This window comes from Pan troglodytes, chromosome 9 (genome assembly GCF_028858775.2).
Source record: "Pan troglodytes isolate AG18354 chromosome 9, NHGRI_mPanTro3-v2.0_pri, whole genome shotgun sequence".
NCBI lineage: Eukaryota > Metazoa > Chordata > Mammalia > Primates > Hominidae > Pan > Pan troglodytes.
Window position 1 is genome coordinate 40696374 of NC_072407.2, and position 1153433 is coordinate 41849806.

Genomic DNA, 1153433 nt, shown 5'->3' on the forward strand with positions numbered 1-1153433 from the left:
TCTCTTTTCTTTTTTTCTTCATTCCTTCTTTCCTTTCTCCCTTTCTGTCTCCTAGAACACTCTTAAGATTTTGCTAGCTTTGAATAAGGAACACTAAGGCCTACTTTGAATGTCTGAATAATCCATCCCCAAGTCTCAGCTAATGAAATCCCCACAGTTCTCCAACATAAGTAAAAAGTATTGCCTGGAGAATATTCAGTCTTATTCTTTGTCAATACTTCTGAAAAACAGCTTTCTGTTCTGTGGGTTAGCTCGAAGCTGATTGGATTTTCTAGAATAACACTTCTCAAATCTTAATGTGCATGTAAGTCCTCTAGGGAACTTGTTAAAATACAGATTCTGGTCCTGCAGGTCTAGGGTGGGGCCTGAGATATTCTAACAAGCTCCCTGGTGATGTTTGTTAGAGAAGCAGACTCTCAGGTCTTACCCTGGATCTACTGAGTCAAAATATGCACCTTAACGCGACCCCCCCTGGTGATTTTTATGCACATAAAAGCTTGAGAAGCACTGGTCAGATCAGGGTTCCTCAGTCTCAGCTCTATTGACACTTTGGGCCTGATAATTCTTTGTAGTGGGAGCCATCCTCTGGCTTTTGCTCCACATGTCAGCAGCAACATTCTTCCAATTGTGGCAACCAAAAATTTCTCCAGGAATTGACAAGTGTGTCTCGGGGAGCAAAACTGCCCCAGTTGAGAACCACCAGTCTAGAGCCATCGAACTGTCTCCTCTTTCTGTTCCTGAGCCATTCAGAGAGATTTTAAATGAGATAATCAAGTGACTATTGCCTATCCATGGTTCTCAGAGCTGCTGCGTATCACAGTCATCCGGGGAGATTTGCAGATTCTGGCTCACTAGATTTGAGGAAAATCTTAGAAACTTGTATTAAAAAAAAAGAGTAACATTTAATTTGTATCAGGTACTGTTCTAGAACCTTTACACACATTAACTCATTTAATTATCATAAAACTCCCTAAGTAGGTATCAGTATTATTTCCATTTTGCAGGTTAGGAAATTGAGCCACAGAGTAACTTCTTAAGCTTGCAGAGCCAGTACTAGAACCTGGCTTGGGAGGGGAGGTGTCTGTCTTTTTTTTTTTTTGGCTGCAATTAGCTTTCTCAAAAGATGATTGTAGCAGTAAAAAAGGTTGAAGGTTGTCTGTCTGGAGTCAGTCAGCACTTGGGAACAGTGTCACAGTTCTGGTGGCCCTGATGGTGGCTGGTATGAGGACTATACAGCCTGACTCTCTCACCCTCTTGATAGTTATCTATTTCAGCACTTGGAAAGACTGGGCTACTGCCATTTTCAGAGTAGTGTCCTTATGCCAAGATTATTGCATTGTTTATTTCATATGGACATAGTAATATAGTTCACCATTCAGGGCATTTTGACCCATTTCCCCCAGAAATTTGACAGAATTAATGGACTTTTCTTGATCCATTATTATCCCCCACTCCCCGAAATGTTTGGCTTACATCAGATAAAAGCTTATATCTTGAGTTTCCAAATTAAATCAGGGAAATGGAAATGATATACACTTCCTAGTGACACTTTATGAATGAAGAAATAGTCACTTTAAAAAATCTAGGGTTTATGTAATCAACACTAGTGTTACTGACATCTTTAGTCTATTATGAATGATTATCATTTATTTTCACCTCACTTGATACAGAATGATGGTGTTAAAGCTATAATTAATTACACTGGTGAGAGCTGAATTGTGAGCCACATGAGAACAAGATAAAACTTTTAAAAGGCCTTAATGCAAGGTTCTTCACTTAGGTCCAAACATCCAGGCACACAAGTTACTAGGAATATTTCCTGGAATTACTTCTAGGATTAAAGCTGTTAAAAAATAATAAGAGCTAGAATGAGTAAATATTTACTCTATTTCAGACATTGTTATAAGTTCTTTAAGTATATATTAACTCATTTAGTCTCTTTAACAGTGCTTTAGGGTAGGTGTTATTATTACTGGCATCTTATAAATGAGAACATTAAGGAACAGAAAGGTTGTCTACCTTGCTCAAAGTCACACAGCTGGCAAATGGCTGAGCTGGTATTCCAACCCAGGTGCTCTGCTTCTAGAAACTTGGCTCTGCATCACTCTTACTGGCTTTTGATTGGGATTATATCAATTCTCTGTGGTGATGCTGGTGGCCCTGTGCTGAATTGGACACTTCCTATGTCCTACATTAATTTTTAAAATGAGGATCAAAGGAGTGTTTGTTATAATTTCATTTGTTTTACTGGCAAAATCTTTCAAAACATAGATTCCATGGAAGTGTGGGGAAGCATATGATAAAAGGGACCCTTAACCGTTGAAGATAGTGGGCCAACATGGGTGATGACTATTCATGGTACCGTAATGTTACTCCCCTGCAATATTTCCATGTCAGAGAAGAATTCCCTGGAGTTACTCAGGAGGAAGTTTAAGGGGTCACAGAAATGCTGGAGTAGAGATCTGGGACCAGGGAAACCTATTAAGGGTTCCCATTTGTCATGGAGGCTGCCATGTCTATTGTCTAAATAAGGCACTTCTTTGGCTTTCAGCAGAGGTTACCAGTCCTCTTTATGATGAATATTGCAAGCGAACACTTTTTTCAAGAGAACGGAGATGAACAAACAAGACTAGAAGTTCTTTCTCTCCACTGCTCTCCCATTCTAAGAACTACTAATGATCTTGTCCCTATCTGGACTATTAAAATACGTAGCTCTGAGCTTTTACTGAAAGAAAGAACATGTTTCCATCATTCTTTTTGCCCTCTTCTGAGTATTCTGAAGGAGCTCTGGTCAAGGGTTCCAGGAGCTCTGAATGTAGCTACTGGCAGCCCCATAATAAATTTACTATCTGAGTGTCCCATAGTTCCCCATAGCCTGGGAGCTATTTCAGTGGAAATTGTGATTTTCACTGAAGAAGTATTGCAGAACTCTGCTGAGTTGAGATATTTTGGAAAATCCTTTCTTTTAGAATTCTCATTTAAAACCTAAAAAAAAAAAGATATGAAAATCAATTAACTTCACACATGAAAAAATTCCTCATATGTTTAATCTTCCTTTATATAATTTCTTGATTATGTTTGGAAGTAAATTGCCTTGATTATACCTTGGATGGAAAGGAATGTCTTTTAATTAATTCGAAACATGCTGTAGAGATGCTGATTTGTAACATAGAATGATAAATTGGGTTGAAAGCAATAAGTCTCTCTGATAGGAATGAGCTAGAGTTGGAGTTTTATGTTATTTTTGGCTGACTGGTGGACTCAGAGCTCTGCTTTCTTAAAGGGACAAACCAAAGAATTTGTGCCTTATGTGAAGGTCAGGCTGGATTTTATTGGCTTTTGGTTGCCTGATAATTTGTGAAATTATTTTGCCAACCTCACCTGTTTTTTTGTTGTTGTTGTTTTGTTTTTTGTTTTTAATAGACATAGTTTGACTAGGCTGGAGTGTAGTGATGTGATCATAGCTCAGTGCAGCCTCAAACTCCTGGGTTCAAGTGATCCTCTCACATCAGTGTTTTGAGTAACTGGGGCTAAAAACGCACATCACCATGCCTGGCTAAATTTTGTTTACTTTTTGTAGAGATGGGGTATCACTATGTTGCCCGGCAGGCTGGGCTCAAACTCCTGACCTCAAGAGATCCTTCCACAGTCCTGTGGTTACAGGCATGAGCCACCACTCCTAGCCCTCTTCTTCCTTTTTTTTTTTAAAGACAAATTACCAAAGTCATAAACTGAGACACTGGCATATACAAAGCTAAGAACTCTAATATATATTTGAATGACAGAGCTGGATAAAACAATTCTAGAACAATATCTAGTGGCTGTGAGGATATTATCTCATCTAATTTTTTAACTCACTTTTCAGCTGAGGAAACTTTGCAGCGAGATTAAAGAACCTGAACAAAGTCACAAGGTTAGTTAGTGGTTTTGCCTGGTTTCAAAGTCAGATCTATTTGATTCCAAACCTATGCTCTTAACTGTTCAGCTATGCTGCCTCTTCTGTGGCTCTTAGGAATTTGGGGACTTCTTGTGTGATTAGTGGCAAAATCCAAGTTAGTAAAGATGCTTAGTCTAACATTTTTGGTGCAAAAGTAATTGTAGTTTTTGCTATTAAAAGTAACGCCAAAACCCACAATAACTTTTGCACCAACCTAATAGGTGGCTCGTGAGTTTTAATGTAGGGATTTAGGTACCAGAGAGCCTACTGTGTCTTTTATTCTTTAGTTATCTTACATGACCCTATTTAAATTTAGGGTTGATAAAAGATTTAATGCAATAAAAAGCATTATTAGTCTTTGTTATGAGGCCATTGTTTATTTCCAAGTGTAGGGTAAATGCATCTGATAGCAATAATGTAAGCATACCCTTAAAATGACCTGGTATGGCAGACACACCTGAGTGTGTGTTCTGAGACAGGGAATCTGGGAGCGGCTGACCTGAAGTTTTCATTCCTTGTCTATGAGGAACATCTGAGCCCCTGGCCCATCCCATGGAACATGGGCCATACAGGGGATGGGGCCCTGGGTTTTGGGTTAAATGAACCCACCCAGTTAGAGGCCATTAAGGGGAGGGTGTTAAGTGAAAATGCTATATAAACTGCATGCTGTTTGTAAGTCGTTGCAGTGTTCCTGCCCAGCTTGCCGCCACTGGGCTGTATGCAGGGTGGTTCTTTGGGCCAGCCGGTGCCACTGGCCCATGCAGTTATCCTGTCCAGTCCAGCCACCACCAGACTCTCTCCCTTGTATGTAAGACCCTGATAAAACCCTATGTCTCTTGGGCTGGGCGCGGTGGCTCACGCCTATAATCCCAGCACTTTGGGAGGCCGAGGCGGGCGGATCACGAGGTCAGGAGATCGAGACCATCCTGGCTAACACGGAGAAACCCCATCTCTACTAAAAATACAAAAAATTAGCCGGGCATGGTGGCACGCGCCTGTAGTCCCAGCTACTCAGGAGGCTGCGGCAGGAGAATGGTGTGAACCCGGGAGGTGAAGCTTGCAGTGAGCCGAGATCGCGCCACTGCACTCCAGCCTGGGGCCTGGGTGACAGAGAGAGACTCCGTTTCAAAAAAAAAAACAAACAAACAAACAAACAAACAAAAAACAAACCCTACGTCTCATTTGCTGGCTCCAGGTCACTTCTTTGGCCTCTTGAAACTAGTACCATCCCCATTGGAGTTGATAGGGGTTTGCCATGACACCAAGAAATTCTTCAAGTGTAAGTAAATGTATGGAAACTGTTTATTTCTAGGGTTTAAAGTATGTTGTGCCATTAAAACAATGAAAAACACTTTCAATGAGGAAGTCTCTGAATATTTTGCGACAGAATTTTTTAAAATAGATCATCAGGGTGAGGTAGGGTGGTAGATTTATACTAATGTCAAAGAGACCCCTTTCTTTACTATTTGTATCCTGACTTCTTGAAAATCACTGAACTTGTTGGTTTCTCCCTTTCTTAACAGAAGGGTCATGGTTTCAAAAGAAGTCTCTCTTCATCAGAGAAAGCTTTATGAAAGTCAGGAGGGCCTGGAGAACTGTGCTTAAGCCAGATGTTTACTGCACTTTGAGATACATTGAGAAGATGTTAAACAGCTTCCAAAAGCCTGTAATTGATTAATATGAGTTATGTAATCCTCATTTCTCAGATGGAGAAATCAGGCCTATAATAGTTAATGTTAGAGGTTATCCAGGATATTGTAGAATTATTCTATTCTTCCTGATATTTAATTTCTATTTGGTTTTATTTTAACCTAAGGCAACTAAACATTCAGATACATTTAATTATTTTAATTCTATGGCATAATGTAAAATATCTTAAAATCACATATGTAATAAGCAGGCAATATGTAAAATCTGGAACACACTTGCAAAGCACAAAGGAAGAAAAACCTCTTGCCAATCGAGTAAACTTCTCTAACAAACATAGGAGAAAAAAGTGTTATTATTGAATAAGCATTGAACCAGAATGGGATACAGATCCCAGGCAATCCATTAAGTGATTTTGGCAAAGACAGAAAGAAGTCTCATGCTTTTACAAAGCCAGGCAGATGCAACCCATTACACACATGTTTTCAAGATAAACAAAACTGATCCTCAAGAGGACTTGCCGGCACCATTTGTTATAGGCAGTTCGTTCTAAAATCACCTGGAATTTGGGGGTGACCATCCACATTTGATAATAGCCTTTATCCAAGGGAAAAATGAAATTCCCACCTCTTTATGATAGGAGGGAGACTTGCAATTTGGATCCAGGCATCAATTGAAGTTAGGTTCCTACCCTGCCCAGGAAACTGAGAGATAGGAGCCTTAACTTCCTTAATGATTATATTTCAAAGAGATGGTTCCCAGGTTCTTGTGGAAACATTCCTGGGTTGTAAAATTCGTAAGAGCCTTCTTTAGCTTTTAAAAATATTTATATACATTTCAAAGTAGCAGAGAAAGAGCTTACACTTACTAGTTTTCTAAGGTAAATGCCCAAAGAAGAGGGCAAGGGGGAAGGTCTCTTTCCTTTTTCTTTGCAACGAAAAGAATTGGCTTTTTTTTTTTTTTTTTTTTTTTTTGTCTGATTTGTATTTGCCCTTCCATGCATAGTGTCAGCATCTCCGTGATCCCAGCAGGGCCCAGAGCCTGCCACGGGCCTCAAAGAGGAGAGCTGCAGAGATGGAGCAGATATTCTAGGCACAGGGAATGAGGTAAATTATTTGTAGTAGTTTGTAACTTTTCTGTTGAAGAAGTCTGTCCTGAGAAAAGAGTTTTTCTCCCTTAAATTTGACCCTTGCTTAGAAGACAGCCCTAAGAAACTGAGTCCTATAGCTAATGAGACTAACAGCATTTGTGATGCACACAGCCTTGCTCTGGAAGTCTGTCTAAAGCAAAGCCAGTGGAATTTGATGTCTTAGCCGTAATTGTTCCTGTGGGGGACCATTCCTGACCTGTTGAGGGCCATGAGCTCATCTCTGCTCATTGTGATGCCCCGACAAGGACAAGTCTGCAGGACACCCAGGAGGACCCGATGCTGTGGTTAAAGCCTCGTAAAGGGAGAGCCTGGAATAGAAAAGCAAGTAGGAGGGGCTCCCAGTGAAAAGTCTGGAGATGGGGAAAATCATGGTTGGGTTTGAAGGGATCATAATCCAGATGACTGGGGAGGCTCAGGAACAGAAGGAGCTTGATAGAGCTGAGGCCGGCAATACCTGGAGGGCCTTTTGAAAGAAAAATATCAACTTGGTACAGACTTGCACTCCATGGACAAATCCGTCTCTGATCTTTTCAAGAAATTTGAGAAACAGAAGGTGACTAAAGGCCGTGGAGAGCTTGAAGAATCACTGAGGCTGTGTGTTGAGGATTACAGAGCGAGAATCAGAAAGGCAGGCTGGAGATGCTGTTGGAAACCAGACTATGCCGCCCCCAGATACACTTCTTTGGCATATTTTGAGCCGGTTATTCAGAAAAACTGCAGACACAGAAATAGCACTGAAAAGCTATCATCTTATAGAGGAAATTTGCATCTATCCACATTGGTAAAGCAAACAGGGGATGCTGGCAGAGGTTTTCTCTGAGGTCCCCTATTCTAGGTCTAGGAAAGATGATCTCACAGGCAAAGGAGACTGAAGGTCAGTCACTTTTGAAGGTCTGGCAGAGGAACTTAATCACAAGCTCCCATCTCTTCTTTCTGAGGGCTGCTCCCTGAGATAATTCAGCATAATAAGACAGGTTGTGCTTATCCATGGCTTCCTCCCCTTATCCCCCCAGAATCTGTCACCACCTTCCCCCAGGAGCCCTAGCCTCTAGTTTTTTGTACAGTTATAAAAATTTCAGTCGTCAGTCCTTCTTCGGGTCTTCTATTTCATGTGGCTTCCATGTGCATGCACACATAATAAATTTGCATACCTTTTCTCCTGTTAATCTACTATCATTTTGTTTTATAGCCTTGAATGATCCAACCTTCAAGGAGAAAGAGAATTATCTTTGTCTCTATGCTATTAAGTACTGAAGGTTTGTACAAGAGAGAAATACGATTTAGCATGTGAGTTAATCGTGCAGGTCTAGAGGGAAGGCCCACATGGAGGCCATGGCTTTTCAGGCCAGTCTGATGGAGCAGATGTAGATCCATTCACTGAGGAAGGCTGTGGAGCAGGAGACTAAAGAAAACAATGAGAATCTGTGATCTGATTTCAGAGGCGGAAAAACGTGTCAGTGACAGGTGACTTTCTCTCTTTCCTCCTGTCTGTCCATCTGTCTGCCTGACCCTGTCCACAAGCAGTTCTCCTGGACTCTCTTCTTGTGTTTTCCTTTTGGCAGAAATCTAAGTGATTCTCAAATGAGATACCTACAGAAAACTAAGTATAAGAAATTTTGACTTCTGGATGTTACACTTCGTGCTCTATTTGGCTTATTAAATGTTGATGCTAATCTTTTTTTAAAAGCAAAGAAAAACACACAATCCAGAATAACATTGGAAACATTTAGTTCTACATCCTCTAAGTCTCTATGTAAATTGACTCTTTCTTTTTTAAAATTATTTTTTAATTTTTTTATTTTACTTTAAGTTCTGGGATACATGTGTAGAACATGCAGGTTTGTTACATGGGTATACATGTGCCATGGTGGTTTGCTGCACCCATCAACCCACCTAGGTTTTAAGCAATGCATGCATTAGGTATTTGTCCTAATGCTCTCCCTCCCCTTGCCCCCCACCCCTCGACAGGCCCTGGTGTGTGATGTTCCCCTCCCTGTGTCCATGTGTTCTCATTGTTCAACTCCCACTTATGAGTGAGAACATGCGGTGTTTGGTTTTCTGCTCCTGTTTTAGTTTGCTGAGAATGATGGCTTCCAGCTTCATCCATGCCCCTGCAAAGGACATGAACTCATTCTTTTTTATGGCTACAAAGACTTGGAACCAACCCAATGCCCATCAGTGATAGACTGGATAAAGAAAATGTGGCACACATACAAAATGGACTTTCTTTTTTTTTTTTTTTTTTTTTTTTGAGATGGAGTCTCACTCTTTCACCCAGGCCGGACTGCAGTGGTGCTATCTCGGTTCACTGCAAGCTGCACCTCCTGGGTTCACGCCATTCTCCTGCCTCAGCCTCCCGAGTAGCTGGGACTACAGGCGCCCACCACCTTGCCCGGCTAATTTTTTTGTATTTTTAGTAGAGACGGGGTTTCACCGTGTTAGCCAGGATGGTCTCGATCTCCTGACCTCGTGATCCACCCACTTCGGCCTCAAAATAGTCTTTCTTAAATTACATCTACCACTCTCTTAAAGGGTCTTAATGAAACCAGTACAGACATGTTTGATTTGATATAAGATTTTTTGGTAGCATATACTTCACATATAGAAGCCTGCACAGAACAAGACATTTTGCATAATAATATTTAATTAGTGGATGTTTGCTTCGAAAAGCCTTATGTGACCCGTGAAGCAATCAAAATAATTATGGGCACAAATTGCATATGCAAAATTGAGACCCTGTAGGTGTCCTCATTCACTCTGCTTATACCTCAGGGAATTGTTGGATCCTGGCAAAAGGGCTGTCTGCAGCCATGGGCGTGCAGTGGTGGCTTGCTTTCTCTTTGCTTCAGTGCTTTCCCTTTAAGCAGCAGGGAGATTAAAAAAATAATAATAAAGAACTTCACAATAGCAGAGGAAGAAGAGGAATGAGAACTCTGCAGAGTGCCTTTTGAACTACCAGCTCTAGCATTTATTGCCTTCGCCGCTCATTTGTGCAAGTCTGATCTTGCCCTTTATTATCCAAGAGTGGAGTCCTTCTTCCTGTTAGATTGAGGTTCCTCGAAGCCACAAACCATGTCGTATCCTCTGTGCTGCCTGTAGTACTCTAATGGTGAAGATGTAGTGGATACTCAGTAAGGATCTGGAGAATTGAACTGACGAGCCATGATAGAGTACAATAGGATGGTATTTTTGAGATTTCTTTTTCTTTTGCACTTCCCTACACATAATCTCTGTAGTTTACTGGAGCGTCCTGCTACCTCTTAGAATGGTTACAAGAGGGATACAAAAAGTTAGTATTCCAATTTTGATATTTAAAGTAGTATTTTTTGGTTCTGCAGTAAAACAAAATTTTAGATGTTTTAAACTCCTTTTACTCCTTCCCCTGGCTTTTTGTTTGTTTGTTTTTACCAGAGCAAGAAGTAGGCCGCAGGTGATTAAAGCGTTAAGATTTTCCAAGTGTAGAGGCTACTGCCCTTGCCTGACAGCAGGCAGGGCACAGGATTTAATGCCCCAAAGGAGAACAATTGTCAGAAGAAGCAGAAACTCAAGTCTACCTATTCTTACATGGCATTGTGAAAAGAGGGGGCGCAGGGAATGAGGAAGGGGTGAACACACAGGTTTTGATTTTTTTTTTCCTGGGCCCGAACCCAGAAGATGGGAAGTGCATGCATGTGTGTGTGTGTGTGTGTACCAGCAGCGTGCTTGTTATTCTAGGAGTGGATTTGTTTCACAGGTTGCCCCTGTAGCATTCTGTGGGCAGCTTCATTAAAGGACGCTTGTCAGCATAGCCTGGTTAGGCTGAGGAGAACCTGGGTTTGGCTTTCCTGAATCTCTCTTAACTTTCAAATGACTGAATGTTCCTCATGCCCTAGGGCTAGCTGCTGAATTCTGTAGACCCTGACTGGGGAATATGGCAGGAAGGGGTTGCTTTCATGGACAAAGGAGCCACATTGCTGGGGACAGCAGGGCAGGGCTTCCTGGCCAGGCCTTGGGTGTGTCCACCCTGCAAGCAAGAGCTGAGTCTGGCATCCTGAGGTATAACAGCCATAGACTTTACAGAGAGGCCCCAGCAGAATGCCCAGGGCACAAGGTCATGCCTCAGTAGTCTCCAGGGGCCAGCCCAGCCTAGGCCCTCTGCAGCAGATACCAACCTACCTCTCTAGGACTCCAGCCGGCTCCCTCCCTTCTGCCTCCTCAAGGTTCCATGAGCCACATCCTTTCTTCCATATCCAAGATGCATCGTAGAAGGAGCAAGGGAAGGGAGCTCAGTCTCTAAAACCCTGAGCATTTACCCAGGTCATTCAAGCAGAGATGTGATGATGCCCAGGAAGTCTAGATTACTAGGTCAGACAAATATCTATTTCTGTTGCCATCAACTGGGTGAAAGCCTGTGAAGAAGACCAGATCAATTACAGAAGAATAAAAAGGCTATTTATTTTTGCACTTCAGAGTGCAGTGTAGGTGAATATTGATCCTGCTACAGTGTGTGGGTTTTTTCATGTTTCTTAAAATTCTTTTAGAAATGAACATTTCCTAGCCTTCTCTGTAAACTCCAAAGTTAGACTCCAGTTTATAAAGGCATCAGCAGGAAGCAGTGCCTCCCAAGGTGGAGGAAATATGGAAAAAAAGATCTTTCCTGGCCGATTCAGAAGAGCTGAGAGTGAGCATGAGAGAATTAGCATGAGTTTGACCAGAGCTGCTAGCAAGCAGATTCGAGCAAACAGATATACATATTCTTTTAAATCTCCTACTGTGCCTTCAAATGGTCATCCCAAATGTTTCATTTTACATTAAGTGCCAGCTTGCCTCTAGGGATGAGGATAAAAGACATTTTGAATTTAACTTCTTAATTAGGAAACACCAAAGCTGTCATTCATACTAGGAGAAAGAAGGAGACTTCATCTCCCACTGCAGATAATGAGACTTTCCAGATATTAATTGTATGTGTGTTTAGCTTTGAAATGTAGTATTTAAAGTTTTGAGAATTAGAAATAGCATAGATATAGAGGACCTGGCCAGGCCCTGTCATGCAGTAGGGTCATTAATAAATGGGGATAACCCTTAAAAAATAGAGTAACCAGATTTTTTTTGGGGGGGGGGGGTGGATAATAAATTCACTCTTCAGTCTTTAAGTACCGCACACCAGCTCTAAGGTGAAGTTGTGAAGAAGTTACTAAGTGACTTATCAGAAGCATCCTGGTTGAAATGAGAGGGAAAGTTGCTACCATTTATTCTGTGCCAGGAACTTGAACATCTTTTCATGCAATACCACATTTAATCCTCTTGCTAGTCTCATGAAGTAGAGAAATATGTATTGATTCTGGTTATAAGAAAACTGAGGCTCCAAGAGTTAAACTGACCTGTCCACATTACCAGCTGATGAGTGTGAGGGTTGGAATACAAACCTAGATCTGAGACCCATGCTCTTTGTGTAATACCACCCCGCTGCCTCATGGGAAAGGTGAGAAAATCTCACAAAGGGATTCCACATTGTACTTTGTACTTCTCCTCCTTGGTAAAACTGATATCCATGATAGATTTTTAAAAATGAAATATGTCCTCCCTCTCAGATGGCCAGCAACATGTTTGCTGGGGCCAGGTCTGTTTTATTACTTATCCAAAACACATGGCCCAATGCTTGGTACATTGTACGTGGTCAAGTTTTTCACTGACTGATTATAAGTGAGCATATGCTATTGGAATCTAGAAAGTAAACTAATGCAAATTTGGGGGAGATTGTTTTTTGCAGATACATAAGTTTACTGATATGTCTTTGATTCATTTTGAAAATTCTTTCCCTAAAGGTATCGATGGATTGTCAGACTCCTTGATATTTACACTAATCATAACTCCTACATGATTAATAAACAAGTAAAAAATGTTGAAGATCAGGCAGGTGAACTGCTGGAGTGATCACTGTTAGAGTTTCTGAGTTTCTGTTCTTTTCCAGGATAAGATTTGGTTCCTAATGGTTGGGCGTGGGCTCTGAAACCTGGAGAATCAGAAAGGGAATAGAACCTGTGATTTAGATTGCTGAGCCACACTTAAATGGCTGTCAGCTGAGATTCAGGAATGGCAGAGGCTGATTCAGCTGGAGTCATACAGCAGCTACTATTAATAACAAGACGAGCAGAGTAGGGAGAGAACTCAATGAATCGAACAAGAGGGGACAATGGGAGCTCAGGAGGGTAAACCCGATTACCCAGTTACTACTGTGTCTTGTGTCCATCTGGAAATAGGCCTTGTCTCTTCCCTACCAGCTGAATTCTCAGCTGAAAATGCAAAGGTCAAACACTTAGAGAAGCCTGTTTTAATGGGGGTGGATATTATTTCTGCCTCAGCCATTTTCAGCTGGAAACCACAAGATGGCAATGTTGCATCATTCCTTGCAAGACCTTTGCCCATGGCTGTCCTGACTCCAGGTGAATTCAATCGCTAAGCAATAAATTGGGAGATGCAGGATCTTGTTGGTTTAACCAGCTAACATTATACTTGTATTTGGTACTACTGATTGTGTTTTCCTTGATAAAATGTAGCATACTCCAGGAAAAGTAATACATTTTCACCCCTTGTTAGAACACTCATGTAATTCAAGCAAATAACACAAACATAGTCTGAATTTCAGTCTTCTAGACCCGGTTTTCCCCAACATCAGACTAATTAGTTTTATTCCATCTAGCCAACACCTGCTTGAGAAGAACATTTAGTGTCATAAAACAAACCACCCACCAAGAAATAAGGAAACTGAGAAAAGCCCACACACCAATGTCATGTTGCCAAGCTCAGCTCTAAAACAAAGCCTTACAACACACCCTGGTGGATTCTCTTGGAGGAAACTCCATTTTCTAATGTAAGTTTCTGCATGAAAAAACTCTGTTCAGAGTCGTGAAATGCTCTTATGCAAATGATATTGTTGGAATCTTTTTCGTTTCTTTAGAAGTCAATTTCTGAGGACATGTTCAGGTTTAATTCTTTCAGAAGACCCTTGAGTCCTCTGTTTTTTAATTGTGTTTGAGAAAGAGACTAAAATGAAATTTTGGTGGTGTGATCAAACACCAAGGGATTTGGTGCCTTCCCGAGTATTACGGGCATAGATCAAATACTGAGTACCTTTCGATGGTTATTAAGGTGAGGTTACAAGTGTTATAATTGTTTGCCCTAGAAAAGGTTCAGGTGTGAATGAGTTGCTTTCATGGAGGAGATTAAGGGAAAGGATGCTGCTAGATCAGTGGTTCTCAAATTTTAGCAGGCATCAGGATCACTTGGATGACATATCAAACTACAGATTACTGGACTTCACCTCTAGAGTTTCTGATTCTATAGGTCTAGGGTAGGGCCCGGGGATTTGTGTTTCTGACAAGTTCAGAGGTAATGGGGATGCAGCTGGTCTAGAAGTCATGCTTTTAGAACCCTGATGCTGGACCTGTTTTCTCTAAAGGACAGGTAACTGGGTGATTTTCATTTAGGTGCTTTGCAGAGAATGTTGAGAAATACTGACTCAATAGAATGAATGCTTGCTTTAGGATCTAGAGATGTGAATTCAAATATAGGCCCTATAACTTAGTTGCTAGATATGTGAGGCCAATGACTTAACTTCCCATAATCTCCATCTGTCGTCTAGAAAATAGGATTGTACTCAGATATCAGGATTTGAGTCCTGGCTTTGCTAATTACTATGTGACTTTGTTCAAATTACTTAGCCACTCTGAGTCTGATTCCTTATGGGTAAGAATAGTACTTCTGAGTTGTTTTAGAAGTGAAATATTTGATATAAGGGCACCACACATAGGATTTGTGGCTTCTTTCCTTTTCTTTGCTAGATTGATATATGCATGCATCTGAAATCACTTCATAAAATACAGAACACCATAGAAATGTTGGTTAATGTTTCACAGAGAAATTGCTTTACGAAAAAACCTTCCTAGATCCTTTAGATTGTCTGTTTTCCTTAACCAGCTTAGTCTGTTTGCATAAACTGGCTATTTTTAGCCAATTGTGAGTTTCTTCTTATAATTGTTTGAAATCACTGGACAAAACTGAAGTTTGCCTAATATATTCCAGGCTGCAGGAGGAAGCACTGATAACGCCTGGAATTTTTTCCAGATCGGGTTGGTCAATTTTGCTTTCCCACTTTTAAAGACAAAAATAAAGAGCCAAGAGTTGAATGGCAAAATGCAGTTTGGCTTAGAGAATGGGGGTCAGCTGTGTGATGAGATCCTTCTGGATCTCTTTTTTCATGTCCCAGGGGAAGCTGGTACCCAAGCAGAATTGACCAGCTGGCTTTCACATTATGGGAAGTGTCTACTTGATGTCAGTATGATTTGTTATATAGTGAAAAAGTGATTGGTCATATAACTTGGTTTGGAGATGTTAAATGCCTAATTCTCTTTCTGCCATTGAAAGGTATTTGATATTTCACCTAAACCCATTGTTCTTGGGAAGGCATCAAACCCGAGTTGTGCAACCTTGGGTTAGTCATTTCGCTTCACTGAGCCTCAGTTTCCCTATTACAACATGAGGGATTTGCATAAGATCAGACTTCTTATATAGCAGTCTGTAGATGGGATCCATGGACCATTCAAAATGCCAAATCTTTTGATTGTGCAATTTTATGTCGAGTGGATCTATAGCTTTCATCAGATTCTGAAAGGGGTCTGTTGCACTAAAAATATTTAACCTCAGGTGTTATTAAAGATCGTAGTCAAGTCTAAGCTTGCATCTCTGCCAGTGATGCTAAATAATTTCAACTGAGTTTTCACTGACCAGGTAAAATAGATCCTGTAGCTCATTTGGTATCATATAGATACTGCTTTTTAAGTAATGCCATTAAAGGAAATCAAATTTTAAACAGTGGTGAAAAGTTTGGGGAAAGATCAATGTCCAAGGAAAGGATAAAGCCATAGAACAGCTTACTGGTATCACACAGCAGCAGTTTTGTGAATGTACCACTGTTCATGTGGTACAGATAGTTGGGCCTTATCAGCATACTCACAATTGATCAGGTTTAAGGTGATGGATACTCACTAAAGCAGTCCACATGAGACTGATGAATAAACTGGAATGCCAATGTGATTATTTACAGTGAGGGATGACTTCTCTCTGTGCCTGGATGGCTCCTTTTGCAGGACTTGAGCTACATTATTAATCAGTAGATTGTTAAGGATTTAGAGCAAAAGGATGCAAATAGTTTTGAAAAATGTTCCTTTTGGGTCAGGGTGAGGTCCCCAAATCACTGATTATGTTTCAGTAAAGAATCCAGTAGGCTTTCTGTTTCCTCCTGTTCAGTGTTGACTTATCTGTCAGTGGGGCTCCTTGTTTCCAAGTTCTTTGGGGATATGATTCACTTGGTCCCCAGACACCACCTAAAAAAGCCATGTTTTTTTTTTTTTCAGAGAAAATATTCTTAACCATTATTTTGTGCAAGCCAAGTTAAGTTGATGAGATACAAGACATAGTTTTCTAGTCACAACACCCATTAGATTGTTAATCCATGTTGAAAGCAACTTGAGTGGCTAACTTCATATAACACAATGATCATACTGTCATTATTCTTAACTTTCTTTTAACAATATTGGTGAAACTGAGGCTTTTGTTCAAATATATTTTTATCAGTTGTTCTCACTCTAAAAGCCAAGTCTCTTTTCTAGTTCCTGGGGTCTCTTCTATTTTCCATGAAAGGAGATTGATTTCTTGTTCCTCTACTAACTTATCAGACAAACAAATCTCTTACCAGTTTGGGGATGATAATGTTTACCCTGTGTATCTCATGTAGGCTTAATGATATCATCAGGATGTTCCTGCAGAATCTTGCTCACCTGAGCAGGCATTTTCTAAATTAAATCAGTAGTGTTATAGAGTTCTAAACGTTCAGAGAAAGAGAGAGAGAGAGAGAAAGAAACAGAGAACATACAATGTAGGTGTGCCTCTTGGCAAGCAAGCCTGATTTATAATTGCATGCATTTATACAAAAGAGTCAAGACATTTTTACTATTCAAGAGGATCTCCTCACCAATTCTCACTTGGCAAACCTGTATTATGATTTGATTTATACAAATTATTTACCCCTAACTTGTCAGAAATATGCACACTGTATAAAGTGAAACGCTGAGTTGGAATTCATGCTGCTTCATTCTTGGGATGCTAGTGATGCAGAGGAAGAAAATTTCAGTAACTCAATCCTGCAAAATAGGATGCTAGATAAAGACTCCTCGACCTCTTAGTTCCATGCAATTGTCCGCAATTTTATCAAAGTCAAGCAGGAAGTACAGACATAAAACAGGTGAGGTTTCCTTTCTCAGACCCTCATTCCTCTTTTGCTCCTTTTATTTCTACCCTTGACAGTGCACTTGCCTCAACCACTCGGGTTATTGCCTCCAGTACAGGGAATTGCTTTCAATTCCCTGTAAACATCAGGGCCCTGGAAAAATGGCCGAATTTGCCAAATGTAAGGCATACGCATTGACCATGGTTTAATATATGATCCATCCTATATGTTATTTGCATTTTAACAGAAAAAAAGATCAAAGGAGTACATTTCTGCTTCTAGAATTTCAGACCATGGTAAAATGGTAGGTCAAATTTTGAGGGAGAGGTATTGGGGTGGATGGAAGGATATGCTGTTTCTGTCCTATTAAATCAGATGTTATCTCACATTAAGAGGCCTGAAATCTCTGCATTTGATTCTAACTATGCAATTGATATAAATAACAAAATGGTTACTGCCACTACTTTGAGATTAAAGCATGCATTAACCTGTGGGGTTATTTCATAGTAATTAAGTGACAAAATCTCTCTGACTTTGGTGTGTATATTGAAGGCTTTTGTAGTTGATTAGCAGAGGAGTGTGCTGAGGAGCTTAATCAACCACTCAAGTTGTTAGTTTCAACTTTATTCCATCACCATGTTTGCTTTGCTGTATTAGAGGAAGGCAGGAAGGAAAACTTCATCCATTGACATGTTGCACATGTGCTCTCAGTCTCACTGAATGTTGAAGAAGATTGCTCTTACATTTCTCAGTCCCAAGCTATGCCAAGCTATGCTGCACGCTGACCTTATGGTAAGGCCAAGGATCAGCTGGGGAGTGAGTGATACTGATGAGGAGGTCAAGGTCAGGATTTCCATTTGGGTACAGCCAGTTGGTTTTGTCCCTGCACAGAGTCTGTTTAATGCCTTCAGCCATGCTGGAATCATTGATCCAGGGTAAAAAGGATGATGGAGTGGCAATGTATCCATGTAAACCCTCCCAATGTTGGAAAACATATCCAAAGGTATAATCTATTGATGGGATAGTAGTGGTATCACCTTTGTATATAAAGAATAGCACCTTCTCCCTCCCTCCCTCCCTCACTCACTCATCAGTTATTTATTATAGCTCATACGGTATTCTGGATACCGGGTTTCATGCTGAAGAAATGCTAAGATTCATAAGAAATGTTCCCTGACCTCAAGGATATTACAGTAAAGTGAGAAATAGACTGGCAAATATTTAGAGTACTTTGTCATGTATATTGTGTTAAGTGAATAGAGAAGGTGTAATTGATCATTTCAGAAGGGAATCATAGAAGGTTTCTGAAGGAATTGTCTTTTGAGTTGGGTCTTGAAAAATGGGTAGAAGTTAACCAGGTTAACTGGTTAAGGGGTGGATGATGGAGATGTTTCACTTACAAGAAACGACTCACTGCACAGAAACCCTGGACCAGTATACCAATGGCCTGTGGTTTTCTGTGGCTAGAGTGCAGGCTGATGGGTAAGTGGAGTGGTAGGAGATGAGACTGTAAAGGAGGTAGAGGCCAAAGGGGGCTCCTGGGACATGTGAGAATTTAAAAAATATACCTGTTGGGTGATAGGGATCCTTCGAATATTTTATCTGGAAGAGAGTGTGGTTTGTGATCTAATTAAATTTTTAGAGCCGGCCGTGGTGGCTCATGCCTGTAATACCAGCACTTTGAGAGGCTGAGGCAGGTAGATCACAGGGTCAGGAATTCGAGACCAGCCTGGCCAACACGGTGAAACCCCGTCTCTACTAAAAATACAAAAATTAGCTGGGCGTGGTAGCGGGCGCCTGTAATCCCAGCTACTCCGGAGGCTAAGGCAAGATAATCACTTAAGCCTGGGAGGTGGAGGTTGCAGTGAGCCAACATCACGCCACTGTGCTCCAGCCTGGGTGACAGAGCAAGACTCTGTCTTGGAAAAAAAAAATTTTTTTTTAGAAAGAGTTGGGTTAGTGGATTGGAGAAAGAATTTGTCATGTGACCAAAAAGGGAGGCTGATGTCAATGTCCAGGTGAGAGTAAGGGGACCCAAACTGAGATAATTGTAGTGAGTCTAGAAGGTAAAGGACAGCTTTAGGAGATACTTAGTATAATTGGCATGACCAATTGTATAGATGGCTGTAGACAGGGATGGGTGGGAGTTATGGCACAAAAAGTAGAAAAAACTTGTAAGACAGTGAACAGAAGATATTGAGGGTATTTTTCTCAGAGAGAAATTCATGTAAATAAAGGACTTGTATTAAGTGTTCTAGATTGTTTTCTCACCTCTGAACTCCTATGATATTTTGATAATTTGATTTGGAACCATGCCACTTACCATTGAACTATAATTTCTATTCTCCTGGATAGTGGGAATACAAAGATGAATAGACAGAATCCTTCATCTCCAGAAGCTCATAATCTATTGGGGGGGGGATGGCAATGATAAGTAAATAAATAAGTGCAAATGAGTATGGTGTGTTTTCACCCAGGTATGTGTGAAGGACAGCGATGGCAGTATGCATTTAGGACATTGCATTAAGGGTCTGGTGTAGAAGAGTGACATGATTAGATTTTGAGTTTTAGAAAGATTATGGAAGTGTCAAAGGTGGATTAAAGTGAGGCCAATCAAGAGCTGGAAGACCAATGAGGAGGCAGATGCTCAGTTGAAAAAGCAGCTACAAGCAACTTTGAGCTACAAGGCTGGCCCTATGGCACTGTGGAAAGGAACTGTGCCTTCTGAGTTCTGGAGCTCTCGATAAGTTCTAGCATTGCCTCAGGGATCAATCTCATTATTTAACCTTGGTTTTGCCTTTGGTCATTTAGGGATCCTGAGGAGTTCTGTCTTCTTTTTTACTCCTACTGGTGATGACAGTGTGCATTGATGATAAGGACTGGACATTGACCTTGTGATGAGAAAACAGAATGGGGAATGAGGGTAAGGGAAGGGTAAAAGACAAGATCTAGAGAGTGCTGTTACCATAGGAGTGAGATCTGGGTGTGTGCTGCTGGTAGGGGAAATTTGCATGAGGCTCCCAAATGCTTGAATGGTAGGAGAATGCAATAAAAGGAGGCAGGATGGCCCTGAATAGTAAGAGGAGAGGAACTTCCCTACATTTTGCCATAGTCCAACCCTTAGTGGTTCTTCAGGTAAGATTTTATATTATAGCTGTAGCAATAAAAATAACAATAAATTGGGCGCAGTGGCTCAATGCCTGTAATCCCAGCACTTTGGGAGGCTGAGGCGGGCAGATCACTTGAGGTCAGGGGTTTGAGATTGGCCTGGCCAACATGGTGAAACCCTGTCTCTACTAAAAATACCAAAATTGGCCGAGGGTAGTGGTGCACACCTGTAATGCCAGTTACTCAGGAGGCTGAGACATGAGAATTGCTTGAACCTGGGAGGCAGAGGTTGCAGTGAGCTGGGATCATGCTGCTGCACTCCAGCTTGGGCAACAGGGTGAGACTCTGTCTCAAAAATAAAATGAAGTTAAAAAAATACCCAAATAACAATAAATTACATAGTTCTAAGCATTTTACGTATATTATCTCATTTAATCATTTTAGCCACTCTGAGAAAACTGAAGAAGCACAGAGAGGTTAATCACATGCTGAAGGTAGAGCTAGAAAGTGACAGAGCTGGACTTTCAGCCTAGGTAGCCTCGCTCCTGGATCCATGTGCTTAATCACTGAGCTGTCTCCCAAACTCTTTTGTCAAGGGAAGACATGAGCCCATAAGTCCCTTGATGATGTCTGTTTCTTTATCTTAGCCATTCTAAAGTAAGTCACTCCAATGCTATGTTTGGTTTAAAATAGGGGATGAGAGGAAAGGATATTTTCCTTGTGTCTGTGAATTCCAGGTGACAGTGAATAGACAAGGAGGAAATCAACAGGAACTGAAGGGTTCCAGGATGACTATGATGCTGGCTGGACCTTTGAGGATGAGCTAACTGCATTTGAGAGAATACTGTCTTATTAGATCTAAAGATGATGTTACTGACCTGTGTCTTTCCTCATTAGCCTGCCCCTGGAAATGCTGGACAGCTGAAGCCACGATGACAAAGGAGAAGATTAGAGGCAACTGAGACCTAACCAAGTCACGGACCTGGAAGATGAAAAGGTGAGTCTTGTTTGAAATTGCACCTCCTGGGCCCACTTCAATGCCCGAGCTTTCAGGCAGAATTGTGGTGCACACACTTTTCTTTATTTTTAAAGGTAAAACATTGATTGTTCTGGAGACAAGAAACTCACCTTAGCTGTGAACTAATGCCTCAGTCGAATGTAGGGATCAGTGTCTCCATGGCTTTCTAACCCCTGGGCAATGTTTTATAGCAATTACCTGTACAACCAGTTGCTATAGTTACCTATTGTCTATGCTTCAAGAAGAGAAATATCTAGCTAAGCTAGTTAGCAGAAGAAATAGGTGCTGAAGTCTAACAAGAAAGAATGGGACATGCAGAAAAAAAATATTTTTACCCACATAGTGACAAGTTTAGAGCATCTAGCCTACTTACAGGCCAGTGATCATGGATCTGTATCTCCTTTTCCAAGTGAATCATCCCAATTCACAAAGATGAGCCCAAAGCAGCCATGTTTAAAATAGGTGGCCACAGTGCCACCTAGTTGTAACTGATTGGATCAGGGTGAACACCTAACCCAGGCTGGGGCAATCCGATTCTGTTGCCTGGAAATCAGGACTGAAGTCTTTCCAGTCTGTCTGGATAAATGGCAGGGCCTGTTCTATGTAAGCTTGAAAGAGTGGGGACCATTTTCTATCTTATGGAATGAGGAAAAAAAGAAAGCATACTTGTGGAGGGAGAATAAGCCTATTTGCAGAGGAAGCAGTGAGAGGAAATATAGCTTAGGAGTTTTTTTTTAGTTCCTGTCCCTTTCTGAAGCAGGATTGCATTTCTGCCTTAGAGCATTTTCTTTCTTTCTTGTATTCATTATTATTATTACCCATTTTTTGTTCTTACTGGCATGAATTAGTTTCCATCACTTCTCACTAAAACTTACATGGTGCTCCAGTGTAAGTTATGCTCAAGGCACCTGTGATGGGTTGAATTGTGTCCTCTTATAATTATATGTTGAAGTCCTAACTCCCAGTGCCCCAGAATGTTACTGTATCTAAGGCCAGGGTCTTTAAAGGGGTAACTAAAGTGAGGTTATTAGGGTGGGCCTTAATCTACAATGACTGTTGAATTTATAAGAAGAGGTTAGGACACAGGCATGCATGGAGGAAGACCTTGTGAACATACGCATCTACAAGCCAAGGACAGAGGCCTCAGAAGAAATCAACCTAGCCCACACCTTAATCTCAGACTTCTAGCCTCCAGCATTGTGAGAAAATAAGCTTCTGTTATTCAAGCTATCCAGTCTGTGGGACTTTGTTAGGTCAGCCCAAGCAAACGAATGCAACTGCTATGTACGACATGAGACTATAATTCCTCCTCCCTCTGCCCGCACCAAAGGAAACTTGATAATCAACTAACTGCTATTCTTTTCTTAATAGTGATCCATAAAAACAATAGCAGAAAGATTTTTTACTTTGGCTAAAAAGCCAATAACTGGCATTCAAGGCCCCTGATGGAGTATAGCTCTAAAGGAATACATCTTCTTAATGCTCTTGTTTGGCTTAAATTAAAAGTGTTCAGCTTCATGCCTTCGCAAGGAAAGGTGCCTGCTAAAGCTTTAATTTTACATGGGAAAATGATTGCTTTTTCACTAATTGGAATGAATGGGAACCCTTTCTTCAATTCATTTAAACTCAGGTGAAAACAAAGTGAGTCACTTTGCAGAAAGAAGTACAGGAACTTGCAGATTCCTCCCTACTGCCCTTGAGTTCTGAGATCAGTGCACAAAAAGTCACTTTCATCAGTTATCCTCACATTAGAGAATTAGGCAGAGAAAAGCATCCAGGTTTCTCTCACTTTTAATCAGGACAAGGTATAGGAAAATGCTGTTGACATTTCAAAAAAAGTTGAGAGAAGTGAAGGCCAAGAGTGAATAGAAAAAGATGTTGATTTAACTGAACTACAGTGGCACTTAAGAGGTCGCTGAGCAGAGACAAGGTGCAAAGGAAATAGGAATAGCTTACAGACTGGTAACACAATATGTGCCAATAGAAGCAGCCACCGAAAGGATTCTGTCATTTGTGTGTGTGCCCCAAGGCAGTTTTGGTTTTTTTGAAAGGAGGAAAGGAGGATTTTATTTGGAACATGTGGTGTTCACATGTTCCTGCAAAGGAGAATAGACATGGCAAATAAGTTTCAACTCATGTGCAGCTCTGAATATGTGGATTATTATCTCCCTGGAGAATTGTATTGGGATGAATTCTGAGGAAGGAGCATCAGTTAAGGAGAATTAATGAATGAATATGAATGTGAATGTTGTGCACGTGCATTGATGGGACCAAAAGTCAATCACTGATGGCCCTGGGTCCAAGCGGGCTCTGTGAGAGATTTTTTAAAATTTTTGGCCGGGCGCGGTGGCTCACGCCTGTAATCCCCAGTGCTTTGGGAGGCTGAGGCAGGCGGATCACAAGGCCAGGAGATTGAGACCATCCTGACTAACATGGTGAAACCCCGTCTCTACTAAAAATACAAAAAATTAGCTGGGCATGGTGGCAGGCACCTGTAGTCCCAGCTACTTGGGAGGCTGAGGCAGGAGAATGGCGTGAACCCGGGAGGTGGAGCTTGCAGTGAGCCGAGATCATGCCGCTGCACTTCAGCCTGGGAGACAGCGAGACTCCGTCTAAAAAAAAAAAAAAAAAAAAAAAATTATTTCAATAGTTTTTGGGGAACAGGCAGTTTTTGGTTACATGGATCAGTTATTTAGTGATGATTTGAAATTTTGGTGCATCTGTCACCTGAGCAGTGTACATTGTACCCAATATATAGTTTTGTTTGGCCCAGCTGGTCTTTTAAAAAGATTTGAACTAAACATTTAAGAGTAGAGAGATTTCATTTTTTTTTTTTTTTTTGCCCCCTACCCCTACCCTTCCACATTTTCAGTTTCTTTTATAAACTCCAGCAATACTGGGTATTTCTGCATGACAACGGCAGGATGGAGCTAGGTAGTAGCTCAGTTTAAGCATGGCCCCTGTGGACACTGGGCTGTGTGATCCCAGGCCCTAGGCTAATTATACCTTCTGGGCTCAGGGTTCATGTGGCTGTGGATTGGGGATGTGGCTAGCAGATGGCCTCAAAAGTCAGGAAGTGCTGAAATTTTAAGACTATTCCAGCCTAAAAAGCAGAATAAAGGGTTGGCAAGTATGGCCAAAGCAGATGTCTTTTAGTAGTGTGAACAAGACCAAGACCACAGACCGTAGTGTTCCCAAAATACATGCTGACTGCAGTCTTTTCTGGAGGGGATGCGCAGTCCAAAGTTCTGTGAGGAGAAAGCTGTGACCTATACAGTCTAGATTCTGGAGAAGTCCTCTTTGCTCTATTTATGTTACTTCTGGGCATCATCTTTAATGGGTGCAAAAGTGACACATCCCATCAATCTACCATTTTTATGCTTCCATAAAAAAATGGCATTAGTAGTATAGACTAAGCCACTTCTTCGAACTCTAGATCCACATGTCCAACTGTCTATTTCCTATCCTTGCTGTTTTTGTCATATAATTCAAGCATTAAGTGTCCAAAATGAAACTCATTCTTCCCTTCCTTCCCCACGAGATCCGGTTCTTCCTGGTGTTTTTATCTCAACGAATAGGACTTCCTCCATTCAGCTATAAAAACCAGGAAGCTCTTGCTCTTTATCTGCTATCCCCTCACCCTTTATCCAAACATGAATCCCAGTCAATTTTGCCCTAAATATCTGTCGAATCTTCCCACTCCTCTCTGGCTTCCCTGCTATCAGTCCTCTGGCCTCCCTCCAAAAGTTTTTTCACAGGCACCTTTATGAAACCCCAAACTGGTCATGTCTTTTTCCTGCCTCAACACGGTTCAATAGCTTTCTATTGCTCTCAAGATCCAAGCCCCACATTCTTTGCCCACACTTACATCCTCACCAAGGCTTGGCATTTGCCCTTTACACACCTTGCAAAGCTTGCCACCTTCCCTCGTATCTTAATAAATCCATTTTTATAGGAAAGCAAATCACTCCAGTTCCCAGCCCAAAGCATGATTAAATGAGATGTTTCTGTAAGAGAAAAAAAGAGACAAATTATTTTGCTTTTCTTTGGGTGATACTTGATTTTTAATTTATTCTTTCAGTACTTGCTGTGATTGCAGCAGTTAATTCCAATTTTTTTTTTCCTGCTGCTTAAATGTCAGCAGCCCATCTTTACTTAGAACTGATAGAAGTAATTGTTTCAGGTACTTGAACTGAATAGTGATTAAGTGGCCTAGGACCAATTTGAGGGTTAGCCTTCCAGTCCTTTCAGAAGCAAATTTTAGAAACATCTGGTTTGGGACTATAGTTCTATAGATCATCTTGCCTTCAGAGGGCCAGCATCCTTTGAGTTTACTTTCTTTTTTTTTTTTTTTTTGAGACTGCGTCTCGCTGTGTCACCAGGCTGGAGTGCAGTGGCATGATCCCAGCTCACTGCAACCTCCGCCTCCCGGGTTCAAGCGGTTCTCCTGCCAGCCTTCTGAGTAGCTGGGACTACAAGTGCGCACCACCACACCTGGCTAATTTTTTGTATTTTTAGTAGAGACGGGGTTTCACCATATTGGCCAGGCTGGTCTTGGACTCCTGACCTCGTGATCCACCCGCCTCGGGCTCCCAAAGTCCTGGGATTACAGGCATGAGCCACCATGCCCGGCCGAGTTTACTTTCTTGGTTGTTTTGGGAGGTCAAGTCTTAAACTCTGAGTGACGATTTTGTGCCAATTATTAATAAAAGAAGGAGATGATAGTCTATAGAGTTGTGCTGTCCAATAAGGTAGTCAGTAGCTATATATGGCTATTTAAATTTGTTAAAGTTAAATAAAATTAAAAACGTAGTTTCTCAGTTTGAGTAAGTATATTTCAAAAGCTCAATATGCACATGGCTAGTGGCTACCATATTGGACAGTAAAGATGTAGAATACCATCACAGAAAGTTCTGTTGGATGGCTTCCCTCAGCAGAGATCTTTGCTTGACATATAATATATCTATAGTAACACATATTCATTAAGTTAGTAATCAATCTCTTATTTTCCATAATAGTTGCTGTTATTTGTTTTTAGTAAAATCATAAGAAAGGTAAATCCATGTGGTTTGGAGGGAAGGAAATAGGCCAAATGATAAAACATGGAAGGTAGTGGAATCTGAAGAGGGAGTCCCTTCTAAGGGTCCTTGGGGTATAGAGTGGAGTAGGCTGGGTTTGGGTGGTTTTGTCCTGTACCATGCTGGCTCCCATGTGGACACAGACAGTGTTATCATGTGATTTATGTCTATAGAAAATCCCAATCTAGGGCCCTTTTCACTTTTCCATAGGATTGGGTCAATTATTAATGTGAAAAATGAGCCACCCTCACATGGGGAGTTGGACAACTACATGCAAGTGATGTGCACCTTCCAAAAAATTCCTGCCTTCTGCCACAACACGGCTGCCCGTTATCTGAAGCATCTGCTACTTGTAAAGTGCCTGCATAGCTACACTCTCAGTTTGATGCCACTTGATTTCCTCTTTGTTTGCTTTCTGAGGCTGTAGAAAAGTGGACAATTCTATTTTGGTACCTGGTGTAGGTAGGTGATTTGATTTTATTATAGTTCAGCTGAGTGATTGCCATTGTTCTCCTATATAATAATAATGAGAATAATAACAACCAGTGTTTATTAAAGACTGACTCTGTTTCAGCCTTTGTGCTGAAGACTGCATGTTCTTGATCTCATTTAATACTTATAAAAATCTCTGAGGTGGTTTATATAGTGGTTAGGAGTACAGGTCCCCATCCTGGCACTACCATTTGCTAGTTGTGCCTCTGTCTCCTCGTTAAAGGCAGTTCATGGTACTTTCTTTACTTTTTGTTAGGATTAAATGAATTACATGGAAACTACTTAGAATAGTATTCGCATGTAAGAAACTTTCAATAATTATTCTTACTATTGTTATTCCTTTTTTTTTTTTTTTTTTTTTTTTTTCGAGACTGAGTTTCGCTCTTGTTGCACAGGCTGGAGTGCAATGGCATGATCTCGGCTCACCGCAACCTCTGCCTCCTAGGTTCAAGCGATTCTCCTGCCTCAGCCTCCCAAGTAGCTGGGATTACAGGCATGCACTACCACGCCCGGGTAATTTTTGTATTTGTTTAATAGAGACGGGGTTTCTCCATGTTTGTCAGGCTGGTCTCAAACTCCCAACCTCAGGTGATCCTCCTGCCTTGGCCTCCCAAAGTGCTGGGATTACAGGTGTGAGCCACTGCACCCGGCCTGTTATTCCTATTTTTACTAGTGTGAAAACGTGGGTTTAAGGAGGCTTAAGGAGGTTGAGTAATGTTTCTGAGGCCATATTTTCGTATATGGAGGAACTAGGGCAGGAACCCTCACCATTCTGATGCCAGTCAGATCCTTAACTCCAACCGACTCCTTCTAAGACATGACTATATCCAGCTATGTCGATGTGTTAACAAGTAAGATAATGTATATGGGAGTGGTTTAGAAATTATGTCAAGGTAGGATTATCATTGTCGTCAACAAGAAGGACTATGTTAATTGAATTTTTCTCCGATTTATAACACCAGCAGTTTTTTTTCCCCCCAAAGAAGTAAATTTGCTTTCTCTAGTTCCTTAAAAAGGGAGGTTTTCATGCCTATGACTTTGATCAGAGCTGCTGGAGAGTTTCCAAATTAGACTAAAATAACATATGCAGGGATTAGTCCTGAGGAACAGAAACCTAACCTTCATGGAAGTGAAGGTGCCAATTAGCATTTCAGAATACTAAACATCCTAGGTACTGGTTGGCAATTATTCTCAACAAAGATTTATGGATGTTGATATGTCAGAAACTGAATTGGGTAACAGGTATGTAAAAATAATTTAGACATGGTTCCTACCTTAAGGGGCACAGAATTTGGTGGAGGAGGAGAATATAAAAGCAATGTTTTCTAAGTTGTCTGGGGAATTTGTGTTCATAGAAGCAATGACATTTAATCTAGATCTTGATGGATGGTCTGAGAAAAGTAGAAAATTTCGAAATGGAAAGAGAAAGAACAAATCACAGGGACCTACTGAGTTAAGTTATTTCTTGATTAAATAAAGTTGTTTGAGAGGGTTAGAGCTTAGAACACACAGGGACAGGTTTAAAGATAAACTTGGGCAGTTGGAGATAAACTTGGGCAGTTAGGCTGTGCTGAGAATCATACTAAGAAATTTGGACCCTATTCCAGACATTAGGGAGCTATGGAAGGTTTTAGACGAAAGGGTAACTGTTTAGAAAGATAACTTGGCACCTTTATGGAGGATTAATATGCAGGAGGGTTGAGTCTGGAGGCAGAACAGTTGATTGAATATTCCAGATAGTCCAAGTGAGGTCGGAATGTTGAGGGAGAGGATGGGTTCAAGAGACATTTTAGATAAAACATTGGCAGTGCTTGGTGACTCAAAATAAAGAGGTAGGATAAACGAAGAAGTTCAAATCCTGTTATTTAGTGCTTACAATGTGCCCGTGCTGTGCTAAGCACTAGAAATACAAAAATAATTAAGGAATGGCTCCTGTGTTTAAGTAGCTGGAAAGAAATAAAAGTATAATAAATACGTACAATATAATATTATGCTTGCAAAGATAGATAATGTGTAAAGAATCAACACACAGGAGGCTGCCAAGAATGATTCTACATTTTCTAGCTCCAGGGACTGGTTGGTTGTTGGTGGCTTTGAATAAGATAGAGAGAGACAGAGAAAAAAAAAAAAGGAATAGGAGTAGGTTTCTGGAGGTTTCTAAAGCATTGGTTTTGGTGTACACAAGGCAGTTGGAACTTAAGATATTCTTGCCGTAGCCAGACACAATCCAGCTCATTCTGGATTTGCAAGAGTTACAGACAAAGGAAAACAGTAATTGTCTTTTTAAAAAAACCCTGCTGGCATAATGTTTTTCCTTTTAAATGGCTTTGTTATGAATATAAAGAGAGAGAAAGACTATTAAATGCCTCTTTACCTCCCACAGTCCTGGTTTGGGTTCTAAAAATTCTTCCTACACTAATTATGAGGGTTCTGCCTATTCACCCTGAAAACTTCTGGTTCAGTTATTATTATTATTTTTGTAGAATTAGCACTGAATGCTAAGCTTGTTTTTATTTTGCAGGCAAGAGATATCCTAAGATATTTAGAGGGTCTCATAATCGGCATTGCTTTCTAAAGTTCAGGTGACCTGTACCTTTTCAGCGACCTGTACTTTATATGGATTAGACAGTAATTTACGGGTAAGTGAAGATTTTTGCAAACGATTTCATAGTCTGCAAAGATTAATAAAAGAGCCATGTACAAATATGTGAACTTAAACAACTATCTGGAAAGCAAGTTTAACAAAAGCCAAAAATGAGTACAGTATCAAAATCAGCTAAGAAATTATTCTAAACTCTGTAAAATTTTTCTTTTGTAAATAGAAAATTTCTTCTAGGGAGGTCAAGGAACTTGGATAATACTGCCCCACTTTCAGCGCTCATTTGGAGCCTCAAATATGTGAGTTCACTAGAGAATAATTATAACCCTGATGTTAGGAATCATGGATGACATATGATTATAGGTTTTCCATATAATAATGGGAGGGAAGCTTTATGCCTCACTGTGTTCAGAAGAAAAGAGATTATAACTTGGAAATGAGCATAAACAGATCTGAGCCATCACTTATGTGAGCACAAAGAAGGCATCTGAGGCCAGCTGTATTAGGATGGAATGTTCTCAGCCTTTTGGTTTTCATGGACCCACTGAGAGGTGAGGTTTCGGTGGGGGAAAGTAACCTTTTATTTTGCCAACACAAAACCTCACCATCTACTATCACTGTGCTTTAGGAATGGACAGTTTACCACCCAAGTACAGGAAGGACATTGTGTGGCAGTGATTGCTGCACGTTCAACAGAAGCCACAGCCAGACTACAGTTCCCAGCCTCCCTCGTAGTGAGATGAGCCATCGGGATGTGGCACAAACGAGGTTCATCACTTGCTGTCCCAGCCTATAAAAACCTCCCACACAATTCTCCTCTCTTTAGCTTCCCATCTATAGGACAGACACTAAGCATCCTGCATAGGACCCAAGGGCCTAGTGGTGACCGAATCACAGGGAGCCCAAGTACCCAAACGACCCTTCCACCAAATGGGTGGAAGGCCACCTGTTGACCCAGAACATTCTTACTGGATTACAAGTGAGTAATGCAGAGTTGACTCACACCTCTGAGGAGGTGACATTGAACAGCAGTGCTGATATCTCTGGGAGCTCCATGACGCTTATTCTGGGATTAGGGAAAAAACTGGAAACTGGAACCAACTGCTTTTAGAACCAGTGACTGTCACCAGGTAAAGAAGTAGTGCCCAAGTGACATTTACAGGTATAGCAAAACAAAACAACCTCCCCCGGAACCATTAACAAGCAACAAACCAAAACTAAAAACCAGCCCAGGAAGCAGCATGTCCCTTATCTCTCCTCCATTCTTGCAGTCTCCTTCCAGAACCTGCTACTGGCAGAACCTTCAGGAAGAAGTTGGCAAAGCCAAATATGCTTTGCAGAATTCCAGGCCCACTGTTACAAAACAATATAGAAAAATGGCTTTCCAGTAAAGAGGCAATAACTTAATTACCAGCATAAGAAGACATATACTTTCATTGTGTTAAACCACTAAGATACTTGGTATTCGTTACAGCAGCTAACAAAAACCGATATTTAAATGGGATACATTTAGTTTTATGAAAACTCACTATAGTTTCCTTGTTCTTTTTTCTTATTTCATTAAGGAATTGGTGAAAATTCACCTCCTGGCACTGTTCATGGGGAGGGGTGTGGAAACTATTGGTGTAGATAGCTCCACTCTCTTTTCCAAGTGTGTGTGTGTATTCTCAGATGTTCATAGAATCCTGTGTGTGGGTGAGTGTATAAAAGGAAGAAAAAAATGTGTTTGGGGGCAGGAGCCAGGGGAGATTGGAAGATGAAGCAGATGAGGGAAACTTTGGATTCAAGAGCTGCTTTGGGGCCCAGGTGACAAGATGTGGCATATAGATGGGAAAGAGTTTATATTCTCTATACATTTTTTTCCCTGTTTTTTAGAAATAGGGTCTTGCCATGTTTCCCAGGCTAGAGTGCAGTGGTTCAGTCACAGCTCACTGCAACCTCTAACTCCTGGGCTCAAACAATCCTGCCTCAGCCTCCTGAGTAGCTGGGACTACGGGAGTGCCCCACCACACCTGGCTAATTTTGTATTTGTCTCACTATGTTTCCCAGGCTAGTCTCAAACTCCTGGGCTTAAGTGATCCTCTCACCTCAGTCTCCCAAAGTGTTGGGATTACAGGCATGAGCCACCATGCCCAGCCTCTATACTTCTTTTTCTTCTTTTTAAAAATTAATTTTGTTGCTCAAGGTATTCCAGTAACAGCCATTGTCGTTGGCTCCATGCCCCTTTGACACAATGCCTCCATCATTGTGGGTCTTCTTCTTCTTCTTTTTTTTTTTTTTTTAGTACTTTTTAAATTTCTGACATTCTAACATGTTCCAGGCTCACTTGTGTATTTTCTGCCCTGTTCCTAGCATTTCTACATTTCTTTATGGGCCTTGATAATTCTGGCCACCCAAGAACTGAGGGCTTTGAATGCATTCCAAGAAGACACCTGAGCTGGCTTTCCTGGCCTCAGCTCTTCCCCTTATCCCCTTTCTCTCACTGCTCTCACTGTACTGGTATCCTAGCTATTCCTGGACAGGCTTACTCCTACCCCAGGACCTTTGCACTTGCTACTCCCTCAGCCTAGGATGCTGTGTTCTCAGATTCCACTAGCTCATTGCTCACTTCCTTTGGGTCTCTGTTCAAATGTCACTTTATTAGCAAGGCCTTCTTTTGTCACTCTGCATCATCCCCCATCCCCTGTCCACCCACGCTCATTCTGGACTCGAATTGCCATCTGAACACATTATATACAATATTTTTTTCTTGATTATGATCTGTATCCCAATGATAGAAGATAGGTTTTATGAGAATAGGTTTTTTTTTGTCTGTTTTGTTTACTTCTATATTCCTGGTACCTAGGAGATCTCCTGGTCCATAATAGACACTTATTACATATTTGTTGAATTATTATAATATTGTTTTTGCTGATTCCTGACATGGACATGCCACTCATATCCTATGACCTTTCTTTATAAAGTACCTCCTATTTTGTCAGTCCCGTATTTAAAACTCTTCAGATGTTTTCTCTTTGCTGTCAAAATAAATTCCAGACTCCTTCATATGGCCTGCAAGGCCTTCTCAATCTGTCCCTGTCAAGACTCCAGCCACACCTCTTGTCACTCATCTCTTTCCACTCTACTCTCCTGCCACATTGAAATACTTGCAGTATCCAGTGGATCCATGGTCCCTTTTACTCTCTGGGTTTTGTGCATGGCCTCTCCTCCTTTGAAGATACTTTCCACCCCTTTTATCCTTTATGGTTCAACTTTAGACATCATCTCTTCTGGGAAGACATTTCGCCCTCAAGACAGGGTTAGTCCAATAGTACTAGATGTTTACCTCCATCATAGCACCTATCATGGTATATTTTGATGGCCTAGATTATTGTAATTTAGAACAAGTCTGCCTTAGTCTGCTCAGGCTGTCATAATAAAATACCCTAGACTGAGTGGCTTAAACAACAGAAATTTATTTTCTCACAGTTCTGGAGGCTGGAAGTCTGAAATAAGGGGCCAGCATGGTCAGGTTCTGGTGAGGGCTCTCTTCCTGGCTTGTGTCCTCATATGATCATTCCTCAGTATATATGTGTGGAGAAAGAAAGACTGCAAGCTCTTCTTCTTCTTACAAGGCCACCGATCCTATCAGATAAGGACCCTATCCTTATGACCCCACCCTTATGACCTTAACCTTATTTCCTTCCTAAAAGCCCTATTTCTCAACGCAGTCACATTGCAGTTTACGGCTTCAATATATGACATTCAGGGACAGAATTCAGTCCATAGCAGAAATCCTACTGTGAATTTTATTAGTGAAAACATTAAACACCCATCAAACTAAGACTCACATAACTATTTCCAACAGAAGACGTATAAGAATGAAATGGGAAAGAAAGAAGGACGAAGCTGAGCTATGAGAAACCCAGCAGGGAATGAGGATGTTGTGGCTGGCGTATCTGCTACTGAAATGCTGGAATCTTACAGGAACTTTCTACCAAGGTCACACTGAGTGAGGATAATGCTCCGTGTGTGAAGACTGTGTCCCACTTTGGCATGTTTCAGACATTGTCTGATGTTGGAAAGATGAATCTAGGAAAATGGTGTTGTAGGATGCCTTCAATTAAAAAACAAATGAAGAAGACCAGGGTCAATCAGCACTGGAGATCTGTAAGGAGGGGCAAGCTCCCACTTGCAGAAACTGGAGCCAGGTGGGGTTCAGGACTGTGTAACAAACCTTGTACTAAGGATGTTTGGCAGAGTAACGGAATAATTTGGGGTTCTCATACTAAGTCCTTTGTTTCAGGGGTACTGGAATGGTAATGGGAAATCTGAGGAGCAGCTCAGTCAGGAAGGGCCCAGGGAATACTGCATGTCTGGGTGATGGGCACACCCCGAGAATTCAGCAGTGCAGAGCCTCCCATGGCTTCATAGGAGCCTTGCTAGGAGTGGATCACTGGATCCCAGGATTGGAAACTTTCTTAACCCCTGTGATTATTCCTCTAGTCCCACGAGCCTTTTTCCTCACAGTTATGCCCTCCTGGAGTTTCCAGAGTAACCTACAAAATACAAAGAAAAAGCCATTTCATTGTAACTGGTAACTTTATGTTATTATCAGGATGTCAAGGGCCTCCAGGGGAGAGAGGAGTATAAAGTTTTAAGCTTTGGACCCAGTTTTATAGAGATCACAGAAGTCTCTTCTCCCCAGGAGGAACCCTCTCCTCTATTAGGAGGGGAGACTTCTGATGTTAAAACTTATGACAGCCAAGGCAAGTAGTGCCTCCAGACTCCTACTGCCCCAGGCTTTTTACAGTCAAGACCTTCATCAGGCTTCTGAATATCCAAATTGCCTACCTTTTACATACCAGAGGGGAACAGGGAGGATTATCAGGATGTCTTAACAGAGTTATCTGTATGAACAGAAAGAATAGAGCACTTATTTGCAGATTTATAGAGCAATGAAATAATTCTGCTTCATAACTACCAAATCCCAGGCCATGGGAAGGATGTGGATAAGATTTCAGAATGGTTTCAAAATCACTTTATGATTTAAATGGTTCCTACTCTGTGGTTTCTACTTCTCTGATGTACTTTTCGGCCCTCACATCCAAGGTGCCGATACACCATGAACAACTTGCACTATTTTGCAGACAGTGGGATGACAGAGAGAGGAGTCCAAGGTGACATTTGGGCTCATATTCTTTAAGCTCAATTTTTTACCTGGAAAATGAGTATGATAAGATGCTGCTTTCTGTAGGGTTGTTAGTGAAACAATGCATGTAAACTGCTATGTAGTAAGCATCTAATAAACAGGAGCTGTTATTATCACATTCACATCTCCCATACTAGAGTATCGACGCCACAGGAGGACAAGAGATGAGCTTATTCACCTCCAGATGATCACATAGTCTGTAGCACATAACAATTGGTCGATGATTGCTGAATGAATAAGGAAAGGGACTGAACTACTCTTTTCAATGCTATCAAAAGTTTTTAAATCTTAGTAATAATATAATTGTTTTAACTTGTATGTGCACCAGTCACCTGACATGCCAGTTAAAATGCAGAATCCTGGGTCCCATCGCTAGAGATTTTGATTCAGTAGGTCTGAAGTAGAGCTCAGCAATATGAATGCAAGAGAAGTTCCTCAGATATTTCTGATAGAGGAGGGTCTTGGTCTAAACTTTGAGAAATACTTTTAGGTTCACTGGTTTACAAGTTGAATTGTGCATGGGAAAAGTGATTTCTGTATATCAGTTGGGGTTCAGGGAGGACAAAAGAGCCACTATAAGTATTGTGGGAATAAGGGATTGATCATAGAAATTTGAACTTACGCAACATGGTTGGGAGGAACTGGGGAAGGGAAAGTCTGGAAAGGACAGTAGGAGAGCCAAACAGTCACTAAACATGATTAATAGGAGACCTGGTACAGGTGGGTAGGTCACAGTGTGCAGGAAACCCCCATATCCTGTGTGTGTGTCTGACTGCTGCTGTGGAACTGCAAAGAAGGTTGACAGAGAAGTCTGGAGAGCCTGTGCCCCTGAAGTTTGCCTTGGGGCTGCTTTTGTTTAGTGGGGCCACTTTTGTTTGGTGGGGCCAGCGTTAGAAAGAAGAGATGGAAACTGGACCCCAGTAGCTGCATTCGTATCTGTCTGTCACCACGTCTGCCCACTGTGACTTTCTGAGAATAATGACTTCTTCATTTCTTCTGCAAGTTCCTCTTTTGGGTAACTCCAACTCAGATCCACATAGGACAGAAGCTTCTGGACCATGTAATTTCCAGCTTTCATCAAGTGGACATAGCACACTCTGACACATCTTAATGCACTAAAAATTACACGTTTGACACCCTCTCCATCCTGCTGCTTTTGGTCTCTGAGTGCTGGGTGTTCACTCTTCTTGAGTTTTTGTGTATTTCAAGAGCACTTTTGAGAGAATTCCAATGTTTTTATGAGTAAGAAGTTTGTAACTTTTTGCAAACCCAAGTTTATTTGGCATGTTGGGAAAACACGCACAGTGAGCTGCATCCTTGAGCCAGCCTGTCATCAGTAAATAAAAGACAATAGATATATATGTGACATGAGTGGAATAAGTTTAGAGTCATATTATTAGGGAAATTGGCATTTTAGTATTCAGCCAATTACAAGCAGAGAGATACAGGTATATCCTTAAGATGGGCATCCCTGAGCAGCTTCAAAGATGATCTTTGTGAATGAACAGCTCTGGAGATGGTGGGATCCTGTCTGCCAAGCAAAAGTGGAAGATGACTGTAGTAGGTTGAATAATGGCCTGTGTATTAATTCATTTTCATACTGTTAGGAAGAAATACCAGAGACTGTATTTTTTAAGTAAAAAGAGGTTTAATGGACTCACAGTTCCACATGTCTGGGGAGGCCTCACAATCATGGTGGAAGGCAAAGTAGGAGCAAAGGCGCGTCTTACATGGTGGCAGACAAGAGAGCATGTGCAGGGGAACTGCCCTTTATAAAACCATCAGATCTTATGAGTCTTATTCACTATCATGAGACTTATTCACTACTATGAGAATTATTGTCTATGGTGAGAACAGCATGGGAGAGACCCACCGGGTCCCTCCCATGACACATGGGAATTGTGGGAACTACAGTTCAAGGTGAGATTTGAGTGGGGACATAGCCAAACCATATCAGCCCCCTAAGTATCAGGTCCTAATCCTTGGAACCTATAAATGTTGCAAATGAAATGTGTTATAAAATTTTATAATTTTTAATAATTGTAAAATATGTTACAAATGGTAAAAGAGTCTTTGCAGATAGGATAAAGTTAAGGAGGCTGATATGGGGATATTATTGTGGATTACTGGGTGGGCTAAATGCCAACATAAGTGTCATTATAAAAGAGACAGAAGATTAGGCACAGAGACAGAGGGAGGGAGGAGGTGACCACAGAGGCAGAGGTTGGAATGATTTAGTGGGGCCAGCCTCTAGAAGGGGCATTGCCTTGCTGACACCCTGATTTCAGCCCAGTGGTACTGATTTTGGACTTCCAGCCTCCAGAACTGTGTGAGAGTAAATTTCTGTTGTTTTAAGCCACGAAGTATTTGGTAATTTGTTACAGCAGCCACCGAAAACTAATGTAATATACTATTTATTTATTTATTTATTTATTTATTTGGTCATCTGCTTCCCCACCTCCCCTTTGGAGTAGAACTCTCTGCTTGCTGCAACAGAAGGGCTGGTAGTGGTTGGGGGAGAGAGAGACTCCCTGAGCTGTATGTAGCAGGGGGCAGCTGGCTTTCTGGCACTTTCCAGTCCTGGGGGAACTTTGAACGTCTTTCCTTTGTAGAAGCAAGTGTTACTGGCAGAGCTCCACCTATATTGAAAATACCTTTTTTGTTCCAAATTGAGCCCAGTGTCTTCAAGCCCTCCGATCCTGGGATCATTGTTTCTTTTGCAGATGTATAAAATAATTTGAGTCCTAGTCATCCGTAATTATGGGACTTGGTGCCCTCTGACATTCTGAGGAGTGGTTCCTTATCTTGGTTGTTTCTTATCTACTCTAGAAGTTAGTCTAGGTGTCTCTGTTAGTCTCCTTTGGCATCTAGTATCAGGTTCTGTGGTTGCTGTCTTCTCCTGTGCTTCTAGGTAAGAACCATAACCCTCTCTTCATCCCCAAGGCATGTGATGGAGAATTAGGCGGGGTTCTGTGCTGCTTGAGGATTTACTCTCTGTCTCCTGGGACGTTGTGTTAGTTAGCTAGGGCTGCCATCACGAAGTCCCACAAACTGGGTGGCTTAAACAATAGATATTTATTTTCTCACAACTCCTGAGGCTAGCAGTTTGAGATCGAGTTGTCTGCAGGGTTGGTTTCTTCTTGAGGCCTCTTTCTTTGGCTTGTAGGTGGCTGTCTTCTCCTTGTGTCTTAACATGGGCTTCCCTCTGTGTCTGTCTGTGTCCTAACTTTCTCTTATAAGGACACTAGTCATATTGGATTAGGGCCTGTGCTAACGGCTTCACTTTAACTTAATACTCTATCTCCAAATACAATCACATTCTGATCTGCTGGAGCTTAGGACTACAACATATGAATTTTTTTTGAGGGGTTGAGGAGCACAATTCATCCCATAAGAGATCTGAATTTCTTGTACTGAGGCAATTCTCATGATGGGCTTACATGGTAAGCACTACGTAAGTAATGAGTTATTCAATTGTAGCATTATTATTTCTGTTCTCTCATACAGCTATAAAACTACCACATTTGTGTATATATAATGTATCTATTATAAATGTATACATATATACACATTTCTATGGCACCTCTCTTAGTAAATCATTTTAGCGATTTAATTTAGGTAATATATCTGGGTGACTTGTTTCTGTTTCCCAGAAACCTTGGGGGTTTATAAAATATAAGGCAAACCTTCTTAATTTTCATTCATTTACCCATTGAACAAATACTCATCAATTGTGCTGTGCTGGCTCTGGAGGTCACAATGTTGACTAAGACTGCGCAGTTTACAATTCAGTTTAAATGTCACGAGGAGGCAAGTACAGTGTGCCAGTGGAGGCTTTTGGAAGGGCCCTGTGATGGAATAAGCTTGTCCACAATTTCTTTGACATTCCTCTCCAGTGAGAGGAGGTATATGTATTCCCTTTCTTTGAAACTGGGCTGACTGTGACTGTGTTGACCAGTAGAATATGGCAGAATTGGTGCTTTTCTGAGGCTTTAAAGAAGCAGCAGCATCCTCACGTAGAATGATTGTTTTAGGGGAAGCCAGTGCCGTGTCACACGTCTGACTATCCTGAGAGCCATCTCTAAGCATTCAAGCCATCTCATAACCATCTCAGCTGTGGTGTGATGTCCTAACGTGCCAAATTATGAGCTCCATAAAATGGTAGTTTTTTTAATACTACTAAGTTTTGGAGTTATTTGTTACCTAGCAATAGGTAAATGAAGCAAGACCCTAATGCAGACATGGAAGATAATTAAGAAATCCTATATATCACGTATCCAACATTAAAGCACTGAGTGCATGTAGACACAGAATTCTTGGACAATGCCTGTCTGCAAAATCCACTCCCTGCTTTCACGTGTGAAGGCAAAAGGCAAGTGCCTCTTCAGACATTAGTTCTTACGGTTCTTGCTCTGTTGATGAACTCCATGGAAAGTGCTGATTTTGAACATTATATAAACTACTATCTGTGGAGCCCATCGGTCTCCTGGGGGCTGGTGCTGCAATTTGCTACAGTGGCCCCTCTCCAATGGCTCTACGGGTCATTACTACAGGCTGCTTATTCAGCCTTTCCTCTACCCATGGTTGCATGCCACAGAATCTACCTAATTCTGCTACTTAATGTGCTTTGCCAAGGGTCCCGCCCTTTCTCTTCTTGCTAATTATTTTTCTCTGTCCAAAGTGGCTTTTTTCATATCACTGGGTCCAAACATCCCTGGAAACATTATCCCTGCAGCTTTCATGATACATTGCAGAAAAGCAGCATCAGACAGAGTTTCAGGGTGTGGACCCTAGAGGTAGACTGCCTGAGTTTGAAGCCTGATTCTGCCCCTTACACCCAGCATGACTTTGGGGCCTCTGGACTTCAGTTTCCACAATGACAAAGTGAGAAAAATGGTAGGGCCTGCAGTGTAGGGTCTATGTGTTGATAAAAAAGTGATCATTCATGTAAAATGCGCAGAATAATTCAAGTATCCAATAAATATCAATTTTTATAATTCATAACATGCATCTTGTAGTATTATTTGTAGGAATTATCTGCTTATTTATGTGTCTAAATTCCTTGAGTATAGTGTCTTGAGCATTATCACCTCCCTAACGCTCTGCACAATGTGCAACATACATGAGGCACTCAATAACTACTTTCGGAATGAGTGAAGGCTACAAAAACCACTTAAAAACTGTGTCTGTCAGTGGAAGGTCAATAATATCTTCATAAAAGAAAGGTAGCAAAATTGTATAGAAGCTTGATTTTGTAGAATACGCTCTATATCATTCCAAGAATCAAAAACAAATTTAATTAAGGGGTTAAGTAAAACAACTGCCTTCATAAATATGGTTCTTACACATGATTTTTTGTTATTAATGTGTGCTTAAGGTGTTCGATAATGTAAAACTGTAATGATCAGGTTCCTAAAGAAGTTGGGGTGTAGGAATCCAGAACCTGAAACCCCTTGATTATTCATGGAGGGGCTGCATAAATAAAGAACTATTTATTTATACATAGGATCCACCTGTTTAAGAAAGAATTTAAAGTGGCATACAGCTACTCATATAATAATTTATTATGAGAAGATACATTAAAATGAAGTAATGTAGTTGAGTCCTAAGAAAAAGATAAGTTAAAAAGTTAGATGAAGCTGGAAATGAAATTTGTTCCCAAAATGCTTGCTATGCAATCCTATACATTTTCCAGAGGCAGGTCACAAATTTGAACTTTCTACTAGTTTTTATGTGAAAATCATAAAAAAACCAATTACATGAGTCACGCTTCGGAATAATAACGCTAACAGCTAGCATTTATCACATGTTTATCCAGTGCCAGCTGAGGCTCTTAGTGCTTTGCTTGCATTAACTCTTAATCCTTATAGTGATCGTAGGAGAAAGGTACTTGGCCCAGGCCTTGCAGCTGATACACAGTTTTTAAACCAGGCAGACCAACATTTGAAACGAGGCACCTTGGCTCCATGCCTACCACTGTTTAAAACAAGAACAGCTAGATTTCATGTTAAGAACTTGGAAGAAATTTTCTTTTGTTGGTTCTTGAATTTTTCTGGGAACCTTTTTGTAAAATATAGGAGACCCTCCAGTCAGAAACAGAAATTGGCTGCATGCTCATCTAAGGCAGTTCTCAAAGTGGACCCCAGACCAGCAGCATCAGCCTTACCTGGGCATTTGTTAGAAATGCAAATTCTTGACCTTATTCCCAGGTCTACTGCATCAGAAGCTTTGGGGCTGTGGTCCAACAGTAAGCACTTTAACAAGTCCTCCAGGTGATTCTAATGTGGGCTCAGGTTTGAGAACTGTTCTAAAGGGAAAGGAGCTTCTGGGGCAGAAGATGTCTGGCTTCTCATGACTTTGGTAGGAACTTCAGATGGTAGAACAACTCATGAAATTATGGTGCCAGTATCAGAGACCAGAGGGACGGGGCTCATATACTTAATACCCTAGAAAACCAGGAGATGCTATAAAAAACAGTGACTATGTTCCTGACCAATTTGTCAAGTAACAGGTGAATGCAATAATAGAACTTGCAGCTCCCACTTGGATGGACAGAGCAGCATGTGGAGACCCACATCATGAATTTTGCTCCAAGAACTACCACAGGAACATACCAGGAAAGCTGAGAAAATCCATCTGAAGGAGGTGGACTGCCACCGCAGGCTCCCTAGGACAGCTGAGGAATTGTGAGTCTGCTTGCTTTCTCAGGTGGGAGGCTTGTAGCCTGGGGCAAGTTCTCAGCCCTGCTCACTGGCTTCCTGGAAATAAACTTGGTGCTGTTGTGGGGCCATGGTGGGAGTGAGACCCGGCTGCAGGCTGCTTGGGAGCTGGGTGAGGCCTGTGACTGCCAGCTTCCCACCACTTCCCTGGTGACTTGTGTGATGCAGCAGAAACAGCCATAATCCACCTGAGAACATAACATTTTTGGCCTGGGAACCACCCCGCCAGCCACCACAGATCTGCTGCAAAGCCCGCCCAAGGAGAGACTGAGCTCAGACATGCCTAACCCTGCCTCCACCTGATGGTCTTTCTCTACCCACCCTGGTAGCCAAAGACAAATGACGTAATCTCTTGGGAGCTCTATGGCCCTGTCCACCACCTGATCCTCCCAATACAACCACAGCTGATGGGCTCTTGAAAGTGCCATCTCCTGGCTGGAGGCCATCCAACATAAAACCAGTGCATTTAACAAAAATGCAACCAAGGACCCTCACGGAGTCCACTTCACTCCCTACTACCTCCACTGGACTAGGTGCTGGTATCCATGACTGAAAGACCCGAAGACAGATCACATCATAGTACTCTTTGCAGACACTCCCCGCTACCAGCCTGGAGCCTGGCAGCTCCACTGGGTGGCTAGATCCAGAAGAGAAGTAACAATCACTGCAGTTTGGCTCCAGGAAGCCCCATCCCTAGGGGTAAGGGGAGAGCACCACATCAAGGGATCACCCTGTGGGACAAAAGAATCTGAACAACATCCCTTGGGTCCCAGATCTTCCCTCTGACATAGTCTACTCAAATGAGAAGAAACCAGCAAAACAACTCTGTTAATATGATGAAACAATCTCCTTTATCACCTGCAAAAGATCACACTAGCTTGCCAGCAATGGATCCAACCAAGACAAAAATCTCTGAATTGCCAGAAAAAGGATTCAGAAGGTTGATTATTAATCCAATTAAGGAGACACCAGAAACGGTGGACTCCAACTGAAAGAAATTTTAAAAAATTGATATAGGATATAAATGGAAAAATCTTCAGTGAAATAGATAGCATAAATAAAAAAACCATCACAACTTCTGGAAATCAAGGGCACACTTAAATAAATGCAAATTGCACTGGAGAGTCTCAGGAATAGAATCGAACAAGTAGAAGAAAGAACTTCAGAGTTCTAAGATAAGACTTTCAAATTAACCCAAATCTGACAAAGATGAAGAAAAAAGAATTTAAAAAATGAACAAAGCCTCAATAAGTTTGGGATTATGTTAAATGACCAAACCTAAGAATAATGGTTTTCCCCAGGAAGAAGATAAATCTAAAAGTTTGGAAAACATATTTGAGGGAATAATCAAGGAAAACCTCCCCAGCCTTGTTAGAGATCTAGACATTCAGATACAAGAAGCTCAGAGAACACCTGGGAAATTCATCATTGCCCAGGCACATAGTTATCAGGTTATCGAAAGTCAAGATGAAGGAAAAAATCTGAAGAGATGTGAGGCAAAAGCATCAGATAACCTATAAAGGAAAACCTATCAGATTAACAGAGCATATTTCTCAGCAGAAACTCTACAAGCTAGAAAGGATTGGGGTCCTATCTTTAGCCTCCTTAAACAACACAATTATCAGCCAAGAATCTTGTATCCAGTGAAACTAAGCTTCATAAATGAAGGAAAGATAAAGTCTTTTTCAGACAAATGCCAAGAGAATATGCCACTACGAAGCCAGCACTATAAGAACTGCTAAAAGGAGCTTTAAATCTTGAAACAAATCCTGGAAATACACCAAAATAGAATCTCCTTAAAGCATAACTCTCTCAAGTCCTATAAAACAATAACAGTAAAAAGCCACAAGGTATTCAGGCAACAAACAGCATGATATATAGGATAGTACCTTACATCTCAATACTAACGTTGAATGTAAATGGCATAAGTGTTCCACTTAAAAGATACAGAATGGCAGAATGGATAGGAATGCACCAACCAAGTATCTGCTCTCTTTGAGGGACTCACCTGACACAGAAGGACTCATATAAACTTAAAGGGGTGGAAAAAGATATTCCATGCAAATGGACACCAAAAGCGAGCAGGAGTAGCTATTCTTATATCAGACAAAACAAACTTTAAAGCAATGGCAGTTAAAACAGACAAAGACGGACACTATATAATGATTGAAGGACTGGTCCTCCAGGAAAATATCACAATCCTAAATATATATGCACCTAACACTGGAGTTCCCAAATTTACAAAAGAATTACTACTTGACCTAAGAAATGAGATAGCTAGCGACACAATCATAGTGGGGGACTATACTCCACTGACAGCACTAGACAGGTCATCAAGACAGGAAGTCAATAAAGAAACAGTGGACTTAGGCCAGGTGTGGTGGCTCACACCTGTAATCCCAGCACTTTGGGAGGCCGAGGCAGGTGGATCACTTGAGGTCAGGAGTTTGAGACCAGCCTGGTCAACATGGTGAAACCCCATCTCTACTAAAAATACCAAAAATTAGCTGGGAGTGGTGGTGGGTGCCTGTAATCCCAGGTACTTGGGAGGCTGAGGTAGGAGAATCTCTTGACTCTGGGAGGCAGATGTTGCAGTGAGCCAAGATCGTACTCCAGCCTGGGTAACAGAGTGAGGCTCCAACTAAAAAAAAAAAAAAAGAGAGAGAGAAAAAAAAGAAACAATGAGCTTAAACTATACCCTAGAATAGATGGAATTAACGGATATTTACAGAACATTCTACCCAGCAACTGCAGAATATACATTCTGTTCATCAGCACATGGAACATTCTCCAAGATAGACCATGCGATAGGGCACAAAACAAGTCTCGGTAAATTTAAGAAAATTGAAATTATATCAAGTACTCCCTCAGACCGCAGTGGAATAAAATTGGAAATCAAAAGGAACCCTCAAGACCAGGTGCAGTGGCTCATGCCTATAATCCCAGCACTTTGGGAGGCTGAGGCAGGTGGATCACCTGAGGTCGGGAGTTCAAGACCAACCTGGCCGGCTGGGTGTGGTGGCTCACGCCTGTAACCCCAGCACTTTGGTAGGCCAAGGCAGGCGGATCGCCTGAGCTCAGGAGTTTGATACCAGCCTGGGCAACATGGCGAAACCCCATTTCTAAAAAAATTAGCCTGGCATGATGGCGGGTGCCTATAATCCCAGTTACTCGGGAGGCTGAGGTGGGAGAATCCCTTGAATCCAGAAGGCAGAGGTTGCAGTGAGCTGAGATCATGCCATTGCACTCCAGCATGGGTGACAGAGTGAGACTCCGTCTAAGAAAAAAAAAAAAGGAACCCTCAAAACCAGCAAATACAGGGAAATTAATTAACCTGCTCCTGAATTATCGTTGGGTCAACAATGAAATCAAGATGGAAATTAAAAAATTCTTTGTACTAAACGGTAACAGTGACACAACCTATCCAAACCTCTGGGATACAGCAAAGGCAGTGCTAAGAAGAAAGTTCATAGCATTAAATGCCTACATCAAAAAGCCTGAAAGAGTACAAATAGACAATTTAAGGTCATACCTCATGGAACTGGAGGAACAAGAACAATGCAAACCCAAACCCAGTGGAAGAAAATAAATAACAAAGATCAGAACAGAAATATTAATAAATGAAATTGAAGTAAACAAAAATACAAAAGATAAATGAACCCAAACCTGGTTCTTTAAAAAGATAAATAAAATTGATAGACCATTAACAAGATTAACCAAGAAAAGAGAGATGATCCAAAGAAACTCAATTAGAAATGAAACAGAAGATATTACAACCAATGCCACAGAAATACAAAAGCTCATTCAAGGCTATTATGAACACCTTTATGCATACAAACTAGAAAACCTAGAGGAGACGGATACATTTCTGGAAATAAACAACCCTCCTAAATTAAGCCAGGACAGACCAATAAAAAGCAGTGAGATTGAAATAGTAATTAAAAAGTTACCAACCAAAAAATGTCCAGGACCAGATGGATTCACAAATGAATTCTATCAGACATTCAAAGAAGAATTGGTGGAAATCATATTGACACTATTCTTAAAGATAAAGAGGGAATCCTCCCTAAATCATTCTATGAAGCCAGTGTAACCCTAATACCAAAACCAGGAAGGGACATAACAAAAAAAGAAAACTACAGATCAATATCCCTGATGAACATAGAAGCAAAAATCCTCAACAAAATGCTAGCTAACAGAATCCAACAGTATATTAAAAAGATAATCCACCATGTTCAAGTGGGTTTCATACTAGGGATACAGGGATGGTTTAACATCCACAAGTCAACAAATGTGATACGCTACATAAACAGAATTTTTAAAAACCCACATGATTATCTCAATAGATGAAGATAAAGCATTTGACAAAATCCAGCATTCCTTTATGATTAAAACCCTCAGCAAAATCGACATAGAAGGGACATGCCTTAAGGTAATAAGAGCCATCTATGACAAACCAACAGACAACATTACAGTGAATGCAGAAAAGTTGAAAGCATTCCCCCTGTGAACGGGAACAAGAAAGACAAGGATGCCCACTTTCACCACTTCTATTCAACATAGTGCTGGAAGTCATAGCCAGAGCAATCAGACAAGAGAAAGAAATAAAGGGCATCCGAACCAGTAAGGAGGAAATCAAACTGTTGCTGTTTGCTGATAACATGATTGTTTACCTAGAAAACTCTAAAGACTCCTCCAAAAAGCTCCTAGAACTAGTAAATGAATTCAACAAAGTTTCGGGATACAAAATTAATGTACACAAATCAGTAGCTCTGCTATACACCAACAGCGACCAAGCTGAGAATCAAATCAAGAACTCAACCCCTTTTATAATAGCTGCCAAAAAATAGAGTATTTAACAAAGCTACAGAGCTGGCATCACAAAACTGGCATAGCTGCAACAGGGATCCTCTTATGATTTTAATATAGATCATACTGCTTTTATATTCAAAATTGTTAAGAGCTTTCCATTGTAATTAGGACACAATTTACATGCCTTAGCATGGCTGACAAGGCCTTGCCTGATCTGGTCCCTGTTTTTCTCACCAACCTAATTTTTGCCTCTCCCCCTTACTCTACATGCTCCAGCCATATTAGTTGACTCTCACCTCCTCGATAGTGGTGAATTCTCTCAGCTTTTGTTTGTTTGGGAACGACTTTCTTTCTCCTTCTTATTGAAGGATAATTTTTCTGGGTACAGTATTCTCATATGGCAGTTTTTTTTTCTTTGAGCGCTTTGAAAATGTTGTTCTACTCTCTCCTAGCCTGCGTGGTTTCTGTTGAGCAACCTGCTGCCAGATGAATTAGAGCTCCATTATATGCCAATTTACTTCCTTTCTTTTGCTGCTTTTAGGATCCTTTCTTTGTCTGTAACCATTGAGAGTCTGATTCTTATATGCCTTGGGAAAGTCTTATTTGGGTTCAATCTGTTTCATGTTTTCCGACCTTCTTATACTCGGATATTTATATCTTTTTCAAGTTTTGGAAACTTTTCTATTATTCTTTGAATAAGCTTTCTACCCATTGCTCTTGCTCAGCTTTCTTTTGAACACCAATAATTCTTAGATTTGGTCTTTTCAGGTAATTTTCTATTTTTTGTGGGAGGCCTTCATCCCTTTTCATTATTTCTTCTTTTGTCTCCTCTGTGTATTTTCAAATAGCCGGTCTTCAAGCTCACTGATTTTTTTTCCCTCTGCTTTGTCCATTCTGCTGTTAGGAGCTTCTAATGAGTTTTTCAGTTCAGAAAACGTATTTCTCAGTTCCAAGATTTCCATTTGATTTTTTAAAAATTTCAATTTCTTTGTTAAAATTTCCTGATACATTTCTGAATTGCTTTTCTGTGTTATCTTGGAGATCACCAAGTTTCCTCAAGACTGCTATTACGAATTCTTGGTCAGAGAGCTCACGAATCACTGTCTTGTTAGGGTCAGTGACTGAATTTTTGTTTTGTCCTTTTAGGGGAGGTCATAGTTCCCAGTTTGCTTTGTTTCTTGTGGATGTATGACAATGTCTTTGCAATAAAGGATTAATTATTTATTCTAGTTTTCTCTGGTTTGTTTTGTTTCTTTGGATATATTTGCTCAGCAAATACTGTTAGATCACTCCTTCCTTTTTGGTTCTAAGCCTTGTGCCTTAAGCCCAGGTTTGCTTTGACTCTAGTTAATGAGTGGAGCACTGCCTGTCCTGGATGGGGTTAAATTTCAAAGGAATTATCCCAGCAGTGTGGGAAGGCTGGCTAGGGGTTCATGCCCAATGGACCTATGAAATGTACCTCCTACAGGGTACTGCTGCTTAACAGCTACCTGATTTGGCATCTCCTTTGGCCAAGTTACAGAGCAGACTTTCCAGGGCTCAGGATGTTAGTCCCTCCTCCTCCCTTTGTCTCTGCCTGTCCTTAGGGATATTTCTTCCTTCAGGCAATCACTTCTCATGGGTTAAGGCAAGGAGTGAGGCAATATCTTGCCCTGCTTTGGCTCATGCATGGTGCACTGCATCCACTCTCCTGCACCCACTATCCAGCACTCCTCAGTGAGACGAACCTGGTACCTCAGTTGGAAATGCAGAAATCAGCCATCTTCTGCACAAAATCAATGTGCAAAAATCACAAGCATTCTCCTGCCAGGCAACCTAAGATAGTGGGAAAGCTGGATGATCACCTCAATCTCACTTTTTCCAGTGTAGGAACTGTGAATTGGGTAAAATTACCTGCACACTTGTTGCCGGGAAGAATGTGGGTTGTGGGGAAGGGCATCCTCATAGCCTAGATGGTAGGTAAATTCTCCCATCCTTTGCTCAGAGGTTTTTCACTTCTCCATAACCTCAAGATCTATCTCATCTTCACATTTGAGTCCTGGGTTGTTGCTGGCAAAAACTTTGGTACTGTATATATTTTTTTGGTTTTCTGTGGGGGATGATGATAATGAAGCCAGCTCACCTCTATACCACCATTTTAAAACCTACTCTCAGCTCCTTGAACACTCCAGGAGCTTCGCCAACTCTGGATCTTTGTATAATCCCACTCCGCTGCCTGGAATAATCCTCCACTTGGTCCTTGTATATCAAAATCACTCTCATCCTTTGGGTCTCAGACTAAATGCTATCCATGGAGGCCTTTCAATCCAACATAAAATATCCAAGATAGCTGTTTTACTCAGATGTTGGCACCTGGCTGGAATGACTGGAATAGCTAAAGCTTGCTTGGCCTCTCTTTCCCCATATCCTTTTCTAAGCTAGCTTGAGGTTCCTCACAACATGGTACTCTCAGGATGTATCTATTCACATGGGAGCTATCTTCCCCTAGAGCAAGTATTCTAAGAAAGAATATTGCTACTTCTTTACAGTCTGGGTGAAGCATCACTTCCGTCATATTTTACTGGTAAGCACAGTGTCAGAACCAGCCTAGATTCAAGGGGAGGGGACATAGACATTTCCCCTCAATGGAGAGGAGTATCAGATAATTTGTGGACAAGTTATGCTATCACAGGGCCCTTCCTACAGCCTCCACTGGCACACAGTACTTGCCTTCCCATGACATTTAAACTGAATTGTAACTGCCTTGTCTTAGTGAACATTGTGACCTCCAGAGGCCAGCACAGCACCATTGATAAATATGTGTTCAATGAGTAAATGAATGAATGAAAATTAAGAAGGTTTGCTTTACGTTTTAGATATCCTTAAAGGTTCTGACAAACAGGAAACCCTTGAAGCCACGAAGCTTCATGAGGAATCAAATCTTTCTTGTTGACTGTTACTTCCTCTGTATTGGCACAGTACCTGGAAGGTATATTACATCCTCAATAGCTGTTTGTTGAATGAATAAGTGAAAGAATGCATGTCTATCAAAGCTAGTTCCACTGCCCTTTCAAAGGCACCAATGTCGATTGTTTGTACGTAAACCTCAAGCCATTTTTGCTGTACTAGCTGCAGAGCCAGCTCCATTTCTGTACTTCCTATTCTTCTTATATCTCTAGCCCCAGATAACTCTGGGGAGCCACATCCCCAAGGACTTGACATTATACTTCACACATGTATTCTCAGACACTTGAAGCAGGGGTAGAAGTGGAACACTGTTTTGAAATTCATTGAGCTCAGAAAAAAATGCCTTCAGAGCTGAGAGGTCTGTCAGTTGTAATGTACAGACTTCTGGAGCTTATTTAGCCTTTTCTTTTAGGGGAACATTGGAAAATAGGAAATTGGAGGACTTGTAGAAGGATGTGGTAAATGTGATAAGCATATGAAGCTCTTTTCTGTGTGCTCAAAGAGGATGCAAACAAGGACTATATGAACATTGCTAGGGGTCCTGAGGGGCTCAGAATTATAGTCAATTCTTGCAATGGTATTTTCAGCTCTATATGATGGTTTCTTCTTGGGGCTTTTTACTCTAATGAGTTTACTTTTGAGTACTTTGGATTCAGAGTTTGCTCACAAGGGACCAGGACAATTGCTTGTAAAGGAAGGGATTCCTCTGAATCTTGAGCTTTGGTTTAAACTTCCCTTTTGAGCTTTAGACCCTTATATCAGACAGCATACCACAGATCTCACCTGGATATCCCACAGCTATTTCAAACTGCACTTGCCCAAAATAGAATTCATTCTGTGTTCCCACAATTGAGTTCTTATTTCTGTAGTTTATATTGAGATCAAAGGCAGCAGCACCTTCCACACAGTCATCTGAGCAGAAGCACAGATATCATCCTTCAAGCTTCCCTAAATGTTGGTGGTAATAGATAATATTTATTGATAGAATCCTATGTGCCAGGTCCTGTGCTACGTACTTTATGTACATCAACCCCCTTAGTCATCACTGCAGCCTGTGACTAAGATTGTGTTATTATCTGCATTTTAAAGCTGAAGAAACAGGTGACTGCGAAAGTATCCCAACAGGCCTTTTTGCCTGAAGCTCTTCTCAGATTTATCCACTGCATGGCAAGCTGATTTCTCTTTTAAATAAGCAGACCTGCATGTACCATGCCCTTCCTTACAAGCTTCACTGGCTCCCCGTTGTCCTCAGAGTGTAGCCCAAACTCTTAGCCAGGAGTACAGCACCCTTTATGACTTGGTCACTGAGCACCCATCCAACCTCATTTCCAGTGGCTCTTACCTTGGCCCCCTATCCCCTCACTCCCATGTTGTAGCCATGTTGGATACTTGCCAGCACTTGAAATATGCATATTTTCCAGCCTCATTTAATTCTTCATCCTAAAAATACTTTGGGGGAGCCCACCATATGCTAGGTACTGTCTTAGGCACTAGTGCTATAGCTGTGAACAAAACAGATCAAGGCCTGCCCTCATGGCACTTGCATTCTAGTGGGGAAGTGAGACAATGCACAGGCAAATAGCTACATAGACCATGTACTGTCAGAGTCCTGAGTGTTGTGCAGGGAGATAAAGCAGAGAAAGGGGGCAGAAAGTGACAGCAGAGTTCTATTTTATTTGAGATGGCCGGAGAAGGCACTTTGCAATGGCCCTGAGATGAGAACTTGCCTGGAATGTTTGAAGAACATCAAGGAGGCCAGTGTGGCTGGGAGGACGTGGAACCAAGGGAGGTCTCTAATATACCAAGGAGCCCATCACGTAAGGCCTTGAAGCCATGGCCAAGACTTTGGATTTTATTGCAGGTGGGAGAGGAAATTATTGCAAGTTTGAGATGAGGGAGTGATGGAATCTGATTGGTATTTCACAAGGATCATGCTGATAGCTGTGTGACTGTTGAACAGACTGTAGTGGGGTCAGAGTGGAAGGAGGGAGACCAGGTAGGAGGCACCTGTGCAGCTCTTGTTCCCATTTCAGGAATATTCATTCCCCACGCCCCTCCTCACCTTTGCCTGGTGACTGCTACCCAGCTTTCTACACCCATCTCAGGAGTATCTCCATTCAAAAATCTTCCTCAGTTCTCTTCCTCTCTATCCTCCTGATGCAGAATTTTATGTATTTTTAATAGTATGTAATCTCACTATTTTGTGGTTATGTATATATCTGACTTTCATAATTAACAATGAGATCAATGAATCCTAAAGGGTGGGATCTATTTCTGTTTCTTGCTTTTCTTTGTGTTTCTAGCTCCCTGGCATGGCACCTGATAGTGTTGATAGGACTCAATGAGGATTTGAGAAATACATGAGTGAATGAACAAAGGAACAGCTCATCTGGCTGATACTAAACATTCAAATGCTTATTTGATTGAACAAATGAGGGTTCAAATAATTCCATTCAGTCAAAATTGTCTATGTATTTATAGGCCAACTTTAAAATGTAACTTGCATATATAAAGGCATCAAATTTCAGAAATTGTTGTGGAAACTAGATTTGTGGAGTCATGGAGAAGTCCTTTTGAATACAGTGCTATCTGTTGAAAAGAGCTCCAGGCTGTCAGCTTATTGACTAACCTGTTTTGTTGTTGTCATTTTTTTTGTTGATACATAAGGATTGTACATATTTCTGGAGTACATGTGATATTTTGATATGTGCATACCATGTGTAGTGGTCAATAGAATATTATTGAGCCATAAAAAGAAAGAAATCCTGTCATTTGCAGCAATGTGAATGGAACCAGAAGATACTATGTTAAGTGAAATAAGCCAAACTTTGGTCATGATTTCCGTCACTCACAGCAGCCCTGGAGTACCAGCACACTTAAACAGTGCAACCAGGATCAGTCAAACAGAACCAGAACCATTTTGTTTTATGTTGTTAAGGATTTTTGCAAAACTCCCTTTAGATTCCCATGGGTGGAGTGTGACTTATGGCTTCTCAGATTATTCATTTGTTGAATGGACTTCAGTGGGTTTTCTGTAAGCCCCTGCCTTGCTTAAAATAAATCTGATATAAGCAAATCTTTTTTTCTTTTTGAAATAACAAAACAAAACAAATGACTGAAAGGTGATTTATTTGATGAATGAGTTAAGAGATTATAGGACTCCTTTAACAAGCCTCTGGAATGCATTTAAAATGATGTAATTTGTTAAAGAAAAACATTTACATGGAACTTCTAAGGGCCCAGAAGTTAGCAATTAGATTTGAGCAATTCTAACTTGGACAGTTTCCATCAGCTATACTCTGTGGGTGTCTGTACTAGACAGTGCTCTGCTGGTATTGAGGGGAGTCTCAAAGGAGTAGAAGAGGCCAGATTCTGGGTCTCCATCTAGACCTGCTGTGTCCAAAATGTAGCCCCTAGTCGTATGTGGCTATTGTGCCCCTGAAATGTGGCTAAGGCTACCAAGGAACTAAATTTTTAACTTAATTATAATTCATTTTAATTTAAAACTGATATTTGATTCCATTATTAGAAAACTTTTAAGTATGTTTAGAACAACTTTGGGTGTGTGGGTCTTTTTTGTTATAAATTTTGTATACTTTAAATATAGATCAACTATTTCTGATTTTTCTGATGAACATTTAGTGTACTAATTAAGATGTACTGTAAGTATAAAATGCACACTGATTTTGAAGACTTTAGCACAAAAGGTTGTAAAATATCTCACCAATGCTTTTTATACTGATTACACGTTGAATTAACATTTTGGATATGTTGGGTTAAAACATTTTAACAGAATTAATTTCATTTGTTTATTTTTACATTTTAAATGTGATTATTAAAATTTTAAAATTACATACATGCTTATTACATTTCTACTAAAAAGTGCTGGGAGTCTGTGCTAGGTGTGCCTATTACCTCTGCACTATCTATATCCTGTTCTAGGTGAAACCACACAGCACAGTGCACTGAGAACCCTGGCTTGGTGATCCCATCTAATTAGACCAGCATTGGGCAACCAGGATTGAGAACCAGTGTTATGATATTTGCTTACTCACTTGGTCCCTGATGCAGGCTTTTTCTCTATGGGTATAAATAAGACATCAGAAGAGCTCTACCATCCCTCCCAAGAACTTCTTAAGTAGAGCCAACCAAATTTTCTCACCTAAGGTTTTGGAATCAAGACACAAGTCTTGCTGGTAAGAAGCTGTTGGACATGGGACCCCAAGGCGACGAATTAGAGATAGCTTCCCGGGAACCCAAAGCCTTGCCTGGGGAGTAAGAGCCTTAGAGGATGCCAGTATGCAGTGTGGACAGGGGGCCCACATGCAGAGTCCTGAAGCTTAGGGAGAAACACAGTGGAGACTTGGCTACACCTCCCACTTGGGGTTTTGTGAGATTCTCTTGTCTCTTTCCCATAAATCCCCCTTTGTTTAACCTAGCTTCAGTGGATTTCTGTTTCTTAATGCTAATGATTTTCACACAGACAAACATGATTAGGGAAACAAGTCAACTATCAGGAACAATAAAAAAGCATCAAAATTTATAAACACTGAAGTTAGAGGAATGAGTATGTAAGTGCTGGCAAAGATAATGTGGTATGAGGAATAGTCTGGAACAGTGGTCCTCCAAGTGTGGTCTGGAGGACCCTGAAACCCTTTCAATGGGATCTCCATAAAGTCAAAATTGTTTTCTAATTATACCAAGCCTTTATTTGCATGTCTTGCTCTCATTCTCTCATGAATGAATAGGGGAATTCTCCAGAAACAACATGATGAGTGATATAGCGAAAGCTTAGATGCAAAAGTATCTACGAGAACCCAGCTGTCTTCTATTAAACCATACATTAGGGAGATTTATAAAAATCAAATACAATGCCATTCTTCTATTTTTTTGATTCTTGAAAATAGTTAATTTTATAAAACTATGTTAACATGTAAATGGTTTATTAAATATGTTAAAGTTTCTCCATTTTAATCACTAATGTTGTAATCATTGATGGATAGAACCCACATATACAACAGCTCTTTGGGGTTCTCTATAATTTTTAAGAATGTAAATGGTCCTGAGTAGAGAACAGTAAGATAAATCAGTGAAGAGTTAATGGAGGGAGAACTGGTTTAGAGTTGCCCTGAGGTCTTATTTTCTGTTTATAATGCCTGTGTCTAAATAGGGGCCAAGCAAGGGTATGATTACAGTGGTTCTCAACCCTGACATCAAAATCACCATGGAGGACTAGAAAAATACAGATCTTCAGGCTTCTGTCCCCAGATATTCATATCATAAGGTCTGAGAGGAGATCTAGGAATCTGTATTCTTAAAAAGTGCCTCAGCAGTTTCTTTGCACAACACGCAAAAAGGAACAAAGAAAAGACATCATTTAATTTCAGAGAGATGGGCTGTGGATGATGAAAAGCAAATGAGGGTGACTGCTCCCACCTGGCTGCTGGCCTTTTTCTGGCAGCTCTGTGGGTGAACTGGGAGGCATGAGGCTGGCTGTTGAGGTCAGAGGGGACTGCATGCACCAGGTGGCCCAGCCTCACCTAGCTGCCTCTCTGATGGCCTCCCTGAACTGATGCTGTGGATTCATTCGCAGGTGCTCAAGGGCACACCCTGAAATCCATGAACCCACCAGAGTTGAGAATGGGAAAAGATGAGATACTGCAAACACAAGGTAGTCCCTGTGCCTTGTTTCTAAGCTTTAGCTCTTTAAAAAATGTTCTTGAGACTGGAAGTGGATTCTGAAGCAGAGGCTAGCTATAGTTCAGGAGGCAGGCTGGAATTTGTCATTTGTACAGTAAGGTAGCAGAAAGTTTTCTTGCGAGAGATTGAGAGAGAGAGAGAGAAGTTCTTGCTTCCTTAAAAGAAAGGAGACCCCCCCACCCCTTCCCTACCTCAATATCTTGCAGACACGTACTGATTTCTTCTGAGGGCTTAAAAGGTGCTGCGTTTACCTCCCCTCTGCTCTTACGTCCATTCACAGGAAGTCAACGGGAGGGTTGGTGTGGAATTTTCTTCTCACTGTGCAGTGATACATTGAGATGGATTATGGGCTTATTTTTGGCTCCCTGGAATGTTTTCCTTTCATTTTGTTTCTTCTGGAAGCAAATCCTGCTTTCCTGTGCACAGGGATACTTATATGATTCAGGACTGTCCATTCATAACATCCTATCCTTGGGAACAGGGGCACCACGTGGCACAACTCTAGTAACTCCAAATGATTTCACTGACATGCACGTCAATGTGAATGGCGCCCCCTGGTGTGGCATGATAGGACAGCCCTGCTTTGGAAATGGAGCGGTGGGAGTACGTCGCAGGAAAAGAAGCAGAACAACCAGACTCTATTTCTAGAATTAACTTAGGAAGGTTGGGAGACAAAAATCTCTTTCCACTAGGGTTGCTAAACAGGGATGCAGAGAAATGAGTTTGGTTGTCACCTTCCTATCCCACAAGATTGTCGTGGGAGAGAATTATGCCATCATACCCAGCAGGAAACAGACACTGAAGACCGTGAGAGAAAAAGCTCTGATGACATAGGTTGAGCCCCTGGATCCACTGAGCCTGAAGTGAGAGCCATTTTTGGATTTTTAAATTCTATGAGTCTATTAAGCTTACGATTTTCCTTAAGCAAGTTCAAGTTAAAGTACTGACTAATGTCTTTTGTTTTTGTTTTTATTTTTTTGAGACGGAGTCTTGTTCTTGTCGCCCAGGCTGGAGTGCAGTGGCGCGATCTCAACTCACTGCAGCCTCCGCCTCCCGGGTTCCAGCGAGTCTCCTGCCTCAGCCTAGCTGGGATTACAGGCGTGCGCAACCACGCCTGGCTAATTTTTTGTATTTTTTTAGTAGAGACGGGGTTTCACCATGTTGGCCAGGCTGGTCTCAAACTCCTGACCTCAGGTGATCCACCCGCCTCGGCCTCCCAAAGTGCTGGGATTACAGGCGTGAGCCACCGCGCCCGCCCAGCCTAATAGACAAGTGGATATTTGTATGCAACTTGGTGGGATGCAGACATTCAGGGAATTTAAAAAACCTCAACAATTCAACAGCACATCCATACATGCCAACTATCCCACAGATAAGACACTTCTCATTTTATCATTTTGAGCAGACTGTTCATTTAGATTTTGTTGGCTGCAGAGAAGAGGTTTAATATAGGCATGATATTCATCATAAACAGAGTAAAGTGAAATGTTAGCACTATTTGAAAGTATGATGTCAATTAATAATAACAACATAAGAAAATCTGTATAATGTTTTACGTCTTTGTTTTCAGAAAAAGATTTCCATTTCTAAATTTATCTCACATTTTACATGCATGATCATGTATAAATATGTATTATTTGGTGAAAATGTCATTACCTGATTAAACGGGTTCTGTAATTTTCTGGCTCCATTTAATTTATCTCATGGCTTTTATTTTCTTTTTTTAAATGATTGATGTGTTGAGAATCACTTCAAGCATTTTGTTGTCATTTTAATTTCTTTTCCTTGAATTATCTGTCATGCTTTGTCCACCACTCTTAGATTAACTTATAAAGCATATTAACAATTTTCCCCTAATCTATTTTGTAAATATTTTCTTCTAAAATTTCACTTACCTTCATGTAAACTTCTTTGTTTTGCCATCAAGAATGCCATTCTTATTTTCCACTGATTCTTCTAATTGCAACATGGTATAGCTCATTATAAAGCAATCGAATGATGTAGTGGCACATTCTCCATTTCCGATGGTCTAGACCAGTGCTACAATAGAACACGGAAGTGTCCCATATCTGTGCTGTTCTTTTGTTTTGTTTTGTTTTGTTTTGAGATGGAGTCTTGCTCTGTCGCCCAGGCTGGAGTGCAGTGGTGCGATCTCGGCTCACCGCTACCTCTGCCTCCCTGGTTCAAGCGATTCTCCTGCCTCAGCCTCCTGAGTAGCTGGGATTACAGGTGCATGCAACCATGCCTGGCTAATATTTTGTATTTTTATAGAGACAGGGTTTCACCATGTTGGTCAGGCTGGTCTTGAACTCCTGACCTCGTGATCTGCCTGCCTCGGCCTCTCAAAGTGCTGGGATTACAGGTGTGAGCCACCATGCCCGGCCTCTGTTCTGTTCAATAATTAACTACAGGTCACTATTGAGCTAGTGTAACTGAGAAAGTAAATGTTTAATTTTATTTGATTTAAATTAGATTTGAGTAGCTTCTTGGGGTTAGTGGCCACTGCATTTTTCTGTTACTCTATTTTGCCCTCAGCTTAACGCTGGAAAACAGTTTCATATTAAGCTTGAGAGAGAGAGGAGATAAGACAGAGGAAAAAAGTCGAATGGCTGATCTGCTTGTCTGGACGTGGAATGAGAGTCAGGAAACTCTGATCTCAGGACCAGACTCCTTACTGACTATGGGATTTGGTAAATCATCATACACTTCATCCTGGAAACAGAACTGACATCCTAACGCAGAGGCTGGGGTATGCATTTGGTGTTAGAAGGGCTGAACTTGAGATATGGTTTCACTGCCAAGTGACACCATGAGGTCACAAATTTCCCTTCTATGGCTCCACTGTCCAGTGACTTTTACTTGTTGCTCTTTTACTTTTCTGCGGTTTAATATTCTACTTCCCAATTCAGATATTGAGAGAAAGTGTTAAATGGCTTTTGCTTGGTCTAGTCCTTTCCCTTTGATGCTATAATGCAAACAGCTTTATGGGCTCTCTGCTGGGTGCTGGGGAATGCTCTGGGCTGCCATCTGGAGGGCAACTGTTGAGGTGCACCTGGTCCCTCTGACTTGGGTGAAGAGGTGGAAGGTGACATACTGCCACCTAGTGTCCAAGTGTCCATAATGCCTAGGGACATTACAAGTCTTGATTAGTAACATACTATCCTGTAGTCTCCGAATAACTATGTGAGCTAGGCAGTGGTTACTGTGATATGAATTTTGTGATTCTTATTTTACAGATGAGCGAATGGGTCCTAAAAGCCACATAGTCAGTGGAAGAGCTGATCCTGGAAACTGGCCCCACTGACTTCATCGTATCATGGTTTAGGTCCTGCCGTATGTGGCTGCCTGCTGTGCAAATGCATCAGATGCATACCCAGCTACGTATCTAATTGTTGAGGTGCCTCAAGTTGTGTGTGTGTGTGGAGGAGGGGGATAATGGGAAACAGTGGATGACTGAAGGCTGAATCTGCAGTTATAAAATGAAAGAAAATAATGAATATAATAAACGAAATTGGGATTATGCTATTTAAACATCTCATCAATCGATCATCAAATGATCAGCCTAGATCAGTAGAATTCCTGGATGCTTCAGTGAGATAGGTATTCAAGACCACTTCAGTGTGAATAGTCTAAACAATAATGCCAATGGCTTCCAAACGTCTACAGTGGTAGTTGCTGCTTTTGGGGTCTCATTTCCCCATTAGCACTGGACTGTGAAACAATGGCTTACATCTGTAAAGGGATCAATGCCTCTATTCAGAAATCACAGGAGCTCAACGCAGGAATAAAAAGTGATCTTTATTCCCAAGTGTCAACTCTAATTGATTGGCAGTGGCTTTTTGGAGAACTGGACTGCACTGAAAAGGACTTGAAGGGGTTTGGAGTAGGGAAATATGCCATTAACTGGTTAGTGATGTTTGCCAGAAGGACTAGATTATGGAGTTTATTAGGGCAGGGACTGGCTTATGCCTGTTGTATTTCCTGGTCTGTTCCAGTACCTAGAATGGTGCCCAGCACATGGCACATAAATATTTGTGAAAGGAATGAGCATTGGAGGAGAGGAAATGATGCTATGAAAGCTAAGCCTTTGCCATCCCTGGTAGAGATCAGGGAAGAATGAGAAATCCTAGGAAGCCCTGCAGAATAGTCTTTTTAGGTGTTGGGTCTACTTCTTATCTCCAGCAAGTTGCTCCTAGATCCCTACCTTGTCCTTCCAAGCCAAGGGAGGAGAAGCAGCTGGAGGTGATATTACAAAGTGCCTTAATGTACTCCTCACGTAAATCTGGTGCTTTGAATATTGATGCTGCAATTGTTTTGCTACTCCTTGCTTGCAAGCTCCCTGGTTCCTTGTTCTCTCTTTGCATTTTGGATTCCTCCAATCTCTCTGGCTCTTTAATATGACACTCCCTTTACTCTTACCTGATTACCCTGTTCCAGCCCACAGTGAGGCCTGACCACACTACTAGAAATAATAACAGCCATTTATTTAACAAATGTTTACTATGATCCAGGCGTTATACTTTATATATCATATGTCATTTAATCCTCACAAGTGCCTAACGGGATAATGACTTATTATTTGCGGATGAAGAAGCTGAAGCACTCAGACACCAACTTGCTTAAGGCCACACAGTGAGTAAACGGCAAAATTCAGGGCTTTCTGACTTCAGAGCCCATATGCTTGACCATTATATGATACTGTTTATGAGCTCACACTGAGCTGTTTGGTCTTGATCCATGGCTAGACTCCGATCTCTGAGAAAGTTATGAATGACCCTCCAAACCATGATACAGTCCCCCTTGTGCTGGTAAGTAATGCATCTACTCAGAGCTGACACATCTCCTTTTGTCTGCATGCGGAAGCCACTCTGGACAGCTCACAAACTGTAACCCCCTAGACTCTGTGCCTGTGCTAGAAATGCATCTGCTCAAACAACAGGCATCCCTGGCTTCCCAGCCCTCTTAAGCAGAAATTCAGTACTTACAGCCTCTTCTAATCATACAGTGTGTCCAAGGACATCCTAAGTCATTATTATTGTGCTTTCCAGCAAATCTAATTAAATTCTTGTCTAATTGTTGCCTGTCAGTGTTTCAGTGTTCTCCTTCAGGAAGCCAATCAAGGGACTTTTGCACAATCACCTTTGGAAGTGAATTTCAGTTCTTACCAACTTTGGTAGCAAATTCCTCCTTATATCTAGTTCAGATTACTCTGGACTTTTAGGCCCAATTTTTCCTCATGTTACTTTGCTACAAAAAGGAATGCTACTGATCTTCACCTCCTTTTCATCCTTTATGGAGATAAAGATCTCAGCTTGCTTTCCTTTGCCAAATTTGTAAAATAAGAAATCTTTTTTTTTTTTTTGCTTAATCTTTTATTTTAGAGTTGTGTATTGATTTTCTATGACTGCCATAACAAATTATTACAAACTCAGTGGCTCAAAATTTAGGTCAGGCATGGTTTCTTATGCCTGTAATACTAGTACTTTGGGAGGCTAAGGTGGGAGGATGGCTTGAGCCCAGGAGTTCGAGGCCAGTTTGGGTATTAAAGTGAGACCCTATCTCTTAAAAAAAAAAAGATAGCCAGGCACAGGGGTATAGTTTCAGCTACTTGGTAGGCTGAGGTGGGAGGATCGCTTGAGCCCAAGAGTTTGAGGTTGCAGAGAGCTATGATCGCATCACTGCACTCCAGCCTAGGTGACAAAGCGAGACCATTTCAATTGGGGTTTGTGGTGATGATTCGAAATCTACTCCTGAAATAATAAAAGGTTGCATTTTATAAAATGTTCTCATTTTCAAGGTATTTCCAGTTTTCCCTACCTATGGTAGCAAAATATAGTGCTTAAGAAGCTTGGGTTTTTAACCCAGTTGGACCTGGTTTCAAATGGTGTTTCCACTACAAACTTACTGTGTAACTTAGGGCAAGTGGATTAGCTCCACTGAGTCTCAGTTTCCTAATCTATAAAACAGTATTGATAATAACACTTGCCTACATTGATAAGGCATGTTTTGGTTTTGCACAAAACCAAAAAATTGAAATCAAATTATTTGAGCAATAAAGTCCAGGAGCCATGGTAGCTTAAGGCAGTGCTTGGTCTGGGATCTTGAGCCTGTTTTCTCATTCTTTACTTCTGTGCTCTGTGTCCTCATTAATGGCTCTCAACTTGGAAGGATATCTTCTGATGTGCCCAAAGTGTCTGCTGGCACATAATGGGGCCATGTGCTCCATGTTCAAGCTCTGCAGGAATGAAAGAGATGATCTCAACATTCATGATGAATTACTGAGGTTTCTTCTGACTGTACTGCTGAGGTCTTGTCGGCCCAATCAGAGAACCAGCCAATCACTGTGGTGAGGAACAGAGGGTGTGTAAATTGATTAAGCCAATCAAGATCCACCCCTGGAACTGGGGTTGAGGTCATTGCCACAAAACCACATGAGGGCAAATGGCAATGAGGGGTTGCTTTTCATAGGGAAATTTAGAGCATTATCAGGAGAGAGGGGGAATGGATGCTGGGTAGCAAATAGCAGCAGGTGTGTCCAATTGGCTCCTTCTCATGAGATAATGAATATAAAGTATTTATCACAGTCCTTGGCATGTAAGAAATGCCCAGTAAATATTAGCTTATTTACTTACTATTTTTCTACCTCTTAAGTTCGTGTGTACTCTTAGAGTTGTGTTTTGGTTTTCTATGACTTCCATAACAAATGACTACAAACACACACTATATATATATGTGTGTGTGTGTGTGTGTGTGTGTGTGTATACACATACACTTAAGAGGTAGAAAAATAATAAGTAAATAAGCTAATTTTCTTCTACCTAAGTGTGTGTAGAAATAAATACAATAAATAAATTATTAAATAAAATAAGCTAATATTAGTGTTTTACCTCTTAAGTGTGTGTGCACACACACACACATATATACATATACACACACTTAAGAGGTAGAAAATACACATTCCCACAAATGATATGTGTATATGTAGAAAAAGTAGAAAGTACAGATAAATAGAGCAAGCACCTTTTATTGCTTTTATTGACAGCATTCCTCTTGTGGGAAGAAGGGCTCAGGACAGCATTTTTGCTGATAGGAAACTGAGACCCTTAGTGGAAGGAAGACTTGTCAAAGTTCACTTAGTGGAAGGATGGGAGCCAGACCCTAGGCCCCTTGGCCCCCAGCCCAGCTGTCTTTTTCTCTTGATTGCCTTGCTTTCATTAGCTGTGCTGCCTTTTCCAGGTGCCTCTCTGGAGCTGGACTTGGCAGCTAAACTGACAATGATATATGTCCCTAGGAGTCCCCAGGAAGGGGACTTTGGAGCCACTATAAACACGCGGGGTAAGGACAGCAGCTACATCTGGAAGCCTGCAGAAGCTTCCATTCCAGGAAGTGCTGTCTGCTACGCTGTCCCTGTGTGTACCCCTTTTGCTGTCATAGTCTGCTTCAAACCTGTCATAACATGAAAAACTGCCTATTAGGAGGCCACTTCCAGCTGTTCTGTTCTATGCTCACTTTATAGCAATTTCCTCCCACTTTCTCCAAATGTTTCCATTAGGAAGGGAAGGGTCCCCAATGTAACATTGCTCCCTGATGTTAGCAGGACAGAAAATAGCCAAATGTATGTCAGAAAGCTGAAATCAGTTATTGCAGACAACAGTAATAGTCGTGTCTGGAATATGACCTAGTTTATTGCTCAGCACCTGGTCTTAGTTGATAAATTTTTTTTGAGAGACCGACTGGTCATGTAGGCATCCAAAGCAAAAAACAGCAGTGTGGTTATGGTAGGTACAAGTTGAGAGAGAGAGATAGAGAGAGAGAGAGGGAGAAGGTGACAGGAGAGAGCACAGATATGCTGATTTATTACCAGTAACAATTGCTACCATTCACTTAAGTGTCAGGCACTGGGATATGTGTTTTAAACACATGTTCTCGAACCTTTACAACAACCATACAAAATAAATATCTTTATCCCCGTTCCAGTGATTAGAAAACTAGGGCCCAGAGAGGCTAAGCAGCTCACCCAAGGTCACACAGCTACTAAATGAAGAAGCCCAATTCGGACCCAATTCTGTCTGATTCTAGAGCTCTTTATACATTATGCTACTTCTTGTTTATCATATTCAGCTGGTGTCTTCTGGGTCACTTTCCCGTGAAAGTACTACTAAAATGATTTCACACACACACTAACCAGTCATAGGCCTTGCTTCTCATTTGGATTAGTTTTGAGTAATGGAGGGTTCCTGTAATGGGAGTCTGGAGATGCTGAGGGGAAGGGCACGCATGCATGCTTGTGTGTGAATATTAATTGTGTCTTTCGTAGTTGCAGCCTAGATCTGTAAAAATGTTTTATTAACTGTGGTCCTATGTCTCTGCTGGCAAACCACTGTAATCCCGAGGCAACAGGCTAGAAAGTGACTAATGAGAATAATTTCTTGATTGATGGGGCTGTTCTTTCTGGATTTAAAAGGACCTTGTTAAAATGACAGAGGCTCATTTTCACACTGTATCTTCAATGTCTAGAAGAAAAACCCTAAAAAAATGAAACGTTCAAGATCCTTGGAGGATGGCCTCTAGAGCCAGTTTCTTTTCTGCCCCAGCACTCTAAGCCAGGCTGAGCCAGCAAAGCTCAAATCCTCAGCTGCTCACAAAATCCACTGGTGCCCGATGTAGTTCTGGGCAGTTGTTCTGAAATGCCTCACCTGCCCTTTCCTTTTGCTGTCACGCATTGCTTGCAAATGTCTCCATCTCTGCTAAATAACCATTTAGTGTTTAAACTCCTGGCATGTGCCTAGCATTGTCTCTCTCTCCTTTTGCTAATAGCTGCACTCAGCGTTGGGCCCTCTACGGAAGTGGACAATGTAGCAATGTGCATGGAAGTGAGGACCCATCTTTGAAATTAATTTGAGGCACTGATCAAGACTTTATGCCTTAACATTTGGTTTTCTTTTCATCAGGCATCATGCCCAAATTTTTATTCTTAGCCATTTATTTATTTTAACTTTGAACAGCTTTAATATTTGGAGAACGTTACAATATTTACATAATCCTGAGAAGGCTGACACCTAAAAGACTCAGCCATGATGCTTTTGAGAACTCCCTAAGCGCACAGCTTCTTGGGAATTGGATTTATTTTATCTTATTTATTTTATTTTATTATTATTATACTTTAAGTTTTAGGGTACATGGGCACAATGTGCAGGTTAGTTACATATGTATACATGTGCCATGCTGGTGTGCTGCACCCCTTAACTCATCATTTACATTAGGTATATCTCCTAATGCTATCCCTCCCCCCTCCCCCCACCCCACAACAGTCCCCAGAGTGTGATGTTCCCCTTCCTGTGTCCATGTGTTCTCATTGTTCAATTCCCACCTATGAGTGAGAACATGTGGTGTTTGGTTTTTTGTCCTTGCGATAGTTTACTGAGAATGATGATCAGGTGTCTGGGACTGGGAAAAGGCACAAACAGGCATCAGGAGAGGAAGTAGAGGAAAAAGACAACAAAAGAGACAAATACCCATTTCTCAATTTTCCAGCGAGGTAACCCTTTCCCCAGCCAACAGTTAGAGGAAAGTTCCTGAAAGGGCTAAGGATCCTGTGACACAGACCCTGAGCGACTATATGGCAAATGCTGCTTTTGACAGGCAAGACCAATGCTTCTTCACAAAGAGGTTGCACAGTTCCATCCCTGTCAGAGTAGCATCTGGAAAATGCCAACGACAGCATCCTATACATCCCCTTCGTTCTAGCTGGATGGATCCCAGAGCTAGGTGCTCACACAGGCTGGACTAGCAACTTGGTGCAACAGGAAGGAAACAATCTTTTTGACGGAGTATGAGAGGATCAAATGAAGTGAAGGATGAGACACGTTGCTGAGTCCAGGTAGAGTGGGCTCCTTTGTGAGTAACTAAGGCTCCTTGCTGCCGCAAGAAGTCAGACTCTGGGCGGCCCTCCAAACCCTGGTAAGGACTTTGATCTTTATCCTAAGGAAAACAGGAAGCCATGTAAGTGTTTGGATTAGAAGATTTTGGGGAGAGTGACATACATTCAAATCCACTCAGAATGTCTTACAGGAATGGTGAGGCCTCAGGGCTGCCCGCGTTTTCTATACCCCATTGGTTAGTTTTGGTTGATGCTGGTATTTGTTATGATAGAAAAGAAGAACAGATGCAGTTTTTAGGAGGCAGGAATCAGAGACAGAGAAGTAATGCTTTATATCAGTGCTTCCCAACACTTTTAACATCATTTAACATAGCACACATAATGATGATTACATTCCTATAGCATATTGGGGAAATGAAGAAGCTTGCTCAGAGCCTGAGTAAGGGGCTCAACATCTGGGACACCTGGAAGCCCTTTGTAGCACAAAAGGTGCCCTGATACTCTGGTTTAGAGGGCAGCAGGTAGATTTTAACCCTTTCACTGCTGCTCCCTTCTTTGGACTGCACCTCTCTTACCTGCCTTCATGGTCTCAATCCATCTCTCCACAGTCTCCTTGCTGCCTCCCCAAGTGTGTCGATTCTAAACACAACGTGCTGCTTTTGATTTGCCAAGTGTCTGATGGGCTGTTGATGGAAGAGACAGGCTGAAGCCAGCCTTTCATCAATGTTAGTTGTAGAAGCTGAATTATGTCTCTGCCACATCTTTGACACCTCTCTGTTCTGCAACTCCTATTGGTGGGGAATTCCCTGTTTATGAGAGACCCATGGTTCAGCCATCTTTCAATTAAACTTATTAAGAAAACAGGCCTTTGCATTCCACTTGAGGGAAAGGGCATCTGAATCTGGAGAGGCATTCGAGGCACGAGGAAACAGTTGGTTTGAATAAGGTCACAGATTAATTAGAATTGGGCTTAATTAAAGCTGCATGAGCATCTGGACAACTTTGCCAACACAGGGGATCATCTGGGTATCTTTGAACAGTCCCTTTCTCTTCTGGGCACTTGTTCTCTGGTTTGGGCCTTGATTCCAGCTGCTGTGAGAGACTCCTGTGCCTGAACGTGTTTCCAAGTCAATTATGCAGGTTTCTGTGAGGCTGCTTAGTTTGGTTAGAGCGCTATTCTAATGAAGTCAAGGTCTGAAGTTTGCTCTCTGCATGGGCCTTAGTTTCAGTCTGCTCTGCAGCCCTGATTATGTGTTTCCTAATATGAGGAGAGAACACACTGCTTGGGGATGGAGTGGGTATAGGAATTGGGAGCATCTTGTTCCAGCCTTCTCACATTTCTTCCTGTTGAGGCAGGCATGGCTCCAGGTACCACTTAAATTACAGAGGTGTTCAGCTAGTGCATCCCTGCAGGGTCCTGGGGGCTAGAACCTTGTGAATGAATTTGACTCTGATGAGAGCGCCAACAGGGCATGCCATGAAGTGGCCAAGCTCTTCTTTCTCTTCATCAAATCCCCTTTTCCACCTGCCTCCACTTGGAAAGTTAGTTGATAAACTAATTTATACTAATCTGCAATAACCAATAGTAACTAAACATGTGCCCTGTATTGATGAGGCAATGCATTGTTTCTAAATCAGTGATTTTCAAGCCATTATGGAAGTGTGTTTAGGGTTGTGTGGGAGACTGACCATCCCAGTGTACGTGGAACTGGGGTTTTCCAGAGTATAGAACACACAGTGCTAAATCCTGGAAAGCTCTGGGTAAACCAGCATGAGGTGGTTAATCTAGGGATTTTAGGAGGGATGACTCTGCGTGTGTGTGTGTGTGTGTGTGTGTGTGTGTGTGTGTGTGTCTGTGTGTGGCAGGGTGAATAAGGTGAGGATGGCAGTACCCAGTGGTGGCTGAGAATGGGGTGCCTGCCTCTACTTCAGCCACAGAGGCAACATGTTTTATATATTTTATATTTTAAAGTTGGATGAGATTTTCATTGAAAAGCATTGGCAAAGCTGTTCTCTCAAATAATTAAAGTCAAAAGGAATCTATCAGGAACCAGAGCAAGGGAGATGTCCAGGTGTAGAGAATTCCTGAAGTCCGCTTTTCACCAAGAAGACACCTGCTACTCTGCCAACATGAAAAGCAGGGTTTAGCTGTTGTCACAGCAGAGAAAGGAGGGATTATCCTTGTATGGAGACTAAGAGGGAAGGGACTGTTTTGAGAGCACAATAATATTTGACATTATAATTTGTGCTTTTCCCTGTATTTTCTTCTTTCATTTCCCCATTGAAGCAAGAGTCCAGGCACTAAGTTTTCTTCCCTCAGGAGAGTTTGCATCAAGGTGGGAGCAGAGGTTGCCTACAAAACACTTTTCTTCCCGGCTTAGGGAAGTGTCATCTAATCAGAGCTCAATGGTAGGAAGTAGAGAGAAGGTTTTTGTTAATTTTAGGGGATGAAAGACTGAAGTTGTTATAACAGCAAGAGCCTAAAGAGATGGCAGGACCTCAGAAGACAATAGTATTTGTGCACATGGGAATTTGTCCAAATCACATTTCTATTATCTATCTATCTGTCTGTCTGTCTATCTATCTATCTATCATCTGTCAGTCTGTCTGTCTTCTATCTATCTAATCATATATCTAATCTATTGCTATCTCAAATGTAGTATGAAAGAATGAACTTGCCTTCCTCTGGAGGCTACTGGGACATCTGGCTGTTTTACTCATTCACTACAAAAGCCCAGTCTCCCAGGTCACCCATTGTTTTCATGGCCCTTAATGACTATGTAGTTCTGAGCTAGCCTGCATACTTCCATGCCTTTTCAAACCTTTCCTTCTATTATGCTTTTGAAACTCTCAGGTTACCATGAGCTAATGCTCCTATAATCCTCAACATTTTTGAGTGTTGTATTTTTACTCTAAAGGAAACAAGCTGTCCCCTGATGATATCACTGGCTCTGCAGACTTCTTATGTGATGCTTACATCTCCCATAAATCAGAGCCTGGAAGTAGAGAAAGAATGTGTCTTTCATATTTCCATTTGCAGTTTCCAAACTATTTCTTCTCTATTCTTAAAAAAACCCAAACCCTCCTTCCAGTCTTAAAATAGTAGAATAAGGAAGTGTTTCTGCTATTTACTTTAAGATTTAAGTAAAAAAGAAGAAAAAAATAGAAAATGCAAGTTCCATCTTAAAAGAACATTAGGAGACATATGTAACTTGGAACCATAATATTTGAGGAAGGGATGTCAAAAACAATAAAAGTCAAATCATGGTTCTGCTATCAAGAGAATGTGTCAATGGCTGCTGATCTCAGACAAGACTTACAGAACACTTCTTCAAAGTTCGGAACATACCCTTAGGGGTGAAGCTTTGTTGTTTTAGCTGGAATTAAGTTCAAATGCATCTAACAGAACATCTAAAATAACAGAAGTTTGTCAGAAGACTAGAGGTCTGTAGTCCATAGCTGGTTAGTGGCTCCACTGTTATCAAGAGATCAAGTTTTTTGCTTTTTGGCCTCATTGTTTCTGCTCTTTGGCTCCACCAAGAGATCAGATTTTCTGCTTTTTGGCCTCACCATTGTGGTGTGTGGCTTCCATCTTTAGAGCAACCTCCTCATCTAAGGGTTTGCTGGAGCATCAACCATCAAATCCATATTCTAGGCAGTAGAATGGGAAACAAGATCTTTCTCTGGCTTTCTGTCCTCTTTTAATAGAGATGTTCCAGAATTCCCCCACAATGTTATCCACTAAGAACCTTACTACATGGTCACATAGAGCTGCAAAATAGTACAAGAAAAGCAATTTTTAAAGCTATTTGTATTGCTACATCCAATAATATAACAGTTCTGATAGAAGAAGAAAAGATAATGAATGTTAGTGGCAATTAGTGATCTTGGTCTTATTCTTGTTTGGAACAGGGGGAATATGTGAGGACTAGTTACAGAAACTTTGTTAGGCCTCACTGGTAAAGAGGATGGCAGGCAGGCTTGAATGAGAAATTACACATATTGTCAGGAAGCAAACTGCGGATGAGGCAGGGTGGAAGAGAGAATCTATATTGTGAAAAGACCAGATGGCTACTGGTTACTGTTGACTGTCAGGAAGAAAAGTATAAAAAATTTAATTCGACTTACAGTTTTATGCAAAAAAGAGAACTCTTTCTAGTTTGACACGTGGTTCTTGATGCACACCCTAGGTATTTCCTACAAATATTTAGTTTAAAGACTCACCTCACTCAAGAATAACAGTGAAAATGGAATGACCACAGGATTTGTACAAAGATGCTAGAAGAAAAAATGGAAAAAAGGGAATTAAAAAAAATCCAGTGGCAGCTAAAGAATACTCATCAGAAAAATGTTGCCATGGAGAAATAAAAATTATGATTAAACATATTACCTGTAGTGAAAAATAACATAATAAAGTAATTGCCACTGGAAAACAAAAATCAAAAGGTGAAATATCAGAAGGAGGAGCTGCAGGAGCAGTCAGAGCTCAGAGCACACTTGGGGAAGAAAAATTAGTTCAACAAAGGAATGAACGCAAAACTGAAAATGATAGACACGGTTGAAAATAAGATAAGGGCAAGCAAAATGTAAATTCACTTGAGCATTTTTAAAAAGACCAGAACAAAAATAACATACCAAAGACAGACACAGGAAGTCCAAAATACCCATAATTGGTGTTAATGACGAAGGTAACCTAAATAAGAAAACGGAATCAATATATAAAGATATGATTTAAGAAAGTTTTCAGAAATAAAATTGCATCTATAGATAGAAAGGTCATATTATATCCCAGGAAAAATTGCCTTGTTAAGTAAAAAGAAAGCAAGGCATGGATTAGTATGAATGATAGATAGGCTATAATAAATACAAAATATTTATTTTTGCGTGTATTAAATATCTCTGAAATAATCTCCAAAAACTGGCTACAGTGCTTGCCTCTAGGGAGGAGTATTTTTTTTCTTAATTGAGACTGCTACTTGCTTACCAAATATCCATTCTCTTGTACATCAAAATACAGAATTCTCACTGTGCTGTGTGATATCACCATCCTGATATTTACCACGTCTCTTCTAGCTTAAGTCAGTGGTTCCCAACTAGCAGATATCCCTCCCTTACCCTTTGGCACATCTGGCAATGTCTGGACATAGTTTAAGGTGTCACAACTAGTGGTGGGGTGTTTTGTTCTACTGGCGTTGGAAGGGATGCTAGCAGGGATTATGCTAAACATCCTATGGTTCAAAGGCCAGCTCATCACAGCATAGAATTATCCCATCTAAAATGTCCATAATGCTAACATTGAGAAACCCTGGCTTATGTTTGGATGTAAACAGATATAATGTGTGGAACTTTTGGGAATCTCTTTAGAAAAAAGAGGGCATGCCTTCTTCCTACTTCTTCAATCCTGCTGCTTAGGAAGTGGGTGTAATGTCTAGGTTTGAGCAGCCATTTTGGACCCTGAGGACAAGGGTCTTACCTGAAGGATGGTGCAGTAGGGAGCTGGAAGAGCCTAGGTCTTTGATGTATTACTTTCTTCTTTGCTTTATTCACTAATTTACCAAATATTTATTGCATATGACAAATGGCATAGGCCTTTGCAGGCAATTGTAGGACTTTGGCTTTTACTCTTTGTGAGATGGGAAACCAGTGGACAATTTTAAGCAGAAGAGAGACACAATCTGACTTAGCATTTTATAGGATCTCTCTGGCTGCTGGGAGGAACTAAATTGGGGGCTGAGGAAAAAAGGAAAAAGGAAGCACATGGACAGAATTACTGCAAAAAGTCTTACAATCAATGATGGTGGCTTAGACTGAGGTAATAACATGAAGGTGGTGAGAAGTTGTCTTATTCTGGATATATTTAGCAGGTTGGCCAGACAGGATTGATTTGTTAATGGATTAGATGTATAATCTAAAAGAGAAAGGAGTCAATGATTACTCTAAGGTTTTTTGTCTAGAGTGAAGGAAGGATGGGATTGCCAGGTATTGAGATGGGAAGACACAATAGAACCAATTTGGTTTTGGATAAGTTATATTAGAGATGCTCATTAGAAATATCAACTAGGCAATTGACTTATGAGTTGAACTATATGAAGTCACTCACTTTTGACCTATGAAAATGGCAATTTTGGATAGTTCAACCTATATAAGTCTGAAGTGTAGGAGAGAGTTCTGAGCTGGGTTTATAAATTTTGGAGTCATTGGCATTTAGATGTCCCTTGAAACCAGGACACTGGATGATGTCATCAAGGGCAGGCATGTAGATAGGCCTTGCTAAACCAAAGCCAGCACGTTAGTAGAATTGGCATCTCTACCAGACTGGGAAAACATTTTCCTGTGTTTCCTCAAACCCTGAGAGAGAATGATGAAACAACCCTGAGAGAATGAAACCCTGAGAGAGAATGATGACCAACATTGAACTTGTTTCAATTCATTTGTTTTCTGAGCATTTGCAAACATTTCTCTCTTTTTGTTTGATATGGTTTGGACTTGTGTCCCCACCCAAATCTCATGTTCAATAGTAATCCCCAATGTTGGAGGTGGGGCATCATGGGAGATGTTTGGATCATGGGAGCACATTTCTCATGAATGGTTTAGCACCATCCTCATTTGTACTGTCCTCACAATAGTGAGTGAGTTCTCCTGAGATCTGGTCGTTTAAAAGTGTGTAGCTCCTCCTCTCTCTCTCTCTCTCTCTCTCTCGATCCTGCTCTGGCCATGTGACATGCCTGTTCGCCCTTCACCTTCCACTGTGATTGTAGGACTCCTCGGAAGCTGAGTGGTTGCCAGCATCATGCTTCCTGTACAGCCTGAAGAACCATGATCCAATTAAACCAGTCTCAGGTATTTATTTACAGCAGTGTGAGAATGGACTAATACAGGGATCCCCACCTCAGGGCCGTGGACAGGTACTGGCCTGTGGCATGTTAGGAACCAGGTCACACAGCACGAGGTGAGTGGCAGGTGAGTGAGTAAAACTGAGCTCCACCTCCATCAGATTAGCAGTGGCATTAGCTTCTCATAGGAGACTGAATGCTCTTGTGAACTGTGCATGCAAAGGATCTAAGTCGCATGCTTTTTTTGAGAATCTAATAATAAATGTAATGAGCTTGAATAATCCGGAAACCCGTCCTTTAACCTGTCCATGGAAAAATTGTCTTCCATGAAACCAGTCTCTGGTGCCAAAAAGGTTGGGGATCACTGGACTAATACAGTGTTCCTTCCCTCTTTTATCTACAGCATCACAACCTCTTTAAGGTTTTGATATCTTTCCATGTATATGTATAAGCATAACATATACATGGAAAAGTGTAAAGATCTTAAATGAATTTATGGTGAATTTTCACCAAAGTGAACATATGTGTCCGTAGCATTCATATCAAAAGCACATTTTTTCACTAGCATTTCAAAAACTTCCGTTATGCACCCCCTCATTCATCACTGTCCCTGCAAACATAATTGCCATCCTAACAATTAACACCATAATAGTTTTCCTTTGTATAAATGCTGCTATTTATGGATATTTCAGGGCATTTCTAGTTTTGGCAGTTATGAATAATGCTTTTATAATTATTCTTGTCAATGTCTTTGGATGAATATATTCATTTTTGTTGGCTATCTACCTAGGGGTGGAATTTCTACATCAGAGGATATGCGTGTGTTCAGATTTGGTAGACAAAGTCAGTTTTCTCAAGGTGGTTGTATCAACGTATCTTTTAGCTAGCCGTGTGTGAGAGTTCTGAATACTCAACAACCTCACCAACACTTGGCATATTCTGTGTTTTCCATTTTGGTTTTGGTATGCTTTTTTAATGACTTATAAAATTGAGCATTCCTTCATATGTATATTGGCCATTTTGATATCCTCTTTTGGGAAGTGCCTGTTCAATTATTTTGCCCATTTTTCTATCGGACTGTCTCTTTCCTTATAAATTCTGGATATGAGTCTTTGTAAGATATATACATCTCGATTTTTTTCCCTACTCTGTCTTTTTATGAGAATACTTCTTAATAGCATCCAGTTTATTAATTGATTTTTATATTTAGTGTGTTTTTGTCCTATTTAAGACACATTTTCTTACCTCAAGTTTGTGAGATATTGTCTTTTGTTTTATTTTGAAAAACATATAATTTTACCTTTCATATCATCACCTGCAACCTATCTGCAATTAACTTTTATGCAAGGTGTGAGCTATAATTCAAGCTTCATGATTTTTTCTTTATGGATACTCGATTGATCCAGCATCATTTATTGAAAATACCACTCTTTCCCTATGGCACTGTGATGTCATCTTTGCCAAAAATTGTGTGAGTGTAGATATGGAATCTATTTCTATATTGTTTCATTGTTCTATTTTTTCTATCCTTGCACATGTATTACACTGTTAATGATTATAGTCTTAGAATGTCTTGGTATGATGTCTCAATGTCTTGTAGTATAAAGTCTTCCAGTTTTGTTCTTCTTTTTCATCATTCTAATGGCAATTCTTGGCCCTTTTTCAAGTAAATTTAAAAAATTAGATTGTACTTAAAAAAAGCTTCTGGGATTCAGATTTTGATATACATTGTATTGAATCTACAGATTGATTTGTGGATAAATTGCCATATTTACATTTTTGAGTCATGCAATTCATGAGACTGGTATATTCTTCAGTTTATTTAGGTTTTATTAATTTTTTTCAATATTTGGTAGTTTGTAAAAGTCTTACATATATTTTGTTACATATTGTTTTTGGCATTTGATTCCTTTTATACTATTATAAAGTGTCTATTTGAGAATTTTAAACTCCTTGGCTTAATCTCTAGTAGAGATTCTAAAATCTCAGATGGTAGGGATCTATTCATTCTTCTTTTTTTTTTTGATAGTGGCAGGAAGAAAAGGTGAGGGAGGGGGGAGAGAGAGAGAGAGAGGAGAGACAGAAAGCAATTTACCCAGCAGGATAAAATCTAGAGTCATTTGGAAAATGGACTGAAATAATGCAGGCTCATGTAAAGGCACTTGAAACATCTCCATGGTGACCAGGCTGCAAAGTTCCACTCAATGGGTGTCTGTGATATTGCCATTGTGTCATTTAATATGGAGCTAGTTAGTTCTGCTAAGAGGGACAATGCAACTTCTCAGAACAACCTTCTAAGTGATAACCAGCTTTGAATGGTTTTTTTGGTTGTTGTTTGAGTTTTACTGCTTTTGGTTTCCCTTTCTTTTTGAGTTTTCCCACAAAACTCCCCATGATCAGGCTTTCTCCCTGTTGGTAAAATCATTCCAGCTTCAGAGGCAAATGCTTTTAACCCTCAGCAGAAGCCAGGGCCCTTCTCTGCTTCACACTGAAAACCTTTAAGAAGCAGGAAGGTTTCATAGTTTCTTCTCATTGTCTTCTTCACCCAGTTAATTATTCTTAATCTGTCAGGTAAAAATGGCAATATATATACTAGTCTGATTCTTTGAATACAAACATAACCTCAAACTTTAGAATTTGTGCCTCATTGTTCCTTGGCCAGATTCCCTGTGCAATGTTGCACAACAGGGAAAAATCAAGATGGATAATACAGTTTCCTAAAGGACCTGAGAAAAGAAGATGCTATTAATATTTAGGTGGTGATACAATAGATAGTTTCTCATGATGCTGAATAAGTTCTTGCTTTTGCTCATGAGTGTGGTAGATATATTAATTTTTGACTCCCAGCGTCTAATCACCCTTTTCCTTAAACATCTTTCTCTGTTTCTCTTCTAGGAAACCACTTGCCCCTCACTCTTAATCTATTTGCTTTGAATGCAGTTCACTGCAACCCTGGCTCCATAGGTAGGCATTTAACTGGCTTGGCTGACCAGAGATCTATATTCTCTTCATAGTGATTCCTTGAGGGATGGGTGTCAGTCCATTTTTCGCTGCTATAACAAAATACCTGAGACTAAGTAATTTACAGTGAACAGAAATTTATTTGGCGCATAGTTCTGGAGGCTGGAAAGTCCAATATCAAGGTGCTGACATCTTTCGAGGGCCGTCTTACTGCATCATCCCATGGAGGAAGGTGAGAAAGTGAGAGAAGGTGGGAGAATGCAGGAGAGACTGAACTCATCCTTTCATAAGGAATCCATTTCTTCAATAAAAATCTCACTTCTGTAATAACAAACCCACTCCTGCAATAATGACATTAATTCATCGATGAGGACAAAGCCCTCATGGCCCAACCACCTCTAACTAGGTCCCACTTCCTAACACTGTTGCCCCAGGGATTCAGTTTCCAACACATAACTTTTTGGAGGGCCCATTCAAACTGTAGTATTGGGTATGTTGCCCTGTCAGAGACTGTGGGACACAGTGAGGCATTTCTGGGAGTATTGGTAGAGAAGCACATTCTCCTTTGTGTTAAACTTAAGACTCAGAAGTTTTATTCTGGAAATGAAGGCAGCTGCCCTGTCACCAAGTAGAACCTTAGAATGAAGCCCATGTATAGGAGGGCAGATGAAGAAATACCAGTAACTGATGTCCTTCTTTGAGCCCTTGAAGTTGAGATACCTCTAGACTTTTACACTTTGTGAACAAATGCATTTTTTTAGCTTAAATCAGTTCAGGGTTTATTTTGTGTCTGTTTATGTATGTTTATGTGTGACTATACTTACAATAAAAATGATTCTAACCTGTATAGTGGCAGTGGATGAAAAGAGACTTAGTTGTACAACAACTTTGTGTAGGATTCCTTTGCATGAGAAAAGGAACTAAATTAATTATTGACCATATCATTTGGGGATGTTAAGGTTGCTAAAAATGTAACACAATGATTTTTAATTCAAATGTAGCTGCAGTTTTAAAAAACAATGCCCAACCCCATTGCCCATTGCCATGTTAAGGCCCGAAGTTACATATAGGCCAGAAGTTACATATAGGCCCTTGTGCTGGTAGAAAAATATGCATAAAAATTTTCCACTCCATGCAGCAAGAAGGTGTGACAAAAGGAAATAGATTCTTGTTCTATTTTCCAATGTAATTGAATGTGATCTTGGACAGTTCTCTTTATCAAGGTGGGTCTCAACTTCCTTGTCAGAAAAATGAGGCTAATAATACCTGCCCTTTCTTTAGGTTATTGTGAAACACAAATGAGATTAATATAAAAATGTTTTAAGTAAGAATGTATTCAAATTTAATGTGTCATCATCATTATTATTTTTCATAAAAGAAAGATTCAAGAATGACTTTAAACATGTTGATGTTTCAAAGTCTCAGAAAAAAAAAGTAAAACCCGTGTATATAAAACTATTGAAGTGTTTACCTATATTTCTAATCCAGGTGTATGTTACCAAAGGAGATGTAAGTCATCAGGTTATACAAACAAAATACAGTGGTTTTACAATCTTTTAGACACATTAAGGGCAGATTTCTCATCAAATTAATGGCCCACTTGAATAAGAAATTAAGTAACCAATAATATATTTTAGTAGGTCTTGTTGCCTACCTAAAATTCATCAACTCTTTTTAAATCTCATTTTTGTTTAGATTTCCATCCCATCCTTAGCTCCAGGAGGAACCCTGATTTCTAAACTGATAAGCACATGTCATTCTCATGACGAGAGTTACTAGTCCAGGGGTGCAGTCACGCTTTGAGCTGGCTCAATCAGACTGGAGGGAGAAGCTTCTGTTCTCTCCTACTGAATGTGGTCAGGGAAGTGTGCAGCTCTGGTTGTCACTTGGAGCCATGCTTGCTGCGACAAAGGGAAGCAGCTCTCAGAGGAAGCTGCCACTGAGGAGTGCAGAAGGGAGTAGTAGAGACAACCTAGGATTTCATGGCATCATTATCTTTCTGGGCTTCCAGTTACAGGTGTTCCTGCATTTCCTTATTATTTAAGCCAGTTTGAATCTACATTTTCTGTTACTTGCAGCCAAAGTTATTCTCAATGACCCTATATATTTTTGGAGGCTTTCTAGAAATCCCTGAGATGAAATTACTGTAAAAACTATGTATTGCAGTACTGTTTTCTCATCTTCGTTAATCTGGTTTCCATCCTCCTTTTCTTTCTTAGGAAGACTAGAAAGAAGATGTTATTGATTATTTGAACTCAATTGAGCAGAGGTCAATCATCAGCATATTACTATGCAAATCTATTATTGCCATTTAAAAACATAATGCATGGCCGGGTGTGGTGGCTCACGCCTGTAATCCCAGCACTTTGGGAGGCTGAGGTGGGTGGATTGCCTGAGGTCAGGAGTTCAAGACCAGCCTGGCCAACATGGTGAAACCCCTCTCTACTAAAAATACAAAAATTAGCCAGGCAAGGTGGCAGGCGCCTGTAATCCCAGCTACTCAGGAGACTGAGGCAGGAGAATCCCTTGAATCTGGGAGCCGGAGGTTGCAGTGAGCCGAGATCGCGCCATTGCACTCCAGCCTGGGGGACAAGAGCGAGACTTCGTCTCAAAAACAAAACAAAACAAAACCATAATGCATTTTAGAAGATGTTCATTTTATCTGAGAGCTGCTTATGGGTAGTCAGGCTGGAAGCTCCAGCAAGTAAAGTTGCCAGATCAAGCAATCAAGATATAGAATGCCCAGCTAAATTTGAATTTTAGATTAACAATATATATTTTAGTGTAAGTGTGTCCCATGCAATATTTGAGACATACTTAAACTAAAAGTTATTTATTGTTTATCTAAAATTCAGAATTCTGCAGCTAAATCAATAACTGAAGTACTTTCAAATTTATGTATGCCAATTGTGAAAACAAAATTGTAGATTAAAAGTGGTACAACTTGTTCTTCTCGACCTTGCACTTGAATGTTTTTCTGGCTGAATACACATCATGATTACCCATTTTAAAAGAAGGTGATGCTTCAGGTCAGGAGTTCAAGACCAACCTGGCCAACACGGTGAAACCCTGTCTCTACTAAAAATACAAAAATTAACTGGGCGTGGTGGTGTGTGCCTGTAATCTCAGCTACTAGGGAGGCTGAGGCAGGAGATTCACTTGAGCCCAGGAGGTGGAGGTTGCCGTGAGCCAAGATCACATCACTGCGCTCCAGCCTGGGTGACAGAGTGAGACTCCGTCTCAAAAAAAAAGAAAAAAAAAGGTGATGCTTAAGACAAATTTATACAACAATTTTTTCATATAAGCCTTTTAGCTACTGGGTGAAAGTAATATTTTCACAGGGTCTCAGAAATCACATTACATAAACAACCTCTTACTGTTTCTTTGGGTAAAGTTGGCCCAGAACTGGGAGCAATTATTCTATTATTTCTAGACAAATGTGAGTCTGAACTAAATTGCTTGTTGCATACTGAAAGGATAACTCAGGGAATTCAAGATCGGTCAACAAGTGCAAAGGAGTGACAGAATCAAGAGTCAGGACATAGAAAGTTGGACAAAAATATTTAGGGGGTTAAGAAGGAAGGTCCTGGGTCATTGCTGAAAATCTGGCCATGCATCCAGGTATCTGAATCACCCTTTGGGTTATTCACGTAGAATGTGGATTATTCAGGTTGCCACTCAGGGTGTGGTATCAGAAAGAAGAGAGTTATACTCAGAATTCCCAATACTTGGCCCTAGTCTTTCTTAAAATAAGAGATCTTTATGTGCATCTCTTCCTGTTGTCTCAGAGTTTTGGCAGAGGCCCTAAAAGGTGAAAAAGACACACTTAGATTCCAAGTGAAATGCCATCCTAAAATGAAGTGTAAGGCCATTGATGCAGGGCATGCCAGTAAGACTGTGAATGGGTTTTGCAGCCATCTGCCTCTAGTTCACATAAGAGGCTGAGAGAGAATTATCAATAACTGTGCATTTTTCTTCCCCTCAGTTGGTGTATTAATCTGTTTTCATACTGCTGTGAAGAAGTATGTGAGAGTGGGTAATTTATAAAGAAAATGAGGTTTAATGGACTCACAGTTCCACATGGCTGTGGAGGCCTCACCATCATGACAGAAGGTGAAGAAGGAGCAGAGGCACATCTTTCATGGTGGCCAGCAAGAGAGTGTGTGCAGGGGAACTGCCGTTTATAAAACCATCAGATTTTGTGAGACTTTTTCACTATCACAAGAACAGCATGGGAAAAACTGCCCCCGTGATTCAATTACCTCCCACTGAGTCCCTTCCACAACACATGGGGATTATGGGGACTACAATTCAAGATGAGATATGGGTGGGGACACAGCCAAACCATATCACTTGCAGAGGCCAGTAGTGTTGCTTCCCATCACCTTACTCCCAATGAGAGGGGCATCAGGGGAACGTTCAGAAAGTTTGACATGTGGTTCTTGAAATGTAGGAAATGTGAGACTCCTGTTGGATACTCCCCTGGATGAAGATCAGAGGAAAAATTCTCTGGCTACAGCTGCTGGCTTGGCTGTGTTGGGGGTGATCTGCATGGGGCAAAAGTGCCTGTCTTCTGGGGGTCAGCCCGTATCTCTGTATCTCTTTGTTTTTTTTAAATCTCTCTTTCTCTCTCTCTGTCTGTATTAGGCTATTCTTGCATTGCTATAAAGAAATACCTGAGACTGGGTAATTTATGAAGACAAAAGGTTTAATTGGCTCAAAGTTCTGCAGGCTTTATAGGAAGCATGGTGCTGGCATCTGCTCTGCTTATAGGGAGGCCTCAGGCAGCTTAAAATCATGCCAGAAGGTGAAGAGGTAGAAAGGATGTCACCTGGCAAAAGCAGGGGCAAGAGGAGAGAGTGTGGGGGGGGTGCCACATGCCTTTAAATCACCAGATGTCACGAGAACTTACTGTCATGAAGACAGCACCAAGCCATGATCCAAACACCAGGACCTACCTCCAGCACTGATGATTATAATTCAGCATGAGGGTTTTTGGGGAACAAATATCCAAACTCTCTCTCTCTCTCTCTCTCTCTCTCTCTCTCTCTCTCTCTCTGTGTGTGTGTGTGTGTGTGTGTGTGTGTGTGATGAAGGCTTCCTTTCAAAAGGACTGCTTGGACAGGCAGAAAGACTGTATTGGTAGAAGTCTATGTAGAGAAGAGGCATCCTCCTCCTCAAAGCAGTGCAGAGGTTTCCAGCAGAGGGATTTCTGAAGAACCTGTCAAACTGCCCCCATGAAAGAACCAGCTCCACACCCTGAAGGAACCAACACCAAATTACAATGGTCACTGCCACAGAGACTGTGCCAACTCTACCTTTTTACCCTTATCCTTTATTCCTCTGAGCCCAAGAATGAAGAGCTTTGAGGCCATTTCTAGAATCATGCTGTGTGGGGAGGAGCAGATGGTGTGGGACACAGCTGATGGACACATCCCTGTCCCTACTGCAGGCTCCAAGACTGAGGAATGCCTCGGGAGCAGGGGAGGGAGAAATCTTACATTGCATGAGGTTTTGAGTTTTGATTATTACATTGGATGAGGTATTTTGATTACTGAAGTGAGACTATTCTTGACCTGAAGGGACCAGGAAGTCATGGGCCTGCCTGACAGTCATCTGGGCTGAGGATAAAGGGATTCACAGAGTGGGCTTAACTGGGGATATGAGAAAGACTAAAGATGCATTATAATTGCACCCTATCCCATACAGCCCATTCTGCACCGTGAGTTCGTTAGTAAATGAACTAATATCCCTCTTTATAGCAATGCTCCGGGGGCTAAACATTTGCTGGAATTCCTAAGAAAAGATTTCGGTCAATCTCATCACAGTGTGTGGGTCTCTATGGGACCTTGTAATTCTTCCTATTCACTCTCTATTAATGACAAAATGTGCAATATTTATAGCCCTGACTACTAGAGCTCTGAAAAGACAGAATGCTTTTTGTTTCTGAACTTGACTGTTGTAAAAAAAGCAACAATTTATGATATTCCTTATAATGGTTTGATCAACCAGGGCATATAAAGAGTGTGATCTGGGTTCAATACAGATACAATCCAATAACCCAAAATTTCTAGATTGCATTATAAATAGTAAGAATTGATGTTTACAGTAACATCCATAGGGTACGCAGGATCCTGAATCTTAGACATGAATATTTTTCAAATGTCTTTCATCTCTACCAGTATTACTCTAGTCTAGTCTAAACCACCATGAGTTTGTACTTTGATTCTAGTGTAGCCTCCTGATTGGTTTTCCTTCTAATTTTGTCTTCCTCTAAACCATTCTTGACATGGCAGCAGAGTGGTTCTACACTTATTCATGTTAGATTGTGAGTGTTAACTAAGAAATTGCTTATCATAGAGTCTGGCTTATTATAGATGCTCAATAGTAAATACTCATATTACTGCAGTCTCCTCTACCACTAGCTCTTTTCCCCATAATAACAAATGGCTACCCCACAGCCTATTATTTTTTCATCATTATCTTCATCATTTCCTTCTACATCATCCAAGTCTTTTTAGGACCAAATCTAAATGTGCTAATGGCTTCATGATCTTCCTCTGCTTACCTTTCAGGACTCATCTCTTGCCATTTATCTCCTTGTATCTAACACTCCAAACAAATTGAATATTTTAGTTCTTCAGAAATTCCTTGTTCTCTTTCAATTCCATGTCTCTGCACATGCTATTTCTTCTGCATTGAGCACTCTTGGTCCATGTTTGGCTATCACTTCTCAGAAACTTTCCCTGCTCCCTAAACCCTGGGTTGAGTGACATTCCTGTGTGTTCCCATGAACCCTCTACTTCTCTTGTCATAATGTATGTCCTGCTATACTGTGATTGCTCCTTTACTTGTCCATATTCCCTTTATACCATAAACTTTGTGAATGCAAGGACTGTAAAAAAAATCTGTGTAGGTCAGTTTCACAGCTCCACAGTGGCTTATAGTGGATCCTCAATGAATGAATGAGTAAATGAATGCAAGAATGAATTTACAATATAACAAAGTAAGAGTTATTCTTTATTGTGATTCAATATAGAGAAAAATCTTAACTATATTTCTGCTAGTTGAAAAAGAAAAAAAACATTGGAGAGAAAAAAACATTGAAATAAAAAGTAATTCTCTTTGGCAATCAGTTGACCAGAAGGTTCAAATATATTGAACTCCCCATGCCATCCTTGAGCATGTCTGCTAATCAGCGTTTGTTGTTTTTTTTCTCTACATGGATATGATTGAACCTCTGTGGTTACCCATCAATCCTGAGAGATTTTACCACTGAATTTGAATCTTTGCATGCCTTTTCTCCTGCCTGTCTAATACAGCTTTCTCAGTTTTCACAAGATGGATGGCATGGTAGAAGCCCTTGATATAGAATCAGGGGATTTCAGATTGCATGAGACTTTCAAAAATACTTGGAAAAGTCGTTCTGCACCACAGATTCAGAGCTTGAAGGGAAATCTCTGAGCTGAGCACTTTATGTGCATTTTCACATTTCATCATAACCAATGGCTGCCTTCGGTGAAAGTCTGATATCACACTGATAAACACCTGCTGGTGTCTTGTTATGTGTCTGTAGCCTCTGCTAAAATCATCAGCTAGTTGGAGACAGCACTAGGTCTTACTCATTTTTGTATCTCCAGACTTCAGTGCGATTTTTATTTCCTGGAGCTAAATTCTCCCATAATCAAAATAAACCAGCAGGACTGGAGAACCTCTAAGAAAAACATCTAGCTTCAGACATTTTATCTCATTTTTAGGTCAGGCATGTGATAACTGCCATATTATCTTTTAGGTAATATTGGGAATTTATACTAATGGCAATCACTATTGTGGATATTACAAAACAATAACATCAGTGAGCCTTTCTCTTTTTTTTTTTATTGCTGTTTCAGCAACCCCTAGAATATTGTCTAGAATATAGTAGGCACCTGACCAGTATGTATTGATTGCAATAATGAACTATTCATTTCTGAGCATCTTTGGTGTCATCCTGTGTAACGGTTTTACATAAGTTATTTCATTTTATGCTCAAAAAAAATTCTAAAAGACAGACATTATTCTAACCACTTTAGAGATCACGAAACTGAGACTAGGCGGGGTTTAGAAAACTGGCCATGTTTTCCCAGCTAATAACTAACAGAACCAGGACCAGGGTTTGGATTCAATTTGGACTAACTCTGAAGCTTGTGCTTTTTCCAGAGTGTCATACCACTTATTTGTAGCATTCTAACTCCCTGATAATCTTAGCAGGCTTCCTCCTGAGAGTTCAAATCTGGTGCATTTTTGTACAGGAAATGATAATGGGGAGAAGCCTTGGGAGAAGAAACTAGGAAAGAATAATAATCCTCATTGTAAAGATCGCCATCACAATGTAAAAAGATCTGCTTCTTCAAAAAAAAAGGTGGACCCTAAAAAAGATAATAAAGATTTAATCCAGCTATGCAACTATAAAACCTCCCCAAGTTTATTAACTTGCAAGGAATAACTCAGATTCTTCCTGAAAAAACAATGAATCCCATATTTCTTCTTCATAGAAGAGGCCAAGCAGGCAGTTGTTGATGTTCTTTATTAGCAAGCTTACAGCATTGATAGCCTTCCTTTCCCCTTTTTATCTTCTCTCCTCTTATCGGCTAGTCTGATCAGAACCAGAGCACTGGGGATATTCTTTTATTTCTTTTCATTTTATGATACTCTTGTTATCACATAGTTTATGGTTCCCCTTGTCTGTGTCATGCAAGCTGCCATAATTCAGCCGCTATATCACGTTCATTAATCTAAAGAATTTTGAATTTTGCTGTGAGTTCTCTAATGATTTGTCCACAGTGGAATGTTTTTGAAAGAAAAGAAATTAATTTAAAAAGTTTTATTTTTTTAATGTGGCAACTGGAAAATTTAAAATTGTACATGTTGGCTGGCTCGGTGGCTCATATCTGTAATCCCAGCACTTTGGGAGGCTGAGGTGGGTGGATTGCTTGAGCCTAGGAGTTCAAGACCAGTCTGAAGTACATGGCAAAACCCTGTCTCTACAAAAAATACTGAGGTGGGAGGATCACTTGAGCCTGGGAGGCAGAGGTTGTAGTGAGCAGAGATTGTGCCACCACACTCCAGCCTGGGTGACAAAGCAAGACACTGTCTCAAAATAATAAAAAAAATTATTCATGTGGATCACATTGTATTTCTACTGGACATCATTGGACTGGACCCTGGGTCACCATCATCTCTTGAACCCACCACCCACAATAGCCCATGATTTATTTCTTAAAGTTGCAAAAGCCCCAATTTCTCTGCCTCTGTGCTTTTATTTATGCTATTCAATTTCAGCTGTCAGGTTGCCCCTCTAATCCACACACTGAAATTTTGTCCCTCTTTCAGGCCTAGCTAAAATACAGTTACCTTTGAAAATATTTTTTAATGCCCCTCCTCAGGTTTTCCATGCTACTTTATTGATATTTCCAGTTTGGAACGTGTATTTTAGGGCTAACAAACCCCTGGCATCCATGCGGATACTGTCCTCTACTTTGTCCATAGCAGACATTGCTAATCTATCACAGCGCTGTCATAGTGAACCTGATCTTTTTATGAGAATCCCCAGTACAGCACTCCAGGCAGCTACTTTCAAAGGATCAGAGGAGAGGCATGGTTTGAAACGTTGAAGTGCATGAATAGACTGGATGCCCTAGAGGTCTAATATTAACTGAGTGAAAATTTCCTGTTCAAGTAGAACTCTCAGGGAGGGATCCAACATCATTGCTTTCAAGAGAGAATGGATGTTAGGGGCCATATTTTTTGCATAGTATCTTTCTTTTCTTTTCTTCTGATATACCAATTAATTGTTTTACAATCGCTTTGCCATTTTCTGCATCTTTCTTTCTCTCTCTATATGTATATATATATAGAATCTATATATATCTATATCTGTATCTATCTATCTATATATAACTTAGGCAATGTGACTCTTTCAAAGCAGATTGGTTGCTGAGGATTCTAGCTAAGGACTATTTTGGGATGTTGTAAGCAATGGAATACCTCCATGCTGAGACAAAGCTCTTCAGTGGTACAAACATAGGAAGCCTCTCTTTTTTATCCCTTTTGTTATAAAGGTTGTCTTGGTGATGGGAAAGGTTAGAGTTAGAAGAAAACTGGAGATGAGAAAACAGTTTTATAAAAGTTTCTTTTTCTCAACCAGGAAGGAAGAAGTATTACTTCTTTCTTCCTGTGGAGTGGGTATTATGTGATTAACATAATTCCCTAACTTTCTTGAGCTAATCATTCATTGCTGATCTTGAACTCCTGGCTTTAAGCAGTCCTCCTGCCTTGGTCTCCCAAAGCACTGAGATTACAGGCATGAGCCACCACACCTGGCCTTGTTTTATTTTTCTTTTGTATTTGTGTGACTGATACAGGAGAGGAAGAAATGCCAGGTGCTCTGGCTAAACATCACCACCAAAACCTTTAATACAGATAAAAAGACAACAGCATTACATGATTTGCTTTCAAGGAATCTGAAATCTAGTTGACGAAGTGAGATAAGCAGAAGACAAATTACAGAAGAGTGAAATAACAGGGTGACAGAGCAATAGAATGGATGGATTAGGAAATAATGTTGCCCAACACGTGATGCAGGAACTAAGTGCTATGGCTCATCAGAGAGGAATATCCCTGTTGGGAGGAGTACAGATTTTAACATGAGTGTGTCCTTCTTCAGGAACTCATGCCAAAAGACACATCATAGGTGACACAGTATTGTGGTAATAAAGCCCAGCTCTTGGCCAGTATTAAAGTCAGACCCACTGGATTCCCAGTGTATTGATGCCTTAAAATCCAGTGAGAGGATGCTGGCTCTGGACTTACAGGGCTGTTGGAGAATAATAGGAAGAGAGAATGTTTCTTCTGTTCAGTGAAGAAAAGTGTTTTTTGGCAGATGGAGAAGAGAGGGAAAACCATGTTGGCTACAGGAATCAGATACAGGATTTTTTCTCCTTCAGCTTTCTGGCTTAGCTCTGGCCTCATCAGAACACAGGCCCTTTTCCCTGCTTACTTCCCAAACAATTCTGGCCAAAGGGAAGAGTCTCTGTTAGATTATATCTGGGATGAAGGAGAGCAGAGACACTTATTCCTGAGTGGAATAAGATTCATGATGCCAGGGGTGGGAAGGAACCTGATGTCTTTGGAGATATGACATAGCCTCATAGGAATGTTTCTGTAACCACTGTAGCTGAACTGACAGGGACAATGCCAAGACACGCATAAGAAAACCCAGTAATTAATCTATGGAGACACCTTTGCAACAGATCAAATTCAAGATAAGGTATCTCATGGCATTTCAATTCTGTTTAAAACTGGTATAAAATTGGCATCAGAAAATGCCCTCTTTGATGCCAGGGAAGGTCCATAATGCTACTGTGAGCTGCCCCCCTCTCATCAATCTGCCTTAGTCTGTTTTTTCTTTTTAAAAATTTTACTGAATTTTAATTTTTTTCAGCACTGGACTTGAACTGGGGCACAGGAGAAGTTATGAACACTCCCAATGATAGGTGAGGATATCCAGAAACCCAGCCAATGTTATTCTTCTATGTTTTCTAAATCATATGGAAAACATGAAATTCTACATGGACTCCTAAAGAAAGAATTAGATCTGAGTTCAGGTTTTTTTTTTTTTTTTTTTGTATAAACCACTTCTTTTCTCTGCACGTCGTAAAACAATTAGCCCCATAAAACAATGATATCTATCATTTATTGAGCATTTTAACAGCACTAACGGCAGCATTTAAGTACTTTATACTCATTACCTTGGTCCATCTCCAAAATAACCCCATGAGGTATGTGCAATCATCATTGCAATTTTAAAGGCAAAGAGTGGAGATTTAAGTAAGATTAGGTAATTTGCTCAAGGTAGTTAGTAGCAGAGCCAGATTCAAACCCACGTAGTCTTACTACAAAATCCACACTCTCCACATCTATGTTATACTGTTTCAACTAAAGACTTCCCCAGCTCCCTTTCAACAATAAATGTCAACGATCCTGTGAGTATTTATTTCATTGGGTATTGATAGCAACTACTTTCAGAGCCATGAGGTCTGGGGGATGGTTTTTTCTGACTTGGTTCTCACATTTTATATTTTTTTGAGTTATTCTAATTTGGTGTAGCATAACAAGACATGCAGTCTACTAATATTCACTAATATTTACTTTGTGTTTCAAAGTTAAGAAAAAAGAAAAACCTCTTGTCCATGGAATTTGTCCATAGAATTTTTCATTTCATCTTTACAGCAGGCTGTTGGATTAGGAAGTAGGCAAGGTAAATGTTACTATCCTTATTTTGTAAGGGCTTAGAGAGTTAAAACATTTAGCTAAGGTTGCTCAGCTAGTCAATATTGGAGCCAGGAGTGGAATCCTGGTTTTCCTAGCATATTGTGTTACGTTGTTTTGGGATTCTAGGAAAATCCATCTTGTCCTCCTAGATGATGTCCTGGAACACAAGGTAAGAACTTGGAGAAAACCCCTGCCATTATTTCTTCTGAATACTGCGAAAATTCCTTTTTCTGCAGTGTCTCAAATGTATTTGAGAGCTTCTGTGTACTCTTGTAGGACAGAATTCCATGAAGCTTAACTGGTATTTGCCAGGTGGCTGAGCCCTGGATGAGAAGCATACAGCACTGGGAAAATGAACTAGAGTAAAACAGCTACGTCACAAAGGAGTCCTGATGCAGATTTTTCCTAGGCAGACGCTCCATTGTTCTGTAATGTCCCTTGTTTGTGGGGTGGGCATTGGCCACTTAGCCAGACAGCTTAAGCATGGCAGTGGGGGTGGGGGGGTGGGGCGCGGGCATCTAAACACAGCCTAGTTACCTTTCTTTGATCACAAGGAGAAACAAGGGTATCAAATACCAGAATACCTGATCGCTGGACAGCATCTCACTGATGGGTTTGCTGACCCAGGCAGCCTCATTGTCATTTTTGAGACACGCTTTGTGCTTTCCTCCCACAGAGGTGGCTGGAGGCTAAGCATGCATTTCCACCAGACCCTCACTCTGTGGTTTTGGAGATGGGCACTTATTCCTCCTGGATCACCTGCAAACACTCCAGGGCAGCTGGTGTTCATCCCAGATGTCTCATTCCCTGGAAAGTGGTCATTTTATCCATCAAAAATAGCAGAGACAGCAGTGCAACCTGAGGATTTGCCCCAACGATGTCTGTGCTAAGGATTTGCCAGGACTCACACTGCAGTTTGACTGAGCAGATTAGTGAGGATGATTCAAACCCAAATCTGATAGTACCCAAGAGGATAGTGATGGATCTTTCCTAAATCATGAGGTCATTCCTACCACTGGCCCCACCCTGCAAGTCCTGGAAGCCTCGGAGTCAGAGTGTCTGATTTATTCTTGGCAGCAACCAGGTGGGTCCTTGTGTAGATGCAGCTGGTGAATATAATTTGGCCTTGAGCTCTGACAGCTCTGGTCTCTATCATTATTCTTCTCTACTCTGGACCCAGGAGGCAACTTCTCATAGACTAAATTCAGGCCAGAGGCAGGGACCAGGTGACATTTCCCTTTCAGGGTGGAAAAACCTTGTCTTATCTTTGACAAAGTACTTGTGTTGGCCAAAGCCTTAGACATTAAAATTAGCGCTAATTTACTCTCACAGGCCTCAAAGTGAAGGACAGCCTCTCTTATCCAGGAAGGTGCCATGACGCTGGCATTTCCACCCACATTTTTCCTTAAATACAATCATTAGTGGCATCTTATAGAATGATGATGACTACTAATGAGTCCCTCATTTATACATAATACTTTATACTTTCCAAAGCATTGTCACATATATCATCGCACTTGATTCTCAAATGTTTTTAAAAATATAGAGTTGTTAAATATTCTATTCTCACCCCCAAAGCCAAAACACTTTCACATGCATAGCATATCAATGTCTCAAAATTTTAAAGTTTTCATCACTTGCTTTTCACGTTTTCCATTTTCCTCTCATCTACAATGTACTCGACCTTTTTGCTGGCTGTTTCCTTATGAATTATACATTACCTAGTACCCCAAGTGATTTAAGTATCCTAACATTTTAATGCATGTAAAACAAGGCAAAAATAAACGCCAAAAAGTCCCCTGCCTCAGCCAGCTGGAAAGAACTAGGTAGGGCTATAGTACCTTGGGTGAGTGATTGTCCCACACTCAATAGAGAAGGAAAGGGAGCCACCTGAGAGACAAGATAAGCTGTTAAAAATGCAGCTGCATCGTCTTAAAGCAATAGGGAAATAAAAGAGGCAAGTAGAACACCAGAGGCATATCTCATGGCTGCAAGAAAAGAAAAGATGTCTGTGCTAAGGATTTGCCAGGGCTCACGCTATAGTTTGAGCAGATCAGTGAGGATGATTCAAACCCAAATCTGATAGTACCCAGAGGACGTGATGGATCTGAATATATGAAAATATTGATGGATCTGAAAATATAGAAATATTTCTGTGGCCACTGAAAATATTTCTCTTGCCGCTGAAGTGGTCATTAAGGTATTTTCATTCAGAAAATGCAAAGCAAAGACAAGGAGTTTGAAAGGTGTGATGGCAGAGATTTGGTTCTCACTGGGCACTTAGGGGCACAGGCTTCTAGAACTATCTATAGCAGCTTTAGTTCAGGAGTCTGTTGAATGTAATTCACCAGCAGAAAAATAAAGTGGGTATGAGGAGGCAAGTTTCACAGGTGTAAACAAATCCATAGCCTTTGTCACAGGACTAAAAGCCTTTGCTCTTTAGGTCAACTCAGGTGATTGTACTCACTACCATTTCAGCACTGAGGTGCCAGGAGACAGGGCCCCAATAGGACATAGAAACCGAGAGGATGTAAATCAATTGAATAGAATCAAAAAGCACCTCTAATAAAATAACCTAGTGATTGGGGCTGACATAGTTGCAAATTCTTAAACTTTTCAAGAAGACATGAGCATCTCTGAAATGCTATTTTGTGAGAACCCCATCCCTCATGTGTCAGGACCATAGGATTATGATCTACATTTTATGATTAACATCTTAATGAGAAGTTTCTCACACTTGAGTGTAGGATCAAATGTAATGAAATCTAAACAACTGGGATAGATGATCTGGCATCCTGATGAGGTTGAATCCAGGAGAATCCTTTCTGTTTTCCCTCTCTCCTTAGATTCCTCTGAAGACTCTATTCTGGTCTTTGTCAACAGTTAATATGAGGCTAGATTTCTCCAAGTACTGGCTTTGGGAATATTATTTTGCAACCTCACAAGGAGTTGGGATTGACTTGTTTTCTATATAATGTGGGAGTGTAATTTGGATTTATGAGAATTTGAGATTGAATGAATCCAACTTCAGAACTTCTTATAGAGGTGTATATTTCAGTGGAAGATGGCTTAGGCTGCATTTGATGAAGGAGTTTCAAATATATTGACATACTTCATGATGACATTAAGCAGATTACTTGGAGAGCAAGGATTTTGGACTGTAAAGCATGTGGACTTTGGAGTTGCTATGGGCTTTAATTTATAGCCCACATTTGAATTTCAATTTCTTTCTGCATATTGGATAATGAGCAGAGGTCATATTTGACCTTGTGTGTTTGACATTGGAAGGTCTTTATGTTGCTTTTTTATTTCTATGAGATATTTGGGGAGCTGTATTGACTAAAGTAGGTATGCATAATTTGGGATGGGAATTAGAGTCACGGAAAAATTTAGCTTAGGATACAAGGTGGCCTTCGATTTAATTATTAATCAGCTATTGCTACAATAATGCTGTCTAACAGATGACTTCAAAACTTAGTGAACTATGACAGCAAGCATTTATTTTCCTCATTTATTTAGCCTGCAGGTCAGCTAGAGAATTTCTACTTCAGTCTGGTTGGCTAGGCTTGGCTGCAGGTTGGGTTTAGGTGTGCTTCATATGTCTCTGTATTCTTCCTGAATGAACCAGCTGCCATATTCTTTTCATGATCAACAGCAGGTGCTCAAGAAGGCAAAAACACATGACCTCTTATGAAATTGGCTCAGAACTGGACACTGTCATTTCATTCACATTCTATTGGCCAAACCCAACATCACTTGACCAGGAAAATACACTGTGCCCACTCTTGTGCACTGCAAAATCTTACAATAGGACATGAATGATTGAAAACAATGTCTAATCAATGACAAGTAATATGCTTCTTGTCTTGTTGTATCTGTTATTTCACCTTTTATTCATTTAGAAGTGTGGTCAAATATCATCCTTTAAGTCTTCTATAGTTCCTACAAATTTAGGCTCATTGACTGCTTTCTTTAGGGGCTTACCCCAAAATTATAGAATTAGAATCTTCCTGGATGGGCTTCAGGAATTTACATGTTTAACAATCTTGGTAGATGATTTCAATGAACTGTTAGATTTCAGTAGTGGTCTGTTTAGCTCAGGAACTCAGCTTCTATTCAACAGTGAGTTAATTTATCACCTAGTTGTTAATTGGTTGAAAAATTATGTATGTGTCTAACTAGTTCAAGCTACATTAGACTTTTCACAATCTTTTGGACCCATCTTGCAATTTTCAGCCTTGTCCATATTACCCTTTATATCCAGAATGCCTTTGACTCAAGTGTTCCTATGTAAATTCTACTGTACCCCAAATAAGTGATATTTTAAGGTCCACTTCAAGGGCTATTTTTAGCTATTATTATTAATTCAGCTAATATTTTTTCAATTTATCTTTTCTTATTTTGTGTTTCTGTATTACTTATCAGGTCCTGCATTTTATTAAAGGTAATTGAATATATACCTCCATCCCTCAATTAAAAGTATCTTGATGTCAACAACACGCCCAATTCATCTTTGTGTCCTCCTCAGCTCCTTGTAACTGTAACTTTTCTCATTTTCAAAACTTAACTATGGTTCCCCTTGGATGCAGTTTCCACCTGTGTCTTTGTTCCAGGTCCCCATCTACCTTTTCTCCCTTCAATCTTGCTGATTTTAAGACACCATAGGCAGTGTCTTTAGGTTTTTGAGCCTTCCTTCTTCTGATATCACCGTATCTATACAAACCTCTCACTTTGTCTTTGATTTTCCCTATTCCAGCTTCAATTTTGCCATTTTTGTCTCTTCTAGTTCTTCACTTCAGTAAGTATATTGCAGCAGGGGATATAGATTTTTTCTTTTAAGCCTCTGGCTTTACTCTTCCCTTGAGAGCTTTCTCTATATTATTTTGAAAAATATCCCACTGATGCCTACCCCTTGAAAGAGGAGGAGGCTTTCTTGTTCCAGTTTTGATCATAGATTTTAATCATGTTTCAAAATTTTTTCCTAATCAAACTGGAGCATTTTCTCATTGTACATATATTTTATGCCAAATCCTCCAGCTCTTCAACAATTAATTCTTGCTATTTCCTTAGTGTGACTGGACAGGGGATTCTTTTTTACTTTACTACTACTTTCTTGTGCATAAATCTTAATGATTCTAAAGGGCCACATTCTTCTTTTGGTAAGTACACTCAGGACTTTTAGGAATGTGTCACTGACTCTATGGTGCTATCAATGCATTCTACATATTTGGCTTTCCAAGGTTACTTTAATATCCTCCTTGCCTTGTCATTTTGTGTGGTTAAAATCTCTTCCTACCACCACAATTCTTGCTGTCAAAGGGGAAAGTACTATTTCCTTAAATATATTTCTTTTACTTTCCCGTTTTGCAGAAAAAAGTTATGAAGGAGGGTATAGGCTTTCCCAATTTTTATGTAACTGCTGTTTTGAACTATACAAATGACAATGCAACATAATTACAGTTTTCTTTTTCTTTTTTTTTTTTGCATCCCATAGTCCTTTTAAAATTCATTCAGGGCTAGGCATGGTGGCTCACACCTGTAATCCTAGCACTTTGGGAGGCTCAAGTGGGAGGATCACTTGAGGCCAGGAGTCCAAGACCAGCCTGGACAACATAGCAAGCCCCGTATCTAAAAAAATACAAAAATTAGCTGGGTGTGGTGCTGTGTTCCTGTATTCCCAGCTATTCAGGAGGCTGAGATGGGAGGATTGCTTCAGCCCAGGAGTTTTAGGCTGCAGTGAGCTGTGATCACACCATTGTACTCCAGCCTGGGTGACAATGGGGTCCTGTCTCTTAAAAAAAATAAATAAAATTTATTCAGTGGCGGAAATCTCCTGTCCCCACTTCCTTAGGCTTATGGTTTTTCTGACTCCTCTTAGATAATATAATAGAAAGTTCTCAGATGGCTTAAGTTGCAAACAAGACTTGAACACAGAAATTAGAATGTCAAGGCCAAGATATTGAACAATGAAGATTTAACATCAAATTCTCTGTTTCCTTTTTAGTTGGGGCTTGCAGCTGAAGGCTGGCAGCTGGCAGGAGGGCCGGCTGCTTTCTGTGTTGACTGCTTTCTGTGTTTCTGTCTTCCACCTTCCTTCCCTTCTTCCCAGCTTGCTAGCTAATTGCTGACTCTTCCAAGTTCAGAGAGGTGAGACAGAAGAGGGGGAAGATGATAGGAAAAGTCTACCTTGAACTAGCACTAGATGAAACTGGTTTCTAACTCTTTGGCACAACAGCTATTTACAGGTGATTCTTTCTCTCCAGGGCAATATTGAAGTTTATTTTAGAGATTCTCATTCTGGAGACCTTGCTCCATAGTTCTTTTGAGTGAGGAAAATGCATTTCCTACCCCCAATTGTGGGTCCTTCTACAGTCTCTAGACATCTAACATTTACTTCCAACTGTCTTGTGGGTATCTCTGCCCTGTTAGACAGCCCCAGGGAACAAGACCTGTGCACCCTGTAAGCTGGTACCCTTTCATATATGGCCCCCATCTGCTAATGTCAGCCAGTCCTGTCAGCTACCCCTATCACTGCAGGCTGATTAGCTTTGTCAGGCCTGTCTCAGGAACCAGTCCTCTGCTCCCAGCTACAGTGAGTACATTTCAAGCCACTGGCTTTTTATTCATTGGTCAATTTAAGTAGGTGATAAAATTGCTCTTCCTTCGAGGGTTATCTTGGACAAAAGACCAATACAGGGTTCTGTTAAAAAGGAGGGATAGGCAAACAAACAAAATCAAGGCTCAGGAAATCCAAGCTTCTATGACTCTGCTTTTGTTGTTGCTGTTGTTTTTACTCACTGAAGGTTTTCTTGCTCTCCCAGGTTGGGGTGAGGCTGGTCACCTCCTTACTTACCATTGGTGCAGAAGCACCTGGAGCAGTATCTCCCAAAGCTTCCTGCTTCTCTTTGCCTTCCCTAGTGGCCAAGCCAGGTTAATCCTAGTAGGCATCTCATTTCTAAGTGAGATTCATTTGACTTCCCGCAACTGCCCTGTGAAATCGTAGACATGGGAAAAGTGACTCAAAAATGTTCACTGACATGTTTTCTATCTGAGAACATGTCTCACTTTCTCTTTGATTTTCCCTATTCCAAACCTTAACACATGGTTCTAAGCTCTTTATATCAAGCTGCCATCTGATACAGAGCAGGTTCCCACAGACACTGGCCTGCATCTCTGGCTCTCAGAATCTCTGTGTCTCCTGTGAACAGATTTATGGAGAACCTCGGAATTATCAAAGCCATACATACAGTATTTGGCATTTTCTTCCCGGCATGGGAAGGAACAGGAGCCACTTCCTTTCTGGCTAGGAGATGACTTAGTTTTAAATTTCATATCTTCTATTCAAAGGACATCCTTGTTACTTCTGGGCAGTCTCCTTCTGGACCTTTAAAATCTTACCATTATAAACCAAACTTCTCTGGCTGCATGGACACATTTTCTCTTTACATGAGTTATGCTGCAGATATACCCAGTGCACACCTACAGGCAGCCTTATGCATCTTGGGTGTGTGCTTGTCTGGCTTTGCTTACAACATGCATATGTAATCCTAAGTTTTCATCTTTCTGGAACTGCCTTCTCCTCTGCTATCTAGGTAAAAACACCCTCTTCCATGTCACTGCAGAAAGTCTAGGCCCTTTCACAGCTGTTTCTGAGGATACTTGGGAGGTACTTACCTCTCCTTGCTATTTACAGTCTCCATTTCTGGACCCTTTCCTTGAGCTGTTCTCTAATCACCCTGTTTATTTCCCAATACTTTGGGGTCTCTCTCTTCTTCCCAGGCTGCTGGTATGGCCATGCAGTTTGTATACTGCACAGCTCCAAGGCATGCTTTTCATTCCAACACAAATGTGAAGGACCTCCTCCAGAGTTGACAAACATGGCACACCCTCTGATCCCTGTCTTATCACAAGGGTAATGGATCAGTCTCTTTGGTACCCAAACAGTCCTAACACAAAGCTGGTTTGTGCAAAAACAGAACAAGAAAACTTAAAGTTAGTTGTCAGATGTCATTTCACAGGCTGGTTCCTAGTTTCTGTCATTTGGTGGTATGTCTCCAACCAGTCACGTTTCTCCTCAAGCCACCTGTATACTCCTATATTGCTAAAGACAATTTCTTTATTAGGTCAGAATCCCCTTTTCCTCCAACATCCAGAAGAAGCAATAAATCAATTAACAATGTAATATCTTCCCAAGGATGCTAGCTATACAAAATGAAGACAGCCTGTTCTTCCCTCCCTTCCTTCCCCATTTCCTTCATTCCTCCTCCTTTACTCCCTTCTTTCTATCTCTTTTCCTTTTCCTTCCCTCCCTCTGTCTCTTTCTCCCTTCCACCCTTCCTTGCTCCCTCCCTCCATTATTTTCTCCCTCTCTTCCTCCCTTCTTTCCTCCTCTATTCCCCCATCCCTCTCCCCTCCTTCCCTGCCTTCCTTCCCCTCTTTTTCTCTTACTTCTTCTCTCCCTCCTTTTCTTCCTCCTTCCCTTCTTCCCCCACCTTTCTTCCTTCCTTCTCTCTTCTTCCTTCCTTCTCTCCCCTTCCTCCCTCTGTTCCTTTCTTCCTCAAATACTTATATATTTGCTCCTATGTGTAAGGCATGATTCTAGGTTCATGGAATTCAGTGTTGAACTATCAGACAATGCCCCTGTCCCCATGCAACCTACATTCTACTAGTAAGAGAGTAATACCTAAATATATCATTTCAGATAGTGGTGCTTATTAGGAAGACAGAACAAGCTGGGGAAGGGGATAGAACGGGGACTCTCAATCTTGGCTTCATGTTAGAATCACCTAAGGGCTTTAAACATCCCCATATCTACTACCACCCACAGAGCTTCTGATACGATTGCCCTAGAGTGAGGCATTGCTAGACTTTAAAGCTCCCCAGGTGATTTTAATGTGCACTAGGCCATTAGAAACCACTGGGATGAGAAGAACGGCATATATACCACTTTAGATAGGGTAACAAAGGAAGGTTTCCTGAGATGACACCTGGATAAAGCAGGGATGCGGCCAAAGGAAGATTTCTGGCATAACAAAGGTGTTTTGGCTAATGTTTGAGCACTGATTTGTAGGGGTTACAGATTTCCATGCCATAAATAGTCTCATCAGAACTGATTTCAAACCACCAGTGTGATAGCTCTGAACGTGGAGCTGGGAATAGATGGTAGCAGTTGGCTCCCGTGAGCCTCTATGAGCTGGCTTCAGCATACCACTAGCTAAGCAGTCTAGGCAAAAAGAACAGGCTTTGCAAAGGCCCTGCCACTTCCATTGTTTTGCAGGGTAGTTCAGCACCTACTAGGCTCAACCTTTCCTTTTGGGACCAGGCTTTGAACATTTCCTTTATATAATCAAAGCATCCATGGAAATATTTCTCCTTCCCCTACAAAGCCCCACAAACAGAGAATAAACTAGTCCTTTTGTACAAATGGTTTCTGTGTCCCCTCCAGAGTTTTAGCAATGGCTTTATATTTCAAAGTGGCACTCTTTTGTTTCTCCTTTCCCTTTTTGATTCTGTCACACAGCATTCTGCATATTGTATCTTCCACTTAACGAGACCAGGCTTGCTTTTCATCTCTGCTTCTCCAGTTCCTACAAATTCCTTACACTTTGAATAATGACTTTGCGTTAGTTCTCCCTGAGTCTACTTTGTGATGCTAACAAACAAATAAACAAACAACAGAACAATCACAAAGTCCAAAAGAGATGAGAGACTTGAAGCCCTCCTTAAAAAATATCTTCAGGAAGGAAGTAAATGAAAACCCTTTATTTCCTGCACTAAACAAAATTTCTCTTCTTTTTGGACATCTTATTGAAATAATATTAAATCAAACAAGCAGGCTGAACAATAAATGGAGAGTCATGAACACTATGAGACCTAATCAGAAGCAAAGGGAATTATGGTGAGTGGTTCTTCAATTGCATAATAATGACAATTTTTACCTCAGCAAAGTATGCTTTTTTCCCTAAAAGCAGACAGAATGTCAAACAGAAGTTGTAATTGGATGATGTGATTTACATACAAATTAATCCATTATTAGTCTAAGTGAGAATCTTGATTCAGCAAGATACTTATCATCCAATTGCTTTGCTCACATAAATCCAAATGACTCTGTAACTTTAATTGTATTGCATGTTCCAGAAATATTGTCCATGATTACACCCTGTTTGCAATAATTAGGTGGTAATTAGCATTACAAGTGTCTTTTAAAAAAATACTATCATTAGAGAGATTGCTAAATGAATTACCTGGCGCAGGGGACTTGATTTTCTTGGCATAGGTACTTTTCTCCACAGAAGGGGCAGTGATGTTCAAAGGCATTCTCAGAGAAAGCCTGTATTAGTCTGAAATCATTGCTGTAACAAATCACTGCAAACTTCGTGGCTTAAAACAACACAAATTTATTATCTTGCAGTTTCTGTAGGACAGAAGTCTGGTACACTTTGGTCTGTTTGGACACCCAAAAGGCCAAAAGCAAGGTGTCAGCAGGCTGTATTCCTTTCTGGAGGCTCTAGGAGAGAATCTGTTTTCTTGCTCATTCAAGTTGTTGGCAGAATTCAGTTCCTTCCTGCTATAGGACTGAGCTCCCTGTCTCCTTGCTGGCTGTTGGCTGAGGTCCATTCCCAGCTTTTCATGGCTGTCTGCATGTCTTGGCTTATGGCCCCCTCCATCTCCAAAGTCAGCACTGGCAGGCTGAGTCGCATGCTTTGAATTGCTCCTGCTTTTTCTTCATAGCATCTCTCTGACTTCAGCTGACATTAACTCTGTTTAAAGGGCTCATGTCGTTATATTGGACTCTGCTGGATAATCCAGGCTACTCTCCCCATTTAAAGTTTCTTAACCATAATGACATCTTCAAAGTCCCTTTTGCCATGTGAGGAGACATATGCGTGGGTTCCAGGGTTTAGGGCCTGGACATCTAAGGGAATGGGGAGGGGTGCATTATCAGCCTATTACAGAGCCTGAGCCACATATGTGTTTCATTAGTCATGCTGTGTCTTCTCACAAATAGCAGGATATACTAGTAATTTCTGTCCTTCTTGGAGTAGTGACTGACTCAATTCGAGAAAGACAAAAGGACAAGAGAATGCTTTGATGCTTAGACTACATCGAGATGCAACAATAGGCAGAGAAAAGAGAATTTCTGTTAAGTAACTGGTTGATATTTTTGAGAGTGTCTCATAAAGAGCTATTGATTTTGAAAATATTGGCTTGTAAGATGCTAAACATTTATTTATTTATTTATTTGAGACAGTCTTGCTCTTTTCACCTAGGCTGGAGTGCAATGGTGCGATCTCGGCTCACTGCAACCTCCGCTTCCCAGGTTCAAGCAACTCTCCTGCCTCAGCCTCCCCAGTAGCTGGGATTACAGGCGCCTGCCACCATGCCTGGCTAATTTTTTTGTATTTTTGGTAGAGATGGGGTTTCACCAGGTTGGCCAGGCTGGTCTCGAACTCCTTACCTTAGGCGATGCGCCCACCTCGGCCTCCCAAATTGCTGGGATTACAGGCGTGAGCCACCGTGCCCAGCCTAAACATTTATTTATTAAAGAAGGGTTTATTTAGTTGTGTATTTTTTATTTTTTGTCCATCACGTATGAGTCCATGAAGACAGAAGTAATGTCTGTCTTTTTCACTACTGTGTCCATAGAGCCAGGAAGAGGACCTGGCATGGAGTTGCTCAATAACTATTTTCAATAATACACATTTATTGAATGGATTATTTAGCAACAACTATGACAGCAGTTCCAGGAAATCTAGCAGTGAAAAAGGCAGACATGGTCCCTGCCCACCTGCTCTTAAACAGACATTAAACACATGATGACATGACTAATTATAATGAGGATTGATATGGTTTAGATCTGGGTCCCTGCCTAAATCTCATGTCAAACTGTAATCCCTGATATTGGAGGTGGGGCCTGGTAGGAGGTGATTGGATCATGGAGGTGGTTTCTGATGGTTTAGCACCATCTATCTAGTGCTATCTTGTCATAGAGCTCTTAGGAAATCTGGATGTTTAAATGTCTGTAGCACCTCCCCCACCTCTCTCTTCCTCCTGCTTCAGCCACGTAAGATGTGCCTGCTTCCCCTTTGCCTTCTGCCATGATTGAAAGTTTCCTGAGGCCTCCCCAGAAGTTGTCATGCTTCCTGCATGGCCTGCAGAACCGTGAGCCAATTAAACCTCTTTTCTTTACAAATTACCCAGTCTCCGATATTTCTTTATAGCAGTGTGAAAACGAACTAGTAAAAAGATAAAACTGAAAATCTTAAAAGTGGTAGAAATGTACTTTACTATTTGAACTTAAAATGTACAATTGTCCACCAATATTTTGATGTAGCATCAAGATATTCTGTTTGAATAGGTTTTGGTTGCACAAAGTTCTACATTTTCCTACTTACATAAATCATACCCCAGATTCGTATCTATGATTGTCAGTTTCTGCTTCTCTTCAGTGGTGTGAGGACTCAAGATCAGGGTTTGGCAAACTATGGCTCACCATCTGTTTCTGTATGGCCCAGAGCTAAGAATGGGTGGTTTTACATTTTTAAATGGTTGAAAAAAATTAAAAGAAGAATAATATTTTGTGACATGTAAAAATCATATGAAATTCAAATTTCAGTGTTCGTAAATAGAATTCATTGGATCATAGTCATACCCAATCATTTACATATGATCTATGGCTGCTTTTATGTTACAGCAGTAGAGTTTAGTTGCCACTATACAGCCCACAAGACTCATTATGGCCCCGCAAATCCTAAAATATTTACTATGTGACCCTTTAGAGTAACTGTTTGCTGACCACTGTTCAAGATACTTGAATAGTAAATTGAGGGCATAAACTTTGTAGATTCCTACCCCAATAATTTTGTTGGTAGTATGTGTGTATTGAAAAGGGGCTTCAAGGCAAGGCCAGTAGGCTACTTTCTAAGGCATTACATCTTATATCACTAATTGTTGGTGACCCCACTCTATTCAATATTTCCAAAACATTGAAATGTTAATCAACTAAGAAGGGAAACAGCTCTCCTTCTCAGTTGATTCACATTTTATCAATTTACACTATCCTCAATTAAATTATACAATGATGCCAACAGGTATGTATTACCATAAATTAGTTTCGAGATGAACACAGCTGACTCCTGGTAAGCAGACATCTCCAAGAGTGAGGCAGAAGTATATACTGTTCCAGAGAGGAGCCCACTAGCTGTAGACATAGTGAGGTCATCTGTCCCTGTATTTTATGGAGGAATGGAAAGGTCTGGTTAATGCTGCAAGTTGGTCAAGTGAGAATTTCTGCAGCAGATAAGAAAATTTAGTACAAATTAAACATAAATTTGTATAGAATAATTAGAACCATGCTTTTCTAGATGTCATTTATCCATCATGCAAGGAAACTTGCATCTAGAATTTTGAATTTTTAGTGTTATTAATGTGGGGAACTATTTTATGTTACAGAACTTTAAACCTCTAATGTAGGAGACTTTCTTGCCAGGGCTCTCAAAACTCTGATTTTACTTTTATAGAAACCTTATCTTCCATCCAAATATCAAAGTGAAATCCCTTATCCCACTCTGTTTAGAATTCAGTCAATAATTGCAGTCATTTTCCATGCTTTCCTCCAAGATCATTTTCTCCTGCAATCTCTTAATTCAGGAGAGAGTTATCCATAAAGTCTGCTTTAAATTTTTTTTAAAAAAATGCCCAGTCATATGATTCTGTGCCTCATTAAATGAATATTTTATCTTCTGAATAGTAATTTCAATTTATTCAAATGAGGGTAATCATTGCAAAGTATAACATATAATTAAAAAGTAACCTCTTAGCCAGATGCAGGTGTTAAAAATAGAGTTGATGCAGATTTGGTATCATTTTCAGTTTAGAAACTTTGTCTTTTCCTATTTCAGTGGTTCCTTTAGCCCTGGAACGTCACCTCCTCAATGAGCAACTGGCTTGTTTTTATGTTATAAGGATTTGGGATTGAAAAGTCAAAAGGAACCTCTATCTGTCTTTCCTAATTTGCCTCAGTAGATGCAATATGAAAACAGCATAGCATTAAGGAAGAATCTTTTCTTTCTTTTTAGTTTCTCTCTCTGGAGCTGAGTTAAAATGGAATACAGTAATTAAAAGGTTATCTAGAGTAACAAGCTCTCTGCCAAAAGCAGAGCAGAAGGCTCTATTCCTCTGTGAGTTGTTTTATGAAGTAACTCACGGCTGACAATCAGTGAACTAAATCCTCTGACAAGGAGAGATTTACAAGGACTTGTCTATAGAGACAAAGTGTTTCTACAGACTTGAGAAGAGCTGGGACCAGGGATTAGCAGCCCTGCACATAAATACAACTTGTGGCTTCAGGATTCCACAGCTGGGAGCTTTCAATAGCCACTCTGTGTAAATATGCCTATGGAATTGAATTCTAAATATCGATCGTCCTGCATACAGGATTCATATGGCTTCCAGGGTTTATAGATGGGCTAACCAGGTGTTCTCCAGACACATATCTCAACCATGGAGCTCTTTTTCCTGATTTCTTGGGAAGCTATAGTGCTTAAACTCTCTCCTCTTGCTCCGCATCCCAGCACTAAAGAAAGGGCTAACCAAGTTAAGTTTTCACCCCAATCACCTTTCTTCTGGCTCACAACTGTGTATTGTCCATTGTTATTGGTATTTCCTGGCAAGTATGTTAGGTATTGGGAGTGGTGAGGTTATTGCAGTATGAATTAATTGGACATTTAATTCATGACTTTGGATGTGGCTCCTAATATTCAAGGGTTAATTTTGTTAGGCCCAGATGAAAGAATTAATCATCAGAGATAAATTGCATAGGGACTTACATGCATAGAATAACACAGCTGGAAGATACATTAAAGATTATCCAGGACGTCTCTATCATTTTTTTTAATATGAGAAAATTAAGGCCTACAGAGGTAAGAGACTTATATATGATGGCCATCTTTGAACAAAGATGGCCTAGTTCAAAATGATGATTACACCCTGCAGGATTATAATAAGCTACATTGCTTGTGCACTATCAAGATATCGTAATTACAAGTATCTGCTGTGAAGCCAGATTTCCCAGGTTTGAATCCTATCTCTGTAATTTACTAGCTATACAACCATGGAAAATGTGTTTTACTTTCTGTGTCTCAGAGTATTCATTGACAAATGGAGATAATAAGGGCACTACCTCATGGGGTTGTTTGTTTATCAAATTAGTAAATACACATGAACCACTCAGAACAATACCTATGAAGAGTAAATGCTCATGTCGGCACTGGTGCTATCACTACTATCCTATTACTGCTACTCCCTACTACTACTACTAGTTCTTGACTGATTTCTCCCAACTCAATGTGATCTGTGAACCAATAAAAAACATTAAAAAGAAGAAATATACCATGTTTTGCATTTTCATTGGAACAATACATATGAACGTGTTTGTGTATGTATGTGTACTATGTAGGTGTTTAAATCTATTGTATGTGTGTATTCTTTGTGTAAAACTATTAAATAAGATCAGCCAATTTTCCCCTGAACTAAATAGGAACTGACTCAACATTTCATCACTCTCAAGTTGCTGATTTGTAAGTATTAACACTCCATTTTGAATTTACATGTGTCCTTGTGGGACGTATATCATGATATATATTACTGGGGTGTGCCTGGGGTTGGTACTTCCTCATTTTTTTCAATAAGTTGAGTCATAAAGCAACTTTGTGCTCAAAATGTAGCCCATGTGTAGGAGGTAGGAAACATGAATTTACATATTCTAGTTACTCTTGGAATGCTTTTTCTTGGGAGGAGTATAAAATTGGTGGAGTAAATCCTCTACCAAAATAAAGAGAAGGCCTGATGGCTTATACTATTCTCACTTTGTTCTGAAGAGCCTTCACTCATGGTCTTGCAGAAGGTACTTATTTGAAGACTGTTTATAGTAGCTCTGTAATTACAAAAAAGTGGAAGCAACTTAATGACCATTGAGAAGAAAATGGAAAACCAAATTGCAATTTATTTATATAAGATATTACATAGCAGTAAAAATGAATAATCTATGGCAATATAAAATAACTTAAATGAGTGTTGATAACATAATGATGAATAAAATCACAAATTCCAGAAGATAGTCTATAACGTGGCATGGTTCTTATAATATCTAAAAACAAACTACAAAATAATATGTTATTTAAGAATACATATGTATGTGGCAAAACTCTCACATATTAATTTCTAAGTAATAAATAAGTGAATCAATAAAAATGCATGCATTGCCCAATGACAACATTGTATTATGAATAATCCAAGTCTATGCACCCGAGGTCCATAGGAAGAAAAAATAATTTCAAAAAGAATAATCTCATAAGCCATTGTTTTGCAAGAAATAAAACTTCAGCATGTAGTGTGTACAGAATAAAAACCACAGAGTGTGACTTGGGAATAAGAAAGTGTTATTTAAAAGTCCTAAAATTTTTTAAAAATCTTATGTGATAACATCTGTCCTCTGTAGGCTTTTCACTCTGTGATTGCTGGCCAAGACATTGCTATTTGTATTTGAGTCCATGGGGTAAGGTTATGAGATAGCCTTTATAGGACTTTGTTTAAAAGAAATAAAATCTGGGCACATTTCCATTCCCTCCAGTCCTGCTGAAGCCCAGAGTAGAAAAAAGGCAACAGATTCCGAGGACTCATCGTTCAAATACATGGAAAAAAGCCAGACGAATCCTTTTTTCTACTACTGGCTTCGCTTTCATCTCTGCTGTTTGTTTCCTTACTCTGGTGTGTAAAGAGGGGGTGAGTCCCAAAGCAAGAACAGGCCAAGAGAAGATGCATGGCTCAGCTGCTGAGCCAGTGAGCCACCTGAGAGCAGCACGACATGTTTGAAACATGTGTCTGGGTTTCTCTTCTCCCTAAACGCCCGACCTTTGTTGACTTTCAAGTAGCACGGCTGCTGCTGAATAATAACAAAGAACAAACTTGCAAATCATAAAGTGCAAGGATGGGCTTACAGGAGAGGGCTGGGATTCACAGGCTGTTTTCCTGATTTTCTCTTTATCTCTTGTGATGCCAATAAAGAGGTACTTGTGAGAACAGCTTAGAGTTTTGAGCCTTTTCTGACAATACTTTGACTTGTAACTTTCCAACTTGGAAAACTTTCTTCCTCAGGTTGCATGTGGAGAAAATCGGGATGAATTTCCCCTATTTCACTGCAATGCTAGGAGAAAACTACCGCCCTCCGATGGGCACAGAGAAAATTAAACCAGTGCAACCCCTTAGAAGTAAAGGACAGTGAACAGACCAAAGTGGGCTGCTGCTAGTCCCATAGTTTTTGGAAGCATTATGTTTTATATTAACTAATGCAAAGTCTGCTTTCCATTTAGCAATATGCCTGAGCTTGTTTTAATAGAAAAGATATATATATATATATATATATATATTTTTTTTTTTTGCTTGCCAAATTGTCTAAGCAAAACAATGTTTCTGGAATACGTTTATGCTATGACTTCTGGTATCCCAGGGGTACATCTGTATTCATTTATTTGGAGACTACAATTTAAGCTTTGTTGTTCATTATTGTATTAATATCTCTAGCACTTGGCTCAGTGAATATCAAGCATTTCCGAATGCCTGGACAACCTTTCCTTAACCTCATTTGAGTCTCATAACAACCCTCTGGGTGGGCACTGTTATCACCTCTTCTAGTGGCTGGCATCTTAATTTTTGGTGTTTTGGGGTTTTTTTGGTAAGTCCATAATGCATATTTCTAGAAGAAATGCATAGTTCTCATTTCACAGGTGAAGAAATCTCTGGGTTCAGAGAAGCCAAGTTACTTTCCCCAATGTTATACATTATGTAAATGACACAGTTGCATCTAAAATATATGTCTTAAAAATTAATTTATTAATTAACTTTCCCCAGTTTATTGAGGTATAAATGGCAAATATAAATTATATGTATTCAAGTTGTACAACATGATGTTGTGATATATGTCATTGTGAAGTGATTTAATCCTGGCTCCTAGCTATTTACTCTTTCCCTGCTAACTTGTTACTTTCCTAATGGCAATTTCCCTAGTAAGAAACTCTGGAAGAAAAATATTGGATGGTAAAGAGTACATTTAGTTAGGTGCTCAGGAATTGAATCAATTTTTTTTTAACATGTAATCAGTGTATTCTTCAATGAATTTCTTTACTTTCTTGTTGTTCAGACAATTCTAGTATGGGCTCTGTTCATGTCCTAGTGGAAAATGTTGGCATAATAAGGTTGGAAATGTCACTTTGAAACCCTTACTATTGTTTTTTCCTGCTATTCTCTTCCTTGGTTCTCTCTACCTAGCCAAATCCTGCTTATCCTGCACTCAGTAAGTAGCAAGCTTTTTGAGTGCAAGACCTTGTCTTGGAGGTGATATTGAAGAGTGTTATAAAGTTAGTCTTTGGCTTAATATTTTTCAAGCTCAAATGTAGGCTGTTGCTTGCTAATTTTCTGACCCTGGAAAAGTCTGTTTTCTCATCTGCTAAAGGTACATAATAATAATATATACTTCCTAGGATTATTAGAAGAATTAAACAATAATAACTTGTTAATCCATTATTATACTCAGTGTTGAGTATATACTGAGTATTCAAAAATAGTTAACTATTATTTTCCATCTTTGTACTTCTAATACCTAAGCACAGAAGCTAGCATATGGTAAACATTTAACAATGTTAATTAAATGAATCCAGGGGCCATGTTATCATCTGGATCTTTGACAAACTTTAGTAGGCTTATCCCTCTCATCAATTTCCTTAAAGTTAAACAGGAATTGAGAATTGTACCTATTGTTTCCCTCTAACATTTGTTATACCTTACCTAACCAAACCCACTTCCTACCCTAGAGTTATTTGACAGATTTTTCAAATATGTAGGTTCTTTCAGCATAAATTATTGTTAATAAGAAAATGTGTTTTGTTGAGACAGCCTCTGCTTTCTTCTTAGATTTTAAATTGCCAAATTCTAATTTATAGAATTTGATGACATTCCTCCTAAAAGCTGGTCTTTTGTCCTCAGGCCAAATTATCCACCATTAGTCTCTCTCCAGAGCACCTATCTCTTAATTCTGGCATGCTCTGTTATCTTGTTTCCCTTGTTGATGGAAACATCGTTTTTCAATATTGCCTTTAAGCTGAGAAATTCAAAGGTACACATGGGTTTTAGGAACCAGGAGAATACGTGCCACGTGCTGCCTCCTTCTGAGTTTGTTGCTACTGAAGGTGAAGCCCAGCATGTTTCCTGTTTGCTGATTATGTATACCCAGTCACCAAAACTTCAAACCAGATATTGTTTGGGAACAAGGGAAGTGACTGGGGAGCCTTTCACAAGGAATGAACTTACCATTTCACAGACCTATGCTGTTCACCCAGATAGAGACACTGCATTTTTCAAGTTATCAGTTTTAGTGTTGTGCTTGAGTAAAACGGAGATACTGATATGTACCTAATCGTGTGACAGTAAAGTTTGACTTTGCTATCTAAGATGTTCATCTAAAAAAAGACAAAAAGAACAGGAAACTTAAATGAATCAGCAGGGAATACTTTGTAATACAAATCCCATTTTTTAAAAAACTCCTTCTGTTCTGTTTATCAGTCAATGTTGGGTCAATATTATGTGTAGATTTATTTTTCTTATATTCATAGACCAGGTAGAAAGATAGCTTCTCTTTTCAGTTGAATGATACAAAGAGAGTTGCATCAAACATCAGAATAATTATATTGGATAATCAAGTTTTTAAGATGTGAACAGTGACATCAGGTAAACAAGAAAACACCCACCCCGATCTTTCCAGAATCACAACTCAGAATAATGAACGCATCTATCAAAATAAATTCATCAGAAGCTCTCTTAACTGATCTATGCTTATCCTACTTAGCACATCAACTCAATCCTTTCTCTCTAAAACATAGATGACCATGTGCTGCTCACTACTAGGTTCTGGGCCATTACCTGGTCCTCTCTCACACCTCTCCTCTCAGAAATTGAGTAATGTGCTTACCAAGACACAGTTGTGCTTAATTCCAAACCTTTCTATGTCATTGTATTCATTATACTATATTATGTAATTTAAGATAATGATTTTTTTGGAAAGGGAATATCATTTCTTTAAAAAATAAGTTGAATGATTTAAAATCATTGATAAAGATGAGATAGAAAAATAAAATTGCTTTTGAATTAGAGGTAAGACCACTTTAGAGGATTAGAAAAAAAAATTGGAAGGATGCTTGCTTTACTTCCTTTGCAAGTATCTTCAAAGTATCTTCAACTTCTTGCCTTACTTTAAATAGGCCAAAATTGTAAATATTACATGATGTGTTATAGTTATGTTTTGTTGTAGAAAGAAGACAGAGTACTCTACCTGTGTGTCTACTGTTTATCTATCTATTCAAAGAAACACCTTGAATCTGCATAGAAAGATTAGAGAGCGAATGTACCCCTATACATTTTAAGTTAAAATATCAAGGTGTATATATACATTTTGGAGGGTCTACTTTATCATTTTCAAATAATTGACTGTCTGAAGGTATCAACTAAGCCAGACAAGAGGGCTTTTACTCTGATCACAAACCTCATGAAACTGATGGTTGAACATGATGAAAAGAGAGATAAGTTGTTCAGGACCAAGTGACTTCTCTTCCCAAGGTCTCAGTTTCCTTTTCTCTGAAATGAAAGGGTTGGACCTAATCAACCAGAAAGTTCTAATTCTAATATTTTGTATTTCTTGATACCAATTTGGCCAAAGTAAAGACCTTTCCTATTATGTTACCTGTTAGATGGCTTTTCAGTCCCCTGTACTTCTCTCAGGTATACTTTTTTGAACATTGTATTGGCCCTGGAATATTTATTTGAGTTCATCCCAGTCTGTTGTTAATCATTCAAGAGACACTTGTCTGGAAGAGAGATCCAGGTTGAGTTGCATTTGGTTTAGATCCATATTAGAGCATGTTACTCCCTTGCTTAAGGTCTTTCAAGAGCTCACCCTTCGGTACAGGGCATCATGCACCTTCCTTAGTATGCATCTAAGTTTTTGAATAATCCAGCCTCTACAGAGTATTTTAGCCTTACTCTATAAATTTGTATTACTGAACTGACTTGATTTTCCTTATTCCAAGGTGCTGTTTATACTTCTGAGACTTCATGCATGCTGCGTCCTCTGTCTAGAATGTTATTCTTCATTTGTTTTTTGCTGGTTAACACACACACACACATATATATATATATATTTTTATTTTATTTTATTATTATTATTATTTTTTTTGAGACGGAGTCTCGCTCTGTCACTCAGGCTGGAGTTCAGTGGCATGATCTCGGCTCACCACAAGCTCCGCCTCCCAGGTTCACGCCATTCTCTTGCCTCAGCCTCCTGAGTAGCTGGGACTATAGGCGCCCACAACCACGCCTGGCTAATTTTTTCTATTTTTAGTAGAGACGGGGTTTCACTGTGTTAGCCAGGATGGTCTCGATCTCCTGACCTCGTGATCCGTCTGCCTCAGCCTCCCAAAGTGCTAGGATTACAGGCGTGAGCCACCATTCCTGGCCAACTTCTATATGTTTTTAAATACTTAGTTTTGTTGCTCCTTTCTTTAGGGAGCTTTACCTGATTACCCCAGGCCAACCCAGTTACTTCTTCTATGTCTTTCTTAGAAATCTAAGTTTACTACCAACATTTTAATATTCCACAACATATCTCTTCCACTAACCTGTAACCTCCTAGAAGAAAAAGACTGAATCTATGTTTGTTCCAGAACCTGTACATTTTGCAGCATGGGGAAGCAGTTCAAAAATGTTTGGTCAAATGCACTGTTGTAAACATGGGAGTTTGCAACCGGATGTGAAAAAAATATCTAGACTGCCTGGCTAAAACCTTCATTTTATTCATGAAGAAACTGAGTCCTAGATGATTTTATGACTTTGCCCAATGTTTTTACTAACCCTGGAAGCTACAATTCACCCCACTGTGTCTTGTCCTTAGCTTCCCTCCCTGGGATACCCAAATTCAAGAGCATCTGACTCACAAGTTCATAGGACAATATAGCTATTGAACAAGAGATAAAAATTAACATAATGAAAATGGGTACTGGAATATTTCCACCCCAGCTCATATTCCAAAAATGAACATAGGCTAAGGCCTAGTGAATAAGCCTTCTCGTAACTTATCAAGTAAGCCTCCTTCTATCTATACCCCACAATAGCCATCACAGGTCTTAACTGAGGCTATGTCTTGATGTTTTTCTTTAAAGTCTCATCCATTGTTCATCTTCTTTTGTTATGGGGGCCTGAATCCTTGTGATATATAGCCAATTAGCACTAAATGTTTTGATCTGGATAAAAATTCTGCTGATATTAACTACTAGGTAACCTTGAGGTTACTTCAAGTTCAAATATTCTAACTCTGACTATCCAACCACACCCCAATCCTAAATGGAAAGTTGTAAAATGTTTTAGTAGAAAAGAATGAAAGATGTTATTGAGTATAGAATTAATCATTAAAAAGGGACCACTCAAAAGGAAATTAAAGGGCAAAAGTGATGAGCCAGGCAAGTTTAAAAAAACCCAATCCTTAAAGGTGTATGTTGCTTAAGCTTGTTATTCAGAAAAGTTAGAGATAATTTATTTTTCCAAACTGAGACATTTTTGAGAATGGAAAAGAGGACTACTAATAAAAGCACAAGGACAAACCAGGACTGCCTTCGCAAAATCAGAACAAACGGTTACCCAAAAAAGCTCACCTCTGATCAGTTGTAGTTTCATTGCTTCAAGAATGTTCTCCTAGATAAGCCATGTGCCCAACAGTTGGGCTGAGAGTGTCAGATGTGCTTCTGATCTGGTTTTCTATCTCTTCCCATCCATTCTGATCCTGATGCTTCATTTCACCAAACTCCACTCTCGCAGCTTCCCATTTGCCTTGCCTTTCCCATTGGAAAGACATATTTGACTTTCTTAGATCTCTCTTCTTGGCTGCATGTGACTTAACTCTTCCATTTGTTATATGATTTCTGACTCCAGTGATTTTCACACTATTTTTGGTGGCATTCTAGGTTTCAGGGGTTCAATAAATGTGTGATTTTCCTTTAAGTTTTTAAAGATATATTGCCTACCCGTAATTATTTTGGCTGACACAGGGGATGAGAAAGGCTGTGTGGGAAGATAGCTTGCTCCCATCTTCCATTAGAGCAGCTCTCCCTTCTTCCTCTGGCTGTGATTCATATCAGGCCATTGTGGGCACCCATTTCCAATGCTTCCAGCCTGTGCCCAAGCTCCTGGGTGTCAGGAGGCAAGGAACCCAGGCTTGGGCCTATGTTGCAACTGCATTATGATGAGTATCCATCATGCCCTGAGCCTTACTCAATGCTTTAGGGAGGATAACCCTGCTTTTACCTGTTTTAAATATTTTGCTTGAAAAGACTTTAACCATTAAATTTGCTTAAAAACCATGACTCTAGCTGACACAACAGTAACTGACTTTCCTTTGTTTTAGCTCCCAGGTTGCTGTGTCTATGCCTGTGGTGGGCAGCTTCTGAAATAGCTTCCAATGATCCCTGCTTCTGGTATTTACAATCTTGTGTATTCCCTCTCTGTTAGTGTGGGATGGACCTAGTTGTTCACTTTTAACAGACAGAATACTATAGCAAAGGTAATACGGTGTTACTTCCAAGATTAAGGTGCAAAAGCTTGAGTTACTTGAGTCTTGCTAGCACTCTCTTTTCCTCTCCCTTGCTCTGATGAAGCCAATTCCTATATTGTGAGCTTTCCTACAAAGGAAACCTCATGGAAAGGAACAAAGAGAAGCCTCAGACCAACAACTCATGAGGAATTGAGACCCTTAGTCCAACAGCCTATGAAGAACTGAATCCTGCCAACAAGATGAGTGAGCTTAGAAGTGACCCTGTCCCCAGGTAAGCCTTGAGATGACTTCAGCCTTGTAAGAAGCCTAGAACCAGAGGATCCCCCTATGCTGTTCCCACAGTCTTGATCCAAAGAGACTATGAGATAATAAATGTTTGAAGCCACTAAGTTTTGGAGAAATTTGTTATACAGCAACAGATAACTAATACAGTGTCTCGTCCGAAAGGTCAATTTCAGCCTCAGCCTTGCCCCATTTTCCTTTGGCCTCAGGGGAATGAACAAGTCACAAACATCACACAGACTTCAGAGAACGAAGACTATAACTTGTTCTTTTAAATCCTAGATCCAGGCCTGGTTCTCTATCCTGCTATTTACATGCAGAACTCCAGTAGTTCCATCAAACCCTTGCTCAAGTATTCAAATGAATTCAAAACTACTGCTTGGGAAGACAACAACAACAACAACACTCTCTCCTTTTGCAGTGTACTGCCTGTATACAAGTCAGACAACAACTTACAATTTTTAATTTCCTTAGTAAAATAATAGTGATGTTGTCTTCATTTAAGACCTTAAGCTTCTCCTTGCAATCAGCAGCACAGGGCACTTGCATGGAAGGACTTCAGTCTGAATTTGACTGTTATACATTGTTCATTAAAAGTCCTGCTGAGAAAATTGGTGTGTCAGTATTAGAGAAGTTGAACCGTATTTTTATCAGATTTTTAAGGCTTTATCATGATATCGAAGCACACCATGAGCTAGCCACCTACTGGAATGTATTACTCTGATTCTCTATATAAGTGCCTTGACAAAATTGCAATTTAAATTTACTCCTTAAACTTTGAAATAAAGAATGGCCATAAATAGAGCTATAGTGATAAGCTTTTGTAAAATCATTTTCAAAGACACCATCAGTTTGTTGTTCACTGTACGTACATCATGATAAATTTTTTTCAGTTCAAAACTATGAAATAGATATATTTCCCCGGTAAACTGGTATATGTGCTTTTTACTAAACAATAAGAATGATGTAATATACTAACTTTCTCATTTTGCTTTGGCTGCTGCGAAATATGGTTATTTTCTGAGAAGTTATAGTAGCTACCCTTAGCCTAAGTTTGTTACTGTATCTCTTTTCGGCTCCACATTTTAGTATTTGTTTAATTAATTTTCTTTTTATTTGTTTGGGTTTTATATTGTTTTGGTGCCTTTATATTTCAAACTATCACATTTTAGGAAGTTAGGTGGTGAAATGCTGCCCCTTTAACATTTGAAAAAAGGTCTTACCAAGTTAAACAATAAATCTTTCTTTTTTTTTACTTTAATAGTAAAAACCTTTTCACAGAGGATTGAAAACTTTTTTAGAATTTTGTAACTTAATAGGTAGATATATCTTATTTTTTATGTATGTATGTATGTATGTATTTATTTTTTTTGAGGCGGACTCTCTCTCTATTGCCCAGGCTGGAGTGCAGTGGCGCGATCTCGGCTCACTGCAAGCTCCGCCTCCCGGGTTCACGCCATTCTCCTGCCTCAGCCTCCTGAGCAGCTGGGATTACAGGCGACCGCCATGACGCCCGGCTAAATTTTTGTATTTTTAGTAGAGACGGGGTTTCACCGTGTTAGCCACGATGGTCTTGATTTCCTGACCTCGGGATCCACCCGCCTCGGCCTCCCAAAGTGCTGGGATTACAGGCGTGAGCCACCGCGCCCGGCCGATATATCTTATTTTTAAAACCCCCATTATTGAGTAAAATCTCACGGTGGAAGGCATGAGATCCTGGCTTTGCCAGGCAAAATTGGACCTGGAAGTAAGCCAAGTGAGGCTGCAGCAGCGGGGGGTCAACCTTCTGCACAGAGCAGCGGTGGGAGTGGTCATCTTTGGAGGAAAACATGGAGGCTGCTGTGTCCAGTTCTGAATCTGTGGTGAGTATTGTTCTTGTTTGGTTAACTCCTTAGTTTGTACCTCTGGCCCTCTCAGCGTTTCTGTGAGCCACCTAGTATCCTGTAACAAAAGCTTTTTATCTGCTTATTGTGTGCAACTAAGAAACCTGAGAAACACAGGCTTACAAACACACCTTCAGGGGCTAGTCAAATAACAAAAAAGACTGATGGGGTCAGTATAAGAGCCAGGGAACAATGAGTCAGAGGGGAGAAGGGATGTATATGCCCCTCCTAATTGGATTCAAATTCAACTTTTCTAAAACATTCTTTTCATCAAAACTAACTTGGTAACATCTGCGCTCTAAATTTAGCTTATGGGGCTCCCAGTTTGTGACCTTTGACACTGAAATTTATTTAATGGAGTTTTTTTTTTTTAAATATGAATTTAGGGAATTTCTTGCTTGCCTTTTTTAAAAAAATGAAGTTTACATTTTCCACCTAAATATTTTGCCATCTTAGCAACATGGTTGTGACTCTGTGGATGCCCTGGGGTTCCTAAGAAATTCTCTTATACTGATTTACCTTATGGTGAGGACAATCATGATCCAAAGTAAAGAGAAAGGAATAATCCTGGATTATGGATGCTGGATGCTGCTGGCCGATAGCAGCAACACTCTTTTTCAGCAAGTCCTCATTCCTTTATCACAGAGAATAGACTTCCAGGAAAACCCTGTGTTCTGTGTCTTTTAATGGCCCAAACAGTTCCTGACTTGTAACAGCTTTTAAAGCAGCCACAAAACTGGAAGCCTAGCTAACATTTTCAATCCTGGGATATAGCAGAAACGAAAGTTCTGTGGCAAGTGACGTGTCTGAAAATTGCACTGGAAAGAGTGATCATTAGGAGGATTGTTGGCCCGTTTCCAGAGTGGCAGGTGTCTGGGATAATGTTCAGGGGAAACTCATCTATTTCATCCTTCCCCTCAAGAGCTGGTTAGCTTTAGTCCTTGAAGCAGTGAGATTCAGCACCTAATTCTCGGTGTTTCATGCAGAGAGATGCAGTGCTTTAAGCCAACATTTCATTTGTGGTTTGAAAACTGTATTTGGATTGCATTCTGTTTTGTGATTCATGTATACGTTGCCTCATTCCTTTTCATTGGAACGTCACATCTACGGGCCTCATTATCTCTAATAGACCTTTTAGCTCTCTCAGGGTTATGTGGTTTCAAAGTACTACAAACTCATTCATGTCATTCTAATTTAAACACGATGTTGTTATTCCTGCATCTATTTTATGAACTACCCTTCTGCTTCCTTTTCTACTTACTGGGTGTTATGGGAAGTGGAAGATAGCATTCCAATCAACTGTGGAGCTAAAAAGTCTGGGTAATCGCATTTGACAAATGTTGAAACCCTATCCTCCAAATACTTGCAACACTTTCCTTCCTGACACCAGCAATAATGAAAATGTCATGGTGCTAATGAAGGATTTCTACTGCAGTCCCTTGAACATGGTCCAAATAATCATCATCAGGCATACACCATTCAGATTTCTTGGTATAGTCTTATGCATCAACTGAAGTTAGGCCTCCATTTATTTCAGGATGACAAAGATCTATTTTCTTCTAGACACTTATCCTGGAAGCTTTGAGAAAAGGCAAAAAAGAGGTTGACTGTGAAAATAAAATGATAATGGTTGTGTGTATAAGAAAGTCATCTTAATCTTATGTGTTTGCTTCTTAAAGCTCCCACAGACACAAGAAGAGAATGACCATTTGGGTTATTGTTTTTCAACAGAGAAAGTGTCACAGCAGAATTGTAGATTAGCAGAGTTGGGAGAAAGGTTTAGAAATGATCTTGTCCCATGCCCTTTATTTGCAGGCAAGGCAATGTGGTTTAGAAAGTGGTAGTGAGTTACCTCAGTAGGATATGAGGGTGAGGAAGGAGGAAGTTGATGGACAAGCAGATTCTCCGTTAGAACATAGCTTCCACCTTCCTGGAAGGGAGTGACAAACAGGTGAGATTAAGTGACCTTAGTGGAAAATATGAATCACCAGTGGCAGAATATTTTTTGAAATACATCTTGATTTATTTTCCTTCTTCATTTCTCCTCTCTACCTCTCTTCCTTCTTTCCTTACTTTCTTTTCTTATTCTTGTATTTACCCCTTGAACTTTTCTTCTATTAATTCTACCTTGTAATTTTAAACCAGAAGTAATTTTTGTCCTCTAGGGCACATTTAGAAATATCTGGAGACATTTTCAGTTGTTACAACTGGAAAGTTTGCAACTGGCATCTAGTGAATAGAGACTAGTGATGCTGCCAAATATACCACATGCATAAGATACCCCTGCCTGTGCCCTGTGCCCACAACAAAGAATTTTCTGGTCCAGAATGTCAATAGTGCTAAGTGTGAAAATCCTGTCTGGGCTGATTCTTTTCAGCAAAGAGAAGAGACCAGAGAATACTTGGAAGGGAAAAGGAGATATGATAAGGTACTTCTCAATTATAGAGAAGGACAATGGGAAACTGCTTTAGTACTGAGAAGAGAAATCTGGGGAAAGAGTCTGAGAAAGGTGAGAGGTGAGAGTTGACGTTACCCTGTGAGCCTTCCACCTCCACTTGGCCATACCTTGGAAGGAACAGAAATGCAACAGATAGCGAACTACCTACATCAGTTTGGCGTGTGATAAAATCTTAGAGCAGGATTCACATTTTTTGACCTCTTGGCCTTTGGCCTAGTTTAGAAGACTTCATACTCCTCAGAGAGAATCCAAATTCAGCTGGTGTCTTAGCTACTATGGACCTAAACCCAAGTTGTTAGTAGAAGTGGCGGAGGAAGATGCTCAGGCCAGGAAGACTGAGATAGTGCCCTTAGCTCTCCAGAGTCCACACTAGCATGGAGGAGGTCAGGAGATTACTGTGTGCCGCAGAGGGCTGCTATAGGTACTGGTTGAAGAGTTCCTCAGGGGTGTCTCTGAGTCAAGGAGTTAGAAGACTCTGAAGTGGAGAGCTGCAGGGCAGACCACCATTGCTGAGCATTCAGATCCAGACACAAGCCATCCCCGCAGGCAGACCAATGGACCTTGACCACATAGAAGTGACACCAGCCCACACATTCTGCGCAGCTGTGATGAGCCCTGAAGCCCATTGCAAGAAGTAGAGCACCACAACCCCCTGTTCCATCTCACCCCACCCCATGATATAACATGAGCATCACCTTCTATCTAATGTCTGGAGAAGAGAATGAGAACTGAAGGAGAAAGGAACCCAGAAAGGCCAATTACCTGAAAGAGATTATGTGTTAAACTAGAAGAGACCAGAAGCTTATAATTAGCAAGTACTTTTTACTGTCAGCAGTAATGAATGCTTAAGGGAAAATGAGAAATATAAAGTTAACTTCCCCCCATTTACATTCAACCTCACTACATTCTTATTCTGTGGCCATATGACCCCAGTATCTAGTACTAGTTTCTTTTTCAACACTCTTATCCACATCCATCATTTCCTCAGCTACATTCTGTCTATGATGGAGCATCTCACCTTTGAACAAACACCAGTTGCTAGGTTGGCTGCTCACCTGCCTTTGGTCTGTTTTTTCTTCTCCCATCTCTGTGGATATCCTCAGTGACAAAGGAGCTGTCTGTGTATTAAGATCACCTTATCTTAGTGGAGAAATTTATCAGTGTCTTTTATGTCCATGAGACCCGTGTCCTCTCTAAACACTGTATAGGAGATCCAGCTACATTCCTCAATACACCAGGGCCCCAGAAGGAAACATATGACACTCTTAAATGGGGAAATTGAGGCATGCTTAATAAAGGGTCTATTTGAAAAACTGTGGACAGGGTTAAGGGACATGAACAATAGGTGAAGACGTGTCTCAAAACCAGTAATGGTAGTCTGAAGGGGAAAGAGGAGGTGGTGTTATTGGAACCCAGAGACATATCTAGCTATAGAAATAACCTCTGGTAGAGGAAAAGAGTCACGGCCAATCTGTGGCCCAGCAGGGAAAAAAAAAATCAGTCAGGAAATACCTCGATCTCAGTCTCTTTATACGCTTTGATCTCTTGCTGGTAACTCTTTTTGGTCAACTGAACTGGAAACTAGGAGACAAGGGAGCTCCGTGGATGGAATTCATAGAAATCAGTGTCTGGGATGCAGGAGAAGGCTGCAGAGGGTGTCTTTAGGGACGAAATGAGAATATCCAAAACAACAATGTTTTTAGATGTTCTTTGGGTCTAACTTAGAGTTTGGGCTCTGCTGTGCATTAGAGCTTGAACAGTTTTTAATTTTTCTGTAAATTAGTTTCCTCTTCTGAATTATGGCAATATAAAAAACAGTACCTACCTCATTTAGTTGCTTTGGGGATTATGGGTAATCATACATGTAGCACACTCATAGCAGTACCAGGTGCACAGTAAGTGTTCAGAAAATGTTAGTGGCTTTTATTTTCCTGGTTCTTTGGTCTTTAGCAGGACAGGTAGCAGGGGTTCTGATTTCAGGATGCTGTACAGTCATTTGCTCCTCATGCGCAGGATGATGCCCTGCCAGGGAAATCCTGAATTTGAAGCAGAGAATTAGGTAGACTGTACCTTATAGTACTGCTGATTTCACACTTAGTTTATTTTGCTTAGATTATTAGTCTGCTTCTTCTTTCTTTAGAGGATGATTTTGAGAAACTGTTCTCCAGGAAATAAAAAATTGGTCACAATTACAGCAAAACTTTTATTGTTCTGTCGTAAATTAGGCGGCTTATTTTAGGTTCTCATAGCTCCTGTAGTGTTAGATTGGGTGACAGAATAATCACTAGACCCTTCACTTAATTCGGAAACAAAAGCTGGCCTGCACTCTCATTTGATGTAGTTCATGCTGTGGTGGGGCACCCAGATCATCCTGCCTGCTTCCAAGATGGACATGTCTATTTCCCAGTTATTGGAAATATTGGTAATTGACAGATTCCAATGACTTTCAGATTTTCCCCTGGCTGAAGAGAGTCACCTTGTCCATACCCAGTGGCTGGTCAATATGATTTATAAAGACCTGGCTGCCTTGCCTCAATTTGAGAAACTTTAAGGGGGTCAAACCTTCTCCTTTGCCCTCTGTGGGATCATCTGAAGCCTTTGTTGTGACTACATTGCAGTTTAACTTACCCCCCTGTACTGTCTTGCTTTCCTCACTCCCTCATGTGTATCAATCCCAGTTTTTATACTTTGACAAACTTCCTGCATGCAAATCTCCGTCTTGTAGTCTGTTTCCAGAGAAATCTCACCTGCAACATTTGGGGTTAAGAGTTATTTTTTATAAACTTTTCTACAGACTGTTGTATTATCTGGAATGCTCCATAAGTGTTTATTGAGATGAACAATTGCACTTGAAAAGCTGACTCAATGGGACCCTAGATTTAGGGTGATGTGATTCTCACAAAGGTCACTATTTTAATCTTTAGGATTGATTTGGATAACTAGATTGGTTACGGATAGTCTTCTTTCCTCCCTCACTGTTCCATGTGTGTTCTACAAATGCCACATTTTCCACCAGAGAGGACCCCTTCTTCAGAGAGAGGAGAGCTGTACTTTAGTTTCATAACAGTTGGGTTTCCATAAAAGAATTGCCATTCCAAAGACCAATTTGACTTGGCATTTTTATTATGGAATTATATATTCCAATTAATCAGCCCATAGACAGTAAAGCTCCATTTTGTACCCTTCACAGTGAATCTTTGAGTCTGTGCCAGATTTTATAGTTTTAATGTATGCTCAGAGCTCCTTAGGCAGAAATGTCCACCAGAATGATACCCAAGACAGTAGTGCTGTTGCCTCATGGCCTGATGTGACTCGTTAAGACTCTTATTCTAGCACTGCTATGGGAGAGTCGTGTTTGAAATATGCTATTATGATTATGAGAAAATGTAGATCCATTAGCAAAATCTTCCTTCACAAATATCAATGTTTTGGTAGCTTTCAGCTGTCTGGGGGCATTGGGTTGACTTTGCCGAGTCAAAAGACACACTTCAGTTTTGCCAGCTGGTTGGAGCAGGTGTACCAGTAATGGCATTGCCCACAGTGCATGCTTTGGAGTGCAAGCCATGGGCTCTGCTTTTAATGCTGCTAACTTGATTGCACTCCTGGCTTTTATGAAGATTTGCCAGGCTTTCAGGGCAGATTCTGTCCATGCATAAGTAGCTCAATAATGTTTTCTCATATTGCTAAAAGTTAGTTGCACTCTGATATTTCCATCATGGCCCCTGTGCCTGAATTCAAGTTCCTGCATCATAATCAAATTATATCATCCAGACTTTTAATTTAAGATCCACAGCTGTAACTAAGGTAGGAAGCAGTGTAGGGTTTACTGTGACAAAGTTTTATTTACAGTGGGATTTGCTTGGAAGTCCAGACCTCAAAAGAGAATTATTCTATGGACCCCTACCAGAATGAAATTAATGAAGGTATTGAAAGCACTGATTAATCTGTAAAACATCAAGAATAGTGTTAAAAGCCAGATGGAAATAGCTTCATCTGGTGAATGATGAGCTCCTGTGTGGTAGGCTGAAGTATGCGATGGAGGAAGCAAATGTATAACTACAATTCTAGATTAAGTCATCCTTAACAAAAAGGAGGGATTGGTGTAATATCTCAAAAACACTTAAGGCTTTCTTTCCTTTCCAATTTTGCTTTAAATTGAATTGTTGCCTACTTTAAGTTTTTGGTGAAACAGATGCACAGAGACACACAAATGGTTACATTTTAGAGAGGATATAGAAAATGGTTATTTTGAAATAGTTAACTTTGGACCTAATTGGGATCAGGTTTGAGAGGAATATTTACAAGAGAGGTTTGTGAAGAGAAAAAAATACAGTCAACTTCTAAGTGTTGAAGACCTGAGCAAACTTGAATTGTCCCCACATCTCTCAAAGGGAGAAATGCTTGATATCCATGGAGAGTTTGAGAAGTCCATTCAAATCTATACACTGTGACTAATATGGCCTATTAGGCAGGAGCACAGATAGATATTTCAGTTGTAGGAAAGACACATTCTCATGTAGAGTGAAAAGACTCACAGGAGAACTGTATATTATTTAAAAAGTTAAATGTTCATCTAGAAACTGAACATGATACAATTTGCAAAAAAAGATGAAGAAATACATCATAGGCATACCTAAAATGAAATGCAAATATTCAGTTGTAAAACCCCTAAGAGTCATATTTAAGGAATCTGTGGTCATGGTTGACCAAAGGAGACAGGGAAGGGTGTGGACTGTCACTGGAACTGAGTCTCAGGCAGAATCAGGACTTGAGGACCTGGCCTGGTTGCAGCTGCTAACTGCAGAGGTTCCAGCTGGGGACAAAGTGACATGTCCAAAGGGAGCACAATAACTAAAGTTTACAGTCTAGGCAACTAGTAAACACTGGCATGAAGAGATTACAGGGAGTCTAAGGAAAATTAATGAGGCATTAAATTGAGGGTGGGCCTCAGAGATGGTCAATTTAAGGTTAGGTGTTACTAGAAAGGCAGTTGTATCATAGAAAGCTATTCAGGGCCCCTGTCACAAGACTAGGCCTCATAGACAGACTCTAGTATGTCAGAGAGGACAAGCAAGAGCAACACAGAGCTCCAATTTTAGTACATATCTGGGAGAACCATGCAAGATTTAAATATAAGGACACTACTCTAGAATACAAGGCTGAATTCAGTTAGGAAGCTGTGGTTGAATGGTGGAGATATAATCACTTCCAAGATCAATGGGAGTCCACTTCTTCCATACTCAGGCACTCTTTGAACTAAATTTCTGTAGGTATGCTTGCTATTAATGGATGATTGCAGGAAGTCCTAACAATCAGCTAGTTCCAGTGGAATGGTTCATCTAATGGTTATCAAGTCACCAACTCAGTAATATAAGCAGATATAATCTGATTCTCACTATACCACTCACTCTTTCATCTTTTCCGTTGGTCCTTGGAATGTCTGGAGACTAATTTAGTTTGCTTCTGTTTTCATTATTCTTGCCAGTAGTGAATCACTTTGCTCCATCAGCAGCAGATTCTCTTTTAAAAGCAAATCAATGTATCTAATGGGTTTTCAGAATGGGTACTTATGATCAATGTGCATTATTTATCACAGAATTGCCTGTGTGCATATTTTTTTTCTTTAAACACTTTTAAGAAGGCAACACTCTAGGTATGCATATGGATAATATGCATAATAATCAGAAAATTAATAATTTATAAATAAAATACTAAATTAGCCTTGAAATTAAAAGAAACTCTCATCTTTCTCATCACTTGGGATGCTCTCTTATTGTTCTGGATGATTTCTAATAGATCAGTGATAAGATAAATGAAGACATCTATATATGCATCTATAGTATTATTTAATGATAGCTAATAATTGCAGCACAAATATAAACACACACACAGAAAAGATTATAGAAATAAAAAATAAGTTAGAAACCATGTCAAAACCAGCCAGAGTTAATGACACCATGCAATAAATTTGTGCATGAGCTTCCTGGCTGTCAAGTCAAAAAAGGAGGTTATCTTTCTCTGATAAAAGCATGCAGGCAAACTTTTCCTGGCACTGAAATCAAGGTTGTATAGTGTGGTAGTTACAACTGTGAGCTTAGAACTCAGTAGAAGTGGCTTTGAGTTCTAGCTCCCCCACTTATAAGTGTGGATCCTTGGGTTAATGATTTCAACTCTTTGAGTCTCAGTGTGTACATCAGAAAAATGCAAACAGCAATACCTCAGCCTAAAGGTAGCTGAGAAGTTTAAATTAGAAAACACATTTAAAGTACCTAAGGCAGTGCGTGCTACATAGTACCTGCTCAATAACTACTAGTCAAAACCCCACAACACACAGGGGCCATCCAAACCAGAAAATTCCCCTGCAGGTGAGACACAATTTAGGGGAACATAGGAAAAGCCAAAGTATTTATTTAAAACAATAGTGAAAAGTTTATACACACAAAAAGTTTAATTCTTTTCCTCTTTGAATTTTTATAAAGGTAAGATGAATCCAAAGTGAGTATTCAAGGCTCATAATAATTAATATCTGTTGCTAGCTTTGCTTTGTACTCATTTCAGCACTGTACAGGAATGAAAATATTTGCTTGATCCGAACTACTGCTGAAGTGTCATAGTCTGAGAATAACACTTGGGCTTATTCATTACTTAAGAGGGTTAACTGAGAGATGTTTATAGTTAAGTGGCTTAAGTATTTTTAAATGTGTATCAGCTCCAAGTTAGAAGTTAGAAGCATGCTTAATGTTTGAGAAGCTATAAGACATCTTTTGTCTACTCTGCATAGACTGGAGCCTTGAATGGTGTGCTCGTTGTACATGTGGATATAAATACTGTGCTGGGTTGCTTGATGCCAACTCAGCATCTCTGCTACCTCCCTCCTTCTACAATCTGCTGCATTTTGGAGAATCCAAGAGTGACATTTCCAGGCACCTTTTCCCATATGGCTCTGCCAATAGAACCAGTGTACTAGCTAGTGAGTGGCACACCATGTCAGATCTGGAAGGCACAACAAAGAAGGCTAGTATTCTCCTGGGGCAGTTGCAGCCACGACAGATGGTCACATGTGAGGTTTGAAGCAGCTTTCACCACACTGGTGCCCAAGCTGAGCGCATCAGTGGTACTGCTTGACCCTCACACTCCAAGCTCTTTCAGCAACTGGCTAAGCCTCTAAATCCCATATGTAAAACCTCTCATTGAATAAGAGCTTCAGTTTTCCTGACATGATCTTGATTATTTACACATACTCACACTCATTTATTGAGCACCTACTATATAACTTATTGTAATCATTTTACAACAATTATTTCATTTAAGCCTTCAACAGCCCTACTAATTTTTCCATTTTACAAATGAGGAAACAGAAACTCAGATAATTACAACCTCATTTAACCCCAGCAGCATTTTCCCATATATTCTGCCTTCATACTATTACTATTGATTATCTATGTTTCTTTCTAGAACAAATTATTTTATGTGTATAATAATGTCCTATTCTCTTTAGCCCACTCAAGGACACCACTATAGCAATTCCCGTTTCTCTCATACATTATTTAATATCTCTTCTTTACTGGGTTATTCCTATGGGTACAAAAACATACTTTATTTCTTCCATCTTAATCCCACTGTTCTTTCCAGCTGTTACCCAGTTTCTCAGTTTCCTTGAATGTCAAATCAAAATTTTTCTTTGTCTCCAATACCTCTTCTCTAATTCTCTCTTAAACTCAATTTAACTTCTTGTCAAAGTTATCAATGACTTCCATTTTAAACCCAAAGATCAATTTGCAGCCCTCATCTCACTGACCTATCAGCAGCATTAGATTCAGTTGATTTCCCCCTCCTTGGCACACTTTTCTTCACCTGTCTCCCAGAGGCTGGCTAGATTATCTCCTGCTTCACAGATTGCTCCAACTCAGTCTCCTTTGCTGGTCTTGCCTCTTCTCTCAGGCCTATAAAGATTGGAATGTCTTAAGGAAATTGGTCCTCTTTTGTTTTCTTTCTTTCTGTACTCTCACTCCATTGGTAGCCTTATCCAGCCTCATCATCCATAATACGAGGTATATGTCAGTGTCTAATAAATGTTTATCTCCAGTGCAGACTTCTCTCTTGAGCTTCAGCTACTGGCATCTAGTAGACGTACCAAGCTCAGTCTGTGCAAAATTACACTGCTATCTTCCCTTTCAAGCTTGCTTTTCTCAGCCTTCCTCATCTCAGTGGAAGGCAACTTTGTTTTTCCTGCTGTTCCATCAAAAGACATTGGAGTGATCTTGAACTCCACTCTTTTTCTCTCACCCATTATTTAATCTGTCAGAAAATCTAGTTATAATACCCTCAAAGTATACTAAGGATCGGGTTGTTTTTCAACATGCCTTCTACTACCTTCACTATGATCTTAGCCACCATCTTGTGTCACTTACTGATACAATGGAGTTTAACTGGTTTCCCTGTTTCCATTTTTTTTCCTGTGGTTGATTCTCATAGTCAGATTAACCTGTTTGACATAAGTCATATCATGCCATTTCTCCACACAAGACCTTAGAAGTGTTCTTTATTGTCCTCACAATGGCCTACAAGGCCCTGCACGATATGGCCTCTTTTCCTTATTTAACTTATTTTCATCTTTTTCCTTTCACTCCACTTTAGCTACGTCAGCCTCCTTGCTGCTAGAAATGCACCTTAGGGTTTTGCACTGGCTGTTCCTTCTGCATATAATGCCATCTCTGGATAACTGCATGGCTCACTTCTTTATCTCCTTCAGGTCTTAGCTTAAATGTCACCTCCTCAATAAGGCCCACTCTGACTACTATATTTTTATTTCCGTGTTGTTATTTTTTTCTATTTTTTATTTCAATAGTTTTTGGGGGAACAGGTGGTTTTTGGTTAAAGCGGTAAGTTCTTTAGTGGTGATTTCTGAGATTTTGGTGCACCCATCACCCGAGTAGTGTACACTGTTCCCAATGTGTAGTCTTTTATCCCTCACGCTCCTCCCGCCCTCCCCAAGTCCCCAAAGTCCACTATATTATTCTTTTGCCTTTGCATCCTCATAGCTTCGCTCCCACTTATAAGTGAGAATATACGATATTTGGTTTCCATTCCTGAATTACTTCATTTAGAATAATGGTCTCCAACTCCATCCAGGTTGTTGTAAATGAAATTATTTTATTCCTTTTTATGGCTGAGTAGTTTCTCATAGTATGTATATACCACATTTTCTTTATCCACTTGTTGGTTGATGGGCATTTAGGCTGTTCCATATTTTTGCAATTGCAAATTGCACTGCAAATGTCTTTTTTCATATAAAGGCTTCTTTTCCTTTGGGTAGATACTTAGGAGTGGGATTGCTGTATCAAATAGTAGTTCTACTTTTAGTTCTGTAAGGAATCTCCATACTTTTTTTCATAGTGGTTGTACTAGTTTACATTCCCACTAGCAGTGTAAAAGTGTTCCCTTTTCACTACATCCATGCCAACATCTATTATTATTATTATTTAATTATGGCCATTCTTGCAGGAGTAAGGTGGTATCTCATTGTGGTTTTAATTTTAACATAAAATGATATATAATTTATTATTTATTCCTTCATTCTCCTTCCCTCCTTCCAAATGTAGGCTACATGAGAGTAGGAATTTTTTTTTCCTTGCCGGTTTCATTCACAAGTATCCCAAGCTCTCCTAAAAGAGTACCTCGTGTATAGTGAACCATTAATAATTTTTTGTTGGATGAGTGATGGAAATGAAGTTATTTGCCTAAGGTCAAAGGATGCAACCTCCCATAGAGCTGACTTCAAAGACTGGGCTCTTTTCTGTATGTCAAATTACCTCTCGATGATCTATGTCTTTATAGTGTGTTTCATCATCTCCTCACTCAATCTTTAAAAGTGATTTTGCTGTTAGGGAGTTTCACATCTGGTCCATATGGAACTCTTGGTTGCCTCTTCCCAAAGTTACTTAGAATTTTGGATGTCAGAAAGGAACTGACTAATTTTTTTTTCTCTTGTTGGAGTATCTACCCTGTGTAAGTAAACCAATAACACTCTAATCATGGCCCAAGGAGGCAGAACTGGAGAAGATGACCCCACTCTCATGAAGGTAGACCTGGACAAGACAATCCCAATCACTAGCTAAAGGAGAGGTCACTTCTATTTTAATTATTCTCAATTACGTTTTTATCCATGTTGACAAAGTTATTAGGTATAATTTGAGAAAATATCAAAATGGATGTGTGTTTCTGGGCACAGATGATATCTTCTGTGAGGACTCTCCCATGTTAAGTGTGTCTGAGCTTTGTAGTATGATGACATTACGTGGGGTATATTCATTTACAGTTTGTTTCCCCCACTAGACCAAAGCAAGTACCTTGAAGGCCAGGACTACTTCTCATCTGCCGTTTAATTTAATTCTCACTTTATAACTCTGCAAGGTGTTTGCAAAATAACAGTCAATCCATGATATGTATGAGTGTTATGGAGATGGAAGAGGCAGCTCCCTTATGGGCTAGATAACAGGGAGAATTCAGACAGAAGTGGCATAGAGCTGATGGTCCAGAGTGTGAACTTTGGACTCAGGAGGGCCTAGTCCCAACACTGCCTCAGATATTTACCAGCCTGATCTTCAGCCTCAGTTTATGCATCTGAATGCTGACTATATATATATATATATATATTTAAAGTGAGGACTAAATACAAAGTTTTACTATAAACCCTGAGTTATGTGCCTTATAAAATTAATTCATTATTCTTATATTTCTACAAGACAAATCTGATTGCCTCTCTCCCTTGCTAATAGCCCTCCTGTGGTGGGTTGGATTGTCCCCATCACCAAAAAAAGTTATCCAACTTCAAATGCCTGATATCTGTGAATGTGACATTATTTGAAAATAGGGTCCTTGCAGAGTAATTAAGGATCTTGAGATTAAATCATCCTGGATTTAGGGTGGTCTCTAAATCCAATGTCCAGTGTCCTTATAAGAAGACAGAGAAGGGAGATAAGGCTCAGAGACACAGATCACATGAAGGTGAACAGCAATTGGAATGATGCTGCCAGAAGTCAAGGAACACTGGGAGCCACCAGAAGCTGGAAAAAGCAAGGAAGGAATCTCCCCTGGAGACTTCAGAGGGAACATGGCCTTGCCAACTATGGGATTTTCGACTTCTGGCCTCCAGAACTGTGAGAGAATAAATTTCTGTTGTTTTAAGCCATCAAGTTTGTGGTGATTTGTTATGGCAGACCTAGAAAACTAATACATCTCCCCATAACCACCGCAGAATCAATTCTAACTCCTTAACTCAGCATACAAAGCACTGTTTAGCTCATCTTATCCTTGTCTGTATCTCCAGCCTCTTCTTTTGCCGCATTCATTTTTCTATTAACTCTTAATCTTTGTCTCCCCCTACACTGATCCTTCTGCTTGGAATGCCATTCCCACCCTTCATTGCATTGATAACTCTTGGTCCTTCTCAGAAACCCAACTCAAGTGTCATTTCCTCTAGATCCACCCTGTCTATATGGTAGCCACTAGTCACATGTGACTGTTGAGTACTTGAAATGTGGCTTGTACATGAAGGAGCTGATTTTAAAATTGCATTCACTTTTAGTTTAAATTTAAAAGCTGAAGCACTATTAATTTTTAAAAATCTTTTCATGTAGAAATGATACTATGTTAGATATTAATTTAAAAAATAATATTGAAATTAATTTCGTTTGTTTCTTTTTCTCTTTCTTAACAAGGCTAGTAGAATATTTATAATTCCATATGTGGCTGATACCTATAGGTTTGCATTGAGCTTATTGAGCCTGTTCTCTGTTACTAAGCACCAGCACACATATACCTCATTATATGGAAATAGTACTTTATGTATCAGCCTCCTCCATTAGGAAAGTGTTTTTTTTTTTTTTTTTTTTTTGAGATGGAGTCTCACTCTATTGCCCAGGCTAGAGTGCAATGGTGCAATTTTGGCTCACGCTCACTGCACCCTCTGCCTCCCGGGTTCAAGCAATTCTCTGTGCCTCAGCCTTCCGAGTAGCTGGGATTACAGGCACCCACCACCACGTCTCGCTAATTTTGTATTTTTAGTAGAGACGGAGTTTCTCCATGTTGGCCAGGCTGGTCTCGAACTCCTGACCTCAGGTGATCTGCCGACCTTGGCCTCCCAAAGTGCTGGGATTACAGGAGTGAGCCACCTCACCCGGCCAGGAAGTTTTAGATGGTGGGAATGTAACTCATTTTCTTTTTGTACCCCTGTGCCTAGCTCAGTACTTGGTATAGAGGAAGTGCTCAGTAAAGCTTGGCAGAAAATAGCTTTAGATGAGCTGCCCATTCTTGGAACCCCTGTAGCATGCCTTTAGTAAATCAGCCATCCCCTGAATCATAGTTGTTCGTTTGGTGGTCTGCCTGATGAGACTGGGCCACAGGAGTACAGAGGGCATGTCTTCTCTGCCTTTGCATCCTTGTTGTCTGGTACGTAGAACTGCTGAATACCAATCTGGATGGTATGAGTTTCCGTTGGGTGAGTATTGTGACAAAAATATCTTTCCTCTGACTTCAACCCACTCGCTACAGTTTAAGCAGTCTGTCTTTGAGGCTGGCCTCTGGCGATGAAGAGCAGCTCTTCAATCATGACCATCTCCCCACTGATTCCCTTGAGTTCCCTCTTTCCCTTCTCATCTTCTTGGGTGCTCCCTTGTGGATTCAGCAGCGGCACACAGTGCTCTGGGATGAGTCCTGCTAGTGCTGATGCACCCTATTGTCTGCCACTTGTGTAAAATCCCTGTTTCCTGACTCATTTCCAGTCTTGGATTGATGAGGTGGCAAGAGTAGAGTCTGTGTGGTGATAAAGAAGCTTTTGTGGGTGAGTTGGTCCAAACCAGCCATCCAGCCTTTAGTTTCACATGCCTCCTGCTTGGATGTTATGACTTAAACATAAAGATTCTCTTGATCTATCAGCTCAACCAACACTTGAGAGTAAAGACTTTCATTCATTCAGTAAACATTTATGAATGAGGCAATGGGTTGTGAAAGCTGCTAGGCACTAGGGTTGAGATGGGAGGCACAGGGTGAATGAGTCATATTTGCTGACCTCAGTTCGTCTGAATTCTAGGGGAGGTGATAGGTCTGCAGTCAGTGCAATGGGTGCTGTGATAGAGGGAAACACAGAGGTTCAGATAGGCCCACAGGCAGGGCAGCTCGTCCATTCTCCACTAAGCATCAGAATCAGAGAGACCTGAGTTTGAAATCTGATTCTGTCCCTTATTAATGGTGTGATCTTTTAAAAAAATTTTTTGAACTTTAGTTTTCTTATCCACAGTAACAGGAGATGTAATCTTTATCTGTAAGATTGTATTGAGGATTATGTGGAATGATTTGCACAGTATGTTTATAATCATGACCACTTCCAGTATTCAACAAATGGCTATTATTATTATTTCCTTAGATTTGTCATGCCTGTGATGTCTGGCTTCTGAGACAATGGCCCTCTCTTTCCTTCTTGGCATATATTAACCACTATGGGTTTTGCAATCAAAAGAACAGTGTCCAAGACCCAATGATACCCAGGACACCAAACCCTTTTTGCAGCCACATTGGTTGACTTGCTTTTCCCAGTATGTTCGATAAAATCATACCAAGAACCGTATCTCACACATTCCTTTGCTTGGAATTCCCGTCCCTGTCTTCTCCATCTACTGTATTAAAATCTTATGTGGCCATGAGGCTGTCTCAGGAAGCCTGTCCCTCCCACCACTGTCCACAGCAGCTTGTCCCTTCCGGGAGTTTCTGCAGCAGCCCTGGTGCTTCAGGGGGTGCCCCCTTGTAGCAGCCTCCTTATCACAACTTCTCATTTTCCTCCAATCCTGTGAAGGAATTTTGCTTTATACATGTTCTGTATTCTTACCACCGTTTTCAATGAATAGATCATTAATAAACAGTTGTTCTTTAAGGGAGAATCTAACACACATTCTGTAATGTTTTCCCCTGTGTCTGTTGGGAATAATTTTGGCTGCAAGTAAAAGAAAATGTGACTTAACCCAAATGGTTAAAAAACTAAACCCCCCCCCAAAAATGGTTAAAAAACCAAAGGGTTCTTGTTTAAACAAGAAGCCTGGAGGGAGGCAGTGTTAGTGTTCATTTCTTAGCTCTGTGATGTTAAGGTGTTTCGTTGGGTTGGCATCTCTATAATTCTCCTGGCTTGTCATATTTCTCATGCTTACCAGACTTCTTCTGCAGCCCCAAAACCCTCTTCTTTATGCAATTATGTCCAGAGGATAAGGTAGGAAAATATAGAAAAAAGAGAGAGAGAAAGAGAAAGAGACAGAGGTCTTACTGAGGGTCATTTTCCTCTCTTTATCAGGGAGGGAAAAGCTATCTCAGAAATCTCCTTATGTCTTTTGGCAGGCACTGAGCTCCATGGAACCCTTAACTGTAAGGAAGGTTGAAAATGCAAGTAAGTGCCTGCCTTTTAAAATTTCTACAGTAAGAGTAGGTCCAGGGTCAAGGGTGCTGGCAATGGGTGTTAGGGGCTAAGCGAGAGTTCTTCCATGTGTCCTCAGTGTAGAGTTGACATAAATTAGTATCATAGACATCATTACACATTGAGGGAGAGCTTATAGAAAGAAACACCAGGCAGTGGAAACTAGCGAGCTTCTGGGAGTAGAATATGGAGGCCAACTGCATCCCTTCAGAGGAAGGCTTAGACTTTTTTTTTTTTTTTTTTTGAGACGGAGTCTCACTCTGTCGCCCAGGCTGGAGTGCAGTGGTGCGATCTCGGCTCACTGCAACCTCTGCCCCCCAGGTTCAAGCAATTCTCCTGCCTCAGCCTCCTGAGTAGCTGGGATTACAGGCGCCTGCCACCATGCCTGGCTAATTTTTGTAGTTTTAGTAGAGTCGCGGTTTCACCATCTTGGCCAGGCTGGTCTTGAACTCCTGACCTCGTGATCCACCTGTCTTGGCCTCCCAAAGTGCTGAGATTACAGGCATGAGCCACCGCATTCGGCCGACTTCGACATTTTAAGACTACGTGAGAATGGATGCCACTCGGATAACCCAGGTTAGGGAATGCACGGTTTGGGGAGAGGGAATGGTTCTGGGAGAATGATGAAGAGATAGGTTTGGTATGAGTTTTGGAGCTTGGATCAAAGCAAGATGTAGGAGCAAGAGTAGTTACTGCTGGAGTACAGGTGGGTTGGTGAAGCAGATTGGGGGATATTGGATGAAATGTTCCCTTGAGTATTACCTTTGGTTTGTTTTCATGAAAGCTAACCCAGAGACAAGGATTTGGGTGTAAATAGTTTCTTTGGGAGATGTTTGGGAGCCTGTGGCAGAAGTGAGAAAAGGCAATAAGGAAGGGAAAAAGCTAATAAAGGATGAATTAATGAGCATATCACCACCATGGGCAATTGAAACTTTATCCCACTGTGGATCCCTGAAAAATTATTGTAAAATATACTCCAGAATTGTCCTTCCAATGAGATGAAGAAATTGAAATATCTATGTACCATTTTCCATCTCTCATTGGTGGGGTCAATTCTGTCAGCATTACCTCCGTGAAACTTTTGACCTATATTACCATGTGGGGTTGAGCATGGCTCCACAACCAGAAGATGATATAGGGTGCCATTGGAAAGTATGCGAATTGTGTGCAATTGAAAGGGGCTGAGATGCCATGGGGAGGGCACCCACCATTTCTGATACTGGTAGCATCTCTTGGTGATCTAAAAGGGAATAAGAAAGGAGGTACAACAGCTCATCTACTGCAGGCACAGAGAAAATAGTTCAGCACCCACCATGAGGATGGAAGGCAGTATAACCAGCTACTATCTTTTCAGTGACACTCTGAATAAATGGTTCTCTATGCAGACACCTATAGGCACATCTTGAATAGCTATGTGTACTTGGAATGAAACAAGAGCTGCAAAATTCTCCTTGAAGTTTAAGTATCTATAAGTTTCCCTTAGGAGCAATGCTGGATACTTTTACAGTCCCCTCTTAGTAAAATCAGTCAGCCTAGAGTCCTGCTTAAGACATGATTTCCAAGACCAGGGGTGGGTGAGAACACATAGTTGGGCCAGCCACCTGTGGTATGAGCTGGTGTGAAAAAACAAGAGGGGAGATCAGATAACTCTCCTGAGAATTTAAGTTTGAAACTTGGAAAATCTGTTAGTTTAAGTCAGTTTCTGCCATCATTGAAGCTGAAGTGGAAAAAGAGTCCTAATAATCCATATATATTTATCTTCCAATAAATAAACACCCTCCATTTTTAAGTTAACTTGAGAGGGTCTCTGATGCTTGTTAACTAAAAGAACCTAAAAGGAAACATGAATGTGGATTCATTTCCATTTAGATAGTTGATCATGGGAATATATTGATTTCTTTACCTTGAGATATTCCTTTTCTCTCTCTCTCCCTCTCTCTCTCACACACACAGACACAGACACACACACAGACACACACACACACAGACACACAGACACACAGACACCCCCCCAGCCGGAGAGATAAAATGAATCAATTGAGTTGGGTTAAGAGTATTATAAAGAAATTCTTTTTTTTCTGTCTTTCATTTTGTACTTAAAGACATTCAAGATTCAAATATTTATTGGCTCTCTCCTTGAACATTTTGAACCTGCTCTATCTACCCACCTGCCCTCTGTTTTTAGCCTTCACAGCTCTTAAGGCTTTGTCTTTTGTGCAAGTTCTTCTGGATTGATATTTCTTGGTTTTCTAGGGCAGTCTTGATTTCAACTATTCTGTCCCGTTGTCTCCATATACCATCAGTGTCCCAGAACTGCCAATATTTTGGCATTTAAACTATATCTCTCAGACAGCCTAATTTCCAGAAGTGGAAAAAAGTTCTTTGTTAGATTTTGTGTCCTGATATTTGGTCTGGAAGATAAGGTCATCATAGCCTTATTCTACTATTCTTTCAGGTCTTAAAATTTGTGAGTTGTCACTTGCTTCTCCTTGAGCAGGTATAACTTATGCAGCCTTCGTCATTGAAGCCCTGCATTATATGAAATGAGACGTGTATCAGACTTTATTATTTTCATGCTTCCTTGGAAAACCTATTACTGGGGATCAGCACATCCTATGGAATATTCAGTGGAGGAGAAGATAAAATGTGGACATCAGTCCTCTGGAGCTGAGTGAGCTCCCTGCCCCACACCAGTGAGGATTGGATGGGAGGATGAAGCTGAGTTAAGAGTGCTATGCCATTCTAAAGACATGCAAATCTAATTCTTCTTCTCTCAAAAACATTTTGTATTTGCTTTCTATGGCCCTTAGAGATAGAGCAATTATTCTTACTAACTGAATGGTCAGAAAAAAGATGTATTTCAGTATGACTGCTATGCCCCTATGGTACTCATTGCCCTTGTTGAGCTATCTTGTCCTAATTGACTTTATCCATGACTAGACTCTGAGGTTCATGAGGGTGACGGAGTGTGGTCCTCCTGCATGCTTAGCTTGGTCCTGGTTTGTAGTGGGTGATAAATATAAATGGAAAATACATGCAGGAGTGTGTTCTCAGAGGCAGCACTCTCAGGAGTGCGCTGGATTAGTGTAATTGTTATTGAATTTTATGTAGTAGATTCTTAAATTTTTTTCATCTCTGCTATTTCTGAAGAGTTGCAGACATATGATGCTTGATTAATTTAAGCAAAATTTATGATCAGGACCATCTTGTTGTCATAATTATTCTGTTTTTAAATGTTTACGCTGATAATGAGGATGAAAGTTTATTTACTTATGGGTTGAAGTTGGCAGTTGAAAAAAACAAGAAGTAAATTAGTTTATTAATTTATTAATTAGACTTCTGTAGTCATTTTAAACAATTGCTCATTTGGCTCTTTTCTTATTAATTAGTTTAATGATTGTTTGTTAAATAATAATGTATATGTAAGTTCAACATTTCTTTCATTTTACCCTTGTTTCTAAAATCCAGTCTTAAAAATGGGAATGGTAATAACTTTTGCTTAGATAGCTAATAGAATATTGAAATAATAAATGAGAAACTAATCATCCAAGGAGATTCAGCATAGTGAAGATGATGATAATAACTGCAAAAATGATAGCTATTTTATTGAGAGATAAATATGTCAAATATCATAAACTGTTTGCACGTAAAACTAATATAGCTCTTGCACAACTGATGTTACAGATGAGGAGAAGGCACAGAGTGATTAACTTGCCCAAGGTCCTACACAGAGCTAGTAGACTGAGGAGTAGAGATTGAGATGCTACAATTGTGAATCATAAGGAGAATCACTTGGGTTTCAGTTTTAAGAAAGGGAACCAGTGGTTTGGAGATGGATAAATTTTATTTAAAAAGTTTCACTTCTTATAAGATGCAAGATCCTATAAGTTGTCTGAACTTCAAGATGGCAATCTACTTGGATATGGATTTTTCAAGACTTGTCTTTGAAATTAGATTGATAGTGAGAGGCTTAGTGCCTAAAAGGGACAGGTACATTTGTTCACGAGGTTGAAACTCCTGATTAGTGCAACCTTAGTATTTATGTGAGTCACACCTCCACCAGTGAGTCCACATTGTTATCTGTCTTAGCTTTTCCAAATTATGCTTGTGAACATTACTTACAAGGTATACGAATGGGTGTTAGGTTCAAAATAAGGTTCCTTTGATCAAATAAATTTGGAAGATTGTATCTAACAAAATGAAATTAGTTTCATGACACAGTATTCAGGGTTCTAAACTACATTGTGAGTGTCCAACAGGGACATAAAGTAGGTAGCATTTCTCAAACTTATTGATGGCCTTTCTCAATTTTTTTTTTTTTCTAGAGAAGCTTATGAGACTCAATGGCTCACAGAACAAACATGTTTTTGGAAATGCTCTTATTTCTACATTGTGGAAATGAACATTTGTACCTATTTATATAAAGAAATACCATCTAGACACGTGTTATGTATAAGGAGGAAGAGAACTCAAAGAGTGTGTAAGGTAGTGTGCTCCAGTGGAAAGAGATAGAAGCTTATAAATTTTACCGTTTTCTTCTAGTTCTCCTTAATTTGCTGTGCAATACTGGATAGAAACATGACCATTGTGTATCTTTGTTTCCCTATTTAAAAATTAATGATGAAACAGGTTGATAATGGTGGGGAGAATGGGGAACAGGGGCGGGAAGAAAAGAAGAAAAGGTACTTGATGATTAGAAAAGGAAACATAGTATCAAGTAGTTAGGCAAAAGCAATACATTCAGATCTGTTGCACAGCATGGTAACTATAGTTAATGACAATGTATTGTATGTATGCTAAGAGTAGATTTTAAAGGTTTTTACAACAAAATAACGATGAGAAGTAATGGACATTTTAATTAGCTTGATTTTGCCATTCCACAGTGTATGCATATATCAAAACATCATGTTGTGCATTGTAAATTTATACAATTTTTGTCAATAAAGATTAAAAGAAATTGACAGAACAAAAGTAGCTAATTGTCATCATATGTCCAGTATGTTCATTCACTTGTCATTCATTCATTCCTTCAACAGCTATTTTTTTTCTGTTTACTGTGTGCTAAGAATAGGAGGATGAATAAAACACATTTTCTGCCCTTTTCGACCTCTTAATCTGAAGATGAGGGGAAATAAACAATAAAGAAGGCAACAAATAAACAAAAATGACACAACTAGCTGTGAAATTGAAAAGAAATAAACTTGAGTGAAGTGATGGGGCATAATAGAATTAATTTCAGCTTCATAAGATATAAGGACATGTTCTCTAAAGACCCAGAGGGGAGCAGGCCTCCCATTGGCCTCTTTGATAGGGGAGGAGGATTGATTTCTCCCACCCCCACATAAACCTTCATGGGGCTTCCCTTGATAGCTTTAAAATAATCTATCATTTCATTGGTGAGTCATAAATGTAAGTGAAAAACTATGTTTATATTTGTGATAACTTCCTGCCCAGATGTGCCTTGAAATGTTTCCAATTCTAGCAAATGTCCTGATGTTCCATTATGATTTTCATGTAGGTGGAGCAGAGGAGAGACCCAGTGCTGGATGCCAAAAAATTTGTGTCTCAGCTCTGCCACAAGTGGACTGAGCCATCTGGGCAATTCACTTGAACTTTCTCAGCTTTATTATTTTCCCTTTTGAAAAACGAGGGCATAGGATGCATTGTCCCCAGTGTTTTCTAGCTCTTAAATATCCATTCCAGGTTCCTTAGGCCCTTGGTCTTGTTCCACTCTTGTCTTCATCATTTCAGTTCTGATGTTGATGCTGCATCCTACTCTCTTCAGCTGTCACTTGTGATTTAGCTCATTCTAGCAAGTTTATGAGCTTAAAGGAACCAGCAGGTCTCAGACTTCTATATCACACAAATAGAAATGTTAAGAAGTCATCCCCCATGCTAGCCATTTTACGATTGTGGAAGGCTAATTTAATACAGGAAAGTTTAGGTAACTTCAGATGGAGGTGCCCATTTACTCACTGCCATGGGTCAGGCAGCTCAAGTTAATATCTCTACACTAATTGAATACATGAATCAGAGAAAATGATAATTTGTCACGAGTATGTGTGTGCTTAAAAAATGGGAATAATGAAAAACTAACAGAAGACAAATTGAGCTGTAAGAATTTTGTAAATGGAAATTTCTGCCCGAAAAAAAAAAGAGTACAAAATATATCGAGGAGCCTTGGAGACTCCTAGCCGAGCTTCTCATTTTTTCCTGGCTGGGCCGTTTTTCTTTTTAGGTATCGTTCGGTATCATAAATAAAATTGTCTCTGCTGGAAAGGCTCTGAAGACCTAGGGAGAAAGGGGAAACTGCTGGCTATGCCTAATCAGAGTAAACGGATGGGGCTTACTCCTAGGAATTCTTCATTTTTAGACACTGGCGTGTGTGTGTGTGTGTGTGTGTGCGTGCGTGCACGTGTGCATGTGTGTGTGTTTGTGTGTGGTGTATGCACTCAAGTGCATGTTGCATTACCTGGCTGTACACTCCTGGCATGGCACCTGAAGACTCCAGCTCAGTTTTCTGGCAGGTTATTGTCATTCTTTGTCATTAATAGGAAAAATGTAGTGGACCTGGAGATGTTCTGCCAAGATTCCTCCTTTGATGAAGGACTTATTGTCCCAGCTGTTGGGACTGCCTCAGCTACAGAGGACCACCTCCCTCAGTGTCAATCCCTTTACTCAGGGTGGCCCACATCCGATGAATGATTGATGAAGGGGACAGTGTTCTGGCCTTCTTACCCCAGCTTAAGATAATGCTGAAGGGCTCCTGATGACTCCTCAGTTGGCAATACATTGTAGGGATGGCATTGCCGCCAACTTCTCCCTCTGCCCAATTCTGCTTCTTTCCTCCCTCTCTCCCAGAGGTTGGTCCCACGGGCACTCCTTAATAAACATCCTGCAAAGCCAGTCTCCAACTTAGAGTTGCTTCTGGGAAACCTGTGACAGAAGACAATAATATGTTTGTGAAATGCAGATCGGATCCTGTTATTTTGTTGCTTAAAGTGTCTCTAGGTGGAAGTCCAAACTCCTTAGCAGGGTTTAAAGGTCCTTCAGGAACTGAGCCTTCCTCATCTTTTCACCTCCATCTCTCATTGCTGACAACTTGCACCCTGAGCTCCAGTTTGGCATCCTTCAAATGTCTCAAGCATTCCTATACTCCAAGACTTTATATATAAATAATATCTTTTTTGTTTTTTTTTGCCTTGCTCTTGCCTTCCTTGTTTTCTTGACAAACTTCTATCATTCCGTCAAGACACATCTTACATCACAATGACAGTTCACATTTATTGGGCCCTTCTGATGTGCTAGGGACTATGACTGTGCAATGTGCATTTTTAATCCCTAGGCATTTATGAGGTAGATATTATCATCATTTCCATTTTGCTCATGAGAAAATAGGGTACAGAGAGTTTAAAAAACTTGCTTAAAGTCACAAAATTGGTACACAGTGGAGCCCAGACTCATGGAGGTAAATTTACCCTTATTCATTATACGAAACCACCCTCTATGTTTCTTGAGAGAAAGCACATTTTACATTTCTTTTTAAAAGGTCTTTTAAAAAGACTTTTTAATATTTAATTTCAACCATTTATAGAGACCTTACTTTCTTTTCAGCTTTATTGAAGTATAATTGATAAATAAAAATTATATATATTTAAGGTATACTACTTGGTGTTTTGGTATATGTATACCTGTGAAAGAATCACCACAATCAAGCTAATTTATATCCAGCACCTCACTTAGTTACCATTTTATTTTTCTGTTTTTCTTTTTACTGGCGAGAGCACTTAAGGTTTACCTGCTTAGCAAATTTCTAGTTTACAATGTAGTATTGTTAACTATAGTTACATTGGTGTACATGAAATCATCAGAACATATTCGTCTTGTAAAACGGAAAGTTTATACCCTTTACCAACATCTCCCCATTTTCCCTCCCTTCAGTCTCTGATAGCCACTGTTCTACTCCAGCTTCTGTGAGTTTGACTATTTTAGATTCCATATGGAAGTGAGATCATGCGGTATTTGTCTTTCTGTGTCTAGCTTATTTCAATTAGCATCATGTCCTCCAGGTTAATAATGTTTTTGCAAATGGCAAAAATTTTTTCCTTTTTTGAGTCTGAATAATATCTCATTTTACATATATATACATGTATATCAATCTATATACCTATGTATGTCTGTACCGATCTATATATCACTATATAGAATATATCAGTACGTCACTATGTAGAATATATCAATATATTTATATATTAGTATATATATCAGTATATTTATATAGATATATAAATATGGTATATATAATATATAATATGGATCTAGAGCTATATTAAATATGGTTATATCTATATATTGAATATATCATAAATATATACATATGTATAATATGTATATTGATATACAAATATACATGTATATCGATATACATGTGGATACGGATATAGATATAGACATATATGTAGAAATAGGTATATCTGTATATTGATATATAAATATATAGATATATTAATGTATGTAGACATAAATATATCTATATGTAGTATTGATATTATATAATGTAAATATATAGATGTACCTCTATGGATGTACCTATGCCTACATATACATGTATCAATCTACATATATTTATCAATTTGTATATCGATATAATAATATATCTATATATCATATATTGATCTATATATGTTTATATATCAATATCTGTGTCTCATATATTGATATATATCTACATATAAATATCTAATATATCTATATATCTCTCTATATAGGTATATCAAAGTATAGATATACCTATGTCTATATATATATATGTCTGTATCAGTATCTGTATGTGTATCACATTTTCTTTTTTTTTGTGATACTTTAAGTTCTGGGATCCATGTGCAGAACGTGTAGGTTTGTTACATAGGTATACATGTGCCATGGTGGTTTGCTGCACCCATCAACCCGTTATCTACATTAGGTATTTCTCCTAATGCTATCCCTTCTCTTGCCCCCCACCCGCCAACAAGCCCCAGTGTGTGATATTCCCCTCCCTGTGTCCAAGTGTTCTCATTGTTCAACTCCCACTTATGAGTGAGAACATGCAGTGTTTGGTTTTCGGTTCCTGTGTTAGTTTGCTGAGAATGATGGTTTCCAGCTTCATCCATGTCCCTGCAAAGGACACGAACTCATTCTTTTTTATGGCTGTATAGTATTCCAGGGTGCATATGTGCCACATTTTCTTTATCCAGTCTAACACTGATGGGCATTTGGGTTTTTCCAAGTCTTTGCTGTTGTGAATAGTGCTGCAATAAACATACATGTGCAAGTGTCTTTATAGTGGAATGAGTTATAATCCTATGGATATATGCCCAGTAGTGGGATTGCTGGGTCAAATGGCATTTCTTGTTCTAGATCCTTGAGGAATCACCACACTGTCTTCCACAATAGTTGAACTAATTTACACTCTTACCAACACTGTAAAAGCGTTCCTATTTCTCCACATCCTCTCCAGCATCTGTTGTTTCCTGACCTTTTAATGATCAACATTCTAACGGGTGTGAGATGGTATCTCATTGTTGTTTTGATTTGCATTTCTCTTATGACCAGTGATGATAAGCTTTTTTTTTTTTTCCATTCATCCATTGACAGACATTTAGGTTGTTTCCATATCTCGGCCATTGTGAATAATGCTGCAATGAACATGGAAGTAGAGATATCTTTTTTAGGTACTGATATCATATTCTTTATATATATATCCAGAAATGGTATCAATGAATTTTTATTTTTTTGAGGAACCTCCATACTGTTTTCCATATGGCTATACCAATTTTCATTCCCAGCGGCAGTGTACAAGTGTTCCCTTTTCTTTAATCATAGGCTAGGGCTGGAACATAGTAGAATTTTGAGGAACGTTTGCTGAATAAGTGAACAAACGCAATAATGGCTTCCCTCAGTCCCAGCCCCATCATGCTGAGTGAAGGAGGATGGACCCTTCTTGTCTTAAAAGGATGTCTCTTGCTGAGTAGGCAGTGGTCTTCTCTGAAGTTTCTACTCCTGTCCATAGCTCCCAGCTGCCCATAGTTGGAGCTTTCTGTTAGTCTGTTTTGGTTAAGGATTCAGCAGTGACTTTTTCCTTCTCTGATGGTAGTTTCCCTGCACTGCATCTGGGATCAGAATCAGAACCTTCCAGAGCCATCTCTATACAGCAGCTTATGAGCATCTTCTTTGCTGAGTTTCCTAGTGGGATTCTAGAGCTGGGAGCATGAGTTTACATTCTGCTTTGCCATATTCTGATTTGATGCTTTCAAACTCAGTTTTTTTAATTGCAAGACAGGTGCAATCATAATTCACAGACTTTTGGTGAGGATTAAATTAGATAGTGTAGGTATCAAAGTTCTAAATACCAACAAATATTATTTATTGTTAAAATGGTTTGTTCTAGTTGTCTTTCAATTCAAAAGTTGTCACAGTCAAAACCCTCAGTCCCATCCCATGCCCCACTCCTCCTCCCTACTCCCAAGTCCCTCCTCATATTGTTCCAGTTTTCTTCTCTCATCAACTACCAAAGTAATTCATCCTCAACACATATGTTTCCTATGGTAAGAATCAATCCTCTCATCTAATTTGTATTCTGGACTTTGACTAACTGGATTCTTATGTCTTCCAGAAATGATAAAATATCAGCATCTGAAATCACAAACAAGATAAAGAAATTGAAACTCTGAGAAGCAGAGTGACTTGCCTAGAGGTCACAGAGTAAGCTGAGGGTCCAAAATCCACTTCCAGGACTAGGACCCTGTTCCTTTGGGGTCTTACCTTCAGACTTACTTTTGCATTTTATGCATTGAAAGGGTTACAGAAGAGCTTCAGCGCTTTTTTGGGTGGCTTTCTTTGATTCTATAGGAAGGTTAGGTGGTCTTTTGACATGCCCCTAGGGCACTCTACACATGCGTGTAATGGCACTTCCACAATTGCAGGGAACTTCTGGATGGCTGTTTTCCCTGATAGACTTTAAGCTCCAAGAGTGCAGGGTCTGGGTCTGTCCCATTTACTATCCTATGTGCTTGATAGGGTGCTTGTCATATAGAAACTGGTCACTAATGTCTATGGGAATATGGTAAGTGGCCAATAAATACCTGAGACTGACGATCAACTGCAGAGTACATACTGCATTGTGAATCCTCCTCATTCTTCTCTAGTTGGACCCATCAGGAAAACAAAGACACGAGGCTGAGTGTTTACATTCTCAGGCCCCATCTGTTGCCCTCTCCCCTTCCTCCTGGGCATGAAGATCCAAATTTTCTCAGGTAATTTCCCAGTTAGATTCCTGAATTATTTCCTCTGTCACCCACCTTGTCTATTACCATTATCAGAGCCAGTAAGTGAAAGAAAAGAGATTGTGTCATCGGGTGACTTGGTAGTTTCCTTTCAGTCTTGAGATTTTATTATTCTCATCATTCATTCACTCTCATCATTCACACATGCAACAAATGTTTATTGAGCACCTACCATGTTCCAGTATGTTCCAGGCACTTAGGCACTAGGAGTACATTGGTGAACAAAACAAATACAAACCCCTGCCCCATTGAGCTTACATTCTAGTGGAGGGACATGGACACTACATATTCACATAAATTAAATAATAGTATTGCTGTGGAAGTAAATAAAGTGTAGTAGCGAATAGGAATTCTGGGAGAATTGGGTGTTTTAATTTAAATATAATTATTTGTAATTTCAACTTTTACTATAGTTTAAGGGATACACGTGCAGGTTTGTTACATGTTACATATTGCATGATGTTGAGGCTTATGGTACAACTGGTCTCATTACACAGGTGGTGAGCATAGTACCCAATATATGGTTTTTTAGCCCATGCCTGCCTCCCTCCTTCCCTCTCCTGTCTAGTAGTCGCCAGTGTTCCCCATCTTTATGTCTATGTGTATTCAATGTTTAGCTCCCACTTATATGTGAGAATATGTGGCATTTGTTTTTCTGTTTTTGCATTAATTCGCTTAGGATAATGGCCTCCAGCTCCATCCACGTTGCTGCAAAGTATATAATTTTATTCTTTTTGATTATTGCACAGTATTCCATGGTATATGTGTAACACATTTTCTTTATCCAAGCCACTGTTGAAGGGTACCTACCTATGTTGATTGCATGTCTTTGCTATTATAACTAGCACTTCAATGAACACACAGGTGCATGTTTCCTTTTGATATAATAAATTATTTTCCTTTGGGTATATACCCAGTAGTGGGATTGCTAGGTTGAATGGTAGTTCTGTTTTCTGTTCTTTGAGAAATCTCCAAACTGCTTTCCACAGTGGCTGACCTAGTTTGCATTCCTACCAGCAATGTGTAAGTACTCCCTTTTCTCTGCAACCTCGCCAGCAGCATCTGTTATTTTTTGACTTTTTAATAATCACCACTCTGACTAGTGTGAGATGGTATCTCATTGCTGTTTGGTTTTCATTTCTCTGATGATTAATGATGTCAATCATTTTTTCATGTTTGTTGGCCACTTGTACGTCTTCTTTTGAGAAGTGTCTGTTCATTTCCTTTGCCTACTTTTTCATTAGTTAGTTTGTTTTTTGCTTGTTGATTTAAATTCCTTGTAGATTCTGGATATTAGACTTGTCAGATGTATAATTTGTGAATATTTTCTCCCATTCTGTAGGCTGTTTACTTTGTTGGTAATTTGTTTTGCTGTGCAGAAGCTCTTTAGTTTAATTAGGTCCTTTTTGTTTTTGTTGTAATTGCTTTTAGAGACATAGCCTTAAATTATTTGCCAAAGCCCATGTCGAGAAGGGAAATTCCTAGGTTATCTTCTGGATTTTTATAGTTTAAGGTTTTACATTTAAGTCTTTAATCTATCTTGAGTTAATTTTTGTACATGTTGAGAGGTAGGAGTTCCAGTTTCATTCTTCTGCATATGGCTAGCTAGTCATCCCAGTATCATTTATTGAATAGGTAGTCCTTTCCCATTGCTTATTTTGGTCAGTTTTGTCAAAGATCGAATGGTTACAGGTATGTGACTTTATTTCTGTGCTCCTTATTCTGTTCCATTTTTCTATGTGTCTGTTTTTGTACCAGTACCATGCTGGCTTGGCTTCTTAGCCTTATAGTATAGTTTAATATCTGGCCATATGATGCTCGTGGCTTGTTCTTTTTGTTTAGGATTGCTTTGACTATTTGGGTGCTTTTTTGATTCCATATTAATTTCAGAGTAGATTTTTCTAATTCTGTGAAAAATGACATTGGTATTTTGATAGGGATAGCATTGAATCTGTAAGTTGCTTTGGGCAGTATGACCATTTTAACAATATTGATTTTTCAAATCAGTGAGCATAGGATATTTTTCCATATATTTGTGTCATCTCTGATTTCTTTCAGCAGTGTTTTGTCATTCTCCTTGTAGAGATCTTTCACATCCTTGGTTACATAAATTCCTAGATACTTCATTTTTTCTGGCTATTGTAAATGGGATTGTGTTCTTGAGTTGGTTCTCAGCTAGAATGTCACTGATGTATAGAAATCCTACTAATTTTTGTACATTAATTTTATATCCTGAAACTTTACTGAATGTTTATCAGTTCCAGGAGCCTTTTGGGAGAATCTTTAAGGTTTTCTATATATAGAATTATATCATCAGCAAAGAGAGATAGTTTGACTTTTTATTTTCCTATTTGGATGGCTCTTATTTCTTTCTCTGCCTGATTGCTCTGGCTAGGACTTCCTCTACTATGTTGAACAGGAGTGGTGAGAGTAGGCATCCTTGTCTTGTTCCAGTTCTCCAGGGAAATGGTACCAGCTTTTGCCTGTTCAGTATAATGTTGGTTGTGGATTTGTCATAGATGGCTCTTCGTGTTTTGAAGTATGTTCCTTTGCTGCCTAGTCTGTTGAGGATTTTTATCATGATGGAATGTTGGATTTTATTGAAATATTTTTCTGCCTCTATGAGGTAATCATATGATTTTTGTTTTTGATTCTGCTTGTGTGGTGAATCACATTTATTGATTTGTGTGTGTTGAATTAACCTTGCATCCTTGGAATAAAGCCTACTTGATCATGGTGAATTAACTTTTTGATGTGCTACTGGATTTTGTATGCTAGTATTTTGTTGAGGATTTTTTTGTTTATCTTCATCGTGGATATAGGCCTAAAGGTTTCTTTTTTTGTTGTGTCTCTGACAGATTTTGATATCAAGATGATGCTGGCTTCATACAATGAGTTAGGGAGAAGCCTCCTTTCCTAAATATTTTGAGATAGTTTCAGTAGGATTTGTATCAATTATTTGCATGACTGGTAGAATTTGGCTGTGAATCTGTATTAGTCTGTTCTCATGCTGCTATAAATAAATTCCTGAGATTGGCTAATTAATATAGAAAAAGGGTTTAATTGCAGTTCCATGTGGCTGGGGAGGCCTCAGAAATGTTACAATCATGGCAGAAGGGGAAGCAACAGATCTTCACATGGCGACAGGAGAGAGAAGAATGGGTGAAGGGGGAAAGCCGCTTATAAAATCTTCAGATCTCGTAAGAACTCACTCTCTATCATGAGAACAGCATAGGGGGACCATCACAATAATCTAATCACCTCCCACGAGGTCCGTCCCCCAACACGTGGGGATTACAATTCAGATTACAATTCAAGATGAGATTTGGGTGGGCACACAGAGCCAGACCATGTCAGAATCCATCTATTCCTGGGCTCTTTTAGGTTGGTAGGTTTTTAAAATTACTGATTCAATTTTGGAATATATTATTTGTCTGTTCAGGTTTTCACTTTCTTCCTGGTTAAATCTTGGGAGGTTGTGTGTTTCCAGAAATTTATTCATTTCTTCTAGATTTTCTAATTTGTGTGTATAGAGGTGTTCATGGTAGTCTCTGAGGATGTCTTGTTTTTCTGTGGGATCATTTGTAATGTCATCTTTGTTCTTTCTGATTGAGCTTATTTGGATCCTTTTTCTTTTCTTTATTAATCTAGCTAGTGATCTATCAATCTTGTTTATTCCTTTGAAGAAACAATTCTTGGTTTCATTAATCTTTTGTGTGGACTTTTTGGTCTCCATTTCATTCAGTTCTTCTCCGATTTTATTTCTTTTCTTCTACTATCTTTGGGGTTGGATCATTCTTGTTTTCCTAGATCTTCTCGGTGCAATGTTATGTCATTAATTTGAGATCTTTCTAACCTCTTCATGAAGGCATTTAGCACTGTAAAGTTTCCTCTTAACACTGTTTTAGCTGCGTTCCAAAGATTTTGGTAAGTTGTCTCTCTATTTTCATTAATTTCAAGGAACTTTTTAATTTCTGCCCTAATTGTATTGTTCACCCAATAGTTATTTATTACTATTTAATAAATAGTTATTTAGAAGCTAATTGTTTGTTTTCCATGTTCTTATACAGTTTTGAGAGATATTCTTGTTTTTTTTTTTTTGTTTTTTTTTTTTGTTTTTTTGTTTTTTCACTGTGGTCCAAGAGTGTGCTTAGTATGATTTAAATTTTTTTTTGAATTTATTGAGACTTGCCTTATGACCAAGCATATGGTCGATTTTAGACTATGTTCCATGTGTAGATGAAAAGAATGTATATTCTGTGGTTGTTGGATGGAATATTCTGTAGATGTCTATTAGGCCCAATTGGGCAAGTGTCAAGTTTAAGTTCAGAATATCTTTGTTAGTTTTCTTCCTCAATGATCTATTTGGCACTGTCAATTGGGTGCTGAAGTTCCCTATGTTATTGTGTGGCTGTCTGAATCTTTTTGCAGGTCAAAAACTTGTTATATACGTCTGGGTGCTCCAGTGTCAGGTGCATATATATTAGGATAGTAAACTCTTTTTGTCAAAATAAACCCTTTATCATTATGTAATGCCCTTCTTTGTTTTTCCTGATTGTTGTTGGTTTAAAGTCTGTTTTATCTGATATTAGAATCGTGACTCTTGCTTTTTTTTTGTTTTTTTGTTTGCATGCTAGATCTTTCTCCATTCCCTTACTTCTAGCCCGTGGGTGTCATTACATGTGAGATGTGTCTCTTGAAGACAGCAGACAGTTGGGTCTTGTCTTTTTATACAGCTTGCCACTCTATGTCTTTTAAGATGGGTGTTTAGATCATTTACATTCAGGGTTAGCATTAATATACAAGATTTTGATTCTGTTGTCATATTGCTGGTTGGTTGTTTTATAGACTTGCTTGTAAAATTGCTTCATATTGCCTGTGAGTGATGTGTATGAGTGTTTTTTTTTTAGTGTGTGTGGTAGCAGGTTTCAATGTTTTGTGTCCATGTTTACCTTCCTTTTAGGGCCTTTTGTATGGCTTGTTTGATGGTAACAAATTCCCTTAGTGCTTGCTTGTTTGAGAAGGATTTTATGTCTCCTTTGCTCAAGAAAGTTAGTTTAGTGGGATATGAGATTCTTGGGTGGAATTTCTTTTCTCTAAGAATGCTTAAACATGCCCCCAATCTCTCCTAGTTTGTAAGGTTTCTGTTGAGAGGTCTGCTGCTTGCCTGATGAGGTTCCCTTTATAGGTGACCTGACCTTTTCCTCTGGCTGCCTTCAATATTTTTTCTTTTGAATTCACCGTGGTGAATTTGATAACTATATTCTTTGGGAGTGGTTGGCTTGTATAATATTTTGCAGTGGTTCTCTGTATTTCATGATATGCCCTTCTCTCTAGCTAGATTAGGGAAATTTTCATGGACTATATTCTCAATTATGTTTTCCAAGTTACTCTCTCTCTTTTTATTTCAGAAATATTCATGAGTCATAGATTTGGTCTCTTTACATAATCTCATATTTCTCAGATGTTTTGTTCATTTTTTAAAATTATTTTTTCTTGGTTTTTGTCTGACTGAGTTGCTTCAAAGAACTAGTCTTCAAGCTCTGAGATTCTTTCCTCAGCTTGGTCGATTCTGCTGTTTATGCTTCTGATTATATTATAAAAGTTTTGAAGTAAATTCTTCAGTTCTAGAAGTTTATTCTGTTTTTTTTTTCTTAAAATGATTATTTCATCTTTCAGCTTCCAGGTTGTTTAACTGTATTCCTTTTATTCCTTGGATTGGGTTTCAACTTTCTCCTTGATCTTGATGAACTTCCTTGCCATACATATTCTGAATTCTGTGGCTGTCATTTCAGTTATCTCAATCTGGTTAAGAACCATTTCTGGGGAACTAGTGTGTTCATTTGTAGGTAAGGGCACACAGTGGCGTTTTGAGTTGCCAGAGCTCTTGCACTGATTCTTTCTCATGTGCAAGGGCTAGTGTTTCTTTAACTGTGACGTAAGTTGAGTATAGTCAGTTGGCTTTGTTTCTGGATGCTTTCAGAGGGCCAAGACTCTGTGCAGATCTTTTTATTTTTTGTGGCTGATTTTTTTCCTTTAGTTTTCACAGGTGCTGTATATTGGCAAAATATTTTAGTGTTGTGGTTTGGGCTGTTATTCAGTAGGTGGAAGTTAAGAGTTGTGGCCAGGAGATAGACTCTTAGCCCATGGATCTTTTACATTTTGGTGCATTTTGGCTGTAGTGCTCTATGGGTATGAAGGAGAGAGATGACTCCCTCACCTGTTCTGCTCCTGGGTCTTGGAGGAGCCCCCTCCAATAACTGTTTTCATGCCAGCATTTTCTTTGTTAGGTGTTCTGGGCCACAAGGCTCCCTCAGGAAGGGGATATGGTTGGCAGACAGGCCATACCCTTCCCAGGCCTACCTGGTGCAGGGAGGCCTGTCCTACTCCCCTGCTGGCCTGTGAGAACTCAGGCATCTCAGCCCTCACAGTATTCTAAGAGTGAAGGCTCCCCACCTGCTTGGGCACCAACCAAGCTAGCAAGTCCCACTCAGCTAGGAGTAGCAGGAGTGGGTGGTGTCATCTGATCCACCGTTTGAGTGCTTCCTAGGGGAACATGGGGCTGTGCCCACCCACAGAATTTTGCTAGAGGCAAGACTGTGTGCCGGAAACCCCAGCTGGTGTGTCCCACCAAGCAAGAAGCAACGAGGGTGGGTGAGGTCTCCTGTTCCACCATTCAGGTGCTTCCTGGGGGAACATGGAGCTGTGTCCCCTGGCAGAGTTCAGCCAGAAGCTGAGCTGCTATGCTGCAAGCTAGCACCGAGCCTTGTCTGTCAGGGGGAATGGTCCAAACTTACTGCTTCCAGACACCATGACTATGGCCTCTATCATGGCTATGGCAGCTAGCACTGGGCTGGTCCAGGGTCCAAGGCCTGTGGGAAGTCCCCATGGACTTGAGTGTCACCTTTATAAAAACTCTAGATGGCTCTTTGTATCAATCTAGAGGCCCAGGGGGCCAAGGTGATTCTCTCATTTCCAGGACTGTACAGTTCCCTGTGGGAAGTGTGAATCCCCCAGGGGCTCTCACTCATTCACCTTTTCTCCATGTTGGGGAGCTCCTTTTGGCTTCTTGTTGATCCCAGATGTGCTGCTGCCAAGCTTCACTGTTCTCTGTTCTCAGTGTCCCCTCACTTCCTTGATGGATCCCTAGGAGGTTTTTCAGACAATTGGCTTGTGGTGTCTGTGTTTACTCACCACTCTCTCTGTGAGAGCGGCACATACCAGTTACTTCTAGTCTGCCATCTTGACCCTCTCTTGCTTTAATTTTATATTATTAGGTATCTGCAAGTATTAGATAGGAAATCTCAAGGGGGTGACCCAGATTCTGCCTTGGGCACATCCAAGACAAGGAAAGGAAGAAAATCCTGCTATGACACATTCCTCCCATCCCCATGTGACCTTTGCTGCTCCCTTGAAAGGTGTTCAGTTCCACTTAGGCTGATCTAGCCTTGCTGGGGCTGAGGCTCCGCAGCTAAAGATAACTGAGGATGAGGTATTAGTTTCTAAGGAAAAAATCCCCATAGGCTAATCTGGCATCAAGATGATTAATGCTTTTTACTAACAAATAAAAGTTCAGGAGTCCCAGGGAATTCAGTCACCTTAATGCCATTAAAGCTATAAATACTCTTTGAAGACATAGACTGTGGTATTGAAATAGCCAAATGATCTGTAGTGGCTGTGGAAATTTACTACTTCCCTTGAGAAGTGACTATGCTCATAGCCTGTAGAGCCTTCTGAGTCTGCTTATCCTATTCAAATTGTACATTATCTTTCAGGGTTCTTAGCAGTACCATTGGTCATCTTTGAGGGGAGGCTAGACCCTACTAAAACCATCATTTAGGAGGAGGTGGAGGGCTTTGCCTAGGGTGCCTTCATTAACTTCTATTTTTTACTCCTGAATTCATTTTCTTCTACAAAAAAGCTATTAATGTGGTGTCCAGATCAATTTGTTTCAGCCATTTTCCTTATTGTATTCATTCTGCATGCTATTAGGATCAATTTCTTTCTATGGGATCCCTGGATCTTATGACAGGACATGAACTCTTGTTCCGGGGAAAACTTACAAAAGCACCCACGTTGATCAGGGTAGCACAACATCCCAGATCCTGGGCTTATTGTACTTTCATAGGACCCATACAGCACTTTGGAGACACAAATCTCAGATGATGAAAAATTCAATCCAAGGAAATGCAGTAATGTCACATGTCTTTTATTTTTGAATCCTCAGAGTCTAGAACTGTGTTCCAGCTTTGAAATGAATCACTTAAAAATAATATGTAAGTATGAAAATGCAGTGGAACTTATGCTCTGCACATTATTGGATTTGGGTATGCCTGGAGATCTGGGATCTTGGGTGGGTGAGGTAGGGGTGAGTGAGTGGAACATGAAGGCAGTTTGTAGAGGTCTATTTGTGTGGGGAGCCACTTTGGGTAGGAAAGTATCTTAAAGGGAGAAATATATGTGCATGAAGGGCTTGGACTATTTACATGGTTTTGGTGATGGAGGTGGGGCAAGAGTAGGTATGATTCTGCATGTAATGTGGTACCAGTCCCTCTGGTCTATGCCCAGCTCAATTCCATGGAATTGTAGCTGAGCTGCGGGGGAAGAGAGGACATCCTGCAATGTATTTCATTACTACTCTCTCCACTTTATATTACACTCAATTGGAGGGGTCTGGCAGTGCTGTGCTGGTTATCCCACCCCTTGGTGCCACAGACCACTTTCCAGTTTTGGCTGTTCCAGAGAGCGGGTAATGGCATCAGGTAGGAAACTATAGTAACCTGAGAGAAGACAGCAGAGGCAGTGTGGTAGTAGTGTGCCCAGAAAAGACTCATAGTTCCTGACTAGATTTGCCTGTGTACATATAAATAAACTCCCATAAATGCTTGTGGGGGTTGGGGGTCTTTGTCAGAGGCTGAAGTTTTACATGATCAGATGGTGTCAAGGATACAGATATTTTTATGGTTGTTGTTAATATCACCTGGACCTTTAGGCTGTGGAAGTGTGTGTGTATGTGCATGTGAATGTGGATGTGTGTGTGTGTTCCTCAAATTCAGGGATACTCAATTGAATCTCTAGGGATCCTTAGAGATTGGAGGCTCTTTCACAGCTTCTCTGGCGCTAATTTGAAATATGGCTGGGTCAGCATGTCTGGATGACTTTCCGGTTGGTTTCCCAGGAGAAAGAAAACAGCTCAGAGCACTTGTTAGTCCAAAGGTTTAAATGCACTAGAGTCAAGATAATTAAGGATCTCCAGGAGAGCACAGAGAATAGTAATTGAGAGAAGCCAAGTGAAAGATAATATGGAGAGAAAGGGAGATGAAGGGCATTAATACACAAGAAGTTGGCAGGTCCTTGTTTAGATGATAGAAGGGCTGAGATGATAACAAGAAAGGTTGGGACAAGTTGTAGCCAAAGGAAATTTCATTTGAACATTTGTCAGGATGTCTAAAATTAGGGATCTATTGAACGAAGGGCACAGAAAGGGAATTATCTGACTCGTTAAGAATGAGCATTCCCCTAGCTGAACAAAGATCAGCAGGCTGAGGGGGTGGCTAAGAAAATACCTTTACAACCTCTGCTGCTTCTAACCCTGACAGAGTTGGAACAAAGCTGAGTTTTGAAGGCAGAATTGACACCATGATGATGGAACTTGTGTCTTGCTGTGCCAATGCCATCCAGAGACGTGAGCAGTTAAAGGACTAAAATGAAATGGAGCCAAAAGATCAATATTATTTGGCTGGGCAAGCAGTTGGGAGCCTGCAGTTCACAGGGGGCTCCGTGCTAAGCGCTTGATTTCTTTTCTGCTTTTCAAGAGAGACTAGTAGTTCAGCGAGTCCAATGCTCTCGCTCCTTCCTTCAACTTGGAGACATTGGTAGGCAGAACTGAAGTGCAGTTTTCTAGAAACGCAGCACTGTTCTGGATGAATGATGGTTTTATACAAGATAATGCCTTTCTGAGGCTGGAGCACTGGCTTTGAGACTTCCCCATTCAGTGCAAGCTGGACCAAGCAGGCCTGTGTCAGACAAGGACAATGAATCCAAGGCAAGTCATACGATGACTCCTTGTTGTTAAAAGAGCATTCATATACTACCCAGCACTGTCTATGCTCCAGTGAACATGATACTTCACTGTTATCCTTCCTGTGGGGTTATGCCCACCATCCCAGTTTCCCAGGATGTAGGACTCTGACTACTAAAACCAAGACAGCCCCTGGCAAACTGGGATGGTAGTCACACTAGCATAGGAGAGCCTTATTAGGTATGCCCTATGCTTAGTGCTTTACCTGATTTATCTCATGCATTTCCTCTATCACTTCTGAGGAAGACTGTTATTTGTTCCCATTTTTGGATGAAGATAGCCAGGCAAAAACACGTTAGTTAACTTGCCTAACAAAATGTTAATGTCCGTTCTCTTTGAGTTGTGAGAGTCCAAGTGAACTTTACTGTTTTTCCATGTTCTATATATTTTTTAAATTTATTAAATGAACATGTATTATGCCATAATATAAAAAAACCCAATTAACCTGTTTTCCTTGTGGGAAAGTAAGTAATTTACCAACATCATGTATTTAATGAGTTGAGTCTGGAACCCTGCATTGATGAATTCCCAACCACCATAGCAGCAGGACTGGCTTAAAGAAGAAATTCCCTCATTTTAAGGTCTTTCTGGTTCTTTAGGCAGTTTCCATCCTCACCTCTGACTGCCTTAGAACCAACCTATGCTGAATTCTCTAAAATAAGAATGTTAGAATGAGTTTTCTTTGTGTAAAAGCTTCTCAACTAGGCAGAGTACTCTCTTTGGCGGTGAGAAAATTTCTTTTTAGCTACAAGATGCCAGATACGAGAATCTTACTCTTAGCATATTTAATTAGCACCCTGGGGCAAATGCTGATAAAGTCATATTTCTCATTATTATGGGAGAGTATGTGGAAACCCAGTGGAGGGCTCCAAAATTTCTCTATTTTATCACTAGGGCTGTTCATCCCCTGCTGTCTTGCACATCTGTGCAGTTCCAGTTGCTGCCTCAGAAAGGGCAGCAAGGAAGGTCGCCCAAGTGACCCTACCAATGGAGGAGGGGCAGAGGAAGCTTTGAGCTTAGCTGGGCTGAAGTCCTCAAACTTACTTGGGAAACAACTCTTTTCTATACCTTCCAGGTTTGCCTTGAATGTTCCAAATTTATGGGACTCATGCTCATCCTAAAGCAAATTCCTCTGTTTGTGTTTCCCCTTAATAAGCCTGAAACATTTAAGTGGATTGGAAGTCTCCTTGCAATGATTCTCCCACTCTGACTTGTACACACTTATGGCACTAGTTTGTTGGGAAGCACTTTGGTATAGTGATTGAGGCTCTGGAATCAGACTGCCTGAGTTTGAATGCCAACACTGACCTCTTTTAGCTATGTGACTTTGTGTAATTAAGTTCATCCCTCTAAGTGTAAATGTTCTTATATATAAAATGGGATAATAATCATACCTAACTCATAAGACTGATGTCAGGATTAAACAATGTAATGTACATATATTACCTGCTTCAGAGTAAATGCTCAATATCTGTGTTTTCACCTGGATTTAACAGGGGCAGGCAGGGATCATGAGGAAGCTTGAACTCACAGGCATGAGCTGAAGCTATTGTCCATGGGTTTTCTGGATGGGAAGGTCACAAGCAGGCTGGAACTACATGGTTATGTTCATGATGTTTGGGAAAGCCTCATTCCTGCTTTTAAAGTCTTCCAATTGATAAAGTTAGAATCACCCAGGATCATCTCTCTTACTTAAAGTCAACTGATTAGGGACTTTAATTACATCTACCAAATCCCTTTACCCCACTACCTAGATTAGTGTGTTTTGCTGAATAACCAGACCCTGTAACTAGCCAAGGTGATGCCCCCAAAAGCCATCCCCAACTTTTAGCTGTGATCATTTATTTTAGTTTCCTGTGTCTGCTGTGACAAATTACCACAACCTTAGTAGCTTAACAGAAATATATTCTTTCACAGTTCTGGATGCCAGAAGTCTGAAACTAGAATCACTGGGCTGAAATCAGTGTGTCAGGAGAGTGTCATCCCCTCTGGAAGCTCTAGGGGAGAATCAGTTTCTTGCCTCTTCCAGATTTTGGTGACAGCCAGCATTCCTTGGCTTGTGGCTACATTGTTCCAATGTCTGCCTCTCTGGTCACATTGCTTTCTCCTTCTCTATGTATGTCAAATCTCCCTCTGCCTCTTTCTTATAAGGATACTTGTGATTACATTTAGGACCTATCCAAATAATCATGCATCTCAAGACTTTTAATGTAATCATGTTGGAAAAGACATTTTCCATATAAAGTAACATTTACAATTTCCAAGGATGAAAACCTAATATCTTTGGGGACCATTATTCAGACTGCTACATCACCTCCTCATGTATTTTTGGAAGCTTGCTTTGTGCCAGGGACTTTGCCAAGCTGTTGGGAATACTAAGATGGAATAGTCACAGTCTCTTTCTTCAAGGAGCTGACTGGTAACAAACAGAGAGTCTTCAGGTACATGAGGAGCCTAGCAGTAATACCAAGAGGTGAGCCAAAGTGCCTCTGGATGGTTATTTGTGATATGGTGCAGGATTTTAGAGAAGAAAAGAGATCACTTTCAACTATGAAGATCTGAGAAGGTTTCACGGAGAAGAGAGGATATGATTGTCCAGAGCAATCCATTTCAAATTTGAGCATGTATAACATCACCTATGAAACTTCTAAAAACACAGATTGCTGGGCCTTACCCCCAGAGTTTCAGATTTAACAGGTCTAAAGTAGGGCCTAAGAATGTGCATTTTAAGCAAATTCAGGGGTGGTGAGGATGCTGCCGGTCTGGAGACCACACTTTGAGAAACACTGTTCTATACACATAAAGATGATGGTGAGAGGGGAGGTAGCTCTTTCCTTTCTTGAATTAATTTAGGTCACAATTTAGAGGTCACTTTCTCAGAGAGCACTCCTCTTTCCTCCTGTAAGACAGAAAAAAACCTGTCACATTAATTTACCCTGCTACATTTCTTCATATTATTTATCATCACTATTGAGGGGGTGGTGTCTCTCTCTCCTGCCAGGAGGTAAGCTTCATGAGGATGCAAACTCTGGCTCTTTTTTTCACAGCACTTAGAAAAGTGGTTAGCACATGGTAGGTGCTCCATAAATATTTGTTAAGTGAAAGAGTGAATGATCTTAGGTCTCATGTAGCTTAAAGTTTGTTAACTCCTCTGACCTTGTTCCTTCAACACTAAACCAGTCACTTCATCCTGAGAACAATTATTTAAATAGAATTAAATCAGTCAAGTTGGCTGTTTAAGAGGACTTTTTCATTTTTTTCAATATGTTCTAGTTGACACAGTCTATGCAGAGCTGAAGATAATTTGGAATTTCCTTAAGCAGTGAAGAAATGCCCATAAAGTAATTAGGTTGGTTTAAACTCATTTAATTCTTAATATTTCCATTTTTGAATAAATATTTCATGCATTGCTCTTCTGGGAGGCAAAGACCCAGGAAATTTCAGCAATAATGTGTGTATAGAATTTCTTTTTTCCCCACAGTAGCACATTTTGAAAGATATCTCAACAGGTTATGACAAGTAGAACAGGAAAATATTATTTTAATTTCCCTGGGTCAATTATTAGAATTACTGAAAAATATACTTAAATCACACTTTATCAGTGTGATCCACTCTGAGGAGGAGGGTAAGTAAAAAAGAACTGGACTGGTTTATCATAATTAAGTTTGTGCCCAAAATGCCAAAACAAATCAAACCCATTGGACGCATCTGTCTTCCAGCTATTGGATATAACTGTGAAAAGGGGGATTGAGCCTGTCTAAATGCGGCATGCTGCTATAAAGCAGGTGGTAAAATCTAAATAAAATTTAAAACAAAGTACATCTTATGAGTTATGTTCCTAAATTTTCCCTTCAGAAACAGATGTCACATAATAAACCATAATAAAAACTTTGAACATGTAGAAGGACATTTTGAATAATTAGAAATTTATTTTAGTCATCGAGTGTGATGATAACTACAGGGCTCTTCTCTAATTCATCTCCTTGAAGCAGAACAAGAGAGGTAGAAATGAGGTCAGGTTAGGGGCAACATGCTCTATGTGGAAAGGTGGGGTGATCAACTCATCCCAGTTTGTCTGGGACTTTCCCAGTTTTAGCACTTACTATCTGGTATCCCAGAAAACCTCTATGTTCTGGGAAAACTTGGATAACTGGTCGCCCTAGGCACAAGCTGGCTCTCTTATTAGGTAATGACTTCCTACTACTAAGGATAGTACCTAGAGGTTGAATGGCCATTTCCCTGCATGAGGTGGTTCAATCTCTAATGAATTTTAGAGGCTGGCTGGCTGCAGTTCTCTCATTCTCCAAACAAGTGAATCCTCATCTCAAGAAGCTAAATACCTAATTATACTCATATAAAACAGCATGTACTTGTGCAGATTCCTATTTTGTCTTAACTTTAAAACAAAGGTGGATGAATTTATGAATCCTTAACAGTTGATCTTTGCTTTTAAAGGTCTGTTTGACAAGTAATTCACTCCCCTTCCAATGATATACAGTTATATGATGTTTAAATGCCCTAATCTTGTACCAATACTTTTTTTTGCTTTTGTTGGTAAAAGGACTATTTTAAATGTGTGTGTGTGTGTGTGTGTGTGTGAGAGAGAGAGAGAGAGAGAGAGACAGAGAGAGAGAAAGAGAAAGAAAGAAAGAAAAGGGGGCAAGGAGAACAAATACTGTGTGGTAGGATTTTCTTTTCTTTCAAATTTTATCATTTACTAGCTCTTGTAGTGATACTTTTCACTTGAAACAAAAGCTACACACCATTTGTTTTGGAGGACATCTTCTTAAACTGTCATTCCCTTGTGTATTCTCCCTTTGGGATATGGGTGATGTGTGGGCATCAAGGAATCTCAGACTGAAACCTTAAACCCATAGCCTCAGAGTGATAGGAATGGGTGGGTTTGAGTGGGTAAGTGGGAGGCAGCACAGCCTAACTAGAAGAGTGAGGTTTACTTCCTCATTTCCCTGCCATCGCAGGTCATCACAAATAAACAACTGGCTTTTTAGATTAAATTGTGTGTCTGCTCTAGAAAGGATGAAACAGTTCCTTGGAAAATCAGTATGCGTGAAAGATTGTAAAATGGCCACCCAGTATTAATTCTCTTCTTTCTTGCTGACAGATTCATTATTTTGTTTGAGGCAGCAATGTGAGCCATTTAAAACACTCAATTTCCCAGCTTCATTTGCAGGTTGGGTGGCCATGTAGTATAGTTCTGACTAATGAAGTACAGGCATAAATGCCCTTTGCTTTTCCTTTACTGGAGAAGCAGTGACCATATTGTGACCACAAGGCAACAATCATGAAGAAAAGGGCAAGGAAATCTCAAAACATCAGTTATGACATTTTTGAGTCGGTGAATGAACACCTACTTCTAGAATTTTTGTTAAATGAGATAACTTGGTTAAACTTCTGTTAATAGCTACAGTTGTAGGATTTTCTGTTTCCTGCAAGTAATTGCTTTCTAACTGATCCAGGATAGTATGATAAGTGGAGAGTGTGCCACAGGACGAAGCCAGAAAACTGTTCTTGGCTTCCTTTTTTCTGCTTTTATAGATGATCTTTTGAGGTCCATTTTAGGTCTGAGAGGTAGAATTCCAATTCCAAGTCATTTTTGAAATAGAATTTGTTATGTCTTCTAGTGTGTGTGTGTGTGTGTGTGTAGGAGTATCTATGATAGTTAATAGTAATAATGAAGATTATTTAGTCTAAACCAGAGCCTATTTTCTTGCTGCTCCCTACTAAGTTTCTCTGGCAAAGATGTTTGTCTTCTCTGGGTTACGTTTGGTTCAGCTACGGCAATTCTGTTATGTATCCTGACCTTCTACCCAAAGCTTGTGTTGAAATTGATTAATGTTGATGAATTGCCTTGAGCTTCATGAAGATCTGAAATTATTACAACCTGAGGAAGGAAGGGCCATGCTTACATGACTAAGACAGACAAATCTATAACAGAATCTGCGCAATTTCTGTTTTTCTTAAGCTGCACTTGTGAATGGACCCCTGTTCCTCCTTCTTCACTCTTTGTAGCACCATGGAGTTAAAATGTAGTAAGTTGAAATGGCTGTGCTCTGAGTCTATCTGATGTCACTGTTGTTAACTCGACACAGAGGCAGGCAAGGTTTCATGACTTGTTGGAGGTCATGAAATCCACCCACTTCAGGGATGACCTTGATGTCTTCCAAGAATTCAGGCTCTGATAAGTATAATTAACACTAACCAGTGGGAAATCTCAAAAGGAACAGCTTCTTCCTCAATATTGAACTAACGAAGAAAGCGAGCTGCCATTTAAGATAAATATTAACATGCTGCCAATAACTGAGTGAAGGTTTGGAGATATTTTTCAGTGTAGTTTTTTCACAGAAGAAGGAAAACAAAATGTTGATTGCCATGGTTCCTCAAACTGAGAAACAAAATGACAGGGATTATTTCAATCTTGTACTCCTACTAAGCTTCCTTTTTTACCAGTGCCTACCCTTCCAACTCTCTCATGCCCATTTAATGTTAATAATTTTCTGGGGCAGCTGACTACTTTCCTCCTGTGCTCCCCTTCATGAGCTGGCTACAAAGCTTCTTCCTTAGTTACCTCTGATACCTTCTTTAGAGGTCCATGTGAATTTTTTCTCTTGCAGCCTGTATCTGAAGGTAAGGTAATGGGAACAGTTACGACAGTTACTTGAGTAGCAATTTTGCCCTTTTGGTGAGATGAGAGGGAAGAAAATATGAGCAAAGACGAATCTGCAAAATATTTCCTTATATTATTGTACTTCTATTTGGGGACTTAGAAGGGAACCTACAATTCAAGTCATTGTGCCCGTGTCGTTAGTGACATGTGGCTATTGACTATTCGAAATGTGATTAGAGTGACTGAGGAACTGGATTTTTAATCTTTTAAAACTTAACATCATTTAGATTTAAATTTGAATAAGCATATCAGCGTATTCTTGCCATATTGGACAGTGAAGGTATATAGTACATAGGAAAGTTCTCAGAGTTCATATGTGGGTTCAAGTGTTATTTTAAGGAATCCTAGATTCAGGAAGTAAATTGATCTCATTATCCCAAACCACTATTGAGAAATGATGGGTGTATAAGAACGCAAGCTTTATCAAACTTTTTCTTTATTTTTAATTTTTTAAAATATTTTATGTAATTCTACTAAGCATATTTGAAGAATGCCGGGCCTGGGCCTTTGTGAATCAAATATGTTATATTAGACAGGAAGGGGATATTGGCTACAAGATAAAAGCATAGGCTTAAAAATGTGGCACATATATACCATGAAATACTGTGTAGCTATAAAAAGGATGAGTTCGTGTCCTTTGCAGGGACATGGATGAAGCTGGAAACTAACACAGGAACAGATAACCAAACACCACATATTCTCACTCATAAGTGGGAGTTTAACAATGAGAACATATGGACACAGGGAGGAGAACGTCACACACCAGGGCCTGTTGGGGGGTGAGGGGCTAGGGGAGGGATAGTATTAGGAGAAATACCTAATGTAGATGACGGGTTGATGGGTGGAGCAAACCACCATGGCACATATATACCTATGTAGCAAACCTGCACGTTCTGCAAATGGATCCCAGAACTTGAAGTATAATAAAAAAATCATAAATGTGTGACTTCCATGTCTGATTCTACCTTTTCCTGGTTGTCTGTTTTTGGGTAAGATAAACAACCTATGTGGGCCATAATTTTCTAATTTTAGAATGAGAAAAGTAGCTCCTATACTCTGAGGTACTTGCTAAGTGTTAAAATGAGATAAAATAGCAATAGTAACACAGGCCTTGACATAGAGAAAGTGCTTAATCAGTTTGTCTGTGTATGTGTGTGTGTTTGTATGTATGTTCATGTGTGTGTGGAAGTCTGGGTTACATACCCATGCACCCATATAGCTTCACTAGCATTTTATAGTTATATTTATTTTTTGATAATCTATACATATGTTTATATGTGTATTTATAGAAGTGTGAATATGTGTATAGGAACATTACTTCTATTTGGCATCTGGTAGTAAGTTGCCATGTGGTATAAATGTCCAACATTAAAAAAAATTGTCCTATGTGTATTTGATCATTTTTATTTTGTCAACAAACACTTCCTTTTTTTCAAAGCATAAGTGTGCAATATGACAAAACCTTCATCAATTCCCTAGCCCCTGCAGAGTAAGCCCTACCCCCATAGGATGGCATGCTTTCAGTTTGGCTCCCACTCATGATTCTAATTTCAGCTCCTTCCGTCTATCCTTCCCCCAGTAATTTCATGCCATGATTTAGTTTCGTTTAGTCCCCAGACACATCTTACTCTTTAATATCTCTATACATTCACACGAACTGTCTTTTTCATCTAGAACACCCTCCATTCTGTCCTTTCTGGTTTTGGGAAGCACTAATTCTGCTTGAGACCTAGTTATAATGTCACTCCTTCTCATGAACTCCCATGCCCTAGGGGTTCTTATTTCTGTACCTATTTCATTGGATTATAATTATTTGTTCCTGGACTTTCCCCTCCACTAGTTCCTTAGTTACCTCTGATGTCGTCTTTAGAGGTCTATGTGAATTTTTTCTCTTGCATCCTGTATCTGAAGGTAAGGTAATGAGAACAGTTATGACAGTTGCTTGAGGAGCAGTTTTGCCCTTTTGATAAGATGAGAGCGAAGGAAATATGAGCAAAGATGAATCTGCAAAATATTTTCTTGTATTATTGTATTTCTAGTTAGGGCCTTAGAAGGTTACTTACAATTCAGGTCGTTATGCCCACGTCATTAGTCATATGTGGCTATTGACTATTTGAAATGTGACTAGAGTAACTGAGGAACTGGATTTGTAATCTTTTAAAATTTTACTTCATTTAGATTTAAATTTGAATAAGCATATTGGCTTATTCTTGCCATATTGGACAGTGAAGGTATTTTGTACTTAGGAAAGTTTTCAGAGTTCATGCGTGGGTTCAAGGGTTATTTTAAGGAATCCTAGATTCAGGAAGTAAGTTGATCTCATTATCCTAAGGCACCTGAAACACAAAAACAAAATCCATTTGAGTTTACCAGTTAATATTTTAATTTACATGAAATGTTAACTCACTTTTAGAAAATAATCTATTATGCTTGGTTTCACTAAATATTATACAGTAAGGACAAAACTAGGGAAGAAATATATGTTCATTCTAATAGAATTAATGTCTCTTTCTTTTCTCCTTCAGGATTGGTTAAAAATTGTTTGTTTTCTAAGCTCATGCTAATAGATAATTACTTTAGCTCCACGGAGAGTAACAACAAACAGGTAAATTCCAGTACCTGAAGGGTACTACCCAATAGTATAGGACTCCTATACTACAGGACTCCAAGGTGCAATTTAATAAAGCATAGACTTAGTGGTAATCTTTAATTCCATTGGGATGCTACTGTATTTGAGCCTATGAAGCAATAATTTTCTAAATTGCACCCTAGTGGCCTAAATGTTAATTCAGCTTCCTGAGATTTCTAGTTTAAAGTCAAGGAGTTTGTTCTACACTGTTAAATCTTGGTCTACAAATTTTATTTCCTTTAAACCTCTAGATTAAGAAATCACAGCTTTGAAAATGAAACTACAAATTAATAGATGGAGGAGGAATCATCCATGAATTGACTGACTTAACTGCATACTTTTTTTTCAGATGCTAAGAATTCATTTTGATTCAGTTTCTAGCAAGCTCGAAGCAAAGTTTTGTGATCAGTTTTGGTAATTAACTATCTCAGGAGTCTAGTTATATGTACTTTTTATTCATTTTAATTTCATTGGTCTATTTTAACTTTTATTGCCCTGTTTTATAATGTGTTTGGTTTTGTAAGCTATATCTGGTAGTTGCAAATTTCCTCTCTCCACACTCAGATATACCGAGAAAATGTATTTCTTTTCTGTCTTTATTGACAAATAATATCCCATAGGAGTCCTACATTTTGGGTGGGCTAAAGCACATTTATTTAGCTCAATCCAGAAAATAGAATACTTCCTGGTAAAAGTAGATTCTGAGGTTCTCCTATTTCTAATTTTCATATCTCCCCCATTTTCATCTTTTCCCAGAGGCTACTGGGTATATAGTGAGTGTGGTTTATATGGCCCCAAGGGGAGGTGATAGTTGTGAAGTCATGGGATCCAGCTATATCTGCCCCTTTCGTAGGATAATAGCTGTGGAGGGACTAATAGAGTTGCTCTCTGGGTTGCAAATGTGCTGAGGTGTGAGAGGTCGCATCTGGTAAAGGAGGATGCCCTTCTCTTGATTTTTATGAAGAGTAATTTTTCCCAAATCATACTCCCGTGGCCTCTTGCCTTACTCCTCAGTCTCCTCCTGACAGAGAGGGAGTGTGTACCTGGTTAGAAGGCAACAGGTTTCTTGATTGTTTGTGGAAAATCTATCCAAGGTCCTGAGTGTGGTTCCTATTCTTCTCAGTGAGACGCAATGGCTGGTCAGCCTTAAGGACTGACACTCCTTTTGGGTGTGCCGTCTCAAGTGTGGCCATGGGTTTGGATAGGGAATGACCTGGCACATTTGTCTCTCACACAAGCTGCCTCCTTTGATCCATATACACCACTAATGAATGAAATTTTGACCTTCATCTTTACTCTTGTATTGTATTTCTAAAATTCTAGGTCCTTGGGTGGTGAAGGGTTTATGTCTTCCTAACGTATCTAGGTGCCCCTCAGATACTCGTAACATACCAGTGTCTTTAAGAACATAACAAAATAAAAAACTGGAATTTTACATTCTTGGAAAGACTTTTGGGGAGTCAGAAAGATTATTCTTTCATTTTAATACTTTCTTCCCTTCTTTTTTCCATTTTTCAGTTTTGGTTAAGACCCAGTTTAGATTATTTGCCCAAACTTTGGCCAATTAAAAGATGGCATCACCTCTGTTGCATTTCTTCACGGTAACTTTCAGTAATTGGACAAAGTTACTGAAGTTACTTTACTGAAGCTAAAGTAAGTAGGGGATGAAAAGCATCAATCTTTGTCAGGGGCCCGATCTGGAACTGTGGGACTTGTTCCCTTGGCATTCTTCCATATACCTCTCTGCCACTCTCTTGCCACCACCACAGGCCACTTTTGTTTGTGAATCTTAGAGAATCAGATGGCAGCTTTATAGAAATAGAGTGAATTTTGTTAATGAGCAAAATAAAATGAAGCCCCACCGTGATGCAATCAATCTCAGTGTGGGTAGAGGAGAAAAAAGCCTGATAAATTATTACAGATCCAAAGGCCAACAAAAGACAATATTATTAAACAAAACTTGTGTCTGAGATGCTTTACTCTAGGGAATTAGACTGGCACTGAAACAGAGCAGGGAGCCTTAGGAATGCTCAAATTTATGAAGGCCAATAAAGCATAAACTTTGCATGTTTTCCTTGAAAGTCTGTAAATGGGGATGGTATAATACCTACCTGACAGAGTTGTTTCTGACATTGAATGAAATCAGGTGGTAAATAAGAATCACTTCAGCATGTATGACTCAGATGTGTATCTCAACAACATGACAAATTACTGAACATTATTTGTGTTTGATTGTTAATGCAGTGATTGAAACAATGATTATTATATCCAAAATGCCAAGAATTTGATGTATTTATAAAATCCTGCAGCACATTCTTTTGTAAAGCAAGTGATCCTTCCATAATTTTAATAGACAATCCCCAACTTTTAATTTTTTTGTGGTTTAAGTAGTTTACTGCATTTCAGTTTTCTTTAAAAAATGGCATCTATTTTCTTTTTTCTCTTTCCTGGGTGCAATGAATGTGGATGTGATACATTCTTCAGGGTGTGAAGAGGCATAGGTGTTTTTAGAGAAATTTTACTATTACCAGGCTTTTTTCACTGAGAAGCAAACTCAGCTTAGCAAATCCTTGTTTGTTTTGCAATAGATGAAGAGAATGGTAGTGAAAAATGGACTGTCAGATTTGTACTGATTTGATGTGTCTTCCCAGCTAGCTGTGCTGAGCATTAATGAGCAGGGTGCAAAAATAGTTACTTTGAGGTGCGATGTATGGTTACTTTAGAATAATATAGTCATTTACATTCAGTCTCAGGCAAACTAAATCCTTGAGCTAAAACCGCATCCTGATTTTCTGAATAACCGTATGTAATACCAAGAGTCACTATAATTAGAATTCTGCAATGTAACACAGTGGAAGAAATGATGAATTACCCATTTCAAATCTGCTATCCCATTGCCATTTCATCAAATACATAGATGAATAATTAGTCATCATAAATTCACTTCAGAGTATTTATTGAGCATCTATTTGGTGCTTGGGTCTGTGAAGGATATGAAAGCTTTCAACAAGGATTTGCCAGATGCAGTGTAATTGATAGGAAAGGATACTCGCAAGAAGAGTTAAGGAATTATATGAAAGTTTAAAGTGCCTAAGAAATTGGTAGACACAATAATTTCATTAGGAGTTTAAAGGAAGTGGAGATTCCTGTGGGCCTGGGCAGTTAAAGAACACTGATTGCTAAGGATGGGTAAGGGAGCAGGGGTCAGGAGATGAGGCTTAACTTCAGAGCAGGGCCACATCACAAAAGATAGGCAGCAGCCATGGGGGGCTACTGCTCCATGAACTAATTAGCTTGGCTGGTGAAGACAGTCTATGAGGCAGAGTTCTGATTGTGAGTTAATACTGAGCTGGAGAGTGGGTGACAACTTCACCAAGGTCTTGAAAGCCATATGGAGGGATTTGGCTTCCTTCTGTAGGCAAGTGTGAACCACTGGAGAAAGCCAATAGCTATCCAGATAGTGACTGTGGTTTTGGAACACATCTGATTATGGGTGTTTGTGGGCAGTGCTGTTCCAGGTCTTCACTAGGGACAAGGGGTGGAATGCTTCATTGTAGAGAACAGTTCTGGAAAAAATTCCTAGGAAATGCTCCTTCAGACCTGGGAGTGAGGATGCTAGTGTGTGACAAAAGAGAGCCAGTAAAGTGGTTACCCACTATGGAGGGACTGCCTAAGGTAAAAGGATTCCTCCCTAGATGACATTGTTTCTTTGCCAAGGAACAGGATATGCAGGCTTAGTGGTGTGAGGAGTATTTTTGTCGTTGAAACCTAACTTCTGTGGCCAGTTTCTCCACTGGCTCTTTCCCCTGAATTGCAATCATTTTGAGATTGCCTATCCTTAGCCCAAGTGAGAAAAAAGACACAGGATAAAAAGGGAGCCCTTCTTGGAAATTCATCTTGCAAATGGTTGCCAAGCCAATATGTTTTTAAAATACTCCTTTTATTATGTCACTTTTTGTTTATAAACTAAAAATAGCTCATTGATTCCAACTTATGCTTTGTAAGTCTCTTTTAAGGTCAGAACCCACTTTGTCTGTCTGTGTATCTATGGATCTATGTATCTATTTGTCTATCTATCTATCTATCTATCTATCATCTATCTACCTACATACCTATCTATCTATCATCATCTGTCTTCCTCCACCTCATCATCTCCTTGGTTCCCATCATTATAGATTTCTAGTCTTCATTTTAGTTAGGCTAGTTCCACACTAACCATAACTATGTCCATTCCCATAGACTTAATTATTTCCCTAGCTTGGAAAGTGCCAAATCTATGGCCTTGATCCAAATCCTACCCATTCTTTAAAATCTATCTTAAACCCTTCCTGTTTCATAGATTTTCCTATCTCAGCTTGAACCCTGAATGATCTCTGTATTCCCTGGACCATTAAAAGACTTGAAAAACATAGAGCATAGAGTTTTAGAGGAGCAACATATTATAGTATTGAAGACTCTAGAACAAATTGAGTTATAGTCTTTATAATTGTATGTCTACTTCAATTTTTAAAAGATCAAGAACATTAACCTGCAGAGGTTCAGCCTCCTTTCGATGTATTTCTGGTGGCAGGAAGATGCCAGCCCATTTCCTTTTGTTTCAGCAAGGATTTTCTTGTCTTCCTGTTTGACTGTAGAGGTGGGGCAGAGAACAGGCTAGGTGCCTTTATATTTAGTGATACATCACAAATTTATTGAGCAGCAATTATTTTTCAGGTATGGTACTGAACACTAGAAATGCTAAGATTTAGAAAATGTCTTTTATTTCAAGGTGCTTATAATGTATTGTGAATGTGAGCTTGATCAAGAATAGTTGATCAATAGATGTTTGTGGATGAAAGACACAGAGGCAAGAAAACCAACTATTACACGGATTTTTAAGAATATCATCTCTTAGATTACATTGCCTGACTTTGAATCTTGGTTCTGATACTAGGTATTTACTGAACATTACAACATAGGTTATTAGATTTGAATGAGAAAATGCATATAAAATGCTTAGCATAGTGTTTGACACGTAGGTTCTCCATACATGTGATGATAATGACAAAAATAAGTCTGTTTCATTGGACAGAGGCATGGGCAGAATGCTATGGGAACACGGAAGAAGGTCATTCTACTCAGACCTATGTGCAGGGAGGATGGGAGGGACTGGCCAGTGAAGTAGCATGTGAGGGACGGCTCAGAGCAGCTGGAGCTGTGTGCTCTTATAGGAAAATGTGAATAGTGATTGAGCAAAACCAGAGTTGACCTTTAAAAAACTAGAAGATGGCACAAGTGTTCTTAAGCTTCGTTAGACATGTCATCAGGAAAGTGGCATTATTCTATGAATACCAAGGCAAGTACTACCTTCCGAGACAATAATTGATTGAAATAGTTACCATGTACTAGCTCTGTGTTCAGTGTTTTTTGTGAAGAATGTCTGAAAATATCTATAAATAAGAAGGATACAGAACCAAAGAAAACACCGGGCAACATATCAATTGCTCACCAGCACCTGTATTTCTAAGAGAGCATTAGATGCAGAGTCTGGTGGCTTTTGTCTATAGTGGGATCCTAAGCTTATTGGTAAAAAATATACTCACAAGACTAATGATAGAGGGCCAGATGGACAGTGTTCTGTTTTTTTATAATCACATGTAGAGTTTTGCTGTTGCTTTTCCTTTCAGTCACTGGGATAGAAGTTGTTATTTCTACATATTTCTGGGTAGTGTTTAATACTTTTTTTTCTGTATATCTCATTTGCCAAGTTTCAAGCAAGGTGCTTTTTTAAAAAGACTGAAGAGCTTTATAGGTTTATTGCATGGCTTTTGTTAGCCCCAAACATATAATTATTATTTAGTCAAGGCATAGAGTGCTAGCTAGTCACATTAACGTATATCATATAAAATTGATACTCGAACTCTTTAAAAGTATCTCAGAATAATGTCTATAATGTGATCTCAATTTTGTAATTATGTATGTATTCATACAAATGCAGAAAAACTTAGAGGAGTACACAATGGTGTTAGAAGTCAATCACTCCAAGGACTATAATTAGGTAAAGACATGGGCTTTCATTTTCATTATTTATATGCATTTGAATTATATTAGTAGGGTAACAAGTATACCCAAATAGAGCTGATGGCTGTAACAAGTATACCCAAATAGAGCTGATGGCTCAAAGAACATAGAGGTTTAGTTTTTCTTTGTGTAACAAACCCAGAGCAGTTCCTAGACACTGAGGAAGGGTACAAAAAAGCTCTACCTCACACACAGTCATTCAGAGATCAGTCTTCAACACGCAGCTTACAAGGTTGCCCTGGGTACTGATGTCACATTCAGTCCCTGGGCATTGACACCAAGGTGGCAGAAGAAAAATGAGCATAGAAGATTATTCATTGGGGGTATGTTGTATGGTGTATGTGGTACATGGTGTGGGTGTGTGTGTCCATATGTGTGTGTCTACAGGGCAGGCTTGAAAATGGCACTTCTGCTCATATTCAATTTGCTAGAACTCAGTTATGTGACCACATCTAATTGCAAGAGAGGCTGGGAAATGGAATCTAGCTGTATTTCCAGGAAGAAGGGAGAACAAAGGTTTTGGTGAACAGCTAGAAGTTTCTACCAGAGTCAGGTTTTGTGGTTACCAAATATCCAGTGCTCCCTTCTATCTACATAGAGAGCACACTTGCCTTCCTTCTTGAGGAAGATAACACAAAGTTTCATCTAAACTCCATAGAAAATTCAAAGGCAAGGGTCCCTGGGTGATGCACAGTGTTCTCAATCATATCCAGATGTGATTCCTAGTGGTTTGTTGACCTGCATATTAAAAAGATGCATTCTCTCCCCCCTTTCCACCATCCACTGGCAACACACCCACCCACCCACACACAAACACACACACACACACACACACCCCCACACACACACTATGATGGTGGACCTGCAACAAGATAACTGCAGTAAAAACTCCCATTCAGGAATGAGAAGAGTCATTGGTTCATGGCAATGATGGAACCCTGCTGGGCAAACTTTGTGACGTCCCCCTATCCTGGCAGTAGGGAAAGTTCCTGAAATAAATCCTGATTCTGCCATCTTGGAGGAACTCCCTCATCTACTGAATGACCCTGGTTCCCTGCTCTAGGTGCATCTTCCTTGTCCATTATCCTCCATGACCCTGCATGAATTGAGAACCAGGAATGTACCCTCCTCAGGGGTTGCACAGTACTCTCATCTTGCTTTCTGCTGTACCAATAACAGGGCCTGCCTAAGAATTCTTTAAAGGCTTGAATAGTTAAAGCTTTTTTAGTTTAGGCACAGGATTCTTTGGCGATATCAGTTCCTCAAATATTTAGTTGCCTTTAATGTGTTTGCTTTCAGTGAGTTCCATGTGAGTGTAACCATACCTAAATTCTTTCCTAAGACAAAACACTTAAACCTTGTCTCTTTCCTCATTTCCCAACCCAGTGCCTCTCTCCCTCAACTTACTGGTGGCTCTTTGGCAGCCATTTGAAACTACAGCCTTAGGTGGAAAGGAGACATATTTAATATGATACTTGCCATACTGTTAAATACCTCTGTTTAACTAACAGCAATTGATGGAGGCTTCAAGGCATATTTTCAGTCTCACTTCATATGATTGTTGTTCAGTAGTGGTTAAATTCTTCAGTTCTGCAAAGCCTGATTTTCTGGACATTCTCTGTTATCTTTCATTTCTGCTTGCAAATCAACCAATTCTTTCTTGAACTCATTTATTTCTTGTAAATCTTTCCTAGATGCAACAAGTGATAGTCAACACACTCTCCTAATACCTCTTTTCTGATCACTTACCCCATAGCTACAAGCAAGGGAGGAACCTGGCCTGCCTTTCAAGACAGGTTTTACCAAATTCTTTGTCACCATGTATCATGGGTCTCCAACTGTTGAGCCTCTGTTAAGAGTTTCCCTACCCCATGCTACTTGGCCACCCAGCCATTGCCCCATATGTTAGAATTTTGTTATGGAAGTATGCCACTTGAAGGCATATATTTCTGTATAATTAAAGAGGGTGAATTTCTATGACAAAAATACCCTAAGTCCATCAACAAATATTGGATAAAGAAAATGGGGGTACATATATACACAATGGAATATTATTCAGCCATAAAAAGGAATTGTTACAGGAGTTATTAAGAAATTATTTTAGGCAGAGAGCAAAAGGGGTCCTTGGGAAGTTTTTGTTTCTTTTAAAGCAGCTCCAGAAACGTTTCTTGTCTAGCAGGAAAGCCCCAGCTCTTAGAGCTGGGCAGGCAAGCTTTGATATGCAAATGCTGGCCCTTAGAAACTGGGTCCACCCAAATGTGGCAATTCCCATTGTCTTCTTGCCCTTGCCCCTACTTGTGCCTGGCAACATGGCTGTCCCCCACATATCCCCACGTGCGTAGAACATCATGGCACCCTGTATTTGCATATAAAAAGGTCACAATGGGAGGGCCCATTTTCTCGTGGGCTACGTGAATGACACACCTGGTCAAACCAATCCTCTGGGCCCTATGGAAACCAGACACCACCTCCTCCAGCATCCCAATATAAGCAGCCACTTTTCCACCACACATGGGGTTTTCTCTTTGTTCAAATCCCCCCTCCCTCTGTCTCTGTACAGGGGACCTGTTTTCTTCTTCCTTCCTTCTTTCTTGCCTATTAAACTTTTCGCTCCTTAAAACCACTCCACGTGTGTCCGTGTCATTAATCCTATGGGCAAGACCCTGGTGTTCCTCCAGTCATCGGAGCCATATCAGAATGAAGTCGTGTCTTTTGAAGCAACATGCATGGAACCGAAGGTCGTTATCTTAAGCGAAGCAAGCCATACAGAGCCAAATACTGCATGTTCTCATAAGTGGGTACTAAAAAATGTGTACACATGGATGTAGAGAGTGGAGCTATAGACAATGGAGACTCAGAAGGGTGAGATGGGAATGGATGATGAGAAATTACCTAATGGGTACAATGTAATTATTTGGGTGATAAATACCCTAAAATCCCTGACCTGAACGCTATCCAATCTATGCATGTAACAAAATTGCATTTGCACTCCATAAATATTTATAAATAAAAAACTCTTAAGTTATCTACTGTGTTATATTCAAACACAATAGAATCTTCTTTCTTGCTTAGGTAAATAATCTAGGCTTGCTCCAGTTTAGCATGGGATGGGCTATGCTTGTCATGGTCATTCAGGAATCCAGGCTGATGGAGTCTCTGCCGTCTTCAACATATAGCTTTCAAAATGATCCTTGGCATTGTCATCCAACAACCAAGGAGGTCAGTGAGATAAAAAAGAATTGCCTGAGAGGTGGAACAGGCTGACACATGGCTTCCATCACTTTTGCTGACATCCCATTGGCTAAAACTTAGTCCCATGGCCTCAACCAACCTCAAGAGAGGATGGAGAATTTGTTTAGTCCCTATGCCCAGGTAGAGGAGAACATATATTTTTTATATATATATATATATATATATATAATATTCATATTTTTATATAAAAAGTTTAAAATTTTTAAATTTTTTAAGTATAAATTTTTTTTAAAAATTTAATTTTTAAATTTAAATTTTTTAATTTTTAAAATTTATTTAAAAATCTTATATTTTTATATATAAATATATATATATTTTCAAGACAGAGTCTTGCTTTGTTGCTGAGGCTGGAGTGCATTGGCATGATCTTGGCTCACTGCAACCTCTGCATCCTAGCTTCAAGTGATTCTCATGCCTCAGCCTCCAGAGCAGCTGGAAATACAAGTGTGCACCACCACACCTGGCTAATTTTTTGTATTTTTACTAGAGATGGGGTTTTGCCATTTTGCTCAGGCTGGTCTTGAACTCTTGGGTTCAAGTGATCCACCCAGCTCGGCCTCGCAAAGTGCTGGGATTATAGGCGTGAGCCACTGCACCCAGCCATGAGAATGTAGATTTTAATCAGTAGGTGGCAGATATTGTTTGAATTTTTAAAAACCCTGTATTTCTGTAATAAAACCAAATAATTGTATTTGTTTTTCTCATCTTCTGTTTGAGCAACTTTGCTACTTGGAATTTATTCTAGAAAAACAGTTGGACAAGTGAACATTGATACGTGTGCAAGGATGTACTGCAGAATTGTTTGTAAGAGAGGGAAAATTGGAAATAGCCTAAGTGGTAAATCCTCAGGAATTGGCTACTAATGTACCCATTAGGACAATGATGTGAAGAACTGTATTCATTGATATTCAAATATGTTTATATTATATCAAGTGAGCAAAGGAGATCATAGAACAATATGTCTAGTGTGACTTTTGTCTTACATATTTGTATTGTGCATTAAAGTTTTGGAAAATATCAATAATGGTGATTCATAGATGGTTATATTATGAGTAATTTTAATTTCTTTTCTATTTTTCTTTACAGTGTTATTTATGTTTTGTATAGTAAATGTAGATAGTTTGGTAATTAAAAAGTAGATATTGTTGATACCACAAGTATTGACAACTTATTTGCACGGTTCTGCATCCTATGTCCCGGTGTGGAGACTCTTTCCCTGTGTAGTCATAGCTGTTAGTTAGGAAAATAGCTATTTAATTGGAATTTCCTGGGTTGCTCTATGTTTTGTTTATTCAAGCGTTCTCCAGAATTTTCCTCTGCAACCAGTAGTAATATAGCTCTTTATAAAACACTTTCACATAACTTCATTTAATTCCTATAATAACTGAAATAAATAAGCAGTTATTCCTATTCAGAAAAATGAAGTGACTTTGCTATTGGCATATCTAGCGAGAGCTGGGGCCCGGCCTTGGTTGAGCCAGTTTTTCTCTGTGTGGACTTGGCTTACTCTACCCTGGTTGTTCTCAACCCTGGCAACATCTTCATATCACTTGGGAAATTTACCAATTCTTTGGTCTCTCCCCTGAATAAGTAAAGAAAAAATTTCTGTCTCTCTCTCACTCACTCACTCTATCTATCTATCTATCTATCTATCTATCTATCTATCTATCATCTATCTATAGTTTATATATTGTCATTGTAGTTACTATTTTATTACTAGTTGTCTTTTTGATAGTTTTAAATGGTTTTCATATATTATCTCATTTGATCCTTATTAGAAACACATAAGGTAGATATTACTTTTCTTATCACAAATGAGGAAACTAAGGCACAGAGAGGAAAAATCATTTGCCCAAGAAGATCCAGTTAGGAAGTGGATCAAGGAATATTTGAGCCTACATCTATTCGCCCCCCAAGACTGGGCAGTTAATCATTTTTATAAATGGTAAAATTTGGTCTTGTGTGCAGGTCAAGACATCAGAAGATTAGAGTTGTAGTTCATATAAATAGCCAAACTAGGAACTCAATGAGTTTAAGCTCAATATAATCCTGTGAACAAAGCAACAGGATAATTTGAAATGTCAATGTGACATTCTGTTCCACAGTAAATTAATAAGATGTGACTGGAGGCCTTTCTTGTCAAGGCTGTAACAATCGCAAGCCATACTTTCTCTCCCCTTTAATCTCATGCTACGATAATAGGCAATCAGTAGAAACATCCTTCAAATATCAGCTGAGTCCTTTTCATACACAAAGGTGACATATTGGCAGCATCCACTTTTGTTCATTTCTGTTGGAAGAGATGTAGCTTCAAACACTGTGATGTGATAAAATGAGCAATGTAAAAACAGCGGCAGTTTTCTATAATTAATTTGGTATTGATAGAAAACACTTTGATCCTCTTCTCATTCTTTTTGTTGCTGAAGTGATGGTCATTTGGATGATCTGAGTGACTTTGAGGCATGGGCAAAAAGCTGGGAGGTCCCAGCAAGTATTACTCCTCATGTTTCAGAATCCTTTAATTTTGGACATGTCTTTAGCTACGTATTCTTGGTTTCCAGTCTTGAACGTGGCTTTGGGCACTCCTCCACTTGATCGCGTGCTACCTCCTGGATCCCATCTAGACCAGCCCAGCATCCCTGTTCTGCAGATTATGTTCAGAACCATCTCCATACTAGCAACTTTCTGGTACCCATCTAGCAACTGGCACTTTAAAAAATCAAAATTCTATTTCCCTGAGGTGGCTAAGGAGGAGAACATCCCCAGGGGTGAGATTTGTTGCAACTTGTTGCCATAATTCTTCTATTAAGAGAGATGAGAGGCCTCTCAGCTAAAACTACAAGGAAACCGAAACTGCCATTTCCACCTGCAAGTGTCTTTATGATTTTGACAGTATGGACCTTTCTACACTCAGGGTGAAGTTTCCGCCTTTTCTTTTCCTGAATGGTGGGGTTGAGAGGGGCACCTTTAGCCCAGGCATGTGTGTAGACAAGTCCTCAGAGCACATGAACACATGAAAGACCAGAACTCATTGAAATGTGGCATGGAAAATACTCACTGTTCAAACTGGAAACCTGGATCCATCTATCTGTAATTCTCTATTTGCCTTATTATTCACATCCAAATCATTGGTGGCTATCACCACCTCTAACTCTAAAAATATGTCTATTATCTCCCCACTTTTCTCCATCTCTTCTGCCTGCTACCCTAGTCTATGTCTCCATTATCTCTTAACTGCTGTCCTGTGATAACCTCCTAGGTGGAGTTTCTACTTCCACTTGTGTGTTCACACGGATTATTTTCCTCAGGGCAGTTAAAGTAAACTTGCAAATCATAGACCAGATCGTCTGACTCCCCTGCTTTAAAACCACTGGCTTCCCAAAAGATCCTATATGATCTGGTGCCAGCCTATTCCACTGACATCACCTAGTCCCACTCTCCCCTCAGTCACCAGGCTGAACACAGGACTTTGTTCATGGAATAGGACAAGCTTGTTTTAACCTCAAGGTGTTCGTATCTCCTATTTTTTTCTGCCAAAAAGTTCTTTGCTGGGGTCTTCCTAGCTTGGAAGAACCTTCTTAGTTGAAACATTTCTTAGTTGGACGTTACTGCCTATTTATTCTATCTAAAGTAGTCCTTTTCTGCTCCTCCATCATGTCTGTTTATAGGACAAGTATTTATTGGATGCCTGCTATGTTTCAGATACTGGGAATAACTCAGCAAACAAGACCAACAGAAATTCCTGCCTTCGTGTGCTTTACGTTCTAGTGTCCCATCAGGATGTTTAAATTTCTTTGTAGCACTGATTTCTATTTGAGTTATTTATTGGTTTGATTGTTTTAATCTTTCTCTCTATAGCCCACCCTTGGACAGACTGGGAAGAATAAATCAGTTTTGGTTTTGCAGCATGCCCATGGTAATCTGTCTCAGGAGGCAGACATTAGAAGAATCTGTAGACACAAAGAATCAGAGTGGGAAGAGTTTGTTGTCCTTTTTTGTTACTCCCTCCTTTGCTTAGAAGAACATTTTGAGCATGAGCACGCTTACACATAGTCTAAGAATACTTGTCAAAGACAGTTCATAGATGGCATCATTAATACAATTTAGAAACAATAGTGCCCCTACCCCAGTATCTATAGACTGTTGAGTTTTGCTTCACAGGATAGAATTTTCAGATACTGTCTTTCTCTGTATTGTGGTTTGTGTATAACAATTACCTGGTAATTCAGATTTTGAAGCCTGGCCTCTAAAGAGTCTGATTATTAGGTCTAAGGTAGAACCCAGGAGCCTGCATTTTTAAGAAGTACCCCAGGTGACTCCGTGGTAGGTTTGTGGACTGCAATCTGTAAAATACTTTGTAGAGCATAGCCTGATATTGTAAACAAGGACTTTCTATGGTCCTGTGTGCCAGAGAATGTGCACTTGTAGGATCTCCTAAATTTAGGTGACTGTGTGTCGAGGTTTGCCTGGGATGGTCCTGGTGTATGTCTGCTTTCCCAGCATAATTATTAATAATGACCATTCTAACTATCAAAAGTGTCACATATTGAATGGTACATTTGATAGTAACTCTGTATGTATGGAACTCTTACCCAAGAGGCTATTGTAAGAAGCTTCCTTTTTGGGGATAAAAAGGTAGACTTATCTGAAAGAGATAAAGTGGACATCTGTCCACCTGGTCTGGTCTTCTATCCTGGAATTTTTGAACTATATCCACACTATGAAAGAGGAATTCCTTACATTCTAGGGATTCCAGTTCCTGCTTCCTCCTTATCTGATATTCCTCCTTATATGATATTCCTCTGACAGACTTACCATGGAAAGTCACATTTTTGCCTATGCCTGTGCTGTCCAATACCATAGCCAACAGGAGTATATGTCTATTTAAATGAAAATTTACACTAATTAACATAAAATGAAATTTAAAATTCAGTTGTTTAGTTTTGCCACATTTCAAATGCTCACTAATCACAGGTGGCTAATGGCCACTGTCTTGGACAGTGAATTATAGAAAATCTCATCATCACAGGAAGTTTCTGTTGGACAGCACTAGCCTAATTTGTGTTTCTGTGGTTTTTACCCGCTCAGATTTGTATCTAGTATTTTTTGTAGTTATGACTTGGGAGAAATCAGAAAAATAATGCTTTTAGAAGTTACATTACAGATTATCTAATACAATCTCTTAATGTAATTTATACTTAAATGTATTAAGTTATCCTAGCTAATTGCTTGCTATCAAATTATCCACCTGCAAAATGGGATCACAACAGCTCTTCCTCAGAGTGACATTGAGGCAGTCTTCCAGCACATGCAGATGCCAGCTACTGAGTAAATAGCATCTCATGTCATTAAATGGTACACTGACTTTGATATGTTGCTATAAACTCCTTATCATAATTCATTATGAATGTGTTAGGGAAATTGACTTAAAGCAGCTGTATCAAAATAGCCATGAGACTGATTGAGTTCAAAGATGAATTACACATTCTATTTCGTCATCTCATTAACAGTAGGTTCCCTTAATGAGATACTTTCTATTTCAGATGGTGGTGTAACATGGCTAGTACTTTGAAAACTTTGAAGAGCCCTTAGTGATGCTGTTTGCAGCCCTTCAGTCCTACTCGACACCTCCAAAGGAAATGGTAAACCCTGTTTCTGTCTGTCCATTTGGTTTGATATGACTGATGCTCTGGCCTTCTTCCAAAGAAATATTTTTTAGTTCAATACCTCTTCCCTCCATGGAGCACACTCTCTGTAGGATGGTGGGTCCATTGCTCTGGAAGAATGCTTTGAGATATGTATGTTGTGCTTGAAAGACAATGCATGAAATACTTGTTTGATCACTGGTTTGGACTTCACGTTCATTTTGGTGGATGTGTGAAGAGAAGGGCTAGGGCAAATGCCTATAGGCAGGAGAAGAATCCTAAATGTGTTCTGATTATGAACTCATGTATTATGTACCTACTATACCACAGAGGCACATTTGCTTTCAAGAATCCTCTGGGAAAATTATAATTTTCCCCTTGTATGAGTGAAGAAACAGGCTCAGAGAGAGAGAGAAAGTAAATATCTCTGGTTGTACAAGAGGGATTCAGGATTCTTACCTGATTTGTTTGGCTTCAGAGCCCCCATTCTATCTACTATATTATTCTGCTTTACTTGTACAGTAAAATGCATTTAGATCTATTTTCTCATTTGATACTACATTCTATTAGGTGGAATGGCAGGTATCACTATTCCTGGATTGGGATATCTATCTATCTATTGCTTAGATAGATCCTCCACCCAAGTGGAGCAGTGAATTGCCTGAGGTCAAAAGGCAAGTATAAATGTCTGAGGCTCATATATACACTTAGCCGGATAGATAGGGAAACTGTCAAAACACCAAAATAAATAGGAAATATTGCTGGAAGCTGGTAGCATTCTGTCCCTAAAGCATGATTTGGAATGCAGCAGAAACTCTTGTCAAGCCAGCGCACTTTGTGTAATGAAACATTTGTCCTGTATGTTTCAATGGGATCTCAGGAGCTCTTCTGCTGTGTCACAGAATGGCATTTCATAGGACTTTCTGGAAAAATAGAAGAGTGTTTAAACACCAAATAGCATCTGAGAGGGATCCAGAGACCAGTGATTAAAGGCACATGCTGAGGGCCCTGGGAATGCTGATTTCAGGAATTCTGGGATGCAAAATGAGTGTCAAAATTGAGGCACAAATCTTTGCTGGCTTGCCGAGAGGAAGTTACTTCTACTCAGCTGTGTAAACAACAACCATATTGGAAATGTCAGAAGAAATGAAATCCTTTTTTGGAGAGGGGCTATTACAAAGACAGCACTAATAGTAAAATTAGAAACGCATTAGCTTTGTTGTACGAGGTCTGTGACAGCATCAATTTTTGGCACCAGAGCAGTCTCTTATGCACATAGGGATAGAACAGATGACAGGTTTATGATCTTCCCCCATAAAATGGTTATTGCCTCTTGATTCCTCTACCTATATGTCACACAGTTCATAAATTGATTTACAAATCTCATAATATCAAATGCCTATTCTGATCAGCCTGTCAGCCTTTTTAATATTTATATAATTTTCTTTGAAAGAGCTTAGTGAAGTTATTTCCTGGTGTTGGAGGCTGGGGCAGTGATGGTGTAGGGTAACTCAGAGAAGCCTGTGGAGACTGACGGACAGATTTAGTGGCCACTGAGAAAAACAATTGGGTTATACTTGAGAGATGCACTGTGATGAAATGTAACACTGTCACTTCTTTGATCTTGACAGTTTTTGGGAAAGCTATTGAATGCTATGCCAAAAGTATGACCGTGGTGATATTTGGATTGCAGGGGCCTATGGAGTAGGAACTTGTACTCATCAAGGGCAAAACAATTTAAAAAGGGTATTAGCCATGTCAAGTCTCATGTAACCAGCTTGCTGTGTATTTCACATCACGGTGCAAAAAATTATACAAGGCATATGTAGGAAGGCAGGCCAGAGGAAGTACTCAGGGATGTTTAATTTAGAACATTTTGAAGCCAAAGATTTGGAATTCTGTTTCAGACATGTTTCTCGTACTGTTCATGTGTTCCATCATTCATAACTTTGTAATGGGAGGGGCTGCATTATTAGGTGTTTTTTTCTTTCTTTCTTTTTTTTTTTAGATGGAGTCTTGCTCTGTCACCCAGGCTGGAGGGCAATGGCACAATCTTGGCTCACTGCAACCTCTGCCTCCCAGGTTCAAGCAGTTCTCCTGCCTCAGTCTCTCAAGTAGCTGGGATTACAAGCACCCACCACCATGCCCAGCTTATTTTTGTATTTTTAGTAGAGATGGGGTTTCATCACGTAGATCAGGCTGGTCTCTAACTCCTGAGCTCAGGTGATCCACCTGCCTCAGCCTCCCAAAGTGCTGAGATTACAGGTGTGAGCCACTGTGCCTGGTCTGCATTATTAGTTTTTTAGGGCAAATAGACGTCATTTGACAGGGATGCATCAATATGCAATATTCATTGTCCTATCTGCTTATAGTAGCAGGAAATGCAGTTTTTCCTCTGAGAATTCTTTTCTCATAATAAATACAAGAACCTCAGGATGCTAACTTAATCCAGATTGTCAGTCCAAGTTTGGTCTTTCTGACCACAGGCCTGTTCTCTACTGTGCATGCAACTGCTGCCTAGTGCTTCATAGAAAGGCAGACTACCGCGAGGGCCGGTCCACAGGGTTTGAGGGAAGACTGACGTGTGGCAGAATGTGAAAAGGATTGGAAGAAAAATCTGTGCTGAGTAATACTCAGGGACAGGTGCCTAATGAGAGCCTTGACTCAGGAGAACAGTTTCTCTAGCCAGACTTTTCAATTAGCTCAACACATTGCCTGAGAGTTATAAGTACATATGTTGTTCAAATATATGGTTTGGCAATGGTCTGAGGTTAGCTTTTTGGCAAATCCAAAAACAATGTCTTGGCACAGATTTATGGTGATTTTATCTCAAGAGACTTGTTAGATAATTTCTGCTAATAGGCCTCAATTGGGGCACCCTAGGTCTTCCCCCACATATTTTGATGTTTGAATACCTTTGAACCTTAGAGGGAAGAGATTAATCTTGATACGACCTCTCAGAGACCCTTTCTGCTCTTATGCACATTTTCATCCCTTCTTGCAAACTTCAGGCTTCACATTTCAGTTAGTAGAGAGGAAAGGTGAAATGCCATCCATCAACAGAGCTGGATTCTACCCTCCCTTCAAAATAAAGGGCAGAGGAGTCCTGCTTTGCTAGTCATTCACTACATCTGCTGTGTGCCCAAGGTTCTGTTAGGGCACAGTTGTTGGCAAACTAAATAATGTTTTATTGGAACATAGCCAAGCCTATTCCCTTACTATTGTATATAGCTGCTTTTACGCCACAGTGGCAGAGGTAAGTAGTTGTTACGAAGCCCATGTGTGACCTGCAAAGCCTAAAATATTTACTATTTGGCCTTTTGCAGAAAAAAGCTTGGACTCTTGTGTTAGGGACTGGGCATTCAGAAATGAAAACACATTACTATCCTCACGGGGGAGCCAGCATCCTGAGAGTTATAATGGAATGAAGAACCCAGAGTGCTTGTAAGATAGAACATAGAGTGTTACCTCTGCCTCGGGCCTGGGAAAGGTTCCCCAAGGAGGCCACATTTAACCTGAGTCTTGAATTTAGACTCAGCTTTCAACATGTGGAAAAACGTGAGGCATGCAAGAGAGCATCCAGGCAGTAAGAATACTTTGTGCAATGGCAGGAATGATCATATCGTTATGGGGAAACTCAGGTGGCTGGAATGTAGGTGTGGAGGGTGATGAAGCTGGAGGTGAGCTGCAGGTTGATCAGCACACTTGGCTAGTACTAGCAGAGAGCCTTGGAAGCTGCATGTGGGCTTTTGATGGGTTCAGGCAAGTGGAGGAGGAATTTTAGCAGTGACATTGGATCTGTCCTTTGGAAAGATTGCAACTTCTGCTAGATTGCAAAGGAGCAAGACTAGAGCCAGGGAAACATTAAAAGACCTACTTAGGCTGGGCATGGTGGCTCACGCCTGTAATCCCAGCACTTTGGGAGGCCAAGGTGGGTGGATCACTTGACGTCAGGGGTTCAAGACCAGCCTGGCCAACATGGTGAAACCCCATCTCTACTAAAAATACAAAAATGAACTGGGCGTGGTGGAGGGCACCTGTAATCCCAGCTACTTGGGAGGCTGAGGCAGGAGAATTGCTTGAACCTGGGAGGCGGAGTATGCAGTGAGCCAAGATTGCATCATTGTACTCCAACCTGTGAGACAGGAGTGGAACTCAGTCTCAAAAAAAAAAAAAAAAAAAAGATCTACTTAAAATGTATGCATTCTCTGTTGTTCAAAGGCATCTCAGTTGCCTCCTTCAAATAAGTTATCTATTACACTGATACTGTGTCCTGGTTGTAAATACTTTAATGCCAGGTATGATGGTTAATTTTACATGTCAACTTGACAGGACATGAGGTGCCCAGATTAAATATTATTTCTTGGTACGTCTGTGAGAGTGTTTTCAGGTGAGATCAGCATTTGAAACAGTGGGCTGAGGAAAGCAAATGGTCCTCCCCAGTGTAGGTGGGCATGATCCAATCCATTGAGGGCCTGAATAGAGCAAAATTTGGAGGAAGGGGGAATTTACTCTCTCTGCCTGACTGCTTGAGCTGGAACATCAGCCTTCTTTAACTGGAACTTACATCATAAGCTCTCTGGTTCTCAGAACTATACCACTGGCTTCCTGGGTCTTCAGATAATGGGACTTCTCAGCCTTCATAATCATGTGAGCCACTTCCTTATAATAAATTACATATCTATGTATCTCATTAGTTCTGTTTCTCTGGAGAGCCACAACTAATACACCAGGTTTGTTTGCATTCAAAGCAAGGGCCCTCAAAAGCACTATTCTAATGGGTCTTTCTATTGAATTAAGTCTCAGCAAAGAGACCTTCTCCATGAAGCTATCTCCTTCCTTGCCAAGGCATATTGCATACATTCCTATTTTATATTTATTTTATTTTGCTCTAATTATGATTACTCACACCTTGCTTACCACAATGCCAGGTGCATAGGAGGTACTCAGGTTTATATTTGATGATTGGAAGAATGACAGAGTGTGGCTAAGCACTGTCTTGGTGGTCTGTGGAGCCAAACTGGGTAATAGGAGAGTTCAGAGACACTGTCAAATGTGCCCCAAGGGGTAGGAGCTCTCCTACCCAAGGGGTAGGACAAAGGTTAAGTGAAGTACAGAAATTATGTCATTCTTAGTTCTCTCCTCTGAGTCCCCTTACCCTGTCCCCCAACCACTGCCACCACAAAAAGGTACTGAAGAAAATCTGCTTGACTACGTGGGACTCATTAAAAGTCATTTGCAATTTGATTGACATACTCTGGTTGGATCTCGTTTCTTTCTCTTTTTATTTTGGAAGATCTGCATCTTATTTTTGTGCTACCAGCAAGTTTCTCGTGTTCACTTGCATGGACATCTGTGTGGTAGGCATCTGTTCTGAAGTTATGGTTGGAGGGATGCAATTGGAAAGTTGTGTGGATGGAGGGCATGGGTTTCAAGAATTATGCTTAGCTTCAGCTGGTACACACAAAAGTAGTCCTACGGTAGGGTAGGTAGAACATGAAGCACCTTCATCTTAGTTGGCAAATAACTGCTGCCTCCCTCAAGTGTTTCTGCCATTCAGACTGCCTTTTCCACTCATCCCTGGAATTTCCTGGATATGCCTGCATTCTGTCATCTAAATGGTTAATGATTAACAGGTTTGTCTGAAGGATATCCCTGAACAAACTCTGCTCCAGTGGTCTATTTGATGGGTTGGTACCTGAGCCACTCTGCGTATCCCAAGTCCTGACTTTGGGACTGGGTTAGTCAGGGATCTTCAGAGAGACAGAATCTATAGGATAGATATAGTGTTGGCCCTCCATATTCATATATTCATGGACTTTTTATTTGTGGATTCAAACAACCACAGATAAAACATATTTGGGAAAACAATAAAAAAATGCTGCAGATAAAAAGAACACATTATAACAACTATTTCCATAGCATTTACATTGTACTAGGTATTATAAGTAATCTAAAGATGACACAAAGTATAGGAGAGAATCTGCATTTGCGCAAATACTACCCCATTTTATATAAGGGACTTGAGCTTGGTATCTGCGTGTGGGGAGGTTATCCTGGAAAAAAACCTTTATGGATACCCAGAGATGACTGTATAGATAAATGAGAGGACATTTATTAGGGGAATTGGCTCATGTGAATATGGAGGTTGAGAAGTCCATGGAAGGCTTTCTACAAGCTGGAGACTCTGGGATGCCAGTAGGTAGCATGGCTCAGTGCAAATCTCAAGGCCTGAGAACCTGGGGGCTGCTGGTATAAGTCTTGAAGTTCAAAGGCTGGAGAGCTTATATCCGAGCTTAGGAGAAGAGAGATGTATCTCAGCCTCAGGAGAGGGAGAAATGGAGGGGGTGGGAGGGGAGAGAGATAGATAGATAGATAGAGAGAGAGAGAGAGAGAGAAATTCATCTTTCCTGTTTGTTCTATCAAGGCCTTCTGCTAATGAGTTGGTGCCTGCCCCCATTGAGGGTGGATGTTTCCCCAACTTAGTCTACCCATACTCAATTGCCAATCTCCTCAGGAAACACCCTCACAGATGCACCCAAACATAATACTTTACCAAATTTCTAGGTATTTCTAATCCAGTCAAGTTGACATTTAAAATTAACCATCAAAGGGCATTTCCATAAATGCCTTCCAGGACCACAGAATTCGATACCTTGTTTTCAGCCACTACTCAGCTTTAGGCTCAGTTCTGGGGTAGGATGGTACCACTGGGGAACTGCCTTTGTGCCTGCCAGTCAGGCTGCCTGGCTCCTGTCCACTGGCTTCTATTCCTGAATTTCATCTACATCAGAAGGAGCTCAGACCTTAGGGGAACTAGAGCCCCTAGCAAAGGTGCTGACACTGACAAGCAAATGCCACCTGTGCCTGATCCCAGGAACAGTCGTGATTCATGTAGCAGAGGGTGCTCAATTCTGGAGTCACCCTTGTGTTTTTGCTCATGGGAACTGTAGCATCTGTGGGCTTTTAAATCTGAGAGGCTTGGAGAGACAGGGAGAATGGGAATGAGGTGGGTAGCAGAAATGGTGGATATTGCAACAACAGCTAGATGCTGCAGGCTTCTTTGCACATTGAGTACTTCTGAAATTCGAGGGAGGCTGTGTGGATGGATGGAGCTATGAAGAATGGGCAGATTTGTCTGTTTAATGAGACACATCTTTGAAAATTCGCACAACCCCCATTCATCATGGGCATCAACAATATTCATTTTTATAAAAGTGACAGCTAAAGTTTACATGTGGCTTCTATGCCAGGCACCATGTATAGTGAATTATTTAAATACTGTTGTAATCATCATAATCTCCATTTTACAGATGAGGACACCGAAGTTATTTAAAACAAGAATAACATAGGATTCCAAAGCAGATAGCCCTGAGTCTCCAGTGTTGGAAGGCTTATATTTGATCTAATTATCTTTGACATGTCAACAAATGATTTCTGTGACTTAGTTGATTATAGAGCCATTGAATGTAAAAATATTTAGACATTATTATGTAATTGCTGTTACATCAACAGGAGCTGAGGAGAGCATTTAGCACCATAAAACAACATTGCCAATGGCAAGAGAAGCTCACGTTTTAAGACTACAAATGATCATCAATTTAGAAGAGTTTGACTGTGATTGTCTGTCAAATTATGACTCAGACAAGGGCTAAATGTCAGTTACTGGCAGTTTCACAAACAGAAGATAAAACCCATAGTTTATAGTATTAGTGGAAATTCTCTTATTAAATAAGCAATATTTTTTGTTACGACTTATATTACCTGGTAACCAGTTTAAAATACATACATATATGTATAGATATATTATTTGGTTTATCTAGAGACAAAATAGGAACAGAGGTCTAAATTTTTTCTTTATATATTAATTTATTTTTCTACACAAGTTGTTGAACATTATAAATATAATTTCTGATGATATTAGAGTTACATAGTGAATAAATCAAACAGGGAGACTAGTAGATATGAAAAAATGCATCGTAAACTGTAACATGCTCATTAATTGTAATGGAAATAATTAATATATTAATTTACACATGCACATACTTTTTTTAAAAAGCAAGGATAGCCGAGCATGGTGGCTCACACCTGTAATCTAGCACTTTAGGAGTCCGAGGTGGGTGGATCACCTGAGATCAGGAGTTTGAGACCAGCCTGGCCAATGTGGTGACACCCCATCTCTACTAAAAATACAAAAATTAGCTGGGCGTGGTGGTGGGTGACTGTAATCTCAGCTACTCAGGAGGCTGAGGCAGCAGAATCGCTGGAACCTGGGAGACAGAGGTTGCAGTGAGCCGAGATTGTGCCACTGCACTCCAGCCTGGGAGACAGAGCAAGCTTCTATTTCTAAATCAATCAATAAATAAAATAAAAAAGTAAGGATAAAAATAATTTAGAAATATGCTTTTGATTTATTAATATCATTGGGGCTGGGAGTCATTACTTCTCTATTAAAAAATTGAATAAATGTGGTAGTTCAACTGTGTATAGAAATGCACTTCAATTAAGGCAGTATAGCACCGTGACAATGACAAACATTTTGAAGTCATAGGGATCTAGGATTTATCTTCCTTGATCCTGATGATCTATACAAACTTAGACAACTTATGTATTTTCCTGAGCCTTGGCTTTCATTCTTGTAACATGTGGATAACACTATATACTTTGAGAGTTAGGAACATAATGCTCCTATCAATGCCCTTAATATATAGATAAATATTATTTTTTTCTTAAAAAAATTTTGGGGGTACATAGTAGGTATATATATTTATGGGGTACATAAAGTGTTTAGATACAGGCATGCAATGTGAAATAAGCACATCATGGAGAATGGGGTATCCATCCCCTCAAGGATTTATAATATTACTATTAATTTTCAACATCTCTCATATCTCGTCTACATTCTCAAGAATATGATCTCTGGTTATTTACTTAGTTTCATTTATTACCTAAATGTAAGAAATTTATATTCTAAATAAGTTATTTTTATAATTACAAAAGCAATGTATAGTCATGTGGAAAACTTAGCAGAGAGAAGCAAAGAAGAATAAGAATAAACATTTCTATCATCCTCAGAGAAAACCATTATACATTTTCTCAGTCTTTTTATGCATACATATACCTTTTAAAAATTAATTATGCTATACTCACTGTTTTGTAACCTGCTTTTTTTTCACTGAATATATATGAATATTTTTTCCATGTCATTAAATGTTCTACATCATTTTAAATGGCTATATGCTGTCTGAATATAAAAAGCTGGGGACTTTTTGACTTGCAAAACAAATCCTCATTTTCTTTTGGCTTTGTTTTTTTGGTAGGTGAGTGGAAGCAGATAGAAATTGTTTTTAAGGTATGTTTCACGTATTTGTTTTCCCTAATGATGGTTCAGTAGTTTGAAAGATGCGACTCAATCTGTACCTTATGCATGACAATGACAGGATTTAGTACGATAACCCTCTCAGGGAATTCGTTGCCTGCCAAGACCTAGAGCTGGAAGATTTACTGATGCTAGAGGGTTGGCTATCAACAGGAGTCACATGAAAGGCATAGAGTTACTGTCTATATTTCAGTTACTCTCTGCAGGAATGCCTGCCTTCCACTCTGCATCAGCCACCTCTGGTTGTCTAAAATATGCGAACCAGCAAGTGACAAATGCTTTTTAGAAAAAGTACAATTGCATTCAAATTGAAAATGGAGGAAGTCGATCAAAGAAGAAAGAAAGAAAGGCATTAAAAATTAATCATCGCAGGGCCATAAAGTCAGCTGTGAACCTTTAGCAATAAAAAATTAAATGAAGAAGAAGTTAATGTTTTCAACAGAGATTTAAATTTTCAGGGGAGAACTTGATAGCTGCACTGGATTGGGGAGCTGGCAAAATTTACAGGGGAAGCCCTAGTGTCTGGTCCCACTAGAGGCTGCAGAAAGCATAAAGCAGTCATCAAATAAAACATCATTTATATTATTTAGTATCATTGTGCAAAACCTTGGTTGTAAAAGGAAATGGCACTTTTGACTGACTGAGAATATTGTTCTATTCAGAACAGATTATAGTGGCAAAAAGTGGAGGAATGCTAAAAAAATACATCACTGCCAAGAGAAGCCCAGAGGAAATATTATAGAAATATTTAATATTAGAGAGTTGTAGGGCTCAAGTAATAATATTTATCTATCTTTCTTGTTCAAGTCACAAGCCCTAAATCTGTACCTGGGATTATGTGTTCATTGATAGGTTGTCTCTGGGTAGGCTTAATAAATGATCAGGTTTTTGGACCCAAAAGTAAAGTCGAATCACATTTATTATAGTTTCTGAGCAAAGTTAGCAAGTATTTTTGGGTGTTTCTGACACATTCTTAAAAATTGGGATTGAAATGATAAAGGTATTAAGACATTGCGGTGTGGTGGTAGAACTGGTTTTGGCCGCAAAGATATTTCTGCTTGAATCTTGGCTTTGCCACTTACTATCAAACTCTGAAGAAATCACTCCTATTTTTTGAGCTTTGGTTTCTTCATCTGTTGAAGGGGAATAGAAATAATAGTATTCCCTTCACGGGGTGGTGATTATGGTGATTGAAATATTAGATGCAGCAAATGTAACATAGATCAGTGTATACAGTAAGTCTTCAGTAAATGGCACCTTCTTACCCCATTCTGTTGCTAAAGTTAACCACATAGAGGTCAGATAAAAGTGTGGAAAATGTTTGGAGGATATAGCCTGGATGATTTGTCATACCACAGCCTTGGAATTCCAGCTTAGTACTACCTTATGGCATGTAGGTATTTTGATCACTTTCTGGAGATCCCCCCAAATTTTTAGGGGTCTTTTCATTGGCATTCTAGAGACATTGGCTGTGAGTACCTTGGATGTGTAGGATATGACAGCAATATCTTCTGACTTTTCTCTTTAGATCCTGGTCAGTTGGCGGGGGCAGGGGGGCGGAAATATTCACCAGGATAATCTGAGCAAGGTCTCCTACCAGTTCAACTTCCCTGGATTTACTTACAGAAATATATTATTAATACTTAGCAACCCCAGGAAGAAATGTTCCAGCTGTTGAGAGAAATTAACACTTATTTAGCTATTTTTTTAAAGCTCATTAAAGTTTATGGCACTCTCGTTTGTGTACTGATGCTGTTTCAGGGCTGAACTGTCAATCTTCAGTTAAAGGAAGCAGCTGGAATGTTGAAGGATGTTGACTTTCAGATTATTAGTGTGTCAAATAAGAATAACACAAATAACTATTTGCAATTGTTATAGTCCTTTTATTCCCAGCATTCTTTCAAATGAGTTATGTCCAATTCCTTCCTTTTCCTCTAGGAAGCTGGCCTTTTGCACATTTGTGAGACTTGCCCTCTGAGTACATTCCCCCTTCCATCTTTCTGAGTTTAATGCCACTATGATCCACTTAATCGCCCAAACCAGTAACCTCAGTGTCATTCTATATGCCTCCTGAAAACAAGTGGTCAACAAATCCTATCAAATCCAGTTCCTGAAATAAGTCTATCTTCCATTACCATTACCACTGCCTTAGTTCAGATCGTCAGCATCTCTTGATATATACTTTAACAGCCTTTATACTGGGCTCCTTTTCTTTAATCTTTACCTTTTCTAATCAATAATATCCAAGAATATTATTTTTAGAAGGAATATATGACTATGTCACCTTTTTACTTACAAACCATTCAGTGAGTCCAATTTTGCCCCTCTCTATTTGGCCTACTACTTTTCCCCTTCTTGCTTCTTAATTGTCAATGCCTGAATCATACAGAATTACCTGTAGGTCTCCAATCAGTCATGCTTTTTCATGCCTTCATTCCCTCAGCCTGAAATATGCCCCTTTCAGTTTATCCTCTCTTGAGAACTGACAGAGATAGCTCACAGGACACTTTGTTTCCAGGACCCATTCAGTGACTTTATCCTTATCTTTCTACCTTTCCCTCATCATGTTCTGTGATTCCAAAACAATGGATATACTCAGAGGTTATAGCACTTATGTATGCACTGTACTGATTCCAAGCTTATTTACTCCCACTCTCATGCAGACTCCTTGAATATAGGAGTGGCGTCTTTTTATGTTAATTGCTAGGCATTTAGACATTGTGCATAGTAGATGCTACATAATACATGATTGAATGATTGGATAGATGGAAGATGAATGAGCATGAACTACTGTTGTTTTCTTTTGGTGTCTCTCTTTCCCTCACCACCAAATCATCATGACTCTTCCTTTCCTCATCTAAATCCTCCTTTTCTCTGTACTAATTTTAATAGCTGTTAGGAACCAAACATTTGAATTTAAACCACTTCATTCTAAGTTGTGAATGACTCACCACCCCCACACTTTCTATTTTTAAAAAAGTAATTTCTACTTCTAGTTTTAAAAAGAAGGCATAAATTCCTAGGTGAGATTTCAACAAAGATATTAGGCTGGAGGACATGTAGCTTTGAGCTTTCATTTTACTCCCTATATGTACCCTTATTTTGAGTACACATAAGACAGCCTGATATCACCAAAGAAGAGCTTCCCTTTCATAAGATCAAGAGATAATATTGTAAGCCGGGTGCAGTGGCTCGTGCCTGTAATCCCAGCACTTTGAGATGCTGAGGTGGGCGGATCACCTGAGGTCAGGAGTTCGAGACCAGCCTGACCAACATGGAGAAACCCTGTCTCTACTAAAAATACAAATTTATCCAGGCATGGTGGCGCATGCCTCTAATCCCAGCTACTTGGGAGGCTGAGGCAGGAGAATCGCTTGAACCCGGGAGGTGGACATTGCGGTGAGCCGAGGTCATGCTGTTGCACTCCAGCCTAGGCAACAAGAGCGAAACTCTGTCAAAACAAACAAACAAACAAAAAACCACCATATTATTGTTATAATAACAACAGCAACAACTGCTCATTCATGAGTGCTTGTGGCATATCAGTTGCTATGCTAAGCCCTTACGTACATGATTTCACTTAGTCCTCACTATAGCCCTGAAAGATAGGTCTCAATTTTCCCATTTTGTGGGTGAGAAAGGAGATATGTGGACAAGTCAAAGGACTTGCCCTAAGTCACACAATTAAGTGGAGGAGCTGGGATTTAAACCTATGCCTTTAGATGCCACTCAACTTATATCCACATTCAGCTACCATGCTAGGCAAGTACCGTGACTTTACAGAGAAATAAATTCAGAGAGAAAATGCAACAACAGGAACTCAAGGAGGATATGGGAACATTTTATCAACTGTAAATGGAGTGATCATAATAACGATCAATAATAATTATGGCTTCTGGTACATCAGGCACTCTGCTCAGCACTTTCTATCATCTATCCATGCGTAGTCAATCTTCAAAAAAACTTTAAGTAGAATATGAAGAGGAGAAAATGAACTTAGAAAACTGAACTCAGAAAGTGACTTGCTCAAATTACTCAGTTAATAAACAAGGAATTTAATAAATGTTCCAGTGATGACCACTCCTATTTTATCAATGTTATTGAAAAAAAAAATACCCCACAAAAACCCTGAGGCTCAGTGTAGACTTATTTTAATAAAGCCTTCCTATGTATATATTTTGTTTCTATTATTGGAGCCATCATACTTGGAAGTCTGCAATTTCAAGGGCTTTTCTACTTTGGGTTGTGCAATCCACATTGCTATTCCCCTGAGCTTTCAGATAATGTTTGTATTTCTTTTCAGAAGAGAAAACCTAAGTGCTATTTCAAGAAATTGCCTGTAAGTAAAAGGCACTGAGACCTGTTGATGTGCATTTGTTCCAGTTCTCTAAATATCCCCTTTCTTGGTCTTGATAGACGGCTAATTCCTTACAGGCTCCATTACTTCTAACTTGTACAAATGTCTTTTCTTTCTTTTCAGGGTTGTGATAGCTTTAAGGAATGAGGTCAGTATTTCAAAGGCATAATTAATTTAGCATGCCTCCTCCTTCATTAGGAGGCTCATTTTCTCTTGAGCCTCTCTCTCTCTCAGTATGTTTGCAAAGTGCTTCTTCATTCTCCTTAATTCCTTTTGTGAGCACAAACTCACTTTTCTTTTTTCTTTTTTTTTAGGTTTCTGACCCTGTTTTCATTCTTTAACATCCTCAACCTCACAGAGAGCATAAATTCTTCTTAAATTTTTTCTTCTATCTTCAGTTGCAATTTTTCTATTTATTTATTTATTTATTTATTTATTTATTTATTTATTTTTGAGGTGGAGTCTTGCTCTGGTTGCCCAGGCTGTAGTGCAGTGTCATGATCTTGGCTCACTGCAAACTCTGCCGCCTGGGTTCAAGTGATTCTCCCATTCAGCCTTCTGAGTAGCTTGGACTACAGGCGTGAGCCACCATGCCCAGCCAAATTTTGTATTTTAGTAGAGATGGGATTTCACCATGTTGGCCAGGCTGGTCTCGAGCTCCTGACCTCAGGTGATGTGCCCACCTCGGCCTCCCAAAGTGCTGGGATTACAGGCATGAGCCCCTATGCCCAACCCAGTTTCAAATTAGGTATTGAAAAACTGGGTTCAATTAAAATAAGTTAGTTTGGTAGGAGCCTTGAGTTTCTCAAGCCAAGAAGAGCTTTTCCCCTGATGTGAAAAGGTGGCTTGCTTGAGCTTGTTCCGTTTATGAAAAGCAAAATTCAGTGCTTCCCTTTTCTCTAGGTGTCACTGACCTACAGATGTGTGGGAAAAGTGGAGCAATGGAAATTTGTTCAGAAAAAGCATATTCCAATTAGAAAAGATAGGCCAAGAGAAGACATTGATATGATGACAGAAAAAAGATCACCCTGGATCATTGAATAGCCAACTCCTTGCTGTGTCTTTCTGAAATGTGTGATTTGGGGTTACCCATGATTTTCTTACTTTTGAGGAGGACTTGACCAGAGAAAATTATAATGTGGTGACATAATTTTTCCTGATGGACATGAGGTGTAGATAAAGGATCTTACCCTCTCCTTTTGGCACAGTTAGCTCTCCAAAGAGGCAAAATACAAATAAATCCCAATTTTAGACCAGCCAAGCATTTCTAGGTAATTTACGTGTTAGGTCCCTTAATTTAATCCTCCCAGCTGTACCAGGGTCATCTTATTCCTATTTTATAGATAAGGAGTAAGGGGTTCAGAAAATTTCAAAAAATTTATCAAGAATTCACCAGTAATAAGTGGTGAGACCAGGATCTGGTCCAAGGGTTATTCGATGCCAAAGCCAGGCTCCTTTTCAGCAAACCATCACTCTTAAGCCAAGCTGCTTAGCATAGCATGGCAGATGCACCTGATAGCAATAGCTTAACTTAAGCATAACTTGAGGATGACCCTGTGTGGCAGATGGACCTGAATGTGTGTTTGGAGTTCTGAGCTAAGGAACCTGCGTGTGGCTATCCTGTAGATTATTCCTTAGCTATGAAGAACTTCTGTATTTCGAGTCTTGTCTGATGGAATGTGAGCTGTACAGGGGATTCAGGATCAAAGTCCCTTTTTGGGTTAAATGAAATGAAGGTTGCCGGGGGAGGCTGTTAGGGGCAGGGTGCTAAAAGAAAATGCTATATAGACTGCATGCTTTTCACAAGTGGTTGTGGTTCTCCTGCCCAGCTCCCTGCCACTGCATCATATGATTCTCTTGCCCAGCCCATGGTCACTGAGCTGTACAGTTCTCCCGATCAGCCTGCTGCCACTCAACTGCCCCTGTGTGTAAGTTTCCTGTTAATGAAACTCTTTGTCTCCTTTGCTTAGCTGCTTGGCCCCAGGTCTTCTTTGGCCTGTTGAACCTGGTGATGTCTCTATTAAAGTTAATAAGGGTCTAGCATGTCAATTGGCGAGCCAGCCAGGAGGGTGGAGAAAATCCTGTGAGCATTGAGACAATGGAGTCGGGGAAGGGAAATCTTCAGGGGACATCCTGAGCTGGCTGTCCATGTCTATGTGGGGCGCTATAACCGCTCTCTTTGATGAATGGGGCCCACTGAGTATGTGAATTCCTCCAAAATGCTGAAGGGTCTGGAAGAGTTGTTGCAGGGGACAGATCTGACTGAAGGAGGGTCAGTTGCCCAAGCTGTGGCAGCTGCAGTTGACTGCTGCTTGTGACTGAGCACTGAGCAGCCATGGAGGCTGATTTTGCAGCACAGATGAGAGTTTATCAGTTACAGGACAAACTGCAGTTAGAAAGGGATGCTAGATTAGTTAGGGCTGAAACATCCAAGACCTTACTGTCCCGGGACCTGTGGGCACGGAATGACAAAGTGGAGACCCTGGCTTGTCAGGTAGCTCGTTTGAAGGGTTGCCAGCATCAGAACTAAACAATCCTGGGACTGTAATTCATGGGACCTAATGGAGGGCTGTAGTGGGGGAGGAGGGTGAAGATTGGGACAAGCTCATAGAGGTTCCCATCTTCATCTTCTCTGTGCATAATGGTCATCACCAAAATAAAAGTAGACCAACTGCTCCCACAGGGTGTAGCCCCACAAGACTTGTCCCTAACTAAAAGATGGCAGCACGCTGCAATGCAGGACTACACCACTGTACAATTGGTGGAGCTGGAAACTAGGCTCAGACAGAAGGGGAGAGAGTCAATCAAGGGTGGCTCCTCCATCTATGGGACATAGGGATGGAGGGTATGAGAGTTTCTGTACTCCCAGTGAATAAAATGGCATCCATCACAAACCAGCCAGCCCTGAGGCAGCACCTTTGTGGTGCCAGTAATGGGATCAGACTATCACCCTCTGCTGGGTTGTTGACAGCTTTAAGGCAGCCTGGCCAAATGAGGGGGAAGTCCCCACATCTCCTTTGCGATGGCAGAGTATGGAGGAATTGTGAGACATCCTCTGGGAATTAGGAATGAAGCATGCAATCTACACTGAGCATTACAAAGGTCCCAATCATGAGCTTTTCACTGCTGGCACAAAAGAAGCCATCTCCCATTCGGCACACAACCCAACCAATTGATACTGTGTGTTAATGTCTATCCTGGACCTCTTGGTAGGACAGCTAGTGTTTTGGGTGACCACTGACTTAGGGGAGACAGGCAAACTGTGTAGACAAGGGGTGTGTGCTGCTGGAATGAAAGACAGAGGAGCCAAAGGAAAGGAGACAATGGTCTCATCAGGATGGTCTGCCCACAGATGTGCCCACAGATGCGGTGTGGTCTGGTAGTGGCAGGAATGCTTACTGCAAGAGCAGATGGACGGCCTGATGCTGTTCTGGTTGGACTATGGCAGAAGCTTAAGCCAGAATAGCACTTCCCTAAGGAGCCTCACGCCCGGCCCACTGCCCCTCCTGCAAAGGGAGGCAGGCACCAGCCCCTTTAGACTAGGGGGAAGATGGCCCTGGAGTCCTGATAGAAGCAGTGGTGGCTGGGGTGTCCAGGGACTGGAGACCACTTGTAGAACTAACCATATATTGGTCACCAAAGAATAAACAGACTATTCTTGCCCTAGTAGATACTGGAGCTGAATATACTCGTATATGGTAAAATTCATTGGTTCCAAAAGATCTTTAACAGCATAGATGGTTATGGACGGGGCCAGGGAAGTCAGACAGGTTGAATTAGTATTACAAGTTAGGAGACTAACATCAAAACCCTATTTAGTATACATAGCTCACATCCCAGGGTACATCTTGGGAGTTGATAACCTGTCATGCTTGACCCTCTAAACAACTGTTGGGTCATTTGGATTGAGAGTTAGGACGATGAAGAGTGTGATCGGGGAAACATGAAGTAGACACTGGTACTGTTGAAATACTGCCTGCTGGGGTGTGGGTCGGGATGTGCATGATGAAATGATGGGGAATGTTAGGGAGTTAGCCTGGGTAAGCATTATAAGGCTAGTGCACAGCCCGTACAACAGCCCTGTGTGGCCCATGTGGAAGCCTGATGGGACATGGAGAATGATAGTAGATTGCCAGGAATTAAGTTGGTCCCCTCAGTGTATGCCACTGTTCCCAATGTTGCCTGTCTTCTGACAAGGGTAGGAGTGGCGCTGGGCAAATGTTATTTTGTTATAGATTTAGCCAACCCTTTTTCAGCATGCTCATTGCCCCAGAGAGTCAAGACCAATTTGCATTCACCTGGGAAGAACAGTGGACCTTTACCGTCTTACCCCAAGGATACCACCCTGGTGAGGTTTTCCATTAACTTCTGAGTCTTTTTCGAGCTTATAAATTGCAGTCCCCACCTTGCTGTCCCACTTGGCAAGCAGAGGATGGGTGATCAACACAATGTCCAGGGTCTGGGCTTGTCAGTCAAATATTTGGGTGTCATCTGGTCAGGCAAGACCATAGTCATTCAGTCCACTGTTATGGATCAGGTGCATGCCCACCAACGTCCTACCACATCAAAGTAGTTGCAAACCTTCTTAGGCCCTCTAGGATATAGGCATCCTTTTATTCACCATTTGGCCCAACTCCTTAGGCCTATATACCACTGGGACTCGTCCACAGAGGAAGATGAGGTCTCTGAAAACTTGTGGTGGAATAAACATAAGCCTTGGGAGTTCTAGTGCAGGGACAGCCATGTGAACTGGATGTAGCCAGTTACCCTGAGGAGTTTAGGTGGGACCTGTGGCAAAGGCAAGGACATAAACATATGCCTTTGAGATTCTGGTCTTAACTATGTAAGGGGGCTGAATTTAGATGTAGTGCCATGGAACAGCAACTCTGCACTACATACCATGCCTTACAACAAATGCAGGGCATTGCAAAGGGGGTGCTAGTATGCACCCAGCACCTCATAGCAGGTTGGCTGAAGGATACCTTCCAGAAACCAAAGTCTGGGAATGCCAGACACAAACTGTTGGCCAAATGACATACATATTTGCAACAGAGGAGCACATTAACCAATTACACCTTGAGCGCAGAGCTCCAATTGTGCTTGGTCCTGTCACCTATATGAGAACTGAAGGACAGTCTTTGATGGAGGCCACTGAACCTCACAGATTGCCTCCTTCATACAGGAGGGACAAAGTCCAATTCATAACTAGGGCTGGTACATACATGGCTCATGGTAAGGCAATTCTTGCGCTTGGACATCTGTGGCCATCCAGCCGTCCACTGATAGTTCCTGGCTTGATACAGGCAAAGGACACAGTAGCCAATGGGGTGAGCTATGAGCCACCTGGATAGTCTTCCTCCATGAGCTGTACCCAAGAGTCCTGTGCACTGGTAGCTGGGCCATCTTCAAGGGACTCATCATATGGCTGCTACAATGAGAAGCACAGGAACGCTCCAGGCCCTTGCCATATGATACTGGACCCCTCAGCTGGGGTTAGAGCCCATGATAGCAGGTAACTACATAGGACTTTTTTCCTCTATCCGATAGCTGCAGCTTTGCCTTGACTTGTGCAGACACCCGCACAGGGCTGCTGCAGATGTATCCCAGCAAAAGTGCCATCCAGAAAACCATCATAAAAGAACTAGAGCAGCCGTGTGTAGCCTATGGCATCCCCGCTGATATCAACAGTGACCAGGGCTCGCACTTTACTGGACATAAAGTGCAGGGATGGGTGGAGGCCCTGGATATCCACTGGCATTTCCACCTGCCAAACAACTCTACAGCAGCAGGGCTGACTGAACAGATGAATGAGCTGTTGAAGCAACAACTCTGGCAGGAGATGCTGCTTACCATCAGCCACCTGCACCCTGAATGATCATGTGCGTTCTCATCACTTCTGTGCATACACTTTCCTGATGCAAGGACCTGACACCACCATCAGGATTCAGGTGGACAGTGCAGTGGACAGTACATCTTTGCCTCAACTGGGGATTCAAGGTAAACTGCTATTGTTCTTGACACAGGACCTACCCACAAGGGAACACATCATAATGTGGCCCCGGAAATGGCAAACCAGCCCCCCATAGTTCAATTTTTCCCCTCCATCGGGGGAAGGACCTAGAACAGGATATACAGGTCACACCTATTTTACACACTGCTCCCCCTTGTAATTCTAAAATAATGAATCCTGGTTTTCCCTGTGCAATGGGACTATCATCCTCTCATTATGGACAATTACGTTACCCCCATTGTCTTACTCTGGCCTCCCACAAAACACCACTGTGGGTGGCCAGTACATTCAGTATTGTAAACCAGGCAGCAGACCATTGCCAGAGTGGTGCTCTCTCAGAATGACACAACTTCCTGTGTCTTGTTAAATCCCCATGACTTGTCCTTTCTTGTACCTACTAAGTATCTCACCTTCAGCCCATAGATGGTGCGCAGCAAACCACTTTGCCGACTGGGAGCAGATGGTGGCCTCTCTGTCAAATGAAACAGACTGTTGGGACTCTCAAGAGCTGCCCCTCTCCTCCTCTGCTACCATGGCCCTTCTGTGGTGCATCCACGCAGCTAACTTGAGTACCTGGAGCCGTTTCAGTCTTACAAATTATCCTTATTATTATTTTTTTGATGTTGTGATTAGTATGTCCACAGTGCACCTCCATATACCTGGCCCCAGGGAAATCATGGAAGAATGACATGATAAGAATGTGGGGGCCATTCAAAGGTATGCTGGGGTGGAGTGTATGGCAGATGTACCTGACAGCAATAGCTTAACTAAGCACACCCTGAGAATGACCCTGTATGGCAGACACACTCCAGTGTGTGTTCGGACTTCCAAGCTAAGGAATCCAGGAGTAGCCAACCTGGAAATTTGTTCCTTGTCTATGAGGAACATCTGAGCAGCCCTGTCCATTCTTGTTGAATGCGGGCTGTACAGGGGATTGAGGCCCTGTGTTTGGGGTTAAATGAAAGTTGCCAGGTAGAAGTTGTCAGGGGGAGTGTGCTAAGTGAAAATGCTATATAAACCGCACGCTTTTTGTAAGCAGTTACAGTTCTCCTGCCCAGCCTGCTGCCACTGGACTCTCCCTGTGTGTGTTTCCTCCAAATAAAACTCTGTTTCATTTGCTACCTTCAGATCTTTTTCTTTTTCTTTTTTTTTGCTTCTTGAACCTGGTACCATCCCTGTTGACATTAATAGGAGTTTGGCACGACAAGCGTATGCAGTGTGCATGCACTGTGGGTCACATATCTCTTCTTCAGTATGACCTTGGCCTTTCGCACTCTAACATGCCTGGTTACTGTCTACAACTCTCTTGTCCTTGCTTCTATGCAGCATTTTAATAGAATGACTGTTACTCATATCATAGAAACAGCCTCTGAGTTATTCACATATTGATTATTGACTCTCTGCCCACATTCCCAGTCTTTGGAGATATAGACTTATTAAGATGAACCTGAGGAATACTAACTTCTTATTCTGACTATAAGATGGGCATTGCCCTATTGTTTTACTTATTGTTACCCATTTTAATCCTCCTAACAATCTCCAGGGTCAGGCACTCTAATGGGTCAGGCCCCATTTTATAGATAAGGCAGTAGACACAGAGGTTAAGAAATTTGCCCAAGGTTGCTCCACCAGGTGTAACTCCACCACGTGTAACCTGATTCCAGGTGGTAGAATCAGGAAGCAAGGATGCCATTCAGGGCCAAATGTTCTAAGCCTCACATCTCTATCTCTGCTTCATCACATTTGTAAGTTGAATGACTGGTTGAGTAGGTTTTTATTCAGCAATCCCTTTACTTAATCCCCATTTTATAAATTAAGCAATTAAAGATAAGAGGAGTCAAATAGGAAATGGAAGGTTGGAGTTGGAAGTTGAATTTAGGTTTAATTGTCTGCAAAATCCTTCAGGCTGCACCAGTCAGGGAACCTTGGATCTAAAGGATATTCATTCAATAGCTTTAAAAAGACATAAATTACTTAATTCTTCCATTTAATATGGGAAGACTGGACAGGTTCTAAATGATGGTCTTTGGCCTAGACACCCTTCCCTTTTTCCTCTATGAAAGCTCTTGGTTACAGAGGAAACAAATGAAATTGGGACAGGAATGATTATATGAGGGAAGTATTGATTTTTTTTTTTCATATCGTTACTGGTGGCAGTGTTTAGTGGATACGAGAGATTTTTCACTCAGATCTGGGTTTGAATCCAGCTTTTTAACTTCTTCAACCTCTTTGATCCTAAGTTTTCTTATCTATTAAATTATCACATAGGATTGCTGTGGGAATTGGATAAGGTAATGCATGCCGAATAATTAGCACAGAATTTGCAATGAAGAGAGGGCTCAACACACCATAGCTATAATGAGAACTAGGCTTTACCTGATTTGGGCTGAGAGGTGTGATTTTCCTGGAATAGGAGAGGTTGCACAGCAGGATTAGATTCTGTTTGATTCATTGCCACGAAGCTGGTATTCTTTGGCCCTAACTGTTCATTAATCCAAAAGGGGGCCATGAGTACTCATGGGCTTATCTAAAATATATTGTTATTGACTCCTCCTAAATGTGTTTGTTTCCTTTGACTTTGTTTTCTTCCCCTTCTTATCTTTCCCTCTCTCTCAGGTAAAATACGCAGAAAATTTTAACTCGGCTCAGACCAGACATGGGGAAAATGGGAGGGGGGAGAAAAGCATATAGCTGGAATGACAAATAAGTGGAAAAGAACAACAAAGAGACATGATTATTTCTTTTTTGATTTTTTTGAACCATAGTTTCAGAAACATCTCAATAAAAATTCAAAATCTGCAAGCTGCAAATTAGGGGAAAGAAACTATGTATCACAATCCCACTATTCTAATGTATTGTAGCCAATTACCTTCCCATATTTTCCCCTATGCACTTTAAAAAAATATAGATGTAAGACGGAGGAGACACGTTTTTGTATTTCTTCTTTTAACATGTTGCTAAAATAAAAATAGATATACTAAAGCTACAAAAAGATATGAAGGAAACTTAAATACATATTGCTAAGTGAAAGAAACCAGTCTGAAAAGGCTATATACTGTATGATTCCAACTATATGACATTCTGGGAAAAGCAAAAATGTTGGAGACAATAAAACGATCAGTGATTGCCTGGGGCTCAGGGGTAGGAAAAGAGGGACAAATAGTTGGAGCACAGAGAATTTTCAGGGCAGTGAAAGTATCCTGTGTGATCCTTTAATGATGGATACATGACATTATGCAACTGTCAAAACCCATATAACTGTATAACCCAAAGAGTGAACCGTAATGTAAATTGTGGACTTTGGTTAGTAATAATGTGTCAGTATTGGTTCATATACTGTATACACATACTACACTAAAGCAGATGTTAATGGGGAAACTGCATTGGGGAAAGGTTGTATATGAGAATTTTCTGTACCGTCTGCTCAATATTTCTGTAAACCTAAAACTACTCTAAAAGTAAAAAACTATAAAAAATAGATATATTAGAATTTAAAATTTTGAACATCTGTTGTGCCCTTCAAAATAGTCTCTTCAGAATGTTATGTGCTTGTTTTAGAGATACTGTCTTTGCTAAAAACATGTTGTAAGTCCTCTTTAAAAAATGTCTACAGAGATTACATGGAGGAACAAGATGGAGATAACATTTAAAATTACATTTGTATGATCGTGGAAAGCCTGGGAGGAAATAAGACACATTTTCTCAGGTGACTTGTAAATTGGATTTGAAGTTTTTCTTTAAAGAAGCAGGTATTGAATAAGCACTCCCTGGTGGGAATATTTATACAGACTCCCAAGAGAGCTTTTTGCAAGAGAACAGTGCTCCTGGAGATGCAAGAGGTCTTGTAGAAGAGGAAAAAAATGAAAGCACCATATTCATGTCTACTATTTTTTTTCCTTCACAGAGCCATGGACATTGGCAACAAGTGACTACCAGGTCACAGTGAAGCACAGACTTTTGGTCAAATTCTAGTTCTCCCATTTACCACCTGTAAAATCTTGGGCAAGTCTGAACCCTAGTTTGTTTCTCCCTAAAATGGGGAGAATACAATATTATCTTGGAGAATTTACATGGGAATTAATACAGGGAATGTAGATTTATGTGTCTAGAACATACCACCCAATACAGCTGAAACATAGTAAAAATTACTACTAATTATATTGTTACAATTAGAAGAGCACGTAATTTTAGTATTATCTTTTGAGGTTAGTATTAAAAAACTATGGTTAAGCTTGTAAAGAGAGCAATGCTTTGTAGCAAAAAAATGTGCATATCCATAAGGTATCACCTCATTGGCATATATAGACATTGGCCTATACATGTTATCCCTATTATTTTTTAACCTGTTTTCTTTTTCGTAACAGTTAAGGTACAAAATTTATAACCTACTTTAAAAAATTCAAGCTTACATAAGATTATCCCTATAATAATGTCACTTTCACTTACTAGCATTTTGATAGACTTTCTCCAGTGGGAGAAAAACTTGTACATTTTAGCCAGAGCGTTGGGAATTGCCCACAGCCTGCAGCCTGTCTTAGGAATGCTGAAATCTGTAACCTGGTACAGCCATGGATGTGCTATGTGAATGTGATTTGTCAACTGTTTTGAGGTGAAGAAAAAGACTGAGAATTTCTGTCTTGGCTTAATCTGCATTCCAGCTTGTTACTCTTATTACCCTTCCAAGGAAGACTCTGCTGCTACTGTAATTCCTAGGGGCAGCAGTTGGACTCCAATTTGTTTTCCCAGAGAGTATAATTTTGCCTTAATATACATCTTTAAGCAAATGTTAATACATCAAAGAGTACTGATGAAATATTCTGCTAATCGTTGAAACTCTTGGTTGGTATTTTAGAAATAATAGAAAAAAATACCCAAATAAAACTTAGGAGAAGATATAATTAATTTTAGTAACAATATAATGCCAATGCTGGGCCTGGCTCTTACAACCAACCATCAAGTTAATTTAATTCCTCAAACCCCATTGCTCCAACAAAATGTTGTTTAAATCAATTCATTCTTTCATTAGCTGCCTAAGAGCGCCATGGAGTGATGAGAAATTACAGAGATGGCATTCATGTTTCAAAAGCCCCTCAGTTTCACTTCATTTTCCATCCTGACATGGGAGTAATGTTCTGCATTTGCATGCTAAAATAGTATTTTTAATTGTAAAAGTGTGTTGCTAAATTACCTTCAAATGAGTTTATTTTAAACGGTTCATTAAAGTTTTTGAAATAATTCCCTGCATGATTGCATCTCTTCTCCACTTTGATGTATTACATCTCTCACCAAAAATGCTGGCACTGAGAGAAAAATCTTTTCTTGCAAGACTCACATCTCCCAATCTGGCCAGTTTTGAAGCAAAAGCCTCATGCTATTGCAGAATGACTGAGGGCATCTTCTCTGGCACCTCAGCTGAGAGACTAGGGTGAGGGGTGAAGGCAGGTGACTGTGTTGGGCAATAATGAAAGGTCAAAGCCACAGAGGTTTCAAAAGGCTATGTCAACTCGGAAGATGAAAAGCAGCCTCCCCTAGATAGCTAGTTTGGTTCTGAGATTTAAATACATCTCACAGACTCTATGTGTTTGCTTTCATTTTAACTTTTCTTCCCTGATACCACCTTTCCTCTTCATTATTTCTCTTCTTTTGGTATCATCCAAACAATTCACCTCCACATTAATTCTCCTGCTGGTACTCAAACTTTTTTTTTTACATCTTAAGCCTTATCAGTCCCTTTAAGATTTTTTTTGAAGCAAATAGCCTGGTTTTTCATAGATTGTCATATGTATGTTTATGAGAGTTTTAAAATCTTACTATTTATTTACAGCAGGTTTAGGGGAATATGAAGTTGTAATATACTGATGGAGTAAATTTGATTGTGATTCCTTAGTTATTGTCATGAAAACCTAATTTCCCATCCAGACCCACTACTTTCTCGAGTAGTAAAATCCTCCATCAAAAACTACTGAGCAAGAAGGCTTTACCCTACGGGGAAGACAATGAGGAGAGGAAGTGAAGAAAACCAGCTGTATTATATGCCGTAGTATATAATGTTGACATTTTGCAGCTTATTGATCAGTGGATGGTTCTGAAAGTATCTGTTGCCATCTTTGCTTGTCAAATAAAATCCAAACTTTACTTAATGACCCTAACCATACTAACCTTGAGTAAAAGCAGAACTTCCATTTCTGTTTGGGCAGAAATCCAGCTTTTCACCCTTAACATCTGCTATTGAAAGTGCTAGCTATCTTTCTGGTGATCTGTAAGGCACCATAATACTATTTGTGTTAACAATTTGTTTTGAAACTTTTTGCACGATGGTAATAACACAATATGCATTTACTGGAGCCAATGTGAAAAACAGAGCTCCTGTTTCTTCAAGTTAACCACCGATTCCTAGACCTTGGTTTTTAGTCTTTGGTCTACATTAACTTTTTTTTCTCAAACTTTCAGCACTCACAATGCATCATCAGGCATTTATTGAGTACCTGTTATGCGCAAGGCATTGTAATAGGAACTACGAGGAATACGAAATAATAAAAGTGGAGAGGAAATGAAAGCTAATGACCATTTTCTTTATTTCAATTACTGTACTATATGACTTTACATGCATTATCTTGTGATAGCCTTTCAGGATATAATCATCTTTATTTTACAGATAAGGAAGAGATATGATCATCTTTATTTTAAAAATAAAAAGCCTACAGCTTCCAACTGTAATCCTAAAGGAATTTATAATCCAATGGAGAAATAAGATACATGAAATAAAAATATGAAGTGCTACATAATGAATATCAGATGAGTATTTCCATCATAACTACTATAGGTTTTGAGAAGAGAAGGTCATTAATTTGGGTTGAGCTAATTAGGAAAGCTTGACACTATGATGAGGTAGCGGTCAAGAATCCACTCATTCTAGAATCATTTTTGAAGTGCCTGCCATAGTATTTTTCTAGGAAAGCATAGTCTGGGGATAAGAACTGACATGTGAATAAGCAAGTACAGTTACTTTAAAATTTGCTTTAATGTAGGCATAGACAAAGAAGTCTGGGAGTACCAAAGAGAGAATAACTATATAACTTGGTTTGAGTTTTAAATGGAAACAGAAATTTTATAAACATGAAGTATTGACATAGCTCTTTGAGGTTCGCAACGTATTTGGGTAGTTTTTACATTTTACTTCTGTTAGTAATTTTATTTACCTTATAGAATTGACAAAGAAATAGAACAACTTACTTTTTTAATGATTCTCCTCCTATAGGTCTTGCTTTCACTCTCACATTGGGTAGAAACAATCTATTTCATTTCCTGAGACTCAGGGCAGTTGATTTTACAAATTTCTGGCTAATAAGATCATTATACTCAAGATTTCAAATTCACATCCACATTAATTCTCCTATTGGTTTTTTTATGTAGATGTTTTTAACACACACACACATACACACCCCCCCCCACACAAATAAAGGCTGAAATTGACTGATATTTGAGTTTTGATTTAGAAGCTGAATTTCTTGGCTGTTGGGTGGTGAAAACTTGGGGTGCTTAATTAAAAGTATGGTACAAAGGGTTCCACTGCTTTATGAGAAGTGAAGTCTTCTACTGAAATTATTCATTGAATGACATAGTAAATCACACTAATAAATAATCTGTTCTGGACAGTTCAGTATTTTGTTACTGACCAGGGACTTTATTGAGGAAAGTATTATGTTTTCTATGAAATTAAGGGTTAAGAATTTTCTTTGAATATTTCTAATTTTCTGAAAAACTTGTTGATAGCAATACCAAATAGAAGTTTGGCCACATCCTTTAGGCATCTATACATCTTCACTTGTATATTTTGGAATGACACTATAGCACCGATTTATAAACTAGAAAATCTAGACATTTGCTTGGGACTTGCAAGTCTCTTACTCTGTGATCTTGGGCAATCACAGAAGACTTAAGGCCTCAGTTTCTTCATTGGCAAAGTGGAGTAATACTGTTAACCCTGCTTGCCTCTTAGGGTATCTCTGAGGCTCAAATGAATTCCTATGTACTTGAAAATTCGAATGCATTTTGCAAACATAAAATATTTTTTGTTGTATACTCATTATCATGGACTTGTCTTGTTCCTTGATTTATTCGTCTTTAGGGGTATTTCCTAATATGTAAAAAGAAAAATCCCTTTCTAATAAAAGGAATCAGAACTCCATGGAGAAGTGCTCCAAGTGTTGATTCTAGGACTGTGCAAGAAACATACGAGATCAACCTAGAGTATCTTGCAGGGCCAGAAAATAAAACAAAAACAACAAACAAACAAGCAAACAAAAGAACTCAAACAAAGAAACAATAAACCGAAAATCAACAGCCACCCCACAATGATGGCAGTATGTCAAAGAGACATGGGAGCCAATTGAATATTGCATTATAAATCAAAGAATAAAATAAATATCCATCAGTCTACACTGACATAAATAAATGATAAAATAAATTGGGTAGAGAATAGACAAACTTCTCATGTAGAAGAATTTAAAATAACTTATGCAGCTCTTTTGCCTTTAAGGAGGTGGACAATAATTCCCCTATCCTTAAGCGTGGGCTGCCTGCAATAACTTTCTTCTGAAGAGTGTAGTGTGTAAAGGGGGAAAAAGGAGTAACCTTTCAGTGGAGGAACCTGACAAACGCTACCTCAAGCCAGGTAATCCAGGATAACATCATATTGGTAATATGTGGTCTTAATATGATGTGACAGAGAATGATACTTCATCTCTGTGGTCTTCCTCCCAAAACACATTAACTGACTCTGATTATGAGAAAAAAAATAGACAAATCCCAGCTGAGGAACAGCTTAGAAAGTACTTAACTAGTACTCCTTAAAACTCTCAAGGTCATAAAAAAGTCTGAGGAATTGTCACAGTGAGGAGGAGTCTTGGGAGACATGACAACTTAATGTAATATGATTTCTTATGTGAGATCCTAGAAGAGAAAAATGACATTGGGGAAAAGCTGAAGAAATCTGAAAAACATATGGACTTCATTTAATAATAATATATCAATATTGGTTCATTGTTTATGAAAGTGTACAATACTAATGTAAGATGTTAATAATATGGAGAACTGAGTATAGGGTATATGGCAACCCTCTCACTATATTTGCAATAATTCTGTAAATCTAAAACATTTCACAAATAAAAAAGTAAATTCCGAGGACTCTTTGGAAAGTGTTTAAAATATTTGGATGGAGAAACTTGTATAATAATTAAAAGGGAGATTTCTTCCACTTTCAATAAGTTTGTTTTCTTTCAAGCCCAGTGAATTGTTTCTTATTGCTGAAATACACATTTTAAGTAGTGAATTATTACTAATAAAATGTTCAATGGAACAACATTTAAATATAAGATGAGACATTGATTTTCATCAGGAATTATATCTATTGTAGAAGAGAATGAAGAAAAAATTAATCATTACAAGATACATATTCTTTTTAGTTATGCATAGTGTTGCTATTATTCTTGGATTTAACACTTATAAATAGATAAGTTTTGCCACCTTAACAAAAGAATATAAAAACCATGTATCCCTATATTTTATTTTTCTGGCTTTGCTGGTTCTCACTCTCATCCGAGATTTCTAAGATTTTTGAACATTCCAAAAACCTTTCTCTCTAGCATTCATGTTTTGTACAACAAAGAATCCTAGCCTTTTCAGTTATCTTCTTTGTAGAAGCTCCATCATCTCCTTATTCATTGTGCAAATTAAAGCCTGCAGTAAAAACAATGTTCAGTAACTTCAAAGCAATGAGCATGTACTGGATTTCTCGTTCTTTTTCCCTTATGCAATCTGATTGCTTTGCCTGAAATTTAGCTATCAATGATTCAGAGATGCATTTTGAATCCAGAATCCATTCCCTGCACCAAATCTGCGACACTGGAGAGGGAGCCAGCAGAGAAAGTTGCTGAGAGGAGTCGGTTACATGACCTAGATCTCATGCCAGCTTCCACAGAATTGCTGCTGTGAACTCAAGTATCCAACATGAATTGATAAAACAGTCCCAGGAGATCAAGAGCCTCTCAGTCCTATCAGAATTCAATGGTACTTAGTTATATATCTAATTCACCATAGAAACTCACTAATTACCTTGATGGTTTGAGAAGAAGGTGAATTTTACGTTTTTGTTATCAGTGAACTCTTGGGAGAAGTGAGAATGCCATGAAAACATGAGTAGGTACGTGATTGATGTACTCATACAACTGAGATTGGCCAGAGTAAGATGGGTTACAAAATCCTTTGAAATATAATTTCTTGTCTTGGATTTTGGCTCTGGCAGGGCCAAAAAATGGAAGTGGCTCAGTGTAGAGCTATCTTGCAAAATACTGAACCTTTCTTGAGAGGCTGTTTTCTTACCTGACTCTAGCTATTAAGTGTACAAAAATAGTGGTGTACAATAAAGTACTTAATCTTAGTGAAGTCACATGCTTGGGTTTGAATGGAGAGCTTCCTTCTAATTTGTCTGAAGAGAAATATTCAAATCCGCTTTCATTCAACCAGGTTAATCCCTGGATGAATTTATACAGTGACAATTCATGTCTGTGCTGTTTTAAAGCCAGTCTTCTACAGGGTGGCGTGCATTTTAACACAGAAAGAATCGATGCCTGCAATTGATATTTGGGTTCCCAGGTCACTGCGAGAACAATCACGCATTGGTCTGAGCCAAGAAAATCCTCCACTGGGTCATATTATTGTAGGCACACCAGATGCAGGCTAACTTCTCATTCTTTTGATTACTGTAACAAGAAAACTATTTTACAGGTGGTTGTTTCTGGGGTGGCCAATAATTATTCCTGGTTTGCATTGGCTATTTTATCTAAGCCTAGCTGCTTAGATAAATTATTCTGAAGTTTCCCGAATATTCCTACCTTCTGACCTGCCTGCTGGGATTGCTCCTGGTAATTTGGATTGGTTTGAAGTATCTTTGGAGAAAAAGATCCCAAGTCTTTTTGTTAACATTTTTGACTATTTTTTACCAAATGAGGAAAGGGTTGGCATCTGTTAGGAGAGGCCTCAAGGACACGCCCAATGTGGGTCAACTATGATCAGGGTCTGTTTTTAATTGAGAGTCTGGAGCCTGTAAAGCAGTTGGTTGGGGGTAGAGTCAGAGTATGTTGAATCGTGAGTCACTGGGAACAGGATCATAAGAACATGGACAATGAGAGGAACATAGTCTATGGAACGGAAAGCAAAACAATAATTTAACAACAGAAAGCAAGACTAGGCAGGGGTCCAGCCAAGTTCTAATCAGAGAACAGAACAGGGACATGTAGGTGATTCTGCCAAACCAGTGGCAACCAGGGTTAGATTTGCAAGCTCTGAACCAGGGCTCTTGACTCTACCACTTTTAATTAGTTCTCTGTCTCTTTGTTGAAATATTAATATCTGTTTGATGTTTTCCTAAATTCTTACATTTAACCTTCAAAACAACCCTTTGCATTTGTGCTATAATTGTCCTCATTTTACATAATAGAAATACTTAGGCTCAGATAATTTAAGTAAGCTGCCCAAAGTCACACAGCTAAAAATAGGCTGGGCTAATTTTATAGTTCAAGGGAGAGAGTGGGAAGGAGGAAAGAAATTGCAATTATGAGATTGCAACTTAAATGGGCAAAACTTTGCTCTCCCTGTACCCTTTCCTTGGGAAACAGCAGTAGAAATCTTGTAGTTGAAGGGTGTATCAGAGTTTTCATTAAGGAGCATTATAAATACACTATATGGCAGGCAGAATTTTTCTGCCCTCTGGTATTATCTCTGTGAATGTTTTGCTACATAGCCCAAGGAACTCTACAGATGCAGTTAAGATTACTAATCAATTGACCTTAAAATAGGAGTGTAGTTGGGGCTATCCAGGTGAGCCAAATGTAATCACAAGCTCTTAAAAGCAGAGATCTTTCTCAGGATTGTAGCAAAAGGGGAAGTTAGAGAATTGAAATATGATACAAATTTGACCTAGTATTCTTGAAAGTGAAGAGAGTCATGTGGCAAGGAAAGGTGGTATTCCATTTTACAAAGGCAAATAACTGAATTCTGTCAAAAATCAGAATGAACGTGGAAGCAGAATCTTCCTAAGAGCTTCCAGATGAAAGCCCAGTCTAGCAGGCACCTTGATATCAAGCTGGCGAGGTCTTGAACAGTGGACCCAGCTGAACCAGGCTGCACCCAGACTTCCGATCCAAAGAACTCTGAGATCATAAACAGGTATTGTTTAAAACCATTAAGTTTTGGTAATTTGTTAACACAGTAACTCACAGATGAACTCAACAAGTAGCAGTAACACAGATGAACTCAACAAGGCCCCAAGAGCTTGTGCAATCTGGCTCTTGCCTGTCTCTTCACCTCTATTCACAACCACCTTTCTCACTGCCAAACTCATTATTTTCCAGCAACATTGACTGTAGTGTGTTGAACTGTGGTCTCCAAAAAGATATGACCCTGTACTAGCCACTGGTACTTGAAAATATGATCTTATTTGGGAAAATGGTCTTTATAAATGTAATTAAGGATCTCAAGATGAGATTATTTTGGAATAACCAGAAAGGCCCTAAATCTAATGACAAATATCCTTGTAAGAGGCAGAAGAAGATACAGAGAGAAAAGGGGAAGGCATAGAGAAAAGAGAGCCTCATGTGAAGATGGTGGTAAAGATTAGAGTTACACAGCCCCTAGCAGAGAAATACTTGGAACCCATAGAAGCAGGAATAGGTAAAGAAGTATTCCTCCCTCTAGCCTCCCAAGGGAGTACGGCCCTGCTGCCAGCTTGATTTAGGACTTCTAGCTTTCAGAATGTGAGAGAATAAATTCAGTTGTTGTAAGCTGTGAAGATTGTGGTGATTCGTTACGGCATTACTGGAAAACGAATATACTGACTTTTCAGGTTCTTAAAAATGTCATGGCCCTTCCTTTCTTTGGGTCCTCTCAATGCTTTGGAATTTGGGGGTCTCACTTGATAGTTCTCTCCTCTCTGCTTTCCATTCATTTGCCTAATTTGTTTTCATTCTTAAGTTCTCAGCATAGTTGAAATTTTCTTAGAAATGTTATTCCTATCTTCTTTATCACCTTGTTAATAATACAGGCTTCTCTGTTATAGGTCTTCATAGCAAAATGTACTTTTCTGTACTTACTTGCATAGTTATTTTATCCATTTTTTTCTTTCCACTAGACACTATACTCCAGGAGGGCAGTCCTCATTTCTGTATTGGTCACTCCAGGACAATACCTGACACGGAGTGTATTGACAATAGATATTTGTTGAATGGATAATTGAATATTCCTTTTGGCTCATTCTCTGTTTGGGACTGTCAAAAGGATCAATCCCATGCAAGAGTCAATGGAAAAGATTTTTAAATGTTCCTGTTCCTGACACACAACTTTAATACCGTTTCTCAAAATGCCAACCTTCTATTAATATTCAAACTAACTAGAGGAGTGACGATGGAAACCTAAAATGAAAAATGTTGAAGATAAAAAGAGAATAGCTAGGACTGGGAGCTCCTGTGTCTAACCATCTCTTTAAATGCTTTTCAGATTTGTTTTCAAAGAGCAGCAGCTGAGAGGAAGAATGTGATGCCTATCTGATGCTCACATAATTGTTCACTTCTGAGCAGAAAGCCTATGCTGTAAACATTAAGTTTTTTCTTTTTATTTGTTTTCCCCTTTTGTTTAACTAAAAGTAATTATGTTTACATTAGATTAAGCACTGGTTTGTTCTTGTGCAGAACAATAGAGCTTTTTTTTCCCTCCCCATCTCTTGTTCACTATGTCATCCTGTCAGTAGCACTCAGGAGCACAGCCATAGTCGTATTGCAGCTGTGTCCTGAGAGACATTGGCTTATCCTTTGTAGAAAGAAAATGGGACTGCGAGAACAGAAATTGAAAGGTTAGACTAGGTAACAGACTAGCAAAATAAAAACTACAGCAAGAAGGCTTATGGTTTTGCATTCCTGGGAGGCTTCATGAAGAGTTAAATTCTTTCATAAGTCAATGCAGCAGAAAAGCAATTAAACTGTGATTCATTTCTGCTCACTATGTGTTTTGTGACCAGTGGGCCTCCAGTGTTTTCCCCAGATGCAAAAGTTCTCTACCTTCTCAAATATTCCTTGGATAGGCTCTTGGACAAGATTTTTTTCACTTCCATGAGATACTCTACAAAAATTAGAGAAGCCTGGGGAGCTTCTGCAACTGGACCTCAGAGAGGTAAAGTCTGGGGAGACAGTAGGATTCTGAATCTCCTTGTTTCCCTGAAGCCTTTGAAGAGAAAGAGGAATGACTTTCTGAATCAGCAATGACCAAGAGGCAGCCAGTTAGTTTCACAGTCAGAATTCCACTGATAATTGGAACATTCAAATATAATCCCTCCCTTTCCCTATGGATGGCACACATCATATCTTTCTCACAGGGCTCATAGATATTTCCTGAGCTATTGATCCTTGTCAGAGTGACTAGGTTTGTTAGTACAGGAAGATTTTTTTTTTTTTCTGGAGGCTGTGGGGTCAAGACTTTCTCTGAAACTCTGCAAAAATGTCACTGCCTCTATCTAATTCCTTGTCCTCTCTGTTTCTGGGAGGCTGTGTGTGGGCTTGCAGAGGCACTAGAACCTCAGAGAAGCTTGAGTTAGAATTCATGCTCTGCCACTTACCAGTGTGGAAACATCAGCACATCATTTACTCTCATCAGGGCTCACTTCTTTTGCTATTAAGTGGATGGTAAGTGTTCCCTTCTGGGGATGACTGTGGAGAAAATTAGTGAGCTAATGTAGGTGGGAGATCAACACAGTTTCTGGGAGGTAATAATCTTTCAAAAAAGAGTGATCAGAAAATCCCTAAAAACATGTTAATATCTTTGGCAGATTATGCCAGTAGCTAGAATAGCACAACTATTTCCATTTATATAGAACTTTACAGTTTGTTCCATGCAGACTTGTCATGTAAGGTAGGATCATATACATGATTTTTTTTCTTTTTTGATTATCTCAGAGTGTTATTTCTCAAAATGTCTACTTCAGGAAGATCTGCCTTGCAGAAGAACTGAGAACTAATATTTTTTGAATACCTATAGCTGGCCACCTAGAAATGAAGTAATAACTTTTTTTTGAGATGGAGTCTCGCTCTGTCGCCCAGGTTGGAGTACAGTGGCAGGATCTCAGCTCATTGCAACCTCCAACTCCCAGGTTCGGGTTCAAGATTACAGGCATGTGCCATTATGCCCAGCTAATTTCTGTATTTTTAATAGGGACAGGGTTTCACCATGTTGGCCAAGCTGGTCTTGAACTCCTGACCTCAAGTGATCCACCTGCCTCAGCCTCCTGAAAGTTTTGGGATTACAGGCATGAGCCACAGCATCCAGCTAGATACAGGTCTTTCTTGATCTTCACAATGACTCTATGGAGAAGGCTATACTAATCTCCCCACATTACAGCCATAAAAATGGAGGCTGGGAAAGTTCAACAATTTACTTAATGCTTGGCAAGAAAGAATCAGGACTGCAGTTAAAGCTAAGGTGTCTAACACAAAAGTATTTGCTCTTTCCATAAAATCAGCTCTCTCCCTCTGTTTTGAGAAATAAAAAGGTGAATTCTGAAAGTGGAACAGAGGAGCATCTATGCATTGTTAATGCCTGTGATCACTAGAAAGTTATCCCTTTCCATTCAGAAAAGAAACTTCCTGGAATGTGCAAAGAACTCACCTTCTCTCCCTGAAATGATTTATCGGTAAAACTTGAAGGGATTGGAAAGGGTCTTACAGAGGAAAGAGTAAGTGAAGGCTCTTGTGTTGAGTGGCACATCCCCACTGGTGTTGAATTCTTTATGACAAGGCACAGCACTGTGAGTTGTGGATATTGCTCCTTGATCACCGAAAAAACCCTCCAGTTTTCATGCTTATATAACCTCAGAATGCCCTTTGCTTATTAAGTTATTGTGTCCTTAGCCACATGTTACAGTCAGAAACAAGGGGTTGGTGTGGTGTGCAGAGTTGGAGTAATGAACTGAAATGAGACAGTTTCTCTTTGCTGACAATATCCCATTAACCACTCAAACCCATACTCAGCCATTGTTCAGGGCATATTCACACTCCTTCTTACAATTACAGGGAGTAATTGCAAGACGTTGAGTTATGAAAAGAATCTGGGTGCACAAAAACCATAGCAAATTGACATACTTGACAAGTTGGTTCTAAAACTACCTTTTGTTCAGTGTAATTTGAGATAAGTTAGTTAGGCTTTGTATTGGGTATGTTTTTTGGTCTCCTTTCACTGCATAAAACTAAACTCAATGTTGCTTCATAACATCCTGCTATTATCCTAATAATTTTTTGGATTACTTAGAAAAATCTTTCACTAATTGTGGCATAAATTCTTCTTTTTTCACAAATTCATTTATTGTAAAGTTGGTTGGGTGTATGTAAATAAGAACAGAAGTTGCAGGTCTTGGAGGACCTGTGATATTATGGAATGGGGGAGTGAGACGATAGAGAATTGTATGCAATAGTGTGTCTCCTAAGGGGACTTCCCTGTGAAAGAAACCTAACGTGGGCCCGATGTGGTGGCTCACACCTGTAATCCCAGCACTTTCGGAGGCCAAGGTGGGTGGATCATGAGGTCAAGAGATCGAGACCATCCTGGCCAACATGATGAAACCCCATCTCTACTAAAAATACAAAAATTAGCTGGGCATAGTAGAGTGCACCTGTAGTCCCAACTACTTGGGAGGCTGAGGCAGGATAATCGCTTGAATCCGGGGGGTGAAAGTTGCAGTGAGCCGAGATTGTGCCACTGTACTCCAGCCTGGGCGACAGAGTGAGACTCTGTTTCAAAAACAAAACAAAACAAAAAAACAAAAACCAAACAAACAAAAAAGAAACCTAATGTGATAGGATGGAGTCTGTATGCTCCATGAGGGGTGGTGCTTTGAATGATTTATTCATAGCTGTATCCCCATTCTGGCACATAGTGTATGGGCAAGAAACACACATTCAATGAATTAATAAGTGAATGGTACAATAAACAAATGAGAGGCATAGCTTGGTAGAAAAGAAAGATTACAGGCTGTAGAGCAAAGGGGAAGAATTCTGGCTACATTATTTATTGCATGATTTGGGGCTAGTCACCGATTCTGTTTTCTCATATATAAAATGGGTATAATAGACATTTTCTTTTTGGCTTCTGATAATTTAATGATAAAATGTTTGAAAAAATCCAAAATGAATAAATGTTTATGTGTGTATATACACATATATGTACATGTATATATTTATTTATTTCTTGTTCTAAAAAGGATTTGAAGTGACATAAAAAAAATCCAAGGATTACTGGATTATATATAAAAGTAGAGGAGAAAATATTAGTGAAGGGAAAGCAAGCAAGGGAAAAACTTAGATGTAATCAAGAGTGAAGGTAGTGTATAAATTGCAGGGAATATATATCCCTGCATTGCCTAGAAAAGAACCACAAATTTGACTCTGAGCTTTCTATCAAATAAAATGAAGAGGTTAACATGATGCAATACATAATTGAAATTGTTAGTCAAATAAAAACAAAACAACTCTTCAAAAGACCAGTCCTCAGAAAAAAGAGAGTTTTTGTTGTGAGCTACATTCTCGGTAACAGACTTTACTGAGCTATTTTTTTCAGAGCATGTAAACATGGAATCTAGTAAAATTATGCCTTAATATGGGAAAGAGAGCATAACAACCTGTAACATAAAACAGATTTCTGATGGTCATGCTTATTCCCAGGATAAATTTATCTACATTTATTGCATTTTAGAAAAGCTATAAAGAAAAACAAGTCAAAGATAAATGACTACCAAATTGATGGTCTATCAGAAAAGCATTGGTACAGAATTTATAAATAAGGATATTTTTGAGTAAGACTTTCAGAGAATGAAATGTGTTTACTTGATCTGAATTATGATTTCAAGTTATTTCAAATAACTCACTTTTTATTTGCTATTTCATCATATATTTTACTTCTATATAAGCTATAAACTTCACAAAAAATGTTGTCGTTGTCTTAAACAGTCAACATCTTTTATATTCCTGTATATTTACCTCTTCTGGTGCTGTTCATTATTTCCTGGGCTTTCTTGCTGTCATCTGGAATTATTTTGCTTTACCCAGAGGGGATTCCTTTAGTATTTCCTACAGTAAAGGTCTGTTTTGAATGAATTTTATTATTTTGTGTCTGTCTGAGATTATTTTTCTTTTGCCTTCATTATTGAAGGATATTGTCACTGGGTATAGAATTCTAGTGTTAGCAGCTGTTTTTTTTTTTAAATAGGTTAAAAATGCAATGTATATATATTTTGAAACATCATGTTATACATAATACATATCATTTTATCTGTCAATTAAAAAATAAAACCCAAAAAACTAAAAGTGATAATATAATCACATAAACAATTACTTTTTTTAATGGCATACATAGTTTCTATTGAGAAATCAGCTGTCATTTTAGTTGTTTTCTCCTTAAAGAAAATGTTTCTTTGACCCCTCTGGCTGATTTAAAAACAATTTCTTTTCAATTTTGGGGATTTGTTTTTAGCAGTTAGATTCTTATATGCCCAGGTGTGGTTTTCTTTTCTTTTTTTAAAAAATATAAATGTCTTTTAATTTGTCTTTACCATGTTTTAATTGAACTATGTCAACACTGAAAATTAAATCTACTCTTACATGAGTGTCCTACTTAGTTTTTTTTTTCTTTTCTTTCTTTCTTTCTTTCTTTCTTTATTATACTTTAAGTTCTGGGATACATGAGCAGAATGTGCAGGTTTGTTACATAGGTATACACGTGCCATGGTGGTTTGCTGCACCCATCAACCCATTATCTACATTCGGTATTTCTCCTAATGTTATCCCTCCACTAGCCCCCTACTCGCTGACAGGCCCCAGTTTATGATGTTCCCCTCCCTGTGTCCATGTGTTCTCATTGTTCAACTCCCAAGTATGAGTGAGAACATGTGGTATTTGGTTTTCTGTTCTTGTGTTAGTTTACTGAGAATGATGCTTTCCAGCTTCATCCATGTCCCTGCACAGGACACAAACTTATCCTTTTTTATGGCTGCATAGTATTCCATGGTGTATATGTGCCACATTTGCTTTATCCGGTCTATCATTGATGGACATTTGGGTTGGTTCCAAGTCTTTGCTATTGTGAACAGTGCCACAATAAACATACGTGTGCATGTGTCTTTATAGTAGCATGATTTATAGTCCTTTGGGTATATACCCAGTAATGGAATTGCTGGGTCAAATGGTATTTCTGGTTCTAGGTCATTGAGGAATCGCCACATTGTCTTCCACAATGGTTGAACTAATTTACACTCCCACTAACAGGGTAAAAGCATTCCTATTTCCCCACATTCTCTCCAGCATCTGTTGTTTCCTGACTTTTTAACGATCGCCATTCTAACTGGCGTGAGATGGTATCTCATAGTGGTTTTGATTTGCATTTCTCTAATGACCAGTGATGATGAGCTTTTTAAAATGTTTGTTGGCTGCATAAATATCTTTTGAGAAGTGTCTCTTCATATCCTTCACCTACTTTTTGATGGGGTTGTTTTTTTCTTGTAAATTTGTTTAAGTTCTTTGTAGATTCTGGATATTAGCCCTTTGTCAGATAGATAGATTGCAAAAATTTTCTCCCATTCTGTAGGTTACCTGTTCACTCTGATAATAGTTTCTTTTGCTATGCAGAAGTCAAGACAGGTCAAAAGCTAGTTCTCTTGCACCAGATAGCCAAGTTGTGAATACAAAGGAAAGCTTCTTGAAGGAAATTAACAGTGCTACTCCAGTGAACACACAAATGCAAAGAAAGTGAAATAGTCTTATTGTTGATAAAGAGAACATTTCAGTGGTATGGACAGAGATCAATTCAGTCACAACATTCCCTTAAACCAAAGCCTAATCCAGAGCAAGGGCCTAACACTCTTCAATTCTGTGAAGGCCAAGAGAGGTGAGGAAGCTGCAAAAGAAACTGTGGAAGCTAGAAAAGGTGGGTTTATGCAGGTTTAAGGAAAGAAGCTATCCCTGTAACATAAAAGTGCAATGTGAAGCAACAAGTGCTGATGTAGAAGCTGCAGCAAGTTATCCAGCTTGACGGATCCAGAAAATCTAGCTTAAATAATTGATAAAGATGATTATACTAAACAACAGATTTTCAATGCAGACAGAACAGTCTTCTGTTGGAAGAAGATGCCATCTAGGACCTTCATAGCTAGGAAGGAGAAGCCAGTGCCTGGCTTTGAAGCTTCAAAGGACAAGATGACTCTCTTGTTAGGCCCCAGTGCAGCTGGTGACTTTCAGTTGAAGCCCATGCTCCTTTATCATATTGAAAGTCCTAGGTCCCTTGAGTATTATACTAAATCTATTCTACCTGTGCTCTATAGATGGAACAACAGAGCCTGGACGAGAGCAAATTTGTTTACAGCATAGTTTACCTACTAAGTATTTTAATCTCCCTGTTGAAACTTACTACTCAGAAAGAAAAATTTCTTTCAAAATATTACTGCTCACTGACAACACATCTAGTTGTCCAAGAGCTGGAGATGTACAAGGAGATGTACTGTTTTCATGCCTGCTAACACAACATCTGTTCTGCAGCCCATGGATCAAGGAGTTATTTTGGCTTTTATGTCTTTTTATTTCAGAATTACATTTTGAAAGGCTATAGCTGCCATTGATAGTGATTTCTTTGGTGGATCTGAGCAAAGTAAACAGAAAACCTTCTGGAAAGGATTCACCATTTTAGAAGCCATTAGGAACATTCATGATTTATTGGAGGAAATCAAAATATCAACTTTACAGGAGTTTGGAAGAAGTTAATTCCAACCTTCATGGATGAGTTTGAGGGCTTCAAGACTTCAGTGTAGAAAGTCACTGTAGTTGTGGTGAAAATAGGTAGAGAACTATAATTAGAAGTGGTACCCTAAGATGTGACTGAATTGTTGCAATCTCCTGATAAGACTTGAACAGATGAGGAGTTGCTTCTTACGGATGAGCAAAGAAAGTGGTTTCTTGAGATGGACTCTTCATCCTGGTGAAGATGTTGTACATTGTTGAAATGACAAAAAGGATTTAGAATATTGCAGAAATTTACTTGATTAAGCAACAGCAAGTTTGGAGAGGATTGACTCAAAATTTGAAAGAAGTTTTACTGGGGGTAAAATGCTATCCAACAGCATCACATGGTACACAGAAATCTTTCTTGAAAGGAAGAGTCAATTGATTGGCAAACTTCACTGTCATCTTATTTCAAGAAATTGCCATAGCCATCCCAACCTTCAGCAACCACCACCCTGACCAGTCTGGAGCCATCAACATTGAGTCAAGACCCTCCGCCAGCAAAAAGGATTTTGAGTAACTGAAGACTCAGATGATGATTAGCATTTTTTTTTTTTTTACCTACGTAGTATTTTCTAATTAAAGTCTGCACATTGGTTTTTTAGACATAATACTATTGCACACTTAATCACATACTGGTATAGGGTAAACATAAATTTTGTATGCACTGGCAAACCAAAATAATTTTGTGTGACTTACTTTATTGCAAGTGAGAAGGAGAGGAGAGAAAAGTATGTGTGTGTGTGTGTGTGTGTGTGTTTGTGTGTGTGTGAGAGAGAGGCTGTTGAGACTGTTTGAAATTCTAGATCTAACTGTAAGTGTAACTCTGAATTTTAACCAATGGTAGTAAAACAGGATGCAAAGGAAAAAATCCAGATTGAAGAGTAAAAGACTTAAATTCTGGCACAATAAGGATATATTGATAAAATTAAGTATCAGAGGCGACTCTGAAATGAGGAGAGGGGATTTGTCTTAGATAAAGTTTGCATCATTATTTTCTCTGATGCTGAAGAAAGGAGAAAAGGATAATAAATATGCAGAGGCATGTTAACATGGAAAGAGGCAGAGTTGAAGAAGTTGGTATTTAATGGCTAAGATTACCTTCAGACACTAGGAAGAAAGGTTAGCAATCATTTGACACATAATCAACATGTTTCATTGACTTTTTTCATAAACTGTATATGAGATGTTGCTTTCATACAGATGCTCTATGCTATATTCTACAGTTTATTCATTATAAATAGTAGAGAGAAATATGGAAAGTAGTAGAAGATATGGAAAACCCTTGAAATATATTACACACACACACACAAGATACACACACACACACACACACACACATGCCTTATGGGCATAGGTGCGTTGTCTGCTGCAGACTGCTATTGGTGAATGCAGCAATAAGTAAACTAAAGCACTAGAATTAAATTCGTGCCTTGATATCGTTAGCCAGCCAACTCATGATAGTGCTCAAAATGAACATGGTCATTCTTAGTCTGTATGTTTTTCTCCTTTTTTCCTTATTCCTTCCTTGTGAATATTTACAATGTGGTAGGCACAGGGATTACAAGTTTGAACAGGATTGATACCTCTGCCCTCAAAGTGGTGAACAAAATAACAGACGGATTAAGAAGGGACCAAATATTTCAGGCGTCTGAAGTCTTGTATCTATTTTGCCAACTGTAGAAGTTTTTATAAGAACATTATTTATTGATAAATTGTCAAGACAGAATCAGCTGTGCTTATTTTTACTGAAACTGGAAAGTTGATTATGTCCAACAAGCTTGACAATTTATGTGGATAAACATTTGGAGAGAAATCAGTCTTTTAAAATAGTGTACTCAGCTAGACTGCCTCCAGTTTTCCTTTATTTAAGTAAAGATCAATAATTATATTTCAGCTTATATCTTTTTCCTTGCTACGCTCTCTCCACTTGGTAAGGGTTCATTAATCAAAAACCTTATTTGCTTTGCATGTGTGTGTGTGTGTGTGTGTGTGTGTGTCTGTGTGTGTATGTTTGTATGTTTGTGTTTGTGACAGTTAAAGGGCATTAAATTATTTGCAATGATTTCTTTATCTTCCTGAAAGGTTTTAGCACAGGGGAACTGTTCACTGTGTGAGGTGAGTTGGAAGGGATATTAGTCCCTGTAGAGGTTACACAAACTATTGCACCAAACTACAAACTAGTGGTGGGAATGTAACATAATTCGAAAGGAAAATATTTCATGTACATTACCCGGTCATGTACTGCTCTCTGTAGGGTTTAAATTTCAATAGTGGCTGGCGTGACAGGATACACAAGCATTGCCCAATATTTAATTCAGATTTTGCTTATATAACATCTAAAACTGGTCTGCTCAGAACTTTAATACTGTTGAAGGAAAGCTGCCACTGTCCCCTTATTACCTTTGAACACAAATTGTTGATTGGCTGTGTTGTCGATTCGTTTCCCACATGATATTGGAAGTCATAGTCATACCCAAGGCCTTTGCTTATTACCTCCATTTGTTTACTATTAAATCTGTTCTAGTTTTACTAGTTGGAAAAAAACCACAGTTGACATGAAGTTACCCTCTCCCTTATTTGCCATTTTATTTATATTTCAGTCTTGAATATAGAAAACAAAGATACGAAAAAAAAAGAACTGGTTAAAATATTTTGCACATCATATCAAAACCTTTTCTAAACTCAGCAACTGATGTTCATACCCACAGGTTGATGCCTTCTCCAAATAATCCACTTGCTTTAGTCTGTTAATATAATAGAAAACCAACATTGCTCAATTGAAAGAACACTTGAGCTGGGGACCAGAAATTTGGCTTTAGTTTCACCTCTTGCAATCATAATATGCACTGCCTTGAGTGTTCACTTAACTTTTCTGAACCTTGTAATTTTATAAAACAGGAACAATAATGTGAACATATTTCCTATAGATCATTAGAATCAAATAAGATAAAATTATGTGAAAGTGTTTTGTACATTTGTATAGTACTGTACAAATGAAAATTATGACCATGGAGGTGAATTGCCATATTATTGATTTTGTTTACTTGTCGTTTTAGATCTCAGGGGAAATATCTCTAGAGTCATATTGCCCAGAATAAGTAAGCATCTGTATTATTAGAAAGAAAAGTTCCATCATGTCTTTCTCACAAGTATAGATTTTGATTTTGTTCATCAGTGAAATGATTCTTTTAAGACACAAAGTGTTGTCATGCATTGTACATATTCATGTATACTTTCATTGTTAACCAGAGGAAGTCCTAAAATTCAAATAGATTCACAGTGAACAATTCAGAAGAACAGAAGCTTTTATAAAACTTTCAGTTCTTTTCATTATTGTCTCAACCAGAGAGCTGGTACTTAATGCAAAAACGTTCTAATTGGCTCCATGCTTATTTAATAGTACTTTTAAAATACCTTTTTTTCAGCAAATTTAATTATAATTCTTTTGCCACTCCTTGAATTATTTGGTCAAGAGTATTGTATTACCCTTTGATAGTAATTAAGTTTTAATTTTCTGACATGTAAAATTTAAATAACATAAGATCTTCAAAAATATATTTTCTATATATAAATTATATGAGCATTGAGAAATAAAGAATAGTTAGAAACTTCTAAAATTTTGTCTTTAAACAGTGGCAAGTCTAAAAGAACCTAAGTTCCAGGAAAGTTAACATCAGAATACTCCTCTAAAGCTGTTCATGATAGGATATGGGTTGACTTGCTGATAGTCAATCTTGGGAGACCATATAGTTTACCTCTATGAGGTTCCACTGGGCATCACATGGCCACAACAACTTATTAGGTTCCTCTGAGTTTCACCAGTTTCTAGTTTTGCTCTGTATTATTACAATACTTTGAAATGAGGTATTGGGGATGAATGAGGAATGGAAAAGTAGAGGGGATTTAAAAATGCATTAAAATTCCACTTTTAGGATATAACCCTCACATTTTTATGGTTTTACTAAAATGAATGTGTTGTTATATACAAACAAGCAAAAATCTTATGTGTTGGGTTCAGTTAAAGAAATCTCATTTAAAAAGCTAAATTTAAAAATGTTAGTTATACTACCTGTAGGCAATGAAGTAAAACACCACGTACTCTTATATATTACCGGTGAGAATGTAAGTTGCTGCAAACACTTTTAAAACTGTTTGCCAGTATCTAATAAATGTTAACATTCAAATACTCTATAATCAAATTTTTCTACTTCTAGAGACATACCTAACAGAAACACATACATATGTATACCAAAAGGCATGTATAAGAATATTCATATTCATATTATTAATAGTACCAAACTAGAGACCCAAATGTCTGAATGACAAAACTATTTGTCTACAGTGATAGAAGTCAGAAAGCGATTACTTTGGGGGAAGAGGGAAGGGTTAGTGATGACGAGGAGGCATCAGGGAGCTTCTGGGATCCTGGTAATATTTTACCTCTTGGTCTAGGTAATAGTTACACAGGCATGTTAATTTTGTGATAATTCACTGAACTATACATTTGTAACTTGGGAACACTTCTGAATGTATATTATGCTTCAAAAGTTTTAAAATAAAAATGATATTTATCCAAGAATCAACCAAAGCATCAATCAAATGTGAAAGTAGAATAAAGGCCTTTTGCAAAAGTCCCAAACAGCCTTTATAAAGAAAACTACTTACTGATATATCCTAGCAAATAGAGGGATAAACAAAGAGTCATGAAGATGTAGGATCCAGAAAGAGAGAATCTAGTTTGGGAGTTAACAAAGGGAAATTCAATGTTATAACCATGAACAAGCCTAGGGAATGAGGGTCCTATGTAGACAAAAGGACAGAAAACTCCAGATGCTCAAGAGATTTAATGTTATCCCAGAGAAATGCAAGAATTTATGGATTCAATAAAAGCAAATCATTCCAGAAAATAAAGGTCAATAGAAAAATAATGATGAATAAAATGCAGAAAGATAAACGAAAGAAAATAAAACCAGAGAATGTTTGTTGGCTCTACCATGTACAGTATTTATACAGTTATAATAATATAATATAAATCCTGTTTATTATTATCCAAATACCAAGGTTTAAATTTGGTTTCAAAACAGATTTCAAATGTTGGTAACAACTTTGAAATGTGAAAATCAAATTGTGGATGACAGAAAGTTGGAGGCAGGAGTTGTATGAGAGTGAAAGACTGGTGGAGACATGGACACTTCCTTTTAAAAAGTGAGTGCAATGACGAAGGTGTTGGCTATGGTTGATTGGCCAAGGCTGAAATGTTGGAATGTGTTATTTAAAGTCGGAAAATGTAATGAACAGGAAGACTAAAATCAGCCATCCCTATTGGGAGGGGAATGGGGAAGTGGGCTATAAGTGAGTTAAATCCTCATCTATCCTATCAGGAATCAAATCCTAATGTCAGACAAAATCAAGAAATAATAGAGTGAGAAAATCATTAAAAGATACAACAGTCTCACTGAGAACTTAAAAAAGCAATTAAGATTAGAAGTTGTTACTTCTGGAAAGTAGGACTGGGGAGGAGGTGCAGGTATCAGATAGGGGACTATTTATTTTCCTCATAAGCCCTTCTGTACTATATTTGATTTTTTTAAATGAAGGGCAAATATTACTCAGAAAAACTCAATTAGTAAGTTTTAATGGTTTGTTGATTCCAATGTTTCCATTTATAAAAATTTTTAAATAATTTGCATCTATATAAAAGTATGTTTTTGATTATTGGTGTAACTAATTACCACAAATTTCTTGGTTTAAAAAACCACAACTTTATTATCTTGCAGTTTTGTGTGTCAGAAGCCCAACAAAAGTCTCAGTGGGTTCAAATCAAGTTGGTGCTCCTTTCTGGAGGCTCTGGGGGAGAACCCATTTCTCGGCCTTTTTCAGCTTTGAGAGGCTTCCCACATTCCTTGCTTCATGACTCCCTTAATCAATCTTCAAAACCATCAGTGTCCAATCTCTCTAACCCTTCTTCCATCATCACATCTTTCTATCTTACTAATCACAGACAGAAAAATTCTCTGATTCCAGGAACTTGTGTGATTAGATCTGGCCTACCCAGATTATCCAGGATAATCTCTCTATCTCAAGGTCCGTAACCTTAATAACATCTACAAAATACTTCTTGCCATGTAAATTAACATATTCACAATTTCTGAGAATTATAGCCTGAACATCTTTGAGGCCAGTTTTTTTTTTTTCCCACAAAAAAGTTAAAACTCAACTGTACCAAAAGTTATCTACCACCCTACCATACTGGTATATCCAGAAAAAAATATGTAAACTCCTAATTATAACACTAAAATCATGAAAATAAAGCCAAACTTGTGATGAAAACTCTTCCCATGCTCCCCCACCCCCGAGAAAAGGGAGGTTTGTATGTGTTTCTCAGGAGTCTTTGGTTTGTGCGCACTGAGCATATTTTAGCTGGGTGGCTCCTGAGGGAATGGGATGAACACACACATTTGGTGTAAGGAAGCAAAAAGTCATGAGATCTTATGGAGAGACTAAGAGAGGAGTAGGATTTGAGGAAGGGTTTCTACCTGTGGAATTAACTTGACCCCGCTAGCATGCAGCACCTCCGATGCTATGGGGTACCTTGGGCTCTGTACACATTATGCACCATATACAGTACCTTGGAAAGCACTGGAAATGATCCTGATGGACCTCCAAAGGACTCTGAGTTTGAACCACTGTGAGTATCCCCAATCCCCAACAAAAGTGAGTGACCAATCAGTCATAGGGCTAGCACCCAGGAGCAGCTACAGACTACAAAGGCTGGACAGTTATGTCCTTGGGCAAAGAGTGCCCTGTTGTACTCCACTGTGTGCACTTAGGACTCTTAGATGATCTCATAGAGTGGGAAAGAGAGACACCACAATATTCCAGCCCAATTTCTCACCAGTTAGGTGGAGAGGGAACAAGAAACAGATTAAATATGATATGAAAAAAATAAAGGAAGGTGGCCGGGTGTGGTGGCTCACGCCTGTAATCCCAGCACTTTGGGAGGCTGAGGCGGGCGGATCACGAGGTCAGGAGATCGAGACCATCCTGGCTAACATGCTGAAACCCCGTCTCTACTAAAAATACAAAAAAATTAGCCGGGCATGGTGGCGGGCGCCTGTAGTCCCAGCTACTCGGGAGGCTGAGGCAGGAGAATGGCGTGAACCCGGGAGGTGGAGCTTGCAGTGACTAGCCGAGATCGAGCCACTGCACTCCAGCTTGGGTGACAGAGTGAGACTTCATTTCAAAAAAAATAAAAATAAAAAATAAAAAAATAAAGGAATGTGATAATTTGTACACCTTCCTATCATGCACTAATATTTATATCACATCCATCAGGTTTTTGTTGGTTCAACATAAGTAGGTGCTACTCGCTTCTAATTCTTGGGCAAAACAAATATTTTTATACCTCTGTACCTTTGTTTATGCTGTTCTTCCTTCCCAGAACGTCCCTTCTCTCTCCCAGTCAGGCTTCAAATCCCAGCTCAGTAAAGACTTCCCGACCTAACTGGACTTCTTATTACGCTTTACTCTGAGTTCCTGTAGCATTCCTAACTATGACTCTAGACTCTGTTACAGCACTTGCCACATTGCACGAGACATTGTTCCCTGTCTTAGTTTCCTGATTGCTAGTGATAAATTAAGGTCTCAAAGGGGACAGGTACGTAAATATTTAACTTAGTTACTTTGAATCCTTATGTAAAACCAGGACCATCAAATGTGTTCCCCCAAAAGCAGATTATCCCTTTATATTGATATCATATTCAGGTCATGGGACCCTTCCAAACCTCTGGGTATAGTACTTTATACTGAATTATTGACTGTCTTCCTCCACAAGTTTGGCTAGCACAGTGCCAAGTAGGAGCCCTTGTGGGAGAAACTGCCTTTCTTACTGGATAAAATCCAGAGCTTTCACATTGTGGAGGCCTCAAAAAGCGTATGGATCTGGAATCAATAAACAGTTCAGGAAACAAAACAAACATAAATGGCTGCACCAGTCTTGTGGACATCTATAGAAATGCTTCCTTCACCTTGTTAGAGCATAGAAACCCCAAATAAATTAGTGGAGGACAGGGAGGTGGGCTTTGGATGTAGTTTTACATTACTTCTCCAGAATGTACTAGATATGCAATGTTGGACAATTTATTTCATCTATGATTCTCAAACTTCTCTGTAAAATGAGAATTGAAAATGGTATCTCCAAGGCTATTGTGATGTTTAATGAGCTAGCATCTGAGTTTCCTGTTCTATTGCTTTGCTCATGACAACATGTAAAAATGCGATTTGACCTATCCTGGCTAAACCATGACTCATATCTAACACAAAGAGCACACATGTCCCTTTGTGCATGAAGGAAACTAATATTTTATTGAGAAGCTATTACATCTTAGGTACTGTGTGATTTATGGATGGAATACAAAATAAACAAGATTCATCACCTTTTTTTTTCTCAAGATGCTTGAATCTTAGTTGAAAATACAGGGTATAGATAAGGCAAATAGTCCAATATTTAAACATCAATGTGGGACACACTATGAAACAGCCACGTGTGATCTAGTGAGGCATGCATTCTGTAGAATCCCTGCTGTTGTCAGTAGCATTACTTAATAATGTTGTTGGGACACAGGGGAGAAGAAGATGGTCTCAAAATCGACTTTTTGATGATAAATAAAGACAATTCTTATTTAATGTGTTTGGATGACTAAATCCTTCAAACGGTTATCTAAGCCAAAAAAATAGCTTTTATTTTAAACTATTGATCCTTGAACAATAACAGCTTGATTAATCCTAAATGTTGAATCAATGAGGTGCTAAAAGGATGATCTGGGCCACTGATGGTTAAATAAAATCCTTTTCACTTCAGCCCTTGCTGAAGTTCCTTTAAAATTTTTCACATTCATTTTCCTGCCATAAGCAATAGAATGTTGTTAAAAATAATGTACTCTGATGATAAGTTATGGAACATCATGGAATTATAAAAAGGGTAGAATATTGAGATGGACAATCAATGACCCTAAAACATTAAAAAATTTTTTTGGGGGGGATTCCTAACCTCTCACATAAGACTTCTGGTTTTTGTCTCATCGTGTCGGGGATATTTTTGTGATGAGTCTTTCTATAAAATTAGAGTAAGCAAAATATTCCAGTGCACTGAAAGCCATGGTTACCTGAGTTCCTGTAAACCAGGATTTTTCTCCATCTGTTAGGTAAGATATTGATAGAAAAGTCTTCTGCTGTATTTGATGCCAAATTGCTAGCTTGGATTTAGAGATGAAGGTTTTTAAAATGCAATGTACCAGCTACAGGTTTTAGTGCCAACTGCAGAGATCAATATCATTTATACACCACAGTGGGAGCATTTATTAAGCAATCACTCTGTCTTTGATTCCCAGGGAGAAAATCAAGCTTCACACTTTGTGTTTATGTGGCAGTTGTCTCCACAGATCACAGTGAGCACTTGTGAAGTCCAAGTGAGCTGTGTTCTACGTAACGTGTCCTGTGCTTGTAACTTGAAAGTGTGAGGCTGGTTTCTTCCCATTCCCCTAAGCCCCTTCTTCTAGAATTCACTAATATTAGACTGATTCATTTTGGAGCTAAGAAGCCTTATTGGAAAGTAATTCAAAAAAGAGTTGACACCTGGAATACTGACCTACAATGGCATGACTGGCTGACTGAATGGCACCTGCAGGAAGCCAGATTGCTGTGGTGGACTGTGGGACCAGTGGGAAACTATCAACCCTGAGTGAAGATAAGCTAAACTCAGCCACAGGGCCTGAGGGTTGGAGAAATACAGTGGTGCTAGGTAAAATATGGTGACTGTAACTGAATCTTGTGGAAACTTTGGATGAAAGTTGTATATGTTGAATAGAAATATATATTTTATAAGAAGATAAATATTAACATGCATGTGTTACTAGTCTTATACCCCTTATCATTTCCCAAGATTGATATACAGTCTTTGCTTATTCAACTTCTTTTCCTCCTCTGTATTCTAAAAAGATTTCTCCTTTCACCAAAGTTGTTCCTGAGATTTGTGATTTATAATCTTTTGAGTAGTTAGAAATGCATGGTTGGCTAGTATATCAGGGAAAGTGATATGTTGAGTTGAGGGTTGTGTTGAAGATGGGGAACTTTAGATGAGAACCGGGACTGGATGATTTAGGGATAAGGGAAAGTGATGTTGGGGCCAGGAAATGATCCAGATTTTGTGGGGCTGGAAACTTATACAATAATTGAGATCTCCTCTGAGAGACAGAATGCAAAATTACAAAAAATTTGGTGTGAAATTGAGTATTTATTTAGCAAAAGAAAATAAATCACAATAAGTCCCAATGTTAAAGGGCAGATAAATATCACAAAAGTCACTGAATGCATAATACATTCATTAATTATTATTGCACACTTTTGTTATGGACTGAATGCTTGTATCCCCTCTAAATTTATGTGTCTAAGCCCTAATCCCCCAATGTAATAGTTTTTGGAGATGGGGCCTTTGGGAGGTAATTAGGGTTAGATGAGCTCAAGAAGGTGTAACTTCATGATGGGATTCGTGTCTTTATAACAGACATGAGAGAATAATCTCTCTCCTGCACACATGTAAAGAAGATAGCCTGTGAACACATGGTAAGATGGTGGTAGTCTGCAAGCCAAAAGAAGAAGCCTCAGAATGAAAATTATCTTGTTATCACCTTGATTTTGAACTTTCCAGCCTTCAGAACTGCGAGAAATAAATTTCTGTTGTTGAAGCCACTCAATCTATGATATTTTGCTATGGTAGTTCAAGAAGACTGGAATATCTTTATACATATATTTTCACATATATATTATAGATATCATATTTTTCATACATATTTTTGGTTGTATAGCTTGAGCACTTCTCTATACAAAAACGTGTTCTTCTAAATATTTTCAGCCTTTATATAATTGGTTGAAGTGTGTATTATTAAAATTGTGATGTGACAATATATCAATTATCTCACAGATATAGTAATCATTTATAGAGTTGTGCCTTAAAACCAAAGAAATTCTGATAAATTCTATTTCCCATCAAAAGACATGGTTCTTTTAAAATCGCAAATGCTGCATTATTATTTTCCTTAAGAGGATTTCTCTATCTCCTCTACAATTTTACATTTTTGATAATTTGAAGTATTTCCCACATACTAGCTTCTGGTTCTCCAATTTCGAACCTGGTTTCTTCCTGACTACAAATAGTTCTGGTGCCTGGTGCTGTAGGACAGATTCACTTTGCAGCACCACCTCTGCTTCTGTGCCTTTGTGTTTACGATAGTGGGTGAGTTGGCATGGCGGGCAGGAGGAGTATTCCTGAAAACCATTCCAACCTGGAAAAGCTAGAGATGACTATAAACCACATAAATATATTCTATTCAAACTACATGTATCTTAGATTTAACCATGCCTTAGATTTCCAAGATGCCCATAGTCCACTGTCACCCAACACAGGAGCAAGTGTGACAGAGGGGAAGTCAGAGTGGGAAAAGACAACAATCTTGACTACAGTATTTTCACTTAAAATATTTTTCCAGATTTTACAAAAACATGATCACGTGAATACATTGCTAGGGTCTTCCTTTTCCCTGTTGGTCTTCTGACTCATTGTCTTATCCATTTTTGAAAGTGGAATATTAAACTCTTTTTGTTGAATTTTCTATTTGTCTCTTGAATTCTCTCAGTTTTTGCTTGATGTATTTTGGGTCTCTGCTGTTAGGCGCATATATGAGGTTATGTCTTACTGATGGTATTGTACTTTTATCATTATATAATTTTTCTCTATCTCTAATAAATTTTTTGTTTTAAAATCTATTCTGTCTGATTTACTACAGCCACTTCTGCTCAGATACTTTCGAGGGAAATTGACAATTGTTGGTTTGATATTGTATAAAAGGCAATATCAGTTTCATCTCTATATCAAAAACTCACTATGATGGGAGAAGGGAGAAAGTTTTCATTAGAGAAATAAATATTGTATCATTTGGAATAAGTAACCTTTATTATAGCTCGATTCTTATTTGAATTTTTGTCAGTGAGGGTAGGGTATTTTGATAGCTGTGTGAGGTGTCAGTTGCACAGATTGAATATAAAAAATACACTTCAAAGTTGTACTTTGGAATTCTTCTAGTTTGGGGTGAGGGAGGAAACAATATGGGCTTGGGTTTTTCTTTTTCTGGAGTTCAACTCCAGTGAAATCATGAGAGCTTGCTTGTTGATGAGGATGATTTGTCTAAAGTTCCATCACCATCCAGCAAGATACCCAAGCTTGACATCTTGGAATGATGCACAACTCCTCCTGGTTTCCCATGTCCCACATCAGTACAGATGTGTTTTCAGCTCTGAAGTCTTGCCTGATTTATCACTGTTTCCCACCTCTACCTTCCCTTCCTACAGAAACTATCAGCCTCTGTATCCCCCAAACAGTTTTTATACCTCTGTTATGGCACTTCTCACATTGTATTTTAATTATCTTTTTTAATATCTGGATCTCCCAAGTACATTAGATAGTGAGCTTTTTGAGAGGAAAAACTATATATTATTTAATCTTGGTATCTTTTATGTTCATGCTACATGCTTAATAGATGCTTAAACCTTTAAAAAATTTGAACATGACCATCCAATATATTTAGTTAGTTAATGCTATAGTTTATTTGGAGAGTAAAAAAAGAAGAAAAAAAGGGTACTTGTCACTACTTGTGTTTGTTATTATGAATGTCACCCTAGAACTTAGGAGAAATAGGGTTATATAATTATATATTTAAATATTTATATATTTACTCATTGAGATAATCTATACTCATTAAAATAGTAATTGGCATATGTTCTTTTTGGCTTTTATGTTCTGCTTGGTGAAATTATAGATATTTGACATATAGCCAGATTTTATTTTAAATGGCTGTACACCAACCAAATATAGTTTACAAAACAAGGACATTCATGGAAACAGCAGTGTAAGAGCCCATTAGTAACTACAGGCTCTTAACAGATTGTTTGGTTGAAAATAGCTTACACTTAGTCTAGTAGAAGAAAGAATTTCTTCAAACTAGGATTTTCCTCTATCTCCATAGTTATTATGTTTGCCAGGTATCCAGGAATGTTGATAGGTCAAAATAATTGATTAAAAAAACAGCTTGGATTATTTCTACCAAATAGTTGAGATTATTTTCAGGCCCAAGATAGAGAACCATAGAATCTTGAATTTAAAGGGATCTTTCAATCAACATAGCCTGACTTCCATATTTTACAAATAAAGAAAATGAAGTCATAAGAATAGAAAGTGATTTTTTCAAAGGGCGAGAACCCACATTTTAGAAGTTCTAGCCTAGTAGTCTTTCCCCCACATCATTCAGCTTCTTACAAAGTATTTAAGAAATACATTCAATACAATCTTTATCAAAATCCCAGATCTCTGTTTTGTAGTCAATGACCACCTGAACTTAAAATGATCTAAGGGACCTAGAATAACCAAAACAGTCTTGAAAAAGAATACAGTTGGAGGACTCACACTTCCTGGTTTCAAGTCTTAGCATAAAGCTATAGTAATTAAGACACTGTGGTACTGGCATAAGGATAAATATAAATATCAACAGAATAGCATTATAAATCCAGGAATCAGCTCTTACTTTTACTCAGTTGATTCAACAACAGTACCAAGACCATTCAATGAATTGAGAAATAATAGTCTTTCTAACAATTTGTGCTGGGACAACTGGATATTCACACAAAAAAGCATAAATTTGGACTCCTTACCTCACATCTTATCCAAAATGAACTCAAAGTGAATAATAGATCTAAATAGAAGAGCTAAATCTGTAAAATCTTAGAAGAAAACATAAATATAGGTATAAACCTTTGTGACCTTGGTTTAGACAATAGCTTCTCAGGTAGGACACAAAAAACACCAAAAACAAAAGAAAAACTTAGATAAATGGACATTATCACAAAGAAAACCTTTGTACTTCAAAGTTTACCATCAGAAAAGTGAAATTACAATGTTGCAGGACTTTTCCTTAGTTCAACTAAAGATGGCCTCCTTGTCTGTCCCACTGCCACGAAAAATTAGGCTCACAGACAGTTTGAAGGGTGACTGAAGCAGGGTTTTATTTGGTGAAAAGGGAAAAAAGTGGAGAAAACAGGGACTCTCACAAGGCCATAGTTCCTGCTAGAGCACTTCCCACCTGGCAGTTTGAATCCTAGTTTCCATACAGGAAGAGGAGGGGACAGACTCCTTCCTGCTGCAAAGGGCGTGAACTTCCCGAGGCTCCATCTCAGTGGGCAGGCTGGTTGGAGTTTCTCCAGGGACCCCCCTCTGTCCGGGGGTGTCTCATTCCCCCCTCTAAACACGTACATCTGATTGCTGTTTGATTAAGGATAAGGACAAAGACCCATCTTAACTGCTTCCTGCTGACGTGGGGCACTGTTTTGGGGAAATGACAGTCAGAGCTCCCTCAGAGGTCTATCTAAGCGTTCCCAGCAGAAGGGGACATTGTCAGACGCTCCAGTTGCATGACTGTTTGGAGTCTGATGGCCTGAAGGCAAGAACAGACAAACCAGGTTATTAGAAAGCATGTATCAAAATGAAACAAGGGGAGGGGTAAGGACAGCTCAAAAATTCTGAGGCCTTTTGCCAGTTTGCACAGGGAGGCCAAAAAGCTCGACTGTTAGACAAAAGGTTACCCTTTTGCCAGCATGTTGGGCTTCTGGTTTCCCTTCCTTGGAGCCCAATCCTAAGCCAACCAGTTTAAGGTTTGGGAAATTAACTCTTTCCAGTTTGAAGTATGCATCTGAGGGGAGTGTCTCATAGTATGGAGACAAAATTACCTATTAGTGAAGACAGGACAGAGGAGAAGAAAGGAAAAAAGGCGCCTTTTAAAGGAGTCCAAGGGGTTTAGGATGCATTTGAAAGGGATACAGACTGAAGATGAATGGCTACCCATCTACAAAGAGGGGAGCAGGCATCCCTGATTCCCTTCTCTTCCTAGCAGATACCTGGGGTAAGTAAGGGAGAGAGGGAAGAGCATTCTCTTTCCCTCTTCCCTCCTTGCATACCTGAGTTCCAGTGACCTTGGCAGGCACCACCATTAGTGTCAAAGCGACTTGCACCCATGAAGCAGGGGGATCTAGGGAGGGAGAATCATCTGCTCTTACCCACATATGCTGTATCTCCCATGCTATCAGTAGGCTTGACTTCCCGAGACCTCATTTATGCCATGGATACTAACGTGGCCTTTATCCGTGAAACAGGAAGCTTGGGCTTGGCTTAATCTGGAGGAATCAGCCACGCTCACCCGCACTGTGCCTTTTAACCACTGTTGTCATTTGCCTCTGGATCCCTCAGATCCAGTTTCTTTCTTAGGGCTTTGACCCTAAGCTTGGAATTGAGTCTGGGACAAAAATGTGTCTCTGGGGGGTTGCACGGACTGTTTATCCTAAGCCCAATGCTAAGGTGAAGCTGTGGAACTGAGTCTTCCTCCAACAAGGGAGAGGAAAGGATGTCTTGTGACACACCCAGATAACTGGTAGCTATAGTTTTGCTTACTAGGATTTGGGAGCATGGTGCTTGGCTTTGGTAAGCTCCCTTGATCTTACTTTACCAAAAGAAAAACCTTCAAATGATGGGCATCCTATTTATTCCCATCACCTGGCAGAATTTGCAGGATAATTGCTCAGAACTAGAACATTGATCCAGATTTCCACAACAACACATAGAGTAGGAAAATATATTTGCACATTATATACCTAACATAGGATTTGTATCCAGAAAAATATATATATATAATCTTACAACTTAACAATTAAAAGGTGAATCACCCAGTTAAAAACAGGCAAAGGATTTGAATCAACATTTCTGAAAAAATATATATGAATAGCTAATAAGCATATGAAAAGATATTCAATACTATCAGTCATTAGGGAAATACAAATGAAAACTCTATGCCTCAGAAATTCTACTCATAGATGAGTACTTAAGAAAAATGAAAATCTGTGTCTACCCAAAAATTATACTAAAATATTCATTGTAGCATCATTCATGATAACAAAAAGGTAGAAACAACCCAAATGTCCATCAACTGATAAATGAATGAAGAGAATGTAATCATATAATGTAATATTAATTATTTGGCAATGAAAAGGAATAACATGCTGAATGATACCACAACACAGATGAGCCTTGAAAAAATTATGCCAAATGGAAGAAACCAGTCACAAAAGACATTCTAGATGTTTACATAAAATATCTAGAATAGGCAAAGTCCTATAGACAACATCTAGTTTATTGGTTACCAGTGGCATAGTAAAGGGGGAAAGCAAAGGGGTGGAGTTTTGCTTGGAGTGATGAAAATGCCCTAACGTTAGATAATGTTGACCGTTGTATGACTAAAAATGTGCCAAAATCCACTGAATTTGACATTTTCAAAAGGCTGAGTTTTATGGTAGGTAAATTATCTCAATAAAGATTATATATATATATATATATATATATATATATATATATATAAATAAAACTTCTATGTGTCAATAACTATTAGTAACTCCATTTTGTGAATCAGAAAATTTAGGCACTGGCCTAATTTTGGCATTTACCTAAAAATCATATTGATAATGAACAGCGACTCCAGGATTTGAGTCCAGCTGATCCTTTATCCTACTCCAGGCCTTCATCTTAAGCTCAGCTTAACTGTTGATTTATGGGTTATTGGGGGCTATATTATTGCTATGATGGAATCATGTGGTGGTGTACCCCTAAGATATATATAGTGAGTGAGGAGGCAGTATAATAAACAACCTGGAATCAGTGGCTGAATATCCTTGCTTATATAGAATCAACAGTGGCTTTCCATGAAACTAGGTTAAAAAAGCATAAATCTTTCTTCTTATATAATTATCCCATTTGGAAAATAAAATATACAAATGAAACTCTGTGGCTTGCTAATGTGTCAAAGCAGAAAGTGCCTTCTGCATAGAAAACCATGTCAAAAAACCCCCAAGCCTCACTCTCATTATGGACCAAATGAGATTTTTCCAAGGTAGAGGTGATAATGTATTCTCAGGTTTCTGAATATCAAACATATGAGGGTACTCAGGGACCTCCCAAACATATATTTCAAAGATAAAAATCTTTTCATCTTCAAAGAATCAACTTACTATTCAACAAAGATGATTACAAAATAAGACAAACGGAATTATTCTGCCTCACAGTTGCATATAAAAATACATGTATATATACCAAAGTAGTTGAGAAAGATTAGAAGTTTGTGTAACTGAAAGAAAATACATTACAAAATTTACAAGTGAGTCTTTGGAGACGGTGCCCACTACTGTTTCTCATTAATGAGAGGAATGAGGAAGGGGGAGGGAATCAAAGGGATGTGTCTACAAAAGAGAGAGCAATGTTTAAAAGCAAAGATTCTAGAATTTAGAGTTCAATCTTCTAGATTCTGAATCTGTCCCTTACTCTCTGTGTGCCTTGGTTTCCTAACGGATAAAATCAAGATAATGACAGTGCTTATATCAAGTGGCTGTAGGAAGGATAAAAACGACAGAAGGAAAGGGTTTCCTGTTAATAGTTGGTACATTGTACGTTATTGATATGTATTAGCTATTATCCTTATAAATATTCATAAATAATACACTAGAACTGTGTTTTTCAATAAAGTATCCCATAGTCATGTGTGGCTATTTAAAGTTAAATGTAGATTGATAAAAACAAAATGAAATTATAAACTCAGTTCCTTAGCTGCACTAGCCATGTTGCAAGTGCTCAGTAGTCACATATGGCTAGTGGCCACCATATTGCAGAAGAATTATATCCATCATCACAGATATCAAAGTCTCAGTGACAAATAGCAAGCTCTGTAGCCTCTCTAATTTGATTGAAGGTGAAAAAGAGATCTTTCTCCTTCTTCCACCACTGGGTCTGGAAATGCACAAGGCAGTGACAACTCTGTCCCAAGAAATCCTCTCTCTCAAAGCCATTCCCCCTCAACTCTTAAATGCTCTCCAAGAGAATGCTGGGCTTCTGCCAGCTGAATTTGTTTTACAATTACCTAGCCAGTACTCTTAGTTGGTCCTGTACCAGACTTAGAATATAAGACCACTTAGCAACTATTACATTATTGCCAAGATTTGGAGCCTCTGCCAGAATTTTCATTTTATCAGCTGTCCCCACTGCATCAATGTGTGTCCTTCTTCTAGTCTCCCTTAAACTTCTAACTTCTGAGTTCTGGATTTATGTGATCTAAAAAACCGAGTAACCAAACTTATTATAATATATAAGGCTCTAGAAAGGGCTGTTAGTCCTTTGCAAGAATGTCAATGCATAAACACTTAAAGACTTTTTTAAAAAAATAAATTTCTTCTTGGCCCCTGCCTGGAGACCTAAGACTGCCACAATTCCTAGCCTGTGGAAAAGGCTTTATTTGCAATATCAGAGATCAATAAAGATGTATGAAGTGATTCTTTGAAAAAGAGTATAAGAAATAGAAGAATAATAGAAGTGAGATTAAAAAATACCTCCACCTAGCAAATCTGCGAAGTATGCAAATTTAGACAAATGGCCAGTTCCATTCAGTCATGGGCAAATTATGCCAAATCATTCATAAGTTGGCAAAAATCCATCCTTCAACTATAAACCACAAAGAATTCACTTTACATAACCCAGTTCAGTATGCTTAATCATGTATTCATTATAATGTATAACCAAATACATTTTAGGCTGTCTATGCACATATGCCAGCTTGAGGAAAAGAGATGAAATCATCTAAATGAACATTTCTTGTTTGAATGTAAATGATGTATTTCTTGCAAATCTGATTTATTGAGAGGTATGCATGAGAAATCAACTAAGTTAGGCTACATAGGATGGACCTCTGCTATCTTAGTAAACTTATTAGGAAGATCCTAATCCTTCTCATGGTAGACCTGCTGCACTACCGTTTTGATGTTAATGCTCTAATACTTTCTGTGTGTAGAGACATCTATAAGGATCCTGCTTCTGGGAAGTGAGACACAACTACTCTCTAGTCCCTGAAGCCTCTCTGGAGTTTTTCCAAGACTCAGGCTGAAGATTGCAGGGGGTAACAACACTACCCTGCTATTAGAGCTATCACTTCTCCTCCCTGGTTTTTCTCCTTTCTCAGTCATTCAATTCCTCTTAGTTTGGATGGGAAAACTTGCTTTTATGTCATTATGAAATTATCCTGAAACTATGTTTATGAAATAAAGTTTATATATCTTCTGGGTCTTAGTTCTTAATAGCTAAAGGCAAGCTTTTAGAATGCAACAAACCCTTTCTCTTGCAAAAAGCTAGGGTCTCACAAATCAAAAGCACCTTTCTTTTAAGAGTCCATTTATTTCTAAGTTTCAGAATTCAATTTTGAACCTTGAAGTCAATAATTGCTGTTTTGCTATCCCTCTAAAGCAATGGAAGTCATTGAATAATAAATGGGAAAAGAGTCTCTGGGCAACTAGAATACAATACAGCATTTCAATCTTAGGACATAGCTAACAATCAAAATGCCACACTGGTGATACAGATAACACAGGCTGTAGACATTTAGAAGATGAAGAGGTTTGCAGGGGATGAAAGGGTCAGAGGAAACTTCATGGTACTGGAAAAACTGAGCTAGGCCAGGGTGGCTGGTTTGGGTTTTGGTAGGAAAAAAAGAAGGGGTCGTATCTAGCACGGGCAGGAATGCACAAAGTATGCCAGAGAGGAGCATTCATATGGGAAAGTCCCAGAGATGTGTAGTAGCTAAATGCTTTGAATGGCAGCCTGAAAAGTTAGGGCCACCTTTTCAGTTGCAGACAGGTGCTCTGTGACTTGCTGCGAACTGTTAGACACCGGAGTGAGGGATGTGGTTGCAACTTATCCTCCTGAGCCCAAACCTCATCTGAGATCTCTAAGCTGCAGAATAGCACGTTTGTAGAGCACCTTTGTGTCACCAAACCTTTGCCCGTATATCACATATAATTCTCAAGTCAACCCTGTTGATATGGTTTGGCTGTGTCCCCACCCAAATCTCATCTTGAATTGTAGCTCCCATAATTACCACGTCATGGGAGGAACCTGGTGGGAGGTAATTGAATCATGGGGGCGAGTTTTCCCATTCTGTTCTTGTGATAGTGAATAAGTCTTATGAGATCTGATGATTTTATAAAGGGCAGTTCCCCTGCACATGCTCTCTTGCCTGCCACCATGTAAGAAGTGCCTTTGTTTTTCCTTTGCCTTCTGCCATGATTATGAGGCCCACCCAGCCATGTGGAACTGTGAGTCCATTAAACCTCTTTTTCTTTATAAATTACCCAGTCTTGGGTATTTCTTCATAGCAGTATGAAAATGGACTAATACACCTGTGAAGGACCTAGTCTCCCACCTCCACCTTACAGAAGGAATGGACTTAGCATATCTTGAAATATTTTCATACGTAGTTCACCTTTTGTGTTTACTACTTAGTAATTGGCTCAATTTGAGGATGGATAGGGAATGTATGGATGAGTGTTTGGTTGAGTGTGTGGTGTGTGCATGTGTACGTTTGTGTGGTATTTATGTGATATGTGGTATGTGGCAGGTTTGCGGTATATATATATGTCCTATATATACACAGATCACACACATACACACACACACACGTATATATATATGATACATGTCTGTGGTATGGTCCGTTCCTTGTATGAGTGATGTGTGATGTGTGTGTGGTATGGTCTGTTCCTTGTATGAGTGATGTGTGATGTGTGTGTGTGTGTGAGCTTGTGCTGCAGTATTTAATAGTAACAGCTCTGGAGGCAAATTGTGGGAACTGATGACTGTCTTCACTCATGGGCAAATAACTTCTTTGTGCCTTAGTTTCCTTTTCTCTAAAAATAGGGTAATAATAGTGCCTACCCCAATGATATGTTATAAATTACTATACATAAGGCATTTGGAACTATGCCTAGTACATAGGTGACGCTCAGTAAATATTAGCTGTTTGGTTACATCACTTGTACTTGGGTTTTTGGTGACGTTTAAAGGTCTGTCTGCCCTTTCTGTTAGTTGACAGCATCTTTGAAGCAGCAGACAGTGACAGTTTATTATAGAAATGTCAGATCCAGGCTAACAGAGAAGATTTTTCTTCATGTCCTTGCTGATCTCCAGCATTACTCTGTTCATCCTTGAATTCACTGCAGATTCTGACAACACACAAAATCCAGAGCAGCTTGGTTTTTCAGATACCTGATTGGGCGGATGAAGAAGAGTCAGCACTCCAGTTTGCACCACTAGTAATAAAAGAAAACAAATATTTCACAAGGACAGTTAGGTGGATGGCTATCAAATATTAATCACAACCAGCACTGCAACTCATTAATAGTAGTAGGCGTTTGGGTAAGAGACAGTATGTTAGCTGCTTATGTAATCTTTTATTTGGAAAAGAGAAATGCCTGTGAAAACACTCTGGGTTTCCACTTAGAATGAGTGGGGACACATCTGGCTGATGATTGAAAGACTGACATTTCAGTAGGCAGCAAGGAGCCAGAGGTTGAGGAAAACTCATTTCCTCTTATTGCAACCTGATCCAGAGAGGTTTTTAGGGCATGGACAATGACAGCTCACCTGGAAGACATTGTATACTTGTCAGGATTATTTTGTCCAGATTATCAACTACAGAGTAGAAAAATTAGTCATAATTTAATAATAAAAAAGACCTTCCAATTTCAGTAACTGGACAAATGCACGAAGAAGCATATATAAAATATATTTATCTCCTGACTATCAAACATAGTCATCTGTCTTCTGTCTTTGTCTCTTTATTTTGTTACTGTCTTCCCCTCCAGATGGTAAGGTTGATGAGGAGAGAAATTTTGCCTCTCTTTCTCATGGCTGTATTTTCTCAACCTGAAATAATTCCAGACACATTGCAGGTAGTCTATACTTAGCTGTTGAGTAATTAAATGAATCTATGAAAAAAAAAAAGAAAACCACTTAAATGTCCAGAGAGAAAGTTTGGTAAAATATAACACATCACTTCCATACACAGGAAAAAAATGAAGGCATTAAAAGTGATAATGCAATTTTAAACCCCTATGTTGATATGGAAAGACACAATTATATATTTAGTGAACAAATCATCTTGCAAAGCAGTTTATAGTTATATATATGTATCTTTATACATTTGCTTATAAAAATCTGTAGACTATCAGTAGTGATCTTTGGGTGGGGAGGCAATGGGAGACTTATTTCTTACTTATACCTTTCTGTATTGTCTGAAAAATTTAAATATAAGCATGGATTTCTTTAAAATTCAGAAAAGTAATTTTCTTTAAAAATAGATCTTTTTTTGAGCTTACAAACCCTTCCTTGAAAGCCTTTCTGCTCTAATTTGCTGCAGCTGCTGAGGGCAACAGAAACTTGGCACTTGAGATTTTTGAGAAGTATCCAGATAATTTCTTCTGCTTAATTAGCATGGGGTTGAACTTGTTGGAGCTTCAGAAGAAAAAAACAAAAAAACACCAGCTCCTGGCATGAAGTAGCCCCTCAATACATGCTTGTTAAGTGAAATGAATAAAGTTGGAGACTTACACATGGCTTGTTCTTTATTGAAGTAGTTCCCGTTGGCTCCAGGTTGAAAGACTTGATCAGTGGCATTCTGGAGAACCATGACAGTTACCCAAAGTTCAAGGTCTTGCCTATCCCCTCAAATGTATTTTTTCAAAATCTCACCCTTGTAGATTAGGTAGGAATGAATGAATTTGGCCTGGTTAGTAATATTAATTTTTTTAATGTGGGAATCAGCTTATGTATTTTATAACAGAATTAGACTGAGTTCCAGATCACACAGTTTTTGGGTGTTGAACTGGTACTAAAACCATTGCTACCATCCTTGCCTTCTGAGATTTTACAAAGTCTGAGAGTTTCAAAATTTAATAAGGACCACAGTCATTTCAGGCCTAGGTCAGTGGGAGACATAGCCTATCAATGAAGTATTAAAATAACCACTGAAGTTACGTTGTCTCTTACTATATACCAGTCACTGGGCTAAATTTATTACTTGCATTTTCTCACTTAATCCTCCTGGCCACCCTCTAGGGTGGATGCCATTATTATCCCTGTTTTAGAGATGTTGTAGCTATCATTAAGGGGACATTAATACCCTGCTTGAGGTCATACATGTGGACTTAATATGACACATCTGGGACACGCAGCCAGCTCTTACCCACTATAGAGTCTGTCCTCTTAAACCATTCTATACTGTCTTTCTGCCTGTTACATTTTTTAATTCATCCGTAAGGGAACAACGTACTTTATGCACATTCCTGATCTCTTCTGGTTCCCAAATGTTCCCGTTTGAGATCATTCCAGAAAGATGTGGAGACCTTGCCAACAGCAGGGCTATTTCACAATAAGAGTATATTAAACCTGCTTTGCTTTGTTGTCAATGTTGCTTTGAGTCTCGAATTTAGGCTGTTCAAGTTAAAACTCATAGATCTTTTTAGATAATATCTGGAAAGATAGAGCTGCATTTAAGGATTGTGTGACATGCTGGTTTAATTAGCCAATAGAGAAGCAAAAACTATATTCTTTTGGAAGGATGCCTTCTTTATTGACCTTACATAAATGGAAAGAAATCTGGTTCATCTGATTTCACTTAATTGATTTCCTATTTAAAGGGAAAATAGGATGTTTGTAGTTATAAACATATATCTCATTAGCTAGAACCTTGCACAGTTTCTTCATTAAGTCATTATTATTTAGGACAGCAAGAGGTAAGTTTGTTTGCAATAGCCTACACATATAATGATGCAGAAATAGAACAATTAATTTTTCAACATAAAATATCACAGAGTGAACACAGGCACCCCAATATAAGAGAGAAGTAATTTAAGTATTGAAAAAGGGACATGGAGACCAGTTAATTGCCAGGATCTGAAAGTCAGTGGTCTAATCCGATTAAATATGTAAATGCTGCAGTGGTGTTCATTTTCAGTGTCCTTTAGGGCTAATAATTAAATGATGGATTTAGAAATTAATTGCTAGGTAGTGGAGTGCGTGTGCAGAAAGCATGGAGTCCTTTCACCAGCTGTGCCCACTTGCAAGTTCTATGGCCTTGCTCGTTTCTGACTTGGCCATAAAGGAAGTGAAAAGAAATTTACACCAAGAACAAATAACCTCATTCCTCTGCCTTCTCTCTGACATGACAGTCAAAATGAGAGAATATTCTCCCTTGAGGACAGTGCTGTATTGCTGCTTGACTTGTAATAAGTGTCAGGAGAGTAGCACTAGGGAAAGATGAAAACCGAATCTTAGCGGTCTTGCTCTTCCTGTTAGAGAAGAAAATGCCTGTGTAAACCTGGGTGTCTGGTTCATAATGGAAAAAGTCTCTGCCTGCCTGCATCAGCCTACAGCCATCTCCACCTCCTTCAGTTCCCAGAGGGAACATTGTCTTAACAGTGCACCCAGAGCATCTCTTCCATTGTCATCTTGACTTATTTAGCTTACTGCATACCTAAGCCTGTTTCTTCTAGATAACTGTGTAAGGACAGCCAGGGATGTTGGGTGATATGTGATTTCTTGCTGGTATTTTGGCTCCATATACTGTAGTCATGTGCTGGCATGCTCTGGGTGGGGTCGCTCAGGTACCAGTCTGCCTCTCGGTTCCATCCTAGACAGGTAGGCTGGAAGAGTAGCCTGATTGCATTCTAACTAGATATGACCCTTCCTTCTACTGGGTAAACTCATAGCACATTGTTTGTAAATCTGTTATATTATTTATTTGAATTATCCTTGAATGGTACTATGTGCCTCATATAAGGCCTTACACATTCCATAAAGATCTCATACAGAGTTAGAGAATATGGAATTAAATGAATAAGTGCATGATGAGGAGAAAATACAAAGTTCTGTCTTCTTGGTAGGTATTGGTCAAAGTAAAAGAAAATTAGAAACATTTTGTATTGAAATCAGCATATCAACTGAGAGACATTCAGATTCAATTCAGATTTAGTTCCAATTAACTTTTTTTCTTTTTATTCTTAATGTTTTAAAAATAGAGCATGCATGTGGCAACAAGTTCAAATAATAAAAACTAACATGTATGTATCACATTTGTAGGGAGTCCTGATATGTGGGGGATATCAGGACTTTTCTTAAGCACTTGTCAATACTAGCTTTTTTGGGGTGTAATTTACTTGAAAGTACTTTGTACATTTAGACATCGTAAGTGCCAGCTTCCTTCTCTCAATAGCTGACAGCTCTGTATTGTAAGGGACCACAGAAGAGTGTCTTATGATTCTTTACATTCCTGGCAAGTTTAATGCCGTCCCTTGTATATAATAGGTGTTTAGTGTTTGTTAGTTGAACAGAACAGACAAACACATTGGACTTCACCTATCTGGGGTTTCATTTATTATTTCTCGATGAAGAAAGTTAAAAGAGATGTTAGAAATGGCCAAAGCTCAACGTAATGAGTGAATTTGTGATAGGAATTTTAGACATGAGTAATGGGAGATATTTTGAGCTGAGTCGATTGTTTTATCATGTCAGGTGAGCAGCCTTCTCTATGCCTACAGTAAAGGCTGCCTATGACTTCTGTTAAAACCTGTTGTGTGTGCTCCTTCTTTTTATGGAAAGGCAAAATTGATAGGAGTAGAGAACATAGGGCTTGAATTCAAACTAACCTGGGCTTGAATCCCTACCCTACTGCTGACCAGCTGCTTGTCACTACTGGACAGCTTTCTAAAGCATCTGGACTCAAAAACTCACAAGAATGAAACACATAGGTATGGTGGAAATCAGAGATAATATGACTTACATGGTATATTGTAGGCACTCAGTGATGATTACTGTTTTAATAACTGTTTTTATTTCAGAAAGCCATATATTCATGGAATATTTCCTAGTGTTTATGAGGTACCTGTGGAGTTCTAATGAAACAAACACATTTCATTCTTTTTAACAACTTACTTAGATTGGTAAATAATAATTATATGTATTGATAGGGTACAATGTGATATTTTGCCCAATTGTACACTGTAGAAAGACTAAGTCAAGCCAATTAACATATCTATCACCTCACCAACTTTTTTGTGGTGAGAACATTAAAAATCTAGTATTTAGCAATTTTTAAATATATAATACATTATTATTACTGTGACCATGCAGTACAATAGATCACTAAAATTTATAAGTGAAGTAAGCCAGGCACAGGAAGACAAATACTGTATGATTTCAGTATAAAAAAGAAAGTATAAAAATATACTTTTAATATACAAGTATTAAAAGGTCTATTTCATATAAATAGAGAGTAGAAATGTGGTTACCAGAGCCTGATGTGGAGGAGGGATGGGAAAAAGGGAGATTCTGATTAAAGAGTTACAAAGTTTCAGTTAGACTGGAGTGGTACATTTTAGTGACATATTTCAGCCATCTTTCCGCATCCCAAATGTCGAGTCTGCTCTGGCTGCCGTAACAAAATACCATAGACTATGATGTGCTTGAAGAACAGAAATGTATTTTCTCACAGTTCTGAAGGCTGGATGGCTGAGATCAGGGTGTGAGCATGGTTGGGTTCTGGTGAAGGCTCTTCTTCTTGACTTGCAGATGGCCGACTTCTCACTTTTGTTGTCACAGAGAGAGAGAAAGGGAGAGAGAGAAAGAGTGTGCGTGTGAGCATGAGCATGCTAGCACTTGGGCTGTTATAACAAAATACTATAAACTTGGTTGCTTATAAGCAACAGAAACTTATTTTTCACAGTTGTGGGGGCTGGGAAGTCCAAGATCAAGGCACCAGCAGATTTAGTGTCTGACGAGGGACTGCTTTCTCACAGATGGCACCTTCTTGCTGTGTCCTCACATTGTTGAAGGGGCAAGGCAGCTTTCTGAAGCCTCTTTTATCACTAATCCTATTCATGAGGGCTTTACCCTCATGACCTAGTCATCTCCTAGAAGACCTCATGTCCTAATACCATCATCTTGGGGGGTAGGATTTCAATATATGAGTTTTGGGGGGACACAAACATTCAGACCCTAGCAGGAGCAGTGGGTTTATACAGAGGGTTTTGAAGCTCAATGGGTCATGGTCTTGTTTGATTGTTATGTCTAAGTAGATTAACAGGTTTGTCATTTGAATTTTAAAATTCCTTAAAGTGAGAAGGCAGCGAGAGTGGCTAATGGCAGGGTACGCAAGTGTCATTAAATTCTTGGACTGCCATTAGTGTCAAGGCAGTACTATTCCCTTGCTCTAAGATATTTGACCAGAAGTGTGCAAAATGGAGGTTGGAGGTTAAGTGGTTGTATTTAAATGGAAGATGTCTGCATATATTATGGTAGAACATGAGGGCTCATCACTAGACAGAGATTTAGTGAAGGCAGAACACAGAAATCCACATGCCCCCACTTCTGGCATTTCTGGGTATTGTGAACGTTATCTAATTTTGGGCCCATCTCCTTAATGATCTTGAAAATTATCTTTAGGTGACCTAGCTTTGAAGTCAAGTTATGTTTGTTACCAGCTGCATGATCCTGGACTAATCACAAAACCTCACTGAGCCTCAATTTCTTATTCTTAACGATGTAGTTTAAGGATACCTTACTCAGACAAGGACTACAAATCAGATTAGGTAATGAATATAAGAACACAGAGCAAAGGTACTTACACATAGTAGGCACTCAATTCAGGTTTATTGATTCTGACAATGAATTTGTTTGCCTATTCATCACTGAAGAGTAAGTGCCAGATAATATTCATGACTGTATGAGCAGTCAAATGGATATGCTTGATTTCCAGTTCTGAAAATATGATTACTTTATAAAAAGAAAATTAAAAGTTATTTCAATAACCCAGGTCCCGAGTCTCTTCTCTGAAACTCTTGGAGAAAGGTGTATTTAGCAATTTAAAAACATTCAGCTGTTATAAAGGTAATATAATACATATGCTGGGTGTGATACCATTAGTGGGTCTAAAGAAACATCTCATAATCAAACATATTAATAGTTCTTTAGTGAAATGTGTAAATATTTACACTGAGTGGTTTATACAAAGACCATGAATAGCCTCACACCAGTCCAGGTCAGGTTTTGCCACAAAAGAATTTCAGTTGAGGTCAGGTTTTACTGCCAAATGAATTATGAAGAAAAGTTTGATTTTTGAAACTTCTTGAAGAAGTTTTGGACTTGCAGGAGGGATTGAGCATCTGTATTATTAAATAACTTTTGATATTACTTTTATAAAGCAATACTGACTTTTCAGAGTTGAGTTCATTGCTATATAACTTGTCTATAGGTGTTAGATTATAAAAATAAAATTTAAATGCTGGCTTCCCAGTAAGAAATGCAAATCCCAGGACATTCAAATACCCAGGTAATTAGAGTTTTATGGATTCACGACTATCAAATGATGAGTATCCAGGCTCACAGCCTTACCCAATGTACATCTATGCTGTGGCCTGTGATCTTCTCATGTGTAATTTGCTGCTATTGAGGTAATAGAAGATCTTACGATATAGCTTTCATTGGATAATGCTCACAGCAGGGAATAACAGTTTGAAAAGTAATCACTTAGCTTTTATTTACTCTTCGAGGAATCACACTCAGGCTATCATAAAGGAGTACAGTTGACATAGATTCCTGTGCAAATGGGGAAACATTCTGTTCAACTACTCTTTCCAAGCTCAAAAATTTGATAATTGACTTCAAATAAAAGGCAGACCAAACAGTGCCTGTCTGTGATATTCACAGCACAGAAGAGAAACCTTTGTTTTTTTCCTCTGAGCTCTTTCCTGCATCACAACATTTCCTGGGATGATCTTTACCTGCAGTTATTAAATTTACCTGCTCATCAAAATCAACAGGAAAAAAAAGTCAGATTTTCAGTATACTATCCTAAGAAATTCAGTAAGGGTGGGGACCTAAAAATCCCCTCGTTTGTTTAATTTTTGTGATGTACAGTCAAGTTTGACAATGAGAATTCAACCTTCGGCCTGTACCTGGCCTTTCAGGTTACTGCCCTGAAAATCCTGTTTGGGAAGAGAAAGTCAAAGTACACAATAGTCAACTGCGGATTCTATAGGAGCCCTGCATTTTGAAATTTCCAAGAGAATTTTGAGAATCAAACAATAAAGATTTATTGGATCTAAAGGCTCCGTTGTATCTATGTTATAAAATAACCTTCCCAATCATGTAAGTTGGGAGCCCAGCCAGTGGGAGGAAGATGTCCTCATAGAGGAGTCGCTTTTGAACTTCATTCTGGTCTTTTTCTCTGGCCTCACAGTGTTCGTCTATGAGGTTCTTTGGGGAAAACATGCTAGAGGGGGGCTTTAGCACAACACTCCACATATACCTGGCTTGGTTTGCTGCAAAGGCTACAGCTCAGATGCTGACAGGTGCTGAAGAGACAACTTAAATTTATGAATTGTTGCGCTACATAGAGAATCTGGCAAATTCTTCTAAAATTGGGAAAGTCCACTTAATATCCAGTCAATTATTGCCAGGTGGAACTGTGAACCTAGTATCCCAGATTTTTTTTTTTTAATTTTAAAGAGAAAAATCTGGGTCTTTATGTGAAATCTTCCAGTTTGTAAATGAAGACAATTCTACAACTCTATTAGGTACTATTATTATCTCCATTTTGCAGGTAAGGAGACATATTCAGGGAATGTGATAATTTGAATTATTCAGCAAATATTCAGCCTGCAAATTCCTTCTCCCCTAACTAGAGACAGTATACATTTCCCTGATCCACTGGTGTTGGACTTGGCCATTTGACTTGTTATGACTCACAGAATGTGAGCAGAAGTGACAGCATGCCAGTTACCAGCTAAGGGCAAAAGAAGATCTGGTGGATCTGTATTTCTGACATTCTGACTAGCCTGCTGGTCCAAGGAGGATATGAGACACACGGAGATAACATGATCTCCACCTGCTTGCAGCTTGAAGCTGAACCTAGCCCAACCTGGCCTAGACCAGTCAACCCCTGGGTGACCCTCAGATGCATGAGCAAGAATAAATGACAGTTGTTCACATATCTAATTTTAGATAAGATAACACATATAGGGAGTTTATAACTTGCCTAAGGTTACATACAAGTCATTGGTTTGTTTGGTCAGGATTTGAACCTGGGTGTGCTAAAGCTAAAGCCCATAACTATTAGTGTGCTAGGTTAGAACACTGACAATGTACTATTTGATAATTCTTATTCAGAGTCATGATCTTAAGATACTAGCCTGCCTTGAAATCACTTAAGAAAGAAAAATGGAAATTGCACTTGGGAAAATTTCATCCTTTTATTTAACACTGAATTCTTTGAAACTAATTGTTTTGATGAAGTTATATAAGCAATTTGATGGATAGAAAAAGACTTTGGACTTGCTGTGATTTGCTTTAGCCTCCTTTCCTAAAAAAATAGAATTTATGTTACATACATACATAACTATGATAATTATTTCCATCCTCCTAATGTAGAGTGAGCATACACCATTCTTTCAGCTAGACATTCCCATGCTAACTCTTTTCCTTGGCCCAGGCTATTTAGGCTCACCTTACCTTATCCTATTAGTTTGCCAGGGCTGCCATAATGAAGTGTCATTAACTGGGTGGCTTAAAACAATAGACATTTATTGTTTCACTAACCTGCAGGCTAGAAAGGAGGTCGAAATTAATGTGTTCTCAGGGCCATGCTCCATCTGAAACTTATAGGGAAATCCTGCCTTGCCTCCTCCTACATTCCGGTGGTTCATTGGCAATCTGCGGAATTCCTTGGTATACAGACACGTAACTCTCATCTCCACCTTTGTCATCACATGGCATCCTTCTTGTGTGTCTCTGTGTCTTCCCAAGGCCATCTCCTTATAAGGGCACCAGTCATAGTGAATTAGGGGCCCACTTTACTCAAGCGTAACCTCATAGTAACTAATAACATCTGCAATGATCCTATTTCCAAGTAAGGTCACGTTCTGGAGCGTGGAGCTTTGGAATCTTAACATGCCCTTTTTTGGGGGGTAGGGGTACAATTCAACCCATACCACCCAGTCTCAGCTTGGTTGTAGGAAGAGCCCTCACAGGCTTGGGAATTCTGCTCACATAACTTAAATGACTGTGCGTATGTCTCTTTCACAGGGCCCCCAGCCCACAGCTTCTCTGGGGCTTTATCCTCTGGGTTTAGTGTCGTTCTAGAAACAAAATTGTCTTCAGTAGTAGGTCCTTTCTCATGGAGCTCTCAATTCATTTTTCTCTGAGCAATATTTTTTTCTGCTCACTGAATGAATATCTTTGTCCCAGGAGGCCAGGCTTTCTCATTACTTGGAAAAATCCTTCAAACTCCAAATAAAAAAGAACCACAAGTTAACCATATTTCTATCTATTTTCACCATATAAGCACAAAAAAAGGCATTAGGGAATAAAACTAAAATGTCATGCAGGCCTGACAGTTTTCCACACTGATTGCCTTTAATGCTAGTTGATGCAGGAAAGATTGTCAGACAGACTGGATCTCTGGATACCAGAGGCCTGGTATCTTCTTGTCGGCTCTTCCTCACTGGGCTGTTAAAGTTGGTTCCCCTGCCCTATTTGGCTGATTCAAGCTTCATGTGTCTTTCTGTGAGTCTAAAAGGAAGGTCCTGCGAGCTGCGGCTGTTTGGCAAGGGAATTGTGCTGTTGGTTTCCCGGTCCACATCACAATTAATTCTAGAAACAGCAAAGGTGGAGAGCTGTATACAACGTTTGATAGCACATTAACCATTTTAAAAGGTGTTCCTAGATATTATCACATATTCTGTCACTTTTTGTGCACCGGCCTCTGCTGTGTTTATGCTTCCTTTTGTTAACTTGATTCTGGATTTCTCTTCTTCAAAGAACCAGCTTGTTCAACTCCCTCATCCCAGGCTGTCCACTTTGCTTGACACAGTGGTTTATCTCAACTCTTTATGCCGATCCCTTTCCCTGGGCTGAAACTATTTTTTGTTTGTTTGTTTGTTTGAGATGGAGTCTTGCTGTCGCCCAGGCTGGAGTCCAGTGGCGCAATCTCGGCTCACTGCAGGCTCCACTCCCCGGGGTTCACGCCATTCTCCTGCCTCAGCCTCCTGCGTAGCTGGGACTACAGGCGCCCACCACCTTGCCCGGCTAATTTTTTGTATTTTTAGTAGAGACGGGGTTTCACCGTGTTAGCCAGGATGGTCTCGATCTCCTGACCTCGTGATCCGCCCGCCTCGGCCTCCCAAAGTGCTGGGGTTACTGGCGTGAGCCACTGCGCCCGGCCGGCTGAAACTATTTTACCTCACTCTGGTCTCCCTAGTTCAGAGTGATAGGGGAAAAAAATGTTGAATTTTAGTGGAAAGCAGTGGTTATCAACTTGTTCCATATATAATGAACCCTTTTGATTTTTAATAAATTTGGCTACCCTCACAGAAGGGGCCTTATGCACTCATTTATTTACAGATGCTGTTGCACATTATGGTTCCAGTATTTGCGTCTTGACTCCTCAGGGTCCTCAACCTAAGGACTGGGAATCACAGATCCAAAGACGTTAGTGTGGCTTTCTCCAGGCTGTCAGCTCCTGTTTGGTCTTCCTCTGAATCGGAGTATGTCACCTGAAAAGTGGGAATGAAAAGGGTTCACTCCTTCATTCATTTATGCATTAATCTTTTTTTCTTTCTTTTTTTTTTTTAAGACGGAGTCTCGCTCTGTCGCCCAGGCTGGAGTGCTGTGGTGCGATCTGGGCTCACTGCAAGTTCTGCCTTCCAGGTTCACGCCATTCTCAGCCTCCCAAGTAGCTGGGACTACAGGTGCCCGCCACGACTCCCGGCTAATTTTTTGTATTTTTAGTAGAGACAGGGTTTCATCCTGTTAGCCAGGATGGTCTCCATCTCCTGACCTCTTGATCCCACTGTCTCGGCCTCTCCAAGTGCTGGGATTACAGGCGTAAGCCACCGCGCCTGGCCTATGCATTAATCTTTTGATCAAACTTTTAATGAGCATTTTACTGTGCTTTATTGAAGTATTTGTTAGGTATACAAATAAGGATACATTGTGCCCCAAAGAGCTCAGATTCTGATCAGGTAAACAGGTATGTGAACACTTCAAAGTCATTCAAACATACGTCAGTCATTTCAGTGGAGTCAAGTTTTGTGGTAGTTCAAAAAACGATGTAACATAATGGATCCAAACTTCCTCAGTTTAAATCTTGGCTCCACTTTCAGCTCTGCTACCTTGGACTACTTTCCTAACCTCTCCATACCTCAGTTTCTTAATGTGACATGTGGACATGGTGGATTCAGGTTTCACAAGGTCTGAAACTTAAGCAATTTTGAAAATTATCTTTAAGAAAAAATAATACAAAATTATGACTATAAAATTACTCACAAAATTGATATTTATTTAGAATGGGAAAAGAAATGATAACTTATAAATTAAAAAGTTTTAAAGAGCTGACAAATGCCATCAGCATTATGAAATCCAAAAATATACAATCTCATTACTATTAAGTATATGCATCTGTCTGACACATCTCTCTAATATGGTTTTTTTGGTTTTATTTTTTGGTTATATTTAATCACTTTTGTTTGACAACAATTTTATAATATTTTCCGTTGTGAGGATAGGAAAATATCACATCTTTCTCACAGAATGGTTTGTCAATTTAAAAAAATATTGATAGTTTAGAAAAGTATTTTTTTTTAAGTTTCACAGTTCATTCTTGCTAACATTGAGTGTCTGCACTCTCTCAGATGGTGCTTCTTGTCCTATGGAAACCTTGGTAAATTGTACCCTTAGGATTTTCTAGGAATGGCCTTGAAGGCTATGCCCAGCAGCTGTGAAAGATGCATCAGAAGCATGTCTACCTTGCCACCCGTGGTTCATGCTGCTATAACAAAGCACCAAAGACTGCATATAAAAGCAGATTTTTTTACCCACAGTTCTGGAGGATGGAAGTCTGAGATCAGGATTCCAGTACAGTTGGGTTCTGGTGAGGGTCCCCTTCTGGGCTGCAGACTGCTAACTTCTCATTGTATCCTCATGAGGTGGGAAGAGATCAAGCTAGTACTCTGGCATAGGATTAGGGTCTCAACGTATGACTTGTGGGGCAACACAAACATTCAGTCCATTGCACTCCCTTGATCCATTGTTCTTGGGACAGGGCACAACTTGGGCATGGATCCTGGGTCCTACTGCCTCCCAGCAGAAGCAAAGAAACATTTATTTTCAAAAAACAAAATAAATATACACAACCTCAAAACAAGAGGTTTGTAGCACAGTTTTTCTGAAATGATCCTTCTTCCAGTTTTTAAATTTTTGGTATGGAAGTCAGCGATTTATTTGATGTAGAGAAACAGAAACCCATTCAGATGATTAAATTTAAAAATAGGTTTTTTTGAAAGCCAACAGTAAAATGTCCCAGATAAATAAAGTTAGGGAATGCAGAAATGAGATTTGGGAACCAGAAGCAGCAAGGATAAATGGAGACTAACGTGGAAAGCGAAGATCCTCTCTTCTCTCAGGCACCTGTTTTTCTCAGGTCTGTTTTCTGTGTAGGCACTGCCTTTATTTCCTATTTCTGTCAGTGGGCTGGCTTTTCCCACTATTCTACATGCTATGTAACTGTTTTTGAGGTGGCTTTGAATTTTCATGGCACAGAGTTGACCCTGATCTTCTGTGATTTTTCAGAGCCATGTACCCAGCCACATCTATTTTCTTAAGAGAGTGGATCTGATTGATTCCTTCTGTGTCAGAGGTCCATACCTTGATCAATGAGCTGTGGCTAGAGGGAGCAAGGTTTTGTGGTATGAAACACAACCATTCAAGCATGTGATTTCATCAAGGGCTGGGCATGAGCTGGAATTTTCAAAAAGAGAATATGGGCAGGGTACCTACTATGTATTGGAAACTGATTCAGAGAAAAATGAGTTAAATTCCTTGAAAAGGAGGTGTGAGCTTGTACAATTCATGCTCATCTGTGCTTCTCAAGCTGGAATTTACTGCAGTGCAGTGTGCAAGAGAGATCTCTAAGCCACAATATAGCCGTGCTCCCTCTTTCTGGATCAGCAGTTTTACACATGGATAATTGAAAATATCATTTGCAGAATTATTATGAAAAGCATAATATCTAGCTGTTTATAAGCATGAACTCTTGGGTGTGTATATTTACACCCACTCTGGGTTCTTCAGTGGAAACATTTAAGAAGCACTAGGTTCATATTTACGTACTGTCTCTTTCTAAAAGATGGAAACAAACTTTGTTTTCAACAATCAAATCAGCAAATTTGTTAAATTGATTTCGTTTCTCTTTGAATTACTCTTTTCAATCATCCAGCATTCATTCATTTATTCATTTACTCAATAAATATGTATTCAGTAAGTACTATCTGCCAGCTATAACAAGACTGTATGGCCCTGCCATCATGTAGCTTACAGAGAGGAGAGGGAGACTGAAAATAAACATGCTAACAAAGAAATATATGATGCTTGGCTGAGGGGGATAAATTCTATGAAGAAATCATATTGCTAGGAGTGAGAATAGTAGTGGCTGGAGCAGCAACATCAGAGAGGATGGCCTAGAAAAGCCCCTGAGATGTTGGCCTGTGAGTTAGACCTGGAGGGAGTGATGTAAGTCGCCCTACAAAACCCCAGGGAGGAGCTCTCCAGGCAGGCTGAACAGCATGTGCAGAGGCCCAATGCAAAGAACGTGGTGTGTCTGAGGAACTGAAAGGCAGGTAGAGTAATGGGAGCTGAGTAAGAGAGTGGTGGAGTATGAGGATGAAGAGGTAGAGGGGATGTAGAAGTAATGAGTTTGGATTTTATCCCAAGTATAATGGAGAGTCGTCAATGAAGTATTTTAAATAAGAGGATGATTTTATTTGGTTTATAATTTTAAAAAATCACTCCAGTGAAATGTGAGAAAAGATTGGAATAAAAGCAAGAAAAGAAGCTGGGATTTCAGCTGGAAGGCAGAGTGATGAAGGTGAGAAAAAGTGGTCATGTCACAGAATGGGAAAGGGAACTTACTTGAGAAACAGAATCCATTTTTTATGTGGTGTAACCTATCAGTCCAGATGTGTGCTCTCAGAAGCAGTCAGAGCGGTTGGGTTGTGAACAGAAAGGCTCACAACCTCTCTGACTGCTTCTGAGAGCTGACCTGTGAAAGGGTAGAAGAGTCCTTGCAATGAATAATTTTAATGATAAAGCCTGTATTTAAAGTTGGATGAGAAAGGAAATGGAGACAGAAAGAGGCTGATTGATTTTGAGAATGCACCAGGATCAATCAGATTGCAGAATTGTGCACTGTGGGCATTTGAGCAAGTGAACTGAAAAAAATAGGAAGTTAAGGCCGATAAGAGGTATGCCTGAAATTGAGATGTGTGATGTTGTGCAGTTTCTGATGATGAAATGTCAGATATGGCAGTGGGATGGGGTCCTGCAAGAATATAAGAAAGACCCACTGCTGACAAGGAAGGGAAGGATTGAGAGACGAATGCTGGATGGACCCTCCACACACCTGTTGAAGTTATTAGGGTTGTTTATGGAGAGAGTGAGCGTAAGCAGGAAAATATCTCAATAACAGAGGGATGTCAGCAGATAACTTCAGGAAGGTTGGAGTAGAAGAGCGTCAAATAGCTGAATGAGATTCTTGAAAGGAGCAAAGAAACTTGTAAGATGAAGGGGAAGCCAGGAGAAATCATCTGTTAGAAGCTGTGGGAAAAAGAAGGACACATCCCTTTCTTCTAACCCCAGAAAAGAGGGAAGGATGAGAAAAAAATAACAAAAGGATGAAAGACAAACAAATTTTGTAGGCGACAGTGAAGTCAAGCAAGGAGATGAAGGGAGAAAGGCAGTGGAAGAGTTCGTAGGTGTAAGGATATTTGCTGATCATAAATGGGCTATTCCAGAGGGCACAGTGTGTGTGAAAGGAAGGAGAGGGGTGGAAGGTTGAACCCACGTTAGGGGAAGTACAGAAGAGGAAAGGAGAAGAGAGCCTGGTGATATATAATAAGTTATCCTAGCAGTTTATGCTTTTGGGAGGGATTGAGGTAAACAGGGTGCAAGACCAGATGGATTGGTCCTGATGCTCTTCTGACTCTGATCTGGCTTCTCTGTCTGGTAGGATGGTAGATTCCAGAGTGCTGCTTGTGAGGACATCAGCTGCAGGGAAGGGACCTTCCCATAGCTGCTCAGAACACAGGCAAATGAGGGCAGTGAAGGCCAGTGAGCTTATTCCAGAAGTCTGCCAGCTGCTTCTTTATTATGACTAATCCTCAGGACAGTGCCACTAAATAGCTTTTAATATTCCCATTTTACAGAAGCTGAAACTACAGCTCAGACAAGTTGAGAGACTTGGCCAAGATGAAGAGGTAAGGATGGAGAGAAGGTTTTAAACCCAGGCCTTTCCAAAACCTGAGCCTGAGTTCTTTCCCATAGGAAACTTTAACCAGGCTAAAGAACCAGGGTGAGACACAGGAACTTAGACACTGGCTGGGAAAAATTCTCTCCTTGCTTGGCTGTCTTTCTTACGAGATTTTGAGCTTCTTGAAATTAGAGACTGTCTCCTTGTATCTAGCATGGTGCCTGGCACATAGTAGGTGCTCAATAATATTTGATAAGCGAAGGCAGGAATAAATTACTTTATATCATTCCTTTCCTTTCACTTTTCTTCCTTCTCTTCTTTTCGTTTCTTTTTCTTTGTTTCTGTTTTTAGAATATCTCCTTGCCTGCTAGCCTCTTTAGGACATGTTAAATTCTGTGGAATGGAGCACCTCATTCTTCATGTCTTTGACCCTCCCACCTTTCCAGCTTCCTCTCCCTTCTCTTCCATCAAACTTTGGCTCAGATTATGACTGTATTTTTCAAGTTCCAGGGTCCCATCTTGCCTTCTTTGAGTTATTTTCAGCTACTCTCTGATACAACCCATGAAGTCCTACATCAGGAGAATAGCAGACCAATTAGTTCATGGGCATCACCATGAACCCATGGCCATAATTTCCTAGATTTTGTCTCAAAGTTTCTGATTGAGCTGCCTAATGTACCTGAGACAACCCTTAGTTATACAAGAAAAGCTGTGCTTTTACTCTTTGCGTTCTTGTGTGGAATACTTAGAATTATTAGAACACTCACACTCATGACTGGCCCTGGTGTAAAGGGTGCAGTGTGTATGTGTGTGCATGTGTGTGTGTGTGTGTGTGTGTGTGTGAGAGAGAGAGAGAGAGAGAGCAGGTTCATTTGTGGAAGTTATGAATGCATGGTCTATTTTTATTACCTATCCTGAGGCTTTAGAATGAATGAATTCTGCATTAGCAGATGGTTTTCTTTCAAAGTTTTTAGTATAAATATCAGCCAGTCTTGTGTGCTTCTGTTATACTCCAACACCTTTCCCTGTACATTTTCTTTGGGGCAATATTGAATATTTTTTCTACACTTGTGTGCAGAACCTCTTACATCCTTAAGGTGGCAGCAACAATCAAAACGGTATTTAAAGAAAATTATCTGAATGGGAAGGGAAGTGGGGAAAAGAAAAAAAAATTTTTCTGAAATGTTCTATAATCCTCCATTTTCTGCTCAGCAGAATTATATCTGTAGCTAGATTATTCATTATTAAGAGCTTATTTCAGCCCAGAGTCTGTGCATCAGTAGATTAGGATGTGGAGGAAGATTAGCTTCTCATAGCGGGTGGCTAGAAATAGTTTCTTATCTGATCATTAAAATTGGTTGTTCATGGTTTCTTGATTATAATTATTAATTCTGTCAAGGACTTTTGCATGTCGATTAAATTTTGGTTCTTGATATGTAATATTAGGATTCAGCTCTATGGTACCAGTGTTACATTAGCAAGGCAGAAATGACTGTGTGTGTGTGTGTGTGTGTGTGTGTATGTGTGTGTCTTCAATAGTTCTCAAGTGCCTCCAGTCCTCAAAACTTATTTTTGAAAGTATTTAATAATTTTGAGACTTCAGTAATGACAGTACTATTAATAAATAAAACACTAGCAGCGACTTTTTATTGTTTACTATGCATCCTGTACCTCTGTTGTCTATTTTTATCATTTCCACAAACCTAGGCAACTGATGTCATGTTTACTTTCATATTAAACACAAAGAAAGCAAAGAGTCAAAGGATGAAATAACTCCTCCAAATTTACAGAGCTGGTAAATAGTGGAACTGGGTGGTAACCCAGGTATTTCTCACTCCAAATCCCTGTTCCACTACCTGTCAATAAAATGGCTTTTTGTGAGCTTGGTCCGGGAATAGGATTCTTAAATTAATATGTTGTCACAGTTTAAGAAAATGAGCACAGTGATCTTAAGACACAGAGATTTATTGTTTCTGGCAAAGTCAAACCTAAAGAGAAGAAACAACAACCACTTTTTTTTTTTTGAAAACGTGTTAGGTGATTTTCTTTAGCTATACAACTACACATCAAACAAGGATTTGAGTGTGAGGCAATGTGTTAGAACATTGAGTAAGACACAATCCCAGTTGCTGCAGGAAATTTAAATAGTGATAAATGTGTAAGCAAAGTACTGTGGAGACTATGGAAGAAGTGATTTATTTTGCTTCACAGAGGAGGGCCTCTTGCAGTAAGCTATAGAAGTGTCCAAAATGGCTCTTTCAAGAAAAAAATGACATCTTTCCTCAGTTACCACCACTCCATCCTAATGTAACAGCATTAACAATAGCTTTTTTGGCAATATGAGAAAGGTTGGTAAGATAGAGTAGGAAGTCTTGTCCTGCTGGCCTCACTTTGCAGAGGAATGCTTGTGAATGAATTCTGAAAGGCAGGAACCAACAAACCCACAATGGGAGTTGGGGTGGGAGATGATGATGGGAGGTGGTGAGGGGATGGTAAGTTGTCATGCAGTGGTGTAAGGGGGGCATTTTGATTCCAGATAAAGCAGAATCCCAGTCATGATACTTGGGTTTTAAGATCAGAGCACATGCTGGGCTTGGTGGCTCACTCCTGTAATCCCAGCACTTTGGGAGGCCGAGGCAGGTGGATCACCTGAGATCAGGAGTCCAAGACCAGCCTGGCCAACATGGTGAAACCCCGTCTCTACTAAAAATACAAAAATTATCCGGGCTTGGTGGTGCATGCCTGTAATCCCAGCTACTAGGGAGGCTGGGGCAGGAGAATTCGCTTGAACCTGGGAGACAGTGGTGGCAGTGAGCCGAGATCGTGCCACTGCACACCAGCCTGGGCAACAGAGTGAGACTACATCTCAGAAAAAAAAAAAAAAATCACAGCACATGTTCACCCACTCATTCACGATTTACAGATTACCAATCTGGTGTCAGTTTGCAGTTTACTTTGAAATTAGGGCTGTCTATATGCCTATTAAGGAAATACTTGTTTCCAGAAACTCTAGGTTTGATTCTGTAGGGTGGAATCATGTGGACCTAACCTAAAGTAAAAGACAGGTGTGTGGGGGAATAGAGCGTCTGGCAGATCACTACATACTGAAGTCATGAGTATAATAGGCTATTCATGCTATCACTACATACTCAAGTCATGACACAGAAATGCTATCCAAAGATGTTTTTTAGGTAAATCGAAGTGTCCTAATTAGGATAGGAGCTAATAAGCTGGAGAGTGAGAAGAATTGAGGGGTTATAGTGAAGATAGAAATATCTATTTTCTCTAGCTGGAATAAAGAAGAGACACAGTGAATTCTCTATTCACTCACTCATTCATTCATTATATTGAACCCTTAGATGACACTTTCTATATGAAAGCCCTACATAAATAATAACTCACTGATTTTAATAACAATCTGACAAAGTACAAATTATTATCACACACATGTTATAGAGAACTGAGTTACACAGGTATTGAGTAACTTGTACAAGGTAACTGTATTAGTCTGTTCTCACACTGCTAATAAATACATAGACGAGACTGGGTAATTTACAAAGGAAAGAAGTTCAGCATGGCTGAGGAGGCCTCAGGAAACTTACAATCATGGCAGAAGTGGAAGCAAACATGTCCTTCTTCACATGGCGGCAGCAAAGAGAGGTGCAGAGCAAAAGGGGGAAATGCCTCTTATGAAACCATCAGATCTCATGAAAACTCACTCACTATCAGGAGAACAGCATGAGGGTAACCGCCTCCATGATTCAATTACTTTCCCCCGGGTTCCTCTCACAACACATGGGTATTATGGGAACTACAATTCAAGGTAAGATTTGGGTGGGGACACAGTCAAAGATAGCTTCTTTCACCATATTTATTTATTTTTTGACAAACAAAGTTATCCTGAAATGGAGTAGTGACCTTTTTCTAGTTTCATGCAGACAATTAATTTTTAGATGATCACTCTCAGGAGAGGAAAGACTTCACAGACCTAAGCATCTGTATCCCCAGCCCAACATCAGCACAGATTAATTGCATGGTTTTTTTCTTTTTTCCTTTATGGCATCAGAAAATGTCCCAAGAACACATACAGCTTATGTATCTGAGTTCCTGAAGCTGGAGTGGAATACTGCCAAATCCAAACTGATAACAACTTCTGTCTGCTGTCTCTCATGTCACTAGATGCCTTTCACAGTTAAAAATCACACCATGCACCCCATACGGCCCCGAGCTCACTAAGCCTGCAGACCTTGCATCAGTGCATGTACTCCATACAAACGTGATCTCATAGCCAGGGTCCAAACAGGAATATGGAAAATGGCCAATAAGGTTAATAAAAAGGAATGGCTTAGAGAAAGTACAGCTAATCACCATCCTGCTGGGTGAGAGTGAGAGGCCAGCAGGGGCTGAGACTTTTCTTCTATTTTTAAATCAGGAGTCTGAGTGGTAAACCCATGTCTCCCTCAATTCACAGTGCTGGTCTACAGAGGATACACGTGCTGTGGACCACAGTGGCAGCTGAATGAATTGTTTGGGCTGATTGTCTTTCCTCTGTCTGTCTCTGCTGCCCGGGTAGAAATGTTTAAAAATACACTGTTATTAAGGGCATTTCAGCTGCAGGGCTGGAGTGGCTGGCATAATTGTGAGCTTCCTGAGTCTCTGGGGCTTCCTGAGTCTTTGGCTGGTTCTTTCCTGCTCCTCCACACTCATGGTCCCTGCTAGTTTTGAATGAAATGTCATGTTTCAGTTGTTGATAACTGTTAGCCAGTTCTAGGAGGTAATTGAAATGATCCTGTATTTGCACTGGAGATTTTGTATTTGTGCAAACGACTGCTGAATTGCCTTTCACTGAGGATACAGATTTTGAAAAGAGTTTTTCCAGCTGCCTTTGTGACACTGATGTTTTGACGCTAGTAAGGTATGAATGTACATCTGGAATAAACACATTTGAAAGGGGTTTACTACATGGTGGCCTAAATTTTTTGCACTGGCCATTTATAATTTTTCAACTTGATCTTTCTGTCCTTTGGTATTTGGATTTTTGTGTACAGTGAGGGGTTTACCACTGTAAAGGGGCAGGGGAGCTCATATAACAGTCCTCTGCAGCTTTTTGAGGTTTTTGCACACTGTAAGTTTAGAGACCAATAAATAGTTGAGAAAGTATCTAACACATTAACTGTGACCAAAGATTTATGCTATTTGTAGAAGACCCAGTCTATTTTTCTTCCCAGATCTGCTCAGCCCTGTGCTTGACTAACTGTTAGACAGAGATCCCTTGCCATTACTCCTGTTCTTTCCTCATCTCCTAGCACCACAGGCTATCTTATCTACTCCCACAGAGAGAACTAGGTTCCAGCACAGCCTCTTCCATGCAACTACCATGTAGGCTTTGGTGCCTCAGTTGAACTAATCAGGCCCATAGGAGATATGGTGCCTTTCACTACTTCTGGGCTCATGTAAAGAGAAACAAACTTTGAGGCAAGAGAAATGGCTTTCCTTGAGACTTCCTGTAGTAGTCAGTTTACACAATCTGAGAACACGGGGCAAACTGACCAATGAGAGAAAGGAGAGAGACACCACTTAGCAGACGAATTTCACGTCCTCCCTTCAGTTTGCACACAGTGGTTCCGTAGAGCCTCTCTAGAGATATCTTACATGACTAAGAAAATGGCTTTGATTTTTTTCGTGAAGGCCAGCTTAGCAACTTGGCACCTTGTAACTGATTTGCTACTTTTCTGCTTCACTTCCCGTTTTCTCAACCTTGCTGCTCTGAGATTGCTCCTCTCAATATAGTATTAGCATGTAGATATGTAGACCTTTTTTTTTCGTAGAGAACCTGGCCAAGACAACATGGGAGAAGGACTCTCCACTAAGATAATCAACTATACAGCTATAATGAAGGTACAAGTTAAAGATAAAGGAAAATAAAGATAATACCTTAGGGTGAATAGAAGGTATATCAAGAAGTGAGTAGGGGAAGGTGGTTCCTTTTGAGAAAATGGGACAGGGTGAGTTCAGAGGAACAAAGCTTTCTCTTAGTTTTTCAGGGTCAAAGAGGAGAAGAAGGTTCATCCTAGCCAGTGGAATTAATAATTTCGGATGAAACAGAAACACACACAAATTTCATGGACTTAGCAATGTAGATTTATTTCTTAAAATCGTATATGGTTCTGCCATTCTCCATCTTGTAGGTATGCAATCTGGAATCCTTGGGCTCCAGGGTTTCAGGGGCTGGGGCTGGGGCTGGAGAAGATAGATAGATCTGGATCTGGAACTAAAAGAAGACCAAGAGCAAGAGGGAGAGAGCAAGAGAGGAAGAACATCAGCTCTTCATTACCTTACCCGGAAGTAACACATGCCCCTTCTCCTCAGTCATTGGCTGGAATTAATCCCACTGCCACAGTCTACCTGCTAGGGAGGCTGGGAAATGTAGGGGAACACACAGAGTTCTGTTGAGCACAGATGGCCTCCCAACAAAGCTCAGCAAGAGAAACTAAGGGAGGGAGGGGTGCAAGTGGGATAGCACAAGAGATTCATACCAGAAGAATGAAAAGAAGACCTTCAAGAATTGTAAAAGTGGGAAGAGGGAGAAGTGTGGGACCTGAGACAAATGTCTGTTCAGAAGTAGAGGACACAAAGGGGAAAGGAAAACACTTCTGAAGGAGTTTTGGAGGATTAGGCAAATTCTTAGATCAATGCTGAGAGAAAGTCCAGGGTGTTGGGAGAGGACCCCTGACAGGTACTAAAGGATGAAGCCATGGAGGAAGGATTTTCACAATGAGATAGGGCAGGACACCCTGGAAAAGACACCCAGTGACCTGGTCACAAAATAAGGCAGAACAAAGAGTAATATAATATTTCTTAACATAACTTATATTGAAACAACTCACAGACCCACTCCCTGTGTTCAGCCTAAGACAGTGAACAGATGATTATGTCCAGCTGCTCATATAGAACGAATCCACATTTCCATGAGGACTCTCCAGTTAAGTTCTGAAAGGTCATGAATGTGAAGAATCACTTATGAGCTTCGGGTGCAGATGTCCAACGTGATGTGAGTTGGGTGAGGCACAGGTGCACTTCACATCATAAGAAAGAAGAAGCTGGTTGCAGATTGCAAAGCAGTCATTCATGGGCTATTTGATAGGCTGTGGTGAGGATTCAATTAAATGGCTGACACATCCCAATTAGTCAATATAGGTTATTTTTTGACTAACCTTCTGAGGCCTCTGTTTCAGAGATTAGGAAATTGAGGCAGGGGAATTGGAGAGACTCATCTGTGAAATCGTAGCTCACAAAGCACACAGTAGTGGATGCTATCGCTTAGTATAGGGGGTTGGGAGGGTGGTCATTACAGACCTCCTGGGTGACATTATACTTAAGCAGAAATGTGAAGGATAAGGAGTTAGCCAGGCAAGGAAGGTACAGGTAACAGATGACAATTCTGGTAGAGGGAACAGCAAATAAAAATGCCTGAATTCAGGAATGAGTTTCATGCAAACTGAGTGGAGCTTCATGATGGTGAGGAAGAATGGCCTAAGACAAAACTGGAGAGGAAGACAGGCTTAGCAGGGTTTCTTAGGTCATGCTATAGCCAATGAATCTGTCCCAAGAGAATGCTAGGCCACTAACAGGCTTTCAGCAACATAGTGGCATAAGGGACTTGTGTTTTATAAAGATTACTCCGAGTTTAATATGGAGAATGGATTGGGGAGGAGGGCAAGTGAGAATAGGAAGAACGAGAAGAAGACTAGTATAGTTCCAATGAGGTTACATTATGGGTACTTTTCCCCTTGATCTTTCTCTCTTGATTTGACAGATAGGTCTAGTATAATTTCTTGTGGTAAGACTGTAAATCCTAATGATTCCCTTTATTATTGAGGCTGTCTGTAAGACAATCAAAAAACTATGCTATATGCTCTGAAAAAAAATGAGGTCTAGTTGCTGGTATTACTTCTACTCATGCCCCCCAAAGGTACCCAATGGGAGGAAGGAATGCTCTTGTTCTTTTTTTTTCCTTTCTAATTTTGCTGTCATGTTGCAGCATTAAGCTTAGCATTTGTACAATGGTTCACAGTTTTTCAACACCATTTATTAGCTGTACTTTCATGTCTTGTATTCCTTATAGGAATCTTATAAGTAGGTATCAAAACAGTTCTTAGACTTGAAGAAAAAAAAAACTAGCAAAAATCACCCATCTTCCCAACTTTGTATGTTCTAAAACAGTGGTTTTCAGTGATATATGGGTAATCCACAAACATTTCTAAATCTTGATTTTGGTTATTTTTTAAATAGTTTGCCTGTGGTTATAACTTTATATTTTATACTGTTAATGTTCCCAATTTTGCGACACAATTAAATCTATTTATTAGTATTCTGAGTTTTTCTAAGCCAATGCCTAAATATGATAATCTAAATTTCACTGACTTAAGCCCATAACTGTTCATATTGGCATTTCCTGTCCAGGTCATGGTTTCCATCGTGCTCATATCATCTAGTAGCTATGGTCTCCAGGTGGCATAAAATACTTCTTTTCTTGTTCTGACCTCCAAATATGATATGCTCTCCCTGGGAAGTCACTTCAACATGACTAATGCTGCCATTACTAAAGGTACCAATTGTGAAAGTACCAACATCTCTACAAAGAATTTCAAGTCTTAGTGCTCCACATGCCACCAAACCCCATCGTTTGTTTCCTGCCCCTAAGTGCGAGAATGTCTTCTTTTCTGTCTCTTCCTCTGTCTTCAAACGGAATCCTCTGGAAAATCTTCCTACAGTTTTTGTTATAGGGTCCTAATTCTTGAGCGGCAGCAGAACAAATACTTTTCCTCTTTTTTTCCTCTTTTTTCACCTTCATCATCATACCAGCATCTCTTCCACATGAGTCCTTCCTTCCTTAATTTTTTTCCTCCCAAATGGAACAGGTACTACTTGTTAGTGGTTAAGGCTGTGGATGCTGATGCTGAACTCCTGTTTTCAAATTTCTATTCCACCACTTACTTGCATTGTAACTTTAGAAAACTTACTTCATCTCTCTATGCCTCAGTTTCCCTTGTTACATGGGAATAAGACTTCCTAGGTTTGTTAAGAGGATGCAGTGAGTTAATACATGCAAAGCACTTTGAGTTGTGCTTTGCATTATAAAGTCTTCAATAAATATTAATGGCTATTATAGGCCTAGACCTATCTGATGTCTCTGATGGCCAAGGTCAGGCATCATCTATGAATTTAAGGATCATCCTATACACTCTCCTTATTTATACATGTAAGATAAATATTATTTTCAGATTAAACATGTTATGGAACTAAGATAAATAGTTTTAATACTTTAGAAAAAGTTAGCAAAGAACTAAAATGTGGGTGTATTTTGATGCTTATCACAGATCACTTTAATCTCTTCAATTTCCAGGCCATAGACTCTGATATCATAATTGTTTCACACAACTAAGGGACATGGCTATTTCTCACTGCCAGGTAGGCCAATAACTAGAAAAAGACACCGAGAAGGAAAAAGACACCAAGAAGGAAAAGGGATTTAAAACTGAAAGGACAGGGCATAAAACAGACATCTAACTGATAAGAACAGAAACAAAAGGGTGTTTAAACTAAAGATAAAATGAAATGTTAAGAGTTTTGGGCTTCAGCCACATGAAGTCATGGAGCTTTAATTCTTGATGGGCAGCCTGACAAGACATTAAATGAAATTGCGGAAATCTGGGCTTTCTGCCAAAAAGGATTTAGAACTGGAGATTTCTGATTCAGCACTGCTTTCCTAGGGAAGAAGAACACTGAGACCCATGTATTTACTTCAAGGGGCCATACAAGGTCCTTTGCCTCACTTTGAGGTGAGAAACAAGGGAAAACTAGATGCCACATGATGTAGAGGAAAGTGCTTCTGATCTTGGCCAGCCCTGGGTTTAATGCTTTTCCAAGGTCACATTGGTAAGAATTGCTAACCTGGCAAAGCCTCAGTTTCCTCATCAACAGAACAGAAAATTTAATTTTGCTGATAAAGATATGAGATGGAAAGAGGGCTGAATTATCCATTAGATACTATAGGCAGAGTGCCTACCGCCTATAATATTTTCAAGGGCCGTTTAAGATGTTTAAGATATAAAATATTTTTTCTCTTAAGTTCTAAATTGAAATGCTGGAAAATTAAAATTGAGAGTGATTTTGAGACCACAGTTATAAAAGTCATTTCAATCTCTTAAGTGCCACAAATTATACAATGTCGAATGTGGGTCCATTTTAATAAGTATAAAATGATATCATGTGGAGTATCCAGAATTAACAGGCTTAGGAAGAGGTCTGGATAATAAATAGCAGGGTGTTTGGAATGTGTTAGGTACTGAATTAATGTTAATTCTTTGTCACTCTTTTTTCTCCCCTGAAAGTCTTTTGAAATCTGGAAGGAGGTATGAGGTCACATGACTGAAGTCCAATGTTATACAGGTAGTCAGTATGATATTGGGCATGATGTAATTAAAATTTTATTTTTACTATTTTTTTATTTTATTGTATGCTTACCATGTGCCAAGCACTCTTCTAACTCACCTATACATTCAATTCTCACAATAACCCAGTGCAATAGATAAAGCTATTATCCCAATTTTATGAAAGAGGAGATTCTAGGCAATTTGCAAAAGTGACACAGCAGTGGAGCCAGGATTTGAACACAAAGATTTTTACTGTGGAGCCCAACTTCATCTACTAAATGGTAGTGCATTTGGGACACAGGATATCTGGATAGATTACAAGATTATTCAGTAGAATGTACTACCACAATGCTTTGCTTATGTGTATCCTTCAGTTTTGGATTCAAGGAGAAAGCAAATATCTGAAATTAAAAAAAGTCTCACTCATTGCCACAGCATTCAGGATGTTGGGTACAGGTAGAATCTGAAATCTTACTAACACAGGACACAGGGCTGGGATTAGAACAGTAGTTTCTTATGTTTGCCAATATGGGGATGCTCATGTAAACTTCCCAAACTTCATATATCCTCCTGTCATAGTGATACTTTTATTAAGTATAATCTGAAAAAAATACATAAGAGAATGGATCCAAGTAGCAAATGTGTTTCATTTATGCAGTTTATCATGGACAGTGCTGAGAGCAAGTATAAATTCTTGGAACCTTGTAATAATTCTGTGCCCTCTAAGAAGTTATGGTGAAATAATGAACTGCAATATCATACAGATAGTCCCATTAGCCAGGTAGGGGAGCATGTAGAATTTTGCTGATTATTTAAAAGCAATAAAATTTCTTTGTTATTGTTTTCTGAATGAATTACAGAAAGGCTCAAAGTTATTAGTGAAATGAGCACATAAGCAAAAACTATGCACTTAAAAGAAGATGATTGCTAAAGTGAGAAAAAAGTATTCCTGTATAAATGGGATATGCTTTATCTGGAAAATGAAGAAAATCCACTGAACATATTGGAGGCTCTTATGAACACTACAATTTGTTGCTTGTTTCTTAATGAGTCAGGAGCTAGAGGAGAGGTTTGTCTCAGAACTGACTATATATTCTACATAGTTTCTAAATTTTAACACGTTTAACTATAAAAGATTCCTATTTCAAATTGTATATTCAGTAATTCCCAACTAATTTATTTGCTTACTTATGAAGTCTGGAGTTAAAGAACTTCAATGTAATTTGCTAAAATGTTTCTTCTTCCTTAAAAAGGTTCATGCCATTTTTTAGAAATTCAACACTATGATTTATCCTAAGAAAATAATAGGGGATATGCATAAATATTTTAGTGTAAAGATAGTTATAACAGCATTAGTTGTAATAAGCAGTATTTGAAAACACCTGAATGTTTATCAATGGGATATTAATTATTGAGCTATAATATCTTTATGATACAATACTATGCAAGTGCCTAGCCTGTAGTCCATAGAAAAGAGATCCTGGCTGGGCACGGTGGCCTATGCTTGTAATACCATCACTTTGGGAGGCCGAGGCAAGTAGATCACTTAAGTCCATGAATTCGAAACCAGCCTGGGCAACATGGTGAAATCCCATCTCTACAAAAAATACAAAAACCTGTAGTCCCTGCTTCATAGGATGCTGAAGGTGGGAGGATCATTTGAGTCCAGGGAGTGGAGGTTGCAGTAAACCGAGATTGTGCCAATCCTTATTGGAAGGTAAAATTCCCAGGAAGCAAGCATGAGGCAAAAGGAGTGAGTCAAAGGATGAGAAGCAAGTGCAGGGTGGTATGTTGCTGTACTAACCACTGTTTTCCTTCAGGCACGTTGTAGTGGGAAACTGCCTTAGAACAGGTCATCTGAAAAAAGACTTGAGAAAGAATTTACCTCTTGGCTCCAATCTGTCTCCTGTTTACCCCGATCAAAGTTCATCCTTCAGGGAGTTAACTCCCTCACACTTCTGGGTGTTATCCCTGGCTCTTTATTCAACCAATAGGGAAGCCAGATTCCATGTACTGGTTGTGCTTCATTCAAGTTTGGAAATGGTGAGAGGAGCCAGAGACTCTGGGTTTTTAGCTGGTTGGTTCCTGTAAAATCATTTACCAATGCAGTGGCTGAAGATGAGCAGAGAAGTGAGTGTCAGGAGACATTTGTGGCTGAGGGTATTTGGTGAGGCATGTAAGACATGCCCATAAAAGACGTAAAACCAAATTAAAAATAAAACATTGACACATTCTTAATATAATGGTAAAAAAAGAGGCTTAAATGTATATGCAATTTGATACTGTTTTTTATAACTCTACACACACACTTATGTGGAGAGAAAGAAAGAAGAGAATATTAAGAAGTCATACAACAAAACTTAATATGCAATTATCTTTGGAAGATAGATTCAAAACTGAACGTTGGGAGGTTTATTTCAGTGGGATTTTTCTGTGATTTTCAAGTCTTCTGTGTTGAACATAAATCACTTTTTGCTATAAAAATATAGTTGTAAGGAGAGACTTATCTATAAAGTAATTCAATGTGTAATGTTACTTATAATAATAACAAAATCGAATGCACAACATGGATGGAACTGGGGGACATTATGTTAAGTGAAATAAGCCTGCCACAGAAAGACAAACTTCACATGTTTTCATTTATTTATGGGAGCTAAATATTGAAACAATTGACTGTATGGAGATAAGGAGTAGAATGATGGTTACCAGAGCCTGGGAAGGGAAGTGTGTTGGGAGGGAAGTGGGGATGGTTAATAAATATATAACATAGTTAGATAAAATGAATAAAATCTAGTATTTGATAGCACAACAGGGTGACTACAGTCAACAATAATCTATTATGAATTTAAAAATAACTGAAAAAGTATAATTGGAATGTTTGCAACACAAAGAAATGATAAGTGCTTGAGGTGATATATTTTTTAAAAAGAAAACAGCATGGTAGCCACAATAATAAAGATGAAAACCTACTGATTCAATAAAAACATTTAGGGTGAAGAGGAGAAAGATGGAATAATAGCATTTTCCAGCCCTCATACCCCCTGCAGAATCAGTAATTAAAGCAACTATCCACATGTGAAAATACCTTCACAGGAGCTGAACACCAGGTGAGAGCACCTGGATATAGCACAGAAAAAAGAAAAGATGCATTGAAGAGGGTAGGAAGGCAGTTTTACATTGTCGCCCCTTCCCCAACCCCAGAAAACACAGCATGGAGAGAAAGACCCTCCATGTGGGGGAAGGAGAGGAAAGTGGGCATTAGACTTTACCTCAGACACTAAAACCAGGCCCACCCCAGTGGGCCAGGTAGAACCCAGTGCCAGGTAGACCCCCATAAAACCCAGTGCCAGGTAGACCCCCATAGCCCTAAACTCCAGGCCAATACCTATGGACTGAACCTCTGTGCTCACCTCATGCCAGGCTAGGTTCTGTAGCCTCAGGCTCCAGGTCTTTGTGGTGGACTCAGTCTCCAGACCATCCCACTGCTAGGTCAACCTCAATGGCTTCATGCTTCAACTTGTCCTTAGGTCTTGACTGGCTCCAGTCAACTCATATCTAGGCTGCCACCACCAGCAGACCAACCCCAGTGGCTCTAGGCTCTGGAACACCTCCAACACCAGGCTGTCCCAGGTTCCAGGTTTCAGCCTTGTCCCAGCACCAGGCCAATCCTAGTCATCCTAGTTATGAGGCTAACACCCATGGACCCAGCTTGCCGGGAGCTCCTGTGGATACAGACTCCAGGCCCACCCACTACTGGGACAGCCCTTGCAGGCCCAGCTTTCAGGCTCATCTGAGGACCAGGTCAGCCCTCCTTGCCTCAAGGACTAGGCATGTACCCATGCATATAGCTTTTAGGATTGCCCAGTGCCAGGCTGGGCTCTGTGGCAGGGTCCAGGCCAATCCCAGGGTCCATGCCTGTCACAGTAGGACCTATTGTTAGATCCAGGGTCCAGGCTTGTCACAATAGGATGGGTTGTTAGACTGGTAGTCACCACATACACTGCACCAGGTGCCAGGCCTGCCTATCTGCCAACCCAGGCACCAGGCCAGCCTGCCTGAGGACTTCAGAAGCAAGCCCACCTAAGGACCAGGCCAAGTAGCCTGCTCAGAATCTGTGGACAGGCTGACTGGTGAAGGGATTTCCCAGAAAAAGCTAGTCTGCAAAGACTCTTATAAGTCTCTACTTGTTCAAATGTGCAAACACCAACTAAAGGCAATAAGAAACATAAAAAATGAAAAAGACATAACAGTACCAAAAGAACACGATAGTCTCCCAGTAACGGACTCCAAAGAAATAGAGAGATATAAACTGCCTGACAAAGAATTCACAATAATTGTCTTAAGGAAGGTCAGCAAACTCGAAGAAAATACAAAGAAACAATATAGTGAAATTAGGAAAACAATAAATGACCAAAAGTGGCAATTTATCAGAGAGATTAAAATAATTAGAAAATGAAACAAAAATACTAGAGCTAAAGTATACAATGAATGAAATAAAAAATTGTAGTAGACAGCATCAACAACAGAATTGACCAGGCAGAAGAAAGAATATGTGGACTCGAAGACAAGTTATTAAAAAATATATAGTGAGTAGGAAAAAGATGAAAAGAAGTAAAGAGTGTTTGCAGAATTTATAGGACAGTGTGGAAAGGGCAAATATTTGAATCATGGGAGTTCAAGAAGAAGAAGGAAAAGACAGAGTAGAAAGCTTATTTTAAAAAATATAGCATAAACTTTTCAAGTCTGTGGAGTAAAAGAGTAAAGGTTTTTTAATGCAATTAAAGTTTAGTTGTTGTAGACTTAAAACAGCCTGTTATAACTATAAGATTTGTTTTTGTAAGCCTCATGGTAACCACAAAGCAAAAATTTATGGTGGATACACAAAAGATAAAGAGTAAGAAGTCCATACATACCACTAGGAAAAAGTATTCTAAACACAAAGGAAGACAGGAAGGGAGGAAGAAGGTAACAAAGAACCTATAAAACCACCCAAAAACAATCAGAAAAAAATTAACAAAATGATAGTAGTAAGTTCATACCTATTGACAACTACCATGAATGTAAATGTATTAAATTCTCCAGTTAAAAGACATAGATTGACTGAATGGCTAGAAAAATAGACCCAACTCTATGCTGCCTACAAAAGATTCACTTCATCTGTAAGGATATACTTACACTGAAAGTGAAGGGATGGAAAAAAATATTCCATGAAAATGAAACCAAAAGAGAGCAGGAATAGCCACATTTATACCAGATAAAATAGACAAGTCAAAAACTGTAAACTGAGACATACAAGTTTATCATATAATGACAAAGGGGTTAGATCGTCAAGAGACTGTAACTATTATAAATGTATGTGCACCCAACATAGAAACACCTGAAGTAAGTATTAATAGAACTTAAGGTAAAAAGACTGGAATATAATAATAGTAGGAGACCGAAATGCCACACTTGCAGCAATGGAAAGATCATACAGATAGATAATCAGTAAGAAAACATTGAAATTAAACTACCAATAGACAAAGTGGACCTAACAAATACAGAGCATTCCATCTAACAGCAGCAAAATACACATTCTTCTCAAGTGCACATGAAACATTCTCCAGGGTAGATTATATATCAGGCCACAATACAAGTCGTAAATTTAAGAAGATTGAAATTATACCAAGTGTCTTTCAGTCACAATGGTCTAAAACTAGAAATTAGTGAAGGAGAAGTTGTGAAAAATTTTCAAAGATGTGGGAATTTAACATGTTCCTGAACAACCAATGGGTCAATGAAGAAATTAAAAGGGAAATTTAAAAAATTGAGACAAACAAAAATTTAAACACAACATATCATGAGTAGTTCTAAGAGAAAATCTTATGGTAATAAATGCCTACATCATAAACAAGAAAGAATTCAAATAAACAACCTAACATTATACCTCAAGGAGCTAGCAAAAGAAGAAGGTTAGCAAATAAAAGGGAATAACAAAGATTAGAGCAGAAATAAATGAAATATACTAGAAAAACAACAGAAAAGATTAACAAGATAAAGAGTTGGTTTTTTGAAAAGATGAATAAAATTGACAAACCTTTAGCTGAACTGAGAAAAAAAGACTCAAAGAATTGAAATCAGAAATGAAAAAGAAGACATTAAACTGCTACTGCAGAGATGCAAAGGATAATAAGAGACTACTTTAAAAATTTTATGCCAACAAATTGGATATCCTAGAAGAAATGAGTAAATTTCTAGACACATACAACTTACCAAGAGTAAATCATAAAGAAATAGAAAATCATAGCAGATCAATATGAAGTAAGGAGATTGAATCCCTAATAAAAAGTCTGTCATCAAAGAAAAGCCGAAGACCTTATGGCTTCACTGTTGAATTTTACCAAACATTTAAAGAATAACTAATACCACTTTTTTCTCAAATTCTTCCAAAACACTGAAGAAGAGAAAACACCTTTGAACCCATTTTATAAAGCCAGCATTATCCTGACACCAAAGCCAGACAAAGGCATTATGAGAAAAGGAAATTATAGGCCATTATCTCTGATGAACATAAATGCAAAAATTCTTAACAAAATGCTAGCAAAACTAACTCAACAGCACATTAAAAGGATCATTCACTATGAGCAAGTGGAATTTATTTTAGGGACTCAAGTATGGTTCAACATATGCAAAACTATAATACAACATTAACAGAATGAAGGAAAACCAGTAGCATTTCTATACACCAATAGCAAATTATATGAAAAAGAAATTTAAAAAAAATCCCACTTGCAATAGGCACAAAACATAAAACACTTAAGAATAAATTTAACTAAGGAGGTAAAAGATGTTTACATTAAAAAGTATAAAACATTGATGAAAAATGGAGGGAAATGCAAATAAATAGATTATCCCATGTTTATCAATTAGAAAAATTAATATTGTTAAAATGTTCATACTACTCAAAGCAATCTACAGTTTCAATGTACTCCTTATCAAAATACCAATAGCATTCTCCACATAAATAGAAAAAACAATCCTAAAATTCATATGGAACCACAAAAGACTGATTAACACAGCAATCTTGAGCAAAAAGAACAAAGCTAGAGGTATCACATTACCTGATTTTAAATATCCTACAAAACTATCATAACCAAAACTGCATGGCACTGGCGTAAAAATAGTCAGATAGATTAGTGGAGCAAAATAAGGACCCCAGAAATTAATACATGCATTTGCAATCAACTAATTTTTAACAAAGATACAAAGAACACTCAATGGAGGAAGGGCAGCCTTTTAAATAAATGGTGTTTGGAAAAATGGATAAGCACATGTAGAAGAATGAAATTAGATCCTTATCGCATGCCATAAACAAAAATCAACTTAAAATGGATTAAGACTTCAATGTAAGACCCCCAAACTATGAAACTACTAGAAGGAGGAAAGCTGACATTCGTCTGGCTAATAATTTTTTAGGTATGACCTCAGAAGCACAAAGAACAAAAACAAAACTAAACAATTGAGATTACATTAAACTAGAATGTTTCTGCTTGCCAAAGCAAGCAATCATAGAGTGAAGAAAGAACCTACAGAATGGGAGAAAATATTTGCAAACCAAACATTTGATAAGTGGTTAATATCCAAAATATAAGGAATTGAAACAACTCAATAAGTAGATAATTTATTATAAGAAATAAACATAAGAAGTAATTATAAGAATTAATTATAAAATTATAGGAAATAATTATAAGAAAGAAGAAAATACATAACCCAATTAAAAATGGGCAAAAGATGTGAATAAACATTTCTCAAAAGAAGACATACAAATGGCCAACAGGTATATTAAATCGTGCTCAACATCACCAACATAGAAATGCAAATTAAAACCACGATGAGATATCACCTCATTCTTGTTAGAATGGCTATTATCAAAAAGACAAAACAGTATTGGCAAGGATGTAGACTAAATGGAACTCTTCTTTGCACATTGTTGGTGTAAATGTAAATTAATACAGCCATTATATAAGATATAATGGAGGTTCTTCAAAAAATTAGAAATGGAGCTACCATATGATCCAGCAATCCCTATGCTGTGCATATACTCAAAGGAAATGAAATCAGTATGTCAAATGTATTTGTGATATGTGACATTGCAAGAGGAGTTTAATTAGAGTGTTCACAGAAACTTAGGTGATAACGAGATTATTGAGCTAAACTTTGTAGGAGGCAAAAGAATTCTCTAGGTAAAGAAGAAGCTGGACTGGTACAATTGTGCCTGGACTGAAGGATTATTAATATTGTGACCAGAATGGGAAGGAATTACAAAGAATGAGAAAACAAAAATACCTACCATTAAATATCATCAAGGGCTGTAACTATAATAGAAAAGAGATTACAAATGCATGCCTGATTTATACACACACTCTTTCTCTCTCTCTCTCTCTCTCTGTTAATAAATTTGAAAGTCTGTATATATTTCATGACTTTCTAGGCTAATAAAGTGTCTCACACTTGATTCAATAATTCAAAAAGGGGTAAAAATATGAATAGATTAATAACCTCAAAAGAAATTGAAAGGGATTTTTAAAGCTCCTAAAAGAGATAACAGTCCCCAAAAATTTCATAGACAAATTCATTGTCATTAAAGGATAAATATTTAAACTGCTCTAAATTAGAAATATTTTAGAATGTGCTCTGTGAAAGACGCCTAATACATCAGGTGAAACCTAACAAAAACAGCAAAACAAATAATAATCTCACTTATGATGGTGCAGCCAAAAAAAATTTCTTGAAGATGTAAATTACATTCAGTTATATTTTAAAAGAATACGTTTGTTTAAAGAACAATCCACTACAATGAAGCAGGTCATATTCTGGGAATATAAGGAAGGTTAAATATCATGGAATTTATTAATATAATTAATTTTCTTGCAAGGATGAAAAATAATATTATTTCTTTGATCCCTAAATCATATTGCATTTCACTCTCTTCTCATTCTCTTAGCCTTCCAGGAATATCTCTTACACCTTTTGTTTCAAAGATACAGAATTTGCTCTTTTCACCTCAGGCTTACTATAATATATCCTTCAGTCTATTTCTCACTTATTCACTTCAGGATATACTATTTTCTTCTCTCCTTTTGCATTCCACGAGTTATATTTTAGCATAAAAATAAAACAGATATTGATATTAGGAGGCAATTAGTAGTTTCTGCCACAGTACTTGTGATGTGCTACGTGATGCCGAAATGAAGAAGACACAAAAGGAGAATGGGCCTTTGTAACCTGAGTGGCCAAATGTGTGGTAGGGAAGAGAAGACTTTACAGGTGATGCTTTAACTGGAGCTTTGGCTGAGCACAGTGGCCACATCTGTAATGCCAGTGCTTCCAGACTTTGTTGAGGCAGGAACATCGCTTGAGGCCAGGAGTTCAAGACCAGCCTGGGCAACATAGCAAGACTTCTATCTCTTAAAAAAAAAAAAAAATTAGCTGGGTGTGGTGGCGCTCGCCTGTAAGTCCAAGCTACTCCAGAGGTTGTGGTGGGAGAATTGCTTGATCTCAGGAGTTCAAGGCTACAGTGAGCTATGCCTGGGAGACAGAGCAAGACTGTCTGTAAAACAAACAAACAAAAAAAGGGTGGACATTTACTGGGAAAAGCATTAGTGGATCAGGGAAGCACGTGCTTGAGCACCTAGGCAGGAAACTGCACAACCATTTGGATTTAGAGGCAAATCCACTGAAGTGTGGCAATGAACGGGAATGAGGAGGAAAAGAGTAAAGTGTTTTAGTTAAGGGGCATGGTAAATACAAAATCCTATGTAGGTTGAGACGTAGGGATGAGCAGAGAAGGAGCTATTGATGCTGGAGAATGGTGACCCAGGACGGCTTGAGAGGCATTCTCAGCAGGTGGGTAAAGGACTGTCTCTTCTTCTGCAAGAGATTTTCATTAGATTGAGGTCAAGTGTATGGAAATTGAGGGAATGCCCACCAGTTATTTTCATTTTCTTGTTAAACCTTGTAAAGTACTGGTTACCCTTTAAATTTTAAAAGATATTGGTATCCTGCAGTGACTTGGAGTTGAGAGCTGTGAGTATCCATGATCATATCTGGTTATGAGATTGCTAGACAATAGACCATTTAAAATATCAATACTTCCCTTTTTCTAATGACAATGCTTTAATGAGAAAATTAGTTCTCATGTATATTAGCTGTCTGATGAATCACTATGCAAATGTGCCTACTATTTAAAATACCCAATGTATTTGATTCATTAAAAAATGATAAGCAGCAGATATTCATTTTAATAGTTCTAAGAGCAGTGCAATACACAATCTCTCCTTTAAAGGTAGAAAACATGATGCCAATGTTGTGTCTTCCTCTTCCCAGTAATTTTTGAACTTTTCTACCCTGAGGAGGAAGATAAGGCTCATTTTTTTTTTTCATGAAGACAACAGTGCTAGTGCAATACTAGTGTAGGTAACCCAGTCATTTGAAGCTGGCAATTAAATTATCCTTGAATAAATCTCCTAACACGAATCGACCTGGAAGACAGCAAAATCAAACAGCTTAATGCTTGAGGGGTAAACAGGAGTATTTGTATCTAACTACAGTACTTTAGTTGTGTTTGTACTTTATCTAGAATGAGTTCTTAGCAACTCCTATCTCCTTCCTCTGTCCCTTATCTGCAGGCTTTACTTATATTCAAAAAGCATCAGCAAGAGGTAAGCTATGTAAAGAGGCCTAAAACCACATTTGTACCACCTAGTGCCCCATGAATTGAGAAGGATTAACCTAAGTAAGAACACATTGCATACATGATAAGGATTTTTGTAAAAAGGAGCTGATAATCTGCTAATTCATTTTTAGGATCTACTATGTAATTCATGTGGCTTTTGTGTATTGTTAATTGAATTACAGGGTAAGGAATATCTATATATCAGATACACATAGACACCAGGAAGGGGGTAAAAATGAGTTTTTCACTTCTTATTCCAAGACTAGCAGTTATATTTGAATTATGAATAGCAGATAAAATTCATTTTCCAAAAAGCTTAAAATAAATATAGCTGGAAATATAAAATCAGCAGAGATCTCAGTTTGAAGATAAACTGGGCAGCGATGTCAAGCATATGGAGGACAAATCATCCGGTATTTCTTTGAGATGGTACTATTTTCCAGTAACAAAATAGCTACAGTATTCAGCATTGACTAAGGACATTGCTGTTTTACGGTGGTAATGAATCATTCAAGCTAAGGAGAATTCAGGTATGTAAGTCACATCTGCTGTTACGTGGACCTCATCAACCTAGCTCAGATGCTTCCTGCTTTCCTGGAAAGGCCTCTTTGGCCAGGGATGGTTTTAGCTTCTTTTCACTTGTCTCTGGGTACACAATCACATAACAAGGAGTGGGAGAAGGTATCTACCTACCAGTGTGATTTCTGGAAGGGAAGCTTAGAAATTCCTCTCTTCCATCGCAAAATAAAGATATGAATTTCTCTCTCATCCAATTGCTGAGGCTGAAGTTCAATCACTAGGCTTCATGCTGTGGCTTGGGCTCTGCTTATGAGTTAAAAGGAAATCTTTAAGGAGAAATCATCAGTCATGTAAACACTGTTGTGCAAATGCTGATTAAATTATATCCCCAAATTAAATGTTAATAGGAGGAAATAATAGAAAGAAATGGAGGATTTGGGCAGGCTGGGGCAAAGGGGGCTTTAGAAAAAAAGGAAGATAGGATAAAGCAACCACAATAATAATGTCTGTTTATTATTCAGCAGGCATTGTTCCAGTTTCTTTATACATTTTATCTCATTTAATCCTTAATGAACCCTGACTATAAGCAATTCCTTATATCCATATTATATATGATGCAACCAGAGCTCATAAAAGTTAAGTAACATGCCTAAATTTAGTCAACATATGAGTGGTGGAATTGAAATATGAAATAGCGTTTACCACTCCTGGACATGGACACTGAACCACTGTGCTGCCTGGACACTTTGACGAGGTCCGTCTCTGTTGGGATCTGCCATACTTCTCAACCATCCTGTCTATATTGTCACCAGAAGCTCTGCCCAGGTCACCAAGAACAGCAACAAGGACAATACTTCCAGTTGCAGTTTTATCCCTAGCTATGTGTGCTCTTGAGCAGATCACTCCACTTCTTTTGTCCCATTTCTTCAACTATAAAATCACAGAGTGGGATGTGATTAGTGGTTCTCCTTTTTGAGAGTCAAAACCCTCCAATCATGTACTGTCTCTCCTCACGTAAATGAACCATCAGATAAAATTTTGCCTATTTCGCATTCTTGTTGACTTCCTAAAATTTGGGTCAGCCTAGGCATCTCGTTAGATAAAATGTCAAACAATAGAAAAGTATGAATTTTATGAGATTAAGGGATGCTAAGTGTCTATATTTTTGTAAGATAGTATTTTGTAAACTATTTTATGAAGGATAGTATTAATTATTTATCATTGAGGGATACTTATAAGTGGGTAAAAATAATTATTATGTAATGCTCAGTCTTCTCCAATAACTATTCTTTAGTAATAATGATGGTTAGTAGTAATAATAATAGTAATAATTAAGGCTATCTTACTGAACACTTTAAACACTGTGCTAAATGATTTGCATGTATCATCTTATTTAATCTTTGCAAAATTTATATTATAGAAGTACTGTTATTATCACCATTTTGCTCAGAGAAGCAAATAGGGGGTTCGGAGAAGTTAGAAACATAGACATATTTTCTTAAAAATAAGTCTCTTCAGTTCTATTGCAGTTTAGTTTTTATAATTGTATTTCTAAATAAGCATATCATAGGATTAAAATGCATTGCTGTCAAGTGAAAAGGATATTATACATCACTTGGAATTATGTTTAACTTTAGTTATCAGCAAACTCAACTTAGAGTGGCTTAAGCAAATAGATATAAAATAAACCTAGTACTCCTGAATGTACCATAAAAACTTCATAGGAATGACAAATGCTATATTTAAAGGAAAAATAATCCGCGAAATCAAATCAAGTGTTTCCTCTACACCCAAAGTTTTTCATTTGGAAGCTTATCAGTTCTGGTTAAATTCTTTTAACTGTTCTTTCATGAGATAGGAATTAATCATTTTGAGATTGTCCTTACTACTTTAATGGTGTCAAAATGACCGTTCCTTTTTAAGATGATGGCGACAATAATTTCACTTTTTAATGAATGTATGTCCTTACTTGGCAACATGGTTTGGTGACTTTTTGATCTCTTTCTCTATCACATTCAAAATTCTGAGAACTTGCATAATTCTATGAGAATTTCTAAGATTCTGTGGTGGGGTGGCGGGAGGGGGGAGGGATAGCATTGGGAGATATACCTAATGCTAGATGACGAGTTAGTGGGTGCAGCGCAGCAGCATGTCACATGTATACATATGTAACTAACCTGCTCAATGTGCACATGTACCCTAGAACTTAAAGTATAATAAAAAAATAAAATAAAAAAATGTAGTAGAGTTGAGTTTGAATGGTAATATCTGTGGTAAGAGTTTATACAATTTTCCTCTAAGTCTGATGCAGGTCATTCTACTTGAATAGTGGAGTCTATAGTAATATCAGCTGATTAACCCTCTTAATCAGACTTGGAGCTTGCTATGTCTCATAAATGAGAGAGTAAACTTAGAAAAATGTTTAAATGCCCTTGTACTTTGGCAAGTTTCAAACTTAAAATATCTATTGGCACGGTTTTCTGAAAAACTACCAAATTATAACAGTGAGTTAGAATTCCATAAGTGTTTTAGTTGAGGACAAAATTGACCACTTTATTGCTACCCGTAAGATTATCCCACAAAATGTATCTATGTCTATGCATATGAAATATGTAAACAAAAAGCAATTATCTGGGTAGTTTAGTAGCTCCTTCTGTCTCACCTTTCTTGTTGAATTAATCTGAAAAATACACTACATTTCAGTATAGATATAAACAATCTATGTTAATTACCATCAAATCAGCCAAATGGGATTATTCTCTTGAATAAAAAGTAAATAAAAAGATAATGATTAACTCCCAGATATGTATCAAACTTTTAAAACTGAACATTTACCTACATATCATACCAACTATGTTAATTATGACCTGATACAACTTAATCAGCTGTGTAGCCCCAAATGTCCAAGTGTTAAAAATGTGTAGACCCTAATGACTTCTAACTTGTTGTGTCTATTAATAAAGTTAAACAAAAATAGAATATTTCAGTTTTCTGAAAATATATTAGAATTTTAAATCGTGGAAGAGAGAACCACTAAATTTATTTTTTCTTTTTCTTCTTTATTTTCTTCTGCTCAGTTTTAATTTTTTAACAGAAGACCACAAAAAATAGGTGGAATCTTTTAACCCTTAAAATCCTTCCTTGTGAACTGCCGTATCATTAAGGGTATTGAGCATTTGTTCTAGGTAATGACTATTTTTTTTTCTTTTTTAATGAACCCATGTGTGTGGATGCTCATTAGGATATGACAAAGGGAGCTGAAAATAAAAAGATAAAAATCTTAGCCTGTGGGCATTCACAAGCCAGAATCTGTGGGAAATTAATGTCCCTAGGAGCAGGCTTCAATCCATGATGAAAGAAAGTTGGTGAATAAATACTCCAGCTTCTTTACCCCTGTAAAGGAAATCACCCAGATATGTGTTCTCTGGGTTCATATAATATACTTATTTAATGGACACATTTAACAGTAACTTATCTTGGAGTGTGACAGGCAAATTTTCTGGGAAAAAATCAATTTCCCTATTTCAGTATTTCTTTTAACAAGGTTTGAAATCATATATCTTAACACACAATGTTCCCAAGTTCTGTGATTAACATGCAAAGCTGTTAATCTCCTAGGGGTCCCCAGTAAGACTGAGCCCCAGTTGCACAAAATGCTAACTTACTTACTTTCACTCTCCTTCCTAGAAAATTATTTTTGTCCAAATGCTTATACTAGAAATGACCTACTTAAATAACAGAATATTGAAAAACGGTATGGAAAATTTGTGGCTTTGCTTTTAAAAGGGTTTATTATATGGTCTTGTCTTGGTTTTCTTCCCTTCATCCTCTTACTTTGGCCGCTCCCTTGCTGTTGCTTTCTAGGAATTACTTTTGGGTCAGTTTCTGGGGAAACACACCTGAAACAGTTTACCTAGGCTCTGAGTTAGTTATTTTTTTCAAAGGAAATCTTATGATCATCTCCGTACAGAAAACACATAGAAGCAGAGCTGTTATAATTGATCGGGTGAGAGATTTGTGTAGAGCTGGAAAGGGTGTCTACTCAGCCTTTCTTTCCCTCTTTCCCCATCCCCAAACACCTCAGTAGGAGAAAGACATTTTTGGAAACAGTTTGAGAACCTCTGGACTAAATGTTTTCTGTCACTTAAAAAAGTATCTCACTCTGTCACTGATTTTCTCTACCAAATATTGTATGCTAATGTAGCAGACATTTAGCATATGTAACAGTGGTACATTTACTTACTCTTTTCATGAATATATTATTTCCAAGAATCTGTGTCTGTTGTGACCAATACGATTTCCCAAAAGCAGCTATAACTTGTGCCTACTCCATATGCTATCTATTCCATAACTGGTTGAATTACACATGAAAGGGAATTGACTCAGTTAACCTTGATTCCTTGAATTAAGAGATTGTATAAATCCTAGATGAAGTCAATTCTGTCTGAACTTTTTTTTTCTAGACTGTGACTTTTCATATACTTATTTAATGGACACACATAACAGTAACTTATCTTGGAGTGTGACAGGCAAATTTTCTGGGAAAAAAAAATCAATTTCCCTATTTCAATATTTCTTTTAACAAGGTTTGAAATCATATATCTTAACACAGAATGTTCCCAAGTTCTGTGATTAACATGCAAAGCTGTTTCTTAACAGCTCTCCCTCACTTTTAAAATGACATTGAGAGCTTAGAGGCGCTTGTTCTTAATTTTTAAACGTACTGATTTCATTGTGCCTGACACAAAGCAGAACATCTTTGCCATAATTACTATATAACAGTTATTTTTCACAAAGTTGTAATTTTCCTAAAATTAGCTGAACTGCCTCAATTATGTAAATTGAATTCCGAGACTTTAATGAGTGTATTTGCAGGAGCACAATAGACTTTTATAGGGAAATATCAGGAAAAAAATCTCCAAATAATTTTCGCCTCACTTTTCATGAGACCAGGAAAAAGACTTCTACTGTTAGTGAACACATCCTCTTGTGGACAGCTGGTTGGTTGGATCCTTTCTCTGCCTTGTGCAATAAAGGAGATCAACCCAAAACATCTAAGATTAGAATCCCACAGTTAGAAGGAAGCTCAAAGAGAGTTATGGGCCCCGGATGACCTCCATGCTACCTTTAGGCAAGGTTAGGCTGTATCTTCATGTTGTATTTCCCCTCAGCAGAATATCCTCTTTCTCCTCACCACAAACAGATGCTCCTCAACTCGTGATGGAATTATGTCTTGATAAACCCACTGTAAGTTGAAAATATCATAAGTTAGTCATTTAATAAAACTAACCTACTGAACTTTATAGCTTAGCCTAGCGTACCTTAACTCAGAACACTTACATTAGCCCACAGTTGGGCAAAATTATCTAACACAAATTGAATACCATACTGAAAGTGAAAAACAGAATGGTTGTATGGGCATTCAAAATAAGATTTCTACTGAATTGCTTTTATGGATTTCACACCATTGTAAAGTCAAAAAATTGTAAGTAAAACCATTGCAAGTCTCTACTTTGCTCTGCTTATCTATTGCTGTGTAAGAAACTATGCTCTAAAATGTAGTGTTTTGAAGAATAATTTATTATCTTTCACGGTTCTGTGGTTAGATGGAGTAAGCTGGATGATTCTTGCTTATGATCTCTCATGGAATATGGTCAGAGAAGAGCTGGGGCTGGAATCATCTGTAAGCTTGACCGAGCTGGAAATCCAAGATGGCCTTCTCACCCACATATCAGATGCCTTGGTGCTTCTCCTCATAGCCTCTGTCTCCATCAAAGTAGCTTGGACTTTTTTCCTGGCACATTGGAGCTCCAAGAGGAAGAAAGGAGAAACTGCCAGTTCTTTAAAAAAAAAAAAAAAAGGCCCAGAGCTGGCAAAGCACCACTGCCACCATATGCAGTTGTTCAAAGCACTTGCTGGCCAGCCTGGATTCAAAGGAAGGGGAATGGACCCCTCCTCCCTCATTGAGGGAGGAAGGTCAAAGAATTTGAAGCCCTCTTTAATCTGACACACCCCTCACTGAGCTGTTTGTTCTCTAGGTTTTGCTTGCTTGCTCTCTTTGTTTCTTTTGCTTATTCTTTCTTCCTCTTTGCTGGAAGATAAACTCACTTAAGTTGGCTTATTTCACTGCTTACCATTTTATATTATGTTGGTGCAAAAGTGTGCACCAACTTGTACACCAACCAATATATTTCAAACTCTCAGAGAAATTTTTCAGTTGGTTCTCTTCTGTAGAGGTGGTTACACACATCTCTTTTCTGACCATACCCACTTTTCATTGCTTGGCCTCTCCTCCATGGGAAAAGCTACTGCCTCATCTTCCTGCTTCCCTATCGCCCTGGGCCCTGCTTCTGTAGTCTCCAATACAACAACTTTCCTCCTTTCATTTAGGTGTGGTTACAGTTTCAGAAAGCTGTGCCTTTCACTCTAGCATCCATGATTTTAAGATTATACTACACTAAATAGATGCATGTCTATTCAATAATATTAATAACAGCACCAATTAACATTTATTGAGGGCTTATATGTATCATAAGAGTTATAACAATTCACATGTATATATCATTTAAATCTTTAAAACCACCCTGTGAAGTAAATATTATTAGCTCCTTTTTCAGATGAGGAAAACAAGGAATGGAGAACTCAAGGATTAGCATCTTTAAGTGTATAGACAAATTATTTGTGTTCTCACTAGGTAGGTGTGAAAGCTTTTGTTGCCCCACATTCTTCACAACATTGGTGTTGGGGCTGATCAATTTTTGCTAATCTTGAGAGTATGAAATTGCATATTATTGTGCCTTTATTTTCTATTTTTCCAAGTGCTGATGAGGTTACATGTCTTTTCATACAATTGTTTGACCATGCTTGATTTCTCATCTAGAAAATGGCTGTTTATGTCTTTGTCCATTTTCCTATTAAAGTTGTTTTCTTATTGATTAATTGGAGTTCTTTATATATTCTTGATACTAATCCTTTTTTTAAAAATGTAGTTATTATATATGTTGCCAATATTTTCTTTCAAAGTGTGGCTTTTCTTTTCACTCTCTGTTTGGTGTTTTCTGGTGAACAGACTCTTAGGATACATTTCTAATTGATTCCTCCGTAATTATTGTGTTTTTTTCTTGCTGTTAAATTTAGTGTTTCTTTATTATTAGGTTGTCTACTTGTTTTGCAGATATGTGGAAATTCAATTGAATTTTAACTTTTAATCTTATGCCAAGAAATCTTCCTAGTCTTTGTATACACATATGCATACACACACATTGAAGGTGCTTGATATATTTGTGTGAATATTTCACCTGGGAATAATGGAGATTTGCTTCTTTTAAAATCTTTACATCATTTATTTATCCATTTCCCCTAATTGCATTACAAGGCACACAAGAAGGGCATATAAGAGAGGTGATAGTGAATATTCTTGTATTTTCACAATAGAAGAGAGTGTTTTATTACATTTCATCATTATATTGCTTTCTAAAGAATTAATTTTAAGTTCCTTCATAATTTTTCTTTCTATGAATGAATAGATTTTTTAGTTTTATTTAATGATTTTTCTACACATGTATTGAGAACATTACATGATTTTTCTCCCTAAATTTTCTATTGTGGTAAAGCATGTGAAAATATTCCCAGCATTGTATCCACCTTACATTTCTGGAATAAAATCAAGTTGGTCATGATGCTTTACTTTTTAATTTACATTGCTCGATTTGTCTTGCTAATATTTTCATATTTATTGCATCTACATTTATGAGTGAGATTGGCTAAATTTTTCATTCTAATGTATTATTGAGTTTGGTGTCAAGACTATATGTAGTTCATAAAATGATTTGAGCATTGTTAATTTTATTTTCTGGAAGAGTTTATATAAAATTAGAATCATCCTTGAATATTTGGTAGAATTATCATGTAAAAATCTTTGAGCCTGGAGTTTCCTTTGTGAAAAGATTTTTTTATAGGAAACTAAATTTATTTAATGTATATGGGACTATTTAAACATTTTATTTATTCTTGAATCAATTTTAGTATGTAGTATTTTTTTCTAAGAATTTACCATTTTGTATATGTTTTCAGGGTTTTTGCATAAAGTTGTATGTAATGTAATGTAATCTCAATATCTGCTGTATGTATAGTTAGGTTCCCTGTTAATTTTCACTATTGCTTAGTTTTCTTTTAGTCTTAATTAGTATTGTCAGTTTGGTTTTTCTTTATAATGTATGATTTTTAAAATTTAAATTATTTCTGATTTTATTACTTTTTCTACTTCATTCTTTGGAGATTTTTTAACTTTTTAATATGGAAATTTAACTCATGAATGTTTAACTTTTTCTCTTCTCTAGAATAATTATTGAAGGTCATGCATTTCCCTTTAACTTTGTTGTACTAGTGGCATCTTAGAATTTTTGATATGAGCCCTTTTTTATCATTCAGTTCAAATTTAATTAGTAAATTTTAAAAAATTTGAGTTACTTATAATACACTTTAAAAATAGAACCGTATAATTTTTCAATGATTTATTATCCCTTTTATTGTAAAATTACAATGATTTAAAAAGCCATATTAAAAATATGTAACTTAATAAAATAAAAGGCCAACACACTTTAAATCACCAACCAGATCAAGAAATAGCACTCTGTCAGTCACCCAAGTCCCTCCATGTGCCTTTCCTCTTCCCCAAATGACCATTACCTTTTTATTAGTTATTTCCTTATTTTTTTTATAGTTTAAGCAACCCAGTTGGCAATACTAGACCATAATCTTGCCCATTTTATTAATTTACAGCTTCCTCATCCTTCCCTTTCTTTTTGTTACATTTTGTCTGTTATAGACCATGACTCATTTATCACAGAGTTTTCTCAATACATATTCTTGGTTCAGTATGCTAACAGTACATTCATGATTCTCCATTTTCTGTGTTTCCTGAAAATATGCAGCTGGATAAAGCTGTAAATAAGCAAATACCATTCTTTCTGTATTTATCGCTGGAACACATGTACCATATTTTTTTGAAATGAGGAAAGTTTGGACTAGCTAGCTATTAGATAGCCTCATTATTCGATATATTGCTAATTCTGCTTTTTTTTTTTTTTTTTTTTTGGACAGAGTCTCACTCTGTTGCCAGCCTGGAGTGCATTGGCGTGATCTTGGCTCACTGCGACATCTGCCTCCTGGGTTCAAGCAATTCCCTTGCTTTAGCCTCCTGAGTAGCTGGGACTACAGGCACGGGCCACCACACCCAGCTAATTTTTGTACTTTTAGTAGAGATGGGGTTTCACCATGTTGGCCAGGATGGTCTCGATCTCTTGACCTCATGATCTGCCCATCTCGGCCTCCCAAAGTGCTGGGATTGCTGCTTTTTAAATAAAATAACCAGCAAAATGTTACAAGTTTTCCTCTCCTTGGCTGTTAGTTGGTGTAATTGCCAGTAGATACATTTTTAAATTCTTCCGTATAAAAAAATTACATCAATAATAAATGTAAAAAAAGGTCTATGACTTTTAACTCCTAACAATTTTAGGGAGTGAAGGACATGTGAAATGTCTCTCAGATGACTTTAGATCTCCTAGACAGGTCTTGTTGATTTCACCCTTGGAAAAATGCTTCCTTTCTTCCATTAAAAACTGTCACTGAACAGACTCTTCCTCTAGTAGCTGCGTAAGCTTCACATGGCAAAAAGTCTTGTGTTCCTTGACTTGGTAAAGTTAAAGAATAAGAAGCCATATTCTTTTCTTTCCTATATCAGAAGAGACGTTTAAGATAATGATCTCACCTTTAATATCTCACATATTTATTAAGAGAAAACCCAATAGATCTTTGACTATTTGTAAACTTTATAAACCATATACAGTTAGTAACAAAACAGATAGATGGTATTAGCAGCCCAGGGTATCCACCTAACCCTGTTGTGAGGGCATAACATATTACTTCTAATGCTGCTTTTATCTGGTGAAAATTTTTGGTAATTCTGCAGGAGTTAATTGAAATTGTAAGAAAACAAGAGTTCAGAGAATCTTTTGATTACCTGGTTCAGCCTCTTCAATTTAGGCAATTAAAATGGCATCTTCAATTTTGGGGCTTCATTTTTCTTTTTACTTTTCTCTAATATTTTGGAAAGAACTATAAATAAATAGAAAAATATTATGCAGATGAGAAACAAAATCATTCTGGTTAAAGTTCTCCATGGGAACAATTTAGAAATTGGAAATCAGGCAATAAATATTTTGGTAATGGTAGAAAATCAGTTTTATAGTGATGTCTGATGAGACCCTGGAACTTTTAATTTTTCTTAGTTCTGGGTTCTTCCATGAATTAATCACTATTCTTCAGGTTGAAAATTATTTAGAAATAGAACTTAGGAATAGACTTGTATATTTTGATACTGTTCTTAAACTTTCCAGAAAAACAAGTAAGCTGGGATATGATTATGATTTCTGCTTTCCTCTGTGATTCATATTTTACTCTTTATATGGTTTTACTCTTTAGGACATTGGACCTTTAGAAGAAACTCAGTCAATACCATCTACAGTAGATTAACAAGGAGCACAGACTTTTTGCTTATCCTACTGTTGAAAGATGGTGATTCTCTTTCCCTTGAATCTAAGTTCACCTTAGAGATTTGCTTGATTATAAAATGCTGCCGCGGAATATTCTGGAACTTCTAAGGCTGGTTCATAAGAACTCTTACAGCCTCCATCTGGGTCTTTTGGAACACTTGGCTCTTGAAACCCAGCCATAATACTGTAAGGAAGCTCAACCAGCCCCAGGGAGTGGACCCTGGCCAACAGCCCCACGTGAACTCCCAGCTGACAACTCCCACCAACTTGACAGCCATGTAAGTGAGCCATCTTGGAAATGTATTCACCAGACCAGCTGGGCTGCTGATGCCTCATGGGATTGAGATGAGCACACCCTGTTAAACTCTGCCCAGAGTATAAAGTTGTGAGACAAAAATGTGATTGTTTTTATTTTAAGCCACCAAATTCTGGGTGATTTGTTATATAGCAATAGGTTACAAAACAGCGTGCATATCCTGGCCTGATTTCTGAGTAAATATAAAAATAAAACAAATAAGTCAGAGCAATAGAAACCCAAAATATTGTGATTTTCAGTAGTAGCTAAGTGGAGATTTGTCTTAGTTTGAGAGCCAGTGTTAGTTTGCTGAGACCATTGTGTTCTAAGAATTTGGTACTGTAGTATATAGGGACAAGACCTCCTTATGAAAACTGGAGAGACATGTTAAAAGCAGTGCCCTCTCATAATGAGTAGCAGTTATAAGCAGCTGTTCAGTTCAGACAAGATTTGTTCTGAAGCCTGGCTCTGCAACTTAATAGGAATGTGTACTTGATCAAGTAACGTAACCTCTCTAAGCTTCAGTTTCCTTATCTATAAAATGGGGATAATAATGGTACGTAATTTATTGGGTCTAACACATAGTTAGGACTCAAAAGAGTGTTTCTATTATTTGCTACTATAGGATGCTAGTAAAGATATTGTTTAACATATGCTTTATGTTAAAGTCCTGTGAGATCTAAAGGAGATCTAAAGTCATCTGACAGTCCCATGTCCTTCACTCCCTAAAGCATTAAGACATGCTTAACATATTAAGCATGTGGAATTCTGAAAGGAAAATTGAGAGTAAAGTACCATAGACCTAGCCTGGTTATTATTATTTATTGGATTCTTGTGAGCATACTTTCAATATAAAAGGTTATGATCACAATAAAGTCAAGGCTGTCTTTCAGGAGATATGAGTGTGGTGAGGAAATGATGGATTTGTACAGATATTAGTCTACTATTGCTTTGTTATAAAGAAATACCTGAGACTAGGTAATTTATAAAGAAAAGAGGTTTAATTGGCTCATGATTTCACAGGCTGTACAGGAAGCATTATGGCTTCTAGGAAGGCCTTAGGAAACTTTCAATCATGATAGAAGACTAAGGGGAAGCAGGCACGTCTTATTTGGCCTAATCAGGAGGAGGAGAAGAGTTGCGGGAGGTGCTACACACTTTTAGACAATCAGATCTCATGAGAATTCTATCATGAGAAGAGCACCCAGAGGGAAATTTGCCCCCCAGATCTAATGACCTACTACCAGGCCCCACCTCCAACATTGGGGATTACAATTTGACATGAGATTTGGGCTGGGACACAGATCCAAACCATATAATTCTGCCCCAGGCCCTCTAAAATCTAATGCCCTTCTCACAATTGCAAAATTCAATCATGCCTTCCCAATAGTCCCCAAAAGACTTAACTCATTCCAGCATTAACTCAAAAGTCCACAGTCCAAAGTCTCATCTGAGACAAGGCTAGTCCTGCCTATAGCCTGTAAAATAAAAAGCAAGTTGGTTACTCCCAAGATACAATAAGTGTACAGGCGCAGGGTAAATATTTCCATTTCAAAAGAGAGCAATCAGCCAAAAGAAAGGGATTACAGGCCCCATGCAAGTCTAAAACCCAGCAAAGTAGTCATTAAACCTTAAAGCTCCAAAAATAATCTCCTTTGACTCCATGGTCCCACATCCAGGGCACAGTGATGCAGTGGGTGGGCTCCAAGGCTTTGGGCAGCTCCACCCCTGTGGTTCTGCAGGGCTTGGTCTCCAAGGCTGCTTTCAAAAGCTGGCATTGAGTGCCTGTGGCTTTTTGCAGGCATGTGGTGCAAGCTGTTGGTGGATCTACTGTTCTGGAGTCTGGAGGACAGTGTCCCTCTTCTCAAAGCTCCACTAGGAAGTGTCCCAGTGGGGACAGTCTGTGGGGGTTCAAACCACATGTTTCTCCTTTGTATTGCCCTAGTAGAGGTTCTCTGTGAGGGCTCCACTCCTGCAGCAGATTTCTGCCTAGATATCTAGGCTTTTTCATACATCCTCTAAAATCTAGGCAAAGGCTCCCAAGCCTTAACCCTTGCACTCTCCGCACTCTCAGGCTTAATACCAAGTGGAAGCCACCAAGACCTATGGCTTGCACCCTCTAAAGCAGCAGACTGAGCTGTATCTGGAGCCCTTTTAGCCACTGCTGGAGCTGGAACAGTTAGGATGCAGGGAGCAGTGTACTAACTGAGGTGCAGGGCAGTGGGACCCTGAGCCTTGCCTGGGAAACCATTCTTTCCGCCTAGGCCCCGAGGCCTGTGATTGGAGGGGCTGTCTCAAAGATCTCTGACATACCTTCAAGGAATTTTTCCCATTGTCTTGGCTATTAGCAGTTGCCTTCCCTTCAGTTATGTGAACTTCTGCAGCCTGCTTGAACTCCTCCCCTGAGAATGAGTTTTTCTTTTTTTACCACATTGCTGGACTGCAAATTTTTCCAAACTTTTACGCTCTATGCCCCTTTTAAATATAAGTTCCAGTTTCAGATTATTTCTTTCCTCACACGTATAAAGTAGGTTATTAGAAACAGCCAGGCTAGGCCGGGCATGGTGGCTCACACCTGTAATCCCAGCACTTTGGGAGACCAAGGCGGGTGGATCACCAGGTCAGGAGATTGAGACCATCCTGGCTAACATGGTGAAACCCCATCTCTACTAAAAATACAAAAAAAAAAAAAGTAGCCGGGCGTGGTGGCGGGTGCCTGTAGTCCCAGCTACTCGGGAGGCTGAGGTAGGAGAATGATGTGAACCTGGGAGGCAGAGGTTGCAGTGAGCTGAGATCGTGCCACTGCACTCCAGCCTGGGTGACAGAGTGAGACTCCATCTCCAAAAAAAAAAAGAAACAAAACAGGCAGACTAAATCTTTTTTTTTTTTTTTTGAGACTGAGTCTCGCTCTGTTGCCCAGGCTGGAGTGCAGTGGCACGATCTCTGCTCACTGCAAGCTCCACCTCCTGGGTTCACTCCGTTCTCCTGCCTCAGCCTCCCGAGTAGCTGGGACTACAGGTGCCCGCCACCACGCCTGGCTAATTTTTTTGTATTTTTAGTAGAGATGGGGTTTCACCATGTTAGCCAGGATGGTCTTGATCTCCCGACATCGTGATCTGCCAGCCTCAGCCTCCAAAGTGCTGGGATTACAGGCGTGAGCCACTGTGCCCTGCCCAGCCAGGCTAAATCTTGAATGCTTTGCTGCTTAGATACTTCTGCTAGATACTCTAAATCATCATTCTCAAGTTCAAAGTACTATAGACCTTTAGGGCAGGGGCACAGTGCTGCCAATTGCTTTGCTAAGGAACAAAAGTGACCTTTGCTCCAGTTCCCAATAAGTTTCTCATTTCCATCTGAGACCTCCTCTATCTGGATTTCATTGTTCATATCACTATCAGCATTTTGGTCACAATAATTTATCAAGTCTCTGGGAAGTTCCAAATTTTTCTTCATCTTTCTCTCTTCTTCTGAGCCTCCACACACTTCCAACCTCTGCCCATTACCCAGTTTCAAAGTCACTTCCACATTTTCAGGTATCTTTATAGCAATATCCTACTTCTTTGTACCAATTTTCTGTATTATTTCGTTATTGCATTGCTATAAAGAAATACCTTAGACTGGGTAGTTTATAAAGAAAGGTTTAATTGGCTCATGGCTCTGCAGGATATACAGGAAGCATGATGGCTTCTAGGAAGGCCTCAGGAAACTTTCAATCCTGGTGGAAGGTGAAGTGGAAGCAGGGACATCTTACATGGCTGGAGCAGGAGAAAGAGAAGGGAGGAGGGAGGTGCTATACACTTTTCAACAGCCAGATCTCATGAGAACTCTATCATGAGAACAGCACCCAGAGGGAAATCGACCCCCATGATCGAGTCACCTTCTACCAGACCCCACTTCCAACATTGAGGATTACAATTTGGCAAGAGATTTGAGCAAGGGCACAGGTCCAAACCATATCAGTTATGCATCTCCATGCAAAAAAAAAGCAGGATAATAAATATACGTTTACTCTACTACTCCCAGACCACCAGACTTATTAGGAACATTAAGATATCTTAATACATTGGATTACCAAAAGTCAGAAATGCTATGGAGGAAATATGATATAAGGTTTATTGAGATACAATTGTGTGTGTGTGTGTGCACGTGCACATGCGCATTGCTGGGGGGGGGGCCTCAGGAAACTTACAATCATGGCAGAAGGCATAGCAGTCACCTTCTTCACAAGGCAGCAGGACGGAGTGAATGAGTGCAAGCAGGGGAAGTGCCAGATGCTTATAAAACCATCAGTCTTGTGAGACTCACTCATTATCACAAAAACAATATGGGAGAAACCACTGCCATGATCTAATTACTTCCCACTGGGTCCCTCCCATGACACATGGGGATTGTGGGAACTACAATTCAAGATGAGATTTGGAAGGGGACACAGACCATATCATTCTACCCCTGGCCCCTCCCAAATCTCATGTCCTCACATTTCAAAATCAATCATGCTTTCCCAACAGTCCCTGAAAGTCTTAACTCATTCCAGCATTAACCCTCAAGTTCACATCCAAAGTCTCATCTGAGACAAGGCAAGTCACTTCTGCCTATGAGCCTGTAAAATCAAAAGCAAATTAGTTACTTCCTGGATACAATGGGGGTACAAGCATTGGGTAAATACACTAATTCCAAATTGGAGAAATTGGCCAAAACAAAGGGGCTACAGGCCACATACAAGTCTGAAATCCAATATGGCGGTCAAATCTTAAAGCTTTGAAATGACCTCCTTTGACTCCGTATCACACTTCCAGGTCACACTGATGCAAGAGGTGGGCTCCCATGGCACTGGGAAGCTCCACCCCTGTGGGTTTGCAGGATACAGCTCCTTTCCTGGCTGCTTTCACTGGCTAACATTTAGTGTCTGTAGCTTTTCCAGGTGCACAGTGCAAGCTATTGATGGATCTACCATTCTGGGGTCTGGAGGATGGTGGCCCTCTTCTCACAGCTCAACTAGGCAGTGCCCCAGTGGGGACACTGTGTGGGGACCCTCACCCCACATTTACCTTCTGCACTGCCTTAGCAGAGGTTTTTATTAGGGCTCTGCTCCTGCAGCAAACTTCTGCCTGGACATCCAGGCATGTCCATGCATCCTCTGAAATCTAGGCAGAGGTTCCTAAACCTCAGTTCTTGACTTCTGTCCACCTGCAGGCCCAACACCACAGGAAAGCTGCCAAGGCTTAAGGCTTGCACCCTCTGAAACAATGGCCTGAGCTGCATGTTGACCCCTTTTAGCCACAGCTAGAGCTGGAGTGGCAGTGGCTGGGACACAGGGCACCAAGTCTGGAGGCTGCACAGAGCAGCAGGGGGCCCCTGCGACTGGCCCACTAAACCATTTTTCCCTCCTAAGTCTCTGGGCTTGTAATGGGAGGGGCTGCTGTGAAGGTCTCTGACAATCCCTGGAGACATTTTCCCCATTGTCTTGGTGATGAACATTTGGCTCCTCATTACTTATGCAAGTTTCTGCAGCTGGCTTGAATTTCTCCCCAGAAAATGGGTTTTTCTTTTCTACTGCATCATCAGGCTGCAAGTTTTCCAAACTTTTATGCTCTGCTTCCTCTTGAACACTTTGCCACTTAGAAATTTCTTCTGCCAGATACCCTAAATCATCTCTCTCAGTTTAAAGTTCCATGGATCTCTAGGGCAGGGGCAAAATGCTGCCAGTCTCTTTGCTAACACATAGCTAGAGTCACCTTTATTCCAGTTCCCAACAAGTTCCTCATCTCCATCTGAGACCACCTCAGCCTGGACTTCACTGTCCATGTCACTATCAGCATCTTGGTCAAAGCCATTCGACAAGTCTCTAGGAAATTCCAAACTGTTTTCATATCTTCCTGTCTTCATCTGGGCACTCCAAACTGTTCCAACCTCTGTCTGTTACCCAGTTCCAATGTTGCTTCCACATTTTTGGGTATCTTTACAGCAGTGCCCACTACTGCTGGTACCAATTTACTGTATTAGTCCGTTCTCACACTGCTGTAAAGAAATACCTGAGACTGGGTAATTTTTAAAGGAAAGTGGTTTAAATTGACTCATGGTTCTGCATTGCCAGGGAGGCCTCAGCAAACTTACAATCATGGCAGAAGGCAAAACAGGCACCTTTTTCACAGGGCAGCAGGATGAAGTGAGTGAGTGCAAGCAGGGGAAATGGCAGATGCTTATAAAACCATCAGATCTCATGAGACTCACTCATTATCATGAGGACAGCATGGGAGAAACCACTGCCATTATCCAATTACTTCCCTCAGGTCCCTCTCATGACATATGAGGATTATGGGAACTACAATTTAAGATGAAATTTAAGTGGGGACACAGCCAAACCATATCACAGACTTAGGTGTTTTCTTGTTGGCCTGAGTGGTCAAGATATAATATATGACTTGGAATACTAAAATCCACTCTTTTTTTTTTTTTTTTTTTTTTGACTGGGTTTTGCTTTCGTTGCCCAGGCTGGAGTGCAATGGTGTGATCTTGGCTTACTGCAGCCTCCACCTCCCAGGTTCAAGTGATTCTCCTACCTCAGCCTCCCAAGTAGCTGGGATTACAGGCATGTGCCACCATGCCCGGCTAATTTTTGTATTTTTAGTAGAGACGGGGTTTCACCGTGTTGGTTAGGCTGGGGTTGAACTCCTGACCTCCAGGGATCCATCCACCTTGGCCTCCCAAAATGCTGGGATTACAGGCATGAGCCACCTCACCCAGCCCTAAAATTCATTCTTTAAAATGGAAGGTAATTCAGAAACTTGCTAAATATTCTTATTGTCCACATAATTATCATTATTGTTTTACTATTTAATTTAAAAAAATTATTGACAACTTATAAGTGCCATTATTCTTGATTGTAGAGTTTCAAAAATAGCCAAATCATTCTGAAGGATAAACTATTGTATTTCTTGCTTCACCTTTCAAATAATAACCTCAAATTTGCTGTCTAGAGGCCTCATCAACTTGATTAGTAAGAGGTCAAATTATTTCTAGGAACTACATCCCTTAAATATCCCTAAGGAGTCTAACGGGTCTTAAATATGTAACCTGAACATGCTACTAATGCCAATAGCAGTTTATGCCTTTAAACATAGTTCCACAATAGGTTGGAGAACATAGTGTTCCTATGTGTAAATTTGGAGTGATGGCTACAACTAACATCAAACATTTATTGAATGCTTGCAATGTACCTGGCACTATCACATACACAGTTTCAAATTAATTCATTTTGTCCTCCCAAAACCCTATGAAGTAGGTATAGTTATTGTTTATAATTAACAGACAGGAAGATTAAGGCATGGGAAACTGAAGTAACTTGCCTAGGATCACACATCTTGGAAGGGGCTGAATCAATTCAAACCTAGACAGTCTGGGACCAACGTTTGTGTTATTAACTTTTCATTGTGTGACACATTGTATCTGCTGTGATTTTTTTATGCTGCTGATTTCTTTCTGCTGAATCGTTAATTGGGTTCAGCTAATTATGGTCCAGGGTCCACACTCTTATTTGAATTTCTATTCTCTTTAGATTAACCCATCTCTGAGTTGTTCAAAGCTTTAGCTCATATTGCTGCCATCATCCTCTTTACTGTAGGGAAGCCCTTTACTTTTTCCTCTTAGACTGAGCTCTTTTATGCTGGTATCTCACAGCAGAGCTACTTGTGGCCCAGGGATTTAGCAATTTCACTGTTGCATTGTCTCCCAGCTTAAGAACAGATGAGGAGGGGTGGCAGAGAGGGCTGCATAGGAAGAGTTCACAAGCACAGTCTTGATTTGAATTCATAAGTCCTACCTTCAACCCTAACATTCATACCTTGTTGCTGAATCTAGCTAATTCAAGCAGACTTCTTAATTCTTCATAGAGATTTCTTCTCAGGGATCACACCTTTGTCTATTCCCCAGTTGTGGATATATTTTAAAGTGTTCTCTCTGGCTCCTGGAACTCCTGATTCCCTTCTAAAGCAGAGATGTAACTAGACCCAGAAGTGTTCTTAGGTATCCTGTATCATAGGATACCATTGCCTATTCAAAGCCTGCCATAAAACAAGTTATATGCAGTCACTAAGGAAACCAATGACCAAATATTTTAAAAAATGAAATAGCAATATATGTGCCTTTTTATGAAGACAATTAATATCTAGGAACATGTTTGATAAGTATATAATTTCAAAATTATTATGAACAGAAATGATGTTTCAAAATGTATGCAAATTATAGAGGATATAAAATATCTGTTTTATATAGTGACAAACCACAGCAACTACTAATACAAGTGTGGTTTGTTGCCTCCATTTGTAATTGGTATAAATGCTCAGTCTCACTTATAAGTTACTGAAGATAAGAGGGATATATTTTTCCATTGCAGTTCACATACCCTGAATTCTCTCACGTACCTCCTTAGGTGACACCCATGTACATCACATATCATCTTTCTGTTAGAGGGTAGGATTTAGCCCGTCTATGGTAGCTTAGCAGAAGGGATATAAGTTCATAGACAGATAGAGGCAAACTTTGGTGAAAAAATCTTTGAGTCTAGTAAAATTGATTAGGAAGGATGCTAAATAGGGATTTTTAAGTTTTGGCTCCAGCTTCAATTCTGCTACTAACCATCTGGGTTACATTGGACGATCAAATGTACTTCTCCAGGTCTCAGATCTCATCAGGAAAATAAGAAAGCTGGAACAGCTGATCTCTGAGGAACTATTTTGATTTCACAACCTATTATTCTAAGAACCTTTTCTTTTTACTTGGTTCCATGTCACCCATATTTATTCCTCTATGATATTATGCAAGAACAGGAAAATGTCATATCATTTGCCAAACTATTTCCCCAGGATATCCTTCACCTCAGAATTTACCTTTCTTTCCCCTCCAGGAATAAGAACATTACCTGAAACAAATGCTCCTTTCCTTGAATGAAGATATTTGTCAGCTAACGTAGGCTTCACACAAACTTAAGAAAAAAGCAGACTTAGATGTAAAATAAGCTATTTCCTTGGCTCGTTGAGTTTTGCATTTTCTCCATTGGTTACTTTTTTATTACTTGAGTTTCAAGAGGTTGTTTTCTCATAGCCTTATTTCTCTTTTGAAAAATTCTTTCTTCATTAAAACCACAAGTAATAGTAATAATATTAAAGAGTAAAATGGAAATGAATCAAAGAAGTAAGGTCCTTCTACCTTACTTCTCATTTTAATCAAGGCTGAGGAAATACTTCTGAGTGATGCCTGAGCAATGGATGGTCCAAGTTGAGGTAACCAAAGCCATAGGAAGATTGGAGGATTTAACCATGTTTAAACTCTTAGATCAGTCAGTATGGTGGTTTTGGAGGCTGTCTCTGGCCTCAGTGTGGCTTTCTGTTTCTCAGTATGGCTGTCTGAACGCTACAGCTTTCTGTTCTTAACAAAGCCTGTCCTCAAGAAAAGGTATTTAACTAGAAATCTAACCTATTAAGATTTCATTAGAGCCTAACTGACCTGGGGGGAGAAAAATACTTAACCCCAGACCCCTCTAGCCATCTTGCCTTACCTAAACAGGCAGTGTCAGTGGAATTAGAGAACACTTATGAAGTTCACAGCCCAAAGGCACATACTTACTAACAGACTGATGTCTAATCACAGAACTGTGGAATATTTCCCATCCCCATACACCTTACTATCACATCACTAAAGGCCTTGGACTATTTACTGGACTTCTTTTTACATAGTCTCTCATGTCCAGCTTTCAACAAAAAATTACAAGGCATACTGAAAGGCAAAATACACAGTTCGAAGAGATAGGGCAAGTATCAGAACCAGACTCATAATAGCACAGGGATGTTCGAATTATCAAACTGGGAAACAACTGTGATTAATATGCTGAGGACTCTAATGAAAAATGTGGACAAAATGAAAGAACAGAAGGGTAACAAAACAACAATGAGATATCATCTCACACCAGTTACAATGGCTACTATCAAAAAGAAAAAAAATAACAAATGCTGATTAGGATGCAGATGCAGAGTAAAAGGAACTCTTATACTATTGATAAGAATGTGAACTAGTACAACCACTATGGAAAACAGTATGGAGATTTCTCAAAAAACTACAACTAGAACTACCATATGATTCAGCACCCCACTACTGTATGTGTGTGTATATATATTCCAAAGGAAAGAAAATCAAGATATTGAAGAGATATCTATATTCCCATGTTTATTACAGCACTTTTCATAATAGCCAAGAAATGGAATCAAACTAAGTGTCCATCAACAGATGAATGAATAAAGAAAATGTGGTATTAGCTGGGCATGGTGGTGTACCCGTGTAGTCCCAGCTATTCTGGACTCTGACGTGGGAGAATAGCAGGAGCGCAGGTGTTTGAGGCTGCAGTGAACTATGATTATGCTACTGCATTCCAGCCTGGGTGACAGAGTGAGACCCCATCTCTAAAAAATAAAAAATGTGATATATAATGAAATAGTATTCAGCCATAAAAAAGAATGAAATCCTGTCATTTGGATATTGTGTTATGGAGGATATTGTGTTAAGTGAAAAAACATGTTCTCACTCATACATGGAAGCTAAAAAAAGTTTATGTCATAGAAGTAGAGAGTAGAATAGTGGTTACTAGAAGCTGGGGAGGTAAGGGAAGGGAGGATAGGGAGCAATTAAGAATGCAAAATTACAGCTCCATACGAGGAGTAACTTCTAGTGTTCTCTAGCACTGTAGAGTGACTATAGTTAACAATAGTTTGTTATATACTTTTGAATAGCTAGAAAAGATGATTTTGAATGTTCCCAAAACACAAAAACATGATAAATATTTGATGTAATAGATATGCTAATTATCCTGATTTGACTACTATATGTTATATGTATAGAAATGTCACTATGTACCCCATAACTATCTACAATCATTATGTGTCAAATTATAAAAAAGAACAGATGGGTAATGTCAGTAGATAGACAGAAATTCTAAGTAAAAATAAAAAAGAAATGCTAGAGATAAAAAAACACTGCAATGATGATCTCTGATGGGCTCATTAGTGGATTGGACATGGCTTAGAAAAAAATCTTTGAGCATGAAGATGTGTTAATGGAAACTTTGCAAACTGAAAATCAAGAAGAAAAATGACTATTAAAAAAGAACAGGAAATCCAAGAACCGAGGGACAGCTACAGAAGGCATAACATATTTATAATGGGAATAAAAATGAGAAGAAAGAAAGAAACGAGAAATATTTTAAGCAATAATGACTAAGAATTTTCCCAAATTAATGTCAGACATCAATCTGCAGATCCAGGAAGCTCAGAGAACACCAAGCAGGATAAACATCAAAAAAGCTACATCTAGGGATATCATATTCAAGCTGTGGAAAATGAAAGAGAGAAAAAAAAATCCTGAATGAAGCCAGAGGAAAAAATACCTTACTTATAGAGAAGCAAAACAAGAATCATATCCAAATTCTCAGAAATCAAGCAAGAAAGAAGAAAGTGGAGTGAAATATTTAAAAATATTGAGAGAATGGATATATAAATGCACTTCCTGAATGTACTATTTAAGGGCATGCAAACTTGAATTTTGTATTGGAGATATATGTTTTTCATAGCGATAAGGACTCTGGAGTTAGTCAGAAATTGATTCTGTTTTTGTGATAGCTGACTACAAAAATGGCCACAATTATCCATGCCTTTGTGGAAATGTACCCTTTACAATATGGTTTTGCAGCTCTTCCCATCTATTTTCAACCCTCAAATCTGAGCTGGCATTATGACTTGCTTTGACTCACAGAAAGTGGCAAAGTCATGGTGTGCCAATTCTAAGAAGAGCCCTCAAGGGGTTTTGCATATATCTAAACACTCTCTAGGGATCCTGTGTCTGCCGTGGAAAAGAAAGGGCTGATTCAGCTCAGTTGTTCTAGTTGAGCCCCAGAAATGAGACAGACCAGTGAAGATCAACAAAACTGCATACTGGACCCCCAGCTAACCTCAGATGCACAAGGACTCCTAGGAAGAAAAGAGGAATTGCCCAACCAAACCAAGCCAAAGTCTTGATCTGACTATTGTGATCTAAATAAATGGTGGTTGTTTTAAGCTGGTAAGTTTTACTGGTTTTAGTGTGATTTGTGATGCAGAATTACTGTGGTACTAGATATGTGATACAGTCTTTGTCTTTTACCAGTTGTGTTCTTAGGCAACATACCTGTCTTGACACCTGAGTTTCCTCCTCTTTTAATTGGAGTTAATATTAAGACATATCTCACAGGATTACTGTAAGATTACATGACAGGCTGTACATAAATGGCACAGAGGAGGAACTCAATATGATCTAGTTGTTACTATCATTTTCTTTTTCACCATGAATAAACAGGCTTATATAAGAGGCCTTTTGCTTTTCTTGATGCTTTGGGTCTTGGCTCCTTTTCATGGTACAAATAAATCGTAACAAAGAAAACCCATCTTCCCAACCAGACCATGGTGCAGGTAACAGTAAGGAGCTCTGAAATCAGATTGCCAAGACTCAAATTCCCTGCTCTACTATTTTCCAGCTGTGTGGACTTGGGTAACTTAATTTCTCTGTGCTTTAGAGTATTCACTTGTAAAATGGGGCAAATAATATTGCCTGCTCCTACAGTTGTTGTGAACATTAAATGATGAACATTTAAAATGCTTGGAGTGCTGCTGAGCACATGGTATACACTTGGAGCGCTTGGTAAATGTTTTACATTATTGTTATTATATATTATTATTATTAAGATGTTTGCATCACCTAGAGATCAGCTGAATCTCAGGCTTGTACCATGTGAAATTCTTCAGGAGCTTCTGAATTAAGCAGGGGGATATTTAGCCACTCCTCAGTAGTCCATAGGGCAGTGGCCATTCACTAGAGTTCAACCATCTGGCAGACAGCTGGCAGATGCTCAGATCTTTACATGTTGTCATAATGAACAACTGGTCCAGAATTAACACACTGAAGAGATTCTGAAGAGAGCCAGAAAATGGGAAATGGGAATAATCCATTGCTCTGAGCAAATGACATTGGCTCACGTGAGTATGGATCTGGGGTTAGCCTCCGAACAAAGAACTAAAAGCAAAACAACAACAACAACAACAAAAATAAAACAGTTGCCAATGAGTCGGGGCTACTTTTGAGGGAGCTGGACCAACAGTCCAGCTAAGCTGAAAGGGTTTCAACCTTTAAGATGAAGTAACACTGAAAAATACTCTTGATATATCTTTAAAAGGAGACACATTACACTCAGAGGTAGGAAAAAGAGAAAGGAATTGTGTATGTTATTAAGAAAAATGGGCCTTTGAGTATGACAGAAATGGTTTTGATTTCTCTTCTTCTCATTTAAGACCTATATAACCTTGAACAAGTTTCTTTATCTATCTCTTTTCATTTTCCTTTTTAAAGTTAGAATAATAATTCTCTCATAGAGCTAATGAAGGGATTAAATCATGTAACTATTTAAAATGCCTAACAGTGCCTGACACTTAATAGGCACTTAATAAATGGTATATGTTCCTGTTCTTATTGTTATTAATTATACCTCGTTTGACAAATTTTTTGTATTGCCAAAATCTCCACCTTGAGTTACCATTTTCTGTGCTTCATTTGCTCTGGTTTAGCTTTTCATTTTTCTATGCATTCCACAGAACTTTTGACATCCACCCTTTAGATACCCAGCTACTGACTTTGATATCACACACCTCACTGATTACCTCCTGGGCTGACTTTGACATCAGACAGCTGCATCATTTTTACTTGCTTGTTCAAGGTTCTAATTTCCCTGTATCCTATCTTTGTCAGTGGATAAGAGATCACAGAAAGCAAATGAGACTTAAGGAATTGTCTAATGTTGGAAGAAAATATCAGGAAGGCAGGGAACTGGGTCTACAAGGTCAGGGAGTCAGAAAATGAGGTACCAATTATCAAAGTGGTTTTCAGCTGTTCTCAAAAAAGAATAAGAAATATGTGCTCTGAGTATTTTCTACTCTGAAATAGGTTAAACCTGGACATAGGCTCTTAAATTGGTAACAGAATTTAGAGATTCTCCAGATCATTTTCTCTACTGCTTTCTTCAAGTTGATTATGAAAATTTGAAAACAACAAAAAATAAGGGCAAGTTAGGATAAAAGGTTATAATAATACAAACAAACACTTCTTTTTCTATGCAGCTGATTGGATTTCTCTCTCTTCCTTCTTTCACTCTGTAACATTCGTCACTTTTAAAACTGGATCATCAGAGCTTGGGTGAATTAAACCATGTTTTCAGGTTCGATCCCATTAGCTCCAATTTTCTTCATCTAGTTGTAGGTACCAGGCAGTCCCTGAAGAACTGTTTAATAGTGTTGATAGATCAAACAAAATTCTTTTTTACAACCAAGCAAACAATGTCCAGCAGAGATTTAGTGTGGGCCAACAGTATCACTTTCCTGTGAAAATGTAGGATTCCTTCAATCAGGCCCACCCACCATACCTCTTAGCAAGAACATACTGCTTGGTAGCAAAGATTATCACTTTAAGATTTTGGAACTGCGATTGGTACAAACTCAGATACAATGAAGCTCATAAATATAAAAATAGATGGGCTAGATATAAAGTATAAGTTTCTTCCCACTTCAAGTACATCCGTTGTCTAAATAGTTCTGTCTCCACTGCAAGATCTGAGGATTTGTACATTTCTATACTATATTTCTCTCTGGTTTATTTCTCTTGTGACCTTTCTTGGAATTATGGAAATTTTGAAATTTTGTTCCTTATAGTCGATAGATTCATAGATGATAACTAATTAATGTGCCAATGCTTTATACTAAAACACATCATTTCTTTGAGAGTTGTTTCTGATAGAATACGCAAATCCCAAGATAGATCATAATGATGAAATAATATCAAATAACACAGCTGAGGGAGTTTCTGCAAAATAAATAAGGTGGTCACCAGCCATTGTTGTTCACGTCCTTTAAATCCTTCTCCTCAGCCCCATTTATAGCAGATGACTTAGGCTGCGTCATCCACATGCTGTTGTCTGTGGGACAAATGAAATAACCTCTTCGTGTTTCAGTGTCTTCATCTAGGAAATGTGGCTGTCAGTACTTTTCTTTTAGAGGGGAATTTTGAAGAACAAATGAGATAATTCATGTTGAGTTATGGATGCACATGTAATATTTACCTAGTAAGTGATAGTTATTATTAATAATAATTCACTTTATGGTTGATTGATATATAGTTGCAAGTGATTAGCTTTGGTTAAAAATGCAATGTGAAATCTCACAGCAGATTGGAGCTATAGAGTGGAGTTAGAGATTGAGTTATTACTCATCAGTGGAACTAGTAAAGAAAACTGCAAAAAAATCATCTTGGAAGGAAAGACTAGATTGTTTCAATATTTCTAATTCATATGAACTGTTTCATTGTAAACATATTATAAATCTCTGCTTATATAAACAACAATTTTTATCTTCCTACAAGCATAATTTTAATTCTTAGAGCTTTATTTGATAGTAATGACTAAATCGGTAACAATTCTCACCCTAATATTTTTAGTCTGGAGCTGCCCTTTTCCCAAGATGATTTCAAATATTTAGCTTGAAAAGGAAACTAGGATATAAATTGCCACATTTACAATGTCACTGTGTATTGGTTCATAGCATCCATTCTTATAATAATAATTACATTATTGAATACCTATTTTATTCTAGGAAGCAGATTAGGTCCTAGAAAAATGAAAATCCTATCTCTGCCCTGAAGGAATTTAGCCCTGTGGATGAATGGAAGTACAAATAAAGATTATCATGTAACAGAAGATATATTAAGATCAAGTCTTGTACAAGATCTTAACAGGAAGAAGAATAAGACTTTTGACTTAGTTATAGGAATATAATTTATAGGATTTTGACACAGAAAGGATTTTTTAGAAAATATTGAATCCAAGTAGAACAGGTATCTTTTAAAACCATGGTTAAATCTTCAGAATCAGCCGGGTGGTGGCTCACGTCTGTAATCCCAGCACTTTGGGAGGCTGAGGCGGGCGGATCATGAGGTCAAGTGATTGAGACCATCCTGGCCAACATGGTGAAACCCTGTCTCTACTAAAAATACAAAAGTTTGCTGGGCGTGGTGGCGCATCCTGCAATCCTAGCTACTCGGGAGGCTGAGGTAGGAGAATCACTTGAACCTGAGAGGCGGAGGTTGAGACTGTGCCACTGCACTCCAGCCTGGTGACAGAGTGAGACTCTGTCTCAAAAAAACAAACAAACAAACAAACAAAAAAAACAAACAAAAAAAACCTTCAGAATCTTAGCAGGAACTCTTTGTGAGAATAGAAATATTCTTATGGTGCCTCTTTGCTCTTCCTAAATTCAGGCTTCTGTTTTCAAGAGAAGAAGAAAAACTATACTGCTACCACTAGGATCAGGGTGAGCTTTCAGGAATCAGAGTGGTCAGGACTCATTGATAACATCTTGGGAGAGAGAGAGAACACCTGTGGCTTCAGATGCAGCCAGTCTCCTTCAATGGGTGCCACCCTGTGAGCAGTGAATAAAATAATCAGGACTTCCCTTCCTCTCTGTGAATTGTTGGTTTATTTGTTTTTGCTTTTACTAATTGATTTGTGGTCTTTGGCTCACATTTCTGGCTTATCCCCTGGCCTTCAGATTTATGTCACCTTCCTGTATTGGCTTGTGTGGAATCATATCCATCTCTAATCTTTACCCTCTTCATCCAGGCAAGGCACTATTATCAGTTCATAAAAGAGAAGAGTTTAGTGACTTGCCTAAAGTCTCACAGCAAGTAAGTGGCGGAGTGGATGCTTGAACCGAGGTGTATCTGACTCTAAGGTTTCTTTCCTGACTCCTTATAGACTACATCTGCAAAAATGACTCTTGGTGCTGCCTCTGTCTGTCCCAGACTGCTGTGTCTGAAACCTAATTACAGGCTCTTGATAATGACTTCTTATACTTCCACGTCTGTTTGTGCCAGTCCTATCATGTAAGAATGCACCATATGCCCTGAGAAATGCAAAGGAAGTTGGGTATACAAGGCCCTGAATAAATATGAAAACAACTTAGACAAAATCAGAATTCTTCTCTTTATTTTAGGCCTAAGTTGTGATAATATGACTGTGTCAACCTCTTATTTGGAAATAAAGCAAATTACTTTGCAAGAGCCTCAGTGGGCAGAGGCTGTCACCTTCCTCTGAGGGTCCTCTTCACCTAATATAGGACAAGGCCATTTCTGCTTCATTTGCCCAATAGGAAGGAAGTCTCATTCTTGCTCTAGCCTCAACTCACGCAGCCACAATACTTGTTGTCACTCTTGATCACTGCATACACATAAAGAATTGGTCATATGATTAGTACAGCGTGCTGGAGGTAATAATGCAAGAGTGTTGGGCTTGAGTCAGCTTAATTTATGTCTAGCCTGAACGTGTAAACTGTCTCCTTCTGTCAGATGTGGTGATTTCATTACGAGTGTAGCACTGAATGGTGTGTGCCATGCATCAAACTAATGAATATATAAATCCAAACAGTAATTGAATTTCTGCATTGATGATAAACGTTCCTTGTAAAGAAAAAAATAAACACATTCAGCAGGGACAAGGAAAATAGTCTGGGGAAGGTAGCATGCTGGCACGATTTGTATTATCAGAAGGCAACTTGGTGGCAGTGTAGAGAAGGATTGGATCAAGGAAAAAGCCCCTAGCATGTCTCTTCCACAGAGGAAGCAAGGAACAAGGAGAGCAGATGTTTTCTAAGTAAGATTCTTATCTCCCCTTCTCAATATAATTTTTCACCTGCCTGGAATCTTCTTTGCCTGAGAGACAATAGAGTGTGGTGAATATGAAACAGGTTCTGTAGACATGGTGACTTGGATTTGCCCAGCTCTGTCATTTCCTAGCTATATACCCTTGAGTAGGTTAGTTTCTCATCATTATAATTGGGATAATCATCTCATTCCAGTTGTCAGAAGGACTAAATTACTTTGTCATTGTTTTTGTTTACTCCTGGCGAACACCATGCAATGGAAAATGTTGGGGTTGCATTTTAGAGACATATATAGCTAATTCAACCCCCAAGGCTCTGGGACTCCAGTTCTTTCAGATATTCCTACATTCCCTCTGGAGAGCATTGAGAGGATAATTAAGAGCTTTTCAATTTAGCCATTTCCTTGGGTATTTGTAAATAAAACTGACATACTTGTTTGTCTCTATAGTAACTCACATCATGGTTGAAGGCATATAGGGCTACCTTTGCCAATAAGAACTGTTTTCTGACCATTCTTCAGGCTATTCCTTTTATAGACGGTTCCAAAACTTTTCTCCTCTTTGGTCAGCAGGTCTTTTTTGAGTTTCTCCTTTTTTCCTGAAGGGTGCTGGCCAATAATCCCTGAATCATCTACCCTATACAATCATTGCCCCCCACATACTAAAAATTTTGGGGCTGCTGGCTTTTCTCATGTGTCTACATACTTTTGGGTAATTGGGCTGTTCTCAATGTTTTTGAGAGAAGCTTATAGGACATTTTTGTTCCTGCTCAATTTCCTAGTCTTAGAGATCTTAGAACATGGATAGGCGTCAGATAATTTATGTAAATTTTTGTGTATATGTACGAGTATTTGCGTGTGTATTTTAACAATTAGAAGTGACATATTGTTTATCAATTCTCCAGTTGTCGTTTGTCCTCCAAAACATTAATAATCATTCCTAGTAGTCAGTTTCTGTATTCTATAGCAGTTGTGTAGGAATAAGTCTTTGAAGAGCTAGGGGCTCTTGATTCTCTTCTAATGTGGGCTTGGGAAAGCACATCTTTATAATACCTGACTTCTCTTACCTTTCCTTTCCTTCCTTATCAATCTCTTTCTCTATCCCCTCAGAACAAATTCTCATCTCTACAGTGAGACCTCCGATGGGATGCAGCAGTGCCTGGCTGGCCCCTCATCATCCTCACTCCTCTCTATCAAACATGGTCCCCCTTCTTCCTCAAATGCTTTAAAAATCACCTCCTTTGTAATTCTCCAGTGTAAAGCCCATGTCACAGTCTCCATTGTGTCTCCAGCATCTAGTGCAGGCCTACCACATAATAAACATTGATCACGCATGTTTACAGGTTGTCAGTAGTTATCCTCCTTTGATTTAGAATTTCTGGATCTGTGTTGCCATGTCTTCCCTTTCCTTCCTATTTTGACAGACTTTGTGCAGAGAAGAGGGTCTATTTTACCTTCCCTTCATCTATTTTACCTTCCCTGGCAGATGATGGCATGTTTTTAATCTCAGGGATGCTTTTAGAGGATGAAGTGAAACTACCTATATAGAATGCTTAGCATGATGCCTAGCACATAGTGGTGATAAATAGCTAATGGCTAATATTAACAGTAGTAGTCTATAATTCATACCTTGGTAAAGGTTAGTGCTCATAAGCCTGTTATATTTGGCAGTAGTACTATTCCTATGCTGTATTGTAAATAGAACTTTTGCCACCATGTTTAGCAGCAAGTGGGCAGGTAATGGCTCCTGGCTCAGGCAGTGAAATTCATAGACATGAACACTGAAATGAAGCGAATCATTATCAGATGATGGGACCTTCAGGCTCTTTGCTGTCCAGCTCAAGCAATGGGGAGGAGGCAACAGCTGCTTCTGATGCTTCTAGTAATTATCATGGAAGATTATTCAATTCCATATAGTATCCAGGACCCGAAGGGAACAATCTGGGCTAAGTCAGCATGTGCCTAATGAAATCGTTTAGCTTGGGCTGTGGCCTTACCTACCACAAGCTGTGATCTACTGTGTGCTAGCAAAGCAGCCCTGGGAGATGATACTGCTTGGGAAAGGGAAATGCTTGGAAAAATTCACTCCTTTTATCCGGCCTTCAAATTTCTGCTATGATCCAAGTGGCTTGAAGGCTGGCTTGGAAAATAACTAGTTCCCCATGGCCAGAGTGAGAGTTTCTATCTTTAAATGGAGGCACCTTACTTCCCCAGCTTGCCTTCCCCAAATCAGGTGGCACTTTCTGCTGTGCCTGCTGGGGCCAGCACTTCGATGACTTCCCATCGCTCTGTACTGCTTCTGGCAGCCACCCACAGAAAATGAGTCAGGTAGATTCACATATGGGTTTTCAATTAGATTCTCAATTTATTAATATGCTGCTGTGTGGTTGTCAGTGATGTCACTCTTATACGGTATCTAAGCAACTGATCCTGAGTCTTAGAGCCTGTTTATATGTCTCCTGCAACATGACACCCTGCCTCTTCCCTACAAACAGGAAATGGGTTGAGGCAAGTGGTCGCTGGACAGCAGATGATGGCTCACGTAATTATTATAAGATTGGCTTTATTAACCTTTCCCTATGTTTTACAAGAGGAGGAATGCTGGAAGTTTGTAGGAATATGACATGGAGGCATTTCGGATTTTGTGAGAGTACGTATGTCAGAATGAGAGGTGAGCACAGTCATTATGCCCGATGAATCTAGCCACCTCCATTAAAGGCTCCTTCCTAGAATGTGTGTCTATTTCAATGCATTATGTGCATCCATTTGCTTTGGCTTTCTGGCCCATGCTATGTGGTATCCCTACACAGATGTCTTAGCAATATGGAATGTCTCCTCATGTACTTGATGAAGATAAGTACTGGAACCAACATTGACTGACTAATAGCCTAAATTTTTACCTGGATTTCTTTTTTCTTTCATTGCTACATGATTTGCATTTGGCTGACATGGAGAGAACGGGGTTAAAGATGACTGATTTGCTTATTAATTAAATAGAATTGATAGTTAAAAAAACGATAAAACAAGCAAGCAAACAAAATTAATTTCTTTTTCAAAGTAAATTGTCTGCTTGTTGGGCTGAATTTGATTAAATCATCTGGTGGTTCTGGCATCATGTAGACAGCACACCATAATCTTATGTGTCAAGCTAATGAACATTGAAATGAATCGATGAAACATCTGTTTCCAATGAAGGAAACACTAACGTGTCATGTAAATGGCAACCCCTATACAACACCAGATGATTTTTTCTCTTGTCCTTAGCAGCGGCTGAGGAGTGGGATTATAGGAAGTCATCGTTATCTGTGATTTGATGAGACTCTATTGCAAGTATCCTTCTTGGAGGCACACAGTAAGTTTGTTTACCAATATCAACTGAACACCTAGAGTGTGCTCATAGCAGTATATTTGCTTCTTGTAGGAGGAAAAAGGTTAAAAAATGACCTGGGCCAGGCTTGCCCTTCACATCTGTGGGACTCAGGGAAAGAGTGCAAATGTAGGTCTAGAAGACATAAGTATTTATTTATTTATTCATTCATTTGAGACAAAGTCTTGCTCTGTCACCCAGGCTGGAGTGCAGTGGCACAGTCTTGCTCACCACAACCTCCGCCTCCCAGGTTCAAAGGATTCTGTTGCCTCAACCTCCCAAGTAGCTGGGATTACAGGCACGTGCCCCTACCCCGGCTAATTTTTGTATATTTAGTAGACAAGGTTTCACCATATTGGCCAGGCTGGTCTTGAACTCCTGACCTCAAGTGATCTGCCTGCCTCGGCCTCCCAAAGTGCTGGAATTATAGGTGTGAGCCACTGTGCCCAACCTATAAGATATAGGTCTTTAGAAGTTGCAAATCATACCCACAAATGTTTACATAAAGTATACACAAAATATAATCCATCTTTGTTGACAAATATGATTTTATATTATCCTGGAATGCCAGACTGAAATTTAACATTCTTGGGTTAATCATAATTCTATATTGAAACCTGGTGATGTAGGGAAAGCTATCTTTCGGCCCCCATCTCCTAGACCGTGGCCTTCCATCTTTATCTTTCCATTTCCAGCTCCTTTTCACACAAAAACAGATACCCAAGTCTGCGTATCCAAGCTCCACCAATATCACTTAAGCCACTGCCCCTGCCAACCTTTGGCTGTGTACATCACTGGTGCAGCTGATTCTGGGGAGTTTCCAAGGATCCAGGGCCCTTAGGCTATTTGGGCAGGAAATTCTGAAGTCCTAGATAACCAAAACATGATCAAGAAGAGGGGCCATCAGCTTCTGGTGGTCAGGTCCTTTTGGATCATAAAGTGGGACATCGCTGGAAAAAGGTATTGCTTGCGTCTGAGTGGTACTAAATTTTTCTCAATCATAAAATTTCTTAATTTGTATCTCTGCTTCAGCTTTTCTTCCCTCCAACAAGTTTACACTGAGTCTGTTGGTTGGTTAGCTCTTAGCCAGTTAGAACTTTACCCAGCATCCCTTGATTTTCTTATTAACTCCAAGTTGACTACACAATATGGCACTCCTCATACCCACATAAAACAGTGTTGGGCAGTGGTTTAAAGGCAGAGCTTAGACTTATGCTGTCTTATTTACAGGCTGTTTAGTTGACCTCTCAGAATCTGTATATTGGGAGTACTGACCCTTAGTCCATAAGGAGAAAATGAAGATTAAATGAGAAAAAAATGTAGCACAGTGCCCACTAAGTACTGTCAATAATGGCTAATAGTAGTACTAATGATTATTCTTGTTATTCTGTTATTATTGTTAGTGGTTAAGAATGAGGACTATTCTGAAGTAGGGCTGACTTAAGTTGAATTCTTGATTTTTGTGTTATCTTCACTGTGTGACCAAAGGCAAATTACTAAAGCTATATGTACTTAATCTATAGATTGGAGTTAATAATTGATCTTATTTAATAAGGTTGATGTCAAGATTAAATGAACTAATATGTGAAAATTGCTTAGATATATGCACACAGTATATACTCAATAGTAATTATTATACCACTTCCTCTCAACCTTTGAAGGTGATTTTAAGCTTTGGATTTGGTGGGAGGAACCAGCAGCTCTTTTATAGGTTAAGTCAGAAAACTTTAAGCATCTTTCCTACACGAGCACCCACTGCTGCCTTCACTTTTTTTTTTTTTTTAAATGGGATCTTGCAGTGGCTGGGCATGGTGGCTCATGCCTGTAATCCCAGCACTTTGGGAGGCCACGGAGGGTAGATCACTTGAGCTCAGGAGTTCAAGACCAGCCTGGCGGACATGGTGAAACCCCATTTCTATGAAAAATACAAAAACAGCTGGGCATGGTGGTGTGTGTCTATGGTGTCACTTACTTGGGAGGCTGAAGTGGGAGAATCACTTGAGCCCAGGGGACGGAGGTTGCAGTGAGCCGAGATGGTGCCACTGCATTCCAACCTGGGTGACAGAGTGAGACTCCATCTTAAAAAAATAAAAGAATAAAATAAATGGAATATTGCTAAGTCAGAAACTTTTTTCTATACCTATGAAGAAACTCAGCTAAGTGTAGGGAAAAGACACAAAAACGGTGAGCATTTTATAAAGCTGGAATAGTTATATAGCAGTTACATCTATTCTGATGAACTTGCTGTCACTTCATTTTATTCAAACTTCTATCTGCTTTTATCAGAGGATGAGTTTATTTTTCCTTTAGGCATTCAGAAACATTTTATATGGATACAGAAGCGGTGTTGGAGAAGGGGTGTGTGTGTGTGTGTGTGTTTGTGTGTGTGTGTGTGCGTGCATTCCTCTTTATTTCTATATCTGAAATTCTACATTTGGCTAAATTAGGACAACCTATGGGTTGTCCCTTATGAGAAAATTTGTTTTTTACTGTGGTGGTGGGAACAGATAGAAATTAATTTGTGCAACATACCACATTCACTCAGTAAGTCTTTGGAAATGAGGGCAGGGTGTTTTTCTTGGTCTTAGGATATTTGGTCTGAATTCATTGAAGGGAGCACAGCTATTAATATACAGCCTAGCCAGAGTGGGAAGCATCCATTAAACACAGCCTTCCTTATTTAAAACAGTAATCCAACAATCTAAGTCAAATGACAATGAATTGATTTGACATACCAGTGAAATATTTTTTCCTTGACTTTTATTTTAAATTTCAAATGTTTCTTCTATATCTGGAGCCATGGAAGAACACATGAGTTAAATGAGTGAGTTGACCATAGAAAATTTTTTAAAACTGAGATATAATTATGCTACTTATTTTTCAAAAGCACTCTTTGTTCTGTTTCCTACTTTGCCAGCTAAACGTGAAATTCCTTAATTTTATTTAAATATAAGAACTATCTGGTAATTTTAAGGTGGATAAGCTAAGCCAGAAGAAAGCATGTCATGTTAAAATAATACAACTTATTGATGATAGAAGGGAAATGAAAACCAAGGTTAATTGATCGATGTTAATATTAATCAGTGTTTTATATATTGAAAACATTTTGTGAAGCATTAAGTTATGGTGAGATTTTTAGTGTATTAAGTAACTCAGAAATAAGTGATTCCTTATTAAATAAACACATAGAGTTAACACTTTGGATAGTGGCTTCCACCTATACCTTGGGGTTTAAGGATAGAAATAAACAATCATACATGAAAGGTCTTATATAGACTTTATCCATATTTTCTAACAATGACCATTTTTGACCATTTAAGGAAAGCCAACCTAAACCAGTAACTTTTGAGGCTTAGAAACAATTTGGGGAGCGAATACAGGTCTGGTCAGTGGAACTCTACATTGTCTACTTTTTTTTTTTTTTTTTTTTTTTCTGAGATGGAGTTTTGCTCTTGATGCCCAGGCTAGAGTGCAATGGCACGATGTTGACTCACTGCAACCTCCACCTCCCGGGTTCAAGTGATTCTCCTGCCTCAGCCTCCCATGTAGCTGGGATTACAGGCATGCGCCACCACGCCCATCTATTTTTTTGTATTTTCAGTAGAGACGAGGTTTCTCCATGTTGGTCAGGCTGGTATCGAACCCCCGATCTCAGGTGATCCGCCCGCCTCGTCCTCGCAAAGTTCTGGGATTACAGACGTGAGCCACCACGCCCAGCCTTCCATTGTGTTTTTAATTAAAAAATGATCTAATAACTGATGCATTAAATAATGCAGTAATAGGTCTAGCCAACTCTTTAAAAGATTTCTGGGGCTTAAAATTAATTTAAAAAATACTGGTATGCATACAATCTTCTAATTGTCAGTGTAAAATGTCTCATTTTTAGGCAATGCTGAACAGTTCTTTAAACTGTGCTCATGATCCAGGTAACACATTGCCCAGAGGTGACCCTACAGCTTGGTATCTTTCTGATTTTCCTGAGCCTGAGGGTACTGAGGGAAATGCTGGGAAATGTCTAACCTCTTGAAAATAGCTTTGGGATTAGGGTAGTTAAAAAAATAAAAAGGCGAGGGCATGCCAACAAAGTAAAGATATTTCTCCATTGGGAGATGTGTGAGCATATCTGACAACATTCTGAAATTTTTTAATTAGCAGCACAGTAAGATATTAAACTACACTATAACCAAGACACTCTTACATCAATGATCCAAAACATCTGCTATTGGGGGGTCAGTGTGTGCAGTTTTGCTCTTTCTTTCTGTAATTCCAGCATATATTCCGAGACAGCTAAAAAAGAAAAAGGTGTAAAATAGTCTCCACTGTTTTGGATAACATGAAAAGAAAGCAGATGGGTTTTAATCATAGATTCTAAAAAGGATTAGGCATTTTGGACAATCAGAACAAAAAATAAATGGTAGAATTTAAATTATGGCCATGCGTGTCTTCAACTTGTTCAAGGGAAGAGCCAATCAAAGTTGTCTCTAATAACGATGTTCTGTGTGGTCACAATGTCTGGGTCTGGATAACAAAACCATATAGAATCATGACAAAGAATCATGATAAAGAATCACAATTATGGAGACCTTAGAAATGACACCTCTTAGCACCTACTTGTTGGGTAGAATCTTACAGATTCTCCTACTGATATTACCATACCTCCGTTACATTCTTCCAGGGAAAAGGAATTTATTAAAATTCAAGCCTCACAATTCCACTTGTGCTCAAACACTGGTTTTTGATTTTTTTTTCTTGATCTGAGTATGACATCTCTGTAGCAACTCATCTCGTAAAATATGTAAGTATGGAGCCACTTTGGTAAGACAGTGTTCAGAGTCCTGCCAATTGAATATCTCTTTTGGAAATTCCTTTGGAATCTAGATTCCAGAGCAGTGGTTTTCAATTGGGATGATGTTGTCCCCCAGGGTCCATTTGACAATGTCTATAGGCATTTTTGGATTGCACAACTGGGTGCCACTGTGTTAAGTGGGTGAAATTCAGGGACGCTGGCTCTATAATGATTATAATCCTATAATGTACAGGAAACCTCCTATAACAAATAATCATCCAGCTCAAAATGTTAATAGTGCCAAGGCCAAGAAATCCTGCCATAAGCAATAAAAAATAAGTCTAAGCTATTTTTTGCATGAGAGACCTTTTGATATGTGAAGACAGTTATAATCTCAGCTTCTTCTTGTTCAGGCTAAATATTTGTAATTATATTAAATATGGTAATTAGTTTGTAATTACATTTGTAATTACTTCAGTTGTTGTTCTCAATGTGCAGACAGCCTCCAGAGTCCCTCCTTGGGACATCCTTTAATTTCTCAAAGTCCTGTTCATAATTACGTGTTCAAATATGCAAAATTTCCCATATGTGTTCTTACTGAGTTTAGCATAGCAGTGCTCAGAAAACACTTGCAAAAGGATAAATGGATCCATGAGGCAGTAAATCAAAGAAAAGAAGAAGAATAAGAAAATGTAGAGCGTTGAAATTCCCTAATGAGGTCCTTTGTTTATGAAGATTAAAAAGAAAAATCAAAGACTTTATGTGCATTGGTAGAAATGACACAGGATGCATACAATACCTCAAAGCTCCAGTAGGGGGAGCCCAGTCACTAATTGAAAGACTGCACGGAAGTGTTAGGATTTAACTAGGACTTTCTTAAAAACTTCCAGAAGGAAATGAAAATATTTTATCTTTTTGATTTGTTTATATGCGTTATCTATGGAGGATGTAGAGCAATGCCATTTTGATCTTCTAGTTTGAGAAAAAAGGTCCAGAATGAGAATTGTGACTTAGTTGTTCAACCTAAGCACAGGCATGGTTTCTTTTTCATGGCTGTTCCATTGGGAAACTCAAACCCATTCACTTTCATGGCGGCAGATACCATTTCATGAGAGTGCACCTATTTAAAGGCAGTTATTAGACTTCTTGAGAAATAGGACATGCAAAGTTTAGATTTCACAATGGAGCAGAAAGAGTTTGTGGGGTCGTTGGAGAGAAAAACTGTCCCCTTATTCATTGAATTCTGTCCTGTGTGAGATGGTCACCTATTTTAGGTGAATTCATGAACTGTCAGATGTCAGGGGGGATGTGTGCAGTATGTGAGCCACCCTATTCCACTCCTCACTGTGCCTCCGTCAACATGGGCATTCCTCCTCAATCTTACTGATGTCATGGGTTAGGTCAGAAAATATAATTTCTTCAGATTCTAAGGATCATTTCCTGTCTTAAAGAGCAAGGTTTACTTTATATTCAGATTCATTGTGAGCGAATGGAGGAAGCAATTAGGAGATTCCAGACACAACAGGGCCATGTCTCTCTTAAGGATAATCACCGGGGGTGGGAGGCATGGCCGGTTTCAGTTCTTCCCTACAAAATTCCATTGCCAGGAATGACTTGCTTTGGACCATTCTCTCCAATCATTGTCTACCCATGTGTGATGCCTGTTTATCCTTTTCCTATCTGACCCCAATAAGTTCCCAAGGCACTTCGCTACTGTTCTTTGTCAATGACAAATGGTTGTTTAATCTAGACATCCATATATTGCTGCTTCTCATGCTCCTGATCAGAAGCAGGAGGCCAGTATGATTGAGTTGCTCACTCCCCCAAAACCAGAAGTTCACACATGAATTTATTCAGCTTCTATGAATTCTGATTCTCCAGCAACAGAAGGGCCAAGCCTAACAATTTTTCTGAAGAGATTTTGGCATAGCAGGAAGAACATGGAATTTTGAATCAGAGACCTAAATTCCAGACCCTGCTCTTCAACTTAGTGTTCAATAGTTACTTAATTTTCTCACCTCTATACTTTTCAAATAAAGTAATAAATATTATGTAATAAAGTAATAAATATATGCTATATTTTTCCAATAAAGTAATATACCTACTTATTTTTGAAGCAAAAATAATAATGCCACAAAAATCACTTTTTACATTGAAAATGGCATACGCATATTTATATGTTATGCTGCAAGTAGATTATGTTTAAGATATATCAGTTGAATACTAGTATGACACTATTAGAAATTAAAGTTGTTACATCATTCTGAATACTTCTTAGGGAAATATCCTAGAAGTTAATTACAAGGAGATGGGGTAATGGAATGACTTCATATGGGGCTGTGATAAAAACAAGTGGGAACTAGAGTTAAAGGAGGTAGAATACCAGAGGAAATGTTACTCTAAAGAAGAGAACAGAGATAAAGAAAGATTGTTTTGCAAAAGAAAAGGCTCTCCAAATAAACTCAAAAGAACCTGCTATTAGGTATTAGCTTTATGTAGCAAGCTAAGGTTAACAATCTATTCAAAGATTACAAACTGATTATCTAGCTGAGAATAAAGCAGGATACACAGAAATAACGCCGAATTTTGGAAACTCAGTTAATAAGTGACAGAGAGGAATAGATTCTTGGGTTTGTCTCATTTCCACCACTCGACCTTAGGGAAATTGATTGACCTCTCTAAATTTCAGTTTCCTAATGTATAAAGTGAGGCGATTGGTCCATGAGATGCTGTGTAATAATCTGACCCATTTTTACATAAATTTTTTAAACCTATATGACCTTTACTATTCAAAATTTCTCCTTCTTTGTCCCTAGTTTTGTTTAAATTATTTACTTACATTTAAAATAAAACTATTTTCACTGCTCTTATATTACAATTTTACATAAAACATGCTACAGTTGTAGATCTTCAGGAATCGTTCATTTCTAGACTTGGAGATGTCCATGTCCAAAAAACTTTGTGATGTGGGTGGATTTCACCTTGTCCTCATTTGGAGTTTGGAAGAATCTCAAACTGATTCTGGTTAGTTCCAACCTTTAGGTGCTGAGTGCTTTTTTTTTTTACACTGCTCCTTCAGGGAATTTAGAGTTTCTATATCTGTTTTAGAGACTTAAGCATGGAAGAGAGCATTATAAATATAGGGTCGTTTGCATGGGCCAAGCAATGTCTTACATCATTATTGGCCACCATGTCTGCTGGGTAACTGATGTGCAATGTGCAGGTAACTGTTGATGAGATGCTCTCACCCTGTGGCAAAGAGAAGGAAAACTAATACTATACCTCAGCCCAGGCTACTTGTGTCAGAGGAGTTCAAACCAGAGCGAACCCATCTTGAATACAGGTTAGGTAAAATAAGGCTGAGACCTAGTGGGCTGCATTCCCAGGAGGTTAAGGCATTCTTAGTCACAAGATGAGATAGGAGGTTGGTACAAGATGCAGGTCACAAAGACCTGGCTGGTAAAACAGCATGCAATAAAGAAGCCGGCCAAATACCACCAAAACCAAGATGGTGATGAAAGTGACCTCTGGTCATCCTCACTGCTCATGATACACTAATTATAATGCATTAACACCAGTGCCATGACAGTTTACAAATGCCATGACATCATCAGGAAGTTACCCTATGTGGTTGGAAAAGAGAAGGAATCCTCAGTTTCGGGAATTGCCCACCCCCTTCCCAAGAACTTGTGAATAATCCACAACTTGTTTAGCATTATAATCAAGAAGTAACAATAACTGTAAGCAGGTGAGCAGCCCTTGCCGCAGCTCTGCCTAAGGAGTAGCCGTTCTTTTGTTTCTTTACTTCTCCAGTAAACTCACTTTCACGTTACTCTACCAATTTGCCTCAAATTCTTTCTTGTGTGAGATCCAAGAACCCACTCTTGGGGTCTGGAATGGGACTCCTTTCCAGTAACACCGGGGCACTCATTTAAATGACAAGGGCAGTCTGTGGGGGTTACCTGGGTTTCCTGATGGCTCATGTGGAGGTGGGAGGTCCTACATTTTGCCTCTTCTTGTATTCCATCTCCTAGTTCTCCTTGTCCTCCTCAAGTGTCCTTTTTTAGCTCTACCCTCCTGGATAAAGCAACCTTAATTTTTCATTTTGGGTGAAGTTATTTAGCTGTTCATCTACATTTCTCCTAATCTCTTTCTTGTGAATGAATTTTATGTTCTGCTTCTTTAGGCCTTTCCTCTGTGACACAAAATCTTTTCTCACTTTTTTTAAAAAACTTCTTTAACATTTCAGTTCTCACTTAAACACTTTGGCTTTCAAGAGTACTGTCTTTGAAACAAGCTTCAAGTGACTATTTTGGAAGTCAAATACTGAATAGTGATGCTTTTTCTCTATGCTTTCCACCTCTAACAACCCTAATTCTTCTGCAGGCAATGGATGTCTCTGCTGAATAGCAGTTAATACAAAAAAAGGCAAAGCACAGGGACAGATTTTAAAGTATTTTCTCACAACAAAACTACAAGGCTACTCATACAGACACACAATTCACTGATTCTGACAGGTAGACTTTTTTATTTTCTTTCTTAGTATATATATTTAAGGTGTATAACATGCTGTTTTGATATATATTAAACAGTGAAAGGATTACTTCAGTTAAGCAAATTAACTTACCCATCACCTTTCATAGTTATCATGCTTGTGTGTATGGTAAGAACACCTAAAATTGTAATTGCCCAATGTGTTCTTGCCTGCTCCCCAGATAAAGCCGATTTATCAAGACTGAGGAATTGCAACAGAGAAAGGGTTTTAATACATACAGAGCTGACTAAATGAGAGAGTGGAATTTTACTATTCCTCTAACCAGCCTCCTGGAAAATTTAGAGGCTAGGGTTTTTCAAAGATAGTTTGGCAACCAGTGGTAAGGTATGGCTGCTGCTGATTGGTTGAGGATGCAATTAATAGGGGTGTGGAAAAGTACTATGATTTCGCTTCTGGTTAGTTCCAACCTCTAGGTGCTAAGTGCTTTTTTTTTACACTGCTCCTTTAGGGAATTTAGAGTTCCTACATCTGTTTTAGAGACTTAAGCATGGAAGAGGGCATTATAAATATAGGGTAGTTTGCATGGGCCGAGCAAGAGTTACATGTGGAGAGTTACAGGACTGGTTAGGTCCAGAGTTGAGGGTCTGAGTGGGGCCATCCTGTCCTTAGAAATGAGAAAGCCTGAAAGGCATCTCAAAAGGGCAATATTAGGTTCTATAATAGTGATGTTAATTACAGGAGTGATTGGGGAGGTTGCAAATCTTGTGACCTCCAGAATAATGGCTGGTAATTGGTTAACTAGGCCTACATCTTAGTAGAATTCAGGCCCTCTCTCTTCCTAACCTGGTGGCCTTTCATTAGTTTTACAAAGAAGATTTAGTTTTTGGGAAGGGCTATTACCATTTAACTTATAAACTAAATTTCTCCCAAAGTTAGCTTGGCCCATGCCCAGGAATAACCAAGGGCAGTTTGGAGGTTAAAGACAAAATGGAGTTGGTTAGATCAGGTCTCTTTCACTGTCATAATATTCTCACTGTTAGAATTTTTACAAAGGTGATTTCAAAATCTACTCTCTTAGCAAATTCTCAGTATACATGCTACATCGTTAACTATAGTCCTCATGGGTGCGTAACATAGCTAGAGTTACGTACCTTACATAGCTGCAAGTTTGTACCTTTTTCTTCTTTCTCTTCATTTCCTCTCCTCTGTCCCTGCTTATCACCATTCTACTGTTTCTATCTACTTGCCTTTTTTTTTTTTGCAGGTTTCACACCTAAGGGAGGTATATATAAGTGAGGTGTTTATGTATGTATATTTACACATACACATATATATACAACCCACAATTTCTTTATCAGTTCATCTATCCATGGACACTTAGGTTGTTTCTATATCTTTGCTATTGTGAATAATGCTGCAATGAACATGGGAGTGCAGATATTTCTAAGAGGTGTTAATTCTCTTTCGATACATACTGAGTGGTAGATTGCTGGGTCTTAAGGTAGTACTATTATGAAATTTTTGAGGAACCCCTATGGCGTTTCCCAGAGTGACTGCATTAATATACCTTCTTGCCAACTGTACACAAGGGTCCTTCTCCACACCCTTGACAACATTTGTCATCTTTTGTCTTTTTGATAATAGCCATCCTAATATGTATGATCTTATTGTGGTTTTGATTTGCCTTTCCCCAGTGATTAGTGATGTTAAGCACCTTTCACAAACCTGTTGGCCATTTGTATGTCATCTTTAGGAAAATGTCTATTTAGGTCCTTTGACTATTTTTTAATTGGGTTATTCGGCTTTTTAGCTATTGAGTTGTGTGAGTTTCTTATAGATGTTGTATATTGACCCTTTATTATAAATGTGGCTTGCAAATATGACAACTTATTTTTTAACTCCTTTTTAGAGATGGGGTCTTGCTTTGTTGTCCAGGCTTTTCTTGAACTCCTAGGCTCAAGCAATCCTCCTGCCTCAGCCTACAGAATAGCTGAGCCTGTAGGTGTGTACCATTTCACCTGTCTTAGGTAAATTTTAAGGTCTTATTGTATGTCAAGCATGTGAAAAGCTTGTAAGTAAATGAGACATGGAACTTCCCCTCAAGGGGCTACAAACTGATGATCGAATCCAAGAATCTTAGGGAAATTGCTGTTTTTATCCTTCTCCGGACAGGAATCCTATCTTTGAAAATAGTCCTATTGTACTTGCACACCTGTAGTGATGGAAGAATGTTTCTGGAAAGCTGACTTTGAAGCAGATAAGAGTCGTATTTAAATGACCTGGGATTTCCTCTTACTGAAATGGACCCTATAGTAAATCTTAGAAATATAAATCATTAACCACTAACTTGTTTTATAAGTGAATACTTTTTCATACACTGGCTTTGCTTAAAGCAAATATATTTGTATATCTGGATATACATACACACACAAATATATGTATCTTTGCAAAATATGTATGCTATATATTGAATCACATTTTATTGTAGTTTTTCCTTAGAAAAAGTTGTGCTATAATTATTCCTATTAGGAATAAATGTTAAGCTCATATGTTTATTTCAAAATTAATTCAGTCACTGTATTACTTCTTCTTACAGTGATGGCAAAATCTCTTAATGAAGATATATATTAGCCATATAATCTTTGAAATTTTTTAAAAAATAAGTTTATCCAAATTGATTTCTAGTTTCATTTCAAAATCTCGCTGCCTATGTGAATTCTATATATTTATATTGTAGTATTGCTAAAACAATTGAACCATAAAGTTGGACATAGTTCCAGAATATAGTCTCAGTTTAATTCTCAGATAATTTAATCATTTTACAGATTCAGGAATTTCTGAGGTACTGTTAGAGATGAATGCATATTTATAATTGCATATGGAAATAAGAATTATGCAAAAATATGACTATTAAAATATTTCAATCTGTAACTTGCACAGTATATCATTATCGTGAATCTAATAATGCTCATTTCAATGTTAGAAATTAAGATAATACTAAAGATACACAAAACAATACATGTGTTTACTGAATAAATGTTTGTTAAATTCTAATGCGGCACTTTGGGCTATGATAGACAGCAGGGATACAGTGGTGAATAAGAATTTCTGTTTTTATAAAGACAGTGTAAATGATGAAGGAATAAAACAGAATGTACATTATTCTTACCCTCAATAAACATTTATTGAACATATATTATGTTTGCCAATATAACAAATTAAAATAATTTTTTGTGACATTATCTGTTTTAAGTTTTGACTTCTTTGTTTCCAGTTCAGTTTCTTATAGCCACCAAACTAGCAGGTGACTAATTCCTGATGCGTATTTCTTGGCTTATTCAAACTTAAAATGTGAGCAAGATGAACTGGAGTATGAGTCAGTAAGTTGTTTCCCAGATAGCTTAATCATTTTAATTGAGTAATATTAGCTAAGATTATGTGTTCATCCTATACTAGGCACATTGAGAAAAGATAAGCCTTAATTTATATCGAATATAGATTTTTTATAAAGATATATTACCGCTAGCCTTCTTATAGCTAGTAATACAAAAAATTATGAACAGTGCCTTCCTTTAAGAACTTAAGAGTTTAGTAGGGAAGAAATGTGCTACTTGAACGCTACAATAGTTACATTTTTTATCCTGCACTATTGAAAGTAAAATTTTGTTGAAGTATAATATACATAAAGGGAAGTGTACAAGCCATAGGTGTATTTGAACTATATTGTTTATCATTATCTTCTTTTCTTTCTACTGTGTATAGATCTGAAGTAATGACTCCCTTTTTATTCCTGATATTGGTAATTTGTGCTTTTTCTTTTACTTTATTAGTCTCATTAACAGTTAAATCAATTTTATTAGTTTTTAACTAGAACCACTGTTGGCTCTGTTGATTTTTTTCTATTCTATGTTTTATTTTTTAATTACATTATGTTCTTATTTTTATTATGTCATTGCTTTGTACTTTGGCATAATGTGCTCTTATTTTAGCAATTTTTAAAATATATATTTAGATTATTGATTTCTAAATATTTTCTCTTTTTTATTTTTTTATTTTATTTTTTATTTTTTAATTTTTTTATTATACTTTAAGTTTTAGGGTACATGTGCACATTGTGCAGGTTAGTTACATATGTATACATGTGCCATGCTGGTGCGCTGCACCTACTAACTCGTCATCTAGCATTAGGTATATCTCCCAATGCTATCCCTCCCCCCTCCCCCCACCCCACCACAGTCCCCAGAGTGTGATATTCCCCTTCCTGTGTCCATGTGATCTCATTGTTCAATTCCCACCTATGAGTGAGAATATGCGGTGTTTGGTTTTTTGTTCTTGCGATAGTTTACTGAGAATGATGATTTCCAATTTCATCCATGTCCCTACAAAGGACATGAACTCATCATTTTTTATGGCTGCATAGTATTCCATGGTGTATATGTGCCACATTTTCTTAATATTTATATATTTAAGGCTATACATTTTCCTCTATGCACTGCTTTAGCTGAATCCTTCAAGATCTGCTTTGCTGTATTTTCTGTATTTGCTGTATTTGTATTATCACAAAATTACAAATGTTTTAAAATTTCCCTTATGATTTTTTGCTACCTGTATTATTTAAAAGGATTTGCATAATTCCCAAATAATAGTGAATTTTCTGGTTGATTTTGTGTTATAGATTTCTAGTTTAAATATCAGTGTGGCCAGATAACATACTTTAAATGACATAAAATTTTTGAAATTTGTTCAGTCTCAATTTAGGGAATTATTTTTTGGTAAATGTTCCTTGAACATTGGAATAGAATGTATATTCTGTTATTGTTTTGTGTGGTGCCTATAAATTTTAATTATGTCAGGTTTGCTAACAAAATTGTAAAGACTTTGTTTGCTTTTTCTTGAAGTTTTTGAAAGAGGTATATTAAAGTTTTCCAGTATGTTTACAAATTTATCTAAATTCTCCTTTTGTTTCCCTTAATATTTATTTATATGTTTTGAATCTGATATTCTGTTTTTTGTTGATTCAGTTTTTAATGTCGTATCTTCAAAGTGAATTGATCCTATTTCCATCATAAATATTCTTTCCCACCTTCCACCACCACTGTCTTTATCTCTGGAAACTGTTCTTGTCTTAAATTACTTTGTTTGCTATTAGTCTTGTGATATGAGCTACCTTTTAGCTAGAAATGTCTAGTACATCTTTTTCTACCCTAATTCTTACTTTTCTGTGTCTTTATCTATTAGGTGTGATTTTGCAAACCATTTTTTTTCTTTTCCAGGCTGCCAATCTTTAAGATTCTTATAAGTAATGCAGTAATTGACATATTTTGTTTTCCATGTTAATATTTAATATTTGTTTTCAATTTGTCTCACAGGCTTTATGGTTTTTTTTTACATATTTATCTTCTTGTGGATTAATCAGATATTTTTAATTTCATATTTTCTTTTCATTAGTATATTAGTTATAAATGATTTTACTCATTTTTATTACCTTTATTATATCTTGAATCTTGACATATTATAGTCAAATATAAGTTAGCACTCTTTCCTTTTCCCAGTTAATGGTGGAAACTTAATTCAGTTTAATTGTGTTTTCCATCATGCATTTTCATGTTAACTGTAGTTGAATTTTAAGTAATTGCTATGTACTAAGTTACATCTCCCTCATACCGTACTTAGTGTAAGTGATTAATCCCAAGCACAAAATATGATATTTATTCCTGGTAAACTTCATCTTTTTGGAGCTTTCATAATGTGGATTCTACATAGATTCTTTACTATTCCCATAGATGTTAATGGTTGATAAAGTTTGGATGTGTCCCCACCCAAATCTCATCTTGAATTGTAGTTCCCATACTCCCCACATGCCATGGGAATGACTTAGTGGAAGGTAATTTAATCATGGGGCCAGTTACCCTCATGCTGTTCTTGTGATAGCAGTTGAGTTCTCACAAGATCTGATGGTTTTATAAGGGTTTTTCCCCCCTTTTGCTGGGCACTTCTCTCTCCTGACACCATGTGAAGAAGAATGTGTGTGCCTCCCTGTCCACCATGATTGTAAATTTCCTGAGGCCTCCCCAGCCATGTTGAACTGTGAGTCAATTAAATGTCTTTCCTTTATAAATTACTGAGTCTCGGGTATGTCTTTATTAGCAGTATGAGAATGGACTAATACAATAGTGCAATAGTGGCATCATACTTTTAGAATGTCTATTAGCACTGTTGTTCTAAACATCTCTCCATTGCCTGTGCTTGAGCAAATCTAACTTCAAATAGGTGACCAGATGTATTGCTTTTAGTTTTAAGAAAAACCAACTTGAAAGAGGAACAATTATTAAAATAACTTTATCAGTCAATAGGAGTAATAGTCTTTTTCTCTGTCTGTACACTCATCACAGAAGCTTGGAACTGGCCAAAATACTATGATGAGTAGGATTTTAACTTTACCTTCACAAGTAGATTAATTGCATTTCATGACAGAGGTATTTCTTTGTAAAAATTATTTATTTAGAAAGAAAAATGATATTTATTAATTTTTGCCTTTCCAATATATTTTGTCTTCTTTTGAGAAGTAAAAATAATGATAATTGTGAAGATGTTTGTTACTTTAGGGTATAGTTGTAGTGTCAGTCATCCATTGCCTCAATAATGCTGTGTAACTAATCACCCCAAAGCTCTGTGGCTTAGAACAACCCACTGTTTTGCTTACAAATCTGAGTCTGCAAGTTGACAATATAGGTTACAATTAGTCTGGCAGTTCTTTGAGTCTGGTGTGTGCTCACTTCCAGGGAATCATCTGGCTTTGGGCTCATCTAGGATAACCTTAGCTGGGATTACTGGAACTATGCAGCTCTACTCCAGCAAGTTAGCTGAAACGTGTATTTGTGGCAATCACAGACAACCAACAGAGCAAGTCAAGATATGCAAATACTTTATGAAGCCATTGTTTATTTCACATTTGCTTGTTGACATGACTGAATCAGAGTCAAGGAGTGGAGCAGAATATTCAGTTAGAACAGGAGAACACCGCAAAGTTATACAGTGAAGTGTGTGATGACATGAATAGGTGAAAAATGGGAACTTTAATTTACCAACTTAATTATAGTTGCCAACTGATAAGTGCTATAGTTAAGAAAATAAAAAGTTTTGAGTAACAAACTATATATTTTTTCATTCTTGAGAAGAATACAATATAGAAAATTATCAAGAGCTAAATGTTTTAATTCCCAAAATGGTCAATTTTGAGAGGAATACGGTATGACTTGGAATTGTTTGATTGAAATGCTTTACTTTTTTAAAGTTAGAGTTACAGACTATTCATGCTTATTAATTTTCCTTTACTGTAAAGATTGTGACATTTGTTTTGAATTAAAAACCAGTCTTGATTAGGTAAGGGAATAAGTACATGATAATCAGCTTAGGTACTGCATCCCATAAACATATTTGGTTCATATATTTTACTAGGAGGCATAGGCAGGTTACATTTAATTATTTATAGCAAGACTTTATAATATTCTAAGTGTCCGGCCATATATTTGGAAGAAGGAACAGTATCTTTCTTTGGATTTAAATCAAAGACTTCCTGCGACATTACTGGTTTTGTGAAAATGTCATGAAAACTACTGATTTTACTTTCTCAATTTTAGGGGAGAATATAGTACATAAAAACAAATTCTGATTATCATTTATATTCCTAGAAAAATGAGAGTTAGTTACAGGTGTTCTCAGGTCATTGGTCCTACTATTCTTTGAGGTATCCATAAGAACATAAAAATTGCTATAGTTAGCCCATTTTGTAAATAATATACATATATATGTATTAAAAAAAAAACCCTTGAGGTAGGTGAACCAAAAACTTAATGGTACTTATGTTTGGAAAGTATGATCAGGGATAATTTTAACTTTCTTTTAGTGGTATTTTTCAAACCTTCAAACCTATAAATAAACTTCTCTTACACTTTATTTGATCAATTTTAAAAAGTGAGGCTAGTCACGTTCATTTCAATCCAATACTCCTAAATTTCATCATTGGCCCAGTGTCATGTGGCATTAACTTCAAAGTTTAGGGTCACTGTTGAATAATTCCTTCTACATAAACATATATTCATTTAGCTTATTAAATATTTTGTCTATAAAATTATCTACATTTCTGTTGGCCATTCTATCTGCCTCATATATATACTTTGTGCGCCAGCAGAACAGAATTATTTTTCCCCTAATTTCTCTTCCTTCCTTGTCTCTTTGGGGCTTTGCTGAGGCTCACTTATCTTTCAGATCTTAGCATAAATGTTGCTTATCCATGGAAACCTTTTCTGACTTCCTAGACTCCTTGCCCTCTCTAGCACTCATCAACACTATAATTAAATATTAAATAATTGTTTATATAATAAATAACTATTTATATTAGTTTATTTCTCCATCTAGATTGTAAAATACCTAATGTCAGAGGCCCAGTTAATTTTATTTCCTACTGCATTCCTTGGTCAATAGTACAGTGCCTCAAAGAAATCTTCTGAGTAAATGGATCAGTGGTAGAAAGATGGCTGGCTGGATAGAAGAATGAATGAAATCTCCTCTGACTTGTGAACTTAGCCAACTACTCTCAATCGTGAGTGCTCCCTCCTCTGTCTTCACAGGTAGACTGGGATGCCCCCCTTTATTTAGACTTGCATTGCATCTTTATTCACTTGTTCAATAATTATTTCTTGAACACCTAGTAAGTGGCAAGCATTGTATTAGTAGCTGTGTATTCAACAGTGAAGAAGATGTGTAAGGTTTCTGTTCTCAGGGGGCTTAAGTTCTGGTAGTGATGATAAAAAAAAATGGATCAGTAAGATAATGTCAGACAATAATAAATGCTAAGGAAAAACTTACTTGAATGTGGATGTGGAAATATCTCTTCAAGATCTTGATTTCAATTCTTTAGGATGAATACCCAGAAGTGGAATTGCCAAATCAGATTGTAGTTCTATTTTTAATTTTTTGAAGAACCAACATATTATTTTCTATAGTGGCTGTTCATTGCAGCATTATTCACAATAGCTAAGAGGTGAAAACAATCTAAGTGTCCATTGATGATTGAATAGATAAAGAAAATGTGTACATATGTATAAATAATAAAATATTATTCAACCTTAAAAAAGAAGGACATCTGTTTATATGTGAAAACATGGATAAACCTTAAGGACATTAAGTGAAATAAGCCAGTTATAGAAAGGCAGATACTATATGATTTCACTTACATATCTCAAGCAGTCAAAATCATAAGAGTAGAAAGTATAATGGTGGTTGCTAGGGGCTGAGGAAAGGGGCCAGGGAAAGAGGGAAATAGGAAGTGGCTGTACAATGGGTATAAAGTTTTAGCTATGCAAGATAAAATAGTTCTAGTGATCTGCCATACAACAATGTACATATAGTTAACAACACTGTACTATACATTTAAAATTTTTTCTCAGGTATATTTCATGTTATTATTTTTTAACAAATGCACAATAAAGGGTAATATGAGAGTGACTAGGTGGGTGAGGCTGATGTGTCTTCTTTAGAATGGTGGTCAGAAAAAGCTTCTTTGAAGAGAAGACAATAAACTGACACTGGAATGCGAAGACACAAGCATGAATAGGTTGGAATTTTCTAGACCAGATCTGTCATTAAAATCAAATGCGAAACACTATATAATTTTAAACTTTTTAGTAGTCACACTAAAAAAAAGGTAAAATTAATTTTAATTATTTTATAGAGCCCAATATTTACAAAATGTTATTTATTCATGTAACAATATTAGCACATTATTTGTGGTCTCTTTTGTGCAAAATCTTTAAAATCTAATGAATGTTTTAAATTTATAGCACATTTCAATTCAGGGAAACTGCATTTCAAGGACTCAATAGCCACATTATTAGTCACCACTATATTGGACAGTACAAATATAGAGGAGACAGCAGAGGAAAACAGCCTACCTAGGGATAAATTTGGAAAGTTGAGAAAATGAAAATGATCTAGAGTTGGCTGACAGAAGGGAAGAGTGGTAGGAATGGACTTGGAAAGAGAGGGACAGGGACAACTTTTTGTATCTTTCTTGTAACACACTTCCCAAATTATTGTAAACTCCTTCTTGAGCTTATCTCTTTATCCCAATAGTTTAGAAGATAAAGTAGGTAACACATATTTCATGAATAAATTGATAAAATAAATGAACAAATGTAGAGGAAAGAGCTTGTTCAGTAAAAACGATTTTTTTTTTTTTTTTTTTTTTTTTTTGAGACGGAGTCTTGCTCTGTCGCCCAGGCTGGAGTGCAGTGGCGATCTCGGCTCACTGCAAGCTCCACCTCCCGGATTCATGCCGTTCTCCTTCCTCAGCGCCCCCAGTAGCTGGGACTACAGGTGCCCGCCACCACGCCCGGCTAATTTTTTTGTATTTTTAGTAGAGACGGGGTTTCACCATGTTCACCAGGATGGTCTCGATCTGCTGATCTGGTGATCCGCCCGCCTCGGCCTCCCAAAGTGCTGGGATTACTTAAAGGCGTGAGCCACTGCACCCAGCTAAAAAGAATTTTTTTTTCACTTATGTTTATCTTCTTTTTTTTTTTTTAATTTCAACTAGATTTTTAATTTTTTTATGTTTTTTAATTTTATTATTATTATACTTTAAGTTTTAGGGTACATGTGCCCAATGTGCAGGTTAGTTACATATGTATACATGTGCCATGCTGTTGTGCTGCACCCATTAACTCGTCATTTAGCATTAGGTATATCTCCTAATGCTATCCCTCCCCCACCCCCCACCCCACAACAGTCCCCAGAGTGTGATGTTCCCCTTCCTGTGTCCATGTGTTCTCATTGTTCAATTCCCACCTATGAGTGAGAACAAGCGGTGTTTGGTTTTTTTCTTGTGATAGTTTACTGAGAATGATGATTTCCAATTTCATCCATGTCCCTACAAAGGACTTGAACTCATCATTTTTTATGGCTGCATAGTATTCCATGGTGTATATGTGCCACATTTTCTTAATCCAGTCTATCATTGTTGGACATTTGGGTTGGTTCCAAGTCTTTGCTATTGTGAATAATGCCGCAATAAACATACGTGTGCATGTGTCTTTATAGCAGCATGATTTATAGTCATTTGGGTATATACCCAGTAATGGGATGGCTGGGTCAAATGGTATTTCTAGTTCTAGATCCCTGAGGAATCGCCACACTGACTTCCACAATGGTTGAACTAGTTTACAGTCCCACCAACAGTGTAAAAGTGTTCCTATTTCTCCACATCCTCTCCAGCACCTGTTGTTTCCTGACTTTTTAATGATTGCCATTCTAACTGGTGTGAGATGGTATCTCATTGTGGTTTTGATTTGCATTTCTCTGATGGCCAGTGGTGGTGAGCATTTTTTCATGTGTTTTTTGGCTGCATAAATGTCTTCTTTTGAGAAGTGTCTGCTCATGTCCTTTGCCCACTTTTTGATGGGGTTGTTTGTTGTTTTCTTGTAAATTTGTTCGAGTTCATTGTAGATTCTGGATATTAGCCCTTTGTCAGATGAGTAGGTTGTGAAAATTTTCTCCCATTTTGTAGGTTGCCTGTTCACTCTGAGGGTAGTTTCTTTTGCTGTGCAGAAGCTCTTTAGTTTAATTAGATCCCATTTGTCAATTTTGTCTTTTGTTGCCATTGCTTTTGGTGTTTTAGACATGAAGTCCTTGCCCATGCCTATGTCCTGAATGGTAATGCCTAGGTTTCTTCTAGGGTTTTTATGGTTTTAGTCTAACGTTTAAGTCTTTAATCCATCTTGAATTAATTTTTGTATAAGGTGTAAGGAAGGGATCCAATTTCAGCTTTCTACATATGGCTAGCCAGTTTTCCCAGCACCATTTATTAAACAGGGAATCCTTTCCCCATTTCTTGTTTTTCTCAGGTTTGTCAAAGATCAGATAGTTGTAGATATGCGGTGTTATTTCTGAGGGCTCTGTTCTGTTCCATTGATCTGTATCTCTGTTTTGGTACCAGTACCATGCTGTTTTGGTTGCTGTAGCCTTGTAGTATAGTTTGAAGTCAGGTAGCATGATGCCTCCAGCTTTGTTCTTTTGGCTTAGGATTGACTTGGCGATGTGGGATCTTTTTTGGTTCCATATGAACTTTAAAGTAGTTTTTTCCAATTCTGTGAAGAAAGTCATTGGTAGCTTGATGGGGATGGCATTGAATCTATAAATTACCTTGGGCAGTATGGCCATTTTCACAATATTGATTCTTCCTACCCATGAGCATGGAATGTTCTTCCATTTGTTTGTATCCTCTTTTATTTCATTGAGCAGTGGTTTGTAGTTCTCCTTGAAGTGGTCCTTCACGTCCCTTGTAAGTTGGATTCCTAGGTATTTTATTCTCTTTGAAGCAATTGTGAATGGGAGTTCACTCATGATTTGGCTCTCTGTTTGTCTGTTATTGGTGTATAAGAATGCTTGTGATTTTTGTACATTGATTTTGTATCCTGAGACATTGCTGAAGTTGCTTATCAGCTTAAGGAGATTTTGGGCTGAGACAATGGGGTTTTCTAGATAGACAATCATGTCATCTGCAAACAGGGACAATTTGACTTCGTCTTTTCCTAATTGAATACTCTTTATTTCCTTCTCCTGCCTAGTTGCCTTGCCCAGAACTTCCAACACTATGTTGAATAGGAGTGGTGAGAGAGGGCATCCCTGTCTTATGCCAGTTTTCAAAGGGAATGCTTCCAGTTTTTGCCCATTCAGTATGATATTGGCTGTGGGTTTGTCATAGATAGCTCTTATTATTTTGATATACGTCCCATCAATACCTAATTTATTGAGAGTTTTTAGCATGAAGAGTTGTTGAATTTTATCAAAGGCCTTTTCTGCATCTATTGAGATAATCATGTGGTTTTTGTCTTTGGTTCTGTTTATATGCTGGATTACATTTATTGAATTGCGTATATTTAACCAGCCTTGCATCCCAGGGATGAAGCCCACTTGATCATGGTGGATAAGCTTTTTGATGTGCTGCTGGATTTGGTTTGCCAGTATTTTATTGAGGATTTTTGCATCAGTGTTCATCAAGGATATTGGTCTAAAATTCTCTTTTTTGTTTGTGTCTCTGCCAGGCTTTGGTATCAGGATGATGCTGGCCTCATAAAATGAGTTAGGGAGGATTCCTTCTTTTCTATTGATTGGAATAGTTTCAGAAGGAATGGTACCAGTTCCTCCTTGTACCTCTGGTAGAATTCAGCTGTGAATCCATCTGGTCCTGGACTCCTTTTGGTTGGTAAGCTATTGATTATTGCCACAATTTCAGAGCCTGTTATTGGTCTATTCAGAAATTCAACTTCTTCCTGGTTTAGTCTTGGGAGGGTGTATGTGTCGAAGAATTTTTCCATTTCTTCTAGATTTTCTAGTTTATTTGTGTAGAGGTATTTGTAGTATTATCTGATGGTAGTTTGTATTTCTGTGGGATCGGTGGTGATATCCCTGTTATCATTTTTTGTTGCGTCTATTTGATTCTTCTCTCTTTTCTTCTTTATTAGTCTTGCTAGCAGTCTATCAATTTTGTTGATCCTTTCAAAAAACCAGCTCCTGGATTCATTAATTTTTTGAAGGGTTTTTTGTGTCTCTATTTCCTTCAGTTCTGCTCTGATTTTAGTTATTTCTTGCCTTCTGCTAGCTTTTGAATGTGTTTGCTCTTGCTTTTCTAGTTCTTTTAATTGTGATGTTAGGGTGTCAGTTTTGGATCTTTCCTGCTTTCTCTTGTGGGCATTTAGTGCTATAAATTTCCCTCTACACACTGCTTTGAATGTGTCCCAGAGATTCTGGTATATTGTGTTTTTGTTCTCCTTGGTTTCAAAGAACATCTTTATTTCTGCCTTCATTTCATTATGTACCCAGTAGTCATTCAGGAGCAGGTTGTTCAGTTTCCATGTAGTTGACCGGTTTTGAGTGAGTTTCTTAATCCTGAGTTCTAGTTTGATTGCACTGTGGTCTGAGAGACAGTTTGTTATAATGTCTGATCTTTTACATTTGCTGAGGAGAGCTTTACTTCCAAGTATGTGGTCAATTTTGGAATAGGTGTGGTGTGGTGCTGAAAAAAATGTATATTCTGTTGATTTGGGGTGGAGAGTTCTATAGATGTCTATTAGGTCCGCTTTGTGCAGAGCTGAGTTCAATTCCTGGGTATCGTTGTTAACTTTCTGTCTCGTTGATCTGTCTAATGTTGACTGTGGGGTGTTAAAGTCTCCCATTATTATTGTGTGGGAGTCTAAGTCTCTTTGTAGGTCACTCAGGACTTGCTTTATGAATCCGGGTACTCCTTTATTGGGTGCATATATATTTAGGATAGTTAGCTCTTCTTATTTATCTTCTTAAACGCCTTCTAACCTTAGACTCTGGTAGAAGCATAGGTTCCCTTCAACATATCTATTCATGGTTGGTTTTGCAAACTCCTTCTGAATGCGTATCATCATCATTAAAGAAATAATTGCCAGTTTGGAGTAAACATTTATTGAATAGCCTTGAATAATTATCCTGTGAAGTATGTTTCTGAGTTATTGTCCACGTTGCATGCAATGTTTTATGAAATAATTGGTAGCTGGTATAATGCCTCATTGAAATAACTGCCTGTTTAGTGCAGTATTTTCACCCAGCAATTGTTTATGTTTTTGCAGAGTTTTCATTTGCTCTGAATCTTCTTTAGTATAATATTTCATTAGAGATTTTCTCTTCTGCATAATGGGAAGATGAGCTGTTGGAGCTTTTAACTACTGGGCACAGCTGAATCACTAATTAAGTAATGGGAACAGAAAAGAATTGTATTAAGCACACAAGTTCCTCTTTGTTTTATTGAATAGCAAATATAGGCTCGATGTTATTAATACTGTTAAGTGTTGTTAAGTAAATATCCATTCCTGGTATTAGTGTTATCAAAGTAAAAATTAGAGAACCATAGACTGCATTTTTCTACTGTGTTGCAGATTAAATTTTCTGGAAGCACAGTGCTTGGGGTGCAAGATGTTTATTTGGGATCAATACCTGTGAAAGAAAGGGGAAGAAGACAGGTGTGGGAAGAAGAAGGAGGTGAACTGTGATGCAGACCAATTATATCTCAGCCACCCTGGCAGGGATCCCTTGGCAAGCTCTGATGGTTAGAGCTGTCCCATATCAAGCTGAATGGTGGGCCTTTATACCCATTCTCACCAGATACAGGCTGCTCCAGGAAAGGCGTGACCTTGAGTCAGGGGGCTACAACTGAGGCAAACCTTGAAGAAGGTGACAGCTGGAACCTGCTTGCTGACTACACTCTTCACAGCTGGTCAGTAATTCCTTTCTTGAAAGGTGACCTGGATGGTGCAGCTTATGTTTACCACATGCTGTTAAACCAAAAATTGATGATCCAGTATCAAATTTTTACTTTAGTTAAAACAAAATTTTATTTTTTATTTTGCATTCGATTTAGCTTAATGAGTTAATGCTCCTAGATTTATTTTATGTTTGCATACATTTACATGAGATTATAATTAACATTATGTAGGTCAAGACTGGTGAGGCAAAGAGAATTTCTTTTAAAAGAGCTCTTTTATTATTTAGATATGAACAACATTAATTTATTTTTTATGCAAGAAATATATGTGCATTGTAAAAAAATTAGAAATATGTTAACTGAAATACAAAAGGATCCCTGAGCATTCCTGTAACCAGTTCCACTCTGTAATGGACGCACTATTCACAGTTTTAGACTATAACTGCAGGTCCCCCATTAGATATGTTTATAAATATACATATATATGGGTACATGTGCCTATAGAATTTTTATTTTGTAATAGAAGAACATCATTGCATATAGCAGTCTTCAACTTTTTATTTTGACAACTAAAATGTTTTTTCATAAAAGTGCATGTAAATCTACCTAACTTTTAACTTTTTAATACATCTTGAGTGTTTATATTTTTCCAACATTTTGCCCTTAGTAGCAGAGCTGCAAAAAACGTTCTTTACAAATGTTTGTGCATGTGCACAGGTATTATTGTAGAATAAATTCCTAGAAATATATTTGCAAGATTGAAGGGTACACACTTCAAAGGCAGTGAAAGATATTATTATCCTCCAAAATGGTTGCACTAATTTGAATATCAATAAAAAAAATCCATGAGACAGTTTCCCATCATTATTGTCTTCTTTAGAGATAAACATGACTTTCAATTTTTTCTCAATCTGAAATATGAAAAATTGTGCACACTGTATTTCATACCTATGTTTTTCTATTTTGTTACAATTAGTAATATAATTTACTTAGGTTTGCTCCAGTAATTTTAAGCTATACAATTTTGTCTTTTTCCTTCATAGTGTGAGCTAATTCTAGGTAACATGAAAAGTATCAATTTTATTTTGAATAATAAACTAACAGTGAAACAATTTTATTGAGGTTAAACTAATCAGTGATATGACTTGTGGCAGTTAGGATTTTCTGGTGGCAAGCAACAGAAATAGACTCTAAGAAGGAAATCGTTACTACGAAGGAAAGAAATTTATTGGAAGAAAGTTGAACAGCTCACAGAATAGTGATGGTACCAGTGCTATCAAAGGTATAAAGGCCAGTGTAATGAGTTGATTACTGTTCCCTCAAAATTCATGTTGAAGTCATAACCTCCAGTACCTCAGAAGGTAATTTTACTTGGAAATAGAGTATTGCAGATTAGTTAGTTAAATTAAGGTGAGGTCATACCAGTCAGGGTGGGTTCCTAATCCAATATGACTGGTGTCCTTAGAAAAGAATGCCATGTGAAGAAACACACATAGGAAGAATGCTGCATGGGCACCAAGCATAGGTTGGACTGTGACGTCTACAAGCCAAGGAATGCCAAATGTTGCTGGCAACCACCAGAAGCTAGGAAAGAGGGGAACAGAAGAGATTTTTCCCTCAGAAGGAACCAGTTATGCCAATTCCATGACCTTGGACTTCTAGCTCCCAGAATTGTGAAATGATACATTTCTGTTGTTTAAGCTACACACTTTGTAATACTTTGTTATAGCAGCCATGATAACCTAATACAGCCAGGTACCAGGATGGCTTCTAAAGTTTAGGTATCAGGAATTATTTACTTGCCAGTCTCCTCATGCAGTTGTTACTGTAACAAATAGATTCTAGAATTCTTTTGTTTGTTTTTGGTGTTTATATCTTTCATTTCAAAATTCCGAGTCCCTGGAAGAAAAGTCCATGCATTAAACTTGGATCCAACATCCCCCCGCCCTGAGATTGTAAGAGAGCAGGACACCGTTATATATAGTTCCATAACAATTGTACACCATATAAGTGAGCAAATCCCCACAAAAGAACTGGGTTTATTGCCGAAGAAGTTGAGTTGAGTAGGATGCTGGGGAGCCAAGAAGTACAAATATTCACCTCATGAGTCAAAGTTGATTTGTAGATTCTGAAACACACATTTGGAATATGTGAGAAACATAAACATATAGCATGTTGATGTGGCTTATCTATCTCCAAGGAAATTCTTTACATGGAAAAATGTACAGAAATGAAGAAGGAAAAGGAGGAGGAGGTGGAGGAGGAGGAGAAGGAGGAGAGGCAGGGGGTGGGGAGGAAAAAGAAAGAAAGAAGGAGAAAGAGAAGAAAAATATGATAGAAAGAAAGAAAGAAAAGAAAGAAAGTTAGTTATTGGGCAGTTGCTCCATGTCAGGCATTGTTCTAAATGCTTCATGTATATGAACGCAGTTTACCCTCTCAACAATCCTATGAGATGGTTATTATTTTACCACTCACTTTATGGTTAAGTAAAGGAAGGTACATACATAGATGTTAAGGTATTTGCCCAAAGAAATAGTAAGTTGCAGAGTTGGGTTTCAAATCTAGGGAATCTGTTTTGAAATCCACCTTCTACATGTTCTGTGTTCTAAATGTGCAGGAAATCTGGCTGATTTGGGGTTTAACAAGGAATGATTTGTTTTAGTCATGACTTAAGCCATTTTCTTGGCATCTTTAAGCTACCTGTAAGGGAATTGCCAAGTGACACATTATCCTATAATTGTACTGTATTATTAGGCCAACTCTTCTAAAAGCCAGTAGCTATCTTTTTCTTAATGACACTTGCTTGCTTTTGTTAGCTGAAGTTGAGTGGTTTATTAGGTTCTTATAGCCCAAAGGTAAAACTTCTCCTCTTTGGAAGTACTAAAGAGATCCTGTAACATCCACTCCATAGTTAAGTGATTATTGCCAAGTGCCTAAATGTTGTTACAAATCAGTAAGGGCTTTGTGAAAAACCTCCAAAGCTGGATCACTTCTTATCATTTACATTTGGCAAGCCTCTTAACTCCTCTGAGAATCAGCGTCTTCTTTGTAAAAATGAGGTTAATAGTTTATGCTCTACTTGCTTAGCTGCGTCGTTGGATCACGCACAATAATGATTTTAAAGTGCTTTGTAAACTGTGAACATTTTAACTAGACAATCTAAAAGTATTTTATTAACAATAAAAATGCTGTGGTCTTGTTTCTGTTTCCTTCATTTGTGTATAATTAGTAACTTCATTTATTCACTCAGCCAGCCAATCATTTCATTTTTACCATCTAGCTAATGCATACAAGGTACACAGGAAACATAATGAAAAACAAAGCATGTTCTTGTTGTACAGGAGCGGGAACCATGCAGAGCTACCATGGGTTAAACTGCAGTTTTTCAATAGCAGCCCTACTGACATTTGGGACAGAGAATTCTTTGTTGGGATGGCTGCCCTGTGCATTGTAAGATATTTAGCAGCGCCCGGGCCTCTACCCACTAGTTGCTAGTAGTACCCTCCTCCCACATTTTCACAAACAAAAATGTCTCTAGACATTTCCAAATGTCCCCTGGGGAAAGGAGCAAAATTGCATACAGGTGAGGACTATTGTGTTAAATAAAGGTGCCTTTGCAGACTTCTGGCAAGAAGTGATGCCTAAGCTGAGACCTGCTTGATCAACAGCAGTCAATTTGCAATCTGCTGTATTTGAATATTTACCTAATCTTTTTGTACTAAAAAGGAACAGTCTTTTTTTCAAAGAGAAATAGGTCCATGTGAACCTGATATGGAATGAAAAATGTTCAAATATGTCATTCCTACTCAGTATACTTACCGTAAACCAGAAATAAAATTCAAAGTTCCCCCCACCAACAACTATCTGAATGGAATCCCTCCTCCTGGAAATGCCTCCAGGGCACTCTGAAGTTAACTTGAAAGACTGGTTCAGGTCATGATGGGAAGAGGGGATTGGACATGCCTCATTATGCCTTCCTCCCTTCTGGAATTCAGGAAAACCCAACCAGCATTCAACATCAGCACAGACCTTAAGTCTGGTATGAAGCATTTACAATCTATTCTCTCTGAAGCCTGGTAACTGGAGACTTCATCTGCATGATAAAACTTTGGTCTCCACAACCTCTTATCATAACCCAGATACTCCTTTCTATTGATAATAACTGTTTCAACCAATTGCCAGTTAGAAAATTTTAAAAACCTACCTATAACCAGGAAAGCCCCGCAGTCCCCCCTTGTCGAATTGTCTTGATTTTCTGGACCGAACCAATGTATAGCTTAAAAGTATTTGATTGATGTCTTATGTCTCCTTAAAATGTATAAAATCAAGCTACAACCAGAATACCTTGGGCACATGTTCTTAGGGTCTCCTGAGGGCTGTGTCATGAGCCGTGGCCACTCCTATGTCACTCACAATAAATTCCTTCAAATATTTTACAGAGTTTAACTCTTTTCATTGACAATACAAAAGAAGATTTTACAGAATTCAGAAATGCAATGTACGTAGGGAAGATTACTATGATTCCCCAACAATTAAAATGATTGGAGTTTGCTCACAAGCCAGAATAAATGCTAATTTTATGTGTATGAATGAAATGAGTGTTTATCATTATGACAGAGGTGTGACAATTTTAAAGCTTAAAGGTTCTTATGAAATAAATTATAAATGTTAGAAGCATTGTTTCTCCTCCAGTGCTAAAAATAGGGCAGAATTCTCAATTGAGGTAGCCTAACAATTTAGGACTGTTTATAATTGTGCATTTTCTCAAGAACTGACAGCTTAGATATAGATTTCTGCAATTAGATCACAAGACTTATGTGAAGCTGCACTTAGAAACACAGAATATTAAAACTTATAGAGAAGCTAGAGATCGTATTGTCCAAATCCTGAGAGGTAATATGTTTGTGTAAGTTCAAATCACTACACAGTGGCAGTGTCTGGACTTTGTTTCTTGACTTCCTGTTCATTACCACTACACACCTAGGTGTCTTTTCCATTTTCCAGGAACCTTCGTTTCACTCTATTCAATGAGAAGTGAAGTGTTTGTTTTGCATGGGGCAAATCAAACCCCGGACAGAGCTCTTAGGAAATGCACCTTGTTTCTGGTTTCTTAGACAATCCAGTGTGATAACTCTTTTTTTTTGTTTGTTTGTTTTTCTTGTGAGACAGGGTCTTGCTCTGTCACTTGGGCTGGAGTGCAGTGGTGGCGTGATCATGGCTCACTGCAGCCTCGAACTTTTGGGCTCAAGCGATCCTCCCACCTCAGCCTCCCAAGTAGCTGGGACTGTAGGCACGTGCCACTGTGTTCAGCTAATTTTTTTAAATGTTTGTGTTTCGGAGAGAGGTCTCACTCTGTTGTTTAGGCTGCTCTCGAATTCCTGGGCTCAAGCAGTTTTCCTGCTTTGCTCTCCCAATGTATTGGGATTACAGGCTTGAGCCACTGCAAGTGGCCTACTTTCTAAGATTAATGTTTGCATTTCTTTAATAGTTTACTTATCTTATATCTTATAAATCTTATTTATTTATCTTATATAGTATCTTATTATACTTTTTTTAATCTCGAAATGGCAAGGTTTCCAAGTTGGTAGTTGAAAGACATCTGAGTACAAAATTGAACTAACTTAAATCCTTTTTGCTTTACCTTCATTTTATGATGAGCTCCTCTTGTATATTTCTGGTTTGGGAAAAACTAGATATAGAACATAAATGTCATATTCATTTTCCTTCTATCTATCTAGATTTCCTTGGCTTTGCACATGAAGTTAAATGAAGTAGTAATTCTTAAAGTCTTGGACTCATGGGTTAGAAGTGTTTTAAGTGGGTTTTCTTCTCTCCTGAGATACATTAACATAAGAGAATAAGAAACTCATATCTTCTCGTGTCAATTTATTTCAAACTTTATAAACCTTTGTATGGAATCCACTTCCTGTATCTTCAACTTCATGGTTTTATTTCTGCCTCTAGGGAAGTAAACAGAGCAGTTCTAATTCCCCCTTCCTGTGAAAATGTATAGTAAAGTTAAAGAAGCTTAATAACGAAAGTCACAGAGGCAAAAAGAAACACTTCTTATTTTTTTCTCATCTTCATTTCATTGCTAGAAATTTAATAATGTAATGAAAATAATATTTTGAAAAGGTGGAATTGATGTCTTTTGTGTTTCTCATCCCTCCTGCTCATTTTAACTATGAATAGATGGCATCATAACCAGGGACCCTGACCCCTCAGAAATAAAAATCTGGGTCATCACACCTGTCAAGCAACCTAAACCAGTGCAAGTGTTCACCAACTATGAAAATAATCTCAAATGGATGGTAGAGGAGGGAGATGATAAATATCAGTTAAGGCCTCAGAGCTAAATGCAGCAGTAGAGGCTAGTTCATATTACTACCCTCTTATTGTTAGTTTTCTCTAGAAATTATGACAACTGCCATCTTAAAGAAACCATGACAGGATGATAAAATGTGAGTCCATCGAGTGGTGCAAAGGGTGTACTGAAAGTGGTTGCTGTTGGTGCTCCACCCAGATCTCTCAGATTTCCTTTTCAATTTCTGTGTCCCCTTCCCTCAGCATTGGTGCACTTTTGCCTCCAATAACTCATATCTGACATTCTTCTTTGAAGGATTCACATCGAACAATAGAAACTGCTTATTGCAACACATGGAGCAGAATTATTCAACACATGTTAGCCATCATTATTACTATTCTCCTTCCCAAGTAATTTTTGTCTCACCATGAAGAAAATAATTGGAATAGACCTCATGCTTTTGTATGTTTTTGCATGAAAAAAACAAACAAACAAAGATATCTTTATAAGTTAGTATTCCCTTCTCTGGAAGAGGCTGGACTAACAGAGAACAGGAGTCAGGAGGCCTGGGTCCTATCTGTCCCCTCCATAGTGTGGGCCACATATTCTATATCTGTAAAACAAGGGGTAGTCTAAAACAGAGTCAAGGTCTCAGCTAAAATGTTATCTCCTCGAAAACCTCTAAGTATCCCTTCTACCAGAAGCTCTCTAACACTTTAGTCTGCTATTTCCTTTATTGTACTTACACAGTTTGTAATTATCTTTTTGTGTTTGTCTGTCTCCCCCAGTTGGCATGTAATCTAGACAAGAGCATACATCACATCTGTCTTTTCTGTCTTCTTCATCTCCAGGGCCTAGCATGGTGTCTGGTCCATGGTAGTTATTTAATATATCTTTATAGGAAAAAATTTAAAAAGTGAGCTTAATATTTAAAATTACTCTGCTTATCTATTGCTGCATGATAAACCACTGCACCCCAAAGTTAGTGGGGAATCAAACCATTTTGTTATACTTACAGATCCTTTGGGTCAGAGATTTAGATAGGGAACAGCAATAAGAAGTTATCTTTCCTCAGTGAAACTAGGAGGATTCAAGACTAGGATGCAGAATCATCTGGAAACATTTTTTTCTTTTCTTTTTTTTAATTATACTCTAAGTTCTAGGATACATGTGCAGAACATGCAGGTTTGATATATAGGTATACATGTGCCATGGTGGTTTGCTGCACCCATCAACCCGTCGTCTACATTAGGTATTTCTCCTAATGCTGTATCTCCCCTTGCCCCCAGCCCCTGACAGGCCCCGGTGTGTGACGCTCCCCTCCCTGTGTCCATGTGTTCATGTGTTCTCATTGTTCAACTCCCACTTAAGAATGAGAACATGCAGTGCTTGGTTTTCTGTTCCTGTGTTAGTTTGCTGAGAATGATGGTTTCCAGCTTCATCCATGTCCCTGCAAAGGACATGAACTCATTCTTTTTTATGGCTGCATAGTGTTCCATAGTGTATATGTGCCACATTTTCTCTATCCAGTCTGTCATTGATAGACATTTGGGTTGGTTCCAAGTCTTTGCTATTGTGAATAGTGCTGCAGTATACATATGTGTGCATGTGTCTTTATAGTAGAATGACTTATAATCCTTTGGATTTATACCCCGTAATGGGATTGCTGGGTCCAATGATATTTCTGGTTCTAGATCCTTGAGGAATCGCCACACTGTCTTCCACAATGGTTGAACCAATTTACACTCCCACCAACAGTGTAAAAGTGTTCGTGTTTCTCCACATCCTCTCCAGCATCTGTTGTTTCCTGACTTTTTAATGATTGCCATTGTAACTAGTGTGAGATGGTATCTTATTGTGGTTGTGATTTGCATTTCTCTAATGACCAGTGATGATGAGGTTTTTTACATATGTTTGTTGGTCACATAAATATCTTCTTTTGAGAAGTGTCTGTTCATGTCCTTCACCCACTTTTTGATGGGTTGTTTGTGTTTTTTTTTGTGAATTTGTTTATGTTCTTTGTAGATTCTGGATATTAGCCCTTTGTCAGATGGATAGATTGCAAAAATTTTCTCCCATTCTGTAGGTTACCTCTTGACTCTGATGATAGTTTCTTTTGCTGTGCAGAATGTCTTTAGTTTAATTATATCCCATTTGTCAATTTTGGCTTTTTTTTGCCATTGCTTTTGGTGTTTTAGTCATGAAGTCTTTGCCCATACCTATGTCCTGAATGGTATTACCTACGTTTTCTTCTAGGGATTTTATGGTTTTGGGTCTTACATTTAAGTCTTTAATCCATCTCAAGTTAATTTTTGTATAAGGTATAAGGGAGAGGTCCAGTTTCAGTTTTCTGCATATGGCTAGCCAGTTTTCCCAACATCATTTATTAAATAGCGAATCCTTTTCCCATTGCTTGTTTTTATTAGGTTTGTCAATGTGTAGATGTGTGGTGTTATTTCTGAGGCCTCTGTTCTGTTCCATTGGTCTATATATCTGTTTTGGTACCAGTACCATGCTGTTTTGGTTACTGTAGCCTTGTGGTATAGTCTGAAATCAGGTAGTGTGATGCCTCCCGCTTTGTTCTTTTTGCTTAGGATTGTCTTGGCTATATGGGCTCTTTTTTGGTTCCATATGAAACTTAAAGTAGTTTTTTTTAATTCTGTGAAGAAAGTCAATGGTAGCTTGACGGGAATAGTATTGAATCTATATATTACTATGGGCAGTATGGCCATTTTCATGACATTGATTCTTTCTATCCATGAGCATGGAATGATTTTCCATTTGTTTGTGTCCTCTCTTATTTCCTTGAGCAGTGGTTTGTAGTTTTTGAAGAGGTCCTTCATATCGCTTGTAAGTTGTATTCCTAGGGATTTTATTCTCTTTGTAGCAATTGTGAATGGGAGTTCCCTCATGATTTGACTCTCTGTTTGTTGTTATTGGTGTATAAGAATGCTTGTGGTTTTTGCATATTGATTTTGTATCCTGAGACTTTGCTGAAGTTGCTTATCAGCTTAAGGAGTTTTTGGGCTGAGACGTTGGGGTTTTCTAATATACAATCAAGTCATCTGCAAACAAACAATTTGACTTCCTCTCTTCCTATTTGAATACGCTTTATTTCTTTCTCTTGCCTGATTGCTCTGGCCAGAACTTCCAATCCTATGTTGAATATGAGTGGTGAAAGAGGACATTCTTGTCTTGTGCTGACTTTCAAAGGGAATGCTTCCATTCTTTGCCTGTTCAGAAATCTTCCATCAATACCTAGTTTATTGAGTGTTTTTAGCATGAAGGGGTGTTGAATTTTACTGAAGGCCTTTTCTGCGTCTATTGAGATAATCATGTGGTTTTTGTCATTGGTTCTGTTTATGTGATGGATTACATTTATTGATTTGTGTATGTTGAACCAGCCTTGCATCCCAGGGATGAAGCTGACTTGATTGTGGTGGATGAGCTTTTTGATGTGCTGCTGGATTCAGTTTGCCAGTATTTTATTGAGGATTTTCGCATTGATGTTCATTGGCGATATTGGCCTGAAATTTTTTTTTTTTGTTGTGTCTCTGCCAGGTTTTGGTATCAGGATGATGCTGGCCTCATAAAATGAGTTAGGGAGGAGTCCCTCTTTTTCGATTGTTTGGAATAGTTTCAGAAAAAATGGTACCAGCTCCTCTTTGTACCTCTGGTAGAATTTGGGTGTGAACTCACTCAAAACCGCACAACTACATGGAAACTGATCAACCTGCTTCTGAATGACTACTGGGTAAATAACAAAGTTAAGGTGGAAATAAATAAGTTCTTTGAAACCAATGAGTCAAAGACACAACATATCAGAATTTCTGGGACACAGATAAGCAGCATTTAGAGGGACATTTATAGCACTAAATGCCCACAGGAGAAAGCAGGAAAGATCTAAAATCAACACCCTAATATCACAATTAAAAGAACTAGAGAAGTAAGAGCAAACACATTCAAAAGCTAGCAGAAGACAAGAAATAATTAAGATCAGACCAGAACTGAAGGAGATAGAGACATGAAAACCCCTTCAAAAAACAATGACACCAGGAGCTGGCTTTTTGAAAAGATTAACAAAATAGATAGACCGTTAGCCAGACTAATAAAGAAGAAAAGAGAGAAGAATCAAATAGACACAATAAAAAATGATAAAGGGGATATCACCACTGATCCCACAGAAATACAAACTACCATCAGAGAATACTATAAATACTTCTATGCAAAGAAACTAGAAAATCTAGAAGAAATGGAAAAATTCATGGACACATACACCCTCTGAAGTCTAAACCAGGAAGAAGTCGAATCCCTAAATAGACCAATAACAAGTTCTGAAATTGAGGCAGTAATTAATAGCCTACCAACCAAAGAAACATTTTTACTTACATGTATGGTGGTGTGGACTGTTGGCTGGGACTTCAGGTCATCTATTTGCCAGAACACCTAAATGTTGCCTCTTTATGAGGCCTTTCTGTGTAGTGTTTCCATGGAAGATAGTTTGGGCTGCTTCACAGCATGGAAGCTGCTTTTCAAAAGAAAAAAAGTCCTATGAGAAAAACGTGAAAATTCAGGGCATGTTATTATGTAATCTTGAAAGTAACAGAGCTTCATTTCTGTTACACCCTCTTGATTGAGCAGGTGCAAAGCTTTGATTGGGTTCAAGGGGAGGGGATATAGATCTTGCTACTGGATGGGAGAGTCAAAGTTATGTTATAAGAAGAGACTGTGAGATGGGAGAGGATATTTGAGCCAACTTTGGAAAATGCAACAAAAATCTCATCTTGAATTATAATCCCCATAACCCCCACGTGTCAAAGGCAGCACCAGGTAGAGGTAATTGGATCATGTGAGTGGTTTCCCCCATGCTGTTCTCATGATAACGAATGAGTTCTTATGAGATATAATGCTTGTATGAGTATCTGGCACTTCTCTTGCTTGCACTTCTCCTTCCTGGCACCTTGTGGAGAAGGTGCCTTGCTTCTTCTTCACCTTCGTCCACGATGCTAAGTTTCCTGAGGCCTCCCCAGCCATGCTGAACTGTGAGTCAATTAAACCTCTTTCCTTTGTAAATTACCCAGTCTCGAGCAGGTCTTTATAGTAGTATGAACTGCACAATCTTCCACAGGTACATACGTAACTGAATACAATTGTCCCAGATTTTAATCTTTTATGAGAGAGTAAAAAACAAAAGTCTGAGTATGAAAGATTCCTTATTTCTGCCCCAGCATTCTGTGAACCTCAAATCCGTACAAATATTTTTAAAAGTCTCATTTGAAATAGAACATTAGCTTTGTAATATAAACATCCCAGAATAGATAGATGACTCTGTGTTATTGCAAGTATATACATTTCTATGTGGCTTGAAAGTGTGTTAAAACAAAGCCAAATGTTAAATATTTCTATATAAATATTAGTGAACATATCATCTAGGGGAAGTGGTTGTATTTCCTTCTGAAATAAAACCCTATAAATCTCTATTCACCTTTAGTTGTGCGATTTATTTATTTTATTTTACTTTTTTTGAGATGGAGTCTCACTCTATCACCAGGCTGGGGTGCAGTGGCATGATCTCGGTTCACTGCAACCTCCGCCTCATGGGTTCAAGCGATTCTCCTGCCTCAGCCTCCCAAGTAGCTGGGACTACAGGTATGCACCACTGAGCACAGCTAATTTTTGTATTTTTAGTAGGGACAGGGTTTCACCATGTTGGCCAGGATGGTCTTGATCTCTTGACCTCATGATCCGCCTACCTCAGCCTCCCAATAGTTGTGCTTTTTGTAGAAGCCACAGTGGGTTGGTTGTTGGGGTTTGCTTGGTGAGTTGCATGAGCCCATCGTGTTTCCCTCCTTCTTTCCTCTTTATAAAGTTTCATATTAGACAACTGAATAGTATCTAACACAAGCCCTTAACATATGTGCTTGATTCTAAATGATACCATTTAAGCAGAATTGTTAGTATGTTCTTTTACTAGAATCAAGGCAGGCTGTAAAGTTTCATCTCTATTTTTTGTACTCATAATCATGGAAAATGCTATTTATTCTTCAGAGCATCGTTCTACACTGTATTAATGAAATCTTCACTCACCACCAGCAAAACATTAACCTATTTTCTCTAGACATCAGAAAAATAGTACTGATTCAACAAATGAGGTAACTGAGTGTTTTATACTCTAGTGAAGCTTACAATACTTTTCAAAATGGTTGAAATGAAAGAAGCCTTCTGATTACCTAGGTAATCTGAAAATGTTATTACCCTAATCCTCCATTTTTTTAGTCCTTGAATTAATGTTTTACTGAAATGCATCATTTATTAATGTATAGATGTCAAGTGATATATGGATCATGTTTTCAAGGCTTTGCAAATCATAAGTTGGACTTGCAGTCAGCTGAGAATATACTTGCTTTTCTGGCAGTAGTGATGGATTTGTTCCGTTCTGATCCATCCTGATCTTTTGTGATTGGCTTCCCTCCCTCTCTCTCTCTCTCTTCTTTTTTTTTTTTTTGGCAAATATTTAACTTTCCCTTTCTCTTACTTGTCTTTGAGAGTTTCACTAACCCTGGGGGAAAGAGAAAACAGTGCCAACCAATTATGTTACCAAACTTTGAAAGGTCAGTGATGTACAGGCTATCTGAGGGAGAGCATAAAACCCATTAGCAGCCTGATACCTCATTTGGTGGCTAACAATCCGAGAGGAATACCAAATGGCCTCCCCCAACATTAATCCCCTAGAAGTAAAGGATCTTAACAAGAAAGAAATAACGTTATCAATTTCTTCCATTCTCATTAAACTCCAAAGGCTGTAATCTAGAGGCGTTTTTGGTTTTCATGCACAGCCAGTGTGAAAGAATTGCAGCATACAAAAAGGAACATGGTAGAAAAATTAAATTAAAATAGAGCATTGGCATGGCTTATTCATGCAAATATATGTATAGTTTCCAATTTGTAAAAGCTCAACATCCTAAACACTACTCTAACTTATCTTCCCATTACATGTCACTAGTGTCCCACAGGAAACCCACAGGGAGAATGGCAACAATTCTACTCTCAAAACACTTTCCACCTTTCTACTTCTCCTTTCTATTTTTCTCTGACTTTCTCTTTTCTGCTTTGGTGCCCTTCCTAGTTCTGTCTACATATATGAAAGCCTACTTACTTTTCAAGACCTACTTGAAGTCTTAAACCTTATATGGCAGTAACCCATAGCCACCTTCCCTTCATGAGGCCATATTGCTTCTCCATATTACTGGCCACACTGCTTATTTGGCACTAAGTATACAGGCAACACATTTAAGACAAATATCCATAAATGTCCCATGGTCCCAACACATCCTCATTTATTCACTCATTTTCCCATTGATTGATTGATGAAACATTCCTAGAGTATATATTTTATACCACATAATGTAGAAGATGCCAAAGACACATGAATGAATAAAATCCTATTGATAATTGAGTAGGAGATGGGAATGAGTACAGTTAGACAGGTGCTATGATAGAAATGTAAGCAGGTCACATTGCATCCACAAAGGAGGAGTGGTCAGTATTACTGAGAAGAAGAGAGGCCTGAGGGGAGAGCTACAGTGAACCAAAGAAGATGATTATTTAGTGATACAGAACAGAGAGAGGTGGAGAGGAAAGTGGGTGATGTAAGGAAGAGTCATTGCAGAAAGAGGGGTCGACATAAATAAAGATTACAATGTGAATGTGGGGATATAGAAGGACAAGAAGTTTTGAGTAGAAAAAACCATAGATTGTGAAATGAAACAGGAATCAGATGAACAAGAATAGGGTTGGAGAGATCATAGGAGGCTTTTTGCATCATGGAGAGAAGATTGGACTTAATCTGTGGGCAATGGAGGCCATTGTGGTTTTCTGTGTGCTGGAGAAACGTGGTTAGATTTGTGTTTTCTATGATTAATTAGGCAATGGTGTGTAGGCTAGATGGTGATGAGACATGAAAAAAGAAAGAAAGAAAGAAAGAATCTTGTAATGGTCCAAGTGAAAGATAGTTAGAATATGCACTAATGAGGATGCAGATAAAGGTAGAACTATGACAAATTATGAGAAAATAAAATCTATAGGACTTTTGACTTCTTGAAGACACATACTACACCTTATTCTATGTATGCTGCACAGCCCTAAGCATTTATTAAGGGGTGTTGTTAATATTTGCTAAATAAAATTGAGCTTTATACTGGTGTAAGAAAAGCCTTCAAAAGGATTGCATAATTTTACATGTTCCCCATTAAGTTAAAGCAGATTTTGATCTACAGCTGAGATTATAAATCTTATGCAATTTTGCTTAGAAATAAAAAAAACTAGGGAATGTTCATGTGGAAGACTATTTCAGGACTCAGACTGCTTTGCTGTTAAAGTTTCATAACTGAAATGTATTCCAAGTTCTGGATTGACATATGACAGAGCTATTTTATATTAAATGTGTTGGTGTAAGGTTGGTATTTGATTCAAAAAGAATCTTAAACCAATAGGGTTGTATCAGCTATTCCTGAAATTGTAGACTAATAATATTTTTATTTTTCCTAGACTAGGTGACTAAGAGTAAAAACAAACATACTTCTACTCTGTATTGAATGAGAATAGAAGTCTCAGGATAATGGACAGATTGATCTTCCCACTCAGGGAACAATTCCTTAATATTGGTAGAATAAAAAAGGTCAGAAGCCATTATGACTTCTTCCCATTGCCCCCAAATTAAAGGTGATTATTACAATGATTGTGGTACTAACTAATTAGTAGTACTAACTAGGTATCAAAATGTACCTTGATATTCCTTTTAGAAGAGCAAATAGACTTGAGGTAAGCATATAACAAAGTCATTGCATGTGTTGTTTTGAAATTCATAATAAAAAATATTTTTAATGTCTTTTACAAATTCATAATGGGTCTTCTGTTTCATCTGGTAATAAGGCCTTGTCACTGAACTTGTAACCTCAAGCAATGATAGAGCAGTGAGGTAGATTTCAGAAATGGCTCCATCATTGCAATGTTTTTCGCAATGTGACTTAACAGTTCCTGTCATTAAAAAGTAGAGTCTGTTTGCCCACCCCTACACATTGGCTTGGTTTTATGACTTATTTGGTCAATAGATTATAGGCGAAATAATATGCCAATTCTAAACCTGGGTCTCAAAAGGCCTGTTGGGCTTTTGTTCCCTCTTTGACCTGAGCCTTTGCATGAGACCAAGCCTAGGCTATCCTGCTGATGATTAGAGTACTGTACATTTGGAGCAGAGACAAATGATTGCTGGTAAAGCCATCCTGGACCAGTAAGGCACCAGCTGACATGCCAGCTGACCACAGACTCATGAACAATTCAGACAGGTTTGGCCCAGAACCGTAGAATTAGCCAGCCAGCCAGCCAGCCATGCTCACTTGTGAGCATAAAAAAAAACACTTTATGGTTGTGTGCCACTGAGGTTTTGTGGTTATGTGTTGCACAGTATTGTGATGGTGAGATATAACTCATACAGCCAGGTGGTAAGTGTAGGACAGAGATGAGAACAAGCCATTCATGAGTAAGGTGCCAAGATTTGTATAAAAATCCTGTTAAGTAGGTAGCAACAGTAAGTCAATCCCAAAGACAGTGGTGTCTGGTTCATTGATTCGGTCAATGAGTTTCAGATGGAGCCAATAAAGCAAGTCATAACTTCTCCCTGTAGAAAAGTTGTCCTGGCAGAGTCTGAACCCATATTGAAGTTGATTTAAGTCCAAAACAACTCATTTAGGCATCAGTTAGAGTTTTAATTTTATCATTTACTGGCTGTTACAATTGCAGCTAATATTTGTCAAGATTTTCTTTGTGCTAAGATAATCTTATTTAACATTCACAGAAAAATCCTATACCATGTAGTTAGTAATTGGAAAATTTAGGACACAAACTCAGGTCTCTGCCTCTTGGCCACCCTTTCATTAAAGTCTCTAGAAGCTTCATTTTACTCATGTATAAAATGGGGATGATCATACTTACTTTCAAGGGTTGGATCAAAGATTAGATAAGATAATGCATGAGGACATTCAGTCATTAATCCATTATAAGTTTAATTATGATTTCATCCTCAGACTTCCAGGTGTACTTGGCCAGCTGCATTCTTTCTCTGGAAACTTTGCAGCTGACTTAATTCTCATGGAGTCTGGAAATTATTCTTTTTATTAAAAAAGAGCTTTTGGTTATCTTTTTATTTGCAGGGACAGCATCTTCCAGCCTGACCTGGAATCTGGCAGACTTGTCAGTGGTGATTCTTCCTCTTTCCAATACGTCCCTTAGAAAGGCCTGACACTGAGACACTGATTCTGTAAAAGAAAGATTAGTAATCTCCTTTGGTGAAGGAACTTGCCAAGTTTTAAAAAGAAGTGCTAAGGAAAAATTAACACATGATGAAATGTGAAGCCTGTTACGTTGATAACAAGTTTTCTTCTGCATATACCAGAACGTATTCCTACAGGCATCTTTTACTGTAAGTCTCTTCTGATTGGAAAACGAATCTGTATATTCTTTTGGGATACATTCAATTTGTCAGAAGACAAAATTACAACAAGTTAAGTTTAAAGATCTTAATTGGCTTTAATTTGCAATTCTAGAAGTGGGCAACACCCCATTCTCCAAAATAGAATGAATGTCCCGATGAGTGGAGCAGAGGAGGTTAGTTTTATAGACAGAAAAGGGCTGAGGAAACCAGAAACAGAACAAAAAACAGATTGGTCATTTCAGTTACTTTTTTTGTAAAGGTTAAAGCAGAGGGGAGTGCCTTATCTTGCTGGCTTAAACTGGCCTGTTTGGGGATTTGGCTATTTCCCTCTCTCTCCTGATTTCTTGGAAGGTCAGATAAATAGCTTAGTTTTGGCTTGGTGGCATGCAACTTCAGCATGAGGAATTCGATTTTCATTTGGTCTATTGGGTCTAGTGTGGGAGAAGTCCAAACCAATGACCTTGTAAGTTTTATTAAATTTCACAAGATGAGGCGAGGAATATTCAGAGTTTAAACCAGCAGAATGATATATGTGAATACAATATTAGCATGGAAGAGGCATGAATGGTCATTGGATGTGTACGTGAAGGGAGCCTCATTGGGTGATTTTTCAAACACTGCTTGAATGCTGCAGTGACTGAAGACTCATCACTTCACAAAGAAGGCTATTCAATTGGTAAATAACTCAAGAATCAAAATCTCTCTTTCTATAACCTTTCCTCACTCACCTCTAGGTTTCTGCTTTGAGAAATGTCTCTCTGTTCTATTTTTCTGATTCTTTAGAATGGATACTCTTGGGTAATTTAAGCCCTCTCCCATTTGTTTGTAACTGGTTACTCATTTAGTTCCCAAGAGGGGTGATGTTGATTTATTATGAGACATTACCCATTGGTTATAATCAGTATGACTGGGGCTAGACACCTGATCCTAGAAGGGCTATAAGAGTCTCTTTGAAATTGGGATCTTGTTAAAAAATTTATTTTAGTAAATTTCATGAGAGTTTTAAAAATTCAATGTTTGAATCTCAGGATTTTTACATACCACAAACATCTAGAATCTTAGCTGCTCTTGAAAGATGAGATGATCTGACAATACTGGGCAAGCATTTCCACATCTTAACAATTGGCTGTAGCTGAGTATGTGCTGAGCCCCCAACCCATATCTGTTTTTCTGGTTATCATCTTCTTGTTCAGCATCTTGGGAATTCAAGTTTGTGTCACTCTCCTGCTATGAGTGCATTTCTGTACTTGCAACTATGAGGAGAGCCTTAAACAAACTTTATATAATTCTCTGGTTTGTAAGCCCTGGCTGAATATTAGAATCATCTGTAAGCCTTCAAAAATAGATTCTTGGAGTAGTCCTCATAATTATCAAACGAGAACCTCTGAATATCATTTTCATTGGTCATCTTTGGTGTCTGGAACATTTTCATCTTAGTAAACAAGAAAATACAAAACACAAACATCTTCTCCAAATACAAATGAACGTAGTTAAAAACCACTCATAGAATTGAAGATGGGAAACAGAAAAGATATATCCTTTAGTTCAGATGCACAAAATTCCCATTTCCTTGTGATGCACAAAATTCATGCAAGTAGGCCAGTTTTCTCCAACCTAAGCATCTCTGGCTGCTACCTGGAAGTGTTTTAAGATGCTTTTAGGTAAGAGCTGCCAAAGGCTGGATGCTGCTACTTGGCCTTGATAGTCCTTGCTTGTTCTTAAGCAGAGCAGTTGGAAGGGAGAGGAATTAGCTGATGAGTGAGATGCTGCAGGTGGCCACAAATCCTAAGTTGCCTTCTCCTGGGATTCACCAGAGGAGAAGTGATAATGAGAGATTTTAGCACACATTCTAGGATTAGCTGGTAGCTGGTATTATAATGGTTTAACTCACTCTAGCTGAGCATTAGGCCCAGACTACAAGCCACCTTTTTACTGAGCTGCCTCTTTCTGACTTAAGGGTTATACTTTCAAAGACAGTAATTAAATTCTTCTCACAAAGCCAGCTTTAAGCACTCTTCTAATTCTACTAATTAAAAAGTGCCCAGCTGCCAGTGTCAGTAGTAAATCATTTCTGATCCTATGTGTCTCATGTACTATGGTCTGAGAAACTTCTGCTCATCCCCTGAAACCTTCTGTCTCTTTAAGTAGTGCTTATTTTCTTAGCATTTGCACTACTGTTTCACATCCTCCTTCCCCAGACTCATCGAGTTGCTTGGATTGCTGGCCCTACAATTTGTTCAGTATTTCATTCAATTTGTTCAGTGTTTCATTCAATTTGAACTCCGTCCTCAGCTGTGCTGGAGATTTTAAAAACAATCCAGATACAAACATTATCCTCATGATAATCTAGAATATATATTAAATGCTTTCTATGTGTCAGGCACTGTTCTCAGTTAATTCTTACGAAGAGTCTGTGATGTAGGTGTAATTATAGATGAAGTAGCCGAGGCACAGAGAGGTTGTAAGGTCTAAAACCTTTCTATGGTTTTCCATTGCCCTTAGGTTAATGGCCTATATTCTTAACAGGGCGACTCAGACCTTCCCAATGACCTCTTCATTCTCTTCTAGTCTTTCACGTATCACTCATGCTCCCTATTAGGGACATGATTTTATTTTTCTGTCTTTCCTTTAGGTCACGTAGTTTTCATCGGACCAAAACCGCTAGCTTTTTTCCCACATCCCTTCTAGCTTAGCTAAATCATACTCCCTATTTAAGTCTCAAATTAAAATTAAAATTACCTTCCTCAGAGAGAAAAATCTTGATTCCCATGTTAGTGTTGCTTTTCGGGTTCCCTGTATGAGTATTATTTGGGAGTATGTATTACAAGTTGAATTTCAGAGCTTTTCTCTAATCCTGTTGAACTAGGAAGTAGGGGCCAGGTTTCTACATTTTGAATGAACATCTCTGGTGATTCTTATGAGCTATAAAGTTGGAGAATCATGTCCATAGACTAAGTTAATTTCCTTTACACCTGTCGCCATAGTACCCCAGCCATCTCCTTTCAAATAACCACCACATTCTGGATAAAAATATTTATTATTTATTTTCCCCATTAGATTAGACACTCCATGAGGTTAAGGGACATGTATCTGTTTCGTTCATTTCTTTATCTACAGCATCTAGCCCATTGCCTGGCCTATAATTTTGTTTAATGAAGTAGATTTTTTTTCTTCTTTCAATAAATGTTATGATGCACCTACTTACCTTTTTTTTAGACACATAGTCCTTGGAATTCAAGGTTTAGTAATACACGATTTATTGACTCAAATAACTTACAACAGCATAGGGAAAACAGGCAAGCAAATACAAGATTTTAGTATAGTATGATAAGAAAGTAGATCTATCTATCATTTGCAAATATCATCACAGTGGTAAGGGTTCTGTGTTTACAGAAAAGAGAAGACAAAATCCAACCCATAAGGATGACATCTGAGAGGGCTTCCTGGAGAAGGTGACACACACGTTTAGTCTTTAAAAAGTAGGCACCAGAGAAGGAGATGTAGAGAGGGTATTTTAAGCAGAGAAATGAGCACAGTATGTACTTGGATACCCGGGAATATTTAGGAATAGCTTCACACAGGGTGTAAGTTAGAGAATGTAAGAACCAGATAATCAAAGTCTAAGCACTATGAACTTTATTGTGAAAACCACTGGGAAAAGTTAAGCTTGATTATCTGCAAGAATGGCCAATATTCAGGTTGCAGATTGTCCATAATGAATTTTTAACCTTATTACTGCCTGTTGTTTGTGAAGGGGGAGACCCCTCCAACTTCAGTTTACTTATCTATGTAATGGGGTAAATCCTACTCATTCCAACATACTTGACTTGTTGCAAGCATCAAATAAGATAATACATATAAAAGTTTTTTTTAATACTTATCTGGCTTTTTTGAAGGGAATTGAGGGATAGAAAGGAAGGTAATAATTGTTGAACTTTGATTAAATTAAGCATAGGGGAAAATTGACTGAAAACTTCAGAAACGCCTGAAGCCACGTTGGTTCTATGACCGTGGTAGTATGTGGGCCTTCTTTCTAAATTGTTTCCATTAAAACAGCTCAATTGCAAATACCTAGCAGTCTTTGTGACACTTTCTTCTAAATTCTAAATTCAGGGGGGCCAGAGACTTATTAGTCCGACTTGAATCTGAATCCATCTTAGACCAATTTGCCATGGCCAGAGTCGCAGGGTGAAAGTTCAGCATGGCTGCTAGGAGCTAACATCTTTAAATAGAGGAGATAAATTTAAACCAGTCACAATCCCAAGGGTATCCACTATAGCAGAAAGCAGGAAGCAAAGATTATTACAGAGGCTTCAGAAAGGAAGCCAAGAGAGGAAGACCGTTGCTTCCATCAATAATCATATCTGATGCTGAGAGATCCTTCAATGTTTTTGGCTTGCCAGTTGAGATTTTTAACATGCAAGCTACAGAATTTAACGGTCAGCATATAGATGCATTTTTAATCAAATCTCTCTTTATAAACTTATATTGATATTGCTTGACAGGGATGAGATAAAAAGAGGAAGTACAGAAGTTGCCTGCTCAGCATAACAGATTATATCAAATATGCTAAGAAGAATAACTAGGAGAGGGGAGTTAATCAATCATCACAGTAAAAAATCATGATGGTTTTTCGATATGGGTTTGGAATATCTTTTGAGATTGCAGTTTTCTGGAGGTCTTTAAAAATAACCTAGATACTTATATGAAAATATCCCACTATTAAGAAGGGAAATGCACTCATGGGATGGTATAATCGTGAGCCTTGCAAGTTCTGGAATCAGCCAGGCCTAAGTTCAAGTTCTGTTTCTTTAATGTGTACAATGTATGACTTTTGTCCACTGTCTTACCACTGCAAAACTCATTGTTATCTGTGAAGTCAGATTGACAATACTGTGTAGTAGGCTTGTGAGGATTAAATGAAATGACATAATTGGAATGATTATCACAACACCAGGCATGTAGAAAAGGCTTAATAAGTTGTAGCCATTATTGCTGTTGTTGTTAATATTATTACTATGATCATTATCTTTAAATTATTTCCTAATTCTGTGGTTTTAAAGGTACATAATGAATCCTTTAGAAGAAGTCAAAATTCACTGTAGTTGCTTTTAGGCAAAGGTGGGGTAAAAAAAAAAAAGAGAAATGAAAAAAGTGGTTTTCCTACTTCAAAAAATAGAGAACAAAATGATTTTAAAGTTTTTATTAACCTAATAAATCACCCAGTCCAGCTACTTCATTTAATAAATGAAGAAATTGAGGCACAGATTATTAAGTGGCTTATCCAAGTGCTCATAGATATTTATAGCAGAGCTCAGATAAGAATTGTGGGGGCCCGAGATGTACTGCCTTCATCCCTCTTCAATGAAGGGTGTATTTTCCCAGCTGCCGAGAGTACAATCTGTTGAGAGCCCCCAGTTTTCAGCTCCTTTAGGGTTCACCTCAGCTTTAGAGATTCCCCTTATCCAAAAGCATGTCTTTCCCAGGATGATCATATCAATGACTGGAAAGAGATAAACTGCAGCGGGATAGAGGCCAGCCGTTATCTGGCCCCTGTGAGTTGACACTGATGAACCATATACCTCCAGAATTCCCTGATGAGCCAGAAAGGCTTAGTTGGCTCTGTACTTCATTTTGTCCCTCTGTCCAATCCTATCTCCTCTCTTTCTTCTTCCATTCTCACAGGCATTGATCCCTAGTAAATATTCTGCACAACAAACTTTCTAAGCATCCGATTCTACATCATGGCTTACTGTAGCCTCAAACTCCTGGCTCAAGGGATCCTCCCCCCACAGCCTTCCAAGGAGCTTATAGGTGTAAGCCACTGTGCCTGGCTGCAACATCTGATTCTAGAGACTCCAATCTTTGGCAAGGATCTAAGTTCTAATATTGTTACTGTTTTTAAAACAAAATAAAGCAAATTTAAAACCAGTAATTTTGCAACTTCAAAATGTCATTCCAAATCTGTATGAGGAACAGACAGCAATCAAGGAGTTTAAGTATATAATTGTGTGAGTTACAGTTGCTGAGGAATAGAGAAGGAAACGGGGTAGAAACAAGGTTTGAGGTCATCTTCTATATCGGCTAGCAAGCAGCCTATGCACTTCTTTTGCTCATCGTCCAGATTGATTTGTTGTTACTTGCCATAAGTTAGAATTTTTCTCACTCACAGAATCCATAAGTTACTTGACATTTCTTTTTGCACGCCTCTTGAACTGCTCCTTGTCACTTTCCCATGTTCTCCACCTCCCTTCCTCAGCTTCAGAGTAGTTTTAGAATTTCTGAATCAAAAGTGCCTAGGGCTAGCACTCTGGCAGAAAGGAAGGGGAAGATAATTTTCATAGGTTTTATAATTTGTGGAGGGAAAGAGTTACAGATTATGGTGAAAACGAAAGCCCCCTATCCCTTAAATCTTGGTGTCTATCTTCTTTTTATTTCTTATTTCTACTGTTCTCACATTTGTTAGGGATAAAACCAACAAAGCAGTCACGTGTGATTATCTCTGACAGTGCATATGAGAAACATGGGTTAGAAGTCACTGAAGGGAATCTGATGCAAATCAGTGACTTCATGTTGTCAATCAGATACACCTTCTAGCTTCCTACTGTATCATTTTATCACTCAGCTTTTATGCTAATAGTCAGAAGATTACTTTTGGGCTTTGCATCTGTGTTGGAGAGAAACATGGAGGTTGGGGGTTAGGCAAAAGTCATGTGGTAGCTGAGTCTGCTCTGACTGACCAGAATAATAATCCTCTAAACCAGAAGCTCTACTAATAGGCTTCTTTGACCTTCTTATTGGCTAGACTTGGGCTATGGCCATCCCTAATTGCAAGGAGTTTGGGGTATGAGTATTTTTAAGTGAACACACCACTACTCTGAACAAAATGGAATACTTTAGTAATCAAGAAGGAGAAAATAAATGTTGAGCAGGCAAATAACAATGTCTGACATGAAATATATATATATAAATTACATAATCTGTATGTTTTAAATTTTATACAGATTATATTACTCTGACTGTTATCTTTTGAAACCAGCTTTTTCATGCAACCTAATGTTTTTGAAATTTGTCTCTGTTTATTCATGGAAATGTGGCTCATTGTCATTGTTGATATTATTCATAAATAAATGAATTTAACTGTATACAGTCCTTTCTTCACTTTGTTCACAGTTACAAACAGCTCTATAATTATTGTTTCTGAATGTGTCTCCTACTGAAAATGTGTAAATGTTTATTTAGGGTAAATTTCTAGACATGGAGTTGTGGATCACAGATTATATTCTTCAAGTTGAGTGGATATTTCCAAATTACTTTCCACATTATAGTCCCATCAGAAATGAATGAGTTCTTGCCTTCCAGCATTTTTGTCAACAGGCATTAATTTTTGTTACTGTATTGGATGTGGAGTAGTACCATTATGGTTTTATTATTTATTATTTTGAATTTTACTGTTTATTAGTCAGGTGAAACACCTTTTTATACTTTGGTGATTTTAACTTTCCTTTTTAGTTACTAAAAAGGAAAATATATTTTATCTATCTTTCTATTATTTTTATTTTATATAGACCTTAATATTTTTATTCATCCTTCTATTTTTATTTTATGTGGATTTTAAGAATTTTTAATGTATTCTAGAGATTATTTGCTTATGATTATTAGCACTGCGGATATCTTCCCTCCTTCTGCTTGAGTTTTAACATTTTGATAATGTTTTATACAGATATTTCTTAATTCAAAAGTAGTCAAATTTATCAAGTATTTTTCTTATGAATTTTTGTGTTTTTTAAAGAGATTTTCTTCTACTGTAGGTCTAAATTTTCTTCTAAAAGTGTAAATTGCCTTGAAGTTGCTTTTAAAATTTAAGTTTTTAATTGATGTGGAATTCATTTGTGTATGTGGCATGAGGTAGGGAGTATATACGTTATGAATAATCACTTGTTCCAGCATCATCTATCATATATATTCCCTCTTCTGTTCCATCGTTCTTTTTGTCTATTCCTGGCCCAACAGCATGCTAACATAATTACTATAGCTCTGTAATATCTTCTGATGGCTAAGAAGACAAGCTACCTGCATCAGTCATTCGAACTGTTTTCATATTGATTTTTAGGAGTGTTTCGATTGCAATCATTTATTTTTTTGTAGTAATTTTAGAATCCCTTCATCATCTCCAGGAGAAATTGTGCAGGCATTTTGATTTTAATTGCTTTGAATTTGTCAAGAATTAATACATCTTCATGAAATTGCTTTTTCCAGTCTAAAATATATAGCATATCTCTCTAGTTATTTAGGTGTTATTTTATGCTTTTTAATAAAGCAAATATACATATATATATTTGCAAAGGGCTTACATATCTTTTGTTAGATGCTAGATATTTTATAGTTTTCATTAGTACTTTGAGTGGCATTTTAAAGTTATACATTTCTAATTGTTGATTTATAGAAATGCTGTTGATTTTGTACACTAAATTTATATTCAGCAATCCTACTGACTTATCTTACTAGTTTAATAACTTGTGTATTTGAATTTTCTATGTAGACAATGTGACCCAAGATAAGTTATAGTTTTTCTTCCTTTCCAAATATTTATTTTCCTTATTTTTTTGGGTCATGCTGTATTTGCCAATACCTCAAGTACAATGCTAACTAGAAGCACTGATAATGGACATTGCTTTATTGCTCCTGATACAAACGCGAAGACTTCTAAAGATGTCATTAGTTTCTTTCAAGGGTGTTTTGCTGTGCTTATGGACTACAGGTTTTACTATCCTTTCTTTGGAACCCAACCACCCAGGGTGAAGTTAGAGGCATATTAAATACCAAGCCTCCTAGATTGCTTTGAACCCCTTCTCTGTACATCAGGACAGGGCATCTTTTTCTCAGGCCAGAATTTCCAACTTCAGGATTTCTTTCTAACAGCAGTCTGGAGAAGACTGTATAAATCAGATGGATAGATACACACATGATATATTACTAAATACCAGCTCCACAAGAGTCAGTGGAAGAGCAGCACTGGGCAATCTTTTAGCAACCACAACATATACATAGTTACTCTTCATGGTGTCATTCATTGCTTTCAGCGCAATGATGCTGTAATTGGGACCAATCATATCTTCCCTGGAGGCTTGGGGTGAAGTTAGCTCCACAAAGATTGAAAAGGAGAGAGATGTGGTTTCCTCAAAGAAAACTCAGAGAGGTATTCGTGAACAAAGGTAAATAGGTAGATACAAGGACTTCCACTTCAGATGCGGCATTTTCCATCACCTTTGCCTCCTTCCTGACATGCACTGTGTTAAGATTACCATGTTGCTTCTATCAGGAAACTACACTCTGGATTTTCATTGCTGGCAATATAAAATGACATTTTAGATCTCTATTGTCTTATATATTCTAGAATTGTAATACTACAAACATAAAACCCTTTTTAACTGATTTTTTCTTGACTTTATGCACATTTTTCAAGATAGAAGACAGCAAATATTTGATTTTTATTTCGTACTCCTTCCTCATTTTTTAAAACCTAATAACAATGGAATAATACTTTCAGGATCTACTTTGTACCTAATCTAAATTCATGCCTAATAAAAGCAGAAGGATTAAATTCAAAGTCAGCTTTAGATTATTTGAAATAAAACACTTTCTGATAAAGTTTCTAATTTCTTTGTTAATGCTACCGATTGTATTGTATCTTTACCAATTCCAGGGAATTATATCATAGACTTTGGTTTATGGAAAGTCAAATATCCAGAACTTTTAATTACTAAATTCTACTAATAACAAAATAAAAATAAGAAAATAAACCGATATAAGAAATTTGGTTTACAAAATATTCCTAGGGGAAAGCCTTATATAAAACAGAAAAAGATGAATATTCTATGTTTTCTATGTCCAACATTACATTTCTAGATCACAAAACTAAAGTTGATATGAGGTATCCCTACCCAAGGATTACAGTTGGTAGCTAGTCAGCCATGAGCAGGGCAGGAGAGGGCTCCCCCTGCCCTCAACAAGGAATGTCAGGCAACCATCAGGTGGTAGTCAGGTGGTTCTTAAGTGTTCCTCTAAAATAATAATTGGTCGCAGCCAGCTCCAGGGAAGGGGGATCTTCCACTAGATAAAAATAAACTTGAAAGTGGTGATGAGCAGCTTCCCAATGAGATTTCAGGAGTTGGGCGAGTGGTCTCAAGCATGCACACTAAGAGGCAAAATGGCAGCAGATCTTCCTCTGGGAACACTCCTAGAGGAAGGGAAAAATGGAAAAATTCCTCAAGTGGGCATGCATATAACTCCAGTAAACACTCTGTGCATGCTCCCCTCCCAATTGCTAGCAGGCCACTGTGCATGCAGACTGCCCACCCCAAGGGAAAGATCAGGGGAAAAGGAACACAAGACCGCAGAAGTATGCCAACATATAAAACCCCAAGTCAAAAGATCAAACCATGCATTTGATCTCTCAAGTGGCCTGCTTGGCTTTCCTCTCTTCCAAGTGTACTTTGCTTCTTTCATTCTGGCTCTAAAGCTTTTTAAAAAACTTTCGCTCCTGCTCTGAAACTTACCTTCTTCTCTCCTTCTGCCTATGCCTCTCAGTAGAATTCTTTCTTTTGAGGAGGCAATGATTGAAGTTACTGCAGACCCATATGGATTCATTGCTGGTAATATACTTTGGTGCTATGTGACTGAGATACATCATTCTGCTGCTAACACAAAAACATCCAAGAATAATTAGGCGTATTACTGTTACCATTATGAAATCAGCAGCAGCAGCAGCATTGTTTTATCCTTTTAATAAGGCTGTGAAGTAAGCTATTTTTAATTTTTTTGCAGTGTTTCTTGTAAAAAATATCAAACATGTTAGTCAAGCATTTTTATTTTAGCCATGGAATTTAATTTGCTAATACCCATGCCCTCCTACATACCAGTTTTACTGTATTCTGAGGATCATGCTTGTAATACAGTGAGTGAAAACAAACCAAGAGTGCAGTTTCCAGTGTGCTTTTCTCACTGACATTTAAATGTGTGGCTCAGGTGGCCCAGTGATTACTTTGTTCTCACAGAGATTTTTATAGCCTTATAAATTCAGAACCATTATTTTAGAGGAAAATCAAGTATTAGTATTTTTAAAAGCTAATTTTCTATCTTTTTCAATGGTAATGTGTCCAACTTCTTTACCATACCATCTGAAACCTCTGTCAGAAGGCTTGTTTTAATTGCTTTCTCATTTAAATCTTAATCCTTGGGATTTGATCTGTGCCTTTGAGCACAGCAAGGTCTTTTATTTTATTAGAAAAAAAAAGTTGGGATTAAAGCAGTGCTTTGGGTAAGTTTGTATAAAATCTCCACCAGTGAATTTAAATCTTTGAAGACCTTTTGTTCATCTGATTGAACACTTCTCAAAGATAGAATATTTTAAATCTTCCTTTAAGTCACATTTATTAATCAAAGTCTATCAAATGGAATATTATGGCCCCAAAGCCATAGCTATCTTCATTAGGCAAATCTAAAGTTTTGATTTAACCAAAGGGAATATCTAATAAGCAACTTTCTATATTTAAAAAGTTTTCTTTCCTCCAATGAATAATTGATGCTATTTTTTTCTATCTAAATTCTGACATTTCTCATTACCATATTAAATCAAATTATGCTACAAGTTCCAATGTGTTCAGGTAGTATACACACTATCATGGTATAAAGCTAGATTTTTGTTTTCTGCTACTCAACCTAAATTGTATGAAGCAATCAGGGCTTGCTCACTTAGATTCTCTCTAGTCTGTTTTTTTAGGTCCCCATTTCCAGCCATCCTTAGAAACTTCAAATAGGGGAGTTCTTTACAGAGATGCAAACCAAGAGGTAAAATGGATGTTTCATACATTGGCTGAATAGAAGACAAAGATAAAATGAGACCTCAAACTTCGAATTCCTTGTCAAAGACTCCGTACATACCAGCATGGAAAGGAAAGGCAAATTTGGGTTGTAGGGTTGCTGACTCATGCATGTCAAATCAGGGAACTATCTGGACTGCACAATCCTCTTCAGTAGAAACACCATTGTTAGTTTTTTAAAATTTCCACATGCTTATGATAAAGTTCATCTGGAAGACATTTTATGGCCAAATAATTTTTCCTTCTGAGATCTTCAAATTTCTTAACAAATTGCAATGAGAAGACTGTGATGAAAAAAGGAAGCACCTTTTTTCATCATGCATTCTTAAAGAGGCTTAAAATGGCACCTTTTACATGTATTATCTGAGTTGATCCTCATATAATTATATAACAAAGATCATAGTATTATCCCAGTTTTACCACTGAAGTCAAGAAAGTAGAGAAAGAGTAATTTGCACAAAATTACATAATTTAATGTTAGACTCTTGGATAAATGATGCAAAGAATCTGTATGTAGATAGGTGACACATTGTAAACATAATCCCTTGGATATAACCAAGTCTGTCCAGCTGAAGAATCAGGGTGGCTTCAAAGACATTCATATTAGATAGAACAGTCTAAGCGAGTTATAAAAGTGAAAGTGGGAAAACACTAGGTATAATTTGAAAAGTAGTCCTATCCTAGTATAACCCAGAGAAAATCCATAAATCATTTATAATTATTCTATAAACTAGATATTATGGTGTCGCTCTAGTTTTTATGTTTGTCCCATCACAACCTCATGGTAAAATGTGATCTCCAGTGTTGGAGGTGGGCCTAATGGGAGCTGTTTTGGTCATGAGGGAGGATCACTCATGAATAGATAAATGCCCACCCTTGGCGGTAAGTTCTTGCTCTGTTAGTTCCCAAGAGAGCTGGTTGTTAAAAAGAGCCTGGCACCTTCCCCACTCTCTCTCGTTTCCTCTCTCACCATGTGATTTCTGCCTGGCAATTTCCTTTTGCCTTTTACCAAGTAGCCTGGGCCCCATCCCAGAAACCAAGCAGTTGCTGGTGCCATGTTTCTTGTACAATCTGCTGAAGTGTGTGCTATTATATAATGTACACCTTTTTTTCCTTATAAATTACACAGCCTCAGATATTCCTTTATAGCAACAAAAAATGAGCAAAGACAGGTGTGGTGAAAAGTTCATTAAATCCAGAGCCATGAAGAATGGTTCAGGACCTAGTTTTACCACTTATTATTTGGAGTCAAGAAGGTTAATTTTGGTGAGTTCCATTTTTTCCTGAAAGATGTTGAAGTAGTTATTTAAAATTCTCTTAGATATTTTTAGTTAAAACATCCTATGATTGAAAAATGATAGCAATAATTAATGGGGGTACTAGTGAACTAGGAACAAAGTAGAAAGGAGGTATTTGAAAAATTATGAAGGTGGAATAAATATGACATGATCTCTGATTAGATTCATGGGAAAGGTTGAAAGCAACATCAGAAATAATTGCAGTTTAGAAGTTTGGCAAATTAGTGAATGGTGTGGTATTAATAGAAATAGAAGAAACAGTAGGAGGAAAATTAGATGAGAATTACTAGACTTAGGTTTTTAAGTTTAGAGATTTTGTCTTTATCTTATTATCTTCAGGTTTTAGTAATGCATAATTCATGCTATGTTCTCATTATGTATTATATTATACAGTTTCTAACCTTAAAGAATATTCTACTTCTTTGACAGGTTTGCACAGTGTACTGAATGATTAAGGTAGGTGCTTTCTTATTTTCCTGTTAAGAACATTTATATATCTGGCTACAAAAGTGATATAGGATTACTGACAAAGTTAAAACACACAGAGGGATACAGGACAAAAAACAAAATTGCTTACAACTTTACAAGTCAAAATAACTGTGGCTAACATTTTAGTGCATAACTTTACCATTGTTTTTAAAATGACTTTTGTTTTCTTCCATGACCTCTGGGAAGGCCGTTAACTATATATGTGTGTGTATATATATATATATATATATATATATATATATATATATATATATAATGTACGTGTGTATATATATATGTGTGTGTGTGTGTGTGTGTATATATATATATGTATAAGTATATAGATGCTCTTTAAGACAGGTCCAGCTGGTGCTAACATTGTTTTTATTAGAGGAAAAGTGCTGTCAATATTCTCTTTCCAGGATTTTAATTTTAGAAGGATTTCTTTACTTCAGGTACAAGGGAAAGGAAAGAAAGCTGTGAATGCCGAGATATAACTGAACAGCTCCTCGTTTTCTCCATGTTATTTTAGTTACCATTCTCATATATTAGATTTGATAATATGGCAGTAACATTGCCTCCATTAACTAGAGTTGGTTTCAAGATCCAGTAGAGCTGATGGGGCAATATCTGGTACCTAAATGGACTAGGCAGATTGAACTTGTAAATTACTTTGCACAAAGAGTTTGTGGTAGGCTCCACATTTTGAAAAGCTGAGGAAAGACAAGTAAAAGGTGAAACAGTGAATAATGGAATCACACAGTACTATTACCACTGAATAAGCAGTGATGCCCATATGCCACCCAATATATGTGCAGTGATTACACTAGGCCCATATTGAGATCTGGAGACTTAGTATTCTGGTTAATCAGTTAAACAGTGACTTTGATGGGAGATATACCAGAGATTGTCACAGCAGCTTAAGATAATGTAGTGTTTAAGAGCACAGTTCCTAATGTCAGACTGCCTTGAGTTGGAATCTCTACTCTGACATTAAATTATGTAATTTTGTGCAAATCACTCTTTCTCTATTTTCTTGGCTTCATTGGTAAAACTGGGATAATACTGTTATCTTTGTGATGTAGTTATATGAGGATCAGTTCACAGAATACATGCAAAAGACCTAGACAGGTCAGTCACATTTACATTTTCAGTAAGTTTTAGCGACTATTTTAATTATTCTGAATTTCATCTCATAAAGAGGAAGTTGAATATCCTTTGAATCAAAGGTCCAAATCCTGCCTCTACTGTTTATCAAATAGAGTATTGACAAAATAACCAAATGGTCTGTCTGTGGCTGCCTCACCTTTTATGTCTTTAAGTGTTAGTATGGGGGACAAAGTGGTATATGTACATAAAAGAGCTTGGTTAACTTAAATCTGTCTGACAGAAATACAGAGTGCCCACTGTTATTTTATTACTAGAAGAATATTTACATAAACATATACAATCATGGAATCTTTTGGTCAGAGGAAAAAGATTCCAAGTTCATCAATCTAACCATCCTTTCAAAACCTGAATCCCCTCTGCAACTTTGCTCCCCTTCCTCAGGTAGTTTTTTGTCTATTAATTGAGCTGGTTCAATAAATATGATTTTGGCACCTACCATGTTCTAGGCAACTTGCTAGTGATTAGGGATACAAAGACAAAATTATATTTATAATATTTATTATTGCTTTGCCTTCCTTTTTCAAGAAGGATTCAAAGTAACTCCAAAACAAAGGACATGTAATTATTTGCCTTGATTTAATACCTCTGATGATAAGGCAGAGGGAACCTATTCCATCTTTGAACTTTTCTGATTATTAGGATGTCTTAACAACTTCCTATAACTCCTGTAATTTCTAAGTATTGGTACTATTGTTATCACTTGTTATCATATGGGGCCATACTAAGTGTGAAAAAGCTCTCTCTTACACTTCAGTCCTTGTCTTTAATATTTAAAGCAGCTCTCCTATTGCCCAAGTTCCTTTTCTCTAGGTTAAACAATCTTTCTTTCTTAGATATTTTTCATAAAACATGAAGTCATGTTCTTTTGTAGCCTTGCTGGCCATTTTCTAAATTGTTCTCTTGCCTTCTTAGAGTGTCTCAATTCTGTTAAGCTGTCAGCCCCATTTGAATATACCATATAATCTAGCCCACTCCTTGTTTAAACCTTTAAAAATTTATTTTTTTCTGTAGTCCTATATAAACATCTATTTCTGCAGAACCTTCTCCATTCTGACTTTAAAATGCAGAGTACAACTTAACTATACTGTTCCCATAAATTCTACTTCCTAGTTAACTATTCATTGTTGATCAGAATTCAGTCCAGAAAAGTTTCCATAGTAGCTTATATCTTGAAATGTTCAACAAGGAAAATTAGGAAATTCAAAGATATCCCAATTTTATTATTATAGCCAGCTGCTTTTTATCAACAATGAAGATAAAATAATGTGCCTAAAGTAGATTGTCAAGAGGAGGGCATGCTTTGGATATATCACTTTGAGGATAACCTTAAGAGAGGTTAGTACAATGTTTTCCAATAAAATGTGTCTAAATGCCTCTATTAGCAAAATAACCTAGAGTCATGAAAAGATGTAATATTTAATACAATCAGTGTTCTATATTTATCTCCTTCACAGAAGCTATAAAGATTCCATAGCTGATGGCTATGTAGATTCCAGGTGGTTTAGGTGCAGCTCTCCTTGGATATTTGATTTATTTGTGATAGATTTCTGAGTGTTGTTAAATGACAGTTAAGTGGAATAAAAATAAAAAAAATTCTTCTATTCATCTCTATTTCAATTTTAAAATGTTTAGTTCAATAAAAGATATTTATTTTATGAAGGACTTCTGGTTGTAGTTCCAATCCATTGATTTAAAGAGTCTGGAAATCATTGCTCTCATTATCTTTATGAAAAAAGGCTGGAAAAGTTTAAAATCAACAGCTTTCTTTCACCCATTAGATAACTGAGGTTGCAGGTCATACTACCACCTGAAAATCTAAAGAAACAGATGAATCCATAGTCACAGGTGAGATCTGTTTTCCTGGAGCAGAAGCTGATAGAAACACTTAAATGATAATATTGATGAATTGCTGGGGGCTGTGTGTGGACTAGCATGCGAGTATAATACTCTTGGGGGGTCATGGTATTGGCAGGGGGCACACTGTCCTAGAATTTACATCAAGGAACCCTACTAGGCTTGATATGTTTTGGCTGTGTCCCCACCCAAATCTCATCTTGAATTGTAGCTCTCATAATTCCCACGTGTTGTGGGAGGGACCCAGTGGGAGATAATTGAATCATGGGAGCGGTTTCCCTCATACTGTTCTCCTAGTAGTGATGAAGTCTCATGAGATCTGATGGTTTTATAAGGGGTTTCTCCTTTCCCTTGGCCCTCATTCTCTCTTGCCTGTCGTCATGTAAGATGTGCCTTTTGCCTTCTGCCGTGATTGTGAGGCCTCCACAGCCACATGGAACTGTGAGTTCATTAAACCTCTTTTTCTATCTAAATTACTCAATCTTGGATATGTCTTCATCAGCAATGTGAAAACGGAGTAATACAAGACTCTTGTGAAGATCTGAGAAATCCCTTCATGACTCTGGCAGGCGAAGGGGAAGAGTAATTATTATTAAATAACCCAGAGTATTTCCTCAACAATGACCTATACTCCATTAGCAGATGTTACCAGGCGTTATCCCACCTCAGGTAAGGACATTGCTCCCCATCTAGTTTTTTTTTTCTCACCTAAGAATGGTGGGACTTGTGAAGGACACTTGCTGAAGGCACAGGCATACTAAAAGACTGGGCTTGAATCATAAATTATAAAACACTTCTTCTCCCTCACACTTTACTAGCATGACAGGCTGCAGTATAATAGCAATGGATTATAGCTGAAAAAGCTGCCATCTGCAGACTTTCTGAGGAAGAGTGCTCAAAGTAAAAAGGGAAGAAAAACAAATAAAAAATCTTGAAAGAAGCCAGAAGGGCAAAATAAAAATCTTTACAAGGATAAGAAATATACTAGACTTTGTCCAGAATGGTATTTCCTAGGTTATCTTCCAGAGCTTTTAATAGTTTGGGTTTTACACTTAAACTTTTAATCCACCTTGAATTGATGTTTGTGCTTGGTCTAAGGAAGGGGTTCATTTCAATCTTCTGCATATGGCTAGCCAGTTATCCCAGTACCATTTGTTGAATAGGGAGTCCATTCCTCATTGCTTGTGTTTGTCAATTTTGTCAAAGACCAGATGATTTTGTGGCATTATTTCTGTGTACTCTATGGTGTTCCACTGGTCTATGTATCTGTTTTTGTACCAGTACCATGCTGTTTTGGTTACTGCAACCTTGTAGTATAGTTTGAAGTTGGGTAATATGATGCCTTTAGCTTTGTTGTTTTTGCTTAGGATTGCCTTGACTGTTTGGGCTGTTTTTTTGGTTCTACGTAAATTTTAAAATAGGTTTTTTCTAATTCTGTGAAGAATGTTATTGCTAGTTTGATAGGAGTAGCATTGAATATATAAATTGCTTTGGACAGTATGGTCATTTTAATGATATTGATTATTCCTATCCATGAGCATGGAATGTTTTTCCATTAGTTTGTGTCATCCCTGATTTCTTTGAGCAGTGTTTTGTAATTTGAGCAGTGTATTGTTGTAGAGATCTTTCACCTCCCTGTTAGCTGTATTTCTAGGTATTTTATTCTTTTCATGGCTATTGTGAATGGAATTGTGTTCTTTATTTGACTCTTGGCCTTGGATGTTGTTGTTGTATAGGAATGCTACTGATTTCTGTACATTGATTTTTTTTTTTATCCTGAAACTTTGTTGAAGTTATCAGCTCAAGGGGCTTTGGGGAGGACACTATGGGTTTCTTTCTAGGTATAGAATCATATTGTCAGTAAACGGGGATAGATTGACTTCCTGTATTCCTATTTGGATAGTCATAGGCCCTGGTAAAGATTTTATGATGAAGATGTCAAAAGCAATTGCAACAAAAACAAAATTGACAAATAGGATCTAATTAAACGTAAGCACTTCTGCACAGCAAAAGAAACTATCAACAGAGTAAACAGCCTACAGAAAGGGAGAAAATATTCACAAACTATGCATCTGACAAAGGACTAATATCCAGAATCTATAAGGAACTTAAACGAATTAACAATCAGGAACCAAACAACCCTTAAACAAATTAACAAGCAGAAAACAAATAACCCCATTATAAAGTGGGTAAATGACAAGAACAGATAGTTTTCAAAAGAAGACATACACACAGTCAACAAGCATATGAAAAAATACTCAACATCACTAATCATTAGAGAAATGCAAATCAAAACCACAGTGTGATACCGTCTCACTCCAGTCAAAATGGCTATTACTGAAAAGTCAAGAAATAACAGATACTGGCGAGGCTGTGGAGAAAAGGGAACACTTACATACTGCTGGAATGGGAATGCTTATACACTGAACTCATGTAAATTGGTTCAGTCATTGAGGAAAACAGTTTGTTGATTCCTCAAAGAACTTAGAATTTGTTCAACCCAGAAATGCCATTTTGGGGTATATACCCAAGATAATATAAATCATTTTACCATAAAGATACATGCACGTGTATGTTCATTGCAGCATTATTCACAACAGCAAAGGTGTGGAGTCAACGTAGATGCCCATCAACAGTAGACTGGATAAAGAAAATGTGGTACATACACACCGTAGAATACTATGCAGCCATAAAAAGAATGAGATTATGTCCTTTGCAGCAACATGGATGGAGCTGGAGGCTATTATCCTAAGTGAACTAACACAGGAACAGGAAACCAAATACCTCGTGTTCTTACTTATAAGTGGGAGCTAAAATTGAGAACACGTGGGCACAAAAAAGGGAACAACAGACACTGGGGCCCACTTGAGGTTGGAAAGTGGGACAAGGGAGAGGATAGAAAAACTGCCATTCGGGTACGATATTTCACCTTGGTGACAATCTCTACATCAAACCTCCATGATCTGCAATTTACCTATATAACAAACCTGCACATGTAACCCTGAACCTCAAATAAAAATTAAAAAAAGAGAATGAAAAGAAAATTAAAATAATAATTATGGAAAAAATAGGAAGTCCGTATACTAATAAAATGCATGGGTATAAAAATATATTTTTCAAACTAATAAAAAATGCTGTTCAAATTAGTAGGAGTTTTAAAACAGAAATTGTCTTTCTGACATCACTGAACTGATATCAGACCAAGAAAAACTGACATCCAATTTAATAGAAGCTGTCAATAAATGAATATTGTTAGTCAATGTACAAACCAGATCACTTGTTTTGTAACTGTGTGTCTTCCAATTGACCCTGTGCAGAAAGGTGAGTTTTTTTTTTTTTTCTGAAAATGTAGCTTGCATGAACTCTTCTTTCCTGTGGTCACCGTGACATTTGTCACATTTGTGATGTTTGGGCATAGATTGCAGAACAAATAGTATCATATGCACATAATACACACATATGTACACATGCACATGAATATACACATATAAACACAAACCACAAACATACCTGGTAACATATACATACACACATGTTCACACATATATAGACACATGCACACATACACACCGACCTACATGCATGTATATCCAGGCATGTGTAGACATATCTACACACAAACATACATGCACATACTCAACGACACATATATCCACTAGATATTCCAAAAATGATTTTAAACATTCAATGTTTGAATATGTGAACCACACCAATAAAAGCTGGATTAAAACAAAACAAAATAAAAAGAATTATATCAGTCTTCTCGTCAAAAATTATGAAAGCAAGGAGAGTGGAGTAAAATATGCAGTGTTAAAAAGAAACCTAGAATTCTATATCTAGTGAGCTTATCTTTCAAAGGTAAAGAAGAAATTCTTTCTCAAACTAAAGTGAAAGGATTTCATTGCCCACAGATCTGCCCTGTTAGAAATGTTTTTAAAGAAAGTTCTCAGAGAGAAAGAAAATTATACAAGTCAGAAACTTGGATCTATATAAGGAAAGGAAAAGCATCACATAAGGAATAAGTAAAGATAAAAATAAAATCTTTTAAAAATTAATTCTAAAATATTACAGTGTATTTTAAGTAATAATAAAATTTAATACAATGTATAGCATATAGATAAGGAAATGAACAACAGCAATGTCGCAAGGAACAGAGGGAGGGATTGGAGATATTCTGTTATAAGGTACCTGCACTGCATGTGAAGCAGTATAATATTATTTGAAAAAAGGCACTTAGTTAAAAAATGCATACTGTTAACTTTAGGACAACTGTTAACAATTTTTTAAAAATGTGATTGTTATGCTGAGAAAAATGGAATCAAACCAAACCAGAGAAGGCAGATGGGTGGAGGCAGGGGAGAGAAAGAAACGGAGAACAAATGCAACTAATATAAAACAATTGCAAATAAGTAGATGTTAATTCAACTATATTAACAATCCCTTTAAATGTCAATGTTTTAAATACAGTGATCAAAAGACAGAGATTTTAAGAGTGGATAAGTTGAGAAATAAAATTAAATGTTCTCTTTCAATAAAGAAAATAATTGATTTCAAGTTTTTTAGCTATTTTAAAACATTGCTATCACGTTTAAAGTTAGACTATAAAACATAAAAATAACAAAAGTTACAATTAAAATAAATTTTTGCTCTGCATTGTGGTCAGCATAAAAAAAGAAGAGTGTAAAAGAGAAGGAATTGTTAAGAGGTGTCATAAAGAGATACATATTCAGAAAAAAGTACAAAAGGGTGAAACCAGATAAAGAATGACAGAGACAGAAATGAGGGGAAGAACATTGTCACTATGTAGGCTCTAAGTTTAATAATTTTACCATTTTTTATCAGTGTAATTTTGGGCAGGTTAAATTTTTTGTCATAATTTTTTGATCTGTAAAGTGGGTGAAATAATACCTACCTCACAGAATTTTTAGGGAAATTAAATAACAATATTTTAAAAGTGCTTATCATGGTACTAGATACGTAGAAAGGTTTAAATAAGTGGTAGCTATTAATATTATGCGATTTTACATTAAAAAATAAAGATAAGTCACTTGGAACTAGAACAAAACTTTAGTTTCCTAACATCTTCAGTTTTGTAGCTGTTTTGTATATTGTGTCAAAACTCCTAAAACCTGGTAATGTTTCTTGTAATTCTAGTCATAAATTAAAATATCAGTTCTTAGCAGTCTCCTAGAAGATGAGAATAAAAGATCATGAATATCTCATTTCCAGGAAATCAAAACAACCTTTCTTAGGTTTCACTCATGAAAACAACCCAGTGATTTAGTAGACAAACCTATATGCATGTTTTCAATTCAGTAATTAAATTTATATTGTATTAGCTAATTGGAACAATTGTTTTTGGAAGTGTAAAGTGAAATTGTATATTCGTTGTTTAATATGTCTGTAGGAAGGTTAAATTAAGCAAAAGTATCACAATACAATACTGAATTTGCACTTTAATTTGAGCTTCCTGTTGCAGAATTAGTAGGATTAAAATCTAAGGATAATAAAAAAGAAAAGAAATTCCACCTAGCTCACTCTTTCTCACCCAGACCTGTAGATGAAACAGCCTCGGGCACTGCGGTGTGTCAGCACTATTTCTGCAGGAACTTCAGTTAGCAGCTACCCCAAGAGTCTGAATCTGTTATAAATCTGACTCTTGTGTCAAAAAGTAAAGGTTAGGAGTCACTTACTCCTCCTGGCTTAGAAAGACCTGGCAGAGGAGAACAAAGGCCCTTAGACGCTTATTTTCTTAAATGTAAAGCAACCTGTGCCCTTGCAAATATTTGAGGTCTTTTTGGATGGCAGATGGAAATTTACTAAAAGAAATGTGAAAATTGTAAAAATGGTGTCTGTAGCCTTAAACTAAAACTTCCATTTGTTTTAGAGAGAAGGGGGCATCTTCTCCCTTGGTTCATTTGGCATCAAATTAAATCCATATTCTCATGCTGTGAAACTGGGATAGTGTCATCTATTTAATTAACTGGAAAATTTGGCACCTCTGTAGTGTAGCCCATCATATTTGAGAAAGTTGCCTATCTGTTGAATAACCTGAGTGGAGCCCTTTAAAAATTGTTTAAAAAGCTGGAAATAACCATTTAATCACAGTACAGTTGGCAAGCATTCTGTTTCACCCACTTGATGAAATACAATAAATCCATTAAAAATACTGTTAAACTTTCACATTCATCCTTATTATAATGAGGCTAAGAAATAGGACATAGAAATATGTAGAAGTATGGATTTAACTAGATAAAAAGTCTTTTAAGCAAATATCAAAACATTTGCCTGAGAAAGCAATTGGAAGACTATGTACCAAAATGTTGACCTTTGATTATGAGGGTATTAATTTTTGTTTTAATCCTTTTCTCTACTCTTCTGAATTTTGCTAACTTTCTATCATGTACCTATAAAGTTTCTAAAAGAAAAAATATCCCTTCTTGAAACTTAATTTTCACAAATGTTAATTGAATGCAGATGGGTGACAGGCCCTGTACTAAGGCAGAGAGAGAGATGGGTGACAGTTCTCGCCCTGTAGCTGCTTACATTCTGGAGGAGAAGGCAGACAGTTACACAGATAATAAAAGCACTAAGAATGGAATGTACTAGCAAGACATATGTAGGGGCAGAGCCAGTCCAAGAAAGAGAGTGATCTACTGGGGAAGAGGAAGAGATCAGGAAAGTGGTTTTCTTACTGTCTTGTTCATTTAATAATCAAGCAACATAAGGACTTAGTGTATTCTAGGTCTTGTTTTTGGTGCTAGAGATGCAACAGTGAACAAAACAGACAAAGATCCCTGTCCTTGAGCCTGAAACTGTAGTGAGAAGACAGACAATTAGACAATAACATGAATTGGCAAAAAAAAACAGTACATGACTAGTGCTATAGAAATAAACATTAAGGCAGGGTAAGGAGGGTCAGGAATGTGAACAGTGCATGGGGGCAGTGAGGAGTTAAGTTGTAATTTACAATAGGGTGATTAGAGAAGGCCCCACTGAGAAAGATCAATTTGAGCAAAGATTTGAAGGTGGTGAAAAAGTTAGCAATGAGGGTATTGGGAGCAAAATGGTTCAGGTGCAAGGGACAGCCAGTGCAAATATCCACAGACAATAATGTTCCTGGTATGGTTGAAAAAAACTAGGCTAGAGTGGAGAGTGAAGGGAAAAGTTAGTAGGAGATGAGTGTAGAGATTTGATGTCATAAATAGACTCTTAGGTAATTGCAGGGACTTTGTTTTACTCTGAGATCATGAGTCACTGGAGGGTTTTGATCAAAGAAAATACCTTATCTGACTTCTGTTTTAACAGGATCCCCTGGGCTACTGTGTTGAGAATTGACTCTAGGGACAAAAGTATAAGTAGGGCTGCAATTTAAGAATCTGACAATAATCCAGGTAAGATTCATGACATCAAGACATCATGAGGACTCAGACAATGACAGTTACAAGTGCAGGAGTAAGAGGCAGTAGATTGAGCATATATTTAAAAAGTAGAGCCAAGAGATTTCTGACTCATCCACCTAATACAGACTGAGGCAACAAGAATGACCCCAAGGATTTAAAGCTAGAGTCACCAAAAAAAGACACTATAGATAGAGAAGAGATAAAGACTACAGACTAAACCCTTGGACACTCACAAATTATGAGGGTGAGGACAAGAGGAGAAATAAGGAAAAGAGACTGACAAGGATAATCCAGTGAGAGAAGAGGAAAATTCCAGAAGAGCTTGGCATTCTGGAAGCCAGTGAAGAATGAATTTCAAGTAAGAAGGAATGAGTGACCATGTCAAGAGCTGCCAATCAAAATGGATACCACTTGGGACATTGACATGAGCGGTTTCAGTGCAGTAGTCAGGTGAAAGCTGCAATAAAATGGGCTTGAGAGTGAATGAGAGAATAATAATTGGAAAGGCAAGTAGAGACATTTCTTTCAAAAAGTTTTCCTGAAAGGATTGCTAAGACACTGTGCAGTTGCTTGAGAGGTACAGAGAAAAAATTTAAGACAAAAGAAATAGCAGCATGTTTCTAAGCTGATAGTTACAATCTCACAGATTCTGAAAAGTTGACGATAAAGGCAAGAGCAAGAAAATTGCTGGAGGATTCCTTGAATCAGTGAGTGGGGTGGGAACTTGTACACAAGCAGAAGCATCAGCTTTGATAAGAGGATGAATGTTTCATTTGTGGGGATGACAGGGAATACAGATTTGGGGAACTCAAGTGAGTAGCTGTGGTGGTGGAAATACTTTTTTTTTTCTTTCAGTCAAATAGGAAGGAAGATAATAAGATCATCAGCTGAGAATGAACTTGGAAGAGGATGTGTTGAGGGTTTGAATAGAGAGGTGATATGGTTTGGATATTTGTCCCCTCTAAATCTCATGCTAAAATGTGACCTCCAATCTTGGGAGTGAGGCTGAGTAGGAGGTGTTTGGTCATGGGGACAGATCCCTCATGAATGGCTTTGTGCCTTCCCTGTGACAATGAATGAGTTTTATTTCTATTAGTTCATGAGAGAATTGGTTGTTAAAAAGAACCTGAAACCTTTTCCTCTTTTTCTTCGCTCCTTCACCATCTGACACACCAGCTATCCTTGCATTCTACCATGAGTAAAAGTTGCCTGAGGCCTCACTGAAAACTGAGCAGGTGTCAGCCTCATGCTGCTGGTACAGCCTGCAGACCCATTAGCCAAATAAATCTCTCTTAAAAAATAAATTATCCAGCCTCAAGTATTTCTTTATAGTAATGCAAAGCAGACTAGTATAATAGGCAAATGCATTAAACTGGAGACTGAGAAAATGCATGAACTAGTGAAAAATGGTTTAATTACCTGGCAGCATCAAGGACCCCTAAGCTTCATTGTCATTAAGTTAAAGTGAAACCGATCTGTGTGGTGGAATGGTTTTCTTCACGTTCACTCAGCTGCATGGGTGCATTGTGGTTTTGCCAACAATGATTACAACAAATGCAGAAGGGCCAGGAAACCAAAGGTTCATGCAGGGCAGTGATGATAATGATGGATCATAGGATTTAAACTGGGCTAGGAGAAGGTCATGCTACCCCACAGGCTAGTAGGGAAGACAGACAAGTACAGTAATATATCTGTGTGCATGCATGCATGGTAAGGTGCAAATGTTTCCATGTAAATGAATAAGAAAGCAAGATATTTCTTACTCTATGGCCAATAACATCACTGACCTTTTAATCAGTCCTTGTCTTTTTAGAACTAGTTGTTAGAGACTATGATAGTTTTGCCAGGGCTGCAGATATGTCTCTCTGTCTCATTTCAAGCAGGGAGGAAGCAGACTCGGGTCTCCTTTAGGAAACCTGGATAGTTCTCACTCAGCTGGCTAAGCTGATAACCATACACTAGTCAAAGTAGTATATAAATCACACTTTCAGTGCAATAAAATTTCCTCAGACCATCCAAGTTTTATCTACTTTTCTCAATTATGTAAATTAGGCAGTTTTATTTTGCAAGCAGTTTGCATTCAAAAAATGTAAAAGAATGTAAAATTATTTTAAGGCATTAAAGTCTAGTGCCTCAAAGAAAATTCAGGCCATTTTATCTTTTCTCGAAATTATTTCAAGGTCTTTCATAGCTTAAATCACCTGTGCTTGAAATAACATCTGATTCTAAGAAGAAAAAACAAGTGCAGATGCAGTGTGTGCAGATACCCATGCGTATGTGCACAGGTGTATACACATGACATAATTTGACTTTATCTTGTACGCCTATTCAATGTTGCGCTCCAGACCCTGGAAGGCTTTGTCATCTTGAAGCATTGTGTTAATCTAGGTGATAACAAGGTTCACAGAGCTATTTTCATTTGTGAATAAATACAGAATTTCTGTTGTAGGGTTAACCTTTTATTAAAAATTATTTTAGAGGTATTTTGCAAAGTACCGATAATTGATGCCTGACGTAGTAGTACCCAAGAATTTCTGCAATTATTTTAAGATGGGTAATAAAATTATTAAAACAAAATAAATGCTATGTCGTTTTTAGAAATACTTATAGGCCATTTAGCACTTTAGAGTATATCAAGTATGAATCACCTTGGCTTGTCCTGGCCTCCATGACTTCATTTTGATAATATAACAAGGTCCTTCCTCAAAGCACCAGGCTCTTTTATCATTCAAAAAGTTAAGTGTTGTAAACTTGCTTAAGTCTGGGAATTGATTGAGGAGTTGTGACTATTTTGGTGATTCAAGCTGGACTTCTGTTCACTAGACTTAGAACTTTTCCATTTATACAGATGAAGCAAAAATGTAGTAGACTGTTCATCTTTTTCTCTTCCAAAGACACCACCATCAACTAGCCATTGCCATAGGTCTCTGTGAGTCAAACTGTTCTGGTTACTGCTTTGACTCCATTGCCCATTGTGGTAATCATGTCCGCTTCCATCTTATCTGTGGAGATTAAGTGTTCTCACCTGTTCCCTGACACCTAGGATCCAATTATGCCTGTTTAATTTTGGAATCCCAGCTTGATAGTGGCACTTCTCATTATAGATGCCTTTGGGGAAGGCCAGGAGAATGGCTGACAGAAAGATTGACGGCCTTGGTATGCTGAAGGGGAAGGTATCCAAAGTCTTAGAGAGATTGAAATGTTAAAGCAGATTTATCATATAACACCCATTCACCTATTAAGTTAGCATATGACCTGTGCTGCCTGTCATGGACTGGATGCTGTCTGATTCATTAGAGCATAAGGTTGAGATCATATAACAGCACTCCATTATCAGATGAAAGTGACCTATGTGAAACAGGACTCAAGCAGGCCCTCAAGATACAAGTCAGTTATGTGAGAAGTATCTCAAATGTCTATGGCCCCTACTCTTGCTACATTACCTTCTCTCTCCCAGCCTATACTTTTGGTTTTATGAGGAATTCACTATTACCAATTGAATGAGGAAGAGAAATTTCAGGCCTAGTTTACAGGTGGTTTTGCATGATATATAGAAACCAACTTAAAGTGGACAGCTGTAAAGTTCAGCTGCTTTCTGAGATATCTCTGGATACAGTGGTGAAGAGAAATCTTCCTGGTGGGCCTAACTTCAAACAAGTGACCTGTTTGTTTATTTTCCCTGGAATGAGAAATCATCAGGGACTTGGAAGGAATATGGTTAGAGAATTAGTGACATAGAGATCTGAGGAAGAGGTATATGGATAGATCTCTCATATTGGGCAAATAACATATTTAAATGTTTTCAAATATTTGTGTGCTATGTGAATATTCACCAGTAGGTGACTTAGTAGAGAATAATGTTATAAATGGAATGGTTAGAATGACCTTTTCTGTGGATACTAGCCAGGCTCTTTTCCCAGCCACCTTTGTCATTACCCAGTGGGCTCATGACAAAGCCCATTGGGTAATGACAAGGGTGGCTGGGGAAAGAGGTTCGCAGTCACAGTGGCAGGGATAAGAGTCATGAACTCTGCAGTGTATGAGCTCTGGGGACAAGGGTGGCTGGGGAAAGAGGCTCACAGCCACAGTAGCAGGGATAGGAGTCATGAGCTCTGCAGTGTGTGAGCTCTGGGGACAAGGGTGGCTGGGGAAAAGAGGCTCATGGCCACAGTGGCAGGGATAGCAGTCATGAGCTCTACAGTGCATGAACTCTGCAGCAAAGACTTCGCTCACCATGTAAGCGGCAACAGCCATGGTTGAATCCCCAATTTTTCAGCAGCAGATACCAATCCTGAGTCCCCACTATGGCATAATTCTCCAGGTAGATCCAACAGCAAACTAGTTGATTACAGTGAATCACGTCTATCATGCAAGAGGCAGTGCTTTGTTCTTACAAGAATAGACGCTTACTCTGGATATGGACCTGCCTTTCCTGAACGCTTCTGCCCAAACATATGGAGATTCAATACATATATTCAAAATAGCATATACCTCTCCCTCAAACAGATGATCTATGTTAAATAAGTAATTTTTAGGAATTGCCACAAGATGGTAAAAGGTTTACTTCAGAATGAAAGTATTCAGAGATCATTAATAAAGAAATGTTACTGAAGCTGAGTCTTTAAGACCAGGTAATGTCACGTAGAAAGATGGAGAAGAGAGATTTGATTATTATTTCATACCAGTGGCACAGCACAAATGAAAATTTGAGTGGAGACTTTATTTGAGGAATGTGGAATAGAATTTGTGGCCCATCTGTAGAATGCCTGAAATGGTCTTGGAAGACCATTGGTGATTAGACTTTATCCTGTTAGAAATACAGTTATTGATAGCTCGTGAGCTGAGAACTGACTGGACCAAAGGAGACTTTCAGAGCATATTGTTTATAAAATATGTTGGGGATGAAATCATTTTCAAGTACAGTTGGCCCTCAGTATCCATGGGGGATTGGTACCAGGACCCGTAGTAGATACCAAAATCTGTAGAACCTCAAGTCTGTTACATAAGATGGAGGAGTATTTGTATATATCCTTTGCACATCCTCCTGTACACTCATAATACCTAACAATGTAAATGCTACAATAATGGTTGTTATACTGTATTTTTTATTTGCATTATTTTTTATTGTTGTATTTTTTAATTTTTTAAAAAATATTTTCATTTCATTTCATTTCAAATGCAGAATCCATGGATATGAAGGGCCAATTCTATACAGCCCAATATATAATATAATAATATAATATAATTCTCCATTACATTAGTCCAATTGTAAAGAAACAAGCCTTGATATAGTAGTGAGGATACAAAATGGAATTAAAAGGATAGATTTAACAGTGATTACAAAGGAGGAACTCAAAGGGCTTTGAAATAGATCACATAGTATGCATCTTTCATGATGTGTGTCTGTGTGTGTGTAGGTTAGAGAAGAGAAAAAGATAAACCCAACGTGACTACAATTTTCAAGTTGCATAACTGAGAGGAAGCAATGCTGCCCATAAAAGAACGAAGGGAAAGAAATAATTATGTCCCATATCAGATTCATACCTAACACTCACTGAGAACATAGTATATGTCAGGCACTGTTCTAAACATACTTCATGTAGTCTCTTATTCAATTTGTACATGAATATGATGGTAGATGTCATTGTTTTGCTTATTTTATAGCTGAAAAATGAAAAAAAAGAGAGACAAAGAGGCTAAAAAATGTGTGCCGTTGAGGTAAATGGAAAGATTCGAGAGGGGCTAGTTTAAATGCAGGGCGAGTGTTTAGAAGGAAGAGAGATGGAGAGGATATGCACATTCAAGTTACATTTCAAGTTATTTGTATGGATTTTTAAATTCAGTATGCTGATTTGATGCCCTGTGTATGAAAATAAAGTCATTGAACTAATCTTATTTTAAGCAGTAGAGCCAAGACCAAAAGAAAGTGACATGGCTCTGGTATTACTTCAATTGATATTCTTAATTATAATATTATTGATGTTCTGTAAGAAAGCCTAGAGGCAAAAGCAAAATTAAAATTAATCATATTCAACATTAAAATCAATAGGAAAAACCATGTGAAGACTTGCAGTAATAATTCATAGAAATCACCTTCTCATTACCCATTTCACTACATACTTACAGGACTTAAAAAACGTGCCTTTTAGATATAGGCCCAATTATTTACACATTTCAAACACACGGTTCATTTTACCAGTGTACCATAAAAATATTTGTAAGAAATGCTCAGTTAAGAGCCTTAAATTATTGACCTTCTTTTGAGTGGGTGAGTTGGAATTTTAAAGAGATTTGAGGTTTCCCCAAATGTGTTCTATGAAACCTTATTTAGTAAGTCTACAAAGAATATTGTGGTCAAGTAAGCTGGGAAAGTGCAGGCTTATACAAACTTGAGTGATTTTCTTTACTGCAGTATGTTTCAAAACTATTAGTATGCTAATATAAGTTGTGAATCATTAAGTTGGAGATAGAGTATGCATTTTCCAAAATGAATTTCCCTACATAGTTCTCTTTTTGAGAGTCATCCTAACAGACTTGGGTTAAACAGAGAATGTTTTGGGTAACTCTGATATAAGCTTCTTATAAGAATATAAGCATAATATAGTATATGTAATACATATATTGTAATATGTATTTCATACAATAGTATATTGTATATTATCCTCTCATATAGTAGTGTAACCCTTTCTTCTACTATATAATAATATTTAGACATTACTTACATATACAATATTTTCTAATCGTAAGTTGCAAAAAATAGTCATAAAGAAGATAGCAAAATTATCTCTAATTACTCCATCTAGAGATTATTACTATTATCATTTTTCATTTTACGTATTTCTTATTTGTTGAGGTTGTACGCTGTTTGCATATGCTTTTGTTTCATTCTCTTTTAACTTAATGTTAGAATGACTCATTCCATCAAAATATATTTTGAATATATAGATAAATTTTTATTCTGGTCTTTGGAGGATTATTAACAGGTGCAATGGGTAAGAGACTGGATGAATTATTAGGAGACCCAAATTTAATTTGAATCTTTGCTGCTAATCAGCTGCATGCCCATGGCCTAGTCACTTAACATATTTGGGTCATTGCTTTTTCTCATTTCTTATTTGAGGTGATTGGACTAGATAATTGGTAGGGTCACAACCAGCTGCTAAATGCTATTATCCTATAATTTCCCCATATTATTTCAGACTTCAGGGTGTCTGAATTGCCTGGTATTTTAGAAAGTTGTTAGCTTTCTGTGAACACTTTGCATGCTACCACGGCTCCATTTTATATGATAACTCACAATCAATTACCTATCAATATTAATTAGAAGAAAAGGCATCATTGCCCGTGAACTCTTGTGTTTTCTACTATAAATTGAAAAAAACATTAACTGCAGAATGTCCATTTATGTATTATCTCATGGAATCTTAATTCTCAAAGAATCAAAAGAAAGTTTCTTATTAACAAAATAATTATTTCTTCACTCTTATGTTAATTAATTACAAATACAAATTATCCCTGAAAAGATAGGTGAAATGTAAATGTATTTGAAATGATTCAGATCTTTCTGTTTTCTGCCAAGTGTTAGATATATTGCTGAGCCTCTGACTTATCCTATTTGGCAAACAATGTGACTAGTATTTAGGAAAAGTAAAATCCTGCCTTCTTTGTTCATGCCCTTCTTCCCCCAAGACCCCCCATCCTCCCCAAAAGTTTGGTTTTATTTGTGATTAAATAGACTACATCAATCTTTTTTGTTTTTTGGTCCACTGTGGTGCTTTAAATCATCATTCCTCTTTAAGTGAGTGAAAAAAGAAGGCGATTTTTTTTTCAGTAATATTTTTTCATATGCATATATGATCTTCCTGTTGTGCAGACTGGATCAGTAGACCATGTCATTAATTAGAATAACTGTCCTATGGGGCCAATCATTAATTTTGTATTTTATGGTACATTCTAAATACCTCCCATGGGTATGTACATAACATGAAATGCAGGGTAATGGGCAGATGGGACCTTGGTGATTCTTTTCTTCACTGATTTACATTCCGTCCCCACTGCACTCCCATCCCGCATCTAGTGATGCTCTAGTTTAAAAAAGATCGGTAGCTTGAGCTAGAGGATATAGGCAATTATACAGATTTAAATATAATTCCTGCAACCTGAATTTTTAAGCGAGGTTAATTCTTTTGAATTTATTTAACAACTTTTGAACACTACTAGAAAGCAAGGATTTAAGGTTAAGAGAAAGGAAGTTCAGGAAGCAGTATGGTCTGATGTGAGCGAGTGACGTGCAGCAGTGAAGTGGCCCTTCATGAATCGAGAACTATATCTACACTGTAACCAAACAACACATTCTATTTAAATGAGTATTTTTTTCCCTCCTGAGCCATGTTTGTGATATTTAATATTTCCCTTCTTGCTTTTTCAGAATCTTTAGTCAACAAAGTATCAAGCAAGAGAGGAGGTTTAATAAGAAGTGGTTTAAAAATAATTCTTATATTTCCACTGTAAATAAATCACTCTCATCATATATATGAGATTATCTATCTCATGTACAATATACGCCTCATCATACTACCTAAAATGATTTCCTGAAGTGATAACCTAAAACAAATACGATAGAAAATTTGTTATTCCTATACAAAAGCTCATACAAGACAAAAGAAAATGCCAATTTCTCTAAAGAAAAATGGATAGATTACACAGGCAGATAGAGAAATAAACTGACCAATATACATATAAAATGCTTAACTTTAATATTATTCAAATGCACTCAAAACAAAAAAAGTCATTTTTATGTATCAATTGTTAACCACTTAAAAATATTGTTGGTAAAGGTGACACCCATCTGATGGGAATACAAATCATTATAGATTTTCTGAATTTGACAATATTCATCAACTGTCCTTAAAATTTTATAAAACTACCCTGCAATTTCACTTGTAGGAGTATTAATTTAAAAAATAAAAGGGAAACATGCATGACAAACTATATTTATATTACTAGCAGGAAATACTGGAAACAAGTATCCAACTACAGGGAAGTTATTAAGTAAATTCTACTTCCACTATTAAAAATTTACATATACATTAAAAATCATATTCTCAAAGAACATAAAAATATGTGCTGAAATGTTCATAATATAATTCTGAATGAGAAATGCCAACTGTATATTCAGTAGTTTCTGAAATTTTATTTTTAATGTTCATTCCTCCCTCCCCCAACTGTATGACTCCTAGAGCAGAGGTCAGGGTGAATCAGAATGAGATTAAAGGAGTGTTTTAAAAACAGTTCTTGCATTTCCCCTGTCAAATAGAGAATAACCAGCACATGGATTTATAAACTCTTAACATTGTAAACACTAAGTTCCTATTAATAGTCTTAATTCTTACATTTCATGAGGGTTGGGACCAGGACTGTGGAGCCCAGTGCAAAAGTAAAATGCTTAGTAATTTCCTCCCAAATTATTAAGCTTATCAGGAGGGTGGAAACACGGCATTAAACCAAGTATGGGGCCCTTGTAAGGTTCTGAGCTTGGACCTTGTCTGACTGCACTGGTGGAGCCCACATTGTATTAAAAGCAAGGATTTAAGGTTAAGAGAAAGGAAGGGAATTATACTTCCCCTCTAGTATAATTCAAGGAACTTGAAAAGTGAACATGTATTCAGCTTGCTATCCATGAAACCTATGTCTCTTTTTCACTAAGAACAAGTATTGAAGTGTTTTTTTTTTTTTTACCAGACCTATGTAGTAGAATATTTCTATCTAAATGCATACATCCACACATATCTCTGATAAACGTAAGTGTGCCAACTTGTATCCACCACCAGTATGTCAGATTTCTTCTAGCACCTGATTTTCAACCAAGATTTCTTTTTATCAGTGCCCCAAAGTACTATTATAGATAATATAATCAGAAAGAAGCTAACAAACTGTCAAACTTTGTGCTTAAGGCCTCTATTTGAGTCATTAAAACACATCAAAAACCTCTTCGAAATTTATTAGGCAGCTGGTGGCATTAGAAAATTCTCATTGTTCTAAGTGTCTGACAGTGGGGATTTGCCTAAAGATTATTGGCCTGGTCTGTTTCCAGATAATTAAAGTTCTGAACTGAATATATGTGTAGTTATGGTAGAAAACAGTTCCAGGTGAATTCATTAAGATTTGCAGCACTATGCCTGAAATTTATAAATGTAACCTTGATTATGCTTTTTTTTATATTAAGAGGTGGGATCTCACTTTGTTGTCCTGGCTTGCATGCAGTGGCTCAGTCACAGCTCACTGCAGCCTTGAATTCCCAAGCTCAAGTAATTCCCTTGCCTCATCCTCCAGAGTTGCTGGGACTACAGGTGTATACCACCACGTCTGATTAAATTAATTTTTTCTTGTAGAGAAGGGGATCACACTGTGTTGGCCAGGCTGGTGTCAATCTCTTGGCCTTAAGCAATCCTCCTGTCTCAGCTTCCTGAAGCTCTGGGATCAATTAAGCTCCTGATTTGATTTTGGTATATCGAACCAGGGATATTCCAGTTATATCAAATCATGAAGTAGATGATTTTAGGAGTAAGGCTTAGAATTAATGATAGAGTGTTTTATTTCCCTTGAGGTGGCCAGGGCAGTCATCGCCATTCTAGACAGTACAGCAAACCCTAGAACCACCATGTGCTATCTCTCACCTGCATTTTCTGCCTTCATGTTCTCTGAAACATGAATCAAGAAAGTAAAACAAAATAATATTTTGGACAAATCTCCTCCTTTTAGAAATGAGGAAACTATGACCTGGGATACAACTTGAAGTTCATTTAATTTTCACATGTCATGAAATGTTCTTCTTTTGATTTTTTTCCCCAACCATTTGAAAATTTAGAAACCATTGTTGGCTGGCAAGCCATAGGAACCTAGGTAGTAGACTGAGGTTGATCCTTGGACTATATTGTTTGCTGACCTCTGTCATGAAACATTCTTCAAAAATAAATAATCAATTGAAAGAATTAAGTGAGAAATGGATGGCTGAATAAACAAGTGAATGAACTGAGTATAATTAATATTATATGACCTGGTAGTAAATGGATCATTATTCAAAAATTAAAATTTAATTATGTCAGACCTAGTTAACTGCTGCTTAATTAATGTCTTAATTCCAAAACTGTTAAGGGTGTAGATAGTGTTTCAAGTAAAGTTCATTTTGCATTATGAAAGTAATGTATAGCCAGCCAGCTAAATAAATAAAGATCAAAAAGAAACGAATACATAATTATTATGGAAATTTTGGAAAATTTAGAGGCATAGAAAGATGAAAACTCTAGTGCCACCTGCCATCCAGAGGTAACTATTATTAATCTTTTAATATAACACTTTGATTGAACAAGCATTTTTCTGTATTCCAAGATGCTCCAAGGAGACAGGTCCCTAGCACTGTCATGATTCTTTCCTAAATAACTAGCACCCAAGGCTGCTCACGTGGGAGTCCTACATAAAAGCACCAGCAGTAAGAGCAAGATCCCTCTCTGAACCATGATTCATGATGTGCCCAGCTGTGCCCGCCCAAGCACAAGTCTCCATGTGATGCTGAGAAGATAGGGGAACCACTTGACTCCAGCAGCTGCCAAATGTCTGTTAGTTCTAGTTTGCAGTTAGTGATGTTTTCCCAAACCATTTGCTGTACAGTAACACTCAACATGGGGCTCTGTTCACTTGAGGCTTCTCTTCCCCAAGGGCAAAGATATTTGCTCTATTAGAAATATATCCATGCAGAATGTCTTCTGACATCCCCTTCATCCCATCTGGCTGCCCTGCATATTTTGTCAAGGCAGGTCACAACTAAGTAAACAGCCGAACAATATTTATTAATTTTTCTTTCTGCTTTGCCCCTTTGAGTCCCATGTTCTCTCTTTCAATTCCAGGCTGAATGTGGCTGCACAGGAACCATTTTGATGCAGTTTTCCTGCAATGGGACAGAGAGCTCTCCACGAGGCTGTCTCAGCCCTCCTCTGCTGAGACAGACCTACTACACAAACTACACATATATTTTTTTCTATGGGGTTTGCACCTTCCGGGGTGAGACCCGGAACTCCTCTTTCCAGAAACCACAAATGACTGTACCACTGTCCAGAAACCATAAGTGTCAGAAATTTATTTCTATTTTTTTTCCTTCTCTTTTCCCCAGTCCAGAAAATAATCTTTTTTGGGGTGTGGGTGGAGAGAAGATTGCAAGTACTGCTCTCACTACTAATATTTCTCCCGAATCATTTGTCTCTGCCTCCAGTGCTGTCTTTTCCTCTGAGGACTGAGACTTTTGGAAACAAAATGTAGGATGGCAGCTATTTTCTCTGCTTTCCCCTGTATTACAGCCCTCCCTAAGGCACTGCACATAGAAAAGTACAGTGGCTTTAATTGAGGCATTGCAAGTAGTTTCGAGAAGCAAGCCAACTCTCTGGAGAAAAAAAAAAAGAGATTGGTTTCTATATAAGAAATATTATCCAGCTACATTTGTTTAACATAAACTTTATTTTCCTAATTTATTTTCCAAGATCCTCAATCTATTAAAAATAAATTAACACCTTTGAACATTTGTGGAACATACTCTGAACATTGCTATCTGTGACCATCATGTTTTCCAAAACATTCATATTTGCAATCTCATTTCTAGATTTTTCCTACAATAGAAACCTAAGAAGTAGTATCTATTTGCTTAATTTCTTCCAAGGGAACCTGTGGAAAGTAAATAACAAAACAGCCCAGACACAGCACAGAAGGAAGATTTATTAATCTGCATAGCTTCGGTAGCATCTGATACTGCAGACATTAATTAAATGCATATCAATTACATACTACCATGTACCAGGTACTGTGCTAGACTCAAAATACCTGTTTATACCAGAGATTTCATCATAGCTAGTAAATCTGGGAAGTAACAGAGTCCATTGTCATAAGCCAACTTTTATTTTTCCCTGAGGATTTCTTAATAATACCTCTCATTTTCTGTCATAGACTCTTGGATACTTCGGAACAGTGCAATTATCCAACAGAACTTTCTGCAATGAAGGGAATGTTCTATGTCTGTGCTGTCCAATAAAGTAACAATAAGTTACGTGCAGCTATTGACCACTTGAACTGTAGCCAGTGTGACCAAGAGACTAAATTTTTGTCTTATTTAATTTTAATTGAATTGAATTTAAATAGTTCCATGTGGTTAGTGGTTGCCTTATTGGACATAATAGCTTTAAAATCTTCTCCTGAGACTTAACCAAAGTAACTGGGTCACTGATCTTTTATCAAATTTCTGATAACTTAAAATTTCTTGGTTTTTAGAAGCAAAAAGTTAAAACAAATTTTAAGCAAAGATAAAAAGAAGAAAGGTGCTGGAAAGGAACAGAGGGATAATGGAATTAAAAGAAGTAACAAGTGGGCTTGTGAAATAAGGAAAGATTGAGATAACTCCAGAATGCTAGAAAGTAGTTTCCTCAGCAGTGGTCTCATTGCAGACTAGCTGCAATAGTCTGCTTTGGACAGCTCCCTGGGGTGAATAAATGCCATGTGTTCCTGGTTTCATTTGCTTGCATTGCAAAGTCCCAGAAGAGAATGCTTTATTGGCTAAGTGCTGTCATGTGCCATTCCTTTGAAGTGAGAAGATTTCAGCTTTTCTTGCTTCTGCAGAAAGAACAAGGCATACGTATTACCCATCTACATTCACCATTCCACCTATCCTGCACACAATAAGGCAGAAACAGTTTTTCACAAGGAAGTGATGATGTTATCAGAAAGATGAATAAATACTGGGTACTCTCAAACCGACAAATGTCTCTATACCTTGCAGGTTAATGAGACAGCTTCATTAAGATGAATAAAAGTTATCTAAGTAAAGCCATTCAATATTCCCCCAATTTTGATCATTCTGGAAAATTACTGAATTATGGTAAGTTGACAAATATCACTACCCATGATTGACCTCATTTTAGAGATGAAGAGATTTTATCCTTATGCTTGAAGTCTACCAACAGAATCATTAATGAGTTATGGAAAGTTTATAGATTATTATACTATAAATAATAGTACACACAAATTGTTCAGAAATTGCTTTTAATGGACTCCAAAATAATACAGCAGCCCCCAATGTTTTTGTCACCAGGGACCAGTTTTGTGGAAGATAATTTTTCCACGGACTGGGGTGCAGGGAATTGTTTCAGGATGTTTCAAGCACATTACATTTATCAACTTCTTTATTTCTATTATTATTATATAATAATATGCAACAATATGATTATACTACTCACCATAATGTAGAATCAGTGGGAGCCCTGAGCTTGTTTTCCTGCAAGTAGACTATCCCATTTTGGGGTGATAGACAGTGACAGATCATCAGGCATTAGATTCTCATAAGGAGCACACAATCTAGACACCTCACATGTGCAGTTTACAATAGGGTTCACGCTCCTATAAGAATCTAATGTTGCCAATGATCTGACAGGAGGCAGAGCCAGGCAGTAATGCCAGCGATGGGAAGTGGCTGTAAATACAGATGAAACTTCACTGGCTCACCCTGCCACTCATCTCCTGCTGTGCGGCGGTGGTCCGTGGCCCAGGGATTGTGGAACCCTAATATAAGGTGTATATTACAACTGGATCATACTTGTTACCTGACATGGTTTCAGTGTGTGCCCCCTGCATTGTACTTTATTTATAGCAGGAATCTTCAGTGGGGGCTATATCACCTCTAAGAGGGCAAACACTTGTTTTTGAGAGGGAGAAAATAAAAACTGACTATTTTTTAAATATAAATCACAGCTATAAATTCAGTACATATGCAATATATATGTGGTGTTAATGTTTCAGGGGCTGGGGGAGGGAATGAGGGAACAACTTTAAAAGTAGAAAAATGCTCCTTAAGGGACTAATAATAATAATAAAAAGGCTGAAATGTGTGCCAAATTTTAAAATGCAAAATAATGCAGCCAAAAGCCAAAGGTTTTACTCCTCATTATTGTCCTCTAAGGAGTCTCTGTAGGCTCGATGTTTCTACAAAGGCAATTTATGTTTCTTAAAACATTTATGTGAATTAATTTTCACTGGCATTTTCTTTACAGTTGGAGAAGTAAAACAAGTAAAGAGGCATCTCTCCAAATGTGTATTTAAGAATTCAGCGGAGTTGTGTGACCCTGAGTTTCAGAGGTCCTCTAAACATCTTCCAATGGGTCTTCCTCTTTTTTTCTAGGGCACCTGACCTCCAGTTGGAGAAGAAGAACACTGCAAATAACTTTCCACATGGAGAGCATTGCAGCAGTAAAAATGACTCTGAGCCAGAGTTAGGAAGACTTACAGCCCCATATAGCAATCTGACCTCACAAGACTCTGCATTTTACTCTGTACCATGTGGAAGTTGCATTCAGTAATGTTTATGGCCACATGCTCGTTTGAACGTCTACTGTTTGGGATAAAGAAATTTCCTCAGAAATTATTTTTACCCAGTCAGGACCCTTCATCTTGGATAAAGCTTCATTCACTCATGTATGTGAACTGACTTAGGTTAGTTGATAATCAGTTTCATAGAAGTTCTAGAGATTCCTGAAAGAGTATCTCTGTGTGCCAGGGTTTCAGTGGTAAATAGAAATTGAAAATTAAGAAATCTGAATGCAGGCAGGTTGCTTATCTGGGAATGTATTGTGTTTAGATCTAAACGCCAAGTTATAGCTATTCTTTTTTCTCCTTCTGAATTCCTTCCTTTTCTAGCTATTGATGGTGGCAAGAGCCTGGTAGGACATATTTTTGGATGTTGCTCTGAAGCCCAGATTTCAGGAAGACTTTTGAGATGGGGGCAGATCAGGTTAAGGGAGCTGGTGTGAATGATTCCTTTCAGAAAGGTCAAAACTATGAATAGGAACATCGCCAAGGACTGAGCCCTCTTTGGGTGGTGGAAACCTGAGCAATGGTGGGAATAATAATAATGCCACCTTCAGCAACAAAAACAATGAATATTTACTGAAGATTTACATTGTACCAACTGTTTTTCATAGATTATTATTTTAGTCACCCTGTAACTTTACTACTCCAAGCTTATACAATGAAAAGGCCAAATCTCAGGTAGATTTCATTCATGGTCACACAGACAGAAGGTGATGAAACTGAGATTTGACATCGGCCAGTTATATAGCATTTGTCTCTACTATCATATAGGTATGGAGAGTAAGAGCCAGAGAAGTCTTTCAGATAGTCAGCTACTGCAGCAACAATACTGTATAACAATCATCCCCAAACTCATGGCTTATAACACCCAGCATTTATTTTTATTGCTAATTGGTCTACAATTAAGCTGGTAGGCTCAGCTCAGCTCCAGCTTCAAAGTCAGTCAAATTCAGGTCTACTCCATGTGTCTCATTCTGGGTTCCATTTTGAAAAGTTAGTGCCTTTCTGGGGCTTGCTTTCCTCATGGTGATCACAGGAATTTAAGCTTATGGACAGATTCACATGATGTCTCTTAAGCCCTTGACCTAAACCTGGTGCACTGTCACTCCCTCACATACTTTACATTGGCAATTGCAAGTTATATAGCCAAGCTCCAATACTGGGGCGGCAGAGAGGGCAAGGATGCCTGCCATTGCAGGAGAACCTGGAAAGACAAATGGCAAAGGATGCAGATGTATAACTCTAAAGCAAGGAGGGCATGAATAATTGAAAACAAGTCTCCTCTATTACAGGTAGAATTTCTCAATTATAAACCACATGAGAGCTGAGCCCTAATCTTTACTTCTTCCACATTCAAGGTAAATGAGAGTGAAAATTCAGAATTTAGGCCAGTCAAATATTTTGTGCTCTTTGATAAATCATAATGTCTCTTTGTAGACACAAACTTCACATAATCATCAGGATTTCCTTGGAACATCTAGTTAACTGTGGAATACTGGCTTTTTTTTTTTTTTTTTTTTTTGAGAGGAAGGCTCACTCCGTGCACTCTGTGGCCCGGGCTGGAGTGGGAATTTTCTCCTCCTGGGTTCAAGTGATTCTCCTGCCTCAGCCTCCTGAGTAGCTGGGATTACAGATGTGCACACCATGCCTGGCTAATTTTTGTAATTTTAGTAGAGATGGGGTTTCACCATATTGACGAGGATGGTCTCAAATCCTGACCTCAAGTGATCTGCCTGCCTTGGCTTCCCAAAGTGCTGGGATTACAGGTGTGAGCCACTGTACCCAGCTGAATGCTTGCACTTTGATGAGAATATCCTTGTTAGGCACACAAAGCCTCATAATTCAACCTTTATTAGTGTCCAGATACTTTCCCCTTCCCAGAACAACAATCATTTTCTCATTTGCTTGTTTTCAGTTTATAGCCACTCCCTCTTTGTGTCTCCTTCTTACATCTACTGTACTTACATATTTATATGAATTATTGACTACCTTTCATTCTTTCCCGAGTTATAAGGCCTATTTCTATCAGTTTCCTTCTTCTTGCTTGCCATTGATGGATTCATTGTTGATCTTCTATTTTCTCTCTTCTGGCTATTTTTGTAGTTTTGTTTACCACTAGTAATCAATAAAGACTGCAATAAATCCATTTTTAAATGAAATGGACAAAAGAGTGACACCCTCAAAAAAACAGTGATGGTAAAATACATCAAATACGGAAACAAGTGCTAGACCTGGGGTCTAAAAAAGGGGTGTAAACTCTGCCATTTTCTTCCTAATCACAAGCAAACCCCACGGTACATTTGGACTTTAGCTCTTACTCTGTTAAGCATGAGGAAAATAACATAGAATTGTACATTGCAGAAAGACGAATGTTTATTATTGTTCCTAATAACAAATAGAAATGGAAAATAAACATTTATCAGAGGGGAATGGTTAAATAAAAATGATATATCCACATAATGGAAATACATGTAGTCATATAAATTCTATATACAATATCATGGAAAGATAGACTTGAAATAATTGTTAAATTTTAAAAATCTTGTTTATTTTTAAAAATTTACTTATATATTCAAAATTGAATGTAACCTAGGAACTAGAGCTACAATAGTGAAAAACAAAATTGCTTCTCTCATAGCTTACATTCTCCTGGCAGAGACATAATAAACCAAATAAATTTAAACAATACTATAATATATTAGGTAATGAAGCATGCTAAGAATAAATGAGAGTGTGGAATGGGCTGTGATACATTAGTGGACATTGAAATTTTAGATACATTGTCCAGGGAAGGCTTCCTTGTGATGGTGACTTGAGAATTGAGACCTAGAGGATGCTAACCATGCTGATAATTGGTAGAGGGCATTCTTAGAGAACCACAAGGGCAAAAGCTCTAAGATGGGATTGTGTCTGGTGTTCCAGCAACAGAAAGGGGGCTGTTGGGATTGTACTTGAGAGAGGGAAGACCAGAATGCCATGGAGGCAGAGAAGGAATGGCAATGGGAAGGGGATCACATCATGTAGGGTCCTGAAGTTCTTGATTAGCGTACGCTGGCTTTTAGTTTGAGTGAGATGCTAAACTCCTTGGGGGTTTTGAGGAAAAGAAGTTGCAGGTTCTGCTTTACATTATAACAAGATCTCTTGGGTTGCTGTTTTCAGAACTGACTGATGTGGGAAAGGGGAGGAGCTGAACAGCATTTGAGAGGCTACTCTGATAATCCAAATAAGGTACAATAATCATAATAGGGTGGTGGCTTGGGATGGTTTCCAGATATGTATATAGGGTAGAATCAACAAGATTTGCTGATGGGCCAGTTTGGATGTGAGAGAAATTGAGAATGACTTAAAAGATTTTTAATCTGAGCATGGGAGGGTTTGAGTTCCAGTAAATGAGGATCAAGGATAGCTGCAGGAAGAAGTATGACAATTCATAGTAAAATATCTGAATTAATATATGTCACCTTGATTACTCTCTTGATTACACCTCCTGTTACCTCTGGAGGGTATAATCACAAAGAAATGAAAATGAGTTTTCCTTATTTTATTTTGCCTCCTTCCGTATCGACAGACTTGCTTATAATACATTTGTTTTTATTCATTATGTTGCAGTGGAAAAAAGAACACTCCACTTCTGATGTTCTTGGGTGAATCAATTTCATACAGGGTCTTCATGGTTATATGAATGTATGTCACAGGTATTCTTATGAGTAATTAAATGAATAATGCCATAATTTTCAGTCCATTTCTTGGTTGCAGAAATCGAGCAAAATGTGGCTGATAAAATATGTGTAATAATTAATTTTACTGTATTTGGAAGTGTGATGTATTCCTGATTCATCCCAAGGTGTTGCTTAGAACTGAGGGCAAAACCATAAGTCAAGGTTTAATTTACTAGTGAGCTGTCCTCATTGGGCTACAGCAATGTCGAAGACTCAATCAATCCTCTGCAGGTCAGTGGGTCTCACCCTGAAAATATCTCAGTAGCAAATATCTGACTTCCATCCATTCAGTGATCACTGAATGAGCAAAGCCTCCTAGCAATGCTCAATGCACCCTGTCTGACTGGAATTAATGGACACAGGGGCTCACCACTGACTTGCTCTGTGACCCTAGACAAGCCATCTGAACTGACTTGCTCTTTCTTAATTGGGAAAGAAAATGAGGAAATGAATATCAGTTTTCTACATGCCTCTCAGATCAATTATGGGAGTGTCAGAGGTACAGTAATCCCTTAATTAACAAATTACTTGGGAAGAAGCACTTTAATACTTTCATTTTTGAAATAATAAACTTGAAAATTCCTGCAGATCAGAGATGTCCCAGTTTGCGTGCTGACAACAATGACTCAATTGCATAATTCTCTTTGCCCCTGCAAGGGGTAAATAAGGTTTACTTTTGATATCAAAGTAATGTTCAGGGTAGGGCATGAAGGTTTAGCAGGCAATGTTTAGAAGGCAGGAAAGTACAAAACAATGATGTAAAGAGGAGTGTTATTCATTACTTTCACAGTTCAAGTTGTTTGTTTTTAACTCGTTAAGATCAGCTCTCTTTTCCTGAATGCCAAAGCTTTTCTACTATTACTCTACAAGGTGTATAGGTCTCAAATCATTTTCTCGGGATGACAGGTGTGAAGGGGAAGTCAGACAAAATGTAATACAAACAGACCTCACTCCTGCTGGGATATCAACAGGTGAGGTGCTGAAAGCTGATCGGAAGATGTTTATGACATGGCTGTAGACTCATGTGGTTTGAAGTTTGCCCTTGAGTAAAGGTGTGGGGAGGGGTTTCGTAAGCAATGACTAAACATAAAAAGAGAACAAGTGTGAAAATTATGTACCTCCCAGTGGACCCTCACCAGGTCCTTGTCGATGGATCTTCTACCTCTTGAGTCCCTCTCCTGGTAAACTCACTTATTTTCCAAACCTCTCTGTTGGTGGTAAAAACTCCCCATTTCTCCTTGTATCAGGATCGCTCCATCACTCATCTCAAACTCTATGTTCCTCCTTTCTTTCTTGAAGGACCTTGTTTGAAGAGTGAAGGAGAAATAGTTTTGGGGGAGTATCTCCACTTCATGTGGCTTAGGTTACAGCGCCAAGGAAATAAGGAAATTGAAGATGTTTGCACTAAGAAGGCATTTCATTCCATTTTATACACTTTAAGAGATAGCGTAAAAAGTTGAATTAGATGGCCACTTTGGAAAGCCCATTGGTATTACCTGTTCTAGTGGACACTCTGCTACATAGCCCAGATTTATATTCTGAACTGAAGGATTTATTTTTCCAGCTGCACTGAGGGTTGCTGCTGGAATAGCCTTTAGCTTTCAGCCCTCTCTGGAAGTCGCCCTCAGGTGAAGAGTGACTTTTCATGTATGGTCGTTTCTTCCAGGGCAAAGCCTGCTCTAATTACTGTTCAGTGGGGAACATAATTTTTTAGCCTCATTGCCTCAACAGTAATTCTGAAGTGTCATCACAGCTTCAAGGATCTCTGTGGAGCTAACTGTAGCTGGCTTTCACTTAATCTTGTTACCTTCTTTTCTTCTGTGGATGTCAAGTCTGCAAACACTTGCCAGTCAACTTCCTACATGTAAATCTCTGTCTCAGAATTTGCCTTCTGGGGAAACTAATGCACAACATCTACTAAAGCTGGGGGAAAATATACTTATAATCCAGGAATTATAATACTCATTATAGCCCTTAGAGAAATTTGTATATATTTACATCAGGATGCATATACCAATGTTCACAATGGTATGATTTGTAAAATCTCCAACTGTAAATCTAAATAAATATAAATATCGACTATTGGTAGAATAGATGAATAAATCATGGAAAAATTAGATAACAACTACATATACAAATACTGAAAATCAATGAACTACAGCTCTAGATACCACAACATGAATGCATAGTATATATCTGAGGGGAAGAAGTAAGACACTAAAGAATATATGTAGTAAGATATATATATATATACACACACACACACATACACACACACATATATTACAGTAATATACACATAACTACATATATAGTCAATTCATCATAGACAAAGCATAAACTGCTGTTTTAAAAATGTGCATGTAGGTTTAAAACTATAAGGAAAAGTAACTGATGAGCATAAAATTCAAGGTAGTGTTTATTTTTGATGGAGAGGGGTTATGACTAAGAATACACAGGACACTTCTGGAGAATGAAATATTTCTGTTTCTATACTGAAGTGGTATTAGCTTAGATGGTTAGCTTTAACTACCTTTGACTATTAGAATGTACTTTAAAAATGAGACTGTAAGTCAGGAAGAACTATGCTACCAGATTTAACTAAGTTGCACACGTTTATGAGATGTCTGGAACTCATCTATCTAGGCAAGTGTATCCCGAAAAAATCGATGGGTCTTAAAACTTGCTTAAGAAAAAACCACCCTGAAACTAAGTTTTCTGTAGTTATAAGACTGTCTCTTAAAGAAGATAGAGCCTCAGGCCTTAATATAAAGCTGCTTCATGAAATCAAATTTAAGTTGTAATGTTTTGTTCAAAATAGTGTTTTGTGATTGTCTTTTAACTAAGAATATTTTCAAGACTGTAGATACTACTTGTGCTGAGGAGGTCCCACCCCCTTAGTGTGTGGTTGTCCAACTTTTAAATGTGGCTGTCCCTGGAAGGAGCTAGGACTATGCTCTGGCTGGCTTATGCTGGGGGGACAGATGGCTGATTTTCTTGAATAGCTCAGGGATACAGAACACATACCTGGTCTGTGCTTCTTTGTTTGCACCTGCTGAGACCCACTTACGGACATTTTGCTCCTTCCCAGCTGCACAAAGAAAAACCTTGCACGCTATTGAAAAACTAAGGTCCCATGACCTTTTCCTTCTCACTATCAACAATCATCAATTTTGCCTAGACTCACGAGAGAGCAAGGCTTTAAGTTGCTTTATCTTCATTCATTCATGCCCTCATTCATTTATTTATTCAATAAGTGTTTATGAGTCCTTACCTTGCCCCAAGAACTTTTCTTAAAAATAGCATTATATACAAGATAAAAAAAATTTTTAAAATAATTCCTGGCTCAATGGAGCTTTTCCTGTTGTCAGGCACCTTTCCTGTTATTCCTCACTGCATTTGAGGAGGACAGAAAGCAGCATTAAAGCTTCCCTTCAAAGTCTATGTGAAAGACTCTCTTGTTTTGAAACAAAGGAAAAAACAAAACAACCAAACAACATCTGCTTCTGGCTTCATACCCCAAACTAGATAATTAGTTCTAAATAAATAAATACATGGTTCTCATATCTTCTGTATTACTTCTAACTTTAATTATAAAGTCATGATAGAAAGGTGCATGATCAGGTCATGAAAGCCCACAATCAAATGGTTAAATCACAGAATCTGCATAAATCATATTTATCTGGATCCTAAATAATGTGTGTTTCAAGCTTTCCTCCATTCTTTATATCAAAATAAATTTCAAACTTTTTCAATTTCTTCATGCCTTAGAAACTTGGAGTCTTTAATATTCAGAACATAAAATTGCTCTGAGGAATAAATGAAATCCTGGAGATAAAGTGCACGGTGTCCACAGCACACATTGTTGGTAGCCTTAATGGCTTCCGCTTCCTGGTCCCATTCCTAATAGGGCCTCCGTGGATTTCCTAGCCACTCTGTTTTGATAGATTTGACATTGATTTCCAGGGGCAGAGGTTGGCCCTAGTTAGCGTAAGCAATTTAGAGTATTCTGTTTTCTTGGAACACAGAGATTGATTTAAAGATGGCACATGGCACAGTTTTAGACAGTGAGACTGAGGGGACATTTTCTGTGGGCTTCAAGAATGAAGATTTCTTACTTTTTTGCATGAACTCCCCAAAGAGATACCCCTCATCTCTGCTGGATGTAAATGAGGGGTAGCTGTTACTGGCAGCCATCATGAAAGGAAGCCTGAGAAACAAAGGGAGAGAAAGAATAGAATTCAGTCTTTGGTGATGTTATGAGCTGCTGGACCAAATCTCTTCTGTGAATATGTTAATTAAATGAATCAATACATTCTCTTTATTATTTAGGACTATTGATTTCAGCTTTTTGTTATATCCAATAAAAAAAATCTGTGTACCTCAATGTAAAATACCTTCACTAAATGTAATCTATTTTAAGTCAAATGGCAAAATGTTTATAATTTAATTCAGAAAATTATTTAAAATATCAGTGACTTTTTGAAATAGGATAGACATCTTAGCACCTGGTATTCTAGCATATGGCCTATAAAATCTCCCTAAGTGTTTTAATTTCTCTTCTGGAATGGAATATGAAAAAAATAAGACCTAGGAGGAAATATGTGGGTTTATATTCTTTAATTTACCATACAAATTAAAAATTTACACGTCTAAGTTTAATCCTAGTAATATTCAACTCCCTTGCCTACATCCCTCCTTGCTGCCTTTCATTTCACTATAGCTTGCTCTTTCTTGCCCCTGGAAAATGCCTCTAAATCCCTGAACCTGTCAATTTTCACAAGCGTGTAATTTTACTTTAGCTAAATTCTAAACACCAGCAAGAGGTGAATTTGACAAAGGAACTGTGAAAGAGTCTTATCTACAGTGACACGACTGCTACCACCCTAATATCTATTAAGTAGCACAGAATTATAGTGTAACAACTCTGAAATTGCTTGTGACATCTGCATGAATACCAAATAGATTTGTTATGTTCAGACTTATTACAAAAAGCACTTCCTGAATTTTAAATGATGAAGATTCTTACAAATTAATAGTTATCAAGTGAGTTACTTTCTAATGTATATATGTTATTTAAAGATCGCGGTTCAGTTAAATGTAGGTAACGGTACAAGTGCTACTGCCACTCACTAGCTACTGATGTTTGGAGAAATAGTCTTAATTTTGAAAGCTTTCAAGTGGAATTATTTTAAGAAAAGTACATCTTCACTTTAAGTGCTACCTGTCATTCACCCCGTCTCTCTGGAGATGAAGAAAAAAGTAAAGAAGGAAGAAAGTGATAAATGTCCATATTATGGGGTTTTTGCCTTTTTGAAACCCCATTCCCCATTGCACTAGCTGGAATTTTATAGAGATATAAGTCACAAAGAAATAAGAAGCCAGTAATGAGATAGAAGTATATTTCAAATATGAATGCAAATTCTTACCACCTGCTGAGTGAAAGCAGTCTGCAGAGACTGTCCTGGAAACTGAGGTGCCATTAGCATCTTGTAAGCTCTAAATTTGCAGCAGAAGAATAGAGGAGTTATGCCTGTGAAATGCCAAAGGCCTCCCTGATTTATTTCCCAGCAGAATGTTTCAGCCACATCTACATAAATATTTTAACAGGAATTTAATTTTCATTTTAGTCACACAATAAATCTTTTTATTATATACCATCATTTTGTCCTAAATGAGTTGCCTTTTTCATGCAATGTGTGCTCGTTCTTTTTTTGTTTGATAAATACAATTTTAATATACAAAGGAACAATGGGTTTATTTACACAAGAGCCTTGCCATGGGCTGTTTAATCTTAGCCATGAATTCTATTTATTTTAGTATGATTTATACAGCAGCTACCAATTGGCTCATATATAACTTCACAGTTTGTTCTTAGACCTTCAGAGCATTAGGAAAATCGAGGCAGTGAGGAGGTGTGGAATTCAAGTAATTTTACAAGTGGATATTCTTTTTGGATATGGGCTTAGATGCATTGGCTGTAAAAATATACACATTGCTCCATGTTCAATCTGGTTGTCAGAGTGTTTCATCAAGTGGAATGTGAGAATTGTGGACAGTGTGAGGTTGATGGAATCTCACCTTATTTAAGTTTCATGTGTCACCCTGTTTGCTTGACTATGACCACATTGTAAACAGTGAAAGTGATGATAACTACTTTTGAACCCCCTAGGAAGAAAGTAAAAGGTATTGCTTTTCATATACTTATTGAGAAAACATACAGCACTAAGCAGACTCCATTGGTTGGATGCATATTGGATGTTTATCCTGGAACCAATTACTTAACCAAGTCTGACAGTTGTGATCAAGATACTGAAAGTGACACTTGTAAAGGGTCAATCAGCTGGTGGTTTAGGCAACCGTAGTCTCTGTCTGTATCGTCTCCCCTTAAATTTTGTTTGAAAATATTTTATTTCATAACCTTTTACTTTAAAATGTAAACAGAATTGAGAGTTTAATTTTGAAGATGGGGGAACCTAAAAAATTGTAATACAATGATAAAAGCTCTACAAATCTTTATATCTTCATCAAAAATTGTTGACATTGAAATTAAGGTTGAATAAGCAGGATGGAAAATAGTTTCGTATTTTGTTGGAAGAGGTGATATATGAAGAAGAGTTTAAGACATATGAATTTTTTTTCAGCATTCCTATTTGTACAGAAGAAAAAGATTTTTTCTTCTGAATAACTCTTATTTAAAATGAAAACACCATTATGTTGGCTAACAACAGCCAAAGTTCTAGTTTTTGAGGCCATATCTTTATTCCTAAGTAAATGATGAGAATTAAAATTAATTTTTTCACTCGAGGCCACTTTTATCAGTTTTGCAAATATTTGCTTTTTTACTTGTTTTTGTCAGTAGTTTATTATATGGTTCTAAGATCTAACAAATATCTTTGCTTTCATCTGTGTGACAAGCCTGAGCATCTCCCTGAAAATATATGATGACAACAGAGCAATAAAACCTCATAATTTTTAATAGATGGATATGGGATGAGAAAAATGGATTAGTTCAGACTTGTCCATCCACTTATTACTTACAGATGGCCCTCTCTGGCTTCTCTGATTTTTTTTATATCTTACTTTATTGTTTGAATTTTTGACAAAGAAAGTCTATTATCTTTGTGTAAATGAAAAATGTTTCTTTCATTCATACTTAATAGACTAATAAACTCAGTCTTGTTTATACTGTTCATTTTCTCCAGTAGCTCTGTCTGAATGTGTTTTTCCCTCTATTTTTGTATGGGAATCCTAGCGATGTTTATGTCCTGGCTCATACGCTACCTTTGATTGTTTACACTTACATTTATGCATGTGTTAATCCAATCATTGTCTGTTATGAATCATGCACACTTGTAGAAACTACAGAGACAGCTCTAAAGGAGGCAACATCTTTCTACAGCTTCCTGGAAACATCTCATTCTCTCTTTGTTTTTTCGTATTATAAGTTGTTTGAGGCTATACTGTATATTTGATTTATCTTTGTGACTCTAGCAAGTTCCAAGAGAGTGCCTTACACATACTAAGCACTCATAAATGTTTATCAAATAAGTGAATAAATTACCTTGCCCTATTTATGAGGACGTGGTTTGCCAAGCACAAATAATCTTAGCACAAAAACCAAGTTAAATTAATAAAATATAACTTTGGTTTAATTGTACCTATGATTTAGTTATAGTGTATAATATGATGTACTGACTAATAGCTGTGGTTTCAAATCCTGAATCTACCATTTATTAGCTCTGTATGTTGTACCTCAGTTTCCTTGTTGTTAATATGCAGATAGTGATAATTCATAAGGAACTGAGTCAGTTATTATTTGAATGAAATGGGGTAAGGTGTGCAAAGCCCTTGAGCTTAATGCTTGGTTTGTGCTGAATTCTCAAAAAATCTTTTTTTTCTTTGAGACAGAGTCTTGCTCTGTTGCCCAGGCTAGAGTGCACAGGTGCAATCTCCACTCACTGCAACCTCTGCCTCCCAGGCTCAAGCAATTCTCCTGCCTCAGCCTCCTGAGTAGCTGGGATTACAGACACAGGCCACCATGCCGAGCTAATTTTTGTATTTTTGGTAGAGACAGAGTTTTTCCATTTTGGCCAGGCTGATCTTGAACTCCTGGCCTCAAGTGAGCCACCTGCCTTAGCCTCCCAAAGTGCTAGGATTACAGGAATGAGCCAACATGCCTGGCCAAAAATTCTTAATACTGTTATTTTGTATTAGTTGCTGTAATCATAGTTATTAGGATTAATATCTGAGGTTTTGATTTAATTCCCTCTTCTGCCAACTCCCATAAAGTAGCAAAGTTATCTGTTTTGGGAAGTTAACAATGTCAGAAGCTTTCTTTTTCAGTGTGTGTGTGTGTGTGTATATATATGTATATACACATATATAATGTGTATATACATATGCGTATATAAGCTATATGTATAAATATATATATTATATATCTATATTTCTATATATTTATATCTATATAAAGTATTTAAGTTATGTTAATATAACTAACACCTGATTACAACCCAATTTGTCAGGTTTAAAGTTCACTGCAGTGTTTGGGCTGTCACTTGAGTCTACAGTGAAAATAAAGTAAATTTATCCTTATGATCACATTTTCCATGATGTTCTTTTAAACTGGAGATAATAATTAAAATATATTTTGTCTTTCACTTTTGTTAAATCTGAGAAAACTACTGTTTCTGTTCTGATTACCAAATCTTCTGTTTATTCATTTCTTTTCCAGGGAGATGAAAAAGATATGGCTTTCTAACAAGGAGAAGACTGAGCTCCAAACAAGTCATATTCCTAGAGACAGGTACCTGGGCAAGGTAACACTATTAATAAGAGTTTGTTAAGGAAAAGTATGGTGGAAGTGTAAACGGTTTTGCCAGCCTCTACCTTCAGCTCTCTATTGCGGTTAAGTGAGAATGAAAGCAAACATTTTACATTTCCTGCCCTTAAACAAAGGAAAGCTTTATGTGTAAATTTTCATACTCTTTTTCTTTGTGGTCTGAGATTGGGTAAAGTCAGGGAAGGAAGACATATATGATAGAGCAATATCAGTTACGAAGACCTTAGTTTCCAGGCAGAGCATTTGAGATTTCAGCTACAGACTTCCATTTTAATGCTTTAAAATGTAACAATAAGCCTTTGGTTGGTCAATGTTAAGTGGTTGGACTTTATGTAATATGTTTCGCCATCTCAGTTCATTCCAGTGTATCCATGTTCCAGAGCCAGGATGCAGAAAAACTCATCTCATTCTTTAAAACACAGTTTTTAAAACAGCACTGTTGACATTTTGAGCCAGGTAATTCTTTGTTCTGGAGGACTCATCTCTACATTGAGGGATGTTTAGCTTCATCCCTGGCCTCTCTCTAGATGCCAGTAGCACCTCTCCAAAACTGTGACAGCCAAGTGTCTCCAAACATTGTTAGATGTCTCCTGGGGGGCATAATCATTCCCAGTGGAGAAACACTGATTTAGAATAATAATTAATGAATCAACATTTAGTGAGTACTAATTATATTTCAAACGCTGGGCTTGGAGCTTTACATTTAATCCTTACAACAACTCTAAAATGTAGGCATTATTGCTTTCTGTTGTAAAAAGAAATGGAAATCCAGAACGGTTAAATAATTTTCCTAAGATTACATAGTAAATGATCAACATTTTTTCCTTACTATGTTGCCCATCTGATGCTTCTTTTGACACAGAGACAGAGCTACTGAATCTTAACATTGTCAGTTGTAAAAATAGCAAATTATGAAAAAGGAAGAGGGATAAATTTCAGAGTGTTCCAGTTTAGAATATACAAAAAAAAGGTATCAACATATAATGGTCATTATGAAGTATAAAATGATTATGAATATGAAGGCTCCAAGATATTATCATTAATTAATACTTTAGTTCATTTCTGGGCTCAGTGTTTGATAATCATTTCTTTTAAGATGTCAGATTTCCTTCACTAAGTAGTTCTTTCATCACACAAATTACAGACACCCAGGAGACATAAAAACCAAATGTATTGTCTAATCTTAGATTTGATCTTGGAGCAGAAAAACACATGAGTGGAAAAGCTGCTGATATGAGTGTTTTATTGAATAATATGGTTCCAATGTTAGTGTCTTAGTTTTGATAATTATATGATAGTTATGCAAGATGTCTACATTAGAGGACAGTACCTGAAGGGTATATGGGAACTTTCTGCATTATTTTTGCAACTTTTCTTTAAATATAACATTTAAACATTTTCTAAAAAATTAAAAACACAACAAATGTAAAAGTTAAAAACAAAACCATACTTTATTAAGAAGCAGGAGATCTGGGTTTCTATTGCTAATCTACTACTTTCTACTATCACTTTTACCTTGGGAAAATAGTTACAATCTATACATTTTAGTCTTCCAAATATGAAAAAAGATGGTAATGATTTAACCAATACAAAAGTGTGGGGCTCGATTTCCCATAGCTTTGTAAGTCTGCTTGCTTCCAGCTCTGATAAATAATTTTCTGTTTGTCTATCATGTGCCAATCTATCATTCTAATATCTGTCTCATTATTTCCCTCTCTATATATCTCCATCTAAAACACATGTACACATACATACACATAGAACTTTCTGCTAAAATACATTCACATTAAACCTTAATTTTGATTTTAAACTATAGAGTATGAAACAAGTATTTAAAAACGAAGTAAGTTTCACTGGCCAAGAGGCTGTGGTATTACATTACTCAGCCATCATACTAATGTGGGTTTCTTAGGCAGATGAAAGATGAAAGGAGGTTGTGCTCCTAATGAGAATGAGGCTACATACCTAATGTTCTAGAACTGCCATTAAGAAATGCAAGTATATCACTGCTCTCTTCTGCTGAGATATTTTCCCTTATAACTATGTAGGAAACTTAGAAAAAAATGAACATTATTTGAAAAGTTTAGGATTCCTTCCTTAGAACATCATCTGTCCCTAAACATCCCACCATCTGTTCCCAAGGTTTGCATAAGAGGTACTGCTATGGGGTCAGCACAATACTGGATACATTACATAGATTGATGCACTTAATGTCTGAAAGGAGGTTTTAATGATAAACAGGTTTTTGATACCTCCAAAAAAGTGAATGTTGATTTTAAATAATAGTGAGACTGTCTGAATCTTCTCACAAAGTTCCTTGGGAAAGCTCTTACTAATAGTTTACAGAGTATTACATGTTACTGTATCATTAAAACACATTTAAAAGTTGTATATTCTACTTTAGATTGTGGTTGATATCCTTATTTTAATTTGATTGACGGGAAAATTGCAGGGAGATCACCACATACCGATACAAAATGAACAGTTAGAGCTTCTTTTGCAACATCAGAGAGTATATTTCCATATGAATTGGCAGTTGGTGATGCTATGTGCAGTTGTAGCTTTGATCTGTAAGCAATGAGGGTTTAAAAATATATATATTTCATAAACATATTACTATTGGCTATAGCTTCTGAGATTTTGAGCAGTTTCATATTGATGAGGTAAGGTATTTCTCTACTTTGCCCACAAGGCAAACATAATAAATGAAGACTGTGTTGGAATAGTCATATATTACCCGTGAATTTACCACTGAAGTTCCTGAGCGTATGTAGGTGTTATCCTTCTTGGCACTGACACTCCATTTTCCCCCTTAGCTTTGAAAAGATTTAATTTCTTCTTATGGTCCTTATGCTTCCTTTCGCCTGTATGTTTCTGCTTGGTATAATTATAATGTTGTTCCTTCAGGTGAGATCAAAATTGATATTTCCCTTTTCATAAAGAATCAGAGAAAAAGACCCCACTGAGTTGCTTAGTATTATTTTAGGAGAAGAGAATCCCTAAAGAGTGTGTAATTTTTTTCCCAACCAATCTGAATTTATAATTCTCTTCCCCTACCCAAGCCAATTTCTGGCCACTTTCCCTTCGATATATAAGTTGACAATGTAGAGCCTTCTATGAGTCTTTAGAGGGGCCTCCTGTACCCTCTTCCCTGTTTCTGGCTGATATGGTTTGGCTGTCCCCCACCCAAATCTCATCTTGAATTGTAGCTGTCATAATTCCCACGTGTTATGGGAGGAATCTTGTGGGAGATAATTAAATCATGGGGGCGGTTTCCCGTATACTGTTCATGTCCTAGTGAATAAGTCTCATGAGATCTGATGGTTAAAAACCCCTTTCACTTGGATCTCATTTTCTCTCTTGTCTGCTGCCATGTAAGACATGACTTTTGCCTTCCACCATGATTGTGAGGCCTCCCCAGCCACGTGGAACTGTGAGTCCATTAAACCGCTCTTTCTTTATAAATTTACCCAGTCTTGGGTACATCTTTATCAGTACCATGAAAACAGACTAATGCACTGGTCTTTAATGCTTCTAGTAGAGTTTGAATATTCCAAATTAAACTAAAGGAGCAAGTGCAATTGCTAAGACCTTCACTCTCCAAAACCTCTCACAATAATGTTAATCAAGATTTTCCTTTATTTTTCCCAAAATGGACAGCTGGATAAGAGAGGCATTTTAGGGAACACATTCATTAAGTATGTTTTAAAGCTTTTGGAAATGACCCAGAACCAAGTGGGTATGGTCAAAAGGAAGTAGTCACAAAGGAAAAAAGAATATCTCAAATTTATTGAGGCACTCACTGAGGATGTGGTAAAGCTATATATTACAGATCTGATGTGGTTGTTCTGGTAGGAACGAGGTCTGAGGCATTCTCCCATAGTTAAAGAGTAAAGCCTTCCCATAAAGGAGGAGATATTCCTGATGTCAGTGGTCCTGGGAAGAGTTGAGCCCTAAGATAGAAAACAGAGACTTGGGAGGTAAGACTCAAACAGGAGAGAGGAGTACATACAGTTGTCCCCTGAACAACACAGGTTGAACTGCATGGGTCCACTTATATGTAGATTTTTTTTCAATAAATATTTAAAGATTTTTTGCTTGGAGATTTGCAGCAATTTGGAAAACAAAAAACAACTCAGGGACAAACTGTGTAGCCTAGAAATATTGAAAAAAATAAGAAAAAGTTATTTCATGAATGCATAAAATACACATAGACACAAATCTATTTTATAATTTACTACCATAAGATATATACAAGCCTGTTATAAAAAGTTAAATGTATCAAAATTTTGCACACAAAGTGTACATGGGGATATTAGCAGTTGTGAGAAATGTAAACAAGCACAAAATTGTAGTATTAAATTATAGCTGCATAAAATTAACTGTATTATATGCCGCACTACTGTAATAATTTTGTAGCTACCTCCAATTGTCATTGCAGTGAGCTCAAGTGTTGTGAGTATCTGCTTAAAACATCAAGTGATGTTAATTTTCTCCCTCGAGTAAATTGAGGGTGGCAGTAACAAGTGATCTCTTCCAGTTCTTGCATGTTTTTCATCATGTTGAATGCAGTGCCATAAACCTTAAATAATACCATGGGACCCATCTAAAGTGCCACTAGTGATCCTGGAAGTGCTACCAAGAAGCAGAGAAAAGTCACTATATTGCAAGAAAAAGTTGTATTACTTGATATGCACAATAGATTGATGTGTCTGCAGCTGTGGTTGCCCACCATTTCAGACAAATAATTAATCTTGTAAACAGACCACATAGGCTTACCCTATCGACAAATACAGAATAGTACTATGAATGTATTTTCTACTCCTTATGATTTTCTTAATAACATTTTCTTTTCTGTAGCTTACTTTACTCTAATAATACAATATATAATACACACACATAAAAATATGTGTTAATAGACTGTTTATGCTATCAGTAAGGTTTCTGGTCAACAATAGGGTTTTTGGAGAGTCAAAAGTTATACTCAGACTTTTGACTATGCAAGGGGTTGGTACCCTTAACCCCCACATTGTCCAAGGTCAATTGTACTCTCCTTTCAGAGAGTAGTCCTTTCTTGTGTCTGGATTCCCAAGATTTATGTTTTGTTCAAGGGTGAGCTCAGGTGGTGAAAGATGGTCTCTTGTCAAGTGAGGGTTGCTGAGAGCTCAACCCAGTGAAAGTGGACAAAGTGGGCTCCTGGGAGAAGACACATCTACTTTTTTGATCAGTTCAGTGTATTTGCCTTTCTGGATATGTCTTTGTTAGCCTAAATCATTAGTAAAGTCTGGTTTAAATGTTAATTCTTAACCAGCTACGCTGCTGAGATTGAAGGAAAGAATCAGTTCCTGCATGGAAAGGTCCTAGAGACAAGAGTCATGTTGTCCCTAGCTAAAAGTAGGGATCTCGAGATCTAGCTGCTCATTGCCATCTGAAGATAAAAAAAAAAAATCCCATCCTTAAAGGATGGGAGTTTGATTCTATCCAAGATAGCTATATGTTTATTATAATAAATGACTCCAGAGAAAATCAGAAAAGTATAGTACTAAAAGTGAAATAGATTAAACACCAGTTAGCACATTTGAGTTCCTTCTCAATACACACTAAGAGGACTCTTTTCTCTGTGATGAATTAGGACTCAACTTCATCTGCTTAATTATTTATATTCCATTCTCTCTTCTAGTTCTGTAATTTCTTGTTAGCGTAGGTGATGCATTAGGTTCTTGGATCATGGGCAGGGATTAGTATAATTAAGATAATTAAAGTTGTTCTTTTATTCTCAAGTTTTTTTCAGGGACTGAATCTGGTATCTTTTCTCTTTCCCTTTCTGTTTGTATTGAAAAACATTGGACCAAAAATAAAATGAAGATGCAGGTCAGAGTTCACTAATTTTTTTCCTCATTTTTATTCTTTGTCTTCTGATATCCAAAAAGCAATTAAGAGAAACCAATCATAGTACCATTGATAATTACATATAGTTTGACATTTTGCAGTGGTGTGCTAGAACTGGCTGGGCATAAGGGCTGATTAATACATATTCTGGAATTTAATGAGCTGGATGTTAAACTATTAGTGACTCAAAATTGGAGGACTGTTTACATCACCATGGAAATTGGCAATCAGAAGTCTTCCTCTTTCTCGTCCTTTTTTCCAGGGAGCTGATTTACCAAAACACTATTGGACTCAGTTTTGGCATCACAAATGTTGCATAAAAATTATTTCATTTCAAAAATTATTACAAAAATTTATTTTTATATTTATATTTTAGAATAATTTAAGTGGGCTGATTTTTCAAGAGTAGGCAATTGTTTATTAGAGAAAAATCTCGACTTAATGCGAAGGAGAGATATTTGTATGTTTGTTTCTCTTTTAATATTTTTTATCTTTCAAATGAATTCCTAAAAGGATAGGGATTACTTCCTGGGACTATAATGAAGCAGGAAAAATAGGGCATAATAGGGCATAAGTTCTGAAGGAAAATAATCCTATATTTTGTTCTTAAAAATGAATTCCTGCATGATATTTATTATATAAGCAGGTGTCTTATTTATATATTGAAGTTTAAGACCAGCCCCTGGGAATTAGCCTTGTAGGATGAGTCAGCTTACATTCTGCCTCTCTGGAGGTAACAGCCCAGGGATTCTCTGGCATTGGCACTGTTGGCCCTGTGTTTGAGAAGGTCTAGTCAATTAACTGAGTTCTTTTGCTTTAACAAACCCTGAGGCTTGTTAAATTCCTAAAAATAATTTTTTATATTTATTCTCTCAAGTCCTTATTGTGGGCCAAGAAAATAGAAAGAGGTGGGAGGGGAGGTGGGCAGGTAGAGAAAGAGCTGGAGACGGGACATGAGTTGGTGAGTGGTGTCTTTCATATTTGCAGTTATTTATTATTAGCAGTGGGCTCTGGATTAGTTTCCTATGGTTGCTGTAAGAAATTACCACAGACTTTGTGGCTTAGAACAACAAACATGTATTCTCTTAAAATGAGAAAGTTCAGAGATTCAAAATCAGTTTCACTGGGCCGAAGTCAAGGTGTCTGCAGGACTATCCTCTCTCTGGAGGCTCTAGAGGAGAGTCCACTTCCTTCCTTCTTCTGGCTTTGGAGCTGCATACCTTGGTTCATGGCTCTTTTCTCTGTCTTCAAAGCTATCAGTGTAACATCTTTCTTCAGTCTTCACATTGCCTTCTGTGTCTATAGTCAAATCTCCCTCTGCCTCCCTTTTACAAGTACATTTGTGATTCCATTTAAGAACCACCCAGATAAGCCAGGATAATATCCCCATCTCAGGATCCTCAACTTCATTACATTTGCAAAGTCTCTTTTCACATATAAGGTAACATTCACAGGTTCCCGGAGTTAGGATCTTGATGTCTTTGGGAATCAATATTCAGCCTACTGCAGGCCTTTCGGAGGATGAGCAGGTACCATGATGCTCCCTTGGGGAACTTTGAAGTGTGTAGGAATTGCCCATGAAACTGCCCCTTTGGAGAAGACTAGCTTACTTTAAAACTTTGATTATCTTCACCCCATCTGTCTACCTATTCCACCAGCAGAGAACAGAACACAGCAAAATTTTCTATTTTAATTAACGTGTTATGCCATAGGGAGAGCAGGCATATATTTTTTTCTATGTGAAAACAATGCTGGGAGCAGACAGAAAAAAAAATCTTAGTTGCTTCTTATAGGAAATACTTGCTCCTAGAAGATACGAATTTGCATGAAGTATAATAATGTACTTACCAAGTCTCCCTCAGAAACCTCACCTGCGTGAGCTCATCAACCAAAGCTATTATGTCATCAACTCTGCACACCAATTTTCTTCCTTGGATGGCTCACTGAAAATCATGTAGCCATGCACTAAAAGCCAATTAGTACTATTTCCTAAGTTCTTTATCGTGAGACATATCTAACACTCTATCAAATAAGTTTCTTAATTAAATAATTAAATTTACCAAACCAGACATGGAGAAAGCAGCCTAATATGCTTTCAAGGAACAGGCACCCATGGTATAGGGAAGGAAACTGCTTAGACTGTACAGTATCCTGGACCAAGTTTTCCTCAAGTTTAGGCGTCAGTAAGTTCCTCCTCTCTGCTGAGGAGGATAGGAAGGAGTGAAGAGGAAGCCTGCAAATGTCACAGGAGTTTAAGCTTCCTCTAGAAACAAGACGCCAGGAATAAAAGACTCCTCCCTAATAGAGGTATTGTTATCTCTCTTCCACATTATGGATCTTTGGGATAACTCTGGGGTATTTGAAAATTTAAATATTAAATTAAAAAATGCCAAGAATGGAGCCGTGAGCTTCAAAATGATCCCCCTTCCTTCCTTCCTTCCTTCCCTCCCTTTTTTCTCTTGCTTGCTTTCATCTTTCTTCTCTTCCTTCTCCTTCTTCTTTTTTCCTATCCCTCTGTTTCCCCCTTCCTCCCTCCATCCCTTCCTTCTTTTCTTCCTTTTTTCCTTTCTTTTCTCTGGTCACTAGGTGATCTGAAATTTTTGGTTAAAGAATGGAGAAACTGGGAACTAATTTTGTCTTTCTACCATTTTTGTTTTTCCTTAGAAACTAAAAAGATGTTTTAGATTTATTTGCTCTACATAATTTATTATTTATACTCATCCAAACTTGGTAAAGTAAAAACTGCTTATTGGGCATTTTATTACCTTTGACTATATTTGTCAATATAGTTATGTTAATCAAAATATTAACCAGTTACAGCTGATAAGCATCATTGGTGACAGTTTTGAAATTATTAAAGAAAGATGAAATAATGTGACAATAATTTTAATGAGTGATGCAATAATTTTAATAATTTAAATTGTGATGATTTTCCATTGAGCACTCTCAATACAGTGTATAGGATACAGTGCATGTAATTAGGCACCATACTCCATACATTGATCCTCTTAGCTAACAGAGAGTTTCCACAGCTTGAGGAATCTGGTCCCTTTATCTGAAAAATAGTGACATAACCTCCCATTTCACCTTGAAACAAATCAAACCTCCTCTGTTCTCAAGCTTTTATGGTACTCATTGGATGAATTGTTAATTAAATTGCTTGATCATATTGAATTTATTATTTTATTGAGTATTTTTAAAAAAATCCATTTATCAATCAGAATATCTCAGAGTTACAGACAATTCAGAAAATACCAAATACCATAAAGAAGAAAACAAATTACTTCTTCTCACATTACATGAAATAGCCTTTATTAAAGGTCACTATAACAAATTGGGATCCTCCTATATACAGATACATTTTGCATTTAACTTTTTCTTTCACTTTTTATTATATGATGATTGCTTTCCCATGTCATTTCCTCAAAATTTTACTTTATAATTGTATTGTATTTCAAATAACATATCAAAATATAACATCAATTTTTTATTATTGCACTTCAATTAATTCACATTTTCTCTTTATAAATAATGATATAAAATAAATTCATATATAAATCCTCAGCCTTCTGATGATTTTATAATATGTTTTAAGAAGTGAAATTACTAAGTCAAGGCATTTTATATTTTCATTAAAACATTTAGAACATCATATGGTTAATGCATGTAAATTATAAGAAACTGGAAATCTACATAAATACATTTTAAAAGATAAATTGCCATAATACCAGAGACATCTACTGTAAATCTTTTTAATATTCTGTGCTTTTCCATGCTGTCCAAAAATTAAATAGTGATGTACCTATTTTTTTTTAGCATGTATAGTGAACAAGTTCGTGTCAATGAAAGGCCCTTTCCAATATTGTTTTCAAATGCGATGATCATTTTATAATTTTGTAAGATTTTTATTCTTTTAAATTCTTAAGGTGTGTTTTTTGGCTCAGAATGTGGTATATCTTGGTGAATGTTCCATGTGAGGTTGGGAAGAATGAGTAGTCTGCTGCTGTTGGGTAAAGTATTCTATAAATGCCAATTAGATCAAGATGATTGCTGTTGTTCTGTCCAAGTATGTTCTTACTGATTTTACGCCTGCTGAAACTATCAAGTTTGAAAAAAAGGGTGTTGTCTCTAACTGTAATAGTGAATTTGTCTACTTCCCTTTGTGGCTGTATCACTTGAGCCCACATATGTGGATACTTTGCTGTTAGGTGCATACACTTTAGGGATTATTATGTCTTCTATAGAATTTACCCCTTTATCATTATGAAATGTCCTCTTTCTCCCTGAAAATTTTCTTTATTTTAATGTCTGCTGTGTTGAAAATTAGTGTAGCTACTAAAAGTTTATTTTGATTAGTGTTAGTATGGTATGTCTTTTTTAATTCCTTTACTTTTTCTCAAATGTACATTTTTAAATTGAGGTGAAATTCACATAATATACACTTAATTTCAAGTGAACAATTTAGTGGCATTGAATACATTCAAAATGTTGTGCAACCACCACCTCAATCTAGCTCTAAATGCTTTCATCACCCCAGAAGGAAATCCCATACTCATTAGGCATTTACTCCTCCATTCTCCCTTCTTCTCAGCCCCCGGAAACCACCAATCTGTTTTCTGTCTCTGTGGATTTACCTATTTGGAAAAGTCCAGTGTAGTTCTCCTTGTTCCTCTGTAGATGAAGTGCTTTTTTTCCCCTGATTTATTTCAAAAATTTTCCTTTAGTTTTAGGTTTTCTGAAATTTGAATATATAAGCTTAGGTGTAATTTTTTCTCGGTATTCATCTTCTTTGGCGTTTGCTGAGCTTCCTGGATCTTTGCTTGGTGTCTGTCACCAATTTTAGAAAATTCTCAACCATTACCACTTCAAATATTTCTTCTGTATCTCTTTTTTCATCTCTAGTGTTCAAATTAGCATGTATCACTCCATTTTAAATTGTCCTATGGTTTGTGAATGTTCTGTTTCATTCTTTTTTTCTCTTTGCATGTCAGTTTGGGAAGTTTCTATTGCTATAACTTCAGGCTCACTGATTCTTTCTTTGGCCATGTCCAGCCTACTGATGGGTCCATCAAAGGCATTCTTCATTTGTGTTACAGTGTTTTTTATTTCAGGTATTTCCTTTTGATTCTTTCTGAGAGTTTTCATCTCTTTGCATATATTACCTATGTGTCTTGCATGTTTTCCTTTAGAGCCCTTAACGTATAATCATTGTGTTTTAAAGTTGTTTATCTGATTATTCCAAACTCTATATCACATCTGAGACTGTTTCTGATGTTTGCTTTGTTTTCTTCAATTGTGTTTTTCTTTGTCTTTTATCATGCTTGTAATTTTTGTTGAAAGCTGGACATGATTTATTAGATAATAGGACTAGAGGCAAATAAGCACTTAATGTGAGGTTTTATATTGATATGTCTGGGAGTTGGGTTGTGTCACTGTTTGCTATAGCTGTACATAGCAAAAGCATCAGTTTCCTCTACTGTTCTGGTACACATCACCAACAGCTCTTTGGGTTTTACTACAAACTCCTTCTTAAGCGAAGTTTGTGCGTTATAGTTATTTTAACTGTAATCCACTGTTGTTATACTAGAAATCTGTTAGCATGGTGATAAGATGTGGGCAAGGAGAAGCATTCTGCAAACTTACGACTACATCTCCATTTTTAATTGGGAGCGTGTTGTTAAGCTGTCACCCGTATAATGTTTCTTAACTTTTTATATCTCCCTTTAGGTAAGATGGAAAGGCTAGAGGGGGCTGGAGTTGGATAATTTCCCATTTCTTAGATAATAAATGAATTTTATGAGCCATCTTTTCCCTTAGAAAGTAGGCCTTTCTTATGGTAAATGCTCTGGGCATATTTCAGAATTATTGATTATGTTCTTCCAAAACAAGCTTTTGTTGTTGTTGTTGGTTTTTTTTTTCTTTTTCTTTCAGTCTTTACTGTGAGAACCTGTAGTGTCCGTGGAGGTAAAATTCCTAAATATGTGAATACCACATAAGACTAGTCCCTAGGAATTCTTATTCTCAAGGTAGTGTATACTCAACCTCTAGCAAATGGTCAAATTACCTTTTAAATATTCCTACCAGTTTATAGCTACAGTGGCTTCTGCTCCAAGTAAGTTTATCTTGGCTGTGATCTCTTTTCTCTCCAGATTTAGGGGTGGCAGTTTGTCCTGTGACTTTAATTCTTTCATAGGTCCAAGAAAAGCCATAGATTTTCAATTTGTTCAGTCTTTATTGTCTTAAAGATGCAGGCGTGATAACTTCTAAGCTTTTTATGTATTACAGCTAAACCTAAAATTCTCTCATAGCTTTTGTTTAACCAATAGCTTCTAATTGCATAGGCTTTTTATGATCTTTCACTATCAAAGGACATTGACAATTTCATTCTATTTCTCTCTTCCTTCATTCACTCATTCTCTAGAATGACAATATTGTCTCTTCTCCTGCCTTCTGGAATCTTCAGCATTTTATATCCCTCCTTTTTCTCAGCCAATGACATTTGCTTCTGTTTTACCGAGAAAATTGAAGTAACCAGGAAAGATATTTCATAAGCTTTCATCACAACTTTGAACCAACTGCCTGTTTTGGCACATATTACTTTCTTCCCATTACCATAGATACATTTTCTATCTTCTTCTCTATGGATCAGCTATCCTCTTTCATGCAAGCCCTTTTCCTTTCTTACTTAGTCAAGGACATAGCACAAGAAATTCATCCCAATCCTACAACTTCTGTCCTAAATCATTAATTTTTACTATTTTCAGGATTATTTTCATCAATAGAAAAGCAGCTAATATACATTTTATAAAATAAAAAGACATTCCTCCAAACAAAATAAATTCCTCCTTTTTTACCTGCCGACATTCTTTGTTATCTTTGAGAAAAAGTCATTGAAAACATTTTCTTCTCAATCTTTCCAATTCCCTCTCTTCCCATTCTTTCTAAAACACACTTAAATCTTATTTTTGCCTTTAGCATTTCAGTAAAACTGCTGTTGTCCCTGTGACAGTGATAGGGTGAATTATTTGCTCATGATTTGTTCTCCTTTCCTTTTTCTTGGCATGGCTCACCACCTACTGGTGTTGGTCTTGGCTAAGTGGTTTACTTTGGTCAATGGAATGTGGAAGAATGGACTGTGTGTGAGTTTTGAGCCAAGGTAAGTTTCTACCAGCCTTCTTGAGATAATGAGGGAGGCATACTGTTGGTAGCTATAGCTCCTTCAGCTCCTTCAATCCTGTCCCAGGATTATAATGTATGAAGTAGACCTAAACTAGACCTCATATGTGGCTTATGAGAATGATTTTCTGAGTTATTTTATCTTTTATGTATCTTCATACCCACTGTCTATTTCCAGCAATTGAATCCTGTGATAATTTACTTGGTGTCTGTAGATAACAATAGACCTGCCTCTATAATATAATTATCTAATTTGCATATGCTAGCTTTTCTTAGAACTTATTTGAAATCACATTTGGGAATATGATGTGAAGATGTGTAAAACTGAGTTTTACCTTTATCTTTAAAAGTTTTCTTTTTTAATATAAGAAAAAGAAGTATCCTTCTGGAATTGTACATATTTCTTCTCGGTTGGTTCAATAAAAATGCCGAATATTTGGTTCATCTGACATTTTCCTTGCGGTTTATTAAGTTATAAATGAGCCAGAAACTATTCCTCATTAAGCTATCTAAGTGAGAACAGCAGAGACACTGAAGTTTCTCTTAAATAGGGTAGTAAATGCTGGGTGGGGCATTGGGAGACAAGTGGTCAAATTCTAATTATTCTACTGACTGGCTATGTGACTTTACAATGATTAATTTACCTTACTTCGCCTTGGTTTCCTTAAACATAAAACAAATAATTTAACTTGATAAAATTTAGTTGAACTCTTAAGTTTTATCAATAGTAAAAGATACTTTTCATTAAAATAGAGATGGACAAATACCTGTAAACTGCATAGGATGGAAAGGATATTAGGAAGTTTATAGAGTGAGAAAAATTGACACCACATCGTGAAGAGAGGAAAGAAATGGCATCAAATGAGATAGTTACTGTAAAAAGAGTCCATTGAAACAAGAACATATGGAGGATAGTGTCTGCCATACTCAAATTAGTGCCAGATTTTTGTGGTTTGTTGGATGCTTTTCTGTAGACTTTAGAAGGAAAAAGAATACAGCTGCGAAAACTCCCCTCTTCACCTTGGCTGAGGCATTCTTCAAGAGAGCAGATGGCTATAAGTTTCAAGCCATGAATCATTGTCAAGGAATCTCCTCAAGCTGCCTGTAGCAAGAAGAGTTGACAAGCCTCAAAGGGTAGTATTTTTATTACTATGGGTGTCAGTCACATCAGTGCCCTTGCTGCTGGGATCAGACTTATTGTTAATAAAGCTCTATGACTTGGAAACAAAATAGCAAAAGTCAGCAAATTGTTTCTACTTGCTGTCTGATGGATGTTTCAAGGCTATAGTATTCCTGTAATACTCATCAGTGAAAAAAATAAGACAGGAACCATGTCTTTCACTTTATTTATTTTTGTCTGATTTCAAAGCAGACTGTAGATGAACATTTTATATATTTTGGTGGCTTGATTAGCTATTTTTTAAAGCCATTATTGTTAATATTATCTTGCTGGTTGTGGTATGTGGTCTACATTTGCTATTCTGTTAAAATATGCAGACATGTGAGAGTTTGATTTTGATTTGGTTCATATAATATTATTGTAATGTTGTGGTTCATAATAGGTCTATATATTATTTGAAGGAATCATGGTGAATTAGTTTGAATCTACTTAAAATATTGGCTCAGTGGACTCTTCTTGTAGTCTAGAAACAGGTTATATTGGATCTCACTATGAAAACTCTAATTTACTTTTTGTTGTGTTGATTAGACATTTCAGTCACTTTAGTTACTTTTAAAGTCACTTTTACTAGCTTTGGGGAATTTATGCCTAGAATACCTTGGCTGGTTCTTCTTGAATTTAATGATTAGAATATACCTCAATTATCATTTTTAACCTTTTAAACAGAAAAAATGTCTTTGGCCATTGGGTTTTAAAACCAGAAATCTAATAAAGAAAAAAGTGACCCAAAGTGGTGGTTCTTTTATAATATGGAGAAGTCAATATTTGATGAATTCCAAATGGCTGTTGTAGTAAGTGAAAATGACTATTTCAGAAAGATATCCACTTTTTACTTTTTTGGAATTCAGTGGGGGAGATAGATTCAGGGTGAGTGTTTTGAAGGGCATAACTTTTTCAGATATGAAGGGGGGTTGGTCAGGTGCAAAGGGCAGGGGATCTGAGTCAGCCAGACCTGCTTTGTCTCTTCAAGTTGTGTGACCAGTTACAAATGCCTCCCAGTCACTTTCCTCCACTGTAAAATGGGGGAAAATAATATGTACCTCACTACGTTGCATTGTTGTAAGAAGGAAAGACCAGTTGTTAGAGACTTTGATTTTAATCTGGCATGTGGTGGGCACTCATAAATGGTGACCATTGTTAGGATTTTCTCATTGTACTGTTGGCTAATTCAGTTGTTGTCATTTTAGTGGCTAAATAATGTACCCTAAGAAAAATGATGCCCCCAACCCGCCCCACACAGAAAAAAAAATCAGAGTTGCATGAGGTATTTAGAAAACAGGTTTCTAGTCCTGGCTCTTGAATTTTATGACTCTGAGAAGTTTCACTTATCCTTTCATACCTCAGTGTTAGGTATAAAATGAAGGTAGTGAAATAAGATTAAATTTTAGAGAACACTGATATTGATCATTATTCCTAGAATTAAAAACTTCCGTGTTCAAATAAATTTAGAAAGATCTCTGGACATATTACAGCCCTCTTGGAAATTTTCCTTGCTCATTACCATATTAAAATATAGCTTAAAAGGATTTTGGTAGAGAAATATACTGAACTTGGTATAACCCAGTTTCTCAGACACTTGACAAGAGTGTTCCTTATTCTTGGAAAACGCATCTTGCTAAACCCTTTCATTTAACTTGATTTGGAAATGCTGTATTAGATGTTTCTTATGGTCCCTATCAACTCAATTATTTTGTGACTCTGCAAATAAGTAGTTTTCCTGAAGGAACAATGTTTGGGGATGGTTTATGAAGAGTGCTATTTCAAAACTTCATTGTATATGAAAGAAATAATTTCTTATTAGACCACTAGAGGAACATTTTAAAATTATGGATAGGTATATGAGTAAAATTATAATAGTTCTTATATAGATGATATTTGTTTACAGAGGAATGTGTTCTAATTGTCCATGTTTCCTTCAGGCTGTGAATTAAATTTACCTTGATAACATTTACCAATTTATTGTACATTCTCAAATAATATATAAATTATTGTTTCTGAAAAATATGTAGCCATAAAAGCCCACACAGTAACATAGTATATATGTACATAAAACATATGGAATGTACACGTTACTGCTAGAGGGTTTAAATTTATTCGCTGTTATGGCACCATTGCTTTTTCTCTAATTTATACCACATGTTCCTTCTTTATTTAGCTTTTAATTCTGTAGAGAGTTTGGGAATATAAATTGTGTGAAGGATGTGAAATATATGCCTCCCAATCGGGTGTTTGGCATCCTTACTTTGATATTTGCTAGAATAATTTTCATCTGCCATTTTTTAAAGTAATGATAGAAATCTTTCCTTGGGCTTATGAATCTAGTGCATGTGTGGAAGAATTCTTATGCGGTCTCTTACTGCTTCTCTTAGAACAAGAATACATCCATGAGGAAGATAGGAGTTATAACTGCCAAGACAAACACCGGTTTCCCACAGCTTGTGTGTCTCTTGGAGATCCACAGCCTGGGTGTAGCTGTTATTCCTTCCTGACAATGTAGGCTACCTGATTATTGTCAGACTTTAGGTTGTCTTTATATATGTAATAATTGCCCTTCCTCCCCACACTTCCTGATAATCTTGGTACAATAGGGAAAAGGAATGTGACCAGTTATGGTGTAATTACTGTGGCTCCTCCATCCTCTCACTTCCTTGTGTTAATCAGTTATTCGATTATTTCAGTTATACCTCATCCAAATTTCTCAAATGTGTCCATGAATTTGATTCTTGGCTCTATCACTTACTAGCTCTGTGACTTTTGTCAAATTCCTTAACTTCTTTTTGTCTCATTTCCTCTTTCATGAAAGGCACTGGTTAATGATGTCAATGTTAGGGGGAGGCAGGGTTGTGGTTGTTGAAAGTGATTCAGTAAGATATTTCATTCAAATGCTTAGTGTAAAAGCTGGCGCAAGAGGGTTACTCTTGAAATATATGCTTCCTTCATTACTGTTATTGTTAGTTTAGGTTTGCATTATTTGTTGGCTTTTTACTGGTCTCTCTGACTCAAAATCTCTTCTTCTCCCCTCCTAATCCATTCTCCATAATACTTTCAAAATGATCTTTTAAAATTGCAGATCAAATGTTACAAAACGTTCCCTGTTTAAAGCCCCATAATAGTTTCCAATTCTCTGCCAGATGGAGTCCAGACTGTACAGCATGACTAACTGTGCCCTCCTGGACTTCCTGTCCAACACCATTCTCCAGCCAGACTGAAACACTTGCAGTTAGATTTTTGTACTTCCTTATCTTTGCATATGCTTTTCCTGCTGTCTCAAATATGTAAGAAACTGTGTTCTACCTCTGCCCCTCACAGCTGCAACACTCTGTCCTTTAAGTCCCAGCTGTCGGATCGCTGAGTAGCATTCATTATTCCTCTGTGCCACAGCCGTCTGTGTCTTATGTCCATCTCTTACTATGCTGTTACTCTCTCTGTCTCTCTCTGCATCTCTCTCTCTCTCTCTCTCTCACACACACACACACACACAGAGGGAGAGATAGAGAAACACACAAATAAGACTGTGCTCCAAAGGGGAGGGCAATGATTCTGATTCACTTCTCTGCCCTAGTACTAGAGATGATACTTGATAAATGCCTGTTGAATGACTGAATGAGTGAGAGTCATCATGAAGTATAGCATGCCTTCCCTCCTGAACTCCTAAACAACATTAGTGCAATAAAACACCTTACACTTGGCACAGAGTAAATATTCAATAAATAACTTTGAATAAACTAATGTGTTTATATTCCTACATATAATGTCAAGTGAAGAAAATTAGAATCACGTAACCAAAAGTATCAGATGTTATAATATTACTGAGTTAAACACAAAAAGAGTTGAAAAAAAATGAAGTAACTTTTTTCTCTTATTTCAGTTATTCTTTTTTCCCATATTTCTCTGATTTTTTTAGATATCATAATTGAGGAGTCATAATTCATAATTACTTAAATATATTGAGTGTACTTGCCAGTCTTTGAAAAGGTTAGTGCTATCATAGGATGTGTAAATCTTCTTTTATGAAAAAGATGACAAGCAAAATTATGACTCAGTCAAGGTTTTATAAAACATTGACTTGGATGTGCTTGCTTTTGAAGTAATTTTAGTTTAATCCCTCATCAGAGATTCAATCCTTATTTATGTACAATTATCAAGCTGATAATATTTAGTGTCATTGATTAATGGTCCCATGGAAATAAGATCAAATTTAGAATTTTCTTCTCTTTAGAATCACTGAATATTTTACATCCCACATTACTGTTTTATAGACTTTCAATGACTAGATAAATAGGTCCCTAGGTTTTACATTTATGAAGATATAAATAAATGAGCATAGATGTTCCCAGATTGCCTAGAGATAGATGAGGGATGTAAGCGGAGATAGAGCCACAGGAAATCTAGAAGCAGAGTAGCCTGCCCACCCACAATGAGTACTGGTGGTAAAAGAACAAATCAACCTTCAAGTCTCAACTTTTGGCTTGGTTAGATGGGACCAAGCCAAAACTTAAATTTTAAAAGTGGAAAAAAAAATCTGTTTTTCTGGATATTTTGCCATAATTTTCCCAAACTGTGTGTTTTTCCCAGTCTTCAGCTCTGCTGTTTACACACCCAGTCCCTAAGACTGCATGCACTTCTCTCCCTGTGTTACTGTTTTTCATGTAATCTTTTGAGGCTTTTTAAACCTGAGAGTATCTGTAATGGGATATTCTATTACACAACACTCTGAGGAGTCGACTATAGCCTAAGGGCTCTTTTGGTTAATGTAACACTGTGTTCCTGAGGCACTAGATAGTAGGAACTGCTGATTGCAGCAAAGGTCCGCACAGGCAAAACTAGAAAATGATCAGGAGGGATTTGTGAAATCCCATCAGCATGTGGTTGACTGCCTTTTGATACCATTTACAGGAACTGGCAGAGAAAACATGGGCAATAGAATACTGGACTAACAGACAACTTAGGTGGAGAAATAATTTCAGGAGCGTATGGAGTGTTGGAAAGAGCTTGAGTTTTGGTGTCAAATACACCTGGGTTGGGTTCCCAGGCCTTGGGAAAAGTTATTAACCATGAGTTACTAACGTGAGTTTCTGTTTCCTCTCTCCTCTATAAAATTAGGGTAAAATGCTGTAATAAATACTGCTGGGACTTCACCCATATCCCTAGGATCACTGTACTCATGATGGATGCGAGAATGTGGGAGGTCAGCTTCCTTGTTCCAATGGGAACACACCTAAGATTCCCCTGTGGGTCAGGCTGAAGCAACTCTGAGTAACTTTACCTGAGACCATGTTCATGTTTGGCTGCTTCCATAGCCATGCCTTGTTTCCTTTGCTCCCTCACTGATTTCTCAGAGCAATTCCATAGTAAATTATTTGCATGCAAATCCTCGTCTCATGTTGCAGTTCTGGGGAATCTGACCTAAGCAGATGTCTATCTACTTTGACAGTGCTTGATGAGGATTAAATATAGTAGGTTTACAATGACTGTTAGAATATAAAGGACAAAATAAACTCTGATTATTACTCCCTTATTTAGTCTGATTGATTTTTTTTTTTCTTTTTGCATATGTTTTCATTCTGCCTAACTCTATGCATATTCACCTTTTGGAGATTCAAATTCCAGCTCTCTAATTGTGTATACTTTTTAAGCCAGAAGTTTGATTTTCATTTGCAAACCATAGAGGTGAGCATATTTTTCTCTGCTGATGACTATTTGTTAGTCTAAACCCTCTTGCTAGTCAACATGTGGATGAAAATTCAGTTCTAGGTATTAATTACTGCTTCAACTTAGTGGCCATATTTCATGGTGTCGAGTGGTTAAGAATAGGTTTGGATGTCAGATAGAGCTTGATATGAACTCAGGCACTTTCAGAGAGTCCTATAATATGAGGATGCCTTTAAAGGTTATAATGTTGTAATCAAGTGAGAGCTTACAACAGGGCCTGCCATGTAGTTAGTGCTTAACAAATGATAGCGTTTTGTTATTTTTGTTACTATTATTGTATTTTAGTTCCATTTCAAGATTCCAACAATAGACTCATACTTTCACATTTTGACTAGATTCTTCCAGATACACTTCTTTTCCTTAATGAAAATTCATCCTCTACCCAATGTGTTTAGTGACTTTCTGCCAGAGGAAAGTTTGGGAAGCTCACATTTTTCCAGGTCCCTGAGGTCTTTTTTAGTGAGTTATTGTTTTAAGGAACACATCAAAAAAATTTTTCACTTGTAATGGCAAATATAATAGTAATTCAGTTAAACCAGAATTCTGCAGATGGCACTCCTGGATTATGTTTTACTAAAAAATAATTATCTGAGTTGTTGTTTTTCACTTGATGTTTCGCAGATCTGGACTAATAGTTGTAAAATTATAGATCATATTGTTAATGAATATTGATAATTTTCTCTTGAAAATTTTAAGACCATAATAGATAATTCTCTTTATACAATAGTTTAATTATTGCTTAAAGGCAGGGAATTGACCCAAAATAATTTTTATAATTTCTTGTTCTGTTATTCTAAATTTATCACAGTGACCTTTCCAGTAATCCCGAGGTAGGGATATTCAAATTTTTTCTTGTATCTTTAATATTCAACTGTGACTTTTAATTACCTCTCTCTAACTCTCAATTTTAAAACATGTCATTTTTCTTTTATGAAAGATAAAGATTGAAATACACGTGATTTTCTTAAAAATATGAGCTTGTAATTCGAGCACAGTTTATATATTTCCTTGGGAAAACTATTCATATAAATGATTTTTATTCACTTCTGGGCTTCCAGATTTTTCTCTTTTCCCTTCTGCTATGAGAAAAAGTGCTCTTGGGCTAGATTCCTGGGTATCACAGGAGCACAGGTTAAAATGCTTTTAAATGCATGTTGTCTCCCTAGACCTCTGGCTGAGCATACCCACTGAGTTATCAGCAGGGACCTGCTTGGCTGAAGTTTTTCAGGGCTTCTCTAGAGCATTTTTTCCATACATGTTTCCTCCACGGGGGACTAACAAGCACATCAGAGGCAGACAGTTGTTAGCTATGGTGAATATTTTTTTTGTCAGTTGACATTTCAATGTCTTCCTTTCTAGGACTATGCATTATGCCTGCCTTATGTTAAGGACCCCCAGAGGCAATAGATTGTTTGCCCATATGTCCGTGTGTGTGTATATATATACACACACACACACACACTTATAATCCAACCTGTTCTGTTAGCCTAAATTTATCTAAATTGGTTAATTATATTACATATATATTTATATATTATATATTTTATATAATACATATTAATACATACATACATATTATACATATGTGTATAATACATATAATTATGTATATGTATACATTATATATACCATATATTATATAGTATACATATGTGTATATATAAAATATATACATGCACATATAAAAATATGTAAATATAAACAAATTTAGGTGAATATATATTACATGTAATAATATTATTATATAACTATAATATAATTACATGTAATATATATTATTAATTTATTATATTATATTATATTATAAATTAATTATTTATAAATTATATATATTATTAACATATTATTATATTATATTATATATAATATATAGTATATATAAAATATACTATATATTATAAATAATATAATATAATATAATATATATTATATGTATATAATACTATTATTACATATAACATATTACATATATAATTTGCTTGAATAACTTAATTTGCTTGAATAACTTAAGTGGTCATACTACAACCTTCTAAAACTCATTAGTGCTGTGAATTTTAGGAGAAGAGAAAAAAATCAGTTAACTGAGACACTCCTTGTTACGTGTACTTCAACTTTAATATCATAAACAGTAATTAAAGTTCCTACTTGATGTGGTTGTTTTGAAAACTCAAACCTTAGATATTGGTGGCACCTTTAATGTGCAAATTTCTAGATGTTTTGGTTAGATTGGTGAACATGTAGCTAAAGATCCATGCTTTGGTGAAACATATTTTAGCGGTGGAGGAAAAAAATAAATGATAAGATTGTTGTAGAAATACATTGCTCTGTAATAAACTCTCCTGAAACAATGTTGTGGCTTAAAATAATGACATTAAAAAAGACAGGTTCAAAAAGACAAATAATGCGAAGAATTTCGAGAAAGCTTATATATTGCTAACAGGCATATAATGTGATACAGTCACTTTGGAAAACAGTTCAGAGTTTCTTAAAATGTTGAATATCAGCTACCGCACAACCCAGACATTTCACTCCTAGTTATCTACCAAAGATGAATGAAAACATCTATCCAAAAAGAGACTTATGTATTAACACTCAAAGGAGCACCATTTGTAGCAGCCAGAGGGAAACAATTCAAATGTTCATCAACTGGTGAACAGATAAAAGAAATGTGGTGTGTCCATAAAATGCAATGCTTCTCAGCAATAAAAAGCAATGAAGTACTAATAAGTGCTACAACATGTATGAACCTCATAAGCATTAAGTGTAGTGATAGAATCTAAATACAAAAGACAGCATAGTGTACGATTTCATTTACTTGAAATGTCCACAAAATGCAAATCTGTAGACAGAAGTCAGCAGTTGCCTGAGGCTGGGGGCAGTGTTTGTGGTGGGGAATGGGAAGTGACTGCAAATAGGGATGAGAGATGTTTTTGGTGTGTTGGAAATGTTCTAAAATTGGACTGTGGTGATCATTTCACAAGTCTGTAAATTTACTAAAATTCATTTAATCACACTTAAAAAACAAATTAGAAACCCACAATATTGATTTGGTTCAGGAATCTAAAATTCAGGCAGGATTTGGCAAGGAGAATGATCTGTTCTACTTGGCATCATCTGGGACAGCTTGAAAGCTGGGGTTGGAATAATCTGGGCATCTCTCTGACTCTGCATACTCTACATATCTCTCTGTTCTGTCTTGTAAGCATGGTGATTTCAGGGTAGCTGGGTTTAGGGATCCCAAGTTGCTTGTTCCAAGACAAAGAAAGAGAACGGGAAACTGTGTCACCTCTTATGATCTTCCTTCAGGAGGCTTTCCACTGCATTCTACCTATTAAAAAGTCAGGTAGTATCTACATAGACTGCAATATTAATCAGCTTTGAAAAAGAAGGAAATCCTGTCACATGTAGCAATGTGAATGAACCTTAAGGACATTGTGTGAAGTGAATTAAGCCAGTCACAGAAGGACAAATACTGAATGATTCCATTTATATATGGTATCTAAAATAATCAAACTCGTACAAGCATAGAGTAGATAGTAGTTGCCAGGGACTTGGGGTAGGGAGAAAAGGAGAGTCATTCTTCAACAAGGTTACAATCTCAGGTATGAGGGATGAGTAATCCTAGAGATCTGCTGTACATCGTGACTGTAGTTAACAACACTGCATTGGACCCTTAAAACTTTGTTAAGAGGGTAGACCTCATGTTAAATGTTTTTACCACAGTTAGAAACAAACAAATTAAAAAGTTGAGTAATTTTAGACACTTTTAATCCAGACATCCATTTAGATACTTGGTTTCTATAGTGAAAGCAAAAGAGCCCTAAATCCTTCTTCCTTGGGGTTTACATTCTGTTTAGGGGAACAAATAATAAATTGTAAGTATATAGGAAAAAAGTACAAGTGGGTTCTGAGTCCTCTCCATCACCCAACAAGAGTTGTCAATAAAAGACAACAATTTAATTGTCCAGTGTGGGTTTGGGAAAGTAATTGAAGCCAACTTAAAAGAAAACTTCCAGTTGTCAGCAAGTTTGAACATGGCCTTTCATGGTAACAAGCATCATTTTAATTAATTAATTAATTAATTAATTTTGAGATGGAGTCTTGCTCTGTCACCGAGGCACGATCTCCGCTCACTGCAACTTCCACCTCCTGGATTCAAGTGATTCTCCTTCCTCAGACTGCCGAGTTGCTGGAATTACAGGCATGCACCACCATTTGTGCCCGGCTAATTTGTGTATTTTTAGTAGACACAGGGTTTCGGCATGTTCACTGTTCTGCTTATGGTCAGAATATATATGATACTTCTTCAAGGTCAAGCTCAACTGTTGTTCTTTCTGAAGCTTCTTCTGAATTCTCTATGTTGAAATTTTCTCTGAATTCCTAAGGCACTCTCCAGGTTCTTGTTATATCCTCTTGTGTCCCTTTACTCAATTTTAAACTCAATAGTAATAGACATACTCTTGATGCTGACAGTAGTGCTTTAGACAGACTTGGCACTCAATAATATTTGAATTAAAATGAAAGAAATGCAATACTTATTTTGTTAGAAAATATTTTCAGGTCTTGTTGTAGTAACTTAGGTTTCTACAATGGTTAGCTGAACTTTAAAGCACTCTGGAAAAGGGAAGTGGAACTGAACAGCTGTATTCTTAGCTAGCTGCTTTGAATCTTTCATGTGTATGGAGAAAAGAGGCAATATGTTCAATCAAAAATTAAATTGGGGTGCTGATTAACCAAATGTTCCAAATTCAGTAATTGAGAACTAGACATTTTTATATATTTCTGCTTGTATTAGGTTGGTGCAAAAGTAATTGTGATTTTTGCCATTACTTTTGTACCAACCTAATAGAATATGAATTCTCATCTCTTGGTTTGAGTGTTCAAAGTTTGATTCTATGCATCAGTAACAATTCACTGATAATGTTATTTCAACCCACTAGTAGTTTATTCATTTTTTAGATTAACTAGTGAGTCCTTTTGTACCTGTGGATGCTCATTCTGAACTACTCATTACTGTCTATCATATCAAATAATAAAATTCATGGAACCCCAAAATAACTCAATCATTTGAAATTCCAAGCTGCCTACATGACGAAACAGAGTATGAGACACACGTAGATGTCTGCCTAGCGCTGTTCTTTAGGCTTGAAAGCAAACTCACCGTATGTGGAAAGAGATGGGTCTGATCTGTGTATTTTTCCTATGGATAAGGTACAGCCCTGGTTTAAAACTTACTTAAGGAATTAGATAAGTAGATAGATGGATACATAGCTAGAAATGCACAGACTTCTCTTAGTTTACAAGGTAACTGTGTTTTCCCTCATTAAAGTAAATTAGAAGATTTTAGAGACTTTTAAAGATTTTGAACAGGGCAAATAGTAGAAATCAAATAATTCAGAAGGAGGAATACCAGCCAGGAAAATGTTGTATTAAACACAGTGCATAAAGTGAGACCTCCTCCCCACCCACAACAGATGGACATAATTATAGATACATTCAAATTAATATAATCTATATTATGATGTATCTCTGGAAAAAGATTTTCACTATTGAGTTAATCTGATGCTATTGTAAACTTTAGTGGTTAACTCAGGTTGCAAAATCCTTCTATATTGTTCTACATAGAATTCTACAGTACATTTCCAGCACACAATGAGTTGATGTAAAGTGTTTATTGACTTCTCATTCTGCTTTCCAGTTCAAAATTTACCTCTGCTTTTATTATGTTTCTCTGGACATTTTATAGATTGTTAATTACCAATCCCTTGAATATCAAAAATAGTATACTTATGACAATAAATGGAAATTATCACCTATTTTGTAGAAGAAAATGTCTTTAATTGACTTCTAAAAAAACTACTAAAATTCACATACTGTGGGCCAGGCATTATGCTGAATGTTGGGGTTATAAAGAGGGAAAAAGAGGTTTGGTTGTTACTCTTAAGGAGCTCATTAATTCTATGCATACCACACTGTTCCATCAGGATGAGTCTATTTTATGGGATCTGTTAAAACAATGTAATTTTTTTTGATCTTATAACCATCTCCAGGTCAGCCCAGGAAGTCTTCAAATTTCTACTGAAATGACTGTTGGTGAACTTATTGAGTATTTTACACAGATATTCATCAATTAACCAGGAGATAAGCTTAAAGACAGTTACTCCTAGGTGAGGCTATAGCCAATTTAAATAAAAGACATGAAATCATTAGTTCCATTTTAACCTTTTTGTTCTTCTTGCGTGAACTTGCCTGGTGGCATTGTCTTGAAAGGACATTCCTTAGCACTGGAGTGATTGGTCAGGATCTGTCAGGCTCCTAGGGAGCAATCATGTACCAAGCCTGCATTCATTGGTTTTCCTTTATATTCCATGTTAAAAGTTCAACAGCTTTAAATGAATTTCTCCTTTGTCTTGTTGCTGTGGTGCTGAACAACTTGAAAGTGTAATTGGGATCCATGGAAACCAAAGTTTTGTTCAATCCAGAGAAATGCCAGAAAATATGTATTCTTGTATTGAAAAGCACTGACATCTTATATTTTCAATTCAGTAGGTTATAGCTTGACTGAAGAATGAAAGGGATTAGAAATGTCTAATTACCAAAATGTAAATCATTCCTTCTTTCCAGTTCTGTATATTGCTCAGGCAAAACAAATGATCCTTCAAATATTTCTAACATTCCTGACATTGTCATTAAAATTATTTATGATTGTCGCCCAGCATTGGAAGTGAGGCAAGCTTTAAATTAAGTGTCTTGATTGCTAAATGGAGTTATTTCACGATTGCATAAAATTCCGCAAGAAATACAAGGCATAAATATGTAAATGCTGAAGTATTTTACAACTACAATTAGAAGGTAAATAAAGGCACAGCAAAATGGCAGAATCATTAAGTTAAATTCACCTATGATTTTAGCACTCGTGTCATGACATTAGGGAAAGATTTTCACTCTAGGTATGATTACATATCATTGAAGAAGTTGTCCTTTTCTCCTAAATGTTATTACCATAATTTTTCTTTACATGATATTCAGCAGTCAAAATCCATAATTTTTTTCACATTCAGCCTTGAGAGATTTTTCTGGTCATTACTGCTTTAAAGGAGATAGCAAGAAGGAAATGCATTCTTCAAAAGTCTTCCTAGTTTATATTTTCTTGAATGTATTATTGAGTTGATGTATTAACACCTTGATCTGAGTAGCCAGATAACCATCTGTTATTAATTTCTTAACATGCATACCTTGTTCCAAAATATATTTGGAGTTCCTAGCAATAATGAAGTATTAAAGACCAGTTACATAAATAGAAACTATTTAGAAAATATTTAGTGTAAGGAGAAAAATGTATTAGAAAACTTGTAACTTTCCCTAAAAGTTTGCCAGAATTGAAAGGAAAATATGATGATGAGATGAATTAAAATTTAATCTAGCAAGGGGCAGCCAGCAGACTCTAAAATGACCTCCTTTAGAGCATAGCCTGGACTAATAACTTGCTTTTAAGCAATAGACTACAATAAAGGCGATGATGAGATGTCATTTCTGTAATTTTGCTACATAAAATTGTGACTTCCATTTCTGTGGCTAGCAGGCCTTCTCTCTCTTGCTGGATTTGATAGAGTAAATTGTCATGGCAGAGAGGCTCACATGGCAAGAACCTTAAAGCAGACTCCAGTCAATATCTAACAAGGAACTGAGGCCCTCAGTCCAATAACCTTTAAGGAACAGGATTCTGCCAAGCAACCATGAATACAAACTTTGAAGGATTCCCTTCAAATCCAGTTGAGCCTTCAGGTGATGCAGCAACCCTGGCCAGCCCCTGAATTGCACCTTCATGAGAAACCATGAAACAGAGGAGATCATGAATCTAAGCAGTAGCTGGATGTATGACCACAGACACTGAAAGATAAAAAATGTATGTCACTTCAATTCACTGATTTTGTGATAATTTATGTAGTACTAGATAATAAATACAAAAGTTAAAATTTTTTCTGAAACCAGCATTTCTTATAGATCTGTATACAGGGATTCCTATACAACATGATTTCTTTGCCAACAAATTAGTAGGAGTTAGGGAAATGTGATTTAGTGAATATTTTCTATGGAACTTATGTGAAAACTAGGTTCATAAAACTATAATTTAACCCTACAAAGTCTAAGAATTTTGAGGAGAGGTAGGATAAAAAAGTCAAGATAATAAAACCAGTGAAGTTTATTATCTCACAAGCTGATCTAATGCAATGATGGAATTAGAAGAACCTAGAGGAGTGAGCAGCTATTATGTTCTTTAGGTTGACTCTCTAAAATGAGATAGGTCAAATGAGCTCTTTGCAAATGCTGGGCTGTAGTAGATTCTTGGCTGGATCCTCTCAGGAGAGCTGTAGTGCAGATATTCTGTGTCGTCAGTTAAGGTGACATCCATATGCTTTATATGTGTGGTGTGCAGACAGAAAGACTAACATTTCTCATTTGAAATTTCAGAAATCTGACTCATACTCTGATCTCAACAGAGGGCCATTCAATTCTCATTTGGAGGAAGGTCTGCAAGGGTGTCTGTGGGTAGAATTTTTTTCTCTAAAAAAATTTTTGAATTTGCTGAAGTATTTGGCTGAAAACTCTGAGATCCTGGATATCTACATCATTTGTTTGGAGGAAGAAGTTTTATCCTGAATAAAATATTAAGGGTAGTCATTAACCAATTAGTTAAAGGCTCTAAACGGACATCAGTTTATATCGTTCATGACATCTACTTTTGATGAGTACTTCAGCCAGGTGTCCATGCCAGGATATGTTAGCTGTAAAGTGCAGCCTCAAAAAACGGAATAAGATTTGTTACATAGAGGTGTTTAGAGCTCAAGACTGTATTTCTGCATTTGAGGGACGACTGAGCTCTTCTTATTTTAATGTTTGATTTATATTTTTTTTTCTTGAATGGAAGCCACATTATTAATTTAAGAAATAAATAATTTTTTTTTCCAAGTCATTTCCTTTGAAGCAGTACATTGCCATGGCCAAAAGGGCTAGCTCTGGAGTCAGACTTTCTGTGCTTGATTCCTATTCAGTCACACCCTTGCTGTGTGAGCCTGGGTGAGTTACTTGACTTCTCTGTGCCTTTGCTTTCTCCTTTGTGAAATGTTGGTAATAATACTTGTTTCAGGGTCAATTGTGGGGATTAAATAAGTTAATGCATGCAGTGTCTTGTATCACACACACACTAAGCCTTCCATAATTATAAAATATTAAATGCTTAGCTAGTTGATGTTATTCTTTCTGATCACAAATCTATTAGAAGTTCCCTTATTAAGGCTACTCACAATTTGTTATAATGAAGCCATGTCATTAGAGGAGCACAAGATCTTTTCCTTAGCAATAGGAGCAAAATCTTCTTCCATAGAGGTGAAGAGCTACACCAAGTTCAACTGTAGTTTTCCTGTAGGGGCTCAAGACAATTTCTGGCTGTCAAAGTGTATGAGCAGTAGATCAGTGATACTCATCAGGACTGTCCACCAATACTCTGGTTCTCCTTCTCCTAGGCATGTGGCGGAATTGTGCCTCCTTACCCCTTTGAACCCCTGTGACCATGAGATTTGTCCTTACACAGCTTTCCTGGGTTTCCTTTTCTTTTCCCTCCTATGTTCCAGCAGTGTTTTCAATGATGGAGCCTCCACCAGCCTGCCTTACAGAATAAGGAAGAGGTTGAGCAAAGTTTGCCCTTTGTCCTTAAGAAAATGAGGAATCCATGAACAGATTTGGAACAATTAGTCATGGCTCTATATATAAGATGAACAAAAAATGAAGAAAGACAGGAAGATGTTTAGTACAAGATTATTCTAATATTTAAGGGAATGCTAAAAAAGGTCTGAGCAATGATGGAGAGAGTGTGATGAAATAGAAGCAAAATCTGTAAGATAAGATGGAATTAAAAATGATTTGAGGTTTAAAAATAAGAGCCATTGAGTTTGGTTGGCCAGTCTCATAGTTTTATATGGTATCAGAGACCAAGCATGCATTGACCTCACTTCTAAACTAAAAGTTTTACCACCTAAATTTCTGTAGCAAACTTCTCCACGTGTTTTAGTTGATTCCTCTGAACAACTAATTTCTGAAAAATACCAGTTAATTGCAAATACTAACTGCATTTTAGATTTTTCATGTTCCATTAATTACTAATGTTCTTGATTTTCTTTTTTTTTTTTTTTTTGCTTATTCTGACAGCTAAATAGTAACACCTGCAATTTTACAGTAAGTTTGTGTTTTTCTAATTTGTACATGTTTCCACTTCTTATATGCACAGTGAATTTTTGGGGCAGCTGATTTATCTAAAAAGTCATCATTTTTTCAAAAGCCAGGTCTATCTTTCTTCAAAGCTAATTTATTTTAGCTAAAAATCCTGCCTTTGGGAGAATCTGGAAGATACATTGCCGGCTTAGTTTCTGTTGGTTTATATGTGTAAAGTGGCAAGCATGCCAGCTAACCCTGCAGATTCAGAAGGATTTTCTGTGTTTTATTGGACATTTGATATCATTTTAGTCTAATCTTTCCAATGCCAGTGTGTTCAGAAGTCACATGGAATAGTTAAGTACTTAGAAAAGATGATGGACTTTTATTTGCATCAAGCTTTTACAACTGAAACCACTTTTTAAAAAATATCATATTACAAAGGATATAAAATTACCTTAAAACACATTTTTTCTGGGATTTAAGTCTATTGAATAAACTCAGTAAATATTCTTACTGAAATTATTACTATCCACTAACACAGCGTCTCCAACTACTGTATATGTTTGCACCATCAAAGGCAAACAACAGTTAGTTGTTGATCTTCAAGACAATTACTTAAGAAGAAAACAAGGAAGAAACACAGTGAAAGAAAGGGTAGCAAATTACTTTTACAAAATAATTGTTTTGAAGGAAATGGGTAGATAGGTGACCGGTTAGCCAATACTAGTGTGATTCTTTGTTGTTTTGCAACAGACATTGACAATCTAAGTTTGTTCTAGCTAGGGAAGTCTATTTTAACAGGGAAATCTTGAGTGAAAATGAGTCAAGTGATAGTATCTAGGAAATATAGTTTATAACAAGAAGCCTAGAAAAAATTTAAGGTAGTCATATTAACTTGATATAACTCAGTAGAATTTTATAGAACTAGGAAAGAAATGTGTTTTCATATGAATCCTTGAACGTTATTTTATTTTATTTATTCATTCATTTGTATATTGTCATATCCATGAAATTACTTCTTTTTAAAAGAGATTTCAGCCATTGCCAGTTCTTCATTCAAGCTTTTAAAAAATGATGATGAGGTTTAATTAAGAAACATCCGCATCAGTGTGATCATTTAAAAATTCAAATTTGTAATCTTTATCTGATAAGGCCAAACTACATGGTTGTTCCTGAAGCTTGTAGTTTTTCTAACCTGTGGGGATTTTCAGAGGGAAAATAAAGGTTAATAAAATCATGGATAATAATTTTTGAGCATAATTTTCTCCTTTTCCATTCTTTTTGTTTGGTTCTTAATAAGTTCTCCTATAAATGAGTTATTATGGAAATAAATAACTATGGGTGAAGGGGCAACATTTTGTCATAGATTGAAAACTGGTTACGTTTCCAATAAGGAGTATCTTCTGTTTGAATGAAGGAAGGCTAATGGGAAGATGCCCTGGGATTGAGATAGGAAGCAGTGATGCTTGTTGTATGTATCAGTAACTTTAAAGAAGATGCTGGACTCTAATAACCTCTGCAAAGAATTGAGACCTGAACTCTTGGAAATTCAGTCCATGATTTCTTGTGCAAACATGTCAGCTCATCCCTATTTTCCTCTACTTGGAAAAAAATCTACTATTTCATATCTGTTTGCCTCAATTTTAACTGCTGCAACAGTATTGCTTATAGAGAGTTGCCATCTACTTCTCTTTGACACAGAAGGGCCTTAAACATCAGATAAAAATATCATATCTGTTATCAGGCATAGGAACCTGGAGAGTCACTTTCCTATGACCAAGTTTTGCGAAGAGCCCTGTAAACCTCTAATATTTTAAGGCTGCAGGGGGAAGATCAGCAGGGATGAGATATAAGATTCTTTCACTAATCAAAGTCTCTCTCTCTCTTTCTCTCTCTCTCTCCCCCCTACCCCCTTTATGGGCTTTTGTTGCATTGGAGAATGGGTTGATATAGCTGTAATAGAAATAAGAATATTATGGAAGAGCTTCTTTTGATTATGAACATCCAAATGCAAACACACAATAATGTTGTCCAGGTGATGTCTAATTTCACTGAGCTTTTCAAATATTGCTGTGGGTAGTCAGGAAAGATCAACTAGTAATTTATGTCCATGGGGTCCTGTATATGATGCTGTTATCAAGATTAATCATTTGAGTGTTCCAGATAACCAGTCATAGCTGGCATCTTGTTGGAGCAACCTGGTGCAGGTGGGATAGTTGGGGTGTTTGTCTGTGTACGTGTGTATGCATGTTTTTGTGGGAGGTGACAGAGATGTGCAACAGCAGGTATGGAAACTTCTAGGACTGAGGTGAGAGGCAAGTGGGTGGGATGAAACCAAAGGAGTCATAGAGTTGTGTTTGTAAAGCTAAAAAGTAGGGTCCGAAGAGTTTCTTCAAGGAGAAAGAATCTGCAACTGGTGGCCTGCCACAAGCTAAGTAGGGATGCAGGGGCTGAATTGTTAGGTTGGAGGAAGTCCTGGCCAACTTCTGGGCATGCTGGGAAGGTAGCTCTGTTTAAAGGACCATGGCAGACAATCCAGAAGGGCATAGGTTCTGTATCAATACATTGAAACAGTGTGAATAGTTGAAAATAGTAATTTTCTTTCCACAGTGAGGGCTTCAACAAATACTTTCATATATTGACTTCTGTGCTCTAAAATCCTGGCCCAAGAGGTCCTAGATTTCTGTGTTTTGTGATGGTCTGGTGCCTGGTAAATTTCTACCTCATTTCCTTTCCCTGTTGCTTCCTTCAGTGTCAACTCCTGAACAATCTGGACTCCTTCTGTTTCTTGATGGGCCTCAGCATGTTGCTGACTCAGGGCGTTTTCAGTGGCTGCTCTTTGCCCTGAAACACTCATTGCCCAGATATTCACATGGCTAGCTACTTCAATTAATCACAGTCTCTTGCTCAAGTATCTTCTCCGATCATCCTTTAAAAATAGCATCTGTCACTCTCTAAAGCGGGTATTTGCCTAGTGTCTATTCTAACATGAACTCTGTAAGGGGAGGCTTTGCTTGTTTTATTCCCTACTAAATCCCCAGAACTTGAATCACTGTTTGAATCACACTAGACACTCAGAAATAGGTGAAGGCACGACAATTGTTACATATTATTATTAGCTGATTCTCTTTTGGTCTGTGAGTTAAATACAAAAGGCCTTCCTCAATAAATATTCAGTGAGATATGGGAATTTTCTTAGCAACTCTAATTGAGAAAGTAATAAGGAAAAAACAGTATTTCTTCTTTTCTTTTTCTCCACCCTTCCCTCCCCCATTTCTTGCTCTCTATTCTCCATTTTAGATTAGCTGCAAAATCATTATGATTTACTTTGCAATGAGAATTATTCACAAAGCATGTCTTCACAACCCTGCTAATTTTACTCTCTCAAACCTACTTAAATAAATTCTAGCAGTGGCACAATTTCAACAAATGCTTGAATACACTTTCTTCTTCTGCATCTTTGATATTTGCCAGTCATCTCTCCTTCAGCATTCTGCCAGTCTATGACCTTGAAATCATTATTGCCCTAACTTTGGCAGACGCCGGCTCATTATAGTTTCTCTGCCCCACAGGCACCCTGACTTTGTGAAGTTTTAAATGAGAAGATTCTAATGAACACAATTTAAATTACAAGGCTCCATTAATTTGGTACTGTATGTAGAAGGAAAAACAAAAGTTCTTTCTCAATTTTGTAGAGCTGACCAATGTGGAAAATGTTTGGCCTATTTCAGAGAGTATCTACCTCCTGCCATCTGATTCCACTAGCTTAATTGAGTTTCTAGAACACTTACCGTGCTGTTTGGAAGCCCATGGGTAAAAAGCAGATGGGTAAATCACTAGGATAAGAATAGGAGAGTGGTGAAGGAGCAGCCACTATCTACCAAGTTAACTATAGCCAATATCTGCCACTGAGCACTTGAACACGTTCCCTTGTCCTTTGTAGTGTTGCTACTTAAAAAATAAATTTCTCTGTCAGCCTTCTGATCAGACCTGCAATCTGTAGGTCTGGGGAGCTGCCATAGAGCTATTTATTTTCCCAATTGTGTGTAATGACCCCAAATGGATTTGATTCCTAAGGCTTAGCACCTTATGAGAATTATCTCTACTGACCTGAAGTGAAGGCAGAACTGCTTAGTTTTGAATAATTATTGAAAATAGCTCCTTTATATTCAGGTGGCCACATAATTTACTGTTCAAGTAGAATGCTTTTGAAAATAAAAAGACCCACTACAAGTAATATAATTTTACATATTTGAATATTTGTTGACTAAAAAATTTGTTTTAGTCTATTGGTAGACATAAAAAGTCTTATTTAAAATTATAAAACAAAATCTTTATAAAAAGTAAAAATTTTATGAATGAGATGAACATTAAAAAACAAAATGAAATAATTATTCTTGGTCTGTATTCCTGTACTTGAATCAGTTTTTTAGTCTTGTTGCTTTCTAATAATTTATCATTAGTATTTTTCTAAAGAACAGTTTTTTTTTTTTGGACATGGGCTCACACTGTCACCCAGGCTGGAGTGCAGTGGCATGATCATGGTTCACTGTAGCCCCAACCTTCCAGGATCAGGTGACCCTCCCATCTCAGCCTCCCGGGTAGCTGGGACTATGAGTGCATACCACTATGCCCACCTAAATTTTGTATTTTTTGTAGAGATGGGGTTTTGCCATGCTGCCAAAGCTGGTCTTAAACTTGTGGGCTCAAGCAATTCACTTGCCTCAGCCTTTCAAATTGCTGGGATTACAGGCATGAACTTACACTACCAGCCAGGATCTTACTTTTTTACATCAAATTGACTGCAATCATTTGAAAGTTGTATTATGTTATTAACATATTTGATATGGATATCTTTAGTTGATGTCCATCAGTATTTTTAATTGAGCAAACACTTTCTCTACAGATGCTGGTATACCTAGTAAGATAAGATCAAATTCTGCTATATAAAGAATATTCTTACTATTCTTGCATTTTGAAACATTGAGATGTGTCTACATAAATATTTTTATAGACATTGTCTTTCTTTACTCCATTCCAAGTATCTTGCTTTGGAAATTATTTTTAAAGTCAAAGTTTTTCAAATAAATTATAGAATTCTCAATATTAATACCATGCTGATTCAAAATATAAATGCTCTCAATAAAAATATAATCTCTATACCATTATTTTCCTCAGAATTTAAGATATTCCAAAGTTTACAGAATTAAAAAAATTAAATTTTATCCTGTTTGAAATCTTGTCATTCTTATCATTTTATCATTCTTAAGATTTCCCCCCTCATTTTAAGAAAAATTTCAATATATTCCTGTTTGCAAGAAAGCTTCATTTTCAATATTTACAAATTGCTCAAAGATTCCAAATGTCTTGAGTATGTATTCCGCTTGTTAAATATTAACATAATTGTTAAGTATTGTTAAAATAATTAGATTAAAGATGTACAACTGATTTTGGACAAAAGGTAATCTAAATGTGGATAACTTTTTAATAAAATGTTTACCCTATATAGGATATTTACATTGATTTCAAAAGTACATTTTTAAAGAGTGAGTCTCAATAATTGGTGCTGAGCAGTCAAAAGTCCATGCCACCATACTAAACAGTTTTTGTATTAAATCTCAGCTCCTTCATAACATTTTGTATTTTATGTATTCTAAGCACTTATATATAATGTAGTTGTATAATTTCTGACAACTATAGCTTCGATTTCAAATTGTAGAATATCACAGCTGTCTCATAAACTGTTTTGAATTACATCCACATCACAATAGATTTCAAACACATTTCTGCTTCAACATTTTAAAAAATGTACTGGTTAGCTATAACTACCTAACGAATTACCTCCCAACCCATTATGGCATATAACAACTTTTTATGCTCCAGATTGTCTGTCAGGAATTTAGACAGAGTACAACAGGATGACCCATCTTTGCCACACAATGTCTAGGACATCAGGTAGGAAGAATTAGAAGTTTGAAGTAACTTAGCAGCTGGAGGCTGGATCATCTGGAGAAATTGTCATTATTTACCTGGTGAATGAAGCTAATTGTTGATTAGGACCTTGGCTGAACTTTGCCTGGAGCATTTACATGTCAAGTCACTAAATGGTCTCCTTGAATGGGCTTGTTTGGGTCCCTCAGAGCATGGAAGAGAACAGGAGCAGGTGTCCCAAGGGAAGGAGACAGAAATCCAAGGCATTTTGATAATCTACCTGTCACAGGCTATTAGAACATTAGCAAATGGTTGCCCACATTTAAGGCAGGGAGTATAGACTCCAACCACTTTACAGAGTGAGTGTCAAGGTCACATTGTAAGCAGAGCATGTGGAATGGGAGATATTATTAAAATTATTGTTCTTTACAAAAGCATAATCTGTCACACTGAAATTGGCAAAAATGTTTTTGTCATGACCATACTTCATCAACATTAGTTTATATTACAAAAATAGTTTCATCTTTACTGCTACACTTTTTATTGATATTTCTGAAAACAATGTCAGATTTTTCACCTTCATTGGGATGAATTTTGAAAAGTTTTATGTTGGTTTTATAAATTAGATTAAAAAATCAAGTCATTATTGGAATTAGTGAATTTCTTTTTGAAGCACCTAAGATATTGAAATAAAATCTGTATCTTTGAACTGTTTACAAGGATCATTTTCTGTTCACAAAGTCCATTAACAGCAATTGGTTGAGTCCTTGTGCGTAAGAAATCTTGGAATTGAAAATTGGCAGAATGAATTTAAACAAATAATTATTAGATCCAAATGAAAAGCCATCCATCATAAGGTGATGTGTAGCACCTTTTGTGGCTGCAAGTTTTAAGTTGTCACCTTAGGGAATATTTTTCTTAAAAATTAGTATTAACTTTTGAGGTAGATGCAGACATTTCTTCTGTATATTTGTGTCTTTCTGTTTAGATGGGATTAATGATATCACATTCTTCCTATGATGGAAAGTAAATGTTGATAAATATTTGTCCAGGCTAAGCATTTATCATCACCTTTTCTGAAATAAGAAAATTTAGTCTTTAATTTTTTATTTATAAAGCATTTTCGTTATTTTTTAGCTCATTGCTAAAAGGACTTATTACAAACTCAAAAAGCATTGTCAAACACTTAAAAAGTCTGATATATGGCATTTAATACATGGCAGAATAATTGTAGCAAGAGTGTTCAGACAGCTCTCTACAGCCTCTTTTTCCTGCCCATGGTTCATGTGCATCTAACCAATAATTTCCCATATTTCCCATTGAACCCATTGATATGTGTCCTGCAAGCCTATTGCATCTAACAGTCTACAGCAAGAGCCACAGAACCCCTATCTGGAGTACCAAATTCCTAAGAGAGAAATCAAATACTGTTCCACTACAATCTGAGATCAGAAAGAGTAAGCTGACCCTCACCACTTGTATCTGAGCTTACTTCACATTATCAGCAAATACTCAGTGTGCTTTCCTCAAAAGGGATGATATGGTTTGGCTGTGTCCCCACCCAAATCTCATCTTGAATTCCCACATGTCATGGGAGGTAGTTGACTCATAGTGGTGAGTCTTTCCTGTGCTGTTCTTGTGAGAGTGAGTGAGTCTCACAAGATCTGATGTTTTTAAAAATGGGAGTTTCCCTGTACAAGCTCTCTTCTCTTTGCCTGCTGCCATTCATGTAAGACGTGACTTGCTCCTCCTTGCCTTCTGCCATGATTGAGATGCCTCCCCAGCCACATGGAACTGTAAGTTTATTAAACATCTTTCTTTTGTAAACTGCCCAGTCTCAGCTATGTCTTCATCAGCAGCATGAAAATGGACTAATACAGTAAATGGGTATGAATAGAGTGGGGCAGTGCTGAAAAGATACCCAAAAATATGGAAGCGACTTTGGAGCTGGGTAACATACAGAGGTTGGAACAGTTTGGAGGACTCAGAAGAAGACAGGAAAATGTGGGAAAGTTTGGAACTCCCTAGAGACTTCTTGAGTGGTTTTGACCAAAATACTGATAGTGATATGGACAATAAAGTCCAGGCTGAAGTGGTGTCAGATGGAAATGAGGAACTTGTTGGGAACTGGAGCAAATGTGACTCTGTTTATGTGTTAGCAAAGAGACTGGTGGCCTTTTGCCCCTGCCCTAGAGATTTGTGGAACTTTGAACTTGAGAGAGAAGATTTACGATATTGGCAGAAGAAATTTCTAAGCAGCAAAGCATTCAAGAAGTGAATTGGGTGCTGTTAAATGCATTTATTTTTATAAGTGAAGAAAAGCATAAAAGTTCATAAAATTTGCAGCCTGACAATGCAATAGAAAAGAAAATCCCATTTTCTGGGGAGAAATTTGCTGCAGAAATTTGCATAGGTAACAAGGAGCTAAATGTTAATCCCCAAGACAATGGGGAAAATGTCTCCAGGGCATGTCAAAGGTCTCCATGGCAGCCCCTCCCAACACAGGTCTGGAGCCGGGCCCAGGGTCCCTGTGCCGTGTGCAGCCTAGGGACTTGGTGTCCTGCGTCCTAGCTGTTCCAGCCATGACTATAAGGGGCCAAGGTACAGTTCAGGATGTTGTTTCAGAAGGTGGAAGCCCTAAGCCTTGGCAGCTTCCACATGGTGTTGAGCCTGCAGGTGCACAGAAGTCAAGAATTGAGGTTTCGGAACTTCCACCTACATTTCAGAGGATCTATGGAAATACCTGGATGCCAAGGCAGGAGTCTACTGAAGGTGCAGGGCCCTCATGGAGAACCCATGCTAGGGCAGTATGGAAGGGAAATGTGGGGCCAGAGTCCCTACCCTGAGTCCCTACTGGAGCACGACCTAGTGGAGTTGTGAGAGGAGGGCCACTGTCCTCTGGACCCCAGAATGGAAGATGCACCAACAGCTTGCACCGTGTGCCTGGAAGAGCCAGAGACACTCAATGCCAGCCTGTGAAAGCAGCCAGGAGTGGGGCTATACTGTGCAAAGCCACAGAGGTGGAGATGCCCAAGGCTGTGGAAACCCACCTTTTGCATCAGGATGACCTGGATATGAGACATAGAACCAAAGGAGATCATTCTGGAACTTTAAGGTTTGACTGCCCCACTGGATTTTGGACTTGAATGGGGCCTGTAGCTCCTTTGGTTTGGCCAGTTTCTCCCACCTGTAATGGCTGTATTTACCCAATGCCTGTATGCCCCTTGTATTTAGAAAGTAACTAGCTTGCTTTTGAGTTTACAGGCTCATAGACAGAACGACTTGCCATGTCTCAGATGAGACATTTGACTGTGGACTTTTGAGTTAATGCTGAAATGAGTTAAGACTTTGGGGGACTATTGGGAAGGCATGATTGGATTTCAAATGTGAGAACATTAAATTTGGGAGGGGCCAGGGGCAGAATAATGTGGTTTGTCTGTGTCCCCACTCAAATCTCATCTTGAATTCCCATGTGTCGTGGGAGGAACCTGGTGGGAAGCAGTTGAATCATGGGGGTGGGTATTTCCAGTGCTCTTCTTGTGGCGGTGAATGAGTCTCACAATTCTGATGGTTTTAAAAATGGGAGTTTCCCTGCACAAGTTCTTTTCTCTACTCTTTTCCTGCTGCCATCCATGTAAAACGTGACTTGCTCCTCCTTGCCTTCTGCCATGATTGTGAGTTCTTTCCAGCCATGTGGAACTGTAAATCCATTAAACCTCTTTTTCTTCTCAGTCTTGGGTATATTTTTATCAGCAGCATGAAAATGGACTAATACAGGATGGGTTAAGTTCTGTAAACAAATAGTCTAGTGAATGCAAGGTGTGTTAGTTATCTGTGTTCTCTTTTCAGATTTAACCATGTGTTAAAAATGAGAATTATGTTCGCTACACATGTGATTCATGCACTAGATGGCAGATACTGCAAGTACACGATGAAAGTCTGTTTAATCATCCTGGCTTAATTTAATGTAATTATTATTAACGAAAATTCACTAAAATTGAAAAATCTTGCACACATGCTAATCTTGATGGGTGCTGTGTCAATATGAATATATCATGAGTGAACTGTGATAAAACTTAAGGTCACTATATTTTTATCTGGGTTGGAATTTCACAGGGCATATTTTGACTTCTATTGCACTCTAGAGATTATTGGATTCAGCAATAGTAAAATTGAATTGTTCTATAATTTGTTAGCTATGTTATATCAGAAATCTTATTTGTACTTGAAATGTTTCTTTTGATTTAAAATAAGTTCATAATACCTAATTCTCAGAAACTTGTGGTAGAGTTTTAATTTATCTATGATATTATTAACATCAACAATATTAAATGTGTATAATTATAATTTACAATTATGACTTTGAAGGAGTTTGTTGTCAATATTTTACTACCAAAAATAACTGTATAACAAAGGAAATATTGAAATGGGGACTGCTATACATTTTTGGGGGGGTAGAATTGCCTTTTTTTGGGCAAATTTATAATGCAAATTAAAATTCTTAGACTTATATATGGTATTTAACCCTATAATTGTCACATATTTTGGTATTTATTCCAAAGAGATAAGTGTAAATATGGCAGAAAATATAGTTGCAAAGTTTTTTAGTATATTGCTGTTTAGACAGTAGGAAATTAGAACCAACGTAAGTGTCCAAATATAAAGGCTAGATTTAATAAATTATGATGTAAACATATAATGCAATTATATGAAGCTATTAAAATGATGTGATTGAAATTTTGTAACATGCACATATATTAATAACTATCAAAATAACAGCCTACAAAAGTGTATGTATTATTGATTCCCAACTTGGTTTTAAAATGTTTTAACTGAAACACATAGACAGCACACACACACACACACACACACACACACACACACACACACACCTCTGAATAGTAAAACTACTGTTTATCTAATTTCAGGATGTTCTGGTTGCACATAACCCAAAATAAAGTTAAATAGGTTTTAAAATAAAAGTAGTGTATTGGCTTCTAAAATAGAAAACCTAAAAGTGGAGTGCTATCTAACATAGTTGTGTCAGAGTGCCAGGTCTTGTTCTCTGAGATTCTCCCAGCTCTGCTTTCTCATTAGTATAATAATCTTCCTTTTCCTCAATGTGGTTGCTTTATGAAGCCCAGTGACACCTATGGCTGTAGCCCACACACCTGTACACCAAACAAGGGTTTGTAGGTTAGCCTTGACTGTAAAAAGGAATCTTTAACTGGCAAGTTCAAGTTCTTGGTCTTCATTTGATTTGACCAATAAGAGCTAACAACTGTGGTCAGAGGAACACCTTGAACTGAATGAGGCTGTTGAGGTGTTGCTCCCCAACCTGGGCCAATAACAATGGCAAAAGAAGCAGCAAGCTGATCTGTTTACCTTGGAAGAGGAATGAGGTTAATCCCATGCAAAATGTATGGTTGTTACAAAATGGGAAAGAGATGGAACAGATGTTAGAGGAGCACTGCTGTGAACACACTGAAATACAAAAGGGGCACATGACTAAACAAGAATCTGTCTCCCCTCCCTTACTCTTAAGCACCATCTACTGGATCACAGCCTGAATTATACCACTAAATAATTCTTCCAGCACTTATTGTTGGTGAAAACAAGTGCAGGACGCTAGCCATGAATAAAAATCCCATACAAAGCTTTGGCCCTCTGAAAGCATCCAGAAATAAAGCCAATCAACTGTACTCAACTTATACCATTGTCAAACCCTCAAGAGAAATAAAGAACATAAAAATAAAAAGCTCCATCCAACTCATAGCAACGTCAAAAGGTAAAGGAACACCAGCACTCACAGATGAGAAAGAACCAGTGCAAGAACCCTGACAAGTCTAAAACCCAGGTTGTCTTCTTACTTCCAAGTGACCACACTAGCACCCCAGTACTGGTTCTTAACCAGATTGAAATAGCTGAAATGACAGACTTCAAATTCAGAATGTGAATGAGAATGAAGCTCAACAAGATACAGGAGAAAGTTGAAACCCAGCCCAAGGAAAACAGTGAAACAATTCAAGAGTTGAAAGATGATGTAGCCATTTTAAAAGGTAACTTCTGGAATTAAAAAATTCACTACTGGAATTTCATAATACAATTGGAAGCATTAACAACAGAATAGACCAAGTTGAAGAAAGAACCCAGAGCTCAAAGACCACTCACTCAAATCAACTTAGGCAGAGAAAAAAAAATTAAAAATGAACAAAAACTCTGTGAAAATATGTGATTATGTAAAGAGTCAAAACTTAGGAGTAACTGGCATTCCTGAGAGGAGAGAGAGTAAGCAACTTGGGAAACAAATTTGAGAATACAGTCTATGAAAATTTTCTTAATCTCGCTAGAGAGTTAGACATGCAAATTCAATAAAAGAATTTGAGAAATCAGAGAATTCCAGTGAGACTATACAAGATGACCATCTCCAAGACACATAGTCATAAAATTCTCAAAGGTCAACATGAAATAAAAGATCTTAATGGCAGCTAGAGAGAAGGGACAGGTCATTTACAAAGGCAATGCCATCAGGCTAACACTGGACCTTTCAGCAGAAACCTTACAGGGCAGACAAAATTGGGGACCTATTTTGAGAATCCTAAGAGAAAAAAGATTCCAATCAAGAATTTCATATCCCACCAAAGTAAATTTTATCAGTGAAGGAGAAATATAATCCTTTTCAGAGAAGCCAACCCTGAAGGAATTTGTTACCACTAGATCTGCCTTACAAGAGGTCCTTAAGGGAGTGCTAAGCACAGAAATGAAAGAATGATACCTGACACCACAAAAACACACGTAGGTACCTAGTGCACAGTCACTATAAAGCAACTACATAGTCAAGTTTACATAACAACCAGCTAACAACACAATGACAGGACCAAATCATCACATATCAAAATGAACCTTGACTGAAAATGGGCCAGAAATCTCACTTAAAAAGCATAGAGTGGCAAGTTGAATAAAGAAACAAGACCCAACCTTCTACTCTCTTCGAGAGACCCATCTCAAATATAACTACATGCACAGGCTCAAAGGAAAGGGATAGAGAAAGTTCTATCATGCAAATGGGAAACAAAAAAGAACAGGGGTTACTATTCTTATATCAGATAAAACAGACTTTAAAGCAACAATGATTTAAAAGGACAAAGAAAGATATTACATAATAGGAGTTCAAATCAACAAGATGATTTAACTAACCTACATATATACGCACTCAAAATTGGAATACCCAGATTCATAAAACAAGTTTTTATAGACCTACAAAGAGATTTAGACAGCCAATAATAGTGGGAGACTTCAACACCCTACTGACAGCATTAGACAGATCATTGAGGCAGTAAACTAATAAAGACATTCTGGACTTAAACTCAACACTTGACCAATCGGACCTAACAGACATCTGCAGAATATGCCACCCGATAACCACAGAATGTGCATTCTTCTCATCTACACGTGGAGCATGCTCTAAGAATGACCACATGCTTGATCATAAGCCAAGTCTCAATTAATTAAAAAAAATCATACCAACCACACTCTTAACCCCCAGTGCAATAAAAATGGAAATCAATACCAAGAAGATCTCTCAAAACAACACAATTACATGGAAATTGAACAGCTTGCTGCTAAATGACTTTTGAATAAATAACAAAATTAAAGAAAAAATCCAAAAACTTTGATGAAAACAGAGACACAACATCCCAGAATCTTTGGGATATAGCTAAAGCAGTGTTAAGAGGAAAATTTATAACACTAAATTGTAGGGAGACCCCCTGAAACTATTGCTGTGGAATAAAAGATGAAATACTCTTGATTATTGTAAATACAAAATTGCATGCAGGATTGTGTAAAGACAATGCCAGGTTGGACTGCCAGAACGAGCCAACAGCGCATGACGTGCTTCCCCCTGCAGAGAGCCTATGAATGGACGTGCAGTCAGGGAGGTTTCACATCACCAAGATTCCTATCCCAGAAAAGCAGATGTTCATAGCTCTGGGAAGGGAATGCGACCCATGTGGAGAGCCTATAAACGGGCGCCTGTCCCTATGGATAAGAAAGGGCTATAAACGCCCTCATCTTGCCACAGCTCTTCTAGGCCTCTTTAGGGTTAAGGCATACTCCCTTCTGAGAATTTCTGGTCTAACTGGTTGTCTAGCTTCACGTCCTGTTTCCCTGGATTGTTTGTAACCAGCTTTTGTTGCAATTGTTACTGCTGATTAATATCTTGCTAATCATAGGTTATGGAAAGATTGTGTTTCTGTTTTAAGGCTCTATTAGAAATTACTGATGCACACACTATATTGTAAATTCTTATCTCTGTATACTGTACTTCTACATACAAATGTACTGTACTTCTACGTACAAATGTTACGTTAAAGAATTACTTCATCCCCATGTGACAATCTCACCTCATAATCAAATGATCCTAAATCCCTCACTAACCTACCCCCGCCCTCACTGAACTTAATAATAAATGCTGGTATATCTAGTGCATTGTTGGCACCATGGGCCCAGAAGGCGGTGACCCCCCTGGACCCAGCTTTCACTATCTTGTGTGTGTCTATGATTTCTCAACCTGCTGATCCACCTGGGAACAAAGAGAGAGCCCCATTGCATTGCGCACTGCTGGCCAGATCCTGCAATACTAAATGCCCAGATGAAGAAGTTTAAAAGATGTCAAAGGAATGACCTAACATTGCATCTAGAGGAACTGTAATAATGAGAGCAAACCAACCCTAAAGCTAGCAGAAGAAAAGAAATAACCAAAATTAGAGTAGAAATTAATGAAATTGAGTAGTAAATATTTTTAAAAAATAAACAAAACCTAAAGTTTGTTTTCTGAAAGCATAAACAAGATTGATAGAATGGTAACTAGATGAACAAAGAAAAAAGAGAGAAGATCCAAATAAGCACAATCAGAAATGACAAAGGTGACAGCCCTTAAAGGAATATAGAAAATCCTTAGAGACTATTATCAACCCTTCTATGTAAACAAACTAGAAAATTTAGAAGAAATGGAAATTCCTGGAAACACACAACCTCCCAAGATTGAACCAGGCAGAAATTTAAATCCTGAACAGACCAATAATGAGTTCTGAATTTATTCAGTAATAAAAGACCTACCAACTGAAAAGAGCCCTGGACCAGATGGGTTCACAGCTAAATTTTACCGGATGTGCATAGAAGAGCTGGTACCATTCCTACAGAATCTATTCTAAAAAATTGAGGAGGATGTACTACTCCTTAACTCATTCTATGAAACCAGTATCATTTTGATAATAAAATCTGACAGAGACACAATGAAAAAAGAAAACTTCAGTCCAATATCCCTGATGAAAATAGATGCAAAAATTCTAAACACAATAGTAGCAACCTGAATCCAGCAGCCCATCAAAAAGGTAATTTGTCAGTACCAATTAGGCTTTATTCCTGGGATACAGATTGGTTCAACATATGCAATTCAATAAATATATTAACCACATAAATATAATTAAAAGCAAAAACCATATGATTATCTCAATAGAAGCAGAAAAAGGTTTGGATAAAATTTGACATCCTTTAATGTTAAAAACCTCCTACTAAATAGGCATCAAAAGATCATACCTCAAATAACCCACAGCCAATCTTATACTGAATGGGCAAAAACTGGAAGCATTCCCCTTGAGGAATGGAACAAGACAAAACTGTTGACTCTTAACCATTTCTATTCAACATAATACTGGAAGTCCTATCTAAAGCAATAAGAGAAGAGAAAGAAATAAATGTCATCATAGGAAAATAAGTTAAGTTATCTCTCTTTGATGACAATATGATTCTATACCTAGAAAACCCTAAGACTTTGACAAAATGCTCCTAGAAGTGATAAACGACTTGTATTAGTCTGCTCTCACACTGCTATGAGGGAATACCTGAGATGGGGTCATATATAAAGAAAAGAGCTTGAGTTGTCTCACAGTTCTGTGTGGCTGGGGAGGCCTCAGGAGACTTACAATCATGGCGGAAGGCACCTCTTCACAGGACAGCAGGAGAGAGAATGAGGGCCAGCAGGGGAAATGCTGACGCTTATAAAACCATCAGATCTAGTGAAAACTCACTCACTATCATGAGAACAACATGGGGGAAGCCACCCCATGATTCAATTACCTCCCACTGGGTCCCTCCCAGGACACGTGAGGATTATGGGGATCATAATTCAAGTTGAGATTATTTCGGGACACAGACAAACCATATCATGACTTTAGTAAAGTTTCAGGATGCAAAATTAATGTACACAAATCAGTAGCATTTCTATACACCAATAACAGTCTTACTGAGAGCAAAACCAAGAATACAATTTCTTTTACAATAGCCACAAAAATAATAAAATACCTGGGAATATAGCTAACCAAGGAGGTGAAATAGCTCTACAACAAGAATTACAAAACACTGCTCAAAGAAATCAGAGGTGACACAAACAAGTAGAAAAAACATTCCATGCTGACAGAAAGAATCAATACTATTAAAATGGCCAAGGCAATTTACAGATCCAATACTATTGCTATCAAATTACCAATATAATTTTTTTTGCAGAATTAGAAAAAAACTATTCTGAAACTCATATGGAACCAAAAAAGAGCCTAAACAGCCAAAGCATTCGTAAGCACAAGGAGCAAAACTGGAAGCATCACATTATCTGATTTCAAACTATACTATAAGACTACTATAACTAAAACAACATGGTACTGGTAAAAAATTCAGACCAATGGAACAGAATAGAGAATCCAGAAATAAAGCCACAGCCTTACAACCATCCGATCTTTGACAAAGTTGACAAAAGTAAGCAATGGGGAAAAGGTTTCCTATTCATTAAATGGTGCTGGGATAGCTGGCTTGCCACATGCAGAATAAAACTAGACCTCTCTCTTTCACTATATATAAAAATTAACTCAAGACATGTAAGACTCAACTGTTAGACCTCAATGTATAAAAATCCTAGAATTAAACCTTGGAAATACCCTTCTTGACCTTGACCTTGGTAAAGAATTTGTGTAAGTCCTCAAAAACAATTGCAACAAAAACAAAAATTGACAAGTGAATCCTAATAAAACTCTTTAGTTTCTTCACAACAAGAGAAGCTATCAGGGGAGTAAACAGACAACCTACAGAATGGGAGGAGATATTCACAAACTATGTCTCTGACAAAGGCTTAATATCCAGAATTTGTAAGGAACATGAACAATTCAAAAAGCAAAAGCCAAATAACCCCATTAAAATGTGGACAAAGAACGTTTACCAACATTTCTCAAAAGAAGACATACAAGCAGCCAACAAACATATGAAACAATGATCATCCTCACTAATCACCAGAGAAATGCAAATCAAAACCACAGTGAGATATCATGTCACATCAGTTAGAATTGCCTTTGTTAAAAAGTCTAAAAACAGATGCTGGTGAGGTTGCAGAGAAATGGTAACACTTATACACTGCCAGTGGGAATGTAAATTAGTCCAGACACTGTAGAGAGCAGTTTGGAGATTTCTCAAAGGAATGAGTTTAACTACCATTTGATCCAGCAATTCATTGCTGTGTATATACCCAATTGAAAATAAGTCATTCTATCCAAAAGACATGCACTTGTGTGTTCATTGCAGCACCATTTACAATAGCAAGACATGGAATAAACCCAACTCTGTATTGGATAACAAAAATGTGGTGCATATACACCATGGAATACTCTACAGCCATAATAAAGAAAAAAAATTATGTTCTTTGCAGCAAAATGGATGCAGCTGGAGGCTATTACTCTAAGCATGAATTAATACAGAAACAGGAAACCAGTTACCACATGTCCACAGTTATAAGTGGAAACTAAACATTGATTATACATGGACATCAATATGAGAAAAATAGATACTGGGGACTACTAGAGGGAGAAGGGCCAGAAGGGTGCAAGGGCTGAAAAACTACCTATTGGGTATTATGCTTACTACCCTGGAGACAGATTCATTCATACTCCAAATTTCAGTGTCATGCAATATGTCATTTGTCTTTGCTACAGTTCTACATATGTACCCTCTGAATCTATAATCGAAGTTGAAAAAATAAAAAGTATAAAAAAATTAAATCTACATGGGATATAATAAATAGAATAAGCACTGCGTAATATTGCATTATTGATGTACAGTACAAACTGGAAACAGTACCTTGGAGGACAAGGACAAAAAGCGATATAAATTCTACAATTGAAGATTGACCTGGAAGAGAGATTAATTTACTTAATGTACATAATTAATTGTAAGAATGTTTTAACAGTAATAAATATAAACTTTCTAGAAAAAAGGTAACAAGACACAACTTCCAGGTTATGTCTTTGGGATAAGAAATGATCTGACAGAACCTTCTGTACTTTACCTATGACCATAAATAACTTCAGGCTTCAAATGAGGATCATGAAATATTTTGTTCAAAGTAATGTAATTTAATTTTTTTTCGAATTTTTTATTGAGGCAAAAAAAATTGCTAATTTTTTAAAGAAAGATATGATCTCATTAGTAAGTATTGAAACCAAAAGCATGTTTTTAATAAAAGCAACCCCAAATCAAGTATATGGGAAAACTCATTCCAAAGGCTTCAGATTGAGGCATAATTTTATTTGGGTCCTTGAGTGTTTTGTCACCATAGTTTGTAGTGTGGCCTCCTCCACATCTGGTGTGTTCTTCAAGTCAGTGATGAGTTCAGTGGGGCAAAAGAGAAGGGGACCTCATGGAACAGGGCAGAAAATGGGATTCTAGGCCCAATTATTCGACTCACCTAGTGTATATTTTATGCAAGTCACTTAAGAATGGTGGCCCACTATTTCCATGTTGTTTAAAATTGAAATGTTTGAGCTAAGTGATCCCTGAATTTCCTTCCAGTTCTAAATTGGGAAATTTTATATAGACTTATTCTGGACAAATGACAGAATCATATTTATCTTTGCATTGTGACCCTGCCCAGGAGTCAGAGTAGAAGTAAAGCAGCTTTATTTTTATAACACGATATTTTATTCACAGAGCCTCATTCATTTTTCACTGCTGGATCTCTGGGCCTATTTGGAAAGATATGTTAGAAAAAATGAAACAAAGCACTCTACTTTTTCCATTTGATGTTCATATAGCTGTTACACCTTTCACCTTTGTGATCTTACCTTGTATACTGAGTTTTTTCTCTCTGTTTTTCTTCTTTTGACATCAGCTAGACAGTATTGAACTAATCATACTCCTGAGTTCAGGGCACATTATTATAACTTGCCCTTGCAAAACCCCTTTATTGTTTCTTTTTTCTAATTATTCATATTTAACACCTAGATCAATTCCATTCCCTTTCCCCTCAAATATTCTTACATGTTCCATATGCATTTTATTGTATGGTCCCTTGTAAAATATATTATTATCTTATTGCATATAACTAACAGAAAATTGTTTTGTAGATCTCATTCTATTTCTTATTTTTTTTAAATTCAGCATTATGGTTTTTGTTTATTTGTTTGTTTTTTAAGACAGAGTCTTGGTCTGTCGTCCAGGCTGGAGTGCAGTGGTGTGATCTCGGCTCACTGCAACCTCTGCCTCCCAGGTTCAAGAAATTCTCCTGCCTCAGCCTCCTGAGTAGCTGGGACTGCAGGAGCCCACCACCATGCCTGGCTAATTTTTTGTATTTTTAGTAGGGATGGGGTTTCACCGTGTTCGCCAGGATGGTCTTGATCTCCTGACCTGTGATCCTCCCACCTCGGCCTCCCAGAGTGCTGGGATTACAAGCATAAGCCACAGTGCCCAGCCTGTATTTTTAATATTTGCTTATTTTCCCTGCGTACTTGAATCTATTGTACTTTGTGATTGCATAGTGCGTCCACCATACTTTACCTACCACTCTCTTAGAGGAAACCCAGACTGCTTCCTACTCTTTGATGCCATGTGTGATGTTGCAATGATCATACTTATTCCCTTATGAACATGTGAGAATTTTAGTGGGGATATAACATTTGAGTCAGTGGACTGGGAGAGGAAGACCCACCCTCAATCTGAGTAAGCACCACCTAATCAGCTGCCAGCGTGGCTACGATAAAAGCAGGCAGGGGAACATGGAAAGACTATACTGGCTTATTCTTCTGGCCTACCTCTTTCTCCCATGCTAGATGCTTCCTGTCATCAAACATCAGATTCCAGGTTCTTCAGCTTTGGGACTCTTGGAACTGCGATCACAGGCTGAAGGTGGCACTGTTGGCTTCCCCCTTTTGAGGTTTTGGAGCTCAGACTTGCTCCTCAGCTTGCAGATGGCCTATTGTGGAACTTCACTTTGTGATCGTGTGAGTCAATACTCCTTAATATACTCCCCTTTATAGACACATCTATTCTATTAGTTCTGTCCCTCTAGAAGACCCTGGTTAATACACTTGTCTAGTATTTTTACAATCTCTGTCATTTCTGGATCTGGATCTATTGACTTATTTCTCCTGCCGTGGGTCATAATATCCTGCTTTGTTGCATGCGTGAAAATTTTTCCACTGGATGCAGGATACTGTGTATAATTTTACATTGTAGAATGTTGGATTGTGTTTTTTTTTCAGTAGTATTTGATTATTTCCTGGTACACAGTAAAGTTATTTGGGTTCAAATTGCTCTTTTTGAGACTTGCTTTTAGGTTCTTTTAAGGTGGGTTCAGACTGTTTTTTTAGTCTAGATCTCATTGAGCTCCAAACGTAAGGTATTTCTTTCTGAGAACTTTACCGGATGCCCCATATGATAGGAAGCATTTCTACCTGGTCAGGGAAAGGCAAATTATTTCTAGCCTTGTGTGAACCCTGGAAATTATTCTGCCTTCTCCTTTCCAGTAGTTCTTTTCCTATCCTCAGCTAGTTTCCTTTCACTTATACACAGATAAATACTAAGGTAAGGACTTTGGGAGACTCTTCTATGTATCTACAGAGTTCTCTGGGCAATTCTCTTCTTTTCAATACTCTGTCCCACAAATTCTAGTCACTTTCTCCCACATGAACACTTACTTTTTTCTCTTTCACACAATGAGACTTCTGAGTTCTATTTGGGCTTCCTCTCCCTACTCTACAGCCTGGAATCTTCCCTCAGGCCATACAGTAATCTGGAACATCTACAAAGCTCATTTTATTTTCCTTCCCTCTGGTATCATAGTCCCATATGTCCATTGTCCAAGGTTTGAGAACAGTTGATTAATATTTGTCTGGTTTTCTAGTTGTGTAGGCCAGTAGAGTAAATTCATTTCTTGTAACTACACCATGGCATAAATTGAATTCCTAGTCTTCCTTTTATAAAGAAAATATCTGTTACTCTTTTGATGGGTTGCCTCTTTTCTGTTTTCTTTTTCAGGACTGTTTTTGTAATGTATTTTAAGGTTATGCCAAATGTTTACAGACACGTTTTCCTCAGAATCATCCTTTTTAATATGCTCACCATGACAAGAACCTTGGCATCTTATTGACGAAGTAGATTTGGTTCACTCTTTGCAATGTGCTAATCTTGGAAACCCAGAAGTGAAGTTCAATATTGCTAGATTTTTTTTTTCATTGTGTCAGAGAAGTGTAGCATGATTTTATATCTAAAAGGAAAGAAAAATTCTAATGATATCATCCAGATAATGAAATGATCACAAAGCAAAGCTTCAGGAAATATAAGCTATTTTATAAGTTTTTTCAGTAAATCTTACAGGTTAGAAAAAGTCACAAGGCAGAAAGCATTCTGCCTGTGTCCAATCTTCACAAGTATGACAAGTGTTTGAACTGAATCAGATTTGGGCACTGTCAACTATAAACATAGCATTTTCTTTAGCTTCTTGTAGAAAAAAATATCCAGTACCTCTTTGTATAGTATCAATTTTCAAATGAACAAAAATACAGCACAGTCTTAACTATTCCATTCACAAATTTATAGAGGAGAAAATATTTGGTGTGTTAAATTTTTCATGCTACACTGAACAAAAAAGCAGTTAGTTAATATCTGTAGTGAGTTATTTTATATTCAGAACAAGTGACTAAGACATTTAAGGTAGATAGAAATATTTTACTAAGGTTAATTGCCATCTGAAAAATTTATAATCTATGAAATTCAGTCCAAAACTAGGTTGCTGTGTATTTTTTGGCTGCTTTGAGTTTAAAAAACATGCCACATTGGGTTATTTACTTTTTTTTTTCCTTCCCCTTGGTTTTTTGGGCATTTAGGCTAGCTTCCAGGGTCCTAGGATAATTCACATTAATTATTTTTAGACAGGATAATTATAATATCTAAAAAACATATTAATTTAAAAGATAGTTTAACTTAGACATATAAATTTATCTAATTGTTTTGCCAAATATCTGCATATTTATTCATATAAATTACCCTGTGTTTTTCTAATATTTGTAGTCATTTTAAAAGTAGTGAGAGGAGAGAAGTACCATTGGTGACCTCAAGAGACATGAAAGATTGAATTCTGTCCTGGTCTGAAAAATAAGAAAGCAAAACTTCTGATTAAATAATTTGGACAATTTAAGAGAGTTACCTTTATTCAATATTTTCTTGATATCTAGGTTTACTTCTTTTACTATGAGATTTAATAATCAGTAGTTTAACAAATATTTTAGGGCAGTAGTTGCATTGAGAATTAGGGTCATAGAAATCTAGCTTGAATTATTAATCATTCAGTGATTAGGCATAAAGTTCTTAAGTTTAGCCTTAAGTTATTCAGAGCCCAAGGAAATAGGCCTTTGGAAGTCAACAATCTTTAAAGTATTCTCCTGCAAAACAAAACAAAATTAAAAAGTTAGCCTTAGAGATAATAAATTTCCACTGAGTCAGTGGAGGGGCATGGGGAGCAGTCAAAAGAGTTTGCCCTATATATTTCAGTAAGTAGATTTTTGTAGATCATTAGAGGTTAACAAATATTTAGCAAGCATCTCTTATGAGAACAGTAGTGAACAACATAGACCTTTGTCATCATGAAGTTATATTCTAGGAGAGAAAGATGGACAATAAAAATAAATAAATAAAGAGAAAAGGCTGGGCATGGTAGCTCAAGCCTGTAATTCCAGGTGTTTGGGAGGCTGTATTTGTCTGTTTTCATGCTGCTGATAAAGATGTATCTGAGACTGGGTAATTTACAAAATAAGGAGGTTTAATTGGACTTACAGTTCTTTGTGGCTGGGGAGGCCTCACAATCATGGCAAAAGGCAAGGAAGAGCAAGTGACATCTTATGTGGATAGCGGCAGGCAAAGAGAGAGCTTGTGCAGGGTGACCCAAAACCATCAGATCTCATGAGACTTATTCATTATCACAGTAACAGCACGGTGGTAAAGATCTGTACCCATGATTCAATTATCTCCCACCACAGTCCCTCCCACAGCACCTGGGAAATCAAGATGAGATTTGGGTGGGGACACAACCAAACCATATCATTCTGCCCCTGACCCCTCCCAAATATCATGTCCTCACATTTCAAAACCAATCATGCCTTCCCAATGGTGCCCCAAATTCTTAACTTATTTCAGCATTAATCAAAAGTCACAGTCCAAAGTCTCATCCAAAACAAGGCGAGTCATTTCTGCCTATGAGTCTGTAAAATCAAAAGTAAGTTAGTTATTTCCTAGATACAATGGAGATACAGGCATTGGATAGACACAGCCATTCCAAATGGGAGACATTGGCTAAAACAAAGGGGCTACAGGCCCCATGCAAGGCCAAAATCGGGCAGGACAGTCAAATCTTAAATCCCCAAAATGATCTTCTTTGACTCTATATCTCACATCTAGGTCACACTGATGCAAGAGGTAGGTTCCCATGGTCCTGGGCAACTCTGCCCCTGTGGCTTTGCAGGGTACAGCCTCCCTTCCAACTGCTTTCACAGGCTGGTGTTGAGTGTCTGTGGCTTTTCCAGGTACACGGTGCAAGCTGTCAGTACATCTTCCATTCTGTGGCCTGGAGGATGGTGGCCCTCTTTTCACACCTCCACTAGGTGGTGCCCCAGTAGGGACTCTGTGTGGGAGCTCAGACCCCACATTACCCTTCTGCACTGCCCTAGCAGAGGTTCTCCATGAGAGCCCCACCAAACTTCTGCCTGGGCATCCAGGCATTTCCCTACATCTTCTGAAATCTAGATGGAGGTTCCCAAACCTCAATTCTTGACTTCTGTGCACCTGCAGGCTCAACACCACATGGAAGCTGCCAAGGGTTGGGACTTCCACCCTCTGAAACAATAGGCTGAGCTGTTCCTTAGCCCCTTTTAGTCACAGCTAGAGTGGCTGGGACGCAGGGCACCAACTCCCTAGGCAGCACATAGCACAGAGACCCTGGTCCTGGCCCAAGAAACCCTTTTCTCCTAGGCCTCCTGGCTTGTGATGGGAGGGGCTGCCATGATGACCTGTGACAAGCCCTGGAGACATTTTCCCCATTGTCTTGGTGATTAACATTCCGCTTCTTGTTACTTATGCAAATTTCTGTAACCAGCTTGAATTTTTCCTCAGAAAATGAGTTTCTCTTTTCTATCACATTGTCAGGCTACAAATTTTTCAATCTTTTATGCTCTGCTTCCCTTATAAAACTGAATGCCTTTAATAGCACCCAAGTCACATCTTGAATGCTTTGCTGCTTAGAAATTTCTTCTGCCAGATATTCTAAATCATCTCTCACAAGTTCAAAGTTCCACAAATCTCCAGGGCAGGGGCAAAAGGCTGCCAGTCTCTTTGCTAAGACATAACAAGAGTCACCTTTGCTCCAGTTCCCATCTCCACCTAAGACTACCTCAGCCTGGACCTTATTGTTCATATCACTGTCAGCATTTTGGGCAAAGCCATTCAACAAGTCTCTAGGAAGTTCCAAACTTTCCCGCACTTTTCTGTCTTCTTCTGAGCCCTCCAAACTGTTCCAACCTCTGTCTGTTACCCAGTTCCAAAGTTGCTTCCACATTTTTGGGTGTTTTTTCAACAAGGCCCCACTCTACTGATACCAATTTACCACGTTATTTTGTTTTCATGCTGCTGATAAAGATATACTTGAGACTGGGCAATTTGCAAAATAAAGAGCTTTAATTGGACCTACAGTTTCGTATGGCTGGGGAAGCCTCACAATCATGGTGGAAAACAAGGAGGAGCAAGTCACATCTTATGTGGATGGTGGCAGGCAAAGAGAGAGCTTGTGCAGTGAGACCCATTTTTAAAACCATCAGATCTCATGAGACTTACTTACTATCATGAGAATAGCACAGGGAAGATCTGCACCCATGATTGAATTACCTCCCATTGGGTCCCTCCCACAGCATGTGGGAATTTAAGATGAGATTTGGGTGGGGACACAGCCAAACAATATCGGAGGCTGAGGTGGAGGATTGCTTGAGCTCAGGAGTTTGAGGCCAGCCTGAGCAACATAGTGAGAACTTGTCTCTACTAAAAATATAATAAAATAAAATAAACTAGTCATGGTGGTACATACTTGTGGTCCCAGCTCCTCAGGAAGCTGAAGGAGGAGGATTGCTTGAGCCCAGGAGTTTGAGGTTGCAGTGAGCTGTGATAGCACCACTGCACTCCAGCCTGGGTGACAGAGCAAAATCCTTTTTCAAATAAAAAAAAAAAAAAGAGAGAGAGAGAGGAATTTCAATTATTTTTTACTGCTAAGATGAAAATACAAAAATGCCATATGGTAGAGTAACTGGGGTGGGGTTGTTCTGCTTAGGGTAGCTAAGGTCTCAGGTTAACCTCCTAATACTATTCCATTTGAGTTGGCACCCAAATGAAGAGAAGGCGGCCATGCAGAATAAACAGATTTTATACCATTTGGAATATTTCAAATGGAAGGAACAGCACGTTTATAAAGACTTGGATGGAACAACAAAAGGGAGAGTAGAGATGAAGTGGACATGAAGTCAAGGTTCAAGTTAAGTGAAACCATTTAAGTTGTTGTAGTAAGTAAAGAGTTTAATTTTTAATCTAATTATACTGGGGGTACCACTAGTGATGTTGAGGCAGGAAAATGACGTAGTCTATTGTACTTTTTTTTTCTTAATTGTGGTAAAGTATATATAATATGAAATTTACCATTTTAAGCATTTTTGAGTGGACAATTCAGAAGCATTCACAGTGTTGCATGGCTATCACTACCATCCATCTCCAGAATTTTTTCATCCCCAAACTGAAACTCTATAGCCATTAAATATTAATTCCCCATTTTCCCCTCTCCTTAATCTCTGGCAACTACCATTCAGCTTTCTGGCTGTATGAATTTGCCTATTCTAGGTACTTCATATAAGTGGAATTATGCAATATTTGTCCTTTCGTGTCTGACTTCTTTCACTTAGCATAGTATCCTCAAGGTGCATCTATGTTGTAGCATGCGTGAGAATTCTTTCTTGAGGCTGAATAATATTCCATTGCATGTATATACAACATTCTATTTATCAATTTTTTTTTTGAGACAGTCTTGCTCTGTCGCCCAGGCTGGAATGCAGTGGTGCGATCTTGGCTCACTGCAACCTCCGCTTCCTGGGTTCAAGCAATTCTCCTGCCTCTGCCTCCCGAGCAGCTGGGAATCAATATCATGAAAATGGCCATACTGCCCAAGGTAATTTATAGATTCAATGCCATCTCCATCAAGCTACCAATGACTTTCTTCACAGAATTGGAAAAAACTACTTTAAAGTTCATATGGAACCAAAAAAGAGCCTGCATTGCCAAGTCAATCTTAGCCAAAAGAACAAAGCTGGAGGCATCTCACTACCTGACTTCAAACTATACTACAAGGCTGCAGTAACCAAAATAGCATGGTACTGGTACCAAAACAGAGATATAGACCAATGGAACAGAACAGAGCCCTCAGAAATAATGCCACATATCTACAACTATCGGATCTTCGACAAACCTGACAAAAACAAGAAATGGGGAAAGGATCCCCTATTTAATAAATGGTGCTGGGAAAACTGGCTAGCCATATGTAGAAAGCTGAAACTGGATGCCTTCCTTACACCTTATACAAAAATTAATTCAAGATGGATTAAAGACTTAAATTTTAGACCTAAAACCATAAAAACCCTAGAAGAAAACCTAGGCAATACCATTCAGGACATAGGCATGGGCAAGGACTTCATGTCTAAAACACCAAAAGCAATGGCAACAAAAGCCAAAATTTTGACAAATGGGATCCAATTGAACTAAAGAGTTTCTGCACAGCAAAAGAAACTACCATCAGAGTGAAAAGGCTACCTACAGAATGGGAGAAAATTTTTGCAATCTACTCATCTGACAAAGGGCTAATATCCAGAATCTACAATGAACTCAAACAAATTTACAGAAAAAAACAAACAACCCCATCAACAAGTGGGTGAAGGATATGGACAGACACTTCTCAAAAGAAGACATTTATGCAGCCCACAGACACATGAAAAAATGCTCATCATCACTGGCCATCAGAGAAATGCAAATCAAAACCACAATGAGATACCATCTCACCCCAGTTAGAATGGCGATCATTAAAAAGTCAGGAAATAACAGGTGCTGGAGAGGATGTGGAGAGATAGGAACACTTTTACACTGTTGGTGGGACTGTAAACTAGTTCAACCATTGTGGAAGTCAGTGTGGCGATTCCTCAGGGATCTAGAAGTAGGAATATCATTTGACCCAGCAATCCCATTACTGGGTATATACCCAAAGGATTATAAATCATGCTCCTATAAAGACACATGCACACGTATGTTTATTGTGGCACTATTCACAATAGCAAAGACTTGGAACTAAGCCAAATGTCCAACAATGATAGACTGGATTAAGAAAATGTGGCACATATACACCATGGAATACTATGCAGCCATAAAAAATGATGAGTTCATGTCCTTTGTAGGGACATGGATGAAGCTGGAAACCATCATTCTCAGCAAACTATCACAAGGACAAAAAAACCAAACACCGCCTATTCTCACTCATAGGTGGTAATTGAGCAATGAGAACACATGGACACAGGAAGGGGAACATCACACACCGGGACCTGTTGTGGGATGGGGGGATGGGGGAGGGATAGCATTAGGAGATATACCTAATGTAAAATGATGAGTTACTGGGTGCAGCACACCAACATGGCACATCTATACATATGTAACAAACCTGCACCTTGTGCATATGTACCCTAAAACTTAAAGTATAATAAAAAAAAGAAGAAAAAAAAAGAAAGCAGGGATTCTAACAGCTGTTTGTACACCAGTAATCACAGCAGCATTATTCACAATAGCCAAAAGACAGAAAGAAGACCAAATGTCCATTGACAGATAAATTGATAAATAGGGCTGGGCATGGTGTCTCACACCTGTAATCCCAATACTTTGGGAGGCAGACGTGGATAGATCACTTGAGTTCAGGAGTTCGAGACCAGCCTGTCCAACATGGTGAAACCCCTTCTCTACTAAAAATACGAAAATTACCCGGGCATGGTGACATAGTCTATTGTACTTTCTTAAAAGCTTATTCTGACTGCTCTGTGGAGGATAGGCTATAGGAGCCAGGAGAACAGCAGGAGGCTACTGCAGATAAGAGGCAATGTTGGTTGGACTGAACACTGTGGTCAAATTTGACATGTATTTTGGAATTAGAAACTAAACAAGAAAATTGTTAGATGACTATAAGGAATTGGGGAAACAACTAGTTTTTACCTGAACATTGGATGGATACTAGTAGTACCATTAATCTTGATTTTAAAGAGTTTGGAAAGTATTTTATTTTAGTACAAACAATTCAGTAGATTAGGGCATGATGAATTTGAATGGATAATGGAAATGTAGGTTAGGCAGTTGCTTAAAAATCTGGAGTTTAGAAGAAAGCTCTCAATGGCAAATTAAATTTGACAGCCATCAGCATATTTGTGATTTTGAAGGTGATGGGATTGATGACATCTGGTTTGAGAGTGCAAAGACAAAGGAGAAAATTCCATGGACAGACTCCTATGACAGCCAAACTTTGCAGGACTGGTGGTGAAAATGCAATCAGCAAAGCAGACTGGAAAGATGTGGGCAAACATGTAGGAAGAATATGTCTCAGATATTTTTACTTCCATTAGTCCTTTGTTGGTTTTAATGTCTATTCACAATTGCAAATATTGCTGATATATTTTTTCATCAAAAATAATTTTTCCCAGTCTGTTTTTATACTTGAGGTATACATTTAAGGATATTGATCCTTTTGTCGCGAGGCTTAGGTTAATATGGAATGGAAGCGCTGGTTTCAACTTCTAATCCACCTTATTTCCAATGTTGCAAATGCAGCAAGAAATTTATGAAAATCTCTTCTCTTTGTGGAAATTGTTTGCAAAGAGGCCCTGATTTTCCTCTCTGTGTATCCATGCCCTTAACATCTGACTTACATCACCTGTCATTAAGATGTAGAATCTATTATCCTCCATTTGAATACCAGCTAGTCTTATGCCTTGCTCTATTCAACAAGTTGCAATAAAAATGATATTGTGCTAGTTATGTGCCTAAGCCATAAGAGGTCTTGGATGCTTTCACTATCTCCCTGGGAATTCAGCCCAGTCTCTATATTATCAGAGTCAGTCTAGTCTGCTGAAGGATAAAAGACCACGTGGGACAAAGATGAGCCAGTCTAGCTGAGCCATCTTGGATCATTCAGCCTCCAGCTGACCCAGTACCTGATCACAGATACATAAGTAACTACACCTAGAATGAGAAAAACCACCCATTTGAGCTCCATCCAAGTTACTGACACACAAAAGTATGAGCTAAATAAATAGTTGTTTCTAACTATTATTTTTGGGTTGGCTTGTAACACAGTGATAGCTAGCTGATATATTTTGCTTTTATTCTTATAGAACCTGATAAAGAAAGAAGAGTGAAATTATACTGGCTTCAGCTAAACCTTTGGGAATGTGATGACTTGCCAAAACTTTTGGGACCTGACTAAATTGTATTCTAATATTTACATAAAATTGCCCATAGGTCAGTGTGGTATTCCATCAAGGGTCTTGGACTGGAATAAAGAAACTTGATTTCTAGCTCTGTCTTGGATATTATATTCACTCGGTCACTTTGAAAATATAACGTCACCTCATTGATTCTGTTTTTCCACATATTTAAGATAAAGGGTTAAGATGAGATTCTGAAAATTCCCATTGAATTTTATTATGGAATTCTTAGTATGACAGAGACTGCTCAAGAATTTGCTAGATTCCATGTAATGGATGAATAGATTTTGTTCTACTGATAGCATTAGTGATCTTATCATAACCCTGACATGAACATATTTTTTGCTTCCACATTTTTGGATCAGAGATCACATTGAGTGATCACGTTAACCAATCACTCAATTTATCCATGCCTATATCATTGACTACTTCCACAGAAAACCATCTGACTACATGACAAGTTACATAGACAATATATGGTGTAAAAAGAAGTCTCTATACTAAAAAAAAATGAACAAGACTGGTAGCATTTGTTTTAAAGTTTGCTAAAAGCTCAATTGACAAAACAAAATCCATCATCTCTGATCATCTATCAGAGACATCCTTTATGTCCACAATTTTATTACCCCAAATTCTCTATTTTATTAAAGTTTATCCCTTGAGAATAGGAGCTCACAAATTTGGACCAACCTTAGATTGTTTAGTATGTTCTAGTCCAGAGCTTCCACAGGAGCTTCTCCTGATTTGATGATTCGGATATGCTGAGACTATTCATCCCCTCTGTCTTTAGGGCAAGCAGATGGGCCTGAGCAGCTGGACCCCCCAGGACTATCACCTCCGTCCATGCATATCTTCATCTATTTCCTCTCCATGCCATGCTTTACAAATGCCATTTTCTATGTGTTCCAAGAAATGGAAGCTTTGGAGAAACACCACTTTGGCTTATGAGAGTCACTGAAATATATTTTATCATATGACCCCTTCTACTTGCCCTCAAATTTTCTTTTGAGAACTCTCTAGACTTGGACTCCATTCTACATAGTGAATACTTTCTTACTACTCCCTAACAGAGTATCTTAAATCTATAAATATGGTCATTTATAGTGCCTTTCCTTAAGTTTTTCCTTTGGTCTGACATGGTCTTCTTTTTTTTCCTTCAAATTTCACTCATTTTTTTCCAAGATTTTATCAAGTCCTAGCACTTTTATGAATGTTTTTCAATTACTTTAGTCTATGCTGTTTATCTCCCTCTTAATCTGAAATCTGAGCCATCATATTGCCTAACATATGTCAATTATTTGATGACAGAGACCACCATATATTCAACTCACACAGAACTATACTAATGTAGTATTTTTTCATGCTATACATTACAGTGCTAGTCACATATTAACACCTCAATTAAGTACATATCTACTGGCTAATTAAGCATAGAATCAGTACCTGATGAAAATAGACAATTTTATTTAAAATGTTAAAATGGAGAAAAGGAAGAAAAAAAGGTTCTCAAGTGAGGCGTGATTTTTTTTTAGAAGGAAGATGTGAATGAGGCACACAGATGAATGCTAAGAAGCTATGTAAATATACCAGGAAACTAGTGTTAGTGAACAGGATGTAGACAATCATGAACATCAAAGAAACTAAGTTATTATTAAATTTTGAGTGAGCCTAAGAATAATCAGGTATAGTTCCTTGAGGGGTCTGTGGTCTTTGCACCAAATGTGACACAAACAGTTCTTAGATTATTGTCTTAATATTATGTATTACATTCACAATTTAATAGGAGTATATATGTGTTTATCAGGTATCCACTCTGAGCCAGACTAAAATATGAAAAATGTAATTACGTATTACATTCACAATTTAATAGGAGTATATATGTGTTTATCAGGTATCTACTCTGAGCCAGACTAAAATATGAAAAATGTAATTGTAAGAAGACATATTTATGGACATCCATAAAATTCTATTTACCAGAGTGTTCATAGAGCATTATTTTACATAATAAAAAATAGTTTATATGTTCAACACTAAGGGAAATAGTAAATAATATATTGTTTAATACTTACAAAATTATTAGATAAAAATGATATGTTACTTACCACTATATAAAAATAATATTGTCTAAATATCAATGTATTGCTACTTATGTATTATTTAATATAAGTGATAAATAACAATAAAATTATTTTGTAAGAGAATATTTAAAAATATTGCCAATATATTAATTCATTGAAAAATGAAGTTTCAATCAAATGTGTAAATATGATTCAACTTTTATGGGGCTATTAACAAACATACTTGTACACACACATAGATGAACACATATACAGGAAAGATAGGTATCAACTTACTAGCAGTTGTTATATGTAGATGATGTGGCTTTCTTTTCCTATTCATGCTTTTCTGTTTTTCTCCAACTTTTATAACAATTTTTTTATATTTGTAATCAGAGTGCGAATGTCTTAAAATCCAATATATATGTTTTTATAACACAAAGTATCACATTTGAAATTAATGGTATGTGCATTTTGTCAATCATGATCACATCCAGTTGACTACACAGATGGTCTCTTCAAGGTTACAGCCTTGAATAGCCCCCTTGAGGGGCCTTGTGGAGGGTTCTGTTGGTAAAAAGTCTTTATGTGCTTTGTGTAGAGCAGGCTTCCTCCAGCTGTAGGTGAGTCATTAGCTATAGCTACTCCAGTTGAGCCCTCAGTAATGTCTGTCAATGTGAGGGTGACATGAATTTGTGCTAAGAGGCATGGTATACAAGAATTGAACAATTCCCAACTGGGTTGCTTCTCTCCAGAATATTCCTATTTGCACATTTTTAAAAAAAGTCCCAACAGAGTCATTTGCTCAATAAGTTAAAGTTTCTTCCCTCATTACTGGATTTGAGTGACGATCTCCACTATAGCAGGAATGAAGACTCTGAGCTCAGGTTGGCATTACTCAAATCAAGGACTGAATTCCAGTCTCAGCACCTTCTGGCCAAAGCAGCCTGAAGTTCAGCCTCTCTTCCTCGGTTATGAAAGTTGGACTCACATTTCTGTAAACCAATGTTTTCAGCTCAGCTCTGTTCAGATTGGCCAGCAGGAGAACACTGTGATTAATAACACAGACGTTAGTGTCTGATATACTTGGGTTCACAGTTCAGCTCTACCAAGACCTCTATGAACTTGGAGGACAGTGATTCAACTTTCAAATTTCTTGAGTTTCAGGTTTCTCATTCATAAAATAGAAATAAAAATATACTCTGTTTCATATCATTTTGCATAATAAATTAGTATACATAAATTGGTTAATACATGTCTGATGTTCCAGTTTTCAGCTAAAAAATATTTGCATAAGTCCAAAGGCAATGCTGTGTAGAGGCATCACACTGAATTAGAAATCAGATAAATTTAGGTTAAAATTATTCTAACTCTGCCTAACTCAAACCAGTAATATTAGTATCCCTCTCTAATAGATGGGATTCAAATAATTTGACGTTGTATTTTCCAGCATTATTTTATCTAATAGAACACATTCATGAAATTTTACTCATTTCTTCTTTTACCATATTTAGCATCAACTTTATTAAATATAATAAAATTTTAAAGTAATAAATTGTTAAACTGGTTGATTATAAATACATGTTAGATCTTAAGGATTTTCCTTCATTTGTATAACTTCTAAAAAATATAACTATGTGACTCTCATTTATACTAAAGACAAAGATGTGGTTATACCTTGTTTTATGATGAAAAGATCTGAAAAAGCTTCTTCAGAGATTAAGCAACCAGAGAAAACCAAAGAAAGAGAAATGAGCTAAATTTTGGTAACTTAAAATAGAAAAGTTTTCCTCATTCAGAATGATTTTTTTCTTTTTAAAAATCCCTTACAAGGCAAGGCATTTCTCAAGATTAACACTTTGTCAGATGTTAATCTGTTTTGTGTGAGAGAGAGAGAGAGGGGAAAAGTGACATCTGGGGTTATATTTCTCTAAGAAAATGATGCCCAGTCCTAAAATGACAAGCAATATTAATAGAGCATTATACTTTCTCATCTAAAGATGACCTTTGAAGAGAATTGTAGTTAATATCTCATAATATTCTTTCATTTATTAGTTATCTCTTTCCCGAGTTCTGTTGTTATTATATTGCAGAAATATAGACACATGATTTGAAAAACAGAGAAATATGATTTAACCCTTATATGGCTCAAGGCTCTCAAGCTTAATTCCATTTTTTTCTCATTATATGAGGGAGTTTGAAGCTGCTACACCAGCCAGTTTAGGAGAGAAATCCAGACAACTATATCTCTGACTGTTAAATTAATCATAAAGGGCATTACTTTTCATACTTGGTGGAAATTCATTAAAGTGATTGGATAGGCTTCTGGGATTGCATTATGAGATATTATTGTTGCAGAAATCATCTAGACCATAAGTAAAATGACTGATATGGACAATAAGAAATAAGACCATTTCATTTTTTCTACTTATTCACCTAAATCTCTACTATAAAATATTAAAAAGAAGAAAAATAAGGTCTATTACAATGGCTGATGAATTGAGCCACCAAAAAAAAATTTTTTTTAATCTTTTCATGTGACTATGATTGGAAATCCAGTAATGAGCCAGGCTAAATCCTACATGGAAGAAAAACAGAATTTACTTTAATTCTTCCTTTTGAATATTGATTAAGAATTTATGGGCAAGTTCTCTGCACTCTGGAGAAGGCAGAGATAAGATTTTAAATTCATGTTTACTCTGATCCTTTCCCCATTAGATTTATGAATTCAAACTGATAAAGCAGTTTCAAATAATTACCGGATGTAATGCCACTAATGAGTTTGTCATTTTCCCTTTTTTAAAAAAAATAATTTCTCTCTTTCTGTCACTGATTACTTTTAGATGATATATTTTGGTTTCCCTGAAGAACAGTTATTTATAGGAAAATGGTAATACTGGAAAAGTTACTTACTGATAAGCAGTTAGAGTGCAATTTTACGTTCAACTCAGCCGGGGTTTGAAAAGTTACCTTATATTTAGTGTAAGTAGACAAAATTTTATGTGAACACCATTGAAATTACATATGGTAAATCTTTGAGCATTTTTTAAATCACTCCATATCACAAATTAGCTTAATCCTACCAGAATTTTGAGGATACTAGGAAAAAGGGAAAACATAGATCACAAATTATGTGCCATTCATTTTATTAGCTGTGTTCTATAAACCACTGTGATGATTAGTAAGTTGACCCAAAAAGTTAAGCATATGTTCTAGTTGCATAGTTAATAAACAGGGAACTAGGTTTGAACTCAGTCTGTACAATTATAGGACATATTTCTCTACCTAACATAGGCTTTGAATCTTTATTGAGTATCTCTTATTATCTTCTACTACCTCTTTTAATTTTGATCAATTTAAAGATTTTAATTTACTTTCTAATTTAATTGAGGAGCTTTTTCCTCAGCCAAGTGCAGGTCTTTTTGTGGCATTACTGTAAGACCATGATTCATTATAATGTGACATGCCAATTCAGAAATAAAACATTCCAAAAGAAAAGGGCTACCTAGGGTAATATGAAACAAATTTTAAATTTAGATTTTATGTTAATTATTTAAAGCAATTCAAAATCTCATGAATCTAGATTCTACCCCATGGCTTTGCAGTGAATGAACTTTGTGTGTGCGTTTTTAAAAATTTTTATTTTCATGAAGATTTTCTTCTAGAGGCCAGTATAAATTCAATGAATTATATAAATATTATTTTAGGAGCTGCTTTTCTGCACCAAGAATTCTGGAATCCAGGAAAAAAAACGTATTTCCATACTTCATCTTAATTAGTTAAATGGCAGAACTAGTCCTAATGAGGAGACTCCAGCATTGAACAGAGACTGTCTTTACAGGCTACATGACTTCCTCAGAGGACAGGAAGACTATTCTTTAGTACCTTGCTTATTTCTCCAAAGCTACATTTGTTTCCTATGAGATTGTGAAGACACCATCTGGGAATATTGGTATAAATACATAGCCTGCCTACATTACTAGCCACAGAGACAACGTTTCCAATAATTTGAAGGTTTATTTATTAATTGCCCTCCCTGCTTCTGGGATAGTGTTGACATCTGAAGCCAGTAATGGAGTCCCCCTTCTTCCCTCATCTTGTCCTTGAAAAAAATTCCACCTCTTATTTGCATGATTCAATGGGGCCAACTTCACAAATAGATTCCAAGCCTTTTTCCTTTCTTACCTGCCCAGATTGATTGCCAATCTGGGGAATCACTTTTGGAATATTATCTTACTTGAATGTATCCAAAAGAAAAAGCTGAAATACATGTCCTAAGAATTATCCAATATGAATCTTCAGTAAGAGAAGGGAACTAAGATTTGTTTTCACTTACTGTACTCCATGTAGCAGGTGGAGGTCTTTACCATATTATTTTATGAAAATTTACAATTACTGATAATAGATCTTTTTATCTCCACTTTATACCTGAGAAACTGAGGCACAGAAAGGAAAACAAATTTTGTCCTGGTTCATAGGGCTATTAAATGGCAAAAAAACACACAAAACTTTCCAAAGCAATATTTGATAACTAAAAGCCACTCTCCTGGGTGGGGTAGGGTTATGTATTTTCCCAGGTCCTCAGTCAAGCATTGCCAGAATTCTGTTCATCCTGCTAAGCAGTTCATCAAGAATGGCCATCTCTGTCATTGCAAAGGGATCTTCTTTGAGAACATGAACCTTAAGTATACAGCTCACTTGTCCCAACAACATGTCTATCTGTGAACTACTTAATGCAGCTGCTTTCGATGTGTAAACCTGAAGGACTAACAGCATCTCCTGAGAACCTAAGCAGAAAGGCAGTCTCTGGCCCCTCCTCAGACATGCTGAATCAGAAACTCTGAGTGTGTGGCCCGGCAATCTGCATTTTAATAGGCACTGCAGGTGATTCTGATACACGCAAACATTTGAGAACAAATGACCTAATTAACTTATGCGGTAGAAAATCACAGATGCATAAAGTTCTGAATCACTTTTTATAGTGAGGATTTTTTTGACCCTTTATGCTAAAGTCAATCATACTATTTCATAGAGCTTAGAACTGAGTTTTTCTGCTGCTGGTATAAAAGAGATTACACATTGGTCAGAACCTTTCCTCTGGAAAAGTGGAGAGGAAAACAAAAACTTGTAAAAACAACTGTCTTGTAAGCTTGGAAATATAAAATAGAAGCCCTATCAGTGGCAAACTCTTTCTCATTCACATACACACTCTGCGTGTGTGTCTATATACATACATGCATGCATTTGGTTTTCTTAGCTGAGTTAACACAAATTCAGATGTCTATATTGAGTTAATAAGAGGCAGATACATAATAGTGCCAAGAGAAATCGTGTTGCTTTTGTGACAACTGAATAGTAGCAAGAGAGAAAAAGACAAAAGGCTGGAGACTAGAAATAGCATAGAACAAAACACACTCTGGATGGAATTTGACACATTCGTTAATTTTCCTCTCCTTCTAATTTTGAAAATGTATTGAAGAAATAACAAAACAAACTCATTTTTATTTGAAACGAAAAACATCTTGGGCATCACCCAATGATCAATCCAAAAAGAAATAGCAGGGAAGAGTGAGGACAGTGAATTTTCAGTCCACCATTTCATAGAAGCTGCATCTAGAAACAAAGAATGTTAAGTTGGTTTCTTTTTGTACTTTTTCACATAATTTTCTACTATGTTCACTATAGGACCAGCATTTCGAGGGCAGTTTCTTTCACAGTTTCAGCGAAAATTCACTGAGCATCTACTGGCTTGCTCTGCACTGTTCTCTGCACTGTGCTAGGCAGCACAATAAAGAAATATACAGAGCAAGACATGGTGGTGTGCACTTGTAATCCCAGCTACTAGGGAGGCTGAAGTGGAAAAATCTCTTGAGCCCAGGAGTTTGAGGACAGCCTGGACAACAAAGACAGACCCTAAAAAGTATTTTATTTAATTAAAAACATTTTTAAAAAGACAGATTTAGACACAGCACAGAATTGCATAAAAAAGACATCAAATCATTCCACTAAAACTATTTATTTAAAATTGCACTAAGTGCTAGTAATGAGCATAAAATGTTTTGAAGTTGGGTAATTTAGACTTCTGGTCTGGTTTTTAAGTTTCGTTTTTAAGATTTGAAAGATTAGCTTAGTTTTAAGTTTAGTTTCTAAGATTGAAAAGATGAGTAGGAATTGACTGGGAGAAGAGCAGGGGAAATATGTTCCAGGCTGAGAGAACATTTCACCTCTTATTTGCATGATTCAGTGGGGTCGACCAAATCGGCCAAAAGCAAAACCTTTTTCTTGGAAAGAAGGTTGATGTACTGAAAAAGAAAACCAATACTAGAAGAAGATACAATTTTTGACAGTGGACATGAGACTGAAGAAGCAAGGAGGCAGATCACACAGGTGTGGAGGGAAGCTATCAGAGGCAACAAGATTTTACTGAAATGGTGTAATCTTTCCTTGCAACCCTATCACTATCTCATGACTCCATTTTGCCACCAAGACATACCTGAACATTCCTTTAGGAAAAGACAAAGTCAGATTTCTGGAGAGCTGATGGGAGGTGAGGTGGTGGGTATTGTGGGGTGCTTGTATGGGGTGAAGATGGGGTATGTTCTATCACCCTTTGAATTGTATTCCATTCCACCCATGCATGATATAGCTGTCTATATTATTTAAAGTGTAAATAACAACAAGCCTAGAAGTCTTCATTTTCTAACCATTAATGGGGCCATAAAATTTTATCTAAAAACACTGTTCATTTTCACACACTTCTGCTTTATTGGTTCTGAAATCTTATGCCCACCGGCCCAGCAGAGTAGTGCATGAAAATGAATGGGAAAGTGACTTTTATGAATGTTTTAGGTTTATTCCCAACATTCCAGTTAATTTTGCTGATGAGAAAACTGTGGTAAAAATAGGAATATGACAAATCCATATTAACATAAGTAGCTATAGATAGATCTGGGTTTTGAATTTTCATCCTCTAGTTTCTATGCAGTAGATAACTGTGAGCAAACATGTATTATCTATGCTAAATGATATACACAGACAGGATTCTTACCTAAGAATGAGAAGGACAAAAAAGGAAGCAACACCTTTAATAGAAAATTACGCCTTATCAGTAATGTACTTCTGTGATAACCCATTTTACGTTGTTATAAAGGAATACCTGAGGCTGGGTAATTTATAAAGGAAGTTTATTTGGCTCATGGTTCTGCAGGCTGTACAAGCATAGCACCAACATCTACTCAGCTTCTGGTGAGGCCTCAGAAAGCTTACAATAATGGCAGAAAGTAGAGAGGGAGCAGGCATGTTACATGGTGAGAGAGGGAGCAAGAGAGAGAGAGGAGGTCATACCAGACTCTTTTAAACAACCAGCTTTTACATAAACTCATCAAATGAGAATTCTCTTATCACTATGGGGAGGGTCTTGAGCCATTCACTAGGGATCCACCCCCATGACCCAAAGACTTCCCAGTAGGCCCACTTCCAACATTGGAGGTCACATTTCAACATGAGAACTGACCAAGATAACACATCTAAACCATATCAACATTATTATGGGAATAGGTTTTTCATGCTGGGAAATCCACAGGATGGGATACTGTATATCAGACAAAATGATAACAAGATCCAAATGTATCTACTTGGATAGGTCCCCAAATATAGAGTCAAGTGAAAAAAGGCAAGCTGTGTAATGATACTTTCCTGTGTCCCTTTTAAATAAGATGTACAAATAGTCAAAAATAGACAAAATAATTAAATCTTAATTATAAATATAAAAATATACAGAAAAGACAGGAGGAATGCACACAGACTTCAAAACAGTTGTGCCTCCGAAGAGGGAAGGAGGTAATTTTATGGGGCAGAGCTGTGAAGGGGACTTCAACTGGATCTATGTTTCATTTATCTAAAAATATCTGGACCCAATATATTAGAAGGCTAGCCTTGTTAATTTTATTGGTAGGCAAAAGAACATATGATATATTTGTCTCTGTAACTGTCATTTTGTGTGCAATAGCTTTTAATGTTTAAAAAGGAAATCGCCAGTCCTGGTGGCACTCACCTGTAGTCCTGGCTGCTCAAGAGACTGAGGTGGGAGAACAACTTGAACCCAGGAGTTCAAGTTCAGGCTGGGCAACACAGTAAGGCTTTATTTCTTTAAAAAGTTAAAAAAAAAAAGGAAAAATAAAAGTGTAGGCTAGGTCCCAAGACAATAAATTTGAATTAAGCTGTCCTTGTAGTAGAAGCTTTGCAGTTCAGTGGGCTACAGAAATAAGCACCTCATGGTTTCATTTGGGATGAATATAAATGATTTGAAGGAATATGGAGGTCTAGAGGCTTGTCTGGCAATTGTTTTGTTTAAGCGAATGCCTGGCTTAAGGTGTATTTCATTTATTTCTTAATACTGAGGCATGTTAGGACTGACTGGGGCATTTTGATGTTGGATGTTTTTCCTTATTCTTTATCAATAGATCATATACTTACTATTGTTAAGAGCCATTTGATCATCATTTTAGAGAAAACGGCACAAATTCCTAGACAGAGAATTAGACCTTGGAATTAGACCTCTATCATGGTCAGCAGATTCATGACCTCCTTTGTTTAGCAGAGTCCATCAGATCTCATGCATAATTCTATGACTTCTGAGTGGCCGAGAGAGACAGCAGTTCGCCTGGAAAATTTCCATTTGTGCTTCAAACTCCATCTAGGACATGAGATCACTATGCATTCCTTTCTTTCACTTCCCCCAGGATATGTCTCTGAGCATCTCATTCTCTCTGCATCCACCATGCCTAGCTATTCTCATTTCATAGGAGACAATAGATAGCTGTTTTTTGTGGATATAAGTGCTCAACCAGTACAACATGGTATTGTCGCCATTAGCCTCATCTTGATGACATTGTCTCCATTTGAGATATAAGTAGTTACTTTGTATATTTTCATGTCTTTAGGATTTAAAAGACTCTTTTAGATCTGAAATTCCCAATTACGGAATTATCACAAAGCCTTAAAAAATATGTTACGCCAGTACCTAAGCCTGAGAAGAAACTGGCAAAATTAAAGACTTTGTCTTAAAATTTCCCAAGAACTTTTGCAGTTCTAGCCAGCACTAAAGCAGTAATGAATAACCTAACCTCCAGCTACTCACTGTGATTCCAAGGGGGTCATTAACAGCCAAGATATGCAAAAAAAAAAAAAAAAAAAAAAAGCCAGATTCTTCTTCTCTTTAAGATGGAATCGTACTTTGAAATAGTGGGTCTTCTGCAGGAGAAGAAAGGGAGTCACAGAAACATTTGGAAAATTTTATAATCTTATCATCTTATTTTTGCATATAGCATTACTTGTGTACCTCATTTGTGGTCCTTAACTGTTGTTTCTCTCAAGATATGTATGTCCAGATTAACGTGCACTTTCACAAATATTCATAAGAGGATTCTTCATAAGATCCAAGTCATATATCTTGTTACCACATAGCAGGGAATCAATTAAAGGGCAGGTAGCATGCACTAATACATATACATGTGAATATTGTAGTGAGGAGGTTGAGCAGCATCAGGGATGACTCAGAGGATCTGAGTCTGATACCCTTGACATAAGCAGAAATTTGTGACAGAGGAAAAGGGCTTCACTTTAGAGAGAATTTGAAGGCATGCTGTGACATCTAAAGAGAAGGAGGAAGTGAAGGAGGTCTGCAAAGGTGTGAGAGTGAGGAGGAAGGTGATATGATGGTAATTAAGCTCATGGATTCAGGAGTCAGATATATAGTATATTTTTCTAATTTCTTTCATTTGTTTCTGTCCTCCATTAAGTAAGGAAAATAGATAAATAATGAAGATCAAAAGAAATAATATGTAAATAATGTATCTCCATCACTTTCCTTAAGAAGTAAAGAATAAGTAGTATATATTATAAAATGTATCAAAATACCTATGAAATACCTTCTATGTACAGGAAGCTTGGGATAAATCAGGAAATGAAACCCTCATGGTTACTGTTCCTATGGCATTTAGAAGAGTCAAAGGGATGAGGACTGAATCTTGGTAAATCTTGGAAAAGAGGATATTTTTTAAATATTTTTTCTATATATTCTTTTAGTAGATGTTGTTGATGTTCTCCACATCCTCTTGGCCGTTACCTCCCTCAACTCTGAGGGTCATTTACTGTGAACTTATGTGGCTGTCTGTGCTTGAGAACTTTTTGTTTTTTTGGCCAAGGGGAGCACCCTAGGCAAGCATGTATGACAAGGCAGAAATGACAGAGAGTTGTACCACACTAGGCACCCCTTTGCCCAGGAAAGATGGGCAGTAGGTACAGCCCAGCTTCTTCACTTCTCTTTTGGTATAATTTAAGGCACGTTCTACTTTGTCACCCAGATTTCCACAGTGAAATTGAGCTTTAGTTTCCCAAAGCCCTGTGGCTGGGTGACTCATTCTTTATCAGCCTCATTCTCTGCATCCCTTCTCCCTTTCCCTACCATCACCTCCCAAACAACTGCTTACACTTGAATCTGTGTCTAAGGGTCTGCCTCTCAGGGATCCCAAACAAGACAACCACATACAAGGTTAATGGGCTTAGTATTCATTGAATACCCTCTATTTATGGTAGACGCCGGACTAGTCACTTTACTTGATCTCGATTATTGTTCACAAAAACCATGCAGTGTAGTAGATATTACCTCATTTTGTAGGCAATAAAACTTAGAGTGAGATAATATAGAACTTTCCAAAGTTCTGTTACTAGTAAATGGTAAGTGGTTACTAGAACTCCGTTTAGACTGTAGTTCTTATATTCGTTCCACAACATTTAGTTGCTTAACTTCAACTCTGGAGGCAAATATTCCATGAAGATTCAATTAAATAAGTAAATAATTTTGCTGCATATTAAACCCATGTAGTTTTTTGTCTAAGACTCTGTGGTTGTTGTATTTGGATTGCCTGAGATTAAGTAGTACATGCATTTTAAAATCATCTTTCTCAGCCAGGTGTGGTGGCTCACACCCATAATCACAGCACTTTCGGAAGCCAAGGCAGGAGAATTGCTTGAGCCCAGGAGTTTGAGACCACCCTGGGCAACATACTGAGATCTCATCTCTACAAAAAAATTAAAATAAAAAAGTTAGCCAGGCACAGTGGCACATGCTTTTAATCTCAACTACTCAGAAGGCTGAGACAGGAAGATCACCTGAACCTAGAAGTTTGAGGCTTCAGTGAGCCATGATCGCACTACTGCACTCTAGCCTGGATGACAGAGCAAGATCCTGTCTCAAAAAAAAAAAAAAAAAATTAAAAAATTAAAAAAAAAAAAAGTCTTCCTGTAAGGCATAATTTTTGCAGCTAAATCAGCGGCAAGTGATGGGTGTTTATATGTGTGCACAAGCATATTAGTGTATGTGTGTATGAGCATATGTATGTTGGTGCATATGTGTATGTTGGTGTTTGTGTGTTTGCGTGTGTTAGTACGTGTGTCTGTATGTTGGCATCTGTGTTTATGTTGGTGCGTTTGTATGTGAGTGTGTGCTTGTATGTTGGAATGTGTATGTTGGGATTTGTGTGTGTGTTGGGGTGTGTGTATGTGTGTGTGTGTATGTGTGTGTATGCAGAAAGAGCGAGAAGTCATTTTTTTAATAGGAAGTTTTAGACATAGCTTCTTTTCTGGCCTAATTTTCTTGTTTGCTTGAAGGTCTTTATAATTGTCACTTCAAGCATGTGTCCAGTTAATTTAAATCTCACTTAAGCCCATTATGGTTTTCTACACGTAGCTGTGAGATGATGTGATGTGACTTTCTTTCTCTGAAGTCTGCAATGTAGCCCACTAACTTGCTCTTTCTGATATGTCTCAGCTCAGGTTTGTAGCCTGCAGAGTCTGAGCCACCCTCTACATGAGGAGTGTAAGATAGAATGTCAGTGCTGCCTTCTAATGATTTCATCTGAATTGCAAAGCACCAGCTTATGGCCCCCTTTATAACTCCAGTTTTAGAAACTACTTTTTATGACTAAGAAAGACTTTTAAAGGATGCAATAAAAGGGACACTACATTAACATAGAGCTGGAAAACTTTGTTAGGCAACATGAGGATGTGATAATTAGTGTGAACTTGAAGTTTCAATCGTAGTTGCCTCCTGCCACTCACTTATTCAAAACTCTAGATGGGCTTTGGGTTGTCCAATGGACAGTGGCAACATGGGATGGTGAGAGTGCAAGGTCTTTGGAGTGAAACAGATGTGAATTCAAATATTGACTATCAATAACTCTGGCACTCTATGCCACATAATGGGGGCTTAAAAATATTTGTCAAATTCCTGTTTTCTAACTCAAGCTTTACAAGCCTCAGTTTCTGCATCTCTAGGTAGGGGATGATATCGACTTCACAGGAATGTTATGAGCACTAAACAAACCCACATCTGGAAATATTAACCAATGCCTGGCATGGAGTAGAGAGTTTGATAATGAACACAACTTGATCTACTATTCCATTTGGATACCTAATTAGGCATTATTAATTTATCCGCCCTTCTCTTAACCCCTGCATAGATTCATCAAGCACTCATTTTATGCTTATTGTCCCAAGCACAAGCTATACTCATTCATATCTCCATACTTTTGCTTATAATGTGTTTCCATCGAAATGTCTTTTTTATATTCCTTTTTGGCCACCTAAATGTTGTTATTATTTTAGAACAAACTTAAATGTCACTTTTTTCATGATGTCTTCCCTTATAACTCTCATGTTCTCTTTCTTTTATCTGCTTCTGTTACTATGTGTATCACTTTTGTTAAGGATATTATCACATTATATTCTATCTTATTTATCATTCTAGGTCTATTTCTTGTATTTAAATCTCCCTACTTAAAAAATTATAGACTCTCTTGGGAAGTTGACCACATACTAATATTTTTATTTGGCTAGAATGATTTGCAAAGATAAGTAATATTTGCTCAAATAGTACTGTATTATTTAATTGATACTTAAGTAATCTTCTAACTAGTTATTTGCTTATCTCTCTTCAAACCAACACCTTTCCCCAGGACATAGTTGCAAGGCTCATTCAAAGCACTCCTTTCAATGTTATTCTTCCTACTCATAAACTTCTGGTGGTTCACAATAACATTCAGAACAAAAATCAAACTTTAAGACCAGACATTTAAAATATCCTATTAATACAACCTAGACTTTACCTATTGTTCTCTAATCTTTCCTAACTACTACTTTCCTAGACAATGATCATTTTCTTACTTATACACCTTTGTCCGAATGCCAACTACCTATGGACAATATATTCTCTCCATTTTCAAATTATCTGGTTCCTGTATTTCTTTTCATGAACGCTTACCATACTGCTCCTGTCCACATGATCTTTCCCCTTTAATGCCTGGGAGATCTTTAATGTCTTTATAGCTCAGTTGATGCTTAGAAAATTATCACTGCTATCATTGTTATCATTATTAAGATAAAATTTTTTGAGCACTAATGTTTGCCAGAAAGTAATAAACCCTGGATTATTTTATTTATTTTTTAATTCCCGTTCTGAACCTGCCTTGTATTTGAACTTGACCATAGGGTTCTTAACATCAGGATCATATTTTACACTCTTAGAATTGCCAAGTTTCTTAGCCTATTTGTGCAACCACCACAAAATGCCATGAACTGAGTAGTTTATAAGCTACAGAAATTTATTTCTGATAGTTTTGGAATCTGGAAAGTTCAACATCCAAGGACCAGCAGATTCAATACCTAGTGAAGGCCCATTTTCTGGTTAATAGATGGTGACTTCTCACCTGGTAGAAGGAGGCAAGGCAGCTCTCTCAGGCTTCTTTTGAAAGACCCTAATCCCATTCATGAGGGCTCTGCCCCCATGAACTAATCGCCTACCAAACAACCCATCTCTTAGACCATCACATTGGTGATTAGGTTTTAGCATATAGATTTTGATGGGGGACACAACCATTCAGACTCCCTCCAAATTTATGTCCTCTCATGCAAAACATATTAATACCATCCTTATATCCTTGAAAATCTTAACTCACTCCAGCATTAACTTTAAAGTCAAGTCCAGTGTCTCATCTTAATAGCCTCTAAATTAAATATAGGTGAAATTCAACATACAATTCATCATGAAGCAAATTGCACTGTAACTGTGAACTTATGAAATAAAACATGCTATGTGCTTCAAAAATGCAATGGTAGTGATACAGAACAGCTGGGCTCCTGGCTAAACCCCACCCTGAAGCCTGGAACTGCCCTAAGTGAAAATAGCTGACCCCGTTTTTCTGCCCAGATGTTGACTTTTTGGCCTGCCATGCCCCTATCCTGTGCCCATAAAAAATACTTGAGCTGCCAGAGCAATACAAGTGGCTGAGCAGTGAGCAGAGAAGAAACTGAGTGTTACAGACTATGGATAGACATGGCTAACTTCAGATGGTGCGGCTTCAGGGAAAGGTCACCTTCTTCTCGCACCATCCGCTTTCCAACTCCCCATAGAGCCACTTCCATTGGCCAGTAAAGTCCTCTGCATACACTATCCTTCAAACTGTTTGTGTGACCTGATTCTTCCTGGACGTTGGACAAGAACCCTGGAGTTGAAAGGGCAAAGGCCTGGACATTGCTGTGGAGCCTGGACAGAGCCTGCTTCTGCCAGAGAGGAGCAACAAGCCAGTTCCTGCATTCGTTCCCTCCAGTTCCCGCACTCACTTGCTCACACATTCCCTCTCGCAAGAAGTGGCCAGTGGCAGGCTGAGTGAAACGAGCCACTCCACTTTCCACCCACGAAGGAGGTCAAGGTCAAGGGAACAATCCTGCCTCAGTAGGTCAGGCATAGGCTAGATATTTTCATTCCAAAAGGGATAAACAGAAAAGAAGAAAGAGGTAACAATCCTATACAAGTTCAAAATATTAAGAAGAGAATAATATTCTTTGTCACGAGGTTCTGCCATCCAGGCCTAAAGTGGTTCTCTGCGTAGCCCCACCAACACCACAGCTCTATGCCTAGGTAATGTACCCATGGCTATCCTGGGCTGGAATTGTCCTCTTGTGGGCCTACTGGTCTGAGATCCTTAAGGCAAACCCATCATCAGAGCTCTGCTGGACATTGCCCAAGTAGGGACTCCCTGCAGCAGGTCCACTTCCTTGGTGGTTCTCTGCTGGGGCCCTGTGGGTCTCTAGGGCACCCTTTGAAATCTGTTTGGAGGCAGCCATGCCCTACAGCTCACGTACTCTTGTGTACCAGCAGAGATGGCACTGTGTGGACACCACCAAGGTTTACAACCTGTACTCTCTACAGAGGCAGCCACAGTGAATTGTGCTGTACCTGTGGCAGCTGAGGAGCCCAGCATTGTAATGTGATGAGCATATTCTTGCTATGGTGTCACACAGAGAGCACTGAGGTTCTGCAGGGGCCCATAACTCCTCCTTCAAAATCATTCTGTGATAGGCCAGAAGCCCTGATAATCTCCAAAATTCCTTCGTCCTCATTGTTCCATTGTCTTGATGAAAAGCTTCTCTTGATATGGTAGATTCATACTCATCAGTGAGTGGCATTTGGTCACACGCTTCTCTCTTAAACGTGCTTTTCTATTCCTTTTAATATGAATAGGATAAGTATTTTCTTAATTTTCAAGTTCTGTTTCCTTTTGATTAACAATGCTGTCATTGTTATTTCTCTTCTTGTGTTTTACATAACTACTCAAGAGAAACCAAGCTATACCCTTCAATGCTGTGCTTAAAAATTTCCTCGACCAAATATCCAATTTCATTGATTCCAAGTTCTACCTTCCATAAAACACTAGGACACATATAAATTTCAGCTGAGTTCTTTATTACTTTATAACAACAATTGTCTTTCCTCCATTTTCCAATAATGTGTCCCTCATTTCCATCTGAGACCTCATCAGCATGGCCTTTAATGTCTATATTGCTACCGACATTTTGATTATGACTACTTAGGTATTCTCTAAAAAGACTGAGGCTTTCTCCATAGCTCTTCTAATATTCTGAGCCATCACCAAAATTGTCCTTTATCGTCTGTTCACAGCGATGTATGCTTTTTCTAGTGTGAACCTTAAAATTCTTCCAGCCTTTACCCATAACCCAATTCCAAAGCCACTTCTACATTTTAGGTATCTGTTACAGAAGTGCTCCACTTCTGGATAAGACTTTTCTCTCAGTTCATTTCGACTTCTATAACAAAAACATAGGTACCTTATAAGTATATAGGTACTTTCTATAACAAAAACATAGGTACCTTATAACAAAAACTGGGTACCTTATAAGTAACAGAAGTTTATTTATTATTATTCTGGAGGCAAGGAATTCCAAGAGCAAGTTGCTGGCAGAATCAGTGTCTGGAGAGAACCAATTTATTTGTTCATAAATGGCCATCTTCCTGCTCTAACTTCACTTGATGAAAGTGGCAAAGGAGCTTCTGGGGCCTCTTTCACAAGGACACTAATTCCATTCATGAGGGCTCTGGCTTCATGACTTAATCATCTCCCACCCCACTTTCTAACACCATCAGATGGGTGATTAGGTGTGAATACCTGAATTTTAGAAAGACATAAACATTCAGATTTTTATAGCACCAAGTGTTGAACATGTCTTAGGTGTTTTCAAATGAATATCAATATTTTTATTAATGATTATATAATTATTTGGTGGATGTTTGTTCATTGAAAACATTTAAATTTCTACCACCAAATCAATAACCTTATTCATGTGTAGAGAGTTTATAAAATGCCTTAATCAAAATCAAATTATAGTAATTGAAATTCTTGTCACAAAATCAATTCCTTTATATAAACACGTATTCAGCAAACACAGTAAGTTGGCATCAACTATGTGTCATACTTGCATGTTAGGGATACAACAATGAATAAAACCCATCAAGAATATGTGGATAAATAGTTATAATACCAGTTTTTGATGATGATCAAGTGGTACAGGTTTAAAAAATTGAAGAAAACATTACTTAGTGCATTTGAAGGGAAATAAGAGGGCTAGGTTTGGAAAACTTTCTGTAATTGATGATGTGTGAGCAGAAACATGGCATCCAAAGTTGTTTAGGACAAGATTATATTCACATTAAAATGCATAAAGGCAGGAAATCTTGAAAGGGCAAGCAACACTTGGTGAAGAACTACAGAGCAAAAACCCTTTGTGATTGGATCACAGGTAATAGAAAAAAGAGAAATATAAGTTTGAGGAACTCATTTGGAATTATTTTGTGAAGGGTCTCTTAGGGACACAGTGGCTTTTTATATTGAAGGAGTAACATCTTTAGATTTTTTACTTTAGAAAGATAATAACATACTTTTCATTGTGAAGGAGAATGAATCAACTGTAATATTTCATTTGGGCAGAAGCCTGATTCAACTAATATCCTGAGGTTTTACTTATTCATAAATATGATTTTAGAAGGGAAATACAACATTTAGAAGCATAACCAATATTTCATGTGTGTCTATTGGGTGAAAATTTGGTACTGTTAGCTGTGTTTCTCTTTTGAAGGGTTATGTTACTTCATATGGATATAAATTGTGTAACACCAACAATACACTTTTATGATTCAGATTTTGGCTTTAATTATCTTCTGTTTCATCAGATAGAAGATCTAGGACTTAATTGCCAGCTCAGGATTAGTGGGCCACTTATCTTAGTATGTGGGTAAACTCATGTTAGCAAAAATCATATAGTTAATCCCTAAAAGAAGGGTTTTTATTTTGTTTTGTTTTGTCTATTTTTGTTTCTTAAACAAAGAATAAATCACTGTTTACCTAAATCTCTCCTAATTTTGTAATCTATTTGAATATATTTTCTGGTAAAGTTAAACATAGAGCACCCACTATGCAGGGGTCTATAGACCAAGCCATGTTTTTCAATCTGTGTGTGGTTTCCTGTTTTGAGCCTGATAATTATTTGTGTGTGTGTGTGTGTGTGTGTGTGTGTGTGTGTGTGTGTGGTTGGGAGAGGGGGGACTGTGTTTTGCATTGTAGAATATTGTAGGGGGAAAATATAATTTTTTTCAATTCTGATAGGTTCTTAGTTGGAATGGACCCCTGTGACTAAAGACAGATTAACAACAACAACAACAGCAAAACAGAAGCTTATTAACATGTATATTTCATATGTACATGGGAGATACCCAGGGAATGGGTCATTCTCAAAGAGATGACTTTGAACACCAGCTTTATAACATCTTCAACAAAGTACAGTAAATTTTTGGAGAAGTGACAACAAAAAGTAAAAGTATTTTTGGTATCTCATGGCAGCAACTTGTGGGAAGGCAAATAATGACAGATAAGGACTATGTAGTGAGGCTTGTTAATATAGATTCCTCTGGTATCATATTCAGATGATAAGGGTCCAAAGTTTACTTCAGTGGTTAACCTTGTTCTTCCTGGCAGAAAGAGTTGGGGGGAGAATACCTTTTGTCTTTGTAAATGTATATGTCCTGGTTAGACAAATAGAGCAAGGGAGGAGAAAGATGTCCTTCATCTGTTTCTCAATTGCCTTTACCTCAACCATTCTTCATATTCTGGGGTAGCATATTCTGGTCTCCTACAATGTTTAATAAGTAGCATTGCTGGCCTCTACCCAGATCCCAGTAGCACCTGCCCAGTTGGGGTACACAAATAAGCCTCCAGATATTGTCAGTTGTCCTTGCAAGTAAAAAATTGCCCCTGGTTAAGAACCACTGACCATATGAAAAATGTTTCCTTGTTTGGAATAATGTATTCCATGTTTCCTTGAATATTTAGGATCAAAACACAGCAAAAATTTTGTATAAAAAATCAGCTAATCCGGCCAGACATGGTGGCTCATGCCTGTAATCCCAGCACTTCAGGAGGTTGAGGCAGGAGGACTGCTTAACCCAGGAGTTCAAGACCAGCCTGAGAATAGTGAGACCCTGCCTCTTCAAAGAAAATAAATTAAAAAAATATTAACCAGGCACAGTTATACACACCTGTAGTCCCAGCTACTTGGGAGGCTGAGATAGGAGAATTGCTTGAGCCTAAAAAATTGAGGCTGCAGTGAGTAGGAAAATTGAGGCTGCAGTGAGCTGTGATTGTATCACTGCACTCTAATTGGTGACAGGGCAAGACCCTGTCTCAGAAAAAAAAAAAAAAAGGAAAAGAAAATCAGCTAAGCAGAAGCCTGCAGGGTGGCCATTCTGACAGGCTGGAAGCATAGTCTGTGGAAGGGCGCCAGAAAAAGATACTTTGAGGATGGGAAGAATAAGAAGAAATTTATGTTGAATGAGATAGCCATATATACATATTCAGTAAGCTATTGGAGAAGACATGAATATTTATGAAAAGAAAACATGCACATGTGCAATTGAGTTTCAGGCCCCTCCATGGGTCCCATGTAAAAATAATAGCAGTGTTAGCATGATCTGAGGGTGGAGGTTTTGGTCCTCTGATGTCAAAAGGTGAAGCAGAGGACATGAAAACCCTCACTCTGCATCCTCAGTAGACTAGCCAGAACCACTCAGTGGTAGGCGGTCTCTATCAGGAAAGAATGCTGAATGGTTGTTTTGTCAAAACACAAAAGGGTGGAGCAGTGTCAGGTGGTTGGTTGATATCGGTGGTGGAGTCTTTTGGAAAGGCTGGTTTCTGCTTAGCCCTTAGGGAAGAAAGCCTAATGATGGTTAGCAAGGGAGGGGTTACAAAAAGGCTTGTCTAACCCGTTGTCCTGTCATGGCTGGGAACTCAACTTCCAAGGTTTCTCTGGGGTCCCTGTGACCAAGATATGGTCCACTCACTTGTTTGGGGGGCTTAGAATTTCATTTTTATTTCTCAGGTTTAAGTTCTGAATTCCTAAAAGTGAAGAACTTTATCAATTTAGTTTGCTTTTGTGTTGCATCTTGCAGGGAGACCTAAATTTTAACTGTCAGCTAGGATTCCTGCATCATTCTACAAGATTGGAGATGGCTTCAGCTTCATATATCAACTATTGGATTAAAAAGATAGTAAAACTCGGTCAGTATAAGGACAAATGAGCTATTCATTAAAGGTTGGAAGATCTTCATCTATGGCCTAGAGGAAAGAAAAATGAAATGGAAAATAAAAGCTTTGATGTTCTTTAAGTTTCAAGTTTACAGTGACCTAGGAATAAATCTAAATTGGCAAAATCACCAAGCTTGAAGGTACAAAGATGAAATCTAAAGTATTGAAATTGTACTGAGAAGACCAACCTTGGGCAACTTAAAGAATAGTCACACACACACACACACACACACACACTCACACACACACACAGTCATACGTATTTGTAAATTTGTCCAAGACAAATATATAAGGACTACAAATCTTATTATAATAATAATTTTTAAAAATCTTAGGCTTTTGCTTATTTTCTGAAAGTGACTTTAAGCGAAAAATTGTCCAAATTTAATGTGGCCACATGCTATATAATTATCTCTAAATCACAAACACAGACTAGCAGATCTCTCTTTTAAATGCAAATGCAAGTCCAAGCAAAAGGCTCTATAAAAAATAAAAATCTTCCTTCCAGCAGTAGACCATGTTTATGGTCACTCCTTCTGGAAGAGAAAGTAAAGACAGGTGTGAGTTCTATAAATCTGCAGAAGTAAAGTTGTGGGGAGAGACTTAGGTCTCCAGAGTTGGCAGAAAGGTTATTTAAGTGAAAATGTCTGAGCTACAAAAGATGCTGGAAAAAAAAGTTACCTGAACTTCCCCTTATCTGGCTAAAGCCTATTCTCCTGAAAATACCAATTGACAATCACACCTTTCTAAGGAAGTGATATGGTTTGCCTCTGTGTCTCCATCGAGATCTCATCTACAATTATAATCCCCACATGTCAGGGTAGGAACCTGGTGGGAGGTGATTGAATGATGGGGAACAGATTGCTCCCATGCTGTTTTCATGATAGTGAATTCTCACAAGATCTGATGGTTTGAAAGTGTGGCACTTCCCCCCTTGATCTCTCTCTCCTGCCCCTATGTAAGATGTACCTTGCTTCCCCTTTGCCTTCTGCCATGATTATAAGTTTCCTGAGGCCTCCCCAGCTGTGTGGAACTGTGAGTCAATTAAAACTCTTTTCTTTATAAATTACCCAGTCTCAAGTAGTTTTTTTAAAGCACTGTGAAAATGGACAAATATAGGGAATTTCCTACAAATTCAGCTGCCTTGGTGACAGAATGCCCATTTCCATTAGCATTAAAAAGCCCAATAGAACCTTTCATACTCTCCCATTGAAACCGTAAAAGTCCCCCCTTTGAGTTGATATATAAGTATAAACCTTTACTTACTTATTGTACATGAACATATATGTAAATCTTGTTTTTTCTTTTGTTACTTTGTTTATTGTCAGTTATTTTGCAGATCCCAACCACCAGACCCGAGTAGGAAGAAGAAAACTTCTTTCACATAACAGCATTGTCTATATGCTTTGGCTTTATTAGTACAACAATAGGAAGGGTAAATCAATTGTAATGCAGCCATACAATTGCTATGTATGCAAAGATATCTCAATTTTATTTACTATAATAATTACAGATTGCCAGAGATGAAAGTTGGAATAAAGAATTCCTCTCTTTATACCAAAGAGGAAGTAAAACTCTGACAGTTTTAAGTGATGGTCTCAACGTTGAATGACTGAATTAGAAGAGCTGGAATAAAAACTGAATTCTTCTAACTCAGACAAGCATAACTAGGATTCAATCCAAAAACTAGATCAGATTTAGATTAAGGGAATTGTGAGTGTGCTGAGGACAGCCCACTTCCTCAGTACAGCACCATTTCCATTTTTACAGTGAAGGCATTGTTGGGGTTCAGACAATGATACTGAAAGTATGGTGCTTTGGCATGCTGAGTACCTTGAACTGAAGGATGTTGGAAGAACCTTAGAAGCAATAAGTGCTCTCTGACCTTCATCCACCCTCTTTTCTCCTTCCTCCATTTCTCCTCTGAAACAAGTTATCAAAGCTAGAATTCTTCTTCCCCAGGGGAACCATAGACACTAGAACTCCTCTTCTCCAAGCAAGCAATAAAACCTAGAAATGTCACTCTCTGACCCTCTCCCTTTTCTCTTGAAGACCCTCATGTAACAGGTATCCTGCCCCATACCTTGAGGAAGGAATGTGACACAGAGAGGCCAAGAAGAATTTGAACAAACAGGTTTTGCTGGGTTCCCCTCTCAGTTTATTACCATTAGATCATACCCCTTTTGTCTCATTAAACTTCTACACATCATTCCACACTATGTGGAACCTAAGCATAAAAATATATGGTCTACTCCTGTGCCCCATAAAACTTTAGTTAAATGAATTTGTTATGGTTTTCTCTTGCTGATGTAACTTTTGTTATAAGGGCGTCAGCCATGTACCTTGCAATGGGTGAGGAAAAGATACTACCTTTTTGCCCCTACAGTATAAAGTAAGATCCTTGCCCCTATTGATGATAAAGTTTTTGAAGCCAAAAGGGATACATGCCCTTCATAAATGGAAATAGCACTATATTACCTTCTTTCAGATATCTGTATACTTGGTGTGGTCCCAGAATACAGGCTAATTTTGGAAATAGGAGGTATAGTAGGAAAAAATTGCACCCATTTTAAAGTGAATTTTGTACCAATTTAAAAAAATATTTTGCATGAATTATTTATAATGGCTTCTGGGGAGAATTTTTATTCACTTGTTCCTTTTCACTTTGTTAAAGTAACACATTTTAAATAAGCTTGTGAAGCTAATCTAGCCAGCCTCCTTGTGATATAATGCTTGTAATTCATCATGCTAGGTTGTTTGTTGGCATGATGAGCCATGTAAGAGTATTTATCATACCAATTTTGTTTATCCTATTAGTTTATTTGACCCATCCCAAATAAATTATTGTATTATAGTCACTTCAAAAGAGACAACTGAAAGGCACTTCTGCACTAAATAAAACCAATTGTCCCCAATATGCCTTAGAGATCCTGGGCCCATATCTTTTCCTCTTACAACATATTAGGATCTTATTGCAAGTTATTTTACTTTTCCCCTTACTATAGCATTTTATTCAAACTTTCCTAAGATTAAGCTGGCATGTTTGGGAAAAGGAATTGACTAAATGCCAAGTAGAATTCTGATGTGAGTTTTATGGAGTAAGGCTATATAGAAATCTGTGCATGAACAGATTGGCTACAAAATATACCAAGTACCCAGTAACGCTCCATATCAATGTCCCGGAATCAATGACTTTTGGCATCCTAATGAATCTTTCTGTCCAGTGGTTTACTTTGAAAATGTTGTCAATGCAATCATTAAGAGTATTGAAATGCTGGATCAAGTGCTTTTCTATTTTCTTCCTTTGGGTTTTATAAATGAAACTCATATTGCTCTCCACTATTGAAATAATTTGCTTTCTGAAGGAAGCTGATTCTTATTTAATAAGGATGCTCCGTATTACAAAAGCAAGAGAATACTAAGAAATTATTACTTGTATTGAAAAAAGAAAAAAACAAAACTGAAACTAAGTGAACACAGTTGTTTTGTTTCTATTTTTATTTATTTGTTTGTTTGAATAGACAGGGTCTGATATGTTGCCCAGGTTGGTCTTAAACTCCTGGTTTCAAGTGATTCACCAGCCTGGGTCTCCCACAGTTCTGGGATTACAGGCGTGAGCCACTGTGCCTGGACTAGATATTTTTTCTTATTGGAAAAAAAAAATCTACCAACAAATAAAAGAAGTATTTTCTCTCTTCTACTTTTCTCTTGGACATTAAAATAATTATAGGATCTTAGTAAGGAAGACGATGAACTTGTATGTGGAAAATGCACTGAAAAGAGAATAACCTTTTTAATCATCTGCAATTTCCAATTTTTCAGCTTTAGAAAAGTCCTAATAAGACCATAAATGGATTGTCATTGAGGATGTCTGTAATTCAGCACAGTTTTCTTTATGCCTTCTTCATGGTATCATTTTAACCAATAAATCCAATGATTCTTTGCCAAAGAAAGATGGCTCAAACAAAAGAAGTGTCCACTGAAATCTTCAGAATGTCTTACTTGCCTACAGGCCAGATCCTCTCTGTTAGATAACAGGATCACTGAACTTTTAGTGTTGTATTCTGTTTTTCTCCATGACTCCTGTTGATTACTGCTAGGGCATGGGCAAATATCTCCTTACACGGAGTAGACTACATTATTATTCCAAAATATTTGCTGCTTTTTCTGGGGAAGGATTAAGTTCCCCTCCTCATTGATTAACAAAATGGGAGTGGCAGTTTTTAATCACCAGGGTATGGGTTGTCAAGTTCTGCCACAATACTAGGAATGTCCCAGTTAGAGGCTGCTCTATCAGCATCAGATCTCAGATGGACATAAAGTTTCCATGTGGAATTGTATTTTGTTGTAAGTTATTGAGATTTAAGGAGATTTGTTACCATGTCATAACCTAACTTCTGCTGATGTAAACCAAAAATAAAACCCTAAGTCTTCCCAGCAGACTGAATGGACTTCCTCTTGGCCAAGAGTACCCCAGAGAAACCTGAAAAACTACATTTTCAACCATGACAATGACAGGAAGAATGGTCAGACATGCTTCACTTTAATCCCTCCCTTTTGGAGTTGAAGCGCAACTGACAAGTATTAAGGTTAAAATAGAGATAAGACTGACAAAACAGATTCTTTGTGGCAATAAGATATCAAATTATAAATAACACCCAGGGCCATGAAAGGTAAGGGTTGTCACAATGTACAAACCATAAAGTCTCATTAAATGGGCTTTTGAATTTCACCCAGTCTAATGTAGCTTACTTTCTAACCTGGCTCTAGTATAGCATCACATGACAGATAGCAGATCCTGGGGGAAATAAAAATATTTTACCCAAAAATGTATTTCTTTGACATGTTTTGAAATGGATTTGTAAACTGTCTTTTGTGGGGGGAATTTGCATCTTTAGAGAATCTTCATTCATGCAGCCAGGCTTTCCCTTTCTAGGCCTTTCCTGGATCTGGGAGAGATTAACTGAAAGTCTGACACCTTTAAAGTTCTGAAGAAAGGCCAGGTGTGGTGTAGCTCATGCCTATAATCTTAGCACTTTGCAAGGCTGATGCAGGAGGATTGCTTGAGCCCAGGAGTTCAAGACTAGCCTGGGCAACACAGTGAGACTCCATATCTAAAAAAAAAAAGAAAAAAGAAAAAAGAAAAAAAGTAATACATAAAAATAAAGTCTGAAAAGAGACATTTACCATCCATTCTCTCTGAGGGTTGCTACCTATGAAGGTAAAAAGAACTGTGGCCTCTACAACCTGCTTATTTATTTATTTATTTTTGAGGCAGGCTCTCACTATGTTGCCGAGGCTGGAGGGTGGTAGCAAGATCGCACCTCACTACAGCCTCAACTACCCATGCTCAAGCAATTCTCCTGCCTCAGCCTCCCAAGTAGCTGGGACTACAGGCACATGACATGATGCCCGACTAATTTTCTTTTTCTGATTTGCAGAGATGAGGTCTTGTTTGTTGTCCAGGCTATTTTTGAACTTCTGGGCTCAAGGGATCCTCTCACATCAGCCTCACAAAGTGCTGGGATTACAGGTGTGAGCACCACACCTGGCCAACCTGTTTATCTAACTCCAGTATTCCTTTCTACTGACTTTAAATCTTTACACAATAGCTTAACTTCCTTAAAAAAGTTGTCAACCAAAGAATCCCTGGAACCCAGCTATGACTTTTATGACCTCTTTTTGGGCAAACCAATGTATACCTTCCATGTATTGATTGATGTCTTTGCCTGTAATTCTGTCTCCCTATAATGTATAAAACCAAACTGTAACCCAACTACACTTCTCAGGACCTCTTGCAACTGTTCCCCAGGCCATGGTCATTCATATTGGCTCAGAATAAACTTCTGCAAAACATTTTGCAGTTTGGTTTCTCTGTTAACACGGATACATTGTCTCTTATGGAGAATTAGGAGAAGTAAAGGTTAATTATTATTTAACAATGACTACTATATGCCAGGCAATTTGTGTATGCCAATTCAATAAATTATCAGTAGAGGGACTACTTAATAGGCATAATTGAAATTGGAATGAAGTCGGATCCAGAATAAATATTTTCCCTTCTTCAGGTTTCTAAATTCAGCCAAAGATTAGTTCTTTTTTCCCTGAAGCAAAATGACTATTTGCCTTATGGTTTTCCAGTTATTTATTTTTATTCTATGCTAAGGCCTGTGAGTATCTTTGATTAGAATAGTTATATTTATTTGAGTAAGGGTGGAAGGAAGAAAAGCAAAATGTATTTCCTGAGCAGAGTGTGTTTATTCTTCTTAGACATGGTGTGGAGCCTAAGTATCAAGATTCCCAGATGAATATAAAAATATATATACAAGATACATAAAAGAGGCAACCACCCAGCATAAACATCAGTGAACTGTGAATAAAACTCTCAATGGCAACGTGTGAGAAGAGATTTTGCTGCTCATAATAATAGGAACATAGTCATTAGACTCTCAACTGAAGCCCAAGCCCAAGAAGTTTCAAATGAGATTGAAGCTGAGCCAAGGTTAGTGGAAATACCTGGAGACACTTCCTGAGAAACTTATGTTAGCTTTGTAATAACTAAAGGGCAGCATTTATAGCCCTGCCCTGGGGTTACTACCTTCATCTCAGTGAGACTAGTTCATTAGGGTGATTCTTCTCTGTGTCACAGAAGAAACTTTGATTATAAGTGTCAGAAATCCAATCTCTAAGTTGAACTAAAAGGAGAACTTATTGATCATTTACCATTAAAAATCATTTAATTTTAAATGGTGCAGTTATTTCACAGAAACTTGCAAGGGTAAGATTTTGGCAATGGCTAGATTCAGGAGATACAAGTCACTGGCGAGTCCTGTCTGTCTTTTCCCTCCAGCCTTTTTATCTTTGTTCTGGTTTCCTTCTGAAATAAGTTCTTACCGGGGTTGGGACAGAATGCCACTAAACTCCAAACTTAAATCAGCTATAGAATTTGAGATTCCAGAGAAGACAATATCCCTTTGCCAAAATAGGCAAAGTCACTGGAGAGCCTGTGATTATGTCATCTTGGGTCATGTTGTTACAGGTAGTTAGACATGAGTGGGGCAGGAGAGGGCTCTCCCCCCTCACCCACTAAGGATGTTGGGTGATGGTTCAGCGATTATTGCATTCCCTCTCTAAAAATAGTAATTCAGCAGCTCCCAGAAGAGGCCATTTCCTAATGGTCCACACTTGTTAACAACAAAATGTTAACCGAATGCAGGCCCCAGGGAGAAGCAGCATCCTGGGTATGCATGTTAAGAGGCGAAAATGGTGAAGTATGATCTTCCAGGGTGGGGGAACACTCCACTGTGTTTGAAATGCTTGTTCCCTGGTGCCATAAAGAAATAGCACTTGAACATAAATTTAATTTTCTCAGCAAAGCCATTTTTATACTTTCTGCAGAAAGGATACACTCACCAGCAGTTTTGCCATGAGAGTACACCGAACAAAGGAGACAGGGTCATTTATAACCTGACGTGTCCACCCTACTACTGTGTGCAGTTTCCATTGGCTGGAACGGGACCTCGCATTCTATATTTGTCCCGACTGGCTAGCAACTTAGAACTTTTTAAAAGAGGCAAAGGCAGAGGAGAACAAAGGAAGGAGGAGGTAACTTATGGAATGCTGAGAAAGGTAAAAACACCTTCAAATAAGGAAGAGGAACAGGCTATGACCTATTGCTTGCTAGGACTAGTATAAACATGCCAGGACAAATATTTAGGCTAAATTATGGGAGCTAAGAACATAAAGTACATTGATTTCTTTATTACAGCTAGCAGATATTTAAGAATGTTAGCACAGGTCTTTGAATAAATTTTGCTTCTAAGAGAAGTTATTATTCTTAATTAGATGGAGAGGAAAGTTTTTGAAGAGGAACCTCTACTTTACTTTTTACAACTGGAAAGGGAAAAGGGTAAGGAAAGCACTATGCATGCAGGAAGTTCACCCAAAGGGAAGAATCATGGGAAAGAGTCAAGTCTATAAAAGTCCTAGGATCCCAGTTAAATGGGGCACTCAACCTTCTGTCTTCAATCTTCGCGTGCCCACTTAGGTCCCTCTCAAGCAAATTTTCCTTTCTTTCCTGTTCTAAGGCCTTTTAAAATAAACTTCCATTCCTTCTCTGGAACTTGCCTTGATCTCTTTTTCTGCTTTATGCCCCTCAGTTGAATTCTTTCTACTGAGGAGGCAAGGACTGAAGTTGCTACAGACCCATACAGATAGGCCAACAGTGACTTAGGTAACTCAGGTCTCTTCCACTGGTAACAGTGTGCTAAGAACTGTGCCTTGAGGATGGGCAGCTCTTGTTGTCCAGGTTGGTATTGATAGAGGCAGCTTAGGTACCCCCCACTCCAGCAGAACCCTGCCTTCAAGCCTGAAACAGCCTGAAGGCTGAAAAACCAGACTTCTGGTCCAGGATGAAGCTTGCCCTTTCCCAGTTGATTCTTTCTGAATAATGCCCACCTGCCCACTGGTACAATGCCATGGTGCTTCAGGCAGTTTCCGCCATTTGCAGTGGTGAGGAGTCTGGCTTCTCCTGTTGCTTTGTGGTGACCTGGGATTCAATCTGTGAGGCGGGAAACCTGCTAGCAGGACTCTCTCTCTTGCTTTTCTAAGAGTTATTTTTCCTTTTCGCCCAATAAATTCCATTTTCCTCACCCTTCTACGTGTCTGTGAGCCTGATCTTTCCTGGTTATGTGACAATAGCTGGGTTTTAGCTGAACTAAGGAGAAAATTCTGCAACAGTATCATGTGTTACACTTTTGGAATGTGAGAGGGGAAAGTCTCAGCCAAACCATATGGAGTGGATCTCCCACGGAAAAAAGGATACTGTTACCAGAGGAAGGGAGGGAGGAAGATAAGTTGGGAAGACAACAACAGTAGCTATGTGAGAACATTATTCATGTCCCCTTTGGTCAGGAAATCCGGTGCCCAGACAGTTGTAGTTTGACTTTGGAGTTCAAGCCTTCAGGAATAACATGGGAAGTGTAGCCATTTAAACATGAACATTGTTGGATGTTTCCATCTCTAATAACACAATCTATTGTTAAGGCAAAACTGAGTTTATTGATTATCTTGTTAAAAGACAACATTATATCTAAAGCTTTGATAATGTTTCAGAGAGGAAAATGGATTAGAATGATTTTTAAATTATCTAAAATAGTAAACATTCATTTAAGATAATAAAATATAATTTAACTAACTTACCTAACAGATGTTAAAATGTAAATAAAATAAGATAAAGATTAAAAAAATTAAAAGAAACTTTTAAGGATAAAACATCTTTAAAGCTTCAGTAAATAAATGTTTTCTATTATTATTTACTCAGCCATTTTAAACAAAGATTATTTTAATATTCAGGATCACATTAACATTTATGTTCTCTTTATTAGTGGAAAGAAATGTTCTGAACTCACTTAGATTTTCCTCCTTGTTTTGAGGAGGCCTCTCTGCTTGCTGCTCTTATCTTTCTGCAGCAGCTTCTCTCCTGGAGCTCTATTCCTTGGTATTATTGAATAAACTCTTCTTTTTTTGTTTTTGATTTTTTTTCTGACAATCCTCTGCCCTTTGGGGTTGAAGGTATGAGCCTATCTCTCCTCTTCTCTATTATTTATTTTTACTCCAACCACTAGCATATGATACACCTTGATTTAGGTGACCAGAATTATTTTAAAGGGTCCAAAAGCTTAGGATCGCAACTATTTTTGATTCTGCTTATGAATTTCTTTATAGATATGCTATATTTTGAAACTGAGAGTAGGAATATGTTGATGAGTAGATCACAAATGCTTTATACATGTAAATTGCACTGTAGGTTTTCAGATAATCTGGGTATGTAACTTACGTAATATACATAAACTTGTAATGTAAATAGAGGTAGCTTTGGTGCAAATAAATTGCTTCTAACAATGTTTTGACTGGCTTTTCTGTTACGGGAGCCATCTGTTGTTCTTGTGCCATATATATATGTGTATATATATATATGTGTGTATATATATATGTGTGTGTATGTGTGTGTGTATATATATATATATATATATACACATACATACATTTTTTTTTTCTCTGTCATGCATTTCTCAGGCTCCAGGTCCTCCTATTCAGGCACTAACGTGTTAGCGTCACCACATTGCCATGACAGCAACAGGTCAGAATTATCAAGAAATAGGGTGCTTCCTTCTGTGGGTAGGACAATTTGTCACTGACGTGAAATTTCAGTTGGAACAGATGCATTATATATATATGTCTTCCAGCCTGGGAAACAGAGTGAGAGCCTATCTCAAAATTTTATATATATATATAATTTTCTCACTCTGTCTCCTAGGCTGGAATGTATTGGTGCAATCAAAGCTGAATGCAGCTTCAAACTCCTGGGCTCAAGCAGTCCTCTTGCCTCAGCCTCCCAAGTAGCTGGAACTACAGGTGTGCTTCACCTTGCCCAGCCTGGAATAAAAAGTGCTGCTATCCCCCCTCCCAGAGGGTTATCCATACTCAGAAGGCAATACTTTCTCTTCACACTGAAGTAAACAACATGGCAACTTGTGACCCATAAGAGGGAAAAAAATCTGCAGTATGTAAATATCTTATCTAGAAGTCACAGAGGAACATGTGAGCAGTGTAGACTCCTCAAGTGTCATTTAGAGTGTACTTATTGCTCAAATGAAATTTCTTCTTCCCTGGGTAAAATGCACCAGAATTCACATGAGCTCCCCAGTGACACACACACACACACAGACACACACACACACACACACGCACAGAGTGAGAGAGAGAAAAGAATGGAGAAAGAAAAACCTACCAGCCCAGCATAAAACTGCTTTTTGCAAGCAAAGCAATAACAAAATCAGATGTTAGGAGAGCACTTGTGAAGCAAACTTGCATCTTGACAAAGTTTAACAGGTGAGGAAGACTTTATTTAAACTATTGCAATAGGAAAGAGAGGGCTGAAACAAAATGCCAGAGAGCTTTTAAGAGCTGGAGAGATGGTGGGGAAACATAGGCCATCTGTGTTTGCTAATTGGCCTTCCCCATAGGAAAAAACTTGCTCTTATTTTCAAGGCAGGAAGTAGTTTTACAACGTGGAGCAAGACACTCACCTTCTCATGAAGACTGGGAGATAGGAGTGCTGTTTTCCTTGAAGATTGATGACATTTCAGAGAGGGTTCTCAGTTCCTTGAGAAAGGCATTTCCAGGGTTGTAAAACTGTCACAAGACTGGGGAAGGTTTGCATATACTTTAAAGGGGCAGAGAAAGAATTTACAATGACAAGTTTTCTTAAAGTAAATGGTTTAAGGCAAGGGACTTTATGGTCCTAGAGATAGGCAGATGCTTGTCTAAATTTTGTAAAGCTGAGGAAAAGGTTAATGACACATGTCATGGAGGGCACTTCCTATATCCATCTGGAAGCTTCTTCAAGAAGAAAGGATATCTGCCTTAACATCATTTTGGATATGACATGGCATAATTCACATATATGTAAGGTAGGCTGATGTCTATGGAAGTTGAGTTGAATTTACTGGGATAGCTATTGCACCAACATTTTCCCCCCTTTGAGCCATTCATTCTTTTGGGTTAACTTTTACTTTTACCTTGTGATTCCTTTCTTATAAACATATTTGGACAAACATAGACATATTTGGATGTGTTTATGTATTTTTGTATTTATTTGAATAAATATAGAGATGTCATTGGTATCTTGGGGGATTGGTTCCAGAACACCCCTTGAACACTAAAATTTAGGGATGCTCAAGTCTTTTATATAAAATAGCACAGTAATTTGGATATAATCTATGAGCATTCTTCTCTATACATAGATCATCTCTAGATTACTCATAATACCTAATAAAATGTAAATGCTATGTAAGTAGTTGTCATACTGTATTGTTTAGGGAATAATGACAAGACAAAAGTCTATACAGGTTCAGTACAGATGCAACCATTCTTTTTTAGAAAATTATTTTGGGCCGGGCACAGTGGCTCATGCCTATAATCCCAGCACTTTGGGAGGCTGAGGTGCATGGATCACCTGAGGTCAGGAGTTCCAGACCAGCCTGGCTAACATGGCGAAACCCCGTCTCTACTGAAAATACAAAAATTAGCCAGGCGTGGTTGTGAGCGCCTGTAATCCCAGCTACTCAGGAGGCTGAGGCGGGTGAATCACTTGAACCCAGGAGGCAGAGGTTGCAGTGAGTGGGGATCGTGACACTGCACTCCAGCCTGGGTGACAAGAGTGAAACTCTATCTCAAAAAAAAAAAAAAAAATTGGATCCACATTTGTTTGAATTCACAGATGTAGAACACAAGGATACAGAAGGCCAGTAGTATGTTAATATATACATATATATATATTACATATTTGAAGAGATATTTAAATCAAAATGGCCTTCTAGACTTCAGCACCTAGAGCATAAAGAAGGTTAAAGTGGCACAGGGGAAAGGGGGAATAGTATTTGTTATATTTTTATTTTGAATCATGCAAAGCATTAAGCCCTCTACTGTTATGTATTTAATCCACACAATAACGCTACAAAGAAAGTATGGTGGTCCTCTTCAAAAATATAAGTGAACCCAGGAACTTGACATCACTTAACAAGAGCACACAGCTAGTCAGTGGGGCAGCTGAAATTCTAAAACAAGATGGTGAACAGTCAGATTCCTCCATTTTAAACAAATGTTTGATTGCTAACAGCTTGAGGCACCACTTTTTCTACCTTTCTCTTTTGTCTCACATCTAAATAAGTCCATAGAAAAGTGGAATCAAATCCTACAAACCTCTGCCTATAAGAACCCTCACCTTCCTCATCCCGGTCCCATTCCCTAACCACAGTAAAGACCAGGGATACTTGTCTCTTTCTTTCCTCAAGCTGCCCCCCACCAGCTTGGGTGCCTACCCTGCTCTATTAAAAAATCCCACCATGTGTTTAATAAACCTTTTATATCCTCTAGGTGATATATGATGCTATTATCTTGATGTTGGTGGGGGATTGATCCTTCCCTCTGTAGGCAGGACGACTAAAAAACAAAGGCAATGCAAAGTAATAAGGGAAGGCAGGGCATTTCTAAATACACATCACCACTTCAAGATACTTTCCTCCTTCTCTGTTCTAATGTTATGAATATAATGGATTCTAGGAAAATAGAGGGGCTACTGCTGACTAGAAAACAAATGCCATGTTGCAATAGTAAAGGCAGAACATCTCATGCATCTCCTGAAAGATTTTTTCAAAGAATTATCCCTGAGGGTAGTGAACATCTGTTTCATTTAGCTTTCTTTTTCCAGTTCTCTTATAACAGAAGTGATTTTCCTCTGAGGAAGCTATTCCATAAGTTTCAACAGAGCTAAGTTCTTTAACTTCACAAAATTTGTCCCAGACAGAGAGATGGTCATGAAGCCTGGGCTTGGACTATGAAAATACTTTATCCTCCTGAACCTAACAGTAGGTTTGGAGATGGGCACATGGCTCAATTCAGGCCACCGAATCTCCCATCCAGGAATCTTCTGCCAGAGGCTTTAAAATAATGGCATCTTTCATTGTTGTTGCTAGGTGGCTAGGATGTGTCTACAGGGCTGTCACAGGTGATTGCTTTTATTCCCTGGAGGTAAATTCACTGAGACACAGAAAAAGACACATGGCTCTAAAATATAATGCTTGAATCTAGTTATCTTTGGAAGTTTCAGTTACATAAGACAATGAATTCTTCTTTTCTTCCTAAACTAGTCTGGATTGAATTGAGTTTCTATGACTTTTGATCAAAAGTTTAAATTTGGGCTGAGCACAGTGGTTCATGCCCATTATCCCTGTACTTTGGAAGGCCAAAGAGGGAGAATTGTTTGAGCCCAGGAGTTTGAGGCTAGTCTGGGCAACACAGTGAGACCCCCGTCTCTACAAAAAATTAAAAATTAGTGTGGTGTGGGGGTGCATGCCTGTAGTCCCAGCTACTCAGGAGACTGAATCAGGAGGATATCTTCAGCCCAGGAAGTTGAGGCTGCAGTGAGCCATGATCATGCCACTGCACTCTAGCCTCTACGAGAGTGAGATCCTGTCTGATAAACAAACAAATGAAAACATTCTTATCTGTATATGTGCTTATACACTGTGGCAAAAGAAGCTCTAGGTAACGTGACTGCATAATTCATAGTCCAAGTCAGAACATTTATGCAAGTTAAAACAGATACTATTCAAATTTGCACAGTGCAACAGTTACATGGAACTGTCGCAGCCCAAGTAGAACATATGGTAACCTCAGTAATTGGGGTTGTACTATACCATACTGTATACTTTCTAAACCTCTCAGTAGCTTCTTCCATGTCCATGGTTGTTTTAACATATACTTTGTGTGTAAGAAAACAGCTTGTAAAAATAACAGCCACTGAAAATTGTGTCTAGGCCTTAGCCCTCTACCTTGTATTATCTATCTATCTATCTATCTATCTATCTATCTATCTATCTATCTATCTATCTATCTACCTATCTATCTATCTATCTATCTAGGCTTCTATAATAGCCTTCTATTTATCTATCTATCTAGCTAGCTAGCTAGCTATCATCTATCTATGTAATCTATCATCTCCTTTAAGTGAGTTATAAGTTGGAGGAGAGACTCATTTACAGATAAATTACCTAGAGTAATAAACAAATATCATCTGTCGAGATAGGGGATTGAGAGTGAAGAAGAGACAAGTAAGCAGCAGAAGGTGGTATATATGTGATCATGGTGGCATGCATTTGCTTTGGCCTGACCAACAATACTTCCTTGTTTCTTTCTCATCACAAAATGTTTCTTTGCTTCGTATATAGCAATGTACTTAGCCACACAGGATAAATATAATATTCTAAGGCAATCATAATAACTTAATTCCCCTTTGGTAGTGAATAATCTTTGGAAAGCTTTTCACCCACTTATGCCCACCGGGATGTAAGAAGTCTATTGATAACTCCTAGCAAAGCTTTTCTTTCCTGAGAGAGGTACAAGAAGATGTATTGTTTTTGCCTCTGCGTCCCTTTCCAAATGAAATTTCTGCTTTGGGCTATTGCATTAAGACATAATGACTGAAACTGTGACCGCAATTTGGTGTCATCCATGAGGCAATAAGACTGAGTACAGGAATGAGCATACTGTGGATGGTGGTGTGGAAGCATGGGAAGTTTGGCTCCTTAATGGCATTGCTAAGTTGTAGGACCATCCCTGAGATTCTTACATTCAGATTTCTTGTTAAATGAGCCAGTTGAGTTTTATGAGTTAAGCCATCATCAGGGAGGTAGTCTGTTACTTTCACCTGAATGCATCCTAATCAATACAGGAGGCACAAATTCAACATCAGCCTGTCAATGTCCCATGTTATGGTCATATGCCACTCAGGGGAAAATTCTATAGACAATTTTCACATAAAGTCCTATAGCAACAAAAAAATGCTACCTCTGTGTTTTTCAAGAAAGCTAGAGCTGTCTAGACGGGACTCCTACTGCCCAACTAAGAAAATCTCTCTCCTCCTTCCTCTCTCTCTCTCCCTCCCTTTCCCTCTTCCTCTCCCTTTTACCCTGTTATTCTCCTTCTCCCTCTCTCTTTTCTATCTGCTATAGCAAATCATTCCTTAAGGGTAGGTATGAAAAAAAGTCTATAAAAGTTTATGAGAAAGCCACTAATACCCACCTTTTGTGATTTTAGAATCATTTCTGAATCAAACAGAGTAACAAATACCACTACAACAAAGGAGACTAATTAACTGATTGACTGTTCTAAAAGCCTGTATAAGCCCTATATAACCTAGGGTCTTTCCCTGTCTCAGTGCTTGAGAGATAGCAATATTACCTTAGTATATTGAACTTTCCACATGACTGCCTCCAAGATTTTATTTCCACGTATCCATTTTCACTACCATTGGATGGTGATGGAATAAACATTGGTATAGTTATTAGGAGGCTTGGGCTCTAGTCACAGCTTTGCTCCTAATAACCCATACTACTCAAGACAGTTTATTGAAGCCCTTAGGAGACTTCAGTTTTACAATCTGTAAAATGTGAAGTTCAAATGAGATAATTTAGATTTCTAATATTTTATATTCATAACTCAAAGAGACATCATCACAGAAAAATGGGTTTCACAGCCCAGCACTGTTGTGTTGAAAAGTGTGGTAGGCTGAGTAATGGCCCCCAAAGATATCCAAGACCTAATCTCCAGGACCTGTGAATGTCATCTTATAGAGCAATATGGACATTGCATATGTGATTAATTTAAGAATCTTCAAATGAGGAGATTATCCTGAATTATCTGGGTGGGTGCTAAATGTAATTACAAGGATCCTTATGAGAGAGAGGCAGATTTGACCACAGAAGAGGAGAAGAACATGTGTCCACGTGGCTTTGAAGATGGAAGAAGGGGCATGAGTTAAGGAATGCAAAAAAAATGCAGCTCTAGAAGCTCAAAAAGGTAAGGAAAGGGATTCTCTTCTGAAACCTCTAGAAAAAACACAGTCCTGCCAACACCTTGATTTTTGATATCCAGCCAGAACTATAAGAGAATAAATTTGTATTATTTTAAGCCATTAAGTTTGTGATAATTTGTTATAGCTTGTATTAGGGTTTTCTAGAGGAACAGAGCTAATAGGATGTATGTACATATGAGAGTTTATTAAGGAGAATTGGCTCACACGATTACAAGATAGGCCTTCTGCAAGCTGGGGAAAGAGAGAAGCCAGTAGTGTGTCTCAGTCCAAGTCCAAAAGCCTCAAAACCAGGGAAGCCAACAGTGAAGCCCCCAGTCTGAGGCTGAAGACCTGAGGTCCCCTGGGAGACTGCTGGTGCAAGTTCCACAGTCCAAAGACCGAGGAACCTGGAGTCTGATGTCCAAGGGCAGGAATAGAAGAAGGAAAGCATTCTGCTAGGGAAGAGAGAGAGAGAGAGAGAGAGAGAGAGAGAGAGAGAGAGAGACAGCGTGCAAGTGGACTTAACAAGCTACTTTTACTTTCTTCTGCGTGCTTTGTACTAGCTGTGCGAGCAGCTGATTGGAAGGTGCCACAGTGAGGGTGGGTCTTTCTCTCCTAGTCTACAGGCTTAAATGTCAATCTCTTCTGGCAATACCCTCACAGACACTGCAAGAAACAATACCTTACTAGCCACCTGGGTATCCTTCAATGCAGTCAAGTGAACACCTGTTATTAATCATCACACAGGAATATAGGTAAATAATTCAAGAATAGTAAAGTCTTATTGACCTTAGCAGGGATGTGGACCAGGAAAGACTTGAGATTGTCGATTCTGAATAGAAATGAATGGTGGTAATTGCTTTACTGTCTGTCTGTAGTTCCTGGCTTAGAAGATGATAAATCTGAATATGTAGAAATAGCTTTGTGATAAACTGGCCTTTTCTGATTTTATCTTTGTATTACACTCTTATGTGGAGCCTTTAATATGTGCCTATAAGTTGCCTTTCAGTTCTAAACAAGCTTTCCTTATAACTTACAGTTGCAGATAATGGCAGGCTTGGTGTGGCTATATGAATGAATCAATCACCTTTAACATTTACCTCTTAGTGTTTATTATGCTGGCTTCTAACCTATGGCGTGTATCAGAATAAAAAGTTTGTAAGAGCACATGCTAGGATTTCAACCTCGTGTACCTAGTCAGATTCTTCTTAACATGTTTCTTTTTAAATTCCTCCACAGAAATTATAAAATACACAAAAACCTTGGAAAAAAATCACATAATGAGTCACTGCCATTGACTGATGTAATTTGAAATACTCTTAAAATATTGCTTCTTGTGTAACACATTGACACACTTGTGTCTCTCTGTTATGGTATTCATGTTCCTGTGATGTAAATATAGGTAAAGTCATCCCCAAAAGGCTCAGAAATCTTCGTTCAAAGTGCATTAAATAATGTTAAATATGAGATTTATTTATAAAATGCTGACTGTTTTAGGAAATTGCTAGTCTGTCTTAGGCTGGATGGCATCTCGTCAAATTTGATGTTATCTGTTTGCTGACTTGGAGAGACAAAATATTCCTGTTCTGTCCCAATTTACAGAAACACTAAATTAAACCGTATAAAATTACTGTTTTTATAGGTCAAGAACTTTCTTAAAGTTGGCCTTTTCATATGGTTTAACCTATTAAATGAATTCATTAGCAAAGAAACTCAAGGAAACTGAATTGGGCCAATAACTTCAAAGAATTGAAATATAATAAATAGGTAAATAATAGTACAGCCACTATGTTATTGAGATTAATCAAGCTAAAAAATAACTTTTTAAGTCAAAACGATGTATACTATTGTATTTGCTGTTTTTTCAATCTTCCTCAGTCCTGGATTTGTTTCATTCTTTACAAGGAATTTGTACATGTTTGTTGAGTGGATGAATGTAACTATTTTATATGAATGAATAACAGTTACAAATCATGAATTACATATTAGTGGGTACTTTGAATACTGCATTATATGTGTACCAGAAATAAGTTTATTGTATATCTTATTAGGATTGGGCTGGGTGTAGCTCTAGCATAATAGAAATATTACTGGAACTAGAATAAGTTGCTCTGCATTTGAAGATCTGCTAAGTGCCTTAATTTCCTCATCTGAAAAATGGCAAAGTAATAATATTTACCACCTAGAATTGCTGTGATACCCAAATAATATATGAGTAAAGGTGTTTTTAACTTACAAAATATTATAATGTATCATGGTATTTAGAAAGCAAAGACCCTCTGAGGACTCACTATCTGTGCCTGAACAGACTAAAGTTACTTCTAGGATATAAACTGGGTACCAACTAGGATATTATAACTAGGTACTAACTGGGCACATTTTGTTCTTGTTGTTGTTGACAAACAACTCGTCTCTGCATTGAGAAAGGTTTTTTCTTTCCTAATTATAAACAGCTAACCAATATCAGTGATTTATAGGAAAAAAACAAGTCTGTTAATAAACTAAATAGTAAAGTAAGAATGACTAGCCCAACAAGGGCATTTCAAAAATAATAGCTGCTTTCTAATTTTAAGGATGATTTAAAGTCTTCACTCCTCACCCTCGCCCAGACTTCCTTGTTTCTGAGTATAGAATTTGTTTCATTCAAGCATGTCCATAAGGTTTTTTTTTTCTAAATAAGCTAATGAATCGATGATGTCAGGACATAAAACACTCACTGATGTTATGGCTTCTACCTCAAAGATACCACAAACATGACATTTCCACTGCATAATTACTATTATTGCTTTATTTTATTTAAGTTACATTTTTAAAAGCATTTTATTGCAATTGAAAATTACTTCATGAGTGTAATTTGTGTTATAGGAATTCATATTTTACATTATTACTTCTGCATTATTTTATTCACTAGCATTTTCCTTTAACATAGAAACAGGTATATACATAGATATTTCCAATATATATGGTCATTGCCTGGAAACAGAACAGCCTAGAGAACTATGTGAATGATTTGAGAGTGCAAGGATCTTCAGAGGGAACGTGAGACTTCTTGGAAACAGGGCATTAAACCTCAGCTTGAATAATGAGTAGAAGTTAGTCATGGAAGAAGGAAGAGAATGTGTCTGTGAGTACTGAGATGGTAGATAGGAGGGTGACCAAAAGAAGTACGAGGAGGAGGAAATGGCATGGACAAAGGCACAATGGCATGAAACACCACTGGGTGTAAAATTAGAATTATAATCAATCTAGAAGCACTAGAGTACAAAATATTAAGGGGAGAAAAGTAGGAATGAAAGAAAACAACTCTTATTTCTGTGCTTTCTTCCAGGTGGAGGAATATCCATTAGTGTAACACACTTGTCCTCCTGCCATCCACTTATATCTCTCCTATGGTGGGTGGGGTTGATGTACCTGGGTTTGGAAGGTGAAACTAGAACTGTATATTCCTACCCTTTTTCTCTTCTCTCCGTTGGGAGCCAGCTTACCTGTACGGTATAGTTGTTCCCATTTGGTTTTCTCCATGTCTTACATTTACAGAGACAGGTTTTGCCCCTAAGTCAAAGATGAGGATGGGTGATGGGAAAGTTAAATGCTGTTTTGAGGGGAGTAATTTAATTTAGGATTGGTAGAATGTATATTGGGGCACAAACCTTGAGAAATAATTGGGAAGAAGAATTCTGTGGGGGAAATGGTCGTCAAGTGGTTCTAAGTGGGGAACATCTCCCCCAGATTTAGGCCTTAGACTTCATTTGTTGTTTGTTGATTTGGGGCCTTGGAAGTTTATGCTAGCCCATAAGACTTGTTTTTATAATTATGTGGTTGGCTGTTACTTCTTGCAAACTGGGAAAGGAACTCTGATTTTTGCCCTGAGTTATTTTGACCTCACTGCAACTTAATGGAAGCTTTGTCCACAGGCAAATAGCTCTTTCTGTAGAGGCAGTACTACCTGTGCCCAGTGAGAATTAGGCAAATGGAAGGCACACTTCAGCTTCAGCAATGTTGAGAAGTAACTCATGTCTTAGTGAAGGCATGAAACACCTTGGGCCTCAGGAAATATTTAGGGCCACTCAAGGCTCAGCAAACACATAAGCCTTTGAAACGTTAAGCAGATGCTGGCCATTTAACTCAGCAAAATGAAACCCTCTGGACAAAATTCTGCATTGTCCATGAGGATACCTATAGGATCAGTGGTTGCTGTTGTGAGAAGCTGCCTCATGAAGGGGCAGACAAGTCTGTCTTAATCCATTTATGTTGCCATAAAGCAATTCCTGAAACTGGGTAATTTATAAAGATGGTAATTTATAAAGACTGGCTGGAAGGTTGAGCATCTGTTGAAAGTCTCAGGCTGCTTCCACTTCTGGTGGAAGACAAAGAGGAGCCAGCATATGCAGAGATCACACCGTAAGTGGAAAGAAAAGAAAGAGGGGAAAGATACCAAGCTGTTTTTTTTTTTTGTTTTTTGTTTTTTTTAAATAACCAGCTCTCACAGGATCTAATAGAGTAGAACTCACTTACCACCCCACTACAGGGAGGGCATTAGTCTATTCATGAGGGATCTGCCCCCATGGCCTAAACACCTCCCGTTAGAGCCCTATCTCCAACATTGTGATCAGATTTCAATATGAAGTTTGGAGGAACAATGCCTAATATAGCATTTTGCCCCTGGTCCCTCAAAACTCATATTCCTTTCATACTGTAGAATACAATCATCCCTTCCCAATAGTCTCCCAAAGTATTATTAGCTTCTTCCAGTATCAGCTCAAAAGTCCAAAGTCCAAAGTCTCATCTGAGACTCAAGGCAAATTCCTTCTACCTATGAGCCTGTAAAATCAAATAAGTTATTTACTCCCAAGATAGAATGGTGGTAAATGTAATTGGTAAACATTCCTATTGCAAAAGGGAGGAATGGAAGAAATAGATTAAAAGACAGAAATAAAAGGCCCCATAAAAGTCCAAAATCCATCAGGGCAGACATTAAGTCTTTAAGCTCCAGAATAATTTCCTCTGGCTCAGTGTCCCAGATCCTGGGTACACTAGTGCTAGGGGTAGGCTCCCAAAGCCTGAGGCAGCCCTGGCCCCATGGCTTTGCAAGGCACAGCAGAAGTGGCTGCTTTCACAGGTTTGGGTCTGGTGCCTGTGGCTTTTATGGGCTGAAGTTGCATGCTGCCGGTGGCTCCATAATTCTAGGGTATCTGCAACATTTCTCTTCCCACAGCTCCACTGTCCACCTCTGTGGCTCTACCCCTGAGGCAGGTCTACACTCCCAAGCTTTCTGATACAGCCTCTGAAGTCCACATGGAAGTCACCAGGCCTCTACCTGTCTTGTATTCTGGACATGTTCAGACTTAGCATTACATGGATGCCACTAAGGCTTACTGCATGTGCTCTCTGGAGCAGTGGCCCAAGCAGTATTTGGGTCCCATTAGCTGTAGTTGGAACTGAAGCAGCTGGGATGTGGTGAGCAGCATGCTGAGACAGTGCAGGGCAACAGCACTGCAGGCCCTTCTGTCCTCTTAGTCTTCCGGGCCTATGATGGGAATTTTTGCCTCAAAGATTTCTGAAATGTCTTCAGGGTCTTTTTCCCATTGTCTTGACTATTAGTACCTGGCTCCCTTTTAGTCAAGCTAATCTCTGTATCAAGTGGTTGCTGTAGAGCACCTTCGGATCTGTCTCTTGCAAATGCTCTTTCCTTCTCTGCTACATGGCCAGGTTGTGAATTTCTCAAATTTTCACACTGTGATTCCCTCTTAATTGTAAATTCCACATTTAGAATATCCCTTTGCTTTCATATCTGTTTGTAAGCTGTAAGAAAAGTAGCTGCATTACTTCTTTAGGGCCTTGCTGCTTAGAAATTTCTACTACCAGATACCCTGGGTCATCACACTTATGTGTGGTCTTCCATACAGCCCTAGGGCATGGGATAATGCAGCTAAATTCTTTGCTACTGTATAATAAGGCTAAGCTTTTCTCTGGTTTCCAATAAATTCCTCATTTCTATCTGAGACCTCCTCAGCATGGCCTTTACTGTCTATATTTCTATCAGCATCTTGGTTATAATTACTTAACCAATATGTAAGAAGTTCCAAATTTTTCTTCTTTTTTGCCTTCTTGTCAGCCATACAAACACTTAAAATATCTGCCCACTACCCAGTTTCAAAGCCATTTCCACATTTTCAGGTATCTTTATAGCAACACCCTACTCCTCAGTACCAATTTTCTGTCATAGTCCATTTGTGTTGCTTTATAGGAATACCTGAGGCTGAGTAACTTATAAATAAGAAAGGTTTATTTGGCTCACAATTCTGTTGGCTAGAAGATCAGGCATGTGGTGGGAGCTTCAGGCTGCTTCCTCTCACAATGTAAGGTGAAGGGGAGCTGGCATGTGCAGAGGCAACAGAGGGAGCAAAAAGGAAGTGGGGCATGTGCCAGCCTCTTTTTACCAATCAGCTCTCATGGGAACTAAAAGAGCAAGAACCCCCTCACTGCCTCCACACGGGGTGGGTATTAATCTATTCATGAGAGATTTGCTCCCTAACTCAAACATCTTCTATTATAGCCTGCCTCCAACACTGGGATCAAATTTCAACATAAAGTTTGGGAGGGCAAACAACTAAACTATAGCAAAGTCTATCTTAATAGGATACTTGATCTTCTCTATAGAAAAGATGTATCATGTCCTAGATAGGCTAAATGATTGAGTCCAATTAGTTAAGCAGGTAAAATGTGGAAAGTTACATTTCTTTCATTTATTGTATTCCTGAGGAGTTGGAATGGGTTATGTAATTGGTTTATTTGGAAAGAGATAACAGCCAAATGTGTACTTCCCTCTCTTTTGTTGGGAGCAGTCATGTATTCCACTTTGTGGTGAAGATGGTGTAGTGCTATGGGATAGTTCTTTTTTCCTTTTTTTTCTTTTTTTTTTTTTTTAGATGGAGTTTCACTCTTGTTGCCCAGGCTGGAGTGCAGTGGTGCAATCTCGGCTCACTGCAAACTCTGCCTCCCGGGTTCAAGTGATTCTCCTGCCTCAGCCTCCCGAGTAGCTGGGATTACAGGTATGTGCCACCATGCCTGGCTAATTTTTTATTTTTAGTAGGGATTGGGTTTCTCCATGTTGGTCAGGCTGGTCTCGAACTCCCAACCTCAGGTGATTCGCCCACCTTGGCCTCCTGCAGTGCTGGGATTACAGGCGTGAGGCACCACGCCTGGTCAGGGATAGTTCTTTACTGATTCAGGGTTGCCAGTAAGTCTGACTAATTCTGGGATTTTCTATAAGAAATTCTTCTTCTCTATAAATAAAAAACATATGCTCCAGCCTAATATTTACCAATAATAAGATGTTTTTCTCCACAAATAGTGATTCCTTTGTATTAAATATAACTTGATTCAGAATTTAGACTGATAAGAAGTATGTTATTTATGGAATCCTCTCTACTATCCCACAAAAGTAGATAAAACCAGGTCATGGAGGTCCGCCCTGTACCTTGCTCATTAAATGCCTCTTTTCTGATTTGAGGAACTTTAATGACAGCTGTCTATATATAAGAATCCAGAGATTCTTGATAATATGTCCTCAAAAGGTTTTCTATTCTTTCCAGAGCACTTGACTGTGCAACTGGTTGACAAGTAAACACATCACTTTATCTTTCTGTCTAAACTTATCAGAGATGCTAATATCCCTCTAAAGAAGGCAAAAGCTTTGCTCAACTGTCACTTTGTAAAAGGTGTTGATTACTTGAGCAATTCACACAGGGCACAATGCCAAACACATAAAAAAAGTGTTCAATAAAATGTAGTAGTTCTGGTAGTTGTACTTATTTCAATGACTGAGTCTCTTTCTCTTAAATCTAGATTTTGTCACCTAAAATAAATTTTCATCATTCTTACCCAGTTCATGTCTGTTGGACCACAGTTTGGGTGCAATGATAAACATTTTGTAGTATTATTAAAAGTACCATAGCCTTCTAAAACCTGATTCTAAAATTAGAATTCATTATAAACTTATTAAAAATTCAATAAGTATCTAATTTTAGATTCCAGTGATAACAGCTAACACATTTATCAATATTTCTGATTTTATATATGGGCTTATGTATCTCTTTTTGAGTTAGATGTTAAATGCAGAACTCCAAGTTAAAAATCTTTATGTACACTTGACTTTTCATTATATTTTTCATTCTGAAATATCCTTTATAAAAGATGGCTCATTAAACATTGCTTGAATAAATAGAATAATCAAATATATATGTAAGATAACAGGCAAATTCCATTAGCACCTTTGTACCTATCATCCCATTTAGGAAATGAAACTTTACCATTCACTTTATACCATTAATAAATCCCCAAATCTTCTATTTATGTTTTATTGCCTTTTGTTATAATTTTATTACATGTGTGTCCTTAAATATACAAAAAAATTAGTTTTTATCCTCTTATTAGGAAAATCAGTTCTGTCAAAAATTTTTATTCATGTTATTGAGAGGTGGGAAAAGGGGAGGTTGACCATTGACCAAAAGTATGCCATTGGTCAATTTTTCTTTCCCTGTGCCAACATCACAGTTTTAGTTATTACAGCTTTGGAATTTTTATATGAATTCTTGGTATTTTAGTATTTGTTTGTTTTTTTCCTCTGCATCCTGATAGAATGTCTCAATTTTATCTTCTATTGCACTGAATCTATTTTCTAAAGATCAGTTCTGCTTTATTTAGCATCCAATGCATTCATTAATTCTGCTATTGACATTTTCATATTCTTAAAATTTTTAAAAATCTGACCTTGTCACCTGATCTCACCATAGGAACAAAAATCTATACTAAGAAAAATAAAGAGTGGTTTTAACACAAAGAAAATAAAAACATCATTCCTTCCAAATAAATAAACAAGTAGTAGTGTTCTATTTAGGAAGCTTTGCCAAACATATGCTAATATTATATTTTGCTTGCACTAGTAAATTCTTATTTAGGGAGCCTGTACTCCTAATGATAAGTGTTTTGGGTGATATATCAATTAAGCTGTGAAACAAACCACCTTAAAACTTAAGGACTTAAAATAGGACCATTTATTAAGTTGCTATCCTGCAGGTCAGAAATCAGAGGTGGGCTCACTGTGGTGATTGTCGTCCTTAACTGAGCTCATTCTTGACATTGCTATCAGTGTCGGGTCAGCTAGGGGTGGCTTGTCTAGGACACACTTACCCAGGACAGCTCATCTCTGCTCCACAGGGTCTCTTATTAACCTCAGGTTAGACTAGGCTTGTTTACATGGCAGATGAGCAAGTTTCCAGGAGAAAGAAGTGTGCAAGGACTCTTGAGCTTTAGGCTTGGAACTGGCATAACATTGCCTCTGCCTCCACCACATCTCACGAATCCGCAAATCAGGAGTTCAGCATAGGTTAAAGGGGAGGGGAAGGAGACTCCATTTTTTCATGGCGGGAATACAAACTCACATAGGAAAGAACATAGATACAGACAGAAATGAAGGATTGTGGTCATTTTTTATTTTATTTATTTATTTATTTTTGCATTGTGTCACAGGCTATGTTCTGTTTCTCAAGTAGCAATGTACATTTTGAATAGGTTCTATGCTGTTGTGTATTTCTCTATGTTTATTTTCAAACTAGGTAACATCTAGGGAGGGTTATTGGGCATACAAAAAGATATTTAAAATTGCTCTTCTTTCTGTTCCCAGCCTAACGGCTTAACACACTAACTGCTCAACAATCAAAGCTAAAGCTAAATTTTTTCACAATATTATTTCCTTGAGAAGCCTAGTGCTCTTGTGTTGTAATTTTTTTATGCTTTCACTAATATTTTGCTAAAAAGTTAAGAAAGCCTGCATCAGGGGTAACTAGACATTTTAAACAAGAGGACTAAGCTTGATGTTAAGATTGTTATTTCTTATTCTAGGTCAGAAGGTTGTAGGTGATGTTCACTTGTTCTCAAAATAACTATTATAACACCATGATTTGACTACTCTTTACTGGAACTTAATTTCCTCACAAGTTACCTTACATGCAAAATAAAGATTTTTTGAGTTCAATTTATAACAAGATAATTCATCTTTTTCCCATGCTCCTTGCTACCTGCACTGAGACCTGCTATTGTTTCTGAGCCAGCACTGTTTGAATTGGTTCTTGTTTACCCTTCTGAACCTACATCAATAAGGCTGTCAGTGTAGACATCTACATTTACATTACTAATGGCAATCCTGCTGCGTGTCATTTCAGTTGCTGCTATGACTAGAGATCTCACTTATACACTGGTGACCTTCCAAATTCAACTTCTGTTCATTTTATCTGTGGGTCCTTCAAGCTCAAACTGCAAAATTCCTCTGAGTTTACAGAAATGTTTTCAAGACCTTTATCCGTTCCAGTCTTGGTTCTCTGATTTTTTATTTTTTATTTTGCTTTCATTCATTGCCTCAGCTGCTCATTTGCTATCTTATTGACTTAGCAATTTTTGCTTTGATATTTTAGCATCCTTGTGGTCTCACCTTTTTTACCATGGTAGCTATGGAAGTCCATGCTGTGTGTTTCAACTACTCTGCTGTTTTTCCCAAAAGGGTGCTTGCATTCACAATCTGTCACCAAATTATTTTGATGGAACTGATTAATTATTCAAGGTAAATTTCCATTCCTTTTAGTAAAATAAATAACTTTTGCTTATTTTTTAAAGTTAATTAAATTAACTCATTTGACCGGGTTGATTGAACATTCTGGTTTGGGTTTAGAATCGAAAAGTCTTGGATTTGCCTTTTAATCAATAATCATCAGAAAGTCTAGGTTGCAACTGTTATGAGAAGCTAGTTGGGTTTTCTTAACCGTTTAGCAATTGATTGCTTTCTCTAATTAGCATTTCTAGGAGAAGAAATGTATATATTTTTTCTGCCATTCTTTGTTCTTAGCTGAGATGCCCTGCAGCAAAAGTTAGATTAACAAGAGAAAAACCGAAGTTTATTAACCTGTTACCTCACGTATGCCCAGAAGATACTCAGGGAAAAATAAGTAAATCTCTGAGAGGTGGCTTAGAATCGAGGCTTAAATACCATCTTCCACTAAAGACAAAAGAGGGAGGGGATTGGAGAGGACAGTTATGGGAAGCTGACCAGGAAAAGTCCAGCAAACAAGAGTAAGGTTTGTTATGCAGATTTCAATCTTTGCCTTCTTCATTAATACAAATTTCTTATGATTTAGTAATTTTTTTCTTTTGCTGGTAGAGAGGAAGACACCCTTACTAATAAAGATTTCCTTTATAGATGTAAATTTTCTTTGCAAAAGGGTAACTTCTACTCTGTTTTCATAGCTCCTCCTGTTTCTGCTTTTTTTTTTTTTTTTTTTTTTTTTTTTTCAAAATAATCCTTACACCGAAGCGGCATATTTTGGGATGGCATTTTCTGGTGTCCTACACATTTTTACACCCCCTGAAATGTCCCTGCCTTTTAAGCACATGATATCGAGCAAGGACTCTGGGGTCAGGCTCCTGTTTCTGTCATTTACTACCTGTGTATTGAGTTTCAGTTTCTTTGTAAATCTTTTTTTTTTTTTTTTTTTGAGACAGAGTCTTGCACTGTTGCCCATGCTGGAGTGCAGTGGTGGATCTCAGCTCACTGCAAGCTCCGCCTCCTGGGTTCACGCCATTCTCCTGCCTCAGCCTCCCAAGTAGCTAGGACTACAGGCACGAGCCACCACGCCCAGCTAATTTTTTGTACTTTTAGCAGAGACGGGGTTTCACCGTGTTAGCCAGGATGGTCTCGATCTCCTGACCTCGTGATCCGCCCGCCTCGGCCTCTGAAAGTGCTGGGATTGCAGGCGTGAGCCACCGTGCCGTGCCCGGCCTGTAAATCTTAAGTAATACCTACTCACAGAGCCATAGAGGATGTAACATACGTAAGGCACTGAGAACTGTTTGTGGTAGAGAAGAAACACTTAATAAATGCTAGATGGCTTTACTGTTGCACTCTACATATGGGGTAAAATATATTGACACTCAGGAAAGGTGTCCATTTTGATCCCACCAAGTACTATGTCTCTCTGGGCCTCCTCTGCACCCCCTGGGCTGTCTGCATTTGCTCCAGCCTTCTGAGTTTCACTCTTCTCACCCACTTTGGGTTTTGCTGTTGGTGGCAGAAGCATTGCAGAAATCCCTGATGTTTGGAAAATATGAGCAGCAGGGTTTATAGCTAGGGCATTGAAAGGGAAAAGTGAGGCCAGGCACGGTGGCTCACGCCTATAATCCCAGCACTTTGGAAGGCCGAGGCGGGCGGATAATGAGGTCAGGAGATCGAGACCATGGTGAAACCCCATGTCTACTAAAAATACAAAACATTAGCCGGGCGTGGTGGCGGGCGCCTGTAGTCCCAGCTACTCGAGAGGCTGAGGCAGGAGAATGGCATGAACCCGGGAGGCGGAGCTTGCGGTGAGCCGAGATCGCGCCACTGCACTCCAGCCTGGGTGACAGAGCGAGACACCATATCAAAAAAAAAAAAAAAAAAAAAAAAAAAAAAAAAAACCAGGAAAAAAGGGAAAAGTAACCAACTTCAGGGCTTCGCTACTGGGGCTACCTGATGCAGACTTGCTGCCTTAGACATTAGACAAAAGAAAGTGTTTTCACTATAGTTAATAAAAATCACGATAAACTCAAAATTACTCAGAGAAGGCTGCCCCCAGCATTCGTAAATTAAAGAAAAACGACTTGTTGGGGTAAGTTACCATGAAAGGAATAAAAGAATAGACAGAAGATAAAAATCTACAGTTTTTGACGGAATTATTTTGGCCTGATTTTGCTGACAAGCATACCTTATTAGGAGGAGCATTTGGGATGGTGAAGATAAAACAAAACCAAACATTTACAAAAAAATAGAGCACGCAGCTAGCTTCTTGGTACACTTAAACAAGTTGTCCCCCCCCCCCACCTTTTTGAGTCTTCGTTTCTATATGTAAAATTAGGGTGCCGATTTATGATTCTTACGTTTTCTTACTGCTCTGACCTTCTACAATTTTATTCTAAAGCATAGGAATATGTTACCACAGGAAGTATCTCTCAAAAGGTTTTAGGAAAACCGTGGCACCCATTCAGCATCACTGTTGGCAGGAATCATGATGAGTATGATTTAGCATGCTTCCCAGAGCTACAGAAAAATATGTTGAGCCAAATTCCCGGGGCATCTGAACCAGTGCCTGGCAGTAATTTAGGCCTTCTTCCAGAACTGCTAAGTGGTGCCATTGTGACCTGACTGTGTTAATCATGAGTTGGGCACTTTGGGAGGTATATTAGTTTCTTTATACCTCTGGATTGAGACCAGGTTTGCTTTGTGGAAATAAGTGGACATGGGAAAGAAATCCATTTCTTCATAACAAGTACATGAATCATTATATGCCACATAAGTGTGGTAGATATCCAAATCAAATTGTGTCCTTGATACATAAACATATGTATACAGGAAGAATTTTAAGCAGATAATTAGAAAAATTGGTAGATATTAGATCAGCTCCATGTCAGCATGCTGTAGGAATTAGATAATAAGTCCTACTCTGTAGGATATAAACCAAAATAACTTGACACGTATCCTGTGCATGTCCTCTAAAATTTTTTGTTGTTTGTTGTTGAAATGAGTATGACCTAGAATTTCTCTCCAGATCCAAGAAGACAGGACTTCCTTATTAGGAGAAATATCTGAATAATGTGACTCAGCTAAATTGACACATAAAATTAATAATTATATACACGTCAAAAACTACTTCACAATGTGCCTGATTCATAAATAATATTCATACAACATTAGCCATTATTATTGTAGGTACAGCAGTCCCCCTTATCGTCAAGGGATATATTCAAAGGCCCCTAGTGAATGCCTGAAACTCTGGATAATACTAAACCTGATTGATTTCCATTGGGACATGTTTATATTCATGTCTTACACTCACAAATTTACTGTTTTTTTCTATCTTAACTAAGTACTTATTATGAACTGTGACTGTAACTTACTTTTTAATTTATTTTGCAGATTCCTTTTTTTTTCTTTACAATTTTGTGGATAAAGAATCATTCTTTTTTTGTGGGAGGGTGTCAATTACCTAAAGCATTTATCCCTTTTTGTGTGTTACAAACTTACCAATTATACTTTTAGTCATTTTTAAATGTACAATAAATAATTGTTGACTTAGTCACCCTATTGTGCTGTCAAATACTAGACCTTATTCATTCTATTTAACTATATTTTGTACCCATAAACCATCCCTACTTCTTCCTCATCCCCACTACCCTTCCTAGCCTCTGATACCCATCATTTTACTATCTCCATGAGTTCAACTGTTTTAATTTTTAGCTTTCACAAATGAATGAGAAAATGAAAAGTTTGTATTTCTGTACCTCGGTAATCTCACTTAACTAGTATAATGACCTCTAGTTCCATCCATGTTACAGATGACAGGATCTTATTCTGTTTTTTTTTTTTTTTTTTTGGGGGATGAATAGTTCTCCATTGTGTATAAGTACCACATTTTCAATATCCATTCATCTGTTGATGGACACTTAGGTTGCTTGCAAATCTTGGCTATTCTGAATACGCTGCAATAAACATGGGGGTGCAGACATACCAAATTCATTTCCTTTGGATGAATACCCGGTAGTGGGATCATTGGATCATATGGTAGTTCTATCTTTAGTTTTCTGAGAAACCTCCATACTTTTCTCCATAGTGGCTATACTAATTTAGATTCCCACCAACAATTTACATGGGTTCCCTTTCTCCACATGCTTGCTAGCGTTTGTTATTGCTGGTCTTTTGGATAAAAGCCATTTTAACTGGGGTGAGATGACATCTCATGGTAATCTTGATTTGCATTTCTCAGATGATCAATGGTGTTGAGAACCTTTTGATTTTATTGTTTTTCATTTGTATGTCTTCTTTTGAGAAATGACTGCTCAGATCTTCTGCTCATTTTTAAAAATTGGATTATTAGATTTTTTTCTATAGCTTTTTTTATACTTTCAAGTTCTGGGATACATGTGCAGAATGTGCAGGTTTGTTACATAGGTATACATTTGCCATGGTGGTTTGCTGCACCCATCAACTTGTCATCTACATTAGATATTTCTCCTAATGTATTCCCTCACTTCCCCTGACCCCCTGACAGGCCCTGGTGTGTGATGTTCCCCTCCCTGTGCCCATATGTTCTCATTGTTCAACTCTCACTGATGAGTGAGAACATGCGGTGTTTGGTTTTCTGCCCCTGTGTTAGTTTGCTTAGAATGATGTTTCCAGCTTCATCCATGTCTCTGCAAATTACATGAACTCATTCTTTTTTATGGCTGCATAGTATTCCATGGTGTATATGTGCCACATTTTCTTTATCCAGTCTAACATTGATGGGCATTTGGGTTGGTTCCAAGTCTTTGCTGTTGTGAATAGTGCTGCAAGAAACATAGGTGTGCATGTGTCTTTATAGTAGAATGACTTATAATACTGTGGGTATATACTCAGTCATGGGATTGCTGGGTCAAGTGGTATTTCTAATTCTAGATCCTTGAGGAATCACCACACTGTCTCCCACAATGGTTGAATTAATTGACACTCCCACCGACAGCGTAAAAGCGTTCCTATTTCTCCACATCCTCTCCAGCATCTGTTGTTTCCTGACTTTTTAATGATTGCCATTCTAACTGGTGTGAGATGGTATCTCATTGTGGTTTTGATTTGCATTTCTCTAATGACCAGTGATTATGAGCTTTTTTTCATATGTTTGTTGGTGGCATAAATGTCTTCTTTTGAAAAGTGTCTGTTCATATCCTTTGCCCACTTTTTGATGGGGTTGTTTTTTCTTGTAAACTTGTTTAAGTTCCTTGTAGATTCTGGATGTGAGCCCTTTGTCAGATAGATAGATTGCAAAAATTTTCTCCCATTCTGTAGTTACCTGTTCACTCTGCTGATAGTTTCTTTTGCTGTGCAGAAGCTGTTTAGTTTAATTAGATCCCATTTGTCAATTTTGGCTTTTGTTATCATTACTTTTGGTGTTTTATTCATGAAGGCTTTGCCCATGCCTGTGTCCTGAAGGGTATTGCCTAGGTGTTCTTCTAGGGTTTTTATGGTTTTAGGTCTTATGTTTAATTCTTTAATCCATCTTGAGTTAATTTTTGTGTATGATGTAAGGAAGTGGTTCAGTTTCAGTTTTCTGCATATGGCTAGCCAGTTTTCCCAACACCATTTATTAAATAGGGAATCCTTTCCCCATTGCTTGTTTTTGTCAGGTTTGCCAAAGATCACATGGTTGTAGATGTGTGGTGGTATTTCTGAGGCCTCTGTTTTGTTCCATTCATCTATATATCTGTTTTTGTACCACCATCAGGCTGTTTTGGTTACTGTAGCTTTGTAGTATAGTTTGAAGTCAAGTAGCATGATGCCTCCAGCTTTGTTCTTTTGCTGAGGATTGTCTTGGCTATATGGGCTCTTTTTTGTTTCCATATGAAATTTAAGTATTTTTTTCTAATTCTGTGAAGAAAGTCATGGTAGCTTGATGGGAATAGCACTGAATGTATGAATTACTTTGGACATTATGGCCATTTTCACAAGATTGATTCCTCCTATCCATGAGCATGGAATCTTTTTCCATTTGTTTGTGTCCTCTCTTATTTCCTTGAGAAGTGGTTTGTAGTTCTCCTTGAAGAGGTCCTTCACATCCCTTGTAAGTTGTGTTCCTAGGTATTTTATTTTATTTGTAGCAGTTGTGAATGGGAGTTTGCTCATGATTTGGCTCTCTGTTTGTCTCTTATTAGTGTATAGGAATGTTTGTGAGTTGTGAACATTGATTTTATATCCTGAGACTTTGCTGAAGTTTCCTATCAGTTTAAGGAGATTTTTGGCTGAGACAATGGGGTTTTCTAAACATACAATCATTTCATCTGCAAACAGCGATGATTTGACTTCCTCGCTTCCTATTTGAATATGCTTTATTTCTTTCTCTTGCCTGATTGCCCTGGCCAGAACTTCCAATACTATGTTGAATAGGAGTGGTGAGAGAGGGTATACTTGTCTTCTGCCAGTTTTCAAAGGGAATGCTTCTAGCTTTTGCCCATTCAGTATTATATTGGCTGTGGGTTTGTCATAAATAGCTCTTATTCTTTTGAGATACGTTTCATTAACTATAAACTATTGCGTGCTTTTAGCATGAAGGTGTGTTGAATTTTATCTAAGGCCTTTTCTTCATCTATTGAGATAATCATGCGGTTTTTGTCATTGGTTCTGTTTATGTGATGGATTATGTTTATTGATTTGCATATGTTGAAGCAACCTTGCATTCCAGGGATGAAGCTGACTTGATCGTGGTAGATAAGCTTTTTAATGTGCTGATGGATTCAGTTTGCCAGTATTGTATTGAAGATTTTCACATTGATCTTCATTGGTGATATTGGCCTGAAATTCTTTTTTTGTGTGTGTCTCTGCCAGGTTTTGATGTCAGAATGATGCTGGACTCATAAAATGAGTTATGGAGGAGTCCCTCTTTTTCTCTTTTTTGGAATAGTTTCAGAAGGAATGGTACCAGCTCCTCTTTTTATCTCTGGTAGAATTCAGCGGTGAATCCCTCTGGCCCTGGGGTTTTTTTGGTTGGTAGGCTTTTAATTACTGCCTCAATTTCAGAAATTGTTATTGGTCTCTTCAGGGATTCAATTTCTTCCTGGTTTAGTCTTGGGAGGGTGTATGTGTCCAGGAATGTATCCATTTCTCCTATATTTTCTAGTTTAGTTGCTTAGAAGTGTGTATAGTATTCTCTGATGGTAGTTTGTATTTCTGTGGGATCAGTGGTGATATCCTCTTTATCATTTTATGTTGTGTCTATTTGATTCTTCTTTCTTTTCTTCTTTACTAGTCTGGCTAGTGGTCTATCTATTTTGTTAATCTTTTCAAAAAACCAGCTCCTGGATTCATTGATTTTTTGAAGGGTTTTTTGTGTCTCTATCTCCTTCAGTCCTGCTCTGATCTTAGTTATTTCTTGTCTTCTGCTAGCTTTTGAATTTGTTTGCTCTTGCTTATCTGTTTCTTTTAATTGTGATGTTAGGATGTTGATTTTAGATCTTTCCTGCTTTCTCTTGTGAGCATTTAGTCCTATAAATGTCCGTCTAAACACTGCCTTAGCTGTGTCCCAAAGAGTCTGGTACATTGTGTCTTTGTTTTCATTGGTTTCAAATAACTTATTTACTTCTGCCTTAATTTTGTTATTTACCCAGTAGTCATTCAGGAGCAGGTTGTTCGGTTTTCATGTAGTTGTGTGGTTTTGAGTGAGGTGCTTAATCCTGAGTTCTAACTTGATTGCACTGTGGTCTGAGAGACTGCTTGTTGTGATTTCCATGCTTTTGCATTTGCTGAGGAGTGCTTTACTTCCAATTATGTGGAAGTAAAACACTTCCACGTAAGTAGTCGATTTTAGAATAAGTGCTGTGTGGTGCTGAGAAGAATATATATTCTGTTGATTTGGGGTGGAGAGTTCTGTAGATGTCTTTTACATCCATTTGGTCCACAGCTGAGTTCAAGTCCTGAATATCCTTGTTAATTTTCTGTCTCATTGATCTGTCTAATATTGACGGTGGGGTGTTAAAGTCTCCCAGTATTATTGTGTGGGAGTCTAAGCCTCTTTGTAGGTCTCTAAGAGCTTGCTTTATGAATCTGGGTGCTCCTGCATTAGGTGCATATATATTTAGCATAATCAGCTCTTCTTGTTGCATTGATCCCTTTACCATTATGTAATGCCCTTCTTTGTCTCTTTTGATTTTTGTTGGCTTAAAGTCTGTTTTATCAGAGACTAGGATTGCAAACCCTGCTTTTTCTTGCTTTCCATTTGCTTGATAAATATCTTCCATCCCTTTATTTTGAGCCTATATGTGCCTTTGCACATGAGATGGGTCTTCTGAATACAGCACACTGATGGGTCTTGACTCTTTACCCAATTTGCCAGTCTGTGTCTTTTAATTGTGGCATTTAGCCTGTTTACATTTAAGGTTAATATTTTTATGTGTGAATTTGATCCTGTCATTATGATACTTGCTGGTTATTTTGCCCATTACTTGATGTAGTTTCTTTATAATGTCAATGGTCTTTATATTTTTGTTTGTTTTTGCAGTGGCTGGTACTGGTTTTTCCTTTCCATATTTAGTACTTCCTTCAGGAGCTCTTTTAAGGCAGGCCTGGTGGTGACAAAATCCCTCAGCATTTGCTTGTCTGTAACGGATTTTATTTCTCCTTCACTTATGAAGCTTAGTTTGACTGGATATGAAATTCTGGATTGAAAATTATTGTCTTTAAGAATGTTGAATATTGGCCCCCACTCTCTTCTAGCTTGTAGGGTTTCTGCAGAGAGATACACTGTTAGTCTGATGGGCTTCCCTTTGTGGGTAACCCAACCTTTCTCCCTGGTTGCCCTTAACATTGTTTTCCTTCATTTCAACCTTGGTGAATCTTATTATTATGTGTCTTGGGTTTGCGCTTCTCGAGGAGAATCTTTGTAGTGTTCTCTGTATTTCCTGAATTTGAATGTTGGTCTGTCTTGCCATGTTGGGAAAGTTCTCCTGGATGATATTCTGAAGTATGTTTTCCAACTTGGTTCCATTCTCCCCGTCACTTTCAGGTACACCAATCAAACGTAAGTTTGGTCTTTTCACATAGGCTCATATTTCTTGGAGGCTTTGTTCGTTCCTTTTCATTCTTTTTTCTCTAATCTTGTCTTCATGCTTTATTTCATTAAGTTGATCTTCAGTCTCTGATATTTTTTCTTCTGTTTGATTGATTTGGCTATTGATACTTGTGTATGCTTCACTAAGTTCTTACGCTGTGTTTTTCAGCTCCATCAGGTCATTTATTTTCTTCTCCAAACTGGTTACCCTAATTAGCAATTTGTCTAACCTATTTTCAAGGTTCTTGGCTTCCTTCCTTTGGGTTAGAACATGCTCCTTTAGCTCAAAGGAGTTTGTTATTACCCACCTCCTAAAGCCTACTTCTGTCAATTAGTCAAAGTCATTCACCGTCCAGTTTTATTCCCTTGCTGGTGAGGCATTGTGATCCTTTGGAGGAGAAAAGGCCTTCCGGTTTTTGGAATTTTCAGCCTTTTTGAGCTGGTTTTTCTGGATCTTCGTGGATTTATCTGCCTTCGGTTTTTGCTGTTGGTGACCTTCAAATGGAGTTTTTGCGTGATTGTCCTTTTTGTTGATGTTGATGCTATTGCTTTCTTTTTGTTAGTTTTCCTTCTAACAGTCAGGCCCCTCTTCTGCAGGTCTGCTTGAGTTTGCTGGGGGTCTACTCCAGACTCTGTTTGCTGGATATCACCAGCAGAGGCTGTAGAACAGAACAGCAAAGATTGCTGCCTGCTTCTACCTCTGGAAGCTTCCTCCCAGAGGGGCACCCACCAGATGCCAGCCAGAGCTCTCCTGTATGACGTACCTGTCGACCCCTGTTAGGAAGTGTCTCCCAGTCAGGAGGCACAGGTGTCAGGTACCCACTTGAGGAGGCAGTCTGTCGCTTAGCAGAGTTTGAGCGCTGTGCTGGAGATCTGCTATTCTCCAGAGCTGGCAGGCAGGAATATTTAAGTCTGCTGAAGCTCTGGCCACAGCCGCCCTTTCCCCCAGGTGCTTTGTCCCAGGGAGATGGGAATTTTATCTTATAAGCCTTTCACTAGGGCTGCTGCCTTTCTTTCAGAGATACCCTGCCCAGAGAGCAGGAATCTAGAAAGGCAGTCTGGCTACAGTGGCTTTGTGGCACTGTTGTGGGCTCTGCCCAATCTGAATTTCCCAGCTGCTTTTTACACACTGTGAGGGGAAAACCGCCTACTCAAGCCTCATTAATGGTGAACCCCTTTCCCCCACCCCAAGCTGGAGCATCCCAGGTCAACTTTAGACTGCTGTGCTGGCAGCAAGAATTTCAAGCCAGTGGATCTTAGCTTGCTCGGCTTTGTGGGGATGGGATCCAGTGGGCAAAACCACTTGGCTCCCTGGCTTCAGCTCGCTTTACAGGGGAGGGAATGGTTCTGTCTTTCTAGAGTTCCAGGTGCCACTGCGGTATGACAAAAAGACTCCTGCAGCTAGCTCAGTGTCTGGCCAAATGGCCACCCAGTTTTGTGCTTGAAACCCAGGGCCCTTGTGGTATAGGCACCCGAGTGAATCTCGTGGTCTATGGGTTGCGAAGACCATGGGAAAAGCATAGTATCTGGGCTGAATAGCACTGTCCCTCACAGCATGGTCCTTCATGGCTTCCCTTGGCTAGGGGAAGGAGTTCCCTGACCCTGTGCACTTCCCGAATGAGGCAATACCCCACCCTGCTTCTGCTCGCCCTCCATGGGCTGCATCCACTGTCTAACCAGTCTCAATGAGTTGAACCAGGTACCTTAGTTGGAAATGCAGAAATCACCCGCATTCTGCATTGGTCTCGCTGGGAGCTGAAGACCAGAGCTGTTCCTATTCGGTCATCTTGCCCAGGAATACTATAGCGTTGTTTAAGCTCCTTAAATATTCTGGTTATTAATCCCTTGTCAGATGGGTAGTTTGCAAATATTTTCTTCCATTCCAGGAGTTGTCTCTTCACTTTGTTGATTGTTTCCTTTTTCATGCAGAAGGTTTTTATTTATTTGTTTATTTTTATTTTATTTTATTTTATTTTTTACTTGGTGTGATCCCATTTTTGCTTTGTTTGCCTGGGCTTGTGGAGTATTGCTCAATAAATCTTTCCCCAGTCCAATGTCCTGGAGAGTTTCTCCAGTGTTTTCTTGTAGTAGTTTCATAGTTTGCAGTTTTAGATTTAATCTTTAGTCTATTTTTATTTGATTTATGTATGTGGCAAGAGATAAGGGTCTGGTTTTATTCTTCAGTTTGTGAATATTTAATTTTCCTAACACTATTTATTGAAGCGACTGTCCTTTCCCTAATGTATGTTCTTGGCACCTTTGTTGAAAATGAATTCACTGTAGATGTATGGATTTATTTCTGGATTTTAAGTTCTGTTCTATTCATCTATGTGAAAAAATGGAATAGAATAGAGAACAATGTTTTTATGCTTGTACCATGCTGTTTTAGTTACTATAGCTCTGTAGTATAATTTGAAGTCAGGTAATATAATTCCTCCAGTTTTGTTCTTTTTGCTTAGGATAGCTTTGTTTATTTTGAGTCTTTTTTTTTCCATGTAAATTTGAGAATATTTTTTCTATTCCTGTGAAGAATATCATTTATATTTTGGTAGGAATTGCATTGAATCTGTATATTGCTTTGGGGTAGTATGAACATTTAAAAAATATTGATTCTTCCAATCCATGGACATGGAATATCTTTCCTTTTTTGTGTGTCCTCTTGAATTTCTTGCATCAGTGTTTTATAGTTTTCATTGTAGAGATCTTTTACATTATGGTTAAGTTTATTCCTAGGTATCTAGTTTTATTTGTTGCCCTTGTAAATTACTTTCTTGATTTCTTTTTCAGATTGTTTGCTGTTGGCATATAGAAATGCTACTCATTTTTGTATGTTAATTCTGTATCTGGCAACAACACTGAATTTGTTTATTGTTCTAATAGTTTTTTGACAGAGTCTTTATAGGCTTTTCCAAATATAAGATCATTTCATATGCAAACAGATAATTTGACTTCTTCCTTTGCAGTTTGGATGTCCTTTATGTCTTTCTGTTGTCTGATTGCTCTGTAATCTGTTGTCCTCTAACTAGGACTTCCTGTACTCTGTTGAATAACAGTGGTGAAAGTGGGCATCCTTGTCTTTCTTTCTTCTTAGAAGAAAGGCTTTCAGTTTTTCCCCTTTCAGTATGGTACTAGCTGTGGGTCTGTCATATATGACTTTTAATATATTGATGTATGTTTCTTCTCTACCTAGTATTTTAATGGTTTTTTTAAAATAAAGGCATGTTAAATTTTATAAAATGCCTTTTCAGCATCAACTGAAATGATCACATGGTTTTTGTCTTTTTGTCTTTCATACTGTTGATATGAGGTATCGCATTGTGATTGATTTGCTTATGTTGAATCATCCTTGCATCCCTGGGAAAAGCCCACTTGGTCTTGACACATGATATTTTAAATGCATTGTTCAAGTCATTTTTCTAATATTTTGTAGAGGAGTTTTAATCAATGTTTATCAGGAATATTTGCATATATATATATATATATATATATAAATGTGTCTTTGTCTGGTTTTAGTAGCAGGGTAATAGTTGTCTCATAAAATGAGTTTCAGTTTGAAAGTACTCCTTCCTCCTCTCTTTTTCAAAATAGTTCGAATTTAATTGGTATTAGTTCCTCTTTAAATGTTTGGAAAAATACAACAGTGAAGCCACTGGGTACTAGGCTTTTATTTGTCCCCCTGGGAGACTATTGATTCTGGCTTAAATCTCATTATTTGTTATTGGTCTATTCAGGTTTTACATTTCTTCATAGTTCAAACTTGGTAGGATGCATGTGTCTAGGAACGTGTCCACTTCTGTGTTTTCCATTTTTTTGGCATATACTTGGTCATACTTGTCTCTAACAATCTTTTGAATTTCTGTGATATCAAATGTCTCCTTTTTCATCACTCATTTTATTTATTTGAGCCTTCTCTCTTTTTTCTTAGTCTGGCTAAAGATTTGTCAATTTTGTTTATCTTTTCAAAAAAATTTTCCATTGTATGATTTTTGGATTTTGTTTAGTTTAAATTGCATTTATTTCTGCTCTGATATTTATTATTTTGTCTTCTAATAATTTGGGTTTGTTTCCTCTTACTTTTTTGGTTCTTTAAAATGCATCATTAGGTTATTTGAAGTTTTTCTACTTTATGATACAGGTGCTTATGGCTATAAATTTTCCTCTAAGTACTGCTTTTGCTGTATCCCATAAGTTTTGGTATGTTGTTTTCTATTTTCATTTGTTTCAAAAAGTTTTTCAATTTCCTCATTGACCCATTGGTTATTCTGGGGCATATTGTTTAATTTCCATATGCTCATATAGATACCAAAGTTCCTCTTGCTATTGATTTTTAGTTTTATTCCCTTGTGTTCAGAGAAGATATTTGATATGATTTCAATTTTTTTAACTTATAAAAGCTTATTTTATGGCCTAACATGTATATCCTTGAAAACTGTCCATGTGCTGAGAAGAATAATGTGTATTCTGCGGCTGTTGGATGAAATGTTTTGTAAATCTTAGGTCTATTTGGTCTATTTTATGAATTAAGTCCAATATTTCTGTTAATTTTCTGTCTGATGATCTGTGAAATGATAAAAGCAGGGTGTTGAATTCTTTGGCTATTATTAGATTGGCATCTCTCTCTCTTTAGTTCTAATAATATTTGCCTTATATATCTGGGTACTCCAGTGTTTAGTGCATATGTATTTACCATTATTATATCCTCTTGCTGAATTGACTTCTTTTTCATTATGCAATAACATTGTCTCTTTTTTATAGATTTTTTTCTTGAAATTTATTTTGTCCAATGTAAGTATAGCTACTACTGGTTTGTTTTGGCTTTCATTTGCATGAAATAAGTTTTATTACCTCTTGAATTTCAATCTATGTGTGTCTTGTAGGCAATAGATTTCTGGGCCTTGTTTTTATCCATTTAGCCATTATATATCCTTTGATTGGAGAGTTTAGTCCATTTACATGTGATGTTATTATTGATAAGTTAGCACTTACTCCTGCCATTTGGTTGTTCGTGTTCTAATTGTTTTGCGATCTTTACTTCCCTCTTCTTCTCCATCTTATCTTCCTTTTTATGAAGGTGATTTTCTCTGGTGGTATAATTTAACTTCTTGCTTTTTATTTTGTGTGTACCTGTTGTATGTTTTTTGATTTGAGGTTACCATGAGGCTTGCAAATAACATGTTGTAACTCATTATTTTAACATGATGACGGCTTAACACTGATTGCAAAAGTAAACACACTTAGAAACAAGCAGAAAAAAACACCTAATAAAAATTATATACTTTAACTTCATCCTCCCTAATTTTTTAAACTTTTTGTAGTTTCTATTTATATTTTATTATACTGGATATCTTGAAAAGTTATTGCAGATATTATTTTTCATAGTTTCATCTTTTAGTCTTCCTACTGAAGATGTTAGTTTATATACCATAATTACAGTGTTATAATATTCTGTCTGTCTATATATTTAACTATTACCAGTGAGGTTTTACCTTCAGATGATGATTTTTTATTGCTCATTAACACCCTTTTTTTTCAGATCGAAAAACTCTGTTTAACATTTCTTGTAGGATACTGCTGGTGTTGTTAAAATTCCTCAGTTTTTGTTTGTCTGGGAAGGTCTTTATTCTCCTTCATGTTTGAGGGATATTTTGACTGGATATACTATTCTAGAAGAGAAGTTTTTTTTCTTCAGCATTTTAAATATGTTATGCCACTTTCTTCTGTCCTGTAATATTGCCACTGAGATGTCTGCTGCCAGATGTATTGTTTTTGTACATTGTTTCTTTTCTCTTGCTGCTTTTAGAATCCTTTCTCTAGCTTTGATTTTTGGCAGTTTGATTATTAACTGCCTTGAGGGAGGCCTATTTGACATATATCTGCTTAGTGTTCTATAACTCTTTTGTATTTGAATATTTATATCTTTGGCTAGGTTTTAAAAGTTCTCTGTTATTATCCCTTTGAATAGCTTTTGATCCAGATCTCTCTCTCTCTCTCTCTCTCTCTCTACCTTCTCTTTAAGGCCAGTACTCTAAAATTTGCCTTTGTGAGGCTGTGTTCTAGATCTTGTAAGCATGCTTTATTCTTTTCTATGTTATTTCTTTTGCCTCCTCTGACTGTGTGTTTTCAAATATCCTGTCTTTAAGCTCACTGATTCACTTTTCTGCTTGATCAATTCTGCTGTTGAGAGACTCTGAGGCATTCTTCAGTATGTCAGTTGAATTTTTCAGCTCCAAAATTTCTGCTTGACTTTAAACAATTACTTTAACTTCTTTGTTAAATTTACCTGGTAGTATTCTGAATTCCTTCTCTGTGTTATCTTAAATTTTGTTGCACTAACTCAAAACAGCTATTTTAAATTCTCTGCCTGAAAAGTCACGTATCTCTGTCATTCCAGAATTAGTCACTAGTACCTTAGTTAGTTTGTTTGGTGAGGTCATGTTTTCCTGGATGGCTATGATGCTTATGGATGTTCTTTGATGTCTGGGCATTGAAGAGTTAAGTGTTTATTATAATCTTTGCAGTCTGGGCTTGTTTGTACTTATTTTTCTTGGGAAGGCCTTCCAAATGTGTTAGTCTGTTCTCACGCTGCTAATAAATACATACCCGAAACTGGGTAATTTATAGAGGAAACAGGTTTAATGGACTCAGTTCCACATGGCTGGGGAGGGCTCACAATCCTGGCAGAAGGTGAATGAGGAGCAAACTCTCGTCTCACATGGCAGCAGGCAAGAAAACTTGGGTAGGGGAATTCCCCTTTATAAAACCACCAGGTCTTGTGAGACTTATTCACTATCATGAGAACAGCACAGAAAAGACCCGCCCCCATGATTCAGTTACCTCCCACCAGGACCCTCCTATCACATGTGGGAATTATGGGAGCTAATTTTCAAGAGGAGATTTGGGTGGGGACACAGACAAACCATATCATTCTGCCCCAGCCCCTCCCAAATCTCATGTCCTCACTTTTCAAAACTAATCATGCCTTCCCAAAAATCCCCCAAAGTCTTAACTCATTTCAGCATTAACTCTAAAGTCCACAGTCCAAAGTCTCATATGAGACAAGGCAATTCTCTTCTGCCTACGAGCCTGTAAAATCAAAAGAAAGTTAGTGGCCGGATGCGGTGGCTCACGCCTCTAATCCCAGCACTTTGGGAGGCCGAGGTGGGCAAATCACAAGGTCAGGAGATCGAGACCATCCTGGCTAACATGGCAAAACTCTGTCTCTACTAAAAATACAAAAGATCTAGCCAGGTGTGGTGGTGGGCACCTGTAGTCCCAGCTATTCGGGAGGCCGAGGCAGAAGAATGGTGTGAACCCAGGAAGCAGAGCTTGCAGTGAGCCAAGATCACACCACTGCACTCCAGCCTGGGTGACAGAGCAAGACTCCATCTCAAAAAAAAAAAAAAAAAAAAAATCAAAAAAGCAAGTTAGTTACTTCCTATATACAATGAGGGTACAGGCATTGGGTAAATACTCCCATTCCAATGAGACAAATTGGCCAAAACCAAGGGACTACGGGCCCCATGCAAGTCCAAAATCCAGCGGGGCAGTCAAATCTTAAAGCTCCAAAATGATCTCCTTTGACTCCATGTGTCATATCCAGGTTACACTGATGTAAGAGGTGGGTTTTCACAACCCTGAGCAACCCCACCTTGTGGCTTTGCTGGCTGCTTTCACAGGCTAGCAACCCTCCTGCCTACTTTCATGGGCTGGCATTGAGTGTCTGTGACTTTTCCAGGCACACACTGCAAGCTGTCTGTGGACCTACCATTCTGGATGGATCTACCATTCCAGGGTCTGAAGGATGGTGGCCCTTTCTCACAGCTTCTCTAGGCAATCCCCAGTGGGGGCTCCATGTGGGGCTTCCCACCCCACATTTGTCTTCTGCTGCAGTGTCCCAGCAGAGGTTCTCCATGATGGCTCCACCCTTGCTGCAAACTTTTGCCTGGACAGCCAGGCATTTCCATACATTCTCTGAAATCTAGGCAGAGGTTCCCAAACCTCAATTATTGACTTCTGTGCACCCACCCAGTCAACACCATGTGGAAACTGCCAAGGCTTGGGGCTTGCACTCCCTGAAGCCAGGGTCCAACCTGTACCTTGGCCCCTTTTAGCTACAGCTGGAGCAGCTAGGATGCAGGTCACTATGTCCTTAGGCTGCACACAGCAGGGGGCTCTGGGCTTGGCCCACAAAACCATTTTTCCCTCCTAGGCCTCTGGTCCTGTGATTTGAGAGGCTGTTGTGAAGACCTCTGACATGCCCTGGAGACCTTTGCTTCATTGTCTTGATTATTAAGATTTGGCTCCTTGTTGCTTATGCAGATTTCTGCAGCAGGGTTGAATTTCTCCCCAGAAAATGGGTTTTCCTTTTCTATTGCATTGTCAGCCTGCAAATTTTCCAAACTTTTATGTGCTGCTTTCTCTTGAATACTTTGCAGGTTAGGAATTTCTTCTTCCAGATACCTTAAATCACTTAAGTTCAAAATTCCACAGATCTTTAGGGCAGGGGCAAAATGCCACCAGTCTCTTTGCATAGCAAGAGTGACCTTTACTCCAGTTCCCAACAAGTTCCTCATCTCCATTTGAGACCACCTTAGTCTGGACTTTATTGTTCATATCACTATCAAGAAGTCTCTAAGAAGTTGCAAACTTTCCCACATTTTCTTATCTTCTGAAATCTCTAAATGGTTCCAACCTCTACCCAGTTCCAAAGTCACTTTCACAATTTCTGATATCTTTATAGCAGCACCCCACTACCCAGTATCAATTTACTGTATTAGTCTGTTCTCATGATGCTAATAAAGACATTCCTGAGACTAGGCAATTTATAAAGGAAACAGGTTTAATGGACTCACAGTTCGTCATGGCTGGGGAGGCCTCACAATCATGGTGGAAGACAAATGAGGAGCAAAGTAACATCTTACATGCTGTCAGTCAAAAGAGCTTGTGTAGGGGATACCCCCTTTATAAAACCATCAGATCTCGTGACACTTATTCACTATCATGAGAACAGCATGGGAAAGACCCACCCCCATGATTAAAATACCTCCCACTGGGTCCCTCCTGACAAGTGAAAATTATGGGAGATGCAATTCAAGATGAAATTGGGGTGGGGCCACAGCCAAAGTATTGATAGCAAATTAAATGGTCTAAATCTTTGGTCACTGCAGCCATATGTGCATTCAGGGGCAACCAAAGCCCAGTAATGCTGAGACTCTTGCAGACTTATAGAGGCACTGCTTTGCTGGTCTTGGGTAATATCCAGGACAATTCCCTGGATTATTAGGTAGAAACTCCTGTTCTCTTCCCTTAATTTTCCCCAATCAAATGGAGTCTCTCTCTCTCCCTCTCTCCCTCCCTCTGTCTCTCTTTCTCTCTGCTGAGCTGCCAGAGCTGGGGGAGAGGTAACACAAGCACCCCTGTAGCTACCACTATTGTGACCACACTGGGTCAGACCAGAAGCCAGCATCACATTGGGTCTGGCCCAGGGCCTCAGCTGACACTGCCTGGTTATCACCAATATTCACTCAAAGCTCAAGGACTCTTCAGTCAGCATTTGGTGAATCCAGCCAAGTTTGTCTCCTTTCCTTTGGAGTAGCCAGCTGCTTACATGGCCCAGGGTGGGTCCAATAATTTCATCTAGGAGACAGGAGTTGGAGTTGAGAATCTTAGGAATCTACCTGGTGCTTTATTCTACTGTGGCTGAGCTGGCACCCAAGCCACAAGACAACATCCTTCCCACTCTTTCTTCCCCTCTCCTCGAGCCAAAGGAGTCTCTCCTCATGGCCACCACTGCCCCAGGCCCATGGCGAGTACTGTCTGGCTACCACCGATATTCACTCAAGGCCCAAGGGCTCTTCAGCCAGCTCATGATGAATGCTGCCAGGCTTGAATCTCTTTCTTCAGGGCAACAGGTTCCCCTCTGGCTCAGGGTGGGTCCAAATATGCCATCCAACATCCAGGCCTGAAATTGTGAACCCCAGGAGCCCACTTATTCTACCCCTGTGTGCCAAACTGGTGCCCAAGCTACAAGACAAAGTTCTCTCTATTGTTTCCTCTCCTTTCCTCAAGCAGAAGGAGTCTCCCCATGGCCACTGCAGCTGGGAATGTGCTGGGTCACTCCTGAAACCAATATGGCTCTGGGTCTCACCCATGGCCCAAAGAGAATACTGCCTATGTGCTGCTGATGTTTATTCAGGCCCAAGGGCTCTTTAGTCAGCAAATGATCAATCCTGTCAGGACTGGGTCTTTCCTTCAAGGCAGCAGGTTCCTTTTCGGCCTAGGATGTGTCCAGAAATTTCATCTGGGAGTTAGGGCCTGGAACGGGGGCCTCAGGATTCTATACTGTGCCCTATTCTAATATGGCTGCACTGGTATCCATGTTGCAAAGCAAAGTCCCCTTTACTCTCCCCTCTACTATCCTTAAGCAGAAGGAAGGAGTCTCTCCAAGAGCTATGAGCTGTGTTGTCTGGGTTTGGGGCAGAGGAACACAAGCACTCCCTTAGCCACCCAAGCTGTTTTCTAGCTAGGTGATGTGCACCCCAAGTCCATTGTCGCTGAGCTCAGCCCAGCACTAAGATTTCCCATGAACTGCATTCTTTGTGACCTAGATTGCCTTTTGAGTTTATTTAGAGCCTCAGAGTGCTTTTGCCTGAAAATGTGGGGCTAGCCAGAACTCAGGTTCTGACCACTGGGGTGAATGATTTCTGCCTAGCTAAGGCTGGTCTAAATGCTCCCTCCATGGGTATAGGCTGAATTCTGCCCAGTGTTGCTTTCTGCTGTGTCAAGGCAGCACTGAGTTCCAATGCAAAGTCCCACCATCACTGCATTCTCTCTCCCCTAGGCACAAAGATTCTCTCTCCATGCCACATGGCTGCTGCCAGGGAATGTGGGAAGTGGTGTCAGCAATTCAAGACTGTCTTTTCTACCTTCTTCAGTGTCTCTTTCCTTGATGTGATATTAAAACCAGGCACTGTGATCACTCACCTGATTTTTGGTTTTTGTGAAGGTTCTTTTTGTGTGTGTGGATAGTTGTTTGATTTGGTGTTCTTTTATGGGGGTGGGCAACCTCAGCATACAATATTTTTTTTCATTAAGTCATGAGCTTTCACCTTTTTACTTAAAAGAAGTACTTTACAGCTTCTTCTTGGGATATCTGAATTGCCAGTATCACTACTCTTGCAATTTGGGGCCGTATTAAGTCAAATAAATGTTACTTAAACACAAGCACTGTGATACAGCAACAGTCAATCTGATAACCTAGAGGGCTGCCAAGTGATTAACTTAGTAGTCACTTAGTATATGGGTAACATATACAGCATGGGCTAGACAAAGAGATGATTCCTATCCCAGGGGTATGGAGCAGGATGGTGTGAGATTTCATCACACTACTCAGAGCACCACACAATTTAAAACTTATCAGTTGTTTATTTCTGGAATTTTCATTTAGTATTTTTGAACCTTATTTACTGCAAGTAACTATAACTGCAGAAAGTGAAACTGCAGATAAGGCAGGCTAGATGGTATTGCATAGATTGATTTGAAAGCATTCTAGAGCTCAAGTGTTTTGGGTGCAAGTGTGATTGGTTTTTATTGCAAATGTTTTGGGTGGGTTGCAGGAGTTAAATGTGTTATGACAGATCAAACACAGTGGGAGCCTAATCTTACTTTAATTTATACTTAAAATTATGAAACTTTAGTTAGTTATGTAGTTTTCATCAACATAGTCCAGAGGGATGCTGTAGTTTTCATAAATTCTCTAGTTCAAAGGAATGAGAATATCTGACTTTTTAAACAAAAGAAAAAGTAGTATTTTTCTTTACAGTTTAAAAGAGTTATAAGAACAATCACATATTTAAGAATAATAATTTTTCTGAAAACAATAAATGGATTAAAAGAAAGGGCTGTTTCAAAATTCCTTGATGTAGTAGCTTTTGAGCTGTATGATTACTGAAAAGTTTTACTGAATTTATCAAATTAAGAATCAGAAAGTATGGGAAACTAATACCATAACTCATTATGTTTACTATGCCATTTCGTATATTTGTGAAAATAAGTATTTCTATAGAATTAATTTATAATAGTAAATATCAATAGAATTATATATATAAATAGTATTTTCAAAAAATATATAAAATACATTTTAATATGAAGTTTCATAAATATGTTTTCCAATATTTAGTTTCGTTTCATATGTATATTTCAAGTAAGTTTTCTAAAATTATAGTTTTAAAATATTTGTTCTTATGCACTGTTTGAGTTTTCCTCTTTGAGAACATCGATAATATATATAATATAATTTTTATATTATGATGTAAAATATTATTAAATATTTTTCTACTTGTTATATTCGATATTTACTCAAATTATTTAATATTTTTACTTTTTAAACTTCTTTTTCACTTCTATTTCTCTTCAAGCATTCTATGTGTGTTTGTGTTGATTTGTCCATGTGTTCCTCCTGGGTTAGCCTTCATTTGTAAACTGAGTTTTTATGTTTTCAAATGTCTGTTTTTTTCCTAAATTCTAGAACCGATTTCTGAGTTTTCCTCATCATTCCTCATGTTCTTTCATGTTTTGCCTAGTTTTTATTTATATATTTTGGATTATTTACTACAGGCACACGCCACCATGCCCAACTAATTTTTGTATTTTTAGTAGAGGCGGGGTTTCACCATGTTGGCCAGGATGGTCTCGATCTCTTGACCTTGTGATCCGCCCTCCTCAGCCTCCTAAAGTGCTGGGATTACAGGCATGAGCCACTGTGCCTGGCCTATCAGTTTTTAAGAAGGTATTTTTGTCACAACTTACTTATAGGAATGTAATTCTAATCCTTATTATCTTTTTTATTATAATACCTTTTAATGGAATTTTAGTGTATTTTTTTCTGTTGACTTTGTTAAAATAAAATTTATTTTCCTGATATTTTTAGAAGGGAAAAATAGGTCATAATAGTTGTTTAGTTGTTTTTAACAACCTTGGCCTATAAACACTTCTATCATTTTCTGAAGTCTTAAAAATCTGTTCTTATACTTTCAGAGATATTCTTACTCTGTTCCTCACTCCTGTTTTTACCTGGACATCCTTTTTTTTTCTCTCTCTCTCTCTATTGCTGCTGTCTTGTCCAATTTCAAGTCAATTTCCAGAAGTTTCTCCTTGGTTGATATTTGTCTTAGGGTATTTGGCTAATTGGTTTAGAAATTGCATAAGGCCCAAATTGCTTCAATCTTTTAGACCTTACAACTGACTCCTTCAAATCAGCTATAAATAGGTAACAACACTATCTAGTTCAAAATCTTGGACCACTCTTGAAAATCTATGAACAATTTTCAAATTTTCCTATTCTTTGATTTATCAGACACTCATTTGGTTCCCTTTGTTTCTTTCCATATAGACGCTGATACTATACATATATTATAGTGGTTGGTGGCTTTCTACCTCTCATATTGAGTCATGAGGCTACTTTGCCATTTTACTACTTGTCATTTTTCTGTGGGTTTTGGCTTTATTTCCTGGTGGCTTTGATTTTATGATAGGACTTACGGAGATTATAAACTATAGCACTGCTGCTATCTTCCCAATATCAATTGATCTTAATAATATCTTATGCAAATATAGTCCCACAGAATACACATTAGGAAATATCAGTGTTAGCTAGTTACTTCAAATGTATTTTTCAAAGTGGTATTTCTCATAGCTTTTAACTTTCTTGGTGAAGACATCCACAACTATTCTAACTGCTCTCTGGAAGCTAGGATTTCTTACAGTGTAGAGTTAAGAAAATAAATCAGTATTTGGATCTTGGTTCTACTCTTAGAAAATATGTGACTTTGGATCACTCTTTGAGCTTTGATTCCTCATGTAATAATGAAATGAGCAATTTCTCTAAAGTTTCTGGCACAGGATATGAAACATACTAAATAATCAACATATTTTAATTGTATTCTCCATGTTTCACCCTTCCCTTTTAATATTGTTGTGTTTTTCTTCATATATGAGTTCGGTTAAATATCCTATGAGGGCAGATAACATGTCTGTCATATTCTTTGCTATATTCTGAGGGCTTTGCATAAGATGGAATATAGTGAGTACCGTTACAGGATGTTTGGGGTGTCTCTTCACTAGCCAGACACCTCTGGGGCCAGTGGCACCTTTGCCTAAGTTTTGCTCAGACCCACTGGGCCCACTAGGCCTGGCAGGCTGCACTCAGCTCATGCTATCAGCCTGTATCCCATGCTTGCCAAGGGGGAGCAGAGCTGTGAGGAGTGTGTGAATGAGTGAGTGTGGGGTTCAGCCACTGAGCACAGCCAGGCACACTCATTGTGGCTAGGCAGGAAGCTCCAGGTGCCAGCATCGACGCTGGCTCCCTGTGAGGCTATGGCTGGACCAGGCACCCCAGAAGCAGCTTCCACGGCTGGCACCGGGGAATGCAGTGGCACCCAGAAGCTTGGAGTTGCTAGGAACCACAGAGCCCCAAGGAGGGTGTCACAGCCCTGGCTTCAGGAGCTCCTACATCTGGATTCCCTGAAGGGCCACAGCTCTTCTCTCCTTCTTGGTGCCTGCAATGTAGCAAGCAAGGGGCGTGTTTCAGTCCATTTGTGTTACAGCTCTTTCAGCCCCACCATTTGGTGGGTCCTGAGTTCTTGTCCCATGTCCAGAAAGAATGAGGTACCTGAGCAAGTGGAGGGTGAGCAAGGTGAAGAGGAGCTTTATTGAGTGACAGAACAGCTGAGAGGAGACTTGCAGTGGGTACCTCCTATCCGCATCCAAGGTGTCCCAACAAGTGTTCAGCTTTCAACAGAGAGGAGATCCTGGATGGTTAGCTCCTTTCTGCAGCTGGTCGTCCCAACATCTGCTCAGCTCTCAGCAGAGAGGAGACCCTGGAGTGGGTAGCTCCTCTTTGCAGGTGATTGTTCTGACATCTATCTGAGTCTGGGTGAGTCGGGGGTTTTTATGGGCTTCAGAGAAGAAATGTATGCTGATTGGTTGTGGTTGGCCATGGGCAGGCCCAGAAAAAACATAATAAGTTTCCACTCCAGTCTGCAGGACTGGCAGCTTGGCCTCCAGGATTTGAGTCTTCCCTGGCTTGAAGGTGGGGCTTCACCCAGTACCCACCCCTTTCCCAGGAGTCTGCCTGCCTTCTACTGCTGTTTATGGGACCCAGGCTTTTCCTGCTGAGGGGTGCCTGGAAGCCAGTGCTGAGCTGCCTTCAGCAGCCCCTTGGTTTCCCTCCCATGCTCATTGGTGCCCAAATTCCAGAGGGGGCCAAAATGGCAAGGGGCTGTCATGTCAGTGCTGCCTCAAGTGTGCACATACCTGGCCAGGTTGTGACAGCATCCAGGCTTGGCCTCAACTTTGCTCCAAGATTGGAGTGGGCACTGGGAATAGGGAGAGGCCAGACAGTGGGAGCAGACACTTCCAAGCCTGTGGTGGCAGGTGGGGCCTTCCTGGGCCCCTGAGAGTGCAGAGATCCCTGATTCTGCAGCCACAGCTTGGGTGGATGCACCTGCACCTGGGAGGGCAGAGCTCCTGCCTGCTCCTGGTCTCCAAGTGCACAGAGATGCCTGTGTCTGCAGCTGCTGCTGCTGGGTGGCCACAGCTGCACCCAGGGAGCACAAAGCTCCAGCCCTGTCAACTCAGAAGGGGGCCAAGGTTTTCTCCTGTTCCCAGCACCCACTGGCTCCATGGAGCATACAGCCCTGGTTGTGCCTCCCCCACTGCAGCCAGCATCATAGCAGTGCCACTCTAGATGGACCACCACTGCCATCAGTACTTAGAACACATTAAACAAATTAATAGAATTTCATTTGCTCTTTCTCTCCTTCTATAACATTAACAATAATAGCTAACAGTAAATAAGCATATATTAGGTTGTTAGATAAATTCTGAACATTTCATGTATATTTTCTTATTTCAAGGTCACAACAGACTTTAAAAAAAAACCAGAGAGTAGATTGGGCAAGGTGCTTCACAGCTATAATCTAAGCACTTTGGGAGGCTGAGGTGGAAGGATCTCTGGAGCTCAGGAGTTTGAGACCAGCCTGGGCAACATGGTGAAACCCCATCTCTACAAAAAGTACAAAAAATTAGCTGGTTGTGATGGCACACACCTGGGAGGATCACCTGAGCTTGGCAAGGTCAAGGCTGCAGTGAGCCATGATTCCACCACTGCACTCCAGCATGGGCAGAGTGAGAACCTGTCTTAAAAAAAGGAAAAGAAAAAATAGGCAATAAGAAGGTACCGTTATTATCTTCACCAGGCAGATGAGAGCTTTGAGCCATAAAGAAGCTGAGAGACTCACATAAGTTAATAAATTGCCCAAGTGAATGGACAACAGTAAACTATGGAGACAAAGTTTGTGTCTTACTGCATTTTATATATGTAATACCAAACTTAGAATGTGCTTGAATACGTGCATGCATAAATGAATGAATGGATAAACAAATGAAATACAATTCAATTACAATACAATGTGTCACCTGAATCTTATTCTGCATTTATTCTTAACAAATGCATCAGATGATGATTATATCATTATTTTGGCTTAAGTGGCTAGAATTTTTACCTGAACTTTGTAATGTGATATATTTGTGAAATAACTTTGGGTAAATTGAGCAGATACTAAACCACTTTTAAAATTGCAAAGTTGAAAATTGCATAATATTTATTATGAATCACCAAGCCCTACCTCATTAAAACTACTAAAGTATCATAATAATAATGAAAGTCATACGCTGCATTGTTCAAGAGAGCAGAAAGCTTACAAAAAGATGAATGACATAACATAGCAGTAATCTTATACAGGAAACAACACACAATTAGCTAAAAATTGTATAACGTGGTGCTAAATGGGGCATAGCTGAATACACTGTGCAAGTATTTAATGTGAGAGAAAAAATTATGTGAAAGTTGCGGACATTAAAAACTAATATTTCTACTTAAAATTCCTTTTTCTATCCCTCTGCCACCTAGTAATCTGCCAAGTAGAGGTGTTGGAGAGGAAAAAAAAAAGGTGAGGCAAGTTTGTGCACAGAATTTAATCATAGACAAAAGTGCATTTAGACTTTCTCTGAAATTTCCTTGGTGGGTAATTTTCTTGGTGCTTACGAGAGAAAACAAGTGACAGACATTGTGAGGGTTGTGGACACATTTGGAATTTAATGTTAGAACATAAAAACTTTGCAATGTCTAATCAACCTGCCAAATATAAGCCTTGTTACTCAAGAGGTGTCCTGTAGTATCTGTCATTTTTCTATAATGTTATTTGTCTATTTCTTGTGGGCCAAATTTGTAACCTTTATCCCTAAACTGATTAAATAGAAATGAGAACTTAAAAATAGCAGGATTTAAGCATAATAAGTGGAAACAAAATTTTACTCATTTGCACACACGGTCTAAATAATTAATGCTAGTTTCTCCATGGTGTAATGAATATTTATTTGTTGCTTCCATCATATTCATTCTTCCTTACTTATCTCACCAAGAGGACCATGGTTTCTCTTTTGGATGTACCCCTTTCTTTATCTGCCAATTGGCTTAGGTAGAATTAACTCCAATCATGTTCCAGGAGTAGGCAATGATTAGCCTGCACGATTGTATTCTATTTCTTCACCCTAGCCTGGGGTTATATACAAATCTCAGCCCATGTGTTGTGAGATGTTTGTTTAGACTTCAGAGAAAATAGAACTTTGTCTGTAGATACCATAATTAGAGCAATTGGATTTTTTGAGCCAATAAATTATCTTTATTTTTTAAGCCAATTTTAGTTCAGGCTTTTACTTGAAACATAGATTTCCGGATGACAGCTATGGGCAATCTGAATGAATGTCATATACAATGAACAGAAAACTAGTTAATAGGAACCTAAGTGAAGATCACGTATTAGGTGAAAAGCAGCTTGATATTTTAAATTCTGATTATTAACTCAGAAATATATCAATTTAATTAGATTACATGTAGTATAGTATATAGATGCCTTAATATTATAGAAGGAAACACTAGTGGTCTACCCTGGCATTGAATGAAATAACATTTTGTCTTAAGTTTGCAGGACACCCTTCCCTTTATTTAGATATACACATTTTGTGAGTCATCTTACACCTGTGTAATAATCTGTATGTTTCCTCATGATTTTTCTCTCTAAAACAGATACAACAGGAATGATAGAATCTCTGGCTAGTTGTCTTTGTTAGTTAAGAAATTTTGGCTGCAAGTAAAAGAAATCAAATTCAAAATAGATTTATTATGTTATATAACAGATTGGGTGTTTCCAGGTTTGATTTATTCACTGGCTCAATTGTATGATAAGTGACCCAAGTCTTCTTATTTTTTCTTTCTGCCAGCTTCAGAGTGTTGGCTTTTCTTAGGTTTGCTTCTCTCATGGCCCCAGTATGGCTTGTGGCAATTCCAAGTATCTTGTGCAGACGATTTCACCCAGAGACAGGAGTGGAAGTTTCTCTTTATGAATCTCTTTTTAAAAGTCGAGAAAACTCTAACCTCTCAGTAGAATCACATTGTGCAAAATGACATTGCATACTTGTTTCTAAACCAATCACTGGAGAGAAAAAATAAATTATCTTGATTGGCATAAACACACATTCACTCTCCACTTCTGAGAAGGAGAAGGCTGAGAAGAAGCTTCTTCCCTTATTAGTGGCTGAATGGAAAGGAATTGATTTTATAGAATTAGAATTCTGCCTGTAGGGAACATGGAGAGATAGAGAAAATAGATTTGTGTGTTTGTATTGGGGGTTTTGGCCTACTTGGTAGAGATAATTTGAACCTAATTTCTCTCCAATTCTATGGGAACAGCCTCAGTCTAATTTCCTTTGGTAAATGCCTGTCACTTGCCTCTGAAACAGAAAAGAAGCAAGCTTTTTGGGATAGGTTTGTTACACACCTGTACTTTCCTGGGAAACACAGAAGTGCAATCCTGCCAGAGTATTTGTGGCTTTAATGCAACCATACTCTAACTTAGCTTCTTTTGGATGGATTGACAGAAATGGTGCTAGAGGCTTAGCCTGAGAAATCATGATTAATCAATTGATTAGCAAATAGCAAATTCCATTTTGCAACTGGCCAATTACCTGACCCAACCAATTCCTGCATATTTCCTTCTCTCTCCTGATGAATGGGGCAGTTATTTGCATATATAAATATAATTAACTTGTGTTTGAATCATTGTGCCTCCTTTGCTAGGCAGCACTCACAAATTAGATATTTCTCAGAAGCTTGTTGAAGCTTGGAAAACATTGTGCTAACACTTTAAAAATACTGAATGAGAATTTATCTAAATAAAATATGATTCAATTTTATTATACCTATTGAAATTTCTTGTCCTTGGTTGGAAAATGGCTATGTCCCCCCAAGGTAATTTTAAGGGGATGAGATTACAAACCCTATTAAATATAGCCTGTCCTTGGCATTCTTATGGCTGTCATATATTATAGTAGGAATATTTCTCAAGTAAATGTAGTTAAGATCAGATTTTTATCAATATGTATGCACTTAAAACAAGATTGACTTGGTATTCTGGCTGCAGATTTTGCTGATGTACCTGGAATAATTATATCTACTTGTTTATTCAATTTTAAATTTGATTAGAAAGTGCCTAATATTCCCCTTTCAAACTTGCAGGGTTATATCCTAAGTTCTTTCAGAGAAGTAGTAGATAAAGGACAGTGAACTAGCCTTAAGTAATTCACCTGGTTAGGTTTGTTGAGTGTAGAGGGCCAAGGGATGTCCTTTCACCTAGGCAACTCCTGTTCACAGGAACTAGGCTACTTGCTGCTTATAGAAATTGACCAGTGGAAAAGAAATCTGTATTCAAAATGCTTTACATCTTTATTTTGTGTCTTCTTGACTCCTTTTTGTGACCCTTAATGCTCGTATTTACCCTATTTTGAATTGCATGATCAAGAACAGATCTTTACAAACTTTGGTGTGTATACAAATCCCTTGATGATTTTGCTGAAACGAATTCTAATTCAGTAGGTCTTGATGTGTCCCGAGAGTCTGCATTTCTAACAAGCTCCCAGATATTGCTGGCGATGCTGGTCCATGTATTATACTTTGAGTAGCAAGGAGCTAGCATTCCCTTACCGTTCTTTTTTTCATTTAGTTATAATAGTTCCTCTTACCACTCCCTCAAAGTCTTGGTGAATGAGTAATTATTATTTTAGGCATTAGAGGTGGAGCTTAATTAATGCTTTGATTTATTGAGCTTTTCTGTATTTTTATTTGGCAGTGATTTATGTATAGTTAGATATAGAGACTTATTTTTGCCCAGTAAAGCACTGTTACTAAATGTTTGTTCATATCCTGTTGTTTACTCTTTTCCCCAAAAAGAAACAATCCAAACAACAAAGAATAAAAAGGATATTATAAATGGAGAGTGTAGACACTGTGTTGTAGTAACTCTCAATCCTGTTTTGTGCTCTAGAGAAATTAAACATAAGACTTCTAAATAAAATACAGGATGTCCTCTTAAATTTGAATTTTAGAAAAGCAATGATGGGACATATTAGGATGTCCCAGACAATATTTGGGACATATTATATCATTTGTTTGTTGGTAACAATAACTGGATTGCATTAATTGGCTTAAACTCATTTGGTCCAGCTCAAAATCTAAATCATCTTCATCTAAGCCTAGAATGTGGGCTGCTTGAAACATGGAAACTTCAATTGGCTGTCACGTGAATCCTTAACTTTCAAGGAGCACGTTTCTGTTCTCTCAAGGCAAACAAATGAGTTTAACAATTTCCTCTTTTACTTGTCCTCCAGTTCCTCGGGACTTAATTTGTGGTTGAAGCAAATTGTCAGTTGAAGCAGTGATATATATCAAATCCTCCTAGGATTAGCTATATCTACATATACTCTGGGCTATGACTTAAATTTCCACAATAGGAGAATCCAAGTATTTGGGGGAAATTCATAAGCTCCTTGTAGTGTTTAGAGAAATCTTTAAAAAATTATCTACTTGTCTCTGATTTTTTTTTTCCCTCAGAAACATCTATGATTTCAAGAGTATGTGTGGAATTTTGACACTTGGAAGAATAAGTTTTCATTTACCCACCTAGGTCCAAGTGTTTGGGGGGATGTGAATTAACTGATAATAGACAGATTCACAGGAGAAAAATGCATTACCTATGTTGGAGTATTTGTCAGCAAGTAACTGGAAGAATAGCCTAAGGTAAGAGTTTATATATTAGTTTCACAAAAGGGGATAGAGTTAGGACTTCAACTGGAAATTACTAAAGTTCTCTTGGGCCTTTTCATCCTGATGTTAAGGGCAGTCTCCCTAGCTAGATGCTCCCCTAGAGCTGGACAGGTGAATTACAACATGCTAGGGATCAATCTTCCAAACTGGAAACTTCCTTATAGGAGTGGCGTTAATGGTAGCTGTATTTTAAGGAGAATCTGCCTTGGTCAAATACGGGAAGCAGTTGAGATAAGATTTGTCTTCTAATCCCTTCAGTGATCTTCCACTATGAGCAACTCATAAAGGTTATAGGATGATGATAAAAAAATATTTTAGGCATTGAATCTTAGTAAGTAAAGAAAGAATTCCAGAAGTTTGTCATTATGTAGTATCAAAGACACCGTGTGGAACATAATTTTACGGAAGAAGTATAGGACAAAGAAAAGGTTGGAAGAAAATGTTTTCTCTCTTCACTTTCAGTGTGAATTCATGAGGCTTTAAGGGAGCATAGCAGGTGTGAGGGACTAGATAATGGACATATTTTGAATGAAAACCCAGATGGCACTAAATAGACACTTACAGCTGTATGCTATTTTATTTCTATCTCTAACATTCCATGGTTTTCAGCACTTAGAATTTATGAAGTTAAGTAGATTAACACATAGTTATTTCATCTATAATTAAATTTGAATGGAGATTCCTTCTAATTATAAGGATCCTCAGTTATTAAGGAAGATCGGAGGCAAGAAGGAGTAGAAAAAGACTTGGGTATAAAATTTAACTTAAAATATTTTTTTCTTTTAAAATATAGTTTATTTATTCTTCATTGCCTTGCACCAAACTCCTAGGAGAAGCTTTGGCAACAATTATGAAGCAATACATATTATTCCCAATACCACTGTGTTATCATAAAAAAGATTCTTTGTTTATAATGTAAGCTAGTACTTTCACATAAATGCTCGCTCTTCCCTAGTAGCATAAAAATACGTTTTAGCATATTTCTTGTAGCATGTAGATGATATTGGAGGAGCATAAATGAGCAAGGATGTCTTGGAAGCGTAGGGGAGGAAAGGTATCTTGCTCTTCTACGAATTTTAGGTTTGTTGACTGGGGCCTTTATAACAAAGGAAAAATTAATAAGAAAAAGCGTGCACGTTTATGTAATTCAAGTTTTACCTGACATGGGAGCTGATATGGTTTGGTTCTTTTTCCCTACTTAAATCTCATGTTGAATCGTAAACCCCAGTGTTGGAGGAGGGGCCTGGTGGGAGGAGATTGGATAATGGGGGCAGAGTTCTCATGAACGATTTAGTACCATCCTCCTTTGGTATTGTATAGTGAGTGAGTTCTCACAAGATCTGGTTGTTTAAAAGTGTGTGGCACCTCTCCCTTCCCTCTCTTTCTCTTGTCCAGCCATGTAAGGCATGCTTGCTTCTCCTTCACCTTCCACCTTGATTGTAAGTGTCCTAAGGAAATCCCCAGAAGCAGAAGCTGCTATGCTTCCTGTAGAGCTTGCAGAACAGTGAGTCAATTAAGCCAGTTTTCTTTTAAATTACCCAGTCTCAGGTATTTCTTTATAGCAATATGAGAACAGCTTAATACAGGATCCTTCATCAGGAAATAAAGACCTGAAGAAGCACTTGAACCTTAGTGTTTTTATGCTAGGTTTTCTGAAGAGTGGAGAGTCATGGAGAAATCACAGCAAAAAGGGTTTGAGTTAAATGAAATAAAATGGAGAAACTTAGCAACATCTGTTTGTTCAGATTTCTCTCTGTGTTCTGTTAATCTTCAGGATGAAGAGAAGGACACTCCTTTTCTCTAGGTTTAGAGAGGACCCTTCCCCGAAGTGAAGAGAGAAAATTAATAAGTGTATTAATCAGGAATCATTTTGTCTGTTATGGTGCTATTGATTCATTTAAATGTGTTCTGTCTTGATTACACTACATGTAGCTGTGAATAAACATAGTTTCTCATTTCAAATGATTTTGCCTCATATAACAAGAAATCAGGATTACATGCTGAGAAGAATAGTTTATTATTTCTTAAGCTACCCCATGGTTATGGTCCACAGAGCAAGAGTGAACAGAACACTGACTAATGGAATTGCTAATGGTTCCTTCCTACTGAGGCCATTAATCATAACAAAGGTAAGTATATTGTCTACCCTTGCTTTATTAAGCAATTGCTGCTGGGTCTTATTTACTTCATTTCATTTGTAGACACATCGGACTTCTGGGTCTAGCTGTTGTAACGAGAACCTGGAATAGCTGTGAGAAGAGTCTGCTTTATCAGGTTTTCTTCTTTTACTTTAAGTGTCTTTCTGATTTTTCATTCTGAAAGGCATGTGTTATAGAGTAGCCCACTGCCACGATTCAGGAGTTTTAAAAACTACTGAGGCCATTCGTAGAGATTCCAATTTAATTGAATTAGGGTACAACCAAGAATCAGAACTATTGAAAGTTCCCCAAGTGATTCTAGTGGTACAGCTGAAGTTGAGAATCAATTACTAACTGTCCAGGGCGTTCTTCCTTCTCACTGCATAAAGAAAGACCACAGCATTGCAGTAAAGAAAGAGTTTAATAGACACAAGGCTGGCCACACCGTGTGGGAGTTGGAGTTAGTACTCAAATTATATCCTTTGAAGCTAGTAGGTTAGGGATTATTCAAAGGCATAGCAGGTTGAAACTGTCCTTCTGTGGGCTGAATTACCTCTGAGTGGGGCTGCAGGAGTGTGGTTGGCAGTTCCAGGTAGAACTATGGATGTCAGACATTCGAAAAACCTGAAAAGCCATCTCAAAAGGCCAATCTGCAAGAGTGGTGTTGTTTGAAGGAGTAATTGGGGAAATTGCATATCTTATAACCTCTGGGATAGTTGCTGGCAATCACTTATGTCTGCGCCTTAGCAGGACATAGGCTTCTCTTCTCCAAGACTGGTGGCCTCCCATTAGCTTTATAAAGGCAGTTGAGTTTTGGGGGAGGCCTATTTTGTCTCTTGAACTTAGCCCAATAGCCCAGGAACAATTAAGGGAAAGGCAAGATGGTAGGTGGATTAGTTCACATCTCTTCCATTATCATAATTTTCTCAATGATATAATTTTTGCAAAGGCAGTCAACTTGATGGTTAAGAACACAGGCTCTGAAAAATCCATTTAACCTTTCACCTACCCAGTTTCCTCGCTGTTAAATGGGGAAAATAATTATAAAAACTAATTTATAGGCTATGGGAGGATTTAGTGAGTTACTATATGTAAAGCACTTATATTTTTGGTGGTGGGTATTCAAGTTACTGGCAACAAATCTGTACAGTTCTACAGCAAGCTCAATTCTTGTGTCCTTAGAAGAAAGAATTCAACTGAGGACAAAAGGCAGAAGGAGAGATCAAGGCAAGGTTTAGAGTAAGAGTGAAAGTTTATTAAAAAGCTTTAGAGCAGGAATGAAGAGAAAGTAAAGTACACTTGGAAGAGGGCCAAGTGGGCATCTTGGAGGACAAATGTAGGGTTTCCCCTTTTGACTTGTGGTTTTATATGTTGGCATACATCTGGAATCTTGCATCCCTTTTCCCTTGATTTTCCCTTTCAGTGGGCTGCCTACATGTGCAGTGGCCTGCTATCACTTGGGAGGTGAGCATGCGCAGTGTGTTTACTGGAGTTTTATGCATGCTCACCTGATGCATTCTTCCCTTTACTAGTGGGATGTCTTTGAAAAGTCATATACCAGTTAAACTCTGCCATTTTGCCTCTCAATGCACATGCTTGAGCCCACTTGCCCTACTCCTGAGATCTTATTGGGAAGCTGCTGATCACCAGTTTCAGGTAGGTGTTTCTATCTATTGGGAAATTGCCTTTCTCTGATGTTGGCTGTGACCGTTATTATTTTAGAGAGACAGCTAACAACCACCTAACCAGTACCTGATGGTCGCCTGAAATTCCTGGTAGGTGGGTCCTCTCCTGCCCTGCTCACATCTGCCTATCTATTGTAACACTTAGATCTTTGTCTAGCACATTAGTGTAGACAACTGTAGTTGTTTGGTAGATAAATCCATTGTAATAGTAGCCAACCTTCATTGAACATATACTTATGAGCTGAGCATCATTCTCAGTGCTTTTTATTGTTTTATTTAACCTTTATTACAATCTTATGAGAATGATACTGTTATTATTCCCATTTTACAAACAAGGAGACTGAAGCACTGAACTTCATGGAATTTTTCCTAAGGCCTAAGACTTCTTCTTTTTTTTTTTTTTTTTTTGAGACGAAGTCTCGCTCTGTCGCCCAGGCTGGAGTGCAGTGGCACGATCTCGGCTCACTGCAAGCCCTAGGCCTAAGACTTCTAAGTATTTCACAAAGATGCAATCTCAGGTGGTCTGAATTCAAAGCACATAATGAAAGCCATAAGTTGAAATGAAAATAAAATGTGCTCTGTTAAGTATTAGGAAGTTAAATATTTCAAATATAATAAAATAAAAAATTAATATCAAGATTTTCTCTAAATGTGCCAAATAATGATCATGTCTGTGTATAAGTGCCTCATTTACCTCATCTTTCTTGCCATGAAACAAGAATTTGCAAAATACTTATTGGCTTTTGACAGACATTTTCTTTCCAGACAATTGACTATATGTATTTACCATATTCCCACTTTCTCTTCCTTCTGTTATATTACCAGGGATATTTGCATGAAAATAATATTTCTTTTGAGATGAAGGTTTATTCTTTACCTTCCTTTTCTGAAGACATAATGATTTCTACAGCTGTGAGGATCCAAATAGAAGATTACTTTTTTCTAGTTAGTAACAATACCAGAAATATTTATGATAACGTTTCTCTGCAAATGTTCATCCTCATATTTAAAGAAGGATAGTCCTGTGGAGTGGAGGAGGAGATGTTTATCACATTCTCTAGCTAAAGTGCTATTGTAACTGTTGTAGGCATATTTTCCAGGGACTGAAGCATTTATTTAAATTTGCCTAGGTTTCAGTCACAGCTCTGTCATTCCCTGTGTTTCATATTCAGTTTAGAGTAAGCACTTTTTGAAACTATTCCACTACATTTGGCTTGTTGGTTATGTTTGGGTCTCTGGCCAACACTCTGCCTTTCTACAGCTGTAATGATTTATCCACAATTTTTTTCCTCTTTGCCTGTGATCAAATTTCCAAAATCCCTATCTCAACAAATTTAAAGGAGTCTTAAAGCATTCTGATGCTCTTCAGGTTAGAGTTGGTCCTTGAATGGTGAACATTTGTTTGACTCGTACACTTAGCACTTTTTTTTTTTTTGTGGGGAGGGGCTGTGTCTCACTCTGTCATCCTCTGTCATCCAGGCTTGCGGGCAGTGGCACGATCAGCTTACTGTAACCTCAAACTCTTGGATTCAAGTGATCCTCCTGCCTCAGTCTCCTGCATAGCTGAGACTATAGGCACATGCCACCAGACCCAGCTAATTTTATTTTATATCTCATACAGATGGAGTCTTGCTTTGTTGCATGGGCCGGTCTTGAACTCCTGCCCCGCAAGTGATCCTCCTACCTAAACCTCCCAAAGTGCTGGTATTACAGGCCATCATGCCTGGCATTTTCATATTCTATATTGAAACTTTTTGACTTTTATGTATTGACTCATGCAAAATAGATCAATTGTTCAATTTCAGCTGTGATGGTTACATTACATTAATGTTTATTGCATCTTGCTTTGTTTTATTAAAGTGAAGGGAAAATGGAAAAGAAAATCAAACAGCTAATATTAACAGTACTATGATTGAAATAAAGAAGGAAAACATTGGGCATGTTGAATGTGGTGGATGTTAGATTTAATCTTATGTGAAATCTTTATGTGAAAAAAACCATAAAATAAAAAGAACCATTTGAAATATTGGAAATATATAAAAAGATCTTGCCAAAAACTGATGGGGGTTGCATACTGATCTTCAGGCCATTTGGCACGGAACTCTTCCTACCTGAGTGTAATCTTACGGATTGTTTCTTGAGCAGTTGCACATTTGGTTTGTGTGCATTTTCACGAGGTAAAAAAAACAACATCTAGGAGAGAGTACAGCTCTTAATAAAAATTTACTGACTGTAGTTGACTGGCACTCAATAACCTGTCCATAAGGCAAAAGCCTTTGAAGTTATTGCACAGAAAAACCCAAAAGATACTTATTAAGCAACAGCTGTGTCCAGAACCTTGATCTCCAGGGTCAACATGTGAATGGGAACAGTAAGAGTGGCCGTATAGTTTATTATGAAACAATCGAGATCAGAGATTTCTTTACAAAATGTTACTCAACACTATTTTCTGCCATTCCATATCCTTTCATTCATTTGCTCTAGTATGGATGCTACAATGAGGACAAAATATTTCCCATAGTGAAACAAATGCAATAATTTTCTCTCAAGACATTTCTATAGTATTTTAACTAATAAAATTAAAAATAAAAGAAAACAAACAAAAAATCCCAAACACAAGAAATATTTCTACCAGCCTATAAAACATGTCACTACAATTTTGTTTTTTCCTATCAAAATTACATAAGGTCATCATAAGAGAAAATTCAAGCTATACACAAAATTATAAAACTAAAAATTGTCTAAAATCTTACCAGTTTTAATATTTATTTTATAGCCTTCCAGATATGTCTCTTTATATACATGCATATAGAAATACATATTAAAATGTAGATAATAATATTTTTTAAATTAAAATGTTAAGTTTAAGTTTACTTGAATTTGGCAGAAAAAAAGAAATAGCATTGAGATTAATGAAGCTGGGCTAATTTTTCTTTCCAAAAAGATTAATTTTACTAAGTGGTTTTAATCATTGTGATTTCTAACTACAACTTTCAGCTTGAGGTAGCATCAATGAATTCTTTACTTTGGGAGAAGGAAAATTAGCATTCTCATATTTTCTCCTGCTTCTCCACCCCAAACCTTCCAGTATTTATTAGTTATGTTTTAAACTGTTAGAGTTTATAAAATTTACCATCTGTCCTGCAACTACAATTCCCCAGATGTTCAGTCACAAGAAAACATTTACTGGATTTAATGTTAACCACCAGACATTTTATTATAATTTTTATTCCTTACATTTTATTTTTATTGATCCGTTGGTTAGCTGGATTGCATCAATTTTTTTTTCTAAAAAAACAGTTCATAGGTGCTATAGTTCTAGAGTTCTATCAGATTTGAGATGCATTGTCTGATACCTTTATAGTTGAATGATAAGTTGTGTGGATAGAATATTTTTGGGTGAGAGGTTTTTTCTCCTCCCAGAAGCTTGTGTTCATAACTCCTTTTTTTTTATATCACTGAATGTGGTTGTAGAGAAGCCTGAAGCCAGTCTGCTTTCTCTTCTTGCCAGTAATTTGCTTTCCTTGCCTATGCTCTTGAAGAATCATGTCCTTTATTTATGAAGTTTGACAATGCACCTGGTATATATTTTATGTGTGTTAATTACCAATTATTTTTCAATTATATTGCGTGTTCTTTATTTTTGGAAATAGGGTCTCATTCTGTTGCCCTGGCTGGAGTGCAGTGGTGTGATCATAGGACTCGATGCAGCCTTGACCTCCTATGCTTAAACAGTCCTCCCTCAGCCTCCCAAGTAGCTGGAACTACCAGCATGCAATGCCACACCTGGATAATTAAAATCAATTTTTTTTTTTTTTTGGTAGAGATTGGGTCTTGCTATGTTGACTAGTCTGGTCTCAAACACCCGGCCTAAAGTGATTCTCCAGCCTTGAGCTTTCAAAATACTGGGATTACAGGCATGAGCCACTGTACCTGGCCTGCTTGCTTTTTTATGTAACACACTGAATTCCTCATTTAAGGAAAGATTTTCTGCAATAAAGACACATGCGCAGAAACACCCACGTACACAGAGGTCTTTGTCCTGCATATGTATAATGTCTTTTGTAATTGCTTTAATCTTTGTCTTGTTTCTCTGCAAACACTATGTTCATATCAAGCCTTTTATCTATAACAGTAATTGCATTTTCAGACATGCCAGTTTGAGCTTTTCTAATGTATTTATTACTTCTATAATTGCGTTACTTTGAATATTTTCTTGTCTCAACTTTAATGAATTCTGTTCTTATAATTAAGTCATCTTTGATGTCTTTTTGAACTTTAAGTCTTTTATTGAAATATCATTATTCTAAAGTTCTTCTAGAATCTTAGCTTTTGTAGTGAGTGTGCTTCCGTTCCTTGGGCTAGGCACCACCCAACACCTAATAAGTCCTTCATTTATATTTCCCTTTCTCTTCCTTTCCTTCCTCCCTTCCATGTCCTCTTTCTTCTTCTCCCCTCTTCTACTTCTCCTTCTCATTCTTTGCCTTCTTTTTTCCCTCTTTCCTCCTTTCCTCACAAATCCCCACCAGACCTTATTCCTCATCTCACCATCCACGTCTGGTATATTTGTTTGGTTGCCATGTCCTATCTTTTCTTCCCACCAAACTTTACTATGAACATCTCCAGATCTTCAGTTTGCCCTGATATAATCTCAGATACCTTTTCTTATTGTACTTTACCTTCCTTTTTTTTTTTAAAGTATCAATTTCTGTTTGGTGGTTTGAGCTACAGTTTGAGTTATTGGTATTGCTTTTCAAACATTTCTCTCTGGCTTATAGGTACGAAAATGGGAGAATGAAGCAACTCAACTAGGATAGATTCTGTCACAAATCCTGTTCCAGGATTCTTTACTCATCCAGAGATGCTTTTCACTCCAGTGGCCATCAGCTGGTGGCTCCAACCAACAGTTGCCAGATTTAGCAAATAAAAACATAGGATGAGCAGTTAAATTTTAACTTCATATAAACATCAAATATATATTTTAGTATAAATATGCCCCTTGTAATGTTCAGAACATATACTAATGTCTGTTCAGCTATTGCCGAATAATTTATTTTTTGCTCTATTTGTCTTTGACTCTTTCTCTGGTTAAGTGTGTGTATACATACATACACACACATGCAGACATATATATGTATGTATGTGTCTGTTTTTGTATATTTATATATTTGTTGTTAATCTGCAATTAAAATTTAACTAGGTCTTCTGCATTTTATCTTGCAGTGTTATTTTAACTAAGCAAACGTCCCTGGAAGATGACAAACTCTGGTTGCTTTTCTCGTTGTATCGAGGTCTTGGTGTGAATGTATTTTCTTCACTATGTGTAAGGTTATCTACTGATGCCTTGGTCCACCTTTCCCAATATAGAATTTATTAGTGAAAGTTTTCAGAATTTTATTTAATTCTATTTTAATTTCTACTTTTGGCAGTTTGGGGCTATCGTGGGGAAATAGTTAAAAGGTCGATCGAACCTTACTTCGGATAATATTCCAACTCTCTAGCTGGATACAGATTTTCAAATTTTTCTTTGTTCAGCTATTGCTGGATAATTTATTTTTGCTCTATTTGTCTTTGGCTTTTTCTCTTGTTAAGTGTTGGAAGGAGAGATTCTATATTTTTGATTCACCTTCCACTTTTATACATTTTGAAATTTTTGGTAAGTCCACCTAATATATTGGTTTCTTCCTTTGCTAAACTCTGAATCATATCGTTTGCTCAATAAGAATTCCATGAACTACTATTAAAGTTCTCTGGAGGGGTTAGCTCTAAAGATTTTGGTCTAAAAAAAAAGGATAGCATTTCATACTATGCCTCACTTTTAATAGATGTGAATTTTTATGAATTAATCAATCTGTCAATCCACAGAAAATCCTAAATTTCAATTCTGATGCTGTAGTGGTTAGTTTGTGTTAATTTTTTTTTTTAATTAAAGTTTTAGGGTACATGTGCACATTGTGCAGGTTAGTTACATATGTATACATGTGCCATGCTGGTGCGCTGAACCCACCAACTCGTCATCTAGCATTAGGTATATCTCCCAATGCTATCCCTCCCCCCTCCCCCACCCCACAACAGTCCCCAGAGTGTGATATTCCCCTTCCTGTGTCCATGTGATTTCATTGTTCAATTCCCACCTATGAGTGAGAATATGCGGTGTTTGGTTTTTTGTTCTTGCGATAGTTTACTGAGAATGATGACTTCCAATTTCATCCATGTCCCTACAAAGGACATGAACTCATCCTTTTTTATGGCTGCATAGTATTCCATGGTGTATATGTGCCACATTTTCTTCATCCAGTCTATCATTGTTGGACATTTGGGTTGGTTCCAAGTCTTTGCTATTGTGAATAGTGCCGCAATAAACATACGTGTGCATGTGTCCTTATAGCAGCATGATTTATAGTCCTTTGGGTATATACCCAGTAATGGGATGGCTGGATCAAATGGTACTTCCAGTTCTAGATCCCTGAGGAATCGCCACACTGACTTCCACAATGGTTGAACTAGTTTACGGTCCCACCAACAGTGTAAAAGTGTTCCTATTTCTCCACATCCTCTCCAGCACCTGTTGTTTCCTGACTTTTTAATGATTGCCATTCTAACTGGTGTGAGATGGCATCTCATTGTGGTTTTGATTTGCATTTCTCTGATGGCCAGTGATGCTGAGCATTTTTTCATGTGTTTTTTGGCTGCATAAATGTCTTCTTTTGAGAAGTGTCTGTTCATGTCCTTTGCCCACTTTTTGATGGGGTTGTTTGTTTTTTTCTTGTAAATTTGTTTGAGTTCATTGTAGATTCTGGATATTAGCCCTTTGTCAGATGAGTAGGTTGTGAAAATTTTCTCCCATTTTGTAGGTTGCCTGTTCACTCTGATGGTAGTTTCTTTTGCTGTGCAGAAGCTCTTTAGTTTAATGAGATCCCATTTGTCAATTTTGTCTTTTGTTGCCATTGCTTTTGGTGTTTTAGACATGAAGTCCTTGCCCATGCCTATGTCCTGAATGGTAAAACCTAGGTTTTCTTCTAGGGTTTTTATGGTTTTAGGTCTAACGTTTAAGTCTTTAATCCATCTTGAATTGATTTTTGTATAAGGTGTAAGGAAGGGATCCAGGTTCAGCTTTCTACATATGACTAGCCAGTTTTCCCAGCACCATTTATTAAACAGGGAATCCTTTCCCCATTGCTTGTTTTTCTCAGGTTTGTCAAAGATCAGATAGTTGTAGATATGCGGCGTTGTTTCTGAGGGCTCTGTTCTGTTCCATTGATCTATATCTCTGTTTTGGTACCAGTACCATGCTGTTTTGGTTACTGTAGCCGTGGAGTATAGTTTGAAGTCAGGTAGTGTGATGCCTCCAGCTTTATTCTTTTGGCTTAGGATTGACTTGGCGATGTGGGATCTTTTTTGGTTCCATATGAACTTTAAAGTAGTTTTTTCCAATTCTGTGAAGAAAGTCATTGGTAGCTTGATGGGGATGGCATTGAATCTATAAATTACCTTGGGCAGTATGGCCATTTTCATGATATTGATTCTTCCTACCCATGAGCATGGAATGTTCTTCCATTTGTTTGTATCCTCTTTTATTTCCTTGAGCAGTGGTTTGTAGTTCTCCTTGAAGAGGTCCTTCACATCCCTTGTAAGTTGGATTCCTAGGTATTTTATTCTCTTTGAAGCAATTGTGAATGGGAGTTCACTCATGATTTGGCTCTCTGTTTGTCTGTTGTTTGTGTATAAGATTGCTTGTGATTTTTGTACATTGATTTTGTATCCTGAGACTTTGCTGAAGTTGCTTATCAGCTTAAGGAGATTTTGGGCTGAGACAATGGGGTTTTCTAGATATACAATCATGTCGTCTGCAAACAGGGACAATTTGACTTCCTCTTTTCCTAATTGAATACCCTTTATTTCCTTCTCCTGCCTGATTGCCCTGGCCAGAACTTCCAACACTATGTTGAATAGGAGTGGTGAGAGAGGGCATCCCTGTCTTGTGCCAGTTTTCAAAGGGAATGCTTCCAGTTTTTGCCCATTCAGTATGATATTGGCTGTGGGTTTGTCATAGATAGCTCTTATTATTTTGAAATATGTCCCATCAATACCTAATTTATTGAGAGTTTTTAGCATGAAGGGTTGTTGAATTTTGTCAAAGGCCTTTTCTGCATCTATTGAGATAATCATGTGGTTTTTGTCTTTGGCTCTGTTTATATGCTGGATTACATTTATTGATTTGCGTATATTGAACCAGCCTTGCATCCCAGGGATGAAGCCCACTTGATCATGGTGGATAAGCTTTTTGATGTGCTGCTGGATTCGTTTTGCCAGTATTTTACTGAGGATTTTTGCATCAATGTTCATCAAGGATATTGGTCTAAAATTCTCTTTTTTGGTTGTGTCTCTGCCTGGCTTTGGTATCAGAATGATGCTGGCCTCATAAAAAGAGTTAGGGAGGATTCCCTCTTTTCCTATTGATTGGAATAGTTTCAGAAGGAATGGTACCAGTTCCTCCTTGTACCTCTGGTAGAATTCGGCTGTGAATCCATCTGGTCCTGGACTCTTTTTTGTTGGTAAGCTATTGATTATTGCCACAATTTCAGAGCCTGTTATTGGTCTATTCAGAAATTCAACTTCTTCCTGGTTTAGTCTTGGGAGAGTGTATGTGTCGAGGAATGTATCCATTTCTTCTAGATTTTCTAGTTTATTTGCGTAGAGGTGTTTGTAGTATTCTCTGATGGTAGTTTGTATTTCTGTGGGATCGTTGGTGATATCCCCTTTATCATTTTTTATTGCGTCTATTTGATTCTTCTCTCTTTTTTTCTTTATTAGTCTTGCTAGCGGTCTATCAATTTTGTTGATCCTTTCAAAAAACCAGCTCCTGGATTCATTAATTTTTTGAAGGGTTTTTTGTGTCTCTATTTCCTTCAGTTCTGCTCTGATTTTAGTTATTTCTTGCCTTCTGCTAGCTTTTGAATGTGTTTGCTCTTGCTTTTCTAGTTCTTTTAATTGTGATGTTAGGGTGTCAATTTTGGATCTTTCCTGCTTTCTCTTGTGGGCATTTAGTGCTATAAATTTCCCTCTACACACTGCTTTGAATGCGTCCCAGAGATTCTGGTATGTTGTGTCTTTGTTCTCGTTGGTTTCAAAGAACATCTTTATTTCTGCCTTCATTTCGTTATGTACCCAGTAGTCATTCAGGAGCAGGTTGTTCAGTTTCCATGTAGTTGAGCGGTTTTGAGTGAGATTCTCAATCCTGAGTTCTAGTTTGATTGCACTGTGGTCTGAGAGACAGTTTGTTATAATCTCTATTCTTTTACATTTGCTGAGGAGAGCTTTACTTCCAAGTAAGTGGTCAATTTTGGAATAGGTGTGGTGTGGTGCTGAAAAAAATGTATATTCTGTTTATTTGGGGTGGGGAGTTCTGTAGATGTCTATTAGGTCCGCTTGGTGCAGAGCTGAGTTCAATTCCTGGGTATCCTTGTTGACTTTCTGTCTCGTTGATCTGTCTAATGTTGACTGTGGGGTGTTAAAGTCTCCCATTATTAATGTGTGGGAATCTAAGTCTCTTTGTAGGTTGCTCAGGACTTGCTTTATGAATCTAGGTGCTCCTGTATTGGGTGCATATATATTTAGGATAGTTAGCTCTTCTTGTTGAGTTGATCCCTTTACCATTATGTAATGGCCTTCTTTGTCTCTTTTGATCTTTGGTGGTTTAAAGTCTGTTTTATCAGAGACTAGGATTGCAACCCCTGCCTTTTTTTGTTTTCCATTGGCTTGGTAGATCTTCCTCCATCCTTTTATTTTGAGCCTATGTGTGTCTCTGCACGTAAGATGGGTTTCCTGAATACAGCACACTGATGGGTCTTGACTCTTCATCCAATTTGCCAGTCTGTGTCTTTTAATTGGAGCATTTAGTCCATTTACATTTAAAGTTAATATTGTTATGTGTGAATTTGATCCTGTCGTTATGATGTTAGCTGGTTATTTTGCTCATTAGTTGATGCAGTTTCTTCCTAGTCTGGATGGTCTTTACATTTTGGCATGATTTTGCAGTGGCTGGTACCCATTGTTCCTTTCCATGTTTAGCACTTCCTTCAGGAGCTCTTTTAGGGCAGGCCTGGTGGTGACAAAATCTCTCAGCATTTGCTTATCTGTAAAGTATTTTATTTCTCCTTCGCTTATGAAGCTTAGTTTGGCTGGATATGAAATTCTGGGTTGAAAATTCTTTTCTTTAAGAATGTTGAATATTGGCCTCCACTCTTTTCTGGCTTGTAGGGTTTCTGCCAAGAGATCTGCTGTTAGTCTGATGGGCTTCCCTTTGAGGGTAACCCGACCTTTCTCTCTGGCTGCCCTTAACATTTTTTCCTTCATTTCAACTTTGGTGAATCTGACAATTATGTGTCTTGGAGTTGCTCTTCTCGAGGAGTATCTTTGTGGTGTTCTCTGTATTTCCTGAATCTGAACGTTGGCCTGCCTTGCTAGATTGGGGAAGTTCTCCTGGATAATATGCTGCAGAGTGTTTTCCAACTTGGTTCCATTCTCCCCATTGCTTTCAGGTACCCCTATCAGATGTAGATTTGGTCTTTTCACATAGTCCCATATTTCTTGGAGGCTTTGCTCATTTCTTTTTATTCTTTTTTCTCTAAACTTCCCTTCTCGCTTCATTTCATTCATTTCGTCTTCCATCGCTGATACCCTTTCTTCCAGTTGATCGCATCGGCTCCTGAGGCTTGTGCATTCTTCACGTAGTTCTCGAGCCTTGGTTTTCAGCTCCATCAGCTCCTTTAAGCACTTCTCTGTATTGGTTATTCTAGTTATACATTCTTCTAAATTTTTTTCCAAGTTTTCAACTTCTTTGCCTTTGGTTTGAATGTCCTCCCGTAGCGCAGAGTAATTTGATCGTCTGAAACCTTCTTCTCTCAGCTCGTCAAAGTCATTCTCCATCCAGCTTTGTTCTGTTGCTGGTGAGGAACTGCGTTCCTTTGGAGGAGGAGCGGTGCTCTACTTTTTAGAGTTTCCAGTTTTTCTGTTCTGTTTTTTCCCCATCTTTGTGGTTTTATCTACTTTTAGTCTTTGATGATGGTGATGTAGAGATGGGTTTTTGGTGTGGACGTCCTTTCTGTTTGTTAGTTTTCCTTCTAACAGACAGGACCCTCAGCGGCAGGTCTGTTGGAATACCCTGCCTTGTGAGGTGTCAGTGTGCCCCTGCTGGGGGGTGCCTCCCAGTTAGGCTGCTCGGGGGTCAGGGGTCAGGGACCCACTTGAGGAGGCAGTCTGCCCGTTCTCAGATCTCCAGCTGCGTGCTGGGAGAACCACTGCTCTCTTCAAAGCTGTCAGACAGGGACATTTAAGTCTGCAGAGGTTACTGCTGTCTTTTTGTTTGTCTGTGCCCTGCCCTGTAGGTGGAGCCTACAGAGGCAGGCAGGCCTCCTTGAGCTGTGGTGGGCTCCACCCAGTTGGAGCTGCTTTGTTTACCTAATCAAGCCTGGGCAATGGCGGGTGCCCCTCCCCCAGCCTTGCTTTCGCCTTGCAGTTTGATCTCAGACTGCTGTGCTAGCAATCAGCGAGACTCCGTGGGCATAGGACCCTCTGAGCCAGGTGCGGGATATAATCTCGTGGTGCGCCGTTTTTCAAGCCTGTCGGAAAAGTGCAGTATTCGGGTGGGAGTGACTCGATTTTCCAGGTGCCGTCCGTCACCCCTTTCTTTGACTCGGAAAGGGAACTCCCTGACCCCTTGCGCTTCCCAAGGGAGGCAATGCCTCGCCCTGCTTCGGCTCGCACACGATGCGTGCACCCACTGACCTGCGCCCGCTATCTAGCACTCCCTAGTGAGATGAACCCGGTACCTCAGGTGGAAATGCAGAAATCACCGTCTTCTGCATCGCTCACGCTGGGAGCTGTAGACCGGAGCTGTTCCTATTCGGCCATCTTGGCTCCTCCCCCAAAAAGCCAGTTTGTGTTAATTTGATTAGGTCACATGATCCAGATAGTCAAACATTATTCTAAATGTATTCGTGAAGGCCTTTTTTAGATAAGATTAACATTCAGATGAGTAAACTTTGAGTAAAGCAGGTTATCCTTCATAATTTGAATACCCATATCTAAGTAGTTGAAGGCCTTAATAGAACAAAGACCGACCTTCCTTGAACAAGAAGGAATTCTACCAGAAAATGGTCTTTTGATTCAAACTGCAACTCTTCCCTGGATTTTTAACCTGCTGGTCTACCCTGTGGATTTTGGATTGCCAATTTCCATAATCTTATGAGCCAATTCCTTAAAATCTCCCTCTCTCTGTATCTCTCTCTCTCTCTCTCTCTCTCTATCTATCTACCTACCTACGTACCTACTATCTATCTCTATTTGCATACACATACACATATCCTATTGGTTCTGTTTCTTTGGAGAACCCTGACTAATACAGATGTATAATCTAATCCTTGGCCCTTAATTTTATATATATATATATATATATATATATATATATATATATATATTTGTTCTCTAATGTGTATTTTGTCTTAGCCTTTGGTAATGAGCATCCTGAGGCTCTGAATTTTTTTCACGATTTTGTCCTCCATAATGCCTGACACAGCCGCAGTCCCCAACCACTTTGGCACAAGGGGTCAATTTTGTCGAACACAATTTTTCCATGGATGTGGGGGTGGGAGGGCAGGGAGATGATTTTGGGATGAAACTGTTCCACCTCACAGCATCCGGCATTAGATTTTCCTAACGAATGCACAGCCTAGATCCTTCGCATGCACAGTTCACAATTCACACTCCTGTGAGAATCTAATGCCACCTGACAGGAGGCGGAGCTCAGGTGGTAATGCTCCCCTTACATGCCACTTACCTCCTGCTGTGTGGCCCAGTTCCTAATAGGCCTCAAACCAGTACCAGTCCATAGCCTGGGGGTTGTAAAGATGTGTAAATTCAAGAAGATAGATTGTTTTAAAAAATCGGTGTTCTTAGTAGAAATAGTGCCTTTGTTTTTATTCTAGGTTTTTAATTGAAAGCTGGAATACAGAAAGAATAATAAACACTGGAGTTTAAAACAGTGGGTTGATATGATAAGGAAAGTTTTGTTGTTGTTTGTTCTCCCTATCATCAAATAATTTTTATTTATGCTTAAGTTTTGAAGGATAATTAAGAATTTGCTGTTTGAAAAGATGAGTAATGCATTTTGCATAGTGAAAATAGCACATATGCATCACAGGGTAGTAAAATAGAGACAATCGTGTAAACTTGGTGCCTAGAGAAATATTTTTCAGACTTGCCTGACAGCCACCTGCACCAGAATCCCACAGGGTAAACTGTGGGATTTAAAAATGTAATTTTGAGGGCCTCATTTTAGACCTATTCAGTCACAGTTTTAGAATGCACCAGCCAGGGTTTGGTATAAAAATAAACAAATAAATAAAGAAAACCTCAGGAGATTCAGGTGAGAGTGGTTTGTATATATTCTCAGGTTTGAGAACCACTGCATTAGATTTTTGAGATTATTAGAATGCTTTGGAGGGAGCCAGGTTATGCAGAGCTTAGTTTGCCACGGTAAGCAATGTGGACTTTGTCCTGTGGGCTGTAAAAATCTATGGCAAAGGTCTCAACAGATAAAGGTTTTCACCAAATTTGCCTTTTGAAAGATCACTGAGCTAGGCATGCCAATGGACAGCTGGAGGTTTTTCTCAGGCTTTTGGTCCTTCGATGTGTCTGTTTCCTTTTGTGTTTTATTTTCTATATTAAAGAAATATGCACCATGTTCAAATATATATTCATTTTATAATAAAATACTAAATGAAAACTTTGTGCTAAATTATCCTCATTTTAAATGCCATAATAGACACGGAACCAGAAACAAATGAGCTTGATGAAGCATGAGGTAGGGAGAAGACTCTCAGGCAAGGCAAAGTTACCTGAAACAATTCCTCAAATAGTCTGCCATTACCACAGCTAGGAAAGAAGATCCATTTTATGATTTTGTCGAAAAAGATATTATTCTGACTCTTGTTAAATGGTAAGGCAAACTATTCAGGACTACTGAGGTATGTACAGGGACTCCTGCAAGGGGATTTTGCAGTAGGCAAGAGAAATTGGACTCAACTCCAGAACAGCAGGGAAACTGGGGATTTATAGCTATGGAGCAGAGTGGGTGTGTCGGTGAAAAGAAAATTACTAAAAGGAAACATGAAGAGAAGGAGGAATTCTGGGTCAACTGACTTGACAATTCCCACTAACACTTGGCTCTTAAAGACGTGTCCAATGGGCCTGCCTAAAGCTTGGTTAAGGAGGGCATCTTTGTCAACATGTAAAGAAGCATTTAGGTAGTTATACAATTGAAAAAGTGGAAAGTGATAGAATGGGAACCAAGGGTGGCCAAAGGAAAGTTAAGAAATTTTCTAAAATGTAACTAAAAATATGAGCTGGAGAAAATGCAAAGAAAAAAAAAAGAAGACCAAAAAAAGCCCTTATTGGATTCCACGTAGCTAAACCTTTTATTTTTCTTAATTTTACTGTTTTTTCTAATGAGCAGTTGGCCTACGTCCTTCAAAGACTAATTCTATTTGTTTCTTTCCAAGTTGGAAATACATTCATGAAGGCAATAACAGGAACAGGCATAGGAATAATCAAGCTAGGAAAGGATGAACATTCTTTTGCTAAGTATTTATCAAGTTAGTGTGGCTGCTAGATAATAAGACAAGATGTAAAACCATGCTTTTTCACCCTCATCTAAACAAAGTGTGTTGCTATCATATTAATTATGTACTTGTATTCTTTAGGGAGTAGGATGTCAAAAGAACAAATATGTTTGAATTAGTAATAACTGTTCGCAAACCACTGGAACCCCTCTCCATAAAGTTAACTACATATTTAGATGTCAAATGCAATTTTTTCACTTTTTTATAATCAAAAGTCAGTGTTCTTCTGTAGGCTATTCCCTCTTGCACAATCAGTGCTGCTTATTTGATGTGATTGCTTTGCTTTGCCCTTCCCTAAGAACTAAATGATTAATTGGCAGTGTGATCTATTGGCCATTATTTTTCTAAATTTTCTTATAAATAGCTCTTACCAAATATCTAAGCATTACAGAATTTAGTACATTCACAGAGATAGAAATACATAACAATATTGGCTGAATCATAGCAACTCAAACACTAATCCCTGTTTATCAGATATGCTTGAAAAATCTAACTTCTAGCTCTAGTCAAATTTAGACAGCTATCTCCATCGGTAAACATTAATGTAAGAAGAAGTTATGAGTAACAAAAAAATAAACAGAAAGTGAAGGAAAAGAAACATGTGGAAGGTTGAAAATTAAAACTAAACCTAAAAATTAAATAATGTATGATGGTCACAGAATCAGCCTTCTCTTTATCCTAGAGGGAGCTTTCTATGTATTTGTTATTTTAAAACTGACATTTCAGTGTATACAGAATTGAACTAATTCCAAACATTGTTGGTAGGAAGAAAAATGGAAAATTGCACAAAATTATGTGTATATTCATTTCTTTGAATATTAATAGTAAATTTAAAACATAAACAAAAATTAGACTATGAGCAATTGTCTGCCAAACACAACAGTGACTTTTTTTGTGCAAAGAAAGAATTTCAGCATCAGAGACACCTTTTTATAAAAATATTTTATGTTTAAGACAGCTTGCTGCATTTCAAACTGTACAAATGTGGAAAATGCTCCCCCATGTAAGCCTGTTGAAATCTTATTATGTTGCATCCCCATCTTTCTTCATGTTGCACTGAACTTGTAGAGAGAGATGTATTCCTATCCGCAGTGCAGCTTATATTTAATGCACTCCATAATTGAGTCTTTATTCCTTTCTTTGTAGGATTACTTATAATTGCAGAGGAACTCTCAGTCATTTTGTGTAGACCTAAAGAAGAAACCATGCATCCAACTGAATTAAGCAAAATGTGCAATGGCAAGAAATTTAAGTAGAGGAATTAAGCAGAAAATGGATAAAACATTTTATTAATGCTGTGCATGCACTCTCAGTTTAGATCATTGTATAAATGACAAACTTAATGAGTAGCATCACACAAGTATGGGAAAATAAAATAATTGGCTGCTTTATTTAACACAGTCTTCTCCAGTAGACATCCATGCATTTGGGCTAAAAAGTAAAAATTTGGGGGAAGGCTGGATCTCAAAGTGAAAGCAACATAACATCTTTATTATTCTATGTATGTGATGTTAGATTTGCTCCATGGCATTCTATAAATCTGTTGAAGGTCAAGACTGGGACTCTGCAGGCCTAAGTTTCAACAACCAGTTAAGAGAGCAGTCCCTCTTTTCTGTGATTCCTGTGATCTACCTTTAGTGGTAGGTGTTTTGGAAGTTTCTCCCATTCCCACAAACTTGAGAAAAAAATAAGGCTTTGAGTTAAAACTTCTTGCTCTTCTTAATCAGTTTACTAAAAGGCGCAGATGGAATGAGTATTTCCTTTATTTGTTCACTTAACATAAGTTTATTGATGTGTACTATGTAGTAAGTACTATGCTGGGGACTGTCAACATGGACATGAAAGACTTGCCCTCAAGTTGCTCACAGTCTAGTAACAGTAACTAAATTCTAGGTTGCAAATGTTATGATAAAGGGAAATACAAGATCAAAGACAGCACAAAGGCAGGTCAGGGAATCAGCTTCCACCTGGACTGCTGCTTTGGTCCTCTTTCTTAAAGCCAAATGATTATGCAGCAATTTGCTAAAATTATAAATCCAATGCCTCAAACAATACACATTTCTAGTGCTCAGTGTGTTGCTAATGGCTTCCATATTGGGCAGTGTAGAATTGGACTTTTTTTTTTTATCATCACAGGAGGCTCTTTTGAACAGCACTCGTTTAGCTGTTAAAGCAAGGGTTTGAAGTCCAAGCAGAGCGCAAGATTTGGTTTGAGTTAAACTTCAAGGGTGATGAATTCTAGGGTGGTGAAGCAGCTAGTGTTAATGGGGCATTGTATAAACAGAAGAGAGCTATGTAGAGAGATGATAAGATATGTCTGCATAAGAAAGAACTTCCTGAACACTAGTCTGCACTGAGTATACACACAGTAAGACTCCACAAAGATAGTGGCTACTGTGTGACTGAGATCTCAACAGACACTAGTGGTCATACCGTGCTGGGAGACATTAGAGTTATATCACAGTCAGAGTAATCTTGGTGAGAATCTCAAACATTCAGTTGAGGCTATAGAAAATCCCCACCTTGACAGTAATGACAACACCCTGGAGGAAGGGATATGCTCTTAAGACTAAGGACAAAAATCAATGTAGCTCCATATTAATAAGCCTGAAATGCTGAACTTTTTAGTTGTGAAGTTTACTGATGCTTGCAACTCACCTTGAAATGTATCAACAAATGACATATGGATGGATAAACAGATGTAAAACCAAATCAATGTAGCAAACTTTTGACAATTGTAAAAGATGGTGGTATATGAATTTTCACTCACATGAGAGGTATATGAGAGATTGTTGCCAAGAACTATCTCAAAATGATGGGATTTGAGTTTTCACTCATACTACCATCACTGTATAATTCTTTCATTATTTCTGTCTATAACAATTTTCTTAAAATATTGCCAGGGAAAAACAAAAAAAAAGTGTGAAAGTATGGAAAAGACTTGCTAGAACTAGTTCTGCTGGCCAGACTAAAACATAATACTTTTTAAATAAAGACAGTATAACAGATGCTCTAAATGTAGTATCTATATTATCTAAGTATATGATAATAAATTCATAAGTATATGACAAAGCAGAAACATATAACACAAAATACAACATAAGAAAAGCAGTAGTCAATATAAATAGATCCTGAGATGCTCCACCTGATAAAATTAGAAGACCAGAAATTTAAAACCCCATTGTGAACATATTTAAGAAATTCAAGGAAAAGAAAATGGGGAAAAAATGTCCATCACTATAGGAATAAATAAACTATTGTGTAATGTATTCATATATTGAAATGTTGTTACCAGCAATAGATATAACACCATGACTAAATCTCAAGAACATGATATTAAGGAAATAAACCATTCAAAAAAAGAGTACTAAATATATGAGTCCTTTTATATAAAATCCGCAAACAAAGCCATTAAGATGGGCATTAAAACGGCGATTTCTTTTGGAGTGTGAAGACTGACAGGAAAGGGCTATGAGAAAACTCTCTGGGATGATGGTACTATTCTATATCTTCACTGAAGTGTTGGCTTCACAGGTTTATACATGTATCAAGACCCATCAAATTGTGCACTTAATATCTGTGATTTCCAAATGTATATAAATTTTGTCACAGTAAAGTTAAAAAATTAATGCATGTATGTACAAATAATGGCAAGTAGAAAATTGACTTTTTTCTTGAACCTTATTTAGATAATGTTTCAACATTAAAATCAATAACAGTATTTCTCTTAATTTCTTTTTTTTTTTTTTTTTTTTGAGTCTGAGTCTCGCTCTGTCGCCCAGGCTGGAGTGCAGTGGCGTGATTTCGGCTCACTGCAAGCTGCGCCTCCCGGGTTCACGCCATTCCCCTGCCTCAGCCTCCTGAGTAGCTGGTACTACAGGTGCCCACCACCACACCCGGCTAATTTTTGTATTTTCTAGTAGAAACGGGGTTTCACCGTGTTCTCGATCTCCTGACCTCGTGATCTGCCTGCCTCGGCCTCCCAAAGTGCTGGGATTACAGGCGTGAGCCACCGCGCCCGGCCTCTTATCTCATATTTCTATTTAAATTTGTTACATTAAAATGACAAAGTAATCTGTGAGGACAGATTCATACTGATTGAACATAACAGTGATATTAACATAACTGTATACTTATATACCTACAGAAAATACTAAGAACTTTACATGTGTTATCTAATTTAATCCCTTACAACAACTTTAGAAAATAAATAATAATCTCTATTTTAGAGATTAAAAGACGAGGGTAGGGTGAGAGATAAATTAAGTTGTTTAACGTCACACATCTAATAAGAAATGGAGCAAAAATGAAATCTTAGCTGTTCTGATCCTCAAACCTATACTAATAACCTAGTAATTTTATGCTTTCTTTTTTTTTAAGAAAGGCAGCCCTTTAATAAAATTGAATTTATTTTGTGAATATATATAGATTTTGTGAATATATATATATATATTTTGTGAATATATAGAAGTGAAGACTTTGTATTCTTTATGTAGGGCAACCAGATTATTCAGCCAAATTTCATATCACATTTATTTCCAACCTGCTGAAGGCTTTGAGTGATATCTTTCTTTCTTGACATCTGTGTAGCAGGACCACGGCTAGTATCTAAAGTGAGAGAAGACAACATAATACACATTCGATTAATGGTTAATTATAATAGTAGTAATGATATGAAACTATCAATGATAACAGTAAACTTCTGGATAGAGATGACCATAAACATTTACTCAGAGGCCTATGCCAAGAGCTATCTCAAAGTGATTGGATTTGAATATTTTATTTTAATTATTTTATGATTTAACTAGGTTAAATTATAATCAAATTGAACTGTTTTATGTCTTTTTAAATTCAATTGGAGCTCCATTTTCTTTAAATATTGCAGTGTTTAAAAAGATGTTATGCAGTATTGCTCTGGCCCTAAATCTTTTCTATTCTCTCTCCTCTAATTCTCTCTGAAAAAGGTTAATACGTTTGTAATTGGAGTATCTTTGGTGAAAAATCATCTCAAAATTTCTTATCTTTCTCCAAGACTTGACAAAAAGTGAAAATTTCCAGAGACATCGTTTAAATTCTTTGAGATTTAATTCATATAGAAAATGTTCTCAATAGAACATGTAGCTGGTCCTAAGCATATTTTACCTGTGTGATTCTCTTTCAATAGTTACACAGAGCTAGTTTATACAAAGTAGTTAAATATTCACCTAAAAAGTAAAGGGTTAAGCTGAGAACACATCTTTAAATGGCAGGAAAATTTTGATAATTTTCTCAAAGAAACTTGTTCCCAAATTCCATAACTTCCTCTTCTGATGTTATATTGGGAAAATTATTTAATCTTTTAAAGTTTCAATTTCCTTTTTTTGAAAAATTTGGAACCAGCATTAAAGGGTTTTTGTGAGGATTGTCAGGTAAAACGTGTGACATAGTTGATGGTGAATGGAATTTGTTACTAAATAGTAAAATATGCCATGACATTTTATTCCTATTACAGAAACAGAGGAATACCATGTTAAAGGATATAAAATTCAACCTAGAAACCTAGGCAATAACTGTGTTATAATTTTGTACCTTAAAAGCTCATGAGAACTTCTGTATTTCCACATATGTCAAGTACCAACTTTTTTGCTTGGCTTTTATAACTCGCCATACTTTACTCCCTCTCTATATATCTGCCGTCATTTTTTTAACCTCCCCAAAAAACTCCAGGATGCCTATCATTCTATTCAAGTCAAAAATGTTCTCCAATTTTCTTTTATTTATCCATTTAGTGAAAGTGAATCCGTTTATTGATTTATTCATCTGTATATTTATCAACAGATTTTTATCAAAGCTATTTTAATCCAACAACTCCACTAAGCAGGATGAATAAAAAGGTGAAATAGATAAAACTTACTTTTTGTTTTCCTGGAGCTGACACTATAAAAGTGGAAAGAAATAGCAAAAAAGGTCTTAAATAATTAAACATAGTCATGCTGTGAAGGAGAAATGTGAGGTGTTCTCAGTGTAAACACCAAAGCAAATAAACACAACATTAGGACTGGCCATATAATTTCAAGGGCTCCATGCAAAATAAAATTTCAGCCTCTTATTCAAAAATTACTAAGAATTTGAAGATGATGACAATGGAACAAGTACAGGACTTGGAAATGTAAAGGTTGTATGTCCAGGAAGCCAGTTCTGCATACTATAGAGGACCAGGGACAGCTTTCATGTGGAAGTGTTCATTTCACCCGACACCTAAAGGATGAAGGGGGGTTAGGTCGAACATTTCAGACTTGCATTTTCATTTGTCATTTCCCTTTGGCGATAATGTACTGTCCAGAGCTACGAGCCTGATGTGTTAATACCAATGGATGATTCAGCTTTTTCTATCTTGCTTTGGCTGTTTGTGAAAGATAGACAGTTATCCTGCTAGGTCAAGTTTTATCACATGTATGAATCAAAAAGCAAAAATTAAGGCTAGAATTTTATTATTCAGAACTTAAAATAAAAATTTTAAGTATGTCTCAGTCATTGTTCCTTAAATATTGATTGGCCTACACTGGCTTGGGAATTTGGAGATCTGTGTTCTTGTCTTGGATCTGCCTCTGACCTTGAACAAGGTACTCTTTGGATCAAAGCTTTCTAATCTGGGAAAACATAATTGATACCTAAGTTTTATTTTAGTCTGAAGTTCTAAACTACTGGCAATAGAATTTTCTAATTTTCTTTAGTAAAATATACAGTAGTTCATTTTATTTTGGTCTACATTTTTGGAACATAAAATCGCAGTGTTGGCTGAATTGCTGATAGCATAAATACAGCAATAGCTGCCAAAGGCCACCTTCAACAGGCAATCTCTTTTTTTAAACAACCACATTAAATCCCTAAGGTGACCAGTGCTATACCATTCTTCTGTTAGTTAAAGGTCACCACTACTAGCAACCAATTTTTGTACCTCCCTGGGGTAGCTACTTAAGACTACATTCATTGTCTATATTAACTTCTCTACTTCATCTGTTAAATATCAAGGTAATTAAAGACTTATATAGACATTGAGCCACTTTATGCTGAAGAAGAGACTCCTTTTAGACTAAAAATCTTCAGGCAATGCAGTCTCAGAAAGGTGAAAAGAGAGTACTTTCAGATTTCTGGAAACTTTCTCTTCCTTGTTAAGTTTACTATTGCATTTGGGCAATTTGAGTACCTCTGGTAATTGCAAATTTAAGCTGTAATAGTCCTAGTTTAGGTTACTTTGTGATTACAAAGACCCCCAAATCTCAGAGACTTAAAACAACACAAGACTTATTTGTTATCAGAAGCTTTGTAGTTATAGACCAATGTCCTCCATGACACCACTCAGTAATACAGACAAAGAGAATCATTTCTTCCATCATGTAGTATGTACTATTAAGATTGTGGGAACTCCTTGATGCATCAGGAAAACAAAAAACAAACAAACAAACAAAAAACACTCTCACTAAAATTAACTATTTAATCTTTTAGTGACACATATTACATTTGCTTACAAGCCATTGGCTATAAATACTTATAGAGCTGAGCCTAAGTTTATGGGTTTAGAGATGTGTAAACCTCCAAGTGCTCAGAAAAGAAGGTGAACTCTAAGAAGTCTTTACACATTTCCATGCAACAAAAGCTGTTATCAAAGAAAATTCTGTCTGGAACTTTTAGTTTTCTTATAATTAAGTTTAAATTAAAGCATATTAGCCTACATAGATTCCAGTAGTCTAGACGGCCAAGAACACACACATCAGTTTTTCCAACTCTTAATATGGTATCGTTGGTTTATGATTCTGGCACTTGATTTAGCTGTTATTGTATGTGTATGTGTTTCTGTTTCTGTATTTCTGTGTTTCCTTCTTTCATTGTGTGAACGCAGATTGAATTCTCACTGTTTTCTAAGAGACTACAATTAAAGTATAATCCTTTTCTTCAAGGAGGTCACAATAGTCTTTGAACATCAGTTAGGCCCATAAATAAACATAGTTCCCCAAATTACACATTATAGAGGTACTATATTCAGTTTCAATCATTCACAAATTGGCCTTTTGATAGCATGTCTTAAAATTTTGAGGTATGCACAAATTATATTTTCCACACTTTATGGCATATGAATATATCATCTCAGCTGAATATTTGCCAAGATACTAAAGCAAATTCAAAGCTCTTGAATGATAAAATAAGCTTTAGTATTATTTATAGACAGCTCTGTAACCCACTGCCACGAACGAGTAGGTAGTTTTTTATATCACAGCAAAATTTCACAGCTAGTTTTTTGCCATTACTAAGTATGGTATCTAAAGCATTTGAAGTGCTTTTTGATTAGCAACATGGAATATTATGTCTTTAGTAGATTAGAAATATGGCATACAAGGTGTTTAGGCATTTGTGCACAAACTCATTTATGCATTATCCACAGTTTATTATTGGTTGAAACCTTATGTAAGCCATGTGTTATTTAAGACGGTCTGTCTATGGGATGTATTAATGCACCACCTCCGTTTGCTATTTTATTCAGTACCTTTTGATACCTACCACACAGCAGGCATTTTTATAGGCATTCAATAAGTAATTAGAAATAAAACACAATTCCCAACTTTCTGAAATTTTGTTTATTGGAGGAAATACACATTTAAAAACACAGTATAGTAAGTTGTGTGCTAGAGGTAGCAGAAGGTATTACAGAAGCTCAGAAGAGAGAACCTTCTCTATCTTGGAGGACAGTATATATGTTTGTGGTGTGTGCACATGCAAGCATGTGTGTAAGAGATAATCATGGAAGGCATAAATAAACCAAATTAATGAGGGGGAGTAAGAAAGTGTCCATAGGAGGCAACAAGATATGAGAAGGCCTTTTATGTGTGACAGAGAATGACATGGACCAAAATGGAGAGAAATTCGGTGAAGATTGTAGAATACCAGAGAGAGGCTTGCAAGATAAGAATGTAGACAAAGATGGGCAAGATCACAAAGGTGTTATGAAGTCATTGGAAGTTAAATCTAAAAGGCAGTGGCCTTGGAAGTGTTGAAGGAGGAGGGTTACACAATCGTATTTGTGTTTTCTGGATATGGTAGGTTGGAGGAGAGAAAAGAGGGAAAGTAAGGATGTCAGCTGAAACACATTAATCGAGGTGGAGAATGATTATCTTGGACTAGAATAGAAGTAACAGACAGTGAGAATAAATGGATCAAAGAGATCTTCAGGAGACAATATGAGCACAACTTAGTGATTGATTTCATGTAGATGACAGAAGGAAAGAAAGGTGGAATTCGAGAATAGCTCCCAGATTCCTAACGTGGGTAATTGGGTAGATGGTAATGCAACTTACCAATATGGGGACAATAAAAATATATGGAAATATAGGAAGGTGTAGTAAATAAAAGCTTTATTTTGAAAAAGTTTAACTGGAGGTACTTCTGATATGCAAATATCCAGAAGCTCAGTGGGGAAGCTTTGGCAATGGAAATAGATATGGTAATATTCAGAATGGTTCTAAATCTCACCTACGATTAATTCCCACTTAAAAAATATTTTTCTTGGTTGTTTTGCAATTTTCACCGTAATTTTTCATTATAATTTTATATTTTAATATTACTAAATGTAAAAATTATATGCCTATTTAGAAAAATAGATCAAAAATTACAATAAATCTGTCACCAGTAAAAACACATAGGCTACCGAGAGAAATTCAGAAATACCTGAAACTGAGAAATATTGTTTCAGGGTGGAATTATCTTTTTGTAGAATTTTAGTGTAGAATACTTAAAGCTAACTCAAAAAAAAAAAAGGCGATAAAGCATGATCCCACTATGATTGATTTGGTAAAGTAACACAACTATATAAGAACCATGATTTCTTCCTCTTTGCTAGTTTGAAATGTTTTATTATTTTAGAGATTCAAATGGGCCTAACACTTGATGTTAATTTTTGGAAGGGGAAAGCAATTTTGTAAGGAAATAGACATGAATACTTACTTTGATTAATATAGTTGGAATTGTATGCAAAGTGACTTTAACACCTGCCTCAGCTGGATGGGAAGGTCTTGGTTGGTTTTCAAACCCAAGGTAGGATTTGCATTCTTTGTTCATGAAAGAAAGAAGAAGTGAATGCTTTTCTTGTTTACTCTGTAATGAGAAGAGTAGTTTACAAATTAACCTTTTGTGTATGTTCTGTTTTTAATAGGTTCTTTCAATGAGTAACTGCAAACTCAAACTGGATGTTTCATAGCAAATAGCAAAACCCTTACAATACAAAGGTGATTTGAAGCCTGGATTAAGAGAGATGTTTAGGTACATTATTTAATCATTTTCATTTCTTTCAGGGGGAGGTTGTATGATAATGGCACTGATATTGGTAAAAACAAAAGAGACTGGTTTAAATGCCATGTATCAATTAACTTTTGCTGTATAAACAAACTATGCTAAAACATAGGACTTCAACAACGACTATTTATTTATTCAGGATTTTCTGAGTCAGCAATTTGATTAGGGCAATTATTTTCCTAATCTTTTCTGCCATGCTTATTCATGTGGCTGCAGTCAGCCGGCAGATTAATGGGAGGCTGGTTGGCCTAGGATCCCCTCTAGTCAACAGAAGAATATAAATAAGTAATTTTATTGGACATTGAGAACTAGATTACCTAATAAACTTCTCAGTTTCCCTAATTTGTCAAGAAGTTCTGAACTAAATATGATGATGAATGAAGCAGCAACTAGCTTATTCCAGAGAAAGTATATTAGTTATAGACCCTTTAAAATAAGCTTTAAAGCAATATTTTTAAAATGTACTTTTTCCTTCTTTAATTCAGTTTAGAGTGGGGTATAATTATAAACAAATAATTATAATCAAATATTGCAGAGTTCCACACCTTTCTGTATTATATTCTGGAAATTTGTTTTTTTCTTTTGAAAATAGCAGGGAGTTAGAATTGATTATGTAAGTAGGTTTCTATAACATCTCAGCTGGCAGGTGTATTTTTTAGTATCAAAGGGAAAAAACAGAACATCAGAAGGGATTAAAAACTTGTTCAGGAAAAGAGAAGAATAAAAAGCAAATGTGTACTTTTTAAAGCTCATCTCTTCATTAAGATTTAAAATGTTATCTGATTATTAATTCCTTATTGTATACTCAAAAAACAATGACTCATAGACTTTAATTTTTACCCTGAAATTCTTTCTTTTACATTCTGAATTTTGCAACCTTATTTTGACAAAGTTAGGCATTGCTTTATGGCACATACATGATGGGAAATGGATCTTTAGACAAGTCTATCATCAGTGCCTTTTGAAGTCAAATAAGCATCATGAATGTTGTTCCAAAAGAAGATGTAGTTTGAGACCTGTGGAAAAACGTTTTCTACCTTGTAGTTACTTTGAATATCTTATACGGGTCTAATAGTGAAGCAACAGATACCTTAAGAGATTTCTCCTTAACGCTGTCTTCAGAAGGACTAGCAACACTCAAAGCTACCCAACTATCAACCATTTCAAAAGAATTAAGACAAAAATGAATATATTCAATTTCAGTATATGCCAAGATATAAGGAATGTAAGATGTATTATTCAGGGTTATAAATGGCAGGTGCAGCCATGGTGTACCAATTGCAGTACAATTATTTCCTTCTCAGATGTTTGCCTCTCAAAGCTCTTTTTTTTGCTGATTTATTTTCTGGAATCTGGGGAAAACAAGAATGAATGATTTTTTTCCCTTATCATTACTAAGCTTCTTAATTTCAAGAACTCCTTCCAGCTAAGGTATCCAGCTGGGCTACACTGGATGATAAGGCTTACACTAATCATCTGTAGCATCTTGATAAACAATCTTTAATAATGGATGAGGGGAATTTAGTTTTTACCTGACAAGAGAAGCAAGTCTTCAGGCTGTTAAGAAGTGTTACACAGACTACACTAAAGTTATACAGAACTGTGAAAATAATACCTGGTATATATCTCAGAGCCAATGTGTTCCTGGAAGCTTACAGAAAAAAAATTTCTCTTAATTCAATGATTATGTCTGACTTAATATCTTACTAATTCACACCAAATGTGCAATAAATTTGTGAAAATAAAACTGCTATGAGACTTTAAGCAAAGTCTTTTAGTATCTATAGCACTGCTATAACTCAAATTAGACTAACAACATATTATCAGGTATATGACTTTTAGAGATCCTGCTTTAATCGAGTGAAGCATTTGTAGCTTGCGTATGAAATGTTTATAAAGGACATGAAAACTAGTGGGACAACCTGTTTCATAATCATATTTACCCTTTATTTTGCTCAGTAAAAACCTTTGTTAAGGAGAATGCAAAGATAAACATAGACGGGGGCTAAATTATCCTTTTAAGTCTAAAATAATGGTTGTTCACTTTTTAGGGAACCATGTACAATTTTAATGTCGTTTATTACATCCTGACACTTCCAATAAAAGGTTGAAATGATTGACCAAAAATGGCAACAAAAAAGCTTGTTGCCAGCTAGCATTGCAGTTTAAGTATAAAAATATAAATATAGTAACTGTAGGAGCCATATAATTGCTACTGATGGAACTTAAAACCTTCAGAGCTTTTGGTAATTCAGGGAGATTCAGAAACTGATGAGTTATGTACTAGTAAATGGGAAGCAGAAATTTAACAGCTGTTTAGGAAAGACAAATGGTTTTCTGAAATAGGAAATAGACTTCCAATAAGCAGCACTGTTGTCTAGGGCTTATTAAGTAATAAAAAGGAAAATATTCTCAGTTGTAAAACAAGTGGAGATATGAAAGAGATGCAGAAATGAATAATAATGATATTTACCATTTATTGAATACCTTCTGTGGGTCAGGCACACATTACATATATTGCATTCTTCGTAACATCCCACACAAAGCATTTTGGCTTTACTTTTTGGTTGAGGAAAGTGAAGTTCAAGAAGTCAAATTTACAGCTAGTGAGGTTTGTTTTTGTTTTTGTTTCCCACTGTCATACGAAGTCCACAATGATCTATAGGAGTAATTGAACACAGGTATGGTGAAATTCCACATTCCTTTAATCACACGCTAGCTCTTACTGCTTTTTAAGGAGAGTGAATCTTTGAGTCACTAGAGGTTCTATTAAAGGGCTTGGGTTTAAACTGTTGGGAATCCTGTAAAGAAGAATCATAGATTGGATGAGAATTTAGAAAACATGATTTCAGGTTAATTCTACAGAAGAAGATTTGATTAAAATAAAGTCAAGCAGAGGGATGTATGAGGGTAAATGGGACATTGATTGTCCCTGAAAACACAAAACATAAGTGGCTACCTAATTTGCCAGCTTATTTAACTGGGTATTATTTGATTACATCATACTATTTTTGTTTCCATAGCAGAATTGCAATACTTTAATCAACCTCTGTATTTTAAGCTTTTGCTAAGCCAACATGCAAATTCATTATAAAATCTGTTTTCCTAAGAGTAAATCAAGCAATACTGTTTCATAAAACCAAAACATCACCAACATGCAAAACAAACAAGCAAGGAAAGCAAACACTAGATACCGATTCAGTGTTTAATATATTTCCACTATTTAAATGGAGAAGTAGAACAGCATGCCTTTGAGAAACAGTCAAAATTTCAAAAATTTATAACAAAGATATAATAAAAAGGTAACTTAGGCCTTTTGTGTTTAAAATAAAAGGTAAAAGGGAGCTCTTCTTTTAGTGTGTTTTTTTTTCAATAATTGTGATGGCTTTCCAGATATTTTTTCTTGAAAATTTAGAACATGATTTCCTTGATGATGTATCATTTCATATTGGAATTTGAGATATTTTATAAGTACCCAACTATTCATCATTCTAACTTAATAAAATAAAAATATATTAATGTAAGAGCATCTAAACGTGTGTGTGTGTATCTTTGAAATCAACTACCATATAATGTTTTCTTTTTTAAATTTATTTTTTATTATTTTATTTTATTTATTTTTCTTTTTTTGAGATGGAGTCTCGCTCTGTCACCCAGGCTGGAGTGCAGTGGCGCGATCTCGGCTCACTGCAACCTCTGCTTCCAGGGTTCAAGCGATTCTCCCACCTCAGCCTCCTGAGTAGCTGGGATTACAGGTGCCCACCACCATGCCTTGCTAATTTTTATATTTTTAGTAGAGACAGGGTTTCAACATGTTGGTCAGGCTGGTCTCGAACTCCTGACCTCATGAGGCACCTGCCTTGGCCTCCCAAGGTGCTGGGACTACAGGCGTGCGCCACCGTTCCCGGCCAGTGTTTTCTTTCATGTGACCGTAGATCTCGGCCACCAAGATTATCAGTTTTATTTGTCTCCACTTTCACTCTAATTTCACAATTATCTATGTAGAAATACTCACATAAACACGTGTTTCCATAAAGATAAATAAATATAAAATTTCTCAAGTATAAAAAAAATCACTGGATATAAGCTAGACTATGAATATATAAAAAGCAAAGTCATGTCCAATGAACATGATAGAAATTTAGTCCTTCAGGGAGTTTACATTCTAGCAGAGTAACACAGACAGTAAAAACATCACATAACATATAAGTAGATTATATAACATTATATAAGATGATAATTACTGTAGAAAAAAAGTTAGAGAAAATTAAACGGGGTAGGGAACTCTTGGACTGTGAAAAATAGAGATGAGTCAACAGTGATTTAGAGGCTGGAGAATGTGCTACTGTAAAGACAGAGTTGCCATCAACTGAGAAGAGAAAACAGACATAATAAACGTTTCCAGGAAATGGAAAATCAAGCATTCAGTTTTGGGCATGTAAAATTTGAATTGCCTATTAAACATCCAAATAGAGATGTGTAATCCCCAGCTGGAATATAAGTTTGCAGTTAAAAGTGTTTTTTGTTCTTTAATTTTCATCTCAGAATCAAGCTCCGAGGCAAGGATTAAAGTGCAATTAATTTATTTTGGGATATAAACACAGAAATAGTGGAAAGGAAGTGGGAAAGTGAGAGTAGGATGGGAAGATGGCCAGTAAAGAAAAGTTATTAGGCAAATTAACATTGTGGGCAACTAAAACTTGATGCTATAAAGAGGCTCTGGGAGCCACTGTAAATGTGTATTTTAGAGTATCCAACAAGAAGAATGAGAAAGCTTGGCTATTCATGGACCACCTCATAACAATAATTAGATGAGGCTTGCTTTTAGGTCATATTCATTCTTAGGCAATTCAGGCTGCTATGGGCATAGGTAGAGCAGAATTAGAGGCAGAGAAGGTATCGGAGTTATAGCTTGGAACCTGCCCAAGATGAATCTCCAATGCCAAGCTTAAGAATAGGTGCTTTCTTCCATAAAGTGTCTTCCATAGTCATAGAGAGCCAAGACACTTTACCCCTAAATCTGCACACTGAACACATCCTGGCTGAGAAATAGGCTGGTCTCTCCCTTCAGATTAGTCTGGTAGTTGAATCACAAAAGTCCACTACACGGAAGCCAAGTGAAAGAATAAAATTACAAAACAGATGGCTTTGCCATTGTATTCTGGCCAGGAAAGGAGCTCAGAGTCAAGCCTTGCAGGAAGGAGTCAGGGGGAGTGCCGGAGATGATCTCATTTTGTGATCATATCCCGTTGTCTTGCTTCATGTGCATTTAGAGTAATAAAATAGCATAAGGACAGGAGACCCAGTTCTAGTGTTTAGCCTTCACCTTAATCCTTGCATGTGGAGCCTTTGGGGAAGCTATGCAACCTCTTTGATCATATAACTAAGAAGATAGGAAGTAAAGAAGACAAATAAATATAGTTTTATTTCTCTTTTTTAATATGGTAAATATAATTTGTTTATATGTTGATGGAACGTATCTCATAGAGATGAAAACTATTGATTATTTTAATAAATACCCTCAGAGAGTCCCATGAGGAGACAATTTTAGAAAAAAAAAATTGGACTCCATTATGAACTAAACTTTTAAAAATTAGATCAGGCTAGTGAAAGCTTATTTTTTTCACATTTTCATCCTGCCTTTCTTTCTCCCATTCCTCTTATCCCTCCTTCTTTCCATAATAATATATGAGTGCATACTATGAAGTAGGACCTGTACTAAGGATTAGTACATGAAAGGACCACTATGACAGTTGTTTCAGGAGCTTGAAGTTCTTTAAGAATAAGAACCAAGCAAACAACTAATTGAAATAAGCAATTGAAATAAGTGATTAGTGCCCCGACAGCCAGAGGATGACTGCTGTCAACCCCATTCAGAATATATGCACTATGGAATTTCTTCCTGGAGGACATTACTTTTTAAACAACAATGTTTAACACTTGATGGGAATTACTATTGATCATCTATGAAATCAGATTTCTTTCAGTAGTGTTTTTGGATAGATGGAACATAGCTAATATAGGTTTTGTTTCAAAGCATCTGTTGTTCTTCCATTGTAATTTGTATCCAAGCTTAATAAAATGATCTGATTTTAATAATCTCCCTTTTCAAAAGACTAATTGGTCATCTTCTTGAGCAGTCTTGATTGTAATGCCATGTTTTTTTTAATATAAAAAAGGCCTATTCCAAAGTGTAGCATTTTTAGGAAAAGCATCAAGTCATAACCAAACAATTCCCAGAAAACTCAGCCAAGAGACTGCACTTAAGTCAATTAAGGAAGACTTCAAACCCCTCAGAGTTTTTTAAAAACTTCCAAACAACACTTCTGTGGAATGAGGATAATCTTAATGGACATTGTTTCATACCCAATTTGTTGTGCATCGTTTATCCTGCCTTTCATGCCAATTAGATTCCGAAAGTGCTTCATGTGTGGTCTGGGAGAGGTATAAAGGAATTAAATGCAGGTTTGATTGTACTGTGGTAATTGGAGCTGTGCACCTCACATAGGCCTCAACATGGGCATGCATATTTTCTGAAAGCTTGCATATTGAATAGACCTATTCTTTTTGGAGTTGCACTTGATTATTCTCAGGTATAAAATATGTGCTTTCAAAGAGCAGTAAGTTCAGAAATGGTATGTGTGTGTGTGTGTTTGTTTTGTTTTTAATTCAATAGTACATAGATAACAAATGGATAATCTAGAAGGCTTGTGATGATGGCATACATCTGAGCTGTTGAATATTTTTCAGTTTCCGTTTGTAATGATGCAGCCAGAAGACTAGCTATGTTATATTAGTTTGGAGCATGTTTCTTTATATAAGTCAAATGGTAATAAGTAATCTATCCAGGGGGTGTCTGTCTTAGTTTGTTTAGGCTGCTGCTGTAACAAAATGTATTATTCTGGGTGGCTTATAAACAACAATAATTTATTTCTCACAGTTCTGGAGGCTGGGAATTCCAAGATCATGGTACTGGTAGATTTGTCGTCTGGTAAGAACCAACTCTCTGGTTCATAGGTGGTGCCTTTGTTGTGTCCCCACATGGTAGAAGGGGTGAGAGGTCTCCCTTGAGCCTCTTTTGTAAGGACACTAATCTTTTGTAAGGACACTAATCCCATTTGTGAGGGCACTGCCCTTATGGGCCACTCACCTCTAAAAGGCTCCACCTTCTAATACCATAACCTTTGGGGTTCAGATTTTAACATATGAATTTTGAGACATATTTAGACCCCTAAACTAAAACAACTAGATGTATTCTCTTACTTTATTGAAGGTCATATTTTATTTCTCATTATATCAAGCATATAAAATTTTGATAGAAGGATGTTTGCTCATTTTGCTCTGTGTTTTTTATTGTTTTCCCAGTACCTAGTACAATGTTGAATAGTGAAGAGAGCGGAAATATTTGCCTTGTTTACAGTCTTAGATTGAAACTTTTAATGCTTCTCGCTTAAGAATAATGTTAGCTTCAGTATTTTTGTAGATGTCCTTCATCAGTCTCAGGACATTTCCTTCTATTACTAGTTTGCTGGTAATTGTTTTCATGAAAAGATGTTGAATTATTTCACTTATTTTACTGTATCTATTGAGGTGATTATATGGCTTTTCTGCCTTACTCTATTAATATAGAAATCACATTAATAGATTTTCATTTGATAGATAAACTTTGTATTGCTGAAATAAGCTCTACATCGTCATGATGTATTATTCTATGTACAAATTACTAAATTAATTTGCTGTATTTTATTTAGGATTTTGTGTTTATGCTCATGAGTTGTTGGTCAGTAATTTTGTTTTCTTGTAATGTATTTAGGTATTTGTCATATTTTGGTATTAGAGATTCAGAGGCCCAGCCCCTGTTTTCTGGGAGTTCTTTTATATGATGGACATTATTTCCTTTTCCAATATTCAACAGAACTCACTGTTAAAGATATTAAGGCCTAAGCATTTTTTATGTGAAAAATTTTAATGATGAATTTAATTTTTCAAGTAAGTGTTAGGGCATTTTGAATTTTTATTTCTTCTCGTGTCAGTTTTAGTAACTTGGGTTTTTTTTTTTAAGAAATCTGTACATTTCCATGTAAGTTGTCAAATTTGTTGGCCTAAAGTTGTTCATAGTGTTCTCTCATATTCTTTTAATGTCTGTAGGATCAAGAGGCATGCAGTAAAAATATGTTGCATTGAATAAATTACTAAACCATAGAAATTGACCTAGCTCTTTTCCAACTCAGTCACTGATTTTCAAACTTCTAAAACAAAAAAAATCCATTTGATTTAATAAAGACTTCCTCAGAAGCATTAAGACACATGAAATTAAAGAAATATGGGTATGAATAAAGTGAAGATAATTTTGGGAAAACATCAGCTCCTTTAACTTGCCCTTATTCTCCTACTGTGACAACTCAGAAGTTTCCATTTTATAAAAACTTGAGTTCTTAAAGATCTTTGAGTTTGATTTTAGAGCTCAAAATAATAATTATTTGTCTATCTAGTGGGTAAACAGAGAGTAAAGAAAGGCTAATTAGTCCCCATGCAAATAAAATTACAACATTTTAGAGCTGGAAATATTTTTATAAACCCTTTAAAAGAAACACAGACATAATCGTGACCATATTGAAAGGTAAGCATAAAATATTTTGTTTATTATTATTATTTTTTATCTATAAAAACTTGAATTCTTGTTTATTATTATCTAAATATTTTATCTATTATTATCTAAATATTCTGTTTATCTATTATTACCTATTTGTTATCTATAAAAACTTGAGTTCTATTGAATACATTTTGACAAATCACTTAAAGTTTATTAAGTGGAGTGAAATTGTATTCATTTTTGCATTCTCCGTAATACTTAGCACAGTGATTTGCCCATAGTGTTCACTACGTGTTTTATTAATGAATGGAGACAAATATCTTTGACTCATGTCAAAGGAATAAAAATAATCAATTTTTGAAATAAACTAGGCTTTCAGCCATATATAAAATTTAAATTAGAGCCTTTATATAACTTTCAGAGCTGAACAAGAACCCAGCATGGTAAATTTACTTTAATATTTATATTTGTATGAAGAATATTTGATGGAGTGTAATATTTATGCTTTGAGGTATGACCTATATTTATGCTAATTTTCAGACACTATAACCAAACAGTAATTAGGCAGGCAGGGGGCCATTAGGAGATAGTGCATTTCTCTTTCTTCTTATAAATTTCTGATGTGATCAGTTTGTTTACTGAATGAGAAGCCAGGGTTTTCTGCATTATTAATATTTTACTTATGCTTTTATCACAGCATGAACCTTCTTTTCTTCAGACATATGACAATGACAATGACTGAAGGAAAGACTTGCAGTTGTAATAGATAAAATATTTTATGCTTACCTTTCAATATGGTCACAATTATGTCTGTGTTTCTTTTAAAGGGTTTATAAAAATATTTCCAGCTCTAAAATGTTGTAATTTTATTTGCATGAGGACTAATTAGCCTTTCTTTACTCTCTCTTTACCCACTAGATAGACAAATAATTATTATTTTGAGCTCTCATATCAAACTCAAAGATCTTTAAAGATTATTCATATATTTTTTTATTTCACTGTATTCTCAAAATCAAAAGTACAGTGATTTCCAATGGCCTGGTAGTCACAAAAATAGACAGTTTTGGACTACAAAACATGTGTAGTTCTCTGAGTTAAAATGTCAGGAATAGGTCCCCTTTACCTATTCTTTACCTTCCTTTCAAGATGTAGTTCTGTTGGGATTCAGGCATGTTTGAAAGACCTTTTTGTTGATTTCATTGTAAAAATTTAGGCTCCAGAAAAAATTTTGGCAGATTTCCTACTCTTAAAACAGTTCCTTCCAGAATGCAAATATGAAGAATTAGAACAGCCACATATAAGGCTCCTTTTTTTTTTTTTTTTTTTTCCTGGTCATCCTGGTAACTAATGGCTTTCACTATAGCGGATATAGCAGAAATAAAACTTCAAACTGAGCGCTATAGGCAATGATAGAATGGATTTTTTGCATATGTTGATCAGTGTTGTTAATCTCGTGATTCAGTGATTGGCCTTATAATTACAATTAGCATAGATATACTCATTGTGGTAGAAACACTATTTGCTACATAACTATAACTCATCTACCCTAAAAAGTTGCCTATGCTTCCTGCTTCATTTTATTGTTGCTTCCTGTCTGTTTTCATGCTGTTGATAAAGACATACCCAAGACTCGTCAATTTACAAAAGAAAGAGGTTTAATGGACTTACAATTCCACATGGCTGGGGAGGCCTCATAATCATGGTGGAAGGCAAGGAGCAGCAAGTCACCATGGATGGCAACAGGCAAAGAGAAAGCTTGTGCAGGGAAACTCCTCCTTATAAAACCATCAGGTCTCATGAGACTTAATCACTGTAATGATAACAGCACAGGAAAGACCATCCCCATGATTCAATTACCTTCCACCAGGTCCCTCCCACAATATATGGAAATTCAAGATGAGATTTGGGTGAGGGGACAGCAAAACTATATCAACTATCATTGCTATTATCATTTTCATCATCCCTATTATGAACAACCTGCTGAGGATTCCTAAATTGATAAATTCTTCCAACATCCAGGTTTAGAAGAGTACAGCTAAGATGTTGCTCTAGATCTGTTTTCCCACGTAGACTCTGAAATGAAAATTTGTATGGAGGAAGATTATTGAGAAGTGCTATGAGCAACAACACCTGTGAGGAAGTGAGTGGATGGAAGAAGAATTTGAATACAGACACAGGTGCCTCCAACTTCTGACTTCAGTTGGACTTCTGGCAAGTTCTGAAGCTGTGATTGACCTTCAAAGTTGACTCCAATTGAGAGAAGGGAAGCTTGTATTTATGTTCTCACATTGACCACTTATTAGATACGGACTGCCTGTAAGGGGAGGGAATGAAAACTTGGGTGAGATAGCTTTGTTTATTTGAAAGTAAATCCTTCCCATTTGTCAAGGGAGGAATTAGGTAGAGCATCATAATATTCATTATAGTGGTCCAACCACAAATTTATCAACTGTATAATAATGTTGTAACCATTCACCACTTAACCTCATCTGTAAGGAAAAGAGAATAAATCATTTATTTTCTGACTGTTTTAGCTGTATGGTAAGAGCCTTGTAAAAATCACATTCATTTTCTTTATTTTGGTATTGTTATAGATTTGGTGGTACAAGGTCCATATATTATGTATTGGTGAAGTTTGAGATTTTAGTGTAATAACACAAAAGTATACATTGTAACCATTAGGTAATTTCTCATCCCTCAACCCCTCTCACCCTTCTATCTTCCAAGTCTTTAATGTCTATCATCCCACCCTACATGTTTATATGTACACATTATTTAGCTCTTGCTTATAAATGAGAACATAGGGTATATGACTGTTTCTGAGTTATTTCACTTAAGATAATAACCTCCAGTTTCATTCATGTTGCTGCAAAACACATATGAAACAGAAGCAGAGCCCAAATAGCAAAAGCAATCCTAAACAAAAAGAATAAAGCTGGAGGCATCATATTATTTGACTTTAAATTATACTACAAGGCTGTAGTAACCAAAACAGTGCGGTACTGGTAGAAAGATAGACATATATATCAATGGAACAAAATAGAGAACCCAGAAATAAAGCCACATACTTACAGCCAACTGATCTTTGACAGAGTTGACAAAAATAAACAATGAAGAGAGATAGTTTCTTCTGTAAAGGGTTCTGGGAAAGTTGTAGAGCCATGTGCAGAAGAATGAAACTAGATCTATATCTCTTACCATATTCAAAAATTAACTAAAGATGGATTAAAGACTTAAATGTAAGAATTAAAATTGTTGAAATTCTAAAAGAAAACCTAGAAAGAAATTCTTCTGGACATTGTTCTAGGCAAAGAATTCATGACTCAGGCCTCAACAAAACACAATGCAACGAAACAAAATAGACAAATGGGACTTAGTTAAACTGAAAAGTTTCTGTATCACTAAAGAAATAACACAGTGAACAGACAACCTACAAAATGTGAGGAAATAATTGTAAGCTATGCATCCTACAAAGGGCTAATATTCATTCTCTACAAGGAACTCAAACATCTCAACAAGAAAAAAAAAAAAAAAAAACAAGTAAGCTCATTAAAAAGTGGCCAAAGGGCATAAACAGACATTTTTCAAAAGAATAAATTATAGTAACTTTCTAAAAGGACAGTTCTAAACTAGCATAACCAATTCGATGAGACCTCAGTGGTGGAGTTTCAGCTGAGTAAAAACCCTAGGTTTGCCAGTGGCCTATTAATCTCCATCTATTCAAGAGGTGGGAATCAACTCATGTCAGTAGGCAGTAGTGTGACCCTAAGAACTCCAATGAAGAGGCTTGTATATCTTCTTCATTGATTTGTACCAATGTGATCTAGTTCAACAGTCAGGTTTTTTTCTCTTTAAGAAAAGCATTCCTGACCTTGACAATAAATAGTTGCCCAGTAAGGGTTGTATAGAGAGATTTTAATACAAGAAAACTGACACAGATATGTGTGGGAGGGGGATAGGTGTGGGGAAGTAAAACACCTGAGTTAGATTGATTCAAAAGATAGACTTGATAATTTTATCCACCTAAATTTAGATGTAAAACATTTTCCTCATGATGAAAATTTACGTTCAGCAATTGTGAACACACTTTACAATGGACCCCCAATTACTTCCACAGACTGGTATTCATGACCTGTGTAATCCCATCCTCTTGAATGTGGGTAGGGCCTGTGACTTGCTTCTAACTCATACACTATGGAGACTGATAAGATTTTACTTCTGTGATTACATTACACAAGATTGTAACTTCTATCTAGGTATCAGACTCTCTAGCTTGCTCTCTCTCATATATTCACTTTCTGAAGAAATTGTCACCCTTTGATTTTCGTATTTGCAGGGAATTTTGGAAAAAATCACCCATGAATATCAGGTGATGACTGTAATTGATTATTAGTTTTTTTGTTCATTTTTTCAGATTTACTGTATAAACAACGTCATCTGAAAACAGAGACAGTTTTACTTCCTAATATGTGTATCTTTATTTACTTTTCTTGTGTTATTGCATTTACAAAGACTTCCAAAATGATGTTGAAAAGGAGTGGTGAGAGGAGGCATCCTTGCCTTGTTCCCAGTCTTAGTGGGAAATCTCATTTCTCACCATTAAGTGTGATGTTAACTGTAGGCTTTCTGTAGATGGGTTTTTATCAAGTTGAAGGAGTTCCCCTCTATTCTTAGTTTGCTGAAGTTGTTTTTTTCTTTTTTAACCCTTTTCTCATTTGCCCCAAGAATACTTGGGGCAATAAGAATATATGATATGAATACTTACATTGACTTTGAAAATAAAAGACATCATTCTACTTATAGCATTCTGGTTTTAGTAGCGGCATTTATTCATAGTAGTGTTTCCATTTACAAAATGTACTAATTCTCCCATCCAAGTACTAACCAGGCCCGACCCTGCTTAGCTTCTGAGATCAGACGAGATCGGGCGCGTTCAGGATGGTATGGCCGTAGACAAAATGTACTAATTCTCAATCACTGAAAATGTCAAATCCTAGAAAATGTAGCATTCCTATGTGTGATGTTTACATCATTCTCAAACATTTATTAGCTAAGGATTCATTTAATGAATCCCATTTTTCCAAGAGACAGTTCTGATGATTCAGATTCTTCTGATGTTAGTCCTTTTTAGAAATAACTCCAATAACAGTTTTAATATTTTGTTTTCACACTGAAAATCAGATTTGCTTTAGCCTCAAAGAATCTGTTTATGTAAAATCAAATGAGCAGTAACAGGGAGCTGCACTTTTTTTTTCTAAATGGGAAAAGAGTTAATTATGAATAGATATATTTTTTTCTAATGCTTTTTCTGCATCTATTGATATGATTATGTCATTTTTCTTCTTTAGCTTGTTGATATGATCAGTGACATTAATTAGTTTACAAATTTTAAAGCAACCTTGCATATCTGGAATAAATTATACTTGGTTATGGAGTATAATTCTTTTTATAAACTGTTGAATTTGATTTTCTAATATTTTGTGGAGGATTTTTACATCTATGTTCATGAGACATAGTAATCTGTAGTTTTCTTTTCTTGTAGAGTCTCTGTCTTTTTTTGCTTTTGTTTTTGTATTAGAGTAATGCTAGTCTCATAGAATGAGTTCATAAATAGTCCCTTTGCTTTTATCATCTGAAAAAGTGGTAGAGAATTGGCATAATTTCTTTCTTAATTGTTTGATATAATTCACCAGTGAACCAAACTGGGCCTGGTGCTTTCTGTTTTTGAAATGTGTTAATTATTGATAATTTCCTTAAAAGATATAGGTTTATTCAGATTGTTTTTGTCTTCTTTTGTGAGTTTAGCAGATTTTGTTTTTCACAGATTCAGTCTATTCCAGGTTTTCAAATTTGTGGGTGTAGGTTTGTTAATAATATTTATTTTTTTCAATGCCCTTCGTATCTGTAGTGATGCTCACTTTTTTATTTCTTATATTAGGATTTGTGTCATCTCTATTTTTTCTGTTAACCTGTCTAGAGGATTATCAATTTTATTAATCTTTCAAAAAAACTAGCCTTTGGTTTTATTGATTTTCTATATTAATTTCAGTGACTTACATTCTAGTATTTGTTATATTTTTTCTTTTTTTACTTTGATTTTAATTTTCTCTTTTTCTAGTTTCTAAATATTTAACCTTAGATTATTAATTTTTAGGTCTTTCTGCTTTTCTAATACATTTGTTCGATGCTATAAATGTCCCCATAAGCACTGCTTTCATTGCATTTCACAAATTTTGACAAGTTGTGTTTTCATTTTCATTTAGTTTGAAATACTTTTAATTTTTCTTGAGATTTCTTCTTTGACCCATATTTTATTTAGAAGAGTGCTGTTTAATCTCTGAGTGTTTTGGGCTTTTGCAGCTATCTTTCTGTTATTGATTTTTAGTTTAATTCTATGGTGGTCTGAGAAGAGACATTGTATGATTTTAATAATTTTGAGTTTTTAAGGTATATTTTATAGCCTGGAAAGTGGTCTACTTTGGAAAACATATTAGGTAGGTTGAGAATAATGTGTATTCTATTGTTTTTGGATTAAGTAGTTGATAGATGTCAATTATATTCTGTTGATTGATGGTGCTATTGGTTTAAACTAGGTCCTTCCTTATTTTCTGCCTGATGGATTTGATTTTTTTCTGATAGAAAGGTGTTAACATCCCCAACCATAACAGTGAGTTCATATATTTCTACTTGTTGTTCTATCATTTTTTGCCTCATTTATTTTGACAGTTTATTGTCAGGCATATACAACAGGAAGGATTGTTATATCTTCTTATAGAATTGACCCCTTTATCATTATGTAATGCCCCTCTTTATTGCTGATAACTTTCCTTCCTCTGAAATCTGCTCTGCCTGAAATTAATATAGCTATTTCCACTTTCTTTTCATTAGTGTTGAAATGGTATATCTGTCTTCATTTCTTTACTTTTAATCTATATGCACTTTTACAATTTAAAGTAGTTTCTCATAAACAACATATAGTTGAATCCTTCTTTTTTTTAATCTATGTAACAGTCTCTGTTTTTAGCTGGTGTATTGAGATCATTAATATTTAAAGTGATTAATGATATAGTTAGATTAATAGCTACCTCCAATATTGTAAAATATGTATTTGGACTTTGTCCCTGTTTTCTGGAATACAGCTAAAACTGTTGGAATCTCTTAAGTGATAAGTGCCTTTTTGTATAGTAATGAGATGACTGATGGCAAGGGGCTCTTGCATAGCCTCAGGATGGGGAACTGGTTGCCTGGGGAAGCAAACATATGATTAGAAGGTTAAAGCTTCCTATCCTAACCCCCAACCTCCAGAATGGAGAGAAAGAGTAAAAGTTGAGGTGATCATCAATGGTTAGTGATTTAATTAATCATACCTATGTAATGAAACTGCCACAAACCCAACAAGAACAGTTTAGAGAGCTTCTGAATAATTGACTATGTGAAGTTGCCTAGAAGGTGGCATGTGCGGTGAGATGGTTAGGCTCTGTGTTCCCACTCTAATCTCATCTTGAATTATAATCCCCATAGTCTCCACCTGTCACTGGAGAGACCAGGTGGAGGTAATTGAATCATGGGGGGCGGTTTCCCCCATGCTGTTCTCTTGATTGTGAGTGTGTTCTCATGAGATCTGATGGCTTTATAAGGGGCTCTTCTCTCTTTGCTCAGCAGTTCTCCTTCCTACCACTCTGTGAAGAAGGTGCCTTCTTTCCCTTTGTCTTCCACTATGATTGTAAGTTTCCTGAGGCCTTTACAGCCACGCGGAACTGGAAGTCAATCAAACCTCTTTCCATTATAAATTACCGAGTCTCTGGTATTTCCTTATAGCAATGTGAGAACAGACTAATATACCTAGTGAGGGCATAGAAACTCTATGTACTTTTCCTCCCAAAGCTTACCCTATGTATTTCCACAATCTGGTGTTTATCTATATCCTTTGTAATATCTTTTATAATAAATGCATAAATGTAAGTACAGTATTTCTCTGAGTTCTCTGAATCACTCTAGCAAATTAATTAAAACTGAAGAGGGTGTTGCGTGAACTCTAATTGATAGTAAGTCAATCAGAAGCACAGGTCACAACTTGGGGCTTGTGACTGCCATCTGAAGTGGGGGGAAAGTCTTGTGGGACTGAGCCTTTTGCCCATTGGATCTGACACTACCTCCAGGTAGTCTCAGAATTGAATTGAATTAAAGGATATCCTATTAGTGTTCACTGGAGAATTAAGTGGTTGCTGTTGAGGAGAAATCCCTATACCTTTTGGTGATTAGAGGTGAAGTATTCTGTGTTGACTGCGCAAGAGTGGGAAAAAGAGGTTAATTTTTCCAATCTCTTCAGACTACCATGTTTGTTATTCTATTTGTTGCTCTTGTTCTTTGTTCCTATTTTGTTTTACACTTTTTTCTGCCTTTTGTGATTTCGGTTGAACATTGTATATGATTTCATTTTCTCTAATTTCTCAGCGTAACTCTAATAGTTCTTCTGTTTCATGGTTACCCTAAACTTTGCAATATACATTTACAAATAATTAGTCTATTTTCAAATAACACTGTACCACTTCATGGGTAATGCAACTGTCTTATAATAACAAAATAATTTTAATTTATTCATTCTATCCTCTGTATTGTTGCTATCCTTTATTTCACTTATTCATAAGGACTGTGAAAGAAAGATAAAATCTTGAGACCCCAAGTTTCCTGCGCCAAAAGGGAAAAGTTCAACTTAGAAGCCAAGTCTCATACACACACACACACACACACACACACACACACACACCTGCCTTGCTTTTTGTTCCTAAACTGATAGCTACAGATAGAAGGCCACATGTCTCCACAGGGGGCCCTCCTCACCTTGACAATGTAAATTAATGGCTTATCTTCATGGCATGAGACAAGGGAGATGAGAAATTAATTTCTGTTACCCTGATATAAATGCATATTTAACTGCTTCCTTTACTCTATGTTTATTTTATAGCATGTAAAGTGCAGATTTGCTGAGTGCAAGATGAATACATAATTGACTATATTTCCATCACCCCTCCTTTTCACATGCCAGATGTGGATTCACAAGAGGTAACCATACCTTTGCTCTTTTTTCACTTTCTCATTTCCCCTCCTTCCTTCTTTTTCCCTTTGAATATTGAAAGTTTCAAAATCCTCTTCCAAAAACACATGAGCCACTGATCCTACTTTGGCTCTTGTCTCTTTTTCCCAGTTGCATCCTCAACTTTGGCAAAATAAACATTTAAATTGACTGAGACTTTTCTCAGATACTTTTTTTTTTTGTTTACAGCACATATAAGCATGCATACATATATACATTCACACACACAGACACCCCATATGCTATATATCTATGTGTGTATTTATATATACATACACACAAACACATAGTCAAATACATTGTTGCTTTTATTTTGAATAAACTGTTATCTGTTACATCAATTAAGAATTTTTAAAAAGTTTTACTTATTCCATCTCTGATACTCTTTCTTTCTTTATGTAGATTTGAGTTTCTCACATATGTTATTTGCCTTCTCTTTAAATAACTTATTTTAAAATTTCTGACAAAGCAGGTGTACTGGCAATAAAAGCCATTTATTTGTCTGAGAAAGTATTTCTCCTTCAATTTTTGAAGAATTAGGGCACAGAATTCTAGTTAGTGATTTGCTTTTTTTTTCTCTCAACACTTTTATTCACTCCACTTTGTTCTTGCTTGATTTCTGAGGATGAGTCGGATATAATTCTTATCTTTGCTTCTCTATAGATAAGGCGTTTTTTGTTTGTTTGTTTATCCCCTGCGTTTTTTCAGGACTTGATTTTCCACAGTTTGAATATGATGTGTGTGTGTGTGTGTGTGTGTGTGTGCATGCGCATGTATTTTACATTTATCCTGCTTGTTTTTCTCTGAGCTTCCTGAATTGGTGGTTTCGTGTCTTGCATTAATTTGGGTAAAATTATCAGTCATTATTGCTTCAAACTTACTTCCTTCCTTCCTTCCTTCCTTCCTTCCTTCCTTCCTTCCTTCCTCTCTTTCTCTCTTCTCCTTCTTATATCCTTATTATATTAGGTTGGAGCAAAAGTAATTGTGGTTTTTATCATTACTTTCAATGACAAAAATTGTAATTACTTTTGCACCAAGCTAATATGTATGTTATACCTTTTATTGTCTGTTCCAAAGTTTTTGGATATTCTGGTCTATTTTCTAAGTCATTTTTCTCTTTTTTTTCAGTTTTGGACATTTTTATTGAGATACCCTACTCAAGCTCAGAGATTCTTTTCTCAACCATGTCCGTGGCTGAGCCCACCACAGCCATTTGTCATTTATGTTACACTGTTTTTGATCTCAGTATTTCTTTTTGATTCTTTCTTAGGATTTTTATCTCTCTACTTGCATGGCCATATGATCTTTAATGCTGCTTACTTTATCCATTAAAGCTGTTAGCATAGTAATCACAGTTGTTTTCAACTTCAAGTTGGATAACTCTATATCCGTTCCATATCTGAGTTTAGTTTTAATGCTTGCTTTGTCTCTCTAAACGGTGTATTTTGCCTTTACTGTGCCTTGTAATTTTTTCTTGGTAGCCAGACGTGATGTACCAGGTAGAAGGAACTGCTGTATATAAGTCTTCAGTAAAATGTGGTGAGGTGTGGGATAGGGAAAGCATTCTGTACTCCTGAGATTAAGTCTGAGTCTTTCAGTGAGCCTGTGCTTCAGAAATCTCAACCTCACAAGTGCTTGTCAATTATCCTTCACCCCACTTGGTTGGGACAAAATGGCTAAAGTGAGCTAGAATGTGGTATTTTCCTTCCCCCAGGTCAGTTAAGCACTGAAAAATTCTAATAGTTTAGGCTCTAGTAAAATGATTTCTTTGAGGGCAGGACTTATGAAGAAAAACCGAATGCTCTGGTCTATTTCAAAAGGCTACTTTTCTTCTCCCCCTCCTAGAAGCATGAGGGATTTTTCTTATTTGCTGTGAGAACCTGGTTGAGCTCCTAGAGATAAAACTCACAAAAGTATGGGAACTCCCCTATTATTTGGTCCCTTGGGAGTTTTTAACTCTCAGACTTGTCCACACTCAATCTCTAGGAATCCATCAATTACAATTAAGGGTTTCCTACCCCAGTAATGGTTCCTGCAGAGGTGGGTTTCTGCTCCGTTAAGTTGTGACTATCTGTACTTGCCTGTCTGCCTCTCCAGCTTTTAGGGTAGTGGTTTGCCCTGCAATCTCGTTTCTCTGACAGATCTGAGAAGAGTTGATTTCTCAGTTTGTTCAGCTTTTTACTTGTTGGGAGGAGATGGTGACTTCTAAGCTCCCCACTTACCAGATCGGAAAACTGGGGGAGGGGCAGCCTTCCAAATGTGTGGAGTGATAGAAACAATCTGGCAACAAATTGCCTCCCAAACCGCATTCATTCAGTGCTGTCTGTGTTAGTGTCCCAGCTGCTCTCCCTCGCATTTGCATCATACCTGGTGCTGACAGTGATTGTGGCTTTTGAGAATTTGATAAAAATTGATTTGCTTATCTACTTTTCTCGCCAAAATTCCAGGGTTTGGCTTTCAGGCTGAAAGATAAGTTACGACACATCCATCCACCTTCTGGCTGGCAGGTTTTACTGATATTATCCTTTCTTTTTCTCCCAGCCCTTCGCCTTTTCAAAAACAACAACAGGCTGGGCACGGTGGCTCAGGCCTGTAATCCCAGCACTTTGAGAGGCCGAGGTGGGCAGATCATCTGAGGTCAGGAGTTCAAGACCAGCCTGACCAACATGGTAAAATCCGTCCCCACTAAAAAGACAAAAAATTAGCTGGGCGTGGTGACGCACACCTGTAATCCCAGCTACTCGGGAGGGCAAGACAGGAGAATTGCTTGAACCCGGGAGGCAGAGGTTGCAGTGAGCCCAGATCGTGCCACTGTACTCCAGCCTGGGCGACAGAGTGAGACTCCATCTCAAAAACAACAACAACAACAACAACAACAAAACCTCTTCAGTGTATGTTTAATAAAGATTCAGGAGGAAGCAAGTTAAATGGGTATACTCAGTCTGCCGTTTTAACTCTTATTCCTTGAGACCCATGGGAAGAATCTTTCTAGTCTGTCCACAGTGAAAATAGAACAGTTGTTCACAGTTCTCTCTGCAGGCTGTTCCCTTGTGTCTGCAAGAGATTTATGAAATAGCCCAACACACCCTGTTCTCTTGGTGAAATATATTAATAGAAACCCTCTTAAGTTTTTTAAGGAAGCAGCTATTAACAGCTTCACATAAAGGAGTTCTTACTGGGGAAATGGAAAATTATGGACATAAAAATAGAACTTAAAATATTTGATATACCAGATGGGTAAACTTTATAAGCATGAACTTTAGGTGAGGATTTTATTGTCATTTTAATTCTTTAACCTTTCTTTAGAGTTCAGGACTAGACAGAGAAACTCATGAAGAAAATAAAGTTAAGGGCCTCTTTTCCATTTTCAAGAAGGCCCTTACAGTGATCCAGAAACCTCAAGATTCCTTCTCTCTTCTGTATCTTCACCTCTCCCCTTTTGTATCCATGTATTTCTATGACTACGTGGCCACACATGCACATATACACATGAATGGATGATTGGTTAGATACAGATGTACATACACCAATGACAGATAGCTAGATATACATATATACCTTAATAGAAAACAAATTTAAAAGTCTATACCTGAGATCCTTTGTGATTGATAAATATGATTTTTAGGGAAATGGCTGCTATGATTGACCTTAAGTTCAGGAAAAGGAACCCCTCTGAAAATACTGACGGAATCACAATGAGTGAACTTCCTGATACATGTCTTTGTTCTTCCCTTTGACTTAGGAGGATTGTATGTAATATTTAGTCTTTGCTGAAGGGGCTTACCAACTTCAAAAGTGGAGAAAAAAAGTAAGGAAATCCTGGCATCACTTTGTAATAGCCATAATAGGTGAGATAGCAGGAATGGGGATAAAATTACAAGTAACCTTAATACTTTATATTAAATAAATCTTGAGGAAATTTATGGTAGATTTAATGTTATTTGCTATTTGCATTATTTTACAAATATAAATGAAATATTTTTTTCTAGTACTATAATAATCATTGTGGGGAATACCATTATATAATTTTGTCTTTGTCATGAAAATGTAATAAAGAATTCATGAAAACAAGGTATGTGTACTTAAAAGTTCTAAAATAATGTTAGGTAATATATAAAAGAACAAAAAAGATGTAGTAACAGATGTGATTTTTATAAACACCATGGAGCTGAGATGGAAGGAATTTGTGGTAATTTGAGATAGAAGGAGTCTCACCCCTACACTTTCAGTAGGAGTGAGATTTAAGACATGTTTTTAAGAGAAATTGACATGGGCAGACAGTCCAGATTAGCAGGTTATATGAGTATGGTACCTAGATGGGGGTAAAATGGGTGGTGATGTAGTTTCTTTTATTTTTTTTTTTTTTGAGACGGAGTCTCGCTCTGTTGCCCAGGCTGGAGTGCAGTGGCGCGATCTCCGCTCACTGCAAGCTCCGCCTCCCGGGTTCACGCCATTCTCCTGCCTCAGCTTCCCGAGTTGCTGGGACTACAGGCGCCCGCCACTGCGCCCAGATACTTTTTTTGTATTTCTAATAGAGACGGGGTTTCACCATGTTAGCCAGGATGGTCTCGATCTCCTGACCTTGTGATCCACCCGTCTCGGCCTCCCAAAGTGCTGGGATTACAGGCGTGAGCCACCGCGCCTGGCCGATGTAGTTATTTTTAAATAACCATGAATAGTTTTATTGTGCAAATTTAATAATCAGTATATATTGTTGAGGACATTTTAAGTTCCCTGAGACAAACAGATAAATAAAAATAACAAAAACAAACACAACTACTAAATCAGGATAGATCATGTCGCATTATATCCCTAACTGAAAGCAGCGACAGTACGTCACCCTCTTTCCAATATCCAGCAAAATGTCTTTTCTATAATTGATAGTAAGAAAAAAATTATCTCATAGAATAAAATAGGAGAAACTGATGCCTGCTTAGTATTTAGGATTATAAGTGCTCATGAGCTACATGTCAAGTAATTAGAGTAATCAAGATGCAGCCACTGACTTTAATTAAACTTTACAGCACTGAGTGAAGAGTAATAAACTTATATAAAATAAAAGTGGGTAGGATTTAGGGTCAATCTGCATTGCATATTAATCAGATGTTGAGTGTTCTCCCTCAAAACACATACTCACAAAGAATATATTCAAAAGCTGCCTAAACATCTTGTCAGTTTCAGTTATGACAGTAGCCATCTGGACACTCCTGAACAGCTGCAGGTGTAGCATCACATGGCCATGGTGAAACTTAATGAAGAATGAACATATGATTTAATTCATTTTGACTTTGAATTATAATTAGAAGTCTAACTCCTGGAAATATGGGGTCAAGCCCACTGATGGTATTTATTTTGTTCTCTTGAAGAAAAATCTTCTCCAAATAGGAGTTAAGAACTTTGTTCTAAGATAATATGTTGTGTACTCATTTACTCATCAACCATTTATCGAGCATCTGTTATGTGCTAGGCCTAGCAAAGCAGTTGTGAAATTTGAAGTTCTTATCCTCATGAAACACAGAGGCTAATGGAGGAACAGAGAATAAACCAAGTGCACAAATGTGCAGTTGTAAATTGTATTTAGTACTAGGCTGGAGGAAAAAATGAAGTATATAAGGTACATGTGTGGTGGTGGGGGATGCTTATTTAGGGTGATGAGGGAAAACACCTCTAGAAAAATAACCTTTCAATAAATGCTTAAACATTAAGAAGTTGGTCAATGAAAATCCAAGGCAGAAAAGGAGGTAGGGAGGAGAATATTCCAGGCAGAAGGAATACCATGTGAGAATGCCCTGATACAGAATAGAACTTAGCATATTTACCCTTTGAAAGGAGTCCATTAGGTTTGCAGTAACATAGGCAATAGGAGAGAGGGATAAAATGAAAAGGAGGGAGAGGAAGAGTTAGGACACATAGCTATTGTAGGCCCTGGTTAAGAGTATAAGTTTTAAGAGTATTGTAGGCCCTGGTTAAGAGTATGAGTTTTATAGTCTACTGTAACAAAAGAGGAGAGGGATAAAATGAAAAGGAGGGAGAGAGAGAGTTGGGACACATAGCTATTGTAGGCCCTGGTTAAGAGTATAAGTTTTATACTCTATTGTAACAAAAACCAATAAAATTATTTTAATCAAAAGAGTGACATACATTCTTTTCATTCAAAAATATTTATTGAGATCCTTAAGGTGTGCCTGGAACTGTTTTTCGGTTTTTGGTATATATTAGTGAGATAACACACACACACACATTCTAGCCTGTTTTGGACGTGAGTTTGTATCCTACTTGTATACAGGGGATGGAGACAGACAACAGTAGGAATTGTAAATAATTAAATTTTATAGTGTTAGGAAGTGATGAATCCTCCAGATAAAACAAAACACAGAACTAGAGAAGAAAAGTCAGGAATGTCAGGAATGGGATGTGAAGATAACAAACCTGCAATTTTAAGTAAAGCAGTCAGAGTAGCCTTATTTATTAAATTATGGATCATAAAGAACTCTGTTTTAGATATTTGGGTTTTCTTTAGACTGTGAAACTGAGACAATGAAAGTGCTTTTTTCTCTCCTTAATATAAAACAAACTGTGTTTATATCAAGATTGCATATAAGTGTGATTGTTTGTAACTGTGACCATTGTTTCATCGACATTAAGCCTCCTGTTGGGTTTTGCATGGCTGTGATTGATTGACTGAGTGAGCGCTATTGTTTTGTGCTTGCATTTGGTTCTTGCCACACTGTTTGAATGTAAGATAGTTTAGAAATATATGCTTTTGATTATATGGTAGAAAAAATAGTTTTGTTATTATACTCAATGGATTACCCAAGTCACCAATCAGATCTCAAAAAATTGGCTAATTCAGTAAATAACAGCAGAAGGGAGTCAATTGCTTAAACATTTTAATATGTTTTATTACTGAATATTTGTCGTGTAATCATGAATTCAGGTCTGGTTAAGAAACAGCAAGACTGTTCTGCAGAAAATTTTAAACTACTCTTTCCTAAATTAAGATCAATTCCTATATTGAGGGCAATGTTTGGTTAAGAATTTCATTTTCCATATCATTTGGCTTTTCTTCACCAATTACATGTACTTATCAGATGGTTATTTTTGTGATACAACATGATTCTATGGATGAATTTTAAATATTTGTTTTGTTATGGTATTATGCATATTTAAAATGAATTCCAGCTGACAGAACTTATTAGTTGAAGCCTAATTTGAATTTTAAGTCAATAAAATGGCATGCCCTTTTTGTTATTAATTCACATTCATTAATTTTTTAAGTTTCCATTACAGAATAAGTCCATGGCTAGTGCTCAGGAATCTAACATTTAAAAAGACAAAATCTTTACTTTGGGAGACCACCTCCTTTGTTTTGAGAACATTTTAATTGATCATGGGAAGCCCAACTCCTTCTGAAATCCTTAAAATGATGAAGGAAGGGAAAAGGAAAGGAATCAGCGTGATTGAAGTAGAGAAGAAGAAAGCAAGGTCAGTTCTAGGACCAACGGAACTCTGTTCAAGCATGCTCAGCTAAGAGGGGGATTGCGGGCTAAAATACAGTTCATGTTTCACTCATGAAGCTCTACACAGTATTGTTTCCCCTGCCAAAAGGGGTGACTTTTTCTAATTTTCAAAAAGCTCCTCTGGGTTAATGATGACCCTGTTCAGTCCTTACATTTGATAGTATTCATATCTAGTATTTATAGGGCTTTAACATGTGTCAGGAATTATGTTTTGTGTATAATATCTCATTTATTTTATCTGAACAATCTAACAAGGGAGATACTGTTGTTATCCCCATTTGACAGATGAGAAAACTGTACCTCAGAGAGAATGTAATTTGCTTAAGCATATCCAGCTACTAGAACCAAATTTGAAGCTAGGCTTTTTGTTTCTAGGACTCATTGATTTTATTCACCATGCTAAAGCATGATGTACACAAACATGCACATACAAATATATATATTAACTTGAATTTGGTAATTATTTGCAGCTAAAGAGTATTTATGCAACATCTATGACTAGCAGAGAATGCAAATGGCCAGGAATCCTGTGTTTAGAACTCAGTAACACTGAGCAGGAATAAATTGCTGTTATGGGATTCTTGGTTACACTGCTCTATTAATTTAATAGCAGACTCTGACTTTATTACAGTAAATAACATATTCATTAAAATGTTTAAACACTCATGAATGAAGAGAAGAGGCATTAGAAATGCACTCTGCTAGCATAACCAACAAAGCAATGCAATCATTTCATTGCATTAGGGAATGCTGGGGAGGTGATCTCCCTGCTTTCAGACTGACTCTTTCAGCTTGTTTTGTCTTTGGCAGTCAAGCCCCCTATCCATACCACTGAGGGTAACTAAAGAGAGCTATTTATTTGGGATAGAAAAACAGTAACCTCTTGGTGGAATAAAGTGATCAAGAAGTAATGTAAGCCTTCAAGAAGAAAAAGTTTGTTCTAGATTGGTTTAGGTTAATCCACCACAGGGAAATATTGAATAGTTCTTCATTCCCAATGCATGAAAAAGACAACTACATTCTGAGCAGAGGAATGAAAATGTGCATGTTTTGTGAATGTCAGGTAAGGCCTGGTGGTTCAGAGAATTTTTATTTGAGATTCTAATTCCATATGCTTAAGATCATCTGCTCTAGTGAAGGGTAGCTCCTGGGTGTTCCTGACATCAAAATATTGGCATTTTTTTTTTTTGGCTGGCAAGCTAAAAATACACAAAATGGAGGTAGTTTTAGAAAATAAGACATTATCTTTAGCTAATTTTTAATCACCCTTTGAGGTCTTTGAGTAGTACCCTTGATGGTAATATGGCTATAGATGCACAATGAGTTGTATAAAGCAGAGAACATTTAGGTCACTATAATGATGTGGGCTATAAGAACCCAGTGATGACAGTGGTAACAGAGAGAAGACAGATGTGAGAGAAATGATATCTCATACAGGGCTTGACAATCCTTAATTGGATGTAAGAGACAGGGGAGAGAAAAGAGTTGTTTTTTTTTTTTTCTGGTGCATCCACTCATTTATTTAAGAAGTAAGTATTTACTACCTATTATGTCCCAGGCACTAGGATACAAAGCCTGTCCTATTGCTAAATTTTCTGAAACTTCCATTGACTCAGTTGGAGCTACCATCATGTGCCATTGTCAATTTCCCCACTGCTTTAATTGCCTCCAGAATCAAAATTAAATGGTTACTCCTTTTCTATCATCTGCAATTCTCTTTTCAGTGTTTCTCACCGGGAGAAGCCGACAAATACTCAGATGGCCTTGGGGGTCTGGTATGTACTTTGCAGGCCTTCAACTCTGGTGGTACAAAAACACATAGGAAGGAGAATGTAAAACTTAGGCCAATGAGAACTACTGGACAAAAAGGTATTGTGATCACATCACATTTTGGTGGAAATCATTACTCTTTTGATTGTTCTCATACCTTATTAACTGTTCCTCCTTGGTTCTCTTGGCTGGTTCCTTATCTTTATTCTGACTTCCAAATATGGTAGTTCCCTAGCACTCAGACTGCAGAACTACATTCTTTCTACACCTATACTTGAGGGTGTCTTCTCCAGTCTCCTGGTGATAAATATGATTTGTAATTGAAATGTTTAGATCTTCAGTTCCAGGCACTCCTCCAAAACTGCACACTTCTACATCCTATCAGCTACTTGAACACTCCTAATGGGAGACTAATTAGTACTTCAAACCTGGCATATAAAAAAACAGATCTCTTGACTTTCCTTTCCTCCTCAAACCACCCTGATTACAAGCACCAGTAACAATAAAAACCCACAACAAACGACTCTGATCCTCCTCCAGTTTTATAGAGTCAAAAAGGCTAGTAGTGTCATCCTCCCAGCTGCTGAGGCTGAATACCTTGCGGTCATTTCCAATCCCTCTATTTTCCTCACAGTGTGCAATGTATATGTCATATGTCAGCACATCCTGTCTGCTCCACCTTCAAGATAGAGCTAAAGTCCTGGAGGTCTATCCTCTTTCAGCTCTCCACAATGACCCTATAGTTCAAGCTGCACACACCTTTTGTCGGGGCTATTTCAAAAGACTCATACTGAGTTTCTCTTTTTTCACTCTTAATAGTACCTACGAGGTCTGCTCTATGCAACAGCCAGAGAGTCCTTCTCAAAATCTGAAGTGGTTCAGTAACTTTTCTGCTCGACTTCCTTTAATGGATTCCCATCTCACTCAAAATAAATTTCAAGACCTTAACATGGCCTATGAAGCCCTCTGTCTTCTGCTCCCCTGCCACTATTACTTCTCTGATTTAACATTTTACTGCTCTCTTAATCACTCATGATATTCCAGTCACACTACTTTCTTGCTGTTCCTCAACACAATAAGTATATTTAGGGCTCTTGCAATTGCTCCTCCTTGTCCCTGGAATGTTCTTTCCCCTGTTCTTTATAAGTCTTGTTCCATTATATCTTTAGGTTTTGGCTCAAATATCACCTTATTCAAGAAGCTTTTCTTGAATATTGTATCAAAAAAGGCTTTCCCTATATGCTCTGTTTTCTTCCCACTTTGTTCACAGCAATTACCATTCTTGACTTTTGTTTATATATCTCTGTTTATATAACTCTGCATAATTCTTTGTTTGTTGTTCATATCCCCAAACTAGAGTGCTAGCTGTATAAGTATAGAAATTTGGTTTATTTATTAATATTTTCCACTGTCTAGAATAACGTCTGGCCCTGAGTAGGTGCTCAATGCAAGCACACCTTAAGGATATTGTTGGTTTGGTTCCAGACCATTGCAATAAAGCAAGTCACAAATTGTTTTGGTTTCCCAGTGTTTGTAAAAGTTATGTTTATACTACACTGTAGTCTATTACAAGTGCAATAGGATTACATCTAAAACAACAATGCACACACCTTAATTAAAAATACTTTCTTGCTAAAAAATGCTAATGATCATCAGAGCCTTCAGTGAGTTGTACATAATCCTTTTTGGTTGGTAGAGGGTCTTCCCTCTATGTTGATGGCTATGACTGATCATGGAGGTGGTTGCTGAAGGTTGAGGTGACTGTGGGAGTTTCTTAAAATCGTAGAACAATGAAGTTTGCTGCCTTGATTGACTCTTTCGAGAAAGATCTCTGTGCAGCATATGATGCTGTTTGATAGCATTTTGCCCAAAGTAGAACATTTTAGAAATTAGATTCAATCTTGTCGAATCTTGCCACTTCTTTATCAACTAAGTTTACAGAATATTCTCATTTTTTTTTGAGATGCAGTCTTGTTCTGTCACCCAAGCTGGAGTGCAGTGGCACAATATTGGCTCACTGCAACCTCTGCCCCCCAAGTTCAAGTGATTCTCCTGCCTCAGCCTCCTGAGTAGCTGGGATTACAAGTGAGCACCACCACATTCAACAATTTTTTTTTTTTTTTATTCTTAGTAGACATGGGGTTTCACCATGTTGGCCAGGCTGGTCTCGAACTCCTGACCTCAAGTGATCCACCCACCTCAGCCTCCCAAATTGCTGGGATTACAGGCATGAGCCACCATGCCCAGCCACCATTCTCAAGTTTTTGTTGTTATATGAAAAATGTCCATAGCATCTTCATCGAGATTAGATTCCTTCTCAAGAAGCCACTTTCTTTACTCATACATAAGAAGCAATTTCTGATCTATTAAAGTTTTATCATGAGATTCCAGCAATTAAGTCACATCTTCAGGGTCCACTTCTAATTCTAGATTTCTTGCTATTTCCACCACATGTGCGATTACTTCTTCCACGGAAGTCTTGAATTTCTCAAAGTCATCCATGAGGGTTGAAATCAACTTTTTCCAAGCTCCTGTTCTGATTTCCCCTCCATGAGTCACAAATGTTCTTAATGGAATCTAGAACGGTGAATCTTTTTCAGAATATTTTCAACTTATTTTGCCCAGGTCCGTCAGAAAAATTACTATTGATGGCAGCTATATTGCCTTACAAAATGCGTTTTTTAAATAAGAAGTCTTGGAAGTTGAAACGTCTCCTTAATCCATGGGCTGCATAATGGATGTTGTCTTAGCAGGCATGAAAACAACATTGACCTCCTAGTATATCTCCATCAGAGCTCTCTTGGATCAGCCACCAGATGCATTGTCAATGAGCAGTGATATTTTGAAAGGAATCTTCTTTTTCTTTCTCAACAGTGGGCTTAAAATAGCCAGTAATCTATGCTATAAACATATATACTGTTATCCAGGCTCTTTGTTTTCTCTTTTATAGAGCACAGGAAGAGAAGATTTAGCATAATTCTTAAGGGCCCTAGGATTTTCAGAAAAGTAAATGAGCATTAGCTTCAACTCAAAGTCACTACATGAATAGGCTTCTAATGAGAGAGCTTAGCCTGTTTTTTGAATCTTTGAAGACAAGCATTGACTTTAGTTAGCTATAGAAGTCCTAGATGGCATCTTCTCCCAAGAGAAGGCTGTTTCATCAACATTGAAAATTTGTGATTTAGTGTATCCCCTTTCATCAATTGTCTTAGCAAGGACTGAATAACTTGTTGCAGCGTCTACATCAGCACTTGCTGTTCACCTTGCACTTTGATGTTATGGAGATGGGTTTCTTTCCTTAAACCTCACAAACCAACCTTTGCTTACCTCCAACTTTTCTTCTGCATCTTTCCCACCTCTCTTATCCTTCATAAAATTGAAGAGAGTTAAGGATTTGCTCTGGATTAGGATTTGCCTTAAGGGGATGTTATGGCTGGGTTGATCTACAACATTCTCCATATCAGCAAAAAGACTATTTTTCTTTCTCATCATTTGTGTGTTCACTAGAGTAGCACATTTAATTTTCTTGAAGAACTTTTCCTTTGCATTCACAACTTGGCTAACTGTTTGGCACAAGAGGCCTAGCCTTCAGCCTGTCTCAGTTTTTGATATGCCTTCCTCACCAAGCTTATTAATTACCAGCTTTGGATTTAAATTGAGAGATGTGTACTTCTTCCTTTCACCTGAACACTTAGAGGCCATTTATCAGGTAATGAATTAGCCTGATTTCTATATTGTTGTATCTTAGGAAATGGGGAGGCACAAAGAAAGAGAGAGAGTTGGGGGAATGACCAGTTGGTGAAGCAGTATGAACACACCCGTTTATTGATTAATTTTGCCATCTTATATGGGTGCAGTCTGTGGCACCTCAAAGCAATTACAATAGTAACATTAAAGATCACTGATTACAGATCACCATAACAGATATAATAATAATGAAAATGTTTCAAATATTGCAAGAATTACAAAAATGTAACAGATAATTAAAGTGAGCACATTTTTAGAAAAATGGTGTAGATAGACTTGCTCAATGCAGGGTTGACATAAACCTTCAATTTTTAAAAAATACATTATCTGCAGATCACAATAAAGCAAAGTGGAATAAAATGAAGTATACCTGTATGTACTTGAATGAATGAATATATGAGTGAATGAGTGAATGCCGTATAAAAGATGCGTTAATTTGGAGGGATTACAGAATGGGTGCATCTTGAAATGAGAAGTTATTGATGCATGATGTTTGCTTGAACTATGTGGTGGAAGGAAGGAGGTATATGTTTTCAAGAGGTATTTATAACATAATGGGCAAACATTTGGTGGTCAGTTGAACAAAAGTGGCAAGGAAGAGTGCAATGTTAAGGATGCCACCTAGATTTCTGGCTTCTGCAGCTGGATTAATAATTATGTATTTTTCTATAAAAAAGGAATGAAAGGGAAACACATTTTAAAGGAACAATCATCATTTCAGTTTTAAATGTTTAATTTTAACTTTGTGTATCCAGACTCAACCTCTACACATAAGGAACAATTACCTGAATAATTCAAACCCTTAGATTAATCTCAAAACACTGATAATGAGGAAGCTATTTTTGTTGTTGTTCTCTAGGGTCCTTGGCAAAATTAGAAACAACTACTAAAGGCATCCTTCTTACTCTTGATTACAGAATCTGTTTTTCTTCTTCTAACACACCCAAGACTCTTTCCTCTCTCAAAGTCAGCTTTAAGAACACATCTAAAAAAAAATCAGTTACACCATACTGTGAATTTAAGTCAATGAAACATTATCAGCCTCATTTCTGACTACATAATACAATTCTCTACCCCTATTTTTACCCAAAAAGACTTCAAGCAAGAGTAAGCAGATAGGTAAGATCACTATAGGGGTAGAAGCCCATCTGTTATATAGGGTGTTACAATTATTGAATGACTATTTAAACCTTTGTTTAACATAGAGGATCAACTCTAGGTCCATCTTGATTAATTTCAGAGAGATGAATAGCATGTTTAGCCTCATTTTCAGTTGCCCAACAAACAGACCCTCAATCCCAAGAATTCCAAACTGGAACATGCAGGTGTATAAAATCATTATAGAAATAAAGACCTATCCACTATCCATGTTATTATATCAATCTGCAGGACAATTTAAACCTTTATTTAATACTTAGGATAAACCCTAGGTTTATTTTAATAATCTCAGCTATGTACGTGTCTGGTTGCCTGGGAGATATATTGTGGCTTCCTCTGTCGGCAAGTCAAGAAAGAAATTGCTTAGCAATAAAAGTTTGAAAAGGGTGAGGACTGATGCAGTAAAGCTTTTATGATACATCTACCTTTGCAATGTCTTTTTGAAATGAGGAGTTGCGTCCCAAAAGGAATGGCTATGCTAGAAATGAAAACTACCATTCTGATTAAAATAGTGTAATAGAGAAAATTGAATTAAATATTAATTATGTCCAAACTAAACAAGTACTCACATAGCAAAAAAGCAAAGATAGTTCTCTTCTGCCCCCACCACCCCCACACTTGAAGCCAAAATATTTATTTGTGTATCTGAGAGATATTTATTTAGCCTCTACCTATTTGATAAGTTTGGGGCTGATGCTATGGGAGATACTGAATGTGAATATTCTATATTTGCTACATTTGAGAGCCTCTTAGGTTATTGCCTGAAACAATATGTTTCTATAACTTCAATATAATATGTAATATAGTAAATATCAAGAGAGTCACACAGTCCTGTGGGAATTCAGAAAGAGAGATTACTTCTGACTGGAGTAGAGTGGTGAGGAAAATTTATATGATCTTAGAAAAGGCAGCATTGGAGCTGAGTTTTGAGAGATAAATAGCGTAGACAAGCATTAATGGAAAAGGCACAGAGCAACTGATGAGAGTATTATAAAGAAAGTCATGGAGGCAGAAAATCATTGTACACATATAGGGTTACATAAGGTCACTTTGGCTGGACCTCAGAGTACATAAAGAAGAATTTAGGAGAAAGTCTGCAAGAGTGCTAAAGGTGGAATGATAAATGACTTCACTTTGTAGTTTAGACATTTCGTCTTAACTTTTTATGAAGCTTGGAATTAGATAATTTAGTTTCCTGATTTAATTCAGACCTATTATTAACTACTTGTTGGGAATTTGGTAAGATCTCATTATTTTGGGACATGAAAATATTTATCTACAAAATGAAGAAGCTAAGTTGGAGTGTCCTTCCAGTTTAAGATTCCTTCAAGCATTCATACCCAGATTTGATTTTTTTCCCCTCACCCTCACATGAAATGTATTACCAGTTTAATTTTGTAGACTCTCCTCAAAAATTGCATTTTCTTCAGTGCATACTTTATGCTCATTCCCACTGACCTTCCCCTGGTGTAAAATTTAGATTCTTTGGCTTTGGCTCCCACCTGTTTCCTCAGTGTCATTGGCCTTTAGGACCTACACCCGAAATGCAGTCATAAGAGAACATTACTAGAAGTTACCTAAATCTCCATCCTTATCCATGCTTTTGCAGCATTACTCATACTTTGCTTAGAATGCCCTTTCTGCCAGTCTCTTTCTGTGCTTAAGAAAGTCCTTATCTACTTCCAAAAACACAGTTCAAATACTATTATTTTCCTTGTGTCTCCCTTCCACTCCAGCATTTTTTCATGTTAATATTTCAAGAAAACTTTAAAACTACCATGTTTAGTTTTGCTTAATAAGTGTGTGTGTTTTCACTAAATGATAAATTTTTCAGTATATTTATCCTTCAAAGCACCGAGTTTAGTGATGTGCATGAAGGAGGTGCTCAAGCTAATGTTTGAGTGAATAAATAAATGGCAAACAATGCAAACCGATACAAAACACTGAAGCTTTACAACCATGACAGAGACATACATTTTAGTATACACTATGTCAGTTTGCTTTCTAATCTGTGAACAACACTCTACTATGGAGTGTTATTTCTTTGCACTTTATAGCCCAAGAAGCCAGAACAACACATTATAGTATTATTAACTGTGTGCACGTTGTTGTACAACAGATCTCTAGAACTTTTTCATTTTGGATAACGGACACTCTACACCCATTGAAACGCAAATGCACATTTTCCCCTGCCCCATTCCCTGATGACCACCTTCCTACTTTCTATGATTTTAGATACCTCATATACATGGAATCATGCAGTATTTGTCTTTCTGTGATTGCTTATTTAACTTAGCATAATGTCTTCCAGGTTTACCATGTTGCAGCATATGATATGCATAGGCCACATTTTCTTTATTTGTTCTGTTGATGGACATTTAGGTTGCTTACACCTCTTACTATTATGAATAATGTTGTGTAGGGGTGAAAAAGAAACATATTTTCCATAGCCAGGGCAAAAATTCGTGGCTGAGATCTTATGACAAAAGACAGATTAACAAGAGGAAAGCATAACAATTTTTTTTAATTTTTTATGTGACACAGGAGCCTTAATAAATGAAGACCCAAAGAAACAGGGAGAACTGCATATTTTTTTTCTTCAACTTCTGTTTTAAGTTCTGGAGCACACGTGAAGGATGTGTAGGTTTGTTACATTAGTGAATATGTTTCATGGTGGTTTGCTGAACAGATCAACATATCACCTAGGTATTAAGCCCAGTGTCCATTAGCTATTCTTCCTGATGCCCTCCCTCCCCACTCCCAGCATGCCCCAGTCTGTGTTGTTCCCCACTATGTGTTCTCATTGTTTAGCTTCCACTTATGAGTGAGAACATGCAGTGTTTGTTTTTCTGTTCCTGTGTTAGTTTGCTGAGGATAATGACTTCCAGCTCCATCCACGACCCTTCAAAGGACATGATCTCATTCCTTTTTATGGCTGTATAGTATTCCATGGAATATATGTACCACATTTTCTTTATCCAGTCTATCATTGATGGGCATTTGGGTTAATTCCATGTCTTTGCTATTGTGAATAGTGCTGCAATGAACATATGTGTACATGTATCTTTATAATAGAATGATTTCTATTCCTTTGGATGTATACCTAATAATGAGATTGCCGGGTCAAATGATATTTCTGCTTCTAGATCTTTGAAGAATTGCCACACTGTCTTTAATGATGGTTGAACTAATTTACGTTCCCACCAACAGTGTAAAAGCATTCCTTTTTCTCTGCAACCTCAACAGCATCTGTTGTTTCTTGACTTTTTGATAATCGCCATTTGACTGGAGTGAGATGGTATCTCATTGTTTTGATGTGCATTTCCCTAACAAATCTGAGTATTTTTATGGACAGTCCTGCAGAAGTATGATTAGGGGACAAAAAGGTGAGATCTAATGGTAATAATTAGAGGGTCAGGAGGGGAGAGGGTGAATAGTAAGGCAAGTTTGGTTTCTTCTTAGGGCCCCTGTGTGACATTCCTTCCCTCTGGGGATAGAGGAAGACATGAGTCACATGAGGATCTTCATGGGAGAAGAAAGAGAGAAGGTTAGAGATCAACTTCCTAGGTTTTATGGCCTGCTTCATGGGAGAAAGGGGGAAGAGATCAGAGAAACCATCCAGTTTCTGTTGTTTTTTCAATTTTCAAAGTGCCATATTTTGGGTGTAGTGTTTATTGTACCTCATTGACTAGAAGGAACATGGAAGTGCAAATATTTCTTCAAGATACTGCTTTAGATTCTTTTGGATAAATATCTGAAAGTGGAATTGCTGGATCACGTGGATCACATGGCAGTACTATTTTAAATATTTTGAGATACCACCAGATGAATTTTCATAGGGTCTGACCCATTTTACAGTCCCTCCAACAGTGTATAAGGATTCAAATTTCTTTACAGCCTCACCAACTCTTGTTATTTTCAGTTTTATTGATAATGTCCACCCTAATAGGTGTCAGAAGATACCTCATTGTAGTTTGGTTTGCATTTCCCTGATCAATAGCAATGTTGAACATCTTTTCATACACCTTTTGGTCATATGTAGGTCTTCTTTGGAGAAACATTGGTTCAAGTCCTTTGTCCATTTTTAAATTGTGTTAGTTTTTTTGCTATTAATTTGTAGGAGTTCTTTATATATTTTGAATACTAAGTCCTTATCAGATGCATGGTGATGTGGTTTAGCTGTGTCCCCCAACAAAATCTCATCTTGAATTGTAGTCTCCATAATCCTCATGTGTGCGAGGGACCAGGTGAGAGGTAATTGGATACCCCCATGCTACAGTTTTTGTGATAGTGAGTTCTCACAAGATCTGATGATTTTATAAGGGGCTTTTCCCCCTTTTGCTTGGCACTTCTCCTTGCTGCCGCCATGTGAAGGATGTGTTTGCTCCACTTCTGCCATGATTGTAAATTTCCTGAGGCCTACCCAGCCCTGCTGAACTGTGAGTCAATTAAACCTCTTTCCTTTGTGAATTACCCAGTCTCAGGTATGTCTTTATTAGCAGCTTGAGAACAGACTAATACACATGGTTTACAAATCTTCTCCCAATATGTAGGATGCCTTTTCACTTTTTTGATTGCCTCTTTTACTGCATAGAAGCTTTCTAGTTTGATGTAGTGTCACTTATCTATTTTTCCTTTGATAACCTGTGCCTTTGTGAACTAGGAAGTGAGCTCTCACCAATCATCAAATCTGCTGGCACATTTAACTTGGATTTCCCATCCGCAAGAACTGTAAGAAATTTCTGTTGTTTATAAACCACCCAGTTGTCTTACTTTTTCATAGCATCCTTAATCAACTAAGATAGGTAGTACTGACAATTTAACAATATTTTCTTCCAGTCCATGAACACCAGATATCTTTCTATTTGTGTATTATTTAATCTCTTTCAGCAGTGTTTTGTTGTTTTCAGTGTAGAAGACTTGTGCCTTCTTGGTTGAGTTTATTTTTTATATTTTTTTACTGCTATTATAAATGGGATTTTTTTAAACTTTCTTTTTGTATTGTTCATTGTTACTGTATAGAAATGCAACGAATTTTGTTGATTTTGGATCCTACAACTTTGTTCATTTCAATTATTTTCACAGTTTTGTGTTGAATCTTCAGATTTTTCTGTATAAGATTAAGTCACTGTGAATAGGGAAAATTTTACTTCTTTTTTTCTGATTTAGATGTCTTTTCTTTCTTTTTTTATCTAGCTGCTCCAGCTAGGACTTCCAGCACTACATTGAATAGAAGTGATGGGAGTGGGCATTATTGCCTTATTCCTCATCTTATAGGCAAAGCTTTCAGATTTTCACTGTTGAGTATGATGTTAACTGTAGACATTTATTTATAACCTTCATTATGTTGAGACAGTTTCTCTCTTCCTAGTTTTTTAAGCATTTTTATCATGAAAGGCTGTTAAATTTTGTCAGATGAAAATTTTTTGCATCTCTTGAGATAATCATAAGATATTTATAGATTTTTTTTTCTGTTGATGTGATATATTGCTCAGGGTTCTCCAGAAAAATAGACCAATAATTTATACAGTCAGCCCTTGAACAATGTGGGGTACAGGCCCTCTTACAGAGTCAAAAATCCACATACTACTTTTGAATCCTCCAAAACTTAACTACTGATATGCTACTGTTGACTGGAAGCCTTACCAGTAACATAAACAGTCAATTAGCACATATTTTGTATGTTATATGTATTATACACTGTATTCTTACAATAAAATAAGCTAGAGAAAAGAAAATATTAAGAAAATCATAAAGAAGAGAAAATACCTTTATAGAGCTGTATTGATTGATACTATAAGTTTACATCATTGGTTTACAAAATGAATCATATGTCTGAAATGATAGGCAACTGCAGCTGTAGACCTCAATCTAAGGTACATATCAAGAAGTTTAACTTTTTGGGGCTACGGTCATGACTTTTCTCTGCTTCTTGTAGCACTTCCAATATCACTAGAGGCGCTTCATATGTGCACCTTGGTGTTATTTGAGGTTTACCATACTGGACTAAACCTGATGAAAAATACGTGAGAACTGCAATAGGTCACTTTTCACTGTGATACACGATTTTCTGGAGAGACAAACTGCTCATGTGGAGTGACTAAGGTCATGTGGGGTTTTACGTAGATACTCATGACACTTAAGCTCATTGCAATAGCAGCAGGAGGTGGCTACAAAATTATTACAGTAGTACAATATGCACTGCAATGACTTTTATGCAGTTATGATTTAATGCTGAATATTTACATTTGTTTACATTTCTCTTGAGTACATAGGATGCCATGCATGGTCTATAAGTGTTTGTATGCATAAGTTTTGATAACTTTTAACTTTTTATAATAGACTTGTATTTATTTTATAGTTATAAATGATAAAATAGACTAGTATTCACATATATTTTCTGTAGTTATTACATATCTAACTTTATTATTATTTGCTATTTCTAGACTACATTGTCCATCAGTGGGTTTTCTTTCAAATTGTTGCAAACCTCCAAGAAATTTGCCAATTTGCCAATATATTTATTTTAAAAATCTGCGTATACTTGGAACTGTGCAGTTTAAACTCATCTTATTCAAGAGGCAACAGTATGTATGTGTATATATACACACACCACATACACACACACGTACACACACACAATCGTGTGCTGAATAATGACATTTCACTCAACAACTAACTGTATATATTGTTTTTAGGTATACAAACACTTACCATTGTATTGCAATTTTCTACAGTATTCAATACAGTAACAAGCAGTACAGATGTATAGCCTAGGAACAATAGGTAATACCACATAGCCTATGTATATAATAGGCTATACCATTTAGGATTGTGTAAATACACTCTATGATATCAACAAAACAATGAAATTACCTAACAACATATTTCTCAGGCCATATCCCCATTGTTAAGCAATACATGACTGTGTGTATATACACATACAAACCCACAAAATAGGGATTGGCTGATGCAATTATGAAAGCTGAGAAGTCACACAATCTGATTCTCCAAACCAGAGAATGTGGAAAACCAATGGTGTAATTCAGTATGAGACTGAAGTCATGAGTTAAAAGTTATCAAAACTTATGCATACAGACACTTATAGACCATGCATGGCATCATAGGTACTCAAGAGAAATGTAAACAAATGTAAATATACAGTATTAAATCATAACTGCATAAAATTAATTGCAGTGGTGAGGAGCAGGGGTTAGAATGATGTAAGTTTCAGTCTGAGTCTGAAAGCCTGAGAACCAGGAGTGCTGATGTTCCAGATCAGGAGAAGGCAGAAGTCCTAGCTCAAACAGAAGCAAATTTCCTCTTCCTATGACATTTTGTTCTATTCAGGCATTTGAGGGATTGGATGATGCCCTCCTGCACTGTTGAGAATGATCTTAACTGGGTCTACTGATTCAAGTGCTAATCTCTTCCAGAAAAAAACTCACAGACACACACAGATATAATTTTTTTTGACGGAGTCTTGCTCTGTTGCCCAGGCTCCTGGAATGCAATGGCATAATCTTAGCTCACTGCAACCTCCGCCTCTCAGGTTCAAGTCATTCTTTTGCCTCAGCCTCCCCAGTAGATGGGACTACAGGCATGCTCCACCATGCCTGACTAATTTTTATATTTTTAGTAGAGATAGGGTTTTGCCATGTTGGCCTGGCTGGTCTCAAACTCCTGACCTCAAGTGATCCACCCACCTCGGCCTCCCAAAGTGCTGGGATTACAGGCGTGAGACATTGTGCCCAGCCTAGATGTAATGTTTTATCAGCTACTTGGGCATCCTTTTAGCCCAGTCAAGTTGACACATAAAATTCACCATCAAATATGGAGTGTCACATAGATGGTTATTTGTGTGATGAATTTTCTTTGCATCCAGGGATAAATTTTACTTGATCATAGTGTGTAATGATTTTAATGTTTTGTTTGCTAATATTTCATTAAGAATTTTTCCATCTTTATTCATCATAGATATTGTCATATATTTTTCTTTTCTCATACTGCCTTTGGCTTTGGTGTCAGAGGAATGCTGACACAGAACCCCAGTTTGGAAGTATTCTCTCTTCTTCAGTTTTTTGGTTTAGTTTGAGAGTGATTGTGTTAATTCTTTAAATGTCTGGTAGAATTCACTGGTGAAGCCATCTGGCCCTGGGTTTTTCTGATTTTTGTCTCAATCTTATTACTAGTTATAAGTTTTGTTTTTTCTTTTTATTTCATCATCATTTAATCTTGGTAAGTTGTATGTTTCTAGGAGTATTTCCATTTCTTCTAATGTATCCAATTTGTTGGTATATAATTGTTTATAGTGGTCTCTTATAATCATTTATATTTCTATGGAATCAGTAAATATGTCTGTTTTTCATTTCTGTTTTTATTTATTTGAATCTTCTCTTAGTCAGGCTATATTTTGTCAATTTTGTAGATATTTTCAATGAATAACTCCTAGTTTTATTTATTTCTCTCTATCATTTTTCTATTATCTGTTCTATTTATTTCAACTGTAATCTGTATTATGCTCACTCTTCTGGTACCTCTTGGCTTAACTTGTTATTGAGGTTTTAATTTGTTTTGAGGTTTCCTCTTCTGGTGTCTCCCTGACAGACCTCCCACCATCGCACTGCTCCCCTATGGGATATTTATTTATTTGACTTAATATGCATGTGGGCTCTGCTTTTGGTCGAATGAGGAAAATACATTTGGATACAAGGCAGGTAGAAAATAAAATAAAATTATTAGAAAATGCAACTGATGTAATGGTATATGTCATCCTGGTCCCCTGGACTGGTTTAGTCCTCTGTGAGGAGGGGTGCCAGATCTAGATAATAAAGAGGTTTTAAGAAACATTTGTGAGGTTTAAGATATAATGGTATCATTTAATCAATACATTACTGCAAGCTGTAAGTAATAGAAAAAAATTCAGTAAGTTTAAGGAAACAGAGGTTTTATTACATGATTACAGGATCTTGCATAGAACCCAAGAATGATGTCATAGCTAGGGTTATGACATGTTAAACAAACATGGTTTCTGGTGGCATATGCCTACATAATATGAAGGTCTTTGCAAAAGCAGGGGAATCATTGTGGATTGACTAGAAACATCAAAAATATCCACTATTGGGTCACTAGTGATATAATAATTATGATTGCATAAAGAGTACAAACTTCTTACTCTCCCATAGACTATTGTGGAGGTTTTGCCCAGAAGACTCATTATAACTGTAACATGTATCTTAGCCTTAAACCATATTTTGAAATGTTTTTCTCTAGTCAAAAATGTGGCCTTTATTGGGGGCCCCACCCCCAATATTTCAGTGTAGGTTCTTTCTATTTTTCATAAGTGTCAGCTGGCTGAGAAATAAAGAGAGACAATACAAAGAGAGGAATTTTACAGCTGGGCTGCCATGGTTGACATTGCATATCAGTAGGACCATGATGCCTGCCTGAGTCTCAGACCAGCAAGTTTTTATTAAGGGTTTCAAAAGGGAGGGGGTGTAAGAACAGGGAGTAGGTACAAAGATCACATGCTTCAAAGGGCAAAAAGCAGAACCACTAATAAGGGTCTAACAAAGATCACATGCTTCTGAGGGAACAGGACAAAGGGCAAAAGCAGAACCACTGGTAAGGGTCCAACAAGGATCACAGGGCAAAGGGCAAAAGCAGAACCACTGATAAGGGTCCATGTTCAGCGGTGCATATATTGTCTTGATAAACATCTTAAACAACAGAAAACAGGGTTCAAGAGCAGAGAAACAGTCTGATCACAAATTTACCAGGGTTGAGTTTTCCCAACCCTAGTAAGCCTGAGGGTTCTGCAGGAGACCAGGGCTTATCTCAGTCCTTATCTCAAATGCACAAGACAGACGTTCCCAGAGCGGCCGTTTATAGACCTCCCCCCAGGAACGCATTCTTTTCCTAGGGTATTAATGTTAATATTCCTTGCTAGGAAAAGAATTTAGCAATATGTTTCCTACTTACATGTCCTTTTATACGCTCTCTGCAAGAAGAAAAAGATGGCTCTTTTTGCCCAACACCGCAGGCAGTCAGACCTTATGGTTGTCTTCCCTTGTTCCATAAAAATCGCTATTATTCTGTTCTTTTTCAAGGTTCACTGATTTCATATTGCCCGAATGCACATGTTTTACAATCAATTTGTACAGTTAACACAATTATCACAGTGGGCCTGAGGTGATGTATATCTTCAGCTTCCAAAGATAACAGGATTAAGAGATTAAAGTAAAGACAGGCATAAGAAATTATAAAAGTATTATTTGAGAACTGATAAATGTCCATATTAAGATGAAATCTTCACAATTTATGTTCCTCTGCCACAGCTCCAGCCAGTCCCCTCTGTTCGGGGTCCCTGACTTCCCATAAGAGGCCTTTGAATGTATTTGAAACTCTTTGTTTCTCTGCCTTTCCCACCAGCCACTCTCTGGCACCCTGCACACTTATCTAACTATATGCTTGCTTAGAAATTCCAGGGGCTAAATTTGAAACAAATCAGGCACAGAGCCCCCATTATGGAATCCTCCCACTTAGGGGGAGTCATGAACAATTAGTCCACTACCACTGGGCCAAAGTCAGGATAATGCCAACCAGACCTCTGGACCCTCAAAATAGCTATTAAAACAAGACATGCAGACCTGCACCCTGTACAAACTTCATATTTCCCATACAAATTTTTCTTTGTTAAACCTCACAATCAGCCCCAGAATTTGAGATGGTTTCTCTGTGGCTTGAGTCTGGCCATTGTTCCAACTTTTGGCATTGGAAATAAAAATTCCTTTCCTTTCACCAGACTTTGCCTCTAGTGTATTCAACTTGACAGGCAGTGAGCAGCCACACCCAACTTCCCATGTAGAATTGCTGTGCCACTCAGTGCTGGAGGAATGATGCAGTACAGAGAAGAGCAAACTACTCATAGAAGGAACGGGCCATGATGACAGTAAAAAGACATCTCCCCAAGTGGCTTACATATAGCTGACCTTGAAGAGGCAGCTAAGTATGTGTGAACCCTCTTGAGGATCTGCTACTTATAACTGGAGAGGCTTGAATGGAGGTGACATAAAATAGGAAAGATGAGGAAAATAGCAAACACAGCCTAGGCAATGGTATCCCTAGCCATAGTATAAAAAATAATGTGACCTGGTTTATATAAATGAGACATGGAGCCAAGAATAAGATGCGAATCACATCAAATATAGAACAAGTAATAAATCTGAAAAAGAAGGATTAGTGATATCCTCAAACTCTAATGAAATATACTTGCCTGTTTTTAATCAGTCAGTGGTTATGAAAAGTATTGGTTATGTCGATGAGTTCAAAGAAAATATAGACAAGCCTTTTTTTTTTTTGACAGCAACTGGCTCTGTTGCCAAGGCTGGAATGCAGTGGCATAATTACTGCTCACTGCAACCTCCACCTCTTGGGCTCAAGTGATTCTCCCACCTTAGCTTCCCAAGTAGCAAAGACTCCAGGTGCATGCCACTACGCCTGGCTAACTTTTGCATTTTTAGTAGAGACAGGATTTTGCCACGTTGCCGAGGCTGGTCTCAAACTCCTGAGCTCAAGCAATCCTTCCACTTCAGCCTCCCAAAGTGCTGGGACTACAGGCATGAGCCACTGTGCCCAGCCACCAAGTAGGAATTCTGATATAGGACTTTTGGTAGGTGTATTAGTACATTTTCATGCCACTTACAAAGACATACCTGAGGCTGGACAATTTACAAAAGAAAGAAGTTTAATGGACTCACAGTTCCATGTGGGTGGGGAGGCCTCACAATCATGGTGGAAGGGGAAGGCACCTTTGTGCAGGGAAACTTCCCTTTATAAAGCCATCAGATCTCCTGAGACTTATTTACTATCAGGATGATAGCACAGGAAAGACCCTCCCCCATGATTCAGTTACCTCCCAACCAGTCCCTCCCACATGTGGGAATTGTAGGAGCTACAATTCAAGTTGATATTTGGGTGGGGACACAGCCAAACCTTATCATCTCACCCTTGGCCCTCCCAAATCTCATCCTCACATTTTGAAAGCAATCATGCCTTCCCAACAGTCCCCCAAAATCTTAACTCATTTCAGCATTAACCCAAAAGCCCACAGTCCAAAGTCTCATCTGAGACAAAGAAGTCCCTTCTGCCTATGAGCCAGTAAAATCAAAAGCAAGTTAGTTACTTCCTAAATACAATGGGGGTACAGGCACTGGATAAATACACCCATTCTAAATGGGAGAAATTGTCCAAAACAAAGGGGCTAAAGGCCCCATGCAAGTCCGAAATCAAGCAGGGCAGTCACATCTTAAACCTCCAAAATGATCTCCTTTGACTCCATGTCTCACATACAGGTCATACTGATGCGAGAGGTGGGTTCCCATGGTCTTGGGCAGCTCCAGCCCTGTGGCTTTGGAGGGTACAGCCTCCCTCCCAGCTGATTTCACAGGCTGGCATTGAGTGTCTGCAGCTTTTCCAGGTGCATGGTTCCAGTTGTCAGTGGATCTACCATTCCAGCATCTGTAGGACAGTGACCCTCTTCTCACAGCTCCACTAGGCAGCACCCCAGTGGGGACTTGGTGAGGGGGTGCCTGCCCCACATTTCCCTTCTGTACTGCCTTAACAGAGGTTTTCCATGAGTGCCCTGCCCCTGAAGCAAACTTCTGCCTAGACATTTTCGATATATCCCCTGAAATCTAGATGGAGGTTTCTAAACCTTACTTCTTGACTTCTGTGGACCCACAGGCTTGACACCACATGAAAGCTCCCATGGCCTGGGGATTGCATGCTCTGAAGCCATGGCCTGAACTGTACCTTGGCTCCTTTTAGTCATGGCTGGAATGGCTGGGAAGCAGTGCACCAAGTCCCTAGGCTGAACACAGCAGAGGGACCCTGGGCCTGGTCCAGGAAACCATTTGTTCCTCTGAAGCCTCCAGGACTCTGATGAGAGGCACTGCTGCAAAGGTCTCTGACATATCCTGGAGACATTTTTCCCATTGTCTTGGTGATTAACATTCAGGTACTCCTTACTTATGCAAATTTCTGCAGCCAGCTTGAAATTCTCATCAGAAAATGGGATTTTCTTTTCTTTTTCTTTTTTTATTATACTTTAAGTTTGAGGGTACATGTGCACAACGTGCAGGTTAGTTACATATGTATACATGTGCCATGTTGGTGTGCTGCACCCATTAACTCGTCATATTGTCAGGCTGCAAATTTTCCAAACTTTTATGCTGTTTCCCTTTTAAAACTGAATGCCTTGAACAGCAACTAAGTCACCTTTTAAATGCTTTGCTGCTTAGACATTTCTTCCACCAGATATCCTAAATCATCTCTCTCAAGTTCAAAGTTCCACAGATCTCTAGGGCAGAGGCAAAATGCTTCCAGTTTCTTTGCTGAAACATAACAAGAGTCAACTTTGCTTCAGTTCCCGATAAGTTCCTCATCTTCATCTGAGACCACCTCAGCTTGGATTTCGTTGTCAATTTCATTATCAGCATTTTGGTCAAAACTGCTCAACAAGTCTCTAGGGAGTTCCAAACTTTCCCACATTTTCCTGTCTTCTTCTGAGCCCTCCAAACTGTTCCAACCTCTGCCTGTTACCCAGTTCCAAAGTTGCTTCCACATTCTTGGATATCTTTTCAGCAGTGCCCCACTCTACTGGTACTAATTTACTGTATTAGTCCATTTTCACACTGCTGATAAAGACACAACTGAGCCTGGGCCATTTACAAAACAATGACGTTTAATGAACTCACAGTTTCACATGACTGGGGAGGTCTCACAATCATGGTAGAAGGTGAAAGCCATATTTCACATGGAGTCAACAAGAGAATAGAGCTTGTTCAGGGATACTCCCCTTTATAAAACAATCAGATTGCATGCAACTTATTCACTCTCAGGAGAACAGCAAGAAAAATCTTGATTCAGTTACCTCCCACTGGGTCCCTGAGCTACAGTTCAAGATGAGGTTTGGGTGGGGACACAGTCAAACCATATTAGTAGGATATTCTCAGACATGTTCCTCCTGGGAATGTGTCGTGTGCTGAATTTTGTCCCCTAAAAATTATGCTAAATTACTAACACCTAGTAGTTCAAAATATAATTTTATTTGAAAATAAGGTCACTACACATATAATTAGTTAAAATTAGACCATGTAACAGTCGGGTGGGTCCTACTCCATACTGGATTAAGGAATCCAATGTGACTGGTACCCTTTTAAGAAGAGTGAAAGAGACACAGAAACAGAGACCAAAGGAGAAGGTGGCCATTAATGAGACATAGACATTGGAGTGGAGCCTCTTCAAACTAAGATTTTCAGGGAGTGCTGACAACACCAAAATCTAAGGGAAAGACATGGAACAGATTCTCCCCTAGACTTTTCAGAGAGAGCATGATGCTGCCAACACCTTGTTTTTGGATTTCTAGACTCCAGGGCGGTGAGAGAATACATTTCTGTCATTTTAAGCTCTTCTAGATAGTGAAACTGTGTTACAACACTTTTAGGAACAAGCATGGCTGATAATGCATGCTGCAAACAAGATATAAAGCAATTAAGAGATGAGAAATTAGATAAGAAGCACCAAGAAGAAAACCGACTGGAAAACTGATCACAAACTCTTATCAAGTGAGATGAATTGTACACCTCCAGGCCAATCATAGCAGCACACAGTGCATTTCACTCTGTGGGCTGCTGAACGCAAAGAAATTTGTTAAGTCATCAGTCATTCTCAAATGTACAGTTATGGAAGCAAAAGACAACGTGCTATTTACTCAAAAAATGCTCTTTAAATTGAACAATGGAGGAGTTACATAACAGCTTATGTATTCCTGCTTCCCACTCTTCTGGTTAATTTCTCTTTCTTATAACACTATAATATTACAAGCCTATTGACACTATTGATAATGGCGATAAGACTCAAGGAAAAATACACAACTATAAAATAGAAAGAAAAAAGAAAATTAAAAGTACTCATACAAAACATGCCCCAATAGAATTTATCTGTGTTTTACTGGTTTCTAAACCTATATGCAAGAGTCTGATTACACAGTCTGAAACCAACTGGAAGAAAGGTGAAATATGCCATGTACCACAGAAAGATTTGTTTTCCATCTGCAACAGTTGAGTGTTTGGGTATCTGATAGCATCTATTACATCTTTATACTTTTGATTAAGCTAAATTTACATCACTGATAATTGGATCAAGTCCTGAAAAGTAAATTTATACCTGGAATTTTTAAATGTATGACAAGACTGCTTAAAGAATTGTATAAACACATATATCCACACACACACACACACACACACACACACACCTATTTCTGTATGTAGAAATACGTTGCAATATACAGGCTGCTTCTCTTCACACAGGAATGTGGCTTTTATAGGACTTTTGATGTGCTTGCCTGTCATTTGGAAGTAGGTAGTTAATATTGATTTTCCATAAAAAATTCAGTCACATTGCTGGTCAAACAGATAAGGATAAAATCAACAGTAAGATAAAATAAGAACAACAACAAAAATACTTGAGATGCATATCCAATGACAAGTTTTTCTTTTCTTTTATCTTTCTTTTTGTTGTTTTAATATGATTAGATAAAGGTAGTATGTCCTCATAGTTTAAATAAATGAAAACCCTTATCTTATTCTAAGGAATAGCTACCACTAAACTACCAGGATGTTGTCTTTAAGAGGTAGATATATAGATAGATTCAGATTTTTTCCCCATATGGTATAGAAACATAAAAAAGGAAAAAAGTTTACCTTCCTCTACCTAAAATTCAATTCCACTTTCCAGAGGTAATTATGGTAAGCAATTTTTTGTTCTGTAGGTACGTCCATAACTGTAGATAATATATTTATAGTTTTATTCATTTATATCTTTATTTTTTATGTATTGACTTATTTAAGAGAAAGAGAATTTAGCTTAAACTGCTCCATCTCTCTTTTCTCTTTTAGTCTATGCCAAATAACCACATAATTTTCTCTCTTTCTTTTAATTTTTTTATCAAACACTTTAATAATTTTAACAGAGAAACATTTATTCTTGCTTACTCACTTTCTTCCACCTCTCTCTCACCATATCTATCATCCAAACTTCAGCTTTTATAATGTGTGAAATTTTAGAGCATTAACACTGTAAAATAAAATATAAAAAAGAATAGTTTATGACTTGTCTACAATTTTATTTTAAAAATTAAAATTTAGTTTCTAGTATACATTTTATTATGCAATATTATTTAAGACATAATGCTGTAGGATAATTGGATTCATATAGGAAGCAATATAATCTGATGTGATTAAAGGTATGCAACATGATGACAAATATAAATAGAAAAATTTGGAAAAGCTTAAAAGTATACATATAGATATGCTTATTAATTCCAAGAATACCTAAATACTTCATATATATGTAGATATTTCATAGATATGCATATATATGTATATATATATATATGTGTTTCTGTGTATTTAGCTTTACTCCACCTTAGCTGCATTTCACAATTCTTGATATGCTTTTTTTCCTTTTAATTCAGATAAAATAATTTCTAATTTCTCTTTTAATTTCTTTTTTATCTATGAGTCATCTGGAAGTATATTGTTTTTAAATATTTGGAATTTTTCACATTTCTGGTGGGGGCTTTGGGTTAGGCAATATCAGCTTGGTCTCCAGAGGGGCTGGAAACTAAAGTCAGCTGTGCCAGTGGCCAATGATGTCTACATGACTGAGTGCCAATAAAAACTCTGGACACCAAAGCACAGGTGAACTTCCTTGGTTGGCAATACTTTGTGTATATAGTCACACATCATTGCTGGGAAAAGTGAGTTCTATTCATGACTACACTTCCAATTATGAGAACATAATTGGAAGCATCACACTTGGCATTTTTCTGGGCTCAGGCTCATGTATCTCTTCCTATGGTTGATTTCTATAATATAATCCATAATATCTATCTATATAGTTTATTATCTGTCAGTAATACACTTTACTAAAGAGTGTGATAGCTTTCAGTGAATTTTTTTAGCTTTTCAAATGAATTATAGAACCTGAGGGTGGTCGTGTGAACATTTGAACTTTCAACTGGTCTTATAAGAGGATGGTCTTGAACATCTCTAAACTTGCATTTGTTGTCAGAAGTGAGGGCATAGCCTTGTGTACTACTTGCACACTTCATAGATGGCCAACTCTGACACTTCTCTGATGGATAAATGGGGTCATTTCCTTGCTACTGCCAGGTAGGGCTGGAGATGCAGGTTCTCCGGTTGGCATCCATGATTAATACCCTAACTAGGACGAGAGAGGGAGCCTTTTTTACTACTGATGAAGGTGGAATTTTAGGCTCTCCACTAAAACTCTGCTGATACCACCCCAGCAAAGAAAGGGAGGAGTGCCTAAGTACCACTGAGTGGGAGTTGAAGTCAGGCTCCTCTTGTGGTCTCCACTGATATCATGGGGTGTGGGAGCTTTGTCACTACCTAACAGCGTTGAGCATTCTAGCTTCTCACTCATTCTTCTCCAACAACACACTGATGGTGGCTTTGGAATGCTTCACTAATGCCTGGGAAGGGTGGAATCTGTGCTCTCCACTTGGCCTTTATTGGTGGGTTTTGGGTTATAGCTACATTTTATTTTATTCTGTGGATAAGAGTGGTTTTCATCTAAAGATTTGTGACAGTCTAGCCTGCCTCTTTTCTGATCCCTTGGCTAAGCAAAGCCGACTTTTCTTCCCTTCTCCATCTTTTTAATTTGTCTGTGCCCATTGGTGTTTCTGGGTGGCCAGCTTCTTTGATTTTCAGTCTAGGATATAGAAGGATAAAAGAAAATCCAGGGAGCCAAAGAGCTCACTACCATGTTATCCCCCAAGTTATGAGCTGCCCTGACTTCTCTTCACTTTTGCCAGTTTTCTTATGTTTTTTTTTTAAATTTATAATGATAAGGGTTTCTAGCTTTACTTAGTGGAAAGAATAAGAAAAAGTATGTCTATTCCATCTTTCTGAAAGTGCATTACTTTATAACTGAGAGTTCTATGATTTACTCTATGCATCTTTAACTTATCACCATCTAATTTCAGTTAATATTCTACCACTTTGTGTATAATGATAGACAGAATTTTGAAACAGTTATTTTATCTTCTTCCTTCCACCTTTTGTCTTTTTATGTCATAAATGTTATTTCTATGGGTGTATTAAACACCTAATTACATTGGTACTGCTTTCACTTTTTTTTCTTTTTCTTTTTTTCTTTTATTTTTTGAGACAGGCTCTCTCTCTCCCTCTCTCTGTCACCGAGGTTAGAGTGCACTGGCACGATATGGCTTACTGTGGCCTTTACTTCCTGGGCTCAAGCAATCCTCCCACTTCAGCCTCCAAAGTAGCTAGTTCAACAGGTGCACACCACCACCACACTTGGCTGATTTTTAAATTTTTTTGTATGGATGGGACCTCACCATGTTGCCCAGGCTGCTCTCAGACGCCCGAGCTCAAACAATTTTCCCACGTCAGCCTCCCAAAGGGCTGAGATTGCAGGCATGAGCCACTGTTCCTGGCCTGCTTTCATTTTGAACAATTAACTTTTAAATAAATTTATAAAAGTAAAAAGGTCTTTAATATTTATCTACATATTTACTATTTCTGACCTTATTTATTCTTTTCTACTCAGTATAGTTTTCTTATGCCTGAAAATTTGCCTTAATATTTATGAAAGTATAGGTCTGCTGGTGATACACTCTCTCAACTTTTGTTTTTCTAGAGGCTTATTTATCTCAATTTCTTTTTGAAGACTATTTTCACTGGGTAAATGTTTTATTTTAATGCCTCTAGCTTATATTTGTTTTATGATAAGTCTGTTTTCAGTGTTACCTTTGTTCCTTTGAATCTGCTATATCTTTCTTTTTTTCTATTAGCTTTGATAAGTTTTTATATTGCTATTTTTTTGACAATTTAATTCCGTGTTTTTTTGTGGAGGTGGTTTTATTTATATGTATTCTTCTTTGGGTTTCTTGGTTTTCTTTATATTTATTTTGCTTTATAGGTTTTTAAATTCATATTTGGAACAAGCTAGGCTATCATTTCTTCCAATCTTTTTCTGTCACCTTATGTTAGATGACAAGATATTGTCTTACAATTTACTGATTTTGTTAATATGTATCATTTTTTTCTCTTTGGGCTTTATTTTTGATAAGTTCTAATGCCGTTTAAGAGCTCACTGATACTTTTTTGCTGATGTCTAATCTACTTTTGATTATATTCATTGAATTTTTTACTTCAGATATTGTATTTTTCAGCTATGCAAGTTTCATTTTTTTGTCTCATTTGTACCTTCCATGTCTATGCTATCTTCTTTATGTATTTATTTAAATCCTTGGGCATATGTATACGAACTTTATGAAGTGATTGTCTACTATTTCCATCTTGTCTCTCATTTATGGTTCTTTAATTTTCTATTAACTATTTTTTCTTTCTAATTATGTATCCTTTTGTATCACTTTTTCACAAATCTGGTAAATTTTCATTCTATACAGCATGTTTTAAATGTTTGGACTCCTTTTTCTTCTTTTAAAAGAAGTTTTTGACAGCTAGAATTTAGTGACTGGTGGATCATGTTGATTCTTTCAAGGCTTGTTTTTTTTCTTTCCAACTTTTATTTTAGGTTCAGGGTTTACAAGTTCAGGTTTGCTACATGGGTAAATTACATGTTGCAGAGATTTGGTGTATAGATTATTTTGTCACCCAGATAATGAGTATAGTTCTGGGTAGGTGGTTTTTCTATCCTCATCTTCCTCCCATCCTCCACCCTCAGTAGGCCCTGCTGTCTATTGTTGCCTTCTTTCTATCCACGTGTACTCAATGTTTGGCTCCCACTTACAAGTGAGAACATGTGGTATGTGGTTTTCTGTTCCTGCATTAATTCGCTTAAGATAATGGCCTCCACTCTATCCATGTTGCTGCAAAGGACACAAATTTTTTTCTTAATGGCTGTGAATTCCATGTTGTATATAACATATTTTCTTTGTCCAGTCCACCATTGATGGGCATCTAGGTTGATTTCATGTCTTTCCTGTTAGGAATAGTACAGTGATGAACATAAACATGTGTATGTCTTTGTAGTAGAACAATTTATATTTCTTTGGGCTTATACTCAGTAATGGGATTGCAGATTCGAATGGTAGTTGTATTTTAAGTTCTTTGAGAAATCTTGAAAAATCTGCTTTCCACAGAGGCTGAACTAATTTACATTCCCACCAGCAGTGTATAAATGTTTCCTTTTCTCCACAACCTTGCCAGCATGTGTTATTTTTTTACTTTTATATTATTACTATTATTATTTTTGAGACAGAGTCTCATTCTGTCACCCAGGCTGGAGTGCAGTGGCAGGATTTCTGTTCACAACAACCTCCACCTCCCAGGTTCAAGCGATTCTTGTGCCTCAGCCTCCCAAGTAGCTGGGATTACAGGCATGCATACCACACCTGGCTAATTTTTGTATTTTTAGTAGAGATAGGGTTTCACCATGTTAGCCAGGCTGGTCTTGAACTCCTGACCTCAAGTTATTCACCTGTCTCAGTCTCCCAACTTGCTGGGACTACGGGCGTGAGCCACCGTGCCTGTCCTATTTTTTTTTTTTTAATAACAGCCATTCTGATTGGTGTGAGATGGTATCTCATGGTGGTTTTGATTTGCATTTCACTAATGATTAGTGATGTTGAGCAATGTTTCATATGCTTCTTGGCCAATGTATGGCTTATCTTGAGAAGTGTCTGTTCATGTGCATTGCTCATTTATTTTTTTAATGGAGTTGTTTTTTTTCCTTTTTTTAAGTTTCTTATAGATTCTGGATATTACATTGAAGTTTTTTGTTTTTTCCTTTTTTTTTTTTTTTACATTTCTTATAGATTCTGGATATTAGAACTTTGTCAGATGCATAGTTTGCAAAAATTTTATCCCATTGTGTAGTTTGTCTGTTTACTCTGTTGTTTCTGTTGCTGTGCAGAAGTTCTAGTTTAATTAGAACCCACTTGTCAAGTTTTGTTTTTGTTACAACGGCTTTTGGAGTCTTCATTATGAAATCTTTGCTGGAGTCGATGTCCAGAATGCTATTTCCTAGGTTTACTTTTAGAGTTTTTACTATTTCCCCCCATAATCTCTTACATCTGACTGAATCTAGGCTTTTGTAGTTTTAGGTTTTGCTTTTAAGTGCTTAATTTATCTTGAGTTGATTTTTGTATATGGTGAAAGAAAGCAGTGCAGTTTCAATCTTCTGCATGTGGGTAGCCAGTTATCCTAGCACCATTTATTGAATAGGGAATCCTTTTCTTGCTTGTTATTGTTAGCTTTTCAGAAGATTAGGTGGTTGCAGGTGTGCGGCTTTGCTTCTGGGTTTTCTAACCTGTTCCATTGGTCTATGTGTCTATCTATAGCCTTGTAGTATTGTTTGAAATCAGGTAGGGTGATGCCTCTGGCTTTATTCTTTTTGCTCAGGATTGCTTTCATTATTTGGACTCTTTTTGGTTCCAAATGAATTTTAGAATAGTTTTTTCTAATTCTGTGAACAATGTCATTGGTAGTTTGATAGTAATAGCGTTGAATCTGTAGATTGCTTTGGGCAGTATGTTCATTTTACACAGCATTGGTTCTTCCTATCCATGAGCATAGGGTATTTTTTCTATTTGTTTGTATTGTCTCTGATTTCTTTCAGCAGTGTTTTTAAATTCTCCTTGTAGAGATCTTTCACTTTCTGCATTAGCTGTATTCTTAGATATCTTATTGGTTTTGTGTCTACTGTGAATGTGATTGTGTTATTGATTTGGTTCTCAGCCTGAATGTTATTGGTGTATAGAAATGCTACTGATTTTTGTACATTGATTTTGTATCCTAAAACTTTACTGAATGGGTTTATCAGATCTAGGAGCCTTTGTGCAGAGACTATGGGTTTTTCTAGGTAGAGAATTTTCTCATCTACAAGGAAAGATAGTTTGACTTCCTCTCTTCCTATTTGAATGTCAAGTCTTATTTTTTTTAAGCTTGTTAGGACAGGTCCGGTGTCATTTTTACTTTAGGACAAATTTAACCATACTGCAAGTGCTTCACACTTTTGGAGTGTCTACAAACCATCTTAGTGTTTAGGTCTTAATTCTGAGCACACTTTTTGTCAAATTTCAGATGTCTTTTGGATCATTGTGGGATTTGTCCATATTACGGCTCCTGGTTGTTCTTGGCCTTGTCCTGCAGAGTTTCTCCCCGTGAAACATAGGTGACTATTCAGATAAACATTCAATAACATTCCTTTGCCGATTTATGGAGTTCTTTCTCTATGTATCAATTTTTATCTCCTACTCCTTTCTTTAAGCTCTAGATATCTTGTCCATCCTGAACTTTGTTCAATATCTCCTCAACTCAATGAGCCCACCATACTGTGTTTGGACAACCTCTCCATGCCTTGGTCAATAAATTGTCTCCAGACAAAAAGCTCTAATAAACTTAAGTTGCCATTTGTTTTTCTTCTTGCAAAGGTCACAGTTCTGTTCTGCCTGATGTCCAAAAGTATAAAGCATGTCATTTATTTTATTCAGTTTCTCATTATTTATGGCAAGAGGGCAACTCTCCATCAGTTATTTGTTCCCAGAAGTAGAACTGTATAAGCCACATATTTTCATAAAATACGACTAATCTTTTAAAATTTCTTTCTTGAATTATTGTTTCCTTATCATCTCCAAATTTATAGATTTTTTTAATGCACAATCGTTCTTTTTTTAAATCCTTAACTTTTTTTGTTTTGTTTTTATTTTCAAAACTCTGATTTGTCTTTAAAAACAATAGCATACTTAATATAAGTGGCTATTAGAGCTTATTGCTCGTTCAGACCTATTTCTTCAGTGGACTTTTTAAGTGTGATGGCTGCACTTCCCTGATGTTATATAAGCAGAAATTTGGAAATAAGACTACTTTTAAATGACATTCACACTATAACTAAAAAGAGCATTTTTCTGCAACAAGATTCACATCAGCAGCTCTAGTTTTTCCAAAGCAGATTTTTTCTTTCTTTCTTCCTTTTTTCCCCCCGTTTCTTTAGGGAACAGTACTTACATTTTGGCCTGAGGAAAAACACTCTGCTGACTCAAAATTGAGAAGAGATAGGAGGGTAATTTAAGAAGCTATCCTGTTAGAAAAAAAAAATCAATTCTTCCTCTCGATTTCTACACAACCACCATTCCTATTCTGTAATCTTGATAGCTTTGAGTTTAGAGACTCCCATTTTTTATCACTAAAATGAATGGCTCCCAAGTCCAATAAAAAGCTCTCTTTTGTTGTAGGCTAAAATTCCTCCATGTTATCTATGTATTCTAGGAAAATTTTAGAATCTTTGGTCTATTGAAGTTTCCTTTCTTATTCTTAATATTGCTATAGATTTATTAATTTATTGTATTTTATGTCTCTTCATTTACATTTTATGAGGATTTAGCAGGGATAGAAGTAAAACATATATTCTCAATCTTCTCTCTGGTATAGTTGCCTGAGGATTTTTTTAATGATATATTCTGCATTTTAAAACTTCTTTGCTTTCTCTTCTACACGATGTGAATAAAACACATGTCTTTCTTGCAGCATTGTTTGAGAATAAATCTAAACCCACTATGTATATATCATGTCTTCCAGTGTGTATACATACTGGAAAGTATTTGGTATTTGTAGACAATTGAGTTAAATATTTTGATATAATGTTTCCATTAAGCACAAATTTCAGAAGAGGAAGAGAAAAAGAAACAAATTTTAAAAAACATGATCTATTTATGAGTTTTGTAACATTCATTGTCATGTGCTTTGTCTTTCATTGCTATGTATCAAATTTTTTAGGCTCGGGCTAATTTAGTTTGGATGGTGTCTTGTGCAACCTCACACAAGCAGTAATGATGGACTGCTTTAATGGAGATTCTGGGAAGGCTCCACTCCTTTCTGCTTCTTAATGTTCTCATGAACGTGATTAAATAATTTTTGGCAATATTGTCATATAGACCTGACAAAGATACCTCTCCCTAGAAATTTGAGAATTGGGGAGTTTCTGTCTATTTAAAAGTTCCTCTCTATTTAAAAGATAGCTTAGTCTCTAATAAAAATAATTCACTCTTTAAATCAGTCAGTCTTTCACTTGAGTAGGTAAGGAAAACTTTCCAGCCTCCACTTGTATTTCCTTCCAGTTAGTCATGATTTCCAGATATCAAAAAGCACTAAATAGATTTTACCAGCTCTGTAATTTCACAGGCCATTATATAACACTAAAAAAACCTTACTACTAGTGAAATAAGTTGCTTAACTAACTTTTAAAATATAACTCAACTCCAGAATCTAATTTCATGTAGAATGTTTCAAAACTCACTGAATTCTTAACCCAGAATTTATGTTGGAAGTGATAATTTCTGATAACCTGTGAACTCATTATTTTCAAGCATGTATGCCTTTGCTATGTTGTAATTAATTGCCAGAAATAATATTATTTCTATATCATCCTTAAGATTCTTGCTCATTATCATGTGTTTCAAAATTGGCAACTCCCTCCCATATGGCTTTTGAACATTTTCAAGCTTAGACAGTTATAAATGGTAATTATTGATAAGCTTCCATCCTGCAAGTTTCATGTTGTCTCCCCTCAAATATGCATTATATGTATACATACATATAAATAAAACATGTTTACATGTATAAATAAATATAAGAAATAATATGTACATATCCTTTTTTTTTTTTTTTTTTTTAGACAAGGTCTCACTCTGTCACCCAGGCCGTAGTGCAGTGGAGTGATCACAGCTCACTGCAGCCTCAACTTCCTGGACTCAAATAATCCTCCCAGTAGCTAAGACTACAGGCACACACCACCATGCTCTACTATTTTTAGATATATATTATCTTTTACAGAGTAGTTTATATTCTCTTTGTCTAAAAAAATTAATTAAAAGTTACTATCCAAAGGGAAGGTGAGCTTAATTGATAGTACTCTCCTCACCCAGTGTAGTAGTATTTATCAATATTTTCCCCTATGCTATGGTGAGAAATATATAGTCCCTTGTTACTCAGCACATGTCTATATGTACACATGTACAAATAAAAATTAAAACATGTTTCATAAAATTACTTTATTATATATACTGCATCTTATATCTATTTTTTAAAATAATATTTGTGGACCACTATGTTGATTTCATTACCTATAATCTAGCATCTCCAGATCCTTTGTAATTATGAGGCATCTGTCATTGTATCAGGAAAGGGCTAGAAAGTTCTCATCCCTTATTTTGGTTTGTTCAGTTTAGAGTACGAACCTAGGACATGGTCTTGTTCAGTTGGATACTTCCAAGAGGGACATTGGCCTATTATAGTTTTCACTGAAATATAGTAGCTTTATAGAAGTGAATAAAGAGCTTCATTATTTATTATTTAAGAATACTTATGCAAATAATACCAAAGTTAAGAAATGGTGTCATATGGTGACATTTTCAAAGCCCTCTGATGGCCCTGAATAATCCATATATCCTCCATCCTTCATCCTCTCCAAAGGTAAGCACTGTCTTGATTTTACCATTTTCTTGCTACATTTTTATTTTTTACTACCAAAACATTTATCTCTAAGTTTTGTAATTAACTTTTGATTGTTTTAAAATTTTATATTACTAGAAAGCTGTTATATGTTCCACATGTTTTTTTACTCATCATTATATTTATAATGTCCACTCTGATGCTGCATTTAGTTACATTTCATTCATTGTTCTTGCTATATTGTATTCTGTTGTGTGACTATACCAACAATTTATTTTTTAAATGTTGATTAAAAGACATATTTTTCTAGTCTTGGATTATTATAATTAATAGTGTTATGAACATTATTCTTTGTGACTCTTGGTGTGTGTGGACACCTTTCTAAAATAAATATATTTAGAAGTGTAATTGATCATAATGTTTGCTTATGTTCTACAGTAGTAGAAAACCACTGTGATCCAAAGCAGTCATTTCAACTTACACTCCCATCATAAGTGTATGAAAGTTCCAGCTGCCTTGCATTATCACTAATACTATGTATTATCAGTTTCTATTTTTAGGCAAATTATTCAATCATGGTGTCTATAAATCTCCTTTTGGATTTAATTTTCTTTCACTGATCACTAATGAAGTTGAGCATATTTTCCTTTGTTTTTACATCATTTGGAATTTCTCCTTTTTCAGATTCCTTTTTAACTATTTTGGCCTTTTTAATTGGGGCTTCTGTCTTTTTGCAATTGATTCGTATGAATATATTCTTTGGATATAAATTATTTTGTTATATGTGTTTCAATACCTTGTCTCACTCTATAGATTGATTTTTAATTATTAACAGTAAAATAAATTTTAAAGCAAGTTTGTTTTTTACCTTCATGTTTAATTTTTTTTTGTTCTTTTAATAACATTATGCCTAGCTTTTATCACAACCTTCTCCAGCCTATCTAGAGGTTATCACTGGCTGTTGTGGCAATGATACCCCAGTTTTTCTTTATATTTTTACAATCTATTTATGCATAACTACATATGTTTAAAGTTTATTTACTTGCCTTATTATATAAATGATGTCATGCTTTATATAATCTTTTATGCATTGCTTCTTTTGATTAATATCTTTATATAGTTCTTGGTATTTTCATTGATCAGGAGTATTTCTATGCATATATAAAACCATTTTCCTTACTTTTTCTTAGAGATGTATGAGTCTGTTTCTGGGGTTTCTAATTTGCTTTATTATCCCATCGTGAATCTTACATCAATATCACACTAAAAATAAATTAATAGTATGTATTTATATCTGCTACTACATATTCTCTAAGTTTGTACTTCTACTTCAGTATTAACTTGGGTGTTCATATGCCTTTGAATTTCCAAATAGTTTTGGAATAACCTTGATAATTTCCACACAAATATTGACTATATTTTGATTGGGATTATTTTGATTATATTAATCAACTTTTATAAAATTGGCATCCTTAGCACATTTAATAATTTACTCATGAATATTGTACATTTTTCCATTTATTTAGTTCTTTTAAAATTGCTTTTAACAATGCTTTCTTGCTTTGTGATGATTTTTGCTTATTTTTAATTAAGCTTATTTCTAGATATTTTATATTATTTGTGCTATTCTAATTGTATCATAAATCAGTTATGTTTTCTAAATTGTTTGTTACTGGTTTATAGAAACAAAATAGACATTTGTTTATTTACCTTATATTCAGTAACCTTGCTAAATTTATTTGTCCTTTCCGTTAGGTTTTCTCTAAATATTTTGCTCTATTTTCTATATACAAAGTCATGTAATCTATAACTGGAGGAGGCTGTAGGTGTTCTTTTCCAATATTTATTTTGTTGTTTCTCCTATTTTTTGTATTACTGATGTAGCTAAGATTAATGTTACAGTGTCGCTCACAAAAATTCTTGTCTGACAGACACTGATCTCTGGAAGAAGATAATATTTTACCATTAAGAGTGATGTCTGCTGTAGTAGTTTGTAAATATCTTTATCAGGTCATATTTGAGAACCTTACTTTTATCCCTGGATATAATCCATTGACAGAAAGTAGATCCCTGATTTTTAAAAACCCAATGTTATGAACTTTATCTTTTAACTACAGTAAGCCAATTTTTATTTTATATTATTGCTGACGTGTTTATATCTGACATACTATTTTGTAACTTTTTTGTCCTACCTACTCTGTTCATTTTTTAATGTCTAGCTTTCTTTCTAATTCACATTTTTACTCATCCCATTTTCTTTATTTTTTTATTTTTTATTTTTATTTTTTTAAAATTTATTTATTTATTGTTATTATACTTTAAGTTTTAGGGTACATGTGCACAATATGCAGGTTAGTTACATATGTATACATGTGCCATGCTGGTGCGCTGCACCCACTAACTCGTCATCTAGCGTTAGGTATATCTCCCAATGCTATCCCTCCCCCCTCCCGCCACCCCACAACAGTCTCCAGAGTGTGATGTTCCCCTTCCTGTGTCCATGTGTTCTCATTGTTCAATTCCCACCTATGAGTGAGAATATGCAGTGTTTGGTTTTTTGTTCTTGCGATAGTTTACTGAGAATGATGATTTCCAATTTCATCCATGTCCCTACCATTTTCATACTTTTAGTGGTTATATTAGAAATCCCAGCAGCAGACTTGAAGCCTTCTGTAGCCCTGGAAAGTGACCTGCATCGGATTCTGTGGCCCTTCTTTCCTGTGACTGACAGTCCTACTATAGCTCCTGGCTTCAAACATTGAGTTTACATCTGGCTCACTATCTTACTTGGAATCCTTAGTTTCTATTACCCCATAAACCTGAACTCCCAGGTACCTCTGCCTGATTTTGAACACAGAGACCAGTATGTATGTGGCTTAAGCCTTGCTCACACTTGGAGTTTCTTCTGCATGTTGATCCATGCAAATATTTATCATATTTTTCCCCATATGGGCCTTTAACATAAATTTTACACTTTATAATTTATCTATCTCTGTTTAGAGAAGCAGTGTGTCTCACAAATTATAATTGCAATTTTTACCTAGCTGGAATTTCTAACTTAGTTTCTACTGTCTGAATTTGTATAGCCCTAATCCAGACTAGAGAGAATGGTGGCTTAGACTATAATGGTGGCAGGAGGGAGAAGTTTATCCATTTGAGATATGTACATTTTGTATCAAATTTTATAATAGTCTGTGAATAAATATGGGTGGCAGGGTACCCAGGAGTTAAAAAAAATCTTTCAGTCTTGGTTTGAGCATTTGGATAGATTTAGCATAATTTATTGAAGTAGGAGAAACTTTAATTTTTAGGAGTTGCAATTTAAGAGTTTACTTCTGAACATATTGAGATGAAATACTGGTGAAACACAAAAGTGGATATATCAAGCAGATTGTTGGATACATGAGGGGCTCAGTACAAAACCTAGGCTAAAGACAAAGTTGGGAGTTGCTAGCTTATAAATGGTATTGTAAGTCATTCTCCCTGGTTGATGCTTCTTTGCTCTAGTCTATTAGGTTGACTTTTTGCAGTCACATATGTTTACTAATTCTGACCCTAGGAACTGACCTTCCAACCTTCTGTGTACAGAACTACCTCCTCCATTTTATATGATTCCTGAGTTTTCACTTATTCAGTTATTTTTTAAACATTTAAATGACAAGCAAGAGTGGCTCGTAACTAAGTCCAGTGAACATTCATTGACTCATCATTAAGAGACGGCTATGGGACAGAACAGGGAGGTTAATCCAGGTAAAAGTTAGGCTGGAACTTTTGTTCTCATTTGTTAGGATATTTAAAAAAGTACTTGAGTTATTGTACATGCTTTTTTTCTTTCAAATAGAAATTCAAAGTTCATATAAACTATTCTTTCAAAAATTTAAGGCTTTTTCAGATATCAGACTCATTTTAAATATAAAGATCCATATTCTCAAGAATTTATTTAATGACTTAGTTTGTGAAAATGAATAAAATGATAATTTATTGATAATAAGGAGAACTCAAAGTAAGATACAGATATCTGTGTTGCTTCAATGGAAATAAGTTCTAAGAAACGCATTATTAGGTGATTTCATCATTGTGTGAACAAACCTGTACAGCAGGTTACTGTACTGAACACTGCAGGCAATTGTAACACAATGGTAAGTATTATGTATCTAAATATGTTTACTCATATAAAATCTAGAGTAAAAACATGGTTTTAAAATTAAACAATACCCGTATTGGCCACTTCCTGTGAATGGAGCTTGTGGAACTAGAATTTACTCTGGGTGAGTCAGTGAGTGAGGTTTAAGTGAATTTGAAGGCCTAGGACATTGTTGTACTTGACTGTAGATTTTTAAAACACAGTAAACTTACCCTACAGTGAATTTATAAAAAATTTTTTATTCAGTAAATTAACTTTAGCTTACTGTAACTGTTACCTTATAAATGTTATTTTTAAACTTTGTAATAACACTTAGCTCAAAATGTATTGTATAGCTGTACAAAACCATTTTATTTATTTATATCCTTATTCTATAAGTTTTTTCTATTTTTGCTTTAATTTTTTTTTTTTACTTTTTAAATTTTCTTGTTAAAAACTAAGACATAAGAACACACATTAGCATAGGCCTTCACAGGGTCAGGATGATCAATATCACTGTCTTCCACCTCCACATCTTGTTCCATTGGAAGGTCTTCAGGAGCAATAACATGCGTGATGCTGTCATCTCCTATAATAACAATACCTTCTTCTACATTACCTCCTGGAGGACCTGTCTGAGGCTGTTTTATAGTTAACTTTTAAAATATAAGTAGAAGGAGTACACTATAAAATAACAATAAAAAGTGTAGTATGGTAAATATATAAACCAGTAACCAGTTATTATTATTATCAAATATTGTGCACTATACATAATTGCATATCATATACTTTTATACAACAGGCTTATTTACACCAGCATCATCACAAACATGTGAGTAATATGTTGTGCTATGACATTATGTTGGCTCTGGCGTTACCAGGTGGTAGGAATTTTTCACCTCCATGAAAATCTCATGAGACCACAGTTGTATATGCGTTCCACCATTATGTGGTTTATGACTCCATATATTCTGTACTTACTTATATTCAAGTTATCATTAGTAGTAACTGCCAACATTCATTTAATCAGATAGGAGGCCAGTTTTCAAACTAATATATAAGAAATAGAATATTGACATAGCCTTAGAAATAGAGCAATTTCAGAATGTATAATGTATAATGTAATGAAGGTTTCTACTAGAATAGAAACACTAATATCTGAGGAAAAAAAAGTACCTGGTTCCATATAGTTGAAAATAATGTCTTTTATTCTAAGTGTTAGACTACTTCTTAACAGTGCAGTGAACCCAGATTTCCCTGCTGTCTACATCATGAGTAATACCACATTTTGATAAATCAGTATCAATAAGTGAAAAATGAGGAGGCTTTCTGTTGTTTTAAAATACATAATAAAAGAGCCAAATCATCTTCACAGGAAACTATTAGGTTGATTTCCTGACCTGATTTTACATTTCTGATATGCAGAGCTGCTCCTTGGTTCACTGGTGTTATGCCTGAATCAGTCCTCCGCCGAGTCTTTGCTACCAAAAGTGAAAGTTGTCAAGGCAGTTTAGTAAGTGCCATTATAATGAACAAGCAGTCTCTGGACTCTGTGCTTTAAAAATCCAATAAACAGACTTTGACTGCACTATTTTAACTCTGTTAATTAAAGTAAGGACCATTTGATGGAAATGAGAGGTGGATTATGGAGGCAACTATAATTTTGTTTTCTTTTTGCCTCTCCCTTTCCTGCTCCAACCTATGTGAAGGGTAGATAGGCTATAATTGTAACAGGGATCTGGGCCACTTAATAAATGTTTAATTACATTCAGATCTGTTCACTAAGCTCGTGAGTTATTGTCAGCCAGTTAATAGAACATTAATTAAAAAGCATATTCATAGAGGTAAGGATAATTTTCATGTGACAAGTTTCTACCTGCTTTTAGAGCTCTAATGGAGAGTCTCAGCTAATTAGCATCATTTCACAAAATACCAGACCTTTGTGTCATTTAATAAAATACATCTCATGACAGCAGCATAGAATGTAAAGGAACAGTTGTGTAGGGGTGCCATCCAGATTGATTGTGTGGCTGGAAGTTAAGAAAGAATGAAGTTATAGAAGTAAGTTTTAAAGCCCTGAGTGAGAGAAAAAATGTGTACGTTCAAAACTGTTTTCTTGGATTTTTAATATAGTTTATGGAAAATGTGTCTATAAATACTACATGAGATTTTGTATTTGCTGGAATTCCTCTTCCTTTACATCCTTTTCCCAGGGCATTCTAATTTTACATATTTGTGATATCAGAAATTCAATAAAATGCTGATATAGGATACTGATTTTTTAGGGTTATGATGTTGAAATAATAATGCATTTAAAATTATAAACATATTTTGCATGCCTACCAAAGGAAGGCCACTGTTCTAGGGCTTAAATTTTAATTTTAATCTTGTTCATAAAATCGTGCAGCTTTCTTGTTGCAGGAATAGAACAAGATCCTCTATCTCATGGTGATTTACACTCTTGATATTTTGGAAAATACACACATCATACAGGTGCACTGAATTAATAATTCCTTTAACAACTCTTAATTTTTAAGGAAAATTTGATATTATTAGCTAATCACTACTCAAGATATCATACGTTTTTAATAATGATTAGTAGTCATTGTAATAATGAATGCTAAAATGTAGCTGTACTTATATCCGATATTTATTATGCTTTGTATGTATCAGGCAGTATCTTGGTGCTGTATAATCATTGCCTGATTTAGCTTTAAAAATATTCCCATTTTAAAAATTAGGCGACTGAAGCAAAGAGCAGTTGCATAACTGGTCCAAGGTCACAGAGACAATGCATGTCCAAGCTTGGATTCAAATTTAGGCCTATCTTTCTTCCAAGCTAATGGTTTTAGCCACCACACTTCACTGCTTTAAAACAAACTAAAAAATGAAAGCACATTATGAAGGAAACATTTTTTATAACTACAATCTAATCAGTAACTTTTGTTCTTTGTATTCCTAAAACAGGTCATTGTGTGAAATGATGAAATGCATCTTCATAAAAAAGTGCAAGAACTTGAACTTGAGAAGAAAAATATAAAAGGAAAAATATTCTAGAGTCAGATGTGGAAATCACCATGTCAGATTATGAAGCTGGAATTTATTCTTTGAAAAATAGAAGAAAACAAGATAAAACTATGAAGAATGCATTGCTGCTGCTTTAACAATACTCAGAGATGTAAGTTTATTACACACATGTACTAGTATGTAAAAATCATTGTCCATGTGGAGTTAAGAGCCCCAGAACTTTGTGTTCCTGGTCAGACTCACTCTTCCTTTTTGTCTGGCCATCACAGCCTTATTACTACCTTGTATCTTGGCAATACAAGGGCAAATTCCATTCTGCTCTTCATTCCTGCCTACATCAGTCTAAAACTCTAATGTCATCCTACAGCCCTAGACTCTCATATTCTGTACATTGCCTGTTATCACCCCATATCCTGGCTCATTCCAACTCCTGAAACCTTTCCACTGTGGCTTTCAAAACCCATTATCTAAACTATTTGTATCATCAAGTTCTTCTCTGACTGCTCTCTACGTCTTCTTGCTCTAATGAGAATCTGAGTCCTTCCTGAGGACACTATTTCCTTTTCATCCCTCTCAAGATGTGATTATTGGACAGACATACCCCCTTATCTGGAATTAAGATATATGTCATTTGGGTCCCCAGTGCTGTTATAGATCTGTCACTTTTCCTCTTCCTCAAACCCCCTGGTTTTGAATCACATAATTTCATGTCTCCAGGTAGTACTAGCAACTATCTTCCTTGCTGTGGTCACTTTTAGATTCTTGGATTACTCACCTTCATTCCTTAGAGATTTTGGGTTCAGGCTTGTTGTCATTTTCTTCAATAGTAGTTTCGTGATAATTCAAGTGTTTTTAATAACCGTGTAGATGATCCTTTCAATACCACGAATTACCAGTTGTTTAACTCGCTTCCCTTTGATTATCTTTTGCTAACTCCACTTCAGCTATTCATTTATGATTGATAAAACTTTATTTCCTTTACAATCTCAATTTCAAATACCTTCTATCAGACACCATTTCCTATTTCTCCACTTCAATCCTTCAAGAATTCTAATTCCCACATTTTTTTTAACGGAGGCAGTATTTGCTATCCATTGTTGCTATGTTTCACTTTTCCTTCCCCATAACAGGTTTATTATTAAAGTAGCTTAGACCCTATGGCTCCTCATCATCATCACACTCATCCCTTTTAACATTTACCATACTTACCCGGAAAATTCCAACACTAATAAAAATCTCTACTTATACACACCTGCATTCAAGAAGCTGATTGTTGCAGATGAAAGATTCACAAACCTGCTTACAGGTTTCATTTTAAATTTATGATGCTAACCAGAAATGGTCCCTTAGTGCAGCCACACAATCCTGTTTTATTTTCCTGCTCAATTCACCCTTCCATTACCATAGATAACTACTTCATGCTTTCTCTGCCCTTCTCAAACCTCCAAATTTTCCTATAATTTCCTCCTTCTAGACTTAGAAATTTTCTTTGTATTTCACTGAAGAAAACGACTTCTTTTGGCTCCCACTGTCATATCTATGTATCTTTCTGCATCTGTTCCTGAAAGTCTTGCCTGCTCACTTTTTACTGGGAATGGACCCTGTACCCCTCAGGCATCCCCTTTATTGAGGCTCTGTTTCCTTTTCTTTCTCAATTATTCAAGACTCTAGATCCAGGAATAAATCTGTTTCTCATGTGATTAATCTTTTCCTTAAACTAGAAAATAGGGATTCTTGTTTCTAAACAAGCTGCAATTTCTACTATACATACATATGTTTTATATATATAGATATATATACACACACACACACCATACCATATATACATACATATGTGTATGTATAGATATATATGTTATATATAAGTATATATGTATACCTATGTATATATTTAAATATACAAATACATTTTATACAAATATATATTTGTATATTTAAATATATTTATATATTTTACATACACACACACACACACACACACACACACACACATACACACACATATATTCCAGTCTATACAGATGCCAAAATAATATTTGTAAAATGCAGGTTAGTTCATTTAATCTCCATACTCAAAATCTTCTCTTGGTTTCATATAGCATTCATTAAATAAACTCTAGTTGTTACATGGCCTACCAGGACTGGCATGACCTGGACTTATGCTGCCCCCCTGACCTATCCTTGATCCACACTTCCCCTGGATGATCCATTCCAGCCACATGGACATTCCTGATGATTTTCAATTAGGTAAATAGGTTTATACCTCAGGTCCCTTGCACCTGCTGTTCCCTCAGCTTGAAATGCTTTTCCCCCAGGTAGTCTTAGGGCTTTATCTCTCACTTTTTTCAGGTCTTTGCACAGGTATCTTCACATCGGTGCAGGATTTTCTAAATACTGTATTCAAATTACAATCCCTTTGCCACACCACTCTGTATCTCCTTTCTGTGCACTGCACCTCATCAAGTCACTATCTGGCAAACCTCGTATTTTATTTTCTGTTGATTGTTGGTCTCCCTTCTATTAGCATTTATAATTCATAAGTCAGGTATATTTTGTCCTCTTTTTTTCTTTAACTGTTTTATTCACAGCATCTAAAACAATGCTTGATATATAGTACATGTTTAGTATTTGTTAAATAAATATTTAACATATAAATTTTATGTAAATAAATACACAAAAGATGACAGTACCAATCAGTTTAAAATTCCCATCTGAGTGTACCAGTGATAGTACAGATTATGGCAGATGAGGCTAGAAGAAATACACTGAGAGAAGGGAAACTGCCTCTCTCTTGCTAATGTTACCTAGAAAGCTAATGAGTATCTAGACACTAAACACAGCTGACTGGAGAGTTTTAATAGCACAGAAACCATTAATAGGAAAAACATTTTCCTCCTTTTAACAAACTAGCTTTGAACCATCGGTAGTGTTTCCCAAAGTGTATTTTATTTAAAAATTCTTGCAGGAGCTTTTACCAAGCATTTTTATGAGCAAGGACTTCTACTGTTACATAAACTTGAGATACAGGAGGAAAATATTCTATGTTCTGATGAGGATTATGTTTTACTATCAACTAATAGAACCAAGGAAGGATAAGAGATGCAAAGCTTTAGATGACATAAGCTATTTCTCAAATACATGTGAATATGTGCATGTTTTAATATTTATAACATAATAACAACAGTACTTTTACTATTTTAAATTATGTAATTTTACTGCTACTACATAATAATAAACTCTATACAAACATTTCAACTTTCTAATAGTATAATGCCAGTCCTTGGGGCTGCTACCACTATTTTGTGATTTTGTTTAAATCCTTTTTTTCCATCCCTCACACGGAGCAATGGACTAGATGTTAAAAAAAATTTGAATTCTAATCCTGGGCCCTAAATGTACTCAACCCTATGTCCTTCAGCGAGTTCTTAAATATCTCTAAACTTCAGGTTCTTTAACTTTTGATCAACTCAGTTGACATATGTCGAACACCTGCTCTAAAAAAAAATGGCAATTTTAATCCCTGCTCTACATTTCTTCATTTTTACAGCAAACATTGTAAGTGTGAAGGCATCACTACCTCTCTTCTTCAAAGCTGATATGTAAATACGTATAGCCATTTGATAATCTTTGTACTAAGATATATATAAAATAGTCCATTAAAAAGACATGACTTAGATAAAGGTAGTATTCCATAGGGAGGTATGGCAGATATCTAAATATTTACATCTTCTTCTTACTAGGTTTTTCTCTACCAGTCCCTCCCTGCAGCAAGATTTTATTTCTCATTGTTGTCGTGCTTGCCTATATGACTGGCTTTATAATGAGAAATATCAGTAGAAGTGGTATGTTTCTGTGTCAGCAGAAGCCCATAAGCTATAAAATATGGTTCCATCATGTCTCTTCTCACTTTTTCCTGAGACTGCCTTGAACCAGATAAAGGGTACTTCTTCAGTGTTGGTCTCAGACACAATCTGTTCCATCACTCATGCACAGTTGATCTGTAACAGACACAAACATGAGTACAAAATAAAGTTTTGTAGCCAGCCTCTATAATCTGAGGTTATTTTGTACCACAGGAATGCATAGCCTAAGCTAACTATATAAAAAAAACCTCAGAGATAGACTGACATTTTAGATGAGATTTGATATAAGTTGTTTACTATGTAGGCCTGGGATTAGTGAAAGAAAAGCTGGAATTCCAGGCAGAGAGCTTAAATGTGCAAAGTCCTGGAGGCCAGAAAGAGTGGTGATTTTGATGACTTACACATGTTTTGGTATCTCTAAATCTGACTTTATATACATAGAAAAAGGTAAGCTTTGAGAGGAATGTCTAAATCTGACTTTACATACATAGAAAAAGGTAAGCTTTGAGAGGTAGGCCAGGTACATATGATGGTCAACTTTATATATTATGTTAAGATCTTCAGACTTTACCAAATGAATTTCAAGTATTTCAGGCACTGAAAATGGCAACACTCATTTTGTTATTTAAAAGAGAACATTCTAGCTCCAAGGTAGATGATGGATAGGGACAGGGTGACAGACCATTTGGGATACACTTGTAATAATTCAACAGAGAAACTGGGAAAACTTGAATCACGGAGGTGACAGTGGTGATAAAAATGAAAGGATAAATTCCAGTGGCACTTCCTCATTAATAAGACTTAATGAGCAATTGGAATGCAGAGGAACAAGTAGAAATAGCAATGGAGGAGCAGAAGGGTGAGGTGCCATATGTTGAAGAGCTCTAAATGTGTGTATCTCCCTTTACAAATGTGAGGAGACATTTCTACCACACTGTTAATGAGGAAGCATTGGAGTAGGGCAGAGCAAAACAAAATGTGAACTTTGTTTTAGGTGAAGTTGTTTGATGGCAGAAGGAGAGATATGGTAGCTGAATGGCAGTTTGCAAGTGTGTCATATTCAGAGTTCTCAAATTCCTTGTTCGTATTGTCAGTAAGCAGTTGATAAACCACTTTTCACTTTAAACTGTGCCTAAAAACTCGACCCAGGATGACGACCACTCTTACTAGTTGTTTGATTCCATCTAACTTCATTATTCAGTGAAAAAGTTTCCGTTCATGACTGGAATCATAATATCTTAGTCCATTCAAGTAGCTGTATCAATGCACCACAGATTGGGTAGCTTGTTAATAACAAATTTATTTCTTGCAATTCTGGAGTCTGAGAAGTCCAAGATCAAGATAGATTCTATGTCTGGTGAAGGTCTACTTTCTAGTTCACAGATAATGTGCTCTTGCTGCTTCCTCACGTGGTGAAAGAACAGCCAACTTCTCTCAGGCCTCCTTTTTTTTAAAAACAAAACAAAAACAAAAACAAAAGCAAAAAAACAACTTTTATTTTAGGTTCAGGGGCCCATGTGAAGGTTTATTACATAGGTAAACTCATGGCACAGGGGTTGTTGCACAGGTTATTTCATAATACCAATATTAAGTCCAGTAACCAATAGTTATCTTTGCTGCTCCTCTCCCTCCTTGCAACCTCCACCTTCAAGTAGACCCCAGAGTCTCTTGTTTCCTTCTCTGTGTTCATGAGTTATCATCATTTAGCTCCCACTTATATGTGAGAACATGTGGTATTTGGTTTTCTGTTCCTGCTGTAGTTTGCTAAGGATAATAGTCTCCAGCTCCATCCATGTTCCTCCAAAAGACATGATCTTGTTCTTTTTTATAGCTGCATAGTTTCCATAGTGTAGATGTACCCCATTTTCTTTATCTGATCTGTCATTGATGGGCATTTAGGTTGATTGCATGTCTTTGCTATTGTGAATAGTGCTGCAATGAACATTCATTTACATGTGTCTTTATGGTAGAATGATTCATATTCCACTGGGAATATGAATGGGATTGCTGGGTGGAATGGTAGTTCTGCTTTTAGCTCTTTGAGGGATCGGTATACTACTTTCCACAATGGCTGAATTAATTTACACTCCCACCAACAGTGTAGAAGTGTTCCTTTTTCTCTGCAATCTAACCAGCGTCTGTTATTTTTTGACTTTTTAATAATAGTAAGGCCTCCTTTATAAAAGCACTAATCACATCTACCAGGGCACCACCCTCATGATCTAGTCACCTCCCAAAGGCCTTGATTCCTAATATTACCACATTTGTGATTATGTTTTAACCTGTGAATGTTGGGGGAACACACACATTCAGATCATAGCAATCCAAGACAAGTGGCACTGCTATTATGACAACCACCAATAGTGAGACTGTAGTCTACACTGGGTATCTGGGTTGTTTTAGACATGTAGAAAAATGTGGCACATTTGCATTCCATGCATTCATATATTACTCCACTTTCCATTGAAAAATATTGGTGGAAGAAAACGAATCAGAAGACAACTTAAAGAAATTGATGCTATAAACTCCTGCTTTCAATGTTTGTTATTGAAGTTGTTGGATTAAGACTTCTAGAGTATCCAAAGTTGTTTTAGTCTTTATTTTAAAACTTTGTGAGGGTCACTCACTTCTCTGAACTTCATTCTTTAGTAGTCTCAATTGTGAGTAACAGAAGGATGTGTTTGTTTAGGGAAAGGTCTTCATTTTGGCACTGCAGACTTAATAGATGCTCCATGAAACTTTGTTAAGTGAATAAATGATAGTCATAATATAAAGTGTTTTAGGTATGTAATGTTTGTGCTGAAATTTGTTGTATTGAATATAAGAGGATGAGACAATTTGGAAGAATTTGGTCTATATAAAATATAAGGAATGAAAATGTCTGAGGAAAGATGAAACATTGCACCTTTTTGTCATAAGTGAAGTAACATGAGGAGAAATTGTCAGGAATGGAGAAGAAGTCAGAACTGCTGGTTGTGCTTTCATTTTACTTTTAAACTGGAGATATTGGTATAAATTTAATTAGCAAACTGAAGGAGAAAAATACTCTACCTCATTGACAAATAGGAAATGAGATATGGATTTACTTTCAACCTTATGCATGAAAGGAAAGCTATCCAAATAGTGAGGTGAGTGTAATATGGGGTCTTTCATATTCATTAGTTAGAGCCAAGAATGGATAAGAGGTCTCAGAAGCTATTTGATTTGACATTTAACTTTGAAAAGGGAATTTACCAACAGATAATTTGCAGGATAGATGAAGAGAGAAGGTTAGGACTACTTGATGAATTTCAGAGGAATAGGGGAAAAGCGTAAAATATGTTGTTTTAAAGAAATTAATTAATGGTGCATTAAATGCAGGGAACATTGGAGGAAGGACTTGGGAGTGAATAATGCAGGTGACACTGGGTATACTTCTTCCCTCTGAGTATCTAGGAAAAAAATTCCCAAGTTGGCACTCACACACCCAAGTCAATTCAATTCAGTCATATCTTCTTTCCTCTTGTAATTCTTTTTTCCTTTTCAGGCTCCACACAGGTAGGAATGCTTTATTTTTCATTTCAGCCAGTGCTTCTGTCTTCAGCAGATACTTTATAACTGCCACTTTGGATGGAACTTGCTTTTGTTGTTTTGTTTTTCTTAAATTTTCTACTCTCTGACCTAGATTCGATGACTCCAGTTTCTGAAGTGGTTTTAATAGAACACATCTATCCCCATAATTTATTCTAATAAAATATACTCATATGAACTCAGGAATTAATTCAGAAAAGGACATTCTTCTACTCCAAATGCACTTGGCCTTGTTTGTGCCCTCATTCTTCAGCTAATTCCTAGGGGAATTTAGTCAGATTGGGTAACCTTTTCTGTGCAGATTACCTCAGTGGACTCTACTGGTCTTTATACTTTTGTGTCCCTCTGAGTGTAGATCAGATTCTCTACTTAATTACCTGAATGTGGTTTCTGTGGCTTAAACTGTCTGATGTGCTGGTTTAAGCAGTGGAAAAAATCAATAGTCTAAATCAGTCACCCCATTTCTAATTTTGTTTGTGTTACTCACGTTATTCATCACACTCACAAATAATGCCTTTTTTTTTTCCTCCTGCCAAAGTAAAAATCAGGTCAAGTTAAGCAAAATAAACAGATATGGAAAAAAAATAAAAATGTATGTCTTTATTCTTTTGATTTTGTATTTGGAGTTTACAATACAGAGACAGTATAAGAACATATGAAAATTTATTTCTGTGGAAGTATATGACTTCTGCATATGCACATTGATGATCTACTCTGCAATTAAAATAAGCAAAAACCAAACTAAAGCTACTCTCAGAGCCAACTTTAAAAGAGAGATGTGTAAGGATAATAACACCAATCTCCAAGAATTGTTTCTGGTGTTATATGAAGGAGTCTAGAACAAAATGATTGTTCAACAAATGACAGTAAAACAAATCCAAACGTGAAGCTTGAGAAAGTACACAAAATGAAGATGTCCTTGGTGATGGGGGTAGATTCTGTAGATAGGAGTCCTGCTAATTCAATCCTGTGACTCAGAACTTGGGTTTCCTGCTAAATCGTTACTTCTTGAGTATCTGGGTATTTAGTGGTATCATTAGGTAAGCATGATTTTTGTATGTGTGTATCTTTTTCTGACTTCGTTGTGGTAGGGCTATTGTCGTTGTACAGTTGTTTGTTTATTTATTTATTTTGACCAAGGGAAGCGGTTTTTGTTGCTGTATTGTTTCTTTGTTTTAGAGACAAGGAGGGTAGAAGAACACCTCTTGTTTCCCTTACCTGGCCCCAGGTCCTTCAGTTTCTGCCTCTACATTTCAGTCCTTCAAGAAGAAGGGTAGAGGCAGAAACTGAAGTAACTGGTCTTATACAAAATTTTATGAGAAGTGTAAGAAACAGTGCTATTCGAGTGCCCTTAGAAGCACCAAGAATCACCACCTCAGGCAGAGCATTGCTTTCCCAGGCAATTAGCTGGGGTGGCCAACTCAGCAGAACCATGGTAGAAAACCGAAGCTGCTCAGTGAGCGCTGAAATGCCCGGTGGGCACAGCGGATTTCCAGTGGAGACCTAGCAAAACAGCGTAGTACCCAGATGGCATAGATTCATCATGACCACACATGCAAAATCCTCCAGGGACTATAGGGAATATTTGATAGTGAAGAATATGTTTGCAGTCAGGCATTTTGGGTGAGAAAATGAGGGCCAGAACTGAGCTGGGATAATTTGTGATGCCGTTCTAGCTATAGACTCCCTTGAAGTCACTTCCAGTGATAAGAGCTAATTTTATGTTGCTTATTTTGCCCACAGGTTATCACCAAAAACCATCACCAACTGTCACATTAGGCAGTCCCTACAAGGAGAGCATTGCCTTCTGGCGTATTGTGACAAGCTTATCTGCATGCATGCACAAGTTCATATAGGACTGACATTTTTGAAAGAACACCACAGCTTGAGAAATAGAAAGAAGCTTTAGATCATCCAATCCAGGTGATTTTCACACAAAGTTTGGCTGGAAAACTTCTTAGTGAAGATGCTTTTCTACTCAATGTACATTTACTGAGCACATACACATATGTAAATACAGATATGAATAGAATATAGTGCTTATCTTAGAAATGATTCTGTTTAATAAAGGCATCTCTTTCACTCTGTCAAACAGACACATGTGTGTGCGCGCGCACACACACACACACACACATGCATGTACATGCACCCCACAATGCTCCTTGAATTTATAAATAAAAGGGAGCTATATAATGGGCACACGGGTGAAGGTGGGGAAGAATGAGAAAAGTGTTGCAGGGGAAATGTGAAAAGGAAAGGTTTTCTAGTAACACATATTACTTGACCTGGTATCTGAGGCATGAAAAAATATTTCAAAGACAGAAATTTAAACAGAAGTTGTTCCAGGCATGAGAGTGGTATGAACAAAGGCAGAAGCTTGAAAACATAAAAAATTAGAGAAAATAAATATAGGCCACAATTTACAGACTTAAAGTTCTACTTTAAGGACAGCGTGGGTCCATTTTGAAAGGATATTGATAGTGAAAGCTGTGCTTTGGGGAGATTGTTCTGGTGACTGAGGGCCCTTTGCTGGGTAAAGACAGAATTAGAAGAGGAGACGACATTTGTGATGGAAGCATCACCCAATTTTCTCTCTACACAACCCTGTAGTGGGTCCTGGGGTGACTTTACAGAAACCAGAGGGTTCCACAGACAGGATTTAAAAGGTTTTTATTTTTTTTAGTCCATATAAGTCCATCTCTCACATTTCACAACTGAAGGAACCACAGCTTGGAGTTCATTAATAATTTGAACAAGATCATACAACAATCTATTCTTGGGATTTTGCTTCATAGCACTCAGCTATAGATTGGTAGCTGTAAACTGCTTCAAGGCATTTTCTCCTGATTACTTCACACCTTAGTGATTTGCTTTTCCTGGAAATAGTCTCAGTTTTTCTTGTAATTACCAGTTCCTTAAGAAAAACAGAGTTCATTAGATTTCATGGACATTAGCAGACAAGCAAGTATCTATTGCAATGTATGTGTATTCTTGATCACTATTATATTTATTGCCATTGTTATTATCATTTGAAGTGATCAAAATTGTGTGTTTTCAGAGTCATGAAGTGTCTTGACATTTAATTTTTAAGAATTTCATTTAAGATCCAAAAGTTGCAATTGCATAGTCTAGGAGACATTTAGATGTTAACAACTCCTTTTAGAATGAAACACATGGTAATAACCTATTTATATCGAAGATAAATGCCAAATTACAACATGATGTATCTTTATTAGCATTTTAAATTTTCTTCTTAAAAATTAGAAAGGCATGTAGTTTCCTTCATTAACATTTTACCCAGAAGTAATCCATGAACTAGCAGCTTCTATAGTCCTGGCAATGCAGCTACAGGATCCTACCTTGATTCAGGTCAGGAAGGTATGGAAGAGGCTGATATGAACAGGAGCATTCCTGATTTTACTGGCTATTGCTTCAGCCTCCTTTTTATTCTTTAGTTCTCTTCCCTTTAAACATGTTGCCCAGATGAGATGATGGTCAGAACTCCCCAAGAATGTTTCAGTGCTTAATTGGGAGTACTGGAGATATTATTCATTAAATGGAAATATTAAGAGGCTTATTGTTACACTTAACATTTAATAGTGGTTATTGCTGGGTAGGAGAATAAAAGCTTGCTGATATGGTTTGTCTGTGTCCCCACCCAAATCTCATCTTGAATTGTAGTTCCCATAATCCCCATGTGTTGTGGGATGGACCCAGTGTGAGGTAATTGATTCATGGGGGCGGCTACCCTCATGCTGTTCTCATGATAGTGAGTGAGTTCTCATGAGATCTGATGGTTTGATGATAGGCTTTCCTGCTCCTTCACTCTGCACTTCTCCTTCCAGCTACCATGTGAAGACGTGTTTGCTTCCCCTTCTGCCATGATTGTAAGTTTCCTGAGGCCTCCCCAGACCTGCAGAACTGTGAGTCAATTAAACCTCTTTAATTTATAAATTATCCAGTCTTGGATATGTGTTTATTAGCAATGTGAGAATGGACTAATATGCTTGTTTCAATAGTTTCATTGTAATTAACTGCATTAGGAAAAACTGGAAGCCAGGTAGCTACTTGTTGTATGTATAAGCAATTGAATCAGCTCATCTTTAATTTTCATTCCCCACAGAGATCCTAAGAGTTTATCTTGGGTTTTTGGTGACTCACTATTATCCCTTCAGCTCTCCTTTCCTTTAGATTTCTGCCTCTGCTCTCTCAACCTCAAAACCTATTTAAGCTGATTTTTCAACACAGTTTTACTCCTGGCTGGCAGACATTTAGATAATTAAATGAACGTTATCTTTACAGAAGTATCATTTGAGGAAGATACTTATAATTTAAAAGTGAAGTTTTGTGGTTAAGATGCTTTCAAGACCCCAAAGAAAAAATCCTACAGAGCCAATAAGAGTTTTGTGAAACAGAGAGAGAGACTTTATGGAGGGCCTTTAATGGTATGCCTCATCCCATGTATAGCCATCTTCCTGTCTAGTAGGTTAATTGTACAACAAAGAATGAAACTGAACCATGATTTCCTTTTGATGCCTCGTTATGTATTTTTTTCTTTAGCTGAGTCTTCACTTTTATACAGAGCCAGGTGTTGTAGAGTGTTGAAGTAACAAATCAACCCATTTGAGCTTTTGAAGGTACCAATTTGCCTTTGGATATCTTTAATCTGGCTGTATATATACCCTTTTCAAAGCATTTCTGCACTTAAACACTATCCAAAACAACATGTGGCAGTTTCTCTAATTACTTATGATTAAGAAAAAAGCAAATTCAGGCCCTCAAGGCATCCACACTTTGCTATTCTACTGGAGAAATGAATGCTGCAAAGCAAAGCAGCTTGAAAATTAATGTGCGGCACAACACAAAACAGCAGTTTGTGATTGCATTTCTTTCCCTCACTGTATTTCAAAAATGTTTTACACAACAGGAAAAGGAGAAAAAAAAAAGAGCAGATGGTTTGAGTTATAAAAGCCATTGAAAACAATGGTGCAAAGACATTACTGTGCGGTAAAAAACTCATCAAAATTGTCAGTCACTGAGTCTGTAGCAGAGCAAAGGAGAGAATAGATGAGGTGCAGAAATTTATAATAGAGCTGTTTTGATGTGGGCCCTAGAAAATGACAGAAACATGGTTGAAAAACTGAGAAGAATGTGTCAAAAGATAGAAGTATACTGTGAAATTTCTCCTTGAGTTAATAAAAAACAATAATAGAGAAACATTCATTTTGCAAAAATACAGTGAGATATTTTCCAGATATTTCCTTAAGAAGCAATTAGAAATTTGTTCTTTCCTTAATAAGAATTTTATTCTTATTTAATTAAAAATATATTTCTTCTATTTGTAAGAAATAGAAGAAATGTATTGGAAATTTGGAAGAAGTTTATTGTACAGATCTCCCAGAAACCAGAAGTATAGAGGTTAATACCAAAAATCGCCTGGCAACTGACCCAGAGCAAAACATAGCAAGAGACTTAACGAGGATAATTAGTTTTACAATCCTTGGAATGAGGACTCCTGACTAATTTTCTCTATGTAATTCTTCTGAGCTCAACAAGCTTGCTCTTAATTCAAGAAATGATCTATGTTGGCTAACAATTACATGTAGTTTTTATTACCTTAGGATTGATCTTACTTCTTTGACATCCTTCACGTTTCCCAATCACTGAAGTTCATCCTTACACTTTACAAGGAATCACACTTTATTTTCAGTATGGATTCTGGCCTATGGGGTACCCCATTATCTTGGTCCATTTAAACTTCTATTATAAAACACCATAAACAGGGTAGGTAATAAACAACAGAAATTTATTTCTTATAGTTACACAGTCTGGGAAGTACAAGATCTAAATACTGGCAGAGTCAGTGTCCGTTAAGGGCTCGCTTTCTGGTTCATAGAGGACATCTCACTGTGTGCTCACATGGCAAAAGTGGTCAGGGATATTTCTTGGACTTATTTTGTAAGTGACTTTATCCCATTTCTTAGGTCTCTGTCCCTATGACCTAATTTCCTCCCAAATACCCTACCTCCTAATACAATCACCTTGGAAATTCGGGTTTTGACATAAGAATTTTTGAGGGGACACAAACATTCACACCACAGCACCAATGGTGAAAGTAGCTTCTGAAACTTTCTTCTCAAAGGCATTATTTGTGTGCCTTCTGAAAATTTTCATGGTTATCATGGGTGATGATTTGTCACTTACGCCACAGACTAGGATCTCTGACCATATTCAGACAAATTCATGTGATGGAAGGAAACAAAGTTTAGTTGTAGAAAGTTCTCATACTGCAGTCACATAAGACATGAAACAGTTAAGTAGAACTACCACAGGCAGCAGCTAAAGAGTAGGTTTAGTTGTATTACTCAAGCATTGTAATGACTTTCAAGCTTTCATTTAATGTCATATCTTTTCTTTTTTGAGTAAGGGGATTGAGGCCCAAAAGTAAAATAAATGTGCTGCAAGAACAACTATGAATTAAAATCTGCCAAGTATCAAAGAATGTTGATGGAGTCGGAGAAGTAGGACTTGAGGTATAGTGTAATATTGCCAAGAAGTGTAAGTCCAAACATTTTAAACGTAATTATTCTTAAGATACAAAACAAAGGAGACTGAAAAATTACTGCAGACATCTGAAGGAAATTAATTAAAGTAGCATATGAAGTTAACTTTGAGTCAATGCAGGTATGTAAATTAAATTTTCTGCAAATAGTTTATCACTCTAAAATAAAGAAGTACTAAAGTTAGTAGTAATACTGTGAGACAAGAATCACATAGCACCATTATCCATGTATAGGTATAGGATTATCCTGGTTTGGGACACAGGAGAAGATCAGAACCTGGAAGAAAAGGATCTCAAAAAACCTGTTTTCCTTTCATCATCCTGACTGCACTATTAAACCTGAACCCTATTGCATTGTATAATAGGTTGTGATCCATTCATATACAGACCAAACTGAACATTTGGTTTTATTTTATTCAGTCAGTTGAATAGGTTATAAAAATCCCTTATAGGGTTCAAATATCCCCCAAAGGAAAGGATTCATTAATGTATTATTATATCAAATAATAATAATGGTACCTAACATTTATATAGCACTTATTTGGCATCATTTCAGATACTTTGCAAACATCAATTCATTTAATTCTCACAAAAACCCGATAGTATTCTAATCAGCCTCATTTTAAAGATGGGGAAACCGAGACACAAAGAATACAAGGAATTTTGACAAAATTGTATAGTTAGCAAGTAGCAGAGAGATAATTTGAATCCAGGCAGTATCTGCTAGATTTTCTGGTCTTAACATCTATGCCATAGTGCCTCTCAGGTGTGTAGAAATCTGAAATACATTGGCTCCATCACCCTGACTCAGATGGTCTGGGTTAGCAAAATCAAGTAAATATTTCTTTCTTTCCCATAATGCATGCAGAATGCCATTCAAAAGGACTAGGTGGGTGACACTTTATATAAATCTAGAATATCCAAATAATATTACTATATTCAACTTGTATTCTTTGTATAATTTGTGTTCATCATATTGGTCACAGTCCCAGAAGAAAAGAGATGCCATTTTTCAGCAGGGTCAGTGAGGAGAGTTTAAAAAATAAACTGGAGGAGTTTATGGAAATCTTAAGGATATCAGCAGCTACCATGCCTATCTGAAGGAACAAGATTAAAAAAAGCCTTTCCCAAGAGAAGGTAAGTATATGGAGAAGGCTGCCCGTCATAAGCTCAAACCTTCTGTAGAGGAATATGGCTGCACAGGAAGATAATCAGAAATTAACTTCCACTGAATCACTTGACACTGGTTACTATTGGTCCAACCCAACCAGATATCAAAAGGCCAGAGAGCTTGTTGGTGCAGCCATATGGGTCAGCCTATCAAGGCACATGGCAGCGTGGGTACAGAAGTGTGGGACATGGATCTGTAAGTACAAATAGAAGATATCTTATGTGCTTTGGAGGCCCAATACCCCTCATCTGCTTAGTTTCCAAGCATCAAAGGTAGTTCTTATGTATGTGACCAGATATGCAGCATCATGCAGCGGAAGATAGAAACTTCCTTGTATTCCTTTTCTTGCTTTACTCATGTAAAATTTACACTGGCCCTTTAATGCCCAGCTGAAATGGCAGCTTTATGGTACTTGTTCCCTGACATTCCCAACCAAATGTGATTTTGTCCCCTTCCAATTCCATACAACATTGTCTTTGAACTTCCCTTGAAGCACACATTCTGCCTCTATTTAGTAAGGCTAGGTGCCTACTCACAGATGCCCCCACACACCTCCCCACCTCATTCCACAGAATGGTGAGTATACCCTCTAATTCCTCATAGTGCTAAGCACAGGTTCCGACACAAAACGTGGCAATACACACCAACTGGGGTTTTTCCCTTTATTCTCATTCCTGTTGATGCTTGCTTTCTTCTTTTCTCATAACTTCCTCAGTATGCTTAACTACTTTTCAGAAATCTGCTCATTCTAAAAAGCTTTATGAATGAAAATAGTCAGGCCAGTGCACATATCATTATCTTCAAGCCAGGATCTTCTCACATGATTGGTTAAGAACATTTTTCTCTAAAATATGGCACATGTACCATGTGGAGTAAATAATATGATTTTGATGGCGATGGAATAATTTTTAAATTTATTTTCATATTTATCTTAATATGTATTAGAAAATTATAACAAGCACATGCCTTTAACGGTCACTGACATTACTTAAAATCAGAGAAAATATGAAAAATAAGACATTTAAAGAAAATGCCTAAGAAATACTTGTAGAAATGACATAGGGACATTGCAAAAAAAAAATGTGGAAGTGTTATAAGAAACAAGTAAAAGTTGGAAAAGGCCTCGCCTAGTCCTTGGCCCCATTCTTATTCTGGTTATGCTCTTCCTCTTTCCATATGTCCCACTGTCAGGACCAGCTTTTCTTTAGACATCTCAGCCGTCTGTCAGCTCTCACAAAAGTATTAAGGGCTAAGCGCTGTTGTTGTAAATTATCTGTTTTTGTACTTCACATCCTTGCAAAAAGGATTTGCAGTGGCTTACGACAAAAACCAAAAACACAAGACAGAAACAGCTGAAGCACAAATGCAAGGTCAAACTGTAGGCTCATTCTCCAGCTCCTTCGAATGTTCCCATTCGCTACTATTTAAGTCCATGCTCCTATTTCCATGCTTTTGCTGTTCCCTTTGCCGGGAATTTCCTTGTCCAGCTATTAAACTTATGTTTCGGTTTTTGCTCATGTCTTGCTTCCTCTGTGTACCCCAGCCAAGATTAAATTCTCCCTCCTCCATGTTAATATACTTTTCTATCTAGAGCCATTAGAAAAATGAGCACATTGCATTGCAATAATCAGTGCAATCTTCCTCCCCCGTGAGCAAGCATCCTGAGAGCAAAGACTATGCTCTGTTTACCTAGGGCTGCTATACAGTCTGCTACACTTTGAGCAATTACTGATTATAACTTTTGTCGTGCATGTGGGTTGTGTTCAGGAGCTGTCCCAAACCTTATAGATGTTTTAAATAATTTAATATTTCCAAGGATCTTAACAAATATGTTCTATTATAATCCCCATTTTACACAGCGATTACCTAAATAATAGGTAATAAAATAAAAGATACCCAGCGATTACCTAAATTTCCTAAGGTCAATAAGCAAAAAAAAAATGGTTTAGATTTTTAAATCTAAGCAAACTCTAGGGTCAAGTTGCTTAATTCTCTGTCAACCCTCAATGACAATAATGACTGAGCTGTTAGGTAAGAAGTCCTTTAGGAATATTTAAAGTGGTTACTCAGAGTGAAAATGTAATAAACAATAAAAATTGACCATAATATTTGAGGGCAGTGAGTGTACTCAAACTTCCCAAACCAGGGAGGAAAATGAAGCCTCACGCAATGATTTTGAGGAGCAGCTCTGAAATTGGTAATTGTTAATTGTATCTCAATAGATAGGTGATAGAATAGATTTTCCCTATAACATTTAACTCCTTCCCACATGATCCCCACTTTAGGGTGATGATTTCTAAGCAACATTAAAAACTTTAAACAGCTGAAAAAGAGGTAGTTAAAGGAGCTGAGAAAATTATGCTGTGAAATTGAGGAGTGAATGGGAATTTTAACAAAATTTAGAAATGAGCAGAGCAGTTAGTAACAGCGTTTTCAGGAGGAAATGAAAATTAGAACCCAGTCAGGAGAGTGGAGAAAGTACCATAGGTTTGTGGCTTTTACCCTCCTGAGATTGACAGCAGGATTCTTTTTTTTTTGAGACGGAGTCTCGCTCTGTTGCCCAGGCTGGAGTGCAGTGGCGCAATCTTGGCTCACTGCAAGCTCTGCCTCCCGGGCTCACACCATTCTCCTGCTTCAGCCTCCCGAGTAGCTGGGACTACAGGCGCCCGCCATCACTCCCGGCTAACTTTTTTTTTTTTTTTTTGGTATTTTTAGTAGAGACGGGGTTTCACCGTGTTAGCCAGGATGGTGTCGATCTCCTGACCTCGTGATCCGCTCGCCTCGGCCTCCCAAAGTGCTGGGATTACAGGCGTGAGCCACCGTGCTCGGCCAGGATTCTTAATAGAAATGAAGATAAATCAGGAAGGATGTTCTAGGTTATGTGCTGGTAACACAATACCCATATTTCGGCGGCTTAACGGAACAAAAGTTTATTTCTCTCTCATGTTGAAGGCAATTGATAGTGTGCTCAGTTCCTCAGGATTCAGGCAGACACACACCTAATTTCAAAGGAGGCAGAAAATTAGGGGGATGCATTCATGCCAAATACTCAGGAGGTGGATAGTAAGTAACATTTGGTGAATAATACTAATTACTACCCCAGGGGATAATGATAGTATCCATGCCATAGAGTTTCTGTGTGTATTTAATGAGATCATGCTTAGAAAGTACCAATCACATAGCAAGTTTTAGCTGTTAATGATATCAATAAGCAGCCCTATTTTCTCAAAAGGTTTTTCTTTTTTTTCCTTAAAAAGGAAAGTTGTAATAGAGCACATTACACACACATATGAAATCAGAGCCCAGGTAGATGAAATCTAATTTCTAATTTGAAACATTATCCCCAGGCCTATTAACACAACTATGAATTGATTCTTGGCGTCTGAGGAGAAAGTTTTTAGAAAGGCCTGATGAATGTCATAATGCAAAGGTACTCTTTAATTTTAACATATAAATATTTCTCAATAAGTATTGTATTTTATAATGAAACACACACACACCTGATAAACAATTGTCATTTAAACATTTTTGTTTCTGAAAAGCTGCTAATAAATGATTGTTGTTTGCTAAAAATTTTGATGTTCTAGACTTAAGACAAAAATGAGAGTTTAAAAAATCTGTATAATACGAAAATAAAAACAATCATTCTCATGAAATGATAAACCTGCATAGGAATAGGACTTCAGATGTATAACTATTTGTGTGCAATCACTCTTCTCCTTCTTGATATTACATCGTTTTTTTTGTCTGTTTCACAAGAAATGTGTTGCAAGGATAGTTATTTTTGCCATACTGAGAAATGTCTCCTGGTGGAATTTTTTTTTAAAAGGTAGCTATTGCGTTCTGAATCATTAGCTGACAGCCATACAACTTTGAATGTAGCAAGAAAACAGCTTCCTCTCACTGTGTGCAAAGGGAAAGCAGCAGGGATTTCCATATGCAGTGTCAGTCTAGGTAAATGACATCTGTTATGAAATTGTGTCCATGCCCAAGACATCCATTAATGGATGCAGGCACACCTCAACTACAGAAGGCAGCTGCTTTATATAGCAGCAGGGTTTGCCAGCAACAACAGAATCAATAACAGCAGCAATTTATAAATCACATCAAATTAAATCTGCAAACCTTGTGGCTGACAGAAGCATTCTTTAATATCCCCTAGTCTAAGTTTTCTAACTGTTAGTTGATTGAAGAAACACTGAAGGGGCTGTCATGCCCAAAGACAAGCCAAATGCAAAACAATTTGTTGTGCTTAGGCAGCCTTTCACTTAACCTGAAAGATTCTAAAGCAACCAATCTGCTATGTGGGTAAGATGCAGGGCTGGTAGCTTGATCTCATGGTGGTTAGTGAATGGGGAGATTTTATCAGCATCTCTATTCCATGACTTTTCTACTGCCTAATTGGGAAATAAATTTTTCTCACCATTTAAGTCTTAACTCTAAGCCAATGCATCTCAAATTTTGTTGTACACAATTTTTTTCTGGGGAATTAGTTAAATTTCCCAGGCCCTATCCTTGGGCTTTCCAATTTCTAGGCACCAAAGTTGAGTGTCATAAAGGTAGTAAGTGGGCCCCTCTGCAGTAAACACTACTATGCCCAAGAACTAATTTATTGATTCTTACATATGAATTCAACCATGATGCTAACTAAAATTACACCTGTTTTGGACCTTCCTTTGAAGGGTCACTAGACACAGTAGGCATAGACACCTGTGTGTAAAAAACAAATGCAAAGATGATTCTGATGTATATTTGAAGGGACAGTCATAAATTATCAATCTACATTATAGTGCCAAATTATACAATTACAATTATGTGTTGCTTAATGCTGAGGATATGTTCTGAGAAATGCAGAGTTAGGCGATTTTGTTGTTGTGTGAACATCATAGAGTGTACTTACACACTTAGATGGTTTAGCCTACTACACACCTAGTCTTTATGATATAGCCTATTGCTTCTGTGCTACAAACCTGTATAGCATCTTACTGTACTGAGTACAGTAGGCAAGTATAACACAATGACAAGTAATTGCATATCTAAACATACCTAAACATAGAAAAGGTACAGTAGAAATATGGTATAATCTTATGGGACCACCATCGTATATGTGCTTTGTCATTGACCGAAATGATGTTGTGCAGTGCATAACTATGAAGGGTCATTTAACATATGGATTACATGACATGAGCCATCAGAGAACAAATCAGAAGACTAGCCAATGTTACTAAGTCCTTACTATTCTGTAGTTATTGGTTGGCAGTGTAATGCTATACTTAAAAGCCATGGTTTTGAAAAACCATATTGCATGATTATATGGTTTGGTTATGTCCCCACCCTAATCTCAGCTTGAATTGTAGCTCCCATAATTCTCACATGTCATGGGAGGGACCCGGTGGGAGGTAGCTGAATCATGAGGGCAGGTTTTTCCTGTGCTGTTTTCACAATAGTGAATAAGTCTCACGAGATCTGATGGTCTCATGAAGGGGAATTCCCCTCACACGCTCTCTTACCTGCCATCATGTAAGACGTGCCTTTGCTCCTCCTTCACATTCCGCAATGATTGTGAGACCTCCCCAGCCATGTGGAACTGGGATTCCATGAAACCTTTTTTTAAAAAAAATAATAATCAGCCTCGGATATGTCTTTATTAGCAGTGTCTTTATTATGTATGTATTATGTATTATTATATATTTATTACAGCAGACTAATACACCTGGGTTTGAATTCTGGCCCTATCACTCTCTAGCTGTGTGGAATTGAGAAGGAAAGCTCTCTATTGATTTTCATTATGTGTAAAATGGATAACATGAAGTCACTATGAATATTGAGTGTTAACCAAAAATAGCGAATAAAGCTTAGCTGTCATAAGACGTTCAATCATTGTTAGCTGTTAGTATTAATATGTGCCACTCGATTATGTCATTGAATTCTCACAATCTTATAAAGTAGAAATTATTATTATCTCATTTATACAAAGGAAAAAATGGAAACACAGAGAGGTTAGGTCAGCAGTCCAAAATCACACAGTCAGCAGCATTATGGTTTTCATACACTTACTTAGCCATTACTCTGAATGTAGAGCTGACGGAAATCATAGGATTTCTTAAATGCATCCCTTATCTTTCTCAAGGTCCTGTAGTGGATTATTGATGATGTGGGCAGTGGTTAAGAGTAGGAGGTGATTGCATGTGTTGTGGGGGTAAGACAGACCTACTTCTACTGTGCCTTGACTGTAGGAAAGTCACTTAGAATTTCTGTGACTTGTTATATAAATATGTAAAATGTTAGAATGGTAAGACTTGCTTTATGAATATTTTCTATGGATTAAATGACAAGGTGTGAATTATCTAGCAGTTGCTCAATAAATATTGATTGACTTCTTATTCTGCCTAACAGCATTAGAAAAACTGTTATGTACATAGTTCTACACCAGGAGAAGAGAAAATATAAAAATAAAAGATGGTGAACACTTACATAGGAAACATAATATCAAACACAGTTCCTGCTTTATACTTGGCATTTTGTATTGACAAACAGAGGTAGACTCCTGGCATGTACAATACTTCACATGAAATTATGTTCTTCCAGTGGACCATTAGATCAGTGCCAGGCAACTGACCCAACTGAAGCCAATCAGATTCTCTCCTCTAAAATCTGAAATTAGATTCAATATGTGGATTTCGACGTAAAATTAATTTTAAAAAATTGAGCCAGCCATTTACACAGAAAAATAGATAAATCAGATCAACGGATAAAAGAAAAATGAGGTAGTCCCACAGAGAGAAGCAGTTTGAGAACTCATCTGGCAGTAGAGCGGAAGAATTTTAAACTATCTGCTTAGGTTCCTGGTAGCTTGCTGGGTACTCTTTCCCACCTGTCTTGAGACCTAGTTGGTTATCTTTTATTTGGATATTCTGAGTTTGCAGAATATCTTTTCAATAGCTTTTATTTTATGCTTAAACTTTGAAGTGAATTTCTGTGCTTTGACAGAAAATAACCTTGTCTAAGATACTGATGTAGGAAGAAGAGAAGGAAACATATAAATAATTGCTAAGTACTTCATTTAATCCTAAAACAGCCCTCAAATACTACAGGCATTATTATTCATAGTTTAGTGGTAAGGAAATTGGGATTGAGAATGTGTAACTTGCCTAAGATCAAGCTTCTATAGATGATAGGAACACAAGTCTTTGTGACATCAAATCTCACTTTCATCACTATTTTAAGACATAGAAAAAAATCATGATACCACATAAAAGATGGTGCACTGAAATGAATAATGTAAGGTCATTTGAGTGACCTGAGAGTTGACAAAACTCAGTGTATGTAAAAATGCTACAATAAGGAGCTTTACCAATAAATAACATTTTATAATATGCAGCTCGTGATTTAAAAAGTATAAAAATAAAATCATTTAACAAGCGTATATAAAAGCAATTTAGAGGTCTAAAAAGAAAAGTTGCTAATCTCCATCATGTTCCCCCAAAGATTTTGCCTTATTTTGTTTTCCTCTGAGGAATATGAACACCTGTAAATTTAACCAAATAACCAAATATTTTAGTAAGTTAAAAGTCCTTTTTTTTCTTTTTTCCCAAATGCTAAACAGTAAGAAAGCACTACCTACCTGGGTTTTTGTTGTTGTCATTGTCGTTGTTTTGTTCTGTTTTATAAATTTAGAAGATATAACCTTAAAACAAACAGCACTCTGGAATTGTAAGTTCATTGAAAATACTTCTTACCTTGTAATAGTGATGTGATGGTTAATACTGAGTGTCAACTTGATTGTATTGAAGGATGCAAAGCATTAGTCCTGGGTGCATCTATGAGGATGTTGCCAAAGGAGATTAACATTTGAGTCAGTGGGCTGGGGAAGGCAGACCCACCCTTAATCTGGATGGACACCATATAATCAGCTGCCAGTGAATATAAAGCAGGCAGAAAAATGTGAAAAGGCTAAACTGGCTTAGCCTTTCATGCCTACATTTTTCTCCCATGCTGGATTCTTCCTGCCTTCAAACAAACATTGGACTCCAAGCTCTTCAGGTTTGAGACTCTGACTGGCTTCCTTGCTCCTCAGCTTGAAGATAGCCTATTGTGGGATCTCATGATCGTGTGAGTTAATACTACTTAATAAACTACTCTCTCTCTCTCTCTCTCTCTATATATATATATAAAATAGTAGTTTATTATATATATAGTATATATAGTAGTTTATTATATAGTAGTACCATATATATAGTAGTTTATATATATAACATAAATATATCGTGTATATATATATACACACACATATGTGTGTGTATATATGTATGTATATATATATCCTTTCCACCTTTGTCTGAGGAGATAAACCCTGTGCTTCCTGAGGCAACAGTCATGGCCTCTCTTGAGGCAGTAGCCAGTGGAGATAATGTTGATTCTCCTCAGAAGCCACCCCCAACACCCCTGTTTGCTTCTAGACCTATAACTAGACTAAAGTCTTGGTGGGCCCCCAGAGGTGAGGTTCAGAGTGTGACCCATGAGGAAGTTCCCTACACTTGAAAAGAAGTGCTTGAGTTTTTTAATTTATATAAACAGAAATCTGGAGAGCAGGCATGGGAATGGATATTAAGGGTGTGGGAAAATGGTGGAAGGAACATAGAGTTGGATCAGCCTGAATTTATTGATTTGGGCCCATTAAGTAGGGATTCTGCACTTAATGGTGCAGCTAGGGGAGTTACAAAAAGGTGTAAATAGTTTATTTGCTTGGTTAGCTGAAATATGGATTAAAAGATTGCCCATTGTGAGCGAGCTGGAAATTCTTGATCTCCCTTGGGTTAATGTAGAGGAAGGGAGATTGGGAGAGTGGAGTGGATTAGTCACTTTAGACCTACTCATCCCAGCTGGGAGGGTCCAGAAGATATACCCTTGACCAATGCTTTGCAAAATAGATTTGTGAGAGTGGCACCTGCATTTTAAAGAGCCCTGTAATTGCTCATCTCTGTATGTCAGGTCTAACAGTGGGAACCACAGACATTCAACTACAAAATTTAAATGCAATGGGAATAATTGGATCCCAAGGTGGCAAGGGCCAAGAGGCAGCACTTAACTGTCAAAGGGAAGGTGGGTGTAGCTACTGTAATTGATGGCAGAGGCAAAGCAGCAATCAGGATAGCTGACTCATGTAGAGCTCTAGCATTGACTAACCACATTGTTCCTACAAGTGAAATCGATAGGAAGCCTACTGCATTTCTGCTTAATTCTTCTTAATTTATATAAGCAGAAAACTTCTAGGTAGAATGGACAAAAGACTAATTTGAATTGTAAAAACAGAGAATCATGGCTCCTCAATCAATTCAGTGACCAGAAAGGCTGCCAGTTTTGAGTGGGGTCCAGAACAGGAAAAGGCTCTGCAACAAATCCAGGCTGCTGTGCAAGCTGCTCTGCCACTTGGGCCATATGACCCAGCAGGTCCAGTGGTGCTTGAGGTGTCAGTGGAGATAGGGATGCTGTTTGGAGCCCTTCGCAGGCCCCCATAGGTGAATCACAGTGGAGTGCTCTTGGATTTTGAAGCAAGGCCCTGCCATCTTCTGCAGATAACTACTCTCCTTTTGAGAGACAGCTCTTGGCTTGTTACTGGGCTTTCATGGAAACTGAACGTTTGACTATGGTTCATCAAGTCACCATGTGACCTGAACTGCCTCTCATGAACTGGGTGCTTTCTGACCCATCTAAACATAAAGTGGATCATGCACAGCATCACTCCATCATCAAACAGAAGGGGTATATACATGACCGGGCTGGAGAAGGTCCTGAAGGTACAAGTAAGTTACATGCAGAAGTGGTTCAAATGTCCATGCAGGGAACTTAAAAAAAACTGGCATGTAGTAAGTATGCAATAGATACAGGTGATTTTTATGAAAACAATGCATTTGCAACCACGTTTACAGGGTTAGATACATATCTGGTGCTATGTAGCAGCCTAATAATATGTAATTACCTCTTCATGAAATAGTGATTCACTAAGCATGAGCCAAGGAGGGAAGGCAAAGGGTGATTTATAAGGATAAAGACTTTGGTCAGAATCTAACCGTGTGTGTAGGTCATCCTCTAGAAATAAAAAGCAAAAAATGGAGGAAGATCTTTGACGAGAATGATACGCCTAGCATAGTAAGAGATTTTTGTTACGGTTAAGCTTCTGCTAGGATAAGTTGGATTTCTAGGGTTGGTATTTCTCAGATAGTCACAGAGAATGATTGCTACCATTCTATAACATAGAGAATAAAGCCTTAGGTGAGCAAATAGGTCAACCAATTTCTAAGTATTATGATTTCTAATTCTCTTAAAAGTATAAAGAGTGGGTGCAGTGTGCTGATGCCTGGTAAGTATTCTCATCATCATGTTGTCCTACATCAATGTAATAAGATATCCCACAGTCTATCTTGAAATTTTTATGAATGCATTCTTTACAATTATCTCAAAGAAAGACAAAATCCCCACATTTTGTGTATTCATTTCAAAGCATATGCAATACTCGGCAGCAACTGGTAGGAAGCAATTACTAGAATGGAAATAACTGAAAAAAATAGCTAAAAAGCTCTAGGTGCAGTGGTGTGCACTTGTATTCCCAGCTACTGGGGAAGCTAAGGTGAGAGAATCCCTTGAGACCAGAAGTTTGAGGCCAGCTGGGCAGCATAGCCAGACTCCACCTCATTTTTAAAAAGCATAAAGATGAAACTATTTAGAAAATATTTATTATAAAATACGGCCAAATTATATAAATTTATTCAATTTATATTTCTTTTAAAAGCAGACCAAATTTCTGGAAGATGTTGAGAAAATGGTCTGACCTAGAAGGTAGTGGGAAGTAGACAGTTGAGGGGCTTTGGGAAGATAAAACACAACAAATAATTGAGAAAAATGCAGCTATTTATCATGAGATGGAGTAGTATCACAGAATAGCACAAGTTAGTATCACAGTAGTATCACAGAATAGCACAAGTCAGATAAGTCTAGGTGTAAATTCTGGGTAACATTAGGTAAATTACTTCAGCTTTCTGATCTGTGGTTTCTTTGTCTGTAAAATGTAAATTTTTGCATATGTTATATATATGTATGTATAAAATACATTTATATATTCATATGTAATATTTATACATATAAATATGTTTATACATATAACTTGTATATTATACATAATATTCATTTTTATATAAATATAAATAATATATAATATAGATTTATATGTAAATATAAATATTAAATAACTATATATAAATATAAATATTTCATATATTTTTTTATATCAAGATGTAAAAATATATATGAATATATTGATATATTTTTATATCAAGATATAAAAATATATATAAATATATATTTTATACATGTATAAATGTATACATGCATACAATGTATTTTATACATACAAATATATACATAAATATACCTATTCATCTATATAAATGTCTTCAGAGAGTAGATATATGATGAAATGGTTTATATATATATACAGTACTGAGCCCAGTGCCTGAAACAGTATGCCTTAAATACATTAATTTCTTTCATCCCCTTTAAGTACTTTAGACACTAAAATAGTAAATCAAGGCAAAGAAAAATTCCATCAACTGGGAGCGGGAAAACACCAATCTCTCTCTGGTCTCAAGAGTGCATCTTGAGTCTGTCATGCCCCCACCTGGACACCATGAAGCAGCTATGCACTGCTATGCTGATATTGGGAAAAGAGGCAGTAGTTTCTGCAGAGTTTGGCTGTGAAACTCATATGCCAGCTCGAGCTGCTGCTGTCTCTGTCTGCAATGGTGGGACAGTAGGAAGTCTTTTTTCCCTACCTGGGATTTTTGCACGTATTTATTATGGGAAAAGATTCTCCTTCCTAAAGTTTTCTTATTTGTTTTAACTTTCGTTGCTACATTTCCATAATGTTGGATAATCACAGAGCACATAAAAACATTTTTATGTACAGCCAAATGTATATGGTAATCTCATTGAGTGACATTTGCACGGCAGCACTGCACTGGTGTTGATAAATAATACATCATATTACATTTTATATATTGAGGCAGTGGAATTAGAAATGGAGAAACAAAAAGCTATATTCAGTTATTTCCATTCTAGTCATTGCTTCCTACCATGTGCTGCTGAGTGTTGCATATGTTTTAAAATGAATACACAAAAAGTAGGGATTTTGTCTTTCTTTGAGATTATTGTACAAAATGTATTCATAAAAATTTTAAGATAGACTATGGGATATATCTTAATACATTGTTGTAGGACAATATAATGATGAGAATACTTACCAGGCAGCAGCACATCTGCTTATCCTCAGCCATGAGTGGCAGATTGATAGCAAACGTGTCATCACTTTTCATTCCAGCAACTATGGCAGCATCACTAATTGACCATGACATGCTTTTAGACTGAATCCAGAGGCAGCTGGAGTGAGGGGAAGAATGCCTTCTTAATACAGTGCCCATGCAATCTCTACCAAATACACTGACAAAGTCAAACTTCTTTACTATATCTCACCCACAAATCCGGAGGATGTGAAGCAGTGCAGAGGCCTGCAGTAGTGACGAAGGTCAGGCAGCAATGGATCCACACTGAGAATTTCCTCAGTGTCAAGAGTAGACATACATTTAAAATCCATAGAACTAATATTTACATCTGCTCATTTTGAGACATTGTAATCAATTTTCCAATATTATCTAATTTCGTTAGTAGCTTTATTGAGTGCCTACAATATTAGATGTGCCAATAGAATACCTGCCAATATACTTGACAATAAACCTCCAAATTCGGTTTATTTCTGCATTAAATTATTCAGTGGGAATAACTTCCTGTTTGGGATGCCATCCTCAGGTGGCTGAGATCTTAATGTGTTGATACATCTACCTAAATTTGTAGCAGAGTAAATTAGCTTGTGTTTAATTCAACTCCTACACCTGATTATTACATTAGTTTATACTGTAGAGTCTAGAAAGACTTAAACATGCAATATCGGTAGAGGTTTTAGGATGGGGTTGATAAAAGGTGAAGATTGATATCAACACTTGAGCAAAGTAAATAATTTTAATTTTGCTCTAAACACATTACAAATACATCCCTTAAAAAAAGGCAAAATAAGGCTTTACAGACCTCAGTTGTATACAGTTTGGGGAACATGTTTAAGAAAATGAATACAACATTACAAAAATATAATTCTAGCAGGACCTTGAAAGAGAGGAAGGATATGCAAATAAAGAAACCAAAAGCTTCTGCATCACTAGCTTTATGATAAATCTGTCTTTGATTCTAGCAAACTAGAAACACAAATTGTAACTTGCATATACATGTATAATAGAATAAGACATCGAGCAAATTGTTAAGAATGTTCCCACATTTTAACAAAGAGTGGATAGAAACATTTCTGTAGGGCTAATGGAGAAGAGGCAAAATTTACTCCCTGGAAAACACCCACTTTCCACATAAAATAGTAAAATAGAGGGGTTTTACCAAAACATTTTCTGGAAGAAAATACATGAAAGACTGGGGCTTTGTGCACTTTCCTCCCTTTCCTGTTAATAAAGGGATGTGCTTTTCTTTGTCTCAGGCTAAGTGACTAGGGCCGAAAGAAAAACACTCACATACCAGGGAGACTATGACTGAAGAAATTACTAAGACTGCTTCTCCTATAGCTAAGTACAAGAAAATTCTTGAGGGCACCCATAAGAATGCTTCCTTCTTACTTAAAAATGCCTAAGAAAATCAAAGCTAATTGTCACATCTGATGATGAGAGAGAAAAGAGAGAGTGCAACAGGAGAAATGTCTGCCCTTGTAGATTTTGGAAGGACCAGCATGGTGTGTGTGTGCATCTTACCCCTGTAGGCTCAATAAATAATATTGAGTCATATTGAAAGGAACCTAGGCATTGGGGTGAGGAAAACTTGGGAGAAAAGGAGAGTGGGCATTTGAATGAGATCAGCCATAGAGTGCATCACCCATGTCAGAATGGTGGAGGATGAAGGCTACTGAGTAGCCTCCAAGAATCCTCCGATATATATCTATCAAATACCCAACATTTGAATCTTTGACTCATCAATCAGTAGAAGATTATCAGCAACATTAACTAAGCAAACATATTTTGCTCATTTTTTTCTCGTCCTTTTCTCTCCTCTCCCTTCTCTGGCAAAGAGTTGAGTGGAGAGAGATCATGCTAAAATTCTTCTTTCCCTTTGCTGGTTTCCAAGCATTTGGTCAATTTGAACTGAAATAGGGGGAAAAATGTTTGAATTGTATGAGAGATCAGTGTTGATTTGGATTATACTAGACTTTTTAATGCTGAAAAATGACGCTCTTCTAATACCCAGAATTTAGGGAAAAGCAATTTATCTGCCAAAGATACCGTCTAGAGAAAGGGAAAGGAGATTTCACAGAGTATAATTGAAGCTCCAGATGGTAAAAAAACAAAATTGTTTTCTGACTGTATCTTACTTACCAAGTTCAGTGTGTTTACTAAACCTGTGGACATCTCATATTTACTTTTATAAAATGTTTTTGCCATATAGCAATCAATTGCATCCACTTTTCTTCTCCAATGGAGCTGTGCTGTGTTGTTATATTGTTATGATGAAAACTCATTATATAAATGCAGCCATATGAGAGGTGCTATTGAAACCAAAATATATGAACTTTTAAAGATTTTTGTTTTTTATTACTGTGTGGAGCAAACTCTCTAAAAAGCCCTCCAGTAAGGAATTGAAGAAGTACACTTGTTCTATAGTACATTAAGAAAGGAATAAATTTGCTTATGACACTTTCCTTTCCTCACTTTGGCTAGTTTAAAGTTTTTCAATTTCACTGGAATTACATTGATGTGAGACTCCACATATTACAAGCATACTGCAGGGTAATCTTATTATTCATAGAAGGTTGTGAGGGAAGGGTTTATATTAACAAAAAAAATTATTTCATGACAAAGATTCAAAAAACATGTCAAATTTGCTATCGTTTATTGCTCTTGTATGTGAGAATCACTATAGAAATGTAAAATGTGACCTTATATCAGTTGATATCTCTAATTCTTCACTAGTTCAAGACATTTAGTTACTCAACATTATTTTTTTAGTTTCCTATGAGATTAAACTTTAAAAAAATAAAATTTATTTTAGTAACAATCACTCTTCAGGGTCAGAAATTTTGTGTATAGTTAAATATTGCCAGGGGAGACATTTTATCAATAACAATTAAAACAAACAAACAAACAAAAAACCTTACCAGCAGCAATAGCAAGATGGCCAAATAGGAACAGCTCCTGTCTGCACCTCCCAATGAGATCAATGCAGAAGGTGGGTTATTTCTGCATATCCAACTGAGGTACCCAGCTCATCTCATTGGGACTGGTTAGACAGTGGGTGCAGCTGATGAAGAGCAAGCTGAAGCAGGGTTGGCCATCACCTCACCAGGGAAATTCAAGGGGTCAGGGAACCCTCTCCCCTAGCCAATGGAAGCCATGAAGGACTGTGTCGTGAGGAATGGTGCACTCCAGCCCAGATACTATGCTTTTCCCACAGTCTTCGCCACTGGCAGACCAGAGATTCCCTCTGGTGACTACACCACCAGGGCCCTGTGTTTCAAGCATAAAACTGGGTGGTTGTTTGGTCAGTCACCGAGCTAGCTGCAGGAGTTTTTTTTCCTATCCCAGTGGTGCCTGGAATGCCAGCGAGACAGAACCATTCACTCCTCTGGAAAGGGGGCTGAAGCCAGGGAGCCAAGTGGTCTAGCTCAGTAAATACCACCCCCACAGAGCCCAGAAAGCTAAGATCCACTGACTTGAAATTCTCACTGCCAGCACAACAATCTGAAGTCAACCTGGGATGCTTGAGCTTGGTGGCAGGAGGGGCGCCCACCATTACTGAGGCTTGAGTAGGTGGTTTTCCCCTCACAGTGTGAACAAAGCAGTGTGGTAATTCAAACTGGGCGGAGCCCACCACAGCTCAGCAAAGCCACTGTAGCCAGACTGCCTCTCTAGATTCCTCCTCTCTGAGCAGGGCATCTCTGAAAGAAAGGCAGCTGCCCCAGTCAGGGGCTTATAGATAAAACTTCCCCTGGAACAGAGCACCTGGGAGAAGGGGTGGTTATGGGTGCAGCTTCAGCAGTCTTAAACGTTCCTGCCTGCTGGGTCTGAAGAGAGCAGCAAATCTCCCAGCACAGCACTTGAGCTCTGCTAAGGGACAGACTACCTCTTCAGATGTGTTCCTGACCCTCATGCTCCTGACTGGGAAACACCTCCCGACAGGGGTTGACAGACACCTCATACAGGAGAGCTCCAGCTGGCATATGGCAGGTTCCCCTCTGGGACAAAGCTTCCCAGAGGAAGGAACAAGCAGCAATCTTTGCTATTGTGCAGCCTCTGCTGGTGATACCCAGGCAAACAGGGTTAGGTTTGAACCTCCAGGAATCTCCTGCAGACCTGCAGCAAAGGGGCCTGACTGTTAGAAGAATGAACAGAAAGGAATAGCATCCACATCAACAAAAAAAGATGTCCACACAAAAACCCCATCCAAAGGTCACCAATATCAAAGACCAAAGGTAGATAAATCCATGAAGATGAGGAAAAACCAGCACAAAAAGGTTGAAAATTCCATAACCCAGAACACTTCTTCTCCTCCAAAAGATTACAACTCCTCACCAGCAAGGGAACAAAACTGGTTGGAGAATGAGTTTGACAAATTGACAGAAGTAGGCTTCAGAAGGTAGGTAATAGCAAAGTCCTCTGAGCTAAAGGAGCGTGTTCTAACCCAGTGCAAGGCAGCTAAAAACCTTGAAAATAGGTTAGACAAATTGCTAACTAGAATAACCAGTTTAGAGAAGAACATAAATGACCTGACAACACTGAAAAAGACAGGAGAAGAACTTTGTGAAGCATACACAAATATCAATAGCTGAATTGATCAAGCAGAAGAAGGGATATCATAGATTGGAGATCAACTTAATGAAATAAAGCATGTAGACATGATTAGGGAAAAAAGAATGAAAAAGAATGAACAAAGCCTCCAAGAAATATAGGACTATGTGAAAAGACCAAACCTACATTTGATTGGTGTACCTGAAAGTGACAGGGACAATGGAACCAAGTTGGAAAACACTCTTCAGGATACTATCCAGGAGAACTTCCCCAACCTATTAAGACAGGCCAACATTCAAATTCAGGGAATACAGAGAACACTGCAAATATACTCCTTGAGAAGAGCAACCTCAAGACACATAATCATCAGATTCACCAAGGTTGAAAGAAAAAAATGTGAAGTGCAGCCAGAGAGAAAGGTCGGGTTACCCCCAAAAAGAAGCCCATCAGACTAAAAGAGGATCTATCTGCAGAAACCCTATAAGCCAGAAGACAGTAGGGCCCAACATTCAACATTCTTAAAAGAATTTTCAACCCAGAATTTTATATCCAGCCAAACTAAACTTCATAAGCAAAGGAGAAATAAAATCCTTTACAGACAAGCAAATGCTGAGAGATTTTTGTCACCACCAGGTTTGCCTTATAAGAACTCCTGACTAAAGCACTAAATATGGAAAAGAAAAAATGGTACCAGCCACTGGAAAAAACATACCAAATTGTAAAGACCATTGACACTATGAAGTAACTGCATCAACCAATGGGCAAAATAACCAGCTAGCATCATAATGACAGGATCAAATTCACATATAACAATATTAACCTTAAATATAAATGGGCTAAATGCCCCAATTAAAAAACACAGACTGGCAAACTGGATAAAGAGTCAAGACCTATCGGTGTGCTGTATTCAGGAGACCCATCTCACATGCAAAGACACACATAGGCTCAAAATAAAGCAAAGGAGGAAGATTCACCAAGCAAATGGAAAGCCAGAAAAAAAAAAAAAAGAAAAAAAAAGCAGAGGTTGCAATCCTGGTCTCTGATAAAAACAGACTTTAAAGCAACAAAGATCAAAAGAGACAAAGAAGGGCATTACATAATGATAAAGAGATGAAGGCAACAAGAAGAGCTAACTATTCTAAATGTATATGCACTCAATACAGAAGCACCCAGATTCACAAAACAAGTCCTTGGAGACCTACAAAGAGACTTAGACTCCCACACAGTAATAGTGGGAGATTTTAACATCCCACTGTCAAAGAAGCTCACTCAAAACTTCACAACTACATGGAAACCGAACAACCTGCTCCTGAATAACTTCTGGGTAAATAACGAAATGATGGCAGAAATAAAGATGCTTTTTGAAACCAATGAGAACAAGACACAACGTACCAGAATCTCTAGGACACGTTTAAAGCAGTATTTAGATAGAAATTTATAGCACTAAATGCCCACAATAGAAAGCAGGAAAGATCTAAAATCGACATCCTAACATCACAATTAAAAGAACTAGAGAAGCAAGAGCAAACAAATTCAAAATCTAGCAGAAGACAAGAAACAACTAAGATCAGAGCAGAACTGGAAGAGATAGAGACACAAAAATCCCTTCAAAAAACAAATGAATCCAGGTTTTTTGAAAAGATTAACAAAATAGATAGACTCCTAACCAGACTGATAAAGAAGAAAAGAAAGAAGAATCAAATAGACACAACAAAAAATGATAAAGGGGATATCACCACTAATCCCACAGAAATACAACCTACCATGAGAGAATACTATACACACCTGTATGCAAATAAACTAGAAAATCTAGAAGAAATGGATAAATTCCTGGACACATACACCCTCCCAAGACTAAACCAGGAAGATGTCGAATTCCTGAAGAGACCAATAACAAGTTCTGAAATTGAGGCAGTAATTAATAGCATACCAACCAAATAAAGCCCAGGACCAGACGGATTCACAGCCGAATCCTACGAAAGTTACAAAGAGGAGCTGGTACCATTCCTTCTGAAACTATTTCAGACAATAACACAAGAGGGACTCCTCCTCAACTCATTTTATGAGGCTAGTGTCATCCTGATACCAAAACCTGACAGAGACACAACAAAAAAAAGAATATTTCAGGCCAATATCTCTGATGAACATCGATGTGAAAATCCTCAATAAAATACTGGCAAACCAAATCTAGCAGCACATCAAAAAGCTTATCCACCATGATCAAGTTGGCTTTATCCCTGGGATGCAAAGCTGGCTCAACATATGCAAATCAATAAATGTAATCCATCACATAAACAGAACCAATGACAAAAACCACATGCTTATCTCAATAGATGCAGAAAAGCCCTTAATAAAATTCAACACTTCTTCATGCTAAAAACTCTCAATAAACTAGGTATTGATGGAATGTATCTCAAAATAATAAGAGATATTTATGACAAACCCACAGCCAATATCATACTGAATGAGCAAAAGCTGGAAGCATTCCCTTTGAAAACCGGCACAAGACAAGGATGCCTTCTCTCACCACTCCTCTTGAACCTGCTGTTGGAAATTCTGGCCAGGGCAATCAGGAAAGAGAAAGAAATAAAGGGTATTCGAATAAAAAGAAAGAAAGTCAAATTGTCTCTGTTTGCAGATGACATGATTGTATATTTAGAAAACCCCATCATCTCAGCCCAAAATCTTCTTAAGCTGATAAGCAACTTCAGCAAAGTCTTGGGACACAAAATCAATGTGCAAAAATCAGAAGCATTTCTATACACCAATAATAGAAAAACAGAGCAAAATCATGAGTGAACTCCCATTCATAACTGCTACAAAGAGAGTAAAATACCTAGGAATACAACCTACAAGGGATGTGAAGGACCTCTTCAATGAGAACTACAAAACACTGCTCAAGGAAATGAGAGAGAACACAAACAAATGGAAAAACATTCCATGTTCATGGATAGGAAGAATCACTATCATGAAAATGACCATAATGACCAAAGTAATTCATAGATTCAATGCTATCCTCATCAAGCTACCACTGACTTTCTTCACAGAATTGGAAAAAAATACTTTAAATTTCATATTGAACCAAACAAAAAGCTCGTGTAGCCAAGACAGTCCTAAACAAAAAGAGCAAAGCTGGAGGTATCATGCTACCTGACTTCAAACTATGCTACAAGGCTACAGTAACCAAAACAGCATGGTACTGGTACCAAAATGCATATATAGACCAATGGAACAGAACAGAGGCCTGAGAATTAACCCCACACATCTACAACCACCTGATTTTTGACAAACCTGTCAAAAACAAGCAATGGGAAAAGTATTCCCTATTTAATAAATGCTGTTGGGAAAACTGGCTAGCCATATGCAGAAAACTGAAACTGGGCCCCTTCCTTACACCTTATACAAAAAATTAACTCAACATGGATTAAAGACTTAAGCATAAGACCTACAGCCATAAAAACCCTAGAAGAAAATCTAGGCAATACCATTCAGGACATAGGCATGGGCAAAGACTTCATGACTAAAACAACAAAAGCAATGGTAACAAAAGCTGAAATTGACAAATAGTATATAATTAAAAACAGAGCTTCTGCACAGCAAAAGAAACTATCATCAGAGTAAACAGGCAACCTAAAAATGGGAGAAAATATTTGCAATCTATCCTTCTGACAAAGGGCTCATACCCAGAATCTACAAGGAACTTAAACAAATTTACAAGAATAAAACAACACCATCCAAAAGTAGGCAAAGGATATGAACAGGCACTCCTCAAAAGAAGACATTTATGTGGCCAAGAAGCATATGAAATAAAGCTCATCATCACTGGTCATTCAAGAAATGCAAATCAAAACCACAATGAGATACCATCTCACACCAGTTAGAATGGCAATCATTAAAAAGTCAGGAAACAACAGATGCTGGAGAGGATGTGGAGAAATAGGAATGCTTCTACACTGCTGGTGGGAGTGTAAATTAGTTCAACCATTGTGGAAGACAGTGTGGCAATTCCTCAAGCATCTAGAACCAGAAATACCATTTGACCCAGCAATCCCATTACTGGGCTTATACCCAAAGGATTATAAATCATTCTACTTCAAAGACACATGTACACGTATGTTTACTGCAGCACTATTCACAATAGAGAAGACTTGGAACCAACCCAAATGCCCATCAATTATAGACTGGATTTAAAAAATGTGGCACATATACACCACGGAATACTATGTAGATGTTAAAAAGGATGAGTTCATGTCCTTTGCAGGGACGTGGATAAAGCTGGAAACCATCATTCTCAGCAAACTAACACAGGAACAGAAAACCAAACACGGCATTTTCTCCTTTTTTTTTTTTTTTTTTTTTTTGAGATGGAGCTTTGCTCTTGTTGCCCAGGCTGGAGTGCAATGGCACTATCTTGGCTCACTGCAACCTTCGCCTCCTGTGTTCAAGCGATTCTCCTTCCTCAGCCTCCTAAAGAGCTGGAATTACAGGTATGCGCCAGCACACCTGGTTAATTTTGTATTTTTAGTAGAGACAAGGTTTCTCCATGTTGGTCAGGCTGGTCTCGAACTCATGACCTCAGGTTATCTGCCTGCCTTGCCTCCCAAAGTGCTGGGATTACAGGCATGAGCCACTGCTCCCAGCTGCGTGTTCTCATTCATAAGTGAGAGTTGAACAATGAGAACACATGGACACAGGGAGGGGAACATCACACACTGGGGCCTGTCGAGTAGTGGAGGGCTAGGGGAAGGATAGCATTAGGAGAAATACCTAATGGAGATGACGGGTTGATGGGTGCATGAAACCACCATGGCACATGTATAGCTATGTAACAAACCTGCATGTTCTGCACATCATGTATCCCAGAACTTAAAGTAAAAAAAAAAAAAAAGAAAGAAAGAAAGAAAAAGAAACGTTACCATGAAATTTTGGTTACAAGGCATTAGGATAATAATGATTATGAAGATGAAGTCTATCCACAATAACTGATACTTTTATGGATGCCTTTATTAGTTAAAGGCTTACTCTTGTACATTATTTCACTTTATCTTTATGCCAACTTGATATGCAGACGTAGTTGTTCTTAGATAGTTTTTAAAAATTAAAAAAATAACTTTTTTTTGAGACTGAGTCTGGCTCTGTTGCCCAGGCTGAAGTGCAGTGGTGTGATATTGGCTTACTGCAACCTCTGCCTCCCGGGTTCAAGTGATTCTCCTGCCTCAGCCTTCTAAGTAGCTGGGATTTCAGGCAAGTGCCATCATGCCTGGCTAATTTTTGTATTTTTAATAGAGACAAGGTTTCACCACATTGGCAAGGGTGGTCTCAGACTCCTGACCTCAAGTGATCTGCCCACCTCGGCCTCCCAAACCATTGGGATTACAGACATGAGGCATCACACTCGACCACAGATACTTTTTAGAAATTTGAGATTTGATATTTAGACAGGTGAGAAAAATTTTAATAGAATGTAAGTTAGAAGAAAAAAGGGGGTAGAGCCATTTCTAATACTAAATCCCATGAGCTCTTAAAATTAAATTTCATGCTTCCCCTTTTCACAATCACAAATATACCTCCCCCTAAGGAGCTAACTCTCAACAAGAGGTCTTAAGGAAGAACATGCTTCTACACAAGGTTAGGTATTAGCTAAAGCTTATTGAGATTCATACAAAGAGAATACATCTGGATGTGTGTTGGTAAACCTTGATGATAAGGATGAAGAAATGTTTTCTAGCATTTAAAATTTCTAGCATTTAAAATAAGCCTTATTTTTTTTCAAGATGGCAAATTTGAAGCATCGTTAGCATGCGTCTCCCACTTGGAAAGACAAAATAGTATGCAGAGATTCACACCATGAACTTTTTTTCCCAAGAAGCAACACAGGAGCTTAACAGAAAAATGGAAAGAAACCACAGACTCTTTGAAAGGAAGGGTGGGCTGCAGCATTCACCATGAGCCAGGTGGAAAACTGTAAGTCTCTAGAGCATGGGAGTGCGGATAAAATGCCTCCAGGATATACACTCCCACTGGGGAACGTGGCAATCCAGGCCGTAGGGGAGGCCTTAACCCTACCCAGTGCTGAGTTGATTTAGTGAGCAGTGAGGGGTATTTGAGAAGGAGTGGCATCAGGATGTGCTTTGCATAGATTCCCAGTGCCAAGTGGGGAAGGAGGAAAGCCATTTTGGATCCTTCCTTGCAGGGCACCTCATGGAAGCCTGCCAAATTACTCAGGTGGCAGTTACACGTTAAGAGAAGCTCCCACCTGAGATTCATGATATAATCTCGAGTGGAGACAAACTCATTTGACCAGAACCCAGGGATGAATAGGAAGTGTGCTGCAGCCAAGAGTGCAGGAGTTGGGTGACCCTGCTTCTTGGGCATACTAGGAGGGATGTGGCCTGAAAGCCACAGTTTCTGTCTCCATGGGGAAAGCTTGCGGCCTAGGGCAGTTTTGAGTTCTGAACACAAACTGCCTGGAATCTAGCTAGCTGCTGTTAGCGGAAAACAATGGCTGTGAGACCCGCCTTGCTAAGTGTATGGGAGCTGGGTGAGGCTTGCTGCTGCCTGCTACTCCTCGCTCCCTGTGTAAACTCTTCTGGACAACAGAGGCAGTTGTGCTGCTCCCTGAACATTACCACAGTGGTCAGAAAACTGCCCTCCAGTCCTGCTGCCTGGGCCCGCATGTGGGGAGCCAGAGCACAGACTTGCCTGACCCAGCCTCCACCTGACTTTGCCCCTTGCTTAACACCAAAGAAAGAAACATTTTGGAGCTCTATGGCTCCACCCACTGCCTGACACCCAGAACATCTCCTCTGGGTAACATAAGGCAAGCACCAATTCCACAGCAACCACTGCAGCTGGTGCTCATTTGCAAGGGGTACCTCCTTGCTGGAGGCCAAACAACACAGTCTATTACAGCAATCGGCAGGTAGAATAACACAGCATCCAGGAAGGAGAAAACTTGTGTGTGACCTCAACTATCACCATTGCCTGCATCACCCTTGCTAACCAGGAAGTTCTGAGTTTGTCCACATGATTAGTTCATTACTACTGCAAGCGCCGTTTGAGAAAGCCAATGCATGAAGGCTATTTATAACGAAGGAATCTCAGTGTCTACATTACTCCCTTTCTGCCTGCCTCAGAGCTGGTTCTGGTACCTGCTGCTGGGAGACTTGAGGATAAGTCACATCACTAGAACCCTTGGAGACATTCTCCAGCACCAGCATGGAGTATGGCAGTCCTACTGGGAGGCTAGATCTAGAGGAGCAGCAGCATTCATAGTAGTCTGGCCCTCAAGGACGCTTACTCTAGGGGAACGGGGAGTTCACCACATCAAAGGAGCACTTGCTGGGATAAAATAATTCAGATAGTAGGCTTTGAGTCCAAGAACTTTCTGTTTGTGGGTCATTTCTTTCAGCAGAGGCACTGATGCAGTCCTGGACTCAGTGGGGAAAGTCTATGGCTCTACTCCAACAGACAGGCAGCCCTAGTGCTCATGAAGGGTCCTGGAGAAGGGGACTTGTTCTCCCTTTTGTCCATCACTCCAGGCATGGCTGCGGTCTCTCCCATAGGAGCCCCTTGTGAGTGCATCTGTAGACAGCTTTTTTGGAACACTTCAGGGTGGCTGCATCCCCACAGAAGGAGTGCTCTTCAGGTTTAGACTTTCATAAGTAGTAAAATCACAATCTTTCTCTACATGAAGCATCAACATTCCTGCAGATGAAAAGAGGTGCCTGTCTAATCTGAATAGTCAGAACTTCATCTGCTGGATCAGGAGTATGACTGGAAGGTGGATTGCTTTTCTACTGGTCTGGCAGGGAAGCTGAGGTGGCTTCCTGCCTTCCCCCTGAAAAGATCTTAGTGCATTTCACTGAGAGCTCCCCCAGCCACCTCTGTCAAGGCTGGGATCTCTGCCCACCATTGGTTATTGCATTGCCCCTCTGCTTTACCAACAACTGGTTTTTACCTGTGTACACCTCCACTACTGCCCTGAAGCCTGAACTGTTCAACCCAGTAGCTAAAATACTGTAGAAAACATAACTAAACAAGTGGACACCACTGGGGAACAAGATAAACTTCAAAATACTTCTGCCATTTCAACCCCACAGTAGACAGTGAACTTGCGCACACACCAAGCATATTTCTACTACAACCAATATCTAAGAAAACTGTCATACAGATTCTGTATAACCAAAGAACTCATGCAGGGTCTTCATCCCTTAAAGCATCAAGAGCCAAATTAGACTACGATAAACTATAAACACCAAAGTCACATCCTCAAGAGGGTAAAAAATAAATTAGGAAGGACGCAGTCAAATCAAAAATGAATACAAAAATAATTAGAAGAAATAGTTGATCTAAATGAGAAGAAAACAGATAAACAATTCTGGCAATATGACAAAACAGGGTTCTATAACATTCCAAAAATATCAGCAATTAATTCAAACCAGGAAGAAATCTTTGAAATACCAGATAAAGTATTCAAAAGGTTTATTATTAAGCTACACAAGGAGATACAAGATAAAGGTAAATCCAACATAAAAAGAGTAAAAAAAAATCAGGATATGAATACAAAATTTTCTAAAGAGATAGATATTTTAAAGAAAAGCCAATCAGAACTTCTGGAAATGAAAGACATATTTAGAAAATAACAAAATGCAGTGGAAAGTTTTAACAATAGACTAGGAAACCATCATTCTCAGCAAACTAACACAGGAATAGACAACCAAATACTGCATGTTCTCACTCATAAGTGGAAGTTGAACAATGAGAACACATGGACACAGGGAGGGGAACCTCACACACTGGGGCCTGTCAGAGAGTTGGGGCCAAGGGGAGGGAGAGCATTAAGACAAATGCCTAATGCATGTGGGGCTTAAAACCCAGAGGATGGGTTGATGGGTGCAGCAAACCACCATGGCACATGTATACCTATGTAACAAACCTGCATGTTCTGTACATGTATCCCAGAACTTAAAGTTTAATTAAAAAATAAAAATAAAATGAAGTGTTTAAAAAAAGAATTTCAGAACTCAAAGACAAAGCTTTTAAATTTACCCAATCAGACAAAAATAAAAAAGAATCAAAATAAAGTTTCCAAGAAATGTGGGATTATGTAAAGCAGACAAACATAAGAATCATTGGTTTTCCTGAGGGGGAAGAGAAAGCAAAAAGTTTGGAAAATATATTTGAGAAAATAATTAACAAAAACTTTCCTGACCTTGCCAGAGATTAAGTATCCAAATACAAGAAGCTCAAGGAACCCCTGGGAGATTCATTATAAAAGGGACATCACCAAGGCATTTAGTGATCAGGCTATCTAAAGTCAACATGAATGAAAGAATTCTAAATAGCAGTGAGACAAAAGCATCAGGTAACCTATAAGGAAAAACCTATCAGACTAACAGGAGACTTCTCAGCAGAAATCTTATAAACGAGAAGAGATTGGGGTCCTATCTTCAGCCTCCTTAAACAGAATAACTGGTCACCAAAAATCTTGTATACAGCAAAACTAACTCTTATAAATGAAGGAAATATAATATTTTTTCAGAGAAGCAAATGCTGTCACCACCAGAACAGCCTGAACAAGAAATGCTAAAAATAATAGTAATAAATAAATCTTGAAACAAAAGACTGCTATGCACCAGAATAGAACCTTTTGAAAATATGAAACTTGCAGGGCCTATAAAACAATAACACAAAGAAGAAAAAATGTATGTAGGTAACAATCAACATAATGTCTGGAACAGTACCTCACATATCAATATTAATGTTGAATTTAAATTATCTAAATGCTCCACTTAAAGGACATAGATTGGCAGAATGAATAAAAAATTACACACCAAATATCTGCTGTCTTCAAGAGACTCAACTAACACATAAGGATGCTTACAGATTTAAGGTAAACGGGTAGAAAAATATATCTTATTCAAATAGAATCCAAAAGTGAGATGGAGTAGCTGTTCTTACATTAAATAAAACATACTTTAAAGCAACAACAGTAAAAAAAGACAAAGTCATTATATAATGATAAAAAAGATTAATCTAACAAGCAGATATTATAATCCTGAATACATATACACACCTAACTCCAGAAATCCCAGGTTCATAAAACATTTACTACTAGACCTAAGAAAAGAGTTAACAACACTATAACGGTGGGGGTGGGGGAGGGGGCTTCCACATGCCACTGACAGCACTAGGCAGATCATCAAGGCAGAAAGTCAACAAAGAAACACTTAAACTATAATGAAATCGAGATGGAAGTTAAAAATTTCTTTGAAATGAATAATAATAGTGATAAAAGTTATCAAAATCTCTGGGATAAAGCAAAAGCAGCAATAAGAGGAACGTATCCCCAGACCTGCAGGGATGGTTTAACATAAGCATGGTGTCAGGTCTTAGACACCATATAAACATCATATAAACAGAATTAAAAGCAAAAACGAGATGTTTCTCTAAGTAGATGCAGAAAAAACTTTCAGTTAAATCTAGAGTTCTTTTATTATAAAAACCCTCAATAAACTAGGTATAGAAGGAACATACCTCAAAATAATAAAAACTGTATATGATAAAACCATAGACAACATTACACTGAATGGGGAAAAGCTGAAAGCATTCCCCTTATGAACTGGAACAAGATAAGAATGACCATTTTCACAACTTCTATTCCACATAATACTGGAAGTCCTAGCCAGGGCAATCAGGCAAAGAAAAGAAATAAAGGGCATCCAGATAGGAAAAGAGAAAGTTAAACTCTCTCTGTTTGCTGATGATATAATTGTATACTTAGAAAACCCTAAAGACTCTTCCAAAAGATTCCCAGATTTGATAAATAAATTCAGTAAAGTCTCAAGTTACAAATTCAATGTACACAAATCAGTAGCACTGCTATACACCAGCAATGACTAAGGTGAGAATCAAATCAAGAACTTAATCCCTTTTATAACAGATGCAAAATAAAAAGATATCTAGGAATATACTTAGCCAAGGAGGTGAAAGGTCTCTACAAGGAGAACTAGAAAACACTGCTGAAAGAAATCATAGATGACACAAATAAATGGAAATACATTCCATTCTCATGGAATAGAAGAATCAATATCGTTAAAATTACTATACTGCCCAAAGCAATCTAGAGATTTAATGACATTCTTATCAAAATACCAATATAATTTTTTACAGAATTAGAAAAAAATTCTAAACTTCATATGGAACAAAAAGAAAAAAAGGCCTGAATAACCAAAGCAATCTCAGTCAAAAAGAACAAATCTGGAGGCATCACATTACCTGACTTCAAATTATACTACAAGGCTATAGTAACCAAAACAGCATGGAACTTGTATAAAAGTAGAAACATAGATTAATGGAACAGAATAGAGAATCTAGATATAAAGCCAAATACTTACAACCAGCTGATCTTCAACAGAGCATAGAAAATATAAATTGAGGAAGGTATATCCTATTCAACAAATGCTACTAGGAAAACAGGATAGCCACATATAGAATGGAACTGGATCCCTGTCTCTTACTATATACAAAGATCAACTCAAGATGGGTGAAAGAGTTAAATCTAAGACCTGACACCATAAAAATTCTAGAAGAAAACCTAGAAAAAACAATTTTGGGCATTGCCCTATGCAAAGAATTTATGACTAACACCCAAAAACAAATGCAACAAGAACAAAAATAAATAAATAAACCTAATTAAACTAAAATGCATCTGCACAGAAAAAAATCATCAGAGTTGACATACAGTCCACAAAATGGGAGAAAATATTTGCAAACTATGCATCTGACAAGGGACAAGTATCCAGAATTTACAAGGAACTCAAACAAATCAGCAAGTGAAAATCAGTCCCATCTAACTGTGGGTAAATTATACGTGTAGACATTTTTCAGAAGAAGAAGATATACAGATGTTCAACAAACATATGAAAAAAATGCTCAGCATTACTAATCATCAGGGAAATGCAAATTAAAATCACACTGAGACACCAACTTCGCCCCCAGTCAGAATGGCCATTATTAAAAAGTCAGAAAGCAATAGGGGTGGCATGTATATGATGAAAAGAGAATGCTTAGAGTTTGCTGGTGTTAATGTAAATTATCGCAATCTCTATGTAAAACATTATAAAAATTTCTTAAAGAATTAGAAGTAGATCTACCGTTCAATCCAGCTATTTCAGTACTTAGTATCAACCTCAAGAAAAAGATGTAATTCTATCGAAGACACTTGCACACATATGTTTATTGCAGGACAATTCACAATTGTAAAGCTATGAAACCAACCTAAGTGTCCATCAACTGATGAGTGGATAAATTGTGATATATATATATCACTGTTACATTGTTTGAGGTTAATCACAAGATACTGAGGCTCTGTTCCAATATTTCCTTTTTTGTTTCTTTCTTTACAACATTTTTTCTGGTGTGCTACTCAATCATAAAAAATACTACTCAGTCATAAAAAAGAACAAAATAATATCTTTTGCAGCAACTTGGATGGAGCTGGAGGCCATTATTCTAAGTGAGGTAACTCAGGAATAGAAAAACAAATACAGTATGTACTCACATATGAGTGGGAGCTAAGCTATGGGTATGCAAAGGCATTCAGAGTGGTATAATGAACTTTGGAGTCTCAAAACAAAGGATGGTGGGAGGAGGATGAGGGATGGAAAACTACATATTGGATACAATGTACACTACTTGGGTGACAGGTGCACTAAAATTTCAGACTTCTCCGCTGTACATTTCATCCATGTAACAGAAAACCACTTGTACCTCAAAAGCTATTGAAATTAAAAAATAAATATAATAAAGCAAAAATTAAATAAAATAAGGCTTGAAGGATATATATATTATATATATTATATAATATATAATATATAATATATATAATATATTTATATAACATATAATATATATAATATATATATTACATATATATTATATATTATATATATAATATATATTACATATATATATTATATATATATACACACATATATAAAACTGGAAGATCAACTAGGAGCATTTTCCTGCCATGAAACAATAAGGTGAAGGCCAAGCAAACCTATTTTCCCAAGATGAGAAAGAAAAACATAGAGTTGTAATCTGCTTAACCAACTGGAATGTGTTGGACAAACATTGAAAAAGAGAGAGCTGCACAGAGGGAGCACTTAGAAGTCTGTAGAATCATGTATTGTGGTTCCTTGGCCAAGAGCTAGGCTGCGCATACGTAAGGTGACATTCCCTGAGGCTAGCAGAGAACTCCACTGACCACTCACTGTGAAACTGAAAGTCAAATGTCATAGCAGAGGTTGTGCACTGCTGGAATCTGGATTGTGCAGTTCTGAGAGATGTCGGTGTTCCAGTCCAACCAAAATAGAAAGACTTCACAGAATACCTTAATCATTCAATGTAGGCCCCAGAAGGACACACTTGTGTAGTGAGGACCCTTCACTAAATCTACAACCAAGTTCTAAACTGAAGTAGATCTGTCCTAATAAAGTTAAGCTTGGCAAGAGCAAAATCAACTGTTAGCAATTTAACTGCATGCTAAAAGATTCAAGTAGTGTTTAAAATATGGCATAAATGAGGTTCCTTTTGATATATGACAAAATGTGAATCATAAAATTAAAACAGGTAGGTAAGCAAAGTAGGAAGATGTTATCCATAACCCAATTTTTTAAAAAAATAATAAAAAATGGATGTTGGAATTAGCATACAAAGACTCTAAAAGCAGTTATTGTCAATATGCTCAAAGACCTAATGGAAAAAAAAGTGATGAGTCATAAAAAGTGGACAGAATCCCAGAATAGTAATAGAAGCTATATGAAGATCCAAATAGAAATTGTAGACTCAAATAATATAATATGTAAAAGAAGCTGCCAGTTAAATTCATTGTAAATGAAGTAAAAAAGATATTAAGCTTGAGATAGAGACAGTAGAAATTATCTGATCTGAAGCACACAAGAAAAAAATGTTGAAAAGAAACAAACAAGAAAGCAAATATTGTAACAGAGCCTCACTATCTTGTGGTTAACCTCAAACAATGTAACAGTGTAATTTAAATCCCAGAAGGAGAGGAGAGAGGGAATGGTCAATGAAAGTATTTGAAAATATAATCACTGAAATTTGTCTAAATTCAAATAACTCCATCAATTTATATACCAATATTTATTGATTTATAATCTCAAGAAGGCTAAACACAAAGAAAATCACACCGCTATGATATAACTCACAGTAGACTGCTGAAAATGGAAAATACAAAGAAAATCTTAAAAGCAGACAGAGATAAAGACACATTAGATCGTTAGATATAGAATAATATTATGAAGGATTGCTGACTTCCTATCAGAAATGGGAAAGGTAAAAGACCGTGAACTGACATCATAAAAGTGCTGAATGTAAGTCAAATGTCAACCTAAAACTCTATAAGTAAAGCAAAATCTTTAAAAGTAGGAGAGAACTAAGATATTTCAGATAAATTACAGTTAAGAAAAATCATCACCAGCTCACTTGCATTTCACGAAATATTGAAGCAGTTTTTTATATTGAAGAGAAATAATAGCAGATAGAGTCTTAGATTCTCCCAGAAGAAATGAAATGCATAGGAAATATTAAATATGTGTATAAATATACAATTTTCTTACAGTTTTTCAAAAAGCAAGTGACTAAAGCAAAAATCATAACATTGTATTGTAGGATTTGTTTTACAAATATAAAATATCTGAAAATGATAGCACCAAAAATAAAAATGGAATTTTACCATGATTCTACTAAAAATTGCACAATATTGAATCTAGGCAAATTTGGTGTGATAAGATGCAAATCATTATATCTGTAGAAACTACTAAAATAATGTAAACGGATCAAGCTTAAAAGTCTTTATAGAAGACAGAATAAGAAATTATATTTAATGCCAAAGAAGCCAGAAAAGGAAAAAGAGAACCGAAAACAGGTAGCACTATTAAAAAACAGAAAATAATCAAATTAAATGAAACTATACAATTAATGACATTAAATATATGTGTACTAAGCATTCTGATTAAAGAACAGAGATGATGAGACTGTCTAAAACAGTAAGACCCAACCATTTTGTTGTCTGTATTTAAAGAGTCAGCAATTTAAGTAGACACAACTAGGTTGAATGTAAAAGCATGGAAATACATACTAAGCAAACACTAATTATAAGAAATATGGTAAGCTTATATAAATATCAGACAAAGTTGACTTAAAGATACAGAATATTGTAAGATAAATGGGAACTTTCAGAATCATAAAATGGTTAATCTTCAAGAATATATGTAAATTCAAAATGTCAATGAGTCTAATTGTAGTTTTACAGGATACGTTAAGAAAACCATTGACAAATTAAAGGAAAAATAGACAAATCTACATTCACCATTGTAGATATTAACACCCCATTGTTTACAATACATAGAGTACCTACCAAACAATAACAGCAGACCAATAGTAATGTAGAAGTATTGAGCATGCAATCATATAACTTGATTAAAATTTACTTATATTAAACCTGAAAACAGTAAAATACAAGCTCCTTTCAAGTACACCTGCAATGTACACCAGGATGGACCATATAATGGGCCTTAACATGAGTCAAAGTATAGTCTAAATGTGTCTGATCTGGCTGGACATTTCCATGAACATCACATCAGTCCACTATACAAATATATCAGATTAAACTGACTGAATGAGAAGAAAGTGGCAAGTATGTAAGAGGCCTTGGTAAGACATGTGCAGTTTTCAGAATAGAAGACATACCCTATGAAGCTTAAAGGGCTTACCACAGTGCATTTGTTTAGGGGTCCAAAGGTATGGAACATATTGGGACACCTCCTCCAAAGTGAAGGTATACCTTTCACTTGGCATCACTAAAGAGGAAGTACAAAACTACAATATTACTTAGATTACGAATACATCATATTCCACCTTTGGGAATTCTCCACTGTTTCACTTACTAAGTAACAAGGAAGCCTACCAATTTTGTGTGGGACCCAGAAAAGCCTCTGCAGGAGGTTGAGACTGAAATAAAATCAGCTCTTTCACTTGAGCTATGAGACCCACCAGATTCTAAGAAATCAGAGGTATCTGTGTTGAGAAAAGTTTCTATGTGGGTTTATGCAAACCTAAATAGGAAAGTAACAATAGAGACCACTATGTACCTAGGATAATGGAGTTAAGCCATACCACCTACAGGAGATACATCAATTTAAAATCAAATACTGTCATGCTATTGGATTATGGAGGAGAAAGATCCTCTGATATCAAGAGACCATGAGACCAGAGTGTCTTTTGTCTTTGGTTCTGTTAGACCATCACATTATAATGTTTGGCAGTTCCAGCAACATTCTACTGTGAGATGTGAGTGAGGCATATAGGACCCAGGACAAGCAGAGCCAGAAGCCACAAGTGAGCTGCTCCTTGATCAAGTGAACCAGATACCATGCTATTCATGAATTTTGCATCAGTGCATACCTATAGCACAAGACGGGGAGGGGGCATTTTTTTAAATCAAATAATGGAGGAAGAAAACATGAGTATTGTTCTTGAATGAACTTGACATGTGAATTGAAGTAAAAATGGACTGCTGCCACATTACAGCCCACTCAGGGGTAACCCTGAGAGATAGTTGTAAGGGTAAATTCTCCCAGTGGGCAGGGCTTCAAGTAAGTGTACGTGTTTGACAAACAGCAGCCTGAGATGGGAATATATATTTGTGGAACTGCAAAGCATTTAGCTAATTGTCATGAATAGGATTGAAAAACTTGGGACAAGGAAATATGGGAGAGAGGCATGCAGCTAGTTATATTGGAAGAGCAGGAACAGTGAAAATCTTTATATTGCATGTATACCCCAGAGAACATGCACCACTGAATATGGGCCAAGTCCACAACTAAGCAAAATGGCCTGGACAGTTAGCATAATCCAGCTTTTTACATTGATCAGCTCAGTGCTGGCACAGTGGGCACATGAAAAGAATATCTATGATGGCAAGAATGGTTGCTATACATAGGCCCAATAGCATGGGCTCAAAGGCTGAATTAGCTATTGCCACTGCCAATGTCCAGCTACCAGCAACAGAAGTAGAATTCTCAAGAATGTACTATCCTTTATGAGATGGTCATTTGATAGCTTTCCATAGGACAGTGATTCATTTTAATTGGAATAAAAATATATTTTGGGCTTGGGGTTTTATTTCATTCTTATAGGGCCTTATCCAGCAGAGTTTTCTGATAATTTACAGAGGGTTTAGTTTACGAGTGGATTACACATAAAATTGCATTGGACTAAGAGATCCACTTTGTAACTACATTGATTATCTACTGCTGCATAAGGATGCCCCAAAACTTGGTGACTTTAAACAATAAACATTTATTTTCTTACATAGTTAATCTAATAGGGAGTAAGGTGAAGGAAGCATGTTGTATGGCCTACTAGTAGTTGAAGTCACATACTATCATTTCCATAATATTGCATTGGTTATATAGATTAGCCCCAGTCAGTGTTAGAGGAAACTGTACAAATGCATGAATAAATGAGAATAATAATGAATGGACATGATCTTGGAGGCTGGCCTTTATAAAAGCCAAGATAGTGAGGCAGTGGGTAGCTAGCCATGGGATTCACTAGTCTTATCACTTACAGTACTTCACAGAAGCATAGGCATACATTGATGAACTGATAAAATGGTCTTTTGAAGACACAGTTGATGTTCCCACTTGGGTATCTTATAAGAATAGCACTCTATCCAACCAGGATGCAGTGTATACCCTAACAAAATAGCCATTTTTTGATGGTGTTTCCCAAATAAATGGAATACATGGGTTCAGCAACCAAGAGGTGGAAGCAATAGTAATCCCCCTAGTCATTACTCTCAGTTATGTGTTTGGAAAATGTGTACTTCATGTTTCTATGAATCTAGCCTGCTCTTTGGGTCTAGACTCTCTTTGTTGACAAGATATCCTTTCTTTTTTTGAACTGCTTTGGTCAAAAATTAATTCTCTCCATATGTAGTTCTATTTTTAGTCTCTCAATTAGATTCAATTTATCTGTGTGTTTATTTTTGCATCAATACCACCTTATCTTGGTTACTGTGGCTTATGGAGTAACACTTGAAATCATGGAGTACAAGTAATTTATCCATCATTTTCTCTCCCAAATTGACTGTTCTAGATCTTACACATTGTCATACAAACTTTTAAAATTAACTGGTCGGTTTCAGCCAAAAATCAACTTAAAATCAACTTAAATTGTATTAAGATTGCATTGAGTCTACAGATTAACTTGGAGATAATGGACATCTGTCTTAGGTTAGTTTTTCTGTACTATAGGCTATGAGACTTTGATATACACACGCATGAGAATTCTTGGTGAGTGCTATTGAGAACAAGTCTTCAGGGGTAGAGAAGCAGGTCTGGGCAAATAAATCAGCTGGTCTTTGCTATATCTCTGTATTAGTCTGTTCTCATGCTGTTAATAAAGACATATCAGAGACTGGGTAATTTATAAAGGAAAGGAGGTTTAATGGACTCACAATTCCACATGGCTGGGGAGGCCTCATAATCATAGTGGAAAGCAAAGGAGGACCAAGGTCATGTCTTATATGGTGACAGGCAAGAGAGCTTGTACAGTGGAACTCCCATTTATAAAACCCTCAGATCTTGTGAGACTTCTTCACTTATTCTTGTGAGGTTATTCACTACCATGAGGACAGTATGGAGGAAACCACTGACATAATTCAATTATCTCCACCTGGCTCCACCTTTGACACATGGGGATTATTACAACTCAAGGTGAGATTTGGGTGGGGACACAGCCAAACCATATCATTTTGCTCCTGGCCCCTCTCAAATCCAATGTCTTTACATTTCAAAACCAATTATGCCTTCCCAACAGTACCTCAAAGTCTTAACTCATTTCAGCATTTACTCAGATGTCAACAGTGCAAAGTCTTATCTTAGTCAAGGCAAGTTTCTTCTGCCTATGAACTTGTAAAATCACAAGCAAGTGAGTTACTTCCTGTATACAATGGGGCTACAGGCATTGGGTAAACACACTCGTTCAAAATGGGAGAAATTGGCCAAAATGAAGGGGCTATGGGCCTCATGCAAGTCTGAAATCCAATAGGGCAGTCATTAAACCTTAAAGTTCCAAAATGATCTACTTTGACTTCATGTCTCACATTCAGGTCACACTGATGCAAGTGGTGGGCTCCCATGGCCTTGGGCAGCTCTACCATTGTAGTTTTGCAGGCTACAGCTCCCTCTTAGCTACTTTCACAGGCTGGCGTTGAGTGTCTGCAGCTTTTCCAGGTACAAGGTGCAAGCCGTCAGTGGATCTACCATTCTGGGGTCTGCAGGACGATGGTCCTCTTCTCACAGCTGCACTAGGCAGTTCCCCCGTAGGGACTCTGTACCAGGGGGTGGGGGTTCCAGCCAAATATTTTCCTTCTGCACTACCCTAGCAGAGGTTCACCATGAAGTCTCAGCCTCTGCAGCAGACTTCTGCCTGGACACTCAGGCGTTTTCATACATCTTCTGAAATCTAGGTGGAGATTTCCTAACCTCAATTTTTGACTTCTGTGCACCCCCAGGTTCAACCACTATGTGGAAGCTGCTAAGGCTTGGGGCTTGCACTCTCTGAAGCAATAGCCTGAACTGTATGTTGGCCCCTTTTAGCCACAGCTGGGACACAGGGCAACAAGTCCCAAGGTTGCACAAAGCAGTAAGACCCTGGGCCTGGCAAATGAAACCATTTTTTCCTCCTAGGCCTCCAGGCCTGTGATGAGAGGGGCTGCTATGAAGACCTCTGATATGCCCTGGAGACATTTTCCCCATTGTCTTGTCAATTAACATTTGGCTCCTCATTATTTATGCAAATTTCTGAAGCCTGCTGAATTTCTCCACAAAAATCCGTTTTTCTTTTCTATCACATCATCAGGCTGCAAATGTTCTGAACTTTTATTCTCTGCTTCCCTTTTAAACATAAGTTCCAATTCCAAACCATATCTTTGTGAATACATAAAACTAAATGCTTTCAAGAGCACCCAGGTTACATCTTGAACACTTTGCTGCTTAGAAATTTCATCCAGCAGATGCCCTAAATCATCTCTCTCAAGTTCAAAGTTCCACAAATCTCTAGGGCAGGGGAAAATCCTGCCAGTCTCTTTGCTAAAACATAGCAAGAGTGACCTTTACTCCAGTTCTCCCAAGAAGTTCCTTGTCTCTATCTGAGATCACCAAAGCCTGGACTTTATTGTCCATATCGCTATCAGCATTTGGTCAAAGCCATTCAACAAGTCTCTAGGAAGTTCCAAAGGTTCCCACATGTTCCTGTCTTTTTCTGAGCCCTCCAAACTATTCCAACTTCTGCCTGTTACCCAGTTCAAAAGTTGCTTCCACATTTTCAGATATCTTTACAGCAGCACCCCTCCCTACCAGTACCAATTTACTGTATTAGTCTGTTCTCACACTGCTAATAAAGACATACCTGAGACTGGGTAATTTATAAAGGAAAGGAGATTTACTGGACTCATAGTTTCACATGGCTGGGGAGGCCTCACAATCATAGTGGAAGGTGAAGGAGAAGCAAACTCATGTCTTACATGGTGGCAAGCAAGAAAGCTTGTGCAGGGGAACTCCCATTTATGAAATCATCAGATCTCATTAGACTTATTCACTACCACAAGAAGAGTATGGTGGAAACCGCCCCTATGATTCAATTATCTCCACTTAGCCTCACCCTTGGCATTTGGGGATTATTACCATTCAAGGTGAGATTTGGGTGCAGACGCAGCCAAACCATATCAATCTCTAACAAAAGCCTCTGTCAATTGTGTGGGGGAGCTCTGGAGCTGAAATGAACATTCAGAATCTGCCAGCAGTAGGCTCCACATCATGCTAGGTTCACGTTATTGCCAAACAAACAATAATGAAGTTGTGAGAATAATAAATAAGAAACAAAATAATACAAACTAGGACTAATGAATACAAAGTGCACATTTCTAAGCATTTGATAAAACCTTTTCTTCTGCATTGATGAGAAAATAAGGTAGCTATCAAGGAATAAGCATCACTTAACCAAGTTTGTGATGAGTATCTGTTTCAAGCTTCTATTTTATTCTTTTTTTTTCAGACATAAGTCCTCCTTTTTGTAATGTAAGAACTGACTAGTGACACCTAGGTTTGTAGCTGTTTAGAAGAACTTGCCTCTTCATTTTCAATATAAATTCTCTTATTCCATTTATCTTGACTCCAGGAGAATAAAACATGCTGTTGCCACTCCAAACTGGATAAAATGTGTTGAGTTCAAAAGGTTTAGAAGGGATTTATGGGGAGATAATCACACCGTGTGTTTTATGATTTGCTGTAAATTCCGTGGTTACAGCATACTAGGGCAAAGTGCTTATTCAGCATTATTAAAAGTTCAATATTGTCACTTTGCCCATTATTACAGAATCTGGTATATAGAGTGGTTTTTCCCCAGAGAGCAATTAATACTGAGGACTGCATAATTGCTGGTTTATTTCCATTTACAGTAGTTTTTAAGTACCCAAAGCCTGTTTATTTCATCTTAAGATAGTTGGTGGCTGGAGGGTGGTGGGGTGTGTCAGGGGGGATCTTCTTGGCTCCCCGTAATTGGAAAATATCCTTTCACTCTGCATTTCCAAACTCTCCCATTCTTAAACACTGAGCTCAGATGTCACATCTTTCATGAAGCTATCACTTTGTCACTTTTCCTTCAGTCTTCCTCTCTTCTGAACTCCAATATATTTTTTGGAGATTACTTTTCTTTATAAACTGATTGTGGACATCATATGCCAGAAATGTTTTCTAATTTGTATTGTTCATGATGGCTAGCAAATTCCATATGCATATAGAAAGGTATTTAGTGGCTTGATGAATTAGTCTTATCCAACGTAGTTAAATTGAGACAGTATATAAGAAGAAAAACAAATATAAATTAGTTTAATACAGTGCAGTTTTATTTTTCTTTGCAAACAGTATGTCAAAATGTTGGGGTGAGTATTTTTAAAGAGTTAATTAAAATATTAAAATTGGCTATAAATATGTGATATAGCTGGCAGAGAATTTTGGTTATTGAAGATTGCAGAAGAATAAATGAATATTTTATGAAATAGTAAATCTGGGATGTATTTTAATGCAGAAAATTGCAAGTTGAATGCATATTTACCACAATATGTTCAAATGAACTCTAAGCAAATGAAATCAACCATTGGATTGAAATATTTTCAGCTATCTAAAAATGCAACATCAGTCCATTTTTTTGCAGGCAAAGATCTCATTTTTGTTAAATATCTAAGAACTGGTAACTCTTCTCAGAATACAAAAACTTTTTCTAGAGAGCTGGATCTTTAGCAGTAGCTGTGTCCCTCCATGATCGAAGCTTTTCTGGACCTAGGGTCTCACTGAACTTTTCTGAGCCTAAGGTCTCCCTGAACTCTGGAAACTCTTGTCTGCTTGCCCCTTCCGTTCACAGGATTAGCACCTTCTTGCTTTTGCTAGCCATGGCTTCCCAAATCTCTGTAATATTCCTTAAATTAATGTCTATCCAATGTGTGCTTTGTTTCTTTCTAGGACCCTATATCAGAAGCAATTTCTCCCCACATTCATACATTACATTTCCTGTTGAAGGATGTTTTGGATTTTGGAGGGGTTGATTTCCACATCCCTTTTTTGAATCTCTTTAACTTCTCTTTACTTGAAGATGTCAACCTGGAAACTACTTTTTTTTTTTTAAAAAGGACATCTTTATTTGTATTAACCTTTAACTTAAATATAGCGTTTTCTTTCATTATAAATATAGATGGGAAACCATAGTGTTATTAGTGGTACATATGTTTTTGTTGCCAATATAAATCCCAGGCATTTTTATTTCACATTACAGTTGTTGCAGATATCTCAAAAAATGTTTACTGCTGCTTTGAGATTATGGTGGATATTAGACTTGCTGCTAGATTTTATTATTATTATTATACTTCAAGTTCTAGGGTACATGTGCACAATGCGCAGGTTTGTTACATATGTATACATGTGCCATGTTGGTGTGCTGCACCCATTAACTCGTCATTTACATTAGGTATATCTCCTAATGCTATCCCTCCCCCCTCCCCCCACCCCACAACAGGACCCAGTGTGTGATGTTCCCCTTCCTGTGTCCAAGTTTTCTCTTTGTTCAATTCCCACCTATGAGTGAGAACATGCGGTGTTTGGTTTTTTGTCCTTGTGATAGTTTGCTGAGAATGATGGTTTCCAGCTTCATCCATGTCCCTGCAAAGGACATAAACTCATCCTTTTTTATGGCTGCATAGTATTCCATGGTGTATATATGCCAAATTTTCTTAATCCAGTCTATCATTGATGGACATTTGGGTTGGTTCCAAGTCTTAGAGTGTCGCTCTGTTGTCCAGGCTAGAGTGCAGTGGTGCGATCTCTGCTCACTGCAAGCTCCGCCTCCCAGGTTCACACCATTCTCCTGCCTCAGTCTACTGAGTAGCTGGGAACACAGGTGCCCACCACCATGCCCAGCTAATTTTTTTTGTGTGTGTGTTTTTAGTAGAGACGAGGTTTCACCATGTTAGCCAGGATGGTCTGGATCTCCTGACCACATGATCCACTCGCCTTGGCCTCTAAAAGTGCTGGGATTACAGGCGTGAGCCACTGTGCCAGGCCCTGGAAACTACTTTTAACTCAATTGCGTCTCTTATAAAAAGAGACATAAAGGCCAGAACTTGACTCAGCAAGTCACTTAAAGTCAGAAGAGTTGTAGATTTACCACAAACTTTAAATTATAGATATGCTACATATATTAAAATACATTAAAATAAAAGCTGCAATTTCATGAGACAAAAAATAACGAATAGGTAAAAGCTTAAGGAACCTCCCAAATACGACAATCCAAACTTAGTAGTTTTTAAATGTTTGTAGAGATTTCAAGTCTGTGTAGAAACTCTATTTTCTCTCTTCCAGTTATTTATTGCTAACAATGCTTAGTTTTGTAATTTAAGATTTTCAGTGATATAAACATTTATTAAGCACAAAATTCTTAGATAACTTAAATATGGTGTCTATCTTCCAAAAGTTTGCCTGTAATTCTGATTCTGCCTCCTACTTAAGCACCTATAAACTGCCTCTCACACTTAACTTTCTACAGTGACTGTTCTTTCAAAAGTCATTGATGACCTATTTAGTTGTTAAATTTAGCCCTGGATTTTTCTTTGTTCTCCTGGGATTTGTAGTAGTGCTTCTCCTTTTCTATCTTGAAACTATCTCCTTTCAAATCTCCCATGAATTTGTTTACCTTGGTTCTGTCTTTTTCACTGAACTTTCTGTACACATGTCACTTTCTCTTGCTCTTTTCTCTCTATTTTTAACTTCTCTCTCATCCCGGGCTCTCAGAAAAATATTTACCATTACCAACTCATATCCTGAATTCTGATTCTGTATTTCAGTCTGTCTGCTGGGTATCTATTTTTGATGTCATAAAATCATCTGTGTCTACATTCTTAAGTAAAATTTTTGCATTCCACCTTCTTACTACTGAAATAAAACCTTCAATTTCTTTCTAAGTTAGCATAGTTTAGTGAAGAAGTTGAAAAATTATGGCCCGTAGATCAAATCCAGGCTGCCACCTGTTTTTATACAGTGTGCAAATAATGTTTGTTATATTTCAAATGGTTGAGAAAATGAGAGGAGAATAATATTTCATGACATGAACATTTTATAAAAATCAAATTGTATTCATAAATAACATTTAAAAGAAACACAGCCATGCCTATTCCTTTACTTGTTGTCTAAGGCTTCTTTTGACCTATAATGACAGAGTTGAGTAGCTGTGACAGAGACAATGTGGGCTGCAAAGCTTAAAATATTTAATATCTGGTCATTTAGAGAACAAGTCTATTGACTCCAGTTTCAGTGGATGAAGCATGAGTTTATAAGTAGACAGATGGAAATAAATATAAATTTTAGATATTCTTTCCCAAGAGGGATTTCAGGGAGTTAGTTAACACTAATGAACCTCAGTTTTCTCATCTGTAACATTGCAATGACAATAGTCAAGTCCTTAATGAAGTTTATTTTATTTAAAGTCTAAGACTAATACTGTAGATTTTTAGTTAACCTCACAATTTCTTCTTTCTTATTGGTCTTGTGAAGCAATGACAGACAAAATATATTTTATTTTGGTACTAGCTCAGAAATATTTCATAACACCTCTGTTATTCAGGGCTGTTTCAGATCAAGTGAAAGAAACTCAGCTTAAATTAACTTAACCAAACAACCATTATATTATATAATTATATACAATTTTTAGGGTTTGATTTTTTCATTATATATACACATATATATTTTATATATAAACATACATGGTTTATAATGTATTCTATCTATATATAGTAAGTTGTACATATGGTATTATAAAAGGACTTCTTTAAAGTGATGTTAGAAAAATTGTTTTAACATTTTATCCTAGTTACAAAATAACTTCAGTTTATTTAAAGGCCTAAATCTGAAAGTAACAACTATATGATAATAGAAAAACGTAGCATAATCTCTGTGATCTCCATTATTATAATTCATGAAAGAACTTTGTTCTAAGTCTTCCATTGCATCTATAACCTCAGGTATTTGTCAACACAGGAGCCACTTTTAGATTTTTCTAACAACAGTTTTCAGAACACAGTAATTTTGTCTTTCTTAAACATGTTTTAGAGTGACCACTTTTTACATTTTATGCCATTTAGCTAAAGGGAAAAAATATTTTAATTTATCCTCTGTTTTTTCATGTGTATGATCTTAAACCTCTTGTTTTATCTTAGTTTTTCTCCTTTTTTTCTCCACTCTGTCTACTCTGTCTCTAATTCTAGAAAGATAAGTAGATAGATATTGCTATCTATATAAATATATATTGATATGTCTCTCTGTATATATGCAGATAGTGAGAGAGCTAGACATATGTCTATCTAGAGTGAGGGAGAATAGTGTTTTACTTTTTAACTCCAAAAATTGTTTTAGGATTTACCCAAGATGTAAGCCGCATATCCTATTGATTGCTTCTTGCTACTGTAGGGTATTCCATTGTGTATGTCTTATATACTTAAGACATACCCCTATAATAGACACTGAAGTGGCCAACAACTTTTTTTGTTACAGAGTGCTACAACAACATTTGATTTCTCTTCTTGTCAACTATTGCAATAGTTTCTTTGTGGTCCATTCTAAACTGAGCTAAAGGCTAATGTTTCTTCTACAAACAGAAAATTATTTATAAAATAAAATTCTTTGATACAGCCTCATATTACAGAAGTCCTTAGAAGAAACAATATAAAACGAAGGTTTAAAAAAACTCATTTTTATTATGGCACATGTAGTATTTCCTGGGAAATACTTATGCACAAATAAATACATGGGAGGTGGTTCAGAGAAACATATATTAAATTCATGTGAATGACTTCCTGTGAGTTCAAGATCAGCCTGGCCAACATGGTGAAACCCTGTCTCTACTAAAAATACAAAACTTAGCTCGGCATGGTGGCAGACGCCTGTAATCCCAGCTACTTGGGAGGCCGAGGCAGGAGAATCGCTTGAACCTGGGAGGCGGAGGAGCTTTTCTCTGCATTATAAAATAAGGAGTGGAGGTTGGTAACAGTATTAAAATCCCATTATGGTTTACAAAGTGCCATTAGATATATTTATAAACAATCTATGTAGGCGCCTGAGGTGGTATTAGTCGTCTCATTCCCAGATGAATTTTCTTGTATGCACTAAACTACCATTCTTTTGGATTTTATAATATAACCAAATACATTTAGAATCTAGAATTATCATAGTTATCAAAACATCTGTAAGTATAAGCCAACGTGACCTCTGTTTTGTGATGAAATATACTTTAAAGAGAAAACAGAATAAATTATGCTACTCAGCAGACAAATATATTTATTTAAAAAAACATGATATATAGATTGCTCAGGTGAACATTTCTGATATTAACATAGTTGCTGATTACACAAGGTCTGACTGAGGAGGAAAACAAGTGTCATTGCCAAGATGGTGTGTGGAAAGATCATTTGCCCAAGAGATGTTTCCACCAAGAAGCTTCCTAGATACAGAACCTGAAATAAACGAGAAGAGGCATAATATTGGTGGGTTCTTCAAAGTTACCATGTAAGAGCTGAAAGAGAGCCCAAATAGATTCTCCTTCTGGGAATTCTCCTATAGAGCATCACAAGAGAGTGTGACACGAATATCAATCACTATTAGAGCATTCAAATAACTCAAAAAGGCAAGATAGTGTCAATGGATATTGGGAGTGGGTGGGAACCAGTTGACACATTTGGGCAACTTTAAAATATTGTTATTTAAACTTGGCCCCCAAATGTTAACAGACAGGAGTTTGGAGTCAGACTGACCTGGGTTTAAATCCCAGAGTGAACACACTGATGTGACTACAATAGCAGGTCAATTTTAAACCAAGACCAAGCCAAACCAAATATAAAATTCCAAAGTGATTTGGAAGAACAATATGAAGTTTGCAAAGGAAATATTTAAAAACAATTACAGATTTACTGAAAGCCCTTAAGGACATAAAAGAGTTGAGAAAAAGGAGGGTGACCGAGGATATTTGAGGGCTCTTTCTTTAGAGAGAGTTGCATGTGTGCTGTGATTCTCCACCAACCCTAAGCAGAGGGGTGAGGGCACTTACTCCCAACCTCAATTCTAATGAAAGATGCTTTGATAAGATCCCTTGGAGTTTTTGGTATGTGCTTCCTATAATTGTAAGAAAGTAGCAGAATTAACTCTTATTGAGGAATATAAAGGCTATAGATGTCAGCTTGAGGCAATAGGGCAAAGAGGTGAGAGCAGGAGAGAGAGAAAGATAGAGAACATCCAGTGTTGCTCCTGCTTGGGTGCTATATGTTACAATGGCAAAATTAAAAAAATAGGAATTAATGTCTTCATCTATGAGCACATCCACAACCTACCTCACTGTTTACATCCAAGGAATTTAAATCCTGTTTATTTTATATCCTAATGCATTTCCTATATCCATTAGTTTTCTCTATTCTAACTGCTACTATCTTAGTCACCTAGCAAAAACATGCTGGTGCGGGGGAGAGAGAGAGAAAGAGAGAGAGAGAGAGAGAGAGAGAGAGAGATTGATTTCCATGTCCACACTGAGCAATAGATAAAGTTATGCCAAAGACAAGAAGGTGGAAATATTTCACCAGCCCTAGATGTGTGTGATTTGACTTGGAGAAAGAACTGGCCTAAAGTAATTTACAAGACTGACTAGGAGAATACCTATAAGCATGATGGACCCTCAACAGAGAAATTCTGAGTGGAATAAACTTCTAAAAGCCAGGGTTTGAAGGAAGAATGACATACCAAAGAAGATACTTTTTCGTATCTGGGAAGGTGTCATCTTCTGTTTAGGACAAAGTAAGGATGGCAGAGTATGGATTCTGAGTAACATGCCAATGTGATGAATCAAAGAAGCATTCGCTCTGATTATCTGATGGGTGAAGGGGTTTCAAGTCTCCCAACAGCAATGCCTGTTTAACAAGAACTTCATTTTACCCCTACCTGTCTCCCTCAATGTACCCATTTTGCACCCCCGTCAGGAACTAAATAGAATTTTTAGTTTTCAAGCCGAGAATTCCTACTCCTCACAGTGGAGAAATTAGATTTTAATTTCACTCAATATTCATGTTTGACGCATTGAATTAAGACTGTGTGATTTCAGTAACTGTAGGATGTTCCATTAGATCTGAGTAAACAGAGAAGTTCATAAGGCTTGACCACATTTATTCCATGGCAGGAGAAAAACTACCTCTACTGACTAAATATAGAGAGACAGTGAGGGACAAGAATAAAAGTGCATTTTAATTATATTTCACAATTCTAGCTTGTTCAAAAGCACCCACTATATTACATGGGACAAGTTAACCGCCCTGAACTTCAATTTTCCCATCTGTAAAATAAGGATAGTAGTAATTGCCTGAGAAGGCAAGCAGACAATTAGAAGAAATTAACTGTATTTAGAGTTCTATTTATCTTTCCACAGTACCTGAAGCACATGAGTTTCTGATTAGTATTAGTCTCTTTATCTCCTCCTCTCTGTTGTAGACATAGATTATGAAAACCTTTCTGGCTTTTCTCTCATTAAAACAATCTAAAACTCTCAGCAATTTCAAATTCTACATTTGTACTTTTACATCTGAATAAAATGCACTAATTGTGACAGGGTCTTTCTATTCCCACTTGAATTAAAGCATGTAGATCAGCCATATTTACCTCTAAACTTTGTTTCCAAATTATATAATGAGTTCCTGACATAAATATTCCACTTTCTACTAAAGAGTCTCCCTTAAATGCCTGGCAAATATCTCAAATTTGCTGTCAACATCTGAATTAATGTCTCACCCATCCAAAGCTGCTCCTCCTTTGGTGCTATGTGTATAGCACAACTTAAAAAGTAGGAATTAATGTCTCATCTTCATCTGTGAGCACCTCCACAATCTACCTCACCATTTATACCCAAGCAATTTGAATCCTGTTTATTTTGTACCCTAATGCATTTCCCAGATCCATCAGTTTTCTCTAACTGCCACTATCTAAGTCATCTAGTGACAACACACAATGGGCCACATTTACTTCCAAAAATTTGACTCCATCTCCTATCCTTTGCTTAAAGTTATTCACTAATTTATAAGATCTTCATGGTGTGTATCTTGACTGATTCACTCATCCAGGCTATGCTATATACTTGACCTTGACACCACTGAGCATGCCATTTTTTCTGTCTGAAACACCCCATGCCATACTTTTCATTTGTTGAAAATCTGTTCCTTTTTTGTAATTTTGTTTAAGAGACACTTCCCTAAGAGGGATTTCTTTGAATGTCAGACAAAGATATGTGTGATATTTAGCTGGTGTCCGCTGGGATGTCTAAACTGATTATTTAAGGCTGATATTTTTCCATTCTGAATGTTTAGTGCCTATGTATGTTGAATGTTACCCTGAGTTTAGACCCAGACACTGTAGAGTCTCCTAGCATATTATTATTATTCTATTACAAATCTAATCAAACTTCCATATCTTACTTTTCAGTCTTAACCTCTAAAAAGGAAGCTCCTGAAGGGCAAGGACTGGGCCTGTTTTCCACATAATCCTCAGTACCTAAACATAGCCAGATTCATGGAAGATAAGAAATAGTTATGGAATAATTAATATAAATCCAATAATTTTGTTGACTACTTTGTTTGCTGAATGTTCTATATTCCTTTTAGAGTCTGATTAATGTGGTAAATTACTAGGGCAATATTTTAGCAAAATAATAGGTAGCTGCCAAAAAATTTGAAACAATATTACTCTCTAAGAGAATTTTCACGCAATAGATGGGATTAGTCACTTATTGGAGGAAACAAAATATCTGACATTGTGGGACAGCAGATTTGGAACACCAATACTCTAATTGTAAACTGAAGCTAAATGCCTGAAGAAATCTAAGAATTCTATAGCAGTATAGGAAGAGAAAAATTAGCTCATTGTATTATTTCCCTGATGAAGAAAGGCTATGTGAATATTGTCAGCCTACAGACCAGAAAAAAACAACAACAAAACCCCTCAAGATCTAGAATTTTGCTAACTGATATTAAACACCAGACAATAAAAATAGTGCCTTTCCCACAGACCAATCCCTGGGAGAGCAATATATCTTTGTTGCAGAGATAGCTGCATCATACCACCATATTCAATTGCCACTACATACAAGGAATATGTAATTGACATTTCTTTTCTAACACTATGTTTATCCATCAACTATAGAATTGTAATCTGACTTTCTATGCCTCTATTCCTATAGAGAGATAATAGTGTTTTAGCAATTCTTTGTATAAAAATTGTAGTTATTATTGAAAATCAACCAACTGGCATTCAGGCTTATATTATACATCAGTCTCTCATTGACTTCAGTTAACTTTGGTTCACTCCTAAAAGACACAACAGATCTTGGTATGGTGACAAAATTGGGTACTTAAGTCTGAAAATTTGAGAGCCAAACTCTGGACTTTGGTAAATTTTCCAAGATGCTTTGAATATAATGGTAAACATAAGGATGAGAATAATGATGATGAGAAAATTATTCTTCATTATTTGCTTATTATGTAGACAATACCATGATTAATCTGTACTGTCTATTCTTTACAATAACAATCTGATAAATTATACAATCTTACTTCTTCAGAGGAAAAGACTGAGGTTTAAGAAATTACAAAAAATCACTTAGAAAGTAAATGGTAAATTCAAGATTCAGTCACAAGTCTGTTAGAATCCAGACCCCAAGCTCTTTCTCCCTATGACATATTATCTCACAGATCTATTTTCACAGCTTTAGACATCTCTTTGCCTGGTAACACAACAGTGCTGCCATGTTGTTTTCATTTAACCTTCAATAATTTGTTTAAACATGCAAACAAAAGTAGGTGTAGTTCTTGAATCATTTCAACCATAATTTTCAAGTGAAATACTACATAAGGACTTACAGTTTTGAATCTACTAGGTACTAGCTAATAAAATTGTGTTAATAAGTTATGATTACTTGCTATGTTGTCACCAATGTAAAACTCATTCTTATGCTCAGTGCATGCCCCTCACTTTCTATCAAATATATCTGGTAAATCATACAGTTAAAATAAAAAAGGAGCAATTTATTTAGAATTTAAGGCACATGCATTTGTAAACCTTAACTGAAAGTTCGCTTACTTCCCTATTAGGCCATTGTTCAGGATCATATACTTATTTCAATGCCATTCTCTTGAGATACCTAATATGGAGTAGGAAATGGAGATCTAAACATTTGCATCCATCCAGAGACAACAGGCAACCATGAATACCTGAACAGAGGAGGAAGATTTTCCCAAAATCTATTTTTGGGTTTATAATATACAACTTGGGTAATCTGAATGTGGCAGATGTTTTCATTTTAGAGCAAGAAGCAACCCTCAAGGATAAATTTATCTCTTATATTTTATAAAAGAGAAAACAGAGACCCACATGGGAGAAGTGGGAATTTATTTCTTGACATTTTGTTTTGCTCTTTTTCCTTTCCTGTGCTGTCGCATACAATATTGTTATTTTTGTAAGACCTTTGTGACTTTTTTCCTCTATGTGGAATAGTCGTGATTGGGGGACGTGACACATCTTCTAATGCTTTATTTAGACCATTATTAAGAGCATTTTTACACCTTTGTGAAGTTGTTTTATTTTATTAGTGTCTTTCTACCTCAATTTGGTGAGGAAGTACTTGCTGGTGGGAGGTAAAATGACAGGTATAGAGGCAAAGTTAATTTATTTAACTTCTCCACAAACTCTAATTCCACCTCCAAAAAAGTTTAGATTTAAAAATATTTAAGCAAAATTCTACTCTGATATAAATTCAGACATAGTTTAGTTGGTGATTGCCTCTCATTCTACTCTTCAAGCAAGTTTCTTAAGGTACATGGAGATGAGTGAGAAAAGGGAGGAGGAGGGAAGGGCAAGGTCAGGTAGGAATAGGGAAGCAGCCCCATCGAGGGGAACACAGGAACAACATGGCCCAAAATGCTCTCTATTCACCTAGCTAATTCTCCTGGGATGAGGCCAATAAAAAAAAGATGACAAGGTTCCAAGAGATTCTGTGTAACCATAAAAATAACTTATCATCCTGGATATTTAAGCTACCAGCCCTAACTAAATGGCTCCAAAGTCAACTGGATCTTAGAAGGATTTAAATCCTGTAGCCAGAAATTGGATCACTACAAATAAAGAGCTTGCTTCCCCAGTCATTTAATTTACTTTACAATCATGCTTTTATAGCATTTTACAACTTTCAACTTTTTTTGTAGCACACGTTGTTTTATGAGAGAGTTTTACTGTAGTTACAAAGTAAACATGAAACATAATACAGCATCCAGGCAGCAAAGTGTTAAATCACATAATAAGGCAATTTATAAGGGAGGAGATAAATAGCTTTGGGAGGACTCGGTCTGCAAAGCATTTCCAGGAAGCCATGATTAATTGTTCATAGAAATAAATCTCCATTCTCTTATGAGAGCAGTATTATGTTCAGAGGTCTTACGTATCCACGAGGCTCCCTAAGGAAGATAAATTATACTGACTTTAACACTGAAACAGAAATAGAAGGACAGTAGTAAATCAATAATGAATTTATATAGAAAAAATATTAAATTTATTTTCCATTTACAGAGAAATACATGATCTTTGAACACGTTATCCACTTTGAATGGAAAGTGGAGTTTTGTTTTGTTTTGTTTGTCTTGATTTTTAAATAACTATTAGGAGACATGAGGATTTTAATTTTTTCAGTTGGTTTTAATTGGGAAATCCATTCCAATGCTTTGGGTTTTAACCAATAGTGAGTCAAATTACATAGGGTCCTATTCAATTATACTGCTGTTTTGAGTGGCTGCTATTTGTCACTCATTCATGTATTAGGCAAATATTTGTTGAGAGTATATTGTGTGTCTGTCACTGTTGTGGATCTTGATATTAATAAAACAACAGTGAAATAAAAATACAAAGGGACTACCTTCAAGTTGCTTGTAATCTAGAAAAGACAAAAATTATGCACAGAAGAAAACATTATTCAGTAGTAGAAATACAGTAAGTTTAGAGGGCATAGATAGAGTGATAGAGTTTTCTATCATAGAAGACTCAGGAAAGGGCTCCTTGAGACGGTTTATTTGTCTTGAGTGAAGTTAGGGAATAAGTTATTTGACTATCTGGGGGAAGAATATTCCAGAAAAGTAAACAAGAGGAGCAAATGCTTTAAGATGCAATATGTTATGAGTTTGAGGAATCACAAGGTCAGGTTGGCTCAAGTGACCATGGGGGAGATTGATAGGAAAGAGGCCAGAGAGGTAGTAGGGAGTCAAATCATATTAGGACTTGAAGGAAGCCACTGAAGCTTATAGCATGGGAGTGATACAATCTGATTTGCAATTTAGAAATATCTCCTCTGTGAGTAATAGCCGATGGGAGGACAAAGGCAGAAGCAGAGAGATCATTCATCAGTTACTTTAATTGTAGGAAAGAATCATACTTTCATGGCCTAAGGAGATTACAAGGGAAAAAATGAAAGGTGGTTATATTTCAAATATATTTTGGCATGTCAAAAACTATGCTAAAGCCTGTATATGTAATATCTTATTTAATAAGACCAGATGAGGAAGACAGATACTATCATGTCCATTTCTACATGAGAAATTTGTAGCTGAAAAATGTCAAGTAACTTTTTCAATATTCCTGTACTAGTAAATGATAAAATTAAAAATGATTAAACCTCTTTTGTCTATTTCCATTACTTGAGTGTTTATTCACAGTAAAACTTTGCCTTTTATTTAACCTCATCTACAAATTAGGCCATTAATAATAGGACAACAAGAGGAAAATTGACTCAAAATATTAGCTACAGTCGTAATAAAATACAACTTTTCTTTTCTGTTAAATTGGCCTTTTGTTGCTGATCATCAAATATGGATCTCCTGAACCACCTTGGAATAAAAGTATTAGTTGCAAAACTGGAGGAGGTAAGATTCTAAGATATCAGACAGTGAGGATGTAGACAAACTAAAAAAAAGAATGTCACATATGCCTCCATACCAACACATAGTTATAGGAACTAGTACTAATTAGGTTTTATTTATTCTTTTTGGTCGAAGCTCCGCCTCCAGGGTTCACGCCATTCTCCTGCCTCAGCCTCCCCAGTAGCTGGGACTACAGGTGCCCACCACTGTGCCCGGCGAATTTTTTGTGTTTTTAGTAGAGACAGCGTTTCGCCGTGGTCTCGATCTCCTGAACTCGTGATCCGCCCGCCTCGGCCTCCCAAAGTGCTGGGATTACAGGTGTGAGCCACCATGCCTGGCCCAAGATATTCTATATAGAAGATTATGTCTTCTGCAAATAAGACTATTTTAATTCTTTCTTTCTAATCTGGATGACTTTCATTTATTTTTCTTGACAGCCATAGTACACATTCTTGACTTCTTCCTGATTTTTGAGGACAAACATGAATTTTCATCACTAAAGTTATGTTAGTTGTCGGTATTTCATATAAATCCTTTGTCAGGTTGAAGAAGTTGTTTGCTGACAGTTATTCTTTTTTTAAATAATGAATTTGTGTTAGATCATGAATGTTTTTGCCAATGTTTTTCCTGTTTCTAATAAGATGATCATGTGATTTTGTATTTTCATACGCACACGCACACACACACACACATATATATATTGCTTACTTCATCTTTATGTTAAACCAACTTTGCTTTCTGAGATAAATATGACTTTGTTATGATGCAAAATACAAAATACTGTTATATGTTGCTGGTTTTAGTTTACTAGCATTTTAGTCAAGAATTTTCCATGAGTGTTTGTGAGAAATATTGGTCTTTTGTTTTTCTTGGGATATCTTTATCTGGATTAAGTATCAGAATAATTCCAGCCTCACAAAATTGAGTTGGTCAATGGTCTTTGATCTTAGATTTCATAAAATTGAAATCCAATAATTTTAGTTTTATACTAACACCTTCTTTTATTTGATAGAATTAATCCAGGCCTGAGCTTTCCTTTATGGAAATATTTTCAATTACTAATTTAATTTCTTCATGTTTTATAAGTAAATATACTGTCCCTGACTTATGATAATTAACCCTACAATTTTTTTGACTTTATCATTGGTTTATTGCAACACAACTCCATTCTAAGTTAAGGAGCATCTGTTTTCAGATTTTCCTTTTCTTCTTAGGTAAGTTTTAATAATTTTTGTCTTCCTAGGAATTTTTCTGTTTCATCTAACTTGTATAATTTGTGGGTATACAGTTTTTCATAATAATCCCTTACAATCTATTTTTATTTATTCAGGGTCATTAATGATATCCCCCTTTTCATTATTATTTTTGGTAATTTGTGTTCTCTAATTTTTTTTTAATTGTAAGCTTTGAGTTCAAGTCTCTGTATTGTTTCTGATTTTTCAATTGGTTCTATCAATCATTAAAAGTAGAATTTGAAAGTTTCTAGTTTTTATCATTGGATTGCTTATTTCTCTCTTCAATTGTGTTCATTCTTATTTTGCTTCATGCATTTTTGGCCTGTCTTATTAGATGCCAATATATTTAAGTTGTTTTATCTTCCTGATGCACTGAAAATTTTATCATTATGAAATTGACTTGTTGTCTGTAATAATACATTTTACCTTAAAGTCTATTTTATCTGATACTGACATAGCCCTCCAGCTCTATGATTTTTGTTTATCATTTGGAGAATGTATGTTCCAATTAAAATCTATTTTTTATATTTTAATTTAAGGTAGATATCCTGTAGACAACTTACAGTTGGTTTTACCTATTTTATACGTCCAATCTAATAATATTTGACTTTTGATTGGAATAATAAGGCTATTATTACTACAACTACTACTATCATATATTATTATCATTTGAATCCAAATATTCTTTCTTCTGCTTTTGAGCTATTTTAATAACTTTGTCCTTTCAGTTTTGGCATTGTGATGTGCAATTCAGGAGACTGGAGAGATCAGTAGGTAGAAAATGAGGATTTTATTGAGTGCACTCAGACCCAGAGGATTAACATCCAAAAAACTGGGCCCGGAACAAAGACAACACTTGACTTTTATACACACTGCTAAAAGAGAGTTGGCTAGCCTGAAACGAGCTTACAGTGGTGCAAAGTGTAGTGGCATGAAAGCAAGGATACAGAGGCAGAACAAAAGCAGTTAATCAAATTGTGACAAGTTCATAATTCAGTTTTACATATGACCCTTGCTATGCAGCCCAGATGGCTGTTATCCAGGCTTGCTCAAAAGAGCCTTTCATGGGCTTATCTCATAACCTTCACTATGGCATCTAGATGGCTGCAGCCCAGGCCTGCTCAAGCATGTCTTATAACCTTCACTGTGATGCTTAGATAAAATAGAATACTTGAAGTTACTAGTTACAGAAAACATGAATCTATAACTTATAAAACTTGCAGAGCAAGGTACAATCACATGGAGGGGGGTGGAATTTGAGGGGAAGGTTACTTTTTCTGGGAGAAAAAGTGCTGGGAGAGTCTCAAGAGCACATCCCTTTGAGTCTTAGCTTCTTAGATAATGTTATTGAGACTTCGCCCGGGCCTGGGCTTTGCCTGTTACTGCCTTTAGGATGAATCAGCCTAATATAGAAAGGTTGTTTTCCTTTTTTTATAAATTTTATTTTTCTTTATTTCTTGAATTTCCTGTCTCAGTGAAACTTCAGATTCTCCCATTTTTATAATTTTTACAGCCTTATTGGGGATTTCTGTTGATTAATTGCTTTTATATTTTTCTTTAATTATTTTAACAGTTTTTTAGTTCTTTGAATGTATCTATGAAAATCGCTTATTATTATTATGTCAATATAATTAACAAAGTGGGTGAATTTATCTTTGTTATTTTGTAATTTGTTTTAAAGATATCTCCTTTTTCAAATTGTGTCTGTTCCTCCGTGGCTGCACTCTTTTGAGCTAAAAAATATATATTTTTAGCATAGAATATTCACTCATTTATTGATTTCTTAAATGTGTTTTTTGGTTATTTTTTGAATGATTGTTTTAAGGATTATATTATATGTACTAATATATACCTTAATCATCATGTACTTCATATTAATATTAACAGAACTTTGGTTGAATAATTAAACCTTTTTGCAATATACATTCATTCCTCTCTTTCCTTTTGCTAAAATTGTCATATCTTTATTCTATTGTAGAATTCAATAATACATTTTTACATTATCTTTCTATCCTTTTCCTCCTCTATTTTTTGCACTAGATAATTTTTATTGATCAGTCTTTATTTGACTGTTCTTTCTTCTGCTTTTGAGCTATTTTAACAAATTTTTCATTTCATTTTTAGTATTGTGAAACTCTATTTTATCCAATTTCTATAATTTTTACACCCTTATTAGGGATCTCTGTTAATTGCTTTTATATTTTCCTTTAATTCTTTTAACAGTCTCCTTCAGTCCTTTGAATGTATCTATAAAATGGCTTTGAAGCCTTTCTCTGCTAAATCTAATATCTGTTAATACTCAGAGAAAAATTTTATTGACTGTTTCTTTGTTTCTTTTTTTTCCCTGTGTGGGGGATACATTTTTTTTTGTTGTTGTTTCTTTACATGACACTTAAGATTTGTTGAGAACTAGGTGATTTAGATAATATATTGTAAAAATTCTGGACTATAATGTTTTTTCCTTGAAAGGTTTGTTGTTACTTTTGTTGGTTTCACTCTTTCCTTAGTAACTTGCTTTAGCTAAATCTCTGCCATCTGTATTTCATATAATATGTGGACACTCAAGTATCTGCTCCATTTATATATGTGCTGTTAATTTGATTTTTAGGTCTCACTACTTGGTGGTTGTTCCTGTGTTTGACAAGTTTTGTTGTCAGCCAATGAATGGACTAATGTTGTGTTCAAATTACTTGAGCCAGTAAGGCTTCCAATCTCTACCAATAGGAGGGTGAGTAGCTGAGGAAATGCATTCAAAGTTTGAGCCACTTGTAAGTCTTCTCTATCAGACTCTTTCAAGTATCCCTATGCACAAGCTTGCAGCTCAGAATCAACCAGGAGTGTGTGAATAGATTGACTTTCTCTTGTCTCTTCTGCATATGTGACTAGTCTTAGTCAGAAATGTACTTGTTTCTCAACCACACAATATCAGACTCATAGACTTGACATGTTGACTTCCTCCATTTACCTGTATCTGAAAAGTTTTGTTGGGTGTTGGTGTCACCTACCAATCCAAATAAGTAAATTCATTTTGCCTGCTGCAGAGAATCTGTTAGTTCTCATGGTCTGATCCATTCTGGCAGAACAATCATGCTGAACTAGGTGGCAAGAAAAAATGTGATCATACCCAGGCCAAAATGCCACAGATCTCTGCTTTCTTACTCAATGTTCAGCAATTTTAAACCATTATTACTTTTAAGATTGTAGTTTGGCTTTGGTTGATTTTTGCAGCTCAAAAATTATTTTCTTGTTTTGTCTTGTTTTGGCCTGTTTGGCTTTATCAAATTGTTTTTGGGAAAAAGATTTCATAGTCTCTGCAATTATAGCTGTAATTTCCACTACTCCAAAAAAAAAGAGCAATTTATTTTGAGCAATGAAAGAAAAGCAGGGTTACAGTATGGGTTTGAGGATCAAACAATTTACTTCCAGATTGCGTGATATACTGCTTTCCTGAATTCTTTTTTCAAATGTAATACATAACTTGTTTAAAACACTAAAAGGTCAAAGCTTGCACCACATACTGTGGAGGCATAGATTCTGAGAGTATTTGCCATCAAGGAGATTTTTTTTCATCTTTGAAGCACATTAGTTTAAGAAGTTATTTATTTTTTATTGTTTTTTTCTTTTTTTCCTCCATCCATCTCTTGTAAGAAAGAAGGCTCATGCCAGGCCAAATTGCATCTTCAGCTGCTCAAAAATTTGGTATGCTTTCCTGTCTCCCCATCAGGGGATATCATTAGCTAAAGCAGTTCAATTATCATACTCTTTACTAAAACCCTACAAGAACATAGAAGTGGGTTAAATTGGGAAATCTGATGCAAGAACAATATCTTAGAGATAATCATCTCACTTTAACAAAAGAACTCTTTATTTAAATGGGGTAGGATAAAAATTAACATGCATTTTAAACGCCTTCACCTGCATCACTAATTGCATCATAAGTTTCTTAAATCTAACCAATGCAACAATTCTGGTTGACTCAAGTGTTTCACTAAACTTTTTCTTTGAACTGGAATATTAAAATTCTAAAGTAGCAACAAAAAAGCCATTAGGTTTTGCTTGAAAATATATAAAAGGTCTAAAAAAACTATGTAGTGATAAGGCACTATATATTTACAATCCTAAATTTATAGATTTATTTTTATTTAACTATATAGTTTATTTTTGTAGCTTTCTGTGACAGGTAGTGCTACTTATACCCCAATATCCATTCTTCTCACCTTTCTTTTGGTAATAACGTTACTTCAGTTTTACCACAGTTTTTACTTGTCCAGATAGAGGGAACATTTTTCTATATACTTTGCATCTAGCAGTGTTTATAAAACTGGGCTTCAAAGAGGTTAATTGGCACATCAAGTATTACACTGTTATTTTTGGTGGAGTTGAAATATAGTCATATTCTTAATTTCTAATAAAACTTTTGGTGGTAATATAATTTTCTAAAACATCCTTTGGGAATAGAATAGGTTAACTCAAAATTAGCTTCAGTTTCCTTTTTCCTTTTTTTGGATTTCTATCTTAACAGCCACTAATCATATTCATGTTTTTTTTCTTTCAAATACTTCTGAACAAAACAAGAACTACCCTCAGTGAAGAGAATATATTCTTATTCATTTTAAACTGAATCCTTCTTAGATAACCTAATAAGGATCTATAAATGGTCAAGGGAGACTCACTATTCAAAAGGTCATAGAATGACCATCAATTGTAAGATAAAATACTAGATATGAAGGTACAACTGCAATGTAATAGGCCATTCTAAATTTTGGTTATGCAGTAGAATCAATTGACCATTAATACCATTTTATCTACAAATGAAAGGAAGAAAATCAACAGATCATAAATCTTCTAGTCAACATCTGGATCAGAAAAGATATGGATTTTGGGATAAACGTGGCTTATTTAAAATCATCTAATGACAGGGGTTAATATGTAATGCAGATTTTTATTTGAATATAATATGACATTATTGATATTTCTGTTATTGTGAGCTTAAGTTTCTAGCTCTACATTCTATCTCCATATGACTTAGAATGGAGAAAGCTATTAGCATAGAAGGAAAAATGAGGATAAATATTAGAAGGCATGGGGAAGGAGGTTTCTGGTTATATTTCTTTACTTGTGTAATGGGAATAGTTTCATATTTCATCAATTATAAGATCCACATTTTTTCATATTTTAACCTTTTTAAAATTGAGGCATATCTAACAATAGATATTATTGTACAATTTTAATTGACATCACATTTTCCTTTGTAGTGTTACATAAAATGCTGTTGCATCTTTTAGTTGATGGTGTCATTGATGATAAAATTATCTCTAGTCTCACAGAGAAAATCTAGAAAAGAATTAAAAGTAGCATGCCATTTTGAGACATTTCACAAATACAAAATGTGAAATTACATCAGCCCTTTAAAAATGCACCTAGCGCCAGGGACAGAGGCTGAGGCATGTAATCCTTGGGAGGCTGAGGCAGGAGGATTACTTGAGCCCAGGAGTTTCAGGTTGCAGTGAGCCATGATTGTGCCACTAAACTCCAGCCTGGCAATAGAGTGAGATGTCGCCTCTTAAAAAAAAGAGAAAAATAATACACTTGCAAATTCCTAAAAGTGACCAGAATATTGATTTACATTTAATAGTGGCAGAACTATATTCTTGAAATGAATCTTGATTTCTATTTCAAAAGAATACATAGTCTATTGGTTGAGTGGTGTGAAAATAAAACTGAAAGATCAACGTAAAGATAAATCTTGGGGCCAGGTATGGTGGCTCACGCCTGTAATCTCAGCACTTTGGGAGGCTGAGGCGGGTGGATCACCTGAGGTAAGGAGTTTGAGACCAGCCTGGCCAACATGATGAAACCTGGTCTCTACTAAAAATACACAAACTAACCAGGCCTAGTGGCATGTGCCTGTAATCCCAGCTACTCAATGGGGCTGAGGCAGAAGAACTGTTTAAACCTGGGAGGTGGAGGTTGCAGTGAGCCAAGATCCTGCCACTGCACTCCCGCCTGGGAAACAGAGCCAGACTCCATCTCAAGAAAAACAAAAAACAAAAAAACAAACAAACTATATATATATATATATATATATATATATATATATATATATATATATATATATTTTGGAGATGCTTCAAGAAAAAAGGGGAAGTTCAATGTCCAGGAAGAAAAAGCAAGTTGCCAGTGAGGAAAAATTCAGCTAAGTTTTCTCCCACAACAGTATGTGGTATCAGAAAACTGTGGGGCAATGCACATTGTCTTTTGAATAAAACAAAGTATTACAAAAAGAAAAATTACATCCTACCAAATTGTTCTTCTAGTGTAAATAAAGCCAAGAGACAGACATTTTCAAAGAAGCAAAAATCCAACAATTATAGCGCCAACCCGTTTTTCTTGTAGGAAAATAATTTTGACAATGAAATCTAGCCCACAGAGGAATTAATTCAAAATAAAGGACTTAGAACTGAATATGTGTGGAAAAGACTAGTAGTATGCATTTAATCAATTTTAAATAAATTAAAAATAATGATTGCAAAAGATAATATATACGTTAAAAGCAATGACAGTTTCAAATTACAATATAATTAAGAAAATTGGAAAGAGGATGCAGTTCCTCTTCAACTTTAATAGCAGTCGATTGACACAGTTGAAGCTTGATTAAACTTGTAATAGGCAGTTAAAAATAATTATTTCAGCCTCAATATTATCATGGTTTTTAATTAAGTTATATTGAGATATTTTAGTATAGTAATACCTTTTACTATTAAAAAGCATTTCTCTAAATTCACTACTTTCATTTAATTAAAACCAGAATTTTTGTTACTTAAGTTAATTTTATAATCAATCCCAATATTTTATTTTAAAAATATAGAGAGCATGAGTCCATTTTAGTAATATTTTTATAAATAATAATCTCGTGAATCATTTCTATATATATAAATTAAACACGTAAAAATCTATACATATAAAGTATATAAGTATATATATATATAAATATATTGTGTGTGTATATATAGCTTGACATCCTGAGTGAAGTATACTTAAGGTTGCCAATCATTATTCCTCGTGGCAAAATTTGAAGGACTTTGATAACTTTTTTATGACTTTACTTTTAAAAAATAATAATATATATATTTATAAATCCAGAAATAACAATAAAATTAAGTAAAAGTTTATATTTATGAACACCTTAGTTGATCAAAAATTATAGTTGTTGAATTATTTAATGTGTTTTATATATGTTATATATATATAAATCATTGTAAATGTTTGATTTTTTCTCACACTTTACACTGGTCTTTCTATGTGTATTTTTAAAATATCTAATTTTATTGTTCTCAAAGAAAGTTAACTTAGTTTTTGTAGAAATAGTAACTATTTTGCTCTTATATTTTATCAGTTTAAGTACTTACAGGACATTGTTATAGCAAGTAAAATGCGATAAATACTTTGATAACACATTACGTGACATTTTAAATCTCTTTGAAATTTTTCAGTAAAGAAATCTGATTACTTTTAAGCCAAATATTTTATGTGTGTGTGTGTTAAAATACAAATAGGTTAAATCCCAACCTACTTACTTGAACTTGGCACATATTTTTTGAGGACAGAACAGTGATTAACATCCTAAAACTTAGTTTGATAAATGATGGTTCAGTAGTATAATAGTTATGAAGTAGTAATATTCCTTTTTTGTCATTACTCCATTTTTATTTTATTGGCATTAATCAGGAATTTTTATTTAAAGCACTATAATATCAATTGAATTAACTTAATCTCCAAAGAGAATTAACCAGCTTCTGTATCTAGAAAGTACAAGAATGATTTTATTTTATTTTATTTATTTTTTTTGTTTTGTTTTTTTTTTTGTTTTTAAACTTTTATTTACACTTACTGAAATGTTACAAAAATAGTACAGGGAATTGCCATATGTCCTCCACCCAGCTTCCCCTAATGTTAACATCTTATTTATCTATAGTACAATTGCCAAAACCAGGAAATTAACAGTGGCACAATCTATTAAATAACTACAAATCTTATTTTAATTTCACTAGCTTTTCCATTAAAGTCCTTTCTTCTTGTTGTTCTAGGACCCAATGCAGGATCTCACAGTGCATTTAGTTGTTATATCTCTTTATTCTCCTTCAATCTATGACACCTCCCCTGTCTTTCCTTATCTTTCATGACTTTGACGCTTTTGAAGTGTACTAGCTGCTGGTTATTTTGTAGAATTTTCTCACTTTGTTTATGATTAGATTGAGGTTATGCATTTCTGGCAAGAATAATGCAGAAGTGATATTGTGCCTTTCTCAGATGCATTATATCAAAGGATGCATGGTATCAAAATATAGACTGGATTAAGAAAATGTGGCACATATACACCATGGAATACTATGCAGCCATAAAAAATGATGAGTTCATATCCTTTGTAGGGACATGGATGAAATTGGAAACCATCATTCTCAGTAAACTATCGCAAGAACAAAAAACCAAACACCGCATATTCTCACTCATAGGTGGGAATTGAACAATGAGATCACATGGACACAGGAAGGGGAATATCACACTCTGGGGACTGTGGTGGGGAGGGGGGAGGGGGGAGGGATAGCATTGGGAGATATACCTAATGCTAGATGACGAGTTAGTGGGTGCAGCACACCAGCATGGCACATGTATACATATGTAACTAACCTGCACAATGTGCACATGTACCCTAAAAAAGTATAATTTAAAAAAAAAAAGAAAAAAAAGTGATCAATGTTTGCATCACCAATAACAAGAATGATTTTAATTTTAAGAAAACTAAATGCTATTGAGATTTTTTTTTCCATGTTTTAGCTTTACTTTTTTCTGTTTGGTGCCTTCATTCATTCATATTGAAGTTAGCATCTTCCATATTATTGAGCAAAAATGGCTCCTGGAACTCCAGGCTAACACACTTCCAATTTAGATATAGTAGAAAGCAAGCTTCACTTCCCCCTGTATCTATTTCAATCAGGAGGAGGACTCTGATTGGTTCTCCTTAGACCTAATATGTACTCTAGATGAGACATTACCTCCATGGGAATAGAATATACTACGAGTAGTTAAATACTGTTTTGTTTTGTTTCTTTTCTCCACCATCATGACCAAGGGGCTGAGTCACTGTAATTGGCAATCTCACCAAACCCACATTAGAAGGTATGGTGCAGTTCCCTAAATGAAACAGGTGTTCTGGGCAGCCATAAACAGCAGATAGCTACTAACGGGGACTCTTCCTTGCTTACCTGAGTAGATCTGTCACCCTTATTTGAAATGAGACTTTCCTCCTTCATTCCTATCTCAGGTGGAGAGATACAATTTTATGAAAATCAGGAAGGAATTGTACCTTAGGTTAGGACTCAGGAAATAAAGGCAGAAATAGAAGTGGAAAATAATTTAAAGACCGTAATACAATATAGGAAATGTCAAGTAATCAGTGGCATCCGCTGTTAAAATAATAAAATTTCAAGGCAAAAAATATCAATTTTGGTTACTCTACAGTTAGAGCAGTGAAAAGTTGAATAACTTTCTGAGCAATGGGTCCATATTCAAGCTTCCTCTGAAGAGGAAGAAGAATTTAGCTTCTTGAATCCTGCTTAAATGTTTTGTCCCTTAAGATGTTCAAAACCCTGGCCAATGGACGTTCCAATACTTGATTCAGATTGAATAGCAGTTATTCTTGCATAACTACCATGCACAGTGCCCAGAAAGCTTTTTGCAGCCTTCTCCTATCTTGTGTGGCTATACTCTCTTGAACTTTGTTGGTTATGACAAAGTTGCATCTGAAGTTATCCGTTATCAATCTTGGGTACCAAAATGTGGACAGTTGTCTTGCACTCTTCAGTAAACTATCCTTAAAGAGCAATTGAAAATGCTTTTAAGAAAACAATCCAGCGTTAGTTTATCAAGTGGAAAGTTAATTTTGCATGGTGGTTAACTTCATGTCCATTGAAATTACATAACCCTCAGTACATCATGGTGCTGCCAATTACAAATTATGTGACCTCAAGCAAGTTACCTAACATCTCTCAGACATAATTTTTATTTCTACAATATTGACTTATGAAAGTACTGAGCTCATAGGGTTATTGTAAAGATTACATTCTATAATGTTTGCAAAGCACTTAGCGTAGTGGCATGCATATAGGGCTTAGTCAGCAAAAGTCACACAAATAACCATTTGTCATTGTGCAAAGTTTGCAAAGGAGATTTACAGAACACCATGGGAGCACACAGCAGAAACTCTGACCCTGATCGGGAGAGCCAGGAATGTTTCCAGTACCCTGTGAAAGTTCAACCTCAGCATTTACACAAATTAGCTAGTATGAGACTCCTGTGAATTTCTTATGATAGGGAGGAAAAATGATTTAAATAATGACATTAGAAATCTGTTTTCTGTTCTTCATAGAAATAATCTTAAAATATCATGCAAATATGTAGAAATCAATTGCCTGAGAGTAGCTCTTTAGATAAGGCATATCTTGCCTATATTGTAATTTATAATAACTTTAAGTTTAAAAAGCATCCCCCTCACCTTTAAAAAATTAACAGGAAGTGAAATAATTTGAAGGAGAACTAAAATGTACCCTGAAAAGAGGGATCTACTACCCAAAACAAAAGGATAACCAAAACAAACATATAAAAAAAAAAACTCCACATACAAACACAGAGCTGAAGATATTTAAAATTTTAGTTGGAAATCCTGATAGCTTTGCAGGTTTCAGTACGTTTTATTGTTCTGACCCAGGCACCTGCATTTGATATACTTCCTGAATCATGCATTTTATAAAGCCGAGGCCCTTCTACCAAATGACATATCAAGAAACACCGATAGTTGTATCGATAACAACAAATGGATCCTACTCAGCCCAGGACTAAGCTGGCTGCTTCTCTCTCTTGCTGGAGAAATACCTCTGCTCTGCCTGGGCCACAGAGGGTAGTGGGGATTTGGGAAATTGTGCAGTTACTTTCCTGGAGGAGTAGTAATGACCACTAGAATGGAAATCAGAATCACCGCAGATCCACCCAGGCATTCTAGCTCTAGAAGGATTGTCTCAAGTGCCATGTTTTAGAAAGTATAAACTCACTCTCTCAAACTGGTACAACATTGATTCAGGAAGAAAGGCAGTTTAGGGAAGGCAATGAAATGAACAAAGGAGAAATTTGGTGCTTAAACACTTTGAACATTTTACGGGTTCTCTCCCCCAAAGCAACACATGATCGCAAGGCAAAAAGAAATACTCCAACACAATCTAACACACTCTCCCGAAGCTATATTGTATTTTGTCTGTTTAGTCTTCAAAACTTTGATTAACTGCAGTTTGAGCGTACCTTCCTCCACGAACATGTGTTGGGGGAAAGCAAGGACCATAGACATTATTACTCAGAGCACCCACCTATAAGGAGGTTGGAAAGCAACTGTGAGGCATGAGATGGTATGCACCTCTTGCAATACCCTTCTCTCCCCACACAGCTTGGTAGGTATAGCAACTGAATATATATATATACACACACATATATGTATATATATATACACACATATATATGTGTATATATATACACACACACATATATTTGAAGGTTTTCAGAAGTAGGTTGAAGAATCTATCTTATAAATATGTTGAAAGAGCAAAAATATCGTCAGGAGTAAATTTCTATCCACCCTCCACCCACCCCGGATGAGACAATTGCTGTAATTGCTTCTCTTGCAAAATGTTTTCTAAGTGCCAAGTTATGTAGGGAATGAAGCGTTACCTAGCAATATGGCCAACTTTCAATTATCCATGGCAATGGGACATAGGGATGGGAGAGATAATTAAAATTCATAGACTGTTCCCAAACTTGAGCTTAATCATTTACATCACTCTCTTCTTGCACTAAGCCCACTGGAAGCACTACCTAGAGATGATATCTCCTGATTCAGGTTTCATATTTTTTAGTTCCTTGTCCTCCAAACAGGGAAAATAATTGAAGGCCTTGTTTCATCTTTCTATCTTCAGGGCCTAATAAAAGATTTGGATATAGGCGGTGTTCAAAAAATATTGAACTGTTAGAGTGGAGTGAGATGGTCACAGTATTGTGGAGAGAAAGGATCTTCATAATTCCTGAGCTGGGAGCTGGACATGATTCTAAGTTATTTTTGTAGGTGACACCTGACAGAGTTACATAGCATTTGAAGAACACAAGCTTTCCTTTTAAAGTCAGTATACTTAACTCATTCATTTGTTCATTGACAATTGTTTATTAAATTTCTACTATGTGTCAGTCTTTGTTTTGAGTATCGGGCATTTAGCAGAGAACAAAATAGATAAGGTTTATCCCTTCATGGAACTTATATTCTAATTGGAGAAGTGAAACCCAAAGCAAATTTTTTAGAAAAATAAAAACATATAGTGGAATGTGCTAAGTGCTGTAAGAAATATACAGGGATATACAGCATAATATACAGGGAGATACAGCATAATTTGGGTTGGGAGAGGCACTAAAAAAAGATGAACAATAATTCCTCTTTGCTGAAAGATGAGATAGATTCTGATATGCAAAGTTTCAGAGAAAAAGCATTCCAAAGAACCTAAGCTGAGAAAGAATTTTTGAGTCTAGGGAACAAATACAGTTGTTCCTCAGTCTCCAAGGGGGATTGGTTCCAGGACACCTCCTTACTCCCCAGTCCCTCCCATGAAAAGCAAAAATCTGTGATGCTCAAATCCCTTGTATAAAACGGCACATTTGTGTATAACCTACACACATCCTCTCCTATACTTTAAATCATCTCTAGATTACTTATAATACCTAATATAATGCAAATACTATGTAAATAGTTGTTATACTGTATTCTTTTTATTTGTATTATTTTTATTGTTGTATTGTTATTTTTATTGCGGTTTTTTGGGAGAGAATATTTTCCATTCATGATTAGTTAAATCCATGGATGCAAAATGGGCAAGTATGGAGGGTAGACTGTATAGGATAGTTTAGCTGGGACATGGTGGGTAAATTCCTGAGATCTCCTTTTAAAGAATCTTAACATCACTTCCTCAAACTGGGGCCAGCTGTGAAGCAAGAGTTATCTTTTTGTCCATCAGTCTTAAAAGGCGAGCTTTAAAAAAAGTAATTTCTGGGTGTAAACATGTGATCTTCACCATATTTAGGTCACAGACCTATGTGAGACTCTAAATTGATGGCTTCTTTGTCACTATGCATATGTACGTGTAATACACACAGTGTAGTACACACACACACAGACACACAAGCGAACATATGCAGGATCCACTCTATACTTACACTGTTTTTAAAGTGGTGCTTCACTTTAATAACAACACACAATTTTGTCATTGGAAGCCTAGAACACTTAATTCATTAAAGATAATGGTCAGTTATTGATTACTAATTGTTTTAGTTACTAGGGATATGCAAAGGCAAAGACCTGCTTCACATACAGCTCAGTCTTTTACATAATTCTAATTAGCTTTACAAATGCCTGTGACCATGTTTTCTTTGGTCATTCATTTGGACCAAACATTCTTGTGATTGCCCACTGCCAGAAGCCTGAATGATGCTAATAAAGAGACAAATCTTTGTTATCTAAATAATATATTCTAACGTTGAGGAATTACTGTGTTATGTTGTTTTTGATTGCCAAGAAAGTGTTGCCATCTTTATATTCTGAAATTCAAATTAATACAACTGAGTTATATCCTCTCCTTGAGTTGGCTAAAGTAAATAATATCTGCTTTTTACCCCTCTGTGCAGAAACAGGTCCAGCATAAATTCTTATGTCTGGCCACCAAACAGTGAATTCCAAATAGTTTTCATTAAATTCCATTTTTATTGTGCTTTTCCCTATACCCTATCTGTATGAAAATGGTGAAGATTTGTAGAGATAAAACTAGTTAGGACTTGAATATTTATGTTTAATACTGGAAGTAACTGACTTTGAGGCTCATGTACTATAGATTACAGGCTCATGTTTTCAAACTGATTGCTACTTCTCAAGCTGAATTTATCTCATCATAAAAATTCTATAAGATAAAATATTAACAGCAGTTTTCTGGAAGTTTTTTTCTGGCTCTCAGCCTATGCAACAAAAAAAAGCCATGTTCTTAACATGGTATTTGTTCCTGTCTTCTCCAAGTTGATAATTGACCCACCACTATTAGGTTTGGTATTGAAGTTTTGGGCATTTTTCCAAAAAAAAAAAGTCATTTGATAAAGAAATAATGAACATATGAGGAGGTCTTCAAAAAGTTTATAGAAAATGTACATTATGAAAAACGATGTGAGGATTTAAAAATGTTTTGCACCAAAATAAACTTGTACTAATATGTTACAACATATTTGAACAAGATCTAGTTTGAGGCACTAAGAAGGATAAAACATCAGTTTGTAAAAAAAGCCTCTATTAAGTAACATGAATTCTACTAAAATTGAAGCAAGAACAAACATAAAATTTATAGTGAAACTCAGGTGGAAGAATAGTCTAATTGTTGATGCTTTATAAAAAGTTTTTAAAAATCAGCAGTTTATAAATTGCTAATTCATTTTAAGAAGAAGTGAGACAATGTTGAAGATAAAGCCCACAGTGTCAGGTCATCCATATCAAATTGCAAGGAAAAAAATAATCTTGTCTATGCCTTAACTGAACAAGACTGATGATTAACAGCAGAAACAACATCTAACACCATGGACATTTCAACTGGTTTAACTTACACAATTCTGATTGAAAAATTAAAGATTCCAAAACTGTTGTGCCCAGATCAGTTGTAGACAAGAGCAGAGTTTTCAATGCAAATTATAATTAAGTGGGATCAAGATCCTGAAACATATCTTCAAAGAATTGTAATAGAAGATGAAACATGGCTCCACCAGTATCATCCTGAAGACAAAACACAATCATAGCAATGACTACCAAAAGATGGAAATGAAGACTAGTTGAGAGCAAAGGCCATGGCAGTAGTTTTTTTGGGATACTCAAGGCATTTTTGTTGGGTGACTTTCTGGAGGGCCAAAGAATAATAACATCTGCTTATTATGAGAATGTTTTGAGAAAGTCAGCCAAAACTTTAGCAGAAAAATGCCCGGGAAACCTTCACCAGAGAGTTCTTCTCCACCATGCTAATGCTCCTGCTCATTCCTCTCATCAAACGGTGGCAATTTTGTAAGAGTTTTGATCAGAAATCACTAGGTATCCACCTTATAGTCCTGATTTAGCTCTTTCTGTCTTATTTTTGTTTCCTAATGTTAAGAAATCTATAAAAGACATCCATTTTTTCTTCAGCTAGTAATATAACAAAGACTGCATTGACATGGTTAAACTCCCAGCATCCTCAGTTATTTAGAAATAGACTAAATGGCTGGTATCATTGATTGCTTACACTGTTAGTGGGAGTGTGAATTAGTTCAACCGCTGTGAAAGACAGTGTGGCAATTCCTAAAGGATCTAGAACCAGAAATACCATTTGGCCCAGCAATCCCATTACTGTGTATATACCCAAAAGATTATAAATCATTCTACTATAAAGACACATGCACATGTATGTTTATTGCAGCACTGACTAGGAACCAACCCAAATGCCCATCAATGATAGACTGGTTAAAGAAAACGTGGCATATATATGGAATACTATGCAGCCATAAAAAAGGATGAGTTCATGCCCTTTGCGTGGACATGGATGAGGCTGGAAAACATCATTCTCAGCAAACTAACACAAGAACAGAAAACCAAACACCGCATGTTCCCACTCATAAGTGGGAGTTGAACAATGCAAACACATGGACACCGGGAAGGGAACATCACATACTGGGGCCTGTCAGCGGGTGGGGGCTAGGGGAGGGATAGCATTAGGAGAAATACCTAATGAAGATGACAGGTCGATGGGTGCAGCAAACCACCATGACACATGTATACCTATGTAACAAACCTTCACATTCTGCACATGTATCCCAGAACTTAAAGTACAATAAATTTTTAAAAATGCCTTGAACTTGATGAAGGTTGTGTTGACAAATAGTATACACTTTTATTTTTGTCTTTTAATTCTATTTTCCATGAACTTTTTGAAATCCTCTTATATAATAAATTGCATGTATATAAAGTGAACAATGTGATAAATTTTGGCATATGAGTACAATTGTAGAACCATTAAAACAATCAAGAAAATATATATATTCATCACTCCCAAAAGTTTCTTCATGCTCCCTTGTAATTCCTTCCTCCTGTCACCCCTTCTATCAGGTAACCCCTAATCTATGTGCCTCCTGCCATTACAAATCTGTTCACATTTTCTATAATATATAAATAGAATCATATAGTAAATATTTATATAGGTTTTTTTTCACTCAGTGTTAATTATTTTGAGATGTTTCAATGTTGTTTAATGTATCCATAGAGTACCCATTTTTAGTGGGATATATGCCACATACCATAAAATTTACTCTTTTAAAGTGTACAATTCAGTAGTTTTAATTATATTTTCATGATTGTGCAGTCATCACCACTAATTCCAGAACAATTCCATATGTCTAGAAAAAAATATCATGCACATTAGCAGTCATTCTCATTTGCTCCTTCCCCAGACCCTGGCAAACACTAATCTACTTTCTTTCTCTATGCATTTGTCCATTCTGGACATTTCATATAAATGAATCATTCAATATGTGGCCTTTTACCTGTGGTTTCTTTTGCTGAGCATAATGTTTTCAAGGTTAATCATATTGTGGTATATATTAGTGTACCATTCCTTTCATGGTTGAATAATGTTCTATGTTTTATATATATTACATTTTCCTTTTCTGTTCATTAGTTGATAGACACTAGGGTTGTTTTCACTTTAGGACTATTATGAACAATGTTGCTGTGAAAATTTCTGTACAATTTTGCATGAGAATACATTTTTCAGTTTTCTTGGCTATAAACATAGAGGTAGAATTGCTAGGTCATATGGCAGCACTATGTTTAACTTTTTGAATTGTTAGACTGTTTTCCAAATTGGCTGTACCATTTCATGTTCCCACCAGCAATGCATAAGAATTCTGATTTGTCCACATCCTTGCCAAAACATGTCATTGTCTTTTTTATTATGGCCATCCTAATGAAGAGGTATCTCATTTTGATTTTTACTTGCATTTTCTGCTGTCTTATCATATTTAGCATTTTTTTCATTTGCTTACTGAAGATTTTATGTATGTTTGGGGAAAATATGTATTCAAATCTTTTGATCATTTTTAAATTGGGTTGCTTGTCTTTTTATTGTAGACCTGTAAGAATGTTTTATGTATTCTAGGTACCAGACTCTAATCAAACACACAATTTAATAGTATTTTCTCCCATTTAATAAATTGTCCTTTCTCTTCTTTTATAGAATTCTTTGAAGCAAAAAGTTTTAAATTTCATAAAGTCCAATTTATCTATGTTTTGGTTTCTTGTGATTCAGGTTTTAGACCTAAGAAATCTCCTGATTATTGGTCACAAATATTTATATCTCTTTTCTTCTAAGGGTTTTAAAGTTTTGTTACTTACATTTAGATCTTTTATCTATTTTGAGTTAATCATGGATATGGTGGGAGGTAGGGGTCCAACTTAATTCATTTGCATGTGGATATCCAACTGTCTCAGCATCATTTGTTAAAAAGGAGATTGTTTTCCCATTAAATTGTTTTGATAACCTTGTCAAAAATTGACTATAAATGCATGAGATTATTTCTGAAATCTCAATTCTGTTCCTTTGATCTATGTGCCTATTCTTATTCCAGTACCATAGTTTTGATGATTGCATCTCTGTAGTAAATTTTGTAATTGTGAAGTCTGCACTCTCAAACTTTGTTCTTCTTTTTAAAGACTATTTTGGATATTTGGGGAGCTCATTTACTTTTATTGCTAGGTCATTTTCCACTGTATGGATAACCCACAATTTCTTTACTTATTCACTGTTGATGGACATTTGAGTTGTTTCCAATTTAGGCTATTTCAAATTTCTATAAATGTTTGAATGTATGTCTTCGTATAGAAATACATTTTGATTTTTCTTGGGTAAATAACAAGCAGTTCAATGGTGTTGTGTTTTTAAACAGCAGATTGTCTAGCCATTGTATATCAATCCCCAGGTCCCTGTCACATGGTTATGGAGTACACACATGGAGTTACGATCAAGAGGTTGGTACAATAAAAAAAACACAAATGAAACAGCATGAAAGGCTGAAACAAATGAATAGCTTTTAGTGCATTCAAAAACATTCCGCCTTGAGGAAATAAAGCAAGTCCTTGGCTAAGAGTTAGAAAAGAGAAACCTATGAGAAGACATTTTAGGTCTCTAATTTTATAATTGCATTTTATTATAAAATTTCATCTTTTGATGTTTTAGTGTAACATGCTCCAAAAGAAGACATTTAAAATTTTAAGATTATCCATGGACCCTTGACTTGCCCCTGGATCATAGGTTAAGCATCTTGGACTTAATCTGGGAAAACAGAGATGCTTTTGCCATTGAAATCAATCAGCTCTTCAGACCTAATGAGTTGCATTCCATTTACACATCCCACAAATCAAAATAAAATGGTTATGGAGAAACAGTAATTTGTTTCCAGTAGTGTTTTTGGGGGGAGAACATGATGGGATGGCAGGAAGCAGCAGCATCTGAATTTTTATGCACGTTCTCTTGAAATATTTTGCTTTTGAATTTTGAAATGCAGAATGATAATTAAGTTCATGGGAGCTGGCTAAGATTGGGCAGCCAATTCGCAGGTGTGGGAAACATCTGAATCAACCCTTTCCAGGGGTGAGGGTGCCAAGGTGAACACCTGGCTGTGCATAGACTGCTTTGTCTGCCAAAATCATTGCAAAATGATGGGCAGAATGAACAGCAATTCAAAGACTAAGCACAACTAAATATTGAATGAAAAAAGGATAAGATAGTCCTGACAGTCCTGAGGATAAGAAATCTAAGATTGGGAGCTAAAGGTTAGAGTAAATGCTATTTAAATGCGGCAAACAAACTAACTTTCTCAATTGTTGTTGCTGAAATTTTTTCATCATTGTTGGGACTGAAGACTCACTGATATTTTATTAAAACAACCTTCCTAATCCTGTGATAACACAATGCTTTGTGTATAATATTAGGGTGGGAAGAAATTTGAGAGGTCATTTAGACTAAATGGATTGTCTGATATTTTAATTTCCTATAGCTGGGAACTAAACTAAGTATCAGTATACAGACGTAAATGTACAATGCTCACCTCCAGAAAACCCATGGTGCTAATAAACCATTCAATCAGAGAAAATTTCTAATAAATTATAATAAATGTGTTACAAGCATGTACACATACTGTTATAAAGGGCAAATACAGGAAATGATGTTAAATCAGAGAGGAGAGAATGCCAAGCAGGGCTTTGCAGAGGAGAATCTCAAGAGTTAATGACAGAGAATTTCAGGTAGAAATGAAGGGAGGCATAGAACTGCATGATATATTCAGGCAATTGTATGGAGATAATTCATTTATAGGCATATCACCTAGTATAGTTTGCTCTGTGTCCCCACCCAAATCTCATCTCAAATTGTAATCCCCACATGTTGAAGGAGGGAGCTGGTGGTGGGGGTGATTGGATCATGGGGGCAGTTTGCCCCGTGCTCTTCTTGTGATAGTGAGTTCTCATGAGATCTGGTTGTTTGATAAGTGTCTAGTGCTTCCCCCTCCTCTCTCTCTCTCTCCAGCCGCCATGTAAGATGTGCCTTGCTTCCCCTTCATCTTCTGCCATGATTTTAAGTTTCTTGAGGCCTCTTCAGCCATGCAGAACTGTGAATACATTAAATCTCTTTTCTTTATAAATTACCCAGACTCAGGTAGTAACTTTACACCAGTGAGAAAATGGACTAATACATCAACTACACACAGATTTTTTTTTTAAGTCTTGCCTGTTTTCTGACAGTCCTATGTGACCTCAATAGGGCCAGGTTTCTAGAATTTCTGTTGTGCTGCCATATTTAGATCACTTCTTCATATTATAGTACTCAGTGTGTAAAATTACATTTAGTGTCTGTAGTAGATGATATTATTATTTAAAATCCTTCTTTTCCTCTCTGTCTTTGCAATGGTTCACTGTAAGTAGAATATACTTTTTCACCCCACTTGTGGTGCACTTGACCTTGCTGACTTGCACTTACGGGAATTTGAAATTATAAGGTGATAGTTCTGAGCCATGTCCATAAGAAGAAGGTTGGCACTTGTCAGGAGATAGAGACCATCCTAGCTAACACGGTGAAACCCCGTCTCTACTAAAATACAAAAACAAAATTAGCCAGGCATGGTGGCAGGTGCTGGTAGTCCCAGCTACTCAGGAGGCTGAGGCAAGAGAATGGCATGAACCCAGGAGGCAGAGCTTGCAGTGAGCCGAGATCGTGCCACTGCACCTTCCAGCCTGGGCGAAAGAGGGAGACTCTGTCTCAAAAAAAAAAAAAAAAAAAAAAAAAAAAAAAAAAAAAGGAAGAAGGAGAAAGAAGAAAGAAGAAGGAGAAGATCAGCACTTATCTTTCTTTTTCAAGCTCCTGTGAACTATCAAGGGATCAAAACTGCCAACCCATGAATGTGAGATAAAATGTTTATTGTCATAAGCCACTGAGACTTTCTTATATAGCATTATAACCAAAAAAATTAATACAGCTATCATAGTTATTGTTAAAAACTACTAAAAACTTCTTATTGGCTTCAAACGAAGAGTATGGATTTGAGTTTTTAAAGCAACTTAAAATTATAAAACTTTAAATGAACTTATAGAATTAAAAATCAAATAATATGAAAGCATTTAAAAGGTGAAATAAATGCTACAAAATAAGATTACATTTATAGTCTTGTGGAATAGACTTGTTCAATGAAAATATGAGGGGAATGTCAAATATTAAAAAATTTTATATATGATAAATAAAATTAGTAGAATTATGGACCCAAATTATGTTGAGCTTTGTAATATGAGACAGAAGTCTAATTCAAAATACTTTCTTGGGCTATACTATATAAAATTTGGACTCCTTTTTGCTCCCCAAAGCACCCATATTCTTACCCTATTTTATTCTTTTTAGCACATACCATTACCTAATCCACTTTAAATAGTTACTTTTATATCTTCTTCGTTTATCTCTCCACCAGAATGTGAAATCTTTAAGGTCACAAATTGGTCTTTCTTATTTGTAGCTATATTTCCATTATCTGAAAGAGTAGCTTAACAAATCATAGGCACCAAATAAATATTTATTAAAAAATAAATGTATAGATGGCTTGAGCAAAAAGGATATCACTACAGCTTAGCTAGAGGATACTGAGTGCAGTTAATGAAATAATTATATAAATAATTATGAACAAAATTAATTCCTCAGTAGCAGGAATTAAGCAATTATTAGTGTCTTTAGAACAATACCTCTTTGTCCATTTATTAACAGTGCATATCTCTGCTGAACTGTTTTTTTTCTTGTGTGTGTGTGTGTGTAAGTATGTTGGTCTCTTGTCTTTCTCCATGCAATTGGAAAGGCGGCTACTGGTAGCTTCAGAAATATATCATCTCCTAGCAATTTCAGAGGGAAAAGAATGCTTCTTCCTCCTGAATAACTCAAATGAGTTTCTCAGAAAGACTGTGATTGGGTCGTTTGCTTACTTTGTAAGAATTACTAAAGTAACGTGGATAGGTAATATAATTAGAAGGCTTAGAACTCATTCTCATTCATGAAGTTGAAGAGGGAGGGGAATAGGTGTACTTCATAGTATCAAGATTGAATCTGCATCCAAATGAAAAGAGAGAGGTAGTTTTAAAAGTTAAAGGATGCTAGACAAAAAATATGCATACTATGGGTCAAACTTCACTTCTAAACAAGGCAAAATTCTGCATCCTATGGTTAGCTAAGGTTAACCAATAAATACATTGTTTTCTCACAGAACTTAACTGTGGCCTTAGAATTTATCTCATTGAACTTTGATATGGCCTTAGAATCCATTTTTGTGTAGACTTCCGTACATCTCTACAAATTCCTTACTTTTGGACCTTCATCTGAATTTGTTTTGCATTACTTGCTGAATAATTACAGAATACCAAAGGGATCTACAATAATGAATGGAAATAAATAATGTGTCATAGATCTCTCACAGAAGAGGCAATCTTCCCCTAGTCCAAGGAATGGGAATAGGGACAATCTATTAGGTGGGATGTCATCATTAATAGCAGCCACAAGGAGTCCTCCTAAGGATAATATGTGAAAAATGAGTAAGTAGCATACAAGAGGTCACTCAATAGTCAAAGCTTGAAAAGAATACCTACCCAAACAATCTAGAGACGTAAGAGTAGCCACAATAAAATTTAGGATGAAATCAGGAAAGCCATGTATCCACACAGAGAAAAGCAATGAGAAGTTTACAAGTCGGAATCCTAGACAAAGATCTAAAAATGCTGAGTTCGTGCTTTCAAAAAACAGTCCAGTCCAAGTGTCCACATGTAATGTGTGCTGATGGAGCTAGCTCTTCCGCAACCTGGCTCACTACTGGGAGCCCAGGAATCCCTGGGACAGGCAGATAAGCCAGGACTGAAGTTTTAAAGTATCAACTACTGCAAATCAAAGTAGGCAGCCTCATGCATAGACTTCATGATATTAGTTGAGCCATCGCTGCCTTCATTATCATTTTTATGCCTTTGGGGTCACTGTGTGGTTTGGTCCAAGCTGTTCTCAAAACTTGCAGTGCAACAGACCTGTGTCTACTTTAGCAGGCAAAGACTCTCATAAGATTTGATAGTATATATTATTTAATTACTCAATATCCACTAATTAGACTCTTTTCCTTCTAAAGAAGAATGTCCCCCAAGCAACACATTGTAACTTTCTAAAAGACAGTTGGTGCCAGATGAGATTAAAAATGCAGTTACTGTACTAGATAACATTCACCTTATGCTTTAGTAAACACTCCTTTAATAACTATTTGTTGGTTTGTCAAAAGCAATATCCCATATTAAACAGACAATTCAAATGTGACAATTCCTCTGTAACAAAGAAGCTGAATTTCTGTAATAAGTGGGAAACATTTAATTCCAGTCGTCTCAGGTACCAGAATCACGGACTTCAGTAGAAGAGGGAACAGGGAGAGAGGTGGGAGGCTGATCTGTTCTTGGCCTAGCACGGTGCTGTAATTCCTCACCCTTCTGGTTTCCACAGATCGTTGCAGAGTAATGCTTGAAGTGTGTGACTTTGGACTTCTGCTGCTTTAAAAGGCCCGGTGGCTTTCCAACAAAATCCTTAGACTCAATCTATTGGTGTGTTTGTCTAATAAATTCTTCTTGTAGTAAATTAAAAAAAAAAAGCAATTAGAAGTTTAATGTCGAGTAGATGCCCATGAATCGCTACAGCACATTCTGCCTTGTCTATTAGAAGCTTCAAATTAGGGCCTGTTGCCTGAGGCAACTGAATCAGGTGTACACTTCCCTTCTATGCACTGTCTTGAGTCAGTATTTAGGTAACCATCTCCATCACATAATCTTAGCTCAAATAATTTATTTCTACTTTTTCTTCTTAGAGAGAGGGTCTCTCTCTGTCACCTGTCCTGGAGTGCAGTGGCACAATCATAGCTCACTTCATCCTGGAACTACCAGCCTCAAGCCTTGCCTCTCAAAGCACTGTTATTATAGGTATGAACCACCACACTCAGATCAAATAATGTTTTTCTGCTGTTTAACTCCCCACACTTCCAATAAATATGTCATGTGCTTGATGGATTTGACTTTGTTGACTATATTTTTGGATGTCAGCTAAGGTCGCATCCAATGTCCCACCCTAGTACTGTCATTGCCATTTGATACCTATTAATTGCTTGATCAATTTCCTTGGGGACTCTTTTCACACTCTGTTTCAGAGTCCTCAAAGAAGAAATACATCTCAGATACAGGTTCCTTTCAATCGGATTCACTAGTCATCTTAAGCAACGTTCAGGAAACTTTAATTTAAACATATTAATTATCTACAAGGGCAATTTTAATTAAATAGTATTTAAATATTATTTCCTTCCCTTGTAAAATTTAGGCGTTATTATTTTTTAGGATGTAAACAAAAGTGAATGTAATCTGGAAAATAATAATTGTCTTAAAGAGCTTTGAGGTTATATTGTGACCTACATTACCATAAATGTTTCCTCTATTGAAATCAACTGAACTGTTTCAAAACATCAGTTTGGAAGGCTCTTGTTAGCCATATTCCTTTACATTTCATGTTAAACACCACATAATTGATGCTAGCAATATATCTCTAAAACATTTGCATGCATCACTTAGTTAACAAACTTTTATGGGAAGAGTCATTAATTTCTTCAAAATAGATGCTTTTTATAGTTATGTTCCACTTAGGAGGTAGAACTTTCTCCTGGTTTGCAGGTTTTATCTTTCATTAGTATGTCTTTTTTTTCCCCAAAAAAATCCAGGGTAGCTTCCCTCCCTGAAGCACAGGAAATCTGGGTTAGACAGTTTTCTCTGGCACTGAGTATAGACCCTGTGAAAATTGAGTTACCTTTGGCTCAAATCTTTGCCCTGAGGATTGTAACTAATCTAAATTCTGTTGTCATTTCAGAGAAGGATCTGCCTGGCCAGTTGTGGGCTGCAGATGATTTTGTTAACTGTTCTTAATACCAATTAACTGTGTAAGGCTAGTAGGCCTGTTGCCTTGCCAGTGCACTGAGCTTGCTTGTATATACCCTAACCTTACATTAATGATATGGTTGGATTGCAGTCAGTAGTTGCTTCAAAAGTAAACTTTCTAGAGAAATTTGGCAGACATATTTTCAATTATTCCTTCATGGTTTGCACCCAAAATCTAATACCTGGGCTGTAGAGAGCATGCTTAGCCGGTTCCATTTTTGCTATTTTTTTCTTTTTATTTAGCTTGTCAGAAAAAGTATTCTATGAATATCAAATAATTCAAGTTTTTTGTTCCAAGTACTTTTTTTTTCACTCATCCTTCTTCTGTCTCATAGTGCTAGCTGATAAGAATATGTTACAAAGAAGTGAGCCCAATGGGGCAAAATATGAGCTTGATTACAGGTACATTGGATTGGAGAACATGAGAAAAGTTTGTACCTCCCTCCTCCAATCCAGATCTTGGAGGGTATAACTTTATTGATTCACTCAATACATTGCAAGGAGGGATTCTGAAAGAGGTAGAGTATAGATTGGTCTGGGTTTATAGAGACAGGCCACGTATAACATGTCTGGAGACTGGTTGAGAGAGAACTCAGAATGCCCATGTACAGACAGGTCTGGGAGGACCAGAGACAAGGCTGGATTCACATTAAAAGTGACCCTAACAGGATTCAACCCACTGGGGACATGGAGCTATTGGATTAGTCATTCTTTTTTAATCAGGGAAAGCAAGACAGGAGAACAAATAAAAGAACTGAGATTTAGACTCCAGTGTTATCACACCATATGAGATGAGAAAGAATATTTTGAATTTTTCAGGGCAGCTTTTTTGCTCAGTTGAATATTTCTGTATTTACTTAAAGATAAAACTTGGTATAAAACTTAATATAGCCAAAAGTAAAGATGTTTTTGAGATTACATGACTTAAAATGTTGGTAGTCCTCTCTGTGTAAAAGTAAAATCTATAATATTGGGTACTGATATTTGGGATATTTGTATTGATTCTTGAGCTGAAAGGGTAACACTCTTGCATTATTGGTATTCTTAAGTAACATAAAACATATGTATATGCAACAACTTTTTAGAATCCTTTGCCTAAATTAGTATTCCTGGCTGTTTATTTGGAATAAATCCCAGAAAACATATTATCACATTGGAGTATATACATTTTTTGTCACTATCATCACTAAAATAAGAAGAAAATTAAGAGGTTTCATCCCCGTATATCACATTCAATTGTGCTCCAATAATTTTCATCTCTGATAGAAACGAATTTTGGGTTTGAGATGCAGCTCAAGAACAAAAAAAGGCAGTAGTTGTTTATTTTTCTATTTAGTGGGGATTACATATTTGAGAATATCACATAAGCCATGGAAGTGTCTTCTCAAAAAAAATACATTATACACATGTAGAAAATTTAGTATACATTGCATAGTGGTGTATGGATAATCCAGTAACTTACTCATACTTATCAGTTTTAGGGTCCATAATTGGAGAGAAATCAGCACTATATGAGTTTTGTGATCAGTTATTAACGTAAAGAAATAGCCACTTGGTATTGAGGAAAAATTAACCATTTTATTAAGTTTTTTAACCATTTAAGAGGCAGGGCTTGTTTGTCTCTGCCTTCTTCTATGTAACATATTTTGAAAAACAGAAAGAGTTATGACCTGGAACAAAGGTGTTACAATAACCATGTAGACTTAAAATTGGGATAGTGACATCCAAAAAGTTCAAAGTTAGTGTTTTGTATAGTTTGATATCCTATACCTCACTGTAAGCAGTTAGGATTATTTCAGTAATGAAGTACGGTGGTTACGCTGTGAAGATTTGCTTGAAGACTTGCTTGTTTCTTAGGTGACTTTCACCGATAATACAATGATCATATAATATTTATAAAGCTACATTACATATATGTATCATATAACACCCACAAATACAGCCATGGACTGCATACCAGTATTTCAGTCAACAATGGACTGCGTTTATGGTAGTGGCCCGATAAAATTATAATATCATATTTTTATCATACCTTTTCTATGTTTGGATGTGTTTAGATACTCAAGTACTTACCATTGTGTTACAATTGCCTACAGTATTCAGTACAGTAAAATGCTGTGCAGGTTTGTAACCTAGAAGCACTAGGCTATACTATATACCCTGGGAGTGTAATAGGCTCTATCATCCAGGTTTGTGTAAGTATACCCTATGATGTTTGTGCAATGACTAAACAAGGTGCATTTCTCAGAATATATCTTCACCATCAGGTGATACATGACTGCATATGGATGTTATTCTGCAAATTCCATGTATTTAAAGTCTTCCTACCTAGCTTTCTAAAACAGGTGGAAAACACCTAGTCCAAGAGATTGAAGAAGTTTTAAATATTCTGCTCTGTGGCATCAGGGAAGTACTACATTGGCATTTATTCTCAACCACATATCAAAACATATACAGCATGCCAATTTCATGTGTTGCCTCTCCTTTACTTACTTTACTCAGCTTGAAGCCTCTTTTATTTATCTTTCCCAAACGAAACCTTCCTAGTCTTAATTCTGTGGAAATGGCAGCAACAAGGTATGATTGTAATGAGGCTGAGCCATATGTGGGAGCCTTTCCTCTTACAGCCTTTCACACACCACCAATGGACTCTCCTGCTGTGTATGGTTGAGGGAAAAGTCAGTTCAGGAAGTTGCACCAAAGCTGAACTCATGCTTGCAGAAGTGAAGGCAATCGCCTTATTTATTTGTATCTTTAATATTTGCTTATGGTGGGAAACTTGAGATATCACATTGTCCTTTGCTCTGATAAAGTTAGTAATGATCATATTTGTTTTATCCTTTCATTTGTTGAACTAAGTTGGTCCCAAAATCAAAGCAATCTTGTTTTGAGGAATAAGCCCTTACTTGGCTACTGAATCAAAATGTCTGTACTTCATGACTTTTCTTCTATACACATTCTTCGAAACAGAGATATAGACCAATGGAACAGAACAGAGCCCTCAGAAATAATGTCGCATATCTACAACTATCTGATCTTTGACAAACCTGACAAAAAAAAAGATTACCATTTCTTTAGCACCCTTTTTCTGCTTACCACTCTCCACTAGGCACACAGTATATACAAACTCTATTCCTCATAAAATGTTTACAAAATATTTTTCTTACTTCTACATTAAAGGAGACCGAGTTTCAGAATTATTAAGGTCAATATGACACAGAAAAGCATTTGAGATTGATTTATTTTGGCCCAAAACCTCACATTCACCACACTATACAATGTTAAACTAGAACTCTTCAAATGAGACACTTCTGCCCAGGTAGTCATTTATGAGTAAAACTGGTACATATGTAATCATAATGAGGAAATCACTTTGAAGTGCAACAAGTTTAAAGTTCAACATACAGATTCTTCTATCACATTCTAATTACCAGTAATTCATGTCATTATGATTGATATAATTTCATCGAGTTACATTGCAGGAGTTCAGCTCAAGTGTTTGAGGCCAAATTGTGGTGGTGCAACAAGCAAGTGACTGAACTGAGCCCAAAATAATTAAACTCTTTGCTTAAATAACTGCACAATTAACTTAAAAGAAACAAATGGAAAACAAAATAACTCCACCACCAAACAAACATATAACAACGTGAACAAAGGGACAAAATAACTGCAAAAATAAATGTAAGCAATAAATTAAATTACTATAATGTTATGGGAAACAAATTTCATTTATAGTGTTTGGGTTGACCTCTCCATCTCACAGGAAGAAGCTGATGTAGTACATAGACACTGCAAATCAAGGTTTTCAAATTAAATTAGATATATTTACATATAGATGTGTATATGTGCATTAGTATTTTTAAGTTTAATATATTTTCTATTTTTAAATGTGTTGATGTACTTATTTATGGGGTACATGTGAAATTTATTACATGTGTAGAATGTAAAGATCAAGTCAGGGTAATTAGGGTATCCATAATTATGATCAAAGTATTATCATTTTTATGTGTTATGTGTGTGAGCATGTACATATATTTCCACACACATGCACACTTACTTTCTGTCTTAAACTTATCTTAGTTTTTATGGTGAGGTAAGTGTGTCATTCAATTATCTACTAATTCATTCTTGAGATAACTAATCCATGGTTGGAGAAAAGCAATCACAATTACTCAAACAGCTTTGAAGAATCAATGCATTGGAATTCAAAATTGACAAAGTCAAAAGGAGCTCTAATAATTGTAATTAGGAGGAAGGAAAGATATCAGTAGATGCTGCACTATAAAATTCAAACCAGTTCAGTTATTGGTGGCATGTTACACCTGTAAGCAAATTAAAGAGCTTGCCGTAAGAGATTTGGAAAGCTAACTGCTCACAGGATATCCATTGAACATTTGGCTTTCGTGGGTTGAGGGCAGTTTGGTGAAGCTGATGCTGACACTCTGGAAAATACATTTTTTTGCCAGTTATAGCTAATCTTTCATAATTGGTATGAAATTAGTAACTCATCTAAGCCAGGTGTTGGGTTATTTAACTGGTTGCTTTGAGGAGGAGCTGCTTTGACATGCAAGGAACTGTCTTGTTTAGCAAGTTGTTAATGCCTACATATTAAGCATCTTTCTTTTTTTTTTTCAGTGTATTTTAAGGCAGAAGATGAACCAGGTATCACATTATTCCATATCCACAAGCCACAAGTTTTTAAAATTTGAACTAAATACCTGCCAATTATGGATTAATCACTTTAACCTTCACAGCATTATTTTTCTTTTGAAGAAAGAAAAACTTAAAAAAGGTAAGTCTAACCTAGACCATATTATTGATAATGGTTAAAAATTCCTTAGTTTTAAATACTTTACCTGTATTATCTCATTTAATCTTTACAAACTTGAAAAATAATTGTTTTATTAATTTCATTTTAAAGATGACGAGAATAAAGCTTAGAGAAGCCAAGTGCTTTGCCCAGTCTAAAAACTGAAGCAGCTAAAATTTAAAATGAGGTCTGGCTGACACCAATATTTGTTCTTAATCATTACCCTATAGTACTTTTATTGAAGAGAGTCTAACTTTGATAACATAAAAATTAACATTATATATACATAAATAATTGTTTAATTTAACTAACATTAATTGAGTATTTCAGATGCATGAAGCACAGGAACACAAAGAATATAATGGCTTAAACATATACCCTTCTCACCAACCTACTTAAACTGTTATAAAAAATAGAAGAAGACGAAATACTTCCAGACTTATTGTACAAGGCCAGCATGACCATGATACCAAAACCAGGCAAAGACATCAGAAAATGAAAACTATAGACCAATATCTCTGATGAATATTGATGCAAAAATCCCCAACAAAATACAAGCAAACCAAATTCAACAATACATTAAAAAGATTAATCATCATGACCAAGTGGGGTTTATCCTAGTTATGCAAGGATGATTCAACATTCACAGATCAAAAAATGTGATACACAATATCAACAGACTGCAGGACAAAAAGCATATAACCATTTTAATTGGTACTGAGAAGGCATTTGATAAAGTTCAGCATCCCTTCATGATGAAAAACTGGATACAGAAGGAACACATCTCAATATAATAAAAGTCATATGTATTAGTTTGTTTCCATGCTGCTGATAAAGTCATATCTGAGACTAGGCAATTTACAAAAGAAATAGGTTTAATGTACTCATGGTTCCATGTGGCTGGAGGGAGCCTCACAATCATGGTGGAGGGCAAAAGCATGTCTCACATGGTGGCAGACAAGAAAAGAGAACTTGTGCAGGGAAACTTCACTTTATAAACCCATTGGATCGCATGAGATGTATTCACTATCATGAGTATAGCATGGGAAAGTCCTGCCCCTATGATTCAATTACATCCCATCATGTCCCTCCCACAACACATGGGCATTGTGGGAGCTACTATTCAAGATGATATTTTTGGTGAGGACACGGCCAATCCATATCATTCCACTTTGGCTGCTCCCAAATCTCAAGGCCTTACATTTCAAAACCAATCATGCCTTCCCCACAGTCCCCTAAGTCTCAACTCATTTCAGCATTAACTCAAAAGTCCACAGTCCAAAGTCTCATTTGAGACAAGGAAAGTCCCTTCTGCCTATGAGCCTGTAAAACCAAAAGCAAGTTAGTTACTTCCTAGATATAATGGGGGTACAGGCATTGGATAAATACACCCATTCTTAATGGGAGAAATTGGCCAAAATGAAGGGGCTACAAGGCTCCATGCAAGTTCAAAATCCAGCAGGGCAGTCAAATCTTAAAGTTCCAAAAAATGATCTCCTTTGACTCCATGTCTCACATCCAGGTCATGCTGATGCAAGAGGTGGGTTCCCATGGTCTTGGGCAGCTCTACCCCTGTGGCTTTGCAGGGTATAGCCTCTGTCTCAGCTGCTTTTATGGGCTGGTATTGTGTATCTGCAGCTTTTCCAGGTGCATGATGCAAGCTGTTGGTGGATCTACCATGCTAGGATCTGGAAGACAGTGACCCTCTTCTCACAGCTCCACTAGGCAATGTCCCAGTGGGAATTCTGTGTGGGGGCACCCACCTCACATTTCCTTTCCACGCTGCCTTAGCAGAAGTTCTCTATGAGCACCCTTCCCCTAAAATAAACTTCTGCCTGGACATACAGGCATTTTCATATATCCTCTGAAATCCAGGCAGAGGTTCCTAATCAATTCTTGACTCTGTGCACTTGCAGGCTCAACACCACATGGAAGCTGCCAAGGATTGGGCCTTGCACCCTCTGAAGTCATGACCCAAGCTGTACCTTGGCCCCTTTTAGTCACGGCTGGAGTGGCGGGGATGCAGGGCACCAAGTCCCTAGACTGCAGCAGAAGGACCCTGGGCCCAGCCCATGAAATCATTTTTTCTTCCTAGGCCTCCAGGCCTGTGATGTGAGGGGCTCCTGTGAAGGTCTATGATGTGTCCTGGAGACATTTTACCCATTGTCTTGGTGATTAATATTCAGCTCCTCCTTACTTATGCAAATTTCTGCAGCAGGCTTGACTTTCTCCTCAAAAAATGGGATTTTCTTTTCTATTACATTGTCAGGCTGCAAATTTTCTGAACTTTTATGCTCTGTTTCCCTTTTAGAACTGAATGCTTCTAACAGCACTCAAGTCACCTCTTGAATGCTTTGCTGCTTAAAAATTTCTTCCGTCAGATACCCTATATCATTTCTCTCAAGTTCAAAGTTCCACAGATCTCTAGGGCAGGGGCAAAATGCCACCAGTCTCTTTGCTAAAACATAACCAGAGTCACCTTTGCTCCAGTTCTCAACAAGTTCCTCATCTCTATCTGACACCACCTCAGCCTGGATTTCATTGTCCATATTATTGTTAGCATTTTGGCCAAGGCCATTCAACAAGTCTCTAGGGAGTTCCAAACATCCCCACATTTTCCTGTCTTCTTCTGAGCCCTCCAAACTGTTTCAACCTCTGCATGTGACCCAGTTCTAAAGTCACTTCCACATTTTCCGATATCTTTTCAGCAACGCCCCACTTCACTGGTACCAGTTTACTGTATTACTCAATTTTCATGCTGCTGATAAACACATACCCAAGACTGGGCAATTTACAAAAGAAAGAGATTTAATGGACTCAGAGTTCCACGTGACTGGGGAGGCCTCCCAATCATGGTGGAAGGCAAAAGTCATGTCTTTCATGGCAGCAGATAAGAGAAGAAAACTTGCACAGGGATACTCCCCTTTATAAAACCATCAGATCTCATAAGACTTACTCATTATCAAAGAATAGCATGGGAAAGACACACCTCCATGATTCAGTTACCTCCCTCCAGGTCCCTGCCACAACAGTTGGGAATTGTAGGAGCTACAATTTAAGATGAGTTTGGGGTGGGGACATAGCCAAACCGTATTACCATATATTGACAGACCCACAGGTAATATCACACTGAACAGGGAAAAAATGAAAGCCTTTCCTGTAAGATCTAGAACACTACAAGAATGCCCATTTTTACCACTGTTATTCAATATAGTCCCAGAAGTCTTAGCTAGAGCAATCAGACAAGAGAAATAAATAGTTGGAAGTCAAGTTATCCTTGTTTGCAGGTGATGTAATCTTATATATGGAAAAACCTAATGACGCCACCAAAAAATATAAAAACTGATAAAAAATTCAGTAAAGTTGTAAGATACAAAATCAACATATAAAAATTAGTAGCATTTCTTATGCCAACAGTTAACAATCTGAAAAAGAAATCAAAAAGTAATCCCATTTACAATAACCACAGACAAAAGCAATTACCTGGGAATTAACTTAACCAAAGAAGTAAAAGATCTCTACAAACAAAACTAGAAAACACTGGTGAAAGAAACTAAAAAGGGCACAAAAAATGGAAAGATATTCTATTTTCAATAATGTTAAAATGTCCATACTTCTCAAAGCAATCTACAGATTTAATGCAATCCCTATCAAAATATTGACATTCCTCAAAGAAATAAAGAAAAAAGTTCTAAAATTTACATAGAACCACAAAAGACCCAGATTAAGCAAAGCTTTCTTAAGCAAAAAGATCAAAACTGGAGGAATCTCTTTACCTGACTTCAAATTATACTGCAGAGATATAGTAACTAAACATCATGGTATGGCATAAAGCAGACACACACAGACACATAGACCAATGTAGCAGAATAGAGAACCCAGAAATAAATTGACACTCCTACAATGAACTTATTTTCTACAAAGATGCCAAGATCACACATTGAGTGTTAGACAGTCTCTTTAATAAATAGTCCTGAAAAAACTGGATATCCATATGCAGAAGTAAAATTCACCACTATCTCTCACCTTATACAAAAATCAAATCAAAATGGATTACGTACTTAAATCAAAGACCTCAAAATATGAAACTAACACAAGAAACATACTGGGGAAACTCTCTAGGACATTGGTCCTGGCAAAAATTTCTTGAGTAATAATAGCCCATGAGCCCATGCAACCAAAGCAAAAATGGACAAATGGGATCACATCAAAATGAAAAGCTTCTGCACAGCAAAGGAAACAATCAACAAAATGAAGAGACAACCCACAGAATGGGAGAAAATATTTGCAAACTACCCATCTGAACAAGGGATGAATCACTAGAATACATAAGAAGCCCAAACAACTCTAGCAAAAATTCGAATAATCTGATCAAAAAATGGGCAAAATATTTAAATAGGTATTTCTCAAAAGAAGACACACAAATGGAAAACAAGTATATGAAATACTGCTCAACATTGTTGATCATCAGAGAAATGCAAATCAAAGTTACCATGAGATAGCATCTCACTGTAGTTAAAATGGCTTTTATCCAAAAGTCAGGCAATAACAAATGCTGGTGAGGATGTGGAGAAAAGGGAACCCTTGTACACTGTTGACTGGAATGTAAATTAATATAACCACAATTGAGAACAGTTTGGAGGTTCCTCAAAAACTAAAAATAAAGCTATCATGTGATACAGCAATCCCACTACTGGGCATATATCCAAAGAAAGGAAATCAATATATCAAAGAGATACCTGCATTCATAGCCAAGATTTCAAAGCAACATAAGTGTCCTTTAACAGATGAATGGATAAATAAAATGTGGTACATATACACAGCAGAGTTCTATTCAGCCATAAGAAAGAAATTCTGTCATTCGCAACAATATAGATGGAACTAAAGTTTATTATGTTAAGTAAAATAAGCCAGGCACAAGAAGATAAACATCATATGTTATCACTTATTTCTGGAATCTAAAAGTCAAAACAATTGTATTTATGAAGATAGAGAATAGAAGAATGGTAGGGTAGTATAGTTTTGTGGGTAGGGGGAGATAGGGATGGTTATCGTACAAGATAATTAGAATGAATAAGACCTAGTATTTGATAGCACAAGAGGGTGACTATAGTCAATTATAATTTAATTGCACATTTAAAAATAACTAAAAGTATAATTGGATTGTGTCTAAGACAAAAGATAAATGTTTGATTGGATGGATACCCATCAAACATTTTCATGATGTGATTATTATATATTACATGCCTATAACAAAATATGTTATGTACCCTGTAACTATATATACGTACTATGTACCCACAAATATTAAAAAAGAATTTAAAAAGATATGCCCTTTCTTTAAATAACATAGACTATTGTACAAGAAATTAGATGTCTCCAAATATAACTATGATTTTGAATGCCAAATATAGGATACATAGGAAAAAGAGTGAGATTTCAGGAAAAAACTGCTATGCATAGGTTTAGGTAAAGAGTATAATTAAAAAGGCAAACCCAGAGATAGCATGTACTAAAGTACCACTGTTTGGAATTTTTCGTGAGTGTGTGTGTTTATAATGTAAGTCTCTTTCATTGGTGAATTTTTTCTGATATTTTGTTGTTGTTAAATAGAGCACTTGGTTTTCCTCCCAGAATATTGCCAACTGATTGCTACTCTCATTACTAATTTTATTGATTATATTTCTTTTTTTTTTAATTATACTTTAAGTTTTAGGGTACATGTGCACAATGTGCAGGTTAGTTACATATGTATACATGTGCCATGTTGGTGTGCTGCACCGAGTAACTGGTCATTAAACATTAGGTATATCTCCAAATACTATCCCTCCCCCCTCCCCCCACCCCACAACAGGACCCGGTGTGTGATGTTCCCCTTCCCATGTCCATGTGTTTTCCTTGTTCAACTCCCACCTATGAGTGAGAACATGTGGTGTTTAGTTTTCTGTCCTTGCAATAGTTTGCTGAGAATGATGGTTTCCAGCTTCATCCATGTCCCTACAAAGGTCATGAACTCATCCTTTTTTATGGCTGCATAGTATTCCATGGTGTATATGTGCCACATTTTCTTAATCCAGTCTATCATTGTTGGACATTTGGGTTGGTTCCAAGTCTTTGCTATTGTGAATAGTGCCACAAGAAACATATGTGTGCATATGTCTTTATAGCAGCATGATCTATAATCCTTTGGGTATATAACCAGTAATGGGATTGCTGGGTCAAATGGTATTTCTAGATCTAGGTCCCTGAGGAATCACCACACTGATTTGCACAATGGTTGAACTAGTTTACAGTCCCACCAACAGTGTAAAATTATTCCTATTTCTCCACATCCTCTCCAGCACCTGTTGTTTCCTGACTTTTTAATGATTGCCATTCTAACTTGTGTGAAATGGTATCTCATTGTGGTTTTGATTTGCATTTCTCTGATGGCCAGTGATGATGAGCATTTTTTCATGTGTCTGTGGGCTGCATAAATGTCTTCTTTTGAGAAGTGTCTGTTCATATCCTTCACCCACTTTTTGATGGGGTTATTTGTTTTTTTCTTGTAAATTTGTTTGAGTTCATTGTAGATTCTGCATATTAGTCCTTTGTCAGATGAGTAGATTGCAAAAATTTTCTCCCATTCTGTAGGTTGCCTGTTCACTCTGAGGGTAGTTTCTTTTGCTGTGCAGAAGCTCTTTAGTTTAATTAGATCCCATTTGTCAACTTTGGCTTTTGTTGCCATTGCTTTTGGTGTTTTAGACATGAAGTTCCTGCTCATGCCTATGTCCTGAATGGTATTGCCTAGATTTTCTTCTAGGGTTTTTATGGTTTTAGGTCTAACATTTAAGTCTTTAATCCATCTTGAATTAATTTTTGTATAAGGTTTAAGGAAGGGATCCAGTTTCAGCTTTCCACATATGGCTAGCCAGTTTTCCCAGCATCATTTATTAAATAGGGAATTCTTTCCCCGTTGCTTGTTTTTGTAAGGTTTGTCAAAGATCAGATAGTTTTAGGTATGTGGCATTATTTCTGAGGGTTCTGTTCTGTTCCATTGATCTATATCTCTGTTTTCTTACCAGTACCATGCTGTTTTGGTTACTGTAGCCTTGTAGTATAGTTTGAAATCAGGTAGCGTGATGTCTCCAGCTTTCTTCTTTTGGCTTAGGATTGACTTGGCAATGCAGGCTCTTTTTTGGTTCCGTATGAACTTTAAAGTAGTTTTTTCCAATTCTGTGAAGAAAGTCATTGGTAGCTTGATGGGGATGGCATTGAATGTACAAATAACCTTGGGCAGTATGGCCATTTTCACAATATTGATTCTTCCCATCCATGAGCATGGAATGTTCTTCCATTTGTTTGTATCCTCTTTTATTTCATTGAGCAGTGGTTTGTAGTTCTCCTTGAAGAGGTCCTTCCCGTCCGTTGTAAGTTGGATTCCTAGGTATTTTATTCTCTTTGAAGCAATTGTGAATGGGAGTTCACTCATGATTTGGCTCTCTGTCTGTTATTGGTGTATAAGAATGCTTGTGATTTTGGCACATTGATTTTGTATCGTGAGACTTTGCTGAAGTTGCCTATCAGCTTAAGGAGATTTTGGGCTGAGACAATGGAGTTTTCTAGATATACAATCATGTCATCTGCAAACAGGGACAATTTGACTTCCTCTTTTCCTAATTGAATACCCTTTATTTCCTTCTCCTGCCTGATTGCCCTGGCCAGAACTTCCAACACTATGTTGAATAGGAGTGGTGAGAGAGGGCATCCCTGTCTTTGCCTGTTTTCAAAGGGAATGCTTCCAGTTTTTGCCCATTCGGTATAATATTGGCTGTTGGTTTGTCATAGATAACGCTTATTATTTTGAGATACATCCCATCAATACCTAATTTATTGAGAGTTTTTAGCATGAAGGGTTGTTGAATTTTGTCAAAGGCAGAATAGATGCAGAAAAGTATGCATCTATTGAGATAATCGTATGGTTTTTGTCATTGGTTCTGTTTATATGCTGGATTGTGTTTATTGCTTTGTGTATGTTGAACCAGCCTTGCATCCCAGGGATGAAGCCCACTTGATCATGGTGGATAAGCTTTTTGACGTGCTGCTGAATTTGGTTTGCCAGTATTTTATTCAGGATTTTTGCATTGATGTTCATCAGGGGTATTGGTCTAAAATTCTCTCTTTTTGTTTTTCTCTGCCAGGCCTTGGTATCAGGATGATGCTGGCCTCATAAAATGAGTTAGGGAGGATTTCCTCTTTTTCTTTTTTCTTTTTTTTTTTTTTTAGTATTTATTGATCATTCTTGGGTTTTTCTCAGAGAGGGGGATGTGGCAGGGTCATAGGATAATAGTGGAGAGAAGGTCAGCAGATAAACACGAGAACAAAGGTCTCTGGTTTTCCTAGGCAGAGGTCCCTGCGGCCTTCGGCCCTGTTTGTGTCCCTGGGTACTTGAGATTAGGGAGTGGTGATGACTCTTAACAAGCATGCTGCCTTCAAGCATCTGTTTAACAAAGCACATCTTGCACCGCCCTTAATCCATTTAACCCTGAGTTGACACAGCACATGTTTCAGAGAGCATGGGGTTGGGGGTAAAGTTATAGATTAACAGCATCCCAAGGCAGAAGAATTTTTCTTAGTACAGAACAAAATGGTGTCTTCTATGTCTACTTCTTTCTACACAGACACAGTAACAATCTGATCTCTCTTTCTTTTCCCCACATTTCCCCCTTTTCTTTTTGACAAAACCGCCATCATCATCATGGCCCCTTCTCAATGGTCACTGTCTCTTTGGAGCTGTTGGGTACACTTCCCAGACGGGGAGGCCTGGCAGAGGCACTCCTCACTTCCCAGACTATGGGCAGCCGGGCAGAGATGCTCCTCACATCCCAGATGATGGGCAGCCGGGCAGAGACGCTCCTCACTTCCCAGATGGGGTGGCAGCTGGGCAGAGGCGCTCCTCACATCCCAGACGATGGGCAGCCAGGCAGAGATGCTCCTCACTTCCCAGACGGGGTGGCAACTGGGCAGAGGCGCTCCTCACTTCCCAGACAGGGCAGCCAGGCAGAGGCACTCCTCGCTTCCCAGACGGGGCGGCCGGGCAGAGGCTCTCCTCACATCCCAGACAGGGTGGCTGGGTAGAGTCACTCCTCACTTCCCAGACAGGGCGGCTGGGCAGAGGCACTCCTCACATCCCAGACGGGGTGGCCGGGTAGAGGCACTCCTCGCTTCCCAGATGGAGCGGCTGGGCAGAGGTGCTCCTCACATCCCAGATGGGGTGGCCAGGCAGAGGCGCTCCTCACTTCCCAGACGGGGCGACCAGGCAGAGGTGCTCCTCACATCCCAGACGGGGTGGCCAGGCAGAGGCACTCCTCACTTCCCAGACAGGGTGGCAGCTGGGCAGAGGCGCTCCTCACATCCCAGACGATGGGCGGCCAGGCAGAGACGCTCCTCACTTCCCAGACGGGGCGGCCGGGCAGAGGTGCTCCTCGCTTCCCAGATGGGGCGGCCAGGTAGAGGCGCTTCTCACATCCCAGATGGGGTGGCGCCAGGCAGAGGCACTCCTCACTTCCCAGATGGGGCAGCCAGGCAGAGGCACTCCTCACCTCCCAGACAGGGCGGCCGGGCAGAGGGGCTCCCCACATCCCAGACAATGGGCGGCCAGGCAGAGACACTCCCTACTTCCCAGACGGGGTGGCAGCTGGGCAGAGGCTGTAATCTTAGCACTTTGGGAGGCCAAGGCAGGCAGCTGGAAGGTGGAGGTTGCAGTGAACTGAGATCACGCCACTGCACTCCAGCCTGGGCAACACTGAGCATTGAGTGAGTGAGACTCTGTCTGCAATCCCAGCACCCCCGGAGGCCGAGGCGGGCAGACCACTTGAGGTCAGGAGCTGGAGACCAGCCCGGTCAACAGGGCGAAACCCCGTCTCCTCCAAAAATCCAAAAACCAATCAGGTGTGGCGGCATGCGCTGGCAATCCCAAGCACTAGGCAGGCTGAGGCAGGAGAACCATGGGAGCCCGGGACAGGGGGGCTGCAGTGAGCCGAGATCACAGCAGTACAGTCCAGCCTCGGCAACAGAGGGAGACCGAAGAAAGAAAGAAGAGGGGAGAGGGAGAGGGAGAGGGCGGATTTCCTCTTTTTCTATTGATTGGATTAGTTTCAGAAGGAATGGTACCAGCCCCTCTTTGTACCTCTGGTAGAATTTGGCTGTGAATCTCTCTGGCCCTGGACTTTGTTTGGTTGGTAAGCTATTAATTATTGCCTCAATTTCAGAGCCTGTTATTGGTCTATTCAGAGATTCAACTTCTTCCTGGTTTAGTCTTGGGAGGGTGTGTGTGTCGAGGAATTTATCCATTTCTTCTAGATCTTCTAATTTATTTGAGTAGAGGTGTTTATTATATTCTCTGATGGTAGTTTGTATTTCTGTGGGATCATTAGTGATATCCCCTTTATCATTTTTTATTGCATCTATTTGATTCTTCTCTCTTTTCTTCTTTATTAGTCTTGCTAGCAGTCTATCAATTTTGTTGATCTTTTCAAAAAATCAGCTCCTGGTTTCACTGATTTTTTGAAGGGTTTTTTGTGTCTCTATTTCCTTCAGTTCTGCTCTGATCTTAGTTATTTCTTGCCTTCTGCTAGCTTTTGAATGTGCTTGCTCCTGCTTCTCTAGTTCTTTTAATTGTGATGTTAGGGTGTCAATTTTGGATCTTTCCTGCTTTCTCTTGTGGGCATTTAGTGCTATAAATTTACCTCTGCACACTGCTCCGAATGTGTCCCAGAGATTCTGGTATGTTGTGTCTTTGTTCTCATTGATTTCAAAGAAAATCTCTATTTCTGCCTTCCTTTCATTATGCACCCAGTAGTCATTCAGTAGCAGGTTGTTCAGTTTCCATGTAGTTGAGTGGTTTTGAGTGAATTACTTAATCCTGAGTTCCAGTTTGATTGCACTGTGGTCTGAGAGACAGTTTGTTATAATTTCCGTTCTTTTACATTTGCTGAGGAGTACTTTACTTCCAACTATGTGGTCAATTTTGGAGTAAGTGTGGTGTGGTGCTGAGAAGAATGTATATTCTGTTGATTTGGGGTGGAGAGTTCTGTAGATATCTATTAGGTCTGCTTGGTGCAGAGCTGAGTTCATTTCCTGGATATCCTTGTTAACTTTCTGTCTTGTTGATCTGTCTAATGTTAACAGTGGGGTGTTAAAGTCTCCCATTATTATTGTGTGGGAGTCTAAGTCTCTTTCTAGGTCTCTTAGGACTTGCTTTATGAATCTGGGTGCTCCTGTATTGGGTGCATATATATTTAGGATAGTTAGCTCTTCTTGTTGAATTGATCACTTTACCATTATGCAATGACTTCTTTGTCTCTTTTGATCTTTGTTGGTTTAAAGTCTGTTTTATCAGAGACTAGGATTGCAACCCTTGCCTTTTTTTGTTTTCCATTTGCTTGGTAGATCTTCCTCTATCCCTTTATTTTGCGCCTATGTGTGTCTCTGCACATAAGATGGGTTTCCTGAATACAGCACACTGATGGGTCTTGACTCTTTATCCAATTTGCCAGTCTGTGTTTTTTAATTGGATCATTTAGCCCATTTACATTTAAGATTAATATTGTTATGTGTGAATTTGATCCTGTCATTATGATGTTAGCTGGTTATTTTGCTCATTAGTTGATGCAGTTTCTTCCTAGAATCAATGGTCTTTACAATTTGTCATGTTTTTGCAGTGGCTGGTACCGGTTGTTCCTTGCCATGTTTAGTGCTTCCTTCAGGAGCTCTTTTAGGGCAGGCCTGGTGGTGACAGAAACTCTCAGCATTTGCTTGTCTGTAAAGTATTTTATTTCTCCTTCACTTATGAAGCTTAGTTTGGCTGGATATGAAATTCTGGGTTGAAAATTCTTTTCTTTAAGAATGTTGAATATTGGCCCTCACTCTCTTCTGGCTTGTAGAGTTTCTGCCGAGAGATCCACTGTTAGTCTGATGGGCTTCCCTTTGTGGGTAACCGACCTTTCTCTCTGGCTGCCCTTAACATTTTTTCCTTCACTTCAACTTTGGTGAATCTGACAATTATGTGTCTTGGAGTTGCTCTTCTTGAGGAGTATCTTTGTGGCATTCTCTGTATTTCCTGAATTTGAACATTGGCCTGCCTTGCTAGATTGGGGAAGTTCTCCTGTATAACATCCTGCAGAGTGTTTTCCAACTTGGTTCCATTCTCCCCATCACTTTCAGGTACACCAATCAGACATAGATTTGGTCTTTTCACATAGTACCATATTTCTTGGAGGCTTTCTTCATTTCTTTTTATTCTTTTTTCTCTAAACTTCTCTTCTCACTTCATTTCATTCATTTGATCTTCCATCACTCATACCCTTTGTTCCAGTTGATCGAATTGGCTACTGAGGCTTGTGCATTTGTCACATAGTTCTTGTGCCTTGGTTTTCAGCTCCATCAGGTCCTTTAAGGACTTCTCTGCATTGATTATTCTAGTTAGCCATTTGTCTAATTTTTTTTCAAGGTTTTTAACTTCTTTGCCGTGGGTTCGAACTTCCTCCTTTAGCTCAGAGTAGTTTGATCGTCTGAAGCCTTCTTCTCTCATCTCGTCAAAGTCGTTCTCCATCCAGCTTTGTTCCATTGCTGGTGAGAAGCTGCATTCCTTTGGAGGAGGAGAGGCACTCTGATTTTTAGAGTTTCCAGTTTTTCTGCTCTGTTTTTTCCCTATCTTTGTGGTTTTATCTACCTTTGCTCTTCGATGATGGTGACGTACAGATGGGGATGTCCTTTCTGTTTGTTAGTTTTCCTTCGAATAGTAAGAATCCTCAGCTGCAGGTCTGTTGGAGTTTGCTGGAGGTCCACTCCAGACCCTGTTTGCCTGGGTATCAGCAGTGGAGGCTGCAGAACAGCAGATATTGGTGAACAGCAACTGTTGCTGTCTGATCATTCCTCTGAAAGTTTTGTCTCAGAGGAGTACCCGGCTGTGTGAGGTGTCAGTCTGCCCCTACTGGGGGGTGCCTCCCAGTTAGGCTACTCGCAGGTCAGGGACCCACTTAAGGAGGCAGTCTGTCCATTCTCAGATCTCCAGCTGCATGTTGGGAGAACCACTACTCTTTTGAAAGCTGTCAGACAGAGACATTTAAGTCTGCAGAGGATTCTGCTGCCTTTTGTTTGACAATGCCCTGCCCTCAGAGGTGGAGTCTACAGATGCAGGCAGGCCTCCTTGAGCTGCAGTGGGCTCCACCCAGTTCGAGCTTCCTGGCTGCTTTATTTACCTACTCAAGCCTTGGCAATGGCGGGTGCCCCTCCCCCAGCCTCGCTGCAGCCTTGCAGTTTGATCTCAGACTGCTGTGCTAGCAATGAGCGAGGTTCCATGGGCATAGGACCCTCTGAGCCATGCGCGGGATATAATCTCCTGATGTGCTGTTTGCTAAGACTATTGGAAAAGCGCAGTATTAGGGTGGGAGTTACCCAATTTTCCAGGTGCCGTCTGTAACCCCATTCTTTGATATTTCTTAAAACCTACCTAACTATGAATGTCTTTATTTTAGCAAGTGATGAATGAGTGCTTCTACAGCACATAATGAGATGTAATAAATTCCATTGGTTTACTTTTCTTTTTAAAGTGCAGCCACAGTAGAAATCTTTATTGTATGGATAAACAAAGTCCATTGGGAATAGTAAAGGAATTGAAAGGTATCTATAGTTTTAGAAATTCCTTAAATGGAATTTTTGATTTGCATATTTCGAGGCCTGTGTTGCATGATTGAAAGGATAAGGCCATGTCAAAGTTGACTTTGATATCTCTTTTCATCCTAGCAGGTGGACTTCATATATTGTGATTGGAAGGCCTCTGCAAAGACCTTTCTACTTACAGAATATCCCTAAGTTCTCTAGGTTGCTGAAATCCTTTAACAACATTCATCCATATAAAATAAGCGTTGCCTTTGAATATAACATCTTTTAAAATGTAACATTTTTCTGAAGAACATCTCAGCTGAAATCCTTCTCATTTAGAGTCAGCAAACTGTTACTGAAAGTTTACATATTTTTATGACCACTGTGTGTGTGTGTGTGTGTGTGTGTGTGTGTCTAAAATCAAGCATTGTTTCTGTTATTTTTAATCCACTTTTGTTCTGTAGAACCTCATTAGGACTAGTAAATAATTTTTGACTTCCTTCAAATTCCATTGAATTCAACCAATATATAATCTTAATACAATATATGAAACAAAAAAGGACCATAGTTACATAAATAATAATTAATTCTAGATAGGATAAGAGTTGGATACGATAGTTTTGGGAGGCCTAATGACATTGGATATTGATCGCAACAGTAAATGACCACAACAGTAACTAGAGCTTATTAGGATTCCCTGAAAGATAATTAGATAATAGAGAAAGCTAGTAGTACTAAGATTCTATTGAATTACTCTAAACCCCAATTCAAAGAGTCACATAACATAAAACCCATTAGTTACCTCCTGTGTACTTCCATATAATTCATTTCTCATTAATCATTTTGAAGCCTAGCAAAAGGATCAATCTGAGCCTCATGATCCTTAATATTTTCTATTTTTATCTATATTTTAGCAGTGGAAATAATGGCATGAACATGAAATAATGCCCACACAGCTTGGACTCTGCAGCTCTCTACCTAGCCCAATAGAACCACCATCAGTATGAGGAAGAAAATATTCTAGATCAGCTACAGAATTTTCAGCGATAATGGAAATGTTCCATAAGCTGTGCTACCCAATAGGGTAGCCACTAGTTACATGTGGCTATTGAACATTTGATATATGGGTAGTGTGAATAAGGAAGTGAATTTTAAGTTAGATTTAATTTCAATTTATTTAAGTTTAAATAGCCACAAGTACTTAATGGCTACTTTATTGAACAATGTAGTTCTAGCTTGAGGTAGATATAGGTACAGAAAAAAAGAGGCATGTGTATTTGGAAAGCAGACAGTAATTTGAAAATGCTAGAGAATAGAGGAAGATTGAGTATGTCTGAAAGTGAAGTTGCACAATAGATTAAGGTAAATTGTAAAAGACTTTCCAATGGCAAGCCAAGTTATAAGCTTGGCCAGAGGCATTAAAGACTGAGAGTGACATAATAAAATATCTATGTTTTAGGGCATTCTCCTTGGTATATTAATGATAAAAGGTAGGAGATAGGGAGTATATATTAAACGAATGTTACCAAGAAATAAGTTAAATATAATAACATTATAAATTATAATAATGACAGTGGGTGGAGTAAAATAGTTCAAAAATGTTGTAAAGATAGAATTCAGTTGACACTACTCATGACTGATTTTGTATGTCTGAGGGGGCTGGAGAGGAGAGAGTGTATAGTCATAAAGATAATTTGGGGATTACTAGCTTAGGTAACATATGATAATGATGTGAAGGCTGGAGGAAAATCAATTTTGAGAGAGTGTTTCAGTTGGCTATTCCAACAATGCTTCATAACAACCAATAGGCAACTCACTGGCTTAAAACACCCATTTGTTACTATTGACCTAAGTTTACAGGTTGAATGGGCTTTGACCAAGCAATAATCAATGATATTACTTGGGGGTATTTATATGGTCTTAAAATGTGTTGGGCTAATTTGGGATATTCTCAACTTGGTTGACTGTCTCTGTTCCATATATCTCAACCTCTATCTGGCAAGCTTGAGCATATTCTAATTGGAAGCCAAAAGTAGAGGAGGCATAAACATCAAGGAGATTTTAGTCATAGGTTTGTCACTAGTTTGCTAGTGGTCTATTGGCCAAAACAACTCATGGGGTCAAACCCAAAGTTCAGATAGGAGGGCAATACAAAAGACATAAATGGAGGAATACATGAAAGATTGGACCCTAACCAAATCACTTTTCCATAATCTTTCTTCTGGCCACAGTTATTATATCTCTTCCATGTGCTTAATAGCTTTTATTGCTATCCTCTTCCCCTTCAATGATCCATATGATCCTTGATCATTGCACTGGACTTAGAGTTTAGGAACTCATGATTTAAAGGAAGTCCAGATATAGCTTCTCTTTATCCAAGGATCTATAAACTAAAAAGACAAGTTAACTATCCTCCCAACTCTTCACACACTCATAAGATAATGAAAGAAAGACAAAATAATCTGCAACAGGCCATTCCACTTAAAAAGTAGAAGGTTGGGAGGCACACAATCTTTAATAAAGGTTCTGATCATTCTCAGCAAACTATCACAGGAACAGAAAACCAAACATTGCATGTTCTCACTCATAAGCGGGAGTTGAACGTGAGAACACATGGACACAGGGAGGGATACGTCACACCCCGGGGCCTGTCAGTGGGTGGGGGGCAAGGGGAGTGATAGCATTAAGAGAAATACTTAATGCATGCTGGGCTTAAAACATAGATGACAGGTTGGTGGGTACAGCAAACCACCATGGCAAATGCATACCTATGTAACAAACCTGCAAGTTCTGCACATGGATCCCAGAACTTAGAGTATGAGTTAAAGAAAAGATTCTAGCATCCAGCTAGAACCATTTTGCAAATTTTCACTACCCTAGATTTCAGAGGGGGTTTGAAGTGGCTCCCTAGACCGTTATTCTTTACTCTTCCATGGGAGTGAGCTATCTAGTCCAATGTTCCTCACAGCTCATCCCTCCACACTCATTCATTACCCATATTTTTTCACTTCTTTAAAGGTCATTAGAAAATACATCTATTTGGCTACTTTCTCAGGCTGCTTCTTACTCATATAAAGGTGTGGATTCCAAAACCTTTGTATATTTTGAAATATATAGATTTATTTTACTCAAGGCTAATGGCATTTTCACCAATATGGCTATTCCAAAATTTGCATAGGTTTCCTGTGAGTTGGATATGATTCCTTTCCATGCTTAGAGTGTCACATCAAGACTTGTTTTTGGAGACATGTCTCCTCTCTAGACTTAGTCATTAATATTGTGGGTGGGATGATGCCTTTAGTATTCTAAGAAGTCTTTTTGACTAGTTTGGTGTGTCACTCTTGATTTGACCTTTGACTCCAAGTATTTTACTTTGAGAAATATTTTCCCAATGGAGAATTTGGAGATGAGAAACAGCTTTATGGTACAACCCAGAAACTGTTGACCCTTCTGTCTCACATACAACTTTAAAAAGCCAAATGACACTTTCCACTTTCTGCCTGAAAAACTTGTTGTTCAATTCCATAATTTTGTCAGATGCCTGTTATATCATCTAACTCACTGTAGGTGACAATTATCCCAATTGTTTTACCACAATACAACATTTTTAGCAGCTTCCTCAGTGCTTTTCTAGTCTTTGTTCAATGTCTGCTCCAAAAGCCAATGCAACATAGTATTGGTTTTTGTTATGAAAGCACTGTATGTCCAATGACAATTTCTGTGTCAATGAGCTCCTACTTCAATAACACTTCATGTCAAACTCAAATTGTTTAGTGATAATGATTTATTAATGCTCAGAAATCCATAAGTGATTTTGGTATGGCTTGTCTGTGCATTTCTCCTGGTCTCAGTTTGGGACACATTAACAGATTTTGTGGTTTTCTTGCTTTAAACTGATATAGGATACTCTTCCTAGGACAAAAGTCTTTATGTTTTCAGCCTCCTATAGGGTAGACCTGAGCATTTGCCTCAGAGTTTAAGAATGGAAGAAGAGATGTGCAAACTCCTTTTTAAGCCTCTCCTTCCATCATTTGTTTTTGTCCCATTGGTCAAAGAAAGTCATACAGCTAAGTCCAAAGTTAGTGTGGGAGAGCTTTGTCAAATGCATTGGTGCATGAAAGTATGGGAAATTGGGTATATCAGTTCAATCTACCACTGAGAGCATGTAATGATTTTGGCTGTGGAGTAGAGATGAGACAAAAAAGGTCAAGACCATATAATTATGGTTTTCCTATTCTAGGCTCAAAAGTCTGTATCTTTTCTGAAGAAATGAGAAAATAGTAAATAATTTTAAGTGGCGGGTCAGCATAATACTTTTTTTCCCATAAAGATAACTCTGCAACACTGTGTAGGGATTAGAAAGATTATGGCTTGAAAGCAGGAAGACAAGTTAGAAGAATATTGTCCTAATTCGGGTTATAAATCATTAATGTCTGATAAACTAATAATAGAAGGTACAGAGAAAACACTACAGGATATCTGATTGAGGGAAGGAGAAATTCAAGTTTGAAATCAGTACATTTTCTTACAAACTCAAGAGAAATGAATAGGAGAAATAATTATGTCACTAGTCCAAGGATATAGTTGACTTTTTTTTTAATTAAAAATGGTTTCCAATTCCTTTATTTATACTTATAATTCACATTTTAGAAGGCTTGTTATCCCCTCCCGACTCACCGTCTCAGCCTCAGGTAATTTAACATAAGAAATTTGGTGACACCCTCAATAAAGCTAACACAGAGCTTTAAATAAATGACACTGCTGCATTTTGGGTGTTCTTCTGGACAGGAGTACCTCCGAGCTTTGATTATTAATTTTTACTTTCTACACTTAAGTCATCCTTCAAAATGTGGAGTAGATCCAGCAGTATGCCAAAGATGGCTTATACTGACCTTAAATTATTCTTTCTGTTGTTTTGGGGCTGTTTATGTCAGAAACAAAATAAAAAGTACATTTTTCTTTTAGCAGAAAGCATTGCAGGTGTTAAATGAAGTGGTCATTTGTCTCACTGAAGTTGACCTGACAAGCCTGGAGTGGCTTTTTTCTCTATGGTGAGAGTCTTAAAGGGTGTTTGCCAAATTGCAATTGCAAGAAAACAGTACTGCAAAGAAAGAATATCATGAGATATTTGTTTTTGAAATAGTTCAAGTAAAGGAAATACACACACACACACACACACACACACAAATATATCTATATATAAAATATGTTTTTTGTTAGGAATTTTATCTAGTCTTTTAAAACTATATTGGGAAATGTGTGGTTGGGAGATAAAAAAGAACTAATCTCTTTTGGACGTGATTTTGGTATCAAAATACTTCAAGAAAAAGGAAGCCTGGTTGAATGTCAATATATCGAGCAAGGGCCACTTTAAAATTAAGTCTAAAAAATCCCCAAACTTTTTAAAAAAGCAAAGAGGAACTTTTAAAAATATTAGAAGGGGAAACTAATCATACGCAGTGCAGGAACATACCTCGGCTTGCTATCGTAAAATTTTTTGTAGGCATATTTGTGGCATCTTTGCTACAGAATTAGTTCAGGTTGTGCTCATGTATCTACTGTTGTAAATTGTGCATTCAGTTTTACCTATCCTATTCAAAAAACTTTTTTATGGAAATCCCCACCCCAGAACATAACAGGCAACTTTTACCTTGGTGTCTAACAATGAGATTGATATCCAAAGAGCAATTGACCAAACTGAGTCAATAGCACTAACATTTGAATTAATTAGATAAATAAATGTCTACTATGATTATCAGGTTATTTATGTTAAGGATTTTGGCATCCATTTCTTTTTAACTTTGCTTTTCATTTTCTATTTTGTCTGCTTTTTTATAGTGTCACCTGGAAATAAAGTGTGTAACAGGAACTGTCCTGAATATCCAATGATTAGGTTCCTTGCAACACAGGAACTTGCAGGGCCGGGAAAGGATTGTCTTTGCTGTATGTCCATGGAGAGAGGAGCAAAGGGGAACTGGGAGGCGATTGTCTCCCATGTTAGGTGTTTCTGTTTCCCATGCATTTGACTTTTCCTGATTAGTTATAAGCCTCAGAAAGCTGAGTTTCTCAACTCTACAAAGGAGTAACTTCCTTCAATTTTATCTTAGGGTAAAGTGAGGCTTAGAGGCCTGACACGTGTGCCTATTTTTAGGGAACCAATCTAGACGAGAAGTCTCTAGCCATTCTCTAGAGTTAGTCCAGAGAAACTGAGATAGTCCCACAAGCTCTTGGCCATCATGCTACATTTTAAAATCATATTGGGAAGAGAGAAAATATAGTGCCAACAAAGGGAAAAAAGCACTAGATACTATCTGGTTTAGTCAGTTCAGACTGCTATAACAAATTACCATAGACTGAGTGGCTTAAACAATTTATTTCTCACAGTTCTGAGGCTGGAAACCTGAGATCAGGGTGCCGGCATGGTTGAGTTTTAGTGAGGGTCCTCTTCCATGTTGCGGACAGCTGATTTCTCCTTGCGTCATCACATGGTGGAAAGATGGTGAGCTAGTTCTCTGCCCTCCCCTTATAAGGCCACTAATCTCATTCATGCAGACTTTACCTTATGACCTAATTACCTCTCAAGAGCTCCACCTCCAAATAAATTCACACTGGAAATTAGATTTTAACATGAATTTTGAGGGTACACGAACATTCAATTTGTAATATTATTATTAAACAGTCATATGATGGCTTAAAAATGGGTACAGATTCTTTGTATCCCCTGCTATCAAGAGTTAAAGTTTCTTTCCCATTTCCTGAATGTGGACTGGTCTTATTTTCTGCTTTGACCAATAGAATGAAGCAGAAAGTGATTAATTAGGGAGTTCTAAGATGATTCCTCAAAAGAACGTGCAGCTTCTGCTCTCATTCTCTTGGAATGCTGTTGTCATATAAAAAGTCCCAGGCAGGGCTGCCACAGATACATGGTCCAATTCACAGCTGACACCAATCATCTGCAGATTTATGAATGAGGCCACCTTAGACCTTCAGTCCCAATTAAACCACCAGATAGATAAAATCATACGAGTGACCCCAAGGGGGACCACAGTCAAGACCAAATTGTGGACCTGAAGAATAGTGAGCAAATAGGGTTTTGTTTGTTTTGAGAGAGGGTCTTACTCTGTCACCTAGGCTGAAGTGCAATGGAGCAAACAGGGCTCACTGCAGCTTCTGCCTCCAGGGCTCAAGCAATTCTCCCACCTCAGCCCCCCCAAGTAGCTGGAACTATAAGTGTGTGCCACCATGCCAGGCTAATTTTTGTATTTTTTGTAGAGACTGTTTCACCATGTTGCCCAGGCTGGTCTCAAACTCCTGAGCTCAGATAATCCACCTGCCTCAGACTCCCAGAGTTTACAGGTGTGATCCACTACACCCAGCTAAAATAGTTTCTTTTTTAAGTCACTAAATTTAGGGGTAGTTTGTTATGCAGCAATAGGAGACTGATAGAGCTTTAGCCCTTTAATCTTTAGCTCTAAGGAAGGGAGAGATAAAAGAGAAAACCACATCCTGTGCAGAGACAGTGTACGTAACCTTATCCAGCAAGGACTACAGGCCAATTAGGGTTTCCAAATTTGAACAATTCAAACGACTTATCTTTTCTGGGATCATGATGGGAGAAGGTAAAGAGTAAGAATGCTAGGAAAGACAAAAACCTTTCTTCCTGGCCGTCACAGATTTCTGTGTCTCTTTCTAGACTGTTTTCTGCTTAAGGGTCGGTCATTTTCTTATTTTCTTTTATTTTTTATTTTTTGAGACAGTGTCTCTCTCTGTTGCCCATGCTGGAGTGCAGTGTCACGATCTAGGCTCACTCCAACCTCTGCCTCCTGGGTTCAAGGGATTCTCGTGCCTCAGCCTCCCAAGTAGCTGAGATTATAGGCACACACCACCATACCTGGCTAATTTTTGCATTTTTAGTAGAGACAGGGTTTCACCATATTGGCCAGGCTGGTCTTGAACTCCTGACTTCAAGTGATCCACCAGGCTCGGCCTCTCAAAGTGCTGGGATTACAGTTGTGAGCCACCGCTCCCAGCCAAGGGTCAATCATTTCCTTATTTAATTTATATTTTTAAAATACATATTCCTGTGGATTGCATAAAATATACCCTAAAATAATTAATTGCATTAATTTTCATTATGGCTCAGAAGTTCAAGGATTGGTATTTTTTTGCTGTAATTTACTTTGAAAAAATGGAATGAGCTTAACCAAGAACACATAGCTAATGATTGGCATGGTCAAAACTCTTATGGGACCTTTGATTTTTTCACTAGTGTCAGGTATTAACATATTGTTTGCTACAAATTTAAATATATGACTCTGAAATGATGGACAATGTTATAAATTAGTGACTTAAGATGATTAAATTACTGACTTAATACACTCCATCTGAGAATTAACCATGGGGTTGCCAGTGTAGGAGGCTGATACTGCCATAGTCGTAAACAGAGCCAGATCTTGATTCACATATATCCAGTGCAAATCACAGCTTTGCATATTTCATTTTGTGTAATTTTGAGTAAGATTATCTGTCTGGGCCTCCATTCTATCATGCATATTGGAGAAAGTAACAATATCTACACTATAAAATAAGAATTTAGTGGTAAATATACACCATGGAATACTATGCAGCCATAAAAAATGATGAGTTCATGTCCTTTGCAGGGACATGGATGAAGCTGGAAACCATCATTCTCAGCAAACTATTGCAAGGACAAAAAACCAAACAGCGCATGTTCTCACTCATAGGTGGAAATTGAACAATGAGAACACATGGACACAGGAAGGGGAACATCACACACTGGGGCCTGTTGTGGGGTGGGGGGAGAGGGGAGGGATAGCATTTGGAGGTATACCTAAATGATGAGTTACTGGGTTCAGCACACCAACATGGCACATGTATACATATGTAACAAACCTGCACATTGTGCTCATGTACCCTAAAACTTAAAATATAATTTAAAAAAAGATACAATCTACAAAATACTTAACACACTTATAAATATAACAAATATGTACCTAATGTTTGTCAGGTTCCAGACACTGTTCAAGCACTTTACCTCTATTAATGCACATAATCTTTATTTTATTTTATTTTATTTTATTTTATTTTATTTTATTTTATTTTACTTTGAGACGGAGTCTGTCTCTGTCGCCCAGGCTAGAGTGCAGTGGTGCAGTCTCGGTTCACTACAACCTCTGCCTCCTGGGTTCAAGCGATTCTCCTGCCTCTGCCTCCCAAGTAGCTGGGATTACAGGCACTTGCCAACATGCCAGGCTTTATTTTTGTATTTCTAGTAGAGTCGGGGTTTCACCGTGTTAGCCAGGATGGTCTAGATCTCCTGACCTCAAGATCCGCCTGCCTTGGCGTCCCAAAGTGCTGGGATTACAGGCGTGAGCCAGCACGCCCTGCCAATGAGACAATCTTTACATGAGCACTATGTGGTAGGTTCTATTGTTATTCTACTTGTTTCACCAATGAGAAAAGTGAAGCAAAGAGAAAAGTTAAGTAACTTGACTGAGATCACACTGGGCTCCCTCCTAACATTTGTGTGGCTGAGGGCAAGAATATAAATGGTAGCCTTCGTATTCTGTGTCTAAAAAAAGAAAAAGAAAGAAAAGAAAAGAAAAAGAAAAATAGCAGTGTATCATGAACTATATATTCATATAAAATTTGCATTTATATTTAGTTAAATCCTGTTTAAAAGGGAGGAGTGGCCATATGGACATAGTTCAGGCGATTTTAAGTGCTGTGCTGAAATTGTCTCAGTCATAAGACAGGGAAAATGATGTATATAATTGGTTGACAAAAATGTCAAAAGTGTCGAGATATTTAAATTTTATAATTGAAGTGGCTCCCTCTGGCTGGCCTGTATTCTCATGCAGGGATTAGCAGCTCTCTTCCCTGGGATCAGTCTTACAAACTACGAAGCCAAACATAAATTGATACTTGCTTTCTGCAGCCTGAGTACAGTGAAAAATCTGCTGGGACAAGGAAAGATGAGGGGCAGAGTCTGGCCCTGGCCAATGTTGCCTTTAGGATGCAACTGGATCCACCTATACCTGGGATAGAAACTGACCAGGATAAACTGGTGGTGAGCAGGCTCTCCTCTCCAGCACCTCACTTTTGTATCTTAGGATTTCCAGGTCTTTCTATTTACCACTCAAAACTACATCAGATGGGCATAGCATGGGAAGTGGTATAGTTATCAGAGAAACTTGGGCTGCTCAGGCCCCACTTAGGAAGATTTGGGTCATCCATCTTTAAACAAGTTTCCTTGGTATAAAGCATATTTCATCTGATTTTCCTAGGGGCGGCAGTTTTGATTTCTTCACCCTGGCTCTACCTATCCTTGCCCACATTTCTTGTTAGCCTGAGATTATCTGGTTTGTGAAACCCAATTTGGTTTTTACCTCTTTCCTTCATGTCTTCCCTCCTTTTATGAAATTTCAAAACATGTTAAGAGGCTGGAAAAAAAAAGTCTTTGCATTTCAGTTTTTGTGATTTTGGGGGCCCTCTAGACATAGAGCTCAGAACACAGGCCCTTTCAGCCTAATCTAAAGGCAATACTGGATCAAAATGGAATAATGACAGAAATAGCTTCTGAACTCCTATGATCAGGTTCCAGAGCCTATGCTCTTAATTACTACACTGTACTACCCCTCAGCAAGACTATCCGAAAACAATCTTGTTTTAGAGGGACTTGTTCTATATGGAATGCCTTTGAGAAAGCCTTGTCAGGATTCTTAATCTGTGATAGGACACAGCAGTCTCATTACATTATGGTCGGGTTGCATATAAGAATATATCAGAATTTTTTTTTCATTAAATCTCTGGCATGATTGCATTGCTATTTAAATTGCAATCTGAAAATGAAACAGTACTTTTATTTTTAGTCATTAAAATCATGCCAAAAACTGATGTGGAAAGGATTACTATTCAATGAGTGACAAGAGGGGCTTGATTTAGTAATTACATAATTTGTGTTTTCACATCTAAACCCTCTCTCTCAGGCTTCCTAGAATATACTAGATGTGAAGCTGTTAATCAATTATATCTTTAAAAAAATTACAACACTCATTCTACTTTTCTACAAATAATTCATAGTCATGGTACAATTGGCATCCCATAGCGATGTCTAGTAGTATGTACTTATTGTTGAATGTAAGAGAGCTTTAAAAATAACTAAAATGTACCATGAAAGTAAATTAGTAGAACCCTTGTTGTGATTCTGAATTCTTGATTGACTTTTATCGTCTTTGTTTGTTCATTCACCACAGGGAGAAGAGCCTACCATCACCCTGAAATTAACAATGTTCAACCCTATTAAATAACACTTAAAGAGTTATCAATTCTGAGTGTTACACTAATGCCATTTTCTGACTAAAATCTTAGAATTCATTTCCTTTGAAACTGAAAAGAATAATGATCTTCTCCTCTTATAATAATCTCAAATCTGCATTTACATAAGCAATCATTTTATTTTAGATTTTTAAGATTTTTTTTGGCTGCTATGTGATAAGATTATATCTTATAATTTTACCTGAAATGTAAAAATCCAATTGTAGTCTTTCTGATTCTACAATTTGGAGCTTATTATAGTTTAAGATTAATGAATTTATTTTATGTTTTCTTTAACTGTGTGTGGAAAGAAGAAAAACAAACAATATTTCTGTGATTGAATTCTAGCCCCAGCTATGCATGACTATATTGGGAAAGCTACTGGTTCACAGAATCTCTTATTGCTTCAAAATATTTTAACAATATTATGGAGCTTTAGAGAATGAATATGGGATCCACGGAGAATAGATGTACCTTTCAACAGACATAGATGTAAAAATGTAACAACAGCTAACATTTATTGAGTTCTTGCTCTATGCCAGGCATTGTTCAAAGTGCTTTATGCGCAGTCTGATCTAATTATACAACAGCTCATGCTAGGTTTTGGTGGGTATTGGAAACCCACTCTGGACTCTGTATTCTTGGGATTTTACTTCTACTTAACATCCTGAAGGAAGAGGCAGAGTGGGTTATCTATAACTGCCCTTATAAGCACTGGCAAGGAAAATGAAATCTTTCTGTCTTTCACATCATGCAGAGAACGTAGAGGGAGAAGAGGTAACTAAATTGTTATTGAGAAAAACCTAACCTGTATTACCCAAGATGTTCTTATACATAAACATTGAATTTAAATGTGATGTTTATCTCTATTCTCTCTTTTGACTTTATTCAATAATTTTTCTAAAGAATATTGCAGTCATAAAATGGTAGTAATTCATATTCTGATTACAGTAGAGAGAAATTATAAATTTTTTTAAATGGGAGAATTATTACATGTGTTATGATACTTAATATTAAGGAAATATTACTTAGATATGAAAAATGCTCACAGCATCAAAACATATTAACTATAAATACTAAGGGAAATGTCTAAAATGTAAACCACATGAATATTGAACAATATAAAATACTTTTGTATGATACAAATAGAAGGATAACAAGAAAATTAGAATAGTTTTTATTTAAGGAACTTTGGGTAAATTATTTCTTTAAGAATTTACTTAAAAAATTAAGATGTGAAGGAACACTTATTTAAAACCAATAATATTTGTAAAGCAATTTGCTCTTTTCTATATTTACTAAAAGGAAGAAAAATTGTTTCAAACCAAAAGTAATTTTGAGTAAACAATACACAGTGGTTGTATTCATTTAAATATAAAATATGATATTTTCTGTGTCATCTGCCATAGTCCATCAATCAAACAAATTATCCTTGGAACTTCTAAGGCTATTAGCACTGAGGAACACATAGTTATTTCCTTACAATACTTTCAGCTTAAATTGGAATTTTTACTGCCCAGAGTACAATATAATCTAGAACATCTTTTTTTTCCTAGCAAAAGCTCCTATTCAGTCTGAATTATCTCAGGATATAGTCATTGATTTCCTTAATCAATCCAGAACTGTCCATCTTCACTGGTTGTAGTAGTCTCTGGTTGCCTTATAATTGTATAAATACACCACCTTAGAACTTACATACATTTTATGAGAAAGTATGGTATTCTTCTAGGAAAACAAACTAGAACAAATAATATTCTGGCACAACTATGAGGCAAAGGAATATTTCTTAAAAAAAAAAATAGCGAATCAAAGTTTGCTGCTCAAACATCACCTCAGGGAGTGGCTCAATTGGGACAGTAAACAGCCTGTGTTTCCAGCACCTCCACCCACAGTAGTTATGAAACATTTGGAAATCAACAGAGACTTGAAAGAGCCAAAAGTACGCAGTGCCCTATATATCTGCAGTTGCAAAAATGCTGCCCGAGTATTTGAGATTTTGGCAAATTTACCCTTCATTCCACAAGGTGGGGTTGTTTCAATATGAAAGAAAAGAGCAAGAGGCTCCAACTGAGACATGCTCTTGCCCTATTTCCAAATAAGAAAATATTATTATTTTGCTATTACAGAGGAAGAAAAGACAGACTTTTGTAAATCTATGAGAGAAATGTTCTTGGTGCACTTTTTTGTTTTTCTTAATTCTAAACAATGCTTTATACAAACATAAATTTGAAAGGAAGATTCTGCTGCTTTATTCAATAATTAATATGAGTAACTAAACAATTTGCTAATTCAACAAATATTTATCTCTTCTGTACCAGGCAGTGCTCCATGGCCTGAATATAGAAAACTGAACGAATTAGTAAAAACAAACAAACAAACAAAAAACTACCACAACAAAACTGTTTGTAGAGCTTATATTCTATCAGAGCTATGGAAGGTATGGAAGGGGCTGCTGAGATGAAGATGGAACATACAAATATAATATATAAGCCCATATAATAGCATATTAGATAATAATACATTCTAGGTAGAAAACAAAAAGAATGGAGGATGCCCAGGCTGGGGGTGGGATTGGGTTAACAATTTAATAATCTGATCTCTGAGACGTCCCTGAAAAAGTAACGCAGTTTCTTAATGAATTAAATGTTGGTGTAAGAGAAATAAAGAATGAATGAGTTTCAGACTTATATTGTCAGATTTTTCCTGGTCCATAAAAAATACCCCTAGATAAAATTTAGGTTTTGGACCTTCTATGTCTTGCTCAGAGGCATTCTACTTGGTAGTTTTGTGATGCTGAGCAAGGTCCTAATGCAGTCTAGGTTTTGATTCCTTCATGGGCAAAATGTGGATAATATTGGTAACAAACATATAAATATAAGGATGAAATGAGTTAATATATGCTAAATGGTTATATCACGCCATTATATGCTATTATTTTTTCTTTAATTGCATTCTCAAAATCAGGATCTGCAACCCAAATCTCTCAATCTATTATTCTAAAATGCCTCTCTAATATGCTATAACGTATTAGAAAGTAAAGCAAAGTAAAAAGGAAGGAAAGCTGTTTAGACTGCATCTTCATAGCAGGAAACAAATTCTAAAGGGGGTGGAGTGGGGAGGTGTGGGGAAGAAATAAGAAGAAACAAATTGGTGGCATGAACGACTGATTCTACTTGTTTCTCTATCACTCAGAGTTGTCTCTTCCCCTAATTTCTTGATTAAGACTGACAAAGATTCCCATGAATCCTGATCTTGCTATCAATTAGGCAGCATCTCTGAGAACTCAGTTCCATACTTGACATGGCAATATTATGTGGCAGAAACTGATGTAAAGACTTTCTGGTGCTGCTGTGATAACAGCCCAAGCAGCAATAGGAGAGAGAGGATATGTTGAAACATGAAGTTGTTCTGTGGTTTGTGGGCCAAGAGTGGCAAGACTTCCTCATCACTACTCCCTGACCTTTCTTCTACCGAATATTGCTTTCACCACTTGTTAGTTTCACTAATAAGATTGATTTCTACTACTGAAACTGGCAAAGGTTCACATGTTTCAAATTGAATAAATTGGAAGAGACACAGATTGAGTGCTGGTGAAACTGGTTCAATTAACTTGTGTATTTGAGTACCATTATGTGACTTGGGTATCTGAGTAGCTATTATGTGACTCAGGTGTTTGAGTACCTATTGCACGAAACAGACCTTTAGATAGTATAGGAAATAATGTCTTCAAAGATAGGAAAATTAGATGTTTACATAATAGCAATATGGAGCATCATAAAATAATTTCTATAAAAACCAAGTTAATGTGGTATGCTTTAAAGGAATGAAAAATCATGTCTAACGTGGGATCATGTGAGGCATTATGCAGAAGGTGTGTTTGAAATGGGTCTTGAAGAATAAGGATACAATCTAGGCAGATAGACAGAGAAGGTACTGAGCTCATCCCTAATCCTCACCTTGGTGTTTGTGTTTTCCGGGGAATAGAAGTTGAAATATTTGGGTTGCAAGATTGTTAGAAAACATGCTGAGTTCATGTTTCAACGTCACAGTTGTAGACAAGTTTACCTTTGAGTAAAGTTCAAATGATAAACTTTTACAAAGATTTTTATTAGTGAAGTTATTTTTCATATTATTGCGTATTCTTATAGACCTTCCTCATCAAAACTTTGCTTTGTTAAAATTACACATTGTCATAATAGCCAGCATAAATATTATTGAAGGAAAATGTGTGTCTGCAATCAAAGCCTTTGCTCCTAGTTTGGAGAAAGAATTCCTCAGAGGTCACAAGTAATAAACTTATTGCCTTTACACATGCCAACTGATCTTGATTTAAAAGCTCTTTGCAAGGTCTGGAAACCCTGACATTCTGTTTGTAATAATATTGATCAATTTCAGAAAGATAAATTCTAACATTCAATATCAATACTTAAAGTCTTCCCAGAAAATATAGGGAAAGAAAATAATTCTGGCTTTCTGAATGTACAGGAATTAGAATGAAAATGCTCAAAAACATCTTTGAATTTAGAAAATGTGACATTTTACTAAAGACTCAGAATGAAGGCCAGATACCAGAGGGTGTAATAAACACAATCAAAAGAAGCAAACTGATGTAAAATGAAGGCCAAACAACACTGAAATATCCACTCACCACAGACCTCTGCTTTTTAAACTGTGTGCCTCTTTTAAAGCCTCTGCATGGATTTATTGTTGAACATTAACTTGGGTTTGACAGGTCATCCACATGGAAAAATCCAATGTGGAGTTAGAATTGCTGATTGGAATTTCTGCTGACATATCAAGACTATAAATGCAGATGAGGAAATCACCCACTTAGAGAAAATAGAACTTTGGGAGTAACTGACATAAAAGAGAAGGGTTTACATTGAGTAGAGCAGGGATTATTAATCCTAAACATTCCCAGAATCACCCAGCAGGTATTTTAAAACAGGTCACAGATGCATGCTAGACATCTTGATGAGAGGGGTGTGAATCTTGACAAGAGGAGTGTAACTCAGAAATCTACTCAGTTTTTAAAAGTATCTCTATGTACACATATAGAAATTTTTTTAATTGAAGAAATGTCCTGGAAAAATACTTAAAAGTTGGAAAACAAGAATGATTTTTCTCTTTTTACGTATAAAAAGTTCCAAAAATATTCCTGTGCTTTATGTCTCATGTGCATAGTAAGAATAAAAGGAAAGTTAAATTGAAAGTGCTTTTGTATTCATAAGTATTAATTAATTTTTTAGCTTATGTCATAAAGAAGTGATTACTTGTTTATATAAGCATTTTCATCATTCTGTTTTACCAAGTATAAATTAACTATGGTCTCCCCCACAACTGAAGGGAATTAATTAACCAGAGTTTCTCACATAATTTACGAACAAAGATCTTAACATGAGACCTTATTTATTAACAGCTAGCTTCCCCAAAGGAACTAATCACTCAACAATACAAAGGGGCATCATTAAGAAATGGAAATCTTTTTTTAATAAATGGATAATGTTTTGATTACTTAAAATGGTAGTACTTAAAGCCTCTATTACAGCTGTTTCTGTGTTTTTTTATTCTGTGTGTGGGAGAACATTTGACTGATGGATTTTATTTTCTTAATCCATATGACATTCGTTTATTATTAAACCTCTTTCTTATAAGAAGCTGATAAAGTCAAATTTCTTGGCTCATGCGTTCTGAACTTGGAGGTAGTCACATTCTCTAAATTATAAATGGTTTTGCTCAGATGAAAGAAAGTTCCACTTGTTTTTCCACTTTAAGGCATCTGCTGAGATGTCTAGGTGTGCATACTCTTCCTGTCATTTCCATCCACTAAGATAATGACCGTGCTTTGGCATAATCACAGCTTCTGAAGGACTGTACTGTTACTAGGTTAAATTTATTACTAAATTCCAGGAACCACTTCCTGCTCACAAGTACATTCAAAGGTACATATTTTGATATTTAAGTCTTTTTTATATTCCTGTCATTTGCCCTTTTGCCCTAAGAAAATTTCAAGGTAGAGTTTTTAGTGCCCTTGAGAAACATCATAAAATTTTCTTCATGTTAAAATATCAACTTGTTTTACTTGCAATCCTGCTATAAAATATAGGCCCACACTCAGAATATTAAGGATTCTAAGAAGAGAGAGACAGAGAAGGGGGGGGGAGAGAGAGAGAGAGAGTACAAGCTATAACCTAAACATATGATTGTATATGATTGTACAAAAAGACATTAGAGATTAAAAACTTAACAGCTCTAAACAAGGAAAGCTATAATGGAAATAAAGCATTTCCAAAGCAAGCAGCTGATAAGACTGTAGTACAGAATGGATAAGAAAACTACACACCTGGGCAAGTGATAATATTTATCTTGGTACAAATGTGTATATGTAGAATACTCTCACAACAACAGTATTTTCCCTAGTGCTTTATTTTTATTTTTCTCCTTGTATAAAGCTTTTAAAAAGAAGAGAAACACATTCTAAAAGCATATAATGATATAAATATGTATGTTGGAAATTTTGCCAGTGCACTATCAAGAAGCTGAAAAATAATTTGAAAACTGTTTTTAAAAATGTATTATTTCAACAGATATTTAATGAGTTATTATATGCTTAACACTCTACTAAATGCTGAATGGCAGTCAACATAGATATTTGTCACTATTTTTCACGGCTTTTATCTTCTGGAGAAAGAATGAGATGTGAAAAAATAATTTTTATAAGGTGTGGTAACTGTTAGAATAAGAAACATACAGAATATGAAGGGAACTCCTAGTAATATTGGAATATACCACTTATTCTTTCAAAGTGGTAAAGTCAGAGGGAACATCAGGTAGATTAAAAAAGACATGTTGAAAATTGTGAGGCCTAAGAAAAATTGTAGAGTTTCAAAGAGTCATAGGAATTCAGAATGGCTAGCAAGGAGAGTACCAGTGATGGGAGCACTGGAAGGGGTGCTGGAGATTTGAAAGTCACTCATGAGGAGGTGGAAGTATGAAACAAAGCCAGAGCCAGGTAGAGGCAGACTCCTGTTGAAGGTTCTTCAATTAGGCAGACATTGGAGGATTTTAAGCAGAAGAGTGGACTGATTAGATTTGTTGAAAACTACTCTGTAAACTGGGATGAAGGGATTGGAGTGAGGCACATGGATGTGAGGAGACCAGTTAGGACACATAACGTGGAATAAGTGAGGGACCATAAGTATTTTAGACTAAGTAGGAGTTTGTGAGATGGAAATTTAAGTAGTAAATCTTGATGTACTTGCCCAGAAACTTATAAATGTCTAGAGCCCTCACTTTCTGTTTTAAGAACATGTAAATATTCTCCATGAATTTATCCTCTTATAAGAAGTTCATGAATGCTGGGAGTCCATTCAGTTCAATGAGTCACAAAAAATTATTTTAACTACAATTTTTTCTTTGAACATCATTTTATCGTTTTATAGTTTGGAGGTGGGTTTTGAAGCCAAGGTGGTATAAATGGTGTATTAGTACATTTTCATACTGCTATGAAGAAATACCTGAGACTGAGTAATTTACAAAGAAAAAGATGTTTAATGGACTAACAGTTCCACTTGGCTGGGGAGGCCTCACAATCATGGTGGAAGGCAAAGGAGAAGCAAAGGCATGTCTTACATGGCGGCAGGTAAGAGAGCATGTGTAGGGGAACTGCCCTTTATAAAACCATTGGATCTTATGAGACTTACTCACTACCACAAGAATAACACAGGGAAAAACCAGCCCCCATGATTCAACTACCTCCCACTGGGTCTCCCCCATGACAAGTGGAGATTATGGGAGCTACAATTCAAGATGAGATTTGTCTGGGGACACAGCCAAACCATATCAAATGGGTTTTATTTACTCCTTAGCAAATCTTCAGAAGTTTCCCAAATCTCTTTAGGATATATTGGCATAAGGTATTCTTAGTTTTCATATCTGAGTATTCAGTCATTAAGTGAAATAGGAAAGCCCCTACTTTAATATTTTGTCTCAAGCACAGGTTGTCTGCTCTGGTTACTACTGTTGCTTGGGCCAAGACCTTCATTTAAGTACATCTGACTTGCTACTGGAATGTAAAAGTAAATGAAATAGATTGTATTTTCCCAATATGGCCATACAATATCTCACATCCCATATGCTCTTTTGAACATTACTTCTCTGTCATCCATATCTGGTACCTAACTGCCCTTTCCTTGAATCTGGGTTGGTTTGTGATTAATTTGTATCCAATTAAATTTAGCAGAAATAATGCAACATAACTTCCAAGACCTAGTCATAAAATACATATAATTTCTGGCTTGCTGCCTAGCAAATGTATCTTTGGACCCCTGAGCCATTATGTGAGAGCTACCTTAAGAGTGCCATGCTATGAGAAAGTGCAGGCCTCAGAGAGAGGCCATGTGTGGGTTCTAGTCACCAGCCTTAACTGCAATCCCAGGCAACAGCCAGCATTGGCCATTGGAGCTGTTTAGATAATTCCAGCTCCCTTTGTTCAAGACAACCCAGCCTTTACACCTTTCCAGATAAGGCTTTAGACACCATGAGGCAGATCAAAGTTTTTCTTGCTATATTCTCTAAGCACTACAGACCCAGAGAGTGCATGAAATTAATTTTTTGAAAATGTTATTTTGTGGTGGTTTGTTATGCAGCAGTAGTAACTGTAATAGTTAATATGATTCTCAAATGTTGTGGTTACTGAGGAGAGTTAATACGTACCAACAATATTTAAATGAGAAATGCTATCTTATCACAACAAGAATTTGAAAAATAGTACAACAGTCAAGAATGTCAAGACCATTTGTTTTTTCATTTTTTATATGATTGGGTCAAGATGAGCTTTGAAATAGTAGAGAAATAGACAATATTGGCACTGATTAAATTTATGTGAATTTAATGTTTTCAAAGAAACAGAAAGAACTTCCTACTTCCTAGAATTTGTTTAAAAGGCTATCATTAATTTTCAGGCTTCAAAAAATTTGTTTTATTGGACTTTGCCTCAAAAACGGGAAAAAATGTATCAAACACCAGATTACCAATGGATACTTACTTTATTTTATAATGCTGTGAAAAATAAAGAATAGATAAGTTCTAGGATTTGAGAAACTCATAGAATTGCTCATTATAAAATGCAATTGGTTAATTTCTCATGTCTTTTTTATTACTGGGTTTTAGAGAAACACAATTACATGTGGTGTTGTTAAGACTTAACCAAAAAGAGGTAAAACAGACAGTCACATAATAATGACTTTAATACTCCAAATTGTTTTACTTTCCCCATGGAGTTCTTTATGCTTTATCTAATATTGACTGTGCTACTCTTACATGACATTGTGAATTGTGTAGCACCTAGTTACTTAATACTGTTTTCAATCATCAGGCTTATGTTATATCCCTCTCTCGCTACATAAGGATTTACAAGCAGGAGATAAGTTCAGCCAAAGTTATGCATATCAATTCTGAAATGATAGATGAGGCTTAGTCTCTTCCTTTTTGCAAAGGAATGAAATGCATTTTGACCAGAGGAAAGAAAGTTGAGGTTGCATGTGTTTCTTGTCACTAATCTCTATTGGGCAAGATTATGTAATAATTTAAATACTGTGTAGATTTTATACAGCATATGCATGTCATATATGCAAATTTAGTTCATTGGAATCTTCACAAAATCCTGTTAGTCTGATGTAAATATAGAGATGATGAAATATTGCCAACATAGATAATGAAAGAGTATTTCTCTACAAAACCATGCATTCAAGTGGCCATTTAATACATGTTCTTCTTTATACAATTACAATGCATTGGTGATAGCCTGTGTTGCCTTTCCAAGTCTTTTGATTATGTAATATCTGTAATTTGGGAGACTTTTTATTCACAAACTATGGAAAAAATTGTTATTATAATAAAAAATAAAACAGTAACTAAAATGTACTCTATTTGTAGCCTTATTAAACTACATTTGAAACCATGAGAATTTAATTATTTTTATAATTACTATTCTTTTAATAAATATTTTTGAGGACTTGGCACCAAGTTAGTAATTTTGAAATTGCCATGGGTCATCCTCTAGACATAAAGGCTCAATGACAATAGAGATCAGAGGTGCTCTGATTGTCTGGCTGTGGCTGTTTCTCAACTCATTGCACTGCATCTTCTGGCCTTGCCACTTCATTGAAACTATTTTTTTTTTCTTTTCTTTTAGGACTCCAGTGATCCTAAGGTTGTTGAATTCAATGGAAACCTTTCAGTAGCACTCGATACAGCAGATCTCCATTCTTCTCTTCATTGTCAGGATATCAGCCAGTCTGTTTTTTCCTCTTGCTGTCTGTTATGGCTCATTATCATGCCCCTTGCTGGATACTCCTCCAGTAGATTTCTAAATGCTGGAAGTATTGAAAATGAATGAATAAATAAATAAATATTTTTTGAAAATTAAAAGAAAATGTGGTAAGCATTGAAATAGATACAAAAATGAACCTGAAATGGTTGCTGACTTCAAGCCTACTTTAATATAGAGCAAAAAGTGATGTGGGTATTAATAACCGTAAAATGAAGAGTCAATAACCCACACAGCCTTCCCATCTTCCTTCTACTCTCAGGTCTCTTCAAGTCTATTCTGCACACAACAGCCAGCAAGGCATTAAGGCACTAAAAAGATAATGTCTTACCGTATTGGGACCCCTCCAGTGGCTTACCACCTCAGCGAGAGTAAAACTTAACTCTCTAATAGAACCTCCAGGGTCCTCTGTAATGTGACTTCTGGCTGCTTTTCCAATCTCATTTTGGACCATTCTTTCCTCTTCAGCTGCACTGGGTCCTTGCTGTTCCTTAAACACTCCAGCTATAGTCCTACCTCAGCCTCTACTGCATTTCTCTCAGGTTTCCCCAGGGCAATGCTTTCTCTTCTTTGAAGTCTCCACATCATCCTTGGAAGGAGATTGTGTGGGCAAGAAATAATCACATTGTCTTGTGCTCCAGAAGCTCGACCTTGTTCTGAATGGAGTCAGTTTAAAGTAAACATCAAGTGGAAAAGAAAGTTACAAAAGGTAAGAAAGGATATGGCTTATGTGGAGGTTCATTAGTCCTACCACTTTCAAAGAATTGGTAGCATGGGTACAGTGGCTAGATGTAGGAATCTGAATTGCATTTCCTTTTTGTTACTAGTGATTGGAGCTCCTTCTCTTAAGAAAAGTTGCTCTCCAAGGAACAAGATATACAGACCCCAAAGCCTTGCTTAGCAACCCATTCATAGAAATATATATATAATGTCAGACTTAAGGTGCCTAATCTGTTTAATAAATCCTAGTTCCTCAATATTAAATGGAAATGATTATATATTATATATATATTTGTATAAAATCATCATTAATTTAGTAAGGATTTAATGAGCATCTGTCTGTAGCATCTAAAGCAGGTTATTATTAGTTAAATGGTAAGCTATTGTGTAAATGAATTCAAACAAATGATATTGAGGTCAGCTAAAACTCATTGACCATTTTCTTTGAGTTTGGGGTTCATTCTTCTAACACTACAGCCATTATTCGTTTTTTAAAAATAAGCAATTATTGTTAGTTTGGCACAACTTGGAAAAGGTAAAATTCTTAAAGAAAACAGACAATAAATCAATTCACTAGAAACCATTACTGGTTTGCAATAGAGTGAAATAATTTAAGCCCCTGGGAGATGATATACTGATAATAACCGTGTAGATGATGATGATGGTGCTGATGATAATTAACATATACTGAGTATTTATTATGCCCATGTAATTGTGAAAACAAAGAATTGTATTCTCAAATAATCCTGATATAGGCATCATTATTATCCTCATTTTAATGATGAGGGAAAAAAGTGCAGAGAAGTTAAATAACCTTAACCCAAATTGTGTGGTAAACTGACAGAGCCAGGACTTGAATGAAGGCAGTCTCTCTTCAGAGTCTAGAAATTCTGACACTGAGATTTGTGTCAAATTGATAACACATTTATCAAGTTAAATGCAATTAGAATATATGGAATACATTTTTATAGAAATATTTACCAGTTATGGCGTTATATTCCCAATAGTTTAATTAGGGGAAATCTTGATATTGGTGTGACCGATTTTCTAGAGTATAGTAGTTATAAGGTGAAAGGTGGAAGGCGAAGAAATGATTGGCTAACCTGTGTCATTTTTAGATCCAATTTCCATGAATTTTTGAACTCTCAGGAATAGAATTCTTGTTTGAATGTGTTGATTTTGAGTGAATCACACTTTGGGAATTCATCATAAAAAATAGTCTCAATCATTCCTGGAGACAGAGGGACTGATGTAGTTTGACACATTGCTGGCATGCTCTGAATCCCCACCACTGTCAAGATTTTGAAAGACATAAAAGTAGTTTTCAAATATTCAAACCTGGGCCTGGGAGAGATTCTGAGTCTCACGATTTGAAAATAAATAAATTGTGTCAAGTGTTTACTGCTCAAATCCTCCCTGAAAATTGGCATGTCATATTTGCAGGAGAAAGTGGATCCTTCATGTCAGTTTCCAGTAATAGCAAAGAAAGAGTATGTCAGATATGCAGTATTATAAAGCACAGAAAGCATAAGAGAGACTGCTGCACAGATTATGTGTCAAAACTAAAAGTTAGCCAGTCAGTGCAAAGAAAATAATTTTATTTTTATAAATCTGTCTAGTTTTACATTTCTTACCATTGATGCTTCCAACACTGAAGTTATAGCAGGTCCTACAAAGAAACAAGAGTAAAAAGTGTAGACAGTGATTCCCAAGCAATTTACTAATACAAAGTCCATTTGATTATTTTACTTTAAGAAGTATTATTTCATTTTCACATTGTGAATGATGCAGACATCACAAAGTCTCTATAGACTAAAACACGAAGTTTGCATACACTGATATTTTCACTCCTACTCTTCACAGTAATTATTTATCAGCAGTTTTGAGTTTATCCTTGCAGTTTTCTTTCTACATTTTGCATATCTATACATGTACATATTATATATATATATATATACACACACACACACACACACACAGAGAGAGAGATACATACATAATGTGGCTTTGGGCATAGTCTCAAAAAATTAACAATGTGTTTTATACATCGTTTAATGTTATTATTTTCAAGGGCAGGATGATGTTTAAAGATAAGTATGCATAGGCCGGACGCGGTGGCTCTCGCCTGTAATCCCAGCTCTTTGGGAGGCCGAGGTGGGCGGATCACGAGGTCAGGAAATTGAGACCATCCTGGCTAACACGGTGAAATCCCGTCTCTACTAAAAATACAAAAAATTAGCCGGGCGTGTTGGCAAGTGCCTGTAATCCTAGCTACTCGGGAGGCTGAGGCAGGAGAATGGCTTGAACCCGGGAGGCGGAGCTTGCAGTGAGCCGAGATCGCGCCACTGCACTCCAGCCTGGGCAACAGAGCAAGATTCCGTCTCAAAAAAAAAAAAAAAAAAAGATAAGTATGCATAATAATTTACTCAACCAATTACATATTAATTAAGATTTAATGTATTTCTCATTTTTAGTTCACAATTTTGCTCTTAAATACAATGCTGTAGAAATTTTATTTTCAGCCATGATAGGGTAACTGCTTCCAAACTTGCCCTTCTACCATAAGCAACTATAAAATCGAATAAAATATGTGAGGTAACTCTTTGAGGCATTGGGCGGCAGGCAATACAGGAAGGTGATTCTTTTATTATTATTATTATTATTATTATACTTTAAGTTTTAGGGTACATGTGCACAATGTGCAGGTTAGTTACATATGTATACATGTGCCATGCTGGTGTGCTGCACCCATTAACTCGTCATTTAGCATTAGGTATATCTCCTAATGCTATCCCTCCCCCCTCTCCCCACCCCACAACAGTCCCCAGAGTGTGATGTTCCCCTTCCTGTGTCCATGTGTTCTCATTGTTCAATTCCCATCTATGAGTGAGAACATGCAGTGTTTGGTTTTTTGTCCTTGCAATAGTTTACTGAGAATGATGATTTCCAATTTCATCCGTGTCCCTACAAAGGACATGGACTCGTCATTTTTTATGGCTGCATAGTATTCCATGGTGTATATGTGCCACATTTTCTTAATCCAGTCTATCATTGTTGGACATTTGGGTTGGTTCCAAGTCTTTGCTATTGTGAATAGTGCCGCAATAAACATACGTGTGCATGTGTCTTTACAGCAGCATGATTTATAGTCCTTTGGGTATATACCCTGTATGGCATAAAGAAGTCTGTGGGATTCCAAGTTTGTTAAGGAATTTTTTTTTTCTGGTCAATTGAAAACAAAACTCTGGTGTTAGACATATCTGGATACTGATTGAAAGTCATGCCTTGTGAACAAAAGATACTATATCCAGAGAAATTCCAATCCAAATATTTAAAATAAAGATGCAAAAAAGAAACTGTGTTAAGAGCTTTAAAATAAATTTATTTTTTTAAAGAATCTCCATACTGTTTTCCATAATGAATGTACTAATTTATATTCCCACCAGCAGTGTATAACAGTAGCCTTTTCTCCACATCCTCACTAGCATTTGGTATTGTTTTCTTTTTGATAATGACCATGCAAAATGGGGTGAGATGATATTTCATTGCAGTTTTGATTTACATCTCCCTGATGATTAGTGGTGTCAAATATTTTTTCATATACATATTGGCCACTTTTTAGGTTTTCCTTTGAGAAATGTCTATTCAGATCTTTTGTCCACTTAAAAAATTGATGATGATGATGATGATGATTGCTGTTGAGTTGTTTGAATTCCTTATATATTATGGATATTAACCCCTTGTCTGATGCATAGGTGCAAATATTTCCTGCCATTCTGAAAGTAGTCTATTCATTCTGTTAATTTTTTTTTCTTTTGCTATGCAGAAGCGTTTTAGTTTGATATAATCCTATTTTTCTATTTTTGCTTTTGTTACCTGTGTTTCTGAGGTTATATCCAAAAAATTGCCCAAACCAATGTCATGGTGAATTTCCCCCATTTTCTTTGAGTAGTGTCATAGCTCAGGGTCTTAAAATCTTTAATGCATTTTGAATTGGTTTTTGCATAAGATGAGAGATGGGTCTAGTTTTATTCTTCTGCTTGTGGATATCCAGTTTTCTCAGCACCAATTATTGAAGAGACTCTCCTTTCCCCAATATGTGTTCTTTGCACCTTTTTAGAAGATCAGTTGGCTATAAATGTGTGAATTCACTTCTCGGTTCTCTGTTCTGCTCCATTGATCTGTGTCTATTTTTATGCCGGTACTTTGGTGTTTTGATTAATATTGCTTTGTACTATATTTTAAAGTTGGGTAATGTGATGCCTCCAGCTTCATCCTGTTTGCTCAAGATTACTTTGGCTATTTAGGGTTTTTTAATTTTGTACACATTTTAAGTTTTTATATGAATTTTAGGATTTTAAAAACTTTTTTGTGAAGAATGTCATTGGTATTTTTATAGAGATTGAATTAAGTCTATACTTTATGGATGTTTTAACAATATTGATTTTTCCAGTTCATGGACATGGGATATTTTTCCATTTATTTGTGTCCTTCTCAGTTTCTTTCATCGGCATGTCATAGTTTTCATTGAAGAGATCTTTCATCTCCTTGATTAAATTTATTACTAGGTTTTTTTTTGTAACTATTACAAGTAAGATTGCTTTCTTGATTTCTTTTTCAGATAGTCACTATTAATGTATAGCAACACTACTGAATTTTTATGTTGATTTTATGTACAGAAACTTTACTGAATTTGTTTACTGCTTCTAATAGATTTTTTTGTATGTGTGTGGAGTCTTCAGGGTTTTCTATAGACGAGATCATGTTATCTGCAAACAAGGACAATTTGACTTTCTCCTTTCCAATTTGGAAGCTCTTTATTTCTTTCTCTTAACTTAATTGCTCTGTCTAGGACTTCCAGTACTATGTTGAATTAAACTGGTAAAAGTAGGCATTATTGTTATGTTTCAGGTTTTAGAGGAAAAAAATTTAACCTTTCCTTTTTCAGTATTATGTTTGCTGTGGGTTTGTCATATGCAAACTTTATTGTGTTGAAATATATTTCTTCTATCCTTAATTTGTTGTTTTTAAATCATAAAGAGATGTTTAATTTTATCAAATGCTTTTTCTGCATCTGTTGAGATGATCATATGCTTTTTGTCCTTTATTCTGTTAATGTGATGTATCACATTTATTGATTTGTATATGTTGAATCATCCTAACAACCCTGGGATAAATCCCATGTAATCATGGTAAATAATCTTTATGATGAGCTGTTGATTTGGCTTGCTATTATTTTGTTGAGGTTTTGTTTGCATCTATGTCCATCAAGGATATGCTATATGATCAGCAATCCCACTAATGGGTATGTAGCTAAAGAAAATGAAATCAGTATATCAAAGAGATATCTGCACACCCATGTTTGTTGCAGTACTACTCACAGTAGCTAAGATATGGAATCAACCTTAGTGTTCATCAACAAGTAAATGTACAAAGAAAATAATGTAGTTTATTTACATAATTAAGCATTATTGAGTCATAAAAAAGAATGAAATCTTGTCATTTGCAGCAACATGGATGAGCCTGGAAGACATTATATCAAATGAAGTAAGCCAATCACACAAAGACAAATATTACATGATCTTACTCATATGTGGAGTCTGAAAGGTTGATCTCATAGAAGTAGACAGTATAATAGTTGTTACCAGAGATGGGAAAAGCTGAGCAGGAGAGTGATGGGGAGAGGTTAATCAATGGTACAAAGTTACAGATAGATGGGAAGAATAAGTTCTTGTGTTCCATTCCACAGTAGGGTGACTCTAATTAATAATAATACGGTGTATGTTTCAAAATAGCTAGAAGAGAGAATTTTTAATGTTCTTAACACAAAGAAGTAATAAACGTTTGAGGTGATGGACATGCTAATTACACTAATTTGATTATTGTACGTTTTATACCTGCATCAAAACATGACACTATACCCCATAATGATACACAATTAAATGGCAATTAAAAATAAAAATAAATTTAAAAGTGTTTTTAAATGCCTTATTATTTTTGAGCCCTAAATGGAAAGGTAAGCCAAACAACTTTGTGATTGCATAATTCAATTCTAGAAAATTTTTTTTTGGCCATTGGCACAAGGATTAGACATTATACATTCTGTCATTTCTTTTTCCTATCATTCTGCAATTCCTAATAGAAACATATTGAAGTTTTAAATTCTGTTGCCAGTGATAAATAATCATTTTTTAAGAATTGGTAATAGTGTTTTCATTTCTCTGTGCTCCAATTTTGGTTGATTTCCTTAGACACCAAATTCAGTTTAATAATTCTCTCTTCAGCTTTGTGTAATCTGCTCTTTATTAGATGCACTGAGATTTTATTGCCAATTACTGTATTATGTTTTACATTTATGGAATTTTTATTTGATTCCTCTGTAGAAAATGTACCTACTCTTGTTAATACTACATGGTTATTTGATTTTGCTTCCCCCTCTTCAGTGTACGTCTTCGATTATTTTAAACAGATTGTTAAATAGATTTGTTCTTAGTATTCTATTATTTGAAGTTCTTTCCTTGAATTTTTGCAATACTTAATCTTGCTCATGCTAGTTTATTTATGTGAGTCGCAATTATTTTAGTTTGAGCCCATAGCTGGTGAGAATATTTTTCTTTGTGTGGGTCCTATGAGCCTTCTGATATGGAAGTGTTTTTATAGGAACAGCTTCTTATTTCAATCAGATCAATAGAAGTTTCAACTGTTTGACTGTTTGATACTAGTTTTTGTTAATTTTTCAGCAGTATGCTCACTCACTTCATAGTGTGAATTTTTATGTGGCATTTGGCTTTGTGTTTTTACCTGATGTCTAGAAAAATGAAAGCTCATAGAAGAGGGCTAATATGTTATTATTTAATACCAAGCATAATCACAAGAGTAGACATGTGAAACAAGGATAGTGAAACAGTACAGAAAAAAGAGTCAATGCAAAGATGTGTTATCTGTCTGCCCCCTGCTAAGGGTGACTAATTGCTTCATCCTTGGAATCATGCCTTTCAGCAGCCTTTTAAAATATATATCAGCAGTGTTGCTGTGAGTGTATCTACCACAGGGCAAGGAGGGAAAAAGAAAAGGCAAAGAATTTGCCTACAGGATCAACTGGATCATCTTTCCCTTTGGTTAAAAGTGCAACCCATGAGATATATATATATATGTGCCTAGAAATATTCTTTACCACATTGTTTCTCATGCTTAACAAAAATGCCCCAAGGAGGAGGCAGGAAGCATGCAGGCAGGAGGTGAGAGTTATTGCATGATCAGGAGGTGATCAGATAGGTCTTGTCTGGGTAGCCAGGAGCTACCCGTAGTACAGATACTTTGGTCACCTTGACCCTAAGGATCTCTTGGTATCCTAGATTTTTGAACTTGGGATGAATGCAAGTAATCATCAGGGCTGGGTTGGTTTAAAGGCAAGTGTGTAATTCTGGGGGCTACATAATGCAATCTACTGTATCCAGCTTTCATTTCCCAATGGGTACATTTTTTGTTTACTTTTCCATGGATAACTGATAATCTTTCTCATTTTATACATGAGTGATAGTATATATTTCTATTTACTTTATTTTATGGAGGCGGTAGCTCTGTTATGTTCCAGATGTTATGCTTGATTTCTAAACTGCAGATCTCCAGCCTCATCTCATGCAAGGGTATCTTTGACAGGGTATTTTAATGAACTAGGTGAGAGATGATCATCCATTTTCTTGTCTTCCCTATTTCACAGGGAAAGGTCAAATAAGACCTTTTCATTTAAAGTGAAATATCTCTGAATATTTTAAATTATTGAATACTATGTATATCCTGTTGTTGTGGTTTTTATTAATGTATGAAGTTTCAAAGGGGAGAAAAATAAATACTTTCAACACTCTACAGTTCAAATGACAATGCCTTAGTGCATAACTTTAGGCATTATTCTACCCAGTTTCTAAGAGACAAATAAAGAATATCCAGGATCTAAGAATAGCGTCAGCTTGAAGGTCACCTGTGTATTAATTATACACATTTATGTTGTGTTAAACATATACACATAATCAAGAAAGTGTTATTTATTTGTAAAAATGTCTTGATTTTTATATTAAAAAGTTCTACTGTGTTTTCTTCATGTGGATCTCATTGCAGATACATCTGCCTACTGTTTCGTGTCAGAACTGCAACACTCCTACAACTATATAAATTGTACAGCTTTCATTACTATGGACTGAGAAAGTATGTTTTTCCCTTCTCATTAACATGGATACAAATGTACTTTCTAAGTTTTAAAGTGTGAATCAGCTAAATTAATATTAACATATTTAAAATAGTATACTTGATGAGGAAAATATAATAAAATTTAGTCACTATTTCTGATAACTATCCATGTTGTGGCAGAGAATGCAGCTAGGACATAGCTAGAAAAATGGAGAAGTGTTAGCTTGCCATAAAGCAGAGGTTAAATAGAGTAGGAATAGATTGATTGACTCTCAAATAAGAGCAATAGTGATCTTCTATTTAATTGCCTATGTCTCTTTCTCACATTAGAGGTGGTTCTATAAGCACTGAAGTCCAACAAAGCTCTTTTTATGTTTTTTTTCCTTATTTAACCACACTGATGTTTTGCAAAGTAGTTCCAGAGGAAAGGTCTTCCACCAATAGTCTGAAATGAATAATTGGTTGTGATTAATCAACACCAGATTATTGTGCATTATATATGTGGACAGTCATCTTTCCGAGACATTACAAATGGATATATGTGGACAGTCATCTTTCCGAGACATTACAAATGGATACCTTTGGGCAATAAAGAACTTACAAATCTATAGGCAGCAATTAAGAAATAAGCAAATATTCCCGATTGATAAATTGTAGTGACAAGACATATCAGAAAGCAAATCTGAATTTAAAACTTTAACAAAATGATATACAAAATACGTGACATCAGCAAGACGGCTGACTAAAGGTGCCTGGCACTTGTCCTCATGCACACAAAAAAGGACCAAAGCAACAAACAAAAAACTAAAATTTCACTAGAATGTCTGAGGGAGAGTGCTGGAGTGCAGCAAGGAAGTATTAGGGTCCCTGTAGAGCATGGGAGCTCAGGATGGCAGCATAGAGATAGGAGTGTGATCAAGGCACCCAGCCTCTGCTGCTCCATCTCCCCTGAGAGGTTCAGCTTGGAGCCAGGAGGTACTTCCCCTTGCAATTGCTGCTGCAGACACCGACATTCCTTACTACAGGAGAATCCCATAGTCTAATGAGTTCTCACAGTGTTGTGTCTGGATTAGAAGCAGCAGCATCACCTGGGAGCTTACTCAAAATGCAGATCCTAGGCTCCACCTCAAATGCACCAAACACCCTTTCATGTAATCCCAATGCTTACTAAAGTCTGAGAACCACCACTTTTCTATATCATTAATTCTTAGGAAACTTTTCAAAGAGTAATGTTTGGCTATATATTAATCCATGCATTAAAGGGCTTTTCTAAGCATGGTGGATATTACCATGTTGTTTATTTATTTGTTTGATTGGTCAGGTAAACTTTGTATTTAAGTAAAATCTATGTAAAGGAAAAGAGCACAGATTAAATTTTACACTGTGAACACATCTGCATAATCACTACCCTGATTAAGATATAGAGCATTATCATCAGCCCAGAAATTCTCCCATTGCTCCTTCTAAATACAATTACTCCCACAGATTAATATTCTGATTTTATCACAACCCCAAATGTTGAACTCTACAAATCATTTGCTTTGTGTAATTTTGTGTCTGCCTTATATTACTAAACAACATGTTTGTGAGCTGTATCCATGTTATGGCACATGCCAATGGTTCATTGCTTCATAGTACTACAATGCATTAACGTAGCACAATTTGTTTATCCATTGCACCAATACTAGACATGAGAGTTATTTTCAGTTTGAGCTCTCATGAATAATAAAGCTATGAACACTTTTATATGTATTTTTGGTGTATTTGTTTATTTAGTGTCCAGATAACTTTTGTCTTAGTTTGAGTTCTCTCAGAAACAGACCTCAAGAAAAGAATGTGAGTATAAATAGTTTAAACAGGCGGTAATCCCAGGAAGCCCTGGTAGAGGTTGAAAAGTGAGGAGTGAAGAAGAAAGTCAATAAAGATTGCATCATCAACCGGTAACTACTTTGGGTAGCAAGTAGTTGCTACACAAATGACTCCAAGTTATCCCAATTAGAGGGGAAAAGCCGTGAAAATTATCTACCAATTCCTGTCAATTCAGCCATTGTTGATGATGTTCCTAGAACACTCAATTTATCAGCAATTCTGGCATAAATAATATGTTTACAGGGAATGTTTCAGGCAGATAAATAATGTAGAAAAAAGTCACAAGTATGAAGTTAAGAAAATCATCAATTTAGAGTAAATGGAAATGGCGAATTTTTAAGGGAAATTGGTGGGGCACCAAGAATTTCTAATACAGGCATGTACTCTGAGGTGCAGCTGCTGGCTTATCAGACACATATGGGTTCAGCTTTAGTAAACATTGCTAAAGAGTTCTCCAAAATGGAATTATCCATTTCCATTTCCACCAGTATGAGAGTTTTAGTTATTCTACATTCCTGCCAACATTTATATTGTCAGATTTTTATATTTTTATTACCATAACGATTTTTAGACATTCTGATTTATATGTGCCATTGTAACTTTGAATTTCCTTGATGAATATTGAAGTTAAGGATCTTTTCATATATGAATTCATCATTTAGATATTCTTTTGTGAAGTATCCTATGTTACTATCTGAAGATGTTTTATTTTACCTTTCATATTTTGGTTATTATCCATCAGGAATTGATTCTGTGTAGTTCAAAGTAGAGAATAACATTTGTGGGCAGGGCATGGTGGCTCATGCCTGTAGTTCTAGCACTTTGGGAGGCCGAGATGGGTGGATCACTTGAGGCCAGGAGGTTGAGACTAGCCTGGCCAACAGAGTGAAACCTCGTCTCTACTAAAAATACAAAAATTAGCTGGGTGTGGTAGTGCACATCTGGAATCCAAGCAACTCAGGAGGCCAAGGTGGAAGAATCATTTGAACCCAGGAGGTGGAGGCTGCAGATTGCACCACTGCACTCCAGCCTGGACAACACAGGAAGATTCTGTCTCCAAAAAACAAACTAATGCTTTTTCCTACATTGATATGCAATTGATTGAATACCATATATTGAGATGATTATAATTTCCTTCAATGCGTTGTACAGACATTTTTACTGTAAAATAGTTGACTCATTGTTCATTTTTATTCATTGGTTTTACAAAACATATTTATGTGTGGCATTTTATTGTATTTAACTTGCTTGGTTTTCTTAAAACTCATTGAACATATGGCATGACATCTTTTTGGCTTGAAAATTACCATTATTTTCTCCTCAAATATTGCTTTTCTTCGTTGTCTTTTTCTTCTCTTCAAGGTCTCTAGTTACAAGTATGTTATCATTTCCCCATCTTGTCCTACATATTCTTATGCTCTTTTATACATTTTTCAACTCCCATCTTTTCTAGATTTTACTCTCTCCACTATTTTACACTTTATCTATATTGTCAACTATTTCACTAATTTCTCCAATTCAGTTATCTGCTTTTATAAGATATATCCTCACAATTTATGTCCAGCATCATCTTAAGTATATTTCAATAATAATTTTAAAGTGATTATTACAAAGCATTCAAAGAAAACATTTTTTGCCTCCTATAGCTGGGAGTGCTGGCGCATATCTGCAGTCCCAGCCACTTAGGAGGGTGATGCAGGAGGATCACTTGAGTCCAGGGATTTAAGGCCAGCCTGAACAATGCAGTGAAACTGTCTCTGAAATAAAATAGTTGTGTTAGTCTGTTTTCAAACTGCTATAAAGAACTACCTGAACTGGGTAATTTTATGAAGAAAAGAGGTTTAATTGACTCACAATTCTACATGGGTGGGGAGGCCTCAGGAAACTTACGATCATGGCGGAAGGTGAAGGGGAAGCAAAGCACGTCTTACATGATGGCAGGAGAGAGAAAGGGGGAAGTGACACACTTTGAAACCATCAGATAACATGAGAAGTCACTCACTTTCACGAGAACAGCATGGGTGAAACCTCCTCCGTGATCCAATTACCTCCCATCAGGCCCCTCCCTCGACATATGGGATTACATTTCAAGATGAGATTCGGGTGAGGACACAGAGCCAAATTATATCATTAATATAGATAAATAAAATAATAGCCTCCTCTATTTGCTATTTCTGTGTAATCATTTTACCCAAAATTTAGTGTCTTAAGACAACACTAATTTTACGGGCAACAAAAGTAAAAACATATAAATTGGACTATACGGAGCAAAACTGAAAACTTTGCACATCAATGGATACAATTAACAGAGTGAAAGACACCTGTGGAATAAGAGAAAATATTTTCAAATTATAGATCTGATAAGGAAGTAATAACAAGAATACATTTAAAAAAAACTCTTACAACACAACAGCAGCAACAACAACAAAACCTGAATAACAAATGGACAAAAAAACTTGAAAAGACATTTCTCTAAAGAGGATATATAAATAGCCACAGGCATTTGAAAAGATGCTTAGCATCACAAATCATCAGAGAAAAGCAAATCATAACCATAATGAGATATCACCTTATACCCAGCAGGATGGATCTTATCAAGAAAACAAAAATTAACAGGTGTTGATGAGGAAGTACATTAACTGAATCCTTGTTCACTGTTGGTGGAAATTTAAAATGGTGTAGCTTCTATGGAAAACAGTACGGCAGTTCCTTTAAAAATTTAAAAAAATAATTACCATATGATCCAACAATTTCTTTTCTGGGTTTATATCTCAAAGATTGAAGGCAGGGTCTCAAAAAATATCTGTATACTTACGTTCATGGCAATACTGTTCACAATAACCCAAAGGTGGAAGCAACCCAAATGTTCATTGGCAAAGGAATGGGTAAAGAAAATGTGGTATACACACAGTCAATAATATATTATTCAGCATTCACATGGAAGTGAATTCTGACACATAGTACAACATGGAGAACCTTGAGGACATTATGCTAAGAAGTCAAACGAACCAGTCGCAAAAAGGCAAGTAGTTTCTGATTCCACTTACATGACCTATCTAGATTAGTAAAACTCACAGAAGCAGAAAGTATAAGGGTGGTTTCCAGAGGAGGGAGAGCTGAGTGCTGTTGTTTAATGGGTATGAAGTTTCAATTTTGCAATATGAAAAGGTTCTGGAGATTGGTTAGACAACAATGTGAATATAATTAACACTGCTGAACCATGCACTTAAAAATGGTTAATATGATAAATTTTATGTTATGTGTATTTTACTACAATTACAAATTAAACACACACACACATACATACATATACATTTATTATCCCACACAGTGGTTGACGGTCAAGAATGCAGAAGCAGCTTAACTGAATGATTATGGCTTTGAGTCTCAAGAGTTTGCAGTCATGCTATAAGCTCAGACTTCAGTCATCCATAGGCTTGACTGGAGATGGAAAATCCATTTCAAAATGACTCACTCATGTGACTGTTGACAGGATACCTCAATTTCTCACTGACTATTGGTAGAAGGACTCAGTTTCTCACTACTTGATCTTTTCACAGGGCTGCCTGTACTCATGGCTTGGCACTGAATTCCTCTAGAACAAGAGAGTCGAGAGTGAGACAGAAGCTACAATGAAATTATAACACATCCTGGGAAGTGATCTACCATCACTGCTGTTGTGTTCTATTGTTCTAACACACCAACCCTCATATATTATGGGAGACGACTGCACAGGGGTGAGAATACAAGGAGATGAGGATCCTTAGAATTCATCCTGGAGATTGGTTTCTATACCATCAAAAGCTCATTTTTATTTCTTTTTGTTATGAAATAATATATTGTGCTAATCCATTCATCAAAAATATTTATAAAATACAAAGAGCATGTTTGTTATGATTAGAAAGAAACCAAGGAAATCAAGACTTGAGGGGCCAGAATATCTGAAAGAATGGGAATGCTTGAGATGAAACCTACCTTTAATTGCTTTCTTCCTCAGAGTAGTTGCTGATCTGTGGTACTGAATTAGAGGACAAGAGAAAAGCAGTGACAGTTTTCCTGAGCTGAGGGAAAGAAAATTGAAGTTTAGGGTTATATGCTAGACCAAGGGCCAATGTATGTTCTTTATTATAATCCCAAACATTGGAGCAGAGAGTAAGAATGTGGATGATGTCTTCAGTTACATATACCTTGTTATCAGGACTACATCACTTTTTTTCTTCCGGCATGTGATGAATATTGTTTGCATAAATTTTTGCAGTAGACTGGAAATGATTCTGAGGTTAGAAGGTGGAAGCTTATTAGTTGTAAAGGAAGGCAAAGTCCACATACTAACAATGATCCTCTTTCATTGTGGTGTTGGCCTTATTTTATGTATTATACTTCATTGGAGGCCTCAAATACGTGAAATTGATACATGGAAGACTAAGGTAGCTCTGGTCCATACACCTTTTTTTTGTCTAAAATAAGTACAATTTTGGGCTATTTCATCAGGGCAACAAAAGTACATGGGTTTTCAGTAAATTTGAAGGTATATTTGATATGTTATTATTTATATTTTACATAGAATAATTGATGTAAAATTCACTTTAGAGGATCCTGATGATACTCCGAAGAGACAGCTGGTTATATTTATAAAGCTATATACACAGTTATAAAAATTTACATAAAATATTTTAATACATGTATAGCTGGTATATATATTATTGTTTTTTATATATATGTTTATTTTAAATTTATTTTTGTTGTTTGCTTACCATAAGCAGGCACTGTCAGCACTTTGTAGATATTACATCATTTATTCTCCAGAAAAATTCCTGTGTGCTAAATATATCACTCAAAGTGAGGCTTAACTACTAGGATGTATGAACAAAATATAGAAGTGTATCTCTCTCAAATGTACTAGGACTGGGTAAGTATATCAGATCAGCAGGTATTTTCCTTCCCCACAGCCACGCAGATACTGGATGCCTTCCATGTTCCCTACTCTATTACCTAAGTTATTGTACCCATTTACATTGAAAAGTAGCTGCGTGAAAGTCCAGGTTTTTAGCTAGCTCAAAGGAAAGACACATACTGCAAAGAGAACATAGAGAGAGAATACTCAAAATTTTAAAGATTTTGGCATGGAAATGGCTCAGATCACTGTAACTCATATCCCAATTGGGAGAGCATAGTCAAATGATAAGATCTAAATGCAAGGGAACCTGGGATTGCAGCCCAGATACTTGTGAAAAACTAGCAATGTCTCCTAAATTAGGTGTGGCAGAGATGCTAGTTGTCTCCCAAAATATTCTTCTTTTTTGCTGTGGTAATAGGATCCTGATTTTTTTTTCAGAGCAGGAGTGGAAGTTTATTTAAAAGGGCTTTAGAACAGGAAGGAAAGGAAAATTTCCTTGGAAGAGACCCAAGCAGGTGCCTGAAGGTCCCACAGAGAGGGAAAGACAGCTGAAAACAAGGCAGATCTTGACTTTTTGAGTGGGTCTAAGTCCATCCAGAATGGACACCACATTTTCCGGCCTCCTGTGCAGCTAGGTACAGCCATGTAACTAGTGCTGGCCAATGAGACATGTTCTTTGTGACATATCACATATCATCTGTGTACCCTTTACCACTCCCTCTTTTTTCCTTCCTTTCTTCTTTCTTGCCTCTACATCAAAATTCTGCTTTCCTTAACTATGAAGTAAAGGCTACAAATGATAGAACAAGAAGATAAAAGGACTCTGATCCCTTGATGCATTTACCACCATATCAATCCTCTTCCACTTGTTCAGTTTTGTTTTAGAAAAAGTATAAACGTCAATCTTGCTTAAGCCACTGTTACTTTTGGGGTTTCTGTCACCAGCAGCTAAATATAATCCTAACCGATATAATTGGTATTACACTTCTTATGTAAATGACAGACTTAGGTCCAGAGAGGTAAATGATCTCAATTTAGGATATATAAACCCAAGAGAGTGTTGCTCCAAATTCCATGCCTTTCCCCCCTGATCTATTCAGGCAAGATGCAAATAAAAACAAGTAAAAATCTCTTTTGGTAACAATGGGAATATATGCATGGCTCTTGGTGGGAGAATTTAAACAAATTGTTTACTCAAGTCACTGTATGCTGAAACAATTTATGCCATTCTATTATGGCAGTGCTAGCTTTCCCGTCCTTAGCAAATCTCATCCAGCTAGCTCAAAGGAAGAGATAAAGAAGAAAGTTAGATCTTTTGAGCTAAATGAAACAGCAGATAAAAGCAAACAGGGAAATGCCATCAGTTAGAAAATAAACAACATATTTATCCTAGTCTGTGCCTTGAATGCCTTAGGAGGGAAGTATACAAATTGAGTGTCTTCCCCCCTCTATTTTCTTTGTTGACAATAGATGTTGTGAACCTTAAATCTGTCAGAGTGCTTGTGGGGAGATAGGTCAGCTGATCCTTTCCAATGACTGACATCCTTGAGTTTCAGAGAATTGACTAATTTAGAGATGATCTGGTCTTTTGACCTTCAGGCTGTCATAGAGACAGTCATAGAGTTTGCACAGGTTACAAGTTGCTCACTGAGTCTGATTTTTTTTCCCCCTTAAGAACTGGAGTTGTGCAATAGATAATGGGGGAAAAATGAAAGTTTAAGCTGCAGTAAAAGACTTTTCTCCTAATAATAACATTAATATTCCTAATGTGTTCTGAAATGCACATTAGGTATGTAGTTACCATTGTGCTGTGTTATAAAATACTCTCTGTTAGAAAATAAAAAGATACTATGACAGGAATTCACTTTGGGAGTGTAGAAAAAGCATAGAAAGATGAAGATATGCGTTCCAGATCCAGTTCTGCTACTAAATCACCAGGTGTCCTTGGGGAAGGAAATCGTCTGAACTTTCTGAATCTCATTTTCCACATCTATAAAATAAGAGCTAAACAACTTTTCAGGGGTCTTTCAACTGTAAAATTAAAAGGAGGAAAATCTGGGATTCTATTATCTCAATTTTAATATGAACTCTTTATTGTGCTAATTTCTGAGAGCAGGAATAACTCTCAATAGAACTACTTTTATCAGTATTTTACCATATGGAGTTGTTTTTGTTTGAGGGGACATGATTTTACACTCATTTTTCTCAATTTCTATAACACCAAGCTAAGTAATAATGACCAGAATGGATTATCATAATATCTGCTAAAAGAAGTTTTCTGTATTTTTTAAGAAATTGAAAATTATTTATCAGGTAGGTAATAATCATAAATAATAATTGTTACATTTAATATCATATTATAATAATTATTTAAAATTAATAAGTAATAACTAAATTACTTATTTATAATCATTTGCTTAAACCTTGGCTATCATATAATTCTGTGTAAACACTAGGAATAATTAGAGATAGTGTATAATTTTTAAAATGCTTGTGTCTAAGCGTGCATTTGTAACTTTTCTCTATTGTAATTTTGTTGTAAATGATTACTATTATTTAGAATCTAAATCATGTTGATAAAAGGAGCAAAATAGCAGCATTGTAATATATAGGACACCTACAGTTTCTAGGAATGCACTTTCATTTTGTGACTGTTCTTCTTTCTGATTCTGTAAACAAAGAGGGGAAATAGAAACATTCTCCAAATCTCCCAGGGCCCTGTGACCATGAAGCTTAGTTTATTAATCTCTATCTTTCTCTTTTTTTCTCTCTCTACTATATATGTAGTTGATTCTACATGTATAAAATTATTGAGAATAATTTCACCAAAACAAATGTTTCCATCACTCAGATTGCAGATATTTGTTTTCTTTTTTATTCTATATTTTAGATCTCTTTTCATGTTATCTGTCAGAATCTTACTGATAAAGTTGAAGCCTCCTTTAACTCCTTATGTATCTAATTCCCTTCCCTATCTCCTGAACATAAATCCTATCCTAAAAATGTTACAAATTCCTCACACAAACGATATATACACTAGCTCTTTATTTTTTTCATTAACATTGTCTTTCTGGATATATCCTTCTAATTATTATTGTCTAATGGTAGAGGCTAAGGATTTTGCTGAACATCCCATACACCACAGGACAGCCTCCAAAACAAGGAATTAGTGTCAAAATACCCGTAAATACTGCTAAGGTTGAGAAACCCCGATTTCCCAAAGTAAATATTTTAATTTTATCTTATTAATTTAATTGAAATCCTAAGTATGTATTGCTAGAGAGAGAAAAGCAGACACTTCACATTGACTTACTTCCTCCAAGTGGAGAAACACAGTACCTCTAACTTGTGAAAGAAAAAAAAACTATACGAAAGCATTATTGACGAATGCCTCTCCATATATATTGTCGAGAACATCCTAATCATTGAAGTATAAAAAAAGTCCACTCTCTTGCTTTTAGCAAGAAAAATTGGCATTTCATATTTAACTTGTTATAAGTATCCATTTTAACTTAACTATCAAACTGTGTCAATCACTCAACCACTAGAAATAAAATAGGTCCTTCTTAATACTGTGCTTTTTTTCCACATTGTAACATGTGGATGTATAAGAAACTAGACACTAATTTAGAAAAAAAAAACTTGTTAGTTTAACTACTCAAACACTTTATTGATTGATTGATTGATTGATTGATACGGAGTTTTGCTCTGCTGCCCAGGCAGGAGTGCAGTAGCGTGATCTCCGCTCACTGCAAGCTGCGCCTTCCGGGTTCACACCATTCTCCTGCGTCAGCTTCCCGAGTAGCTGGGATACAGGCGCCCGCCATCACACTCAGCTAATTTTTTTGTATTTTAATAGAGACTGGGTTTAACCATGTTGGCCAGGATGGTCTCGATTTCCTGACCACGTGATCCACCCGCCTCGGCCTCCCAAAGTGCTGGGATTACGGGTGTGAGCCACCGCGCACGGGGCCTCAAACACATTTAAATTTACGAAGTTTATGTGTACTATTCAATGATTTTTAGTAAATTTACTAAGTTGTGCAATCATCAGCATAATCTAGTTTTAGAGTAGTTCCATCATCCCAGTAAGATCACTCATATTTATTGACAATTATTCCCTATGCCCTCTCCCTGTCAGCCCCAGACAACTGCTTAGCCTACTTTCTGTCCCTATGGATTTACAATTTTTTAGACATTCGTCATAAATGACACCATACAATATGTAGTCTTCGTGTCTGGCATCTTTTTCGAATACATTTTACATATTTTTCACAGGGAACTGCAGAAATCTGCTTTTATGATTTTGGTACAAGTTTTTGGTAGAAGACATTAAGTTTTAGGGCGGGGCTTTTAACTGTGAAGGTTTAATATACTGAGCTGGAATGGAGATCACTGAATAATAATTACAAGCTACACGTTGAAATTATTTGAGAGCATGTTCTCATTTTGTAGATATGTTTTCTAGAAAACTTTTTATTTTCTATTGTTTTTATGTTTTCATTATTGTCTTGTTAAAAGTGTTATGCAACCTAAACTCATTCAATGCCCAAGTTGAATACTCATAATAAGATATGAGTATTTCTTACGCCTTGGCTGTTAAGCAAAGAAGCATATTTTCAATACACCTCACATTTTTTTCAGTATATTTCAAAACATTCATTTATTGTGAGGACATCTCAAAATATTAGTCCTTTCTAAAGTCATACAGAGGGGAAAACATGAAGGAATATACCTCTTCCTAGAAATAACATCACGTACAGATGTTAGAATACTCTGGTGTTAGACAAAGTATATATTATTTATATTTGTTTTGTTTCGAGTTTAGTTTAGCATGATTATTACTGCCATTTTTCCTAGATTAAAATAAATATCGGATCACCAAAACAAAGTTGAAATACACCAAAACATAAAGAATATATACAATCTTACGTAGCATAAGAGATCCTCTTCTCTTTTTCAAGAATATTTTCAGGCATCTGAAAAGAAAACGTCAAAGATGGTCACCCTTGAAGGAAGTTGAGTTTTAAAATCTGTTGTAAAAATCTTCCTATTTTAAATTATTCTTTAGACAAAAACCATATAATTTTGTTCTGCTATTGAGCATACTAATTCATAGAGAATTTCAAGAATTTTTTTAAATGGAGACATTGTATAGTATTGGACTAATACATTTTTACTGATCCTTTTTCTTTTCTTAATTAATTTATAATTTATATGCAACAAGATGTAGAGATATTAAGTGATAAGTTTAATGAGCTGAGGCAATTGCTTATACAGCTGTAATCCACATAGAAACCAACATCCACAAGAATCTCAGCACCCCAGAAAGTTCTCCCATGTCCCCTTTTTTGCTCCCTTCTCCTCTACCCAAAAGGCAACTAATCTTTGATGTCAATAACCATAGATGAGTTTTTCTTGTTTTGGAACTGTATACAAATGAAACAATACAGTATTTACTCCTTTATCACAGGTTACTTTCACTCTATATAATATAAATGTTTCTCAAATTTTATATAATTTGTGTATTTATATATACATTCATATACAGTTTTTGCTATTTTGATTCTTTATATTAAGTAGTATGAACACATAAAAATTTGTTTATTGATTATTAGTTGGTGGGCATTTGGGTTATTTCAAGGCATAGTTATTATGAATAAAGTTATGACGAATATTTTTGTATATGTCTGTGGATATCTATTTTCAATCCTCTTAGATAAATACCGAGGAGTGGAATTTGGGTCACAGTTCACCAAAATGATTACAACAATGTAAACATCCATTGCCAATATGTGAAAGTATCAGTTGCTATACATCCTGTCAATATTTAAAACTGGTACTGTTTTTTAAATTTTAGCCATCCATATGAGTATGAAATATGACCTAATTGAGGACTAAATTATTACTTCTCTAATGAAAAAATATGTTTTCTGTTGTAGACAGTCCAACCAGTCAAAACCATTGCCCTCTTTCCCTTTTCAAAAATGTTTTGTCCTTTTTATTGTTGACCTTTAAGGGGCTTTTAAATGTCGAAATATGTATTTTTTCCAGTCTGTGGTTTTCCTATTCATTTTGTTAAATACGTGTCATGACAAAATTTTTCAATTTTGTTGAAACCCAGTTTGTCATTTTTTGCTTTCATGATTACTGCTTTTTTCTGACTTATCTAAGCAAGTTTTGTCTCAATCAAGAATTAATGATATTCTTCTATATTTTCTTTCAAATGCTTTACACTTTTGTTTTACATTGAGGTCTATCATTCATCACAAACTAATTTTTATGTATAAAATGAGATAAGGCTGAAGGTTTATTTTTCCCTAATTTTCAAATCCAACTATTCCATCTCCATTTATTTTTTTGCGAAGCCTTCCTGATATTTTCCATAATGGCTGCGCTAATTTACATCCCCTCCAATAATGGAGTAGAAGGGCTTTCACCTGCCTCCATAACATTTAGAGAGCCTTCTCTGAATGCTGTTTCCACAATATATCACCAAAGAATAATTTAATGAAGTTGTAGCATTTTCTGTAATTGATATATGTTAAAGTGATTAAGCACTACTAACCTCTAACCAGATTTTTCAAGGAGTAGCATATTGGGTTATTATATATAAAGGAGTCATGTATTTCTGTGGCATAATTTCTGTTTCACGTAATTAAAAAATCAATTATGTTGACCTCATACCTTATCATTCTCTAACATTCTTTTTATTTGTCTATACCTATTTCTAGTAACAATCTTGAAAGAGTTATGTGCCCTTTGTCTTTATTATCAGTTATCCCATTCTAAATATGTTTCATACCCAGCACTCTACAATGCATACTTTTCACTTACCCATATGTGGCCAAACCACTGATCACATTAATTTCCTTATTTTTTTGACCTTTCTGAAGCACTCAAAATAGATGCCCTTTTTTTTTTCCCCATTAAAAACATGAGATTCAGAGATGGAAGTTATAGTTTAGGAAGATGAAAAAAAACGACAAAGCTGGGTTAAAACCAACAGTATGAACGAGGAAGATGCATTAGCATATCTCTCTTTAGCCTCCCCACACTGGGACAGTTGGTCCAAAGGAAATGTGCACAGCTCAAGCGGTGGATATGGAACTTGAGCTGACTGCAGAGGAATTAGGGAAAACCAACATTTTAGTTAGTGCAAGGTGATAAATGAAATGTTCTGAATACTGGTTGAAGATATAAGGCAAGTTTAAGATGACAGATACAGCATATCAACTGAAATAATTCTGGTAAGTCATCTAAAATTTTGTGCTTTTATTTCTCATTCTACAAAATGAAGATAATAATCACTTACTTTTTTCCTCATGGATTTATTTTGTGGGGAGGGCCCTTGAGCTAATGGATATGAAGGTATTTTGTAAATTTTTTAGCAGTATACAATTATAGGTGTTAATACTAACTTATTAGTGTAATTTAATTAACATGCTACAGATATGATTTCTAGATTTTCAAATTTTATAAGCCAGAATGTATGCATGTATGTTTGTATGTGTGTGTATTAATTTGCTACTGACATACATTCATTAAATTATTATTTTTCAGGTTAAAAAGATTTACTTATGATCTCTAAAATTTTTTGAAAAGTAAAAATTGTGAAAAGGACATGAAGGACAGTCTTAAAACTGAATACATTTAGTTTTATAAAAAACTCCTTACATTTTCATATTTTTCCCCATTCTTCTCCGACGAGTGAAGTCTTCATTATGGAGCGTGAGACGAAAAATCAATGTTTAGAAACTACTGATTTAGAAGCTGCCTTTCAGAGGTATAAAATTTTTATTGCTTCAGGTAATAAAATCACAGAAGATGTTTTGTAAATTCAGAAAACACTGAAAAGTATCTTAGTCATGACCTCTTGAATGCCATACACACTAAAAGTTGAATGCAGCCCTACTATAAAATTATGACTTTGAATACTGGTTTGTTTGGTCAATTGAAATATTGTGAAAATATTCATAGTATCAAAACATATACTTCTGCTTCTATAGCAAATAAAATAAAAGAAAAATCTGCTAAGATTTATTAGGCTGGTGCAAAAGTAATTGCAGGTTTTTTTTTGCCATTTTTTTAATGGCAAGAAACACAATTACTTTTGCGTCAGCCTAATACATTTGGCTGTGTACCTGACTTGTCCAGTAAATTATGAGCTTTTGGGAAAACAGAACCATAGCAATTAGGACATTGCTTTTTTATTTTGTAAATACATATTAGCTCTGATAAGTGTTATGAGTCCAACATAACATTTAGGATCAAGTATAGATAATTTAAAAGGGTATGGTAAGCTGAATAATGGGCCCCCAAATATATCCACATAATAATCTCTGGAATTTGGGAATGTTACCCTGTGTGGTACAAGGGACTTAGCAGATTTGATTAAATTAAGGATATTGAGATGAGGAGATGCTCCCAGATTTTAGAGGTGGGCCCAATGTAATCACAATGATCCTCACAGAAAAATGCAGGAGAAGTCAGAGGAGAAGGCAATGTTATGATGGAAGCCATAATTGGAATGATGCAATTTGAAGATGGAGGAAGACGTCAGGAACCAAAGGATACAGGTGACCATTAGAAATAGGCAAGAAGGCCGAGCGCAGTGGTTCACGGTGGTTCACGCCTGTAATCCCAGCACTTTGGGAGGCGGAGGCGGGTGGATCATGAGGTCAGGAGATCAAGACCATCCTGATCAACATGGTGAAACCCCGTCTCTACTAAAATAACAAAAATGAGCCTGGCGTGGTGGTGTGTGCCTGTAGTCCCAGGTGCTCAGGAGGCTGAGGCAGGAGAATCGCTTGAACCCAGGAGGCGGAGGTTGCAGTGAGCGCAACTGCACTCCAGCCTGTGTGACAGAGCAAGACTGTATCTCAAAAAAAAAAAAAAAAAAAAAGAAAAGAAAAGAAAAAAGAAAGAAAGAAAAGAAATAAGCAAGAAAAATGAGTTTCTCTGCAAAGCCTCAAAAGGAATCCCTGTCAACTCCATTACTTTGGCCCAATGAAAATAACTGTAGACCTCTGACCTCCACAACCATAAGAGGATACTTTGTGTTGTTTTACATCACTATGTTGTGACAGTTTATTATTGTAGCAATAGGAAACTAGGACAAGTAGTAAGTAGTATTCAACCTCTTTTAAAATTAAAGCCTAGGCTACTTGCAAATGATGACACAATTGGAATCTGTTGCATTCTTCTGTACACACCAAGCATTACAGAACATTTAAAAGCCAGCTTCTACTACAGGGCTATAGCTCAGGGATTAATAAGGAATGCTTTTCTATTCACCTTCTTGGTTTATTATTCTTTTCAATTTCCTGGAAGACATTGTATCCTATTAAAGGTTTAAATGTATAAGATATGTTTAAATGCACCAAATAGGTTTATAATAGAAAGTTCTTATAATCAGACTGCGATGATCTGAATGTCTATGTCCTCCGAAAATTCATATGTTGAAAGCCTACCTTCCAAAGTTATGGTATTATGTGGAGCCTTTGGTAGATGAATACTGCACGAGGTCAGAGATGATGTGAGTGAGAATGGTGCCCAAGAAAAAAAACAGACCAAGAAAAAGACCCCTTGCCCTTTCCACCCTGTGAGGTTACAGTGAAAAGATGGCTTACCAGGAAGTGGACTATCACCAGATACCAAATTTGCTTGAACTTCCCAGCCTCCATAACTGTGACACAAATTTCTGTTGTTTAGAAGCCACCCAGTTTATGGCATTTTGTTATAGCATCATGAAACGGCAAAGACTGAAAATGGAAAGCCCAATAGAATGAAAAGGTGGAGGAAAGGCAATTTTTTTTTCTCCGTGTTTAAGCTGGGACATCCATCTTCTCCTGGCCTTGGATATCAGTGCTCTACCAGGCTGAGACTTACACCATGGCCCATCCCTTGCTCTCATGCCCCACCTTTCAATCCCCCTTCTCGGACCTTCAGACATTGGCTTTCCTGGTTCTCCAGCTTGCAAAACTAGCTTGCAATCGCAATGCAATTAAGTGCATTGTTTTCAAGAGAAAGAAACTTTGTATTAGTAGGTCAAAGAAAATTTGGCTGGGCATGGTGGCTCATGCCTGTAATCTCAGCACTTTGGGAATCTGAGGCAGGTAACCTGACAAATATAGGGAAACCTCATCTCTACTAAAAATACAAAAATTAGCCAGGTGTGGTGGCATGCACCTGTAGTCCCAGCTACTCAGGAGGCCGAGACAGGAGAATTGCTTGAACCCAGGAGGCAGAGGTTACAGTGAGCCGAGATCATGCCACTGCACTGCAGCCTGGGTGACAGAGTGAGACTCTGTCTCAAAAAAGAAAAAAAAAAGAAAGAAAGAAAATTAATTGGAAGGATATGATGTGGCTCACAAGGTTTAAATAAAATAATAAAGTGCTATCTTTGGGTAGACCAGGTCAAACCAGGTGCATAAGCTAAATGTTTATCTCTTCAGGAGATAAGTCAGCTCTGGGGTATTTAAAACAAAAGCAATGATATTTCTCATTAAATTTGACATTCAAGTTTCTAAACTCAAGAGTAATACAGAGAGCATAATTTAACTAGCTTGAGCCATATGCTTTCTCTTCAGTTAGCAGAAAGCTGGATACTTTGATTGATGGACCCAGGAAACACAAAGCACAGTGATGGAGGAGTGATTCTTCAAACAGAACTGGAAGGTGTTCTTACTAGAAGAAAATGAGAATGAATGCTCAGCAGTCAAGAAAAGTAAGTCCATAAATAAATAAACACACATGCATGCATACAAAATACTATTGTCAGTGCTATGGCAACCTTCCCTCTTTCTTAAGAGTGATCAATTACACAATTATACACTTATATTTTATAGATATCAGTTCATAGTTCTTCAGCATAGGGCCAGGTAGCACGTAAGAAATGGCATACGTTATAAATAGTTGCTAATAATTAAGCAATGAACATAAGGGTAGTGGCTGTTCATGACCTCAATAACTACACACAGTCTCCATTTTAACTGTTGTGCCTCAGTGCACATGTAATAGATAATCTTGATTATAATCTCCATTTTTATGGCAATTAATTTTGGACAGCCATGATTCACTTTGGAGGAATATGTTTATTAAGGCATTAATACATCCTGGCATTAGAGTGATGCCCCAGGAATATTGGGAGAGCAACATTTTATACTGGGAAAACATACACCAGAGCAGGTAAACCAAAGCCTGAGTAATCATGATGTTAACCTTTAATGGATGTAAATCACTTACAGAAGATATTAAGGAGTAAAAACAAACAAAAAATAATGACAGTTACAGTGGCCTAATTTACCCACACATATAAAAGGGTAGAAACTTGAACAAAGTTTGTAAATCCTTAAAAGATTAAACAAAGTGGTGGCCACTATTTTTAAGGCATGAAGAGTGAAGTCACAATACCCTGACAGATTAAGTAAAATTAAAGCTAACACTGTGGTATAGCGACTACTTACATACCATTTCATTTTATTAAGGATTGTAATTAATCTAGACAGTCTCAGTGTTTACAAAAGGTTTCTGACCTTGTCATTGTCCAATCAAAGCAAGTAAAGCGGGCAAAACCAAAAGCTGTCTTTGAAATCAGTTTGGAAATACCTCTTATACAGATCATGCTGATTACCAAAAAGAAACACACTAAAAACAATACGGGCAGTGATAGGGTTTGGCTGTGTCCCCACCAAAATCTCAACTTTAATTGTATCTCCTAGAATTCCCATGTGTTGTGGGAATGACCCAGGGGGAGATAATTGAATCACAGGGGCCGGTCTTTCCGGTACTATTCTTGCGATAGTGAATAAGTCTCACAAGATCTGATGGATTTATCAGGGGCTTCCACTTTTGCTACTTCTTCATCTGCTCTTGCTGCAGCCATGTAAGAAGCGCCTTTCTCCTCCTGCCATGATTCTGAGGCCTCCCCAGCCATGTGGAACTGTAATTCCAATTAAACCTCTTTTTCTTCCCAGTCTCAGGTATGTCTTTATCAGCAGTGTGAAATGGACTAATACAGGCAGTAATTGAGACAGGTAATATTTTTGTCTATCTTTCATGCAACATAATAATTTAGCATTTGTAATTAACAACAGACAGAATACTCTTTTCTATAATGGGGGAAATAGATCCTGTTTTACATGAGAGAAAATTAAATAATCTGAACTTTATAACCCGTTTAGATATTTTCTGTTCAAAAATATCCTCTAGATTAGGAATAATTTAAATACATATGGTATAAATTAAGAATGATAACACAGGTAATATTCAGTCGTATTTGGAATTATGGCACTTTTATATGCAGGGAAGATTAAAACTAAGAGACCAGAAAGTACAGAATGGGAAGGATTTTAGTCTGGAAGAAATTTGCTCTATGTCAGATTTTATATCAATGAAATAAATAATCTCCTGTTCTGTTCAAGCCATACACATGCATACACACATACAGACACAACTGTGTAACAAATCTAGAACAGGTCACAAAACAGCTGAAACCCACTGCAGAAATCAGTATTAAAGCTTGTTCAGTCCTTTGTCCTTTAATCAGAGGTCTGAATCCTTGTTCTGAGAAATAAGCATGTACATTTAGCTTTCAGAACTTCTTCTTCAGTGTATTGTGTCTATGTACACATATATTTTTCCATGTAAACACTTTAAAAATATTAATTTGTGTTCTATCTAGACTGACATCCAATCTATATACAGTCATCCCTCGGTATTCGTGTTTGGGGGATTGGTTCTAGGAACTCCCAATCCCTACAGATACCCAAATCTGTGGGTGCTCAAGTCCCTTATGTAATATTGTATTTGCATAAAGCCTATGCATATTCTCCCATATGATTTCTAGATTACTTTTAATGCTGAATGCAATGTAAATGCTATGTAAGTAGTTGCTGTACTGTAGTGTTTAGGCAGAATGACCAAAAACAAATCTGTATGTGTTTAGTACAGTGGCAACATCCTGTCCTAGGCCTAACTACACTTTCAATCTAAGGTTGGTTGAATCCACAAATGTAGAACCCATGAATTCAGAGAGCTGACTATATAAATTTACTAATTTATTTTTAGGTTCAAACAAAAAGTATTTGAGTGTCAGATATTATGTTAAGCAGACTGGAGACAAAGGAACACTGAAATGCAGTCTCCACTTCTCGGTGCTCGTGTGAAAATACAGTTAATGTACAACACAAATGATATCAAAACAAACATGTTGTTGGTCAGGAAATGAAGCATAGAGAATATGGAGCATTTTCTGAATCAAGGGTTGGCAAACTTTTACTATCTGCTAGATAGCAAATATATATATATACATATATATATATTTAAAAAATAAGTTCTAGGGTACATGTGCACAATGTGTGGTTTTGTTACCTATGTATACATGTGCCATGTTGGTTTGCTGCACCCATTAACTCGTCATTTACATTAGGTATTAGGAAAAATACCTGAAGTAAAAATATTTTAAGCTTTGTGGGCCATGCAGTTTTTGGTCACAACTATTCAACTCTGCTGTTGTAGTATGCAAATAGCCATGAACAATACTTAAATGAATAGGCATGGCTGTGTTCCAATCAAACTTTATTTAGGAAACTTTGTGGTGGGGGGTGATGGTAAATTTGACCCACTGGCCATACTTGGCTGAATCTTTATCTAGATCATGAAAAACAAGATGGAACTAAACAGCTGTAGAAATACATAAATATTGTATCAGGCAGAAGGAACAGAATAGTCAAGCCATGAAGACTTGCGAGGTATCTGAGCAGGCTGAAAAATGATTTCAGTGTCTATACCTGTGCTATATAGCTAGAGATAAATTAAGTGATCGCATATTTAATCAATACAGCAACTCTATTCTTACTGATGAGAAAGTCCGTAATAATGTGGAGAAAATGGGATTCAAATATTCAAATACAAGTTTGACTTTAAAACCCTGCTTTTTGCACTGTACCTCGTTTCTTTAGTCTGAGAAACATATACTTGTTAAATACTGAATACTTGGTAATTACACATCTCTACCTTTTATATGGAAATTACATTGAGTGGATCTAAAAGTAATTAACATGTATGGTGAGCTCCCCTTGCCTAAAATGCTGAAGAATAAGAAATAAATAAATTTACCTATAATTGCATGGTTAGTACTATGTAATTAATCTGCCCTGAAACACCAGTTAATTATGAATTACAGGTTGCCAAACAGACTGAATTTGAAATAGATTCACTTTTTAATTTTCTTTTGTTCAGTGTTGTAGGGCAGATTCTGCTTTCATTTGCCCACCATTGGCTACAAGTGGAAATAACTCCATTTCCTTTAACACTTTCCCATTGTAATGCCACACAAACATATGTTCTTGTTGGACTCTCAATTAATTATGACAGAAACTGTGAAGCACCCTCTGTGCTTCTTCTGGAATTTTGAAATGCTATCAATCATTTTTGCCTGTTGCCTGGGGCAAACAGTGATGCTGTATTTAGGCTAAAAGATGGGAAATTTATTAGACATCTGTGTTAAAAATAAATAGGCAAAATCACCATTGAGAGTTTTCAAATTGAAGTCACTGCAAACATACAAAATGGGATCAAGGAGTGACTTCTAAACATTTGTCATTCATACGCTTAAAGATTTCATAAAATCAATTAACCACATCAAAACTGAAATCTGGAGCTCGGCTATACTTCATTAGGTTTATTAACTGTGACGCCAACAGCTTAATATAAATTATTCTCCTATGAGTACCCAAGAAGAGAACTGAACACTTTTTAAAAAGATGAAAAAAAAGATTGCATGGTTTTCAGTGTTATGATTATTAATGAGCCCACATGTATTTGGTGCTGTTGAATCATCTCTAATTAGTTTGGATGTTACAATAAATACCATTGATCATTCCATCATGTAAAAGCCTTCTCTCTACATAGAATGATAGAACAAGAAGACCTACAAGATTAATTCATCCTCCACTTTCAGTTTTCACAGAAGGAAACTGAAGAACACAGAGGGGGTCACATAGCTAGTTAAAAACAGAGACGATATTGCTAAATCTTAGTATTCTTTACACATTACCATATTTCCTTGCTTGTCTTTCTTTGGAAGGGTATTCTGAACTTGAATATGTACTGCTCTGGCAGGCAAGTTTGATTTCATAGCTCTGTCAATGTGTTTCTTAATTTTCTATTTTTTTTAAAAAAACAAATTAACCTACTTTAATTTATTCTTAATATATGATGTTCTGTCTTCTTCCCCTCAAAGATGGTGGCTAAGTCCCTGCTTTATCTGATCAAATTAGACATGGAATGGACATTGCACATGTGTATAGCATCAATATTCTAACCGTGATAAAAAGCAGTCATATCTAGATATTTCATTGGAAATTTAGTGTACTGCCTAAATCAAATACATACAGTGATCTGTTATTCTTTGCCTGGTCAGCAGCCTCAAGTTTGCTGCTGAAATGAATTCACATTTTTAAAATTAATAAAATATTCTAGTCCACTTTTCCAGTAGTTTTTCTCCTTTTCCCCCCACTTACCAGCAACTACTCACTCTTCTTGTCTGACCTTTGTTTAAGTTGATTTCTCCATTTATATTATTCTTAACTTTAATAGTAGTTATGCCAGTATGAATGAGGCACATTTAAGCCTGGATTTCAAATTTCAGTCACGGTGCTTGCTACTCAACCAGACATGCATTTGTTGGCGACTTGCTCTATGAAAGACAGATGAATTGTTTCAGGAGATTTACAACTTAGTAAAATGAATTATAAGAAGCAAGCAAATAACTGCAGCTTTCATCAGTCTTTTTTTTTTTTTTTTGAGACGGAGTCTCGCCCTGTTGCCCAAGCTGGAGTACAGTGGCGCGATCTCGGCTCACTGCAAGCTCTGCTTCCTGGGTTCATGCCATTCTCCTGCTTCAGCCTCCTGAGTAGCTGAGACTACAGGCGCCTACCACCACACCTGGCTAATTTTTTGTATTTTTAGTAGAGACGGGGTTTCACTGTCTTAGCCAGGATGGTCTCGATCTGCTGACCTCGTAATCCACCTGCCTTGGTCTCCCAAAGTGCTGGGCTTACAGGTGTGAGCATCAGTCTTCTTTCTTACAAAGATTATTGTCTTCAGCTGGGAGGAGCTGGAAGGTAACTTAATGACCATGCAAAAGAAAGAAGATTTTAGAATCTCTATCTTTAATGCCGGTATCTTATGAGCAATTTGAAAACTGTCATTTCCCCCAGTAAATTTATTCTTATAATTTTTTTCTACTTTTAAACTATATGGTTTTTGAGAGTAAAAATAGAGTCCCATTTATTTTTCTGTTTTTTTTAAATAATACTGTGGTAAAGAGTATTAATATTAGAGATCATAAATGTCTTGCTAAAGAGCTCAACATGATCAGGTATAATCAGAAACAATCTTAGTATTTTCCACCTCTTTTTTCAAATGTATCTTGTCAGATATTCTTTGCCATTTCCTGGAAAATAAATTAGATATAGTTGTTAGCTTTGTGGGACACAAGTCCCACAATTTTCAGGTTAATACTGTTTTATTTTCAATATTAAAATGAAGTTTCTATTCTCCTTGTGAATTTAAAGCTTTTTCCAGCCTCACCAGCTCACACCTGACCAGTAGTGAGTAATGTGAGATGGTCTGTTCTGCCTCCTTTTTCAAATTTCCTTTTACTCTGCTAGATCGTCCAGCCTGTCTCTCTGTCTGGCTCTCTATCTCTCTGTCACACACACACACACACACACACACACACACACACACACTTTATTTATTCTCCCAATCATGCTCCATATTGTTGCTCCCCACAACCCATTTAGTGCTCAGCTAGAGGTGATCTTTAACCACAATCACTTACATTCCTTCTAGCATCATTCTGAAAGCTATTTCTTATGGTTTCTGTTTAAGCCCTTGACATAGGCTCAAGCATTTCCCTCATTGATATATTTTCTTTCTTTCTCTACCTTCATGCATCTGAACTCTTAAATTCTTTCTTCTCTGTATTTTTAGCCCATTTCCATGTAAATTCCAGAATGTGTAATTTTTTTATAATAGGAAAAAATCTCATGGAATTGCAGACCCATTGCCATTCTTGTACAATGGTTGTTTCTAATCCTATCACCATAGCAATAGCATGGAAATCAGCAAAATTAAAATCAGGACCCAAAATTGAATGCCAGAAACATCACCATTCTAAGACTTCTACAACATGTTGATGCATTTGATCTATAAATTTTGCTGATGAAAACAGAGCAGAAACATGCATTTTTAAAAGATGCACAATTCTGATTATAGATTTTATTACTGTCGTTATATATATGTGTGTATGTACATATATATACACATATGTATATATGTGTGCATGCATATGTATATATGTGTGCATGTATATATACATGTATATGTGTGTATATATGTACATATATGTATGTGTGTATGTATATGTATATATGTGTATATATACATGTATATATGGATATATATCATATGTACATATGTGTGCATAAAATACACATATGCATATGTATATATGTGTGTATGTACATATATACATATATGTATATGTGTGTATGTGCATATATACATATATGCATATGTGTGTATACATCTATATATACATATATGCATATGTGTGTACATCTATACATACGTATATGTATGTGTGTATGTATATGTATATATGTATGTGTGTATATATGTGAATATATACATTCTGGAATTATGTGCATACAGTATTATACATTCTGGAAATTATATATATATGAGTATATATATGCACACATATATACACATACATACACACATAAGTATATGTATGTATAGATGTACACATATATATGTACACACACACGATGATACATGTACATATATATTCCTGATATATATATATATGTGTGTGTCCTGATATATATATATATATATATGTGTGTGTGTGTGTGTGTGTGTGTGTGTGTGTGTGTGTCAGGAATATTGCTCTATAATGAGGAAAGATTGATTTTTACCAAGCACTTGGAAGAGTTCCCAAACACAAAGCTTGTGTTTGGGATGACTCTAAAAGACTTTCAAAATCATTGTCAATCTTCTAAAACATTGATTATAGTTTCTTTTTAAAATAAGAGAATTGAATTGTTTGTTTTGAGAAAGTTCTCAAGGACAGGTTTTCAATATTGTCAATTCTTTTGCATCTAGCCTGCCATTTTGAAAACATCCACTGAGTACATACCAAGAGTTAGCCGTGGGGATACACAATCGAACAAACAAAAACTAAAGTTCCTGTCAATATGGAGCTTATTTTTCTGGTGAATAATAAAGATGTTAAATAAGTAATTGCATGAAAATTTGGTTAGTGTTATGGTCTGATGAGTACAGACTATTGTGGAAGCACTTTTTCGTTTACCATGTCTAGTAATTAAATACCATATAACAGTCAAATATAACAAATAAACAGATGCTATCTTCTTTAATCTGCCTGGAACACACTGGATGGTTCCTTTTTGACAGCTTTCAGCTGCAATATCAAATCTTCAGAAGAGATTTTCCCTTAAAAAGTATCATCATCTAGTCCTTTCATTCCTCCACCATATTTTAATTGTCTGTATAGTTTTCTTGCTTTTTTATTTGCTTACTCATTATCTGTATTTCTGTCTCAGTGTTTACTACTTATTTCCAAAGTCTAGACCAGGATTAGGCACATAATAGTTATTCAATATTGGTAGATTAATCGAATAATAATGATATATAAATATATCCACTTGCATATGTCTTGTTAGTAATCTGTTAAAAAAATTGATTCATTAATATGGTTTTCATAACCTTTAAAAAACTAGCCACCATTTTTCTTTGTTAGCTGTTAGTAATATTTCATTGTATGTATGTACCACATTTTCTTTATTCATTCACCCATTGATAGACATTTAGGTTACTTCCAGGGCCTGGATGTTGTAAATAATGTTGCAAAAAAACAAGAAACTGCAGATATCTCTTCAAAATACTGATTTCTTTTTTTTTTTATTATTATACTTTAAGTTTTAGGGTACATGTGCACATTGTGCAGGTTAGTTACATATGTATACATGTGCCATGCTGGTGTGCTGCACCCACTAACTTGTCATCTAGCATTAGGTATATCTCCCAATGCTATCCCTCCCCCCTCCCCCCACCCCACAACAGTCCCCAGAGTGTGATATTCCCCTTCCTGTGTCCATGTGATCTCATTGTTCAGTTCCCACCTATGAGTGAGAATATGCAGTGTTTGGTTTTTTGTTCTTGCGATAGTTTACTGAGAATGATGATTTCCAATTTCATCCATGTCCCTACAAAGGACATGAACTCATCATTTTTTTATGGCTGCATAATATTCCATGGTGTATATGTGCCACATTTTCTTAATCCAGTCTATCATTGTTGGACATTTGGGTTGGTTCCAAGTCTTTGCTATTGTGAATAATGTGGCAATAAACATATGTGTGCATGTGTCTTTATAGCAGCATGATTTATAATCCTTTGGGTATATACCCAGTAATGGGATGGCTGGGTGAAATGGTATTTCCAGTTCTAGATCCCTGAGGAATCGCCACACTGACTTCCACAATGGTTGAACTAGTTTACGGTCCCACCAACAGTGTAAAAGTGTTCCTATTTCTCCACATCTTCTCCAGCACCTGTTATTTCCTGACTTTTTAATGATTGCCATTCTAACTGGTGTGAGATGGTATCTCATTGTGGTTTTGATTTGCATTTCTCTGATGGCCAGTGATGATGAGCATTTTTTCATGTGTTTTTTGGCTGCATAAATGTCTTCTTTTGAGAAGTGTCTGTTCATGTCCTTCGCCCACTTTTTGATGGGGTTGTTTGTTTTTTTCTTGTAAATTTGTTTGAGTTCATTGTAGATTCTGGATATTAGCCCTTTGTCAGATGAGTAGGTTGCGAAAATTTTCTCCCATTTTGTAGGATGCCTGTTCACTCTGATGGTAGTTTCTTTTGCTGTGCAGAAGCGCTTTAGTTTAATGAGATCCCATTTGTCAATTTTGTCTTTTGTTGTCATTGCTTTTGGTGTTTTAGACATGAAGTCCTTGCCCATGCCTATGTCCTGAATGGTAATGCCTAGGTTTTCTTCCAGGGTTTTTATGATTTTAGGTCTAACGTTTAAGTCTTTAATCCATCTTGAATTAGGCAGGAGAAGGAAATAAAGGGTATTCAATTAGGAAAAGAGGAAGTCAAATTGTCCCTGTTTGCAGACGACATGATCGTATATCTAGAAAACCCCATTGTCTCAGCCCAAAATCTCCTTAAGCTGATAAGCAACTTCAACAAAGTCTCAGGACACAAAATCAATGTACAAAAATCACAAGCATTCTTATACACCAACAACAGACAAACAGAGAGCCAAATCATGAGTGAACTCCCATTCACAATTGCTTCAAAGAGAATAAAATACCTAGGAATCCAACTTACAAGGGATGTGAAGGACCTCTTCAAGGAGAACTACAAACCACTGCTCAAGGAAGTAAAAGAGGATACAAACAAATGGAAGAACATTCCATGCTCATGGACAGAAAGAACCAATATCATGAAAATGGCCATACTGCCCAAGGTAATTTACAGATTCAATGCCATCCCCATCAAGCTACCAATGACTTTCTTCACAGAATTGGAAAAAACTACTTTAAAGTTCATATGGAACTAAAAAAGAGCCTGCATCACCAAGTCAATCCTAAGCCAAAAGAACAAAGCTGGAGGCATCACACTACCTGACTTCAAACTATACTACAAGGCTACAGTAACCAAAACAGCATGGTACTGGTACCAAAACAGAGATATAGATCAATGGAACAGAACAGAGCCCTCAGAAATAACGCCGCATATCTACAACTATCTGATCTTTGACAAACCTGACAAAAACAAGCAATGGGGAAAGGATTCCCTATTTAATAAATGGTGCTGGGAAAACTGGCTAGCCATATGTAGAAAGCTGAAACTGGATCCCTTCCTTACACCTTATACAAAATACTGATTTCAAAACAAAAGAAATCTTACCATCTGCAACAACATGGAAGAACTTGAAGGGCATTATGCTAAGTAAAATAAGGCAGAAACAGAAAAGGACACATACTACATGATATTACTTACGTGATGACTCTGAAGCAGTGAAACTCAGAGGAGCAGAGAGTGGAATGGTGGTTGCCAGGAGATGGGGGAAGGGAAAATGGGGAGGTATTAGTCAAATAATATGAAGTTTCAGTTTTACAAGATGAGTAGGTCCTAAATATCTACTGTACAACATAGTGCTTATGGTTAGCAATGTGGTATTGTATACTTGGAAATATGCTAGGAGGTTGTATCTCATGTTACGTGTTATCACAGATAAATAATAATCATCATCATAAACAAGAAGGGGAAGGAAACTTTTGGAAGCAATAGATAGGTTGTTTATACATAGAATGTGGTGATGGTTTCATGGATGTATATTTATCTCCAAAACTCATCAAGTTATATACATGAAATATGTAAAACTTCTTGTTTGTCAGTAATACCGCAATACAGTGGTTTAGAAAATAAAACAAAGCAGAAAATAGCCACACCAAAATCTAATACCAGATTCAAGGTAATAGGCCTTTGCTTTTTTGCCTGCCAAGCACTCATTCAGCCTTTCTTTGGTAATGCCACCACGTTTTTTTTCCTTGGGAAATGACATCTTGTGTAATGTAAGTCTAATTATTTTCATTGAGAAACAGTCAGAAAATGAAGCCAACACATAGAAAAGCAAAATTACAATAAAGTTTCCTGATATAAGCATTTTAGTACCTAGATTCAGTTCTAAGCTAGACTTTCCCTATGGACTTCATTGTATCAGCTGATTTATACAGGGTTTGTGTCACTTGAAAATGAGTCATTTCTAATAATCTATTATTTTGTGGACTGATGTGTCTTAATACCAATGAACTTCAAATTCCATCTGTTTCTTTGTTAACATCGCCATCATGTATTCTAATTTTTTTACTCACAATGTTTGTATACTTATTTCTGCTCACTCAAAACTTACACAGATATGCTCTATCATGGTCTCTCTAGCATCATTTCTCATCATGACCTTTCAGCTTTAACTCTCCCACTAATTACCTCAGTTTCTACTATTATATTTCTATATAATATAATATATATAGCATGAGAATGGTAATCAGGTGGCCACCACATATTTTGTTTCCTAGAAGGGTTATAGATTAGGTGTATAACCTATTGATTCTCTGTATTTGGGTAAAGTGACTAAACTTTGCTTTTCTACTAAGGGGATGGGCAGAATAGATTTACAATATGGTATAAAATTTAACTACCTAAAGGGATATTGGACAGAAAGTTCACTATAAGGACAATGAGCACAGTAGGCAATACTATATTCAGGGTTAATATTGGTACATGGATTGAACATAGTAGATGCTCAATTAATGATTACTACTTATGGTTGTCTGTGCTTGTTATAAGAGGGGAGTCTTTAGCTTTTACTAGAATGTATATAAATAATCAAGGTGATGGTACAGAGGTTTTCTTGTTGCTTTTTACTAGAGTTGATGCATTGTTCAAAGTGAATAACCAGTGATATAACCAAAATCACTATGTTTAACCCAGATTTTCCTTACTCTCAGCCCCAAATTCTCACTATTATCCTTCTACTAGTAGATATATGGCCAAGATTGTAGAAGAGTTAAAGGAAGCCATCAATTCACTAATGGGAAACCCTACATTTGCTGGACCACCCTTCCATGATAATAATGCTCATAAAGAATTTCCATATCTATCAGCTTATCTGATTTAATATTGCAAAGTTTTGAAATTTTTGTTTCATCCCTTATTTAATACCTGAGAGAATTTTATTTTGCAGAATTTCTATGATTTTTAAGTCCGTATCTTACAGTTTGGCTAATCTACTCTGCTTGTTTATTCTTCTTTTTGTAAATATAAACTAAGCAAAATCTCAATGCCTAGGTCAGGGATTCTAGGCATGATCCTTCTTTAGTTCATTACCCATAACACACATAACTGATGACTCACACTGATACAGCTTTTCCTGGATGCCATCATGAAATATACTGTATTTTACTTTAATATTCAGACTTCTGAATGCAGTAGGAGTTACAAAGTCACTAATTTTCACAGCCTGGAAAATATTTTTGTTAGTCATCAATTAATCATTATAAAGTATTAGTTGATCCTCTAGGATATATTTCTGTTCTGATTTGTAAAATTTTAAGAATATGTTATATAGCTGGAGGTAAAGGAGGGCTAAATTATAACTCAAATGCCAAGTAGACACTTTAGCCTTTGCTTGCAAAATGAACTTATGTCTCCTTATATTTATTACTGACAGCTATATTTTACGATGGAGTTGAATCACATAATAGACATCAGTCATTTGTTCCTTACTGATGGGAAGAGAGCCTTTCCTATGTCTAACAGCCAAATTCTTTGCGTGGCATTTTGCAGAAGATGATAAAAGCAGTAATTGTCCTTTTCAAATAGTGAAACATCAAATTTCACTGTAATCTCTAGTATTCTTGAAAGTGCTTCTATGACAGAAGCATGAATAATAGAGGTATTTAGATTTTGAGGAAGATAAATACATGAGGATTAGTGGCTTAAAGATGTAAAATAATAAATACATTGCTAGATAGACTTGGCCCCTGAACCAGATGATACAGACACATTTGGTAAGTTATACAGAACCATATGGAGCAACCATTTTTCTTAAGCTATTTAGCCCTAAGTGGCTTCAAATAAGAGAGCAATTCCTAACATTTGTTAACACAAGAGGTTATGTAATCAGAGAGGTACAATGTAAAAGAAGTCACATTTGCTCCCAAGGGAACATGCAGGTTCTCAAGTGGCAGAAGAGAGAGGTTCCGTCCATGTAGAAATAAAGTTGACTTTTCAGTATATAGAATGAATGATAGATAAATTCTACAGAGAGACATATAAGTATAAGAAAGAAAGAAAAAGAAAGAAGAAAAAAAGGAAGGAAAGAGAGAGAAAGAAAGGAAGAAAGAAAAAAGAAAGAGAAAGGAAAGGAAGGGAAGGGAAGGGAAGGAAGGGCAGGGCAGGGCAGGGCAGGGCAGGGCAGGGCCTACAGGAGTGTGCTTACTTTCCTAGCACATGTGAAGAGAAGAGAGCACCAGATAAAGGCATAGTTTCTTTCATGTTTAAGACCTTTCAAAAGAAGAGTGACCCTACCTTCCAGCAAACGTGGCCTCATCAGATCTGAAACTGAGTAACACAAGCTCATATTCTGTCCTTTGGTGATGATACAGAGGAAGGTGGAGACAGTGATAGAGATTGCTTCCTTATCTTCAAATGGACAGTATAAAAAATAACACATTACTAATACAACTCTGGAACTTTTCAAGTAAAAGGTATATTGCCTTTTGGTATGAATTTCTAGCTTTGTAACTGTGGAAAGAAATCAAGAGGTGTTAAAAGTCACCCACTACCTCTATACTTTTAGGTTTGTATGCATGCAAAGGGTATGTGTATCTCAATAAAATTAGTGATCATATTTCTACATACTAGCAAAAATTAGACTCTCACAGAATTACCATACTCTGAAAAGATTATTTTTTAAAAGAATTAGGCATTACAGTTTTTCCATTTGTTTTTGTATGTAAGAAAGTCTTATACTGGCAAAAACATGAAAAGATTTATGAAGAATGCTATTAATTGAAGAATGACTTGTAATACTAAATGCCTGAAAATAATCCCAAATATCTATTCATAGGGACTTTGTTAAATAAAAAAAATAGCTCATAGATGCAATAAAGAACCATGTAGCTGCAATGAAAGGAATAAAAGATAGCTCTATGTACTAATACATAATGATTGGCAGGAAATGTTGTTAAATAAAGTAAGGAAGAGAAAGCTTCGTATGTTAGCCCATATTTTTATCCAAGAATGAAGAAAATTAACAGATATACGTATTTATTTATATACCTTAGTAGAAAGATAATAAAGCAAATAAAGTAATAAAATGAAGTAATAGAGTAATAAAGTAAATAAGGGAAAAAGATAATAAAAATAAATAAAGTCATAAAAATTGTTACCTAAAGGGGAAACAAAAAAAATTGAGAGCAGACAGGGATACAGATTATTTTTTAATATGTCTAGTTTTTTATGTTTTACTTGAGACCCTGTGAAATTTTTTATTACTGTAAAATTAACTTACATTAAAACTGAAAGTTAGCCGAAACAAATGAAAGTGAATATGCAGTTGGTAGAATAAAACACAAATAAAAAAATTATCAGCCAATGAACAGTTTCTTACTATCCAAAATTGGAATGGTTTTTGAATCAATTAGGATAATAATTGAAATCAATTGAAATACATTTGATATTCTGTTTCATGTGTGAGTACAGAAGATGTGAAAGTAGCCATGAACTGATAATTTTAAAAGTTAGATAATGAGAACATCGTGTTTCAAAGTACCATTCTCTTTACATTTTTATATGTTTGAAATTTTCTATAAATAAAGCCCTAAAAAAGACAATTTACATACCCATAGAAAAACCAAGGCTAATTTACATCATGGCGTTGCATTACAGAACACTGTGTATATTAACCATAAGTGATTTATCTCACCTAAACAGAAGTGGAAGAGAGGATAAAGTGATCTGCCAAGCAGATTTCTTCTCTATTTTGTTTCCACAAATCATAACAAGAGATAAACTATTACATTAGACTATTTACGATGCTAAAATTGTTCTATTTCCAAACTCAGAAATGCAAAGCATAACTTGAGCTGCAGCGCATATGCTTATGAAAGAATAGTCAAGAAGTAGCAAAGTGCTTTCTTGAGGCTGTGCAGTGAGGTGATTGAGAAGATGGACCATAGAGTTACACTAGCCAATATGGTAGCCACTGGCCACAAAATACTGTTTAAATTAAAATTAATTAAAATTCAATACAATTAGAAGTTTTATCTCTTCATTCACACTAGCTACATTTCGAGCTACATTGTCACATGTGGGTAATGTTTACTTTATTGAACAGTGCTGATATAAATTTTCTATCATCACAAAAATTTCTACTTACCAGAACTTACCCAGAGGGAGTCTCCCTGTTTTAAAATCCCAGCTCTACTCATTATTGACTATATCAACTTTCTGATCTTTATTATTATGTTTTTTGTTTGTTTGTTTTGTTTTGTTTTGTTTTGAGACAGAGTTTCGCTTTTTTTGCCCAGGCAGGAGTGCAGTGGCGCTATCTCGGCTCACCGCAACCTCCACCTCCCGGGTTCAAGCAATTCTCCTCCCTCAGCCTCCCAAGTAGCTGAGTTACAGGCACGCACCACCAGGCCCGGCTAATTTTGTATTTTTTAGTAGAGTTGGGGTTTCACTATGCTGGCCAGGCTGGTCTCGAACTCCCGACCTCAAGTGATCCACCCACCTTGGCCTCTCAAAGTGCTAGGATTATAGGCATGAGCCACTGCACCCAGCCCGGTTTCCCAATTTTTACAAAATGTTATTAAAAATAGTATAACTAACCTCTAGGATGGGAGCATGGATTTTAAAAGGCATTTAGAACGATATCTGTACAATGTGAACACTTAAGAAATATTGTTTCTTTGATATAAACCATCACCTGAAATAGCTATTAAATGGATTAGACAGTCTTGTCTCTAATTGCATTGCACATGAAACGTTTTGTAATGAAGCATTCTGAGCATTGCTTAACTGATTTTAAAATGTTGACAAACTCAGACAGAGCTCTAAATACAGATTTAAAAACATGACAAAATCCACAAATTGCTTTTCACAGATTCTCATCATACATTGCTTTGCTTAGGTTTTATGATTGAAACTGTCTGTGTAGTATTTAGACAACAAATTCTTTCTGTTTAGAGAATCTGAGAGATATTTAATCAGTGTGGTAAGCAGAACAATGGGTCCCCAGAGATATTCATGCTGTAATCAATGGAATTTGTGATTATGTCATAAGGCAAATATATAATCAAGGTAAGGTAATATAATCAAGATAATAGAAAATTACATATATATATTTATCAAATTCCATATATATATATTTGCCTTATGACATGTATACATATATATGTGTGTATATATATATATACACACACACACACACACACACATATGCATGCAGAAGCAATTAAACTTACAGAGTTTAAAATAGGGGGATTGCCCTAGGTTATTTGGATGAGCTCATTGCAGTAATGTGTGCCCTTAAAAGTGGAAGACAGGAACAGATGAGTCAGTCAGTGAGATAAGATGAAGGTAGAGTCAGCAAGATTTGAACCGTGAAAGGAGTTAGATTAGCTGTTGCTGGCTTTGCAGACAGGGAAAGGAGACACCAATCAAGGCATGTATAAGGCCTCTTAAGGCTGGATGTGGCTCTCAGTTGAGAGCCGGCAAGAAAACAGGGATCTTAATTCTGCTGCCACAAGAAGTTGAATTTTGCCAACAACCCAAAAGAGTAGGGAATCAGATTCTCTTCTAGAGCCTCCAGAAAGAAACTGAACTTCGCTACCCTCTTGATATTACCCCAGTGAGGCTGGTATTATTTTGATCTACAGAACGTTAAAAGAAGAAAATGTGTATTCTTTTAAGCTGCTATATTTTTGATAATTTGTTGTGGCAGCAGTAGAAAGGTAGATAATAGAAAATGCATTTAAAATCTGACAAGGCAAAAGCCCTCAGCTTTTTAATATGCTATTGCTATGTTATCATGACAGAAAAATATAGGTCTTATCAATTAAGATCCTAGTTAGAATTTAACTTGATAAAAATACTGAGCTGAATATAAGACCATATTCACATTCTGAGGGACAGTTCATAAGGTATTTTTGATGATGTATGAATTGATAAAAAAGAATGCTGATTAATGTTCCCTCTGATGACAAAAGCAGTGTCATTCTTGACAAGATCAAATAATAATAAACAAGGTCAAATAATGTTTTAATGTACATCACAATTTGATCCCAATTCTAGATTATGAACTAAATATACAAGAGGTAACTGACCCTTACTTCGTGATAACTAACTTCTGAGTTGGAGAGAAATGTCCTCTAATCTGATCAGTTGATTTCTTTCCATTATCTTTTAAAGAACCCATGACATTTTGGTATGCCTACAAAATTATTTTAATTGAGTCTAAAAAAATAAACCTTTAATGTTTTAGTCTTTACAAATAGAGTTATTTTACATATGTAAAAACAAAATTGCTAATATTAAAAATTTTTGCAAGACTAGTAAGTGCAAGGTGTAAACACTTTAATTTGAATGAACCATATAATCCTTGCTACAACTACATGAAGTGGACACTCTTGCCCATTTCAAAAATTACAGATTGACTATTACATCAGAAGTGTTTCATTGGTTGTTTCACTCATATTATCAGAATTACATCATGATAATTTTCTTAGAAAAATACCCATGAATTTCATGAGTAAAACAGAAGACAAAAACATAGAAAAACACAGGAAAAATGAGAATTTCCCTGGAAAAACTAAGATTTCTAGTGTTTGGAATTGGGAGCGTTGGTAGAGTGAGGGTGGAAGTGTGAATATTCATGGGCATAAGTTTCTCTCCCATATTGTGACACCAGAGAAACAAAATTTTCTATCACTATTTCTAGGAGATGTCCTAAATTAACTCCCTGAAACAGAAGAAATCCTCAAATATAAGTCAGTAAAGCCAGCTTTATAAAATTTGACATGTCATTTTACTCGTCAACATCATAAGAGTTTCCTGTCTAATTGAGATGTTACCATCCTGACTCCCAACTCCATTTACATGAATCTTAATTTCTTAAGGTCTTTCGTGGTATGCCGAGAAAAATTTCAACATAGGACAAAATGATTAACATTTTATGTCTGTATCTCCAATACGACTGTCCTAGCATTCCATGAAACTGAGATCAGGTTTTCATTTGCACTTTCAGCAAATGTTATGTTTACATATTTATTGCTGTAGGTATGCTTCTAAAGGATATGTGGCTTGTAGGATTTGCTGAAATTGAAATTGAAAGTAAATTGTCCAATTGCAATGTTTGTAAGAATCTTCTTGCTATTCTGCTTGTCATTTCTTGCTATTTGCTTTAGTGATTTCACAACCCTTGAAAAATATTTCATTTTAATATGATTAATTGACTTTTTAATCGACTAAGGATTTTTGAGAGGCAAAATCAGAGGCCATGGTGTAAAGACAGATGCAAAATAATTTTATAGGAGTGAATTAGAAGCAGATGGCGTTAAGTAGGTCTAATTGTTCATGAGGGTATGTGGAGAATGGGAAAAGAGGATATTAAGTTATGACATAAAATGATGGCTGTGTGCCTATACCTATCGAGCATTGTTGCAGCAATAGGAGGGTTTTGATTCACCTTTATGGAGATCATATTTTTGTAGTATTTCAGAGGGTTTTTTTTTTTTTTTTTGAGGAAGGTAGCTACCATTCAGTCCAGGGAGTTGTAATTTCTTTGAATTCACATAGCTTTTAAGTAATAGAGTTGGGATTCAAACCCATGTTTTTCTGATCTCAAACTTTTATCTCCTGCACCACACTATCAAGAGAATGATAGGGCCAGATAAGAGCATTCAGCTAAAATCTCATGTGCTATATTACAGAGTCATCCTGGGAAGATGTAAAACCACATGACTCCGACTATTGTAGTGGGTAATAGTGGAAACTTACTCTTCTTATTTTTTCTTCTGATCTAGAGCCTTGTACTTGCACTAATTTTTAATCATTGAAACTCTATTGAAAGGTATCCGTATCAGACAGTGCTCTGGGCTTCTGAAGATCATTTTTTATACCCAAATGATCTTTTCTCATAAGGTAGATAGGATAGATATCAATAAAGTATGTGGTTTCATTTGAATGGGATCCAGTGTTCCTAATGTGAAACAAATGAGGATTGTTCTTGTATAGGAAGCCACAGCCCAAATTCAAGAGACAGAGACTGTACACCAACAATTTGAAGATGCTCAGGATTAATGTTATGACCAGTGTTTGCACAAGGAGCCAAGTAAGCGAAAAGAAGCAGCAGATCTGGAACCTGTGAGAAAGGCCCCACCCTATCTTTGAAATTTAGGGTGACATATCAGGCTGCTGTGAATTTCAACTGAGCGGCTTGTTAACTATGGGGCCCCATGTCTCAGAAACTCATTTCCTTCACCCAGGGACAATAAATGGTCCTGCTTCATTGGGTTGTTGTAGGGAATAAATGTGTGACTATAAAACATTACCTAGTTTCTACTACACATTAATAGTATATGCTAAATGTTGGCATCCTCTGCTAGCCACTTTCTGTTCCACAAGTGAAAATGGGGGAAGAAACAAATAGTATTGCATAAATATAAATGTTGGCTTTTAGACTCAGAGTTCAGTAACCCCGTATCTTTGGTTTCGTTGTGTTGCTCTACCAAATGTAATCACTACAATATATCAGTATGTTGACCTTCAATGAAAGCCATTATTATAAGCCTTTCTGGTTCATTTCCTGCTGACATCTATAGCACAAGTGACAGTATCATAGGGGATGGAGACAATTTAAAGCAGAGATGTGAATGCAGTGGGAAAGTGCCTGCAATCCAGACTTTTGGAGGGAAATACATGCAGCTTTGGGGTTTCATCTTACAATAACCACATTCATTTGGTAACATCCTTATCAAAATCAGGGGCATTTTGTGTCTTCATTAATCTATAAAGTCTTAGCACAACTATTAGGCTTTGGAAGTAACAATGACAGCATGTGGACATCATCACATCCTTACTAGACCCCAAGCGGTAACCACTGCTCTAAAGTTAGTAACAGCTGATTCATAATCAAATAAGCTGAGGTTGAAAGTGAGAGGAAGCACTATTTTTGCCCTGGCAACCTGGAGTAAAGAATGTGGCCCTCTATGTTTGATGATTGTTCCCCTGACTGAGTGTGGCAATAAGTAATGACTCAGAGCTGCCTCCTTCCTTGCCCTCAGAGCTGAAAGCATCCCTATTAAATTGAAGACCAGTGCTTTGCTTTCATTACAGTGGGGACTGCTCTTGCCAAAAGGGAATTTTCCTTAATTAATGAGAAAGGACTCTTTTCAAGCGCTACACAATGAGGTCATTGCAATGCAACTTTCTCAGCAAAGAGCAGTCTGTCTCTGAATACTGGACTTTGTAGCTGAGGTGGAGAGGCAGTTTAGTGTAATTGTTAAGATGATAGGCTTTGGAGTCAGAACAACTGGCTAGCAAATATTGACTGTCAGCTAATTTTTCAGTAATCTTGAGCATGTTATTTCACTTCTCTAAGCCTTGGTTTCCTTCTCAGCAATTGCGGATATATCATTTCTTATCTCATAGAATTGTTATTGAGATTAAACAAGGTAAGAAGAGTAAAGCACTTATCACAGTGTTTGGGACATACTGGGTAATTATTAAGTGGTATCTATTTTATCTCAACGTTGTTAGTCTCTTTTTTTGGATTCATTAATGGAAGTTATATATTTTCATAAAATATGTGCCCAGGAGAAAAAGGATCAAAGGCACTCTTTATTATTCGTCATGAGTTAATGTCAAACCCTTATTACTTCCTGCATAGATTTCTAAATTATAGCTTCATAAAAACTACAGCCTAAGTAGTTATGACAAATTAGTTTGTTCTCATGGAATGTTGAGAAGGAATCTGAGACAAGACCTATACTCACTGAAACCGAGGGCTATGATTCATAATGATATCAACTGTGGGGGAAAAAATGGAACCTGAGGGAATGCACGCCACCCACCCTCTATCTATGACTAAGATAAGCAAACAGCCATCATCTTATTGGAATGAAGCAAACTGAAACCTGGATCTATTTAGTGTTAATGTTATGTAGCAGTTCTCTCTGATAATTGCCAAGTCACCAGTATTGGGTCTTGCTCTTTTAGTTTTGAGGAAATTATTTCAGATGATTGCTGTGTGTGGTATAAGCTAAGTCTGTGATTTTCAGTTTCAGAAATATATTTTAAAATTATTCAACCAATATTTCTTAATTGCTTTTTTAACACACCTTGAGTAATTACCTTTTTAAAATGCTGAGAAAATGGTGATAAATTTATACTTGTTGTGCAGCATCTCAATATTGTAAACCAAAAATAAAATTCTAAGACTCCCAACCAATTGAATGGATCCCGCCTCTCAGCCAAGGACATTCCAAAGTAAACCTGAAAAACTAGTTCAGGCCATGATGGAAATGAGGGATTAGACATGCCTCATTATACCTTCTCCCCATGGAAGTTCAGGCACAACTAATCAGCATTCACATTAAAACAGAGGTCTCAGGACTGACCAAACGGACTCTTTGTGGCAATACGGTACATCACAAAATGACAGATAGCAGGCCCTGGAAGAAATCAAAGTATTTTATCCTAAAATGTATTTCTTTGATGTATTTTAAAATAGCCCTGCAAAGCTGTCTCCTCTGGGAGAAATCTGTATTCTATAGGGAATCCCCTTCCCTTTCCAAATATTTTCCTGATCCAGGAGAGATTAACTAAGATTCTGGTACCTTTATAAGCCTGATAAGAAATATTTACCATCTAATCTCTTTGAAGCCTACTACTTGGAGGATTCATTTCTGCGTAACAAGAACACTGGTCTCCACAGACCTTATCTTAACCCAGAAATTCCTTTCTATTGATTCCAGGCCTTCAGATAGTAACAACACTTTCAAGCAATTGCCAATCAGAAAATCTTTAAACCCACCTATGACATGGAAGCCCCACCTATGACCACGTTGAGTTATCCTTCCTTTCTGGACCAAACCAATGTACACCTTACATATATCGATTGATGTCTTTGGAACTTCTGTCTCCCAAAAATGTATAAAACAAAGCTGTAATCCAACCACTTTGGGCACATGTTCTCACAACCTCCTGAAGCTGTGTCACTGACATGTCCTTAATCTTGGCAAAATAAACTTCCAAATTGATTGAGACTTGTCTCACTTACTTTTTGTTTTACAATATCAAAATTGCTTGTATAACCAAACCTAGGTTCAGCTGCTTAACACTCAAAAGCCAGACGCAAGAGATGAGAGTTGATGGGAGGAAAAGCAGGTTTATTCAGAAAGCCATCAAGCCAAGAAGATGGTGGACTACAGTCGCAAAGACCATCTTAAATTTTAAATTTTACCATAAGGAGTTGGTATGGGAGATACGTGGGCATGGTGCAGGGGGCAGGGTCTGTGTGTCTTTGTTCTGATGGATATCTTGGGTAATTGTTTGGAGGTCTGGTTGGTGTTATTTTGACCTCAGCCTGTTGGTGGTGGACGAATTGTTCTTAACTTCCCTTAAGCGGGAGAATTCTGCTACTGGGGCTCTCTGCCTGGTTTGTTTCAAGTTAGCTGATGGAATTTCTTAAGCAAGAGCATAATTACATAACCATACATTGCTGGAGGGGAGTGTCTAGAGAGGGAAGGAATGAAGGGATAAGAGGGGAGGGAAACAAAGTGGGTGATTAATATATATTTTTTAAATGGGGGTCCCGAGTTGCACTTGGATGGGAAAGATTCACAAAGTTTGGAAACTGAGCTTCTTCACAATTGTTTTGGAAATTATTTGTTTTCTCACATTAGAATGCTAGTGTTTCATTAGTGTTAGGTAGATTCAACAGATAAAACATAGAACTGATATGTGCTTATCTGCTTTTCCTAGTGAGAGATTGATTAATTGTTATGAGAGAGATCAATTTCACATTTACAATAGAAATCTGTATTAGTAGTTGTTTAAGATACATAGATAACCTGTAATTTCATGCTACATATATTCCTTGTTGGTGCTGGGGCTCAGAAAATGATACACCAAAGTATGGTGCTTTGGCAAGCTGAGTACTTTGATCTAAAGGATATTGGAAGGCATCAGAATAAATTGAATGGTTTTTAACATAAAGAAAAGGCAATATTTAAGGTGATTGTTATCCCCAGTACACTGATTACATGAATGCATTAAATTATCATATGTACCCTAGAACTATAAACATCTATTATGCATCAAGAAAAAAATTTAAAAAGAAGGAGCCTTAAAAGTAAAGTTTCTTTCTGACCTTCTCCTGCTCTCCTGTCTCCTGCCCCTCTTCTTCCCCTGAAGAAAGTCACAAAAATCAGAATTCTTTTTCACCAAGGTGAATCCTAGCAACTAGATCCCCTTTCCCTCAAACAAGCCATAAAACCTAGAAAGATCATTCTCTTTCTTCTCCCTTCTTTCTAAAAGATCCTAAATTCCATAAAGGTCCTGCTCCATACTTAGAAGAGAAAGAATTGGAAAGACTGCGGCGTAGGGAGACCAAGAAGAATCTAAGAAGACAAGTATTGCTGAGGTTCCCCTCTCTATTACCATTAGAACATACCCTCTGTCTAATCACATTTCTAAACGGCCATCAATTTTTCATCAAATCTATGCATAAAAATAGATCCCCTGGGTCTTCATTTCTGAAGGCTTATGTAAAACTTGATTAAATAACTGGGTGTTATGCTTTTCTCCTGTTAACCTGTCTTTTGCGATAGGAGAGTTGGCCATGACCCTTATGATGGGAGAGAAAAGGTATCACACCTTTCTGTCCCTACAAAGTAAATATATGCAACATAGAAAAATAAGAAAACAGAAGTGAAGGCCTGTCTCCGTGCTTAGTATATTTCCCTCAACAGTAAATATATTTTAACTTTTTTGGTGATTATTTTAGGAAAAAAAATGCAGAGGGACACGTATTTGTTTCTTAGCTAACAAATATTAAGATAATACTCTTCTGCACCTATTGGACAATCTTTTATTACCAAAATAAAAGGATTTTCCTCAAAAAATTTGAAGAAAATGCAGAAATTAGTTGGAACAAGAGACTCCCTTTATCTTTCATGGGAACATTTGATTTTTTTTTCTCTGTCTCTGTCTGCTCTTCCTTGCTCTTTTTTGTTGACCCACTTTCTCTTCTTAAGCATATAGTAAGGTAAAAAATAGTTCCACCAATTACAGCTACTAAGATCAATACTCAAATGATTCCCACCATTTGAAGTTCAATCAGCTGCCACTCTCAGGATTGGAGGGCTTGGGAGAGAGGGATCACCAGATTGTTAGGAAACAGAAGGTTTTAAAAAAAATGGGTGGTTGGGCATGGTGGCTCACGCCTGTAATCCCAGCACTTTGGGAGGCCAAGGAGGGCAGATCACCTGAGGTCAGGAGTTTGAGACCAGCCTGGCCACCATGATGAAACCCCATCTCTACTAAAAAATACAAAAATTAGCCAGATGAGGTTGTGGGTACCTGTAATCCCAGCTACTCGGGTGGCTGAGGCAGGAGAATCACATGAACCCTGGAGGCGAAGGTTGCAGCGAGCCGGGATCATGCCATTGCACTCCAGCCTGGACACCATTGCACTCCAGCCTATATACCATTGCACTCCAGCCTGGGCAACACAAGTGAAACTCCATCGAAAAAAAAAGAAAAGGGCATGGGCACACCCCTTCACTGACAAATCCGCTTCTCTGTGCATAGTAACTTTTTTTTTTGCTCTTTAATATCTGTTTATAAACAAGGTCATTTCTTCCATGTGCCATTACTTCAAAATGGGCTTTCTGTAGTTCAGATGCCTCCGCTTTTTTGATTACTTATTTTAACCTTGCATTTGTAAAACTATAGTTTTTCTAAATATTCATCCCCAGGATTCATTCTGTCCTGTAATCTCAAGTTTTAGAAACCCTTTACTTCCTCCTTGTTTACATACCACATCCCTAATACACACACACACACACACACACACACACACACACACACACACACACGGGTATTACCACCTTGCTTCACAGAACAAAAGAATGATTAATAAATGGGTGGAAAATTAAAGTATAGTTTAAAAAATTATGTGCCATTGACAAAGGGGAGTGTGTGTGTGTGTGTGTGTGTGTGTGTGTGTGTATGTGTTTGTGGTGCGTGACCTAGTTTATTTTTTAAAATATTTTTGTACAGTTTGTTCAATATCTAGGCTCTGGGATACCCCTCCTTCAGATCTTAGTTTTTTCTGAGTAAGGTTGAAGAGAATAATGACCCTGGATTCAGAAAATTATGTTATTTATGTTGGAAAATTATAATAGCAAAAAGTCTATTTAAAAAAAGTGATTGATGATGGTGCAAAGATCTACTTGTAGCAGAAGTCCTTGAAGAATGAACCTGACCCCTCGATTCTGAGTCCCTTGAACAATGACAGTCATGATATACAGTTTGTGACTTGATCGGTTGTATCTCTAGGAAACACAGTATTAAAGAAAGGATATGAGCCATGACATAGCAATAAGTCACTAAAGCCTGAGGCTGAAGCTTCAATATGTAAATCTGTAAACTCTTTAATGTGTCGAGATAATAAAACCAGAATTATACACAAGGCAATCATTTGGAGTGGCTATTTTCAGACAGCTGAAGGACACTGAAGTTTATTTGAATTTGAAGCATATGCCTTGCCCTGAGACTGGTGAATTGGAATTGTTAGTAATTCCCTGTGTATCAGGCTGTTCAAATGGTTTTTCTACAGGTCTCAGACATGGGAGGCTTTCCATGTATTTCTGTTAATTAGGCAACTTTCAAAATTCTTACGTGAAGATTATATGAGGTACTTGACTCATTCAAACCATCCTGCCCTAAACTCCAGCCTTCATGAGACAGAAGAGAATGGAACAAATACCGATGATCTCTCTGCCATCTTCAAAGTGTTGCTCTCTGAAATTCTCATGCAGATTTGGAAGAAACCTAGGACATGATAAAACCAATTTGTTTCCAACTGAAAATGGATCACTGACCAGCCCTACAAAAGGAATGCAAATTAGAGAAGTCAATTAAAATCAGGCTTAAATATTTCTAAAATTTTATGTATAGAAATTTCTAAATTTTATTTGGGGCACTATTTATTATGTTGTTAGCTGACAATAACTTTTGGATTCTCTGATTCTTTTTCTATTCATTTTTAATATTAAAAATAAACTTCTACTAAGCACTTGGGATAAAAGAACTATAAAGATATTGCTCCTAACTTTAAGAGTAAACATTTTCCTATGACAGACTTACACATACATGTATGTTCAAGTAAGAAAGTGCTGCATCAGTAGTATTCACAAGGTTGTATTCAGGGTGATATTAAAATGTATTAATACAGAGTCTACCATATACACAGACCAACAAGAGTAAAGATGCTGTTCCTAGAGCTGGAAAAGGACCTGGGTACCCCAAAATATGGCACGCATTGATCCCATAGTTGCTAGATTCCTGGAAAGGGGCAGAAAGTCTCATGCAGGGCCAGAAAAATGAGAGTGACAGGGCACTCAGGGAGTTAAAGGTAGTGACTCTTTACTAGGCAGTATCGAAGTAATTCAGTACCTTAATAAAGAGTAAAACCAAGCCAGTGTATCTGGGTTGTGTGTGTTGAAGAAGTTGGTGACATCTGAATTGGCGTTCTCTAGGGGTTTGTGTGTGTGTGTGTGTGTGTCCATGCTTACAGCTATATGTTTAGGTGGGAAATGGTCTGACATGCAGAATGAATAGCAAAATAAATGCATGACAGCCTTCAGTAGGGCTCTGTCACATAGAGTGGGCAAAATAATATCCAGATAGGAGGTCAAAGGGGTAGCATGCTGTCTGGGTAGCAGAGGCCAAGTATGAGAAAGATTTTGGAATTAATTCCTAGAAACAAGAGATTAATTCATGGTTTCATTTATGTTTTTTAAAAAAAACTCTGATAGAAATATAAAAGGTAAATTGATTTCAAATAGCTTTTTTAAAGTCCAAAGTTATCTATCTATCTATCTATCTATCTATCTATCTATCTGTCATCTATCTATCTATCATCTATCTATATCTATCTATCTTAGGTAACAGAGTCAGAAAAAAAGTATGACAGCAGTAAAGCTGGTAATTTTTTTCTTTAATAACAGAGAAAGAGGCTTGTTTATAACTTTAAACATTACCTTGTCAATTTTTCCCATACCTCTTATTCAAGAAAATCACAAACTTGAATGAATACATTCTTCTTTTCCATTCCTTTCCCATTCCTACACTATGCCTCATAAACACTGTTGAATAAAATTACTACACATTTTAGTGCTGGTACATATTTATGGTCTGTATATTAGTCAGCTATTGCTGCAATAATCTTGCCTAACAAACCACCTTAAAATACAATTGCTTGGTAATTATTCATTTTTTAATGTTTGTGGCTTTGCAAGCTGACTGCAGTTTGTCTGGTCTAGGTGAGGACTTGGCTGGCAGTAGGATGGCTGGCTCTGCTCTGACATCAGGACAGCTAAGTCTGGCTTCAGGCTCTGAGTTGGTTCAGGACTGCTTTGCAAGGCTCACCCTCTTTGGACCTGTGGTTACCTTAGTTTTGTTCTTCTTACAGTGAAGCTCAATAGCAAAGCCAATGTGCAGCCAGGCCTCTGCTTGCTTCGCATTTCCTAATATTTCATTAGCCAAACCAAAAACACATCACCCAGCCAGGCCCAGTGTTGAGGGGCCAGATAGTATCCACCACCCACTGTTGGAGAGTACTGCTGTGCTACCTGCCAAAGGATGTGAGAGTATAACCTTGTTAAAGCAGAGTGAAGAACTGGAAAATAAAGTGTAATCTATCACAATGACCATTCTTAACTGGAATGTCAACACTGTCAGAAATTATTATTTTTTCCTATTTCTTTCTCATTCTCCACAGCTACTATTTCAAGCATCTGTACTCTTCTAACACCTCCTACCACAAACTATTTTCTGTATGTCTGCAGTTGACGTTCCTTTTATTTCCCTGAAAAAAAAAGGTTAATTCAATCTCCTACCTCTAATCCTAAACTTTATCTAAATCCCCACCATCTAATCTAAATCTTTTTTACTTTCTCATCTGACATAACAAGTAAGACATTGGCCCTCTGCCAGGACTTTGGAGTCCTGTCACTTGTTGCATCCTCTGAAATATTACTCCATCAGTCATCCACTCTTTCTATTGGATTTCTGACTCCTCCTTTTTACCAGTTCTTTCTAACTTGTGCTACATGCTAATAATACTCTGCTTATTTTATACTCAAAGTGCTCTTATGTGGTATGTACTATCACTATGAAGCAGGTACACCATTAAACATGTTTTAAAGACAAGGTGCTTGAGTCATAGAAATGTTGAGTAATTGATTAATTAATGATAAAATTTAGCAATACTAACATTAATCTGTAAGAGCAATGCACTCCCACCAAACTCTCACTGGTGAATTTGTTTTCTGTAAATTCCTTCATAAGCATTAAAAGACAGAAAGATGACAACAGGCATTTGTTCTGAAATAAATCTTCAAAACTATTCAGTGTAATACGTAATAAAAAATAAAGGCTCTTCTTAGTGGATAAAAAAAGAAGGGAATTATATTTGATCATTGAAAATTGGGGAAAATAAATACATTGTCTAATTCAACAGAATGTAGATTAAAAACTGAACAAAAGATGTATGTGAGATTTAGTATATGATCAGTGTGGCATTAAAATGGTAACAGAATACATTCATATTTAGTATATGTTATTAGAATCAGGCTAATATATGAAAAGAGTATATATAAAATATATACATGTAAAGATCTATATACACATAGAAAATGTTTAATATGTAACTCAAAATATACAGTAAATGAATTCAGACTAATTAAAATGTATACAGAATTTAAAATTTAAATTTAAGTCCAATTTGTGACAATCTTTTTAAACTTGGTATATACTTTCTAAACCTGACATTAGAATCAGAAACAATTAAAAACTATAACCACAAAAGATAACAGTTTATATATGATGAACATCTTTCCATTTAAAATCCATATAACTATTGCGTGAAAATTAGAAATATCTTTTCCAGTGCAAAATAGAACCACAATTTGGTATATCTCACCCTGGTTAAAATGGCTTGTATCAAAATACAGACAATAACAGGTGCTGGCCAGGATGTGGAGAAATGGGAACTCTAATACCCTGTTGATGGGAATGTAAATTAGTACAGCCACTAAGAAGAAAAGAATGGATGGGGATTCCTCAAAAAACTGAAAATAGAACTTCCATATGATCCAGCAAAGCCACTACTGGATATATACCCAAAAGAAAGGAAATCAATATATCAAAGAGATGTCTGCACTCCCATGTTTATTGCAGCACTATTCACAATGGTCAAAATATAAAATCTCCCATCAAGGGATTAATGGATAAAGAAAATGTGGTGCATATACAGGATAGAATGTTATTCTTCCATAAAACATATTTTCTTCATTTGTAGCTTAAAGGATGAAGCTGTAGGCCATTATGTTAAATGACTATGAGAAAGACACATATTTATATATTCTCCCTCATATGGGAGTTTAAAAAGAATGGATCTCATGAAGATAAAGAGTAGAATGGTGGTTACCAGAGGTGGGGTAGGAAAAGAGAGAGGGAGGATTGAGGAAGAGAAATAAGGATATAAATGTATTTGTTACCAATGAACTGTATATACTTTACCACAGTAAAAACATTTTTTAAAAAGAAATGTTTTTTCTGAAGTATAGTTGAGGTTGGGAGAGAGGAATACACATTTTAGCAGCCAAAACCAAGGAAGGCATTGAAACGAAGAGAATGTTCAGTAGAAGCTGGGGCTTTGCTTATCTCTGAGACATAAGGCTTATGTTTTAAAGGATGTTAACTAACAAAATTTTGGGAAATAAAGGGAAAATAACTTGAAATGAGATACCTCTTAAAGTTAGAACCCTAGAGAGCTAAAAAAAAAATGTTAGTAAAAGGATGTTCTGGGGTAGCAAACACGGACAACATAAAAATGTGTGTATGTCAAGATGAGTTCAGGAGTAGAAGTCTCTTGTGATCACTGTAGTCACCCACTTACATTTACACAGTATGTGCAAAAGTTATCTATATAGCAGTCTGAGAAACTGTAAGTTGAGGAAATAACAAAGTCCAGGCTGATATCCTTATGGTAAAAGCAAGAGGAAATTCTTTCTATACATGTATAAACAACACACTTTTCACAGAGTTTTCTTTATTAAGAAGAAAAACATTCAGTTAAACATAAGGTCCCAGTACAAAGTTACACCCTAAGTGAAAACAGCAAACAGCAGAGCTACAGCTCCAGAGTTAAAAAATGGAATTATTAATATATACATATATTTTTAAAATAAATTTTATTTTGGACAGGTTTATGTTTACAGAAAATGTATAAAGATAGTAGAGCTTCAATATATTCCACGTCTACCCAGTTTTCCTACTATCAACATCTTAAATTAGTATGGTGTATTTGTTACAATGAACAAACATATGTTGATACATTTTTGTTAACTAATGTTCTTAAGTTTGAAAACTAAAATTTTCTTAATTTTTAACTGTCATTTTCCTATTCCAGGATCTCATCCAAAGTAACACATTATATTTAATAGTCATGTCTCCTTAGGCTCCCCTTGGCTGTGAGAGTTTCTCACACTTTTCTTGTTTTTCATATTCTTGATATTTTGAGCAGTCCTGGTGATGTATGTTGTAAAATGTCCCATAATTTGGATTTATCTGCTATTTTTCTCATGATTAGGTTGGACTTATGGGCTTTTGGCAGAACAAGGACAGTGGTGAAATGCCATTTTTCATCACTTCAATTTAAGGGTAGGTACTATCAACATGATATAACTCTTGCTGTTAACTTTGATCACCTGGCTGAGTGTATTAGTCTTTTCTCATGCTGCTAATAAAGACATACCCGAGACTGGTTAATTTTTAAAGGAAAGGGTTAATTTATAAAGGAAAGGGGATTAATTGACTCACAGATCCAGATGGCTGGGGAAGCCTCTCACAATCATGGCAGAAGGTGAATGAGGAGCAAAGTCACGTCTTATATGGCAGCAGTCACGAGAGCTTGTGCAGGGGAATTCTCATTTATAAAACCATTACATCTCATGATACTTATTCACTACCAGGAGAACAGTATTGGAGAAACCACCCCTATAACTCAATTATCTCCACATGGTCCTTCCCTAGACATGTGGGGATTATTACAATTCAAGGTGAGATTTGGGTGGGGACACAGCCAAACCATATCACTGAGGTAGCATTTTTTAAGTTTCTCCACTGTAGTTACACTTTTTCCCACCTTTCTATACTGTGCTTTTATGATGGAAGTCACTAAGAACAGCCCATGCTTAAATAATGAGTTGTGTTCCACTGCTTTAAGGGAAAAGCAATTTTTATTTCTTCTACATAAGAGATTTGTCTCTTGTTTATCTGTCTTTGCTTTATTTAATTATTTAATAATATCATTAGAGAGACATGAAAAAATACACACACACATACACTCTCTCTCTCTCTCACACACACACAGGCTTTAATACCATACTATCTTATTATATTGGTACTCAACTTATTCCAGCTTTGCCCAAGGTGAACTCTTTCAGATGGTTCCTTTTTTGGGATGTAAGTATTTCTTTTTTTGGGGAGGGGGTAGAATTTCTTAATTTCTTGAGCTATAAAATGCTTGAGGCTTTCATTAATGTATTTATTATCTGGTAATGAAAATCAGACGTTTCTCCAAGGGCCCCTGGTTTTTTTGATTGGAGAGTGGTATTAGAAACCAAAATTTGGTGGAAAATGTGCTCATTGCTATTGGGATGCCATGATATCTGGGTCCTCTCACCTAACAGAGCAAATAAAACTATGTATGTATACTATCTCATATATCTAGGAATACATTTATATGTAACTATCTCTATCTATATTAAGCTAATAATGAATTTATATTGATGTCTACAACTCAAATATATTACCACTTGAATAATTTTAGCCTTTCTTGTCTAATGTGAAAGTCTTCAAATTTCTACTCAAACTGTGAGAAACCTGGCTCCTAGTACCCACTACATATTGATGTAATTAATCTATTCTAGCACTCATGCATAGCATTATCAAAAGCAGAAGAAATATTTAGTGAGATTAAAGACAAGATATTTGAAAATACACACTCAGAGGAGACGAAAGAAAAAATAATAAAAAAGAAGCAAGCGTGCTTACAAGAGCTAGAAAATAGCCCCAATAGGACAAATCTAAGAGTAATTGGCCTTAAAGTAGAGGTAGAAAAAAGATAGGTGTAGAAAGTTCATTCAAAGAGATAATAACAGAGGATTTCCAAAACCTAGGGAAACACCTTAATATTCAAATATAAGAAGGTTATAAAATATCAATCAGATTTAACCTAAAGAAGACTACCTCAAGGCATTTAGTACCCAAATTCTCAAAGGTCAAGGATAAAGAAAGAATCCTAAAACCAGCAAGAGAAAAGAAACAAATAATATACAGTGGCACTCCAATACATCTGGCAGCAGACTTTTAGTGGACACCTTACAGTCCAGGAGAGAGTGGCATAACATATTTAAAGCGCAGAAGAAAAAGAAAGTTTACCCTATAATAGTGTATCTGGTGAAAATAGCATTCAAATGTAATGGAGAAATAAGGACTTCTCCAGACAAACAAAAGCTCAGAGATTTTATCAACACCAGCCTGTCCTACAAGAAATACTGAAGGGACTTCTTCAATCAGAAAAAAAAAGAAAATTAATGAGCAAAAAGAAATCACCTGAAAGTACAAAACTACTGGTAGTAGTAAGTACGTGTAAAAACATAAACTATTATAACACTGCAATCGTAGTGTGTAAATTACTCTTACCTTAAGCAGAAAGACTAAATTGTGAACAAACCAAAATAACAACTACACACTTTGGGAGGCCGAGGCGGGTGGATCACGAGGCCAGGAGATCAAGACCATCCTGGCTAACATGGTGAAACCCTGTCTCTACTAAAAAAATACAAAAACCATAGCTGGGCATGGTGGTGGGCACCTGTAGTCCCAGCTGCTTGGGAGGCTGAGGCAGGAGAATGGCATGAACCCAGGAGGCGAGCCTCCTGCTCTACAGTGAGCCGAGATCGCGCCACTGCACTCCAGCCTGGGTGACAGAGCAAGACTCCGTCTCAAAAAATAAATAAATAAATAAAAAGAACAACTACAGCAATAATTCAAGACATAGACAGTATAGTACAATAAGATATAAAGATATAAAGAGAAACAAAAAGTTAAAAAGCAGGGGGACAAAATTTAAGTGTTTAGTTTTTATTAGTTTTATTTTGCTTGTTTAAGCAATCAATGTTAAGTTGTCATCTGTTTAATATAATGTGTTATAAATTAGTATTGACGAACCTCATAGTAATCTCACATCAAAAACACACAACAGAGACACAAAAAATAAAAAGCAAGAAATTAAATTATATCACCAGAGAAAATCACCTTCACTAAAAGAAAAATAGGAATGAAGGAAAGAAGAAAAGAAGACCACAAAATAATTAGAAAATAAATTATGAAATGGCAGGAGTAAGTTCTTACTTATCAAATAATAACATTGAATGTAAATCCACTAAATTCTCCAATCAAAAGACATAGAGTGGCCAAATGGATGAAAAAACAAAACCCACTAATTTGTTGCCTACATGAAATGCACTTCACCTATGAAGACAAACAGAGTGAAAATAAAGGAATGGGAAAAGATATTCCCTGGCAATGGAAACCAAAAAGAAGCAAGAGTAGCTATACTTGTACCAGACAAAATAGATTTCAAGACAAAAATTATTAAGAAAAAACAAAGAAAGTCACTATTTAATGATAAAGCAATATTCAGCAGTAGGATATAACAATTGTAAATATATATGCACCCCACACTAGTACCCAGATATATAAAGCAAACATTATTAGAGCTAAAGAGAAATATAGACTCCAATACAATGATAGCTGAAGACTTCAACACGTCACTGTAAGCATTGGACAGACCTCTTAAACAGAAAGTCAACAGAAAAACATCAGATTCAGCCTGTGCTACAGAAGAATTAGAGTTAATAGACATTTACAGAGCATTTCATTCCACAGCTGCAAAATATATATTATTCTCTTTAGCACCTGTATCATTCTCAAGGATAGACCATATGTTAGATCACAAAAAAGTCTTAAGATATTCAAAAATTAAAATAATACGAAGCATCTTATTTGAGCACAATCAAATAAAACTAAACATCAGTACAAGAGGAATTTTGGAAACTATACAAACATATGAAAATTAAATAATATGCTCCTTAATGTCCAATGGGTCAATGAAGAAATTAAGAAGGAAATTTAAATGAAAAAATTTTGTGAAACAAATGATAATGGAGACACAACATACCAAAACCAATAGGATACAGTGAAGGCAGTACTAAGAGGGAAATTTATAGCTCAAAAAAGAGGAAAAGAAATCAAATAAACAGTCTGACAATGCATCTTAAAGAAGTACAAAATCAAGAGCAAATAAACCCAAAATTAATAGAAAAAATAGTTCATATAAGAGCCAAAATAAATAAAATTGAAATGAAGAAAACAATACAAAAAGTCAGTGAAACAAAAAGTTGTTTTTATTGAAAAGATAAACAAAATTGACAAATCTTTAGCTGGACTAAGAAAAAAAAAGAGAAGACCAAAATAAAATCAGAGATGGAAAAAGGAGACATCACAACTGATACCACAGAAATTCAAGGATCATTAATGCTTTTTTCTGAGCAATATATGCCAATAAATTAGAAAATCTAGAAGAAATGGAGAAATTCCTAAAGGCATATATAACTTATGAAGATTCAACCATTAAGAAATTTAAAGCCAGAACAGTCCAATAACAAGTAACAAATTTGAAGCCATATTTTTTTTCTTTCTTTCTTTCTTTTTTTTTTTTGATATGGAGTCTCACTCTGTTGCCCAGGCTGGAGTGAAGTGGTGGGATCTCGGCTCACTGCAACCTCCACCTTCCGGGTTCATACCATTCTCCTGCCTCAGCGTCCCCAGTAGCTGGGACTACAGGCACCTGCCACTGTGCCCAGCTAAATTTTGTATTTTTAGTAGAGACGGGGTTTCACTGTGGTCTCGATCTCCTGACTTCATGATCCACCTGCCTAGGCCTCCCAAAGGGCTGGGATTACAGGCATGAGCCACTGCGCCCGGCTGAAGCCATATTAAAAAGTCTCCCAGCAAAGAAAAGCCAAGGACCCAGTGTCTTCGCTGATGAATTCTACCAGACATTAAAAGAAGGACTGATACCAATCCTACTCAAACTCTACTGAAAAATAGAAGAGAAGAGAATACTTCCAACCCCCTTCTATATGACCAGCATTACCCTGATACAAAAATCAGACAGGGCCTATCAAAAAAAGAAAACTACAGGCCAATATCCCTGACAAATATTGATGCAAAAATCCTCAACAAAATACTACCAATCTGACTTCAACAGCACATTAAAAAGATCACACATCATGACAAAGTTGGATTTATCCCAGGCATGAAAGGATGATTCAATATACACAAACCAATCAATGTGATGAATCACATCAATAGAATGAAGGACAAAATTAATCAAATGTGACCATTCAATTAATGCTGAAAAAGCATTTGGTAAAATTCAACATCCCTTCATAATAAAAACCCTCAAAACCATGGGTATAGAAGGAACATACCTCAACATAATAAATATGATGTATGACAGACCCACAGCTAGTATTATGCAAGCCTTTCATCTAAGATCTGGATCAAGACAAGTCTACTCACTTTCACCACTGTTATTAAACTGTTACTGGAAGTCCTAGCTAGAGAAAGTAAGCAAGAGAAATAAAGGGCATCCAAATTGGAAAGGAAGGTGTCTAATCATCCTTGTTTGCAGATGATATGATCTTATATTTGAAAAAAACCTAAAGACTCCATCAAAAGAAAAACTCTTAAAACTGATAAACGAATTTTGTAAAGTTGCAGCATTCAAACTCAACATACAAAAATCAGTAGCATTTCTTAATACCAACAGTCAATAATCCAAAAAAGCAATTTAAAAAGTAATCTCATTTACAATAGCTACAAATTGAAAATAAATATGCAGGAATTTACTTAAGCAAAGAAGTAAAAGATCTCTACAATGAAAACTATAAAACATTTATGCAAAAAATTGAAGAGGACACAAATAATTGGAAAAATATTTTATGTTCATAAATTGTAAAAATCAATATTGTTAAAATTTCCATACTACCTAAAACAATCTGAAGATTCAATGCTATCCATATCAATATACCAATGACATTTTTAACAAAAATAGAAAAACTATCCTAAAATGTATGTGGACCCATAAAAGAATCAGAATAGCCAAAGCTATCCTAAGCAAAAAGAACAAAACTGGAGGAATCACTTTACCTGACTTCAAATTATACTACAGAGCTATAGTAACCAAAACAGCATGGTACTGGTATAAAAGCAGACACGTAGATCAGTGGAACAGAATAGAGAACCCAGAAACAAATCCACACAGCTACAATGAACTTGTTTTTGACAAAAATGCCAAGAACATATATTGAAGAATGGACAGTCTTTTCAATAAATACTTCTGCAATAAATGGATATCCATATGTAGAAGAATGAAACTAAACCCCTAACTCTTGCCATATAAAATAATCAAAACAAAATGCATTAAGGACTTAAATCAAAGACCTTAAAGTATAAACCTACTAAAGGATAACATTGTTGAAACTTTCCAGGACATTGTAGTGGGTAAAGATTTCTTTAGTAATACCTCACAAGACGGGCAACAAAAGCAAAAGTGGACCAATGGGATCACATCAAGTTAAAAAGCTTCTGCACAGCAAAGGAAACAACAAAGTGAAGAGAAAACCCACAAAATTGGAGAAAATATTTGCAAATCACTCATCTGAGAAAGGATTGATAACCAGAATATATAACAATAAAAAATCTAATAATCCAATTTAAAATGGGCAAAAGATCTAATAGACTTTTCTCAAAAGAAGACATACATATGGAAAATATGAAATATTTGAAATATATATCAAATATATATGAAATCATGTATGAATTTATATGAAATGTTTTATATATATCATATAATATATGTGAAATGTATATTATATGAAATATGATTTTATATATTTCATATATATTTCAAATATATTTGAAATATGGTTTCATATATTTCATCAAATATATATGAAATCAAATATGATTTCATATATATTTCAAATATGAAATATATGAAAAGAAGACATACATAAGGCAAATATGAGAACATATATAAAAATGTGCTTGACATCTTTGATCATCAGATAAATGCAAATCAAAACTACAATGAGATATTATCTCACCCCAGTTAAAATGACTTTTATCCAAAAGACAGAATAACAAATGCTGGAGAGTGTGTGAAGAAAAGAGAACTCTCATACACTGTTGTGAATTTAAATTAGTACAATCACTATATGGGTTCTTCAAAAAATTAAAAATAGAGCTATTGTACAATCCAGCAGTCCCACTGCTAGATATGTACCCAAAAGGAAGGCAATCAGTATGTTAAAGAGATACCTGTGTTCCCATGTTTATTGAAGCACTATTTATAATAGCCAATATTTGGAAGCAGGCTAAGTGTCCATTAACAGATGAATGGATAAAGAAAATGTGCTATATATTTACAATGGAGTGTGTATTTGCTATCAGCTATAGAAAAGAATGAAATCCTTTCATTTGCCACAACATGGATGGAAATGTAGGTGATTATATTAAGTGAGATACAGAAATACTAACTTCACATTTTCTCACACATTTGTGGATCTAGAAATTAAAACAACTGAATTCATGAAGACAGAGAGTAGAAGGATGGTTACCAGAGGCTAAGAAGGGTAGTTGGGGGTTGCCAGTTGATATGGTTCAAATTTGTGGTGTCCCCAAATCTCATGTCAAATTGTAATCTCCAATGTTGGAGTAGGGGCCTGGAGGAAGGTGATTGGATCAAGGGGGTGGATTCCCCCTTGTTCTTCTCATAATAGTGAGTGAGTTCTTATGAGATCTGATGGTTTAAAAGTGCATAGCATCTCCCCCTTTTCTCTCCTCCTCTTGCTCCTGCCATGTAAGACATGCCTGCATCCCCTTTGCCTGATACCATGATTATAAGTTTTCTGAGGTCTCCCCAGTCATACTTCCTGTATAGCCTGTAGAACCATGAGCCAATTAAACCTCTTTTCTCTGTAAATTACCCAGACTTGGATTGTTGTTTACAATAATTTGAGAATGGACTAATCAGCAAGGAAATCAGCATTGTTAATGGGTACAAAAAATACTTAGAAAGAATGAATAAAACCTACTAGTATTTGCTAGCATAACAGAGAGACTATAGTCAATAATAATTTAATTTCACATTTTTAAATAACTAAAAAGGTATAATTGGATTTTTTGTAATACAAAGGGTGAATGCTTGAGGTGATGGATAGCCCATTTACACTGATATGATTAATATACATCACATGCTTGTATCAACTATCTCCTGTAACCCATGAATATATACACCTGCTATGGACCAATGCAAATTCAAAATAATAAATTTTAAAAAATTACTTAGGCCAGCACCTTTATTTGTCTACACCTGTCAGGGAGATCACTTCACATCTGTAGAATACAGTTACAAATTGTCACAACCTGCATTCCATGTTGAATTTCCCCAAAAATTCTATAATTTTTAAAAAATTTTGCTAATTAAGGATTGCTCTTTGTACTGGGAGGTTCTGTGGATTTTGACAAACTTATAGAGCTATGTATTAACACTTAAAGTAACATACAGCATAAATTTACTATTTTAAATTTCTTCTGTACTTCATCTATTCAATTCTCACCTTTCTTTCACTAAAACTTTGTCAACTACTGATACTTTAATCGTTACAGCTGTGCCCTTTTCAGAATATTAGACAGATAGAGTCATCTAGTATGTAGCTTTTTTGACTGGCTTCTTTTATTTAACAACATGCATTTAACATTCATTCGTGTCTTCTTATGCCTAGATACCTCTTTTTTTTCCACTGGAAAATAGTCCATACTAAGGCTGTACCAGCATTCATTTAGGATATATATATTTTTTCCAATTTGGGAGATTATGAGTGTATCTGTAATAAACGTTTAACTGAGGTGTGTGTGTGTGTGTGTGTGTGTGTGTGTGTGTGTGAACATGTTTTTGAATCAGTTGGATAATACCTAGAAGTACAATTGCTGCATAGTATGGTAAGGGTATATGTATCTTTTTAAGAAACTGTCAAGATGTCTTTCAAAGTGGCTGTACCATTTTAATTTACCATCAGTAATAAAAGAGTTCATGTTGCTCTACAACATCACCAACTTGTTGGCCATTCTAATTAATGTGTAGTGGCATCTCATTGTTCTATGGATTTATAATTCTTTAATGACAAATGATGTCAAGCATCTTTTTATATACATAATTGTCATCTACATTCTTTCTTGTAAGGCAGAAAAGTATTTGTCCATTTCTTAAATAGTTTTCAGCTTTTTTGATATTGAGTTTAAATATTTTCCGCATATTTTGAATAAAAGTATTTTATCAGATACATGTTTTAAAAATTATTTCTTCCATCCCATGGCTTGTCTTTTCATTTAAAAAAGTGTCTTATGTAGAGCAGAAGTTTCAAATTTTAATAATGTGCAACCTATGAATTTTTCTTCCATTAATTATGTTTTTGTGTCATCTCTAGATGCTCATCACCAAACCCAGCTTATCTTACATTTCTCCTATGTCTTTTTTTCAGAAGTTTAATAATTTTGAGCTTCACATTTTGATTTAATTTTTGTGAAAGGTGTAAAGTCTGTGTCTCATTCATTTTTGTGCACATGAACATGCAATTTTCCAGCATCATTTTTTGAAAATATTGCATTTTATCTATTGAATTGCCTTTGCTTCTTTGTGAAAGAGCATTTGACTGTATTTGTGTGGCTTATTTCTGGGCTATATGTTCTGCTCTATTGGTCTATGTATTTATTCTTTCACTAAAGTCATGATAAATTGATTCCTGTGGCTTCATAGGCAATCTTGAATTCAGGTGGCTTCATTCCTCCAAGTTTGTACTTCATTATTGTGTTGACTTTTTTGGGTCTTTGCCTTTCCATGAAACTTTAGACATATGTTGGCAAAATGGCTGGCTGAAGTTTTTATTGAGATTGTATGGAATTTAGATATCAAGATGAGAACAATTGGTACATTAACAACATTCAGTCATCCAGCCCATAAACTCAGAATATCTCTCCATTTACTTAGATTATCTCTCATTTTTTTCAGAGATTCATGGTTTTATGCTTAGAGTTCTTATACATTGTTAAATTTACACCTAATTATTATTTTTGGTCCTATTGTAAATAACCTTTAGTTTTTTATATCAAATTAGAATGCTTCATTGCTGATATATATGAAGTCAATGAACTTTTTACAATGAATACTGTTCCCTTCAATATCACTATAATTTCTTATTAACTTCAGAAGAATTTTTGTTTCTTCTTTGTGTTTTTCTCTACTGTATAGACAATTGTGTCATTAGTGAACAAGAAGAGTTTATTTCTTCATTCTCGTGGTGTATACTTTTTATTACCTTGTCATCTTCTCATATTTATTACCTTCTCATCTTAATATACCATCTATTTTTTCTAATGTAATGTTGAATGCTTGTGGTAAGATGGGGCATCCTTGCATTGCTCTTGATCTTTGGGGGAAATTGTCTAGTGTCTCACAGTTAGGTATGGTAACTATAGGTTTTTTGAAGATGTTATTTAACATGTTGAGGAAATTCTCCTCTATTAGTATTCTCAGTTTCCTAGGAGTTTTATTTTTAATAATCAACAAGTGTTGAATTTTTTCAGTGATTTTTTGCATCAATGATATTAGCATATGATTGATTGTCTTTATTTAGGTTACTGATGTGTTGGATTATATTGATTGACTTTCAAATTTTGATCCAACTGATCATAACTTGAATAAACATCACTTCATCATGGCATATTTTTATACACTTAATATGCAAAATTTTTGTTAAGTATTTTTTAGTCTATGTTTACAAGCAACATTGATGTGTACTTTAATATGTTTAATGCCTTGATCTGGGTTTGGTATTAAAGTTACACTGCCCTAATGGAATGAGTTAGGAAGTGCTCCCTCTCCTGTTTACTCAAAGTTATTATGGAAAATTAATATCATTTCTGCCTTATATGCTTTGTACAATTCAACATTAAATTATCAAGATCCAGTGCTTCCTCTGTTGGAAAGGTATTAAATATTGATTTAATTTGCTTAATAGATAAAAGCATGTTTAGTTTATCTAATTCTCTTATGCACTTGGGTAGAATGCAACTTTGATGAAATTGGTCAATTTCATCTAAATTGGTAGACATTGAATTGTTTGTAGTTTTTCTTTATTATCTTTTTGACATCCTTGTTACAAGATCTGATGACCACTGCTTCATTTCAGATTTTGCTATTTGTGAGTTCTCTCTTGTATTCTTGGTTAACCTGGTGGATAAAGAATTCTTGGTTCCTCCATAGATAAAGATTTGTCAATTTTATGTATTTCTTCACATAACCAGCTTTTGGTATCACAATTTTCTCTATTGCTTTTGTGTCTTCAATTTTATTTATTTTGCCTTAAATTTTATTGCTTATTTTATTCTGTTTGCTTTCTGATTAAATTAATCTTGTTTCTCTAGTTTTTCTAGGGTGGAAACAGATTATTGATTTTAGATCTTTCTTGTTTTCAAATATATGCACTTCATAACGTTATCTCTCAACACTATTTTCTGTATGCAACACATTTTGAAGAGTTGTAAGCTTATTTTCATAGAGTTTAAAATATTTTTAATTTTAGATTATATTTTTCTCGGACTCATATTATTTACAAGTTTTTTTTGTTATAATCTCCAAATACATGTGTATTCCACAGCTATCTTTCTTTAATGAACTGAATACATACTTTCTATGACTTCTGTCTTTTAAATTTCTTAATGTATGTTTTATGCTCCAGGAAATCTACTATCTTGGTGAATGTTTCACGTGAGTTTTAAAAGAATGTATATTCTGCTGTTGCTGGACGGACCTTTCTGTAATTACCAATTAGATCAAATTTTTTGATTTACTGTTCAAATCAACCATATCTTACTGATTTTCTGCCTGCTCAATGTATAAATTACTTAAAGAGAGTTGTTGGGATCTCCAGATATATTAGTAAATTTGTTTATGTCACCTTGCATTTCTATCAGTTTTGTCTTAAGCATGTTGATAATCTACCGTCTGCTTTTCTTGACTTGCCAGATACAATCTTTGCAAATATTGTCTCCATTCTATGTATAGATTCTCTTTTCTCTAATATTATTGTATAATATGTAAAATATTTTAAATTGCAAGAAGTCTAATTTATCAATTTTTTTCTTTCGTTGCTGGTGTTTTTGATGTAGTCTATAAGAATCTGTTTTTGCCAAATCCTATGTCACAAAGACTTACTCCTATTTTTACTCCTAAGATACTTACAGTTTTAGCTCTTAAATTTAGGTCTTTGATCCATTTTGCACTTATTTTTGATTATGTTATAACGTTTAATTGTCCAACTTCATTCTTTTTCATGTGAATATCAACATCATTTGTTGAAGAGACTATTTTTGTCCCATACTAAATGATCTTGGCACTCTCGTCAAAAATAAATTGAATATAGTTTAGTGGTTTGTTTCTAGGCTTTCAGACACATTTGATTTATCTTACATATCTATCTTTATGCTAGCACCATACCATCTTGTTTTTCGTTATGGTTTTTATCAGAGTTTTTTTTTACTATAAAAAGGTATTTATTTTGTCAAATAATTTATCTGCATCAACTGAGATAATTTGTTTTCTTTCATTCCATTAATGTAGTGGTTTTTTTAAATCTAGAACTGCATTTCTGGGATCAATTTTAGCTATATGGGGCATAAACATTTTAGTATGTTTCTGGATTCAGTTTGATAGCATTTTTTGCTAGCATTGAAACTATTTTAATTATATTTAAAAGAGACATTGGTCTCTAATTTTCTTTTCTTGTAACATCTTTACCTAGCTTCATTGTCACAATAATGACAGCCTATGAGAATGAATTAGGAAGTACTTCTTCTCCATCAATTTTTTGGGAGAGTTTGAAAATAATTTATGCCAATTCTTTTTTTAAACATTTGATGGAAGACACCAGAGAATTACCTAGTTATGGAGTTATCTTTGTTGGAATGTTTTTGCTTGCTGATTCAGTCTCTTCCATTCCTTTACATTTATTCAGATTAGCTATTGCTTCTTGAGTCAGTTTTGGCAGTTTTTGTGTTTCTTAGGATGTGTCTATTTTACCTAGGTCATCAATTTGTTGGTGCACAATTGTGTAGTATTCTCTTATAATACATTTTATTTCTGTAAAGTCAGTAGTAATGTCACCATATTTATTTCTGATTTTAAGTAATTTTAGTCTTCTCTGTCTCTCTCTCTCTTTTTTTTTTTTTTTTTTTTTGGTAAGTATAACTAAAGTTTGAGCTATGTGTTGCTTTTCCAAGAACCAAATTTTGATTTTGTTGTGATCTTATTGTTTTTTAATCAGTACTTTTTTAAGCTCTGCTATATCTTATTTATTTTCTTTTAGTTTTGGGATCTGCTTTTTCTTTTCCTAGTTTCCAGAGGTAGAAAATTAGGCTATCGATATATGATCTTTTTTTAAATATAGGCATTTATAGTATTAAATTTTCTTCTACATACTTCTTTCACTGCATCCCTTAGGTTTTGTTATGCTGTATTTTTGTTTTCATTTCTGAGAGTATTTTACAGCTTCCCTTTTGATTTCATCTTTGACCCACTGGTTGTTGAAGAATGTGTTGTGTAATTTCTACATTTGTGAATTTGCTAGGTTTTCTTCTGTATTAGTCCGTTCTCACATTGCTATAAAGAACTACCTGAGACTGGGCAATTTATAAAGAAAAGATGTTTAACTGACTCACAATTCCACAGGTTGTTTAGGATATAAGGCTAGGAGGTCTCAGGAAACTTACAATCATAGTGGAAGGGTGAAGGGGAAACAAGCACATCTTATTATGGTGAAACAGGATAAAGAAAATGAATGGGGAAGTGATACACACTCAAACAACCAGATCTTATGAGAACTTACTATCACAAGAACAGCAATGGGGAAATCCACCCCCATAGTCCAATCATCTCCTACCAGGTCCCTCCCCAACACTGGGAATTAAAATTTGACATGAAATTTGGATGAGGACACAGAGCCAAGCCATATCATTCCACTCTGGCCCCTCCCCAAACTCATGTTCTTAGCATATTTCAAAACCGATTATGCCTTCCCAACAGTGCCCCAAAGCCTTAACTCATTCCAGCCTTAACTCAAAATTTCAAGTCCAAGTTCTCCTCCAGGACAAGGCAAGTCCCTTCCACTTATGAGATTGTAAAATAAAAAACAAGTTAATTACTTCCAAGATACAATGCAAGTACAGGCATTGGGAAAATATACTCCCATTTTAAATGGGAGGAATTGGCCAAAACAAAGGGACTACAGGCTCCATATACGTCTGAAACCCACCAGGGAAGCCATTAAATCCTAAGGCTTCAAAATAATCTCCTTTGACTCCATGTCTTATATCCAGGTCGCACTGATGAAAGGGGTGAGCTCCTAAGGCCTTTGGCATCTCTGCCCCTGTGGCTCTGCAGAGTAGAGCCCCTGCAGCTGATTGCATGATCTGGTATTGAGTGTCTGTGGCTTTTCCAAGTGCACAGTCGAGTTGTTGATGGATCTGTCATTCTGGGACCTGGAGGATGGTGACCCTCTTCTCACAGCTCCACTAGGCAGTGCCCCAGTGGGGACTCTGTGTGGGGGTTCCAACCCCACGTTTCCTCTCCACACTGCCCTAGTAAAAGTGCTCTATGAGGGCTCCACCCCTACAGCAGACTTCTGCCTGGATGTCCAGGCATTTCCACACATCTTTTGAAATCTAGGTGAAGGTTCCCAAACCTCAACTCTTGCCTCCTATACACCCACAGACACAACACCATATGGAAGCCACCAATGCTTGGGGCTTGCACACCCTGAAGCAACAGCCTGAGCTGGACCTTAGCCCCTTTTAGCCATGGCTGGAGATGGAGAAGCTGGGACACAGGGTGCCCATGTACCAAGGCTGCACAGAGGAACAGGGCCCTGAGCCTGGCCTACAAAATGATTTTTCCCTCCTAGGGTTCCAGTCCTGTGATGGAAGGAGCTTCCATGAAGATCTCTGAAATAACACAGGGCATTTTCCCCATTGTCTTGACCATTAACATTTGGCTCTTATTTACTTATGCAAATTTCTGCAGCTGGCTTGAATTTCTCCCTGGAAAATGGGTTTTTCTTTTTTTCCACATGGTCAGATTGCAAATTTTTCAAACTTTTATGCTCTGCTTTCTTTTTCAATATAAGTTCCAACTTCAGACCATTTATTTGGTTATGCAAATGAGTACTGGCTTTCAGAAGTAGCCAGGCCACTCCTTGAATGCTTTTCTGCTTAAAAATTTATTCCACCAGATACCCTAAATCATCTCTCTTAAGTTCAAAGTTCCACAGATCTCTAGAGCAGAGGAACAATGTCACCAGCCTCTTTGCTAAAGCATTGCAAAAGTGACTTTTCCTCCAATTCCCAATAAGTTCCTCATCTCCATCTGAGACCATCTTAACTTGGATTTCATTGTACATATCACTATCAGCATTTCGGTTACAACCATTCAACAATTCTCTAGAAGTTCCAAACTTTCTCACATCTTCCTGTCTTCATCTAATTTCTCCAAACTGTTCCAAACTCTGATCATTACTCAGTTCCAAAGTTGCTTCCACATTTTTGTCTTTATAGCAATGCCTCACTTCTCTGGTACCAATTTTCTGTATTAGCTCATTCTCACATTGCTATAAAGAACTACCTGAGACCGAGTAATTTATAAAGAAGAAAAGGTTTAATTGACTCACAGTTTCACAAGCTATATAGGAAGCATAGATGGGAGCTCTCAGAAAACTTGCAGTCATGGCAGAAGGGCGAAGGGGAGCAAGCACATCTTACCATAGTGGAGCAGGAGATAGACAGAGAGAATGGGGAAGTGCTCCACACTTTCAAGCAACCAGATCTTGGGATAACTCCCTCACTCTCATGAGAATAGCAAGGGGGAAATTCGCCTCCATGATCCAATCACCTCCCACCAGGACCCTTCTCCAACATTGAGAATTACAATTCGACATGATATTTGGGTGGGGACACAGAGCCAAACCATATCACCTTCTCTTATTGTTAGTGTTTCTGTTGGTTGGTTTAGTGACTTTTCTGAAAAGTATGCACTGCTTGTCGTGTTGAGCCACTAATGCCTTTATTCTTTAGCTTATTGGTCAGCTAGTATTTGGTAAACATTTTCTTAAACACTTGGACTCAAACCAAACCAAACCAAACCAACAACAGCAACAATAACAAAAACGAATACAACTCTCTTAGTCGTTGGAAATTTGCTCTGTCTTGGGGCACTCCTTCAATGCTTAGCCAGATAGTTTACAACTACATCTCATCATTTACTTCCTGCTTGTGTGAACACTGAAGGTCAGCAGAAGTTGAGAAGTTAGAATAATTTCAGGTCTTCCTGAGCATGGTTCTAACGCTGAGCAAGTATGTGGCCCTCTTGATACTCTGGAATATGTAAGAGCTATTCAACAACCTTATTTCCTCATGTATCTCCTTCCCCAGCCTCTCCCCTCCCAAGCTTTCAGTCTATTGTTTGCATTGTTAAGCCTTATTTCAGATGGCAGCATCTAAAATTTGTCATTTGACAAATGACACCTGGTAATCTGCCTCAGTTTTGGGGAAGTTCTGATGCAGGTGAAACAAAACCAAATGCTAAGTTGATTCTTCAGGAACAGCCTGCACCACATATCCAGACTGCTGTCTTTAAAGTGCTGCAAAGCTGAGGAGGGGTGATAATGATAAAAGGTTAAATGAAAATGCCACAAAATCCTCTCACTAAAATTCAGCATTTTTTTTCTACAAGTGTTCTCCTGCTTGTTTTTTAATCAGATAGAACATTTTTGGAGTTTTCTACGTTGCCAGTTTTGCTAACATTCTTCTTTACATTTGAAGCATATTTTTTTGCTGCATACATATTTCTAAGTTAAATTTTCCCAGCACTTTAAAGATTTGCTCCACTTTCATTTGCTTGTGTGGTTTTTGATAAGAAGTGCCCTGTAATTCTTTTTCTTGTTCCTCAATTGGGAAGGTGTCCTTTCCCTTGAAAATGCACACTTGTTTCAAGATTTTCTATTTGTCTTTGGTTTTCTGCAATTTGTATATGCTTAGATATAAATGTGGGGTATTTATCCTGCTTGATGTTCTCTGATATTCCTGGATCTGTGTTTTAGTCTTATTATTAATTCTGGAAAATTCTTTGCCATTGTTACTTCAAATATTTATTCTGTCTTACTATTCTAATCAAACATGCATTCCAGTTTTTGAAATATTTCCATATTCTTGGTTCTATTCTGGTTTTTTGTCTGTTTGCTTGTTTGTTCATTCATTTTTCTCTTTGCATTTTAGCTTCTGATTTTTTTTGAGCCATCTTAAAACTCATTGATTCTTTACTAGACAATTTCTGGTGTACTGATCAGCCCCTCAGAGCAATTCTTTAATTCTATCACAGTGTTTGTGATATTTAACATATCCTTTTGATTCTTTCACATAATTTCCACCTCTTTGCTAAATCTTCTTTTGCATTTTGTCTATTTTTTCAACCAGAATCTTAACATTTTTATCATAGTAATTTTAAATATCATGTCTGATTGAAATCTGTTACATTAAAATCTTATTCTAAAACTTCTGTGTTATATTTGAATCTGATTCTAAACTTGATTTTCTCTTCAAAATGTGTTTTTTTTCTGCTTTTTAGCAAGTCTCATAATTTTTTGTTCAAAGCTAGGCATGATGTATCAAGTGATAGCAACTGAAAAGAATAAAGGACATTAGTGTGATGATTTATGTTAAGCAGTAAGCAACAGCTGTAGACACCGGAGGATTTAAATTCCTTTAGTGTCTTTGTTTTGGTCTTCCCCATGTCTTTGTGCTTCTCTATGAAATTTTCCTGTGTCATGCCTGAGTTTACTTCTGATTCTTCCTTTGTCTCTCCAAACTTTTTTTTTTGCCTTTTTAAAATGCCTTGTAATGTTTTATTGAAAGCCATACGTAGTTTATTGGTTATTAGAAATGAGCTAGTCTTGTATTGTGAGGATGTATATTAATGTAGACAAAAGCCAGGGTGCATTTAATGTTTGCTGTATCTCTAGGTGCCAGAAGCTTAGAATTCCTTGTGCTTTTGTTTTTGTATCTTTTCTTGACTATGGACTTTGCTAAGTATTCCTCTGAAAGATTCTGTCTTGCAGCTCTTTCAGTTGTAATCCACTGTTAGTGTACTGGAGCCCAGTTAATCTGATTTTAAAGCAAGGAAAAAAAGGAGCATCTACAATACCATGATTATATCTCAGTCTCTTAGTGGCCTGAATTGCTAGATTGAGACCTTCATAAGTGTTTATTAGCTTTCCTCAAATGTTAATGTAACACCCCAACAGGTTCACCTTGCCCAATGCCTAGACAGAACAGTTATATCAAGACAGGGGAACTGCAATAGAGAAATAGTAATTTATGCAGAGCTGGCTGTAAGGGAGACTAGAGTTTTATTATTACTCAAATCAGTCTCCCTCTAAATTTTGGGATCAGAGCTTTTTAAGGATAATTTGGTAGGTAAGGGTCTAGTGAGTTTGGAGTTCTGACTGATCAGACTGGAGATAAAATCACAGGGAGTCAAAGCTGTCTTTTTGTGCTGAGTCAGTTCCTGGGTGGGGTCCAATAAGACCAAATGAGCCAGTTTATCAATCTTTGCTGGTGCCATCTGAGCCATTGAGTGCAGGGTCTACAAAATATCTCAAGCAAAGATCTTAGGTTTTACGTTAGTGATGTTATCCCCCAGAACAATTTTGGGAGGTTTAGAATCTTGCAACCTCCAGCTGCTTGACTCCTAAACCATAATTTCTAATCTTGTGACTAATTTGTTAATCCTGCAAAGACAGTCTAGTGCTCAGGCAGGAAAGGTGTTTGTTATGGGAAAGGGCTGTTATTGTCTTTGTTTCAAAGCTAACCTATAAACTAAGTTCCTCCGAAAGTTAGTTTGGCCTTCACCTAGTAATGAACAAGGACAGCTTGGAGATTAGAAGCAAGATGCAGTCTATTAGGTTAGATCACTTTCACTGTAATAATTTTCTCAGTTATGATTTTTGCAAAGGCAATTTCATTAAGTTTGCCATGAAGCTTAGAAGGGAACTAGAGTTTTTCCTGCAACTGAAATAAAGCTCTGATGAACCACCTCCTCCCATCCCTGGGAGAGCAGGGATTTGTTAGGATGAATATGCTTGGCATATTCATCATGTTTACTTTCTCCCTTTACCTGACAGAACCGTAAGAGAATCTTTTTTAGTTCTTCAACATAACAACCTGGGGAGTTTCATGAAGCAAAACCTACAAAGGAGTGGAATTCCTCTAGGTCGGCATCATCAAAAGTTTTCTTAGATTTTGACACTAGTCTACACTCAGTCTCGGCCATTTGCCAAAATTACTTATTCTATCAGTTTATGGCTCCAACAAGTTCTGTTCCAGATTAGCAGATCCCAGCTGTGATTATTTCTGTTCAGATTTTGGGGTAGCAATTTGCCCTGCAGTGTCAGTTTTCCAATGCACCTAATAAAAGTTATCGATTTCCAGTTTGTCAGCTTTTTTTGTTGTTGTAATAACCCAAGTGAAGAGTTCCAAGATATTTGTATGTTGGAGTTCACCTTCAAATTATTAAAGTAATAAATGAGGGAATCAAAATAGTTTTTATTGAACAGATAACAAAATTAGGTTCACGAGCAATATATACAAAAATTAACCAAATATTGGGCCATAAAGTTTCTTCATATATCAAGAAATTGATATTAATCAGATTATAGACACTGGCCAAATTGCAATTACAATAGAAATCAATTATAAACATATGTCTGTAAAGTCTGTGTTTTTTTTGTTTTTTTTTTTTTTTTTTTGATGGAGGCTCGCTATTGTTAGCCTGGGCTGGAGTGCAATGGCTCGATCTCGGCTCGCTGCAAGCTTCGCTTCCCGGGTTCCAGAAATTCTCCTGCCTCAGCCTCCTGAGTAACTGAGATTACAGGCACCTGCCACCAGGTCTGGCTAATTTTTGTATTTTTGGTAGAGATGGGGTTTCACCATGTTGGCCAGGCTGGTCTCGAACTCCTGACCTCAGGTGATCCACCCAACTCGGCCTCCCAAAGTGCTTGGATTACAGGAGTGAGCCACCGCTCCTGGCCTGTAAAGTCTGATTTAAAATTTTAAATGTGCTTCTAAAATAAATTATAACCCAAAGAAAACCTAACATTGTAAAAATAGAAAGTAGTTAGAGCTGATATAAAATACTGAAGTATTTCAGATGAAGTAAAGTAATAGAATGGCAATTTGTAATGCAATAAATACTGAACATTAATGGGAGAAATATTTAACTAAAATATTTTAAATGCCTATATACCTCATGCATTTACAATTGAAAAGATAAATGATAAAGTATAAAATGTTTGTAACATATATATGACAAACATGGTGAACCCTTAAAAATTTATGAAGAAAAATGCAAAAAAGTCAGTAAAAACATAGGCAAATACTATGAACAGACAAAATTTAAAAAATCATATATAAATGTTTTAAATATAGGAAAAGTCTTTGTAGCGGAGTATACTCTCAACTTGAGCCCTCAAACTTGTTACACATTATTGTAGAGTTTGTTGATTTATTTCATAAATATTGCATAAAACGCTGGGCAACTTTCTTAGAAGTGGAAGTTCAAGTCATTGGCGACATCCTTAAATATGGTTCTGTCTTCATTATGTCTAAGAAAATTATTTCAAGTGTTTGCTATAGGATTACCATCATGCTCAGTTTTAATACTCGTTAAGTTTTTCCCTAATTTTTTCTGTTTACACTACTGAATTCAATGGTTAATATATCGTATTTACTTTTTCTGTTCTTAATACAAACTGGATTTGATTGAATTAATGACTGTATTTTCATTGGAATAAATGTTAAAATTTGGGACATGTGCCTTTTGTAATCAATATGATATACAATGATAAATATTTTGATGACTTTAGTCAAACACTAATTGATTCTTTCCAACAGGGGACCCATTGAACATTTATGGATTGACTAATTGTTCATAGCCATGAAACTATAGAAAATATTCAGACATTTATGCCATAAATTTTAATTATGATAATTATCCAAATAATTCAAACTGAACCAAACAGTAGTGTTTTCTTTAAAGTAATTCTGTCTTTAATTAAAAGCCAGTTTTGCTATTTATGTTATAATACATACAAACCTATTTAAAGTGTTAAAAAATGCAAAAAGTTCAATAGACTTAAAACTTTTTCATTAAAACATAATGCTAAAAAGTTTACAATGTTTCCTAGGTTGACTATTTCAGCAGGCCATTTTGTGACATTCATTGAAAATTTAGACATAATATGATATACATACATGCAATAATAATAGTGATTGCTATCCAAAGATGCTTACAATTCAATTCTATTTCTTTTCAGGTGTAGTTTCTGTGGAATCACAAAAGAAGCATTTATTAATATTCATCATTTTTCTAAGGGTAAGCATCAGCAGTATAATGGCAACAGAATTAGAAATTTACAGTCTATTATAATGTGATGTTATAGATGTTATGATCTATAAAATGATGTTATGCATTTTTTAAACTAAAAAATAATTTAGAACAATTCTTCATATCAAGAAAGAAAAGAGCAGTTATTTCTACTTTATATAAATTATATGTAAGATTTAAATAAAAGTTAAATAAAAATAAGAATTATCGTACTTTTATTTTTGCATTTACTGATAACTTACAAAGAAGTCAACCCAAACAACAACAACAACAACAACAAAATCAGTAAGTTAAATGAAAAACCTAGTCAATAGCATTAAAATTCACAGATAATAAAAGTGAACCATTACATGAGTTAACTTCTTAAACCCTTTGTTCAGGATAATCAATATAGAAAACCACTACCACTCAAGGAGCACCTGCTGTGTGTCTGGCTCTCTCACCAAATCTTAAAAACCTTGAGAAGTAGGTATTACTATTAGCAGAAATTCACAGATAAGGTAATTGAGTTGCAGAGAGGTTAGGGAATTTTCCTAAAATCTGAAGCTATCTTGTAAAGCTGGATTTGAATTCTAGTATTTCTAACAAAAAAAAAAATGTGTTTTTTTAAAAATACACCTTTGGTAGACAAAATGTCATTTAAAAATAATTCCCTAAATAAATATCAATTTATTGAATCAACAAAACTTAAATCAAACCTGAATCCTCTGGTAAATATGCACAAAATTATATTTTTTGTGAGACCATGGATGGTGACATCATCTTAGAACCCATATATCCACACAGAAAAAAACAATGCCATTAAAGGTATACGGGATTAAAACAATAATCTCAGAGAAAAATAGTCATTTCAAAAAGCATGCAACAATACTTTCAATTTCCAATAGTAGCCTGTGAAAAATTCTTGCTTAAGATTCCCAAATGAGAAGATGAATGTACCACATATAAACAAAGGAATGAATAACTCGACCTTGTTTTAGTAAACTTTTATATGAAATTTATTGATTCTCTTGATGTTCTTAACAATTTTTAAGCTACTATTATACAATGTTTTGTCCCAGGGATATATGAAACAAATTTTTTTTTCATTATACATTCTCAGTATCTGTTTTTTTGACAAATTTTATTTTTTAATTATTTTTTCTTTTTTAAAATTTATTATTATTATACTTTAAGTTTTAGGGTACATGTGCACAATGTGCAGGTTAGTTACATATGTATACATGTGCCATGCTGGTGTGCTGTACCTACTAACTCATCATCTAGCATTAGGCATATCTCCCAATGCTTTCCCTCCCCCTTCCCCCAACCCCACAACAGTCCCCAGAGTGTAATGTTCCCCTTCCTGTGTCCATGTGTTCTCATTGTTCAATTCCCACCTATGAGTGAGAATATGCAGTGTTTGGTTTTTTGTTCTTGCAATAGTTTACTGAGAATGATGATTTCCAATTTCATCCATGTCCCTACAAAGGACATGGACTCATCATTTTTTATGGCTGCATAGTATTCCATGGTGTATATGTGCCACATTTTCTTAATCCAGTCTATCATTGTTGGACATTTGGGTTGGTTCCAAGTCTTTGCTATTGTGAATAATGCCGCAATAAACATACATGTGCATGTGTCTTTAAAGCAGCATGATTTATAGTCCTTTCGGTATATACCCAGTAATGGGATGGCTGGGTCAAATGGTATTTCTAGTTCTAGATCCCTGAGGAATCGCCACACTGACTTCCACAATGGTTGAACTAGTTTACAGTCCCACCAACAGTGTAAAAGTATTCCTATTTCTCCACATCCTCTCCAGCACCTGTTGTTTCCTGTCTTTTTAATGATTGCCATTCTAACTGGTGTGAGATGGTATCTCATTGTGGTTTTGATTTGCATTTCTCTGATGGCCAGTGATGATGAGCATTTTTTCATGTGTTTTTTGGCTGCATAAATGTCTTCTTTTGAGAAGTGTCTGTTCATGTCCTTCGCCCACTTTTTGATGGGGTTGTTTGTTTTTTTCTTGTAAATTTGTTTGAGTTCATTGTAGATTCTGGATATTAGCCCTTTGTCAGATGAGTAGGTTGCGAAAATTTTCTCCCATGTTGTAGGTTGCCTGTTCACTCTGATGGTAGTTTCTTTTGCTGTGCAGAAGCACTTTAGTTTAATGAGATACCATTTGTCAATTTTGGCTTTTGTTGCCATTGCTTTTGGTGTTTTAGACAAGAAGTCCTTGCCCATGCCTATGTCCTGAATGGTAATGCCTAGGTTTTCTTCTAGGGTTTTTATGGCTTTAGGTCTAACGTTTAAGTCTTTAATCCATCTTGAATTGATTTTTGTATAAGGTGTAAGGAAGGGATCCAGTTTCAGTTTTCTACTTATGGCTAGCCAGTCTTCCCAGCACCATTTATTAAATAAGGAATCCTTTCCCCATTGCTTGTTTTTCTCAGGTTTGTCAAAGATCAGATAGTTGTAGATATGCGGTGTTATTTCTGAGGGCTCTGTTCTGTTCCATTGATCTATATCTCTGTTTTGGTACCAGTACCATGCTGTTTTGGTTACTGTAGCCTTGTAGTATAGTTTGAAGTCAGGTAGTGTGATGCCTCCAGCTTTGTTCTTTTGGCTTAGGATTGACTTGGCGATGTGGGCTCTTTTCTGGTTCATATGAAACAAATTTTAAAAATAAAACTGGACATTAAATTATGAAAGAACAGAGGTTTCTGAGCAAGGAAACAAAAGAACTGATTCCTATGAGTATCCCAACTTTCTTTGTTGATAATTTCTAGGTTGTGTCATAGAAAGGAGAAAACTTAGGTAGAACCTGAAAAGATCTTTGTGTTAAGAAAATAACTGAGAACAGTGTCAGTGATGCAATTGCCCCCAGGGAAAGAGAGCTCCAGACATTTTCAGAGAGCTTCTATTTGACTATTTAGTTGTGTGCTAATTGACAAATGCATGAAAAGACATATCTATACAAAGACTTGTACACACATATAAATAACAACTTGTAATAGCAAACAATAAAATAAATCGAAGTGCCCATGAACAGGGAATGAATACATGCATTGTTGTATACTTTCAATGAAATACTACTCAGTAGTAGAAATGGAAATTCCTATTGTAATTTGCAAGAAAATGGTTACATCTCACAGTATTTATATGGACTGAATGAAGCCTAGGGGAAGGAAAAGTATATTGAGTATGACTCCACATATGCAAAGTTCAAGAAAACGCTAACTATTTAATTGTGACAAAGAATATGGCGGTTTCCTTGTACAAGAAGAGTGGGTGATACAAGAAGGGGCCATAAGGAAGGTTTATAAACAGCACATGAAAAACTTTGGGGAGTCATTGATAGTTGCATTACCTTGATTGTAGAAGTTCTCTCAAAGGTGGCATACAAGTGATAAAACTTATCAAATGGTGCATGTTGGTACATACCACTTATTATATTTTAATTATTAGTAAAAGTGTTAAAATACAATATTAGAAACTTATCTCTATTATGAAGAAAAATAGCGCAGTATAAGGAAATAAAAGTGGATTATGGATGAAAGTAGTTTTTTGGTAAATATCTGCTATGGTTTGAATGTGCCCTCTCCTAAATTCAGCTATTACCAATGTGATTGTATTAAGAGATGGGGCCTTGGAGGTGACTAGGCCATGAGGGAGTCATCCTCATGACTGGGATTCAGGACCTTATAAAAGAGGCTCCATGCAGCATTGGGTTTGCTTGTTCTTCTGCTTCCCTCCATGTGAAGACACAGTAAGAAGTTCCTCACCAGATGTGGGCACCTTGATATTAGACTTCACAGCCTTCAAAACTGTGAGAAATAAATGTCTGTCCTGTATAAACTACCAGTCACAAGTTTTTGTTACTGTAGCACAAACAGGATAAGATGACGTCTTCATATTTTGGAAAGGCAACAGTTATTTATTTGTAGCTAGCTATGTGGTAACTGTAAAACTACTTGAAATTTCATAATATCAAAATGGCTACTTAAATTTAGGTTAACATATTTTATTCCAGTTCTTCAAATATTGTTTGTTTAATACTTCCATGAAGCATATAAAAATGACAATGATGGTGAAATTATTCCAATTCAATGGCATATGACTAAAAAGGCATTTTTCAGATATATTGAAATATTAAACACTGAAGTTGAAAGCAATTATGTGCATGAAAGAGATTTTCTAAAGTTACTTTTCAATAAACTAATTCCATATGATAATATTTTTCAGTGTTTTATTGGCATGGGGAATTTGGCAAAATACTGGTGTCAGAATAAATTATTATGTCAAGAAACTTCAATAAATCCCTTTTCTAAAGCTCAGTTCTATATCTCTAAAAAGGTTAATAATAAATTATAATCAGTAAATACTATGTCTATTAATCATAAATATAGAGTTTAAATTACATGATGAGACAACAGAAGACAAAAACATTTTACCATCCAGTTACATGTGTAAAAAGGTTAAAGATGTTACAAAAAAGTGTGTATTCAAATGGAAATTTTAGGTTGATGTATATGTTATTCTTAATAATGCTGAACTTCTATAATTGTTTTAGTTTATAAAAAGTCTATGTACACTATTTTTGTTTGACCAAATTTGTAAAATACACTCAATGTATCTCTGTAACACAAAGTTCTTAGCCTTTGGGATTTGAAGTCTCACTGTTCCGTATTTTCTGTGTTTGTGTCTGATAATTCCTTTCTCGCTTCTGATTTAAGTTTAATTTTAATTTTTTAATATGTAGGATTTGTTAACTTGTTTCTTCATCCAGCAGCGATCATAAGGTCAGATTGACCAAACTATCTCAAATTTTAAACTTTATAACATGAATTTTTTGAAAGTGGATATTTTAAAGACACAGTATGATTTCTAAAGGACAAACACATAACTCTGAGTTCTAATCTCAGTTCTGTCTCTGAGTAGTTGCATGACCGTGTAAGCACAAGCAACTTGCTTCCTGAGCTTCAGTCTCCTCCAATGTAATACGGGCACAAAAATATATACCTGGCCAGCCTCCCGTAAAGACCAAAGACAATTCTGTAGGTAAAGCTTCTACCTCAGAATTGAGTGTAAATAGACAATCTTATTGTTAGTACCATATGTTCTCCTTACTTTCCATCTGATATACTCTTACTTTTAAATGTAGCTCATATATTACTTATAAAGTCCTCCTGATCTTGTCTCCTGCGACCTCCTCTCACTCCATAGCTCATTCCACTCCAACAACACTGGCTTCTTTGCTGCTCTTGCATAAGCCAGATCTGCTTCTGTTTCCCACAATGCACTGCCCAAGGGTCACATGGCTAATTCTCTTCCTCTAAAATTCTGTCCAAATGTCATCTCCAAAGTTTAATTTAGAATCACAAACTGCTCCCTTTATCTTTGTGGCATAGATAACATAATCACTTGTCTAAATAAGAAGTTGAATCAATGACCACACCAGATTTCTACTGACTGTTATTTCTAATCAGTGAAATTGACCTTCTTCTGGAAAAAAAAAAAGTAACAAATATATAAGATGTGAAGCTTAATCTATTAGTTCAATATGAAAATGAATTACCCTAATGAACCAAAATATTCATTACCTAAACTAGTAATTTTGTTTAGGGTGACCTCAAAGCATAGGAAAACCTCTGAATGATCAAAAATACACTTACCCCATCAAAGCACTCAGTCGTTAATTGACCCTTAATTTTGATCCATGGAACAAGTTATTCTAGAAGTAGCAGCACATCTTATCCTGTGGTTTGTATTGACAAAAGGGTTTATGACTTCAGTGTTGAATCCTAATTGTGTAATGTCTAGTAAAGGTTTATTGTTACAAAGAAAGTCACTTGAGCTCTGAGTTTAGACTGGAGCATGGTGGCTTCAATCTATACGATATGTCTTAGAGTACAAAAGGACAGGAGAGATAAGGCCAACTTTATGAAAGCATCATAAATTGAATACATAGAATTAACAAATTTAGTAAATAAATATGAAGCCTTGCCCAAGAAGAGGGTTCATTAACGTGACAGACGCAAGTAATTACATTTAAGTTAAACCACAATCTTCAGAGCTTTAATGTCAATCCAGCATCTTAACAAGTATGTTTTTACTGAACTTTCTGTTATGTATTGCCCCAATCATGTTTGCTCCAGCTTTTCTAACACTGATTGAGTAAAAATTGTAGGTCTGGGATCAGCAAACTCTGAACCACAGGGAAAATCTAGCCAGCCATCTGTTTTTGTACAGCCTACTAAGATTTTTTTCTTTTACATTTTAAAATGGTTGGAAAAAAAAAAACAAAAGAAATGTTTTGTGATTTATAAAAATTATACAAAATTCAAATTTTTGTATCAATACAAAGTTTTATTGGAATACAACCTGCTCAATTGTTTATATATTGTCTGTGGCTACAATTACAGTACAATGGCAAAGTTGAGTAGTTGCTATAAAGAATATATGGCCAGCAAAGCCTCCAGTATTTACTATCTGACCTTTTAGAGAACTTGTACTAACCCTTACTTTACACTATACACAACTGTGAAAATACTAGATATTGTAGGTCCATAGAGACTGCTATAACCAATTGCAGATGTCATAAATCATGCATTCATGAAGCACTTTGTCCTCTAATATAATCAGAACTGTTACCATTATTGTACCTTTGCTATCTTATTTTTCAATTAGCAATTTAAACACTCATCCCAGCACTATACCAATGGATAGATTTAAAATTCAGACTTTATTCCTTTTTAATTATATCAACTCTAGTTGCTTATAGCATCCTGTTTCAGGCTTATTCAGGTATAATTCAATGTATGTTTTTATGAAAATCCTATGAGCTGTAGCATGAGCAATTTCATACAAGTTTACACCAGGGCAATGGCTAGAATGTTTTTGTCCCTCCAAAACTCATATTGAAACTTAATCCTAATTGCAGTGTTAAGAGGTGGGGGCCCCTTCAGGAGTGATTAAGTCATGAGGGGTCCATTATTATGAATGGGATTAATGATCTTATAAAAGAGATGTCAGAGAGCTGCCTGGGACTTATCTTTCTTTTGCCATGTGAGGACAGTGCGTTTGTCTATTCTATTTTTTATAAATTATCTAATCTAACATATACTATAATAGCCACAGGAACAGACTGAGACAACCAGCATAATTTTATTATTCACTATACTAATTAATGGTTGACCATTCATACTTTCTACCCTCATTAGCATGACTCCATGACACCGTAACTTAATATAATTTATTTTGACCCTGGAATGTATTTTTGATCCAATTGTCTTATATATGTTATTCAATACATCTCTATTTGGAAACTTTAATCTCTGATAATATATATCGAGACCTTCCTTTATTGTTAGAACATACTTATTATACTATACTATATATAATAATATTTGTTTTTATGTTGACTTTCCAAGTGTATTATGTAGTTTTTAAAAATAGGACTTCTTTTCATTAATCTTTGTTTTCAAAGAAGTGGTTGCTAAGAGAAAGAATAAATGAATAAATAAAGTCTTGAAGCCCGAGTTAATTGACTTCTAAATTTAAGGCCAGAATTAATTTTTTATATCTTGAGTCTCTTTGAATAATAAGATACTTAATCAATAGCAAAAATTGTTAATAGAAAATCTTTCAAATGATTCTCTGTATTAACCCTTATAAAATTCTAAATTGGCTTATGGCATTTTGAGTTAGAAAGTTAATTTCGCTTAATAAACATTTTAGAGTATCTGCTTTCTGCAAGGCCACAACTAGGACTGTGGCCTGGGATGGTTCCTACACTCTGCCTTCCAGGCTAAAGTCCATACAGATGGCGAATGGAGGAGGGCCGTTTTCCAGGGAGTAACTCATTTCTAGGAAGTAAGTAATATCCTGGGAAACTGGAATATATTTTTAAATGTGCCAGAGGATTTTCGCTTGATAAATTAATACTGGCATTGTTCTCCTCTAAAATGTCAGCAGTATCACTTGGAGCTGAGTTACTGTTTCAGTGCAAAAGGCCTCTACCCTCTTCTTGGCAGCTACCTTTTCAAAGTGAAAAGCTGGTAGGAGAATCTTGATTTTTGTTATAATTGGAACAATTTATGCTTCCTTCTACTCTTTGAAAAAAGGAGAGAAATAATTTAGGGAGATAGTCTTTTCTGGAAAGCAGAACACAAATTGATTACATTTGGTAAATAAAAATCACTGAGAAAACCAAAGTTTCTAATGGCACTATTGCTGCAAAATCCACATTACAGTCACTCAATTATCCTAGATTTTGAAAATTCTCAGTTAATTCTGCACAGCTATAATAATAAGGTAGAATGAGTAGCCATTTAATGATTTGCTAATAAATCATGCTACAGAGCAAAGGATCATGACACAGGCTAAACAAACAATGTATAGGGAAAATTAAAATAAAAAAAGAAGCTTTCCTGAATGTATCTATTAGAAGCTGCATGCTGCAGAGGTTCTACTTTGACCACAGAAACAGGACCAGTGCATATAGTTGACTTAATCAGCTTGGGCTGTAATTACAAAATTACCCTAGCCTGAGTCACTTAAGCAACAGATATTTATTTCTCATAAATCTGGAGGCTAAGAAATCCAAGCTCAAGTTGCCAGCAGATTTGGTTCTTAGTAAGGGCCTTTTTCCTAGCTTGCAGACATCCACCTTCTCACTGTGTGATCTTATGGCCTTTCTTTGGTGTATGCTCTGGAAAAAGAAAGAGAGATCTCTCTCCCTGCTCCTCCCCTAAGGGTGCTGATCCCATCATGAGAGTCTGACTTTCTGGCCTTATTTCAAATAAACATAATTACCTCTTGTATTAGTTCATCAATAAAGACATACCTGAGACAGGCCAATTTACAGGAGAAGCAGAAGTTTAAAGTATTTAAAGTTCCAAGAGGCTGGGGAGGCCTCACAATCATGGCAGAAGGCAAGAAGGAGCAAGTCATGTCTTACATGGATGGCAGCAGGCAAAAAGTGAGCTTATGCAGGGAAACTCCCATTTTTAAAACCATCTGATCTCATGAAACTTATTGACTATCACAAGAGCAGCAGGGGAAAGACCTGTCCCCATGATTCGATTACATCCCACTGAGTCCCTTCCACAACAAGTGGGAATTCAAGATGAGGTTTGGGTGGGGACACAGCCAAACCATATATTGCCCCCCTGGCCCCTCCCAAATTTCATGTCCTCACATCCAGGTCACACAAACGAAAGAGGCAGGTTCCCATGGTCTTAGGCAGCTCCACTTCTGTGGTTTTACAGGGTATGGCCTCTCTCCTGGCTGCTTTCACAGGCTGGCATTGAGTGTCTGCAACTTTTCCAGGCAAACGGTACAAACTGTTGGTGGATCTACCATTCTGGGATCTGGTGGCTTTCTTCTCACAGCTCCACTAGGCAGCGCACCAGTAGGGACTCTATGTGGCGGCTCTGACCTCACATTTCCCTTCTGCACTGCCCTAGCAGAGGTTCTCCATAAGGGCCCTGCCCCTGCAGCAAACTTCTGCCTGGACATCCAGGCATTTCCTTACATCTTCTGAAATTGAGGTGGAGGTTCCCAAGCCCCAATTCTTGACTTCTGTGCACTTACAAGCTCAATATCACATGGAAGCCACCAAGGCTTGGGGTTTGCACCCTCTAAAACCACAGCCTGAGCTGTATTTTGGCCCCTTTCAGCCATGCCTGGAGCAGCTAGGTCTCAGGGCACCAAGTCCCTAGACTGCACATAGCATGGGGACCCTGGGCCTGACCCACAAAACCACTTTTTCCTCCTAGGCCTCTGGACCTGCGATAGGAGGGGCTGCTGTGAAGACCTCTGACATGCCCTGGAGACATTTTCCCCATTGTCTTTGGAATTTACATTTGGCTCCTCATTACTTATGCAAATTTCTGCAGCCAGCTTGAATTTCTTCTCAAAAAATAGGATTTTCTTTTCTATCGCATTGTCAGACTGCAAATTTTTGAACGTTTATGCTCTCCTTCCCTTATAAAACTAAATGCTTTTAACAGCAACCAAGTCACATCTTAAATGCTTTGCTGCTTAGAAAATTCTTAAGGCAGATACCCTAAATCATCTCCCTCAAGTTCAAAGTTACAAATCTCTTGGGCAGGGACAAAATGCCACTAGTCTCCTTGCTAAAACATAACAAGAGTCACCTTTGCTCTAGTTCCCAACAAGTTCCTCATTTCTGTCTGAGACCACCTCAACCTGGACATTATTGTCCATATCACTATCAGCATTTTAGCAAAGCCATTCAACAAGTCTCTTGGAAGTTCCAAACTTTCCCACATTTTCCTGTCTTCTTCTGAGCCCTCTAAACTGTTCCACACCCTGACTGTTTCCCAGTTCCAAAGTCACTTTCACATTTTCAGGTATGTTTTCAGCAATACCCCAGTCTACTGGTACCAATTTACTGTATTAGCCAGTTTTCATGCTACTGATAAAGACATACCCAAGACTGGGCAATTTACAGAAGAAAGAGAAGTTTAAAGGACTTACAGTTCCATGTGGCTGGGGATGCCTCACAATCATGGTGGAAGGCAAGGAGGAGCAAGTCACATCTTACATGGATGGCAGTAGGCAAAAGAGAGCTTGTACAGGGAAACTCCCATTTGTAAAACCATCAGATCTCATGAGACTTATTCACTACCAGGAGAACAGCATGAGAAAGAACTGCTCCTGTGATTCAATTACCTCCCACTGGGTCCCTCCCATAATACGTGGGAATTCAAGATGAGATTTGGGTGGGGACACAGCCAAACCATATTACCTCCCAAAGTTTCCATCTCTAAATACTATCATATTGGAGGTTAAGGCTTCAACATATGAATTTTGGGGAGATAGGCACCAACATTCAGTCCATAAGAGTTTTGTAGGCTGTGCAATGTACAAGCACAACAGAGTTCAGGAATCAGCAAACTGTAGCCTGCAGCTGATTTTTGTAAATAACATTTTAGTGTAAAACAGCCACACTCATTTGTTAATGTATTATGTGTGATTGCTTTTACACTTCCATGGCAGAGATGAGTACTTGTGACAGAGACCATATGGCTCACAAATTCACTATCTGACCTAAAATTCACTATTTGATCATTTATAGTAAAGTATACCAACTCCTGGTCTAGGCTGCACAAACATTTCAGGCAGTCCTAATACATGTGATTCTGATACTCTAGATCAACGCTTCTCAAAATTTGGCATGCGTAGGATAAGTATCATCTAGAGAGCTGGTTAAAACACAGATGCTTGGGCCCCAACTCCAGATATTCTTGATTCCACAGAGCTAAGGTAGGGCTCAGGGATTTGCATTTCTAAAAGGGTCCAGGTGATGCTGATGCTGTTGATAGTTTGGATTTCACACTTTGAGTAGCACTGCTCTAGAAAATCATTGTCAATAAACCTGATAGTCTTTAGTGTTTGCTCAACTGGGAAAATTATTGCTTTCAATTGGGAAAATTATTGTTTTATGAAAAATAAGTATATGAGACTTATTCACTATCAGGAGTGATAAGTGAATAAGTGAGACATATTCACTATCAGGAGTGATAAGTGAATAAGTGAGAGTTATTCACTATCAAAATGTGTTCAGGGATTGAATATCTAAGATAGATACAGACACAATACCAGTTTCAATTCATTATTTTTCATTTGAGCAAGACAGTGTTTTACCTACACTGATATAATTTAGTTATCATAATTTTGATGTATTTATCAACATATTTCAATAAGGTAATTATTATCACTTGCATTTATGTGAATAAACTGAAGCTTCAAGAACTGAAGAAATTTGCTCAAAGCCATACACCAGAAAGTGGAGGAAATTGGATTCAGAAAATGCCTTCTCACTCCAAATTCTGTACTCTTACCCCTCTTCTATGTTAAAAATCTAAACCATGATGCTTGAGCCTCTGACAAATTTGGCTAAAGAAATGAACATTTCTGGCAGTTTCAATCTGGAGACTAATGGAACAGGTGGAAAGTGAATATTACCCTTAAACAACTTTTAATTTATTCATATTTTTCCTAAACCAGAGAACTAATTCATTAGTTTTTATGTAGTAACCTAATTTGCAGGGGTTGTGGGGGGTATGGGGAAAACGTAGAAAGCCAAAGACCAATAAAACTATTCAAACCAGTTTAAATGATACAGTTAAGTTACTTCTGCTGCATCATCAATGCCAAACTGAAAGTTTGTCTCTAGAAATTTACTGGAAAGACAAAAACTTGCCTTCAGTCCTCTTCTGTTCAACATATATTTACCAATAAATTGATCAACACGCATGCACACACATATATATATATACACCTTGAGATCTTAACTATTTTGCAGAGTACTTTAATCAAATTTTATTTAATTTGGTACCAACATAACACACTAATACAGGTTTATTATTCTTTCCATTTTACAGATGATAGAATTGATGAGGCAAAAATAAGACATGCATTTTGCTAAAGGCCATGCTACAAGCAAATGACAGTAACAGGGTTTGAGTCTAAAAACTTATTCTCCTGATTCCAGCTCCTTTGATGTTGCCAGATTCCAACAAGTTAGGAGAGGCAGTTAAAATGCCAAATATCAGATTTATTAGAGTCTTTAAAATTTCTAAGTCTAATTTAAGACTGCTGAATTACTTCTTCTATTATAGAAAGCATTCTAACTTGAGCCATCCATATCACCTCCCATTTTACCTTTTAACATTATAACTGCACCCACACGGTTCACAGGATTCCTGTGCAGAATTTCTCCAATAACCAGTTTTGGTGTGTAACCTATTATAGTTTTGGATGTGTGTGACTTCTCTGGTGGTTGACTGTATTTGCGGAATGATCCTTTTTTGCTAAATAAAACACTCTATTTTTTTTTGTCCTAACCTGCTAACCAGGTAGCTAGTGAACCCAATTTAAGTGAAGCCTATAATGTTCTCAATAAATACTTTACAGGTTAAGAATTCTGCATATACTTGCATAATCATAGATAATTGTTTCAAAATTATCTTCCAATGGGCAAATGAGTGATGCATTCTTAAATTGCCTGACTGCTTGTGATTTGTTTTGTGCATTGTCACTTGTTTAGCCAATAGAAACTGTAAAGAAATTTTATGAGTTTAAAATGCCAGAAATAAGCCAAGCTGAATAGATTTTTCTTTAAAAATCACTCAGCTTTACTAATTACTATTATTAAGAATTTATATTGTACTTTTTGTTTACGAATACTTTACCGGCAGCAATTAACTATGTACCTGGGGTAATGGTTGCTATTATTTCCTTCATTTTGTGTGCTGGTAAAACTAACAAGCAAAATTAAATCGTCTTGTGTGTGTGTATGTGCGTGCATGTGTTTGTGTGTGTGTGTTTTAGGGGCATGGCAAATTGCTGTTGGAACTAATTTATAATTATGACTTTCTGGATCCTCAAATCTTTATGAATTTTCTGATAATCAAAATGAAAGCAATTTGGTCAATAACTAATCTCTAAGGTCTACAAAATTTACTGTTGGAAAACTCAGCGACAGTTTTTGCATATATTCAACATTTTGAGGCATGACCATTTTGGTTTGCTCCTCAGTTCTTTGGGTAAAAGTGACCTTACTGGGTGGCATCTATTAGCTAACTCTCATTGGTGATGTAATGGTCCAATTGGCATACCTTCTTGGCAGTTTTGTTCAACAAATACTTCTTAATTCTCTGTTTGGTTACTGATGTTGCCCAAGGTATAAAGAAAAAAAAATTGAAGAAACCCACAGGGTCATTTTTTCCTGGGGCTGCAGATTCCTAAACAACTGCAGTTAAAGATGATGGGCTGAATACTAGAGATAAGAGTATTTGGCAAATGAAAAGTTGCTATAGAAATTTTAGACAAAAGAATGATTCATCCCAAACCATAAAAATGGGAATTTTATTTGATAAATATGTATGACATACTTATTATTCCCCAAGCATTGTTTTAAGTTCTTTACTACTATTAACTAATTTAATCTACACAGCACAACCTCTGAAATAGGCACTATTTTATCCTCTCTTGTAGCTGGGGTTCCAGGCACAGAGTGGCTAAGAAACTTCCCTAAGTCACAAAGCTAACAGGTAGCAGAGCCAGAATTCAAACTCAGGTTATTTAGTTTAATTATCCTTACTCTTAGACACTACTGTCTGCTGTCTACGTATCATGAGATGTAACACAATAATATAATTTGGTTTCACTGATATTTCTCAGTTACAGATATTGTATGGTTTATGCTGGTATTTTATTTTGGTTTCAAGTGAAATCAGTTCTACTTTGAATATCATATAAACCAAATTGGTGACTTGGAATTACTCTAGATTATCTGCAAATAGATATTAGAAAACAAATAAAATAAGTTTGATGCCTTTAATATGTACTGGACTTACAACAAACAATGAGTCAAGTAGTCTAGACACAGAAAATTGTCTTTACTTCCACAAAGAAACCTAGATCTTCGTATTTTTGTTAAAACGAGGGACCTTCCTGCTCTCTTCTTTATTTTCCTACTTTGTGTAGAGAAATTAGTGCAAGAAAGATTTCACTGTCCTCTTGACTCTGCAAGAAAATCAGCAGATCAAGTATGGTGATGAATGGCAACCAGTGCTCAGCATCATTGTCAGGGGAACAATATTGAGTGGCAAGGGAAAACTTGACTCTGCAGATTTTTGCCAAGGGTGGATGCTGTCCAAATGTAACATACTTCCTGATTCTTAAGCGATGGAATATACTTGCATATATATGTATGACACATGTGTGTGCACACACATACACACAGCATAAACACACACCTTAAATATTGATTTTCTTTATTTGTCAATAACTTAAGGAAACAAACAAAAATAACCACAACCATGCTGTTATGACCAATATCATGTGAACCAATATAAACCTGACTGTAGGCTGCATTCCTTCTGGATCATGTCAAAGCAAGAGTGAAGTCAGGAAGTGAAATTAGGAGCACTCATCAGGACACCTGAGGTTGAAGTGAATGGACTGAATGAAGCCCATCTGCTTTCTCTTGCATCGCGAAACCTTGATGGCACAGCCATCAGGATTTGAAAACTCAGATATCTTCCTCTTCAGGTCAGTGTCTGCATCTGTCAGAAGAGTCTAGCCTGTGGCAAAAAAAAAAAAAAAAAAATATATATATATATATATATATATATATATATATATATAAAATAAATCACAAAATTGTAATAACAAAGGCTTATTTCTTGTTAAGCTATTTGTCCGTGGCTAGTGGACTCAGGGTTTTATACAGTGTTATGTAGAAGCAACCATCTCAAATATTGCTGGTTACAATCACAGAGAACAAGCAAGCTCAGAAAAATTTTGTCCTCAGTTAAATGGCCTGACACTTACTTAGTCCAAATAGACACACGGCATCTTCCAGCTACTAAAAACTAACAAACAAAAAACCCAGGAGGAGAATTTTTGTACCCAAAGGGAAAAAGCTGAACATATTTGGGTAAGAAACCAATCATGATTAGATTTTTCTATGAAATAATTAAAAGGTAGGCTGCTCCTGACCAATTATCAAACCAAATGCATTTATGGAATATTGATTTTATTGTGGTTTTTGTCGTTATTGTTTAGAAGGTTTGCGCTTACTGTAGTAGCAGTTCATCTATCCTAATGGTGGTAATGGGGTGAGAAAAACGTTTCTGCAATGCTATCTCTTTATTTTAAAAAAAGTTGCTAGTACTAGAAGCACAATATGTTAATCACTAAGACACATCGCTAGGCACTTACTGACATTCCTAAAAGACAAATGAAAAGAGGCTTATATGAACTACATAAAAAAGTGTTTAACATGAGAACATTCAACTAGTTAGTGAATTTTGAAGCATTTACTAACATCTAGAGGGACTTACCAGGTTACCTATAGAAACGGGTATTATTTGTGTACAAATTAGGCAGTCATGTTTTTTTGATGACATAGTCAATGAAAATCATATCATTATCAGATCCTATTGGTTGTGAGAATTATATAAAATGAGAACCATATACAAGAAATAGGAAAGCAAAATAAAAGGGTGGTTGATGTGCAAGGCTGTGCAGAACCAGAGAATGAAGAGCAGAACGAAATTAAAGCTTTTGTCTGGTACAGTGACTACTTAAGTAAGCCCTTGGTATATGTTATATTATGAAAAACTTCTCAGAACGCCTAATCCATTTCTACATGACAAAGACAAACATCATTTTAAAATGTTTAAATGTATTCAATATTCAGCTAACAAGACAATTTTATTTATTATTTGAAACTCAATTAAGATACCCTCTCTGGGAAGCCTCACTTGGAAGACTTCAGTAAAATTTCTTAACTCTCCATTCCCCAGAGTAAATGTCTTTTCCTTTTTTGCAGTATTACCACAGCACTCATTTATGTTTTCATGAAAGCACTTGTCTCATCTAACTTGGGTTGTGGTTATTCATGCCTTCATCTCCAGTGAAACCCCAGCTCGGAAAGCACAGGTGCACATCTTATTTGTCTGGGGGTTTTCCCACATTGACTATTAAATTATGTGCTCTAAATGGCTGTTGGAAACGCAGCTAAGGGGCTACACAATCCCTCCTGCACCAGGGGATGAATATTAGTTCAGTGCCATGAAATGGTATATATGAGTTACGTTTGACTTAGTTCTAGGTTCATCAGTTTACACAGGTGAGGAGAATATAGCAATGAGTATAATTGATAGGAATTTACCTCAAGTACTATACATCGTCTCTTCATACATAAATTCTAACTACAGAGGGAGCACCTTCTTCAGAAGCATTAGCCTTTCCCAGTGAAGTAGACCCCACGGAGTAATAAAGTGTAGTTAGCACTTGAATGTGGAGAAGGGATGTGAAGTAGTTTATTTTTCCCAGGAAATCAAGTGCTCTAATATTTCTCATTCTTTAACAGACTCTTTGGTTACAGGTTTCTGTAGCAGAACAAAAATCTGATGTTCTGCTTATAAATTTTATCTGCTTTAAAAATATATGTGTATTCCACATAATTATCAAAAAGCTTAATTGTGGGAATCAGCTTCCTGCCATGGTATAATAGATACTGAGGAAGAGTCAATGAAAGTCAAAAATCCTCTACCCCAATTTGAATTATTTTCCACAATAAATCATTCTTAATAAATTCGATTAGTTTGGCATTTTGTGTTAGTTGGTTTTCGTAGTTTGAAGGAATTCAAAGTCTTTATTTTGGTAGTATTTTTGATTGCATATTATAATTTTAATTTTAATCAAAGTAGTGTGTGGCAATAGTTACCAATTAAAATTTCCTGAAATATAGGAGATGCTACTAATGTATAACCAAGATAAAAAACGGAATTCTAAACTCATTTGTTTAGTTGTTTCTATTGAAAAAACCTTCATATTCAAAATAATAATATGCTTAGTTCAAAATTACCTTATTAAACAAATATATACATATTTGTATACATATATGTATAATATGTATAATTTCCATTGACTATACATTTTGATACATTAGTATTTTTCTTTATGTTACATCTCTGTTTTTCCTTCTGCTATCTTACAAGTAAGTTATTTGATTATTTGGAGGTAAGTTAAATCTCCATGTTTACATTATTGTGCTATGTATATAAAGCTCACTAGTAAGAAAATATATAAAGTAATCATTGTGTACTCACTGTTAATAAGTAAGTAGCATTGTTGAGTCCAGATAGTTTGCTATTCCAGAAAGCAAGAAAGCTTGCAATAAATAAGGGATCAGGTCAAAAGGACACGACTTACCATGAGGAAACCCAAAATTACAAATACGTGACTCTTTGAGTGTCATAAGAAAAAATTGATTCCAGGTGATAAAGATATAAATAAATCAAAACCCATGAATCCATAAAAATAATAACAAAAAAGAGAAAGCTAGAAGAAATATATCTTACTTATAATGGTTAATATACCAATCACTTATTTTCAAAATTGGTATTTAATAGAAAAGAGTTAAATATCTGTCTTAATTTTATGGTGGGAATGAAATTTTCAAGTAGCCAATTCATCCTAGTTGATGACTCAAAACTCTATTGAAAAACACCACCTTGTCTGAATTGAAGAAGTGATACATTTTGAAAATCGTTATTTTGAAATATTGATTCAGGTAAAAATGACCATTTGGTGTTTTTTACAGTAAGGTAGAAATTTAATGAAGAATTTAGTATTCCTTGTATTGTCAAATTTCATGTGGGTGATGGATATTCTACATAAGAATGAGTATACTAACAAACAAAAGGTGATGCTAACACTGAGTCCCAATTAGATATTAGATATTACTAGTTGCTTTGATTCTGTTTTCTCATTTAATCTAATATGGTTTCAAAGGGGAAAAATACAGATCAAAGTAAAGTAATTTGGAGTCATTGGGCCAGAAAATGGCACAGAAAAATCCAAACTCTTGTCTGTCTGATTCCTTTCTCTGTGCTACAAACTTCAAACTTAGGTTTTGTAATGCTTATATATTTGATTAAACTTATCCATCTCTGCATATAGGACAATAATAGTATTAGATGAAATTTCTCTTACATAAAGCTATCACATATTTTAGGTGATGTCTAGAAAGAAATTTAATTTTTAAATATGCTATATGGTAAGTTTATTAAACTGGAAAACAAGTACAAACAGATGATCAAGTATAGCATATTTAAATCTATGCACTGAAATTAATTTTTTTATAAGAGAAAAGGCATGTTTCCTGAGTGATGGCTGGTTAAGGATGGTATTTATAATGAAAATCTTTGGACAAGAATGTATTGTGTCTATTGTGTATTGACAGTAACTCTAAGTGACGTGATATATTTTTACACTATATATAAAGATCAATTAATATACAGAAAGGTGGAAAATAAATTTGATTTTCTATACTCGATTTTGTAAACTGCAAATACAAAATTTCAAGAGACTTCTCTTTGTCTCTTACCTCATTAAGGTTGAGTTTGGAAGAATAGCAAATATGGATGATGTTTTTCCCTGATTAAGCAAGAAAGAATCAATTTGAAAAAAATTCAGCTTTACTATAACTTCTCATGGGAGCTTCTGTCCTTTTGTCCTCAAAGAACTAAAAAAAAATATATCGTATAATATGTTAGAATTCACTTGACTGTGCCGTGAAACCTGCCTAGAATACCTTCTGTTTTGCCTTGAACTAACCCTGCAAGCCCATTATTGAGGTTCATTTCATTTGGCTCTACTCAATATCTCTTGAGGTTGATTCCATGATTTTAGACAAATGCAAGAGATTGGTGTGGTTGTCATTTCTGTCGTGTTATATAACAGTAAATAATACAGACTCTCTATATGTGATTATAAATAGGTGAAAATCATGAAATAAGTATTGCAACTGTGAGATTGAGCTCTGCTTGTCTTCTTGATGACTATGTTCTAAGACAGTTGGACTACACCACCTTACTTGTGACCTAGATCACAAAGCCAGGTCATCTGTCTTGATGAGGATAACATTTTCCTTATCACATTCTCCTTCCAAATGTTCCATGCAAATCAAACCACAAACGTATCAGTGTAAAATAAAAAGTAGTTCTCAATAACTCCCATCGAGGGAAGGATAGAAAATGGAATGATATGCCCTGGTATTATGTACAAATTTGTCAGTATCAGTATTCAATATCAGTATACAGTATTTTCTTATCTACCACTATATGTATTAAATTATTTATGTTATAGAAAATCATCTAAAATTATTTATTTATAGAAAATTCTAAATATATTTTGATATGTTAATGTCCAAACTTTACTTCTCTCAACTTAATTCTTATAAGGTATTAATGCTATAGTGGTATCAGATTCCCTGAGCTATTTTGTGGATAAAACATTGAGAGTAGTTTCTAGTTATTTTCAAAGAAAGACGTCATCAGCCTTTTGTAATCTGTAAAGAAAACATTAAGAGAATATATTAATTTATTTAAAAATGTTCTGTGTAAGAGTGAATATTCAACACTTTCTACCATATTTGTCTGCTTTGCATTGTGACCTGTATCCATAGCAAAAGCCTGAGCCTCCTCTAATGTTCATGTCATTTGTTTTAAACTTCTTTACTCAATGAGATGAAACACAACCATGGGATAGCTACCTTAGCTAATGCATCCTCCCCACCTCACACTGCCAGTATTATATGACATAAACAGTGATTTAACAGATACGTTATATTTCATTATTACATGTATAGATCTTTGCAAAAGGCTGTTTCTCTTTTTGTTCCCTTTCATACTTTGCTATGATGTTGCACTTTTATGGCAAAAAAGTGTCCTGAATTTCACAAGGTAGGATGAGGGATTTCTTCAGAGTTTGGTAAGAAATGTGATGTGCATGAAAAAACATATATGTTAATGTCCTGACTGCTCTTATGAGGATGTGTGGGATCCCTATTTACCAGTGTTCTAGACCTTTGGTGATGCTGCACAGTCTTTCTCACACTTCAGTTTAGTTTTCAGGATCAGGTCTCATCAATTAAGATATCTCAGATCAGCATGTCAGTATCCACCTCTCCCCAATTTAAGGTCTTCAATTTGGCTTTAATCCCTTTAGTTCTCTAATCTGACATAACCAAAGAGTTGCCATATCAGGTAAGAAAGACTCAATGCATATACTACTAAGTAACTTGATTACATGGCAAATGCCTTCTACTCATAAAAAATGGAAATAACACAAATATACCCCACCCATCCTAAGGACTTTCTCATCCTTCTTCAAACCCATTATTCTCCTTTATTATCTCCCAGTTCCTGCTCTCTATGGAATGAAAGAATCCAACACTGGGGGCAAGCTCTATATTGAACCACAAATATGATTACATGTAGCAATTCATCTGTTCTATTACAAACCAATTTTTATCTTGGTTATTGGTATCTATTATCACATTCCTTAGAAGTTTATGAAATGTCAAAATACTGTTACAATCAAAAGTTGTATAATAAGCAAAGATTGATTTTTAAAAAAATTTATTTTTTTCTAAATTTTATTTGTAATTGACATGAGATAGTACATATTTGTGGTATACAATGTGATGTTTTGATATGTGTATATATTATGAAATGATTAAATCCATTTAACTAATATATCCATTATCACACATACTTATCATTTTTTGTGGTGAGAACATTTAAAATCTACTCTTCTAGCAATTTTGAAATACAATACATTATTATTAACTCTAGTCACCATACTGTGCAAAGATCACTGAAACATTCCACCTACCTAACAAAAACTTTAAGAAAATAATTGAGTAGAAATTCAATGGCTGCATCAGGTATGATTTGCAATTATGCTGTGCTGTCTCCTGCTTTAAAATCTTTTTATGTATTCATTCATTCACTAATTTCTCAGCAAACATTCATTCATTCCACAGCACCTACTGTGGGCCAGACACTTAGCTAGGCCTTATGGATGCATCATCAGTGAAAAGACCATTGTCCTCGAGGTGCTGTGCATGGGAATCTTATATTCCAGCGTGTCCCCCTCTTGTGTGCATGCCCAAATCCATGGCATAGCAAATCTAGCTTTCTAGAATCTGGATCCAATCTATCATTCCAGCAGACCTGATGCCAAATCTGGGTTTGAGTACTAATTAGATGTGTCAACTTTGACAATTTCTTATAGTTCTCTGAGCCTTACTATTCATATTTATTAAGAGAGAATAAAATACCTGGCAGCATTGAAATAATTGAACAAAGTAATGTTCAAAATATTCTCTAAAAATATTAATGCTCCTATGATTGAATAACAAATAGAAATTTAGATAAAGAGTAACAATATTATTTGTTCTAAAGCTCATTGGAATGCCAATTCTAATGACACATATTTTGCCTTTCCTAGGATAAAAATTCTCCCCCCTTTTTTTTCAAACTGTGAAAATCTATTTATGTCGGAAAAAAAAAAAATACTGCCTATCTCCTTGCCTTCATCACTCCAAAATCTCAGAGAAAACAAAAAGGATCTCAAGTATGAAAAAAGAAGAAAGGGAAACACGAAAGTACACTTTTCATCCAACCAAGTACATTGTGTTTTCCAAAACTAAAGTTACAGTTTATAATGACCTGTTGTCTAGATTCATATAAAGAACTGTGGCTTTCTAAGCACCTGCTAGGCAGCTGTGTAATGAATCGCAGGCCCTGTGATCAGATTCAGGGCCAAATGAAATTGGACAACAGAATTTTGCTCCTTCAGAGCTACTTAACCAATTGAAAGTCTTTTATATGACAATCTGTAGCTGTAGCCACCTCTCTCTGAGGCAGCCTTTCTCAAGTCATCCAGTGCTACCTGCTGAAGAGGATCTTTCCAAGCTGGTTCCGTCTCTCTCATTGCAATAATTCTGTTGTAAGCAGGGCTACAAATACAGACCTCCCAGTTGCAAGGGAAAACTATGGGTATGAAAAAAGAACATACTAGGCTGTTGATTGTTATTTTCCTTGAAATTTTTATAACGATGACAAAATATATAGGGACATCAGAGTGGTGTTTAACTAATTTATGATATTCATTTGCGGTCTGTGTAGAATAAATAAGTTTAGAGGCTTTCAAAAACAAGCAACAAGCAGGCAGTTACTTAATGAGTTCCTTCCAAGTTGTCCCTTGGTTCTAATGCATAGTCACAAGACACAAAACAGGAAAAAGGGTGAAAGTCAGGGCTCAACTTTAAGGACTTTCAACCATTGGCCCAGTGGTACTAAGGATTACTAAATCAACATCCCAATCTATAGAATTTGGGGAAAACATGACTTGTCTGTTGAATGAGACAAAGTGAGACAAAGTGCCTCTTTTAAAACTGCAAACAATTTTCAAACTAGCAGGAGCAGACTTCCTCTCTTTCAATGGTGAAAGGAGCTGAGATATGAAGTCAAAAAGCAGACAGGACAATCTTTCTTGCAGGAAGTCTGATTCCACAGACATACTGGTAAGAACTTGTTTGCTTGTGTTCTCAGAGTCTGAAAAAGTAATTCAGCACTGCTTTAACCATGACCTTTGATTACCTCCCTAATCCTTGCTTACCCAAGATGAGTAATAAAACTGCCCTTTGCAGAATCACTATCTCCAAAAGAAACCTCAGAAGCTAACTTCAAAGGTGAAGAAAAATCAGGCTGTGATAGAATTTAATGATCTATTTTCACCTCCAAGTGAGAAAGAAAAACATTCAGAAAAAAAAAATGAGAATGAAAATGGAATTTTGACTGCAGCAGTCTAATTAATTTGAAAAGTGTCCTGAAAATATTAATACAAACAATGAACAACACAACTTTTACTTAACATCTGATCATGTATAAAATATAATTTTAAACAAATGTTTGAATATTTTTATTTACATATCTGATTAATGAGTGGAGTATATACAAAAAGCAACATATATATTTTTAAGAATTATGTGTTTTATATATATCATGTCAATTAATTTTCCCTGGCACTCTGATAGAAGGTATTGTTTGCCTCTTTTCATTGATAAAATATGGGGCGTAAAAGACAAAGGACCTTGCCCAAGGTCATACCAGTGGCAAACAAAAGACTCGGGATTTGATCATCATGCTGCCCATAAGCAAAATGACAGAAAAAGTGAACCGTGTAAGCTGATGCTCCTCAGCCCCTAGCTAGGTACTTAAGCTTGTAGTACTCAGCCTCTCTAGCTAGGTACTTAAGCTTGTAGTACTCAGCCTCTCTAGCTAGGTACTTAAGCTTGTAGTACTCAGCCTCTCTAGCTAGGTACTTAAGCTTGTAGTACTCAGCCTCTCTAGCTAGGTACTTAAGCTTGTAGTACTCAGCCTCTCTAGCTAGGTACTTAAGCTTGTAGTACTCAGCCTCTCTAGCTAGGTACTTAAGCTTGTAGTACTCAGCCTCTCTAGCTAGGTACTTAAGCTTGTAGTACTCAGCCTCTCTAGCTAGGTACTTAAGCTTGTAGTACTCAGCCTCTCTAGCTAGGTACTTAAGCTTGTAGTACTCAGCCTCTCTAGCTAGGTACTTAAGCTTGTAGTACTCAGCCTCTCTAGCTAGGTACTTAAGCTTGTAGTACTCAGCCTCTCTAGCTAGGTACTTAAGCTTGTAGTACTCAGCCTCTCTAGCTAGGTACTTAAGCTTGTAGTACTCAGCCTCTCTAGCTAGGTACTTAAGCTTGTAATACTCAGCCTCTCTAGCTAGGTACTTAAGCTTTTAGTACTCATGCAAGATCCTGAGCCCTTACTTGCTCATTTTTCAAGAAGGATTTGGAGAGCTACGTTTCAGCACAGATACCGAGATCCAGAAAGTTTATTGCTTCAAGTACAGAGCTACAGCCAGAGCCCAGGCACAGTAGTTAGGAGGACAGTCACTGCCCCATTCTAGATTGTTAGTACGAAGTGGTTAACATAATGGACTGTGAGGCTAGACCATTGGGATTTGAAGGCTACCCTGAATGTCTCTATTGCCACAGGAAAACTACTAAAATTTCTGTGTTTTATGAGCTTTTTGTAAGGATTAAGTGAGTTAATACATGAGAGAAATTTACATCAGTCCCTGGCATGTGTTTTCTATTATTATTAATCATGTTCATAGAAGGAAGTCACAGACAGGGTACAGGAAATCAGGAGCCTGATTTCAACAGCCAGATAATGTGGCCAGTGGAAGCCAAGAAAAATGTCCAGTCAATCTAGGCTAAAGCTATGTAGAAAAAGAGAGAGCCTTCACTCTGCAGGTGAGTTTACTCATCCTTCAGGCATGCCAGATGCCAGATGCCTCTGCAAAACACTAACTGTGGTTTCCTCAGCGGATGGCTGCAGGTCCTTGCCCTGATGGGGATCGGACAAGGAGGCACTTGCAGGTGAAACTCCTTGATCACTATGTCCGGGAGAAGCCAAAGTGGACAGGGCTGGTAGTAGCTTCCAAAGAACCAGAATGTAGTGAAATTGTACTGGATTGATTCAGAAAGCTCTTAAGGTTCTCTCATCAGGAGCTTTAAGTTACCACTGGCCACCTGTTTAGGGATTATATAGTTGTCAAGGTAAGATTACTTGGACTAGTCTACAGTAAAAGAACTGTTAGAAAGTGTACAGGGCTTTTTCACAGAACTTTAGGCCTGGGGCATATTTGGGCCTTACCCAGGCCTGAAAGAAAGCACTAGAACCATTCAGGAGTTAATGTAGTTGCAGTTTTCATCCACGCAGTGCTCAGAGGACACATGGTCTTTTCTGTGAGTCTTCTCTATGCTTTGCTTACTTCCGTTATCTTCACTGAGTAGAATTTTCTGTCCTACACATTCATGGTTCATCATAAGAGCTTCAGCTCCAGCTTTACTTGACGTTTTAATTTAAGAGGCCAATAAAGATTAATGAGTTTTACTTTTAGATTTATGGGAAAAGAAAAAAATCTGGCTAAGGCTTCATCAGGGACCACATGTAATCCATCAGCAAGGGTGGGATGTCTTTTAAGGGTATGGACTCAAGAGCCTCTGAGAAGAGAGGGTGAGATAGGAAGGAAATTCTCATCAGAGAAAATTGTTATTTCTAAAATGCTGCAGATGTGAAGTTCTGCTCAATCAAGTGCTATATAAACAACAGTCCTAAAATGGGAACTGAGTGGTCTGAGTAATGGCCTGGCTTTGCCTTTGGTCCTCTGCAGCATCTCCCTGTTGTTTTAATGCACTTGCTCTTTTCTCTCTCTCTCTCTCTCTCTCCTCTCTATCTCTCTCTCCTCTCTATCTCTCTCTCTTTTTCTGCTATTGCATTTATTGGTAAAATGCAGCTTTCTTAAAAATATCTAAAAGGTTTCCAGAAGCTAAATAATTGAAGTTTCTTAGAATTAAAACTATATATATATATATATATATACACACTTTATTTATTTTTGGTGGTGTAGGGAGAGTCTTCAAAAATAGTATGATATTATACTGTCTTAGAGATGGGCTATGACCATATGAACAGCTCTGCCAGAAGACTGAGTAGAAATGATATGTATCACCTCCAGGCTGAGATTAATAAGCTGTGTTGTGCTTGCATAGGTCCATGTTTCCTTATTGTGGTCATCTTGGAAGCCACGTGCTCCACATATTGCAGCTAAAGATGGTTAAAGACAACTGACATAATTGGACTTTGTGCACTTGAAAATGATACCTGTGATTTAGGGATTTATCTGCTATCATAGCCTTTTCTGATTAACACAGTAATTGAGCAAAGGGGTTATTTTAGATTGGTCTTGAAAAAGAGATAGAATTTTACTAACTGAGGAAAAGAAGCATAATTATTCTAGATAAAGACAAGAGTCACTAATAAGAATGAAAAGAATGAAAGTTCGCTGTCTGATCAGAGAATATTGCAGAGTCCCTTTGTTGGCAAAACCAGTGATGTCTGCTTGGTAAAGAAGGAGTTTTGTAAAATTTTGGAACGTATTACATAATATAACTTAACTTTTTTTAAAAAATGGAATTTTTAAATGTATTTGCTTACTTAAAATATATGATTATAGCTATCTCTAAAAAGTGTAATTTCTCATGATTAAAATCTCCTAAATGATAAATTTACTCATGATTCTTCAATCTACTTAGATATAATTCTAAAAGTTTTTTTCTGTTCTCAAATAGGGTAGTTTAAACAAAGGCATGGAAGAGTATTTAAACTTTAATCATGAGATAGACTCTCCCTTAGATAGCTGATGATAATTAAACAAGATAATGACTAGGTACCAATTCACATTGGCAGTAACAATATTTAAAAGAGAAAGAGTTTGGGTTTTGGATTATTGCCAGGTAATCAAAGCTAGTGAAATACTCTTACAATAAAACATAATCAGTAGATATATTTACAAGTTATATTAGTTATGTTATACTTTTAACCTTCTCTCTTGCAATGTATAAAGTTTTTTATCCATCTAATTGCCAACATCTTTTTAGATAATCAAGTATTTTGCCTTCTTACTTTGTAATTCTCCGTAATCTGGTTACTTGTGATGCAAGGATGTGGACTTTTGCCTAACATATGAGGTAAAATAACTTTCAAAAAACAATGGGAAATATCTTAAATTTAATTATTTATTAGCAAGAAGAGAATATAGATATGTTTCAGGTGATGTAAACCAGTGACAGCTGATATAACAAATGTTTTCGTGATGAGTTTAGCCAAATGAGTAATTAATTCAGCATCACTAGCTCTTACCCTTTTAACTATGAGTAGCATTTATATACTTCTTTAACACATAACATTCTTTTAATTCCTTGTTTTGTGTGCTCAAAAAATAATTACTTAACTATGTTCACCAAAAGCTATACTCAAAGAAAATCATAGAATATAGCTTTTGGTGAACATAGATAAGCAATTATTTTTTGCATATGATAAATCTATTCCAAAGTGTAAATAACCAAATGTCCCTTAAAAGTAAGAATAGATAAACTTTAGTATATTCACAAATATAATTCCTTACAGCAATAAAAATAAATATACTGCATGGATTACTCTTGCTAATATTTTGTGTGAAATAAATAAGACTCAAAGAAGCGCATATATAATTTCATCCAGATAAATTTCAGAACCAAGAATAACTAATACATGCTTTCAGAAGTCAGGAAAGTGGTTTCCCTGGTCATGAGTTGTTGGGATATGATCAGTGGTAAGTAGTGCAAAGCAAGGCTATTCTGGTGCTAGTATTGATCTTTCTCAATATTGATGATGGGTACATAGACTTATTTAATTAATGAAAATAAGTCTAAGTTGCACATTTATGGTAAATTTTTTCATAAAATAAGCAATTTTTAAAGTATATTAAAGTTAAATAGTGCATAGCAATAATTGGGGAATGTGAGAAAATAATTATTAGTTCTCAGATGAAGAAGATGGCTTTACTCTGAGTTTACACTGAAAAAGGTAAAAATAATCAGGTTTTTACATTAAATCCTAGAGCAAAAGAAAGGTTTTTAGATAAATTCAAAAGCAGAGATTGATTTTTCAGAAAAAAGTAAAATAGAGCAACATTTATCAGGAGAAATGAGACAACTCAATGGACAATTTCATATTGAATACTTTAAGTAGAAGTTGGATTACATACAGTTGCTTAAAAGATAGTGTGCAACATTAATTAAGCATGACTGATTAGAAACTGTTATAAACCTCAAGGAAAAAGAAAGTCACAGATAAAGTTGAGACACAAGTGTACTAGTTAACTGAAATAAATGCAATCACTACTTTACAATGTACACATTATATTTAATATTTTAAAAATCTGAGTCCAAATGATAATTATTTATTGAATGTTGACTAGAAAGTTTAATAATGACAGTTTAGGGTCTTGCACTTCCTCTTAATAATATTAATTACATCGATATAATAATATCTTATTCATCATCTGTGTTCTTAGATAGTCCATGAGTTTACTTCAACCTATTTTGTTTAGCCTTTTTCCTTGATGCTCAGCACAGACAATAGTATGCATTATAAAGAGTCACTCCAATTTATCACTAAAATGTTAGAAAAAAATGAAAATCAGTTCAAAGAAAAACATGTACGATAAATAATCAACAATAAATATTAATTGGTGAAGTTTATAAATGTCAAACAATTTTATCTCATTCTTATGTATATGATAAAGATAGTTACACATAAATGCTCTGTATCTAATCTTTAGGTGGCTGTCAAGCTAACTGAGGAACAATTTTAGTGACTACAAATGATAAAGAATATAGACTCTAGAAAACAAGTGTAGAATGATACTGACATAACAAACCACCATCACCAAAACAAACAGCAATAACAACAAATCCTGGGTGGTGGAAAAATGAAAACTACAATAACTGAAACAAAACATTTACTAGAGGGACTCTATGTACCATTTCAGATGGCAGAGAAAGAATCAATTATCTCGAATATAGGTCAGTTGAGATGATCCAGTCTAAGAAACAAAAAGAAAAATAATATAAAGAAACATGAACAGAGCATCAGAGACTTGTGTAACTACACCATCAAGTGTACCATGTGCACATGGAAATCCCAGAAAGAGAGGAGACATAAAAAAGTGAATACATAACATTTAGAGAAAGAGTGGTTGTAAACATTCCAAATTTGATGAAACAGATATAAATTTAAAATTCCAAGAAACTAAAAAAAAAAAACTTCAACTAGTACAAACCCAGAGTTCTGCACCACCTAGACACATCATAACCAAATTGCGAAGAGCAAGAGCCAAAGAAAATCTTAAGAAAGCAGCAAAACAGGAGATAATCATGAACAAAGTATCCTTAATAAGACTGACAAATTCTGAAGAGAAACCTTGGAGGCCTGAAAGCAGTGGAATGACATTCTAAGTGCTAAAAGAAAAAGATGTTACCAAAAATTTTATATATCTAGCAAAACTTTTACTTAAATATGAAGAGAAACTAAGATATTTTCAGATAAAATCTGAGATAATTTACTGCTATCAGATCTGCCCTACAAAAAATTACCAATGGGAGTAGTTTATTTTACAATAAAGGACACCAAATTATAACTGGAAAGCACATGAAGAAATAAAGAAAAATGGCAAAAGTAACTTTATTAGTGCATTTTAAAATATACATATATATAAGGGGGTTTGTTTGTAACTTTTTTTTCCTCCAATTTTATCCTAAAGACAACTGCTAAAGCAATGATTATAAAATTGTGTTTGTGCTGGGCACAGTGGTTGGCTCACACTTGTAATTGCAACACTTTGGGAGGCCGGGGCAGGAGGAATGCTTGAGCGCAGGAGTTCAAGACCAGCCTGGGCAATATAATGAGACCTCGTCTCTAAGAAAAAAAAATTAAAATTTACTGAGTGTCGTGACATGTGCCTGTGGTCCCAGCTACTCAGAAGACTGAGGTGGGAGAATTTCTTGAGCTTGGGTGGTGGAGATTGCAGTGAATTGAGATTGCACCATTGCAGTCCATTCTGGGTGACAGAGCAAGACTCAGTCTGAAATAAATAAATTAATATATAAATAAATAAACTTTTAAAACGTGATTATAGGCTTATAAAATATAAAGATATACTTCATAGGGCAATTTTAGTACCAAGGAACAGGAGGAAACTATATGAGAACAAATTTTTGTGTAATTAAGTTAGCCATAATCTGAACTAGATTGTCACAAATTTAGATGTTAATTGTAATCCCTAGGGCATCCACTAAGAAAATGACTAATATATATTATAAAGAAATGACAAGGGAGTTAAAGTAATACACTAGATAATATCAATTTATGTAAAATATGGCAGCAATGGAGAGAGGAACAATAAAACCCACTATATCAGTGTGTATGTGTGTGTGTATAATTAAAATGTATATTAATAAACAAATGCATGCATATATAAGTAAAATGACAGACAAATCCTACCTCATCAGTAAATACATTGCATGTAAATGTATTAAACACTCTATTGAAAAGCTGGCAATCAGCAGGATGGATTTTGAAAAAAAGATTTAATTACAAAATGTCTATAAGAGACATACTTGTGATTCAGTGACATGAGCAGTTGTAATATAAAAGGATATAAAGTGATATGTCCTACAAACACACTAAAAAGAGCTGGAGTGTCTGTGTTAATATTAAACAAAATATATTTTAATAGAAAAATTGTTCTTAGCAACAAAGAAAGGCATTTCATAATGATAAAGGTAAAATATATCAGGAAAAATAACAATTAAAAACTTGAAAACACTTAACCACAGAGCCCCAAACTACATGAAGCAAAAGCTAACAGAATTAATGAAAAAATAAACACTAGATAACAATAGCAGAGATTTTAACATCCCATTCTAATAATGGATATAACAACTAAGCAGAAGATCAACAAGAAAACGGACAAGTTGAACAGCATGATAAACCAGTTAGATCTAACAGATATCTATAGACAACTTCAACCAGTTATAGTAGAAAAAATCTTCTTCTTAGGTACACATCTAACAGCTTCCAGGATACATCATACATCATGCTGTGAAAAAAAGCCTCATTAAATTCAAAAGGATTGAATTTATGCAAACTGTTTTCTAACCACAGTACAATACTTGACAAAAACATCACAAGAAAATTACAAATCAATATCACTTAGAAATATAGATCTTAGAGTCCTAAACAGAATACAACTGATACGTACATGCAATAAATAAATTATACCCCTACCTTACACCATATCCAAAATTTAACTCAAAATGAATTATGGACTTGAGTAAAAGAGTTAAATCTATAAAACTCTTAGAGGAATACAGAATTTTAAATCTTTATGACCTTGGATTAGGCAAAGGTTTCTTGTGTATGACACCAAAAACACAGGTAACTAAAGAAGAAATACGTAAGTTAGGCATCACCAAATTAAAAACTTTTGTGCTTTAAAGAACACCGTCAAGGAAGTAAACTGACAACTTACATACAGAAGGAGAGAAAATATTTGCAAATTACATATCTAGTAAAAGTGTAGTACCCAAATTACGTTTAAAAATTATACCTCAGAAATAAGGTAAATTATATTTTAAAATAGGCAATGAATTTGACTAAACGTGCTTCCAAAGAAGATATAAAAATGGCCAATAAGCACACAAAAAGATGTTTCACATCATTAGTAATTACAAAAATGCAAACCCAAACCACAGTGAGCTACTACTTTGAACATGCTAGAATGGCTAACATGAAAAAGGCAGATAATATCAGGTCTTGGTGAGAATGTTGAGAAATGAAAGCACTCATAACTTGTGTGTCTGTTTGTGTAGCCATTTATAAACGAAAAGTGGTATATCCATAGATAAAATTGTATCTGGTAATAAAATATGTGAAGTACTGATACTTGCTAAAATTGGTTAATCCTTGAAAACATTATAAGTAAAAGAAGCTGGCTAAAAAGGCCACATTGAATAATGGCATTTATCTAAAACGTCCAGAATAGGCAGATCCATCAAGAGAAAGTACATTGATAGTTGCAAGGATCTGGCCAAGTGTAGGAAAGAGAATGACTGTTTCTTCACAGTGAGTTTTTTGGGGTAGTGATGAAAATGTTCTTTAGTGATCTAGTGGTGCTGATTGGACAACTCTGTGTATATATTAAAATACACTGAATTGTATACTTTCAAAGGCTGAATTTTATGATATATGAATTATATCTTAGTAAAGCTGCTTTTCCAAAAATTCTAAAATTACAGGCCCATGTAAGGCATAGTAATTCATGAAAATTTAGAATTGTTTAAAAAGTTTTATTTATATATTTATGCATTGCTCAATCAGCGTGCATAAAATTTTTATAGTGTTCAGGTTATGTCTTTCCCTCTTTGGGTCCAGGATCTATTTCTTCAGGTTCTACATTGCCAAAGTGGTATTCTTTGATCATTTTGCATGTCTCAGCATGTCATAAAAAGGTAGTGATGCTGTTATTTATCACGAGCCATGTCTCTTAGGAACTTTTTTCTATTGCAATAGTAGTGATATTCTTGCCTTTGCTGTTAATGAACGCCATTTATATACTGCTGGTTGTATCATTGCTCATGATGCTGTATCACCTCTTTTGCCTCCCATGAATATTGTCTTCCAATGTTTCTATCATATGTTATTTCTTTATTCTTTTAGTGATGACCGAAAGTACAAGTCTTACTCAGAGTATGCAGGAAAATGTGAGCAATACTTGTTTTCTGGTCGTGTTAAATTTAGCAATTGGAATTTGGTAACATAAATATAAAACAATCCATGTTCTTTCCATATCTCAAAAAATACATACATTCTAGGATGTGGACCTTTCCCTAAATTAACCATATCTCCTTCTTCCAAACACTACAATCAGGAAGAAGGACCAGTGAAAAACTGCACGTAGACTGAGAACAGCAGTTTCATTTATACAAACTGTATCCCTCCCTCATCTGGCTTGGCCTCAGATTGACAAAGCAGACCATGATGTCCCAGTTGGAAGTAAGAGAGGACATCACTTGGCTCCCTCCAAAATCCTCAGAAAAGATAAACATAGCTGCCACTAGAGGACTGCCTGACATAAGTCCTGATCTTTAAAGAATATGATGACTGTCTTCTATGCAGTGTCAAAGGGCACAGAGAGTAAAGGCCTCCTACCACCACTTCTGCCATCCTTGAGGGCTATCGTTCGAAGGCAGTACTGCAGTGACAACACTGACAAGTGAGAGTTAACCAGCCAGCAAGAACTGATGCATGAGTCTACGTTTATAGCTCAAACCCAAGACATAGTGGATGATTGCTAGCCAAGAGCCATGAATGCATCTCTTGTCCGACATGGAAGAGTCACCTAAAATCAGCATGACTGTACCATTCTGCCTGTCCAATTTCATGCAGTTTCATAAAGGAAATGTAATGTAAGTCAGAGAAAATGATTCACTTACGAGTCCACTCTCTTAGAACTAGAGAATGGCCAGGAGATGTAAAGACAACCTCCCAGGTGGAAGTCCTGGAGCTTGTTAGAGCATCTAGTCAAGTGCACATGTGAGACTGGGGAGTTAGAAGGGTTGGAGAGAGTCTTCAAGGAGTGAAATGGTGACTGAGGCTCACATAGTTTGAAGTGGGATTGGCCACTCATCTTAAATGGCAGGCCAGCCCTATCCCATCTCAGGCACTGAAATGGGATTTATTAATAGAAACTTTTGAGAAAGGCATTCCAAAGAACCGAGGTGAAGTGCCAAGGACAGGATTCTTGTTTGGGCCTAAAGGCAATATTGTTTGAAGTATAAGAATTTTAGATGAAGTTCTAATGTTGCTATTTTAATCCTTTACTTCTCCTTAGAGTAGAGGAACAATTATTTCAAGCACTGGACAAGAGTATGTAGGACTTTAAGGGCAAGGCCTATGATATCTGTGATTCAGATTGTCATGCTTCTGTCTTTGAATATTGGCTAAGTCTGGCTACATCACCTGTCTGATAAACAGGCAAAATGATAAGATGGAATTTTAACCTTTAATATAGGGGTTTTAACTTTTTTTATGTCAAGGGTTACTTTGGTCAAAGATTCATTTGTGCATATAATAATTTTTTTGAAAAATGTACTCAACTTGAATAAAATAATCCTATGTAGATACCCTCCATATTTGGCCTAGCATTTTGGGAAGGAGTTGTCCTAAGCTCCTGAAGTCTCTTTTGGCCCCTAAACTGGACATCAAGAACGTCAATATTTACAGAAACTTGTAATCCCTTTTACAATATTTGCCTCCATTGCTTGTCAATGAGAAGCTTAAATATTTTTGTCCCTTAATACCTTGACTTTTCTTTATTTTAATTTTTGTTCATGTTTAGAAAGAATTACTTTACTAGAATCATTAAATATTAAATGCTTCTAATTTATTTTCAAAATAATTGAAAGTCCCATTATCTGATAGATTCCAGTTTCTTCTTCTGTCAGCCCTTTAACCTTTTAATTTTAATCAACATACGTTTACTTGGTAACGAGGATATCTTTAAATTGATACCCCTATTTTTTCTTGTTTCTGTGACAGTCAGCACAAATCTCTGCTTCCTAATAAATGCAGAGTTAGCACATAATAAACTGGTTTATCTAAAGATAATGAAACAAGTTGTTTTATATTGCTTGTTTTAAGGAAAATACTTCTATTATTTTATTTTTTTCTTTCTTTCTTTTTTCTTTTTTCTTTTTTTTTTTTTTTGAGATGGAGTCTCACTCTGTCACCCAAGCTGGAGTGCAGTGGCATGATGTTGGCTCAATGCAGCCTCTGCCTCCTGGGTTCAAGCAATTCTTTTGCTTCAGCCTCCTGAGTAACTGGGACCACAGGTGCATACAATCACGCCTGGCTAATTTTTGTATTTTTAGTGGAATCTGGGTTTACCATTTTTGCCAGGGTTGCCTTGAACTCCAGACCTCAAGTGATCCTCCCAGCTCAGCCTCCCAAAGTGCTGGGATTACAGGCGTGAACCACCATTCCTGGCTATTAATTTCTTATAAAATCATTTAATCATAACAACATAAGAAACACAATACATTTAAATATACAAAAAATAGTTTAATGACAAATCTTCAAAATTTTAGGAAATATTTTCTGAGTAGCATCTTTTCATTTGGGCTTTAAATAAACATCTTACCTAGTGAGAAACAGAGGATATGGAAACAGAACAAAGTCAGCATCAGCGGCAATAAAAAAGTACACATACTGAGTTTGTAAGATTTCTTTCAAAGTCTTAGAGATGAATAAGAATGAAGAAGATAAAGTAGGAGATCAATAGTGAATTTTAAATCTAACTCTATGAATCATTCTTTTAGCAATTTAGTCAACAATATTGATTGACTCCTAAGGCACAGCAAGCCCTGTGCTAACAGTGGCAAAAACAATATCATCATGACAATTATAATCAAATGTGCAAAAGATATTATTGAAAGAGAAAAACTCAAATAAATTAGAATTTCAACTATGATAAGTGAAATGTTGACAAAGTTCACAATCTTTGTGTGGAAGAATTCAACATGAATCCTATACCACTGTGAGATGGGCATAAATATTTTTAATGAAAATATTACTTAAGAGCTGAAACTTGATTGATGAGAAGATTATGTTAAATTATGAGCAACCTTTCCATTACTCATAATTATCATCACTCCTCCTTAGGAGGAGTGGAAGGTTGTTAAATTATGAGTAATGGAAAGGTCTAGGTTATGATTTCAGAAATAGGTATAATGAGTAGAGTGGTAGGTCATTGAAAAAGCAAGATAAGAAACTGGAAAACCACGTTGTTCATGTTCTTGGATGGTTGATTTATGTAGGCAGTAAAAACCCAGGATCATGACTGTAGCTAAAGTGAAGAATCATATCAGTTCCAAAGATGTCAGTAAAGAGGCTGTACTACACAGACTCTAATGGTCGCCCCAAATAATTTTCACCTCCTGATACAACCTTGTGTATTCCCCTTCTTTTCAATATTGGCAGGACGTGTAGCTTGCTTCTGACCAAGAACGTACAACATAACAATATGATGTCAAGTACATTATTGAGTTATGTGATCTTATAACATGTTCTTGCTAGCATCTCACTTGCTGGTATTATTGAAGCAAACTGCTATGTTTTGAGCTGCTGTATGGAGAAGTTCATGCAGTGAAAACTGACAGTGGTCTCTGGCTGACAAAAAGCAAAACAATCAAACAAACAAACAGAACAATGCCTTTGTTTCTACAATCCACAAGGGACTGGGCTCTGTCAAGAACCAGATGAGCTTGAAAGTAGATTCTTCCTCGGTCAGGACTTGAGGTGAGACCACAGCCCTGGCTGACACTTTATTGGAGGCATTTGGGAAGACTCAGCTAAACTTTGCCTAGAATTCTGACCCACAGAAACAGGGAGACAAAAATCTTGTGTTGTTTCAAACCACTAATTTTGTGATAAATTGTTATTCAGCATTAGGTAACCAATATAGAGGGTAAGAACTAAGTGGCTACCAAATACAAAAGAGGTGAATCTGGTCATAGCCACATCATTAACATGTCTTTTGATCTTGGAAAAATTACTTAAATTCTTAAAACCTTGATTCCTTACTACTATCCTAGACACTATGACTAATTAATGGCAATGAAATATTTTAAAATTAAAACTGGTTCGTGAGATATACTTATTTTGAACAGGATTTATGAAACTTATACTAATATAAGGTGTTAAGCATACATATTGGTCATCATCATCATCATCATAATTATCATGTAATGTATTTCTGGAAACTGTATGGTTTTAATGTACTCAGAACTAATACATGCAAAATGCTTAGCACATTGCCTGGATCTCATGTGATAATAGCTATTATTATCAGTTCCAAAAGAAGTATGTCAGATTTGAAGACTATTAGGCAAACCACAAAGTAAAATTGTCTGAATCCTTGTAAGCCTCACAACATCAAGCATGCATACTTTGGCAAATGCTATGCCCCTCATGAAGAGATATTATTTGTATAACATCTACTTGCCATAAATCCCATGTGTCTCATTGGACATATTACCACTAAAAATTATTAATGCAATCACAATTTTGCAAAATGTTTATCATCTCTAGTAAAACCACTATGTAATTATTATCATTTCATAGCTTAACATTAAGCAGCATTTACCGATTTTGCTGTTAGGGTGATTTAATGGTATGTCAAATCTCTGGAATGGTGAAACACCTTCAGGTATGCAGTATCTTTCATCCACAAATCCCTGCTATTTACAACTATCAAAACATATCATTACAAGCAAAAGGCAGGGAGATAGAAGGGAACAAATACATGCATTATTCATAAACTGTATTTCTCTTCTGCTAGCTTTCTCAAAAATCTTCTTTTCTTTAGGAGATGCCCAGAAGCATGCATTTAGATTAGTTTATTAACAAGATCATTAATCAGAAATCCATGTTTTAAGACATCTTGTTGATCAGCAAGAAAAAAATAAGATACCTATGAGATGTGAAATCTAATATTGTAGCAATACATTAGTAATTACCTCAGTTATGATTTATTAATGTAATAATTCACAAACTTAAAAGAAATGTACTTATAATTAACATAGATTTTATAAGCCAAAATATACATTCTCAAATATTATCATAAAGCTATGGGTGTTGATTTTAGGAAAAAATGATCATTTCATTGACATTTCAAGGTGACTTTTCTATCTATGATCATTCTTTTTTTTAATTAAAGATGAGCATAAAAGGTATTCTCAATTCTAGTTTGCAGATGAGAAAAATGAGGTCAAGTGATTCACTTAAAACTGAAAAGGTATGAATCCCATCTCTGATTACTAACCATGACCTTTTCCCAATCACTGTGCCAGACTGTATCCTACCTCCTGAAAACTTGTGCCTTGTGGTCAGAAAATAATACTGTTTTATGAACCTCAGTTTTCATGTCAGTAGGCTAAAAAGTATAATACTTATTACCTAGCTGATAATATTAGAATGAAAAACATTGGATCTAAAAAATTTCAGAGAATATACACATTTTAAGTATTAGTATTACTAACATACTCTTAACATTGTAATAAATTAATAGCAATCTCTGTTATTACTATTCTATCCAGAACATGTAAAAATTTCATTAAAACTAGTGCCCTAGAGGATATATATGTTATTGATTTTATGTGTCAGTCCTCATCATAATACATTTTCAAATTAAAAGCTGTTTTCAATAAAATATGCAAATGATTGGAGTCAAAGTAGTTTTTTTGTTCTAATGATGCTGTGTAATTATATTTTCTACAATAAATATATTATCTGGAAAGTGAAGTTATGTAGTAAACATAAATTATGTGAGTTTAGATAATAATCTGAATGAGCAGAAATATAAAAGCTTTTCCTGCTTTTAATAAAGAAATGTAATAGAGTTCACATCTTTCAACAAAGAACCTAAGATTAAAATATGTTACTTGTGTTATGCAATGATTACTTATTAAAATTATGCACTAATTATTTGCAAATTAGTTGATAGTTATTACATATTCAGTTAGGCCTTTCTTTGGACATTTCTTTAGAAATTCCTCTTAAAATTTCTGCAAAACCCTTTTGTATTTGGTCATTGGACTAATTATTAAATTCTTATTTATGAATCACACATTCTAGTTTTTGTTTTCAGTAAGAAAAATTTTTTACAGTTTCCAAAGCAATTACAAACTTCAAAGACCTAAAGAAGGATTGAAAAATTTCTCAGGAGCTGGTACTTCCAGAATGATAGAAAGATGAAAGTGAGTAAGTTGCCCTTATTTTCTATTTTAGGTGGCTCGTACATCAGTTACTTTGCCAAAAATCAGTGATGTGGTCAGTTTCTTATCCAGACACCTGCAAAAGAATTCATTTTAACAGTAACTCTGAATTTCTCCCAAGTCTGCCTATTACTCAACCATTTGTAAAGATTTTTCTGTTTTTCTTTTTGAAGAGAGGAAATACAGTGGTCAAAATATCTGAAATGAACATATTTATTTTGAGTAATAAGCAAGACCAGGGAAACAATCAAGAGTAATGAGACCAAGAAATAAATCTATGACACAAGAGAGTGATTTAATATTTAATAAGACACAAACAAAATAGTGTTTTGTCTTTAAAATGGGATACTTTATTTTTAATGGTGAAACATTCTATGTTACAATGTTAAAACTTCTTATGGTGTTGATAATTCTACGATCTATGACATAGTTAAAAATATCTGTTCAGGAAAGTCAGGAACTAAAATTATCCAAGTTTTAATGCAAAGATACCCCTATCTAATACTAGAAAATATTTTTTGTTAGTCACTGAATAATAGTCTTCACCAACCTAATTTGTGGAACTTGTGAATATTTTACCTTAAACGGAAATAGAGTCTTTGTAGATGTGATTAAATTATGGATTTCAAGATGAGGATATTATTTTGGATTATCCAGGTAAACCCAAGCTAATCATAAGGCTGTTTATCTAAGGGAGTTGGGAAGATTAGAATCAAAGAGCAAAAGGCAATGCAATGATGGAAACAGAGAGGCCAATTGGAAGATGCTATGCTGCTGGCTTTGAAGATGTAGGAAGGGGCCACAAACCAAGGAATTCAGGTAGCTTCTATAAACTGAAAAAAGCAAGCGAGAGTATTTTTTCCTGAAACCTCTAGAGGAAAAGCAGTTCTGCCAACACCTTGAATTTAAATTTTTGACTTCCAGAGCTGTAGAAGAGGAAACTTGTGCTGTTTTACCTTACTAAGTTTGTGGTAAGTTGTTACATAAGTAATGGAAAACAAATATACTTACACTAATATGTGGAGATATACCAGAGATGGGTGAATTTAGTGATTTGGAAAATTATAATTTCCACTTGGAATATGTAAAACTGTAATTATCCCTAATTATGATTTTTGACCTGCTATTTTCTAGAATAAATATTTATGATGTGAAAGTTTGAAAAGAAAGATACTTGTGGCAGCCAAACAATGTTTTATAATTCATTTTGTTCACTTTTAAACTTAATTTCCCAGAAATATATATTCATATTTTATAAATTGAAGTATAAAAATGTATCAATGAAAATGATTCAACCATATTATGAAAGAAAATCACCAGTGTTTGAACTTATACGTGGTTTACTGAGCATTAACAAAATCTGCAAAAAAAATATTTAAAAGGCTATGGAAAACCATAAACCACATGTTGTTTACCTTAAATGAGCTATTGATGGTGGTTATGTGTTTATTTTTTGGTATGAGATACATTCTGAAAATTCTTCATTTTCCTCTCAATAAGAGAGCATTTCAATTGGTCTAAGATACAATATTTATTAGTATTCAGCAGCATAGATTTTGGCTGGACCTGGATTGTCTGTCACCAAATCCTAAGTGTGTGGCTTAGGGAATTTTAGCTATCCTATGCTATATATACTCATCTATAAAACATAGTTTAAAATAATGCCTTTTCATGAGGATCACATGAATTAATATATGTAGCACATCAATTAGTACCTAAGACAGTATAGATAAAGTTTGTGTGTTAGCTATTTTATTTCTGCTCTTATTTGATCCCTGAGTAGTTCAAGTGGCAACAAGTTTTTACTTTATCATTTACAAATACAGTTGTGTACTCCATTAAAAGACTGGTATACATGTTCCATTGTAAATTGTTATATTCCTTAATCTCCAAGATCTACAGAATCTCCTTTAATTTCTATCTCACTTTTCCTAAAAAAAGGTTTAATATTAAAAAAGCAATTCCTGTAGGAACACAGCTGTATTAAGAACTTTTCCCTCTTTATTTTTAAAGTAGCTTGTCTTATTAAAATACAAGATATTTTTTAATTGGATGATTAGAATTTTTTAAAGACGGTTCAACTTTGAAACATAAGATTTCTTAATTCGTTTTTTAATAGAGGAGAGTCAAAAAGCAGCTTTCTCAGCAGGTTTAAATTCTGAGATTTCAGTGAAAATTTATTCTTAATTTTTTAAATATAATGAGAATTTGTAAGATTTTTATTTTTAAACACTCAGTACTCGCACCTCTGCAACTTTGAGTTGGTTTCAAACCACTCAAAATAAGTGTTCTAAATGAAAATAATTGTTAGAGTTTCCTAACAATGACAAGTGTCATTACCTGATTGTCATAAGATTGAAACTCTTGGTTTAAAATCAAAACGCAAGATGAAAGTTTGAGTTGTTTGGCCTGGCGCAGTGGCTCACGCCTGTAATCCCAACACTTTGGGAGCCAGAGGCAAGTGGACCATGAGGTCAAGGGATCGAGGCCATCCTGGCCAACATGGTGAAACCTCATCTCTACTAAAAATATAAAAATTAGCTGGGCATGGTGGTAAACACCTGTAGTTCCAGCTACTTGGGAGGCTGAGGCAGGAGAATCACTTGAACCTGAGAGGCGGAGGTTGCAGTGAGCCAAGATGTGACCTGAATGCCTATGTCAATGTTCTGGAACTAGAAAGAAGTATCTGAAAATAGAATATATCTCTCCCACTCTCCAGCCCCATGCTTTCATACAAAAAATCTCTCCCCAAATGAGACACAACCTTTTGGAGAGTTGTCAGCAACCCTAAACTCCATGGGAGCTTATTATAAACATTAGTAACTGATACAGTTTGGCCATGTCCCCACACAAATTTCACCTTGAATTATAATAACTTCCATGTGTCGTGGATGGGGCCAGGTGGAGATAATTGAATCACAAGGGTGATTTTCCACATACTGTTCTGGTGATAGTGAATAAGTCGCATGAGATCTGATGGGTTTATAAATGGGAGTTCCCCTGCACAAGCTGTCTTGCCTGTCACCATGTAAGATGTGCCTTTGCTCTTCCTTTGCCTTCCACCATGATTGTGAGGACTCCCCAGCCATTTAAAACTGTGAGTCCATTAAAACTTTTTTTTTATATAGTTACCCAGTCTCAGGTATGTCTTTATTAGCAGTGTGAAAATGGACTAATACAACAACATATATAAAAATGAGTATCAGTAACCAGAAAAAGTCTTTTCTTGCTCACCTGGAGTCATGGGCTAATATTTGTAGCTGCTACATAAAAGCGATAACTCACAGCTCTGCAATTTTGAATTTGGCCCATTTAGTCAATTAAATATATCATTAAGCCATACATGCTACTGTAACAATTTTAATGATAGATATTCAGATTTGTCAGCAAGAAAATTAAAGAGTTTGTAGCAAACGAAACAATCAGCAGAGTGAAGAGTCAATTTATCCGATGGAAGAAAATATTTGCAAACTATTAATCAAACAAAGGGCTGATATCTAGAATACAAGAAATTCAAGCAACTCAACAGTAAGAAAAATAATCACATTAAAACGTGGGCAAAAGACATGAATAGACGTTTCCCACAGTAAGACATACAAATAGACAATAGGTATATGAAAAATGTTCAACGTTATTAATCATCAGGGAAGTGCAAATCAAAACCACAATGAGATAGCATCTTACCTCAGTTAAAATGGCTGTCATTAAAAACACAAACATAACAAATGCTGGTGAGGATGCAGAGAAAAGGGAGATTTTTTTTATGCACTGCTGGTAGTAACGGAAATTAGTACAGCCACTATGGAAAACAGCATGGCGATTTCTTAAAAAATCTAAACATAGAATTACCACTGTCATGCACATCTGGGTAAAGAGACCACCAAACAGGCTTTGTGTGAGCAATAAAGCTGTTTATTTCACCTGGGTGCAGGTGGGCTGAATCCGAAAAAGGAGTCAGCAAAGGGAGATAGGAGTGGGGCAGTTTTATAGGATTTGTGTAGGTAGTGGAAATTACAGTCAAAGGGGTTGTTCTCTGGTGGGCAGGGGCAGGGGTCACAAGGTGCTCAGCAGGGAGCTTCTGAGACTCATTGTCCAACAGAAGGAATTTCACAAGATAATGTCATCAGTTAAGGCAGGAACCAGCCATTTTCACTTGTTTTGTGATTCTTCACTTGCTTCAGGCCATCTGGATGTATACGTGCAGGATTGGGCTCTGAAGCCTGACATTCCTGTCTTCTTATATTAATAAGAAAAACAAAACAAAATAGTGGTTAAGTGTTGGGGGGTGGTATGGAGAGATAATGGGCAATGCTTCTCAGGGCTGCTTTGAGCGGGGTTAGGGGCCACATGAGAACCTAGAGTGGGAGAAATTAAACTGAAGAAAGACTTGGGGTAAAGGGTGATATTGTGGGATTGTTAGAAGGAGCATTTGTCATATAGAATGATTGGTGATGGCCTGGATGCGGTTTTGTATGAATTGAGAAACTAAACGGAAGACAGAAGGTCCAAGTAAGAGAAGGAGAAAAATAGGTATTAAAGGGCTAAGAATTGGGAGTACCCAGGACATCCAATTAGAGAGTGTCCAAGGAGGTTCAGCATAATTATTTGCTTGGTTGGCGAGTTTTGGGGCTTTATCCTTGAGTTTTTTTATGTTGTCATATACCAGGCCAGATTGATTTAGGTAGAAACAATGTTCTTCATTTAAAAATATACAGTCTTCGTTTTTCAGCAGTGAGAAAGTCAAGGCCTATTCCTGTCTTCTTATATTAATAATAAGAAAAACAAAACAAAATAGTAGTGAAGTATAGGTGTCACGAGGGGGAACAGGAAGCTGTTTGGTCCTATTCGCAAATTGATTTTGGGGGGTAAGGAAAACTAGTGTACATGTGCCTGTCCAGTTAACAGGTGGACACATGTAGGTGGAGGAGCCACAGAGGAAGAAGAGACCTTGTGTAAGGCAAAACTGAAAATGTAAAGTGGGTGAAAGAATTGGAGTGTGCCTTCCCAGCAAAAGGCATCTATCCACTCCAAGAGGGAGTTAAGAGTGGGTAAGACCAGGGGATAAGGTCTTAGTGGATAAGACCAGGACCAGCTATGATGGTTTGGAGAAAAAGCACAAGCTGGCAGTGTAGACAAGGGCAGGGCATTTATGGATAGGTGAGAATGAAGAATAGGAGTATGACTAGACAGAAGATAGCAGGGAAGAAATTTTTTGGGATGCACTCTAAGTAGTGGGGGTGAATGCATAAAGCCCTGTTGCAAAGAGCAGGGTAAGGAAGAATAGACTTAACAAAATAAAAGTATGTATAGAGGTGACAAGGCCAAACTGAGGAATTATGTCTGACAGAAGGGAAAAAATGACCACAGACCCTGTGGGAAAGGCCTCTACCTAACCAGTGAAAGTGTCTTCCCAGACGAAGAGGTATTTTAGTTTCCTGACTCGGGGCAAGTGAGTAAAGTCAATTTGCCAGTCTTTGGCAGGGGCAAATCCTCGAGCTTGATGTGTAGGGAAAAGAGGGGGCCTGAACAATCCCTGAGGTGTAGTAGAATAGCAGATGGAACGCTGAGAAGTGATTCCCTTGAGGATAGATTTCCACAATGGAAAGTAAACAAGAGGTTCTAAGAGGTGGGCTAGTGGCTTGTAACCTATGTGGAAGAGGTTATGAAGTGACAACAGAATAGAATGGGCTGTGAGGCTGGAAGGAGATATTTTCCTTTGTCCAAGAACCATTTGCCTTGAGTAAGGAGGGATTGATAGGTGGAAACTTCAATGGGAGAGTAAGTAGGAGTGACTGATGAGGAGAAAAACTGGCTGTGAGGGATAGAATTAGGAATGCTAGCTGCTTCTTTAGCTACCTTATCAGCATAAGCATTGCCCTGAGCGATGGGATCTGATGCCTTTTGATGGCCCTTGCAGTGAATGACTCCAGCTTCGTTTGGAAGTAAAGTGGCCTTGAGAAGAGTTTTTATTAAAGAGGCATTAATGATGGAGGATGCTTGCATAGTGAGGAAACCTCTTTCAGCCCATATAACAGCATGGTGGTGCAGGATATGGAAGGCATATTTAGAGTCAGTGTAAATATTGATGCTTAGTCCCTTTGCATGTGTGAAGGCCCAAGTTAAAGGAATGAGTTCAGCTGGCTGAGAGGTAGTGGAGTAGGGCAGAGTGGTAGCCTCAATGATGGATGTGGAAGACACTATAGCATAACCTGCCTTTGCCGGTGATTGGTGATTGGGCCTGGAAGGACTACCTTCAATAAACCAAGTGTGGTCTGTGTGGGCAAAAGGAAAGAGGGAAATATGGGGAAATGGGGAGAATGAATGGTTTAGTTGGGATGGCAAAACCAGGTATCCAAAAGTGGAAGTACCTAACTATGCCTAGGAAGGAAAGGAGTTGTTTTGTAGCAGGGGTTAGGGTTTGGGAGATTAGCTGGAGATGATCAGCAGGGAGAGCACATGTGTTTTCATGAAGAATTATGCTGAGATAGGTAATGGATGAGGAAGAAATTTGGGTTTGACTGAAGTAATGGGGGCTGTCCCCGAAGCCTTGCAGCAGTACAGCCCAGGTAAGTTGCTGAGGCTGATGGGTGTCAGGGTCAGTCCAAGTGAAAGCAAAGAGAGGCTGGGATGAAGAGTGCAAAGGAATAGTAAAGAAAGCAGGTTTGAGATCCAGAACAGAATAATGGGTTGTGGAGGGGTTGTGGAGTGAGGTATTGAGGATAGGGAAGTATAGGGGTTTAGCACCACGAGGTGGACAGGCAAGACAGTTTGGTTGATAAGACACAGATCCTGAACTAACCTGTAAGACTTGTCCAGTTTTTGGACAGGTAAAATGGGGGAATTGTAAAGAGAGTTTATAGGCTTTAAAAACCCATGCTGTAGCAGGTGAGTGATAACAGGCTTTAACCTTTTTAAAGCCTGCTGTGGGACGGGATATTACCATTGAGTGGGGAAAGGGTGATTAGGTTTTAATGGGATGATAAGGGGTGCATGATCATTTGCCAAGGTAGGAGTAGAGGTATCTTATTCTTGTGGATTAAGGTAGGGAGACACAAGGGGAGGATGTGAAGGAGGCTTTGAACTGGGGAAAAGGACAGCAGTGAGGTGTGGCTGTAGTCCAGGAATAGTCAGGGAAGCAGATAATTTAGTTAAAATGTCTCGACCTAATAAGGGAGCTGGGCAGGTAGGGATAACTAAAAAGGAGTGTATAAAAGAATGTTGTCCAAGTTGGCAATGTGGAGTGGGTAGCCTCCCTATTTATGAAGAAGGGGATGGACTTACCTTCCACTGTAAGAGTTATCCAAAGCTTCTGTGATGGTCTTGTAGGTTTCTGAGGCGATTGGACAGTGTCAGTCTTCAGCTGCTAAGCTGAGAAGATCTGGGAAGTCAGTCAGAGAGCCTTGGGCCAGAGTTCCAGGGCATCTCGGAGTGGCTGCCAGGCGAGTTGGACAGTCTGATTTCCAGTGGTGTCCTGCACAGATGAGACATGGCTTAGGAGGAATCCCAAGCTGCGAGCATTCCTTGACCCAGTGGCCAGATTTTCGGCACTTGAAGCAAGATCTTGGGGGATGAGGTCCTGGAGGAACACCTGGCTGCTGCGATTTAGGCATTTTGAAGTTCTCGTGTGCTGAAGATGTGGCTGGGGTTTCTCTTACAGCAGAGACAAGTAATTGCAACTTTTCTCTATTATTGTACACCTTGAAGGTGCATTGGGAGCAGAGACTAGGGAAGGACCAATGTGTAAAATAATGCCTGGACATCAGGCATCTCAAACCATTTGCCCATTTTATGACAATAATTATCTAGATTCTGTAGGATGGAAAAATCGAAAGTGCCATTTTCTGGCTATTTGGAACAATTGTTGAGTTTGTATTGGGGTCAAGTGGTATTGCAGAAGAAATTAAGGCATTTAGGTTTTAAGTGTGGTGTGAGTTGAAGAGGTTTTAAGTTCTTGAGAACAGAGGCTAACAGAGAAGAAGGAGGAATGGAGGGTGGAAGTCTGTCCATAGTGAAGGAGGCAAGCCCAGAGAAAAGAGAGGGTATAGGCATGGGGGGGGGTACTTGCCCCCCAAGGTGAGGTGGTGCTTGCCACCAAGGTGAAGGATCAAAGCAAGCATCCCCTTGGTGATCAGACACCTCTGAAATGTGGTTGAATAATCAGGTAGGCGTCTCCGCAGTGATTAAACACCAAGGGAAGACTGTCTTCCCAAGTCCATGACCGGCGCCGGACTTCTGGGTTCATGGATAAAATGCATCTCTGTCTCTACCAGAAAAGAAAAGGAACTGAAATTAAGGGAAGGGAGAGATTGAAGGGTGATGCCAAAATTGAAAAGAGAAAGAGGTTGAGGGGTAGTGAGAGAGGTTAGAGAACAGAGTAAAAAGAGGCAGCTTACCTGATTTAAATTTGGTGAGATGTTCCTTGGACTGGTTGGTCTGAGGACCCAAGGTCATAGGTGGATGTTTCTGATGGAGCAGGAAGACAGGGGATTGATCTCCCAAGGGAGGTCCCCGATCCAAGTCATGGCGCCAAATATCACACACATTCATGTGAAGAGACCACCAAACAGGATCTGTTTGAGCAATAAAGCTATTTATGTCACCTAGGTGCAGGCGGGCTGAGTCTGAAAAAGGAGTCAGTGAAGGGAGATGGGGTGGAGCAGTTTTATAGGATTTGTGTAGGTAGTGGAAAATTACAGTCAAAGGGGTTGTTTTCTGGTGGGCAGGGGTGGGGATCACAAGGTGCTCAGCAGGGAGCTTCTGAGACTCATTGTCCAGGAGAAGGAATTTCACAAGATAATGTCATCAGTTAAGGCAGGAACCAGCCATTTTCACTTCTTCCTGATAACCACATAATTTGGCAATCACTTAACTGTATTTATCCAAAGAAAAATAAGTCACTATAACAAAGGGATATCTACACTGGCAAGTTCATTGTACCACTGTTCACAGCAGCAAATATATGGAATCAATCTAAATGTTCAAATGAATGGATAAAGAAAATATGGTATATATACACAATGAAATACTATTCAGCCACAAAAAGGAATAAAATCATGTCATTTTCAGTTATATAGAAGGAACCACAGGTCATGTTACGTGAAATAAGCCAGGCACCAAAAGACAATTATCACGTGTACTCACTCATATGTGGGGACTAAAAAAAGTTGATCTCAAGGTTAGGAAGGTTTGGGGTGTGGTGGGAGGATAAAGAAAAGTTGATTAATGGGTACAAACATACAGTTAGCTAGAAGATGTAAGTTCTAGTGTTTGATAGCAAAGTAGGGAATAATTAATTATAATATATTGATATTTCAAAGTAGCTAGAAGATAAGACTTGAAATGTTCCCAACACATAAAATGATACATACTTAAGGTGTTGGATATCCCAAATACCTTGACTTGATTATTACACATTTTATGCATGTAACAAAATATCACAGGTAATATATAAATATGTAAAATATTATGTATCAATGAAAAAGAATTTAAAGGAAAAATATTAAGGTATTTTATCTGAAATGTTAATTATAGAGGCTTGACTTTTCTCAGTAATTTAGTGAAAATAAATACATACATACATAAATACACAAATAAATAGAAATTCTGGAATGCATTACTATCTTGATTGCAAACAAGTATGCATACTGAAATAAGTCTGGTATTAAGTTGTACTCATTTGAAAGCTGTTGGAGCTCAGGCAGGGTGGCTCACACATGTAATCCCAGAACTTTGGGAGGCCAAGGCAGGCAGATCAGGAGGTCAGGAGATTGAGACCATCTTGGCTAACGTGGTGAAACCCTGTGTCTACTGAAAATACAACAAAAATTAGCTGGACATGGGGGCACACGCCTGTAGTCCCAGCTACTTGGGACGGTGAGGCAGGAGAATTGCTTGAACCCGGGAGGCGGAAGTTGCAGTGAGCAGAGATGGTGCCCCTGCACTCCAGCCTGGGCAACAGAGTGAGACTCCATCTCAAAAAAGAAAAAAAAAAAGCTGTTGGAATTGTTTTAATAGCTCATGAGCTCATGCCTCTAAGTGCAACAAAAATGAAAAGACTGCATTTTGACAATAGCTTTTATGTGAGCTTCTCTTTCTGAGGTTTTACTTGCTATTGCTATCAGGCATCACTGCTTACTTAATAAATAATGTTAATAAATGATTTAACACACATTCATTTACTTTTATTTATGCATCACATATTTTTTAAAAGCTAATTAATCTTTCTTATATTCATCATTACACATATATTATGTGAAGCAAACACATGGAAAAAATAAAAGAAATATCCCTAGATTTATCCAATTGAATTATAATTATTTTGAGTAAATTTAACCTTTATTTCTTACAACCTTCTAAATTATATATTTTAGCAATCTGCTTTTGTATAATATTTGTAAAACTAACAATAATATTTATGTGTTATTTCATGCAAGAACATTAATTAACTGTTACGTTTTAGGATTTGGCCTCAGCATCTAGTTTAGTAAGTGGTGCGCGTAGACCTCTTTGACTTGTTTTTGACCTTACAGAAAAAGCATTATGTCTTTTATCATTAAGTAAGGCGCTAGCTGTATGGTTTTCATAGATTTTCTTTATTAAGTTAAGAATGTTATGTGTTATACCTGGTTTGCTAAGAGTTTTTAGTAGGAAATGAACTTGAATTTTGTGCAAATATTTTATTTTGCATCTTTTTGTATGATCATGTATTTAATTTTATTCTGCTAATACCATGATTGACAATGATTAATTTTCAAATTTTAAACAAACTTTGCATTCCTGGGATAAATTCCACTTGGTCATAGTGTATTATCTTTATTATACATTTTTTGATTCTCTTTGCTGTAATTGGTCTTAATTTTTGCACCTATGTTTATGTGAAATGCTCAAATGTAGTTTCCCATAATGTCCGTCTTTTGAATTAAAGAAATGTGGACATGATGATATGAAGTGGGAGCTATCATCTTTCTTCCAAATCTTTGCAAAATTTGTGGATAGTATTATTTCTTAAATAATGGTTAGAGTTAACCAATGAATTCATCTGAATCTGAAGTCTCTGTAAAAGAAGGATTTCAGTTATACATTTATTTTTATCAATATAGTGCCCTTAAGATTCTCTATTACTTCTGTGTGAGTTTTGGTAGTTTGTATCATTTACACAATTTCATTTCATTTAAATTGTCAAATGCCTTTGTATAAAGATGTTCAGAATATTTTCTTATCACCCATTTAACATTTGTAGATTGTATGGTAGTCAACTCTTCAATCACTGATATTGGAATTTTTATACTAATTTCTAATCAAGTTGGTCAGATAGTTATCAATTTTATTGATCGTTTTAGAGAAATCATTTTTCATTTTATTATTTTCTGTTTTCTATTTCATTGATGTTGACTCTTCTATTAATTTCTTCACTCATATTTTGGGTTTTCTTTGCTCCTCTTCTACTGGTTTCTTAAGGTGGATACTGAAATCATTCATTTGAGAATGTAATCTTTTCTAATGTAAATGTTTACTGCAATGAATTTCCTTCTTATACTGCATTAGCTTTATTATGCAAAATTTGCAGGTAATTTTGCATTTTCATAGATGTGTTGCATTTTTATTTGTATTTAATTTAAAATAAATTTTAATTTTGCTTTTGAGATTTTCTTTGATGCATTGATTATTTGCATAAGAGTTATTCAGTTTGCACATATGTATTTGTTTTTCCAGATATCTTTTTGGAATTGCTTTCTGGTTTTATTGTGTTCATAGTACATAGTTTGTATAATTTAGAACTTTTTAAACTTGTCAAGACTTATTTTATAGTTTTAAGTAGGTTTTATCATGGTAAATGGTCCATATACACTTGAAAAAAATGAACATTTTGCCATTATTGGATGGAAATTTCTATAAATATATATCAACCACTAGCAAGTTGGTTGATAGTGTTGCTAAACTTCTACATACTTACTGATTTTTAAAAAATCATTTTTATAACAAATACCAGCAGAGGTGTTAAAATCTCTGACTTTATTTGTAGAATTGCCTATTTCTCCTTATTGTTCTACAGCTCTTGTTTTATGAATTTTGAACTTCTGTTATTATATATATATATAATAATTTAGGTTTGTTCAGGTCCTGTTGATAAATGGACTGCATTATGATTATAAAATTCACCTTTTAAAGCCCAGGTAATATTCTTTATCAACTTACTTTGATATTAATATAGCCCCACCACCTCTTCTTTTGCTGATTTTAGGATTTTCACTTGTTTAAGCAATTTTATTGTGGCCTGTTCGTATTTGATTTCATTATGTTTTTTTGTTTTTTTTTTTGAGATGGAATCTCACTTTTGTCACCCAGGCTGGAATGCAATGGCGCAATCTAGGCTCACTGCAACCTTCGCTTCCCTGGTTCAAGCGCTTCTCCCTCCTCAGCCTCCGGAGTAGATGGGATTACAAGTACCTGCCACCATGCCTGGCTAATTTTTTTATATTTTTAGGAGAGACAGGGTTTTATCATTTTGGACAGGCTGGTCTTGAACTCCTGACATCAGGTGATCCGCCCTCCTCATCCTCCCAAAGTGCTGGGATTACAGGCATGAACCAAGGTGCCCAGCCTAATTTCATTATGTTTCTTAAGCTTGGGGTTTGTTGAGTTTCTTAGATCTGTGGCAATACAATTTTCATCAAATTGGTAACTGTTCTTGAAATACCAACTTGAATAATGCTTTTAATAAATGATTATTTTTATTTTTAATAAATTTTATTTTAATAATTTTTTATAAAAACATTCGTTTTATTTTTTCCTGTTCATCCCCTATTGGAATCTCCTATTTTACAATATTAGGTAGGCTATGTGAAGTTGTTTCACAGCTCACTGGTAATTTGTTAATTCGTCTATTCTTCATTGTGTGATTTATTTTGAGTAGTTTCTTTTTCCTTGTTTTCATGCTCACCAAACTTTTTTTTGCCATGTTTAATCATCCTAATGCCATTAATTATATTTTTTACTTTAGACATTCTAGTTTTCATTTCTAGAAGTTTAGCTTGTTTTTTTTTTAATATATATCTTCTATGCTTCAATTTAACATGTTTAATTCTTCCTTTAGGATTTTTTTTCCATGGGTGCCATTATAATAAAAAGTATCCACTAATTCTAGTATCTGTATAATTTCTGGGTAAATTTAATTGATAATTTTTTTCTCTCCTTTGTTACGGGAAGTCAGGGACCCCGAACGGAGGGACCGGCTGGAGCCGCGGCAGAGTAACATAAATTGTGAAGATTTCATCTTAATATGGACATTTATCAGTTCTCAAATAATACTTTTATAATTTCTTACGCCTGTCTTTACTTTAATCTCTTAATCCTGTTATCTTCATAAGATGAGGATGTACGTCACCTCAGGACCACTGTGATAATTGTGTTAACTGTACAAATTGATTGTAAAACATGTGTGTTTGAACAATATGAAATCAGTGCACCTTGAAAAAGAACAGAATAATAGCGATTTTTATGGAAGAAGGGGAGACAACCATAAGGTCTGACAGCCTGTGGGGTCAGGCAAAAAGAGCCATATTTTTCTGCTTGCAGAGAGCCTATAAACAGACGTGCAAGTAGGAAACACATCACTAAATTATTTTCCTAGCAAGGAATATTAATATTAATACCCTGAGAAAAGAATGTGTTCCTAGGGGGAGGTCTATAAACAGCCACTCTGGGAATGTCTGTGTTGTGCAGTTGAGATAAAGACAGATACGCCCTGGTCTCCTGCAGAACCCTCAGGCTTACTAGGGTTGGGAAAACTCAGCCCTGGTAAATTTGTGGTCAGACTGATTCTCTGCTCTCAAACCCTGTTTTCTGTTGTTTAAGATGTTTACCAAGACAATACATGCACCGCTGAACATGGACCCTTATCAGTGGTTCTGCTTTTACCCTTTGCCCTGTGATCTTTGTTGGACCCTTATCAGTGGTTCTGTTTTTGCCCTTTGCCCTGTGATCTTTGTTGAACCCTTATCAGTGGTTCTGTTTTTCCCTTTTCCCTGTTCTCTCAGAAGCATGTGATCTTTGTTAGACCCTTATCAGTGGTTCTGCTTTTTGTTGTTTTGAAGCATGTGATCTTTGTACCTACTCTTTGTTCTTACACCCCCTCCCCTTTTGAAATCTTTAATAAAAACTTGTTGGTCTAAGACTCAGGTGGGCATCATGGTCCTACTGATATGTGATGTCACCCCTGGCGGCCCAGCTATAACATTCCTCTCTTTGTACTGTCTCTCTTTATTTCTCAGCTAGCCGACATTTATGGAAAATGGAAAGAACCCACATTGAAATATTGGGGGTGGGTTCTCCCAATACTCATTATGGATTTCCTCTTTACATGACTGTTAAGTTTTGTGAAGTTACCAAGCAATTCTGCTTCAGCCTCCCGAGTAGCTGGGATTACAGGCATGCGCCACCATGCCCGGCTAGCTTTGTATTTTTAGTAGAGACTGGGTTTCTCCATGTTGGTCTTAAAACTCGTGACCTCAGGCGATCCACCCACCTCGGCCTTCCAAAGTGTTGGGATTACAGGCATGAGCCACCGCGTTCAGCATAACATTCTTAATCATTACTATGGAACATTATTAAGTTAATAGGAAAGAGTCTTGCTTTTAATCTTCTAAGACAATATCAGCAGCGTTTATTTTAGCTTTTTTTTTTTTTTTGCCCATTGTTGAGACAAAACTCTTTCTAACTGCTCTACCCAGTACTCTTTCAATTATTGGACTTTACATTCTGTTTGGTGGGAATCACTTTCCTTTGTTGCCTCATCCAATGTCTTGCGAGCTACTCTCTCATAGGCATGTTTTTTCTTTTTATTCTGTTTTCTTTTTTTTTTTTTTTTTTTGTCTTTTCAGATGGGAGGTACCAGGGGAAATTCCTGCCCTCTTATTACATGTAAGCCAAAATTATTGAGTCAAAAATGTTTTCTAGCAACAGAAACTCTCAGCCATTGCTGATAGGAATGCAAAATGGTACAGCCACTTTGAAAGACAGTTTGGCAGTTTTTTACCAAACTAAACATACTCTTACCATATGGTCCAGCAATCATATGGTAAGCATTCCACTGTGTTTACTCAAAGGAGTTGAAAACTTGTGTTCACACAAACATTTTTATGTGAATATTTATAGCAGCTTTATTAATAATTGCCAAAACTTGGAAGCAACCAAGATGCCCTTCAATAGGTGAATGGATAAAATAAACTGTGGTACATTCAGACAATGAAATATTATTTAGTGCTATAGAGAAATGCACTATCCAGCCATGAAAAACACATGGAGGAAACTTAAATGCATGTTACTAATTTAAAGAAGCCAATCTAAAAGGACTACATACTGTATATTTTCGACTATGTGACTTTCTATAAAAGGCAAAATGACAGAGACAGTAAAAAGATCAATGATTGCCAGGGGTTTAGCAGAGAGGGAGAAGTTAATAGGCAGAGGACAGAGAACGTTTAGGGCAATGAAAATACTCTGAACAATACTATAATGGCAGATACATGTCATTATACAGTTACCCAAACCCATAGAATGTACAACACCGAGAGTAAACCCTAATGTAAAATACAGACTTTGCGTGATTATTAAGTGTTAATATAGGTTCATTAATTGTGACAAATTAATTGTGTTAATTGTGACACTCTGAAAAGGATCTTAATAGTGTGGGAGGTTATGCATGTGTAGGGTTCGGGGGGGGCATATGGAAAATCTTTGTACCTTCTGCTCAATTTTGCTATGAACATGAAATTCTTCTAAAAAGTAGTCTATTAAAATTTCTTTTTTGCATTGTTAAAAAAATAGAACTTATAATTTTTTGTTGAATATATAGGAAGTTCTGTTTTCTAATTTAGTGTGTTTTGTTTCAAGATAATCTTTAATTTGTAGGGGTATAAAACTATTTTGCAAAACCCAAGAACTTGTTAAGTCCTATCACAATATTTTGCATATTTGATGAACATTTTTGGCATATTGCTTTAATGCTGTTTCTGATTTGATTGGGTTTGATATGTTCAGATGGTGATTATTATTTTATGACTAGACTTTTCTTCTTTAGCATTATTTAAAAGCTCTTTAGAAATAAAAGGCCATACAATTACAACCTCTTCAAAAATGTAAAGTCATACTCTGAAACTCTTTGTACTCTCAAATTATTTTAAAAGCTGTAAGCATTCACTGTGTGGTAGCAGGACAACTGCTAAACAATGTCAAGTACTGAACAGATGTTTCTGAATCTTATGTTTTTACCATGGCTGATAAATATAATATATATGTTTTTTAAGATGGAGTCTTGCTCCTTTGCCAGGCTGCAGTGCAGTGGCATGATCTTGGCTTGCTGCAACCTCCGCCTCCCTGGTTCAAGTGATTTTCCTGACTCTGCCTCCCAAGTAGCTGGGACTACAGGCGTGTGCCACCACACCTGGCTAATTTTTGTATTTTTAATAGAGACAGGGTTTTACCATGTTGGCCAGGATGGTCTCAATCTCCTGACCTTGTGATCCACCTACCTGGGCCTCCTAAAGTGTTGGGATTACAGGTGTGAGCCACCACACTCAGCCAATATTCATTTTTAAAAAGCATCTTAGACTACCAAAGGGTAAAAACATTTATACCATTTTAAAATATAATCCCATTATTTATAGTATGAAGATAAAACAAAATATTGAAGGCATCTGATATTTGCAAAGACAATTGTGTATTTTTAAATTAAAATGTATAAAATATTTATGTACTTAAATATTTATAAAATATTTATGTACTTAAATATTTATAAAATATTTATGTACTTAAAAAATATTTATGTACTTAAATATTTTATAAATATTTATGTACTTAAATATTTATAAAATATTTAAGTACATAAATATTTATAAAATATTTATGTACTTAAATATTTATAAAATATTTATGTACTAATTTGAATCATTGGTTTTGGTTAATCTTTGGAACATCTTAGTAAGAGTATAGATTTCCACAGATTATAGATAAAATCATGACCTTGGCATTTACAGTCAATTACACAATGGCTTGTCAAAAAGTTTTAGTATGTATCTTAAATCTATTCTGTTATTTTATTTATTCATTTATTTGTTTGTTTATTTGTTTGTTTTTGAGATGGAGTCTCCCTCTGTGGCCCAGGCTGGAGTGCAGTGGAGCAATCTCGGCTCACTGCAACCTCAGCCTCCTGGGTTCAAGCGATTCTCCTGACTCAGCCTCCTAAGTAACTGGGATTACAGGCTCATGCTACCACGCTCAGCTTATTTCTGTATTTTTTAGTAGAGATGGGGTTCACCATGTTGGCCAGGCTGGTCTCAAACTCCTGACCTCAGGTGGCCTCCCAAAGTGTTGGGATTATATGTGTGAGCCACCCACACCTGGTCTATTCTGCTATTTTTTGAAGCAGAATTTCTCATCTTCATTAGGATGTGTGACTTGAACATATTTGAGATGAGAGGGAGAGATAAAAACATACAACAAAAATATTTTAATACAAAGACAATTACTTATAAAAATAAAAGGGAATAATTGAGTTTTGTCATTGAATATTTTGATGTTGTAAACCTAACTTAACTCTTTGCCTAATTTTTCACGAAGATTTAGTTCTAATACATTTGAGGGCTTTTTATTATTTTCTTGTAAAGATTGGTGGAGAAGAAATTATTGAAGCCCATATCTTTGAACTACTACTGTTTGAGGAGAATAAAAAATCACATATTCCTTTGAGACACCTGTCTCATTAACTTCAGTATGGATTTTGTCAGCATGAAGCCTGTATGATTAGGCATTAAAATTAATTTCATAAGAAGCTCTAGCGAAATTAGATTTCACATGGGTTTAGTTTGGCAAAGTATTTTTCATCAGGGCTTTGGGGCCATTTACAAGAAGTATTGGAATTTTTAGTGGATGTAACTGATGTAAAATATAAATAATTTTTATCATAAAATCATTTGCATGTATTACTTTTAATAATCACTAGATATTGACATATATGACTGATTCAACAGAGTATATGTAGATCCAAGCTCTTAAAATGAAAGAAAAACAAATATAATGTTTTTTCTAGGACCTATTAATTCATACCTCCATATTCTAATACTGCATATACACCTAAAAATGTTTTGATGACGGATTCTTAAATTTTTAAACATTTCATTATTACTAAGACATGATCAACAACTTTTAAATATGGAAGGTTCATAGATTATGACCATGTGAATATTTCATGGTTATATATATATATATATATATATACACACAATATATGAATATATTATAACCATTGATTAAGTTAGTATTTAAAATGTAACATGATACATTTGGCTCAAGTTCAAGACATAATCTCTACTTTCAAGTTATAAAATAATTACGAAGTAATGAGTTTTGAATATATTCACTTTGTTTTTAATAATTTTTAATTTTTATTTTTATTAAAAAATAAAAATTGTTTTGCCACAATTTGCTTGCACAAGACCTGAAAAATATAATTATTATCCTTTGAAAGCTGATGTGAAGTTAATACAACATACCACCAGTATGTAAAGAGACAGTTTATTATATACAAGAATCTGATTGTTTAGAAATTCAAAAAGGACACATGGAGGCCAGTCTTCCTCTGTCCTCCTACATCTGGGTCTTCAGCTAGGGACATGAAATGGTGACAGTCTAGAACAGCTTATCTGCAGGGTCCAGTTCCATCTGGCATTTTCACTCACCTGTCTATGTGGGCTGGGCTCAGCCGGAACTGTCAGAGCACCATCTGTGGCTTCTCCACAGTGGCAGTCTCAGGGTAGTCTGATTTCTTACATGGTGGCTCAGGAACACGGCTTTTTCTGATTTAGTCTCAGAAGTTAAATGGCAACACTTGTCCCACATTCTGTTGGTTGAAGCAGTCCACAAACTCTTCCGGATTCAAGAGGGTAGGTACTTGGACCTTTCCTCTTAGTGGAATAAATATTAAAGAATTTGAAGCCATGTTTGAAAATCGCTACATTGTGCATGCAATTTTGTATTCTGCTTTTCCACTTAACATTATACTATAAACATGAAATGTCTTTCTTGTAAACATCATTTGAACACCTATTTGGCATGATCTAGCTCTCCTAGCAAAATTTGTCACTCTAGATGCAAATATCAAATTATACAGCTATTGAATGGTTTAGGTAGGAAAAATGTAGCGTCTGTTTATATTTCATACAGCAATATATTCATAGTAAGGAATCATGAAAAAATAAAACTACTTCATGAACATTTAGCTAGGTAAAATTATTCTCAAAGACCATCTGCATACAGAAATATATATTTTAGCATTTCATTGAAAGTTACAGGGCATATTTAACTCCACAAAAGAATATTAGATACTTGTGTGTATTTTAGCAAGTGCAATATAGTATCTTAGAACTACTAAACTGCAAAATTTCTGCTGCATCAGCCAATCCATGTTTGTGTCTACAACTTTGTCAAAAGCCAATAAAGCCAAAAAGCTTATTCATCTCGCTAAGGGGTTGTAAGCTCTATTTATTTAAAATGGAGTTCGGAGATTGGCTTTTTCCATTTTGATATGAGTCGTGTATCACTTTCATTTAGTGACATCAAATGTTAAGCCTCAGTAAAACTGCCTTATAAGAGAAAAAATATGTTGTTGACTCAGTGATAAACAATTCCTAGATAAAAGAGGATGCTGGCACTGAGATGAGTTGCATAGATTTTGAAAATTTAAAAAAAATCTTCTGACAATATGTCTACTTTAGAGAAGCTCCTGGTTAGTAGAAAGAAATAATTCCTATTTAAGGACGCTAGACTATGATAAGGTACTATCTTACCTAAAAACCTTGGCTGGAGTGCTTGTCATAACTGGTAAGCTGGAAAGAAACAGGAAACCAAACAAAGGTTTCTAAAGTGGATCAACTTTTAATGATTCTTCCTCCAAATTCATCATTTTCCTGCAATCCAACTTAGGAATGTTGCTGCTGTCATTGACACATGCTTCATCCTAATTCTCCTTACATAGCTAGTCATTGGGTTGTATTTTTTTTTTTTTTGTCTAAGAAATCTTTTGTATCCATTTCCTTCTCATTTTATAGCAGCCATCTTGCCATCTTAGAATATATAGGAGGATAAATATTGATTTTTCTGGGGCTGAAATTGCCTTTTTAATGGAATTTAAATGCTTTTAGGTAGAATAGCTTCTCATTAAATCCTTAGCTTTCTCTGTGTTTTAATAAATATGGTTGTGTATCAGTATGACCCATAAAGGTATTTGAATTTGTGATGTTTACTATTTAAATAATCTCAGAAATAATGAAAACTACCTTGGCAATATTTCTTGCTTTTTCCCAGTCACTCCTCTACACTCTCTGCCATAAACTTTTCACACTAATCCACACTGTTAAAAAAAAAAAAAAAGACAATAAACTTCTTTAAATACCTGCCTTCATATGTCACTCCTCCATTGTACTTATCCTTGATTCATGGTAGTATAATATCAAGTATGTTTTCATACTCTAGTCCTATTAAACTTTTACAAATACATTTGTTTTCTACCTCATCATGGCCCTTCCACTCAAATCAGACCTGCTGAGCAGATGCTTTATACATGCTTCAATTCATGATCTTAAAATACCTAATTTTATTTCAATTTAAGGGGTCAAGATAACCTCATCTACCTTGTTCCAGATAGTTTCCAGGGAAAGAAGATAACCAGGCATACTGTATTGTCAGCAGAACCTGTGAGTGAAATCACCCTAAAAGTGGTGGCAGGGACATTCCCATAAGAGAATATCCCAAATAGTCCCTGAGATGGGGCTGGTTGGGATTCCAAAGAAAGAAGTACTAAATGTCGCAATTATCAGTCCAAAGCATTTATTAAAGAAACGTACAGAGTGGGCTGCAGAAATCCTTGCAAAAATGTCAAGGGAAAGGAGTGTTATACCTAGTTATGTTGGCAGCATGGGGGTCAGGTTATATAGAGTTTATATGAGGGTTTAAGGAATTTTAAGGCTCAGGGTCAGGGCCAGTTTCTTTCAATGTCTTAGGCAACAGCCTAGATACCTTTATCATTGCCTGGGAATGTTCAGGGTTCTGGTTTGCGTTAACCCTGTTGGGCAAATCGTGCAGCTAGCTGCGTCTCAGAATGGTGAAGGAAACAGAAAGAAAGTGGAAGAGGGTACTGGGGGACCCTATAATCCATGTCCCTGACCAGCTCTTACTTAAAATCTTACAGCCACCTCTTCTGTGATGTTTTCTGAGCTAGCAGGAAAGGGTGAGATTGCCTGCAAGGTCCTTTTCCCTAACTTTATTAAACATTGCAAACAAAATTTATACCAGCATAAATACAGGTGAATATAATAAGACCTAAGAACATGATTCCTAAAAGGCTTACTAGCAGAGCTTTCCACCAAGGACCCTTTCCTGAAAAGAATGACTTTATTGTAGACCACCAGGGTCATCCCCTCATGTGGTCAATTAGCTCTAATTGCTTTTGTAAAGGAAGGAGGAATTGATTAACTTCAGATGATTCCTCTGGGCTAGATACATGACATTCAGTTTTCAAAAGGGCACATGTGGCCGGGAGTGGTGGCTCATGCCTGCAATCCCAGCATTTTGGGAGGCCGAGGCGGGTGGATCACCTGAGGTCAGTAGTTTGAGACCAGTCTGGCCCACATGGTGAAACCCCATCTCTACTAAAAATACAAAAAAATTAGCTGGGCATGGTGGCAGATGCCTGTAATCCCACTTACTCAGGAGGCTGAGTCAGGAGAATCACTTGAACCCAGGAGGCAGAGGTTGTAGTGAGCCGAGATGGCACCATTGCATTCCAGCCTAGGCAGCAAGAGTGAAACTCTGTCTCACAAAGAAAAATAAATAAATAAAATAAAATAAATAACAGGGCACATGTTCCTCTTTGCACAGCTGTCAGCATGTCCAGAGACATTCCGTTCTGTAAGAGCACTTTCTTCATTGTAGTTGTTTCAATGTTCAAGGCCTCCAAACCATGCTTGGTGTTGTTCAAAGCTGTGGGAAATCTTGGAAGGACTTCTGCCTTCTGCATAATATCAATAAAGCCTCATGAAGGCACAAATATAGTCAGTACGTAATCTCATCTAGAAAAAGCAGACCTAGTCTACCTACACCTCCAGATGGGTTTGTTGAGGGGGACAGGGATGGTGTCAGAGATTCTGAAGTGCACCTGTGGACTCACGGTCCAAACCACCCGGGGGAAGCCAAAGCCAGAGGTTAGTACCACGGAGCCACTGGCTGCCATTCAGGACAATCCAATATATTCCTGCCCAACCATACCAATCTGTGGCAAACCAAGTGCCTGGGTCTCTAGGTATAATTGTGCATCAGCATTGGGCAGTTGGGGGGAAACTTAGTGTTGTTTACCTGGGTGTATATAGAGTGGTTACTTTGTTCCCAACAGATTTCTGCAACCCAGGAGAGCATCCCTGCTCTTGGGGTGAGCCACACAAAGCCATCCTGCATTTGCCAGTATGACCGCTGTTGCTGGGATGTGGTGTTCTTCAGAACAATTCTGGCTTTGGTGCTGGCCGCTCTGCAGGACATATTTAGGGAAAAACTTACATTGTATCCAGGGTTGCTTGGTGTCACATCCAACTGCACATGTTTGTGCATGTGATGTCGGGGTATCCAGGGTACTCATTTCTACCATTGTTTAGTTATCCAGGTCTTCACAGAGTTCCAGTCTTCATCCAGTAGTTGCTCAGTCCACCATGAAGTTGTTCAGCCCAATGCTGATGCATAAGACACCCAGCAGTTAGATCAGCCTTGCATATGGGCTGTATGATGGGCCCAGGCCAGGAAAATAATTCTACAAGGTTATCTAAGTAAACACTAGTGGGGATGATTTAACAGCAATAGAAAAGGTAGCTCAAGCTAACAAAAGATAAAAATATATTAGAAACACATGGGGGAGCTCCTCCCCATCTTGTATAATAAAACTGGTATTAGGTCTCTCCTCTGCAATGATCTTGGCTGATTTGGAAATCTTTCCAGGAGGGCCATACCAGACTTTGTATCCCAGTGTGGGAGGAATTGTAGACTCCACAGTGATAGGACTGGCTAAAATCCACCAACCAGTGCCATTCCGGTGTATGGGAGCACTGCCTGCCCACTACCAATGCCTCTTCCCAGGGCCGTCATCAAAAAGAAAAGTGAGGGTCAAGTCCAGGGTGGTGGTAGCCTCCTGCCTCAGGAGAAGACGGATAACAGTCCAGCTTGGTGGCACTTTCTATCCCAGGTCCCATCCCAGGGTTCTTTGCCTGTGTGTTATGGGATAAGGGGAGCACAAAATCAGAACATTCCATGTCGAACTGAGTTCTGAGTCATTGATTTTTTTTCTCATATCCGCATGACTTGCATCAGGCTCAGTTCTGTCAAGAGCTTAATTAGTTCCTTTAAGAGGCCATTTTTGCCTGTCTGTAAGTCCTTCTTTGTTTGAGTTGTAGGGCAGATAAACTGCCATGCAATACCCTGTTTTCTACCTAATCTTGGATTAGGGAGCCTGTGAAATGTGTTTATTGATCAACGGTTATTGTTCTTGGTGTCCCATACATGAGTTGCAAGCACTGCAGACTCTGTATAGTAAAGGTCTAATTTTTTTTTTTTTTTTGACGGGAAAGCTTGCAAGAGGTCACTCATGGTGTCTATGCATGTGAGTAACTATCGGTAGCCCTTTTTCTTAGGGAGTTGGCCAATATAATCAATTTTCCATGTGTCAATGCCTCTCTCTTCTCTTTTTATGTTTCTAGTGGCCCAGGGTGATAGGGAAGGGGGACAGGAAAGTGCTGGGAGAAGGGCGGGTCCCTGGTGAGGGTTCCACCTCTGGGCCTGTGCCCATGGACTTAGGTGAGGACAGGCACTCCTGCCTTTGCGCCCAAATGTTTCATTTCCCAAGACCACCCTGGCCTGCCACACCCTCATCCTGTTCCTATAAAAACCCCTGAAACCCTAGCAGGCACAGATACAGGTGGCTGTGTCAACGGTGGAGGGTGTCCAGGTTCTTGGCATCTTGAACAAAGGATTGGACAAAACACATAAAGCAAGGACAGAATGAAGGGATTTACTGAGAATAAAAGAACACTCCAGAGTGTGCGAGCGGACCCAAGCATAGGGGCTCAAAGTCCCCTTTACAGAATTTGGGGGAGTTTACATACCCTCTAGAGGATTCCATTTGTTACTTTGGGTACGCCCTGTATAAATGAAGAGGATGAAATAAAGTTAAAGTGAATTACTCTGCATACGCCCTATGGAGAGGATATAGCTCATAGCTGAAGTGTGAATTGGCCTTATGTTCCCTGCCTCTAGATCCTATTTGCCTGCCTCAGCTGGACGTCAAGAGAAATGCACCAGCATTGGAGCACACCGCTGGATGCCAGCAGGCCATCAACTGGCTGAACGACATGGAGTTTGGCTGGGACCGTTGGGGGAGAGCTGGGCTGCAAAGCGGCTGGACTCTAGGGGAAAACCACCTTCCTACTCCATCTCCCTGCCACTCTCCCATCTGCTGAGAGCTACTTCCACTCAATAAAACCTTGCCCTCATTCTCCAAGCCCACGTGTGATGCGATTCTTTTGGTACACCAAGGCAAGAAACCCCAAATACAGAAAACTCTCTCTTCTTGTGATAAGGCATGGGGTCCAATTGAGCTGACTAATACAAGCTGCCTACTGATGGCTAAATTTAAAAGAGCACCCTGTAACACATGCCCACTGGTGCTTCAGGAACTGTAAACATTCACCCCTAGACATGGCCATGGGGTTGAGGCCCCACAACGTGCCGGTCTGCATGCTCCCCCTAGAGGTTTGAGCAGTGGAGCACCGAAGAAGCGAGCCACTCTTTCACTGCATGCCCTACGAGAGGGACAAGGGAATTTTCTAGTTTCAACAGCACTTGCTGTGAATAGGCGTGGCAACAGGCAGGGTAATTTTGAATTTTTTTAATGTTTTGTTTGGACACTGATAAGCCTGATTTGGGGGCCAGTTTCCAAGTAGAATGCAGCCCCCTAGGACCTCCCTCATGATATATCCAATGTGCTTTACCTGCTTCTTCGGAGGTGACTATTGACGAGGCTTGGGCCAAATCTGCTTCCATATTTCCATTAGGGAATGGTTGTTGGTGAGCTGCTATATGGGGCACTGTAACTTCAGCCCCTGGTGGTTGTAATCAGTCCCAAATGTCTGCCCATAACTCTACCCTTCATAACAGCCTTCCATTTATGGATTATTGATACTTTTCGCATTGATTTATTCACAAGGTTCACCTGTTTTGTGCTACAGCTGATGTGGGTCTGGCAAATTTGCAGGACTTCCCAGGAAATTAGGACACAGAGTTACTGGATGTGGCTCTTTCACAATCACTCAACTCTTAGCTTGTAGCTCTGTCCATTGGCTGCTGTATCGTGTTCCCAATTCCAGACATATGATATTGGTGGTTGGTTGCCTAGCCATATCAGTCCACTTGGGTGGTTGACCCACACTGAAGTCATCTGTGTAATAAGCATCCTTGAGTGGTTCCCATCTCCTTACCTTATTTGGTGGGGTTTCTCTAAGGGCAGTGTTGGGACTGGTTTTAAATCTACAGTACATTTTACATTCCTGGCAGGGCCTGTGGTTCTATAGACAGAAGGCTAGATGGAATGTGCCCTCTCTGCTGGAGATACACACGCCACCTAAACAAGGTACTGCTTTGTGCTATGGCTAATGTAGTTCTGGCACATAGGCCATCCACCATCCACCTATCCATTAATAGGTAAGCTGTTTTTACTTCCATTGGCATGTCTCCAACTAGGGCCTCTGTTTGCAAAAGAGCCTGGTAAACTGCAGGGAACCATTTTCAGACAGGGTGTATCATTGTTCACCCCCATTGAACAACAGAAAACACAAGCCAATGGGCATTCATTGGCTATCCTCCCCCTGGAGAAGGAAAGGAACAATCTTTCCTTCTTCAGTCACAGAAACATCTAATTCAAAAAGTCTTCCAGGCACGACCATTTGTAAGGCTAGTGTTTACATCACTGTCTTTTGTCCAGTAAACACTTATTCTTTAGGGCCCAAGTCCCAGTGTGCCCCCTTCTTGATCAAGCAGTATAATGGCATGAGACATTAGGCCAAGTGGGGAATTAAGGGCTTCCAGCATCGTAGCAGACTTGCAGATGTTTGTAATTCTTTAACAATTTGGGGTCATGGGTATGCCTGTATCTTGCCAGTCATGGCTGTTGGCAAAACCTGATACTTACCAACCAGACTATGCCCAGGAATTTTATGATGATCCCTTACCCCTGGACTTTCTGCAGATTGACAGCCCATCTCCAGATTGCCAGTGCCCTAGAACCTTTTTTGGTAGCCTTCTGCAAAAGACTCAAATCTGTAGAAGTTCACAAAATGTCATCCACAGAATGTTTCCGGTCAATGCCAGAGACAGCACTCACTCATAATGATCAGGTCTCTTACCACCAAACCACAGCAGTAGGGCTATGTAATTATTTCTGGGAAAGCAGGGGATATTGTTTTGGGCCAAAAGTATCTCTTAAGCCTGAATCAGCAATTTATCTTTCAAAAAAGTAATGATCCCTGAACATTTTCAGAGTCTTAAAGAATTCTCCAGTGATTTAGAGGAAGACAAAGTAGAATGATACAAAAGATCCCATAAGACTGATTTTTTTTGCTTTGAGATATGGCAGACAATTATATTTCTTGAATTGTTGGCCCAACAGTGCACCCATTTTTGGCCTCCTAGGTGAAGGCAAACATGTCCTAGAACTTTGAATCTAAGGGTATGCTAAATAAAGTGTTTGCTAACTTCAATAAAGTATGTCATGTACCTACATTTTTCAATGTAACTAGACAAGAAGTCAGCCTTTCCAATATCTGAACCACAATGGGGACAGCAGCATGTATGGCCAGAGTCATCTTATTCAATTCCTGGTAACCATCATCCTCTAGATGCCATCAGCTATTGTCTAGCTGTGACCTTGGGTAAGTTAACAACTCTAATGCCTCAGTTTCCTCACCTGTGTGATAGAGATAACAATACCATGTATTATTCACAGTTAATCACTATTCAAACAACTCTTAGAATAGTGCCTGGCATTTGGTAAATATAACTTAAGTGTTTGGTGAACAAACACAAGCAGCTGAAATATTTATGAGTGTTCTATATTAAATATTTTTATATCTAGGTTTCAAATATACTTGATGCATATAATATATATATGTATATAGTACATATGCATGAGTCAGAACAGGAACAGTGCGTAGCAGCCTGAGTCATATACTTTTGTTCATACAAGTGGAATTATGAAGCTCAAATGCAGAATCTCTGGGACTGACCCATTTCTGCAGACTGCTTGGTTTAGAATTGACTCTACTTAGGATGCCTTAAGACCATACTTATCATAAACAACCCCATTATGTTTCTTTAAGAGTATCATTATTCATAAAATATAAGAAATGAAGAAAGAAGAGGAAAAAGCCCATTTTCTCTATTTCAATACAGCCTTATCAAAAAGCAGATTCATTCAACCTTTCAAATACTCAGCAAATGGAATCTGAGTACCATCAAGACCTATAAGGTAGGAATGCATCTTCAGAACACCTTTTTCTCTAAAAGGGTGCATTTGCCTCAGGGTACTGAATCTTGGTTGCTGACAAATCTATGTTTTCTTTTGTCATTTTAGATTATCTTATTAAAATAAACAAAACCTTAGATATTTTACAATTTACTATTTTGTCTACAGGTAATATCATTTTTATAATAATGATATTATAAAAATGTAATATCATTTTTATAATAATGATATTATAAAAATGTAATATCATTTTTATAATAATATTATAAAAATGTAATATCATTTTTATAATAATATTATAAAAATGTAATATCATTTTTATAATAATATTATAAAAATGTAATATCATTTTTATAATGATATTATAAAAATGTAATATCATTTTTATAATGATATTATAAAAATGTAATATCATTTTTATAATAATGATATTATAAAAATGTAATATCATTTTTATAATAATGATATTATAAAAATGTAATATCATTTTTATAATAATGATATTATAAAAATGTAATATCATTTTTATAATAATGATATTATAAAAATGTAATATCATTTTTATAATAATGATATTATAAAAATGTAATATCATTTTTATAATAATGATATTATAAAAATGTAATATCATTTTTATAATAATGATATTATAAAAATGTAATATCATTTTTATAATAATGATATTATAAAAATGTAATATCATTTTTATAATAATGATATTATAAAAATGTAATATCATTTTTATAAGCCTTTACTAAATTATCTTCCAAATCATATAAAATATTGTCAATTAAAATATATAACATAATAAAACACTAGGGAGGGAAAACAAAGGTTTTAAGTGTTTGAAAAATTTGTCATCCTTTCTCTCCCTCCCTCTCTCCCTCCCTCCCTCCTTTCCTTCCTTCCTTCCTTCCTTCTTTCCTTCTTTCCTTCTTTCTTTCTTTTGACGGTGTCTTGCTCTGTCGCCCAGGCTAGAGTGCAATGGCGTGAATCTCAGCTCACTGCAACCTCCGCCTCCTGGATTCAAGTGATTCTCCTGCCTCAGCTTCCTGACTAGCTGATATTGCAGGCATCTGCCACTGTGATGGGCTAATTTTTGTATTTTTACTTGAGACACGGTTTCACCATCTTGGCCAGGCTGGTCTTGAACTCCTGAACTCATGATCCACCTGCCTTGGCCTCCCAAAGTCCTGAGATTACAGGTATGAGCCACCCCGCCTGGCCTATTTTCATGCCGATAATATTAGAGTTTTCCAATAAATGGTTCTCATATACACACATAAGATGGATCAACTAATTTGTAGCTCTTTAAGAAAAATTATGTATGTGTGTTTGTATGTGTGTGTATGTATTTGTATTTCATGACATATAATTAATAGTTCCTTTTGTCCCAAATAAATATTTAAAGCTATCATTGTTTGTCATTGCTCTGATTAAAAAAAAAATGACTCCTATAGAAGATTACATCTAGTTTGTCTTGTTTATGTACTGTTCATATTTTTAAATGAAAAAATGATGTATCTGGTAGGAATATAAAAAAATCTAATTTGATTATTTTTATTGAATAATAGACGGAAAAAGACTAAATTCACTCAAGTTTATTATTCTCCCTTATTTTTCTAACGTAAATGATTTTTGAAAATCTGTAGTCTAAATTGAATCAGTGCTAAAACTTAAGAATACTGTGTCTTAAGAATACTACAGATTCACCCAGCTTTTTCACAGAGGTAATAATTGATTAACAGAACTTTTAGCCCCTAAATTCTCCAAGATGGTTAGGGTGGTAGGGCTTGGAGCCCCAACCCTCTAATCATGCCCTGGTCTTTCTAGTGACCATCCTCTATCTAGAAGCTATTTACGAACCCCCAGCCCCTAAATAAAGTGTCTTTCATATGCTAATGAATTTGGGTCATTAGCATATGAAAGACCCTTATCACTGGGGATTCCAGGGACTTTATGGACCATGTGCCAGAAACCAGAGGCAGAGATCAAGTATGTAATTTTTATTACAGCACATAATCACAAATACATACGTATATATGTATTTTTTTAACATTGTAGTTCAGAAAAACTAAATGTTATTCTTTTTTAAATGGCTAAAATGGAATTAGCTAATTACAAACCATAAGCAACTTAGACCTAAATTAGTTTCTACTCACATAAAAAAATCTCAAAGTCCTTAAATATTTATTTTTACTAAAATATCCCATAGTTTAGGATAGTGCTGTTTTGGCAAACTGTAACAATCACTTATGCATTTTTTTTTCTAAGAGAAACTCATTTCATTCTTAAAATGTCTAGGATGATATGCTTGGCTTAGAATATGTGAAAAACCTTGCCTATTATACAGAAGAGATGGGCCGAGCTGCATTTCTGAAATGCTGGTGATTTTAAGACTTTGGAATTTACAGAGCCTTACTTGTTAAAATGAAATAAGGATCTACTTCAGAAGGCAGCAGGCTCTGAGGAGAGTAATACGGAGGATAATGTAGCTTACTTCTTCAGGGAGTTATGCACCAAGTTCCCAAAATAAACCAGAATCAGAGCAGTCAGCCCTGCCACTTCATTAAAAATTGCAGGAAATAAGTGGCTTTCCTTAACTATTGTTTTAAAAAATCATTTATGAGAATAGGAATTCTGTCCCCAGGTGAACATAATTTGACTTCAGAACACTGAAAGTTGCATGATGAGGCTGTAGTTAAAACTAAAGGGAGGGCTTGTTCGTTTGACTTTCTTTTTGTAAAATCAAATGGTAAATATTTAAAGCATCTATTCAAGTTTCATATCTGAAAAATGGGGGCTAACATAAATTTGCAAGTAGATGTATTTTTTATGTCTGTATGTCTTGATACATTGGGTTTTTAGATAAGATGCAGCAAAGGTGCTAGATAGAACTTTACATAGTACGTTAGTCAGGGCTTCTTATCCTGGAAAGTAGAAAGGGTTCTGGTGGGGGTGGTCACAAACACTCAAAATTATATTCTAAATTGTACATAAGTATGTCTTTCTGGGGTGAATTTTATGTTTTTCCTCAGATTCCTCAAGCGTTCTCGAATATAAAACATTTAGGTCCTTGACTCTAAAAAAAAACATTGAAAACATGCCACAGTTTAAATGTTTTGCAGTTAATAAACATGCTTCACATCTCTGAAACCTCTACTTTTTTTACTGAGTTCTCATAATCAGCCTCCAGAACTCTGTAATTTCTCAGCATGCAAGTTTAATTTTCAATACTGCATCTGAAAATAAAATTCCTTGAAATATTTTAGGAAATCCTGGAATTTGTTTATGACTTCATACAGAATCAATTCAATTTTTCTGATTTTTAGTGAAGTTTGATCATATGTACTAGGTGGGAAGTATTGTGGCAGTTAAGGCAGCCCAGAGGTCTGGATAAAAACCGTGATTCTAGCACTCACTATCTGTGCAGCCTCAGACAAATGATTTGGTCACTCTGTCTTCAGTTTCTTCATCTCTAAAAGAAGAATAAAAACAGAATCAATTCATAGCTCTATTCTGATAATTTAATTACATAATCTACATGAAACTCTTTGAAACATATTAAGCATACAATAAATGTTGACTAATAATTATAGCTCATCCCATATATCACTAATATATGCTAGGTGTGCCTCTAAGTACTTTAATCTCTTTAACCCTCGTGACTATCTAATGATACAGGTTTTATTGTTATACCTACTTTGCAAATGAAGAAACTGATTCACTAAGAAATCAATCAAGTAATTTATCCCTAATTATATAGCGCATGAGTGGCAAAGTCAATTCAAACCTAGGCAGTTTGGTGCTAGATACCACATTTAACCACTACGGCTTTCTCATACTTATATTACCATTGTGTCTTTTACAAAAATTTCACCATGTAGCATGCTTGTTATAGTTGATGTATAGGTAGAAGAAATCACAGTCTGAGAATTCTTAGGAAAATGTACACACTGTGTAGACTATACAAAATCATAGTTCTTGGTAATGTACCTGGAGAATTAACTTTGTGTGTGTGTGCTTCCAGAGAAAGTAAATGCTAGCTAATGTTGATAGAATGTCAATACCAAATATATTTTCTAAAAAAGCAAAGTCATATTTACTTCCATCCTGTAAACCTTTATGTGGAATAACATACACAGTGTCATTTTCATGTTAATGATGAGAGAAAACACAGTTTAGAGCTAATGGGGGATAGTTATCGGTTATTTGCAGAAGAGAACTAGAGCCAATATTCAACATTAGCCAAAGACAGAATTGAACTGACTCCTAATCTAGTGTTATAATTATTACTACATAAAATGGGTCTGCTTTCAGAATATAAAATGAATATCTCTGCAAAGAGAAAAAAATTCTGGGTTTTACCTTAGACAAAATTGTGCTACAATGATCAATTTCACCTGCAGATAAAGGAGTGTAAATTATATATTTTCTTGTTCAGCAGCTATTTTAGGCAATAAAATATGATGGGATATATAACCCACTGGTTTATAAAGAAAATAATTGAAGAGAAAAATGTGCAAATTGAATATTTTTCAAGATGTGCTTATGATAAATGAATCCAGAGAGAAACCCATAGCAGTATAATGATTTCTTAGAAGAAAATAATGTAAATACCCAATGAAAAATACAAATTATTACTTGTTTTAAAGTGATCATCGAATCCCTATAATAATGTATAATAAAGCAACTATAAAAAGATACAGAGGAGATGTAAATTTGGTATATAAACTGGCTCTTTAAAAAATTAAGCACATTTAAAGTATATACAAACAAAACCCCAAAAACTACCAAATCCACATTAATTTATTTCAAACCATGTTGAGAGAACATTATACTGAATCTCTTAAAGTGGGTATGTCCTCTCTCGTGGTAGAAGTTTTTCCCTTTACTTTTATTTTTCCAATTTCAGTTGTTTTGTTCCTTTTCACAGAAGTGTATAGTTTCCCTTAAAGGTATACGAAGAAAATTTTCTTCTCTCATGCCTCTCTTAACTTTTATGTTAATTCATTTTTTAAGAAAATAGTTTAATTCATATTTTGAAGAAAATAGTTTACTCTCTTTGACTCAGCTTTCACAGTCCCCACCTCCTATTGATCTCTTAATGTCTGAAGGGTATTTTCTTCTAGAAAAAAAACTGAAACTGTTCTTGCCAAGATTACTTGCAAAATGCCAAATCCAATGGCTTCACCTTTCTCTATCTTTCTGCATAATCTGCTATTTTTGACTACTAAAAATTTCAAACCTCTCATCTTTCCAAATCCACTACTTCTGATTCTTACTCTTTTTCTTAAGCATCTACCTTATTGTCTTGTTACTTTCACTTCTCCCTATGTTGCTTTCAAAGCTTTATTAGCCCAAAAGATTGACTTCAGTTGTTCTTATTTACATTCTTTCTTTTGGCAGACTCACTCACATCCATGGCTGGAACTGCCTCAGTTATTATTTCAAAACTCACACATCTGTAACTCCAATTTTGACACCTCATTGAGCTCCTAATCCATCATCTCCAATTCTTCCTGTGCCTACTATCAAGAAAAAAAGGCCAGCTGATACTGCAAACTCATCTTCCAAAAGACAAATTTGGTTAGTTTAAGATTTGCAGTGTATATTCAACCAATATTCAAAGTAAACATAGTAAAAAATTGGTGCTATTGCTTTATCCCTCTATTTCCCTATTGCATTGCCAAAGTTTTTGTGCATGTAGTACAGCTACAAAAAGTAAAGCCTGTCATTGTGGGTCTCTGTGTAACTCTAAACAAGAGCTCCTGATTATATGTAATATTAATTACATGATCTCCTTGGTTCCTATAGGCATTTTATTTTGCAATGACTTCCACAGAGTAATAAAGACAGTTTCATTGTTGTTCCTTTGCCTCTATGCACACATTCTCCTTAGGGATTTTATTGGAAGAAGTACTGAGGAGGTTTTTCAGCTCCACACCTAGACACAAGCTTAGGCACTTGGTAGCTGCCATTGGGATCTCCCTCATTGTTAATAAGTGTGCCTGCCATCAGGGGACCTGTAGGTGGGCCCGCCTGGTCTGGCTCCATCCATCTTGCCTCTTGCACCCCCGTGACTGGGGGATGACCATGAAACTCCAATGACTGTGCATTCCATAAATCAGCCCATTATTTGAGGCAAAAAAAGAGCTTCTTCCAGTAAAAAAAGAATCAAGTATATACTTTGCCACATTGGCTGCATCCAGCTCTTACTCATGAATACTATCTATTGACTTGTAAGTTAAACTGTACAGCCCAACCCAATATAAAACCAGCTGAAAGAAGTGCACAGAGCTGTAAAAGAAAAGCCAAATGACCCTACCAAACATTCTCTACAGTCACAAGCCATGGAGATGGGGGAAGAAAAAGGGAAAGGGAAAAATAAACTAGAATATTATAGAGAAAGAAAGAAAAAATTCCCACCTAAATGAAAATATTTATGAAAATTAGAAGTGCCAGCATCTCTAGATAAGAAAGAACCAGTGCAAGAATTCTGGCATCATGAAAAATCTGAATGTAGTGACACCACCAAAGGATCACACTAGCTCTCCAGCAATGGTCCCCAACGAAGAAGGAAACTCAGACCTGACAGATAATTCAAAGTATGAATAGCAAGGAAGATCAATAAGATCCAAGAAATGGTTGAAAATAACATTACTTCTAAATCATTACAGGAAATGAAGGAAGAGATAATCATCATAAAAAGAAATCAATCAGAACTTCTGAAATTAAACAATTCACTTAAGGAATTTCAAAATACAGTTGGAAGCTTTATCAACAGGCTAGACTACATAGAAGACAGAATTTCAGAGCTTAAAGACCAGTCTTTTGAACAAACTTATTTGGACAAAAATAAAGAAAGAAGAATTTTAAAAAAACTGAACAAAGCCTATGAGAAATATGGGATTATATAAAGTGAGCAAACCTAGGAATTTTTGGCATTCCTGAGAGAGAAGGAGAAAAAGTAAACAACCTGGAAAACATATTTGAGGGAATGATTCAAGAAAATTTCCCTAACCTTGGTAGAGGTAGGCATCCAAATATAATAAATCCAGAAAACACCTGTGAGATACTAGACAAAACAAACATCACCAAGGCATATAGACAGTGGACTGCCTGAGGTCAGTGCTAAAGAAGAAATCTTAAAGGTAGTGGGAGAAAAAGATCATGTAGAAAGGGAACCCCATCAGGATAAAAGTAGACTACCCAGCAGACACCTTGCAAATACAGAGATGGGGACCAATTTTCAGCATTCTAAAGAAAAGAAATTCAAACCAGAATTTTGTATCCTGCCAAGCTAAGCTTCATAAGCAAAGAAGAAATACATTTTCTTTCAGAGAAGTGAGCCCTAAAGGAATTTATTACCACTAGACCAGCCTTAAAAGAGACCCTTAAAGGAGTTCCAAACATGGAAACAAAAGAATGATATCTGCTACCACAAAAACACAATTAAGTACATAGCCCACAGACTCTATAAAGCAAATATGCAATAGAAACTACAAGCAAACATCTAACAACTTGATGATAGTATCAAAATGTCACATATCATTATTAATTTTGAATGCAAGTGGTCAAAACTCCCCCACATTCTAATAATGACAGAGCTGCAATAAAAACAACTCAGAGTTGGATAAAAAGACAAAACCTATTCCTCTGCTGTCTTCAAGAGGCCCATCTCACACATCAAGACACATATACACTCAAAGTAAAAAAGCGCAGAAAGATCTATCATGCAAATGGAAAAAAAAAGAAAGCAGAGGTCACTATTCTTATGTCAGATACAATGAACTTTAAACAAAACATAGTAATAAAGGACTGTTGTAATACCTTTGAGAAAAGGGCATTACATAATGATAAAGGGTTTGATTTAACAAGAAGACTTAACTCTCCTAAATATATACATGCACACAACACTGGAGCACCAGATTCATAAAACAACTACTTCTGGAAATACAAAAAGACTTTAAGCTACACAATAATAGTGGCAGACTTCAATACCCGATGGCAGCATTAGACAGATCAGCAAGGCAGAAAACTAACAAAGAAATCTTGGACTTAAATTCAACACTTGGCCAATTGAACCTATTAGACATCAACAGTATACTCCATCCATTAACTGCCTAATATATTCTTCGCATCTACACATGGAACATATTTCAAAATTGACCACATGCTCAGCCATAAAGCAAGCCTCAATAAATTCAAGAAAATAAAAATTTTACCATCCAGAATTTTGGACCATAGTAGAATAAAAATGAAAATTGATACCAAGAAGATCTCCCCAAACCACACAATTGCATGAAAATTAAATTTGCTCCTAAATGACTTTTGGGTAAACAGTGAAATTAAGGAAAAAATTAAAAAAAATATTTGAATCTAATGAAAACAAAGATACAGCATACTATAATCTCTAGGACACAGCTAAAGCAGTGTTAAGAGGAAAGTTTATATACTAAATATCTGCCTAAAAAAATTAGAAAGATCTCAAACGAATGACCTAACATCAATCCTAGAGGATCTATAAAACCAATAATAAACTAAACTCAAACCTAACAGAAAAAAAGGAAAAAACTGAAATCAGAAGAGAACTGAACATAATTAAGATTCAAAAACTCATGCAAAGAATCAATGAAATAAAAAAAGTGTTCTTTGAAAAAATAAACAGGATTGGTAGAATGCTAGCTAGATTAACAAAAAAAAGTCCAGATAAGCACAATCAAAAACGACAAAGGTGACATTACAACTGATCACACAGAAATACGAAAGACCTTAGAGAGACTTTAGAGACTATTATGAACATCTTTATGCACACAGTCTAGAAACTCTAAAGGAAAAACAAAACAAGAAAAAAAAATATATAGAAAATCTAGAGAAAATGGATAAACTCCTGGAAACACACAACTTCCCAAAATTGAAATAGGAAAAAAATAGAAACCCTGAACAGGCCAATATTGAGTTTGATATAGTATGAGTAATAAAAAAATCTATTAACCAAAAATAGCCCTACACCAGATGGATTCACAGCTGAATTCTACCAGTCATAGAAAGAAGAGTCGGTACCAATTCTAGTGAAACTATTTCAAAATATCAAGGAGGAGGGATTCCTCCCTAACTCATGTTACAAAGCCAGGATCATCCTGACACCAAAACCTGGCAAAGATACAATGACATAAGAAAACTATAGGCCAATATCACTGATGAATATAGATACAAAAATTCTCAACAAAATACTAAAAAAAGCAAATCTAGTAGCATATCAAACCGTTCATTCACAGCTATCAAGTAGGCTTCATTCCTATGAGTCATAGTTGTTTCAACTATGTTTATGTTTCAACTACATAAATCAATTAATGTGATTCACCACATAAACAGAATTAAAAACCAAACTATATAATCATCCCAATAGATGTTGAAAAAACCTTTGATAAAATCCAACAATCCTTCATGATAAAGGCTGTCAACAAATTAGCCATTGAAGGAATATGTCTCAAAATAGTAAGAGGCTTCTATGACAAACCCACAAACAACAGCATACTGAAAACTGGAACAAGACAAAGATGTTGATTCTCTCCACTCCTATTCAACATAGTACCAGAAGCCCTAGTTAGAGCATTTAGGCAGGAGAAAGAAATGAAAAAAAAAAAAAAAAAAACATCCAAGTAGGCAAAGTGGAAGCCAAACTATCTCTCTTCAGTGGCGATATAATTCTATACCTGGAGAACCCTGAAGACGGCCAAAAGGCTCCTGGAACTGATAAATGACTTCAGTAATGTTTCAGGATACAAAATCAATATGTGAAAATCAATAGCATTTCTTATTTTATTTTATTTTATTTTATTTTTTATTGTACTTTAAGTTCTGGGATACATGTGCGGAATGTAAAGGTTTGTTACATAGTTATACATATGCCATGGTGGTTTGCTGCACCTCTCAACCCATCATCTAGGTTTTAAGTCCCGCATGCATTAGGTATTTGTCCTAATTCTCTCCCTCCCCTTGCCCCCGACCCCTGAACAGGCCCCGGTGTGTGATGTTTCCCTCCCTGTGTCCATGTGTTCTCATTGTTCAACAATAGCATTTCTATACACCAATAACATTGAAGCTGAGAGCCAAATCAAGATATAATCCTATTTATAATAGCCACACAAAAAAATAAAATACTCAGAATACATCTGATAGGGAAATAAAAGATAACTATAAGGAGAACTACAAAACACTGCTGAAAGAAAACAAGAAGAAATTTCAAGCTATTCCATGCTCATGGATTGAAAGAATCAATATCATTAAAATGGCCATACTGCCTAAAGGAAATCTACAGGGTTAATGCTATTCTTATCAAACGACCAACATGATTTTTCACAGAATTAGAAAACAACTATTCTAAAATTCACATGGAACCAAAAAGAGCCTGTATAGACAAAGCAATTCTAAGCAAAAAAAGACAAAGCTGAAGGCATCACATTATCCAAAGCAAAACTATACTGTAAGACTATGGTAACCAAAAAGCATGGTACTGGTACAAAAACAAATACATAGACCAATGTAACAGAATAGTTAGAACACAGAAATAAAGCCACACACCTACAGCCATCTGATATTCGACAGTGTGGACAAAACTAAATAATGGAGAAAAAACTCCCTACTCAACACATGGTGCTGGGAAAACTGGCTAGTCATATGTAGAAGAATAAAACTGAACCACTACATTTCACCATACACAAAAATTAACTCGAGATTGATTAGTGATTTGAATGTTAGACCTCAAACTAGAAGAATGCTAAAAGAAAACCTAGGAAACACCATTCTGGATAATTGGCCTTGGGAATGAATTCATGGCCAAGTCCCCAAAAGCAATTCTGGCAAAAACAAAAACTGAAAAGTGAGGCCTAATTAAACTGATGAGCTTCTGCACAGAAAATAAACTATCAACAGAGTTAAGAGACAGCCTACTGGCTGGGCGCGGTAGCTCACGCCTGTAATCCCAGCACTTTGGGAGGCTGAGGCGGGTGGATCACGAGGTCAGGAGATCGAGACCATCCTGGCTAACACGGTGAAACCCCATCTCCACTAAAAATACAAAAAAAAAAAATAAAAAAATTAACCGGGTGTGGTGGCGGGCGCCTGTAGTCCCAGCTACTTGGAGGCTGAGGCCGGGGAATGGCGTGAACCCGGGAGGCTGATCTTGCAGTGAGCCGAGATTGCGCCACTGCACTCCAGCCTGGGTGACAAAGCGAGACTCCGTCTCCAAAAAAAAAAAAGAGAGACAGACAGCCTACAGAATGGGAGAAAGTATTCACAAACTATGCATTCAATAAAGTGCTAATTTCTAGAGTCTATAAGAAACTTAAACAATGCAACATAAAAAAAGCAAATAACCCTATTAAAAAGTGGGCAAAAGACATGAAGAGATACTTCTCAAAAGAAGATGTACAAACAAACAACCAACATATGAAAATATGCTCACTAATCATCAGAGAAATGCAAATCAAAACTACAGTGTAGTTTTCACATCAGTCAGAAAGCTATTATTAAGAAGTCAGAAAACTATAGATGCTAGCAAGGCTGTAGAGAAAAGGTAACGCTTATACACTGTTGTTTGAAAATTAGTTCAGCCATTGTGGAAAGCAGTTTGGATATTTCTCAAAGAACTGAAAACAGAAATACTATTTGACCTAGAAATCCCATTACTGAGTATATACCCAAAATAAAATAAATTATTCTACCAAAAAGACACATAAATTCACATATTCATCACAGCATTATTCACAATAGCAAAGACATGGAACCAATTTAGATTCACATCGACGGTAGCTTGGATAAAGAAAATGTACCCAGGCATCATGGAATACTATAGAGCCATAAAAAGCAATAGAATTATGTCATTTCCAGCAACACTGATGTGACAAGAGGCCATTATCCTAAGCAAATTAATGCAGGAACAGAAAGGCAAATACTGCGTGTTCTCATTTATAAGTGGGAGCTGAACATTGAGTACACATGGGCATAAATATTACAATAGATATTGGAGACTACTGGAGAGGCGAGGGAGGGAGTGAAGTAAGTGTTGAAAAACTATTGGGAGGCTGGGCATTGTGCTCACACCTGTAATCTCAGCACTTTGGGAGGCCGAGGAGGGTGGATCACCTGAAGGTCAGTAGTTTGAGACCAGCCTGGCCAACATGGTAAAACCCCCATCTCTACAAAAACTACAAAAATTAGCCGGGCGTGGTGGCAGATGCCTATAATCCCAGCTACTCGGGAAGCTGAGGCAGGGGAATCACTTGAACCCTGGAGGAAGAGGTTGCAGTGAGCTGAGATCACACCATTGCCCTCCAGCCTGGGCAACAGAGCAAGACTCTGTCTCCCCCCTCCCCACCCCCCAAAAAAAAGAAAAAAGAAAGAAAGAAAAACTGTTGAGTACTACGCTCACGACCTGGGTGATAGGGTCATTTGTATCCCAAACCTCAGCATCATGCAGTATACCCATGTAACAAACCTGAACATCTACCCCTTGAATCCAAAATAAAAGTCACAATTATTAAAAAAAAATACAATTGATGTTTTGAATGTTTAAGAAAAGAAATACTCCTTCAAAGATAAAATAGGCATTTCAGATGTAAGGTATTTTATATTAATTTTTGTATACAGTGATGTATTCTTCGGTGATATCCATTTAACATGCACAGTATGCTTTATACTACTGGGACAGGGAATAATTAGCGAGGGTGTGAGAGGTACCGTTTGCATATATTGGAAGTCATACTGAGGTAAGCCTTTTGCAAAACCCCAGTATTATGTCTGTTTGAATTATTCAATGCTACTAAGCACCACTCTAAATGGATAGCAATAGAGACTTATCACTATTCAGGGGATACCTGGGAAAGTGATACAATGAAAATCAAAGGAGAATCTGAGGAACAAAAAGCCAGTCCTTGTAAAGCTTAAAACACTTGGCTGCTTTCATTGTGCCACACCTTCTCAGTTGCAACTACAGAAAAGATGCTTCAGATGATGTTGTATACTATAACTGACAACATCTGCTACCTACCGCAAACACAGCCATTTGTTTGGCTAAATACATGTGTGACCACAGGGAAATCACTCTGGTGGATTTACTGACATTGCCATGGTGTTTCAGTAATAAACTTGGGAATCAACTTATGATACAGATGGCTGCAGAAGGATTATGCCACAGTGGGCTCTTGGAAATGAATTATCCAACCAACTGGTTTGAATTCTAAAATGACACTGACTCATGATAATTGACTACAACTTAATGAGAATATTATCCTGTTACACTTAGTATGGCAGAGCCTCTAAATATTTCCCAAGTAATTTAGGAGTCAGACTTAATTGCAGCCCTTGGATTTTTCTTAGGGGATTCTGCAAGGCAATGGCTTCACTCTTTTGTGACATTTAAACTTGGTCAAACCTGTTCTTCTTGAACCTGGGTATAGCAATTTATCTGCCTAGCCAAATTGCAGATATTTATTTTCTGGTGTTTAATTTTCTATTTATTTATTTCATCAAAGGGACTTGGCATCACACAGTTTTTAAAATATTTACAGTAGCTTCCTAGGTTCTCTGGAATAAATCTACATAAAATGAATATATTCAAGTGATACACAGATAAACACAAATACTTTTTTCCAGTGGTTTAGAAATGTGCTCCTAAATCTGTATTTTCATAACAAAACAAAACACATGAATGTGACAGTGAAAACTCTGGGATGTTAATACCTTATTGATATTTCTAATATACCTCAATGGTGAGATAATAACTATGTTTTGAAAAACAATTCTATTTCACTATTTGTAAACATTCATCAGATAGATAGATGTAGATATAGACATAAAATAAGTAGGCATTACATATTCTGGGTGTGTGGCGGGGAAAGGAAAACTCTCCCTGCCCTCATGGAGCCTATTTTTTGGAAACAATTTACGTTTGTCAGAATTCATTGATCACAAGAACCATCCGCATTCATTAACAAAGCATGCTTTCATATGCATCATTATATTATTTCATCTTAATAACAGAGAGAAATGCTGTGCTTGTTTTTGGTAAGAAGAAATGTGGTTCATAAATAATATCTGCTTAGAGAACACAAGAAGGGACACAGGTGTATTAAGAAGTGATACTGGGTTAAAACAAAGTTGTGTTCTTACTGCTAAGCATCATGGTCAGTCTATAACAGCATGATTGATCTCTATTAATACAAGATCAAGAAAGTAATTGTGGTATAGAAGTGTTTTAGAGATACTTCTGGAGTAATGGTGAAAAAGGACACAAATACAGCAAACAGCCAGTAGAACATATAAGCCATTGCATAATTTGGAATAACCTAAGTATATAATCTAAGTAAATATAATATGTGTTAAACGCAGTGATTAGTTGATAGCTGACAGCACTTTCTACTAGTTCTAGGAATAGAACCATCTAGTCAGATAATGCATTTTGCTAAATCATATATTTATTATTCATCTCTCTTACTATGAATTGAAGAAAAATCAGTGTAGACTATGAGCCAACATAAAAGATTAGGTTGTTAAATAAGAATCATACAAATCAGATATTTTACCCAGAGCCAAGCTTTACTAATAGTTTCAAGGATATAAACAATCAAGCCACAGAGGCAAAACTGGAAGAGGTCTCAGACATTGTGGGCAGCTCCAAGGCTATTCATTCTTCATTAACATCGGATATACGCCTCACACAGTGGGTTTTAGCTTATTTACATGACATTCTTCAGGGAGCCATGATTCATTGAAACATAGCTCCTAGATTTGTTTCTCATAAGCAATCGTAGATCTATGACACCCAGCTAACAGTATTCTACAGAGAGGTATTTTGCTCCTATCAAATATCATTATTGTATTTACTAAGAGATCCAGTTATCATAACATTCACAAGGAGATTAGAAAATACTCTCTATCTTGTTTCTTTGCCCAGAGGGTTCCCAGTCATTGGGAGAGAAATTAATCAAAGACAGGCAGCTTTAACTTTTTCTTTCCCAACTTAATGTAGACTTTGAATCTTTTATCATGAAATTATGAGCATAGCTGATTAGTATGATCCTCTTTTTATGAGAAAATGTGGATGAATTTCATATTTATTTGTGATTTGGGGACTACTTACATAATTCTATATATAAGCTCTGAATCTTTCTAAAAATAGCTTAGTATCATACAAATGAATGTCATAGTCATAAGGAAATTCCTGGTTAATTTATTTAAAATAAAAAATAATTTTTGCATACTTCGTGGGTTAAGGCAAGGTTATTTTTGGACATGTTGAATAATCAAATATACAGAGCTATATTGCCTAAATATTTACACATAATTATGTGTATTAAATACACATAATTTTTAAGTCACAGGTGTGAAAGAAACTATGATTTCTGCATGCAGGCTGTAATGAATATATTTTTATAGTGAAATACTTTTAATTTATTTTATATTTCATTTGTTTTAGTTATAGTTCAGTATATGGTTATTTGATGTGTTTTAGAGAAAAAAGAAACTTCCATAAAGGACTATGCAATCTGATTGATTTGTGTGACTATAGGAAACTTTTTCTCCTTTCTGAACAGCAATCCACCATCTGCAAAAATATACATAAACACGCATATTTATTCATTTTTATCTAACAAATGTTTTTTGAGCATCTGCTTTGTGACAGAGACTGCTAGAAACTGGAGAAAATGCAGAGAATAAAACTGGAGAAATCCTCCCACTTTCAAGATTGTACTATGTTAAGTCATTGTGAAGATTAAACAATATAATGTGTATGCCTTCAATAAACATTAGCTTCATTTTTTTCCTAAACACTATTTACCTCTTTTCCATAACTTATTAAAGAGAAATGTGTTCATTGTCATTTCAAGAAGTTTGAACGGCCTGAGTTTACCCTACTCACGAGCTAACAAGTGAGACTGTCATACGTTTAGAGTAACCAATAGAACTACTTGAGGCCAGGCCCTGTGGCTCACGCCTGTAATCCCAGCACTTTGTGAGGCTGAGGCAAGCGGATCACGTGAGGTCAGGATTTCAAGACCAGCCCGGCCAACATGGTGAAACCCTGTGTCTACTAAAAGTAAAAAAATTAGCTGGGCGTGGTGGCAGGTGCGTGTAATCCCAGCTACTCAGAAGGCTGAGGTTGCAGTGAACCGAGATCACGCCATTGTACTCCAGCCTGGTGCACAAGAGAAGACTTTGTCTCAAAAAAAAAAAAAAAAAAAGAAAGAAAGAAAGAACTGCTTGAGTTCTCTGGGTCAGAAACAGAAGACAGTTTATTACTCACAGCACCAGCCCTAGCTATTATGTGACACATGTTCCTCAAGTCCCAAATTCCCAAAGGGCAATATCATGAAAACGACATGTTGCCAGCATAAGTAGTGGTGGTAATTTACAGAACTGGAGCCCTGACACTAGAAAGTGCCAATTTTATATAGGGGCTGCTGGCAAATCTGTCCAGAAAAAGATATTATCTTTATTATCTGGAATATTAGCAAGTCTGCTCTGGAGAGAAGAGGGAGATGTCTCTATTTTTACAATCTTAGAATTTCTCCAGAAGACGGAGACATTTTTATCTTTACTAACCTGGAAATTAACTAAATCTGCTCCAGATGGGATTACTGTCTTATTCTTACCAAAATCATTTACTCATACAATCATTTCTGAAAAGATAATCTGAAGCAAATTGACTGTTAATATCGAGATGTGTTGAAACAAGAGAGACTTTTGGAAAATTCTCTTTCAATACAATGTTTCCAAAATAATTGGTTACCTGATATTTATTGGCTAAAGATAAATGCATACTTTCCAGGTTTTAGGGCATAAAAGATGAGAGTTTCACCTTCTCATCACATGGGGGCAATGTCTGGGAAGAAAATTATGCCCTTCATTTCATATCCTTATTCTATGGAGAAGTAACCAATTTCATTTTGTGTGTGTGTGTTTGAATATAAGTATGAGATCTTATTTTACTAGGCTGTAGAGTTATGGTAGTGTTAGAGCAAGAACTCAGCTTTTGTCTCTTTGATCTGTGCCCTGGTACAGCAGGAGCTCTGTTCTCCCCCTTCTGAATCCCTTTGAGCTTCCTGTTTCTTTGTATTAATGAGATCAGAGAAGACTTTCCCACAGAGGACAGAGGGAAACTTGTTATACTCTGGCTATCTACGGGCTCTTCTGCCTATAACTGAATGGGTAGGTCAGGACAGCCTTGAATTACAAGTGGTTTTCAATTCCAAAGTAAGGAAACAGGAGACTCCACTTGAACCTTCCCCCTAATCTGTGTCTTATAAATCAATTTTTACCAAAACATGTGTTTTAAACATAATAGTTGCTGTGGTATTAATAAATGGTCTCCCGGTACTGTTTGTAGGTACTGTTTTTCTTGGGTTGGGGTGGGGGCGTAGATGTTTTATCAAGCAGAATCTGAAGGGAGAAAGAGGGTGAAGGGTAATTCTTATGCCTCAGAATGCCTACTTAACAAATTAATAACTCCAGGTGAATTATTTCCAATATATCATAGCAAGAAATTTCTAGTGTTAAAGTGAAGCTAAGACTCACTCTGCAACCACGAAGGATTCTATAAAATAAAATAAAATAAAATAAAATAAAATGTGATAAAAATATTAAACATATTGTTTTTTACAATTTGTTGATATAACAACCCTATTTCCATCATTGTGATGGCAGGTGATGATTTTTTTTTCTAATTTGATAGGAAAAAAAATCCAGTTCCTCTAGTAATATAATGTTTCTTAGTGGTTAGGCTAGACTCAGGTGGACTGAAATATCAATGAGGATAGAATAATTCTTTGAAAGTTATAAGCAATCAAATATCCATTTTCAGTAATATATACAGAAGTTCTAAATGAATATTTTTATCAAACATATATATTCAATATATACAGTGTAAAAAGAAAGTATTTATTTTGAATCTGTATATATATACAGCTATGTGTGTATATACATGCATTCATATAAAAGTATTTATTTTGAAGCTATCTCTGTGTATGTGTGTGCTTGTATGTCTGTGTGTGTATATATATTTACATATAAAACTTTTGACACCAAGGTGGGGGAGGGCAGCTTTTATCATCTCTGAAGACACATACTATCAAGAGAAAATGAGGAAAATCAACTGTAGTGATGCTGATGTTATCCTAGATGATGACCCGAGACAAAGAACATAAATTCAGAGAAGAAAAAAGAGAGTTCACCAAAAAGACTCCCTGATTTCTGAATCCTCCAACACAGATGCTTGAGAAATGACATAGTCATTTTGGAAAATTATCAGACAACACAAACACCAAATAACAATGACAAGAAATTCTTCTAAATACAAAGGGTTCAGAAAGCATCAAGAATACTTACGCAGCAGGAAAAATTATATTTATGCTATATACCTGAAAACTTGTGATTTGCATATCATTTTTGTCTGACGTATTACTCTTAATGACTGCTTATTAAGCACTTAGTGATGAAAAACATTATGTGAGATAATAATAGAGTACAAAGTATTATTATGCAAATGTGTTTGACAAGGTGTACGACTGCAAATTTAGTTTCATACTGATTTTACTTCTGCAATATTCTCTTAAGTTTATTCTTTCTTTCCAGTTCCAACACTACAAACCATTAGTATTTTGATCTTCATAATCAATTTATCTTTCAAAATACCCCAAAAGTAATTTTCTCAAGTTTAGGATGGCATTCAAGGCCATCCATTTTTTCACTCCAATCTACAGTTTTAGTCTTATTTTTCAATACACATCCAATCTATCATACCTCAGCCACATCAAGGTTGTGCCTCTTCTCATCGTTGACTGTTGAAATCTTATTTTTCAAGGCTCAAAACATCTGTCACCTTTCCCATGTATGGATATTTTTCTGGATATTGTTTCACTATTTTTTATCTTCTTATTTTAGGCTCTCAAAACTTTGTTTCTCTTTTGTATATTTACAATTTGTATAATTGTTGTCTACATACAAATCTATTATTTGAGCTCTAGTTTAATAAATTCTGTCAAGTCAGGAAAATGCCATGTTTGTATCCCTTATAGAAACTAGGAAGAACAATTATGCACTAAAATATTTTGGTAAATTCTGTGTCAACAATTTAATTATCTAGATTTTAAGGGTTTATTATTTAAAATAAGTAAACACATTCCTCAAGAATATTTCTAGCTGCTAACATGACATGGTACCAAACAGCATGATGTGGTACCATTTAAGGAAGACCCGGAGGGAAAGGGTCATGGCTTCAATATTGATTAAAAGCGTATTTTTAGTTTTCTGTTTCTACCTTTGGTGCCCTTCCATGGCATAATCAGTTAATCCTGAATTGCCTATTGTAAGCATATCTTTAAAACGGTTCTCTGTGTTTATCCAAACGTGTAATCAGGAATTTCAGTTAATGCTAAAACAAAAATTATTTTACATGTGAATTACAACCTAATTAAGTGGGGGAATTTGCACAAATACATATGAAAATGTTGAGCATCATATAGTGTATAAAAAGGCATCTGGTGTTCATGATGCTGAATGATATAGGGGTATCTGAAACAATGTTTCTGCATTGCAAGTATTCCAGAAGCCAGCATTTATTCTTTGATAGAAAAAAGAAATACAGTCCCTCCAGCCAAATAATGTTTCTAAAGGGTTAAGCTAGATTCAGGTGGACTGAAATATCAATGAAAATAGAATAATACTTTGAAAGTTATAAGCAATGAAATATTCATGTCCAGTGACAGATTTAGAAGTTCTAGGTGAATATTTTTATTTATATTCTATTTCTATCCTATTGTTTATATCTCACCATAAACTACCAAAATCTAAAAGGGACTCCGGAAATGATCTAGTACAAGCCCATTGTTTTACAATTAAGAAAACTTGTGTTTCAATGAGATAAAGTGATTTTGCTCAAGGTTACACTGGCAATTAATATGAAATTTTAGTTCTCCTGAGTCTTAGATCAGGGTACATTTTATTTTCCACACATACTATATTATATTACATTTCCAACCACTATAGTACATACTAGGCACATAATATTTTTAAGCTAAATTTTGTTTTATATTTTCTTGTGTTCATTTATTTTCCTCATCCAATTACTTTTTCACTTAAAAATATTTTCTTTTACTAATCAACTCTGTACTCCTACTATATGCAAATATGTAAGTCCATCAAACCCCATATCTATCACTTTCTTGCCTTCACTGAATAAGACTGAGAAGTAAATATCCATTAAAAACATGTCAGTGAGAGACACCAGGACTGGAAAAGTAATAGGGCTGGTCATTGATAAACTAATTTACTGAGATACAGATCAGAGAATTGTAGATGAAACTATGAGGTCAAGAGAAATTGAGTTTTGCTGTAATGGAAATAGAGGGCTCCGGAATCTAAAAGATTGATAATCTGAAACACAAAGGAAAGAAAACAGAATAATGGACAGCTTTACAACTCATAACTGGGACACACAGTGTTGATCTGGATAATATGTCAATCTAATGACAGACTGTGATATCCTTTAACATCACTAGGGTCTTAAAGTGAATTTTAGGGAGTTCTGAATCTTTTCCCACAGGAAAACCCAACTGTCTAAGTTCATGATCATTTTGCATTTGTAAGAATACAAACTATTTTATGAGACATGAGCAGATGTTCATGCATCAAGACAAAAATCTGTTCCACTAAGAGAAAGCTTTTAGAATTCTCAGAAAGTAGTCTTCTTCTAATATAATCAAATCTGATTATCATTTCACAGATTCAATTCTTTATAACAATAAAAGTCCTGAATAAACTACAGCATAAAACTACGCATTGCATAATTATATGTAGGGGTTTGAATGGTGTTCCCACCAAAAGATACATCCAAATCCTGACCCCCAGGACGTGTGAATGTAACATTACCTGGAAATAGGTTCTGTAAAGATGAATTAAGTTAAAGATCTCACGATCAGATCTTCCTGGATTTAGGGTTAGCCCTAAATGGAATTATTGAAGTCTTCATTAGAAAACAGAGAATGAGAGTTGAGACACTGAGCTGCAGATCAGAGAAAGCCATGTGAATATAGAGTCAGAGACTGAAGTTTTGGAGTTACAAACCAAAGAATGCCAAGGACTGCTGGCAGTCACAGAAGTTAGGAGACAGACATGGAAGAGATTCTTTTTCAGCTCCTCCAGAAGGAATCGACCCTGTTGACAACTTGATTTCAGACTTCTGACCTTCACATTTGTGAGAGAATAAATATGTTTTTTTTAACCACTCAAATTGTGATAATTTGTTTGGGCAGTCCTAAGGAAGTAGTATATTACATAATATAATTTTTGTACAATTGATAGTTGTTTTTAGGAAAAAAATGAAAACTTTAATCTCTAAAAAACGTTTCCACACTAATTTCAAAGAAACACAATTCAACCTACTTTGAAAGGTTTTGGTCTTAAACTGCAGCACACATCAAGAGTGCTTCGTGGTAAACATTATAATCATCATAAATCACATCATGATGCAAAAAGCATATAAGATCATATATTTTGAGTTTATTTAACTATTTTTGTTGCTGTTGGTTTTGATTTCACTCTTAAGAAAAATGATGGCTGGAGTTGTTAACTAATCACAAATACAGGCTTTCAGGTTGCTATGGTTTGAATACATTTTTATGTGCCCCTCCAAATATCTTGTCAACACTTAGTCCCGAATGCAACAGTATAAATATGTCTGTTGATATGGTTTGGATTTGTGTCCCTGCCCAAATCTCATGTTGAATTGGAGGAGGGGCCTGGTGAGAGGTGATAGAATCATGGGCTGTTCTCAGATAGTGAGTGAGTTCTCATGAGATCTGATGGTTTACAAGTGTGTGACATTTTCCCCTTCTCGCTCTCTCCCTCCTCTGCCATTGTAAGACTTGCTTGCTTGCCCTTCACCTTCTACCACGATTGTAAGCTTCTTAAGGCCTCCCAGTCATGCTTCCTGTTAAGCCTGCAAAACTGTGAGTCAATTAAACCTCTTTTCTTCATAAATTACGCTGTCTCAGGTAGTTATTTACAACAGTGTAAGAATGTACTAATACAGGAAATTGGTACCAGGAGTATGGGGCACTGCTATAAAAGTAGCTGAAAATGTGGAAGTGACTTTGAAACTGGATAACAGGCAGAGGTTGGAACAGTTTGGAGGGCTCAGAATAAGACAGGAAGATGTGGGAAAGTTTGAAACTTCCTAGAAACTTGTTGAATGGTTGTGACCAAAATACTGATAGTAACATGGGCAGTGAAGTCCAGGCTGAAGTGATCTCAGATGGAGATGAGGAACTTTTTGGGAACTGGAATAAAGGTCACTCTTGCTATGCTTTAGCACAGAGACTGGTAGCATTTTGTCCCTCCCCTAGAGATCTGTGGAACTTTGAACTTGAAAGAGATAATTTAGGGTATCTAGCAGAAGAAATTTCTAAGCAGCAAAGCATTCAAGAGGTGTCCTGGATGTATCTAAAACTGTACACTCATATGCACGAAGAAAGAGATGGTCTGGAATTGGAACTTATATTTAAAAGGGAAGCAGAGCATAGATGTTTGGAAAATTTGTAGCCCAGCCATGTAGTAGGAAAGAAAACCCATTTTATGTGGAGAAATTCAAGCCAGCTGCAGAAATTTGCATAAGTAAAGAGGAGAAGAATGTTAATAGCCAAGACAATGGGTGAAATGTCTCTAGGGCATTTTAGAGACCTTCTTTGCAGCCCCTCTCATCACAGTTCTGGAGCCTAGGAGGGATAAATGATTTCACGGACCAGAGTCAGGTCCCTGCTGCTCTGTGCAGCCTCAGGACATGGCACCTTGTGTCACTGCTGCTCCAGCTTTAGCTATAGTTAAAAGGTGCCAAGGTACAGATTGGGCCACTGATTCAGGGGATGTAAGCCCCAAAATTTGGCAGCTTCAACATGGTTTGGGGCCTGCAGGTGTGCAGAAGGTAAGACGTGAGGTTTGGGAACCTCCACCTAGATTTCAGAAGATGTATGGAAATGTCTGAATGTCCAGGCAGAAGTCTGCTGCAGGGGCAGAGCTCCCATGGAGAACCTGTACTAGGGCAGTGCAGAGAGAAAATGTGAAGTTGGTGCCCCCCCACCTCACAATCCCCACTGGGGCACTGCCTAGTGGAGCTGTGAGAAGAAGGTCACCATCCTCCATACCCCAGAATGGTACATCCACTGATAGCTTGGACTGTGAACCTGGAAAAGCTGAAGGCACTCAATGCCAGCCTGAAGGCACTGAAAGCAGCAATAGAGGCTGTACCCAGCACAGGCACAGAGGCAGGATGCCCAGATCTTTGGAGTCCATCTCTTGTATTGGCATGGCCTGGATGTGAGACATGGAGTCAAAGGAAATTATTTTGGAGCTTTAAGATTTAATGACTGCCCTGCTGGGTTTCTGACTTGCATGGGGTCTATAGTCATTTGTTTTGGCCAATTTTTCCCATTTGGAATGGGCGCATTTACCCAAAGCCTATACTCCCATTGTATCCTGGAAGTAACTAAGTTGCTTTTTTTTATTTTACAGACTGATATGAGAAAGGGACTTACCTTGTCTCAGATGAGACTTTGGACCATGGAATTTTGAGTTAATACTGAAATGAGCTAAGACTGGGGGAATGTTGAGACAGCATAATTGCATTTTGCAATGTGAGAAGGACATGAGATTTTGGAGGGGCTGGGGTGGAATATGGTTTTTATTTGTGTCCCTGCCCAAATCTCATGTAATCGGAGAAGTCCTAGTGGGAGGTGATTGTATTAGGGGAGCAGATTTTCCTCTTGCGGTTCTTGTGATAGTAACTTCTTGTGAGATATGATTGCTTAAAAGTGTGTGGCACTTCCCTCTTCTCTCTGTCTGTTGCCACCATTGTGAAGAAGGTGCTTGCTTCCCCTTTGCCTTCCGCCATGATTGTAAGTTTCCTGAGGCCTCACAGTCATGCTTCCTGTTAAGCCTGCAGAACTGTGAGTCAATTAAACCTCTTTCATTCGTAAACTAACCAGTCTCACCTAGTTCTTTGTAGCAATGTGAGAACAGACTAATACACCTATCTTACCTCATTGCTTACCTTCTCATAATGGTCCTTGTGTCAAGGGTACCTCCACTTGCCTCAATGGTATCATTTGTAAATTGAAAAATGTGAGGTTACCGGGTTTTGATCCAAACAAAAAGCTTAGGATTCAATATAAGACTATGACTTTTTATTTAGTAAGACAATATTGTTGGGTAAAGATGACAGAAATGTCTTAGGTTTATAAATATGCAGTTTATCAACACTCTGGGAAACACTGCAGTAGACGTTTAAGTTATAGAGACTGTCTTAGCTGACTTCCACTTAACTCATCAAATCATTGAACACTCTCCCTTCACAATAGGACCAGGGTTCAGGGGTTTTCCCTAAAGTCAGCCTCCACAATTCCAGGTTTATTATTTAAATTGTGTGCTTGTCAAGAGTCACTTGTGGTTTTTATTTTTCCCCATATTTGTTCCTTTTGTTATTATAATCAATACAATGCTTACTCTGATTAGATATAAATGCAAGGGGAAAAAGAGCTGTGTTTTTATGCAAACTGTTAAATAATTTTGACTTTATAAGGGTAAGCCATCTAAAGCAAAATCGCTATCAGAATAGATGTGGAAGAGGTGAGTAAAAATTATTTAGAAAACAAAAAGGTCATAAACATCTACAAATATTTTGTACTGGATTCAATTAAAGAGGTTTAAAAACTTCAACTTCACCTTAAGAAACCTATACTGGAAATCGTAGAAGATACATTAAATGGATTTTGTTGTTGTTGTTGTTGTTTATTTTATTGGCAAGAAAGAGTATACAGATTTCTATCAGCAGACACATTCAAGGAAGACTTGACTCTACATCAACAGAGAAGTTAAATAAATAACCTTTTTTGTTTTAGGCTAAAATAAAACATTTAAGGCACATATTTATTATTTTTTTACATTTTTTCACTTCAACTGAGTTTTTCAGTAGCTTACCAACAACATAGATGCTTGTGACTTTTGATGGGGTTACATTTTAATAAACTCTGAAAAACCCATCATAAAGTCAAAATATTACAAATTGAACCCTTATAAGTCTGGTACCATCCCTATTGGTTATGATCTTGTCAAGCGAGAAATAGAGAGTTCACACTGCAAATGCCCAATCAATGGACATGGGTTTTACCTTCATCAATACTGAGCACTTTTTAATGACATTTTTCTAATGGGTTTATTTGCCATTTTAATTTATGAATTAATAATTTCTAAATAATCTTATTGATCAAACTTTTTTCTGTGCTTTGTGACTCTTTAGATAATAATAATTCTTATGAATTATGAATAAAATTAAATCATAATTTACAGCTCTCTTAATGAACTTATATCCTCAAAATATATAAAAGCCTAAATAATTTCTTAGAAGAATCATGTTGGAATATATTCAGTTTGCAGAAAATGATTTCAGCTGAAACTTTTAGAGGACAGCTAAATGTTTTCAGATTTTTCTGTGATATATTCATATAGGCTTGATCTTTGGATATCACTTTAAATAATTTAGCATTTTGTTCCTGTCTTGGATTCTCCCAAACTCCTGAAGCAGAACGTATTTTTGATTGATTATGCTGTCTTTTTCCTCCTCCCTCCCTTCCTTCTTTGTTTTATTCAACACATATTTATAATGCATCTACTATGGTCAAGCTGTTTCTTCAGGCTCAGTGAACCAAATAAACACAGTCTCTAGCCTCATAGAATCCTATATGCTGGTGAGGAGAGAGACATAACACAAACAATTATGCAGATATTAACTAACTATAATTATGATAATTGCTATGAAGAAGTAAATAGTTATAAAATGCATAAGAGGGATTGGATTAAACTAGTCGGGGCAGTGGGAAGAACTTTATTGGAGAAACTGACATTAAGGTGAAATTTGAAAGATAATCTAAGTAAGTCAGAACAGTGTGGAAGGGAGAGTAGAGAGTGTTCAATGCAAATGGAACAGTCTGCGTAAGGGCCCTTTTGGAGCATGGGGAAGAAATCAAAGAGGTAGGGATCAGAATTCTTATAATTTTGGTAAGGTATTGCAAAAGGAAGTCTAGGAAAAAGCTGCATCAGACTGCATTAGTGGGCACTTGTAAAAAATGAAGATTACGGAGACCCACTCACGACCTTCTAATAGAGAACATCTGGAAATGAAATCTGGTCATCTCCTTCCTGGCAGATACCCAGGTGGTTCTTTTGGACTGGAGAAGTAATTTGAGATTTACTGAATTAGACTAATTTGCTTTCTAAATGTATTACCATAACAAATTGAAGACATGGCCTTACAATGCCAAGCTTTATAATCATATTCAATTCTGGAAACACTATGTTCTTTCTTTCTTTTTATTTTTTTCTCTTTTTACCCCAAGACAACAATAAAGAATTAAATGGAGAGAATGTAGTAAAAACCCTTCTCTCTATTTTTTTAGTAACTGATGCCTTACTTTCTCCTCATAAACTATCAAAGCATTAGGCAGAAGCATCTGTTTCTCTCATGGTGTACACATCAGAATCAGTGGCCCAAAGAGATTAATTGTCTTTCTGGGAGTCATAGTTTGCCTGAAGTAGTGCAAAGATCTCCTGATTCCCATGTCCACATCCTTGCCCCCTACATCCTCTGCATCCCTTTATCTCATCTGGAGGTCATTAGTATTTGTTCTCTTCCCCAAATAGCACTTTTCACATCAACACTCAAAGAAAAAGGAAAACAATAGGAAATGCTAAATTTTGAAATTTTCGCAGGTGATGTTTTCAGAAATTGATGTCAAGAATAAAATAGCTGTTGGCAGTTACAACTGTTTGGATGTCATTTTACAGAACAAGTGCCTATGAGGTCTTCGTGGATTAAAGTTCTCACATAATTTGGGGAAAGCCTGCTGCCTGCTCTCCCTTCTGACCTCCTCTCACTGGCAATTTTTACATAACTACATAGCACAGTTGGTTCCCAAGTCTGCTAAGCTTTTCCTTGCCTAAATAAATCATAATTAGTAAAGAAGAAGAGCTTCAAGTTGAGGAGTCATAAAAATCATGGGGATATTCTCATTTATTAACAGGTTTTGAACTTACAGCATCCCCTGAACTTCGATGATTCTAATCAGTGGTGAAATGAGACTAACTTTATCCCTAGACATTGGTCAAACATATCAGGCTCAGCTGTATGGCAGATAAGGCATTGTGAAGCAGTTTTACCTGGAGATGTACTTGCTACTGAATTTCTGAAGCAGAAGCTAATTTGTATGATGGAGCCATCCACATGCTCATTTTTGTGAAGGGGAATAATTAGCAATTCACCACGTTGAAGTTTAACAGAGAAACCTCCTTAGGAAGATAGAATTTCACATGACCTCCAGGGTCCTATCTTCTAGTATTCATGCCTTTGTGTACGACTCTCTCACTGACTGTGTGCTGGACCTATGACCTGCTTCTAAGCAATGGAATTCAGAAAAGATGATGTATATTTGTAATCACAAATACAAAATTACATTACATAAAATTGTAGTGCCCATCTTGCAAGGAGATTTTCTCTCCCTGAATCACTTTAAAGAAGCAGGCTCAAATATTGTGGACTGCCATATGGAGAGGGCCACATGGCTAACAGCTAAGGATCACCTATAGCTTACAGTCAGCAAGAAAATTAAGTCTTTCACCTAGTAACCTGCAAGGAAATGCATTTTGCGAACAACTGCATAAGTTCCCTGATAGAGGCTCAGATCACAGCCACAGCCAAAAATATGACTGAAAATTTTTGAGACTCTAAGTAAACCATTACCTGGAGACCAAAGTCAATCATGCTTGGGCTCCAAACCCACAGAAACTATGCAGTAACAAATGTATGTTATTTTAAGTCACAAGTTTGTCGTGTTCTTGCTATGCAGCAATGTATAACTAATACACATCTGCAAAACACTATAATTTGTATAGAAAGTAGATTCCTCGACAGAGATAACGTTAAGGAGTCTATTCTCCTAAATAAAATCATGAACTCCTAATCTGAATACTCAAGCTTGAAGGGAAGGGTAGTTAAAGATATTTGGGAATTAACTTCCTATTTTCAAAATGTGGGGATTTGAAGTTACTAAAGCAGCAATAAACCAAACGTGTTGTCGCATGCTTTCTTTCTTTTTTTTTTCATTTTCATCTTTACCCTATAGGATGGGTTCCTTCTAGCAAAAACTTGGTAACATGGCCTTTACTTATTTCATAGTGTAATTATTGAATGTTTTTCTTTTTCTACCAATCAAACCCAGGCCTTTGTAGCTCCATGTGGTCATGGTTTTGGGCTAGTCTATAAAAAAACAAGCTACTCGCTCTCCTTACTTGAGCTTGAACCTGCTCACTCCTCTTTATCTCCTTAACTTTCTGTTCTCTGCCTTCTTTGTCTTCCCTTTCTCTCACCCATTCTGCAGGTCTCAGCTCAAACATAATTTACTCCTAAAAGCTTTTCAAAGCCCCCTAACTGTATAGCTTAAGATTTCCTTCACTGTATCAGTATACATTTAATCTTGCCATAATACACCTGTCTCTTTATTGAAATGTTCTTTTTATTATCCAGTCTCCTTCACTACAATGCAAACTCAATATTGAAGGTAGTATCTTGGTCACCTATTTATCTTCTATTCCTTAGCATCTAGCTTAATGCATAAGTGCATACAAAATGATTTTATTTTAAATAGATGAAAGGATGTCATAGTAACAAGAGTGGAAGCATTAGAGTCAAATTTTACTCAAAGTTTAGTTTACTGTGTGACCTTGGGTAAATTACAGAATTTATGTTAACCTTGATTTTCTCATCTGGCAAAATGAGAACTATTAACTTCTATTCCTTCTGTGATTCATTGAAAAATTAGTTTTTTTTCAACAAATGAATAACTACTTGTGCTTTTATAGTGTATCTGACATGGATCTAGGGTTTGGGATACAGGATTGTACAAAAGAGTCAAAATATTTGCCTCTGGAAGCATAAGACATTTAATAAACAAGATGGATAATATATACAGTATGTTAGGTAGTTATAATTGCTAAGGAGAAAAATTAATTACAGAACAGGAGTAAGAAGCATTGGTGAAGAGGAATTGCAATTTTAGATAAGGTAGCCAGGAAAGACCTCATCGAGAATGTGCCTTTTGCATTAAAATGTGAAAGGGATGCAACAGCTAGCTACACCAATAAGTAGGAGAAGAACATTTCTGACATAGAGGGTGGGATATTTGTAGTAAATTAATTTTCTGGAATAATCAGTGGCACAGTACCTGTCACATAGAGTTCTCGGGATGGTTAATTACTACCTCACACCCATTTTTTAGTATTTGCATTTGTAATATTTGCATTTGTTAATTCTAAACTATATACTCATTATTTACATACTTCCATGTTTGTTCTTGAAAAATGCCTTAATCTTACAGTCATCAGACTCAATGTATCACATATACTGAGAAAAAATGTATCTATTTTGATTTCCCTAAATGGAAAGTTAGAAGCTTACTCTGCAGGTGGCAGGTAAGCACCAATCCTTTTATCAGTTTTCTAGGTAGGATAATAGAACATCAATATCCAAGGCAAGAATTCCATAAGGAAACATTAAAGCTGCGAAAATTCTTCATTGTGAAAGTACAAAATGACTGTCCATGCAGGCAGTGAAATATAGCTCAAAAAATTTACAAAAAAAATTATCTATCAGTTAATCTGATTTTGAATCTGAGTTCTCATACTTCTGGACTTACAGAGGACTCCAGCCTCAGGCACTGTTGGGACTCCAGTACCCTGGATGTAAAGAGGTAGTGTGGAAGCACAGGAGAGGCCTCCTTATTGTCCCAGGTTACATGGGTCTTCAGGACCACTACATCTATTGCTTCTGTGCCACGCTTGGGATACAGTGAGGCTAGGAATCCTTATGCCCAGGATTTGACCTCCCTAAGTCCTCAACATGGCCCTCAGGCTAAAGTTGGGTCCCTTCTTGAGGACACTGTTCTGGAACAAGATTTATTGTCCTATCCTCTGCTCCTCTAAATGTCTCTGTTTATTGTTAAACATTTTAGTGCATAAAGACATGTTTTTCATAACAGGTTTGGGTTTTTGGAAACAATAGTCAATGAGGGACATGTCTTACATTTAACGTCAGTTTTCCTTCTAGTCACGTATCTTCCTTGAAGCGAGGTAATGAGTAGACAGCTACTTACCAGAAGGTGGAAACCAAAGATGATGAAATATAAGGAGAAATATAAAAATTACTATTTTAAACTTTATCCAAACAAATCTATATGTTAATATCTCCAAGAGTATTTACATTTAGTGGAAATCAGTAAAAATTGAAATATGTCAGTTGTAAGTTGCATCATCTCTCTTTCCTTCCTCCTAGGATGCTTTTCTTTTGCATAGCAATGACCAAGATCTTGATAACTATTTTTAGAAACACTCACATCAAATTCCATATACTTTAAATACTTGATTAAATATTGAATAATAAACAGACAAACAAAATATCGTTTTGCATCATCAACTTTCTTTTGAATCAGTAGGTTAGAACTTGAGAAAATAGGAATTCATTTTTGTTTATGGTTATTTGTTTGCCTAATTTCCTCTAGGAATTATATCAGAACATGGCTCAGACACAGGCAGCCTAAATCAAAAAGATAATAAACGGCTTTCTAAGACTATAGCTAGTAAATGCTTTTGAAGTTGGTGGCAGTGACATTTACCTACATCAACTGATAGGACTCAGCCAACACAACAAAGGTATTTTCTGAATAGACTTGGTCTAACGTGCTTAAAATCAAAATATTCCCAATGGATTCAGAGAGAGAAAAAAAGGAAAATATATTTTCAATTATTTTGTTTTAGTATTATGTTTTACTAGATTCAACCTGGTTTTCTCCCTCTCTGTCAAATCTCTCAGGTGGATTGGCTCTCATACGTGAATCTTTTGCACTACCTCATTTGAAATGAAAAACAGGTTTGTATAATTCACAATTTTATCACCTCTTTGTGAAATTATTTAGTACCATATTCCTGAAAAACAATATATTTTATAGTCAAACCCTATGTTGTACTATTTGTTATTGACACATTATAATTGTACATATTTATGGGATGCAATTTGATATTTTCATACATGCCTAGGTTGTTAATTGATTCAATCAGGATAGTTAGTGTATCCATCACCTCATGCATTTATCATTTCTTTCTGGTGAGAAGCTTCAAAAGCGTCCGTTGTAGCTATTTTATAATATGCATTATTTTACTGTGAACCATAGTCACCACACTATGCAATAGAACACCGCATATTTTACTAATCCTATTAAATTGTAACTTTGTATCCATTGACCAACATTTCCTCATCCTCCCCTCCATCTCCCTCAGTCCCTGGTAACCACTGTTGTACTCTGTCTCTATGTGTCACCTTTTTTAAGATTCCACATATAAGTGAGATCATTTGGGTTTGCCTTTCTGTGGGTCTGGTGCATTTCACCTGCCATGATGTCTTCCAGGTTTATGCAATGACAAAGTTTATTCTTTCCATGGCTAAGTAGTAGTCTATTGTGCATATATACCACATTTTCTTAATCCTTTCATCCATTGGTAGACACTTAGGTTGATTCCATTTCCTGCAATAACATGGGAATGCAGATAGCTCTTCAAAATACTGACTTCATTTCTTTTAGAGATATATCTAGTAGTGGGATTGCTGGATCATATGTTACTTTCATTTTTAGTTTTTTAGCAACCTCCATATTGTTTTCTATAATAGCTATACTGACTGACATTCCCACCAACAGTGTGTATGTTCACTTTTCCACATCCATGCCAGCATTTATTACTTATTTGTCTTTTTGAGAATAGCCATTTTAACTGGAGTTAGGTGGCAATCACAGTGCAGTTTTGATTTACATTTCTAGATAATTAGTGATATTGAGAATGCTTTATGTACCTGCTGGTCATTTTTTAATTGGGTCTTTTCATATTTTGTTTTTGAGCTGTCTACATTATTTATATATTCTAGATATTAACCCCTTGGAATACATGTATAGTTTATAAATATTTTCTCCTATTCTGAAGTTATTGTCTCTTCACTCTGTCAATTATTTTATTTGCTGAATGGAAGTTTTCTATTGTACAATCTTATTCGTCTATTTTTGCTTTGGTTGTGTGCTTTTTTAAGGTCTCAAAAAAATCCTTGTCCAGTATTGTCACCTAAATTGGTACAGGTACTGACTGAAAATCTCTAGTGGATAATCATAACACTCTTGGTCACATGTTCTTCTTTCTGCTTGAAAACATTTTTTTAAAAGGAAAATATACCAAATGCCTGCTGCTACCACCCTTTTCAGTTGCTATCTTTTGAAAGGCACCAGTATGTGTTTTAGATTGATTTCCATTTCACAAAAATGACAGACAGTAGTTTCAGCTCTGATGGTATAAGCAAAATAAATAAAACATGTTTATAAAAAATAAAAAAAAATCCTTGCCCAGACCAATATCCTGAAACATTTCCCCTATGTTTTCTTTGAGTAGTTTCATAGTTTGGGGTCTTACATTTAAGTCTTTAATTTATTTTGAGGTAAATTTTTTGTAAGTAGCAAGAAATAGGGATTTAGTTATATTCTTTTGTGTGTGATTATCCAGTTTTCCAAGTACCATTTATTGAACAGACTGTCCTTTCTCCAAGTGTGTTCTTGACACCTTTGTCCAAGATCATTTGGCTATAAATGTATGGATTTATTTCTGAGCTCTCTATTCCTTTCCATTGGTCTGTGTGTCTGCTTTCATTGCAGTACCACGATGTTTTTGTTACCATAGCTTTGTACCATATTTTGAGTTGAATAGTGTGATGTCTCAAGTTTGTTTTTTTCCACTCAGGAATGCTTTGGCTTTTGAGTCCTTTGTGTTTCATATGAATCTTATGATTGTTTTTCTATTTGTGTGAAGAATGTTGCCAGTATTTTGACAAGGATTACATTAAATCTGCAGATCACTTTAGGTTGTATTGTCATTTTTACAATATTAATTTTTCCAATCCATTAACACAGACTACCTTCCCATTTCTTTGTGTCCCTTTGTATCCCCTGTTGTAAAAATTTCATAGTGTTTTCAATGTAGAGATCTTTTACCTCTTTGGTTAAACTTATTTTTAAGTATATAATTTTTTGTAGCTATTGTAACTGAAGTTGTTTTCTTGATTATTTTTTCATATTGGTTCACTAACACTATATAGAAACACTAATTTTTATTTTGATTTTGTATTCTGCAGCTTTACTGTTTATTAGTTCTAACAGTTTTTTTTTTTACTGAAGCCTATATTGTTTTTTATATACAAGATAAAATTTTCTACACTCAGGGATAATTTTATTTCTTTTCCGACGTATATGCCTTGTCTATGTTTCTCTTGCCTAATTACTCTGTCTAGGACTTCCAGTAGTATATTCAACAAAATGGTTAAGGGAACATCCTCATCTTGTTCCTGGCCTTAGGACAGATTTTAGCTTTTCCCCATTCCCTGTGATGCAAGTCTCAGATTTGTTATGTATGACATTTATTGTGTCGAGGTACATACCATCTATACCTAATTTGTTTAAAGTTATTGTCATGAAGGAATTTTGAATTTTGTCAAATGCTTTATCTGCATCTATTGAAAAAATCATGTGGTTGTTTTTCTTTCTCTTAATAAAGTATATAACATTCATTGATTTGCATATGTTAAACCATCCTTGCATCCCATGAATGATTCCCACTTAATTACAGTGAATTATCTTTTTTAATGCACACTTAGATTCAGTTTGCTAGTATCTTGTTGATAATTTTTGCATTTACTTTTATGAAATATACTGGCCTATAGGTTCCATTTTGTTTTTTATGTTCTTATCCAGTTTTGGAATTAGTGTAATGCTGGCTCATAAAGTGAGTTTGGAAGTATTAACTTGTCTTTAATTTTCTGAAACAGTTTGTGGAAAATTGTTATTAGTTATTTAAATGTTTGATAGAATTCAAGAGTGAGGACATCAAGTCCTGGGATCTTCTTTGCTGAAATACTACTTTTTACAGCTTCAATTTCTCCACCCATTATTGGTCTGTTTAGATTTTCTATTTCTTCATAATTTAATCTTGGTAGGCGGTGTGTATCTAGGAATTTATCCATTTCTTCTATGTTATCAAGTTTGGTGGTGTATAGTTGTTCATAATAGCTTTTTATTGTCTTTTGTATTTCTGTGATATTTGTTCTAATGTCTTCTTTTCATTTCTGATTTTATTGTGTGAGTTTTCTCCCTCTTAGTCTCACTAAAGGCTTGTCAATTTTTTATATAGCACCATTATATTCTGGGGTATTTAGAGTTTGATTTATAAATTTACCTCTACTGGTGGGTTTCTGTTTAATTTTCAAAAAACCTGCTTTATATCTAGGTACTCTAGTATTGGGTACATATATTTATAATTATTGTAATCGCTTGTTGAGTTGATCGCTTTATCATTACATATTAACCTTTTCTCTTTTTACAATTTTTTTACTTAAAGTCTTTTTAAAATTTGATCTAAATACAGCTGCAAAAGCTGCATGCAATTTTTTTTTCATCCGTTCACTTCAATCTATGTTTGCCTTTAATGGTGAGGTGAGTATTGCAGGCAGCAAGGAGTTGGGTCTTGTTTTTATGTTTGTTTGTTTGCTTGCTTTTTATCCACTCAGCCACTCTATCTTTTAATTGAATAATTTAATTCATTTACATGCAAGGTTCATATTGATTAATAAGAACTCACTTTGGTTATTTTGATCATTTTCTGATTATTTTGTAGTTGTTTTGTTCTTTTCTTCTTCTCTTGTTGTTTACCTCTATGGTTTGACAGTTTTCTGTGGTCCTCAGCTTTGTTTCCTTCCTCTTTATCATTTGTGTCACTTATTTCTTTGCGGTTAACATGGGCTAACATAAAGAGTTTTGTAGTTACAGCAGACAATTTTAAGCTGATAACAATTTACCTTTAGTTTTAAAAAAGTACTCAAGACCATTTATATTTTTGTTACCTTAATTTACTTCTTTATCTATTATGTGTTCCTTAGTCACTAATTTTAGATATGCTTGTTTTTTTATCGTTTTGACTTTAAATCTTCATGATAGAGGATTGAGAGATTTATATAGCATCACTACATTGCTGGGGTATCTTGAGTTTGATCTATGAATTTCCCTCTACAGATGGGTTTTACCTATGGTGTGTTTCTATTTAACAGTTTTCTGTGAACACGTTTTAGTTCTTTAGCTAGACTACAAATTTATAGCTGGACACATGGCAGTGGTAAATAGATATTTTCTTTTAAAGTATTTGAGTGCTTGCTACATGCAGCTTCTCTATCAGCATCTTACATACATAGTTCATTTAGTGCTTACATCAATAAAGGAAAGAATGTATTGTCCTTTTTTCCTAATAAGTAAAATTAATTTCTGATCGTTAAAATAGCTTGCAAACATGTTTACACAAGACACAACACGAAGTCATATAACTGGCATCCGAATACATTTTTCTCTGACTTCAACTCTGTAGCTGAGCCAATATGCTATCATGATTCTCTAAAAGTGAAGTCCTTCATAAAAGGTAATAGAAGGTTTGTGAAAATACCCATACATAGAGGTCAATCTTCTTATAATAAACAGAAAATGTGATTTACATATGTTGTTTCTCCTAGGAGGAATATATATTCCTTTAGATATTTCACGTGATACCTGTTACACTGAAACTGAACTATTTTAACTAAGGAATCTTGCAAAGAAGCCTAGTGATTAGATGAATAAGTTATCTGAGCAGAATGGTACAGTCCAGAATAACAATATTTCAAAGGTCATATAAATGGATTAATTCAGTAAGCATTAATCGATACTAAATCTCAGGCGCTATGTTAAGTGTCATGAATACAAAAAGAATGGCATACTTCTTAATCTCTACAAGCTTTCATTTTAGTGAGAAGAGGTATATGTAAAAAAAACTCCTGATATAAAACAGACACTTATTAAATAATATATGTTGAATTTAAATGCCTTAACATATTCATGGGAGTGCAGATGGATGAGTGATTAATTCTGTCTAGGCAGGAAGTAGTGGGAGATTTAGGATGCCCTATGAAAGATTTAGGATGATAGTAAACCTATGATTTGAAAAATAAGAGAACATTAACTAGTAAAGAACTAATGAGACAGACATACCAGAAAGTCAAGAGTGTTTTTGGAGATACAAAATATAACTTGTTCAGATGCATCCTATTTTTCTCCTATGTATAAAAGGGGAGGGATGAGAAATAGCAGTGAAAAGTTAGATGGAAACAGACATTGAAGCATTATCCTCAAGGTAAGAATTTTCTGCTGTGATCAAATATCATTGCAAGTTTCCCAAATACTTTAAATGTATACTTTTTAATACACTCAAAATAGTCTTAATAAAATTATTGCCCTCTTAATTTGGTACTGTCTATTAACATCAGTGGCCATATGGTAATAACAACATAGTTTTAAACACAGTAGGGAAGCTCAGTGAAATAGAGATAAGAAAGTAGAATGGTAAGTTTTTGTAATAACCTTCTAGAAGAAGATTCACTTAAATCAGTTAATTTCATGGCATTCATAAAATATTTGCAAAGGAAAATGAGCTCTCTGGAGGAATGACATTGGTCTCATTTCTTCACACTTTCTTTTTTTTTATTTTTCTTTCTAAGAAGTTTTGACAATTCAGGAGTGGTTTTTTAAATTTTCTCACATTCTGTAACCATCTTTTTACCATATTTAACCTCATTGCCTCTTACACCATTTTAAGACTTGGTGGGAAAAAATGAATAGAAACAGAAAAAAGAGGTCAATTCTTTTTTCAAATCTAACACATTTCTCTACTTGATTATAAAACAAAGAAGAGTTTGTAGTTAATATTTGGAAGGGAAAACAATTTTGTTTCATTTTGTTTTTCAGCAGACCAAGTGGTACATATTCTTTGGGAAAAATATCAAAAATTAGATAAATAGATGCAGTGGATAAATTATAGAAACATTATCTCTAAATTGGGAAATATTCTATCCCTTTATAAACACCACGTGAAACTTCTATTGTTTATAGCATAACTTCTGAAAACAGGAAAATTTTAAAAATGTGTTTACTATGTACTACTTATAATGTAACATTGTTCTTTTTTCTTATTTTAAATAATCATATTGAAGTATAATTAATAATACACATGTATAAAGTGTACCATTTGATATTCCCACATATGCATACCTATAAAACTTGTGCACATTGTAATTCCTCCAACCTGTCTTCAGTGGTTTACATATGATTTGTTTCCACTAAAACAAATTTGATCATATTGAGGGATCACATTTCAATGGGAAACACTGTCAATGGGAAACACATTGATCCCCCAATGTGACAGTGTTGGGAGCTGGAGCCTAGTGGCAGGTATTTTGGTCATGGGAGTGGATCCCTCATTTACAGATTTATAGACTAGTGCCTTCTTATGGGGATGAGTAAGTTGTTGCTGTCTGGAGAATGGATTAGCTCCTGTGAGTGTGGGTTGCTAAAACGTCTAACTTCTTCCCTCGCCATGGGATCTCTTTGCGCGGGCCTACTCGCCTTCTGCTTACATGTTGAGTGGGAGCAGCATGAGACCCTGACCAGAAGATGAGCAGATGCTGACGCCATGCTTCTTGAGTTTCCTAGGCTGCAGAACCATGAGCCAACTCTTTTCTTTTGAAATTACCCAGCCTCAGGTATTCAGTTGTAGCAACACAAAATGGATTAAGACACCATCCTTGCCATTCCAATTCCCATAAGTATCAGCCTAATGTCACTATGGAGTAGTTTGTATTTTCTATAATTTTATAAGTGGAATAATGGACAATATAATTGGGAGAGGCATCTGGCTTATTTTATTAAAAAAAATTACTTATAGGTTCATCCATTCACAGTGTTGCATGTGTAAATCACTTATTCTTTTTATCACTGAGTAGTAGGGCATTATATAGGCAACCTCCCATTTTTTAATTCATTATCTGTTAATGAATTTGCATTCATTTTCTAGGGCTATCACAACAAAGTAGCACAGATTAGAAGTCTTAAAAAACATAAATTTATTTTCCAACAGTCTGGAGGCCAAGTCAGAGATTCAGGTAGTGGCAAGGTTGATTTCTTTTAAGGTCTCTGTCCTTGGCTTCCACATGTGTCGTTACTCTCTCTCCTTGGCTTCCACCTGTGTCTTTTCTCTGTGTCTTCACATGGTATTTCCTCTGTGCACTTCTGTGTTCTAATCTCCTTTTCATATAAGGACACAAGTCATCTTGAATTACGACCTACCCTAAGCACCTCACTTAAACTTAATTACTTCTTTAAAGACCCTATCTTCAAATACAATTACATTTTAAGTATTGAGGGCTAGAACTTCAACATATAAATATGAGGGGGTGCACAATATATAAGTATAGGGCACAATATGCGAGTGCTCAAAGTAGACAGGGTCCTGTCTACTTTTTAACTATGAATATTTACTTATAATCTTTCTATGAATATATATCTTTATTTCTTTTGAGTAAATACCTGGAAGTGGAATGTCTGTGTCGTATGGTAGATACCAATTTAACTTTAAAAAAGAAGCAAACTTTTCCAAAAGAGTTGTACCCCATTTTACAATTCCACTAGTAATATATGAGAGTTCCTGTTGCTTCACATCCTCATCAACACTTATCATTAATCTTTGAGTATGTGGGGGGTGTGTGTGTTTGTGTGTGTGTGTGTGTGAGAAAGAGAGAGAAAGTCCTACTGTTACATTTTTGAAAAATCTCAATGTTTATTAAGCATAATAAAGCACCACAAAATGATATTTCAGGCAACAACAGACCACATATGCCATGATGGTGCCATAAGATTATAATACCGTATTTTACACTACCTTTTTACACGAATACTTACTATTGTCTTATAATTGCCTACAGTCTTCAGCACAGTAATATGCTCTACAGGTTTGGAGCCTAGGAGCAGTTGGCAATACCATACATCTTAGGTATGGAGAAGGCTATAACCTCTAGGTTTGTGTAAGTGCATTTTATGATATTCACACAGCAAGAAAATTGCTTAATGACACGTAACTCACAACTGTATATCTAACTTTATAATAAACTTTCTATGTATATAAAATTTTATGTATCTATACCTGGAGTTTTTGATAGAACTAAATCATAAAACTCTCAGACTGGTGGCTTTATTATGAGAAGGATTTTAACAACTAAATCAATTTTTAAGTTTTATTTTTAATTGGTACATAAAAATTATACATATTTATGTGGTAAAATGTGATATTCTAATACATGTATAAATTGTGTCATGATCAAATCAGAGCATGTAGCTTATCTATCACCTCAAACTTTTATCATTTCTTTGTGGTGAGAACATTCAAAATCCTTTCTTGGAGTTATTTTGAAAAATACAGTATAGACCTGTTAACAACAATCACCCTATTGACAATAGAAACTAGAACTTATTCCTCCTATCTGAAATTTTGTACACATTGATGAAAACTCTCCCCATCCCTCCTCCACCCTACTATCCCCAGACTCTGGTAACAATTATTCTACTCTGTACCTCTATAAGATCAGCTCTTTTAAGTTCCACAAGTAAGTGAGATCATATGGTATTTGTATTTCTGTATTTGGCTTAACTTCATATAATGTCTTCCAGGTTTATGTATGTTGGCACAAATGAAAGGATTTCATTTTTAATGGCTGAATAATATTCCATTGCGTATATATCACATATTATTTATCCATTCATCCATTGTTGATAGACACTTTGGTTGATTCCAGATTGTGGTTATTGTGAATAGTGCTGCAATAATCTTGCGAGTACAGGTTTCTCTTAAACACAGTGATTTTATTTCTTTTGGATATATATTTCACCCAGGAGTGAAATTAGTGGACTATATAGTAGTTCTATTTTTACCTGAGAAAGCTCCATTCTGTTTTTTATAATGGCTATACTAATTCAAATTCTCACCAGCAATATATAAGTGTTCTCATTTCTTCACATCCACAACTAGCATTTGTTATTTCTTGTCTTTTTGATAATGGCCATTCTAATTAGGGTGAGGTGATAACTGATTGTGGTTTTGATTTGCATTTCCCTGATGATTAGGAGTGTTGAGCATATTTTAATATACCTGCTTGTCATTTGTATATTTTCTTTTGAGGAATGTCTATTCAGTTGTTTTGATCATTTTAAAAATCAGATTGTTTGTTTTGTTGCTATTAAGTTGATTTTTTAATATATTCTGGATATTAACTCCATGTCGAATGCATAGTTTGCAAATATTTTCTCCCATTCTGCAGGTTGTCCCTTCACTCTGTTGATTGTTTGTGTTATTTTTGTTGTTTTGCAGAAAATTTTTAGTTTGATGTGGTCTCATTTGTCTATTTTTGCTTTTGTTGTTTGTGCTTTCGACTTTTAATCCAAAACAGTTCTTGCCCAGACCAAGGTTATGAAGCATTTCTCCTTATGTTTTCCTCGAGAAGCTTTATAGTTTTGCATCTTACATTTAATTCTTTAATTTATCTTGAGTTGATTTTTGTATATGGTGAGAGATAGGGGCCTAGTTTCGTTCTTCTGCGTGTAGATATCTAGTTTTCCCAGATCATTTATAGTGTTTTAAATTTTGATGTAGGTTACAGTAGGTGTCTAATATCTTGTTACTTTGGTTGTGGAAATTGAATTCTTTTAAAAGAAATTTTATTATTAGAGCAGTATTAGTTTCACGCAAAATTGAGCTGAAGATACAGAGATTTCCCCAGGTCCCCTGCATTCTCACATGGGTGTACACTTCCCATTGTCAACATCTCTCCACAAGGTGGTATATTTGTTACAATTGATCACCTTACCTTGACACATCATAATCACCTAAAGTCCATATTTTATATTAGAGTTCAGTCTTGATGTTGCATATTTCATGGATTTGGACAAATGTATATTGACATGTTCTCCATTATAGTATCATAAAGAGTAGTAGCTTTACTGCCTTAAAAATCCTCTATTCTCCACCTAGTCATACCTACCTTGTGCCTAACCTCTGGCAACCACTGATTATTTTTTAAACTCTCTTCATAGTTTTGCCCTTTACAGAATGTCTAATGGAATAATATAGTATATAGCCTTTTTAGATTGACTTCTTTCATTTAGTAATATGCATTTACATTTCCTCCGTGTTTGTTCATGGCTTGATTCATCATCTTTTTTAGATCTGTGCTATATTCCATTGTCTGAATATACCACAGTTAGTTTATCCATTCACCTATTGAAGGACATTTAAGTTGCTTCTGAGTTTTGGCAATTGTAAGTAAGTAGATATAAACATTCGAGTGCAGGGTTTTGTATAGACATAAGTTCCACTTTTATAAGATTGTTTTCTTATTGTTGAGTTTAAATCTTTATTTTGTATTTTGTATGAGTTCTTTATCAGATATGTCTTTTGTTAAAATTTTTTCCCAGCTGGTGGCTTGTCTTGTTGTCTTGACATTGTTTTTCAAAGAACAGAGTTTTTAATTTTAATGAATTTTAGAGTATCAATTCTCTTTAAAATGGATTGTGCCTTTGTTATCACCTCTGAAAATGCATCACCATACCCAATAACATTTACATTTTCTCATAAGTAGTCTTCTAGGCATTCTGTAGTTTTGTGGTCACATTTGGCTTCTGATTCATTGGGAGTTAATATTTATGAAGGGTATAAAGTGTGTGTCTAGATTTTTTTAAATTGTAAGTTTGTCGCATATAGTTTTACGGTTGTTTTAATACCATTTGTTGAAAAAAAAACAGTCTTTTCCCTGTTGTATTATCTTTGCTCCTTTGATGAAGATCAGTTGACTATATTCATAACGATCAATTTCTGGGCTCTCTATTTTATTCCATTTATCTGTTTTTCTATTCCACATTGTCTTCATTATTGTAGCTTTATATAGCAAGTCAATTCTTTTTATTTTATTTTCATTTCCTCTTGTAGGATCTAAAACTAGAAGATAATGTCACTGATTTGAGACTTTGTTTTTTCCTACTATGGACATTTATTGCTATGATTTTTCCTTTAAATAATCACCTTGCTTTATTTAACTCATTTTCATTTTTATTTCCATTAAGCTTAAAATGCTGTCTCATATTCCTTTAAGTTGATGCATTGACATATCAGTTGTTTAGAAATGCTAACTAAATTGTAGTTCTGATTTTCATTTTCCTAATGATTAATTATGTAGATCCTCTTTTATGTGCTTATTAGCTATTCGTATATCTTTGGAGAAATGTCTATTCAACTCCTTTGTCCATCTTTGATTTTTTAAGATTTTTTCAATGAAAAAAATTACTTTTTTCTAATTTTTATTGATTGATTTATGATTACCAAATTATCTTAGCCTTAATAATATTGTTTATCCTGAAATCCACTTTGTCTGATATTACTATTGCCACTCAGCCTCTCGGCTGGTTTTGATTAGTTGCAGCAGCATTTGTATTTTTTGCATCTTTTTAAACTGATTTTCATCTTAAAATTCAAAGTTAATTTCTTGAAGGTAACACAATGTTAGGTCTTTTTCATCTAATCTGTAGATCTCTGTCTTTTAATGGGGATATTTTGAGCATTTATATTTAATATTATTAATATTGATAGACTAAATGCTTTATTCTTTTTTTGTTTTGTTTTCTTCTTCCCCATTACTTTTTGTTCCCTTTGCCCAGAGTTATTGCTTTCTTTAGGTTAGGTTTTTTTTTTTTTTATCATTTCATTTTATCTCTTTTGTTGGCATTAGTTGAAACTGTTTTTCTTTCTGTGTGTTGTGGATTGCTTTAGTTTTTACAGTTATGCATTAACATCAAAATTTATGAGCCATAAATACTATAATTTTATATTTCCCCTCTTGTCCTTTGTACTATGATTGCATTTAAATTTTACATATGATATAAATTCTATGGCATGCTGGTACAATTTTTAATTAGTCAGTTTTCTTAGATTTGATTTTTGCTCAGACATTTACCTAAAAAATTAACCGTTTATGATGATCTTCATTTCTTGGTGTAGATCCAGGTTTCTGATATTTTTCTTATAACTGAAAGATTTCTGCCAGCATTTCTTGTTGTCTGAGAGTTGATGACACATTTTCTAAACTTTTCCTTGCCTGAATAGGTTTCTTTGTGCCTTATTTCCCTCCCCAACACATAATTTTTCTTGTGATAAAATACTTACATAATTTAATGTCTTCATTTTTTAAGTGTGCAGTTTAGTGGCATTGAGTGCCTTCATACTGTTATGCAGTCAAGACCATTCTTCGTCTCCAGAATATTTTTTATCTTAGAAAATGGAAGCCCCATATCCATTAAATAATAACTTTTCATTACTTGCTCTCCCAGTATGTTGGCAACCACCATTCTATTTTCTTTCTTTATAATTTTGACTACTCTCATTACCTCATGTAAGGATAATCATGCAGTATTTGTCTTTTTGCAGTTATCTTATTTTGCTTAGTATAATATCTTCAACATTTGTCTATGTAGTGGCATATGGCAGAATGTCCTTCAGGTTTAAGGCCAAATAATATTTGATTTTATGTACAGACTTTATTTTGCTAATTCATTCTTTTATCAATGAACATTTAGGTTACTTAGACATTTCAGTTATTGTGAGTAATGCTGTTCTAAACACAGGTGTACTAATATCTATTTTAGATCCTCATTTTAATTCTTTTGGGTAAATAACCAGAAATAGAATTGCTGGATCACATGGTAGTTTTATTTTTATTTTTTTGGTCAGTGTGGCAATTCCTCAGGGATCTAGAACTAGAAATACCATTTGACCCAGCAATCCCATTACTGGGTATATACCCAAAGGATTATAAATCATGCTGCTATGAAGACACGTGCACACATATGTTTATTGTGGCACTATTCACAATAGCAAAGACTTGGAACCAACCCAAATGTCCAACAACGATAGACTGGATTAAGAAAATGTGGCACATATACACCATGGAATACTATGCAGCCATAAAAAATGATGAGTTCATGTCCTTTGTAGGGACATGGATGAAGCTAGAAACCATCATTCTCAGCAAACTATCGCAAGGACAAAAAACCAAACACCACATGTTCTCACTCATAGGTGGGAATTGAACAATGAGAGCACATGGACACAGGAAGGGGAACATCACACACTGGGGCCTGTTGTGGGGTGGGGGGAGGGGGGAGGCATAGCATTAGGAGATATACCTAATGTTAAATGAAGAGTTAATGGGTGCAGCACACCAACATGGCACATGTATACATATGCAACAAACCTGCACATTGTACACATGCACCCTAAAACTTAAAGTATAATAAAAAAAAGAAAAATTCCTGTACTATTTTCCACACGTGAGTGAACAATTTTACTTCCCACCCACAGTGCATAAGGGTTCCAACTTCTCCCATATTCTGGCCAATACTTATTTCTTATGGTTTGTATGTTTTTGCCTGTTTTATAGCAGGCAAGCTAATGGTAGTAAGCTGGTATCCCATTGTTGTTCTGATTTTCATTTTCCTAATGATTAATGATGTTGATCCTCTTTTATGTGCTTATTAGCTATTCGTATATCTTCTTTGGAGAAATGTCTATTCAATTCGTTTGTCTATCTTTGACTTTTTAAATTGTTGATTATTAGGAGTTATCTTTGTGTTCTGGATATTAATTATTTATCAGATATATGATTTGAAAACATTTTTCCCATTTTGTAGGTTGCGTTTCACTCTGTTGATAGTGTTTTTTGATCCACACAATTTTATGTTTTTATAAAGTCTAATTTGTCTATTTTTTTCTTTTTTTTTTTGTCCCTTCTTTCTTGGATAATATATTGACTGGATAAATAATTCTATGTTTAAATATTGTTTTCATTAAGTACTCTAAGGAGGTTGCTTCTGTCTTCTCACTTGTATTTTTTCCAATGAGAAATTTTTGCTGACGTCTTTACCTTTGTGATTCTGTCCGTAAAGTTACTTGGTTTTGTCTTTTTTATTGGTTTAAAGCAATCTTTTTGTGTGTGTGTGTGTGACAAGGTTTCCTTCTGTCACCCAGGCTGGAGTGCTGTGGCACAATCACAGCTCACTGCAACCTCCACTTCCTAAGCTCAAGCTATCCTCCCACCTCAGCCTCCCAAGTAGCTGGGACCACACCCAGCTTCTCGAAATCTTGAGCTAAGGTGATCCACTGTCCTCAGCCCTCCAAAGTGCTGGGATTACAGGTGTGAGACACTGCACCCGGCTGCAATTTGATTTTTATATGCTTTGTATTTCATGTTTTTATTATTGAGTTTTGTTGAGATTCTTGGAACACTTTTGGTCATTATTACAAGAATATTTTTCTTATCCCCAGCCCACTTTAGGGACCTCATCTATTTAGATTCATGGCTGCATGAATTGTCTCCTGGTTTTTTGACAATCTATCCACGTTTTTCATTCTTTTTTTCCCTCACTACGCTTCATGTTGAATTGTTTCAATTGTTACATTTTCAAGTTCAAAAATCTTTTTATAAAATATTTTTTTCTACCTTAAGCAAGACAGTAATATCATTGAATAAACATAGTGGTCATATCTCATCATATATCTTATAATTGTTTAAAAGTTCCTCCATTTAGTTCCTTCATATATTTAGCATCTCCATACATTTACTTTTCCATATGTTTTCCAAATAGACAGACATTCATGGTTCTGGATTTTCTCTCATGCTGATTGTTTCCTCATTTTCTACCTGTTGAAATTTAAATTGTGTTATAAAATCTTTATTGATCAAGCCTTATCATCTCTCTGTTAGAAACTATTTTTTCTCTTTATTGTTTTTCTAGAGCAATTCTTCTTAAAAATTGTTTTCTTCAATATTCAATTTATTTGTATTCTGTCTTTTATTTACTTAAATATTTACTATTTCTTTTTTTTCTCCTGTCTTGCATTACTGGTGTCTTGAGGCCAAAGACTATACTCTCTTCTTCTTAATATGTTTATCACCCCATAATTTTACTCATCCCAGTGCTCACTTTATGAACACAAATAAAACATCTTTGTTTCAGCAATATTTCACTCTGCTTTTATCTTTGTCCCATAATCAAGACATCTAAACAGGTTTTTCACAGAACTTAATCATTCAGACACTATGAATCACTTGGAGGTTTTACAAAAATAATTAAACTAAGAAGTTTATTATGGTTTGAGACCTTTCATCATGTTAATTGCACCTTTCTATGGGTCCAAAGGTAAACACAAAGCCAGTTCACAGTAGTTAATGAATTTTTATTATCCTCCTGAAGGCCTGATCCTCAGACAGAGAGAGCAAGATGATATCTCAGGCTCTCCTAGAGGACTATACTTTGACCCGGGTGTATATATAGATCACAGAAATCTCTTCTCCCCAGTGTATATCAGGAGTGAGAGTTTTGATATCTAGCTTTCCAGAGTCATATATTCTTTATGACATCCAGGTCAAATGGCCTCTCTGGAGGTATTTTTACCATTGTACATTTTTGGAGCCAACATATAGTTATTAAAACTTTCAAGTTATCAGACTTATAAAGACAAGAGGGGAATTTGAGTTCCTCTCAAGACCACAGGATACTATATGGAAGGAAGTTATGAAAGAAGAGCTGAGTTGTCTTAAAGCAATTAACCAGACTTATCGTATTAATTTAAAAAAAAAGACTAGATGTTTGGACAATCAACCCATTCATTCTGATTCATTCTTAGTATGATTGGAGCAAGGAGATCAAGATTCTAATTTTTTTCTGCTTTTCTGAATATTGCATTTCATTCTGCTTAACATTTCATATTCATAATCCAAATAAATAGTTAATAAGCCTTATCAGTTCCCTTTTATATTATAGATCTCATTCACTTACCCCGTCAAAAGTCAAGAGCCTATTTGATAAGCTATGCAGTTTGAATAATGAAAGTAGCTGATGAGTCTGCTAATCATCATTCCTCAAATGTTTATGTGCGTATGGATTTCTTAGAAGTCTGGTTAAAATGTAAAGTCAGTTTAGTATATCTGGGATGTGGCCTGAGGTTCTACATTTCTAACAAGCTTCCAAGTGATGCTGATGAAGCTGACCTATGCACCACACTATAAGTAAAGTTTTTAATAAGATGAGTTCCTGATTTGAAGCTTTCTTGTGCTTTGAGGCTGGATTCTATCCTCTTAGGAAGAAAAGTCCAATGTTTTGGGTTAAAACAGAAAAAGAATGCCTCAGCATCATAATTCACGTTTTACATCCCTCATTGCCTTGTCTGCTTGGAATTCTGATCTGAGTCATTGACTCGGACATCTTTCTGTGTTTTGTACTCGTTACTTTGCCTGGTCCTTCCTCTGACTGCCTTTGCCTTGTAGCACTGTTTCTTGAAAGTCACCCAATGATCACCAGGATCAAAAGCTGCTGGGACGCTTGTTAGAATAAGTATTTCATTGGCCCTCCTAGAGCATAGTGATACTCTGAAATCTGAAATGAGTGCTTTAAATAGCATAATAAAATTGAAAATCACTGAAATGTTACTTTCTTTGCAAGTCACTTCTAAGTTAGTATGACTGTTTATTGTTTATCTAAATTTAATTCAATGTCTTATTCTTATCTGTAAATAATCCCACCCCAGCGTGCTTACATGACCCTCTGTGTCAGACTGGCTTGAATTCTATTCTGATGTGCTTTCCAGAGATAGTCTTTTCTACTGCCCAACCTTCATTTGCTTCGCTGTCTGCCTGTTTCTGTCTTTCTCAGATTGATCTTTCATATTCCATGTTACACTCTTGCTCACCAAAGTGCTAAAAACAAACCAGAAAGGAGTTACAGTGGTCCCCGCTGCTCCACAAGTTTCACAACCTGCAGTGTATGCCTGAAACCACAGATAGCACCAAACCCAATTGTCATCAATCAGAACATGTTTCTGTTTATGTCTTCCACACACAAATGTAATGTTATCATGCACTGTGGTTGTAATTTTGTACACTGAGGTGTGACAGCAAAACTAGCACACATTTCTATTTCCTTTTTCACAATTTCATAGATAGAAGATTCATTCTACACTGTAGATCTTAGCGACCTCAGCATATGATTTTTTTTTCTTTCTTTATTCAGTTGAGAACTTGCACCTTTTCACTTAAGAGAAGCATTTTACTGCTACTCTTTGGCATATATGAATTGCCACATCACTACTCTTGTGCTTTGGGACCAATATTAAGTAAAATAAGGGATACTAGGACACAAGAACTGTGATACCTTGACCATGAATTGGATAACTGTGACTGCTACTAAGTGACTCATGGGTGGGTAGCATAGACTGCATGGATCTGCTGGACAAAGGGATGATTTGTTTCCTGGGGGAAGATGGAGCAGAATGGTGTGAGATTTCATGATGCTGCTCAGAGCAGCTGGTGCACAATTTAAAACTTATGAATTGATTATTTTTAAAATTCTCTATTTAGAATTTTCAGACCTTGGTAGATAGCCGTAACTGAAACCACAGGAAGTGAAATCTCAGATAAGAGGGTGCCTCTGTCATTTTTACTGTAGTTGTGATTGTAGGATGCCAAATAAAATCAATTAAATTTATATTTATGTTTAGATGACCATGGACCAGGTTGCTTTGAGAGAGTAAAATATAATCAGGACATAGTGACAACTCTTAAAAAGTGTGTAATTTATTGAGTGTAAAGGGAACTGAGAGTTAGAAACATCTTGTAAGACAGTGAAAACATAAGCTCCTACCCACATTTTATAAACATATGTTTATTTCTGCCCAATATCTTTTGAGAGAATCATGTGTATTAATTTTTATTGCTGCTGTAACCAATTACAAAAAATTTAATGGCTTAAAACGTTACACTTCTGTAGGACAGAAGTTCAGAATAAATCTCAGTGTTCTAAAATTAAGGTCTTTCTTGATCTGGGCTCCCTCTGAAGGTTCTTGGGGTATATCCATTTCTTACCTTTTTCAGTTCCTAGAAGCCACCTACACTATGTTCCTCAGCTTCCAGCCCCTTCCAGCAATGGCTTCATTCTGATTACTGTTTCCATTATTACATTTTCTTCTCTGAATCTGAACCTCCTACTTCATTTTTATAAGAATTCTTTGGTTAGGTTGAGCTTTCCTGCATAAGCTAGCATAACCTCAGATCTCAGGATTCTTAACTGAATTGGATCTGCCAAGGTCCTTTTCCCATTCAAAGTAACATATTCACAGGTTCTGGAGATTAGAACATGGCCATCTTGAAAGGGTTGGGGGAGGCATATTATTCAGCCTACCACTTCATTCTTTCCCAGTTTAATCCATGTGGTATGGCTGGGACTATTCCTACATGCCTATATCTAGATGGACTCTATTATTCAGACTGAGAGGTACAGAACTCCACTGCAGTGGTCACGGTAATAAGTTCTGAAGTGAGTCTGTGACCAAAGCTAAGCAAATGTGATTACTCCTTGCTACTTCTGTTAGAACAATTTTTAAAAGATATTCTCTTTCTCCTGGGATTACTAAGTTTGTAAAATAGGATTCTTGAGTATCTGGTAGCCATCTTTTTTTTCTCAAATGGAGAAATCTTATTAGAGAATGAAATGAACATAGAGAAAAACATTGGTGAGAAACTGGGAGAAAAATATTCACATGACATTTTAGGAATTCAACAAAGGCACCAATAACCATTTTTGTCATAAAGTTTGAGCTGTTTTCAGTCACTTACAAACAAAACAGATGTGTAAATATAGTGATTATCTGAATCAACAATAAAAGAAAAAGCAGGTCAAGTTGAGAAGACAAAACTTTGCATCAAGGGGTGAAAACAAAAGTAGCACAGCTGGTGCACAGGAGAACTATTGTCACTAGAGGAGGACAAGTGATTCCAAACTTTGAATGTTCTGAGCATACTCCTGAATATTCTTTTTATAGGATGGCCGCTTTGTGTTGTAGGCTGGGTCTATCAGCTTAAACAGCTGTGTTGAACTGCCCAGCAGGTAAGATAGGTAAGTATAAGATTCGGTAGGCCCTTACTAAATGTCATGGATAGGCTGCTGTGTGGTGGAATTAAATTAAAACATGCTAGAGTAGAATGGGACATATTTTAGGGAGAAATACAACCCAACTAAACAAAGGGGGAATTGAGTCCATCCCATGGCTAAGTTTCTTGTAACAATTTAGTGAATTAATTAGTTTTATTGGTATAATTGGAGACAAGCAAAAAACTTTCTTCATCTTTGTTTTTAATGAAGCCTTCTAAAGAAGAAATATTTCTATTTAATGATCAGTTATTTTTCTTTCTTGTTTTATGAAAGAAACTCTAACAGGCAAATGGTCCAGCTCCGGCATCTGCACAGTTCTGTGTGCCTTTCACACACTGGGATGCCTTGGTTTAAGAGGAGATTCCCAGCTGTGTGGAGGAGATGACAACAGTGCAGATCTAAGCTTGAAACAGCAGGTTTTATGGCACAGCGGTTGAGGCATTCATATATTCACCAAGATTAGAAAACTTCAGAAAGACTTGTTCACAAAATTCTGAACTGACCTTTAATTAAGGCTATATGGAAACTTTTTTTCTAAGTTGCTGTGAACAGATGACAGATGCAAGATTTATGGCATCAAGAATTTAATCAGAAAAACATATTTTCTTTCCTAGAGATGTAGTAAATTGTTTTGTTATATGAAGGAAAAAATACAACACTCATGAGCACAGTTGTTTATTTCCAGGTCCTTTTGTTTTTTTTTCCTGAGTGTTGTGAAATATTTTATTCTTCTTCATTTGAATCAGATATATAAACAGTAGCATCAGCTGGAATAGGTATAAGCATAATATATTATGTTCAAGTTTTAGATATGTCTTAAAAAGTACATGTTTTCCCATCTCTGTTTAACAAGGATGTAAAAAGTGGCACTACAATACAAATTGTTCATGAAAGGCTGGTTCTCTGGCATTTTCCAAAGTATTTGGCGATATAAAAGACTTAAAAAAGGAAAAAAAAGCCGTAAAATTATTTAACAAAATATATTAGAAAATATATAATATAAAAATAACCCCAGTGATATGCTGTCCGAAGTGAATAAACACAGTAAATATACCAGCAATACATTTAGACTCCATGTAACAGTTCAAGCACTAGCCCTGCCATTTGAATTTAATACCATGTATTGCTTTCAATAGTAAAGTTAATTATGTATTTAATAAGACTTTAAGATACTCTCCTACCAACCACTTCATGGCATTTCTGGCTGACTCTTTTAGGAAGCCTGTGTCCTAATGAAAAAGAAAGGAGCCAATATTTCAAAAGCCAATTTCACTTTTAAATGCCACACAGAAATAGGGCAAGGGAGTGAAAGCACAGAAAAAGGCAATTATAATAGTAAAGAGTGGCCCAAAGCAATGTGCAGGAAGATGCACTTCTGGTCCTGATTTATGTCAACATGACCCTCATTCATGACACTGAAGTCAATTCACAGGATTATAAACAGGCAGCTCAGTAAGAGAAGAGCGGGTAATGCAGTCCTCCAGATTTATCCATTTCCCATCTGATCATTGTCAAAAGGATAAAATTCACACCTTGGCCTCATCTGTTCTTATTACAATCTTTGTCATTGGAATGAGGTGCCTGAATGTTAATAACCATTGCGATCTGGGAAAGCTTGTAGTCTGCAGTGCTGCTATAACCTTTTCAATATTCCATATTTGATTGGCTCTCCAATCCACTCTGATTTCTCACATGAAGGAGAGGTTGTAAAAGGTGATAACAGAGGCAGTCATCCAATCAAACTGCAGAACCTTGAAAAGGTCAAGCACATATAGAGTTGCCTCCCTGAGAACATAGCGGAGAAATAAAATGAAGGCCCCTTTTTCTTATCTGAGATTTCATAATCTCAGTCTTGGACTACAGCAATTCAAATCACAGGAGTAAAAAAAAAAAAAGTTAAAAGGAAAAACTTGTCCACCTTCACGAGAAATAAAATTATTGCTATACAGTATTTTTCTGTTTTTTTCTAAAGAAGTTTAAGTTTATTCAAAATACTGTATCAAAATAATGCAGACAATGTAGAATAATAATTTTAAAAACTCAAGTTTAGGAATCTAAATTACATGAGTTCAAATCTCATCTCTAGCATTTATTAGTCAAATAACTGTGGCCACTGAATTTAGAAGGCTCAAAATTCTTATCAATAAAATATAATATTATTTTGTTTTTTAAAGCATTGTTTTAGAAATGGGAATAAATAACATATTTGTCCACTGTATAATAATCCAAAGATGGTGGCACACATCTTCACAGTAATAGCAGTAACAGCAGCAATAACAGCGGTATTAATGCAAAAGTAAAAATAGTGGGACCAGTAGTAATACTTGTAGCACAATAGTCGTAGACACATAGCAGAATCATTTGTTTTCATATGCATATTAGGGAAAAAAGTAAATTACACTGTTTTTACCAAATAGCTGTATACCAATAAAGCATATTTAAATATATATTCATAGAAAAAAAATCAGGTAATATGTCCAAAGCATATTATTAATATGTCTTGTTAACCCAAGAACTCAGAAACTTCTATAAAATACAAGAAAAGACAACTGGGTAGATTAACTTACAATGAGGAATGAGAATTACATTAGGCCTATGCTTCCTAATTTAAACTATATTTGAAATTAGGATATTTCTTACATTCTCTGCCCTAAAATCTCTTAGAAGAGGACACAGGACAGAAGTGAGTAACCAAATTGAAAGCAGTTAACCTGAAGAGTGTGTTTTACATAGGAATGGACTAACGGGTAGGAAATAGTAGCTAGAAACTACTTCGAGGTCTGTCATAGTCCAGAAGTTATATGTGTACTGCAATACTGCGTGTAGTCTGATAATTCTATTTTCTTTTTTCCTATTGTGCCTGCCTCCCCTATATTTGGATGTAATCTTAACTGTCTAGAAACTCAGCCTAACAGAATTTATTTATAAGAACAACCACCACCAATATTGTTAGGGTCAAAACCTGATTCATCTACTAAGATTTGTTTTAACAAATTTGATTGAAAATATAGCTTTTTATTGCAAATATAACTTTGGGACCTGTAGACTGACACAGCTAATGAAGTGAGAGAGATTTTATGCTGAAAAAAATAAATAATATGTAATCTTTAATTTGCTGAAATATTAACTTCATTGGAGGAATTATTTCAGAATCCCACTAATACAAATTAAGAAGCTGCTATTTATAGTATAATCCTTCTTTGTAGCACTGAATCATTCTTTCATCATGGTGATTTTTTGGTATACTTTTGGTAGCTGTGGGACAGATTTTTAATGTTGAGACTTTTAGATGTATTTCTGAGCTACATGACCGCTAACTTGGTGAGGGATACTATCTGTAAACTGATTTCACTCTCAGAGTAAACCAGCTTCCAATTCTCTCTCTCTCTTTCCTCTCTCTCTTTCTCTCTCCTCTCCCTCTCCTTTCACTTCCATTTTCATCTTTCTCTTTTACCAGCCCCCCCACACAATAGCTTACCCCTACACATGCATACACACACATACACAAGGAGAGTAGAAGAGACAGAGATGCAGAAAAACAGAGACAGAGATAAAGAATTATTTTGTGACCATGAGCATACTATTCATTCAACAGGTGCTGTATAGACTATTTACTGTGTCAGATATTCAGAATAAGAGTACTGGAGAATGTTGTCGTATTTACCCTGACAGAACTCAATTATGAGGGAGACATATTTAACAATTTAATTCTCCCTGTCCCCAGATGGGATAGATAGAATCAGAAATATTTGAAAACAGGCAATAGAAAAATGTGTCATAGTCTGCGATTTTGGAAAATAAAGTGGATGGCCAATAATCTAAATATCTAAGTGAATAGTTGAAAGAAAAAATTGTATTTCCTTTCATGTAATAGATAATCAGTCTTGACCACCAGGAAGAGATAGGGGAGCTGTTTTGCCATGAGGCAAAGAAGCATATGTTTGGTACACGTGTGATCCGCTTGGAAGCTTTTGGTATTCCCTCACCCAGTTTTTACAATAAATAGACAATTGTAGCAGCCATGCTACAGTTGGGCATAGTGATCAAGGAGAAGACCCTTCATGGATGAGTGTTTAGATTGTACCTTTATGTAGGCATGCCACAGAGATTAGCAATGGTGCTAGGTGACATACAGGGGAATTTCAACTGTATAGTAGAGGAGAGAGACAGAGCGCGTTGGTTGCGAACCTTAGACTAGCTGAGGTTGTGGGGCTATGATTTATATTATGACATTTTCTTAAGTTTCCCCCTAGACAGAATTTTCTTGGGAATCCTGGACCTGATGATCCCAGGAATATGTAAAGAAATGGATCTGAGCAGGGTAAGTGGTAGACTAGTGGTAATTGTAATATCTTTCAGATTACTCTTTATAAATGAAGAATTCATTCCCTTAACTGCTTGGACTGCTGCCAGTTGACAATTCGCAGTTGTCAGCCTTCCTCGGGCACCTTAACTGAAGTGAGCCACTTCACTCAAAGACATGTTCCCTTCCTCAGGCAACCAATATTCAATTACTTAAGTACACGGAGTTATAAAAACCTATCCCACTTGCCCCAAGTTACATAACTCTAAGATATTATCTCAACTTCAGAGCTCTTCATAAGGTAAGCTGAGGCCTTCTGTGAGAATGCATCTTGGCCCAATATTTTATCCTGCTAATTTTTCTTTTTTCTTTTTTCTTTTTTTTTTTGAGACGGAGACTCGCTCTGTTGCCCAGTCTGGAGTGCAGTGGCGTGATCTCCGCTCACTGCAACCTCCTCCCCCCGGGTTCAAGCTATTCTCCTGCCTCAGCCTCCCGAGTAGCTGGGACTACAGACGCCCGCCACCACGCCCAGCTAATTTTTGTATTTTTACTAAAGACGGGGTTTCACCATGTTGGCCAGGATGGTCTCAATCTCTTGACCTTGTGATCTGCCCGCCTCGGCCTCCCAAAGTGCTGGGATTACAGGCATGAGCCACCTCACCCGGCCCTATCCTGCGCAATCTTTCTTCTCTTTCTTTCTACAAATGTTGATTCCAAGAACAATTAATAAAAACTTCCAAACTAATAATGTCTGTCCCAGCCTGCTTTCTGGCACAAAACTATATGAAGAGTTTGAAGAAAAACATGAATAGACCTTTCACAAAAGCAAGAGTTGCTCAATACATGTATAAAAAGATATTCTGAATTAAAATCAACTGGAAAAGCAGACATAAAGACCATTGTGAAAAACTTTTTTGTTTTATTTTTTAACTTAATTTTTCTGAAAGTATTCTGAAAGATAATACTGCTTGCATTTCTGTGTATAATATGATGGTTTGAAGTACATACACATTGTGAAATAAATAAATACTAATTAGCTAGACTAATAACTAAATCTAGCGAATTAATATGGGAATTGCCTCAGATACTACCAATTATATTGCTAATAGTGCTGAGAATACTTAATATCCACTTTCTTAGCATTTCTAATAATAAAATATATTGTTATTAGCTATAGCCACCATGTTGTACAAAAGATCGCTTGAACTTACTAATTCTTACTAAAATTTTGTATCCTTTGACCAACATCTCTCCAAACCCCACCACCAACCCCCAACCATCCTAGACTCTTGCAACCACCTTTCTTCTCTCTACTTCTATGAGATAAAACTTTTTAGATTCCACATATGCATGAGATTTTACAGTATTTATCTTTCTGTCCTTGGCTTATTTCACTTAATGTAACTTCCTTTAGGTTTAATCATATTGTCTCAAATAACAGGGTTTATTCCCATGTATAATGGCTGAATTGTATTTCATTCTATATACATACAAAATTTTCTTTATCAATTTATGCATTGATGAACACTTAAGTTGATTCCATATCTTGGCTGTTTTCAATAATGCTGCAATCAATGTGGGAATGCAGATAGTTCCTTGACATACTGATTTTATTTACTATGGATATATACCCAGTAGTGGAATTGATGGATCATATGGTAGTTCTATTTTTAATTTTTGAGGACCATCTATACTGTTTTTATCAGGGATGTCATAATTTCTACTTTCACCAAGAGTGTGCAAGGATTCCTTTATCTCCAGTTTGTCAATAATTATTATCTTTTGTCTTTTTGATAATAGCCATTCTAACAGGTGTGAGATGATATCTTATTTAAATGCAAATTGTGATTTTAATTTACATTAGAATGATGAGTTGTAATATTGAGCGTTTTGTAATACACCTGATGGCCATGTGTATGTCTTATTTTGAGAAACGTTTATTAAGGTCCTTTGCCCATTTTTTAGATCAATTTTTTTTGTTTTGGCTGTTGAGTGTCTTATATATTTTGGATATTAACTCCCTGTCAGATGTATGGTTTGCAAATATTTTCTCTCATTCCGTAGGTTGTTTCTTCACTCTCTTGACCATTTCCTTTGCTGTGCAGACCTTTTTAGTTTGATACAGTCCTATTCATCGATTTTGGAGTTTGTTGCCTGTAATCTTGAGGTCATATTCAAAAAATTGTTGCCAGACTAATGTCAGGGAGTTTTTTCTCTATAATACAAATGGGATTGCATCAAACTGAAAAGCTTTTGCACATCAAAGGAAACTATCAAAAAGTGAAGATACAGCCTACTTAATGGAAACCATACATGGGCAAATCATTCATCTGACAATGAGTTAATATCAAAATAGGGAAGAAACTCAACTCAAGAGCAAGAAAACAAATAACATAAATTAATAATGAGCAAAGGACTTGAACAGACATTTCTTCAATGAAGACATACAAAAAATGCCCAACATAACTAATCATTAGGGAAATGCAAATCAAAACCTTTATGAGATATCATCTTATGCCTATTAGAATGACTTTTGTCAAAGACAAAAGGTAAGTGTTGGCAACCTTATGGAAAAAAGGAAACCTTTGTACATTTTTGGTGGAAATGTAAATTAGTACAGCCATTATGAAAAACAGTGTAGAGGTTCCTTAAAGTATTAAAGAATTAAAAATAGAACTACCATAAGATCTAGCATTCTTATCACAGATATGTATCCAAAGGAAATGAAATCAGTATCTCCAAGAGTTATCTGTACTTTCATGTTTATTATATTATTATTTACAACAGCCAAGACATAAAAACAATCTAAATATCCATTAATAAATACAAGGTTAAAAATCTGGTATATATGCACTGGAATATTATTCATCCTTAAAAAGAAGGAAATTCTGTCTTTTCAATAACTTGGATACATCTAGAGGTTGTGCTAAGTGGAATAAGCTAGGCTCATTAAGGCAGTCACTGCATGCTCTCACTTATATGTGTGTTAAAAAGTCATCAAACTCCTAAAAACAGAGAATATATTGCTGTCAAGGGTAGGGGAAATGAGGAGATGTTGGTCAAAGGATACAAAGTTTTACTTACGCAGGATAAATTTTTTGTGGAGATCTAATGTACAGCATGGTGACTATAGTTAATTATTATGTGTTTTATACTTAAAATTTGCTAGGAGAATAGATCATAAATATTCTCACCACACACACAAAATTGACAACTGTCTGAGGTGAAGAATATGTTAATTAGCTTTACTGTAGTATTATTTAACTCTGTAAATGTATGTCAAAACATGTTGGATATATTAAATTTACCCAATTTTTATGTGTCAATTATACCTCAATAAATCTAAAAAAAGAAATTCTAAGAAAAATTTCTTAAAGTAGAAATTTTTCTAATTTAATAATTTATGAATTTTTTTTACTTCAAAGGCAATTTTTGCTTAATGCAAAACCTTGAGAATCAGGGATAAGTATGGGAAAAGAACAGCATCATAATTTATCACAAACAAAGCACATCTAAACTATAACCATATTTAGAGATACAAAGATAAATATAGTTGGTCCTTTATATTTATGGGTTCTGCATTCCATGGATTCTTTACTATAGATAAAACATATTTGGAAAAAATAAAGTATTGTTGCATCTGTACTGAACATGTACAGACCTTTATTTCTTGCCATTATTCCGTTGACCATACAGCAGAACAACTGTTTACATAGCACTTACATTTCATTTGGTATTTTGGTGCTGTCATTCATACTAATTTTCATCCAAGGTTTCATAACTCCCCATAGCCCTTGTTACATCTTTTGTTATAATGTTGGGTGATTTAGGCCTCAGGAGCAGGCCTCTGACCTTCTTTTGCCCCCCCCTTTTTTTATTATACTTTAAGTTTTAGGGTACATGTGCACAATGTGCAGGTTAGTTACACATGTATACATGTGCCATGTTGGTGTGCTGCACCCAGTAACTCGTCATTTAACATTAGGTATATCTCCAAATGCTATCCCTCCTCCCTCCCCCCACCCCACAACAGGCCCTGGTGTGTGATGTTCCCCTTCCTGTGTCCATGTGTTTTCATTGTTCAATTCCCACCTGTGAGTGAGAACATGCAGTGTTTGTTTTTTTGTCCTTGAGATAGTTTGCTGAGAATGATGGTTTCTAGCTTCATCCATGTCCCTACAAAGGACATGAACTCATCCTTTTTTATGGCTGCATAGTATTCCATGGTGTATATGTGCCACATTTTCTTAATCCAGTCTATCATTGATGGACATTTGGGTTGGTTCCAAGTCTTTGCTATTGTGAATAGTGCTGCAATGAACATATGTGTGCATGTGTCTTTATAGCAGCATGATTTATTATCCTTTGCATATATACCCAGTAATGGGATTGCTGGGTCAAATGGTATTTCTAGTTCTAGATCCCTGAGGAATCGCCACACTGACTTCCACAATGGTTGAACTAGTTTACAGTCCCACCAACAGTGTAAAAGTGTTCTTATTTCTCCGCATCCTCTCCAGCACCTGTTGTTTCCTGACTTTTTATTTTATTTATTTATTTATTTATGTAATTATTATTATACTTTAAGTTTTAGGGTACATGTGCACAATGTGCAGGTTAGTTACATATGTATACATGTGCCATGCTGGTGTGCGGCACCCATTAACTCATCATTTAGCATTAGGTATATCTCCTAAAGCTATCCCTCCCCCCTCCCCCCACCCCACAACAGTCCCCAGAGTGTGATGTTCCCCTTCCTGTGTCCATGTGTTCTCATTGTTCAATTCCCACCTATGAGTGAGAATATGCCATGTTTGGTTTTTTGTTCTTGTGATAGTTTACTGAGAATGATGATTTCCAATTTCATCCATGTCCCTACAAAGGACATGAACCCATCATTTTTTATGGCTGCATAGTATTCCATTCCTGACTTTTTAATGATCACCATTCTAACTGGTGTGAGATGGTATCTCATTGTGGTTTTGATTTCCATTTCTCTGATGGCCAGTGATAATGGGCATTTTTTCATATGTCTTGTGGCTGCATAAATGTCTTCTTTTGAGAAGTGTCTGTTCATATCCATGCTTTTAACTCTAATGTTCCCCTGCCTTTCTGGTTGCGGATCTTAAGGCCCTCCCAGGAGAGGGTCCCACGCTATATTCTGATAGTAAGAATGCTGATGTCATGATGCTTCCATAAAAACCCAAGAGGACAAGGTTCAGTGAGCTTTCAGATAGCTGAACATGTGGAGGTTCCTGGAGGGCGGTAGTTCCCAGGGAGAGCATTGGAGCTCCTAGTCCCTTGCCCCTTCCCCCATACCTCATGCTACGCATCTGTTCTTTTGTATCCTTTGAAATATCCTTTATATTAAGCCAGTAAAATAAGTAAGTGTTTTCCTGAGTTCTGCAAGCTGCTCCAGAAAATTAAACCCAAAAAGGGGGTCGTGGGAACTCCATCTTGAAGCTGATGGGTCAGAAGTTCCTGAGGCTTGGACTTGTGGTGCAGGGCAGAGGCCAGTCTTGGGGACTGAGCCCTCATTGTGCGATCTGGCACTATGGCCAGGTAGACAGTGTCTGAACTGAATTAGAGCACACCCAGCTGGTGTTAGCTGCTTGGTTTGTGGGGGCAAAAATTCCCCACATATATGGTCATAGAAGTCTTCTTCTGTGTTGATGATTGTCATGGTGTGAGAGCACAGAAAAAATAGGTAGAGAGAGTTTTCCCTACACAGGTATTATAAGTAATCTAGAGATCATTTAAAACTGTCTGTAGGTTATATGCAAATACCACACCATTTTACATAAGAAACTTGAGCATCGATGGATTTTGCTATCTGTAGGGAATTAAACTAGTCCTTTACAGATACTGAGGGACAATGATATGTATGTGCGTGTGTCCGTATTTGTTTATATATATGTAATTTTAAATAAAATTGGTACTATAGTAATAATGTAGTTCCTATTTTATTTTAAACTTAGCAATACATCCTAAATATATTCTATTCTCAAAGGTTTTGATTATGTTTATAAAAGACTGTGACATTTATTGTTGATGTTATTTTAATATTCCTGTTAAAATAATGCACAAAAACAAATTAGCATAGATGTTTATGCTTATCATGTATTAAGGAAAACCATATTTAAAGTAATTATTGGCTGAAGAATAAACACACTCAGGTTTTTGTTATATATTCCCTGATTATCTTTTAAAAATCTTTAGCAAATGATAATCTTACTAAAATTATTTTGTAATTTTTCTAATATTGTTCTTTCTGAAAGGTAATAAATGCAAACATCCTAATTTACATTTCTATGATTTTTATAAACTTGAATTTAAAAATATTTATATTTTAATTACAAAGCTTCTTAGTATGAATTGTCTGATTCTATCCATTATATATATTTTTTCTTTTTTCTATTATGCATTTCTGTTTATTATCTTCTTAATGATATGTTATAGTGTGTTTTTGTTTCTTTGCATCCAACAAAAATACCTAGATTTCAATACAATTCTCTATAATTAAAATTCCACTTCTGCTCAATAAATTGTAGATAATCATAACCTCAATAAGAAAAAGAAAAGAGATGAGGCAAGTCAACTGATTTGAAAATAAACAATAAAAATTGAAGATATAAAAATAAGTCTAGATAAAAATATATATATTTTGAAAACTTTTAAAGTTGCAACCAAACACTTGGAATGAGATATTCAAAGAATAAAAAATCCTGTCCTCACTGTAAGATATTAAAATCAGTATTGTGGAGGAGAAAATTGACTGACTTCTGAGAATACATCGAAACTACAAGAGAAGATTCATTAATAAAAAGTTGATAGATATTCAATATTTAGGAAACTGTCCTAGAAGAAGGAATCAGAAAAAGTGAAAAAAGAAGCAATATTTGAAGGGATAGTACAATATAACTTTATGGGGTGAAAATAAAATGGCATCTTCAAAAGGAAAAGACTGATAATGGCAAACATGACCACAAGATGATGCTAGTGGTACTTGTCAATATCTTTTGAGTGTATGAAATGTGCACAACTCAATATAAGATACCTGTCTTTATACATGTTATTTAACCCTCAAAATCACATTTTAAGGTACATATTTTTTAAATGAAAAATGAATTCTTAAATATATTGTGTAATATCACAACCAGTTCAGTATAAACACAAAAGTTTAAACAGATTTAGTGATTTTCATTTCACATATTTTTATTCATCACATATTGGGTTGATACATTTATATAAGTTTCAAAGAGTTTTAATTTTAAAGATAAAATAGCAGACAGCTATGTGGTCAGTTTTGGAATAGGTGTGGTGTGGTGCTGAAAAAAATGTACATTCTGTTGATTTGGGGTGGAGAGTTCTGTAGATGTCTATTAGGTCTGCTTGGTGCAGAGCTGAATTCAATTCCTGGGTATCCTTGTTAACTTTCTGTCTCGTTGATCTGTCTAATGTTGACAGTGGGGTGTTAAAGTCTCCCATTATTATTGTGTGGGAGTCTAAGTCTCTTTGTAGGTCACTCAGGACTTGCTTTATGAATCTGGGTGCTCCTGTATTGGGTGCATATATATTTAGGATAGTTAGCTCTTCTTGTTGAATTGATCCCTTTACCATTATGTAATGGCTTTCTTTGTCTCTTTTGATCTTTGTTGGTTTACAGTCTGTTTTATCAGAGACTAGAATTGCAACCCCTGCCTTTTTTTGTTTTCCATTTGCTTGGTAGATCTTCCTCCATCCTTTTATTTTGAGCCTATGTGTGTCTCTGCACGTGAGATGGGTTTCCTGAATACAGCACACTGATGGGTCTTGACTCTTTATCCAACTTGCCAGTCTGTGTCTTTTAATTGGAGCATTTAGTCCATTTACATTTAAAGTTAATATTGTTATGTGTGAATTTGATCCTGTCATTATGATGTTAGCTGGTTATTTTGCTTGTTAGTTGATGCAGTTTCTTCCTAATCTCGATGGTATTTACATTTTGGCATGATTTTGCAGCAGCTGGTACCGGTTGTATCTTTCCATGTTTAGTGCTTCCTTCAGGAGCTCTTTTAGGGCAGGCCTGGTGGTGACAAAATCTCTTAGAGTGAACAGGCAACCTACAAAATGGGAGAAAATTTTCACAACCTACTCATCTGACAAAGGGCTAATATCCAGAATCTACAATGAACTCAAACAAACTTACAAGAAGAAAACAAACAACCCCATCAAAAAGTGGGTGAAGGATATGAGCAGACACTTCTCAAAAGAAGACATTTATGCAGCCAACAGACACATGAAAAAATGCTCATCATCACTGGCCATCAGAGAAATGCAAATCAAAACCACAATGAGATACCATCTCACACAAGTTAGAATGGCAATCATTAAAAAGTCAGGGAACAACAGGTGCTGGAGAAGATGTGGAGAAATAGGAACACTTTTACACTGTTGGTGGGACTGTAAACTAGTTCAACCATTGTGGAAGTCAGTGTGGCGATTCCTCAGGGATCTAGAACTAGAAATACCATTTGACCCAGCCATCCCATTACTGGGTATATACCCAAAGGACTATAAATCATGCTGCTATAAAGACACATGCACATGTATGTTTATTGCAGCACTATTCACAATAGCAAAGACTTGGAACCAACCCAAATGTCCAACAATGATAGACTGGATTAAGAAAATGTGGCACATATACACCATGGAATACTATGCAGCCATAAAAAATGATGAGTTCATGTCTTTTGTAGGGACATGGATGAAATTGGAAATCATCATTCTCAGTAAACTATCTCAAGGACAAAAAACCAAACACCACATGTTCTCACTCATAGATGGGAATTGAACAATGAGAACACATGGACACAGGAAAGGGAACATCACACTCTGGGGACTGTGGTGGGGTGGGGGAGGGTGGAGGGATAGCATTAGGAGATATACCTAATGCTAAATGATGAGTTACTGGGTGCAGCACACCAGCATGGCACATGTATACATATGTAACTAACCTGCACATTGTGCACATGTACCCTAAAACTTAAAGTATAATAATAATAATAAAAAAAGAGACTAAAAAAATAGCAGACAGCTTAAATTTATGCATTTATACATTGAGAAGAATAAAGGTGGCCTCAGAACTTTCTACTCTATTACAATGGCAGGACATGTGTGTCACAGATACAATGGGAGACTTTATAGTAACATAAAATGGTTAAATAAAACTGGTAAAGAATATGTTTAATTAAAATACTAAAGTGATTGCATTAGTCATGGTTCTCCAGAAAAAAAGAACCAATAAGAGAGTATATATACGTATATAATATTACATTATATTATATACACCTATATGCATATATACACAGTATGTATATATGCATTCACATATATGCATACATATATACACATATAGATACATATACAAGTACATGTATACATATACTCACATATGTGTATAATAAGTAATGTGTTTACATAATATTATTGAGGTTGAAATCTTCCATGATCTGCCATATGCAACCTGGAAACCCAGGAAAGCACGTGGTATAGTTCCAGCCTGAATCTGAAACTCTGAGAACTAGGAGTTCCAATGGTGTATTTCTCAGAAGACACATATTGCCGCTGAAGCAGTTCATCAGAGAGTGTGAATTCTCCCTTCTTCCATCTTTTCATTTCATTCACTTCTTAACAGATTGAATGATATTCACCCACACTGGGGCGGGCAATAACTTTATACAGTTATTCAAAACCTAATCTCATACAGTGACACCTTCACAGATACACCCAGAAAGAATATTTAACCAAATATTATTGAAGCATCCTATAATCCAGTCAAGTTGACACATAAAATTAAGGAACACAATACTCAATTATGTAGAATATTTCATCTGCTTATTATAAATAAAACTTATTCCATATTCTTGTCTGAATAACTATGCCCACCAGAAAGGAATATATAAAGCCTAAAAATGAATGATACTATTTTTGTCACTCTTTCAATTCTATCATATTTTGTTTTATTTTTCACTTTAGTCTTTCTTGAAACCTTTCTTACGAAAGGAGAGGCTGAAAAATTAAAATTTGTCTAGCAGTATGGAATCTGTATAAAATAGTATAACAGGCTTCTAAGGCTCTAAAAATAGTGTCAGCAAGATTAAAAATCTAGATTGAGTTCAAAGAGGGCAAATCAACTTTTAAATATTAAAAATAAATACAATTGTGTATTAGATTCCTATTATTGCATTAACAAATTACCAGAAACTTTATGGCTTAAAATAGTATGAATTTATTACCCTACATTTCTAGAAGTCAGAATCCCAAAATTAGCTTCACCAGGCTAAACTCAACATACTGCCAGGGTTCTGTTCCTTTTTTAGGACTTGAAAGGAGAATCCGTTTCGTTGCCTTTCCCAGCTTCTAGAGGCTGCCCATGTACCTTGCCTTGAGGTAACATTCCTCCATTTATAAGCCAGCAACATCAGGCCAAGTCCTTCTCATGCTGCAATTTCTCAGATTCTCTCTTCTTCTTCCCTCTTAAATCTATACCAACCTTTGAGACTACATTGAGCCCACTTAGATAAACTAAGGAAGTCTCCTCATTTTAATGTCAGTTGACTAGCAAGATAAATCCTATCAGTCATCTTAATTCATTTTTGCCATGTATGTAGCTATTACACGTTGCAGAGATTAGTCTGTGCACATTATTCCAGAACTGTTATTCTGCCCAACATTCTAGGCTTTGGTTCCCAAAGAGTCACATCTATCCCACATGCAAAATGCATTCATTCCACCCAAGGTCCCCAAAAATCTCAATGAATTACAGCATCAGCTCAAGTTCAAAATATCATCTGAGTCACAACAGCTTAAAAGTCTCAAATCTCATCATCTATATAATGTAAAATATGTATGGATGAGGCCAGGGATATAATTCATTGTGGGGTGTAATTCCTCTCTTTTACTCTATTATGATTCCAGATTGTCTTTGAGTAGAATTGTTTTCAGACTATGAAAGATAGGGCCAATATTAAAAAGTGCAAGTTGAAGACACTGTTATGTAAGAAGGTTGGTTATGTGTAACATGATTTAGAGTCTGTGAGTGCTATGTTGCTCATAGCAAAACATGAAAGAGAGTGAAGACTGAGTTCCGTCATTCAATACCTTTTAAATCACCAGATGATAGAAGGAGGACAAAATCGTGCATATAAACAGACATCTTGACTCCCTAAGAGATGGAAATCTTTGATTTTTCTTACCGTGGTTTGATGGATGTAGTTTAATAGGAAATATCTTTAAAGATTAAATTACTCAATAGAAAGCAAAACAGAGATCTCTAGAGTCTAGAATGAGTTCACTATAGATATATCAGTAAAAACCAATTTCAAACCAATTTTTCCTAGATAATTTTATCAAACTAATAAATTAGAAAAAAGTTATAGTTTTGATAAAACATTTAATAACTGTGATTTATATCACAATATAGGTAGGTATACATGTAACAAGTTAAAAGACTTCTCATAAAATAAGCATAGGTTAAAATGTTGTGTGCCTAATGGAACACCATGATATACCCTGAATTTAATATTTCAACCAGTGATTTCTATAAAGACATTTATGGCATGGCAGTAAAATGGATGAAGCATGTCAAACTGAGCAGTGTACTCAATATATTACATAAAAACCTCTAGGCTTTAACTGATTCATTTCTATTCTGCAATAAACATTATTTAATATGAGGTAGAGACTTAAAGTACTACATAGTAAGGTTTAAAGAAACTTGGATTGTTTTACTGGCAAATAAAATTTTGAGATAATACAACGGCCGTATGAAACTATTTAAGACCTGGGATTTTTAATAAGTCATAAATGTATTTTATTTACTTCATTAACTCATTGCATAAATATTTATCGAATGATTATTTTTATGCTAAGTGCCTGATAGAAATAGGTACTTATTGGAGAGCAAAAATAGACACAGTTGCACAGTTGTCTACTTATCTAATGAAACTTATATTTTAATAGGAAAAATAGGTACAAAATTTATTTAAAAAATAAATAACACTTTCACCATAATATGAACTATAAATGCATTATATTTTGCTGTGAGAATCTAAGAAAAGAGGATTGACCTACAAAAATCAGAAAAAGAAATCACTGAGCTAGAGCTTAAAGACATACTTAGGAGTTAAAATCAAAGAAGAAAGAAAGAATTTTCAGAAAAGAAAATAACATGTCCAAAGGCCTTTGGGTAAGATCAAGCTAAGAGCGTCTACAATACTAAAAAATAACAGTGCAACTTAAGTCAATAGCCTGATGAAGAACACTGTTATAGGAGATAAATACTAATGTGAAGAAAAATGTGGAGTGCTCTGTGTTATTCTTAAAGAACACAGCTTTGCTACAGCTGTGTTTAAACTAACTCTAGTGTATTTTTTCTTGGCAAGATCATGCTTTGTTACTTACTTAAAACCAGATTCCTAGATTTCCAGTTTCTGGTTCAGCATTTAAGAAGCTTGGAAGTTGCTACTTTGTCCTAACAACAACTAAAAAGTTGTATAAACTGAAAACTCAATAATGGCTCTTAGATTTATAGGACGAATGAAGTCACAAGACAAACAGTTATCCCACTCCCAACCGGAGAGATTGACAGAAGAATACAGAGAATTGCAACTTACTGAAGCAGAAACTCACCTGTAGCAACCTTCATGGGAATCAGTGCCCAGGTACAACAACTTGAACTCCAGTGGATGAATTGCCGGAGGCTCAATGTGGACAAATTTGAAAGTTAAAAATCACCAGGGAAACGAATCCCAGTCATACAGAGGGGAACACTTGTGAGTTTTACTACTAGGAGCTATACAACATCTACACAGAGAATATAGGAGAAACATCCTCTTGTGTTTCCAGCAGGCCGAGGGGAAAAGAAACTGTTTTGAAATACATCATATGTCTCATTCTTAACAAAGTCTATCTTCACAAGAAACAATTTAACTAGAGCCTAACCTGCTGGGGTTTTATCAGAGCCTAACTGACCTGAGAGAAGAGAAATACTCAACCTCAGCCTACTCTAGTCATCTTGTCTTACCTATGGGAGTAAAGGAGGCAGCAGAGGCAAGGTGGAAACAAAACAAAACAAAACATCAGGAGCATGCTTGAAGTTTAAAATTCAGAGGTATAGACTCACTAAAAAACTGAGTCCTAATCACAGGACTAGAAAATGCTTCCCCTCTGCCATGCTTTAGACCTATATTACTAAGGGCTTTTTTATAGCAATTTCTTTCACGCAGTGCATGATATCTGGCTATCAAGAAAACATTATGAGACTTACTAAAATGCAAAAAACACAGTTTGAAATTCAGAGCAAGCATCAAAGCAGGAACTCAGCTGTGGAAGGAATGTTGAAATTATCAGATTGGGAATTTAAAATAACCGTGATTAATATGCTGAGGACTCTAATGGAAAAGTGGACAGCATGCAGGAACAGATGGGAAATGTAGGCAGATAAATGGAAATTCTAAGACAGAACCAAAAAATAACATTAAATATCTAGATTCTTCTCATGTTAGATGCTGTTTGAAAACCTATAATTTTGCTCACAGATAAAATATTAAAGTATGAAATTATTTTAAATCAGAAATAATGAAATGACTTTAAATCAAAATTATTTACTATAATAATATATTTAAAATAATTATTTTAAATTAGAAATAAATCAGATTTATATAAACTTTAGAAAATAAAGTAAAGGACTTTTATTACTTTGTTTTCACACTGCTATAAAGAGCTACCTGGCTGGGCACAGTGACTCATGCCTGTAATCCCTTTGGGAGCACTTTGGGAGGCTGAGGCTGGGTGGATCATTTGAGGCCAGAAATTTGAGACCAGCCTGGCCAATACTGCAAAATCCTGTCTCTACTAAAAATTACAGAAATTAGCCAGGTGTGGTGGCATGTACCTGTAATCCCTGCTACTTGGTAAACTGAGGTGGGAGAATTGCTTGAACCCAGAGGCAGAGGTTGCAGTGAGCCGAGATCACGCCACTGAACTCTAGCCACTGAACTCTAGGTGACAGAGCAAGACTCTGTATCAAAAAAAAAGAAAGAAAGAGCTACCCGAGACTGGGTAATTTATGAAGAAAAAGAGGTTTAATTGGCTCATAGTTCTGAGGGAACCTAGAACTATTGACTGGGGGACCTCAGGAGCCTTATGTGGTGGAAGGCAAAGAGGAAGCAAGCATTTCTTACCATGACAGAGCAGGAGAGGGAAAAAGAAGGGGGAAGAGCCCTTTTCAACCATCAGATCTCACTATCATGAGAACAGCAAGGGGGAAATCCGCCTCCCACCAGGCCCCTCCTCTGACATGTGGGAATCACATGTGGAATTGCAATTCCACATAAGATTTGGGTGGGGACACAGAGCCAAACCATATCGGAATTATTCCCAAATTATTGTATGAGATCAGTATAACCCTGATACTAAAACCTAATGAAGGCAGTGCCAAAAATATCTCTAATGAAAAAATATAAAAATGTATAACAAAATATTAGCCAATCAACTTGCACAATATATAGAAAAGAAAAATATATCATGACCAAGTGCGTTTTGAATCAGTAATGCAATAATTTAGATGACATGGTATTTACTGAAAGTAAAGATCATTATATTATTTTCCTCATTGAATTATCTGGACACCCTTGTCAAGACTCATTTGACCATATCTGCAAGAGTCCATTAAGTTAAGAATAAAGATTACAAAGCTATTCAGTAGAAAAAAGAAAGTCTTTTAATGAATTGGATTGGTATAACTAGATAAATATTTGGGAAAAATTAATAACTCTTGAAGCTTACTTCACACCATAAACAAATGTTAATTCAAAAAATTTAGATAACTGAATATAAAACAATATAAAAAGAAAAAATAAAACTTTACAGTTTTGGGGTAAATAAATAATTTATATATGGAATACTTTTTTGAAAACAAAAAGAAGAAAAGCTTTATAAATAAAAATCTTTTATCCAAATAGTGCACCTGATCGTCATGTAATAAATGGAACTATATATCCCTCCAATTAATAAAAATTTACAAAATTCCAATAGCATAGGAGAAAATTGTTTTCAGTGCTTGAATAGTCATCAGCATAAAACAGTAAGCCCTGGGAGAATAAAAATATCAATGAAACAAAGAGCCAGGTCTTTGAAAAGATGAATAAAATATAGACATTACTATAATAATATAATATTATAAATATATATAAAATAATATAAGACTGACTATTAGTCCTCACATTGCTACAAAGAAATACCTTAGATGTGGCAATTTATAAAGAAAAGAGGTTTTTATTGACTCAGGGTTGCAACCATGTTGTACAGGAAGTATGGAAGCATCTACTCTGCTTCATGGGCAACCTCAGGAAACTTACAATCACGGCAGAAGGTGAAAGGGAAGCAGACATGTCTTATATGGCTAGAGCAGGGGCAAGAGAGATGGAGGTGGGAGGTGTCACATACTTTTAAACAACTAGGTCTCCTGAGAACTCTATCAAATAAACAGCAACAAAGGGATGGAGATAAACCATTCATGAAAGATCCACCCCTGTGATTCAATCACCTCCCACCAGGCCCTAGCTCCAACATTGAGGATTACAAACTGAACATAAGATTTGGGTGAGGACATAGATCCAAATCATATCACTGACACAGAAAAGAAGGGAGATGACACAAATTACCAATATTGGAAATGTAATTACACAGGGTGTTACTATAGATCCTGAGACAAAAACCAGACTACTTAAATTTGAATTCTATATGTGCCACTTATTATTAATCCTATATCAGCCACTTATTAATTTGTGTGTGCCCTTGAGAAAATTACCCTCTTGGTGACTACATTTCTATATTTGTAAAAATAGGGTTGGTTTATTCATTATAATTTTATTGCTCATGCTGAATAAATATTGTTCTAGACCTGAGGATATAACAGCAAACCACATGAAAATTCTTGCCCTCAAAAAGTACACATATTAATAGGGATGGGGTGTGTATACATTACACACAAGAAAAAGTAAAATGTATGTTTGTTACATAGCAAAGAATACTAATCAGAAAATAAAGTGAGGAAGGGGTTAGAATTTTGTGAAGACGAGAGGAAGTTGTATTTTAGGTAGGTGAGCTACAAAGTGCTCACTGAAAAGCTGAGGTTTGAGTAATAACCAGAAGGAGATGAATACTTTGGCCTTGCAGACACAAAGGGCAAGAGGTTTTCAAGAAGAGGGAAAAGCAAAATGTTCTTTATTGGTACGGTACCTCAGCTTTAGTTATCTAACGTCCTGGCACGACTGTCTGCTAACTGATAGTAACAATAACTATTATTTATTGAGTGCTTAGGATGAATGACATATTCTGAGAAATCAGCAATATTATCTCTATTTAATATACAGAACCAGGTATCAGAGTGATCAAATAGCTTCCTCAAATCAAACAACTACAAAAATAACAGAACAGTTTTAAACCTAGTCTAGAGTCCTGCAGCTTCTGCTCATCCTTTTCCTTCAAGCAGAGACGATGATATCAGTAATTCAACCAATATTCGTTGAGCACTCTACTAGGATTTTAGATATGTCAGTGAAAAAGAAAAACAGAAAAAAATCCCACATTATTGAGGCTATAATTTTCAATCAAAAAAGATAAAAAGTAAATGCTTATAGGTGATGATTTGGCTGTTTCCCCACCCAAATCTCATCTTGAAGTTTAGTCCCCATAATCCCCACATGTCATGAGAGGGAACAAGTGGAGATAGTTGAATCACGGAGGTGGTTTCCCCCATCCGGTTCTCACAATAGCTAGGTAGTTCTCACGAGATCTGATGGTTTTATAAGGGGCTTCTGCCTTCGCCGGGCACTTATTCTTGTGTCTCCTGCCACCATGTGAAGAAGGACGTGCTTGCTTCCTCTTTTGCCATTATTGTAAGTTTCCTGAGGCCACTCCAGCCATGCTAAACTGTGAGTCAATTAAACCTCTTTCCTTTATAAATTACCCAGTCTCAGATATGTCTTTATTAGCAATGTGAAAACAGACTAATACAATAGATAATTAAGTAAACTACACCGTATATACATATATTATATAAGTGTGTGTGTGCATATATACATATATATAATTAAAAAGTATTGACTATTCTAGAAAAAATAAGGCAGGAAAAAAGGAGACTGGGATAATGAGGCGGGGTTGTATTTATTAATAACCTTTAAATATGAATTTTATTTTTACTTTTGAGACAGAGTTTTGCTCTTGTCGCCCATGCTGGAGTGCAGTGGCGCAATCTCAGCTCACTTCAACCTCTGCCTACCGGGTTCAAGCGATTCTCCTGCCTCAGCCTCTCGAGCAGCTGGAATTACAGGTGCCCACCACCATGCCTGGCTAATTTTTTGTATTTTTAGTAGAGACAAGATTTCGCCATGTTGGGCAGGCTAGTCTCGAACTCCTAACTTCAGGTGATTCACCCACCTCGGTCTCCCAAAGTGCTGGGATTACAGGCGTAAGCCACCTAGACGTTGATTAAACTTAGCTATTCCCACCAATCTGGGTAGAAAAAACCTTCACAAAATATGACAAATAATTATTGCCACATAGGGACACATTTTCTAAAGTATTAATAGTATATTACAGTGATGTAAATTTTTTACAGTTTTAAGAACTATTTAGAAAAACTATAAGAGGGGTGCAAGGGAAGTCTGCCCTTGCAAGCAGCATAACTAACTGTGCAAGTGTGCTTTTGTGTGTATAAAAATACTTAAATATACACATATCCATCCATCAATAGACTTACATATACACACATGCACATACACATTATGTACATACATAATACATAAATGAAAACATGCATATAAACAAAAATGTATTTTATTAATATAAATATTAGTTTTATGTAGATATTTATTTCATAATGATTAATTAATAACATCTGTAATCTCCAAAGTATGAGAGAAATATGTCTTTAAAGTTAGTAGGGCAGTTTCACCTGAAGTTATTTAGACTAGATAAAACTGCAATGCAAAAAAGCAAAAAGTGATTTACTCTGAAATTCACTAAATGGTATCTTTATGGCCTTTAGAATTTCAATAATAGGCTTCTTCCTCAAATAGAAAAACCTCAATTTAAAAGAATTCTCCCCTGGGTAACATTTACCTTTCTTAGGCAGAATAGAAAGTGTCAATGACAAAATGGTATAAATACAGTTTCAAAGAATATAGTCTACCATCACAGCCTGTTTGAAAAATCGTTATTTAAAAGGGAGAAAAAAAGGCAGTAACATTAATGATCAAAAAGCAAGGCTGGTGCTTGTCCTTTGGTTTGGTCCTTCTTTGTCCTTTGGTTTTCTTCTGATTGTAGCCTCTTCACCTGCATCAAAACACATGATCACAAGCTTTTGCTTACTCCAAGTGCAGAGCTGCTTATTCATATGGCTTTGGAAAAAATAGTAATACAAGCCTACATCTCCTTTCACCAATGCCAAGGGTCTTTAATGCAAAGCTTAGAAAGCTCCGCTCGTTGACATCAAACCAGTTAGGAATACTTATTTCAATGAATAGGGCCACAGTTGTTAGAAATGACCTTCATATTTCAAAAATTCAAATGACAGAAGATAAGAAGAGAGTTAAGCTGTGAGTAGTGTTAGAATTGGAAATGGCATATCCCTCCTTTCTCTGCCTCAGTCCATGAGTATTTCAAAAGGCAATAATCATTTTGATGTTCAAACAAAAAGCTTGAGACCATTCTCTCTCTGTCTCTCTTTCTCTCTCTGTCCTCTCTCTCTCTCTCTCTGAACAGGGTCTTTCTCTGTCCCCCAAATTGGAGTGCAGTGGCATAGTCATAACTCACTCAGTCTTGAACTACTGGGCTTAGGCTATCCTCCAGCCTACGCTTTCCAAAGTGTTGGAATTACAGGCATGATACGCTGCACCCAGCCAAGAAAGTGTTCTCAATGTGGTCATCAATATTTTGTCACTTTTCTTTCTAATGATTTGTTTTATTGTACCTTTTGTATGTTAATTAATATTTATAATTTTTAATCATTCTAAAATAAATTGATTTCTGTAGTTTGTTGAGCATTTGTGTTTCTCCTGTGAAATTTCTGCTCATATATTTTTCTCACATTTTTCACTAGGTTGTTTGTCTTTTCTTATTGATTTATAAGACTGCTTTTATATTGATGTGTTTCTGATTACATGTTTTGCAAATATTCTCTACCAATTACTGGCTTGTGTTTTCACTTTTATAAAGGAGCATTTTTTTCATCAACCTTAGCCCTTAGCTTTAATGAGGTTAAATTTATTTGTTTGTCTTACGTTTAGTGTTTTTGCTGTTTTTGTTATTGTTACTGTTTAAATAGTAGCTACTCCTATGCTTATTAAAAATCAGGGAATTCAAAAGACAATCAAAAGAGATGTTATTTAACATTAATTCAGTTGATGCAAATTAAGAATTTTTATAATAACAAGTGTTGAATCAGATATGGACTATGTGTATCTCCTATATATTGATACTGGACATGTTAATTTGTGTAACTCATTTGGAAAATATTTTAACATAATCTTGTAAAGAGTTGTAATTTGTGTACCTTAGGAAATAGGAATTACTTTCCCAGAAAACACCTAAAAGAAACTATTAGCCATGGTTTCTAGGATGTACATACATGAATATCCATAGAAACATTACCTATAATAACAAAAATGAATGTCACCAAAATGCTCCTTGTTATAAGGATGAGCAAGTACATAGTAGTTTGACTAACAATAGATTATTATACTACAATGAAAATATGCAATAACATGATTAATTCTTACATAATATTGTGTGCCAAAAAATTTAAAAACTACCCATAGTATAATAACTTTTGCATCAGCTAGGAAAACTTAGAGTCAAACATACATAAACTGTATATTTGTAATAAAGTCATATTATTATAAAATCGGTGTGATATGCAATATAAAATTCCAAAGAATGGTGGTCTGGGTTTAGAATGTTGAAGCTAGAGGCAAAATATTAAGTTAGAGGAGAAGCACATAAACAGATGAAATAATTGAATGCTATTCTATTTCTTTAGTAAGTATCAGGCACTTTTGTATGCACTATATTTTATAACAAATTTATAAATAATATGGGTCATGTTGAGGCCAAATATAACATTGAGTGATGAACCCAAGTAGAATGAAAAAGCAAAACTGATACCCAAAGAAAAACTAATATACATATATTTTAATGAATAGCATAAAATAACATGTAAAATATCTCACTTATTTTGCCCTTCTGGCACCACTCCCTGGAGATATGCCACTATTAACAATCCATCCAGAAATGTTTAATATATAAACATATATGTCATCAAATAGCATGCCATATCATATTATATTTCAGCATTCCAGAGAATATTTGAATAACTTAAAGATGAAAACCTTGCAACTTAGAGTGTATCCATTCCCTTTAAATCTCTATCTCTCTATCACCATCTCAATCTCAATCTGCACATGAGAGAGAGATAAAGAGAGAGAGAGAGAGAAGCAGAATGTGGGAACTGGGGGAGAGGAAGAGAGGGCTGGGGGGAGAGAGAAAGGGAGTGAGAATGAATGTGGAGAACATTTTATATCCTCAAAGTATTTACATTTGCCTCACCTCACTACTGTGTTCTTCAGGAAACCCAGTCTATTGAAACATTCTGGTCATGTCCCAGAAATCCCAAGCAGCTATACACTTCATGAGAGAAAACTTAGAGAAACCACGTGAATATATTCTAATATTTCTGTATATGTTAATGGAAAATGTGATTCCAGTATATTTAAAAATCGTGTTTATATGTTTATATAGGTATTGATAAATACAATTACAGATATAGGTAAAGATATATATATATATATATATGCATAATAGAGAGTTAGATGAAAGGATACACTCCAAAATGTTAACTGTAATAACATCTAAGTATATAATAGGATTGTGAAAAATTTATCTTTTCTATCATGCCCTATATCTTTAATATTGTCTCTAATTAGTGTGCATTAAGTTTATAATAACAATAGATATCATTATTACTTTAACAATTCATTCTTATGAGCAATCAAATATATTAAAGACTACTGTGTTTTATGTATCAAATTAGCAAACATTAATACCCCTAGCTGTAAAAGACACTGAAAAATCCAATATTCATTTATTGCTAATGGCTGCATTAACTGGCCCAATTAAAAGGGAAGAAAATCAAAAATTCATATCCTTTGGTCCTGCGTATCAATTTTCGGCAGGCAATCCCCCTGCCTCCAAATAATAAAATATAGAATAATCAAAAGGAAAGAAAAAATAATCTGCATATACAAACTTTTCATTATGAGTCATAAACTGCAAGATATATTATGTTTGTATTACAAAGCAAATATTTAGTATAAGATACCTATGTAATAGATTGTATAATCATTTAAAAAGGTAATGAAGCCATTAATAGTTTAAAAAGCTTTTAAGTGCTAAGAGCAGAATGCATCTTTGAAGTTACATGATTGCTTATGTAAAAATGTGTAAGGAGGATACAATCAGATTGGGCACAATCCTTATGGTCAAGGGTTTAAAATCTAATTTGGTTGGCAATAAATGAAATACAGAAGTTTCTCAAATTTACATTTTGTTTTTTTGTATGCCAGATTGGAAAACAAGACTTTTGACATTTACGTCATGACTGAATATAAACACAATTTTCTGGCTTTTTGAAACCAAATGAAAGTCCTTCAAAAATTAATTCATGCAAATTGAAATAATAACAAAATTTTAGTTACATAGCTGAATCAATTCTGTCCCTCCAGATTAAATAAATAAGTAAAATAAAATAAAGTAAAATAAATAAGGGGAGAAATAATGCTAAGTTCAGTCATTTGTTCTTCAAGGAAATAACACAGCTCAAATATAAAGACATACTTACTATTTATTATTGCCTGTCCTTGGGCAAGTTATACAACTGTCCCATCCTCAGTTTTGCCATTGTGTGCATTTACATTTGTGTATGTGTGTATGTGTGCATGTATATGTGTGTATGTATGTGTGTGTGTGTGAGAGAGAGAGAGAGATGATCTTAGGGGAGAGACAGATTAAATTAAATTACCCATATAAAGTTCTGGTGTTGGCATAGAATAAGTGCTAAAAAAAATTGATGTCATATCCATTTGTCAGCAATGTAAAAACGACTTCTGGAAAAGGTGTTTTAAAAATATATGAGCTAGAATTTGAACATAAATAGATTATTAACCTAAATAACAAAATTAATCATGAATGAGAATTTTTTCATTTTCCAAAGTTATAATATACTTAAAGTCACTGATTTGCCTCCCATGTCGGTATGACAAGCTTTTGCATTGTAAATGTTTCCAGTGTTAGTCTTTAAAGGAAGAATAAAAAAGTCCAAAAACAAAAAACATATGAAGACCCACACCATATTTTTCTTCTCTGAATCTTGTTTTCCTTTATTCAATTTGCATGTCGGTTTATTTGGCTAGAACTTCTCAAAACAACACACTGTTTGCTTTTTTCTTCAAAGCGATGTTTCTTCCTTCATTCCAAATTAAAGCAATCTAAATATTAAAATGAAAATCCTGTTACATAAATTCAAAAAATCCGTTCTATACTTACTGAAAAAATATCACAAAACTCTGCAGGATGTATTTTTTTAAAAAAAGCCTGAACTTTTGGAGTCAAATTTTAAAATATAACTTCACAAAGGCGTTTTAACAATTTTCAATATGATAAGGACTCCTCTCAAAAAATGGTATAGACTAAATTTTCATAATTATTTTAAGTTTATTTTCCAATTGGAAAACTGATAATTCCGTTATCTGATTTATCAGCAATCTTTTAGTCTTTTGTTTATGCATCCAATAAATTTGGAGGAATTGTGGGTTGGTTGATTATAATCACTGGTAATACATCGGTATCAATAAAATAGAATCCGTACTACGTCACATTTGTATCAGTTTTTTATTGCTGCTTTACCAAATTACCAGACATTTAGTGGTTTACACTAGACACAATTTAAAATACAAAAATTTAAAAATTTAAAAACATAAAGCTCTTGTGGTTCTGGAGATCAGAAGTCTAAACTCAAGACTTCTGAATTCTTCCAAAATTTTCTTCCAGAATTTTCATAGGATAATCCATTTCCTTACCTTTTTCAGCTTCTGGAGATTGCCTTCATTCCTTGGTTCAGGGCCCCTTACTTGAGTTAGTGACAGAATGGAGGCTCTTGCTTCTTTCATCACATCTCATCACATCTTTGGCTTCTGACACTTATATTTTCCTCTCTATTTTATAAAGACACCTGTAATTACATTGGGCCCACTTAGATAATTAAGAATAATCCCTCCTTTATCAAGATCCTTTACTTAATCACATATGTGAAGTCATTTTTATCATATAAAGCCATGTATTCACAGGTTTTTGGTGGGGATTTGGATGTAGACATCTTTGGGCAGCCATTATTTGGTCAACCACAGAATTTATTATCAAGGATTACTTTTGAAAACCTGCAAAATTCCATTTCCTGAAGTATTTGAGCTTTAACAAAGTGGAAAATAAATAAGCAGGTGATTATAATGTGGTAACTTATGACTGGTAGAATGTTGAGAAATAGAAATTCTGTGGTTACACAGATGTAGATTGAATTTGAGTTTTAACATTTTCTAATTGTGGGAAGTTAGGAAATTTCCTTCACCTCTTTCTAAGCCTTAGTTTCCTCATGTGTAAAATAGGGATAATAAGAGTACCTACTTTGGAGGCCTGCACAAAGGAACTCATGCATAGGAGGGTAAACAAAATTTCTGATAAATACTAAAAGTTCAATGAAGTTTTCTTATCACCTTCATTAATATAATTATTAGATTGGGGAAATATAGTCCAATATAAATGGACAGAACATGGATATGTCAAAGATTGTGTCATGAAATAATACTTTATGGAAACAGTAAATCTGAAATGGATAAGTAGACACCCAGTTTTCCTCCATGTATATCCACATAAAGAATTTGAATATCATCTTGGAAGGCGAAACAGATTCTTGAGGAAATAGAACGGAGGGGGAAGAAATGAGAGAAGGAAAAAAGGAAAAGAAGAGAATAGAAGACAAGAGAAAAGTAAAAGAAAGAGAAAAATGTACCTTAGATGCTTGGCAGTTGCTCTATAAGGCAGACTGAATTATTGTCCCTATTATTGTCCCTATAATTCTATCTGCATTGTCGTAAAGGAATAGCTGAAATTGGCAATTTATAAAGCAAAGAGGTTTATTTGGCTCATGTTTCCCCAGTGTGTACATGAAGCACAGTGCCACTGTGCCACAGAGTGTACATGAAGCACAGTGCCACCACTGCTTCTAGTGCTCCCTCAGCAAGTTTACAATCATGGTGAAAAGCAAAGGGAAGCCTCTTTCTGTCACATGCCAAGAGAGGGAGCAAAAGAGAAAGGGAGGAGTTTCCAGCCTTTTTTAAACAACCAGATCTCATGCGAACTCACAGAGTGAGAATTCTTTCATTATCACGAGGACAGTATCAAGACGTTCATGAGGGTCCTGCCCCCATGACCTAAACACCTCCCACTAGGCCCACCGTTTACGTTGGAGGTCACATTTCAACATGAGATTTGGAGGGGACTAAACGTTTGAACTGTATCAATGGTCCTTTTTTTGTTTTGTTTTGTTTTGTTTTTCTTTTCTTCTTCATTTTTTTACCCCTTTCTGTATCCATCTGTATCCATGTTCTTTTTCATGTTACTGCTGCCCCTCCTCAAGAGGCTGAGTATACTACCCTGTCCCTATGGTGTGAGCTCAGTGAGGTTAGTTGCTTCACCCAGTGGAAGCTGGTAGTGAAACATTCCATGCCATTGCCTTAATAAACAACATGTATATATACGTTGTTTATTAAGACAATATATGTATATATATGTTTATTAGGCAATATATATATGTTGTTTATTAAGGCCGAGACATAGAAAATATATATATAGTACATATATACATAAATATTATATATATATATATATATTTTTTTTTTTTAGTTGCCCACTTTTGCCTCTGTCATTGCCGTGAGAAGAACATGCCCCAGATAGGCTGTTGATCCAAGAAGGATGGGAAACACATGCAGTATTCACAGAAACAGTCTGCAGCTTACAGCCATTTAGCCGAGCCCACTCTAAGCTGAATAGATGCCTATTATGTATCCCACTGAGATATGTTGGTTGATAGCTACCCAGCAAAGCAACTAAAGATGCTTTCCTTATATTCACAGTAAACCACTTACCTCTTATTTGCCTGAAACCTATACGAGTATGTTTTGGTCAGGAGAATTATAGCATACTGCATATTTCTATTCTGTTTTATTAAGGAATCAATTCTGCCCACTTTCCTCTGTGATGCACTTTAATTAATAGGTTTATAAGTATTGTAAAACAGAGCTATCACAGAATGAAAGAATTGCAATGATTAAAGTTGACTCTACTCTTTATTAACATTACAAAACTGGTAGATACTAATTACATGTCATAAACAAGTAGTTAAAGGGAACATTGCTTTTCAGCAGAGAAGAACGAGAAATTTAAGCCTCAAAACTAAAATAGAACACATTTAGCCCTCTACTAAACAGAACATGCCCTTAATCATGATAATTTCCAGTGAACACTTTTAGGATGGGTGAGTACAGCTTTATGACAATAAACAGTGGCTAACTAGGCACCTGGTGATTCACACTGATTCACAGACTTAAATTGATATGTGCAGGTTAAAATTAAGTTGTCCCACATTGACTAGCTCAAGCCATCTTGAGCAAAAAGAAAAAAGCTGGCTAGCATCACACAATTTGATTTCAAAATCCACTACAAAGCAATAGTAATGAAAACACCATGGTACTGGCATAGATAACAAACACATAAACCAATAGAAGAGAATACGGAGCCCCAAAATAAATCCACAATCAACTGATCTTCATCAAAGGTGCCAAGAACACACAAAGAGAAAAGGACAGTCTCTTCAATAAATGGTGTTGAAAAAACATGTGGAGAAGAATGAAATTAGACCTTTATCTCACTCTATACACATGAAAAAAAAACTTACTTAAAAGGGTTAAAGACTTAAATATAAGACCTTAAACTATAAAAATACTAAAAGAAGACACAGGGGAAAACACAATGATATCACTTTAGGCAATAATTTTCTGACTATATCCCCGAAAACACAGACAACAGAAGCAAAAAATAGACAAATGGGATTGTATCCAATGACCAAGCTCTGCATAGCAAAAGAATCAGAGTAAAGAAGCAAGCTATAGAATGAGAGAAAATATTTGCAAACCATATATCTGAAAATGGGTTAATATCATAAATATACAAGGAATTTAACTAAATAGCATGAATATAAATAACTTGATTTAAAAATGGGCAAAGAAACTAATAGATTTTTTTAAAGAAGACATACACATGGTCAACAGATATATTTTTGAAAGTTCAATGTCATTAATCATCAGAGAAACACAAATAAAAACCACAATGAGATATCACCTCACACCTGTTATAGTGGCTATTATTTAAAGGGGTGAATGTCTGGACATGGTGGCCCAGGCCTGTAATCCCAGCTACTCCAGAGGCTGAAGCAGGAGAATCGCTTGAACCTGGGAGGCAGAGGTTGCAGTAAGCCGAGATCACACCACTGCACAGCACTGCACTCCAGCCTGGATGACAGAGTGAGACCCTGTCTAAAAAAAAAAAAAAAAAGAAAAAAAAAGAATGAAGGATAACAAGAGTTGGCGAGGATATGGAGAAAAGGAAACTCATTGTTGGTGACAGTATAAATTACTACAGCCATTATGTAAAACAGTATAAAGTTTCTTAAAAAATTAGTGATAGAATTATCCTATGATCCAGCTATTCCACTTCTGGGTATTACCAAAATACCCAGAAATGTTGGTCAAAGGATACAAAAGATTTGACATTAGTGTGTTGAAAAGATATCTGCACTCCTATGTTCACTGAAGCATTATTTTCACTAGCCAAGCTATGGACTCAACTTCATTGCTCATCAGTGAATGAATGAAAAAAGAAAATGTGGTACGTGCAAAATGAACTACTTAGTCAGATACAACAACAACAATAACAACAAAGCTATCATTTTTGACAACATGGATGTACCTGGAGGATATTATGCTGAGTAAAATAAACCACACATAGAAAGACAAATACTGCCTGATCTCACTTATATAGGAAATCTAAAGTAGTCAAATTCATAAAAAAAGAGGGTAGAATAGTGGTTACCTAGGGGCCAGGACCATTGGGAGGGGAATAGAAGCAGCTTGGAAAAAAATGTTGGTCAAAGGATACAAGCTTTCAGTTAAAGAGAAAGAATAAATTCAACAGCTTAATTGTATAATTAATTAGTGAATATAATTAATAATGGTGTATTACATACTTGAAAATTGCTGAGTATAGGTTTTAAGTGTTCTCACTACAAAAAAAGATAATCATTTGAGGCAATGCATATGTTAATTGCTTGATTTAGCCATTCTGCAATGTATACACGTATCAAGGCACCATGTTATACACCCTATATATTTACAATTTTTGTCAATTTAAAAATATTTTTACATAGTCAATGAAAGATATTTTATAATACGTTGCTATATAAAAGGCAGGGATCTAGAAGTCTTCAGTAGTTGTCTAAAGATTTAGAAAGATAGAAGTTGATCCAAATTTGCAATACACATTTCAGTAGCTCAAAGGGAAAAGAGAAACAATAATATTGAACTACAGCATAGTGTTATTGTTTCCTGTCTTAAAATATAGTCTTCTCTAATTCTAAGGTTTGCTTTAGATATTGCAGCTATATGGTACTTCAAAATGATTGAGAATTAATTGAAGATGAGTATGACTCTTAGAGGAGGAGAAGCAGGAGTTAGAATGAAACAAGTTTTTAAATATTTTTCTCTGTGTGTCAGCTACATTAACGGGCATTAAATAATGGTGTTGATGATGGATGATAATTAACAGGAAGATGAGGATGATACTGATGATGATTATAATAGTAATAATAGGCAGTGCTTATGGTGTTCTTATTTGTACCAGATACTGTGCTAGAAACTATAGATGGACTTTATTCCAATATAATAATCTCACATCAAGGAGGATCTACATTAATATAGAGAGGTACCAACATTTACTAAATGCATTCTATGTTCTAAGGATTGTTCTAGGTACATTAAATGCTTTACCTCTTTTAATTCTGGCAATAATTTTGAGAGCTACCTACTAATGCTCCATGTGTATATATATGTGTATGTAAACATAAAATGTTTTATATATATATATCTATCTGTGTATACATATATATGTTTATGTATATGTGTATATATAGTTATGTATGTATATGTGTATATATATTATAGTTATATATATATCTATGCACACAACTGGGTTTCACATTGAATAAAAAAACAGTATATATGATTGAAAAGCTTGGCTTTTTACTGAGAAAGGTTGGTAAAAAAATTAATAAAAAATGTTCACAATCAGAGTTGTCCAGAAGCAATCTGTTTTCACTCTCCCCAACAGAAAACTAAAAACAACTATTAGGTGACAAGACTGTTACCACCAATATCCCAGAACTCAAAGCTGAGGCTATGACAAAACATGGGCAACAGAGAAATGAAAAACTGTGAGGAGGAAGAAGAAGTGATTTATCTATCCTCAATGCCCTTTTCCCAAACTTTCAGGTGCAATGCCCCTCCTCCAAACTTTTAGGGGAAAATTCCCTGAGCTCACAGTTTCTACACTAGAAAAAGTGAGATTGAGGCAGCCAGCCCCCATTATCTTTGGTTTCTATGCAGGAAAGCTGCTCCTGTCTCAACCCACAGACAGCGTTGCAAGTGCCTGTAAGGAGAGGGATTCCTGAGGGCAGCTGGAGACAGATAGTGAAGGTAGAGCTAAAAGCCCCAGCACATAAAACTCTAGGGCTAATTTCCCTCTTAGACAAAAATTACCAAATCAGAGAGATGGTTCAGCAGCACCATGCTGTAAGAAGTGTATTCCACAAGCCCTTTGGGCATTGTGGCCAGCCTCCCCACAAAAACTGGGAATCCCACTTGGAACCCTTCCATCAGGGCAGCACTTTGATATAGTGTGAGAGCAACAGCAAACCTGGACTTAGGTCACCATCTAGTACAACAAAAGAGGCAGCAATTGAGGACTAAGGAAATCACCAGGAAAACTGCACAGAACTTCTAAACACATATGCACTAGAGAAAACAAACCAACCCAGAGAACAATGACTGGAATAAATAATCCTTCAATGTGAAGACATAGATAAACATTCAGAATAGCAATATTAAGGAAACTCATCAATGCCAAGATTACACAAAAAATGATTCAGAAATTTGTCAGAAAAAATTAACAGATATTAAAATATTAATAAAAATTTAAAAATAAACAGAAAAAATTTAACTAAGAAATACATTGAGCTGAAAAGTAAATCAGAGATCCTCAATAGCAGACTTGATCAAGCAGAAGAAAGATTTAGTGAGCTCTAATGACAGGGACAGGAGGCAGGGAAACTCTGGGCAGAAGAAGGCAGGTCCCCAGGGGAGGACCCTACCCTCAAACCGAAAAGCCTAATATCAAGGCCTACATGAGATCATACATCACTGTTTTCCCACTTGAATGCTGCCTTTTCCAAAACCACACATGGCCCACCGTGGCCCCCATCCTGTGCTCATAAAAACTGTAGAACTCAGCCGGCAGGTAGGAGAAGCAGCTGGACGTTGGAAACCACGGTTGGACATCAGAGAGAAGCAGTTTGACATCAGAGGGACAGCTTGATGGTGTAGCTTCAGAGAAGAGTCCGGCTAGTTTCCATTTGCATGAAATAACTTTTTTCATCTTCTCACTTTTAGTCTTTCCCTATTTGTCTTTTTAGGTGAAGTGAGTTTCTTAGAGGCAGCATATTGTTGTGTATTTTTAAAAATATTCAGCCACTCTATGTCTTTCAATGGAATAATTTTGTCCATTTGAATGTAAATGCAATGTTCTCATTCATAGCTAAGACTTACAACTGTAGTTTTGTTACTTTTTTCTAGTTGTTTTGTGAATTCTCTCCTCTTTTCTTCGTTTCTTTTTCTCTTCCTTTGTGGTTAAGTGATTTTCTTTGGTAGTATGTTTTCATTTGTTGCTTTTTATTTTTAGTGTATCTATTATAGCTTTTTGCTATGTGGTTGACTTGAGTTTTACAAAAAACATCTCATAGTTATAAGAATTTACTTTGAATAGATTACAACTAAACTTTGATCACAAAGAAAAAAAGAAGCAAACAAATAACAAACTAAAAAATTCTACACTTTTTCTCCCAGACACATTTTGACTTTTTGTTGTCTCAATTTACGTTGTTTATATTGCCTATCTCTTAGCAAATTGGTATAGTTATTATTTTTATATATTTTCTTTATTGTATTTATACTAGAATTATGAGTAGTTTATATACCACAATTACAGTATTAGAGTACCCTGAATTTTTCTGTGTACTTATTTCAACTAGTGAGTTTTTTTATCTTCAAGTGAATTTTTTTGCAGCATGCTAACATCATTTTCATTCACATTGAAGCACTCCCTTTAGCATTTCTTATAAAACAAGTCTGGTGGTGAGGAATTCCCTCAGATTTTTGTTTGTTTGTTGGTGTTTTCTGGAAATGTCTTCATCTCTCCTTCATGTTTGGAAGATAGCTTTTCTGTGTACTCTGTTATGTGTTGGCAGCTTTTTTTCTTTCAGCACTTAGAATGTCATCCCAATTTCTCCTGGCCTGTATGGTTTCTGCTGAGAATTCAGTTGCCAGATGTATCAGAGCTCCTTTATATGTCATTTACTTCTTGACTCTTGCTGTCTGAGGATCCTCTTTTTGCCTTTGACCTTTGAGAGTTTGAACATTATATGCCTTGGGGTAGTCTTATTTATGTTGAATCTGTTTGATGATCTTTGATCTTTCTATACTTCTACATTTATATCTTTCTCTAGGTTTGGAACGTTTTCTGCTAATTCTTTGAATAAGCTTTTTACCTCTTACTCTTTCTCAACTTTTTCTTGAAGGCCTATAACTCATATTTGCTCTGTTGAGGTTATTTGCTAGATTTTACAATGTTCTTCTTTTTTTTTTTCTTTCTTCATCTTATTGTTTTCAAACAACCTGTCTTAGTGAAGCAGGATATTTCCCTGACCCCTTCATGGGCAGGAACTAGAGTGCACGGGTGTTGGCAGGAGGAAACTTCCCCAACTCGCTGCTCCACCCCTGGTGGGAGGGGGAGCACAGGTTAGCAGGTACAGGAGCTGGGGCAAGCACTTTTGGGTGCCTACAAGAGCAAGCTCTGTACTGAACCTGTGCAGTGTTTGGGGGAGTGTGCCCATGACCCCTGAAGCCCCAGAGTAAGTGTTACAGTGCCCTTTTAGCTTTGTTGTCCATGGGCGGCTTAAGTGTTAGTAGCTCAGTGGAGGGTCAGTGTGACAACTTTTTGCACCCATTCTTGTGGCACCCGAGTTCCTGTCTAGAGTCCAGGAGGAATGAGGTCACATGAATGACTTGAAGATGGTAAATATACAGGATTTTGTTGCCTGTGAAAGTGGCTCTCAGTGGGAAGGGGAACTGAAAAGGGGATGGAGGGGGAAGGTAATCTTCCCCTGGAAGATGTAAAGAGCGGCAGTAGCTATACTTATATCAAATAAAATATAATTCAAGTCAAAAACTGTAAAAAGAAGCAAAGAAGTTTATTATGTAATTATAAAGGAATCAATTTGATAAGAGGATATAACAACTGTCAATTTATGCACCCAACACCAGAACACCAAATACAGAAAGCAAATATTACTAAATCTAGAGAGAGAGACTGCAATACAATAAAAGTCAGGAACTTCAATGCCCCATTTTCAGTAAAAGACAGATCATCAAGAAGGAAATTAACAAAGAAATATTGGAGGTAAACGACACTTTAGACAAAATAGACCCAACTGACATTTACAGAACATTTCATTCAAGTGCTAAATACACATTCCTCTCATTAGTACAGGAAACATTCTCCATGATAGATTATGTTAGACCACAAAACAGGTCAAAAAGTTCAAAAAATGTAAAATCATATAAAATATCTTTTCTGACCACCACAGAATAAAACTAAAAATCAATAACAATAAAAACTTTGGAAACTGTACAAATACATAGATTAAACAACATGCTCCAGAATGAATAGTGGGTCATGAAGACATTTAAAATAAAATTTAAAAATTTTTTGAAAAAATGAAAATGGAAATACAGCATACTAAAATCTATGGGATTCAGCAAGAACAGTAATAGGAAGAAAGTTTATAGCAATAAATGCTTACATCAAAAAGCAGAAAGACGTAAACAACCTAATGATGCACCTCAAGGAACTAGAAAAACAAGAACAAATCATTCACAAAGTTTCTAGAAGAAAGGAAATAATAAATTTTAAAGCATAAATAAATAAATTTGAGACTAAAAATGATATAAAACATCATTAAAACAAAGGGTTAGTTTTTTAAAAAGACAAAGAAAATCATCAAATCTCTAAGTAGGCTAACTAAAAGAAAAAAGGAGAAAAAAAACCCAGATAAATAAAATCAGAAATAAGAAGGGAGAAAATTAAAGTGATACCACACAAAATATCATTAGATACTATTATGAGCAGCTATATTCCAAGAAATTAAAAAACTTGGGATAAATGAATGAATTATTTGACACAAAAAACTTACCAAAATTGAACCTTGGAAAAATAGAAACCCTGAATAGGTCAATAACAAGTAAAGAGACCAAAGCAGTTATTAAAAGTCAAGCATCAAAGAAAAGTCAAGGACTGGATGGCTTTGCTGCTAAATTTTAGCAAACATTTAAAGAACTAACACCTATCCTATTCAAACTATTCCAAAAAAACTGAAGAAAATGGAATATTGATACATTCATTCTATGAGGCCAGCATTACCTTGATACCAAAACCGGATAAAGATATGAATTAAAAACAAAACAAAACAAAAAACTACAAGCCAATATCCCTAATGAGTGTAGATTTAAAAATCCTCAACAAAAGTAAACAGAATTGAAAAACACATTAACAAGACCATTCACTATGATCAAGTAGGATTCATCTCAGGTATGCAAGCATGGTTCAACATATGCAAATCAATAAACATGATACATCATATTAATAAAATCAAGACAAAACTATATGACCATTTCAAGAGATGATGAAAAAGCATTTGAAAAAATTCAACATTCCTTCATAAGAAAAACTTTGGGTATAGAAGAAATATATCTCAAAACAATAAAAGGTATATAACATACCTACAGAATATAAAATGGGAATAAATTGAAAGCATTTCCTTTAAAACTTGAAAAAAGGCAAGGATGCCAATTTTTGCCACTTTAATTCAACATAGTAAGTACTGGAAGCCCTGACCAATGCAATTAAGAAACAAAAAGAAATGAAAGGCATCCAAATGGGAAAGAAAAAGATAAACTTATCTTTGTTCACAGACAACATAATATTATATTTATAAAGAATCTACATACACCACTAAAAACTGTGAGAACTCATAAATGAATTTTGTAAACTTGTAAAATAAAAAATCAACTCACAAAATCAGTAGCATTTATGCATTTATATATCCCAACAGTAAGTAATTGGGAAAAAATATCAATAAAGCAACCACATTTACTGTATCTACAAAATAATTTCATAAGAATAAATTTTAAAAAAAGAAGTGAAAGAACTCTAGAAAGGAAATTGTAAAATGCTAAAAAATGATGATTAAAGAGATTGAAGGGGATACACACAAAAAATTGAAAGATATTCCATGGTTAAGGATTGAAAGTATTAATATTGCTGTAATGTCCATACTGTACTTAAAATGATCATAGATTCAGTGCAATTCCTATCAAAACACCAATGAAATTCTTCACAGATATAGAAAAAAGAATCCTAAAATTTGTGTGAAACCATATAAGACCCTAAATATCCAAATAAATCCTGAACGAAAAGAACAATGCTTGAAACATTACACTAGCTGAGCTCAAAATGTACTACAAAGTCATGGTATCCAAAAGAGTATGATACTAGCATAAAAGCAGACACATGCACAAATAAAACAGAAGAGAGAACCCAGAAATAAATCTACATATTTACAGCCAACTGATTTATGACAAAAGTACCAAGAATATACAGTGGGGGAAGGAAAGTCTCTTCAATAAATGATGCTGGCAAAATTTTACAGCCATATGCAGCAGAATAAATCTGGACCCCTATTTCTTATCATATACAAAAATAAAATCAAATCAGTTAAACACTTAAATATAAGATGTGAATCTATGAAGCTACTAGAAGAAAATACTGGAGAAACCATTCAGGACATTGGTCTGTGCAAAGATTTTATTTTGGGAAAACCTCAAAACATAGGTGACCAAAACAAAAACAGACAAACTGAATTGGGTCAAACTAAAAAGCTTCTGCAGAGCAAAGGAAATAATCAACAGAGTGATGAGACAATCTATAGAAGCAGAGACAATATTTTCAAACTACATATCAGACAAGGGATTAATAACCAAAATGTATAAAGAACGGTATATACCCAAAGGCTTATAAATCATTCTATTACAAAGACACATGGACACATATGTTTATTGCGGCACTATTAATAATAGCAAAGACTTGGAATCAACCCAAATGCCCATCAATGATAGACTTGATAAAGAAAATGTGATACATATATACTATGGAATAGTACGCAGTCATAAAAGAAGGATGAGTCATGTCCTTTGCAGGGACATCAATCATTATGCATAAGCAAAAAAATTCTACAACTATTAGGACCTTAGATTATTTAAATAAATAAATAAGTATATATGATGAAGATATATATATATTATATATATGATGAAGATATTTATATTATATATATGATGTCAGTAATACTCAGAATAACTATCTGTGTAAAGTAATTGAGATACAACATTCCGGAAAGAATATCAGATTGATATCAGAGACAGAAAGTTAATATTACCAATGACGCAATAAATAAGTGGGTCTTTACATGTGATATATTAAAGGTTTTATTACTGTAAGTAGTAGGTAGAAATTGATAAATATAATGTGAAGGGATATTTTTTGTTTGTTTGAAAATCTGGAACACTGGCAACACATATTTACCAGACAGATAAGTAGGTAAAAAGCCTGGACACTGGAGAAATGCTGACTCAAGGCTCCATTATCTTTGGTATGATGACCTTAATATTTTGTAAACTGAAATGGGAACAACTGTGTCATGATGTGCACGGTAGTCCCTTATGAACAACTACGGGATGAAAGACCTGGAAGAGATGTCAAGTAAGTGAAAGACATTTTGATTATGCATCAATATATGTGAATGCATTTACTTATAAACACTTAAACTTTTTGTACACTAAGATTATGTATGAAGAGACAAAATAGTGCAAACATTTAGAGTGTTATCTCTGGGTCCAGTGTATGGAGGTTTGAAGCTTGGGTTCTCTACTATACCTTGGAAAAGTTAAATAAACTCTCTGTGGCTTGGTTGTCTTACTTTTAAAATGGAGATTAAAAATATGTCTCACCTGCATACTTAATATGAGCATAAATTAACTATATAGGTAAAGCACCTGGAATAATATGTATTGCCTAGTGAACACCTAACACCTAACAAATGCTAGCTATTATTATTTTAATTCTCATTTCTGTTATGAATCACTCAAAATGAAAGTTAAAAATGTAACATAAAAGGTATACACTAAAATTCTATGATATATTTTCTTCGTGTAACCCAGTTTATCATGTTAAGAACCCCTTGGATATATGCACCTGTGTTTAATAGCTGCTATTCTATGGCATGTAGTCAGAACATCCAGGTGTTTATAAGGATTTAGTAAGGGTAGGGCCTTGTACCAAAGCTTCATGGTCAACACTCTAGTTAGAAAGAAAATTTATGCTTTACTAAGTTATCTCAGCCTTGCAGAGGCTAGGTAGTTTAAACAATAATTACCAGAACTATGTGATATTATCCTGGAAGCCCTAGGCAAGTGAACCAGAATAAATAAGGGATGAAAGAACTATTGACAAAAATGAAACAAAATTATCATTATTTACTGATGTTAAGTCAATATGTTTGGATATCTGACTCAGCTGAAAGGCTGAGAGAAAACAAAAATCTTCTGAAGACTACTGATAGAGCAGAATATAATACAAGTATCTGAAATTTTACTTTACAACAGCAACAAGTTAGAAAACAAAATGCACAAAGAGAGCTCAATTCACAAAAACAACAAATACTTAATTTTAAGAAATTCATATTTCCACCGGGCGCGGTGGCTCATGCCTGTAATCCCAGCACTTTGGGAGGCCGAGGCGGGTGGATCACGAGGTCAGGAGATCAAGACCATCCTGACTAACACGGTGAAACCCCGTCTCTACTAAAAATACAAAAAATTAGCCGGGCATGGTGCGGGCGCCTGTAGTCCCAGCTACTCGGGAGGCTGAGGCAGGAGAATGGCGTGAACCTGGGAGGCAGAGCTTGCAGTGAGCCGAGATTGAGCCACTGCACTCCAGCCTGGGAGAGAGAGCGAGACTCCGTCTCAAAAAAAAAAAAAAAAAAAAAGAAAGAAAAAAGAAATTCATATTTCCTATATAAAGAAAATATTAAAATTCTATTAGAGGTAGGAGAATTCCAAATAAATGTAGATATATGCTCATTCTTAGAAAATTCAGTTCTATAAAGATACCAATATTCCCCAAACTGTTATTTAATTGTATTTTAATCCTATTTGAAAATCTAATAGTTAAAACACTTTGAACCTGATAAAAATATATGAGTGGTACTTGTACAGTTAAGTATAACAAATAGTAGGAAATTTGAGAGAAACAAACGTAGCAGGAGAGTCTTTCCTCTACCGGAGTATAAACATTTTATGAAGGTACAGCAATTTAGACAATGTTGTAATTATGCATGAAGAGACAGCTTAAAGAAGTAGAATAGATAGTTCAGAGATATACCCAGCATGTATAGCAATTTAGTATTATAGAGAAAGAAGTGATTTTTGGTCAGCATAGGATAAGATCAAATATATTTATTTCTTTCCAATGTAAAAGTTAAAGAAGTATTTTTTGTTCAGTAGAGGGTTTTGTTCCATGCTCTGTCATATTGCGATATTCTTGTATTTTTGGTCACTGATCCTCAAAGGGTAATATCAGACTAGCAGCACCAGCAGCACCAGGGGACTTGTTAGACATGCAAATATTGGCCCCCATCTCAGATTTATTGAATCAGAAACTGTAGTGTTGAGGGCCAGCATTCTGTTTGTTTTAACATGCTCTCCCAGTTGATTCTGATGTGTGATAAAGTTTGACAGTCACTAGCCTAGGGGATGGTTACCAACTTCATTTGGCCATGAAAGAGCATAGATATTGTACCATCTGGGAGTCATGGTTATTGTAATGGATTGAATAGTCTTCTTTAAAAAGTCACCACCTGGGACAACCTCAGAATGTAACCTTGTTTGAAAGGGAATTTTTCAGAAGCAGTTTGTTAAATATCTGTAAATGAAATTACCCTAGATTTAAGGTGGGTCCTAAATCCTATGACTAGCTTCCTTATAAGAAGAGGAGAGAACCAAAGAGACATATGGAAAAGAATGTCATGTAAAGAGGGAGGCAGAGATTGGAGTTACGCATCTATAAGCCAAGGAACTCCAAGAATTGCTAGGAGCCACCACAAACTAGGAAAAAGCAAGAAAATATTATTCTCTGAAGCCTTCAGAGGAAGCATGGCGCTGCCATTGCTTTGATTCTATCCTCCATCTCTGTGAAAGAAGAAATTTCTGTTGTTATAAGCCACCAAGTTTGAGGTAACTTGTTATAGCAGCCTTTGTAAACTAATACTGTGATTAAGCACTCTCATAATGCATTATGTATTATATAATATTAGGTAATGGCATACATTACTTTGGCTTAAATACCATTTGCTAGTACTCAGTCACATGGTTTCTCCTAACCGCAAAGGGAAACTAAGAAGTACAGTCTGGCTATGTCCCCAGAATGAGGAGAAGAACATAATTTTTGCAGGACGTTTACCAATCTCTAACAAAAATACTTCAAGTTATTGAAAAAGCAATGTGAATCAATAAATAATGTTGAAAGAACTGATTTGCTATTTAAAGTAATTACTGTAATGATAACTAGCACTTCAGAAGTGCCTAGAACAATATATGCCTGATTAACAAAAATGGAAAAGACTGAGTAAAACTGGCATTTGTGAGAGTTAGGTAAAAAAGAATGTTTTACCCTATCTTGGCAGAAGTGAAAATATAACACTTCAGGTGAAAAGGCTGGCAATATACACCAAAATGCACAATATTATATTAATTCTCTGAGAAATTCAAATAATTTTTAAGTGTAAGGAAATGAAATATAGATATGCCCTTTAATTAAGAGATAATTAATCAAATTATGACATATAAATTTAATTCTCTAATATTAACATCATGTTAGTAATATTTATAGAAAAGGAAAAGCTGCTTACAACATACTGGTGTTGGAAAGCAGTAGCATACCTGGCATTATTCTGCCTATGTAAATATTTACTATGTTTTCATATCTTTTTGTTTATATACCTGCCCATTTCTACTTATACACAAAGTGAAGTATTTACAAATATATTCACCAAAATATTCCAAAGGTTCTTTCTAAGTTGGCTCATGTCAGTCATTTCTTTTGAATTATTTTTCTGTGTTAGTCAAAGTTTTGCAAGTTTATGCAACACTTGTCCAAAAATAGCATCAATCTAGGCTGTTGGTTTACTTGTTTAAATGGCATTTGAGCTATGCCAGAATAACTGCCCACTGGTAGATTATAAATGTGAGTTTTACTGAAGTCTACAGATTCTTTTTGGCCTTGGGCTACGTGGGGAGGCTTGGCTTGGTTGAGGCCACCTATTGAGGCTGCTAACCTGGCCATCTTAGGCTAAATTTTCTTCATCCTAATCTCTCAGAGCACAGACCAAACAAAACGAGGTTTAATGGCAATCTCTGAGATATTCTCATGAAAGAAAAAATTAGTATATGCTGCTCAAACATAGTATGCCAAAGACAGCCAAGAAAGAGTTTTTACTTGTTGGAAACTTTTTTTCAGGAGTAAATTGAAGAAAACACTTTGGTAGAAAATAAGTATATGGAGATATTGAAAAAATCTCATTTCAGATACCCCAAAATGATCGATATCCAACCCAAAGGGATATGGTGAGGAGTTCCTGGTAAGTAAAGTTTAGAGGTTGACCCAAATGGCTGTCATCTGATAAATCAGGTATGTCTATCCATTCTGTGTTTGATGTGTCATCCTAGTGGCATATAAGCCAGGTTCAGGGTGGCTTTCTAATAATATGCACATGTGCTGCAAATTGGAACTTCATTAATTGGCTTGATATATTTGATGTAAAAATTTCCATGAAATTTGAAATCAATTTACATTATCACAAGAACCTTCCACTTTTTCCATGTCATGAAAAAAAGGCAGAGCTGTTAGATCCTTTAAAAATAATTTTTAATGATCTAAATTTTTCAGTGGATATAAAAAGAATGTTAAATATTTTATCACCTTTCTGTTTGAGCAAAGTTTCTCCTGATGGTCACTTTCAAGAATTAGAAGAGATTGTCATTTAAAACCTTCATAAGCAATATCTTGTGAATATTTCCAATATCTTCTGAATATTTCTAACCTGATATAAAAATTTTATGTGAACAAAAACACATTCCAATTTTATTTAAACATTTATCTTTTTAATTTTATAAAATATATAATTTAACATTTTCCTAATACTTTATGATTACATTTTGATGGTAATTAATTGATATAACTATAACTTTTTTTGCAAACCCCCTATGAAAGCCCCACGCCCCACATATTCTATAATTTTCCCTAGTATCTTTTTTTTTTTTTTTTTGAGACAGAGTCTGGTTCTGTTGCCTAGGTTGGAGTGCAGTGGCACAATCTCAGCCTACTGCAACCTCTGCCTACCAGGTTCAAGCGATTCTCCTGCCTCAACCTCCTCAGTAGCTGGGATTATAGGCACCTGCCACCACACACAGCTTTTTGTATTTGTAGTAGAGACTGGGTTTCACAATGTTGGTCAGGCTGGACTCAAACTCCTGAACTCAAGTGATCCACCCATCCCAGCCTCCCGAAGTGCTGGGATTATAGGCATGAGCCACTGTGCCCTGACTTCCCCATTGTCTTTACAAACATCATTAGCTTCTCTGAGTGCCATTGTGGTAGAAAGACAGATCCTGAGGTGACCCTGAATTGCCCTAACTCTTGTACTCATGTCCTTATATAATCCCTTTACTTGGGATGTGAGCAGTGCCTGTGAGTTTCTTCTAACCAAAATAATACTGATTTTAAAAAGTCACCTTAGTCTATTACATATTACATTATGTTGCAAAAGTGATGAGATGTCACTCCTATAATTATTTTATGTTATATAAAACTGCATCTTGCTAGCAAATTTGCTCTAGATGTTCTATTTTTCATCTTAATAAAGTAAGTAGCCATGTTGAGGAAACAAGCTTGTTGCAACCAGACTCTGGAAACTGCAAACAGCCTCTGAGAAAGGTAGATGTTCTCTAGAAAATGTCTAGATGCTGAGGGTGACTTGTAATTTATAACCAGCAAGAAGCTGGACTTCAGTCCTACAAACACAAGAAAATAAATTCTGGGCCGGCATGGTGGCTCACACCTGCAATCCCAGCACTTTGGGAGGCTGAGGTGGGTGGATCACCAGAAGTCAGGAGTTCAAGACCAGCCGGCCAACATGGTGAAACCTTGTCTCTACTAAAAATACAAATATTAGCCAGGCATAGTGGCAGGCGCCTGTAATCCCAGCTACTCAGAAGGCTGAGGCAGGAGAATTGCTTGAACCCAGGAGGCTGAGGTTGCAGTCAGCCGAGATTGCACCATTGCACTCCAGCCTGGGTAACAAGAGCGAAACTCTGTCTAAAAAAAAAGAAAAGAAAAGAAAAAAGAAGGCAAGGGAAGGGAAGGGGAGGGGAGGGGAGGAGGGGAGGGGCAGAGGGGAGGGGAGGAGGGGAGGGGAGGGGGGGAGAGGAGGGGAGAGGAGAGGAGAGGAGAAGAGAAGAGGAGAAAAGAAAAGAAGAAAAGAAAAGAAAAGGAAAGAAAAGAAAAAAATTCTGCTAACAGCCTCTTCTTCAGTTGTGACTCAGGATGAGAGTGCAGTCCTATGAGAACTGAATAGAAGACTCAGCTAAGCTAACTGTGAGATGATAAACGTATGTTGTTTTAAGATGTTCAGTTTGTGGTCCTTTGTTACATAGCAATAGAGAACTATTTCAATTATGTTGTGAATATGTTTGAAAATAATTGCTCTAGATAAATCTTAATTGCCTATTGGCAAACCACGTTCATCAATACCAATAAAATCTTCTATGAGCATAGTTAATTTCACTAGGGTTCAGCCCTCATCTACTAATTACATAAAATGTCAGCAGTTTGTAAGACAATGTTCATCCAAGTATTTGTTGGCATCCCTTAGGTTGATATTTTTATAGTTTATGCATCTGTCCTGACTTCTTTTTTCAATGATTTCTGTAACCTGAAGTTCTTTCACTCTTTCTGTCACTAAAGCATCCTGTATTCCAAACACATCTATGTCATATTAGATTATTTTTATTGATCTGAGCAATACCAATACTATAACCACTGGTGTTTCCTACCCCAACACAAAGATCACTGAAGATTGTGGCAAATTTCTCATGCATGTTTTCTACCTTGAGGTGCAATAAACAAGCAATCGCCTAGGCTTCGCTTAATTCAGAAGCAAGATGACTCTTTGTTGTTATTTTTAGATAAGGAAATCCCACAGTCTAGCTCTCTTGGCTATTAAGTTTTAAGAAAATAATGATATAGGTATTTTGCTTATGTTTATGCTTACATGCTTTTTTCCTTTGTCCACAGGCCACAGGAGGAATGATTGGGATAAAATCAGATTCTAGCTACCGTGGTATTAAAAATGCTTCCAAATATGTGAATTGGGGACTAGAGGGGCCCTCCAAAATCCTTTCAAGGTCCACATAATTAAAACTATTTTTATATAATAACACTAAGAAATTGTTGGTTTACCTTTTTATTTCTTCCATGAGTTCACAACAGAGTTTTTCAGAGCCCACATATGTGCTTGTGTATTATGTTTTAAAAATTCCTTGGTTTATATTCACAATAGCAAAGGCATGGAATCAACCTAAATATCCATCAATGGTAGACTGGATAAAGAAAATCTGATACATATACACCATGGAATACTATGCAGCCATCAAAAAAGTGAGATCCTGTCCTTTGAAGGAACACAGATGGAGCTGGTGGCCATTATCCTTAGTGAACTAACACACGAACAGAAAACCAAATACAGCATGTTCTCAATTATAAGTGGGAGATAAACACTGAGTATATTTGGACACAAAGAAGTGAACAACAGACACAGGGGCTTACTTGAGGGCAGAGGGAGAGCAGAGAATGAGAATTGAAAAACCTACCTACCAGTTACTATGCTTACTACCTGGGTGATGAAATAATCTGTATGTCAGTTCACCTGTATAACAAACCTACACATGTATCCCTGAACCTAAAATAAAAGTTTAACAATTTCTGTTTAATTTCTGATATACTAAATCATAGAGATTGGTAAACTGGCTTTAAAAATAAATAAATAAATAAAGCCCTGATTTTTACATTTGCAACTCAATTTCCACTGTGTGAATATTCCTACCAGGATTGATTTCAAGCTACCAAGTAACATAACTGAATGTAATTTTGAGAAGAGAGGCATAGCATGATTAGGTTTTATTGGTCACTAAGTGCTGGCCCCAGAATATCACTGACTATGAATGTCATGAACTGAGAGTATCTTCACAGTACTTAATACTTTTTAAGAGTATAAAGGAATCTTAAGACCAAAAGTTTGAGAACTGCAATAGTTGTCTTATCGCAGTCATCCTACCAGACTCTATCATCCCTAACACTCTCAGAGGATCCCCTACTTCTGCAACCTTCTCCACAGACTTTCAAATATACTTATATCTGTTCCCATCCCACTTTTGGTTTGAAGTATTTCACTAAGTACCCATAATGAATATCCATTAATAGGAAATGTCACAGTAGGGTGATATGGTTTAGCTGTGTCTCCACCCAAGTCTCATCTTGAATTCCCATGTGTTGTAGGAGGGACCTGGTGGGAGGTAATCATGAGGACACTTGAAATCATGGGGACAAGTGTTTACTGTGCTGTGTCATGATAGTGAATAAGTCTCAGCAGAGCTAATATTTTTTTTAAAAGTTCCCCTGCACAAGTTCTCTCTCTTTGCCTGCCACCATCCACATAAGATGAGGTTTGCTCCTCCTTGTCTTCCACCATAATTGTGAGGCCTCCCTAGCCATGTGGGACTGTAATTCATTAAATCTCTTTCTTTTGTAAATTGCCCAGTCTTGAGTATGTCTTTATCAGAAGCGTGAAAATGAACTAATACAGTAAATTTGTACCAGGAGTGGGGTGCTGCTGAAAAGATACCCAAAAATGTGGAAAAGACTTTGGAACTGGGAAACAGGCAGAGGTTGGAATAATTTGGAGGGTTCAGAAGAAGACAGGAAAATGTGGGAAAGTTTGGAACTTCTTAGAGACTTGTTAAATGGCTTTGACAAAAATGCTGATAGTGATATGAACAATAAGGTCCAGACTGAGGTGGTCTCAGATGATGAGGAACTTGTTGGGAACTGGAGCAAAGATGACTCTTGTTATGTTTTAGCAAAGAGACTGGTGGCATTTGGCCCCTGCCCTAGAGATTTGTAGAACTTTGAAGTTGAGATCGATGATTTAGGGTATCTGGCAGAAGAAATGTCTAAGCAGCAAAATATTCAAAAGGTGACTTGCATGTTGTTAAAGGCATTCAGTTTGTTAAGAGAAGCAGAGCATAAAAGTTTGGAAAATTTGCAGCCTGACAATGAGATAGAAAAGAAAATCCCATTATCTGAGGAGAAATTCAAGCCAGAAACATAAATTTGCATAAGTAACAAGGAGCTGCATATTAATCCCCAAGACAATGGGGAAAATTTCTCCAGGGCATGTCAGAGGTCTTCATGGCAGCCTCTCCCATCACAGGCCCAGAGGTCTAGGAGGACAAAATGGTTTAATGGGCCAGGCCCAGGGTCTTCATGCTGTGTAGTCTATGGACTTGGTTCCCTGTGACACATCCACTTCAGGCATGAGTAAACGGAGCCAAGGTACAGCTCAGGCTGTGAATTCAGAGGGTGCAACCCCAAGCCTTGGTAACTTCCAGGTGGTGTTGAGCCTGTGAGTGCATAGAAGTCAAGAATTGGGGTTTGGGAGTCTCCACCTAGGTTTTGGAAAATGTATGGAAGTGCCTGGATATCCAGGCAGAAGTTTGCTATAGGGGCAGGACTCTCATGGAGAACCTCTGCTAAGGCAGTGTGGAAGGGAAATGTGGAGTCAGAGCCCACACACAGAGTCCCTACTGGGGCACCACCTAGTGGAGCTGTGAAAAGAGTGCCACCATCCTCCAGACCCCAGAATGGTAGATCCACTGACAGCTTTCACTGTGCGCTTGGAAAAGCCACAGACACTCAATGCGAGTTTGTGAATGCAGCTGGGAGGGAGGCTTTACCCTGAAAAATCATACTCCTGGAGCTGTCCAAGACCATGGAAACCAACCTCTTACATCAGTGTAACCTGGATGTGAGACATGAAGTCAAAGAACATCATTTTGGAGCTTTAAGTTTTGACTTGGATTTTGGATTCGCCTAGGGCTGTATCTCCTTTGTTTTTGCCAATTTCTCACATTTGGAACACCTGTATTTACCCAATGCCTGTGTCCCCATTGTATCTAGTAAGTAACTAACTTGCTTGTGATTTTACAGACTCATAGGTGGAAGGGACTTGTCCTGTCTCAGATGAGATTTTGAACTGTAGACTTTTGAGTTAATGCTGGAATGGGTTAAGACTTTGGGGGACTGTTGGGAAAGAATGATTGGTTTTGAAATGTGAGTACATGACATTTGGGAGGGACCAAGGGCAGAATGATATGGTTTGTCTGTGTTCCCACCCAAATCTCATCTTGAATTCCCACGTGTTGTGGGAGGGGCCCAGTGGGAGGTAATTGAATCCTGGAGGCAAGTCTTTCCCATGCTGTTCTCATGACAGTGAATAAGTCTCATGAGATCTGATGGTTTTAAAAAGAGTAGATCCCCTGCACAAGTTGTCTCTCTTGCCTGTTGCCATCCATGTGAGACGTGACTTACTCCTCCATGCCTTCCACCATGATTGTGAGACCTCCCCTGCCATGTGGAACTGTAAGTCTGGGCATCAAGGCATCATTGGTTCAAAGGCAGCACCCTGATAATTGAAATTTGGACAGACTGAGCCCTCATTTCCTAACTAATGTCTCCAGAGCCAGTCTCTCTGCTTTGACAAAGATCTTACTGGCTGACAGAGTAGCCATCAGCCTACCTGGGGCTATATCCTTCTTGCACCTCAGGTGCACCTATAGCTATGAGCCCTATATTTTTATTGTTTAGAGAATAAGATTTCTAAACAATGCATGGCATAAAGGCTTTTATACTTACCTTCTGTTGAGCTTCAGAAAATTAACCTATGCTCACCTTTAATCATGCTTATTTAAGTATCTGTAGACTTTTGTTTGCTGCTAAAAAATGATTTACTGCCAGGTCACATAAAGGAATCAGTGGTACATGAACATTTCACAATTGCCTTCTGAGTTTTTATGACAACTGCTACTCTTTACCTGTCTCATTAACACATTCCAACCAGTAACTAAAAATTTATTCCCAATGAATTGGCAAAGCACTTCCCCCAAAGTACAGCCAATTGTAGTACCCATGGTTCCTACAGAGCCTCAACAACCATTCATATGAATTGCTTCAACATTTAGAGCCATGTATTTCTTGACATAAATGGTCTTAGACTAAGGGTGATTCTTCATATTCAAGGAACCTGGCTTCTTTAGCAAAGAACTCATTTAAGAATTTTAGAAATGTAGTGTATAAGGAATGCAGATTAAAAAAAATCTTTCCTAGGTTTGACTTTTTACTACCTTCCCCATAAATATTAGAATTACTAACATTCTTAGTAACTATGAAGTAAGCCTTCATTCACTTTATATTTCCACTCTCCTTACTGCAAAGTATTGTTTGGTGTCTTTCATGAACTCATAAATGGGTCTGTGTTCTTTTAGTTAACTCCTACTGCCATTCCACCTTCACTACTGTTGTTCTCAGTCCGGATCTATGTCATTATGTCACTGTCCTGATGGGCCAATACGTCTTCTTCACAGATGATTTCTCTTCTATATTACTCTCATGTAGCAAAATCCATGTTAGAGATTCTTGAGCAAAAAAGTGTAACACCTTTTAGTGAGATGTCATTTTAATTTGTTGTAAGACATTTATTGCTCTCAAGATGAGTGGGTCATGATTGGTTCCAGCATCAGCTTCCACCCAATTTCCAGAACCACTGCTGACCTGCAATCCTAAGTTCCCATTGCCAATACTAGGTAATGTTCAATTTCTTCCCTTATGCTAGATGATTTCTTCGAAGCCTCAATATTGTGCCATGATATTTTCATTCTTGTATGCCAAGTCAGTAGCTTTAGTGGACTAGATATAGAAATTTCAATGCCAGAATATAGGTAAATAATTTTCTTGTGATTCCAACATGCCAAATAGATAAACATATATATTTTGGCTCAGCTAGTATCTATGTCACCAAACAATCACAAAATTTTAAAGTTAGCCCCATCATTTAATTTCATAGTTAAGTGTTCTTATTTTAGATCTTTGCTTTTATTTATTTTTTCTCTGAAGCCTAGTTTTAGAAATGAAGGAATTTGCTGACATTTTATTATCAGTGCAAATCTTTCCCTTGGGTTTTATTTTCCTATTTGTACCACTGTCCAATATCTTATTAATCTGTAGAATTTTCTTGCACTTTGTCCTCTGAATTTCCTCTATCCAAATATTGTCTTAGGTTAGCATATAACCTAACCCTATTTTTATTCATAATTATGTGAAATTGATGGGTATATCAATTTCATAGAAGATTTGAATCATAAATTTATTTCTTTACCAGGTCTTCCCTTAATTTTCCAGAAGGTAGCAGAATAGGTGATTTGGAAATGGCAGTTCTGGAAGACCACCCCATTGAACTGATCCCAAGTCTTTATTTAACTTTAACTCTGCAGCATTTCACAATGCTGACTACTTCCACTATTCCTTTGACTTCTATTACATGATAGATCTATTTCCAGCTTTCTGTAGTTAGTTTCATTTGTAGACATTTTCCCCTCTATCTTTTCATTTTTGTTGCCCAAGATTCTATGATTAACTCCCTCTCTTCTTATTTTTTTTCACATTCTTTAGTGTTAACTGCACACACTATATTACTAAGAAATCTTTACACCTAACTCATATCTATTCCGGAAACTCCATGCCTTATGAGCTCACAGCTATTGCTCATTTGTGACCATTTACATTTTATAATAATAGCACAAACTAAACATGTCCAAAGTTGTATCCAAGTCAGTTATTCCAATTCTGCCTATGAATTTCATATGTAGGTCTCCATATCTGGCCTTTGCCAGTGCTATTCCCTGGACTGAGGAATTTTTAAAATGATACTTGAAGTAGGCGCATGAAAAGCACTTTTAAATATGTACTTAAGGAGCGAGTGTTTCTATATTCTATATTTAATCATTAAGTGTAATGATTTATGATTTTAGAGATATTAATCAACATATTTTGTCCATTCCATTATATCTCTTTGGAAATTGAATTGTGTGAGAAAAAGTAATTTTGTTCTAGATCACTATTTGAGTTCGTAGAAAAATTAGAAAGTGACCAAAGCCTTGGATTCAGTATTTTTCCACAATACCAGGTTTTCTCTATTTATATACAAACATCAGCCAAACATACTTTAATCATTTTGTATTCCCCATATTTTTTCAAGGATGCAAATTAAGCTCCTTGGGAATAAAATATCATGAGTGTCTATTGTTATCATTATGCTTCTAACAGAAGAAAGTGCAATATAGTTCTATTAAATGATTTGAGAGTCTTCATAAAAAGATGCTATTGACACATCTATTTTAATTTCTGTATTTCTATTTATAAAGCAGAATAATGGAAACTACTCAGAATATTTGTCTGTACTAATTCTTCTAGCTCAAGAATTTTTATTTTTATGATACTGCTTTATTTAACAACATTACTTTTCTTCAATTAGCTATCATTTCACCTTCTCAAAGTAACCCCTTATATCAGTCTGTTTTCACACTGCTATAAAGATACTATCTGAGACTGGGTAACTTATAAACAAGAGAGGTTTAATTGACCCACAATTCCGCATGGGTGGAGAGGCCTAAGGAACCATAATCATGGTGGAAGGCAAAGGGAAAGCAAGGCATGCCTTATGTGGCAGCAGGAGAGAGAGAGAGCATAGAGGGAATGCCAGATGCTTATCAAACAACCAGATCTCCTGAGAACTCACTCACTATCATGAGAACAGCATAGGGGAGACCACCTCCATGATCTAGTCTCCTCTCACCAGGTCCCTCCCTTGGCATGTGGGGATTACAATTAGAGATGAGATTTGGGTGGTGACACAGAACAAAACCATATCACCTCTCTTTACTGTACAATATTAGGGTCAAATCTATTTCATATCAGAACAAGAGAACCCTTCTTTATACTCATAACTATGCAAAGTTGACTTCTCTCAAATGGATAGATTCAAACAAATACAAAAACCTTTTTTTTTCCATTTAGGCTGTTCCTTTAGCAGATATTTGCCAAAGATATTAAAATATATATTTCTGCAAGAAGATGTGAGAAGTGTTAATTAAAACAATTTTGTTCTTTTTCAGGCCAGCTTTTAGTTGTATATTATATTGACCCAGAGGGATATAATCCTTTACACCAATACGTAAAATAATTAATTCCATGTTGCCATTATATTACAATAAATATTTAATACAGTCCCCATGGAATCATTGCCAGCTAATATTGTGACAGAATTAGGCTCAAAATTTCTTATCAGCTTGTTTAGTGAAGGTCTTTCTGTGCTAGTAAAGAAATTAATTCATTGTTTCTGATAAGTGCAGAGTTGATAACCTTGGTTATTGAGATGGATTTACCCAATAACTGAACCATTGAGTTTATATGTAAAATTGATGGGGTAAGTCATTTTTCTCTCTCCAGTTCCCAAACTACTCACAACTTTTTATCTCATTACCATATAAAATAATGTCTTCAAGGAATTTAATGTCTTAATAAAAAGTAGAGAAGTAGGAAAAGAATCTGTAATAACTACCTTATAAATATTATGTATCTAATAATTAAAAATTAAAACAATTTTAATACATATATGAGAGTGAGTTGATTCAATTATAAATACATAACTTCTTTCACTTTAATCTTGAGAGAATTTTTTTCTTCTCAGTCATTTTTTAAATTATATTTTCTAAAAATGTTTCTTTTTCTTCCTATAACACATGATTTAGAAACTTGCATTCAAGGATTCATTCATAGCTGTATTTAATAGATAATATGTATAGGCGCTCTAGGAAACATGATAGGTACAGGCTAGGTTAGTGATAGCCAAGTTATTGTTTACCAATATGCTTATAATCTAATAAGAGAGATAAAACATGCCCATTTAAAATCATCAGTGACTAGATGCTATTTGAAGACAGAAGTTGGAGTGAACCAAGGAAAATGATATTGAAAAAGGGAGAAGAGCTTTCATTCTGTTGAGTAGTTTTATAAAGTTCCATGGAGAGGAATTGCCATAGTAGGTGGACTGGAAATGTTGCAAGAAAAGATATACAAGCAGTAAAGACTTCAGAGTAGATAACATAAATGATGGATCTCACTAAAATATTGTATGCAAGTTCAAATAATTGTTAATTACTAAAGTATAACAAAACCATAACTGTTAAGAACAGGAAAGGAGGGTGGATAAAATTTAATACCTACAATATGCCACAAAATAATTATAATCCTAATTGGTAAGCAAATGTCAGTTTTAAAGGTTTTTTTGGGGGAGGGGGAAATAGACACAATCAAGATGTGTTTTATGTAGTGGATTGTGCTACAATGAACATAAGACTGGCAACTTAGGAAACCTAGCTTGTAGAATGCATCTAATTCTAATAAGAAATTAGGTAAGTCACAGTGCATTTGATGTACAGGAATGCCATATGCTTAAGAGATGAGTTTTGTAAAATAAGGCAAGGAGATATTATTCTTCAACTAGAGATATCTGCATACGTCAGAAGGCAGGTTGAATTGCTATTTTAGTGGAAATAGCTCAAGGACATCTTAGTGGATCCATTACCCTCAATTTAGCTGTGAAAGACAGAATCTTGGGAATAACACCTCTCTATCCAAAAATCACACAATTTGTTCTCCTCTACCCATATAACTAGTCTTTAATTTTTATTCCCTGAACAAGCATGATTGGACCTCCAAACAGTTCTAGCATTCACTCTCTTACGTCAAGTAATTTATTCACATTTCAAATATGAATTAAAGTATGCCATTCCTTTGTCTAGATACTGTAGTGATTTATTTTTCTTGTAATATTCATCATAAGGTCACAAAAGCCCTTCATAATGCGTCCCCTGCCTACCTCAATAAACTCATCTTGAACTACTTAATTCCTTTTTCAGCCACAGTGGCCTTCTTTCAGCAGTTTAAATTCAATGTGTTTCTTTTCAACTCATGGTCTTTATACATACAATTTCTTTTTATTTTACCCCTATATTTCTCTATTCAATCTCAGCTACCACAATCAGACAGACAGTGTGAGGACATTTTTTTCCCTGCATCTATAGTGTAAACCTTAGCAGAAGATAGTAATGTAAGTATTTATTGATTTTGAGACAGGGTCTCACTTTGTCTTCCAGGCTGGAGTGCAGTGTTGTGATCAGGGCTCACCTCCCTGGCTCAACCTCCCTGGCTCAAGGGATCCTCCTTTCTCAGCCACTTGAGTAGCTGGGACTACAGAGGAGTTTGGCTGATGGCGTTTGGGGAGGAGTTCAGCTGCTGGACAGTCCAACTCAAGGGGAAGATCATCTTCCCACTCCATCCCCACATTCTGCCTCCCCATCTACCCTGCTGAGAGCCACCTCCACCACTGAGTAAACCTCACATTCATTCTTCGAGCCCGTGTGAGCCAAATTTTTCTGGGATGATGGTCAAGAGATATCAGAAAGCTGTCAAGGATACAGAAAGCTGTCACACTGGCCCTCTGCCTTTGGGCAGAGGGTCCATTGAGCTGATTAACCCTTAAAGCCATCTGTGGATGGCAAGGCTAAGAAAGCATTGTAACACGGGTTGCAGGCATCCACCCTACCACAGGGCTGTAGCCCAAAGCCCTTGCCCCCAGCTTCTTCACCTGCCCATCTGCATGCTCCTGCAGCAGGCAACCAAACAGGCAAGCCACATCCCTGTCACACATCCTGCAAGGAGGGTCAGGGAACTCTCCCATTTAATTAGTCTGGAAAGGCCATATTAGGCCTACAGTAAAAATAAGCTCTATTAGGCCATTTTTGCACTGGTATGAATAAATACTGGAGACTGGGCAATTTACAAAAAAAAAAGAGGATTAATTGGCTCATGGTTCTGCAGGCTGTACAGAAAGCGTGGGCAGTGGACATCTGCTTAGCTTCTGGTGAGGCCTCAGAAAGTTGACAGTCATGTCTGAAGACAAAGGGGGAGCCATCCAGAATGGGAGCAGGAGAGTGAGGGCAGAGGTGCTACAAACTTTTGAACAGCCAGATCTTGTTAGAACTCATTATGGTGAGGACAGTACCAAGTCATTCCAAGGACAGTGCCAAGAGGAATGGCACTAAACTATTTGTGAGAAATTGGCCTTCGTGATCCAATCAGCTCCTACCAGGCCCCACCTCCAACACTGGGGATTAAAATTCAACATGAGATTTAGAGGAGACAACATCCAGACTATATCATAAGCCCTAGAGTAAAAATGGCACAAAATACATCTGTGTTTTAATCACACAACATCTCGTGAGGGTCAGACCAGTCTTCCAGGGTACTTTTCTGCCCTGCTGTGGCTCAAAAACTCAGCTTTTCCGTATCAACATGGAGATTTTCCCTAATGACTGTGAAAGTGAAAGAAAGAAGAGAGGTAAGACAGCAAGGATTAAATGCTTAGAAGTGACACATGTTTCTTCTACTCACAGACCATTTGGCAGATCAATTATTTGATCTTTCCTACCCTCAGAGGATGTAGGGAGTGTCTTCTTTTATGTACCCAAGAAGTAGAGGGAATGAAAGTGGTGATACTATATGTGGTATTTTAATTATCAACTGTTATTTCACGATTTCTTTAAAGTATCACATTTAGAGGACAAAAACAGATCCAAATTTGATCCTGTGCCATTCTTGATGCTTTCCAGTTGAAAATGTGTGTTTTAGTAAATATGTTCCAGCATTTTTTTTTTGAGATGGAGTCTTGCTAAGTCGCCCAGATTGGAATGGAGTGGCACAATCTTGGCTCACTGCAACCTCCGCTTCCGCCTCCCGGGTTCAAGCAGTTCTCCTGTCTCAGCCTCCCGAGTAGCTGGGATTACAGGCACGTGCCACCACGTCCAGCTAATTTTGTGTATTTTTAGTAGAGATGGGGTTTCACCATGTTAGCCAGGATGGTCTCTATCTCCTGACCTTGTGATCCGGCCACCTCGGCCTCCCAAAGTGCTGGGATTACAGGCATGAGCCAGCACGCCTGACCTCATCGTTTTTTTGTTGTTGTTGTTTGTTTTTTGTTTTTTTCATTCACATCTTAGTACAACATTACAGATAGTTTGAAACAGCTGTTGATCTGTATTTTTCTTCCAGCTCTGTTTACCAAGCTTACCAGCATCGGAATTCTTATCCTTTACTAGAACATAGATGTTTGAATATGAGAATAGATCCCCGTCTGCCAGACAACTACAACATAGATGATTTTTGATGGACCAGTAGTGTGTGGAAGTCACCAATTAAAAATTTAATGCAAAAAGATTCTGCACATTCTCAGGCATGGAAACAAAAAGCAAACACAAGATAGAGGAACGGGAAGATGAGAAACCCTGTCTTACATAATTTTGTATGATATTTATATTGCAGTATAACATACTTTTATGCTAAAATATATACAATTATGATATAATTAGACTACTACTGTGGAGTTTGCAATAGATTCTAAGCCCAATGTTTTCCTAACGCTAAGATGCCACTGTTATATAATTTATCAGATATTTGACAACAGCTTACTAAAAGAAACGATTCTCATTAAGTGTGTTCATTATAAGCATAGTGTTTATATAAAACTCCAAAGGCAGAAATAACCTAAGTCTTAGACTATAGAAGGTAGAGTCATCTGAATATTAGTTTTTTATGCAAAATATTTTCCTAGTTGGATTTCTGTTTTTAATGCATTTTTGGACCAATGTTAATTCATATGACTATTGAAGCAAATTAGATGGTAGAAAGTAAATCAGCATATATTGCTTTTATAGATCAGGGTGTTTTCAGTAATTTGATTCTTGCAACTATACTAAGAGGAAAGTATTTATAATCTCATTTAACAGATGAAGAAATAAGTTTTGAGAAAATGAGTTGTTTCGCAATTTCACATAACTTGTAAGTGGAAGAATCAGAGTTTTAAGCTCCTTCAGCCTGACCTGTAAATTGCTCTATGCTCTTTCTATTAACCAGGTGAAATAAGAGTAATTTGCAAGAAATACCCTGAATGTAGTTTCCTGAATAGTATATAGTGTCCCACAGGACACTTCCCTATCTCTTGGGAACTACGTGTGTGTGTGTGTGTGTGTGTGTGTGCATGTTCACATATTCAGTCAGACTAGTGAGATTAACAATATTTAGTTCTTAAACTAATTTGTTTGACAAAAGTTTTAGGGTGCAAATGTTAAAAGTTGACTATATCTTTAGGTCAAAGGATAATTATAGCGAGAGATTAGTCACATCAGAGGAAATTCACTTCAGACATTTTTTTAAAGTCAGCTGCAATATTTTGACTTAGGAAATCTAGGCTTTTCTAAAAAAGAAAGAAAGAATTGTCAAATAGCACTACATCAGAGGAAAGAATACTGTTCATTTTGGCTGGAATATATTTATAATTTACTATTTTCTATTGCAGAACTAAAATCTTTTTTTTTTCTTTTCAGTTCTTTTTTTAAAAAAAACCAACAGAATTTTTTTTTTTTTTTTTTTTTTGCCTAATTGTAGCTACTCTTTCATTACCATCTAATTCAGACATGGTCTGCAAAAATATTCCACTGGGCAGAGATGCTAGCTAGGCTGAGAATATAGCCAGAGGTTTTTCTGTCTCTTATTAGGATAACAGTGCAGGAATATTGCCACTGTCACAATCATGATAAATAATTATTATCCATAAATTTCTCTGCTTTCTCTAAATTTCACCTTGTATCAAGTTAAAATTCTAAAAATTGTTTATTGGAACCGCATTGTTTTGGCACTAGTACATATTCACAGTGATGTTTCACCATCATTTTCCAATGAGGTATGTCTCAAGAAATATTTGTAAGAAAATAATCGTATGGGACATTTTCTGCAACATCATGTAGCCTTCTCTTTACAAGGATCCATGGGAGAGATTTTCCCATCACTGTATAAAAGTACAAACTTTTGCTTACAAAGCAGGTTTTTACATTTTTTTGGATTCTGTCTATAACATAATTTTTTAATCTTGTTTATTCTATGGATTCATGTAACCTACAATGTCTTCTACTTCTATAGGTCCCAATCAAGTGTTACCTTGTCACCATGCTAAAGTATCACTCGATTACTCATAGAAAGTAACACCTGTGTGTGACTCCAGAAACTTATTTCTCTTATCCTGTTTTTCTCTTTATCATTCATTTTCAATTAATTGTCACAGATGCATTTTACTATCTCTCTTTCTCCACTAAATGTAAGATTCATGGAGCCAAGGACTTTGTCAAAGTGCTCACTCCTTTATACCTACTGAGAAGCATAGTTCGTGGGGTGCAGTGCCAGCTTACTGAGTGAATGAATGCAGAACAGCCAGTATGATTTTTTTTCTGCCTGATTGTAATATCCAACATAGCTCAGACCACATTTCCTAAGCTATCAGTGTCTTTTTTTTTCCTCAGCAGTTTTCATCTCACTGTGCTTTTGCTTAATAAACAGAATATACATTCTTGTACCATAATTGAATCAATTTGAAACTCTTTGACTCTTTGTTAGTCCTTTGTGTGGTATATTATTAGACATCTTTCCAAACCCACTTATCAGGCAACTTCCATTAAAGAGAGAAGCAGCTGCTCCAAAGAACATTTTCAGGTCATCTTCATATCATTCAGATTTCACTTTTAGTTGGTTTTACTACCTGAGTACCAACTCTTCTTGCCTTTATCCTGTGTGGGTTTTTTTTTTTTTTTTTTTTTTTGGCACTGACACTGCTTTTTAGTACATTTCATCTGACTCTTTCTCGTGGGCTTCTTCTTGAATTTGCCTCACCGACAAGACTCTCTTTTAACTTTAACTAGTGACCTGGGACCCAATCAGGAGTTTGTCTGTCTCACAAGATTAGCTACATGGAATGGGAGTACTCACACACCAACTAAACTTTTCTCCACTATGTTCACATGTATTCTTTGTGCTTTATGTAAGACAATGTCTGCACAAAGTTTTATACCTTCATGGCATTGCTCCATGATCCCCCTTTCAGTTGTCATCATTTCCCTCACCTTATCAGGCAATGCAGTATTTTATTTTATTTGTATCTGTTCGCTTACAAAATACTGCTTCAGGAGTCAGAAAGGCAAATTGTAAATCTTGACTCTATTGCTACCAAATAGAGTGACAATGGCTACAAAGAATATGTATTAAAAAGCACTGCCCTACATGATCACAGAAAAAAAGCCACAAAGTCATTTATCTGCAATTAGTCATAATTGCAAAGGGACTAATATGTTTTAAAAAGTCTTCCTTGGAAGAGTTGATTAACCTCTTACCTTACTAAAGCTTCATCTCACCTTGGTCCTCTAGTTCAATGTTGCAATTTTATTGACTGAGCTAGATGCATCCTTGCTCAATCGATGAGAAACTTGGGCTTTCTATTTCTACTCAGTTGTGCCTATTTGTTCAACAGAGTTTCTTGAGTGAGTGAATAAACTTAGGGGATAGAAGATTTCCTTAAGTTTAGGAACTATACACTTACAAAATAGCTTGGGAACACTCTTTAGTGGTGATTACATTTATAATCATAACTACCACTTCCATGGTCTAAGGGACAGAACTAATGGGCTACTTAGCAGGTCAACTATGTATGCATGGCATGGGGTGCAGGGATAGCATGCAGCAGAATGATAATACATAATGCAATGAAGCTCTGGGGGGTGGGGGCTAAAGAACATATAGAATTTCTAGAAAATTTCTTATGTATTCCTCATCTTGTGTCTGCAGTTACAGTATTTGTAATAATAAATTTTATTTGAGGAATTATAATTTTAACGCTAGTTTGGTAAAAATTGTGTTTTATAAATATTTTTGGGTGAGTACTACTAAAATTATTACAGTGGACCAGAGATATAAATAAAAAATAACACTCAAGATGTTTTCAGAAGACAAGCTGTTAATGAGTGTCAATGTAATGATAAGAAAAATACGAGTTAAATGAAAAAGGAAACTTAATGGCAAGAAAGGAGCTATGAGGAATAAAAATAACCAGGAGCACTAAATTTTGTACATTATGAATTCAAGACTTCAAAAACAAATTTGTCACAATTGACTTGTAGTCACTTGTGATAGTACTTGAAATTTTTAAAATGAGAAAAAGAGGTAAGGAAAGCAAGTAAAAAGGAAAGAGGGATCTTAAATCTAGCCAGAGGAAACACCAGCCAGCAACAAAAGTTACATTATAAGTATCTCATTCAATTCTTCCAACAATCATGTTTTGTAACAATTTATTTTATAGGTGTAGACTGAGTATTACTGTAGTATCCACTTCTGAGATCTGAGACCTTGCTGAAATCTTTAACGTTATGTAACAACAAAGAGATTTTAAACGTCTTTTAGGAAAAGTTCATTTCTTACTTGGCCCAAATAAGGAAAACACAATTCAGCATTCTATTCTAGATTATCTTCTTTTCTTATTCCACATGCACCTGTTTGGTGAAGTCATCAGTTCTCAAAGTTCTGAGCAATCAATCAATCAGTCATCAATATAACTTAGATCTTCCTTCTGAAATCCAGAATTATATGCTTAGCTCCCTACTGAACATCTTTTTTGTGTGTGTTCTAAATATGTAACCCAATGCTTTCTAATCCAGAATTCTTTGCCTTCCCCTCACTGTTTGCTTGCCATTCACTGTTGCTTAAGTAAATGGTGCTGCCATCGTCTAATTGTTCAAGTTAGAAATGGGACATCTTTCTTGACTACTGAGTCCTCTGCCTTATGATCAAATCTAATTCCGTGAATTCTTATCCATTTGTCACACTACATGTTTCTCAAACAAAAATTTTTTTCTCTTTCCTTACTATGAAGGCCTTCATGATGTGGTGGCTGCTTAACACCTCCAGCATTATATTTTGCCGAGCCTCAAACATCTACTTAATTATGACAAATAATAATTATACTCTACATTTATAGAGCATTTTAAAAAATATGTGAGGCTTTCACATCTGTGATCTTGTTAGATTCTTAAAGAAACTTCGTTAAAAAGGGAAGATACACACTTACACACACACATACATATGTATAATAAAAGCTATCATTTTAGAGCAGAGCAAAGTATGCCAAATTTATTGTTTAATTTGGAATTACAGAGTAAAGTAGCCAAATACGGAGAACTGAACGTCCATTATGTACCTAAAATTTTGCTTGCATTATATATCATTAATGCTCAAAACCACCCAATGAAGGAACCACCCTACAATACTAATTATATCTTTCTTTTTTTTTTTGAGATGGAGTCTTGCTCTCTCACCCAGGCTAGAGTGCAATGGCACAATCTCGGCTTACTGCAACCTCTGTCTCCTGGATTCAAGCGATTCTCTTGCCTCAGCCTCCCAAGTAGCTGGGATTACAGGTGTGCACCACCATCATGGCTAATTTTGTTTTTTTATTAGAGAAGGGGTTTCACCATGTGGGCCAAGCTGGTCTTGAACTCTTGACCTCAGATGATCCACCTGCCTCGGCTTCCCATTGTGCTGGGATTACAGGCATGAGCCACCACACCCAACCCTACTTACATCATCGAATCTGCAAAATCACCCATTTCACAGATGATGTAGATGAGTCTCAATGATATTATGTAATTTACATAAAATCACATTACTGTTTTCTTGAAGAGACCACCTTTGTCATTATATGCTTTTCAAACTTCTTGAAAGCTTAGCCCATGTCTTACTCACTTGTGGAAGATCAGAATTATTCCTCCCAAAGTTTCTATAAGAAGCTAATTCTTGCTACAAAAATACTCTATTTTGAACATCTAAAAAAGTTATTAAGAACCTGAAATTTGGAGAAGTTTGCTGTTTTATGAGTTTTCTTGATGTTTTCCTCCAGTCACACACATGGTTCTTGAGAGTAAATATAATTGCTTAGACCACTTTAATTTTATGACCCTGATTTCAATCACATGAAGAGATGATGATCCTGAAATTCTCATTTGCTTAGTAAGAAATGGTTTTAATGAAGCAAGAATACACAAAAGCACCAACTAAAAAGGAATGTCAAGATGTAAGCGGTGGATTCTTTCCTTCTAACTGCAATTTTACTTCCACAAGTTCCTACTCTGGAGTTGTAAAACTGCTTACTTATGTTGGAAACTATTCCCTTTTGTGTAGGAGGCAGATGGCATTTTCTTGGCACAGCACAGAGTGGATTTGCAGAACTAGCAAAAAGGGGGAGGTAACAGAGAGGGAGACAGAAAGTGTTTTTTCACGATGCTTTCCTCAGCAACAGCTGCCATGGACTGCAGTTGACTTGGCATAGAAGATCCATTCCCAGTTGAAAATAGTGGAGGTCTTTAGAGACTGCATTAAATGTTGCAAAAGAGGACGCTCATCCCAAACCCCAACTGAAAACTGTATGGCATTTAGAGAAACCTGAATGTCATACAGGTTAAAGTTTGTTCTGCCTACTCTCCTGTGCTGAAGTGAGAATTAAATAAAACAACCTATGTGAGTAATAATACTAATCTCTTTTATTCTATAACCATATTTTCATTGTTTTAAATAAACTTGACATATAGTAGTCATGTATCAGAAACCCTAAGATTACATCTGGGTTCCGGATGTATTTTGATTCTTCCAGATAGAATTTTTAAAAATAATGAATGAGTTGTTAATACTTAACGAGGCTTCATAGAACTATCTCGTGAACAATTGCAAAGCTCACTCTCCCATTCCTGCCAAGTACCAACGCACTGGACCTGAGGACAGAGCACTCTCTCTCTCAAGATTCTCAATTACTTATTCCCCTCATTTGCCCTAAATCACCTGGCTTAAAATGGATTTGTATAGAGTGATTGGGTTTCTGTCCTCTGACCAGGAATCAGTAGTATTTTCCTTTCTTTTGGAATAACTTTTCTTAGGCTATACCAAATAACCAGACTTCAGAAGCTTGGGTTGGTGATGATAGAATGCTTCTCATTAGGCAGCAGGAAGGCTTTACTCTATTTTCTGAGTGTTTTACCTAAGAGTATCCTCAAAGAGTACACTCAAGAGTAGCAACACTTGGGGAAAGATCTGAGAACTGTATGTTGAGGAAAGCCCACCCTACCCCTGCACACACATACCCAGAGCACACACACGAACATGAACATCTCTGTAGAACATTCTCTTCCCTCTGTTCCTTTCATGAAGACTACTAAAGATTTTCCCACCAGTTCTCTATAACAATACTTTTTAAAGCATTTTTTTTCACATTAAAATGTAGTTGCCCCAACCATTTTTTCCAAGATGTTTGCTAGGGAGGAAATGTGGCAGAAAGAACCAGTCTGCTTGGACTCAAACTGACTAGAATTTTCAGGTTAATCTACTAGCAGTGCAAACTTAAACGTGTTATTTAATGGCAGTAAGCCTTAGTTTCCTCATTCTTAATATGGAAGTAACAATATCTACTCTGTATATAAATAATTAGAATTGAAGCAGATAACTTTGAAAGTATCTCTAACATACTGTCTGGCAAAGAATTAGAGGTTAACAAATATTGCACTTTCTCCCCAAGTGGTTAGTTAATCAATCTGAAATATGCTTCCCAAACGACATTTAAATTTTAGTAGTGACTTTTATTGCCTTAATTGATGGGAATGAGTGTATGAGAATTTTAGTCAATGCCAAATAATTAGAAAGGGGAAATATTTTGGAAGTAAAAAAAAAATCTTTGCTTTGAAGCTGTAACTAAGCAGTGCCTTAACTTCAGCTACTTAGCAATATTGAAAAATAGTACCTATCCCCCCAAAATAATTGTCAGATTATTTGGTATCTGTTATTGGATTTTGCATGTGTAATTGTCTATAATTGTACATAAGATATGGTTAAAGCATTTCCACTTATTTTGTTGAGCTCTTTCCTTTCCCTCAAATATAGTTACTTTTAAGGAGCAGGCAGAGCCACCTAGGTAGCTTAGAGAAGCTATTGACATTTAGAAACAGTGCTTTTTTTATCTTAAGATAAATTCAGTCTAACTCTAAGAAGATGCTTAAAACTCTGGTGACTTGCTCTGTCCCTCTCCTGTGGGGTTGTTCCAGAAGAGTCCTACTATCCAAGCTGCTAAAAAGACGTGTCTTGGGGAGTAAATGTGAACTAAATAAAAACACAGCAACAGGGAACCAGGCTTCATTTGTGCTCCTTTGAAAGATAAAAATAACACCCAGTGTAGTAGAGAATCCCTGAATGCTGATCACAATGCATAAGAAAAAAAGCACAGTACAAATAAAAAGCATCTCATTCCCAGGGACATACTTCTCATACACAGCTTTGCAATCTGAGCAGTTACTAAATGCAGGGCCTCCTCCTTTCGTTTTTCTCTCTGTCCTCTAGGGGTGACGGAGTGCTCCAAAGACAACCTTAATTGGTCTGCTCTGGCTTAACAGACCCATCTGCCATGGCTTCTAAGTGCATCTCTTGGGTCTTTGTTGTGTTCCCTGTGCATGGCGGGGATCCTTCACTCTGTCTTGCAGTAGCTGCATGCTAAATTTTCATATATATTCAGTTCATTTTCTAAGACTTTTTTTTTTCCTGAGAAAGGTTTTTAAGTCACTCAGGTCTTTGTGAAGCATTTATGCTTAACTTCTTCATTGGTAATGTGCTTGAAAATTATTTAAAAGTAAGCAAACAAAAACATCAAAAAATAAGAGATATATAGTGCCTAAACAAGATGTGCTTTTCATATTTGTGAATAAGGCAGGATGCATAGGAACAGATTTAGCTCAGAATGGAATTTCTACACATTAGGAAAATGATCTTTTGATATGTTCATCTCCTTAGCAAACACCTGGTACTGCCAAAGTGAATATTGCAAATATCTGGGTCTGGCTTCCACTACTAGAATCAGTATTTTAAAACAACTAGTTTAACTGTACTTTATTTTGACTGAGTTATGCCTAATTTGTCTTTCCTTTCAAAGTCATTGATAATCCAGTGCCTTCTGCCCGGAGTATACCTGCAGATATTCTTTTTGTGTTCTGTAAGATGTTGCACACCTGTGCCCTGTGAACATGAATAATATGAATTAATCACTAGGAGAATGGTGTGTATTCAATAAACTGAGAAAATTAAGTCCCTAATTTTGGAAATTTGAAATTTATCAAATCCCTCTCAAAGCCATGGAGCTACTATACATTGAGTGTATAATATTATCTGTTTTGTTAAATAGGTAATATATAACTGCAAATATTTTAAGTTTTATGTATAATTCCCTCTATATATCTGGCCAACCTGGTGCCTTCTTATTCAAAACCATGTGACTCTAGATTTTACAGTTGTGATATTGTGATTTATAATAAGAAATAGTCATGCATAGCTTAACAACAAGGATATATTCTGAGAAATGGGTCATTGGATGATTCTATTCTCATGTGAACATCATAGATTGTACTTACACAAGCCTAGATGGTATAGCCACCTATACACATAGGCTATATACAGTACAGCCTATTGATCATAGGCTACAAAGCTGTGCAGCATGTCATAGTATTGAATACTGCAGGCAATTGTAATACAGTGATACGTATCTATGTATCTCAACACACCTGGATGTAAAAAAGGTAAAATAAAAATATGGCATAAAAGATAAAACATAGTACATCTGTACAGGACACTTACCATAAATGGAGCTTGCAGGACTGGAAGTTGCTCTGGGTGAGTCAGTGAGTGAGTGGTAAGTGATTATGAAGGCCTAGGACATTACCGTGCTCTATGGTAGATTTTATAAATACTATACACTTGGGCTACACTAAATTTATAAAAAATATTTGTATTCAATAATAAGTTAACCTTAGTTTACTGTAACTTTTTAACTCTATAAATTTTATTTTATTTTTTGATGCTTTTGATGCTTAAGAATTAGCTTAAAACACAAACACATTTCATAGCTGAACAAATATTTTTTCTTTATATCATTATTCTATAAGCTTTTTGTATTTTACCTTTTTACTTTTTAAATTTTTTTGTTAAAAATAAGATGCAAAACACACACATTAGCCTAGGCCTCCACAGGGTCAGGATGATTAATATCACTGTCTTCCACCTCCACATCTTGTCCCACTGGAAGGTCTTCAGGGGCAGTAACAGAAATAGGAGTAGTGTTTCATATGACAACAATGCCTTCTATTTGAATTCCTCCTGAAGGACCTGCCTGTGGCTGTTTTATAGTTAGATATATACATACATATATATCTTATAAATATGTATAGTTATACATACATGTGTATAACTGGAAGGAGTATACTCTAAAATAACAAGTATAGTGTAGGAGATGCATAAGCCAGTAACATAGTCATTTATAATCATCATCAAGTTGTATTATGTACTGCACATTATTGTATGTGCTATACTTTTATAAGACTGTCAGTGCAGTAGGTTTGTTTACACCAGTATCACTACCAGCATGGGAGTAATGAATTTCACTATGATGTTACACTAGCTAAGATGTCACTTGGCTATGGAATTTTTCAGCTCCATTATAATCTTATGGATCCACTGTCATGTATGTGGTTTATTGTTGATCAAAACATGATTATGCAAGACATGACTATATATTTTGGCCTTTGTCCCCTCTTCCTGGCATAGAGCTTCTAAAATCCTTTGTAATTTTCTAAGTGATAGGTGTGCTAGGAGCATACTTTCCTCAAATATTTTGCCTTTGACCCTGATTCTTGACACAGAGTTTTTAATCCTATGAGGTTTCCTTGGTGGTAGAAGCTTTTTGTGGAGTTATACATTGACAGCCACTTCTGTTTTTATACATAGAAATAAAATGTAGTAATGGGGAAGTAGATAGTAGTGTTTAGGAGGAGAATTTACTATCACTGTTCCTTGATTTTGTTACTCTTATTCCTCTAATTGAAATTCAGTAAGAAGTGTTCATAGACAGAGAAATACAATTTGACATCTATCATGGAAAGTAGAAAAAAATTTTTTTTCCAAACAGTTTTTGAAACATACACTTTCCACCAGCAAGGGAAAAACAACTCACTGTATTCCACCTGCTCTTCCATATGCTAATATCTTGTGTGAAAAAAGGTTTGTGTTTGTTTGTTTATTCTTTTGGAGAAATTATGATTAACAGCTAGATACATTGTTTATATCTTACATGGGTAGAATCAGAAAATAAGAGACTTGAAGCAATTTGACAAGAAGAAAATATTAAGCAAGAGGAAGATGTTCTGCTCCCAGTGCCAGAGAGTGTTAGAGGGGAAGCTAAAACTCAGGTCATCAGATTTCTGATATCCTGAGAATTCAAGATGCATGGCATAGAATTTCACATACATGAATACAAGAACAGAAAGAAAAAAGGAAAGATAATTATGCTATCATGGTAGGAAAGTCAAGAATCTAGCCAATGGTGTCATTTTAATTGCTTTATAAAGCTTTCCCACTTTTTAAAGCTGTTTCGGTAAATTTATTTCAGGTGGTCACCTACTGAAATATGGAGGCTTTTTTCTTTGTTCACCTTTGGAGATAGACTGGAGGAAATAAGTGTACAAAACTAACTGGTAGAAATCTATCACGGTAACATTAAAAAATCTGTTTTTCAGTCACCTCTCTCTTCAGGGAAACATTACATATTTGTCAGTTATTATCTATCATTTCTTATCTCTGCTTACATATGTCTGCAGAACTGATCATATCAAATAAAAAGGGCTTTTGTAATTAAGAGTGCTTTCCTTCCATGATAGATTTCAATTTACTCTTTTTGTCAACAATAACAAAAAAGATATTTTCAAATAAAAGACCTTGTTTTAGAAGCTTTTAAATTTTTCAGATAAACATTATCCATCATTAATAAACCATTGTAATTCCATTATCTAGCATTTAATTTAGTGTTTACTCATAAATGATAGCTGTAACGCATGATGACATATCACAGCCTGGGATGAAAACACGCGGCTTTGGATTTCTCATGTGATTTTACTCCTCATTTTTTTAGCAGGGATTGCTCTTGAAGTTTTAAATGTTGTGGATGAGGAAGGCAAGGAATGACTAGGTTAATATCTAATTATAATGAAAATATGGGAGTTCTATTATCTCTTCTATCATTAGCTATTTTTAACTCAGTTACTGTAGGCAGTGACAAAGACATAAAATCTGTCAAGTGCCACTCTGTCTTCAGAAGAAAAATGCATACAAATAGGGTTTTTATTACATATCCTTGAATAAATTTGGAAAATTAAAAAATCTAGTATTAAATGTAAGTTATTATAATAAGTACTTCTGCATTAAATAATTGGAGCGAAAAACTGGATTTGTTTAAACATAGAATACAAGGGATTTGTGTAAAAGTTTTAAAGCTGGTGAAAGTTACTATCCCTTTAAACTTGTGGCTGATTTTTTTCAAGATAACTTCTTATTGTGCACTTCTTATTTTCTGGCTGGTTAGCGTGTGATTAATGTAGTCTCATCATTTTGTCATCAAGCCAGGGATCTATATGCAGGAGGGTTGGGTATGCCCCTAAAAGATGCTGTTGCTATTATCTTGATGTCTACTTGAAGAGAGAGAGTTTTCCTCAAAACTGAAAATCCTATACAATGTAGAATTGGCATTGTCTCATAGGTACAAATGGGCATATAGAAACAGTTTATATGAGGTTTTTTCTTTTGTCCTTGCTTTTTAATTTGCTTTTTTTTTCTTCTAGAAATAATCTCCAGTTTTTCCTTGGTATTCTCAGCCAAGAAAATTTGCCATAGAGCATCAGAATAATCAATGTCATGTCAAATAAATTTTATAAGATTTTTTCAATTAAATTAACCATCAAGGAAAAATGATAGATAGATAGATAGATAGATAGATAGATAGATAGATAGATAGATAGATAATAGACAGATGGTAAATAGAGAGGCTGTTCCCTCCATATAATGAGGTTTTTGAGAGGGGAAAGAAGGCCTGTGACCCTTGAGGACACTGAAAACTCTTGTGAACTTGCTGTATTAATGAAATAATGTATTTTGAGGAAGAATTATTGTGAGCAAATACAAAACTATAATATATCTCCCTTTCAGATACCCATCTCCCCAAAAAAGGAAGATCTGGCAGTCTAATTTGTGTTTTTGACCTAGCTTGTCTGAATCCAGGTAATTGTCTTGTTCATTAATACCTGACCAATCTTTAATAATAGAATCTCTTATTCTATCTCAAAGGCTTCCCTTCTTTCATATTTCCTGAATTATTTCCTATTCCTTTCTCCCTTCAAAGTTGAGTTTCAAATATAACCAATCTCTTTGTGAGGATGGAGTTATGAATTGATATAAGATGTTTGGTGTATATGAGCAAGAAAAATCAGAAAAAGAAATTTGGAGAGACAGAGAGAATGGGGAGGAGAGAGAAGGAGAAAGCAGATACTGATAAAAAGTAGACAGTATAATTATTATCAATCTCCAGTGATAATGGAGAGCCAATGGCATCCTTAGTTTCTCAGAACATTCCAGTGGCTGGTACTCATCTGTCTTATCACTGACTAAGCTTTAAGAGATGATACTATATCTTCTATTCACATTTTTTGCTTATTCTTGACCAAGTGAACATCAGAAAAAAACTTCAATAATCAAAGTATTATTTATTTATTCTACATGATTCAATAAGAAATATAAGTAATATAGTTTTATGGTTATGATAATGTTTTATAGTCTTGTAATGTGTTACTATGGAGGGAGACTTTATGAATGGTACACAGGAACTCTGTGTTATTTCTATACTTTTATTGTGAGTTGCTAACTACCTCAACGTAAAAGTTAAAAGAATGACCTAGGCACCCAAACCTTGGTTTCTAATACCATTGTCCATTGAAAGGATGCAGAACTCCCTAGATAAATGGCTGATTCGAGGATTGGAATAGGAAATAAACAAAATGACTGGAGCCTCTCATAGAAATAAAACAAAATGCTCAAAAATTCCAAAAACATGGGGCTCGGTTAAATGGATACAGAAGTCAGCTGAAATTCCAGAGCCCCAAACTGGGACAATTTGAACAATACAACAAATAAAACAGTATTGGATTATAATTTGAAGTATAAAATAAATATCCATGAGTCTATACTTATAAATAACCAAATAACTAAATGAGGGTGAATAGACAAATCTTATACACTGAAAAATTACAAATAATATATATATAGGTACTTCATCCTCAACATGATGGAGCATAATTCCCCACTCCATTAGTGTGAGCTACTCACATTGATTTCCTTCAAAAGAATCCAGTACTAAAAAGTAGGAAAAGACTAAGTTTAGAATGGAAAATCCTAATAAACACTGTTTTAGCCAGGTGATCAACAATAGCATCAATAGTTATAAGTCATATTGATAGTGATGCAGGACAGGTGAGCCTCAAAATTAGGGCTTAGCCTGGGAGGGTTCTTGACTGTGCCCAGGAAAGAATTCAAGGGTGAGCCATTGGTACTGGACAGCAACTTTTGTGAAAGCTGCAGTGTACAGCAGCAACAGATGTACCAATCCTTGCATAACAGGGTTACCCCATGGGCAGTGTGCCCAGAGTAGCATCATGTGGGCTGTTGGGAGCTATATTTATACCAACTTTAATTACATGCTAATTAAGAGGCAGGTCATTTAGAACTTTCTAGAAAAGGGGCAGAGTTCCTGGAACCATATAAGGTAACTTCTGGACCACTGCCATGTCCTGTTGCAATGGCATTTGTAAACTATTATGGTGCCAGACAGAGTGTCTATGCTAATGAGCAGTAAGGGCAACTAGAGGTTATTTTTCCTTGCTGTCTGCTGGTTTGGGCTGATTTCCTCACTATACCCTGTTTAGACCAGATACTGCCCTGATCAGGGGGGTCACAAATGGGGCCGTGACCAGTGCTTGGAAAACAAGTCCTGTTGATCTCCCACCTCAATAGTATGTACCCTTAATATGACGTCATGAAAATGACCCTTCACAGCTGAGGTCTTCCTCCCAAAAACCAAACTCCAGTTTAATCATGAGAGAAACATCAGACAAATTTGAATTGAAGAATGCTCTACAAAGTACTTGATGAGTAAACTTCAAGACTGTTTTTCAAAAAACAGGGCATTATGAGAAATTTTCACAGCAAACAGCCCAAGATAATACGGTGACTAAATGTAATGTACCCTAGATGGTATCCTGGAAGATAAAAAGGGCATTAAGCAAACACTAAAAAAATAAATAACATGTAGACTTTAATTCATAATCATTTAAAAATATTGTTTTATTAATAATGACTATGCTACTACATTTGTGTGAGATGTTTGTTAAAGAAAATCCAGATGTGGGGTGAAAGGAAACTCTTTGTATAATCTTCACTTTTTCTGTAATTCTACTACTATTCTAAAACTAAAATTTTACAAAACAGTGCCAAAAAATGTGCTGACAGTGTTTCACCCAGATTAATTTAGTTAATTTTATAGATCCATTTGTTGAATAAACCAAACCATCTTTAGACTTTACATACACACACACACACGCACACAGAATGAGAGAGGAGGAGAGAGACAGAGAGGGAGACAGAGAGATAAATATTTATGTAAAATTTGTTTGGGTACAACCTTTATTTTTATTATAATATCTATGCACTGATATGGCATTTTTATTTTTGCAAGTTTACTATACATTTTACCATCTGATTTATACCTCAGTTTTCTTATTTGTAAAATCAGGATATTATGGACTCACTGGATTGCAGTGAGATATAATCAAATTATATTTATAAGGCATTAGCTGACATTTCTGGCCACAAAATAAATTGGAAATGAATATCTAAATTTAACTTTCCTGCAGTGGACTACATATCATGATTGCAATGCATATTCTCTAGAAAAACTGGTATTAAATTAATAATATACCTAAAGTATCTGAAAATCAAGGAAATCGATCCAGATGGATTGTTTGTATCATTTTTAATTTGGTTTCACATTGGGTAAATAAATATTTTGTATCTGTAGCAGATTGTATTTTGTAAAGATAGTCAACAATATCTCCCATTCCACTTGATCTTCTGCAGTGTGACCTTGCCATTTTCCCTTCAAGAGACAATGTCTCATTCCTCTCTTCTTGAGTCTAGGCTGGAGAGAGTGTAACAGATAGAATGTGCCAGATGTGATCCTGTGTGACTTTTAGGTTGACTCAGAGAAGACCATGCAGCTTCCACCTTGCTCTTGGCTACAGCCTTTCCTTGGGGGATGTTTTCTTTTAGGATCCAGACACAGGGAAATACAAGTCACACACAAAAAAGCCATGTGTAGGTGCTTTGGTTGACAATACTAAACGTTGGCAACCTAAACGTCGCGTTCTTCCAGCCCAGTTACCAGACATACGACAGACATATGAATGAATACACCTTTAGATAATTTCAGCCCACACCTGCTTGAGTCAACACAACATTCTGAGTTTTTCTAACTGAAGCTCCAGATATAGTGGAGAGGAGAGACTAGTCATCCCTGTTGTACCATCTAAAATCCTCACCACAGAATCTGTGGTTATTGTTAAGCCACTTAATTTAAGATGGTTTATTATGCAGCAATTAATACCCATATCAAACTTCTGATATTTTTTCAGGTCATAAATGTCTCCCAGTAAAGTTTGGTAGATTTTGTTTGTATTTGTTTTGTTTTGTTTTGTTTCATTTTATTTTATTCACTTTATATTTCTCATTGGGAAAACCCAAGCATATTTTGTTAGGCATTAGAATATTTTTTTTCTGTTATGTATGTGAAATATTTGTTTCCATTTTGTCTTCTGATTGGGCTATTCATTCTTTATTTGATTTTTATATATGTTACTAATATCTGTCTCATATTTAAAACATTTTTATATAAATTTTAAGTTGATTATCTGAGTTTTCTAATTATATATCATCTACAAATAATAATGGTATGCTTTTATCACAAAAATTATCCTTCTTTTTTATATCAAGTGATCTTAATGGATCCACATTTCTAGAATAATATTTAACAATATTGTTGACAATTTGTATTTTTGCTTTATTTGGAATTTTAACTAGAATGGACACAAAATTTGCACATAAATACACATGAATTATATGCCAATTCTTGTCTGCCAACAGTAGAAATTAACTCTGGATAAATAAAACAGGAAAATATGGTATTGGAAATATTTTGATTAGTTTACATAATCAACATAAAGGTTGAAACTATGATAAAACTTATATTAAGAGCAGGCTGTAGTCAGCAAGGTTGGAGCTGCACCACATTTATTGCCTCTGAAGGCCAGAGAACAGCACACTCTCAACATCTTATATAAATGCTGCACTTCAGTCACTTGATCATAGGAGCTCTCCTTTTAGTATCTATGTATCACTCTCAAATGAAATGATCATGCCCAGGGTGTTATAAAAGGGTAGATTATATTACCCAGAGCCCAAACCAGTAGCCTAGGAATTTGTGCTGAATTTCTAGGAAATACTGAGTTTAAACGTTGTAATATAGACAAGAAAAAATGCATTCAGGCCCTACAATTCTCTTGAATGAAACACAACTATTATACATTTTCTCCGTAAGTTCTCAAACACAATGGGATACAATTTTATCTTCTGGATCTCTACTATGAATCATCATGAGCTCAGAATGATCCTAGGCAGATTTTTTCATATCTCTTTACTATTAGCATGAGCATGGAGTCATTTATTTTTCTGATTTTGATATCTGGCTGCTTGTATTGTTGATCTTTCCTTCTGGTTCAGGCAAGATAAAAGCACACAACCAATTTCTCATTATTGGTCTGAGAAGGTAGCCCAACTGACCACACTGAGTAACTAAATAATTTCCCTCACCTACTTTATTATTTACTCCAATCTCATTTTCCTTTTTCAACTTTAGTATGCTGGCTTCTTGGTAGTCCTCAATATTTAAAAATGACTCACTGAATTTCAGGTAGCCTTGATTGTCTCTAAGTAAAAATATCTGGAGAGTGGGTGAGACAACGAGAGGAAAAAGAAATCCAAGAATTGATATTTCTCATAATTTTATTATGCTCAGATGTTTGTCCCTTGGAACCAAAAGAAAACCATAACGGATCTTTATAATTCTCCCATCTCCTACAACAGGCACCCTAGAAATTATTATAACAATTTGGAATATTGGTATTTGGCAAAGCATTCCTAGATATTACAGCTGAAATAAAAGAGTGGGGAGATAGCGCCACCATCAACAAATGCCAAAAAGTGAATAACTTTATTTAGGGGAAAGGGGTGAGACCAAACCTGGGGAAATTTTGCAGGTATGCACCTATTGATTGAAATATTCTTAAAGGCGAACTATCAAAAAGAGTTCTAGTTTCTTCTTCCTTCGCTCTCTCATTATTGCCTCTCTCTGTTTTCTAGGTAATGATTCACAATGTGTCTGCCTTCCTTTTTAATGTCATTCATTAATATAGTATAGTTTTCTTCATATAATCAACGTGTGTGTGTAAGTGTGTGTGTGTAAGTGTGTGTGTGAGTGTGTGTGTGTGTAGCTTTCTTCCTAGAAATTTTATTATTTCATTGCTCTTAAAATGCTGTTTTTATTTGATGATATATTATATGGTATGGCACAGAAACACTATAGCTATTTATTTTTATTTTATTGTATATTTATTTTGTTACTACTCATATTGCTAAATACACTTACTGGAGATTTAAAACTGTTTCAAAACATATTCATTAGACTTTCAATTTGATAATAAGTATTCTATAAATAATAGTTACTTAAATCTTAGAAATACTTTTCTTATCCTATTTAATTGTCAAGGAATACTCCCAGATTTGTTAAATAGTGATATTATGAATGCCTTATTTTCCCTCATATTAATAAAAATGCATCTAGTTTATTTCACTATTAAATACAATATTGTTATTTGTCCAAAATACCAGTTATCTTAGCTTGCAATATGTTTGCATTCTAACAGCACTCTTAAAGATCCCTTTCATTACCCTCCTTCCATTATTCCAACTAATCATAATTGTATCACCAACTTGGCATATTGCTGTGTTTGTTAACTGACTGAATTAATAAAGAAAAAGAAGAGATAAAATCTAATCAATGACTATGAGTTGCTCTTGGAAAGGACTGACCTTAACAGGGTTTGTAGCTTAAGTATAGTAATTAGGGTAAAACATCCTAGACACTGGAAATTCTCTTACAGATAGTCTTAGTTTTCACAAGTTTTATGGTTAATACTCCGCAGTGTTTTCTTAAGTATTTCAAAAGAAAGTCCAGTGAGGACAACTAGCTATTTACCATCACAAATTAAATGAAAACTTTTGCCCATAGGAAAGGAAAACATAAAAGGAAGCAAAAACCTTACATAGTATTTATTTTTAATTCTCCTAACGATTTATCTTGCCAAATATAAATTCATACAATCCACTCTACACTACACTTAAAATCACTGATTTTTCTGTTTAATATACTCTCTGCTGAGCAACAATTATGTGTCTGTGACAAGGTTAGGAGCCAAGCATGCAAGGGTATATATGAGTGAATCTTTGCCCAAATTTAAAGATACTGTACTTTAGACGTAAGATACTTATGAGAAGAGTCTTTAGGTAATAGAGAACTAGTTATCCTTGTTTATATGCATATGACATAACTTGCACATGCAGACCATTCTGTTCTTCAAAATATTGGGACTCAGATTCCACAAAGTCTTTTTTCTGTCTCTCCCTCTCTCTCTCTCTATCTCTCTTTTTTTTTTCCAATTTGAGGGTCTTCATTCAATGAAATTTAAAATTGACTTAGAACATATTGCTCATTGATCCTAAAACTTTGTATCTCGTTGACAGTGTAATACAGCTCAGATATAAATTAAATTGTAGTGTTTTAATTGTTACTGAAAGTGACATGCCCTACATCTTTCTTCTTGACCTTTGTGCAATAATAAAATATCCTATCTCTCTGGCACTTTTGTTTTCATAGTTTTCTCTTCTTTTAGCTCCTTAGGGCACTTTTCCAGACCACCTCAAGATTCCAAATAGAATTGTGTGATTTAGGAATAATAGCACCCGACAGCAGTAGAGAAAAGATCTTTCTTAAAGAATTTATGGATTTTTCAGAATGCTATCTGGGATGCCACCTCTGCCCACATCACTGATTCATGAGTTCATCTTTGGCAAGACAGCAACAGAATTACTTTTCTAGGGAGAACAGATAACTTATTGGAGGAGAAGAGGGTCAGCCTGTCACTGGGTGAATATCATACAACATAAAGCCCAAATGCTATAACACCATAAAAAGTCATCAAGTTTACAAAATGAAGTTCTTGCTGTTGGGATCCCATCAGGCAGCAATTTTTGCTCTGATTACCTAAAGTCCCTTCATCTGTCTCTCAGCATTCCACTGCCTGTAGCTTATCAGTTTTCCTCTAAAGGGGATTTAATGTTCTGTCAATTTCCATATTGTTTCTGGCACTGTTGTGTGCGGATAGGATCTTAAAATAAACAAAAAATCTGAACAACTAAAGCAACATCAATCTGTCTTTGCCTCTGCCAAATTTCCTAAGGTTTGTAAACCCTTCCAGCAATTGATAACATTAGAACATATTCAGATCTCTGTTTCTGTCTCATACTTATCGAAATCTTATTTACACTTTTAAAAACATAGTTTTTTTTGTTTGTTTGTTTAGCAGTTGGGTCACATGTAGCAAAAATTTTTCCTGACATTTGTATTTTTACTCCATGATTGAGTCTAGACACATCAGCTCATTTGTGAGATCTGAGATCTAAAGTACTCCAAATCAACTCAAAATGGGTTAAAGACCTAAGAGTATGACCTGAAACCATAAAACTTCTTGAAGAAAACACACAGGAAAAGCTCCTTGACGTTGGCTCCTTGACAGACAATGGTGTTTTGGATATCACACCAAAAGCTCAGGCGACAACAGAAAAAAAGAAAATCAAAACAAGCGGTTTTACATCAAACTGAAAATCTTCTGCACAGCAAAGGAAGCAATCATAAAATGAAAAGGCAACCAACTTATGGACGGAAGGAAATATTTGCAAACCAGATATCTGATAAAGGGTTAATATCCAAACTATATAAGAAGCACAATTCAATAGCAAAAAAATACATAAATTAAAAATGAGCAAAAGACCTAAATAGACATATTTACAAAGAAGACATAAAACATGGCCAAGAGGTATATGAAAGGATATTAAATATCTCTAATCATCAGGTACATGTAAATCAAAACCTCAAGGAAATATCATCCCATACCTGTTATGATGACTATCATCAAAAAGATAAGAGATAATAATTGGTGAAAGTGGAGAAAAGACAATCCTTGTACATCATTGGCAAAACGTAAATTCATACAGCCCTTATTAAAAATAGTATGAAGTTTCTTTAAAAAAATTAAAAACAGAACTACCAGCAATCTCCCTTCTGAATATACACCCAAGGAAATGAAATCAGTACTTCAAAGAGGTATCTGCATTCCTATGATCATTGCAATATTATTCACCATAGCTGAGGTATAGAGACAACCTAAGGGCCCATCAACAGATAAAGGGACAAAGAATATATGGTATAGTCTCTCCTTCAGTCGCTCAAGATGCCAATAGGAAAGAAGGGCAAGGAAAAGAAGCTCCTGCTGTTGTGAAGAAGCAGCAGACCAAGAAGGTGGTAAATCTCCTCTTAGAGAAAAGACCTAAGAATTTTGGCCTTGGATGGGACAACCTGCCCAAAAGGGACCTTACCCACCTTGTCATATGGCACTGCTATGTCCAGTTGCCCTGGAAAAGGGCTACTTTCTAAATGAGGCTAAAAGTGGCTCTTGCAATTAACCAGTTCACCCAGGCCTTGAGCTGCTAAACAAGGGCTCAACTGCTTAAGCTGGCTCACAAGTACAGACCAGACACAAAGCATGAGAACAAGCAGAGGTTGTTAGTTCAGGCTGAAAAGAAAGCTGCTGGTAAACAGGATGTCCCACTAAGAGACCTCCTATTCTTGAAGCAGAGATTGGCACTGACACCACTTTGGTGGAGAACAAGAAGGCTCAGCTGGTGGTGACTGCACATGACACAGATCCCACAGAGCTGGATGTATCTGCCCTGTGTCAGAAGATGGGTGGTTCCATTGCATTAACTATGGGAAGGCCAGACTGGACTCTAGTACACAGAAAGACCTGCACTACCATTGCCTTCACACAGGTTACCTCGAAAGAAAAAGGAGCTCTGGCTAAGCTGGTGGAAACTATCATGACTGATGACAAGGACAGATATGATGAAGTATCATCCTCTCTGGGAAGGAAATATCCTGGGTACAAAATCTGTGGCTTTCATTGCCAACCTGGAAATGGCAAAGGCTAAAGAACTTGCCACCGAACTGGGTGAAATGTATGCTATTGAGTTTTATGCTCATAAAACAAGAAAAATTCTTTTCTTAAAATGTGATATACATACACACATAAATGTGAATACTATTTAGCCTTTAAAAAGAAGAAAATCCTGCCATTTGCAACAACATGGATGAAGAAGGGGCACATTATGCTAAGTGAAATAAGCCAGAAACAGAAAGAAATATACTGCAGGAAGAACCTTAAAAAGTCAAATTCACAGAGCTAGAGAGTAGCATAGTGGCTGCCAGGAGTAGAGAGGTGGGGGAAATTGGAAAATGTTGGTTAAAAAGGTACAAAGTTTCAATCATGTAGGATGAATAATTATAAACATCTGAAGTACAGCATGCTGACTATGGTTAATTAAACTGTATTTTACACTAGAAATTTGCTAGAAGAGTAGATACAAGTGTTCTCATTACACACACACACACACGCACACACCAGGAGATATACACACACACATATGTATATATAATTTTGTTCACTGTAGTAATCATTTCACTGTGTATGCATATATCAAAACATCATGTGCATCTTAAATACATACATTTTAAAATAAAATAATAAAATAATAAAAAAGGAAAAGAAAATACACTTCTAAGAGTAATGGATTACTAATATAAAAATGAAAGAGTTTGTTATTTTTTATAAAGTATAGAGGAGGGAAATCTTTTCCTCTATCTTCTGAGGATTTGATAACTGACGCCATCAGATAAACTGAGAGTGGGCAGATTAACAGGCAAAAATGTATACAAATATGTGCACAGTGACATCACAGAAAAGCAAAGTGAACATTCAAAAACCCAGTGAGATCTGGAAGCTTAAAAACCCTCTTTATAGGGGAGAGAGGAGGAGAAATATCAGTAATTTAAGGGAGAGTGAACGATCTCAGAGAAAGATAAATGAGCCCCCAGAAAAAAATAGATGATAGCCTGTGAAAAATTCTGTCTGGGGATGGTGCTGACCTCCAGTCTTCCCTCTTATGGTCTGAATTAATCTTTCCTGGTTGATGCGATTCCTGAGCAGGAGATTGATAATAACTTACTTCCCTTTAGAGGACACATCATTAGGCAAATAAAGGAAGTTCAGAGAAAGGCCCTCTCTGTGTTGGCTGTTTTCCAGGCACGCTCAGTTTAAGTAATCAGTGTACCACAGCAGCATACCTTGGGGTGGCATTTCCAGAACCCCTTTCAATAAAATGAGAACATATTGGCCAATCAAAGAAAACAATTATTATTAAGGTAGAATAGATATTACTTAATAAGAAACTTCTAGGACTTTGCAACCAAAAGAGCAGTCAAAGGACCATGAAGGAACTTCTTAGAAATGCAGGCTCTTGGGCCCCACTTTGCACATACTGAATCAAAAATCAACATTTTGCCAAAATTCCCTGGTGGTTTGAAAGCATAAAGAAGTTTAAAAAATACTCTTCTACAAACCATACTAGACTGTAGCTATTTTGTTTTATACAATCATCAAAGCAGTACTTCTATGTAAACAAATTATTATTATTATTATTATTATTATTATTATACTTTAAGTTCTGGGATGCATGTGCAGAACGTGCAGTTTTGTTACATAGTTATACAGGTGCCAGGGTGGTTTGTTGCACCCATCAACCTGTCATCTACATTAGATATTTCTCCTAATGCCATCCCTCTCCTAGCCCCTCACCCCGTGACAGGCCCCCGGTGTGTGATGTTCCCCTTCCTGTGTCCATGTGTTCTCATTGTTCAACTCCCACTTATAAGTGAGAACATGTGGTGCTTGGTTTTCTGTTCCTGTGTTAGTTTGCTGAGAATGATGGTTTCCAGCTTCATTCATGTCCCTGCAAAGCACATGAACTCGTTCTTTTTATGGCTGCATAGTATTCCTTGTTGTATATGTGCCACATTTTCTTTACTCAGTCTATCATTGATGGGCATTTGGGTTGGTTCCAAGTCTTTGCTATTGTTAACAGGGTTGCAATAAACATATGTGTGTTTATTATAGAATGATTTATAATCGTTTTGGTATATAGCCAGTAATGGGAATCCTGGGTCAAATGGTATTCCTAGTTCTAGATCCTTGAGGAATCGCCACACTGTCTTCCACAGTGGTTGAACTAATGTACACTCACACCAACCATGTAAAAGCGTTCTTATTTCTTCACATCGTCTCATACCATTGTGAAGATAAGAAATGTGGTTCCCGAAAATTTAAGTACCTTTCTCAAGGTCATGCAGTGAGTAAATTAAAAGGAAATGTGAAAGAGGGATTGTCAGAATTGTGAACCCAAGTATATCTGATTCAAAAGCCTGTGCAAAGAACCTGTTCTTCATTTTTAAAAAATACAGTAACCCCTTTTAAATCTGACCTAAGTGCTCTCAGCATTTTTGGATGTCTTTGAAATACTAATCTGGATTTTATATAACATACCTGGAAAAAATGAGAAGTTTTCTACTTCCTCAAAGAACTAAAATTTTGGTAAGGAGGTAATATAATGTAAAGCTAATGGCACTGGCCCTAAAACATTTGTACAGAATTTAGAACACCCATGTCTTATACACTCATCTTAGGTGTGTAAATATGATTTCATGCTGTAATTTACTTACTACATAAGGCAATAGTAATGACAGTAGTTTTCCTAAAATACTGTGGTAAGATCTAAAGTAAACTAAATAATTATTCCAATAATTAAATTAAGTAAGTACATGGGGAAAATATGAAAATATTAATGCTGGGCAAAGCATCTTTTAATTTCTTTGTAAAGATTAGAAAAATGTTTCAGAACTTATACCCTGTTACTATATCCTGAGGTCTGAAACACTGTGAACTCTTAAAATGAATAAAATAATAAAATATTTCAGAAATTAGACAAGAAAAATTTATATGCAAAACTTTATACACAACAATTATGATGATTTTTAAGACTTGACAGAAAACTACATGTATGCTCTTGCCGGTACCACTCAATATAAGAGTGGAATATTAATGCAGGAACTATATATTACAAATGAACAATCAGATGTGATCTGACATAGAATTTTAGTAAAATAACCAGGTAAGAGCTATAGCTTGAATGTGAGAGTGTTTTAATTTCCCAGACACCTTGGGGTGGTTTATTGGGACAGCAAAAGAACTCTCAGAAATAAGACACACATGTTTTCTTCTTCTGTAAGCTATTTCCCATAAAAAGCTCCAGGGCTAGTCATAAAACAGTCTTAAAAATAATGAGCTAAAGGGGATTCAGTGTAGATTTAATGATTTTTCAATCTCTTATGACAAGAAAAGATGAATGAATCTTTAGTTTTAAATACTTGTCTTTCAGACTTTTTTTGTTTATAAGACATGACCATAACTTTAATCTTTCCACAATAAAGAATAGTTTCATCTTAGTATGTCATATGTAAATCAAACATTTTTCATTCTTTTTCTTTTTCTGATGATAAATGGAAAGATGTTTTTTTCTTTGATGAGCAATCTTTATCAGTGACTTCTATTTCAAAGTCATTTATAGAAATCTATTGAAGCAGATGATCAAAGAATCTATTGAACTTGCTTTCAGGGATGTCTGTGAGAAGCATCCTTGTGTAACAATAACATGATATTATTTACACACTTAATTCAATTAAAAGGAGACTGTTTTAATTCTTAGTTTAGGCTGAAGTTCCATAATTAAACTGAATTAGGTATCAATATCCGTATTTTATAGGAGAAATATTTTACTGCCTATGGAGGACTTGCCATCAGGGTGGCCCTTGGCTTTCTGGGCCTCTCAACCATTAAGCAGACTTAAGCCAAACATAGTGGTAGGGCTGGGCAACACTGATTGTGAAGGGATTCAGGTTGAGGACTTCTTGGGAGTGTGTCAATGAATAACTGTCTAGCTCTTCTCCCTTGTCCAACAGGATAGGAGCAGGTACACTGGCCATTTTAAGCCAAGTGAAGGTGCCTTCAACACAACCACTTAGAAAGGTTCTCATGTGTTATCTGAAGTTTGCAGAAGAGAAAATGAGTATATGCCTCTTACCTAGAAAAGTCTAAGGGAGTAAAGCTGATTGAGACTGAATTGCATGCCCACGGATAGGACCAGAGATTTGTATTTTCTGTGTCCAGAATGGGCAGAGTCAGTCCCACAAAAGGGGACTAAAGATGCAGCCTCATGGCTGAGAACCTCACCCTCTTGAAGAGTTCTGCTTTGAGACTCCAACTGAAAGAATCTTCCTGAAATGTAGGGAGAAGAAACAAGCATGGGATGGGAGAGTCATATGTTATGCTAAAATATCATTTCAAACAATTCAGTTTCAAACCCATTTTAAAGTGCTAAAGACCCATAGAGAAATACCTCTACCAGGCTCCTTCAAAAATTCACTCTTGGTGGCACTACTTAATAAGAAAAAGGGAATTGTAAGAGAATAAGTGTTTAAAACAAAAAGAACAGAGTATTTGGTAAAATCATTAGAGTTGAATGACAATCAACTGATATTTATTGACATTCATGGAAGTAGGTAAGTAAAGAATGTGCCAGAACAAGCATTAATTCAATTAAAGTTAGTCAAGAAGTGGCTGAAGCATTTTATTATGCATTCTAATTGACCCCAAAAGGAAGTGGAGAATTAAATCTTTCCGAGACAAGAACTGAGTATGGAACATTTTTCAAATGTTCCATCCAGAGATTACATCCTCCACACTAAGAAAGAGTGCAAAGAGAGAAGGAAGGAAGGAGAGAAAACAGTGTTCAGATGGTTGGATATAAAGAGTGATTATCAAAAGGGGGAAGTGGGTATGAATATTCTAAATATGCAAGTCTTGAGAGAAAGGACCAACATTTGGACATCTTTCAAAATCAAAGGACACTAACACCAGATTAACTGTGTCTGCTAAGTAGATCATTTTTTGCATCTTCCATATGACCCTTCCTTTGTGACGAGGCAGAACCAGAGACAACCCATCGAGTAGGAACAGAAAGTAGAAATGGAGTAAATACACTAATGTTGAAAATATATATTTTTTTCTCTTTATCTCTTTTTTTCAGGCCTTAAAGTCCAATAATCCAATTATACACATGAAAAGAGAGCACGGATGATTGCAATACTCAGAAGACCCAAAGCATATAATTTTCATGAAATATGGATATGTGATTAACTAATCATGCTTTTCAAAGTATTTATTTACTTCTTTTTTCTTGTCAGACACTTACATAGTTTTGTATATGCTAGGCAATTTTCTAAGCACTTTGAAAATGTTAACTTACTTAATGATTAGTAATTTTCATTACCTATCAAAATAAAATTCTAGGGGACATTTTCCTGACTACTTCTCTTATTATAAATTTACTGGAAAGAAATTAGAATAAAAGATTATGGTAAACACACACGTGCGCGTGCACACAGACACACACACTCTTACTCAGCTAATGTCAGTATTTACATATTGAGTAATCATGAAAGGACCTTTGCAGAATCATTTAACTTATGCTTTGATTTAGGCTAATAGGCTGTTTTGTGAAGACCTAGGAAAGTGGAAGTTATGGTAGAAATTCACTTTTTAAAAATTTAATGCAAATAGCACATTGTTAAGATAAAATTATACTGGATGCTCATCAGACCCCTTTTAATACCTCTCTAAAATGTTAGTTGAATTTATGCATAGCTGGTTGCTGATAAGAGGCAAAACATCTATACATGTTGCACCTAGATGAACTTCTTCAGGAAAATCTTATGTAAAAATATCAAAATTTGAGATCTATTATTAAATCGCATAAATCGTGAAACTACTTAAACCTATAAGCTCAGCTCCAAGTTTCTTTGTAGAAACTGAAGTAAAGAAATAACCCTTTCTCTACTTATAAATTACTCTATTTTTAAGTCTAATTGCTCATTCATCTGAGTAGTACACTGTTCACTCTCATCTCAAGATATACAACATAAAACTGGTTACAAAATTTAACGTGAGTGATTTATCTCAGTGAACTCTCAAAAATGGCAATTAAGTGAACATTTTCTGAATTTGTTTTTAACAGCTTAAAATGTAATTGGCATATAGTAAACTATATGTATGCCAACTTTATAATTTGATAAAGGATGTGTGTCTGTTATGCATATATAATGTATAAATTTTCTTTATAGGTATATACATGTGTACATTTGAAATCATTATGCAATCAATGGAAAATGAACATAACCAACATCTGCAAAAGCTTCTTCTAGTTCTTTGATAATTCCTTTCTCCTGTCTTTCCTGACCGGCTTCTTGTTCCCAGAAAAAAAATGTTTTCTGTCACTATTGATTTTATTTCATGTTATTATTGATTTTCTTTTATTGATTACTAATATAGGTTGATGTCCCCTACAAATCTCATGTTGAGATGTAATCCCCAATATTGGAGATGGGATCTGGTGGGAGGTGATTATATCATGGGTGCAGATTTCTCCTAAATGGTTAGCACCATCCCCTTGGTGATGTCCTCACAATAGTGAATGATTTCACGTGAGATCTGGTTGTTTAAAAGTGTGTGGCACCTCTCCCCCTCTCTCTTCCTCCCTATCTTGCCACGTGATGTGCCTGTTTCTGCTGCTTCTTCTGCCATAAATAAAAGCTCCCTGAGGTCTCCCCAGAAGTTAGGCAGATGCCAGCACCATGATTGTACAGGCTGCAGAACTGTGAGTCAATTAAACCTCTTTTGTTTATAAATTACTCAGTCTCAGGTATTTCTTTATAGTAGGAAAAGGATGGCCTAACACAGTTGCATTTCCTAAAATATTATGTAAGTAGACTCATACAGTGTGCACTCTTATTCTCTGGCTTCTTGCATTTGGCATAATTATTATTTTGAGATTCAGTCATGGTTTTGTGTGTAACAATAGTTCATCTTTTCTTTGTACACTTCTAAAAATTGAGGTAAAATATACATATAATTTATTCTTTTTTATTGCTAAAATTGTTGTATTCAATAAACCAGATTCAATTTACCAGAATTTGTTTATTAGTTCACTTGTGGATAGACATATAGGTTATTTCCAGTTAGGGGCTGCTACAAAAAACAAAATATAAAACCGGGGTTATTTGTGTACTGGCCTTTGTATGAAGGTATGCATTTATTTTTCCTGCACAAATAATTAGGAGTGAAATGGATACTTAAAATAGTCAGTACATGTTTATTTTTAACTTTTACATTATTATCTTTATTTTCATAAAGAGATAGGTTTTTATTATTTAACAAATGCATAGCACATACTACCTAACAAATACTATTGTAAACGCTTTACAATATGTGTACTAATATTAACTCATTTAATTCTGTGTGATAGGCAACATTAATACCAACCTAATTTATATGGATGGGTAAACTGAGTAACAAAATTTAAGCAACTTGCTCAAAATCACTTTGTGAGCAAAAGCCAACAGAATACAAAATTCGAATCCAAATAAGGGCACTATGCTCAAACTCATCCTCTCAACCGCCACACGTGGAGACTCTCCAGGACAGCGAGTTTCCAACTCTGGTTCTCAGATGTGTACCAAGGGGTTTTCACTATTCCATAAGAAAGTGAAAAACAAAAAGATTAAAAAGTGAAACTTTTATAAAGCCAAATATATTATACTTAAAGTACTATCCTTTTATTTTATGTGGATTACATCTGTCCTGTATTTATTTCCAGATAATTTATTTTTTGTTGATTTTTCCAAACATGTTATGATGAAACTTTTCAATCACCCAGCATTGAGCCAAGAGTATAAGGAACATCCATATATCCCCCAGCCAGACACAGCCATTGTTAACCTTCCGTCATATTTGCTTAAAGAGATTCTGTTTTATGGGTTCAGCCATTTGAATGTGAGCTGACCAACAACATGGCAGTCAGCGTCAGTATACGTCAGCAGTTGTCTCCTAAGAATAAGGATGTTATTTTTTCTAAACCAAATACCATTAACACATCTGAGAAAATTATTGACATTTACATCATATTATCAACTTGTACCCAAAATTTATTCTGTTTTTCTAAACTCCAAGATTTAACTTGCATGACATAATTTTTGCCATATTTTTAAAATGTAAAGTTCAGTGACATTTAGTATATTTACAGAATTATGTAATCATCATCACTATCTAATTATAGAATATTTCCATCACCTGAAAGAGAAACCTATTAGCAGTCACTCCTCATTCTCCCTTCCCCCAGCCCTTGACTAACATTAATCTACTTTGTCTGAATTTGCCTATTCTTGACATTTCCTATAAATGGATTCATACATTATGTAATTTTTGAGTGTGGCTTTTTTCACTTAGCGTGATGTTTTTGAGATTCATCCATGTTGTAGCTAGCATCAGTACTTTATTCTTTTTTATGTTCGAAAGAACATTTTCTATTATGTGGGTGGACTAATTTATTCATCAGTTTTTAGATATTTAGGTGGTTTCCACTTTTCAGCTATAATGAATAAGAACATTCATGTACAAGTTTTTGTGTGAACATATGTCTGTGTGGACATATGTTTCATTTCTCATTGGGATATATCTAGATGTGGAATTGTTAGGTTATATGGCAATTCTATGTCTAGCTTTTTGTATAATGTCTTCTATAGCTTCTTATTTTTTCTCTGAACCAAGAGAAATTTGAGGTTTATGCATCATCCTTGGTTGCCTTTGTCCTTGGTTTCATTTAATCCAGAACAGTGCCTCAAACTTCTTCTCCCCATAGCAATGACATTTTAAAGAATGAAGGTCACATTATCTTATAGAATGCCCTCTTAGATTTTTCTTATTGTTCCCTCATGGTGCATATAAATTTGTCCTCTATCCCTGTATTTCCTATAAGCTGAAAGTAAGTCTAGAAGATTTATTAGATTCATGGCAAAAATTGTTCTTAGTTGATATGTATAATTTCTTACATTTTTTGTGTAAAATGTTTTACCTTTTATGAAATGAAGGTGAAAGTGATACTAAGATGTTGTTTTTTGCTTGCTTTTTTCATATTGAAAATGGCCTCTATTAATACAATTATAAACATGACCATCTCAATGTAAACCACCTTACTAAGAACATTGCACAAATAGCAATAAAAACAAGCAAGAAACAAAAATCTGTCTCTGTTGTGCAAAATCTAAAAGATAGGATCCACTAAACTAGGTAACTTATAAACCTTTGCAGCTGTGAGAAGTTATAAAGTTGTTTCCCTAAAGCATAAGAAGAGAATAATTTTCTTTTATTGTCAAAGTTCTCTGAAATAAATAATAATACACATTTTCCTCCAGACTACAGGTAAGCATTCTCTTCTAATGAGAGCATCTATTGTAGGGACTTATGAAAATTAGGCCCTTAAATTTGATAATGTATTATTTGTTTATATTTAAAGACCTCATGCTTTACTGTCACTTTGGAGTATAATTGTTAACTTGTCAGCATTATAAAAATTGTATTTTTGCCTAACTTCATTCCTGCCTACTTTCTTCCTTAAAGACAGAAAAATCACCCTGCAGCAGGGCAGCTGTGTTTCACCCAGGAGCTCAAAAATTACGATGACGATTCCATTCTGTTTAAAGTTTTCTACCACTTGTTTAGAATGTTTTCTTTTGGTAACCGAGGCTTGTAAGATGTTGCTCTGATTCACAGCTTGTTGCAATCTTGCAAATAAATTCTTCTAAAGACTCAAGGCCCTCAAGTCTTGATCCCAAGACTCACCCCAGATCCCATGTCACAGTTCAGCACTCAGGCTCAACTTATCTCTTCATGTTGTCGACCCTGCATAACCTCAATCAGCTTTACGCTGCACTGTACAGGAACCATCACCATGTCCCTCACATGGAGTTCTATGTCCATCTTACAGGTGTTGAATATTCGGTGGAAGATGGTCTTCATTATTGAAGAGCTGAGAGTATGATGAAGAAATCTAACAACTTTGGGATCAGAGCATGGTTATGACAAAGCAATGCGTCAGAGGCAAAAGTTTCCATAGATTTGCAGATAGAAGCTTGGTTGTTTGACTGCCTAATGCAAGCTCAGGGATTCATTAGCTGAAGAAGTGATCTCAAAACCTTTACGTTCTTACATTTGTCAAAATAAGTATTATAACAATCAAACGTGAAAATTGTGTTATTTAGCAAGGAAATAATCACTCATTTAAAAACCAATTTGGCTAATCAGATGTACTCATTGGTTTTTAATCCATATAATCTGAAAACAAAAATTTAAATATTTTTTAATCAGAAAGTTTAAAAGTAGCTCCTCTGAATTGCTAATCTAACTCCTGACTGTTTTATTTTAGCAACACTGCAACAATACTATGTATAATGACAATTAACTTGCATATTTGCACAAATAATTTCAAAGTATATGCAATTTAATGAATCTACTACCTGGTACAAATAAGGAATAGAGGCAAAATAAACATTTGAATTTATAACTACGCTTAAATTTATCTAGAGCACCACATTTGAGATAAAAAGTTATGATATTTTGAAAAGCTAAATTAAGAGAATTGTTTTATAGCATTAGATCTTTTCACATGGTCTTTAACAAATTTCAAGCTTTTGAAACTTTATATATATTTTAAGTTGCTTGTAGAAGATCAAAAAGCCGTTTCCTCTACTTAAAGAACATTGAAAATCATATCTTTCCTTCAAAAAACATTATTATCTTGGAGAACATTTTCCAAATAAACTCTGCAATTTAAATTACAATTAAAAAATAACATGAACAATTAATTCACATATATTTCATTTTAGTGATAGATGATTCACCTAATATTGCCCAAAGTCTAGAATTCTAGAGTTAGAAGATTCTATAAAGTTTATGTAGTTCAACTCATTTACTTAATAGATGATAGAATAGAAGTTTGGAGATGGTAAATAGTTAAATGAAGTTCTCTCACCACTTGTGTACAAGAGTGATGGTTTGACTATAAAACACCTGTGTCTAGTGTGTGAACTCCTGACTTTATTTGTAATTAAAGTAGCACAATCTGTAACTCAATTTGTACTGAAGAATTGTCAAGCACGCACTCCTTTTCTTACAGAGCTATATATACCAACTACATTCCTAACAACAAGATTTTGTTCCATTTTATATCATCTCTGAATTTTCCACACTAACAGAGCCCACAGACTCTAACTGGGGACACGGTCATTTGAGATCAAGACTGCTTGCATTTCTGAATCTATCTTTTGAAGAACAGAAATAAGTCTGACCTCTGCCCGGTGAGATGCAAACAAAGCTTCAGGTGAGAATTTCTGGAAAGCATCCTTTAAGGGAGGTAGATATGTCTTTTCTCCACATTTTGCCTTCTGCTTCTGGGAGTTTCAGCAAGATAGCCAAAAATGAGCATCTTAGACAACTCAGTAAAGCTAAATTCTGAAGAAAAGAAAACAACACAACGGTAACAGCCTAGACAGCAAAAAACTTTGTGGAACTACCACGGACTTTTGTGTCTACATAGTTTATGTCTAAATGGTCTTCTTTATAAATCATCTTTCAAAGATCAGATACTCCTGGGGAATGTAAAAGCCTTTAGATTCTTGAAGTCTACAGCTGAGCTCATATGATAAAGTCACTTGCACAGCAGCCAAATAGATTTCATCAATACTTTATAGCAAAGATTCTCAACTGTTGTATCAGAAATGTCGATCAACTCAGTTATTAGAGTGCCCAAATAGGTCCTGAGGCAGCCAGAGCTGTCAAGCGTATTGTTTTCTATTTTTCCCAAGATATGTCAAAGATAACAGTATTATTTTCTATGTGCTCCATATTCTGAAAACTTTGGGAGAACACTGCATTATAAAGGCACAGATTTTTAGAAACCAGTTATTTAACCCCCTCCCATTTTAATTATGAAGTTATTTACTCTAAGGGAGCTTAAGCCACACACCTATTTTAGAGAGAATCAGTTAGAATAAAAAATATCTTGCTTTCAAGTGTCTTTTTTTTTGGTTTGTTTATTTTTAAAACTAGTTATACTTTTATTTTTTTTTTAACTTTTAGGTTCAAGGGCACACATACAGGTTTGTTATACAGGTAACTTGTATGTCATGGGGGTTTGTTGTACAGATTATTTTGTTACCCAGGGGATAAGTATAGTACCCCATAGGGTTAGGTATTTTTTTCAATTCTAACTCTTCTCCCTCCCTCCACCCTCAAGTAGTATTATATTTATTATAAAATAATACTCTTCATGAAATTGCATGTGAAATCACATAGCACATTTTAGGGTGAATATCAGTTTTTGAATTATTGTGCAAGAAACATGTCCAAGAAAGTGGCTTAATAAAATTAATTTGAGTCATGATTCATACAGATTATGATAGGTGATGAAAGCTATAGAAGAGATAAATGAGGTCAAAATTAGTTTGACGAATAACCAAAATTAATTTTTATCACTAGCAATAAACTGTGATGCATCCATACATTGGACTAATATACAGCTATTAAAATGAATGATGTGGATCTCTCTCTGATAACTCCCAAAAAAGTATTCTAAGAAAGATTGAGTGTAAAAGATCAAGCTGCAGAAAATATATACAGTACATCTTCATAGTTATTTATCTGAAATTTTGAAATATATAGAGGTCTAAATTGTTTTCATAATGTATTTGGTGACAAAAACTAACTAGCTTTGAATTCATTTGGCAGGAAATCTTGACCTAAATTGATATGAGGTGATGTGTAATCATTACTTTAATTACTTCAAGTATGCACATAATTTGCTAATGTAATATTGTATTGAATAACATGGTAGTCGCCCAGTCCTCGCTGGTATTTTATTGAGTTTGGAATTTCTTTTTCTTAGCTTTCTAAAATCTGAAAAATTTGGCTCCAGAAATATATTTGACCTCAAGAGTTTTAGAGAAATATTTAGCAGTTAACAGTGAATATTTTCCATGATTTATAAGTAATGGAAGTATCGATTTTCATAGATAATATTTCTGTGATATCTGAGATGATAAGCCTGTATTAATTATGTAATAAGGTAAAATGTAACAAAAGTTTGAAAATAAATAGAAAAAAGCTTCTGATACTATGTTAATTCTTAGGAAATACTCAGCATTGAACAGTAATATTAATCTTTTTTCTTTTTCCTCAAAGTATTGTTTTTCACAGACTTGGATCATAGATAAAACATATTACTATAGTATTGGGTTTAACATCTCATGCTCTAGAACTGAATAGGTCTGGTTTGGAATGATTACTATTCCACCTACTAAATTTATGAAAAAGGAAAGTTATATTCGTAGAACTTTTAATTTTAAACTGGAGAAAGGAGATAATGGATATACGTCCCTCATAAAATAATTGCAAGAAGGGCATAATCTAATGAGTACAGCTCAATTAGCCCAATGTCTGCCAGTTATTAAAACCTATAGTAGATGTTAATTATAAACATCATCATCACATTTTTCTGAAGACATTCTTTCAAAACCAAAATTATTTTTGTCTGCCATCATCTCAAACAGCTGAGCCATATCTTCTCCTTTTGCATACTCCTGGGTCTCATCCCCAAAAGGATGTGTCTTTTGCAACGTTTGAGATGTGAGCAGGTAGGATGAATGAGAAGTGGAATCAAGTCTCAATTGATTTTGTCTCTGATTTTTTCGAACAGATCTCTTTATTGTCTTTGATTTTTTAAATCCTGATAGAAAATATTGGCTCTTTTTTTTTCAACCATTCTGCTACTTGTGTTACTTCACCCCACCTTTCTTTTTCTTGCTTTAATCATACCTGATAGATATTGGTATTAATCTTTGACTAATGTGATCGATGGTAAGTAATCAATTCAGATTTTTAACACTATTATATTCTCTTAAAATAATTTCTATTAAACTTGGTGCAATATTTTAGCATACAAGTCTATAAATAAATGCCTTTTAACCAATAACACATTACCTAAAATTAAAGAAATAGTTTATGATGTTTTTGTAGTAAATCACCTAGTGCTCTGCCTTGTGAAAGACTATTATTCAGGTACATGTTTTGAAATAAATATATGTTATATAAAATATAAATATATATTTTGGAATTTATACATACATAATATATAATATATTATATAATATGTTATATATTATATATTTATATATAATATAGTATATATAATATATATGATACATAAAGTAATATAGATATTTTCTTTGAGCCACATAGTTTTGATCATTTTTTATGTTAACCCCTGATTTTAAGCGGGATATGGCTATTAAATGTGTACTATATGTCTATGTGATACCAGAAAAATTATAGGCTGATTGGTGATAATTTAATTTCATTTTAATTAAAACAACATTACATTACATTTGTTTTCACATTTGAGGAGAAAAGAAAGAATATTATAGAGGGTTTGATTTAAGCAACCCCTTCAAGGAGATATTTAGAAAGAAGCACATAAATTATTTACCAACTAATTAGATTTATATTATGGTCATAATAAAATCATTTGAAGATGGAACTACAACATTTCAACGACAGACTCAAATTCCTAAAACAATTTTTGAAATAGAGAAAACCTCTAAATTTTCAGTAAAATTTTTGAATTTGAATATATAAAAGTTTATTTAATGGTGATTCTCAATTGCAAAACCATTGTGTACTGGCTTCATCAAAGGCTTTTGATAAGTTAAAAAACAAACAAGGAAAAGATAAGGGAAATAGACTGATTTTCTTTGGCTCTGTTATAATTATGTCACAAGGAAACTCTATGTGAAAAAAAAAAGCTGTAATGTCATTTCGATATTCAGCCAGATTTGAGAAACAATGCTTAGTGTTATTGATCAACATGTTCCAAGGAACCTCAGGCCTCAGAGATATTCTTTGTTAAAATTGTTGTCTGGAAAAATACATTTTTAAAATACTTCGAACTATAGTTCACAGATTTCCAATGCTCAATGGCATATTCTGAATAGATCTATATTAAAAATCCATTTAACTTTATTTAACCCACGTTTTAATTTTATGCTAATGTAGTCTAAATACATTTAGAAATAATTGCAATTTAAAGACATCAGATTTATATCAGCATAAAACTAAATTTTTAGAATATTTATGCACCTATTTCTCTTGATTTACATGTGAGAACTTTGTTGTACTTAGTGCAAGTAGTTTTCATGCTACTTGTAAAATTTTAAGTATCCCCTATAAATTTTGCTTATATTAATCTATCATCTAAGTAAGTTTATGTAAGATGGACTAACCAAATTTCTGGGGCCTAGTGTTGTTCTTGAAGTGTTCACAGGCATAGTCATGACCAAGGTAGTATAGGGAGCTTATTGCTTTTGTTGAAGAAAAATTACATTATATGGAGTTGGATGGGCCAGGAAGACTTTATTCAAGATTATTGCAAGAGGGGAGAGATCTAGAACTCAACTCCATTAAAACAAGAAGTAAGAGTTTTTAAGCACTGAGATGCGGTAGTGGAAAAGTATTGAAGGACATTAGTAAGGAGCTTCATCAATGTGATTAGGCCATTTGTTTTTGCTATTGACTCTTATTGAAGTTAGGCTCCTGCTCTCCCATGGAGACTGGGAGATAGGGACACTATCTTTCTTGATAATTACATGTCAAAGGGATGGCTCCCGGAATCTTGAGAATGACATTTCTGGATTGTAAAACTAACAAGAGAGTAGAAGAAGGAAGAGGCAGGGAAACAATTTACTGCTATAGATTTTATAAGTAAATACTGCAAGAAAAGAGAGTTCCGGGACCTATAGTCAGGAAAAATCTTGTCTAAAGTTTAGTCAAGCTGAGGGAAATGTTAAGGTTGTTTTGGTAACATTCTATTGCACAGAGTGACACCAGCTGTGCCTGAAGTATGGGGAGATTTAAGTCCTCATAGTTAACTTGGAACTTCACTGCAGACTGCATTATGCAGAGTGAAGAAGAACACATTACATGCCAGCCATTTATTAACAACTACATCTTCATCTCATGCTCTGTATACATGGAATGTAGAAAACTGTTGGCCCATTCCCATGCCTATATGAATTATTACTGTTGGTTAATGAACAAAAAATTCGTTAAAAAGGCACGCAAAATTTTATGCCAGAATATACTAAATAACTTCCCTTCTCCTGCCCTGTTGTAATTTCCAAAAGAAATAAGAGTAAGAATTAGTCACTAACCATCATTCACCAAGATGACTTTCCCAGTCCTCTGAGTTATTTGGAAAAGAAAATAATCAGTATAGTTTGAAAATCACTTGAAGAAAGAACAACAATTGAAAGAATTTGTCTGTTTTTATGGAACCATAAATTGAAATTCAATTTGGGGATTTAACTAAAGCAAGTTACTAATCCATTAAACAATTATTCAGCTTGAATCCCCAATACATAAAAAAACTTGACTTAATATTTTTCTATAGAATCATATGAATAATAGAATACACATGTATTAAACTCTTTAATTAAAATTAAAGTGAATCTTTTACATTTTCTTAACAAAACACTAAAATTTTAACTTTAAAAAATGAGCTTTGAGGAATCATCTGAGAGAAGGAATAACCTTTCAAATGCATTTGGTTTTCCATGTCATCATTGTAAAAAGATCTATGGATACTGGAGGTCTAAGTAAGGTTGATTTTTCTTTAAACAATGTGGGCCTCACAAAGGAAGGCATCCTGTAAAAGTTTGCCAAATTATTTTCTACAAGGACATTTCCTGCACTTATCTTGGTAAAACAAGAATGTTTATTTAGCCTAAAGGCATTTCATATCTATCTAATGCTCCAATCCACTGGGGCTATTTGGTATGTCCGTTAGTTCACTTGGAAAATCTGCCATTTTAATTATTTACAGATTTCCCAAGGGTGCATATATTGATATATACAATGGTATACATGCCAGGCATGTGAAATCCAGTTTTTTTTACAAAAGAAAGTATTAGAAGTGGTGGAGTAAGATGGTCAAATAGACCCCTCCAGCAAACATCACCCAATGCAGGAAAACCAAATTGAACAACTATCCATACAAGAATGGACCTTCATAAACACCACTCTCCTCCTCAGCATATGGAACATTCTCAAAGGTAGAAGATATGTTAGGCAACAAAACAAGTAAAAAATTATTTAAAAATTGAAATCATATTAAGTATTTTCTCTGATCACAGTGGAATAAAACTTGAAATCAGTAACAAGAGGAACTGTTAATACTATACAAATACATATAAATTAAACTATATGCTTCCAAATAACCAGCAAGTCAATGATTAAATTAAAAAATAAATTAATGAAATAAATGAAAAGGGAAACACAACATTTCAAAACCTATAGGATACAGCAAAAGCAGTACTAAGAATATAATTTATAGTGGTAAGTGTTGGGGTAATCAGACTCAGCACCAGGTCGTAGGGGTGAGGAAGTCTGGTGGAGTCAAAGGATTGAGAAAAAGACAGTTTGAGAACTAAAGTGGGACCAGGGGGCCATTGTGATTGTGGAGGCTGGGAAGGCCCTGAGCTCTGGGAGCCCAGGCTCTTTATTGGTAATCCAACAAAGAAACAGGTAGTGAGAATGTGGGGATCAAAAGGGCAGACACATAATCTACAGCTGTGACAGTATAGCATTTGTATGGAACATCTTCTGCTACTTGAGATAATGGGAATATAATCTATCTAGGAGCCTAGGAGGGCTAGAAACAAGGAGCCAGCAAGTCTAGACACATTCCAGAGGACATTATGTCAGACATGCAAGCCCTGCCTCAGCTTTCTTCCCAACACTCAGCTTTTTCCCAACAGTAAATGCCTGTATCAAAAAAGCAGAAAACTTCAAATAAATAACCTAACAATGCATCTTAAAGAACTAAAGAAGCAAGTGCAAACAAAACTCAAAATTAGTAGAAGAAAAGAAATAATGAAGATTAGAGCAGAAATAAATAAAATTGAGCCCAAAAATAATACAAAAATATCAATGAAACAAAACATGGGTTTTATGAAAGGTACAACTGACAAATCTTCAGCCAGATTAACTAAGAAAAAAAGAGAGAAGACTCAAAAAAAATCAGAGATGAAAATGGAGACATTACAACTCATACCACAGAAATTCAAAGGGTCATTAGAGACTACTATAAGTAAGTACCTGCCAATAAATTGGAAAACCTAGAAGAAATTGATAAATTCCTAGACACATAAATCTTCTGAAATTAAACCAGAAATAAATCTAACACCTGAGTAGATCAATATCAAGTTATGAGATCAAATTCATAATAAAATATCTCCAAGTAAAGAAAAGCCCAGGACACAATGGCTTCACTGCTGAATTTAACCCAACATGTAGAGAAGAACTAGTACCAACTTTACTCAAACTATTCTGAAAAGAAGAGGAGGAAGAAAGATTTCCAAACTCATTCTTCAATGCCAGTATCACCCTGATATCAAAAGCAGACAAAGGCACATTAAAAAAGGAAAATTAAGGGCCAATGTCTCTGATGAACATGGACGCAAAAATTCTCAACAAAATATTAGCAAACCAAATTCACCAACACATTAAAATGATCTTTTATCATGAGCAAGTGAGATTTATTCCAGGGATGCTAGGATGGTTCAACGTACACAAATCAGCCAATGTGATATATCATATTAACAGAAGGAAAGATAATTGGTATGATAATTTCAATTGATGCTGAAAAAGCATTTGATAACATTTAACATTTATTAATGATAAAAACCTTAAAAAAACTGGGTATAGAAATAACATAACTGTATAAAATAAAAGCAATATATGACAGACCCACAGCTACTGTAATACTGAACAAAGAAAACCTGAAAATCTTTCCTTTAAGATATACAACACAACAAGGATGCCATTTTAATCACTGTTATTCAACATAGTACTGGATGTTCAACTAGAGCAAGCAGAAAATATATGTAAATAAAGGGCATCCAAATTGGAAAAGAAGAAATAAAATTCCCTTTGTATGCAGATGATATAACACTATATTTGGAAAAACCTAAAAATTCCACTAAAAACTATTAGAATTGATTTAAAAATTCAGTAAATTTGAAGGCTACAAAATCAACATACAAAACTATATGCCAGCCATGAACTATCTGAAAAAGAAATCAAAATGTAATCCCATTTACAGTAGCCACAAATAAATTTAAGTACTGAGGAATTAATTTAACCAAAGAAGTGAAAGATCTCTATATTGAAAACTATAACATGTTGATGAAAGAAATTGAAAAAAAATTGAAAAATATTTATATTAATTGGAAGAATCAATATTGTTAAAATATCCATGCTGTCTAAAGCAATCTACAGATTTAATGCAATCCCTGTCAAAATACCAATGACAATCTTCACAGAAATAGAAAAAGTAAAACCTAAAGTTTACATGAAACCACAAAAGACCCAAGATAGCCAAAGCTATCCTAAGCAAGAAGAACAAAGTTGGGGGAATCACATTAGCTGACTTCAAATTATACTTCAGAGCTGTAATAACCCAACAGCATGACACTGGCATAAAAACAGACACATAAACCAATGGAACAGAATAGAGAACTCAAGAGATTAAGCCATACATCTACAGTGAGCTCATTTTCAATGAAAGTGCCAAAAATATATATTGGGGAAAGAATAATCTCTTTGATAAATTGTGCTGGTAAAACTGGATACACAGAAGAATGAAACAAGACTTCTGTCTCTTGCCCTATGCAAAAATCAAATAAACATGAATAAAACACTTAAATATAATACTTCAGCCTATCAAAGTACTAAAAGAAAACATTGAAAATCTCTCCAAAACAAATATTTCTTGAGTAATACCCAATAAGCACAGGTAACTAAAGTAAAAATGGACAAATGAGATCATATCAAGTTAAAAAATTATCTTCACAAAAAAGGAAACAATTAACAAAGTGAAGGGACAACCCACAGAATGGAAGAAAATGTCTGCAAACTACTCATCTGACAAGAGATTAATCCCCAGAATGTATAAAGAGCTCAAACAACTCAATAGGAAAAAAAACCCTAGTAATCCAATTTTTTAAGTAGGCTAAAAAGTTGAATAGACATTTATCAAAAAAAGGTACGAAAATGGGTATATGAAAAGATGCTGAACATCATTGATTATCAGAGAAATGCAAACCAAAACTGCAATGAGATATCATCTTCCCCCAGTTAAAATGGCTTTTGTTCAAAAGTCAGGCAAAAATGAATTCTGGCAAGGGGTAAAATGAAACCCTCAAACACCGTTGGTGGGAGTATAAATTAGCGTCGCCTCTACGGAGAACAGTGTGGAGGCTCCTCAAAAAACTAAAAATTTAATTAACATATGATCAAGCAATTCCATTGCTGGGTACATAACCCAAAGAAAGGAAATCAGTATATCAAAGAGATATCTACACTCCTATGTTTATTGCAGCACTCTTCATAATCGCCAAGATTTGGAAGCAATCTAAGTGTCTATAAACAGACAAATGGATAAAGGAAAAGAAGTACATGTACACAGTGGAGTACTACTCAGCCATAAACAAATAATGAAATCCTGTCATTTGCAATCACATAGATGGAACTGGAGGACATTATGTTACATGAAAAAAGCCAGGCAGAGAAAGAGAAACTTCACATATTCTCACTCATTTGTGGGAGCTAAAAATGCAAACAATTCAAGTCATGGATATAGAGAGCAGAATGATGACTATCAGAGGCTGGGAAAGGTAGTGGTGGCAGGAGTAATTGGGAATGGTTAATGGGTATAAAAATATAGTTCCACGAAATGAATAAGATTTAGTATTTGATAGCACAATAGGGTGACTATAGTCAACAATAATTTATTGTATATTTTAAAATAACTAAGAGAGTATAATTGGAATGTTTGTAACACAAAGAAATGATACATGCTTGAGATGATGGATACTCCATTTACTCTGATGTGATGATTACACATTGAATGCCTGTATCAAAATATCTCATGTACCTCATAAATATATATTAATACACCTATTATGTACACATAAAAATTTATAGTTAAACATTCTTTAAGAAGAAAGGAGCAATGGCTATATTCATATCAGGGAAAGTAGACTTCAGGAAAAAAAATTATCAGAGACAGTGAGGGACATTATTGAATAATAAAAATAGGTTAATCCACCAAGAAGGCCTAGCAATCCCAAAAGCACCAGAGCTACAAAAACATGTGAAGAAAAAAACTCATGAACCTAAAAGGAGAAATAGACAAATCCACATTACAGTTGAGACTTCAACACCCATCTCTTAACAATTGATAGAAAAACTGTCGAGAAAATCAGCAAGAATATAGAAGAACTCAAAAAAAGCCACCAACTCTCAGGATTTGATCAGCATTTGTAAGACAGTTTGCTGAACAGGAGTGTCTTATCTGTATCAATGTCTGTATCCAAGTTGCAATATTTAATATAATTTTGCAACATGTTTATAGTGGGGAAAACTGGGGAAAGGGTACAAGGGATCTCTCCTTGTTCTTTCTTTCTTTCTTTCTTTCTTTCTTTCTTTCTTTCTTTCTTTCTTTCTTTCCTTCCTTCCTTCCTTCTTTCTTTCTCTTTCTTTCTTTCTTTTTCTTTTTCTTTCTTTCTTTCTTTCTTTTCTTTCTTCCTTTCTTCTTTCTTCTTTTTCTTTTTTTCCTTCTTCTTTCATTTTTTGAGACAGAGTTTTGCTCTTCTTGCCCAGGCTGGAGTGCAATGGTGCAATCTTGGCTCATGGCAACCTCTACCTCCTGGGTTCAAACGATTCTCCCGCCACAGCCTCCACAGTAGCTGGGACCACAGGCATGTGCCAACACACCTGGCTAATTTTATATTTTTAGTAGAGGTGGGGTTTCTCCATGTTGGTAAGGCTGGTCTGGAACTCCCGACCTCAAGTGATCCTCCTGCCTTGGCCTCCCAGATTGCTGGGATTACAGGCATGTGCCACCACACCCGGCCCTCTCTGTGTTTTTTCTTACACCTGCATGTGAATCCAACATTATCTCAAAATTTTTTAAATTTAATTTTAAAAATGAACAACTATACTTCCCATAAGAATATAGTCCCAGCAACTTGGGAGGCTGAAATGGGAGAATGGCTTGAGCTCAGGAGTGTTAAACTGCAGTGATCTAAGTTGGTATTAAATGTTGATATTAAATCAATGCTGAATAAAAGTGGTAAAAGCATACGTCATTGCCTGGTTCCTAATCTTAGGGGCAAAGCTTTCTGATTTCATCATTAAATGTTAGCAGCAGGTCTTTTTTTTCCCATCAGTTTCAGGGCTTCCCTTCTATTCCGAGTTTGTTGAGAGTTTTGTTATTTCATAAATAGGTATTAAATTTTGTTAAATACTTTTTGTGCATCTACTGAGATGATCATATGGGTATTATCTTATAGCCTGTTCGTATAGTAAATTATATGGATTGACTTTCCAATACTAAGCCAGCTTTGTATTCTTTGGATGAAACTTAGTCATGATGTATTGTTATTTTTATATACTACTGTATTCATTTTGTTAAATTTTAAAAAGATTTTTTAAAAAATAAAATAATTGTTTCTACATTCATAAAAATATTATATTTGACTTGCCCAAGATACTGCTGCTACTTCAAAAAAATCTATATTTAAGAACAAGAATAGATAAAACAAGGAAAAGGCTAGATTTGAAAAATTAATATAAGAAGTAACAAAGAGAATAGAATTTCTAAGAAACAGAATTGTTCAAGCTGAACTTGTTTGACTCTTTGTTGAAGTCATTTAAATCCTGAATAGGAGATACAGGAGAAAAAGTGGCAATAATAGCTAGTATTTTTGAGCACTTTATATGTGCCAGCCTTTGTTCAAAGTGCTTTATACACCTCATATAATCTTCATAACATTCTTATGAAGGTATAATATCAGGAAAGTACATTGACTAGTCACTATGAGTCAAGCATTGTATTAATTGTTTCATATGTTATGCTATATATAATTCTCATAAAAGCATGCATGTCAATTGAATTATTGTTCTCATTTTTAAATTGAGGAAACTGAGGTAGAGAGAAATTCAGTAATTTACTAATCTGTTTATGTCAAGTAAGATTGGAGCCAAAATGGTGCCCAGGTAATATCATCCCCAAGCCTGAGCTCTTCATCACTCGCTACAACAATAATATAAGCTGTTTTTTATTCCTGTTTCCACTCATTTAAACCTTTTTAAAGACGTTTATTTAGTCATACACCACGTGGCACATAACATGTTTATTTGGTAATCTACCATGTGGCATGTAACTGCTGAGGATATATCATCTGTCTTCTGGAGAAGAACAAAGCACATTCAGCATAATAGGCTAGCACCTTTAGACCACACAAGAGGCACTCCTGCCATGTGCCCTGTTTGTTCTTTGGAGAGCCTTCCTCAAGAAATTTAAATCTCGTCTGGTGTTTGGAACTAACTGAAGCTGGCAGGATTGTCTGTGCAGAGACAGGATCTGCATAGACCTTGGTCTTTGTTTCTCTCCTCAAAGATGTTCTTTGGCTTTTTACATCCATCCCTTGCCATAAGTCAGGTTGACCAGATGGATGGAGAAGCTCCAGGACTTGTGATTAGGAGGGTCTTCCCAGGGCAATGTTGACAGACCAGACTACAGAAGCATAGCCTAGTGAGCAAATGCAGTACTACTTTCCTGAGATCCAGTGAGGTAGGACCTCCAGAATGGTGCTGACATGCTGATTTGGAGTTATGCTCACATCAGACATAGGGTGAGTTCAGAATTATTGCTATGATAATCCCTGGTTGACCCTTCAAATTGAGATGTGTAGATAGGCTGCTGTGTCAGCTCTCACTTTTGTGTGTTCTGACCACAGTGTCTTCTCTAGTTTACAGCACCTAAAGGTAATGTGAGTGGTGGCAGATGTTCTGCACACTGTACCAAGGGCGTCATTCCAACTCCTTGACAGGTGATTCATCACATATCAGAAAGTCCTGTGATTGCCATACCTATCTGTTCGAAGGGCTTGAAGACTGCTCCTTATACCAAGGGTCTTTTCAGACCTGTGTATTTTCTCGTGTCTGATCAATGTGGTGAAGGTATGCTCTTCTAGATGATGTTAAACCCTGGCAGGAAAGGTATGGATGATACTTGTGTAAATTGAATTGCTCTTTTTGCTTGAAACCTCTCCCTGGCTTTCTTCTGGTGGCTATATGTGGAAGGAGGTAGTGCTACAACATTAAAAATACCATGTTGTAGGGATGCAGTTGACTATGGCCTAAGAAGTTCAAGAGGGGATGTTATTGAAAGATGTGCTGTTCTACATTTATACTATAAAATTTCAAACAGTAAATTCAACATGACTAGAGAATGAGTGATAATTTCCAGTCTCTCGCACACTCTAGGGAAGACATGCATTTGTGTTCAGTATCAACAAAGCATAGTCAGAAACTTTGAGAGTATTATCAGGAGTTAGTGTTCAAGAACAAATAATGCCATATCATGAATACTAGGAGCTTATGCCAGTAAGTTATTCAAATTGCATCTGGTCTGTGGCTAGACTCAGCCAACAGCTGCCAGTCTGAGAACCCTGTAACTCTAACACTTACCCCACTCTCTCCAGTCTTGTGGTCCTTCATCTGTCATCAATAGCATTTGCCCACATTCTTCACTGTAGCACTTGTGAAATTACATTGAACATACTTGTTTTCATATCTGTTTCCCTTTATTCTACACAAATTCCTACAAACTGAACTCTCCAGGTCCATCTTTATAGGTTGAGTAATACGGTCTATGGCTCATGATAAATATTCACAATATATTTTGCTCTTTGTTTAATAAGAAATGTAATTTCAACCTTTAGGTTATATTATACAAAGTTATTCATTTGAGTTAATCTTATGAACAAGCAAGATCCTCAAAGGGAGAATCAGACCTGCTAAAACAAAGGAAATCAGTTAAGGCTGATTTTAGACTGCTATTAATATCTAACAAAGTCTTATTGGACAAAAGTTGGTCAGAAATATCCAAGGGAAGAAGCCATTGCTAACTGACATTTTGATACTATTGGATACTGCTGTTAACTTGAGTTGGCCAGTGTATAAGTTGTTGCTGAGAGCAGTAAACCTCTAATGAGTCCACAGAATTTAATGTCTCCTAGTATGTTCAATCTACTACCAGAGTAGCTTTAACACTGAGAATATTTAGTTTACTAGAAACATTCAGATCATTTCTACTTTACCTCACTCTGTGCTACCTAGATGATTCCAGAAAGTGAATCTTATTAAGGATAATATTAAAAATAATACCTAACATGTTTAAACCTGCTTATTAAGTGCCAGTCATTACTCAAAAATTTTCATGTGATCTCACTTAATTTTCATGAAGACTATTATAAAATAAATCTTGTCCACCCCAAAATCCATATGCTGAAGCCCTATCAACCAATATGATGGTATGTGGAGATAAGGCCTTGGGGAGGTAATTAGGATTACAGGAAGTCATGAAGATGGGGGTCTTCATAATGGGATTAATAGATTTATTAGAAGAAGAGAGACATACTATGCTCTCTTAACCATGTGAGAACACAGCAAAAAAGCAGCCTACTGGCCAGGCACAGTGACTAACAACTGTAACCCCAGCACTTTGGGAGGCTGAGGCAGATGGATCACCTGAGGTCAGGAATTCAAGACCAGCCTGGCCAACATGGTGAAACCCTGACTCTACAAAAATACAAAAAGTAGCAGGGCATGGTGACAGGTGCCTGTAATCCCAGCTAGTCGGGAGGCTGAGGGGGGAGAATCACTTGAACCCAGGAGGTGGAGATTGCAGTGAGCCGAGAGCATGCCATTGCACTCCAGCCTAGGCCACAGAATGAGACTCTCTCTCAAAAAAAAAAAAAAAAAAAAAAAAAAAAAAGGCAGCCTACTAAAGGTTGCAAAGTAGACCCTCACTGGAAATCAAAACTAGTCAGCAACTTGATCTTGGACTTCCCAGACTCCAGAACTGTGAGAAATAAATGTTTGCTGTTTAAGCACCCATTCTAAGGTGTTTTGTTATAGCATCGCTAGCAGACTAATGCAACAAGCTTGTTAAGTAAATACTGGTGTTATCTCCATTTTATCAATGAGGGAATAGAGGCACAGTGCTGTAAGCAGCCCAGGTAATTCACCAGGGATATAGTAACGCAGCTTCTGGTGCTCGGGGCTCCAGGCTTGGGATCTGACATCCTAGGTTTTATTCTCAGCTCTTCCCTGACTCTCTCGTAAGCTTTACCAAATTGCATGAACTTTTTGAACCTCATCATTCTTATTAGCCAGATAAGAAATGTATGATCTACTTTCCAACTCTGAGATCTGACATAAAATATTTGAATAAACTTTAAAGTACTGTACAGACTCATAGTGTTACCATTAATACCACACCAAATCTCCCTTGAACCACCTGCAGATTTCTGAAGAAATTTTGGGCCCTTTACATGCATATTCTCTCAGTCATTTTTTAAGAAAAAATTATAATAATTTTATATATTGGAAATTTCTTTCCAAGCAGTACACAGCATGTAATTTTGTAAAATAAGTATAAAACATCCTTCTCTCTTTCTCTCTCTCCAGTTGTGGTAATACTCTCCTTTTGGCTGGATTAATCTATCTTGCATAACACAAATAGATTACATACATTCAATTCAAAAATATTGTAGACCCCTCCTAAATTAATAGAATCATAAAAAATGTGGAGAGCAAGAAGATGCTAGAAACCATTTCAATATTAACATGAGATTTTTGGAAAAAAAGGAAAAGTGATAAAGTGCCTCTGTCCTTCTGGCAATCTAGAAAATGAATTTTTATTTTTGGCTGGGCTTGGTAGCTCATGTCTGTAATCCTAGCATTTTGGGAGGCTGAGGCAGGTGGATCACTTGAGGCCAGGAATTTGAGACCAGGCTAGCCAACATGGCAAAACGCCATCTCTGCCAAAAATACGAACAGGCATTGTGGCATGCACCTGTAATCCCAGCTACTCAGGAGGCTGAGGCACAAGAATTCCTTGAACCCAGGAGGTGGAGCTTGCTGTGAGGCAAGATAGTGCCACTGCACTCCAGCCTAGGCGGCAGAGCGAGACTCTCTCAAAAAACAAGTTTTATTTTTAACTGACATATAATAATTGCCCATATTCATGGGATACAAAAATATAATGTATGATTATCTAATTAGACTAATAAGCATATCCTTTACTTAACTATTTATTATTGCTTTGTGATAAGAACATTCAAAATTCTCTATTTTAATCATTTTGATATACTAAATATATTATTGTTATCTATAGCTATCCTACAGTGCAATGGGACAGGAAAGGTTTTAAAATTATTTCTGTAGAACAAGAAGCAAAGTGTTTAAATTCAGAATCCATAAATCTTTAGTATCTTGCTCTGTGTAGAGTAAAATGTTCTGTACTTGTCAAACAAATAATACTAAGTATAACTTACAGAGAATTGGTGTTGTGTTGAATACTGTGTGATGCAGTTTAAGTTTATGATCTAATTGAATTTTCACAATAACCCTTCAAAGTGAGTTTCATAATTTCTGTGGTAGTGATTACAGAACAGAGGCATGAAAAGTTATGTCCCCTTTCCAAACTTGCACAACTATTAATTTTCCATTTTTCACACTTAGATTTTTATTCTAAAATTAATATTTATCTACATAAACCATGATTGACTAATTAATACTGTTGAATAATAATAGTCTAATTTGTACTGTTGTCTAGTGTAGGCAGTAAAGGTCGGGACTGCAGTTGGCTAGTTTATTAAACATTTCCAATCTCTGAAAACCCTTTTTCCTTCTGCTCTTCCACAATAAAACATGTAAGAGGCATATTCACTTTCTTAGTCTCTCCTACAATTAAAGGTGACATCGTTCTAGTCAATGACAGAGATTTTCTGGAGATTATTTGAGAAACATATTTTCTGCTGTAGGTACACGTATAGCTGGCACCAGACTTTTGCCATGCCTTCTGACCATGAATACTGATGTGATGCATGCAGCTGTGACAGCTATTCTATGGCCATATGGTAAAGGCAAAGAAAATCATAAGGATACTGTATCTGACATTAATGAACGGTTGAAAGAAGCAGCTGCATATATCTCCACATCCTTAAATCAAAGAAATTGAATTCCTGTTGATTAAATCTACTATTAATGAGGTAATCTGTTAATTGAGGCCAAAAATATTTCTAAGTAATATATGCAAGCTCTGAAAATTCCATGCCTCTTTGTAGAAAAGGGGTATAAATATTTGTTGCAAAAATGAATTTGGAATTTTACGCTTGATGAATATTAACTGAATGAATACCCTGTATCTAACACTGTTTCAGGAACCACAGGGTTTTTTTAAATAAGATATAGTCTATGTCTTCAGGATTCTTAGAACATATTAAGAATTGATTAAGATAAAGATAGAATGGCCTACACCATGGCTATATTTTTTCCCCTCAATCTATTAACTTTAATTTTAATGAGAATCTTGTGTTTCCCTCTAGGTACAACTATTCCTGGCCCCAATTTTTTGTTCTCTGTAGTCATGAACTTGAAGTACCTCATACTACAGGTGGGGTGATGTTCCTGCTCCTTGATTCTGGTCTCCACCATTTGATTTGCTTTGAATGACCTATGTTTGTGGATATGATATAAGCAAAAGCTTAAAATGGTCTTCAACAACAAGGCTTGCTATTTTGAATCTTGGATATTATGTTATTAGCCCACTGGGCCCCAAAGGAAAATGAGACATTTGCATAACAGAGCTAGCCTAAAGAAAGAGGACCAACCCTGACAATATCAGCTGAATACTGTAGATGATAATTAATGTTTATGCTTATGCCATTAAGTTATGAAGTTAGGCAATAAGACCTGACTTGCACACTCATCCATTCTTTGTCCACATCATTTGAGTAGAACTGGTAATACTATAAGCTCTGGGTGTGGTAAACTTTATCTACACCAGTCAATATATTCAATTCTCATCACCTTAGTGATTAATTCATAAGTTGGCTTGTCAGCATACCCAAATCTTTCAAATTAATTCAGTGGTATTTTGTAATTATCAGGAAAAAATAGTCTTTCTTCCTAGCTCTAAGAATCGCACAAACTTGTAATTGCTGGAGATCACATATGGACAGTGCAGACCTGAAAATAAACACAACATTAAATACAACAGTCAAGAGATAGAGAGAAAAAAATTACATCTTAGTAACTAGGCTGCAATCCCTGAATCCAATTTCTTTTAGACATTTTATTACTTGAAGTTTACATATTTCCTTTACTGCTTAACTCGTTTTGGTTTAGGCTTCTTTTGCTTGGTATAAATAAAAAGGGTCCCAGAACTTTCAAAGGTAATTATAGAAAAGTGCAAAATAATACCATAAAAGAGATAAGAAAGGGTTCCTAGGAGAGGCTGTGTAGTGGTTTGATACTCAAAGAAAATTTTAAATAAAAATGGAATTTTGATGAATGAGAAGTAGAAAAGCATATATCCTGTGAGAAAAAAAAAAAGGTTTTTAAAAGGAAGTATATGCTAGGGACAGTGAGCAATTCAGTTCGATCAAAGTAGACTTAAAATGGAGAAGTGGGAGACAAAGTTCTACAACATTTTAGAGCTGATTTGTTGAAAAACCTGAAAACCTAAATAAGGAGTTTGTGTCTAATATACACTGAAGAATTTTCACTAGAGGAATCATAGCATTAGCCCTTTTTAGAATGTATTCACTTGGTAGAATTTATTGGACAGAAAAAAAAATGAATGTAGGTAAAGAAAGCAATTGTAAGATCAGTATCTATCATGTGCCCAGTCCTTCACAGTGTTGGAAATATACTAAAGACTTAATAAATATTTTTGGATATTACATTGAATAGGAGGCTTCTGTAAAATTGTTAATGAAAAGTAGATTGATCTGAATCAAGACATAATGCAAATTCAAAAAGAGAAGATAAAATATTTAAATAAATTCATTAGCATTTGGTAGCAGAATGGATAGTAGGGCTACAGTGGAGGGTAACTGCAAATGTGACTTGAGAGGTTTCAACTTTGATCATAGAGAAAACAGAATTTCTGATGTTTGAAAAAAAAAATTTGGTCAAAACGCAGTAAGTTTGCTTTAGTTTAACCCAAATAATTTTCTCCATACAAAAGCATGTTTTTTTCATATTTATAATTTCTTGCAGACAAAAGTTAAAATTTTTCTGGTGCAGAAATACACCTCTTTTTTTTCTTTTTACATCAGTGAAAATAATGTCAACATAAACAATCCATTTTGAGTTGTTCTAGTTGTAGTGATTGGGAATACAGTTCTTCAATGATACATGGAAACCATTTGAAATTCTTGGAAAATTTTAATTAAATGTTTTAGGAACAAACTCCCCTAAGCCACAGTGTCTTTCTGGTTGCCATGTTAGTTAACAAACACTTATTTTCCAAGGTGTACATTGTTATGCACTAAGACAAACCTTTTAGTTCCTATAGATGGCATGCAGAGCATTTATGTATTTTATAATATTTCCCAATCCTGTAGACTGTGTTCCATTTTCTCTGGCTGACATTAAATAGTTATATTGCCTTAATATTCAGAATGAAAGCAACTGTATTTAATGGCATTCATGCTTAAACATGCTTTTAAGTATTTGACACATTATACAACCTGATTTCTACCATGGTAGGAATACCTAAAACTTCCCTTCCAGACATAAAAATTGGCTATTCTAGGTAGGCATAGTGTCAATATTTTGTGGTTTAACTCTAAAGATAATTTCACAGAGGACTATCAGGAATTATAATTGATGATCAGCTGGACATTCTATGCTGATTAGCCAAACATGGAAGGTCAATATAAAAAAAGCATTGTATTTTTAGACCTTAGTCCTCCTCCTGAATTTTTTTTCTATTGCCATCTAAAAGGAAAGAACCAAGATTGGAAAGCCATAATGAGACAATAGAGTTCTTAAACCCTGCCTTAAGTGTGGTTTTTGGTTAATTTTCAGATGTCATGAAGGAAGCTATTGTATTACAGACAGTGATGGTACATATGATTCGCTCAGAAACCAATTTGTCACGGGCCAAATATTACCTCAGTTTGAGGCAAAATAAAGTAAATGCGTAGAGTATTTGCAATGTTTATTATTTAATAACTAACACTATCATGCACACCTAGGAATAATTTTTGTGTGGAAGTGTGAGAGACATATAGATGATATAACCATAAGCATTCAGTCCCTACTACTAATTTAGGTGAGACTCACTGTTTGTTTGTTTTTTTGTCTTGTTTTGTTTTGAGACAGAGTCTTGCTCTGTCGCCCAGGCTGGAGTGTAGTGGCGCGACCTCGGCTCACTGCAACCTCCACCTCCCAGGTGCAAGCAATTCTCCTGCCTCAGCCTTCTGGGTAGCTGGGATCACAGGCACCTGCCACCACACCCAGATGATTTTTGTATTTTTAGTAGAGATGGGGTTTTGCCAGGTTGACCAGACTGGTCTCGAACTCCTGACCTCAGGTGATCCACCCGACTCAGACTCCCAAAGTGCTGGGATTACAGGCATGAGTCACCAACGCCTGGCCAGAAACTCACTGTTAATAGCAGTATTTGTAATGCTAACAACCAAAATGCACACGTTTACCAGTCTAGGTTCACTGTAACCAGATAGTGGTAGAGAATCTATTCTTGAGGCAAAGTTTGACACATGAAGATCAGTTCTATCTGAGATCCATAAAAATAGTGCTATTTACCTCAATTTTTTATTTCATTTGCAGACATATGCCTACTTAAATGTGCTTAATGATATTAAATTTCATACTACTTAATTATATGTCTAAACTACAATCATGCATAATTTTTAAAACAGATTTTTAAACAAATGCTTCAGCAATATTTTAGATTATTCTGGCTTGTAGATATATTTTATTAGAACTGCCTCATAAGCACTATTGTGTTACAATGTTATCATTATAGAAATATTAGCACAGTAAAATACACGTATAGATTCATTATATTTCTGAACAGAAGAGTAGCCACACAGAGATTGGTGAAACTCATTGAACCTAGGAAAGACTTTCCTAAATATTACTGTTGAGGGAAGAAGTGCCCCCACAATTGAATGAATAACAGAAAGCCCTGTAACCAGAGGTATGGAACAATTCAATAAATTAAAAAAAATATTTAAACATCCATAGTCAAGCTTAATGTAACTATAAAGTATGCTACAGTAGCTATGTAACTGTAGCCTGTAACTATGAACTATGCTATGATCACTCCATGTAGGACTGATTACAGAAACACCTCCATCTATTCCTCAGTCTTCCAAAGCTCACTCCCACATTGGATGATGTAGCCCTGTAGTCTTTGACTTGCAATCCAATATTCATCCGTGATTCTCAGCCAGGGTATGCTCTAATATTATCATATGAACTTTATACACATGCAGATTCTGAACTCCACTGTTAACCTACTTAATTTGAATATCTAGAAATGGGTTTAAGCTCTCATAATTAAAAATTTCACTGGTGATTCTAATGTACACCCCAAATTAGGAATCATTAACTAAATCAAAATATGGTATTATACTTGAATCCTTGAAAATATAATACTATCTTTTCATTCTAACTTATTTTTATGTTTTATAAATTGTGGCAAAATAAATATAAAATTTACTATCGTAACCATTTTTAAGTATACAGCTTAGTAGTATTAATTACATTAACATTGTTTTACAATTATCACCACCATATATCTCCAGAACTCTTTTCATCTTACAAAACAGAAACTCTATATTCATTAAAAAATAACTCCTCAATCTCTCTCCCCTAGTCCCTGGAAATCACCATTCTACTTTTCATCTTTATGATTTTGCTGTTCTAAGTACCTCAAATAAGTGGAATCATACACTTCCTTTTTGTGTCTGGCTTATTTCATTTACAATAGTGTCTGCAATGTTCATCCACTGAAGCATTTTCTTTGTTTCTAAGGTAAGATAATATTCTGCTGTATGTATGTACTGTATTTTGCTTATCCACTCATCCATCAATTGACACTTGCACTGCTTCCACATTTTAGCTATTAAGAATACTGCTGCTACGAATATGGATGTCCAAAGGTCTCATGAGACACTGCTTTCCATGCTATCAAGTATGTACTCAAAAACTGAATTTCAGGATCTTGTTATAATTCTATTTATTTCATAATTGCCATGCTATTTTTATAGCAACTGCATTATTTTATATTCCCAACAACTCATAAGGTTTTAATTTCTCCACATTCTTGCCAACACTGGTCAATTTTTGCTATATATTTGTTGCTCTGTTATTAGGTACATAAATGTTTATAATTGTTACAACGTCTTGCTGAATTAAACATGTATTAATAAATCATCCTCTTTGCATTTTCTAACCCTTTGTAAAATTTAAAATCTATTTTCACTGACTTTAGTATATCCATAACTATCCTCTTTTGGTTACTACTTGTGTGAAATATTCTTTCTGTCTTTCCGCTTTCAATCTATTTGTCTTTTTGGATCCAAAGTGAATTTATTGTGAGCAGAATATAACTAGATTGTGCTTATAAAGTCAATTTTGCCCATCTCTGTCTCTTTTTCCAGGGATGGGGAGTGTCAGGGTTTACTCTGTGACCCAGGCCAGAGTCTAATGGCTTGATTTCAACTCATTGCAACTTCCACCTCCTGGGCTCAAGCAGTCCTCCCACCTCAGCCTCCTGAGCAGTTGAGACTATAAGCATGTGCCACCATGCACAGATAATTGTATTATTATTATTATTATTATTGTAGATATGGGGTATTTCTATGTTGCTCAGGTTGGTCTCAAACTCTTAGGCTCAAATGATTCACCTGCCTCAGTCTCCCAAACTATCTGTATCTTTTGATTGGAGAGTTTGATCTCTCTACATTTAAAGTAATTACTAACAGAGAGAGACTTTTTTATTGCTATTTGTTTTCCATATGTATTTTACCCTTTCCTCCCTCATTTCCTGCATTACTGTCTTCTTTTTTGTTTCATTAAGCTTTTGTAGTGAAACATTTAAATTCCTTTTTCATTTCTTTTCTGTATATTTTAAAGATATTTTTGCTATGGTTACCATGGGCATTACATTTAACATCCTAAAGTCATAACATTTAAATTTAGTTATATTAGCTTAACTTCAATAACATAAAAAACTGCTGCTTTAATAGCTTTAATTTGTTGATGTCACAAAATTACATCTTTAAGCATTGTGAATTCAAACCCACGAACTAATAATTTTAATGTATTAGTCTCTTAAACTATGAAGAAAACAAAATGGGGAGTTACAATCCAAAGTTACAATGATATTAGCTTTAGGGATACTATAAAATGTGTTAGTCTCTTAAATCATGTAGAGAACAAGAAGTGGAATTATACACTATTATTACAGTAATAGTAGCTTTTATAGTGGCTCATATATTTTCTTCTACTAAGGTCTTTATTTTTTCATAAGTATGCTTTTATTTCAATGTACATGACTACCTTCAGCATTTCTTGCAAGGCAGATCTAGTGGTGTTAAACCACCTTAGCTTTCATGTACCTGGGAATGTCTTAATTTCTCCCTCACTTTTGCAGGAGAGTTTTGCCAAATATGCAATTCTTGACTGACAGCATTTTTCTTTCTTTTATTGCGTAGAATATATCAGCTTACTGTCTGTGGCCTCCAAAGTTTTTAATGAGAAACCTGCTGATATTCTTATCAAAGATTATTTTTAATGTGATCCATTATTTCCCTTTCATTGCTTTGAAAATGCTCTTATTCTGTGCCATTGAACAGTTGATTATAATGTGTCTTGGCATGCATCTCTTTGAATACATTCTATTAGGACATTATTGAGCTACTTGCATGTTTATACTTATGTCTTTCATCAAATTTGGGAAGTTTCAGACTTCGTTTTTTCAAATATTCTCTCCACCCCGTTTTTTTCTTTTCTGTCTTCTCGAACTCATAGAATGCATATTTTGGCCCACTTGATGGTGTCCTCCAGGACCTTTAGGTTCTATTAACTTCTCTTCTATCTTTTTTGTTTTTCTCTCTTATACTCACTTATTCTCATTGCATTATCTTCAATTTCTTTTATATTTTCTTCTGCCTGCTCAAATCTGCTTTTGAATCCCTCTAGTGATTTTTTCTTTATTATATTTTTAATCCCAAGAGTTTCTTTTTGCTTTATTTTTAGGTTTTCTGTCTCTAAACATCTAAGAAAATGATGTATCCAGTTTCTTCATACATTATTTCTTTTTTGATGTTCTTCACATTTTCTTTAGTTCTTTGTGCAAAACAGTTGCTTTAAAGTCTTTGTCTAGTACATCCACCATCTTCTTCAGCAACAGTCTCTGTTGGTACATATATACATATTTTTTTCTTTGAATGGGCTATAAATTTCTATTTTTTTGAATTCCTTGTGCTTTTGTTGAAAACAGAACATTTGAATCTAATAACTTGTCAACTCTGAAAGTCAGATTTTTTTTCCTTTTTCCCAGGGCTTGCTGGGATTTTTGTTAGTTTGTTTCTGATTTTTAAAAAATCATTTTCTCTGTGCCAATGATCACCCTGGAATGTAAACAGAAGCTCCTCTCAGATCTTTCCTGAGCCTGCACCTGGGCATTCACAATGACTTTCTGATTTCCTCCATGCATGTGGTTTCTTCTGAATATAGTAGTCCTCATTGTTTTGTTTTAAAAGAGGAGAAAGAGAAATATGAAGGTGGAAAAGTAAAGGTGTCGATTTTTTAAATTTTCTAAAGGTCACTTTAGCTAAGAGGGAGGCAACAACTGGGGGAGGTACAACAACAATGGTGCTCACTTTTTGTCTGTGCCTTTGTTGTCAGAAGCAGTAATCAGTGATCAGAGAACAGATTTTCAATATTTGGAATCCTGGCTTTCTAAAACTATGTGCAAGTTGCTCCTGGAAAAGATGTGTAGGTGCCTGTCACAGGGCTAGGGTGTGGACATGGGTAGCTGCTGCAGTGCCAAGAGCCAAAATTGACCCTCCAAGCCTTCCCCTGGAAGTTGCAAGCTTTCAATAAACTTCGTAGTTCCAAAACAGTTGCATCAGACAGATTCTGTCAGTACAATTTTTGGCCAGATGGAAAGATATATTTCTAATACTTTCTATTCTTCCATCTTCCCAGAATCTCCACCTTAATTTATTTTTTTAGGATGAAGTCCTTCTTAACTAAATTATCAATCTGGAGCTTAAATCAATTTGTCATCAAAAATTCTTCTAGATTGCCTTTCTCAACTGTCACTGAGTTCTCTCTATCTCATTTGCATTTACTCTTAAAATAAGAAATTTATTCTGATTTTCTAGTCTCCAGATCAGTACAAAGCTCTGTCTTAGACATATATCGAATACATATATAAATAATTAATATGTGTCATAAAATAACCTAACTCAGGTATACTCAGTGAAAAACTAATTTATTCTACCTGAGTATGGAATGAAATGACCTGCTTAGTTGTCTATTCAAGCTAATCTATTAGTTCTGAATAAATAGTTTAAATTAACTTTAGGTCTTGCTCTGTCATCCAGGATGGAATGCAGTGGCATGATCATAGCTCACTGCAGCCTCATACCCCTGGGCTGAAGTGATCTTCTCACCTCCGCCTCTCTATTAGCTGGGACTACAAGTGCTTGCCAAGTATTTTTTCATTAATTTTTGTAGAAATGGGGACTTGCTTTGTTGGCCAGAATAATCTCAAGCTCCTGGCCTTGAGAAATCCTCCCACGTCAGCCTCTTGAGTCATAAGGATCACAGGTGTGAGCACTGCACCCGTCTAAAAAATTTTCTTTTATAAAACAATTAACTTCCTCAGGGCACAAGATAATAAATTACTCTGAACATAATTTATCTTCACACTTGAATTTTTAAAAAAGTCTACAGTTATTCTCCTGAAAGTCTTATTAAGTAATTTATTTTTAAAAAGAAACCTTAACAAGGTTTATGAACAGATATTATGAAAGATTGTAGTACAGTGTCATAAAAGTTAACTTTTGATGTAATATTGTTCAACATTTAAAAAATATTTTGCCTCTGAAAGTCTTCCATGTAGAAAAGCATTTTATTCAATTTAAATTATGTTTCCAAAATGTTTTTTTCTCAAGTATTTTAGCCATTAAATGCAATAATGATTTGTCTATATTTTTCCAGTGAACATTTTCATGTCTCAGAAGTCCAATTAGAATTATATTTCTTAGAAAAAACCCATCATATTAAATGACTTAGAAACTAATTGGTTTACAGGTGAATGATGGAGTTAAAGTACCCCTTTAAGAGAAATACAGAGATAAGCAAAAATTTAATTAACATTAGAACAGATTAATTACAAATTTGTAAATATATGAATGTGCACATATGCATATTTGTGTGTGTATGTGTATGCGTCTTAGTCCATTTTGTGCTGCTCTAATAGAATGTCTGAAACTGAGTAATTTATAAAGAAATGAAGTTTCTTTCCTTAGAATTCTGGACAGTAAGAAATCTAAGGTCAACACGCTGTCATCTGATGAGGGAATTCTTGTGTCATAATATCGTGGAAGGTATCACATGGTCAGAGGGAGAAGGAGAGAGACAAAGGGTGCCAAACTCATCCTTTTCTAAAAAAAAAAAAATTCACTTGCACAATAATGATGATAATGAGGGCAGAGTCCTCACAACCTAATCACCTCTCATTAGTCCCCGCTTCCCAACACCATTGCATTTATGATTAAATTTCCAACACGTGTTTTTTTGGGGATGCATTCAAACCACAGCAATGTGTATAGACATATATACATATATATGTATATAATATATATATTATATATGTATAAAATATATGTATATACACACACACACAAACACACATATATTATGGCAATAAATAGATAACTGCACATTCATAAATGTTTACTATATCAATATTGTGTTATACTATGTTTATACATAAATAGCATATATAGCAATGTCCTATATATGTGTGTATATAACTATACCTATAATTATTTCTGTAAATGGATGTTATATTTTTTTCTAGATTCAGAAACATCTCACAATGTTTCTGAATCTAGAAAACCATCTGAAGAGTTTTCTATTTGGCTCATATCTGACAAGAACTGTAAGGGTGATTTACTGGATTATTCAAGTTCAAAAGAATAATCACTGTTTCTTAGGATGTACTTTTTCTGAAATAGTCTTTCCCAGTTTAGGAACCAGAAACCAACATTGGTAATAATGAAAGATATGATTTTGCCATCTCAATAATGTGGAAATTTGATCAAAGATCAGCAGTTTCTTTGTAAAAGTTTTCTGAGATATCTATTTTAAGAAATAAAAACTATGGCAATGTCTTTTCACCCAAATATGGTAAATACTGCAATAAAATTAATGTTTATATTGCTTTCTGTCTCAAAGTAAGTGATTGATGAAAAATAAAAATTTGTTTTGAAAACACAGTTAAAGAGAAACATGCTGAAATGTATAATCCTCCTCTACTGTACTGCTCAGAGTAGAAATAGGCATCTCCTAGGATTGGTTCTACATAAAAAGTTTGGGAAATGCTGTAATAAATTCTTTTTAGTATTTATTTTGTCTCTGTTTAGTGTATTCTAAATTTCATACAGACAGATCAACTTTAACTAAACTCCTAAATGAACCAATAATCAAAAGAAGAAAAAAGATATTCTGTTTAGGTGTAAAATAATGGGCTATGTTACATCTACTTTAAGTGATTTTATTTACTACTCTAAAACAAATTTTGCCTCTGTATGCTCCTAATAAAAGTGCATAGTAAAGTCAGAAGGAGGATACTTAGTCTTTAGACAGAAGTCAAAGCGAAGTTAAAAATAAATACATAGCTTGTCAACTAAAATATCCAAAGGTATAGTTTGCACATTCACTCACAGAGATAAAATAATGTTTGAAGAATGTTAAATGCTGACTAAATACAGATGTGTGTCAGAAGACACTTGGCATAGGAACAGAACCAATCCCCATGACTAACATAGAAAAAGAAAGAAGATTGGCAACAAACTTGAGAACTCTAAATAGGAGAACAGCTGTTAAAAGACCAAACGATTTTTGTCATCTAAGTTGGTCTTTGAAAAATTATTTGTTTTAATAAAGAGCAATATTATGTAATGACAATATTACTAGTTCTTCCATGAATAATGAAATCATATTTTTACTCATTTATTTGTTTGATTATTCACTCAATAAATTCTTACCGAGTACCAAAATATGCCAATCACTATGTTAAGTGCACCAGAAACAAAATTGAATAAAAACTAGTTTTTATTCATAAGGAGTAACGGGCACTTAAACAGAAAATTATGATGCTTTGTTAAAATACATGGATACAAAAATATGTGAGCAATTATGGAATTAGTCAATGTATGATGTGAGTGTGTATTTTTTAAAAATATACTGGAGGAAGTAAACTGAATTTCTCTAAGCCAAGGAAGAAGAGATGGGCACTTCATTACAACTGAGCCCTAATAACACACACACATAAGAGTAGGAATATAGATGATGAAGGACTTCAAAAAGTCTGTGGTTATTGGAATATAGAGGGTAAACTAAAGCAGTAACTTAAAGAAAAACTAACTAAAAAAAGGACATTGTTCAGATGTAGAATTTCTTTTGCATGTGAGTTTATTATAGAGATTTAAATAGCCTAACATTCATTTTAATTAGAACCATGTACAAAGAATATATTTGAAGTAGACCAGATTGGAGGCAGGAGGCTTATCAGAAAGCTTTTCTTTATTTCAGAAAGACATGACGAAGCCTGTAATAGGGCAGCAGCGCCAACATCAGCAGCAGCAGCAGTGGTAGTAGTAGCAGTAGTAGTGGTAGTGATGGTGGTAGTAGTAGGTATTGGCGGAAATCAGATTAGGAAATATTTGGGAGATAAAAAAGCTGTGCAATGAAATAAATGCAATCCAAATCAAAATCCAAGTAAACTATTTTATCAATATTGACAAACTAATTCTAAAGTTTATATGGAAAGGCAAGAAGTCCAGAATAATCAACACTTAAGGACAAAGTTGGGGGACTGACACTACTACCTGATTCAAGATTAACTATAAAGCTACAGCCATCACAGCAGGGTGGCAGTGGTGAAAGAATATTCACATAGATCAATGAAACAGAACAGAGAACCCAGAAATAGACCTACATGAATATACTCAACTGATCTTTCACAAAGAAATGAACAAAGGTAATTCAATGGAGAATGAATAGTGTTTTCAACACATGGTGCTTCAACAATCAGACTCTCTATATTAAAAAAAAGAATGTAGATATAGACTTTATACCTGTTACAAAAATTAACCCAAAATGTCTCACAAAGCTAAATATAAAAGTATTGGAATGGCAAACATCAAAAACGTGGCAATTCTGAGCGCTGGTGGGGATGTAGTGTAACAGGAACTAGCCTTTATTGCTGGTGAAAATGTAAAATTATGTAGTCACTTTGGAAGACAATTTGGCATTTCTTACAAAGCTAAGCATAGCCTTGCCGTATAATCCAGCAACCACTTCCCTAGGTGTGTATCCTATTTAGTTGAAAACATATGTTCACACAACAACTTGCGCACTGATGTTTATATCAGTTTATTTATGTTCTGCAAAAGCTGGGTAAACCCAGGTATCCTTCATAGGTGAATGGATGAGTAGTGTGTAATGGTTAATTTTGTGTGCCAACTTGGCTAGGCCATAGTATATAGATATTTGATCAAACTTTATTCTAGATGTTTCTGTGAAGATATTCTTAGATGATATTTATATTTAAATAACTAGATTTTGAGTGCAGAGATTATGTCTTATAATATAGATGAGCATTGTGTAATTATTTGAAGACCTTAATAAAAAAAGATTCACCTCCATGGAGGAAGAGGAATTCTGCCAGCAGAAGGCCTTTGGATTCGAACTGCAATTCTCTCCTGGGTGTCCATCCTGCCAACTCACTTGCAAATTTTGAACTTGTCAGTCTACACAACTGTATCAGCTAATTCTTTACAAACTTGTCTCTCTGTCATATATATATATATATATATATATATATATAAGTTTTTATGTATGTTTTTATATAAGTTCTTATATAAGTTCTTATATATGTTTTTATATAAGTGTGTTGTATCTATATGTATCTCATACACACACAATCTCTCTCTTCAGAGTATATCTCTACACACAAACTCTCTATACACAGACACACAGACACACACATAGCTGTCCTAAAAATACAATATATTAATTTAAAAAAAGTTATATGAAGAATTGAAACGTTATGAAAAATGAAAGATGGAAGCAAAAACATAAATTTTCTAGCTACCACCTTTCAAGATGGAGAATCCAGGAATATAAGAGTAATATTAGGTTGATGTAAAAGTAATTGCGGTTTTTGCCAACCTAATATTATGTTAGGGGCAAAGATAAGCGAGTGGATTTTCAGCATGTTAAACTTGAGTTGCCTGTTAGATATAATAATAGAGACTCTAATAAACTATAAGATTAACCATGATTAAAAATCCAATTAATGATATAAAATAATAACTTAGACTTGAGAATTGTGAACATGTAAATGCTATTTAAAACAAAAACCTTCTAATTAGCTGTATTAGTATCTTTTCATGCTGCTGATAAAAACATACCCAAAACTGGGATGAAAAGAAGTTTAATTGGACTGACAGTTCATATTGCTGGGGAGGCTTCAGAATCATGGAGAGAGGTGAAAGGCACTTCTTACATCATGGCGGCAAGAGAAAAATGAGGAAGAAGCAAAGGCGGAAACTCCTGATAAGCCCATCAGATCTCTTGAGACTTATTCACTATCATAATAACAGCATGGGAAAGACTGGCCCCCAAGATTTCATTACCTCCCACTGGGTCACTACCACAACACATGGGAATTCTGGGAGATAAAATTCAAGTTGAGATTTGGGTGGTGACACAGCCAAACCATATCATTCTGCCCCTGGCCCCTCCTAAATCTCATGTCCTCACATTTCAAAACCAATCATGCCCTCCCAACAGTCTCCCAATGTCTTAACTCATTTCAGCATTAACCCAAAAGTCCACATTCCAACATCTGATCTAAGACAAGACAACTCTCTTCCACCTATGAGCCTGTAAATTCAAAAGCAAGCTAGTTACTTCCTAGATACAATGAGGGTACAGCTATTGGGTAAATACAGCTGTTTCAAATGGGAGAAACTGGCCAAAACAAAGGGGTTACAGAGCCCATGAAGTTCAAACTCCAGTGGGGCAGTTAAATTTTAAAGCTCCCACATGGTCTCCTTTGACTCCAGGTCTCACATCCAGGTCATGGTGATGCAAAAGGTGGGTTCACATGGTCTTGGGCAGCTCTACCCCTATGGCTTTGCAGGGTACAGCCTCCCTCCTGGCTGCTTTCACAGGCTGGCATTGAGGGTCTGCAGCTTTTCCAGGTGTACAGTGCAAGCTGCCAGTGGACCTACCATTCTGGGGTCTGGAGGATGGTGGCCCTCTTCTCACAGCTCCACTAGGCAGTGCCCCAGCAGGGACTCTGTGTGGGAGCTCCGACCCCACATTTCTCTTCTGCACTGCCCTAGCAGAGGTTCTCCATGAGGGCCCTGCCCCTGCAGCAAACTTTTTCTGTGCATCCAGGCTTTTCCATACATCTTCTGAACTCTAGACAGAAGTTACCAAACCTCAATTCTTGACTTCTCTGCACCTGCAGGCTCAACAGCACGTGGGAGCTGCCAAGGCTTGGGGCTTCCACCTCTGAAGCCACAGCCCAAGCTCTATGTTGGCCCCTTTCAGCCATGGCTGGAGCAGCTGGGACACAAGGCACCAAGTCCCTAAGCCACACACTGTGAGGCTTCTGAGCCCAAGCTAAGCCATCATATCCCATGTGACCTGCACTTATATATCCAGATGGCCTGAAACAACTGAAGATCCACAAAAGAAGTGAAAATAGCCTTAACTGATGACATTCCACCGTGATTTGTTCCTGCCCCACCCTAACTGATACGATATATTCTCCCCCTCGCCCTTAAGAAGGTACTTTGTAATATTCTCCCCACACTTAAGAAGGTACTTTGTAATACTCTCCCCACACTTAAGAAGGTACTTTGTAATATTCTCCCCACACTTAAGAATGTACTTTGTACACCTATCCCAAACCTATGAGAACTAATGATAATCCCACCACCCTTTGCTGACTCCGTTTTCGGACTCAGCCCGCCTACACCCAGGTGAAATAAACAGCCTTGTTGCTTACACAAAGCCTGCTTCGTGGTCGCTTCACACAGATGCGCGTGACATACACAACACATGGACTCTGAGCCCGGCCCACGAAACTACTTTTTCCTCCTGGGCCTCCTAGCCTATGATGGGAGGGGCTGCTGACAAGGTCTCTGATGGCCTGGAGACATTTCCCCCATGGTCTTGGGAATTAACATTAGGCTCCTTGCTACTTATGCAAATTTCTGCAGCAGGCTTGATTTCTCCTTAAAAAAAATGGGTTTTGCTCTTCTACTGCACCTTCACGCTGCAAATTTTCCAACCTTTTATGCTCTGCTTCCCTTATAAAACAGAATGTTTTTAACAGTACCCAAGTCACCTTTGAATGCTTTGCTGCTTAGAAATTTCTTTCACCAGATAACCTAAATCATCTCTTTCAAGTTCAAAGTTCCACAAAGCTCTTGGGAAGGGACAAAATGCTGCTAGTCTCTTTGCTAAAACATATCGAGAGTCACCTTTGCTCCAGTTCCCAACAAGTTCCTCATCTCCAACTAAGACCACCTCAGCCTAGACCTTATTGTTCATATCACTATCAGCATTTTTGTCAAAGCCATTCAACAAGTGTCTAGGAGGTCCCAAACTTTCCCACATTTTCCTGTCTTCTTCTGAGCCCTCCAAACTGTTCCAACCTCTGCCTGTTACCCAGTTCCAAAGTCGCTTCCACATTTTCAGGTATCTTTTCAGCAATGCCCCATTCTATTGGAACCATTAGTCTGTTTTCATGCTGCTGATAAAGACATACCTGAGACTGGAAAGAAAAAGAGGTTTAATTGGACTTTCAGTTCCACATGGCTGCAGAGGCCTCAGAATCATGATGAGAGGAGAAAGGCACTTCTTACATCATGGTGGCAAGAGAAAAATGAGGAAGAAGGAAAGGCAGAAACCCCTGATAAACCCATCAGATCTCATGAGACATATTCACTATCACAAGAATAGCATGGGAAAGAGCAGCCCCCATGATTCAATTACCGCCCACTGGGTTTCTTCCGCAACACGTGGGAATTCTGGGAAATACAATTCAAGTTGAGGTTTAGATGTGGGCACAGCTAAACCATATCTCTAGCCATTTTGTTTCCACTCTTCCCTTGCCACTATCCAACTATCAAATAGCTGATTTCTGATTACTAGACAGAACACATAAATAGATCTATTTTAAAAATGTGAGTGACATGAAAATGTAAGTCATTTTTCTACCCAGAATGTTTCTAGATTTTTTCATTATACTCAGAGTAACATTCAAAATTATCCTTGCCTTTGTATTCCAGATTGCCATCTCTCTCCAATATTTCCCTACTTCTTTTTATATTAATAGAACTTTTAGCTTATGACATAGACATGCAGTTAAAAACTACATTTCTTAATTCTCTTGGACTTAATTTTGGTTATTTAATGGGGTTCTTACATAAAGAACACTAATATAAACAATGTGTTTAACCTTTCAGTCATTCATTCCAAGTAAAAGACATTTGCTTTCGCTTTCTTTTTTCTTTCTTATCACTAGATGTATCACAGATGTGTGACCAATAACCACCTGGATGCAGTTTTGGAAGCACTGAGTTTAGTACAAAACGAAAAGATGAAATGAGCTAGTAGGCTGCATCAGGACTAGCACATTGTTTCTGGAGAGCTTTAACTTAGACTGCCAAATGAGACACAAGCTACTTCTATTGTGTTCAAAGCCACTGTTAAAATTTGTTTTTTGTTACAGCAGCTGGAACATCCATTTTAACTTATGCAGCCTACAAAGTCTTCATGATCTTCATGTCTCCACCTCTCTGAACTCAACACATGCCATTCTCCTTCTTGCTCACTCCACCTCAGCCATATTGGTATCCTTGATATTTCCAAGATACACCAAGCATACTTCAAACACAGAGGCTTTTCAAAGTGCTCTGACATTTTTTTTTTTTCTGAAATGTTCTTCTCTTAGAAAATGCCTTCTTCATTTTACCCAGTTTATTGTTGAAATATATCTTAATACATGGCACTCTTTATCACTCTCGTTCCACCAATTTGCTTTATTCTTCTGTATTAGAATTATCACCACTAAGAAACTATATTGGACTATTTATTTGTGTATTGTCTATATATAATAACAAGAATCTTAGACCATGAGTTTAAATCTTCATTCTATAAACAGTATCTGGAATATTCCCTGGGATAGTGAGAATGCCAGAGATTTGTTGAATGAAGGATTGAATGAATACATGAATAAAATTATGGAAGAATACGATGTCACTGAGAGAGGTTGTGTAGAGTGAGAAGTGCCGAAAGCTGAACTCAGTTTGGTTACCTCTAAGGGAAAGAAAACTGAGAGGTCTCTCAAAGGGGACCTGAAGGGGAAGTCCAAGACAAAAAGTGGTAATCAAGAGAGGGTGGCGTCTTGAGAATCAAGGATATCAGAGCTCCTCGGAGAAACATCTGTAAAATGTAGCAGAGAGATTCAGAAAGATATCGGCTCCAAAATGGTCAATTGATTATGCAAACCAACAGGCCATTACTGAGTTTGAGGACAATAGTTACACTACAGCAGTAAAAGCAGAGGGCATTTTGCAATGGTTTGAGGACTCAGCAAAGCTGAATGTTTTCTCACAAATATAAGGTACTTCCTTGAGAAGTTAAAAAAAAGAAAGAGAACAAGAAAAGCAAAGAGTAATGAAACAATTACCTATAAGAAGGACAGAGGATAATGTCAAAGTAACATTTGTTAGTCCCATGTTGAAAGAAAGAGCAAGAACTCTGCTGAGACTGACAGAAAATAAATGAAGGGATGAGGTAGTGTGAATGTATCTTGGCAAGCAGGGAAGTCAGGAGAGAAGTCAAGCTTGAAAAAGAGTAATTATTAATAAGACATGGATTGGAGGAAAAGTTCAAAGGAATAAAAAAAAATTTCCAAGAGCTGTAGAGGTAAATGTGTGAAATATTTGGTGAGAATAAATCAAGGTCTGTGGTCAGCACAGGGACTTACATGAAATTAGAATCACTACGTTTACTTGGTTTTCTAAAGGCAAGATGCTGGTGTTCCCAGATTAGGATCAGATATACTGAAATATAATAACACTCTAGTAAGTGTTACCTTAAAACCTAAATTCCACTTCCCTGCTCTTCTCCTAGTTATATTCATTGGGAAAATTACTTAACTCTCTGATTTCTGGTGTGTTGTCCTCTAAAATAAATATATAAATATTTGTCCTGCCTAATTCAGAAGAATATTATATAATTTATTTTACATTTTTAATATTTTTGGTTGTAAAATTGGATGCATTATTAAGAGACTTGGCTCTCCCAATCATAAGCCATCATTCTATATGTTCTCTAGATGTTTTGAAATGCCCAGAAGCTCTGAATATTGGTTAAGCTTACTCTCTTAAGAAAGCATAACATAGTGAAGAGTAACCATCATAAAACTGACCACTTTTATCTATACTACATCATAATTTTTTTAAGAGACATTTGTGTTTTACACAGTTCTCTGGTATAAAAGCAATGATGTATCCCTTACATTCAACAAACCTGGGTTTAAATCTAACTGTGCCAAATACAAATGGCATGATGTTGAGGCAATTTATTCAATCATACCGAGTTTCCTGCATGAAATATGTTACCTCAATCAGTGCTTTGCTCATAGACCATCTGAATAAATGAAGGCAACATTATATGGTGGTGGATGTATAGTACCTAAAGTTTGTAGTTTGAATGTAAGGTCTCACACTTTTTAACTCTTAAGAATCCAGACCTGTTATTTAACCTCTCTCTAAACCCAACTTCCCTCATTTATACAAGAATTGTACTACTTCATTTGGTTGTTGTAAGATTTCATAAGTAATGCATATAAAGCATCAAGCACTAGCTTAATGCTGAACATAGAGGATGCTTAATAAATGTCACCTGTTATTATTACTGTAATAATATAATTATTAATGAAGGCCTTAAAGACAAACTTTCTTTTTCACACATGCAAAGCCCAACTTGATAGCCTTATTGTAATAATATAGTATAGAATTGCTCGTGTAAACTTAAAAATCTAGAGTCTTCCTTCCCACCCCATAAAATTCTGTAATGGTAATTCAGAATAATCAGTGTTTATGCATCTCTTACTATGAGCTAGATCTCTCCCACTTCACCTTGTTGGGAGTGGATGGAGGAAAAAAAAGATGGAATGTACTGTTTTAAGCTCTCAAGCACTTTGGAGGTTTAAAAGTGGGAAGCTATATTAGTGCTCTGATTCATTTCGTTCACATTATTTTATCTTTTATTAACTTTACTGCAACATCATCACCCTGAGTCTACGGTCCACTCATCTAGTAAACAGATATTAAGAAGCTAATTAAGTGACCATCTCAATGATGTCCAAGACCAGCTTCATTATCTTAATTAGGGTTTGAATTATCAATTAACTGCACTACTTATAGTTTTAGAAGCATTGTGCATTGCAACATTTCAAAATCTAATTACAGCACAGACTATTAAAAGCACTTAGAACAACGCTTTGTGGTTAAATAATAATAAAATACTTTGAAATGTAACTATTATAAACCCCTTAGCATTAATTTTTAACAGTGCCAAAGCAGCAGAATTGCTGAGATTTGGGTAGGATGGTCACATTGATGCAAAATAGTCTCAGGAGTCTTTTGTAGTAAGTCCTTTTCTCAAATTCCTTTGGCACTGATGGATTGCTTCTGATGATAAAGTCATGAAAAGAATGTGTAGAAGAAAGCCATATTCTCCACATAGAGATATGAGTTATTATTATACCTCAAATACATGTAAAAGCTATACTATGAAAAATGTAATTTATCTTTAAAGAATCTTCTAGAAAAAAAAAATCTCTGCATTGCAGAAAAATAGATATTCTATACTTTCCCCTGTAAATGATGCTGTGAAGTAGGAACATGCTTGCTTTTTACAGTGGGATGATGTAAATGCTCAGTTTTGCATAAACTTGGAAGTAGTAAAGTATCTCCTTAAGCCACCAAAGAATTGCCACTTACAGACAGAGATACAGACATAGACACAAATACATATTATACAGATATAGCTAACTCTGGGGAATGTCTCAGAATTCTGTGAAGGCCTGGCCTAGAAAAGAAGCCTTGAGGGAGTTCTTTGAAATTCAATCCTCTTTGAGAAGCTCATGGGATAGGGGTTTGCATGTTGAAGAGGGAATGAATAACTTGGTGACTGCCACAAAGCTAAGGCTGGCCTCAGCTATCCTATCAGTCTTTGTATCAAATGATAGACTGGTCAACATATATTTTGAATAATATCTCCTTAGGTAACAAGTTTATAAGTTGTCAAATATTTAATAAAATTAAAACTGACTTGAAAAAACAGCAAATATTTCATGAGGCTGCTCTTGTACTACAGCTAGCACAGAGCCATTTTCTATTATTTAAGATAATAAGCTAAACATGAAGAATTACCTCAAAATTCTCAGATTGGTTCTATTCAGTGTGCTAGGACTTGCCAGATAGTTTCTTCAGATATTGGGCTCCACTACTTGAAGGTATCATACATTAATTGCTGTATTATAATTTTTTAGGAAGTCTGGGACACTCAGGAATAAATAATTAGCTGAAATTATTATTGTAAACTCTCTGTTTATTGTACCTTTAAAACTACAGCTTCAGGTCACTGAAAAAATGTCTTGTTATATTTTTTATGAAAATAGGCTAAGTTTCTGGTGTTTGCTCATTGTAAATAGCCAGCTCAACATTTGTGAGTGTTTCACGGTCCTCTTCATTTCTTTCTATTTCTTCTTCCAATAATTAATTTGTCATCAAGCCCTGTTAATTATATTCTTAAAATGCCGTTTGATATTATTTTGTCTCTTCCTTCTTAGGTATATGTTTCCTAAACCAGATAAGATCTTTTACTTGTACTATTGTCTGTATCTTAATTTATTTATTTTTCACATGAATTCAGGTTATTGTATAAAATGTTGACCTTGGCACTTCCTTGTTTAAAACTTCACTACAAAGCGTCTTTTAAAAAATCATGGAAAATGTATATTATGAAAAAATTATGCATAGATTTCATTTTTTTGCATCAAATAATTTGGTAGTAACTTATAGCATGCCTGAACAGGATCTAGTTTGAGGTACTAAGAAGGATAAGTCATCAGATTGAAAAGAACTCCTATCAGAGCAACATGAATTCTGCTAACATTAAAGCAGAAACAAACATCAAATCTATGGTGAAACTTGGGTGGAAGAATGGTGAAATTAATAATGCTTTATGAAAAGTTTATGGACACAATTTGCCCAATAAATTAGCAGTTTACAAATAGATAACTCATTTTAAGAAGGAAGAAGGCAATGTTAAAGGTGAAGCTCTCATCCCAACCAAGATGGCCAATTAGAAGTAGCTGTGGTCAGCAGCACTCATAGGAATGAAAAAGGGTGAGTGAATTCAGCACCTTCAACTGAAATATCCAGGTTCTCACATCGGGACTGACTAGGCAAACAACTCAAACAAAAGGAAATAAAGAAAAACAGGGAGTGTGGGCAACAGTCCACCCAGGATTGGGATGGAGCCAAAGGAAGCCCCACCCCCAGACAAGAGAAGCAGTGAGTGATTGTGCAGTCCTGTCCAGGAAACCATGCTTCTCCCATGGATCTTTGCAACTTACAGGTCAGGAGATCCCCTTGTGAGCCCATGCCACAAGGTCTGTGGGTCTGATAGCGCTGTGTGAAGTCCTGGCAAACTGGATATTCAGGCACACACAAAGATCAAGGACTTTTACATACTCTGGTCCCAGGATCTCCAGCAAGTCAGGAAATTTATGTGTACCTATCCCCAGGAAGAGGGTGAATCCAGGGAGCAAAGCAGTGTTATTCTGTGGGTCCCAATTACAGGGCACCTCACAAGTTAATACCCACTGTCTTGGCAAACCAGACAGCCAATGGCAGCAGGTTGGAATCCACCTGAGGCAGGTTCAAGTTCCCAGGGTGAGAGGTGGTCTCCATCTCTGCAGTTTAGTTGCCTCAGCAGCTACCACCTGCCAGCTATGGAGAATACAGGTGGTCCAGATGAAGAAGGGTCCCCCCTGCACCAATGCAGCATACCTGCTCTACCAAAAATCAGCCAGACTGCTTCTTTACACAAGTCCCTGATCTCATTCCTCCTGACTTGGTGGGACCTCCCAGTGAGGGTCTCCAGCTATCTCCTACAGGTGCATGTAGGCCGGCAACAGGTCAGTATCCCCCTTGGACAGAGGCTCCAGGGAAAAGAGCTGGCTGCCATCTTTGCTGTTTCTCAGCCTTCACTGGTGATATCTCCAGGTACAGGAGAAACTAAGGTAATTGGGACTGGAGTGGATCCCCCAGCAAATTACAACAGCCCTCTAGTAGAGTGGCCTGACTCTTAAAAGAGAAATAAACAAATGGAAAACAACAACAACAACATCAACAACAACAACAACATCAACAACAACAACAACAAAAGAGCCCAAAAAAGCCTCATTCAAAGGTCAGCAACTTCAAAGATCAAAGGTAGATAATCCCACAAAGATGAGAAAGAACACAAAACACTGAAAACTCAAAAAGCCAGAGTGCCTCTTCCTTCCAAAGGACTGCATTATCTCTCCAGCAAGGGCACAGAACTGGGCTGAGGCTGAGATGGTTGAACTGACAGAAGGAGGCTTCAGAATGTGGGTTGTAATGAACTTCACTGAGCTGTAGGAGCACGTTGTAACTCAATGCAAAGAAGAAAAGAATCATGATAAAACAATACAGGAGCTGATAGACACACTAGTATCAATAGCAGGATAGAGTAAGCAGAGTTCTATTCTGCTTGATCTTTAAGAGACCTGTCTCATGGGCAAAGACACACATAGGCTCAAAATAAAGGAAAAGGGGAAAATTTGCCAAACAAATGAATAACAGGAAAAAGCAGGGGTTGCAATGCTAGTTTCTGAATAAAACAGACTTCAAACCAACAAAGAAGAGAGAGGACAAAGAAGGGCATTACATAATGGTAAAGAGTTCAATTTAATAAGAAGAGCTAACTATTCTGAATGTAAACATCCCCAATACAGGAGTGCCCAGATTCATAAAGCAAGTTCTTAGAGACCTACAAAGAGACTTAGACTCATACAAAATAACAGCGGGAGACTTTAACACCCCACTTACAATATTAGATCATTGAGACATAAAATTAACAAATATATTTAGGACCTGAACTCAGCTCTGGATCAAGTGAATGTGTTAGATATTTAAAGAACTCTGTGCCAAAATTCAACAGAATATACATTTGTCTCATCAAAACATGGCACTTACTCTAAAATTGATCATAGCAGAAGCAAAACACTCCTCAGCAAATGCAAAAGAACTGAAATCATAACAAACAGCCCCCATGACTACAGTGCAATCAAATTGGAACTCAAGATTAAGAAATTCACTCAAAGCTACACAACTCGATGGAAATTGAACAACCTACTCCTGAATGACTAATGGGTAAATAATGAAATTCAGGCAGAAATCAAGTTCTGTGAAACTAATGAGGACAAAGAAATATGTATCAGAATCTCTGGGATGCAGCTAAAGCAGTTTTAAGAGGGTTATTTATAGCACTAAATGACCACATCAAAAAGCTAGAAAGATCTCAAGTTAACAACCTAACAGCTCAACTAAAGGAACTAAAGAACCAAGAGGAAAAAAAAAAAAACTAGCAGAAGACAATAAATAACCAAGGTCAGAGCTGAACTGAAGAGAGAGAATGAAAAATCCTTCAAAAAAATCAACCAATTTGGGAGCTGCTTTTTTGAAAAAATTAATAAAATAGACCACGAGCTAGACTAATAAAGAAGAGGAAGAATTAAATAAACACAATCAGAAATGATAAGGGGGATATCACCACTGACCCCACAGAAATAAAAACAACCCTCAGAGAATACTATGAACACCTCGATGCACATAAACTGGAAAATTTAGAAGAAATTTATAAATTCCTGGACACATACACCCTCCCAAAATTGAAACAGATGGAAATAGAATCTCTAAATAGATCAATGATGAGTTCTGAAATTGAGGCAGTCATTAAGTAGCCTACCAACAAATAAAAGGCCTGTACCAGATGGATTCACAGCTGAATTCTACCAGAGGCACAAAGAAGAGTTAGTACCCTTTCTACTGAAACTATTCCAAAAAATTGAAAAGGAGGGATTCCTCCCTAACTCATAGTATGAGGCCAGCATCATCATGATATGAAAACCTGGCAGAGATACAAAAAATAAAGAAAACTTCAAACCAGTATCCTTGATGAACATCAATGCAAAAATTCTCAATAAAATACTGGCAAATGGAATCCAGCAGCACATCAAAAAGCTTTCCACCACCATCAAGTTGGCTTCATCCCCAGAATGCAAGGTTGGTTCAGCATATGCAAATCAATAAACATGATTCATCACATAAACAGAACTAAAGACAAAAAACACATGATTATTTAAATAGATGTAGAACAGGCCTTCAATAAAATTCAACATTCTTTCCTGTTAAAAACTCTCGATAAACTAGGTATTGAAAGAACATACCTCAAAATAATAAGAGCCATGTGTGACAAACCTACAGCCAATATCATACAGAATAGGCAAAAGCTGGAAGCATTCCCCTTGAAAACCAGCACTGGAAATAAGAATGTCCTCTCTCCCCACTCCTATTCTACATACTATTGAAAGTTCACATCAGGATAATCAGGCAAGAGAGAGAAGTAAAGAGTATTCAAATAGGAAGAGAGGAAGTCAAATTATCTTTGTGGATAACATGATCTCATATCTTGAAAACTCTATCATCTCAGCCCAAAAGCTTCTTAAGCTGATAAGCAACTTCAGCAAAGTCTCAGGATATAAAATTAAGGTGGAAATATCAGTAGCATTCCTATACACCAACCACAGGGAGGCAAAGAGCCAAATCATAAATGAACTCCCATTCACAATTGCTACAAAAAGAATAAAATACCTAAGAATACAGCTAACAAGGGAAGTGAAGAACTTCTTCAAGGGGAACTACAAACCAGTGCTCAAAGAATCCAGAGAAGACACAAACAAATGGAGAAATATTCAATGTTCGTATATAGGAAAAATCAATATCATGAAAATGGCCACATTGCCCAAAGTAATGTATAGATTCCATTCCATTCACATTAAACTACCATTCTTCACAGAATTAGAAAAAAACTATTTTAAAAGTCATATGGAATCAGAAAAGAGCTCAGATATTTAAGACAATCCTAAGCACAAAGACAAAACTGGAAGCATCACTCTATCCAATTTCAAACTATATTACAAGCCTACAGTAATCAAAACAGCATGATACTGGTACAAAAACAAACACATAGACAAGTGGAACAATGTAGAGAATTCAGAAATAAGACCACACATCTACAACCATCTGATGTTTGACAAAATTGACAAAAAAAAAGCAATGGGGAAAAGACTCCTTATTTAATAAATGTTGCTGGAAGAACTGGCTTGCCATAGGCAGAGAATTGAAACTAGACCTCTTTCTTACACTTTATACAAAAACTAACACAAGATGGATTAAATGCTTAAATGTAAAACCCAAAACTATAAACACCCTAGAAAAAAAATCTAGGCAATACTATTCAGGTCATAGGCACAGGAAAATATTTCATGACAAAAATTCCAAAAGCAATTGCAACAAAAGAAAAAAATTGACAAATTGGATGTAACCTAAAGAGCTTCTGCACAGCAAAATAAACTATCATCAGAGTGTACAGATAACATACAGAATGGAAGATAATTTTGCAATCTATTCATATGACAAAGGTCTAACATCCAGGGTCTATAAGGGACTTAAATTTACAAAAACAAAAATTAAATGTGGTCATAGGACAAGAACAGACACTTGTCTAAAGAAGGCATGCACATGGCCAAAAAACGTATTTTAGAAAGCTCAACATCATTGATCATTAGAGAAATGCAAATCAAAACCTCAATGAAATACCATTTCACACCAGTCAGAATGGTCATTATCAAAAAGTCACAAAACAACAGATGCTGGTGAGGTTGTGGAGGAAAAGGAATGCTTTTACACGATTGCTGGGAATTTATATTAGTTCAACCATTACGGACCACAGTGTGGCAGTTTCTCAAAGGTCTAGAAGCAGAAATACCATTTGACCTAGCAATCCCATTACTGGGTATATACTCAAAGGAATATCAATAATTCTATTATAAAGATACATGCATGCGTGTATTCATTGCAGCACTATTCACAACAGCAACAACATGTAATCAACATAAATGCCCATTGATAATTGACTGAATAGAGAAAATGTAGTACATATACACCATGGAATACTATACAGCCATAAAAGGAATGAGATCATGCCCTTTGCAGGGACATGAATGGAGTTGAAAGTCATCCTCAGCAACTAATGCAGGAACAGCAAACCAAACACTGCATGTTCTCACTTATAAGTGGGAGCTGAATGATGAGAACACATGGACACATGTAGAGAAACAACACACTGTGGCCTTTCTGGGTGGAGGTGGGGGTAGGGAGAGCATCAGGAAGAATAGCTAATGGACGCTGGGCTTAATACCTAGGGGGTGTAAGATGATCTATGCAGCAAACCACCGTGGCACACGTTTACCTATGTAACAAACCTGCACATCCTGCACATGTACCCCTTAACTTCAAGTCAAAGGACAATATATATAATCTATATAGATAGATAGATGATAGATAGATAGATAGATAGATAGATAGATAGATAGATGAAGCTCTCAGTGGCTGACCATCTATGTTAATTTGTGAGAAAACAAAATAGCCTTGTATGTGCCCTAAGCAAGGAGGACTGATGGGTAACCACAGAAACAATGCCCAACATCATAGCCATCATACTTGGCTCAATTACACATTTCTGACTAATGATTAAAGTTGAACAAACTTTCCATTTAATGGATGCCAAAACTGTTGCACTCAGATCAGCTGCAGACAAAAGCAGAGCTTTCAATAGAAAATTTAAACTAGTGGGATTATGACACTAAAACATTTGTTTGAAGAATTGTAATGGAAGGGGAAATATGAGTTTACTTGTACAATTCTGAAGACAAAGTCCTGTCAAAGTAAGGGATACCAAGAGATGGAAGTGGTCCAGTCAAAGCAAAAGTGAATAGGTCAAGAGCAAAGGTTATGTCAACAGCCTTATTGGGATCCTCAAGGCGTTTTGCTTGATTTCTTGGAGTGCCACACAATGGTAACATTTCCTTATTATGAGAGTGTTTGGAGAAACTTAGCAAAGCCTACCTGAAAAATGCCTGGGAAAGCTTCACCAGAGTCCTTCTTCATCACAGCAATGTTTCTGTTCATTCCTCTCATCAAAAAAGGGCAATTTTTCAAGAGCTTTGGTGGAAAATCATTAGGCATCCACCTTACAGTCTTGATTTCACACTTTGTGATTTGTTTTTGTTTCCTAATCTTAAAAAGTCTGTGAAAGGCACCAACTCTTTGTTAATAATGTTAAACAACAAAACAAACAAACAAACAAACAAAAAACCTGCATTGGCATGATTAAATTCCCAGGACCCTCAGTTTTTTAGAAATAAACTAAATGGCTGGTAACAATGCTTACAAAATACTTTAGTTTGATGCAGCTTATGCTGATAAACTAAAATCAAGCTAATTTTGTTTCATGATCTAGATAATAATAGGCAAGTTAGTCAATTTCTCCATGTATCTCAATTTACCTATCTTGGGATTAGACATAGCATTATGCCTTATTAACAAAGTTTTGTGGTAATAAAAATAACTAGGAAACACTTTTTAAAACTTTAAATATAGTATAAATAAAGAAAATAGAAATTATTACTATCCACTATTATAAAAGGTAAACAAGATTCAGACTCTGCCTTCAGAAACTTATACCAAATGATAAGATGAGTGGTAAATGTTCACTGCAATTTACATAGAACACAACCTTAGTCAAGGAGAGTTGTTGAGGAAATACCTACCCAGCTTTCAGGTACCACTTTAGGTTTTAGGCTCACTATGTAGCCATTCCTGACATGCAGGTATACAAAAATTTTTACTCCTCTCTGAACTTCTATAGTTACACTAATTTTATACCACTGTTCACATGGCATTTATAAATATATTACAAATATACTCATTATACACATATTAAAATAAATGTATTATAAATATTATAAGTGTATTATAAATATTATAAGTATTATAAATATATACTCTTGAATTAGTATGCATATGACTTGAGTTCTCATATCTAGAACTTTGAAGAAAAGAACTTTATAAAATAAGTTTTGTAGATATTTTATAGTTAAACTAATTGTTACTGCATGAATAAGTAACATAAGTAAGAAGTGAAAAGTTTTTAGAGATAAGAAAGTGCTATATGTGGAGAAAATTGAATTTTTGAAAATCCTGACTTAATAGAGAAACAGATTTTTTTAAGTTTAGCTTCATTTATTTGACATGACTTTGTTTCTGTACAAACAAAAGAATTACAAGATTTTTCCAGATCATTCAAATAAGAAAGGAAATAAGTCAATGATGCAGAAATTATTTTAAGATTTGAGCTAGTCTACAATCTGTTAAGATCTGAGAAATTGAACTATATTTGTACTATTTCCATATTAAACCAAGCAGCAAATCAATATTAATAATAACATTGTGCTTCCTGGAACTTTCTAAAGAGTCTATTAAAGTTTTGTTAGAAAGGATTGTTTTTAAAATTAAAAACCATGAGTGGTTCCAGGCAAATCCACATACCTATGCCATCATAATATCAATCAGGGAAAAACATGCTTGAGTCTTTTATGAAGACTAAATGACTAAGGAGTGGTGCATAAGTTTTCCCTGTTTCAACAAGCTGAGCACTTCCTTTTACTTCACATTTAAAAATTTTTTTTTCACACTTTATTTGGGAGCAGGTGGTGTTTTGTTACATGAGTACATTGATTTGCAAGACTGTGGTGCACCCATCACCTGAGCAGTATACACTGCACCCTATTTGTAGTCTTTTATCCCTCACCCCTTCCCAGCCTTTCCCCCTGTGTCCCTAAAGTCCATTGTGTCACTCTTATGCCTTGGCATCCTCATAGCTTAGCTCCCACTTACAAGTGAGATCACTTACAAGTGAGATCGTACAATGTTTGGTTTTTCATTCCTGAGTTACTTCACTTAGAATAATAGTTTCCAGTCTTATCCAGGTGGCTGGGAATGCCATTAGTCATTTCCTTATGTGGCTGAGTAGTATTCCATCGTGTATGTATACTATAGTTTCTTTATCCACTCATTGACTGATGGGCATTTGGATTGCTTCCACGTTTTTGCAATTGTGAATTGTGCTGCTATAAACATGTGTGTGCAAGTATCTTTTTCGTATAATCGCATCTTTTCCACTTGGTAGATACGCAGTAGTGGGATTGCGGGATCGAATTGTAGTTCTACTTTTAGTTCTTTAAGGAATCTCCACACTGTTTTCCATAGTTATTGTACTAGTTTACATTCCCATCAAGAGTGTAGACGTGTTCCCTGTTCACAGCATAAATGCCAACATCTACTATTTTTGATTTTTTGATTATGGCCATTCTTGCAAGAGTAAGCTGGTATCACATTGTGGTTTTGATTTGCATTTCCCTGATCATTAGTGAGGTTGAGCATTTTTTCGTATATTTGGTGGCCATTTGTATATCTTCTTTGAGAATTTTCTACTCATGTTTTTAGCCCAATTTTTTATGTGATCATTTGTTTTTTTCTTGTTGATTTGTTTGAGCTTATTGTAGATTCTGGATATTAGTCCTTTGTCAGATGTACAGATTGTGAAGATTTTCTCCCACTCTGTGGGTTGTCTGTTTAATCTGCGGACTGTTCCTTTTGCCGTGCAAAAGCTCTTCAGTTTAATTAAGTCCCAGAAATCTATCTTTGTTTTTATTGCATTTACTTTTGGGTACTTGGTCATGAAATCTTTGCCTAAGTCAATGTCTAGAAGGATTTTTCCAATGTTATCTTCTAAAATTTTTATAGTTTCAAGTTTTAGATTTAAGTCCTTAGACCATCTTGAGCTGATTTTTATATAAAGTGAGAGATGAGGATCCATTTTTATTCTTCTGCATGTGTCTAGCCAATTATCCCAGCACCATTTGTTGAAAAGGGTGTTCTTTCCTCACTTTATGTTTTTGTTTGGTTTTTTGAAGATCTGTTGGCTGTGAGTATTTGGGTTTATTTCTGGGTGCTCTATTCTGTTCCATTGGTCTATGTGCCTATTTTTATACTAGTACCATGCTGTTTTGGTGACTATAGACTTACAGTATAGTTAGAAATGAGTAATGTGATGCTGCCAGATTTGTTCTTTTTGCTCAGTCTTACTTTGGTTAGGCAGGCTCTTTATTGGTTCCATATGAATTATAGAATTGTTTTTTCTAATTGTGTGAAGAATGATGGTGGTATTTTGATGGTTATCACATTGAATTTGTAGGTTGCTTTTGGCAGTATGATCATTTTCACAGTGTTGATTCTACCCACCCATGAGCATGGGGTGTGTTTTCATTTGCTTGTGTCATCTATGATTCCTTTCAGCAGTGCTTTGTAGTTTTCTTTGTAGAGGTCTTACACCTCCCTCCTTGGTTAGGTATATTCCTAAGTATCTCATTTTTTTTGTAGCTATTGTAAAAGGGGTTGTGTTCTTAATTTGATTCTCAGCGTTGTCTCTGTTGCCATACAGAAGAGCTACTGATTTGTGTACATTAATTTGTATCTGGAAACTTAGCTGATTTCTTTTGTCAGTACTAGGAGGCTACTGGAGGTGTTTTTAGGGTTTTTTATGTAAACAAACGACAAACAGTGACAGTTTGTCTACATCTTTGCCAGTTTGGATGGCTTTTATTTCTTTCTTTTGTCTGATTTCTCTGGCTAGGACTTCCAGTACTATATTAAAGAGAAGTGGTGAGAGTGGGAATCCTTGTCTTGTTCCAGTTCTCAGAAGGAATGATTTAAACTTCTCCCTATTCAGTATTGTGTTGGCTGTGGTTTGTCATAGATGGCTTTTATTATATTGAGGAATGACCCTTGTATGATATTACTGAGAGTTTTATTTATAAAGGAATGCTGGATCTTGTCAAATGCTTTTTCTTCATCCATTGAGATCCTCATTCAATTTTTGTCTTAATTATGTTTATGTGGTGTATCACATTTATTGATTTGCATATATTAACCATCCCTGCATCCCTGGTATGAAATCCACTTGATCATGGTGGATTTTCTTTCTCGTATGTTGTTAAATTCAATTAGCTAGTATTTTGTTAAGAATTTTAGCATCTATGTTCATCGAGGATATTGGTCTGTAGTTTTCTTTTTTGGTTATGTCCTTTACTGGTTTTGGTATTAGGGTGATACTGGCTTCATAGAATATTTTAGGGAGGTTTCCCTGTTTCTCTATCTTGTGGAATAGTGTTAGATTGGCACCAATTTTTCTTTAAATGTCTGGTAGAATTCTGCTGTGAATCTGTCTGCTCTTGGACTTTTTTTGGTGGCAATTTTATAACTACAATTTCAATCTTGCTGCTTGTTATTGATTTGTTTGGGGTGTTTAATTCTTCTTGATATAAGCTAGAAGGTTTCCATCTTTCCAGGAATATATTAGTCTTTTCTAGTTTTTCTAGTTTTTGCACCTAAAGGTGTTCTTAGTAGCCTTGAATGATCTTTTGTATTTCTGTGGTGTCAGTTGTAATATCTCTCATTTCATTTCTTATTAAGCTGATTTTGATTTTTTTTCTACTTTTCTTGGTTAATCTTGCTAATGTTCTATCAATTTTATTTCTCTTTCCACAAAACAAGCTTTTTGTTTTATCTATCTTTTGCATTTTTTTGTTTAAATTTCATTTAGTTGCACACTGATCTTGATTATTTCCTTTCTTCTGCTGGGTTTGTATTTGGTTTGTTCTTGTTTCTCTAGTTCCTTGAGGTGTGACCTTAGGTAGTCTGTGCTCTTTCAAACTTTTTGATGTAGGTGTTTAGGGCTAAGAACTTTCTTCTTAGCAGTGCCTTTGCCATGTCCCAGATGTTTTGATAGGTTATGTCTGTATTGTCACTTAGAAGAATTTTTAAATTTTCATCTTGATTTCATTTTTGACCCAGTGATTATTCAGGAGCAGGTTATTTAATTTCCATGTATTTGCATGGTTTTGAAGCTTCCTTTTGGAGTTGATTTCTAGTTTTATTCCACTGTGGTCTGAGAGAGTGCTTGATATAATTTTAATTTTCTTAAATTTATCGAGGTTTGCTTTCTAGCCTATCATGTGGTCTATCTTGGAGTAAGTTCCATGCGCTGTTTAATAAAATGTATATTCTGTGGTTGTTGAATGGAATGTTCTGTATACATCTGTTAAGTCCACTTGTTCCACGGTATATTTTAAATCCATTGTTTCTTTGTTGACTTTCTGTCTTGATGACTTGTGCAGTGCTGTCGGTGGAGTATTGAAGTCCCCCACTATTATTGTGTTGCTGTCTATCTCATTTCTTAGGTCTATTACTAATTGTTACATAAATTTGGGAGTTCCAGTGTTAGGTGCATACATATTTTCCTGTTGGACAAGGCCTTTTACCATTATACAATGTCCCTCTTTGTCTTTTTTAACTGTTTTTGCTTTAAAGTTTGTTTTTTCTGATATAAGAATAACTACCCTTGCTCGCTCTTGGTGTCCATTTTCCTGAAATGTCTTTTTCACCCCTTTACCTTAAGTTTGTCTGAGTCCTTATGTGTTAGGTGAGTTGCTTGAAGGCAGCATATAGTTGGTGAATTCTTATCCCTTCTTTAATTCTGTATCTTTTAAGGAGAGCATTTACATCATTTACATTCAATGTTAGTATTGAGATGTGAAGTACCATTCCATTCATCATGCTATTGGTTGCCTGTATACCTTAGTTTTTTGTTTTTGTTTTTTTAAATTGTATTTTGTTTTATAGGTCCTGTGAGATTTATGGTATAAAGAGGTTCTGTTTTGATTTGTTTCCAGGATTTGTTTCCAGATTTAGAGCTCCTTTTAGCAGTTCTTGTAGTGGTGGCTTCGTAATGGTGAATTCTCTCAGTGTTTGTTTGTCTGAAAAAGACTATCTTTCCTTCATATATGAAGCTTAGTGTCACTGGATACAAAATTCTCTGATAATTGGTTTGTTTGAGGAGGCTGAAAATAGGGTCTTAATCTCTTCTAGTTTGTAGGCTTTCTACTGTGAAATCTGCTGTTAATCTGATAGGTTTTCCTTTATAGGTTACCTGGTGCTTTTGTCTTACAGCTCTTAAGATTATTTTCTTCATCTTAACTTTAGATAAACTGATGACAATGTGCATAGGTGATGATCTTTTCGTGTTGAATTTCCCAGGCCCCCAATATCAGCCTAGAGTCTGGTAGACTTGCTGAGTGGCTAGATCCTGAAGAGAGATAACAATACTACAGCTCAACTCCCAGGAAGGCACATCTATAGGAAAAGGGAAAGAGTACTACATCAAGGGAACACCCTGTGCAACAAAAGAATCTGAACAACAGCCTTCAGCCCTAGACCTTCCGTCTGACAGAGCCTACGCAATGAGAAGAGTGTTCTTTGTGCTTTTTGTATTTGGATGTCTGGGTCTCTAGAAAGGCCAGAGAAGTTTTCCTTGATTATTAGCCCAAATAAGATTTCCAAACTTTTAGATTTATCTTCTTCCCCAGGAACACGTATGATTCTTAGTTTTAGTTGTTTAGCATAATCCCAGACTTCCTGGAGGCTTTGTTCATATCTTCTTATTCTTTGTTCTTTGTCTTTGTTGGAGTGGGTTAACGCAAAGACCTTGCCTTCAAGCTCTGAATTTCCTTCTTCTACTTGTTCAATTCTATTGCTGAGACTTCCAGAGAATTTTGCATTGCTATAAGTGTGTCCATTGTTTCCTGAAGTTTTGACTGTTTTTTATTTATGCTATCTATTTTCTTGAATACTTCTCCCTTCACTTCTTGTATCCTTTTTTTTTGGCGGGGGGAGGGATTTTCCTACAATGGATTTTGCCTTTCTCTGGTGCCTCCCTGATTAGCTTAATAACTAACCTCCTAAATTTTTTCTCAAGTAAGTCAGGGATTTGTTCTTGGTTTGGGTCCATTGCTGGTTACCTAATGTGATTTTTTGGGTGTGTTAAAGAACCCAATTTTCTCATATTAACAGAGTTGTTTTTCTGTTTTTTTCTCATTTGGGTAGGCTCTGTCAGAGGGAAGGTCTAGGGATGAAGGCTGTTGTTCAGATTCTTTTGTTGCACAGGGTGTTACCTTGATGTAGTTCTCTTCTTCTTTTCCTATAGATGTGGCTTCCTGAGGGTCCGCTGTAGTGATTGCTATCTGTCTTCAGGATGTAGCCACACAGCAAGTCTACCAGGATCTAGGCTGATATTGGGGACAGTCTGCACTGAGTCCTGTAATGTGGACCATCTGTGGGTTTCTCAGCCATGAATACCAGCACAGGATTCGGGGTGTCTCCCAGGTCCTGCAGGAGCGATCTTCTTCCTTCAGGGGGTCTGTGGGTACTCGCAGATTTTCTGATTTATTCCTGCAGTTGTTCCGGAGCAAAAATTCACAATGAGATCATCCACATACTGCTTTCTTCCTTTGGGTCAGAGCTGCAATCTAGTTCTGCCTCCCATCCACCATGAAACAGTTCCACATTGAAATAGATTATTTTCTAATGATCTTAAAAATTAGTGTAACTGAAGCCTATGTTGTGAGGTAAAAGTAAAAGTGGTAGGTCCCAGATATAGTAAATTAAATATTTTGGAAAAGAGCAGAATCTCATCGTTTCCATAATTTCTAATGCTTATCAATGATACAAACTTGTAAGGTCTCTGAGGGCAGACTCAGTACTTACTACACATTTAGCATTTTCTATATATTTAATAGTACGACAGTCCTACATGTTTCTCAAATGAACGAATACATGATTGAATGAGTAATAAGCTTAATGTCAGATATATAATACTAAAAATCAAATTTTAGCATGGTTATTAGAGTCAAAGCCAGAAAAATAAATCTAAAACAAGTTATTAGTGGAGATAGTCTAGGTCAGTGTTAATAAACTAGAAATACCTGGGGGCTTTAAAAATCTTGACCCCCAGATCCACTCTGTAATAATTTAAGCAGAAGCTTGGGAGTGTGACTTATGTATCAGTATTTTATTGTGCATCTAAAATTGACAGCCAGTCAGATGATCAACAGAGAGTCAAGAAGAAGAAGCAAACAAACATGTCTTAACCAAGGAAGCAGAAAGTAAAGAATAATTAGATCAGGCACAGGGGAGAGGGTCAGAATTAATATATCTGCTATTAACTTGGGTCTTAGAGAAGAGATTGGCTAAACCTACCACACGTTTATCATCTCCCTCAACCGCCAAGGAGTGGATTAGGCATTATTTCTCACTTAGGTAATGGTATGGTTTGCCTGTGTCCCCACTCAAATCTTAACTTGAGTTGTATCTCCCAGAATTCCCACATATTGTGGGAGGGACCAGGGAGAGGTAATTAAATCATGGGGGCTGGTCTTTCCCATGCTATTCTTGTGATAGTGAATAAGTCTCGTGAGATCTGATGGGTTTATTAGGGGTTTCTGCTTGTGCTTCTTCCTCATTTTTCTCTTGCTGCCACCATGTGAGAAATATCTTTTACTTCCTGCCATGATTCTGAGGCCTCCACAGCCATGTGGAGCTGTCAGTCCAATTAAAGCTCTTTTTGTTCCCAGTTTCTGGTACATCTTTATCAGCAATGTGGAAACAAACTAATATAGTAAATTGGTACAAGTAGAGTGGGCTGTTGCTGAAAAGATATCCAGAAATGTGGAAGTGACTTTGGAATTGGGTAACAGGCAGAGGTTGGAACAGTTTGGAAGGCTCAGAAGAAGAGAGGAAAATGTGGGAAAGTTTGGAATCCCCTAGACACTTTTTGAATGGCTTTAACAAAAGTGCTGATAGTGATATGAACAATAAGGTCCAGGCTGAGGTGATCTCAGATGGAAATAGGAACTTGTTGGGAACTGGAGCAAAGGTGATTCTTGTTATATTTTAGCAAAGAAACTGGCAGCATTTTGCCCCTGCCCTAGAGATATGTGGAACTTTGAACTTGAGAGAGATAATTTAGGGTATCTGGAGGAAGAAATTTCTAAGCAGCAAAGCATTCAAAAGGTGACTTGTGTGCTGTTGAAAAGCATTCCATTTTAAAAAGGAGACTGAGCATAAATATTCAGAAAATTTGCAGACTGACAATGCAGTAAAAAAGAAATACCCATTTTTTTAAGAAGAAATTCAAGCCTGCTGCAGAAATCTGCATAAGTAGCAAGGAGCCAATGTTAATCTCCACTCCCATCACAGGCCCAGAGGCCCAGGAAAAAAAAGCGGTTTTGTGGGGTGGGTCCAGGGTCCCCATGCTGTGTGCAGCCTAGGGACATGGTACCCTGTGTCCCAGCAGCTCTAGCTTTGTCTGAAAGGGGCCAATGTAGAGCTTGGGCTGTGGCTTCAGAGGGGAAAGCTCCAATCCTTCGCAGCTTCCACATGGTGTTGAGCCCTTAGGTGTATAGAAGTCAGGAATTTAGATTTGGGAACCTCTGCCTATATTTCAGAAGATGTGTGGAAATGCATGGATGCCCAGGAAAATATCTGCTGCAGGAGGAGGGCCCTCATGAAGAATCTCTGCTAGGGCAGTGCAGAAAGGAAATGTGGGTTCAGAGCCCCCACACAGAGTCTCTACTGGGGCACTGCCTAGTGGAGCTGTGAGAAAAGGGCCACTGTCCTCCATACCCCAGAATAGTAGATCCACTGACAGCTTGCACCATGTGCCTGGAAAAGAAGCAGACGTTCAATGCCAGCCAGTGAAAGCAGCCAGGAGAGAGGCTGTACCCTGCAATGCCACAAGGCAGAGCTGCTCAAGGCCATGGGAACCCACCTTTTGCATCAGCACAACCTGGATTTGAAACATGGAGTCAAAGGAGATCATTTTGGAGCTTTAAAATTTGACTTCCTTGCTGGATTTTGGACTTGCTTGGGCCCTGTAACCCCTTTGTTTTGGCCAATTTCTCCCACTGGAATGGTAGAATTTACCTAATACCTATACCCCCATTGTATTTAGGAAGTAACTAGCTTGCTTTTGATTTTTACAGGATCATAGGCAGAAGGAACTTACCTTGTCTCAGATGAGATTTTAGACTGTGAACTTTTGGGTTAATGCTGAGATGAGTTAAGACTTTGGGGGACTGTTGGGAAGGCATGATTGGTTTTTAAATGTGAGGACATGAGATTTGGAGGGGCTAGGGAAGAATGATATACTTTGGGTGTGTCCCCACCCAAATCTCAACTTGAATTGTATCTCCCAGAATGCCCAAGTCTTCTGAAAGGGGTTCAGTCGTAGGTAACTGAATCATGGGGACTGGTCTTTCCTGTGCTATTCTCATGATAGTGAATAAGTCTCACAATACATGATGGGTTTATCAGAGGTTTCTACTTTTACTTCTTCCTCATTTTTCTCTTACACCTGCCATGTAAGAAGTTCCTTTTGCCTCCTGCCATGATTCTGTGGCCTCCCCAGCCATGTGGAACTATAATTCCACTTAAGCCTCTTTTTGTTTTACTTAAACATACCCAGTTTGAGGTATGCCTTTATCAGCAGCATGAAAATGAACTAATATAGGTAATTGTATTTTACATGGAGTGTGAGTCCAGTATATATTCTTTTGTGATCAACTAAATGTCAATTTTATAATATTCTGTCAGAAGAAGCTTCTAACACAATAGAAAAAAGAAATGAGCCCCATTCGTCTCGATAATCAGAAAGGATGAACTGCTTGGAACAGGGTTGACAAGAAAACCACCCCAAATATATATATATATATATATATATATATATATATATATATTTCTAGGAATTTATGCTTCTATGGCTCAAATTATTTGTTTTCATCTTGAAGTTTGAAAATGATATTATGTGCAGTTTTAGATGACTGCTTTGCTGAAGAAGAAAAAAAAAAGCCTGGACACATTGGCTTTATTCCCTGTATTCCCAGCAATTCAGGAAGCACAGGCCCATGGATCTTTTGCACCCAGGAGTTCAAGACTAGCCTGGGCACACATCTATAGTCACAGATACCCAGGAGGCTGAGGCAGGAGGACCATGTGACCCCGGGTGGTCGAGGCTGCAGGGAGCTGGGATCGCACCACTGCACTCCAGCCTGGGTGAAATATCTTGGGAAAAAGCAGAATCTCATCATTTCTATAATTGTGTTGAATTTCATGAAGCCTTAGAAGATATGACTGAGAACTGTATTATAACATTAAAATGCTTGGGGTAACATTTAATTAAATGCCTGATTCACTAAAATAAGTAGAGAAAACATTCAAAAGATTCATTGAAAGGAAATATAAAAAACATTGATTTACATGTTTAATTATTGTAGTTTGCTAATGCCTTAAAATTCTATGCACTCTCCATCTAAGAGGGAACTGAGGTCAAAGAGGATAAATATTTTGTTCAGTGTTTGAGTTTGTAAATAGTTTCTCCACCAGGAACATACTTTTGAATAAAAGCTGATGAGAAACACATTAAATAAAAACAGTGGTTGAATAAGAAACTAAAATGGTTGGATGATTATCTCTCTTATTTAAAAAATTCATTGTAATTTTATTTTGTTACTGTCATAAAAAGCATAATAAAAATTAAAATGACTTTAACTATCTAAACTCTTTTCCATATTTCTGCCTTTATTTGAAAATGGAAATAGAATTCGTAACTTAAGAAATCATAATTTAGAAAATGTGTGTTAAGACTTCAAAGATAAATAATTAGTTTCTGCAAATCAAAGTATTTTCATAGCTATTTTTTCTGTCCACGGCTATTCTTATTCCTCTAAGTTTATGACTGTACAAATTAATGGGGCCACACCAGTCTCCCCTAAACCTTCACAAAACTCCCTGTGCTCTCAGTTGAAGAAGGCTTGCTCCATTCTGGGTGGCTATCTCCTGGCTGCTGCTTCCTAAACTACAGAATTAGGAGTCAATTTAACTTAACCTCCCTTGATCAAGGAACCCCTGGAAAGATTATGGATGCCCTTTGAGGAAGTTTAAGTAAATGGCTAGTCAATTATCTGGTCTTCAGCAAAAAAAAAAAAAAAAAAAAAAAAAAAAAGATTAGGTTTAGCCTGGGAGGAAAGTAATGTTAAGTCCAAAGACAGAGAATCCATCTTCCTCTTAAGTTTCCTTCTGCTGTTAGCAAGCCTTCACAAACTGATTAATCATAAATTATTAATGTCAGTGGGACTGAAATGCATTCCATCTTCTTTCATTGAAATTTGTCTCCCAGGCTTCCTGGCAGTGGGTTTGACTGATAACCTAATAGCACTGGTATTTGCACAATCATGCTGGCACCTTGCTGCCAAGCTCACTTGCCATGGTGTTGAGAGAGTAGCTCATGATGTATTTGCGGTTGGTGTAATCTTGATGGTCCAATCAACATTCTAGCTGAAAATAATATAAATAAACCATTTTTAAGTTGTAATTTATCACCTGATTAATACATGTGTCTACTGATAAACATTTTGGGGAGAAAATCATCTGTCTCTAGTTGGTGAAACTATGAACTGGACATAGCAGAGCTGAAAGATTGAGAGGGTTGAGATGTGACATTTCTGCAAAATGCTAGACTTCTAGCACTTTGAATAACCCAAGTTATTCATTGGGAATGGCTGGTACCATACATGAAATTTTAAGAACATACTCTCTGTCATATTTGACCCTTTAAGAGTGCAGACGAATTTTATACAGCTCAATGTTTAGCAAGACATACTCAGTAAGCAGAAAAATAGAAAATGTAGGAGAGCAAGTTTCACTGAACCACATCTTAAAACTCTGGAGCTGGACACAATTTTCCTTGACCTGGTGGCATTTGAGGGACAATCTGACATAAAGCAACCAGAACTTTCAGTGAATGCTTTTCAGTGGACTGCAAGCTAATGTAGACTTATTGAATCTATCAAATGTCTACTGACATTGTTAATTTTCTAAATGATTTGATGAAAATATAATTGAAGTAAACTAGGGGATTACATTTCTTATTTCAGTTTTAGAATACTTGATTAATATGGAATGTCTGAAATGATTTGCTTGCCCCCTTCATTGTATAAATAAGAAAATTGAATTCCAAAAAAAAAATAGTTCAAGATTACCTAATTGGCTATTGCTAGAGCTGGGTAATATCAAGGCAAAGATCAGACAACTTCAATTCTTCTATATATATCAGAAGTTAATTTTTTTCTATTAACAACCTATAATGCAAAGAGTTTAGTGATTTTAAACAAAATCTGGCATAGAATGACTGGCTACATGCTTCTTTAAGCATTTTCTTTCTTTCTGGCTCATAGCTAGACAACAGTTCTGGCTGCAGGGGATACAGAAGAGAACTCTGACGCCCTAGGATATGGTGAAGTTGTATGTTAAAGAAGGATATGTTTCCATTTTTTAATATCGTAAATTATTGCATGGAATAGAATGAAATTATTGCATGGAATTATTTATTATCTTAAATTATTACATTTGCCTCACCCAAGTCTCCACCCTTCTCACTGCCAGTAAGCCACTAATATCTTGGAGTTAATTTGTATTAGATGCTAACCTTACTTATCCTGAAAAATTCACAGGACTATTCTGTACTACAGAAACATTTTGACAAACATGCACTAAAGCAGAAACCTTATTTGTCTCTAATATTTTGGTATTTGCAGCTGAGAGAAGCTGAATAGCAAGAAAAGTCAGCTGTCAAATAAAATTAGTTTAGGTCATTTCTGGAATCTTCTTTGTTCTTCTTTAAAAGAAGAACTCCTCAGAAAAATTGTCTGTATTTCCTGCTACACTTCCATACCACAGTACCATTTGAACCTATGCTAATCATGTTTGAGAATCACCACTCCAATGGAAATCCCTTCTATAAAGGTCAACAGTGGTCTCCACATTGGTAATTCCAAAGACCAATTATTGTCATCATTGTATTTGAAATCCAAGCACTCTTTGTCATATTTGATGACTCTCTTTTTCTCAAATCACTTTTTATCATTTATTTCTGACACATGATACTTTTCTTACACCTTGCTGGAGGCTGTTTTTTGTCTGTTTCCATTACTAAATTCTCTTTTTGAGTAGGGACACAAAACCCACCATACCAACTTACAAGAGATGATTGTTAGTTTGAAGAATTTTGCAAGCTGATTGCTGTGACGCTGAAAGCTTCAAACCAGACATTACACCATTATTAGTATTTACACCATAAAAATAAAACAACACAAATCAGCCCCTCCCCTACTCTTGAGATCGGTTTGTGAAATGTTTACCAGCATAACACTACATCCTCTTTCTGACTTTTAAATATTAGAGTAACCCAGAGCTTAGTCTTTGGACCTCTTTATTCCTGTACTTACTCCCAGATCTCAATCTGAAAGCTTTAAATTGTATCTATATTTCATGACCTTCAATTTATACCTCTAACATTAACCTCTCTCCTCAGTTCCAGACCCTTTTACCCAACTGCAACTTTACATATTACTTGAAAGTCTAATACATACACTTGATCTGTATGCTTTAAGCTGAATATTTGATATCACTCCCGCAAATTCTGATTCTTTCTCACATTTCCCAATCTTATTTAATATCACTAGAATTTACCAGAATAATTTGGATTTATGCTTTATCCCTTTATTTGCCTCCTGTCTCACACTCAACACTTTAACAGCACAGTTACTTTCACCTTCAAAGTAAATATCAGCTGTTACTTTATGCTGCTAATGCCACCACACAAGTTTAATCCATCTTGCATAAAACACATGTTATAGCACTGTAACTTGGATACAAACTTAATTTTTGGCTAAACTTCCCGCTAACTCATTCCCTCACTCAGTGCATCCTTAGCTCTATGGCTATCCTTGTTGTCATTATGACTTTCTAAGCACATCTCTGCCTCATGGGCTTTATATTGGATGTTCCCTCTTGCAACACATGAATGACCAGATCATTCATTTCATTTAAGACACTGACCAAATTTGACCTCCTTAGAGAAACTTCCCTGACCACTCTGTCTGAAGTGGCACCTGGTATTAATCTCTACCTATCTGCTTTATTTTGTGTGATACTCATTGGTACCAATAGTGCTTATTTACTGACTTTTGTCTATCTTTCCCAAGCAAAATCAGTACCTTCCAAGCTATGAGAACAGAAATTCCTGGGTGGTTATTGTTGGTGTTTATTGGCTTACTTGCATTGCCTAGAATAGTGCATGGTACTTAACAAGTATTTAATAAATATTCATGAAAGCAATCACTATGTAAGCCAATGAATTAATAGTTAATTAGTAAATGACTGAATGAAAGCTCGTCTCTTAGAATATTTCATACTGACTATAATCTTCAGGCATATATATATATATTTTTTTTTTCTGTTTCCTTAACAAAAATATTCCCAAACAGTAATAATATTTGTATAGTTCTTTACAGATTACAAAATAAATTTGAATAAATTACTTAACGGAATCCTCAGAATGAGGCCTTTTACTCTGGCTGACTCCTTCTCATCATTTAGGTCTCACTTCAATGTCATCTTTTGTGAAAAGCTTTCCTTGACTAACCTATCTGAAGTGTAATCCCAACATTATCCTTTCTCTTTGAACCATGCTTACAATCTTATTCTTTCTCCGCGTATTTTTATTTATGTAAAACTGTTTATCTGTTGGCTTGCTTGTTTTCTTATCTCTCCTTCTGATTCTTGAGGTCATAAACTGGGTCTCATATTTATCTCTTCTAGCTTATGTTTTTACAATAATGTAGTAACTCTCTGCACATCATTTTGCTACATGATATTATCTAGTGTGGATAATATTAAGAGCAGCATATTCAGCTGAATATTGTAGAGTGAGAACAATTCTCATATTTCAGCATTCATTACCATCACCTTCAGGATTTGTTAAAACTCAGATTGCTAGCCTTAAAGTTTATCATTTTTAATTTAGTAGGTCTGAGGTAGAGCCTGAAAGTTGGCAATTCTAACAAATTGCAAGATGATGCTGATGCTGCTAATGTGGGAATTGCAATTTGAGAACCATTGAACTAGAGGAATAGAATAAATTTTGACAAAAATTTCTAGTTGCCATGATATAATACTACAAATATTTATTATCCATTAACTATTACAATCATTAATACATATACACACTCATGAAGAGCTACTTTCTCTTGAATAGTCAGAACTTACTTAGATGGTAGCTCAAGACAATGTCTGATTTAAGGCCAAAGTGAAAAACTTTAAAAAGAAAGTTAATATTTTAAAATTGCAAGACAAGGTACAATCTCTTGCTTAGTTTGGTATAGTAGTTGAGAGGTTAGCAGGAATTCTAGTCATGGGCTGGGTGCGGTGGCTCATGCCTGTAATCCCAGCACATTGGGAGGCCCAGGCAGGTGGATCACTTGAGATAGGAATTCGAGACCAGCCTGGCCAATATGATGAAACCCGTTTCTAGTAAAAGCAAATACAAAAAATTAGCCAGGCATGGTGGCAGATGCTTGTAATCCCAGCTCTTCGGGAGGCTGAGGCATGAGAATTGCTGGAACCCAGGAGAAGAAGGTTGCAGTGAGCCGAGATTGTGCCACGGCACTCCAGCCTGGATTACAGAGCAAGATTCTGTCTCAGAAAAAAAAAAAAAAAAGGAATTCTAGTCATGGAAGTGAGAGAGGAATATATGCTTGTGTACAGGATTGACTTAGTTGACAATAAAGACTCACTCTATACACACTAGGCATCCCGTGAGAATTCTCATAGATCATAAAGAAATCAAGGTTCGCTGACTATGAATGAATCATTCCAGGGGATGGAAAAGCCATAGGTCTCAGGCTTGTGGTACACTATTGGAGACTTGTGACCAGCAGAGGGGCGAAGCAGCCCTGTTAAGGAGCATCCGTTTCATAGGAAGTCTTTTCTTCCGGCACTGCAGAAAAAGAACTGGGGTTGAACACAGCCCAAATTCTCATCAGTTTTATTCAAATTTAGTTTTGGTTGATCTTTATATACAAAAACATCTTTCAAAGTTTTCATATAAAATGTTATTAGAAATCACCCTAAATTATCACAGCAATTGTTATCAACATTATAACTGCTATGTGTAAAATTTTAATACTGTATGCTATAATTTATATTTTTAAAATCAGTATATTTGGTGGATTTCATTTACCTGTAAATGTTAAAAAGATATAGTCCATGTTCTCTTGTTACTATTTGTGTAATAAGTGAGTGAAAAATGAAATTTTTCACAAGGAAACTTAGGATCCATCCTTTCAATTATTTAGCATGAAAGCATAATTAACATAAACCACATTTTCTAAATATAAAATTCATTATGAGAAAGCTACTTCCTAGTTGTAAGGAAACATGTTAGGCACAAATAAGTAAATAATGTTGTCATGAATAAGTATGTGGCATCTACAACCTCAAAGAGTTACGGCACTCAAATTTTCTAAACAAACTACAAAATATATTTCAAAGGGGATGTAGTTCTAAAGGAACACAGAATCATAGAACTTTACAGTTAAAATAAAAACAATAACAAAAAGCACTCAGAGATTCTTACATTTTATTGTATTTTATCTTATCTTATCTCATCTATATATCTTATCTTATTGAGACAGGATCTTACTCTGTCATCTAGGCTGGAGTGCAGTGGTGTTATCCCGTCTCACTGCAGGCTCAACCTATTGGGCTCAAGCAATCCTCCCACCTTAACTTTTCCAATAGCTGAGACCATAGGCACATGCCACCAGGCCAGACTAATTTTTGATTTTTTGTAGAGATGGGGTCTCATTGTGTTGCCCAGGCTGGTCTCAAGCTCCTGGGCTCAAGCAATCCTCCTGTCTCTGCCTCCCAAAGTGCTGGGATTGCAGGTGTGAGCCACCATTCCCAGCCAGATTCCAACATTTTATAATCTATATATTACAACTTCCAGATGCTGGAGTCTGAATTTTATTTCCACTTCACTCCTAAAAAATGTTATGACAACATTCATTTTATGAATATATATACTTTTTTCAATATTCAATGTAATTGATTAAGAAACCTAAAAAATCTTAAAGATCATAATATAGCCTTCCGTTTTAGGCAGTATGGCATACTAGATGAAGTCAACAGTCCTCCTGATAAAACAGCTTGAAGTCTGATTTAAATAATTTTTTAAAGTGTGTGTAAGTGCTGAGAGGCACAAAAAAAGGAAGACATCTACATAAGCTAAAATGATGGGCAAGCAATATTATGCTGGCAAAAGAGTTTTTACCACTCTGAGAACAGTTTTTGCACTGTGTGCAGGGTAATTCGAGTTGAGCATTGATGCCTGCATGAAGTAGAGGAGATAGGAGAAAAAGTCAGAAAGCCACTAACTTGGGAGCCTATTAGTAAATCTGCATATAGAGCTGGGACCAATAGAGCTACACGATGGCTTTGTATTAAGGGTGAAATAAAAATCAATTTGCTGGGAGGAAGGAGACTACGAAGAAACTTGTCTGTCTTTAAATTTGGTGGCAGTTGGCTAACTTTTACTGTAAAGTGACAGAGAATAAGAATTTTAGGTTTAAGATCTCTCTCATAATAATTCACAATAATTCATTGTGGCAGTAGAGCAGCTATAGGCAACACGCACGTATTATAACTGTGTTACAATAGAACTTTATTGTGATAGACCCTAAAATTTGAATATTATATAATTTCACTTGCCATAAGATATTATCCTTATTTTGATTTTTAAAACTGTTTTTAAAATGTAAAAACTATTATTAGCTCACAAAGAGAACAAAAACAGATGACAGCTTGTATTTGGCCTACAAGCCATAGTTTGCCAAAGCCTGATTAGACAGTATGATATTGGTACAGAGGTACATGAGTTAACAAATGAAACAGAATATAAAGCCCATTAATGGACTTTGTACCCATAGTGAAAGTTATTTGTAAGAAAACAGTCTTTGCATACCTGTGGGAATGAATGAGCTAGTTAATACACAGTTCTGGGAGAATTGATAGCTTATACAGAAAGAAACAAAACATCAAAAATTAAATCTATACCTTACACTGTAATGGTAAAAACAAATTTCATATTAATGAACGTATTATCTATTAAAGTAAACATTTTAGAATTCAGCTAATAAAATATTATTTTTAACCTTATCTTAAAGAATAATCTTTTAAACAAGACACAAAACATGCAACTATCAAGTTAAACATCCATACAGTTGGTGATATTACTATTAATCACTTCTGTCCATCAAACATCAATAGTTATAAGTCACAAGTGGATGAAGAGATCGCATGTTGTCAGCAAAGAATTTATGTCCTGAATATAAAATACTCTCTGAAATTTAATACTAGGAGACAAACTAACAGAAAAATGAAAAAATAATACAATAGGGATTTCACATAAACAGGAAAGAGATATTCAACCTAATTGATAATCCAATAAGTGCTAATTAAAATCATTAAAACCATAAGGCCATTTCACAAACACCATATTTACAAAATATAAAAGTCTGTTGGGAGAATAAATCAGTACCTTTTTGTATTACTTGGTAAAACAAGGTATACATATAAGAAATAAGCCCATCAATTCTACTCTCAGTGGCACAAAAGGATGTGAACAAGACCTGGTAATTACGGCATTATAAACACACACACACACATGCTCGCAAACCTCAAAAATGATTTTTAAAAATCAGAAAATCCCTTGAATGTGCATTAATTTGAAATTATAGGATTTTCAGACAATAAAATATAAATTAGTGGTGAAATATGAATGAACCCTAAAATTACAAAATACATTTTTTAGAAAATTATGCATATTACAAAAACATATATGTATTAAGTCATATAAAGTTTAAAGGAAGGCAAAAACCCAGCATATTTTGTTTTAGAGGTGAATACACTAAAACTATAGGGAAAAACATATAATAATTTTTACAAAGTGAAGTAGTTACTTTGTGTGGCTCAGAGAAAGAGAAGAAATCTGAAAGGGGTATTTATAGTTTGTTTAGCTAAGTTATGAACATATGGGGCTTTCTTTTAATATTATTATTCATTATTTCATTTTACATGTTTTAGTAATATGCAAAATCCATAGTAAAAAATGAAATACTTTTATATTTAGCCATAGATATTGAAATGATTCGTTTTACATTTCTATCATAGAACCCAAGACATGAGTTCAGAGCACAATGACCAAGAATTACAACAGATGTATTGTCCATTAATGGTGAGCCTGCAGGTCTTCCGATAAAAATTGTCTACCTAGGAACTTCATTACTACTTATTAGACACTTTTATGTGCTCCTGGTTTATTATTTATTTTGAATTTTAAATTCTCAGTTTTCTAAGGCACATGATATTAAAGGCAAGTATCTATGAATTTGTTTTTATATAAAAGTCCAATATCTTGCATTTATCCATTCTTCACTCTATTTTTAGAGGTGTATTTTCAGAACCCTTAGACATTTGTTCAAACAGTTCAATATCATCCGGATTCAATAAAGATAGTAGGTTCCAGGTGTATTTTAAGCCATTTGGATTTTTGTACATTATTAAAGTTTGATGGATCAATGATAACAGGGTTTATATCCCAAAAGCAAACTATTTAGATCAGGGCAACTAAAAAATAGATTTACTATCTAAATATTAAATACTTCGAAAGAAAGTTTCTATCTCAGTACATTTTCTCAATCACTAACACCTGTGCACCAGCAAACACACACACACACACACACAAACATACACACACAAAAATTAAATGAGTTGGTGATTATAAAATGTGAATAATTATGCCTATTACTTACTATAAGTCCTAGGAGTGTTTCTTAAACAAATAAATGTTCATGCAAAAAGTATATTTGGTACCAAAGATTCAAACCCCAAAGGTCTTTTAGGAGGGTGCAATGATAGCCTGCATTTCAAAGACAATGAAATTTTGAATGACTTCATAAACAACTTTGTACCACTATTCTTTTCTGATGTCCAGAGAATATGAAGATTGATATTTTACTTTACAACAGACAGAAAACTAGTTAATTGACGTGGTTAGCTGAAAGATGAAAGTGAACACTTGTAATAAAGCAGGTGTTAGAATGTTGTTCAAGAATATTGTTAAATTTAGTGAAAATATTTTAAGACATCCAAGTATTTCAGCAGCTTCTGAGAATATAAACATTTTGGCAAAGTCTGCATCTGCAAAATTACAAAGCATGTTTTACAAAGATTAATGAGATTATATAATGATTTTGATCAATGTACCCATAAAAATAAGAAAATTCTGGTCAAATCTCTCCTCTTTTTATTGTATTTTGTGCTTGCCTCTACTCACCTATAATCTTCACTGCCAAAAGACACGTGAACAAAAGATAAGTGAGTTTATGCCTCAGTTACTGAGATAAGTTATTTCAATTACATTTTCCCTGCACAACCAGATAATTTGGGGAAAAATAAAAATGGTTAAATGCATATTTTTGTGAACTTAACGCTTGACTTTTTATTACTTGTCTTTTCAAATATGACTGTATAATCTAATTATGACTTTCCCCTAGGGGAAAAGGCTCAAAACATGATTTGAATTTGTTAGATTTTTTCCTGCTTAAAGAGTGCATAACTTGAAAAATACTTGTGTGCTGTAATACACTGACGAAGTCAAGTCAATAACTTGGCATAATCTGGTTATTCTGCCTGGCAATTATTTAACCTTTAAATAATTTTCAAGCTATTTAAGCCAATAATTTCAAACCTAAAAGGTGACAAATATTATATATTTGATGAAATATTCTGAAGCCTATAAAAATATTTTTCTTAAAAAATTACTAATGGTTGTTACAGGGAAGATACATTGATTAATGTCAAAATTAGTGGACATTAAGAAGAAACACAATATTTGCATAGCCTTAAAGTATCTCCTCAAAAGTTTAGTAACTACTGTAGTAGTTTAAATATATGGCCATAAATTTTTTGGTACCCTCTTCTGCAGGAGTTAGAGTTTAACGACCTTCATAAGTGACACAGCTCTTAGTAAATGGTATCTATGAATGGTATGTAGAAAGAGGAAAAAAAAAAAACAGCAACTTGACATGGGAAAATTCTGGAAAACATCACATTAACCAGGTAATTGAAGTGAACATCAACAGCAGGTCATCTTGATGTTATATGCTCCCTAATACAATTCAAAGAGTAAGGCTTATCACTTCTGTAATATACTTTCCTTCCCTCAAATCGAATAACCTCCAACTGTTTTGAGAAAATATCAAACATTGAGAGGTAATCTACAAAATATTCAACCACTATTTTGCAAAGCTATAAGATCATGAAAGACATAAAACTATCACATATTAGAGATTAGGGAGGAGACTAAAGATGAATAAATGCAATGTGTCATTCTATATTGGATCCTTGAACAGATCAATATCAGACTTGTGAAAAAAATGGAAAAATGTAATCAAGTCTGTAATTCAGTTAATAGTAATGTCACAATGTTAATTTGTTATTTTTGATAAACATACTATGACTGTGTAGGAAGTTAATGCTAAGGAGAGCAGGATGAAGGGCACATGACAAATGTCTCTTCAAATCTTCCACAAATCTAAATATATTTGAAAATAAAAATTGTTAAAAATAAAAAAACATAAAAAATATGACTGTCTCTTAAATAGAAAAAGTAGACATTTTCTTTTTCTCGGTAAAAAATGAGAAAAACCATATGCCTTCATTGCCTCTTTCGAATATATATATTTTTGTTTATCTAGCAATCGTTACCCATCCCATCTGAAACTCAGTTTCTTGTTTCCAGATTTCCCTCTAAAAAGTCACTTCTCTGAAGCCCTATTTCTCAGTTCATGTTGTTCAAGTGAGGTAGCTAAAAGTAACAAGAACTTGGATTTAAACAATTCAAGGATGTACATTTCCCCTGGCCATAGAGATTCATTCTATGGTACTTATGTCATTACTCCACCAGAGCCAGTGAAATGAATGAGACTTACTGAGATTTATGATAAGTAGTTACTCTTTCTATTGTACTTGAATTAGGCAAGATGTGAAAAAAATACCATAACCAACATGGAACAAAGTGGTTCCATGGAAAGTGGAACAAAGAGAAAAAGAGACCTTAGTGATATCATTCATGTGTCTGATCAAATTTTGTCTTATGCTCACTCTACTCCTGGACTTTTCAGTTATATTATCCAAATAAGTCACTTTTTAGAGTTGCCATATTGTATATGTTTTTTTCTGACTCATGGAACTAATGAATATAATAGTTAAAATAAAATTAACATGGGTAAAAAATTTCAAGATGTTTATTTGACCAACGAGTAAATTGTATAACGTGGTCATAGTATTTAGTACTGGAATTAAACAGATTTGATCTTACTTGATATTAATTTATTATTAATATTATTAATTATTATTGTTGTTGTTTTATCATTACTTCGAACAGAAATTTGGCTATAACATACTCTATGTGCCATGGGAAATAATGCTTTTTTTTTGCTACAGGTTTCAGTCTGTCTAATAGGCATTCACATAGAATTAATCTCTGGGAGTTATTATGAGTATTATTTAATATTGTATAAATGCATATGTATGGCTAAGAGTATAGTCTTAAAAACATGAAACAATCATAGACTAATAATAAATTACTTTAACTTTCTATCAATAACAGCAAAATCTATGTAGTTATTGTTAGAAAGCTAATTTATTTTCTTGCCATTCACATATTTACCTGCAGTTTTTATCTTCCAAAATGCCAGAATTTGAGAGTTCATCAACTTTCAAAGAAGTATATGTGAAAGTGAATATTATATGAAATGATTATATATAATACAAGACTATCTTGTCTCAAAAGCAATCACAGGATGTCATGATTCCTTGTGCTAAAAATTGGTTAATACGTGTGCACATATGCTGGAGTCCCATAATTCAGTTTTGTAACCACTAGTCACGTTAAAATTAAATAACATAAGATTTTCATCTCCCCGGTCACAGTAGCTACATTTCCATGTTCAATATGAGACTTGTTGCTACCACATTTAACGGTACATTTACAACACTACATTGCATACGAAGTCCTATTGGAAAGTGGTATGATAGAGTTAAAAAAATTAAAGAGGGAAGTAAACTGTCTTCAAAGGTAAAAAATGTATTTGGTTACAATAAATGGTAGCATAATCACTGTAGATATAATACATCCTCTGTGGGAAACTCCCTCAGGCTAATTTGCTTGAGAATTTCTCATAATGTCCAGAACCAAAATTTACTGCTCTGCAGAGAACACATCTAATCATCAAATTTTGCATGTGGTGATTCCACATTTTGATAAAATCTGTGCTCTGAATGTCATACTCATTGTCCACTAAAGGTCAATACTTCTACCTTATTCATCTGCAAAGTAATATGCATTAAGTAATAATTAAATTTTTATGGGTGCCCACTATCAACTACTTTCTTTGGCGTTTCCCTGCTCCAATTCATTGCCCACAGTTCTGGCAGAGTTATCTTTCTAAAAGCAGTTCTGATGACATCAATCTCCTCTTTGAAAAGCTTCAATAATTCTAACTTCTTAGGAAGTTCATCTGCCTTAGAAGGATTTACAAAATTGTTGTCAATACTCACCTAACTTATGGTTTAGCCATATCTGTCACGTTCTTCCTATTTGACCTCTGGCAACATGAGCATTCTTCAGTATAGGTTTTACTTTTTTAGCTTCCTAATCTTTGCCTGGAATGCTGTTCTTTCTCTTCTCTGCTTACAGTATCCTTTTCTCTTTCCAGATACAGCTCAGATGCCTCATTTACTAGTATATCTCTAGTGTCTACAAATCACTTCACTATCGGGGAACCTGCCCCGATGGTCACGTAGGTTCTTTTCTATTTTCCCTGAGCTTCAGCCGGCTTGAGAAATAAAGGGACAGAGTACAAAAGAGAGAAATTTTAAAGCTGGGGCATCCGGGGGAGACATCACATGTCTGTAGGTTCCGTGATGCTCCACAAGCCGTAAAACCAGCAAGTTTTTATTAGGGAGTTTCAAAAGGGGAGGGAGTATACGAATAGGGTGTGGGTCACAGACATCAAGTACTTCACAAGGTAAGAGAATATCACAAGGCAAATAGAGGCAGGGCGAGATCACAGGACCACAGGACTGGACTGGGGCAAAATTAAAATTGCTAATGAAGTTTCAGGCACCATTGTCATTGATAACATCTCATCAGGAGACAGGGTTTTGAGAGCAACCAATCTGACCAAAATTTATTAGGCAGGAATTTCTTCTTCCTAATAAGCCTGGGAGCGCTATGGGAGACTGGGGTCTATTTCACCCCTGCAGTCTACAGACCATAAAATACGGCCACACCTGGGGGGCCATCTATAGACCTACCCCTAGGCGCGTATTCTCTTTCCCAGGGATGCTCCTTGCTGAGAAAAAGAATTCAGCGATATTTCTCCCATTTGCTTTTGAAAGAAGAGAAATATGGCTCTGTTCCACCTGGCTCACCGGTGGTCAGAGTTTAAGCTTATCTCTCTTGTTTCCTAAACATTGCTGTTATCCTGTTCTTTTTTCAAGGTGCCCAGATTTCATATTGTTCAAACACACATGCTCTACAATTTGTGCAGTTAATGCAATTATCACAGGGTCCTGAGGCAACATACCTCCTCCTCAACTGACAGGATTAAGAGATTAAAGTAAAGACAGGCATAGGAAATCACAAGGGTATTGATTGGGGAAGTGATAAGTGTCCATGAAATCTTTACAATTGATGTTTAGAGATTGCAGTAAAGACAGGCATAAGAAATTATAAAAGTATTAATTTGGGGAACTAACAAATGTCCATGAAATCTTCACAATCCACGTTCTTCTGCCATGGCTTCAGCCAGTCCCTCCATTTGGGGTCCTTGACTTCCCACAACACTTCACTGTTATGGTCTTAGGATTTATTATACACTTCCATAAAAATATGGTTCTATTCTACTCTACAGATTTCTGTGTGTGTCTGCCTCTTTCACTACACTTTGAATCCATAGAGGACAGACAACACATATTATCCCAGGAGCTCCTTCACCTGCTATATACCAAGCACACAATAGATATTCAATATATATTTATTGACTAAATATCATTTTGTACTTGCACTATCAATTTGTCTAAATTTTGTTCAATTTGGGGAGTGGGATAGATTTAGTCTTACCTCATTATTTTACAGCTTAGGAAACTGAAATTGAAAGACTAAAATTATTCTCAAGGTCACATTACTAATAGAAGTAGGAAATTAGAAAAAATTGATGATGATTAAGTATTCAAAACAGATAATATCTCACTAGATACAGCTAAAGAAATCAAATAAGGGAAGGCATTAACTTCTCTTATCACAGGTGATAGAAAGAAGGAGAAAGAAAGAATGCTGAATTTTGATTTTCCAGATTGAGAGATAAAATATTACTATGGCCCATTTCCTTCCAGTTCTCTGCATGAAGGTGATTGGTGGTGGGAAAGATAAGCTGTTGGAAAAACAGACTTATGCAAAAAATAAGTTATTAAGATCTATAACATCTATATCTATATATATGCTTCAAATAATTTTTTGTGAAAATTTTTTCTAGGTAGTCTTTTATAACATGAAACTAAGAATTTTGTCAGCTATCAAATATACCATATACTGAAATATAAAGCTATAAAAAGACTGAAAAAATGGTGAAAAATATATTAGGCATGTTCTTCACCAAATTATGTGAGAAAATAAGCACATATTTCAATAATTAAAATTATTTTGATTCAGTGTTACATTGTAAGGGCTATGACTATGAAAATATTAAATTATCAACCAAAAGAATCCCTGGACCAGATTAATAGCCAAATTCTACTGACATACAAAGAAAAGCTAGTACCAATCATGCTGTAATTATTCTCAAAAAATGAGGAGGAGGGACTTTTCCGTAACTCATTTTACAATGCCAGCATCATTCTGGTACCAAAACCTGGCAGAGACACAACAAAAATAGAAAACTTCAATCCAATATCCCTGATACACATAGATGCAAAACTTCTCAACAAAATACTAGCAAATCAAAAGTAACAGCACATCTAAAAGCTAATCCATCACAATGAAATAGGCTTTAATCCTTGGATGCAAGATTGATTCAACATACACAAATCAATTAATGTCATTCGTAAACAAAATGAAAACAACATGATCATCTCAAGAGATGCAGAAAAGGCTTTCAATAAAATTCAACATCCATTCATGTTTAAAACTCTCAATAAACTAGGCATTGAAGGAACATATATCAAAATAGTAAGACCCATCTATGACAAACCCACAGCCAACATCGTACTGAAGGGGCAAGAGCTGGAAGCATTCCCCTTGAGAACTAGAACAATCCAAGGATACCCACCCTTACCACTCTTGTTCATCATACTACTGGAAGCCCTAGCCAGAACAGTCAGGCAAGAGAAATAAATAAAAGGTGTACAAATCGAAGAGAGGAAGTCAAACTGTCTCTTTTCACAGATGATATTACTCTATAACTAGGAAACCCCACAGACTCTGCCGAAAGACTCCTAGAACTGATAAATAACTTTGGTAAAGTTAAAGGGTACAAAATCAATGTAATCAATGTACACACATCAGTAGCATTTCTATATAGCAATAATATTCAAGCTGAGAGCAATCCCATTCACAATAGCCATGAAAAGAATAAAATACCCAGGAATACAGCTAACCAACGAAATCAAAGATCTCTGAGATTACAAAACACTGCTGAAAGAAATAAGAAATAACACAAACAAGTGGAAAAATATTCCAAACTCATCAATAGCAAAAATCAATATTATTAAAATGGCCATACAGCCCAAAACATTGCACAGATTTGATGCTATTCTCATCAAACTATTAATGTCATTTTCCACAGAATTAGAAAAAAACTAAAATTCATATGGAAATAAAAAGAGCCCAAATAGTCAAGACAATCCTAAGGAAAAGGTAGAAAGCCAGAGACATCATACTACCAGACTGCAAACTATACTACAAGGTAGCATAACCAAAACAACATAGTACTGGTATAAAGCACACACTTAGACCAATGGAATAGGTTAGAGAACCCAGAAATAAAGCTTCACACATACACACATCTGATCTTTGACAAAGTTCACAATAACAAGCAATGGGGAAAGGACTCCCTATTCAATAGATGGTCGTGGAAAAACTGGCTAGTTATATGCCAAAATGGGAACAGATTACTGTCTTTTACCATATACAAAAATCAACTGAAGCTGGATTAAAAGCTTAAATGTAATACCCAAAACTATAAAAACCCTAGAAGAAAACCTAGGAAATACCATGATGGACATCAGCCTTGGCAAAGAATTTATGATTAAGTCCCCAAAAGCAATTGAAACAAAAACAAAAATGGGCAAGAGGGACCTATTTAAACTAAAGAGCTTCTGCACAGAAAAAGAAACTATCAACAGAGTAAACAGACAACATACAGAGTTGAAGAAAATATTTGCAGGCCAAGGTGGGCAGATCACCTTTGGTTGGGAGTTCGAGACCAGCCTGGGCAAAATGGAGAAACCCCATCTCCACTAAAAATACAAAATTAGCCAGGTGTGGTGGTGCATATCTATAATCCCAGCTACTCAGGAGGCTGAGGCGAGTCACTTGAACCCAGGAGGCAGAGGTTGCAGTGAGCCCTGATCACACCATTGCAGTGAGCTGAGATTGCACCATTGCACTCCAGCCTGAGCAACAGGAGTGAAACTCCATCAAAAATGAAAGAAAGAAAGAAAGAAAGAAAGAAAGAGAGAGAGAGAGAGAAAGAGAGAGAGAGAGAAAAAGGAAGAAAGAAAGAAAGAAAGAAAGAAAAAGAAAGAAAGAAAGAAAGAAAGAGAAAGAAAAAGAAAGGAGGGAGGGGGGGAGGGAAGGAAGGAAGAGAGAGAAAGGAAGGAGAGTGTGAGAGAGAGACAGAGGGAAGGAAGGAAGGAAGGGAGGAAGGGAGGAAGGAAGGAAGGAAGGAAGGAAAGGAGGGAAGGAAATATTTGCAAACTATGAATGTGACAGAGGACTAATGTCCAGAATCTATAAGGAACTTCAACAAGCATAAAACAACCCCATTAAAATATGGGCAAAGGACATAAACAGACACTTCTCAAAAGAATACATAAATGCAGCCTACAAATATATGAAAAAATGCTCAATGTCACTAGTCATTAGAGAAATGCAAATCAAAACCTCAATGAGATACATCAAATCTGTCAGAATGGCTATTACTAAAAAATAAATAACAGATGCTGACAAAGCTGTGGGGAAAAGGGAACACTTATACACTGTTGGTGAGAATGCAAATTAGTTTAGTCACTTTGAAAAATAGTGCAGAGATTTCTCAAAGAACTTAGAACGACCATTCCACCCAGAAATCCTACTACTGGGTATATACCACCCCCCAAAACAATTGCTCTACCATAAAGACACCTGTGTTTATTGTAGCACTATTCACAATAGCAAAGCCATGGAATCAAACTAGATGTCCATCAAAGGTGGACAGGATAAAGAAAATGTGATACATAAACACTATGGAATACTACACAGCCATAAAAAGGATGAAATAATGTTTTTTTGCAACAACATGGATACAGCTGGAGGTCATTATCCTAAGCAAATTAATGCAGAAACAGCAAATCAAATACCACATGTTCTCACTTATAATCAGGAGGAAAGATTGGGTACACATGGACACAGAGCTGAGAACAATAGACACTGGTGACTACTTGAGTATTGAATATTGATATCCATTCAATTTTTTAATGTCATACTTATTTACCAATTGATGTTTTATCAAAGAACAGAATATAACACTGTGTTAGCTATAGCATGAGACATTTTCTTTGTTTAAATGTGGGTCCTTGGGATCATTAGTTTTCACATTTTCTTAAATTATTGTCCATTTTGACAAAATTTCCATGAAAAAGACCAATTCTGCTGGTGAAAAAAATACAGATCACAAAGGTTTCTGTCAAGATTTATAATGCGGTGTTAAAAATAATGAAATTTACAAAAAATGAATCTCATAATTACTTGATTGCAGATGAACAAAATCTAGATATGTCATATAGTATGCACCTGCAAGTGTCTTCATAATGTACATCATAAGTGAAGAATCATTGTTTTAGACTCTTCTTCTTCAGTATAAATGAGTGACATATACAATAGAATGGCTTATAATATCTTTAGATTCACAGGCTATTTCTTACTTTTGACCATTGGGGAAAGGCATTAATTTATACCTAATTGGGTAGCTGATTAATTTGGCTGACTCCCTATAGTAAAAGAAACTGATTGTATTTCACAGCAGGATGTTTTTAATCATGACATGATTATAATCTCCCTAAGGATGCATTAACTTAATATATACATTGACTGCAGTCTATATGAAGGTGGTGAAAAGTAGGACAGTGAAATTTGTATCTACCAGATCTGAGTTTTAGAGTTTGCTCTGCAGTTTGTTACCTATAACATTTAACAGGTCTTATTAAATTTTCTTAGCTTTAGTTGTTTTGAAAAAAACTTTTTTGCACATTTATTGAGAGCATTATATATTACTTATAAAAATTTAGTTATTTTAGAATCTTAAGAAAACTGATCAAATATAGTTGAAAACATCTGCATATTATGTGTAGATCTAAATAAAAGGATACTAAAAGAGTTTAAGCTATATAAAGGAATTACCTACTTTATTATTCCCATTTAATCCTATGTGGGATAAGAAGATAAGAAAGAAACAGAGAATCACTGTGGAGCAGAATAAAATGGTAATTGAAGTTCAAATTTTAGGCTAGGATGACCACATGTATTACTGAATGGGTAATGAACACTGATATCCAGTTTGTTGTAGGAAAAGTTTGCATTTTTTTCCTGTCTTTTTTCTTCAAGATTTAGCTCATTTCTTAGTACCAAGCTGTTCAGCATACAGTGCATCTATCTAGGCAGTATATGCTGTACTTTATGTTGTTTAACACAAACAGCATCACCAAAAGGCTTGTTAAAATTGCAGAATCTGAAGCCCCACCCCAGTCCTGTTGAACCAGAATCTGCATGTTAGCAGGATCCCAGGTGATTCACGAGCACATTAGGATTTGAGAAAAACTGTATTCTCTGGAACTTCTACCAACAATGAAGAAGAACAAGAAGAAAGAAACTGAACATGAACTGCCCAATAGTGTCAAGTGTCTGGAATCAATTCTGCAGAGACTTTAGGGTTTAATATTCTGCTAAGGACTCCCGAGTTAGCAAATCTCTCACCCACTGACATTAACATGTTTTTGCTATAAGATATTTTTTGGGGGAGGGGGAGGGATAGAAGCTGTCCCTTGAGAAGTCCATGTTTAAATGTAACCACCAGCAGGTGAGACAACAATACATTCCACCAGTAGCCATTACCTTCTTCAGGCAAATTGATTGCTCAGTAGTGGAAATTGAACAACTGAGGCTTCATTTGAAATTATAAGGTCTGGGACATCAGGGACTGTGACTGTACCTGGTACAGGATACGTACACACACGAACCCATATACACAATCCGTTTTGAATTAGACTTTTTTCAGGAAAAGGTCCAAAGCATGAGATGCTTCTGTTTGGAAATAAAATAATTTTTTTATAAAATTGTGGTAACATTTAAATAATATAATGGTGGAAAGATGCTCAATGACAGTAATTTTTCTTATTTGACATTGAATTTATGATATGAATAGAGAGACATTATGTGTCCTTAAAAACTCAATTATATAAAACAATGTAAATCAGAATTCAATATCAATTCAGTGCGGGCACAAAAATGAGTCAATTTCCAAATTGCCATTGTGAAAGTTGAAAACTTCATTGCTTGGTGGTTTTCCAGTTTGGGATCTGTTCAATCTAGATATCTAGTTACAAACCCCAAACCATGTCTACAGCTGGTATGCATTTTAAGACCAAACAGCTCTTATTTGTATTTGTGTTTGTGGAATAGAGAGATAAATAAAACAAAATTATTATCAAATAAATTATTACAAAATTTAAAAATAATTGAAATAAATAGATTAGACTTGGATTACTCCCGGAATAACAAAATGAAGTTCAGAAGTAAATCTAACTAATTTGTGTATGTTTTATTACAGAAATCTTTGGCTATTTTTTTGTTCTAGGCCAGCTAAATGTTAATTTAAAATTGCATGGTATTTATTTTTCATGAGTCATGTAGTTTACTTCCACAGCTGAACTCTAACAATGTGATGAGGATAAATATAACCCAAATAGAAGGTCCTATTGTTGGCCATGATGCCTGAATTAGCATGTCCAATCCACCAAAAAAAACTATTTGCTAAATATTAAGAAAAAGACACAATGATTGAGCATTATTTGGCTTGTTTTTTAACACAAATACAAACTATTGACTTACAGTATGATTAGAGTTCATTTTTATACAGATCAATGTCTTAAGAAAAAACAAAATATCCTTGAGTTGACTGGGAATAACCAATGACTATAAATCAAACAGAACATTTCTTTATAATTTGGTTACCAACTGATAAATATCTTATTGAGGTTTGACAGGTCTTCCTCATTCCCTTCCAAATAACACTTAGCTTTCATGTGTGGATTTTCTGAGAAAAAATTCAAGCCAAGGCAATCACATCGGAACACTGGAATCTACAACTTATGCATAATACTACAAAACACCAAATTGTTTGTGGCTTTTAGTTGAACAGGTCAGCAAAATGTCAACCATATTACATCTTCCTCCTCTTAATCCCCAGTATATGAGGAAACATTTATTGCATACTTACAATGTTGTAGGCATCATCAATTTCTCTTTATAAATACACTATAAAGGGAGGACTATTTTGTATCTTCTATTTAAAAATAAGGTCAAGTGACTTTTCCAATGTCATATAGGGGAGAGATGAACACAAATTCTCTTTAGGCAGCATGAACCAGCTCCAGTAGAGTACTGAAAGAGCCAACGGTTGCAAATGTGAGGGGTATTTCAAAAGCAGACAGCTAGTGAAGACATTGTCTTCATCAACATTTCCATTAGAGACCACTTCTGGGATCTTGGAGAAACTCAGAAAAGGGCCAGTTAGTGTGCATCCACCATTATAATATATCACTCAAACTAGACTACAGCTGTGGTACTGTATTAGTCTGTTCTCACACAGCTATAAAGACATACACAAGGCTGGGTAATTTATGAAGAAAAGAGGTTTAATTGGCTCACAGTTCTGCAGGCTGAACAGGGAGCGTGGCTGGGGAGGCCTCAGGAAACACAGAATCATGGCTGAAGGTAAAGGGGAAGCAAGCAGGTCTTCACATCGTGGCAAGTGAGAGAGAGCAAATGGGGAAGTTCTACACCCTTTTAAACAACCAGATCTCGTGAGAATTATTACAAGAACTGCATGGGGGGAAATCCACCCTCATGATCCGATTACTTCCTGCCCGATCCCTCCATCACACTGAAGATCATAATTTAACATGAGAGTTCGGTAGGGACACAGAACCAAACCACATCAGGTAGTGAAGTCACATTCTTTTTTCCCTCCTTTCTGTTTCAACTTGAACCTTGATGGGCCACAAACTGCAACTGAAAAGTGGGTGAGAGACTATCATACCAGAAAGTGAGGACTGACTATTCTCCCTTCTACCCTATTGATTTCCTACCATGAAGAAGAGACGAACTATGTGTGTTGGGGAAGGAGGGTAGTTATATTAGATAGAGATTTAAGTTTCATTTTATATTGGGGGTGGACTTTTTAATTACCGAATGAGTAAGACATGACAAGAAAAGCTATGAGGACTGACTGGGATTCCATCTAGGAAAGTATTAAACATAAGGTTTGTTTTTAATTGCACTTGCCAAGTCTGTTACATCTCCACTGAATCTTCTGTACCTGATCAATGCCACATGAGATTACATTAAGAGTTCTGTATTGTTTCTGTTCCCATTTGTAGAAAATGTGATTGTTTTTAATAATGGAGAATTACAGATGGACAAATCAAATCAGCACTATGATTTATGTAAATATATCAAAATAAAAAGAGTTTGTTTGTGAGCAAGTGGGGATGTCAGTATAAACGGGTGTAATCACATTTGCTCCCAAATTGCTCTGTAAAGCTTCTATCCTTCTTGCATATCTCAATCACAGTTTTCATGAGGAATTACAGATACCTGTTTAGCATTAGTATTTGCTTGAAAAATTGCAAAGATTCTATTGGATGCCACTACATTCGATAAACATAGAAAAATATTTAATTGGATGACAAGGGTGTCTTGGGTGCTCTTGTGTATTTAGACATAAAAACACAAGCATAGGAAATTTCACACCAGAGCCAGTATGTCTGCAATAACTCTGTCTTCAATTGTAAGATCCCAAGTTTTTGTCCCAGTTCTGCTACCCAGCTGCCACACGATTAGGCAGCTCTCAAAACCACTTAACTTTTTACTTTGGAGAATTTCAGTGTGTACACTGGTACCCTAAAAGCCTTCTTCTACAAATGTTGCTATAAAGTATTTTTTATCAGACCAAAGGTTGTCACTAGAACCAATATCAAATGGTTTTGAGTGTCATTCTCCAACTAGATATCTGCCTAGCTTCAAACACAATCAGAATACTTGTATTCCTGGGTTTCGGACGGTTGACTTGCATCATAAGACATTGACATATAAATTGAAAGAGAATAAGCATAAATATAGTAATTTCTGAGTCTTATAAAGGTAACAATAATTTTGAAAGAATTAAAGGTAATGAGTTATTTGTGTCTCTCCAATAGCACCAAACCAGTTTAATTTTTTTCTGTCACTGAAGTGATCATTTTGAAAATTGATTATCAGCATTGACTGGTCGTTTTTATGTTATAAAAGAACAATCTATGTTACTCTAAGGGGTACTGTTTCCTATTAAGGGTCATTGATCCACAGAAAATAAATCAACTGAGAGCTTCACAACTATAAAATATAGCTTTATTTAGTTTGGTTTCTTTTTAAAAAAGAATGTAATAGATGATAGTTAAAAGAAATGAAAAAAATACAAGAGACAAAAAAAGAAAATAATTAAAATATACGACAAACAATACTACGGAAAAGCTAGATGAGAGAATCGTGTTGATACATTAGCAGTTATGGGAAAAAGAGAATTGAAGATATCAAAAAAGACATTCAAATTTCAAGGGTGTGTGTGTGTGTGTGTCTGTGCACATGCTCACGTATATATAGGAGAATACAGAAAAGGAGAAATAGATTTCTGTGCAGTAGCATTATTTTATAGAATAAAAGTTCCCATGGCAGTTCCTATTTAAAGGCATGTTTTATTTTCATTCTTTTAGAAATAAATACAAAGACTGTCTTTTTACCCATGTGTTGTAGATGTCATGAAACTAAGTCCCAAACTAACATCTTGCTAACCACCCACACTTCATAAACAAACCAAACCTCAGTTCACTCAATCTGAGTTCTCTTGCTTTTCAAAGCAGTTCCAGGAACAAAAGAGAGGCAAACAATACCATTTCCAAGCAGGAACACTTACACAAATATTTTATTTGAAACCACTGACTTGTCCTAATTACCATATTTCCAGTATACATGATCACTAAATAGAGACATTCTCTATGCACAGATATCTGAAGTTCCAAGTCTATAAGTCAACATAAATTTAGAAAGAATTAAATTAAATTCTTACATTCTAATTAAATTAAATTAATTTAAAAAGAATAAAGAAGTTACAGTTTGGATTGAGGAGCACGAATTTTAAAATCCAACGTCTCTACTCACTAATGGTTTAACTTTAAGTAGATTTCTTAAGTATTCTGACTTGTTTATAAAGTGGAGGTAATAATGTAATTTCAAGTTCATCATTGTAAGGATTAGAGCTAATATATGTATAATACCTACAACATAAAGTTGCTATATGAGAGCAGTAGTAACAATTATCATAATTATACTTTGCTTGTGATATAATACAGATTATTTTTCATTTTCTATCTGATTTTGAAAATTATTAATATGTGCTTTATTGTTTCTGTTTTATATGTAAATGTGAGTGCATACATATACATAAAATATTCTAGAAAATATAGTCATTTAACTAGAATATTTAATATTTTCACTGACTTCTAATAAATGACATGTTTAAAATATTATAATTCTTCTTTCATTGTTTCCTAAGCATTATGTAAAATTAAATTCTGGGTGTCAGATTATACTTCATGAATTTATTATCATTGTTTGATTAAAAGTACACTCAAAATCTCTAGCAAGACAAAGCCTATATATATATTTTCATTTCATTTATTTTAACATTTTCTTACTCATTTGTCCTATCTCTTCTTACATTTTCAATCTATATATTAATTAAATATTCCTTTTTTAAAGTTATGTAAGTATATGTAGGTTACTTTGTTTATATAGACCAAAAGTATTTTATTCCATCATTTTTATTTCTTGCTTTTAGAAAATTTTTCATGTAAAATATGAACATTTAAATATTTTACCAGGTTTATTATTATTGCTTTTCTTTTTTTATATTTTTTTATTATACTTTAAGTTCTAGGGTACATGTGCACAACATGCAGGTTTGGTACATATGTATACATGTGCCATGTTGGTGTGCTGCTCCCATGAACTCGTCATTTACGTTAGGTATATTGTTTTTCTTTAACTTATGTTATCAGAAAAAGCTTGCTTGCAACTAAATGTTATCTATCTACATTGTTTTTCAGGGTTACTTTCCTCTTATTACAAGAAAAGGAATATCAGTCTATTAAAACATGATTTAGAGATAACATTGTCATTGTTGTGTTTGCACAACAGTGATAGGATTCCAATCCAATCATATATGTCTAAAAACTCAGTAGGGATATTCAGGCAAACTTGTATATGCATTCAACATTACAAACAGCCAAGTCTTTGGTCTTGGTACCAACAGTAATTGCACAGGAGGGCAGAGAGAAACAATGGCTTACAAAATTTAAAATATCATTTTAATCTGATTCTATAATCCATTCAGTGATATTTAGTATTTAGTATTAAGTGGATATGCCTTACTGAAATTTTCACTTAAGTTAATATTAAAATATGCTTATTCTATCCAAAGACATACTTACAGACAGCAGAAATAACAATTTTCCTTATGTAATTTGAAATCTACTGTGTTTATATATGTCTAATGCCATACACACAGAAATATCCACAGAGAAAGTGCCTGTTTTCCATTTATCTTAAGTATTTGGGGAATTTTGGCACACTTATTTTGCAAGAACAGAGATTCACAAATTTTGTTACAATATTATTGTGAAACCATTGTAATATCCATTTCCTTAGCCCTAGCACCAAATATTGATTTAATCTGTTTGTTTGAATAAAACAAACTATAGATCTTTCCAAGTAGATGTTGTTGTTTCTTGTTCTGAAAAAGAAAGCAAAATTGCTCTATTTCAGAAACAATTCAATATTTATATATTAGAAAAACAAAGACACAAATATTTCTTAGTGGTACCTGCTATTCAATAAAAAGCAAATTCAGATACTAGGTATAATACACTTTTTCCACTGTATAGAAAAACCTGCCAACAGCTCTAGAAATATCAAAATTCTTGTTCTCAATTTGAGGTATTGAATTCATAGTTATTGTTGTTGTTTTTCAATAATTGAAATAATACTTATAGTGTTAATTATTTCCTGTTAAACATCAGGAACACTGTTACTTATAAATATAGTTTTGCTTAAACAACAGAAATGTAAATTCTCACAGTTCTGGAGGCTGGAAGTCCAAGATCAAGGTCCAGCAGGTTTTGGTTACTTCTCAGGGCTCTCTTCTTGGCTTGCAGATGGCTGCCTTCTTACTGTGTCCTTGCATGGAGAGAACACACAGAGATGCACATAGAGGGAAGGAGACAGTGAGCTCCCTGGTGTCTCTTTTTATAAGGACACTAATAGTACTAGATTAGAACCTCACTCTTAGGACCTCATTTAACCTAATTACCTTCTAAAGGCCCTATCTTCAAATACAGTCAAATTGGAGATTAATGCTTCCACATTTTGATTTTTTGGGGGAACACATTCAGTTAATAATATATACCAATGTAATAGAAAACCTCTTAGTTAGATTAAGATAAAACCCTTCTGAGTCAGACAGACTGGATTCAAATCCTGATTCTATGGCCTGTCTATTACTATGGCTAAGGTGGCATCACTAGCGCCTATGTAATTACTTGCATCATAAATATGTTATAGCTATTCAATAAAATCTACTTAAAAGGAACCCCACCTAATGTCTAGAAAATGGCAATACTCAATAGCTAATGATAATAATGATAATTTCATTAACATCATCATTAAAAGACAAGCCGATAGACTCTCTCATGCATTTACGTAGAAGTTCAAGAATTGTCATGGATCTTTAGAGTGTTATTTCATCGGCCAGAAACTTCTGTGGCTGGTGGTGACTCTGCTTGGGTTTTGCTTGTGCCTGCTGGGCTTGTTCTGCCCACTCAGTCTAGCAGGCTGCACTCGGCTCACATTACCAGCCTGGATCCCATGCCTGCCAAGAGCCAGCCAGGCGTGGAGCAGTGAGGGCTCCAGCCACCGCGCACAGCCAGGCATCCTGCCTGTGGTGGGACAGGCAGCTCTAGGCACCCACACAGGTGCCCGCTCCATGTGAGGCTGCAGCTGGGCCAGATATACGACAAGAGGCTTCTGCAGCAGGCACCAGCATCTAGACAAAGGAAACATGGTGGCATCCGAAAGCTCTGAGATACCAGGAACTGCAGAGCCCCCATAGAGAATGCTACAGCCTGTTACAGCCCTGGCTCAGTGATCCCCAAGGTCTGGTCTTCCAGAAGGCCCACAGCTCTTCTCTCTTTCTTGTCCCCTGCAGTGAGGCAAGTAAGGGGCGTGTTTCAGCCCTGTTTGTGTTACAGTTCTTTTAGTCTCTCCATTCAGTGGGTCCCAAGTTCTTGTATGGTGTCCAGGAAGAATGAGGTAGGCAGACAACTGGAAGGTGACCAAGGCAGAGAGGCTCTTCACTGAGAGCCATAACAGCTCCCAGGAGACCCAAAATGGGTGTCTTCTTTCTGCAGGCAGGTCATCCCAATGAGTGTCCAGCTCGCAGCAAAGAGGACAATAGTGGAGGGCAGCTCCTTTCTGCAAGCAAGTCATCCTGAAGTCAAGGACACTCAAAGTGGGTAGCCCCTTCCTGCAGCTGGTAGCTCGTATAGCTGTCTGAGTCTGGCTGACAGACAGGAGGAAGTGCATGCTGATTTGTCCATGGGCGGCCTTGATTGGGCCCAGAAAAAGCACCATAAGTTCTCACTCCAGGTTGTGGACCCCACCTGGAAACGGCAGCCTGGCTGCCAGGTTTCAGGCTGTCCCTGGCTTGACGGTGGGCTTTCAATGGGGACCTGCCGCTTCCCACTCAATAACGTGTCTGCCTCTCACAATCAACATGCCCTCCACAGCGCCCAGGCTTTTCATGCTGAGGGTCACTTGAAAGCCTGCACCAAGCACCCTCAGCCCTCCTGGCCTCCCTGCCATGCTCATAGGTGCCCAAAGTCCGGAGGGGGCTGGCATGTCAGCGCCAACCCTAGCGTGCATACAACTGCTGGGCTTGCAGCAGCACCTGGGCTCAGCCACGACTTTGATCCACACTGGAGTGAGCACCCGGAGCAAGGAGAGGCCAGGAGCAGGCACGTCCAAGCCTGCAGGGGCTAGGGGCTTCCCAGCTGGAGAGCACAGGGATGCCTGGGTCCAGAGCCAAGCTGGGCTGCTGCAGCTGCACCCAAGAGCTCGGGCTCCTGCTCCGCCAACTCCATAGGGGCGGCTGTCACATGTTTCTGGCTTTCACTGGCCTCAGTGAGGGCACAACCCTCATCGCACCTCCCCCGCTGCAGCCGACTTCTTCGCAGCGCCCGCTACAGACAGGCCGCCGCTTCTATCATGATGACCTTATATAGTAAGCAAGAACAAATGAAGAATAGAGAAATGGGAAACTAAAATACATTGGGAGATGCAAATGTGTTCAGTGTTGTACTTCATATTTTAAGTATTACCTTTATAGCAAGTATAAGTGCTCACCTGTAAAATCCAAGCTGTTATATTCATTTAATACTTCAAGCCAAATTACTCAGCTTCAAGCCTCCACTCATTGTGTTGGTAGGAAATAAAATCCTAATAATATATATGCACCCCACCTGATTCGTATGCACATATAAGATCTCAGGCTCACATGGTGTAGCACCTGCCTCTGGTGCCCATGTCACTTGGTACAGCTCATCTCTGCTTTTATCCACAGTTGTGTTGGACAGTTACATGCAAAATCAAACTTATGTCATCCTGAGAGTATCCCATAAAAAGCAAATGCTATGTCTCTATCTAATTCCTAACCAGAGGACTTTATCCGAAGTCATAGGAGTCCCATTTGGTGCGCACAACCCAGAAGTATAGAGTTATCCTCAACCAGTGGAGGATGAGAGCCAGAACTGTCCTGGGAAATGTTCTGTACACATCGAAAATACGTAGCAAAATTTAGCACTTTTACCCAATTGGCAAAGTGATAACTTTGATAATCCATCTTTATATTATTAGCTTTTCTGACATGCCTCTTTTATGTAACCTTTGGATTATACTTAGTATTCTTTATTATGGCCTTGAACTTCCTCTCATTTCTCCATGTGTTTTTAGTGGCTTAACTAATATCCTGAATACCCCCATTTCCATATTATTTTTGAAAAGTGTTCATTCTTTAAGATATGATGTAATTGTCTCCTTCTCTCCTACTCTGGGAAGACTTCCCAAGTTCCCTTAATCATTGTTTGCTTTCTTAGTTTTACCTTAGAATTTTGTTTACACCACTAGAATAACACTTATTACGTTGTATTATACTTAGCTTTTTAAATGTTGATCTTTCCTAACAGACTATGATTCCTATATGGAATCTCACCTTTCTCATTTCTGTATCTTTGGTGTTTAGAATAGTCTCTGGCACATAGTAAGTGTTTCAAAAATGAGTGCGTTAAATTAATTTCTTTTTTTACAAAGAAACTTAACTAATTGGGATACAAGTCAAAACTCTTACAAAATCAATTTTTTGACCCAACCCTTTCATTCCCAGCATTTCTTTTAAAAAATGCTAAAAATGAAAGAAAGGACACAGTTTAGCTAGAGAACTTTCCTAAAATAAGATATCAAAAAGAGGAAGCAACAAATCACAGACAGATATTTCAACATTCATACACACAGAGTCAATTTTTGTTATTCGAGTTTATTATGTTCTATAAGGTTGCCACCAACATCGAACTGGCAAATATTGACCCATTGTTCCTAGGAGAAATACAGGGATAGATATCTGTGAGCCTTTGGTCATAGGATTTTCAAAAATTGATCTATACATAACCTTGATTTATGTGCGTTTCTATTTAAAGACATTGCATTTAATATATATTGTTAATTCATTAACTTTGTAGTCACAGAGAACAGCACTATAAATCATGCCTGAATGAAGTTTGTCTAACACAAAAATATTCTCCATAAGGCACATCACAGCTTCTTGCACTTAGAAACACTAGAAAACACTTTAACACACTATACTTGGGAACCATTTTAAACAGTAAAATCACCAAAAAGGACAAAAATGCGAAAAAGTGGCACTAAATAAATGCAAAAAGGACGCTTGTTTACAGGAAAGTTCTGTTCGACCTCAGCTGGGAATGTATTCATAGAGAATCTCAAATCTTGTGCAGATATGCACAGGCACATATCTGCAAATGGCCTAGAAAGCATCACAAGTGTTGATTTTGGAATTACAAATACATTTTAGCTAGTAAAAAAGAAAATTGCAAATGCAGAATTCACAAATAATGAAGACTGACTGTATATGTTTATATGTTGATGTGTTCTAATTTACATACATAATACATACTTTTCTCTGAAATCTACAGACTTAGGTACCTTCTGAATGTAAATGATCCAGACCTATTGAAGACAAGAAAAAAGCTACTGTCTTTATATTATAGAATAATAGAAAATAGTTTCCTTTGCTGTTTGGGAAAAGAAGTATTACACTATATAGGGAAATTGTTTTGCAACTGCCATGTGGTATATAGCCAGCTAATCAGAGACACATTAAGAACCCTACACAAGGTTTTACAGTGATTCACAGTAAAATATCACTGCCTTTTATTAAAAAAGAAGGAATAACATTTAGTTGCTATATTGGTCTCTTTTTTTATCAGAAGATGATTTTTAGATACATGAACCTGTTTTATTTAAGCTTAATTCAGCCACTATTTAAAATCAAAGTTTGTGTAATAAGAGCCTACTGTCTTGCTAAGACATCTTCAAAGACTTTTTACATCAGTGTATCTCCTTCTCCCTTTTCACCCTTACTATTGAATGCATTCCTTTGACAATCTACTGTCTACTGAGATTAAAGTCACTAGACTAGTTACTTAGAAGAACAAAGGATGAATAGAAATAGTAACTTCATGTAGAGATTCTTTGCAGACTCACTAACTCCATTTCTTCTGTTATTTTCTCACGTAGGAAATATATTCAGATTGTTAAATGGAAAGGTCCTGATTTTTTTTAACCTTAATATGGAAATGAATTTCTGACTTGGGGAAATGCTGTTAACTTTTTAATTTACTTGGCCTTTTCCATATAAATTCCCATGAATCCTTCATATTTCTGTTTAGTCTCTTGTGGAAATATATTATTTATATTGAACAATGAGTTGACACTCTACTGCAACTCTTCCTCCAAATCACTTAATTTTAAAAAATAAGGTAGAAGGAAAAGACGTATTTACTTGAAATATCAGCTTTTTAAGTTAAGCGTTTTCTTTTCTCCTGCATTTTTTTTTCTTTGCTACATTTCTTAAAGCAAAATGAGAAAAAATAAAATAAAACACTACGGGGAAGGTTTATTACATTATCTGGCATACAATTTGCTTTTTGAACCAATCATGAAAACTTAAATCAAAATTATAAAAATCTAAATGTCTAATCCTGTCTCTGAAGAGACCCCAGGAACCATTTAGAGTAACAGACCTGAAGAAAAGAAAGAATTGCTGAATACTCCATTATGTATTAGAGCATTCCATTGTCCTATAGAGCAAATGAATCCACAGAGTAAGATGTTCTCTTAGTATTCATATCAACATTTCACTAGGGAAAAGTTGGACTGGAAAATTCTAATCAACTATAAATTAAAGGTGGGTGCATGATGAGGTGAATAATTTAAGGTTATAGAATGTCAAGACTCTACCCATTATCTTCCTTTCTCAAATATGCCTGCAAAGAACTGACCTATTCTCCACAAAAATAGAATAATTGCTGAAATTCATCCACATGTTTGTGTGGTATAATAAAAATACCACCTTGCTAAGAGTCAGTGTTTTTCACTATTGAATTTTGTGCTTAGAACGTACTAGCCGTTTGACTTTGATCAAGTCACTTTACTTCTCTGTTTTCAGGCTCCTTAACTGCATTATTGCATACAAGAATCCTCCTCTATTTTACCAAATAGAATTTTAATAGTAAATGAAGATGGCTCCATAAAGTATAATCTTCTCTACAGGTATAGCTCTCTGAAAGCTCTAATTAACATGGTTTGAATGATTGACACCTGAGAAACAAGGTAAGTGGGTAACCCAATACTAAATTGAAACTGTGAACACATCTTCAAAATACAAAAAAGTTAATTCCAAGGAAAAAGCACCACATGTAAAATTTACAAAGAGAAATAATGAAATTTGGTTCCATGACTCTTGGATCTTCAGACAAAATAAGGCTATAAAGATGGATTGGGTCAGAATATCCAGTCCATTTTGGAGAGAGCAACTGGTAGGTATAAGTCCTCATCTGTCTCCCTTTTGCATCCCAATGTGGGGAGGAATGCAGAAGGCTGATCCTTTTGCTTCCATCTTAGTAATGGAAACTTTTATATAGTTTATTTTTCCTGTGGCCTAGAATAACAAAGTACTGGTACCAGACCCATTCTGACAAACCAAGCTAAGCTAAAAAAAAAAAAAAAAAGACTTACAATGCTATAAACTCGCACTTCCAGAATTTGTATGGGGCAAAGAATGGATCAGTGTATAGCCATACTAAAAAAATTGTCAGCTTATAGATATTATTCTCTGTAAAATGACTGCCTAGAGAAGTAAGAAAACCCCATATCAAAAAGGTGAAAATGAGAGGATTTCTTGGGGCTAAAAGAAAGCAGTTGATCTTCTGGAATAGAGGTTATTCTGCCCAGGAAAGAGGACACAATAGTCAGACCCAGTGAAAGAGAGGGATATTTAAATATTAGCCATTCTCAGGGATGAAATAATACAGAAAAATCTTTTGTATACTCTTCTCTCCTTAGCTATAAATGTTACCTAGTAGACTTCAGAATTGGCTAGTAAGCCACAAAGGAGGTGAAGAGGAGAAATAGGAAAAAGGGGAAGAAGGAAGACTCGAACTGTGTTATTTTCTTTGCACTATGAGTTTCCATTTGCTATCAAATTTAAACTGTGAGAAGAATGATTTTACTGTCAAATCAACTTCAAATTTATAATTCATATGTTTTACTGCACATTTTAGATATTGAATAGAGACTGTATGTGTGACAAAATGACTATTAAACTGCCATTTTCTCAGACAAAGTGCATAGACTTTTTTGTTTCTTTCTTTGTTTTTTTGTTTTTGAGATGGAGTCTCGCTCTGTTGCCCAGGCTGGAGTGCAGTGACGTGATCTCGGCTCACTGCAAGCTCTGCCTCCCAGGTTCAAGCGAATCTCCTGCCTCAGCCTCCCGAGTAGTTGGGGACTACAGGCACGTGGTGGTGCGTGCCACCATGCCTGGCTAATTTTTTGTATTTTGTTGTAGAGACAGGTTTCACCGTATTAGCCAGGATGGTCTCAATTTCCTGACCCCGTGATCCCCTGCCTCGGCTTTCCCAATGTGCTGGGATTACAGGCATGAGCCACTGCACCCAGCCAGTGCGTAAGCATTTTTAAGTTTTAGTCTGACGTCAGGGAAAACACCTCTTCCCACTGAGTGAAGTTTAACATGAACAGTGGAAGACTGAAGAGTGAAGCTGCATTTTCTGCAAGTTATGAGTAATGCTTATGCAACATTTGTGTTGTGATAAACAGAAAGCAACAAAAGTAAGCCCATTATATATTCCTGCTCTCAACTGGTGTTAAATAGGATTCAATCAGGAAGCACCACAGTAATTCTATAGTCCCTTTTCTCTTTTTACAGTCACTTTTATCTTTTGCCATTTTCCCCACAAAATATATTCTCTGGAACATCTTAGTCACTAATCACTCAGCCTTCAAACATCATTTTTGGTTGCCAAACTTGAACCCTTCAAAAATCATCTCTCTGCCTTCAGCACACAGTGTATCATTTGCCTTCTTGTATCATTTTTCTTTAATTTCTTTATTGTATAATACGACTAAGTTCTTTCACAAATTCTTTTTTAAGTAATGTTAAATAGAGATAGGAGGAGATTTGTGAGTTGGAATCAATAATTTCTCTGAAGTCTTAGCTATAACAATTAGAAAAGGGAAAGAAATAAAGGGCATCCAAATTGGAAAGGAAGAAGTCAAATTATCCTTGCTTGAAAATGATATTTTATATTGGGAAAAACCTAAAGACCACCAACAAAAATGTTAAAACTAATAAAACTTCAGTAAATGTGAAGGATACAGAATCAATACACAAAAATCAGTAGCATTTCTATGTGCCAGCAGTGAACAATCTGAAAATAATCAGAAAAGTAATCCCATTTACAGTAACCACAAATAAAATTAAGTACTGAGAAATTAATTTAAGCAAAGTAATGAAAACTACAAAAAACTATAAAAAGTAATAAAGACTATAAAACACTGATCAAAGTAATTGAAAGAACCACCAAATAATAAAAAGATATTCAATGTTAATGGATTGTAAGAATCAATAATGTTAAGATGTTCATCCTATCCAGGCAATCAACAGTTTCAATACAATCCCTATGAAAATATCAATGACATCCTTCACAAAAACAGAAAAAAAGTCGTAAAATTTATACGGAACTGCAAAAGACCCAGGATGACCAAAGCTATGCTCACCAAGAACAAAACTGTAAGGATCACATTACCTGACTTCAAATTATACTTCAGAGCTCTAGTAACCAAAACAGCATGATACTTGCATAAAAACAGACACATAGACCAACAGAACAGAATAGAGAACCAAGAGAAAAATCCATACATCTACATTGAGCTCATTTTCAACAAAGGTGCCAAGAACATATGTTGAGGAAAGGACAGTCTCTTCAATAAATTGTCTGGGAAAACTGGAATGTAAAACCTCAACGTATGAAACTACTGCAAGAAAACATCAAGGAAGCTCTCCCTAGGACATAGGTCTGGGCAAAAATTTCTTCAGTAATACCACACAAGCACGGGCAACCAAAGCACAAATGGACAGGTGGGATCACATCAAGTTAAAAAGCTTCTGCACAGTGAAGGAAACAATCAACAAGGTGAAGCGACAACGCACAGAATGGGAGAAAACATTTGTAAACTGCCCATCTGACAAGAGATTAATAACCAGAATATATACGGAGTGCAAACAAATCTATAGAAAAAAACTAATAATACATTTTAAAAATAGACAAAATATTTGAATAGATATTTCTCCAAAAAGACATACAAATGACAGACAGGCGTTTGAAAAGGTTCTCTGCATCACTGATCATTAGAGAAATGCAAGTCAAAACTACAATGTAATATTATTGCACTCCAGTTAAAATGGCATATAACCAGAAGACAAGTAAAATCAAATGCTGGTGAGAATGTGGAGAAAAGGGAGCCCTTGTACACTGTTGTGGAAATGCAGATTAGTGCAACCAATATAGAGAACAATTTGGAAGCTCTTTAAAAACTAAAAATGAGATACTATATGATCCAGCAATCCCACTGCTGGATATATGCTCCCTAAAAAGAAAATCAATATATTGAAGAGATACCTGCACTCCCATATTTGTTGCAGCATTATTCGCAAAGTTTGGAAGCAACCTAAGTGTCCATTGACAAATCAGCGGATAAATAAAATATGGTATGTGTGTTTGTATGTATATATATATATAAAGTATATATATATATAAAAAGTATATATGTATATATATTGTGTATACACACACACACAAAATGGAGTACAGCCATACAAAATAATGTAATTTGCAACAATATGGAAGAAACTGGAGGTCCTTATGCTAAGTAAAATAAGCCAGGGACAGAAAGACAAACATCACATTCTCATTTTGGGGTTCTAAAAATCAAAACAACTGAACTAATGGAGACAGAGAATAAAAGGATGGTTACCAGAGGCTGAGAAGGGTGGGGGGGTATAAGGAGGATGTGGGGCTGGAAAATGGGTGCAAAAAAGAGTCAGAAAGAACGAATAAGACCTAGTATTTGATAGCACAACAGAGTGACTATAGTCAATAATAATTTAATTCTACATTTTTGTTGCAGTTATTTTCCTTAGTTCAGCTAAAGACGAGCCCTTGTCACCACAAAAGATTAGGCTTGCAGAGAATTTGAAGGGTGAGAATAATGGGATTTATTGGGCAAAAAGGAAGAAAAAGGGTTGAAACAGGGACTCAGCAGAGTGAGAGTCCTTCTAGTCTAGGCTTTCTGCCTCACAGATTGAATTCCAGGCTCCATACAGGAAAAGGAGGGCCTAGGCTCCTTTCCACTATAAACAGCACTAACTTCAGTGGCTCCACCCCAGTGTGCACTCTCCCAATGTGCAGGCTGGTTGGAGTTTCTCTGGGAACCCCTTCTCACCTGGCTGTCTCATTCTGAAATAACTAAAAGAATATAATCAGATTGTTTATAACAAAAAAGATAGATGCTTGAGGAGACGGATGCTTAGTCCATTTTACATGATGTGATTATTACACATTGCATGCCTATATCAAAACAGCTCATGAACCTCATAAATACATACACCTACCATGTACCTACAAAAATAATGTTTCTTAGTATATTCAATAACAAATTGTATCCTATCACATGGTTCCACATTATTCTTCATCATGCTCTACACACACATACAAAAACACACACACATCCCTCCAATCACCAATATCAAAATAAAATCCAATAATCATCTTATCCTTCTTCTCTCCTCTTTTTATCTTTTTCTTCAAATTTCTTTCTTTTTCTGCCTTTACCTCTTCCTTCCTGCAGATGCTTTCATTTGTAAACCAGCTGATTCCATTATAATCTCCTTTAACAAACCATAGAAGAATAAATATTTTTTAGGAAAAGCATTAATCTGAGAATTAAATATCTTCCAATAGTTTTGCTATGGAGAGGAAATGAGGAATAAAGAGACTATATTTTTAAAATCTTTTTCCATAGTCAAAGTAAGTTTGGCACTAGTATTTAAAATTTCTTTTTTTTACATTTTTTAAAATTTAATTTAATTTAATTAATTTATTTATTTTTTATTATACTTGAAGTTCTGGGGTACATGTGCAAAACGTGCAGGTTTGTTACATAGTTATATACATGCCATGGTGGTTTGCTGCACCCATCAACCCATCACCTACATTAGGTATTTCTCCTAATGTTATCCTTCCCCTAGCCCCCCACCCCTCTACAGGCCCCAGTGTGTGATGTTCCCCTCCCTGTGTCCATGTGTTCTCATTGTTCAACTCCCACTTATGAGTGCGAACATGTGGTGTTTGGTTTTCTGTTCTTGTGAGAGTTTGCTGAGAATGATGGTTTCCAGCTTCATCCATGTACCTGCAAAGGACCTGAATTCATCCTTTTTATGGCTGCATAGTATTCCATGGTATATATGTGCCACATTTTCTTTATCTAGTCTATCATTGATGGACATTTGGGTTGATTCCAAGTCTTTGCTATTGTGAATAGTGCCACAATATACATACCTGTGCATTTGTCTTTATAGTAGAATGATTTATAATCCTTTGGGTATATACCTAGTAATGGGATTGCTAGGTCAAATGGCATTTCTGGTTCTAGATCCTTGAGGAATTGCCACACTGTATTCCACAATGGTTGAACTAATTTTCACTCCCACCAACAGTGTAAAAGCGTTCCTATTTCTCCACATCCTCTCTGGCATCTGTTATTTCCTGACTTTTAAAGTATCAAGATTTAACCTATCTATAGGTCATAAAAGAATCAGAAAACAAGTAACTGAATAACAACAGAGGGTATTATGACCCAATCTTCTGATAATAAATAAATTAGGAGCACAGCTTCCAGCTTGAAGTATAAAAGTTGCCTCTTTAAGGATCTTATGACCGAACAATTGGGTTTAGGAAATCTGTATATTGGTTTTTGTTTTCATTTTTTTTCCATCTTGAGGAAGTTGGCATATCCAACATATGGGACCATGTTTGTAAAACTTCCAACTTAAGTCCCACAGGTATCTACGATTTGCATTATATTATTTGGTCCTGATTCTTTGTTGACCAACAAAGCTATCTACCATTTCCTCCTACCCATGTTTAAATTTACCAACTGTTAGAATTCAGATGTCCTTCAGAACAAAAAATATTGTGTATTATATTATTTATTATTTCTAACTGTGCATCATCCTTATGTAATTTTATCTGAAGTGCTTAATTCTGTGGCTTGCTAGCAGATAGCCCACAAGAATAATTCTTCCATTTGGAGAACAAAAAAAGACAACTTTTCCCTGGGTCACTGGCTTGCTGTATTGAATTCAGAATATGAATTCCAGTTACTGTCCATTCTATTAGGTGCTTATTCTAGTCCTATGCATAACTGTCACCCTTTATGGATTTGTGTCAAAAATGACCCTTATGACAGTCATCATAAATTCTCACAAGCTGGCATTGTCTTTTGTCTCTGAGCCTATCTCTCCATGTGTGACTTCTGAGACATATTCCAACCATAATTCAAAGTCACTTTATTTGAATCCTAACTCATTAATTATCTCTGCCTTCTAAAATTTTTTATTGCTGGTTTCCATGCCAGCAGCTCCAAAGCTTTTTAAATCATATGTCTCCTAACATTGTTCTTTATAACCCAAATGAATGTCTTTGCAATAATGGAATCTAGCATTAGCTTTGAATTAGCTTAAATAAATTTGGCCTCACACTTGTATAATTATTAAATGAAGTTTAATTTATTAATACATAGTAAACAGGAAGTAAAAATTATTTTCTACTTTACCTCTTCCCAGTGAATTTTCCCCCATATCCAGTTAACTTTTGCATCACTAAATAAATTTAGTTAGCTATCTGCCTGGAACATTCAGTTTCAAATAGCACATATATCTTAATTTGCAAATTTGAATGTCATTCTTTCCAAAGTACTGTTAATATATCAAAGAATTATTCCAAGGATCACATTGACTCATAATTAGAGACCCATTTCCATGAACCATAGTTTAATAATTTGCTTCAAGCTTAGTGTAACAGGGAACAGTGTTAGCCTTAGGTGTGCCTGACCATTACTTGTCTCAGAGAAGCTGCCTGGCCTCCTCAATTGTGAACCTATTGAAGCTAGCCCTATATAGTTTAAATGATGTCACATTCACAAAAAATCTAATTCTAAGAAGAGTCTTTTTCTTTGTGTATAATCATCAGGCAACATTAAAAGTGAAATTCCAAAGATCATCCCAAGAATACTTTTTCTTTGTAATTTTTTTCAAGCCTTGTATTTTTTAAGACATTCTCCTTTACTAACCCCCACCACTTCCTCTACCCAACCTCCTCTGCATTCCCTAGGAAAGGTAGCTCCTTCTGAGTTTCCCCTTTCCTGATTACCTCTGTCTTTTTATCATGTACGTTGACTTTATATCTCTTTGCTAAGGCATTCTAGTTATCTGCCTCCTCTCTGATTAGAATTAAAGACTTCTAATCAAGTCTTTAATTCTGCATCACAGAAATCTGTTTGCTTTGAGAGAGATCATAGATAAGAAGGTAGGAATGAAAATAGTTCTTTCTTTGGTGTGCTGAGAAGAGGGGAGCACTGTAAATATTTCTGTATCTTTTTTTTTCTGTTCAGAAAAACTATATCACTCAAGAGATACAGATTATGTCAGCTTGTGCCAAATAATTTAACTGCATCAATTAAAACCTATGCAAAAATTGTCATATTAGCAGCCATATTAGCAGCTACATATTGGGAAGTACAACTCATGGAATTAAAGTGCTTCCATATCAAGTTAAATTTAAATAGGAATGTTGTAGTGAGAGCCAGTGTCTTTCCAATGCCTTTCCATACTGATAACATTTCCAAAATGAAACACTTATCTTTATTTCATGGGTTACTTTATTAGCATACAAATTAAATTACATTAACATTTAGGAAAATACTATAACATCTACAAACTGTCTTTGGCTCATTGAAGGACATTCAACCTTTTTTCAAGTGTCTCTTCTGCATATGTGTCTGGAAATACTCAAGAGAGCTTATTTATTTTTATATTTGCAATCCTGGTTAAACTATTTTCTTTCTGTAAGGGGAAATGGAACACAGATGTGGTCCTCGAGCTCTAACTTTTCAATTCCTGGTCTCAAACTAGCTGGACTAAAGATTTGAAATTGCCATGTCCTCCTTATTCTAGCTTACAGTTGCATCACTAACTTTTTAGAAGTGAGAGATGCAAAATTGTGTATGTTATACAATTTGAGAACATTTGAATCTGTTATGGAGAATAAACAAAAATCAAGTAAATAGAACAACTGGAAAAACTCATATGATGTGTTCAATCACAAGTAATTATGAAAGTATTTTGTGAGAAAAGGGGAAAATTCATAAGACATGTTAAATATAGATACTAAGTTACTAATGTTGGGAAAACACAATTAAAAACAAAATCAATTAACAATCAAGAAATCCTCTACACAAAGGTAGTAGAGAAGGAAACCAATTTTGTTATTAAACAAGCAATGTACATCATAGGCAATCCACTAAGACACTGCCAAGTCAGGAAAAAACCTCACACTTTTTTTAAATAACCAAGCAGTTACAACCTATTTCATGAACGTTTTCAAGATAAACAAAAACTAACCCTCAAGTAAGAGGACTTGGTATCATCCTAAACTTTCCTGGTAGCAGGAGTCATCATCAATTTTAGATAATTGGCTTTATTCTGAGAAGAAACAAACTTCTCATATGTTTATAACAGGTTTTGCAAAGCGGAGCAAGGCACCTACTTAAGTTAGGCTCCTACCCTCCCACAGAAACAGTGAAATAGGGGTAAGATCTCCCTTGATGTTTACATTTCAAAGAAATGGCTTCCAGGACCTTGAGAAAGAAATCTCTGGGTTATTGATCTGACAATAAACCTATCTAGTTTTCAAAAGAATTTATATGCATTTCAAAGAGAGGGGAAAGTATTTATATGACTTCTAAAATAAATACTCCAAGTAAAAGGATCCCTTCTCTTGGATTCAACAGGCAGAATTAAGCCTCTTATTTTAAATTTTTATTTGCCCTTCCTTCCACAAACCTTTTAGACATAGTGGATACATGTGGAATAAATGGAGCATAAGTATAATTAACATTGTCTAAAAATTGAGCAAATCAAATCTTCCTAAATACCTTCAGATTCACAACTTTCTTAAATCAGACGTGCTTTGTGACACACTTTTTGTCCCACATGTCTGGCAAAGACACACAGAGAAAAAGAATAGTTCTCAGCAGCTTATTAATGAGTTATTGACGCAGCCAAGCATACCTGCCAGGTGCAGTCAAGGTTTTTTGTTTACCTTTACATCTTGCTTAGAAAGGAAGCCTGGTGCAGCAAAGGAAAAAAATTAAAAAGATAGGACATAGAATACTGCGTAATCAGGATTTCATAGTGTGCTTCTTCCATCTCATCTGCAAACTATCCTAATTGTATTAACTTACTTCATATCTTTTCTTTTGCTCTTAGTTTTATGTTTTAACTGTAGAATATGAATTCCTCCAGATTTTACCATCTCAATTTGAGACACCTTTCTGTTCCATGGCCTCTGAGACTGTCTGGCCCAGTGATATGCCAGTGTTTGACAATTTCTCCTCTCTCTAGGCCTCCTCCATGGTACTGTTGAGCACATGATTGAGGTTTTTATTTTGGAAATTTTATTTTTCCATTCTAATATGGCATTTGTTTTTCCTTTGTTTTATTTCTTTCTGAAAATTTCTGTTTCTCTGCTGAAACTTTCTATTAAAAATTTTGTTCCAAGCATGTTTGTAATTTGTTTGTTGAAATGCTTTTATGGTGGCTGCTTTAAAATACTTACCAGATAATTCTAAAATTGTTATAATCTCAGTGTTAGCATCTATTGATTCTTTCTACATTTGGAATATTGGGATATTAGGTAATGGGATTCTGAATCTTATTTAAATGTATTGTTTTAGCTGGTTTCACCAGTATGAGTCTGGCAGGGAAACAGGAGATGCTGTCTCATTACTGCCAGTGCAGGTAGAAACTCTAGTTCCTCACTTGACCACAGTTGACACTTGGGGGAAAAAGGTCTTCTTGTTACTTCTGAATAGTCATGAGACTTCTGGCTTCCTTCTAGGCCTCTCTCACCTGGCTGGGAGTGGTAGAAGTTCCTAGTTATTGCTTCCTATGTGACTCCAGTTGGGTGACATCATTGCTGCTGGGTGATGGTGAAAGTCTTGAATCTCCATTAGGCCTCTTTGACATTACCTCTGCAGGAAGAATGGAAGGACACCTTGCTACTTCTGGGTGTTCATCATGAGCAGTTAAGGCTCACCATATGGTCTCCACTGATATTTGGGGGAAGGAGACTTGTTACTACCTAATAATGAGATGAAAGATCCTGATTCCCTACTTGGTTTACTATGACACCGCCCTGGCATGATGGTTCAGGAAACTCTTTACATTTACACATTGTCAACATGGAGCTTCAGGCTGCCTACTCAGCCTTTTCCACCCCGGGTTGGGTCAGGCCACATTTTTTTTATGTTGTTTGTGGGAGTAGAACAGTTACTGTATAAACGTTTTCTATCTTACTATGGTGTCCCTTTCCTTATCCTTTTTTCACTAGAAAGAACAGGCCTCTGTTGGGGCTTTTGTCATCTTTACCCACTGTCAGCTTTTTCTAAGCTTGGGGTGCATGAAGCAAAAAGGAAATCTGAAAATTTCACACTGTGTCCTTTCCTGGGTCTTAGGTCCCTAGGCAGTCTGCCTTGTTCTCGCCACCTTTCAGAGACTTCTTCCATTAGTTTTACAATAATATTACAGGTGTTTTCATATACCTTATGGGGATAAAGATGAAAAATTATTGTCTACTCCATTTCCCAAAAATGGAAGTCTATTATTGTATTTTTTAAAACATTTATCAGTTTTCATTTTATTAGGCAGTTATATACAAATTATCTGTAAAATTCCAGTAAAGTGTAAATCTGTATGTTAATCCATCAAAGCTCACACCTGCATTCTATGCAATTTTTTGACATTTAAAGAGGAAGACTTCTCTATTTCTGTCAAAATGTATTTTATCAGCCTCCTTCTATTTTAATTTCATTTCTTCCACCTGGATCACAAATTCATTTCATTACCTCCTTCATTCTGTGTAGGCAGAATGTTACAGATGAAATATTGGTATAACAACAACAACAACACAAAGATAGGGTCCTATGCTTCACCAGAGAAGATGGATTTTAAAATCACGTTTATGTATCTCTATAGAATCATCTATACAGGGATAAGAAGATTACTCCAACTAATGACAATCAATGGTTTACTGCAGTTTTTTCACACACACACACGCACACACACACATGCACGTGCACGCAAACACACCAATTACAGTTATGTGTATGTCTCCATAAATACATCTATGAAATTTCTTTAAAAAAGAATACTGGAAACAGAAGAAAAGGAGGAGGGAGTGGGAGAAACAAATAAGAAAATAATCCCAATTCTTCAAGCTTGGCTAGGGAGAGAATCTCCACATGGGGAATACAGTCAGGCCTCAGAATGGTGTCCCATTTTACTGAGAATTTCCTGAAGGATTTCTACTAAATTCTAACAACTGCTACCACTCTCACAGTGAGTGCATATTCTTCATACTGTTTTAGCTTAAGTATGAACATATCAACATTTCCTAAATATCCTGAAGCCTAGATAATATCATGCTGAAATATTTAGACAAGACTTTACTAAAGCAATGACAAAAATATAACAAAAATTATGTTTGCAAGTGATAGCCTGTTATGTAAAGTGGGCTTGCCTCATTGTTGGCTTGGAATCTCATAGTTTTTACCTCCTGTCCGAGACCTTCGCCAGCAGCCAACTGGCAGAAGCTAGCAATATCCTTCCATTCAGGAACAATCTCCCTCAAATATATCAAAATAAGTAAAATCCTAGACTCAAAACAGAACAAAAAACAAAGAGAGAAGCACTTTTATTTGAATCTGTTAAAAATAATCCCGAGGTCTTTGTTGACTAAGACTTGGAGTGTCTACCCATACCACAGAATTGCTGTCTTACCTAAAGACTCAATAGAGTTAGCATGTCAGTTTACAAGACAATTACGTGGCAGCTAAAGAAGAGATACAAGCACATAAAATTTTTATATCTTCATTTTATATATTGGCTAAAATCTGTCTTGTTTCTTTTAATATACAATCACATAGATAGCGTGGATTACGTCTTTTGAATTTACAAGGTAAAATGACTGCATGGCTTATACTCATGGCAGTAGTTTGATACCCTCTTGGGCCCAGTTTCAATGCATCTATAATTATTTAGCACACCCATTTTACATATGCTTTCGTACATTTGCATACATACACACAGACTCACATAACTTTTGATATTAAAAATGTTTAAAATGTTTCAACAAATTATATAGGCTTTCATAAAATTTTAGTACAATTTATTTCTAGCATGTATACCATCAAATAGATTGCCATGATTTTCATTTTCATAAAAACACATTAGGATTTGCATTCCTGACCAAAAAGGTATAAATAAGCATAAGTTATGAAAACATCTATACAAGATATAACAATTTTTATAATGCTTAATAATGTTATGGTATATGTCTTAAATATAAATATAAATATACACATATATTCAAATATATAATATATAAAATATACATATTGATATTTACTGTGTATTACAATATAGTTCCAATTTGTTATATACATATACTTTACATAGAGTCCCAATGTAACATATACACATATTATACTGTATTTCTAATGCTCTATGTTATATAGAGTATATTTTACATGCAGTAAAAAATGTGTTAGATATAGATATATACTCTATATACATCATTAAATATGTTACATAATATAAATGTACAAATGTAAATTCTTACAATATTTGTAATATTAACTTTCAGACCAAGTGTATAATAGATATATGTGTATATAATATGAAATATATTAGACATATGCTCTTTTGCTTTACATGTGACTCTATTTCTATTTCAATTGCTGTGCATTATGCCCTTGGGCTGAAGTTAACATTCACATTTACATTCTAAACATTTTATCTGGACATGTTGCAATTTATAATGTTTTCAGGAAATGAGTTACATAACCAAACTCAATTGAAAATATGCTTCCTTTTTTTAAAATAAATATTTGTCTCTTTTTTTAGAGAAGCATTGTAATCATTACACTAACTTGAAAATAATTTTCAAGGTGAATTTTTAAAAATAGTCTTACTTTCCATCACGGAACAAAATTCCGTGATGTAAGTGGTAAACCTCTAACAAGTAGATAAAGGCATGGGACTGACATGTAGTTCTGTGCCTATAGTGATGGGAATGAAGACTGTTCAGATACATATAAAATATGTATATGTACATAATATTATGGCATATTATATATACAGTCTAGTTATCAAAAAGTGCATGGGACAGAGATAGTGCCCCCAAATATTATTCAAAGAGATAAGCAAAACAAATGCTTATTCTCTCTCCTTTGATATATTAATAATTTACTCTGTAGCTGTTATAGATCCCACACTATTCTGTCCAGGTAAAAGAACTAGACATACACACACAAAAAAAGAAAATCATTCTTAAGATAATTGTGGTCTACTAAGGTCACTTCATTACTATACGTTGCATATAAAAAGTGGTTAAATAAAACCATAAAGGATTAAGCAGAAAACAGTATTTGCATTAAATAGAGAGGCATTATCTGATATTTTCATTGATGTATAATAGCATATTTAGGTGGCCTTGAAGTAAAAGTCACTTCAAATGATAATGCATTTTTGAATAAACCACACAGACAGAATGTGTTTCAAGGCATAGAACAGAATACCAATAATGGAATAAGGAATCTTTCTTTAGAGGTAAAAATTATGCTGCTGTCTAAAGTTTAAATTTTTCTTGCCCTGTTTCTTTTATTGATATCACTATATGTCATGAAAACAAATGATTACAGTGAAAATTGAGAAAAGTATATTTTTTCTCTTCCAGTTATTCAAAATAACAATTTAAACAATGTTAGAAGTCTATATTATAAAGAACTGAGTAATTATTTTCTAGAATACTGTTTTCAATGAATATTTAAGAAAAGTAGAAGTTACTGTGAAAAGAAAACTTCAGAGAAATTGTATTAAGCAGAGTTTAATTGAGCACAGAACAATGTGCACATCAGACAGCCACTCAAACCAGAAAAAGTTTACAGAAACTCTAGGGCTGTCCTGTGGTCAGAAAGGATTTATGAACAGAAAAAGGAAAGCGATATATAGAAAACGGAAGTGAGGTACTGAAACAGCCAGATTAGTTTGTCTTAGGTGAACACTAACAGTTGGTTGCCTGTTAGTAGTTGAAGTATGGCCTCTGTGATTGGCTGAGACTCGGCTACTTGGTCCAAGAGTAGGTTACAGTCCGATTACACATCCAGTTAGGCTACAGTTCACTATGCACAGAAAGAGAAAACCTTAGGCTCAGCTGACATGAAAGTCACTTTGGGCCAAACTTAAAATACTATTATAGTACTTTGAGTGCTGTTGGTTAAAGGTAATTTTCGGAATTAATGACACCACACTAGAAATATACTACATCCTCTCTCTGACTTAGAATAGTATCTCAGTTAACAGCTGCTAGACAGCTATCATCATGTGAGCTGACTATCAGAGCGGTTTATTATTGGCCCCTGTCAGATGTACTATTCAGACGACTGAAAGGAAAATGGCTATTTCAACAAATGCAATTTATTAGATAATTGATGTTTTTGTGTTGAGAAACTGTATTTCCTTTTGTGTCTGAGTTTAACTTTTAAATGCAGCAGGATATTATTATAGGTATCAGAGGTTTAGAATTATTTCATGCCTTTATATTTTTTAGACATTCCACTGGTTGGATTATTTTAATATAATTGATCAGATAAATCAGTCAACATGGTAATTCAGTCCAAGAAGTTAGGACTTTTTGTCTGATTTACTTCCATAGGCAATACAGATAAAATGGCCCCAATGTATTGACAAGTAAA

At 36.7% G+C, this 1153433-nt stretch overlaps 1 long non-coding RNA gene across 2 annotated transcripts; it reads left to right on the plus strand.

The window, feature by feature from the left end:
* The first annotated feature begins 12515 nt into the window (after positions 1 to 12515).
* On the plus strand, positions 12516 to 780941 carry LOC112204754 (uncharacterized). 2 transcript variants are annotated; one of them, XR_010147530.1, is made up of 9 exons: positions 12516 to 13584; positions 21004 to 21103; positions 174947 to 175045; positions 399924 to 400008; positions 632703 to 632913; positions 644041 to 644118; positions 729970 to 730126; positions 765321 to 766164; positions 779789 to 780941. It is a non-coding gene; the product is annotated as an uncharacterized LOC112204754 (long non-coding RNA). The 2 variants fall into 2 exon arrangements; XR_008538022.2 differs by lacking the exons at positions 12516 to 13584; positions 21004 to 21103 and adding an exon at positions 112037 to 112438.
* Positions 780942 to 1153433: the final 372492 nt, after the last annotated feature.